General features: G+C 38.3%; 29 protein-coding genes, 9 long non-coding RNA genes and 5 other non-coding genes across 111 annotated transcripts in view; 29 read left to right on the top strand and 14 right to left on the bottom strand.

Moving 5' to 3' along the window:
* Window positions 1-82,016, top strand: part of LOC121892196 (NACHT, LRR and PYD domains-containing protein 12-like) — a 171,569-nt gene extending 89,553 nt beyond the window's left edge. Inside the window, exons 14-26 of one of the 3 annotated variants that reach the window (XM_042405103.1) lie at window positions 33,292-33,414; window positions 37,293-37,415; window positions 39,224-39,346; window positions 43,028-43,275; window positions 43,360-45,142; window positions 45,763-45,939; window positions 49,670-49,846; window positions 50,428-50,601; window positions 56,133-56,309; window positions 66,082-66,258; window positions 76,346-76,522; window positions 79,456-79,629; window positions 80,660-82,016. In XM_042405103.1, coding sequence (XP_042261037.1) covers window positions 33,292-33,414; window positions 37,293-37,415; window positions 39,224-39,346; window positions 43,028-43,275; window positions 43,360-45,142; window positions 45,763-45,939; window positions 49,670-49,846; window positions 50,428-50,601; window positions 56,133-56,309; window positions 66,082-66,258; window positions 76,346-76,522; window positions 79,456-79,629; window positions 80,660-80,666 — 3,640 coding nt within the window. In that variant the 3' untranslated portion in view covers window positions 80,667-82,016. Of the gene's footprint in view, window positions 1-1,552; window positions 1,730-11,932; window positions 12,107-14,970; window positions 15,145-16,176; window positions 17,227-32,686; window positions 32,806-33,291; window positions 33,415-37,292; window positions 37,416-39,223; window positions 39,347-43,027; window positions 43,276-43,359; window positions 45,143-45,762; window positions 45,940-49,669; window positions 49,847-50,427; window positions 50,602-56,132; window positions 56,310-66,081; window positions 66,259-76,345; window positions 76,523-79,455; window positions 79,630-80,659 lie in introns of those variants that run through there. The other 2 variants (XM_042405104.1, XM_042405105.1) reach the window with 2 other exon arrangements.
* On the top strand, window positions 21,423-22,765 carry LOC121892202. Its single transcript, XR_006094334.1, has 3 exons — window positions 21,423-21,513; window positions 21,619-21,752; window positions 21,882-22,765. It is a non-coding gene; the product is annotated as an uncharacterized LOC121892202 (long non-coding RNA).
* LOC121892214 lies at window positions 67,826-68,343 on the bottom strand. Its single transcript, XR_006094347.1, has 2 exons — window positions 68,196-68,343; window positions 67,826-67,908 (listed from the first exon to the last, which is right to left on the bottom strand). It is a non-coding gene; the product is annotated as an uncharacterized LOC121892214 (long non-coding RNA).
* An 851-nt stretch (window positions 82,017-82,867) lies between the features above and the next one.
* On the top strand, window positions 82,868-114,360 carry LOC121892197 (polycomb protein eed). 4 transcript variants are annotated; one of them, XM_042405108.1, is made up of 22 exons: window positions 89,122-89,140; window positions 89,594-89,667; window positions 96,919-97,690; window positions 100,551-100,802; window positions 100,888-101,051; window positions 101,164-101,325; window positions 101,415-101,488; window positions 102,693-102,876; window positions 102,976-103,209; window positions 105,387-105,478; window positions 105,711-105,838; window positions 106,285-106,439; window positions 107,504-107,638; window positions 107,750-107,944; window positions 109,218-109,400; window positions 109,602-109,785; window positions 110,572-110,712; window positions 110,839-110,981; window positions 111,064-111,267; window positions 112,375-112,492; window positions 112,830-112,932; window positions 113,684-114,360. In XM_042405108.1, exons 3-22 carry the CDS (start codon window positions 97,195-97,197, stop codon window positions 113,946-113,948), a joined length of 3,612 nt encoding a protein of 1,203 aa, XP_042261042.1. In that variant the 5' UTR covers window positions 89,122-89,140; window positions 89,594-89,667; window positions 96,919-97,194; the 3' UTR covers window positions 113,949-114,360. The 4 variants fall into 4 exon arrangements, with proteins under 4 accessions (XP_042261043.1, XP_042261042.1, XP_042261040.1 ...); XM_042405106.1 differs by lacking the exons at window positions 89,122-89,140; window positions 89,594-89,667 and adding an exon at window positions 92,297-92,622; XM_042405107.1 differs by lacking the exons at window positions 89,122-89,140; window positions 89,594-89,667 and adding an exon at window positions 93,975-94,070.
* On the top strand, window positions 95,006-95,078 carry trnar-ccu. The gene has a single exon. It is a non-coding gene; the product is annotated as a tRNA-Arg (tRNA).
* trnam-cau lies at window positions 95,085-95,156 on the top strand. The gene has a single exon. It is a non-coding gene; the product is annotated as a tRNA-Met (tRNA).
* Window positions 101,846-101,918, bottom strand: trnar-ccu. Its single transcript has one exon. It is a non-coding gene; the product is annotated as a tRNA-Arg (tRNA).
* On the top strand, window positions 110,060-110,133 carry trnai-aau. Its single transcript has one exon. It is a non-coding gene; the product is annotated as a tRNA-Ile (tRNA).
* A 3,688-nt stretch (window positions 114,361-118,048) lies between the features above and the next one.
* Window positions 118,049-118,121, bottom strand: trnar-ccu. The gene has a single exon. It is a non-coding gene; the product is annotated as a tRNA-Arg (tRNA).
* A 5,714-nt stretch (window positions 118,122-123,835) lies between these two features.
* On the bottom strand, window positions 123,836-130,749 carry LOC121891990 (leucine-rich repeat-containing protein 3-like). The gene is made up of 2 exons (XM_042404714.1): window positions 130,704-130,749; window positions 123,836-129,534 (listed from the first exon to the last, which is right to left on the bottom strand). Exon 2 carries the CDS (start codon window positions 129,245-129,247, stop codon window positions 128,459-128,461), a length of 789 nt encoding a protein of 262 aa, XP_042260648.1. The 5' UTR covers window positions 129,248-129,534; window positions 130,704-130,749; the 3' UTR covers window positions 123,836-128,458.
* A 10,254-nt stretch (window positions 130,750-141,003) lies between these two features.
* Window positions 141,004-152,668, bottom strand: LOC121891989 (poly(rC)-binding protein 3-like). Of its 2 annotated transcripts, none has more exons than XM_042404711.1 (12): window positions 152,178-152,668; window positions 151,975-151,998; window positions 151,842-151,874; window positions 151,630-151,746; window positions 150,365-150,496; window positions 149,889-150,017; window positions 148,079-148,222; window positions 145,364-145,405; window positions 143,590-143,665; window positions 143,018-143,070; window positions 142,059-142,228; window positions 141,004-141,077 (listed from the first exon to the last, which is right to left on the bottom strand). In XM_042404711.1, the coding sequence occupies exons 1-12, from the start codon at window positions 152,250-152,252 to the stop codon at window positions 141,023-141,025; spliced, it is 1,050 nt and encodes a 349-aa protein (XP_042260645.1). In that variant the 5' UTR covers window positions 152,253-152,668; the 3' UTR covers window positions 141,004-141,022. The 2 variants fall into 2 exon arrangements, with proteins under 2 accessions (XP_042260645.1, XP_042260647.1); XM_042404713.1 differs by having other exon boundaries at window positions 143,590-143,668; window positions 148,148-148,222.
* LOC121891991 (fibronectin type III domain-containing protein 4-like) lies at window positions 141,013-210,504 on the top strand. 5 transcript variants are annotated; one of them, XM_042404715.1, is made up of 11 exons: window positions 141,015-141,098; window positions 147,575-147,606; window positions 147,784-147,854; window positions 149,895-150,023; window positions 179,093-179,777; window positions 194,849-194,964; window positions 201,758-201,859; window positions 206,483-206,585; window positions 207,447-207,536; window positions 207,731-207,897; window positions 209,633-210,504. In XM_042404715.1, exons 5-11 carry the CDS (start codon window positions 179,696-179,698, stop codon window positions 209,672-209,674), a joined length of 702 nt encoding a protein of 233 aa, XP_042260649.1. In that variant the 5' UTR covers window positions 141,015-141,098; window positions 147,575-147,606; window positions 147,784-147,854; window positions 149,895-150,023; window positions 179,093-179,695; the 3' UTR covers window positions 209,675-210,504. The 5 variants fall into 5 exon arrangements, with proteins under 5 accessions (XP_042260652.1, XP_042260649.1, XP_042260650.1 ...); XM_042404716.1 differs by lacking the exon at window positions 147,575-147,606; XM_042404720.1 differs by lacking the exon at window positions 179,093-179,777.
* An 11,509-nt stretch (window positions 210,505-222,013) lies between these two features.
* On the bottom strand, window positions 222,014-250,570 carry gpd2 (glycerol-3-phosphate dehydrogenase 2 (mitochondrial)). Of its 2 annotated transcripts, XM_042404886.1 has the most exons (18): window positions 250,473-250,570; window positions 246,034-246,140; window positions 244,745-244,753; window positions 242,090-242,261; window positions 241,105-241,229; window positions 240,915-241,012; window positions 240,388-240,551; window positions 237,663-237,827; window positions 236,958-237,102; window positions 235,940-236,133; window positions 233,480-233,614; window positions 233,213-233,388; window positions 230,336-230,467; window positions 230,098-230,256; window positions 229,228-229,340; window positions 228,889-228,967; window positions 228,651-228,749; window positions 222,014-225,640 (listed from the first exon to the last, which is right to left on the bottom strand). In XM_042404886.1, the coding sequence occupies exons 2-18, from the start codon at window positions 246,133-246,135 to the stop codon at window positions 225,515-225,517; spliced, it is 2,193 nt and encodes a 730-aa protein (XP_042260820.1). In that variant the 5' UTR covers window positions 246,136-246,140; window positions 250,473-250,570; the 3' UTR covers window positions 222,014-225,514. The 2 variants fall into 2 exon arrangements, with proteins under 2 accessions (XP_042260820.1, XP_042260821.1); XM_042404887.1 differs by lacking the exon at window positions 244,745-244,753.
* Window positions 250,571-252,104: 1,534 nt separating this feature from the next.
* Window positions 252,105-257,685, top strand: LOC121892082 (nuclear receptor subfamily 4 group A member 2-like). Its single transcript, XM_042404888.1, has 8 exons — window positions 252,105-252,293; window positions 252,398-252,452; window positions 252,839-253,686; window positions 255,061-255,190; window positions 255,314-255,468; window positions 255,644-255,843; window positions 256,218-256,396; window positions 256,904-257,685. The coding sequence occupies exons 3-8, from the start codon at window positions 252,844-252,846 to the stop codon at window positions 257,161-257,163; spliced, it is 1,767 nt and encodes a 588-aa protein (XP_042260822.1). The 5' UTR covers window positions 252,105-252,293; window positions 252,398-252,452; window positions 252,839-252,843; the 3' UTR covers window positions 257,164-257,685.
* Window positions 257,686-266,527: 8,842 nt separating this feature from the next.
* LOC121892057 (tubulin alpha-1C chain-like) lies at window positions 266,528-273,033 on the top strand. Its single transcript, XM_042404835.1, has 4 exons — window positions 266,528-266,629; window positions 269,952-270,174; window positions 271,295-271,443; window positions 271,786-273,033. Exons 1-4 carry the CDS (start codon window positions 266,627-266,629, stop codon window positions 272,758-272,760), a joined length of 1,350 nt encoding a protein of 449 aa, XP_042260769.1. The 5' UTR covers window positions 266,528-266,626; the 3' UTR covers window positions 272,761-273,033.
* A 2,522-nt stretch (window positions 273,034-275,555) lies between these two features.
* On the bottom strand, window positions 275,556-362,271 carry LOC121892044 (inactive dipeptidyl peptidase 10-like). Of its 3 annotated transcripts, none has more exons than XM_042404821.1 (27): window positions 361,860-362,271; window positions 328,523-328,637; window positions 327,815-327,910; window positions 307,793-307,887; window positions 304,017-304,091; window positions 300,614-300,666; window positions 300,358-300,439; window positions 298,007-298,127; window positions 295,557-295,711; window positions 294,390-294,487; window positions 294,138-294,261; window positions 292,470-292,508; window positions 292,160-292,267; window positions 291,953-292,044; window positions 291,513-291,560; window positions 291,263-291,381; window positions 290,632-290,679; window positions 289,711-289,809; window positions 289,399-289,468; window positions 287,714-287,842; window positions 287,560-287,625; window positions 286,202-286,256; window positions 284,540-284,639; window positions 283,880-283,938; window positions 280,525-280,597; window positions 280,199-280,272; window positions 275,556-279,020 (listed from the first exon to the last, which is right to left on the bottom strand). In XM_042404821.1, exons 1-27 carry the CDS (start codon window positions 361,917-361,919, stop codon window positions 278,889-278,891), a joined length of 2,385 nt encoding a protein of 794 aa, XP_042260755.1. In that variant the 5' UTR covers window positions 361,920-362,271; the 3' UTR covers window positions 275,556-278,888. The 3 variants fall into 3 exon arrangements, with proteins under 3 accessions (XP_042260755.1, XP_042260756.1, XP_042260757.1); XM_042404822.1 differs by lacking the exon at window positions 361,860-362,271 and adding an exon at window positions 335,341-335,533; XM_042404823.1 differs by lacking the exons at window positions 304,017-304,091; window positions 307,793-307,887; window positions 327,815-327,910; window positions 328,523-328,637; window positions 361,860-362,271 and adding an exon at window positions 303,704-303,957.
* An 8,774-nt stretch (window positions 362,272-371,045) lies between these two features.
* On the bottom strand, window positions 371,046-380,198 carry LOC121891908 (sodium/hydrogen exchanger 2-like). The gene is made up of 13 exons (XM_042404554.1): window positions 379,769-380,198; window positions 379,279-379,604; window positions 378,331-378,468; window positions 377,048-377,298; window positions 376,231-376,448; window positions 375,759-375,958; window positions 374,911-375,000; window positions 374,680-374,750; window positions 374,375-374,542; window positions 373,430-373,535; window positions 372,412-372,528; window positions 372,233-372,326; window positions 371,046-372,150 (listed from the first exon to the last, which is right to left on the bottom strand). Exons 1-13 carry the CDS (start codon window positions 380,055-380,057, stop codon window positions 371,729-371,731), a joined length of 2,490 nt encoding a protein of 829 aa, XP_042260488.1. The 5' UTR covers window positions 380,058-380,198; the 3' UTR covers window positions 371,046-371,728.
* A 2,624-nt stretch (window positions 380,199-382,822) lies between these two features.
* On the top strand, window positions 382,823-433,591 carry LOC121891907 (inositol polyphosphate-4-phosphatase type I A-like). 6 transcript variants are annotated; one of them, XM_042404549.1, is made up of 28 exons: window positions 382,825-382,977; window positions 389,951-390,089; window positions 395,538-395,628; window positions 405,327-405,564; window positions 406,191-406,235; window positions 406,562-406,680; window positions 406,844-406,960; window positions 407,108-407,187; window positions 407,850-407,961; window positions 408,628-408,718; window positions 409,867-410,014; window positions 410,762-410,892; window positions 411,025-411,129; window positions 411,291-411,399; window positions 411,747-411,764; window positions 412,584-412,770; window positions 412,853-413,068; window positions 413,732-413,873; window positions 414,366-414,551; window positions 415,556-415,588; window positions 416,518-416,690; window positions 419,136-419,259; window positions 419,449-419,516; window positions 420,039-420,238; window positions 420,445-420,542; window positions 420,899-421,011; window positions 421,146-421,300; window positions 431,522-433,591. In XM_042404549.1, the coding sequence occupies exons 4-28, from the start codon at window positions 405,459-405,461 to the stop codon at window positions 431,652-431,654; spliced, it is 3,009 nt and encodes a 1,002-aa protein (XP_042260483.1). In that variant the 5' UTR covers window positions 382,825-382,977; window positions 389,951-390,089; window positions 395,538-395,628; window positions 405,327-405,458; the 3' UTR covers window positions 431,655-433,591. The 6 variants fall into 6 exon arrangements, with proteins under 6 accessions (XP_042260487.1, XP_042260485.1, XP_042260483.1 ...); XM_042404553.1 differs by lacking the exons at window positions 389,951-390,089; window positions 431,522-433,591 and adding an exon at window positions 424,051-424,274 and having other exon boundaries at window positions 382,823-382,977; XM_042404547.1 differs by lacking the exon at window positions 389,951-390,089.
* A 3,200-nt stretch (window positions 433,592-436,791) lies between these two features.
* zgc:113142 (uncharacterized protein LOC503524 homolog) lies at window positions 436,792-440,112 on the top strand. Of its 5 annotated transcripts, none has more exons than XM_042404544.1 (5): window positions 436,792-436,898; window positions 437,601-437,991; window positions 438,486-438,638; window positions 438,726-438,859; window positions 439,246-440,112. In XM_042404544.1, exons 2-5 carry the CDS (start codon window positions 437,637-437,639, stop codon window positions 439,609-439,611), a joined length of 1,008 nt encoding a protein of 335 aa, XP_042260478.1. In that variant the 5' UTR covers window positions 436,792-436,898; window positions 437,601-437,636; the 3' UTR covers window positions 439,612-440,112. The 5 variants fall into 5 exon arrangements, with proteins under 5 accessions (XP_042260478.1, XP_042260480.1, XP_042260475.1 ...); XM_042404546.1 differs by lacking the exon at window positions 436,792-436,898 and adding an exon at window positions 436,982-437,249; XM_042404541.1 differs by lacking the exon at window positions 436,792-436,898 and adding an exon at window positions 436,983-437,323.
* A 4,306-nt stretch (window positions 440,113-444,418) lies between these two features.
* LOC121891904 (neuronal acetylcholine receptor subunit alpha-2-like) lies at window positions 444,419-450,840 on the bottom strand. The gene is made up of 6 exons (XM_042404540.1): window positions 450,739-450,840; window positions 450,482-450,591; window positions 447,778-447,997; window positions 445,706-446,208; window positions 444,831-445,284; window positions 444,419-444,735 (listed from the first exon to the last, which is right to left on the bottom strand). Exons 1-6 carry the CDS (start codon window positions 450,766-450,768, stop codon window positions 444,610-444,612), a joined length of 1,443 nt encoding a protein of 480 aa, XP_042260474.1. The 5' UTR covers window positions 450,769-450,840; the 3' UTR covers window positions 444,419-444,609.
* LOC121891906 lies at window positions 450,756-451,703 on the top strand. The gene is made up of 3 exons (XR_006094225.1): window positions 450,756-450,843; window positions 450,988-451,227; window positions 451,347-451,703. It is a non-coding gene; the product is annotated as an uncharacterized LOC121891906 (long non-coding RNA).
* Window positions 451,704-458,709: 7,006 nt separating this feature from the next.
* Window positions 458,710-479,330, top strand: als2b (alsin Rho guanine nucleotide exchange factor ALS2 b). Of its 2 annotated transcripts, none has more exons than XM_042404539.1 (34): window positions 458,710-458,844; window positions 459,263-459,337; window positions 460,067-460,212; window positions 460,437-461,398; window positions 461,859-462,174; window positions 464,199-464,373; window positions 464,527-464,623; window positions 464,722-464,799; window positions 464,897-465,127; window positions 465,469-465,640; window positions 465,731-465,920; window positions 466,014-466,079; window positions 466,196-466,358; window positions 466,505-466,636; window positions 466,779-466,907; window positions 469,708-469,778; window positions 470,075-470,141; window positions 470,653-470,855; window positions 470,942-471,007; window positions 471,097-471,195; window positions 471,306-471,470; window positions 471,591-471,702; window positions 472,345-472,422; window positions 472,564-472,697; window positions 472,784-472,948; window positions 473,082-473,199; window positions 473,515-473,672; window positions 473,949-474,065; window positions 474,162-474,338; window positions 474,431-474,488; window positions 474,562-474,623; window positions 474,804-474,953; window positions 475,462-475,558; window positions 476,074-479,330. In XM_042404539.1, the coding sequence occupies exons 2-34, from the start codon at window positions 459,318-459,320 to the stop codon at window positions 476,110-476,112; spliced, it is 5,013 nt and encodes a 1,670-aa protein (XP_042260473.1). In that variant the 5' UTR covers window positions 458,710-458,844; window positions 459,263-459,317; the 3' UTR covers window positions 476,113-479,330. The 2 variants fall into 2 exon arrangements, with proteins under 2 accessions (XP_042260473.1, XP_042260472.1); XM_042404538.1 differs by having other exon boundaries at window positions 466,752-466,907.
* Window positions 479,331-479,929: 599 nt separating this feature from the next.
* LOC121892282 (MAGUK p55 subfamily member 4-like) lies at window positions 479,930-493,254 on the top strand. The gene is made up of 22 exons (XM_042405230.1): window positions 479,930-480,864; window positions 482,545-482,667; window positions 482,817-482,938; window positions 483,181-483,258; window positions 483,351-483,434; window positions 483,542-483,673; window positions 486,081-486,162; window positions 486,632-486,717; window positions 487,213-487,287; window positions 487,380-487,576; window positions 488,520-488,578; window positions 488,693-488,710; window positions 488,839-488,880; window positions 488,968-488,988; window positions 489,158-489,172; window positions 489,958-489,999; window positions 490,181-490,354; window positions 490,551-490,631; window positions 490,849-490,942; window positions 491,248-491,356; window positions 491,519-491,653; window positions 492,100-493,254. Exons 2-22 carry the CDS (start codon window positions 482,610-482,612, stop codon window positions 492,289-492,291), a joined length of 1,896 nt encoding a protein of 631 aa, XP_042261164.1. The 5' UTR covers window positions 479,930-480,864; window positions 482,545-482,609; the 3' UTR covers window positions 492,292-493,254.
* Window positions 493,255-494,390: 1,136 nt separating this feature from the next.
* On the top strand, window positions 494,391-500,573 carry tmem237b (transmembrane protein 237b). Its single transcript, XM_042405229.1, has 14 exons — window positions 494,391-494,575; window positions 494,834-494,869; window positions 497,229-497,260; window positions 497,362-497,375; window positions 497,471-497,542; window positions 498,206-498,334; window positions 498,463-498,556; window positions 498,805-498,962; window positions 499,091-499,223; window positions 499,317-499,508; window positions 499,766-499,839; window positions 499,938-500,025; window positions 500,107-500,228; window positions 500,320-500,573. Exons 1-14 carry the CDS (start codon window positions 494,555-494,557, stop codon window positions 500,382-500,384), a joined length of 1,230 nt encoding a protein of 409 aa, XP_042261163.1. The 5' UTR covers window positions 494,391-494,554; the 3' UTR covers window positions 500,385-500,573.
* Window positions 500,574-501,211: 638 nt separating this feature from the next.
* Window positions 501,212-506,644, top strand: LOC121892099 (cytochrome P450 20A1). 2 transcript variants are annotated; one of them, XM_042404914.1, is made up of 13 exons: window positions 501,212-501,439; window positions 502,021-502,070; window positions 502,412-502,578; window positions 502,702-502,847; window positions 502,937-503,104; window positions 503,482-503,560; window positions 504,096-504,208; window positions 504,318-504,372; window positions 504,495-504,615; window positions 504,916-505,027; window positions 505,291-505,355; window positions 505,764-505,853; window positions 505,942-506,644. In XM_042404914.1, exons 1-13 carry the CDS (start codon window positions 501,368-501,370, stop codon window positions 506,090-506,092), a joined length of 1,389 nt encoding a protein of 462 aa, XP_042260848.1. In that variant the 5' UTR covers window positions 501,212-501,367; the 3' UTR covers window positions 506,093-506,644. The 2 variants fall into 2 exon arrangements, with proteins under 2 accessions (XP_042260848.1, XP_042260849.1); XM_042404915.1 differs by lacking the exons at window positions 501,212-501,439; window positions 502,021-502,070; window positions 502,412-502,578; ... (1 more) ...; window positions 502,937-503,104; window positions 503,482-503,560 and adding an exon at window positions 503,688-503,807.
* Window positions 506,645-507,434: 790 nt separating this feature from the next.
* Window positions 507,435-531,079, top strand: LOC121891920 (abl interactor 2-like). 10 transcript variants are annotated; one of them, XM_042404582.1, is made up of 10 exons: window positions 507,435-507,630; window positions 512,832-512,999; window positions 513,156-513,332; window positions 515,012-515,115; window positions 519,200-519,346; window positions 520,990-521,111; window positions 524,325-524,489; window positions 526,221-526,304; window positions 527,274-527,459; window positions 528,209-531,079. In XM_042404582.1, exons 1-10 carry the CDS (start codon window positions 507,514-507,516, stop codon window positions 528,382-528,384), a joined length of 1,446 nt encoding a protein of 481 aa, XP_042260516.1. In that variant the 5' UTR covers window positions 507,435-507,513; the 3' UTR covers window positions 528,385-531,079. The 10 variants fall into 10 exon arrangements, with proteins under 10 accessions (XP_042260516.1, XP_042260515.1, XP_042260514.1 ...); XM_042404581.1 differs by having other exon boundaries at window positions 526,218-526,304; XM_042404580.1 differs by having other exon boundaries at window positions 520,987-521,111.
* Window positions 531,080-533,129: 2,050 nt separating this feature from the next.
* LOC121892294 lies at window positions 533,130-876,986 on the top strand. Of its 19 annotated transcripts, XM_042405250.1 has the most exons (62): window positions 533,130-533,617; window positions 535,395-535,496; window positions 544,136-544,285; window positions 547,010-547,135; window positions 562,914-563,074; window positions 563,307-563,394; window positions 564,816-564,965; window positions 567,543-567,668; window positions 636,425-636,585; window positions 636,818-636,905; window positions 638,406-638,555; window positions 688,118-688,243; window positions 688,336-688,496; window positions 688,729-688,816; window positions 785,411-785,560; window positions 800,336-800,461; window positions 800,554-800,714; window positions 800,947-801,034; window positions 803,829-803,978; window positions 806,652-806,777; window positions 806,870-807,024; window positions 808,138-808,234; window positions 808,525-808,629; window positions 808,726-808,821; window positions 808,948-809,043; window positions 810,597-810,695; window positions 811,353-811,448; window positions 812,084-812,170; window positions 813,519-813,617; window positions 813,817-813,903; window positions 815,467-815,583; window positions 817,474-817,500; window positions 818,005-818,028; window positions 821,363-821,389; window positions 821,554-821,577; window positions 823,987-824,013; window positions 824,483-824,506; window positions 825,751-825,777; window positions 826,259-826,282; window positions 826,391-826,414; window positions 826,825-826,851; window positions 827,288-827,302; window positions 827,601-827,627; window positions 827,973-827,996; window positions 832,247-832,273; window positions 832,763-832,786; window positions 834,360-834,383; window positions 835,851-835,877; window positions 836,365-836,388; window positions 837,962-837,985; window positions 839,064-839,090; window positions 839,582-839,605; window positions 841,104-841,130; window positions 841,623-841,646; window positions 842,721-842,747; window positions 843,241-843,264; window positions 845,071-845,157; window positions 871,038-871,124; window positions 872,174-872,260; window positions 872,498-872,584; window positions 873,300-873,386; window positions 873,486-876,986. In XM_042405250.1, exons 2-61 carry the CDS (start codon window positions 535,451-535,453, stop codon window positions 873,359-873,361), a joined length of 4,590 nt encoding a protein of 1,529 aa, XP_042261184.1. In that variant the 5' UTR covers window positions 533,130-533,617; window positions 535,395-535,450; the 3' UTR covers window positions 873,362-873,386; window positions 873,486-876,986. The 19 variants fall into 19 exon arrangements, with proteins under 19 accessions (XP_042261184.1, XP_042261187.1, XP_042261186.1 ...); XM_042405253.1 differs by lacking the exons at window positions 871,038-871,124; window positions 872,174-872,260; window positions 872,498-872,584; window positions 873,300-873,386; window positions 873,486-876,986 and adding exons at window positions 845,360-845,402; window positions 861,649-862,676 and having other exon boundaries at window positions 533,131-533,617; window positions 535,432-535,496; XM_042405252.1 differs by lacking the exons at window positions 871,038-871,124; window positions 872,174-872,260; window positions 872,498-872,584; window positions 873,300-873,386; window positions 873,486-876,986 and adding exons at window positions 845,360-845,402; window positions 845,537-845,869 and having other exon boundaries at window positions 533,131-533,617; window positions 535,432-535,496.
* Window positions 538,192-540,777, top strand: LOC121892296. The gene is made up of 2 exons (XM_042405274.1): window positions 538,192-538,600; window positions 539,880-540,777. Exons 1-2 carry the CDS (start codon window positions 538,285-538,287, stop codon window positions 540,491-540,493), a joined length of 930 nt encoding a protein of 309 aa, XP_042261208.1. The 5' UTR covers window positions 538,192-538,284; the 3' UTR covers window positions 540,494-540,777.
* LOC121892295 (trichohyalin-like) lies at window positions 569,479-629,543 on the top strand. Of its 2 annotated transcripts, XM_042405272.1 has the most exons (38): window positions 569,479-569,503; window positions 570,161-570,254; window positions 570,889-570,981; window positions 571,603-571,701; window positions 572,253-572,351; window positions 572,987-573,073; window positions 573,732-573,830; window positions 574,458-574,544; window positions 576,728-576,832; window positions 577,221-577,307; window positions 577,964-578,080; window positions 586,638-586,664; window positions 587,151-587,174; window positions 593,201-593,227; window positions 593,455-593,478; window positions 594,558-594,584; window positions 594,948-594,971; window positions 596,048-596,074; window positions 596,570-596,593; window positions 596,702-596,725; window positions 603,478-603,504; window positions 603,996-604,019; window positions 605,096-605,122; window positions 605,614-605,637; window positions 606,712-606,735; window positions 607,229-607,252; window positions 609,175-609,198; window positions 610,260-610,286; window positions 610,734-610,757; window positions 615,908-615,931; window positions 616,954-616,980; window positions 617,447-617,470; window positions 619,857-619,883; window positions 620,373-620,396; window positions 625,298-625,324; window positions 625,820-625,843; window positions 627,985-628,071; window positions 628,206-629,543. In XM_042405272.1, exons 1-38 carry the CDS (start codon window positions 569,501-569,503, stop codon window positions 628,247-628,249), a joined length of 1,731 nt encoding a protein of 576 aa, XP_042261206.1. In that variant the 5' UTR covers window positions 569,479-569,500; the 3' UTR covers window positions 628,250-629,543. The 2 variants fall into 2 exon arrangements, with proteins under 2 accessions (XP_042261206.1, XP_042261207.1); XM_042405273.1 differs by lacking the exons at window positions 569,479-569,503; window positions 570,161-570,254; window positions 570,889-570,981; window positions 571,603-571,701; window positions 572,253-572,351 and having other exon boundaries at window positions 573,032-573,073; window positions 573,734-573,830.
* Window positions 669,066-669,384, top strand: LOC121892299. The gene is made up of 2 exons (XR_006094372.1): window positions 669,066-669,221; window positions 669,331-669,384. It is a non-coding gene; the product is annotated as an uncharacterized LOC121892299 (long non-coding RNA).
* LOC121892301 lies at window positions 695,912-697,943 on the bottom strand. The gene is made up of 2 exons (XR_006094374.1): window positions 697,890-697,943; window positions 695,912-696,403 (listed from the first exon to the last, which is right to left on the bottom strand). It is a non-coding gene; the product is annotated as an uncharacterized LOC121892301 (long non-coding RNA).
* On the bottom strand, window positions 701,793-703,386 carry LOC121892300. The gene is made up of 2 exons (XR_006094373.1): window positions 702,899-703,386; window positions 701,793-702,725 (listed from the first exon to the last, which is right to left on the bottom strand). It is a non-coding gene; the product is annotated as an uncharacterized LOC121892300 (long non-coding RNA).
* LOC121892302 lies at window positions 743,363-749,527 on the top strand. 2 transcript variants are annotated; one of them, XR_006094376.1, is made up of 4 exons: window positions 743,363-743,390; window positions 743,660-743,686; window positions 744,033-744,056; window positions 748,981-749,527. It is a non-coding gene; the product is annotated as an uncharacterized LOC121892302 (long non-coding RNA). The 2 variants fall into 2 exon arrangements; XR_006094375.1 differs by lacking the exon at window positions 743,363-743,390 and having other exon boundaries at window positions 743,436-743,686.
* LOC121892297 lies at window positions 761,528-766,404 on the top strand. 3 transcript variants are annotated; one of them, XR_006094369.1, is made up of 9 exons: window positions 761,528-762,076; window positions 762,543-762,612; window positions 762,703-762,765; window positions 764,221-764,370; window positions 765,064-765,189; window positions 765,351-765,492; window positions 765,609-765,695; window positions 766,171-766,184; window positions 766,327-766,404. It is a non-coding gene; the product is annotated as an uncharacterized LOC121892297 (long non-coding RNA). The 3 variants fall into 3 exon arrangements; XR_006094370.1 differs by lacking the exon at window positions 765,351-765,492 and adding an exon at window positions 765,281-765,313 and having other exon boundaries at window positions 761,530-762,076; XR_006094368.1 differs by lacking the exons at window positions 765,609-765,695; window positions 766,171-766,184; window positions 766,327-766,404 and having other exon boundaries at window positions 761,536-762,076; window positions 765,281-765,372.
* On the top strand, window positions 792,015-794,906 carry LOC121892298. Its single transcript, XR_006094371.1, has 3 exons — window positions 792,015-792,463; window positions 793,279-793,502; window positions 794,329-794,906. It is a non-coding gene; the product is annotated as an uncharacterized LOC121892298 (long non-coding RNA).
* Window positions 876,987-880,456: 3,470 nt separating the features above from the next.
* Window positions 880,457-932,264, top strand: LOC121892362 (collagen alpha-1(XVIII) chain-like). Of its 7 annotated transcripts, none has more exons than XM_042405387.1 (43): window positions 880,457-880,739; window positions 910,325-910,866; window positions 912,896-912,976; window positions 913,060-913,119; window positions 914,365-914,443; window positions 915,021-915,080; window positions 916,861-917,006; window positions 917,108-917,125; window positions 918,122-918,328; window positions 918,403-918,429; window positions 918,547-918,609; window positions 918,731-918,814; window positions 918,897-918,947; window positions 919,032-919,163; window positions 919,356-919,409; window positions 919,625-919,669; window positions 919,825-919,887; window positions 920,321-920,452; window positions 921,261-921,326; window positions 921,414-921,440; window positions 921,704-921,802; window positions 921,972-922,007; window positions 922,735-922,821; window positions 922,991-923,023; window positions 923,154-923,189; window positions 923,282-923,341; window positions 924,561-924,638; window positions 924,795-924,830; window positions 924,943-924,996; window positions 925,900-925,971; window positions 926,117-926,182; window positions 926,564-926,594; window positions 926,692-926,745; window positions 926,860-926,894; window positions 927,013-927,138; window positions 927,274-927,421; window positions 927,516-927,580; window positions 928,656-928,784; window positions 928,875-928,907; window positions 929,011-929,553; window positions 929,647-929,844; window positions 931,101-931,207; window positions 931,329-932,264. In XM_042405387.1, exons 1-43 carry the CDS (start codon window positions 880,649-880,651, stop codon window positions 931,540-931,542), a joined length of 4,368 nt encoding a protein of 1,455 aa, XP_042261321.1. In that variant the 5' UTR covers window positions 880,457-880,648; the 3' UTR covers window positions 931,543-932,264. The 7 variants fall into 7 exon arrangements, with proteins under 7 accessions (XP_042261321.1, XP_042261316.1, XP_042261318.1 ...); XM_042405382.1 differs by lacking the exon at window positions 880,457-880,739 and adding an exon at window positions 898,211-898,768; XM_042405384.1 differs by lacking the exons at window positions 880,457-880,739; window positions 915,021-915,080 and adding an exon at window positions 898,211-898,768.
* A 6,656-nt stretch (window positions 932,265-938,920) lies between these two features.
* LOC121892373 (NACHT, LRR and PYD domains-containing protein 12-like) lies at window positions 938,921-950,792 on the top strand. Its single transcript, XM_042405399.1, is given in 19 exon segments — window positions 938,921-939,111; window positions 940,449-940,496; window positions 940,757-940,859; window positions 940,962-941,081; window positions 941,198-941,311; window positions 941,403-941,513; window positions 943,354-943,426; window positions 943,603-943,807; window positions 943,885-945,679; window positions 946,440-946,607; window positions 946,803-946,976; window positions 947,101-947,274; window positions 947,524-947,697; window positions 947,781-947,954; window positions 948,398-948,571; window positions 949,310-949,483; window positions 949,738-949,911; window positions 950,012-950,058; window positions 950,182-950,792. Coding segments are annotated over 18 exon segments (4,503 nt in total). The 5' UTR covers window positions 938,921-939,111; window positions 940,449-940,477; the 3' UTR covers window positions 950,712-950,792.
* A 1,637-nt stretch (window positions 950,793-952,429) lies between these two features.
* On the bottom strand, window positions 952,430-956,146 carry zgc:112023 (PI-PLC X domain-containing protein 1). Of its 2 annotated transcripts, none has more exons than XM_042405307.1 (7): window positions 955,733-956,144; window positions 954,962-955,098; window positions 954,015-954,140; window positions 953,725-953,880; window positions 953,257-953,369; window positions 953,016-953,086; window positions 952,430-952,897 (listed from the first exon to the last, which is right to left on the bottom strand). In XM_042405307.1, the coding sequence occupies exons 1-7, from the start codon at window positions 955,833-955,835 to the stop codon at window positions 952,647-952,649; spliced, it is 957 nt and encodes a 318-aa protein (XP_042261241.1). In that variant the 5' UTR covers window positions 955,836-956,144; the 3' UTR covers window positions 952,430-952,646. The 2 variants fall into 2 exon arrangements, with proteins under 2 accessions (XP_042261241.1, XP_042261242.1); XM_042405308.1 differs by having other exon boundaries at window positions 952,672-952,829; window positions 955,733-956,146.
* Window positions 953,771-976,221, top strand: LOC121892319 (four and a half LIM domains protein 2-like). 4 transcript variants are annotated; one of them, XM_042405309.1, is made up of 7 exons: window positions 953,774-953,857; window positions 965,933-966,034; window positions 969,325-969,518; window positions 970,349-970,523; window positions 971,218-971,387; window positions 972,560-972,746; window positions 975,090-976,221. In XM_042405309.1, the coding sequence occupies exons 3-7, from the start codon at window positions 969,363-969,365 to the stop codon at window positions 975,239-975,241; spliced, it is 840 nt and encodes a 279-aa protein (XP_042261243.1). In that variant the 5' UTR covers window positions 953,774-953,857; window positions 965,933-966,034; window positions 969,325-969,362; the 3' UTR covers window positions 975,242-976,221. The 4 variants fall into 4 exon arrangements, with proteins under 4 accessions (XP_042261246.1, XP_042261243.1, XP_042261245.1 ...); XM_042405311.1 differs by lacking the exon at window positions 953,774-953,857 and adding an exon at window positions 965,212-965,294 and having other exon boundaries at window positions 965,936-966,034; XM_042405310.1 differs by lacking the exon at window positions 953,774-953,857 and adding an exon at window positions 965,212-965,294.
* Window positions 976,222-976,895: 674 nt separating this feature from the next.
* Window positions 976,896-985,908, top strand: c24h7orf57 (chromosome 24 C7orf57 homolog). The gene is made up of 8 exons (XM_042405232.1): window positions 976,896-977,034; window positions 977,929-977,994; window positions 978,326-978,499; window positions 980,069-980,153; window positions 980,574-980,703; window positions 981,621-981,685; window positions 981,840-981,940; window positions 983,279-985,908. Exons 2-8 carry the CDS (start codon window positions 977,937-977,939, stop codon window positions 983,335-983,337), a joined length of 672 nt encoding a protein of 223 aa, XP_042261166.1. The 5' UTR covers window positions 976,896-977,034; window positions 977,929-977,936; the 3' UTR covers window positions 983,338-985,908.
* Window positions 985,909-987,377: 1,469 nt separating this feature from the next.
* LOC121892006 (plakophilin-4-like) lies at window positions 987,378-1,038,939 on the top strand. Of its 3 annotated transcripts, none has more exons than XM_042404752.1 (22): window positions 987,378-987,640; window positions 988,526-988,726; window positions 1,002,691-1,002,803; window positions 1,004,053-1,004,087; window positions 1,004,746-1,004,862; window positions 1,006,438-1,006,592; window positions 1,009,378-1,009,846; window positions 1,018,877-1,019,047; window positions 1,019,983-1,020,184; window positions 1,021,924-1,022,056; window positions 1,024,051-1,024,264; window positions 1,026,550-1,026,733; window positions 1,029,352-1,029,469; window positions 1,030,967-1,031,161; window positions 1,032,685-1,032,858; window positions 1,033,349-1,033,499; window positions 1,033,894-1,034,086; window positions 1,034,560-1,034,644; window positions 1,034,918-1,035,047; window positions 1,035,189-1,035,320; window positions 1,035,496-1,035,569; window positions 1,036,464-1,038,939. In XM_042404752.1, exons 2-22 carry the CDS (start codon window positions 988,586-988,588, stop codon window positions 1,036,719-1,036,721), a joined length of 3,444 nt encoding a protein of 1,147 aa, XP_042260686.1. In that variant the 5' UTR covers window positions 987,378-987,640; window positions 988,526-988,585; the 3' UTR covers window positions 1,036,722-1,038,939. The 3 variants fall into 3 exon arrangements, with proteins under 3 accessions (XP_042260686.1, XP_042260688.1, XP_042260687.1); XM_042404754.1 differs by having other exon boundaries at window positions 987,379-987,708; window positions 988,515-988,726; window positions 1,034,918-1,035,035; XM_042404753.1 differs by lacking the exon at window positions 987,378-987,640 and adding an exon at window positions 987,862-987,913.
* A 47-nt stretch (window positions 1,038,940-1,038,986) lies between these two features.
* Window positions 1,038,987-1,067,113, bottom strand: LOC121892008 (kinesin heavy chain-like). 2 transcript variants are annotated; one of them, XM_042404755.1, is made up of 26 exons: window positions 1,066,327-1,067,113; window positions 1,061,834-1,061,921; window positions 1,060,464-1,060,537; window positions 1,059,609-1,059,713; window positions 1,058,656-1,058,704; window positions 1,058,504-1,058,559; window positions 1,057,930-1,058,017; window positions 1,057,452-1,057,576; window positions 1,057,256-1,057,360; window positions 1,056,998-1,057,146; window positions 1,054,845-1,054,993; window positions 1,052,286-1,052,467; window positions 1,051,755-1,051,823; window positions 1,051,443-1,051,670; window positions 1,050,118-1,050,270; window positions 1,049,822-1,050,019; window positions 1,049,068-1,049,185; window positions 1,048,611-1,048,687; window positions 1,048,421-1,048,530; window positions 1,046,929-1,047,030; window positions 1,046,781-1,046,841; window positions 1,042,090-1,042,161; window positions 1,041,866-1,041,970; window positions 1,041,558-1,041,771; window positions 1,041,356-1,041,467; window positions 1,038,987-1,040,988 (listed from the first exon to the last, which is right to left on the bottom strand). In XM_042404755.1, exons 1-25 carry the CDS (start codon window positions 1,066,450-1,066,452, stop codon window positions 1,041,379-1,041,381), a joined length of 2,892 nt encoding a protein of 963 aa, XP_042260689.1. In that variant the 5' UTR covers window positions 1,066,453-1,067,113; the 3' UTR covers window positions 1,038,987-1,040,988; window positions 1,041,356-1,041,378. The 2 variants fall into 2 exon arrangements, with proteins under 2 accessions (XP_042260689.1, XP_042260690.1); XM_042404756.1 differs by having other exon boundaries at window positions 1,051,443-1,051,649; window positions 1,066,327-1,067,112.
* A 2,861-nt stretch (window positions 1,067,114-1,069,974) lies between these two features.
* On the bottom strand, window positions 1,069,975-1,096,565 carry LOC121892351 (methyl-CpG-binding domain protein 5-like). Its single transcript, XM_042405358.1, has 10 exons — window positions 1,096,490-1,096,565; window positions 1,089,382-1,090,008; window positions 1,086,875-1,086,977; window positions 1,084,755-1,084,926; window positions 1,081,622-1,084,024; window positions 1,076,086-1,076,303; window positions 1,074,865-1,075,998; window positions 1,074,232-1,074,305; window positions 1,072,961-1,073,036; window positions 1,069,975-1,072,853 (listed from the first exon to the last, which is right to left on the bottom strand). Exons 2-10 carry the CDS (start codon window positions 1,089,492-1,089,494, stop codon window positions 1,072,791-1,072,793), a joined length of 4,356 nt encoding a protein of 1,451 aa, XP_042261292.1. The 5' UTR covers window positions 1,089,495-1,090,008; window positions 1,096,490-1,096,565; the 3' UTR covers window positions 1,069,975-1,072,790.
* Between the last annotated feature and the right edge of the window lie 5,895 nt (window positions 1,096,566-1,102,460).

The raw sequence follows: 1,102,460 nt of genomic DNA, 5'->3' as shown, positions 1-1,102,460 counted from the left end.
GGGCTTTAAGTATTTATTTTTAAACCATAGTTAACAATTTAAAAACATACTTTCAAACATTCAGATCTTTGTTTTAAATCAATTTTGATAACATTAAAACATCTGTGACCACATAGACTTTATAGTGATCCACACTGAGCATCTTCTTGGTCTTCATATTTAATATAAGATGAAAAAGCTGCACTGGCTAATTCACTGTTAAGTCACTGTGTGTTTATTGAAGTAGCAGCATGTTGTCATTAATATTAATGAAGCTCTTTTTCACTGTTTGTATTTGACAGTTTTTAACCTGCATCCTGTTGGGTTCAGGTGTTTGGAGTTTCCATTTTCTAAACTTGATCATTCTAAACCTTCTTTAGCTCTGAACAGATTATGAAACATTGAACGATTTCAAACACAATAATCTCATGGATGCTGAAGAGAAAACATTTTTTTGACTGAACTTTTTTCTACTGGTGTCTAACGACGAGCGCCGAGGCATTAAGTCACCTCGGGGAGTCTGGAGGCATGCCCCCCCTGGAAAATCTTTTTTTAAATGATGCAATTTGGTGCATTCTGGTCATGATTTTTATTCCTGGCAAAGGCACCAATTTATACATGAAAAGCATAAAATAAAATATTTTACCCTCATAAAGTATGCTATTTCTCTCCTTACTGACAAAACACTTGTAGGCCTACTTATTTTAACTATTCAACTATATTTTAGAATAAAAATAACACAAATATCTGAACTTATTATCTTTATCAACTTTAAAGGCAACCAGAATCTACATCAGTCAGTAAAAGAAAAAAGTTAAAATTCTTGTTACTTTCATATTAACATGACAATCAATAGTCTTATTGATCCTCCTTATTGGTTTGGTTCTTTATCAATACTGTTATTGGTTCTTTATCAATACTAAATAATTGCTTTATAAAAAAATAATTGTTTTAAAAAAGAATGAATTCAGAACAGGATTAGAATTTATTTATATTATTAAATATAACTAAACATTGTTTCTAGAGCAGCAAGAGGTAGGTAGGTGTGTGTGTGTGTGTGTGTGTGTGTGTGTGTGTGTGTGTGTGTGTGGAGGAGAGGCTGCAGTTTGAGAATAAATTACACCAAAACATTAAAAAGTGCTGATAAAAGAACCGGTAACATCGGAGCTTATCAATACTACAGTCTTTAATAATTTATCCTCGGGGCTCGTTTAATACCGGGTTTCGGTACCCATCCCTACAGAGAAATAAGTGCACATTAAATAAAACTGCCATACCTTTGATTATTTTGGAGAAAACAGACGTATAAATCGATGCATAAACAACCGCAGGAAGCTGGAACAAGCGTTGATGTCTGGAACAACAAACGTCTCTTTCCCTCGCCGTTTAATCGTTTACAAAGTGAAAAAAGCAGAAATGTGGTGGCAGAGTAAAATCTTTTTTGTGTTAGTGGTAAAAATAAACAGACTATGATGGAACAAATAATTCACTTTTGATGGAAATCCGTCTGTAGACGGAGCTCTTGCACCCATGTAATCTGCTTCTAACGCTACATGATTTCTTCTTTATTCAGATTGATGAACTGCAGTTTGTCAGAGATCAGCTGTGCTTCTCTGCTCTCAGCTCTGAAGTCCAACCCCTCCCATCTGAGAGAGCTGGAGCTGAGTGGAAACTCCAGTCTGAACAGATCAGGAACAAAGCTGCCATTTGATTTTCTGGAGAGTCCACACTGTAGACTGGAGACTCTGAGGTCAGACACCATTTCTTACTTCTGTGCTGAGATTAATATGATGTGAAAGTTGTGGTGACACTAAACTGCAGACATAAGGATGATTTTTATGAGGTAAAATCTCCTTCAGATTTACACATTCAAATGTTGTTTTCAAACATTTAAATACTATTTAAAGCCTCCCTCCAGTGTATTTTGGCATTTTTGAGATATTTCATATTTTTCTGAGTCATTTTCTGACCATGTTGATTAGCCACAATGTTCACCAAATATTTGTGGACAAATAACTTCATTTTGTGCTGAAAGATCAAAAATGTCAGCTGTTGTTCAAACTGAACAATGACGTATGACTATAGTAGAACGCTGCAGTCATACGTCATCCTCATAAAATCCCTTTGTTTTTGTGAGCGTCACAAAGGCTACTGATACAGTATCAGGCGCCTGTGTTTCATACTAAATAGTCTACTGGATGCAGACGTGCTGCAACAACAGATTAATGCTTCAAATATAAATGATTTATTTCTATTAAACACTCTCCAACCAACATGTGCACAGAAAATAAGGTTTAATGTGGTTAAAGCAGGAAAGTCAGTAAATCAGTGTGCAGTGATGTATAAATGAATGTGGGTGATTGTTACAGTATCTGTTGTCCACAGCTGTTTATACTGTATGAAAAGCTTCTCCTTCACTTGATTAAATCCCCGCAGCATCTGAAGTCAGCAGGACTGATATGTTGATAAATCTGCAGCCTCTGAGAAGTGCTGCGCCAGAGCGCAGTGCCGTTACGCACCACCGTTCACTGTGTTTACCTTCATTAAATCTCCTGATGACACCAGGCTGCTACAGTAGAAACACACACACCTCTACACACATCAGACTGGTCGGTTATAACTCGATATTCTGCTTTTTTATGAAGGAGACGTCGGGTTAGCGGAGCTCATCAGCCTCTTCTACGACTTTCTTTTTAGCCAAAGTAGCGTCTCATGTTTTATCCTTGAGACACATTATGATGCAAACGCTGTTGTGTAACATTAATTACTAAACTATGTGACCGTGTACGAGGTGAGATACATTAGGCTGTAATTATTGCTGAAATAGTGTCAGTCCGTCAGTAAACAGCTTCACCAAATACATTTTTTTACATTTTTTAAAAATTTCTATTGTTATTATATTAACTGATGAAAAAACTGCTCCATCTGTCTTTGGCTGCAGATTTGTGGTGATGTGTGTTCATGTCGTGACGCTCTGAACCATCCAGACATTTCCTGAAGAAAAGCTTTCCGTTTGTTGAGCTGTCGTTATCACGTTTAACTGTGATTGGCACAAGTGTTTCACAGCTATGAGACCAGTGATGTGACTGGCTGAGAGAGTATTTATTAATCACCACACCAGTTGATCTATATTCACTCAGCCCTTTTACACGTTGCACTGCTGCGCATACATGAACCAAAACAGCAGGTGACAGGTGCGCATGCAGGGCTCCACATTAACTTTTTGAGGCACTTGTCCTTCAGACAAGTAAATTTATCTTTCACTTGTCCATGTGTGACAGATGTGGTAAGGACATGTAACGAGACGACTCAAAGGATTGGTTTCCAGCCTTTATTTGCTCCTGCAGAAGACAATGTAACACATATTAATCACCTTCTGGTCTCTCCTGCACATCTGCTCCTAAACATGCAAAATAACAGAGTTTACACCAGGAAATAGATGCTAAAATCTCTGCAGCGCTACGTTGACTACATGACGCAGGACAGCCTGCTGTAATACAAATGGCACCAAGAAAGTTAAACAAAAGCATCTATAAAACTCATATTAACAGTCAAAACAACATGAAACAGCTAGTTAAAGTAATAGTAATAACAGTAAACAATATGCATTAAATGTTACAACATAAACGGTTCAATTTCCATAGAAAACAATAAAATATTGCAGCAGCATTTTTCCACACAACTTACCCTCAGCAATGCAAAACAGCTCTGTGAGGGACAGAAGGGACGATGTGCAGCAAGGTCATTTCCACAGGAAACATTCATGAATAAAAATTCCTTGTTGAGATAAAATTCACAAACACAAATTAGAAATAAGAATTATTAAAGTGCCCTTTTTAACTGTTACACATCCAAAAAAGTCACTTGTCAGAGTAAAAATGACAATAATTAACTTTTTCATTTTGTTTGTGAACGTAGAAATCAGACCAACAAACAGTTGAAAGCATCCAAACAGTGTCGACATATAAATGATTCAATTTATGAATTTTATTCAAGCCATTACTTCCCTGTTAATGATCTTTTCATTTGATCCTGAATTGTGAAGCACTTTGTAAAGTCTGTTTCAATATGAGCTCTATAGATTAATTATTGATCATCCTTCTGACGTTTAATAATAATGATTGACAGTGTTTCTACTAGGATTGTTTTCGGGGGGGGTGGTAGGCCCCCTGAAACTACTAGTTATGTTACGGAGCAGGCGCGTCACAGATACGGATACGCGGTGTCGACAGTGTCGTCATAGATACGCAGTAAGGCGGTTGTCTGTATCGCTGTATTTCTCTACACTGAGCTGAAATGAAACAAGTGCACAAAAAATAGGTAAATAAGTATTAAACAAATATTAACAATATTTATTAACCTAATTTTTAAATATTAAAAGTATTTATTTACAACACATAAATAAACGTAGGCCTTATGGATGATAGATGGACCAATCAGTCTCTATCTGAAAAACAAATCTGGATTCTCAGCCTCTATATGGTCCTTAATATAGATCAATGTTTGTAATATAACAACATAACAAAACTGACTGATGGGGAATTAATTTGTTTAAACTTAAAGCCAAATCAAGACAACAGTTTGACTTAAAAATGAATCAGATGAATCAGCATTTTGTTTCCTAATAACTGAAAGTGTCAGTTTTAGTGCTGTGTTTACAACAGTTACTGAGGTCAACGACCTTCTAACAGCTGAACAGAACATCATGTTAACAGAGTTGTTGTGTAGTGTTAGTACCTGTGTTTAAACATCTGTAAGTCCTTTTATAGCAGGTTTGAATCTTGTGCTTTGACTTTTGTTTGTTAGGATGTCCTTTAGTTTGGATAACAGATTGTGTCTTTAAACATATTTACAGAACAGTAATTCATCTAGATACAGGTGGAAGTCAGACCTTAACAGTTTTTTCTGCCTCCTGCTTTGAATGTGTTCATGTCTCTCCATCACCTGACACCTTTCTCTTTACTCCTTCAACTGTTTCTTTAAATCTTGAATCAGTTGCATCTTCTTCCTTTTCAATCACTTCTTTACTTTCTCCTTGTTTTTCTTTCAACACCATTAAGTTACATCCTGCAATTCTTCCTCACTTCTGTCTCCTCTCTCCTGATTTCTTCACTCACTCTGAAAATGTAAAAGCTTTCCTTTAATAAATCTGACAGCAGGGCCGGCTCTAGACATGTTGGTGCCCTAGGAGAGATTAGGATTTGGTGCCCCCCCCCCCCCCCCCCCCAAACCACATTACCCCACCAGTACTGCCTCATCACCACCCTGTCATACATTGAGGAGCAGGTGGACCCAAATGCAGAGACCAGAAAGCAGGGCTGAAGAAAAGCGTCTTTATTTCAAAGACTGGCAGGAAAAAAACAAAAGCAGGATGAGCTGAGTAGAACAAGATACAAAAATAAAATCGACTGAGCAGGAAACTGAGCAAACACGACAGAACAGAATTGACTAACTGAACAGACGACTCGACAAAGACTGAACTGAAAACTGAACTTCAATACAAACTGAAGTAATCAGACAACAAGGAACAGGTGGCACAATACAAGGGCAGGCTGGGAGCTGATAGGCTGGGGAAGACATTAGGAGCAGGGCAGGACCCACGAGGCTACTGCAGGGCAGGTGAGAGGAGGAGCACATGAAAACAGGAGGAGTGAAGGAACACACAAGAGAAACACAGAGCAAAGTAAAACCCAGAAAACACAACAGCACTCAATAACAAGCCAGCATAAATCAAACTGTCTCTGAATAAATCAACCTAGGTACACAGCACTACAAGCTAACCAATAATCTAATACAGTCTTTCAAAGATACAACTCAAATAACATGAATGAGCAAAAAGACTGGACAACACAAGTGTAACACAGAAAACCAAAAGAAGAAAAAACACAAAGAGCCCAAACCATGAGTCCATGACACACCCGCTCATTCTACAGTAAAAATATGGACAACAAACATCAGACACCACAATGGTTTCAAGACAAAAATATATATTTTTATAAATTACAATTACTTTTCAAACAAACAAATCACGTTTCACAGAATGAATCAATTGTTAAATATTACTATTATTAACTACCTTTACCTGTTAGTAACATCCAAGACGCTGGCACTTGGTTATTGATAGATTACACTGGATAGACGACTCCTTCCATGATGTCATGTGCCCACAATGTTCTGGGGTTTCATTTATAAAACAGTGTGTAGGATCCATACTAAAATTGTACGTGCGCACAAAAGCCGAAAATGGCGCGCACCGAAAAATTATCAGATTTATAAAACCATGCGTACACACGAATGCACGTATATTTCCCTTTATAAATCACAGTCCACCTGGAAATGTGCGCTCATGGATCAGCGTCATATCCCGCCCTCTACACGCCCACATTCAACCATAAATGGTCGATGCAAAAGCCTTCATGAATATTCATGTACATGTGTTTCTTTCGCCGCACCAATCACTCTCTCTGTCTTTAGACGCCTGGCCAATCAGTGTTGAGAGTCAGTGTATCGGAGCCTCTCTTGTCACTTGTGCTCAGCAGCAGCAGCAGAGGAAGGACCGCAACAGGCATGAACAGACATTTAACCTTTTATTTCCCCGTTTTCAGACGTATTGAAATTATGTGTGTAACCCAAAACAACCATATACAACCTCAATAAACATTCCTGTGGATTGTTAAGTCAGACATCTCTGGTTAAATGTTTAACACACCCTGCAGTGGGCCAGCTCCCAGTTAACCAGTATAAGTAGTTTTTACACCACTCACTCAATATGTAAAATACAATAAACACTATATTAGTTTATATTTACTCCAAAATCCAGCATACAGGTATTTCTCTAATTGACACAGTGAGCACAGGTGGTGAAGATGAGCCGGTGAGGTGACTGGAGAAGGCAGAGTGTGTGTGGCAGCCACCGCTGTGTCTCCAGTGTCTCTGTGCTTGACAATACAGCCGTGTTTACTGTAGCCATTTTACACATATAAACTACATGGGAACTCATACTTGGTGATATATGCACAGTATAACCAAATATTAAAAATCTATTAACGCTCTGTCCTGTAAATATGTTTAAGTTCCGTTTGTTGAAGTTATTTGATGTCATCTTGGATTTCTACAATCAATGATGATCATTTCATCAGTAAGTTAACGTGTCTAAGGTGAAAACGAATCAGTATCTTCATGCTTAGCTAATATTGGAGAAAGGCAACCCAGACTTTGCAGAATCCTGCCACCTGCCACATCCTGACATCATTCATTTCAGCTGCTGCTGCTCCACAACTGACTCTCTCCTTTGTGCTCCGGGTGAGGCAGCACTGATGAAATGTTGGGCAGACTTTAACATCTGAGTTGCTTTATATCTTTACAAATTGAAAGATGTTTATGGAAGTTATGGCTCACTACAAGCCAAAGTACAGATAACACTGCTGGTTTGAGTGTTTCTGATAATGTGGATCTATAATTGATGTTTGATATTAAGTGAAATTAAATGTGTGAGAGGATTATTATACAATCTGCCTTCAATTCACTTCAATCCTGCGTCGTCGATTTCCCCTGTCTCTAAAATGTTCCTACGCATGGGTAAGAGTTTAGGTGCAGGTGTGCACATTGTCCCATCAAGTTTGTTTTTATAGATCACAACTTTTGCTTGGGAAGTGGCGTACGCCTCTTTCAGGTCCGTTCCTGCTTACTCAACAAATGAGATCCCTGGACTGTTCTCGTGGGTTTTGAGTATTTCACTGCAATTTTTCCAGTCATTAAATCAATTACTGATTAGTTTGTAGTTTTTTGTGAGAACAGGTTGCAGCAGAAGCAGTAAAGACTTTTTTAAAAATTTTTCTTGGAATATACCCAACCAACTTCTCTTGATTTTCTCTCCATTCATTTATTTTCTGTAGAAGTGGTGGTGATGGGAACGTCTCCCATCCTCTCATTTTGTAAATGTAGAGTCTTATTTTAGCTGATATGGCCTCTGCTGACTATCTCTGTCCTCACCATATCAGACAGGGCTGCCAGTCAGCAGGATCTATAGCTGCTGCCTTGATGGACTCACATACTTCAGGATCTGTTCCAGTTGATGGTGTCTGCAGGCTGTAGAGTAGTAGAAGTGTCTGTTGTGTCTGTTGTTGCTTCACCTGCAGGCAAATCTAAACATACATGCAAGTTATTAATCCTTTAGTAAGGACACCCAATGATTCATAAATGACAACACATCAGACAATAAACACATCTGAAGCATAAATAATAGATAACAGTTGACCAGAACTGTTCAATTACATGAGTGAAAAAAGGTCAAGAATCCAAGTTTAAATTATTTTAGATGGAATAAGTTATTCTAGCTTTAATGTGTCCTGTAGACAACTTGAATAAATATAGATGGTTGCAGTCTAATATTGATTAGTATTTAAGTTAGCTATGTTCCCTTTATAATATAGAAATTATATTTATGATTCAATATATTTTATTGCACTAGTGATACCATGATAACACAAGTATGTAAGAAACCATTTAATAAAGGATAATATTGATATTTGACTTGAAATTAACAAGGTGTATCTGTGACATTCAAATAATAATAATAATAATAATAACAATAATAAAGACAACATAGCAGTGTATTATCAGTTACACAGGGACCACAAATAAGTGGCTGAACTGACCTGCTTCAGAGAGTGGTGTAGATGGGAGATCAGATGTAACTTCTCCAGCAGCTGGAGGCTTCTGCAGATATTTCCTGAGTGCATCTGGACAGTTATAGAGTAGATATCAGCCTGTTACAAGCAAAAACATGTAGCTGCAGAGTAGACAAACAACTGCTGCAGCCTGTTGCACCAGCTGTGCGTCAGTTCAAACTTAGTTATAACGTAAATTATTGTCACTAAGTTGTGATTTATGCATCACTAAAATAAAAGCTTTCACCACGGAGATAAGTTACAACATAACTCTAATTGCTGCCATTTAGCAACACAGTAATCCAGTAGAGACCTAATTTATTGATATGATATTTCACTATTGATCCAGTTTACTACAATGTGCTACGATGCCAAGTGGCTCATGCCAGCTTACACATAGTTGGTGCAACCCAGTGCAGAAATCTATGTTTTTATGGATATAGCGTTAGCCATTATCACTGATATTGGTCAGTGAAATTTCAGCACAAAGCCTTACATTGTAGGAAGGAGCAGTTATCCAGATAGCTCGCTACTGGCTTGTCATTCAGTCTCATATCCTTCAATCTGTAACGATATGTGAGTCCAGCAGCTATCGTAGCATCATTATCTAGCATTAGCTTTATTGCTACTTAGCTAGCTATGTTAACATTAGACGACATACCTCTATATTGGGCTTTCTGTTCCTCCTCCTCTTTTCTCCGTTTTCTTTCTTGTGCATCTGAAGGTTTGGACCTTGTCATTATGTAATAAAATGTGAATATCTGCCTCTTGACATCTCGTCACAGACTTTGTCTGTCTGTGATGCATCATCCCTCTTTTTCAGTGCGCACAGTAGAGGTGCAGAGCAGATGAAACATTGTGAGGATTTTTTTGTGACTTTTAACTTGTGTGGTGGGACAAATAAATTTCTTTTCCATTTGTCGTATAAAGAAATCGGACAAGCCTTAAAGTCGAGCCGTAAACTCTGAATTTATTCTTTTTAAAAAAATAAATTCAGAACAGGATTAGAATTTATTTTTATTACAAATATAACTAAACTTTGTTTCTAGAGCAGCAACAGTAAATGGTAAATGGACTGTACTTGTATAGCGCCTTTCTAGCCTTCCGACCACTCAAAGCGCTTTTACACCGCGAATCACATTCACCCATTTACACACATTCATACGCTGAATGTGTACAGGGGCTACCATGCAAGGTCCCAACCTGCCCATCACAGGAAATCTCATCATTCATACACTGATGGCAAAGCCATCAGGAGCAATTTGGGTTTAAGTATCTTGCCCAAGGACACATCGACATGCGGACTGGAGGAGCCGGGAATCGAACCTCCAATCTTCCGATTAGTGGACGACCCGCTCCTGACCCTACCTCCTGAGCCACAGCCGCCCAGCTGCAACAGTCATGTTTACAACAGCAAAGTCACTTTATAAACTCAATAATATCTCTGGAAACAAATGTAAAATGTCAATAAGATAAATAATATTCCTGACATGAAAATACTGAGTGAAGTTTAGAAAGAAAGAAGAAGACAGACATCAGTCAGTATCAGTCCTTCCTCCTGTCCTCCTCCTCCTCCCTCTGCTGCTGATGTGATTGACTGCTGCAGGTACCGCTGGTAGAGAGGAGAGGCTGCTTTGTCTCAGCCAGCAGCTGAGTTTACAAGAATGAGCCAAATTTGAAGATTGGTGGCAAACTAAGCGAAACAGTTAGACTACATACAGACAGCTTTAGTTTTAGCTTGTTGCTAACAATTAGCTATTAGCCGAGCTAGCGCGCTGTGGTTGTGTAAAACAGCAGCGGTGGATGAGAGACTGCGGACAGAGCAGTTGAAAATATCACTTTTCTACATGTTTATGCTTGTTGATCAGGTGTATTGATAGAGTATTGGCTTTTTACTCGCTAAGGTGTTATTGCACTTAAGAAGTAACGAGCGTAGTTGTCGTCAACTCGAGTAATCTTCACTTCACATGTGATCTGCTGTTCACTGACTTTGCTGTGTGTGTGTGTTTGTGTGTGTGTGTGTGTGTGTGAGTGTGTGTGTGTGTGTGTCTGTGTGCGTGTCTGTGTGTTTGTGTGTGTGTGTCTGTGTGTTTGTGTGTGTGTTTGTGTGTGTCTGTGTGTTTGTGTGTGTTTGTGTGTGTGTGTCTGTCTGTGTGTGTTTGTGTGTGTGCGGGTTTGTGTGTGAGTGTGTGTGTGTGTGTGTGTCTCTGTGTGTGTGTGTGTGTGAGAGAGAGTGTGTGTTTGTGTGTGTCTGTGTTTGTGTGTGAGAGTGTGTGTTTGTGTGTGTCTGTGTTTGTGTGTGTGTGTGTGTGTGAGAGAGAGAGTGTTTGTGTGTGTCTGTGTTTGTGTGTGAGAGTGTGTTTGTGTGTGCCTGTGTGTGTGTGAGAGAGAGAGAGAGAGAGAGTGTGTGTTTGTGTGTGTCTGTGTTTATGTGTGTGTGTGTGTGAGAGAGAGAGAGAGAGTGTGTTTGTGTGTGTTTGTGTTTGTGTGTGTGTGTGTGTGAGAGTGTGTGTTTGTGTGTGTGTTTGTGTGTGTTTGTGTGTGTGTCTGTGTGTTTGTGTTTGCGTGTGTGTGTGAGAGTGTGTGTTTGTGTTTGTTTGTGTGTGTGTCTGTGTGTGTGTCTGTGTGTTTGTGTTTGCGTGTGTGTGTGAGAGTGTGTGTTTGTGTGTGTGTGTGTCTGTGTTTGTGTGTGTGTGTGTGTCTGTGTGTTTGTGTGTGTGTGTTCTTTTTGTGTGTGTGTCTGTGTGTGTTTGTGTGTGTGTGTGTGTGTGTGTGTGTGTGTGTGTGTCTGTGTGTGTGTGGAGGAGAGGCTGCAGTTTGAGAATAAATTACACCAAAACATTAAAAAGTGCTGATAAAAGAACCGGTAACATCAGAGTTTATCAATACTACAGTCTTTAATAATTTATCCTCGGGGCTCGTTTAATACCGGGTTTCGGTACCCATCCCTACAGAGAAATAAGTGCACATTAAATAAAACTGCCATACCTTTGATTATTTTGGAGAAAACAGATGTATAAATCGATGCATAAACAACCGCAGGAAGCTGGAACAAGCGTTGATGTCTGGAACAACGAACGTCTCTTTCCCTCGCCGTTTAATCGTTTACAAAGTGAAAAAAGCAGAAATGTGGTGGCAGAGTAAAATCTTTTTTGTGTTAGTGGTAAAAATAAACAGATTATGATGGAACAAATAATTCACTGTTGATGGAAATCCGTCTGTAGACGGAGCTCTTGCACCCATGTAATCTGCTTCTAACGCTACATGATTTCTTCTTTATTCAGATTGAAGAACTGCTGGTTGTCAGAGATCAGCTGTGCTTCTCTGCTCTCAGCTCTGAAGTCCAACCCCTCCCACCTGAGAGAGCTGGATCTGAGTGAATACTACAGGGACCGTTCAGAAAGGAATCTGCAGTTTGATTTTCTGGCGAGTCCACACTGTAGACTGGAGACTCTGAGGTCAGACACCATTTCTTACTTCTGTGCTGAGATTAATATGATGTGAAAGTTGTGGTGACACTAAACTGCAGACATAAGGATGATTTTTATGAGGTAAAATCTCCTTCAGATTTACACATTCAAATGTTGTTTTCAAACATTTAAATACTATTTAAAGCCCCCCTCCAGTGTATTTTGGCATTTTTGAGATATTTCATATTTTTCTGAGTCATTTTCTGACCATGTTGATTAGCCACAATGTTCACCAAATATTTGTGGACAAATAACTTCATTTTGTGCTCAGAGATCAAAAATGTCAGCTGTTGTTCAAACTGAACAATGACGTATGACTATAGTAGAACGCTGCAGTCATACGTCATCCTCATAAAATCCCTTTGTTTTTGTGAGCGTCACATAGGCTACTGATACAGTATCAGGCGCCTGTGTTTCATACTAAATAGTCTACTGGATGCAGACATGCTGCAACAACAGATTAATGCTTCAAATATAAATCATTTATTTCTATTAAACACTCTCCAACCAACATCTGCACAGAAAATAAGGTTTAATGTGGTTAAAGCAGGAAAGTCAGTAAATCAGTGTGCAGTGATGTATAAATGAATGTGGGTGATTGTTACAGTATCTGTTGTCCACAGCTGTTTATACTGTATGAAAAGCTTCTCCTTCACTTGATTAAATCCCTGCAGCATCTGAAGTCAGCAGGACTGATATGTTGATAAATCTGCAGCCTCTGAGAAGTGCTGCACCAGAGCGCAGTGCTGTTACGCACCACCGTTCACTGTGTTTACCTTCATTAAATCTCCTGATGACACCAGGCTGCTACAGTAGAAACACACACACCTCTACACACACACTGTTAAAACTTCCTGTAAAAACATTCAACAACTGGCAGCAGGGTTGCCATTAAGTTACTGTAAAATAAACATTTTTTTTACTGTTACTAAAGTTTACGGTTTCATGCTGTTAATGAAAAATACAGTATGATCTGGTTTTTCATTGCTTTATTAATATAACTGTTTTTTTCTTTTACAGTATCTTACAGTTGACAGATTTGTTTGATTGAACTATTTAGTTTGTATTCTTTTTATAAACATTTTAATAAACCTATTTTTTACCTAAATGAATACTGACTTAGCAGGTTAAACACATAGGAATAGTCACAATACATACAATTAAAGGCACTTTTGTTAAGAAAAAGGTTTTAATAGACCTGGTTGTCATTCTTCATAAAATCTGTGTCCAAAGCTGGCTACAAGCACATAATGCAAACCAGAACAAAATGTTCTTTAGGAATGAAGAACAGAGCTAAATCACTGATATTTCAATCATGTAATTACAATGTAAGAAAAAAAAACACAGCTTCTTATTGCACTTGACTTTTTATTTGAATATAAAGTTGGAAACTTCACATGCAGAACAATTGCATGTTAAACAAAAAGCTGAAACAGAGCGTTCTCTCTCAAACTGTCTTTGGCTTTTTGATGGAAATAGTAGTACAAGGCACTTAGGCTCAGAAATATTGACATGATCAACTATACAGTATCACCTTTTTTGACTAACAATATATTTCAAAATCTGAAACAGTGTTTAGAAAACCAAAGCAGGTGACCAGAACAGAAGAGTTCAGTTGAATAAAACTGCATCATTTGCTGTTAAGCAGCTTTTAACCAGAGGACTGTTCCACAAAGCAGGATTAGAAAGTTAGGCAGATAAGTGTGAAAAGATGACATCATCATGATAGTGTTTTGAATCTGTAAAGCAACATTTGAATGAGCTATTTGGATATGATTCAATTATGATTGACAATTCAAGTTCATGATAAGAAACCAAATTTCAGCAGTTTTACCATTTTTAAAGTCATGTGGTAAACTTACTAACCTTGCTTTGTGGAGCAGCAACAGTTACAGACAACTGAGCTACATCACAGAATTACAAGCAAACTCTCAGATAATATCTGGCTCTATATCATGTAACATCTGAATATACTGGAGATATTGTCCAGCCTTAAGGCATATCAGTGGTACAAATAAAAAGATGAACATTACATAAATAAAAGATGTTTTGTCAATATAATGCTGTCTGTCAAAAACAGTTGAAATATATAAATGAAAATATAATGAACAGCAGCAGACATGTTCCATCATGTCCAAATATGAACTGTATGTCAGGCTCTAACAAGAAACACGGTTCAGTGCAGAAGTCCAAGTATTGGGCGATGGCAGGGGAGTGAGTTAGTTAATGACTTATGGCCCAGTCAAAGACACCAGTTCTCCCAGTCCAGCCTTGGTAGCCCTCTGACTGTGTGTGTGTGTGTGTGTGTGTGTGTTTGAGATTGAGAGGGAGAAAGAATTAGACGAATGAGACCAGCTGGTGTTTTGATAAATAGAAGCCAGTAATGGGATTGAGTAATCTCACCATCTTAAATGAAGTCCCACTTGAAGTCCATGAGTTTCCTCAGCAGAGTGGATACAAACTTTCAAACATTCAGATCTTTGTTTTAAATCAGTTTTGATAACATTAAAACATCTGTGACCACATAGACTTTATACTGATCCACACTGAGCATCTTTTTGGTCTTCATATTTAATATAAGATGAAAAAGCTGCACTGGCTAATTCACTGTTAAGTCACTGTGTGTTTATTGAAGTAGCAGCATGTTGTCATTAATATTAATTAAGCTCTTTTTCACTGTTTGTATTTGACAGTTTTTAACCTGCATCCTGTTGAGTTCAGGTGTTTGGAGTTTCCATTTTCTAAACTTGTTCATTCTAAACCTTCTTCAGCTCTGAACAGATTATGAAACATTGAATGATTTCAAACACAATAATCTGCTTCTAACGCTACATGATTTCTTCTTTATTCAGATTGAGGTGGTGCAGTTTGTCAGAGATCAGCTTTGCTTCTCTGGTCTCAGCTGTGAAGTCCAACCCCTCCCACCTGAGAGTGCTGGATCTGAGCTACAACTCTTTGAGTTCTTCAAACAAGAAGCTGCTGTCTGATCTAAAGGAGAGTCCAGACTGTAGACTGGAGACTCTGATGTGAGTAGAGAGTTGGAGTCAGTCCATGCTGGTTTCAGCAGTTTTGTATTAAACACAGTTAGTATCAAAGCAAAGATCCAGTATTTCCTGGTGAACCTCCAACCTTCTCAGTGGCTGCTTTCCTCAGTGAAGCTGTGAGAGGAGAACGGTGACAGGCTTCAGGATCGGACACAACGACAGAGAGAGAGAGAGAGAACAGTCAGCCAATCAGATCAGCCAGAAGCTTGTTGTGATCATGTGTTTGAGTCGATGTGAAGACGACTGTTGTTGTTGTTGTTCATGTCTACAAGATGTGTAGAGACAGTGGTCCTCATTCATCCAACTGTCGTACCATCAAATCTGATCTGAAAGTGTTTGTTCTCTCATTTCAACACTAAAGAATTGATCAGTTCATCTTTGTCAGAGCTCTAAGATCAGTCTGACTGAAGCCTGCAAATCACTGGCTCTGATTTCACTGAACCATCATTACGTTTAGTAACCATGTGGTCTTTATACAGACCAGAACCTCTGCTGAAGTCCAGGAATCACATCTTTATATCTGTCCATCACTTATTTTGTTTCCTCCAAATATTTTCAATGACAGCCTCAATTTTTATTTGTCAAATGATGTTTCAAAAGCAGATAAGATGTTGATCAACACACAGAGACTCTTGCTTTCACTTTAACAGCAGGTCACATGTAACAACAGTAAATGTGTCACTAAAGTGTTTGTGCAGTAATGATGTGTTCATGACTCTCTGCACTTTATTTCCTCTGTGTACTTCAGTGAAATCTGCAGAGTAAACAGACTTGATGCCAAAAGTCTCTGCAGGTCTGTGAGATCGGAGCTCAGTGTGTTCACTCCAACACGTTAACATGAGAGCTGAGAGGAAGCAGGCTACGCTGCACAGCTGCTCCACTTCTGGTCTGAACAGCACTGAAGTCCCTGCTGGTCTTTATACTGGATGTGCTGCATCACTGACTGACAGCTGATGAAGTGAGTCTCACTAAACACTGATTTATGACCTCTGTTGTTTCTTCTTCTCTCATCAGATGTTGGTGATCTCTGTCAGAGTGAGTGAACATCCAGGAGTTCGTGTTGAGAGAGGATCAGCTGTATCCTGATGATCCAGAGAGGTTGAAGCAGCAGCAGCAGCAGCAGCAGCTTGTGTGTAGAGAGACTCTGACTGGGCCATGTTACTGGGAGGTAGAGTGGAGAGGAGAGCTTCATCAAGCAGTGACTGACAGAGGAATCAGAAGAAGTGGAGATGAGTCTCAGTGCTGCAGTCTGAACTGATCTGAGAACAGCTCCACTGTCACACACAAAGTCAAGTCCACCATCATCCCTGTGTGTTCCTCTGGATCTGACAGAGTATCATCAGTGTATCTGGACTGCTCTGCTGCTGCTCTGTCCTTCTACACAGTCTCTGCAGACACACCCAGACTCCTCCACTCAACCACCTCCTCCACCCTCCTCCTGGACCTAAGTCTCAGTCTGGATTTTGGTCCATGTGGATCATCTCCAGCAGAGGCTTGTTTAGTAAGACTTTCCTGCCTTTGTATATAAGTTGCATATATGTTTTAAATGTATATAAGTTTTAAATGTCTCTTTACTGTCAGACATGTGACCATCTGTATCTGTCGAAACCAGAGTGACACTGCAGATTATTGCAGAATCACTTGACACTATAACCGTTAATTTACAGGATTGTACATATCAGAGAATATTGACTTATATTATATATCAATATGTAATATTGAGAAGGCGTGAAACAAACATCCCTCAGGATTATGTGAGATCTGTCAAATAGAGGAATCAGTGCAGCATGTAATTTTCTCTTGAGAACGAGAAACATTAAAGAGGGAAATCAGGAAACTTGAAGTGGATAGAAATGAGTCTAAAAATGTATTTGCCATCAGGTTAGTGAGTCTATTTCATTATATGAAAGAAACTGGGCTGATCAAAAGAAATTAGTGTTCAGTGAAATATAGGAGATGAGTCATAACATTTCTGATATGCAAGAATATTTGTTGCTTCACATCTATGAGACTCTGTGTTTGTTCTGTTTCATTTAATAAATAAAGATTAAACATGACAATTAACTTAAGTCTTTGTTGTTATTTAATAACTGCTAATAAATAAAACAATTTGTATAAGAGCAAATAAAATTAACTATAATAATAAAAAAAACATTAATATTGAACCCTGTATACAGTTAGCTAGTTCAGTCCAGTGGTTCCCAACCTAGGGGTTGGGCCCCTCCAAAGGGTCACCAGATAGATCTGAGGGGTCGTGAGATGATTAATGGGAGAGGAAAGAAGAAAAAACAAAGTTCTGATACACAAATCTGTTTTCAGTTTTCGGACTTTTTCTCTAATCTTTGATTTTTGGTGAAATATTGGATCATTTGAACATTTATTGAAATGAAACCATGTGAGAAGTTTTGAGGGAAAAATCACTATTTGGTGGAGCAGTTAACAACTCATAGACATCTGACATCTGAAAAAAAAAGTTGTATGAGAGAGAGTAGCTGCACCAAAATGAGCTCCTGAACACATCTCAAACTTGGACCTAAAAAGTGGAACATTTTGCAAAATAACCTTCAAATAATCTTCAGAAAGGACTTTAAAGAAGAGGTAACAGCATTAATCAGCAAAAACAGAAGAGGAAATATCATCTTTGGATATAACAAGTAAAGTTTGTGTGTTGATTGTAGCGAATAATAAAAAGTCAGACTCAGACCACGTCGTGTCTTCTGCAGATCAGAGACGAGCCCCCACCACTGCCAAGAGGTTCTCGTCTTGTATGTTTGTATTGTCGTTGATTCCACCCCCTGAGTACCCCCTTAATCGGGCCCCTGCCTCTCTATTTGGCTGCCGGGAGTTTTAAAAGCCAGCAGCCTGTGTGTCCGTGAATGCGTCATGTTGTCGCACACTGTCAAGTTAACGATCGAGGTGATGTGTGTTTTTTTTTTTTTTTAAATCTAGGTAGGAGGTAAAGTACAAATCGGCTACATTAAAACGCAAAGAGCGAGAGAGTAAGAAAAGCGGACCATCAAGCTAACGTTATTGCTAGCACTACTAGCCTGACAGCGGCTAACGGCCAGACTATCCAACCTCACTTTGCTGTGTGTTGAGCGGGACATAAACATCGACAAAGACAAAGTGGCACCATGAAGGAGAGGAGGATGAAGATTTAAAAAGGGACCGTGATATGTACAAAGTTGGTTAACCTGTTGGGATTATTTTGTTCTATGGAGGATGCTGGAAGACACGAATGGACTAATTTACACTAAACTACAGCAGGCTGAGCAGGGACAACACTTGGTGAGTGAAACATGTCACTTTCATAACTTATGGAAGTTATATAATGAACTGGATCTTGTACTGGGACTGACAAGCCCGCCGAGGCTTTGAATAAGGTGGATTTCCCCAGTTTTGCATTTCTAAGTGGTTCAGTCACCTGTTGACTGTGTGGTTTGAGAATGAGCCTGTGCAGAAGCTGCTTGTTGCTTGTGAGAATTCATTCCTGCATAAAACAAGAGTGAGTAAGTCGTGTATTTGATACATGCAGTGATACTTTATGACATGAACAAAAACTCATAAAGAATATACATAAAGAAATATGTGTGAGTCATGTATCTACAGTATGATATGTGCATTGTTTCTTTTTGATGAGAACATAAATATGCTGTCTAGATGCCATCTTAGAGTTTTCTAATTGAATGTAATGTGGTTTGTTGTATTACACCACTATGAAACACTCTGTTTTGATAAAATGACATGTTATCCTCCGGTATATCTTATTTCTTTATAATGACCTGTCTGACTTGTCCTCTGACCACACTACTGCTATTATTAGTGCTTAGTTTCACACTTAATTTAGTTAACCTTGATAAATGTTTGAGGTCACAAGATGATAAAAAGTATCATACAAAAAGAGCAATTTTGTTCATTTATTCAGATTTTTCTCTAATTGCGCTGCTCTTTTCTTGTGAAATACAGGACATTTTCACCTTTTCAGACCTCAACAAAGATACAAACATCCATAATTAGTCTCTTTCTTAACTTAAATGTTGGTTATGAAGAAATCAGTCATAATGTGAGATTAATGTGTTGTTTGACTCCATGTTTTCTGCATCTCGGCACCTGTCTGTGTCACTGCCTGTGGTGTTGTAGACTGTCTGCTTTGTGTTTGATTAGACAAATCGCTGTGTCTTTTTTATATTTGAATAGGCCTTGTAGTGTTGTAGACCGCCGTGTCTATTTTATGTTGATGTTACTCCCGTGTAAGAAAGACATACTGAGTCAGTGCATATTTCTTTATATCTTTCAGCAAATAATGCAGCAATCAGCCTGCAGGTGAAGTCAAGTGTCATTCATATTAGTGCAAAGTTTCACTACATCTTTGTTGTTTTTTTGAGGAATTGTGTAATCGATTGTATTATTGCTGTTATTAACACACACCTCCTGACATCCACAGCCTGTCTCACCTGTTTCCAAGTTGTCAGATATAAAGACTGATATAATTCAGGCCTTCTGGTGGTAAATAAAGCTTATTTGTTCTCCAATTCTGGATTTTCAGTGTATTTCTTTTGACTATTCAGGTGTTTTGAATGTCCACCAGCTGCTGGATGCACCCAGGACTAAACTTTCTCTCCACAGCTTGTTCAATCTCAGCTCTTGGTGTAAACATTTGCATTATTACAGTAAGTGCATTAATGAGTCTGCTGTCTTTGAGTTTTTCATCTTGTATTATTGCAGAAGAGATTACAGCCCCTGAACATCTTCCTGTTCATATCGACTGTCAGTGTTTCAACCAGCATCATTGTTTCATCATTGCATAAGTTGTTTCAGGTTTTTTTGTGTAAAAATGCAAAACACTTACTAGTAGTAGTAGTGCTGATAATATAAAACTTACAAGACTGCTCTGTGATAGCTGATGTTTTTTTCTGTGGTGCTTTCAGGTGTTGTAGTAACTTGTGTCTTCTGAGTTTTGACACTCGGCTGAGGAACAGCAGCCTTTTTATTTGATGAAGCGACCAAATTTGTATTTTCCTTTTTAACTTTTAATCTCTAAAGGTAGTTAAAGGTAACTTTAACTTTTGACTGTTCTGAAAAGATGCAATCTTGAACGCCCTAATGTCCATTTTATCACACTAGCACGTGAACGCACCACAGAAATGACTCTCTAGTACACACTTTTAGTTCAGTCTTTCTTCAGCTGTACACAGTGTCATTGAAAATACACCTTCATAATGTAAAGACAGTTTTTATTTTCATTTTCAGCATCTTTTAACAGCATTAAAACATATTCCCATCATTACTTCCTACAGTTCAGTGCTATTTTATTTTTAAAGCAAAGATTTAACATTGGTGACTGTTAGTTATTGAAGAATTCATTCTTTATCGTACAAAATAAACACATTAGATTTATTGTCCACCTCATTAATTTCATATGTACAGAGTCTTCATACAGGCATACTGTTGAGACTTGTTGACTGTTAAGTCACCTGTGCAGGTACATCTCTGACTTCATGTACACAAGGAAGCAGAAGGAGTTAACATGCAGCAGGTCAGTCAATCACAGCAATAGAATAACGCTGCCATCTGCTGGTGAAAGCAGGCTACTACTGAACAGTTTATCTGCTATTGGCTGCTCTTTGCTGTCAAGTTATTCTGAGAGATACCAGTCGGTACCAAACACCAGCCAATAGCTCTAATTCACAACAGACAGACTTACACATCACTGATTTGAAGGATAATCATGCTCTCAGTTATAGAACAACATTTCCCATAATGCTTTAGGGGGATATAAACAGGAAGTAAAGCGTTGCCATGGATTCAGCGAGTTAGCTGTGAGCTACAACTTGAGCCCCGTTTTTTTAGCCCATATTTGTTTACATGTTGACAAAATGGCGCCATTTAAAGTATCCCGATTTAGTTATTATCATTTCCTTTTTATTATCAGTTTGCATTGTAGCCATGAATCTACAGACATCACTGGGTTACTTGATACTGAAGAAAACTTATGGGGAGCGACTTTTTTAATTTCTAAGCAGATTTATGGACATTTATTCGCGATGCACATCACATATGATGATATCGTCGGGGAGTGTAAGTCACGCTGAATCTAAAAATGTGTGTATTATGTCTGTGTGTTCAGATTTTACTGAGTCCTCTGGATTATTTATTATTTATTGACTCTGTATCTCTGGTGTCTCATAAGCTTCATTGATCACATAAATACAGAAATGTGTAAACTATCTGGCAGTGATATTGTGCGACTGTTTCCTCAGATCAGGCCCTTCGTCTATGAACAAACAGACAGACACATTAGTGGAGATATTTGGAGGCGTTGAAGGTCATCGAGATGAAGTCCTGAGTGCTGTGAGTAACATCTAATCACAGCTGCCATCTGAAGAATAATCCACTAACACAGAAAAACTAGATGGCGTTTAAGATGTGTTGTTGTTTTTTTTCATCCAACTGCAGGATTTTGATCTCTTGGGTGAATAAATGATGTCATGTGTGATGGACCACTCCTTAAAACTTTGGCGGATTAATTCAGAGAGAATGCAGAAAGCCGTTGGCGGATCTTACGAGTTCAACCCCTCCAAGACCAACAGGTACAATCACACACAGAAGTGGGATTTTCATTGTAATGTTTTTATAGTCCATTAATAACTCCTGGATTAAATCAATCTAATCAAATCTACATAGTACCAATATTGGGATCTGTACATTCCTGTCTACAGATTGCAGGAAGTTTGCTGGCAACTGGACCATCTTACTGTTAGAACAGATGGAAAGAAAATTCATATTATCAACCTAAACAGAGACTTTAAAAAGCTGAAACACCACCCTCAAGGTCAGAATAGTTCATTCTCCTTCTCTGGTGAGATATGTGTTAAGTTAGCGTTAAGGATACATACAGTATAATAATATTTTGTAGGATTTTGTGTGTTATTTGAAAAGGGCCAGTTTGTCATATTCTTGTTGGTTCTGTGTCAATTCACCCTGAATTCAAGAAATGATGAAGAGGGATGTCTATGTTCCTATTATATGAACCGCAGTTTTGATTCACTTTAACCAAGTTGAAAGAAATATTGATGTTACGTGTGTGTGTCACAGGCCAGAGATTCAAAAAGTGTGTATTTGTGTGTTTGTGCGAGGAGATAAAAGATAGAATGTGAAAAAGAAAAAGTGCAAATCAGAGCTTTTTAAATGATGAAGGTTAACAAGCTGCATGTTTTTAGTTGTTCTGTTAATTCACTATAGTACAGTACAGAGTATTAACTCTTGAAACACAAAGCAGTTCTTTCTGTGTGTGTGTGTGTGTTATTCTACAGGGTTTTCTATGGGGTTGTTCTGTATTATTTTTATCAAATCAGACTCTCACTAACTAGTCTCACGTGCTTTTACCTACAAACTTCATTCAAATGTAAGAATGTGCAGCATCTTTATGAAATGTGCACATCTATTCAATTTAGCTGTTTTTAGTAATTGAAATATCAAAGTATCTTTCTTTTTTCTGTATGATGTCGCTCCCTCGCACAGGTATACGGCTAATTTGACTTCTCCACAGGAAAGCGTGTGATCACCAGGGCGGCGATGTGGGTCAGTGGTCTGTTGTGTCACATTAAAAAGTTCCCCAGCTCAATTAGCTCAGTGATTAACTTTCCCGCTGGCTGATTAAAAATGCTCCTGCCGTCACCCTTTACCGAGGCGCTGTCCTGACTATTGAAGCTGGTTCATTGGAAGAGTTTGGGGCTCTTGATAATGTACTGAAACACCATCTGTCAGCTAAAGCAAGCACACTCACATTTCTTACAGAAAGTTACACCTTTTCTAGTTTATTGTTATTTTATATTATAATGTATTCATGTATTTTTCCTGTGAAAATGTAAATGATAATTGAGTTTAATAATATGTAATTTATCTTTATCAATAACTTGACCTCATGAAGCTTATTTGGTTGGAGAAACAGTCTTTAGTTTATTGGAGGGAATGTCTTCTCACTCGCTGCAACCCAGAGAGGTCAGAGGTCAGGCTAACATCTAGATCAGCACAGCTACAGCAAGTAGGATTCAGTGTATTTATATATTATTTATATATTTATAGAAACTTAATTGACATGTTGTTTTGATTAGATGAGGTCAGACTGTTTAAAAGATTGGATTAAAATGTAAAACATCTTGTTTTGGATTCACTTTGACGTCAGATTTCTTGCAGCACAAACATCGTCTGTATCACATTCATGACCCAAAAAAACAAAACAAGCAGCTGCAGCACATTCAGTGTCCCCTAAAAGATCCAGTTGAGCTTTAGAGCTTGAAAATAAAGACATTTTTGGAAAGTGAGGATATTTTGTCTGCCCTTCCCTTCTTAAAGGGGCTCTTTAAGATCTGGTTTAGTGTGAAGGTTAGAATTGGGTAAGGGTCAGGTTAAGGGTCTGGGGTAGGCAATGAGTTGGGACAAGGTTAAGATAAGAAGCTATAGGGAATGTTTCAGGTTACTGCGAGTCCTCACAAGTATGGAAGTACAAGTGTGTAAGTGTGAATGTGCACCTCTGTGTGTGTTAGGACAACTCATTAAGTGTGTCGTCCTTCTGTAGAAGAATAAGGAGAGCAGGACACTATGCTGCAGTCTGCACTCAGCATGTCAGTCACACACAGCAGTCAGTAAGCCATTTCCTGTTATGGGTGAGTGTATTCAGGTTTGTGTGTGTGTGAGAGAGAGAGACGCTACTATGCACTGTCTCCTTAGTGGAATAATTGAGTCTAGGACTTGTATTGACATATATGTGGCACATAGGATATTAACATGCAATTGCCAACTGACTTGTGTTATTTTCTTTTATATGTTTGCACTTTATTTTACACGTTAACAGACCCTCCATTCAATTTCATATATTTCTATTTATCTGAATGGACAATGTTAGGTTCAGTGAAGCCAGATAACAAAAAGATATCCTAGGTATGTTGAACTTGCTATTTTACACGTTAACAGACCCTCCATTCAATTTCATATATTTCTATTTGGAGTGTAAAAGGCAGGAGATCAGCTGGGGGTTTATAAGCTGTGAGCCTGCGCTGCATTCTTCAGTTGGCAGTTAACGTATAATCAGTAAAGCCACGGAGGATCAGCAGACTCACACTCTTTTTTCCATCTGTTCTTTCAGGTGTGTAAATGTCATGTAAACATTTATACAGTTTATCAGTTTTTCTATTTAATGTACTGTTATGTATTGTAGCGTGTAGTTTGTAGTTTGTCAGCGGTCTTTGCGCTAGCTTGGTGTCCTAAACTGGGACGAGTTGGCGCTAGCTTGCCGTTTACGATGATGGTTATCATCAAATTACACCTGTCAAAACGTCAAAGGTAACGTTTGCTTGACTCCACTGATATATATGTATTTATAAGATTTAATGTTAGAGTGTTTTATAGTTTATATTTCTTTGTTTTATTAATTTTCTTCTAACGGTTAATAGCGTTTATTTTCAGTTTGTTTCTAACGGTTAATAGAATGTAGACGGTTAGAGCCCGAACAGCTGATTAGCAGCGCTGTAGTTTACCGTTGCCAAGGCAACCACTCTATGGGCGTAACGTATGCATGCATGTAAAAAGAAACACACACACACACACTCATCCTCACACTGATAAATGGATGAAGAAATCTGTGGGCTACATTCACTGCGATCATTAATAAGACTCTCTTGGATTTGTGTTATTTGAATGGAAATGAATCATAGGATTACGTTTGGTTTCTGTCTCGGTGTGAAATATGTGTGTTTCCATGAAGTGGAATTTGTTGGAGTGAGTTGTGGGACGACTGGAGACGACGAGGTTTTAATGAGCGCTTGTTTGATTTGTGAATTGGAAACTGGAAAGTCTTTTCTTCCTGCTGATTTGCTCTGTTTAGTAGTAAAGTAAATACTGCTTATGTGCATATGAGTGTGCTTTTCCTTCCTTCTGTCCACTTTTTCTTTCCTTTCATCCTCCCTTGTTGTTTTCTTTTGTCTCATCTTCATTCTTAATTCAATATTTCTAAACACAAGGAGGAAAATGAGATCCGAACAAAACCGACAGAAAAAAGAGAGAGGGTACGCGAAGGAGGAATGACATGAATCTTTTGTGCAGTGCTCTCTCTCCACCAACCTCTCTGTGCTCTCAGTCGATGAATGAGAGGAAAATAGCCTGTGTTCCTCCATCTTTCCTCGGCCTCCTGACAACTCCACAGCGATCAATAATCAATCCCTAACCTCTCTCATCTCTCTCACCTTCTCTTTCTCTCCTTCTTTTGCTCCATCCTCTCTTTCCTTTCAAGCCCTTCCATGTCACAAGATATTGAAGCTGCTGCGAGGACGTGCACAGGACTGTGCCGATGCACAAACGTACACAGTCACACACACAAGGAAGAACACAAACAGCTACTGACTTTTTTTCTAAAACTTGTTGAGGGGCCTAAGTTGTGTCGGGTCCTGTCAGATGGCCCCAAACATCTGTACAAATCAGGATTTATGGAATCACATTGTCATGGTGTCTGAAACCCCCTCCTGCCACACCTTGCTGATTATGGGATTGTGGGGGCTGCGTCCCACAATTATTTAAGTTACTGAAACTGACAATCTGACGAGCATGTCCATTTCATGCAGCGATCGGCCAGATGTGCAGAGATGAGACACTTTGCAGGATTTGAACCGCTCTCTTAAGGTCCTTTTTTTCATTCATCATTTCATTTCTGTCGCTTTTCATAAAAAACTTAGTGAGACAAGAAATGTCATGTAGGAGAGTTTGTCTGAAAGTGTTCCCCGTTCCACCATCATCCCCGTTTGTGTGATTATTACATTTCACTGGTCTCTATGATGTCAGGCTTATCACCAGACCTTCCAGTATGACGATACACAACAGCTACTAAGTAATAAACATATTTGCATACTTGTTGGTGTCAAGCATGTCCAGGCCTTCAGGCAGCCTGTGTGTAGCCTGAGAGGAGAAACCAATGGCAAAAAAATAAATGTCCACAAAGTGACTCAAACTGTAAAAGTGCAAATGTACGGACACAACTGGGAAGTGAGAGGGTCATGTCCTCCCCATCCCCAGTGGAAATGATGCCCTTCAATACTGATAAGAGATGCACACACAGTCTTTCTATGGCCTGTAATGTCTTGGTGGTGGCAGCTTCAGCTACAGAGTTTCACTGAAGCAGAAACAGACGACTCAGTGCCTCACCCCATGAGAAACTGCAGCCACACACACACACACACACACACACAGAGAGTCTATATAAAGAGCTGCGGCTCAAATGTAGAAGCAATGAATCTACAACTCCTTTACCTTCATGTACATTCACAGGTGGCTGTTGCTTTAGGAAATGTTAATCTTGCCCATACGGACGTGATAAAAGAGAGAAAACAATCTGAGAGATTAGTAGCTGAAGGTAGAAGAGAAATGAAAGAACAACGCTATTCATTCCTGCTGTGTTCTCAATATCATAAAAGTGCTAAAAAAAATATTGAGTGATAATTATACGATGGACTGAAAAGGAAAAACTGAAAATGCATCTCATGTCAATCCCTGTGTTGTACATCCAGTGTCGACGCAGCATTGAACAAGAACAGTGACGCTGTTACAGGAAGCCACCTGCTGTTCTGGCATGTGTGTGTCTACATGTATGAGTGTTTCCCCTGCTGCAGGTATTAGGGAGGAAGAGGTGTCCCACTCAACATCTGTCCAGCTGCTGGCTGGTGTCAAATTCACATTCAATTACTTGCAAAAAAGAGGATCTTAAAAAGATCCCTAAAAACATCATGCAGATTGTTAAAACCAACACAAAATATCCACAAAAAATACCAAGAACATCATGACTTCAGTTTCAATTACAAGTGATAAAGACTCCAACAGAAAACAAGAGCAGCCTACCAAGGAAAAACTCTTAGGCTACTGGGAAAAAGCAGGATGATTGTTATTGTTTTATGATGCTATCCAGTTGATTAAACAATCGGACCTGCAGCGTTCAAATAAAATAACCAGGTCAAGGGTCCACAGGGGTTTTGGGTCCTCCTCCAAGAAAATTTGATGTTATTTGACTAAAAACTATTTTTGGACTATTATCATTACAATATTTATTTAAAAAACGCACTGTGTGCCATAAAAACTAATTATCACAAAACACTGTTAACACAGGCTTACAGTGAATGGATTTGAACTGTGATTTTCTCATCGTCTCATAGTTAGGCTGTAGCCACCAGCCAGCTGTAGGGACGACTACGGTTATAATTTTATCTTTATCTTTTCCACAAACAATTAATTTGTCCTGTTTTGCACATATCACAGACTGCATTAATGCCATCTGAGAACTTTTTATTTCCTTGTTGGAATAAAAGACACACATCAGACTTTATCATCCAACTGATAAAGATGCATATTGTCTGTTAATATTTGACTTTTGTTCCGGGTTTTTCAGTCCAAAGTTCAGAGCTGCTGTTCTGTTATCAGATTTCCTTAAAGAACACTTCATGTTAAAGATGAATAGAGAGCGTTGAGACTGTTTGTGAATCAACAGACCTTAAAAACCTCCTGCTGTGAGTTACATGTTTGTTCTTCTTCTGGTTGGTTTCCTTTTTGAAGCTGCTGATTAATTTCACTTTCACTCATCAGCTTGATTCACATTATTTTCAGCATCTAAAGGTAAAGGAGGACTGTTTATCAGCAGAATAAAAAAAGTCAGTTGTGTCCATAGAAACCTCACAGGATACCTGTAAATCAGGGAAAATATTGCAACATCCATCTTAACAGTTACACTAACAGTGGAATGAAACACACCCCTGGTTTATTCCAGCTGAACAGTTGAGCATTTAGAGGAAACCAGGTGACAGAGCTCCACCCGTCTTCTGACTCACCTGAGTTGTTATTTCTCCACTAGGAGGAGACTCATAAACCGAGAGACAGATAATTCACCTTCAGACAAAACCAACAACCTCTACAGAGGGAGGACAACTGCAGGAGGGAAAACTGGAATAATAACACTTCAACCTGCCGCTGACTTCAACCACTGAACCTGAGTTTTCAGAGAACCACAACTCAAACTGCAAATATGTTAATAAGAAAGAAAGTGATACCTTTCCAGGAAGTGGGATTAGTGAAAACTCTGAGTTTGTTCACCCTGACATGAGGGAAACTCTGGGTTTTCAGTTCCAGAACAAGAGTTAGCTTAAACTGTGGGTCAGTTACCACGGTAACTGACTCTGTCAAGCTAACCTCCTCCCTCTTCCTGAGTCAGATATGCTGTTTCAATTCCTCATTCATTCAGTCCATACCAAAGCGCATTAATTAGTGGAGGTTTACTGTCTGTTAGGATCAAAATCCTGGTTGGATAAGTTTAGTTTCTCAAGGACTTTCTAAAGTTACAGATTTTATGCACATGAGTCATTTCTTTGAACAGCGTTTTTCTCACATTCCGATATTACACAGCGTGAATTCAGCCTCAGCTCAGAATAAAACCTCTGCATGTCCTTCTGTTATAACACTGTGACACAAGACAGCTGTCAGTTTATCAGAGCAGCTCCTGCACTGAAATGTTTACTGCACATAATGTGTAATCTCAGTTTAAATTTTTTAAAATGGGTATGAAGCTTTATAATTATCTCTATCACTCATGATGTGATTGGTTGCACTGATGGAACATCATTCTTATAATATTGGAGATTATATATTAAAATTTTAAAGTGAGCAGGATCGTGGTGCAGCTGCAGAATGTAGTTTGAAAGTGAGTTTTTGTAAATAGGGAGCATAGTCTGAACGTGTTTTAACAACATTTCAGTGACAGTTTGAATTTACTACATTTGTTGAAGTAGCTGAAATAAAGTCACTGAATGCTGTTGAGACAAGATACAAATAGACGTCTAAACATTTAAAATCTGCTGTATTTTAACCTCGACGCCTTTTCAAGTGCAAATCACCAAACACATTATTACTGGATCAGACTGTGAGTTTACAGTCATGTCTCTATGTCTTTGATCTATATATTGTTTAAATCTTGAACTATATTTTTCATCTTCAGTTGCTGCCTCCTGTGTTTTATCCCCGTCAGATTAAAGCTGAACTAATATATTTAAAATGTAATGTAGCTGCAGCCTGATACACAGTCAGATTCCACTTTATCATCATTAAGGAAATGTAAGTCTGGTAAATGATGAATTAATGGACGACACTGAATAAAACTTAATTGTTTTAACTTATTGACACTTTTCTTTGACTCTGGTTCTTTTTTTTTTTAAAGAAAAATGTGCAGCGTCCACATTCACATGAATGAATATCTCTACCTGCACTGGATTAAAATGGAGGCTCTGCCTTTTATTTACCTGTTGTTTCCTCACTTTGGTCTTGGTTACAATGTAGCTGAACATGTTACTGTGCTGCTTTGACATACAGCATGTTGGTGTTCAAGTTTGCTTTCTGTTGAAGTGTAAAATGTTCTAAAACTGGTGTAAATTATTGTTGGTCGTTCAAGTTTATACAGAAATCATGAATGTTGCATCGTTATATAGACTTTCTCTTCAATGACCCCAACTCTGACTGACTTCCAGCGTCCCTGCATCAGACTTTATGATCCAACCATAAAGATTTATACTGTCTGTTAATATTTGACTATTGTTCCGGGTTTTTTGTTTCAAAGTTCAGAGCTGCTGTTCTGTTATCAGATTTCCTTAAAGAACACTTCATGTTAAAGATGAATACAAAGAGTTGAGACTGTTTGTGAATCAACAGACCTTAAAAACCTCCTGCTGTGAGTTACATGTTTGTTCTTCTTCTGGTTCTTCCTGGTTGAAGCTGCTGATTAATTTCACCTTCACTCATCATCTTGATTCAGATTATTTTCAGCATCTAAAGGTAACGTAACCAACAGTTTTCACCATGTTTGTGTCTGCGGGTGTTAAAATGATCTGATGACAGTAGAGATGGTCGTTATAGTGATGAGTTATGTTGCTTTGTTGACTGCACTGGTGGAATGAAATAAGAGTATTTATCAATACTCTTAATGGTTCTTTTTCATTACCAAAGAATTGGGGGATTTTTGAATTATTAAAGAAAGAATAAATTCAGAACAATCAGCAAAGTCACTATATAAATTCAACAATATCTCACTTGAAAGAAATAAAAAAATGTCAGTAAAATAAATAATATTCCTGACATTAAAATACTGCGTGAACTTTAAAAAGAATGAAGAACACAGACATCAGTCAGTATCTTCATCCTGTCCTCCTCCTCCTCCTCCCTCTGCTGCTGGTTGAGAGGAGGGGCTGTTTCAGCCAGTAGCTAAATTTACAGGAATTTAACACATTTTAATACACGATAATAACTAAGCTAAACACAAACACCAACAAATAGAGCAGAGGAGAGGACAGAGAAGCTAGAGTGACCATAAATGACATCAAACCGTGATAGAGACTCAGCAGTTTCCCGATGACACAGGAGGCGTTCAGGTACAGTGTTGAGCGTAGGTCACCTGTGTTTTCGAAGCGCTCAGAGCCCAAAACAAATTTCTATGTGGTTATGCAGGTAAAAACCAAGGGAAAAAAGACTTGACAGCACTGTGAAAAAACATAAGAAACCCCTGAAGTTTAATGATGAAATTGTGAAAATGTGTATTCGAATGTAGGACGAAACTGACATTAAAACAGACAAACGCCTCCAAGAACAGCTCAACGTTTATGAATAGAATAAACAAAGTGTGCGAAAGAGGAGGGGTTGTTAATTATGAGCGGCATCATCAGAACCATGAATAAAGTACTTAATATAATGTGAGATGAAACACTGACACCAAGTACCTGCAGAAAACTTCTGTTTTAGGAACAGCAAAAAGTCATATTCAACCAAGTGAAAATGTAAACGAGCCTGTAATCATACAACAGAATAAGAAGATGTAGAAACACTAGAAATAATTTCCAAAGATAAAAAGTAGGTTAAGTTTTATCCTCACAACACATTTGATAAGACAAATTTTATTTAACATTTACTATTGATGTTCCCTTGAGGATGACACTGAACTCAGCAACTCAGTGTGAAGACCTGTCCTAGACTAACAAATGAAGGTGAAATTCAAAAGAAAAAAGTTCTGAGAAATTACATGGTGATGACAGGAAGTTACACACTAAAACATTTTGACCAAAACCCATTTTAATTTAACCTGTTAAAGCCAAAATAGATTCTCATAAACACGTTATGTTTATGATACACACACATACGTTGACAGTGCCATGTGATTTTTTTTTTTTAGGTGGCAGTACTGGAACTGAGAGTGAACTGAACAGATGAATGAAAACTGACATCTGACGCAGGGTGAGTGTTAATAAAACATTCTTATTTTACCATGAAAGTCTCAGTTTCCTCCCTGAGGACTGTAGAGGGGAGAAGAGTTAGAATGAACTTCTGTGGATATAAAGAGGAAATAAAACAGGGAGATACTAACTTGTTTGGGTGTTTTCTCTCTTGTCACTGTGACTCTTGAAAAGACTTGTTTCTCTTGAATCTTGCTTTCTAATCTCACAGTCAGTGTTACTGGTTTACCTCTCAGACTGACTGAAGTCCACAAGATGAGTGCTCGTGCGGAGGAAGAGGAGGGCAGAGCAGAGCCTCCAGTATCCAACGTTCTGTCTATGAAGAGTGACCAGTACAATGATCATTTTACGAGCTTCAGTAATAAACCTGGACCCTCAAACACAAAGTAAGAGAGCTGCTACCAACTCATTTATATGACTCATTAGGGCCCTGGCACTGAAAGTGTGAGGAACCTGTTGTTTTTGTAGAGATTATTAGAGCTGAGTGGTGCAAAGGCCTATTGTATCTGAAGCAATTACAGTCACAGGTGCTCAAAAACTCACAAAACTTTGCACGTGCATCAGAAGTGAGGGGAAATTATATCTTTTATAGTGATTTGGGTTGCCAGTGGTCTCCATAGCACAGTAACTTTATACCCATTCGCCACCACCTTCATAAGAATGAACGGGGCCCTGCCTTCAATGCTGTATCCAATTCTCTTTGATATGGATCTTGGGCTTGGGTGGGGCAAAATGGTTCGTGGGTAACCCCCTAGAAAATTTCAAAGTCAAAGAGCCCACCTTTAAATTTGATGTAGATGTACGAAATTTAGTAGGAAGATGTAACATCTCCAGACTTTAAAAAAAAGCCTCTTGGAAACATACCATAAGTCCAACAGGACGTCAGCCATTTTGAATTTACTGTGCAATTTTTTTGGAAAGTGAAGACATTTACAGGCATTATATTTTAAGGAATTTCTCCCAGAGAATTAACCAGAGCGACTTCAAATTTGGTAGGTGACATCTAAAGTCTTTTGCAATGCTAAATTGCTAAACTTTTGAGTTTGAGTTAACATCCGTGACAGCTATCAGTCATTTAGAAAAGCTGTGATCTAATCTGCGACTTATTATCTGCAGGAGCAGCAGTTTGTGTGTTTAGAGCTCCCTATATGGCTTAATCATCAGAAAATTCATCAAGGATTCACACGATATGAATAAAAAAATCTTGTTGTTATTACAGACGTCAGACAGACCACAGACAGAGAGCAGAGTCTCCAGCATCGGACTGTCTGTCTATGAAGAGTGACCGGTCCAACGATCTTCCTCCGACCTTCAGTAATGAACCTGGACCCTCATTCACAAGGTAAGAGACTGTTTCTGCTGTAAACTGATTGACTATTGACTAAATGTATTGCTGCATTAATGATTCACTCGTGTAGCACCGCCTACTCCATAGCGCTCTCAAACACAGAGCCATTACCCGTTCACACAGTGTCTGATAATCCTGTGAAATTTAATTCTAATTCTAATTACAACTTTAATTTTAATTACCTCTGCCAATGACATTATGTTTTCTGTCCCCAACGGTTGTTTTGTGTTTTTATATTAAAATTTCTACTAAAATTTATTTGCTATCTAAAATTTAACACACATTCAAATCATTTGTCCCATCTTCCCCTTAGTATCTGTGTCAGCTGTCAGTCATTTAGAAAAGCTGTGATCTAATCTGCGACTTATTATCTGCAGGAGCAGCAGTTTGTGTATTTAGAGCTCCCTATATGGCTTAATCATCAGAAAATTCATCAAGGATTCACATGATATGAATAAAAAAATCTTGTTGTTGTTATAGACGTCAGACAGACCTCAGACAGAGATCAGTGTCTCCAGTATCCAGCTGTCTGTCTATGAAGAGTGACCGGTCCAACGATCTTCCTCCGACCTTCAGTAATGAACCTGGACCCTCAGACACAAGGTAAGAGACTGTTTCTGCTGCAAACTGATTTACTAATGACTAAATGTATTGCTGCATTAATGATTCACTTGTGTAGCACTGCCTACTCTATAGCGCCCTCAAACACAGAGCCATGTTGGAATAAAGTTGCTTTGATGTTCATGAAATTCATTGGGATCATTGCTCTCATCATTCTGAACATAATAAAAAAAAAAAATCTGCCCAACAGGAAGTCAGCAATTTTGGATTTCGTGCATCAATTTTCATTTCACAAACACATTTGAGGCCTTTAGGATGCACAAAATTCAAGAAACTTTGCACCCATGTTCAAACTAGTAAATATTTTGATTTGATAAAACAATTGGGCTTAGGCATGGCACATCAGTTGTGTTAGCCCCCTAATTACTTTTAGCAATTATGAGATGCAAGGCATACTCAAAAACTCACAATACTCTGCACATGCATCAGAAGTGGCAAAACTTGATATCTGATATGGATCTTGGGCTTGGGTGTGGCAAAATGGCTCAAGGGTGCCCCCTAGAAAATTTCAAAGTCAAGGCCCGCACCTTTAAATTTAACATAGATTTAAGAAATTTGCTAGGCAGATGAAACATCTCCAGACTTTAAAAAAAGCCTCTTGGAGCCATACCCTAATTCCAACAGGATGTCAGCCATTTTGAATTTGCTGTGCAATTTTTTTGCAAAGTGGAGACATTTACAAGAGCTGTATTTTAACAAATTCCTCCCAGAGAATTAACCAGAGTGTGTTCAAATTTGGTAGGTGACATCTAAAAACCTTTGTGATGCTAAATTGAGTAGTTTTTGAGTTCATGGAACGCCCTTGACGTTGTGTGCCGGTCAATTTTGCCCAAAACATGAAACAGGAAATTATTGTAACTCAACTTTACATTGTCCAATCTGCCCCAAATTTGTCATCCTTGATGGGAGTCCAGGCCTGAACACATCTACATGACAATATTGAGCCATAGTCATAGCGCCACCTACTGACAACAGGAAGGCATCCTTATGTGACAAACTTCATCTGATTTACATGAAATTTACATGGTGTGGTCTGCACATGATATACAACAACATGACGTGTAATTAGTGAGTGTTCTCTAGCGCCACATAGTGGACACAGGAAGTGACAGTTATCTCCTACATACAATGTCCAATATTCATGAAAATGTATATCCATGTCAGTTGCCCTCTGGTAAACCTATTACTGCATTAATATTTCACTTATGTAGTATTGCCTACGGGCAACAGGAAGTGAAGCCTAAATGACACTTAATTTCACATAGTTCATCAAATGTATACACTATTTCCAATATGTCATGGCCATATGTCATGTAAGAGACTGTTTCTGCTGTAAACTGACCTGATGGAAGATGATTCAGTGAGGATGAAGACAAACTGCTCTGCTAAAATATTTCTGTTCATAATGCAGAACTGTTATTATAGACACTGTTTCAAACTAAGATGGATCTTAATCTGCGTTTTATAGCCAGAAACTGCAGATGGTATTTCTGGAGCAACCTGAGAACCTCCATGTCAGAATTTACACTTCAAGAAGATATTCAGACATCTTTGCCACAACGTTGAAGTCACTGTAAAGATCTGCGACTATTCAAAACCTGAAAGAATGTGTTTCAAATGTGTAATTCATTTTCTCAAATTTTTTACTCAAAACATTCCTCAGGTCAGCTGTTATAAGCTACCAGATGTTGTGTTGAATCAGTGCATATTATAATAGTGCATTATGTGGTGAAAAGGTTATTTGTAGAAATGCTTTGCTCACCTTGATTATGTGTGTTTGAGTTTTCTCTTCAGCTAACTGCTTATATAAAATATAGTGTGGAAAACATGGAAGAAAATTAAGCTCAAAGATCCACAAAGGGACTGCAGGAAGTGTTGAGTTTGTGTTAATAGCAAACTACAAGCAGATCACTAAAGGTTTAGTAAGACAGCCAGATTAGAAACACAGGGTTGTTTTCAGCAGAGAGACAAATGAATCTCTTCATGTCAGTTTACAAAATTTAAATATGTATTTATGAAAGCAAGAGAGTTTAAATAAAACACACTTTTACTGTTCTCTGTGACTGTCTGAGCTTCTAGACAGGGTCGGCTGTAGGACTATTGATACTTTATTATTAAATTACCTCGTTATTGGGGGCACCACCTCCTGTTTGGTTAGGATTTGTTAGTGCCAGGAGGGAGCACTAACCCTTGTTCAATTTGATCAATGAATCAGTCTCATAATTGTAAATTCTTGCTAAGAGAAAGTTGCTAAGGGAAAGCTAATTCAACTTCTCTAAAGAAACTATCTTTTAATTTTAACATTATTCTACATCAATCCTTGATCACAAAGCCATGTTATACCTTACTGTTGTGGTGTTTAGTCGTGCTAGAGGCGTCATCTCGGCAGGTCCAACATTAGTTGGTGCAGCATCACCAGCGTTGTTAGGCAGTTAAAGAGCCCAGATCAGGCTTTGGACTGTGGGTGCGTCTTCGTAGATGCAGATGTGTTTAACACCAGTAAAAGGGAGTCAAGCTGTTCTAGGCTGCTCTGAAAGAGTCTTCAGGACGGCTTAACTTCTAGTTTGCAGTATTGCTGTCAGAAAGCAGGTAGAGGTCCAGTTTAAAGCGTTGTTTTCTTCTTCAGGAGTCTAAGTGGAGGATTCAGACTTTGGTTGGCTTGTAGTAACTTGAGTTGAGTGTCGAATAGAGTTTAATCTGACTACGCTCAAATCTTCAGTGGCATTTACTTAAAAATAAAATACTGTATGTGTTTACTTCAAAATTAAATGACTGTATGTGGAAATATGAGACTTAATGTTCCAAATAAAGCAAAAACAAACTAAACTTGTTTCAGTAAAAGATTGAATATACATATACTTGGTTGGAGAACAAATGAAAGAGATGTCTTAAGAATTTTCCTCGAGTTCGCAGAGGTTTTGCAGCTTGCTTCTTCAGAAATAAAGGGATTTTTAGGGAAAGTCTAGTTCTGAGTTTTTACATGCAAAAATCACACTTCAAAGTCACTGGGTCTGAACATTTCCTGTCAGCTTGTATCATATTTGTAAAACCATTCAAGAAAACAGTGAAGCAGTTTACATATGTTTCATAATAAGTCAGATCTTCTAAATAACATAACAAACATTACGTATTACGTATAATTAGTGAGTGTTCTCTAGCGCCACATAGTGGACACAGGAAGTGACAGTTATCTCCTACATACAATGTCCAATATTCCTGAAAATGTATATCCATGTCCGTTGCCCTCTGGTAAACGTATTGCTGCATTAATATTTCACTTATGTAGTATTACCTACAGGCAACAGGAAGTGAAGCCTAAATGACACTTAATTACACATAATTCATCAAATATATACACTATTTCCAATATGTCATCTCCAGTGCCACATAGCCTACTGCACACAGAAAATAATATTTTACCCATTCACACAGTGTCCGATAATCCTGAAAATTCAGAGCCTTGTCAACCGACCTCCAGTAGCGATACCACAGCTGCCGCTCCTTCTGACGCACATGAGGTGTGAGGGCCCAGTCATTGCTGCTTGCCGCTTTAATTTTAATAACCTCTTTCAATGACATTATGTTTTCTGTCCCCGATGGTTGATTTTGTGTTTGTATATTAAAATTTCTACTAAAATGTATTTGCTATCTAAAATTTAACACACATTCAAATCATTTGTCCCATCTTCCCCTTAGTATCTGTGTCAGCTGTCAGTCATTTAGAGAAGCTGTGATCTAATCTGCGACGTATCTGCAGGAGCAGCAGTTTGTGTGTTTAGAGCTCCTTCAATGGCTTTGTCATCAGAGAATTTATCAAGGATTCACATGATATGAATAAAAACCTCTTGGTGGTGTTACAGACGTCAGACAGACCACAGAAAGAGAGCAGAGTCTCCAGCATCGGACTGTCTGTCTATGAAGAGTGACTGGTCCAACCAGCTTCCTCCGACCTTCAGTAATGAACCTGGACCGTCAGACACAAAGTAAGAGACTGTTTCTGCTGTAAACTGATTGACTTATGGCTAAATGTATTGCTGCATTAATGATCCACTTGTGTAGCACCGCCTACTACACAGCGCCCTGAAACACAGAGCCATGTTGGAATAAAGTTGCTTGGATGTTCCTGAAATTCAGTGGGATCTTTTTGCTCATCATTCTAGACATAATAAAGTTTTTTTCCCCGCCCAACAGGAAGTCAGCCATTTTGGATGTGGTGCATCAGTTTTCATTTTGCAAACATGTGTGAGGCCTTTAAGATGCACAAAAGCTCAAGAAGTTTTGCACCCATGTTTGAACTAATAAATATTTCAATTTGATATCGCAATTGGGCTTAGGTGTGGCATGTCGGCTCTATAGCGCCCCCTAATTACTTTTAGCAATGATGAGATGCTAGGCATACTCAAAAACTCACAATACTTTGCACATGCATCAGAAGTGGCAAAACTTGATATCTGATATTGATCTTGGGCTTGGGTGTGGCAAAATGGCTCAAGGACGCCCTCTAGAAAATTTCAAAGTCAAAGCCCCCATCTTGAACTTTGACATAGATGTATGAAATTTGGTAGGCAGATGAAACATCTCCAGACTTTAAAAGAAGCCTCTTGGAGTCATACCCTAAGTCCAACAGGATGTCAGCCATTTTGAATTTGCTGTGCAATTTTTTTTGCAAAGTGAAGACATTTACAAGCGTTGTATTTTAACAAATTCCTCCCAGAGAATTAACCAGAGTGTGTTCAAATTTAGTAGGTGACATCTAAAGACCTTTGTGATGCTAAATTGAGTAGGTTTTGAGTTTTCACGGAACGCCCTTGACATGGCGTGCTGGTCAATTTTGCCCAAAACATGAAACACGGAGTTGTTGTGACTCAACTTTACATTGTCCAATTTGCCCCAAATTTCTCATGTTTGATGAGAGTCCAAGCCTGAACACATCTACATGTCAATATTGAGTCATAGTCATAGCACCAACTACTGACAACAGGAAGACAGCCTTATGTGACAAACATAGTCCAATTTCCATGAAATTTACATGGTGTGGTCTGCACATGATATACAACAACATTACGTATAATTAGTGAGTGTTCTCTAGCGCCACATAGTGGACACAGGAAGTGACAGTTATCTCCTACATACAATGTCCAATATTCCTGAAAATGTATATCCATGTCCGTTGCCCTCTGGTAAACGTATTGCTGCATTAATATTTCACTTATGTAGTATTACCTACAGGCAACAGGAAGTGAAGCCTAAATGACACTTAATTACACATAATTCATCAAATATATACACTATTTCCAATATGTCATCTCCAGTGCCACATAGCCTACTGCACACAGAAAATAATATTTTACCCATTCACACAGTGTCCGATAATCCTGAAAATTCAGAGCCTTGTCAACCGACCTCCAGTAGCGATACCACAGCTGCCGCTCCTTCTGACGCACATGAGGTGTGAGGGCCCAGTCATTGCTGCTTGCCGCTTTAATTTTAATAACCTCTTTCAATGACATTATGTTTTCTGTCCCCGATGGTTGATTTTGTGTTTGTATATTAAAATTTCTACTAAAATGTATTTGCTATCTAAAATTTAACACACATTCAAATCATTTGTCCCATCTTCCCCTTAGTATCTGTGTCAGCTGTCAGTCATTTAGAGAAGCTGTGATCTAATCTGCGACGTATCTGCAGGAGCAGCAGTTTGTGTGTTTAGAGCTCCTTCAATGGCTTTGTCATCAGAGAATTTATCAAGGATTCACATGATATGAATAAAAACCTCTTGGTGGTGTTACAGACGTCAGACAGACCACAGAAAGAGAGCAGAGTCTCCAGCATCGGACTGTCTGTCTATGAAGAGTGACTGGTCCAACCAGCTTCCTCCGACCTTCAGTAATGAACCTGGACCGTCAGACACAAAGTAAGAGACTGTTTCTGCTGTAAACTGATTGACTAATGGCTAAATGTATTGCTGCATTAATGATCCACTTGTGTAGCACCGCCTACTACACAGCGCCCTGAAACACAGAGCCATGTTGGAATAAAGTTGCTTGGATGTTCCTGAAATTCAGTGGGATCTTTGTGCTCATCATTCTAGACATAATAAAGTTTTTTTCCCCGCCCAACAGGAAGTCAGCCATTTTGGATGTGGTGCATCAGTTTTCATTTTGCAAACATGTGTGAGGCCTTTAAGATGCACAAAAGCTCAAGAAGTTTTGCACCCATGTTTGAACTAATAAATATTTCAATTTGATATCGCAATTGGGCTTAGGTGTGGCATGTCGGCTCTATAGCGCCCCCTAATTACTTTTAGCAATGATGAGATGCTAGGCATACTCAAAAACTCACAATACTTTGCACATGCATCAGAAGTGGCAAAACTTGATATCTGATATTGATCTTGGGCTTGGGTGTGGCAAAATGGCTCAAGGACGCCCTCTAGAAAATTTCAAAGTCAAAGCCCCCATCTTGAACTTTGACATAGATGTATGAAATTTGGTAGGCAGATGAAACATCTCCAGACTTTAAAAGAAGCCTCTTGGAGTCATACCCTAAGTCCAACAGGATGTCAGCCATTTTGAATTTGCTGTGCAATTTTTTGCATTATTATTTATATTTCTATTCATGATGCAGAACTATTATTATAGACACTGTTTCAAACTAAGATGGATCTTAATCTGCGTTTTATAGCCAGAAACTACAGATGGTATTTCTGTAGCAACCTGAGAACCTCCATGTCAGAATTTACACTTCAAGAAGATATTCATACATCTTTGCCACAACGTTGAAGTCACTGTAAAAATCTGCGATTATTCAAAACCTGAAAGAATGTGTTTCAAATGTGTAATTCATTTTCTCATGTTTTTACTCAAAATATAGCTCAGGTCAGCTGTTATAAGCTGCCAGATGTCATGTTGAAGCAGTGCATATCATAATAGTGCAATATGTGGTGAAAAGGTTATTTGTAGAAATGTTTTACTCACCTTGATTATGTTTGTTTGAGTTTTCTCTTCAGCTAACTGCTTATATAAAATATAGTGTGGAAAACATGGAAGAAAATTAAGCTCAGAGATCCACATTTTTGGAGCTTGCAGTTGAAAGCTGTGAATCATTAGTAAGTGGACCTTACTAATGCATGAAACACACTGTTACATGCTGTGTGTCTTAGACTGCTGGTCTACCACAAGTTTTAGACCACTTCTAACCTCAGTTCAAACCTAACTAACCCAAGAGAAGCTGCCCAAAGGGACTGTAAAGAAGTGTTGAGTTTGTGTTAACTACAAGCAGATCACTAAATGTTTAGTAAGACAGCCAGATAAGAAACACAGTTAAGGCTTGTTTTCAGCAGAGAGACAAATAAATCTCTTCATGTCAGTTTACAATGTATTTATGAAATAAATACAGGAGAGTTTAAATAAAACACACTTTTACTGTTCTCTGTGACTGTCTGAGCTTCTAGACAGTGTCGGCTGTAGGAATATTGATGCTTTATTATTTAATTACCTTGTTATTGTGGGCACCACCTCCTGTTTGGTTAGGATTTGTTAGTGCCAGGAGGGAGCACTAACCCTTGTTCAATTTGATCAATGAATCAGTCTCATAATCGTAAATTCTTGCTAAGAGAAAGTTGCTAAGTGAAAGCTAATTCAACTTCTCAAAAGAAACTATCTTTTAATTTTAACATTATTCTACATCAATCCTTGATCACAAAGCCATGTTATACCTTACTGTTGTGGTGTTTAGTCGTGCTAGAGGCGTCATCTCGGCAGGTCCAACATTAGTTGGTGCAGCATCACCAGCGTTGTTAGGCAGTTAAAGAGCCCAGATCAGGCTTTGGACTGTGGGTGCGTCTTCGTAGATGCAGATGTGTTTAACACCAGTAAAAGGGAGTCAAGCTGTTCTAGGCTGCTCTGAAAGAGTCTTCAGGATGGCTTAACTTCTAGTTTGCAGTATTGCTGTCAGAAAGCAGGTAGAGGTCCAGTTTAAAGCGTTGTTTTCTTCTTCAGGAGTCTAAGTGGAGGATTCAGACTTTGGTTGGCTTGTAGTAACTTGAGTTGAGTGTCGAATAGAGTTTAATCTGACTACGCTCAAATCTTCAGTGGCATTTACTTAAAAATAAAATACTGTATGTGTTAACTTCAAAATTAAATGACTGTATGTGGAAATATGAGACTTAATGTTCCAAATAAAGCAAAAACAAACTAAACTTGTTTCAGTAAAAGATTGAATATACATATACTTGGTTGGAGAACAAATGAAAGAGATGTCTTAAGAATTTTCCTCGAGTTCGCAGAGGTTTTGCAGCTTGCTTCTTCAGAAATAAAGGGATTTTTAGGGAAAGTCTAGTTCTGAGTTTTTACATGCAAAAATCACACTTCAAAGTCACTGGGTCTGAACATTTCCTGTCAGCTTGTATCATATTTGTAAAACCATTCAAGAAAACAGTGAAGCAGTTTACATATGTTTCATAATAAGTCAGTTCTTCTAAATAACATAACAAACATTAACTTTCATACTGATACTTGATGATGTTTAAGCATACAACCTTCACTGATTCAACTTTCTCAAAATATTTACATGTCTCAAACCATCTACACTGAAATAAAGTTTAATACTATAGTGAAAGGAACTACAGTAAGGAAACACGTATGTGATTAGGTTACTGTCAGAAACATATTTGAATATAAGTTCAACATAACTCTTACTTCATAATATAAAAGTATTCATTATGACTGTTGTTTAACAATAAAAGAAAACTTTAAACTGAAATCCTTCAAATATATCTTTACATTCCTATTACTACTGAAAATTCACTCTTTCAATACAACTACTAGATCAAAAATTAAACATGTAGGTGTTTTAAAATACAAATACATAGTTACCAAACATTCATCAACTCTTAACATAAGGAAATTTAAGTCTTGTCACTGGAAGGCAGTATTGTTGCATGTAGTATAAAGTTAATAAAATTTGATAAGATCAAAGTTTTAATATCTCCTTAGAAGATAGTCACACAACTATGAAAGTCATACCATTCTTTTTGTATTTACATGACAAATAATATGATATAACTTGCATAATGATCAGACATTGAATTCACATGAATTCCAGGTTTGGCTTAAATTTGCAGGGAGGCTTCATAAAAGTCCTCAGGAATGTGGGTTATAGTTTATGGCTTTGGTGAGATAAGAGAGTCAAACCTAACTAACCCAAGATAAGCTGCGAAAAGGGACTGTAAAGCAGTAAAGGACATAATCATCTCACTTTAATGGAAGGCTTTTACAGTGAAGCAGCTGCAGGAAGTTTTGAATTTGTCTTAATAGCAAACTACAAGCAGATCACTAAATGATAAGATAAGAAACACAGTTAAGGCTTGTTTTCAGCAGAGAAACAAATTAATCTCTTTATGTCAGTTTACAAGACTTAAATATGTATTTATGAAAGCAGAGTTTGAATAAAATTAATAATTATTTCAGAGAAGAAGCTACACTTTTACTGTTCTCTGTGACTGTCTGAGCTTCTAGACAGTGTCAGCCAAATCTTAATATTTTTCAACAATCAATCAATGAAGCATATTATTGATAAAGAAATGTCTTTATAGAGAGAGGATGAGGAAGAGGAGGAGTGGTGTGTCTGTGGCGGAGCAGCTGTCCTGCTGTTCTTTGTGTCAGGAGGACATCCTGAAGGATCCAGTCTCTACCAGCTGTGGACACTGGTTCTGCAGACAGTGCATCAACTCATACTGGGACCAGTCTGCTTCATCAGGAGACTTCTCCTGTCCTCAGTGTGGAAAAAGATCCAGGACAAGATCTGGACTGCAGACAGACAGTCAGACCATCACTGTACAAAGTAAGACTGATTGTTTTTGTGTTGGTAATAATGAATAATTGTCAGATTGTCTTTGTTTAGTCTCACATATTTTCTCTGTTTTAGTGAATGTTGCTCTCTGGGAGGTTGAACATAAGATCAATTTGAGGAGGAGATGTGAACATGTGACTGAAGGAACTGATGAAGCAGGAAGTGAAATCCTCCTCAACAGCATCTACACTGAGCTCTACATCACAGAGGGACAGAGTGAAGAGGTGAATACCCAACATGAGGTGAGGCAGCTTGAGACAGCTTCCAAGATGAAGATCCTCCATGACACTCCAATCAGGTGTCACGACATCTTTAAAGTCTTACCTGACCAACAGAGACACATCAGAGTCGTTATGACGAGCGGTGTCGCTGGTGTTGGAAAAACCTTCACAGTAAAGAAGTTCACTCTGGACTGGGCAGAGGGCTTAGAAAACCAAGATGTCAGTCTGGTGATTCTGTTTTCATTCAGGGAGCTGAACTTGATCAAAGATGAGCAGTACAGTCTTCTCATGCTGATCCATGTTTTCCATCCAACATTACAGAAGGTCACAGCAAAGAAGCTAGCTACCTGTAAAGTTTTGTTCATCTTTGACGGCCTGGATGAAAGCAGATTTTCATTAGATTTCAAGAACAGGAAGGTCATGTCTGATATCACACAGAAATCATCAGTCAACATGTTATTGACAAACCTCTTTGAGGGGAATCTGCTCCCCTCGGCTCTCGTATGGATAACTTCCCGACCTGCAGCAGCCAATCAGATCCCTCCTACATGTGTTAACAGGGTAACAGAAGTACGAGGCTTCACTGATGCCCAAAAGGAGGAGTACTTCAGGAGGAGATTCAGTGATGAAGATCTGTCCAGCAGAATCATCTCACACATCAAGACATCCAGGAGCCTCCACATCATGTGTCACATCCCAGTCTTCTGCTGGATCACTGCTACAGTTCTCGAGCACATGTTGACTACAGACCAGACAGGAGAGCTGCCCAAGACCCTGACTGACATGTACTCACACTTTCTGCTGGTTCAGACAAAGAGGAAGAAGCACAAGTATAATGAGGGACATGAGACGAGTCCACAGGAGCTGACGGAGGCTGACAGGGAAGTTCTTCTGAAGCTGGGGAGGCTGGCGTTTGAACATCTGGAGAAAGGAAATATCATGTTCTACCAAGAGGACCTGGAGCAGTGTGGTCTTGATGTCACAGAGGCCTCGGTGTACTCGGGATTTTGTACAGAGATCCTCAAAACAGAGAGTGTGATCTTCCAGAAAACAGTCTACAGCTTTGTTCATCTGAGTGTTCAGGAGTTTCTGGCTGCAGTCTACATGTACCACTGTTACACCAGCAGCAACACAGAGGTACTGAAGGCCTTCCTGGGAAAAAAATACAGTCACTCATCCCTGGATGTCTTCTTGATGGAAGCCATGGAAAAATCTCTCAGAAGTAAAAATGGCCACTTGGACCTGTTTGTTCGCTTCCTTCATGGCCTCTCTCTGGTGTCCAACCGGAGTCTTTTAGGAGGCCTGCTGGGTCAGACAGAGAACAGTCTAGAAATCATCCAGAAAGCCATCAACAACCTGAAGAAGAAGCAGACCAAAATCTCTCCTGACAGAAGCATCAACATCTTCCACTGTCTGACAGAGATGAACGACCGCTCAGTACATCAGGAGATCCAAAAGTTCCTGAAGTCAGAGAACAGATCAGAGAAGAAACTCTCTGAGATCCACTGCTCAGCTCTGGCCTACATGCTGCAAATGTCAGAGGAGGTTCTAGATGAGTTTGACCTGAAGAAGTACAACACATCAGACCAGGGACGACGGAGACTGATCCCAGTTGTGAGGAACTGCAGAAAGGCTGTGTAAGTCCAGATGTGATTATCAACATTATAAATCAATCACTGCAGAACACACACACACATCCCTCATGTCCAGCTGCTCAGTCCAAAAGGTTTTAGTTACTTCCTGTTGCCTCTGTACCCAACTCTGAAGAGTCTATTTGGTCTCCAAACATTGTACTCTTTGTACCTGTAACAATAAAATATCAGCTACTGACATATCATGCATCCCTCCTTTACATACATGCACACTGTAAAACTTACAAACTATTAAAGTGTGTCCAGGTTGTGTTACAGCTGCTTGTTGCCAAAATTGTACACCAGTCCTCACAACAATTGTTCTTCAGTTGTAACCAAAACTTTGGCAGCAAGAAAATCTTTGTAGTTGATGTGTTTACACTTATGAACACAGTTATTCTGTTTAATTATAAACAATGTTAACCTCAGGACTTAAGGATTTGTGTTTTGACAGTTAGCATTTTATCACAACAGACAGCATTTTACCATATATGCACTAGGCTACATAAAAATGCTTAGCACCCCACAACACAATTTGCTTTGTCATCAAAATGCATGGCATCTATATTTATGATAAAAGTGTTTGATTTTAGCATATTTAAATGTAATATAATTTGTAATAACAGGCTTAAGAACTGTGGACTCTCAGAGACTCACTGTGAAGTTGTGGCCTCAGCTCTGCAGTCCAACCCCTCCCATCTCAGAGAGCTTGACCTGAGTGGAAACTCCAACCTGAAGGACTCAGGATTGAAGTTTCTATTTGCTGGACTGGAGAGTCCAAACTGTAGACTGGAGACTCTGAGGTCAGTTCACTGACTGTGTTTTCTTCTTGTACATCTTGTATGTACCCAGTTATTAAAAGTCATAATAGAAGTTTCATATTTAATTTAATTCATTTGTTTTTCACAAATCATTAAAATGTTTAAATTCCAAAATACCTGAACAGTTGGTTTCACGTTGAATTTAGTCAACAATTGAAAGGGTCTCATATTTGTAAGAAATTACTGAAATTATTGGACAACTATCTGTGAGACCAATTTAATGTTTATAAGTTTTGGTACATGTGTGAAACTCAAATCTATAAACCAAATCGGAAAAAAGTTCAAGACTTTCATTGCATTTTCAGGAATAATGTCTTATATATTAAAAATTGAGAACACACTATTTTGCAGGAACTTATACATAAAGTCTCTCTCACACACACTTTAAAACTCTCATACAGGAGTACAGACGAAGAGAGCAAATCATATTTCCAAATGCAGTTTGTATCTTAAGTCGTGTTTTAGCTGCTACACTTCAACATGTGCATGATGCTTCCTGGCAGAAAATGATGTCACTTTGTTTAGCTGCACCACCAGTTAAAAGGAAAGTCATGTGAAAGTCTGGTGTTTGGCATTGATCACAGTAGTCAGCGATGATGATGAGAGTAAATCTGTTGTTAGAAATAAGTTCCTCAGTAGGAGGAAAATATTGATTTTTCTGTATATACTCAAGTTCTGTAGTGTTTTAATGAAATTACACTTAATCATTACTATTTACAGGAAGAAGATAAATAAAAGTAATACATAAGCTTTTAATCCAGCATGTCTAATTTGATCCATTTTACAGTCAGCAGCATTTTATTGATCTGTGTTGACATGGATAGGTGTCTGAATGTTGTTGTGTCCATAGAGGCCATTTATGAGATCAGTGTAGACACTTGTGGACGTGACACAGACAGCACAGAATATCTAAACACAGAGCATCGCTCAACTTTAGCTCATAGTTCTGAGTGACAGAACAAACATTGGAATTCAACATGATGGAATAAAAACGGTAAGATTCATATTATTGTTGTTGAAAGTTCAATCAGTGAAAATCAGTCAGTGACAGTGAAAACATAAATGATGGACAGATAAATAACGGTTTGCTACAGATGGTAGTTGACCAGCTAACGTTAGCCTTGCGCTTGGCAAGTTCACATTTATCCTAATAATTACAAGTAAATTACACGTTATTATTAAAAGAAAATAACATGCAGATACACGTTTACTTGTGTCCTGTAGGCTGTAGACTTAACTGTCGGATGATTCTGATTCTGATTTGTAGAATAACGTTACGGTTTATTTGCCATTGAAGGCTCCAGCAATTTTGATTAAATGTTAATTAATTGTTAGATTTGTCCAACTCATCTAGTCTGATCTAATTAATGTCCCTTAGTGAAGCTGGAAGTTGTGCAGCTGTTTGCTGTGTTCAATACTTTGGATTTTGGCGGCCAGTAGTTGGACAGCAACAGACTGGAGCTCTGTAATTTTAGATTAAGTCATTATTTGTGTTATTTAATTTATCATTTAAGTGACCTGGTGTTTGCTTGATCTTTTCTTTTAATTCCTACTGTAGCCCACTCTTATTTTGTGTCAAACATAGGTAATGGTAAATGGTAAAATGACGTTACTTTATGTACAGTATGTAGTGTATAGTAGGTCTTTATGTACTGTGAAATATATTTGTAGATGGAATGCCTACATACACAAGTTTGGCCTAAGTCTTCTGTCAGAAAAACTGTTGTGAATAATCATGAAGTAACTACCATAATAGCTAATTCTGTTGGAAACAGTCAGCTTAACGACTTTTGTTGGAAGCATGTGTAATTAGAGTCCTGCTGTCTGACAGTCAGCTCTCAGCCTGCATTTACCAAGCAGCTGCTTCTGTTCAACATGTTAGTTTAGTGTTAGCATGAGCCTCAGATAGCTAAACTGCACAACTGCCAGACAACAACTCCTGGGAGTTTTCACAGCTTTATGCTTCAGAGTTCAACTAGATGACACAGTGAGCAGATCGAGGCTCACTGCGAGTCTGCAACTGTTTTCCTTCGTCGGAAGGCAGGGAGGTGTGTTCGTTTTACAGTTTGTGTGGCTCTAACGGGCCAACACACCTGTAACTCAATCTCATGAAAAGAGTAAGAGGCTCCAACTGGTTGCCTAACTGCGAACTGCAGCAAATCTGCAAAACATTCTCTGACTTACACCGCATGTCTCTCGTCTTTTGCATTATCAGTTAATATATTTTCAATCAGTTGCATTATTAATGGCAGTTAACCCATAATCAATGAATCATTGACATCCCTAATTTATATCATATATTTTTTATACCAGTTGGCCCAATTTGCAACATAGCCAAGCTTATGTGAAATTTCTTAATAACCTAAACGACCCACATACAATATATTTGTGTGTTATAACCTTTATTTTTTATTATGAAATTATGCAAATTAGGCAAACTCATGTACCAAGTCAGAACAAATATAATTATTTCAGGTGTGTTGGCTTCCCTCAATCTTATGTGTATAATAGTAATTAATTAATAAGAACAATAGAAATTTACAGTGGGGGAAATAAGTATTCAACATGTCATTTTTTCATGAAACATATTCCAGTGCAGCTGTTTATATGAAATTAAGATCAGACATTAGTATTAACTCAATAAAGCTAAAGAATTCATAACATCCCAATCAATAAAAAAGTTATGTGCTTTAAATTGGAATGACACAGGACAAAAGTATTGAACATGCAGTAAGAAAAAGCACTGAACCAGGTGATTCCACTAATTAGTCCTCTTACCTGTGCTAATTAGAATCAGCTTGGGTAGTGCTTTTGGCTATTAGCACTTCCACTCTTTCAAAAGGGTTAGATATCTGTGAAGATATTATTTGTTACCAAGCTGTCATGCAAGAACCATCTCATGATGATTAGAGGCAAAGAGCTCTCCCAGAACCTTCGCCACAAGATTGTTGAGCAACATAGAAATGGCACAGATTACTGACTGATTTCTCAAGTCCTAAATGTTCCCATAAGCACCATTGGGGCCATTATCTGCAGATTGCAGCATCAGATTGCTGGCCAGGCAGTAAGAAAATTAGTCAGAAGATGAGCCCAAGATCCAAGGACCACTCAAAAAGAGCTCCATGGTTATGTGTGGAGTGATGCTGAAATCTCATAATTTTACATATGGTGTTATTTGTTTAGCAGGTGTCAAGTAATGTAACCTGTAACATTTTTTACAAATTACAGGTTGGGAATATGACCTGGCTGTGACTTTAAAAAAATTCAGTCAAAAGATGTTTTTTTGCTTTAATCCCTACGTGATTAATATGATGTAAAAGTTGTGATGACATTAAACTGCAGACATAAGGATGATGTTATGTTGATCCACACTGAGTATCTTACTGTTAATGTCTATTTTCTTCTCCAGTGGCTTAGTCGATTGACTGTGTCAGAGCTGCAGAAACCTTCACATAACAAGAAAAAGCTGCACTGGCTAATTCACTGTTAAGTCTTTATTGAAGTAGCAGCATGTTGTCATTAATATTAATGAGAGCTCTTTTTCACTGTTTGTATTTGACAGTTTTTAACCTGCATCCTGTTGGGTTCAGGTGTTTGGAGTTTCCATTTTCTAAACTTCAACCTTCTTCAGCTCTGAACAGATTATGAAACACTGAATGATTTCAAGCAGAATAATCTGCTTCTAACGCTACATGTTTTCTTCTTTAATCAGATTGAAGTTCTGCAGTTTGTCAGAGATCAGCTGTGCTTCTCTGGTCTCAGCTCTGAAGTCCAACCCCTCTTATCTGAGAGAGCTCGATCTGAGCTACAACTACAAACTGAGGGATTCAGAAATGAAGATGATGTCTGAACTTAAGGAGATTCCACACTGTAGACTGGAAACTCTGAGGTCAGACACCATTTCATACTTCTGTGCTGAGATTAATATGATGTGAAAGTTGTGGTGAAACTAAACTGCGGACATAAGGATGATTTTTATTAGGTAAAATTCCCTTCAGATTTAGATGTTTAAATGTTGTTTCAACATTTAAATACTATTTAATTATTTAATTTTAAACCATAGTTATCAATTTAAAAACATACATTCAAACAATCAGATCTTGTTTTAAATCAATTTCTATAACATTAAAACTTTAAAATTTGTGACCACATAGACTTTATACTGATCCACACTGAGCATCTTTTTGGTCTTCATATTTAATATAACATGAAAAAGCTGCACTGGCTAATTCATTGTTATGTCACTGTGTCTTTACTGTAGTAGCAGCATGTTGTCATTAATATTAATGAGAGCTCTTTTTCACTTTTTGTATTTGACAGTTTTTAACCTGCATCCTGTTGGGTTCAGGTGTTTGGAGTTTCCATTTTCTAAACTTCATCCTCCTTCAGCTCTGAACAGATTATGAAACACTGAATGATTTCAAGCAGAATAATCTGCTTCTAATAATACAAAATATCTTCTTTTTTCAGATTGTGGGACTGCAGTTTGTCAGAGATCAGCTGTGCTTCTCTGGCCTCAGCTCTGAGGTCTGACCCCTCCCATCTAACAGAGTTGGATCTGAGTAACAACAAAATCCAGGATTTAGAAATGAAGATGCTGTGTGATTTTCTGGAGAGTCCACACTGTAGACTGGAGACTCTGAGGTCAGACACCATTTCTTTCTTCTGTGCTGAGATTAATATGATGTGAAAGTTATGATGACACTAAACTGCAGACAAAAACTGCAGGCAGGTCATTTTCTGACCATGTTGATTAGCCACAATGTTCACCAAATATTTGTGGACAAATAACTTAATTTTGTGCTCAAAGATCAAAAATGTCAGCTGTTGTTAAAACTGAACAATGACGTATGACTATAGTAGAACGCTGCAGTCATACGTCATCCTCATAAAATCCCTTTGTTTTTGTGAGCGTCACATAGGCTACTGATACAGTATCAGGCGCCTGTGTTTCATACTAAATAGTCTACTGGATGCAGATGTGCTGCAACAACAGATTAATGCTTCAAATATAAATCATTTATTTCAATTAAACACTCTCCAACCAAAATCTGCACATAAAATAATGTTTAATGTGGTTAAAGCAGGAAAGTCAGTAAATCAGTGTGCAGTGATGTATAAATGAATGTGGGTGATTGTTACAGTATCTGTTGTCCACAGCTGTTTATACTGTATGAAAAGCTTCTCCTTCACTTGATTTAATCCCTGCAGCATCTGAAGTCAGCAGGACTGATATGTTGATAAATCTGCAGCCTCTGAGAAGTGCTGCGCCAGAGCGCAATGCCATTACGCACGACCGTTACTGTGTTTACCTTCATTAAATCTCCTTGGGGGTGTTCCATCAAGCTGGCTGACGGGATAGCCTGGCTTTTTTCAATAAGCCTCGCTAATTTAAGTGAGAGTTCCGTTCCATCACTGCAGCTTATATGAGTTCCAGCTCAGTAACCATGGTAACTTAGTTAGCAGAACTAGCCTGCACCGTGGCTCCGTCAAGCTTAACTCAGCTGTATGTCAAAGAATGTCCGACGGACGGAAACAGACTCTCAAAAGACGGTTCCATCATGTCTTTTCGCACTTGCAACCCTTTTATTTAAAAGCTTAGCATTTATAATTTAAGAAATAAAAGTGTACCAGTGTTATTTTGAAATGATTTATTTATTCATTCACTGATTTTGTTCAAACTGTGAAGACAAAAAGAAAATTAGTCCAAACTATAACCTTCTGCTGTGTTTAAATGTATACAGTAGTAACTGCTCATAGTGATTACAGTTACAGTGATCAGCTGCTTATCAAAAAGCTCTGAGACAGAATCATTCCTATACAACATTTATGCTGTTTGAATAAGTCACCTATAGAAAACAAGCAATCCGCCTACAGTATTCATTTTGGGTCTCTTCATACATGACAACATATGGAGAAACATTTTAAACCATGTAAATCTATTTTTGTGCTTTACTCCCATGATAAGCTGCTGCTGCTGCGTGAACACTGAAATCATGACAGAGACAGAAAGTCATTTTCTCTCAAAGACAAATGTAGTCTCCCCGAAACTTATGACTATGGGGGATTTAAGTAAATTTCACTGCTTTCACCAATTCAAAAATGCGCACACTGCGTTTGAAACAGCTGTACTGTATTTTTAAACAGTCATTAAAATCTGTATCTTTATATTCATGTAGGCTAATAAATATACAAATGTCAATTAGGTGGTATTCTGCATGACAAATAAAGAAAAAGAAAATGTTATAATAATCATCTGCTTATGGTGATATTTGACCAGGACAGACGTGACCATTATAAGTGGTTTCCACTGTATTTATATCCTTCTCCAGTTTCCACTAAATTTTTAACTTTCAGTGATGCTTGTAAATTGACATCCTGTGAAAGAGAAAATGTGTCAAATAGTATGATAATGTTGGAAAGTTCTCTTAAATTGCTTACACTGTAATTTTAAATATACATCTGATATTATCTGGCCTAGTGATAATATAACCACAGTCACTGATCTGAATGCTCATTTATTAACCATATTCACCATGCAGACTCATCAAGTCGGATGCAGGGATTGAACCTTCATCCTTCCAGTACTAAGCTCGCTTCTCTAACCTTTAGGCTATCACTGCCCACCGACAGGTATACATTTAATCTGTCATCAGTTTTGTGCCAAGTCAGTTCATTCACCTTGTTAATTGCAGCCGTTTTGCCCCTTTTGGCGAAAACTCCTTTATATTCTTCATATGATTTCATCAGCAGATTTGTTCTGCTGCTGAGATGAAAACCGCTCTAGATTTCTCTTCTTTTTGCGACATAGTTTCGTCTTTTCGACAATCGACTATTCGTGGCTGCTTATGTACTCCGTGCACGTGCACACTTCAAGCTTATTCTAGTCTGGCTAGACTTAGCGTTGACTAGACGCAGCTAAGCTTCGTTACTGGAACGGCTTGAGCCTCAAGTGACACACACAAGACACACACCTCTACACACATCAGTCTGGTCGGTTATAACTCGATATTCTACTTTTTTATGAAGGAGACGTCGGGTTAGCGGGGGTTCATCAGCCTCTTTTCCAACTTTCTTTTTAGCCAAAGTAGCGTTTCATGTTTTATCCTTCAGACACATTATGATGCAAACGCTGCTGTGTAACATTAATTACTAATGTGACCGTGTACGAGGTGAGATACATTAGGCTATAACTATTGCTGAAATAGCGATGGTCCGATGGTCTATAATCATATTAACAGTTTCACCTAATCAAATTTTTTATTTCTATTGTTATTGTATTAACTGATGAAAAAACTGCTCCATCTGTCTTTGGCTGCAGATTTGTGGTGATGTGTGTTCATGTCGTGACGCTCTGAACCATCCAGACATTTCCTGAAGAAAAGCTTTCCGTTTGTTGAGCTGTCATTATCACGTTTAACTGTGATTGGCACAAGTGTTTCACAGCTATGAGACCAGTGATGTGACTGGCTGAGAGAGTATTTATTAATCACCACACCAGTTGATCTATATTCACTCAGCCCTTTTACACGTTGCACTGCTGCACATACATGAACCAAAATAGCAGGTGACAGGTGTGCATGGAGACGTCCACACAGTCCGTGTGCCTGAGACCTACCACGCTGCACTCGGCATTTATTATTAAATTTCAACTGAGGGTGAAAAATATTGAACTGAGGTTGCAATGCATGCTTTTGCATCCACGTAGAACCAGACCTGAGGAAGAAAATTTACGAACATTTACTATAAAATAAAGCAAGATGTCATTGTTTAGGACACATGATCCATCAATAAAGGAGCCAACGTCTGATTTCATCTATGGATTTCACATATCTCTGATACTGACATGTAACCTCATCTATATAGCTAATGCTGTAGTAAGTGGACAGGTTAGGCTATAATATCATTACCATTGCGACACATCACCAGAGCACTAGAATGGCAATCTGGTTGCCATGGTAACGGATTGCATCTCACTTTTAACCACACCCCCATTCTCTGTTTGAGAAAGAATGTTAACGGTTAAACAGGAAGTAACACTGGCTGGAGTGGGGCTTTAATTATTTAATTTTAACCCATAGTTAACAATTTAAAAACATACTTTCAAACATTCAGATCTTTGTTTTAAATCAATTTTGATAACATTAAAACATCTGTGACCACATAGACTTTATACTGATCCACACTGAGCATCTTTTTGGTCTTCATATTTAATATAAGATGAAAAAGCTGCACTGGCTAATTCACTGTTAAGTCACTGTGTGTTTATTGAAGTAGCAGCATGTTGTCATTAATATTAATGAAGCTCTTTTTCACTGTTTGTATTTGACAGTTTTTAACCTGCATCCTGTTGGGTTCAGGTGTTTGGAGTTTCCATTTTCTAAATTTGTACATTCTAAACCTTCTTCAGCTCTGAACAGATTATGAAACATTGAATGATTTCAAGCAGAATAATCTCATGGATGCTGGTGGGAAAAAATTTTTTGACTGAACTTTTTTCTACTGGTGTCCAATGACGAGCACCAAAGTGTGAAGTCACCTAGGGGGGTCTGGAGGCATGGCCCCCTGGAAAATATTTTGTGCCATTTGGTGCATTCTGACCATGATTTTCATCCCTGGCAAAGGCACCAATTTATACATGAAAAGGATAAAATAAAATATTTTACCTTCAAAAAGTATGCTATTTCTCTCCTTCCTGACAAAACACTCGTAGGCCTACTTATTTTAACTATTCAACTATATTTTAGAATAAAAATAGCACAAATATCTGTACTTATTATCTTTATCAACTTTAAAGGCAACCAGAATCTACATCAGTCAGTAAAAGAAAAAAATTCTTGATACTTTCATATTAACATGATAATCAATAGTCTTATTGATCCTCCTTATTTGTTTGGTCCTTATTGTTATTGGTTCCTTTTCAATACTAAATAATTGCTTTTTTTTTTTTTTTTTTTTTTTAATTGTTTTAAAAAAGAATAAATTCAGAACAGGATTAGAATTTATTTATATTATAAATATAACTAAACATTGTTTCTAGAGCAGCAACAGTCATGTTTACAACAGCAAAGTCACTTTATAAACTCAATAATATCTCTGGAAACAAATGTAAAATGTCAATAAAATAAATAATATTCCTGACATGAAAATACTGAGTGAAGTTTAGAAAGAAAGAAGAAGACAGACATCAGTCAGTATCAGTCCTTCCTCCTGTCCTCCTCCTCCTCCCTCTGCTGCTGATGTGATTGACTGCTGCAGGTACCGCTGGTAGAGAGGAGAGGCTGCTTTGTCTCAGCCAGCAGCTGAGTTTACAACAATGAGCCAAATTTGAAGATTGGTGGCAAACTAAGCTAAACAGTTAGACTACATACAGACAGCTTTAGTTTTAGCTTGTTGCTAACAATTAGCTATTAGCCGAGCTAGCGCGCTGTGGTTGTGTAAAACATAGCAGCGGTGGATGAGAGACTGCGGACAGAGCAGTTGAAAATATCACTTTTCTACATGTTTATGCTTGTTGATCAGGTGTATTGATAGAGTATTGGCTTTTTACTCACTAAGGTGTCATTGCACTTAAGAAGTAACGAGCGTAGTTGTCGTCAACTCGAGTAATCTTCACTTCACATGTGATCTGCTGTTCACTGACTTTGCTGTGTGTGTGTGTGTGTGTGTGTGTGTGTGTGTGTGTGTGTGTGGAGGAGAGGCTGCAGTTTGAGAGTAAATTACACCAAAACATTAAAAAGTGCTGATAAAAGAATCGGTAACATCGGAGCTTATCAATACTACAGTCTTTAATCATTTATCCTCGGGGCTCGTTTAATACCGGGTTTCGGTACCCATCCCTACAGAGAAATAAGTGCACATTAAATAAAACTGCTATACCTTTGATTATTTTGGAGAAAACAGACGTATAAATCGATGCATAAACAACCGCAGGAAGCTGGAACAAGCGTTGATGTCTGGAACAACCAACGTCTCTTTCCTTCGCCGTTTAATCGTTTACAAAGTGAAAAAAGCAGAAATGTGGTGGCAGAGTAAAATCTTTTTTGTGTTAGTGGTCAAAATAAACAGACTATGATGGAACAAATAATTCACTGCTGATGGAAATCCGTCTGTAGACGGAGCTCTTGCACCCATGTAATCTGCTTCTAACGCTACATGATTTCTTCTTTATTCAGATTGGAGAACTGCAGTTTGTCAAAGATCAGCTGTGCTTCTCTGCTCTCAGCTCTGAAGTCCAACCCCTCCCATCTGAGAGAGCTGAATCTGAGTGGAAACTACAGTCGGGACCGTTCAGAAAGGAATCTGCAGTTTGATTTTCTGGAGAGTCCAGACTGTAGACTGGAGACTCTGAGGTCAGACACCATTTCTTACTTCTGTGCTGAGATTAATATGATGTGAAAGTTGTGGTGACACTAAACTGCAGACATAAGGATGATTTTTATGAGGTAAAATCTCCTTCAGATTTACACATTCAAATGTTGTTTTCAAACATTTAAATACTATTTAAAGCCTCCCTCCAGTGTATTTTGGCATTTTTGAGATATTTCATATTTTTCTGAGTCATTTTCTGACCATGTTGATTAGCCACAATGTTCACCAAATATTTGTGGACAAATAACTTCATTTTGTGCTCAAAGATCAAAAATGTCAGCTGTTGTTAAAACTGAACAATGACGTATGACTATAGTAGAACGCTGCAGTCATACGTCATCCTCATAAAATCCCTTTGTTTTTGTGAGCGTCACATAGGCTACTGCTACAGTATCAGGCGCCTGTGTTTCATACTAAATAGTCTACTGGATGCAGACGTGCTGCAACAACAGATTAATGCTTCAAATATAAATCATTTATTTCAATTAAACACTCTCCAACCAACATGTGCACAGAAAATAAAGTTTAATGTGGTTAAAGCAGGAAAGTCAGTAAATCAGTGTGCAGTGATGTATAAATGAATGTGGGTGATTGTTACAGTATCTGTTGTCCACAGCTGTTTATACTGTATGAAAAGCTTCTCCTTCACTTGATTAAATCCCTGCAGCATCTGAAGTCAGCAGGACTGATATGTTGATAAATCTGCAGCCTCTGAGAAGTGCTGCGCCAGAGCGCAGTGCCGTTACGCACCACCGTTCACTGTGTTTACCTTCATTAAATCTCCTGATGACACCAGGCTGCTACAGTAGAAACACACACCCCTCTACACACATCAGACTGGTCGGTTATAACTCGATATTCTGCTTTTTTATGAAGGAGACGTCGGGTTAGCGGGGCTCATCAGCCTCTTTTTCAATTTTTTTTTTTTAGCCAAAGTAGCGTCTCATGTTTTATCCTTGAGAGACATTACGATGCAAACGCTGTTGTGTAACATTAATTACTAAACTATGTGACCGTGTACGAGGTGAGATACATTAGGCTATAATTATTGCTGAAATAGCATTAGTCCGTCAGTAAACAGCTTCACCAAATACATTTTTTTACATTTTTAAAAAATTTCTATTGTTATTATATTAACTGATGAAAAAACTGCTCCATCTGTCTTTGGCTGCAGATTTGTGGTGATGTGTGTTCATGTCGTGACGCTCTGAACCATCCAGACATTTCCTGAAGAAAAGCTTTCCGTTTGTTGAGCTGTCGTTATCACGTTTAACTGTGATTGGCACAAGTGTTTCACAGCTATGAGACCAGTGATGTAACTGGCTGAGAGAGTATTTATTAATCACCACACCAGTTGATCTATATTCACTCAGCCCTTTTACATGTTGCACTGCTGCGCATACATGAACCAAAACAGCAGGTGACAGGTGTGCATGCAGGGCTCCACATTAACTTTTTGAGGCACTTGTCCTTCAGACAAGTAAATTTATCTTTCACTTGTCCATGTGTGACAGATGTGGTGAGGACATGTAACGAGACGACTCAAAGGATTGGTTTCCAGCCTTTATTTGCTCCTGCAGAAGACAATGTAACACATATGAATCACCTTCTGGTGTCTCCTGCACATCTGCTCATAAACATGCAAAATAACAGAATTTACACCAGGAAATAGATGCTAAAATCTCTGCAGCGCTACGTTGACTACATGACGCAGGGCAGCCTGCCGTAATACAAATGGCACCAAGAAAGTTAAACAAAAGCATCTACAAAACTCATATTAACAGTCAAAACAACATGAAACAGCTAGTTAAAGTAATAGTATTAACAGTAAACAATATGCATTAAATGTTACAACATAAACGGTTCAATTTCCATAGAAAACAATAAAATAGAGCAGCAGCATTTTTCCACACAACTTACCCTCAGCAATGCAAAACAGCTCTGTGAGGGACAGAAGGGACGATGTGCAGCAAGTTAATTTCCACAGGAAACATTCATGAATAAAAATTCCTCATTGAGATAAAATTCACAAACACAAATTGGAAATAAGAATTATTAAAGTGTCTTTTTTAACTGTTACACATCCACAAAAGTCACTTGTCAGAGTAAAAATGACAATAATTAACTTTTTCATTTTGTTTGTGAACGTAGAAATCAGACCAACAAACAGTTGAAAGCATCCAAACAGTGTCAACATATAAATGATTCAATTTATGAATTTTATTCAAGCCATTACTTCCCTGTTAATGATCTTTTCATTTGATCCTGAATTGTGAAGCACTTTGTAAAGTCTGTTTCAATATGAGCTCTATAGATTAATTATTGATCATCCTTCTGACGTTTAATAATAATGATTGACAGTGTTTCTACTAGGATTGTTTTCAGGGGGGGTGGTAGGCCCCCTGAAACTACTAGTTATGTTACGGAGCAGGCGTGTCACAGATACGGATACGCGGTGTCGACAGTGTCGTCATAGATACGCAGTAAGACGGTTGTCTGTATCGCTGTATTTCTCTACACTGAGCTGAAATGAAACAAGTGCACGAAAAATAGGTAAATAAATATTAAACAAATATTATCAATATTTATTAACCTAATGTTTAAATATTAAAAGTATTTATTTACAACACATAAATAAACGTAGGCCTTATGGATGATAGATGGACCAATCAGTCTCTATCTGAAAAACAAATCTGGATTCTCAGCCTCTATATGGTCCTTAATATAGATCAATGTTTGTAATATAACAACATAACAAAAGTGACTGATGGGAAAACTTAAAGCCAAATCAAGACAACAGTTTGACTTATAAATGAATCAGATGAATCAGCATTTTGTTTCCTAATAACTGAAAGTGTCAGTTTTAGTGCTGTGTTTACAACAGTTACTGAGGTCAACGACCTTCTAACAGCTGAAGAAAACATCATGTTAACAGAGTTGTTGTGTAGTGTTAGTACCTGTGTTAAAACATCTGTAAGTCCTTTTATAGCAGGTTTGAATCTTGTGCTTTGACTTTTGTTTGTTAGGATGTCCTTTAGTTTGGATAACAGATTGTGCCTTTAAACATATTTACAGAACAGTAATTCATCTAGATACAGGTGGAAGTCAGACCTTAACAGTTTTTTCTGCCTCCTGCTTTGAATGTGTTCATGTCTCTCCATCACCTGACGCCTGGGCTGCCTCTGTGTGTTTCTCTTTACTCCTTCAACTGTTTCTTTAAATCTTGAATCAGTTGCACCTTCTTCCTTTTCAATCACTTCTTTACTTTCTCCTTGTTTTTCTTTCAACACCATTAAGTTACATCCTGCAATTCTTCCTCACTTCTGTCTCCTCTCTCCTGATTTCTTCACTCACTCTGAAAATGTAAAAGCTTTCCTTTAATAAATCTGCCAGCAGGGCCGGCTCTAGACATGTTGGTGCCCTAGGAGAGATCAGGATTTGGTGCCCCCCCCCAAACCACATTACCCCACCAGTACTGCCTCATCACCACCCTGTCATACATTGAGGAGCAGGTGGACCCAAATGCAGAGACCAGAAAGCAGGGCTGAAGAAAAGCGTCTTTATTTCAACGACTGGCAGGAAAAAAACAAAAGCAGGATGAGCTGAGTAGAACAAGATACAAAAAAAAAATCGACTGAGCAGGAAACTGAGCAAACACGACAGAACAGAATTGACTAACTGAACAGACGACTCGACAAAGACTGAACTGAAAACTGAACTTGAATACAAACTGAAGTAATCAGACAACAAGGAACAGGTGGCACAATACAAGGGCAGGCTGGGAGCTGATAGGCTGGGGAAGACACTAGGAGCAGGGCAGGACCGACGAGGCTACTGCAGGGCAGGTGAGAGGAGGAGCACATGAAAACAGGAGGAGTGAAGGAACACACAAGAGAAACACAGAGCAAAGTAAAACCCAGAAAACACAACAGCACTCAATAACAAGCCAGCATAAATCAAAGTGTCTCTGAATAAATCAACCTAGGTACACAGCACTACAAGCTAACCAATAATCTAATACAGTCTTTCAAAGATACAACTCAAATAACATGAATGAGCAAAAAGACTGGACAACACAAGTGTAACACAGAAAACCAAAAGAAGAAAAAACACAAAGAGCCCAAACCATGAGTCCATGACACACCCACTCATTCTACAGTAAAAATATGGACAACAAACATCAGACACCACAATGGTTTCAAGACAAAAATATAGATTTTTATAAATTACAATTACTTTTCAAACAAACAAATCACGTTTCACAGAATGAATCAATTGTTAAATATTACTATTATTAACTACCTTTACCTGTTAGTAACATCCAAGACGCTGGCACTTGGTTATTGATAGATTACACTGGATAGACGACTCCTTCCATGATGTCATGTGCCCACAATGTTCTGGGGTTTCATTTATAAAACAGTGTGTAGGATCCATACTAAAATTGTACGTGCGCACAAAAGCCGAAAATGGCGTGCACCAAAAAATAATCAGATTTATAAAACCATGCGTACACACGAATGCACGTATATTTCCCTTTATAAATCACAGTCCACCTGGAAATGTGCGCTCATGTATCAGCGTCATATCCCGCCCTCTACACGCCCACATTCAACCATAAATGGTCGATGCAAAAGCCTTCATGAATATTCATGTACATGTGTTTCTTTCGCCGCACCAATCACTCTCTCTGTCTTTAGACGCCTGGCCAATCAGTGTTGAGAGTCAGTGTATCGGAGCCTCTCTTGTCACTTGTGCTCAGCAGCAGCAGAGGAAGGACCGCAACAGGCATGAACAGACATTTAACCTTTTATTTCCCCGTTTTCACACGTATTGAAATTATGTGTGTAACCCAAAACAACCATATACAACCTCAATAAACATTCCTGTGGATTGTTAAGTCAGACATCTCTGGTTAAATGTTTAACACACCCTGCAGTGGGCCAGCTCCCAGTTAACCAGTATAAGTAGTTTTTACACCACTCAGTCAATATGTAAAATACAATAAACACTATATTAGTTTATATTTACTCCAAAATCCAGCATACAGGTATTTCTCTAATTGACACAGTGAGCACAGGTGGTGAAGATGAGCCGGTGAGGTGACTGGAGAAGGCAGAGTGTGTGTGGCAGCCACCGCTGTGTCTCCAGTGTCTCTGTGCTTGACAATACAGCCGTGTTTACTGTAGCCATTTTACACATATAAACTACATGGGAACTCATACTTGGTGATATATGCACAGTATAACCAAATATTAAAAATCTATAATTGATGTTTGATATTAAGTGAAATGAAATGTGTGAGAGGATTATTATACAATCTGCCTTCAATTCACTTCAATTCTGCGTCGTCGATTTCCCCTGTCTCTAAAATGTTCCTACGCATGGGTAAGAGTTTAGGTGCAGGTGCGCACATTGTCCCATCAAGTTTGTTTTTATAGATCACAACTTTTGCTTGGGAAGTGGCGTACGCCTCTTTCAGGCCCCGTTCCTGCTTACTCAACAAATGAGATCCCTGGACTGTTCTCGTGGGTTTTGAGTATTTCACTGCAATTTTTCCAGTCATTAAATCAATTACTGATTAGTTTGTATTTTTTTTGTGAGAACAGGTTGCAGCAGAAGTAGTAAAGACTTTTTAAAAATTTTTTCTTGGAATATACCCAACCAACTTCTCTTGATTTTCTCTCCATTCACTTATTTTCTGTAGAAGTGGTGGTGATGGGAACTTCTCCCATCCTCTCATTTTGTAAATGTAGAGTCTTATTTTAGCTGATATGGCCTCTGCTGACTATCTCTGTCCTCACCATATCAGACAGGGCTGCCAGTCAGCAGGATCTATAGCTGCTGCCTTGATGGACTCACATACTTCAGGATCTGTTCCAGTTGATGGTGTCTGCAGGCTGTAGAGTAGTAGAAGTGTCTGTTGTGTCTGTTGTTGCTTCACCTGCAGGTAAATCTAAACATACATGCAAATATAGTTATTAATCCTTTAGTAAGGACACACAATGATTCATAAATGACAACACATCAGACAATAAACACATCTGAAGCATAAATTATAGATAACGGTTGACCAGAACTGATCAATTACATGAGTGAAAAAAGGTCAAGAATCCAAGTTTAAATTATTTTAGATGGAATAAGTTATTCTTGCTTTAATGTGTCCTGTAGACAACTTGAATAAATATAGATGGTTGCAGTCTAATATTGATTAGTATTTAAGTTAGCTATGTTCCCTTTATAATATAGAAATTATATTTATGATTCAATATATTTTATTGCACTAGTGTTACCATGATAACACAAGTATGTAAGAAACCATTTAATAAAAGATAATATTGATATTTGACTTGAAATTAACAAGGTGTATCTGTGACATTCAAATAATAATAATAATAATAATAATAATAATAATAATAAAGACAACATAGCAGTGTATTATCAGTTACACAGAGACCACAAATAAGTGGCTGAACTGACCTGCTTCAGAGAGTGGTGTAGATGGGAGATCAGATGTGACTTCTCCAGCAGCTGGAGGCTTCTGCAGATATTTCCTGAGTGCATCTGGACAGTTATAGAGTAGATATCAGCCTGTTACAAGCAAAAACATGTAGCTGCAAAGTAGACAAACAACTGCTGCAGCCTGTTGCACCAGCTGTGTGTCAGTTCAAACTTAGTTATAACGTAAATTATTATCACAAAGTTGTGATTTATGCATCACTAAAATAAAAGCTTTCACCACGGAGATAAGTTACAACATAACTCTAATTGCTGCCATTTAGCAACACAGTAATCCAGTAGAGACCTAATTTATTGATATGATATTTCACTATTGCTCCAGTTTACTACAATGTGCTACGATGCCAAGTGGCTCATGCCAGCTTACACATAGTTGGTGCAACCCAGTGCAGAAATCTATGTTTTTATGGATATAGCGTTAGCCATTATCACTGATATTGGTCAGTGAAATTTCAGCACAAAGCCTTACGTTGTAGGAAGGAGCAGTTAACCAGATAGCTCGCTACTGGCTTGTCATTCAGTCTCATATCCTTCAATCTGTAACGATATGTGAGTCCAGCAGCTATCGTAGCATCATTATCTAGCATTAGCTTTATTGCTACTTAGCTAGCTATGTTAACATAAGACAACATACCTCTATATTGGACTTTCTGTTCCTCCTCCTCTTTTCTCCGTTTTCTTTCTTGTGCATCTGAAGGTTTGGACCTTTTCATTATGTAATAAAATGTGAATATCTGCCTCTTGACATCTCGTCACAGACTTTGTTTGTCTGTGATGCATCATCCCTCTTTTTCAGTGCGCACAGTAGAGGTGCAGAGCAGATGAAACATTGTGAGGATTTTTTTGTGACTTTTAACTTGTGTGGTGGGACAAGTAAATTTCTTTTCCATTTGTCGTATAAAGAAATCGGACAAGCCTTAAAGTCGAGCCGTAAACTCTGAATTTATTCTTTTTTAAAAAATAAATTCAGAACAGGATTAGAATTTATTTTTATTACAAATATAACTAAACATTGTTTCTAGAGCAGCAACAGTAAATGGTAAATGGACTGTACTTGTATAGCGCCTTTCTAGCCTTCCGACCACTCAAAGCGCTTTTACACCGCGAATCACATTCACCCATTTACACACATTCATACGCTGAATGGGTACAGGGGCTACCATGCGAGGTCCCAACCTGCCCATCACAGGAAATCTAATCATTCATACACATTCACACACTGATGGCACAGCCATCAGGAGCAATTTGGGTTTAAGTATCTTGCCCAAGGACACATCGACATGCGGACTGGAGGAGCCGGGAATCGAACCGCCAATCTTCCGATTAGTGGACGACCCGCTCCTGACCCTACCTCCTGAGCCACAGCCGCCCAGCTGCAACAGTCATGTTTACAACAGCAAAGTCACTTTATAAACTCAATAATATCTCTGGAAACAAATGTAAAATGTCAATAAAATAAATAATATTCCTGACATGAAAATACTGAGTGAAGTTTAGAAAGAAAGAAGAAGACAGACATCAGTCAGTATCAGTCCTTCCTCCTGTCCTCCTCCTCCTCCCTCTGCTGCTGATGTGATTGACTGCTGCAGGTACCGCTGGTAGAGAGGAGAGGCTGCTTTGTCTCAGCCAGCAGCTGAGTTTACAACAATGAGCCAAATTTGAAGATTGGTGGCAAACTAAGCTAAACAGTTAGACTACATACAGACAGCTTTAGTTTTAGCTTGTTGCTAACAATTAGCTATTAGCCGAGCTAGCGCGCTGTGGTTGTGTAAAACATAGCAGCGGTGGATGAGAGACTGCAGACAGAGCAGTTGAAAATATCACTTTTCTACATGTTTATGCTTGTTGATCAGGTGTATTGATAGAGTATTGGCTTTTTACTCACTAAGGTGTTATTACACTTAAGAAGTAACGAGCGTAGTTGTCGTCAACTCGAGTAATCTTCACTTCACATGTGATCTGCTGTTCACTGACTTTGCTGTGTGTGTGTGTTTGTGTGTGTGTGTGTGTGTGTGTGTGTCTGTGTGCGTGTCTGTGTGTTTGTGTGTGTGTGTCTGTGTGTTTGTGTGTGTGTTTGTGTGTGTCTGTGTGTTTGTGTGTGTGAGTGTGTGTGTCTGTGTTTGTGTGTGTGTGCGTGTCTGTGTGTTTGTGTTTGTGTGTGTGTGTGTCTTTGTTTGTGTGTGTGTGTGTGTGTGTGTCTGTGTTTTTGTGTGTCTGTGTGTGCGTGTGTTTGTGTGTGTGTGTGTTTGTGTGTGTGTGTTTGTGTGTGTGAGTGTGTGTGTGTGTTTGTGTGCGTGTGTTTGTGTGTGTGCGTGTCTGTTTGTTTGTGTTTGTGTGTGTGTGTGTGTATGTGTGTTTGTGTGTGTCTGTCTGTGTGTGTTTGTGTGTGTGTATGTGTGTTTGTGTGTGAGTATGTGTCTGTGTGTGTGTGTGTCTCTGTGTTTGTGTGTCTGTGTGTTTGTGTGTGTGTCTATGTGTTTGTTTTTTGTGTGTGTGCGTGTCTTTGTGTCTGTGTGTGTGTGTCTGTGTGTCTGTTTGTGTGTGTCTTTGTGTTTGTGTCTGTGTGTGTGTCTGTGTGTTTGTGTGTCTTTGTATATGCGTGTGTGTCTGTGTGGTTTTTTTGTGTGTGTGTGTGTTTGTGTGTGTGTGTGTGTGTGTTTGTGTATGTCTCTGTGTCTGTGTTTAAGTGTGTGTGTGAGTGTGTGTGTGTGTGTGTGTGTGTGTGTGTGTGTGTGTGTGTGTGTGTGTGTGGAGGAGAGGCTGCAGTTTGAGAATAAATTACACCAAAACATTAAAAAGTGCTGATAAAAGAACCGGTAACATCGGAGCTTATCAATACTACAGTCTTTAATCATTTATCCTCAGGGCTGGTTTAATACCGGGTTTCGGTACCCATCCCTACAGAGAAATAAGTGCACATTAAATAAAACTGCCATACCTTTGATTATTTTGGAGGAAACAGACGTATAAATCGATGCATAAACAACCGCAGGAAGCTGGAACAAGCGTTGATGTCTGGAACAACCAACGTCTCTTTCCCTCGCCGTTTAATTGTTTACAAAGTGAAAAAAGCAGAAATGTGGTGGCAGAGTAAAATCTTTTTTGTGTTAGTGGTAAAAATAAAGAGAGTATGATGGAACAAATAATTCACTTTTGATGGAAATCCGTCTGTAGACGGAGCTCTTGCACCCATGTAATCTGCTTCTAACGCTACATGATTTCTTCTTTATTCAGATTGAGGACCTGCATGTTGTCAGAGATCAGCTGTGCTTCTCTGCTCTCAGCTCTGAAGTCCAACCCCTCCCACCTGAGAGTGCTGGAGCTGAGCTACAACTTCAGTCGGGATGGTTCAGAAAGGAATCTGCAGTTTGATTTTCTGGAGAGTCCAGACTGTAGACTGGAGACTCTGAGGTCAGACACCATTTCTTACTTCTGTGCTGAGATTAATATGATGTGAAAGTTGTGGTGACACTAAACTGCAGACATAAGGATGATTTTTATGAGGTAAAATCTCCTTCAGATTTACACATTCAAATGTTGTTTTCAAACATTTAAATACTATTTAAAGCCTCCCTCCAGTGTATTTTGGCATTTTTGAGATATTTCATATTTTTCTGAGTCATTTTCTGACCATGTTGATTAGCCACAATGTTCACCAAATATTTGTGGACAAATAACTTCATTTTGTGCTCAAAGATCAAAAATGTCAGCTGTTGTTAAAACTGAACAATGACGTATGACTATAGTAGAACGCTGCAGTCATACGTCATCCTCATAAAATCCCTTTGTTTTTGTGAGCGTCACATAGGCTACTGCTACAGTATCAGGCGCCTGTGTTTCATACTAAATAGTCTACTGGATGCAGACGTGCTGCAACAACAGATTAATGCTTCAAATATAAATCATTTATTTCTATTAAACACTCTCCAACCAACATGTGCACAGAAAATAAGGTTTAATGTGGTTAAAGCAGGAAAGTCAGTAAATCAGTGTGCAGTGATGTATAAATGAATGTGGGTGATTGTTACAGTATCTGTTGTCCACAGCTGTTTATACTGTATGAAAAGCTTCTCCTTCACTTGATTAAATCCCTGCAGCATCTGAAGTCAGCAGGACTGATATGTTGATAAATCTGCAGCCTCTGAGAAGTGCTGCGCCAGAGCGCAGTGCCGTTACGCACCACCGTTCACTGTGTTTACCTTCATTAAATCTCCTGATGACACTAGGCTGCTACAGTAGAAACACACACAACTCTACACACATCAGTCTGGTCGGTTATAACTCGATATTCTGCTTTTTTATGAAGGAGACATCGGGTTAGCGGGGCTCATCAGCCTCTTTTCCAACTTTCTTTTTAGCCAAAGTAGCGTCTCATGTTTTATCCTTGAGACACATTACGATGCAAACGCTGTTGTGTAACATTAATTACTAAACTATGTGACCGTGTACGAGGTGAGATACATTAGACTATAATTATTGCTGAAATAGTGTCAGTCCGTCAGTAAACAGCTTCACCAAATACATTTTTTTACATTTTTTAAAAATTTCTATTTTTATTATATTAAGTGATGAAAAAACTGCTCCATCTGTCTTTGGCTGCAGATTTGTGGTGATGTGTGTTCATGTCGTGACGCTCTGAACCATCCAGACATTTCCTGAAGAAAAGCTTTCCGTTTGTTGAGCTGTCGTTATCACGTTTAACTGTGATTGGCACAAGTGTTTCACAGCTATGAGACCAGTGATGTGACTGGCTGAGAGAGTATTTATTAATCACCACACCAGTTGATCTATATTCACTCAGCCCTTTTACACATTGCACTGCTGCACATACATGAACCAAAACAGCAGGTGACAGGTGTGCATGCAGGGCTCCACATTAACTTTTTGAGGCACTTGTCCTTCAGACAAGTAAATTTATCTTTCACTTGTCCATGTGTGACAGATGTGGTAAGGACATGTAACGAGACGACTCAAAGGATTGGTTTCCAGCCTTTATTTGCTCCTGCAGAAGACAATGTAACACATATGAATCACCTTCTGGTCTCTCCTGCACATCTGCTCCTAAACATGCAAAATAACAGAATTTACACCAGGAAATAGATGCTAAAATCTCTGCAGCGCTACGTTGACTACATGACGCAGGGCAGCCTGCCGTAATAGAAATGGCACCAAGAAAGTTAAACAAAAGCATCTACAAAACTCATATTAACAGTCAAAACAACATGAAACAGCTAGTTAAAGTAATAGTATTAACAGGAAACAATATGCATTAAATGTTACAACATAAACGGTTCAATTTCCATAGAAAACAATAAAATAGCGCAGCAGCATTTTTCCACACAACTTACCCTCAGCAATGCAAAACAGCTCTGTGAGGAACAGAAGGGACGATGTGCAGCAAGGTCATTTCCACAGGAAACATTCATGAATAAAAATTCCTCATTGAGATAAAATTCACAAACACAAATTAGAAATAAGAATTATTAAAGTGTCTTTTTTAACTGTTACACATCCACAAAAGTCACTTGTCAGAGTAAAAATGACAATAATTAACTTTTTCATTTTGTTTGTGAACGTAGAAATCAGACGAACAAACAGTTGAAAGCATCCAAACAGTGTCAACATATAAATGATTCAATTTATGAATTTTATTCAAGCCATTACTTCCCTGTTAATGATCTTTTCATTTGATCCTGAATTGTGAAGCACTTTGTAAAGTCTGTTTCAATATGAGCTCTATAGATTAATTATTGATCATCCTTCTGACGTTTAATAATAATGATTGACAGTGTTTCTACTAGGATTGTTTTCAGGGGGGGTGGTAGGCCCCCTGAAACTACTAGTTATGTTACGGAGCAGGCGTGTCACAGATACGGATACGCGGTGTCGACAGTGTCGTCATAGATACGCAGTAAGGCGGTTGTCTGTATCGCTGTATTTCTCTACACTGAACTGAAATGAAACAAGTGCACAAAAAATAGGTAAATAAATATTAAACAAACATTAACAATATTTATTAACCTAATGTTTAAATATTAAAAGTATTTATTTACAACACATAAATAAACGTCGGCCTTATGGATGATAGATGGACCAATCAGTCTCTATCTGAAAAACAAATCTGGATTCTCAGCCTCTATATGGTCCTTAATATAGATCAATGTTTGTAATATAACAACATAACAAAAGTGACTGATGGGGAATTAATTTGTTTCAACTTAAAGCCAAATCAAGACAACAGTTTGACTTATAAATGAATCAGATGAATCAGCATTTTGTTTCCTAATAACTGAAAGTGTCAGTTTTAGTGCTGTGTTTACAACAGTTACTGAGGTCAACGACCTTCTAACAGCTGAAGAAAACATCATGTTAACAGAGTTGTTGTGTAGTGTTAGTACCTGTGTTAAAACATCTGTAAGTCCTTTTATAGCAGGTTTGAATCTTGTGCTTTGACTTTTGTTTGTTAGGATGTCCTTTAGTTTGGATAACAGATTGTGCCTTATAACATATTTACAGAACAGTAATTCATCTAGATACAGGTGGAAGTCAGACCTTAACAGTTTTTTCTGCCTCCTGCTTTGAATGTGTTCATGTCTCTCCATCACCTGACGCCTGGGCTGCCTCTGTGTGTTTCTCTTTACTCCTTCAACTGTTTCTTTAAATCTTGAATCAGTTGCACCTTCTTCCTTTTCAATCACTTCTTTACTTTCTCCTTGTTTTTCTTTCAACACCATTAAGTTACATCCTGCAATTCTTCCTCACTTCTGTCTCCTCTCTCCTGATTTCTTCACTCACTCTGAAAATGTAAAAGCTTTCCTTTAATAAATCTGCCAGCAGGGCCGGCTCTAGACATGTTGGCGCCCTAGGAGAGATTAGGATTTGATGCCCCCCCCCCCCAAACCACATTACCCCACCAGTACTGCCTCATCACCACCCTGTCATACATTGAGGAGCAGGTGGACCCAAATGCAGAGACCAGAAAGCAGGGCTGAAGAAAAGCGTCTTTATTTCAAAGACTGGCAGGAAAAAACAAAAGCAGGATGAGCTGAGTAGAACAAGATACAAAAAAAAAATCGACTGAGCAGGAAACTGAGCAAACACGACAGAACAGAATTGACTAACTGAACAGACGACTCGACAAAGACTGAACTGAAAACTGAACTTGAATACAAACTGAAGTAATCAGACAACAAGGAACAGGTGGCACAATACAAGGGCAGGCTGGGAGCTGATAGGCTGGGGAAGACACTAGGAGCAGGGCAGGACCGACGAGGCTACTGCAGGGCAGGTGAGAGGAGGAGCACATGAAAACAGGAGGAGTGAAGGAACACACAAGAGAAACACAGAGCAAAGTAAAACCCAGAAAACACAACAGCACTCAATAACAAGCCAGCATAAATCAAAGTGTCTCTGAATAAATCAACCTAGGTACACAGCACTACAAGCTAACCAATAATCTAATACAGTCTTTCAAAGATACAACTCAAATAACATGAATGAGCAAAAAGACTGGACAACACAAGTGTAACACAGAAAACCAAAAGAAGAAAAAACACAAAGAGCCCAAACCATGAGTCCATGACACACCCGCTCATTCTACAGTAAAAATATGGACAACAAACATCAGACACCACAATGGTTTCAAGACAAAAATATATATTTTTATAAATTACAATTACTTTTCAAACAAACAAATCACGTTTCAAAGACTGAGTCAATTGTTAAATATTACTATTATTAACTACCTTTACCTGTTAGTAACATCCAAGACGCTGGCACTTGGTTATTGATAGATTACACTGGATAGATGACTCCTTCCATGATGTCATGTGCCCACAATGTTCTGGGGTTTCATTTATAAAACAGTGTGTAGGATCCATACTAAAATTGTACGTGCGCATAAAAGCCGAAAATGGCGTGCACCGAAAAATAATCAGATTTATAAAACCATGCGTACACACGAATGCACGTATATTTCCCTTTATAAATCACAGTCCACCTGGAAATGTGCGCTCATGGATCAGCGTCATATCCCGCCCTCTACACGCCCACATTCAACCATAAATGATGCAAAAGCCTTCATGAATATTCATGTACATGTGTTTCTTTCGCCGCACCAATCACTCTCTCTGTCTTTAGACGCCTGGCCAATCAGTGTTGAGAGTCAGTGTATCGGAGCCTCTCTTGTCACTTGTGCTCAGCAGCAGCAGAGGAAGGACCGCAACAGGCATGAACAGACATTTAACCTTTTATTTCCCCGTTTTCACACGTATTGAAATTATGTGTGTAACCCAAAACAACCATATACAACCTCAATAAACATTCCTGTGGATTGTTAAGTCAGACATCTCTGGTTAAATGTTTAACACACCCTGCAGTGGGCAAGCTCCCAGTTAACCAGTATAAGTAGTTTTTACACCACTCACTCAATATGTAAAATACAATAAACACTATATTAGTTTATATTTACTCCAAAATCCAGCATACAGGTATTTCTCTAATTGACACAGTGAGCACAGGTGGTGAAGATGAGCCGGTGAGGTGACTGGAGAAGGCAGAGTGTGTGTGGCAGCCACCGCTGTGTCTCCAGTGTCTCTGTGCTTGACAATACAGCCGTGTTTACTGTAGCCATTTTACACATATAAACTACATGGGAACTCATACTTGGTGATATATGCACAGTATAACCAAATATTAAAAATCTATAATTGATGTTTGATATTAAGTGAAATGAAATGTGTGAGAGGATTATTATACAATCTGCCTTCAATTCACTTCAATTCTGCGTCGTCGATTTCCCCTGTCTCTAAAATGTTCCTACGCATGGGTAAGAGTTTAGGTGCAGGTGCGCACATTGTCCCATCAAGTTTGTTTTTATAGATCACAACTTTTGCTTGGGAAGTGGCGTACGCCTCTTTCAGGCCCCGTTCCTGCTTACTCAACAAATGAGATCCCTGGACTGTTCTCGTGGGTTTTGAGTATTTCACTGCAATTTTTCCAGACATTAAATCAATTACTGATTAGTTTGTAGTTTTTTGTGAGAACAGGTTGCAGCAGAAGCAGTAAAGACTTTTTAAAAATTTTTTCTTGGAATATACCCAACCAACTTCTCTTGATTTTCTCTCCATTCACTTATTTTCTGTAGAAGTGGTGGTGATGGGAACTTCTCCCATCCTCTCATTTTGTAAATGTAGAGTCTTATTTTAGCTGATATGGCCTCTGCTGACTATCTCTGTCCTCACCATATCAGACAGGGCTGCCAGTCAGCAGGATCTATAGCTGCTGCCTTGATGGACTCACATACTTCAGGATCTGTTCCAGTTGATGGTGTCTGCAGGCTGTAGAGTAGTAGAAGTGTCTGTTGTGTCTGTTGTTGCTTCACCTGCAGGCAAATCTAAACATACATGTAAATATAGTTATTAATCCTTTAGTAAGGACACACAATGATTCATAAATGACAACACATCAGACAATAAACACATCTGAAGCATAAATTATAGATAACAGTTGACCAGAACTGTTCAATTACATGAGTGAAAAAAGGTCAAGAATCCAAGTTTAAATTATTTTAGATGGAATAAGTTATTCTAGCTTTAATGTGTCCTGTAGACAACTTGAATAAATATAGATGGTTGCAGTCTAATATTGATTAGTATTTAAGTTAGCTATGTTCCCTTTATAATATAGAAATTATATTTATGATTCAATATATTTTATTGCACTAGTGTTACCATGATAACACAAGTATGTAAGAAACCATTTAATAAAAGATAATATTGATATTTGACTTGAAATTAACAAGGTGTATCTGTGACATTCAAATAATAATAATAATAATAATAATAATAATAATAATAATAATAAAGACAACATAGCAGTGTATTATCAGTTACACAGAGACCACAAATAAGTGGCTGAACTGACCTGCTTCAGAGAGTGGTGTAGATGGGAGATCAGATGTAACTTCTCCAGCAGCTGGAGGCTTCTGCAGATATTTCCTGAGTGCATCTGGACAGTTATAGAGTAGATATCAGCCTGTTACAAGCAAAAACATGTAGCTGCAGAGTAGACAAACAACTGCTGCAGCCTGTTGCACCAGCTGTGTGTCAGTTCAAACTTAGTTATAACGTAAATTATTATCACTAAGTTGTGATTTATACATCACTAAAATAAAAGCTTTCACCACGGAGATAAGTTACAACATAACTCTAATTGTTGCCATTTAGCAGCACAGTAATCCAGTAGAGACCTAATTTATTGATATGATATTTCACTATTGATCCAGTTTACTACAATGTGCTACGATGCCAAGTGGCTCATGCCAGCTTACACATAGTTGGTGCAACCCAGTGCAGAAATCTATGTTTTTATGGATATAGCGTTAGCCATTATCACTGATATTGGTCAGTGAAATTTCAGCACAAAGCCTTACATTGTAGGAAGGAGCAGTTATCCAGATAGCTCGCTACTGGCTTGTCATTCAGTCTCATATCCTTCAATCTGTAACGATATGTGAGTCCAGCAGCTATCCTAGCATCATTATCTAGCATTAGCTTTATTGCTACTTAGCTAGCTATGTTAACATAAGACGACATACCTCTATATTGGACTTTCTGTTCCTCCTCCTCTTTTCTCCGTTTTCTTTCTTGTGCATCTGAAGGTTTGGACCTTTTCATTATGTAATAAAATGTGAATATCTGCCTCTTGACATCTGGTCACAGACTTTGTTTGTCTGTGATGCATCATTCCTCCTTTTCAGTGCGCACAGTAGAGGTGCAGAGCAGATGAAACATTGTGAGGATTTTTTTTGTGAATTTTCTCTCCATTTGTCGTATAAAGAAATCGAACAAGCCTTAAAGTCGAGCCGTAAATTCGGTTCTGAATTTATTCTTTTTTAAAAAAATAAATTCAGAACAGGATTAGAATTTATTTTTTATTATAAATATAACAAAACATTGTTTCTAGAGCAGCAACAGTAAATGGTAAATGGACTGTACTTGTATAGGGCCTTTCTAGCCTTCCGACCACTCAAAGTGCTTTTACACTACGGATCACATTCACCCATTCACACACATTCATACGCTGAATGGGTACAGGGGCTACCATGCAAGGTCCCAACCTGCCCATCAGAGGAAATCTAATCATTCATACACATTCACACACTGATGGCACAGCCATCAGGAGCAATTTGGGTTTAAGTATCTTGCCCAAGGACACATCGACATGCGGACTGGAGGAGCCGGGAATCAAACCGCCAATCTTCCGATTAGTGGGCGACCCGCTCCTGACCCTACCTCCTGAGCCACAGCCGCCCAGCTGCAACAGTCATGTTTACAACAGCAAAGTCACTTTATAAACTCAATAATATCTCTGGAAACAAATGTAAAATGTCAATAAAATAAATAATATTCCTGACATGAAAATACCGAGTGAAGTTTAGAAAGAAAGAAGAAGACAGACATTAGTCAGTATCAGTCCTTCCTCCTGTCCTCCTCCTCCTCCTCCCTCTGCTGCTGATGTGATTGACTGCTGCAGGTACCGCTGGTAGAGAGGAGAGGCTGCTTTGTCTCAGCCAGCAGCTGAGTTTACAACAATGAGCCAAATTTGAAGATTGGTGGCAAACTAAGCTAAACAGTTAGACTACATACAGACAGCTTTAGTTTTAGCTTGTTGCTAACAATTAGCTATTAGCCGAGCTAGCGCGCTGTGGTTGTGTAAAACATAGCAGCGGTGGATGAGAGACTGCGGACAGAGCAGTTGAAAATATCACTTTTCTACATGTTTATGCTTGTTGATCAGGTGTATTGATAGAGTATTGGCTTTTTACTCGCTAAGGTGTTATTGCACTTAAGAAGTAACGAGCGTAGTTGTCGTCAACTCGAGTAATCTTCACTTCACATGTGATCTGCTGTTCACTGACTTTGCTGTGTGTGTGTGTGTGTGTCTCTGTGTTTGTGTGTGTGTTTGTCTGTGTGTTTGTTTGTGTGTGATTTGTGTGTTTGTGTGTGTGTTTGTGTGTCTGTGTGTGTGTTTGTGTGTGTGTTTGTGTGTGTTTGCGTGTGCGTGTGTTTGTGTGTGTCTGTGTGTTTGTGTGTGTTTGTGTGTGTGTGTCTGTGTGTGAGTGTGTGTGTGTCTGTGTGTTTGTGTGTCTGTGTGTTTGTGTGTGTTTGTGTGTGTGTGTCTCTGTGTTTGTGTGTGTGTGTGTTTGTTTGTGTGTGTCTGTGTGTTTGTGTGTGTGTTTGTTTGTGTGTGTCTCTGTGTTTGTGTGTGTGTTTGTCTGTGTGTTTGTGTGTGATTTGTGTGTGATTTGTGTGTTTGTGTGTGTTTGTGTGTGTGTGTTTGTGTGTGTTTGTGTGTCTGTGTGTTTGTGTGTGTGTGTGTGTTTGTGTGTGTGTGTCTGTGTGTGATTGTGTCTGTGTGTTTGTGTGTGTGTGTTTGTGTGTGTCTGTGTGTGTGTGTGTGTTTGTTTGTGTGTGTGTGTGTCTTTGTGTTTGTGTGTGTCTGTGTGTGTGAGTGTGTGCGTGTGTGTTTGTGTGTGTCTGTGTGTTTGTGTGTGTGTGTCTCTGTGTTTGTGTGTGTCTGTGTGTCTGTGTGTTTGTGTGTGTGTGTGTGTGTGTCTGTGTTTGTGTGTGTCTGTGTGTGTGTGTCTGTGTGTTTGTGTGTGTGTGTGTGTGTCTCTGTGTTTGTGTGTGTCTGTGTGTGTGTCTGTGTGTTTGTGTGTGTCTGTGTGCGTGTTTGTGTGTGTCTGTGTGTTTGTTTGTGTTTGTGTGTGTGTCTGTGTGTGTCTGTGTGTGTGTGTGTTTGTGTGTGTCTGTGTTTGTGTGTGTGTTTGTCTGTGTGTTTGTTTGTGTGTGTGTTTGTGTGTCTGTGTGTCTGTGTGTGTGTTTGTGTGTGTGTGTGTCTGTGTGTGTCTGTGTGTGTGTGTGTGTGTTTGTGTGTGTCTGTGTGTTTGTTTGTGTGTTTGTGTGTGTCTGTGTGTTTGTTTGTGTTTGTGTTTGTGTGTGTGTGTGTGTGTGGAGGAGAGGCTGCAGTTTGAGAATAAATTACACCAAAACATTAAAAAGTGTTGATAAAAGAACCGGTAACATCGGAGCTTATCAATACTACAGTCTTTAATAATTTATCGTCGGGGCTCGTTTAATACCGGGTTTCGGTACCCATCCCTACAGAGAAATAAGTGCACATTAAATAAAACTGCCATACCTTTGATTATTTTGGAGAAAACAGACGTAAAATCGATGCATAAACAACCGCAGGAAGCTGGAACAAGCGTTGATGTCTGGAACAACAAGCATCTCTTTCCCTCGCCGTTTAATCGTTTACAAAGTGAAAAAAGCAGAAATGTGGTGGCAGAGTAAAATCTTTTTTGTGTTAGTGGTAAAAATAAACAGACTATGATGGAATAAATAATTCACTTTTGATGGAAATCCGTCTGTAGACGGAGCTCTTGCACCCATGTAATCTGCTTCTAACGCTACATGATTTCTTCTTTATTCAGATTGATTTACTGCAGTTTGTCAGAGATCAGCTGTGCTTCTCTGCTCTCAGCTCTGAAGTCCAACCCCTCCCATCTGAGAGAGCTGGAACTGAGTGACAACAAGAGTCTCAACGGTTCAAGAACAAATCTACTGTGTGATTTTCTGGAGAGTCCAGACTGTAGACTGGAGACTCTGAGGTCAGACACCATTTCTTACTTCTGTGCTGAGATTAATATGATGTGAAAGTTGTGGTGACACTAAACTGCAGACATAAGGATGATTTTTATGAGGTAAAATCTCCTTCAGATTTACACATTCAAATGTTGTTTTCAAACATTTAAATACTATTTAAAGCCTCCCTCCAGTGTATTTTGGTATTTTTGAGACATTTCATATTTTTCTGAGTCATTTTCTGACCATGTTGATTAGCCACAATGTTCACCAAATATTTGTGGACAAATAACTTAATTTTGTGCTCAAAGATCAAAAATGTCAGCTGTTGTTAAAACTGAACAATGACGTATGACTATAGTAGAACGCTGCAGTCATACGTCATCCTCATAAAATCCCTTTGTTTTTGTGAGCGTCACATAGGCTACTGATACAGTATCAGGCGCCTGTGTTTCATACTAAATAGTCTACTGGATGCAGACATGCTGCAACAACAGTTTAATGCTTCAAATATAAATCATTTATTTCTATTAAACACTCTCCAACCAACATGTGCACAGAAAATAAGGTTTAATGTGGTTAAAGCAGGAAAGTCAGTAAATCAGTGTGCAGTGATGTATAAATGAATGTGGCTGATTGTTACAGTATCTGTTGTCCACAGCTGTTTATACTGTATGAAAAGCTTCTCCTTCACTTGATTAAATCCCTGCAGCATCTGAAGTCAGCAGGACTGATATGTTGATAAATCTGCAGCCTCTGAGAAGTGCTGCGCCAGAGCGCAGTGCCGTTACGCACCACCGTTCACTGTGTTTACCTTCATTAAATCTCCTGATGACACCAGGCTGCTACAGTAGAAACACACACACCTCTACACACACACTGTTAAAACTTCCTGTAAAAACATTCAACAACTAGCAGCAGGGTTGCCATTAAGTTACTGTAAAATTAACATTTTTTTACTGTCACTAAAATTTATGGTTTCGTGTTGTTAATGAAAAATACAGTATGATCTGGTTTTTCATTGCTTTATTAATAGAACTGTTTTTTTTCTTTTACAGTATCTTACAGTTGACAGATTTGTTTGATTGAACTATTTAGTTTGTTTTGTTTTTTTTACAAACATTTTAATAAATCTATTTTTTAACCTAAATGAATACTGACTTCGCAGGTTAGACACATAGGAATAGTCACAATACATACAGTTAAAGGCACTTTTGCTAAGAAAATGGTTTTAATAGACCTGGTTGTCATTCTTCATAAAATCTGTGTCCAAAGCTGGCTACAAGCACATAATGCAAACCAGAACAAAATGTTGTTTAGGAATGAAGAACAGAGCTAAATCACTGATATTTCAATCATGTAATTACAATGTAAGAGAAAAAAACACAGCTTCTTATTGCATTTGACTTTTTATTTGAATATAAAGTTGGAAAGTTCACATGTAGAACAATTGCATGTTAAACAAAAAGCTGAAACAGAGCGTTCTCTCTCAAACTGTCTTTGGCTTTTTGATGGAAATAGTAGTACAAGGCACTTAGGCTCAGAAATATTGACATGATCAACTATACAGTATCACCTTTTTTGACTAAAAATATATTTCAAAATATGAAACGGTGTTTAGAAAACCAAAGCAGGTGACCAGAACAGAACAGTTCAGTTGAATAAAACTGCATCATTTGCTGTTAAGCAGCTTTTAACCAGAGGACTGTTCCACAAAGCAGGATTAGAAAGTTAGGCAGATAAGTGTGAAAAGATGACATCATCATGATAGTGTTTTGAATCTGTAAAGCAACATTTGAATGAGCTATTTGGATATGATTCAATTATGATTCACAATTCAAGTTCATGATAACAAAGCAAATTTCAGCAGTTTTACCATTTTTAAAGTCATGTGGTAAACTTACTAACCTTGCTTTGTGGAGCAGCAACAGTTACAGACAACTGAGCTACATCACAGAATTACAAGCAAACTCTCAGATAATATCTGGCTCTATATCATGTAACATCTGAATATACTGGAGATATTGTCCAGCCTTAAGGCATATCAGTGGTACAAATAAAAAGATGAACATTACATAAATAAAAGATGTTTTGTCAATATAATGCTGTGTGTCAAAAACAGTTGAAATATAAATGAAAATATAATGAACAGCAGCAGACATGTTACATCATGTCCAAATATGAACTGTATGTCAGGCTCTAACAAGGAACACGGTTAAGTGCAGAAGTCCAAGTATTGGGCGATGGCAGGGGAGTGAGTTAGTTAATGACTTATGGCCCAGTCAAAGACACCAGTTCTCCCAGTCTAGCCTTGGTAGCCCTCTGACTGTGTGTGTGTGTGTGTGTGTGTGTGTGTGTGTGTGTGTGTGTTTGTGTGTGTGTGTGTGTGTTGTGTGTTGTGTGTGTGTGTGTGTTGTGTGTGTGAGATTGAGAGGGAGAAAGAATTAGATGAATGAGACCAGCTGGTGTTTTGATAAATAGAAGCGAGTAATGGGATTGAGTAATCTCACCATCTTAAATGAAGTCCCACTTGAAGTCCATGAGTTTCCTCAGCAGAGTGGATACAAACTTTCAAACATTCAGATCTTTATTTTAAATCAATTTTGATAACATTAAAACATCTGTGACCACATAGACTTTATAGTGATCCACACTGAGCATCTTTTTGGTCTTCATATTTAATATAACATGAAAAAGCTGCACTGGCTAATTCACTGTTAAGTCACTGTGTGTTTATTGAAGTAGCAGCATGTTGTCATTAATATTAATGAAGCTCTTTTTCACTGTTTGTATTTGACAGTTTTTAACCTGCATCCTGTTGGGTTCAGGTGTTTGGAGTTTCCATTTTCTAAACTTGTTCATTCTAAACCTTCTTCAGCTCTGAACAGATTATGAAACATTGAATGATTTCAAACACAATAATCTGCTTCTAACACTACATGATTTCTTCTTTATTCAGATTGAGGTACTGCAGGTTGTCAGAGATCAGCTGTGCTTCTCTGGTCTCAGCTGTGAAGTCCAACCCCTCCCACCTGAAAGAGCTGGATCTGAGCTACAACTCCTTGAGTTCTTCAGACAAGAAGCTGCTGTCTGATCTTAAGGAGAGTCCAGACTGTAGACTGAAGACTCTGATGTGAGTAGAGAGTTGGAGTCAGTCCGTGCTGGTCTCAGCAGTTTTGTATTAAACACAGTTAGTATCAAAGCAAAGATCCAGTATTTCCTGGTGAACCTCCAACCTTCTCAGTGGCTGCTTTCCTCAGTGAAGCTGTGAGAGGAGAACGGTGACAGGCTTCAGGATCAGACACAACGACAGAGAGAGAGAGAGAACAGTCAGCCAATCAGATCAGCCAGAAGCTTGTTGTGATCATGTGTTTGAGTCGATGTGAAGACGACTGTTGTTGTTGTTGTTCATGTCTACAAGATGTATAGAGACAGTGGTCCTCATTCATCCAACTGTCGTACCATCAAATCTGATCTGAAAGTGTTTGTTCTCTCATTTCAACACTAAAGAATTGATCAGTTCATCTTTGTCAGAGCTCTAAGATCAGTCTGACTGAAGCCTGCAAATCACTGGCTCTGATTTCACAGAACCATCATTACGTTTAGTAACCATGTGGTCTTTATACAGACCAGAACCTCTGCTGAAGTCCAGGAATCACATCTTTATATCTGTCCATCACTTATTTTGTTTCCTCCAAATATTTTCAATGACAGCCTCCATTTTTATTTGTCAAATGATATTTCAAAAGCAGATAAGATGTTGATCAACACACAGAGACTCTTGCTTTCACTTTAACAGCAGGTCACATGTAACAACAGTAAACGTGTCACTAAAGTGTTTGTGCAGTAATGATGTGTTCATGACTCTCTGCACTTTATTTCCTCTGTGTACTTCAGTGAAATCTGCAGAGTAAACAGACTTGATGCCAAAAGTCTTTGCAGGTCTGTGAGATCGGAGCTCAGTGTGTTCACTCCAACATGTTAACATGAGAGCTGAGAGGAAGCAGGCTACGCTGCACAGCTGCTCCACTTCTGGTCTGAACAGGACTGAAGTCCCTGCTGGTCTTTATACTGGATGTGCTGCATCACTGACTGACAGCTGATGAAGTGAGTCTCACTAAACACTGATTTATGACCTCTGTTGTTTCTTCTTCTCTCATCAGCTTGTAGTGATGATCTCTGTCAGAGTGAGTGAACATCCAGGAGTTCGTGTTGAGAGAGGATCAGCTGTATCCTGATGATCCAGAGAGGTTGAAGCAGCAGCAGCAGCAGCTTGTGTGTAGAGAGACTCTGACTGGGCCATGTTACTGGGAGGTAGAGTGGAGAGGAGAGCTTCATCCAGCAGTGACTGACAGAGGAATCAGAAGAAGTGGAGATGAGTCTCAGTGCTGCAGTCTGAACTGATCTGAGAACAGCTCCACTGTCACACACAAAGTCAAGTCCACCATCATCCCTGTGTGTTCCTCTGGATCTGACAGAGTATCATCAGTGTATCTGGACTGCTCTGCTGCTGCTCTGTCCTTCTACACAGTCTCTGCAGACACACCCAGACTCCTCCACTCAACCACCTCCTCCACCCTCCTCCTGGACCTGAGTCTCAGTCTGGATTTTGGTCCATGTGGATCATCTCTAGCAGAGGCTTGTTTAGAAAGACTTTCCTGCCTTTGTATATAAGTTGTATATATGTTTTAAATGTATATAAGTTTTAAATGTCTCTTTACTTTCAGACATGTGACCATCTGTATCTGTTGAAACCAGAGTGACACTGCAGATTATTGCAGAATCACTTGACACTATAACCTTTAAGTACAAGCACATATAAATTGTAAATTGTACTTAAGTACAGTAGTTGAGTAAATGTACTCAGTTACTTTCCACCACTGCTGGCTGAACTCCTGTAAGGATTAAAGGCGCTGCAGTATTTTTGTGTTGCAGCTCCACCATGTGTAATGATGCAGTATTGCAGCTACTTTCCAGATAATATTTCTTTACATCTTTCAGCAAATAATGCAGCAATCAGCCTGCAGGTGAGGTCAAGTGTCATTCATATTAGTGCAAAGTTTCATTATATCTTTGTTTTTTTTGATGAATTGTGTAATAGATTGTATTACTGCTGTTATTAACACACACTTCCTGACATCCACAGCCTGTCCCACCTGTTTCCAAGTTGTCAGATATAAAGACTGATATAATTCAGGCCTGCTGGTGGTAAATAAAGCTTATTTGTTCTCCAATTCTGGATTTTCAGTGTATTTCTTTTGACTATTCAGGTGTTTTGAATGTCCACCAGCTGCTGGATGCACCCAGGACTAAACTTTCTCTCCACAGCTTGTTCAATCTCAGCTCTTGGTGTAAACATTTGCATTATTACAGTAAGTGCATTAATGAGTCTGCTGTCTTTGAGTTTTTCATCTTGTATTATTGCAGAAGAGATTACAGCCCCTGAACATGTTCCTGTTCATATCGACTGTCAGTGTTTCAACCAGCATCATTGTTTCATCATTGCATAAGTTGTTTCAGGTTTTTTTGTGTAAAAATGCAAAACATTGAGCAGTAGTAGTGCTGATAATATAAAACTTATAAGACTGCTCTGTGATAGCTGATGTTTTTTTCTGTGGTGCTTTCAGGTGTTAACTTGTGTCTTCTGAGTTTTGACACTCGGCTTAAGAACAGCAGCCTTTTTATTTGATGAAGCGACCAAATTAGTATTTTCCTTTTTAACTTTTAAACTCTAAAGGTAGTTAAAGGTAACTTTAACTTTTGACTGAAAAGATGCAAACCTGAATGCCCTAATGTCCATTTTATCACACTAGCACATGAACGCACCACAGGAATGACTCTCTTGTACACACTTTTAGTTCAGTCTTTCTTTAGCTGTACACAGTGTCATTGAACAGAAAATAACAGTTTTTATTTTCATTTTCAGCATCTTTTAACAGCATTAAAACATATTAAAACATCGTTACTTCCTACAGTTCAGTGCTATTTGATTTGAGGGCAAAGATGTAACATTGGTGACTGTTAGTTATTGAAGAATTCATTCTTTATCATACAAAATAAACTCATTAGATTTATTGTCCACCACATTCATTTCATATGTACAGAGTCTTCATACAGGCATACTGTTGAGACTTGTTGACTGTTAAGTCACCTGTGCAGGTACATCTCTGACTACATGTACACAAGGAAACAGGAGGAGTTTACATGCAGCAGGTCAGTCAATCACAGCAATAGAATAACGCTGCCATCTGCTGGTGAAAGCAGGCTACTACTGAACAGTTTATCTGCTATTGGCTGCTCTTTGCTGTCAAGTTATTCTGTAAGATACCAGTCGGTACTAAACACCAGCCAATAGCTCTAATTCACAACAGACAGACTTACACATCACTGATTTGAAGGATAATCATGCTCTCAGTTTTGGAACAACATTTCCCATAATGCTTTAGGGGGATAAGCCGGACGTATAGCGTTGCCATGGATATACAGACATCGTTGGATTACTTGGATACTGAAGAAAACTTATGGGGAGCGTCTTTTATTTCTAAGCAGATTTACGGACATTTATTCGCAATGCACATCACAAATGATGATATCGTCGAGAAGTGTAAGTCACGCTGAATCTAAAAATGTGTATTATGTATGTGTGTTCAGATTTCAGTCTTCTGGATTATTTCGTTTTTCAACCAGTTTAAACCAATAAAAAATGCTGTTGAAAGTTTCTAGAGGTCGGAGTAAAATTCTATGTAGCGGAGGAAAACCAGCTTTACGCATTTGGGAAGCTGTAACAAGCAAATGTTTGGTGTTTGTGTTGAATTACAGTGGAATCAAACTACCATTCCCGGCAACGCTTGCGGCGGCGGAACGGAAGAGGCGGAGTCTGAGCCAACATGAGGGAAAATAAGAACATGTCCGAGTCCCCCTCTCAAGCGGGAAAAGAAATACCGGCGAAAAAACAAAAACTAAGCAGTGACGAGAACAGTAACCCCGATTTATCAGGAGACGAGAATGTAAGCAGTTCAACCGTGTTGTTTCTTACGCTACAGAAGTCCCATAATTAGCTCCTGGCGAGTTAGCTTCGTGCCAAAGTAGCCGACCGGCTAAAGCGGTTAGCTAGCAGCTTTGTCCACCTGGTAACAGCTGGTCAAACGTACCTCTAATGTAAACGTGTTTATTAATATACACAGACAGTGTCATACTCACTGATTATCTGTACTGTGCATACTTTGGTGACGTTTTTAATATGCTCCGACTACAATCATTCACGTGTGAACTAACGGTAGCATTAGCAGTAGCAGCTAATACAAGTGAAACAGGTAAAAGATCAATTGAATTGTGACTTATGGCAGACTCTAGTTAGCTATTTAATTAAGCAGACGTAAACTTTGGAGTTGTTAGAAATAACTAGTTAATAACTGTTCCAACCAACTTGGAAAGTAAATAATCGTATCACAGTCATTTTGGTATCTGATATTATTTACTTCCTCTTAGCAAATATGAACTAACGTACAGTCAATAAAGTGCTTATTGTTAAACCCTTTGTGCAAGGTTAAAGTGATTAAAGGTTAGTGACTAATGTACATGCTGCAACAAAATATTATCGGTAAAAGTTGCAGCTAATAGATAAAATACTCATCTAATTTACAGTATGACTGTGGCAGAAATGGATGGACGTAATACAGATTATTGTTCACATCATTAGGGTGATAGTGAGTCTTTTCCACAATGCAACAAGTGTGAAAAGCAGGTAATTGCTATAGGGTTGCAACTAAGTATTATTATCATTATCGATTAATCTGGCGATTATTTTCTCAATTAGTTGTTTGGTCTAGAAAATGGTGAAAAAATGTTGATGACATATCCTAAAGCCCAGGATGAAGTCCTCAAATGTCATCTTTTGTCCCGATGAACAGTCCACAACTCAAAGATATTCAGTTTACTATCATAAAAGACTAAAGAAACCAGGAAATATTCTCTTTTGAGAAGCTGGAATCAGAGAATTTGGATGTTTTGTTTCTCAAATAATGACTTGAAACGATAAATCTATTAACAAAACAGTTAGCGATTAATTTAATAGTTGGTAACTAATCTAATTTAGTTAATTGATTGAAATGACGTGGTTATTGAATCTTATTATGGGTATTTTCTGAGTTTTTCCTCTTTTAATAACCCATATTAGGGTGCAGACATCCAGGTTTACAGCAGCCATTCATTTCTATTAGATTAGTTAGATTTTCTTCTGCGTGTGACATCAATTAACTTGTCAACAGTGTTGAAAATTAGGTGTGTTTTGGTGAAACCCATATAACAAGAAGCACTTAATAAAAGTTCCATCCTATGTTTGTTTTAGCTTGTCAGCCAGTAATAATTTGTGTACAAGAGTGTGAAAACAGATACTGGTAACAAATGTTGTTTCTGTCATTGTGATGTGAAAAGTAAGCACTGAATCTCTGTGAGAGAAGTTAGTTTTAACTGAGAGTCATTTCTGCAGGATAAACCTTAAAGACGCATCACCTGTATCTTTTCGCATTTGTAGGATGATGCTGTCAGCGTTGAGAGTGGGACCAACGCAGAGCGCCCCGACACACCCACCAACACTGCCAACGCCCCGGGCAGGAAAAGCTGGGGCAAGGGCAAGTGGAAGTCCAAGAAGTGCAGATACTCTTTCAAATGTGTCAACAGCCTGAGGGTGAGTGCACACACCATCCTCAACAGTCTGATTACCCACCAAATGAACACCACACATCAGGTGACTTCATTTCACCCTCTTGAGTTTGGTTGATGATCACATAATGATTTCCGCAGGAGGACCACGGCCAGCCGCTGTTTGGAGTCCAGTTTAACTGGCACAGCAAGGAGGGAGACCCGCTGGTGTTTGCCACAGTCGGGAGTAACAGGGTAAGTGATGATGAGCCACCTGAGTCATAAATTATTCCTTTTGTATTTCTAAATGGCACCATTTCTTGATATTGCTTGTCTGTTGTTGGACTGTGACGTTTAAAACATTCATATTTTAGACTTTTGGGAGGGTTTTTATCTCTATTAATGTGTTTTAGCTCATATATATATACACACACAGGTGTACACATCAACTTTTTCTTTGTGTAAAAAACTTCTTTTGTCATTTGTTGACGTCTCAGTCCAAATTTAACTCACATTGTCTTTTCTTCACCAGGTAACTCTGTATGAATGTCACTCTCAGGGAGAAATAAGACTCTTGCAGTCTTACGTCGATGCAGATGTATCCTTTCACCTAATCGACTACTTCCTTGTTGTCTTATCAGGACATAGTTGCTCTTGTTTTTAAACAGCTATCACATAACCTGAATGACAGAAAACCAAAGTAAACATATTTAATCACTAGTCAGTTTAGAATTCAAACAATGTCTGGATTAAGATAAGGCCATACTTCTCGTCTTTGCTCAGAAATGTGGTTTGTGTCTTTATCTTCTGGAAATTATCCAAACAAAATAAAAACTATGCAGAGAACTGGTGCCAGATGAGGGGAAAAAAAGTCTCAGTACAAAAGGAAAGAATGAATAAACCTTCTCTTGATAAAAGTTCAGGAAAATGATCTCTAGGAAACTTTCAGTCTTGTTTTCCTTGACTCAAGCTGTTCAAAGGCAGATGAGAACTTCTACACGTGCGCCTGGACCTACGACACCAACACCAGTCACCCCCTGCTGGCTGTAGCCGGGTCCAGAGGCATCATCCGAGTGATCAATCACATCACAATGCAGTGCATCAAGGTACACTTGATCTTCTGTCAGCTGAAAATAAAACGTGTGCAGAGTCAGCGGACTGGATCAGTTTGTAGGAACCTTGAATCGTGTGTTCCTCGCTAAACTCACCAATAATCAGCCAGACTTTTCCTACCAATAAACACTTGTCCTCATTCCTCTTCCTGAACACACTGATGCAATATAAATATATCTGATTTAAACATTAGAAACGTTATTAATGGAAAACCGATTCTACGGCACAGTTCACTGCTCAGAATAAATCTGTCATGTCTACAAGTAATACTTTTTTGTTTTGTTTTGTATTTTTAATCCAGCATTATGTGGGTCATGGGAACGCCATAAATGAGCTGAAGTTTCACCCGAGGGATCCAAATCTCCTCCTGTCTGTCAGCAAAGGTAAAAAAAAAAAAAAAAACAACTTCAGTAATAATAAAAAACATTTATACCATACCTTTCTAATAGTGAAGGGAGAAATTAAGCTTTCTAAAGCAGTTGTATGTAAAAACGGTTGACTGTTTGGAAGCATTTGTATGGATGGATTCAATCTGAGACATTAATGAAACTGTTAGAATAGAAGTGATCTCACTGCTTTCATTATTGTTATTCTGTTCAATTACATCTATACTATTAGATCATATTTAACAGTCTGCAGCTGTATTCTTAGACGTTGTGGCAGATTGAGAAGCTCAGCCTGTATCCAAAACCAGCGCAACACGTCTCTGATACGAGTGTGACGTAACAAGGCCTCGTTTGGGATGGTCGTATGATTATTGGTGCTGTGAAACGAGGCATCGCCACATCTTACTGCAATACGTTTGCTTTGAAAGGTCGAAGATACTGTCAGATAGTCTGCTTCGAGCGTAACATCACCACTTTCTAATCACATTTTTCTAAAAGACGGATGGTCGGCCACATATATTCCTTTGTGAGGTAAATACAACAGCAGTGACACATAAAAAGACCATATTCTTATGTAATAACTTCAAGTTTGATGGCTTTATTGATCTCCTCTTGACAATAAAAGTTCTCTCTTATCTGGTTTGCTGCTTCCCTCTTTGTTTATAACCACACATATAAAGTATAGAAAACATTAAAGAAGTAGATTACAGTATCACAATTTCAATTCAGGAGCACAATCTAGACAGTAAAGATGTTGTCAGACTGCTGACGGATAGCGAGGATGGTTCAGGGTGTTGTTTTTACAGCGTGATTGTCAGGTGGTTCCTTAATCCGACAGTGTGGTTTGTTTGATGAGGGTCATGTGAACAGCAGCAAGCAAGTTTAATCTTTAATTTAATCATGTGAATGTTGACTGGGCACATTTCATTTTTTCTTATGCTACATCCACACTTATACGTTTTAGTTTTAAAAAACTTTTGCTACATTTACGCCCAGCGTCCACACTACTGCACCTGCTGACCTTGTTTTTTGGTTTGAAAACTGATGGGATTGCGTTTTAATCTGGACGGTCTTTTGAAAACGATGACGCAGATACCCACGTTCACTTCCTGATTGGGTGTTGTCAGTCACGACGTGTCCTTCCCTGATTCGTCACGCCCCTGTCACGTGACCCTTTTCCAGAAGAAAAGAAAGGACATCAGCCTTGACGACCGGTGGTTAATTCAACGTGTATAACAAATTACATGTGTTGCTGACCTTGGCTATGCTAGCAGCTGGTCTTCTTCTATAGTATTTTCTGCCAGTAAGCGACCAACCGCAGAGTAGACAATCTGCTTCCTGTTTACACCGGCACGCACATGCCCAGTGTACGTGAATGGTCATGTGATATTCGTTTTCACGCGTGTTAGCATTGACAGAAATGATTTCTGAGATTGTTTTCATTTTAAAATGAAATCGTATTAGTGTGGACGTAGGATCATGATTGTCGCTGTTGGATCGGTGCAGAGGAGGTGAAACTTCAGCTGTTCTACTGCTGCGTTAAATTAATTAAGGTGTAAAGAGGAAAATAAATATCTCTCCAGTATTTGTTCAGTTTTCAGTAAAATTTTCCTGATGAACAAACAGTCCGTTTTACGCTGTATCTCTGTTTCCTCAGATCATGCCCTTCGTCTATGGAATATACAGACAGACACATTAGTGGCCATATTTGGAGGCGTTGAAGGTCATCGAGATGAAGTCCTGAGCGCTGTGAGTAACCATCTGAAGAATAATCCACTAACACAGAAAAACTAGATGGCGTTTAAGATGTGTTGTTGTTGTTTTTTCATCCAACTGCAGGATTTTGATCTCTTGGGTGAAAAAATTATGTCATGTGGGATGGACCACTCCCTAAAACTGTGGCGTATTAATTCAGAGAGAATGCAGAAAGCAATTCGTGGATCTTATGAGTACAACCCCTCCAAGACCAACAGGTAAAAATCACACACACAGACACACTCAGAAGTGGGATTTTCATGTCACATTTTAATCCGTGTAAAACTTTTTGATCCAACGTGTTTTCTTCAGGCCTTTCGTCTCACAGAAAATTCACTTCCCTGACTTCTCAACACGAGACATCCATAGAAACTATGTGGACTGTGTGCGGTGGCTCGGGGACCTTATCCTTTCCAAGGCAAGTTATTAGTGAGTGTAAAGATACTAAAGACACAGAACGTAAAGAATGTCCTAAAATTACACATAATTTATCTGATAAAATAGCAGAATGTCAAAAAAAAAAATGGAGGTGAAACAACTGTGTGAGGTAGTTTAATAAGTTATTAATTAATCTTTCTTGTCTCCTTGTAGTCCTGTGAAAATGCCATTGTGTGTTGGAAACCAGGAAAGATGGAGGACGACATCGACCACATTAAACCGAACGAGTCAAACGTGACGATTCTCGGACGCTTTGATTACAGCCAGTGTGACATTTGGTACATGCGCTTCTCCATGGACTTCTGGCAGAAGGTGAAATATCTGATTTTTCCATCTGTAGCTGCGTATATGGTCGTTTTATAAATCACAGTTAAGAGTTTGTTCCAATTGCTTTACACACATAATAGATGCAAATCAACTATAGTCATAATAAAGTCATGGCAAAATGACTTTTTATTTGTAGATTGCTTCAACAGTTTTTAATAGATACAGAAGAAGAAACTGAAGGACAGTTTTAAAAATAATTGTGCATAGTGTTAATCATGTTGTTTTTTTAATCAATGAATATAGATAACCCTAACCCTATTTACCTTTTCAACCCTAATATTGATGAGGTGCATTATTTTTTAAAGGTTTTGTTGCATTAAAATTGTGTGTTTTCAGCTTTAAGTCTGGAATTAAAATCTCAGCACAAACTCAGACAAAGTGTTGGTTACATCTTGTTCCTGTTGGTAATGTTTAGCCTTCTGTGATGCTCTTTCACAGATGTTGGCTTTGGGAAACCAGGTGGGGAAGCTTTACGTTTGGGACCTCGAAGTGGAAGACCCACACAAAGCAAAGTAAGTTAACAACGCCGGAGGAAAGAGAGTTTTTTTTTTTTTTATAACAACAGATAAATCTCAGTTTAAATCCGCATCCACAGCCAGGACACTACTGATGACTGTCAGCTGAATCTGCCAGAAATATGAATGAAATGTTTCATAGCAGACTGAAGCAGGTGTGACGTTACACACAGCTACGGCTGTCATATCAGTGTCATCAACTCTGCTAAAGTAGTTGCAGTTGACTCTGCCAGACATCCTGAATCACTGGCTTTGGTTTAAACTTTCTATTTCAGTATGAAAGGTGTAGACAAAATAATAGAAACACCTAACAATACAAAGTTAATGTTTTTGTTGAGATTGTAAGAGGTGTTCATCTTCAACTGTGCGTGTTTTGTGAAGCAAATATCCTGTCATGATTCTCACCACAATGCATCATTTGGAAATGTTGGTGATTGATGCAAACATGACGAAGAAAAAAAAACTAACTTTTGACCACGGTCGTATTAAAACATTCAAGGCCAACGTAACATAAAAAGTAGTAATTGAGAATGAGGTGGCGGTTTGTTTTATTTACTGATGTGATCGATCAGTTGAGATCTAGAACAGTTCTGCAAATCAATCATTCAGTCATCATTTTTATCGAGCAAATAAAGAAGAAGAAATGATTTTCAGTTGAATATCTGTGTTTTGGACCGTTGGACAGACAAAACGAGCAGTTTAAAGACACCTTGCTTCTCATTAAATTCACCAAAATAATAGTCAGTAAAACTCTAAGTTTTTGCCTTTTGTTTAATTGTATACATTACAAATAATTCATGAATTGAATCAAAAACAAGCTGAAATATTCCTCTTTGTGTAGTTTCAGTCTTGCCGGTCACAGAGCTGAATATAGAGTGAAAAACACAAACGTTTGTTATACGACGGCAGCTTGTAGGACTTTATTGCGTGAGGCTCAGTGTGGATTTCCTGCAGTATTTGATTGATTTGCTGTCAGCATGTCTACGGTTGTTTTAAACCTCGCTCAACAGTCTCCTCTCTGCTCCTCAGGTGCACCACACTGACCCTCCCCAAATGCACGTCGGCCATCCGGCAAACCAGCTTCAGCCGTGACAGCAGCATTTTGATAGCTGTGTGCGACGACGCTTCGATCTGGCGCTGGGATCGACAGCGCTGAAGAGTTTCGAGCGAAGGAATTCGGTTGTTCCCCTTGCTCACCTTTACCCCGCCCCCTCAACGTGTCGCCCTGTCGTACAGATCTACACTGCAAAAAAAAAAACCCCGTCCGTTTGAACATTTAGTCTCCCGTGTGGTCTTAAAAATATTCCCTAAAAAAAAAAAAAAGGTGGGAAATTGTGCCGAGATGAGGTGACTCCATTTGTTTCTCCAGCCAAGGAGATTGTTTTCATTTCCTGTTTGTCTGCCAACAGGAGCTTTGAGAAAGAAAAAAAAAACAAACAGCAGATTTATAAGAAGTTTTTAATCTAGTAAAACATGATTGGTGATGTGGGATTTCTGTTATTAGATGAACGTTTTTTCAGCCACAGCCATGAAAGTAAAGTTATACTTTGTTCTAAATCATAAGTGAATGTTTTGACTGTAAGAAATAGGAATAATAAGAGTATGTTGTAATGTTAAGCCCTCAGAGTGCCTTCTAGATTCCTATGCAGTGTCATTATTTGGAAATTATTAGATTAATCAATCACCCGATTTCTCTGATATCAGGGAAATAATTTAGAGACGAGTGGAAGCATCGGTCATCTCATCCACCCGGCAGGTTTTTTCACTCTTTTTAAGAAAAACACAGTAGATAAAATGACCAAAGATGGATTTTTTTTTTTTTTTTTTTTTTTTTTTTTTTGCAGTGTGCCACCTTTTATATTCATGAGTTCACAGAATAAAAATTAAGATTTCTCTTTTCCTTTTTTGTCTTCTAAGTTTTCCTACATTCCTTTGCATCTTTTTTTTTTTTTTTTTTTAAAGCCCACCTGGTTTGTTTTGATGCCCCCTTCCCTCCCTTCCACCTACACACTCACACTCACACACTTTGACTGTTTTTGCGTCATTCAGTGTGACATTGGAGGCTTTATTGAGTGCAGTCAATAAAATGTTGTTTTTTTTGTAAATTGAAACTCTAGAGTCAGTTTGTGCAATTCAGAGTATTGAAACTGAAAAATATTGTTCTTTTATTTGAATCTTGTGTTATTTACCAGGCAAAAAGTCACATGAAATTGCATTGAAGTCATTTGTAACAGAGGAGTAATTAGGCTCAGTTGGCATTTGATTAAAATACTTACAGTAGAAAACGGGATTTTCTTTTTGAGTCCCAGTAATAGCCTAAAGGTCAGCTGAAGGGAGGAGTGGAGGGTCATTTTGCCTTTATGGAGTCCTTGTATTTGAATTTATTTGGACTTGAATAAAACTTATTTTTCTACACACACTATTGTTCATTTTCTGACACCAACTTCCCCGTAAAATAACTACTGTGACCCTAACAAACTGCAGTTTAATACAATGATTTTGAGTCGTGATTGTCTTCTCTTCACTTTCTCCTCCAACATGCAGAAGTCATGTGATCGCAGGCTTCCCCCCCCCCCCCCCCTCTCCTCCGTCCTCATGAATCCCCCCTGATCAAAAACCCCCAGCATGAGAGCTGAACGCAAAAAAAAATGACGTTTAGCCGGAGTGCGCACCGGCGCAGCGCTGCGCTCCTCTTATCTCCAGGAACAGGACGCAGCGCTCGCCCACTGCGGACTTTTGCCCTCCGACTTTGATACTAGGTGAAGATAAGCCAAGCGGCATCAGAGCAGCTCGGACATGTTTTCGCCGAAGTCGCCTAAAAGTCTGTCCAAGTATGTCTCTAATGGTGCCGGAGAGCAGATTTGTATGGTGGAGTGTCTCTGTAAGCCGGAATGCACCTGCGGCGTCCAATGCGCCAGCGGCAGCAGGAGACAATGTGCGCCTGACTTCAAGGTAGGCCTTCATCTACAGCTGATGACCTGGCGTGTATGTGATTCACCTCTCTTTAAAAAAAAAAAAAAAGTCGTCTAGATTCATCTGCTGCAAATCACTTGATTTTGGTAAATCAGAGCTTAATAAGTCGATGAAACATCAAAGGAAACAATATTTATGCTGCTCAAAACTATTTTCTCCAATTTTTGTGTTTTTTTTTCTTGTGAAATACTGGATAGTTTCACCTCTTTATGTCTCAAATGATTCAAATTCAAAGAGAAAGTCACTGAGCCGGTCAACACTAATAGACATGTACAGTCTGTTTGGATTAAATAGATACAAGTCAACTTTAAGGTGTCACGAGCCAAAAAAAAAAGTAAGGAAACTCTGCATGCAACAAGTCAGATCAGTTGATTTGTCCTGGAAGCAGCCAGCATTGGACAAGAGACTTATTGTGTGGAAGTGAAAGTGAATGAATCTGTAACACCTACTGTGCTCCTATGGAGGTTGAATGCACTTATTGTAAGTCCAGTTTGGACAAAAGCGTCTGCCAAGTAGTTGTAATGTAATCATGCAAGGATTGAATCTACTAGAAGGGTTTAGAGTTACACATCTAACAAAGTGTGGAGTTATTTCATTTATCATAATTTTCTATATGTAGGTTGTTCCACTTAAAACAACAAAGTTTTAAAAGTCATTGAGCTTTTTTAAACGAAACAGTTTGAAAGAATTTAGGGCTGTAAGTAACGATTATATTCATTTGATCTGTAAAACGGTGAAAAAATGTTGATCACTGTTTCCAAAAGTCCAAGATGCAACCAAAAATGTGTTGTTTTGTCCTGAACAACAGTCCATAATCCAAAATATTCAGTTTACTGTCATAGAAGACTAAAGAAACCAGAAAATAGTCACTTTTGCAAAGCTGGAACGAGGGAATTTTAGTATTTTGTCTCTTCAAAAATGACTGAAAATGATTAATTGATAAACAAAATAGTTGGCGACTATCGACTAATCGATTAACCGCAGCAGCTCTTAAAGAGTTTATGATCTTTCACACATTTTGTGGTGCTTTAAACTTTGCTGTAATTGTGATTTTTCTCAGGAGTGAACAAGGTGAGTCTCCTGGAAACTACAAAGAAGTTTAAATTAAAATAAGTATTTCTAGATGGTTTTGGAAATGTAACAACACATATGAGAGAATAACTGAAGTGAATAATGAGAGTGATACAGGATGTAAACTGTAAGATAGGTTTACAAGCATAAAGCCAATCAATGATGCTGAGCCTGGTGTTAACAGGTAGATTATTTAAGTGGATAGATTCGATTGGTGCAGCAGCTGCCCAATGGTTAATTTCTATCTCTCATCCTCAAAGATAACATGCCACATGGAAGAAAATATTTATTCTGCATGCAGGTGCCAAAAGAAAAGTTAAGACAGCAAGGCGTGACAGCGGGTACTCAGGATGCAGGTAGGCAGCGTATTAAAAACTGAAGATAAAGTAAAAAAGGATAGAAGATAAGCCAGATGTGTGTAGTGGGGACATTCATTAATTCAAATTAAATTAAGTTGGTGGCAAAAACCTTTTCTAATTTTGTGATTTATTGTTGATTAGTTAGATGTAGTCCTTACTGTTGCATTCTGCTCTGGAAAGTTTGCAGTAATTTCAAGACTTAATAGTGCATTTACTATTCTAAATTGTCATAATCATGTTCAATAGCACTGATATTTTACATCTCGGTGTGCTATTATTCCTATAAACCTAAATGTTTGATGTTCAAATTATTATTTTAAATGCTATTGCTGCAAATTTAAACTCTTAAAATGCCAAATGAATACTCTGTGGAGCAGAGCTGGACTGGTCCAGGATCCCTGACAGACCCTGAACCCAAGATTGGGCCTCGATGCAAAATGTAATTTAGATTAAGCCTTGCTTTGTGCTTAAATAAACATAAATCTAGGATAGTAAATTAAATCATAAATGAAATCAATCTTTCATGACAGGCCTAAAGCTCTGCGTAAGTCACAGTTTCTCTCTTGCTTCATGGCTGCAGCAGATAAATAAACCATAAAATGCAGTAGAGTCACTAGAAACTACACTGTGACGCCATAAAAATACCACCGTACAATGTTGTGGAGACACTGGAAATATGTAATCGTGGATGATCTAGATGTTTCTGGGAAACGTTCGTGTTCGTACGCTGCCTCTGTGTGTTATTTATTTGAACAGTAGTCATGAACCGAGCAGCCAACATTTCAGTGTTTGCCTTTCAGTGTAAAGCAAAGGGGCACATGGGGACAGATCTATGTAGCCATCTGTCCGTAGTTACTGTGGTATTCCTCGTGATTTAAGACTGATACTGAATGTGCAGCTCATTTTCCAACTGGGCTGCCAGTTGTGCAGCAGCCCCAGTGGCCTAATGGATAAGGCACTGGCCTCCTAAGCCAGGGATTGTGGGTTCGAGTCCCATCTGGGGTGATTTCCAGCAGAGTGGCGCAGCGGAAGCGTGCTGGGCCCATAACCCAGAGGTCGATGGATCGAAACCATCCTCTGCTAGGGAAGTTACTTTTAAGATTGTTTGGCCATTCATTTATTTCTCATGTAACCTTTGTTCTTGGATCGTGATAGGTTACCGTCACATGAAAAAAAGCTCCTTAACTAATTTTACGTCTTTTGAAACTGCTAAATATGTGATTTTAATGGCTTCTAGGCACTTAAAACTCGTTAAGAAGCCTTTTTATAATTCTTAAAATGCACATGTGCACCTTTAGGAAAAACATTATTCTTCCTTACTGGTTTTCTTTATTAAAAATGTCATTTTACACCATATATACACTCACAAACAAACATCAGTTTGTATAAGAGCCTGTCACTACACTTCAAACATAGTGTACACAGTGAGCATTAAAAGTGACATGTGCCATTTTGAAAAAGTGACATATATTTTGATAAAGGTCATAGCCAGCATGACTGAAACCTCCACCCAGTGCAACATTTTATATTTTCTCTTGGGGCTGACTCTCCCTCTCAGTTCTGTGAGGTGCCAGTGACTATTGACTTTAAGCAGAGTCACGTTGGGAGGCTTATGTAAAGGGCCGGTCATGTGGCTTTTAGGTGCCAAAACTGGCAGTCCTGGACTTTTCTCTGATGGGGTCAAAGGGAGGCCCCCAATTTAGATGACACTGTTTTGAGGCAGTGAGAGTATTCTAGTCAGTTAAGTTGAATTAACCAATACTGAAGACCTTTTTTTTAAGTTAACATATGGTGAGCACCCACAATATGTAGCAGCCTGACTTATATGGAGGAAATGTGTGACCTCCTGTTTGCAGTTTTTTGCTGATGAGTAACGTGATAAGCAGAAACCAGTTGTGAGTTTCAAATGTTTGCTTTACCCACAGAGCTTAACTCTTGACATCGCAGCACCTGCAAGCACAATGCAACAAGAGCTTTTGAGAGTCTAGCAAATAGCTGCAGGGCCGTAGCCACAAATATCGAGGTCATAAAATAGAAAGTATTTTTTTCTTATATGGTTTGATTGGAAAATGACTAACCAGTAGGCTATCTGATCATTTCCAGACACATCTTAAAAGGTCTATAGGCTGTTAATTTTATTTTATTAATCAAATATGAGACAATTAAACACCTCTCCCACCCCCCAACAGGATCTGACATAAAGCAGCAGGTCTAAATTTCAAATTGCAAGTTGATAAATGATCCTGACAGACTATTTCCATGCTGATTTCCTCAATGGTTGCAAAGTCCCTGAGTGGAGTAACTTGTACGAGATATGAGTTGTAAGAAGTCTGAACAGATTTAAGGTGGAGGGTTGGAAGAAGAGGGACAAATCAGGGAGGAATGGGGGGGTCAAGTGGGGATTGTGGAGTAGTTGGCTCAAGGATCCCAGGGAGCTCAAACTCAAGAGAAGGGGTAGCATCTTCTCATACCTTTGCCATTTCCTCTTGCATTTCCTGCACTTGGGGTTAAAAGAGCAAAAGAAAAAAAGAAAAAACCCACCACGCTTGAATAGATGGAACAGGAAATTAAAAGTATGTTTGAGGTCTGTGTTGTGTTTGTTTCTGAGCCAATAGCAAGAAGTTATAAGATATCTCTTGTGCAGATACTAACAGTGTCCGGAAGGTTTTCAGAGATCTGAGACATTGTGTTGTTAATCCGTCTGAATCAAAGAGCAAGAGCTTCTTTTTAGAGACATTTTGCACTTCACAAATGGCGAAATCAGGGGTAAAGATATGGAAGAATCATTAGGTTTATAGGAGGGGAAAAAAATGCTCAAATGACACACCTTTCTTTCATTTTTCAGGAGAATGGCCCTGACATTGAGAAACAAGGCCTTGACAACTTGGCCTATGAGTACGGAAGCCAGAGTGAGCTCTACCCTCCACCCCAAACTGCCTCCAGAGCAACCTTCAAACTCCTGGGACTCACCTCGGAGCACCAGGTCAAAAATACCAAGAGCAGAATCTCCAGCCTGAGCGGAGTACTTGCCGTCCACTTGTCTTTACCCAGCAGGTTGGCCAAGGTGGACTATGTAACCTCAGTTATCACAACCAAAGAGATTGCCCTGGAGCTCCAGACCATGGGATACAATGTGGAGTCAGCGGTGCAGATCAAGGTGGATGGTATGCACTGCCAGTCCTGTGTACAATCCATCGAGGAACAGATCAGTCCTTTACCAGGGGTTTCACATATTCAGGTGTCTCTTAAAGACAGTGCAGCGCTGATTATATTTCATCCGCTGCTAGTTACACAACAGGAGCTGAGAGACAAGATTGAGGATATGGGGTTTGATGCCACTTTATTGGCCGATGATCCATCCGGAGAAGAAATAAGCCACTGGGAGAGGGATATACTGAATTCATCAATCCGGACCGTAACCGTTTGGATTGTTGGGATGACTTGCAACTCTTGCGTGCAGTCCATAGAAGGGAGGATCTCTCAGATGACAGGGGTGCAGTCCATAGTAGTGTCACTGAAGGAGGAGAAGGGAACGATAACCTTTGACCTCAGTCTCACGGAGCCGGAACAGCTCAGGGCAGCTATCGAAGACATGGGCTTCGAAGCATCACTTCAAGGTAGGCACCAATGAGAAACGTTTACTTGGAATTAAATTTAATAATCCAACTCTGTATATCAAACAGGATATGGATGATAAAACACTTACAGACAGAAAAAGGAGAATTTGCAGCTGACAGGGGAGATAAAGGGGAAGAGACAAGACAATGTGTGTGTTTGGCCGGATCTCTAGTGTTCAAATACAACTCTTAGAGGCCCCAGGTAACCACGTTTTACACACTGTAACAGGACAAGGAAGATGGATTAAACGAGTGACATTTAAAGCTGCTGTAGTCAGTATTTTTATATTAAAGGACCCCTTCACTCAAAAATGTTTCTTCTTCTTCTTCCTTCAGTTGGATGTTTGAGCTTCTCTGTGCAGAATGATGTCTGTGCAGAGTTTGTTTTTACATTCATCTGCTGACAGTGGAGAGTTTCTCTGTGCTCACCAAAAGTCAGAGTTAAATGGGTGTACCTGAGAGCATGGTTTGTGACATCACAACTAGTCTGAAACCAATAGAGGGCCAGTATGCAACTTACACACATCTGATGTGGAAACTTGAGGCCTCCAGCACACATACACTGAGAATGAACTTGACCTCCTACAATGAACATCTTGTGTCCCGAGTTTTCAGTGAGGAAGAAAGAGCAGATGTCGTTTTAAGGATTTTTAACGAGGTTAACAACTTATTATTCCAAGCAGAGGATTGTATATGTCCTAAAAAACGCAGACAGCAGATAGACAAAGTTTGCTAGTGACTGTGAGCGTTTAGAGCCAGATAATGAGAGTGAATAATGAACTTAGATTCATCAGGTTGACCAGATGCACGACTCAAAATTAATGCTAATGCTGCTCCGTATCAGCTTGATGTGTAAATAAGTAGATGTTTGCTAACAAGTCCAACATATCGACTGAAAAGGTGACCATATGTCAGTGTTGTGTTTACAGTGTACGATTTACAGCAACATTTTGTGGTTCTGGATCCGTCTGGTGGTTTAGGGACTGCGACACAATAGCTTGAGCGTTTAGGGGAGAATTTACCTCACCATAACCAGACAGATGAGTGCAGGCATGTTTATTTATTAGTAGCAAGGAGAAGAAAACTGCAACATGCAATAAAAAGTACATAAAGTGTAAGAAAATACAAGTAAATACAAATAGTGAATTTGTCAGCTCCAATATAACAGAGCGGAGTAAAAACATCCCCACTCCTCAGCGCTACCTCAGCTCTTTGCGTCCTTATCTTTCCCACACAAGGAGTGTGTTTTGGAACACAAGTAGCATTGAACTGGTTTGGCAACTCAAGGCAGGAAAGAACCCATTGTTAGATGTCTATGAACCGCATATGTTCTTATCATTCAAGTGATGTTTTCATTCCCACCCATGCATTCTTGCAGATGGCGTGTTAAGATGCAGTCAGGAGAACTGTGCTGTTTATAACATTGTGTATACTGCCACAGAATCTGGTTTAGTCCTGTAGTAACTCCATACATTATGAGCAAAAAGACTTTCATTAAGTGCTTTGGGCCACTAAGCCAAACAGGACGCCTCATATTCACCTCACCTCAGTTTCCACCGGTTACCGTGGAAACCAGACAAGTATGCCCTCCAGTGCGACACGGAGGGCTCTTACAACCGGCCGGTGCTTTCTTGTGGGATTTAATGACAAAAACAGCTTGCCAAGACGTGGAATTAACTCAGGCAGATTATGAGCAGATTCCTTCATGTACCTTTTTTTTTTTTTTTAGGTAGCTGAGTTGAATTTTTCAGCTTCAAAGCAGAAAGCAGTGCAGCTCTTTGGACCACTGCCGGCCTGTACTTATGTTTAATTCATACCTTAAACTGAGAACAGTTAGTTATATCTGCTCCAATTTACTGTCTATAAAATCTATGCCAGGTGCTCAAACTATGGTATAAGATTAAATTTATTTCAGGAGACATGCAGGGTATCTGCAAACCTTGAAAAGCCTTAAAGGGTAACTGCAAACTAAATCATTTTTATATGCTCACATAGGCTTATCTTGTCATATAGTGTGTTAATTAATTTTTCCAATACACATATTCAATGTAAAAACTGCTTTTTTGGCTCAAACTTTTAATTTGTGCCTGCTTGGATTTGAACATTCTGTTGGGTCTAATGCACTGGCCCTCCCTAATCGTGACTTATTAGGTAAGACTTTATATTTCAGATGTCAGCTGCCACGCCAAGTATGGCGTTGTACTTGAACAAGAGATTTATTCCTTTTCTGTGGCAGTAAACACAACACATGGGCCCGCCGATAGTATTCAGAGCAAGATATTCAGGGCTGATGATAGTTAACCATGATAAACAGCAGGGCTACAATTATGTACCGACACCCCCCATAGACTTTTTAAAAATTATTTTCCTCAAAAAAGTTCCTTAGAAGGTATTAAAAAGTCAAAAATTTGCTTAAATATTTTCTCTTGCCTATTCCACTTATCCCAGTTCAGGTTACATTAATTGAATTAATTATATCATGAGGAATTACTGTTATACACTGCTGGGAAGAAGTGAAAACTTATATAATGATTAATAATATTTGGTCATATTGTCCTGGCTGGTTTTCTGTCCTCTTTTCCTTTCATACTTTGGCCAGTATGACCATGAAAGAAGTAATAAATTGCATTCTGCGTGGTATTAAAAAGGTCTCAAAAGTCTTAAATTTGAACGCGGTGAACCCTGCAGAAACCCTGCAGGAGACATGATTGGTTGGTTTTATTGCTTTACTAAAGAGTCAGGACTGGGAAAGACTGCAGAAAACACAGTCTAATACAACAGCCCTGCTCAGTCTGTCTCCCTATAAGCATATTTGGCTCCTTCCCATGCTACTGCTGACTTTCTTTCTCCTTCTTTTCAGAGCCTGGATCTCCAAAGAGCATCGAGAGTCATGAAAAGTCCGGGCCTGTCAGCTCTGGACCCTCTGACGCCTCTGCCTCGCAGTCACCCAGTAAGGTGGGAGTGAGCAATGGCACTGGATCACAGGCGGCGTCTGCAAGCTATCATCCCAACTCACCTGAGATTAAAGTACAGAAATGCTTCGTTTGCGTAATGGGAATGACCTGTGCCTCATGTGTGGCCAACATTGAGAAGAACCTGCTCAAACACAAAGGTGAGATTTATTACACAATTGCTTTTTAACCTATTTCCTATCAGGGACGTACAAGTTTATACAACACAATTGCCTTGATTTCCAGGAATTATCTCGGTGTTGGTGTCACTGATGGCTGGAAAGGCAGAGGTGAAGTATGATTCGGATGTTACGGATGCTGCAACTGTGACTCAGCTCATAGAAGACTTAGGGTTTGGCGCCAAACTGATTGAGGACAACGCGGTAACACATGGGAAACTTGATCTCACTGTAAGTCCTCAGAAAACATCAATATAATATATAAAAACATAATAAAATTACAAATGGGTTCCTGTTCTTCTGTGTTAGAGAAAAATGTATTTCCTCCAACTGTCATTTGCAGATAACAGGCATGACGTGTGCATCATGTGTCCACAACATTGAGTCCAAGCTCACCACAACCAAAGGGATCCTCGGGGCCTCGGTTGCCTTGGCAACCAAAAAAGCACAGATCCAGTTTGACCCAGAGTTGCTTGGAGCTCGAGATATTATCAAGATCATTCAGGTAAAGATCCCAGACTTTTAAACTCTATCAGAAACTTCTGATTATTTAAATATCAACACCTTATATGCTGATTTTGTTTCTACCTCTAGAGCCTCGGCTTCGACGCCAGTCTGGTGAAGGCGGGCTTCAAAAACAACCTGGATCACACGGAAGAGATTCAACAGCAAGTATCTAGTCATCATTGTTGTCCCAAAAAAGAGAAACAGATCATTTAAAAGGAGGCGTCCTTTCTATGCTACATTTTCCCTTAAATCTGATGTTTTCTTATTAAATTAAAATTAATTTTAATGAGTTTAAAACATTCACATATACAGATTTGAATACTACCTTACACTTGTGTGTTATTTATAGCTACATCTATTAGATTTTTAAAAAACTGTTCCAGATGAGTCAAAGATGATTTAAAATACTCAACTATACAGAAGATTAGATGTATTTAATGGTCCTTATGGAGATTTGGGATTAAAATATGACATTCTAGCTGAGGATGGTTACAGACTATTGACCTCTAGCTAGAAATCACCCCAGATGGGACTCGAACCCACAATCCCTGGCTTAGGAGGCCAGTGCCTTATCCATTAGGCCACTGGGGCTACAATGAGCATCATGGACCTGTCAGTGTAGGCCAAATATTTTGCTTGAAATTTATTCCACGTGTGCATTACCATTTCTCTAAAGAAAAAAAAAGGTGCTAAGGAAAATGCAAAGCTCAATTTTCTTTAAAAAACCTCCCCTTTTCCAACAGCTGTTTTTGGAAAAATGCTTTTTGATGACACATACAACACATTTTCGCACTCGTCTTGTTGAGAAAGTTGTCCTGAGATATTATTAATCCAAGCAGAGGAGAGTCCGCATCCTTGAAGTCTTTTATCTCTCATAAAAATGATAATTTTCCATTCAAGTACAACGTAAATCCCACATTTATGAAGCGTCAAATGATTTTCTCTGGCAGTTAGCATCTTCTTAAGACTGTCTTGTTGTCTTTTTGACCTTCTTGTCATTTGTGACAACGATAATTCACAGCTGCTTGATGATTCAGTCCTCTGCTTCTGCAGTAAAGATGTCAGAATAGTCCGATGCTTTGAACTTGTTTTCATGAATTTATTCCTCCTTGGAACAAAAAAACATTATATGAGCCTTCAGCAACTCTTTTGCAGGTTAAACTGAGCTAACGAAACACTTTTACGGCTACCTGACAGACTCTGTACTCCCTCCATTCGAAAAGAATATCAGATGTTGTGAACACATAATTGTCAAGACCTCGATTATAAGACGACCCCCACTTTTTCAAATGTAATTCCTGAAATAAAATGTGTTTCTCTGTTGTCTCACTTCTGTAATTTGACACATTTCTGGTGCCGTTCCAGGTGGAAGAACTCGTTTCTGTTTAGCCTTGTCTTCGGCCTGCCTGTCATGGGCCTCATGATCTACATGATGGTGATGGACAGTCAGCATCAGGAACATGGAGGCTCTATGCCAGAGGAGCAGAACGTGCTGCCCGGCCTCTCACTCCTGAATCTGGCCTTCTTCCTGCTTTGTACACCTGTTCAGGTACATGAACACACAACACGTCTGTCACTGGGAACTTGCTGGTTTGTTTTTCAAAGGTTCTTGATGAATTCACATTACTTCTGTCTTTCTTCCCTCTAGATCTTTGGAGGCCGATACTTCTACATCCAGGCGTATCGCTCGTTGAAACACCGCACGGCCAACATGGACGTGCTGATCGTGTTAGCCACCTCGATAGCCTACATCTACTCCTGCGTGGTCCTTGTTGTCGCCATGGCTGAGCAAGCTAGCCAGAGCCCCATCACATTCTTCGACACTCCACCTATGCTCTTTGTGTTCATCGCTCTGGGACGATGGCTGGAGCATATTGCAAAGGTAAAAAAAAAAATGCTCGTATACTTTGGAAATATTCACAATTTGCTATACTACTTGTCATACTGTTGCTGTTTGACTAGCATGGCAAACCAAACTATAACTCTAAACTATTGGGTCACATTAGAGGAATTTTTATCCTCTTTCTTGTGGTGCATACTGACAAAATGATTGTTAACAGTAAAGAAATGGTTTGGCATTTTGTGCAAGACATTATTTGCCTTTTCGCCAATAGTTATAGAGAAGATCAATACTGAATTTAATGATTATATTAAGTAAATATGATGCGACAACTAGCATGTTAACTTAGCATAAAGACCAGATACAAAACTGGTTCTGTCAGGTTACAAAATCCGCCTACCAGCATCTCTAAAGCTCACAGAGTAATACGTTAATCAATAAATATATACTACACTGTAATGGGATCGATCTTCTCATGTCATGTCTCAGCTGAAAAAATAATTAACGTTGACAAATAAAACTTTTTTTTTAAATTTTAAAGCAAAATATGAACTTTTTTTTTAGAAGCCTGAATGAGTTGAGCTTTTATTGCAGTATTTTGCTGAGTCACCAGTGGGTCATTTTGAATACAACCTGAGGTGTTATTATAGGTCATGTCAGAAGTGGTTGTAGCTAATGATTAACTGTACATCGGCTGGCACACTAACACAGTCATAAGACCACATTATACACACACACACACGTGAATGTTGCATAGTTTCCTGCTGCTAAATGCTGATACGACAGAGACATTAATCATCAAGATAGTGCAAACAATCAAATTTAGAACAGTCTTGGTTCACTATCCCATTCAGTAACTCACCATTTCGGAAACTTTGGTGTCATTTTTGATCAAAACCTCACCCTCACCATGTTAACTCAATGGTTCAATGTGTTCAAAATGTCATTCACACTTTCATAACCAGTCGATTGGACTACCATGATCCCCTGATCTCTGGCATCAGCAAAAAATCTTACGAAGCCCTGAGAGGACTCGCCCCAAGCTATCTATCAGATCTCTCATTGCCCTATGTCCCCTCCTGTTCCCTGAGATCATCGGATGCGTCGCTTCTTGTTGTTCCAAGGTCCAGATTGATAAAGGGGACAGAGTCTTTGCAGTCAGGGCTCCTAGACTTTGGAACGACCTGCCTGAAGAGATCAGGGCTGTCAACTCTGTCTCGTCTTTTAAATCACTTTGAAAAACCCACTTGTTTAAAATAGCTTTTTCACTAATCTTATTATATTCATAAAAACACAAACTAGTTATGAGTCTTTGACGACCAGTTTGTCATTGACTACGTTTACATGCACACTAATATTCCACGATTATTCCGAATTGGACAATACTCCAAATCTGATACAGGTTGTGTAAACAGCATATTCTGTTTGGATATTCCGAATTAGGCCTTATTCCGAATGTAGCATTTTCCGATTAAGACATGTGGGATATGCCAATATTAAATCGGGTTTTAGGAGCGTTCTTTGGACATGTATACAACGCATTTGGAATACGCGTCTCAGTTGGGGTTTTTACTGCATTTTGTGACACACAGCTTCTTGCGTGTTTACGGTCAGCTCTGTGTGTTGTAAACAAACCAACTAGACAACAGTTTGCAAGGCTAGAATAGACATGAAAGACTTGGATGTCAACAGGTTTCGGGGCAAATATCGCAACACCGACCTTTTCAAGAAGGTGGTTGAACAAATGAAAGAGGGAGGCTGCGTTCGCCACTGGTGGAAAACTTTGAATAAATCCCATTTTGATATTATGGCACCTTGAGATTCGCATCAGACGCGCTCATGGGTGAGGTGGTTGTTGCCATTTTACTGTATCTCTTATCAGTGGTAATATCTGAGTAGCATTTCTAAGAGTGAAGACTACATTTCCCATAAGCCCCTATTCTGCCATCTGACATCACCACAAACTCTGAAAGCTTTAGCATCATTTGCTCGGAAAGAAAGGCTCTTTCTGCATGTTTTTTGTCTTGAAGTAGGCCATTGAATTTCGGTCATAGTCTCCTTTGTTTCCAATAATTACACTAATATAAATATTCTTAATTTATTGATGTGAAAATGCTAAACATAGCACCTTTTAAATAATCAATAGTCAAGTCCGACCAATCAGAATGCACTCCTCACTGAGACCAGACTATGTTTCAAATATGTTTCTACATTTTTAGAGTAAAACCTCAGAGGCTCTGGCCAAGTTAATGTCACTTCAAGCCACAGATGCCACCGTGGTCACTTTAGGACCTGACCACTCCATCATCAGGTGAGAAACACTGAACACATCAGCCACACTTCCCCTGCAAACAGATACAACAGACCAAGATACAATAGAAAGAGGAATTAGAGTAACAAAACAGTCAAAACTATATAAACATGCATTCAACTTAAAGTGTATTACTTTGAGTAATTTACAAATGATTATACTGACAAGCTGAGATTCTCAATCTCAAAGAAAAGCACCAATGTGTGACTGTAAATGTATTCTTATGCTTCAGCGAGGAGCAGGTGGTGGTGGAGCTGGTCCAGAGGGGCGACATTGTGAAGGTCGCACCAGGAGGAAAGTTCCCCGTCGACGGGAAAGTGATTGAGGGAAGCTCCATGGCCGATGAGTCCTTGATCACAGGTAGGAATGCACTTTGTTGTCACATTCACAGTATGTCAGTGTTGACATCAGCTTCCTGATGGTAATAATATCTCACACTTACTGGTGTCGCAAATTGTGGAAGTTTTGTCAACACAACACTGTGGTAAAATCACCAATGTCAACCATCTGAAAAAAAGAAACACATACATTGACACAAAGGCACAAAAGATCTTAGAATATCTATAAAAATACTCCCCAATATGTTTAAAAGATGCTTCATCGGGTTTCAACCAATTGAGGATATAAATTCTGATTTTATAGCCTTAATAATTATGTTGTGATAAAACAGCCAAAATCATATATAAAATCATTTAAGACCTTTGTTCTATTAGAGGAAGGGCATTTTTGAAGAAAACACACAAAAGACTTTTGTAAACTTTGTTATCATTTTCCATGGTCTGTCTTTCTACATGCGTCTCTGTCAGGTGAGCCGATGCCTGTCAGTAAGAAGGTGGGAAGCCTGGTGATTGCCGGCTCCATCAACGCCCACGGTGCTCTTCTGGTGGAGGCCACTCATGTGGGTGCAGACACGACTCTGTCGCAAATAGTCAAACTGGTAGAAGAAGCCCAAACCTCTAAGGTAAGAGGCAGGTTACAACTTGTAAAGATCACCCTTCTCTTCACCCTTAAAACATATTTTTTTTGGCATTTTATAACTTGATTAGAAAATTAACTGTTGCAGTGCACGGGTCGTTGCCTTAAACCTCCTAAAACCACCAGGGCAAAGACAAAATATTATGAAAATGAGAAAGATTCTGACAAATGGGTGAGCAAGAAAAAAATAACCAAGAAAATGTATAATATTAGTTAACTTCTTGTTATAGAAGAAACTTTCTTTTACACTATAACAAGATAGTTTCATGTTTTGTAATACTTTTCTCATCATTACTTGATACTAAATTACCAACTAACTAAAGAAATGTTTCTTGTTATAACAACATCATCACTTTATCTTGTTATAGTGTAAAACTTTCTCGCAATTTCATCTGTTTTATTTATTTTTCACAAAATGAACGTGTCTCAATAAAACAAACTTTTCTCAGTATAACATGATTGGTATGTTGTTAACACAAGAAAAAGATCCAATTAGTGCCTAAAGAGACTATTCTGTAGCCTAAATCGGCTAGCAAAGTGAAAATTACAAAGATTCTTGTAAAAACAATAATTTTTTATCCAGTAATAATGAGAAAAAATCCCAGAATAACATCAAAATATCTTGTTATAACATAAAAATTATCTGCTTAAAACAAGAAAAGTATCTCGTTAAAACAAGAAACTGAGCAAATATTTTTTTGTCTTGGCTGCAGCAAGCTTCCGTAGTAAACACTAAAATATATTTTGCATTGAAACCATGTTTATCTCATATGTCATATCTAAATGATTGGTGAAGATGGATTTAGCATTTCACAATGCTTTATACCTTGTGCAAAAAAATGTCTACACAAACATTTTTATTATTAGTTGAAACATTAAAAACACAAAAATGGAAACATACAGATACAAACATGTATCCCAACTGATATATACACATTGTTGGAGAATTTGATTTAATAAAGATTTACAGTTTGCAGACATAAAAGTTGATGTTGTTTTCTTTCAGCACATTTACTTTCCTCTGTACTTGTGTTTTGTCTGACTGCTCAGGCTCCCATCCAGCAGTTTGCAGACAGGCTCAGCGGGTACTTTGTGCCCTTCATAGTTGTTGTTTCTCTGCTAACGCTGGTAGCATGGCTGGCCATCGGGTTTGTCAACTTTGACATTGTGAAGGACAACTTCCCGGTAGGTGCGCACACCAGTGTTTTCATGTGCAAACAAGATCTGCTTTCATTAACATGCAGAGACAGTCGTGTGAACGTTTTGATATCACTGTAATCAATCTCTTCCTCACAGGGTTATAACACCAACATCTCCAGGGCAGAAGTTATCGTCCGCTTTGCCTTCCAGGCGTCCATCACTGTTCTGTCTATTGCCTGCCCCTGCTCTCTGGGGCTGGCAACCCCGACGGCTGTCATGGTGGGCACAGGGGTCGGAGCTCAGAACGGGATCCTCATCAAAGGAGGCGAGCCGCTGGAGATGGCACACAAGGCAAATGCACTTTATATTCTGCCTCTGACTTCTGCTGACGGTTGTTGGTATCAATTTAATACTTAGACTTAAGTTTATTTTCATGTCAGAACAACAAAGAGAACATAATATAATAAACTTATAATTGTCAGAGAGTACAACAGCAGAAGGTTAAAAAAGTAAGGGGAAGGAAAGTCAGCTGTTCAAACAAACATCCATTTGGTTCATCGTTAAATGTAGAGATAATTACTCAGCTTTGGTAATAAAGTCAATGTTTTGACTGTTTCTGTTATTGCCAATTGGATTCAAAACAATATACTCATACTGTACACACATCAGGTACTCAGACTTCAATTTAAACAAGACTTTCAGTATCTGTAACTTTTCGTTTAGCTGTTCTGAGTATTCAGTTGTACAATATTGATATGAATGAACCAGCCAGACAAGCACAGTGTTGTTGTAACAAAGCGAAACAGCTCAGCAACATAATTTATTCATGAATCTTTCATTCATGTATCAATGTAGCCATTATAGTTAGAAAAACAAAGTGGCTACAGTATGTGGATGCGCATCCAGCTGCAAGATGTAAAGGATATGTTTATCTGTTGCTGTTTCTCATTACATCACTCTGCAAGAATTACAGCCGACTCCAACTGAATATCTAATCTGTTTCTAATCTAATTAACTAGTGACACCATGTGGCGTCAGACGTTACTGCTTGATTACTGCTAAATGATCGTTTCCATTCATATATTTGTTTTGTTGTTTGATAACGTCTTTATCCTCCAAAGAGGAAGAAATCTATTCGTTTCAGTGACCTCAGCACTCCTCAGTCTTCCAGTTGGGGGTGAAATCAAAATGCTTTTTTTTTTTTTTTTTTTTACCTGTAATCCAGCAGTGGATCGTATCTTCAAAGGTGTTTTTGCGATCTCACAGATATCTGCTGTCTGTCTGAAATGATAAAATGTTTGCCTGGAGCAAAACTAACTTTTAAATCAAATATTTTCACACACTGGCTTAACGTACTCCAGCGAGAGTAGCACAGTCTGTGGAAATATTGAATTAGTTAGTTAGTTTTGCTTCGAAAAAGATTGCATCACTCTGGGCAAAGTTTAGACGTCTGTGTAATCAGAAAAATGCCTTTGAAGGTGCAATAATAATAACCAGATGATAAATCTTGATTTTCCCCGTCATTCTTAGGTCACAAATGACTCTTAATGACCCCTTGACCTTTTCCCTTTGGTGCCAAAATCAGTCAGGGTCACAACTTTGCTGTGTTTTTCTCATCCCTCAGATTGGTGTGGTGATGTTTGATAAGACCGGTACGATTACCAACGGCGTGCCGCGGGTGACACGTGTGTTGGTGTTATGGGAAATGGCCCGCATGCCCCTGAGAAAGATCCTGGCGGTGGTCGGCACAGCGGAGGCAAGCAGCGAGCACCCGCTGGGCATGGCGGTCGCCAAACACTGCAAAGAGGTGAGAGTGGGAGATAGAGACAATATATATATTTATTTATTTATGTAGTATGCTTGTATTTGTGTGCCCATGTGTCTGTACTGTTTTTACCATTATTTCAAAGTCTACTTAGCAGCTCCAAGTGTCTTTTTCTTCTGTAGCTGTTTCTGAAATCTTCTCTTCATATGATCATGGTCCTAACATTTGATCGTGTGTCTACAGGAGCTGGGCTCTGATGTGCTGGGCTACTGCCAGGACTTCCAGGCGGTGCCGGGCTGCGGGATCAGCTGCCGGGTGTCCAACGTGGAACATCTGCTGCAGCAGCAGAGTGAAGAACGCTTCCTGCTGCCGGGAGCCACCACAGACGAAACCAGCCTGCTCTCTGCCGCCGAGGCCCCGTCCGCAGGTCTGATGCCTTTCAGTTTCTGGGCTTTGAAGAACAACTTCACTTTTTGTTGTGTACATTTAATGAAGTCACACATCAGCTGCCTTTATCTTTTCTGTGGAGAGTACATAAACATACAGATGAAAGACAAAGTGATATTATGTTTCTTTACTCATTTATTTTGGTATTACTTTAATTTCTTGGCTAGCCATTTAAAACTACTGTAGATAAGATATTAATATGAAAACCCCTCTTATCAGCCTCCAACTGCAGATAAAATCTTTGTTCAAAAGCAGGCCGGTTAGCTCAGTTGGTCAGAGCGTGGTGCTAATAACGCCAAGGTCGTGGGTTCAATCCCCACACTGGCCAGTGGTTACTAGCAAGGAAGTGTGATTTTTTCACATATTGTGTTACAGCATAATGAAGGTCTGACAGGTTTGATAAAATAAGGCTTTACATTAAAATTGTATACACTACTACTACATATTTATATTTGTTGAACACAGAGGTGATTACATTTATTTTGCACATATGTAAAAACTTCAGGGTATGTAATTGTAGGTACAAATGTAACTTTATATTCCTTGTAAAAACCATCCAACCAGAATCATACTGTGAAGTCGCTCTGCTATTTTACAGAATTTAAAGAGAGAACTGTTTGCTATCATTTGATATATCTTCTTACTTGATTATTTTAAGTATTTTCCCCTCTATTACCTTTAAATACCATGAGTCCTCTTTACTTTCACTTTCACTTACCACATTGGAGAAATTCAGCTGAATTTTTATGACATTTTTTGCTTCCAGGGGAGAACTTATCCTACTCTGTCCTGATTGGGAATAGAGAGTGGATGAGGAGGAACGGCCACCACATCGGAGCAGATGTTGATGCCGCCATGTCCAGCCATGAGACGAAAGGACAGACTTCTATCCTGGTAGCTATAGATGGTGAGGATAATCCCTGCAAACAAAACAACACTGACATTTACTTTTATCTCTAATCTTCAGTGTTTTCTAATACAGACTTTGCTGCTGCTGCACCTTATCATAAGGTTTTATCATGTGTCTCTGTAGGTGTTCTGTGTGCCATGTTGGCCATTGCAGACACAGTGAAGGCAGAGTCGGCGTTAGCGGTGCATACACTCAACAGCATGGGCATTGAGGTTGTCATGATAACAGGAGATAACAGACGCACAGCCAAAGCCATAGCTGCACAGGTAAACCACACACATATTTATAAAACATTTTACTGGAAGAGAAGAGTCTGAATAAATTAAATAAAATGTTGTTTTACTGCAGGTGGGGATCAGAAAAGTGTTTGCAGAGGTGCTGCCCTCACATAAGGTTGCAAAAGTGCAGGAGCTGCAGGAAAAAGGCCTGCGAGTCACCATGGTGGGAGACGGGGTCAACGACTCGCCCGCCCTCGCCCGGGCTGACGTCGGCATCGCCATCGGCACGGGCACAGATGTGGCTATTGAAGCAGCGGACATCGTCCTCATCAGAGTAGGTCGCACATTCTGACTGACAGTCTGTCCAAAGATACTGTAAAATCTTTAAAGGAGACATATTCTGCACATTTCCAGCTCTATATTTATATTCTGGGGCTCTACTAGAATATCTTTGCATGATTTACATAAAAAATTGTTATTTATCTTATACTGGCCCTTAATGCAGCCCCTCAGTTCAGCCTCTGTCTGAAACAGGCTGTTTTAGTTCCTGTCTCTTTAAGGCCCGCCTCCCGATGAGCCTATTTTGTTCTGATTGGTCAGCTTCAGGAAGCTGACTGTTAGCTAGTCAGTTTCCCTGGAGAGGGGGCTGTTAATCAGTCCGTTATCCCTGAACGGAGCAGGTTGCGGTGGGGAAAGTTAAGAGTTCAGTAGACAGATGTTGGCAGGTACAAAACTAGCTGTGGTCCTTCTGGTTCTGAGGGGCAGGGGGCTATATCAGCGTGCATGAGGGTGCAGTAGGTGTGGAGGTTGTTTGTGGTGTCTTCAGCTGTTTGTGAGGTCTTCTTTACCGGCTCCTGTTCCTGCCCGATGATCTTACTGCTGATCTTTACAAATCCTGTTGAGGGGGTTCAGGTTGATAGCGCCCATCACACCGAACCATGCCGTGATATTGAAGGTCAGTATGGATTCCACAAAGGATCTATAGAACACCTGCAGGACCAACAGCTGGACCTGGAACTTCCTCATCTGCCTGTGGAAGAACAGGCGTTGTTGGCAGTCGGAGAGTATCAGTAGTAGAAGGATTTTTCTCCTTCTTTACTCAAATAATGAACTTCTCAAATACATCTGTACATGTTCAAACCCGATTCCAATCTGCAAACAACCTTAGCAACAACCTTAGTAACAAATGTTACCGACAGACATCTGTTTGTGGGCATGTGCGAGCAGTCTGACGTCAGTTCAATGGGGAAATAGAAGTAACTTTACAAACTGAGTGTCCAGAGGCTTTTTATTTGAAGGCGCTATTTTTACAGACATTCACCTCAAGTTTTGGAACTTTGACCATGTTTAACATAAACATCTGATATTATTACAGTATATAAATGACAGAAAATGACAAAAAGCATGTTACGTCCCCCTGTTAAACTGCCTTTTTCTGTAGAACGACCTCCTGGATGTGGTGGCCAGTATCGAGCTGTCGAAGAAGACGGTGCAGCGGATAAGGATCAACTTTGTCTTCGCTCTCATCTACAACCTTGTAGGAATACCCATCGCTGCAGGTGAGGACTAAATTATACACCAACTCCTGTCAAAATGAACTCTAATGTTACAGTTTCAAATCATTATTACTTAGCAAAGAAAGAATCATATCTACAATGACAACAAGATATTGAGATACCTATTCTAAAAATCTATTTGGCTGCTAAAACAACAATTATTGTTGCATCGTCATCCTTAGACTTAGTTACATAAACATTTGAAATGGCAGAACTGCAGTGACTCACATGCCAGAGTTACACAAACTAACCAAAGCTCTGAGCGCCTCTGATTTAACCTTAAAGTGAGTAAACACGAAAGCTCTTCTCTCCGTGCCGTCCTCTGCTCCGCTGATTGCAGGTGTGTTCATGCCAGTCGGCCTCATCCTGCAGCCCTGGATGGGCTCGGCTGCGATGGCTGCCTCGTCCGTTTCAGTGGTCCTGTCTTCTTTACTGCTGAGAATGTGAGTCCTTATGAACCTTCAAGTTCCACCATTTTAAAGTAATTAATGATACTTTTGTTGATCTGTCTGTACTAAGTTAATATTGTAAGTCATTAGCTTAATTGAAGTCTTTAACTTAATTTAAATTCCTTTTGTTAAGTGATTCGTTTCAAAATGAACATGAATAGAAAATCCCAGCAATGTCTGCCATCCTATGATCTCTTAAAATGTCAAAGGTCAACATCGAGACACAGAGTGACCTAGCAAACATAGAAATGAGGAATTAATAGCTTAATATGTTTTGATAAAGCATTAAAGGCACAACAACAGTGATGTCACAGCGTACTGACACACCCTGAAGTACACTTCTACATCACTGCTTCAAGGTTTAAAGAAGCTGAACCGCTGGAGGTCAGCAAAAAACTAGTTTTCAGCTGCTAAGTTGCTCTTTAAATAAGAAATATTAACAATAGTTACAGTTACAATTAATGCAGTATGTTTGGTAGGCTGTACTGGCTGGAAATGTTGGGAAACATCTGTAACTATGGTTTAAGTCCAAAATCAATCCTTCATCTACAATTTCTAAACAAGAACAGTTAATAAATCCATACATACAAATACATTCTTTCTTCTTTTCCTCTCATACAGTGTAAATTTTTCTCCTTTTCCTGGTCTTTTGTGGCTACAATGGACTCTCTTTTTCTTTAGAATTCAATTAAGTTCCATAATATTTCTCATCAAGTTCAATATAACAGTTTCATGTTTCCTCCAGGTTTAAGAAAACCTCAGTGGAGATGTATGAGGTGCGTGCGAGAGGCCAAATGAAGAGCCTCCGGTCGTCGCAGATCAGCACACATCTGGGACTTGACGGCAAGCGGCGCAGTCCTGCTCTCCCCACCAGACCTCGAGAACAGCTGAACCAGAGCAACGTGGCACCGCCCGCCTTCTCCAGCCAGGGACCGTCCATTAAACCTGTCCAGGAGCAGGACCGCTACTCCCTCCTGGACCACCAGACTGCAGAAGATCTTAATGTATAGTGAAGGGAAAAGGGAACAGAGACATCAGATTCTGCCTGGTTCTCATGTTTACGAACTGAGGCTCTTAGTGTAATATTTCTATGTATTTATGTAAATAGACCAGGCTAATTGTGCCCTGAAAGTTAAAAGTGCTCTTTTATTTTTACACTCACTGCACATTCACCTGCTAAGTTAAGTTTGACCAAGATATTACTGAAGCATTTGTTTTATTTTTCTTTTTTTCATACCTGGTAACAGGAGACACACACTGCTTTTGTGTCACTTAAATCTTGAAGAAGAGAAACTTCTGTCCAAATGCACTTTTACAATACACACAACAAAGGGAAACTTTGGTATTTCTCAGCCTGGAACCTACTTTCCCATCATTTTGTGTCTAAGGGACTAATGGAGGCGACAATTTTTGAAATTGGTCCAATATTGAGTGAGAGCGCTTCAACTGTCAGCGACCAAATGGGCTGCAATGTAACCCTTTGGGGCAATAGCACCCAGTCAATATACGTCCACTGAAAGTGCTTTTTATTGCTACTGACAGGCTCTGATTGTTATTATAAGTGTCTGACAACATTATGGAAAGAACCATACAGAGAAATAAAATGGTTTTATTTATCTATCGCTTGATCCCGTTTCGCTCAACGAGAAGTCTCGTTCTGAAATCTCGCAAGAGTTGAGTCGCTGTTTAAATCAGCTAAATATTCAGCCATGACAGTTGGAGAGAAGCGTATCAAGAGGAGTTTGTTGTTTTGGAGTAGAGAAAGCGTAGTTTTGTAAAAGTGATGGCTGAATATTCAGCTGATTTCTCAACAACTCAACTCTCGCGAGATTTTCAGAGTGATACTTCTGCTTGAGTGAGACTTGGTTAGACACAATAACAAACTGACCAGATCAAGTGAAAGGTAAAGAAAAATGTTTTATCTCTCTGTATGGTCCTTTCTATAATGTTGTCAGACACTTATAATAACAATCTGAGCCTGTCAGTAGCAAAAACAAGCACTTTTAGTACATTGACAGGTTGTTATTGCCTCAAAGGATTACATTGCAGCCTGTTTTGCGGCTGCCGGCTGCAGCGCTCTCGCTCAATACTGGACCAGTTTCAGAAATAGTTGTCCCTATTAGTCATTTAGACACAAAAAGATGGGAAAATAGGGTCCAGGTTGAAAAATACTGAAGTTTCCCTTTAAGTAAAGATGTTTGTTTAGATGAGCGTTGAGGCTAAACTGTCAAAGTGTTGCACCATAAATAATGCAATCAACAAAATAATCAATATGTTGTGTTTACATCTTGATTCTCCTCCCGCCTGTTTCATCCAACCTTTCTGATTTTGTGCTCTGATTGGAAAGTTGCACATCCTGGACTAGATAACAGAGAAATATTTTTTCATGTTGCTGTATTTAAGATTCTTATTCCTTAGTTTTTTTATTCCTAAACAAAACCGCACAAGTGTAAAATGTTCACGTTAAATAGAGAAGTGAAGAAGAAGAGGAGCGCAGATCTTCTGGACTTTTCTTTCCAATGTATTTTGAGCTGTGCCGGGGATAATTAATGCAGTAGATTAATCAAATTACCTCATCCATACACTCTATAGTTAATCAGAAAGAGACAGTTTTACATTGTGTTGAGCTGAATAAGTGCACAGATATATATAGTCTTTATGGATAGAAATATTGTCTTGCATTCAGGCATGTCATGGCAGGAAAAGCGCAGGTTTAATCAATAACACTAACAATGTGAAGACTTCATTAATGTGATTAATGACACCTGTGCTTTCCCTGCTAAGACAAGCCAAATGTTTCTTAATAATGTCCCTGTAAAATTGACTTTAAACAGTAGAAACATGGCTTTTGGCCGCTTTGGAAGGGATGTCAGGATAAAGGAGAGTCCCTTTGCTCCTCATATGCAGGTAGGTGGACATGCTGAGTCTCGACTTGAGGAATTATATGCCTCACGTTCAAATTCTGCCTACTTTCACACCTCTGCATGACTGTCGGTTTTGGAGAGTTACAAAACGATCTGTAAAGCACTTTGTTTGACGCACACAGACCCCTTTAGCCTTTTTGTGTTGAGTCATGCACTTGTTCAGCAACTGTTTTGTCTCCCAGTTGTATAGGTCTGTCAATTCCTTCTGTCCTAGGTGGATGATCTTTATGTTGGACAAGCTTCTGTTTCAGTGTGTCGCCAGGTTTAGAAAACACATAGATAAACCTGTTGTTGTGGTGTTCTTGTTGCTGTTTTGTCAAAAGCTCAGTCTTGGTTAGCCACAGGTTTGTAGAGCTGTCTTGGGGCGTGGTGCTCTCGTCTTTTGCCTCTGCATTTGTAGTATCACAGTCAGTCAGATGATGAAAAGTTCTAATAATCTACCAATTTGTGTTTTAGTGGACGGTGGGAGTCAACTATTGTCTCGATTAATTTATTGGTTGTTTGGTTGATAAAATGTCAGATAATGGATAAAAACGTCAATCACTGTTTCCTAAAGCCCAAGATGTAACCTAAAATGTCCCAAACAACAGTCCACAACCTAAAGATAGTCAGTTTACTAAAGAAACTAGAAAAATCCACATTTAAGAGACTGGAACTAGAGAATTTTGGCATTTTTTTCTTACAAAATGGCTCAAAACGATTATCAAAATTCTTGTAATTCTAGATATCCTGTGATCAGGACGACTGAGATTCTGCAGACATGATCTTTTTGTTGTTCTGTTACCACAGTTATTTTGTTCAGTAGAGGATTTGCTTCACAAATGCTTTTTTGTTGGTTGAGTTATTCTGACAGGGACAGATTTTACACCCTTTGATGCTTTTACATTTAATCTCATCAGCACAGCTTATCGATTGCATCTCCTCTCTCAGTGTTATCATCTTTTATCACTGCATTTTGTCACTGTGCAAATGCATTTAAACTTGAGCTTAATAGGGTGTCAAAATGTATTTTACAGCATCATATGGGCACACAGCACCCTCGGGAAGTTCTTTGCTTGCTCAGCTATGCATCTGTAATTGTGCCTAGTTTAAGGCTGACACACTCTAGCAGCCTTCTCACGCTGCAGCTGAGTGCATACTCACGGACACAGTCCACAGACACAGTCCCATGATTTTAAAAGGATGCAAAGACTTTCAGCATCCCCTAAAAAAATGTCCTCTGACAGACAATGACAAGGTGTTAGCTTTATTTATTTATTTAGTAAGTTCTAAGCACATATTAGAGAGGGGGGAAAATATATTTGTCACAAATCTATGATCTGCACCCTTGACTTTCAAGACCTCAAAAAGGTCTTTTTAGCATGAGAATGCAAATCCCGAGACAAGTCAAAGAGGATCAAGTCAAGTTTAGATCTAAGCTGTTTGGATGCTGTATCCAACATATCATGCACATTTCTAGTTCTGTATTTATACTTCGGGGCTTTACTGAAATATCCTTGCATGATTTACAGTTTAAAAACTCCTTAATTATCTTACACTGGCCCTATATGCAGCCCCTCAGTTCAGCCTCCTGTCTGAAACAGGTTTCAGCTCCTGTCTCTTTAAGGCCCCCCCACCTTTGAGTGCACTCTGTTCTGATTGGTTAGATCCCAGAAGTTTCCTCTGGCTCTGGAGGATACGTAAACAAACATTAGTAGTAAGATTTCACTTATTTTTTCATTTACTAGAAGTGGAAACTCCTCAAATACACCTGAACATGTTTCAGCCCGAATCTAATCCGAAGTATCTGAGCAGACGACACAAACAACCCGTCGATCTGATGTCATGATGAAGAGGAAGAGAAGATAACCTTGCTAGCGGTGTGTTCAGAACAGGTTGAAGCCCTGGCTTTTGACTTGCAGGGGAGCATTTTTACATACGTTCACCTCAAGTTTTGGAACTTTGACAATGGATAACGTAGACATCCAACATTATAACAGTATGAAAATAACAGAAAATCACAAAAAGCATATGTCCCCTTTAATAACCCTCAAATCCAAATGGACAGATAGCCTACTGTAGATAAACTATGTATGTATGATGACTCTGCCGCTATACTGTGAGGTCCATGTGTTGCTGCCCATCCAACAATAAAGGCTTTAGAGGATTAAACAAACAGCCAATGATTCCAGTGCACTGGTGGAAATCACCCCAGATGGGACTCGAACCCACAATCCCTGGCTTAGGAGGCCAGTGCCTTATCCATTAGGCCACTGGGGCGTTCTACAACTACATATGGATGTAATCTGTGGATGTCCACGAACTTTGGGTTATACAGTGTATCTTTCTCTCTCTCGTCACAGACATAAATTCAGAAAATGCATCTGGGATGGAGTATGCTCCCTGAATCAAAAAGCATGTCGGAGTGTACTATCAGAATTCATTTATTCATTATTTTTTTTTATCTGACTCTGCTTCGTCTCTTTCTCCCCCCCCCTCTCTCTCTCTCTCAAACACACAAACACATTTCAAACGCTTCATATCTTTTCGAGAATTCATCCTGGATTGAACAGCCCTGTCTCAGCGTGCTCATCCACCACCCCCTGTGCAACACAATGATAGTGAATGATGCTCCCTCCCGTTTTCTCCTCCTCTGAACACTGTATCTTCCTTCAAGACTGCATCCGAAATTGAAAGACCCTTCGGCAGGAATCTTTCAACTTTTCGTCGCAACGGTTGACTGATTTTTTCTCTCTCTGCTTTTGCCTTACTCACATATTTAAAAACACAGATTGCATCCTGAACGGAAAGATAGATGGAGACCAGGATGGGAAAAGAAATGTGGTGACAGACTTTCTTTGAGGATGCATCCTGAGTTCGAGGCCTGTCTCGTTAGTATGCGCTCCCCTGTGCAATTTTGGAGAACAGACAGTCACCATGAGACATTATGAGCTCCATGAATATCCTAACAACTGGAGTTTGTATTCATCGCAGGGTTTTTGTTGGTTTCTCCATCCATGTGTCACCATGTGTTCAGCCTCTTCAGAGACAATTTCAGAGCAAATGAATGTCTCCAGAAAGCCAAGCAACCTGAGAATGTCAAATGTTTTAAGGGAAAAAGTTGTGGGGAAGGACATCTCACTTGAACTTTTTTGGTCTGTGTCTGATTAAGTGCAATTACAAAAATATCATGTGAAAATGCGAAGGACAAAATGTGTTTCATGTGCACAAACATACGCTGAATATGCAAGTGTTCAACTGCTGTTTAAAGAACCTGATCCAATTAAGGGAGACACATTTTCATGAGGCCTTAATTGAATCAGGTGTGGGAGAGCAGAGCTGCAGCAAAAACACTGCAGGACAGCTGAGCATTGAGGACTCCACTACTCTCCATTAGACTAATCACCTAAATAATGACAGACTTTCTGGGAGTCACCTCAAGCATTGAGTGATGAGGGGATTGACACCAAAACCACTTGTGTACAGTGTCAGCATTTAGCTAACAGCGTGTTAGCTTAAGTAACTGTGAAGTGAGAAAATGGAAAGTCGCTGAAGCTTTAAAGCTACAGTACATGGTGAGTTTGATTTCCTGACATCTGTAAAACTACTTGGTTTGTTTTTGTGGTACCAGATTTCTGAAATGAAAACCAAGGACATTTCCAGTATGGCGGTCAATATATCATTAAAATATCCAATGTTATCTGAAATAAAAAGATAAAAACAGGAGATGATTCCGGTTTCATGTATTTTGACCATGATAACTGTATCATAGTAAACTATGGTACAGGCCAACTGATAAAATTGGGTACTAACTAAGTAACTTTTTAAACAGTGTCAGAAAATCATAGTTTACAGTACAATGGTGAGTGAAGCAATGGTAAACTATGGAACACGCAATAAAGAAAATGGTCAAACTGCAATGGTTCAATACACATGCAAGACAGAGAAGCAACACTACCAGACTGACACACTAACAGACACACTGTGATAGACAGAGAAAAAAAAAACTATATTACAAAAACACTACCAACAAGACAGAACTGTTGGATCTGAACAGCCATTCAGTGGTTCTGGTGGTCGGGGTAGAATAAGAGCAGAAGAGAACATGAGCAAAATTGCAGCTAAATCATATTCTTCTTGGGAAGGCTTTAACTTCTTGAAGAATGTGGCAATCAGAGAGGCTTTATGCTTTTTTGTCTGTTGATGTTCTGCCCTCACTGCCAAATGAAAAAGAGAAAATACAAAGGGTGCAGTAAACCATTGTATCAACTTGACCTGGGCGCATAAATCGAAATTCTCTCATCATGTTGTGATTAAAATTACATTTCCGTTTCTTGGAAAGAGCCATTGTACCTCCTCCGTCTGTTCCTCTTTACACTCTTTGTGTCACTCTTCTTACTCTCTTAACTTTTTCTCCTCCTCCAAACTTTCTCCTCGTCTTTGCTTCACTCGTCTTCCTTTTCTTTCTTCCTCTCCTTCTCTTTACCTTTCCACCTCACTCTTCTACACTCTCCTCGCTTTACTCTTTTTACTCCCTTGAGTTTTCCTTCTCAGTCTCTTTTCCTTCCTCTCTAATCATTCATAATAAAAAGTACATTATTAGATAAAATACTTTAGTTGACAGATTCCCATTGCTTACCTCATTTTTCTATTTTATCTAAAAAATATTGTTTGGAATGATACATTTACAGGCTCTGTAATTATATCTTTACCTTTTCCTCCTCTATCTCCTTCACTCTTTTTCCTACCCAGTCTTCCTCCTCTCCTTCCTATCTACTCTCTAACAGAAAACATAATGCTAACGTTATCCATGAAAATTTCAGAATATATTTTCACACTACTTATTTTAATGCCAAACTATTAAAATTGTAATATACAAATAAATATGCATGATTAATTATGCATTAATTTTAATATAATCATATTTTCAAAATAGCCCATCCACTGCATGTTTACTTGTGAATGTTTTTTAACCTAGACAGTAGTTAGCTAACCTAGCTAGCTAACTTAGTCTACATAGGTAATGTTAGCACTTTTTTTAAACAGAGTTTACAAAGTGCTTTGACAGACAGAGCAAAAGCAGTACAATGCAAAGCAAAGATATGAAACAGAAAACAATAACAGATCTGACCTTAAAAAGATGGCGGCCAAAGGCAAAGAAAGACAATAAACCTTATAGAGCAGATCATCTATCTACATAATAAATTGTGACATTATAACAGCACTAGCTAGTATCTCAACGATTGGAATTGGCTTGAAAAGACATTTGTGGTGATTTTGTGGAAAGAAACACAGAAAAATGATATGATGCTGCTATAGCAGGCAGCCCACTCTGTTGGCCAAAACAAGCATGTGGTTGAGACACTAACCGCTAGGCTCTGCTGCCCAGTCTTTCTTTGCCAGGTAAAATATTATTTCATTTTGTGGCCAGTTTTTAATATACAGTTTAAAACGGGGACATTTCTGGGGACAGCTCCAGCTGGGGACAGGCCACCAAAAATGAGGACTGTGCCCGTAAAAAGGGGACGTCTGGTCACCCTATTCAAATGGTATAGAAACTCTTTTCATGCTAGATGCTAACGTTCTTTTGATTTGTGAGCAGTGTTTTTTGATTAGTGGTTTTACATTTCCATTTATGTATGGATTAAATGAACAAAATTTTAATTAAATAGTGAGCTGCAGAGATTTTGGTAGGTATATTTTTGGACTCTAGAGAGGGCCAGGCTAGCCATTTACCCCGACTCTAAGTCTTTATGCTTAGCTAGGCAAAGTTATGCTAATGCAGGCAAATGTCTCCTGGCTGTACACTTGTACACACTGTGCACAGACACTGTGTAGCTCTGGGAGAGAAAGAAAATAAGCAATGAAATGTTAAATGTTTCCCAAAATTGTACAAGTGTGTCTTTTGCTATTTTCTGACATTTAACAACAATCTTACTGTTAGCCTCAATTTGTGCCTCTTAATATTACATTTGCATTACAGAGCATCCGGTTTTCTGAAAGATGAATTCTTGTCAATCAATTAAAACTAATAAGGATGTTTAACAAAACTTTGCTGTTTTGAAATGATTAAAAATCACTTTAAACTAATAACAAATTCTATATTTTTCATCCAGATTGTTAGTTGTGTCTTTTTGTGGAATTATTAATTGTGGAAATACATTCAAAACCATGATAAGTGTTGTAAAAGGAACTTCTGGGTTGGTCTTTATCCTTAACAAAAACAGATCCTTACTGTAATGTTAAATGATACAACAGGATAAAAAAGTAGTTGAGGTCCATCTTTCACATGAGCTGAAAAACTCAATGATAGATATGCCTTAGCTCGATTAATTTACATGGAAATTTTAAATAAAATATTACCTTATTCTCCATGCTGAAAGAGTAAAATGAAATGAAATTCTTCCTTAGGGAGGAAACACTTCTATCTGTACTTTCAGCTGTCAGATAGAGTAATAGCACCTGCAAAAGTGCACTATATTCAGCAATATACTTTAAAAGTAAAAGTCATTGCTCAGTCAGTTTGCTGTATTTCACAAATTTGTCTTAGACACAACAAACAACATATTGCACGTTCTGCACAGGACAAGTGAAATAAAAACATTAATATTTATACAGAAGTATTGGGCATCAATACTTTAACTATATTGTAAACTGCTTTATAGATTTCTTTCTGTTTTGACCATAACACAAATAAATAAGCCCTAAATGAAATTGCATTGAAAGAGACAGGCAGGTCATGACTTAACTGGTGCTCAGTATAAATATCTTTCTCATTCTCTTTCTCTTCTGCAGATGTTTGAATCTTGAACAGTGATCCGTGATGGTGCTGCGACACGTCATGCATCAACTCTGACCAATAAAGGTGAAGTGTGTGTGCATGTTTTTATAAACTGAGAGCAGGTTTGGATAGAAATAATTAGACATTAAAAACAGATTTTGTGTCTGCTTTCGCTTAAAATGTGGCTGTAATATCGGTTTGAATGTGGCTTTGTCAATGTTTTCATTTGAAGTATATTTGTTTTTTGTCCCAAATAAGAAATAGCTACTATCTCTGCTAGAGATGGTGTGTGTTTGCCTCAAATGTGAGAAGCAGCTAGATTGAAGCCAGTATTTTCCAACCTGTATTTCTGAGGAGCAGAACAACAAGTCTGCTATCTCACAGGCACACTGGCACACTGTTCTTTGTGTGATGCTTAATTAGGCAGCAGGCAAGCTTACACCATGATTTCTCAACAAACATTACTTTACCTGTGCGATCAGGGTTTTGTCCATTGTCAAAAAAATAATTATGATAAAGTTGCATTGTGACATGCACAAAAGTTAAGCATAGAAAAATGCTGTAAACATAGAGCACAGCTGCAAGCCTTGAAAGGATTTCAACGCCAAATCTTTATTGTCCTTTAGGCCACATGCTCTGACAATTCTCTTTCAAAATAAGTGAATAGTTAATATAGTGAATATTAAAGGTATACTATGCAGGATTTTACTAAAAAACAATGTATTCTGTAAATGTACTCATACAAAAATAATCCCTCTCAATCATCACTTATGACCCACTAGAAGTGTGTGGTAGTGTATTTATCTGCTGACCTCTGCCTATATTTTCTTATTTTCTTGTTATTTTGCTGTGTTCAGGGTGCTTCTGGGCGTCAACTTCTGGGCGGTGGGTGTGTAGCCCCGAGCCAATAACAGCTTGTAGGTGTGAGGTCAGGACTCGTAGCGTAGCAACCAGGTTACATCGCTGCCTCCGTCTTTGTCTCTCTCCTCTGCTCCGCTCTGCTCTCCGTCTCTGTGTCATGGATGTATAAAGAGCTGCAGGTCTGTGTGTCTGCTTGTCCGAGGGCGGGGCTCAGCTACGCACACGCAGAGCAGAGAGGCCACAGCGGACAGGATGAAGCTCTGCATTCACACAAAATCCGGCGATGCCGCACCTTCCCGCAGGGTTGTATGGAGGTGTGGGTGTGTTTATTTGTGCTTTACAATGTAACCGCTCTAGCTCACTCGACCATCGCTGCTCTCTCTCTCTCTCTCTGAGCCAGGGAGGAGCGGTCAACCTTGAATGCTTTGCGGAGGGGTTCAGTTGTGAGATTATATTGCAATGTTACTGACTCAAATCATCAAAGGCAATTTCAGGAATTGAATCTGCACACACATGACTTTTTAAAAGTCAGAGAAGCAACACATAATGGAGAGAATGGACCAATATTGCTTTTGCCGCTTGCATGTGTTGACATCAGTAGGAAGATCAGGTAAACTTTGCTTACATCTTGCAGCAGCTCCAGATTCATTGGCTCATTAAATAATTGTCACTGGTCAGTGCAGGGATTGAACCCGCGACCTTGGTGTTATTTGCAACACACTCTGAGCTAACCGGCCTGATCATCATGTGTTTCTTAACAAAATATGTTTCTGTCAAACTGGGACAGAACAGAGTGAATGCATTCAACATACGAGAGGCAGCGAGAGAGATCGATGCTCGGATACTCACGTACCCTTTTGTTTCTGTGAATCAACATAGACAGTCAGACACTTTTCCTTTTGGCCACTTGGGAGCAGGTGACAAGTCAGAGTAAGCATGCCAAAAATGTTTGAATTTAATTAGTTTAACACGCAAGAATGAATTAACCTTGAGAAGAGTCTAGAACCTTAGACAGTGATAAAAGAGAAACTAAAACTACTCAGCATACACATTTGCCTCTTGACAGTTTCCATTTTACTGAAGGTCATTGCTTACAGGTAAGGACACAGGGTGAAGACTTGGCCTTCAGGTAATCTGTAAGCATCACCTACATATTCTGTGGAAGTGGTAAATCTCCCATTTGCCCTTTGCTGTGGGACAAATTCATATCAATCAATGACACTTCAATAGATTAGACATAATAGGAATACTGAATAATACAACATTAATAAAACGATGCATTTGCCAACATTTAAAGGGATAGTGTGGTATAAGGGAGTATTTTTTGTTGTTGTGGCTTTACAAAAACCAAAATCAGGGGCCACTGTGTAGACATGAAGCCAATTCTCCTGTTTACAGATTTTGGCAGCAAAACAAGCCTAAATCGTATATCAAGAGCAACCAAGAATCCCTAGAGTGACAATTCAAGAGTGCTGTTAAAGAAGCGAGAGCACAGAGAAAAGTTGGTGAGGATTTTTGTTTTGTTTTGCGCCTTTTAAAGCAGGATCAAGGTATACTGGGAGGTGATGTAATTGATTATGCAAGCAGGGACTTTAATCAAAGACAGTTTCGATGAAGCACTGCCGACCTTTGCTATAAATTGAGGTTGTGACAAAGTTTGTCACATTTAGCTGTCTGTCAAAAAACAGCCCTTCCTGTATTTAATAATTATGTTTCAGTTAGAGGTAATTATGATACACAGAGATGGATTGGAGCATTGCCCAAGTGTTGAAGAAATCTTTTATATTCTATAGATGCAGTTTCTCCGCTTAACGCTGAAATGCCACTCATTTTCTCTGAATTTAAACTTACAGAGACACACTGACCTCGACTATTTCCAGCTAATTAATAATACTCCATTCATTATGATGTACTCTGTGACCATTGGGACTTCTAAGACACAGCAATGTAGACTGTAATTAACGTTACGACCCATTAAAAGGAGAGATGGGTTGAGGTTTGAAGACTATAAGGTCAGTAAAAGATAAAGTATTTTATGTGCTATGTGCTGGCTGACAGATAGTAATCAGATGACAGCAAATTTAGTATTTATAAAAAAAAATCACAAAATGACTAGCACTAGATCAAGTCATTTTGATGATTATATAAATGGATAGCAGTGAGATACGAAGTGAGCAGCCCCCGAAATGCCCTCCACAAAGGCTCATTAGATTTATGGATCTTAACTGTTAGCGGATTGAAACTATTTTTGGGTTGCAAGACACGTATTAATACTCTGCCTCATCCCGATCTATGCAGCTGAAGATGCATGGGTTCCATATTTGGAGCTGCGGGTATTTTTCATAGTAATCTGGAGGGATAAATAACTAGATCTCATTGTGAGGAATGTGTCATGGCTGCAGATCAGTTGGTAAAGGATTGCTTGAGAGGTTTCAAAGTTACAGTGCATTTATTGGCTAGAGGGTGTGACAACAATGACCATTAAAAAAAAATACAGAAGATGGATTCAAATCTCTTTCCCCATCAAACAAACATTTCTTATGTTCCTGAGGGAGAAAAAGCAGATAAATGTTAACTTTAGTTTTATTTTATTGCCCAAAGAAGAAAGAAAAGTAAATAATCCAGCACTTTTTTTTTTTGATAAGTAGCAAGACAGCTGTGGGCCTATCCGACTTAATGATGCTCACAGACCCATGAAAGGACAGGAGCTCCGAGAAAATTGACTTGACATAAAGTCGAGATTGTAATTAAAAAATACACCCATCGTTTCATTCTAATTGGGGCTGTAACAGATAAAACCAGAATCAGAGAAGACAGCCTCAGTCGACAGCTTCAGTCGTTTCAGCGAATACCCCAAACTGACATGTTTATGTTCAAATAACCACAGGAGTTATGACTCTTGTCCATCGGGAGAAAAGGTGGAAATAATGACGTTATTGACCTCATGTGTTCCAGCAGCATTTCGAACTCTATAATTTTGTCTTTCAACTTCCTGTTTACACTGGAAACAGGGAACATTGACATCTGTGGATTGTGATCACCTTATTAAAAAGCTCATTATTCCAATTTATATTATCGTGAGTAATAACTTGAATCATTGTACTGATCATCTTTTAATCTGATATCTGTGGCGGATGTGATCGTGTCGGGCCATACAACCTCCTCAAATATGTGTACATATGTTTCCAACTTTGAGAGATGTATAATAGGCTGTGTGAACCAATCAGGACCTTTTTTACTTGTGTTTACAGCCAGCAGAAGCAACCGGACGTTAAGAGACAAAACCGGAAATAGAATAATCAAAAAAACGGGCAGGTCGTGTAAGGTCAACAAAGCCACAAAATCCACAGAGGGGGATGGGTCAAGAAAATGTTAAACTCTAGCATGGGAGGCTTCATCTTTCCTACTGTTGACTACAGTCGTAACCAAGTAGTTATTCTAATGCAAACCACAATCTTTGCCTACATCTTACAAAGTTGTTTTTGCCCCTAAACCGAACCAAACCCTAACCATAGTGATGTCAGATCACACAACAGTTTTATTTTTGTACAAGTTATTTGTAGTGGTTTTGGAAGGCACTATGATAGGGGCATCAGATTAGAAAACTCATCATTCTGCAGGGCGTTTATAGATGATGTATTTCATTTAATTTGGAGGACAAAATGGCTCCAAAGTGAACAAATTAATTTCAGATGTGAGGCACAACAGGAGGTGAGTCATCTATCTAGAGATTGCTGACTGAATCTGCTGAAATGTGTTTGTTTTGGAAGAAAATCAGATCTAGTGAGGGCACATATTGACAAAAGTTGTTTCAAACAGTACTTTAACCCACGTCTTTGTTGTTGTCTAGTGTTTTTAATATGATGTGTTAACGTGTTAGAATTAGACTTTTTGGGTGGTTCGGCTATTCATCCACAATGATTCATCCTAAAACTGCATGAAATAACTTTCAACTACCTTAAAATTGAGAAATGTTATGTGAGAGCAATTTTTTAACAGCCTGTGAAATTGTTTAGAGAAAAAAAAAAAAATCTCAACAATATTTGTTCAGCAGCTGACAGGCTCATCTAATCGCAGTTTTCTGTGACATAAATGGATTATTTTCACTCTCAAATGGGACAAAGTTATTACATTTCAAAGAGAAACATTAAGTGAAATGACAAGTGTTTCAGTGTGTAATTTAATTCTCGGTTGCAATTCCACCTTAAATGTAAGGCGTAGGAGTAGCAGAAGGGTCCAGTGGCATACTTTAAGGAGTATTAAACATACAAACTCTTTACACTTAACACATAATTCACTTAAAATATTTTTTCACTCTCTCTTTGCTACAAAGTCCCCGGTCAGGATTTACTTTTTTTTTTTTTTAAAAACATTATATAACTTAACGCTCCTTCATAAAAACAACTTTAAACCTAACAGAGATATTTCTCTACAAGTATCCCCTGCTGAAGCTGTGGGGATTATTTTTCAGGTACCTCATTTCACTGAACTCTGATTGACAGTGAAGTGGCTCTCAGGTTCGCCTCGCTTGGCAGATGAATTCACAGTGAACTCTTAAAACCACATAACGATACGAAAAAATGTTTGTGGTTTCGGTGAAGTTTACCTTAGAGATACTTTTATGCACTATACATAACATTTCAGTGAAAAATAATGACCTGCCACTGTGTTATCGTAGAAAGGAAACAAATCGACTTTTCCTGCAGGTCTCATATTTGAGCCGATTCATTTTAGGGTTTTTTGTTTTGGCTTGAAAGAGTCTGGTGCTAGTTTTACGTCAGCACTTGATGATGATGATGATGATGTGATTTTTAAACCTCCTCCTCCTGTCTTTGTGCCTTGTGCCGTGTATGTCATAGAGCAGAGTTTTATCTGTCCCTTATCAATGTTCCTCATATGCTGTAAACGTATTCATCGGTACACTTTCATCTATATTCATCGGTGCAGTTGCATCTGTTCTCACACACACACACAATCAAACACTGCTAGCTGTGTCGTAGTCCTTGCTGATGTGGGAGGTGCTGGGCAGGGACTTGAGGTACTCCATGTGCCTCCTGGCGTCCTCCTGATTGTGCCTGATGTAATAAATGATGTAAGCTGTCACCATGGAGAACCAGCAGAACATGGCCACAAACATGGCCACGTCTGTCGTCTTCTGGTGGAAGTTGCAAAAGTTGATCCCAGAGTCTAGGACCTGGATCACCGGTTGCCCCACATACTCCTCCTGCACCGACGTGTAGCAGCTCACCTCGTTCACCGTCTCGGGGTCCAGCCTCAGCTCCCTCAGCACCTCCTGCAAGGAGCACTCGCAGTGCCAGGGGTTGTGGGACAGGCGGACGCGGGCGTGGAGCTTGGCAAAGGTGTCCCTGGGGAGGCTGCTGAGGTGGTTGTTGGAAAGATCCAAGGTCCGCAAGCCCTCATGAATTCCTTGAAAGGCGCCGACCTCCATGCTCTCTATGGCGTTGTGAGATAGATCCAGTTCCCTGAGGCGGTGAAGGTCTGTGAAGGCCCCCTTGGGGATGTGTCTGATCCGGTTAGACGAGAGCAGGAGAACGACGGTGTCCTTGGGCAAGTTCGGGGGAATGTTCTCCAAGTTGCGTGAGTTGCATTGCACAACCACGCCGTTTCTGTCTGTGCAGTGACAGCTCTTAGGGCACGCATATGCAGTCATAATCATCAACAGAAGCCACAATGTTCCCACAGAGACGAGAGAACCACAGGAAGGAGGTTTAATGGATGACCTGCACCTTTGAGAGGCCCCCATTAGTCTGGGCGTTAATGGCTAAAGTTTCATTCTCAGGGCACTTTTCAACATTGATCCGCACATTATCGTCCATCATTTACCTCGACAGTTATGGATAACCAAGCCGTGATCAAACCCCGAAGCAGCAAGCGTCCAAAGGTTTGCATACAAACTAAATGAGATGTCGAAGTGCAGCACAGCTGACGTAACCCACTGACGAGAGAAGGGGAGGATATTTTTTGACAAGCCAAGTCATATCTGTGTTTCCAGGGTGGGAGGGCACGGCTTCTCAGCTGACTGGAAGAAACCTGAATGTGAGAAAAAGATGGAGAGAGAAAGGATGAGATGGAGAAAATGTCAAACCTTTACAGAAAGTTCTCCATATTGAAGAATTTGTTGCTATCTTAGAGCTGAAGTTGGTTGTCTGCTGTTCAAAAATGCTGATTAAAAAAGCCTGATGATGTGCATTCGTGGGTCGACTGACAAAATATCTAAGTTCCTACATGCTTTACATAATTCTTATGTTGTTAATTTTCTTGCTTGATCATGTTACACTCCCTATTCAATACAATTTCTAAAGCATTTCCCCTTTTCAGACTCCATCCTCCTTGGAGCGGAGACTAGTAAAGTTCAAGATTATCATAATAATAGCATTTCTACAGCATGGGTCCCCTCACTAAAGACTTGTCCCTGTGAAAAGATGACAAGCCATTAAACAAAGTGTGGGCTCATCAATATGCAGCAGATGAACTTTCAAAAAGTGATTTGTGATAAAGTTAAAAAAAAAAAAAAAGAAAAAGTGTCTGTAGTCTATAATATGAACCGTGATGTATATGAGAGCACTGAAGGTCACAGTGCAAATCAAAACATGACAATGAACTGGCTGGAAGATAACAGCGCAAAGAGCAACTGATAAGCAGGAGGCAGCATTTTTATCAAGGTGATGAATGTCAAGCAGTTTCTCATCTCTGACTCCTATAGAATAATAATGTTGATAAGCTAAATATCTAACCAAATATTAAACCAAGTCACTTTAGGAATATTATAGGAATAATATTGGAGGGGCAGATGTACAGTAAACTAATGTACAGAGTAGGGCTAATAAAACACAAGAATATAATATAAGAGATATCAAAAAGGACTGTTTCATACCACAGACAAATTATATGTCCTTATCAGGTTATTTTGGGATGAGGAAGATAAAAAAACAAATATAAATGAACTCTATTACAAAAAGGAGCATTTTTTCTCAGTGACAAATCACTAATTATGTAAATTATGACGCACAGTTAGTGACCCTAAGATTTGAAAAAAACACACAAATGTGTGCTTTTTCATATGTTCATCTCTGGCATGATTTCACCTGGATATATTCACTTTTATAGTATCAGCCTGGATAAAGGTGGATAAAGGTGGATAAACTCTACCTGGAAATCAAAAAGGAGCATAAAAAGTGAGTTTAAGAGTCTGTATCTACCTGGTCGCTCCACTCTGTCCAGTCCAGATCACCATGCAGTCACAAGGGAGATTCTTTTGTTTAATGAAACATCCAGCAATAAAAAAAAAAATTAAAAAAAATTAATCTCCTGCAAATGAGCGCACGTCTCTGGCAGTAGTCATATGTAGACAACACAGCAAATTCAGGAGTCAGGATCCAACTGTTTAATCACAGTTTTTAAGCTCTTGTCAGCGCAGGTTTGCAGCAGCTGTGTGTCTGTCGGTGTGTGTGTGTGGATGTGGATGTGCGCAGAGGCGCAGCACTGCAAGCTGCACCGCTGTGATCCCGTCTCTCTCACTCTGTTAAAAGGGAACCCTGCTGGATGTGCGTCACCGGGAAAACTGGTACTGACGGCTGAAGGTAGTGCCACCCATACACAACATCAAACTACAATCGACAGCAGAGTTTTTCACAGATTATCATCCAATATGTCAATCATAATGTAGGCTTTTGTTTTTTTCTTTTTTCTTATTGTATTAGTAGGCAAAAATTAATAAATTGCCATTATGTTAATTAATAATAATGGAATGTAACTTTACTTAAATATCAAGTACAATTTGAGGTAGTTGTACTTTAGTTTATTGCTTCTATTTTATGTCTTCTCCATCTACATTTCAGAGGCAAATACTGTGTTTTTTACTCCTCTACGTTTATTTTACAGTTAATTACTAATTACTTTGCTAATTAAAATCTTAATCTAAAACTTACTTTATGATTAGCTTGTAAAATATGACAAATTGTTATAAATGAAACCATAAAAGTAGCCTAGTTAAAAAACAACATTTATTGCAATTATCAACAAATACATTTTAGTGATAATACTTCTGTATTTTTAAGGTTTTAATGACTTTTACTTGTAATTGAGTATAACTGAGTATTTCTACCTTTGGACAGGCATGTTTCCAGTCTTTATGCTAAGCTAAGTTAACTGGCTGCTAGCAGTAGCTTTAATGTACAGACGTGATAGTCGTATCAATCTTCTTATCTAACTCTCAGCAAGAAAGCAAACAAGCATACAGTATTTCCTAAAATGTTGATTTTTTTCCTTTAAGTAAAAGATCTGAATATCCACCACTGTAATTAATTAATCATTCTGGTCATTTGTAAAGTAAAAATATTTCTGGTTTCAGTTTCTAAAAATGCTGACTGTAGTGTGCTTTTTGCAGCTTTATGTATTTTTTTATGCTAAATGGGAAAACTTTGGGCTTTTAGTAACTTGTGATGCACATTTTACATCATTTCTGTTGTTTATGAGATGAAATGATTGGCTGATTTCATGAGAAATATTTGATTGGATTGAAAATAATTTTTTGGTACTGTCCTATTGTGTATTGCACTCTATCACCTCCAGTATCTGTTCATCCCATGCTACCCACTGATGTATTAAATTTAAATTTCATGCTCACTTGCACAACTGAATGACATCTAAACCTCTTCTTAATGTTTTTCTGGAGCTCTCTTCTGCCTGCTGTTTATTTTATTCTTTTACCTCCCTTTGCATGTTTAATTGAATCTATATTTTTATGTATCTGTGGTATTTTATTGGTATTTTAACACCAAAGGGGAAAATAAAGTCCATTTTAAAAGGCTGTATTTTACATAACCTTTTTCAAAATGCATGCAAGAAGCAGACAAACCAGATCAGTCATCACAAACTTAATGCCTTTAATTGTCTTGTCTTGTATAAGACTCCTAAAGGACCCTGAATGTCATTTTGTCTACCTAACATCTCCCCATTCTCCTCATGTTCTGTCCGTGACTGATTGTTTGCCCCGTGTGTCACGCTCTGTCACTCTTCATAAACATCGATTACAATTGTCCTGCCCTGATGGAGGACTTCAATACCGAGTCTGTCAAACTCACGCTGACAAAAGACCTTTGAAGATACTCCCAGCTGTATCGTTACAACGCAGAGACCACCTGAACGCAGCCAGCACTGTATGATTAAATGGCCGCCACGTGCAGAGTTCAACCCTGTCAATTTTGCTGAGAGGCAGAAACATTGATTATATTGACTACTGAAGCATTTTAGCTTGCAGGAGTTAGCTTTACTTCCCTTTTATTGCTGTGACAGTATCCAAAATCACAAAGCACACTCATAAATGTCAAAACAACCCAACACCTCTTTTTTTTCCTGCTCCAGGATAATCAGGGTGATAGATTTACTTCACATCCTCCATTGTTTAAGCTACTTGAGACTCGCCAAGGCATTTGTTTAACACCCTTAGTCATTTTGTTGGACTCCTGGCAAATTTCCTGCCTTGTAGCTGATCTTAAATAAAACTCCTGCCTGAAATCACAATGATATGGAGCTGAGCCAAGGAAGCTTTGTCGCTTAAGCGTTATATAGAATCAGTGATTCTGTCATAACACAGTTCATGAGACAGATTTATTAAATGTAAATGATGAATTCAGATCATTTTTTCTGTCAAAAAAAGAGCCACAAGATACAATTTTGACATCATTCTGTCCCATCTGCTCTCCCTGCATGGTTTGTCACAGATGACATTGTGAAGTCACTCTCCGGAAGCAGCACAGCGCTGCCCTACAGTATAGAGGCTATTGACCTCTCCGATGCCGCGCTCAGTACATTTGATAATGCTTTCCCGCAGCAGAGGCTATCTGACATTGGATTTTGCTCGCTCTGCCTGCAATTGCTTTCACTCTCGGGGGAGGACACAGCATGTTTTAGCACTGTGACCCATGTCCAAACTCACTAGTGGAAAGGGAAGAAGCGCAGGATGTCTACAGGCAGGAGACACCTCAGACTTTAAGACATTTGCAGCATCTTTTTAGATTTGTACGTTGTCGCCCTCACTGCTTTGACATCAGTCCTTTGCATTATAGAGAAGGTTGTCTGTAAGCAGCTTACAGCAATGCTGAGTGATAGCATGGACCCACTCCAACTTCCATGATAAGCCAACGCAGGAACAGAGAATGCCTTTACATTTTGGACGAGCCCAGTTGGACAAATCCTTATTGATCCGTTATTGAAGGTAAATTGACTGAGGGGAGCACAGGCTAATGTGCATCGGCCACTTGATTTGCCGATGTCCTCTTTGTTGTACCTCGAGCTTCACAGGATTCTGGGTTACTTTTTTAGAACAGAAACAAACATGATTTTTTAATTGAATGTGGCTTTGTGACACGATTTCTCTCTTTCTTGTCCCCAGAGTGTTGTTGGAAAGGTCACAGCAAAGGAGTGGCTGAGCGTAAGGTTATCTGATCACCGGCTAATGTTGAGTGTCCGGCCAGATGTCTTGTCTGATGTACCGTAAGCCTCTCAGGTCATTGAGGAGCTAGATATCACATCATCCTATTACCGTATGTGGTTAACTGGCTCCAAGAGAGTTGTGAAGTGGGGGGTTATTTTTGGCACCAAGGGCTTAAAATAATAAAGTCCAGTTATTTTTCTGCATGTAGATTTTTAGAGGACTGGCAGCTGGAGCATTTCCAAAGCTTGGATGGACATTAAAGTCTCCTGGTTGAATCAGCAGTACAAAAGATGAGCAAATGCATGAGAAAATAGCTGATTCTTTGGTAAAAACTCACAGATATAAGAATACATACAGTAAAAACTTGCAGAGAGAAGTCGACTTCCAAGGCAATGCTGTATCTCTAGAAATTAAGTCCACATTGAATGTGCTAATACAGGAAGTTGTGTATCCCATATAGGCGAAAAGTAAATTTGTGAACATTTGCATTTTTAATAGTATAACCACAAACTTTTCCTAACCTTCCCAAGCCTTTTAGTTGCCAAACCCCAACCATACACTAAGAATAGTTCATTTTCCATATCCACAATGTTTCATTAACTTTAAATATATTGCATGTGCAGATATTGTAGAGAATGAGAAGGTAAAGAAAATTGGAAATATTGGATGTTTTGCCAAATCGTCCAATCTCTTCATTTTTTGTCTAACGATGGGGTCACAGGAGCATTTCTGAAAGATTACTACAACCACTGAGCATAAATTTTCTTTTTGGGGAACTAGTAACACCACAAGTTTATGCTTGCAGTTCAAATTAGTCCACTTTCACATTCTGGGTCCGTGTTGAAAGTTTATATTCCTTAAAGATCCCCTCCAGATATATAAAAAATACTCTGCTTGGAATAATAATATATGTCTAGTATGTGTTTTTTCCTCAAAAAGAAAAGTACAATTACCTCATTAAAAACCTACAAATTCAATGTATTTCCAGAAAAATATGATAAATATACAAATATTGTTCACTGCTGGATGAAAGATACTTCCATGAAAAGCATTGAAAATAGTCTTCTAGTGTCAAACTCTGCACAGAGAAGCTCAAACATCAGAGCACAGCAACAATAAGCTAAACACAGATTTTTGACTGGAGGGGGGCTTTAAGTGTCGCAGTGATTAGTTCACAATTGCAACATCAGAGCGTTGTGAATTTGCTACATCTCTGACTGGCTTCTTCTCCATAACAACAGCAGCTGAGGCTCACGAGCATCGTCGATTACCAAACTCAAGGAAAAATGTGAAGTAGTTGAAACAGATGGACATGACATAAACCTTTAAAATCGTTGAATTATTCAGGAGACTGCCTTGTTTCTATATTAAGGAACGTTGAGGATGTCATTAAAAGAAAACTGTGAAATGGGAACTTCACCAGCTCCTTTTGTTCAGCTGTTAGACATCATGCTTCAGTGCCACATGTAATGTCAGCTGACGTATATTTTACTGTTGATCTGAATTTAAGTCATTTCTCGACAAAGCACTCTGTCACATTTCTGCTAGTTAAACGTTCCGTGTGAATAAATTTATCATAACTTTTGTGTGGCAGGACTTGATTCCTCAGTCAGGCTCACTGTCAGCTGCAGGGGCAGCCCGTTAAACTCTGATACACACTGCAAAGCTCTGCGCTGGATCTCAGCCAATGATTATGTATGGCCTGCCTACCTATCAACTTACTGGACAGCTTCTTGGCTCTCACCAAACAATTCTTAATCTACCCTTGAATGCATCCCTGAACCCAGAAACCATCCTCCGTTTTGCTAAAACTGTGGACATCCCTGTCTGATCAGCATAAAACTTACACTTCCTGGCATTGTCTTGTGCTCAATTTTAAGCTGTCAATGTTCTCTTAATATAAACTTGATGGTATTCTGGCCACACACCATATAATAAGACCAGCTTTCTGTCCGTGAGGATCTTCTCAGCCTCAGAACAAATCCAGACACAGAGCAACCTACCTATCTTCACATATATCCTGAGGTTGAGCTGAAAAAAATCCTCTGAAAATCCAGTGTTGTTTCTGAACTTTTCACCTGTGTAATTCTCACAGCTGCTTTCAAGAAAGAGAAAGTGGTCTGCTGGATTTATCTGCTGTTCTTCAGTCTAATCCAAGCAATGTTCTTACATATAGTAGGTGCATAATTTAATAGCGCAAAAGGTGGCGGTATCTCATGCTCTGTAGGGCAAAAAATGTCTGAGGTTCTGAATCACTTCTCTGGGAACTGCCTGGGAGCCGTCTGCGGTCTGGATGCTCAGCATCCTTCCTGGCAAAGCAATTTACAGGTTCAAAGGCGGGCCAGCACATTTCATGATGTTGAAATGACTTCACAGCAGAGGAGAAAAACCTTTGGATCTCACCATCTATCTGTCTGTTGCTATCTGACAAATCTGACAAATGCCCTCCATACATTTTCTTTTTTTTTTTTTTTTTTGTGGCTGTTGGTATTTGACAGGGAAGTTACTGTTTGTTTGAAGTGGGAAAGTTTTGATTTGTTTGTAGAGAAAAGGATGAAAGAAACAAACTTGTGAAATGGTTTAGTGACCATAGAGAGAAGGAACTGTGCTGATTGGATGAAGGTTTGGGAATGATCTTAGGAAGAGAGGGAAACGCATTGACTGGGAAGTAAAGTGGTTGGATAAAAGGGTTTTGAGAGTATTTGAGGAGTGCTGGCACCAGATGGCGTTCCTGGTTGAACTTCAGTCAATCAGTATTATATTAAAAGAAGTTGGAAAATGAGCTCAAGTCATCAGAGTTTAAAGGTACATTTATTTGTCCATCCTTCCCTACAATTTACACTTCTGACACCAGAAGTCGCTGCTTGTAATTCTTTCAAATCATCCAGTTTGGGTGAGAATTACACAGTATTTGTCTCATTTCTCAGGCATGTCGAGCAACATATTGATGAGACTAGGTTGCTGACAGTGTTAGGTATCTATCTAAAAAAACAACAAATAAACAAAGGCCCCAGATGAAGCACATCTTCCATCTTTCATTGTCGGAAAAAGAAATTCTTGATGGTGCCACAGTCCTGCTGCTGCAGCTGCTCAGCAGTCGTCTCTAGACAGTAAAGACACATTGCCACAACTAAATAAGGCAAATAAGAAGTCAGATGGACTTCATTGTCATATAAAATTTTGTAATAATGTCAAGCATTGTCATGCTGTCACGGACAATTTAAGTTAATTGCTATGAAAATACTCATCACTTCCTTAAATGGTGACAAAATGTAATTTGAGTACACAACAATCCATGATAAATGTCACTTATATTACCTTTTAACATTAATTTACCTCATTTTTATATATACCGATGAGTTGAAACCTCTCATCCATCAGTTAGACACCCTGTATAATGATTTTACTATAGGATGTTGTGTGATATGGTTCCTTTTTGTGGAGAGACAACCATGAATCATTTTTTAATCCAGCCAATTTTGGTGGCAAATACAGCACTGTTATATAACTTTTATCCCAGGGGACGCTCATATGAGAGGATTTCTTCTGTCATTGATATCATAATCTAATAATGATCTATATTATCATTAAATTATCTTTCCATACTGTCGTTAGATAAGTGCTAGTGGTGAAAGAGAAACCTATGATTAGACGAGTCATCCTTAGTCATTCTCTAATTAGGAATAATTTGAATTAAATTGTACTTAATGGTAGTAATTATATGAAATTATAGTGATTCCTCATCTTGCTGCGAACCGCCAATAAACTCCTGTAAGACCTCACAAGATCTTTGACAACCCATGCTATAAACAATAAGAATGCTTCAATGCTTAATTGTACCACTGGCAATATTTAATTGGCTTTTTAAAATCAGATTTTATCATTTGTTCCAGTGAAATCACAGAGCTATCTTTTTAAAGAAGGATAGATGAGATTCCCATTTAAACCTCATCATCTAATTACCCTAATCACTTTGCTATACAATAATTAGCTGTATTTAATAACTATCAAAATCTCCCCAGGGGGTCTTTTGCTCGGCATAGGCTGCCGTCAGCTCATGGCTCATCAGGCTTTAATGTGCGCACAGGGATGGTGTCGAAATTAAGTTTTCTGTCGGAAGCAGCAATGAGATACCAGAGAAAAACAAGTCACAGAAAGAAAAAATGAAACTTTATTTGTTTTTATACTTACCAACACTTTGAAATTAAAACCTATGTAATTACTCACAACTAATATAGATCTGCACATAGCAAATAAATCAATCGAAAATAGTTACGAACTTCTATCACTTTTTTTTTTATCCCAAACTGCAATACACACAAAGAAAAGCTGAAAAACAAAAAAAAAAAAACATGTCTATTCATTCCTTTTTTTCCTGCTGTTGCTGCCTGCCACATGGAAAGTGGATAAAATTTCAAAAAGCATTTAAGCTACACAGCTCTCCTGTATCTATGTTAATAATAAGGAAATAACTGAATAAATAATTGCACATTGCACCCTATTATTGCATTAGTTGCAGTTTGTTTCAAAGTCATATACTCAGGCATATACACAAATGTAAATAAATACAGATTTCAAACACTGAGTAACACATGAATATTGATGTTATTGAAATCACACTGCCATCACTTACAACTCAATGTTCCTGCTTAGCGATCAAATTCATATTATACAACAAATTTGTCAAATGCACACTCGAACAGTGCTAGTAAGCATTAGCAATCCTTGTTTATCCAGGGTTTTATTCTTACATATGTGTGCTAATTTGAAGCAAACATATCAATGGTACACATGCACTGATAACTGTTGTATAAAAGCCATAATACCCTTGAGGATGTCCTTTACTGTTATGTGGGTATTTCGGAAAGAATGCCCTCTTAGGTATTAGCTAACTCTTCTAGAAAGCAAGTTTGCCAAACAAAACAAAACAAAAACAAAACATAATTTCAGCTTGTTCATTTGACAAACATTCCACTGAAGTACAAGCTATGACAACTCAAAATAAAGAGAAACACAAATCCATAATTTCAATGCTAGCACTACTACTTCAGTTCACATCAAAATGTAAGAATTATTGCAGAATAATCGTTGACTATGCATTGTCCGGTATAGTAATACAGCATTTGGTCCATTTACATAATCACATTTATGTCATCAAAGCGCTTAAGACCCAAAGTTAAGCTCAGCATAGGCTGCGGGAAAATAAAACTCGTGGTATGTCCGAAGAAATTGAGACACTAAAAATGCAGAATGTTGTTGTGTTGGACAGTAGATAATGTGATTCGACAATAACATTCAACAGCTGTTTGTATGCGTCAACACTGAATTGAGCTCAGCTGAAGCTCAGTAATGAGATGGCTCAAGCTGTCCAATATATTAAGAGCATCCTCATGAGTAGAATACCGGTTGAAATACAGAATCAGACCAAATATCATCCTCACCTCCCTCTCAAACGAAATACAGTACGACAAAATGAATTTAGCTTAAGTTTCATGATCAACAAACAAAAAAGTCATATGTGCATAATCGCACCATAAATAAATATGCGCTGGTTTTACCATGGTGTAAAGCCCAGCAGAGCAGGAATTGTCATCCAACCTGTCCTTTTTTTTTAAAAAATAAAAACAATTAAGTTGCTGACACAGTCGTGACGATAAAAAGACATTCAAACCTAAAGCGTCAAATCAACCGCATGACAAACGAAAACAACATGACAAAATGAACAATCGTGAAAAAGAGACTGAGTGGTCACGTCCGCCCAGGCCCCGTGGGTTCCCCCCAATGAACCCCTGAACATTCCTTGGCCCAAAAAATACCTTCGGCTTCGTCCAAACGTTTAGGCCTCTTTGCCGTGAAAGTTTCGACTTCTTTCCCTTGTCAAAACCTTCCACAAGGACACAGATTTTTTTTTTTTCTCCAGACAAGGGAAGGAAGCCGAAAGGTTTGGACGCAACACTTGGCTTTTAAGTCCAACTCCTCCCACATCAGAGGCAGTCCAGAGTAAAGTGTTGAATAGTCTATTGCATGAGCGCCGCGTAGTCGACTAATGTGCTAAATCACAATTAGTCCTTGTACAAAACAAATACAGTATAATAATAAGTTAGTAAACAATCATTTAAATTTTCAGTCAGTGTTTTAGCCACTGATTTTTCACTAATTTCCATTCATGCATCTATATACTAATAATCGGTGTTGATAGAAGGAGGCTATGTCGGAAAGTTTTTCGTCTGGGCAGGGTGTAGGACTAGACGTGAATGGCCAAAAATGTTGAAAAAGTTAGCGGAAAAGAACAGGAGCACAAAGATATAATAATAACATTTGAAGGAACACGTACACTGAACAGGTTTACTCAAATACACAACGACACGACACTAAACACATGCAATATAAGCAATAATGTAAATATAGGAAATGAACATGAGAAGGGAGGCTCTAGGAGTGATACCATTGGCTTAAAAGGGTCATGTGATGCAGCAAAGAGTCATGGGTAGAGATTGGATTCGTAAGTAGACAAAGATGCAAATTGGGACAAAAGTAGAACAGTCCAATTTTTTTTTTTAAAATATCACTTTTCTAAAATATATTATAAAATTTTGATAATTTGGCTACATCCCACCACACACTCTGCCGATAGCATCACTGAGCAGCTGTAATATGCAAATAACTACGTTCTACAAAAATTTCAATCTTTTACTATTACTTTTTTATACTTTTAAATGATGTTCTGACGCAGCACTGACAGAGAGAAAGAGAAAGCAATAGATAGATAGAAAGAAAGAAAGAGTAACACAAGTTGTTCCTAATAAACATTCAACATGCTTCAACAGTTCTCTAAAAAACCTAATCAACAGAGAATTTCTTTTTTAATTCTTTTTTTTTTTTTTTCTTTTTTAGATTTAATTTGGCTCTCTGAAATGAAAAATGAGCGCCCCACCCTCCCTGATGTATAGACAACTTTGAACCAGGGCGGGTGGTGGTCAGGGTTTTTCGGAGAGCCAGAGCCAGAGTCCGAAGGGCTTCATCAGGGTTGTCTGCGGTAGTCAGTCATTGGAAAGGGCCAAACGGAGGAGCCAGTCAGGGATCTCAGGATGTGGTCATGGAAGATGGGTCGTTCCACATGGCCGCCACGTCTCTGAACCTGGAAGAGGATGATAGGACAGTAGGTAACAAGTTCTCTTTGTATTTCTACATTTTTTCTTTATGGCAACCTGAGTTCAACCCAGATTTCTCGCCACTCAAAGGACAAACATGAGGTGATTTGCGAGATGGTTGCAATAAAATCTTGTTTGCCGTCAGACTTTTGAGGCATGCCCAATTTTGCGATGAACGGCCAGTAAATTACACCGCTATGATGTAAAGTAAGTCTATGTTTCTGCAGTTGAATCTCTACATTTCAATGTTGATCGGATTTAAGCTTTTTGCGTGTCATTTAACACAGCATTAAATGTCCATTATCAGTTGAATAAATATGTTTTATGATGTTTTACTTGGGTTTTGGTGCCAGTAAAACATCTTGCTAAAATCACCCATTTTTGTCGGTTGAAACGGGAAGCGGGCCGTTGTCTCGAGGTGGTCTTGAACAATACTCTCTGCTGCTTTCCAACTTTTTTCCATCTAAGTTTCTAGCCAACCACCCAAACCCTGCTCCCCTAATAACAGAGTCAGCTCATATACATGTTATCTGAACTACATCACTTCCCTATGCTACATATTGTAGAAATGTTGATATGATACATATTGAAACGTAGAGATTCAATATATCCGTGGTTTGCAGAAACGTACAATGCCAACATTTTACTGGCAACTGGGCTGGTTATGTACAGGTCTTTTCATAAAGACTGGCCAGTTGTTAGGTAGTTATAATAAGGTAGTAATTTATAAATCATAGGTAATCAATACGATGGGGTAAGCAGACACAGTGCAAAGAAGTCCAAAATACAACAACAATGGTAGAAAGCTATAAAAAAGACAGAAAGGGGGCTCGATGCTGTTTCAAACTCATTGAGATAAAGTAAGTAACAAGTTTGCTGTTTTTAAAAACCCCAAACTTCCAGCTTGTTGCTTCAAAAGTACCAGAGAGCAAGTGAAAAAAAGGCTTTTACACCCAGGAGGTTCTGACCTTGCATTGATGAGGTACTGGGCCAGGCTGATGTTGGCGGGGGTCCCTGTGATGGTGATCTGGCGCTCCGATGACCCTTCCATAGCGTTAGCAATTTTGATCTGCGCCCCAGACATCTGACGGATCTCGTTGATTTTGGTTCCCTGGCGTCCGATTATGCAGCCTATTAGCTGGGAAGAAAATGGGGGCGGGGCTTAGGATGGCCAGAGCATGGAAGACTCATAGATAGATACACATTTTGTCTGACGCTATTTGACTGTGAGTGCGGGCCAGTAAATGTCAGCCTTTCAACTATAACTTTAATACTTCTAACTTGGGTCCAACAAGTCTTTTCCATTAAGGACATTCAGTTTGCAAAGCCAAATGCTTTTGGCTGTACTATATCTGCTGTGGAAAGGAGCTCTAAATCTGAAGTACTGTCAAATTATATCAATGGAAGCTTTAACAGGAAGACATGATAAAAGATAATATACCAGGGTTTTTGAAATTGTGAATTTCTGATTTAATAGAAGCTACTGTCTTGCTTTGTTCCCCTTTCATTTAGCTATATTGGAGCCAATTTGGAGCAGGTCTGTCTCTGTAATTCATAATTCAACCAACCAATTAAGACTTCATCAGTCTAATCTCTTTGAAAATGGGCTTTAATATTCAAGCAGTGGTTAGTAAATATGATCACAATGTCACACTAACTTGTTTGGATTTTCTGAAAAGTTTTCTGTTACTTTTAAGGTGGCAGTGGCAAATGAGCACAAAGTGGCCACAAATGATCCAAACTGCTGTTGACTGGTAACTAAAGAGATGGTGCTGAACGCAAAATGAAGCCTGTTATTGTATAAAAAATGATCCCTTCTTGGTTTTTAAATGACAAATGTCTCATTTTAAACACTGTTGTTTGGGAAAGTGGGACAACGACAAATGAAAAAGCATTTGGTGGACATTTTGCTGACAAATGTACTCACATCATTGGGAATGGTGAGTTCATGAGTACTGGCCTGGTTACTGGCATCCAGACCTGCTGCTGAAAACAGGAAGAAGACAGAAAGAGAAGAAGAGGAAGGAAGAGGACATAAAATAGAGTTTGGCACATTGAGGGAGTGAACAGCATTGATGAACTGTAGTCCTGGCGTTTTTTCATTGCCTGGTAGCATTTCTGTGCTCAGCCCTGAGCAGAGCCTACATACATTCAGTAAAATAGCTATCACTTGACAAATTAAAGTCTACTCTCTAAATGACACAAAAAATCTTTGAGGCAATTGCATCGTTTAAAAAAAAGGATGCTATGGGAAAACCATAGAACAAAAAGAAACCTCAACATCAACAAGAGCAGACCACCAGCAGGCCATGTCAATGGCAGTGCACCACAGAGACCAGTAGGAGGAGAACGACGAGAAGAAGAAAAAGAGAAAAGGACAGAGACAGGAAAAGAAGAGCAAAAGAGAAAAAAAGGAGGAAGAGAATGTGTTCGTCTCTACAGGTAAAAACGAGAGAAGGAGCTTTGGTAAAGAGGGTCGTCGTGTAGGTGGGTACGTACCGGGGAAGGCAGGGGTGGTCTGTCCGAGGGGGGTAAAGGGGGTTTGCTGCATAGCCAACTGGTGGAGCTTGCTCAACTGCTGAGGGGGGGAGGAGGAGGACAGCAGAGCTATGAGGTCATCGTTAAAAACACGCTGGCGCGCGCACATACACGCACGCAGACACACACATACAGGTCTGTCCGAAACGCTACAAGAGTAGAGAGAGGATCTGAGGAAAAGTAACAACACAGACAGGTGAAGGACAAAGACCAAGAGAGAAAGAGAGAGAAAGAAGAGAAGAAGCTCATAAAGGACTTGGCCTGAGATTGGGGCGTTTGGGGCGAGGTTTGACCACCATTAGAAATTAAAAATCAGCTTATCAAGGATACGTCACCAGGTTAAGGCGAGACACCATTACAGTAGTCAAGCCTACTAAAGATAAAAACATGGTGGACAAGTTTTTTTTTTGACATTTTGGGAAAAGCACAGTTTGTTTTCTTGCCAAGAGTTAGAGCCGTCCCTTAAACTTGCATTTACTGATTTTTTTTTTTTTTTGGCCACCTGGGGGCAGCAGAAACAAGACAACACTGACATCATCACCTTTTAAGTTGATATGTTGAACTTGTTAGCAAATACTTGCTTATTTCCACTTCCAGCAGTTATGGAACAACATTATCATTCATTTGGAGTCGTGTTTCTATCCACTTGCTTATGAAAACAATGCTATGAGAGCATAGAGAGTGAATCAAAACAGTACATTGTCATTTGATACATTGTTATTATTAGAAATATCAATTATAGCTGCTTTAAATATAAAGCTACACTCATGAGACAGTTAGCTTAACTTGCTTTACCCCCTTATTTAATCGCCTGACATTAAAGTGGTGCAAATTTTCTCATCTAACTCTCAGCAACACAGAGAATAAGCTTAAATCCCAAAATGTTGAACTATCCCTTTAACTTTTGCTAAGACTTAAACCCTTTAATTTTTAAGGTGACAGTGAGCAGATCTTGTAATTGTCTTAATGTGGCCTTTGGTTTAAGGGACCATATAGTGTTTTTTGCTTGATTCATAAAGCACATCGTATGTTTTTAGAGTTTCTGTCTTCAGTTTCTATTCATGGTTTTAAGTGATAAAGCTCGCTTGAGAAAACTAGTGGCAGTGATGATGTGATAATGTAGTCTTTATGTTGTTAAAAGTAACACTATTGTGGCAGAACTGTAAGTTTAAAAGATGTGTGTTAAAGTTCTTCAAGGGGAACTTCAACATCTTAAATCTGCCAGCGAAGCAGCCTTTCAAATCCAGGAAACTACTTCAGTCATTGTTTTCTTATTTTTTGCCCTCTGGTTTGGATTTTGAATGAAATGCTTTTCGGCAACTGACATTTAAGTCTTGAATGTCAGAACTTCTTTCAACACACCAACAAAGAAGAGTTTCCAAAAGGGTCTCAGCTGACAACTGCACACGGATCTGAAGTGTTCAGTGAAACCACCAGCTGCAAGGAGAGTAGGAAATCTAAAACCTTGCTTAATAATCCTACCAAATCTGGTAACTGCTGCAGGCCAAGCCCCCATGAGGTTTAACGCCAAACAGAGGGCAGGGAGGCAAGAGTCAGAAAAGTTAGAAGATATAGGAATTACATATCAGAAAAAAAGCTGTATTAATATTAACATTTAATATTAATAAGGGTGGAAAGAGAGTAAGAGCCTGTGACTCAAAGAGAGAAATTTGGATGCAGCGAGACAGAATTATGGAGAGTGCAGTGTGGACTGCCTCGTGGGGTTAGCACTCACATCTGGATGTGGGATGGCGTACTGTCCTTGAATGGTATAAGCCTGCAAACATGAGAAGAAGAGCTTATTGTTATCTTGTTACATCACCCGGAACAAGCGCACAAAAATACTCATCGTGTAATTGCATAAGATAAAAAAAAACATGCTTCATTTAATCGAAATTTTAAAAACGTAAAAACTGTTGATCCTATAACAACATTCAGCCTAAACAAATTATAATTTAAGTAAAATCATACAATAGACAAACACATATTATCTTTTGAGTTATATTTTAGTCAGGTTACAAGGAAATCATGCACTATAGACTCCCTGTTATGTTCTCCTATTATTCATCAATCAGATCCAGTTGAACTAAATCAATAAGGGACAAACGAGACAGTGGGGAGGTGAAGGGGAGGGAGTGGAGGAAACCAGAGGAGCGGCCCTGAGAGGAGTTATGTGACTTGACCTATTGGATGTGGGGTTGTAGGGGCCACAGAGGTCAGAACTGAGCTAAATATCATCTCAACAGCCAAGACAGCGACTGGAGCAATACGTGTCAAGTCTGGATACGAGGTCAGTTCAGTGGAAATTTAGTGAATCTAGCAGTTTTGAAATGAAAAACTCAATAATAGACCTCCAGATTTAAATATTTTATGGCATTTCCCAGTAACGTCCCATTCAAAAATGTTAAATAAACTAGAAATTAAAGGACCAGTGTCTAGGATTTAGTGGCATCTAGCAGTGAGGTTACAGATTTCAACCCGTTCCCTTCTAAGCGTGTAGGAGAACCTATTGTGGCCGCAAAAAATGTTTGTTTGTCTACTCTGGGCTACTGTAGAAACATGGCGGTGCAACATGGTGGTCTCCGTAGAAGAGGACCTGCTGCCTCTGTAGATATAAAGGGCTCATTCTTAGCTTAAAAACCCCCACAAGATATTTTCAGGTGATTATACACTAATTAAAACATACTTATGAATGTATTACTCCTTTTCTGCCAATATTTCTGCCAATTGATCCCCCAAATCTTACACACTGATCCATTAATAGAAATATATTGATTTTTTTATTGGTCAGCCTGTCAGCAACTCATGATACTATCAGTTTATTTGTGTTATGTTAGTGTTATAATGTAAAATGTAGCATGCTAATGGTGGTCAAATATAAAGTTGAAGCGATTTAATTGATTAGTTGATTGACAGAAAATGTATCTACAACCCACATGGACGTGGGTGACACAACACACATTCCTGCCAACGAGTTCACACTAATCCATCCATCTACAGGTTTGTTGTTAATTGTTAAAATAATCTCCATTAGCGTCTGCGGTTTGCTAGTCTTCCTGAGATCCATTAGTACACACAAATACACATGGGATGAAATCTATAGATTAACAGTTTAAAATAAACAAAAAATAATTAATAACACGGTCATTTTAAAAGACTGAAACTTGTACAAAACACAAAAAGAGATGGATGGATGTTTCCATTACACCATATTGACTAATACTGTATATTTCACTTGGAGTTTGTATATTTTTTAATTAGAAAATTTGGTGTAGGTTGGTAAATTATTTGTTTTAAGTCTTAATCGACCCTTCTTAGGCAGTGAAGAAGAACACTGCCAGCTAGTAAACAAGGATGTTATCAATAAAGGTTTCAAAATGATAAAAAAGGGTTAAAATGCAGTTTTTTTTAAAATGAAGTTTGTTCGACCTCAAGATTACACACAGCATAGTGCAGTTTGGTGAGAAACTCTAAATGTAAATTGAAACTTTACTCACAAGAAAACTTTGTCTCATGTGATAAAAAAGTTTATATTTTTGGGGATTTAGAGTGTTGGTCAGACAAAACAAGACATTTTTCACGACATTTTATCAGCTAAACAGTTCATCAATTAATTGAAAAAAATTATCTGCAGGTAAATCGACAGTGAAGATAATTGTTGGTTGCAGCTCTTGTCAAATATTAACCAGAGTCTAGCGGAGCCCTATCAAGCCATAATAAGTTATCTAAGTTGGGTGGTTCTCTGCTTATTAGCTTCAGTGTTCTTTGCTCTTTACCCTCAAACCCTGTCATGCCTCTCCTGTCCACTAGTAGCCCCCCTCCAGCATTTGTGCCTCTGCAGATCACCTGATTGTAAACTTGCTTCCTATTTACTACCCCAGTCTGACCTACTGACACCTGTTTACCTGTAAATCTACTTCAACATGCCCAGTATTTTGTTTTCTAGTTCACACCAAGTTGCCAAACTGTGCTGTCTTGGTAAGTTAACAAGCATGTTGATCTTTTAAATCAGTTAGTTACTTTTGTCAGTTAAGTGTAGTTAGTAATTTCATTAAAGTGATTTTAGTATATTTCTATATATTGACTAGAGTTCCTTTAATTGAAGTTTGACATTTTATCAGCTGAAAGTGTTTTTTTTTGGCTCTGCCTATGTAGGAAGGGCATGGAGGACCACTGAAAGGGAACACAAAGATCTTTTCTCTGCCTCTGTTCTCATCAATTATTAGGTACGTTAAAAAAAGCTTTAACCAGCATGAGTTGACACCAGATTTATTCAGATTCTCTCTTAATGACTAATGCCATTTATCCCAGTTCTGCTGCGAGTGGCTCGGGGTGATGGATGACGGTGAGGGCACAGTAGACAGCAGTGATGGTTTCATGCTAGTCGGGGGGGCAGGTCGGGGAAGTGAGGAAGGGAGGAAAAGTGAGTAAAACCTGGTGCGACACTAACAGGCAGTGGCTGGTGCTGCAGTAAGAGGCTGAGGTTGGCTGTGGACGCCCCCAGTGGGTCTGCTCTTACCTGGCCACCTGAAAAAATGACAGGGGTGGAGGCAGGCTTGGGGCGGTAGGGGATTGTGGCACCTTTCGGTGGGGACTGAGGAGAGCAAAGGAGGAGAGAGTGGGGGGAAGAAGAAGGGGTGAGATGTGGAGAGAGTGTTAGAGCAGAAAAAAGAAAGAAAGAGAAAGAAAGAAAAGAAGTTGCATAAAGTGAGACCAAGAGGGACAGTGCCTTAGGGAAGACAACCTGTGACACTCACACAAAAGTGCTCTTCACTGCGTGTACATGCTGACATAAAATGTCCAAATCGTGGTTCAGTGCACAACTAAACTTGGATTTACCTGGAACATCACTTTCAACTGGATAATGATGACTCTACAATCTGTATTTTAAACATCTTTTTAAGTCAGTGTTCTAGAGACTTACAGTCATGTCACAAATGTCCTAGTATCCATGGCTGGTGCCATCATGAAGGCCCAATGGAGAACTGGCTGTGCAGATAGTTAAAATTAATGGTGCAAGAAAAAGAGAGACACCTAAAAAAAAAAGTGTTGATCCAAATCATGTAGCTACAAGCCAGTAATGAAAGTTTCTGATGTCTGTAGAAAAAAAATGCAGCACTCCAGAGGTCAAAAACAGCAAAAAAGTCAATTCATTTATTGATGTTTTGGGTGAATTTGATCTAAAATCAGTTTGAGCCTGAGGCCTTCATCAGAGCATGTGTGACAAAATGGATTAGCAGATTCATCAACGTATTAATTTAAATAAAATTTACCCAAAAGATCAACACAAGGTTTTTATTTTGCTTGTTTGACCTCTGGAGTGCTGCCTTTTTCTGTTTTTTGGGAAATATACACATTACTGTTTTTTGGAGGCCGAGCCTCCAACTGAAGTTCCTCCTCTGAACTCAATAGTTAGTGCTGTATTAGATATCGGACCAGACAGATATGTTTGCTGCAATACATTGATGGTTAGAGATCCAATTTAGCAAAACAACACATTATCAATACACAAAATCAATCGGATGCGTCCATGGATGGATTACTGAACAGAGCTCAGTTAAAGGTAGAGATGTACTAATCACACATTTTGCTCCTGATCCCAATCAGAGTCTTTTAATATTGAATATCTGCCAATAAAATCCAATCTAATTTGGTTTACAGAGGCTTCAGCGGCATTTCATTAAAATACAGTGACTTTATTAGTGGTAATAAGTGATTTAAATAATGTTGACAGCAGAATAGCTATGCTTTAAGAAAAATAGAACCTGCATTTCAAGTTAACTTTGATGATTTCCTGTAATAATTAGTATAGTGTTCTGTAGTATTTAGTATAATATCTGTGCAGAGGAGTGACAGAGTGGATCTGCTGTGGCAGGAAGCTTTGGAGAGGAGTTAAGCTGCCTCTCTTCATCTCCTGTGTGAACAGCAACACTCAGAAAGTTCTGTTTCACCTGCAAAATGTCATCGAAACTGCGTCTTGCACCTATTTTAATCTGGGGGTCTTGCTCCCATTTGGGGGTGTTATGGGTGGCCTTTTACAAGCCTGAGTCCGGGGACACATGGTCTCATAATCCGTCCATAGATGCATCAGTTTTGAAGATAGATAACACATAAATTAACCAGGTTAACTGGCCGACCAGCAGGTGTATTTCACCGTCAGTATCTTCCATATCAGGTATTTAAATCTCAAAATGTAGTCGTTGTAAATAATGTATTTTTCTATTTCCTTTGATGTTTATCCTCCCTCCTCCATACTGTACCTCAAGCATCACCACACATATCTGTTTGACACACTGGATGATGGCCTCTGGGGCCCCTGAGATCGTCACTGCTCTCTCGGTGGAGTTGGGAAGCATGTCACCTGCGACCTGGACCTGAGCTCCTGTGGACTGGAGGTGAGACGGAAACACAAACACATGTATATAGAGATTCAGCTTTGTCCCTGGTTTCTTTTTAAACAAACTGAATGCCAATAACTGATATCAGAGCAGCAAAATGAGCTTTGAGCTTTAGATGTTGGGGATTATAGGAGTTAAAGCATAAATGGAAACCATATGGATCATAAATATGGGATTTAGGAAGCTTAAATGGGAACTATAAGGAGTATTCTGGTTTTTGAAATCCTTCGGAAACTGGTGTAATATCTGTTGAAATTGCATTTACAGAGATCATTCATATAGAGAAATGAAGGGCAAACTCACAACGTTCAGATTTTTTACTATTATTTGTACTCTACCTCTCTCATTTCTTTGATTTTGGAGCCTCCTTTGCCAATGAGGGAGCCGCACTGGCTGGCCGGGACAACAAGCCTCAGGGTTACAGGGGGTTTACTGGTGGCTGGACTGTTGCTCATGGAGTTGATTATATCCTGAGGGGGAGGAAGGAAGTTTTATCAGATGATGAGATGAGATGAGATGAGATGAGACTGTGTCCTTTTACAGCTTGTTATATACAGTGTTGACTTTGTAGAAATCTACCTTCAGGCTGTTAAACAGAAGATGTAGTAGAACAAAACTACCTTCAAATAGCTGAGTATATTTCTCTTAACATTCCCTTTTTGGAGGATGCAAATGTCTATTCTTCATATATTAATGTTTTTCATTTTGCTTCCATGTTTTTTGACTGTATTAGTGATTGAATACTAATATTTAAGTACAAATTTGAGACTTTATACTTCTTCCAGAAGGAAATATTGTACTTTTTGCTCTGCTACATTTAATTGGTAGTTATAGTTAATTTGTTACTTTACAGATTAATATTTTACACTTAAAATAACTAATTTAACTGCCCAGAAGTGTATAAAGTAGCTCCAGCTTCAGCATTAAAGTATCAGTAATATTAATCCAGTATTATAATATTTGATATAATATATCACAGACTAATGAGTACTTTTACTTTTGATACTCAAGTACATTTAGCTGATGATACATCCATGCTTTCACATTTTTAATGCAGGACTTTTACTTGTAATGGAGTATTTTTTACAGCGTAGTATTGCTGCTTCCATACTTCTTCTACCACTGCTACACACACAGATATTTTTTCACATCATTTTATTACTTATTTTCTATTTGTGTGCTTTACTCTGTTTGCTTTTTGCAATATTTTGCTTCTGCAATGATAATATAATCACATAGTAATCTAGTATCTTATAGAGAGGCTACATCTGTATGTTTATATCTGGGAATTTATCAGTGTATACATAGTCATTCCCATCCAAAGTGTTTTGGATACACTTTGGCTTGGTCCGGCTGGGAGCATGCTGATACGACACCCAAATCAAAACACAGTACTGGCCCACTTTCAAAGGGTGTTGCAAGGTTAGATCAGCGTATTTCTGTCCTACATAACGGGGCCAAGCCTGCTTTGTATTCCAATGGAATGAGTCAGTAGAGGCGCTACTGGATAGCACAACCACAGCAGACTCAGCAGGGTGAGGTATGTGTGCAATATAAGAAAAACAAAACAGTCTTTGTAGTGTTAAGATGGTAAATGTTATACCTCCTCGAACTTGTAGGCTATCATGGCAAAGGCCTTGAAAATAGCATCTGTTGGCCCGGTGATGGTGACTATTCGTTCAGGGCAGTTCCCTTCTGAAATGTTAATACGGGCACCACTCTATATGGCAAAAAAAAAGAAGAAAATTCATGATTATGTGCCAAAAACAACATACCAATAATAGATTTTTTTTTTTACAGAAATGCTTTACTTACATCTTCGCGCATTTTCTTCACCGTTTCTCCTTTCTGGAAATGAAAGAAAGGGACAGTATTGAGATGCTGTGTGTGTTTCCCACAGGCATTACAGTGCTTTACATGGTCTGTTTGTTATATTTGTGATAAATACCTTTCCTATGATGCTTCCAACCTCCTGCAGAAACACAAAACCATTGTTAGCTGTGTCTTTGCCACAGGGGCCCCTTGAAATGATCTATTTCCTTTTGACGCATAATTGGACAAGTTGCAAGACGGAGAAAGTAACAGAATAGGAAATTGGAATTCATTGCCCGAGAAGCTTTTTTTTTTTTGCGTGTGTGTTTGTTTCCGTACCTTGCCGTGCATCAGCAGCCTGATGGTGAGGGTCACATTCAGTCCACCTTCTGATTGGACCTTGATGGGCTCCATGTCGGGATTGGATGTGAAGGAAAGGGGCGTGGTCGCGTGAGAGAGGAGTTCAAGGGCCAACGCGAGTGTGATGGTGGAGTCAGCCAACCGGTCACCTGCCGGATGAAGAATAAAGACACACGTGCTGAGATGAGGCCAAGCAGATACCAAGCGGGGACTGATGTGTGTAATTGGTTTTCCATTTTCAGCTCGCTGTGTCACTGAGACTGAGGCACTTTAGTCAGTTCAGTGAATGTGAAATTGCAACTTAGTGATGAAAATACAGCTGGTGATACATTATTGGGATCGTCTTATGTTGAGACTTTTCCATCACTGTGGGTGACAGAACCCAGATTTTCTGTTTATTAACTGTAATACAAAGACTACATACTGTATCTATTGAGCTGACTCAATACCAAGTAAGATTACTGTAATAAGATGAGACTGAAGAGGCTTGCGATAATCTATATATGTATATATTTTATGTCTCTGCCCTGTCTGTGACACCCATTTGTTTCAATGGAAGACATAAAAAGCGGGTCACAAACCTTAAAAAGGGCTTAAAAAAGGCTCAGTAATTTTCTAAAACAGCTGGGTATTGTAGTTTTTTAGCAGAAGTCACTCAAACAGCAATAAAATGTGCATTTGCTGGGAACTAAGTTCAGCAGCATATTAATCCCCATATGGTGCTCTAGTAAGTATTTCTGGCAGCAGGACTGTGTATGCGAGCTGGAATCTAAACGAACCACAGTGTGTGTTCATGTCACTCAGTGCAACGGCGCGGCTTAGTGATGTGTTTTAATAGTTTTTGGGGCAACAATGAAGTGCTATGACACAGACGAATAAGATATATCAGAAAATACATGTCAGTAGGACTTTTCATTGTTGGTTTTGGTCTTTTCATTGAGAGAAATATAGAATATCACTAAACATCCTTTAACTTGGGTCTTGAGGATCTATCAGAATCTACTATTAGTGATTTTATTATGTCAGTTTTGTGCTTATGTGTTGCATATTCCTAAATTTAACGTTTTTAATCAAATTGCCACACAGCAAACCTGGGGCCACGTAATATAAGTACAGATAGTAGGAGGAAAGATGGGTTATAATATATATAAAAATCCCCAGATAATAAAAGTCGTTCCAGGATGTAAATGTAACTATTCGATGCTGCGAGAACCTCTGTCACAAACTAGTGACATTTTCAGAACTATATTGGACTGTCCTTTTGACAAAATGAGCTGCAGTCCCCCCCCCCATGTCTGAAAAGCCTGATGCGATACACAACAGTTTGCAATAAAAGCCATTGAAATGTAGGTCAGCATATGTCTCTTCAGTCACAAGATGAGCCATCGAACGTCGAGCGCCATATTTATTTTTATCAAGCCCATTTCAGCTGGATCCCATCTAATTCTGGCTGACAAGTGATGTAATGACTCAAGCCAGACTTCAGTCTCCACAGCGAACACAAGAGGGCGCTTCAGTCCACAATCTCACTCCCAGACAGTGAATCTGCAGCCCAGCAGTCAGAACTGGATGTTTTTAATCTGCTACCATTTAAATAATAATAATAATAATAACACAAAGGATACATTGGAAACTTTTTCCCACATAAATGAAGAAATGCTCTAAAATAACTCTGAAATGTCTTGAAACAGCATTCATATTGTGATATTTTAAAGAATTGCTGTTTACACAGCGTTAATTAATGGCTTTAGCTGATTACAGTAATAACACTCTTCAAATGATTGTTTGTTAATTGGAATAAATTATCTCCTTACATTAGAAGGCAAACACATTTAGAGTGTGAGAGTGCAGACACACTGAAATAATGATTGTAGATGATGAAGGCTTAACAACTTCAATTATGAAAAATTTATGTAAATAAGAATAAATATGAGTGGAGCAGATAAACTACATCGTGCAGGTTTTTAGGCACCAAGCAAATTAACTGACGACAGTTTGAAGCGCGTTAAGATAAATTTTTCCACTGAATATGTGAATTAAAAGGAATAAATATTAACTTTTTCCCTTTTCCCCAGCTGTCATATGAAGTATATAGAATAGTAAATCACTCAGATTGATAATTACACATTGATATTTAATCACAGGAAACATCATGAAGCTTCACATCTGATGCTGAGCTGCTACATTTTGAGATTGACTGATTAAAAACACAATAAACAGGATTAAATGTCACATGTAGGGAAACATCTACAGCGCTAAAATATAGATTGAAGATTACATATATATATATTTTTTCTTTTTCTGATCTACGTTGCAGCCGGCCTAAAGACAATATGTGGAAAGAAAATCTCCCGTAGCGCCTGACCTTGGCTGAACAGACAGACAATGTCACTGTCTGCCAATCAGAGGCGCTGCACGCTGTGTGAAAATGGAAACGTTTTTTTTTTTTCCTCATCTCACGTATCACTACTGCGTGTCTCTGCCTGCTTCCTAATTGCAGATTAATTAGCAGATATAATTTACAATTATGGTCTCGTCTTGGCCGTCGATAGCAAGGGAAGGAGATTTGTTCAAAAAGGTGAAACAAAAGCTGTGAAATAGCTCTTGACCAGCTGTGTACGTTTAATCAAAAATAAGAGAACAAGTGAGTTTCTAAGCAGCACAGGTGATGCTATGATTTGATTAAAACTCTTATATCCACAGTCTGAATCGTGCTTTCAACGTGACTTGAAATGATTCATGCTTCTCTGCAGGTTATCGGGTTGAAGGATTGTCTCTTGAACTTCTTGACCTCTCACTGCCACCTCGTTGAGGGCTTTGAAAAAGACACAGCAGGAGCCTAAATAGGCACCCAATTAGATTTACTCCTCTAAATGCTGCCTAAACTCACTACAGAGCTGCACACAGGCCCCCGTACTAATCTCGGTGCTGGGTTGGTCTAAGGGGAACCCTGAGACAGGTGATGACAGTTCAGCTGCTTTGACGGGCCAATCACAACAGCTGAAAGCTTTGCTACAACATCACATGACAGGAAGTGCAATATACATTTTAGGATTTAGGCTTTTAGCTCTTGCAGCTATCAGCAGCTATCACATAGTTTAAGGTGTTAGAGGTACGTCTCCAGTAAGTTAAAGCATAAAGCTGTCAGGGTCTTTAATTATAAACAGTGGCTTCAGTAAGTAAATCAAGTTGCAACTAATGATTATTTTAATTATCTTTTATTGATTGATTTTATCTATAAAATGTTAGAAAGAGATGCTCGTTAAAGCAAAATATATTCAGTTTACTATGATTGAAAGCAGAAAAAAGTAGCAAATCCTCAAACTGGAGAAGCTGCAACCAGAGAACGATCAGTGAATTGACTGGAATCGATTATTGCAGTTTAATTTTCTGATGATTGACTAATCGATCAATCATTGCAGCTCTAAATGTCAAACAATAAAGACTCCTTGACTCTTATGTGAAATAAGTGAACTACAACATCCTAAGAGAGGTAGAGAAGATATAGAAGCACAGTAAGGGAATAATAACATCATTTTGATACAGATAAACTACTTAAATAACCGAAGAGCAAAAATTAATTAATTGTAGCTTTAAGCATTTATATCAAAAAACCTGATAGTAGTGAGGTTGAGGGGTTGATATGCTGCCGTCACAGAGATTACAAATGCAACTCAAATGCAGGTAGTTTCAAACTAAACCTACAGATATGTTGAAAATAACTTCTTTTTTTTTTTTTGCAATAGACTTAAACGTCCACCACTGGATCCAGAAATTGTGCCTCCTCTAATCTACGCTGCATGCAGAGGAGAGCTGAGGGATCGGTTGGTTGGAGGCCAGGGGAGGTTCGAGAGATAAGGACAGGGATTCTGTTGCCAGCTGTCTCTCCAATCTCCCAGAGGAGACCAGATTACATAAAAAGCCTTAATCCGGGTTTAAGACCCAAGCCAGAGGTGCAGGTCCTCTCTAGGGGCGGGAGGAGGAGGAGGAGGAGGGGGAGGGAGGGAGGGAGGGGAGGGCAGTACTCATGGCGCAGTACTCATCCTCTTCAAGACTACAAATTGAGTGTTTGGGGGCAAAGAGGTGCTTAAAGAAGAGAGTTTAAGTGCTTAAAACATCATCTATCTTTGAGAAATACTGAGGGATAAATGATGAAAGAGGGAGGCTCGTTTCAGGTTTAAAAACTGTAAAGCAGCCATATGCCAGATAAGTTGATTGGCTTGTGCTGCACGCGTCTCCGTTCTCTCGCCACTCCGCATTCTCCGCATGATAATGAACTGCCCCTGAAATAAAATATCTTCAAACAGCCTCCTCTGCTGTGATTAAGACACCGAAAGTGGGATATTCTGCTGTCGATTTAGGTCAACAAAAATGAGTCTGTCGGACCTCAGACATGAAAGAGGTCAGCGTTAAGAGCTTCGTTTGAATAGTCGTCCTCCCAGACAGTATTTTGCTCATACTGTACGTCCTGTAGCATAATAGAATTAGGTCAAGGCCTTGTGAATCATTTGCCCCAATGGGCTAAAACCTTCCAGCAAATAGCCAGTCGTTTTATTTTAAGGTCTGAATTTCATATTGTTAAAAAACTACACTTTAAAATTTCTTAAACATCCACTTAAAAGCTTCAAAATAAGCATATTATCTTGCTAAATTACATGGTTAAAGTCCCTGCTCTGTGGCCACTTCTGCTGATCATTTCAAACACATTGTGCACGCATCGATTTTGTAATTTTCCTCCCCCGTCTCTTTGTTAATCAGGCAGGAAGTTGGAGGAGGGAAATGAGAAATGTAGAGAGGGATGGTAGGGAATTTTTCATGACATCTGATGGGGAAAGTGGGTCATGCTCGGTGTTGCAGTGCTGCTAGCCTCCTCCTCTATGGCAGCTATTGAATTAATCACGCTTTACGCTCGGCTGGACAACACAGTGCACAAAATGGCTCCCCCCCCACCCCCCACCCCCCCACCCCGCCACCCCCACTACCCACCCACCCCCTCGCCTCCCATCTCTCCCTGCGTCTGCTCAGCGCTCGCCACAGAAAAGACTCGTGCATTGCTCTTGAAGAACTTGGATCTAAGGTCTCCTCTCTTTTATCTGTTGGTGCCCATTTGTGTACCGCTAACAATGAGGAGATGCTCCCGTTGTGCTGAGCCACTGGGCTGTAAATGATGGACTCGCAAATGGATGAAAAAGCAAAGTTAAGCAGAGATATTAGATATGTGAAAGTGCTTTTGGTGAAGAGGAATACTGGACAGGGCTAGGATTATTGATCATTAATGCCCTCTTTTAAAGTATATAGTGTTTAAGAGCATGGGAAATGTTGCATGAATCAAGCAGCGTCGGCTAATGATGGCTATATATTTTTATCTACTTCTCTGATAGTAAAAAGGCAGAGACTGCTGCGGATATAGATGGATCTCATTACCATCAACTGTCTATAAAACTGGACGCTCCCCTGCCTCTGCCCTGCACTTCAGGCCGCTGCACAGCTGAGTGACCATCAACTTGCTTTAGCCCTTTTAACATGGTCTACATCACCCTGTCCAGAGTAGTTTTAGCTATAAAATCTTTTAGCATAAATCTGAAAATGTCACAGATAAAAGAAAAAGTTCAAGACTTATTTCTCTTATAGTTTTGAAGACACCTTTTCTTAAGTCGTTTGTTGTGGTTTTGAAAAGAGAGAATATAGGATGATTCAGTTTTTAGCCATTTCTATTGATTATAGATTCAATTCAAAGGCTGTTGCTGTTTTGCATTTCGAGAGGGATATGATGGATGAAGTCCCTACTTCTCTCTACTGATAAATCACCTCTCTGACTCCAACTTCCAGCCTGTGTGTGAGTTGTATATTATATTTAAGAGCAGACATTTAAAGACACTGTGTTCACTCCTTAGGAAATCTGGTATCTTTTGGATTGAAACCACAAATATGGAATACTGCTATCAGCCATTTTCAATTACAAATATTCAGTTTATAAATTTAGATGAAACAAAATTCAAAACCCCAAAAGAACTATTAAAAAAACATCTCAAAATAAGTTATCATATAATTACGTTGCCGTACAATCATCACTGAGACACACAGAGAGATGCGGTTACTCAATAGAATAGCTGACAAACAGAGAGAGAGAGAGAGAGAGAGAGAGAGAGAGAGAGAGAGAGAGAGAGAGAGAGAGCAAGAGAGAGAGAGGGAGAGAGAGACATCTGAAATCCTGTAAAGAAAATCATTAAATGGACGGCCGGCAGTCTAATCTAGGCCAAAGCCCCTGTCATCTGTTCCATCCTAATCCACATATCTAGAGATATGTCATTATGACATTTTGATATAAAACCCTTCATGAATATACACCAGAGCCGAATGGAAGCTGCAATGAAATTGAAGCTGCTGTTGAATAGCTTCACTCCAAAATGTCTAATTTATAGAAAAAAATCTTTTTTTTTGATGAATTAATAAAAGTAAATTGGATTTTCTGCCTTGTGACATAATCTGCACTTTGCAAAACCTTGAATAGAAGAATGTTAAGTAAATATCAGAGAGATACTTTAAGGGTTAGCTTGATAAATTTGGTATTTTAATTGCAACGATGTGCTTGCAATGCACAGCCACCCTTTCAATTTCTCATCTGTGATGTTTACATGTGGAGTTAAGTCATAATCAGAGGCCAAGAGGGATGCCAGTTCAGGGAATCAGCCTGTCCTAAGCAGACTTACACTTAAATGTAGTCCTTGTTTATCTGTATTTCAGATGGTATGAAAGGAGTGTCCACCTCTCAGCCCTGTGACATTTTACAGCTAACTTTATTAGGATTCATATTATTAGGATGAATTCTCAAGTTTTCAGTCTTTTCTACTGTAAACTAAACTTTTACTAAACAGCCAATTATTTTACAGTTCAAGTGCAATTTGGCAAATGGTTAGTTTTCAGTGAAAGCTGGTGACTCAGAGAGTAGAAGAGAACATGTTTTGGTTAAATGTGAAGCAGGGTAAGGTCAGTTTAAAGGTAAAGAGGAATGAAAAAAGTGTTTATGGCTATCAAAAACCTCTTACAGGTGAATAAAATGGTCATGTCCTATTGATTTCTTAATCTTTGTCATCGCTGAAAGTGTTAGAAAACTTCCTTACTGTTTCTCTACAAACACAAACACTCTTCAAAACCAATGAAAATGCTTTAAAATGTACAAAACCCTTTCAGTAAACATCCAAAAGCTGTAATACAAATCTCTACTGGGGATTGAGCACCACATTCATGTTGTCCAGTGCTTACATATGGCGTTAAATATATTTTAATGGATTTATCATATTATCAATCCTCTTACAAAAATTGGAAAATGCTTTGTTACCCTTTGTACTATTATTAATTTGTACAGTATTTTCCTCACAGAAGACTTGGGAATGCTTGCAAAACAGCAAACAAGCATCAGCAGATGTGTGCATCTGTAATTGAGGCAATTAATCAACTCAACCAAAGGAAAAGGTTTACATGTAATGTAGCCAATATGTTAGCTCACGACTGGGGTACTCCCTCACTTAAATGTTTGTGCTCCAATTAAGGGAGAACAAAAGGGAAATTAACGTGCATATAGGGCAGCAGAGGGGGAGCACAGAGGGTGACCTCGTTGATCCATATGTTTTCACAGGATCTCTTCAAAGCATCTCAGTTCCGCGTGGAGGGACTTCTTACTTTCAGGACAATTTGCCACTTTAAGTCATAAAAATTCATGTTTGGAGAGCAAAAGTTTGTGACAGGGAAAGTAACAGAAATGTAGAAGTCTCTGAGGAGCTGGCAAAAAGATAGATACTAAATAATTGCAGGCGATGGCCGCTCCTGTCAGGAATAGTAACAGTAGACAGCTCGAGTAGAATGAGTTACACAGAGTCCTGAGGTTTTCACCCTCGGTTTACTGGTATATGAGCAGCTCTTGTCTCGTCTGGCGCAGGCTTTTGTTGTATGTGGTGCGTTGCAGTGCGGCGGGGTGGGGGTGGGGGGCTGGGGGGGCGTCTACCCAACCGGCCTTCCTATACGCCACTATGACAGTGCTCTCAAGAGCTGTCAGCCCACATCAGCAGCCCAGCATCCTGATACCTCAGCCTAAATCACAATCAAAACCGTGGCCACCACATCCTCAGTAGATAGTCACCACAACCAGTCAAATCAGAGAACGCAACGAGCAGGGAAGACAAGGGGACCAACTATCACCAAGTAGCTTTAAAAGTACCTCAGAGTACTATGTGTTCGCTTAAAATAGTACATGTGTGTGGGGGCGGGGGGTAGTACAGTGTAAAAGGCTTTACAATGCAGGCACACCATGTTGTGCTGTGAATGCGGCGCTAAGAGCTGAGCGTTAAGTCGGCCATTTTAGATTTGCCACAATTTGTAATGTGAGATCACTGCTTGTCACAAAGTCATGGCTTCCATGCGCGTCGCTTTCACTGAGCACTTATGCGGAAAGGGTCCAGAACACGTCCCTCTTTTATATGGTGTCCCCCCTTTTTAGCAAATTTTTATTGTCATTCCTGTCACACCGTTTTCCGTCATTGCTCTATTTTAGTAATGTCACCTACAGAACGCACATAAATTTGTGAGCATAAAAGACTTTCACTGTTGATCTCGCTGCCAAACGACAAGCTTTTTTTTTTTTTTTTTACCCAAACAAAGGAGTTATTCATCAGCGTATTTCAAGTCGAATGCAGCTTTTGAGGTAATGCCAAATGACATTTTTGGTCTATGACTAGCCAAGAATAAGGCCATCAGCAGTGCTAATATCAGCGTGACGATAATTGGAATAATGATCTCGGGGCAGCTGATGTATCAATTCCACTGACCATCATGTTACGTTATCATTCCTACAGTGAAAAAGGTCAGTCTGGCTTCATACTTAACAGTAGATGAGTAGCAGTTCCTTAATAAAACACATTGCAGTTATCATTTGTTTCATGTTCCGCATGCAGAGGTAATTCCTGAACAATAAAATCGCTCATGCTTGAATCTGAGCCAAGACAATGAACACCCAAACAAAGATAATCAAGAGACCCCCAAAAGCAAAATCGACTGACCATAAAATTGACTATTCTCTGGGGAAAACCAAAATATTTCCACACTGCATGCGGTCACTTTATTCGGGTGCGCTGAGGATAAGTTGGGAAAATGTTAACTAGATGTACTTTGAATAACCAGATTAGATAACGAGTCAATAAGTCGTATTGTTTCACAGCTCATTATCGGGATAATGATTATTCTTGGCTGTGGGTTAGTTATCAAGTTTATTAAATATTGATGGCGTTACACAACTCAACATGGAGCTGTATTTCATGCAAGTTTTCAACAGTTTGATTCTTTTGGAAGTCCAGAAACCATGTTCATGACTCAATTATATTTTTCTATAAATAAAAAAAAATGCAATTAATCATTTGAATACTATCATTCTAGGATAACATACTGAAGCACATCTTGGCCTAGGCTTCACCCAATGATTCTTGATAACAGCCTTAAAAAAAAAAGAGTTTACCTTTATGTAGCGCAGGATACTGTCGATGACGACCACTTTCGGCGTTGCAAGATTAAAAATTGCAAAGGGAAAATGATTTTTTTCCCCTCTTCCTTTTGCTCTGCCCAGGACAAACCGTGCCACCCTATTGGTCCGTACCAACAGGTCACATGAGCGACGAGAGAAACACGTGACAGTTCTCGAAATTATATGATTAAACGAAACTGGCTGGCAACCTCAATGAGCACAGTTTTGTTGCTGCTGTGTGATACTCTGTTTGCCATACTGTTTGGTGTCAAGTGTAAATAGGCCGTATGATGAGGCGTAATCTGGGTGACCATCACCCACCGCCCTGTCAGCCGCCCCCCTTGTTTCGGCTGCAACAAAAGGAGGGCATGCCCAGTGAGGCACACGGGCATCGTGGGGGCATGTCTGGGGATGAGGTGGTCTGAATCAGAACTGTAGCCTCCAGGGTGTTCATCTGTCCCAGGGGAGGGTTGAGCACCCCCGAAAACAACCGAGCTATCGTCCTTGTCATTGTTGATAACAATCGACGCAAAAATAACCTCGCTACACATTAAAATAATGCCTTTCTTATAGTAAAAACACAGTGATTGTTATGTGCAGACTTTAGGAAGTCACTCAGGACAGTTGAAGAACTTTTGGGCTTGAAGCAACCAAACACCTCAAGAAGTAGAGGTCAAACCAATCTCACGCAGCCCCAACAGCGCACAAACACACTACCATGACATGCATATCCTCTCCAGCCTCTCTGTTCCTCTGCTTTTTAATCTGCTGCAGTATGTGTGTGTAGGGGGGGGGGTTGTGTATCTATCTGTAAGTGTGTATGTGCAGAATTACAGAGCTTTGGAGGCATCCCATCCAGATTTTCCAATCCAGCACAAATCCAGCCCTCATGTCAGATGGACAGTTGTGCAGAGCTTAATCTGACATTATTAGGGTTGGACGACAGCAGCAGCAGAACACTGCGTTTAAGGGAGCTGCCAGTGAAAAGAAAACACTGGAGTTATGCTGTCTGGATTAGGGGCAATGCAGACAATGAAGAACGTGTTTCACATCATTGTCAATTGTTTTCATTTAGCACAGATGCTCTCCATGCAAAATCTGGTCTTAGTCCTATATCGAACAAAATAAAGGCTCTGTAATGAGGTTTCTGATAGGCATGGGCTTTTAATATTTGTACCTATACAACACAAAATGGTAACCATGCCTTTACCTACCCACCCGACTGTAAAATGGCCTATGGGATAAACTACAAATAGAGCATTAAATTTGCTCCACATTGAATCATAAGAGGCAAAGGAGGAGTGTGTGGGGTAAAATAGAGCGCCACGTCAGAGGAAATCTGCTTTATATTCGAACAACACTGTTGGCTCACCTTCAAAACCCAAAACCAAGAGTGGTGGCAGCCCTTGAAAAAAAAACAAAACTAGTTTACATAACATTCTTGTATAATTGAGTAAAGTCTAATCTTCATCAGTGCTAAATGCACTCTGTGTTCAGTCCTTTGAGAAATGACATAATCTGTCAAACATGTATTAATGGCTTAAGAGAGCCATAATAAGCCATCTAAATGAAAAACTAAAAAAAAATATAAATAATTCTCTGCTCAACAGATTGGCAGAAAAATAAATCTTGCTTTATGGCGGTTGTCAAGCATTCTCGAGCAGGCCTTTTTTAATAAGGCACATTCTTAGGTCAAAGGTCAAAGTGCTTACCGGTTAAGATGTAGGGAAGCTCCTGATCAGGAGAGAGGAGGTGCAGTCTGGGAGTTTAGGACCAAGATGGCAGATTATGGGCACACTAAGGAGTCGAGAAGCAAAGAGAGCCCTATAAGTTGACTAACCCCCCGCCCATGGCCTCCAGCAAGGTGATGAACCCAGACCGGTCCAGCAAACACTGACCACCCCCCATTACCACCCCGCCCCTACCAGAGCCTGTCCTCATAGCCACCCACATCTCCTATCAGTGTGCCAGGGTCCTAATGGAGGCAGAAGGGCGTGAAGGAGAGAGTGAGGGAGATCACACTGACAGTCAATCCCACCGATTGTTGGCGAACACAGGAGAGTGGCGACAAAAGGGGGCCGAGTCGACCCTACGAGGTAGCAAGTACTGAGGGATCAGGCAGCAGAATTCAATTTCTGCATGTTTGTTTATTAAATTAGTAACTATATAGTGTAAAAGTGTATAAACATTCATACTGGTTATGGAATATCTGGAATTTCAGGACATTTTAGAGACGTATTCCATCAAGCAAAAGTCAGACTCTGGGACAAATCTCTTGGGAAGTTGAGGAATATCAGATCACATTTTCAAATGGGTCATTTTATAGGCATAAGACTATTTTTCCCAACTTGAGTCACACATTTGTTTCTACACAAAGTTCAACTAAAAGTGGAAAAACCAGAAAACTAAGATTGCAAGTAGAAAAGACTAAAAAGGTGAGATAAACTCGATATTGATGAAATGGAAAGTCATGGAAAAGTAGTGGAATTGTGTGTGTGTGTGTGTGTGTAAAAGAGGCTGATGCGGAGTGGGTGACTGAAGGGTCATATTGGCTCTGAGCTATTTTTGCCACACTTTCCTCTGCAGTCAATGTTGATTTTCCATGAATAACCAACAGCATGTAACTATTGACTGCCAGAGAAGTGGACTGTAGCCAGCTAGAGGGGGTATCAGCCCAAAAACTATAAACAGTTTCAATTGGGTTTCAGATCCTTTCATTCTGCTCCACTAGCAGATGGGATCATTATCATTACTATTATGGCATCAACACTGCTATTATTAATCTACTTGATTAGCACTTTTAAAACAGTTTTCTAACCCTTAAATGGGCAAGCACATATCAATATTTTGGAAAATTAATTAATTGCTATTTTGTAACGTATCTAGGCTAAAATTTAATGATTTTTATTCAAAATATGAAATTTATTTTTCAATTTACACTCAGTATCTCCCAAAACATTGCCCATTTAGAGTATAAAATTCATTAATAATTAATTGATCATGTCCCAACTTTTAAAACATTTTATAAACAATTAGTCAGCTACTTTCTTTTATGTTTTGCATACAAAATTTTAAAAAAAGTGAGAAAAAAAACTGAACAATACTTAGTTATATTCACATGTGTTTTGTTTTTGGAGAAGTAGTGGAGTTAGTGAAGTGGAGAGCTCGTCTGGTGCAGTGAAGCAGCTTGGTGTAGCCGTAGACTAGTGCTCAAACTCCGTTTTTCTCAAACTATTGAAAGGGGAAAAAATTATTGACGTAAAACAAGCAAACAAAAAGAAAAACATATACACCCCCTTCCCTCAATCACCAACTGACCACCTAACTATATGTAATATTACACAAACATCACCATACTACACATCATGTATTATTGCAAACACATACAATACAATGTGTACAGCAAAACCACTAGATCTTTTACACAAAAATTTGCAGTACTCCTCTGATCATTACCTAAACATCTTCTGTCGTTTATTCTGGTTTGCTCTCTCTTCTTCCTCATCACTAGAGCTACCAATAAAATTGTCACTTGCTGTTGTTGCCATCCTCACACTGGCCCTCTGTATACAGCTGATCTTCCTTGTCTTCCTCACTGGTTCCCTCCTCTGAATCTGATCAGGTGGCAAAACTATGGACTTCACCTCTCTTTCTTGCACTGTATAAACTGCTGACAAAATTAGTATTTGACCCATTGCCCCTTAAGTGTTTCTCATGAGATAGGGTTAGGGTCAAATGTGTATTACCAGTTTACAGAAACCATTTAAGGGCTAATGTGAATGTTGGTGTACCACAAGGCTCTATTCTGGGCCCCCTACTTTCCTGTATCTAGCTCCTTTGGTATTAATTTTTTGTTACACTGATGACACTCAGCGTTATATTCTTGATAAACTGAGAGTTTACTCCTGCTCCCTAATCCCAGAGGCATACATATCCAAAACAAGGAATAGGTGTTGCTAAATCTCAAATTCTCAATACCAAAAAACCCCCAAAATGTTAGTTATAACACCAGGAAAGCACACATGTCTCTTGTCAGTAGTAACCAAGGGCTGACTTCCGCATGTGTGGTGTCATTTCTATATTGACCATTTGATGACCAAATTCATTTTTACATTCTTATGATATATATTTAGTCTTATTGTGTTATATATATTTGTACTGTCATTATTTAATCTTTAATGCCCTTTCTCGACTGCCATAGTATATCTGAAAATCTATGTTAAGATGAACCTTATCACTATTTTATCATCTGTGTTTTATTTCCCTTCCAGTTGAAGGTTTTTGTGTAGTGTTGTCTTTGTTTGAATTTCTTGTTGCATCATGTCGCTGTTGTAAACCCCTTTGAGGCTGTAGTTATGATTAAGGACAGTATAAATACAATTGACTTGGACCACATAAAGTGATAGTTCTTACTTTTGGACTGTCCTCTTTGCGAACGTTGTACCTAAAACTAATAAACATAACAATGAAGTATTTTAAGCACTCTACTGTATCTGTGTAAAAATCAACAGTAACCTTTCACCATTTGATATTGAGGTATTCAGACTGAAAAATACATTTTTCTTCTAAGATTCAAAAAAGGCAGTAATGCATTTAATTTTATATGTTGCTTGCTTTCCATCATTTACCCTGGAACATTTTTAATTCACATTTGTTGTATAGTAGTTCTACAGAAAGAGGAAGAGTTGGTTCTTGTTGATTTCCCTTTGCCCCATTGTTTCATCTAGGATTTAAATTCATAATGCCTTGGCCTGCTTCTGTAACCACACTAATGCTGCTCATCACTCTACATTCAGCAGATAAGTGATGAAATAAATGATTAGAAAGAGCAAGCTGAGAAATAAAAAAGAACAGGTAGAAGACAAGATAAGACAGCTTACACATTTGCCTTTTGTTGAAAATGTCAGAAAGTTTAATCTTTTGTCTTCCGAGAATTTGTTCCTGCAGCCTGGCTGCTTAAATCTGTAAAGGGATGGTATTTATTTGGCAGCTGCTATTCTGTATCAGCCCTCTCATTTTGAATTGTTTTTAGCAACTCACAACAAACTCAAGAGAAGCCAAAAAGTAAATGGTCTCGGAGAAAGCTTTGAGGGTTCAGCATATTGCAGGTATAAGGGTAACATTAAGGGATGCATAGCAGAGGCCTTTTGGTAAACATTTCTCGGAGAAACCCTTAAGGTATACTCTAAAGTCTACGAATTCCCCATGAACTCAATTTTCTTCAGTCTAAATCATTAAAGAATAAATGTTTGAGATCACCTTACTGTACATGACCTCTACGGTCTTTAACTATTCAGATGCTATCTTATAAAACATTTGAAAACAAGTCATATGGTTCTACATATTTTAAGTAAATTGATGCACCATCAGAATTTAAAGGTAATAAACACAGAAAAGAAGCTGTATTTAAACATGAATAAATGCCATCTGAAAAGAAATATAGAGGCCCTTTTGAACCTTTTTTGAACCCTTTTCCTTTTTATGATGTCTAACCATCTTCTCTTGTGTCGAGAGTTTATCCCCGTTAGCCATAACCGGAGCACTCTTGTGTCTTGGGAACAGTAAACCTCCCATAAGTGTTCAGCATGCTCTAAAAGCCTTCGTCCATAACTCTAAAGCTGCTCTACACAAAGCAACTCCATGTTCCTAATGGAAAATATCGCCTGACCCTCTCGGCCGATGTGGTCAATGCAGCCAGTAATGGGTACACATTGCCTTCTGGCAAAAACCGATGATGAATAGACTTCTGTTTGGTGAGGAACTTTGACTGTGTCCGACTCCTCTGGGCTCAAACACTGTGTTCTTGCTTTGTTACCGTACAAAAACAAGATACTATACCATGCCGATTCAAGACGCAATAACATTTATTTGTGAGGGAGTTTAGTTTTCAGGGCCACCACAGAAAACACATCACACAAATGGGACAGTATATTACACATTGATGAGCAGACAACATTGAGTCATGGAGGCTTTTTTCCCCTCAGATCAGTCCAACAAGCTGTCTTCTGAAGGGGGTAAATGAAATATTAACCTTGATTTCCTGTGGGGATATTGAAAATGAGCAAAGTTGTGAAATAACATTTTGAATGCTAAGATATAGTTTTGTATTGAATCTAATACTGCAAATTACTTTTATGTCTATTTTTAGAGTATCCCCCCCCCCCCCCCCCCCCCCCCCGGCCCCTGGCCTCTTCCTGCAGTGAATGGGACAACTGTTTTTGCACAAAGTTAGCAATCACTGTAGGGGCTTAAAATGAGGAAATATATATATCTTCCACTATACAATTATGGGGTCCAATGTGCAGGCAGGCCTGTTTCACAGATCTGAACTTAAACACCATCTAAATTTATTGCCTTTTCATTTGTTTTGTTTTTCTAAGACATAGACGGATGAATCTAACATTAGGTCAAATATACTATCCCGCTAGTGCTAAGCTATGGAAGGGTTAATTCTTTTGGTTCTCAGTGGATTATTTCTGAAAGCAATATTGAATTAAATGAATGTGTTGCTTGTTGTGCCAAACTCAACTTTGCATAGCTTTTAGTCATAATTAGCTCATTGTTTTGGTTCTCTGGCCTGATTTATGGCTTAATATAACAACTATAGAGAGTTTCTGGACCAAACTAGAGAGAAAAGGCCTTGTTGTGTTTCTGCTCACCTTAGACATCTTAAATAGGATGCACATGTTGCTCTGTATCTGCTTGATGTGTAAGTAGGCAACTATTTGCAAACACATTAGCTGTAACAACTAGAAAAGGAAGGCCAGCCTTCATATCTCTTCATTTTGAGTGTTTCTGCCTCCTTGTGGTAAGACAACAAACAATGAAGCTTTAATTTAAAAAAAGTCAAGTTTTAGTTGATAATTGACATTTTGAAGTTGAAAAGTAACTTGTGCAGTTTACTTCTGACATACAAAATGGCTGTTAATCAACTTTTACCCCTTTTTTCTGTTGCTAATCCTGCTTCTTTGACATGCAGTCCTTACAAACAGCAGCTGGTATTCATGACGAGATGTAGATAGAAGAAAGAAAACATCTCTTATCTCCAGTATAGAGGTAGATTTTTGGTTCTTTGAGGATTTTTTTTTAGTATTTTTCGAAATCTCACTTGACAAATGTTTCTTAAACTCTTCATTCATTCAGAGGGTGGTGCTCTGCTCTTTATCATTGCAAACCATAGCTGCAACCTTGATTGCTGGTGGTCCCAAATGACAAAGCGACTGTTTTAAAGGGGACATCAGTAAACTGCACACTTGCCCACTCAGAGACTATTTGCGTTTCTCTCTTAGATTTCTGATTTGTCGATTTTTGTGAGCAAATTGAGATGAATCCTTCTCAGACAAAGGGAATGGCGGCTTCACTTTGCAATTTATGCTGATGAGGCTGATACACCAAAATCTTTAATAAGGTTTTGTCAGTTTTGTGTTGTTGCTTACATTTGCGGTGTGTTTCATCCGTACAGTACGTGTGGAAAGTGACACAGTGTTTCTCAGGGTGTCCACCTCAATCCGAGGATTACCTTGGTGGTAATACAGGACAGAACATTGGTATTGAGTCATAACAAATACTGTATGACGGAAATCTATTTTAATCAACACAACGCATCGACACGTGGGCTCCCCTGGAACAATCCCGATAGGATTTAGACTCATACCATCCGATGAGATCTGACATGTTAAGATGCGGGGCACATACAGCTGTGAAATCAGATGATGATGATGAGCAGGGCAACCATGTGCTGAACTATAGTGATATGAGCCAGGGGATTATGGGTACGGTAACTGCAGGGCAGGCAGTGCGGGAATACACATCTGGGATGGAGATGAGTTACAACACGGAAGACTGATGGTGGTTGGATGATGGGTAAATCGATGGATAAATGAATGAATGGTCGGATACATGAGCTCATAAACGAATGGGTGACTGGTGCATTGCAGTGGCGGAGCAAACCATTCTCTTAGCCCGTCCAAACAGCGCAGTGATAGAGATTGGACCTGACCATGCCAGAGGCTGGCGATGAGACACACTGGCGCACACACACACACACACACACAGAGGAACGTCACTGAACCTCAGAAGGACAGTTTTTGATGCTAGCAAAGTTAGAGGGCCCGTAACACACAAACACAAGAGACAACCTCAGGGGCCTCAAGTCGCTGTGGAGTCGACTGAAACAGCCAGAGTGGTTTCATGAAAAATTCAGAGGCTGCAGATGTGCTGCAAATTCATACTGTAGACTTACAGTTAATCAGGTGTAATTTAAATATAAATGTGTGTTTTAGAAATAGAAAAATAATGGAAATATTGCTTTTTTTATAGTTTACAGGGCTGCAACTGATAATTACTTTCATTATTCATTAATCTGCTGAGTATTTTCTTAATTAATCACTATGTAGATAATAGACACCCAAAGTAACATCTTCAAATTGCTTCAAATTGCTTGTTTGAGCTAACCAGTTGTCAAAACCGCTAAAATATTAACTTTATTATAATATAAGACAAGAAAAAACAGCAAATTCTCACATTTGAGAAGCGAGAACCATGAAATATTTGCCATTTTTGCTAAAAAAAAAAGATTGAAATGATTATTCACATCTCAAAATAGTTGCCAATTCATTTTCTGTTGATCGATTAATCAGTTAGTTGTTTCAGCTTTAAGAAAACTTACCGATAAATGGAATCTGTTTTTATGCAATAGCCTTTTACCGTTTGTAGTTCTGCCTCCAACAATATGTGCGTTTACTTATGCTGCTACTTATTTCTGAAGCAGCTCTGATGCCTCTCAATATGACGACGTCCACAGAAGTGAACATGGAGGTCAACACCATGAATGATAGGTAATCAACTTAATGCCCCCCCCACTCCTTCCTGTGTCTATGTGTCATCTGTGATGTTTTACCCTGCTTTGCAACACATAATAGGACAAAATATGAGTTATTTCAGTATAAAGTAAGCAAGCAAAAGACAGAAACAAAAATAATTGCCTCAGTGGCGACCCCTCACACAATCCAAAACTTTTCATCTCAGAGGTGAAAAGTACAAAAAAAGTAGTTATAAAAACTGAGCTCGGATTATTTCAACACAGCTTAAAATGGTTAGATTGATGGCTCTGGATTCCTCTAAATCACTAATGTCAAAAAACGTGTTTTCCTATTGGTTCTGTAATCGAATGTTGAGGTTTCCAACATCAAACAATCATTTTGTTGTCTTCCTTTGGCTGCAGTTCATTGTTGGGGAAAAATCCACATTTTCCAAGATGACAGATTAAGTGCTGATACATCTTGTCCCTGTCCTTGTTGCTAAGCAGTCATAGCTGTGCTGTTGCTACAGTAGAGATCACCTGTCAATCAAATGATGTGAGTCGGACTGCGAGGTTTCTGTAGCCTTTGGATTTTTTTGTACGTGTTTGTAGGATGACAGCCTACCGTGCTTGATGATTGTTCATATATACAGTGTTTTCTCTTTCTCTCCTCCTCTCTCTCTCTCTTTCATACTTGCTCTCTCTCATAAACACACACACACAGACACACACACACACACACACACACATTCCTCTGGTTGCCTCCTAGCTGAAGCTGCCAGTGTGGCAGAACCAGTTGCTTTGACAAAGGACACAAGTTCCCCTGGGTGTCAGTGGGACTGAAGCCTTGATGCCCTGAATATGCTGGAAGTGTCACTGTTTGCACATGGCTGTGTGTCTGTATACTGTATGCAAGGGCCTCTTTGGTCTTGCAGTTCTATACTTGTGAGGACTAAATGCGCTCGCAGGCATAGAGAGGTGAGAGAAATCCCCTAAACATGAGGACGTGTTGTGTAGTAGGATTTTTGACCAAAAACAGTAAGAGAAAATCCTGGATTGAGGTATGAAACACAGGTTTGGACAGATCTATGAATATATTCAGACACTATGTACATTACAGTTGAGTACTGGACAAAATGGAGAGTCTGAGTCATTTGAGTGGAGTAGTTTAGTTTAATGAAGCTGGAGTTCAGTGAAGTGGTGCTAAAAAGCAAAAGTGACAAGTGGGGCTGCAGCCAGGGTTTAAACCCATCAGAAAAGTTTATCAGACACTAGAAAGTCTATAAAATCTTGAGTTATTGCATTTTTCATATTTTACTTCCTTTAAATTACCATTCAGTTACATTTCTGCTAATTTTATCTCCAAACATGAAAGTTTAAATGTTGTTTAAAAGCCTTTTACTGTCTGCTAGGAATAATGATGGCAAAGTGATGAATCATTTTATTAGTTTCTTTAGAGCTGCAGCTAATTTTCATTATTGATTAATCTGTCAATTATTTTTCTCAATGAATCTGTTAGTTGTTTGGTCCAGAAAATGATGAAAAATGTTGATCACTGTTTGCCAAACCTCAAGGTGACATCCTCACCTTAACCGCAAAGATATACAGTTTACTGTCATAGAAGACTAAAGAAACCAGAAAATATTCATATTTTAAGAAGCTGGAAACACAGAATTTCCTCCTAAAAAAGGTTTCAAAGCAAATAATCGATTATCAAAATACTTTGCTGTTCATTTAATAGTTGGCAACTAACTCTAGTTTCTTTTTTGTTCCCCTAAAAGTACTTAAATTTAAATATATGTTGTGTTAATCAGCCTGTAAAATACCCACCATGCTTAAGTTTCAGTTGCGGAGACTTAATTTCCCCCCACTGGTCCCTAAAATCCCCAAATTGCCTGATAGAATACAGAGGACGTGACCTCAGTGTCCTGAATGGCTCCTGCAGCCGTGACGGAGATAATTTATTGGTCCGTCCTCAGGATTGTGCTGCAGCAGACGTTGCTCTGGTTTGCATTGATGTATTAAGACGACACAAAAGACACCAGCTAGAAGTTGCAGAGAGAAAAACTGAGACTTAGCCAGACGTTTCTGTGAATCGGGATGCTGCCGAGTCATTTAGCGCTCATGTCTCTATGAAATTATAATGAGCTGTTCCATGCATGAATAAAAAGCTGAACATTGAGACAAGAGCCTCATTTGTTTTTAACCGCTGACACACATTTCTGGACGATATCTGACTCCGATGTTTTAGCGGTTATCAGATTCTTCTCCTCCTCCTCATGGCAGGTTTTAAACCAGCAGCCTTTCTGTCAGTGCCTTGCTGAAAGGCGCTTTTTATCAAGTTGATTTTTCATACATTCATGCAGATTATGTTAAAGCGTAGTGTGTCCTGCAGGATGGACGTGGGCACACAGAGGATTGCTGCTTACTAAAACTGACATTCCTCATGGCTGCGGCACACGCCAGCACCATATGTGGAGCTGCTCACTTAGCCCATGCATGGCTGCCTTTCATCATTAGCAAAGAATAAAAAAAAAAAATCAAATTAGCCCTTGTAATTTCAAGCTTTCTTTTCCTCCCTCGAGTAAAAATCCAGCTTTTCCTTATATGGGCGTGTGCTGATTTGTGCTGGCTGCATAAATGTGTGAAATATAAGAAAAATCTGACCTAATTCAAAGAGATAAGTAGGAAAATATAAGAGATTGAATCAAATCAAGAAGCAATAGTCATGTCAGGACAGTCTCCAACATCACAGTCAAACAACATCAGGGAGTTTTTTTTGATTTGTAACTCTTGCCATCATTGTCATTGCGTATTGTAATTTGCATTCACGTCTCTGAGGGACAGCATAAACCGCTCAGCTGTGAAAAATTGGAATGAACCCTGCAGCTTGGTGCTTTTTTTTTTTTTTTTTTTTAAAAAAACATGGACATCATATTTATTGTTCCATAAATTAGCTTTTAAAAGGGTTGTTTCAGGGTGGCTCATGAAGTTTGTTAAGTAAACATGGTGTCATTATTATTTTGGGAACAAAGACTCTTAACTCACTGGGTTTTTTTTTACTAAATCGTGTATTTTTTCTTCGTAAATGAATCCTTGATGTGAATACTGTGCTCTTGTCTATTTAACCAACTTGTGTGGTTCACCTGAAAGAGTCACATTCATGTAAAATTTTGTGGCATGTTGTTGCTCACTGAATATGATAAATACTTGCATGAAAATGTTAAAATATTAAAAATCTAGACTTCAGCATTGCCCTCAAAATCCAATATTGGTTGATTTTAGGTCCTTAAAAGATAATAATAATAAACTATTCATCAAAATTGTCAAGTGAAGAACATATTTTGAGGTTTAACACAAGACAGGAGATTGTTAATAGTAAGTTTATCCCATAATTGCTGTTTTTTTAGTTTTTATTTTTATTTTGATGCTTGTTACTTTTGTGCATTTGGTGCATCTCACTGTTTTTATCTCCAGCTAACACTTCCAAGGCGACCCCGTCCCTGGATGCTTCATTAGTCTTATTGAGTCCTTTTTAGTATTTTTAACACATTTTATGATTTTCCACATGCTCTTAAGGCAGACAAATGCACTTACAAATGATACTATATATCTAAAAGGTGCAGTATGGCCGTTATAAACCAGCCTCGTTTCTCTGGGCCTGCACTGGACATGTTTACTCTGCTGGATGAAGACATGTTCTGAAGTTGGTTGACTCATAATCTTAGCATTGCCAAAGGACAAATGATCTTGTGCAGGCTGTTAGCTCCCCTTGGTGGAGAGAGTCGGTACACAGAAATCCCACTGAACTGAACAGGAGTCATCTTCAGTATTCATCCTCTGGACTTGTCTCTTTGATGTGTTTGTTCATTAGGATCTTCAAAAGGACCATAAATTCCTGTAGGTGTTATGTTTAATGATTGCTAAAACTGCTAATCAATTAATTACAGCCTTTAAAATCAATGTAAGACTTCGTTTATTGGATCACAAGTAGAATGAGCTCAGCGCAGATCAACAAAACCTGCAAATCCTTAATTAAAAATGTTGTGATAATCAGCTTCATGCCAAATTCCATTCAAAAATTAGTTGATTAAGTTTTCATTGACATCCAGAGCTGCTTTTTTTTTGAGTCTGACCCACAAAAATATTCAAGAAAAGTTCAAACTCAAATATCAAAAACCAAAGTGTCATCCTGAAATAAGTCTGAGACGTTCTGCATTGTGTGTTATTCGAAGCAGAGACGCCCTTAATCCTTTTACTCTGCATCCTGACTTAAGGGCTTTTTCCTTTCTCTTTTTTTCCCCCCTGAGCATTATACAGAAGAAACACATTAGCATACTGCAGCAAACAAGGGAGTAAAACTTGATTTTTGCCAACAAGTCCTCACACAGCTCAAGTGTGCAGTAAAGTGGAGCTTTAACAAGAAAGGGACGGCTGCAAACTGTGATGACTTTCAACAGAGCTTCTTTGGTAGGGATGAGAAATTTAACATTAGCATAATGTGCAACATTCAGGCTGGAAATCCCTTTGGATTGCTGTAAATTCAGTAAATATTAAACATCTTTTGTTCATCATCATTTTATTTCCCATCTTTCTATAGATATATCAGTTTTCCGCTGATTATTTAGGCCCAGGTTGGTGGCAGCAAAGAAGCTCAGTGGATGATTCAGCTTTTTCACGGGGATCCTGAGGTGTTCCCAGACCAGATGGGATATTTAAACCCTCCAGCATGTTCTTGATCTACTCCCTCTGTCGTCTCTCGGTTGCTGAAAATAACTGCCACAGGGAGGCGTCCTGGAGGCTTCCTCAACAGATGTCTGAACCACCTGAACTGACTGTTCAGTGGCATCATCCGTCTGGTTAATGTCTTTTACTTTATAGATCTGCGACTATAGTTTCTCAAACACTGCTAGGGTCAACCTTTTGTTAATATGACTTTTCTATATTGAGCAATTTGTGTGTCAGTGGCAAGAAAAGCACATTATATCTGCTTTGATTCAATGTTGTGAAAAAAGAAGAAATGAAAACTTCCAAGAGAGGAGAACATGTTTAATAGACACATACGTATCTTTCTTCTTAGTCAGAACACACATAGTTGACATCCGCAGCACAAAATGTGTCCCAACTTCATAGAATATATGATTTCTCAGCAGGTTTTGAGTATGTACTGTGTTGAAAACATGCTGGAGAAGTGACAAAATTAAGAACATACTCAAAAAAAGTCAGTATACATAATAAAAACCGTTTGATTTTGGGGGTCAAACAGTGCAGGAAGAGCTGCTCACAGCTGCAAACAAAACAAATTGCAGGCGGTGGTGAAACAGTTTGAGTAACAAAACATAATAAAAAAATTATGAATCAGTGAAAAACCTTTTTGCTTTCTTTGTGTAAAGTGAAATTAGCAGTGACATTTCAGTGTTGCATTTCTATCGGTGCAAATACAGCGTTTCATCATTTCCTGGAGGTAGAAAACAGCAAACACAAGTAAGTTGATTATAAAAATGATGTACTATCACAATTAGTACGGAGCACATACTGTATATAAATATGGAACTGGAGCACAACAATGGAACTTTTTCACAGCAGGTATTTTGACAGCACAGGTGCAATTACTAATATAAATGATGGCTGAATCCCATTTCCCCAATCCATGATACTGGTATAGTGCATGATTGTTCACCAGTAAGGCTTCCTTGAATGGGGCTGAGCCATCATCATTATTATCATCTGGTGCTTTTCTTGCTATGACAAGTCAAAATGTAAGCTGTGGAAAAGGTAAATCTATAGTCTTACTTTTAAAGTTGCTCTTGGAAACTTTAAACTTCGGCGTCTCCAAGTGGCAGCAGGAAGCAAGAGCAGCTTTGGTGGTCAGGACCCCCAGAGAGGGTCACAAAAACCACAGCTATATATAGTATAGGAACAAGAAAAGAGCACTTCTGCTGCACAAAATAATTTTTCAGACTTTCCTCTAATGTTCCTCTAATGCATATTTCTACTGAATAATTGAACAATGTACCTCTTCGTCCTCTGAATAAGGGCTGAATAAGACAAATGTACTTCACACAAACATCTTGCTTTCTATTTCACCCTTTTGAAGGTTGTCAAGACGTTTGGTCTCATTTGATCCCAGAAAATCAATACCAAAATCTGCTGTCCTTTAATTCTCACATCAATCTGTAATGTCAACGATGTCAAACTGTTTGACTTTGCGGTGAAACAACTGGTGCAGCGTTAAAACCGGCTGAAATAAATCAGAGGCTAAATCGAAAGCTTCAACCCGAGATTAATGATGTGTGAAAACTGTCACAGGGAAACAGTTGCCTCACAGGTTTCACACAGAGACTTTATAAAACAGATGTTTTGTTTTGACATCATATCAGGGACAAATGCCAGTTTACACCGTAGGAAAGGCTTTGCAGAAGTGTCCTTCTTTTGTAGAGTCGATCTTACAAGCAAGGTCGACAACATCTATCCCTGTTTCATGACTTTTCAAGTTATTATAAGAAGAAATATGAATAACTGCTCTTCTTTTCTTCATAATGAACTAATATAACCTCATCCTGTACTGTTTGTAATGAAATACAGACATTTTTCATCTCTCCCTCTAGTGCAACAATACTGAAGTGATTCACAGTGCTATAAATTGAGAGTTTTTAATGTCCGTCTTGTACTTAATTGTATTTTCTATGTCTCCTATCTGCAGTGGTTACCAGCTTGGCGGTTCAAACCTCTTAAAGGAAGTGACAAAATAAGTTTAAGTGGGAAAAATACAGGTCTGCATGACAAGATTATATTATGACTTTTGTGACTTTTATGTATTTTTTTTTTTGTTGTGATTTTCTTGATTGTTTTATCTCTTCAGGCTTCTAAAAGTTACTCAAATGAGACGTTTTGAGAGCTGCTCACAACTCATTGACATCTACGATGTGTCACATGGGGCTCCGAGAAGGCTTTGTGTCATTTTAAGGGTCCAACTGGTGCAAGAAGTAATTAGATCCTTCACTTACATAAGATTATTTATGATGAATCTAAGTGTTTTACATAGTTAAGCTCTCTCCTTTATGTCTCTCAGGTCTTGTTTTATTGAGGTGAAAACATAAGTGAATGTTGTAAATTAGTTTTTTTTATGTGACTCTGTGTTAACTACTCTATGCTGCCCTTTTGGTCAGGTGTCTCATAAAGATGATGATGTATCTCAAGAGACTTCCTGGTTAAATGAAGGTATTAAAAAAACTGTGAAGATGCTCAGTCATCCTGGTCATGTTATATCCAAAAGTGTTGAGTCAAGAGCAACTGGACTCATTTCAAGAATCTACATCAAGTCCAGTTACTCTTGATTGAGTGCTTTTGGATGTTGAAGTAAAAGTACTTGTTCTTAACTAGGAGAATAACAGTAAAAGTCCTTCATTCACAATTTAAATTTAAACTAAATTTTGTAGTAATTCAGTATCAAAAGTAAAAGTAGGGTACTCATTATGCAGAATGACCCTTTTTTGGTGTGTTAGATTATTATAGAAGTCATATTATTTGATTATTATTACTGATGCAAGTGGAGCTCAAACCACCAGTTATATGCTTTTAGTAGTTTAATATATTGATGTATCATATAAAATAATCATGTTTCTGATGAGAATATTGATCTACAAGGTAAATAAAGCTGTTTACTCCACAACAAAAATGGTTCTGGAGTAAAAAGTGCAGGATTCCCCTTTAAATGTGATGGTTTAGAAGAAGAAATACACAAATACAATAAAGTACAGGTACCTCAAAATTGTGCTTATGTGCAGTTTTTGAGTAAATGTACTTATACTTAAGGTTTATCTTTGTATTATTCCTAGGTAGGATTAACAGCCTCACCACAAGGTCCAATTTTGCCTTTTTTTTTGTACATTTGATCCACAATTCCATGACAACATGGGCAAACTGCATCTGCTGATGAAGACTATGCGATATGATTGAAAGCTCACATCAGCTACTAAATGGACCATGTGGTGAGATTGTTCTCCTGACGTCAAGAATGGACTTTAAACATCAGTCAAATTGTTTTGATTGACTGATATTTGCGTAGTTTGACTTTATGATTCATTTAAATCATAACGACACATCTTTGTAATCTGATCACATAATCCACAGCTGGCTGATCAACACGCAGGTAAACCAGAGTGATGGAATGCGCCTTCCTCCTTCCTCTCCATCCTCCTCCTCCTCCATCTCCATCCTTTGTATAGAGAGGATTTGTAACGTCATTCTGAGAGAAGCACCGTGCAGGCCTCCTGTGTTTGTGTGTGTGTGTGTGTGTGTGTGTGTGTGTGTGTGTGTGTGTGTGTGTGTGTGTGTGTGTGTGTGTGTGTGTGTGTGTGTGTGTGTGGTTGGCTGGAGGAGTTACCACCGCAGCTCCTGCAGACAGAGACATTTTCTGATCCTCCGGGTTTCCCATAATCTGTCAGATTAAACCAGCGCGCCGCCCTCTGGAGGAGGCGGGCCACCTTTGCGCTCCTGCCTCATTCTTCCTTTTAAAAGAGAGTGCCTAAACACCCTATTGTCGTCTTCTTTCTCTTTTTTTTATTTATTTAAATCATCAAGCAGCGCTGATTTGTCTTCTCTCCTCGCTGAGATGACAGCCGACCTGCCTGAGCGCTGTCCGCGGTGCTGAAACTCCGGCGACCTTCCACCTGCCGGCGGATAAAAGGCGAATTTATCTGCGTCTCCGCTGACATTTGGCGCAAAATTGAGCCCCGCTAGACACAAGCAGAGCCGAGGACAAGTGGCGGAGAGGGTCGAACTACCTGTTAGCTTCTCCGGGCTGATTATGCTGCCTCCGCTGCGCGTCTGATCCACGAAGGGAAAAGACCGACTGAGATTCAGCATATTTGAATTTGCAGCTGCATACCTACTGACTTACTTTGTGCAAGTTGGAGATTAAACGCAAGATTTCTTGTGGAAAAAGGGGAAGCAGTGCAGGTTTTTTTCCCCCCCTCTCTTTTGAATTGTGCCTTCGTGATAAGAAGAAGGAGAAGAGGAGGGTGAAGAATGAAGGGTGGTGTGGAAACAGTGGTGACCCTGTGGGGGGACTTGCAGTAAAACGCAAGGGAGTGAAAGGGGGGGAAAAGGAGGAGGAGGAGGAGGAAGAGCTGCTGAAGATCCAGAGGTGTGTCTGTTAGTGTGTGCACGGAGACAGAGAGGGTTATGACCGCGTCTCCTCACCTGGACCTCGGGCTGCTGCTGCTGCTGCTGGCCTGCTGGCAAACTCCGGCGATGGTTGGAGGAAGTGAGTCTCTCTGTTTACCATCTTCTAATTGCATGAATGGAAGTCAAGTTCAGAAACATGAGTGGTATAGGTGTGAACAGCTGGCATAATTCTGAAAATATGAGATATGAGATATGTGTGTAATTGAACATGAAGATCATTCAAAATGTGTTTTATTTGCATCAAATACAAAAATACAACTAAAAATATGAGCAAATATGCAGAAATACACTATAAACATGCACTTTATATCATCAAAATAGTGAATTAGACAATCATCAACCAACAAATTGACAATAAATTCATAAATATCATCTTGTGTGTGTTTAAATCTCCTTTCATCTTGTGTTTGCACTGCACATCATGTCTGAAAAATGTAAATTAAATCAAAAACGGAGACTATAATGCTATTATAATAGTAAGAAACGCAGTAAAATCTGGCAGGTTTAGCTGTTTTTCTGAGGGTTTTTTTTTTTTTTACTGCTTGCTCCTTTTCTTCAAGTATTGTATGAATGTTTTTTCTTTGGTTTATTACCAATCTAGGATTTGGTGGAAATCATGTCTCAACATAAAGCATAAACGTGAAAAAATGATCACATTTTGGATCATAAAGGGGGAAATTATCCTCGTTTTTCATGTTTTCAGTCCAGACATGTTTCTGTCTCTGCACTGATTCATTTAACCCTTCAACCGGCTGGTGGTCCAGTCGGTATAAAGTCATGCTGTGCAGCCAAACATAGTTTTAATATTTTAAATTCTAATGTAGATGCCAGTAGTTTCTATAGATACCAAATATGTGAGACAGAATATTGAGGAAAAGTGTGTAAATCATGCACAAGACATCTTGAACACTCCGATGAAGAGCTGAAATAGTTGATGCAGAATATAATTTATGTATGATTCAGTCACAGTGTGGCGTAAGATTATTTTTTTCTGACCTTAAAGCTACTTCAGGTGAATCAAACGGCTTAAAAAAACATAAAAATATTCATATTGTACTGAAATAAGAAGCAGCCTGCTTTGAAAAGTTGACTTTTTAAGCTGTAATTAATTATCAGCATCTATAACAGAGGGCAGGTCTCTCAAATGGAGCCTGTTTTTTCATCATCTAGCGCTTTAAGTACATGACAACAGCACAGCTTTACATTAACTTATTGCTTCGTCTGTTTGATTCGGGGTGAGAAGGTGGTTGCTGCCCATTATTTGCATCATATATTTCAATGAGACAAACAGCTGTTGTAAAACTGTCAAAACCTTAATTGAATGTCTATCAGGGGATTAGAATTTCAAAGCAATCTCTCCCTCACACTCCAGCCTGTTTAATTAGCTGTAGCAGGAATCTACAGGCGCTTAAATCATCCAAACTTGTGGTCAGATTCTTGCCTGTTTATGCAAAGCGTCCTTAGTAAATGAAACCAAATCAACATAGTTTTGCCTTGGCCGAATACCAAGAGGCAGCTAATCTGCGTTAAGAGGCTCTGTATTGATTTAGCCAATGAAGTGTGGCTTTATACTTCCCCACATGGCCCTCACCTCCTCCGCTCATGACATAAATATTTTTATAGGAGCTCATCTACCTCGCTGCGTCAAGCTGCTCTCTGCCACTGCCACAGATTTAAATGAGGATTTATATTCATGTAAAGCCACTGGTTACAGATTAACTTCCGTGTACAGCATTATGACTTATTATTATGAAATGTTGCCGAGGTAATCGTGTGAGGAGCAGATTTATGCTCGTAAAAGTTCACACTTTTCAGGATGTATTCATATGGGATTTTATGAGACTGAATGATGAATTTACAACAGTGGAACGACTGCATCCAGCTGATTCTAGTTCTGTGCTCATGAAAAGCTCTATTTGTTAATATATATATAAAGCAATTTCCTTTAACTTGGAAACATGTTTTTCTGACAATAGCTTGGGGTTGTGTTGAGCTTCACTAAGCAGAATAATCTCTGACTGCTGTTGACATCACTGCAGGACAAAAATTAAACAAATCCAAATTCTTAATTACTAAACAGCACCTGGGGAACTTTAACAAATGTGTAACATTATCATGCATGTAATGACGTTTATTGTGTTGGCATTGTAAACTAAATACCACTGCTGGCTGTGTATGATGTCATATTACACTTAAATACACAATTATGTGCTGCAAGGAATACATATCTTTAAAAAGTCACACATGAAAAAACATGTTTTATTCCAGTCAGATCAGTTGATGTGGTTTTATACAGCATGTTTCCTCATTTTCAATATCTGTCACGGATGTGGTGAGCAGAAACGAGGCAGACAGGATTAAAAGATTGAGGCAAAAACAGGTTTGGCAACAGGATGGCAGTCAGCAGGATTAAACAAGAGCAAGCAGACACTAACAGAGAACAGGTAGGGGTCATAACGGATACATATATATATATATATATATATATATATATATATATATATAGATATATATATAGATATATATATATAGATATGTATCGCAAGAGTACAAGATATTCCAGCAAAGGTAGTAAACTAGTGGACCGGTGTATCTATACTAAGGGACTGATTGAGTAATGAGGAGCAGGTGTGAAGGTCAGGGGAATGGCAGGAAAAGCTGAGGAACACTGCTGACCACTCAGAGTCTGGAGTTACAGTATAGCAGAAAATGGAGTGAGAAAGACAAAAGCCAAGCTGGGGTTGAAACTGAGCTCAGCCTCAGTGACTTTTTTTTTTTAAAACAAATCAAAGATGTTTTATTGGAATAGAGAAGATCAGTCACTTGTGTCGAGAAAAGGATCTTTCATTTGAAGAAAATATTTGATTGGCATTGAAGAAAATCTGAATAATCTCACACTACTGGCAGGTGTTTCCACTTTTTGGAAGAATTAGTTGGTTTAAAGGCTCAGTACTATTAGATACATGAGTTATTAAAGGGCGTACGTCAACACATCTGTGCCTTTTCTATGTGAGCCAGCACACCGGCTATGATTCACATCATCGCAAGTCTGATGTATAACCCTGTTAACACAAATGGACTCAAACATTTGAGACGCGACATGTTGTCATTCAATGTGAACGACGTGGAGAAGCTGAAGAAGCTTCAACTGTCTTTTGATTTCTTCAGGACTCAAACTCAACTATGCAAAAACACTTCAAACAACTGTGGAAAAGCTGATGCTCATGATCAACAGTTCCCCATTCAATGTGATGAAATGTTTTTGTGCACCAGGATAGTAGCACAATCAGACAGTATGTAGGTAACGTGCTTAATGCTAAACACGCCTGCAAGCCTCAGGCTTGTGTGAACAAGGTGTTAAAATAAACACTGTCCTATTTCAAAGGATCAATATGCAGCAACCCTCCAGAAAAGTAACAGTTTAATCATATTTGCTTCCCTGCATCACTAGATTCCAGCTAATCATGATTCCTGCTACTTTTTAAAATTTTACTTGATTGAATTTCACCACGAAAAAAACCACAAATACAATTTATCAAGCTATAAAGAACAAAGTTCACAATTTACAACCCCCCTCCCCCAAAAAACCATACAGGAGACACAAATCACATACAAGGAATATATATAAAGTGCTGTGTGATAAAGTGCAGAGAGTTCAGTGACTGTTCAGATCTGGAAGCACCTCATCGAGTGCACGTAGGTCCCTCAAATCAAAGATCCAGCACGTGCCGAGGGAGTTTTGACCCCTATCCAAAGTTCTCCTCCTTCTGAGGTCAGCAAGCACATGTTTAAAGACCGTGTTGCTGTCAATCACAGTCTGTTTGATGACCATGGCACATCTGGTTTTCCACAGTTTCACATATACTATACCGATGATCAGTTGGAACAGTTCTTTTTGTTAGCAGGACGTCTTTTCTTCCAGCAGACCATACATGACAGAGATATAGTTCAAATTAAAAGCCAGTCCAAGACCTCCTGAGCTCTGTAACAGCCCATCAGGAGGTGTTGCTGTGTTTCATCATCATTACAATAAATCATGGGACATTCTTGTGTTGTTGCATAAGAGCTCCATGAAACAACAGCTCTGACAGGAAGTCTGTTAACAGAAATAAGCCATCGAACGTCTCAAATGTTCTCTGAGAGATTTTTAAAATTTTTAATCCACCATATATACCAATCTATCTGTAAATGTTGGTGCTGTGTAATAAGATCTTCATATTAGTTTATACCAAGCTGGTAGCTCCAGGTCTGAAAAGTGAAGCCAATGTGGAAGTGCCGTCAACCTGCATTCTCTCTAACGGCCAGCGGGGGGCGACTCCACTGGTTGCAAAAAGAAGTCCGATTGTATGAAAGTCTATGAGAAAATGACTCTACTTCTCACTTGATTTATTACCTCAGTAAACAATTTCCTAATGAGCTTATGTTCTCAATCGCTACTTCCAAGTCTTCAATGCAGCATAATATTCATTTTGTAAATGATGGTCCTCTTTAATTTAAATTGGACGATAAAGCAGGTTATGCTATAGGGCGTGGCTACCTTGTGATTGACAAGTCGCCGCCACTGCGACAGCGTTAGTTAGGTAACATAAACATGGCGTAACCTCAGATTCAGTATAGGAGTATCTGCTGCTATTTCACAGTATGTTTTCAGTTCATGAAAGTTAATTGTAACATTTTGAATTTGAATTTTTGATCCATGGAGGTTTCTGAAACTTTCCTCAAGCTGAAAAAAACAATTTAAAAATCTGTGACGTCATCACAATGTAAAGTCTATTGGCCAAGCAGCAACTCATAGCTAGGGCCAGTAGGCGGGGAGACACCACTGCGTTTATTCAGTTGGCCGCACAACACGGAATCAAACCCGGAAGCTAGAAACTTTTTTAGATGTATGTGCCAGCTGAGCAATTCTTATTGGACTGAATCGGCGTCATATTATTACATCCATGCTGTAAATGCACTGTGCTAACCAAGCTAGCTGCTAGTGCTAGGGTCAACTCCAGCTTCTCGTGCAAATATGGTAACTACGTCCAGAAACATTTTTAACAAAAGTTATTATTACTCTGGTACCAAACTCTATAGCACTGAACCCACCATGTTCCTCGCTTTTATATAATAGCTCTCGTTTGGTAACTTCCCCTGTTGTTCCCCAGATTAAGTTGACACACTGGACAGGATGAAGGTTTTGACTTTATTTATTCTTGATCTGTAATTGGTATTTTTGTTTTCCCATTTCTGCACTTTATCTTTAATTTCACACATTGTTTTCCCCCAAATTTCTTTCACCACAGTCTCCGTCACAGATGGTCAGACTGAGTATTTTAATTTCTTGTTTGATTTGAATGTTAATATTTTGTTTCTCACTCTCTCCTCCAATCCAAACTCCTTCAATTTTGGCATGATTTAATTTTGCTCCAGATGCTTGTTGATACAGATGCAAATGTTAAGACATCCATCTCAGCTTGATTTTTAAAATTTTGTTTTATTAAAACAGTGATGTCATCTGCGTAAGCAGTAGCTGTAACCGTGTTCGCATACCCTACACATGTGCTAGTAATCCGGCTGTTGGTGTTAATTCTTTTGATTAAAGAACTTATTGCTGGAATGTAAAGAGCAGCGCTCAGGGGACAGCCATGCTTCACTCCTCTCTCCACCTCAAAACTCTCTGTTGAAACCCCATTTAAATTTTACACGCTTGATTTAACATACAGACATCTGACAATCAGATGCTTTCATTACCAACCATGGATAATCTCTGGAAATATAATCAAAAGCTTTTTTTTGATCAAGACTAATAATGTCTGGGAGGCAAGACAAAGTTGCTTCAGACAGTTAATAAGATCTAGTTGGACTCCAGTTGTGTTCGTCTCTGTTGCACCTCACTGCTCCCAGATGAAAACCTTGGGAATGAAATAAAATAAAAAAAAAAAAGCTGCTCATTTTCAGCCTAAAAAATCGAAAGCAGTTTTAAGAAAGGAGCTCAAAGACTGGAGCTGAACATTTGCAGCACATGAGGGATCACAAAAATGCACCAACCGTGGCCACAGGAGGTCTTTATTGAAAAGGAGCAGGGCAAAGTGCTTCTTTATTCATGCAGGGAAGGATCTCTTTCTGCTTCACATCACTGCTCCTCTCATTGACGATCGACGTTGTTTATTCTCTTTGCTTGCTCAGATTTTCCCCGACGACCTGACGATTCGAATCATTCCTGCGTTTCTCTTTATTGTCTCCTTTTCTTCAACCTGAGTTGTTTCACAGCATCACTGCTGCTCAAAAATTCATATCGGCAAGCGTGCTCTGATGAGTTCTTGAGGGACGTGACTCAACCTGACCGGCTGAGGGCAAATTAAAATTCCCAGCTAATTGCTGACATTTGGGTCCAGTTCTGAAATGTTGTTACGTAATGTGGTCATTAATCAGGAAATGATTAGCAACTCAGTGAAAGTTGCACCAGGATGCAGAACCTTATCTCTCATGGCACGTCTTACCTTTATGTAATCCTACTGTATCTTAATCAGCATGCACAAGTTGTTACTGTCTCTACGGCAACCCCAGTAAGAGCACACACACACACACACACACACACACACACACAAATGCACAGACATCCATCCCTTACAGAAAGTGGTAGGGAGCCATTAGCCAGATTAGGCTGTCTGAGTCTATCAGCAAACTGTTACTTCCCAATGATTTACCGTCAGCTGTCGGGGCCGAGTCGTACGTCACAAACTACTCTACTCCGATGTAAACAACGGCTGTCATAAGGCTTGTTTTTGTTTTTGTCGCCGGTGGAGACACAGTCATTGTAGTGTTGCTAGGGGGCTGCAGAGGAAAACAGGCTTGGATTTGACAAGTACTTTGTGTTTGATGGAAGCTTTTGTCCAGAACACCTCGTAGTACAATAACAGCTGATTGGAGCATTGTTCAAAGCGAGGTTACAGCAGCAGGGATCAGAACCACCGCATGTGTTCTGTCGTATTTCTAAACTTCTGAGGACCAAATTCCTCAAAAGTTGAACACAACCTGGCTGTTCCCTTCACGTTCTAATATTATAATTTGGGTTTTATGCTTAAATCGGGATATGATTAGTGTTTTAGATTTATAATCGCCCTTCAAAATTCTGCCACTGGTGCAAGATTAGTGCATCTGTTCCCAGTGCAGGCTCTTTAGTTTCAGGGATTTTGAAATGAAAAAGGACTTGACAGCTTGTAACAAGACAGAATAAAACTAATCACTCCATTAGCATCATAAAAATTACACTTGATTTGACAGAATACATCAGAAACACTTAAAATTATCTCACCACTTTGGCAGATTCCCTTATATTAGAGCCATATATACATTAGAGATAGATTTTTATTATTTTTGCTTATTTAATTGTAGAATTCTTATTATAGTTCTTGTAATTCTTGTACTGTTTATGAAGTACAATAGCAAAGAAGAAAACTGTGTAATAATAATTCCTGACTGAACTTTCTAGCATAAAAAGCTTCAGATATGCACACATTTATAAATAGTCGAGGTAAGCGGATTTCAGCTGATTTTGACCAATTACAAAAAGGTCTATGAAGCAAATTTCAATGCCAGTAAACTACAAGACCTGATGGGTTTAAAGGTTAATATACAGTAGTTCTTGTGTTTGTTACTGTATGATTGTTGCTGTTGGTTCATTAGATATAAGTAAGTGATTTATTAGTTATTAAAGTTATAATCTTTAAGATTTCAGTCTTGGTTGATTTTGCGACACAAGAAGTTACTGTTGGTAGCAGCAAGTGTAGTTTCATGCTACAGGTCAGACAATTCTGGGGGCAGAAAACATTTCAATAGAGAAGTCAGCCAATAATCTGCCTCTTTTCCATCATGTATTAAACAACTGCAAACTGATTTCATGCTGAGTGCTGCATGAGGAGATTTCCACACAACAGCAGGACACAGTAAAGTTTGTGGCCTTGTGCATTAACAGCTCACTGTGTCTGTTCCTTCTTGTTCCAGTTTCTCCCTCACAAGAATAAAAAGTGATCCTGTTTAAAAAGAAATGTCCCAAAATGACTGATGCAGTGCTAATATTGGTGACAAATACATCAGATTTCCTTTGACTGCTTCACTATAAAAACCACCTTGTGTTTTGCTGTTAAATATTTTTAATATGAAACAGCGGCGGTTTTAAATGTTTGGTTTGCAGCAGCGGTAACTTAATACAGCTGTGATACGGCTTTCGGAGTGTGAGCGATAAACAAAAAGGCTGATATCAATGTGAAAATAAAAATAGTAACGTTGAATTACATGCAGCATCTTATCTTGTGAATCTCTTGTGCGCAGGTGGGCAATCTGAACAGGAATGGCGGACTTCACCACTACTAATAAAACCCACTAGATAATTATAATTACAGATTATAAATGCATTAACTCACAATTGCAGCAAATGCAGACCATTAATAGTCTCACAAAATGGTTTGATTTAATTAAAATTATAACTTTCATCTAACTTTAATGTGAAATAAACCCTTGATGAGTTATTGAACTTATTGTAATGTGATACATTAGGTATTACAGTCCTATTATGGTCTGTTTTGTTTTTTTGGATGGGAATTATGAATGAGCATAAATGTATCATTTGCACAAACCAGCCTGAAACGTGAAGGACAAACAAGGACATGCGAGGACGGTGTGTGTGTGCGTGTGTGTGTGTGTGCGTGTGTGTGTGTGTGTGTGTGTGTGTGTGTGTGTGTGTGTGTGTGTGTGTATGCTTTAACATCCACCTGAACTGCTATATTTCATCATTTAATCAATATCCCACATTTTACTTCTCCTCCTACTCGCTGTTTTCCCTCCACCCTCTCTCCATCGCTCGCTTCTTTACCACTCCATCCATCATTGATCATTTTTTCTCTCCCTCTCTCCCCCTCCATCCATCCATCCATCCATCCATCCATCTCACTTTGCCCTTCGTTCGTCTTTTCTCTCAAAACCACAATATTGAAAATTCCCTCGCCCTTTCTTGATATCTGCCCGAGATAATTGCTCCCCTTCCTCGGTCTCTTCTTTTTTTCCCCCCTCTGACTCATTCATCCCTCACTCTACCATATTCCTGTCGTCTTTCATCCTCCTCTATCTCTACCCTCGTCTGTGTCGCCCTCTCTCTCTCCACTGTTTTTCCTCTCACATCTCCACCTCTTTTCCTCTGTCTTTCTGACTCTATCTAAGCCTCTCTTCTCATCTTCTCTCCTGGTGTATATAATGTAATTGCAGAAGTATATTCACTGTGCGTGCACTCCATCGCTGCCCTGGCAGATGAAAGCGGTTGGGATTTAGCTGCCGTAACGTGATGGTAGTTGAGGGGGGGTTGCTGTCATTGGCACAGACAAGGGAACAGACATGGTTTTGAATGAGCTTTTCTCTGTGGAGTGTGTGTGTGTGTGTGTGTGTGTGTGTGTGTGTGTGTGTGTGTGTGTGTCTGTGTGTGTGTGTGGAGGTGGTGTGTTTTTATTATATGTACACCTTTGTTAATGCATTTTACTCATTCCTGTATATAAGGTGGCCAAACAACAATTTGATATCATGTCCAAATACACTATATGGACAAAAGTATGTGGACATCCATGTGAGGATAATGGCAACAGTTTCCTGTTTCAGAATGACATGCCCCCATGCACACAGCAGTCCATAGAGAAAACCGGCCTGCAGAACCCTGACACAACTGGGATGAACTAGAACATCAGGCCTAATTGTCAACCTCACTAAAAGTGTGTTTTTTGACAGAATGTAAAGCAAAGTTTCGCCTTGTAATACTGGAAGCCCCTTGTGTTTAAAAAAAAAGCTTCGTTAAAGGATCCAGAAAGTCCAGTTTCAGTGACAGATCCAAGTGTCAAAACACTGCACAGTGGTTTATAATAATGATGCAAGATTTTTAAACTCTGGGAAGTTATCAATAATTTTATCTTTCGCTGTGATGATCACAGACCACAGCAAGTTTCATCCCAGCCTCCATCTGCCTTCTGAGCTCCTAAACTGGGTCTAGCTGGGTAACTAGACTGTCTATAGCACAGTAAAGGGAAAGTATGAAATAACTTTATGACCTTTCAGATTTGAACACATCTTTTAATCATGAGAGCCATTCAAATACTGTCCCTTAACTGGACTTATTTATGCTGCTTTTATCTGTTTTTATGACTGATTCGCTTGTTTGGTTGTGTGCACTGGTACTCACTTCACAAAAGAAGTTTCTAACAGGAAAATAAAGTTGTTTGAACTGAATAAACTGTAGAAATACACTGTTCATCTTACAAAGAAATCTACTATCTGGTCACTGTAGCGCCTTGCCAGATGAAATCACAACAGGTGGTTAAATTTGGTCTGAATGCTGCCTTATTTGCGTGAATTCGACCTTTGGACTGTTAGTGCAGTCTGTGTTTATTAGCCCTAAACAGCCAAATACCCTTCAGATTGTAAAGATGTTAGCCGTAGTTGGCTAGCAACCAATGCATCGCGTGTGTGTGATTTGACTGATGTCAGCACTCATCTGGAAGTCCACATCTCTCTGTAGAAGTTCAGAAAACCAAAAGAGTGCATTTTCAGCTCGCATGGTTGCATATTTACTTCAGTCTGCACCACACAGAGCAAGTTTGCATCTGCTTGAGTCCACTCGCATCTTTCCATTGACATTATAAGCCTCTAAAATTCGCCTGAAGGCAGCCAAGTTTGCAAAATCTTGCAGAATAGTCTTCCCATAGAGGGAAGCTGTTACAGCAGCATTTCGGTGGCTGTATGTCCATGTAGTGCCATGATTAATCACAGAAAATGGTTCAGAAATGGAAAACATCATCCATAAACATCAGGTTGTGTTAAGTTAATTTCTCAGAATCAAAGAACAAGAGCACAGTTGCTAATAGACCAGAATGCTTTCGAGCCACGGGACAAAGGTTTGTTCGACACAAATGTTGCCTTTTCTCAACTGGAAAAAACTCCCACTTCCTTGTTCTTGCTATGCTTTAATTCACTCCTCCTACACATGGTTGATGCAACAGGTTTATAATCCTCCCCTGTGAGCTGTCAGGTGGGATTCTGGGAAATGTAGGAAATCACTAACTGAAGCAGACAAGGCAGATTGAAGCAACTGTATGCACTCACTCCCATAGATTGATAATCCTTTTGTATTTTCTCCTTTAATGATTCTGAAGCAGTTTTGGCAGGCTGGGCAGCGTGTGCTGCAGGGAGCAGAGGGAGGCTGGCTTGCATAATGAGCTGTTAGCCTGAGATAGTACTTGACATTCATGGTCATACTCCACTGAGCCTGACTGGATGCTTTTGGTTGAGGCTGATTTTTTTTTTAATCTGCCACACAATATTTGGAGAGTTGGTGTCAGTGCTGCTGCCTCCAGCAGCCTGGGAATGAGCTGCTGTGTTCTTTGTTTTTACAGTGAAGCAGAGGTGATGCTGCTGTCATTTTTGTGTTGGTTGTCACTGCTCCAACAAGGAGGCGTTGGATTCAGATGTACAGACAATCAATAGAGTATCAAACCAGAAAAAACAACACTATGAAGCTGTGGCAGCTGAAGACAAATACGTTTGAATAAAATGGTTTAAAATGTGTTTTTGCTAAGACGTTTGTATATACTGTATATATCCTTGACTCATGTCTTATCTGCTCATAATTGTAATTGTCAGAAAGAAGCAAGCTCAGCTAACTAGCCTCCATTTCTCCATGTGGAATACAAATGAACAGTCATTACAATTAGCTGAATGTTATAAAGGAGTGATTCCCGGTCAGGGCTACTCGTACTGCAGCGGTACTTCTGGGGGAACATTGACAGACTGTAGAGGAGCACAATTCATCTGGAAAAATAGAAATTACATTTTGATTAGAAAAAATATCCACATATTAAGTCAGCTGGAACACCCAGCAGCCTGTTGCACCAAGTCTGTGTAAATTCAAACTTAGCCTAGTTATAAAAGCAATTATTACCAAATTGTGATTTACTTACATTACACATGCCCGTCGGGTAGGTGAAAATCATAAAATGTCACAGAATTATACTCACTGATAGTAACCAGCAGTTTTTCTGCCGCACAGCATCATTTCTTCATTAATTGCTGACATTTTGCAACACATGAATCCAGTAGTAATTTATTGATATTATATTTCAGTATCGATCTAGCTGACTACGATGTGCTACGATGCCAAGTAGCTCATGCCAGCCAGAAAGCTAACGCGCAGTAACCATGACGATGGAATCTTTGATCGTTGATTGGCCGCTTGCTTTAGTTATGACTTTACATCCAAACTATGTGCTGATTAACGATTAGCTAAATTTAATGGATAAATGGTTGAAATATATTAGATGAGGAAATGTATCAGATTAATGGTTGAAATAGCTAAGAAGAAGTAGCTGAAATTAGTTAAAAGTGATGGATAAAAGGTTGAAATTCAAGTGTTTAAAAGGGGGAAAAACCAGCAGTGCATCAGTATTTTTATAGCCTGCTATAACGTGCTTCAGACGGAAGTTGACAGCTCATCTCCCCTAGCAACGCCTGCCTCACCCTGCTGCCACGGGAAACGCCCATCCAGAGGCCTGAAGTATCACTATTAACATAAATATGGCAAAAAAAAGGAAAAAAAAATATGCACAATTGCTCATTATAGCATCATTATAATTTATTTTTTTCAACAAAAAGTGTGGAGAATTCAGTCTTTATGCCCTAATTGGCATTTTTTCCTTCTGATGGTGTTTTTTTTTTTTTTTTAAACCACACACAAACGCTCACAGAAGGACACACACACACACATCCAGCAGTGTCAGGTATTAATTGCTCTCTGCAGTCAGAGAAATTGATGAGAAATGTGGGAGTGCTATTCTTGTCCTGCACTAAAGAAGAAGAAGTTGAAGTGGATGAACTGAACTCATCAATATACTCTGACTCGCAGTAAAAATCCAGTTATTGATTCCATTAATGTTATATCATCACCAGGAGTGAAGTCATGGAAGGATGCCTGCTCATCTCTTTCTTCCTTTCTTCCTTCCTTTCTCTTTCTTCTGTCACTTTTTAAGATTACTTTGTCTCTTTTTTTCTCTTTCAGGCACTTTTTGTTGTTCTTTCTTGTTTTGTCTTTTTTTTCTGTCTCATTTTCTGTCTTTTTCTTTCTTTTTCCTTGTATTTTGTTGTCTTTCTTTCTTTCTTTCTTTCTTCTTGTCTTTCTTACATCTTCCTGTCCCTTTGTTGTTTTTGTTTTTTGTCTTTCTTTCTGTCTTTCTTTTCTTTATTTATGTCTTTCTTTGGCTTTCTATTTTTTTTGGTACTTCTCGTCTTTCTTTCTTTCTTCCTTGTTTTGTCTTTCATCATGTTTTTCTTCCTTTTTGTTTGTCTTTCAGTCAATTTTTGTCTTTTTTCTGTCTCATTTCATCTATCATTATGTCTTTGTCTCTCTTTTTGTATTTTTTAAATGTTTTCCTTTCTCTTATTTTGTCCTTCTTTCAGTCTCTTTTTGTCTTTTTTTCTGTCTTTCCGACCAGTTTTGTCTTTCTTTTTCTCTGTCGTTCTTACAGCTTTCTGTCCCTTTTTGTTTTTTTGCTCGTTTTTTATGTCTTGTTTTGTTTTTATATCAAATCACCTCTTTCTTTGTTTCTTTGTTCCTTTGTTTGTTTCTTTATTGTTTCTTTCTTCATTTCTTTCTTTTCTTCCTCACTTCCTGCCTTCCCTTTTCCAGTCTTTCCGTCCTTCCTTCCTTAATGTTCCTGCTGTTTTCCTCACAGAAAAACAAATATCAGTTTTCTCTCTTATTTACCTTCTCTTTCCCTCTTTCTAAGTGAAGGTTGCAGCTTTTACTGATGATTTACTGATATAAAAAAATCTCACACTCTCTTAGAGAACACTTTACATTTCCCATCACTTTTAACCTGCCTCCAGAGAATCATTAATATCAGCCTTGAAGTGTGTAAGTACAGTATGTGTGAGTGTGTGTGTGTGTGTGTGTTTCTCTTCTCTCGAACATGATCATACATTTACATTTGAGCCATTTAACCGACACTTTAATCCAAAACGACTGACAGCGACAGAGGAAATGTAGCGTCATCATCGCCGGTGTCTTCCTCAAGGACAAGTTTATGGAAACTCGCACTGATAAGAACACATGTGGACATGATGGAGTATCTGTGTGGCTGCTTGTTTATGCGTTCAGGACGTCCAACTAGGAGGACTGGAGGAGATTTGTATATTGCCAAGAAAACACCAGCTCTGGTCAAGTTTTTCCTCACTCAGATGCAGAAAAAATCCACTATTGAAGGAGTAGTTTAACATTTATAACGCTTCGCTTTCTTGCTGTAAGTCAGATGAGAAGATTGATACTCCTCCACCATTGTATGGTAAATACTGGATGTGGATGCTGACAGTAGCCAGGTAGCTTAGCTTAGCACAAAGACTGGGAACAAGTGGAAAGATCAGCACCTCTAAAGATCATTAATTGACACTTTATATCTTAATTGTTTATCTCAACAAAAAACAAAGTAAAAAAACATCAAGTTATGGTTTTACTGGAGATATTTGCCAGACTGTTTCTTGGGTGAAGCGATGTGCTGAAGTCTTGTCATCACCATGGACGTGGCTGCTCCCTCCTAAATCCCCCACATCCGTTAATCTTGCCAAGAAAGTGAATAAGCACTTTTCCCAAACCTGTCGAACTAGTCCTTTAATCTAAAGTAAATCATTAAATTAGGGCAATGTTTCTTCTTGTCCTTTTTACTGTCTGGCCACTTGAAGTGAGCAGTAATTTGTTCTTGAGGTGTAAAACAACTGTTAAAAATGGGCCAAAACTCATGAAAACCACCCCTGAGTTTCCCCTTAAAAATGAAGGCATTTTAAGGTATAAATTAAGGGGGGTTCATGGTTTTTGCACCATTTTAATGGGTCTGAATGGGAGCAAATCCCTGCAGCCAGGATCCCAACTGTGGTAGGAAATAATGTTTGGGTGTCCACATACTTTTGACCACAGTCTACATGTCCGAAATTCAATCAAATTAGCATCTCCCTTTGAAATACTTTTTCTTTACTGCAGCAGAGCAGTTATGCTCTGCAAACCAGACGTGCAAAAAGTGTTTGTTGGTCATTGACTGTCCCTAACAAGTGATATATGTGTGTGTGTGTGTGTTTGTGTTTTAACAGCTGTGCCAGCCGCCCCAGTGAACGTATCGGTGACCCAACTGAGGGCGCATTCGGCCATGGTGACCTGGAACGTCCCTCAGGGAGACACTGTCATTGGATACGCCATCTCACAGCAGGTACAGAACAGTAGCCCTTGTACCATCGCCGTATGTGTGCGTCTTTGTATGTGTGTGAATATTTACCATATATGAGATTGCACGGCAACTGAGCTTAAAGATGGATTTTTAAAAAATTGGTTTAATCCTCAGAAAGCTTGAAAACTAATTGGTCAAACTCCTTTATTAAACTCAGCCAATCTGCCTCACATCACATTTACCCTGATCTAACCCTTCCTGCCTCTGTGCTCTCATTTGGTTTAATGCCAACTAATTTAGCAAGGATACAAATTGAAGGGATATAAATTATGAATTGAAAGCCCGGAAAACTTGGACCGCTGCCATGCACAGGGCTAGAAAACAGCTGTCTCAAAGTTGAGTTATGTATCTTTTTGTGATCGTCTTTATCTCCTGAGGAGTGGATTGTGTTTTTCTTTGTGCCTCCTGCTGTCATCCGCAGGGGTTTTTAAAACGCTGCGTCATTCGTGAGGCCAGCAAGGCCGTCTGCATTTCGCTCCAGGATACTTTTAATCACAGGGGCGTTGAACGTGTCTCTTTAAAAAGTTTGGAAATGTCAGGTGGGATTCAATCATAAACATATGAATTGTTAAAAAGCTTGTTAATGTCAGCCTCGGCTGCTGGTTGACGTAGGTGCCTTTTTGAGACAATAATAAAAAACAAATCTGCTGATTACAAAAGTTTAAAGCCAGAAGAAGACCTGAAAGTATCTAATTAGCAAGAAAGAGCAGAAAGTTATTGGTAACGGAAATGAAAGAATTGAAATGTAGTTCTTGTAAAATATGTGGAAACTGTGTAAAACACCAGTAGTCCCATACTTTTTTAGTCAGTGGTGTTCACTCTGTGGAAATGTGTTCACTCTCACAATTGGCTTTAAATCAGATGTTATTTAGCACTATTAATTATATAAAACAATAATGTTTTCATACAATTGAAATGTCAGTGTTTTGGTTGGATTGGTCAAGTTTGCATTCAACTTGGACTAACAGAAGCTGGATGTTTATTTATCTGACACATTTCAGCTATTTCAATTATTTATTACCTTTATCTAACTATTTCAACTGTTTATCTTTCAATTAAACTGTCTATTTACCATTACCATTACCATTTATCCGTTACTTTTAGCTTATTATTTCAACCACTTACGTTTAGTTATCTATTTTAACCATCTATCCATTACTTGGAGCTAATTATTTCACTTCTCTGCTCTCACCTGTTAATTAGTTTTCACTCGCTTGCAATCACAACTCATACTGTAGCGTTACAGCTGACTAATGAATGGATATTTTTTTCTAGTCAATACATAATACTCTATTTTCAAGTTGGTTGAGCTACTCTACAGTGTTTCCGTGTGCCCCCTGTCAACTGCAGAAGTTGCCCCTACATTATAGCCGTGGTTGGGAATCATTGTAAAAGACACATCACATTTAAACCTGCAGTGCAGAACTTTTACACATGAATGAAGGTCCGTTACATTCAAGCCCTTGCCAAATGAGCTCACACAATGATGATTAAGCCTATCGCTGCGATATAAATCTCTCTGTATTTCACAGTATACAGAGGTTCAGTGTGTAAGATTTAGCAGCATCTGGCAGTGAGGTTGCAGATTGCAACCAGCTGAATACCCCTCCTCATCATCCTCCCCTTCCAAGCATGTAGGAGAACCTATAGTGGCTGTTAAACTTGCGAAAAACACGTAATGCCCTCTGTAGAGCCCGTGTTTGGTTTGTCCATTCTGGGCTACTGTAGAAACATGGCAGTGCAACATGGCAGCCTCCGTGGAAGGGGACCTACTCCCTAAAAACACAACGATTCTTATTTCAGGTAATTATACACTAATTAAAACAGCGCTGGTCGCATGAATGCATACAGAGACTTCTGCTGGCCAAGTTGCTAACTTCTGGTTAGCTCTCTGCTAACTTGAATGGGAATAAAATTAATTTAGCGTGCGGCTCTTCTAGACTTTCCAAATGTTATTGGACTGAATGGATCAAATTCTGATAGTGAAAGTCATTTCGCGGGGGTTGTGTCACGCTCAAAACAATTTATCCACCGTTTTACAGCTGCAAAGTAGGAAGGGAGTAGGCTACAGTGGAGCCTATGACGTAAGCCCATGTCGACAGTGTTGTTGTAGTTACTCTCACTGCCTGAAGGGGGAGACAAAAGTCCCGCAGCTTTAAGTCTGCTCGTATATCAACCAATTTTCTTCGTCTCACATCTCCTGAAACTCAGGCAGCTAACTCAGTTCGGCTCATTCTAATCAGGTTCTACCACCCACAGTTTGGCAAAAGCAGAATCAGACATTAGCTGAGCTCTGAGTGGGAGTCATCTCCATTAGTGGAAATTATTTGGCCGGAACTCGTCTCACAGGAGGAACATCCGCGTTGGTGCCAAACATCTCTGTATTTTTTTATTTTTTTTAAAGTCACCTCATGTCTGACTCAGAATCCATCAACCTTGTGGCATTTTCAAGAAAACACAGCATGGGGATGTAAAACATCTCCTGCCATAACCTCAGAAAGCACTTATGTAAGAACCTTACTCAAATATTAATAGGGGAGTTGATGGGAGCAGGTAGATGCAGCAGATATAGATGCAAGAGGTTTTATCTACTTAGGTCTTTTTTTCCTACTGTTGTTAGTCATCAAAAGTTGCTTTGAATAAAGGTTTAAAAGGTACAAATGGGAAAAACATCTCGGTTATATAAAAGTCTGCTGTACTCTGTCAATCAAGCATATCTTCAGATTGATTCTCAGAAACAAAAAGTTCTGCTTTTAAGGAGTAAAAAACAAGCAACAATGTCAGTCTTTGGGTTTGATTTGGACCCACATACTGTACTGACTGCTTTAGGAGATTATTTCATATACAGTATCTTTCCTTAACAAGCTGAGCCTTCTGTGTGTGAAGGAGAAACAGGACGAGTGAATCTGCTCAGACAAAGAGTTGCTTCATTCAACTGAAGTTGTTCCAAATCCCAGAGCTCTCCGGCTGCTGAGATTCAGCAACAACACTTTCAAACTCACACACACACACACAGTTGAAGTAACCTAATTTGAGATTGTATCTGAGAGGTTCAAACTCCTAATAATGGTTATTTTGATTCTTGAATCCCAAACCATCACAAACACAAGGTTAATTGGTGATTAGTAGACGTATGTGGGTGGACATTGATTGAATAAATCCATGCTGGGCCTCCAGATAGTGTCTATTGTAAGTTCAGGCGTGTTCTGATGTCTCTTAACAAGTAACAAGAAAAAAACTGTCTTGTCAGCCTGTGACAACAGAGGAGAGGTTTGTTTATCTGCGGCGCTTCACTACTGAAATGCATAAGGCTGTGGACTTCTTTCTCGACCTTAAAGTAGTTATATAACCAAACGTTGTCTTCACCTGTTGACACCAGAAGATCCATTTTACTTCGGGTTACCTAGATCAGGACATCAGTTTGTCTCAACTCAACCATAACAGCGATATATCTCTTCGACTGAAAAGAAAGCTCTGGCTGAAATTCTTTTTTTTTTTTTTTCCATGTCAGGCCATGCTGATCTTATCTGTGCAGAAAGAGGCACGAGATCTTGCACAGGCTCGCTGCAAAACCTTTCATTTAACAAGTATTCCTTTCATGTCTGGTCTCCTATTCCTTTTTTTTTTTTTTTTTTTTAAAGAACTTGAAAATATTTGCAGCCGTGGTAAAATAATTTAATTGCCTCATTATAATTTGGCTTCCTGGGACACTTTTCATCGCTGAAAATGCAATAAATTTCACTAAAAATGCAGCGATTTCCTCTAGGGATGGAATCCTATTTGCAAACGGTACAGCCTTTTTACATGAATAAGGAATTTTAGGCTTTATGTCGTTTTCTTGCTTTAGTGAGCATTTTTCAAATTTAGTGGATTTGGAGTATCTGCTGAGTCACTGGCATTGATAAACAACCCTTTTAACCCCTCTAAAGATATGGTTTTTTATGGTTATTTAGTGCCATAAGACAATAAAACCGTCCTCACTGACCCGTCGCTTCCTGAGAAACAGAAGACACCACTTTGACTCTGCTCTCTGATCCAGACATCTGGACAGCCTCGAGCATCCTGCCAGCCTTCCATTTATTGACTTTTCCTCAGCTTTTAGCACTTTGCAGCCACATTTACTTGCTGGGAAACTTGTGTTCTCATTCTAAACTAGACTTTAACACCCACCACTGAAAGTAGACTACTTCAGAGAATCACAGTTTGTGAAGATAATTAGTGTTCTTAGCAAGCGGTCGATAACCCTTTTACATTTAAATGTCACAAAAACAGAAGACATTATTGTGGATTTTAGAAAGTCTTCTTTTTAAATTGGTCCAACATTCAGCTGGTGGGTATTTAGAAGAACATTTTTACAATTATTGATTGGAAAGAAAAAAGTTTTACTCATCTGTCTTACAATTTTGCTTCATTGCCAAGTATGATATGATGTCGTAAATGAGAATACAGGCTCATATATTTGGTCAGATTTGTGAGATCATTTAGATAATTCCGCTCTCTGACTTATAAATGGGTCCAGATTTGTCCCTGCTGTTAATTTTACAATCGAGATTTTCCCAGGGCTGCCAAGTTTTGACTTCAGCTGGGAGTGAGATTTGTTCCCGGGATGGCGGGGATACTTATTCTTGTTCATAATAAAGTGACCATTATTCGTGGTAAATTGACCCACTACACTCCAGATATTACACATATTTTTCTTCACAACATATTATAAGAAGGAAGTCTCTCCCATCATCCAACACTCCCCACTTTAGTCTCTGAGGTCTTTCCAAATAGAAGTAAATAAATCATCAGCTCCACTGGATACCATAGACTGTATAAAAATAATGGACTTAGCTACTGTGGCGTCACTTATTGTTTGGTGGACTCCCATTTTGAAGCCTTGAGTTTGGCATTTTGACCGTCACCATCTTGGTATTTTGGACGAGAAGTGACCAGATTTGCATAAGAGTGTGGAGCTGGGGAGGAGCACCCCAGGGTCCAACTAGAGCGCCTCAGGCACTGCCGCGGTAGTGACTTGTCAATCACAACGTAGCCACGCCCTAAAACATCCCTGCTTTATCGTCTATTTTACTCTAAATGGCACCATAATTTACAAAACGAACATCATGCTGCATTGAAGAAAACTTGAGACAATAAACTCATTAGGAAAGTGTTTACTGAGGTAATGAATCAAGTGAGAAGTAGGATCATTTTCTCACAGACTTCCACACAATTGGACTTCTTTTGCAACACATGGAGTCGCCCCCTGCAGGCCATTAGAAAGAATGCAGGTTTAAGACTCTTCCGCATTGGCTACCCGCTTAGTGCGTTTTCAGACAATCTGTGAAAAGTGCTGCCTTAAACTTGAACTTGGAAAAAAAACCCTGCTGTTCCGTCGCTTAAAAATGAGAAATTTCACATTTGAAGAAGCAAAGATGAAACATTAGCGTTAGAAAAGGCATGTGTGGCGTGAGATCTGTGTCAGGTGCGTGAGTCTGACGGTCAAAGCATGAGACTTGGCAGCTCTGTTTTCCTCATTTTGTCTTGAAATATGTCCTGATTCTTGACACCTGACAACTCTGCATTTAACCTCAGCTCTCTGCAGCGTTTCAGTGTCTCATTGTTTTGGTTTCCTGGCTCACTTTACTTGGTTCATTCGTTTCATACTGTAGCATCGTCGTCGGCTGCAATAGGCAGCTGTTTCAGTAAAAAATCTCTAAAAAACCCACTTTACCAGCAACAAATCACAGACAAAGTCAGCGGCTACTGTTTAGTAGCTAAAGATATTTCCTCCATGAGTTGGTGTAGACCAAAACAGAGCTAAAAGGAACTCCAAATGAATACTATTATCTGCTGAATGTGTAAATAAACAACAGCCTTATCAACTTAAAAGGTGATAATATGTCAGTGTTTTGTTCGTAGCTTGTTTCTGCTGCCCTCAAGTGGCCAAAAAATCTGTTATTGCAGGTTTTATTTGCCCCTCTATGATTACTTTTAGTTATAGAAGTTTTAATGAATCTGATTTTTGCCTAGTGTGAAAATAAGATTATAGGCTTGTGGTTTTGTCAGAGTATTACATATGCAGTAAGCTTTCTGACCTGTAAACAACACAGCTAAAACCATCCTGGACTGCTCTGACTATTCTCCACGCAGTTACATCAGCAGGAAGTCTGCAGATAAAAGTGAAAGGATTTTAAGGTGATATTTGTATATACATTCTGTCTTAAAAGCTGCACCAGCAGCAGCTCTCTCTACATGTGTTCTTCTGTTTCTTCCAAATGATGATTGCTCGTGTTACCTTGCCTGCAGACCTAATTTCCCCAGTGGGACAAAAGGGGTTTGAGCTGAATTTATATGAGGTGAAGCTGCTTGTTACTGTAGGGTTTGCAACATCTGTCTTGCAGTTGTGAAATAATAATCAGTCAATTGAACAATTATAGTGTTAAATGAGGCTTAATAATGTGGTGGGTAGTTCGGATGTCTTATATATAGGCCTGAATTTTACCTTTTTTAAGTCTTCGAGCACGACATCCTGCCCCTACATCTCCCAGGGTGTCATATTACCTGGCAACCAAACTAAATGATCAGTCCCCAAGACTGAATTTAAATTCTCTTCATTTACATGCTAAGTGTGTGCATGGGTGTGCATATTCATCTGTTTGTATTGCTTTGTGCAAGTGCAAATGTGTGTGTGTGTGTGTGTCTGCATTCCCTCAAGCGAAGGTGCTCCTGTATGCAAGCGTCCACCAGATGGCACGTGTCCGTCTTGTATTTGCACGTGTCTTCTCTCCAGAGACAGGACGGCCTGATGCAGCGCTCCATCCGCGAGGTGAACACATCCAGCCGCTGGTGTGTGCTGTGGGACCTGGACGAGGACACACACTACAGCGTCCAGGTGAGACACACACACACACACACACACACACACACACACACACTTTCATATGCTCTCTTCAAAAAGCTGCGTCACTGCTTCTAGTTTGGGTTGATTTCTGGTCGTATTTAAACACATTTTGAGTAACTACATTGGCTTTAATTTCAGTAAATAGCAGATTTATTGATATATCATTACATAAAGGATTTATAAGTTAACTGTTAATAAATTATTCATATTGCTTGTACATTTAATTCTGACTATTACTAATACGTCTACAGACAGGATTCTCACTTTGTAAAAACTCTTGAGCTATAAAGTCAAATGTAAATTTTAATCTTTAATAAAACATAATACCAGTATTTTAATACGTTGTTAATAAACTGATTTTGGTCCAGATGCTCTGCAGCTATTTTCCTGAGGGTTTGTGTTTAAACAGTCTTCTGCAGGAATCGAAGAGGCTAAAAAGACAAAGTCATGCTGAAACATGCTAATTGTAATGCATGGGGGAAACCTGTGGGATTTGATTTCACAATCTGGTAATCTAGACTTGATTTATTAACCATTAAAGAAAACCATTAGATACAACTTTGAAATCCAAGCTTGACTTATTAGAAAGGGTTTTTCTCATCATTCAACATGTTATAGAGTCCAGTTCATTTTTCACAGGGCTCAGATGGACATGAAACTCTCCTCAATGAATAATGTGTACAAAAGATTAGCAACTGCATCAGAAAATATTTGATTCTTTGGTAAAAAAAGTTGAACGTACAAACCTGTGAATATAAACATTTCGAGGTAGCAGTTAAACACGACTCCCGAGGTGCATTTCAGCAAGAAACACTCATTCACTAACTTAAAATTCAGTTACGTGTGGAGGCAAAGGGTTACGCTGCTGAGAAAACTAATATTACATTTCGCAGCTTAAATCAATTTACTTTTGGATTGTGGGTCAGTTTTGGATGAACTCGGCAACTGTGGCGCCACGTTCTGTTTCCAACTGCAACAGGAAGTGTTTTGAATTCATTACAGCTCTGATTTGCACCTCTGACCTTCTTCTCCATAGCAACGGAGGACAATTAACATACATAATCTGATTCCTCAGAAACAAAGTTGAAATAATTAAATCTTTGATTACTCTAATACAGTAGTGTGGAAATGTTGATTTGTTTGCGCTATTAAAAGTTGCAAATCAAGACTTTTCTCATCTGTAATTTGCTGTGCCTGACCTGAGAAGCAGAACATCAGATTTTCATAAGAGAAAAAAAAACTCAATTTGTTGAAAAGTCACCTGTTATCTCAAGCAAGCCTTGAAAAAAAAGGAAGGAAATGATCCCTTCCTCTGCAAAGGAAAGCAAGCTCTGCAGAGCATATTCTGTTTCACAATGAAGGCAAAACTGAGATAAAGAGAAGCTTATTAATACCGAGTTTTAATACAAAAAAGACCCTTGATCAGAAGAGTTTTCAACACCAGTGCAAATGAGATACTTACTGAAAGCTTTCTGCAGACATCTGATACAGGAACTTCTAAGTGATTATTTCTCTTCACCCCAAAATGATAAATTGCACTTTCAAAATGAGCTTTTATTCTTATTAACCTTCTCTCAGTATCTAATTAATATCAACACACACCAGTAATGCTTCCTTAATGGCATATCTATTAGATATCACATCTCAAATGACCTTAAATCAAAAGTCAGCACAAACTCCAGCTTCTCTCTGAGAGAGGAGTATCTAATGTGACTCCATTATCATTACTCTATTAAACTTTTTATAATCCATTAGACCGACAGACTCGTACAGATTGTCATTCAGCCGGAGGACTCAGTTAAATGTGCTCGTCAGCAGGCAGATGTCCCGCAGAAGTGTCATTGAGCAAAACACGAAAGCCTCGCCAGCTCCAGCGGGGACGACTTTTGATCTCTTGACCTCCCTGTAGAGGAGAGGGAAAGTTTAAAGAGAGTCTTCCTGTGGGGATTAGTGAGGAGTTTTATTATCATCCAGAGTACTTGATGTTTTGCTCAAGGACAGTTCGCAGAGATCAAACTTGCAACTTTCTAATTACAGTAGATAAGTCTTTCTAAAGGACACTTGGACTTTCTTCGTGATGAAATTGTAATTAACTTCTCTATTGTTACTCATTTCCCATAATGACTTGCAACAACCTCCACAGAAAACTTGCTGCATTCAACCTCTGGGTTCAGCGTGTCGGTGGGGACGGAGATGTCTGCAGCACAGTGAGACGTGTCCATGTTTGAGACCTTTAGAGGGGCAGGTGCTCGGACATGGAACAAGATGTCAAAACTCCAAACACCAACATAATTTACAGCATCACCTGTTGAATTATAGCAACCAATATTCAACCCGCATCTTACTATATCATACTGTGATTCGCTCTCTGTTGTGTGTGTGTGTGTGTGTGTGTGTGTCCTGTTGGCACCTATTAAACATCACACAGCTAAAGGCATCATCCTCCGCAGGCCGGACGACGCACACTGAGAGCAGCAACAGTGTAGATCATAATCTATGAGGACTGAGGTTTTGTTATCGTGAGGCTAAATGAATGTCAGGATTAACCCGAGGCTTTTTCATCTGAAGGTCTCAGTTTATAATGTTTGACTGGACGTCATATAAAACAACTTACTTTCAAAAACAAAAAACAACCTCTGAGTGGTGAAAATGCTGCTCCTTTAAAGACATATTGTCTCTAAACAAAGAATATGTTTATGATATGGTGACAATCTCCAGAGCGAAACATGTAGCATACATAACATACAAAAACTGGGATGGAGAATCTTTAAAGGAGAGTTCAAGAGTAGTGCATGAGACAGTTAGAGAAAACCTCACAGCTATAAAGTCTTTATCTTAAAAGAAACTGCACATAGCTGCCATTTCATAATTTATTTCAATTAAGATCATTGTTTCTGCAAAAGTAATAAAACATCTTAGATCTGTATTTGACAGCTCCGAGCAGCACAGTGGAAGAATATTTATAAATGCTTGGACACCATTTGTCGTATTTCAGAACATGTTTTGGTTTAAATACCTTTATTGGATGTTTTAATTGTTCTAAAATGGAGATGTTACTAAATAAAGACTCAACTTTAAAGACTTTAATATACATTTTTCCCACCAATAAGGAAACAAAATGAATTGTGTTTATTTCCCACTGGATTTTTTTTCCTGATATATACAGTACTTCGCTGCTACTTCTACCTCTAGTCAGCACATCTTCAAGGTTTAAAACAATAAGAAACATCTACTGAGCTGCGATGTGTCATTTTTTAGTCAGAAATGTGAAAATAATCTTTCTATTTCATTAAGATCCAGTTACTGAGGTCAACAACCTTCTAACAGCTGAAGAAAACATCATGTTAACAGAGTTGTTGTGTAGTGTTAGTACCTGTGTTAAAACATCTGTAAGTCCTTTTATAGCAGGTTTGAATCTTGTGCTTTGACTTTTGTTTGTGTCCTTTAGTTTCCATTTGGATAACAGATTGTGCTTTCAAATGTATTTACCAGAGCAGTAATTCATCTACATGCAGGTTATAAGTTAGACCTCAGGCTGCCTCTGTGTGTTTCTCTTTCCTCCTTCAACTGTTTCTTTAAATCTTGAGTCAGTTGCACCTTCTTCCTTCTTTAAACCAGTTCTGTTGTTTTTCTTTCAACACCATTAAGTTACATCCTGCAATTCTTCCTCATTTCTGTCTTCTCTCTCCTGATTTCTTCAGTCACTCTGAAAATGTAAAAGCTTTCCTTTAATAAATCTGACAGAGCATGAAGCACAACTTTGACTTCTGTTGTATAATTACAGTAATTGTGGACAAACGACACACAGTGGGAACACATCAGCAGTCAAGTTATCAAACTATCAAGCTGCATTAACACTAATGTAAAGCAGCAGCACTGGACGGTTAAAACAACACTAACGTCAATTTATAAAACTTTCACTTCACTGAAGAGCTTTTCTAGCTGCTTACTTTGTTGTATTTTGTCTAACAGATTATTATTTGATGCTGCACGTCAGTTAATGTCATATATGATCCTCTGATTCATTCGTCTGTCTAGTCTGCCCGCTAGCTTCAGTGTGGAGGGTTCGTTTGTTTTAAACACCAGCGTTGGTGGGCGATGGTTTGTTGGTATTTCCGCGTTAACGCAAAGTGGAAGGTGCTCGGACATCCTCAGCCTCCCCTTCTTCTGCATGTGCCTGCATATATGGTGGCAAGAAATATCTCAGTGTTCTGTTTGAGTGAGAAAGCACCAAATTGCTCCATAATAAAATATTTTTGGGTAGATTTTCATTTTCGCATGTTGCTGAAAATGTCCCAAAGAAGGCCCCCAAATGTGTTCTCTCTCTTATCTCTCATGCTTTCAGTCTGCTTCTACATTTACTATTCATCCTCCAGTGATCATACAGGATCCCGGCCAAAAAGCAAAGCACCATTTGCTCGCTAAATATACTCTTGTGAGCCAGTTTCTTATCATCGTTACATAACGTCATCCTCCGTTTTGTCTGTAGCTGTAAAGAATCCAATTCTGTGGCTGTATGAGGTGATATGACTCTATCTTAGCTTCAGTATTTCCTTAAAAATATGAGGAGCACTGCTGACTTTCCTCTAAAGAATTCTTTTTCTTTTCTTTTAGGTGCAGTCCGTCGGGCCGCATGGCGACAGTCAGCCCAGCCGTGCCGTCCACTTCAGGACTCTGGAGAGAAGTGACCATTATCCTGCCGGAGTCCTGGACCACCGTAACTAACATACATATTTTTGGGGGGATGGAATTTATTTCCTATTCAACACATTTTGAAAAATATACACTTATAAGTAGCATTCTTTAACAACAAACCTACAGTATATCATGTAAAAAAGTACATTTTTAAAAGGAAAAAGCAAGAAAAGTCAAATAAAAATGAATAAGGGGATAGAATACACAACACAACAACTACGCCTCCACCGACTAATTTGCCTGGTTGAATTTTTAAAAATGACACAAATGATTTAAACACATTTAAATCATAAGTCTGGTAATATTCTATATTTTCCTTATTGTCAAAAAATCCCATGAAAACACAAAAAATGACTGGATCCACTAACAAGTATTGTCTGTGCATCCAAAGACTGATACAGTATATTTTATTCTGCTGCGAATATTCATTGGAGTGACAAATGTGGATTCATCCGCCGCTGAAAATAGTCCCCAACAAATGCACTAGTTCCTCCTGTTTTTTGTAACTTTTGTTACAAACGATGGTGCCCAGCTCTTTTAGAGAATTACTGGGCTTTTAAAAAAACATAGATTGTTGACCTGTTTTTAAAGATTTACATGCTATGACAGGCTAAGATGTTGGGTTTTTTTGCCTTTTAATGGGATTTGTTGACATAAATTAATGTTGTTGATGAAAATATAGAATATCAGCACTCTTACCTGTTAATAAAACATTAATTATTGATGAAATCATGACAAAAATCGCTATTTTCCCACCAAAATAGCTTTTCCGAGGAGTAGTCTTTCACCTAAAGACATAAAAATACCAACACTGTATGTATGTAAATCTGCATCTCGTCTTGTTTGCCTTGTTGATGATGTTTTGCTGTGTTTGTGTCCTCAGATGAACCAGCTATGGAAGGTCTGGGCATGACTCCTCACCTACAGACAGGAGAGCTGCTCATTATCACCACTGTGCTGCTGCTGTGGGCAGGTCAGGCTGGACGTGTGTGTGTGTGTGTTTTATGTGTTTGCATGTGTGGGTGTGTGTATAGTAGGTGTGTAGACGAGGATGTATCATGGCTGAAAATATGTGTGATCAGAAGACAATCTTTTGCTTTTGTTTCATGTGTTTTATTTATTTTGCGTCCTCCTGTTCAACCTTTTAATCGCCTTCTCCCACCGCAGCCGTCATCGCCCTGTTCTGCCGACAGTATGACATCATCAAAGACAACGACTCCAACAGCACCAAGGACAAGGCAAAGAGGCAGCTGGTCCGCGCCACTTCCTCCTACTACAACGCTTCCGCCCGCAGCTCACCCATCTACCACAACGGAGCCGTACGCAGCAGCAGGGTGACTCATTTACTCTCTGACCCCTGAACTCCCTTTTTTTTTTAAAAAAAAAAACAACTTCTTCCTCCTCTTCTTCTTCTTCTTCATGGCTTTCATTTTGTTGCAGCACTTCTCTATTATGCATGATCAGTCTTGGCTGCCAGGAATATTTTGTTTCCTCTGAAGAGCCCTTTGCAGTTGCATCAGAGATCTCCTAGCAACCAGGGCTGCTGCCATCATGGCTAAATATAAAACAACCAGGCTGGAAACAGAGAGCTATAGCTGCAAACGCTTGTTGGGTTACTGCCGGAGATGCAGGCAGCGATACGCTCAGGCAGCAGTCTGACAGGGTAGATGTGTTTCTATATATAAGCTGATGTGACGATAAACTGCGCTTTGAGGAGAGTCGGATTCACCTGAAAGCAGCAGGTGCATTAAAGCAGGGTCACTAGCTTTTATGCTTTTAAGCACTTTCTTCCTCAAATACACTTCTGCATGTCTGATAAGGTACACAGAGAGTGAGGTCATGGCGGCTGTGAAGCTTCTTTAACCGCAATTCACTGTTTCTTTCATCAGTCTTCCTGACGAAATTTCAGGGGTTTATTTTAACGAGCGTCCACTACGACATTTGCTAGTAGATATTGAAGTTTTCTTGATTTTAACGAAGGTAAACAAGCTGCTGCAGACGATTTAAAAACCAGGATGTTTGTCTACAGATTCAAAACCAATGAAATGCAAAGTCAGTGCTTACAGTTCGGTAGCATCCAGCAGACTTCAATTATCAATTAATCCATCAGTTATTTTCTTGATTAATCATTTTCTCTTCACCATGCTTGAATGTAAGATGAAGTATTTCAATAATTAACTCACATTAGAGATGCTGGAACCAGATATGACTTAGTTGTTAATCAGTTATTACAATTATTGCAGATTAATCAATGTATTGGGTAATAACTTCACTTCTGATCTACTCAGCTGCAACTGAGACAAGAAATTCTGAAGCCTTTAATGTCTTGTTTCCCTTATTATATTTGTTCCGTATCAGCTTGTTCCAACTCTTCAAAAAGCTTTATGTGATTCATACTGAGGGAAAATTTCTATTTTTATTTTTTATAGCTGCACAGATGTCTCGTGCATCGTTTTTGATCATTTCTCTCAAATCTCAGCTTGATATATTTGATATCTTTGGAAACTTTGGGCTTGAATTTGAAATGAAGTTCTGTGGGTTTGACTCTAAATATAATAGATACATGATGATATATGTGGTGCGTTTTAATGAAACAAATGTTTCCGGTGCAGATTCAGAGCCAGATAAGTTAAAAAACAACAACATTAGAACAAGATGTGCCAAACATGATTCATTTGTGTGTCTGGTTGTCTCGACAGCAGGTTTTTATTTCATCCTCCCGACAGTTTTCTCTTTCAGGGGAGTTATTTTTCTCTAGTTTTGAACATTTCTCAGCCAAAACACAACCCAAACTTAAAGCAATTAAGTGAGAAACTCAGCTGAAACCTGAGCCGAACCCGTTGGGAGCAGTTCGATCTGTGCTTCAAATGTCAAGCATGCACACACAGGTCGAACAGCTCATTGATTTGTTATTAAATCTTTGATAGACATCACATATCGAGTACATAAAGGCACGTTGCAGTGCTTGTGAACGTACGCTGCGGTTTGTGAGTCACGCTCATGTATGTTACCCTCCGTCTCTGTTTATGAGTCATGTGTTTATGCTTCTCTCCTCTCTCTCTCTCTCAGCTCCACAGAGCCTCCTCGTCCATCAGCATCATTAGAGTTTGAGGGACGTCGGTTTGGGTTTTTTTTTTTTTTTTTTTGAGAACTCAGCAGGAACTTTGCAGCACAGGACGGGAGACGCCGACATGCCCTGATTCACCGGAGTGGGATTATCATGATAAATGGAGAATTTATAGACCTGGCTGAGAGTCTTAATTTATTGTAAAATATGGGCAAAGTAAGAGGCACGCCATGCAGATGTGGAGGAAATGGAGCACTACTGCTCTCTAGTGGAAGAAGACTAAAACATCATGGAAACAGCTGTACACTGGCCTCTTGTGGTGTCATACCATTGCAGCTTTTTAGAGCCTGAATGAGCTGATGCGAACTCAGAAGAGTCTAGTGCAAGAAGACGCATTTCGAACTGCAACCAAACGCATTTCCTGTTTCTCCAAAACAAAAACAAAAAACAACAAAACAAAACAAAAAAAAACCCCACACATTTTCTCTGATGTCAAAGACTAAATTGTGAATATTTGCCAGCATGTCGGCCGACTGTGTGCCACCTCAAATGAATTGTCATTTCAACAGGTCTGTGTTTGACACATGCAACGAGATGAGATGTTGATATTTAGCTTTTTATGAGTACAGAATCATGTCACCTTTTAGTTAAACATGTGAATGCAAGAGTGTGTGTGTGTGTGTGTGTGTGTGTGTGTGATTACATTCAAAGCATCTAAAATTAACTCTTTATTGCAATTCAAACATTTGAACTCACCTGTATGTTTCATCTTATAAATAATTAGATGAGTAGTATTAACTTCTAAAAGAGTGTATTATATGTACAGTAAATGGGCTATGTACATAAATTAAAGGTATTAGTAATTTAAATGTAATTTAGACAAATATTTGAATGTATGGGATGATGGTGTTGGAGGATGGGAGCATACCGATTGTACACAGTAAATTTTCATAATCATTTGAATTAAATGAACTCATATTTTACCATTGAGTCTATGTAGTTAGATGAGTTTTTCAGGTCAACTTCAAATGATCAGTTGACTAAATGTCATCAATTGTTGCAAATTGACTATTTAATACTAGTTCAGTCTATTTACAACTTGATTATTTTTAGTTTATTGGCTGACTCTGACATTAGCACATAAAATACAGCTGTAAATGCTGTTTAACCTGTTGTTAGGACATATAAAGGTGACCTTGGATTATCAATGACTATGTTTACAAGGGGATAATGTTTTTATCTGCTGCACCAGGCAACGTTTGCCAACATAAAGCAAAAAGTGGGGCTACATTACACAAGATGCACCTCCCTTATCCACTTTATACAACGTATATCTACATCTACAGCTTGTATTTCTTGTTCTGTCAAACGTAATTTTGTCGATTTTACAGGATCTCGCTAATACCTACGATCATCTAAGTTGTTATAAACCGGAATCATCCTTTACATTGCTGCCAGAATTCATGTTGAAACCTAAACGAGCACGTCTCCTCCGCTGCTTGGTTCTTCTTTCACAGATATCCTGAAACTGCAACAATCAATGCTTCCTGAATGAGACGTCAGCTCTTCCCCCTCACACCAGTCTCGCTGCGCTGCAGGTCAAAGTTCAGCCGGATTCCGCTTGAAGCGAGGTGGACGAGGCGCAACAGGAAGCGAATGCATGTCCACCCCCTTCTTCTATAAATGAATGAGGTGTAAAATCAATCTGAGCCAGGAAAAGGAGGTTTGCTTATATAAGTTATATGATTTATTGGGATTTGTAATTAATCTAATGCAGCTTCAAACTTAAGATGCTAGAAAGACAAAATTAATTCAGGATGGATTAAGAAGAGCGATGTCTGCGTTAACTATAGTGATATTTTTATAAAGAAACAGTTGAAAGATGATGTTTTAATGTATCATTTTGACACTTTATGGTCATTTTCATGCCAAAGAACCAATATCTTGGTTTAGATAAGCCTCTAAAAGACATTTCAGATTATTAAGGCACCAGACAACTCTTCATTTAAAGCTTCTCTGATGCGTGAAGAAAGGAGTGGGAGTTTCTGGTATTTGCTATTTGGATCACTTGCAACATAAAGTGCAGTTTTTTTTACCCTGTGACATTTTTCTGGTTTTGGAGAATTTTCTCAATATGAAGTACAATTAAGATTTTTGGCCTCCTGCATCAAAATTTAGTGTCATCCAAGATTTTCATAGTAGGAAAATATTGAATTTTATCAGGTCCAGTACATCAGTGCTCATGAAAATATCAGTCTAACCCCTAATGGTCATTAATATCATAATATTCTGCTCACATTCTTAAAGTTATAATTCCATGTCAGACGCTGAATCAGATTAAACGAGATCTCTGACTGAGATTTCCTCTGAGACATGCATTACTCAAAAAACTGTAAAATTTGTATTTTTCAGTTATTTTGGATCATCTGCTTTTCTTCATATTACATCAATTTTGCAGGTAAACTAACACTGATATTTCCTACAACTCTGTTTTCCCCACTTAACTATAAACAAGTAAAGAAAATAAAAATGTGGAAGTACTATTACAGCCCCAACAAGTGTAATAACAACAGTCGGACACAAATGTGCATGTGTGTGCGTACGTGCATAGGTGTGTGTGTGTGTTGACATTAATATTTGTGTGTAATATCTGCGCACACATATGGAAGCAACTGTTCCATTTCAGTAAGGAGACTATTTCTCCACAAACAACCATTAATATTAAAGGAATATTGCTGCCAGAAATGCAATAATTAGCCTTTTTTTCTCAGTACGACTATAATAAAACTTATAATGTTGTACAGAAATGTTTCAGGTTTTGACCATGATGACTACAGCCAGTAAAAAAAACATGGATTTAATTTTGGACAACAGATGGCGCCTGAACTCTATCAGATGCAGCTTTGTAAGCTGGAGAAATAAAGTGGTGCATGCATGTGTGTGTGTGCATGAATTGTGTCCAATATTTGGATGTTTGACATGCTGTATGTGAAGAAAATGGTGTTGACAGTGTTTGTCCTTTCATTTAAAACATGCATACGTTTCTTCTCCTTTCTTCATATAAAAAACAAAAACAATTTTAAAGGAATAGTTCTAAATTTTGGGGAATTCGATCACTTGCCTGCTGTCCCCGATAGTGACAAAATCCACCAATCAGCACCTCTAAAGCTCACTAATTAACACATTATGATCATTTATTAATCTGCAAAAATCGAAGTGTAAAAATGCCAATTTACCATTTTATTGTGGGGTTTATGCAGATGTTGTTACATTTAGAGCCAGCCTAGTTGGACAAGTACATTTCCCAAATGTCATAGTAGTCCATAGTAGACTACACATGGTGAGTTTGAAGGAAGGTTCTTATATTTTTTACACTAAATATTTTTTATATTTTATTGTTTTTCACCCAAAAATATAATAAAGACGTTTAGTATGTGAGGAAGGCCTTGAAACAGCATTTTGGGGAGATAAAAGAGATATCCGTCAGCTTCCAGTACCTGCTCATGTATTAACATATGTGTAAGACGACAGGTTGGTCAGCAGGAAAACATATGAGCAACAAAGCTTTCCGATTCTGCCACTGAGGAATGCATATATTTCATTTGAATAGAGGCAAATGTCAGCTTTCACCCCACACTGAACATGAGTTGCAGCTTTAAGGCTTCCTGGGTCAGAGGTCACAGGAAGGACTTCCAGATCAGACACTGCAGGCGCTCCTTGACCTTCAGACTTGAAAGCAAAAATATTCTCCTGCTATATTTTGTCTTTGTTTTTGGCCTCGGTCCCAGCCTTCCCTTCTTTCTTTCCTTTCTTTTGAGCAGGAAAACAAAAGACAGGAAGGGAAGATGGAGGAATCTTTAGCGAGGGGTGAGGTAAAGGGCAGGTCACCCTCGCCGACAGACTGAAATATCACAGCTTGCCCGGGGCCTGTCATCGTCTTTGATACTCTAAGGGAATTTGTGACAAGTCAGGAGTAATATTGAGGGAACGAGGGCCGACGGCTGCCAGCAAGAAGCCACCAGGGAGAAAGATCGATCAAGTGCTTTTGACTGAATCATTGACTGTGGGTAAATCCTCTTCTTTAATGTTGTGCAGTCAAATTTCCTTCGAAAGGAGTCTGGGCCTCCCTTTCCTGCAGGTGCTAGAGGATCTCATTCAGAGTTAATGAGATTCTAATCCGACGTATATAACAGCACCCTCCACAGTGACATTTAAAGAAGTCGTTAAGTGGTGATGGGTGAGAACGAGGAGCTTGAGACACAGTGCTACGGAAAATGTGTCTTTGCTTTTTGTCCGCATGTTCTATACAAGTACTGGACAGTATTATGAGTACAGACATGGGTACCCTGGTGTCTTGAGTCACACTAAACTACAGTACAATAAAAACAATAGTCAAAGTAAAATTAAACAGAAAGTGTCAGAGGTGTTTTTAAATTTAAAGATCCCTTTTTTTAAATTAAACTCCTTAGCATATGTCTTCTATGTTATTTAAAGCACTGAATAGTTAGCTCCACAAAAGATTTGAGGTTTTGGGTTCAACCCTGACAGAGCTTCGTTTATAAAAGCCAACAAAAGCTTTTAGAAACGCTTACAAGAACTTGTGGCACATACAGGTTCGCAAAAGTCCAAAAACTGTTAGGTTGTTGGTTCAAGCCTCAGTGTGAAAAAAAAGCATCAGTGTTTTTTAGCTCAAATGGTAGAAAAAGTCTCACATATGCCTCAAACCTCAATTTTTAAATATTCGTCTCAAAAATCAACATCTAAGACTGAGAAATGGTGCAAAAAACCTGTTAGGGCTTCTGGCTCAAGCTGGTGCACAGATGATTTACGGCTGGAAAGTTGTTGGTTCAAGTCTTGAATATTATTAAGCTTTAAAAGCCAACATTTCAAGGTTGAAATCCACTGTGAAAACTCTCATTGGCTTTAAGTCAGCCACACTGCTGAGGATTGAACAGCTCCAATGAAAACTCTTTTGCACCATCTGGTTGTATAGCTGACTGTGTTAGACAGCTTCTTTGAAGTTTAAAAGGTTTGGGTTCAATACTGATGCAGGCAGTGAAAGTTTTTTAAAATCAGACAAGCTGATGAAGATTGAAAAGCTCTGATGAACACTGCAGCATACTCTAACACCTTGTGGCTCACTGTGTTAGGCAGCTTTTGTTTAACTTTTAAGGTCATGTGTTCAAATCTCCTTTCTCTCAGTGACTTTTGAAAGTCGTCACCCAGAAGAAAGGTTGAAAAGCGCTCAGCAAAGAGCTCCAAGTGCAAAGGGGACCTGGTGGTGTGACAGCATGGTCAAATACAGACCTCAAATACATTTCTAGACATCAACTCCACCATCTGGTTGTGAAGCTCACTGTGTTAGACAGTGTCTTTGAAGTTTAATGGTTGTGGGTTTAATCCTGGTAGTGAGGTTGGGCAGCCTGGCTGTGAGGTGGTTTGCTTCAGTGAGGCCACACTACTGTCTCCTGCTTGTTTATAGACACTACAGGTGCAACTGTTTGTGCTCTCTACCAAAACATTTTAATCTAAGCCACCTCACAGCCAGGCTGCCCTATGTTACGGACAAACTCGTCCTGGCTGTTCAACCAGGTGTCTGCACCGAAGCAGTTTTACATGGAGTGGGGTGTTACCCACCTTGTGGTAACTTTCTGACTTTGTTGAAGTTGTGTGTTTGACCCAGAGACAATCAGCTGTGTGAGGCTTTAGCTCACTGTGTTTGACAGCAACACTGAAGTTTTAAGGTTGTGGGTTCAATCCTGACTTGATCAGTCACTTTGTAAAGTTAGCAGCTTTAAGATTGTAAACCCTTGGTAAAGGATTGACCCTTGAGTCTCACTGTGTTAAATTATGCCACTTAAAGGTTTTAAGGTTCAAGCCAGAGCTGCTTGGAGATTTTTTAAAGCCAATATCATGAGTGATGGTTGTCCTGGTTCAGTAGCTCAGTCTGTTTGGCAGCTGTTTAAAGTTTTTGACGTTGTGGGTTCAATCCTGGGACAGTCAGTCTTCTAAACAACACAAGATACACCACTGAAGACTGAAAATGTTTAATGACAACACCCTGACACCATCTGAGCCAGTTGTGCACTGTGTTAAACAGTGTTGTTAAAGCTTTAAGATTGTGCGTTCAATCCTGGATTGTTCAGCTGCCTTGATGAAGATTGAGAACTTTTGCTGAAACCTCTTCACTGCAGGTTTACTTTGTGGCTCAATGTGTTAGACAGCTGCCCTCAAGCTTTAAGATTGTGGGTTCAATTCAGAGAAGGGTTGTTTTTTTGTTTTTTTTTAAGCAAATAATGTGCGTAAAGATTTAGATGCTCTGTCAAAATATCTTTTCAGGGACCTGAGACAGTGTGAATCTGTAGCTCACTGTGTTGCACAGTAACTCTGAAGCCTCAAGGTAGTGGGTTCAATCCTGACTTGAATTTTGAAAGTTATCTTCTGAATTGAGGATTAAACAACCTTTGGTAAAAGGTGCTTATGGCTCACTATGTTGAAAGTGATATGTTGTGGGTTCAAGTCATGGCCAATTGGTATCTTTTGAAAACTAATATCTTGAGTAAAGACAGAAATGTTCTGACAAAACATTTCTTCAGTAGCATGGTCCAGTAGCTCAACCTGTTGGCAGCTGGTTGAAAGTTTTGAAGTTGTGGGTTCAATCCTCAGTCTGTCATTGAGCTTCTTCAAGTCAGCCACACTGCTGAAGGTTGAACAGCTCTGATGAAAACCCTTTATCCATGTGGTTGTTTATCTCAAGCTTTTAGGCAATTTCTTTGAAGTTTAAAGGTTATGGGTTCAATCCTGACACTGGCAGGTAAATTTTTAAAAGTCAGACACACTACTGAGGATTGAAAACCTGATAAGACCAGCAGCTGCTATCTGAACCTGTAGCTCACTGTGTTAGGCAGCTTTAGTTGAAGTTTTAAGGTAATGGGTTCGAATCCCGAGTCGGTCAGTGACTTTTGAACATCATCACTCAGAGGAGAGGTTTAAAAGCGCTCAGAGAGGAGGTCTGAGTGCGAAGGGGACCTGGTGGAGTGACGGCTTCGTCAACACAGATCTCAGATACGTCTGCGGACGTGAGGTGGCTGGTTCGATCCCTCTCCTTCACCAGTAACTGGAGCAAAAAAACTGTGTCCCACATGGGTGGGTGCGGGGGGGGGGGCCTTGTCCTCCCCCGATGTTCGGCAGGTCTGTACGCAGGGGGTTATAAAACAGGAAGTCCTGTCCAGCTGAAGTTTTACTGATGCATGAAGGTGCGAACAAGTTTTTAAAAATGTTGGAAGTCTCTTGCCATCGCATGTTTGTTGCTTATTATGTTCTTTCATTATTAATACACAAAACCACTACCACTTGCTTTGTTAGGGTTAGTTTATTTGGGTGAGTTGGGGATTGAACCAACAACCTTGTGAACACCAGCCCTTTGATATATCCACTCAGCCAGTCACAGGACACACCCACCAACTCCAGAAAATGCTAAATCAATAAATTCTAAATGCATCATGCCAAGAAAGTATGATTAAGAAAGTGTTCTTCTAAAGCAGAAGTTGAAATCCATTTTCATACACTTGCTTTCAAGTGGTTCCTGTTTATTGTTCTTTTTACTCTTAATTGAAGACAGAAAAGCTCAAATGAAATTTTTTTTTCAACCGGTGTAAAACTTTATCTCACTGTACATTGATGTAACTTTCACCACCCCGGCAGAATTAAAGATGTCATCATTGGAACAGGGTGATTTTGACACTGGGTTGCTATATCAATTCAAATTTTTTGTTAGAGAGGACAAACAGTTGCACCTGCAGTGTCCATAAACAAGCAGGAGACAGTGGTGTGGCCTCACAGCCAGGCTGCCCGGTGTTACGGACAAACTCGGCCTGGTTGTTCAACCAGGTGTCTGCACTGAAGCAGTTTTACGTAGATTGGGGTGTTACCCACCTTGTGGTGACTTTCTCACTTTGTTGAAGTTGTGGATTCAACCCAGAGCCAATCAGCCTTGTAAGACTTTAGCTCACTGTGTTTGACAGCAACACTGAAGTTTAAACGTTGTGGGTTCAATCCTGACTTGATCAGTCATTTCTTAAAGTTATTGAAAACCCTTGGTGAAGGAGTGACCGTTGAGGCTCACTGTGTTGAATTATGCAACTTAAAGGTTTTAAGGTTCAAGCCAGAGCTGCTTGGAGATTTTTTAAAGCCAATATTTTGAGTGATGATTGTCCTGGTCCTGATTCACACACACTTTCTATCCTCAGTCAAAAAGTTACCAAAAAGGGTAGGTAGCACCTCACTCCAGGTAAAACAGTGCTGCTAGTCATCAGACTGGTGATACTGGGAGCTGCAGTGCAGACAAGTTAAGTGAAGCAGCAAAACTTCTCAAGTAAATGGAGATCCAAAATCTGTTAATGAAATGTTAAGTGTAACATCAAGGGTACAGACACACTACTTGAAGACTGAATATCATTTTTTTGTGCTCCTAAACATACTCAGACAAGTATGAAAATCACCTTAATTGAAATGTATTCATTGATTTAGCATCACACTAACAGCTTCACAGGGTTAAAAATACCCAATTTCAAGAATTGTGTTGTTAATTCTGCCTTTGTGGTGAAAACAATATGTAATTTTGTAGTGGTGGGTGCTTGAAATGAAAAGCAACTGACATGCAGTGTTAACACCTGGACCAAACTTCTACAGGGCCTCTTAGTGAAAATATTTCAGTCTTCAGTTAACATGTTGGGTTTAAAAATTCCCCAATTGCAGCTACCAGATACAACAAACCACAGTGCGATATTGTGTGTTTGGTTAAAATTGTCAAGATTCACTTCAGTATTTGGCTTTCATGCCAAACAACAGGCCAACAATAACCAGATAACAAATTTGTATTCGGGCACACCCCTATGCTGTATGTCCCATTTGAGCCACAGTTGATTTCTTTTTGTCTTGAGTTCAATGTGGCCAATATAAGAAATGTAATGTTATGTATGGGTATTAGTTTTATTTTACTACATTTTACACAAATTACTGCTGAGATGCGAGGACTGTAACCACAGTGATCTCTAACAATATGACCAATTATCGGCCAATTTAGTGTTCAGTAGCTGTTGTGGGCTATAATCATCTTCATATAACATTTGACCTTCAAATCAAATTTAAGTGTTTGTTGTTTCATGTTTTTAGCCATGCTAGCAGTGTGGCTCCAAGGATGGCAATGTCGATCAGTCGGTCAGTCCACCACTTTGGTCCGGACTGAAATATAGGTCAGGTCAAAATTTACATTTGTCCAATTCAAGCTAATGGCATTCCCATCAGCTTTAGCTGTGCTTTCAGTTAAGTGCTAATTAGCAAATGTTAGCATGCTAAATTAAGACGGTGAACATGGAACAGTATACCTGCTGTCAACACTCTGGTGCATTGTCACTGTGAGCATGTTAGCATTCTGACGTTAGCAGTTAGTAGCTGTACAGAGGTGCTAACATAGCTGTAGTTTGATGTTAGACTACATCATGTTCAACAAATACTTTCACTCTTCCAAAGAGACAAGAGCTGTTTTAATGTCATATCTCCCAAAAAATTTTGGTCAGCCCACTCAAAATCACTCAAAGCCAGCAGCACTGAAGAGAATGACTCACTGCACAGATTCCAGTGTGAAAGGGAGCATTGTTGCCAGGCAGAAACACAACATGCCACACAATCTGAGGAAGACAGAGATACAGGAAACTCTTCATGAAAAGTCAGCTTTATTTTCAATGCGTAGGAGAAATCGGAATGAGTTGCAATTCGCTGCCGTCACTAAAACACACTGTAACTGCTGTCTAAATTCCTCTCATTGAGATGTTTGGTCTCCAGTGGCGCCAGTTGGACACATTTTGAGACAAAAAGGCTCTGTTTTACAGTGACTGATGTTCTATTCCTCATCTTCTTGGATTTGAGGTTCACTTTATTTAGTTTGAGCTGGTGGGAGAATGACGACGACTTAGGATTCTCAGCTTGCTTGGGTTGATTGGCAGGTGTCCATTGATATGCGACTGAAAGAGCTTCCTGTCTGCACACTGATAGGCACAAAGCCTGTGAATGACCCAGGTAAATGTCAGGACACCTTGCAGAATGGGTTTTTATTCAACCAGAAGAGGTTCAAGAGGGGCCCAGAAAGGTTTGAACCATTATTTCACCCATAAAGTGGAGATTTTTAGGGGTCACTGAGCATTTTCTTTACTCTTTTCCGTCAGTTCAGGACCCTAACACACCTACAGTGCTTTTAAAGTCTCAGAAATTACCCTGGAGATTGTATTTTTAATTTTAGATAGTCATTTTAGTGTTTCATGTTAAAAACCAACCTCCTTATTTAATTATTTCCGCTTGCAATTAGTCCTAAAGGCACAAATAACACCAAATAATGATATAATTAATCTCATCCGTGTCCTTCAGTCCTGCCTGAGCATGTCAATATTTGAACTTTTACTTGATAGCAAAAGGTGGATGTGATTAATTTCTCAAGCTGTCAGTTAATTATCATCTTATTTACCATAATTATAAGCTGAATAAGTGATAGGTTTGCTGCGTTGTTATGGGGCTGTCTGGTCTGTGCTCTTACACACAGTTCTAATTAAAACTCATCAAAACATGATGACAACTTGTTTATGGAAATAGGGGGAATTGCTGATAATTTCTACTTACAAATTTCTAATTACTAACACTGGTACTCAAGCTCATGGGCTGAGGAAGGTTTTAACACTGCTGGCGCATGCTAAGCATGGCCAGATTAGTCATTGAGAGGGGTCATGGGGCTAAAACATATCTCTGCAATACCCCATGCATGGTCCTGTTTGGAGCTCAATCCGTGTGATTTAGAGCCTAACAAAGCAAGCAGATTTGATGTGTTTTGATCAGAAATTCCCTTTGAATTAAGGAGAAGAAGAAAAAGAAGAGGCGGGACTACTGGAGGACAGTAGAGTTGAACACTGACACCACCCCAAACTATCCTCACGCGTTTCAATTAGTGTGCAAGCAGACACATCAGCATGGCTGGCATCACTGCCCTAATCCTCAAGAGAGAAAAAGAGCATTAGCGGTCATATGCCCACCAGATTTGTCCCATTATTCATTACAATTAATTGCTTTGCCGTATTCCCGGCCTTTCCCAGAACGGCAGCACACTGCAGACGGCTCCGCTGTAAATTGTAATATGAGCGGAGGACTTAAAGCTGTCATTCAAATCTCACTGTGACCTTTCGGGAGAAAAGGCTGTTTTTCACCCAGTTTGCAGGGAGCCTACTGGATGAAGTTTTGTGTGTATATGTGTGTGTGTGTTCGTGTACCTCTATCCTTGTCAGAAGACCTATTTCAGTGAGGACATTTTGGCCAGGTGCAACCTGACCTGATGTTTTACAATTACAGGCAGACAGGTAACACTTGACAGGAAACAAAATCCTTCTGTGCTCCACCTGCAACATTATACATATTGTAGATAAACTGTTACTTCTTTGCTAAAAATATCCACAAGTTAATTTAGTTGTTACTGTTTTTCACACTAAACAATAGAAGTCAGCAAAAGATTATTAGCTTATCTTAGTATAAAGACTAAAAACAGGTGAAAAAATACTAGCCTGACTGTCCAAAGGCAGCAAAATCTGCCTACCAGCCTACTGTTTGTTTAATCTTTACAAAAAACAAGGTGTAAAAATGACACATGGTTTTATGCAGGAGGTTATGTACTATTCCATTAATCAAACTATTTGAGAACTAACTAAACCTTCATCTTACAGATATTAATCTATGTAAAAAAAAAAGTCACACACATTGCAGTTGTATAACAAATCAATAAGCATATAATTTCAGTATAATTTGGCAAACATTTTTCAAATTACTCTATCAAATTATGTCAAAATGAAAAGTGTGAAAAACGCCCTTTCCACAGTCCAAGGTGATGCCTTCAAATTACTCGTTTTGTCCAACCAACAGTCCAAAACCCCAAATCACTCAATTTACTATGATATAAAAAAGAGAAAAGCAGCAAATTGTCACATTTTCAGAAGCTGGAACTCACAAATGTTTGCCTTCTTTACTTGATGAATTCAAGGACAATAAAATATCAAAAAAGGTGATTAATTGTCTTTTAATTGACTATGAGTATAAGAATTAACTCATTTCAGCACTAGAAATAAGTGACGCCTTTATGTTATCATCTGGATTTTGAAAAGTTACATTTTACAGTCTTCTGACCTGAATTAACATCCAATTAAAAAGCAAATAAAATTTTAAAAGAGACCTTTTCATATCGTCCAGGTTTTTTTTTCCCCCATTCACAGGCTGTCATATCCATTCTCTCACCCGCATGGACGCCCAGTATGAATTATGTTCACAGAAGAAACACAAAAACCCCACAAAGCTTTGCAAGCAACCAGATACATTTAATTAGATAATTGCGTTGTTTTTTTTTCTCCTGAAGACTGACATAGTATTCTTACAGTTTTGGTGGAAAAAAAAAGGAATATGATTCTCTTTGAGCCTGGATAAAGCTGTAATTTCATCCGAAGAAGACAATCAAACATCAGGATGTGGATTTAAGTTGTGCTGCCCATAAGCTATTCTTGATGGGCCGGCATTGGCAGTTTGAAGTCCTCAGTTGTCAAGGTATTGTAGCCGAACCCCCGAGTGACGACACACTGATACACACACTTCAATAACAGTTACAGTGTTGGTTCATGGGAGGGAAACCTAAAGTATGGAATGATTCTGTTCACTGCATAAGAAAGTCCAAAGAAAGTGTCAATAGCTGAACTGAATTAGTACTAAATGTAAATCAAAATATGAAGGCAATAAAGAAGTACAGTCTGCACACAATCACACACACACACACACACACACACACACACTGTCTTTCACAATATAAAACCTTCAACAGGGGCCTGTGAGGAGGAAGAGCGAGGATGGACGCACCGCTGTGTTGGAGGAATAAAAAAACCCACTTTCCATCATTTTAAAAAAAAAAAACAAACAGGTTCCCAACAATAAAATAATTTCATTATATGGGACTCTTGAGGAATTTTAGTGTTTATAATGGTCTGACTGCTGTTTCAAATGGTTTTCTAAACTGGCACAGTACACAAAATCTAAATAATAGGACTAGGTATCATTTTTTGATACTGGTTTCAACATGATACCTGAGTTTCAGCATCGACAATACACATATTTTGACTTCTTGACTTTTTTGATACTTAGAAGAATATCACCTTTAATCCATTTAATTAAAGAGGCCCAAGTCCTTTAATGTTAAAGGAACCCTGTGGAGAATTTTCCTTTGTCAAAAAACATTTACAAAGGCGATTGTTAAAACAGCTTGCAGCCTTCGTCTTCTGATCTGCCTTTGTTTCCACAATGGAAATGCAGCTTTTTGGCTTTTTTGTGATTTAATCCTTGATGATTGTAACTATTTTAAATCTGTATGGGTCTTCAAATAAATTTGGTACCAACTGTAAATCAGTGGAATAGTGTGAAACTATATCGCAATACAAACAAAATAAAAACATGGCTCCATATGGCCACTAGTGGTCTAAAACTCCACATAGGACCTTTCAATGTTGTCTTAAGTTTGCCAGAATAAAAAAGCCTGAAACTGGCAACATTTTTATCTAAATCAGGATCTATCTAATCAAAGAAACAGTGAAGAAGTTAAAAAATATGACGCCAGCTTTCGGTTAAAAAACATTGGTGTTCGATACCCAGCCCTAAAAAATGAAATATGTGTCCTTTTTAACTGACACACACGTCAAATAACCAAACTAAAAATACCAGTCTTGGCCCATTTCAGTCAAACTCCTCCAACATGGCGGCTCGACCTTTGCAACAGGCCCCCGTTTTTACACAGTGAAATATACGGTAGAGTTTAAATACTATTCCTTATGTAATAACAGATATATAAATATCTTCATTCTCAACATTATTTCCTGTATTTGTAAAACATGTGGAGTTGTGAATAAGAGGGCAAATGGTTGAGTGTCATATTCTAGGCACATCAAGGCACATATCATACATTCATTTCCATTCAACCCCTAAAAATCACCAAACGCTGAACATAAAGCATGCTATGATGTGAAGATAAATGTCCATGCTGGATTAAAATCTTATCTTTGTCACATAAAACACCAGCTAACAGCATGCAGGATTATATCAGTTTTTCTGCTGACATAATGGTGTGCGTTAATACAGCATTTATGATCTCACTCTCGACCACAAGTGCAGAAATAAAAGACTAAGTTGTTTACATCATTTAGAGAATAGGGTTAATATGTAGCATGCAATTCCACTTAATAAAAATAACTCACACATATCCTGTTTTTACACTTCCCTTTGCAATATATTTAAATCTATAATCTCCTTAAATGTAGTCGTGTATATATACAAAGAGAAAAAGGAATAAATAATTTTTAAAAATATATATGGACAGAAGAGAACAAAAGCTGTGATTTAAAAGCAACAGTAACGCTAAAGCTGGAAACCTTGTCATGTAAACCTCAGTATCAGTAGTTTGCTTGTAGTGCAATAGATGGAAAAAACACACAGTAGACAAGAAGATGTGCGCCTTCAAGCTGTAAGATAATCCCAGAGCAACTTTCACCCTAAAATATACTCTATAATAACTCTTCCGGGCTGAGAACAGGCAGCGTAGAAGTGCTTGAGAAACATCTCAGAGTGCTTTAAGAGTCGTTAAATATTACCTGACTAGAGCTTGTAACGTGCTAAGATCAGAAAGAACACATTAAAATGCTTGGTAATGCTTTATTTTAAGGGTTCTGTGATTTCTTAATAATTTTCAAGGAAGTTTCCTGGAAATAAGCGCAATTGTTCAGACAGCTATAATCACAGTGATGAATGTCGGAGGCTTTCAGAAACGCCAAATTACTGATGTTGTGTTTTCAGTTTCCACATCTTCTCTTTTCTTTTTATTCTAACTTGTGTAGGCCATTTGCTATTTCATGATAAAAGTGCAAATTCATTAAATGAAGATGAATATGATGAGTTGTCGCTGCTCGATTTGAGTGATCAAAGTGTATGAAGCTTCCTTTTCATACCAAATAATTTTTACAATATGTTGCAGTTTGCATTTAAATACTGTAAACAAATAAAAGTTACTTGTTAAGAAGATCTCAGTGCTGTATATGTGCATTCACTTTTAAGTGAAAGGTGTGTCAAAATTTCCACTCTTTTGGTTATGTTAGCAATTACGTTTAGTTAAATAGAAACGTGCTAATTGTCTCTATTTTCCCTAAAATTAGCACCACATTTCCAGGAAATTTTCTAAGAAACTGTTATAAAATTATGGACCTGTAAAATAAAGCATAACCAAATAATCAGTTGCCATTTGAATAAGCTGCATCGCATTGAGGACAGTATTTACACAACAATCAGTGTCGATAATGTTACAAATGAACGTAAGCAAAGTTTTAAAAAAAGGAGTGTTGAAGAGACTACAAAGATCATGTGATGATTAAAATATTGAAGGTTTTGTTTAAAAGACAGTATAAAACAGATACTTTGTGTGCTGTGTAATATCAGAGGCACCAGATGTTGAAAACTGATCAGGACAAAAGACAAAACACACACACAAACACACAAACACAGACAAACACAGACAGACCTACAGTCTGACTTTGTGAAAAACAAATCTCAGTCAATCATTAGATACTATTTCACCCAAAACACACTCAGGAGTGATGCTGATCTGCACTTGATTTGGCCAAATTCATCCCGCCGCGTCCTTGATTGCATTATTGTCATTCAAATAACGTCATTTGCATGAGACATTTTTTTTTTTTTGTCATCACCACCTTAAAAAAAACAAAAACAAACTATAGCTGAAGGTTTTCTTGGCATCCCTGATATTCTCCGGCTCAGACTCCGCCCCCGCTGCGGTCCACCGTCACAGGCCCTCTCATATCCAGAGTTTCCTCCGCCGTTTTCATCAGAATGGCCAGACGGCTGTCCGACACTTGTCCCTTCTTCACCGCGCTCATCAGCTACACAGGAAATGGCAGAGAACATGGTACATGGTGTGTTGCATACAGTGGGAAAGGTTAACTTGTCAAACGGACGAGGGCTCGGTGACAACGGAGCTGCTTTTCCAAGGTAGTGGTTAAGGTAGAAGTAATTATCTGCTACAACGATGAAAATACCACGCTGCCACCCAGTGAAAGGTTTTAGAGCTGTCCGATCACCGTCACGTCCCCGAGTTCGAGAGGAAGAAAATGAAACCAACACCAACTGTCTTTTTTTATGTGTTAAAGCCGGACAAGGCGAGATGTTTTACATGGATATCGAGCCATTTTATTAGCAAGCGGTGCTGCAAATAGCACATCGTTATTTCCATCCCCTTTCGAGTAAGATTCTTTGAATTTGTCTGATTGACCGAATCAGATTCTGGCAGGAGATCAAGAGAAAAACTGTGTTGGGTTCAAGAGTGAATCTAACAGTTTTTAAACGGATAAGGCTGGCGTTATTTTGTATTTTTCCTCTTGTTAAATCCCATGAAAACACCAAAAACCAACAATGTGTTAGTCTGTCTCTCAATACTTTTAGACGTCCCTACTCTGTCTGTGGCACTAATCTATTCATTATTAGTGAGGATTTAAAGGAGACGGTGATTTCCTGTCATTTCTATACTGTTATAATGTCAGATGTTTATGTTAAACCTGATCAGAGTTCCAAAACTTGAGGTGAATGTATGTACAAATGCTCCCTGCAGGTCAAAATTCAGGGCCTGAGTCTGCCCTGAATGCTTTTGAACCTTCTTAGTGTCACACTCAGCTGTACACATGGCTACTTGTCTGATGCAGGCCCCCCGAATTTCAACATCAGAAAGGTGCGGCGGGACGAGGTTTCAGACGCTGTTTGACCATCAAACCAGCACTTCGGTTAAAGCTCACTGTCACTGACTCTTAGCCTACTCTGAGCCTCATTTTAGTATCATTATCTGGTTTTTTATGTTATCCGTTGCTTGACTTTGTAATATTTTGTCCAGACCAGGTCTCCCTTGCAAAACAGGTTTACAACCTCAATAGAAGCTACATAAAATAAATAAAGGAGGGGACTATTTTCTACCATGGATTAATACACATTCGGTGCTCTGGTGAGTATTTCTTGCAGCAGGATGGTGTATGTGTTCACAGTGATGAAGAGGATGTGTTTTGAACAGTGGAGCTCTACAGCAAAGAGGAATAAGATACTTTATCAGGCTTTTGATACATAAACAATACTTGTTAGTCGGATCAAGTCTCTGGTTTTGGTCTTTTCATGAAAGTAATGACAATAAAATAAAATATACAACCTGACTTATAAAAGTTTTGAGTGTTTTGTAGTCGGTAACATGTTTTGTTGTAGGGATCATGCGAGTTACAGTAAGATTATATCAGTTACTAGCTGTTAGTCGTCCACGTGCAGGTCAGATATACATACAAGCACAAACGAACATGACATGGATGATTAACTCCGTCATATTTTACTGACAGATAGAATCATATTTTGTTACACAGGGGGACAACAACAACAACAACAACAACAAAAAAGGGTTCTCATTTAAAGATACACTGACTAAAAATGTGTATGACGAGCTTGTTTCCTCGGCTCCGGAAGTCACCGCACAGCCGAGAAGCCAGATGTGCTAATGAAGACTAAATCATCAAATGTCATCAAGCTCTCCCATAACGACTCTTTTCTGGACTCAAGTGAGAAAGTAATTTAGCGGGCGGACGGACAACGGGAGACCCACACGCACTTCAGCCCTCATTACGGAAGTCGCTGACAGAGATTCTCATTTCTAATTAGCTTCGTCTGGTGGAACCTGCTGGTTGTGGAGTCAAGACTCTACACCTTCTGTTTGCAGGGCGGATATCCACTGTTCTCACATCTCAGGTGAACAAATGACTTTTTTTTAAACTGGGAGATCATTTGTGTTCCAGCTTTAATGACCAGTTAAGACTCTGTGGAAGGTACGAGGAGGAATATGTTGTATTTATCTAGGAAATAATACTAAAAACAACAGAATACAGCAGACAAGAGAATGATTTCTCTCTTGATCGGTTTTACTCTTAGATGTTTTTAATGTCACTTTTACCTCAGACTGTAAATAAATATCCACAATATGAAGACACGTATCCATAAATATCAATAGTCCTACAAATTGGAACCTTAAAAAAAGGGTAGAAACGGGGGGAAAAAAAATTAAAATGGCAAACAAAGGTGGCGAAATAGCGATGCGTTCCCCCGAGCTTCTATTATCCAGCATGTTTGTTCTGCTGGTTTCAGGAGGGCAGGCTCTGACAGGAGTGTTAGGCATTAATGGACGCTCTCATCAGACGAAGCCACACACACGTACCGCAGTGCATAACGTTACTTTTACTGCCGTTTTTGGATTCTTTCTTTCTTGGATTTGTCTTCACTGCAAAATATTCCTTCCTTTTAAAAGTTTGTTTTGACTGTCATTGAGTCCTTAAGGTGTTATTTTCTTAAAACTAGTGAAACATTGTCAGTGCAGTGAGAATATTTCAGCCTGTTTCCGCTGTTTGAATCAAGAAATCAAGTTTCATTTCTCTTGGTTCTTGTGCGGTGCCTTATTCATTTCTAGAAAATGACTTAAAAAGGTTTATTTCTATTGAAAACAAGCTGATATAATCTCACTGGTGTCTATTCTAGGAAAAGAAAAGGTTTTTAGCACTTAGTCATACATAAAAAATAGATTATTAGTTTGATTGTTTCTCAGATTTCCATGCTATATCTGTCAGCTTATTAGAAATAGATAACATTACTTCAACTACATCTCTTTACTTATTCCTTAAAGTAAAAGCTGGTGTGATGACTGAAGGGAGCAGATATTAAAAATCAACTTGTTTTATACATTTTACAGGTAATCTTCCAACTTTTGTGGAAAACTGAAATATTAAAATACTTTGAAAAATATTGTTATTGGCTGAAATTAAAATGGGAAATGATCAGTTATTCGATGTCTGACATCTCTGTCTGAATATTACATACCTGCAGGAATTCATCAATTTCAATTTGTCCGTTCTTGTTGAGGTCCACCTCATTAAGGATTTCGTGGAGCGCATTTTCATCAATGTGGACATTGATGCTCTGCAGAGAAGAAAAAACAAGACCGAGGATCAATAACATAATGAAGACAGGTGAACAGAGATGAAAGAAAGGCAGATAGAAAGACAAGAAGAGAAGAAAGAAAATGATGGAAGAGAGCAAAACTGAGAGAGAAACTCACTTCCAAAACCTGCTGGACGTCGACAGTGGTGATGAATCCTTTGCTCTCTTTGTCAAACTTATGGAAGCGTTTCTTGTACCTGTCAACCAGATAAAGAACAGTTAACAGCATTTAGGAAAAATAAGACCTGATAACCAGTAATAATCCAACAGCTGCTTTAACTGAAGGACAAATAAACATTAAAGTAATAATTTGTCTAAATAAAATCTCACCTAAGTTATTATTATATGTTTACTGCTAATTTTTGTACCGCAGTAATGGCTGGACAAACCGCCAACTTACTCACTTACTCAGGAACTGTGGAGTACAATGTTCTTTAAAAGGAAGTGTAATAATTACCTGACTATTTCCTGGTAGTCCAGGTTTATCTCAGACGTCTTGGTCAGCTGCTCGGAGCGCGACCTGTAGCCCATCTCGTGGTATAAAAACTTCTTAGCGGCTTCCAGCTCCGCCTGAGAGGAAGAACAGGAGTCAGAAATCAGCTTTTTTGTGATATTGCAGACTGTAATGAGCCTTAACAAGAATCATTTTTTTGAGTTTGATTAAAAAAAACTGACAGAAAAGACTGGGAGAAATAAAAAAGAGGGGTACTGTGCTGTTATCCCACACAAAAAGATCACGTATACAGTAAATAAATCAAAATACAAAACAAGAGAAAACAAGAATAACTCAAAAGAAGACAAGATAATTTGGATAATTACAACCAGCTGTTATACATCATTTAAAACTTTAGTAAAACAAGTAAATTAGTTTAATTTATTCACTCAATTAGCAGATGTTTTCAGTTATTTTTATGACTTGACGTACACCTGACTGACTTGTTTATGGGTTATTCTACGGGGCTGCTGAATGACATGTGACTCGTCCTGAACTGGTTAACAATGAGGGCTCAAATTAGGTGAGAGTTCAGTTTTCATGCACACGTTAACTACACACGTCGCCTGATCTCTTTCATACTGTACACACACGTACATACACACAGAGAGCTCGCCCTCTAAAGGGATAAAGGGTGTGGACCTCTCCATTGTATACTTCAAAACCCAGCAGGCATTAAAGCATTATGTAAACTCAACAGGTTTTCTGGGGCAAGGAAAAATATGACACCAAACTGTGCAATAAAACTCCATAAAATAACTACTTGCTCCGAGAAAAACCTTGGTTTTCCATCACCATGTGTTTATAAAATGATTAGTAGTCCTAAAATTGTACCGTCTTCCGCTCCTGACTCCAGTCCAGCTCTTTCCCCATGATCTGCACGATACGTGGCAGGGCTTCGTCCGCTGCCTGCACGTTCAGGAAGCCCAGGCGTGTTCGCCGGGCGATGACGTCGATGGCCGTGCAGGCGTACTCCTTGATCGCATACAGCACCTGAGAGAGGAGACGCATCATTTCAGAGTGAAAAGGGGCTTTTGTTTCTCTTAAACCTCAGTGAAAGACTATTGTTTACCTCGCCCTCAATGTAAGGAAACTCTGACACCAGTCTTTTCCCTACGATTGGCCATCTTTGCCCAGTGACCAGAGCCATCTTGGCGACATCAAACGCCTTTGCTCCGTACGTTGAGGCCAGATGCTGAGCGACCTGTGCACAGAGAAAAAGACAGTACAGTACAGTACAGTCAGTTTTAAGTAAACAGCTGCAAAACTTCATATAGCAGAATTTATGATCCATAAATTGGATAAGAGAAATATAAACCACTATCAATAGCAGGTATACATGAGAGCAATACATAATATTTACTCTTAATTGATAAAAAAAAAGAGATGAACATCATATAAATGGTCATAAAACACCTTTACAACCTCCTTCTTTGACAAGTTATTTCATCTTGGCTCATCAATGAGTAAACAGCAAATTCTATTCTCTCAAAACAAAGAGAGTACCGGAGTTTCCCACAGTGTTTTATTATTTTACAGAGGAGCAGAAGGCGGGCCAATTCGCCTTAAAACCAAACATAAACACACACACATTAAGTTTTAAGGAAAAGAAGAGCAGATGTGCTATTTCACACAGCAACTGCAATATTTTTTAATGAGTGTGGCTTTTGTTTACAGCATCATCTACTACCTTGTTCACAAGACAGGATGTGTCAAGAGCCAGGTGGCTTACCACAAATCCCCTGAGGAAATCATGTAGAGTCAAATCTTTTTCCATCTCCTAATACTACAGATTCCTAAGTTAATCTGCATTTGGTTTTGACACGTCCTTCAGTCAAATAAAAGTCTTTATTTGTGAGAACAAATCACTGAACTCTACAAAACTTTTGTCAATGAAACTTGCTGTATGTGCATTCTCCAAATTATAAATCATTAACAACTGTAACAGATGAAAAGGTAAAATAAAAGCTAATATTTGCCCATGAACTTCCTGTTGCTTAAAATGAACATATCTGGATTGTAATGAGTTTGATGCCCTAAAGTCTGAAGCACACATTCACCAACACAACAGGTTGAACAATGCAGACTGTTGTGGCAGCTCCTGGTATTCACATGATCGATTTCATCTCATTGGAGCTAAACGATAAGCGTTAGCGCCACTTTGTCAATGAGGTGTCACATGTTTACAGAACGCAAGAGGGCTATTTGCTATTCAGATCGTTGGCTTGCCGATCATGTGAAAGGGCAAACGCTGTCCAAATATCAACAGTGACCTTTTAGGAATATTCGCGAGAACAGCGGAGCCGGTTCCGAACGCCTCTAATGAGGAGTAAGTATACTGTAGGCACTTGCTGCAGGAGTACTTTTTCTTCAGGAAACAATGTTCTATTGGATTTAATGAAAACGCACAGGCTAATTATTGGAAAGATGACGTGTGGCTGATGTAAATCAATGTGCCCTTACTTAATGCCATTGATAAATTGTACAGCATACAATGTGTGTGTCCAGTCTTTTGTGTAGTAGAAATGTCAGCATTGTTACGGCAGCCGCTTTAATGTCAGCTGCACCGCTGCTGGTGAAGGCTGCGAATGTGTCGATGCGAGCATGCTGCTTTTACAGGTTTGTTTGTAGATGAGTGTGTGTGTGTGGGTGGGTGGGTGTAATATCTGGTCCTGTGTACAGCTGGTACAGTAGTTAAGGGTCTACTTCACTGTGCTGAAAATGTACGGTGCAGAACAGAGAAATAACTTCACCGGCACCTTTAGGAGTTCAATCTAAATGGACGGAGCCAAAGACAATATATCAGTTTTTCAGAGAGGAAATTAGCTAACTGGAAAGACAAAAAATGAATATGAATATCATTCATTTTACACTGAGGATAATGTGCACAACTTAAATAAAAATAAGAAAAACAGGATGGAATATTTGTTAGTTTATGACGTTTTGATCTGTCTGCAGGTATTGGGTGTATTTCTAGAGAATGAAATCCATCAGTACAACAAAAAAAATCTGCAGTTTTTAGTTTCTATTTCACAAAAACACTATTTTCATTCACTAATTACTTTGCCGTCTTTTCGAGCGAAGTTAAACTACTGTCAATAAAACGTCCTGCACGTGTTTCATATTAAAACTATACCAGGAAAAAGGGATGGAGTCACTGGAAAGCTTTTCAACATCTGCATGTGAAACATCTGTGCGACAGCAGCTTAAAACACCGCTTGGAGAAGCAATTAGAATTAATTAGTAAATGAAAATAGCATTTCTGTTGAAAAGAGGAAACAGTTTAAGCAGTGGAAATGTACATTTGACTTGAATTAATCAAGAAAACAGATATAAACTTGGACAAAGTGTCTAGCTTGTACAAGCAGCAAACAGCATCAACAGCCAGTTAAAACAGATCCGAATACAGGGTTGGTAAAATAAAAGGTCTAGCTCTTTCAGCAGTTGAGGTAAATAAAGGCCACTATTTGAGAATTTATGGTAAAAGTATAAACAGTACTGAACATGGCAGGTCAGGACTGGTTTGTGCTGTGACATTTAGGAGCTGGCCCGACTGTAGGTGAGTCACATTAACACAAAAAACGGATAAAGATGAAGAGAAGAAGAGGAATTGTTTTGTTGCTCAAAAAAAATGGTTGAAGCTATGAAGCAACTTAACAGAGAACTCAATGAACATTCATGTTTTAATCATCATTCAAGCTCAGGTCACGGTTAAAACAGAAGTCATGTTGATTCAAGAAGGAAAAGGGCTGATTCTAATTGAAACTGCAACGTATTTGTTTCTGTCAGTGGAAGAAGTTACTGTACTTCCTCCTGTTACCTCACTTCAGTTCAGATGTTACTTAATCAGCAAGTTATTTGTGCTTGACAAATACACTAAAACTCAAATCTACTGACTGTGTAAAAAACATCCACTTAATCATTTTCATCATGTATAAATGTGTCATACCTCATTTTCCAAGCCGTAGTCCTGCACCAGGCGGATGTAGAGCGTCGGCGTCCAGCCCTTAGCCCCCTCCAGCATCAGACCCACAGTCTTGCAAGGCTCGGCTTTGAGTCCGTGTGATTTGATGGCTGCATCCAGGGTCTCTTCAGCCATGGATCTGTAGGTAGTCCACTTCCCACCTGGACGCACACACAAAATTTATGACTGATTAAAAGATATGACACATCAGCTACTTCTCAAATATTCAAACACGCACAAAGACCAACTGACCAGCAATGGTGACCAGTCCGCTGTCACTGACACTGACGATGTGGTTCCTGCAGATGGACTGAGTGTCTTTAGAGTTGGGGTCCGTCACCAGGGGACGGATACCGCTCCATGCTGCCAACACGTCTCCTCGACGCACTGCAGACAACAGAAATACATTTCATTTGGTCAGACACAAACTAACCAAGATACTTCACTTTGAATACCAAGTATTTCCTTAATAAGACAAAATAATGAGAAAAGATAGAACTTCATTCATTCTGTAGAAAGATTTTTACTCTCTGGACACATGCATGGACTTCTGTAGACCCTTTAAAGTGACTATTTTGCATTTGTTTCAAATGTAATACAATTTTTTCATTACAAATGATAATATCAGCTTTACAATTTGAGTGAAAAGTAGTAAGTAACATCTTAGAATTTGGTATTTCCCCCTTTTTCTTTAATGACAGCATGAGATCGCATGGACTCCACAAATTTGTGCAAAACCTGATGACCTATGTTATCCCAGCATGATTTGACAATGTTCCAAAGAGCTTCTTGTGATGTCATAGAGTGCTCGGCTTTCTCGGTCTTCAAGTGCCCCCATAAATGTTCAATGGGTTGAAGTTAAGTGACTGTGGAGGGAAGGCCATGACAGTCAGGACTTCTTTGGTCTTCTTTGGTCTTCAAGTAGTTCTTGCAAAGCTTTGAGGCGTGTTTGGGGTCGTTATCCTGCTGCAGTATGAATCCTTCTCCACAAAGATGCAAACCAGAGGGTTTAGCATGTCTCTGAAGAATGGAGTGCTACTTCTCCTTGGTCACGGTGGAGTCAATTCGGTGCAGGCGTCCAACTTCAGAGCAGACAAAACACCCCGAGACTTGAATAATCCCACCATCATGTTTCACTGTTGGTTTGATACACTGCATTCCTCTCCTTACATACACCCTTCTGTTACTGCCATAAATCTCAAACTTGGATTGAACTGGGACTTTTTTCCAGTCCTCCACTGTGAAATGCCGGTGTTTCTTAGCCCACCCCAAGCGTTTGGTCTTGTTTCCCCTCCTGAGAAGTGGTTTAGAAACTCCTGCTTGTCCTCTGAGACCACTACAAGACAGCCTTCTTTTGACAGTACTTTCGCTGATTGGAGTCTTGTGTTCTTTATTTAGCAAATTCTGTATGTGTGATGAAGTTGTTTTTCTATCTCTCAGGGAACTAAGCTTGATGTATTGATCTTCTGATGGTGTGGTCACTTTTGGTCTACCTGATCGTGCTTTGGATACAACTGATCCAGTTTCTGCAAAGCGTTTCAGAGTTCCAAGCACTGCCCTCTTAGAAACCTTCAGTCCAGCCCCTCTTTGTTTAGAGTAACACTTTGACTTCTTTGCTGGAAACTTGAGGCAGCCATATTTATAACAGGTGAAACACTGGCTGCAAGTTGAGTCACTTGAACGAGCCTCTCATGAGAAGATCAAATCCACCTGAGTGTCATCTGAACACTTCAATGGAAGGGATAAAACTCAACGAAATTTGACAAATGTGATTGCCGACCTAGAAACAGTTCATTTTCAATGTGGACCCCACTGTAGATCCATACATTTATGCTTAACCAGAATAATGGTGGTTCTTGGTAACTTGGAGTTAGAATGATGTGAAAGAGCTGATATTGAAATTATTCACTGGGATACATTAGTGTTGAACAGACTGTAATTTACCCTAATGCTGGGTAATAATCTCATTGTACCAGAGCTACAAACATTAGTCAATTAAGAAAATTAATTGGCAACAATTTTGATAATCAAGTAATTGGTTCAAGCTATTTTTGAGCAAAAATGACTTCCCAAATATGAATATTTTCTGGTTTTCATGCTTCTCTATGATAATAAAAAACAATTATCTTTGGGTTTTGGGCTATGATCAGATTAGTCATGGGCTCTGGGAATTTGACATTTTATGAACTACATGAATAATCAATTAATCAAGAAAATAATCATTAGATGCAGCCTTTACATCTCTACTAACTGTTCAAACTAACTGATATTTTAACAACTTGCTGATCCTAATTGTGTGAGTCATAAAACCATATATGCACATACAATACATGATATAAAAAATACAGATATCCAAAACAACACTGACTCAATATAACAGTATAAAGGGCGGATCTCTCCTTGAATTTCTTCTCACACTGTAATATGTGATATTTGACTATACAAGCAAACTTAATTTTACTTTAGTTTATGTTTGTTTTTAGACTTTGCTTTTCCACAAACTCTGCCTCTGGCACAAAAAAAAAAAATCCTATGGTGCAACAGGAAGGATTTTCTGAAATAGTACTTAGCAGCATGGTTAGAAAAACAAAAAAAGGAAGAAAAAGTAGAAAAAATAGGAACTCAAAAGAACAAAATTGTCTAAAAACACTTAGAGAATCCTCTAAGTGACTGCACGCTCCTCAAAATCAAACAAAAGGGGACTCCAAGTACCTTCTACATCAGGGCTGAGGTAGTTGCGCACCTCACTCAGGATGAAGTTGATGTCGTCCTCCCCCGGGATGGGGTGGGCTGTCACGCTGGTGGGCGTGTCGGTCGTCCCGGCGATGGTCATCTTCTGCCAGGGCAGGAAGAAGATGACACGCCCGTCGCTTGTCGCCGGATCCAGCAAACCCATATTGTCAGGGCTGTGGGAAAGAAAATGCAGGAAGAGGATTTATTATTGTTATTATAAGTGTATTAACAGAAGGGGTTTCGTTAATATTATTACTGTGTCATGTTGATAATCAGTTCATATCAGAGAAGAATGAATGGGTAGTGAGGAAGAGGAGGTGTAGAGGGGACAAAAAAGAGAAAAAAAAAAGGGTGAGGAGGAGGAGGGCGACAAATTGAGTAGGTGAGGACTAAAAAAGGAGGAAAATAGGAGAAAACACAAGGAGAGGAAGAGGAGGGAGGTGGCAGATAGAGGCAGGAGGAAGATGAGAGAAAGGGAGGAAGAGAATTAGGTGGTTGGCATTTCTGGTGCTGTTCAAAGGGCTTGCGCTCCCTCGGGTTTCGCTCAATAAGCTTCGCTGAACTTTAAAAAACCCCGACTTCAACAAAACCACTCTATTGCTCCGCTGTATCTTAAGCAGAGGAGATTGTCCTTTGCATGTAAGCATAGGTCAGATAATATTTAGCCAGCTTAGTATTTACACATAAGAATGAGAAAACATGGAGGAATAAATATCTACAAGTTAATGCATTTGAAATACCAAAAAACCTGAAGAGGAGTAAAAAAAAAACAGGCAGGTTGGAAAGCAGGAAAAAGGCCTGAAAATGAGACTAGCGTTCCTATTTTGATACATTTAAATGACACATGCAGCAAAATGAGCAGAATGATGGGGTTTTTTTGCACAGTTTATCCAGTTAAATGTTTATTCTGACTGGTTTTGTGACTGGTAAAAAAAATATACTGTGTGGTAGGAGGTTGGCTGTATATAAATGTATAAATGAGAGTGTTTCGAAGTACCTGTAGTAACCGGGGATGACGATGTGTACACCAGCGCTGGGTTGGCAGATGTTGGTGTTTTCCTGGTTGTCCATCTTCCTCAGTGAGTCTGTGAATGGCCCGGTGGCGTTGATCACACACTTGGCTTTAATGTCAAATTCCTCTCCTGTAAAGGGTAAATGATGGTTAAACACCTTTGGTGTTACAGTAAGAACAGAGAGAACTCAACTGTCTTTGGTAGTTTTTTTAATCGATACAGTTTGGAGGATGAGAAAGACGGAGTGAATGAAACACATGGTTCACTGTCTTGGTAGAAATTTTGAGTTATTGTGTATAAATGTATATCAGCTAAGTCCTGCTTACATTTCAACTGAATTTTACATTTAATAACTGAAAAGAAGAAGAAAACAAACCATTTTAGCTGCTTGATGATTAAAAATTTGCAACTAAAATAGGCATAAAATACCTGAAAATAACAAATAAAAAAAAGGCATTTATAATTATTTTACCCCTTTAAAATGACAGTTGGTCAACCTTCTAATTGGCTCATAATGTAACAGCACTTAGCTGATCCCTCCAGAGTGACTTAAAATGAATTCTGCTCATAAACTTAATATAAAACTTGATTGCAAAGGTGATCAAAGGTCTAAACTTTTATGTACGGGAGGGACTCTCTAAGTGTTGGCTCAGGGATTCACTCATATAAAAACAACCTGCATGATTCACCTGTGATGACGTCCCTGCAGTGGGCACCGCACACCCTCTCCTTGCCAGTCTGCGGGTCTTTCGTCTTCAGCAAGTGAACCACCTCGGTGTAGTTGGAGATGGCGGCGCCGTAGCGGGCAGCTGTGAGGGCGATGGCCAGGTTCATACGAGCGTCATTGTGCTGCCCTGCAGGGGAGAAAGAGAAGTGTGAGACTTTCTGAAAGGATGGAAGTGAAATAAGAGGAGGAGGGGGCAAAACTTGCTTTAGAACGGTTCCTCCAAAATCATTATTACTGTATTACAAAGAAACATTAGGATAGGAAAACATTCAACCCAACTATCAACACTATTGTGTCCTTTTATCACAGAAAAAGGTGCTACATGGATCAATCTATGAAGTAATAAAGATTTCCTAACATCACTTTAACACGGAAAAAGCTAATGATTAACTGCAGGCTGACAATGTCAATGTAAAATATAAATGAATATCAAGAAGTCTGAGTACATTTCATATCAAAAGAGCTTTGGATTTTGTTTTCTGAAGTTATATCACAATTATAATTGTATTATATGACTCTGAATCAACTTAGTCTGCATTTTGCTGTTTTAGGCTGTTTCTAAAACTAGTTTTACAGGTTTGTAGTGTGCAAACAGACGTTCAGTTATATATAAATGTTCCAGATTACCGTCTCAAATGTGAATAAATATGTGTTTAATGACAGAAGAGATGGAGATGGTTGACGGAGGGATTTTAAATAAGAAGGAAGGATGACTTATTTTCCTCTCAACAACGGTTGTGCTATTCCTTTACTCATTTCTTATCCCTCTAATATTCTCACATACAAACATTTACCAATCCTAACGTCCCTTACTCAGATGCTCTGTTTTGGTTTGTGGGTTTACTGCTTCTGAGCATAATCAGTGTTTCTGGTAGCATTTACATGTCTGTTGTACCTGCAATTGTGATATAAGCCGATATACCATCCAGCTAATTCAAAAAGAGAGGATCTGGACTACACATTTGCTGTCCTGCTCCTATAGAGAATAAAAGAGCTGCTGCTGTTGTTGTTGGTGGCGGCAGGAGCAGCAGTAACCAAGACAACGGGAGAAATAGCTGTTTCTCAGCCGGTCCGACCCGCCGCCGATGCTCCTCTGCGCTCCACACCGCCGGGAGAGAAGGTCAGATCTCGAAATGTCACGGGTGTGATTGTTCCAGACGGCATAATTGGAGAAAAGACGCCCCACCCCTCCACCATCCCAGCCCTGTGCCCCCTCAGAGCAGATGATGGCGGGCGGGGGGGGGGGGGGGAGAGGTGGAAATCAAACATATGCTGCTTTGCACCAAGAAAATGCTCTTCCCTTTTTCCAGTCTGCAGTAAATCCAGTTAAAATTGGACACTTACATTTAGCTTTATGTTTGGAGGGTGAAAATGCTTTTTGTTATGGTTTTAAAAAATGCTATTTCGTAGTCAGTACGCAATGTCTATAGAATATAAGTTACAGCATCTGCCAAAATGCAAATTAATCTCTCAAGATAGCTAATTGCTTATAAAACGTGCTGTACAGCTGTGAATTTATATTAAAAAACAAACAAATTACAGTCAAAACAAGAGTTATATAAGATATATGTAGTAAATATAAGAGTTATATTATTAATTAGTAGATAATTAATTTTGGAACCAAATTGTTAAAGTTATATCCTTTAAAAAGATGCATCACACACTAACAATATGCAGATTTTGCTGCTGAATACCATAAAAAAAAGAGACCATTAAAAGCCTCTCTGAGCCGCGTCATTTCTAAATCACATCCGCCTGTTGTCATTGGACGTGACGAGCTGATACCCAGTGAAGCCTACAGTAACAGACACATCACCCGCGGATACAAAGTTGTTATTTTCAGTGGCGGAAAGGAAAAGCAGCCTGCGGCCTGAAGCTCCTCACACTCAGCTGGACACTCAGCATATGGTTGGTTCCCCTCCGCACCCATCCGGGGAACACGCAACCTTTAATGCCACAGGGACGAGGGCATCCTACCAGCCTGTCAACACATTTTGTTAGGGACCAGTGGAGATGTGAAGGCCATGGGCAAGATTTGCATCTGAGGCCTATTTTAACAGCGTGTAATCTTCTACACTACCTAGAGATTTTTCATTTATGAGAACTGCTGCCTCCAAGTTTTATAGCATTACCATTTATTCAGAACCAGGATTTTTAAATATGAAACCAATTAAAATTCTGTATTTTACTTTTGCACTGTTCCCATACTAGGTGCTCTTTAATGCACTGAATTCTAAATGCATGTTATATCACATGAAAATAGACATCATAAATCAAAACTACCTTATATTTTCAAAATGTGTGCTTTTTAAGAAAGCATAAATTTATTTTCCAGTAGACTTGAGGCATTTTGAAAACAAAAAACAAGCTTTTTCGCAGGGTGTCTGGCCTGTAAACTGTCAGCTTTTAGTTCACATTTCAATAACAGAAGCATGCTTTAAATTTTGCTGCTATATCACTCTCTTATGGTTATGTTTCATCACTAACTGATTCAATTTATTGTATTGGAAAGGAACAAGAAGGGAAAACAGTGTAAAAGGGCAAAAACACTGATTCGGCTGCTTTGTACATGTTGACAGAAAATAAAGAGATTATGACAGAGTAATGAATCAACAAACAAAGCCTGCTTTTTAGATGACTGTCCACACATGGCGGTGTCTCCGATTCAAAGCAAAGCAGTCGCTCACCGTCATAGTAGACAATGGCTCCCACCAACTTGTCCTTCTTCAGCATGGGGAAAAGCTCCAAGGCCTTCGTCTTACTGAGGACGTAGCTGCTCTTCAGGCACTGGATCCCAGCCACCAAGTCGTACATCTTGATCCCTGCCCAGTAATAAGGCAACTGCCACCATCTTGGGAATTAACACAGTGATTAGGGCTAGATTGAAGAGACCACATGTCCACTGATAGTGAGGCTGTATTCACATAACATCCAAAGGCTAAAAATATCTCCTACATCTGTGAGATATTAGAGGAAGCCCAGAGGGCTCCTTATTCACTAAGACCTGCTCACAACCAGTCAGTTAATATGCAATAGTTATGATGCATAAACAGGTACAATATTCTACAATAATTTCAGAGTATTGGCTTTAAAATTGATTGTCAGACAGTAATCAGCTCTGACGATTTCAGCTCCTTCTGTACATTATTCCAGCAAGAGAGAGAAACTATATTCATCTACATTTATTTAATTTTATTCAACTGAATTCATTTACTTGTAAACAGGAAGCATGATGGGTAGCGGCGCTGACAGGTGAGGTGCAATCTCCAGGAGGTTAGCTCGCTCGTGCAGGGCCTCTTTCACCATCATGTACTGTTTAAAAGAAAGAGGAATAAAAAGATCATGACAGGGAAGTGCGACAAAACAGGGAGACAGAGATGAAAAATAACAAGATGGAGAGGAACCTGTTCGTAGTCTAACTGCATGATGGCCTTCTGGAGGTAGCGCACTCCACCGTGGATGAGTTTGGTACTGCGGCTGCTCGTTCCTGAAGAGAAATCGCTTCTCTCGACCAGAGCAGTCTTGAGGTCTGGGACAGACAGCAGAGGATACTTCAATACTCATATACAGTACGCTGTTGTTATGTTTGAGAAATATAAAAGTTAGAAAGGCTCAAATTATTTAGAGTTTGTTCAACCAGGAGCGTATGTTTGGTTTCAGAAGTCAGAGGGGACAAATGGTCGTCGTGTCTTCCACAAGTCTTACAAAGAAAACAGAAATGCAGCAACTGTTTCTGTTTTCCTGCTGCACTAACCCTGATAATTATACTTAGTTTTATTGATAGAAGAGAGAGCTGAGATACAATCAGGCTCTATTTACTGTATACTTTTAACCACAATATCCCAAATATAAAATAAAATAAACAGCATGGAATGACTTCATGACTAAAATATGGTTTCAGACACTAATAAACAGTTCTTGTCTTTTGTTGCCTTTGTTTTGATCAATGCTCAATATAAATTCTAATATTACACATTGTCACCTGTAAATCTAAATATGAATTGAGCTTACTATCAGGCTGTGTGTCCAGCCCCAACAAGCTATCAGATGATTAGGGCAAACCAGGGCAAACCCAGGGCAAACCGTGAAGGTGACCTAGCTGTGTCATATCTGCATTTTTATCAATTTAGAGCTATCTGGATTACTTTAGCAAGTCACTCAAACTTCAGCCGTGAAGAGGGAGGAACAAAACTGAACACGTCTGACCATTCCAAGTGGAAATTACAGCCTTGCGTTTGACATTTCGATAACTACTGAAAGGTAAATCATACTGTAAGGGTCTCATGCTCAATCATGACTCAATAAGGACATTATAGAGCCTGAAAGCTGCTACATCCCAAGAGAGTGTTGTACTCGAAAGCAGATAGGACCTGTTGACAGCGAGCTTACTGCGTGTGACAGCATCTAAGGCACATCCTGCACCCGTGGCTCCTCCTCCGACAACCAGAACATCAAACTCCTCAGTGTTTTTCAGCGCGGCGAGCTGGGCCTGCCGAGAAGGAAACTCGTCCGCGAAGGGAACCTTCAGCTCTGCTTCTGCTGCTACATGGGATAACCGTGCCTGGACATGACACAGACACACACATATACACCAACACAATGAGCACGCTGCCTTTTTGTAACTTCAAATAGCTTCACATTCAGTCCCTGAATTGATTTGACACTTTATTTGTGCAAAACAACAAATTTCTATGTTAATTTATATGTTAAATCATTAGTAAATACTATGTTAAGCAATACAAACATTCAAAATTATAGCAACACTTTTCTTGGAGGCATTTTGAAACATTATAAGCACAATGCAAACACACTGCCAGTGTAATGTGTTTAGCAATTCAAAAGATTACATGTGATATAATGCATGCAATCATTTCAATACATTATGGGATGAGTGTGTAATGAGATAAGACACTCAGTTGTATGCGTGCTTATAAGAGGCTTTATTTTGTTGTAATGGATAGAATATAATGTATGAAAGGTTGGGCGTTAGGTCTGAGTGGCTGTTTTTCATTGTGGTTTTGATTTCATAAGAAATTGTGACGCATGATATTATGAAAGAAAACGAAAATAGCCCGACCAATCCTGGATTTTCAAGATCGATTCCACAACACATGACAGAGAGAAACATTTTTGATAATAATCTCTTACATTTGGGGGTTTTTTTGGGGGGAGGAAGCATGGGAAAGCGAGCAGAGTTCACCATAAAACAGAAGTACGTGGCTGAAGCCAGGGGTGATGTGGTTACATGGGATGCATCGTAACCACTAAACCACTAGGATGTCCTTGTTGGTTTATTTTAAGAATTGTGACAAAGATATGCACTGAATAGGAACATTTTACTGTTGAAAAATCGACCTGAGTGTTTTTCTGGTGGACAAACTATGTAATGGAGACACTTTTAAATTATCTCACATATCTTGGAGCAACTCTGAACTGCAACTGAACAACACTGACATTATTATATAGCATTAAAATATGTGCTATAAGCTAATATGAGCTAATATACAGGCTAAGACGGTTTACTGGTCCAGCTCTGAAAATTACAGTAAAATAGACCATCTAATAAAATGTAAAGTTTATTTATAACCTAAAATATTACATTTACATGAGTCCAATTTTACATTTTCTGAATTTTCCCGAAAGAAACATGTATGAATGAGAAGAAGAGAGGAAAAAGAAGAAACCACATCACGCCAGTTCTGACTTCATAACATTTCCTCCCTGTAGCTTTTAGAATGAATTTTAAAGTCTTTTTTATTGGTTTACAAAGCTTTAAACGACTTAGGCCCAGCCTACTGTATTTAACCAAACTTTTAAATCTATATATTCCTGTGTGAGCCTTTATATCCAGCTACTCTCTCAACACCATACTTACCAGTACCAAAATACTGGAGATGTAGCTTTTTCCATCTATGCCCCTAAACTGTGGAACAGCCTTCCAGCAGACATCAAACAGTAGTGCCCTTTAAAAAAACAGCTAAAAACTTAGCTTTTAATTTAGTGTTTAAACTGCTTTTTAATTATGTATTTAATTTAATAACTTAATAATCAAGTTTTTAGGTTGTTTTTATTCTTATTCATAAATTCTGTATTGTTTTTATTCTATTTTATGTTTTTAAATCTACATAAATTGTGCCATATAAATATATTTGTATTAACTGATTGAAATAAGAATGAAAAATAGGCAAATTAAGTAACTGTACTTAATTAACCATTAGAAGTGACATGGCAACCAAATACAGCACAGTTGGAATGTATTTCAATCAATCCAAGAATGAGCTTTCAATCTCAAATCCAAGATTGGTTTGCTGCAGCTATTCTCAGCAGAAAGTCAGGTTATAATGTGCTTATGATGTCATATCGCCTTTAGTTTCCAAGTGAAGTGTTGCTGAATAACCCAGAATATATTCTTGATGTAATAATAAGGTTAATAAAGGGCTGGGGGTTACCACCTGCTTCAACATGCTGCTTATCTTTGCAAAACCCACAAAATAAACCACATCCCAGTCTTTTGAACATCACCGTTTGATTAGCAAAAGAATTAAAGAAATAATCACAACTACAGTAAAAAACACAGCTCCTCTCTGATATGAGGATGTGGGATTTCACCTCTAATGAAATATTTATTCATTTTTCTATTTAGCAGTTCGGGCTAAATGATTGCATCAAGCTGCTTTGAAGCCACCCCGGCATTTGACTTGCAAATAGTAGCAAGTGCTTGTAATTTAGGTCTGCAACCGCAAACAAGGCAGTGATATAATCATTGTCTATTTTTGATGATGCATACAGACAAACACCGCCACAGAATTAAGTGCCAGCGTGCCCCCTGTAATCAAGTTAAGTCAGTGAATGGCACAGCAAAGCCCATGCTAATAGCCAATCGGCCGCTGCCTTGAAAACTTCTCCAAGCCATAAGCCCTTGCTAAAGGAGAGAAGACGGACATTCATCTCATCAGCGTTTGCAATTACTGGGATTAGAGGCATGCATGATTACAAACTATTGTGAAAATAATTATATTTCATCAGGGTTGACTTCTTGCTTACCAATCCATGCTTGGTTGCGAGGACGACGATGGGCAAGAGAAGACATTATCGCACCAGGACACAAAACAAAGTTCACATTAGGTTGTACAGTCAAATAAAGTCTGGTATGTAGTTTTGTGGCATGCCAAAAATAGGTCTTTGTCAGGTCAGAGGTCAGGGGAAACACAGCTGCCTGTCCATCTTAAATGAAGCCAGGTCACATGGTTACTTAAGTGTTCATGGAGATGATTCGAGTTTGGAGGTGAGACGGTAACGCCAGCAGTGCTCCTGCCTTTTGTTCTCTAAGCACCTGAATTCCTCAAGTGTTTGTTGTCGTCCGTCTGGACTGACCAGTGACTAGACATTATTTGGAGTCTGTAGTCTACAGAGTTGAGAGTTTGGGGGTTTATGTGTCAGTTTAACCTTTAGATAAACACAAAATTTATATCAAATAGATTAAAAAAATAATTTTAAATACAGTAAGCACAATAATCTGAGAAAAACATGATTCTTAACTTAAGCATGCTAGGACTTCCCAACACAGTTTTTTCTATACTCAAACTAAAATAAATTGGGCTAGGAGCTGGGTGATGTATAGCTGTGTTACCAAGGCAACCGTAAGAGGTGCTACCTCTCCCCTTAGACTTCCTGGAAGTCAAAACGGGGGAGGAGGAGGGTCAAAAACCTCTGCTGACAACATTTAACTTTATTAGTTAATTCTAAAAGGCTGAATAGTAAAACCGCTACACCTCATGGAGCTAATGGAACAAGCTGTCCTTGATTGACCTATTACATTTTATTACATAGTCATCTTGTCATGACAGTAGTTGTAGCAAGTGAACACTGTACAGGATCAGAAAGGGGGAAAACCCTAGAGGTGATCAGTTCCGTAAGAGTTTTAACAACAATGCACAAACGTGACAGTACAGCAAAATATGTTCATAACTGTATATAATAACTGCCGTGCAGGTCAGGATCCGGTGCCTGCATCGAGACAAAAGCAAACACATTCCAAAATCTAGATAGGACATGCCCTGAAAGGCAGTCCCTCCCTGCTAAGTACACCTTTTCTTTAGGCAAATATATACTCTCAAATATGCAATATACAAATGCAGAAGGCATTATGGTTAAGGGTACAAAATACTGAAATTTAGAAGTCTAAGAAAATATGCCTTCAGTCAAACAATTCTCTCTCTTACAATTATGCAAAACTGGAGTTCTTGCAAACTGTAATCATGCAACAAGAAACAAAGGAAATATTTGGTTTAGCAGCTCAAACAGAGAGGGGACATCGTCTCTCATCAGCTTACCTTCGCCTTTCTGTACTCAACTAGCTGCGACAGGCCAAAAACTGTGGCAACCGCCCCGCCGCCTATGATCGCCGTCCGTTTCAGAGCCTTCCTGAACGCCATTGGCCCTGCGGAGAAAGTAAAGTGCAGTCAGGAGACAGAGCCGGGACACCGGGGTTTACGAGGCTTTTGACATGACAGGGGATCATGTGAAGGAGGCATGCAAGCCTCAGAGAGGGGAGGAGGGAGGATCCAAAAAAGAAGACACAACAAGACAAAAAGTTCACGTGGAGAAGACGTAGAAAGAAGCTGAGGAATGCTGTAAGAGTATGCTGGTGTGTGTTTATGTCAAATTTACCCTGATAAATTTCTCAAAAGTAAACTGTTCCTGTGCTTATTCAAACTTGGTTGATAATTCAGATAATATATTACTTATTTTAGTCATTTGAAAGGTATTTGCTTGCTCCAGTATCACTAATGCTTACTTAACTGTTGGTTAGACTCAGTAATCACTTGGAGGACACTATATTCAGCTCTGATAACTCCTGATGGGTGTTTGTCATTATTCTTGACATTTAAAACATGATCAGACATATTGATTTGCGTTGGAAAAAAAAAATTGACACATTAATCAATTATAAAAAATGACTGTCAGTTCCACCTTTTGCAAAATCATTATGTTTGTCCGACTATCCGGCGTTAACACATGTTTCCTTCACTGTGATTTGATAATTAACAGTTCTGTGCAATGCATGCAAATTCTAATATAAAGTCACTATTTATGCAGATATTTAGAAAAAAGGTTTTGAAATTTGAAGGTGTGACAGCTTTTTAAAATCTTAACCTCCCCAACAAAACGGAAAAAAGTCATAAAATCAGATACTGCACTCTCTGTTTGGATCTAAGCTAGGCTAGTTAGCTTAGCAGGACAGGTGTTGCTTTTTTCCTCATTATGTTTGATTTATCTACTGCCTTATTTAAGTGACAATACAAACTCAATTATTAAGATGTTTTAGCATCATTAATAATTGCATTTTTTAAAACTACAGGTATCTGTCACTGCCCTCCGGCTAGCCTGAGCTAGCTTGAGTGCAGTATGTTTTGTAGTTCCTGAAAATTTTACATTTGGTTTTTTGTTTCAAAGATTACGCCTTTCTAGGGTATAATCATTTTTATATGGTAAAACAAATGTTAAAAAAAGTCTGGTCTAAATTCAGACCAAATCTGTAGTTATTGTGTTTTGGATTTGTAGTAAAATAAAGAAAACTTTTTTATTACACACACTCTCCTAAATAAGTAAAGCCTCATGGTAATATCATATTAAACATGCTCTCTACAGATGCAGCCCAGTCCCATAATTTAACTATAATGACCACAGTTGCTTTTACAAGCACCTGCACTGCCAAAAATGTACCAACAAGTCATTTAGTAGAGACTTGTTCAGTAAACAACAGCTCTAAAATCACATTTTACTTTAAACAATTGAGAGTTGAGACACAGTATATGGTCGAAAGTATGTGGACACCCCCTCTCCACATACATTTCTTTACTTTTGATCTGGGGATGGCCCCTTTTTCTGCTGTGATAATCCCCTATGGGTGAACTTCTCAAGTGTCCACAACATTTCATTTTGACTATATAGTGTAATTCTACTTGCTTGAATCTAAGGCTACAACTAATGATTATTTTCTTTCTTGATTAATCCACTGATTACAGCCTCAATTGATTGTTAGCTCTATAAAATGGTAGTAAATAGTGGAAATGTCCATCAAAAATTCACAGCTTCAAAGTTAACATCTTCAAAATGGTTGTTTGGTCCAATTAACACTCAAATATTCAGTTTACTATCACATAAGACAAAGAAAAGTAGGATATCTCCACAATTAAGAAGGTTAAACCAGGGAATGTTTGGTAGTTTAGCTTGAAAAATTACTTAAACAATTAATCAATTATCAAAATATTTGGCTGATTATGTTTTTCTCAATTGACTAATTGTTTCAGCTCTATTTAAAACACAGATTCACTTGTCGCAGACGTTTCCAAGTATGGCTCAATGGAAAAGACTCATCTAAAAATCAAGAAAATTACTGAAAACAGACCAAAGAACTTTAAAAACAACCCATTTTACAGATTGGCTAGATTATATAACTTGACACTATGAAGCAGAAATTAAAAATAAAGCACTAAAATGACTATATTGTCCAGTTCATTAATAAGAAACTGTTGGGATAGTGCTTCCATATTCCATCAGGGTCCGGCCTAACGAGCAGAACATGATACCAGCTCTGCCTGGCAGGGCAAAGGCCTCAATTCCCACCAGGGGCAGCCCAAAAAAGCATTTGCATTCCCACTGTAACCTACTTTGAATAAAGGTTTCCAGGGAGTGGCGTACGCCGCAGCAGATTCTAATGCATTTTAATAAAACACAGCTACAGATGGCACAAATGCCAATAACCAGTTTGGTGAAACAAATGACCTATCACAAGTAACGTACCATTGTCTCGGCCAATATGAGCACCAAAAGTCAGTGTTGTATTTTTACTGACAACTTTTTACCAAATAAGAAACTGGGATTTTTATGGTTTCTTATGGGAGTATTTAATACAACTTTCAAATAACAACATAAAAGTTTACAGGAGCCTGTCCAAAAGAACGTGTACTGTGCTTTAAGGAAATAGTCTTTTATTGCCTGTAATAAAGACGTTAGGACAGAGTCTCCAGAGAACTGAAACTGTACGGTGTAAACTGTCACACCACAGCTGCGTATGTTGGATGGTAAAGCTGTGAGGTACAGTATGACCATATGACTGAAATATAATTATAGCCCTTACTGAATATTATTGGGACAGAGGGCTTCTTGAAGAGCCGGTCTACATGTTCTACACTGACAACAATAAAAAACCTGAAATAGAAACTATCAGCAAGAAATGTCTGAAACTAACACATGAAAATCTGCTTTCTAGAAGCCCTGGATTTCAAACTTTTAGTGTTTTTGGTGCCAACTGAAATGTGTCTGTGGTACTGAATATCGAACAATGTCAAGCACCAAGTGTCCGGTCATATTTGTAATCTTGTTTACTTGCTGTTTCATTGGATAGTTCCCAATTTCAATCAAAATGTTGCCAGTCTTCCTGAGTTTTAGAACTGATATACTTTTCTCAATTCCTTAATTAAAGGTCATAGGTCACATACACATGTTTTTCCTGCAAAATCAGCTTTTTTCATTGACGAAAAGAAGCAGAAGTTCTCAAATAGCAAATGTTTGCCTCAGTAAAATAGTCTTAAATCTGCTAAATGTGTCAGGAAACATCGGATCAAAGCATAAATAGACAAGATTACAGATTTGAGCAGACATTTGATGCCAACTTTCACTTTTGATAGAAAGCTCTAGTTCTAGACTATGTTATTTAAGAGAAGACAATATTTAACATTTAGAGAACTTTTTGCTTATATTGAATGAAACAAAGTATGGTACTGAAATAATAATATATTTGGGATGCCCAGGTATCATATTTAGCACACTTCTTTGTGTATTGGCCTTCAAAGCTCAATATTACCAAATCCTACTGAGTGGTGTACCACATGCTTTCACACCCTTACACAGACTGCTCATTACTGAAGAATAAAAAGGCCAAATGTGACAATAATTAGCCCTGAGGAAACCTGGTGACAGGAGGGTGTAGTTTAGCCAGCTGAACCACACGCTGGAAGTGAAATTGAAGCACTAATAGATGAGTGACACAACCTGGAAATTTAACCATTTCTGTCCTCATGCTGATCTCCTCAAATTCACACTTTTGGGAAATGACTCAGACCGCCCTACATACTCATTATGAGTCAGCACAGGAGGGAGCTTCCTGTCTACAATGTGGGCTGCTTTTTGAAGAAACACATGGCTCATTTTTTCTGTTTTTTTTAGCTATGTTTTTCTAGATTATATCCATCAGTCCTGTCTGTATCGACACATAACCGGGTGGCGTTTAACAGGCAGTGATATATGATGCCAGGTAGCTGCAATACCTGTAATACTCCGCTGTGTATTACTACACAAGAGAAAGTCAGCGTCAAACTGACATCTTGCTGTGGATTAAAATGTCAGCTCTTCAGGTCTTTCAAGGAAAACCGACAGCAAGCTTCGTCTTAACGGTCACGAATAAGCTCTTTAAAAACACCTACACCTTGACAGGAAGGGCTAGCGTTACAGGAGTGTTTCCCCCCTATTTTTTTACGGTTTTAAATAACCACAATACACACATTATTCTGACATGTCTTTAGCTTTGACAGCTGACGAGAAGAGATTGTTTTTTCACTGTCGTGCAATCACTAGCAAAGAAAAACTCGCAGATGTTGCTCTGCCTTTTTGTCTCTCTGCCGACACACACAGGGTTAACAACTCATACGACAAATTTTATTTTAATGTTATAAAAACACCGGGTGATACAACAGACATTCCCACTTACAGGCTTTCTTGTTTTGCGGTTGAATAAAGCTCGCTCGGGGCGATGCAGGGCGGCGACTGAGGACATCGGTTGTTATCCAAGCCGGAGCCTGTGTTTGACAGCAGCTACAACCAGGAAACTGAGCGGCGTTGAGCGACGGCGCAAAGAGCCAATCGGAACGCAGCACCTAGCTACGCTCATCCAATCGCGTTCGAGTGGAGGCGGTGCTAAGATGTTGACGTAAACAGAGCCATACATAGATCTCCATCCTTTTCCTGCAGGACAGTTACTGTATATAAGTAATATAAACATGTTTTTTTTCCTACAAAATCAGCTTTCTAATTGACGAAAAGAAGCAGAAGACAAATGTTTGCCTCAATAAAATTGTCTTAAATTTGCTAAATGTGTCATTTAAATCAGGAATTATCACATAAGAGAGATAATAAGAATACTTTATTAATCCCACAGTGGGGTAATTTGTAGTGTTACAGCAGCAAGGGGTATAGTGCAATAGAAAAGAGCATCAGTAAAAAAAGCAAGATATACTAAATAAGTAAACAGGCAGTGCATGGTTTAGTATACATTACACACATTGATATTGCACATGAGTGAATTTGTCAGTTTTGGTGTGTGTAGTCTACTGGGAGCAGTGTTGATTGTAAAGTCTGACAGCAGTAGGGAGGAAGGACCTGCGGATCAAAGCATGAAGATTACAAATTTGACCAGACATTTGATGCCATCTTGTGAGTGTGCTGCAACTAACAGTTAATTTCATTGGCGATTTATCTACTAATTATTTTCTCGATTAATCGATTCATTTTGTCTATAAAATGTCAGAAAATAACGGAAAATATCCGCAATAGTTTCCAACAGCCCAATGTGACATCCTAAAATGTCAAAAACCCAAAAATATTTAGCTTACCAACACATACGACAAAGAAAAGCATTTTACAATGACATTTGAGAACTTGAAACTAGCTCATCTTTGGCATTTTTGCTTTTAAAAAACTACAAAAATGATGATTCAATGATCAAAATAGTTTTGATTATTTTTCTGTCGCTCTACTAATCGATTAATCGACCAATCCTTGCAGCTGTACTTGTAATATAAACACCAGTCTCCCCTCCATCCGTCTCCTGCAGGATATTAATCAAGAGGGAGAAATGCCACCAGCTGTCGTTTTCTACGTCTTTCAGCGCAGGAGGCCTGGAGAGAAAATAAAACCCACAACATATAATTAGACTGACATTTCAAGTCATAGGAGACAAGATTAAATAAAAGCTGTTGAAGATGCCCATTATCAGTAAATAATTCCACTTTTAATGTTATTTCCTAACAATACCAGCATACACATGCATCGTCTTACAGCCACATGTTTGATAGTTTATCCAATCGCAATAAAATAGCTTACACATGAGGAGAACTGCAAGAAAGTGGGCCACGAGCATTATTTCCAAATAACATGCACCACTTTCTGTACCCACACACACACACACACACACACACACACACACACACACACACACACACACACACACACACACACACACACACACACACACAAAGAGAGAGACACACTCACACCACTCCACCCCTCTGTGGCTTGTGCGTAATAGGGTTTGGCACACGGGTGCGCACCACGTAAACAAAAGCACATTGTCGGTGTCACTGGCAGTCAGTCTGTAAGCCAAGAGTGGGAGAAGTGAACAGTCATTTCCTTTGCTCTCCAGACAGCGAATGGACATTTCTGGTCACAGCAAAGCTGTAATAGATACACTGCAATACTGCAGCAGAAATGGGATTACTTACTACTGTTCTCTTGCACTGGATGGAGGTCTAAGGTATTGCATATTCGACTTTTTCTCTACTGATTCATGAAGAAAGCAATGGCTGCATGTTAGTGTAATGCCTGCAAGTGATACTCTAATGATTTTTTGTTTCATAGCAGGCAAATAACAGGACAACACAACGCTTTGGAAAACAAGACAACTTGCCTTAAGGTAGTAGCTTAAATTCTGGTCTGTATGCATCCACATGTTGTTCTGCATAGTGCAAAAAATGTCCAAGTCGTTTAAGTCTAATTTAAAAAGTCTTGAAGTTGTATTTCTCTTTCAACAAGTGACCATTTCTGTGTAACGGTTGCGCAACTTGTTTCCAGTGAACTTTTTATGAATAATAATCAGGAGAATTATGAAGAAAACCTTTAAAAATATAATATTATCTAATCATATCTGCCTATTTTGAAATTGTATAACATAAGGGGGACTAACATTTAAAATAGCTTAGAGTAATAGACTGAAGTCTTGCACTTTCATGCGCAATATTCAATTTTGCCAAATAACCCGTATATCATTCTGGGCTGACTGAATTATATTCATGTTTGCAGTGACCATGCCGTGCGTCCAGACCCAGTGCGGCTCCTCTCCACAAGGAGCCAGCCCGGCCTCACAGAGCGCCGTCGGAGAGCGCAGCTGCGACTTCCTCACCCCGGAGTTTGTCAAGTTTAGCATGGACCTTACCAACAATGAAATATCAGCAGCCTCGTCGGGTCCCAGTTTTGGCCCTTTAACGGACACCTACAGCTCCGGCTACGACGTTAAGCCCACATGTCTCTTCCAAATGCCGGTTCAGGGGGAGCTTCCGTGCGTCAAGGTGGAGGATGTTCACGGATGTCCGCGGTATCAGCCGAATCAGCATCATCCGCACCAATCAGACGAGCTGCTCTCCTCTCCGGGCTCAGTTTATTATTACCGGTCTCCATCGCCACATACATCCAACTTCCAAACTCCACCGGGACACATATGGGAAGACTCCGGCTCTCTGTACAGTTTCCGTCAAGACTATTTGGCGGCAGCGCACAGGAAAAACACATTATCTAGATTCTCACTGTTTTCTCTCAAACACGCGCAACACGGCAGCCAGAGCTTGTCCACCTGCCAAATGAAATTTGACGGATCTCTCCATGTGTCCATGAACCTGGACGCGGCCGGTGCGCACCAGCCGCTGGACAGCCCCGGGGTTTTGGGCTGCACTGGTCTCGGAAAGCAGCCTGGTGTAGGATTTCCTCACCCTTTCCAGCTCGCCCACAGCCACCACTTTAAGGACTATCAGAGTCCTTCGGGCCCCAGTCGAGGACCGCTGAGCGCGGAGGGGCTGTGCGCGGTGTGCGGGGATAACGCAGCCTGCCAGCACTACGGGGTGCGCACCTGCGAAGGCTGCAAGGGATTTTTCAAGGTTTGTTCTCAGTGCAACTTCATTTTAAAGCTTCATGGAAAAAAAATGCTATATGGAGAAATTTGCAGGCAGTTGAAATGCTTGTAGGAACCTTTATTATACTGAAAAGTTGAAATGGGGTAATACAGGTGTAAGGCAGCGCTGAAAAGTGAACATTTCTGTCAAAAAGATGAAATAATCCTTTAAAATAATGTGTCTCATACTAAAGAATAAAATACCAGACTTGTTAACATGGATATCACATTTTCTCTGTACATACAGAAAAGACTACATGGCCACACTGCCGCATAATTAAACTCTAATTTCGGATAATAGGCTATAATGTAAAAATCCCACTGGGAAGCCTGACTGCCCTCCTAAATTGGTCTTTGTGCTTCAGATGCACGTTTTGATCTCTTGACACACGCGTTTTAGGGGCAAATGTCCTGTATGAAAATGACCACTAACGTGCCATGAATAAAAACCTCCCCCTTCTTCTCTCTGAAGGAGATTCCCGGGGGCGATTCTCCAAATTATGAATGACCACGACCCTGTATTTACCCAGACTGCCCTGTCCGCCTGCTGAATGCCTCACACTGCCTCAGATGGCCCACAGGAGCAAGAGTGCTGCTGTTAATTTTCAAAGGACCATTTGAGGCTTTTTACTTTCCTCTCATTAAAAATGGCTCCGTAGAAACTAACAAAAAAGGTTCTTTATATTGAACAGTTTTCAAAGAACCATTCAAGGGGGTTTCTCAATGGCGTTATGCTTATGTCACTGTTCTTTGTGATACTTCTTGCTGTTTTCTTTGATATGCACCATTGCAGATCTCTTATCGCGCTTTAAAAATCTTCCAAAAAGGTTCTGTTTAGCAGATGGAAACCATATGAACACTTTCACAGCATTTCAACATCATGATGTTGGTACCACAGAGAACAATAATGTGGTTTAATTGTCTTTCAAGATGCTTGGTAAGCTGCTACCAAAGTGCAGCAATGAAAATGTCCAGAAAAGGTTCTCTGATTTATAATTCTTATGGTGTAATTTGGGTTTGTTACACAGTGGAACCCATTTTGAAGTTTTATAGCATTTCAGGATATAAGAACATTTCAGAGACACCACTACAACATGTTACCTTAGGGCTTTTTAAGTCAGACTGTAACCAAAGAATCCTTGAAGAACTTTGTGTTTTTTATATTTATAGTATTAAACAGTAAAGAGGAGATGATGGGAATGAGATTCCAAACTGAACTTGAACTCATGTCATCCAAAGTAACTATTATGTATCATCTCAACCCAATAAGCATCAATTACAACCCAATTTCTCATGAAGTGCCTCATGTCATTATATTTTTCTAACTTAGTACACTGACAAAATCTTTTTCTATCTCCAGCGTACAGTGCAAAAAAATGCCAAATACGTGTGTTTGGCTGCCAAAAACTGCCCTGTGGACAAACGCAGGAGGAACCGATGCCAATATTGTCGCTTCCAGAAGTGCCTTGCAGTGGGAATGGTCAAAGAAGGTAAGATCCAGTCTGTGCTGCAAACTGGTTTTCTTAAATCATGTGATATAATCCTCATACATCAAGGAGAAATCATATGCTCTGTATTTACACACATGTCCTGTTTCTCTTCGTGCTCTGCAGTGGTAAGGACAGACGGTCTGAAAGGTCGAAGGGGTCGCCTGCCATCTAAACCGAAAGCTCTTCCGGACTCGTCCTCGCCTGTCAGCACCCTCAGCGCCCTCATCAGGGCACACGTGGAGTCGAACCCTTCGCCCTCTCGCCTTGATTACGCCAAAGTAAGCATTGTTGGCATCATTACTCAAGAATTAATCCACTTATTGGATTACTCAGCATTCATTTCATGCTGATGCTGTTGCTTTACAGTCTTGATTGACTTTAAGTATCATTATCCTCAAACAAGTTTATGTAAAATCCAGTATTCACGGTATCTTCCCTACTTGACTCATGTAGTTCAAAGAGAGTCCTGAAAGCCCGCTGGGAGATGATGCTCAACATGTGCGGCAGTTTTATGACCTCTTGACCAGATCGATGGAGGTGATTCGAGGTTGGGCGCAGAAGATCCCGGGCTTTACCTCCCTGCCCAAGCATGACCAAGACCTCCTGTTCTACTCTGCTTTCCTGGAGCTCTTTGTTTTGCGACTGTCGTACAGGTAAACAATGGAGCGGTCATCAGACACATGGGGGACTTCCATTCTGACATGGAATTTTTGCAACAATATGCAAATGTGTTTGTTAATGCAAGAGTCAGTACACACAACAAAAGAGTACAGAGGACTAGATCAGTTTTTATAACTCTTATGTGACAGGAAGTGTGATTTAAAGCTGGAGAGGGTTCATAAAAATTTTAGCAGGGTGGATAAATGCAATGAGGAGGCTAAAATGTCTAACTGCACCCCTGTTTTGGAATATAAAGGTGTCTGATAACGGAAGCAGAGGCAATATGACGTAAAAGTGTAACTAGGTAGTTTATATCCACTTGTACCGTTTTTTTTTACTTTTAGCACAAGCTGTCATAATGTTTCAGGTCCAACCCAGAGGAAGGGAAGCTGATCTTCTGCGATGGGTCGGTGTGGCACCGGCTCCAGTGCCTGCGGGGTTTTGGGGAGTGGATCGACAGCATCGTAGAGTTCTCAGCCAATCTGCAGAGGATGAATTTGGACGTCTCCACCTTCTCCTGCATATGCACCCTCGCCCTGGTCACCGGTGAGACGCTGCTTGATGCTCACACCTCATGATTTATTTAAATGTTGCATTCGAGTGCTCTAGCCTGAGCTTTTCTTCTTGCTTTGGAAATTGGATTTTTCCCACAGTTATTGTCTTTTTTTGTCTGGAATATTAAAAGTTAGAGAAGTTAAAGAAGTAGCCCAAACTTACATATTTGTGTTTTTATGTTAGAAATCCAATTATGCGGAGAGGTGCAGCTTTAACCTAGAAAAAATAACTTTTCTTTCCTTGAACCACGTGGCGTTTATGGGTCGTAAGACACATCAGAACTGATTGTAATGATATAATTTAATCCCAAATAGAAATTATTTGCGTGGGGTTTTTTCTGTCAGAAGTTATATCTTTGGATAAAAGAAATATCTCAAACCAGCAGCATATTTTCCACAAGTTTGTAGATAATTAAAGATTCCAATGTCTCATTAAAGGTTATTTTACATCATAAACCATCTAATATGTGTTTTTGAACTCTCCCTTATGGACCTGCAGAGCGGCACGGACTGAAGGAGCCCAAGAAAGTGGAGGAGCTGCAGAGCAACATCGTCAAGTGCTTGAAGGACGGCGGGATGTGTGCCGACAGAGGCTCAAACTGTTGGTCCAACCATTTGTCCAGACTTTTGGAAAAGCTGCCTGAACTTCGCACTCTGTGCATCCAAGGCCTGCAGAGGATTTTTTATTTGAAGCTGGAGGATTTGGTGCCGCCGCCTGCAATAATAGATAAGTTATTCCTCGACACGTTGCCATTTTAGAGACATGAGAGAACACATATGGGAGCGTTTTTCTGTGTTTTTTCAAGAAATTGCATTGTTAGACTACTTTTGCTTTAATCCTAACATTCATTCCTGACAGTTTGAGCTTTGTGCACTGCATAAAAAACATTTTTAAATCTAATATTGAGTCGTCAAATCACATTTTCCTCCAAACATGTGCAATCTATTTCAAGAAATGTGACCACTTACCTGTAATTTAAAGAAACTGAAGCATGATGATTCTTTTTTCTCCCTTATGTGGGTCATGCGAGGATTAAAATGACCAATTTCAACGTCTGCGAGAAAAGAAAAATTTATTAATACTCTTAACAATTTGAATTTTTATTTCATTACACTTTTACAACGAGATTTGGACTGCCTGACTGCCTGTAAGTGAGCTTGTTGTTATCAGCCTGTGAAGAGACTGTTTTTATACGAGACGAGTGTGTCGCATCATGTTTAGGTTCTTCATAAGATAGAGGCTATATATTAGTCATATGGTGATTAATATATAATATGCGATAGACTTTATCATAGTTTGTTGTGTTCTCAAAGTAGATATTAAACTGTCATTGTCCATGTTTTATTAAATAAATGACCTTTATTGCTGCTGGACTTTGATTTATTTAAGGTTTCATGTGGTGGACGCTTCATTTAAATTTTTTTAAGAGAGGAAATCTAAGGAAGCTCTTTAGAAGACCTGCAATGACTCGAAAATGCTGTAATTTGTAGCTAAATATTCTTTCCGATTCCTATCAATCAAAACTCAAATCAAAATCTGAACTGATATCTATTTCCTGGCGTAGAATACCGTTTTCAAGACAGATTGTTTATTATTTTACAGTCAAATGAAATATTAATAACTCTTCATGCAAGTCTAAACACGCAAGTTCTTCATAAATTTGTTATGTTCTCTGTAGTTTATCATAAAACTGTATTCAATTATATATATTTATTTTTATTTATAACATTATATTATCCCATTATTACAGTTTTACAGCCGTCTGTAAACATTTCAGGTCAAGTAATTTCATAAAACCATCATTTTTTTTGTATTAAAGAGACGTAACTGCAGCTAACACAACAACTAATTACCACAAAAAGCTACAAATTCTGCAAACAAATCTCATTCAAAATTTGCTCATTTTTAAAATTCACAAAGGGAAAATTGATTCAAGATGCCAGAAAACACACAGACCAACATTCAAAATACAAATGTAAGCTGAGTTCTTTAAGGCATCATTTATAGGTCTTAAACCAGACTTCTGTTTTGTAATTTTATTGGGTAGTTTGTCATTTCCTCAACACTAAATCACATACAATACTAATGCCAAGTTTGGAGAGTATAATTAACGATTCCCTGCTATTAGATAAGCCACAAACTATATATTTGCATGTGTGTAAGTGTATGTGTGTGGCAAGGTCAAAGGTCAAAGGTTGTAGTCAGTATGTAGTAATTGAAAAAAAAGCAATAAAACATTTCATATATAGTTCCGTAAAACATGATAACAGGAAGATAGTACGTGCGTGTGTGAGTGTGTTTTATGGCCACTGGCAGCCTGACATTTCTGCCGCCCTTTGGTTAGATGTGACATTAAAGAAGTCAGTTTCTGCTGTTAGCAAAGTCCTGATTTCAGCACCTGCATCAGAAAAATCAAACACAGGAAAAAGATGAACATACTGTAGAGCTGTTGATTACTGTGGTAAATAAAATCTACAACCCAGAGCGGCTGATCATCATGTGGCAAAAGACTGCCGGTGCGGTTAAAAATGAAATTAACTTAATGGAAAAAAACATCAATTTTGGCTTTTTAAAAGTCTATAGCCCCCTGTGAACAACCAAATCCTTACATCAACAGCTTAAACATATGATTCAAAGATGTGGAATTAAATCATTAGAAATCATCCCAGCTGATTGGTACCCAGCCTCGGGCTTGTCTGCAACAATGTGACATGTTTTCTCTTCTATCTGGCAGAAAGAATCGATTTTATGGTTTGAAAAAGGTCTCAAATAAAAAAATAGGATGATGTTCCCAAGGAGGTTTTAATAGGCCTGCAGATCAATAGTGGAGGCTGTTCAATGCTCCGGCGTGGTGGGCAGAGATAGAAATGAATCGATAACGGTATCGGAGAAACGTCCAATTTATTCTGATGATGATGGTGATTGACAGGTAGAGAGTGTACAATATCAGATATTTCATAGCAAAACTACAGCGCTAGCTACAATGCTAACTAGGTGGTACCACAGATACAGGATCATTATAGAAATAGCTTATAGGAATAGTAGTGAATAAAAATAGCAGTAGTCTATGATGTCACTATTAAGTCATTTTTGAGCACCACAGACATATGCCAAGTCCCTATAGTGATACACAGGAATTGTACTGAGATACATTATGTAGCCAAAAGTATGTGGACAGCTGTTTCCAAATACTTTCATGTACTTTTGCCCTGTTTTTAATGTCCATGTATATACGTTGAAAGAGTTATTTGTTGCTGTAATCATTCCTCATTTTGAACAGGGAGATCCCTTCCTAACATGACGTTTGTTATGTTATGTTAGCCCCACCCCCCTGACCCCCCCACCACCAAAGTGTCCTCCCGCAGGGGAGCCACATAAAAGTATCTATTTTGAGCTAAAAAACAGACTACTGAGGCCTCATATTAGCTTTAGTTAATGTTTGGAAAGTGGGTTTTGTCCATCGTCTTTTACTGTGTGTTTCATAGAACGTGAAACGATTTTTTCGCTTCATTCGCATGAGTTTGACCTTTTGTGTTTAGCCAATGTACCAACTGTACGTTAGCTGTAAGCTTGTTACAGTAATAATCTTGAAGATTTTCATTTAAATAAAAGTCTGTTAAGTCACTATCTATCGCCCAATGTGGTAGCACAATGGTGACTGAGCCCACTGATGAAAGCCCTTGCATTTGCAGTATTAGGAGTACTATGAACTGGGTGTCGGTGGTGACACACCTGGGAAAAATTCAAAGGCGGTGCACAGTTAGTGATATGTTTTTCCTTCACCCAGCAGTGATTGGTCCACCAGAGAGGGTGGGCGGAGCTAATGCAACAGATTTGTTTTTTCTGGTCTCTGCTAGCATGACGTCACACAGGCAACACTGTTTGGATCTCTGGGAAGTGAAGTCCAAAAACACACCTGCAATTACTGCTTATCGCCACAGGTGCTGCCAAAGAGAGCGAAACGGAGATCTTTGAGATTGTTAATTTAAGAACAGATGTGCCGACTGTGTCTGTGTGTTTGTGTTCAGGTCAACTTCTCACTGAACTAAGACACTCAGATCCTCTTGTCATTTATGAAGCAGATTTACAAAGCTCCAGGACCGAGCAATTCTTTCACTCAAGTTGAAACACTTTTTGTGCTGATGGGTTTTCGTGTCAATTCCAGTCTTTTTATTGCTTTTATATGCAATTGTGCTGCCTCTAAAATTTGCTTTGTGTTCTGTCTGAACACACAGTTACACTGGGAGAGAATTTCTTCATGTATGTGCAGAAGGACCAATTACAACGACGACAAACTCTTTTAATGTCCATATGGACACGTGAGTGTTGTTTAAATATGGACTTGACAAAAACTGAATGTGTCCTTTAAGGGACATGTTAAATGTGTGCTTCCAATTTTGTGGCAACGGTTTGGAGAAGGTCATTTCCTGTTTGTGTGACAATGCCCCTGTGCACAAAGCCATAAAGGTCCATGGTGAAGAAGAGCTTGACTGGCCTGGACAGAGGCCTGACCTCAACTCCATCCAATACCTTTGGGATCCTTTAAGAGCCAACATCTTGTGGAAAGTCTTCCCAGAAGAGTGGAGGCTGTCATAGCAGCAGAATAATGACTATGGTTTTTGCATTAGATGTTCAACAATCATACGTGGGTACAATATCCAAGGTTCATCATTATAGTAATATCATGTTCTTTGTACAAAGTATATACTGTGTGCAAAGACAAAATTTGGGTACATATACGCTTGAAATATTACAAGAATATCAAAATGACACCATAGGAGATGAAGCGCTCTTTAAGGGTCACTACAACATTCGATGGTGCCAGTAGCAAGTCCCTGTAGGAATATTATACATAAAAATATTAAAAATACATGTTTCTCTCAGGTGAGAGACTTCAGCTGCTCTTCAAAATACGAACATCTTCACCCCTCTGAGCTCTTGCTGATCATCTCTGACTGTCCAACAACAACTCAACCTCCACCAGAAACAGGTTGTTTTTCAGGGATCCTGAGACCTCCTGGCCCTCAGGCTGGCTGTGGCCGTACAGGAGCATCGAGTATTTTATCTCGAGAGCACAACTTGTGGGATTTTATGAGGCTCTGACCACCGACTTTGATCTCTGCATCCATCCATCTTCAATACAGCTTAACCCTTATCACTGCCAGCCCAGAGACCCCGAGCATTAAGACCACTGCAGACGGATTTATAGGCAGGGACCTCCCGCTCACTTTCAACATGTAATCCATTACAGATTATTACAGATTACTGATCAGATGCCTCAGTGGCTGTTGTAATTATAAATGACTTGTTGGCAGTCAAACAAGCATGTGATTGGTCCATTCTTTGCTAATAAATCGTTTAAATTTCCACATCTGCTGTTAGAAAAACAGCCAAACCTGCCCAAAGACAATAAATATTTAAACCAAATAAAATATTTCTATGAGAAACAGGAGATTTAGCTTTTTTTCCCATTTTAAATCAACGTCATTCCTCAGCTTTCATTAATATGATATTTATGGCAGGCTAATTGACCAGCATACACATTAAGGTAGACTCTATAAATACACATAATTTGACTATGAAAAGTTTTTACCCCTACAGAGCCTTATATTCCAGTCAGAGCAGCACTACATCAACATGGCTGTTCATAAATTGCTCAAAACTGCCTCTTTTGTTTAAGTGCTTCATTTGTTTAGGAAAGCAATCAGTAGATTTTGTATTAAAAAGATTTTGTCAAGATTAAGTGTCCACTTCGCAACTCTTGCTCTAAACCTTCCTGTCATCGAAACAACCAACAATAATTGGAAGGGATTAGAGTTCCTTATTTGTGAGGGTAAATCCTTCAGGGAGTCTCTCAGTTACAACTGGAATTAGCATTCTCTGCTAGCAGGACAAACAGTCATCTAGACACTTGAATCAGTGGATTGGATTATTTCCACCTGGAGACAAAGGACAGAATACACACAGAGGATCCCAAGTGACGCATCAAGAACCCGAAATATCCCACTTAAGTTTTTTTAAACTCCAATCCTGAGATAATTTATTAACAGGTATTTGGTAATACTGTGCAGAAGAGATTCACTTCCTTGCAAAATTTCTACTGGGACTGCTTGTTTTGGCAGTAGCAAATGTCACTGCAAGATTTTATCAGCTCACTTAACTAATATTACAGTTTTTGTTTTTTTTAGATAAAAATGATACTGCTATAGGAGAAAAAAATCTCTTTTCTGACCATGATCAGGTCCAGAGCTGCAAAAAAGCTTCAACGCAATAAAAACCAAACAAAAAAGACTTCTACTTCGGTTTGTGGATGCACTTAGTGTGTGTTTGTTTGTGTGTGCATGTCTGTGTTTGACTCTATTTACATGTTTCAGACTACACACAATTTCAAACATTGGTTTCTTGATTAATTTGGTTTATTCCAGCGGGGGGATTGTGTTTAAGCAGGGGTTTTCCTTTCAGAGAGTCTGAGCAGTGGACACGTCTCATTTCTTCTTCTTTATGCACAAGAATACCCTGAGAAACCTGTGACTGTTGTGACCTGCATTACTGAAGACTCTCCTCTGTTACAGGGCTGCTACAGTACGCTTTAGTCGTTACTTTGGTCTAATTTGCAGTGATATTTGTCAGAAGAGAAGCTGTTTTAGCTGAGGTGAGTTCATGTTTTTTTCACAGGTTTGCTTACAAAACTCAATTTAGAAACAGGACGATTGTGAGATGTTAGCTATATTTAAGATTTTACACTAATTTTACACTGTCTAATTAGTGTGTTGTTATATTAATCAAGGATGGGACCACTGGATCCCAACAGTAGCCCCTTGTGAACATATTGGAAGTGATTTTTCTTCAGCCTGCCACTTCTTAAACATACATTAACTGATTTTTTTTTGGCCACTTGGGGGCAGCAGAAACAAGCTGTGAACACGACACTGACATATCATCACCTTTTAAGTTGATGTGTTGAACTTGTTAGCAAACAGTTGTTTATTTCCGCTGCCTGGACAGTAAAGTTGCAGCTGGACAGATAAACAATGAGTTGAAACTCACAATAAAGCTCCATAAAGCCGAGAGGAGCTGCTGATAATTCTCTGTAGGTTCATCATTACGAGCAACACCCAACACATTACACACTGTGATTTCATATGTTGTTATGATGAAAAATATCCATTATAGCCACTTTAAACCATCTGCCATTACAAGCAATTCTGTCAGCTTCCGTTTTCTCTGAGAATGGTGTAATTTTCAGTTATTTCACAAGTTACAATCAAGATTTATGGATGTTGAATTGCAACATTAAATCATAATTATATATCTTGAGAAAATACTATTTTAGAAGGAGCTAAAGATGATAATCACATTTACATTTTGGCAATCAGTCACAGTAGGTGCCATATTTTTCAAAATGCAGAAAACTGCTGATGGAATAAAAGTTTGGAATAAATTTAAATGTTTTTTTTCTATTAATATTTGAAATAACATTTCTGTTTGGCATCAGAACTTTCTACCTTCAGAGTTTCTATAGGAAATTGTCTATAAATATTCATGTTAATACAGTGTTACACCAGTAATTTCATTTGCTATGCACTTGCTTGGTGTTTACAGTTGATTGGCTGAATTTAAGCAACGCTGCATAATTTTACATCCATAAATTAGGGATAAATATTCCATTCTCATGCTACAGTTTCTGAATTGAAGTCTCACACATATGCAGTTAAAACATACAGTACAATACAACCATTTTCATTCCCATTTACATTTATATTTCCAGGCATTTGGCTGATGCCTTCAGGCGAGTTAAGTTGTGTGCAGCATATCTTCATCACCAATTTTGCAGCTGACATTTAGACATACAGGGATCGTATATAACTTCCTGAGAGCGGATAAAGACTGTTTATGAGAGAAAGGAAAAAACACATTTCTTATTATTGAACAGTCTGGTGTAAGAATCAGTTTTCCTGCACAAAACAATAAAACCTTAGAATCAACCACAACACACTATTACGGATAAAAATTGATGGTGCCACAAATTTGTGAAATGAAAACCATAACTTGTGGTTACATCCATGAGGGTAAACGTATGATGTTACATTTAACACCGTCTCAAAGTTTTATATTCACCCTTTAAGAACAATTTTCCTTTAAAGATGAGAAAAACTGAATAAATTATGGACAAATAAGACACATTATTGTATTTTTGTTCAGAAAATGACCCTTGATTCAAACAAAATTCTTGAATTAATTTGAAATCATCTCATAAAATAGCACTTTTTGTTATTTTTTTAAGGGCAGTTCAGGTTTTAGTCTTCAATAATACACTGAATGTCTTTTCACATCAACTTCAGACATGGAAAACCAGAATTGGCAAAGAAGAAGTGCTGAAAAACTGGCAGCACTGGCTGACAGATTGCCAAAAGATTGTGAGAAGAGGGGGAAAGAAATAGTTTACAGTCTCACCGCCGAGGAAGATGTAAAAGAAAAGTAATCTCTAGACCTCCGAGGGGAGGAGGACGAAACACAACACTTGAAAAAGATCTCCATTATCCGCCTATCGCAAACTATCTCTGCTTTCCAAAAGATGCTTAGGGGAGTGTTTGAAGAGGAATGAGCGGTTCAGGGGATGAAGCTATAGGCTCCGGAGGACTCAGGGGTTTGTTTGAGGATTATGAGGACGTTTACATTCAGAGCCGAAGGCCTGGCGCGAGGAGCTCCGTCAGGCCTCTGAAGGCCCGCGGCTCGGCTCTGCATTCCTGTAAAGAGTGATGGACAGGTAAAGTTCAGGAACAGTGTGGCACAGTGTGTGCACGTTTATTGGAAAACATTTGTGAGGTGAAAACTCAATTTGAGAGAAAGGAACTATACGTTTTCCCCAAAACAACAAGACTTCTCTTCCCTTATATTTAATGTCATAATGCCTCATAAAATGTATAATCGCACTGAAATAAAAAACATAATTACAGTTATGTTATATTTTTCTCTACACTATTCAGAAATTTAAAAACAGGAAGTATTTTTTTGCTGTTTACACTCCAATCATCCACATCTGGAAAAACTTGAATTGGGATATGTTCACTTGCCGTGTGAGCAAAATCAAAATACAAACCTGCGGGTAAAAACCATGGCTCACTGAAATGGAAAATATATCAAATATAACTGACTAAACTGTAGCTGTAATACCATAATACTCTGATACACCGTCAGAAAACCTGCCAATCTGATCAAAATGTATCATATTGATGTTGTATGTTTTTCATATTGTAAAATCTGCCTGTCTGGGCAGAATAACTTAAATGGACCCAAAAGTTTTCTCTGTGTTATTTAGTTTATGTGATAAAACACAAACTTATTTAGCAATATGCACCATGTGAGCACAATATAATCTTAAATAAAATTCTTCTTAAAGATTAGATTTCTACAAGACGGAGCCAAAAGACATTTTAATCATATGGTATCTATCTTGGTCTATATTTGCATTTTAGTTGTGCAAATTCCCAAACAAAACTTACAATCAAACAAATTAACATAAAGATTACTAACTGTAACCTGAGGTTTTTGGGCAGTAGTTGGTATCCAGAGAGTGGTTTGCATGGTTGATAATCTAGTTTAATGATAATAAGCAACCCATGGAATTCAGTTTCTTTTCTCTATCACATGGTAAACTACTCACAGTAGAGGTTTAATGTTGGACACAAAATCTAAATGATGAGGGCGCCATCTAGTGGCTGTAAACTATATTGCCATTTAAACTGATCTGCAACAAAAGATTTGCTGGAGTATTAACTGGATTATTAAAACAAACATCAGAGAACAGAGAAAAACAGCAAAGTAGATATAAAGTTATCAAAGGCAGCGTCTCCTTATGTTTTATTACTGGAACATTTCTGTAACTCATAAACTCTAAACTGCCACTACAGTGGGATCAAACCAAAATAGTGAAATAAATTGTGCCAGTTGTTAAAATGTAATCAGAATATTTAAGAATATCATAAACTTTCTGTCAATTTTAGAAGAGTTTTTTGCGGAAGAAATAAAGATTTGAAAGGAACAAAGCTGCAGCTGTTGGTGGCTCCACCTCCTCTTCCTCCTCCCCCCTGTAGTAGTTATAAAAGTGCGTGTGTGTCACACACTGATGGGACTTCACTCACAGAGATCTCATTATAGGTGCACTGTGAGGACCTACGATTTTGAACTTCTTCTCCAAAAAAGGACAATCAGAATATCAAAATGGTGAGTATGGAGTCATTATTACTATTATCAGCAATCAACATGTGGTTTTACTCCTTTGTTGACTTGCAGCAAAGCAAAATGTAACATTTTATGAGCTACAAGTGAGAATTATGAGTCATATTTGAAGTGTGAGGAAGTACTCAAAGTGTTGAAAACTATAATAAACTGTAATGATTGTGGAATAGTTATAGTTATATTTGGTATCTGTATATTTTCTTTCCCCCAAAAAAAGTTCAGAGCTTTTGTCTTTTGTTTCTACTTGAAGCTTTCTAACTTTCTGACACTGCCACAGCACAGCACATAAAACTCTCTCGCAGAAAATATTTGAAATAGAGAAAAACACAAAGTCAATCAGTGGAAACATGCTACCAGGCATGCGGCTCCAGCTTCAGTAAAGGTTAACTGTTTCCATATGGGGCCTGGAGGGCTGTCAGGAGGGCGTGCTTGTTTGCCCGGCTGCCTGGGAATGCTGATGTGGCTTCCACATGCCGTTTGTGTGTTTTACATTTCTATTTCTGCCATTCGCCACAAAGCATATAAGCTTCTGAATTCCTGCAATGTTTGACCTGAAGCTGCTACTTTTGGGCCTTTTGAATACATAAAGATTCAACCTCCAAATACAGACTAACAAGCATATTTGCCCTGTTAAATATGTGGTCAGGCACATGACAGTAAAGCCTTGTGGCCTTGGATCAACATTTTTACAAGCTAACAAGAATGAAAGAGTCTTAAGTTCAGTCGATAGCATTAGCTCAGGACATTGACCTTACCCTTTTTTACTTTGTTCCTTCGTAACAGGGGTGCAAATACTGGAGTGTGTTGTAACATTTGCAGGTCATTGGGAAAGATTAGAGAGACGGGAGTGAGTAAAAACAGCTTGTCGGGGTGTAAACTGTAGTTTTCCAAATGATCTGGTGGCGCTTCCTGTTGAGCCATATGGGATACAGTGTGAAAGGGGAGGAGGTGTGGACCAGAGAGTCATACTGCCTTTGGAGCTGCTATTCCACCTTAAAAAATACTATTAGTCTGGGTTTAGGTGGAGATTTAGCATGTTAGCATCTAGATTTATGTAATTCAGAGTTTTTATGGTCAGGGTGTAACCAGTCAGGTCCCTTTTAGAACCTCAGCTGTGGTTTGTTTTAATCTGGGAATATATCACATGATTTTGGATTCAGGCTGAGTTTTTGGTGTACAACAATGCTCTGCTGTGTTTTTTCCCTCTCATTTTAGGAGCCGCATGGCAAGTGTGACGTAGTTTCAGTCAGGACAAGATACAGGAAGCAGATAGTCAGTTTACCCTCCCCCCACTCTTGCCAGGAAGTGAAAATTTCACAAGCTGTGTGTCTTGTTAACATGAGCCAATGTGGCAGTCAATGACAGCACTCACCACTTCCACTTTTCTTATATCCGGCCAAGAAATGTCAAAACCATCTGCCTCACTTAACAGCAAAAACAGGAAAAGTTCATTGTTGCTTTGCTGAATATATGAAGTGTTATTTTGTCTTTATACTATAAGTTTTTTGACAATAATCATTTTGCAGTTGCATGTTGCATTCTGCAGAGAGACTGTAAATGTAATGGGAGGGGGCAGATACTTTTGTTTAAGGAGGAATCTGCAGTTTGAACATATGTTTCAGATATAATCTGCAGTCAGGGAGTCCAAACAGGTTAGTAGGGTAGAGTGTAGCTGCTGGTGTGTGCGTGTGTGGGTCGTGTGAATGACACTTCACTCAAAATAGCTGTCTGCTGAGCTAGCTGCCATTGCCATACTATACTTGGCAACTCTCATGTCAGTGTGACCCCTCCTTCTTCTTTATCTCAAGTATTTTTTGGGGAGGAGGAGGGGCGAGGGGGGACGTCAAGGGATCAGAATTCAAAACAAACCAAAGGCTCACACTGAAAAGAATACCTGGTGGTCTAGACACATAACACACAACCAACATACCCTTCTCTCTCTCTCTCTCTCTCTCACTCTCTCTCTCTCCCCTCATGCTTCTGGTTGTTTGTGTTGCTAAAGAGGTCAGACTGGAAAAACATGACGAGCTGCAAAGTCAGGATGTTTTCAGACATCTCAGGAATTTTACAACAATATGAATATGTGAAAGACACACATGTTCCCTCTAAAAATGAGGTCAGAGGTCAGCTAGAGATGGAGGAGTCAGCCTCTTTTATCCTAAAAGTCATCTAGTAAACATTAAATTATTAATTATATGCATAAATATAACAGGATCTGGTTGACTTAAACTCTTATTTTGACCCACATCCTGCAGCAGGTATGAATAGTGCTGCGACAAAGGGACTCGATGATATTTTGACAGCAATAGTTGACATGTTTGTGTTCTCAAATTACCAGTGACAGCTGGCCTTTTGTTGACAGACTAACTGCTGCAATTATCTGAACACACAGTGGTGGGACAAAGCCGTTTCTGATTAGCAGAAATTCATTCAAAATGTTTGATTGCGAAACCCAACATTTTAGGGAACTTAAAATTCACAAGATGAATGATGTTGATTTCATTCTAAAAGATGCTGTTATTTTGTGAGAAATGGATACTTTGGTGTTAGAGTTTGGTTTTGTGTCTCACTCTCACACAACATTTGCATCTCTGTCACTGTTATCTCCTTGCAAAGGGACAGTTAACAAAACAGGACAGATGACGTTGCATCCTTAACTCCCTCAGGACGAATTTCCCTCCCAAATGATAAGACCAAACTTGTTTCTGCCCTCAGCATTCATGCATCTCGCTCCTCCATCCTCACCCACATCTTTTACAAGGAACTTGAAATACTTCAGCAGGGTGTGGAGGCACTTTGGCCCCTACAGACTATCTGACAAGACTCTGTTAATCACCACTGCTTGCTTATTTAGATTGGTGACTACTGGGATGTGTCATGTCCTATTGACACATTTGCAGATGCACACCCGGAAATTTCAATACACCAGAAATGGGTTGTGACACAAATGATGTGGCAAAATCATTTGAGGATTTGAGAAGTTATAACACGTTGACTCCACCCCGTTTTTTTGCTGAAGCCCAACTGTCATTTTTTGCAGGCCTGGACAAGTTTAAAAGCAGAAATGTTGGCATTAAGACATCCAGCAAAAAGACATTTAACCTAATTATGGTTTAAAATTCCGTGGAGTTTTGATTAGCATGATATATTCAGTGATAATTTTGACATTTAGCAGCTGAAAATGAGGAAAATCCAGTTGCATTTGATTATAATCTGCAGTTATACGCCTAAATCCTGTTGGATTCAGTATAGAAAGGTTAAATTATAATAATAAATATCTTAAATCTCTTCTTTTTCTCCTCCACAGCGCGAGTGTATCTCTATCCACGTCGGCCAGGCTGGTGTCCAGATGGGCAACACCTGCTGGGAGCTGTACTGCTTGGAGCACGGCATCCAGCCAGACGGCCACATGCCCAGCGACAAGCCTTCCGGAGGCTACGATGACTCCTTCACAACCTTCTTCAGTGAGACCGGCACTGGGAAGTATGTTCCCAGAGCCATCTTTGTCGACCTAGAGCCCACCGTTATTGGTGAGTTTCAAAAGAAGTCTTTCAAGTTTCGGGGGTTGGATTTCTTCAAAGCAGAATTGTAATTTACAGCAGTTTCACATTCACTCAGCTGAACACATGCCAACCTGGGAGCCAGTATTTAGGAGTTAATGGTCTTGTTGGAGTTGCTGTTTTAGTGATGCAATGGTTTTGTTGAGCTGAAAAACCAACTTTTCTTTCAATGCCACTTTGGACTTAATGCAGGTGAAGGGAAAGATAGAAGGAAGCAATAAAGTTATAAAAGGTATAAACATTAAACTTGCTAATCTTTACCCACACTTACAATTACAAGACTATTTATGCAGTGGTCATGAAAAAATCAAAATCATTGCCTTTTATGATAACTTAAGTTTGACCAAAGTTCTTTTCAAGCTGGTAATGTTTTCAAGCTTCACTTTAGCCCCGCCCTCTTCAGTTTAAATCGGCCAATCAGATCGTCTTTCTCTCTCAGAGCCAGATCTCAGAGGCTTACTCATCACTACAAGTCTGGAAACAAATATGCTCAAGCACAGACACATATAAATGTAACTTTATACCATTTATATGTCCCAGTGTGAGGTCCATGGTGTTGAACATCTAAATCTAACAGAGTCTTTATTAATATTATTGGTTACACCTGAGCTTTTTTGTGTCAGATAAATACTCCACTAATCAGCGAACATTTACGATAACTGATTCCTTCCTCTCCAAACTCCAAACAGTTATTTAAACTAGACTTATATAATAATCTGAGAGATTTACATCATTTTGGTCTTTATTTAAAATAGAATGTTTAAATTTTATCACTTAATCAATAATTTGATATGATTACTGTATCACATTAGTTATCACACTAGTTTCTACTAAATGTAACTCTGTTTAACTTCTGATTTTTTTTTAAATTTAAATTGATTTTAAAAAAGTTTTTCAGTTCAGTATCCACAAAAGAGTCGAGTCAGTTCATAGCCCAAAATCACAAGTTTGTCTGAGAAGGCTTTGCAAATATGGCACTCAACCCTAAGACTCTCAATTAGCCAAGAAAAACTCCACACAAACAAACAGAAGAAGAGTATTACTTCCCACACATTAACATGCCATCAAAACGCCTCTATTTCTCTTTCAGATGAGGTTCGTTCAGGCACATACCGCCAGCTTTTCCACCCCGAGCAGCTGATCTCAGGGAAGGAGGATGCTGCCAACAACTACGCCCGCGGTCACTACACCGTTGGAAAGGAGCACATTGACTCTGTACTCGACAGGATCCGCAAACTGGTAAGAGGGGCTGCAGAGAAGTTTGGATTCCTGGGGCTAAAATTCAAACATTTCAAGTTATTATTGATGAGGCCATGCTTTCAAGCAATTTCACAGCATCCAGAAGATGTTATTAGTCATGCTGTCTGAAGCGCAGAGAACCCAAATGAAAGAGAACAAAATACTAAAGAAAGTTGTATTTATTAATTAGTTAATACAATTCTTTCACTAAGCAGTACATTTTTAAATGGAGGACAGTTGTTGATGTCATAAACCCTAATTACAAATCAGAACTGAGGACCAGAAGTATTGTTTCAAGTCTGTTTAAAAACTGATTAATTAACTGTAAATTCTACCTTTCAGTCTGACCAGTGCACCGGTCTGCAAGGTTTTCTGGTGTTTCACTCCTTCGGAGGAGGAACTGGCTCTGGCTTCACCTCTCTGTTGATGGAGCGTCTCTCAGTAGACTTTGGCAAGAAGTCCAAGCTGGAGTTTGCCATCTACCCAGCTCCTCAGGTGTCCACAGCAGTGGTGGAGCCCTATAACTCCATCCTGACCACCCACACCACCCTGGAGCACTCCGACTGCGCCTTCATGGTGGACAATGAGGCCATCTACGACATCTGCCGCAGGAATCTGGACATCGAGCGTCCCTCGTATACCAACCTGAATCGCCTTATCAGCCAGATCGTCTCCTCCATCACTGCCTCCCTGCGCTTCGACGGCGCCTTGAATGTAGACCTGACAGAGTTCCAGACCAACTTGGTGCCCTACCCTCGTATCCACTTCCCTCTGGCCACCTACGCCCCAGTTATCTCAGCGGAGAAGGCCTACCATGAGCAGCTCACTGTGGCTGAAATCACCAACTCCTGCTTTGAGCCAGCCAATCAGATGGTGAAATGCGACCCTCGTCATGGCAAGTACATGGCCTGCTGTCTGCTGTACCGTGGCGATGTGGTGCCCAAAGATGTCAACGTGGCTATCGGCAACATCAAAACAAAGCGATCCATCCAGTTTGTGGACTGGTGTCCCACAGGCTTCAAGGTAGGCATCAACTACCAGCCTCCCACAGTGGTTCCAGGAGGAGACCTGGCCAAGGTGCAGAGGGCCGTGTGCATGCTGAGCAACACCACCGCCATCGCTGAGGCCTGGGCTCGACTCGACCACAAGTTTGACCTGATGTACGCCAAGAGGGCCTTCGTGCACTGGTACGTCGGAGAGGGGATGGAGGAGGGAGAGTTCTCAGAGGCCAGAGAAGACATGGCTGCCCTGGAGAAGGATTACGAAGAGGTCGGCATCGACTCAGTGGAGGAAGATGAAGAGGGGGAGGAGTATTAGAACTGAAGAAGTAATATAGCTGTATTAAAGAAAGGGTAAAGTTTTTCTCTCCTCAAGAAATGGTTTTGATAAGTAAGACAAGTGTCCTCCAGGAGCAGTCTGAGTGTTAATGTGCAGTTTACCGACCGGTATGTAATAAACACTAACGTTACTGCTGAGCAGCAATTCCTCCAAGCTCAAATCCCGTGGTGTTTGGTTTATTTGAAAAATGACTCTCTGGTGAGAGGGAATCTGTCTTTACCTTCTTTTCTAAATAAAGCAATTTACACTTTCTCCCTTTTGTTTCTTGATCAAAGCTTTACTGACAGTGTTAAACTCTTAAAGTCTGTTTTACGTTGCACTTTAAATTTTACTTCAATATCAGCTTCACTGTAAGCACTTATTAGCTATCTGTCGCTTGATTAATTGATTGTTTAGTCTATAAAATATAAGAAAACAGTAAAAAAAAACGCCATTCACCATTTCCCAAAGCCTAAGATGGCCTCTTCAAATCGCTTGTTTTGTTCAACAAAAATTTAAAACCTAAAGATATGAAATAAATCAGAGAAAATAAGCAAATCCTCACATATGAGAAAATAGAATTCACAAATATTTGACATTTCTGCATCATAAATTACTTAAATAAATGAATAGATTAGTATTGTTGGTTCATTTTATGTCGAATGACAAATAGTTTCAGTTTCAGCCTACCCATAACTGTTGCCTGGTAGAGTTGTGTCTATAAATGCTGTATTGCATTGGCATTACTGATAGCCTTTCACATAAAGGGATTCTCTTTCTTAGGCGTCTCTTCCCTCATCTAGCTACATTTATCACAAGAATGGAAAGGAAAGGCTGAGATTTGATTCACTTCCTCTTTAATTCACACACGTGAGCTGTTGGCAGGTCACCACAAGATGGCAGTTTGGCTTTACTGTGAGAGGAAGCTGCTGTAAATCATTGCAATTTATGAAATTAGGATGTCACAAGTCCACCAGCTTGGCTCTGAGACGCACATGATTCAAAACCACACATGCACAACATGTGTGACCTTTGCAACCATCATGTTGCTGCTATCAGGCAATAAACAACGCCAAAGTTTTCTGCAGTAATATTGGAGCTTTTGCATTTTAAAATCTCTGTGTGTTGTGATGACTGATATGTGTGGAGGCTCTAAAACTTCCAAGGTAAAGCTTGTGCAGAACTGGAGTAGATTTACTATTTTGCTACAGAAGAAAATGTACTGATGTCTTTCTCTTTATAGATTTTCTGTGCAAAACCACCCGGCAGACCTATTTTCTCTTTCAGGTCTTAACTCATAGTTTCTGAAGTTGCTGGTGGACTTTTTCTTCTCTTCTCTCCCTCAGTGGACGAAGCCAGTAATTGGTTTGATGTAATTAAGGCTCAATTTGAGCAGAGTCTAGGCAGTGTGGACAGGAGATTTATAAAGGTCATGAAGAACAGAGAAAGAGATAAAAGGTTTTTTTTTTCATTATTTTATAAGACTGATAAGTTTTACTGGCACAGTCATTAAAAGAATGCAATGTTAAGGCTGCAGAACATATCTGACACTTTCACACTGCTGACATGAGCTGCTGTTCTCAGCTGCAGCCACACTTACTGAGTGCTATTAAGGAAAATTAAGAGGTGCTGATATCAGTGTATAATCATGAACAGGGCGAGGACAGATTACTGAATAGTAGGGATGCAATGAATGAATAAAGAAACACAGTTTATTCCTACAACTGCCAAAAAAGGTAGATTTTATAATTATGAGGCTAATTTTCTTTTTCGTGAAAGAATTACTGTACTGTATGTCAAGGAACTGACCGTTTATAGGACATGATTATACAGTCAGATTTGATGGAAAAGGCTCTGCTTTTCTTGAAACCTCTTATTTAAACCGAGCAACACAAGGAGCAAAATCTGCTGAGAGAACTATCCCCTAAACACATAAACTTTAAATCTCTGTAATACTAAAAGTTTGACACATTATTTGGAGGTTTGGGTGATGTAGGGATATAATTCTCCTTTAAGTTTTAGATTTTTTTTTTTTTTATGGTACTGTGTTTTGTCTGATCAGCACTGCTTAAATGCAACACTTCCTCTGCAATTCAACAGGAAACATCAACCAGAGAGCAAACCTGTGAACAGTCTTGCAGACAGTGGACTCAAATTTATGACTCAGAGGCTGGTTGAGTTAAAACAAGTGTGTCTGTAAACAGTGTTGGCAGACTGGGGTTCTCTTTTTTCTGCTTGATTGAGGATTTAAAAATGTTTTCTGTGTGCTTGTGATAATTTGAGCTACTTTTTACATCATTTGGCAGGTTTTCCAAATGATTAGACTCTTCTTCTACTCCAATTATGAGTGGCAATAAGCTCAACATCCAGTGAGTGATATTCTTACTTTTAATGTCAAGATAATTTTTCATTACTTTAACAAGTTTTTGGGTTTGCCTAAACATACAGAAGACCAGTGCACAATCAACAGTCGATTCATGGGAACTGAGGGGTAAAGTATATACAGTTTAATGGTGGGGGAGCTAATCAGGAAATTGGGAACAGGTGTGCAAGTGGGAGTGGGTGTCAGGTGATGATTCAAGGCAGAAAACACACCTGCAGGACAGGAAAGGAGTGTGCAAATGGAGTTTTACCATGATCTGAGCACATTCGTGTAGTTCTAGATGGGAAAAAACTGCAGTTTTTACAAAAAAAAAAAGGATTTAAAATAACAATAAATTCTTTATACATTGAAGACAAGCTCCATAAATTCCAAAAACACCTGCAGCCATAAGACGAGAAAGTGAGATCAAATATAGCTTGTTCATAGTTCTTTAATATTAAAACAGCCAAAAAATACAATAAGCTTTATTCATCCCACACCCACAATGTTTCCCCCTGAAGAAAATCAAGTTAAACTCACAGTACAAACCCTGATAGAAACAATAACCATGACTTCACAGACTGTTTCTTTAAATTGGACTCAAATGTGGCATCAAATGTTACAAAGCGCAGCCAGAGGGGAGGATGTTCAGCACAGTTCAGCAGGTCGGGTTTCTTCGCTGTTTTTAGGAGAGGCAGAAAAAACACACACACACACACGGCTTTGAAGATGTTGCATGATGTTTCAACTTTAAATGAATTATGAGATGTAGCTGTATCCAAGGCTACCAAAGTGGTTGGCATGGCAACCAATCTGCTAGCCATGCAGTTCGGGGATTACCACCTCAATTCATACCAACTCTAACTTCACAGATATGCTGCCATCATTGTTGTCCTGTCATGTTTTTTTTTATTCTTATGTGTTCACAGCAGATTGAAAATTAAACTCCAGACTGAACACATGTTGGCTCCTCATGTCTAAAAGCTGAGAGGACATTCATCACTGTGATTAATGGCACTCGTGTGCGGCCGACAGTAATTGTCTGAATCACTCTCATACCCACAATCACAGTGCTGGATGCTCTCAGGCGCCGTGTTGCCATAACACTTATGATGCCTTTTATTGTAATGCTTTATGGATAACCTGTGAGTGTTTCTAAACTGAGAGGTACAACTTGCAGTGAACAGCAAAAAACAAAATTTTAAAGCAGCTGGAAATGCACAGACTCAGCACTTGTACTCAAAAGTATTTATCTAAAACAGTAGATGACACATTTTAATCAAAAAAATCAACCAAATTTCCAAAAACTAATCATTTCCATAACCAAATTAAATAAGCGCTTTAATCATCTGAGGATTAAAGGGACACTAAGTGATTCATAACCATTCTGGGAACCATTAGAAATTATAAAAACATAGAAAAAAGTCCCATCTGTTCCCCTTTAAATTATAGTGGTCTGCAATTATCAAAACATGAAACTACATTTTCACATGAGACATGAGAACATTAGAGCAGGAATTCAACACAAACTCCTTGTGACAAGGTTATAAATCACCATGTAAAAGACTGAAACTGCAATAAGCCTGCTGCAGATTGGTTTCACAATATGTTGTTTGCTTTGTTTTTTTACAAGAAAGTTTTATTCAAAAACATAATATAGGCCAAACTATGAGTAGCTAACACATTTTGTGCAAAGGGAGAACCCCACTTAAGCCCCTTTAAGTTGAATCTTTACATAGATATCTTTAAATTATGTGTCAACAAAGAGTTTGTTTCAAATATCTAAGTAAATCTCAGTTGAACAATGACACCAAGAAGGAGACAAAGTGTAATAAAAAAGAGATCCTGTGATGTAAAGTTCTGTACATATGTTTAGCTCTATTGCTGTCTAAAGGCTGGATGAATCTACAAACCTGCAACCAGAAAACAGGCAAGCTGCTCCGAACGAATACACGAGACTGATGCTAAAAACCCAAAGAACGCAGGTTTTCTGAGAGGTTTTTGACGAGCCAACCAAGTTTGCTTTTTGGTTGGTTAAACATGCTGTCCTGTAAGAGTTAAATACTTTCAGACGACCACTAATTCAGGCTCGTTCCTGAAATACTTAAGGAAGCTTTGTTTATAGGAAAAGGTAGCAGCAGATGATGAAAATGATCCCTCGAGACCAAAAACTCTTCTAAGATCTGATCACTCTTTAATACAAATGTCTTGTCTGTTCTTACTGGAAGATTTGGAAGATCAATGATGCATTTTAACAGCAGTGGCTATATGTCTAACTGGGGGATCAAACTGGTGTCATTTGCATCAAAACAAGAACACTCATTGTTTAGAGAAAGCTTCTAAAAGCTGCTAAAAAAAATCCATTTATCACCAGGCAAAAAGCATTCTGAAAGGCAGAACCATAAGTGCACATCTATCAGTTGTTTTCTATGGTTTCAGTCCCTTTCACTGAAGGCTGACTGTGTTGTCCATTTCAGAATACCAAATATAGTTAATAGAGGCAGTCTGGTCTCACAAATTTTTTAGTGCAAAGCCATGAAATGCAAAAACCTTCTTTCACTGAGTACAAGGAAAGACGTATGTTTCTGCAGAGCAAAAGAAGATACAAACAAAATGCAAAAGCTGAGAATTTTCATTTTTAACTTTTTTTTCTTGCTACCCTAAAACAAATGTTCTCAATCAGCTTTTTACTTTGAGCAACAAGGATCCAAAATGTTCTGTTAATGTTGGAACAGTTTTGGTTATTTCACATGAATGATTCATGTTTCTGTCTTTGCTTTTTTTTCCTCTAGTTTAAAGTAGGCAGAACTCCACTGGAAATAAAAGGCATCAATCAGGATCTGATGTGGATTATTTGGTCGCTGTTAATCAAATCTTATCACACTACATCTACACAGTCCTGATAAAACGGATTAGTGGAGCTGAGTTAAGTGTTAAAATTAAATACTGCTATATAAATAAAACCCAATGGTGTTTTTTTAACCTTATTTAGTCCTGAAATTTGAATCTTTTGGAGGAATATTGAAGATTTGCTGCCAAATCAGGGACTTTAAAGTTAAATTTCTTTACATTCAGCTAGTTTTTCCTGCTCAGCCATCACCCGAAATGTCAAGCTAACCTATGTTTTAATTGCCTAAACTTAACCACGAGCACTTGCCAACAATTAACTATTACTGACCTTTACGTGACATTAAAATGGCTCATTTACATCTTGCTGCTGCAGCACGTTTCAGTTTGTGTCCACGTCATGGAAACCTGTCAGAAATTGTTTTCGTGTCATAAAATTATGTGGAGACTGTACAGAAAGACGCTTGTTTGGACAACGGGTTACCAATATCTTAAGAAAGAACGTCGTCACCCCCTGTTTCTTACTCTCTTTCCCTCCTATACAACTCCAACTTGGCACTTCTCTGTTCTGTCGGGTAGAAGAAGCGATAACATTTCACTTCCCGCCACTGATAACCTCCTTGTCAGGCCGCTACCGACGGCTGTAACCCATCTTTTCAAAGCATCCTGACTGAAAATTGCATCATGACACCTGAAGACAGATCTGTTTATTCTACTGAAGAGATGAGCAACAGAAACGAGCCTGATATGTTACGAATAAGCTTGTTTTGTCCGTCAAACATTGTGCTACAGGTATAAAACACACACACACGCTCGAACTCACTCTACCAGGGGCATGTACGCTCATATATACACACACGTAAAAAATAAAACAAAAAAAACGGACACACACAGACTCCAATAACAACCACGTTCCCTCTCACTCGTCGTCCCGTTCTTGGTCGAGTAATGATGATGTGTCGAGCAGACATCCTCTAAAATAACCGATTAAGGAGTGAGTCAGCTGAATATGGCTGCGTCTCGACAGGAAGTGTCCCTCGTCCGGGTAGATCTGCCCCAAAAGAACACACGACAGATGCACGAGTGAAGAGTAAATTCACAAGGTTACCCTAAACTCAGCAGTGAGGAACATGAAGGTTTTTGTCCGAACAAACTATTTGTTCTGAACTCTTTGTTGCTGTCGTGGGAAAGTCTCATACTGTAATGTAATTTCCTTAGTGACAAGAAGACGATCATGTGTTTTTGAGTCTATTTAATGGGGTGTGAAATAAGGTTTTATGAGCCCAAGGACAGTAAAATTGATCTGAGATCACAGAGGAAGGTGTAAAGATGAAAAAAAACTAAATTGGGTAATAACAAGAACAGCAATACGACACTTCATACAGTATATTTATTTGAGACTAAACTTTTTCAGACGTTTCAGATTTGTGGCATATAAAATCTCCCAAATGTTCGTCATGTTTTTTTGTTTTTTTTTCCAATTTTTTAAAACATTTTGAAAGTCATATTTTTTAGGTAAAGGAGGAGAAAACAATAGCAGGACTTTAAGACCATTTACAGTAAAGTTCACTTTAACAATATTTAAGTTTTTAAAGTTTGTGGTTCAGTTCATATGGCAGCAACCGTCTCCCTTTCTCAGAACAATTACATTCAACGGCCAGTTAACTAATTGTTTTCAGGTGTAGTCTGGATGATATATAATCAGTCTGTCAGTCATTATAAACTCATGCTGTGCAGCCAAACTTTGTTCAAACCCATAAAACTATATTTCAAATTCTAAAGGAGATCCCAAAGTCTCCAAAGACACCAAAGACACCAGGTTGAATTCTGGGAAAATGATGCACAACACAACTTCAGTTTGATAAAATGGTGCAAGTCTTGGGTGTGAACACAATATAGCTTCAATGAAGAGTTGGAACCGACTAATACAGAACATATATAATACTGACAGTGTGAAACAAGATGAATGTAAGTGGAAATAAAGGTGTAAAGTGTATGTTAAGAGGTTATTTTATAGTATTGTCTTAAACAGTTTTTTTCAGGTGTTATAATTGTGATTTAAGGTTTAAGGCAACATTTAATCTGTAACAGTAATGAGACACTGGACCAAAATGGACAATTCAATAAAATTACCAATATAAATATATGTATTGACAGTGTTATTGACTTTCAATACAGAAGATGTTGTATTAAAGCTCCGACAAAAATGCTGTATGGTATTGTATTTACCTGCATAGTATAGTTGGCCCCGATCTTTATCAAGTGTTTGATGAGCTCTGCTGAATGCTGAAAGTGGACGTTTGCTGCGGAGAAAAAAAACCCAGAACAAAACATGCAAATAAGTGGGTTTGATTCCACTGCTGGATAAAAGCTCCAGCTCTCATCAGGGTCAAGTTTTAATGCTCTGCATGGAGAGGCTCATTTCAAAAGGACACAACCACCAGCGATAAAGACTCATACCTACCTTTAATAACACACATTACAGGTTGCTATGACAATTACATTTTATATTTCTATTTGCAATAAAAACTGGCATATAGAAGAAAAGTGGGTACCGTCAGCAGTCCCGTGAGCCAGAAACAGAGTTCCTCCCTGCAGACCTTTCATGTTGGGCAGGACTTTGGATGTCTGGACACACAGATAAAGACAAATAATTATCTCCGCCAGGCGTAAGCCTGGAGGGGATCATGCGTTTGGTTGTGTGTGTGTGTGTGTTCGTGTGTGTGTTTGTCCACAGCTAATCTCACATACTGCTGGACCCATGAGCTTATTATTTTCTGTGCACGTTTATGACTGTATGTTCAAGGACCTCTTGTGGTTGCAGTGATTCACAATTTTTGAAAAACCTATTTTATAACTTGACTGCTGAGTCCTCACTCCTCTTAACTGGTTGGTAGCGGCTGCAAGTGATCAACAACTGCTTCAGTATATCTTGTTTCTGTTAGAGACAACCAATCATGTCTTGTCACCTCGTTAGATCAATCGGTGCCAAATTTTGGTACCTTGAGAGCGAGTTGTGTTGTGAAATCAAATAAATATTGATAAGATTCCTTATGAGCCTATCGTAAAGCTTCGCCTGGGACACACAGGATGCGTGAGCAGCGCGTACACGTCGCTGAACTGCTGCATCTTGCACACTTGCAGCGTCCACACAGGCAGCGTGTCTGCTGTGGCGCCTTTGCTGCGCTGCTACTGGCAGCCCAATCTTTCTATTGTTTTCCCCGTCTGTTTCTGCTGAGAACCGTGCGCGTCACGCGGAGAAAATAGGCAAGACCACGAATCTCTAGAAAACACGACGCAGCAGCCACGCATGGCTGTGTGGCTGCTCTAACCTGTTAACATGGGCGCCAAAATGAAAAGCAAGAGGCTCCGCGACGCACACGCGCTGCTCACGCATCCTGTGTGTCTGAGGCGTTAGACTTTCATCTTTTCAGCAGTCTTCGCCATTTTACAATATGCGTTACAACATAGCAAAAGGCATTTCTGACAATCGGCTAGGGTAAAAACAAGGCTTATCTAGTCTGTTGAAAGTCACATTCTGGCCTTTGTTTTGGCTCAAAAACTGACATCCATAGAAAAGTTTGGTCTCATCTTGAACTGGAGCATCTGCAGATTAATTCCATACTAGATATGTTATGATCTCCTAAAGTTAGGTACGACATGAATGAATCCCCGTTTTTGTTAGCTTTGCCGCCATCTTGACTGTACACACCTGGCGGAGATCTGCACTTTACTGAGTCTTCTCTTCTAGTTTAACATGTGCACATCGTTAACATGGATTTCAAGAGTTGAAGTTGAACTTGTAAGCAAACAGTTAGTTAGTTCAGCAGTTACGGAAAAACATTATGAGATTTGGAGTCGTGTTTCTGTCCACCTGGTCCTATATTCAGTCCAATATTCTCTCTCTTTAACTCTGTTTCTGCTCTCTACCAACTCCTAAGAGAAATATCTGACTCTTTAGCTGCTAAATGCCCCACTATGCTTTTCCTCTGAAAACAGCTGTGTGCTGCGGTCGAAAACGACGCCATGAGAGCACTGAGAGTGAACCAAAACAGTGACGTTGCAACAATGAACTGAAACTCACTATAAAGCTCCTTAAAGCAGAGCGGAGCGGCAGAGTCGCTCTAAATTCTTTGTAAATGATCTGAAAATCACTGCTTTAATCTCCTACAATAACAATATATTGTATTTTATAAGTAAAATAAATACAATATTCACTTATTGTAAGAAATGTAGTGGAGAAGAAGTATAAATTAGTATAAAATGGAAGTACAAGTACCTCAAAATTAATTCTTAAGTACATCACTTGAGTAACTGCACTTTTCACCTAAAGGCTGTAAAAAACGATTGTGAATACTATTTCTTGAAGTGATTGTGAAGCTCAAACAACTCTGAGTTGAGCAGAAAACAGGTCTGGAAAAAGGTCATCGAGGGATATTTTGAAAGCGGTTTGGCCTTTCCAGTGTGGAGCAGCCTGACTGGAAATGAAAACGCACATGGAAATGGTCACATTTGCAGAGACAAAAACATCACCGAGTTCAAGAGTATCTTGTATTTTCTTCCTCTCGAACAAAAAGCCAGACCGCCTGAGGGAGCGTGGATGGAAGCTGTCCTATTAGAGACAGTCAGTCACCGCACATCAGCGAGCGGACGGCGTGTCATTCCAGCCGTTTCTTCCTCTCTGTCTCTTTTAGTCTCAGTGGACGGGATGAGTGATGATGTCCTGCTGATTATTGTCTGATCAGATTGAGCCACATTTCCCTCCTCATGGACGTCATTTAAAACAGCCTCCCCTCCTGCTGTGAGAGTAACAAAAATAGCGTTCTGTGGCCCAGTTAAAGGCAACCCACTTATAGCAGGAAAAACACACTTTGACTTCAACCTTCACTTGGAGGACAATTGTGTATTTTTATTTATTTATTTATTTATTTTTTGCTAGCACCTCTGGCATTTTCCTATTTTTCATGTTTGTTTTCTTTCCCTGGTTGTTGCAGAGGACAATATTTGGAGCGTTGCCTTAAATGCTGGTGGCCATGTTTTCTTCTTCATTTTTTAACAGAAGGGAACTGTTTTGTTTGTGAAGTGAAGCAAAGCATTTTCATTTAAATGTGTGTGGCCTGTTTTTGAAAGCTGTGAGACCTCTGTCTTTCTAAAAAAAGAGATTTTGTTCAGTTTTTAAGGAAACGGCTGGTATTTAAACACCTGCTATTGTACAGGGTGTTAGATTTAATATATGAATAAATGTAATTTGTAAATTTTTAGTGTCAATGCACAGTTATCTGGATTTTTGGCTTCAGTCACTGTCAGTGAACGTATTACTGATTCTACAAATACGTTTTCTTATAATTCTGTTTCCAAAATCTTCCAAACAGCAGAGCCGTGTTCAACTCCTTGCTGTTTTCCAGTGTGGTTTTTTTATATTTTACTGGTTGCAAATGTGTCACAAGATTAGCCTGAGGGGTCACGAGATGATTTACCAGAGAGTAAAGAAGACATGATAAACTCCTGGTACAGTAAATAATGTCATTTTGTTGACTTTTCTCTAATATTTGCTTGTTTCTTGTGGAAAAACTGGATGCTTTTACCTTTTTAGGTCCCTAAAAATCATTCAAATTAAGCAGCTGAGGAGGAAAAATCACTCACACGACTCACTGACATATGCAACATGTGACTAGAGGATGTCACAGGAAGAAAATTCTTAATGTTAAGGGGTCGTAAGGTAAAAAAGGTTGGGAACCGTTGTAACAAAACCCACACATGAACTGTTATTTATAATAGAAGAATGTGTGGTGAGACTGTGTGCAAAGGCGTATGAAACATTTTTGTGCACACAGAAGAAGAAGTCTTGAATCTAGACAGACATTAAAATTAATTAACACATGTCCAGCAGCAGATGAACAATCGGCTCACTTGGTATCTGCTCTCCTCGGTCGAAGGCGAGCCTAAGTATCTCTCCGAGAACGCTGAAGCTGGAGGAGAGAAAAGAGCAGAAAGCAAAGAGGTTATATGTTGTTACAGCGGAGCAAGGTAAGAGTGGAGCTTTACGGAAAGAAAACAGATGTTGGAGAGATCAAAAATGAAATAAAACTGAATATGGAAAGAGATTATAGTTGGCAGTCAGCATTAGAGAAACCTATATGCACAGTGTTTCAAAATAGCTTTTTTTTTTTTTTGCATCAAAAAGAGTGAAATCCTTATTCTGTTCTGCTCGTGCTTGAAACACAGGAACCGCAGGATTTAGTGAAACACTTCAGTCTATTAAAATATAATCACAAATACAGCAGCAGCTCCTCAGCTGTACAGTCACTTTAATACTGTGTAGACGCTTACAGGAATGAAGAAAGCTTTTCATCCTAAAACTCAATAAGCCTGAATTCCCGAAGGCAGAGCGCAGGGATAATTAAAGTCACATTACCAAGACAATACATATAAAAAGGATCATGTAGGATAAAGAGGTTGTGAATAAGGAAACGACGGGAAGCAGCACTGCAGCAGCACAAGTAATAATATTAAAGAAGAGGAGATATCCAAAGTGGAGCAGGCTGGTTTTAATTTGACTTCTTTGCTCACCATACATGGTCCAGTCGATGACGGGAGCCTGAGCCGCCGCACATGTGATCAGCTTCTCCGTGGACTTCAGCATCATCAGTGTGATGTAGCCGCCGTAGTCCTGTCGGACGGAGATTCAGCTGCTTTAAACGAGTTTCTTTTTTTATACCTCCCTGACATAAATGAACTATAATATTTCTTATGTACTGCAGGTGTGTTTGACAGTTTAATATCTACTCTAAGTTCTGGCACATTTTCCTCCCGTTAAATAATTCACTGAGATGTTTTGTCTCCTCTCAGACCTTCCGCACCTTCAGCTGAAAGCATGAATTTAATTAAAATAAGTATTCATGTTATAATTGCATATCCTTGACATCTGCAGACAGCACTGAGTGCTTTTACATGCCCTCTTGTATCCCAGTTGTCAGCAAGTTTTTGGAGCATCCTCATCACATGTCCTGGTTTCCAAAACCTGAATATCATCTTCCAGGTTTTGATAAACCCAAATATGCTAAATGGAGGAAAGAAACTGTTGTAAATATAGTCTCTCTCTCTTTGTGTGATACAGTCAAATTCTTATAGATGAGCTAGTACACCATTAGCCCCAGGTTGTACCTCTAATATATTAACATTATATTCAATGCTAAGCATCTGATTTTCTGAATACAACATATAAGAGTTAGAGGAGTTTTTTGAGGATTCTGTAAAAAGCTTCAGAAAGCTGTGCGTGTTGTTTAATGACATTCTGTGCTATTAATGGTCTCACATGAGAGGCACAAACTGGGACCACTATACTGTATATAAAGGTGGGAGAGAGCGAGGCTTATATATGATCAGAAATAATAAGATACAGTATATTTTATTGTTATTTTGTGTGTACTGATTTCTTTCTCTGTTTTCTAAAACAGATTACAGCGTCTTAGTATTCATGATGTCCGGCGCAAAACTGTTCCTGATGTATGAAGAAAGACGGTCTGTTGACGTTTGGTACGAAGCTGAATTAAGAACATATTGTCTGATGGAAAACAACTACAGCGTGGAGCCTCATGTGAAGCAGAATTTAAGAGAAAAGACTGTTTGCTGTGTGAAGTCCACTTTATGTTTTATTGCTCATTATATGATGATTTAAGGGCGATTGAGGGTAAATTACAGGGTAATTTCTGATCAGATTTTATGGATGAATGATTATAAGAAACTTTTTGTGTGGCTAATTTTAATTGTAGCGTCTGGTACAGAAGACAAAGTTGTTTGTTTGCAATGTAATTAAAGAAGTTTTGTTCTTGTCTACGTTTGACAAATGTTTCACCTCTACAATTGTATTTTGGTGTTTTGTAAGTCCACATGTGCTGGACACTTGTATAACTAACTATACTGTATGAATACATGGAGATGAAAAGTTTATCTTCCATGTAAACATTACATCCTGAATATGAGGATAATATGATTATATAAGTAAACAAATGTCTATATTGAAATGCTTTTATGTTTAGAAATCTTACTAAATGAAAATTGTTGGTGTGATAAATGTACAGTAATGAGTTGTCAAACAGTTTAAATAAGCCTCATTAAGCATTTCAGCCTCATAGCCGTTACAGTCATCCAGTCACACATTACATATTCATCCAGTCAGCTGAAAAAAAGTGTGTGAGAGGTCTGATTAATTCACAGGCTCGACGGACGAACCTCTCCGAAGACTCCGACTCGAGTGCGATCGATGAACGGCAGCTTCACCAGGTACCTGCGACACACAGAGGAAACCTTTCACACAAAATACAAGCGGACTTTGTTTTTTACATTTCAAATCATCGGAGGGTAAAAGCGAAAAAGTGTATTTTTAGGTTTGGTTTTACACATTCGATTCCGTTTTCACACGCTCAGCTGAAGCTCTAATCCGAAGCGGTTGAGAATTAATGGGAAGAAGCTCCGGTTCACAGATAACCGAGTGACCAACAGTACTGAGGGTCAAAGGTCAGAGCTGCGGGGGGAATTACTGACAAAACTCCTGCGATGCCTGAACTGATCATGTGAGAAAAGAGTGCTGGGAAAAGAAATGAGAAAACTTAGAGAAACGCAGAGAGGTAGACGGGACTTTTTGAACCAAATCATCCTCCTTCATGTGTTCCATCATCATGTTTTATACTCACACGTTCAATAATAGCATCAACTGCTACATGTATGTGACAATAACTAAAATATAAAGCCATAAAAGAGGTTATGAAAGGGAAGACAGAAGAATATTACAGCAGTTTTACTCTTTTTTTGTGCGATTTTTGTAAAGGCGACATGACATAATGTTTAATGTTATGTTGTAAAGGGGATATATCATGCTTTCTGTGATTTTCTGTCATTTTTATACTGTTATACTGTCAGATGTTTGTGTTAAACATGGTCAAAATTCCAAAACTTGAGGTGAATGAATGTAAAAATGCTCCAGCTGGGCATAATGTAAGTAAACAGTGTTGTTATGGACTATTTTCAGTGGCGGATTAATACACATTTGGTGCTCTACAGTATTTCTGGCTGCAGATGGTGTTTGAGGGATCAATATATGATTAGTTTAAGTCTCTTTATGTGATTTGTTGACAATGAGGAAAACACATACTTACTTTAAATACCACTTTTACTTTAAATTCCTCCAAAAAAAGAAACGGATACCATTATAACAACGACCTAATCTCTCAATAATGTTCTCAATTTCAACTGAAAATGTCTCTCGTGAGGAGATTAGAGAGTGAGATGTGCGTTAGATAAAAGGCTGAAGTGTATTTCGTGTTTGCTTTGGGACAAATTGGATGTCGAACGATAAAAGTATCGATTCAGTTTCAGAAAACAATAAACTGACGGACCTTTAATCGCTCATTTCTGTGTTTTTACAAATATAACACTTCCTTCGCTGTCTGTTTGTGCTTTTTCCACAAAAAACAATTCATGAAGCACCTCTGTGATTCTAATTAACTTCACGGGTGGTCAAATGGATAGAAATATGACCCAGACAGAGACGCTGTAGTCCAGACACAGCGACACACAGATGTGTTACATACTCCAGAGCTGCTATCTGGTCCTCTGTGTCCACTGTGCCGAGCCTCTGATGGACCTGCTGCAAAACCCTGTGAAGTGATGGACAAGGATGAAAGGTCATTAAGTCAGGAATTATTAGTTCCTAGTATCAACGTACGCCTTAGTATGTACGCCTACCTTTCCCCTCTGAACCCCGACCCCCTGCCGTCCAGCCGCGCCACAATGACCTGCTCCAGTCCCACCAGCACCCAGTCCCAGTCCAACCGGAACTCCTCCGTCACCGCCTGACCGCCTGGAGAGCTGCCGCTGCCGGGACAAAGATAGACAGATACGGAGCTGATGTGATGTTCGCAGTTAAAGCTTTTGGGAAACTGTGGGTGCAGCTTTAAGGCAGATTTTCAGAGTCTGTGTTCTTATCGTATTACAGGAACACTAATCTCTGTTTAACAGGCAGGTGTGCGTTATTTCCTGATAACCGCACAGCCCTGATAGGTTTCAGGCTGGGGCTTCTCCTCTGCTGCATAACATCTACTCAGAGATATTGAGTTTTCATTTAGACCAGAATTACACTGTTAGAAATCCACTATTTGGCCAAATGTATGTGGACACCCTCACATACAGTATATATCTTCTAATTTAAATTTGTTGTACAGTTTGTTCTCTACTCTTCTGTTTGTAGTTTTCCCCATTTTCATATCTTTATTCCTGCTTGTTCTGTTCTTCTGGTTTGTTTATTCTTGTTCTGCTTGTAACACCTAATCTTATTTTATCACCTTCATGTGTGATTTTTCGAACATCTCACTCCAAAATCATGAGTAATAATCTGCTGATGTAACAGCTTCCTCTCTGCTGGTTTCAGACTTTCCACCAGATGTTGGAACCACCAGGCTGCAGAGATTTTGCTCCCATCCAGCCACATGTGCATTAGTGAGGTTCAGTACTGATGTTGTTGGGCGATAAGGTCCGGTTTGACGTCGGTGTTCCAGTTTATCTCAAAAGTTTTGGATGGGGTTGAGATTGGGATTCAAGTTCTTCCAAACCAAACTGAGAAAACAATTTCTTCACGGGGCTGGCTTTGTGTACTTTCCCCGAAACAGGAAGGGACCAAACGGAAACTGTTGCCACAAAGTTGGAAGTTCACCATTGTATCAAATATCCTTGTATGCTGATTTATCTGGTTTGGAACAAAGAGAGCCAGCGAAAACTATGAAGAACGGTCCCAGACCAAAGGGTATTTTTGATTACTCAGAGAATAAACCGCCCTGATCTGTGCAGTTAAAAATAACTCATGATGCAGAGTAAGCAAACAACCTTGGCCTAATTCAACCACAACAGCCAACAATGACTCTTGAAAGAAGCAAATGAAGTAGAAGAAGAAGCCAATTTAATCTCAGTGTCATTAAATAAGTCTAACTTATGCATCTTATCTTGTCATTAGGCTTCTTGACTATTTAGTTAGTTTTGTCTAGCAAATGACATCTATGCATATTGCCATTATGTACTATACTGCAAATTGTACTTTGTATATTTAAAATGATATGATGCTAATATGCTAATCTTACAATAATGCAAAGGTTTATTAAAGCATAGAAGATTGTACTCAAAGACAAAGAAGAACAGGCCTGCATTGTGTGTTCATCATGGGAAATTAAAGTTGTAGCTAAAATGTGATTTTTCTTTTACTTGTACTTTTCTAGTACATTTGTTTTTTTTAGAATAAGTTTCACAGCCTGCAGGCGTTGCGGAGTGAAATGTCTCATTTTCAGCCGTCCTGACTGAATTTGGACTTTGAAGTTCAAGGCGTTGCGGTGAATGCAGATGGGGGGAAAAAATGTAAATGTAATAAAGTTGAACAGGCTTACACAATGAGGAGAAGGCCGTAGAGGTAGGACTCAGAGAAGTCGGGGGGATAGATGAGCTTCAGAGGCAGCTCTGTGAGTAAAGTGAGAAACATTAGCTGAAGGGAAAGGTGACCGAGAGAGAGAGAGAGGAAGAGAGGGGGAAAAAAAAGGAGACAGCCAAGAGCACTGAGGACAGAAACAAACACACACACTCCAATATTATCCGCCGTCTATGTCTAAACAGCTCAATTATCTTATGTTCTGTGTCATGTGTAAAGAATCAATACACACACACACACACACAAACAGCTGTTAAGTGCAGATCATTTGTACCAAAGTTGTCATTAGTGATCATCCGGATGTCCGTCTGAACCGTCCTTTTAGTCTCCATCGCTGACCGCAGAGGGAAGTTGTTCTCCAGGATGAAATACGCTGAGAAACAGGAAATTATTCATCAGAACAGAATAAAAGTGAATCCTTCCTTGCACTCAGTCTTTGAGTTGTACCGTGAAGTGTAATTTAACCTTTAAATCACATTTTTCCCCCCACCCTGTATTCTTTCTGCCCCGGTGTGCTTTAGCGTGTATATCTGATGTGAATCAGTATGTTGCGAAAGTTGATAATCCTTCTTATATAATCCCGTTTCCTCTCGGCCAAGCGGCAAAGGTGAAACGTGAGGTCGTGCAGAAATAAAGACAACACGCGACAGTTCACGTACTGATGCGATAAAATATTCAGCGCTTCATCCAGAAGCCACTGAAAAGCAACGGTATGACTTCATTTTTATTTTATAAGGGCTAATCCACACAGTACACACGCTTCCTACACATGTACCATTAAAAAATAACATACTTTTCAATATCTTACATTCCTGCTCTGTCACCCTGTAGCTGCACTTTCACATTTTTTTACAATTTTTTGTACATTTTCTGATAAATTTCCTTCTTTTATCGCAGACCAACACTGACCATTAGGTTTTCTATAAAAAATGCAGTGAATAGCGAACATTTAAAGTGTAATAAGAAACAAAATTAAACATCTTGAAATGTATAAATTACTGGCACAGCTTGACCTCGCATCAAATCCAACAGCTGCTGATGTTTTTTATACGTGTGAGACGGTGAAGCTTGATTGCAAACACACTATTTTTCCATTTCAGAGCAGATATGAGAAAAATGTAAAAATCTGCCTGCCCATACAAATACAACATAAACAGAAAACGGTTTCGTGCTAAATAGAAATAAGAATACTTACAGTCCACATCATCAAAACTCAGGAGGAGAACAGCTGGAACACCAGGACCTACAGTGGAGGAGAATCAAATACTTTTTTTTTGACGTTTTTATGAAGGAAACACAAGCTGCTGACAGATTTTCATCGTCGTCTGAAGCCCTTTTGACTCGCAGAGAGCAGTTTTACATATTCGCCTCAAGTTTTGGAAGTTTGATCATGATTAACATAGACATCCATCCGAAAGCATGATCATTTTGCCATTTTCCAAAGGAGGAAGACATTATTAAACAGAAGTTGCAGAAGGTTTTCATAATGTTTCACTGATGTAAACAGAAGAAATCCTCAGGGGAACATGAACGTGTGAACCAAATTTTATGACAATCAGTTCAATAGTTGTTGAGATATTTAGCTCAAAACCACAAATCTCTGACTCTTCAGATATTAAACCCTGCTGTTACAATCGTATTTAACCAAAGTAAGCAAATACCTGACAAACATTTCTCAACAGGGAGCTTCTGAAGCTGCTGAAAGCCGTCGTTTTCTCATATCCGATGGATTCGCATGTAGAACCGGAGCTAATGACCCACCGGCGTACACATGGCACAGACACAGTCCCCCCATAACATCCTTTAAGACAGACTCTCTGTCTCACCTTTGCAGTGCAGGACGGCCTGCTGTGCATCGGGGCTGACGTTGGCGTCGAAGAACGTACACTCCTCCTTCAGTCCGCAGGTGAGGCATCGTCGTGGAAACAGGCCGAGGGCGGACACACTGACGGAAAACACACGGTGAGTTTACTGAGCACGAAGAACCGAAATTACATAAGCTGGAGAAATAATGAACAAAAAGTCTTTAAACACATAATATGATTCCATTTCAGTGTACAGCAGCTTGTATTTTACCTGTATAAATGTCTCTGTTGTGCAGAGTCCTCTGTGCTCAGAAAGTATCTGTGTGTGGAGGAAAGCAGAGCAGCTAAAGTAGGACAAGGTCATAGATCCATTATACATCTGCCTTTACTAGTCACTGCACACTGTGGCTGGACAACCATCAACACAGATTTATGTAGTCGAGGACCCTGCAGCACAAAAAGACGCGATATTTTCAAACATAACATGTTCATTTCTTTTTCTCTTTCTACAAAATAGAGCAGATATTTTACCAGGAAAAGACTGAGCTGGTCAACAGTCATTTTTGTGATGGTAGCAGCGGTAGAAGTAGCCATGGTGATGGGAGTTAACACATTGATATTTATCATTGTTTAACTTACAAGCAACAGAGAAATATCACATAATTAGTCTCTGTTTCTTTTACATGTTTTTTTTATCTTTATTTAACTTACATGATCTGGTTGTTTTCATCATAAGCTACGATTTTCGTCACCTCCCAGTCGCCTGACGTCAAGTGGCGAACCTCATCCTGGTCACTTCGTAACTGAAAACAACAGAAAAACATCCTTGTAGATTTTTAAGATTCAACACGAGATTGTGTAAAAGGGAATGCGAGAGTAGGAATGAGAAGGAGAAGGAGAAAGTCCTCCTCGAGTCACCTTCTTGGTGAACATTGTGATGTGTTGGAAATCTCCCTGACCTCCTTGTTTCACTGGCAGAGTGAGGAAAAACCTGCTCCTGTCCTTGGAGAACAGCGGCTCCTGTCTCTGTGGAGCAAAGTAGAGGCTTCAGAGGTGACATACTTTATGCATGAATGAGTTCTGCTGTATTCTGCCTCAAAAATAAAAGGAACATATAGCGCCGTGGGGATAATATATTGTAGCTGGAGATGCATGGAAACGATGGCAAGGCTTCATGTTTTTATTATAGATTGTTTGTCAGCAGAAGTTCTTCATTCTTCAGGTTTACCTGTCTGGGGAGCCAAGCCTCCGAAGAGTCCTCGTGTCTCTGAATGAAAGGGATGAAAATTGTAACGTGTTTTGAACAAGAGAAGAAATAACAAGAAGTTATTCCGACATTAAAAGAAGAGAAATAAATCTTGAGTAGTTGTGGAGATTTCTGAGAAGTTGAATTGATTTTCTACGTTTAGCGACAAAACCTGAAGTATCTACAGTCAGCTGATCATCCTTTCAAATCCAGACCATCCACTCTTAAAGAATTAAATGAAAGGTTTCCAAAAACTTAACTCATTTATCCCAATGCTAACACATTATAAACTGCCTCTTGAGTCCTCACACAGCTGAACACTTTGTTTCTTATCTTTAGTCTTGTTACTGTTTTCCTTGTTTTTAACCTGCATCCTTATTGTCTTTCACTGAGTTTATGTTTTCATGGTTTTGTGGTTTTATGCTGCCTTGCTGCAAAAAAGAATTTCCTCTTGTGGGATGATAAAGATCTGATCGGATCTGGCACCAGATGTTGCAAACTTGCAATTAACTATTGACCTGATGTATGAAGAATTACATGACAGCTGACTGCTGCTCTGGTCTTTCTAGTGTCAGAGTCTCTCTTTTTGTTGCTATACTTCACCGCAGCTCAACAGGGAAAAACACAGAGAGAATCTGATGCTAAAAAGATGTGGCAGATATCTACTTGATATGACTGAGTCAGACTGCTGAAGCCTCACAGAAGCTTCACATCAACTTTTAAATGTATTTTTTTGCTGAAAACGAGGACTGTGTCCTTTAATTCCCTGCTGCAGCTGTTGTTGCACATGTCACAAAAAGGCAGATCCCACTGCAACCTCTGCATTAGCCCTTTCATGCATGAATTATTAAATCACAGAATAATATTTTTTTTATTGTCTATTTTTACTCTTAAACAAGTGAAAAATCATGCCAATAACTTTTTTTTTTTCAATAAATTGTATTTTGACATGTCTCCGCTGTTGTGGACACCAAGCATCAACGGAGTATAATATTTTATTACTAAGAGCAAATGGTATGAAAACACATAGGAACATTAAATAACTACAACAATAGGGAGGATATTTGAAAAACAAGACCGAGGCCCGATAGACAGAATATACCCTTTGTTGCGTAACGTCCACTGGAGCGGACGGATGTATTTTCAGTCACAGAAAAAAATGTACAAGAACAATATTATTAAAAACTTGATAAAAGTATTTCAAACATCTTATTTAGTTGAAAAATATATTTTTTTACTTGTTTTTTTCTCTGAGAATAAAAGTATTTAACAGATATTCCTGCATTTCCTCCACCTTACACCATTTTTCAGTTTATGATTCAATATCTCATAATCACAGAGAGTCAAAAATGATATAAAATGATACTTAAATGGTTCAAAATGGCTTCCAAATATCTGTCCACTGTAGTGGACACCATGCATGAAAGGGTCAGAGATATAGAGTCATGCAGTGCAGCTGAAATATGCTGTGATATTTAGTTTTATTTCATTTTATATTGAAAGTGGAATAAGACTCATGAGGCTTATTTTACTCTAGACTGCATGTGAAGACTTGTTTATATATCAAACCTCTACGGTTGACTTGAAACTACTTTGGGAACTGAGCAGAAATCGCTGCGTCACGCCATTTCTTTAATCAATAACACCCACCTGATGGCAGACTCCTACGGTGGCGTCGCACACCGTCAGCAGCGAAGCGTTTTGGGCCCGATTGAGCCACCGCACAGCGAGGTGAGTATTACTGATCCACTTCACCATGGGGACATAGAAATCCCTGCAGAGGAGAAGCAGAGAGAGGAATCAGATTGGGGATTTTGTGCCCTTGTGTGCCAGTATTGTATTTATATATGTGTGTGTGTGTGTGTGTGTGTGTGAGTGTGTGTGTGTGTGTGTGTGTGTCACCTGAGCCTGAGCTGTTCAGGAGGCTGCAGTTCCTGAGTGTGAGTTGCTCCAAACAGGTTGACCACAGACAACTTGACTGCAGGGTTTGTCTGGCCGGCCTGATGTTGTGAAACAGAGACAGACGCAGGCGGATTGATGAGAATCTGATCAATTTCCTTTCAAATCAGAAAACATCTTTATGACAAAGTTATTGTATGACTGTACAGATTTCTCTGAGTGTTTTGGAAGCAGATTTTTTCCGCTGAATAAGTGATAAAATTTGAACTGCACCAGCTTAAAATAGCATGTAGGTGTTTTAATACGTCTTCAGTGAAATATATTTGTCTACTTGCAGAAATCTAAAAAGTGCACAGTGAACCAAATTAGTGCTTAGTTCTTTCTAGGTCATGTCTAAGCAAATTATTGGGAAATTACTAATTAAAATGGTACAGACAAATAGCTGACACTGAAGAATATTCAATATCCTGTATGACAAAAACTAAATCTAAAACTAAACTGTTGCAAAGATGTTCTTAAAAGGCAGTTTTGCAGCGCCGACATGCACAGATCGGTACAGTAAGCACAACGCAACAAACACAAGATGCTTGTTATGCTGCAGAACAGATAAAGCTTCTGTTTTCCTCCTTCAGCGGTGGGAGGATGACGGTTTAGTTTCTCTTTGAAACCGCAGACAAAAAAAAAAAAGAGGACCTGACCCGCACATCCATTAGTGAACCTGATAATCAACGAGGCACCATGTGAAACAGAGTCTCCTCTACGTTCTGCTGAGTGAAACGACCTTCACGGTGTTTCAAGAAACAGGTCGTCCGGCGCTGTAATATCACATTCAGTTTCGGCACCTTTTGAACATACAAAACCCTGCAAAAGCGAGATGTTTTCTCCTTGATTGAAAATCATTTCCAGCTAAGTGCAAAACTAGCAAATTGGCTGAATAATGTGAAACCTTGAAGTCAGTTTTTGCTTCATTAGTTGTAAGAATATTTGGCAATTAGCTGTTTATTTTGTTTATTACAAATGTTGCACCTCTGACGCCCAATATAAACTGAAATAATGATTATTTTTACCTAATCTTGTTGTCTTTCTTAATATTTTAAAATATTTTAGGAAATCAGTAGCCTGGGTTGAATATGATGCTATTACCTTATTATCTCTATAAATCAGTCTTACCATGGGATATGGGTACTGTAGTCCTCGTGGGTAGGTGCTGCCGGTGAACTGGGGCAGAGCCATGTTAGGTACCAGCGTGTCATTAATGGTGAGGAAAGCCAGTTTCTCTCCATCAGGTGACCACCAGTGAGCCAAGTGTGAGCGCAGAATCTCCTCTGATACAAAAAAAAAAGAAACAACACACCTCGATTTCTGCATGAATACTTTATCTCTTGCTCTCTGTTTTTCGTCTTGTTTTGACTGTGTAACACTCAGAGGTGCTAATGATGAAGGCCAGAAAAATAAAGCCGTGTAGAGTCGTGATCTCTCTGGTGATGATGTAATATGCTGCACATTATTTCATTTTTATTTCCTTTTTTTATTTTATTTTCTAGGCTTCTGCTCTTATTCTTTGTTGTTGCTGATTTATTAGTTTTCTTTACACATGGGCTTGAGAATGGTTAAATTTAATAAAACGTGGTCAAAAAGAGACTTCAAACAGATTAAATCAACAAAAAATAACTTGTTTTCTGTTATTTATAACAGCAAAAGTTGATTTTTGTTTGTTTTTTTTAAATTATGGTGGTTGATTCCTCCATTTTTCATTGCTGGTTGCTCATATCATCAGTGAAATAGGAATTAAAACACACTCTTCTCTTTCATTCACTGTCAAAACATCATCCAAATGGTTACACTCTAAAATAAATGCTGATAGATAAAGAGAAAAGACACAGCTGAGCTCACAGCACATCTACAAACAGAAATGATTCTATAATGTTCCCCATCTGCCCCAGTGTGTGTCTGTGATGTGCAAACTGCACAGACCATCAACACATTACTGAATTTGTTTACACAGCGAGTTAATGGATTGAGGCTTGTTGTTGATTTTTCATCGCCACTCTGCTTAGTTTGTCTCGTCTGCTCGGCTGCATTTTTAATGCAGGAGACAAATCTTTAAAACATTTTAAACAGCTGAACTAAAGATGCGCAGACCTGAGTCTAAATCCTAAAGATACATATCGCAGAACTTCTGTCTGAGCCTTCTGGCTTCTGAAAAGAGCCCAAAAATGTTAAAAAACAAAAAAAAACCTTTCAGAAACTGGAATTTGTAGACTTGTTCAGCAATTATCATCATCAAGAGATTAACAGATGCATCACGAAAACTATTACTTACTAGAACACTTCATTAAATTAGCATTTTAATTAAAAAAAACAGAATAACTGCATCATTTACACACTCATAAACACAAATTATTGTGGCTTGAAAACTACAGACACATTTGCGAGTCATGTCGCGCTCTCGTGTGCTCATGAATGAGTCCAAAGTACGCCATTTATTTTGATTAGTAAAATATGTTAAAATAAGTGAGAGGAAATAATCTCATGTTGCAAATTGCAGCTTGTAAATTGCTGTTTAGTGAAACAGGCCACTGGATAATACTACTGTGGGGATAGGATTATGAGCCCAAACTTCTATATACAGTATTTATGATATTATAATGATTGACAAGCCACTGTAAAAAAAAACAATACAAATATACATATTAATTTAACTGTTAAACTATGTCTGCCAGATAAATTCAGTCCATTTTTATGCTTAAAAACAAATTGAAAGATATTAAAGGTGTAGTGTCTAGGATTTAGCTTCATCTCACACACCCCCCCACCTGCACTACTGTGGAAACATGGTGGGCTCTGTGGAAGAGGACCCACTCCCTATGTAGATATAAAGGGCTCATTCTAAGGTAACAAAAACACAACAATTCTTGTATTCTTGTTTTATACACTAATTAAAACATACTTTGAATGAATATTATATTCCATTTCTGCCAAGTCCGCTCTGCTAGATGCCACTAAATTCTACACACTGCACCTTTAAGTCAAAAAAATATCATAATGAGCCTTTAAAGGGGACATAACACGCAGATTTCCAAGTCTATATTTATGTTCTGGGGCTCTACTGGAATATATATGCATGATTCAGAGTTCAAAAAACCTCTTTATTTATCTTCTACTGGCTCTTTATTCATCCTTCAGTTCAGCCTCTGTCTGAAACAGGCCGTTTTAGCTCCTGTCTCTTTAAGGCCCGCCTCCTGATGAGCTCACTCTGTTCTGATTGGTCAGCTTCAGGAAGCTTCCTTTAGCTCTGGAGGCTCCATAAATAAACTATAGTAACAGGATTTCGCTTCTTATTCTCCTTTTTTACTCAAAATGGAACCTTCTCAAATACGTCCGTACATGTTTGAGTCTGAATCAGATTCAAAACGAGGGAGAATTTTTATGCACGTTCATCTAATTTTGGAACTTTGACCGTGTTTAACATAAACATCCGACATCATAACAATATATAAATGACAGAAAATCACAAAAAAACATGTTATGTGCCCTTTAAAAACCCAAAATCCCCAGAAATGACACTGAGTACAACACTAGTTACAGTCCTGGTGCAAACACGTCGTGACCACACTCACCTTCGTACAACCAGTCGGCGAGACCGTTGAAGATGACGCCCTCCATCCCAGAGGAGGTGATTCTCAGGGAGTTACTCCTCACATCTGACTGGTAGTAGATGTTATTCTCAAAAATGTAGATCTGACAAGAAAGAAGGGATGTTGGAGGTACTGATTGCACGCTCATGCATGATCCCATATTCTATTTCTTTCATTAGTTGCGTGGATTCCTGCTGTTTTTTCCCCTCATGTTTTACTTACTTTCTGCTGTCAAACTCAGTGCTGCTTTTGCATGTGTTTTTGATTTGTTTTTCTTTTTGATTTCCTCTCTGATGAGATTTTGCTTTTTTCATAAGCCCCTGGTTTATCTCCCTATGCAGCAAATGTGTGTGTGTGTGTGTGTGTGTGTGTGTGTTTGCTCTTTTCCCTCCATCAGTGTTTTAATATTTGCATTTGCAAATACAAACAGGATCAACCAAACACATCCTGCATGTTCACCAATATCCTGAAACCATGTACATTCATTTTTCACCTGGTGAGCATTTCACTTGTTTTCTTGTTTTTTTTTTTTAGATTTATTTATTTTCCCCTGTTCTCAAAAGTCATTAGTCACACAGAAGCCGTGTTGAGTTTATGCCACGTTCAGGCTGCAGGAACTTTACCTGCAGCGAGTACAGCTCAGCTTTGTCTTACTGTTACTGTATGCACCGAAAAGACACAACACAGACATGCAAGTGACTGCAAAGAAAAACATTCAACACTTCAGCTTCCCTATTAGTCCTTCAGTTTGTTAGATTAGATTGATGTCATATAATAAAGTTGGAGACAATCACAAAAGAGTGATTTGCTTAATTTTTTTTCTTTTAGATTTTGCAGAATTGTAGAAAAAGAACTTTGCAATCCGGACTTTGGCTCATAAAATATAACCTTCAGCTGCCAGCAGCCTTGTAGGAAGATGTTGTGTTACAGTGTGCCAGTAACAGCATGTCAATAATATCGGGTCCGGTAGTGCGGATATCTCTAAGGAGCTTATTTTATATTTTTGGCTGAGCATTGCTACTGGAATCTCTCATTAATAAGTAGCTGGATGACTAACCAGAAAGAGAACAAACTTCCAAAGTCAGTTTTATAAAGAATGGAGAGGCGTCAAAAATAATATTAATAATTGCATAATCAACCTTATTAAAACCCGATATCTTCTCTTTGTCACAAACTGAGCAGGCACATTTGTTGAAGGTGATTAAATATAGAAATGACCCCCCAAAAAAGTAGATAAGGGGAGATATTTAATGTTCTATATGTTTAATGAACAAAAGTATGTTCATTGTGTTTTCTAGAAAGTCATCCACAGACAAAGAAATGCACAGTATGTCATCTTACAGAGTGATGTTACTGTATGTTTGGGTCAGTTGTTAAACTCCCTGTTAGACTAAACTGTTATAAAACACCAATAACAGACGTATAAAGTAGGTTTTAGAGCTGTTAACTAAGGCTCAGACTCTCAAGGTCCTCAAACAGAACATCATGTTTAAAGCAGAAAGATGGTGAGCTGGTAAAAGTTTGATAAGGTTTTATTTTACTAATTTTCTGGGATGATTCCTGAAATGAACTATGCACAAAGGCTGGTATTTGATAGTAAAGACAGAGACATACTGAGACAATGATACATATAGTAAGTATCCACATTTAAGTGTAATTTTACTCAGAGCTGACATTTAAAGATCCATCTTAACCACCTTAAAGATTCATTTGTAAACCACATTCTGTATATTTGTTGAATTATATTGCCTTGCCTTTAATTTACAACTACAAAGAAACACATTTGTCATGGTCTTGCATGTTCAACTGACCAGCTGTGCATCGACTAAGACTTGAGGGTTACTCTGGTAGAAAGATTGCACTACCAATTTACGGTATTACAGTGTTGCATACAGTTGCATACCGTGTTGAACACTGTATGTAAATTAGTTCTTCATAAAGAAAACAACTGTTACATATCAGATCTTTTCTAGAAGATTATTAGGAAAAGACCCGTAAAAAGACAACTGTACTTTCTTGACTTAGCTAATAGGTCTGTTGCAGAAGTCCTAACTCATGTTTTAATGTTTAATGTAACTTTAAAATGGTCAGAGTTCAGTCAGATCGACACACAGACAAATACTGAGAAACAGGCAGACACACAGCACAGTGTGGAGAGCCTGTACTGAAAGAACTGAAAGAATCACATCAGAGCAGATCATGGTTGCATCAAATCCCTCGAGAGAGACGAGGGGGCATGAATTCATAAAAACACAGTGAGGAGAGAAGAAAGATGGAGAAGCAATAAAGAGAATGATTCACATAAACACACACACACATATATACAGCCTTACCAGCTGTTGTCCTTGTCTTCCCCAGGCTGCATGCTGAAGCACTGCATTGTGAACCTCCGGAGGGTTCAGCTCCCGCACCTCCCTGACACACAAACACACACATATATATATATATTAACAACCACCATCTCTTACTGAATGCCACCATGTACATGCATCAGCTGCTGAAATGATATAAGAGAGCGTCCAAACATGATAGAAAAGTCGTTGCTTTGTAAAAACATGGATGAAAAACAGTGATAAAAGACTTTCTTACCTCGTGTAGATGTTGTAAACGATGTAGGACGCCGTGTACGAATATCTGTACATCTGCAACGATCACATAATGCAAACAATGATCCATAACTGATACCCTGAGGCAGGATTAGCCTCTTTAAGTCGAGTAAACATCAAGATAACATAACACTTGAGCTCACTGGAGCAGCTAATAACTAACAGCAGCAAGAAAACAAAGCAAAAATAGAATAAAAACATGGTTTATGTAAAAAAAAAGATGACTGAAGACTAATTTATTCACTTAATGCTGCACATTGTTTGATCTTTTTATGGTAAAATGTCTCTTCCAAGTACCGTCTGAACACATGCATGCTACTGCACACTGTCAATTATTTGATCTTGATTATCAAACTTTCATAAAGTTGGAGGACTCGCGAGGGACAGAATCGAAAGCAAAGGTTAGAAACTGATGCAGCAAGAAGCTGAGGTATCCTGATTTTTAGTCCCCTGTGTGGCTCGAGCACCCAAAACGCTGGAAACTAAGCTTCCCATAATGCAACCTGATAGTGCCTTTAGATGAGATCCTCCCTGCCTGCAAATTGCCACGTCCTTCAAATGGCCTCGATTTGTAACTCTGGCTATAAAATGGTCTCCAGATGCCGAGATAACCCTGACAACATCATCAGGGTTATTTTCTCAGACTTGACAAAGCTCCAACAGAGCAACAGAAGACTTTATACAGCTGTTTTCACACTGAATGAATAGTGCACCGCATTACTAGTAAGATGAGCTCAATGTGTCAGAAGTGCACTGAGTATCAATACCAGTAACCTTAAAGTGATACCAACAGCGTACTTCATTCAATACCTTTTTTTTCCTACTTCATATGATTCAGTTGTGTAAAATGCCGCCACTCCTCCTCATCCAAATGATTTTTTATAACTAATACATATTAAAAGTGCTCAAATTATTGAAATTTTTATTAAATAACTGAACAAAACTGTACACTGAAGTATTATCACCACAGTCTGTATGAGTTGTAGCTGCTGTAGTCGTGAGCCAATCACATGTTGTGTTAAATTGAAGAATGCTTGCAGTGATTGGCTGCAAGCAAAACCACATAAATAGACTTTTTATTCTAGATCTGGGTACAAAAATGTACGAACGCAGGTATCGTTTGACTGGAGAACTACTTGGTACTGGCTTATTTTGGTCGATATCTCAAAAGGTATCGAGTACCAATAGATACACTAAAATGTTGCTGTTGAAGACTGGAAGACAGTCTGGTTGACAGTGGAGCTGCAACGATTAGTCAGCTGACAGAAAATTAATCTGCAACTGTGACCTTTGGCTGTGGGAAACATTGATCAACATTTTTCACCATTTTGACGAAGAAGAACGACAGGATCAGTCACATCGGACCTCAACACAGGAGATCGCTGTTTGTTTCCTTCCGCAATGTTCCCGTAACCTTTGACTCAAACTATGATCTTTCCCTAAACTTCACCAAGTGTCTTTTGTACCTAAACCTAATCAGACCTCAACCACAGTGTTGTCACATCATAAAACATATTTATTTCTCAACAGTGACAGTTTTGGAGTTGATAAATGATGTTTTCTCACTAAAGGGAGGAAACGCTTCTACGTGTCGTTCCAGAGTTCATGAACCATCAACGTATTTTGTCATTTAATTTGGAGGATTTGTTGGTTTATTGTATATTTATTATGTTTGATATACTTGCTGTATTATTGTCTCTGTCTCTCCTTTTCTTTGAGATTAGTTTTCATTGTAAACCTCTTGTATTGACAATTCTTCTCATTAATAATTGATGATATTTACACTGGCGATCAACTATACAATCACCAAACACTACCTCTGTTAATATTTCATGTTGTCCATTCTGGCTTAAAGCTGTTTAAAAAACAATATATTTTGCAGACAGACTGTCTTGCAGTATCATATATATTATGTATCATCTTGTTATAGCTCTCCATGAAAGCTATGATGTTAACTGAGTTTAATATTTAAATCCAGTACTCCGTGGCTGCACCATCCCATGTGTTGTTCATTATTTTATACTTCCCCAAAAATTCAGCCTGACATATTTGGTATAAAAACCTTGAGATCTCCACTAGAATTTAAAATAAAGTTTTTTGGCCCAAACTCCCAAAGACTCGATCTCCTCCTTCAACTTGTTTTCCTCACTGCCAGGTGAACTGTACTATATGCGTCCTGCACAGCTGATTTCCCTTCATGCATGGTGGTGCACGAACAGAGAAATTCAATTGAGGAGCGTCTAAAAATCTCAGTCAGCGGTGGTTACTTGTAACCCTCGAGGGGCTTTCATGTTGCCCTGGTAACAAATAAAACTGGAGTGCAATCAATTAAGCCTCATTATGCAGAGAAGAAGAGAAGAAGTGGAGTGAAATAATGTTGAAAATAATCAGCGTTTCTCCACATACAGAGGGTGTACGGGAGCTTTGAATCCATTGAGAGGCCCTTAAACCATGATACGGTTTTGACCTGACAATCATGAAATACACTGTCGAACACACAGACGCCCGTCCTCCAGCTGCTTTTCTAAACCTGATCCTTTTCTCTTTTTTTTTCAAACAAATCTAAAAATCGATGGAAAAAACCTTGACTGTGAGGAGAGAAGAGAGAAGAAAGCCTCATGGTGGATGATTCACACACAGGAATCCCTCTGTGTGTGTGTGTGTGTGTGTGTGTGTGTGTGTGACGATAGATAAAGTGACGATGCACAAAAAGCACAAAACTGCACACAAAGACAAACAAAACACAATAAATTAAACCACACCTGTTCAGTGCAGGTGGTGCAATTTCTTTTCAGACAGAAACTGCGTGTGTGTGGGTGTGTGTGTGTGTGTGTGTTTGTATGCAGCCCAGTGTAGTCCAAGTAGCCGTGCTTCACAAACAGTTGGTGCATGTTCCAATAAGCAGGCGTCGGTCCAGCCTACGACTCCAAATTATCCAAATTATCCAACAGCATCGGAGTTAATCGTTTCAATTCAAGTCAATTCCAATTTCGTTGCTTTTAACAAACACAAAAGTGCTCTTCAGAGAACAAAAGAGCATAAAGATAAATAAAAACAAGCACAAATCACAAACCTGAAGATGCAGGGCCAGAGCTTGTGTGTGTGTGGGTGTGTTTGTGCATGCAGATGAGTGAGTGACAGCACTCTCGGGTATTGCACAGGAGCACAATGTAAATGACAGCCTGCCAGGAAATAAACAAAAGCGAAAAGAGTGGCTGCTAATGTTGAGGATGATCCACAACTCTAATCACAGCTTGTGTGGTCGTGAGGGGGACGCAAATCAAAAAAAACATCTTTTGTTTTCTCTATGTGATGCCGCTCAGGTGATTTTTTTTTTTTTTGATTTATTGCATTGTGCTAACGACGCATTTTAATTTAAAACTCACCTGCTTGACATCGTAGGCGAAGAGGGCGTACTTCAGATCTGCAGAGAGCGAGTACTTCGCAACCTTGAAAGCCACCTAATAAGCAAAGAAGAAAAAAAATTTAATTAAACCATGCAAACAACATCTTTAGACTTTTCTCTATTCCACAGTGACACCTGAAGTAGATACACAGTACTCGTCAAAAGTTTGAGCACAGCAATGAGGCAGACTGTCCAAACTTTTGACTGATGCTGTAGACACAGTTACACATGCAAGAAAACTAAAAAAACTGATATAAAGTAAATGGACAGCTGCACTTATTTCTGAGTAACTGAAATATAACTCAATAAATAAGAAAATTAATAAAGAAAACGGCAAGTAGATAAAGCACAGAAATAAACAAATATGCAAATGAGCAAACATATTAAAAAGCTACTTAGAAATATGATTTTGCAGCTGTTTAGCATGTAAATCTTAGTTTAGCATGTTAGCAATCGATTATTTGCTAATTAGTGCTCAGCACAAAGTACAGCTGTGGCTAATGTTATTAGCTTTGCAGGCGCTTGATCATGAACCAAAATACAAAACACATTGAAATTTTGACCTGATGTAACGTTGGTGCTTTATGAAAAGTTAAAGGACGGCTTCACAATTATTTCAAATGTGTCTTAAAACAACAGTCAGGTGTTTATATGAGCAGTGAAAGAGGTTTTCCTCACTGTAATAATTCCTCCTGTTCATACTGGATATTAAAAGATCCCCTTCAAATGTGTTTTTGATGTAAGTGATGGAGGCCAAAATCCACAGTGTGTCCACACAGTCATTTAAAAGTTGATGTGAAGCTTATATGAGGCTTCAGCAGTCTGAGTTAGTCATATCAAGTGGAATGTCTGTAATAATTTCATGGCACTCCTTCCAAAAGTTTTTGAGATATCCCCGGAGCTGCTAGATGCTGCTAGCATGGCTAAGATTAGCAAGATTAGTTAGCAGCAGAAAAGTTTTACATGGAACTAAACATGAAAAGAAACTAAACAAAAAAAAGGAGGGAAGCTTTAAGTGATTTCATATCTGAAAGGTTGATTGTTCCTTTTGTATCAGCTAACATTGTTCATATTTCTAGCCTTCATCTCATGACAACACCAAAAACAAGCAGCAGGAAAAAACTAATCTGGCAACTAAAGGCCATAAAACCTCGAGGGAGCGACAACAAGTTTTGACATTTCCGGGAGGACGTGGTGGACAGGTGTTTCATAGACGACATTTCAAAATTGTCCAGATTCACTGAATGATTTGTCAGGCCTAAAATCGATTTGGTTCTTGATATTCTAATATCTCTTTTGGTGCCTGAAACTGTCTTTTATTGTTTTCCTCTATTCACATATTCAGCTTTTCTCTAGTAGCGGAGCTCACTTACAAAAACAAAAGACTCAATTCATCCCTTACGATCCATTTTCAAACTAATTTGCTTAATACCTGGCACTTTAATCTGCTTTTGTTTTTAAAAGTGAGCTCTTCCAGTCTCTTTCTGAGCACATGAATGCGCATGAGGGAAAACTAATCAATCAGAGCACTGAAGTGGATTTTCGAGCAGCATTTAGTAGATGTCTTTATCCAGACAGATGGATGCTGCAGCTGCAATTTCGGGGCGTCGAACTTTCGACTAACTACGAGGCCGACTCTGCTTTTTAAATTTGCATGCATAGTTTGACAAGTGGACTCAAATTCTCATCAAATTCCCTTGTGCAACCATTTAAACTACAAGATATATAAGAACAGAACAGCATGGAATGATCCTGCAAAATTCCTGTTAAATAACAAGAGGAAAGCAGGAAAAAAAAATACAAACATTGTAAAAACCCTTCAAAGAAACATGTTTGTCAAAAAAAGGGTGCTTTACAGGAAACAGAGAAGATGTAAATTTACAGTTGAATAGCAGGTTACAACAGGATTATAATGACGCAATTAGAAAACAGCTAAATTTGGCTTGCTTTTGATTTTTTTTTTAAAAAAAATAGCATTTCTAAGAGGATTACTCTGAAACAGCATTAAAGGGATAATCACATCATACATACTAACATAATTTCACATTCCTGGAAGAATTTCGAGGCAATAACTGCATGATGGTAAATGTTTATCTGTCTTATGGGTGTTTTTGAGAGATAACGTGATCCCAAAGCGAATGTGATCAGTGATTTGATTGCATTCAGCATCAACGGGTAAACACTCATCTAAAACCATATTTCAAATTGAATCGCTCTCTTACTGGTGAGAACGGAGAGGTGAGTTAAGGTGAGGGGATTCAGTGACCTTAAAGCCCGAGCTCAACTACAGTGCAGACAGCTGGGTACACAACCCCCCTTAGCAAGACATAATCATATTCTGATTCTGCAGGTAAAGCAGTGATGAGTCGCTGTCGGGAGCCCTGACATGTTTCCTGCAGCCTGTGGGGATCCAATCACACCAGCAAGACAAGAACAGAGCAGTTCATCTCTTTTTATAAAGAGTAGTGTTGGATAGTGAGACCTGGCCCGGCAGCAAGGTTAGGAAGCCCATGTGTACTACAACTTACAACTCTATTTTCTTTCATTAAAAAGTGTCATTGAATATCAGTATTATTTTAACATGACAAATGTGAGAATACAGTCTTTTAAAGGGGAAGTAACATGCACATTTCCAGGTCTATAGATATTTTCTTGGGCTCTACTGGAATATCTTTGCATGATTTACAGTTAAAAACTCCTTATTCATCTTATACTGGCTCTTTATGCAGCCCCTCGGTTCAGCCTCTGTCTGAAACAGGCAGTTTCAGCTCCTGTCTCTTTAAGGCCCGCCTCCCAATGAGCCCAATCTGCTCTGATTGGTTAGCGCCGACTCCGGAGGCTACATAAACACGTCAGATTTTGCTTCATTTTCTTGTTATTTACTTGAAATGGAAACTTCTCAGATACGTCCGTACATGTTTGAGCCCGAATCAGATTTTAAATGTGCGAGTTGACAATGCAAACAACCTTAGCAACAAAGGCTACGGAATGGACGTGCATTTGTGAACATGTGCGAACAATCTGACATCATCATAAGGAGGAAGTAGAAGTAACTTTGCAAACAAAGCATTTAGAGCAGGCTGAAGCCCTGGATTTTGACTTACAGGGAGCATTTCTTACATACGTTCACCTCAAATGAGCATGTTTAACCTCTGACATCATTACAGAAAATCACAAAAATCATACATGTCCTTTGGTTTTTGCAAACAACCCTACTACAAGAGATTCCTATTATCAATCAGTGCACAGGAGCCATATGAGCTTATGTGGTAGGTATTCTTTATGTACAGTAGTGTATGTTCAAGTGCATTCTATGTAATGCATGGTCACAAGCCAAAATTGAATTTAAAGTTGAAGTGGCAGTAACCAAACTTTTCATTTTCTGCTGCACAGTAATATATATTAGATTTGGGGAAAAAGGAAAAACTATGTTCTTATAATAAAAAGAGGAAGCAAATGAGACAACTAAGCCATCAGAGTTTAAATACAAAACTGTGTGTCACTTCAAGTGGACATTTATTTCATTTTAGCATGTTTGTGCTAATAAGGGGATGCAATTTGCTTCAGCTAAAATTGTTGCAAAATTGCTTAAAGTCACTCCTTTCCTACAACATCCATTGTAGTAAAATAAACATACTGTAGATGAACATGTTATTAGGATAATAGAATAATTAGAAATAATGACAGTCAATAACAGAAATGCCAGTTTAATGAAGCATTAAACACAAAAGCCTAAAAACAGGAAAGAGCACTTACAAATGTACTGTTGCTCAGAATTAACTCCGTCTCGTTCAAGGCAAAGTTAAACTTGATGACATGACCGTCGCGGTTCCTGTACACCACCTCAGCATCTGCGAGAGAAAACAGAAAGAAAAACAAAAACATTAACGGCAGATGATAAACACTGAATAAAGCTCACTGTGCTGCACATACAGAACAACTGAGCTGACATGTGAGACATTAACAAGTGACTTAGCTAGTGAAAACAAAAGTCAACATACTGGATGTGTAAATGAAAAGTGTTTTACAAACATAAGATGCAGAATGAGAGTACAATTAAGCTGCAACAGGTGGAACTAATCTGGCTCGTTAGGCTGTGCTTCTGAAAACTCAACTAACAAACACAAAAAGGCACAAATGGAAACTAATATACCAATATATTACATTTAGTTGTTGTTTTTTCATACTTTAGACTAGGTTAATGGAAGCAGGTACATGTTAAACCAACCAGCTGGGAATTTCTAGCTTCCAATAGATCTTTTGACGCAAGACATTTTGACTTATTAATTACACCTTTGCTTTTCCTGCTATTACATTTTAAAAAGACTGCTGTAATAAAGGTCCAATAAAATGTATTGGAGTATATAGCAGACTCTAATGACTGATCAAATGCTGCGCTCATGTTATATGGAAGTTAATGTTTTTTCTGCCAGTTTCTGACTCAAGTAATTTTTCTATTTTTTATATAGGTACTTATATAACTTTTTTATACTTTTATACTTTTTTAAACATGCTATATGCATTTATTATTATTATACATCTTTTTCTTTATTATTTTTTATGTCCTTGGCTATTGAGAGTTGCTACACATTGACATCAGTGTATTCCTGAGCATCATTCCTGCCTGCGAACCTAATTTCCTTTGGGACAATAATAACGTTGAAGTTGAAAATAAAGGAAGTTTTAATATTAGTGGTGTTGCACTGAAAAGTATATTATTCTGCTCTGCCGGAGTATAAACTGCTCCACAAAACAGCCATTGTTTACAGACAGTTATGAGACAGGTAGTCTCTGAACAACAAATGTGTCAGCTTCTTGTCTGGTTATTGATCTGCAGTTAGCGAACAAATCAGGTCTAATCAGGCAGAATAAGTGAAAACACCTGTGTGATGGAGACTGTGTAGGGCCTCACTCTTCTGGGGGACACGCTCCCTGCACTGTCCCCCTGAAGCTACTTTACACTACACCAGTCTTAACTGGCAAACAGACGGGATGATTGCTCCCTAGAGGAGGGACTTCCTCCTGCTACAATAGCCTGACGTAATGTCTTTAAACTTTTCATGCTCCCTTAAGTGGCTAACGGACTAGCAACATAGTTCATAGAGCAAGATAACCGCTCGGTCACTGAATGCTACCTGGCGCTGTATCTGTTTAGTAGTTGGGCTGTCACCAAACAGTAGCTGTTACAGCTAGCCACCATACTAGCTGCTCAACGCTTCTCGTATCAAACGGAGCCAACTCAATGACGGAGCCTGAAACCTTCCCTCACCCTGTACAAGGTCAAGCCACCAGCCAAGACATGTGCATGTAGCAAGAAAACTGCTGGGGCAGACTTTCTGCATGTACTGTGTGTCTAAGGCTGCAATACACCCAGGTCTCTCTGCACGTCTCTCCATCAAGACTCATTGAAGCAGGCTAGCGCACCAAGCTAGCCTGACGGTTGCGGATCCTATGATGGAGTAGCCAACCCCCCACCACAGGAGTTAGCGGAAAGCCCCCAGGGACACACCATCCCTATGGGAGCCAGCTGGAGTGAACAGCTTGACGTTGTTGCACCACTAATCGACCCCAACAAGCTCGAGGCCTGCCTGATTGCGGAGCACAGGGACATTGCAGGGGACAACTCTCACTCCATTAGCCTCTGAAGAAGATGAGGTGGATGGTGATGGGCCCTTCATCCTCCCACCAGCTGCAAAGCCAGTGGCCGTGGGGACCACCAAGTCTCGCTATGAGGGAAAAAGGCTACCTAAAGTCAAATCCACTACCAGACAGCTTCTGCTGGTTTTTCCTGAGTGCCTGGAGGAGGTGACCCGGTTATGAAGCAATCCCCTCTCCGCCAAGAACCTCACCCAGGCAGGGTTGACGCTGGATGGGGTCGACATGGAAGAAAAAGGTTTCTCCCACCGCCTCTGGTCAAACCTCTGCGAACCTCTCTGATTGTTTCCCATCGTCACTGACTGAAAAAGGCTACAAGGCAGTGATCATGTCGGTGAAGGTGCTGAACATGTTGTCACTGCTGCCGGTCTACCAGGCTGAATAAGAGCACAACATGTCAACCTCACCCACCCACCAGGCAGGTGCCCGGGGTCGCCAGAACTCAAGGGTGCATAGGCCAAGAAACCCTTCGCTGCCAATGTGACGCAAGGAGACCAACCTACCCCTATCACACCTATCACTCTGGGGACTAGGAAGAAAAAACACGCTACCTAGTACGCCGTTACCAGGGAGGGATGGCAGGCTCAGCTAGATGCCTGCTTCATTCCCTCCAAAAGATGTTCTGTTCCTGGGGAAGTTAAGGAGAACATGTTCCAGGCCCTACAAAAGGTGTGCACAAGCAATGTCGGCACTCGCAGTTCACAATCTCGCAAAGAGTAGGAAGGTCAGACCTGCAGAGAGCTCTGGCGAGCCCCAGCCAAGTCATGCAAGCACACCAGTGCACAAACGCACACCACTGTGCCCCACCCCCAGTAAAATCATTGATAAAAATAGCTGAGGGGGCAGCCACAATTATTAATGAAAACAATAAAAATAAGAGAGGAACAGGACATGGCTGCGCAGCCCCACATAACACCACAAGGGGGTGCCATAACTCCACTTGTGGTGCAGCGGGCCAGCCTGTCTGCTGTAGGGCATAATGAGCACTGCAGCTGTGCAGCCCACTATGCCCGTTCAGCCAAGCATTGAGGCACTCAACAGTGGTGTGCATGTGTGGTGTCAGGTTGGGTAATAAAGACTGTAACCAGGAGTTACAGGCTCTAGTTGGCATCCATTCCACCCCAATTCAACGGGATACTGCAGTCACGGGCTCAAGGTGGAAAAGCTAATATTTTGCAGGAGGAAATCACATTTCTGCAAAACAAGGGAGTTATTCAGATGGTACTGCTGGAGCAGAGCCAGAGCAGTGTCTATTTGAGGTATTCTCTGGTCCCAAAGAAGGGTCTAATATCTAATATCAGTCTACGGCTGATATAAACCCTGGACTTCACAATAAATTGGGGAAAGAGTTTAGATTCCAACTCACAAACCATCACATTCATAGGCCTGTCTATAGATTTAGTCGCATTCAAAGCACGTAATGGTGAAAGCCTTTTGGGCATGTCTGGCACTTTTTTCGCAGGTGGACGATGCTAAAGTTCAGAATATGTCTCAGCTGCTGAGGCTGATGGCATCAGCACTGGTGATCGTTCCACTTGGTCGTTTAGACATGAGGCCGTTTCAGAGGTTGGTTGCGTTGCTCCTACTGAACTCAACATGCCACGGCCACCGCCAGGTCTTGGTCTCCATGGCATGCGTCCTTGCTCTGTGCCCTTGGAGACACACAGCTTTTCTGACTACAGGCATTGCCATGGGAACGATCTTGGCAAGGAAAGTCATTACAACAGATGCCTCTCTAGCGGGCTGGGGAGCCATACATGAACAGGACAGTAAATGGTACATGGAGTTCACAGATGCACTTGGTTCACATAAACTGCCTAGAACTCCAGGCTGTTTCACTGATGCTGAAACATTTTTTGCCCTTTCAGAGAAGCATGTTCTGGTCAGAACAGACAATACCATGATAGCGACATATATTAACAAACAAGGGGGGCTGCATTGGCACATAGACCGATTATGTGGAGCAGCTCTCGCCTGTTATCCCTGAGAGCCACGCAAGTGCCAAACATATTGAACCTGGGGGGCAGATTTACTATCCAGAGGCAACCCTCGCTACAAGGACTGGGAACCCTACATCGAGGTGATGGCTCAAATACGGAAGAAATATGATCAGGCAGAGATAGACCTGTTTCTGTCAGAGGAGAATGCTCAGTGTTTTATTCCCTGACTGGTCAGAGCGCTCCGATGGGTTTGGATGCTTTAGTGCACAAGTGGCCGCATGTCCTCCTGTACGCCTTTCCCTCATTAGAGCTGATCACTCCTACTCTCGCCAGGGTGCGAGAGAGGGGTCATGCTCTGATGCTAATAGCTCCCCGCTGGCCAGTGTTTTCCTGGCCAGCGGAGATATTTCAGCTGCTGTTGGGCCAGCTGTGGGCTCTGCCCCCCCACAGGGATCTCCTGTCACAAGTGCACAGAGAGATCTTCCATCCTCATCTAGAGCGCATTGCTCTATGGGCCTGGCCTGTGAAACTTAACTACTACCACGAAGTGTCATCGCAACTATTCAGAGCGCCAGAGCCTCCTCTACACGTTGTGCATATGATGGCAAATGGCGTGAGTTTGAGGATTGGTGTGTAAAAGCAGGGTGGTGGTGACAGCCCTATACCTGTTACCCTGACATTTCTACGGGAGCTACTGGATAAAGGTTTGGCATTCCTCACTATAAAAGTGTACCTAACTGCTATATTGGTGTGTCACATAGGCTTTGGGGACAAAATGGCAGGTTTGTTTATCAGTTTATGAAAGGAGCGAGACGCCCTCAGCCAGTATCAACAAACATAACTGCCCTGTGGGATTTTATCAGTTGTGTTTGATGTGCTGTCATGCCCATCATGCAACAGGTAGAGCTTAAGATGCTCTCCTTTAAAATGGCTTTATTACTCATGTTGGCCTCTGCAAAATGCATGAGTGACATCTTTGCGTTGTCAGTGAACCTGTCATGTATGCAGTTTTTAATGGGGGATTCTAAGGTTTTACTAAAACCTAATCCCGTGTATGTGCCCAAGGTTTCTAATTCTGCATTATCATACCACCCTATTGAGCTGTCGGCTTTCTATCCTCCTCCTTTCTCCATGCAGGAGCATGAACGGCTTAATGCGCTCTGCCCGGTGTGAGCATTACGCACCTATGCTGATAAGACAGCTGGATTCAGGAAATCAGAGCAGCTGTTTGTGTCATGGGCTACACCACATTTGGGAAAACCTCTTACGAAGCAGCGTTTGTCACACTGGATCATGGGGGCTATTGCTGTGGCCTATAATAGCAAGGGGTTGCAACCCCCTGTAGGTCTACATGCTCATTCCACTCATGGGATGGCTACATCCTGGGCACTGTTTCAGGGTGTTTCTGTTGAAGAGAAATGTGCGGTTGCCAGCTGGGCAACACCTCACTTTCACCATATTCTACAAATTAGATGTTACTACACCTACACTGTCTCATACAGTCTTGAGCGTGGGTTCACGACCAAATATGCCTAATTACCTGACTGTGTGTTAATGATCAGTCTTCGAGGTGAGCTTGTCTGGCAATAGTAGTAGGCCATAATGAGATACTGAAACAAATGTTTAAAGAGAACTTTAGGTTGAGAAATTAACCCCGGTTCTCTGAAACATGAGTGCAATATCTCACCAAACCTCCCTGCTTGCCTGGAGTGAGAAAGAGCTGAGAAAGAGAGGAAGTCCCTCCTCTAGGGAGCGGACGTCACGTCTGTCTGCCAGTCAAGACTGGCGTAGTGTAAAATAGCTTCTGGGGGACAGTGCAGCGAGCGTGTCCCATAATGAGATACCTCACTCATGTTTCAGAGAACAAGGCTTTATGTCTTTACCTTAAGTTTCCATTTTTTATGTAAATCTCGCAGTGGCCACATCATGAAATGGACACACTGCTCTTAAAAGACGATAATGCTGTGACATTCACTTAAACAGTACTTCTAACATAATACATGAAAATTAAAAAATGGCAATCAGCAGTGGAGGTGAAATGTGAAAATGAGTGTTATTCCTGTGGGTTTTATTCTTCTTATCCTGCAAATAAGAAAGCTGAAAACAGCAGAAGAAAAAGCACCGGCTCCCTTCCTCTGATTTCCATTACACTTGGGATTCAGAGTCTGTCAGTTCATTAGCCACCGTTCTGAACCCAGCCGTCTGTTCGCTGGGGAACATTTGTAATTCACAGCAACACACAAAAAAGCCATCTAACTACACACCTTCCTGGATTGCTCTCCTGGATTTCTCTTATCTCATTCAGGTCATAGCTGCACCATCCAGACCTGCTGTCACTGTCACAGTCTGGCTCGATGTCCCTAGCTGCCATTCTCGACCAGTCCACCAGAGGCCCTCAGACTTTTCTCCCTGTGTGTTTAGACTGGACTGAGTGGGGAAAAGGCTGATTTGAGTTGTATCTTTAAGACTATCTTGCTTGATAATGATTTAAGTCACCTATATTAGTTAGTCTGTTGTTGTTTTCACTCCAGTCTGAGCTCACACAGCATTTACTCCCAGTGATAAAGAGGATTGTGTTTTCTGGGATTTTGGTTTTCTGTTTCCTACAGATAAGAGAGGTTGCAGGTTATAGCTCCTTTCCTGTTCTCCTGTTTCATTACCTCATTCTCCTAACCTGAGCTTTTCTGCCCATCTCTCCACCTGCACCTCATCAGTTTAGTTTGTGGTTGGATCCTTTATTCTGTTCAGTTTTATCCTGCCTGCCTTCAGACCTCAATAAAGATGTATTCTCCCAGTTCTTGTTGCCTGCAGTCTCCTGTGTTTTGGTCCACCTGCTCCGCTCTTCACAACACTCACATTAATTCACCTTGTGTGTGAGATCTGAAATCTTTCAGCAGGTATTTCAAAAACTATTTGAACCTCAAAGGCAGCACCAGGCCTGTTTGCTGCACACTTAAAACTCAGCTGTGGACCAACTTAAATTTAACCCTGGATGCATTTATTATCTTTTTTGTGGTATTTTTGGGGATAAAATTGTACATTTATTGCAATTTTCTTCTTATATCCATAAAACATAGTGCATAGCCTCTATCTCAGGTCTTCTGAATAACAGATATGATGTTTTTGTTGTTTTTTTTTCATAAAATTATAAGTTCAGTTCTGTTTTACTAGACAATAATGTGTGTGAAGCTTGTCAACATTTTTAAATTGACGTTTCAGGGACTCCGTACAAATCCATGGCATTAAAAGGAGTGCTGTTAGTGACCTCGCCTAATAATAAAGCCATAGATCAATTACTATATACACAAATAAGGACAAAAACATGATGCAGTATGAGCCTTTAAGGCTGAAGTGGAACAGGTGGACTAATTGTGCTCGTTAGTCGTATTCTGGCATAATGAACGTGATTAAAATTGTGGTTCCTTGATTTGAGTTCTCTACATCACAGCTGTGCCCCGTTTTCTTATATTCCAAGTGAGTCTCTTCCATTTGCAGAAGACAAAGTCATATCATTCAGACATAATTATAAGCAGCCAAGTCTGGGAAAAAAAACAACAACTTTTGCCTTGTGTTATGTTAGACTGCTGGCAAAAAGGTTACAAAACTGGCAGTTACATCGAAATAAAATCAAATATTTACACTAAGATAATCGATTCAGGTAGTTTAAAATGAGCTTTTATTTACGTCTGGTTTCACTACAAACAACTCCAAATACATGACAACAAAAGTAGCTAAGTTAGGCTGTTTAAAAGGTACAATGATAAGGTTAGCATCTTGGAATAATGTGTAAATACTCCCAAGTTTTCCTGTTCTTCCCATTCTGCCGACATTGCATGAACACAGCTGCTATCAATATGCATTTGATCGATTGTAGGCTACCTCTCTTTTATTTATGCCTTTACCAGAAATGTTTTCAAAAGTGTCTGATTTCTCTTCTTGACGCCAGACTCCTCTGTTTCACATTCTCGACATCCTCGTGAAACTGAACCAGAAGCAGCTGTGCCTCCTTCGCTCTCCTCGCTGATGGACTCCTGAAACTCATTTCGAGTGAATTTGCGGCTGATTGCAGGGGAGGCAATCAATCCCTGACTGCTGTATGAGAAGAGTCTGCTTTCTGAATAACTGTGTGCATTAATATAGGAGTGTAAAAAAAAAAAAAAAAAAGGCATTCACATCGTTAGAGTGAAAAAATAAGGTTGAAGCTGATGGTGAGGTTAAAATAGTAACATTTTCAAAAACAAAGTATGAAAAGCTTAATTACTTTTTTGAACAGGAATTATCCATAAAGTCTCAAATTTTAGTTTTAAACTTTTCCAATTACTCGACACTCAATTTACGACTCTTTATGGGGATGGAAAAGGTGCAGACAATTATGTTTTGGCAATTTCAGCCTGAGTTTAAAGCACAAGAGACTGAACATGTAAAACCAGAAAATCAGAAGCTACAATGTTGTTGTTTTTAATGGAGAGAATTTGCTTTTGGTTCAGACGTGAATGAAACTATTTCAACACTCTCCACCTGAAATCTGCATGAAGCTGATTTTGAGACCTGCTTTCAACACGTCTGCCCTGCTGCTACACCTGATAAATCTGGCGCTCTACTTCACACTGTCCACCGGAAAATTGAGATAACTGTTGTTGCAGAAAGAAGTGAAAGGTGGAATTTTACGGCAGAGATCTCCGTGTGTGAACAATATGCTGTTACGGTGCTCGAGTGATGGACCTGTTAAGAGCTTCTGTTCATAACTAGATACTGAGAATTATATTTTTCCACAATTTATGTTTAAATATGAAAGCGATCAACAAAAAACAAGGGGTTCTGGGCAGATTATTTGTATTCAAAATGAATGCCTCTAAATACAGCACAAATGGTTCCTTACTTTTATACACATTAACTGTAAATAATGTAAATAAATATTATGTTTCAACCATTTCAAACAGCTTCTCTGATTTACACATGAACTACATGAAGGAATTACATTAAAACAAAATAAGTCACATTTGTAAAACTGAGTAGATGATAAACAAAGAAAATATTTACAATATGAATTTCAAGTAAAAGTAAAAATTTGAACCATGAGAAAAAAAACACATTATTTGTAAAATTGAGTTTTTTAAAACCTTATAATCTACATTTTTTCATTGAAAAACAGCACAAGACTATAATTAGTTAATAATTTCAGACGTGAGATCTTATGATTTGTGGTGTGCACTGTCTTGGTACAAACACTATATGGCCAAAAGTATATGGACAAACTTTTTGGTCTAGCTGCTTTTAGGCTCGCTCCAGCATACAACGATATTTTATCTCAAGGATGAAGAGCATCCGCTTCCAAAAAAGCAATTTATTGAGAGCAATTACGACGTTTCGACTTGACCTGATTTGACCCAGATGTGGATCGCAGGTCGAGCCGATCAGTTACATCAACATAAAGGCTGAACATCAAGTTATTTACAATATTAACATGAACATAACATGAAACTCAAAGATATCTGCTTCCTATCCACCAATGGGGTACAATCAGTCCCCTGAGAGAGGGATCATCTGAATATTGTACAATTGTAGTAGACTACATCTTATTTCAAAAGAGGGAATAGATCTGTTTACACAAAAAAGGGGGACGAACCACTGTTCCATAAACCAAGATAACAAAAACATATGTATAAACTTGGAAAAAACATGAACAAATACTCGTATACATGAGCAAACAAAGGCACCAGATGATAATAAATCATCAGATTAGCTCAAGTAAAGAGAGAAAGCCAAAGCAGGTGGTGTCCACATACTTTTGGCCATGTAGCATCTTTGACAAGGCAGTAGCAATTCGATTTGTGGGGGATTTATTGGGGATATAATAAAGATGCTGTTGTTTTTTTCTGTTGCATCGTACATAATTTACTTATTTTACATAATATCATGCATATTCCATTATTCATATGGGTTACTGCTAAAGATGTAGCCTGTTGTTTGTACAAACCTCATTAGCATCATGTATGACAAGCCAAGCAGAGTGAAGCACTCATCCATATCGTGCTTTGATTGGCAACACACACACACACACACACACACAGTCTTATATAAGTACCTGGATGTTTTCCTTCATCCTCCACCTAATCAGATATAAACAAGCTCTGCATTATGTTCAGAATACATTAACAGTACACAATGTAAACAACGATTCCATGAATAATTCACTCACATATACATATATATATACACGTTTTAACAGTGACCCTAAAACTACACGCCATATAGGAATGTCAACATAAATAAACATCTCCATTGGTTCCCGTGGCAACATCAAAAATCAGTGCAGCGTCCATAATGTTGATGATAATGCAAGAAAATAATTAATAAGCGCAGAGCTGCTTCCTGTTCATTCAACAGTGTGCAACATATTTTTCTGATTTGTTGATTTTCTGTTAATCGTTCGTGCTAAACAGCTACCAGACATCACCTGTCAATCAAATACACCGGGCAGGACTTTGACGTTTGTCGTCTTCTCGCTCTTTTTCTTTCTGCAAACTTCTCGTTTTGTCTTCCTTTTTAAGGATTAACATTAAAAGCAGCAAATTACAGTCTCAACAGAACAGTGGTTTCTTTTGCACAAAATTATGTTTGTTTGCTCATTTTTGCTTTTATATCCTGTGAAATACTGGAGACTTTCACCTCTTCAAGGCCTCTTAAAATCCTTCAAATGAATAAAATCTAAAAAAAGAAAAATCTCCCTGTTGTTGAATTGCAACTCGTGTCCACTCTATTGCACTAAACTGTGATGAGGAGTCATAAGTAGATATTGCTTCATTTTATGATCTCAGAGGCCAAAAAGGTTGAAAATCCCTGGTTTATAACAACAGAAAAAAAAAATGGTCATAAGTATTTCACAAATCACAGCAACAGAAGTATAAGTTTACACTCTGTTTGTGCAGCCACTCTGGGACTTTAAGCTTTGAACTATTCACCTTTATTATTAGAAAACTTACAAATAACTCCTGTAATTTCTCAGAGGTGTAATCCAAACTTCTGTAAAGTTTGGACACTCACAAGAGAAAGGTTTTTAAAAGAGGCCGAGATATCCTGACTACCCAAACACATATTAGTCAGTGTTCAAAAAACTGGGTCCTATTTTTACCTTTGTTCAAAAAAACCCTCCCTGCAGCGGAAAACAACCACATCTTTTAAACTCCCTGCCCCACTTTGTGATGCAAGTCCGCTGTGTGGGGGGAATATCTGTGTTCCACGGGTCATTATCTGGTCATTTTCTATCCTGGGAGCAGCAGGTCATGACCTGTCTGTTTCAGAGCGGTTCATCTTTCTGTCTACTGAGGTTGGCTGGGATATGCAGCTGTCTTGATAAGACCGGCTGTCTCCTATGGTAACCAAGGTCAGGTGGAGATGTGCTGTGCTTTGTGCAGACGGTCAGACTGGTCTCCTTTTGGAATAGATAGCAAGGAACCAGTGTACAGACTACATGACTTCAGTTGACTTTAATCAGCATAGTGTCTTGTTTATAGTTCAATAGATGCATAGATGTGTGAGGAATAACCTTATATTGGAGGTAGAAAGGGCAAGCATTTGGTAAAGGGTTTAAACACTATTGTCTGGAAGTAGACGGCAGAATTGAGTGGCATTACACAGCGTTTCACTTGTACTGTAACTCTGTTCTCCTCGATCGACCTTCAATAAATGTTCCTGCGTGAGACATCCCGGTCTCCTGACAAGTTCTTCACTTTTGGGTTAACCAGCTCCAGCAGCTTCCTTGACATGCTGTTTATAAATCTGGAGCTGAAGTTACTGATTTTAGAAAGTTCCTCCAGAGCCGCAGAAGAAAGTTGCTAAAGCCTGATTAATAAGTCGCAAGATGACGTCACACACTAATTTGGACATAATGTAGCTATTTACATATAGCCTATCCTGACTCTGAATAGCTTTATCACTACCTATGATCATTTTCATGCTGCTATTGTCTCATCAATATGCATCTAAATCTACTAAATCTCTAATATCAAAACACTTGCATGCAGGCTGCTGTTTAGACTGTGGAAGTATAATGATTACATACTCAAAACACTTGTAAACTCTAAAAATTAAAACAAAAATCTTTAATTAGTCTTGTTGAATCATTTAAAATGAAAACAAAGGAAGAGTTCTCCAGACTAAACAACGGGGATCAGTAATTGGTCGTTATGTGCGCACATTCACGGCTCGTTCACATCTTTCTAGAGCTGATGATTGGTCGAGTCAGTCAGTCCAGAGAACCACAACCTCATTAACGCTGATTCACTGAGAAATAATAGGGTCTCCCTTTAAGGAGGCGATAACGACTGCCCAAAAAGTTGCTAAATTTGTCCCTTTAAAAAAAAGTCATTAAATCTAATAAGAAAGTTGGCAGCACTGGTGGTTATGAATTTAAGAATTGCATCAATATTTGATAACACTGATATAAAAACTCTTTATATCCTTCTTTAACCTATTTTGAGGTTCCAAAATTAAAAAAACGTTGAGTCAGTAACAAAATCAGATCTTCAAACACAGAAAACTGTGATAATATCATTAAACTCCCAATACTCAGGATCTAATCTATCTAATACAGCAGGATGAGAGCTTGATGACGATATTTATTTGCATTCATCTTTCCTCTGTGTTTGCGCTGCGTTTCACTCTGGTGGAACGTGCTCCGAACGGTCAGGAAAAAGATTTGGGTGCTGATGTGTTTGATTGTTTTGCTCTGGTTTCCTGATGGTGTCGAGATGAAATATTATCTTAATGATATTCGGCTCTTGTTTAGCAGGCGCTGACTTCAAGGAACGGACAATCTCACATGTTAATTTTTGGTATTATTTCGTTTTTTTTCCCAAGTGTTTGGATGTGATTTTGACATCCTCGGGGTACAGAAGGCTCATGGCGAATTTTCCCTTCCTTTTACTTTGTTTCACTCAATTTATCAACAGTCTGGTGCTTCTTGAAGTACTATTACAAGGGATCTGATGTAAGTGTCCCCTGTGCTATTAAATTAGGGTGAGCAGCTATTGGAGCCTGACTCAGATTTGTTAGAGGAGAGAAGAGGAAATGAGTTGGGGGGGTTGCAGAGGAAGCAATTTCCATCACAGATGTGTTTGAATTACATCCACAACACCTCCAGAAGGCCCGGCAGTAAATTCAAACCCAGACTACGCTCGTCTACATGGGCTCCCAGCTCTCATCACATCGGGTCTACATTAGATTTACACCACAAAACATGTCAGCCAGTAATTTCCCAACTTCATCATCAATCTCAACAAAACAAGTAATGGGACCGCTGACCCTGTTGGGCTGAAAAATTCATTATTGTGGTACTACAGCGCAAGTTATTTCTCATTCTCCCAGGTGATGTAATGCAGCCTTTGTCAGCTAACTGTGTTTCTAAATGTTCACTTAATCCATCATTTCATTACTGACATATATGGTAGATTCTGTCTTTTGGCAGCTTGTTAACTTGAATCTGATTGCACACTAACACACATATTTAATAAGAGGTATCATATATATTTTCATTATATTTTATCCTTTTGTATAGTCAATGTAATTTTCTATTGTTTTACTGTGTTTTCTTATTCTGCACTAACTGGGTTAAAAATGTACCCAGTATAGATCAATATAGCTCTAAACAGTACCAGTAGCCATGGCTAGAAAACCACCCAAGATAAAGGTTGTTTTGATGAAGTTCTGTACAAATAACATTATTATTATAACTATTTTTTGCTTTACTAAAGAAACTACTGGCGATTTCTTGAAAGTACCAAATTAAATGACCAAACAGGTCATTTGATCATGTTCACTGTGTTTTCTAATCTGGCAGTAATCAGTAGGATCATTTGTTTGTTCTTTCCAAAACCATCACAAACGATAATGATGTTTAATGATGTGACAACTCTGTGGTTACAGTCCGGTTTGGTTTAGGGGAAAGATCACGGTTTGGGTTAAAATGATCACTTTGTTAAGGTCAGAGACACATCAGCCCAACCCCCCACCTCTGAATGTGAAAATTGTCAACATATAGTCACTCAAACCTTTTTGGTCGACTGACATTACAACCTAATAGGTGCTTTCGGACCAGAGTAACTTTTTCATAGTTCTAAGAACTTTTGGAGGAACTACCCTGTTTTTATTGTGTCCGCACTGCATGAACTGGGAACGCCGTTTTGACTTTTTTAGCTCCTACCTCAGGGTAGCTACTCTCCCAGTACAAGAGGAACTTTAAGTGACACTGTATGATGATTGGTCCAAATCTAAGTGTACATTTAATTGGTCGAGCACATGAGCCATTACCTGTGTAAAACATTAACCGTGTAAACCAACACACAGCTTCAATCACGATGTCCTCCATCTTGTTGTTGTTGTTTTATCTCGTGCAGAAGTGACATTGCTATACCAACTGCCGGCGCGAATGCAAACAGACAAAAGAACTGTTGAAGGTTAGGGTTAGTCCCCAGAACTGTTTGGTCCAAAAGCGCCTATTATGTATTGAGAGGACAGTCTCTTAAATAAACACTGTTAATAAAAATTCTCTATGTCAACTTATATGTCATGTGTTTAAAGCTTGTTACTGCTGCATCCAAGTGGTGAAAACATAATTTTTTGGGGTTATTTGCCTTCATTGGAATGTGCACAGCAGAGAATGAACAGGAAACAGGGGGAGCGAGATGCTATAAAATCCGCCAGTTGGACTGTGGACTAGAGATGTGGTCAGCATCACCGGCACACTCGTATGTACATCTGTGTGTGTTTGTGTGTGTGTGTTAGATGCCATCCCAACCCGAGCCCATAATGAGAAGCCACAGGCCACAGAACTAGTCATTAGTATTATCTCCCTGTGGAAGGAAAGGACTCAGCAGGCAGTGGATCTCTGCTTCATATCCAGAGCAGAAAGGCCATCTTTCACTGTCTCTCTCTCCCTCCACCTCTGTCCTTGTGTTTCTCTTTCTTTCCTTCCTTCTGTCACTCCTAGCCAGTCTCCAGAAAGGTGTTATGGATATATTAAGTCATCTACTTTCTTGAATTCACCATTAAAGCAGTCATTTAGCTGTCATGTTGTCAAGAAAACTGCTGCGATTTAGATATTTTTTCTTGTTTGGGTCACTGCTCTTCCAGCTGCTATCTACTTCTTTCTTCTTCTCTGAGCTCAGATGTAAACACAATCTGTCATGCTGTCAAGGAGCCAGTTAAACAACACATACATTTGGGATTCTCCACATTTGGGCTCGAATACGAGCAAGAACGTACAGTTGCGATGCGGAGGAACGGTGCTCTCTGCTGTGTGACTCAATCAGCCCTCGGTCACAGATCAAGATTGTGCTGCGACACTTCCAGCAGAGTGGATCTTACGTAACACGGGAGGAAAATGTAATGAGGAGGTGTCAGCCAAGCAGCCCGGAGCAAGATGGGGGAGGAGAAAGGTCAGTGAACTCAAGCGGACGGGTGTGATGAGAGCAACACTCATCCTACTGCGAGGAAGAAGAAATGCTTTGAGAGCTGTGAATTTCCTGCAATTTACTGTTTACGTTCATTTGGAAGATTTGTCCACAATCTCTCCTACATATAAACACACACGGGAGCAATATGGGCTTCAGCGTCTTGGTCAAAGACACTTACGCAATCCCTACAATTAATAGCTACCTGCTTTACCACCTGAACTACAGCTGCTACTACAACCCGGTCTCACAATATGTGTACAAATAACACAACTTTACGCCCATTTAACATCGTATTTTTAACCTTTTCATGTGTCATTTAACACCGTTGGTTAGGTTTAGGCACAAGAACCACTTGGTTAGGATTAGGGAAAGATCATGGTTTTGGCTTAAAACAGTAAAATGGGGTAAAAATGTCCCAACGTGACATTAAAGATTTCTGGTTTGTGGTCTCAAACAGTGGTCTCCCAACCTGCCTCCTCCTTATAAGCCAAAGATTGTCGTATCACCTACATGTAATTTGAAAGTGTCTGCCTACAAAGATCTCTAAAAGCAAGATTTGGACCCCTTTTTTCCTTTTATAAGTGTGATTATTTGTGAGGGATGATGCAAAAAACACTGTAACAGATCACAATAACATGAAACAGATGTGTTGCATATAGGATTTCCTGCCCCTCCAGTCCCTGGTTGGGCTTTTCTACTTAAAAATGGTCACAGCATATCATTACTAAAAGTACATTAGTTAAATTGAGCTCATAATAAATAGTGACATTCTCAGCGAACAGAAGATTGTGAATGGAGCTGATAATCTGCTGCCATTGTAGCTGGTGCACAAACGTCTGCTGTCTGTACACAACAGGTTTATTTTTGCTGGAGCATCTTGTGCCTCTGAAGCGTGAAAATTCACTTGTGAATGTATTTAAAGGCCTATAATTTGTTACTGGCTACAGGAAAACAGTTGTTCTTGTTTGTTAAGTATGTAATGAGACACAGAGAGGAAGAGAAAAGAGGAAAAGAGAAATGGACAACGTCTGAAATGGAAATAAATGTCCTTTCTACACTGTGACACTACAGCAGGTTGTCAGAGATAAATAACACAATATGTTTCCTCTGATATTCACTATAGTCAAAATAATCCATTTTATTTACTCAAAAACCTACAAAACAAAGCTGCAAGGTCCAAAGAGAAGTGCAAAACGTTCTATAATTATTAGAAATAAAAGATCTAACACAACATCAGGTGGTAATTATGTATTATTATGTATATTAGTATTCACAAGTCTAAACTCTATCAGAGATGTGGCAGCTCCTGATATGCTTCCAGTGCACGTTTGAACTGCAACAGAGCCGCGGTGCAAGAAGAATGTTATTTAGTTTACCAGGATGGTGCTCATTGATCAGAGGGAAAACTGTAAATGAGCCAGAGTTTGTCTAAAAGGCTCATTTTCATCTGCTGTCCCTCAAGGTAGTCAACTACAGTCCGTACTAAATTAGAAAGAAACGTGCAAGAACAGGAATTACAGAGACGAGACAGACAACAGGATGGCAACAGAGAAGAAAACAAGTATTTCAATGTTAATTTACTGATTTCTGATCATCTCATGATACAAACACTATGTTTAATTAGCAGGAAACCTATTTACACCTATGTTTACTTCCCTCAACTGGATTACAGCAAAATTCAGAGTTGATTAGAAGATTTTATTCATTAATTTTGAAGCTCAAAACATCCAAATCCATTATTCTTACATGTAGCAGCACTGTGTGTTACATATGTAGAGTTTGTTGTACAGTATGTGTAAATGTGCGGCGCGTGCAGAGAAAGCAGATGAGTTAAATACAGTATAACAGAGATATCTGAGATCCTGCATGTGTGTGTGTGTGTAGTGGTGACTGGTGGTGATGTAATAGGTGCACGAGGATCCGGCTGAATGTCGGCAGCTGCAGCAACCAACCAGTAATCACCGAACCATTAATCACTGTAGCCGACTGAATGAATGTTTTCTACAGTAGTAAAAAAGAAAAAATGTGTAAAAGTAACCAAAACTCGAAGTGAAAATTACTGGCTAGCTCTGGTTGACATGGCAACCAAGCACTATCTCATCAGCCAATCAGATTGCACATGAACTTGTATGACAGACAAGCAAGTTTTAATTTTTTGCCATTTATTGAATATTTTTTGTGCTCTAAAGCCTTTTTTCCTGCGACTATTGCACGCTGGCACCAATAAACTCTGTTTTGTTGTTGTTATTATTGCTTAAATATGGTTTATCACAGGGTGAGATGATATCTGACCCTGGATCACCGTAGGCCGTCGCCGTCTGTGAATCCTCATGATTCAACGTGACACTGTGAGGCCATCTGTGTTCGGCCATGCGGGTCAGCAGGAGTCGCTTCAATCAGCTTGTGTGTTTATTCGCTCAAGTGTAGCGATAAATAACAGAGAGAGATTTTTAAAGAAGCAAGAGATCAGACGCTGGGTCGACAAAACATCCCGAGATCCTGTAGAGTCAGAAGAAACTCCAAAAACTCGTCTGAGAGATGTTAAAGGACGATGAGCCTCATCATGTCATCGTGTTGTTGTGGGAAAATAAAACAGTAGTGAACTTTCTTTGGCGGGTGAGTTGATAAGAATCAAATCAGCTGAGACGACAGTTTAATTTGAATGTAATTTGGTTTAACATGATGTGATTTTAATTCAATATTATATAAATATTACATTTGTTTTTTCTCTTTATTTAATTCGTCATTTAATTCAATCTAATTTAATGTATTTTTTTAACTTTGTTTTCTTTTATTCATAATCATAATAATTAATAATTAATTTAATTTAACTTTTTTTTTTAATTTAATCAGTAAAGGTTTCTCAGGCGGGTTGAGTTCTGCAGAGGGAATTTAACTAATAATTTCAGTATTTCTAAAAAAGAAAACCTGCGTACGACCCTGAATGCATCACGGATTCTCCAAAAGTGTCCCAACTGTTTATATTTGATTAATTTTTCTGTCAAAAGTCAAATGAGACGTTCACTTCTGGAACAGGACAAAGTGAGTATGTTTGAAATACTTAAATAGACATAACAAAAAGACCCGCTGTGTTCTTCTTCTATTTGATATTTTCAGGGTTTCTTGGACCTTGATGAATTCACTGTAACTCTGCAGACACACATCCAGCAGCTCCTTGTGGAGACAATACTCCTGGTGAATAAATGGTTTTAATATATATGGAATTATCACCAGACACCTCTCTTCACTGACAAATGTTTGGAGTCTGTAATGAAACCTCAGGTGGAGAAATTCTCATTTTCCACTAATGCACTTCCCACAGCGCTCTGAACACTTTACCCACAGCTCTTCCAAGCTGTTATTTCCCCCCCTGGTAGGAAGATCATGTCCATCCTGGGGTTGGATGAATTTATGTGGACAGTACTGGCTTTTTATTATCAGTCAGCACTGTCTACATGTCTGAAATGATGGCTGTAAATGGTGGATGTTGTTTGTTTTTAATGATGGGAGGAATTAACAAAGTACACACTCTGCTGTGTGTCCAAGGAGGGTTTTAGGATCCAATGATAGTATAAATGCTATTTAAGAGACTTTCTTTCTACTCTATAAATAAAAAATTCTGTGTGAAAAACTGAAATTTCATATTTTTTTATGTAAACGTGGGTTGAATCCAGTCAAATTCAATTTGAGTTTTATTTGTGCCTTTTTAAAAATTCAAGGATTCAGCCTTGAGGAAAATAATTCACCTCGACAAGCACAACTGTTCTCGGTGGGAAATGAGTGTAAAGGTGTTAAAAACCGTCTATTTTCAAACCAGCTGTCGAATCTGAGACAGTTTTAAATTCCTGTAGGTGACAAGAAACACTTGTTTCATCAAAACTACGCAACACCGGACAAAAGACAACTAAAGGCTTCATTCTTAGACGATAAGAATACCAAATGATGTCAGAAACACACATTCAATCCCTCAAACCTTCCCACAACGTCACCTTCTTACTTTCTTCCTCAAAGTCGCACCGTTCTCTTCTCCTCCATTACATCAGCGTCACATTTTCCTCACTGTATCACATCATCCTCACCTCCAGATTCTCTTCCCGAGCAACGACTTCACCTCCACGTCTCTTTCTCTGCAGGCGTCCAACACACCGGAGTGTTATCTTACCAAAGAGGAGCCAGGAGCCATCTTACTGTACCTATAATTTCTATTCTTGCTTTTATTTCAACATTTGAGACACTTATATGGTGTCGTAGCTACAATATCTGGCTCCATGATGTTGTTGGATGGTGTTTTTATTCCATGAAAAACTAATTAAACATAAGTTTCTACCTCAGGTAGTGGAAATGATGGCGGGTTCTGGTGTCACGCTGTCATTTTGCATAAATATTCTGCAATCATACAGGGAAAAATCCATCATGGAAGAGGCACAGAGACAAATTTGTACACCCACAGCAGCAAAAAAACTGTTCAAAATGCAAAACAGGTTGGTGAGTTAAAAACTATCTCTGTTTTTTTTTTTACGGTTGGTGTTGCTCTTTCTAAGAAAATGTACAGTTACAGCTGAAAGCAAAAAGTTCACACTCATTACAGGCTGCTTAAATGGATTCTGGAGGAAAAAAAACAGTAAGAACATAAAAAAAAAGTAAAAACCTAAGGCTCGTGAGTGTAGGAGTATGTTTAAAGTGGATTTTTCCTTTAATGTGAAGACTCAACGGGGACACGCAGCACTCACCGCTAATCCACGTGGCCTCGGGGTCGTGCACGCTGAACTCCGGTTTGTGCAGATCCGCCACAGTCAGCCTGGACCTGCTGCTGCCAGGGAGCTCCGCTGGGAAAACGCAACACACACAAAAGTTAAGTCCAGTTTTTTCACAGAGATTCATCAGTGACAAAAAGACAAAACTCGACAAAAATCGACAAAACGGTGCCTGGAAGATGTTTAGATTTGAGATGTTTAGATGCAGAAAGACAGAGGACAGTGATTCAACATGTTCATCTGTTTACTTGTGAATGAATGCAAACATGATCATAACACAATCACATACTGGACTTAAGCGTTTTCTACTTTTAATCGTATTTCACAGGACTTTTCATATCTTGCATATCTGCTGTTTGCCAATGTTTTATTGGATACGACCAATAGGATTTGTCCAAATCAAATTAGGGATATTTCATTGTAAAAAAAAAAAACTACCAAAAACATTTTATATCTATCTTTTATCTTCTGAACATGTGTACAGATATTTCAGCATCAAGTGTCTAAAAAAAGTGTCTTATTTCACATGAAATTTAAGTTTTTTTTTTGTTAAAGATGCTTTTTTTTATTTTGTGAAATTCTATATTTGGTTCATATTTCATGCTGTCTTTTCTATCACTGTCTCTGTTAGTATACACACACACACACACACACGCGCGCGCGCGCACGCGCGCTCTGACGTACTCGGTGTGAGGACGACCACGGACATGGTGATGAGCGAGCAGACCACCACGATCACCAGCAGAGAGATGGCGATGCCCTTCCAGTTCCTCTGCGGCGGGCTGACGTCCACAAACTCCTGCAGACACACAGATTTACATTTAAGTCAACGTTGTTTGTGTGTGTGTGTGTGTGCGTGTGTGTGTGTGTGTGTGTGTGAGGATTTGTTGGAGCTATGATTGAATTTAGCACAGACTGAACTTGTATTTGTATTAATTGGATCAGTGTTTTGAGTCTACCTGCTCAGGGACTGCAGATGGAAAATAACTAGCAGCTAAATCTGGTACAATACATCTCTTCTCCTTGTGTGAGATGAATGTTCTTGTTTGGGTTTTGTTTTGTTTTTTTGTACATAGTCCCTGACAAACAAATGTAATAAACTAAACTTAAGATTTCCCTCAGGTGGAACTAAGGCACCGAGCCTGAATGATGAAAAAGCCCCAAAATTATAAGGCAGTATGTGGACACGACTGTCTCGTCATTATTGCTGTTAAATTTGGACTAAAAAAGGAATAAAAGCAAAACATTTTCCTAATTTGATAAAAGGGACATCTAATACAGATTATAAGGACTTTTTTATGATATAAGATACTAAATGTAGAGTATACACCAGGGGTTTGCCTGAATACAAATACGTTATTCGGCAAAGCACAAATAGTGGGTTTTTTATGAATATTTGTTTCATACAAATATTTTCGGGAAGAAAAATAAACCATTTCAAATACCAGCGTGCAGGTCGGTTACATCTCTATCTCAGTGTCTCTCTGCTCCGCTGTGACGTCTATCAGCAGGTCTCAACGAGGAGAGTCACATCCACCTGCTACATGACGCACATTTCCTAATTTGGACATCACTCCTGGAGTTGGGGGTGTTCACCAGAGATAAAGCTGAGCTACTGACACACACTTCATGAACAAGCTTCATGAACACTTTAATTTTTCTAAAATTACAAGCATAATAAAAACAAAAACAGGATTTTTAAGCCTCTTTCCACTTTTATTCGAATGTAAATACAAATACAAATAATTTTGCTGCCTCAACAAATACAAATACTGGGCACATCCCTAGTATACACATTGAAATTCACTCTACTGAGGATTCAAGCGTTAGCATTCGTCTTTAGCATGCTGCCAGACAGATTGATTTTTTTGAATTTTGCAGTCCAGCTCTTCACATGAGCTGGACAGTGAAAGGAAACAGCCTCTTGCACAGCTTTCACTCATCCTGTCTGGACAGAGCGGTGATTATCCACCGAAAAAAGGGGCCATCAGAGTAAAGCTTTTTCTCCCGGAGAAGAAGGGAAAAAAACATCCGTCGGCTATGACATGAAAAATGTAATCTGAGTTTTAAATTTTTATATTTTCAGCCTTAAGCTCACATCTGCAGCAGTTCAGAGATTTTGCTTAAAAACTCCTGGACAGTAAAACCTGCAACCTTTCATGTGACGACGTCTCTGAACCGGCTGACGAGACACGACTGGGTTACATCATTTCTCTAGACTGATCTTTTCATTCTCACTTCAGGCTAGTATGATGAAAGTTACCTGTTGCTAAGACTTTTAAAAAAGAGAGAAAGAAAAGAGGAGAATATTATGCAAAGGAGGGATTTTGAAAAGAAAACGGGCATGGATGTTTCCTCGGAGGTTTCCAGCAGTGACACTGTGAGGAAATGTAATAGGTAGCTGTCAAATGGCATCTACTTCACCTCTCCTCAGAGCTTGAGAGAAAGACAGAGAGAAACATCAAGGAAGACAGTGTGAAGCCTCTTTCACACATCAAACGTGTCAGATTGATCGACACTGGTTTCCTCTGTTCAAACCTTTAGCTTCTATTTCACATTTCAGCTCTCAAAAAGCATGACCTGTTGCAGGAAAATGGTTGAATGAATGAATCTTGATGTCTAGCAGCTGTTTGGTCTCTGATTGTGATTCATTTCTAGATGAATAAAACATAAAAAGCTTTAATTGTGTGACCAGTTTTTAAACTTGTAACTATCCTGCTTCAAATTGATGCTTTCTGTGAATCAAATTCATCAGTGCGGAGTTTCGTTAGAGTGTTTTTGTCCACACACACACAGAAAACTTGCATGTTCAGAGTTTTTGCAGTCAGGAAATAGCTGGAAGTTAGAGTCAGACAGAGACGTTTGCAACTTAGACTCAAGTCGCACACACAGTGACTCGAGACTCGACTCAGACTTGACATTTGGAACTCGTGAACGTCTTTATTTTATTTATTTTTTTTGCCGCATTAACATTAAGGTTACGTCCGACGAGCTGAATGTCATCCTCTCCCTTATTGTCATCTGGTGCGTGTAGCCACAGATGACAATAAGCTGCAGCAGCAACAACAACACCTGCAGCTGCTGTGCCATCTGTCATAACCTCTGGCGATAATAACTTCACACAAGGCCCAAACAAAAGAATCTCTGAATGCAGGCTTTCATTGTATGCTTCTTTTCATATCACAACATTGTGACAGCCTGTTTAAAGAGATCATATACCAAACAACTAGTCCATGCTGATACTGTAGGCTAGGAGATAAAGGAGTGATGATAATACGGTACATGCTATGAATTCCTTACGTATAGCTATGCAGTGTTCTGACGCTCATTACAACCGTAAGAGACTTGACTCGGACTTGTAGAAAATGACTTGTGAGTAGAGGTGGGTCACAATATTTCAGGATGTTTCTGTGATATCGATATTCTTGACAATATGACAAAATACTCCTGGTGGGATTTTTGGTGGGTTCTCCTCGTACTCAGCCGGTTGCTTCTGCTTGAGGCGGTGAAGTAAGTTTGCTGTATTGCCTCCTTTTGTTGTGACAGTCCTCTTGTATTTCTAACATATTACTGTGATTTGTTGTACATCTGATGTTTTGTAGCCAAAAACACTTCCGCACGACTGAAGTCGCTCCCCACCGTCGAGCCCTTAGCTGGGCTCTTTCCCCTTAAGCCATGTTTGTTGTTGCTGTGCATAACAGTATGACATCATCATGTCAACAAGTCGGAATATCACCATCATCACAATATGATTTCTTTTAAAATTATCATATTAAAAATTATACCGATGTTATCATGAGCGATACGATATGGCACACCTCTACTCCTGAGCATTTGGAAGGAAAACTCTTTAACAGAGTTTTATTTTTTTAGCTTTGGTCAGAAGTTCTATTGGTTGTGATTCTAATCGCCTGAATAATTGCTGAGATCTGACAACAAGGCTTCATTTTTACAACTAAACAAGTTCAAAGGAGGAAGAAACGAGTAGAATTAGACGATCAGACAGGTTGTAAACAAACCAACAGCTTCTCCAGATGAATTTAACCACTTTATTTGGAGGTAAAATTTAAAGTATGAGCGCCTGAAATGTTTGTAATAATATCTGTTTTTGTACAGGACAACTGTCTGTGCACAACTATGGAACATATGTACGTATGGTCAGTCTGCAAACCGCGATGAATAACTCTTTGTTTGACTATAATGTTATTATTGACAACAGAGAGGATTGTTAAGACTTGTTTCAAAGATAGCAAAAGTTTATCATGACCATAATTATTTAGTGCAGAACTGCAACAAAAGATTCTTTTCATTATTATCATTTAATCTGCAGGGGTTTTTTTTGATTCATTGATTCTTTTGATCAATAACTTGTAAGAAAATAGTGAATAATGCCTATCATAGTTCCTAAAGGCTCAAGGTGATGTCACTAAATAGTTTTGTCCTACCGACAATCCAAAATACAGAAAAGCATTTCATTTCCTGGCAATTGACCAATAAATTAATCGACTGTTTCAGCTCAAATTTAGAAAAATGTCATTAAAAATCAAACCGATCAACGAGCTTCATGCGAATATCTCATCTGATCAGTCATGAATCAAGAGCTTCATTACAATATATCTTACAAAATGATTCATAGTACCTAGTTTGTAGTTTGGATGACAATATAATAACTTTCACATGTTAATTTACAGTAAATCTCCTTGAATGCAGCACCGATTTTACTATAATTGAAGGTTTATAATCATGAAAACATTTTGAATAAATCTGTCTCACAAGAAGATCAGAGGCACAAATGTGTCTAGAAGAATCTGTATCACATGTACTGTCAGTGAGGTGGAAACTGTTTAATTAATGAAGCAGTAGAAACTGATTCTCACACACACACACACACACACACACACACACACACACACACACACACACACACACACACACACACACACACACACACACATTCAGCAGTGGGTAGAGCATTCTTTGCACACCACTGGGCCATCGACTGCTCTCTGAGTATTAGTTCAACATCTCTGAGCTAATTCTCTGCATGTTCTGTGTGTGTGTGTGTGTGTGTGTGTGTGTGTGTGTGTGTGTGTGTGTGAGAGAGAGAGAGAGAGAGAGAGCTTAAGCAGACACAGTTCATTGCAACAGTCTGTTGATCAGACGCACTTCAGTGGAAAGTAAAGCAAGTGAGGAATTTAAGGATGTGTGTGTGTGTTTGTGTGTGTTTGTGTGTGTTTGTGTGTGTGAGAGAGACAGATAGAAAGCAACAGACTAAATCTTGAGGCCAAGATCGTGATTTTCTGAGGAAAATATCGAGGGAATCCAAACAAGTTTTTACTGGGTTGTACTGAGAATGAATGAACACATAGCTGTACGGTACATATTTAGTCCTAAAAGAAAATCAATCAATCAATTTTAACCTAGCTGTAATTATCTTTAAGACAAAGAAAGCAGGAGTTTTCACCCCAAACCTCCTAAAAAAACATTCAGCTCCTTCCCTGAATCAATTTTACTAAACAGTAGTGAAGTGTGAAGCCTCCTGACAAACCAGGACTATGAGGAACTGCAACTGAAACCCTGCACACTGAGATTTGAAAGAACAAAACAAGCAGCAGCTGCAGAATGATTCAGCCAATATCTACTTTTATTAAGGATCCAAAAAAAAGAGCAATAAAACTCTAATAGCTCTAACATATTCAATCCATCACTGCCTTCACAACCCAACTAACACAGCCAAAGACAGAAAAGTACATTAACCGCTGGACATCTACTACTATAAGACATGCTGACGTGTTTTCATCACACCAGAGTCATTAAAATTCATCCTCTTGGTACCATGGATATCTGGATACCAAATGTCAAAGCAATGCATCACATAGTTGTTAGGATATTTCACTAAAAGCCAAACATGTCAGCCTCATGGTGGCACGAGGAAACATCAGAGCAGCATCGACTTCAGTAGGATTTCAGGATATCTGCACCAAATTCCACTTCAATCCTTCTCATAGCTGTTGAGATATTTCAGTCTGGTGCAAATGTTGCTGGTGTGGCTATAAACTTAAATTAAATGCTATTTAGCCCTAACCAGACAACACAGAGTGGTAGATTACAGAGACTGTGTTAAATCTCATAACCAGAAACCAAATTATTTACTAGATTAGGTGTTTGACATGCTCCCTGAACTGGTGTAGACTGGTTTCTGGTACTGTATGATGGCATTTTAAGTGAGAGACACTGATTCTCTGGTTGACTTTAAAGCTTTTCTTTACTTGCTAATGTTCCTAATAACATGTTTGAGTGTTTAAATTAAGGCGTATGCATGTGTCATGACTGTATTGTCTTTGTTGTGATCTTATATGTAAGAGATCTTAATCTTTATGACACTTCCTGAGTGCGTACAGTGAAGCTTAACTGTCAGACCACAACAAAATTCAGTATTTTAACTGGAGGGGGGGAAGCTGACATGACTGTGCAAGCAGCAGATATGTGTGAGAGCATGTTACTGTACAGCTGGAGGACAAACCAGCGGAACAACGTAAAGCTGCGCCGAGCTTTACCCGAATCTGACTCCTCTTTTTGACCTTTATCCAGTTTCTTCTCAGCATTACATCATATTACGCTGTTAATGCTACTGCTATACTTGTAGGTTGTGCAGCGTAGTGATGTGCAAACCATTTGTTGTCTTTTATTTCTTACACTCTGAGTTATTATCTTCACACTATGTCAACAAGCAAAAGCCGAAGAGGGGAAAGCAATAATTCCTCCTCTGTGATAATGACTTTATCTGAGAGTCTATTATGCAACACAAGATTATACACCTTCACTCCTCACACCTGCTCACACACACACACACACACACACACACACACACCAACATCTTCAAAAAGAAAAAAAATGAATGAAAATCTGACCTCTTGAAGACTAAAATCACAACTTCAGATCCATAAAGTGACACCTGCTGACACTCCGACTAAAAGCTGTTTGCATAAACAGTTCAGATAATAAAACTCACTCAGTTCATAACAAAAATTTACCCTTTGAAATGAGAAATTCACCATTAGATGTGCAATTATAGTCACTTCTATGGACTGTAGTCTGTGTGAGAAAGATTGAGTAATTTCCATAATTCTCATATACAGTTTGCACGTTAATTGCGTTCATAAAGCAACAATAAATCTACAATCATAACCTTTAAATCACATCACAAGCAATGTTGCACACATGTAACATGAAGTCGCACAAATCTGAAATAAAATCTGGCGCAATATTACTGTCACATGAGTTGTAGCCTTGACCTCACTGTACTTTGTTGTGTTTTTGTATATCGATAATCTGCTTGTAATAATCTTCCAATATACCACGCCATGAGCAAACACGCGCATGTTTGACCATAGTTTTCCCATCCAGTCCACCCACATGAACTGGATCATAGGTCCACACACACACAACAGATTTCTCTCCGAACAGCTGAATGAACATTGTAATTGAAACTGTATGTTTACCTCATCCTGCTGCGCCTCTTTCGGTTTCTTCTTAGTCGGATCTTTGGAAGCTGTCATTGTGCTGGAGCCTGAGTCTTTCTTCCAGCGACGCTCCCGGTAATAACATCCAAACCTGTGTCGGCGAGTCAATTTAGCAGCAGCGGCAAAGCTGGCTGCAACCGTGACAGCGAGGACTTCTGGGTAAGGCTTTCAAAGTAAAGGATGAATGTTTACTCTCTTTCTGCTAGCATAAGGATAATCCTGGAGCTGTACTGTGTTATCTTTTGATTTAAGTTGTTCTCATTGCAGCTTCAAAAATAGCATCCATCCATTTTCTTTACCTCTTATCCTCTAGAGGGTCGAGCTGGAGCCAATCTCAGCTGACATTGATCGAGGCGCAGGGTACACACTGAACAGGTCACCAGTCAATCACAGAGCTAACATATAATATAGAGACAGACAACCATTCACACTCACATTCACACCTAAAAGGCAATTAAGAGTCTCCAATTAACATAACCTGCATGTTTTTGGTCTGTGAGAGGAAGCCATAGAGAAAATAGCTTCAAATACAGCAGAAAACAGACAATATAATAATATGGATCTTTAGTGAAATATATATTTTGTGTTGCCAGCATACAGATGACCAGTTGGAAACGTGTTTTTAATAATAGTAACAGGCATATTTTAGATTCACTGCATAAAAATTAAGATTCAAGTGTAATAGGATATGTTGGAGGCTTTTATTTTCTTAGTAAGGCAAACTTCCGGTTTCGGAAGTCTTGTGTTGACGTGCTTTTTACTATTTTGGTCAGCGCTATCTGTCCATCTATCTATAAGGAAGCTGCGCTGTCCATGGTGCTGAAAATCCAATCTATCTATCTGTCTCTGCATCTGTAGCGCTGTCCGTGGTGCTGAAGAGCAAATGTGACATCAGCGGTTATCACAGAAGTGAAAAACCGATTTCTCTGACTGTGTCACTCCCTCAATCACTCACTCACTATAAAAAAACATAAAAAAACAAACACTACTATAGATGAAGCTATAGTAAGCCGTAAATTGACATACCGGACACACATTTTTGCTTGATAGTGGTGTTTAACTGTAATGTGCAAACCAAATCAAAGTATAAGTAAAAAACAGTCAGTATGCATTCTGAGCAGCTGCTGTTGTACATTATTTTCCACTAATACAACACACAAACTCAAAATGAAAACTAATTGTAGATGAATACCTCAGGAAAGGTCGCAGTTTGATTAATTAAATGATTAGCTAGTCTGACAGTGTGAGCACAATTTCCTGATTTCTTGTATGGACACTTAAAATTAGTATATACGGTATAATATGTGTAATGAAGTGGTGAAATTGTGGTACTGTCTATGCCATGGACAGCCCAGCAGACATACAGATAGATGAACTGATAGCTTAAGGAGTCCTATCTGGATGGGAAAAATGTATTGACCCAACTTTAATCCTTTCATACTATTCATATTCCAACCCTTCACACTACACCCTCATAATTAGTCTCTATGCTTTATTTCTGAAGTAAATTTTTCATTCATAAATATCTTATTAATCATTACTAAACAGGTGATTAATCCTTCATGAAGCTCTCAGAGAGTTGAGAGTGTATTCTTCAGGTTTGTTTATGGTTAAAAACATTCACAATTACACTATATTATGGTCTTATGTTGCCTAAAACAAGAGAACATAACAGCAATCATGATTTCAGTCAATGCTGTTGAATGTGAAGAATGCAGAAATAGTTCTGAATGCTAATTTCTGAATTTTTGAGTGAATACGGGTCAAAGTGAACCCTCAACACCCTCTACTGTATATGTATCAGCTGCATAAAAATGACAAAAAAGGTTGAAATATTTTCATTTTTGTATATTCTGGGTCACTTTAGGAATAGTCATAAAATTTCAGGCTAAAAGAAAGGTGTTCAGGGTGTTGCTACTGCTCTCAAATGTTTAAAAAAACAGTATGTAAGAGTCAACTTTAATATAAAAGCCTCTGGTCCATGTCTTTGCCTTTGGCACTATCTGTAGTTTTGAAAATCCAAACAGTGAGCGTCTGCAGTGCTGTCCATGGTGCTGAAGCTCTACAGCTACTGTGATTGAGGAAATTTAAAACCATAAAACAAAAAAAACTGCTGCAAACCCTGAAAACAGCAAACAAAACACACCCCTACCGCAGGGAATAAGACTACCACAAAGCATAGTCTAACAAATACACAGTCACATTATGGAGTACTCAATTAATTAAAGCTGTGACAAGAAATGAAAGCAATTTAAAACTTGAAATCAGTCATTAGTCTAGTCATTCATTAAACTAAAAAAACATGTTTGTGGTTTAATTAGCAGACAAGTGATGCTTTATTTGCCTTAACGCGACTGAAAATCACTGAATCATGTGTCTCTAACACCAAATTTTAAACTTTACCTACATATTTATGGTACTTTTATCTCTGATATCATAAAACAGCAACACACTGATTGTTTTCTTTTGCCCTCCAGCAAAAACAGATTCGTATTTGCATTGTAATATTCCCATAGAGACTTACAGTGTGTCTGTGTCTTGCATTTTGTGGTATTTTTACCTCTGATGATGTCACTCTACTATTCCTACAGTATCACTTCAGGGACTAAGAGCTCTTCTGTGATATCTTGTATTAGAATATCCCTTGGAAATAAATTATGGGATTATAGCCCTGCGTGTCATCGGAGAATGAACCGGACCGAGGCTCCATCATGAAATCCCTTCAGAGGAGAATGAAGCGAGACAATCGAGCAGATCAGTAACCCGCTGGCCTTTCCTGCTGCCAAGTGACTGGATGCAAACTGATAGGTGTCACAGAGAAAGCCCTGAAGACACAAACCCCACTAACACACACTCACACACACACACATTGTGTCAACTATCCCATCTAAAAATAATGAAGATAACAGGAGGGAGGGAAACGGGGGGAAAAAACACAAATGAAGATGGAGGAGTAGATGGCAAAAGACAAACCAGCCTGCGGATATTTGTCTCCTCGTGTGTGTCTTCTTGCTTTTCTACACTTCTGGGGACCGAATGCTCTCACAAGAACTAAAAAAAATATTCTAAAATGAGGAAGTTGGTTGGTTCTTGCTCCTATAAGAGATTAGTAATGGAGTTTTAGAGACTGGAATCAGCTTTACAATCAGGATCTGACAGGTTTATCTTTATGATAAGGTTAAGCACACAGTGCAGAGGCTAAAAAGCCAAGTGACAAAGCAGTTTTATCCCTCCAGTAGGTAGCACAGTGATTGATTAGCCTGTCACAAGAAATTTCTGTTTGATTTCCTTTCTGATTTACCAGCTTAACCCCTTTTTTATTGGAAATGTCTGATGTTATTATGTATGTCAGCTACATAGGCAGGCTGTGGCAGACGTGTGTAAAGAGGTGATAAGTGTCAGTGTTTTTCAAGTTACAGGGAGATAGATTCATAAATAATGTTAGAATTAAGAGTAATTTAAAACTAAGTCTGAGATATTATCCCAGAAAACATTTGGTAAGAAGAAGAAAAGTAAGAAACAGCTGCGATCTCCAATCAAATCCTCAACTTTTTTGTAAAAATCTTAATTGGAAATTGAAAGTTTTGGCTTTTATTTACAGTCCAAATTTGCATTTGGTGTCTTATCTTCAACTGAAATCAATTCACATAATAAATAGGCATCTCAAAGGGTAGAAATCTAATAGAATAGGTCTGTTGAAATTCTAGGCACAATGTTTCCTTGGTCAAGAGGTAAAAAAAAACAGTAGTGCAAGGCAAGATGTTAATGTAAAAACACAGTGATTTTAGCAGCCTGAATTACAGACCCTGCATCACTGCATCCTCGCTCAAAATCATACAGCATCCACAGAAAATTGGTCTGGTTGTATCTTATTTATTTTCACATGGTATAAAGCATCAAAACTGGAGAAACACAATCATGCAACAATTTCATATTTGCAGGATTTTGTGGGAACAAATTTCAGGTTTTTCAAACAGCCTAAAACTTTTTAAATTGAGAATTAAGATCTACGGTTCAGCTTCAAGGGGTTAAGTAACGACTGTGATGAATGAAAATCATCAGACGTGCAGTAACTCGAGTTTGAGCGTGTGTGTGCTTGATGGAAACTGAATGAGCGGCGTTCGCGCTCCGATGAAACCCAGAGGAAAGGCAAGAGGTCAACAAGCATGGAGCGAGGGAGGAAAATGATCAAAAATTCAGCGGAAAGCAGAAGGAGGCAGGGGGGGAAGCAATAACGAGCGAGAGTGGAGGGAGGGGTTGAAGATGATGGAGGAAGGGAAGAGAAGGGTAAAGAAGAAGAGAGAAGAGGCAGGAACAGAGGGAAAAGATCCTCAAAGCTTGGGTTTGACTCTCTTCCCTTCACCATTAAATATTTAACAGACGGAATCAGAGACCAAATGGAGATGATCTCTCTCTCTCTCTCTCTCTCTCTGACCTCTGCTGCTGTTTGAGAAGTTCACTAATGTCTCCAAGGCAGAAAACATCCCTACAGTCTCTCCAGACCACAAGCTACTACACTCTGTGTGTTTGTATTCACTTGCTTGTATACATTTGTGCAAAAGCCTTCATGCCTACCAATGTTAATATGGAGACTGCAGAAACAAATGATGTGTTTTATTGCCATTGTGAGTCAATTTATTGGATAACAAAATAACTAAATGAACAAATTTATTGTCATGTTTATCCCCTATTATTGTGATTATCTCTACTCTCTGGTTTGGGTTAAATTTTATGATTTTTTGTGTCTTTTCTCGTAAAATATTAAAGGACAGGTTCACAATTTTTCAAATGTGTCTTAAAACAACAGTCAGGTATCCATATGAACAGTGAAAGAGGTTTTCCTTGCTGTAATCATTCCTCCTGTTCATACTGGATATTAAAAGATCCTTCAAATGTGCTTTCAATGTAAGTGATGGGGACGAAATTCACAGTGTGAAGCTGTGGTGGAAGTATAGTAACAAAAAGAGGAACTTTGGCACTAAAAAGACTGTAACGTTGAAAGATATCTACTTGATTTGAATCATTTGGACGCTGAAGCTTCATATTAGCTTCAGATAAACTTTTAAATACATTTTTGCACAGAAGGAGGACTGTGGATTCTGTCTCCCATCACTTACATTGTAAGTGCATTAAGAAGGGATCTTTTAATGGTCATTATGAACAGACTATTGTTTAAGACAGACTTGAAAATTTGTAAACCCATCCTCTATGTAGTTTTGAGCTTCTCTGCCTCCTCTCAGACAGGAATCAACACCAAAAAAAGGCTATTTTTAGTTTTTACAAAGCAGACAAAAATTACAGTGATTTCAACCAGCAGTCTGTGACAGTCAGGCAGCAAGCAGGCAACACTTTGTTTTAATGACTCCTCCTCCTCCTCCTCCTCCTCCTCTTCTCTGATCCTTGAACCCTTCAGGGTTTCACTGCTGCTGTAAATCAGGGACTGATTTACACCTGGGACGCCAGGTGAATGTAATTAACCTGCTGCCAGGATGGAAACCTGCAGGGCTCCAAGTTGGGAACCGCTGAGGATCGGTCAAAGAGAGTTTCTAAGCAGGTTAATTGACCCTGAAGGATCTAAGGTGAAGTCCTGATAAGAGCAAGCTGGAGTTTTCAAATACTTCACTTCACTGCCTCTCCTCCTGTTTCTTCTAGACTGAGACTCATCCTCACAAAATGAAAGAAATTTACTGCTGCTTCCATGAGATTTCAGGTCAAAAAAATGGGTTAGTGCAGGCAGATGGATATATATTTTTTTAAACTATTTGAATTAAGCCCTACTCAAGGTCAAGCTTTCTTAAGCATTAGCAGAGTTGTCAGCAACTAATCTTCACATTTATTAGTCTGAGTCAGCCTGCGAGTTGCTATGCTGAGTCACAGATATCAGGAATTTCTAACAGCGACAATTTCTCCCACATAACGAAAAGAACTAAAGAAAGAAGTGTCATTAAATTACTGGCAGTTACATCTAAATATAATCCCATATTAACACAAATACAATATATTAGGTTGTAAGGAATTGAAAGGATTTATACACAGTTTGCTTGTTGCTGGTCTCACTTGTTCACGTTTGGCTTTTTAAATGATGCAACTACAATCTTGGAATAATGTGTGGACTCTCCTGAGATGAAATAACTTGAGGTTTTCCTGCCAACATCACCTGAATGCAGCATAAAACCAAGCTGTTGCTCTCTATTAACATTTTTCAAACTTTGTTTTCTGTATATGTGATATTGTTTGGCTTCCATGTTAAAGTCTAGGTGTTATTCTGCATCCATAGCATTGAAAAAAAACAGCTGTTCAAAGGATTTGTTGGGAAATGGAGATGGTTTCAAACAGTCAAACAGAAATCAGCTGAACCCAGGAGCTGCATAAAAATGTTACAGTAGTTCAGTTTTTATGCAAGTTGCCTTTAAGAACCAACATGTTTTATTAAAGCTGAAAATCTTGAAAATATCTGCTCAACATTTGACACCAATAGATAAATCTAGTCACCACTTCCTCCCCTCCACACACACAACGAAAACATTTATTAACTTTCTGAGTTTAAAACAGATTATTTCAAATAACTTAAGTCTTTCCAGCTTTTTAAAACATTAAACAGTGTATGCAAGTATCTCCTTAGAGACACCAAAGTGCCTTTTTAACATCAACTTTCCTAAAAAGAAAAGCCAATGATACGCACAACCTGTTGCGTATCATTTATATCTTTCATCCATCTCCCCAGAATCTCCTCACACTCATATAGGTCATAAAGAACCAACCTGTAAATAATCATAACTAAAGAAATTGTGCTACAGGGTCTGTTCTGTAACACTGTTTTTGCAGCTTTACATCTCCTGAAAGCCTTTATTTATAGAAATGCAAAATTACAAACGCACAAAAAGACAATAAGCTGTGAGTGGGAGTGTAGCACTGCTGGCAGATGAAAGCCATGCACCTGCAAAACATATTAGTCATCCCTTTGATGACACACATGGATACAGTATTTTAATCTACAAACAGGGATTTCATAAGGTTTCCGGGATGCGAGGGTGCATAAATGACAGAGTAAGCTTTCAAGATCAAGAATAAATAACCCAAAAATTGTTGTTTTTCCATGACATCCGTGAAAAGCTTACATGACTAAAGCTTTTATGAGTAAGAGTTACACAAACTGGGGTGTCGGTTGAATCAAGGCCATGAACACAGGCAGCTTTGTCATATACAACTAGTGATTTCTTTGTGATAGTTTGTATGTTTCTTAAAATGCTTTTGTAGCATTTAAAAACACAAATCTGCTGCAGGAATAAAGTCTGTTACTCTTCACCTTCATCTTTAACATCAACATTATCATCACTATTATCTTCTCCTCTAACATTTCAATAAAAACATTCAAAATTGTTTCCATGGACACTGGTGGACAACAAATTGAAATCATGTCATGAGCCAAGATTTTTTAAAAAAACAAACAAACAAACGGCAGGAGACACTGAAAGAAAAACAGAATCCAGTACCTTGACCTAGAAAAAAGTAGGTCGAGGTTTACTGAACGAGCCCGAGGTTCAGCGCCGACGGTGCTGCGACCGCCTGACCGCCTGCTTGGGCTTCAGTCAGCTGAGCATCTGCAGAAAGATGGTATACTGTCAGAACTGCAGGGTTGTAAATCCTGCCAGTGGGGGTTTTACTGGGTGAGGTCTTCGCCTGGAGAGACCCCCTGAGTCACATTAGCTCAGGTGTTTGACTGCAGATATCTTTGACCTTCAGATTCCAATTCAACCGGATTGGTTGCCAATTGGGTTGCTATTGGTTGTTTGATTAAGGACATTAGAAGGAGCCTAAAAACATGTAAATATTCAATCTAATACAACACAACAAATGACTGACGTGCCTGCTGCTTTAAGAGTATTCTAGTAAGGAGATAATATATATCAATGGTACAGTTATGTTTCAAGTCTGGTCAATGGAAGTTTTAAGGCCAGTTCAATAAGGAGAGATCAGTCAGAAGTGTATAGAACGATTGCACAATAGTAGGTCTGAATGGCAGAATTGCAGCGATTATTTAAAGGATGGTATCTAAGGACTGACAGGCTTGAGGAACGTGGGCAGAAAGATCATTGGTGATCTATATTTTAGTCTTTACAGACTGTAGGGGATACCTGTTCAAGCAACCGAAATAACTTTCCTTTCCTCAAGCTCAGACATCCAGATCTGGATCCATGTATAACTGCTGCGTCTTCACATTGAAAAGTACCAGTTGAGCCCCTGGATGCCTTTCCTACAGTGTGGAGGTTTTAGTCCAACTGGGAGAAGGCCTGGGGGCAAACTTCAGAACATGCTGGAGAGATTAGATGTCCCTTTGGGCCTCGGAAATTCACCAAGGAGGAGGTAGGGGAAGTAGGGAGGCTTATATCTTGGCTACTTTACTTCGCCTGCTCCCACCACGACCAGGACCGGAAAACAGCAGAAAATGGATGGAGGGATTGGTTCAAAGCAACCTTTTCATCATGAGGAAAGACCTTTAACACGTAATGTCTCCTCTGAATTGAAAAACCAGATAAATGACAGCACCTTTCACAAACCAAAGCTCCTTCAAGCTGCTAAAAACCTGCATGTTTTGTGTATGATTTCTCTTTTCTTTCCTTCTCAATTAAGCATCTTTCAGCTGAAAACAACAGGACCGTTGGCTGAAGTGTGCACGCACCTCACAGTCTAACCCCAACATCCTGTTTTTCAAATCTCACCAAAACACACTCCGGCTCATTTATCTGACTCTCACACACAACAACAGCCTGACACACTTTGTTTCCCAGAGGATGTGTTTCTGTTTCTCAGAGCGTCGACTCTCCCAGGTGGCAGCACGAACTCCTGGGACTTAACGATAAAACACACATCATTCTTCTCGATTGAGGTCTGTCACCTTGTCTCATAAGAGTTTTTTTGTTGTTGTTGACTTGTTTAACACATCATACATAGACAGATTTGATCCTATTTTATATATCAAATACCGACACCATCACGCTCCAAAAAGTGGATTCTCCAGCTACGAATGAAAGGATTTAGTAGTTCAAGATTTTAAACTGCTGCTGAAGGCCCTCACGTCTTAACACTCACCCCACACCTTCCACATGAACCGCAGCAGTGTGATTTCTAAAAATAAGAGCATACTGACACCTCACCTCCAGGAACCTGAGCTCTGGTTCCATCATGCTGACGCCTCTCTCCAGTCAAAACAATCAGGAGTGAAAACTCGCGCAGCAACGAGACGCTCTCACCTCCGAGTCCAACAATTTCACACTCTTAAAAGTGGACAGTGTTGCCAGGAAAAAACACGAAAAATGCATTTGTTCTGCAAATAAACAAGACTAACAGCAAGTAAAAGATAGTCTGCTCTCCTGCTCTTGCCAACAGCGTGTCTGTCTGGTTTTTCTCTTCAGAGTAAACAGATGTCTGGTGCACACACACATGAACACACACACACACACACACACACACACACACACAAAAGCCCTCTGCTCTGTTCTGATTTTACTACTTAAAAAATGGTGTCATTCATTCAAGTAAAATCAGTCAACCCAGTTTCACTTGGCATCGTCAGTCTGATAATCTAATTCTGCGTCAGGGGGGATTTGCCTGGTGGTGACACTGAGGCCCGTTGAGCTGAATTCACTCCGAGTTAAAATGACAATCAAGGAAAAAAAGTGGGTTTAAAAGAAGCATTTAGGGGAAAAAGGTAAAAAAAAATGTCTCACCTTTGCTCGCTAAGAAAAACAAAGCCAATTTTAAAGCAACTGAGTAGTAAAGTAGCCTCTCATGTGTTGTTCCAAGTCCCCAAATGTGTTTTCGTCTTGCACAGAGTGTTTTTATACGTCTTAAAACAAGCCTGAAGGAGATCTTTTATTAGACATCTATTGCATGTCTGTCAGTCCTGGGAGAGGGATCCCTCCTCTGTCACTCCTCCTGAGGTTTCTTCCATTTTTTTCTCCCATTAAAGGGTTTTTTTTCCTTATTCGAATCGAGGGTCTAAGGACAGAGGATGTTGTATTGTTGTACAGACTGAAATAGAGTGATTTGTGATATTGGGCAATACAAATAAAATTGACTTTAAAGAAGGTAATATTAAGCCACAACATTCCTTCAAGAACACATTTTATTAATTAGGTGCATAAACTGTAACTGATGAAATTTTACTTTACTCTCAAAGCTAAACCATGACATCACCACACTCTACTTCTTCTACAACTATGGAGAAACACGAGCAGGCAACAGTTCGGTCAGATTTCGTGGACTACTTTAGTTTTGGAGTTATAATCTCTCATTGCACTGCAAGAACAGCACAGGTCAAAGCTGATGATCATAGTTGACATTTTATAATAGTTTCTAAATAAACTTGGCTGACATGCTACTATCTATCTTCTATCTTTTTAGTTGTATTGGCGTCTTTCCAGGTCTCTACAATTAACTTGGTGAGTACAATATTAAGATATAATTAGTAGGAAACAAACATAATTCTGTACAGAGAAGCTCAAACATCCAACAGAAGGAACAAGAAGAGAAACACCAAACCCTGTATTTCTACTTCATTAGTGATTTCTTACACTTTTAAATGTCTATCATGGGTATAGATATCAGTCCCTGTGTTATTGTTGAACACTGGAGAACCCCATGTCTCTGTAGTGACTGAAAATATCTGGACATGTTTCTATGTTTGGCCATTTCTCCATGGAAAGAATCACAATACACCAAAACAATAAAATAAGAGTTTAAGGGTGAAATCCTCCTTTAAGAGAAGCTGAAACGTACCCATGAGAGAAAGTCTCATGCTCAAAGGCCTTAAATTTGCCAGTGATTTGTCTAAGAAGATTAAAAACTGCACGTTTCCGACATCTATAAAATCATCAGGAAGCAGCAGGAAGGTTGACAGACAGCATGGGGAAAGCCTGGAGGGGGTTTCAGTCCGGAGGGAGGGATTCAAACCTCCACATCGTCTCTGCCACGCAGCAGGAGTTCAAAGTCAACCCAACCTGCTTAGACAGATTATAGAAAATTAAAGTAAGAGGTGCCGCTGAGCTGGAAGAGACAGTGAACTTGTGTGTGTTGTGATAATTTCCCAGCCAACCCAGTCTCACATGAAAATGTGTAATAGCTACAATGGTCCGCAGCGCGAAACGTATTAGTTTCACAATAACGGCTCTAAAATTGTAAGATGCCTTTTTTTTTTTTTTTGGCTATTCTTTTCTATTGTACATCACATGACTGCCAAGTTTCTGTCTGCAGAAACAAAAACAAAACAAAAAAATGGCAAATGCAATATTTTAAAGGTGCAGCATATAGAATTTAATGGCATCTAGCAGAACACACTTGAAAGAAATGGAATATAATATGTTTTAATTAGTGTATAATCAGAAAATAAATAAGAATCATTATGTTTCCGTTACCTTAGAATGAGCCCTTTATATCTACATAGGGAGCCCAACATGTTGTACCACCATGTTTCTACAGTAGGACGAAGGGGAGGGTCGGGGGTATTCAGTTGGTTGCAATCTGCAACCTCACCACTAGATGCCCCTAAATCTTACACGCTACATCTTTAAGATACTTTTGGCATTAAAATGCATTTTGATAACATTCCTAATGATAAATGTGCAATTTATTTTCATTCTCTCTGTTTAGTGAATGTATATGATGTGTAGTTTGTTACTTATTACCAAGATTCTTTCAGGTTTTCCATCGTTGCTATGGTGGTTGCTAGAGACGCTGCTATCACTAAAACCACGTAGTTGCATGTTGTTTGAATCATTGTCTTTGCATTGTGTAGTTATCTGAGCTGTTATGTTATTTGTCTCGTTTTATGTAACTGTTTGATGATGTTCTTTAAATAAAAAAACGTAGATTTTAGAGCCTCAGTGATTAATTGAATTTGAAGCTTTGCGATTGGCTGACCGGAGGACCACCTGGAAGTATTTTCCTCACTGTCACCGTGTTCAGATTCTCTTTTAATGATATCATTTCTCAACAGAAAATCATGAAAATGTCCATGATAACTCAGCATCCCTGAGGCTCTAAAATCTACGTTTTTTAATTGAAAGAACATCATCTAACAGTTACATAAAACAACACAAATAATAAAACAGCTCAGATAAATACACAACGCAAAGACAATGATTCAAACAACATGCATACAGCAATGTCAGAGTGAGACACTGTCTGAATTAAAGCCCATTAAAGTTTTAGTCTAAGTTTAAGTCGCCGCTAAAGACCAATTTATTTACAGACGTTGTGTTGAAGCTGTGAACAAAGATAAGTCTATATAATTAATTTGCCTTGTCATTAGCCGGCAGACAATTCTTTTACCTCTGAAACATCTCTGCAGTCTCCAAAAATTAATCCAAAATTTAGAGGGCAGAACTTTTCTACAACATTTATGTGACTGAATTTTTGGCAAAATTTGGCCTTGGTTTTGAGTCTGAGCGAGCAAAGTTTTAACGGAATAGTTTGACATTTTGGTGAATATGCTTGTTTGCTTTCTTGTCAAATTAGATACAGTAAGAGCGCTTCATGTCTGTACGATGAAAATGAGCAAAAAACAAGATGTAAAGTATTAATTAAGCTTCAGAGGTGCTGGTGTAATTCATTATCTTTGGACAGACCTAAACTAAAAGGCCCAGGTTTACTCCTTATTACTTGGAGCTACATAATTGATTGATCGCAAATTGGTCATAAAGAAGGACTCTGTGTTAAAATCTAGTTTTAATACTAGAACTGTTTTCATTTATATTGAGCTTATTTGTTGTTAAGTTGTGTTTTAGTGTATAAAATGTAAGAAAATAGTGAAAAAAATGTCCATTATTGTTCCCAGAAGCCAAATTTAACATTCAAGATTTTGAGTTTACTATCATGGAAAACATGATACAAACGATATGTGAAATAACACCAGTGAACCAATCAACTGAACTGATTAAGCATCTAATCATGTCAGCAGTAGTGGGGCTCAATAGGGGACCAACAACAAACCACTGGAGGAGGTTAATCTGGCCATAAATTGAGGTTTTCAGAGACTGTGCAGGATTTAAAACGTCTTTTTCACAGTAAGAGCTTTTCACAACCTCCACATTCACACTTTTTTTTTTTTTTTTCTCTTTCTAAAACTGTCTCTAACCTTCCATATTACCACCTGGAGAGAAAGCCATGGACCACAGAGTTCATTACTGATTAAGAGAAGAGCTTTTATTAGTCTGCGGCGTGACAGCCCTTCCTTATCTCTGTCTCTCGGCTTCTTTCATTCAGCTCTATTCTGGACCAGCAGTGACTGGCCGCCAGTAGCAATTAACTGATTATTAAAGATTATTAACTGATAATTAACTGAACATCTGCTTGCTTTCACACCTAACGACAAAAACATCAGTCACAAGACTTTCAACAAAAATCCAGAAACAGGGAACCAGTTAACAGCAATAATTCACAATTTTTAAATACTTTTCTAATTTCTGTTTGTTAATCTGGTTATTGTGCTTCATATATTCTGACTAAAATGACCTGCATTGATGCCTGCAGCAGCCAGGAGAGGGAGAAATAGGTGCAACATGTCTGAAATACTTTGTGCTTTCTCAGTCGGTGCCCAATAATGGAGGGAAAGTAGCTCAGCTGGAGAGCGAAGGCCTCGCGTCATGTGTGTTTTGCTGTGATAAAGACGTGGTACAAACTGAAGGTACCTGCTGTTTTCTGTGATAAATGCTAACAGTGCTAATGACGGTTATTAGCTGTGTCTTAATGGCTGTTAATTGCTGCACCAAAATAATGATTATGGGGTGAAAAATCATTAGAAGCTCTCTCTTTGACCACAAAAAAAAAAAATGCAATTAACATTACTTTGTTTTTGTGGATATTCTATTATTTTAGCTTCATTTTTATTGTTTTACATTTGTTTTCAGCTGCTGGGACAGTCGGTCAACACAAGGGCTGAAGGACAAATGACTTGGAATGAAAATTAGGATAGCTCGTTAGCAATTTTCAAAGTGACACCTGCTCAGACCATCTTTCCTCTCCTAATATATCCTCTAATTGTCCCTCTTGAGTGCCCTGCCTCTGCCAAATACCTGACCCTGTCCCTCCCTGCACACCTGTCCGTCATCTCCTTTCACCAGACACTTCCACAGACACAAATAGCGTGGCCACCGTGGAAGTCCAGGCATTACCTGCTATTTTTTGTTTTATCTCACACTATTAAAGACCTTAAATCAGCTATTTTTTGCTGAATTTTAAACACACTGTTTAGTGAATCAGCTGCTAATACTGTATTTCATTTAGATGTAGAGAAACTGCCTTCAACGCTGTAGAAAGAAGTTCTGATGTGCTCAACTTGGAACTACAACTAAAGAAACAAACTTTTAAAAGGTTTCTCTGACTCGGCTGCTCATAATTACTGTCTGGAAAAACAAAAAAAACTTTTTTTTTGCCCTTTTTGTTGCCAACCATCAGCCTATTAATGCCATGATTTCAGTGAAGTTCCTTTATTCCAACATGCTGTGTGCATTTGGTACTCCTGCCTGTTGCCAATACCTGAACAGTGTGAAGCTTTGTAGGAGCGAGTCATTTCAGGTTTTGAAATATTAAAGATCCCCTGCAGACATGTATTAAGACATATAAAAATACTCTGCTTGGAACAATAATGTGTCTGATATGGTCTCTGCACACAAAAAAATTATAATTACCTCGTTAAAATCCTAAAAATGGCACCGTCTTATTCTCCCTCATTAAAAAATCCAGAATCTATGAATATGCAAATATATTTTACTTTATAAGTTTAACTGCTGGACACAAGATGTCTCCTAATTCACTGTAAAGTCTGTTTTTAAAGTGTTTGTGCACTGGAGGCTTCAAGTTTCCACATCACACTTGTGTAAGATGCATACTGGACCACGATTGGCTTCCAAACTGGTTCAATCATGCTTTAAAATAAGAGAAACTTCCCACTTTCAGCAGATGAACATGAAAACCGATTTCTAGTGTCAAACTCTGCACAGTGAAGCTCAAACATCCAACCAGAAGAAAAACATGTTTTTGAGAGGTGTTGGGCTTTAACCCATAAGAACCCGGACCCATGTCTCCTTAAAGGAAAATTATGGGGAATATAAAACAGACCAAATGGACCACGAGGAACACATTTCTGTAATGTAACATATATGTCATAACTTGTTTTATATCAATTTGCTCAAGAAATGTGGTCAGAACAGACTAAATGTAATACATGACGTCTTATTAAAGCATCAGAAATGTTAAATGTGTTGAAACTTTCCTTTAGTAACAAAAAACAAGCTTTTTAAAAATTAGCTACTTCTGTCTCATGGCATGCCGCCATTTTGGAAGTGATGTCATGGATACACAGATTCACACATGGTCACATGACTGCACCAGGATGTTCAGTAGATGTCACTCAGGGACTTCATGAGTTAAAATCAAGGATAAAAGCTGTATGAGGAAGTTTCCAGAACATTGAAAGGGTTGATGACCTGTGTCATCATGGCTTCTTATGGGTTAAACATGAATTTAAGAACACTTGGAAAATGGATGTATAGTATTTTAGAGTGAAAGCTTTCAATTTAAGAACTTTTTCCTCTTTTTTTATATAACAATAAGTGGCTTAGAGAAATTACCCAGGATGAAAATTTAATATAAAATTCAAAGTGGATCCTTCATGTTAATTAAAAAGATTAAAAGATGAAAGTTACTCGAATCCTGCAGCTGTAGAGATCAATGTAGACAACTGTCACAACACTCTCATATCCCTGGAGCTGCTAGACGTTTCATTTGTGCACATCCACTCATCCAGCGATCACCCTGTGTATATATTGCCCAGTTTCGCAGCGCTGACCTTGGTTTGTGTAATTATATTTCAGAGCAGTCTAACCTGAGATGATTCCTCCTGGTACTTGGTGCTGTGTGAGCCACAGTCTGACTCACTGGCCCAAAAATAAAACACATCAGAGTAAACACCAGCTTGTGCAACAAGGGCAAGGTAATTTAAAAAAAAAAAGCAGCTGATGCGTTTAAGCAGGTCGCTGTGATGAATGCAGGTGGATGTCAGGCTCTGTGGGTTTAAAAATCAAAGCTTTATTTGATGGTTTTATGTTGAATGAGTCCTTGGATTTGTTGGATAACTGAGCTCAGCCTGCTTATTTGCATGTTACGACATTTACATAATACAGATATGAATAAAGTCAAAGGGAATTTAGATAAAATCATCAAATAAAGTATTTGAACGGTTGAAAAGGAAAACCTTTATATTCATTCTTCAGATTTTTTAATGATTACAGTCTGATAAAACGACTGGAGGTCAGCAGCCTCTCTGATTTCACATTACATCACATGATGTCAGTAGAAATCCATCCACAAGACAGCAGAGCAGAGCGTTCTTGTGTGAAACTGCCCTCTAGTGACAAAAACTAGACGTGCATTTATTCATATTCTCCTTTATGCTTTGATTTAATTATTAATAAATGCAGTCACTTCGTGCCTTTCGTCAGCTCAGAGCTGGATGAAACAGACAAACTACCCTGCAGCCTCAGACGCTTTAAAAGCTGCAGATTCATTATGTGTCAAATGATTTTTTGGTAATTTAATTAACTGAGCAGCAATTTCAACTTAAATTATAATTGCCTTAAAGCAGGTCCTGTATTTTTACCTACTGACCTGTCTTGAGGAAAAAATATAATAAGACTTACACAGACATTCGGGGCAACTTACAACTTATTACTGCTCTGAAATTGTATTTCTAATCTATTACTTATCATGTATTTAATTAAAAACCATTTAGAATGGTTTCTATTCTTTGAATTGGCATTTTAATGTTTTTATGAATTAAATAAAGCACTTTAAATTGCTCTTGTTTATGAAATGAACTATACATGATGTGCCTTGTGTATTAGTGGTATTAACTTATCTCTGTGCATTTCCTGTCTAGTTTCTAGTTTTAATGTCCATTTAGAAATGTTTCTATTCTTTTAATTGACATTTTAAACTTTTTATGTTGTTTTTTTTCTCTTCTTCTTAACGTTTTAATGCCTTAAGTAAAGTACTTTGAACTGCTCTTGTGAACTAAACACGTCATATAAATAAACTCAGTAGCAGCAGGAGGTTAATGGGACTTGTAGTGGTAACAATAGAGCTGCTGTAGTAGAAGTTGCCTGTATAAATGCTATAGAGTCAGCTGACTACATTTTTACATTTGTAATAGGAAACACATTATATTTACTTAAATAGCCTAATTAAAATTGTCTTGATAATGTTTTAATATGTGTTTTGAAGCAAAAAGAGAGTCTTGTTGGGTTTGAGAGTCTATAACTGTTAAACATGAATCAATTCCTTTCAAAAATTTGACATTAATAAGTTAAGCATGTACAAACATGATTGCTGTGTGTGTGTGAATACTTGTTACAGTGTCCCGCTATCGCTGAGTCTTCTCTAGTTGTCATAGCATCAGCTATAACACCTGTCGCAGTAGTAGAAGTGGCAGCAGAGTGAAGAGAGAGTTGCATCAGAACAGGGACGAATGTTAACAAGCAACAGTGAACATTAAGTTCAGCTCAAGCTTTGCCAAACATGATCACAGTATGAGCTGTTTTGCTTTTAGGATTTCTAAACAACAAATCCTTTGTTTTTTAAATCTATAAAGTAGCAAACTGCTCCTTTTCGCCTTTTATGAAGTGTTCTTTAAAGAGCTAAATGTGTGGTGTGATACAAGTTTAGCCACATTTTTATTGAGTGAGTAGGAGGAGTAAAAATTAGCTAGTGAAGCATATCAACACTCAGAGGCTAACATGCTTATCAGAGGTTTCTGAGCATCTCCAGCACAGTAAACTCAGTGATGATGAGGACGGCTGAGACGAGATTAGTCATCTTCCTCCACCGCTCACATGCTAATGAGCAGGCCCCGCTTTTTTACTCCATGTCCATCTCCACGGTAACAGATGGCTGTGGCTAATGTTGATATTCAGTGATTTTTTTTTTTGTTTTTTTGACTGTGATTGTGAACCGCACATGCTGCTGAACCCCGTCATGATGCCAATCTGTTCGCTTTCACAGGTTTTAGGGTTGGGAGTTCAGCTCAGCGCAGGTCCTGAGTTGCTGCTTGGAACAAAAAAAAAAAACAGCTTCACTCTTTCACATTTTTCATTTAAAGCCTCAGATACAGACATAAATGTTGGGAAACTATTTTTTTCCACATTGCAAAAGCACTTTAAACTTCAACAGCTGCCTTGAATGTGCTCGTTACTGCTCATGTTGTCAGTAAGTAAACATTAAAACAGCTTTTTTAATTGATTTGAGCTGCTTGTGAGGGGAAATTGGAGCCGTGGAGTTCATTATCACCAAACTGATGAGTCTTAATATCATGTTAATCCTTCTAAGTAGAATGGAAACATAATTAAAACAGTTAATGTCATTAATTTCTGGGTAATGTTGGATTATAATCATATAATTTCTCTCTGTATAAGGATTATTCTGGCTTTTTGTTCAATTTTGTCATTTAATTTCTCACTCCCAGTTAAAAATTAAACATCGGCTATTGAAAATGAGCAGATAGTATCATCCAGTGCCAGTTGTTTAAGAGCACATGAGGGCACACAGTGGATTGTAGATGCATATAAGAGAGCTTGTGTTGTCATTTTCCTCCAACAGATCCGTCAGTTCCCACACACACATAAAATCTGACAGTCTTGTTGCTGCGGTTCAAGGTCAGACTTTTCAAAAAACAGTTTTTGGTCGTTTCATTGTGAACTGACAAAAAAAAAAGAAAGAAAGAAGCTTCAACGCACAATCTACGATGTTAACAGATCACCGAGATGTCAAGGCCGATTTTAAAGATGTAAGAAGAAAAGCTTTAGAGGATGAGAATGTCCTCGGCGCTCTTAAAAGTGACTCACTGCAAACTGCGGCGTATGAACACACTCCCACTCTTCTGACCTCGTGCAAATAGGATTTGACTGATATATATATGATAACAATTTCCTGGAATAACAAGTTACTTAGCAACAACCGGCTTGATCATTGCAGCATCAAAAAAAAAAAAAAAAAAGAGGAGACAGAGAGGAAGAGTAATGATTATCAAATAGCAAACCATGATAAACTCAGAATAAAATGAACAAAATGAAAATATAGGATAGGAAATGGGATTAAATTTATGTTATAAATCTATATTTTATGCTATTGTGACATAATACTGTGAGGGTTGTAGGGGACAGAATAATAGAAAACCTGACCTTCACATGTAGAACACATTCATAAAGTCAGTCTTACTAACTTTTTCAAGGACTGAGTGTAAAATTTATTCCCTACAATCAAGCATCTGGACATAACAGTTAATCAAGCCCACAGTCAAACTACATTTATGGCCTCATATCTCATATAAAATCTTGAAATTAATATATATATATAATAAGCCCTCAAGCATATAGGAATTCTCACCTGAGTTACGGCTCTTGAAGTAGCAAAAGCCACATTTCTGGCCTCCCTCTGTCTGCACTTTACAAGCAAATTAGTTCAAATCGGTGATCAAATTGACTTACAGTGGATATAAAAATTGCAGAGGGAAATTGCCGTCAGTGAAGGGGGGTAGAGCTTTTTAAAGAAAGGAGCTTAGACTGAGAAACCAACATGCAGATTCAGCAGAGCAAACAATCACAGAAAAAGACAGAACATTTTGTCGACTATGAAAAGTCATCAAACCGAGTGAAACCCGGTTCCTTAGATGCAGCTGCAAAACCAAAAGAAACCTTATTATGAGCTCATACGAAGGTATGACAAGCCAGTTTGTTCACGGCTGACAAAAGGATTCGAGCAGTCAGACAGAGGTGTCCGTTCTCTCCACTGTTGTGTCTGTTCATCATTGACTTTGTCATAAAAACGACAACAATACAGAAGAGAAATGCGATCCAGTCTGACCATGTGGAACCCGCCTGACAGCATGGACTTTGTTCACGACTCAACAACAAGAAAGATTTAGGTGCAGTCCTGTTAGAAATGACACCCGAAAAAAGTAGTATCGCGGCCAGACATCTTTCAAAATACTGACCTGTAATCAGCACCTATAAAAGAAGAGATCAAAAGAAGGAGGGGAACAAAGGAAAACCTGGAATAGAAAACCTGGAGGGAGACGCTGGAGGGACTGGTGGCCCGTCTATAGTCATGGAGTCAAAAACAGCGAGCAAAATATCTACTACCATGCCACTGTTCTGGAGGATGTAATCAGTTTTAGTGATCAGTATTTGTCATTTTTGCTTTGGCAATGTTTAGATTTCACGCCTGCAGGAAAGCAACTTTTGATTTGAGACTGCAGAGATGCAGCAATTAACCAATTTCACTATTAATCACGTTTTAAAACATCATGGTTTTACAACCGTAAAGGCTCAACTACACTAAGTTTTTTGCTCCCACTCTCAGAAAATGGACATTATGGTACTTTATTTTTCTATGAACAACTACTGTAAGAAAATTATGTTAAAAAAAATGTTCATAGGTGCAACCTGCTTAAAATGTTGCGCTGCAACAAGTTACACATGCTGTCACAAGAGCGACTCCCCTCGTTTGTGTTTGAGGGAAACTACATTAGCTAAAGCAGACAAGTTTTCTGGCAACGGCTGAGGGACCCAACGTTGAAGTGTTGGATTTAACACCTCGAAGTTAAAGTTGCAGTGTGCAGAATTTAGTAGCATCTAGTGGAGCAGATACGGCAGAAATGGAATATATTTTTACCATAAAATGAGCCCTTTATATATACAAAGGGAGCGGGTCCTCTTCCGTGGAGCCCGCCATGTTGCACTGCCATGTTTCTACAGTAGCCCAGAACAGACAAACCAAACACTGACTCTAGAGAGGACCTTTTGCAATTTTTGTGAGTTTCACGGCCACCGTAGGTTCTCCTACATGCTTGGAAGGGATCCAGCTATACTGCTTAACTGAAGGTAATACACTAAGTAATAGCTAAGTTTAAAATATCATTACTTTAGTGGCAGGTTACTTAATGAAACATTGGTACGGAAATAAATATAAACGTGCCACTTACAATCAAAAAAGTAGCGTTGAGTTAAGAGTCGGGCTTTCAGTGCAATTTAAACCAACAGCAGCAAAGCAGGAAAAGGAGCGTTGCACTGTTTATAAATTAACACTCACCATGTCATCCTCTCAAGAGTTTCAGAGCAATCATTCCTCCCATCTGTGCTGAGTAAACACATGGCTACGGTGGGTAAATAAACCAGGTGTAAAAGACTTAACATTAGGATCTTGTAGACTTCCAGCACTGTGGGATCTAATTTACTGCATTTCAGTAATTAATAACACCTGCATAAGAGATGTTCTTAATTTCTTTCCTTCATTTTCACTAAAACTGCAAAATCAATAAATAAATAACAATAATAGACAGAATTTTCCCAAGCCTCATATAAAATTAAATTAAATATTAAAATAGATTATTAAAAATGAATTAAGAATTAGGCATGGATCACAGTTGATGATAATAACACTTCAGTTTATGACCTACATTAGTGATATTTTCTCCTAGAGGATCATTAAAGTTCATCTTAATTTCATATTATTTAATCTTATATTAATAATAAGCAAAGCAAAAAATGTTGTGGGGGAAAAATACAATAAAACCTCTTATTAAAAATGCAGATGTGAAATAAAAGTCTGCATGATAATGATGAAACTGTGTGTAATGTAAATGTATACTCTCAGGTTTTATTGTCTTTTGATTATGTGCACAGTATAACACTTTTCCTTTGTTTAGTCCTCGTGTGAGAAGCTCCTCAACTGCTGGTTCTCAGCAGGTGTGGAAACATTATCAAAAAGCGAAGCTGTGATTCGGCCTTCAACTCTTCATCCTCAGCAGACAGAGGCAGAGGAGGAAACCACCGGGGAAAAAATATAGATAGTGCTATGAATGAACAAAGGGGCAACTGTGTATTAATTAAAAGACAACAGTTAGTGTCTGAGGATGAAGAAATGTATGTACAAGCTGGAGGTCCATTTGTGAATTCTGATTATTGCAATAAATACTCTTGAAAGACAACTTGCTCCTTGTGGTTTCACCTTTATTGCACAAACAATTCCCACAACACGTGAAAGGGTGATTTTTCCTCAGACTATAATCTATAATATCTATAATATCTATAATCATTGCCTCCCTAGATGAGAGTGACATGCTGTGACGCTGTTTTGTTAGAGTTTATGAACTGATGTGGTCACCACAGCTGCTCTGCCAGGCAGCTTTTATATCCCTTATAAATGCTTTTTAATCCCCTTTTTTTTAAAAATTGTGCTCATTTAATAGACAGTGAGGACAATAATATTCTTTTCAGCAGAAGAAATGTGGGAAAATGGTGAGTGCTTGATGTTTTAGGGGGATCAAATTTACAAATTGAAGGCGAAAATGCCGAAAAATACCACTAGCAAAAAAGTATATTACTAATAAAAAGTTATGCAAATTAGTTCTATATCTGAAAATGACTGTAACAGCATAAATCCAGTGGATTTCAAGGACCTGAGAAGATCTAAATAAACTGTCGAGTGAGGAAGGCAAACGTAATTTTAGCTTCTTTCTCCATTATTGATTTTGACAACCTTTCAATACCTGTTTGTACACAAAGTGGTTCTACCAATAGTGGCACATTGTGAAAGATGTGATATTAAAATTGTAAAATCGGTAGAAAATCTGCAATTAAATGAGTTTAGGAAGCTGACAACCCCGTGAACAATATTCTGTTTGAGTGGAGATTTGTTGTCTCATAATGGGCTAATTCATTTTCCACCATGACAATGCTGTGTTGTAACGTTTCAGCACAAACACAATCAGATTCATAGTTATTGAATTCCTGCACAAAATGCTGGTAATTTGCTGATTAAAAAACACATATTTTCAGTTTTGCCTTTATATCTCCAATATCAACAAAGAGGCTCACTTTCACACTAATACAATCCACACAAAAAAAGAAAGCAAAGAGCTGCATCTCTCTGTTACCATCAGCAGCTTTGTGGTGGGTGACTGTTGGTGTCTACAGCTCCTGTATCTCCAGAGGCTTATTTATGAAGCAGCTAAAACCAGGCGGCACATGAGGGTGGATTACTGAGCGATGATTTATGACACAATTAAAACTAAATAATGCAAATGAAACACAACAAAGCATGTCGGTTCATTTTATATATCGCCGGTGTCATGTGAAAACCTCAAGTCTTCTCTGTGAAATGAAGGGATCTCTTTCTTTGAAACTTTAAAAGTGCCTGGATCAAACAAAAACATTCATGTTGGTCATTGTATAACAATAATAATAATATAAGAAACATCAAGTACATGAGGCTATACTTGAAAAATGGCTTTTTCAAAGTGTAATGCAGTGTTTTCTTTGCACGAGTTCTTGCTCTTATCGAAGCTCCCTCCTGCCAGATTATTCCCACCCTGCTGCTGCTGTGGGCCGACAGCAGCACAGGATTGTACGGGATTATGCTTTGGCTGTTCGTCTCCCTGTCTGAGGGATCTGCTCGCAGCTAAGAACCGCTTTGCATAAACTGTGAGCAATAATGAAGCTCTTTAATGCTGAAGCCTTTATTCTACTCACTGCTGTCACCGTGTCTCTGTCTTGTATTTTACTGCGACATGAGGAGGTTGGAATGAAACATTACTGCACTTTGATCATTCAGTATCACTATAGAGGCTCCAGTTTGAAATATTCACCGTACTTTGATTCTCTTTGTCTTAATTATTGTGCTGCTATGTTCTCATGCCCAGTTTTAGATAAAGCAGCATATGTAAGGATGTAACCGTTGGAAACCAGTAGAAGACAGTGCTGGATTTGTCAAACAAACCAGAATATGCAGTTTAAGACACTGATTTCTACTAAACTGTTGTTTTTTAACCTTTGCAGAGCTTTATTTTAGCCTATAGAGGTGTTTAATCTTTCAATCAGAGTTTAGATTGCTGTATAGGATCATCATATTGGATAAAATGGTGAAAAACCAAATGTGACCCAGTGGTTTCTAACCCTGTCCATTGTTTTATCACCTTGATGCTGTAGGTCTATGCCATGATTAACCCTTACTGTTCATATTCAGACTCATAATTAGTCTCTATGCCAAACTTCTGAACTACACATATATTTTTAATTCATAAATACCTCATCAGTAATCAGGTTTTATGCTATATGTTTATGGACAAAAACATGATTTCAGTGAATGTTACTGAATGTGAAGAATGAATTTTTGAATAAATACACGTCAAATTTAATCCCCTACAGTATGTGCAAAGATGTGTATTGATCATAGACTGTATAAAAATATGGACGTAGTCACCGTGACGTCACCCATTGGTTTCTAAAGAGCGGTTTTGAAGCTCAAAGTGAACCGCGCCGGCCCTCGCCATCTTGGCAGTGCGTGACTCTGCCTAACTCCCAGCCAATCTAAAATGGTCAAAGAGGCGGGCCGAATGGCTGAAACAAGCCACCTAGCGGCTGGTGGACCTGTCACTCAAAGCAGCCATGTCCTTCATTACGCATAACTTTATGGCTCAATAAAATTTAAACGGGTGAGTTATAAAAAAATTCATCCCCTGTACAGTTGTCATGAAAGGAAAAATTGGCTACAGAGACCAAAACCGTTTTTTGTGCCAGGCTGTAAGTTTATTTCTGCTGTAAAGTTGGGCATTTTAACATGGGGGTCTATGGGGATTGACTCGCTTTTGGAGCCTCAATTGGCCATTCAAGGAACTGCAGTGTTTGGCACTTCTTCATTGGCTTCATTTTACAGCCCCAGAGGTTGGCGCTTGGTATCGACTGCACAAATTTTTTTCCAAAAAAGTTTAAATATTTCCTTTTTTGTATATTCTTGGTCACTTTAGGAAAAATCATAAAATTTAAGGCTAAAATAAAGATGTTTTGGGTGTTGTTCTGAACAATATGTAAAGGTTAAATACAGTGAAAGCTCTGTGGTTGTTGTTGACAGCATTACTGCTCCTTTATCCCTAATTTGCATTTATGGAGCTTTAGTGAAAGTTCAGTCAGGAAGACAATCGTTTGCATGCTCAGGTCTGTAGTTTTATTTCTCATTCCCATCCCTCACGCATGCCCACTCATAATTTCCTTGCTGTCATTGCCCAGCTGTCAACTGAGACCTCAGCTGTTCACATCAGCTGGTCACATCCAACCAGTGGCGCGGTAACATGCCGTCATCGTCGGCCTATCAACTTGGCACCTGTCTTTTTAAATATGTTTTCTCCCTCTCTGCCTTTAGTGCCTTCATGCTGCCATTATAATCAACCCACCACCTCCCCAGTCTTCACAGATTCATCACTTCATCTATCTCATCAGCCTCATCAGTCTCAGCCGAAGTCATCAGCCACCATCACCAGTGTCTGGACTCCATGAGGGGATTCGTCTTGCTGCTGCTGCTCAGGACTGATGTCTTTTGATTACAAAATCTCCCTGTAGAGTCTAAACACCTTTTGACAAGACTTAATCATCAATATCTACAATTTGGCCTTTCTATGGTCTACTTTACCCCAAATGTAAGTAACATCATTGTGTAACATAACATTCTTTGTCTGTGAATGACTTTTTGGCAAACAAAAGTAATATATATTTAATCTATAAAACATGACACATATCCTTATTTGGCGCAATAACAATACTTCATAGTCATTTCCATATTTTACTACTACACTACTTTCCTACATATTGAGTTTTAATGAGATCTGAGGAAAGATTGGTTGATATTGCAATTAATATAATTACACAAACAGCAGCCAAGCAATGAGGAAGTAAAGTCAGTGTCAACAAAGCACAGGGGTTAAAACATTTCTGTCCCTAAAAAGAAAAACATAAAACATAAAAATCAATACAAATCGCATTTTTACTGCTGGATTTCAGTACTGACGGAGAAGAAGTATATTGACTCTAAAATGCCAAATATCAGGCTGATCTTTGCTTCTTTTATGTGTCAAACAATCCCACAAAGAAAGTCAAACACAGATTCTTTAAGCTTTTAACAGGCTGTCGGACATTTTTACTTTCAAATTAATTTAACACTCTTATCCAGTCTTCACCGAGAACATTTAAGGCAAACAGTAAGTGCAGAAAGGATAATTGCCTATGTAATCAGGGACACTGTGCGGCAAGTGCTAACACATAATTAGAGGACAGTTTGAGAAGGAAAACTACTGTAGAAAGGGTTTTGACATGCTCATGTTGCAGTTCAAGCAATGGGTGTATTTTTACTTTCTGTATCATTATAAATGTCTTGTGAAGCACTTGATTTGTATGCTATGTAGCATCATAGACTTTCTGTTGATGTGCTGTCGGTTGAAGACACAGAGCAGCATCGGTTGCATGGGAGAGTGGCAAAGTTTAAATAAAGCCACATACTGCTGAAAACTTTGGCAGCTGTTTGGTATTAATATGCTTTTTTCACATGCTGTCAGTAGGAGAATGGTGCGTGAATTATTCTGAAAGAGAGGATGTAAAAAAAAACTATGAGCATCCTACCTTGACATCTTTGGCTGGTTGACACTCAATCTGATGAGAGACGGACGCAGTTTGGTTCATCGTTCAGCTTCGCAGAATGTCCCTTTATCTGAAAACCAGGCTACAGCACTTCCTATCAGATCATATAAAATCTCTGCTGTCACCAGACTGCCAGCAGCTCAGTTTTGAAGTTTTCCCCCGGCGTCTGCTCCTTGGGCTCCGAGCAGAAACTCTTGCTGATGCTGATAACGCTGAGAAACTGAAGGCTGCGGAGCTGGAAATGCTCTTTCTCACCAATGCCGCAGCTTCACTTTATTACTGCTTCACCAGAGGCGGTACATTTAAATACACGATCTATTTTCCCTCCTTTGTTTCTCTCTCTAGCAGTAAACGGTTTCACATTTAAATGCACTCCCTCCCTCTCTACCTCCCTCTCTTCTTCTCTTTCCTGCTATAGCAAGTATGTGCTGCTTCATATGGAGCATCACAGCACAGCGGCTGACAGACAGTTCATAAACCAGGATGTTTGCCAATGCCTCCCACATTCAAAGACGTTTCTTGATCAGAATGCAAATTTGCTCGAGGCGAAGATATTGCAGGCGTTTGGTTTGAGCTTTTTACATTTGAGGCATTTCTCTTCTGTTGCTGTTATTCAGAGCGTCTCACAGCAGGGGTTTAGTGTTTTGGATGAAAGATGTTTTTGACAGGACATGTTGATTTTTTTTATAAAGGATTCACTGGTTCAGTCGTGTTGAGCTCAAACATTTGACCCCTTCAGGAACCAGCTGCTGTTTGTTCCATAAAAAAAAAAAGCTGTGTCTGCTTTTTTGATTTCACCTGACAAATCCACTTAAAAAAAAGGAAGGGGGGAGGTGGGTGGGGGGGGTTAGAGAAGGAAGAAAAGAAGTTGACAGGTAGAAAAAAAAGCTGCACAGATAGATATTGTTCCTTTTCCTATCATTTTATGAAGTGTACAATTTAGTTTGTCAGTTTTTATATTAAAATGTGCCCCGATATGCTTATTTAACTCTCTGCTGACAGCACAACTTGTGAATAAATCTTATTTTGGTGATAGCTGGTCTAGCTCTGATTCACCGGACACATCTCTGATTATTTTTCCAGCAATTCAGACAGGTGGTCCTGGGTGAAAAAACAACCAATCTGAGCTTCGTAGGCGAAATTAAGAATATGAACATCACCTTTTTATATGTGTGAAAAATGACAGCTGAAAAATAGCCACAAAAAAAAAGTGACAAACATGAACGAGATCGAGGCAGATTCACAAAAAAGAAAAGAAAACAACATACATGAACTCTACGTCAGCCTGGATAAGATGAAACGTCAATTCAAGACTGTCCTCCAAAGAAAAAAATGACAGTTGTTTCAGCAAATACCCTAAATAACATTACGTTAAAGTGACAAAGCCCCAGTGGCAGCTGAAGGAATTATGACTCTTGTCAGTCGGGAATAAAGAAGGAAACAAAGAAGTGTGACATTGTTGTAAAGTCTAAAAGTCCCCCAGGGGAAGAGGTTTTTCCTACTGATATACCGTCAACTTCGGTTTCTTTAACTTTGACCATGATTGTTCCTAAACCAAGTACCATCTATCCTTCACCCCAACCAAGTTGTTTTTTTGTCCCTGAACTGTATCAAACCTTTTTGATTTGTAACAGTCTTTGAAGGCACTGACAAATGATGTCTTCCCTCCGATAGAGGTGTCAGATGGGAGGAGAGCCCTCATTCTGGAGGGCAGTTATACTGCAAATTATGTATTTTGTCATTTAATTTGGGGAACTTGTAAATACACATTCAGAGGGGAAAACTTAATCACATACCTTTTATAATTTAGAGTTCTGAAGTGACCTAATTTTCCTTTGGTGTGATATTTGTACAAAAGTATTGCTCTGTTTGATGAGGAAGAGCTCTTCTTGTTTTGTGCTGTAAACATTTTCCCCCAAAATCTGACCTGGTGGCTCTAAATTGGTCACATTGCTTGCCTGCATACGTTGTGTGTATGTGGAGATTTTAAAAGTATATCAACGAGCAGGTCATCCCCGGTTGACAAAGAGAATATCTTCAGAATATCACCAAACCTGGCGTTACTCAAGGTGGTTACTATATGGTTAATGCTGAGATAAATGCAGGTAAAAGTGGACATGCTTTATTAGTTTTACTCCAACGTTAGTGTAAGTTTCTCAGAGTCTGCTGCTGACCTTTCTTCACCACCCGCACCATCTACTATACCATGTACACTTTATTTGTGAGGATTGTTAAACCAGCGCTCCCAAACAACACAGTATGTGTGGAGTAGCTAGCAATGTGCATGTGGACTAGTTGAAAACAAGTATAAGCACTTTAAAATGCATTTATCTCACTGTTTTGTCGGATAAATTTGTTTACGGATGTCTCAAAATTATCTAAGCAATGATTAATTGATGTTCAAATGATGCACCTTTCATAAACAAAGTAAGGATGCTGCAGTTTTAATCCTCTAAAAAGTTGCTTTAATGTCTTGCTATCAGTCACTTTGTAAAAATAATGAGATTTACTTCAGATAGTGGGCATCTGTTTTTGTAATAAAACACCTCATGTACAGGTTGTACATCAGCTCCTGACAGGATGTAAAAGATTTAACATCATATCTATATATGTAGACGTTGAACCTTCATCCCTCTTCCCAGATTTGTTGTTATACGTTACAGTAAACTGTTGTTGCCATTAAAAATGTATGACTGTGATGCATATTTGATGAGCTGGCTATGTTCCACACCACTAATCATATTTTCTATTTAGTTTGTATTGGATTTCCATTCACTTTGCATTAAATGTCAAAGGTTATAGAGTGCTTCACCCATACAGGAGGTCAGTTTCCAGCTCTCACTCTTGAATACATGCTGACATAGAGAGTCTTTAAGAGTTACAGAGTCAGTTTGTTCTGATGAGGGTTTGATTAAGAAAAGCATTATTATTATGCAACAGCAAATAGGCTCTGTTTGTTAGAAAGGTAATGCTGGCAGAATTATATTTTCTCTCAATATATTAAGAAAATATTGTTAATTAATTATTATTTGGCAAGATGCACAAATGTTGATACTGAATGTATGAGTGAAATGTTCAGAGTTCTTTTGTTTCTCACCCAAATATCTGATCTTGCAGAACAATATCTGCTGGTAGAAACTACAGCAATATTCAACTTTTTATAGTTATGTTTCAGCACTGGCAGCTTTTATCTTGGTTTAATAGAAGAACAGAACAAGTCTGCAGTGACCTGAAGCACAACATGCTTATTAACATTTAAAGCTATATAATATGTAACTATTCCACATTAAAATGTCTAAAAACAACTAGACCTATGTTATATATTTTGTTGAGTGTGTACTTACATTATACCAAATGTTTCCAACAATTTTCAAACCCAGAGAAATCAGCAATTTTAATCAAGGTAACGGACCGTTTCATTTGGTCACCTGTCAATGACGTCATCCCCCCTCTACCAAACAGTATACACGCACAAGATGCAAGCGTCAGCATTGTGGTTGTCCACCACAATGATGTCATAAATGGACTTTTATTCAGTTTTAAGCCATTAAGACATTTTTATGATAAACTTTTTGAATCTTGGTCGTTTATAACTATATCTTTTAACAGGATGAAGGATTTTAGTCATTGGACGTCTGGATCTTAAGTTATCGGAGCAACAAGCAGAGCAAACGTTAGCAGCAGCTCTGCTAGCAGCCGCTCCCACACGTCCTGTGAAACACTGACTTTCAGTGTTTTTACCTGTTTTAATCACTGGGTTTGTTTGTTTTAGAGAGGAAGAGACTTCTGCGGATAATTCGGCACCCACTAAAAACATCCTGAACGACGAATACTGAAGTAATCCCAAACGGGAGAAGCTGATTGTTTACCAGTGAAGACAACAACTCCCATGATCCCACGCTACTTAACGTCATCAAACTCTGTCTTTTGTTATTGTTTTGTTTGAGAGACTGAAATTACATGTTATGCGTTTAAGCAAAATCACGATCTTTCACGAACCTTAACCAAAGTGCTTTTGTTGCCTAAACCTGAACATACGTAGGAGTCAGGATGCGACCCCGGGTCTGTGGTGTCAGAGACCTCCATCCACCTCAGTCTCCTCCCTGGACTCCAGAGCGATATATAAATATAGAGTTTCCTGTGAACATAATCCACGAAGCGTTTACATTTGCCAACACAATGCAATTTGGAAAACAATTTAATCGTATATAAACATAATTTCTAGGAATACATGATTGGCTTCTTACCCAAAAATTTGGCAGGATGGAAAAACTTCAGAGACAGTACGTAAGAGTGACTCTGCTGTAGATTTTGGGGTGTTGTAGCGATGTACCTGAGTACTGTAATGCAACGCTACATCACGGCTACATAGGGTTCGGAAAAAACAATGTTTTCCCTAATCAGGATTATTAGACTGGGTGCAGTTACTCTTTAAACATGGACACCACTTTCTTTACTCATATAAAGTTTCACTTCTGCTTTATTGTTCATATACAACAATGAAAATGAATATTTTTTGCACTTTTGTGTATTATTTGTATCCCCATTAGCTGTCACCAGTGTAACTTTACTTATTGTAAGATGGAAAACCCTGCATAGTTTATATATCAAATGGTGGATGTACTCTTTTCACAATCTTTTAGTGTTAGAAACATTGATTGCATTTATAAAAGCTCTCAAGGATGAAGCAAGTGCTGCCATCAAGACAGCTGCTGATTTAATTAAATCCTACATTTAGATGGATTTTGTCAAATTCTGTATGTAAGTACAGTCGGTGTATAAACTGTCAGCTGAGTGTTTATGAATTACAATCCAGCAATGGTTGAACTGTGTGGGTGGATGAATTGTATGCTATGTCTTCTTTATAATTTTCTTTCTATTTCTTTTCTTCTGCAATTGTCAATCGGTCGTTTGCACTGTTCAATGTGAACGGTGTAAAGCAAATAAAAAAATAATAAAAAGTTGGCCACAATAAAAGTTAAGAAAAAAGTAATAATTTCATGTTAATATGTATAACAAAAGTGCTAATAATCTCAATAAAAAATCAATTGAAAGGGTGTATGATGTACATATATAGATGAATATGAGGCAAAATGTATAATTAAATAAAAACAATAATGAAAAAAATTGTTTGTAATACAATCAGCACTGTTGCAATATACATATTACAATCAATTGCCCACCCACTGTTCAAAACTAACATAAACAATATTGTCATAATAAAGTATGTCTATGTAAGAGTAAGTCTATGCAACATTTTTGTAATTTTTGTCAAGTTTTTTTTTTTTTAAATGTAGATGTGTGAATGTACCAATGGGCAGTTTTCTTCCATTGTCTCTTGTTTACTTTTGTAATAAAGCGAATCCCAAGTAAATGATGCTCATGGGAAAAGACAGTTTGGCTTTTTTGGAACATGTATTGTATACCCCAGTGCACTGTGTGTGATCATTATTCTCATTATGTCTATTTCTCTTTGAGCCAACATTACAGATCATATTTTAATGCCTGGAAACTCCTCTGTGTATGAAAGCTCAGGGCTGTAGATGTGAGAAAAGCCAACTCTGCTGCTGTAATTGCCTGAGCCAATTAGAAAGTTTAATAACAGGCTAAATGCTCCTAAAAGTTAGAGACAACGGGAGAAATTCAAGGCTTCGTCTTCAATTAAGTCCTGAAAACAGAGCTGAGAGCGAGACAGTTGTGTTGTTCACACGCACTTTGATGTTAGAATGAAATCACATTTCCATCTATGGACTGTCCCATGTACAGTGCAGTAATACAAATATGCAAATAAACCTGACAAAAAGTGTAAATGTGAAGATATTCATGTGAAATATCACTGCTAGACTTCTTGTTTTCCATCAAAAACAAGATGAAAGCTGTGATATTTAGCTGAGAGACAATAACCTTTTAAAATAAATAAGTTTATCACATGACCACATGATGGATCATTTCCTAACAAAGCTCTGTATGTGAGATCAAGTCTGTATTTAAAGCTACTGTTATGGCACTTCCCTCTAGTTTTAATTGTCATATTTATCTTCATATTCTTACCATATTTATAACTTCTACTAATTATAATATTCCCAGTTTGTACATTTATCATGTTATTTGTTTTTTTCCTTACCCATTACAAAAAAATGTTAATTTCATACTGTGGTGGTTCTCAGTAAATAATGGAATGCTACTAATCGTAGTGGAGCATCTTTAATTAGAGCGAGTGTGCAGGAGGCGAGGAAGCCGAGCGTAATCAAGACAAACGCTTTCCCAAAGCAAAGCAGGGCGGCGTGTAATGAGCCTGCTGGCCAATGGGGAGGATTCACAGTGAGTTTTGACATGAAAAATTGCTTTTGCACCTTGTTAGCTTAAATACACAGTTGTACAATAAATACTAAGATTTTTTTTTTTTTTCTTTTTGCAAAATTGCAAAAACTTTTTGTCTTTATTTTTGTCTTTAGAGTTTGATTTTTCTTAAAACAAGTAGAAAAGTGATGTGAAGTGAGATTATTTCAACTTGTTTTTGATGCAAATCAACTTGTTTCAAGTATTTTCTAAAATGAACGCATGTTTTTTTTTAATCAAAATCCTACACTTTTCAAGAAAATAGAGCCTGAAATCATGAGAGCACTGCAAAAATCTATAATTTGTGTAATTAGAGTTTGATTTTTCTTTAATCAAGTGAAAAAAGTGATGCAAAGTGAGATTATTTCAACCTACTTTTAATGCGAATCAACTTGTTTCGAGTAATTTCTAAAACTGCTTTTAATCTTTCTTGAACTTAGTGTCACAACTTGTCTTGTTTTTATCTTGAATCAAGATATACACACTGAATTCTATAAAATTCTTGAAATTAGTTGATGTTTAATGAATGTAAGTCATGGTTCTGTCCCAATTTGGCTCTGTGTCCCTCCACCAGTCCACCAGATGCCCTCAAGCCTGTTTAAGACTGGACTGAGTGGGAAGGAGGACAGATAGAAGAGATGTTGCAGATTATATTTAACGGACCACTTGAGATACTGCTGCTTGCTACACTGACTCCCATTGGAACTGAGTGCCAAAGTGAACTAGTCAGAGCTGCAGTTGTCTTTTAGTTTTTATGTTGTTTCATGCAGCCTTAATATGCAAACCACTCCGCTTGACAGACTGATTAATTCATGTTTTTGTCAACAGTAATTTATGCTGAAGTTTATTTTGCTGTGTGTACTCGTTGTGCACTTATTAAAGTTGTGTTCATGTGACTTCTGGGACAGTTTGTTCATAGTTATATTGTGTTTTCAGGGGATTTTTTCCCCTTCTGTGATCCTGTGCTCCACACCTGTCCTGCATCAGGTCTCGTTAGCTCTGCTCCCTGTGTCTTCCCCATCCAATCAGCTCCCAGCCCACTCCTTGTGTCTTGCCACCTGTTCCTTGTTTCATTAGTTCAATTTGTATTTAAGTCCTAGTTTTCAGTTCAGTTTTGTTGGCTCCTTTGTTCTGTTTCACTCTCATCTGCCAGCTTTGTTTTGCCTAAAATAAATAAGTTATTCCACAGCTTTGCTCTGCCTGCAGTCTCCTGTGATTGGGTCCACCTGCTCTGCTCCGCATAACAGAAACATCTCTAAATTATTTTTTCTTCTAAGAAAAATAAGGTTTTGGTGCTCAAATATAGACAGAAATGGTTTGATAAGTTTTGAACAAAATCATCAACAAATGGAATCATCAGATACTTGAAGAATCCCGTCCACTCCTGCCATCATGTATAGCAAAGTTAGATGCTTCTCCTGTGTCAGCAGATAAGAAAGGAGAAAAGTTTTGCTCAAAATGCAATTTTAGCAGGACTTCAAACACCTTACTGTGCTTGTTCTTTCCAGCGTCCTGAATTCTAAGTGGAATCAAGTTTGTCTGAAGTGCCTTTAAGAAAGAGGCGCTGTGCAGAAATAAAGATATTTTATAACTTTTGCTCTGTGTGCCTGGCAGATATAGCGATGTAAACGTTGCTGAAAGATGATGCTGAGTGTGAAGGGCAGTCACACAGTTGGATAGACCAATAAAAGAGGACATTAAAGCAAACGAGGGAGAGTCTTTAGTGCTGCATCTCCTCTCTCCTGAGTTTAATAGCACATATGGGTCCTCTGGTTTCAAATGTACTGTTTAAATGGTAGAATACAAGAGTGTAATATAACTCCATAGGCATCAGGTAATCTAACTGGATCTATATCCTGAGGCAAATCACCATCTTAAGTCATTCAACATTGCACCAAAGGTTAAATGCTAAATTTGCTTTAGCATTAAAGACACAGAACATCTTTAGTGTTGCATACAGATAAGAAACAAGAATAACAAGAACATACCCTTGTGTGGAGAGTGGACAGTGGCAGCACAGATGGAAATTTAATGTATAAACATATGGGAAGTAAATGAGAGTTCCCTCTTCTTTTTACTGAACTGAAGGGAAACATATCATTAGTTAGAGGGCAAAAAAGTACCAAACAAAATGTTTTTTTTTCTCATTTACTTGGCTGAAAAACTCTGAAAGTCCATCAGTCACAAATCATATCCAGCACATAGATGCAAATGAAGCATGAATACTATAAATTAGAAATAGTAGTGCTAGAAATGATAAATTCAGACACTGATGTGGTTTGTGTAACATATAAAAGAGGACAATGATCCCCGCTCTAACTTGGTGCAAGTGTATGAATAAAGTTCTATTATTATTATTAGTACAATAAAACCGATGTTCTCCATTACAATTCAGTTTTGTCCTCTTCAGCGTCCTCCAGTAAACACAAAAAGGAACTGTGTGTGTGCTCTGACTGTGTTTTTCATCTTCTATCTTCATCCTTGCAAAAAAAAGAAACTTGCATGAGAGGTTTCACTCAGTTATTGGCTTCAGCTCCATTCTTAGCTTGCTGCTAATTTTAGGCAACACTGCCATTCCCACCATTGTCACCATCTGTTGCATTGGATAGTAGTTTAGTGGTGACATATAAAGCACCATTATTAGGCCTGATAGTACTTAATATATTTAGATCTCTGTCTCTCTGTCTTTCATTACAGTGACATAAATACATTTTGTATCATGGTTGTGTGGGCTCTTGATTGGCAGCTGATGACTCATTAAGCCCTTTGTGTTATTGGTTTGCAGGTGCTATTTTTACTGCTATTTCTTTTAATAGAAGACACCCGCGATCATGTGGAGCTAATGTTGAACACATACAAGAATACAAGAGATCTGAGGTTTGTTGCATTTATTTTTATACAGTACTTTTAGCAACATTTACTCATTACATTCACACCACGATGTTTAAAAAAGACAACTCAATAAACAATATATGCTAATTTTAAATATTCTAAAGTGATCAAGACCTTCTTGACTCCCCATGTACACCTTCTTAGACACTATAAGGACGGACAATAAAAAGGTGTGTTTGCATGTGCTCATACGCATGCACCAATGAAGAACATGGCAGTAAGTTTAGGTCATTGAATTGTAGTTTTGATCATACAAACACAGTTATTTCTCAGAGAAAGATTTCATAAGGCAGAAATAATGCAACTGGTTGAGTTAAACCTCAGTGGGCAAAACCCAATAGATATAATTTATCTAAAAAAAAAAAGAGCAGTTCCAAGGCATCAATATCATGAAATCTTGTGGCCTAATGAAAAAAAAATCTAACTAGTCATATAAAATCATCAGTCTTTTATTTGTCATTTATATTCTATTTTATATTGTTCACTCATATTTCCTGTTTTTCACTTGTCATTTAGCTAATTTTACATCTATGTTTTTGGTGTTTATCTCAACCAATAGTTCAGCCTCCAGAGCAGCTCTACCTCTGTTCACGTGCCTCATCCCTCCGTCCTTCCCTTTGTCATGTTCCTGAGCCTCGAGACCCCTGTGATGTGTGTCTAAGTAGTGGGTTTCCCGCCCCATTTCCATTGAGATCCTGGTTGTCCGGCACCCACCCTCGAGGTGGTGGTAGCTGGGGAGGACGCACTGTTTCCTCTCCTTCTCCTTCTGAGTCAGCTGGCTCAACATCTGCTTCTCGATTCGAACTGTGCCTCCTAGGTGCAGGAACTGGTCCTTTCCTGCCTCTGAGGCTGGAAGCTTTGAGACTTCCAGGCCCCCTCTCATCTAAAACATCCAGCCCAGGAGCAACTGGCTTCTCCCCTGTACTCCCAGACTCCTTGATGGTGTTCAACCTCCTCATAGACACTTCGGAGCGGTATGAGGAGCGGGGCGACACACCAGAAGCTTGGAGACGGTCTGAGAGACGATCCAACTGACCACCACCTGACACAACACAAATATTTAAGCATTTAGTTTGTAACCAGGACAATCAAAAACAAAGATGCTTTCATCAGTATAAACTCACCATGACTTCGTCTTCTGAGGTGGAAGGCAGACTCCAGATCCCCGCCAGGCTGGAGGGAGAAGTACTTCTGAGACTTGGGGATGTTCAGTGCAGGCTGGAAGAAGAGGAGGAAGAATAAGGGTCAGGCAGGTATAAAGCAGGAAGTTATTTATTAAAGTCCTTTTAAAACAGAAACCCACCTGCTCACGGAAACTTTCAGCACGGAGGCTGCGTCTGATGCTTGCATGTCGGCGAATCAGAATCTCCCTGGCCGGGTTGTTCTCGGGTAGGTTGTATTTGTTGGTGTAAGCCATCGTCTGAACAACAAGGAGAGATACTTGGTAAGAAGTGAACGGTGGGAACAACAAATTTAATATAAATAGTTGATGCACAGGAAACGTTAGGGTGAGAAGTAACATTTACGCTGACTCTGATTCTTGTAAAACAACAACACAAAAAAATCTGAAATAAGGGAAACTAGTCATTTGGAGTGTTTGCATCATCAGAAGTTTAGGACCCATTGTTTTTTTAAGGGACTAAAGGTAAAGATATCTTGGCTGCATCAAATTTACCCTTTTTTATGTTTCCTCTGAGTCGCCCAGCTTTATGGAAGTGGTAAAATAAACTGATGGACCACTACTTTAAGGTTCAGAAAAGTTCAGACACCATAATCAAATACAAGTAAAAACAAAACAGCTACTGCAATTTTACAGAATTCATGAAAATATTATTATGTGAGAGAAATTTCAGGTGTATTTTCCTTGAAACTACACATATTTCTTCTTATTTGCTTTTTCAATGAGCATGTATACACTGCAAAAATACTCCAACAAGTCATTTAACCTGCAGAAACTACTGATTTCTATTGCTTCTCATGCAGATTAACTTTAACGCCATCAAAAATAAATGTTTTTATGAAATCTGATGAATTTGTCAACCAAAGACATTTAAGAACATTAAATGAGTCATTAAAGCTTATACACCTGTCTAGTTTCCAATCAAAAATGACCAATCATGAGAAATAAACATGGGAAGCGTTACACACACATGTAGTTTAAGGGAAAAGATACATGGAGACCTATTCCAGAAATTAATGTTGAAATGGTATTAAACACCATTAGATGTCAATTCAACTTCATTTAAAAGCGAAACCTCTTGTTTTTGAACAGACACAACCGATGACACATTGACAGCATAGAGCTATGCCAATGATTTTACCTTCTGTCTGATCTTGTACATGTTCTTTGACAGGATGTCGTGCATTTTCCTCACGTCGGCTGCCAGGAACTTCTTCTTCGATCGAGACGCTTCCTTCCTCTCATCACTGATAAGAGGTGAGAGCAATGAACGGTGAATGAGAGACATTAATGAAATCTAATGTTTTGCTATTACTACTGACATTAAGACGAGTTGCAATTAGGATGGACAGATTTCCAGCTGATGGAAAACTGCACCATCAGCTGGAGCCAAATTAGATTTGTTTAATGCATTAAGCAGATGCACTTGCAGTGACAGTTAGTGAGCAGATAGAGTTTCACAGTCAGTATTAGCTTTATCATTGTCATTCTAATCATTTGCTAAAATTTGCAGGTCATGTATAAGCTGTTATAGTGAAACAACAGCCATGCTAGTGGCTCTAATAATTTGTACTTGGGTTCAGGATCACCAAGGTTATGATGATTTATCCTGAGAGGAGCATGAATGTCAAATTTAATGGCAAACCATCCAGTAACGGTTAAGATGTTTCACTAAAAACCACAAATGTCAACTTCATGGTGGTGTTAGAGGAAAAGTTAGTGAATCACCAAAGTTATTAGGATTCATTCTCTGGGCACCATGAATGTCTCTGTAATTATTTATGGAAATCCATCCACTAATTGTTGATATATTTTCATCTGGACCAAAGTGGACCAACATTGCCATCCCTAGAGCCATGCTAATTGGTATAATAATACTATAATAACATTATAATAATAATAATAGATCCTTCTAGTTGGAGAGTACCTGGATCAAAAAACTTGATCAATAGCTTATTAACATTAAAAGCTGCAGACTTGATGAAGGCAAAAACATCATTAATCATTGATAAAGGTTTTTCCACTTTGCAGTAAGACATCAAGTCTTTTCTTTAATGAACTGATCAGCCTGTGTAGAGTAACTTACTGCAGAGAAACAATAGATGGCGCTGCACTCAGGTCTCCCAGAGGCGTGTCCAGTAAGCCGATGGCGGTCTGCAGCTCCAGTTTCTTATACAGAGACACAATACTGGACTCAGCCCTGTTGTCTCGAAGCAAGATGCGCCTCAAAATACGATCGTTGAACTTCTTAAACCTGACACACAAACAAAGGAATAGAGAATATATCAAGCATTGATGCTGAATATCCAAAATATCCCAAATAAATTCATTATATTTCAATCTGTGTTGTTTTTCTTGAATCTTACTAAGTAATAAACAGAAATATCCTACTTGTCTTTCCAGTAAAAGTGGCTCCATTGTCCACACAAGTCCTCAATACCACTAACAATGTGCTCCATCACCTGGCCAAAACACAGAAATGCAGCAATTTACCAACTAGAACAGGTGTCAAGGGACAGGCAGTAGAAGAAAAACAACATGAGCTGTTAAAGCTGTTAAATAAGGATTAAAATCAGTAAAGAAGAGAAAACAAAATACATTACAGTAACAGCTAATACTTGCCCTATTGTGAACCTCGACATTGATGGTGTTCAGATCTTTGTTGGTCCTCCTGATGTTTATATACTCTACTATGGGACGGATGCTGATACCCTGGAAAGATGATAGAAAATATATATAAAAGCAGTCAGAGTGCTTGTTTTTGAAATAACCTGGCTGTTGAAAAGAAAAAAACAATATTGTAAATCCACAGAAACCACATTTAAGCTGTTACTGTGCATGTGTAACAGATGATAATGGATATGTAAATTCAACTTGTTATATCATTATTTATTTGAAACCAATCATTAGTGCCTATATTTTCGGTGGTAGGTAAGATATTTAAGATAAGCTGTAGCGTTAGTCTAATCTTCTATGTTGTGTTATTGGCTTATATTGTTTCCTAATGTATTGTTTTGTAAGTAAAACTATATTTTTTGCCCAAAGGTTTGTATAATTACTCACTGATACAGATTTTAATTTAATTTCCAACTTACTAAACTACAATAAAAGAAGCTAGTCTTGTATACCAGGGTTCAAGCACCCGCTGCAACTCAAAAAAGCCCATATTAGACGTCTCATTGTTGGCAGAAGAACTCACAGGCTTCAACAACTCTTCAGTAAATTAAATTAATTCCCCCTTTACACTCTACTTTTTTCTTTCTACAGTACCAGCTGAAACCCCAGAATGCTTGGTTGTATATGTTACTGAAATATACTGTAGATTTGGATCTTTCCCAGCTTGCCTTGGGCAGGAGCTATAGCTCTGGATAAGATCATAACATGTGTCAAGAACATTTTCAGTTTCTAAAACCTGCCCATAGTCTCCTGTCAAACAATAATATGAATTACAGGGTGAAGTTGTGTCTCACCTGCACCAAAACAGTGAATATAATGATGGCGATTGAAGCGGTGACAAACAGATTCCTTCTGTTTATGTGATTGGGCAAAGTGAAGACCAGGGCAAAGCAGATTGCCCCTCGCAGGCCTCCGTAGGACAGGCCAAACTGGTCCTTGAAAGTGAACTGGATTGTACGGAAGGGGTTGATGATCTGGGTTAACACCAGAATGCCTGCAGGAAAGGAGTTGAGAGGTTTGATGAGCCTGTGAATGAACTAAGATCTCTATCGCAGTGTTGGAAAGTAACTAAGTACAATTTTGAGGTACTTGTACTTTACTGGAGTGTTATACTTTTAATCCATTACATTTCAGAAGGAAATATTGTATTTCTTTAAGTATTTTTATACTGTGTTTTACTTCCTCCACTGCTTTTTTGGCAGAGGTTGTTCGCTCCCAAATCCCAGAAGCTCTGGAACAACCCATCCGAGGAAATAAGTCTCTCACCGATTACTCTCCAGATGAAGGCAAACAGCAGCGTAAACATGATGTAGGCCCAGTTCCACTCGTGGTCACTTGTTATGGTGACAACACCCAGGAAGAAAAAGATGAGAGTTTCGGAGACGGTGGCCAGCATCTTGATAACGTGGCGAATGGTGGTGCAGGATCTCTGAGATACATTCTCCTCCACGTAGAACTTCATGGTTATGGCACATGTTATAATGCTGCAGGGAGGGAAAAAATTAAAGCCTTTTGTGACTGAGCCTTAAAACCCTGCAAGTACACATTCCTCTGAGAGGTCAAGGATGTGATCTGTCACCTCCTGTGCCAGTTAGAGCTAAGTACTGATTCCTCTGATCAGATTTTGACTAGATATGTCCACAAATTTAACAATGGAAAGACAGGCTTTTTAAAGGCTTTGTATAGAAAAGTGGATGAAATGGTCGGATTATATTAAATCAACATGTATTGATGAATAAATTAAGGTTTCTCTGTTCATTTATGTATTTATTTATTCTTGTTTACAGTAATTTCTGAAATGGAAGCTGTAAAATGGATGGATGCAGATTCTGGATACTTTTTGTTAACTTAAGTTGGAATCTACCAAATTAAACAGATATCTGGCAACTGTTACCCATTTTTCAGCCACTTAATGTCTGCAACTGCCATCTGAATTTGGTATTTAAACCTGCAACTTCTCACTTTTCATTTCTCTAACTTTTCAAACAATAATATCAACATGAAATTTTGTTAGATGCAGGTTAATAAACTGTATTTAATATATTTCTAGAGTTTTTGGTCTACACCCAGTGTTTCCACTCACGCCAAGACGCTGGAGAGGCCAAACAGCTCGGCCACCAAGTACGCCAGGTAGCTGTACATGAAGATAAAGAGGGGCTCGATCTGTCGGGTGTTGTGGGTGAAACGTGTGGTGAACGCTGCCACAAAACCAAACAGCATGCCAAAGGAGACTCCTCCAACCCCCACCACGACGAACCTGGCCACACCCAGGAACACATCAGTGGATTCAACAAGTGACATGTCTGTCACGAAGGAAAAAATGCTGTAAAGAGCCTGAGACACAACGACAAAGACAGAAAAAGAAGATCAGGAAAGAAAGTCTATAAACACTTTAAGGTTGGATAGTTTCACATCTAGCTATTGTTACCTCAGTTTACATGACACACAAACACACAACACAGACTGTAACCTGCAGTTCACACACAGCTGTTGTCAAGCAGGTTTGACAACTCAAATCCTCTCAGGAATCTGCTCCAATTCAACTACGGGTGAAACTGTTAAACTTGACTGTTGGGTCAGGCTGAATAGTATGTGCCAACGCAACCTGTGTCACTTGTCTGGTAATACTGACATGTTCAAGGCACCCAAGATACAACTGGGGTGCCAGTTAGTTAGTTTTGAGTCAAACTTGCCTCTCAGGTTAAATGCAGCCAAAGCAAAGACGGATCTGTTGTGGTTGACATTTCCATTCATCAGTGGAGAACTGGTCAAACTAGACTGGGGGGGGGGGAAGAAGGGGCACACAGATCTACTGTTGTTTGCATATCACCCCCCAGGCATTGCAGTCTCTTTCACAAATGTACAGGAGACCAATTGCATTTTGCCTAAATGGAAATGTGTAACTTACTGATGTCATGTTGGATTCTGGGCATTTAGATTCACCAGCTGTTTACCTTTTTCCTGCTACAAAAAGATCAGACTTAAAGGACGGGTTCACAGTTTTTTAGGTGTGTCTTAAAACAACAGTCAAGTGTCCATATGAACAGTGAAAAAGGTTTTTCCTCGTTGTAATCATTCCTCCTGTTCATACTGGCTATTAAAAGATCCCCTTCAAATGCACTTTCAGTGTAAGTGATGGGGACAAAATCCACAGTGTGTCCACACAGTCATTTAGTGCAAAAATGCATTTAAAAGTTGATCTGAAGCTTATACATGTGATTCCTCAGCTTAGTATGTCTCAAGAGCGATACTGAATCCTTCTACAGTATCTCCCAGCTTTGGTATTTGATCACAAGCTTGCCCAACAAGATGTTTCTGCACATACAGCTAGTTTTATGCAAACACACACACAACCTCTGTACTCACCACAGTGACAGCATCGTTGAAGAGTCCCTCCCCAAATATGACTATATGTATCTGCTCATTCACCCCGATGTCCTCAAACACGTTCAGCACGGCCACAGGGTCAACAGCTGAAATGATGGACGCAAACAGCAAGTTCTCCTGCAATAAAGTAAGGGATAGAGAAAATGGAAAGAAAACAAAGAAAGAGGTTTTTACTGTTTTTACTGTAAAACACAGCAGTAAATCATTCTTTGTGTCTAGTTTTCTTTGTTAGACATTTAGATGAATGAATAATGAAACATCTTCATTATTTAAGGAAACAATCTCACCACAAGGTACATTTAGTAGCTGTTCTGGAGCTTTTCCATTTGTTGTGAAATTGCAGAAGTTTTAAGAACTTTTGAAGGGTAATTGTTGATTGACCTTGGAGCTTTTGATGATATCACATGACAGATGATGAGATTGTTTTCTCAGCCACTGTTTTGAAGGCCAAGAATGAAACATTTCTCTGTTATTGTTGTGAATTTTTTGGAAATGTTGGAGCCACTTATGCATTTTATTCCAAACCCTTTAATCTAAAGTTTACTTTTAGATTTTAGTTTTCTAGTCTTTGGGCAATTTCATGTGTTCAGGCCTGAAATTATTTGATTAAGGAATCATATGGTTGTAGATATTACTGTGTTTTAAAGGATGATAAGCCAAAAATATTGGAAACCACTGCCTTGCAATATGTTGGTGCAATTCTTAAAATGGGTGATCCCAATGGGAATTGAAAATCTCATGCTGGCAGTATGAGAGGGAAATAGTGTGGGGGGGTATCTTGTCTGAATTCCCTTTTAAAGACTTAGAGATTACTGTTTTTGATGCTTCAACATTTTTCACTGATTCAAATTTAAAAAGCTAAACTGTCAAATATCAAAATCACATAAAAACACACACACTCCTGTGCTTCCCGTGTTTGTTCCTGACCTGCAGGTTGATATCTTGAAGTCCAAACACCTCAAACTGGCAGATGGCGTAGAGGGAGAGCCCTATGCCGATACTGTTCCACAGAGTTCCCACCACACTGTACCACAGCACCGTGCCGATGTTTTCAAAGAACGGCCTGGTGGGCATGAAGTAGCCGCTCTCCAGGACGATGGGTGGGAGCATGTAGAGGAAGAAGACGTTGGAGCTGAGAACAGCCGGGGGCTCCTCTTTGACTGAGTGCATGATGCCGCCAACTATTAGGCCGATGGCAATGAGGAGGCAGGACTCTGGGATCCAAATGGTGATTTTATGGTAAATGTGGAAACCTGAAAAGAAGACAAGAGACAATAAAGAGATTGGACTCCAACCTACAGATTAAGGCTATGTTGCTGTCATTATTTGGTTTGCAAATCCTGATGCAAATAATGCACAAACACCAATGTAAAGACTGCCTGGAAACATTTTGTTCAAGTGGTTCATCCAAACGTACCAATTTTGGCAAAGGAGGCCAGCAGCACCCACAGAGTAAACTCAAAGGGGACCTGTATCCGAGGGTAATCCATAGTAAATACAGGAAGACTGGGTCTCTCCTCCTCAGGGAAGGCCTGCGGTTCATTCATTTCATTTTGGAAGGGTTTGACAGTGAGGAAGTTGGTTGGTGGTGAAGGTTTTGACTCCTGCATCTCACATTTCCCTCCGACACAGCAGATTGAGATTAGCAGGAGCATGTAAAAGGCTCCTCTCTCAGTCCTGACTTCAGACCAAATCAAGGCCCCCATTTTCACAGGTTAACACAGATCTCAGGTTTTTCCAAAGTGAGGCAGAAAACACTTAAAATATTAGTCCCAAAACATTGAAGAAAAAAGTCTTTTGTGCAGTTTTAGTTGGGTGCAGCCAATAAAAAACTAAAATAGTCAAAAATTTGCTGAAAAGTTCTCATTAAGACCTATAAATCCTTCATTATTAGTTCAATAATGGCTCCTTTAATCCACATCCACAGTGACAAAGTGTCAAAGTTTCAAATGGAAGTAAAAAATGTGACATGTTGAAGTTTTAGGACAAACAAAATGAATTCAGCAGCTCCTTCTAAGCAGTCTGAGGTGCAACACAATTCTGGTTTCAACTGTTGCTGAACCTGCTTGACACAAAACCTGTGAGTCTTGCCTACTGGGTGGAGCCCACTGGAGCTGATTGTCCCACAGTGACATGAAACAAAAGTTGCTTGCCTATGTTGTTGGCATGTTTGTTGAAGTCCAACCCCCGCTCTAATTCAGTGTAAATGGGTGTTAAAATGAACCATATAAAACATGGACACAGGTTTATGGTTGTGACTCAGGAGGGTCTCTGTAAAGCTGGAACTGGAGGTTTTAATGCGTATTTTAACACCTGCAATTACAAATAATCTCCACATGATGGTGGTAGAGGACAACATGAACTTTGAACACTTGCTATATCAAAGGATGGGCCAAGTATGAACACATTTAGAGGGAAAATCTTAATATGCCTTCTTAGAAAATTCCACATTCACAAGTCAAATATTATGATATTATAATATTGTAAATATGGCCTACCGCTTGCAGTAAGGAGAGCCCTACATATCCCATCTTTAAGACTCATCTCAAACAATGGCTCAAGGCAAAGCACAACTGTGATCACTGTTAACCAGACATGTGTACAATGTATTTTGTCTTTTTCTGCTTGTGTATTTGTATATTTATATTTGGATATTGTTACTGATAGTGTTTCTGTTTTTGTTATTTGCCTAGGGAGTACAGATATAAATTAGCATTCTTGCTAACTCCAGCATGTTTACATCTTGTATTTTATACTGATGTTCATTAATGTGCTCTGCCCCTATCAAACAAACAAACAAACAAACAAATAAGAAAAACTGATTTTTCTCAATCCCTTAGAAAGCATCCACAACTTCCCCAAACATCATCAGCTCTTCAAAATCCATGTGAGAAATTATATGCTGTACAAATTTATGTTTTTATATTTTATGTCCTTTTTCTTTCACTTTGTTTTCCAGTTTATAATGCAATTATAAGACTCATTGAATTATTTAATTTCACATATTTTGATTCACTTATTTGTTTCTATCTATCTGTATTTTTTCTATTTGTCATTGTTTTTTAGGATTTATTTATATTAGAGTTAGGCACTTTTATGTTTTGTGACTGTTGATATTTTTTGTATTTTGAACTGTTACTGAAAAAGAAAAATGTCATTATCATTAGTTGGTACTAGTTCTGGTGGAAGTACTTGTAATGAGGGTAGTGGCTCTTCCAGGCAATTAATATAGTTGAAGTACAGCAGCAGCAGCAGAAGTTGTGGTGGGGGTAGTAGTAGTGACATGCAGTACTGCAGTTGTAGTAGTTGTAAGTAGCTGTAATAAGGTACTATTCTACTTATAGTGTGACGATGATTATGCTTAGCTTGCATGTTTTAGGAATAGATAGCTAGATATACAATATATAAGTGTGTCTGTATCCAGTAAATTGTTGTTAGCTTTTAATAATTTACATTGTGTATAAGTTATTGCCAGCTGTGGAAGAAATGCTCAGTTCTTTTATGAAGTAAAAGTGAAACATTACAGAACATAAAAATACTGTTACAAGTCCTGCATTGAAAATCTTACTTAAGTAAAAGTATGTAAGTATTACCAGGTAAGGACACATGCCTGTGCAGGAAAATTGTCCTTGTGAGTGTTATATAAGTACATATCACACTATCGGATAGTTATTACTGAAGCATTAATGTGTAAGATCATTTTTAATGTTGTAGCTGATTTAGTTATACGCATTTTAACTAATTTGTATACTGTTGGGTCATTTAATCGATAACAATATGTCACATTTCATATTCTGCAAAGTAGTATCTGTCATCTAAATGTAGATTTGTACAATTTGCCTCTGAAATCTAGTGGAATAGAAGTAAATAGTTTCAAATGACAATACACAAGTACTTCAAAACTATATTTAAAGTCCCCCTCTACCCAAAAAAGTGTTTTTCTATGTGTCCCTACAGTTGGATGTTTGAGCTTCACTGTGCAGAGTGATGTATGTGCAGAATTTGACACAGTTTTCACATTCATCTGCTGAAAGTGGAAAATTCCTTTGTGCACATTTCAACTGGTTTGGACATTTTTCTGGTCCAATATTCAAATTACACAAATGTGATGTGGAAACTTGAGGCGCGCATGAACTTTTCATTGAAGTAGGAGAAATCTTGTGTCCAGCAGGAAAACTTTAGAAATGAAATATATTTGCATATTTCTACATACTTGAGTTCTTAATGAGGGAGAAGGAACAGATGATAACAAGATAATTTAACTTTTTATGTGGAAAAACAATATCAGACACAAATCGTTATTCAAAGTAGAGTATTTTATTTACATCTTAGGGATCTTTAAGTACAGCGCTTGAGTAAACATATTTAATTTTGTTCGACAGAGAAATAATAGGCCTGTAATTAGGCCTATTATATTTTTTTGTCATCGTTCGGAAAAAAAATCTACGTGTTGCGTGCGAGCCTGCGTGATGACGCAGCCGGCGTGCTACGCAGGAGGCGTAACCAGCGGCGACTGCAGCCAGAAAGAGACAGAAACAGTGCGGAAGGTTGCGAGCTCAGTCCTCCTCACAACAGTTAGCTTGCACCTCAAAAACGGATATTTTATCACAACTCGAAACTGAGCCGGTAAGTAATGACTGTTTATCACGAATTTTAATTCAAAACACGTAGCGTAACGGCAGCTTTAACGGCTAACGGCTGCGTGCTTTGATAGTGTTTACTTCACACAGTAACGGAAGCTTGTTTAGTAAGCTAAGTCAGTATTTTATGTTGTTTTATGTTAATAAACAAGCCTTATATTTATGGCATGTAACTTCTAAACAAGGGAGGACAACGAGCAGTTGAGCACGGCAAGGCAGGACAGGACGTAGGGGATCAACAGAGGATATAAAACGTACTTAACAGAGATAACAGTAAATTGGTCATAATTGTGCTTGTGTGTCATATCATAGGAAGAATTTCCTCTGACAGGACATATTAAAGTCTGTAAGTGGCTCATTGAGTGTTGCAGGCTGAGAAACACTGCTGCCGCTAGTATTACGTAACTTAGGGAAACGGTGCATTTTCCTCCTGTGTGTGTGTGTGTGTGTGTGTGTGTGTGTGTGTGTGTGTGTGTGTGTGTGTGTGTGTGTGTGTGTGTGTGTGAGAGAGTGTAAACAGTATTGCCATGTCATGTCTGGGCATGGTTATTGCATATGACTGATGTTGCAGTTTACAGCCTTCAAATCTTGTACACATGCAGACACACTCATTAGTATATTAGTCATTGTGCAGTCAGTGTAATATACTGATTTTGCTGAGTGTGTGTGTGTGCTGTACTGCAGCTGTGTGTGTGTGCTGACTGTGGATGTGCACATGTGCTGAGTCTTGAGTGTGTGACTTTGCATGTTGTCCACACATTTCCTCCACAGTCTTTTTTTGTGTGTGTCCTGCTGTCAGTGGGTTTGTTCTCGCTGCTTGTGCACGAGTCAAGGTCAGCTGGACATCGATATTTTGGGGAGCTGATGAGGCTCTTTATGAGGTGGAGAGTGACCTGCTTGCAGGGCCGTCCCGAGCACGTTTGCTGTCCTAGGTGGTGAGCTTAAACCCAGGTGCCCTGCTGAAAAAATGAAATAAATGAATACATGTGCAGCGATGGTTTTAAAGACACTAACTTCTCAATGCAGCTAGTAATTGTATCTCTTGAGGGGATGTGACAACGTGGTTCATGTAGTTCAGTAGCTCATGTTTACAGGCATCATGTCCTTTTCCACTGTAAAGCAAAGCCTCTGCACGCACATCACTACAGCCTCTTCTAGCTAACACAGATGTTATAGTTTGTTGGGAGGATGGTGTTTCACTGTTTGAGTGCACTACAACTGTTGGGTGCTGACTTCTCAGGTGTCTTCACATGTAGTCATATATGTGAAGGAAGTACAGCAGTTGCACCGTCTCTGTTCAAGGATGGTGTTTGACATCGGATATGACTGGCCTTGGAAGTCTAAGACCATCAGATTAGTCAGTCAGGGAGTCAGGGGTAACAAGAGAGGTGGCTGAAAGCTCAGAAAGCCAGTAAGTCGACCTTTGAGACAGAAGATTTTGTTACCTTTACTCTTCTCAAATCTGAAGAATGAATTTCATGGTCAGAAGAAGAATTTATGATCTGCACAATATGCAACAAATGTGACAACTTTGGATCATTATTAGTGTCTCATTATAGCTTCAGACGTGGCAACCTTTGAGTTTGTTTCCTCTCGTGTCCACTGAATTACTTTTTTTTTGCCCCGGAACCAATAATTCATCATCTTTTGAACCATCCGTCTTCGCTTTTTCTGTGTTGATTTTGTTCTACCTGCAGTCTTGGGAAAACCCCATTACTTCCATTTCCTCTGGCTTTTCCACATAAATCATCTCCTGTCGCTCTCCGTCTCTTCGGTTTTAAAAACTCGAACCAGCCGGTTTGCCAGCCGGCTTTTTTTTTTTCAGCAGGGAAAAATTCTTGAGACGTTTCCAGATTTGATGTGGTGCCTTTGTGGAAAACAGATGCTGAAAATGTTTCAGAGGTCTTTTCTACCCACTCTGACAAGAATAATAGCAGCAATGTGTCAGAGTGTCTGATTAAACATCCCTGGTTCTGATCCGGTCTGGGACTTCTCGGGATGCTGACTGGCAGCATGACAACAATTAGGCTAATTAATTAATTTTGATTAGTTATTTAATGCTAGTAATTGCTTCTTCTCTCTGTTTGACATCATTTTTTAATACCTGGAGGTTTTGGAGTGTTGTTAGGACAAAACAAGGAACTTAAAGATGTCACCTGGGCTTTGGGAAGTAGTGTGAAATAGACTATATATTAAATTCATTTTTAAAAATCGTTAGTAGCAGTGCCAGTATTGTGAGTATCAAAACCCAACGTCATTCAGGCCTTAACTGCAAATTGAGCATCAGTATCAATTAGACCTGCAACAATTAGTCGCCAACTATTTTGGTTTTAGTCATTTTTTAAGCAAAAATGTCAGAAATTTGCTGCTTTCAGCCTCTCAGATGTGAAGATTTATGCTTTTCTGTGTCATATATGATAGTGAACTGAATATCTTTGGGTTTTTGGACTGTTGGGCGGACAAAACAAGACATTTGAAGGCGTCACCTTTGACTCTGGTGGCACGACTGTCGCCTCTCAGTTCTCTCCGGGAACTTCCTCCTACATGCAAGTGAGGTTAATTGGTGCCTGCAGGTGTGAATGGTTACCTGTCTCTCTACACTACATGCTCGCCCTGTGATTGACTGGCGACCCATTCTGGCCTCTCGCCCAGTGTCAGCTGAGATCAGCTCCAGCTTGAACTTCTAGAGGATAAGCGGTGAAAGCGGTGACTCTGGGGAATTATAACAGGCATTTTTTTACTATTTATTTACTGACATTGGATTAGATTAAAAGATTAATTAATTAGTTGCAGCCCTGGTGTAAATGAGGCAATTATAGTGACTTTTGTTGTTAATTGGCTCGATTGAAAAGGTTTCAGATGGGAGATGAAGCGTTTTCAGCAAAACAGGTTATTCACACTGTCAGAGCTGAATTGATGGAGTGTGATTTGATTTTAAATCACATTGTTCGGTGTTCTCCTCCATCTCCGTCATAACTCGGTGTGTGTGTGTGTGTGTGTGTGTGTGTGTGTGTGTGTGTGTGTGTGTGTGTGTGTGTGTGTGCGCGAGCGTGGGGTGACTCATCACACTCTCCCACTCAAGCCCAAGAGGGTCGAGCAGGAGCCTGTTGATTCGCCCCTCGTCTCTGTCTTCCTCGCTCCCATCCAACGACACGCACATGTACACAGCGAGCACGTGTGCGGCGTCGTTTTGCGGCAGATGTTAGCCGTCTGCTGCCGTCTCGCTGCTCGTCTATTTTTAATAGATGGAGGAAGAGAAGCATATAGCTTACATAATGAGGAGATTGGAGCTGATAGAGACTCAGTGGGTCGTTAATGAGCTGTGTCACCCTCTTCACCAAAATGGATCGCTCAATAACCCACCAGTCTCATCTAAACTTCACAAGATGCATGTTACAAAACAAATGCAGATGAGAGATTATTCCACAACTATGTAGAAATAAACATAACAAATAAGTACATCTTTTTAAAATAAACAAATTGGTTAAATTAATAAAAATAAATTGTAACTTGACTTGAAAATGTTTGGAAATGAGGAACATTTAAGGAAAAGTAAAGTTTTTCAGCCTTAGTTTCACTACTATTATTATTTTTATTGTTTATTTTCACAGTTAAAGACAAATAGAAGATAAATAAAGAAGAAAATATGTTATTGAGAAAGGAGCTGGACTCACAGTAAGAAGACTGGTGTCTGAAATCAGTTTTCATTGTTTGTTTCTGGGTTGTTTCTTTTCTCTGCAGCTTAATTAACACTTTGCTTCTTGCTTTTAAGTTGCAGAACATCTTTAAAAATCTCTTCTTGTAAACTGTGATGTACAGTCTCTATGTATATGTGTGTGTCCTTCCTTAGCAGATGCACACACACACATGGTGTTGAAGTGTACGTGTTGAGTTGAACAGGGCTGACAGAGACGCACACTGGTCTGCTGATGCTGGGAGCTCTCATGCCTAATTTATTATTGATGAGCATTGGGGGGGAAAATGGAGAAGCATCAAAAAAGAAGAGTGAAACCTGTACTGCATGTGTGTGTGTGTGTGTGTGCGTGTGCCAAAGATAGGACCACCACATGGAGCAAGGAAAAAAAAACGTGATACGTCCCCCGAGAGCCTCTGTTTACGAGCCATCTGCACACTGCAAAAAATATCTGTCGTATCAAACATTTTAATCCTGCAAAAAAAAAAAAAAAGATTGATGTAGCTTCAGTGCAGTTTTAAAGCTGTAAAGTGTTTTCTCTTTCAATATTGTGAAAATGATGACACAGTTACCTCGATAGTCGACCCTTTTTCTTTGATCGGCTTACCCGGGTTGCATCTGTTCTGGTTCACAGTGCAGGTGAAAACAGAGGCAGCTTACTGAAGTCATTATCTTAATTATTTTATTATTTATAAATTACTTTAGGGCTCATTCCTCCTATCACTCCTATTAAGATCCAAACAGCACAGAAAACAAACTGCTTTTTCTTCTGTGATACAAATAACAACATAATAAGCACCTCTACCACATGTGACTGTATTTCCCTTATGTATTGTTTTATTATTATGTATTCTTGTAGAAATCTTAAAGCAATAAACAAGCATTTTTAGATGCATTTGCCAGATATAAACATCAGGATTACCTTCATATGTGATGCAAACTTGTACATATTACTGTAGGATATCAGTGTTTAAATTTAAAAATATATTGGAAACTGTTTAGGCTTTTTCCTCAACTGTCAGGTACCAAACCTGGCATAACATGAGTTTTTTGTTAAAACATTATTGTTTGGAATAAAAAAAATGACACCCAGATATTCCAATTGGGCAGAAAATGGATGGATGAGTGAATCTTTGATTACATTTTTGGCTAACAGGGATGCACCGATCTGATATGCCGGATCAATCCTAACACTGTCTTTTTAAGCAGAGTCCAGTGTGTCCATGCGGTGAGATACACAGACTCAATGTGGAGAAATGAGAGCAGTAGACAGAAGTGGTGTCCTGAGAGAAAGAAAGTTGGATGGATGTGTCCCTAGCGAGAGAGGTGATGCTGTTTTTGCTGCAGACCAGGCAGAGAAAGAGTTAATTGGCTCGAACGTTTGGGAAGCAGCGAGCTGTTAGAGAGAGAGAGAGAGAGAGAGAAAGAGGAAGATGGAAAGCAGGAGGAAGAGCAGAGGGAGAGGGCGAGGGCTGGCGGCAGCTGCAGTGTCTTTGCCTCGTGACGGCGTCTGCAGCGTGAGTTTGTTTACATCCATCGGCAGCAGATAGAGCGAAGCAGACATCCTCGGGTATGTGTGTAAACTCAGGCTGCCATCTGTTTAGCGGGCATTTTTTTTTAACCATCATCAGCCCTGAAACACTGATGTCATACAAACACACTCACAGATCCGGATGGTGACGCTGGTTTTATGTCTTGAGAATGACATCTGAGCTGCGTTTATGCATTTGGTAGAAAATGCACCATCATGCCGTGTGCTTTATAGGTTATCTTTTAACATTTAACATTGTGCACATTCTTTCTGGACTTCTGCTAAACTGTAGGACATATACAAGAGCAAATGTTTGTAAAACAGTGCTGTACTGATGAAAGATGGCTTCACTGCCACAGTCACCAGCTGTAGAACAGTTTCAGTAGTCGGTGAGAGGACTTCTACCATGTTTTACAGGCAGGTAGACGACTTCTACTGTGGCTTTCACTTTTAAAATTCACTCTGCCTTTTTAAATTAAGGGCTGTTTTTTTGCCAGTGGACAGGCAGGCAGGTAGAGAGGGATGTAAGCTTGGAAAATGAGAGATAAATAAAGATAAATATTGCTATTGTGCAGACGGATAGAGAGTTTTGGTAGTGGGACTACTTCTCTGTCAGGTAGACCATCATGACTACTGCTGCAACTAACTTTTTATTTCTCAGTGGTCTATAAAATATCAGAAAATAGTGGGAAAATATGAAAAATTTCATCTTCAAATAGCTTTTTTTTCTCAGAGCAACAGTCTAAAAGATGTTTGATTTATAGTGACATAAAATAAATGGAGCCTGTGAATTTCTGGCTTAAAAAATGAGTTAAACAACTAGTTGATTATGAGATATTATTTCTATTTATCCACTAATTCTTCAATCACATGTTTAAATTGATTCAATATTTGTTTTACTAACATGCCAAATCCCAAAGATGTTTAGTTAACAATCTCATAATACCAAAAAAAAAAAGCAACAGAAAGTTTTCACAGTTGAGAAGCTGGAACTGGAGAATGTTTGATTTTTACTTGGAAAATAACTGAAATGATTAATAATTAGCAAAGAAGTTGCTGCTTATTTTTCAGTTGATTGTCTAATCAATTAAACAACTAAGCATTTCAGTTCTATTCATCCAATCTATACAAAGAGCCAGCTGGGTCCTGATGTATCTCGTCTTTTGACCAATTTAGTTTAAAAAAAAAAAAAAAAAAATAGCCACCTCACTTTCTCCATAAAAGTGTATTAATATTTTATGATGTTAGCAGGGGTCATCCTTCAGGCAAAGTGGTCCGTCTCCACTATAAAAGCCTGCAGAAAACCCTGCACCAGTCTTCCCTCTGCATCTGATCAAGTACTATGACCTTTGACCCTTGACCTTACCACTCTCTGTCGCTGGAAACGTTTGAACTGAACCGTATTCTGCTGTTGAACTCCCTGTCTCACTTTAAATCAGAGAAATGTTTACAGGGTGAAACACAAATGTAAACCAAAGACTGGGAACTGTAGCCAGACTGCAAGTGCACAAAAAGCTTTGTCACACCGACCGGGTAGTTTGCCAAAACAGATACCGGCCTCATCCAGACACTGGTAAAATTTATACTGGGATAACAGATATTCTAAAGGGGAAAATGATGAGAAATATGTGTAGCAAGATAACAGAGCAGTAACATCTTTCATAATTAAATGTGCCCATGTGTATGTTTGTGTGTATGTAAGTGTGAAATATACTGTTTTCGTCCCCCCAGCAGACCTCTTTTTTTTAGTGAAAACGCCCTGCAGCCCCGTGATGTTAGACGCGACGCCGCTGACAAATGAAATGAGGCAGACAAATGTCAGTCTTGGCAAACAGCATCATTGTGGCGCAGATGGCTGGAGACTCAATCACAGGTCTGTCATGTAAACCAGGAACAGAGCTGCCCACAGTATTCTCAGGTCTTAAAGCAGACCTGTTCATTCTTAAAAGCTAATAAAATAGCCGTCGCCCTTTCACTTTTTCTACCATCTGCCACCGGAAACTCTGATAGCTTTAGTTCGCTCTTACAGTTTTGCACCATAAAGCAAAACAACAGCTTGCTGCAGTTTTAATTATCTATTTTAAGCGATCGCAGAGAAATCTGTCCTGTGCTTACTGTCTTTCTAATGAGACTATGACTTCAGCGAGGTGACTCACATTTTGTTTTTTTTGTCTCATGATTCTGGTGATTCATTGGCCGATGCCTACATCTCCTCAGACCAGATGAGGTCACGGTCACATGGATCTGTTTGGTGTTGTTTTCTCCAATATTCACTTATTTAAAATGATCTTTTAAAGGTGTAATATGTAACTTTTCCTCATTAAAATGACTTAAAACGACTAGAGCTATGTTAGATTGTTGAGTTGTGTACTTACATTATCTCAATGTTTCCAACAATTTTCAAACCCAGAGAAATACGTCATTTTAATCAAGGTAACGGTGTTTCATTTGGTCGCCTGTCGATGACGTCATCCCACCTTCTACCAAAGAGTCAGTTGATTCTGAATCTGACAGTTAATTTCTCGATTAATAGATTAAAAGTTTGGTTTATAAAACATCAGAAAACAGTGAAAAATGTCCATCACAATATCCAAGAGCACAAGGTGGCATCATGAAACCGTCCAAAACCCCAAATATGTTCAATTTACTATAATGTTAGACCAAGAAAAGAAGTACAGTCTTACATTCAAGAACCTGGAACTAACAAAAGTGATCTAAACGATTAATTGATTATCAGAATAGTTGTAATAATCATAATAATGTCACTTTCTGACAATCTAATAATTGATTAATCGACTAATTGTTTCGGAAACTGGTTTGACTCGAGCAACAACAAACGGTGTCGGTGTCAGGCTGCACAATTAAAGCCCTGAAATTTTTTTAACAATCTGATTTGCACAAGAACTCCAGCTTTAAATGACCTAATTAAATATTGATCGGGATACTGAACAGTTTAGCCTTATTTATATGGGAGGTCTTCACTGCCAACCCAATCCAAAAAAACTACATTTAATAACAAATGAAATAAAAGAAATACTTCAAAGACTGTTTTTTGGTTTGGTTCCCACTGCAGCTCGTCATCCATACTCAATGCAATTATTCTGCTTGACAGATTCATTTATTAAGTTTCCACTAATTGCATCAGTAGGAGAAATAGCGGAGAACTTTGCAATTTTCAGCCCCGTAACTATACTCATAGTAGGAAAACAGAGAGTTTGAAGAAAGGGAACCTTTGGTGCCAAACGTCCACAACCAAACAAGACAATAGAGCGTTGTCGACTTGTGTTATCATAACTGTATTTTAGTAAACCAGTGGCTCAATCCTTCTGTTCTTGGTCAGCAAGTCTTCATTGATTACTTCCTTCATATCGTAGGAACTGGTGCATGCAGTTTCTCCTCGGAGCCAGTCAAAGAGAGACTCGTAACTTGAGTCTGCCAGCTGACTTCTGCTTTCAGCGCCTCTTCAAACGCGTCACGCTGATGTTTTCATTTCTCCTGCGTCATGTCTAAACCTCAAAAGATGCCTGTTTTTTGTTACTGCCTCGCTGTTTCTTACTGCTGCATTAGACGTGGTTTATATCTATGAGAATCCACCCATCTTCAAAGATATCTTGCACTTCTTTTCGTTTCCTTTATGGTCAGTGGCAGGAAACCCCCCCCCCCCCCCCCCCCGGCTGTTTGCTAAATAGCAGCGAGTGAGAACTTTGCCAACATGCAAGGTTGCAAGTCCACCAATTAAAAAATAATCAATACAGAAGACTGATAATGCTGTTCCCATCAACATAGTCACATTGTACAACATTGTAAACAAGTGGAATTATCCCATTTGTGTCACATGGTTTAACCAATAATGAAAGTGACTTCAAGGTAGCTTCTGAGTTTCTCTTCACTGGGGAACTCACTGGTGTGTTTGTGTGTGGGTGTAGAGTGTGCTCTCGTATATCTAGCTCTGTGAGAACCAGTTTGAGTTTTACATCTTGAGGGTGAGCATATTTGTGCAATCTTTAAGGACTGTTTGAAGGTTGGAGAGAGAGAGAGAGAGCAGACACACAGACCTGCAGCTCTTTATACGTCCATGACACAGAGACAGAGAGCAGAGCGGAGCAGAGGAGAGACGGAGACAGCCATGTAACCTGGTTGCTATGCTACGACCTCACATCCTGCATGCTGTTATTGGCAGGGGGATTAACATGCCCAGAAGCATCCCGAACACAGCTAAATAATAAGAATATACAGGCAGACGGCAGGGTCATAAGTGACAATTGAGAGGGATTACTTTTGTTTGAGTCTATGCATTGTTTTTTTTTAGGAAAATCCTGCATAGCATACCTTTTAAAGGGAACTTTTTTGAGATTTTTTATACTGTTATGATGTCAGTTGGTGGTCAAAGTTCCAAAACTTGAAGTGAACGTATGTAGAAATGCTCCTTGCAAGTCAAAATCCAGGGCTCCAGCCTGCTCTCAATGCTTTCGTTTGCAAAGTTATCTCTACTTCCTCCTTAGAACGAGGTCAGGTCATTCATTCATGCCCACAAATGGTGTCTGTTCCGTAGCCTTGGTCGCTATGGTTGTTGATAAGTTTGCTCCATGGGTTGTTGGCGTTGTCCATTTGCATATTTCAGCTCAGATTAGGGTTTGAACATGTACAGATGTAGCCTGTTTGAGAAGTTTAGGGAGGCCTTAAAGATACAGGAGCTAAAATGGCCTGTTTCAGACAGAGGCTGAACTGAGGGGCTGCATAAAGGGCCAGTATAAGATAAATAAGATATTCCAGTAGAGCCCCAGAATAAAAATATAGATCTGTAAATGTGCGTGTTATGTCCTCTTAAAGGTTTCAGTTAGGTTTAAGGTAAAGTAGGGTTGAGGTGAGCGCGGCTGAGCAGTATTGACTCTTATACCAGCTCTTAAAGGTCACCAAGGAGACGGTTGGTTATCGTCCTCCCTTTCTTTTAATGCTATTGTATGTGCATGACTTATAGAGACATATATGCGAAGGTCAGTGTGTGTTATTGTTGTGTTTCTTTACTGTAATTATAGCAACAACGCAGCCAGATATAAAGTGCAGCCACACACCCGAGTTGGCAGACGGTTACTGTTGTCAGACCGATTCTTGTAAGAGACTTCCTTAAATAACACAAGGAAGTGCTGCTCACTTGAGCAAGATGCAGTTTCATACTCACACACACACACACACACACACACTGCAGAGTGAGGTTTGTTTGCCTCTCTTTTGTTCTGTTCGTTGTTTGTTGAAAAGTTTATTATCAGACAAATGTGCTCTGGAACGCGTTTTGCTAAATAATAATCTTCTGTTAGCAGAGGAAGTGTCAGGCTGTACAGTATCTCAGTTTATCTTACTTATACGGGAACATTACTCTCTGTTTGACTGTGATTGTTTAAGCTCACTTTGATTTAAGTTTTATCTTATAATGTTTAAATCGGTGGGTTCCCTCTCTATCAAAGGTGCTGCCTGGACTGTTTTATCAGCCAATTCATGGTTAGTGAATCCACTTTGAACAGGAAGTACAGCTCGCTAACCTGACGTTCTAGATGGTTTGTTACAAAGAATCATCTGAGAAGTCGTCCTTGGAAACTCTTTGGAAAAGGGCACTTTGAAGTAACACTTCTCGCTGTCGTCACACCCTAAACCACGCCCGTAGCTACCAGTAGTTCCTCATAGGACGCTGATCGGTCCGAACCACCGTTGGTTCACCCACAAGCACATGATTTGAACCCTGACATTAGGGATTCTCCAGCTGCCTCACAAGGTAAACAGCTCGCCGCAGGCATTAGTTAGCCAACATCACACTCTCACAAACAAATCCCTTAAACCTCTGCTGTCTGATAAAACTCCGCCAACCAGAACCAAAATGATTTAACACTGACAGCTGTTTTCAAAAATCTAAACTTCTCTCTAAAGTATTAAAACACAGCTGTGACCTGCAGGCTGATGGAATCTTTACCCGTTTGTGCTGATAAAACACAGCTTCTAACGCTCAGAATGATTGATAAAATTATAACAATAATGATGATAACAGTTTAAAAAAAGAAGCTGCTAACGAAATTTAAACGTGACTCTACAGTTCGCTTCACTGTGAGAGGAACAAAACAAAAAACACACACATGCACACTCCAAAACTTTATTAGCCTTGTTTTTTTCTGATTTATGCCTTGGTTTGTTAATTATTACATTTTCTATAGCAATGCAATATCTGAATTGATTTACCCTCGAAAACATCATGATATAAAATACTGTGATAGACATTTTTATACATGATGGATAAAATCTTCTATCACAGATACATATAGTTTTATATCACACTAGTACTGTATTCCATGATAAAGTAGTTTTCTGTAAATTCAATTTAAAAACCATTAATAGATAAAATGTTCATACTGGAATTAGATCTGGATAAAACTGACAAAGTCAAATACTGTAAAATTTAACAATGTGAAAATGATATTTCTCATTGTATTAAGCTATAACACACACATTTTATTACTTGAACATAACAGGGACTGAAAGAGCTGAAAAAAGGATTGTTGCTTATTGATACTATATTGATCATCCAGCTCTATATTTAGAGATGTTTTGCAGAAAGGGAGAAATTACCTAAAAATGTCATTCCTGAGTTGTGTCAGTTGATGGTTTTCAGACAAGCAGGGGTGGAAACAGAACTAATATTATCACGTTAACGTCATGAACATTCTCTGATTTAGTGATTCAAGGTCGAAGGCAGGTCATGATATTTGCAGGGTGTTTGGTGCGAACTGTTAGTGATTTTTTTCAAAGAGTATGAGTCCGTATGAGTATGTTTTCTCAAGACGTGTGATTCAGATATCAGAATTTAACTTGTGTGGTGTGGAGAAAGTGACATGACTTAGACTGAGGTCTCTCTCTCTCTCTCTCTCTCTCTCTCTCTCTCTGTCTCTCTCTCTCTGTGACTGTGTGTTTGTGGGCGATGCTCATTTTCATGTGAAAGGGCTACAGCTGCTCCGTCCCTCTAAAGAAATTATTCATGCTTTATTCTGATGCGGATCCCAGAGGGTACACGCGCACACACACACATGGACAGAGAACATCTCTATGATTGGTTCAATCAAGCAACAAATCTGTTTTTGACAAATCTGCTCTGTCGTTCTTTAGTTTTATTTTTGGTGATGTGGGCGAAGGGGAGCTGTAAGGGCCACTGAACAAATGCCGATTGGAATCTTTAAAGTGTCTAGGATGTGAACAAATAGGCTAGATCTTCTTCCCCTTTTTAGCCGTTCAAAAATGAAAAATATGAGTTAAAACAAGTTTTGTTCGTCTCTCTCTTCAGATTGTGAACTTCTGCTGCCCTTTGTAGAAGATCCTCCTCACTGAACCTGGATCAACTCACTTCCTCTTTTCTTTCATCCCAGCAGAAGTCTGTGAGTAGATGTACATGAATCAGAGCATAAACTGTCTCACACTCTCACAATATCAAATCACAGCAGATGAAAGGTACAGTAGCTCACATGTAAAGCTCCTCTTGTTTCCTCTTTTTAAATCTCGTGACTTTTTAATACAAATGATCAGAGAAAATGGACAGATCTTGATTTAAGATTATTAAAATTCCTATTTTCTCACAGTACAAGTGAAAATTTTATTTGCCTGAACACAAATCAACTTTTTCATCTGGTTTATAGTTTATAGCATTGGAAACAAGTTGAAGAGAAAGCCCTTGCAGAGGATTTATATCCCTGCCAAGTCTGCAAAATTTTTTGAAGTATATCTCTATCTAATAATAGAAAGTGAAATAGAAAGTGTTTGAATCTTCTAAAATCTGCATCTGCAGCTGCATCTGGTTCAACGTCAAAATGCAACCAGTGATAAACATGGTATAATGTGATACATGTGCCATATAGTGCAGTAGTTCATTAGAAAGTAATTAAAATACTGAACATAAAAATAAATAACTTATTCCTTGGCTAACGTCTCTTTTTTTTAAGATACCCTGCTAAATAACAAAACAGACAAACAGACTGATTGCAACAGGCAGGTAATGATTTCAATGTATTTGAGGCATTTTTCAATTAGGGAAAGATAATTTTAAGACTGATTATGATTAATGAAAGTTTTTCTACAGGGTGTCATTGGCAGTTTTTTGTTCTGTAGTCATAATCTGTTGCATAATTGTTTGTATAAGCTTAACACTGCTTCTTGTTTTCCATTGACTTGAAGCAGTGAAGTGGCGCTGCTCTTAACAGAATCCTGGCAACCTTAGAAAGAAACACTGATAACCTATCATTACTGTAATCTAATATTGATTGTCTTGATGACTAATTTCTCCAAAACATTATTAATTGTAAACTAGTTTGGCAAGAATTAAGATAATACATTGAAGGTTCCTCTAAACTGGCAGTTGAAAGGCCAGAGGGAGCAGGCAGCTGCTGTACACTCTCATCACGTTTTACATATCAGTCTGAGCACAGCAGCGGCACTGATTTGTTGGTACAAACAGGTCTTTGTACCAATAACACTGCATCCTATACTGATTTCTAAAATAAGTTCTTAGTCTGTACTTACATTAATAGACGTTACCTTCAGGATAATGGATGCTGTGTAACTTCCTTGAAACTATTAATTTGTTAATGTCCAGTTCTAGTTGTAAACTGTGCAGTGTATCTTGAATTTTTACAACAGGGCCTTCTTTTTGAAACTGCAAACATACAGTATGTTACAGTTCATATTTATGCAATTTTTCATAGTTCTAGCAGTCTTAAAATGACCCATAGTCAGGTTTCCTGTTATGAAAGAAGCAAATGTGGTTGAAGAGTGATGTTGTAGCACTGCAAAACCTCTTAGGGAGGAGGTTTAGATGGATGAATGGGTCAAAAAAGCGCCCAACACAAAATAACCTTCATCAAGTTGTTTGAGTTGCCCAAACCAAACCTTGAGAGGCAGATAAGAAAAACACTCATAGAAGTAGTATTTAGGGGCCAGAATAGAAAAACACTCATATACTGTCTAGTTCAGAAGACAGGTGTCGGTTGTGTGGATGTGAGAGAGATTGAAAGACAAAAGGATGAAGAAAGAGAAAGAACTACGAGGCACTAGAGACTTATTCAATGACTTAATCGCACTACCTGTAATTGCTGGTCTCCGTCATGCTCCCGTTTATCAAATCAGTAAAACACTGTTGTATTCCTGCGTATTAGAGGTTGTAGTCAATGCAGTGAAACTATCCAGTGGCATTAAAGGACCAGTTTGTAAGATTTAGTGGTATCTAGTGGTGAGGCGGCAGATTGCAACCAACTGAATACGCCTCCCCCTCCCCTTCCAAGTGGGTAGAAGAACCTACAGTGGCCACGAAACTCAGGGAAAAATGCGAAAGGCCCTCTCTAGAGACAGTGTTTGGTTTGTCCATCCTGGGCAACTATAGAAACATGGCTGCGCAACATGGTGGCCTCCATGGAAGGGCACCTGCTCCCTATGTAGATATAAATAGCTCATTCTAAGGTGACAAAAACACAACGATTCTTATTTTCATGGGATTATAGATTAATTAAAACATACTTATGAATATTACATTCCATTTCTGCCAAGTCTGTTCCACTAGATGCCACCAAATTTTACACACTGGTCCTTTATGATTACTGAATTTCAGCTTTAATCCCTTTAAGCACAACTTCAAATCCCACACTAATCTGGTAGTGCTGCTGGATCTCAGTCAAACTATAATTCACGGTAGATTTATAATGACTAGGCAGTGTAATGGAAACTTTGTTCCTAACAGACCAGAGATTTCTGTTTTAGCTCTTATCTAACCTGCCAATTTGAACACTACCATACTACTTATAACCATTGAAATGAAAGGAAGTGAGAACAGAAATAGTCAGACTTCATACTGAAAAGATACAGTTTTGAAAGGCTTTGAACAAGTTTGCGCAACCCGTGGTCATAAATCTTTGACTTTAAAGGGGAGCCCTCTACTGAAGTTGAGAAAGATGAAAGCCTTTGAAAAGATTTTTTTTTTTTTACTTCTACTCCTGTGAATCTTCTTCATTTTCTTGTGGTAGTGAGTCAGAACCAAATATGATGGGCAACATGTACCACCATAGTTAATAGTGACCAGGTTTTCTCCTCTAAACAAAAACTATGGAATTTAGTTTCATGAGTTCCCCTCGTCTTTTGCAAAAACCAGGAAAGTATCGGAGGCATCTGAATATTCTACTGTTGTTGCACCATTAATTTTTCAGTTTTTACTCAATTCATTCACATCAGCTACAGCAAATTCACTGTCTGCTGCAATTTTGGTTAACAAACTTTTGGAATTGTCCTTCTGCATCCTTCCTTGGATATTGCGTGAAAAGAGTCAAGTAAGAACCAAATTTAGAAGAACATGTCATTGAGTCTGAGAGAAGATTTGATTCGACACATTCTCTCTCAAAAACGTGTGGTGTGATGCCTCGTCCGTCGCCAGTGTGTGAAAGGTCTCTTGGCAAAGAGGAAGCTGTAAAAATGGGGTTTCACCATGTATGGTCAACACGACTCTCACTGTTGTGCACTCTGTCTCTCTTGCTCCTGAACTGTCTTTCTTGCCAGAGGATGGAACTGAGACAGAAGCTTCAAACACGCGGACATACGTGTACACATAAATATACACACAGAGATGAGACCGTTTTAGAAACCAGGTTGTAACTGTCTCTTGTCTCCTTCATAAATCAGTGGTTGCAGGTTAGCCAAAAAGTTAAGAAAGACTTTTTCCAATGGCAAATCACATGATTCCTAAAAATCTAAGATCTTTATAACACCCATATTGAATTCTTGTGGGCTCTTGCCAAGGTTTCCTTGTGAGCTCTCAATCATCACTGCTCCCAAAGGTTGTCTTTAGATATCTAAAAGAAAATAATATCTAATCTCAGTCATGCTGCCTTTTCAACAAGTCCTCCAACTTAAGGTCATTTGTCATTGTTAGCATTCTCTGATCTGTCACTTCTATCTGTCACTTCTATATTTAAGGTTTGGTTAAGTTCATGCAGCTTTAACTACTTGGGTAAAGTTAGGAAAAGACTGTAGTTATTTGTTGGGATCCCTGTTAGCTGTGCCCTAAAGCACAGCTAGTCTTCCTGGGGTCCACATTTAAAAACATATATTAAACATTACAGTCAACACAACTGGCATACATAAGACTTATATTAGAGAATAACATTAATATATATGAGTAGAACTACAAAAATTACAAATCAGCATATGCATAGCATCCTACAAATATGTTGTTCCCGGTTAAAAGAAACCAACATTGACTGTTCATAGGAGCTGAGATGTGAACAGTATAACACACTGACAAAAGAAACTTGTAGAATTATTTTTTTGCTTTAGTATTTTACAATAAAACCTGTCAAATGTACTTAAAAGCTCCCAATAATTGCCTTTGTTAATAGCTTTTTAAGCCTTTTTATACCCCTAATGAACCAAAATCTACTTTACATAATCCTGGATTTGGGTTATATGTGTCAGGAGGCTCTGGCCCTATACGGCATGTGTGCGTGCCCCAATTCATGTGACTCACAAATCTATACACACATACACTGACACGCCGGGCTAAATTTGGAGCTCCCTTTTATGGCAGCTTTTCCCCCTCACTGAAGTTTCTGTGCAGCTGTGGATTTAGAGAGGAGGTTGACTTGGACTTCGTGTTTTCAGCTTGTAATATTCTCTTTTTCTTTTCTTTTTTTTTTTGCATCACGGTTCTGTTTTGGCAAGACAATAAATTCCCAGGCATGCCAAATTACTTAATTGATTTGAGGTGTTAAATCTATCGTCTTCTGCAGGTCGTACACGAAGGGATTTGCACTGATTGTGTGGTGTCTTTGTGAGGATGCATGGGGAATTGTAACCGTAGAAGAAAAATAATGGACTCACTGTTCTTTCTGAGTTGTTACACACAGCCCTCATATTACAAAGCCAGTTTATTATTGGTATGCTTGAGTCAGGGTTAGTAGGACAGAAATATATAGGTTTATAGTACATAATGCACACAGATGAGATTATTGTATCACTGAAAAAAGTGCGGAAAATGTGTTTCTGGGACTTGAAAAGTCGGACAGGTGAAACTCAACCAATAACTCCAACTAAAGTCAGGAAGTTGATGTGTTTTGCACCTGTTTTTGATAAGGAAAGTTGGAAGCAAGTGCATGTCTTAAGCCCTTTCGAACCATGTTGTATTTTGGCTTTGTGAGTGGAAAATATGACTCCAGTTGGCGGAGAGACTGGAAAGTTCCTTCTAGTTTTGGTAACAAAGACCAGAGTTGCACCGAGTCTGAGAAAATTCTTTGCAGGCGTTTGCTTCTGTGTAATTTGAAAAGCTTGTGATAGCAGAAAATTTATTATTTGCACTGTGTGTTTTGTGCACCTTGCAATGGAAGAATACATTTTTGTAGTTCCACTGCAGCTTAATAGTATATTTTAACAAATATACTTACATTTGTACTCCTGGTTGATTTGATGACACCTGTGTCACCACAGCAAACACTTGTTGAGTAACTACTCTGTCAGAAATACAACAGAAGAGGTAACTGGTGTATCTGTTTACAGTACAACCAAACACAGTCACCCATCAATAACTATTACAACAGTGATTTGATATCATCATGCTACACACGAGTAGTTTTCCACCCAATAGCAGAAGGGTTTGTTGGAGGTGTGCATCATCACTTTTAATAGCTGGTCGCGATCAGCTCAGTCCTCAGTGACATTGTGCTTCCTGTGGCTGCTTTACAAAAGAAGCCAACCCACATTTGGCCTGTTGAATTCTTTCAATGTGAAGCAGCAGCAGCGGGATGATCAGCTTCACAAAAGTGAAAGTGACAAAAATGACTCTTTGTAACATGTAGCTACCTTATCCCCACATCTTATTCTGCCTCTAAATAGAAATCATGAGGTTTCATATTCAACGTGGGAGGTCTAAGACGCTTAAAGAGGCACATTTATGGGAATTGAACCTGTGATATTTGGTCACCAGACAATCTAAGCACCTGTTCTGTCTGCTGGTCTGTCATAGGCTACTTTCAGGGTCAGACTAAAGACCAGTTAACTGGGGACGGGTTGTCCAGTTGGGGACAAAAGCTGATTTTTAAGTCAGTGGTTAAGGTTAAGGTAGGTCTCCAGGAAATGTATGTAAGTCTATGTAATGTCCCCAGAAGTGACCAAGGACAATGTGTGTGTGTGTGTGTGTGTGTGTGTGTGTGTGTGTGTGTGTGTGTGTGTGTGTGTGTGTGTGTGTGTGTGTGTGTGTGTGTGTGTGTGTGTGTGTGTGTGTGTGTGTGTGTGACTTTATGTGTCCCCACCCACATTTCTTCATGTGATTCATAAATCTGTCGCGAGACAGCACTGGAGCCATAGTGACTGGCGCTGACATTCACATAAACTACACAACCACACAGACACACAACACACACAAGTCATATTACTGTATGTTTATGTCCCAGCTGTGTTCACTGTGAACTTCCTGGCAAACGTGCATGTTGAGGACTTTTCTGTTGGTAAAGTGGACTTAAAGCCTGACAGAGATGCTTCGTACGGCTTGCAAATCAGCTGTTTACTCTTTTCCAGGCTTTTACCTAATTAGACAGAGCTGGAGGAGTGTAATAGTACACACACACACATACACACACACACAAACACCTAATTGCTCTTGTTCATACACATTTGTGCAGACAAAGAGGGAACTTCTTGGATATATTAATTCCCTAATTACTAACTGCTAGTTCTGGTAATGTATTTTACAGGTCAAATGTAGACAATGTGACTTCATGAATTGATGTTTCACTTCATATTTAGCAGTACGGCTGCAATTAACGATTATTTTTCATTGCAGATTCATCTGTCTGTTATTTTCTCGATTAATGTCAATGGAAAAATGTCAATCACTGTTTGTCAAAGCACAGAATTCAACCCAGGATGTCTTGTTTTGTCCTGACCAACAGCCCACAACCCAAAAATATGAGGTTCATTATCATAAAGGACAAAAGAAACCAGAAAATATTCATATTTAAGAAGCTGGAAGCAGAGAATTTTAGCTTTTTTGACTCAAATCAATGAGATTATGGAAATAGTTGACACTTAATTTTCTGTAGATTAATCAACTAATAGTTGAAGCTCTATTTAGCAGATCATGTTGAAAACAATCAAAAACAAAAATCAAACACAAGAGCAAATATTTCTTTGGGAGTTTTTCTTTATCCATATCAAGAATCTAAGCATAGAGAGTTTTGTGAAGCCCTTTGAGGCAAATTTTGAATTTTGGGCAATATAAATAAAATTCACTTGTTCTGACAGGCTGCTGTTTTGCTCATTTGTTGAGCTGTCATACAGAGAGAAATCCAGACACTGACAACAATTTTTATCCCTCGAAAAATAGAGCAGAATACCATTAAGCTGCACCACAACTTCTGTTTCGAGTGTGACTGTCTCTTTTCAGCTGTGACTCATTAAATATATCTCTTGAATGCAACATATACACACACGAGGCAGGTTCAAGGGAAGGTTAAATATGTGTATCAACACTGAAAGAACGTTTAAAACTTCCCTTTCACCTCCATTTACTTTAAGCTGGCACTCTTAGACTTACCTGTTTCTATCCCTCATTCATCTTAAACGAAAGCTTTTCCTGCCACACACATACATCTAATGACCTCTGGTTTTTCATGCACAACTCTTTTCTATTTACTTGCAAGTGTCTCTGCTCATCAGCACAACACTCAGGCAACTCAGCTAAAAGGCCTCTACGGGCTGACAACCGAGCGTGTGTGTGTGTGTGTGTGTGTGTGTGTGTGTGTGTGTGTGTGTGTGTGACAGCATGCTTTATGAGACTGCTCTGTTCACCCCACTTCCATCTAATCACAGAAGTGTACGTGCGTGTTTGCTCTGCCTCCAACCCTCGCTGTCAAACCTCATGCTGTTACATTAATATTGAATAACTGCAGGAGCAACCCGATGCTCCCTCTTGTTGTGGAGAATATGTGGCACAATAAATTCAAGGTGTTAAGCTGGTGTTGCTCGTCTCGCAGTCTCACGTAGTCTCCCTTTTCGTGTCCTTTCCTTTTTAAATCTTCCCCTCGTGTTCGCAAGTGTGACGGGGGATAAGATCTTTGGGTGCAACAGAAAGTTGTGTGGCAGATATTGGAGCTAGATGCGAACGCTCACGTTAATCAGGTAGATTCTCCTCCATCCAGAAGACTGCAGGTATCGCAATGACAGATGTAGGGCGCATGCATGAGCTGACCGAAGTGGGGCGTTTCAGGCGCTGCCAGGAGATCAGCGGTGGACCACATATCTAGAAGTAGGCCACCAACTATTAACCCAGAACCACAAATTAGAATGAGATCACTCGGTGGGCCAAATGTAAGAGAAGCATCGTTTAGAGACCAAAATCTGAAGAAAGAAAGGTAATTTTCTCTGTAAATCACATATATCGAAAGGATCTGGATGGCTGATTACTGTTCAACTCATAGAAGTGTTTTTTCCTTCTCATTACATAAGAAGAAACACACACACATCATCTCTCAACAACATGTGTCCACTGTGATTTTGACCTAAACCTGAATCACTGAAACACATTTCTCGACCATGAAATAGAGCACCGTTCCACCGAAATAGCCTGCAGAGATCTCCATCCATGTATTGTCTTAACTAGACCACGGTGCTTCTCCATTCGAGCCAGCTACTCGTCCCTCGCGTTCGCAGCTTTGCCGCAAATAGGCTAATTGCTCTTTTTTTTTTTTTTTACAAAAAATGGGACAGAAGGAACAATGGCGAGAGACAGACAGCGAGAGACTTAGTGGGACAGTCGCTCATGCAGAGGCTGAAGCCTTTAGGGGAAAATGTCTCCCAGCAGATTTTAGATAGAGGAGTGACAAAAAAATAATTTGGGAGGAAATGGAGCAATAAACTAGTAAATTGAAGGAGCTCATCAGTAGGTGGGGGGGGGGTGTGGATGTGAGAAGAGACGTTTTTAAGGGAACGGACATAAACAAAGAGGAAGAAGAAAAACAAGAGAGCAAGGGACATGAGGAGGAGGAGAAGACAAAAAAAAGTGTGGAGGACCTGAAAGATAAACCTACGGTCTCTTAGCAACATCGACATATGCAGATACTTGCTTGTCTAGCGAGCATAAAAAGACATGAAAAATGCAAATATGGAAGTTTTTAAGTGGGATGACACACACACAGATGCAAATAAACACATTGAAGCATGATACAGGGCTTATTTTCATATACATGCACATATTTATGTAGAAATAGAGCTACTGATAATGAGGTTTCTTCCTCTTTTTTTCCCCGTTAAAGGGGTTTTTAAGGGAGTTTTTCCTTATTTGAATTGAGCGTCAAAGAACAGAGGATGGGCTATACAAATAAAACTGACTTGACAAACACGTGCCTCACTTCCTCGCTTGTGTAGCTCTCCATCTCGCTTTCTTTACTGTAACTCATCTCAGTTTTTCCGTCTCACTCAGCTTGTCTTCGCACTCAGCTTCTCATCTTCCTAACTCTTACTCCTGCTCTTCTTTTTTCTGCCTCCTCCCTCTCTCCTCCGGTTAAGATGCTCGCAACAGTAGCGGTAGGATTAAACAGAGATTTAAGAAGAGCTTTTTAGCCGAGGGATAGAATATAAAATAACTTCTAGAAATCAGTTGGAGAAGTGTCTTGAGCATCTGACTGTGTAGGTGGAGATGAGACTACTTGACCTTGTAAGTTGCAGTTCTGGATGCTCACAGGTCGTATTTACAGCGGTTACAAGCTGCTTAATGATTACTTTGTGTCTTTTTTCTCTCTCTCTCATGTTTGTTCATCTCTTGTGCCAACTTTGTACTCTGTTTCCCTCTCTGTATCTTGTTCCTTATTTCTGTTCTTCTCATGCTTTCCCCTGTTACTTTTGTAGGCGTTCACATGGCACATTAGCATCGATTCATTGGAATTCATGTATGCATTTGAAACCACGCTAGGTTTTTTTTTTTTCAGATTGATTTTTCTTGACCAAGGCTCGGTTCAAGCAGGACGGATTTCTCTTCTTTCACAGACAACTCTTTAAAAAAAAATGCTTTCTTTGTATCTTATATCCCTCCTTGTTTCTCCTTTCATTCCAGAGAGGTGAACTGCTTTCTGGAGCAGTCGTGAATCTATACGGAAAGAGGGGCACATCACATGGGAGTGTGTGACTGCGTGTGTGAGCGTGTGTGTTCAGGCCTCCTGCCGTCGCCCGCTCTTCCCGGACAGGCATGGCGGGGGGCAGAGAGCACGGCTCCCGGACGCAGAGGCCGTGGTCGGTGTACCGGGCGAACACGTTCGAGCTGTCCAGCGAGATGATCGGCTTGGCTCTCGCAGGTGAGGGACGGTTGATTCTAGAGTCTGGTGCAAAAGCTAAAGATAAACTTGTCGTGTAAACCTTAGGTAACATAAATATACAAAAAATGTTTATCTTAAGTTCATTTTTATGGTCAGTAAAAAAGATTTGTCAAGCTTAATATTATGAAGTTGTTGTATAAATTGGAAAAAAGGATTCACATGCAATTAAATTGAGTATAAACCTAATTAAATAAGATAAAAATAAGTAAAATAAATGTGTCAAATGCATAAAAAACATCAAATACATCATTTAAATTTAATTCAATAACACATATTGGAGACGCAAAGTCTAAAAACAGCCTGCCATTAATGTTGGCCACTTGCAGCACCGCTAAAACTAAAATTACACACTCAGCAGTTACCACCCTCACACACACACACACACACACACACACACACACTCTGCTGGCAGTGTATTACACTTGTGTGGGAGCCAACAGCCTCTTCAACCACAGTTGCCCTGAATCCGGCCATAACGAGGCCTGAGTGCTACTCATCATCTGTCAACATTTCACAACGAGGATCATTTCACATTACTGTTACTTAAAGCTCTTGTTGTTGTTCTCGGAGTCTAATGTTTTGGTGACTTGTCACTTGTGTTCCAGGAAACAGTCAGGACCCAGATGAACCTGTGCTGGAGTTCAGCGTGGGTGAGTCACGCTTGCATTACTGTATTTAGCTGATGCTATCATCCGGGGCGACTTGGACTGATCAATAATTTACTGCTCGTTCATTTAATTCATCATTTCCAATCTTTCAGTAGAATCATCATCATGATGAAATGAGGGTGGCGAGTAACAACACGCAGTTCTGTTAAAATTGGTTACGAGACAGTCAGTGAAATGATGAGTGTTTCCAAAACAGCTACATGGGTTTCAGATTGCCTGTTTGCCTCTTGGCTCGTTCAGTATTGACCTCAAAACTCTGTGTGTGTGTGTGTGTGTGTTGGTTTGTGTATGTGTGTTGTCTTGGCCAGCCTGCACAGACCTGGTGACTCCTGCAATGGATCGAAAACCCAACAGCTTTGTAGCAGTGAGCTGCACGACACCGCCTCAGGCCTTCTGGACCAAACACGCCCAGACTGAAGTCATAGAGGTGAGACTCCTCACACACACACACACACACACACACACACACACACACAATTTATCTTCTATCTTAAGTGAAATAGCTTCTGTCTTGTGATGAGAGATGTTAACTCGTCACCACAAATCACACACAAGTTTTTTTTAATAACATTTGTGACCTTTGTCAACAGGGCACCAGTAACCCCATCTTCCTCAGCAGCATCGCCTTCTTCCAGGAGTCCAACATCAACCAGCAGACGCAGGTTAAACTGGCCGTCTACGACGTCAAGGACCGCTCCCAGGGCACGGTATGATGTCTCAGGATTTCATTGTCCACCTCCATCCTTGTCTGTGTTTTTTTTTTTTCTCTTCGTTCCCGTTAAGAACCAGAAGAAGAAGAAATATCTGTATATGTACATCAGTGTAAACAGTCGTCTGCCTCTCTGTCTCTCTAGATGTATATGTTAGGTTCAGCACTTTTTCCTGTAAAGGAGATGTTGCAGGACAAGAACCACAAATTACAGCTGGAACTGAGGTAACACACACACACACAACACACACTCAGCAGCGTGTCACATGATCACACATGATTTTAAACTCCTTTAAAAGAAATCTGAGATGTGTTGTAGCTGCTTAGTTATGTACAGATTACTGAGGTTGTAATGTTTAGGCTGCTGTAGATCATTCGGCTGTTTAGTCACTAATGAACATTTATTTTCCTTGTTGACACATTTGCATTGTAACAACCTGCCTGTAAGAAATGTTGGTTTATATTTGTGCTTCACAAAATGAAGTATCAGTCCATTAATCCACCAGCCACCACAACATCACACCAACGCAGTCCCACAGGGAGGACCAGGAGCAGTTAGATAATCTAAACCACTTTATTTTTAAATAAAACTGAAAGCGAATGCACCTGAAAACTATAAGCAGCGGACAGTTTGGTAATAATTTTACAGTTTGCCTTCATTTTATCTCTCAAATAAGTTTGGCTCATCATCAGATTGCTTGTATTTCTTAACCTGTCTGACTTCTTTTTAGCGATGTTGCTGCGTTATCACGTCTCAGCAATTACCTCGGTGACCTTGTCACACTTGGTGGTTCATTCAAAGTAGTTCGGAAGTGAATAAATCAGCAATAAACTACCTCACCAAAAAAAAAAAAAAAAGTTTCTCCAATATTTCTTTGAATGGACAGATCAGCGGAGAACAAGCGGGTGGGGGACATCACTGTGGCTGCGTGGCAGATGGAGGAGAGAGCAGATCAGAGGATGGCGGTCGGTCGCCTGCCAGACAGCATCAATGGCCGGGTAGGGAGGAACTGGGAGATTTAATTTCTGTATTTTGGAGGATCTGGTGTATAAATATAAGGAACCAAGCACCGTAACTGGTTTTAATGTGATGTTTAATGTGAGTTAATTTGAAATAATCTAGTTTTCTTTGGCTCAACACTGAGACAAAGTAACTGCCCTAAGTTACAGAAACATATTTGATTTGGATGTTTACAATAAGAGATTAATTCATGGCAATAGGCGCTGAATATTGTTTTAATGTGTGAATCAGACCAAATGATACATTATAATTCTATCATTTTAAGATTTTTGTAGCAATGATTGAGATTTCTAGCAGTTTCTGAAATAACGTGGATGAAAGATGTGTTTCATGTGTAAGTCTGAGCCTTCCTGTTTGTCGGGGTGTATGCATAGCGCTGTATAATTCCAACAGAAGTCACTTCAGCTGCTTTATGTCATTATAAACATGTCACACACCCTCACGTGTTAACACAGTAGTAAAATGGCTCATCACAGTGGATTTGGGTTAGTGTAGGAGCGCTGTTAGTGTGGTGTAGGTGAGTGTAGGTTTTAAAGAGTGGACAGATACAGCAGATGGAGGTGGTTGTTGCTGACTGGCTGTGTAACACCAGTGTGTGTGTGTGTGTGTGTGTGTGTGTGTGTGTGTGTGTGTGTGTCATGTAGACGGTGCTGCCTGTTGACGAAAGCCTGACAGAGTCGATGGGAGTGAGAATCAAGTACGCCTCGTTATGCAAAGACACACTGCTGCGGTCAGGTATGACAGCTTTTAATTCTCAGGTACATCACACCTTCATGCATCTGTTTCCTTCCTCTTCTTTGTCCTTGTGTCTGCATATCTTAAAAAGTCATAAATGTGTTAGATTTGGATGAAATTAAGTGATAAAGCTTTGAGTCTTTTCACTTTTTTTTATTGTTGTCCCCAGTGAAAAAGCACCAAACACTGTCTCACTACAGGTTTATTTTTCTATTTATTTAATATGACATTTTGTAAACAACCCTCATTAGGCATATGAACAAGCCTCACATCAGTTCTATACATGTATGTAGATGCCAAATAAATCATAAATGTCGAGGGCCACAAAAATTAAGTCAATTGGTAGATGAAACATCTTAAAGAACATGTGTAATTAAGTCAAAAATATATCTTTTCTCCTCATATATATTTAAATAAAATCACAATGTCATTATCATAGAAAGAGACAAAGAGTAAAACAGATCAACAACAGCCTTACAGCAACATAATCCCATAATGTCCAAACAATGAGGAAATAAAAAAGTAAATTTATATTACACATGTTTTACTAGAGATGTGTCAAAAGCAAAGTGCAGTGTGATTTAAAAAAAAAAAAATTAGATACTTGCATACACATAAACATAAAATAGATATAATCATCGCATTAAGCAACAGCTAATCATGCAGGGTTTTATAGCTGTCTGACACATCTGGGAAGCTCTTAACTTCCATAAACCTTCTATATGTTTCCTAAACTGAACCTGAACCTTTTGCTCTTCAGCTGTCCACCATTTTTTTTCTGTCTTCCCTCTCGTTTTTTTCTCCTTTCTTCCCATCCTCCATCTCTCTTCCCCGCATGGCTCCATGTTTACTGATACATCAGACCCCGAATCTCATTATCAAGTAGAAATATATCGATTGTCACCGCTGGGTGGGAAAGGATCTGTTTACTTCAGGGATAGATCGCTGTTCCAAAAATAATACACATGAAATGTCTATAAAATAACGTTTGTACAGTAAGAGAAGGAAGAAAACTACAAAGAAAAAATCAAATCAATCTAATTAAAAACTAACTGAAGATTTTATTAAACTAGAACAAGATCATAGAAGCTGTCGAATCGAATCTCAAATAATCTAATCCAGGCTAATAAAATTTTCTGTGGCTTCAGTGTTCGGAGGCACGATGTCCAGGATGTACCGCTTCCCTACGACTGATGGGAACCACCTACGGGTGCTGGAGCAGATGGCCGAGAGCGTCCTGTCTCTGAACATTCCCAGACAGTTTGTCAAACTCCTGCTGGAGGAGGACGCAGCCAGGTACAAGCACACATTTACATTTCTAACGTTTAGCTTCGCCTCTTCTTCCAGTCGAATTAGAATGGATGTTCAAGTTATTGTGACCCTTCAAAAACCCTGGCAACGCTGTATCTCAAAATTAAGAAGCACCGGATTTACTTAATCTGGAAAAGGCCGGCAAATTAGCTCTATTTAGCTAGTTTTACACTATTTGTTTATGTGATTATAGTATAGGCTGGTGTGAAAGGCAGTAGTGGGTGGCAAATGTATTGTCATCTGACAATTTATAGTGAATTTTTAAGTATCTAGTATGGAGCTGCAATTATTTTTTTGATAATCGAGTTATTATTTCAAGCAAAAATGCTTGATATGATGAAGAATTTTTCTCTTGTCTTACATCATAGTAAATAAAATAATTTGGGGATTTTGCTGCCGGGAAAAAGCAAAACATTTGATGACGTCACTTTGAGCTCTTGAAATGTTTTCACTGGCATTCACAGGCATTTTTTGGTGTTTAATGATTCACCAAACAACTCATTCATTGAGAAAATTATCGGCAGATTAATCGATAATATAAATAATTGTTAGTTGCAGCTCTAATCTAGTATGTACTCTTCTTCAAAGATATTTGATACAAGCAAACAAAATGGCCTCTTTAACCATCTCAGCAGCTTGCAGATTGTAAATGACCAAATAAAGTATTTTATGCACTACATTTCTTCTCCTCAGTAATGCTGTTTTTCCTATTTTTACTTTCTCTCTCTGCAGGGTGTGTGAACTGGAGGAGCTGGGAGAGTTATCCCCCTGTTGGGAGAACTTGAGGCGACAGATCGTCTCTCAGTACCAGACCATAATACTCGCGTACCAGGAAACACTGTCTGACCTCAGTGACTACAGAGGTTAGTGTCTGCAGAGGTTGGCTTCTTGTCGTTTGATAAAACAGTAAAACTGTCAGGTTAAAATGGGCTACCACAAAGTTCCCATGCTCATCTCTCTCTCTTTCTCTCTCTCTTTCTCTCTCTGCACTTCAGGTCCATCATTCAAAGCCAGTAACCTGAAGGCAGAGAGGAAGCTGGAGTTCATGCCAACCAACCTACATGTACAGAGGATGAGGGTGCAGGATGAGCTGGGCTTCGGTGAGACATTGCCAACTGCTATAAGGACTCACATAAACAGCCACACATATAAAACAGCACACTTTTATTGTCACTGTTCAATTTCAGACATTTTTTTTAGCAGCATTTTAGCTGAGGGTTCTGTTCATTTCTGTTCATGCTCACAACATTTCCCTCTTCAGAGCACACCTATGACGTAATAACAATCGGAGCTCCAGCTGCTCACTGCCAGGGGTTTAAAAACAGTGGGCTGAGGAAACTCATCCAGAAGTTTGAGGAGGCAAAGAAACAGTAAGTAAAGAGGGGATGGGCTTGGAAAAAAGTGAGTTATAACCGTATAAAAATGACCCTTAAATAGGAACATAAAAGCCAAAAAAATGCATTTGCATGCTCAGTCACAGTGATATAATTTTATTTGTTGCATCATTCATCATTTTACTGGTATTGTTTCAAATCGTTCAAATTCAATTGATCCAATTGAAATAATTTTGCGTGAAAGTTTTTATCTACTTTGATTTGGCTGCCCTGTAGTCATTTTTATATTAAATTAATGCATTGTTTCTTCAACTGTCGCGTTATTTCTGCAGTTCAGTATTATGGCTTCCTCTTAATTTTGTTTTTGTTACTTTTTTGATCAGCATATATGAGGAGGGATGGTGAGTTATTGCACTGCTTTGCTTGTTTTCATTTGTATGTACACGGTTTGCCTCTCACTGCCTTGCACCACCACAAAAAGATACGTTCACTGTTTTTTGTCAATGTACAAGAGTAAGTTTAATGACTTTCATGCATGGCAGATGAATGGGTGAGTAGGTAGGAGATGTTGCTCACATAAGACATCACGCAGCTAATGTTAACAGCAACACCTGATGCATTGGTATTAATATTATTCTGTTTGAAAGTAACCAAAATATGTGTTGTTCTAAACTGAGCACAATGATGTGTGAAAACTAGGCATTTTATAACACAGTACACCAAGTTTGTTGAATACTGCTCATTTTTTAAAATTCAGTCAAATAAAAACAAATCTTCAATTGGAAATACTTTAAAACTAGTGTTAAATCATTGATAATGATTCTCTGATTCCCATACCAAATTATCTGAATTTTTAAAATGAGCAGTATTACCTTCAGATCTGTTTATTAAAGTCAGTTTCATGTTGTCTTTGTGTTTATACCTGTAGCATTTTCCTGAACCACTGATTAGGACCGTTGTTAAGAACAGGCATGTGCATGCAAATGCTATGTCTATGTCTCTAAATGTTTCAAATATATTTGAAAGACATTCCTAAAAATTGAATGAGAAACACCAAGCAACAACTCTTCCCCTTGATGAACATCTAACATTTTGAAATAGACCTTACAGGCTTCATGAGCCAACAGTCAACTTTTTATGTTATGAAGATATAAGAGAGTGTCATCAGCATACAGTCACATACAGGCATGCTGCTAAGACCATGTCTTTGCCTTTTGCAGCAGCGCCCTGTCCAGCTCACAGTCCATCGTCTACATACCCCAGGACATTGTCCGAGCCAAAGAGATCATCGCCCACATCAATACACTGAAGACTCAGGTCAGCTATTACGCCGAGAGGCTTTCCAGAGCCGCCAAGGACCGGTCCGCCAGCGGACTAGAGAGGACGCTTGCCATTCTGGCTGATAAGGTATTTTCATTTATTTGCATGTTGTTTTGGGTTGACATTCCTCATCAGATATCTAATAATACACTATCCCTCTCCCTCTCAGACTCGTCAACTGGTGACAGTATGTGACTGTAAGCTGCTGGCCTCAGCCATTCAGGCCCTGAACGCAGCACGACCTGAGTACATCGCCTCCAAAGCGTCTCCCTCAGCCGACTCAGAACAAGTAGTCCTCCGTAACGACCAGGACACGCTACTAGCCAAGTGGAGCGGTAGCAACAGCCGATCCTCGCTGCATGTAGACTGGCATGAAGAGGAATGGGTAAGTTCATGACAGTCAGGAATCACCAAAACAAACTGAATGGCTCTTATTGAGCAGCAGCTCAAATTTTATTATATCAGTCTCTCAAAAATACAGCTTTAATGAATGGCATGACTAATCAAGATGTAACTCACTGTCTATGCTGAGGTTTAAATTCCCAGTCAGCCATTTCACAGACTCTCTAATAAAAAACATGTCAAGATGCAAGTTACTTCATATTTTCCTGTTTTTTACACTATAAGCTACCCATACTGTATGTTGACATTGCTGTAAATATGACAGAATTAGTCCAAACCAGCCTCTGGATCCCCTGGCAGCTGAAAAGTTTATAGTTATGTAACAAAGTGCTACATTTCCTTTGATTACATAAATCTTTGTTAAGTAAATTTGCGGCTTGCTCCCTGATTTGCATACTGATGTGATTCATCTCCTCTTTTGAGCATCTTCTCTCTCGTCTGTTTCAAATGTGATTCCCTGCTGTAATTTCTGTAGTCACTCTTTAACCTTTGTTTTAATTTGGTCCATTGAATTTTCATGTCTAAGCTGTGTTGCATGTTTCTTTGCCTACATAATACAAAACTTATTACAACTCAGCATATACAAAAAAAGAAAATTTAGCACATTCAACGTTTGTTTGCCTCTCTCTGTCTCTCTACTTTCTAGGAGAAGGTGTGGGTGAATGTGGATAAGTCTCTGGAGTGCATCATCCAGCGTGTTGACAAGCTGCTTCAAAAGGAGAGGAGACCCAGTGTCAGCAGTCAGGACAGCACTCAGACTGACCTGCAGGCCAGCGGCAGTAAGAAAGGTAACACAGACTCACACACACATAGAATATACTTCTGTCACTGCCATTCAGTGAAGTAATACCTTGGCTTTTTTACTTTCAAGGGTACAAATGTGACTTTTTTTTATGCAAAAACCTTTTTTTCAGAAGTGAAACCTCTGTTTTACATCAGTCAACTACTTTTTTTTTATTATTTTGTTTCCTCCTTGCAGATTTAATTTGTTTTAATGTGTTTTATTATTTTTGCTAAACACCTTAACACAGAAAAGGCAAATACAATTTTTGACTGAAAAGGGGAAAATTGCAATGCACAACATATAAAATTCTGTTTTCACAGGCATTTATTGTGATGTAAATGTTTGTACAGTTAATCATAGTAATCAAATATAATTAATCTGACAGCATGCATCAAAAAAAAAATAGTATGAGAACTGAAGTTAAGATCTAAATAAAAAATGACATTAAATCCACTAGAATAAAAAATGTACATTTGCCTTGTATGGCTGTGAAAAGGTGAAGGAAAAAGACGAGCTTTCTGGATCAACCCAGGAAGTATATCACAGGAATCTGCACCACCACCATCATCATCATCATCATCCTCATCATCACCTCCTCTGCCATCCTCATCACCACCTCCACCATCATCCTCATCCGCTTTGCCCGCCCTCTCCTCTGCACGTCCTCCCAGCCCTGAACAAGGTTTATCATTTTTTCTTCTTCTGCTTCTTCTGTAGCCCCTCCCCTCCTGTCTCTATTTTATGATCAGTTTTCTTTTTATTGTGTCATTTTATTTAGTTCAGGAGACTCGAATTACAGCTTCGACATTGTTAAATGACCAATGGCGCTCGTTATATTGGTCCCTTAAAAAGTCTCCCTTTTGATTTTTAAGTCACCATAAACTTATTTTCCTTCACCTCATCTGCAGTTTTCTAAAAAAGGAGGCAGGTATTTTTAAATAGCTCATCTTTATCTATTGTGGAAAAACATGTCAAAAGTTTAAGATTTTGTTTTGTTGGTGTCTTTATGGTCTGTCCAGAGTGCATAAGGTTGCAGCATTACTGTATCTGTGAGCAGAAAATTAAAAACAGGCTTTTCTCTCCAGCTTTGCCAGTGCAAGTTCTGCTCTTTCTGCTTAAAAGCTTAATGCAGCCAATCCGTCTACCAGTGGTTGTATCTGAGATTTTGTGCATAGTATGTATGTTATACTGGACCAGGGTCAAATGTCTATTAAACAACTTACATACATAGATACACATGCATACATGTGGCGGCTGCAGTTCTCCAAGTTCAGGATTGTGGCATTATGGTGAGAAACATGCACAAAACTATTATTTTTGTTGTCTCTGCTGTGCCCTGCAATCAGTCATCATCAACATTTGATTGACTGACTGAGTTGCTGACAAAAATAGCCTCATGTAGGCAAAGCTGTTTAATTAAAGGACAAAAAATGCTTTGTTTAATCAAAGCATTATCTCATTGTTACTGCAATTTAAGGACAAATAGATAAGATTAAAAGATATTGTCAGATGCTAAAAAAAGCCACCACTGATCATTCGAGACAAACTTTTTTATAATTAATGGCGAAAGGTTTTAATAGGTCTTTTACCCTGGTCTGCAGTGTTTTTCTATGTGTGTCTCTGCTGCCCTGTGTGGCTTATAGCGCCCGCTAATCATGCATGTTGCACCTCCATCCCCTCCTCCAGATGGAAGCCCCGGCGCTGAGGAGGCGTACCCAGGTAAGAGCTGCCTCCCCATCCATGCCTCTCTCCCTCCTCTCCCCAACTATCCAGGACTCTGGTTCAACAGTAGATATTTAATGAAAGTATGAGATTTAGAGAGAGATTAAGCCTTCTTTTCAAATAATGGAGTTTTCTTCAACTTGGCCTTTAAGTTTGACTTTGTGCATGTGAGTTTCAGGTATTTTCTAAAACTATATCTGCTTCACTTCTATTTATTTGATTGGCATATATGCTACATATATTTATTTTTACGCCATTCCTCTTTATTAAAGACTAACTTAACATGCCATTTTACTTTGAACTTATCACCATCACATATAAAAAAACTTGGTTCAAACCCAGGCGCCTATGAGAGGGTTTAGAGGACAGAATTATTTGATTTTCTGTGGGAAAAGGCAAAGATTAACAGTTGCAATAAATCAATAAATCATCACTCACAATATGATTTCCCCTAAGAGAATCTTAATGTTTTCATTTGTCATTTTTAAAATGATTTGTTAGAAGTTGTAGCTACTTGTATTTGCGGAAAATGACCGGTTGGTAAATATGGGATAAACTCATAAGCCTTTTTCCTGCAAGTGACTGTAAAGAAGTAGATAAAAGTTGCAAATATGACGCACCATGTCCTGAATCTTCAGTAAACTACAATCTTCTTATCAGCGCTTCTGCTTTCCCTGTCGCCTCTCTGTTCCGTCTGTTTTCTGTTTCTGTCTCAACGATTTAAATTTTTAAATTCACTTTCAAAGTGACATAAATGGAACCTAATCTCACTCTAACTGAGCTAATGTTAGATTGTTTTGTGTGGGGATGAGTGATGCAGAAGAGGAACTAATTTCAATTGTGTGCTCGTGTTATTTTGTCCAACCTCTGTCATGTGATTGTTTGTTTATATCTGCACTGTAAATGTCTGTACGTGTGTTTCCCAGGCGAGTGGAGCGAGGCCTTGTACCCTCTCCTCACCACACTCACTGAGTGCGTTGCCATGATGAGCGACAAGGCCAAAAAGTCCATGGTCTTCCTGCTGATGCAGGACAGCGCCCCAACGATAGCCATGGACCTGTCGCTGCAGTACCGCCGCGACGTCGTCTTCTGCCAGACGGTCAGCTCGCTCACACGCACACTTGCATTATTTAAGTGACATTTACTCAGACATTCTTGCTCTCATACTCACCCTCTCACATTTACATACAGTTATATTTTAGGCATTTAACTAATGCACTTGTCATGACTCACAGTGAGGGAATCACTAAATATTACAGACATGTGGAGTGCGAAGGTCCAGCGGTGACTGCTCTACAGTATTTATTATTAAATGCTTGTGTAAAGGTGAGGGAAAGGCAAGAAAACAGGTTAAAATAATAGAAGAAAGCGAGACAGAAAAAGAGAAAGGATTTCTTCACCCTCAGACCTACACACTCCTACTCTCCTGTGTTGCCTGGCGCAAACCTGAGAGACATTTCAGTTCTTTGGGCCAAAGTTATAATAAAGGATTTGCGCCCAGAGGTCGTCCAGGTGGTTTATCTTTTCTTACAACTTGATATTTTTACAGCATCCCTTTGTTGTAGTTTTGGCAAGTGTTCTTATCAGTTACAATAACAGTTATATTTACTCACCAGGTGCATTGCAGATATCTTGCACACGGGATCTCCGTAGTCTCGGTTTTACAACAACGTAGAGTTATGACCACATAGCAGATTAATCAAATACATTAATCTCAGTTATCTAAACTACAGCTGCAACTATGATTATTTTTATTATTGATAAATCTGCAGATTATTTTCACGATTAATCATTTGGTCAATAAAACACCAGAAAATTGAGAAAAAGTTTCATCAGAACATCCTGAAGTCCAAACCGACATCCTCAGATGTCTTATTGTATTAATTTAAACACTCCAAAATCCAAAATATTAAATTTATGGTAATGTAAGACCAAGAGAAGCAACAATGTTTCACATCTGAGAGCCGTGAGCCAGCAAATATATTTCATTTTTGCTTGAAAAATTGATTATTAGATTATCAAAATATTTGCATGTATTAATTTTCTGTCAATCAGCATTTGCAGCTCTAATTGAAACCATGTTTTAGAAACCTTGTTAAAAGCATAAAGTCAATTATATTAGTCTATTGAATTGTCACTTAATCTGGATTTACAGCATACTTTGGTGTTAAGGGATGAGAGTAACAACCTGCTGCTTGTGTTTCTGATTCCAGTGAAGATTGTTGATGGTGAGGAAGAACATTAAGGAAGAAGAGAAAACCTCACTGTTCTTCTCCTATTCAAAAGTATTAGAGCTGCAACGATTAGTCCATTAATTGATTAGTCGACTGACAGAAAATTAATAGCCAATTATTTTGATAATCATTTTGAGTCATTTATTATCTTTCTATGACAGTAAACTGAATATATTTGGGTTGTGGACTGTTTGTTTGATATTTGAGGTTGCTTTCTGACATTTTATTGACCATAAATCGATTAATCGAGAAAATAATGGACAGATTAATCAATCATGAAAATAATCATTAGTTGTTGGAGCCCTTAGAAATATACACCTACCAAAACATTTCCACTGTATACCTTTCTTCCTGATGCAATTGCTGCTTCTGTCAAAGTGAATGACAGCAGGTAACTTCAGCTGTTAATAACTGAGTGACAAACCCTCCTGTTCACAAAGGAAACAAGGCAAATCATCCTAATGTCACTCAAGTGTTTGTCTAAACTGATATACGGTATCCAAACTGTTCATAACAACTACTTGACCAAAAAGACGTTGCTGATCTGTATTCAGCAACGTCACTACATCAAGAATCTGACAGCTTATAATTTACATTTTCAGCTTGTTGTATAAAACACGTCATATAATGATAAAACTCTCCGGTACACACACACACAATGAACTCCACAGGATTTCCTTTACACACATGGATGCACAGAAACCAATGTAATGCATCCATTTACATAATCTCATCAGCAGCCAAGCTTTACTGTCTCTAAATATAAACCATATGTTGATTTGAATTACACTGCATGGTATGGATTTTTTTTTTAAATGGCACTTGTGTAATTGCTTGCTTTCACTCTACTGATGTATATTGATATTATACAACAAAATGACAACCTGGTTGAGGGGTTTCATGATAGTTTAAGTGTCTTATTACATTTAGAGATAATTTAACTGTCCATCAGCGATATTAAAGGACGGTGAAATATAACGGGGTCTGTTGAAAGGGGAGGCAGCAACACTGGATCGAAGAAATGTCTTTTCTTTACAACATCTAAAATCTTGAAAACAGATACTCTGTTTGACTTGTATCATGTAAATATATAAAAGAAGATGCATTAACATCTGAAAAGTATATTACAGTTTCTACCAGTGCTGTTAAATTAAACTGATATTGTACTTTTTTAGTGCTTGATACAAGATTAAAATGACTTTTCTGGATGCTGGTTAGTAATTTGGTTAATTACACACTCACCAGCCTCAGAGGATCAAAAGCAGCCCCTCCTTTTGTGAACTGATGTTAATGCTGAATGTGTGTTGCAGCTCACTGCTCTCATCTGCGGCTTCATTATCAAACTGAGGAACTGTCTCCGTGACAACGGATTCCTCCGGCAGCTTTACACCATCGGCCTGCTGGCTCAGTTTGAGTCCCTGCTCAGCACCTACGGTACAAACACACACACACACACACACACACCACAGGGCCTTACATATGCATGAGTCTTTTGTTTTTCTCTATTAGGTGCGTATTGATTGTGTGTGTGTGTGTGTGTGTGTGTGTGTGTGTGTGTGTGTGTGTGTGTGTGTGTGTGTGTGTGTGTGTGTGTGTGTGTGTGTGTGTGTGTGTGTGTTTTAGGAGAGGAGCTGGCCATGTTGGAGGACATGAGTGTCGGCATCATGGATCTACGTAATGTCACATTTAAGGTAGGAGGAAACTTTAATAACACCCATGAAGACACTGCAGCCACAAACTTGTTATAGTACTTATTTATTTATTATTTATCATTTATTTATTTTATACTAAAACAGAGTCATAGTTTCTTGTCATTTTTGTTTCTGACATTTATAAACTTTGGTCCTTTTGTTACCTGAATTTATATTCTTTATTAAGAAGATAATTACAATCTTATTTGCTATTTTCATAATAAAATATTTATTTACAAAGTATCAAAGAAGCAGAAATTTGTCTGTTTATTATCTAAAACATCCCTTTTTTATTTAATATTATAAAAAGTATTTGTACAATCAGTCAGTAATGTCTCAAAGTGACAATATATATTATTATGTATGAAATGATGAAGAGATGCGAACACCAACATAAAATGGACGTTAAAAACTGAAGCTGTTGTAAGTACAGGATGTCCAGCAGCAGAACTTGCTCAGATATCACAGGTTGAGAATTATTAAAAGCTTTTAAAAGTCTGTGAACGTCCACTCATCTTTAAGGTCACCCAGGCCACCGGCAGCTCTGCCCCCGACATGTTGCCGATCATCACAGGGAACCGGGACGGCTTCAACGTCCGCATCCCCCTGCCGGGAACCATGTTTGATGCGTTGCCGCGGGAGATCCAGAGCGGCATGCTGCTGAGGGTTCAGCCGGTGCACTTCAACGTCGGCATCAACGAACAACAAACGCTGGCTGAGAAGTGAGTGAGTAGGAGGAGAGAGGACGAGTTTTATGATGTGTGAGATACAATCACAGAGAAGTTTGAACAGCCTCGGGTCAGTCAGTGTATATCTGAAAACACCGGTACAGAGACATAAACAAAATATACTTTGAAGATTTTGTGCGTGACGGGTGAATTTGGGCTGGTTTACCGTTTTATGTAAAAGAAACTCGTGTGTTTTTCAGGTTTGGAGACACATCCCTCCAGGAGATCATTAACTTGGAAAGTCTGGCGAGGCTAAATTCATATTTCGAACAGTTCAAAGAAGTCTTGCCTGAGGACTGTAAGTACAAAAGTATATTAGAGTTCAGCAATAACAACAGGGCAATGAAATATGTTTTACAGTTTCTACAGTTGCAAAACTACTTTTTTTGGCAGTTTTTGAACTTAAAACATCAGTTAGATGTCTTTTAAGATCTAAAAGAGCAAACACAGTTTTGTGTTGTGTATACAGCAATAAACTGGCGCCAATAAATATAACTGTTCCTGTATTACTACTTTAATTACTTCTACTTCTCTTCATCAGTTTCTTCTTTGTTTTTCCTTCTCTCTGTGCTCTTCTCTCTCACCATCGATGCACTTCTCCCTTTTTTTTTTTTTATGCCTCACCTACATTTCCTCCTCCTCCCAACCCCTCAGGCCTCCCGAGGTCTCGTTCTCAGACTTGTCTTCCTGAGCTGCTGAGGTTTCTCGGGCAGAACGTCCACGCCAGGAAAAACAAGAACGTGGACATCCTCTGGCAGGCTGCCGAGGTGAAGTTTCTGTTTTATTGGACATCAAACAGTTAGCAGAATTTCATCTGACATCTGACATAATCTCTCTGGTTTCCAGCGGAAATTCTGAATCATTTTGACACAAGTTAACGTTTCTTCCCTCCCGATTTCAGATCTGTCGCCGGCTGAACGGGGTTCGTTTCACCAGCTGCAAAAGCGCCAAAGACCGCACGGCCATGTCGGTGACCCTGGAGCAATGTCTGATCCTGCAGCACGAACACGGCATGGCTCCACAGGTCTTCACGCAGGCCCTCGACTGTATGCGCAGGTAGGACGCCCTCACAGTGCACGAGTACACGAATGAAAAACACACCACTAAAAATCATACCTGGGCAAAAAAACCTACACCAACTTTGATTCATATTATTAGAATATAGTATATAGAAACTAAGATCAGGATATGGAAAATGAAATTCAAATACATGTAGGATTGTTCCCTTTTGCCCAAGTGTGATTTGAAACTGGTACGTTTGCCTGCTTCCTCTGTGAAACACATTGGAACCTGATCTGGAGTTGCTGGTTCATCTCAAGTGGGATACTTGAATATTTTGAAATTCAGTTGGTTACTTACTTCACCAGACTCTTGTCACATTGTCTTTTTTCTGCTCCTGATTTTTGGTGTATCTATTACTGACTTTCACCCAATTTGAAAACATTTTTCATCACAAATGTGACAAAAATCTCGAGAGGGAAAGTACCTAACTGATATTCAAGTGAGAGGATCCCCCTTCACTCATGTGTTTTGGGTGCTTGTTTGTCTGTCTGAGTCTATTCTGTCTGTATGTCCTTGTGTCTTCATTGTCTTTTTCTTTCTGTCTGTCCAAAGTTAGCCTACGCTGTTTCAGAGTTGCTAACCAGCTGACAGAGTATTTTTCCTTTATTTGTAATACCGGAACACCACCACCGTTACTTTTCCTTTTGATCGCTCCTTCTCGTTTTCCTCTCCTTCATTCTCTTCCAAATAATGTCAGCATGTTGAGAGGAGATAGAGAGATTTAGTTTGCCTCTACAATGCAGGCAGGTCAGAGTTTTGGTTTTAAAGCAATTTCACAGTGCTTGTAAACACTTTAAAGATTTAAAGGGTTGATTCATCCAAATTCTTAAAAAAAAACCTAGTGTATTTTCTTGCTTATGCAGGTAGCTTCGGTTTAATTTGTCCCAAGTTTTCAAATATGCAGAAGATTTAAATACACGTCCTTGATGTTGCAACTAAGGAAAAATAACAAACTGAATGTCAGCATCTGAAAACTGCACATTTCCTCAAAAAGTGATGTCCAAAATGTTCTTGAAATACATTTTGTAGACACAATTACAGAAGCAACCGACGTAATAAAAGACAGGAGACACAGTGACAGATTGCTGAAGTTGTGTGGGGAATTTATATTCCCAAACACATCATGATTGATATTGATCGACACTGTTACCGCTCCCTGCAAATGCGATTTTGTTCTAGAGGACAAAAGTCCTTTCAGGTCTCAGAAATGAGCCAATGCTGCTGCAGAATATGAGTCTACACTCCAGTGTTTGTATCTTTTTGTGTCAAAAAAAAGTTATGTGTTGAAAGTGGAGTTTTATGTGACTTTATGTTGTAAATAGTTTGTTGTTAAGCCCATGTAAAAGATGTAATCACACCTGTCTCGCTGTACCTGTGCTCAATAAAGTTGCACCTCCCACAGATACTCGCATGATACAGTGTTTCTTCACCTTTTCCTCCCCCTTTTTTCCTCTCCTTACATCTCTCCACTTTCTTCCCCTCTTTCTCATCAGCCGACGAGCATGAAAATAGCTTTTGATCATTTTTAGGGTTTGGTTTATGTCCCTTTGGAATGAGTTTGAGCTGTGACGCATGCTAAGAAGATGCTTGGAGATACCGCCCCTCTCCAAATGTCCCCTTCACTACCCTAACCTCTCCTTCATATTGAGTCCATCCATACTGAGTTGTTGAAAATAAATGAAAGAATACACCCTTAAAATACATTTTGAAGTCTCACTGTGTGTTAAATATTCTAAGAAACTTTAATTTTGTTAGCATTTTCTTATCACAACAGACAAGCTCTGCTAACAGCGAGCTAGCTTTCCTGTTAGCTTGCAAAATGTAAACTTTTCTGTGCACATATTTGATATATCTGATGGGGAATAACATGATGCAAATTACGTAAAAAATTCAATTCATTATTTAACTTTAAAGGGTGGTTTTTTTGTGCATTCTAGTGTTGGTTTTCATTTGAAACCAAGACTTTTTTTTCCCGCCATTTTTTCCTCCCTCCGTCTTCTTCACCCCATGTCTTAGAATATATAAACATGGAGAGCCATTGCTGTATTTTCTTATCTTCTTTCCTTTTCTGAAAAGACGTCTTTCTTAATTTTCTCTTTTTTCCTCTCTTCTCTTTCTCTTTTTCCTCTTCCTCTGTTTCCTGTGTGTTTGACTTTGTCACGATTTCTGTTCGTATGATTGGTTCATTTTTGCGGGACTTTTGTTATTCATTTCCATTTGTTGTGACTTCAATATGATTTTTCTTTCATTGGAACATTGTTTCTATTTTTCTGTTACACCATGGAAACCCATATCTATCATCATGGTTGTGCCTTTTTCATTGTCGATGTGGTTTGTCGCTGATGTTACCTGTTAATTTGCTGTGTCACCTCTGTGCGTGCATGGGTTCATGCCATCTCTTTATTTCGACATTGTTGCGACACGCTGCTCCTTCCCCTGGAATCTCCCTCCCTTCCTCTCCTTCCCTTCTTCTTTTATTCTTTCCTTCTCACTGCCCTTCTCCTTTACTTTATTTGTTCTTTCCCTCCTCTCCACCTGCCTTTTATTTCTCTATCCTGTGTTCTTTTACTTCCCTTCACTCCTCCCCCAAACTCTCCATTATCCCTTCCACCTCTGTGCTTTTTCTAATCTCTCCTCCACCGACTTATCCACCTTTCCCTTCCTCCAACCTTTTTTTTCTTGCTTCATCGCTCTTCCCTCTCCTGCTCTTCTTTCTCTTCCTCCCACCCTCCACAACTCGGCAGCATTGGGACGAGGGAGGGAGTAATCCAGAAGAACCTGAGCGGCTTGCTGCCGGTGCGTGACTTCCGGATGGACCCCAGCCTCCTGTACTCGCTGCCCCTGCTGGCCCTCAGCCCAAACCTCCTGGTGGTGTGGATCTTCCTCAGTGTGGCCTATTTCCTGGCCAAGCTCCGCTGCAGCTGAACAGCCACAAGCAGCTCGTTGGGAGTGACTGACTGAATGCAAAACATAGAGCTCGTCTTATGGGGAGGGGTGGGAATACTCCACACGGACTCCCGAGGGGGTTTCTGAAACTGTGCCACTGTCCTGTGAGTGTGTTTGAAATGCTACTCTAGAGCATGCACACACTGTCCAACCCTTTCTAAGGGCTTTACACAACTGATGCCCTGTTGATGCCCTTTTTCTGGTTCATTTTGTTTTGTTTAGGGACACTTTCCACTTTCTTCTTCCTATTTCCAGCTTGGAGAAACTGGTTGGCAAGCCTGCAAACGTGCCAATACAGATATGATGAATTACTTTTTGAGGCTTCAGTTCTGCCTTTATATGACATCCATGCTAAGCCTGCTAAATCTGAATACACAGCTTACGAATTTGTAAAAAAAAAAAAAACATGAATCCACCCCATCCATACTGTAAATGCCAGTACGATAAGAAAATGGCTAAATCTGCTCTTCTGTCATGTCCATAACTGATCCACTTAATGAGATCAGTATCAGCACCGATATCGATCCAGTGCATCAGATCAGAGCATCCCTACTATTATGTGAAAAACCCATGTTTAGTTTAGACAGAAGTAGAGAGAAAAAGATAAAAACACAGACAGCCTAGTGTGGACTCACTCTGAGTCATAACAGTTGCCAACAGTTGTATCCCACATCTGCTATCAGCATGCGTCTGTTGACTGAACACAGATCAAAATCTTCATATCTATTCGAGATGTTGAAAAGAGTCTCAACGGTTACAACAGGCAGCATAGACAGGATCTCTCTCTCTGCACATGTGGTTTACAGTCAGCTGATGAATTAGATGAATGGTATCAGACAGTGCAATCCAAAAGTGGATTTTGGCATGTCACACATTTTTAGTGGATAATGCCCTCTACTGGACAGATGTTGCTCAGTGTGATTATCAGTGAGTTCTCTGCCTTATTCTGACAGCAGAATATAGTATATAGTTTGTATGTTTGCGGACCTAAGGCCAGAGATTACACCTGAGTTGTGAATATGTATAAAAATGAGCAGATGATGTATAAATTATGCTTTATGGAAAGAGTTATTGTTGATAGTAGTTATTATAAAGGGGATTAATTTATAATTTAAGCTTTGCACAAACGGTCGGCTTGTTTCATTTGTGCAATACATTTAGCTTGTTCGATTTATCATTGTCTTCCACGTGCTTTTGCACTTACCTTACAAGCTAAAGTGAAGGAATAAAAAGCTTTTATTTATTGCCAAAATTAAGCAGACATTCTTTAGTTTATATATATTTTTTCAGGCAGTATTTGCTCATTATGTTTCTTTAGATCTTCCTGCTTTTCTAGACGGTAGGAGGAGATTGTTAGCGTCTTCTTCAACTTGTGCACTTTCCAGCAGATTCTCACTGACTCTGTTTACATGAAGCCTAATATATCCATTATGAGTAAAATGATCCAAACAGTAGACTTTATTTGGTCATTTTAACAGACAGTATTAGTTTTCAAAATGACAGAATAATAAAAATAATTAATCAAACTACAGTATTTGCCTATATCTCACAACAGTGGATACGTTTTAGGACTAAAGTATTTGAAAACATATTTGTATGTGTATGTTTGCACACTCAGAGACAAATGAACTGAACTCAAATAAACATATCAACCCAACTAAAATGATTATACCAGGTCAAATTTACTGAAAATATAAACACATTTAAAGTCTTTTCTTTCCTCTGCTGCTGCAGACAAAAAGTGCCAGCACCCTGACGTATTTGTCCTAAAGACAACATGCACGTCTGATTTCCTGAAGATAACAGAAACAACTTACATTTTCTTGTAAGTTGCAGCCCAAACAGTTATCTGTTAACTAAGGCTGTTCATAGTTAAAAGGAGGTTTTAATGCGACACCTGCAACATAATGTAAACATTTTCCTTGTGACTCTTGTGTTAGAAGAGGAGACGACTGAATTTGCTTATTATCATCAGGGTGTCCTTGTCAAGTTTGAAGGTCCCATATGGAGCCATTTTTACAATGTGACTGAAAACACATTTTTCAGATACCCTTGGGCTGTTCTAGTCCGGCTGAGGTGTTATTTATGGTTTCAGTTCATTTATTAAGGCAGTGACATGATGTAGTCAGTGCTTTTTTATACTTTTCACCCACCGAGCGTTTGCTTTCACCTGCCTCGAAGGCGGGTGAACACATTAATTGGTCCCGGTGTGCCAGACCTGATAAGTCGATCTCTGAACAGTAACAGTAGTTCAACCTGTATCTGCTCTTTAGCTTTCATGCCAATGCAGTGAAGATTAGCTCTGTCTCGCCAATTGACAAAGTTGAGTCTTTTTTTTTTAATTTAAGATGCAGTTTCTACAGGAATTGGCTAATTTTGGAATGTATGATGTAGGATATTCAGGGGAAATGTGTTTGATTATGCAGTGTGGTACCATAGGTTCTGCACCCTATAGAGCATTTATCTGTACCTGTCGACACTCAGACGTTGAAGTTATAGTTGTAACTAGATACTCAGAGACAAACTGGTACAGTTAGCAGCCATTGCAGTTTATATTAGCTTTAGAGAGTGAAGGAACTGAATTTTCAGCTGTTGGATGAATGAATGAGGAATGTATCCATGCTTGTGCCAAATGCTTCAGTCAGGTTTTTGTCAGGTGAATCCAGTTGTGGAGGATCTGTCTTTGTAAAGAGATTAAGCCAGGATCAATGTGATGTCTATAAATCAGTCCACTTCCACATCCTAGACACAAGAGTAAAAAAAACACTAAATATGTGTCAAGTTTCTCTTGTTTGAAGAATTTTCAAGTGACTTTATCACAAAGCAATTTGACGTTATGTCGCCCCAACTTCATCTTATTGAAGGAAAGAGATTTTAAGAAGCTTTTGCTTACAAATCACGTACTTCCCATTTAGTTTCCTTGAAAGAGTGGTGTCATGTTGTGATGGTGTAAACCCACAGTTACTTCATGTGTGCTTGTGTTTGTGTATCGCAGAATAATTTTGAAAGTTAGCAATACAACCGCGCTCAGTCATTTCTCCCGCTACTATTAGCATCAATACTGTTTAAACCCTGATATCAGCCCAAGCACAAAATCAAAGTTCTCATAATACTAAAATACTGTTCCCTGTATTTTTTTTGGTAATATGAGTATAGAGTGCAGGTTTTTCTTCTATGATCTGGTGACAAAATACTAACTTGAAGTGGAAGATGTGTTAAGAAACCAAGAGTCCTCAGGTTGCTTAACACATTGGAAATCTGCATTGTAAAAATCAATAGCTCAGCCTGTGTAGCTGAATGGAAACATCAGTCACCTCCCAGGAGCTCTGAGGCTCCTTCTCATTAAGATCGACCCAGTAAGGAAATGGATCAGACCGAAATAGCTTCCTTTGGGATTATCATACTCTGATGACCCCTAAACACTCAAGATCCATGTGGTCCCACATACTTAATGCACTCTGTTGAAGCCTAAACTAGAAGGGAACTCCTTATTCTCTGATCAGTTTAATAAATACTCAGACACATTGATTCTCTTTGGATTCTTGCAGGATTTATTGATAAGTAGAAACACATATTTGTTGATTTTTGTTTACATTTGTTGTGTATTTATTGTAGCTTAGTGCACTCAAAGCTGAGAGGAGGCGCGCTGTAGTACACAACAAGAGTTTCTGAAGTATAATGTATAATGTGGAGATGCGTCTGACTGTGTTGTGCTTTCTATTTAAAGGAATAGTTTGACGTTTGGAGGGAAATTCTTGCCAAGAGTTAGATGAGAAGATCTGAGGAATATGTTGCTTGAGCCTGCAGCTGGTTAGCTTAGCCAAGAATGCACATAACCCTCCAAACAGCAAATTGTCATTTTTACATAAAGGTTTTTATATGGATTAAACAAACTAGATATATTGTTTATTTGTGAGCTTTAGCGTTGCTGGAATGTGGTTTTGTTAACGTTTGCTAGCTGTTCCCCCCCATTTCCAGTCTTTGTGCTAAGCTACGCTAAGCTAACCAGCTAGCTTCAGCAACATATTTAACAAACAGCCACGTGAGTGATATCAATTTTCTCGTCTAGCTCGCAGCAAGAAAGAAAATAAGTATATTTCCCAAAATGTTAGTTATTATTCACTACTTGTTATGTTTTTTACTATTTCTTTTAGGAATATTGTGTATTTTGTTGCTGTTGATGCTCCTGTTTAGAACTACCTCTGTCAGACAGAAGTTACACTATATGTTGAATTTAGAGTTTATCTAAAAGTAGTAAAGAATAATATATTTAATATACATAAATACATAATCACTTAGCAGCAGGGATATGAGCAAAAGGGAATTATGTCAAATATGAATAACTGGATTTAAAAAAGTCCCAGTGAGGTAACATTTTCAATTTCTGATATAATTACCATTAATTCCCCATACTAACAGGTGTAATTACACTAAAGTGCTTCCTAAAATACTTATTAAAAATCATTACATCATTAACCATATTTTTGCCAATTTTTCTTTCAATCTTATTTTCTTTTCTTTGTTTTTTTATTCTTAAGAATCAACCTGTATCAGAGAATATATTTGTATTGCTGTACATAGATTGTATTTAAATGCTTGTATGCGTAAATGCTGAGGTTTGCTATATATTGTCCTAAGTTATTCCAAAGCAGAGTATATATATACATATATAAATAATCTATCCAATGGGATTATTATGCTTGTGCCACAACTGTCACTTTATATCACAGCTGAATATGTCTGTGTGATCTTTAATATGCATATTTGTATGTTTTTATCACAACTATTAACTGTTAATTTAATGACTTCTCGTAATAAACTTTTGGCATAATAACGATTTGCAATTTGTAGGAACCCTCCTGTTAAAACCTTTAAGTATCATTTAAACAGGTTATTTGTAACATTTAACATATTGATCACATTAATTAGATGTTCATTACTTGCTGCAAAGTGTTATTATGTTAAAAGAAAGTTATTGCATTAACAGTTGTGGTTTGGCTGCAGGTTCTGCAGAGAAGTTTCCCTTAATTGCTGACATTTCTTAAACTTTTAGTTCATGCTTAAATTGGGAAATCTATCAGTCTTTGCACAGAAAATGGCTCCAGAAAAAAGATAATTTGATTCTGAAATTTTAAAGAGCTCATCTTACATTGGCTTGTGTTTTCTAGTTGTTAAAAGTGAAACTTCTCAGACAGATCCCAGGTCAGGGTTAGGGTTAGGGTGACACAGTGATCTATGAAGCTGAATTGTCTATTTATGTGTTTTCTTTTCCACATTTGGCAACCAGTGCTTTTCCTCTAAGACTCAGCAGCAGATAATGTCCCAAAGCTTTTTAGCCTCGCTGTGTCCAGTGTGTGCTAAATGTTGCACTAAATGTACCACAAACCCAAGAAAACCTCCAGTCAGTGTGTCCTGAAAGCCGCACTCCTGCTGTAATAAATGTTTTCTGCTTCCGGCTGCAGGATCCAGACGCTGATATTTTGTGGTCTTTAAAGTTGTTTGTTGTCATGCTTTCCTTGCATCTCTGCAAATCTGCATTGTGTTGGTGACAAATTGGCTGCTTTTCAAAGACAGTTTTCCTTAACTTGAGCTTTAACTGCATTCGCTCTGTCTGGTTCTCGCTGGTTATACTTCAACAACACGTGCTTCAAATATATATGGACTGAACTGTGCTTCAAATAAAGCTGGCAGCAGAAGTTAGGGATCTGTCCATTTATATGTCTGTTTGTCACTCCATGTGTCTTTCCATCTGTCCGTCCATGCGTCTGATTTGTCAGTGTGTGTGAACAGTTTTGCATGTTTGCATGAGCAGCACAGTTTTCCTAATGTTGTTCCTCATTCAGTTGAACCTGTATGAAGTCTTTACTGATCTCTGCTGGTTATTAGTGGGAACTGCAACAACACCAGTAACACTCCTTTTACAGTATTTGCTGGTTCTCTCTAAATAAACAAAATATGATTATTAATGTGTATGTAGGGCAATTTTCAACCATTTATTGCATTGTTAACTGAACTTTGATATATCAGGTATGTTTTGTAACACTAGTAACAGGACGGGCAGCTGTTATTGATCATATGGTTGCTCATCAACATGTCAAAGTGTCTTGGAGCAAGACACATGAACCCAATTATGCTTCAAATGTATGTGTGTAAGAAAACTGTGAGTCGCATCTGCCTGATGAATGTAATTCATTCAAATCTGTCAATTATTTTCTCGAGCAATGGATTAGTTGTCCAAAAATGGTGAAAAATGTCGATCACTGTTTCTCAAAGCTCACACTGACGTCCTCAAATGTCTTCTATCATCCCGAAGACTAAAGAAACCAGATAATATTCACAGCTGAGAAGCTGTAATCAGAGAATTTGGACATTTTTTCAAAAAACAATGAATCAGTTATCAAAATGGTTGCTGATTAATTTTCTGTCAAACGACTAATTGATTAATCGACTGACTGCTGCAGCTCCAAATGCAATATGAAGTCAAACAACCTAAACAGATGTTTATATGATGTAGATGCAAGAACAGTCATTAATCGCTCATCATAGACCATGTATTAGAAAAGAGGGGTGAGCGATGGGCACAAAATCAAACTTATATAATGACATAGTAAATTTTGTGGCAAATTAAACTGGGAAACTGATTAAAGAAAAAATAACCTTACAGGAATCTCTGCATGTTCCTCATCTAGTGAATTAAATACCTGACAAATCATGCAAAAATCCAGTAAATCCAAATAATCCATAAAACATTGCCCATCATGGTCTAATACAACCAGAGATATTAAAGAGATGAATAACACCATAGAAACTGTGAAGTAGAACATCTTTTGGTTGACAAATTCATCATCTCACAGTTTATATTCTCATATAATCCAACCTTTTATTACACTAATTATTACATCCACAGCTTTTAAACCATTATAGAACACGTTTAGAAAAAGAAACTCCAGAAATGTTACCAACAAATTACTCAGCTGGACTAGTTTATTTAAATTATTTTATATTTTTTTAAAGATCATGAGATCCTTTAGGGTGACTGTAAGAAGCTGATTAACCAAAGAAAGGATTTGATCATTTTTCCTTATTGTTTGCTTCATCTGGTCATTAGTGTTGATCAAAAACCTTAAACAACAGATGAGTATATTTTTGCTATTGGACATTAAAAACATCTTTTCAACATCATTCACATCATCATTTCTACTTTTTTTTTTTTTTTTGCTCTCATTCTGTGTCCTCCTCTTGCTCCTCTTCTCTGTCCTTTCTCCTCAGCGAGGGCTGCAGACGAGAAAACACCGTGAAGAACGTCGGATGCCGAAAGTACGCGTTTAACTCGCTGCAACTCAAGGCCTTCCCCAAACACTACCGGCCGCCCGACGGAACCTTTGGGAAAGTGGAAACCTGATTGGACCGCAGAGGGCTCTGCGTCGGGGAAAGTTGCGCTTGTTTTTTGGATAGTTATGGCTGCGGTGTTTTGGGAAGGCCGAAATCTGACCAGTTAAAATCAAGATACTGTATTCAGAAACACAAAAAAACTGTTTGGACTGATTTAACCTCAGTGTCACACGGTTACTGTTTCAGACCTTATAGAGATTTTTGGGTGTTAGAATCAGTGATTCAGTGTAATATTCAGTAGCAACTTCATGAAAAAAAGCCTTCAGATTCCCACCAGTTTAGTATTATAACTGTTTTCATGTAGTATATTAGTTGCTCATGTCATGTTATGCATAACACACGCTTGAAACAAGAATGTTTTCCTGTTAACAGAAGCTAAAGCACTGTTTTGTTTTGTTTTGTTTTTAATGATGAAAATGTACATGAATGACACTGCCTCACTCCTGGTCATGCACTGATATTATCATCGTCAATCACACAAGTAGTTATATCTATATTTTATAATTTTACTCCGAGAAACAAAGGAAATCAAGGAGAAATCATCAAAACCACATGTTTAAAATCCATTAAACATACAACAGAAATAAAATAAAGGGAAAAGCAGAAAGCCTCACGTGAAATATTTAGGCTACGGTGTTCATGTTGTGGGTAAAAAATAGAAAAAATAATCTTTCACGTCTTTTCACATTTCCATGATTAACAAATAGAGAATAATAAGTAATCTGCTCTTCAATCATCCTCACATATTTCTTCATAGCTTGAAAATAGTGAAACAAAATCACAGAAATACTGCCAGTCCCTCCATAAGCTTTAGAGTCGCTTTGACCCTTGACCTCCCTGTAGTTGGAGAGGAAAGAGAAATCAATGTTGGTCAATAAAACATTGCAGCTTGTTTGAGGACAAGGGGGTTGGGTTGGAGGAACTGTAAACTCCCATAAGACAAGTTAAAGTACTTTGAGTACTGCTCTTTTGACTTTTTTTTTTTATCGTTTTAATATCAGGGAGTGCCACCATCATTTCATTGTGTTGCTGTCTTGCACAGCAGTACAATGCCAATATTTCTTATATTTAAAGTTAAAAAAATTGAAAAGAAATTCAAAAATATTCTTCAAAAGCAGGAAAGAGGATAAAAGAAAAGCCTTACAATACAATAAAATATACTTGAATGATTGCAAATGTGGAAATTAGATCATTTTAGCTGCATAATTAAAATTGGGGAAAAAATGTAGAATTCAATCAGGAGCAATTATTCTATTTGATGTTAATTAACATTCTTGTAATTCTATGCAATTTGTTTTCCCTGCTCATGATTTAGACCTCAGATGGCAAATATTAACTAATATTACACAGAAAATAAGATTGATATTAGAGGTGATATCAAATCTGAAGCAGCTAAAGTGAATTTAGGAACACCTATTTCACATTAAGACAATAGTTGTGGACATTTACTTCACTCATTGCATTTGTAGTTTTTTTTTTTTTTCTCTCCTTTGTCTTTAATATAAAACTGCCGGCATGTACATTTATCTGCAGTGATGTAGCTTTACCACATGGGGGCGATCCGGTTCTTCACTTCTGACTGTAAAACCACAACACCAAACTCTCCAGTGTTCTGCGTTTGTATATTTCAACAGATCACATGTGACGTATCTCAAAGTGAAACGCAACTTACTGTGACATGAACCGCACGGTCAGACTCACTGCTGATGGCAATCCTACTGCTCATACATTAATTCCTGTATTTTTTTTTTATTATTTAGCATTGAATATGTACTTTTTATTGATCTGTCGACATACAGTACAATTGGCATTTTAATTGAAGTTGCAATACTTTTTATCAACAAGTTCTCAGACACGTGAGAAGGGAACATCTGTGAAGGTTTTAATGTTGATATATATTATAACTTGTCAATATCTGATGCTGAAATAAATATAAAAGTTAGTTCATGTTTGTTTGCAAGTTTTTCTAAATAATCAACTATTTATTTTCTTTTTTTTTATTTTTCCACACACACATACACATACATATATCAATGGACAATTATATAAATAAAAAAAATCTAATTATCAGAAGAGGAGGAAAAAGGATAAAACAAAACAATACAGAAGGAAATAGAAATGACTACTATATATATTAGAGCTTAAACGATTAGGCAGTTAATTAATTAGTCCATGGAGTAAAAAGAAGAATAATTAAATTGGCCATCATTTCAATAATCAATCAATTGCCTTAATCACCTTTTGTACCAAAATGCCTTCCAGTTGGGGATGGGAAAATTATCAGCAGATCCATCAGCAATGAAAGCAACATTGCTTGCAGCCCTACTATATACATATATGTATATATATCTATATATATATACACACACATGAATACAGAGATATGAAAAATAAATAAATAAATTGGGATAATCAACTGTTTCTAAATGATCTCTGGGGTTATGTAATCTATGAATAATAAATATATTGTAGCATGAAAAGTAAAGTAAGAAACATGTCTAATTATACAGGCAGTTTTCAAATTTTCATCGCTGTTACACTTTTTTGGACACTTTCTTGTCCAAGAAATAAAACTCAAAAACTCAAATAAAAATAAATTAGCATTAATGAATGACTGAATTCAGATAGATCCCATAAAAGGGATGATGCAGTGACACATTCTGAAGACTTGAGGGTGCTGTATATGTTCAAGATTGCAAGATAAAGATAGAACTGTGAGGTTCTTCAGACTTAAAGGACATGGCTGGTGATTTTCTACATTTTTATCATTAATTAATCTCATGCAGCCACATCAACAATTAACTGACCTACTCACATGTATTGTGTGAGTATCCAAAGCCTGATATATCTTATTCCTCTTTGCTGTAGATCTGTTGTCGTACAAAAACTATTAAAAACACGTCAGAGGGATACACTGCTGCCCTGGGTGACATGTTCCTTCACCATGAAGGGGTTTGGTTACATTAGTTTCTTTAGAAACGGCTCCAAAGACACAACTCAGAGACTTGTTGAGTAAGTAGATTTATTCTGTCCAGTGTCTCAAAAAAGAAATGAATACAAGCAAATCAAACTTAACTGGCTTAACTCAGGATAACTCAGACGTAGGCATGATCACGTGCACCCATTTCCCACTCTTCTATAAATTCTCTATTTTTCAGGTGTTTGAGAGAAACTAAAATCTCTGCTGCACACCTTCTCCAGAAACTTCCACAGCATCCAGAAATCTCCTTGCTGCATCTACAATTATGTCAGTTTTTTCAGATTTTCTTTCTACTCCAGCAGTGCAGTTAGTTACCACTGTCAAAAAGGCCAAAAATTTCACCTGATGCTTACAAAAGCAAAACTCAGCATACTTCCTGATTGATTTGTCCTCCTTAGCTTCTTGTCTCACATCATAACATGTCTTATCAACTTCTTCATGTGTAAGTCTGTTCTTAGATCTAACCAAAGGTCTGACTGAACTTCCAACAATCTCACACTGCAAAGGTTTGAGAACACATTTCCTTACTGGGTACAACAAGTGGTCCCAGAGCACTCTATCAGGCAAGTACTCCAGATCAAAGTGAAGCACAACAGATTTAGTTTCATACTTTTCATTAACTACTTTGTCAGACCTCTTCATTCTGTCTGTCACCCCTTTACACTCTTTCAATCTCCTTGCATCCGTTCTGCGTGAGACTCCATCAACGACACCTTTTATTGGAGCTTTCCTGCTAAATGGAACATGGTACTCATCCATCCCAGCACCCAACACCAAGACTTTCAAGGCTTTTTCCATCTGTATCTTGGACATATACTCGACGACTATCAAGGCAGAGTGTTTTATGTCGATCAGTTGAACTTCGGCCACTTCATTCTTGCCACCGTGTGCTTTTTCTGACAAAGCTCCACATCCAGCATTCAGCAAAATCCTCAGCTTCCGTTTTCCTTCCACCAAGCTCTTTCACTGTTCCCTCTGCTCTCTCTCAAACCAACAACTCTCCCCTTAAATAGGCCCTCCAATCTATCCCGGCAGATCCATGCTGTCCTTTCATCCCTTCCCAGGAGACTTAACAACCATTCACTTTTGGCCTCAGGTGACTCCAACGACTGTTGTAACAACAATCAGGAGCAGTAACGAACCAAGTGATATCTATGACCTTGACAACGACCCCACAGAGGTTAAACACCTGGGACTCCCCAGTTAGACCTGAAGAAGCCCCTTGGATGAGACGTCTTCAAGTATCTTCAACTAAGAAGTCCAGTTGCCTTCAATTCAGCCTTCCTTGGAGACGTATGCTGCATTGCACATTTATCAAAGAACTTCAATACAAAGTCAAGAGTTTGTAGTTGTAGTTGCAATTAAATACAATATACTGTTAATGTGTCGTTCAGTTATACTTGCAGATACTTACTGATAGGGAGGCCATTAAACACAGAAGCCAAAGCAGATAATTACTGGTGAAAACTTGGGTTGATGTGAACATTAATATACAGTATGTATTATGAAACTGTGCCCCATCAAATAAAATGCATGGCGCCCCAGCGGTTACATAATCCTGTTGACTTAATCTTCCTAAATTGGTAATTTCTGGATCTTGATAAGGCCACATAAGAGTCAAATTGTTATCATAAAACTGTGTGCTTTCTACTAGATTGGAAATTATATAAAGTGTGTCTAAAAGGGTTTCATAGTTAATTAGTAATAGAATAAGAGTCATAATTCATATAATCCTGTACTAATTCCTCTTTGAATAAACATTGCTGGGGACATGCTCTTAAGTCATCAACAACAACACAGTTGATTTGCTTCTCAGTCGACAGAGTCACATGAAAACCTGAAAGAATTGCGTGAAATTCACCCTGACACATCAGAAAGAAAACCCACCAGCCCTCACGATGAAGTGTTGTAAATAAGTATATAATGTGTGAGCTTGCTGGTAGACAGATAGTATCGTTGGACCTCCACCATAAGGTCAGACAAACTCTTGACTTTGTAAAGTTCCTTTGTTCCCTGGAAACAAAGGAGTTTGCTCACAAACTCCATTTCCACTGATGCCTTGCAATTTCGCACCTAGGGGCGAACCCAACAGGAAGTGTCAGGCTCTCGTCTCTGATTGGCAGAGACGCATCAACAACACAGGGAGTCATGGCAACGGAGCCCTGACATCACCCCCCCCTTTTAAACACGGGTCGGGAGCAAGTCTCGTCTACTTTCCGGTATTTTTGCTCAGGAGAAGGTTCGCCCTTTCTATCAGCCAGATCACCAACGAACGTGAGTAGTACACGTGTGCTTATTCCCCTTTTTCTTTTGGAGCTTCTCCTCTCGCGGGACGAGACGAGACTTCGACCCGCGTTCTTCCGAACACCATCATTAACGTTACCGGATCCGCGAGAGGCCGCTGTTTGCAACCCAGCACCCTCACTCTTACCTATAGAGGGAAGAAAGGACTTTTCTTCACGGAGACGCGGATAACTTCTACAGGCCTAAACGCACTGGAAGCGTCTGACGCGCGCGTTTTGAATTAAATCAATTGTTTTCAATGGCCGAACACGCGCTAGAAGCGTTATGACGCGCGTCAAACCGCCCTGACGCGCCTACTTCGACCTTGTTTTGATTTAAAAGGTCAGCTACGTTTCCTCTCCGTGATTTTAACATCTGCTGTTGCCATGAGAAACCCCCGACGGTTATAAACAAAGGTAACCAGTTAACAGGAAAACCAGTTGATTTATAACACTGGTTCGCTTTGGAGAGCGACACAAGTAAGAGGTTGTCTGGGCAGAGATAGATAGATTAGTGTGTTTATGAGCTTAGTGTTTGTATTATTGTGTGTTTTAACGTTTGCTGCTGTATTTTTAAGTTGCTGCCTGTTAAGTTTTGTGTTTGTGCCACCGCGAGTGAAAAGCAAGTTGCTTAATCCATAATTACCTCTGATAATTATGAATTATAACTAATAACTCCTCTCAAACCCAACAGTATTCAGACACGGTGGTTCACAGACGCTTCGCCAGCATGAACACGCTTTTACTCATCGGCCAAATCATCGGCATCGCCCCTATCTCTGCTGTCCTGCTGTTTGTTATTGCCAAGTTGGTTTCCCGCCATCGCCGCAGCCCTGTGGAGGACGGGTCCGGCTACGCTGTGCTGATAACAGGCTGTGACAGCGGCTTTGGACACCAGCTGGCTCGGTGTTTGGACCAACAGGGGTTTGTGGTCTTTGCTGGGTGTTTGTCTCCAGAAGGAGCCGGGGCCCAGAGCCTGGTGAGGCAGAGCTCCAGTAATCTGAAAATCCTCAAGCTGGACGTCACCAGTGATGAAGATGTGCAGCAGGCGAAGAGGATGGTCCAAGACAACCTGCCAGAGAAAGGTAATGGTGCAGCAAAAATGACACAATTTAACTTGCATTCAGCTTTAATGTGTGTGGAAGACAGAAGAAATGCAAGAAAGGACAAAAGTAGAAATACTCAATAATAACATGTTAGTGAGTCAGAACTTATTTCATGATTTTGACTCTCAAATGTTGTCTTTCTAAGTCAAAATTATAGTATATACAGTATTTTTTGAGATAATATGTGCTTATGTGGAGATAATTATTTTGCAAATCAAGAAGTATTTAAAGTATGAACACAAGATATTGTCATATTCATGTCATCTCAAATATTCTCTTAACAAGAGAACGTCATGAAACAAAATGCACTGTATGTTTATGCAAATTAATTTATTTCACTCTGTGTGTGCACTTTTTTAAACAGAAATAATCCATTAAATCCCTTCTGCATGTGTTTTTCTCACATTTTTAGCTCTACAAAGATCTAATTACTGTCTGAAGCCTAATCAATTAGTTCTTTTTGTCATTGTCAGGCTTGTGGGCAGTGGTCAACAACGCTGGCATCTCAGACTGGGCAGAGATTGAATGGAGCACCTTTGAAGACTTCCGCAACATGGTCGACGTCAACCTGTTTGGCTGCATCAGGACCTCCGTTGCGTTTCTACCTCTGGTTCGTGCTGCTAAAGGTAACGTAAAACCTCACATTCTTACTGCAGTGATGTTACAGTACGGTTATAAAAATGAGCGTTTTCTTTCTCTCCTGACTGCCGCAGGACGGATGGTTTATGTGTCGAGCATCTTCGCCTTCTTCAACTGCCTGAACATGGGAGCGTACAGTGTGTCGAAGAGAGGGCTGGAGGCGTTTGCCGATTGCTTGAGGGTTGAAATGGCCAGTTTTGGTGTGAAGGTACTGTTAAGTTGGAAAACAAAACCACACACATCATGTGACACTCCGGAGCATTGATGTGGAACATCGTGGGACGTCTGCGGTAGATAAAATGAAAGGAATTTCATGACGCCTGTGGGTAAAGAGGACGCAAACTAACTTTAAGAGTTTGCGGATGCCGAAGGGATCAAAGGAAGCAGTTTGATGGCTTTCCTTTGGTGTGAACCCAACATGAGAGAGCATGAAGGGAATCAGTGTCTCATTATAGCCTACGGTGTTGTGTCGGGTGCTTTCCAGCCAGTGGTGCATTATCCTGTCTGTCAAATGTCTAGTCTGTGTTTTAGAAAGGAATAAAAGCACTTCGACTTAAGTTCAATATTTAATTTCATCTTTCTTTCCACGTTCAGGTCAGCATCATCCAGCCGGGTAATTTCGGCCGAGCCACCAATATCCTGAGGATGAAAACCGCCTCAGATATCTGGGAGAAGTTAGATGACGAGCGCAAGCAAACGTTCAACCGGCAGTACATCGAGCTGGCCAGCGAGTACTTCGTGTCGTCGTGCAAGGCGGGATTCAAGGAGGCCGACGTGGTCATCGATGCCATGATGCACGCGGTCACATCCGCTCAGCCTAAATCCAGATACCTGCTGGTCTCTGCGATGGATCGGTTTTTCTTCCAGCTCTTCCCCTTCCTCCCCACCGGTCTCGCTGATGCTGTGTTCTCTCTCAGCCCCATGTACGCTAAAAGAAAAGAAATGCTTTATTCGAAATAACTTTTTTTGTTGTGGCCTAAGAAACATTTGGATATTTCCTCCTGTTTTATTCCCTAGTAAGTGTATAAAAACTGTTTCTTGTGATTTTATTATTTCATTATGTGTCTTGTTTGTTCTGCACTGGAATTAATTTTTGATTTTCATCATGTATCATTCTGGTGTGTTTAGTTCTTATCATTTATTTATTATCTGTTGTTGTTTTTGGAATAACGACAATGAAAATGTGCAAACATTAGAGGAGCTGCATCACTTTAGGTCTTGGGACCAACACTAATGTCTTTTAGTCAAATATTAAATCCCTAAACGGGACTTTTTCAGATATCTGCAGATTGCACAGTGAAATGCAGTTGTAGCCTGCTCCATGTATTGTATGTCATTCATATGACACACTTGTTACCTCATTAAGTCCCAGTATATCCTGCAATGTACATCCGCCTTCTTGTTGCAGAAAAGCCTGTTTATTGACCATATAGTCTCTAGTAAAGTCTTATTTTAATTGCATTTGGGTCTTTGTCCCTTGTTTGAATTGTGCCACATGTAGATGATGTTATGCATATTTTTTCTTCTTTGCAGTAATATTTTGCAGCCTGTTTTTGGATTTAGTTTTATGCTGCGTTCATGTAAAAGGGATGAATGGCAGATATGGAAGAGATTCCCATGTTAAAGGGTACATATCGTGCACATTTCCAGGTCTGTATTTATATTCTGGAGATCTTCTGGAATATCTTTGCATGATTTACCGTTCAAAAATACTCCTTATTTATCTCATACTAGCTCTTAATGCATCCTTCAGTTCAGCCTCTGTTTGAAACAGGCTGTTTTAGCTCCTGTCTCTTTAAAGCCTCCCTCCCGATGAGCCCACTCTGTTCTGATTGGTCAGCTTTGGGAAGCTTCCTCCTGCTCTGGAGACTACGTAAACAAACAGTAGTAGTAAGATTTCACTTCTTTTTCTTGTTCTTCACTGGAAATGGAAACTACATGCATACTAAATACATCCATACATATTTGAGGCAGAATCTGATCCAAAATATGTGATTGGACAACGTGAACAACTCTTTGAACAACCTTATGCAGGACGTCAACCTGCACGAACAATTTGATGTCATCACAATGAGGAAGTAAAGGTAACATCACAAACTGAGCGTTCTGATCAGGCTGAAGCCCTCACTTTTGACTTGAAGGCGGCATTTTTAAACACATTCACCTCAAGTTTTGGATATTTGACCGTGTTTAACGTAGACATCCAACATTATAACAGTTTAAAAATAACAGAAAATCACAAAAAGCGCAATATGTCCCCTGAAACAACTCTTAGGACATCTCAAGATGGTTGTATGATTACAGAGTTGGTCGAGTGAGGGTTCAACTACATGTGGTTTTATCCTGAACGACAGACTTTGGCTGACTTTCTTGACTTTCAGGCATTTTCTGCACTATGAATCGCCAAGTTGGACGTAATGGAGCTTTAAGCAAGATTCTCACCTTTTCGAGACGTAACTACAGCTGGATGTTGACGTGAATGCTGTTTACAAGTCAGAAAATTTGCTTTGCGATTGTTATGCAGCTGAATGTTAGATTTACGTCTGCACTGAAGTATAAAAATGATACAATAACATGTTTTACAGTAACACAAGTGGGGAAATGCAGGAACAAAGAGTTAAAAACTAATAATAGGAGCAAGATAAAAATGTGTTTTGATAGAAGATTTAAAAAGTTTTTGGACAAAGTCACCCTTATTGACTGCTAGATGATCTCAAGCAGCAATCAGGCTTGTAGGGAATCAACAGTTCACAGATATAAGCAGCAAAAATAAGCAATAAATTCTTAAAGTTCTAAAACTTTGTGGAAGTGTCACAGAGGTCAAGCATGAAAGACATACAGACCTACAGCGTTACATGATGGCTCTGAGTTACAAATATCACCGAGATTAGTATCATACAACTGTTGGAAATTTTTTAAACATCCAGCAGCGTGGGAGACACTGGAGGACATATAGCACCAGGATGTATTGAGACTTATTAGTGCGTAACATATCCTTGATAATAGCAGTCTATATTTATGTGTGTTTGGATGCCCCAGGGGTGTAGAAATATTAAAACAAGTCTAGAGTCACATGTTAACTGTCCATTCATACTATTATTGCTTTCCTGTGCTGATCTATAAGATCACAAATCTTGTTTTCATGCCGGATGACTTGAGGAGTCTTTGCATTACATGCCTTGTGGCCTCGATGACTTTCCACCGTGTGACTGCTCGTCCTACTTGAATCTTGTGATTTTTGTTTTTCTAAAAATGATTCAAAATGTCGAAGTGAGCTGAAGACATACAGTGTTTGTTCATTTGTTCATATGAGTTACTGTAACACCACGTTATGATAGTTTTTTCTGTCTTACAAAGTTAAACAGTAACACAAAGTTTAAACTAATAGATAGTTACTGTAAATGAATAAATACTGAAGATATCAGTGTGAAACTGAAGACAAAAATTCTACTTTATTTAAGAATCTTTGAGTATCTTAAAAAAACTCTATAAATATTATTATTGTTTCTTTTCCTGAGGCTTTGGTGTCAGTTAGGTAGCTTATTGTTAAGTCAACCAGCTGTTAGACGGAGACTATCGTTTGCGTAATGTGTGACAATGCTGCACCCAGCTGGTAAGAACATGAATGACTTTTAATACATGGGTGGCTACACCAAAATATCCAGACAAAATATTTTCTCCTGTATATCTATCTACATATCTATCTGGATGGATAGATAGCATTGCCATCCTGTTTGTCCACACTGCATTTCTGTTATCTTGTAGTATTGAGCTATATAAATAAATATTGACAATGAAAATTGACAAACAGTTTAAGTTTTATCTGCTCAGGTTCTGTCTCTGAGATTTCTGCCTCCATCCCAAAACAACGAGAGTGAATCAGAGTTTGTGTGCTGGTGCTTACAGCATTGAAAAATACAATTTATCAACAGCAGTGTATATTTTCAGGACCAGTCAGTGTTACTCTGGACAATCTAAAGAACAAAAATCTCTGCTGTCAAGTTGTGTCAACAGTTACTACAACTGTTCACAGTGATGTCTGTAGAAATACGTTTTCAATGTTGTGAGCGCCACAAACAAAACTCAATTCACCTCATCGTATTTGGGTGCAGCAGCTAAAATCTGAGACAGATGTCTACAAAACTTGTACAAATAAAACCAAAACGAGCATGAAGTTGTCACGAGAGGTACAGTTACATTTTTTTGTCTTTTTTGTAATTTAGGTGAAGTGACCCTTTAAAAAAGACATATAAAATGCTCTGCTTTTAATATTTGTGTCTGATACATTTGTCACACAAAACTTCACTTAACTAGTGAAAAAAAATGAAAATGACATCTAGTGCTCATTAAGAAAAAATCCAGAATCTATGAATATGTGAATATTTTTCAACTGGAAAGTCTGTTCTCAGTGTTTGTGCACTGGAGGCTTCAAGTTTTCATGTCGCACTTATATAAGTTGCACACTGGACCACAAATGGCTCCAAACTAGTCGTCAAATGTCACAAATCATGCTCGTAGGGTATGCCTTAAATCCCTTAAACTTTCCACTTTGAGCAGATGAATGTGAAACCAGTCCTCTAGTATCAAACTCTGCACAGACATTCAAACATTGCAGTCAGGTAAGTGTATGGGGACTTTAAAGCAAACACAATGTGAGCAAAGTTAGTAGTTGGTGACAAGTACAATAATGTTTCCATTTCACATGTTGAGGATATAATTTGTTCATAAAGCCTCAATAAAGGAAGTAAATTGCAGCTATAAGGAGCTGATTGCATCACTGGATGCTAAATAGACAAAGACTATTTCTGTACTGTTTTTACAAGGAGCTGAGCTGAGAAAATGTGTCCAATTGACACCTTTTTATTAGGATATCCCCCATGTGATGATTTATTCTCAATTTTTACTTAACCTTTTAAATAAAAAGGCATTATAGCGGTGGGATTTGGTCACCGTTTTTGAGAAAAGTGCTGCATTTCTGACCTGAATATATCATGTTGATAATGGAGAAGATATGATATTTAGGAGCTGAGAGGAGCCGTGATATCTCATGATTGACAGCTACTTTTATTAAGTATAATTAGCCAATCAGGGTCATAATAGTTATATATTTTAAAGGAATCTTTCCCCGATCATCCCTCCACATCTCCTTTCTTCTTCGTTTCTCTCTCATCTTTTCAATCGTCTTTGATAATCGGATGAGATGATTTCAAGTGTCACTGTGTAAGAACTGTAAGGCTCCGCAGACTCTGCAGCTGAGAGCTTCACAGTTGAAATTTTTCTCCTTCATGTGACATGAATCTGTTGTTTTCTACTCATTGTGAAAATCCAAAAAGCTACATAGAGTCTCATTTTTCCAAGACTGTTTCCTACCTCTGCTCTCACCTTGGTTTAGTAGCACTGAGACTAGTTACATCAGATGCTTGTGCTTGTTTTTTCAGTGTCAGTCTTCTTCGCACTCTTTGTCAGTTCTTTCATCCTCTCTCCTCCTCAGTGTATATTGGCTGATTGACTTTGACGGCAAAGAAAAACACACATTCTGCAACAAATGATTGTGCACAGTGTAAGACGGATTTAGGGGTTTATCATCATTCCCGAAAAGCGTTTTTGGGTTCTAGTCTGCTTGTTTGAGCATAGATTTGCATTCGAAGTGCAATTCAAGGAGCATATTCAAAATGGTAAAACGGTATTTTAGGAAGACGGTTCATTCTCATCGCCTTTTGGGTCATTCTTAACTTGGAAAACTTGGTTCTTCTCTGCAGTTTTGCAATTTTGAATCTCACTTTTACATCAGTTCCTTTATGTGTTGAGTATCAGATTTGTGAAAAAAAAAAGATTGCAGGTAAATACATTCTTGATTTTTGTGTCTCTCTATCCTTACATACAAAACATGCGAACATGTTGGCTGAGAACAAACATAATTCATTGTTTTATTAATTCTTTCCGACATTTAACGTGTTTCTAAATCATCCCAGAGAGCCAGGGAGGCAGGAAGAGTCCGACTGTCCCCAGCAGACACACAATAATGAACATCCACAGGAAGATCCGGTCTACAACCATGGCTACATACTTCCAGTCCTCCTTCACCTGTAGAAACAAAACAGATCTCAAAAACAGTCCAAACTTCATCAGACAAGAGTTTTAATGTGTTAAAAAAAGATCTCTTTCAGGTGAGCACTCACTGAAAAGTCTGCGTCCTCTGCTCTCAGATGCTCTGCGATGTAGGTCACCCCCTCCAAGGCCGATACCACTGCAGGAGACAGAGCAGAGGCTAATGGGCTCTGGTTCGAACCATGCTCTAGAGAAGGGGTGTTCCAGTCCAAGCTGAATGTGGTAGGGTGTCTCTGTGGGAGGAGGGTGCAACCAAGCACTTGAGGCGAAGAAGAAATCCTCGACCGTCCTGGTATCCTCACCCCGAACCCCACTAAATCATCTGTGTTTGGGTAACTGTGAAGGTCGCAGTAGCGAATTTCATCTCTTGCATCCAGGGAGTCAAGCTGGTGGCTACTGTGGCAACGGTTGTCATCCTGGTAACCATGGAAATCGATGTCAGTCTCCTGAGTGATCCAGATGGAGGTGCTGTGGGAGGGACCTGGAGTCTGGACTGGGAGGAGTTTATCAGTCAGGTGGCGCCTCCTGACAAAACAAAGTGAGTTAGCAGAACGTTCAACTAGAGCTGGGTATCACTGGAAAATATTTGATACCAGTCCCAATATAACACCAAACCTTTTTTCAGTACCTTACTTTGGTATTGTTGTGTTTTTCTTCAAAATCCCTTTTTTATTTAACAAAAGAAGCCAAAGTTCTTAAAACTTAAATGTGAAATGTCTAAACACAAGCAGTCACACAAGAAGTTGTCCTCAAATAAGCAACAACCAAAAAAATTAAAACACATGGAGAAAAGTTTTTACCATGTTAGGACTAAACATAGTGTCCAAAAAATGTATTTGGTGTGTTTGTACAGGCAAAATACCGAAAACAAATCACATTTGGTTTTCAAAAACAGCAAACAAATGTTGACATACAGTAAACATGGAGGCCTTCGCTTTTTTCCCACCTTACAGGCCCAAGACCATGATGCGGACGCTTCATGCACAACCAGCGTGGCACCGCCGACAGGAAGAGCCTCCGAACCCATCGAGGCATGGTGTGAGTCACCGAAGACCTGTGGTGCACATTCAGCACGAACACGGTGATGACGATGGACAGGGTGACGAAAATCATGGTGAAGAGCAGGTACTCCCCGATCAACGGTATGACCAGCGATGTGGACGGGATGATCTCGGTGATGAGCAGCAGGAAGACAGTGAGCGACAGCAGCACGGAGATGCATAGCGTGATTTTCTCGCCGCAGTCCGACGGCAGGTAGAAGACCAGGACGGTCAGGCAAGAGATGAGGAGGCAGGGGATGATGAGGTTGATGGTGTAGAATAACGGGAGGCGGCGGATGATGAAGTAGTAGGTGATGTCGGGGTAGATTTCGTGGCAGCAGTCATATTTCTTGGTGTTGTAGGTGCCGACTGCGTTGACGATCGCCCACTCTCCGCTCTCCCAGTAATCCTAAAGAGGAGATTGTTAATCGTACAACTGTCAAACTGAGAGAAAGGGGATAAAACAGGACTAATACTGCGATCAGACTACGCATTATTTTAGTTTCTTGAGATGGTCACTGTGTCAGGTGATCAGAAAGAAGATCAAACAAAAACACAAACTAGTCTTTTTGTCTGGACGTCTTGAGGCATCACAGATGCTGCATCAGACATCTTCCACTTGACGAACTACCTGGAATAAAACTAGCAATTGTCATTCTTGATGCTCATTTTTTCCAATGCATCAAGTGTGTCAGGTCAGGCCATTCTTGAGCTAATATTGTGTAGTCTGATCCTGGTAAAAGAGTGTAAAACCTTTGCTCATTTAAAGAAAACCAAGTAGTGAGTTGAATAAAGGTCCTGAGTTTTGATTTTGATCCGTAGCAGCTGGGATGACGTAAATGTAGAAGTTATAGTAGATGGTATAATAGTGTTTGTCATGCTGATTTGCTTCCAGTGACAATGTTAATATGCTGATATCAACAGGTGATGTTATTGTCACGGCACAAAGTACAGCTGAGACTGATGGGAATGTTATTTTGCAGGTAATTGCACATAAACCAAAGTATTGACCATATGGTGGGTTTAAAGCAAAAGTCAAGGATCCCCAAAAATATTACAGTTCATTCTGATTGAACCATGAATGTCTGTAGCACTTTTCATAGCAATACTTGTGGAGATGCTTCACTCAAAACCAATTTTATGCCAATTGTGTCAATTGATATCAAGAAAATGATGTCAAGATATTTTCAAAGGGTGGCACTAGAGTCACAGGGTCATTACGATACATCATCTGGGAAACATGACATTAAATTTTGGTCCAATCCATCAAGTAGAAATGGAGATAGTTCACTGGATTATTGAAACCTTTGACCTGCTGGCAGCACTAAATGAAAAGTCAGAGAATCACCAACGTTAATAGGATTCATCCTCTGGAAACACTCAATGTCCGTACCGCCCGTAAAGCTACATAACTGGCTAAAAATGTCAAAGGATAAAACAACTCTGACCATCAGATAAAAAGGAAGAAATTCCAAAGGTTTAACAGTAAAGGAACCTAAAAGTTTTCTGGTGAAAAGCAGAAAAAAATCAAGGATGTGTTGCTAAAAATGATAAAAACTAAAAACTTCATCAGACTAACTTAACTATGTTTAATTAAGTAAAGCCTTTTCAACTTGAGAAATTTCTGCAGGATTAGGCAGCTTCTCTCTTTAGCTGGTCTTGAAAAACTAATCTATGCATTTTGTTTTCTCCTGAACCGAATGCCGCAATGCAACAAGAAGCTGATAAATACCCCGCTAATTAAAAAGTAAACAGCCAGAGTGTTTAGTTGGCATCCTTCTGCACATGTGAACCACAGATAAGGGGAGATAAAGAGGCAGAGCAAGCATTAGGTGGCAAATTGTAGGACAACAGAGACGCCAATTGGCATGAACTCAAAATCAAAAGTGAGAGGGAGAAAGGAAGGATAGAGGACAACAAACAGAGGAGGAACAAGAACAGAAAAGGCGACGTGAGGACGAGAAAGATCCATTCCCACCTTCAGGTCCACGGTGGTCTCAAAGGGCTCCAGGTCAATCTTAGCACGATCGTACGTCCAGGAGCCGAACTTCATCTTGCAGCTCTGCTGGTCGAAGGGGAAGAAGGTGACGTCGATGGAGCAGGAGGACTTGTAGATGGCCGGGGGCACCCAGCGGACACGACCGGTGTGAAACAGTTGGGCCTTGGTCATGTGGGTGACGGCGAACTCTCCATCTGCACTGGAAAGAGAAGGAGATAAAGGGGTAAAGGCAAAGGTAAGAGACAAGGAAAAATGGGAAGAGAAAAAGGCAAAAAATAAGTGAAAGAAGGAAGGAAGGAGTGAAAATCCAGGATGAAAGCAAAGTCAGAGGGGAAAACAAGATTGAGAATTGATGAGAAAGAAAGAAGAAACACCAAAATTGAGTTATTTTTTTGGATAAAAACAGATCATTTTTCCTCTGAACTCAGCAGATGAAATGACTCCCGGGTTTCCGTCTGATTTTGTTTCAAAGTTAAATCAATAAACCTCAAGCTATGCCCGTTAACACAGGCAACTTTTAATAATTGATAACTGAATTTTAACGACAATGACGCTGTATCATGATGCAAGCTCGTTTAACCTACACGCTGGGGGAGGAGAAAGTTTCCTCTACATCCAGACAAATTTCAGAAGTAATACTTCATCAGGCCCCGAGGGAGGAAACCAGACTTTGACTTAAACTGTATGATGCAACATCGCCGTATAGTCGCAACAGAATCGGGGTCATTTATTCAACAAGATCATTTGCATGTATCACCAATTGGTATGCAGGAATATGCAGAAATGCTGTGGTATCATCAAGCTGTTTGGCTCTATATACTGGCGAGCTCCTTATCCTCTTTTATCCTCCCTTATCCTCTTTTAAATCCCTCTTAAAAACATTATTTATAAGTGTGCTTTCACAATGCTTGTGGTTTGAATTCATTTTCATCTTATAAATCATTTCAATACACTACAAAGTCAAATCAAGTCAATTTTATTTATATAGCGACAAATCACAATAGAAGTTATCTCAGGGCACTTTACACACAGAGCAGGTCTAGACTGTACTCTTATATTTACAGAGACCCAACCTTCCCCCATCAGCATGCACTTGGTGACAGCGGCAAGGAAAAACTCCCCTTTAACGGGAAGAAACCTCAAACAGAACCGGACTCTAGGTGGGCGGCCATCGACCTTGACCGGTCGGGTTGGGAGAGAAAGAGGAAGGGAGTGGGAGGGACACAGAGATGCACAGCAACAACAATAACAACTATAATAATAATAGAAATATGACTAATGATAATAGTAGGCATGAGCATCAAGCACAAAAACTCCAAGGAAGGTCATTCTCTCAATTCTTATTTTATGATTATTGATTATTTTACTCATTGTGCTTCTATATTTCCTTCCTAATGTTGTATTTTTAATTTTTAAACTGTTCTCACCATTTGTTGTCTACCATTTTCATTTCGTCTTGTAAAGCACTTTGTGACCTTTCCTCCTTATATGCTCTTCAGCGGATGAGGACATTGTTATGGATCAAGCTGGTAATTGACCACTACAGATAATTTCCAGCTCCACCGACAGAAAGTCATTTCTGGTTAAGTACAGTGTGTGTCCTTGCGTTTCTGCTCCTGGATGTGTGTACACATTGAAAATATACATTTTATACCTGGAAAAATGGCAGTCATCTGTATTTTCTTAGTTGCATCCATATATTTTTACAAATCGTGTAATGGGGTTTAACACAGCTGTGTTTTTAAATGATGTCAGCTGATTAGTCACTCTGGTTCCCCTCCAATAGGGTGCAGGTATGCTGCTTGTCACAGCCTGACAACAGCAACGAATTAATGTTTAAATAGTGTCAGTCGCATGAAATCCTGACTGTTAAGCCTGATGTGTGAATTGCATCAGATCAGCGTCGAACACAATGTCGGATTATTGACGATAAATAGAGCGCTTTTAATTAATGTACAATTTCAGACACATTTTCAGATCATTATTAGACAAGGCCTATTTTGTAGCCTAACTGCGTTGAGAGTACGATATCAATTGTTAAACAAATAAAATCCTAAGTGCGCCTCTTGGGGTGCCAACTTTTCCTCTATGCTATTTTTTGGCTATTTAGTAAACCTGTTGTTAGGGCGTCAACGTGATGTCTATTGCTTAGTTATAAATAATAACATACATAGGCTGATATTGCTTTTTGCAACTCATAAGTGCGTATGTTGGGGAATAATGGAGCTGGTCCAGATAAAACTTGCCAGGGCTGAATTACCGGTCCGACCCTGGTGGCATGCAGCAGTGAGATTGCAGATTGCCCTTCCCTTTCAAGCATGTAAGAGAACCTACGGTGGCTGCAAAACTCGTGATAAACAGGAAAAAGGCCCTGTCTAGAGCCAGTGCTTGGTTTGTCTGTCTACTGTAGAAACATGGCGGTGCAACATGACGGGTTCTGTGGAAGAGGACCTGCTCCCTATGTAGATATAAAGGGCTCATTCTAAGGTAATGGAAACACAACAATTCTTATTTTCAGGTGATTATACAGTAATTAAAACATACTTATGAATATTTTGTTCCATTTCTTTCAATATTTCTGCCAATTGATCACACTGATCCTTAGTGTAAAAGTAGAAATAAAGAGGGTTATACAACTGAAGCATACTGCATTTTTGGTGTTAATGTGTGAATGTATTTTTACTTGTTGTACAGCACGATGTCGGGCACCCAGATGAGCTCAGAAGGAACTCTGATGGACGTCACGTTGTCAAAGTCAGAGGGACTCCACTGCAGTTTATAATCTGTCCATTCCTGTCAACACACACCGTTTATAAGACAGTTTAAAACAACCACTTCACACACTAGAGAGGTCAAATTGAAAGATGATGAGTATCGGTACAAAAGGTTGACAATAAGCAACTTTATTTGAAAACTCTTGACAGTCAGTCTCTTCTCTACCTGTTTCAGCCACACGTTGGTCGTCATCATCTGATTTTTCTCGTCCTGTTTTGGAGCCAGAAATTGACAAAGACAGTCCGTGAGTGCTGTGTGTGGATGTTGGAAGTGAGAGAACTTCCAAACATTTTTTAGAAACAAAATATGTGTGAAAATGTTTCTGGAATTCTTAACACAAGGGAAATATTATCAGTTTTTGAAGGCACGTGCTCAGTTTTTTTGTCTGTGTGTGTTTCCCACCACGTCTATCAGCTGTGCGATGGAGAGGCCAAACTTGACGATGACCACGTCGGTGACGTTGCGCGCCGGACGCGACCACTTGTTGTAGCCCCCAAACAAACTCCTGAAGAGCTCGTCCTCAGTGTGGACACGAGTCCAGTCTTCAGCCAGCACTGACAGAGAGATGGAGAGGAGAGATTATTCCCAGCTCTCCAGGTTTTCTGACAGCCATCGCTCATCATCAGAGGATGAGATTTAATCTCAATTTAAAAGGTTAAATGAGCATTAATTGAGGCTGCATGTGGTAAAATATCTTCTTTCTCTGTTCACTGTTCTCTTTAAGACCAGCATCTCTCCCTCCCTGCCTCTCTCTCTTTCTCTCTCTCACACAGCTTTGAACTCTGGCAAGCAATCTGGCATCACCAGCAAGCAATTTAGGATTAGCCAGTGCAAGAAACAGTGAGCCAAGAGCACAAACTGTGCAAAATGTGTGTAATGCCAGTTTTTGTGATTATATTGGCTATTTATAACCGACAAAATGATGTTGCAGGTAAGGGTTTGCCAGCGGGGGAGAGACAGATGTGTTGCCGTTTGTGTCCCAGGATTCAGACATGAGACGCTGAATGTCTGCAGAGTACTTTGTGGTTTTGTGATATTTATCCTGTTACTGTATCTTGTATTTACAACTAATAATTGTGGTTTAACTCGTCTGTTGTTGATACGTATCAGTTTCTGCTCAGCAAGACATTTTTAACAAATCCTCTGTGATTAAAATGCACTTCACCGTGTGGCATTCTCATTAAGTTTGCTTGTTTTTATGGAGTTGATTTTTGGTGGCATCAGCAGAACAGCAGCATCACTGCAGCTCATGCATATCTGATTTAATCTGTACAGGTGTGAAAATGTAACTTCAAGCATTTAAATGCTGACAACAGGAAGAGAATCATGTTTAAATCTGTGTATTATTCAGTTTGCAACATGGATACTTGTTCATATTTCAACAACAAGCATTTAACACCCTCTTATAATGAGGCACAGTGTTAAAAGCGACACCTGAACTGAATTTGATTTCCTTTAAAATGGTTATACAGAGCTTTGGAATCATTTTTACAGAAATGTGTAGTAAAATAATTTAAATTTTCCGGCATGGTCAAATCCAAGATGCATAAACTCTGCTCATTCTTACAATGGAATTTAAAATTTTAGGAAATTTGGTGAAAAAATTTTGTCAAAATTTAAAGATGTGGTTCTTTTGGATCTAAATCTGTCCAAATTTTGGAACAGCAAACCAGATTACGTGAGATACTTGGATTAAAAACGCTTTATTTAAAAGTGAAAAATTAAGAGTGTACTTAGTATTTCAGTTAAAAAAATACTACTTGTGATGAGTAATTCCTACTGCACATTAATTCTTTGTATTTATTGTATTTAATCTGACATTCTCATTGAGACCTGAGAACATAAAACATTCATAATCACAGACACACAACCAGCAGAAACAACGCAACTGAGGTCAGACAGTCACAATCAACAAACGATCAATAAAGACAGTTACAAGCATCAAAAAAACATAAAATAATAACATTTTAAAATCTCCATGTGGTGTAAAAGAATCTAAATGGAAACCATTTAAAAGGTGCTTTCTGCCGAGATTAGTGCGTACAAATGAGATATCTGAGGTGAAGTAGTTATTAGATCATGTTTCTGTCATCTGCCAGATGTTAGAAGAGATCGTGATGATAACAAAGACCTGCTGTGAAGGTTGTGACATGTAGATTCAATCCTCACTGCAGGTCTTTGTTGTTATCATGATTTCGGCAACCAGGACCGCAATGGAAATAATTCATCCAGTGTCATTCCTCAGTTTCATGCCTAACATCTTCTTCTTTCTTTTATTTAGCTTCATATTTTTTGTATTTCTAGGTAGTTGGATTGAAAGTGTACTTTTATTTTTTCTACATCAAACCAAATCAGGTTAACAGAATGAGAAAAAAACTACAATATTGTAAATTTAAGATGGATATTACAAGAATATGACAATTGGATTGCTATAGGAGATTGAAAATTGGCTTCAGGTCTATACTGTGATACTACAGGAGATACAAAAAGAGTTTAAATGTTAGAAAGTCAAGTCCCAAATATTAAAAAATCACTACAAAATGTTAATTGTCAAAACCACTCTGTTAATGTTAAAAGAACAACATGAGAATACTCATTTACCCATTTACAGCTGGCTTCATTAATATGACTATAGGATTCTTATAGGAGATTGTGAAATGCCTCCAGGTACCCATGAAATTTCTGAGTATTACACATGCATCAAAGTGATACCACAAAAGATGAAAGTCATTATAAACTCACTACAGTAACATTAGGGGATAAAAATGCCTCAGAATATCTACTGAGTGGCTGAACACCTCTGTTAAGTTTTGTATTACTATTATCAGCCTGTTTTGTAGGATAAATCACATCAGTTAATTCCAGTAGAAGCTGTGAGATTTGTCCCCCTCACTCACCGCAGCTGATGAGGCTCCAGCAGTAAAGCGCGGCGGTCGCTGAAGTCGGTGTCAGATCTATTTTAGGCTCCATTTGAAAAGAATAGAAACAGATTCTGCAGTTTGTGGGTGAAGCTGAAGCTCGAGGTGCCTCACAAGTGTTCAGCCTTTTGTTCTCCAAACAGTCTGTCCCGGTCGCTCTCACACAGCTGGATGAATCACAGCCACAACCTCCCAAACACTACATGTCATCAGGATGCGATCACATCACTGAGGTGTAATATTCCTTTTGAGGCTCAGCGATTCTTCTAGTGGCATCTTCAAATCTTATAATATTTCTACAATATTCTGATCACAAGTCTTTTTGTGAAAAAATTCCAAACATTTTTGTGAAGTATTCAACAGTTTCTGGAGGATTTAGGTTCAACTTGATCCATTAACATCCTTCTGTATTAAAACAGTGCTTCTAAATCAATTGAAAATGTAATAAAATCAGTTCATGCAGCTAGCTAGACCCTTTACTAAAGTAAAAATAGCAATAAAACACAGTAAAAAATATTTCTTTACCACGAGGGTGAAGTCAAGTAATGTGGGACATCAGGTAAAAAGGGACAAATAAGGTTTTACATCTTTTGCTCCTTAATATAAGCAGCCAATCACCAAACAAGTTATTGCATTGTTGCTGCAAATGTCCTTTGAAACAATCATTTTGAGTAGTCTGAGATAACTCGGGTGGGCGGAGCAAAGATTCAAAATATATCTGGTGCCAGAACTTACAAAGCAGCCATGTTGATTTTCGCTTTTTGGTAATAAAATGATGAGGATATAACATTAAAATGGTTGTAAGATGTTGCATTTTGTTATCAAAGTATTTTCACAATGCACTTTACTGCATGAAATACAATTGTTCTTAAATTAAGCTGAATTGTTTGGCGTCCCATTTTACCTTACCAGCTGTCCCATTTTATTTGAACATGTCATCGGAGTGAGGAAGAGGTTCTCGATTTTACTTGGCAACATATTTTCTTTATATAAATATAACAGAGATCCATAACAGGTAACAAAATTACCACTTAAGGTAATCTTCAGAATTTTAGGTGTTTTTTTTGTTTGGTAATCTACCAAAAAGTGTCCCACATTACTTGACTTCATCCTAAGGATCCTGCATTCAAAATGTTCCTTAAAAGTACAGAAGTATCATTAACAAAACTGGAACTGTCAACATTTGATTATATTAATATTAGCTACTGATGTGTTAATGTGTTACTGTTGTAGTTGGGTTAGGTGGAGCAGATTTGAGCAATTTTATATACAGTAACATAGTTTAATCTATAATAACGCATCATATTTTATGTTTTGTTTGCATAATCCCAATTTGTAAAGTAACTTTTGCTGGTAGTAGAGTAAAAAATACAATATTTCCCACAGATGGAGTAGAAGTATAAAGTGACAAGTAAACTGCTCTTCTGGAGTAAACGTCCTCAGTTATATTCCAAATATTAATAGAATACAATAAAATGTGATTTAATTTAGTATTCAAGACTTTTTGGACTCATCATCATCAAGTGTGGTGCTTATGTCACTTGATAAGCAGATTTTCTCTCCGAAACTTATTTTGCATTTTTTGCTCATCAATTAGTATCAATCTGTCATTTTTTTCCAATGCTTTCACGCCTTCTTTCTGTTAAAATCTTATTTCAGAGTATAACAGTTTCACATGTATTATATATCAGCTTGTTCCAACTCTTTGATGTTTACACTGAATTAAATATTCAAGCCCAAGACGTTCTATTTTTGTGGCTGCATGAGTCCATCGGATTGAAATATCGCATTTGTCTTACGCGTCCTTTTATACACGTTTCCCCAAAATTGAACCTGACAGACTGGACATCTTTGAAAACAATCTAATAGAAGGTTAAATAAATGAAGAAATCATGAGGCATGACAATCTTTGGAAATTGTTACTTTTTTCCGGCATTTCTTTTAATTTTTGCTTTTTTTTCTGGTGGAATGCTGGACACTTTCACTTTTTAACACCCATCCTTAATCATCTTACCCATTTTACCCATTTTTCTAAAAGTAACACTTTGCCCTTACTCATTTTACCCATTTTTTCTAGTAACACCCCATAAAGGCAATTTCAAAGCATAAAGATTTGAAGTTTTTTCTTTTCTCAGGATCACAGTAGGATTATAACTGACTGAGGAGACCAAACACACACACACACACTCCACCAGGGTCGATAGTCTCTCTGTTACAGTCAGGCAGTGTGTGACCCCCTCTCTCTTTCTCTGGTTTGTATGTAAGTAGTATTTGGGGTGTGAATATATCATTAAAGTCAGACGTGCCAAAGTGCTTGAATCAGCAGATTAAAGTGCTGATTTTAATACTAAATGTTTCTGCATCTCTACACGCCTCCCTCACTGAGTGGAACTGACACCAGTCAGGGAGAAAAGTCAACTGGAAGAGCTGGAAGGACGTAAATCTCAGGTTTGACTCACAAAGAGCTGCTGCAGCGGGATGAAGTATGAGTGTGTATTTATATAGTCGACACACAACCTTTCTGGGGCTCTTATCATGAATGTGTTTGTTTTGTTTGGAGACCACCTAACTATCTGTATGTCACATGACCGCACCAATTCAAAATATCTGGAAGCCCATTTCCACTTACATCTAAAATTCCTTCCTTCCTTATCTCATTAATATTGACCAAATAAGTTAAATATTTGGATTACAATTTCAGTATTTTGACTTAATAGCTCGTAATTATGACTCAGTAAGTAAAATGTTTGACTTGTGTCTCATAATTCTGAATTTATAGCTCATAATGTTGGCATAATTATGATGTAGGAAATCAACAGTTTGACTTAGTATCTCATAATTTTGACTTAATGTCTCCTAATGTCGACTTTATAAGTCAAAATTTTAACTTATAGTTTCATCATTTTGACTTACTTTTTTTTTTTTTCTTTTCCTGATGGATATTTGCCTCCATAAAAGGGGTTCTGGACCAGACCCAACCTAAAAAAAGCAAGTCAAGAATTTGGCAATATACATGGCATATGTTCTAAAATAATACTTTAAGAATTACACATGGAGCAAATTTGTGAACACATGACTTGTTTTCAGGGTTTTAGTGAAAGCAAGTCAATGTTTCTATAACAGATTGAAAGTCTAAGTATCTGCTGAATTTGACCCATACAGACTTAAATTTATCTGGGCTGTGAAACAATCTGTTTGCACACCGTTTGACTAATGAAGCTCATTAGAATTCAAACATCCAGTTTACAGATTGGGCTGCAGGTCTAACACTGACAGTTAAAGAACAGGAGATAAAATGTTTTTTCATTTACTTATTTTCTACAAAGTCAGTTTGGGAGGTCTGAAAACAGTCTGTTTATGTTACTGTTTAGTTTGGTTGGTTTTTCTTTGGTGTTTTTTAGGTGTAGGGAGGACAAACATGGTTTGACAGACAAAATAAATACTTTCTAGTGTTATAAAATAAGGATTCAGACTTGAGAACTGTAATCAATTCAGTTTCAAACATGGCTTAAAATATCATTTAATACAGATGTTTAATCTCCTTTTTTCCCTTTTGTATCCCTCCAACCCCCTTTTATATATTACTATCTGATATCTTTCTTCCATCCATATGTTTATTGATTTTTCTTTCGTTGTTTACTTCTTCACAGTAAAATATTTAATATTCTTAGAATGCTAAAAGTATGAATACTATCATATGTAAACTTGTGCACGTCTACATTGTACATTCTTGCAATAAAGTTGTTTTTTTTTAAAAATAATGAATACTTAATAAAAGTTATTTGTTGTTTGGTGACGACAATGTTTGTTGTTGATGTTTGATTAGAAATAAAAGCAAAAGTGACAATGCATTCAGAGCAAAAATGTGTGGACCGAATTCAGGACATTTCAGAGGACAAAGTTAATGAGTGGAAATCAGATGTAATTGTTTAATTATAAAGTGTATCTTTTTAAAGCCATATTTAGAGCCAATTGTTCAGTTCATATTGGGATTTAGCACAGAGGAAGCTTTACAATTTCTCTCCTCTTAGTGCAAATACTGTATAAACCTGATACAGTTGTTTCCCACAGTGGCACAGAATTGTATTTTATTATGTTTATATACACTTGTTATGAAATAGTGCAAGTCACGTATTAATTACAGTAAAACTTGCATTATAGTATTTCTTAATGCTAAACAATTTCGCGCTACGTCTTTTCTGAGTCTTCTCGGGTTCCGTCCATTCTGTCCAACAACAGCAGCTGAGCGATACCGAAGAGCAGGAAAACAGTAAGATGTGTCACTCTGCTGCTACTTTGGCTTGGATAGATAGATAGATAGATAGATAGATAGATAGATAGATAGATAGATAGATAGATAGATAGATAGATAGATAGATAGATAGATAGATAGAAAACCCAATATATTTTGGATACCAAATTGTGATTTTTTTTTGTCAAGCTTTTGTCTAATCTTGCTTTATTTCTAGTGGATTTCTGTATTTTACCTCCTCAACAAAACTTTCTAGAGCTGCAACATTATCGATTAATCGATTAGTGGATCAACAAACATAAATCAGCAGCTATTTTGATAATTGAATAATTGTTTCAGTCTTTTTTTTTTAAAAGCAAAAATGAAAACGTAAGCTGGTTTTAGATTATCAAATGTGATGATTTATTGCTTTTCTTTGTGGAACATGATGATAAACTGAATATCTTTAAGGTTTTGGACTGTTGGTGTGATGAGACCAGACATTTGAAGATGTAACCTTGGACTGTAGGGAACTTTATGGATATTTTTCACAATTTTCAGACATTTTATGGACAAAACGATTAACCAATGAAACAAGACAATAATTGTCAACTTAACTGGTAGACAATGCAGCATGTGAGGAGGGGTCTCAGATTTAAGATATGCATGGGCCAGGGGCCAGCAATTAGATTCAAGCGTGGGCCAGTTTTATTTATTTTTTCAATATTTAGTTTTTTTTAAAAATTTTTATCAATTAATTTCAGAACATAATTGATAGATGACTGTATCCAACAGCAAATGTCATTTTTCCTCATCAGTAAGTGAGGAACAACACAATTAGAGCAACTCATATTAATAAAAATTTGGCAAAAATGACTTGTATATGAAAATGTGTCCTCTGTGTTGCACTATCACTTTAAGGCCCATTGTAGTCTCTTAATATCACTTCAGAGTGAGACCTCGCGTTCATAGACGATCTTCGTCGTTAGCGGCAGCTCACTGTGTCAACATTCAGAGACGAAAAACAACCGGCGGCATTTAGCTGCTAACCAAGTTAACGGACGTGTTTACTACCTGTTAGTGTGACTGTCTGCATTAAGGACTGGTGACAAGAAGCAGCTGGTAAGATGGACTCTTCATTTACGACAAGATAAAGAAGAAACACCTGTAGTTTTGGTTGCTGGTGGTTGGGCTAGTTAGCTGGATTGATTAGCTAATGTTAGCTAAGATTAACGTTAATACGTTATTTACCAGCAGTCAATAACGGATGGAAACACCTGCCAGAGGTGACACATTTAACTACTCAATGCTCATTTTTAGGAGCATTTTGAGGAGTTTGTTACTAAACAAGCTCTACGATAAGTTTCTATTTGCTATGAATGATTTAAAACACACTTTCATTTTTGACATTTCACCTTGACGTCTTGTCTAAATATTTCCGGTGGTTATCTCAGGTTGTCATTTAGATAAACAGACTTCAGGTTAGTCATCGTGATGACTTTTTGTTTGCACTGACAGCTAAAAATTGATTGGATTGTAGGTTTCAGGCGTGACAGCATCAGTCTGACATGCTGATGGAGAAATAAAACCCACTGATGGAAACCCAGAGGAAGAGGTAGGTCCCCTTAAAAGTCCTCCTAAAGAGGATTCACACAGTTGCTTTCACACTCCCTGTCTGGCTGGCTGGCTGGCTGGTTGTGATCACCATGTGACATCGCCTACGGATTGAGTCGTGCACACTTCTGCTTTCACCCACAAAACATCTGTTGTTCAAATGTAATCCCGCACAGGAGAGAGAGAGAGAGAGGGGGGGGGGGGGGGGGGGGGGGGGGGGACACTGAGGGACCTGCTGGCAGTTTGTCTGCTTTGTCAGCCTCCCACACACGCACACCTCTCTGTCTCTAATCTGTCTCCTCTTCAGATCTTATAATTGTTGTTTTTTTTAATGCACTTTCACTTCCCAATATTTGGGTTTGTTTCTCCTCAGTTTTGGTAAAAGAACGTCATGTTCCCATTTCCCAGAGATACATTTCTGCCTTCTAAAAGTAGAGTCAGCTCACAAAGTTAATAATGAGCAAACAGATCGGGTGAATACTCAATCATTTGGCATTTGATACTTCTGTTTTTTATGAGTCAAAGCCTGATATATCTTCCACTGTGCCATAGAGCTCCGTTGCTGTCCAAAAACTCCAGTTTCCAGCTATTTTTAGGAAAATACTGATACTTATATTTGTGAGCTGTTTTTAAAAGTTTACAACTACAGTAGGAACTAAAGTGCAACTATCAGCCTGATAAATGACTCTTAACTCTTCTCATTTATGTGACGGACTCATTGATCTCGCAGCTCTGGGGATGACGGCGGTGGAGAGCGAGGCCTGCTCCACACCTGGAAGGGCTACTCGTGCAGCATCACCCCCGAGAGGCTGCTCCTCCCCCGGCCCGTCCTTCAGGTCGCACTGGGCACGCGGCACGGAGTTCTGCTGGTGGAAGGTCAGACTTCATTATCGTTGAGTTGGGAGGAAATTAGCATCAATTAGATATATGTCATTATTGATCTAGATCAATTCTGATACTTTGGGAATAATAATTCTTCAAAGGAGGTTTGCAATGATTTGGTTAAAGAATATTAAATAGTTCCTTCTAACTTTCAGCTTTTCCAGAACTGAGAAACCTTTGTTCCTCTTTGATTCTTGTGCTGTTGTTACTCACTTCAGGAGGACAGGTGTACAGTTTTGGGGACTTGCCATGGAAGCAGAGTCAAGTGCCCGAGCTGGCGAAACCCACCCTGGAGAGCGCGCTCAGTGGCCAGCGGGTGGTCGCCGTGGCAGCTGGGAGCTTCCACAGCGGGGCAGTGACGGAGGACGGTGGCGTCCACATGTGGGGGGACAACGGCGCGGGACAATGCGGCCTGTCGAGCCTCAGCTCCGTCCCCAACCCGACTCCAGTCGCTCTGGTGGACTCTGACACCAGCCCTCCGCAGACGGTACCGGTGCTGGAGCTGGCTTGCGGGCAGCAGCACACGCTGGCGCTCTCGGTCCAGCGGGAGGTGTGGGCGTGGGGAAGCGGTTGCCAGCTTGGCCTCAACGTCTCCGTCTTTCCTGTTTGGAAACCGCAAAAGGTCGAGCACTTAGCTGGCAGGTATGTACTCCAGGTGGCCTGCGGGGCCTCGCACAGCCTGGCTCTGGTGCGCTGCCTGGGCCCTCTGGACGTCCATCGGCCCCCCGTGGACAAATGCGGACAGTGTAACCAGCTGCTTTACACCATGACGGACAAAGAGGACCACGTCATCATCTCTGACAGTCACTACTGCCCGCTTGGCGTGGAGCTGACTGAGGATGAGGGCAGGCTGGAGGCGCCTGCTCTGACACAGGGGCTCAAAACATCCCCGTCCGAGCCGGTCCTCCCCTCTCAGACCTCCACCTTAGGACCCGCTAATAACAGTGACCCCTCCCACCCACAGGACTTAGAGAAAGGAGACTCATCCTTAGCTAACGGAGCGCTTCCTGCCTCAGACTCTGACCCCTCGGCTGAGTCCGCAGATGGCGGCGGTGCCGTCGCGGGGGTCAAAAATTCACCCTATCCAGACGAGCAGGCTGTCAAAGATTACCTAAAGAAACTGTCAGACAACACTCAGGCAGAGCAGACGGCTAAAGCTGGAGGGCTGCACGCTCTGCTGGTGAGTTGGACTGTTTCCCAGATATAAAGATGACATGATCATCTAAAAATAAAAGCACTAATCTATCGCCGATTTGTATGAACGAAAAAATCAGAACCAGCTGCTTTCTTTTCTCGCAAAACTGTCATCTGCTTCTGTTAAAACCTCTTACACTGAGAAAAGTATCATGTTTCTAGCTGAAGTCGGCTCTTCGTTAAGCACAAACATGCCTTTCTTAATGTGATGAAGACATTTTAATAAGAGCAGATGACAGTGTTTCCTTACTTAGATTCACAGATACAAGTTTTTGGACTCTGCACCTCGTCAAAATATCCGTTTTCTAAGTGATGATTAGATTATTTACCTAAACAGCTGCAGTCAGAGAAGTTCCAACTTATCAGCAGTGCATGACGTGATACATAAACACACTGTACTATAGTTCTCTCTCATTGTTTTTGTCACATTTGACTTTCTCTTCCAGCCTTCAACAGGAAGAGAAACAAGCTCTACGCTCAACAGCCTGGTGGCCTCCTGCGCTTCGGCGGTCGGCGAGCGCGTCGCCTCCACTTACGAGGCGTTGTCCCTTAAAAAGATGATGAACTTCTACCTTCCTTCGGGAGCGTCGAGGTCGGCGGGGATCACTGGGGCCGTACCCGGAGTGGGCGATAACACCACCGAGCGCGTCCGCCAGGAGGACTCCATGCAGGCCAAGAAGAGCTCCAGCACGGGTGACATCCGAGAGGAGGAGGCCGAGGGTCTCCGGCGCCGCCTCTCGCTCCCGGGACTCCTCTCACAGGGTAGATACGCTGTTCACCTCTTATCCTCCTCCTATACCTTGCTGCGTAAGTACGCCTTGCGCATGTGCAGGTCGATGTCGAGTCTGTGTTTGTGTGTTTTGTGTTCGCTTCAGGCTTCTTCACTCTGTTTGTAAGCACGGCAAAGGTTCGTTCTTGTGTCACAGTCTTTTGTATTCTGTGTGTGTCGTCTCTCGTAGCAACAAAAAAAATGATAAAAAAGGTCGTTTTTCCAGAAAAGTTACTTGAGTGAGGATAAACTCGAGATATTGCAGAGTCATAATGATCTAAAACAAACTATTCTGACAAAGTGTCGCATCACCATAACGAAACATAGCTTTGTTTCCTCGTTAGTCTTTGAGAATGTGTCTCATTTGTATGTTGAGTTAAAAGAGGGTTAGCTTGTCTGAATGGTCGCCTTTGTGTGATTTAAAAAAAAAGAACCACAGAGGAATGCACAAAGGAATGCAGATTGATGTTTAGCCTCTAATTGAGTTAATCTGCCTCCACCAGAGCAGTCAGAGGTAATAGAGGGCGAGAGGTTGCGGTCACCTTTTCTCTGCCTGACAGAGTGTTTCAGTGATCTAAGAGACATCAGAAGCTGATTTAATACAACAGAAGGAAGTTTTCGGGTGTGAAGATAGAGGAAGAAAGTCTGCTGAGACGTGTCTAAGCTACTCTGTGACTCCGAGCAGGATGAGTGGACTTTACCCCCTTCATATCCCCCGTATCTTGTCATTCCGTTTGGACAACCTGACATCATTTGCTCTGAGTTTCATCATCTGTTTTTAAACCGACCTCTCGTGGGTTTTTACACGGATGTCAAGTTTCTGAGACTGAGAGATCAGATTGGATGAGGAAACCGGATCCTGAAAACTCTCAAGCAAGTAAAAAAAACTTTTTGTTTGACTGTGAAACAAACTTTATATCAACCAGACGCTGTCAACATATAAGCCACCAGCCAAAGTCTTGACATACAGACTGGATAATAGTGATTTATGTGTGCTGAATTTCCCTAAAATAAGTTGTAGCTGTGAGGAGTCTTGACTGGGCTGCTATTAGTATTACTATTATTATCATTATTATTATTATTATTATCATTATTATTATTATTATTATTATTGTTATTATTATTAGAGGCTCGGTTCAGCTGTCAGTTTACTTTTTTTGTCCTCGTCCTTCGGGCCACCAGATGGCGCCCTGCTGGAGGCCATGAAGATGTGTGTTTGTGTTTATTTTTGGCAACGTGATTCCAAAAGAGGAAATTATTATTTATAATATTGTGTCCATCAGTCTTATAGTTTCCAGCAATGGAAAAGACATTAATAAACACCTCATCAGGATCTGAGAGGAAAGTTTTTGGAGTTTACTGTCAAAAAGTTGGAATTAGTCTAAATGATAACTGAATGAAACATCTCATTGTTTGCATTGTACTGTTTTTACAGTGATATCAGGTGCTTCCAAACAACATAAATACATATAAAAAAGCTTAAATGATAAACTGAGATGTTACTTCAAGTAACAATAAATATCACTAAATGATGTCAAGGATCAAAACGTTTCTCTCTGGAAAAAACAAGTAGATTCTCTTTCGTGTTGTCAGCCTCTGTCTCTTGTATCCATATCAGTGTTTGCTGTGTCTGCTGCCTGCAGGCTTCTGCTCATTGTTTGTCTGCTGTGTGATTGCATGTTTCTCTGTTTGACATGACCTGGCTGATGTGAGCTGGACGTCGCTGCTGTCTCTGTGCCCTCATTGATAACACACATTGATTTGTTCTGCTGAACTTTGCACCTGAGGTTCATTCTGGTTACTTTTCATCGTTTAAAAACATGTCAACATTTAAGAGACACATACCAACGAAGAGGTTTATACAGAAATATGTCACCTTACATTTATTCTCTACTGTTTCACTAATAGCATGAGCTAATGTGAGGCCTTCAGTAAACAGACAAGCAGATTCACTCACGCTTTAAAGTAGAGACATAAAGTAAAAGACGTTCAGGAATGCTGTTTTCTTTCTAAAAAGTGTCCCCGCGGCTGCTGCGTAAAGCCGGTCGTCCCAGGATGCGCGCCGTGGCTCTCACCCCGCTGGGAGGGGCGGTCCCCGAGGCCCAGGAGGTGCTGCCCACCCTGCAGACGGAGGTGTGGAGCTGGGGCCACGGCGAGCACGGACAGCTGGGCCACGGAGACAACCTGGCCAGGTAGGACGAAAAGATGTGATTAAAACGGGAAGAAAAGAAACAAATATGAGAGAAATTGAAGTGTAAAAGCAATAAAACGTCTTGATGTTGTTGATATTGTTGTTATTCATAAGATATTTGTTTTTGACAGAAGTGTCGTGTGTCTGTTTGCAGATTACAGCCGCTGTGCATCAAAAGTCTCAACAATAAGGAGGTGGTGCGAGTGGCGGCCGGCGCTCACCATTCCCTCGCTCTGACGGCCCAGTCGCAGGTCAGTGGACAGCTTCCTGTCACAGCTGTCTGTGTGTTTACTTCATATTGTTTGTTTTTTGATACTCTTATAATCTTATATGTCTGTATGTGTCTCAGGTGTTCTCATGGGGAAGTAACAGCTCTGGTCAGCTGGGTCATATGGAGTCACCCAGCACGGTCCCCCGTCTGGCCAAGGTGAGGAAACCATCGTTTTTATAAAAACACACACACACACATAAAGCCTTGAGCTTCATCTGATACGACACCGACTCCTCTCTGCCTCCACATCCAGATGTCAGAGGGTATCCGCGTCTGGGATGTTAGCGCCGGAGAGAGACACACCCTTCTGCTGGCTGACGGAGACTGCATCCAACCCATCATTTATTACAGCGGACAGCAGGTAAAGGAGGGGACGGAGGAAAACCACGCCAAGGAGACGGGACAGCAGGAGGAAGAAGAGGAAGGAGAGCAGCGGGTGGGAGGTTACACCCAGCAGCCTGTACTGCTCCCCTTCTGCATGCATGTAAGGAGACTCGTAACATAACACACACTGCAAAAAACACAAAACAAACTATAAGCAGTGCTGAAAACAAACAGTTTTATGCATAAAATTGATACACTACAGTATTTCTGTGGGTTTTTAAGCCAAAACCTGCTTCAAAGATGGTAAAAAAAGAAGAAATATGCACATAAAAAGAAGTCTGAATGATGCAGAAACCTGCTGGACTGAAATATTTGTTTATGTAAATCTGGACAACAAATATTATATACAGTATCATATAGTATGTAGTTGTTTTTTGTGAGTTACTAGTGAGTTACTAGTGAGTGTGTGTGTGTGTGTGTGTGTGTGTGTGTGTGTTCCAGCTGGGTTATGTGAGCAGTGTGTTTGCGGGCGGCCGGCGGTGCGTGGCGCTCTCCGACAGGAACGTGATGGGTTTCATCGCCAGCCTCCACGAGCTGGCGTCAGCTGAGAGAAAGTTCTACTGCAAACTGTGTAACATCAAGACGCAGATAATTCGCCCCCTGCTGGAGCTCGGTAAGAGCCACACATAGAGGCGGGAAAAAAAAGATTAACAACACAACAGGAAACGATAGAAGGTAAAGCTTCGACTTTGTGTCTCTTCAGAATCTCTGAGCTCAGCTCTGGGTCAGGTGACCCTCGGTCTCCTGCAGACGCTGGCCGGCAGATTCAGCCTCATGTGTCACCTGACCGGGCAGCACGCCGCCAGCCTCACCTCCAACCTGCGCCGCGGCCGCGACGTCAAGAGCCTGCTCATCCTCGACCACGCCGACATCTTCCTCGACTCTTATCACGAGTACGTGTTCACAATCACTATAAATGTGTCATGAGTTTGATTATTTGAAGGTGTCAAAACAAAATAACACTGAATCTCCTCTAATCCCTCAAGATACTGCATCGCTCTGGGCAACTTCCAGGTGATGGGAGGTTTCCAGGCCCTCACCAAACCCTCGCTGTGAGTACAAACTGTGTGGCAACAGCTTAAACCACAATCATCTGATGGGGAAACAAGCAGATAATCAACAGCTGTTATGTAGGATTTTTAGTGATCGGTGATCATTTCCTCTACAGAGATTTCTTCGGGAAGAGTCCCGAGCTGCTCCAGAGGCTGGCAGAGTGCAGCGAGGAGAACCCCGCCATGGCCGACCTCCTGGTGGCGCTCTTCTGCCTCCCGACGCGCCACCTGCACGAATACGGGCGGCTGCTGCTCAAACTGGCCACCTGCTTCGAAGTGGTAGGTGAATAAAACACAGGCGACAGTCGCTGGATATTTTATTTACCATTATTGATCCCTTTAGTGTTATATTGGTTTCCTTTTATGTTATATTTCTTTTGGCTGAACCTCACTGCATGTCTGACGGTAAATATTTGTGTTGTCAGAGCTCCAGTGACTATCAGAGGCTGCAGGACAGCTGCTCCAAGTTTGAAGCTTTGGTTCTTCAGCTGAAGAGAAAAAGGAAGGAAGCAGAATACACCTTCCACTTCTGGAAGAGCTTCCCCGGCAAGATGACGGTAAACTCGATCAACATTTGTGTTTTTGTTTCCTTTTCATTTTCCAACCAAGTGTATCTTTCATAACGAGCCCTCAAGGTGTCACATGATACACGTATGGTGTCGCATGTTATAGCTGAATGGCGTCTTTGTGCGTCGTCAGGACTCTCTGCGGAAGCCTCACCGCCGGCTGATCTGCGAGAGCAGCAACAAAGCCCTGACCCTGCAGAACGCCGGGAGGTTCTCCGTCAACTGGTTCATCCTTTTCAACGACGCTTTGGTCCACGCGCAGGTCAGCTCCACACACACACACACACACACACACACACACACACACACACACACACACACACACACACACACGTTCTTCTTCGTTCATCTATCTCATATGAAGCCCTTCATATTTTAGACACTGTAACCTGGTGTGTTTCAAGCGTTTGTGTGTGCTTGCCTCCGTGCTGTCAGGGCGTGGCGCCTTGTAAAAATCTTGTAAGTATGCAGTCAGCAGCAGATCTCAGCGCAGCGCCCCCCCCGCCCCCCGCCACCCTTCATCCCCTGTCCCACCCCTCATCCTCCTCTGTGTGTGTGTGTGTGTGTGTGTGTGTGTGTAGGGCTTAGGGCTCTGTGTCAGAGAATTAAACCCTGTGATTCACATGTAAACACACAACCTGTAGATCAGTTCAGTCTGCAGCAAACATTGTGTTAATATGTATTAATATGCAGAATATTTTCTTGATTAATCATTTTATCTGTAAAATATCAGAAAATTTATATAAATTATCCGTTATAATTCCTCCAGCCTGAGGTCACTTTTTCAAATGTCTTGTTTTGTCTGATCAACAGTGTAAAGATATTCAGTTTACTGTCATGTGCGACACATTTGAGAAACTGGCAGCAATTAACGTTTGAGATTTTTGCTAATTAATCTTCTGTTGATCAACTAATCGATTATTGCAGCTCTGAAGTCATAGCTGGACTTTCATGGGACACATAAACATGAATGAGGCTGAGCCAGTGATGACAGACTTATAGTTTGTTTTGCATTAAGCAGGATAAATAATTAAAGCTAGTGGCAGTGTAGTACTTACATACTATGTTCACACTCTTCTAATTCAGTCAAACAAAGGCTCGTAAGCCAAAGTTAAGCAGCAGTGCAAACTCAAGCTGTGCAGCCAAACATGATTAAACCCACAGAATGTTATTTCCAATTCTAGTCGGGTCCAAAAGTTTCCCAATGACACCACAAGACATGAAGACATCTTTCCAAAGATGCACAAGACATACAGAATACGTTTTATACTGTCAGACAATGAAGAATACTGAAAGATAATGTTAATAAGCTTTAAGCTACTTTAAAGTGCTTTTAGTGTATTTATAGTTTTATTTATAAAACCCAAAATCACAAGTTTGTCTCAGAGGTTTTTAACACATAAGAGCAGAGTTACTCCAAAAAAATGCACTGAAGAATGATTGTTGCAGTTTCAAGGTTTCACTTTTACTTCTGTTTGCTCCGCTCTGCCTGCTCCTGATGATAATTAGACAGTAAAATTCAAAGCTTGCAACAACGCCTTTGGAGTATCTTTACTCTTTATATCTGTTTTAAATATGAGCAGATCTCCTGGTTTGTACAACACACAGATATCTCCAGTGATACTCAGCCCTATCCCCTCCGCCCTCTGCCTGCTCTCTACCTGAAGGACACTGCATGGAAGGATGAACTGACTGTAACCGAGGCTCAGTGGGTTTTATACGTCACTGTTCATGCTACAGCTACTGTAGTCATTGGAAATTCAACAGAGAAACACAGAAACCCGCTGACGTGACGATCCTGTCACATATATATAAATATATATCTGGCTGTAGGATCTGAAAGGATACAATAATCACTCATTTAGCTGAAATACTGATTCTATCCTTTCAATTTCTATAATCACCAACACCTCTCCGAAGCAGTTTCCTTCCCTCTCTCCCTGTTTGTCTCCCATTTCTCTCTTTCTATTTGCATTTCTGTCCATTCCTCCCTCTCTCCTCCAGTCTGTCATGTGGTTTTTTTCCTGCATCTGTCAATGTCCCCCCCTCCCCCCCCTCTACTTCCTGACCGTGTGACTCCTGCCTTGACTCACTCTCTTTCTGTCATTGTTTGAACAACCAGAAAACGGTAGGGCTGTGTACCGTTAAATGGTCAAATCTGAGCACGTAGCATTTATAACTGACAGGAACAGACTGCCATGGTCCCGGGCGTCATGTGATGTGGCGTCGCTGGGAAAGAGCATGTAGACATGTTGTCTTGCATGAGTGACTCAAGTGTCCTTAAAGTTACTTTTTATTGTAGCAGCCAATTTTAGACGCCTGAATAAATGTAATACATAAGTAATAAATAAGTAATTTACTGGAAAAACTGACCTATTAGAGCAGCTCTTAAACGATCAATCATCATCACGTAATATCAGCTTTAGTCTTGTCATCTGTACCACTGAATGAAGGGAAAAAACAGCAGCTGCAACTGTTCAGCTAAAATACATACAGTGCTGCTTCAGATGAGTAGAAGTAAAAGTGAACGATTGTCACGTTTGTCTTTTGCTTAAATCCACAATTTTACTTTTAGCATTTATGTATAAATAGATAATGATTGTAAATGTCATCAGAATCAGCCTCGTACACAGTTTCTCTTATTTAATGTCACCAAAAAGAAGAAACTGAGATGTAGGAAGATTTAAAAATTCTGCTGACTGGTGATGTATTTAAATTAAAAATGTTGACTAATAATTTGTAATAAATGCTAAAACCTTCAGAGTGCACTAGTTTTATAGTAGAATCTTGTAGAAATGCAAATCTGTGCATTTTTCTTGTTTATTATGAGTGATTTGCTGATAGAAACTCTATAGTTCACCTGCTGTTTGTGTGTTATAGAAACCTTCTGGGTTTATTCATAGCAGGCAGGCTTGTGTCACTGTCAGATGTGTCAATAAAATAATAATGTTCCCTGTTTCTGTCTCTTTATAAACACTCACTCTTTCTCTTCTTTCTCTTTCTCCTCCTCCACTCTTCATGCTTGTGTCTTTTTTTTTTTATTCATCTCTCCTCTCCTCCAGTTCTCCACCCATCATGTCTTCCCGTTGGCCACGCTGTGGGTGGAACCAATCCCAGAGGAGAACACTGGCCTGTGAGTCTGACCAGCAAAAATACACATTTTTTAGGGGGAATTATTGACAAATAACTTCCTAATTGCAGAAAACCTTTAAAATGTATTGAAGAAATATTATTTCATCATTATAATTATACAATATATCATGTATATTATGCAGCTTTTTTAGTTTTTGCTTAATGTTCTTGTTCATAATTATGTTGCTGATACAATATTTAGATCCAGTCACAAAATGACCTTTAAATTATGTGAAATTTGAAATGTATGAATGGAGTCATGTATGTATTTGTTCCTGTGTGTGTTTGTGTGTGTAGATATGGGTTAAAGGTGATCACACCAGAGGAGACGTTCACCCTGCTGGCCTGCTCTCCCATGGAGAAGGTAGACCAACTTTTAGTGCTTCTGACTGGACAGAATAGTTTTCTAGCCAAGCCTTTTGCTCAATTAAGGCGTTAAAGGAGCTCTAATCTTATATTAACAACAGATCACGTGACAACTTTTAATTGAAAGCTCGTAGTCATAAATCAATAGAGAATTATCACCTGACAGGTTCACCACAGTTTTACAGACATTTTAGCATCTTTCAGCTAATTATTTTGATCTGCATCTTCACTGTTTTGGTTCATTCTCATCAGCGACTTTTTGTACCACATCAGGCAGAGAAAAAGCTCCAAATCCACTGGTGAATATAACGGAGCATTTAGCAGATAAAGAGGCAGATATTTCCATCAGGAGAACAAAAAAAAAGCTAAAGGAGAGTAACTGTTGTATTTACAGCCACCAGGTGGACAGAAACATGACTCTAAATGAACTGCTGGACGTATAAATAAGCAACTGTCTGCTAACAAAGTTCACTTGCAGGTTTAATTTCAGTGTGTTTATGTATTTGCAGGCCAAGTGGCTTCGCTCCATCAACCAGGCGGTGGACCAGGCGCTGAACGGGGCGGGGCAGGACACGGCGTCTGTCAGCTCGGGGGCGGGGCAAAAGTTGGAGCCTCCCATCTCCAGGACCGCCTCCTACACCTTTTACAAGGACGGTCGGCTGAAAGAGGCGACGTATGAAGGCCGATGGCTGGCCGGCAAACCCAACGGCAGGTAGGACACACAAACTGTTAATCTGCACTTCCAGGAAGTATTTCAGATATTGATATTGATATGTAAAGTGATTGTTTTCTTTTCAGGGGAGTGTTAAAGTGGCCTGATGGGAGAATATACACCGGGGAGTTCAAGAACGGACTGGAGGACGGGTGAGTGTTAGTCATCAAAATCAATCATGAGACGATGCACAAGTTTGTCTTCTTCTATCCTCTTTATTTATGTACGTCTGTCTGTTTAGTTTTGGTGAATTTGTGGCTCCCAATAAGACGCTGAACAAGAACGATCACTATCAAGGTCACTGGAAGGATGGGAAGATGCACGGCTTGGGGACATACAGGTGAGAATGTGTTTGAAATTAAATATCTGAAAGAAAAATGTACAGAAATCTGCTGTTGGACACACAATGTTAAGAAGAGTAAAGCAGGCCGTCTTTTCCTCGGTCTGCAGGTACGCCAGCGGCGAGGTTTACGATGGATCCTTCCAGGACGGCATGCGGCACGGCCACGGCATGCTGCGCAGCGGCAAGCTCAACACCTCGTCCCCCAGCGTCTTCATCGGCCAGTGGCTCCAGGACAAGAAGACCGGCTACGGAGTCTTTGACGACATCACCAAGTACGCCTCCATCAGTTTCATGTAGAAATAGTTTAATGGTTATAATAGTTTATCTGATGCTTCTATTCAGAGCAAGTTTGGCTGTTTAACTGAGAGCTTTGTGTGTGTTTTTCCCGTCAGAGGGGAGAAGTACATGGGCATGTGGCAGGATCATCTGCGGCAGGGCACCGGGGTCGTCGTCACCCAGTTTGGTCTTTACTACGAGGGAGTCTTCAAAGACAATAAGATGATGGTGAGGCTGGCAGGAAACACGCATTTCTGTCTTCATTCATCTTCATTGGGATGGTTCGGGAAGTTTTTGGAAGGAAAATACAGGAGAGAAAGATCCAAAGTGTCCTGTGAAGTCTCCAAATCCACCAGCAAATCATTCTGTTACATCATCAGTTTGTTAAGTTTTTCTTTTAGATTTCTTGATCGTTTTTAGAAAAGTGATGATGGTCGTTATTCACCAAAGTGTCTAAAAGATTTGACAAATTTACAACCAAAAAGGTCATAAAGAGAAAACAAAATTATAAAATGGAGAGTGTAAAATCTTTTTAAGGTCACAGCCAAACTGGAAAAAATGCATGAAAAGGCCTTAAAATAGAAGATATGAAACACTTTAGACCCAGTTTAATCATCACAGATTAAATGATAAAATTCAATAGTGTGTTTCTGAGCATATTTCTGCCTCAAAATCACAAAATCTTTTGCATAAGAGCTGTTTTATACTTCATATTTACTCTTACTGGGTCTATACAGCTTTAGAAAAACTTCACTTCCCAGCTTCTAAATGCTGGAGTGTCATTTAAGATACAGAGGACAAGTAGAGGAGGACATTTTAGCGATCAGGAGAGAAGAAGGGATTGAAGAGAAGGATTTTGTCTCTTTTTAGGGCACTGGGATCCTCCTGTCAGAGGATGACACCACATACGAGGGCGAATTCTCTGACGACTGGACCCTTAATGGAAAGGTGACTAATGAGCATCTACACACACATACACACAGACACAATGAACAGATATGTGTCAAAAGTACATAAATCTCTTAACCGACATCACTAAATGTGGATCAACACAGTGGAAACTAAACATACTGATTGGCTGCCTCTCAGGGTGTGCTGACGATGGCGAATGGTGACTACCTGGAGGGCTCCTTCGGCGGCGAATGGGGCTCCGGCCTGAAGGTGACCGGCTCCTACTTCAAACCTCACCTGTTCGACACGGACAAGGAGAAGACTCACGCCGTGTAAGCTACAGAGTCTCTGAAACGTTCAGAAAAAGTTTCTTTGAACTTTTTAGTTATACTTTTCCTTTTCGTGCGTGACGTGGCAGGAAGCTGGGGCGTCTGTGTGTGTGTGCGGAGGATAAGTGGCAGGCGGTGTTTGATGAGTGTTGGAGTCAGCTGGGCTGCGAGGCGCTGGGCCAAGGAGAGAACTCGAAGGCGTGGGAGAACATCGCCGTGGCGCTCACCACCAGCCGACGGCACATCGAGCACAGGTACATTTTCTACCTTTAGTTTCTTCCTCTCAGCAAATAAAAGTAACCAAACCACAAGAATGACCAAGTATAAATCACCATGAAAGGCATTTTTACCTCGTTACTACTGATATTTTCGATATGTGTGTGTCAGTCCGGAGCTGTTGTCTCGGACTCACAGCAAAACTCTGGAGAGTTTGGAGGTCATCCCACAGCACGAAGGACCCATCACCATGGAGAGATATGACACCATCCGCCTTTACCTCATCAAGGTGAGCTCACCTGCCGCTCCTTCCCTCCAGAACAGTCACTGACATCAGCTTCAACTACATCATGAGTCACCTTGACGGCTGATAAACGACTGAAACCAACAAGTTTAGGCCTGATCTCTGGAGGTTTGATTTCCATTCAAGTCATGTGTAGCAGCTGTTGTCCTCTTCTGATTGGTCTCCTAATAATCAGAGCATCTCTAATTATAACCATCCCAACATTAAAGCAAATGAGACACCTGAACAGACTTAGTGAACCTAATTCTATTAAAGAAATAGCAGTGAACGTAAAAAAAAAAATCATTTTCACTCCTCCAGGCGTGTGACACCCCCCTGCACCCGCTGGGCCGGCTCGTGGAAACCCTGGTGGCGGTCTACAGGATGACCTACGTGGGCGTCGGAGCCAACCGTCGACTCCTGCCTCAGGCTGTCAACGAGATCAAGTCTTACCTCTACCGCATCTTCCAGATCGTCAGGTAGTCTGCAGACAGTAACATACTTTTTAATTTAGAATGTATGAAATAAAGTAAATCAGCAACTCTTTGACTGATTGTTTGAGCATTATATATATTGATTAATTGATCAAGTAAAGCAATCACTGAGTTTGAGAGGTCAACAGGTAAACAAGGATATAAACCAGCCTCATAACCAGTGTATTAGTTGGATGTATCATGCAGAATTTAAAAAAAGAAGCTGATTTTTGATATTTAACTCTTTGCAGTCATTAATTTAATATCATAAATGCTGTGTAGGTTTCTGTTCCAAGACCTGCCAGAAGAGGGCGGTGTGATCCCAGAGCCGACCACCAACGTCCAGGACGAAACAGAGCCGGGCTCCACTGATGCCCAGCTGGACTCACCAAAGCCGAGGTACAGACCAGACAGCGTCCTCGTTGAAGCTTTAGGGGTCAAATGAACCTCATTAATCTTTCCTGTGTGTGTCTCCCCCCCACCCTCCCTCGTCAGCCGTGTGGTGAGCAGCTCGGCTCTGCTGCTTCCCGTCCTCCTGCCTCGTCTCTACCCGCCGCTCTTCACCCTCTACGCTCTGGACAAGGAGAAAGAGGATGACGTGTACTGGGAGTGTGTCCTCCGCCTCAACAAGCAGCCTGATCTCGCTCTGCTCGCCTTCCTGGGCGTCCAACAGTACGTCAAACACAACAACTGAACATCAGAGTGAAGCTTCATTTTTCTGTTTTGTGTGAAAATCTTTTGTTTTGTTTTGTTTTTTCTCTCAGGAAGTTCTGGCCTGTTTCCATCCCCGTCTCCATGCCCGCGCTGGGAGAGAAGCAGCAGGTAGAGTTTTTTTGTGAAAGCACAGATCACAGATTTTCTGAGCTGGTGTCAAACTAACATTTGCCTCCTCCAGGTTCTCTCCAGCACTAAAGACGCCTGCTTTGCCACCGCAGTGGAAACACTACAGCAGATCAGGTAAACACCATGTTAAGGTTTCATCTTCAATAAACTCCACATGGACATTTGATGGTTAAAACAGTTTAGTTTGAGCCCAAGACGTTTGTAGATTTGCTGTTTTTATTCACTATAATGAAGAAACTGGCAGTTGATTTACAGATAAATCATTTTTCTTTGTTGTTTCTTGTTTGTTTGCAGCACAACATTCACCCCGTCAGACAAGCTGCAGGTGATCAAACTGACCTTTGAGGAGATCACGCAGGAAGTGCAGTCGCTGCTGAAGCAGGACTTCCTGTGGTCCATGGACGACCTCTTCCCTGTCTTCCTCTACGTGGTGCTGCGTGCTCGGTCAGCCCCGAACAAAAACACACACACACACACACACAAATATATAACGAGGATGAGGCGAGAAAGAGAATATTTTATTGTAGGTTGGTGTGAATACTGATAGAAACAAATAAAAAGTTCTCAAAAGAAAAAATAACTTGAGCACATCTTCAGGAAACACATCTGCAACAATCAGTCACTTAATTCATTTGTCAAGTGAAAGAAAATTATATTTTTTACTATTTTAATTATTGCCAAACATTTGATGGTTCCAGGTTCTCACATGTGAGAATTCACCACTTTTCTGGGTCTTAAGTTATACTAAACTGAATATTTTAGATAAAACATTTGATAATGTCACCTTGTGCTGTAGGACACTGTTTTTACTGTTCTCTGATGTTTTATAGACCAAACTATTAACAGCTCAATCAAGAAGATAATTGGCAGATTAATCGATAATGAAAATAAACATTATTTGCAGAATCTCTAAATCTCATGAGACTCTTTTGTTTTGTTTTTTTGTCCTCAGAATCAGGAACCTCGGGTCAGAAGTCAGTCTGATCGAAGACCTGATGGACCCCTGCGTCCAGCACGGAGAGCACGGAATCATGTTCACCACGCTAAAGGTGACACACACACACACACTCTGACACAAACACACACACACACACTCTGACACAAACACACACAGCAACATGTCCTCTAGTTTCCTGTGATTTCCTAGAAAGGATGTTGTCATTTGGTAGCGATTATAGGAAATGGAGACGGTGTTCATTTACATCATGGATGCATGACGCCAAAAAAGTTTGACTTCTAGGAAATTATATATCCGTAAAACATCATTACCACACACAAAATCTCAAAACACAGGTCAGGGATTTTATGAAATTTCCAGATGTTGAAAATTTGGGGAATAACATACAGTTTTAGGGGAAAATATGGAGGCTGTGTTTGTTTTTCCCTCCTTTTTCTAACACACATGTTTTGAAAGAAGATCTACTTTCCTTTGAGGATGTATAAAATCATTAACCTCACTTGTATCTTTACTGTAACTCTTTTTCTGAAAGTCTAATTAAGATGAAACTCAACACATCCAGCTGAGATATTAAATCAGCTTCCTGTGTTTCCTCTCCACCTCCAGGCCTGTTACTACCAGATCCAGCATGAGAAGATCCATTAAGGCGGCTGTGGCGTTGGTCCTCAGTGATCTGCATGCTGCTGCCGCCCTCCCCTCCCCTCCCCTCCCCACCACTCCCCACCACTCCCACACACACCAGCCAATCACAGCGCCAGGATCATCCAGATCCAGGAATGACAGATGTGTGCAACAGCCAACGGGAGGCGGAGGATCATACGAACAGGTTGCAGGCAGCTCCATCTGCTGCTGCTACGGAGACGGGAACACCTCCCCCCTCTCTGACACGTACACACACACACACACACACACACACACTCTCTGCGGAGCTCTTTGCCCTTTCAGCAACCCCTCACAGCCTCTTATCCACAGATCATGAAGGTACATATGTGAATATACTGCCAGAGATGAGCCACTTCATACCGTCCAGTGTAAAACGGTTACATAAGTCCATAAACGTCCTGTGGAGAATCCTGACGTGGGCGGCGTTGTTACCTGGGAGGGAACTGAAGCTTCATACCAGTGTTTTGTGTTTTTCTAAGTGCCAATAGGACTGGGGTTTGTTCTCCGGTGTCTCTGCAGTTCACAGTGAGCACATCTGGTGACACAAACCTCTTTTTTTTTTCTTTTTTTTTTCCATCAGAAGAATTTTTCCAGCATGAAAACCAACTTTTATTTTGGCAGAGTGAGAAGATTCGTCTACTCACCTGACGCCCACATGAAGAAACTGACAAAGACATGGAGACGCATGTCGCCTGATGAGCCTGACAGACTTTTTATTTCGTGTTGGCTGAGACAGACGTTTGTTTACAGCTAGGTTTGATATTGTATTTATACACAACAAATCATATACAGCATGCATAGAGGAAACTAACTCGGCTATAACTCTAAATGCTAACGTTTTCCTCTTCTAACACCAGCTGGCAGCCAAACACACAGTTAAATGTTGTTAGCGGCTAAATTAGCCATCTTTTGGCAGCCAAACAGCTTTCCATTTTAAGAAGTAGTGTCGCTGGGAGAAGAGTTCAGTCTAGTGTGACTTTAAACTGACACCATGACTTGTTTCTGAACATCCAGATGAAGAAACGTGACTTCGTTGAACTCGATAAACACACATTCTGACTCTTGCAGTATCGTAGACATTTATCTTCCTGACTTTAAAAGAGTCAAAGAGTCAAATCATAGATGCAAAACTAGTCCTCGTTTCCTTCATGTGTTAGTAAAAGCTTTGCAGAAACAGACAAAAAGCTAAATACAGTTTTAAAAGATGCTTTCAAAGACAATCTGAACACAACTTGTGTGTGTTTCTGAGCAAAGTTTTCAGTATTAATGAATTTTTCGAGCGGGTAGGTACACAGGTCTGCAAAATCTGAAAACAGTGTTGAAACATATTTTTCTTCAGTCTCACTACACATCATCGCTTTCCAATGAAGAAAACATGTTTCTCCAAATACGCCAATTTAGATTTTCTCAGATAAAATGAAGGATTAAGTTCTCTTTTATGTTGCAAAACCCCTCTCCTCCTTCTCAAGCTAGATAAACCATTTAAAAACTGTCAAAAAACTGGAAACACGACGATTTCTATCTCCTGAAAAGTCGACATTTTGGAGGTGCATTGTTTTCTTTACGAATGTTCTCCTGTCGTGGTGTTTAGCGTTGTGAACGGCAACCTGATCGTCAGTATGAATCTTTTAACAGTGTTGAAGGAGAAGAGAAATTTGAGCTGAGATCTTTTTTTTTTTTTTCTTCCGCTGCCATCCAGTATAAAGCGGACAACAGTGTTCAGTGCAGACAACACATCTTTGATTAGTTTAAACATCATTTGATGGTCTTATAATATCCACAAAACCTTCCTGATCTGTAACACAACGAGTGCAGGAGGTTAAATTTCAGATTCTATTTCCTGTCGGCTTAATGCAAACATGTTATTATAGATGTGAAGCTCAAAGCGCCATCTGCTAATACAAACTGTTCTTTTTTTAAACCATTTACGCCACTAACTGTCAGACATTGTCGCTTATTTCTGGTTTGCGTCACACATGCCAGTTTATAAAAAAAAAAAAAAAAAGGGCTTAAGAGGGATTCAGAGGATGACCGAGCCTTTTTTTTTTTTTTTTTTTTTTTGATACCGCAGCTTTTGTTTCCTCCAACGGTTGAACAATAGAAGAGCCAGTGGATCAGAGGCCTCTTTTGAAGGGAGAATATTTAGGTGGAGCTGCAGGATTTTCAAAATAAAGCAGAGTTATAAGAAATTGGTGTCAGACGGTTAAAAGAAGTTAAAGCTGCTGATGCTAACTGCAGCTTGGCTTTTGCTATTAAACTTTAAAAATAAGTTCAAGGTTTGCTGAGTGCAGCTTGGTCTCATAATTACGTTTTTTTGGTACATTTCCTTAAAATGGAAACAAAAATCACTGACGAGGTTATTTTTCCCACACATGTGATTCAGTTAACGGCTCAGAAGATGTTGTTTTTAGCTCGATACTGCAGCTAAAATAAGTGTATTACCATTTTAAACTGCATATCTCTCACACTTTAGTGACTTTAGAAGGACTGTGATCACACTCGCCCCTCCCTGATTATGAGCTCTTGTTACCACGGAGACCGTATGTGCCTGACACTTCAAAAAAAAAAAAGTGAAGCAATATTGTCTTTGAGGAGTTCATCCCAAAAAAACCCCCAAAACATTCCCAAGATCATCTGTATTTTGTTTTTCTTTTGCATCTGTCTTGTTCACTCTGTTGTAAAGATGTGATTTTTGTGATTCAACTGTGAACATTTCACTAAAGCTCCTCGTAACACACAGTCTGAAGGCTGACATTAGTTGCTGCTGCCACTTAAAACAAAGGACAAAAATAATGTTTTTCCTTGTCGACACAACTGATGAAGCCGTCGCAAACCAAACTTAGAACATGACGTTTTAAAGCTCGCACCCCAACTGACTCCTGGACTTAACGATGATAAACTGAAGACAATGTTCATAACTGACTGGTGAACTGACTGGTGAACTGACTGTACCTCAACACCTGTTTACTATGAAAACACCACAGACGGGCTCATACTGTTGCATTGTGTGTGTAAAAAGAAAAAATAATAATGACTGTCAATAGACTTTGGTGTTTACTAGTTGGCGTTTTTTTTTTTTTTTTTTTTTCAGCTGGCTGACGTTACAACCACCTGTGTGTCTTTTACATGATGTCAAATGTATTGTACCTTTTAAATAATAATAACAAAGGGCAATAAACTCATTTGATGGATGTTGTTAACCAATCAGACCTGATTATTTTAATACGGTTGCTACAGAAACGTCGGGAAAATGAACTGTAATGTGTGTTTTCATAATTGAATAATTGTTTCAGTCATTAATGAAGCAAAAATAGTTAAAACATGGCAAAAGTTCTCTGGTTACAGCTTGTCAAATGACAGGATTTACTGCTTTTCTTTGTTGTATATATTATTGAAAATTGAATATCTTTGAGTTTTGGACTTTTGGTCGAACAAAAGACGTTTTGAAGATGACACCTTGGACTTTTGGAAGTTGTGATGGGTGTTTTTTCAATATTTTTTAGATTTAACGATCAAACAAATCAAAAAAAAGAATCTAGAAGTTAACTGATAATGGATATAGTTGTACTGTGCAGACTTGGAGGTTATGAAGTTAAAGAAATAGAAAAATAATCTTTTCTTTCATTGTTTTAGTTGTATTTCTGCTGTAACTTCACAAAGTTAATATTTTCTGAGAAGATAAATAATACATTAATGCACAAAAACAACCACATTTCTTCACCCACAGCAGCTAAAATAGACAATATATTGGAAAATGTCTGGGGCATCTTGAGGGAAAATAAGAAGTATTTTTCACTTTTAATTGCAGATGTTTCTTCTAACAGGTCAAGAGGAGTCCTTCACTCATCAGAGCCGACAAATCCTCTCTGTGTTGTTCTTTTTGAGATCGAAGGGAGGGTGAGAATTAACCTACAGACACCAACCCTGTGTGTTCAGAGCCTTAAGCCGTTTTTGTTTAGCGTAAACGAGATAATCTCAGTGTTTTGGGCACAATAACATGTCTTAGGACTTTGTTTTCAGACGGAGGGAGGAGAGTTTCCTTGAGAATTAGAGGAGATTATCTTGTTCCTGACAGATTTTTGGGCTTGTGCTGAATAAGTAGACCAAAGATCTTTTATTTGAGCATCATGTCCACTCATCCTTAACTCCAGCTGTTGTGGCGGATCTTTTAATTACTTTCTAAAGCCTTTTTTTCAACCTTTACTGCTCCCGCTGTCCCCTTTTGCTTTTTCTGTCTAATTAAACACACACTAATCACTTTTTTTCCTCCCCCTTAACTCTGACTCTTTCTCTGAACTTTACAAAACGCTCATCTTTAAGCCGTTCTCTTTGTCCTTTTTGAAGAAGCGACGACACCTGCGGTAAATTCTCTCCCTCTCTCTCTCAGTCTGCAGAGTCACCTCCCTCTCCTCTCACAGCTCCTCCTGCGTGCCGCTGAAAGCTGAAAGAGTTAAGAAGATTTGGCAGCTCCGCAGGAACCAGCCAGCCGGTGAGGGTGGCCAGAGGCAGGCGGCTCACTTGCCCAGGATTAAATGGGATCGGGAGAGATTACAGCTCCCTCTCTCTCTCTCTCTCTCTCTCTCTCTCTCTCTCATATCGTAGCTGATGAAAGCGTAACACTCCGTCCAGTCTCCGGGGGAACATTTTCCCACCATATACACACTTTTCTGCACCTGTATCGGTGCTAGAAACCTGCAGGATCTGGAAGATAAAGGCTTGTGGCATCTCCCAGAGGTAAGATGCATTCAATTGCTTCAAGAAGAAGATTTGAGCGAAGAGGGCTTGGAGGAAGGCCACAGGGATCATCCTCTTCCTCCTCTTTAACTACAGACTACTAGAGTCTTACATTTATTACATACAATCACCTTTTTAAAGATTATCTTTGCTTGAGTTCATCACGTATGTCATCTTGCACAGTTGGCACCTTCCCATCAGGTTGTGACAGTTTATTTGCAGTCATGATCAGAGATATGTTGGCGGTAAAACCTGTCAGAACTTAGTTTATTAACCTGTTTGTTTACAGAGGAAGAGATTAACCCCTTTCTTGGGTCGTCACGGTGTCCTTGTTGTCAACCGGACGTCACACACGAACCATTTCTTCACAATAGGACAGTTTTTTTTTTGTTCATACTGGTGTTTTATTTTCCCCCGTCATGGTTAACCAGCCGGAGATTACAGTCTGCTCATCTCTATATTTACATCACTGCTGCTTTTACGGGCTGCCATGAAGTGTGCCATTAACCTCTGATCTGGTTCACACTGATGGAGTTGTTACTACACTCCTACCTGATCCTGCTATACGCTGAAGGCCGGATTACTAACCAGGCAAAGTGAAGCCCCCCAAAAGTCTCGCTGCATGTTGTTTATTTTGATTATTTGACTTTTGCACATTTTTAGGGAATTTTGCTCCATTGAAGCACAACATCAACTAAAGCAGGTTATTTATTATTAGCTAATGTTGTGTATATTGTGCTCACATGGTGCATATAAGTTAGTCAGTAGTATTCCAGCACAGAAGTACTGGCTGATCTTTAAATAATGAAGATGTGATGTTTAATTTGCTTTGTGCGCTCAATGTATTAGAAACCTACAGCTGACAGGATTTACACACAATTAGGAGAACTTTCCCAGTGGATCAAGAACCTTTTGAGGAACTAAACCTGAGTTTTGACAGGAGGAACTGAGGACTGAATTAAGCTCCTGTAGGAGGAAAAATTCCTGCTTGGAGAGCAGTACTTTCCACAGCGACAGTAGAGCCCCAATACTACATGTTTGTCTCTGGGTTTTTCTAACAAGTGAATCCGGCTTTGCCCACACACACTCAGTATTTCTCTGCATGGTGGCGAAGCACAGAGAAGTGCAGACAAAGTAATGATTTCAAAGAAAACTTCAAAAAGAGGAATGTTAAATGAGTGACTAGCAGATAAAAACAAAACAAAATTGATTTTGATGATGAAACATCTCAGCAACTGCAACAAACATTGGAGACAAAAGTTAACAAAATAAAACAAAGAAGTTGTCAATAAGAAACTACAGAAAACAAAACATCAGTTCAGGCGACATATAGAATATGTGAGAATATAAATATTACTTTGTTTTCAATGGATCTCATTGACATGTGAGGTCTATTAAACATTTCAGCGCAGCTTTAAGGATTTTTTCCTCTTATGAATAAAAAATGTGCAAAAATATCACACATCAATATTTCAGTAGATGAGTTTTTATTTCAGTAGCAACATATTATACAGAATCACAAGATGAAAATGTAATTAAAATATGAAAGGTTGAATCAAAAATAAGAAGGTTTAATTTTCTATAAATAGACATTTTCTATTTCTGTTGAGCAAAATACACAAAAATCTGAAAAAAAAAATGTAATCAGGACAGTTTATTGTGTTTCTTCCACTTTTCCAGGTTATTGCCGGTCTCGGTAAGCAGTCAGCAGGTGGTCGGGGTCAAAGGTCGGGGGTCCAGTGACCATGAGGCAGGCGGTGGAGGCTCAGGTGTTAAACCCCCACTGTGAACTCGGAGAGCACGGTGAGTGAGAGGAAACAGATTTTTATCACTATTTATTACAGTAACATACTGCTTCAGCCTTCTGGATACAGGCTGATAATCCATTCTTCTCTGTGTGTGTGTGTGTGTGTGTGTGTGTGTGTGCGTGTGCGTGTGTGTGTGTGCTGCAGGCCTGCGTCAGATCCTGACAGATGTGATTGAGGAAGTGAGACAGTCAGTAAATCAGGATATTGATGGAGCAGAGATTCTCCACAGTCTGCTGAACGCGTCCTGGCTGCAGTCGTTGCTGAAGGTCAGAATAAACTCGTCTAATACGTTGACATCAATTATCACTTCCTGCTGTTGATATCTGGCCGAACGTTCACAATCAAGATGTTTTATAAACAGCTAAAATTGTGTTTTAAGATTGTGGAAAATGTAGGAAAATTCAGGCTTGTGAAAAAGGAAAATTGGCAACTTAACAGACAAAATAACATCACAGACAAATAATGTGTAATATGTCAGGTTTTAATTATTTGATGACCTTGTTTTCAGGTTTATGAGTGTCTCCAAAGGTACCTGAGAAACTCCCCAGCGCCGGCTCTGGACTACGCTTCAGGACTCTCATTTCAGGTTTACACTCTTATAATAATAACGTTCATTCATTTTGTACAAGTCTTTTCTTTTTTAACTGTGGATATGTGTTCTCTCTCCTCTCTGTGCAGCTGGCGATAGACATCAGAGCGTTGCCAGGCTGCTCTGCAGAGGCTAAGGAGCTCTATCGGCTCCTGCGACAACCTCACCTGCAGGTAAGAAACCACGTGATGAAGTTTTCAGGTTAAATAATAGAAACATTTTAGTGGTTTTGGTGTGTTTTCATCCACTAGTATGACGGTCTGATCTGCGTGTTATCCAGGCTCTTCTCTCAGCTCATGATACGGTGGCCCAGAAGGACTATGAGCCGGTGTTGCCGCCGATGCCGGAGGACGTGCCGGACGATGAGGAGGCCACCCGCATCGTCTGCCTGGTCAAGAACAAACAGCCTCTGGTGAGCTGCACCGCTGAAACCTCCTCACTCACTCAGAATCAAAGCGTTTTATAAATGTAGTTATCAGTCAGTGAAGTTTGGTTCGGGGTTTATTGTTGTGCCGTTCAGACTACCTGACCTGAAAACGAGGTCACATTTTGATGGGATCACCCCCTTCTTATGTATGAATTTTGTTTTTTAATCCTTCCTCACAAAAACAGGTTTTCTGGGATCAGAGAAACTCTCTGAGCTGTAAAGAAACCCAATAATTTAGTGAAGAAAGTTCTGGTTTGAAACCGTTACTGGGAGCATTTCTTTGATGCTGCTGTTCCTGTTCCAGTACTGTGGAAGCAGATGCTCATGGATATTTTAATATGTAGCCTTTTTTTTGGATAATATAAATCAAACAGCTGACTGCACCCAGCAGACACCAGATGTTTGAATTTATAATCTTTCATTTGTGTAATTGTCTGTTGATGCTACAGATGATTAATAAACAGCTGGAAGAGGAGACGTTTGACATAAAATCATTAATAAACTTTCTTCCCTTCATCATATCGCAGCACTATCTACCTTTTAAAGGAAAGTAAATCATTATTATTAATGAAGCAGCCTGTCTTTTATTTCCTCTACCTTTGAGTGACTCTGTTGTCTCGCAGCTTCGCAGCCACCAGAGAGTCGGGCTGCCGCTGCCCAGCGCCTCCCCTCCCTGTGCAAAAAGCTCCAGAGGGGGGATCCGCAGTCACTGGGACACCCTGAGGCGTCTCACCTTGCAGCAGCTTCACCGAGGCGGTGCGTTTGGCCTCCAGGCCGCCGCTGCTGCTGCTGGGAACCACAGCGTGGATGTCAAGAACTCATCATGGTGTAGCGTGCGGAGAGGCAGCTACCCGCCAAGTGAACCGCCGTGTCACCCAGCAGCTCGGCCATACCCTCCGCCTCGATATAAACCGATGAGTAACTGTCAGATGTGCTGTAGCAAGCCGATGAGTCAGTGTAGAGTTTACACCAACCTGCTCTGGGAGCAAAGTCTGAACCGCTCTGCGCCTTCAGTCTACAGCTCCGCTCTGATCGGTAAGAAAAGATGTGTTGGTTTGTCATCATCCGTCATGGCGCCCTCTTCCTCCATCATTCATCACTTTAACTCATAATTTCTCATGGATTAATAATCTCTGTTTTCTTGTTGGAAACATCATCATCAAAGAGCTCAACAGCGGAGACGAGGATGAAGCAGGAGAGTCCGCTGACGCCCCGTCTCCACTTCCCATCCACACCCCAAACACATCCCAGCCAAGCCTGCCTCCTAGGCTTCGAAACCAAAGCCTGCGTATCCGCACGGCTCCCCCCAGCCCCATGCAGCCTCGTCATGTGTTGGAGATGCCCCACGTGCCTCCTGTGGAGCTCGCCAAGCAGGAGAGTCTGGATGAGTTGAGGACCACGGTGCAGCTGGCCGCCACCTCCATGGAGAGCAACACCAAGGACATCAAGCTGCTCGGGGAGAAGATGGCAGCAGCTACCGAGCGCATGTCCGAGACGGTGCAGGACAACTCGCAGGCGTTGGTGCTGCTCAGCCAGGTGGTGGACCGGCTGCAGATGCTCCTCGCCACCAGCAGGACTGAGACAAACGTCCCAGCTGCTACAGCAAAACCCGCAGACGCCGAGCAGGACGGCACACCCAAGAAAAGCCAAACTCCAAAGAGTCGAGGGCAACGTCCGTCCCTGACGCACCAATCCAGATGTTCCTTCCCCTCACTTCCTTCCTCCAGCTCCTCCTCCAGCTCCCTCAGCAGCTGCCTGGATGCTCCCTCCACCTCCCAGGGGACCAGCTGTCTGTCCGTGTCTTGCCGCGAGTCACCCAGGACGACCCTGAAGAACAAGAAAACTCCTTCGCCTCAAAAGAAGCACTTCAACGCCGAGCTGCAGGCGTCCAAGCATCCTTTAAACAACGGCCTGTTAGACGAGCCCAAGGAGGACGCCCACGCTGTGAAAGGAGGCGGCTCGAACCAGAGGAAGAAGAAGAGGAAGAAGGCGACATGAGAGAAGCTGATGAGCGTCCAAAAAGTGGACTTCTTGGGTCATTTCAAGCCGACTCTGCAGAGCGGCTGAGCTGCAAATGTGCACAGTGTTAGTTGACATTTTATTTTGTTCCTTTCATTGCGTTTCATGTCGTTTTCCTCCATCGTGTTGTGTTCGTTCAGGAGAAGCTCCATTTCATTCTTCTCTCCAAAGTTCATTTCAGGAACTTCATCAGTATTCATTTGAAGCTTTGGTTCCGTTTTAAAGTTTTTCTTCCATTTCAGCCCAAAGTGTTTCCATCCTGTCCTTCCTGTAAGATCCATCAGTATTATTTGTCTTCATTTATGTCATTCAGTGTGACTTCTACACGCCAGCAGCTTTATTAATTCTTTGTTTTTTATCTTTTCCGTTCTAGGGAGCGACTATTAAGAGAAACGACATCACAGGGGAGATTTTTGTGGCTCGGGTGATTCATGGAGGCCTGGCCGATCGAAGCGGTGAGTCTTTACTCTCAAGGATAATGTTTACAGATTGAATGCAAATCGTGGCCTCGTGTCGCCTACTAGAAGGTGGAATTTGTTTATTTGAATGATGATGTGTTAGTGATAGCACAAGGTAACGACTGAGTATTTGCAACCTCTTTAAAAACTTAGAAAATCTGGACTTAACCTAAGATTAAAGGACAGTTTACAAGCTTTCAGAGCTTTCAACTGCATCTCACAGTCTTCATTCAGCAAATATAAGTGGCTCTCATCAAATGTAGAGCTCGCATACATACATAAAAGTAAAAAATGAACTTCCATGCTCAATTTTTACTGTTTCCTGTTGTTTATGCACATTTTTGATGTTATGTCTACTTTCTAACCTAATTTAGATTATGTTATATTATATGTAATCTGGATATATCTGTGTGTGTGTGTGTGTGTGTGTGTGTGTGTGTGTGTGTGTGTGTGTGTGTGTGTGTAGGTCTGCTCCATGCAGGGGACAGGATCATGGAGGTTAATGGTTTTCCTGTGGACGGGATGGAACCGGAGCAGGTTATCCAAGTCGTGGTAGGTCACCGGTTGTTTTATTTCATACACCTTCATGTCCGTCATGTTACTGATTACTTATTGGTCTTGTAGTGTATTATGTTCAATTTTGGGGTTGTCGGCTTCCATGACAACTGAGCAAAGTCTTTTCACTTATGAAGACTATGAGATGTGGTTGAAAGCTCTAAATAAACTAAACCTCACAAAGGTTGAACTGTTATATATATAATTTTCCCACTGTCCTATCTTTGTACTAAAGTGTCAAATTGTTCTGTTGTGTCCTATTTGGTAAAGTAGAAATGCCAAGAATCATGACTTACAATGTCACGATGCAACAGATTACAACAGATTAAAAAAAATATTAAAATATGAAAAAGATTGAAAGCATCACACGATGTTGGGGAGGTAGGAAGCAGAACAGCCTGTTAGAGTCTCACCAGGTTCGTGTTTTACTTTGAATAATACTTTAGAGCACATATAATCTTCTGACGCTTGTGTGTCTTCACATCCAATCAGCAAGCCAGGTCGCAAGGCACCATCATGTTCAAGGTCGTTCCCATCACAGAGAGGCCGGTCCACAACCAGACGATGGTGAGTCATCTCCTCTTCCTGCTTTACTTTGACACTTTCACACATAAAATCACTTATGTTGCATCTTTATAAACGAACCTGTCGTCTGTCAGCTGTACGTGCGCGCTATGGCCGACTACAGCCCTCAGCAGGATCCCACAATCCCCTGCGCCGACGCCGGGATGAGCTTCAGAAAGGGCGACATCCTGGAGATCGTAGACCAGACTGACGCTCTGTGGTGGCAGGCCAAGAAACTTCCCAGCAACACGGCCTGCGCCGGCCTCATCCCCTCCACCAACCTGCTCAAACGGTGAGCAGAGTTTACTGTTTAGCCTTTTATATGGGATTAAATTATTACCAGTAGCTGACCAGTATGAAAACTTTTACCAACTTTTGTTTTAATTAATACCAACAAGTTTTCTGAAAGCAGACCCCACACACACACTGGCCTGTGTGTTTCTGGCAGGTTTAGCATGTAGCTGATGTTTAAGAAGAACATTATAGCAAAGATGTGATTGGTTGTGTGACGTCCTGTCATATGTGAATCATGTTTTCTGCTGGGTGTCATTTAGAATATTAGAGCTGATATGATACCTGGTTATTAGTACCGATACCAAAACAATACTTTACTTTGAGAAAAGTTCATGTCTTCATGTCTACAAAACCCTTTTTTCATTTAACAAAACAACATTAATGTCGTCAAATGTTAAATGATCTAAACATAAACAGCTGTACGAAAGATTTGCCTAAAAAAAGTCTAAAATTGGCAAATTGATTATTTAAATGAGAAGGAATATGAATCTGATCAGATATTTGATTCTAGCTGTCAGTTTTTGACAGACATTGATATTTTGGTTGGTACCAAAAAAATATTGAAGTTTGATAACCAACCCTCCTCCTAATTTTTGCACATTTTTTTCACCAAGTTGAAGATTTATAAGGAATATTGAAAGACTATGTTGCTATATATAAGTTAAGCATATTGCAATGATGGTTTTCTTTTTTTTAAAACATTTAATGTAAGAATCATTTTTGCCAAATTCACATGCAGAACATGTGATTCTGCTGTAGTTAGGAGGCTTGTCAGATATTCAGTAAATCCAATAAAACTGACTTTGTGGTGAGAAAATAAATTATGAGCGCTGGTTTTTTTAGGAAATAAGCTTCTTGAAGGCCGACGCAGCAGCATTATGACCTCAGAGCTGATGTGAAGAACTTGTTATATCTGAGTGTGAATCTGCGTGTTGTTGCAGGAAGCAGAGGGAGTTCTGGTGGTCGCAGCCTTATCAACCACATGCCTGCATACAGACCTGTGAGTTCACTCAAATGTATTTAAATCATTATTTTTTCAGCATTAACAGTCTCTGAATGACAAATGTGTTTTCATAAATATCTGTAATTGTGTTTCATCGCACGCTCACTTAAGTGAGCACAGTAGAGGAAGGTAAGAAGTACTCACATTTCACCTCAGATGATTTACAGTTTAGGTTTAGTTTTAGCTTCAGATGTGAGAATATTCACTGTTTTGTCTTGATTCAAAGATCATTTTTTATCTTTATTTTTTATCCGCAGAGGAAGACATGATGGCCATCGATGAGAAATGTGTCGAAGCAGGTAAAACTTCACTTCACTGTATGTTTGCTGCTCTGTAAATACCTGCCTCTGATTAACTCCCATTATGTGTGTTTTTCTTTCTGTCAGATGAGGAGGCATTTGAATCTGGTAGGTAAGTCTTTGTTGAGTTCATCTGTTTTGATTCGTAACAGGAACTCTTGTGAAATTTTGTGCTGCAAAATACATAAATAGTGTCGCTCTGCCTCGTTTCCTTCATCTAAATCATTTGTTTTTGTGTCTTTTCCGAATATTTCTGCTTTCTGATGGGAAATGTCAGAGGAGCTCAGAGAAGGTGAGAAAACCACAACCAGAGTCTACAAGTCAGAACTTTGTACTTTAAATGTACGGAGGACCAAACATGACTCGTTATAAAATTAATAAATGAATGCATACATAAATAAATAGTTAAATAATTCATAAAAAACAGATTGCTGGTTTACATGTGCAAGTTAAGTCAGGTGACCGTGGAGACTACAAGCCTGTGTTTTATTTGAGGTGTGTTGCATTATGGGAATTGTAGGATCCAGTGTTTTGGGAGTTTGACTCATACTAGGGACTAAAAGTTGGGATATCTCTGCCTCTTCTACATTGATTTAGTTCCCCACATGTTATGAAAGTGCAGTAGTGAATTGCAGAAGTGCCCTTTTAATTTGACTTGATTTATTCAAAAATTTCCTGTCAAAATAGGACTTTTTGTTTGTCAGCATTATTTATTTTTCCAGCAACAGAATTAAATCCTCTCAACAAACTTTATTTAAATTTGGTCCTCTCAATAGACACACTCATTTATTTTCTTTTCCCAGTTTTCAGTGATTGTTATATGGAAATGTCGGCCCAAAATATCATCACATTATTAATATTGTGGTACTGAGTCAAAAATATTGTGATTCTGGATTTTGCATGTTGATTTCTTCTCTCCTGATGAAGAAAACTGCAGCTTCTTGTGAATAATTTAGAGGCTGCTGCTGTTGTTACTGTGATTTGGATTATTTTTCAATGCGATTTGTGCATTTTAAATGTCTGTATTTATTTCTTTGTTTAATTTTTCACTCATCTTCTCCTCAATTTGCATCTCAGACGAGGATGACTTCAGCAGCAACATTGAGGGAATCTACTTAGGTGAGTCTTCAAACGCTCTGATTTGCATATTAAAAGTCACTGAAATGAGAAATTTAAAAAGGGAAAAGATCATTTTTTCAATCTCATTATTCAGTAGTGTTATTAGTATGCTAAAGTATGCTAATTAGTATCAGTTATGTTTTTATATAGTTTCAGTGAGTGTGTATTATTTTCTCCTCAGTGGGCTTCAGGCGCAGCATGCGTCTGTGTCGTCGGCGGTGTCACAGCACCACCCAGCTGTCCTGCCACACCCGTTGCCCCAGCAGCTGCAACAGCGCCCTCAACAGCCCCTACGAGGAGGTGGTGCGCTACCAGCGCCACCCGCAGGACCCGCAACGCCTCATCGCCCTCTTAGGTGTATAAACTGTCTGCTTCTGAACTTCTCGTAAATGTTTTTCAAGTGCAAACAGTTGGATGTGTTGTAGGAAATGTTCAGCCAGCTCAGTATTTGTGTATTTTGAGGAACACAGTGAATGAAAGAAGCATTTCTACATTAATAAATCCTCATTTACAATGATAAAGAGTTAATAAAATGTTTCTGTCTCTCTCAGGTCCGTCTGGTGTGGGTGTGAATGAACTTCGGAGGCGCTTGATTGAAATGAATCCCAACATCTTCCAGGGAGCGATACCTCGTATGTACCAATCACTGTCATCCAAGTTTACAATCAACTAAATGACCAAAGTTTCTCTTATTTATGTTTTTCTTCATTCTAAGATCTCTGATTTGGGTTTTTTTGGGTTAATTTATGATGATATGATTATTTTCTGCTTGTCCGACTCAAAGAGTAAAACTAAAACACTGTATGTTTTGTACTCTGTGAATAATGTGTTTCTCTTTTCCTTCACCAGACACCACAAGAGCACCCAAAGGATACGAGGAGTCTGGCAGAGAATATAACTTCACCAGCCGCGAAATCTTTGACAACATGGTGTATAACAACAGGTACGACTGATTCTGATGTGAATCCATGAATGATGAATGAACGTAGAGGTGACACTGACACACTTCAGTGATATTCTTTGTCAAATTTAAACACAATATTGACCTTTGTGGGTTTCATATCGCAAGATTTTATTTTACAAACACAAGAAAACACTTAGAAGAACAACAAAAGCCTTTTTTTAAAAACATGAAATTAAAAATGCTCCTGAAATGCTTCTGATTCATATTAAATGTGGGAGGATGAGTCTGTGTCCTGGTCAAATTTAAAGGACTAATGCATGTAATAAACCGATGATGCCCAACAGCTTTCTGGAGTACGGAGAGTACAAAGGGAATCTGTACGGCACCAGCATCGAGTCTGTGAAGGGAGTTTTAAACAGCGGAAAGATCTGCGTCATTGACATCGAACCAAATGTAAGTCCGACACTAAAAGTTGAAATTCAGGTTTTCAAACCGCAATCAAAAATCAAAGTTACCACTTAGAAATTTCACAAACAGCATCTCTTATTTTTGCCTCCATACATTTGTAAAATAGAACTAAACTTTAATTTAACTTAAATTTATTGCTCCGTTTAGGCCATTCAGGCAGTGAGGACTCATGAACTGAGGGCCTACGTCATCTATGTGAAACCGCCGCCAATGGAGCGCCTCAAGGAGACGAGACAGGACTCGTACATCACCACCAACTACTACGTCAACCGACCGTTCAAAGTAAGAGCCACCCTCACCTTTATGCTGAGTTTTCTTTTGTCTTGATTTCAAGTTGTTAAATGTTGTAAAGGCAAACCTGAAGGAAATCCCATTTACTTTAGTTTTCTTTAGTTATTTTAACATGTAATTGTTTAAAAGAGCACAGAAAGTACCGGTAAATTTGCACTAATTTGATAAGCATGTCAGTGTTTTTCTCTTGACACGATTTCCTAAAACCTAATTAAATTATGAAGTCATGTGACTCAAACTTTCTAGCAATTAGCCCTAATTTTAAGTCCCAAATTTACCATGAAACCTGCAGCAGAGAATTATCATTTTGACATCTGAATTTGGTTTATTTTCTCGAGAGCGAGCAGAAAGCTCCAAATAAATTACACAGAAATGATGAGAAACTGTGTGTAGTCTAGTTGAAGCTAGAATCAGTTCTGATACGTTTCCTCCAACAGGACGAGGACTTCCAGGAGATGGAAGAAGCAGCACGGAAGATCGAGTCCCACTACTGGCAGTTCTTCGACCATGTGATCGTCAACGACGAGCTGCAGGACTCCTGCGTCCAGCTGCTGACGGCGGTGAGGAAGGCGCAGGACGAGCCGCAGTGGGTCCCCGCCAGCTGGATACGACCCACCGCCGAGTCGTAAGAGAGGACAGAAGGAAATACGAGGGGTGAAGTGAAGCGATGAGACCCCTGTTACCATGGCAGCAATTTGGGACAAACCCCACTGTAAAACATGTTACTCCAAACACACAGTTTCACAGATGAAATCAATTTGGTTTATGTCTAATACTGCATGTTTGAGGGGGAGTAGGGCATGAAAAAACTCTAAATATTTTGATCTTGCTGTTTCTGATGTGCTTGATCTGATTCATAAGTCGCTTCAAATCCCCAAAGATAAGATGGAGATGGACTCAGGCCCGAAGAAATCCCTGAAACTGTGTCAGAATGTATTTCTTTAGAAATGAGAACTAACTACTAGAGTAAACTATATTTTCTTAAAGCTAGTACAGTAGTAAAACTAACCGGTTTACGACAGCTATAGTAACTCTGCAACCAAGGAGAACCATCTACTTGTGGAACTACAGGATGTCAGATTTCTCGGCGTATTGCCTCAAACCTTCAACACCCTCTGAGTGTTTGAATTGTTATAGGGAGGAAAAAGATAGTTTCCTGCTTCTTTAATTTGAGCAAAACAGCTTCATTTCCTGCCCTGCTCCCCACTCTTGTACAGAGATTTGGAATTAAGATTACGATCTTTTTCCGATTTATGTTTACACTCTAGAAATTATGATCTGTTTGGTTTTTTCATTCTGCATTTCTGTCATTTATTTGTGTTTTGCTGTAGCCTAAAAGTGTGTCATTGCATGCCAAAAAATTGTGATGATTAACAGAAAACTGTGTTCGGCGAGATGTCACAAACTTTACACTTTGTGTCCTTATTTCATTCAAATAATTTGATGAAGGTTAATATAAACTGTAACAAAACTGTAAGCAAAACAATGACATTTTAATATTTGTACCAGTTTGTGACAATAATAAAAAATGACTTCTGACAGTAAATATTTCAATCATTTAGTCAATTGGCCTTTTTTTCACGTGTTTTGTATGAAATCAGATTTGTTTCATAATAATTGAACAACATCTACAGAGAATCAAACAAAAAATGAATGGAAAGTGAAGAAAAATAATGTGAAACATCCCAAAAATGACCCCAAAGGCAAAATGGAACTTTCTATTACTGATTGTAATTCACCACAGAAAAATCCTGATGAGTGAAAGAAAAATAGAAAATATTATAATCAGATGTCTTGTGTGTAGTTATTTTGTCAGTCTTGCCTTTGAAACAAATCTTATCCCATATTTTGGATCCTTGCCTTTACTTCTTCTTTGATGCTTAACGGCACTTGGCATCCATATTGTTGCATTACTGCCATCTTCTGGAGTCAATTAACTCCTCCAGTGTCCCTGATTGTTACACTTTTCCTATCAGCCCTGTTCTCCGAGCATCTTCTGCCCTGTAGTTCTATAACTGTTCCTGTTATCCCTTATCTTTCTATTTCCTCCAGCATGTCCTTCCTTCCTTCCTGACATATGTTTATTTTAGATGATGATAACATGTTCTACAGTTTCTGGCACCTGTTCACAAAGACCGGTTGGATGCTCACCTCCTTTTCTGTTTCTTACACTGCCTACTCTATTTTGAATTGTAAATGTTTCCCCCTTATCTCCTGATCCCACTGCTGTCTTTTCCCACACAATGCCCTTTCCCTCTGATTTTGATAACTTAATATTGATTTCAACAGCTGCTGCTTTTGCCAATTTGTTTGCTCTCTTGTTTCCTGGGATACCTGGTGCTGGGACCCACATGAATGTGACATTTTTACCTTGTCCAATTATTCTGAGTTGATAAACAAAGCAGATCCGGGTGACTTCTGGCTATAAATGTCTTAATGCTTGCGAGGGCCGAGACAGAATCACTACATATTGATATTTAGCTGCAACTAACCTGTTCAATCCATTTTAATGTCATCAGCATGGCAAACAATTGAACACATTCTGCCTCTACTTGCTTGCTATGTGGATGGTCACCAGTAAATACATCCGGACCCTCCCTACTCTGCCTCTGATTGGCTTACCGTCTTACTCTAACCAATAATCTCACTCCTCATGCCTAAATCTAACCAATCCAACAACGAAGGCAACGAGTACTAGCCAATCAGAGACAGAGTAGGGCGGGGCATAACGGGTAGCTGCTCTGCACAGCGTAAATAAAGCAAAAAACCCAGCTCGAATAATCAAAGAAAACGTGTCGTTTTCTCACTTTTAAAAGTTTGTAGTCATTGAAATATACAGTTTATTTAAGTATGATTTAAGTGGATTAACATTTAAAGGTGGAATTTCAGAGTATGGAAACGGGAGGCTCGAAGGTAACACATTCATGTTCACAAGTAACGACTGTTAGCGTAACGTTAAACCTAACTAACGGTAGCTAGTTTAACTAACGATATTTTTGGTTTTTACTAATATTTTAGTGTAAAATAACGCAAACTGCTGTTAGCTAACTGCTAGGTAAAGGCTTCAGGCTTGTCTGTGATAATAACATACTGTATATCCATTTAATTTAGCGTCACATGTATTAAAGTTACTTATAAGTATTGCTTATAATCTATATTTTGCCTTTACAGAAAATGCGACCCAGGGAGCTGCCGCCTCTTCCACAGGTCAGTCAACCAAATACAAATGTTTATAACCTAAAGTTATTAAAGCACTCTGCTATGACATAGTAGTTAGTTACTATTATCTATATACTCATTTAAACCTGCACTGTCCTGAAGGGAAACTTTGCATTTAGAGCCGCAACTATAATATTTTTCCTATTGGGAAACGTGTTCATTATGTTTTCACTTTGTGTAAATGGCAAAATAACAAACACCCGCCCACTACAAGTCAACTGGCTCCTTTATATACCATACTTAATCTGATCAACAGCCATAACATGTATTTAAAGTATAAAATATGTGATACTATGACTGGGCAATGTGATCGTAATATATCAAATATTACGCTATTTTTGACCAAATACCTCAAAATGAATAATATATAAATATTGTAGGGATGAATATTGGTGCTTTCACAAAATATTTACACAATCATTAGTAATGTGGATATAATGACTGAGGGGTAAAGATAAATAATAGAACAGTCTGGTAAGTTCAGAAAATTACATCATTCAACTGTAATTCAGCCTTTAAACCAGGAAAAGAAACACTTATGCCATATCATGATATCCATAATCTAAGACGATATCTAGTCTCTTATCAGGATATCGATATAATATCAATATGTTGTCCTGATTGGAAACCAGGGAAAGTGAGGAAATTCACATTTCTGCAGCTGTAATTTCTCTTCAGATTTAATTATTAATCTCTTAATCCTGGGTTTAAGAGGTTAAGTGACAAAGAGAATAAATAGATTCTCTAAACTTTTTTTGATTGATTAATTAATCTGTTCCTCAGCTAATCTTTTGAGCACAGTTTGGATTCCAGACAGGAAGGACACAAAAGTAGAACCAACCACCTGCCAAACGCTGGTAAAATATACGACGGGCTGGTTTCACTCACCTGCCAAAAACCACAATGGTCATCTATTGAGTGGCTGGTAAACTTTGAACATTCACAACAAAATAAAATACACTGGTGCTATAACAAATAACAAATAATCTGTTAACTGATCAGTCAGTTTAGCAAAATGCCAAACATGATCTGACTTCAGCTTCTCAAATGTGACAATTTTGCTTCTTTTCTCTCTGTTATATCAGTATGAAGTGAATATATTTGTGTTTTCAGCTGTAGGCTGAACTGTATAAGTAATGTGTTGCAGCTGTAAAATACACAATAAAGCCAATTACAACACACAAATATAACATATACATCCATACAAGAGTTAATGGAACCTGACAGGCAAAATTACTCACCTTGAAGATTTGTGGATTTACATAAAATAAAGCAAAGTCAAGGCAAATGTCACAAATAAAGGAGTTGAATTGATTTGAAGTGTCACTTTTATCCATAAATGAGTAAAACAGAAAACTTTACTAACTCAATTTATTAGTTTTTGATTCCATTTAACATAGAAAATAGGATTTGGACAACAATATTTTATAAATTGATTACACAATATAATCATAACATGATTCCACTGAAAGTCTGATTGATAAAAATGCAGCATCTGAGGAAAATTAAGCAGCTGGATACTAAGACGGTGATATCTGAGTAAAGTCTCCTGAAGAAAATTGAACTTTTCACTTCTTGATTATCAGCCAATGAAACCGTCAGAAAGATTAGACCAGCGAGCTTCTATAACAGCAGATCCTACAGACACACTTTCTTAACACTTCACTCACCCACACACACAAACACAAACACAAACACACCAACACAAACACACACACAGTGCTGCTGCTCCAAGAGTCTGAAAAGGTTTAAGTGTGTTTGACCTCTGCCCTGAGTAATCCCTGCTCCTGGCAGATGTATGATCACAGATTTAGCTGCGGATTTAAAGGCGTCAGCCAGGATGTTACATGTAGCTTCACTGTACTCTTACTTCATTCTTGGGTGGGATGGCCAGAAAGACGACGGTAAGGTTTCCTCTCAGCTGTCTTATGTTACAAGTTAATGTTAGTTAGAGTTCATCTGTCACTGTGTAAGAGAAGGTGTGTTGTTTTCTTGTAGTGTTGATCTAAATTTGAAAAGAAGAAGCAGAGATTTATTTATGTGTTTCAGTTCATTGTCACCTTTGATTGGTTGTTTTTGTGGCTCTCAGCATGATAGTCAGAAGGTAAACTGGTGAGATTTTGCACAGAGTTTCTTTTATACGTCTTGTTTTTCAAATAAAATCAACTTTTTGACCGTTTTTCCTTCACTGAGAACAAATATCCTTCATTAGATCATAAAAGTAGGAATTCAAATAAACCTGTCTGCTCATGGATGCTGTGAAAACGTTTGATTTCTTGACGTTATTTGGAAAATGAACATAAATACACGTAGAAAACAAACCTTTTCTCCCTTTCTGTTTCTTCAGCGAGGGCAACGAGCACTTCCCACAATGCCGAGGTAGGTTAACGTGTCTGTGTTGTCTGTATCTACAGTGTTTACGTTCAACAGTCAAACTAAACTTTCCCTCTTTCTTTTGTGGCATGTACTGACACATGAAGTCAAGACACAGCTGGTGAGTCAGGATTTGTTAATTATGTATTTCTCTTATATTCAGACAGAAGCTCTTGATTTGATTAAACCTTTTCTTTCACTTTTCATCTCGTGTAGGAGACGTACCGGTACCAAAACACAAGAAGAAGAGGGTGAGGAAAGAGGCAAATGGAGTCGACGATATGGACGGTACATAACACACTCACACACACACACACATACACACACGTCCACATCTTTGAGTGGACGTGTGTGTGGGCAGTGAGCAGAGTTTAAAAGGGATGAAGACTCACAACCTGCCCTTAAACCCCGTTGATCTCTCCATACCTACTAAGATAGTTTGGGTTTGTTTTTCTGTCAGACGTTACTGTAGATGTGTTGAGAATATATTTAGATGAAGGATAATGACTTCAAATCTTAAAAGTGAAGGTTCATCATTAGTTTCTGTTGCAAAATTGAAATCAAAACATTCATATTCTGTCCAGTTAATCGTAAAAACTCTGCCTGTCTGTCTCATAAAATCTAAAAATCTGTAACATGATTGAAGATGAAACAGGGCTGCTGTGCTGGTGAAAGTCTCGCTGGCTGTATTTTCTCATCAAAGACTTCAGTTTAAACTACTTCAAGGTCAAGAATCGCTTTTCAGGTTGAAAGTTGTGTCACGTTTATGTGCTTTTCTAGAAAAAATCTTCAACTTTCTCATGATAAATGAAAAAAAAAACGACATTGAAATGTTGCTTTCGAATCCAAGAAAGATGAGAATGATGCTGGCAGGTGTACATCTTTTTCCCTCCATTCAGAGTAAACTTTAATACTCATATCAGGTTTGTTTGTTCCATCTTTCCTGTGTAGATCAGGGGATGGAGATGGGAGGTCTGGGCAGCAGGAGGGTATCTGAGGTAGGGGAGCAACTCACCTTCGAAAGCACGAACGACGCTCCACCGCAGAGGAGGAGGAGGAAAAAGAAAAGTGCCACTATAGGTGAGACTAACCTTCAAATACTGTAGTTTCATCAAATGATAAAAAAATACGTTGAGGGAACAGTTTGACTGTGTGGAGGAGGTCGGCTCCTCAGCTGAAGATCTGTGATTGTGTTTCTGGGGTTTCAGATCTTGAAGACGACCAAGCCGACCTGGTGAACGGAGACACACCTGATCAGACCACCGACGGAGAGGAAGTAGTCAAAAAAACCAAAAAGAAGAAGTAAGAATCACTAACACACTTCAAAAAAACAACTTTTTTTATGCACAACACCTGGTTTCAGTTTGTTTTACTTTATCTTGTGTGCATGTTGGGTTAAATTAGTGTATTTTTGTTTTTCCTCTTTATATATTTGTGAATATGTGAGGTATTTTATGTGCAGGTTGGTTATAACAGAGTTAAAACAGTAAAGACAGTTGGAATTGAAAAATACAACAATAACCTACCGTCTTTATTTCTCATCGTCTCAGGAAGTCGAAAGTCGTTGAATCGCAGCTTCCCGATGAGCTGGACATAGAAGAGGATGACATCATCACCGACACCCCGCCTCCTATCCCCCAGCATTCCTTGTTCTCGGCGCCGCAGGGCCAGAGCCAGCCGGTCGGAAAGGTTTTCGTAGAGAGGAACAGTGAGTAATGAAAAATGACGGTAATTTAGAAGATTACACTGAATGATCTGATTGTGTCACTGCCTTTTATATATACTATATACTGTGTGTGTGTGTGTGTGTGTGTGTGTGTGTGTGTTCTCATATAGAGCGTTTCCAGGCCGCAGAGCGCTCAGACTGGAGGAAGACCAGCGACCAGATGGAAAACCTGGCGGACTTCCAGCACATTCAGCCGCTGTGGACCACCAGAGACGTTTCTCTCAGGGTGCACGAAGGCTTCAGGTGAAAGAAACGTGTCAACAGTTTGTTTGTTGTGTATTTTGTTGTTCAGTCCCTTTAGTTTAACGTGTCTCCTCTCTCGTGTGTCCGCTTCAGGGTGTTCGGTCTGTATTGTCACGGCTTCCTGGCGGGCTACGCCGTGTGGAACATAGTGGTGGTGTACGTGTTAGCCGGGCAGCACCTCACCTCTCTGTCCAACCTGCTGGAGCAGTACAACAGTCTGGCTTATCCATCCCAGTCTCTGCTCTACATGCTGCTGGCCATCAGCACAGTGGCCGCTTTCGACAGGTAAGACAGCGTCGGCGCAGTCGGAGATGACGCAACTAGTTCACTTCAGCCCTAATTAACTGGTGGTTTCATTTTCTTATAGGGAAATACATTTCAAATAGAGTTTCAAGAAAGTTTGAAGGCAAAATAATCCATTTGTATATAAAAAACACTGTTGAACTTCTCTTAGTAAAGCTTTCCAGCATTCAGACTTCTTATACTTGTGAAGCGAGCTGCTGATATGAAGCAAACACCAATGTAAACTCTTGTGTTGTCAGAGTGAACCTGGCCAAAGGCTCGTTGGCTCTGCGGGAGTTCATCACGCTGGACCCCGTTGCTCTCGCCTCGTTCTGTGAGTCCACAGACAAACACACACAAAAATCGCCCCCTTCAAACAACCTTCTCTCTCAGTTGACACTCTTATTTGTTCTCTCTTCTGCTTCCATCCAGTATATTTCTCAGCGTTGGTCCTCTCTCTCAGCCAGCAGATGACCAGTGATCGAATCAACCTCTACCCGGCGTTCAACACGACGTTATGGTGAGCTCACTGGAAACACATTATGTTTACAGCATGTTTCTGTCTCATTATGACACCCGATGATTCGTATTTCCTCTCCAGGCCTCCGGGATCAGAGCACCAGATTCTCCACCCGTGGGTGACAGTTAATCTGGTGGTGGCTCTATTAGTGGGTCTGGCCTGGATCTTCATCGCCACCCGACCCGAGACTGACTACACTGAGTGTGAGAGATGCTTTCATATCAATTTAGGGTTTTAAAAAAAGGCAAGTTGATTGAAAACAGTGTGTTTTATGATCTTGTTCTTCTTCCTCAGGTTATCTGATGGCCATGGAGATCGAGCCTCCCAAACTGGAGGACAAATCAGAAATGACGGCCTGAGAAACCGTCACTGTATATCTGCTCTCAGACACTCTGTACAGCTTTGTTGTCATTTTGCACATATTCTTTTTTTTTGCACTGTATTTTAACAGTGAAGTCTGAATGTGTAGATTTATTTTTGTATTTTTGAAACGTGTTTGTCTTTTTAAATACAGGGTTTTATCCAACAAATCCAACAACGCCTCTTTATTACAATCTGATGAGATTAGATGCATGAAATCTGCTGGAATATAAAGTGAATCTGTACAGTTCATGATCACACTGAATGGTTTATTTTTATGTTTTATATTGATAACACTTTTCTCACTTTTCTAGGCTCCCATTGATCTTAATTTGCAAGTATCAAATATCTATAAGTTGAATCAGCATCAGGCTTTAGATCAATATTTTGCAAATATAATACTTTTTGTTTATTATGTCCTAAAGTTTAAAAAGCAGCTGAACTGTCGGTAGAAGAATAAGAGATAAAAGCAGTTAAAATGTAAGTTGAACTGTAGAAAATGAAAGTAATTGAAGTTGACGTTTCAGTTGATATGTAAGCAGTAACAGCAGTGGAAATAGATGAAAAAATGTAAAAAAAAAAAAAAAATGCGGCTGTTAACATGTTAAACTGTCTTAAAATGAATTATTTCCACATGAAAGATTATATGGGAGTCGCTGTTTAAGTGGAAGCAGTAAAAGGAGTTGAAGTGTCAGTTTAAGTGTAAAAGCTAAAAACTGCTTTGAAATTTATCCCGTTAACAGTTAATTTATTAATCTGTATGTAAATCCTGACATTGTGGATCTCACCCATCGATTCTCTCTGAGCTGAACTAGTTTGCTCTGACTTTCATCCAGACTTTGTAGTCGAGCACAGAGCGGGACGATCCTGCTCCTCCACTTTCTGTTGACGTGGTAACGGCGGCTGTTGTCATTTTGGGTGCAAATCTCCAGATATTCATGAGTAAAAGTTAGAGAAACGGTGCCATTAAAAGCGAGCAGTCATGCTGGATTTTGCCATCTTTGCTGTCACGTTTGTCATCATTTTGGTGGGAGCTGTTCTTTATTTATACCCGGTAAGTTAAGTTAGCTTTAAGTTAGCTAACGGTACTGTGACGACAGTTAATTAAATGTCCTCTTGCTCCTCAGCTGGCAGAAAAGTGTCACAAAACATGGTTTAACATATTAAACTAATCATTATAATCCTTTTCTGAGTTCGGCGACATTTAAGACATCAATAAGGAATCTGCTTCAATAAAAATCAACTTTAAGAGTTCATGATGGGCGGTTTTACACCGGTATCCGCTCACTTCAATGAGCTATTAAAGTTAAAAATGTGAAATTAGATGCTGTTTAATACGCCATTTGTATGCCGATTTTACCCAAAGACCCAAATAATTAATTTAGTGACATTAAAAGGTGTCTTACACTGTGTTTGTGTTTACTAGTAACTGAAGAAAATGACTTTATTATATTTTAAATGGGATTTCGTACAATTGAACCTTAATTTATGAGCTCTAGCTGGAAGTGGGACAGGCATAGCACACCTGTCAACTTATTTTAGCAGACAATAGATGTCAGTTAGCTACCAGTTAATAGAAAATACTTTTTTTTTACTGTTACTAACAGTGAAATATCATTATAATCCTGTTTTCAGTCATCCAGAAGGGCCTCTGGCATCCCAGGTTTCAACCCTACAGATGAGAAGTAAGCAACTGTGATCTTCATGACTGTTTTTGCAGCTATTGTTTACATGAATTCATTGACAGGGTGAGAAATGAATGTATCCCTGGTAAGCAGCCTCTGTGTGACAGTGCTCTAAGGTAGATATTGACTCCTTAAGAGTCCAGTAAGTGTGAACTTGAACAAAAACCAAGTCTGTTAACTTAGAAACACATAAAACAAAGTCACCGTCCTCCTTCAGCATGTATTTATTTTAATTATTAACATATTTAAGTATGTTTACAGTTCACAGATATACAAATTGACTCTCCAGTGTCAGTGAAGTGCTTTTTTGGCTGCTCACATCATGTCTTATTCTCTGGCAGGGATGGAAACCTGCAGGACATTGTGAACAGAGGCAGTCTGCATGAATTCCTCGTCAGTCTTCATCAGGAGTTTGGGTCCGTGGCGTCGTTCTGGTTCGGCGGTCGTCCGGTGGTCAGCCTGGGCTCTGTGCACCAGCTACGTCAACACATCAACCCGAACCACACAAGTAAGCGCAGCAGCGAGGAGGCGTTATATCACAGTTGTTACTACTGCTGCTGCTGATTATAGTACAATTTTGATGCCTGATGTCAAATAAACAAAACTCTTTCTTTCTCTTTGCTCTTCTCAGCTGACTCCTTTGAGACGATGCTGAAGTCGTTGCTAGGTTACCAGTCAGGGATGGGAGGCGGGGCCAGTGAGACCGTCATAAGGAAGAAGGTGTACGAGGGTGCAATCAACAGTACGCTGAAGAACAACTTCCCTCACTTGCTCAAGGTTGGTACCACTGATGAAAAGTATCCACTGAAATATAAAGTACAGATGTATTAAACATGTATTTTCTGTAATCGTCTTCTGTTTCCTAGGTGGTGGAGGAGCTAGTCGGGAAGTGGAAGTCGTTCCCAGAGGATCAGCACATCCCGCTGTGTGCCCACCTGCTGGGTCTGTCCATGAAGACCGTCACTCAGCTGGCCCTGGGCGAGCGCTTCAAAGACGACGCCGATGTCATTTCCTTCCGCAAGAACCACGACGCGGTGAGAGAGTCTGTTATACAAACCACTTTTGTACTTGTGTTGCTCTCTGGTCTTTTTTTCTGCTGCTGGGGGCGTTGAAATCGGTACTTTGCATCTGCTGTGATGGGTTTCTCCTCACATATTTGTTGGAAGTCAGTGCAAAGTCCACAAAAAAGGCAGTATTTCCAATTTGCAGACAGAAAATGGGTTTCCCGGGATAAAGGCATTGTTCATTCTAACTGATTTTTCCATTTTCTATTCATTTTGGCCCCATGGGGTTTAGAAATGTGCTATAAACCAGGAATCTTGCTCAGTAAAGTAATGTCAGAAACTGTAAGGAACTGATTAATTGATTTGTTGTTTTGTTTTCTTCTTCTAATTCACACTTGTGCCACCAGATCTGGTCAGAAATCGGAAAAGGCTACCTGGACGGCTCCATGGAGAAGAGCTCCAGCAGGAAAGGGCATTATGAGACGGGTGAGTGAGGTTCAACTTGTCAGTAACATTTCCTGTTCCATGTTTGATTTATTTGCTTCAAAACAAATTGTGTTTTTTTTTATCCTCATTTTCTCTCATTAGCCCCTGTCACACCTGCTGTGTGTTGATATGTTGGAACAGAATCAGGCCTCTACTGTTGTTCAGCTGTGGAGAAACAGGAGGGAAAGTTTGCAGAGGCTCAGACGTTATCTCACAGGCAGCTAGAGACAGAGTCTGGGAACAGACAGTTAGTACTTTTGCCTTAATCAGTGGATAGATCTGTTTGGGGGACTGTTATTGATTCACTTGCCAAGGACAATTGTTACTGGCACTTGGTACCAGACTGGAGTTAATTTTAGATGTTATCTGAATGGCTGGAAAACCAGACAGATGGTTGAAATTGGATCTTTTTTAACAACAATGCCGACACATAACCCCAGTTTGAGTGACAGGAAGCTACATGTAGATGCCGAAAATATAAAAAAAAGTAACAGTCAGACAACTATGTTTACATTTTTTCTTCCCTGGTGTTCAGCTCTGTCTGAGATGGAGTCGGTGCTGCTGTCAGTGTCAAAGGAGAGAAAAACCCAGAGGAAGCAGACGGTGTTTGTGGACGCTCTGCATCAGTCGAGTCTCACGGAACGACAGGTGAATACTGATCCGCGAGAGCAGACGCCTGCTGCAGTTCAAAACACACCTTCACGGATCCTGCAGAAGTCTGAAAAAGTCTTGAAATGAATTTTGTTGCTTGTTTCAGATCATGGAGGACTGTATGGTTTTCACTTTGGCTGGATGCGTCATCACCGCCAACTGTGAGTGATGCTTCATGAGGTTTTCTCCTCACATATTGAGTATTTGTGTCCGAGATCATGAAAACAAACCTTGAAATGCTCATTTTTCAGCTGAAAAGTGTAAAATTGTGGTGTTTTGTTAGTGTGTATCTGGGCTCTTCACTTCCTGTCTACATCAGAAGAAGTCCAGGACAAGTTGTACAAGGAGCTGGAGGAGGTTTTGGGTTCTGATCCAGTTACCTTGGACAAAATCCCTCAGCTCAGGTAAGAGCTTTAGATCCATCAGATGTAAAATCTCAAACCAATTTTAGTGAAACATGGAGGGATGATTCATTCTATGACCTTGTTCAAGCATTCAAGAAATTGCACAGCTTTGTGAGATCGTAGCGTAAAAAATCAAGGTCAAAGTGTCAAACCTGAACGGATGATGCATCTATAAGGATACAGATACACTACACTACTTGAGGAAATTAATTGTTGAATCTTCCGTCACATTTAGCCACATCCAGGCCTGATTGGTGCATCAGATAACCTTGATCTTATCACGTTTCCTCCCTGGAACAGATACTGCCAGCAGGTCCTCAACGAGACGGTGAGGACTGCCAAGCTGACCCCCGTCGCGGCTCGACTTCAGGAAGTGGAGGGAAAAGTCGATCAACATGTCATCCCCAAAGAGGTATCTGGTTTCCTGCCGTCTGTGGCTGCCTGTTTGTTTCTTTCTCTCCAGCTCAACACTGATAATAGTAAACACACAGGTGACATTTGGATAAGAGAGTCAGATTTTGCCTACAAATGCAGGAATTGTCTGTTATTGTTTATTTTTTCACTAACTATTAGGTTCAGTATCATGCATTTAGCTTAAAAACAGCAATACACGTATTAAGGAATGTGCATATCCTGTAATAAAAAGGTTAATGTATTATTGTTGTCATATTTCAGACTTTGGTGATCTATGCCTTGGGAGTGGTGCTGCAAGATTCTGACACCTGGAGCACCCCATACAGGTTCTCTTCACATACATGTCATATTCTGACTTCGACTTTCTCATCAGTTAATTAGATAGTGTCATAAATCACTGGGTAGTGAAGGGTGAACCAGAAGGGTTGCAATTCTAATCCTGAACCAGCTGGAAACATCTGTGTGAAGAAGTGGTTTCAACAAGAGGAACAGTTCAATTTGTGTTGAAAAGTCTCTTGATCCGTTATCGTTATAACTCTGAAGACCCTCATGTACGTCTTACAGCAACAGATTCACTTCTAACTTCACCAGGAAACATAAATGAAAACAATTAATTGAAAAATAAATCCTGCAACACATTGAACATAAATATAAGATGGTTAAAACAGTGTTAGAACATCTTATCCATTGATAAGTCCGGTTTTTGACATGGTGATTATAATGTCGTCTCTCAGGTTTGACCCGGATCGATTTGAGGAAGATTCGGCCAAGAAGAGCTTCTGTCTGCTCGGTTTCTCAGGGAATCAAACATGCCCAGAGCTGAGGTAAACACTAACAAACCAACAATTAACACATTGATTTCCCTGAAGGAAAGACGTGCTTGACCCCCCTGATCGATTGTATCTCTGACAGGTTCGCCTACACTGTAGCTACGGTCCTGCTCAGCACGTTGGTGCGGCGGCTGAAGCTTCACCAGTTGGAGGGACAGGTCATGGAGGTCAGATCTGAGCTGGTGTCAACGCCCAAAGACGAAACCTGGATCACCGTCAGCAGAAGAAGCTAAAACTAGTCTCTACTGTAAATCCACTGGAGGGAGAAGAGCTGCGGAGTCATATTCCCAAAAAGCAATATGATTAACATCTCAATTAAAGAAATTACCAGCAATTAAACAAGTATTTCCATGTCTCACGTTACCTCCTGTCTTTTAAAACAACAGAATGGTAGTTGACACTTTTTGGAATAAGGCTCTTTTTGTAACTTGGTTAAATTTTCTTTGTCCAGTCGTGTTTTTTACACACTAGTCGCCCCACATGGTCGTCTTCCCTGTACATGTTCATCTGAAGCCTTAAAGTACATTATTAACTTGACCGTCAATGGTCCACATTTGCACTTGTTGAAAGATGCCATCTGTTTAAGGAGGGAAACTTTAATGCTCTACGATGTAGAGGAAAAACAACTTGTGCCGCCAGAAGTTTTTTTTTACATTTCCTTGAACAACTGCCTCGAGTCCAAACTCCCAGTGGCATATGGCTTGTTTGTCTACTAATACAGCCACATGGCATTCTGACATTTCATTCCCTTTTTTAAAAATCTTATTAAATTCTTATGAAAATTTTGTGTGGGTTTGTTGTTTTTTTTCATTTTATATGGTGTATCTGTCTCGTTCAGTCATCGCACCTTCAAGGATGAAATTTTATTTAGTATCAGCTGAAAAAGAGAAAAATAATTATATATGACATCATTAGATTATTAATAGTGAAGCATCAGTGTTAGAGCAGCATGTTACTGTTGTAGCTGCTCGAGGTGGAGCTAGTTTCAACTACTTTATATACAGTTAGCTAGTTTAGTCCAGTGGTTCCCAACCTAGGGGTCGGGCCCCTCCAAAGGGTCAGCAGATAAATCTGAGGGGTCGTGAGATGATTAATGGGAGAGGAAAGAAGAAAAAACACTAAGTTCTGATACACAAATCTGTTTTCAGTTTTTTGGATTTTTTCTCTAATCTTTGATTTTTTTGGTGAAATATTGGATCATTTGAAGATTTATTGAAATCCATAGAATGTGAGAAGTTTAGAGGGAAAAATCAGTATTTGGTGAAGCTGTCAACAACTCATAGACATGTGGAATGTGACCCCGACTACACACTGCTTTTTGTAAGACGTCAAAAGCCAAAAATGTTGGAAACCACTGGTTTCATCTTTAACAATGGGTTGTGTAATGCAGTAGAAAGTACAATATCGCCCTCTGAAATGTAGTGGCGTTGAAGTATAACGTAGTATAAATGGAAATACTCAAGTAAAGTACAAGTATTCAAAATTGTACTTTAGTACAGTACTTGAGTAAATGTACTTGGTTACTTTCCAGCAGTGATTATTAATTTGGGAACCCTCTGCTCCACACGTGCTGCCGGGAGAGCCCCTGCAGTACCGCACACGGCCGCGGCGGCGCCGGCGAGCCCGCACACACCGCTCCGCTAAAGATGTGAAAATGGCGGAGCTACAAATGCTTCTGGAAGAGGAGATTCCAGCAGGACGAAGCGCACTGCTGGACAGTTTCACCAATTTGGAAAGAGTCGCCGAGTACTGCGAGAGCAACTATGTCCAGGTAAGCTGCCACCTGTGTGGAAGAAAGGACGTCGGCGGTTATGATTTTCTTTGAAGGGGCGAGCTGTTGCTAGGCTAGTGGTTGCTAACTTCGTGTTAGCTCGCCTCGGCTAAAGCAAAAACAACCCGTTGTCAAGGCATTTTACCTGATAACTAACACATTATATATCGTTTTCTCACTGTGCTTGTGTCAATGTTTTTCTTAAGAGTGCTTATGTGTCGGTATTCCGTCGATATAACAGTGTGTGTGACTTGTACATCCATCGTATATCGCTAGCCAGCTGCTAGGCATCACCAACGGTCTACTGGCACCGTGAAAATCAATTTCCCTGCCCGCTGTGGGGATCAATCACCGCCGCTGCAAGCAGCCAGCTGATCATGCTGATCGGCCGGAGATGTAGGACGCGATATAAAGCCAGATTAATCTCTGATTGAGCTTTGGTTGACAGAGGCTAAGATAAACAGGCGTGACGATATTATCAACAACCATTGATTCATGTTGTCTGGGAGAAACACAGCGACATAATATACTCGAATTATGTCATTTATTCCCAGAAATGCTCAGTTTACAGCCTGAAAAGCTGTGGTTTCTTATCTTCATTCGTGCCTTGTTGTGCAGGTTGGGAAAGGCAGAGTAATGTGTGTGAGAGATGAGTGAAGTGTGTGTGTGTATGAGGGCAATCAATCCCATTCAGAGCTTTTTTATGGCTTGTAATATCCTGCAGGTGTGACCCAGTGGTGGAGGAAGTACTGAGATCCTTTGCTTAAGTACAAATACAGCAGTGTAAAAATACTCTGTTACAAGTAAAAGTCCTGTATGAAAAATCCTTCTACATTACAAGTATTATCAGCTTGAAGTAGTTAAAGTATTGCAGTAAAAGCAGTGGTTTATATATTATTATATATGACATCATTAGATTGTTAATACTGAAGCATCAGTGTTAGAGCAGCATGTTACTGTTTGAACTACTTCATATACAGTTAGCTAGTTAAGTCCAGTGGTTCCCAAGCTAGGGGTCGGGCCCCTTCAAAGGGTCAGCAGATAAATCTGAGGGGTCGTGAGATGATTAATGGGAGAGGAAAGAAGAAAAAACAAAGTTCTGATACACAAATCTGTTTTCAGTTTCTCTAATCTTTGAATTTTTTTGGTGAAATATTGGATCATTTGAACATTTATTGAAATGAAAGCATGTGAGGAGTTTAGAGGGAAAAATCACTATTTGGTGGAGCTGTTAACAACTCATAGACATGTGAAATGTGACCCCGACTACACACTGCTTTATGTAAGACGTCAAAAGACAAAAAGGTTGGAAACCACTGGTTTCATCTTTAACAATGTGTTGTATTTTAAAAGCTTGTTATGTTAATCACTGTGTCAAATCTTTATCTGAGAAGTAAAGCTGTTAAATAAATGTAGAGGTGTGATCTCATGTTTTTAGGGGATTTGGTAACCTGAACTCTCTCTCATCCCTGAGTTACAGGCCTGTTATCACAGGGGTTGAAATTTGGGACCACTGTGTTGGCGAGAAGCCTTTTTGACAAGGTGTGATACTGAAATCTGACAGCCTTGATGAACAGAGCTGATCAGGTCTGACAGGTTGCCCCGTGAAGGAGGCGGTGGTGGCGGCGGCGGCGGCCCATAGATGTTGGCAGCTTGCTGTCTGGCAGCCTGCCCCGGTTTCTTCACACCCTGCAAGATTCTCCCAGATGCTGTCAGATGGATATTGCCACTTATAGATCAGTTTGACAGACATTTTCAGCAGGGTGGGGGGGTATTTAGTGGGATTCGTCACCTCTCTTCTCTGCCCTTATTCACATCTCCGCCTTGCAACCGGTGCATTATTGTCTCACAGAGAAAAGTAGTATTTCACTTATTCTTACAATAAAGGTTAAGAGCTATTTTGTGATAAAGTGCTGCAGGTTATTTTTAAGGTGTACTCACTTTATGTCCACTTCACCTCCGCTGATCTCCTCTGCTACCACATTTCCTCTCAACGACTACCTGAGACGAGATACTGGCTCGTTTCATTCAGATGTGGGTTGATAGTGATGGCGAAGTAAGAGAAAATGTGTCTTCTTGCCCACAGTTTCGTTCTTGTGCATTTTTAGCCGCTGTGGGAGTAGGAACTGGTGTCTGCGAGTCTTCTGTGATGGATTTCTCTCTGAAATCATTCATTGCAGAACAATTTCCTGCTATTAAACGCCGCTGACTGAGAATATCATCTGCTCTCAGCTGCCCTGCTGTTAGATACACAGAGCTGAAACTAATGCAGTCTAATAAAACAGCCCGGTGTTTAAATCCTGTGTCAATGAAAGCTGTAATGTTGGTTTTTAAAGAGGCGTTGATTCACCTCTATGGACATTTAAGAGGCAGAAGTTATACTCAGAAGTGTTGGTAATATTTTAAGGGCTGAGACTAGTGATTATTTCAATTAACCAGTAGTGCAATAATTCTTTTCTTGATTTATTGATTGATTGTTTGGTCTGTTTAAGATCAGAAATGTCAAGGTGACGCCTTCAAATGTCTTATTTTGTCCAACCAACAGTTGATAACCCAAATATAAAAGACAAGCAGCTCATCTTCACATCGGAGAAGCTGCAACCTGAGAATATTTGGTGTTTTTTTTGATAAATGACCAAATCAAAAAACAATAGATTTTCTAAACAGCTGCTGATTAATTGGTTTCCAATCAATTAATCTATTAAGGTAACAGTTTCAGCTGTAATTTTCTCCGTGAGGCTGAGCTAACTATCAGAAACTCCTCTCAGTCTCTCAGTAGAATGCAATAAAATTCAACAGCCTCCAAAATGACCATAAAGTTGAATCAACACGTCTGAAACAACCTTCATAATAACCTTCACGCAGGTATAATTCAGGGCTACGTTAGCTTTAACTAGATGAAGCTAATAAACTGCTAACTGACCAGCTGTCAATGTGAAGGAAGCAACTAAATGACGCTGGAACTGCAAAGAACATCATCACCCGTTAAATGCTGGATTTTCCTTTTTTATTTTCCGCTGCTGACCTGAAGAATACAACGTTTTCTTGTAGCTTAAAGGTTATTGTTCCACCCAAACATCCTCTCCAACCTGATATCTTATCAGCGGTCTATTAGCAATAGATCAAAACTGTCTCCTCTCCTCCCCGCAGGTAGCAGCTGCACCTACAACCCCCCTGACTTTTGCTACATAACCTGTTTGTCTTCATACTCTGGCAGCGCTGCAGCCTCCACACTCATTTAAATGATATTTGTGTTTAGACGGAGCCGGATGTTTGACTCAGTCGGACTGGATTTTACTCTGAGATTCATCAGAAATGTATCTGGCATGATCACAAGCGCGCTCTGTTTCACATAGGAGGGAACAGACGTGTTACCACTGAGGATGCTCTGGTGTGAACTGGTTGTAGTTTTATTGTGTTCTAGAAATATTTAAGATCAATTTGATCCAATGATTTGTTTAATATTATCTTACATCTTTTTATAAAACAGAATTAGGCCATGCAGCTTCAGTGACACATTCTATATATGGTCAATATCTTTGGGACTACAACTGAAATACGGCCTATGGATTCTTTTTTTTCCAATCAATCAATATCCAATCATGACCTACAGGCCTCTGTGACCTCTGAGTGTGTGAACAGTTCATATAGTAATCAGTGTTGGGGCTTATGCTATACACACAGGGAAGAAGTGCATTATGGTTTGAAAATAGCTAAAGAACAGCTTGTGTTTGGTCAGATATAAATGATTATTTGAATTATTGATTAACCTGCGAATTGTTTTTTGATGTAAACAGTGAATAATGCCTGTCATAATTTCACTGAGCCCAACTGATGATGTGAAATGTCTCAGTTTTGAACGACATCTCAAAACCCAAAGATAAGAAATTAACTTTCACGTAAAACAAGGTAAAGCAACGAAATCGTCACGTTTAAGAAGCTTCAACCATCAAATATTTGTCTTTTATTGCTTCAAAAATGATTATTAGATGATCAAATTAGTTGCTGATTAATTATCTGTGGATTGATGAAGCACCTCAGCTCTAGTTTGTCATTGAAAAAAGTGCAATTTGAATATTCTGAGTTTATAAACTACTTGAACTATAAATACTAGTTTAAAAATGTAACTTGCACTGAACACTGATCGGTCAACAACATATAGCATATATGCTACATACACACATGTACACTCATGTATCTCAAGGTCATGTAATATGGCTGAAGCTCCAACTGGCCGCCGATCTGGACGCACCATGAGATCGAACCGATTTAATTCCCCCAAAACAAATATCATAACACATATATATAATACACACTCACACACAAACATGTAGTTGATCAAAATATGAAGGTGAATGGCCAGAACAAGTGAACAGTAGATAAATAATAATATCTATAGTTATAATGGTTGTAATAATAATAATAAAAACATATATTTAGATAAATAAGTGGTCCTCAGTGTATGGAGGTCCAGACTGGGTATTGTGACCCACATGCAGCGTCAGAGAGGAACACAGTTTCCCAGCAGAAACATTAGTGGATCCATCTGCCCTTTGATGTTCCTGTCGATGTGCCCACGTCGCGCTCACGGCCAAACCAGCTGCCTCCCAAGACTCCTTTCACTCCAGCTGCAGCTCTGTGTCACCTGCAAACTCACTTCCCCTCCCGCCATTAAAGACGTTAACGTCTTTGCACTGACACATTTTGAAGCGGCGCGTCGTGTCGTGTGTCTCCTCTGCGAGGACGATGTTTACTTTTAGCTTTCCCTAAATCAAAGTCAACACACCTTGTGAGTCATGTTTACATTCAGCATCTGATATCTCAATGTCACAGCAAAGTAAGTCGGTGGGTTTTATTGGAATCCGACTCTGGAAACACTTGAGGACAGACGCACGTAGACCGAAGCGGGCTATAGGTTCACACAACTGGATGAAGGCTGATGAGGAACTTGTCATGCAGCTGTTGAAATCTGCCATCTGTCTGTCATCAGGCGTGTTGGTGTTGCTGTTTTTTATTTGATTTTTAATCTGTCATGTCACAATAAACAAAAACAAGACTGTTGAGTCTACAGATGCTTAAGTTTGTTTCTCATCTTTACTCAAGGAAATAATTGATGAGACTACTTCTTATTTTCCCGCTTACTCAGCGTCTGTTGCTCTCGGCCATAAATGCAAATATGTATCTTATCTTCTCCCCTCTAGTCTCCAGACAAGCAGAGGGCGCTGGAGGAGACCAAGAACTACACCACCCAGTCTCTGGCCAGCGTAGCCTACCTGATAAACACTCTGGCCAACAATGTCCTGCAGATGCTGGACATCCAGGCCTCGCAGCTCCGCCGCATGGAGTCCTCCATCAACCACATCTCACAGGTGGGGACGACTGACACGCAGAGTTACACGAAAAGGACATGAGTGATAGTCTTGCACATCGCGTGCGTGCATGTATAATTTAACAGATCTGCAGTGCAGGCAAATGACCGGTTAAATAGTGTTTTTTGAATGAAAGGAAAAATGTCTCTTCTTCAGACGGTGGACATCCATAAAGAGAAGGTAGCCAGGCGGGAGATCGGCATCCTCACCACCAACAAGAACACGTCCCGCACACACAAGATCATCGCCCCAGCCAATCCAGAGAGGCCTGTGCGCTACATCCGCAAACCCATCGACTACAGCCTGCTAGACGACATGGGTCACGGAGTCAAGGTAGTGTTTTCTAAACCCGTTCATTTAAAGATACAGTGTTAGCTTCACCTCTTCACAAAATGATTCACTCTTAAATACTCTCTTGAGATTCTCCCTGTGACAAGTTGTTTGTGTCAAGGGTTCACGTGAGCGTTCAGATCCGGTCACGTCTGAAGGAAACGGGGATGTGTTTCTGTTGTGGGATTAATGTGGGCTTTTCTCTGCAGAAAATCCACCGGCAAGGACTTTTATAGGTCAAACAATCACGATTAGGTTTCAAGTAATGTAAGAAAAAAATCAATGACTCAGGCTTTTCACCAGCGTTGGAAACTGATGTCACCCAGGACATAAATTCTGCTGAATATAACCCCTGATGTTGTAAATCTGTCACCTGCTACTGGTAACGGGTTCCTGTCCAATGACTGTTTTTTATTTAATAAAACGGTGAAAGGTGGCTGAATTAGGAAAACTAGTTTCCTACTGACTTTCCAAACAAAGACGAGCTTGTTTTCCAGCAAATCAAAGCTGCTCCTTCAACCTTGCAAAGGTCTCAAAGAAAGATTCCTCAGATCCAAACACTGAGTCATTGTTTCCTGAGTCTCACCAGCTTGGCTTTATGTACCACATGCATGAATAATTGTTGTTTTTCTCTCCTTCATCACACACTAATCCTCTGATTTCTTCTGTTTCTCTCTTTCTGCTTGCCTTATTTTAACTTAATAATCAACCATAGTGGTTGCAAAGGTTTAAGGTAAGACTTTTACAAGTAGGAGCCCCAAAGGAGGGAGTTGCTTTGTTTTGAATTGCTGTGAATAGTTTTTTTTTTTATCCTTTTTCTCTATTTAGGAGTTTGTTGTTAAAGGAATAGTTCAACATTTTGGGAAATATGCTTATTCACTTTCTGCTCAAGAGGTAAATGAGAAGATGAGTAATTTCTGTCTGTTCAATATAAAGCTGGAGCCAGGAAGCACAGGTTAGCTTAGCTTAGCATAAGGACTGGAAACACACCTGGCTCTACCAACACCTCTAAAGCTCACTGACTAATAGGTGTTTAGTTTTATTATAAATTAGTCTGCTGCTTTATTTTCTCAATCGTTTTGTCTGTAAAATGTTGACAAATGTCTGTTATAATTTCCCAGATATGTCTTGTTTTGTTCGACTGACACTCAAAATCCAAAGATATTCAGTTTACCATCATGTATAACATAGAAAAATACATAAAATCAGCACATTTTGGATGCTGGAAGCAGCAAATATTGCATTAAAAATGACTAAAACAATTATTTGATTATCAAAATAGTTGCAGATTATTTTTCTGTCGCTCGACTAATTGGTTAATTGTTGCAGCTTTAATTAACATGTTATGTTTTGTTTGTTAAATCTGTACAAAAACCAAAGTGAAAAACTGTTTTTCTTTTTGTTATTTTAGTCTTTTTATTCAGTTGTGTTGGGTTTGAACTGATGTTTGTGCTTCGTTAAGCATCTCCTGCATCCAGCTTCATATTGATCAGACAGATGAATGGAAGTGATGTTAATCTTTATCTAACTTTAGGCAACAAAGTGAATCAGCGTAGCTCCCAAAATGTCAAACTGATCCTTTTTAAAGACAAGTTTTACTGTTGTGAAAGTTTTTATTTATATGTTTTTAAGTCTCCAGTCCCAGAATAAACTGATTTCCTCACCTACGTCCTTCCTCACAGGCCAGCGCTCAGAACATGAAGGCCGGAGGAGGCGCGCTCCCTCGCACCAACCCCCCCACACAGAAGCCCCCCAGCCCGCCCATGACAGGGAAGGGGACCCTCGGGTATGTAACCTGTGCCGGCGCGTGGACGCTCGCTCAGACGAGCATCGGGACGCGGAGTCGTGTCCATCAGAGTCTTGAGTGTAGCTGTGGCTTTAGGAAACAAGCCCTTCAGATGGGCCTGATTGCTCCCAGTTTCATCATCACCCTTTTACCTCCTTGTTTAATTAGTGTCCTCGGGGTGCTTTAAAATACATCTCGGTGCCAGCTCCCATCACAGCGGTACCCTTTGTCTCTGGTTTTCATCTGCGCTGGTGAGACACGGTTGGTCGTCTCCCTGTTTGTAAAGAAGCCTCATTTGTTCCGTTCTTCCTTTCTTTACATATAAAGGAGAGATTTTTACATCATCTGCATGCTGAAATATGGCTTCGTGACAGTTTCTTGCACACAAACATACCATATATATATCTGCTAAAGCACAGGTTCAGACTTTTCTCCTCAAGTGTTTTGGCTTATTCAGCAACTGATCCACCGAACAGCACTTTACAACTTATGCACATAACAGTAAAGCCCATTATTGTCTATATATGCAACTTACAACAAACATTTGTTGGGAGAAACATATGTCACATTTTCAACATGCATGGAGAAGAGCTGGTGGACTGGGTACAGTTTCCAAATTTTCAGGTATTGTGCCAAAACAAAACATGATTTTCAGTACTTTTTTAATAGACATAGACATGTTTTTTCTGCAAAACCCTTTTTTTATTTAAGTTCTCAAATGTTAAATAAAATAACAGGCAGCCAAACAAGAACTTAACCTAAAAAACTAGTTAAAATTTAATCTAAATCAGGAGCTTTCTGATAATTAAAGTATCTGACCTTTGATACCAGCTTTATATTCTGCACCATCAACACATTTTGGCAGCTAAAAATGTAACTTCAGTGGTCACACATGACTAATGTCAGTGAATGTTCATTTTTTTTCTTTTATAGGACACAAAGTTCAGTTACAGCACCTCTAAACACTGGCGGTAAATTCCTTGGATTGTTGAAATGAAAGAACCTGATTATTAAAGCAGGTTTTAGTCCAACGTGTTGAAATCACCTTTACCTACATGGCCGGTCTCCAACCCACCTGACTTGCATGTCTTTGGACTGTGGGAGGAAACCAACACAAATATGCTGACAACATGCAAAGTCCACACAGAAAGTACCAGAAACCCAAACACAGCCTCCGTCCTGCCACAAGCTAACGTCACAACGACGACTGAAGTAATGAGCGCTCGAAACTAGAATCTGTCAAATTTCAGCAAGCAGTTTGATAAAATGATAAAGGCGTGTAATTGAGTCTGGGAAGCTCCTTATGTTGAGACAGATGGTGCAGGTGGGGAGCTCTCAGATCTGCCAGTCTTCAACCTTTTTATTGGTATTTATCTCATGCCAGGGCACAGGAGGAACATTATCACAAAGGTCACAGTCGCTAATTCATCTGTCGTTGGTGGCAGTGCTAATCAGGATGGGATGTTTACCAGCAGCTGTCAGTCAGATGATGTTGGCTTTCTGCCTCCAACTGTTAATCTGAGTGGATGTTTTTAGGTTATTTGCTGTTGTTGGTTCAGATTTTGTTCTTAAAGCTGTGAAATCATTCCTAACACGCCTGTTCAATCAATCCATCAAATTTTCTTGTGTAATTAAAACGATTATTTTCATTCATTCTTTAAAATATCTAAAAATTGTGGGTAAAAAATGTCCATCAATGTTTCCCAAAACCCAAAATGCACATTTGAGAAGCTGGAATCAGAGAAATTTGGCATTTTGTCTCAAAAAATGGCTCAAAACAATTAATCCATTATCTAAATAGTTGGCGGTTAATTTTCTGTCAATGGTCTAATCGATGAATTGATTCTGATAATGTGCTCGCTGGTGATCATGCATCTAACATTTGTGCTTTTAACACCATAAGAAGTCAAAACGTCTTCAGTGAAAACAGGTTTATTAGAGCCACATGATTGTTTTATTTACTGATATTTGCTCATCACAGATATATCGATGTAGATGTTGACTGATAAGAAACAAGAAATATATTATTGTTGGGTTATTAAGCTTTAAATATAGATATCAGTCTAAAAAATCTAGTTTTGGTTGGACTCTAATCACCATGTTTAGTGGCCAAACTAGATAGAAGAGACAAACTAGCAGCGTCTGGTGAATAACGTGTGATTATTCCTGATTGTATGTCTCTCTGCGTCAGTGATTCAGTGGGTTTTCTGCAACAGATCCTAACAGTTGTTCTTAAAGATGAAGCTTCTTGTCGTTGCTGTTTTCTGTTGTGTTTGTCTGACCGTTGAAGGTGTCTTTTACCCCACAGGGACTCGTACACGTTGTGTTCTCGTCACTCTCGGGGACCTTCCTGAGCGTCAAGTGCTGTTTGTGTGTTTTTTTTTGTGTGTGTGTGTATATGTGTGAAAAGTGTTGGTGTGTGTTTACGTCCCCCCCCCCTTCCCCCCCTCCCACTCCCATGACCTTCAGAATTGTCTCTCTCTTGAGTTTGTGAGTGATTGTGTGTCTCCGTCCCTTCAAGACGCATGCCGATCAACCATAGCTCCAACCCTCCATGATGCACCTTCTGCCGCAGCCTGTGGCTACGGGCGGACATCTTATTCCTTATTTTAATTTCTCTTCTGTTATTCAACTTCTTTTTTTTTTTTTTTTTTTTTTCTAGATTTACTTTCACTTGTGTGTTTGTGACCCAGCCCGCCCACTCCTGGCTGCCCCATATTATTCATAGCAACGTTTTGCCATAGCAACAGTGCTCAGAGATGGGTCACCCCGCTGTGTCAGCTGGGAAATTTACATGCCAGACAGAACATCTTTTCAAGCCCAGATCAATAAATCTCAGGGTTATGTTTTCTTTCCCCCTATTTTATTTTTTTTAAAAATAAACTGAGGATATCGTCAAGACAACGCTGCTGTCGGGTTAAAAACCTCGAGCTCAGGGACGGATGGGAATTAAATTTAAACTCTGATGCCCTTTTTCATATCGTTCACTTGAATAATCTTATTATAGTGTAGTTGTACTTAGTGTAGTTCTTGTTGTAATTTTTGATAATATGCAAAATATATCCATGTATCTTTTCCAGAAAAGTGTTTCTACATCTCAAAGGACTTGTGACACAGTTATACGCTCCGTTTAAATCTTATTGCTAAATGAATTCTGTAATTCAGGAATTGAACCTGCAGTTTAAAACGGCTTTACTAACCTGTATGAAGATCTAAGTAACTGTAATTATCATGCAACAATTATTTACCATTATCAATTAATCTGTTGGATTGTTTTCTTGTTTAATCTATTAACTGTTTGGTCCATAAAATGTCAGAAAATAGAGAAAAAAAATCAAAAGTTTCCTAAAGCTTAAAGTCTAAAACACAATGTTATTATACTAGAAGACTAAGATTCACATTTTAGAAGCTGGAACTGGTGAATAACTTTAAAAAAAATAAGTGATCACAATCGTTTCGGATACATTTTCTGTCAAGTAATGAATTCATTTAACAGAGTAAACATGAGGAGGTGATTTAGAGCTGCTGAATAGAAACCAGGAAGTCACCTGATATGAATTAACTTTACATACGCTCTCTGCAGTCTCACTCAAGTTTGCATAAAATTTGCTTTGCAGTTGTATTTCAGAATAGTAAATAACGAGAATAGATATATAGATTATTGACATATTAACTGAAGGTCACTAACTATCATTATTATTATTATTATTATTATTATTATTATTATTATTATTTAGAGGTGAGTGACTTGTGTTTGTCTCTTTTGGCATATCAGACGTTTCCCTCCGTCTCACTAGACCAGCGTTTATGAACAGGAAGTGGGGTTTTTATGCGACAGCAGCGTCATCGTGGCGTCCCGACTCCGCTCCGCTGTCTGCCCGACAACACCTGAGGATTCACCCCAGCCCACCCCCGATGTTCCACCACCTGTCATACCCCATTTTTTAAGTTTGCACTTGTTTGTTTCTTGCTCTCCTCTTCCTCCTCTTCCCCCCCACCCCTCCCCTACACTTCTCTGTGGATGCCCCCCCCCCCCCCCCCTCCCCTCCCCTCCCCCCCTCCCTTCCTCCTGACCCTCTCGCAGGCGCCACTCCCCCTATAGGACGCTTGAGCCGGTGCGTCCACCCGTTGTCCCTAACGACTACGTCTCGAGCCCGACGCGCAACATGGCGCCCCCCCAGCAGAGCCCTGCACGCACTGCATCTGTTAATCAGAGGAACCGCACGTACAGGTACCCCCTCCCCCCTTCCCAGCATGCCTCTTTACACTTCAGAAACACGCCCCCTTTTTTCCCCTCTACCCCCCCCTCCCCCTTCTTCTTCTCCTCTCTTACACTTAAACAGCGAGCCAGCTTCTAAACATGCCTTCTTCTTCTTCTTCTTCTCTGAAATGACTCCTCGTGGAATCACGTTTACTCCCTTTTTATTTTTCCACCTAAACTCACAACTTAGACCAACATTAACCTTTTTGCACAGCTTCCAGGGAATTCCCAGTTTATTTGGAAAAGCCCTCACCTGTAATCCTCTCCTCGCCGCACAGATAAGGACAAAGAAACGAGGCCGAGGTAGAGACGGAGGGCTGGATTTAGCATGGCTAGACGCAGGTTCCTATGGTAATAGTCATTAAATAGGCAGCGTCGCCCCCACAGTCCTGTCAACCCGATGTCAGCTCATCTCCCGAGATGAGACTCTTTCATCCAGAGCATGGAAAGATATTCATAGATTCCCCTGTCTGCCCAGAGAGAGAAGTTCAAAACATGGGGGGGGGGGGGGGGGGGGTTTCGGGGAGGAAAAACAACATGGAAAGTTTCGTCATTGCGCCCCATCTGTTCCACTTATGTGCAGCAGTGGCACCACTTTAAAAAAAAAAAAGGCCAAATGTTTTTAATATTTTTTGATAACGTTCCCTGACTCCGCTCTCAGCACAAAGTCTTTTTCTGCACCGCTCCATCCACAGCTCTTCCTTTTTTTTTTTCTTCATCTCTCAGCCATGCACTCTCTCTCCTCTGTCTTACAGAAAGTCTGCCCCATGTGTCGTCACGCTTCCTGCTTCTTCTTCTTTTTTTTTTTTTTTTTTTACAGCGTGTATCATATCTTTGTCTTTTGTCTCCTGTCGCTGCTGCGTCACCTGTGTCACGTGTCTTTCGGTTCAGGCTTCCAGCTGCTTTTCTTTATCACTGTGACATGGTCATTTCAAAGGCATAAACAGCTCACGCAAACACATCAATGCTCTTGAGGGTGCTACATTATTAATCTTCAGTTATTAGGATCGTCAGCTTACCTGGACTGTGTTGCTCCGGACTGGTTTATACATCCAGGATAAGAAGAAGTCATTCAGATAGAGTGTAAAATCACACTTTACTGCTTTAAGATAAATAGTTTTTACTACTATAGGATGTTTCCACCACAGAAACATTTCCAGGAGCCCAAGAAGCTCACCTGTGTTACGACCGGAGGAACCACAGTTTAGCTTCATTCACACAAAAAAAGAATCAATATTTGGTTGGAGGGTCAGACTTTTCTCGTTGTTTATTGGCCGTAAAAACAAAGTTATGATGTTTGCCTTCCAAATTGTATTTAAAAAAATTTGTGAAAATTGTTTCTAAAGCCGCCGTCATTTTAAATAATATGTTATCTGACTAATGTGCTTCATGGTTCTTCGGATGTGGTGGAAACGAACCATTTTCAAATGAGTAAGGCCACAGTCTAGTCACGGAAGGGCACTACTACCACTACTACCACTACTACCACTACTAGTACTACTACTACTACTACTAGTCTGAGTGCGCTGCGGTGTGACAGAGGGCGAGTGTGTGTTTTTTTTTTTTGTGTGTGTTTTGTGCTCTGACGTGTTTTGCCGCCCTACCACCAGCAGTGGGAGCAGCGGAGGCAGCCACCCCAGCAGCAGTCGCAGCAGCAGCCGAGAGAACAGCGGCAGCGGCAGCGTGGGCGTGCCCATCGCCGTGCCCACCCCGGCCCCGCCCACCGCCTTCCCAGGTAAACGTCCGCTTCCCGTCTCCCTCTCAAAAGTCAGACGGCTGCAGGATCTCAGTCGTGCCTGAAACTAACTAACTTGAACTAATCTTTGTTGAGTATCCAGGATTTTTACATAAGAGATGAAAGGAATAGTTTCTGAGTCAGTTATGTAGGAACCCTGGATCCACCTTTCCTCCCTTCTCACTCTTATCTTGTCTTGACCTCCCTCACCCGTCTTCTCTCTTCCTCCTTTATCTTTTCTTTAACCTCTTACATCCTCAAACCCCCCCCCCTCCCTCCCCTCCTCGCCTCCGACACCTCAGGTTCCATCTCTGCCCCAGCCAACCCGACTAAACCTCCCCCCAACACCGCCACTTCTGCCACCACCCCCGGTGCCCCCTCTGCCCTAGACGGCCCCCCACAGGCCCCTAACCCCCCCGTAGAGATCCCGCCTGTACCCCCACCCCCTCCCCAGCTCCCCGCCTCTGCGGCCCCCACTGGCACAGGCCCCGCTCCTTACGGCAACCCCGCACAAGGTGAGTGTAACCCGGTGGGGAAAAGCTCACCCAGTCCTCTGCACACCCTCCATCCTGCCCCCCCCCCCCCCGACCCAGACATGCATCCTCCTGCTTGCTAGACCCAGATGTGTTCATCCACCAGCATGTCATCACCCACCATATGTTGTCTGACAGCTCGCTGCTCTTATTGACTACACCTGCTCATGAAATGTCACCGTTTCTCTGAGACGGGTTTTCTGAAATAGCAGCTGCATCTAAAGGAAGATTTGCTTCAAATCAGAGGAAATATTGAGTCTTAAGTGCAGAATATCAAGTCAGATCTATGATACTTCATTTTATTTATCTAAAAAGTGTTAAATTGGGCTCATTTTCAGTAGTTCTTGATTGATGAATGTGATATTTCCCAAGAAATGTTCTGTCATCAATCACACTGTTATTGGTTTTAACACACTATGGGGTTTTTTTTGTTGTTGTTGAGAAGTTGAGTTATATAAAGATTATTTAAGTCAGAAGTCAGGTTTCAGGTAATTATGTTTGTTTGTCTGCAGAGCCAAACCATCAATGAACTGATCTATCTACAAGTATTGTGAAAGTCTGATAAATCTTATTCCTCCGTGCCGTAGACTATTAAAAACATGTCAACGAGCCACATTACTGCGTTGGGTGACATGTTCCTTGTCTCCTGAAGAATGTGGTCACTGTAGTTTGTTTAGAAACGGCTCCAAAGACTCATAACAGCGTCACACTTTCACTGTCTGGAAAGTATTTCCGTGTAAAGAAGAGGCCGTCGTGCACGCGCAGGGTCTGTCGACACCGCTCTACTAGCATGTTGCGCTACGTATCATAAAGTCTTGACTTTGTACTAAACTTCTTTGAGGATTTTACAGTCAGAGTCTGATTAATACAAGCGTGAAACATGCATGCACGACGGCCTCTTCCTGACACGGAAATACTTTCCAGAGATTGAAAGTATGATGCTGTTATGAGTCTTTGGAGCCGTTTCTAAACAAACTCCAGTAATCACAGTCTTCAGGGTGAAGGAACATGTCACCCAACGCAGTAATGTGGCTCAGTGACGTGTTTTTAATAGTTTTTGGACAACAGAGGAATAAGATATCAGGCTTTGGATACACACACAATACTCGTTAGTAGATAAATAGTTGTCTTGGCTCTGCACAGGAGACAATAAGAAAAATATAGAAAACTGTCAGCCTCTTCCTTGAAGTCATTTAAACTCTACTTGGAGCAGTTTAAACCTGTTAGACCTTTAGATCAGGTCGTCTGGTTATGCGAGTTCCCAGTTCACTCTGATAAACACCAAGAACTGACTCTGAGACGACGTGTTCAGTGCATTTTATATTTAAAGTGAATCAGTTTCATGTTCCTGATTCTAACTGTGGAGGAGGTAGACTGAGCTTCCTATTCAGACACCGTCCACCTCTCAAGAGCTGCACACACACTTTGTCAAAAAAAAAATAAGATGCAGCTTTGAGTGCAGCAAACGAAGGCAAACAAGAGCCCGATGTGTAGAAACCTCATCTATATTTAATAAGGAAGCCTTCTGGCAAAATCCAAAGCAACCAATTCTTCTTCTCTGCAAACATCTGAGTGCAGAAATTCATCTTGAAACGTCATTCAGAACATTTATAAAAAAAAAAAAAAGTGTCTGGAACATCACATGTCTGGATAAGAAACAGCCACAAGTCTGGCCAGTGTGCAGCTCTTCTGCCACCCACCTCAGACTTTCCATTATCCCGCCGTCGCCGTCGCCGCTGCTACTTCTGGATCCTCCGCTCCTCATCCTTCACAGCATCTCATCAGCTGCCTGTGTCTGTGTTGTCGGTGGTGATGATGATGATGATGATGATGCATATAATGCATGAGCCGTGTGGTGAAGCGCTCGCAGAGTGAATTCTTCATTCGTGTGTGTTTTTTATTCTGTGGCTGCTGGATATTTAAACCATCAGTTAATGTGCGCCGCTGCTGTTAATTAAGACTATTAGCTGAATGCTAATATTGATGAATTATGGAAATAGAAACCATAATTCTGACATGTCAGCTGTTAAAGTGAGAGTAGATGATGAATTTAAGAATCTATAAAGTCAATAAAAAGTTAGTTTTTCCTTGTTGAACTCATACCGACATTAACTAATCTTTTCCAACATTTAGATGATATTTATTATCACTATCTGCAAGGAATTATCAGTATTTTGTTTTGGTTGCAAGTTCATTTAAGGTGAATTAACCCTTTAGGTGATTAAAAGGGAATAAAACTTAATGTGTGAAGTAGCTTTCATGCAAATTCAAAGTTTACAGCACAGAAATAAACAGTAAAAACAACAGAATAGATTAAATAAACAAAATTAAATTGATAAAAGGCAATAAAATATTTAAAAGAGAGAAAAGAGTGATTAAATAAATACATAATGGTTATAAAACATTTAAATTAAGCACAAGGCTAAAAAAGAAGATGTTTAAATTTAAAGATATTAACACTTTAAGTGTTTTCATGCTGTTCAAATGTAAAGTTAAGGGGTATTATTACAGTTTATAGGTGTAATTACATGTGAAGGCAAATGACAGAAAGCTTCCTGGAGGCTAAATAAACGTGACATTAGTGTTTAAAGACGCCAGAGGGGAGAGAAATGAAACCCTTCCTCCTCTCCGCCCCTCGTTAACTCGCTCTCTGCTGCCCCCCGGTGGTTCCTCCTCTCAGGTGCTCCTCAGTTCTACAGCATGAACCGCCCGGCGCAGCAGCCCCAAAGCCAGCAGGTCGGAGGCTCCCTGCCGTACCGCCGACCCTCGTCTGTCACCGGACAGCCCAACATGCCACACAACCAGAGCCAGCTCAACGGCGGACCCCACTTCGCCCAGAACCAAGGTACAGCCAGGATTATCACTGTGTTTTCACTTTTCTGTCCGTCAGTCTTTGGGTTTCATGAAGTGGAATTAAAAGGTTTAAAGGCTCAGTGGTCATGAAGCAGAGTTACTTCATGATAAATGACTCAGATTAAGTGATTAAAAGAATGTGTTACTGACTTCACCTTGATATTATAGTCAAATAAAACAAGTCAAACCAATCACTGACCTGTCTGATGTTATAGAGGTCAAGGGTCAACACCTAGAATAACTTACATAAAGCCAAAAAAAAGCCACTTCCTTGCATGTGTTGCCTGAACCTCCATAACAACACAACAACAAACATGATGCTTGTTAAGACCAGAACTATTGATTCCTGAACAAACCTCCCATAAAGAGTCTGCAGAACACCAGCATCCCACTGAGACTGGTGGGGGTTAACCAGTTCATTTCAAGCTTTACATCATCCTCGATTTATTCTCTGCCCAGTTTAAATGAACACTTTCCTTTTTTTTTTTCCAAGTTTCTCGATTCAAAGGGGGGTCCATCTTCTCTCCAGGCCTTTAGATTTTCATAGGCTGCCTCTCTGCTGTTGTGTATCCGCATCTTTTATTTAAAGATGTCTGGCTGGTTTTGTGCTCTTGTCGTTTCTCATCAGCCTAACTGCCTTCACTAGACTTCCTCCGTCTTCACTGCTGCGTGCTGTTTGTCCTCCATTCAGCTCTCCAGCTGTGTGTTTATACCGCCACTCCTTTTACCTTTTATCTTCAGTTTATTTCTGTTAGATTTACAGCATATATATGTGTATTTAAATACCATGTCTGCTCTCATTAATGCTCTTAACAGCTGTTTACATGGCAGAGTGATTTAGGGCTCAAACTAACTAAGTGGACATATTTAAATAGTTTTTGTCCCACAAACAGTCCAAATATTCAGTTTACTGTCATAAAAGACTAAAAAACAACAGCAAATATTCACATTTAAAACTTGAACCTATTAATTTGTATCATTTTAATAGGATTTTTAAATTACTTAAGCAATTACTTGATTATCAGAAGTGTTGATTAACTGATTAACTTTCTGTTAATTGTTGATTGTTTCAGCTCCATTTTTAATTTTCTCGTTTTATATCTTTGTAAATGAAATATTTTGGGGGTTTTTTGGCTGTTAGTTGGACAAAAAAAGACATTTAAGACTGTGATGGCTGTTTTCTGTTACATTCTGACATTTTATTGACGAAACAACTAATCGATAAATCAATAAAATAGTCAATAGATCCACTGAAGGTTGACAATGATTACTAGTTGCAGCCCAGATTTAAAATATTAAGTTTGATTTCAGAGAAGAAACTATGAATCTGTGCAGATAAGATAAACATACTGTAGGAAAGTTTTTCCTGTATTTTTATTACTTAATTGTATTATGATTATTTTATTGTGTGATATTATTTTTGAACCAAATCCATCAGTAGGATGAGTCTCAGAATAATTAATATGTCCATTTAATTGGGACTAACAAGGGAAACTAATCATTTCTGAGGTTTGTGCTTTGCTACCATCATTTTCTACAAATTGTAACTGTTTTATTCTCTTCTTCTTCTTCTTCTTGCTCTTTAACTCTCCTCTTGTTTATTTTAACCTCACTGTCTCATGTCTTTGCTGTTCTTGTGTCTGTCCCTCTCTGACCCCCCCCTCCCCCTCTGGCCCCGCCCTCCCTCGTCTCCGTGTATATTGACACTGTTTGGTGATAGCAGGTCCGCTCGCGCCCCCTCCCCCCTCCATGCAGATCACCCCTCAGCTGCCTCTGATGGGCTTTGTGGCCCGAGTTCAGGAGACTAGTAAGTGGCTTTTAGCTCCTCACTCGCTCCCTCTGCATGACTCGCCGTTCGTCTGAGTACACTCCCCCCCCCCCCCCCCCCCCCCCCCCCCCCCCCCAACAGTTAGTGTCAGCGATGAGCCTTATCAGATCGATCAACCTCCAACATCAGCTGTCAGCGATCTGTTATTGATTTTCCCTTTTCTGTACTTTTATCTTGAAAACTGGGAGAGATCCCAGATTTCCTGCTCAACATGTCAACCAACGTCAAGTTTAAAACATTAATAGTGGGTTTTTTTAAAGCAGGAGAACATTGCGTCTGCACTTCATATTGTGTTACGACTTAATTGGCTTTTGTGGATTAATTAATGGCTCAAAACACAAAGAAACTCCATTTACAAAACTGTAAATTCAAACAGCTTTCAGTCTTTTGCAATGACAAGAAGAAGTGAGACCTCAACCCATTTACACCACAGTCACTCTTCTTTCTTTGGTCTACATGTGTTGATTTTTAGTGGGAGATAACTAAAGGTCCCTTCTGGCAGCAAATGTTGGTGGTTGAACGACTGTTAAAAGCACAATATGTGTAAAAAGAAGAAGAGTAACGACTGATATGAATAATGAAGCATGTTTGTGTGTTCGCTCATCAGCATGTTCATGTTTGCGTGTAATTTGTTTGTGTCTGTGCTCACTCTGATCTCTCCGGAGAACGATCACCATCAAGTTCCCTTCTCACGTTTCTCTAAATGCACGTTGAATCAGTGCACCAGGATGCGCTCACAGCTCAGTATCAGTGCTATGTTGTGGTTTTACTGGTTATGTTTGTCTATAATGGAAAACACAGTCCTAAGCATCTAAATGCATGGAGTCTTCCTCTCTGTAATGCATGGGAACGCCGGTCCGTCATTTTAAAGCAGATTTCTTCGACGTTTCTTTTCTTCGCCTCTCTGATCGTCTTTTTCTTCCCACCTGCCCCGAAAACTACTTCCAGTCTCAGACGTGCCGCCCCCGCCTCCGCCTGCAGATGAGCCGGTGTTTGAGGAACCCACACCTCCTCCGCCGCCGCCGGAGGACTACGAGGACGATGAAGACGAGGAGGAGTCGGCGGTGGTGGAGTACAGCGACCCCTACGCGGAGGAGGACCCGCCCTGGGCCCCACGCAGCTACCTGGAGAAAGGTTTGTGTGTTTGAGGAAGTTTCACACAGAAGAAATCCACCTTAAAATACTGAAAGACATCAGAGCTTTTTAAAGGAAGATCGTGTGATTTTTATAAGTAGGAGAACATGTCGACCAGAATACAGACGCTGTTTGTGAGTTAAAATCTTACCTTTTCTCAATTTGGATAAACTCGTGTTTGCTGTCCTTCACTTACAGATAAAATTCTTTCTAAAACACAGGAAGTGAAAGTGGACAACACTGCATCAAATTAGCAAACTTTTCAGGCAAAATTACAGATTTGCGACCTCCAAAAATACCCAAAATCAAACTTAGATCACCCAAAATGCATTGTTTGTTTCCATTTAACCTGTGATGTCACTCCTTTCTTACTTTATTTGTACTTGAAGTGAATGAGGAGGAAACATTATCACATGTATTATTTATTTTATCCTGCCTGCATCTACTGCATACATACACCAACTCATTAAAGAACAATACCTTCTAAACAGAATAGTTTGACGAATTTGCTTTCTTGCCATGAGTTAGATGAGGACTGTAGGCAGAGTCATGCTAGCTTGATGCTAAGCTAACTGGCTGTAGCTCCATATTTACTGTACAGACATGAGAGTGATTTCAATCTTCTCTCAGCAAAGTCGCAGCAAGTATTTCCCAAAATATAAATAAAATGCAATCAGAGAAGTCTAGTTAATGAGGTCAGACATGAGGTAAATATTTATCAGCTTGTTTTGAACATTCCTCTCCTGCAGTGGTGGCCATCTACGACTACGCTCGAGACAAAGAAGACGAGCTTTCGTTCCAGGAGGGCGCCATCATCTACGTGATCAAGAAGAACGACGACGGCTGGTATGAGGGCGTGATGAACGGGACCACGGGCCTCTTCCCCGGCAACTACGTCGAGTCCATCATGCACTACGCCGACTGAACAATCCCCCCCCTCTTCCCTCCCCCATCCCTCCCCCCCCCTCATGAGCGGACCGGGAAGAGGAGCGGGATCGTTTGACGGGGAAGGGGAAGGGGGAGGGAGGGAGGGGAGCCAAGGGTTTAAAGGTCAAAGACTTTGATCAGACAGAGCATGATCACCTCCGGGCGAAGAGAGAGAAGGGGGGGAGGGAGGGAGGGGGGGGGGGGGGGGGGGGGGGAGGAAGCAGTTTTGAAGTTGCAACATGACAAACTGACGCCCAGTCATTCTCTCGACATAGTCGCCGTTGTAAAACAACCACTACTCTAGATATATCGCTCCCTGTAATATTTTCTTTCTTTATTTGACTGAGACGACTGGACGGTGATGGATTTATTGTATTTTGAGAGTTTTGCGTTACATAATGAGGTCACTACATTGATTTTTGCTTCATTTTTTTTTCTTTGTTTTATTTTACCAATTTGCCCTTATTTTAAACAATATTTATTTGGATTCTGTAGTGGGATACATGTGTGCAGATAGACGGGGAGGGGGGGGGGGCTGCTCAGAAGGATTTAGTTTGGGATTTCCATATTGCAGCTCCGGAGGGAGGACGGGCTGGAGGAGAAATGCCTTCATGTGTAGATTTTCTCCTGAACACTCCAGAGACATTTTTAGAGAAAATTACTCCTCTCTGTATATTTAAAGTATAATGCAACAACAATATCCTCAGCGGGAGAAAAAAAGAAAAACCCAGTAGTTTCCATACAATACTTGACAAAATTAATGGTTAGGTACCTCAGCTGGGAGCGTGCCAAAGCAGATGTTCACTGAGAAAAGCACATCAAATGTCTTCATGTGACACACAAAAGGTAGATTAATGTGTCAAAAACAAGACATCTGAAAGCAAACAGAATGCTTTACACTAAGATTTTTGCTCTTTTTTTTAAATTAATTTGAGCATCAGAAACGTTTTGTGAGGTTTTAACTTGAAGAGGCGAGTTGAGTCACTACATGCTTCATTTTGCTGGCCAGTGTGCTTTTCTTTTCTTTTCTTTTTACGGGTGAAGGAATCGTCATCCAGCCCTCAAATAATAAGAGAGGAGAGAGAGAGAGAGAGAGAGATCCTCAGTTGCACAATGACCTGGATGTTGAAGTCTTACTCTGCAGCTTCTGTGATGAATAATAGAAGTATATTAGCTGGACTGGCGAGGCTGGTCTTCTGGGCTACTCATTTGCAGTGTTCATACGCATTCAAGACGAAGAATTTACCTTTTTTCTTTCTTTTTTTTTAAACTTTTGTTTTTGGCGTTTTTACCAAGGGGTCCAGAATGGAGTTTTGCTTGCAGAGCGGCAGACTGCATGTTTCGACGAGGATTAAAACAAATCATTTCTGCTCTACTGATGATTAATGTCTTAATATTTTTAGATATGGTGTGGTTCTTGGTTTGGTTTTTGATATTCACCCACGACGACGACGACACATTTAGGTCATTTCTAAGACGCTTGTGCCATATTGAAGTGTGTGTTGCTGTTCAGAGGTTCTCACTTCATTTGCAATAAATTGGCCAGAGTGGGGGTGGGCGGTCGTTGAACTAATCTTTTTCTTTTTTTTTTTCTGTTTTCCCGAGTTGTTTTGAATCAAAAGCACATACATTTGTAGTAAAAAAAAAAAAGGTGTAGAAGAAGAAATATTATAAATGTGAGATGTATTATGTCCTCCAAACAGGACTTATTGAATATGAGAAGAAGCCAGCTGTCGTGTTGAAATGGTTTTAACCGTCGCAAGCCCCCCATACTTCTAAACGCCGTCAGTTTAGGAGTCGTTCGTCCTCCGTACTGTTTCCAATAACGCTTGGCTGTTGGGTGTTTGCGAGGGCTCAGTGCTTGTACTTATGTCAGAATCTTTATTTTCTATTAAAAAAAAAAAGAAAAAAAAAGAAATAATAACAAGTGGGCCTGTATGTGAGTCTTGCATGCCATTGTTCTTATCTGTACTGGTGTCCCAAAAACCTTCGTGGCGAGATCACCCATTCTAAAAACACAAGCAGCCCTGCAGCTCTGACCAGGTACCACCAGCCTCATCCAAAGAGACTGTACAACTTTACTTTGAGCCCACGTCCGAGGAGTCGCTCTCTGACCTGTGGGGGAGGGAGGAAGGGAGTAAGGTTGGGGGGGCGAGGTGGAGTTGCCTCCTCTTCACCTCCCCTCCCATCATTACATCAGTAGTGGAAAAAAAAATCGTGTGTGTGTGTGTGTGTGTGTGTGTGTGTGTGTGTGTGTGTGTGTGTGTGTGTGTGTGTGTGTGTGTGTGTGTGTGTGTGTGTGTGTGTGTGTGTGTGTGTGTGTGTGTGTGTGTGTGTGTACGCTGCTAGTGAATCCTGCGGACAAAGAAACCTCCAACAGGCGGGAGACGGATGATGATAAATGTAACACTCGAGATGAATTGCAAAGCTTGACTCTTGTTTCATGACACTCCTATGAAGACACTAAAAAAAAAAAAAAAAATTTAAAATTAAACAAAAAAAAAAAAAAAAAAAAAATCCCAAATAAGGCCGTTGGTCTGCAGGATTCACAGCTCCCTGGAGTCACAGACGTCCCTCGGGATGTCAGGTCTAACAGTCCATAATGCCATTGTGTTGCACAGTTAAAGTTGAATTGCAGAAGTATCATATTTGTAAAATCATGAGAACAAAGACAATAAAATTATTAAGATTTATTGCTGTAGTAATGTCATGGTTCTTGCTTCATGTATTCAAGCTATGAATAAGTTATTAGACGGCAGGAAGTTTGATTTTGGGGAACTTCAGTCCGGTAGAGAAGAAGAAGTTCACCTAGCTGATCGTTTGAAGCTAAATGATGCACAAACATTTTACACTTGAGACTTGAGCTGTGGTGGAAGTATAGTAACAAAAAGAGGAACTTTGGCACTAAAAAGACTTTAACGTTGAAATATATCTACTTGATTTGACTCATTTGGACGCTGAAGCTTCAAATTAGCTTCAGAAGGAGGACTGTGGATTTTGTCCCCATCACTTACATTGTAAGTGCATTATGAAGGGATCTTCTAATGGTCAGTATGAACAGGAGGAATAATTACAGCAAAAAAAACATGTTTACATGTTCATTTGGGCTCCTGACTGTTGTTTTAAGACAGACTTGAAATGTGAACTGGTCTTTTAAGCTTCATTTATCCAAAAGGAAACTTTATCTGTCAGTTCTCAATTACAACAAGATTGTTTTGATTATCTTTAATGTTCAATTTGAATTCAGAAAACATCCAACTACGTTTGACATGGAGAATAGATTTAAGCATTGGTTAACTTTTTTATTTAATCCCACATCTTAGTTGGAGGAGACTTTAATGTAACTTTGAACCCCTGATGAATAGATGGCCACCTGCACATGATAATGGCAGAAATATACATACTTGTTATGTAAAGATAAGACTGAATAGACTTATGGAGAGTTAAATCCTCAGATGTGGTAAAGTTCACTTGGAATAACAAAGAAAACACAAGGTGATCTCGCTCAGACTTCTGGTTGGTTTCCAAAACTTTTAAAGAGCAAGATGTTTCAGTAAAGCTTCTTCCCTTAAGAGATCATAAAGCTATCTACATGAATATTAAGTTAGTGGTTGTACAGCAAATTATTGGAAATTGAGAAACTTTCCTTTTACATATGAGGAAGTAAAACCAGAAATCTTGCAGGTAATAACACACTCAACAAAATCCTTTTGTTTAAATCAGGAGTTCTTTACAAGTCAGTGAAATATCTCAGGAAGTTTGGAAGTAATCTTGCTCAACTTGGGAAATTAAAGGAACAAAACATTATCACATGTATTTCCTTGTTCTCTCAAGTATCACCAGACACCTTAACAGAATAAATAGAAATGTTTAATTTGCCAGAGAGATTAGATAAGATGTATAAAAGGAGGCAGAAGGAGCTTTCGTTAGGTCTCAGAAACAATGGTTAGAAGAACAGAACTCCTCGTGTTCTTCAAACTGGAAAAATATCACACAAAAATTAATACTATTAATGAGATAATAGTTGACACTATATCTGATGACCCAAAACTTATATAAAACTTTTGTTCCACCTTTTTATAAAAAACTCTATGTATCAGAATAGTCTGAAAATGATCCTCTATTATTCCTAAACTCATGACAGAACTTTCCTCCACTGGATGATTCAAATGGATCTTTGTGATCTCCCTTTGTGCCTAACAGAGGTCACTTATTGTGTAGGATTTATGAAGGATCTCAAGTTTATAAATTATTTTCCCAGCAGATGGCGCCATTCTTATTACAAGTGAGAGTTTATAAGCCAGTTAACTTGGTTTAAGACTCAAGGTTCTGATTAATTTCCGTATTTGGACCAAATTTTATGTCCACAGAACCAATTTTTTAAGCAAAAAGCCAAACATTTCAGAGCTGACTGCTCATATCAAACAATACATTTCTTCAATATCCGAATGTACAAACAAAAAAGCTGTTAAAACGTTTAACAACTGTAAGCTTTACAAGATATTTAACTATTTCTTCTTTTATTTCTTGTCTTTATCATAAACCTTTAGTCCCCCTTGGATGTTTGTGATTGTGATCAAGTTTTACACAAAGTGATGTGAACTTGTTTGGCCTGGCTGCAAGGTCCAGATTTAGTTTTAACTTCTATTCTAGTTTATGTGACTGTAACACCTGCTGAGGGTCACCGTCACACAGCAGCTTACTCACTAAAAATGTGACAGGTGACAGAATATAGTGCAACACCTCTTCTATTCCCGCCTATTTCCTGGTGACATTTGTTTAATTTAATTTCACCTTGTCTGACACCTTGACGCAGATTGTTGAAGGTAATGTAACCGACAGTTTGACACTTTAATGGCTCTTTGTTCATGTTTTTAGCGATATTAGCTTCTCCAGAAACAACAGCAATCTGCCGTTTGGTTGTTAAAAGTGTCGTTTGGAACTAAAGGTGAACTCACAACTAACGGCTGGAATATTTTCTGCAATTTTGTAGTTGAGTTTGTTTGTGTGGAGAAACAGTTGAAGCGAGATGATCCTCAGTAATTAAACGCAGTGTTGTTGTTACTGTGTCCATCTACCTTCTGATGACTGACGGCAGGTTTTCCTGCCTGAATCAGCCTGTGGAGGAGGCGGAGATGAGCCGCTGCTCTCCCCGCTGTCTGAGACACTAAATACGGCTCCGCTCGGCCGGACAGCCGCTGGAGAACAGCTTTGACTTCATGTGTCTACAGGTGAATATAGACCTGTTTATATTTATACTACAGGACTGATGTGGAGACAGTGTGGGAGTCAGAGGGGGAGATTTAACCTGTTAATTTATTTCCGTGTTTTCACGTCGTCAAATATCAGAGAGTTAGAAAAAAAAACATTTAGTCAAAGTCACCGCTGGAAACCGCTGACCTCTCTCTCCTCTCAGGACATTAGGGGACACCATTTTACAGATGTGTGTTAAAATAGTCCAATTGGAGCCCAAATGAACATGTAAACATGTTTTTCTTGCTGTAATTATTCCTCCTGTTCATACTGACCATTAGAAGATCCCTTCATAATGCATTTACAATGGAAGTGATGGAGGACAAAATCCACAGTTCTCCTTCTGTGCAAAAATATTTAAACGTTTATCTGAAGTTAATATGAAGCTTCAGCGTCCAAATGAGTCAAATCAAGTAGATATCTTTCAACGTTACAGTCTTTTTAGTGCCAAAGTTCCTCTTTTTGTTACTATTCTTCCACCACAGCTCAACAGGGAAACACTGTCTGAGGAAACACAAAGAGGGAATTTTTAGCTAAAAAGACTGTAAATGTGTCAGATATCCACTTGATATGACTAACTCAGACTGCTGAAGCCTCATATAAGCTTCACATCAACTTTTAAATGACTGTGTGGAGACACTGTGGATTTTGGCCTCCATCACTTACATTGAAAGCACATTTGAAGGATCTTTTCATACTCTGATTGGTGAATGAACAGTATTACAGACCAGCAGGATCTGAGATCCTGAATACAGCTTCATTCATTTCTGTGTCAGTCGGGTCAATATCATTCCAATTCATTCAGTGAAGCCGTCAATCTGATCTAATAAAGCACAGGAACTGTAATTTGCCTCCATCTGTTCAGCTACAGCCGACATATCTACTATTGTAACACACAAGATTTAATTTAAATCTGCACCAGGTGCTGCCATCTTGAATTAGGCAAAAGCAGCAGATTCAAGTTCAACCACCAATCACAGGGCAGAGTCCGACCCCCTGACTGCTGATGGATGAAGATGACGCATTTATTTATTTCACTGCAGCAAGTTACACTATGGATACATGAAAGTATATATAAATAAATAAAGAGAGTTATAAATAGGTAAATAAATGTATGAATAAATGAATAAGTAAATAAATTAATGTATGAATGTGTAATATATATATGAATTTAAAAAACAAATTTAACATTTATATATTTAATGTCTGATTTAATTTGTGATTTATTTGTGGTGATAATCAAACACTGAATAACACAATTATTTATCTATTCATTTATTTAAGCATTTTGTTGTTATAATTATATATTTACTCATATATTTAAGAATTAGTTATGTAATTATTTATGTGTTTATATATTTAGTTTCAGCCCTTAAAACCCTCCATATCAAAATAGCAGAAGGAAATGTTTTTATTGATTTATTTCTTTTATTCTCTTCCTGCATGTTTGTGTTTTAGAGGCAACAGTAAATCAACAGTTCTGTCTTAAGGAAACTGATCTTCTCTCTTTATGACACTAACTTACAGAGTGACTGAAACATTTAATGAAATATAAATAAAATGACAGCTGCTCAGTCAGAAGTTCGTCATGTATGTGAACCACTTCTTGTTGTTCTGCTGCTTTTACTTCCTCCTTCACTCTCAGCTACAGCTGTCAACAGAAGCCTTTCCTACTTTTTAACTTTCTGAATACATTTATAAATCTATATATAGTTAAAAAAAAAAAAGTTTTTATATGTTTTTAAATATCAACAGAATCACTGTGAATTTATGTGTCTTACTTCTATTGAAGCCCAACTGAGAACAAGAAGATGTTGTTGCTTTACTTTCTATTATGGACCGCAGTGGCAGCCAACAGTAAGTTTTGAATAATTTAAATGTTGAGAAAATTATAATATCATGTTATGATTCTGTGTATTGTTTGTGTTATATTTTTTGGTTTCGATTTTCGTTTTGTGACGACACTCTTGTTTTAGATAGTCTAGTTTCTGTTTACCACATGTACACATTTACATGAACTGTGACAACAGAAATGTATATTTGACGCCTTTTATAACTGTGAATATTTGGCTGTGAACAGTTTTATAAATCTGGTTTAAGGAATAATGATGTGATGAGGGGTCAAAAGGTATTTGTAAAGAGGTTTTAAAAGGATATTTGTCCCCTAAATTAGAAATAGACTAGAATCAGTGATGAAAATTACCCGAGGCACTTGGGTAACACTTTAAGTCCCCCTATTTAGCATTAATAAAATGTATATGAACATTTGTAAACATTTAATAAAGGTTCATAACACACGATAATGTAGTTGTAAGTATATATTAAAAGGACGGATTCACATTTCAAGTCTGTCTTAAAACAACAGTCAGGAGCCCAAATGAACATGTAAACGTGTTTTTCTTGCTGTAATCATTCCTCCTGTTCATACTGACCATTAGAAGATCCCTTCATAATGCACTTACAATGGAAGTGATGGAGGACAAAATCCACAGTCCTCCTTCTGTGCAAAAATGTATTTAAAAGTTTATCTGAAGCTAATATGAAGCTTCAGCGTCCAAATGAGTCAAATCAAGTAGATATCTTTCAACGTTACAGTCTTTTTAGTGCCAAAGTTCCTCTTTTTGTTACTATACTTCCACCACAGCTCAACAGGGAAACACTGTCTGAGGAAACACAAAGAGGGAATTTTTAGCTAAAAAGACTGTAAATGTGTCAGATATCCACTTGATATGACTAACTCAGACTGCTGAAGCCTCATATAAGCTTCACATCAACTTTTAAATGACTGTGTGGACACACTGTGGATTGTTCTTCACTTTTTACTTAGTTTTTACTAAAACTAGAGCATGACACGCACTGTAAAAAACGTACTGTGATTTTTACAGTAATTAACTGGCAGCAATTGAAAAGTAACTTACTGTAATTCATTTTCATTCATTCAAGTTACTTGTCAATTGCTGCCAGTTAATCACTGTAATTTATTTTACAGTAAGTTACTGGTCAATTGCCGCCAATTATTTACTGTAAATATGAACACAGTAAACTTACTGTAAAATAAATTACAGTAAGTGTACTGTGTTTTTATTTACAGTAGCAATTGTAAAATGAAACAGTAATTTAATGGTGCTGTATCTACTTTTACAGTAGCTGTAAGTAACTGTAAAATAAAATACAGTAATTTTATGCTACTGTGTAATGGATTACAGCACCAGACATTTTGCAGTAAATTAGATTACAGTTATTCATAAAATGCTGTAAACTTTCAAACCACATTTAAATTTCAATAAATGAGTACAGAACCAACTCTTTAAATGACAATTATTTATTAACTGTTGAACAGCAACTACTACATTTTACTTATTACTTATTTTCACTATGCAGTTCTACATCTACCAGCTCACTTCGGCTGTTTCATCTTTTACCAATTCTCCTCATAAAACTGATCTGCTGACCAAACAGCACAAAACATTTTGCATAGACCAATGTTTACTGACCAATACTGCAGTCTGTTTTACATTTCCTGTACATGCTTCATAATAAAAGCCACACAGTGGTACGCCAGTGAGAAGCTTTTAATGTAAAGTAGCAACAGCAGGAAATATTCAGACTGCATGGGCATCAACTTAAATACAACAGTAAATAAGAATATAGTAAATAAGAATGAAGTAAATAAATGTTTTCTTTTCAGTGTTTGCCATAAAAGAAGCAGGGACCATATGCAACTTTCTGTCCTCTAAATATCATTCTATAACAAAGTTTTCAAATGTATATATTACAAACATTAGCAAATATTACAATGACAACGATAAAAATACAATATGTAAAAAGCTTGGTTAAATCTGTAACCACAGTTAAAGAAATCCTCACGAAGAAATAATACTGATATCATTTAATAAGCCCACCACAACTTAAAAAAAACAACAAAAAACAAAATCAAATCACTGAACTTGAGATATATATAATATAGACACTGACACTAGACACTATTATTTCCTTGAAACAAAACACTCTTAGGTAATCTAAACATAGATATTCAACTGTGAGAGATGTCACCAGGTACTCAGGTGTCCATAGAGTCATTAAAATGGTATTTGTGGATGCGTACTTGTCTTTACTTATCTTGTACTTTATCTCTTGTCATATGCCAAATATATGTCATAAAATCAGTATCAGAGAACTTTTACATCAAAATCCAAGTAATTTCTCTTCCTGTAAAATAATCTCAAATGTTTGCTCATCCTGCATTCAAAGGCGTTTAAAAAAGTTCATCCAATCAAATGTGACTTTGGGCAAGTAGCTAGCCCCACCAACATATAAAACCGCACTTCACCATTTGTGGGTTGTAGTAGCTAACAGAGCAATATCAAGAGAGATAGGAAGATAGGAGATGTGTGTTTGGATAACAGTGGGCAATAACTTTGATTACATTTCCAGAACAATGTGGCTGAGTTCTAATTCATTCATCTCTCCCTCGTCCTCCTGATTTAACAACAGGTGAGGAGGTGTGTGTGGAGTCAACAGTCCTCTGTGGCTCTGTTTTTAAATTCAATTCAATTCAATTCAATTCAATTCAATTCAATTCAATGCAATTCAAAGAGCTTAATTGGAATGAAAGCCCTGCCTACTTTTTTAGCAGTCCAATCATATGCAAAGGATTTTATTTCAAACCCTCTTGTTACTGTATACCACCCAAATATTCCATTTCACTGTGACTGTAAGATCGAATTTAGTGGTGTGGTGTGAAAATGTCAAAAAATTAAATTTACTGCTGAGGAGGCGCCATTTTTCAACACAGATAACTGCGAGGGATCGGGTGAATGAATTCTCCAATGACTTTTATGCGGACGGAGGAGTGTTGTTCTGTAAAGTGCGTCAGCACTCAGTGGACTACATGAGGAGGCAGACCGTGCTGGAGCATCTGAAGTCCCTAAGGCATAAAAACAGGAAATCAAGTTGTATAGGTAAGCATAATCCCTCTGTTAACTAGCTTGCTAAGATTTGAAATTCTATTCAGAATGTTACCAATTTACCAATTCAAATAGTGATGTTTATGAGCTGCCCTAGCTAACAGCTAGCTAATATTCTCATCAAGATGATACTTCTAGTTCTCTACATATAGAAGAAAAGCTAGGAAGTTTCTCTAGCTACCTAGCTGAAATCAGGCTAGCATTTAGGTCCTGGTTTTGGAAAACTTTATAAATCATTGCCTTTTTGGGTGTGTGTGTGGATAAGGTTTTGTGGCCTTTTTGGAAAGATATTAGAATGCCTTCATAATAACTACCAGAAAAGGTAATGGACAAGTTTCTTTGTCTCGCTATCCCTGTGTTTGTGTGTGTGTGTGTGTACGTGCGCGTTCTCACACACACGCACGCGTCCAGAACATAAGGCGTCTCACTAGCCAATCGCTATTAGAGGAGTCTGTTTCCACCCGGTAACAGCCTAGAACTGGCCAATCACAGTCAGCTTTGTCAATTTCATGTCCTCCCCCTGTTACCACAGCAGCCAATGACTCAGCAGTTATTGGGTGGAAATGGAATCCGCTGTATTGGTACTTTTACTTAAGTAAAAGATCGGAATACTTCTTCCATCACTGCTCCATTTCGTGTCTAGTGTCCATTTCCCCCGGTAACAGCACTGGTTGTGATAGTGATGGCAGGAAAGGGAGAACAAATCAGATTAGACTTCTTTGAAAGCAGAATTCTGATTCGCTCTTTGGCTCTGCGCGCGCGCGTGTGTGTGTGCGTGTGTTAGGACAACAACAGTATGGATACATTCGATACTTAGATGGGCCTGTCAACCTCATTGAATTGTTCCATGTAGGCTATAGCGGTTTGAAATCACATACTGATGCACTGCCTACCAAATACTCAATCAGTATGTACTGCATACTGCCTACTTAATGATCGATTAAGTATGCCATTACCAGCAGACTGTTCACACTGAAGTATACTCAAGCAAGACAGCCAAGTGTCCCAGAATGCATTTCGAATCATTCTGATCTAGTACACATCCAGGAATTTCTCGCATACACAAAATCCAATAGTATGTTAGTATGCAATTCCAGACACAGCCTGTGTGTTTTTACTGCCATTTGTGGGAAACGTTATTAAACTGTGTAGATTAGATTATTGTAAAAAATAGAAAATAGCAAAATAAATGTTTTTCAATAAATGTTATGTATAGAATGTAAAATGTATTTTCAATGTATAGTGAATATCTGCATTTTTCCTTTACTTTCAGTACAATCTAGGAATCAAACTTTGGCTTCCTGCCTCTCTAAAACCCCATCTACAGCTGAGGGGAAGGAGTTTGTTCTGGACTTCACCAAGGCTCTTCTTGAGGCAGATATTCCGCTGGAGAAATCTCCAAAGCTGGCTCCTTTTTTGCAGAAGCAAGGAGGATCTGTTCCAGCTCCATCTCACCTCCAGTCTGACTACCTGCCAGAGCTGTTCCCTCAGTATGTGGAGGACATCCAGCGTGCAGTGAAGGGAAAAGCTGTCTATGTTATACTGGATGAGACAACAGATGCCTGTGGTCACTGTGTCCTTGCCATTCTTCTACAGTCTGTGGGCAGACCTCCTCTAGCTGCAGATCTTGTTTTCCTTGAGAGAGTTAACTTCACCACTGTGTCTCAGGCAGTCATCACTTGCCTTAACACTTACAACATCAACTTCAGTGATGTCTGGGCTTTTTTCACAGATTCAGCAAGCTACATGAAGAAAGCCTTCAACACAGTTCTTCAAGGCCTCTTTCCCAACGCCAAACAGATCACATGCCTGGCACATGTGCTCAACTTGGTGCTAGAGGTTTTCCTGACACCTTTGAGGACCTTAATTGGTTGTGTAGCCTTGTGAAGAGGGTGTTTTGTAAGGCCCCCCAGCGTCGCCTGGAGCTGCGGACCTACATGCAGGCTCTAGGCTTGGCTCCTGTCATGCCAGTGTTTGCTGTCCTGACTAGATGGGGTTCCTGGATTGATACCTGAAGGAGAACCTTGACATTTTATATGACTTTATACACACCTTACCACTGTCTTCCAAGGTTGTACGGGACCCAAGAGCACTCCTAGAGGAAAAAATACAGGTGTTAAAAGCCATCTTCATTGTTGAACACAACACTGAGATCTTGGCCACCCTCACCAAACTGCAAGAAACATCCAGACTGTCCTCTGCCACCATCCATGGAGAGTTAGATGACCTGTATATGTTGTTTGAGTAGGGAAGCACTGCAGGTGCTGAAGACTGGCGTCCTGAGACTAGAGAGCAGCTGAAGGTACTGGATGAGGGGGAGAGGGTTGCCTGCTCTCAGCTCTTCCAGCAGACCATGGCTGAATGTTCTGCAAAGCTGCAGGCTGTGATGGAAAGGCATCCCTGCATGGAGCTCTTCAAATCCATTCCACTGTTTGATCCAGCAAAGGTGACTGGGCTTAGAAAGAACATGGATGATTATGTCCAGACCATACCTGCCCTAATCCAAGTGTCAGCTGAGGAACGGCACCGCTACATTCACATAGACAAGAGTGACACTGTGGAGGTCAGTCCTGTGCAGTGGTGGGCCTCCAGGGAGGACAGGATGCCCACTCTAGCCTTGATAGCAGCTTTGTACCTCCACCTCCCTACTACCTCAGTGGATGTAGAGAGACTTTTCTCCCACTACACGATGCTGCTGACACAGCACAGAAGGAGCCTGACTGAAAGCAACATTAAGATGATGCTGATTGCCAAGTTCAACTGTAGACCCCAAGACGAATCCCCACCACAAGTCAAAACTCATTCACTCAGTCATATCACTCACTGAGTCATTTGTTCTATTTCTGTACTGTTGATTTGTTCACTTACTTTTGACTAAATGAATTTTAGACAATTTGCACTTGGATATGTGGAAATTTTGAGTATCCAAAGAGTTTTAAATTTTATCTAAGTTTTATGTTTGAGTGTCATGTTTTTGCCTTTGCCATTTTTAGAGGTTCATTTCCAACAAATGTTTGTGACGAAATAAAATCTCAAATTCAATGCTTCTACTAAAATCTACTAAATATTTCTTTCAGCCTGCTTGAGGCAATTTTAAGTTATTCTAATGTATTGTGTGTGCTTATTTTTGCTCAAAAACAATCTTTTTTATCTTAAATGAATATTGTCTATTACATTACAAGCAAAAAAACATTCTGCGGATTTTCATTCTGGATCACCGCTGAGAACTGTAAAAAAAAAAAATCTGCAGATTCCGTTTGGGCTTATTAATAATCAAACACTGAATTAACAACAATTCTATTACCTTAAAGTACTGTTTTCTCTGACAATGTCGTTTTTGAGTTAGTACATGAGAACAGATCTACGAAGATGACTGCTGAGATGCTTGTTGTTAAGCCAAAATAAATATACAATATACATATAAAATATCTAAAAACTGCCACAAAAGCTGACTAACTTGGCTTTGTCTATGGATTTTAAATCTTACCTTGCACAGTGAGACCTGGGATGATGGAGAGACTGGACTCCTCAGCAGGAGTGGTCAGGAGGAGTAGAAATAAGATGAAGAAAGGCATCAGGATTTAGAGCCGTGCATGACTTTGGAAAACGTTGTGTTTACTGAGTGATTACTTTTTAATTAATAGTCCTATACGCGCGCGCGCACACACACACACACACACACACACACACACACACACACACAAACATACATAAGTACATATACATATACATCTTGGAAAACAGAAATATCACAGTTTGGTAGTAGACGATAGACTATCAGACCATTTTGCCATCTCTATCAGACCTAACGTTAGAATAATTAACTATTAAGTTACAGGGATGAAAAAAACGGTGATGTTTTCACAGTGAACTAGTATAACAGTGTTGAGTTAGCCAGGGGGTGACACAGGCTAAACACACGTTGCAGTGCTCTCACATGTGCTATGAAGCAGAATTTATAAAGCTAACATCTGTAACATTAAGGCGTGTTGACAAGTTAGATTCATAACATGAAGCTGTTTCAGTTTAACACAATGAATTCAGGTTAACTATGGGTTTCTGTTAGCTAACAGACCACTAGCTAACATAATAATATTAGCACAACACACTTCTGAGCAGCCAGAAATCGATATGAATAATTTAACTACAAAAACTAGCTTGGTGTAATGTCTGGTGTTAGTCAGGACCAAGTCTTTTAATGCTGAAGACATATACTGATCAGCTGCTGATGTCAGTGCCTCCTCCTGTTGCTGCTGCTGCTCCGGACTGCTCATGTTAACGTTACTCTTCACCACACTGCAAGAAGTGCACTGTCCACACTGCAAAAAATATCTGTTGAACAGACGTCTTTGTGGTCTCCCGTATCTTTCAGTGCTCATTTCTGAATGTTCCGAGTTTGTTGCGACCTTTATTTCAGAGGACTCTGCAGTTAAATGTTAGCAGGTGAAGTTAGCAAGCTGTAGGATGTCAGACAGTCGATCTATGTTATCGTCTGACAACTTTACACCAAGCAAAAACAGACAAGAACATGAGTACTCTTAAAAAGAAAATCCTTTTAAGTAAAAAAAAAAAAGATATTGTAGTGAACCAAAGAGCTGTGAAATCCCAAACTGGCTGCAGTGAAGTAAATTACTTTGGCGCCCAGACTGACTCAGTGACACTGTTCAAATTTGAGATCATGTGATGTTTTTCTTTGGCTCAACCAATCAGTTCACGACTTCACTGACCGCCTGTCATGACATAGACTGTATAAAAGATTATGACCTAATAAACACTGGGAAATTTAAAACCTGAAATTAACAGCCTGCAGACGCATGAACAAACAAGGTCATCTTGAAGTATTTGAATTCATATGAAAAGAATAATTATTTCAAACTAAAGTTTAAATTACTTAATCTGCACCATGAATTTGAAGGTATAACAAAATAATCTTCAAATTAGTGATTTTCTTTACAAAAGGGAAAGTTCCTACCTTAAATAGAGTAACATAATGGTGTCTGCAATAGTATCAATATTATTGTGATTTTCTACAGTACCATAATGGTTACTGTGATTTTCTACAGTACCAAAATAGTTACTGTGATTTTTTTTACAGCAACATATGGTTACTGTGATTTTCTACAGTAACATAATGGTTACTATCATTTTCTACAGTACTAAAATAGTTACTGTGATTTTCTACAGTACCATAATGGTTACTGTGATTTTCTACAGTAACATAATGGTTACTATCATTTTCTACAGTACTAAAATAGTTACTGTGATTTTCTACAGTAACATAATGGTTACTGTCATTTTCTACAGTAGTGTGTTCACTACTGTGATTCCTACAGTATCATTATGATTATTGTGTTTTTAGGCCTAAGACACAGTACTATACTGTAAGAATATTCACAGTAATTAACTGTGCAGAAACGCAGTAAATTACTGTGGATTTCACACTGTGTACTTGATTAAAGAAAAAATACATTTCAGTAATTAAACAGAGAAATCGGCATTCACTTGCATTTAATTTATTTTATTTTGCAGAAGGACCACTCTACGGGAAAATAGGTGACAAAGCTGTTCTCACATCAGACTCTGTAGTGAATCCTATCAACAGCATAGTGTGGAAACATGGACCTGATCTTGCCATGGAGTGGTATGGAGACGAGACTTTCTCCTACCGACAATTCAAAGGTACCACTTTAATCTAAATCAAACTGTTTGGTAGCCAGAGATCACTGATTTTATACATTAGTTTGACGTTTGTGATATATTTAGGTTGAGACTTTGGTTTGAAGTAGGGGTCTAAATATTTTCAGTTGTAAATTAATTATACTTTAAGGAATTCTTTTACAGTATTTAATAGATTTATCCCAGATTTTGGCTAAATTAATGAATTGTATTATAATACTGTATTTTGATGTATTTTCTGCATGGATTGAGTTTTTTTAAGAAGTATAAACCATTAAGTTTGACAAATACAATTACTGTAATGTAATCCTTCAATTTTCACCTTTAAATTAAAATATTAAGGCCCATTAAAGGTATACTGATAAATAAGATATCACTTTCATGTGTTTTGGTAATAAATAAATAAATAAATAAAAGCCCTTAAATTGTGCAGATAATCCCCAAATATCTGAATATGTTGCAATCTATAGATTTATTCATACATTATCTCTGTGAAACCCAATAAAATAGCTTAATTACATAATAATCAATGGGTAAATGAATAGCATTAGGATTACTAGTGCAGTGCCTGTTCGAAACGTGCCTGAGACATCCTGCACTTTGTCTTGAACATACATACAAAGTTCCCGCGTGTGAGGAACAGGAATAGAACTTAACAAACTAAACTTTTTCAATTCATTCTCTGGTAGTTCTTATCACTACTGATGTAATCCCACCTCCGACCACAATGTGGGTTGTAAAGGCAGAGTGGCGCTGACTGTATTTCTGCTCATTGAATCCATGTGCAGAAGAAGAAGCAGAAGCAATATTGTTTATGAGGTATTTTTATATATTTCTGAACGTGCCTGAGACATTGAGCACTAAGTCTTGAATGTACATGCCAAGATTCGTTTACAGTAACTTTTCACAGATCAATAGCCGGGCTTAAGTCTCTTAAACATTTTCAAGTCATTAACACTATGGATGTAATCCCACCTCCGACCACAATGTGGGTTGCAAAGGCAGAGTGGCGCTGTCCGTATTCATGTTCATTGACTCCACTGGCAGAAGAAGCAAATAATGTGTTTTTTATATATTTCTGAACTTGCCTGAGACGTCCAGCATTCAGTCTTAAACTCACATGCCAAGTTCTGTTCACAGTGATGTTACACAGTTTAATAGTAGAGCTTAAGGGCCCTATCTTACATCCAGTGCAAAGCGGCACCAAGCGCAATGCTCATGTATTTCCTAGTAGACCAACGCAGTTGTCATTTTCCCATCCAGTGCCCATGTTGTTTAAATAGCAAATGCTCTTGTGTCCATCTGAGCGCCCATGGGCATGTTGGTCTTAAAATAAGGTGTGGTCAGGCGCATTGCTATCTTGCGACAGCAGAGAGCAATTGCGCGATTGACCAACAAAAATCTGGTCTGAAGTCAATGGTAAAGTGTTTCACTGTTATTTTAAGCATTATCAAGATAATAATATGAGCCTACAAGCAGGTGCACAATATACACTCTGCTTGTTACACACACACGGATGTGCAGTAGTGCACAAACATGCAAAAAAATACAAATAAAAGGATTGCAATGTGAAAAATTATTATTGTGCACATCAACATATTTTTAAAAAATACATGTCATAATGCTTTGTCATAATATTTATCAGACTTAGCCAATCAAAGTAATGACGGATGAAATTGTCCATTTGTTTGACTAAATTGTGGCAATAGGTATTTAAACAGTCCCGTCAGGTTGAGGGGTGACGACTGTGTATGATGATTTTTGACATGATTAAAATTAATGATTTAATTTCTGAACAATATTTAACAAATATTCTTTGACAGATTTGAGATTACAATGATCAGGTTTCCATACTTTCAGCAATTAAAACCCTGCTGATTTTACCTGTTACTCAATGAGTGAACAAAACGATTTTAAAGAAACCAAAGCTGTAATTAAAATAATAAATCTTTTCAAAAAACAAACTTTGCTTTTGATATTTAAACTGATGGTCTGATGCTGGCCATGGGAGGGTCCAGGAGCAGCAGGGGCCAGTGTGCTCATTGTGTACAAACCTTTTGAACCATGCGCCTGGCGCTGCCACCATTTTTTCTCCCGTTAAACTAGCAAAAGTGGATTTGAACACACCTTAAATGCACTTGCGTTTAGATTGATAAAATAGGGCCGTAAGTTTCTTAAATGTTTTCAAGTCATTATCACTACAGATGTAATCCCACCTCTGACCACAATGTGGGTTGCAGTGGCACTACCTGCATTTCCGCTCGTTGACTCCATGGGCATTAGAAGACGCAAATTGACATTATCAGCATTATTTCTGAGGTATTTTTATATATTTCTCAAGAAATGCTCATCAAAACAACTTCGCCATTGCACTTCCCCCTTTCCCCAGCAGTCCACCCACCTGCCAGGTGTGAAGTAGATCGAACAGTTCTCGAGATACATGAAGGACAGACCCACATACATACATACATACATGCAGACAGACAGAGATTCCTTGCTTTATATAAAGAGATAAAAAAATGGATTCACTTGCTTTTTCTATTGGAAATCAAAACTAGACTTTTTATGTATGAAAATCAGCGGTTCTACAAACATTTTTAGTGTTAATATTTCTCCAGCTGCCCACTCTTAAGTGACCAACACTGGAAATAAGTGGCTCTAGCTGACAACATACTGTAAGACGACTAAAAATCCCTGTTTAGAAGCTAAACCTGTGCATTTTTGCAGATCATGGTAGGCTGAACACTTTAACTGGAGCGCTGACGATCACAGGACTGACTTCAGACGACAGCGGCAACTACACAGTAGACATCAACAACAAACTCACCAGCATGACTGAACTCCTGGTTATCTGTAAGTGGAGGAATTGTGTATGAAGTTTGTCTTAGTTTATCAAAACGGCCCTAAATTCAAAGGAAATGTCTTTTTGTTTCATTTTCTATCAGCTCCTGTCTCTAAACCCACCCTCTCTGAATGGTGTTCTGTGACCTACTGTGTCTTCACCTGTAATGGCGACACCACGGGCGCTGAACCAGTCACCTACTGGTGGACATCAGGTGACATGACGTGGTCTTCAACCAAGGAGCACAAAATAACAATGGTATGCACAGGATAATGATGTTTGTGTGTCTCATCAGTAACAGATAAATCATGTCGAAAGAATAAACCAGAATCTAGTTTTTAAATTGATTCACATATTCAGGCATCAGTTGGTGACCAGCTAAGGCAGAATCCAGAAGACAGTTTAGAATATTTCTGAAATTAGCTTTAACCATATCTGGTATGTTAAATGTGTTGTGCATTGTCTCTGGTAAAATATATAATTAAATAAAATGAACAGCAACATGAACGAACCTGCAGAAAATAAAGATTTCAGATCATGGAAAGGGCCAGACTTGTCTCTGTAAAGTCATAAAAAGTGACAACAAGAGCTGCATTTGGATACAAGGTTGGACATTTTTATTTTTATCCAATTAACAGGCAACTGTTGAGATAATCTAATATTTTGTATGAACTTCACAAACATTCAAAGATATTTTGTTACGTTTGTTAAGTTTGTTAAGTTTAAACTCTCGGTGTTCAGACATTTTTAAAACTCTGAATATCTCCACAAGTGTCATGGCAAATAGTAATAAAGCATCACATTGATTAATTTGTAAATGTATTTATTAATTCCTGTATTTATTGTACAATTAGATATTAATAAATGAAATGATTTATTACTTTTTATGTGACACTTTTGGTCCTCTATACACCAGATGTGGCAATTACAGTGTTTTTGTATCTCTTTTGTTTCCCATACAGTCTTGCAGGCGATAAAAATTTGATATTAGAAAACTTGACAGGTTTCTCTGTTAATTACTTTATACTTTTATTATTTTCTATTTGTGATACAGAGAAAATTGAGAAAATTGAGAAAAAAGATGATAGAGATTGCCCAAATAAGGTTTTAGTATTCTACCAAAGCATACTAGTATACTATAATTTATACTGGATAATTCAGTCTTGCAGATGTGCTAAATAGTGGATTACAGCATATATAGTGAAAAGCTGATGACTGAGTGGCCGCATCACTGTATTGTCCCTGATGTTATTGTTGGTAATCTGGACATACTGTAAAAAGACAAAGTGACCTCCTCAAAAGATCTGTGTGTTTGGTTTACGAGATTTCAGCTAATATTGTCTTTCTCTTAATTTCTAGGTGGAAAAGGAGCTGTGGTCCAACTGGTTCAGCTGTGTGTTTGAAAACCCAGTCAGCATCAACAGCAGTGAAAAAGTCTTCAACCCCTTCATAAGTGAGTTATCACACCAACAAATATCTGCTGTAACACATTTAATATATTAATGCATCTTACTGTTTTTACTAAACATGACAATGTACTCAATGTCCTCATAGGAGTTACAAAACATGTTCTAACAGCATTAAATGACTAAATGACGAGCTTTGAGTTTATTATTTTTCTGTATTGGGTCACCTCAGAGTGCATTATCAAAGATGGGATCAGCTAACAACATTAGAGTACAATACAGTGTCCTTGTAAACCATTTTTTGTTTTAATTATTTATTCATTTATTTTTTTTGTAGGGAATCAGCTCATCTTCATGGCAATATTATTACTGGTTGTCTGCATCATCATCATCACTTTCAGACACAAAGGCATCATCAATTTCAGTCGCGATTGGATAAAAGGTAAGAAGTCACAAAATATTGTATTTATTTTGATGCACTAAAAAAACTGTATTTTTGTGGTTTGATATGAATTAAATCTTTGACTTGAATTTACATTCTTTATATTTCTTTAGGTGTGGTATATTAATATTTCTGTAAATTTGACTGATAATGTTAATCTAATTGTGCATCATACATATTCAAGTTCTTTGAAGAGTGTGATTCTACCAACAATATTAGTCCTGATGATGTATTTTCATGCTAAGAGACAGGAAGTTTCTATCCTCATGCAAACATCCACAACCACAACCAACACCAAGAGATTCTCTCCAGATGTTTGATGAATCTGCATAAAAGGATGTTTCAGGGTCGACTTGTTGTCTTAGTGGTTAAAGCTCATAACAAATAACTGCAACAACACTAATATTATGCACTATTAATGCATCTTACTGTTTTTACTAAACATGACAATGTACTCAATGTCCTCATAGGGGTTACAAAACATGTTCTAACAGCATTAAATGACTAAATGATGAGCTTTGAGTTCATTATTTTTCTGTATTGGGTCACCTCAGAGTGCATTATCAAAGATGGGATCAGCTAACGGCATTAGAATACAATACAGTGTCCTTGTAAACCATTTGTTGTTTTGATTATTTATTTATTCATTTTTTGTAGGAGTTCTGACATGGATGTTCATCTTCATAGCAGTGTCATTATTTATTCAGGTTGTGTGTGTCGTCATCATCATCATCTATTTAGAATACAAAGGCAGAAAAGGTAAGAAGTCACAAAATATTTTTTTTATTTATTTTGGTCTGATATAAATCAAATCTTTGACTTGAATTTACATTCTTTATATTTCTTTAGGTGTGGTATATTAATATTTATGTAAATGTGACTGATAATGTTAATCTAGTTGTGCATCATACATATTCAAGTTCTTTCAAGAGTGTGATTCTACCAACAATATTAGTCCTGATGATGTATTTTCATGTTAAGAGACAGGAAGTTTCTATCCTCATGCAAACATCCACAACCAACACCAAGAGATTCTCTCCAGATGTTTGATGAATCTGCATAAAAGGATGTTTCAAGGTCGACTTGTTGTCTTAGTGGTTAAAGCTCATAACAAATAACTGCAACATCACTACTATCATGCACTATTAATGCATCTTACTGTTTTTACTGAACATGTCAGTGCACTAGGGCTGTGCGACTAATCAAATTTTTTTTCGATAATGATTTTGGTTTCCAACAACTCTCATAATGACGCTCTTGTTTTGTCTTGTGTTGCAAATCTAGCAAACCTCTTTCCTTTACAGAGGTGCGCTTTCGCTCCTCCCTAAATGCCTCCGATGGCCGTCTAACCTGCTTCATCAGGTTAACTGACAGCTGAAATTTACTGAACCAAAATAGTCTGCATGTGGGCTCCACGGGAAGAAATCAAGTGTTTGTACTTATTGATTCATTGGTTTTATTTCCTCGCCCACTGTAGCGAGTGAATCTGCCTGTAGTGAAACCGGGGCTAACCGGTGTTTCCTCCGCAGGCTCCACTTCACTCATCTGCCCGACAGACCCGCTGCTTCTTCCCACTTTAACCCGAATAACAAACCGGGGCTCGGGGCTCCGGTTGGATCCACGTGGAGAGCCAGGGCTAACATTAGCTGGGAGGCTAGCGGAGGCTAACTGGCTGCGCTTCCCTCCGGTCATGCTTCAGCTAACACTCCGCTAGCCTCCCAGCTAGCCCCGGCTCTCCGTTTGGATCCAACCGGAGCACTGAGCCCCGGTTTGTTACTCAGGTTAAAGCAGGAAGAAGCAGCGGGTCTGACGGGCAGCTGAGTGAAGTGGAGCCTGTGGAGGAAACACTGGTACCATCAGGGTGAAACAGTCTGTGGCAGTGCCTCTGTGTTTGGCTGCACAGATAGGAAACCCCTCGGCTGACAGGATGTACCACTGTATTTGAAAAAACTTTTTCTTCTGCTTTTTGGTTTATAACAGCGGTTGGCAACCAGCTATTAGGGTCATTACCGCCACCCTCTGCTTCAGACTGTGGACCAAAGATTAAATTCTACATTAATCCTGTCTGTCTAATAAACTCGAAGAAGGCTACTGCTCCACTCACTTGGCAGGTTCATTTAAGTTTTAACGCTGAGCTCCTGAACTCCAGTCTTCCTAAGCTCTTCCTTCATATATTGTCTTTCTTGATCATTAGTGCAATCTATGATTGCATGTATAATAGTCTCCTCAGCCAGGTGGAAAAAAATATGTGCATATATCGGCATCGGCAATCGGTAAAAATGAGAGTCAAGAAGTAATTGTGTTAAATAATCGTGATTATGATTTTTGCCATAATTGAGCAGCCCCACAGTGTATTCAATGCCCTCATAGGAGTTACAAAACATGTTCTAACAGCATTAAATAACTAAATGTCGAGCTTTGAGTTCTTTTTTTTTTGTATTGGGTCACCTCAGAGTGCATTATCAAAGATGGGATCAGCTAACGACATTAGAATACAATACAGTGTCCTTGTAAACTATTTGTTGTTTTAATTATTTATTCATTCATTTTTTGTAGAGGATCTGACCTGGATGATCATCTTAATAGCAGTATTTGGAGTGATTCTGGTTGGGTGCATCATCATCATCATTTATTTAATATATAAAGGCAGAAAAGGTAAGAAGTCACAAAATATATTATTTATCTATTTTGGTCTGATTTAAATCAAATCTTTGACTTGAATTAACATTCTTAATATTTCTTTAGGTGTGGTATATTAATATTTCTGTAAATTTGACTGATAATATTAATCTAGTTGTGCATCATACATATTCAAGTTCTTTTAAGAGTGTGATTCTACCAACAATATTAGTCCTGATGATGTATTTTCATGTTAAGAGACAGGAAGTTTCTATCCTCATGCAAACATCCACAACCACAACCAACACCAAGAGATTCTCTCCAGATGTTTCATGAATCTGCATAAAAGGATGTTTCAGGGTCGACTTGTTGTCTTAGTGGTTAAAGCTCATAACAAATAACTGCAACATCACTACTATTATGCACTATTAATGCATCTTACTATTTGTACTAAACATGACAGTGTACTCAATGCCCTCATAGGAGTTACAAAACATGTTCTAACAGCATTAAATAACTAAATGATGAGCTTTGAGTTTATTATTTTTCTGTACTGGGTCACCTCAGAGTGCATTATCAAAGATGGGATCAGCTAACGACATTGGAATACAATACAGTGTCCTTGTAAACCATTTGCTGTTTTAATAATTTATTTATTCATATTTTTGTAGGGGTTCTGATGTGGATATTCATCTTCATAGCAGTAGTTATTCCGGCTGTGTGCATCATCACCATCATCTATTTAATATACAAAGGCGGAAACAGTAAGAAGTCACAAAAATGTTTTATTTATTTATTTTGGTCTGATATAAATGAAATCTTTGACTTCAATTTACATTCTTTATATTTCTTTAGGTGTGGTATATTAATATTTCTGTAAATGTGACTGATAATGTTAATCTAGTTGTGCATCATACATATTCAAGTTCTTTCAAGAGTGTGATTCTACCAACAATATTAGTCCTGATGATGTATTTTCATGCTAAGAGACAGGAAGTTTCTATCCTCATGCAAACATCCACAACCACAACCAACACCAAGAGATTCTCTCCAGATGTTTGATGAATCTGCATAAAAGGATGTCCTTTTATGCAGATAATGTCCTCATAGGAGTTACAAAACATGTTCTAACAGCATTAAATGACTAAATGACGAGCTTTGAGTTTATTATTTTTCTGTATTGGGTCACCTCAGAGTGCATTATCAAAGATGGGATCAGCTAACGACATTGGAATACAATACAGTGTCCTTGTAAACCATTTGTTATTTTAATTATTTATTCTTTAATTTTTTGTAGAGGATCTGGCAAGGATGCTCATCTTAACAGCAGTAGTTGGAGGGATTCTGGTTGGGTTCATCATCTTCATCATCTATTTAATATACAAAGGCATCATCTTCTATTTCAGACGCAAAAGGAGAGCACGTAAGAAGTCACAAACAAAAAAGTGCATGTTCAACAAAACAAACAATAATACATTTTTATGGCTTTTGTACAGAAAGCTGTAAATCAGAAAGAAAAATCTGAACAAAGTAGCAATTACACAATTAAATTGTAGTAAAATAATAGGTTTCAGTCTGGATTTAATATCAGGCAATTTTCATGCCTCAGTATATTTAATGGAAACATGTCAATAATTAGTTTATTTTTTCAGTATAAAATCACAAAAAAAGAAAGAAGACAATTACAGAAAGAGAAAATAATAACAACATACATTATATTAAACATACATGATACTATTCAGTTATAGGAGTGGCAAAAATTGGATTTAAGAAGTGAAGCATCGACCATGAACCACAACGTCCCTGATTCATGTTTGATTAGGGAACTTTTGCTTGTTGTTCTCCATCTCTCTCTCCCCCCATCCCTCATTTTCTGTCATCTCCCCACTGACACTAATCAATAATCAATCAACTTTGGTTACCTATTTGTCTTTAATAATTTTAGAGTATTTAACATGACAATATTTTAAATAATGTTCTGTTTTCATGCATCCAGCACTTAAAATTAATTAATATCTAAACTTTTACAAACAAAAACCAGTGTTTCAAATGTATTCAGTGTGCTTTCTTAAATAAATTGCTGAATTCGTTCATTTGTAGCTTTAAAGAAGATGTAACAACCAGATGTGAAGATGTAACAACTACACTCAGATCACAATGAAAATTAATCTTTGGTTTAACCAAATTATATGAACCACTTCATTTAAAGTGAACATTATTTACAAATGTCTGTCTAATTTTTTGGAGATGCTTTTTTAACAGCTTTAAGCTACAGTATGTACGTAGGTGTGTCCAAATGCAGTTTTACTATATGCGATTATAATAGCAGTGAACTAGAATTTGCACTGTGACAGATTAATATTTTATTTATAAAGCAGAGCAAGGGAATGACAGACACATTTTTACACATACATAGCAGTTCCACAGTCAAATTATAAGTCGGTGACAATAAAACAAGATAGATCATGTAACTAATAATAAAATAAAATAAAGAAAATAAAGAAAATTGGGACAAAACATAAAAAAAAAATTCCAGAAAAGTAGCCGTTTTTTGTGCTTTTTAAAAAATTGATAGAGCAAAATGAGTGATTAACACAAAGACACATGATACAGGACAAGACAAGAGGGACAAACAACAAAACAACAACAAAAAACTGGATTAAAGCTTTTAGATTTTTTTGTTGTAATACACACGCATGTGTGTGTTATTTGTGCTTTTTCAATTTTGGAGATCACCAAGGGATGTGTAAAATTGGACACATTGTTAGTTGTTGTTGATTTAGTAATGTGATGTTTTCCTAACAGACAAATGAAGTTTTAAACAGTCTTCAATCATACTGCTGTTAGTTTTAACAGAAAATTTAAAAAATATATTCTGACAAATAGATGTATTTTCAACTAAATACTGACAAAGACATATCTGACCAACATTTGTTTGAATAGCAGCAGTTAAAAAACTTAATAATATGGTTTCACTGTGTGATAGATGCATCATGGTTGTGACAATTCTTTATTTATTTCACAGAGATGTCAGTGTTGCTTCCACCTGTCCAAGAAACATCCACCCAGGATCCAAGATCTGCTGGGACCCAAGATCCCAGCAATGAAACTGGTGAGTCAGAATGATGCCAAAAGTTACAGCGGCAACAGCAGTAAACTAAAACTCTGTGTGACCTGCATGTATTAGATGTATTGTAATTTTGAAAGTTCTTTTATCATTTTACAGAGGAGTCACCAATGATTCCTGATGACCTGGAAACACGCTGCTGATGGATGAACAGACAGCAGATCCAGAAGATGAGGCCCAAAGCTGAAGTACTTTGGGTACCAAACAACAGATTTGTTGTCTGTCAGGACAGAAGTTCAGGGTTTCATCACTGAATGTAACTGCTTTGGGCTGATCCTTCCCAACAGATGTGACTACAAACAGTGTTAAATGCTGACAGCTGTGAGCAGGACTGTGTGAAATACCTGCAGCCAGGTGGAGGTTTGTGGTTGTGCATCTCTAAATTAATTTATTAAGTTGGCAGTTATTGTGTTTTTGTTCACCCAAATCTCTTGATTTTACATTTGAATCTCTCATTGTCTCTCATGAGCTGTTATTTAATCAATATGCACTTTTGCTTTTTATCATTTCATTTTTGAGTGACTTAGATTTACGTCTAAAAAAGAAAAGAAGAAACTTGAATTATTTTGTGATGCCTTTTGAACTCATAATACCAATACCAACATGAGCATTTGGTAGCACAAATTAAGACTCAGTGTCACTGTAAAGATGTAATTTTTTATTGTAGAGAAGTACACTCGACTATACAGGATGTGTTAAAGCAGCAAAATAGTTTTCAAATGGAAGCCCATGTCATTGGCTGCCTAAACAGCAGCCTGTTGCAGCCTAAACATTTTATTGGATACAATTTATTCTTTGATCAATCCTTACCTGAAAAGGCTGAAATTTTTTTTTTTTTATGCTTACTGTATTTTTCATACTTCCAAGTGAAGTCCTCATGACAGCCTAGAGTTACGAGAATCATCTAACTTTTACCAGAGCCAAATTAAATACAGTACATATCCAGCTCATGAGGGTCAGATGATTACTGGCTTCTACAGGAAGTTCTGAGGTCTGAGGAACATTTTAAACTGCTAACATGCCAAAGAGAGGACACAGGTTATTGATTGTGAAGGTAAAAACTTCTGCAGATGATCCAGAACGTGGCGGCATGTCTGGTCTTCAACCAGCCCAAAACAGCACAAGTCACCCTGCTGTTCATGTCCCTCCACTGGCTCCCAGTTGCTGCCACCATCAAATATAAAACCCTGACACTCGCTTATAAAACAGCAACTTAAACAGCTCCCACCTACCTGAACTCTCTCATTCAGGTCTACACTCCCTCCTGCTCACTACCAATGGTACCACAACAGGGCTCTAAGTCGCTACTAGACTCTTCTCTTCTGTAGTTCCTCGGTGGTGGAATGAGTTACTAAACTCTGTTCAATCTGCAGAGTCCCTCTCAATCTTTAAGAAAAGACTGAAGACCCAGCTCTTTCATAAACACCTCTGCACTTGATGGACTGAAGGAAGAGAGAAAACAAAATAATCAAACAAAAACAAAACAAAACAATTAAACAAAAACAAAACAAATCGGCTTCTATGCACTCTATGTCTTGCCTCTGTGCACTGCCTGTCGTCATCTACATCCTATTGGACTCAAACTTAGTTTCATGGCACTTAACTGGTGTTGTTCTCTCCTGACTAGATCCTTGTTTGTGTTGTATCAGCTCTCAGATGTACGTTGCTTTGGATTAAAGTGTCTGCTAAATGAAATCGTAAATTGTAAAAAATGGACTCAGCAGGATGTGTTGAGTCCCTGGAAGAGAACAATTTTATTCCTATAATGTAAAATGTCTCAGGTTTTTAGATGTTGACACAAGCTGCTGCTGCTGTTGCTGCTGATGACGATGATGTCAGCACTTGTGTTTTGTTTCTCCTTATAAAGTGTCTGTCTTTGCTTTCTGTGACCCCTCAGGCCTTACTATTCTTTATCTGCCCACCAGAGGTCCCCACACTGCCACACTTTGTGGATCTTGGTGTATTGTTTCTATGAACTGCTGCACCTTTTCCTTTGAAATCTGCTCTATGTGCACTTTTTAGTTTTAATTTCTGGCACCCGATTCCACTTGACAATCACTGTGAATCATCATCATTATTATCTTCCTTATGTGGAGAGTTTAGTATGTGGATGGTTTTACAAAGCTAAATCCAAAACTACAAAGAATCCATAGTTACTATCATTTCAAATTTGGCTTCATGGCTAAAAAAGGCACATTTTCTACACATTTCACTACATGTATAAAGGTTGCTCTTCTCCCTTTTAACCAGGCTCTGGTTGCCAACATTAACAGTGTTGGAGGTTTTGTATGTTGATTTCAGTTAATCTGTCAGTTTACACAATTTCAGTTGAGTATTTTGTGCTTCGTCACAATGTTATATTTTGCTGAAGGGCTTCAGTCCTGCTGTAATATTTGTGTTTTGTGTGTTTTGTGATGGTGGTCCAGCAAAACTTTTGGATTCACAAACAAAAGTTTTTGGAAAGAAGGACTACACTTTTAGCTCCTATACAGTCTTTTTTATTTTAACCCTTCTAATGTGTTAGAAAGTTGCCAACACCTTTTGTGTTAGCAGGTCAAATTGGACCCATGATTTAACTCAGCCTGAAACACTCAAAAACAATGATTATCATCCAATATTGTTTTTCACCTCATGACTAACTTATTATGTATTCATATCCATGTAATCATGGTTTTAAATTTTATTTTTATGTTCCCATGGACCATTTGTCTTACAATATACCACTTTTTAGATACCAATATTGCAAGAATTCTGTGAACATTCAAGTTCATTTTTAATGTAAGTGTGTCCATATTCTGCGAGAAAAGTTGCATTCCCGTTGGGGGGAGAGCTGCCAGAGGGATTGGAAGTACAATTCCATACTGCGAGAAAATAATTATTCCCAAGGAGGGAGGGGAGGGGTCAGGTGTCTAGAGTCAAAGATGAATCTTGTTTGAGCCAAATTTGATCCACAGAATAACCCACAACTTTTAAATGATGCATGCAACAGCCAATAATTTCTCCTTGGTCATATTTGACCCATAACACAACAAATGTAACTTTTTTTTAGAGACCTTCAGAATTGACTGAAATGGTGACAATTTGATTTGTTGTGTTAATATAGCTGTTTTTGAGGATATCATGAAGCCTTGTTCCAGTACAGTAAAAAAAACTAGATGGTATTTATTACATATCTTAACTTGAAAACGGGTCAATTTTGACCCTAACACAATAGAAGGGTTAAATTCTATAAATCAGCATTTCAATGCATCTTACTTTGTTCAGGAGGTTTGGGCTGTGAAAATAAATTAACTGAGACCAGCAAATGTCCATTGAATGTGTTTGTTTTTTAGCGGGAACATTGAAAATATCATTGATGGTATTACAGTACATGCAAAAGATATCAACCAATGAGAGAACATGAACGTCAGCCAGTAGAGTTCACTGTTTTGTTAATCCAACATTCAGACCAACTCTACAACATGAATATAAAACATTAATGACAGAGTTTTAAAGTGAAATTGTGGTCAACATGGCTGATGTCAGATAAGCTATAATAATTTTAGCAGGATGGAAATATATTTGGCTGCTCACTCTGAAGACACCTCAAAACCTCTTCTTGAGATAGCAGCTATGTTTGATGATGAAAATAATGAAACACGGTGTTTAATACATTATTGTTATGTGTTACCAAATCAGGTTTAGTGATCTTTATAAAACATTATTTATGCCAGCCTGTTGACCAAAATACTCAATATCTGACAGTCAGTTTTCTCTTGCTGTGACCTTATTGTTATTTCTGTCTTGTGGGACACTGCAGAGTTCAGAGTTGTGATTGGACACACATCCATTGCTGCGGTGGAAATACCGTCTCTACCTGCAAAAGAAACAAAAGAAGCCACTTTTAACCTCATTAACTGCAGTGCTTAGCAGAGCCCCGTCCACACAAGTTTAGTTCACCTCTGGGTCACAATATTCTGGTAATTATTTCAACTATTGTAGGAACTTAATTCTTTGTGGTTCAGAATTCACAGCCAAGTTTATTTATCAACATTATTTATAGATTTTATTCCACATTTTAGTTCCTTGGTGTATTTGTGTGTTTGTATGTTGCTGTGTTTTTATGTCAATAAACTGTTCAAAACTATTTGCCCCCAGTGGGATTAAAAAAGTTGTTGATTGATTGATTGATTGATCAAATTTTACTTCACAGTCCCCTCAGTGGTTCATGTATTGGACTCAGTGTGAGTAGTAACAGCACAATGAACACCAGAAATGGTTGAGCCCAGGACCGGACTGGCTATCGGGAGCACTGGGACTTTTCTGCTAAATGACCCGGCAGGCGGGAGAAATAGAGAGACAGAGAGTAGTTGGCAATTGCATGTCGTTTGGCAGCAAGTGCATTTATTAAATGACGTAGCAGCAAGATGGACGGAGGAAAAAAGAGGACAGGTGGAGCAGAGAGGGAAAGAGAGAAAAAAAGAAAGGTAAATAAACGTGATAGCTAGCTAATGTAGCTTATGTTCGCGTCATCATCGTCCCCTGTCAATGTTTAAGCTGTCAAGGAACTAGACATCGATAATAAAAGTGGTAGTTCCCTTTCTGATTTCCTCAAAAAACATTGATGGCATAATTGGTATATCTAGTCTGGTCAATGTGCTCAATATTATTTGAAAATTCATTCGTTTTGGTGAAATTTTCAACCGGTGAGTTGAATACTTTGAGTTCATAATTTAAAATTTTTGAGACAACACAACGTCTTCTGTCACTATTCAGGCTACTGTAATTTATTGAAACTTAAAGATGTGTGTTATTTAATTGTTGGTTAAAGGGTTATTTTAACCTTTGATTAGTAACTGTTAGTGTATATCAGTAAACTGAGTAGGGTATTGTGCTCCTGCTCTGTTCTTTGAATAGGTGGAGAGACTTGTTAACTGTTTTATAATGATACATTAAAAGATGAAGGTGTGCTCTTGCTTTTTTTCTTTTTGAAGGTGGAGAGAGTAACATTAGTGCCACAGTAGTAGTAGTATTGATAATAATTAACAAAATGAAAATCATGATATATTGAAGAAGACTTGAAACTAGCTATTGAAACCATAAACTCAATAGGAAAGTGTTTACTAAGGTAATAAATCAAGTGAGCAGTATGGTCATTTTCTCAGACTTCCTTACGATCGGACTTCTCTTTGCAGCCAGTGGAGTTGCCCCCTGCTTGCTTCACTTTTCACAACGGGAGCTACCCGCTTGGGTTAAGTCCTTCATGTCTAGATGGTAACCCTGGATTTGCAAAAGATCTGGCGAGAGTAATTATTCTACTGTGATCTTTTACTATTCCTAACTAAGTGTATTTTGTGCCTGAACCTGACCAGAAGTTAACCACAGCGTTGTCATATCGTAAAACATAATTATTTTGTACAACACACACAATGAAGAAACAACACGTACAAATCTCGCGAGAGATTTGCAAATCTAGGGTAACCATCTAGACCTAGACACAACCTTGTTCACGGACACTGTAAATCATTTATAGTGTCCGTGATCTTGCCCTGGAGGTAATACAAGAACTCTTATAAAAACAACCTTGCCCTCACTTCACCTTCACTCTCAGCTTCAGCTGTCAGCAGCAACCTTTCCAACTTTTTCACTTTCTGAATACATTTATAATATCCATAGAATTGAATTTTTTTAAAATATCAACAGAGTCCCCGTGACTTTATGTGTCTTACTTCTATTTAAGCCAAACTGAGAACAAGGAAAATGTGGCTGTTTTACTTTCTGTTCTGGATCACAGTGAGAGTCAGTGCAAGTAAGTTTGAGAAAATTTGTTTTTAACTGTTTTTAACTTATGTTGAGAAAATTATAACATCATGGTATATTTCTGTGCATGTTTTATGTTATATTTTTCTGTTTCAATTTTAATTTTGTGACCACATCCTCTGGTTAAATAGATAGTCCAGCTTCCGTTTACCAATGCACATGCCCACATTTACTTGAACTGTGACAACAGCAAATAGTTAAATATATAAATGTTAAATGTATTTATTTATTTATTCATATATTAATTACATTATTTTATTATTAATTTATTCACACATTTATTTATAATTTTATTTATTTATATATACTTTCATTTATCCATAGTGTAACTTGCTGCAGTGAAATAAATAAATGTGTCAACTTCATCCATTAAAAGGTTAAAGCCTCTGATTGGTCAGCCTGCAGCCTCAATTGTTGCAGGCTGTATCTCCGTGAGGATCGTCAATACAGCTGCATTAATTTCTGTGTCAGTCAGGGCCGATATCATTACAATTTTCTCAGCGAAGCCCTCAATCTGAACCAAAAAAAAAGCACAGGAATTGGCATTTGTATGGTGGTATTACTGCATCACAGTGGTTCCTAACCTTTTTTAGGCCAGCGCCCCCCCCATCCATCATCCAGGTCCGTTACGGCCCCCATCAATTAAAATTTAGGCTAATTGTCTTACCTGAATATTAATGATGATTATTATTCTGTATTATATCATTAAAAATCATGTCATTGGATGCCAAATAACAGATTTGATATAGCTGGACAGTTGGAATATCATTATCATTAGTTTCCCACGCAGGGAGCAAAAGAAAACCCAATGTTAATAGAAATTATATTTATGAGTGTTAAACAGATGCAACGGTTAGAAATTTGACAGTCAAACTTCAATAAGGTCTTGATATTGATCATGAACAGCAGCCAATCAGAAAACAGTAATTTGGTGCCAAACAAGAAGCACTGTTATTAATTGTTCCAATGAAAAAACAAGAGCAGCCTACCAAGGAAAAAGTCTGAGGCTGATATGATATGATTGTTGTTTTATGATGGTATCCAGTTGATTAAACAATCGGACCTGCAGCGGTCAAATAAAATAACCAGGTCAAAGGTCCACAGGGGTTTTGGTCAAAGGCTTTGATGTTATTTGACTAAAAACCATGCATTTTCACACAATTTTGGACTAATATCATTACAATATTTATTTACACACTGTGCCATAAAAAATAATAATCACAAGACATTGATAAAACAGGCTTATAGTGAATGGATTTGAACTGCGATTCTCTCATCCTCCCATAGTCAGGCTGTAGCCACCAGCCAGCTGTAGGGACGACTATGGTTAGAATTTATTTGTCCTGTTTTGCACATATCACAGAGAAACAACAGGCTATATTAATGTCATCCCACCATGTTTTGTTTCCTTGTTGGAATTAAAGGCGGACATCAGACTTTATGATCCAACTGATAAAGATTTATAATGTCTGTTAATGTTTGACTTTTGTTCCAGATTCTTCGTTCCAAAGTTCAGAGAATACTGGCGGCATTTGTTCTTGAACGAAACGTCAAGACAGAATGTGTGAAATGTGTAGGCCATCTCAAGTGAGATATTACTTTTTCAAGTAATATCTCACTTGAAAGAAATTAAAAAATGTCAGTAAAACAAATAATATTCCTGACATTAAAATACTGAGTGAAATTTAGAAAAAATGAAGAACACAGACATCAGTCAGTATCTTCATCCTGTCCTCCTCCTTCTCCTCCTCCCTCTGCTGCTGGTTGAGAGGAGGGGCTGTTTCAGTCAGATGCTAAGTCTACAGGAATTTAACACATTTTAATACACATTGCTAAGCTAAACACAATCACCAACAAATAGAGCAGAGCAGAGGACAGAGAAACTAGTGTGACCATAAATGACAGCAAACTGCAGTAGAGACTCAGCATAGTTTCCCTGTGTCTATACAGGAGGCGTTCAGGTACAGTGTTGAGCGTAGGTAACCCACGTTTTCGAAGCACTCAGACCCCAAAACACAAATTTGTATGTAGTTATGCGAGTAAAACGGAGGAAAAATAGTCTTGACAGCTCTGTGAAAAAAAACAGGAAAACCCTGAAGTCTAATGATGAAATTGTAAAGATGTGCATGTGAATATAGGACTAAACTGGCATCAAAAACAGAAACATACAAATGCCCCCAAGAACACCTCAATGCCCCCCTTTCAAAAATATTACTACCAGTGCCCTCCAATGTTCTCTGAAAGCCCCCTGAGGGGCAGTACCGCCCTGTTGAGAATTGCCATATTAGATAGGTTAGGTTATCTGTAAGTGGAGGAATTGTGTATGAAGTTTGTCTTAGTTTATCAAAACGGCCCTAAATTCAAAGGAAATGTCTTTTTGTTTTGTTTTCTATCAGCTCCTGTCTCTAAACCCACCCTCTCCTTATGGTGTGAACCTGAGATGACCTACTGTGTCCTCACCTGTAATGGCGACACCGCAGACGCTGAACCAGTCACCTACAGGTGGACGTCAGGTGACACGACGTGGTCTTCAACCAAGGAGCACAATATAACAAAGGTAAACACAGGATAATGATGTTTGTGTGTCTCATCAGTAACAGATAAATCATGTTGCAAGAATAAACCAGAATCTAGTTTTTAAATTGATTCACATATTCAGGCATTAGTTGGTGACCAGCTTATTGTTGATAATCTGGACAAACTGTAAAAAGACAAAGTGAGATCCTCAAAAAATCTGTATGTTTGGTTTATGAACTTTCAGCTAATATTGTTTTTCTCCCAATTTCTAGGAAGATGATGAGCTGTGGTTCAGCTGTGCGTTTGAAAACCCAGTCAGCTCAAGCAGCAGTGAAATAGTCTTCAACCCCTTCATGGAAAGTGAGTTATCACACCAACAAATATCTGCTGTAACACATTTAATGTATTAATGCATCTTACTGTTTTTCCTAAACATGAAAATGTACAATGTACACATTTACATTAAATGTGGAACCAGGAAATGTATATTTGAAGTCTATCATAACTGTGACTAGTTTTATAAATCTGGTTTAAGGAATAGTGATGTGATGAGGGGTCATAAGGTATTTGTAAAGAGTTTTAAAGGGATATTTGTCCCCTAAATTTAGAAATAGACTAGAATCAGTGGTGTAAATTAGCTGAAGCACTTGGGTAACACTTCAAGTCCCCCTATTTAGCATTAATAAGATGTATATGAACATTTATAAACATTTAATAAATGTTTATAACACACTATGATGTAGTTGTAAGTATATGTTAAAAGGACGGATTCACATTTCAAGTCTGTCTTAAAACAACAGTCAGGAGCCCAAATGAACAGTGAAAGACGTTTTTTTTGCTGTAATCATTCCTCCTGTTCATACTGACCATTAGAAGATCCCTTCATAATGCACTTACAATGTAAGTGATGGGGGACAAAATCCACAGTCCTCCTTCTGTGCAAAAATGTATTTAAAAGTTTATCTGAAGCTAATATGAAGCTTCAGCATCCAAATGAGTCAAATCAAGTAGATATCTTTCAACGTTACAGTCTTTTTAGTGTCAAAGTTCCTCTTTTTGTTAATAAACTTCCACCACAGCTCAACAGGGAAACACTGTCTGAGGAAACACAAAGAGGGAATTTTTGGCTAAAAAGACTGTAAATGTGTCAGATATCCACTTGATATGACTAACTCAGACTGCTGAAGACTCATATAAGCTTCACATCAACTTTAAAATGACTGTGTGGACACACTGTGGATTTTGGCCTCCATCACTTCCATTGAAAGCACATTTGAAGGATCTTTTAATATCCAGTATGAACAGGAGGAATGATTACAGCGAGGAAAACCTCTTTCACTGTTCATATGGACACCTGACTGTTGTTTTAAGACACACTCGAAAAACTGTTAACCTGTCCTTTAAGTGTTTATTAATGTACAGTATTTGTCAGCAATTATAACTTCTCCTATGAAGACATATTTTATATTATTATAACTATTTTATTAAAATTGTCTTTATCTGATTACAGTTATAGATCCCACATGAGGAGTTACAATCATTGACAAATACATTAACAAACACTTATATTTGCTAATAAACAACATTATAGTGTGTTAAATGTTAAATACTGCTGTAAATGCTAAACAGGAGGCTTTAAGTAAAGTTTTACTGCTTGTTATTTTGAGTATTTCTATTTTATGTTACTTTATGCTCCACTATTGATTAAAGAAAAAATACATTTCAGTAATTAAACAGAGAAATTTGCATTCAGTTGTATTTAATTTATTTATTTTTTGCAGAAGAACCACTCTACGGGAAAATAGATGACAAAGCTGATCTCACACCAGACTCTGTAGTGAATCTCATCACCAGCATAGTGTGGAAACATGGACCTGATCTTGCCATGGAGTGGTATGGAGGCGAGACTACCGCCTACCGACACTTCAAAGGTACCACTTTAATCTGAATCAAGCTGTTTGGTAGACAGAGATCAATGATTTTACACATTAGTTTGAAGTTTTTGATACATTTAGGTTGAGATTTGGTTTAAATTAAGGGTCTAAATATTTTCTGTTGTAAATTAATTATATTTTAAGGAATTCTTTTACAGTATTTAATAGGTTTATCCCAGATTTTGGCGAAATTAATGAATTGTATTATAATATAGTATTTAATGTATTGTATAGAGTTTTTTTAAGGAGTATAAACCATTAAGTTTGACAAATACAATTACTGTAATGTAATCCTTTAATTTGCACCTTTAAATTAAAATATTAAGGCCCGTTAAAGGTATACTGTTAAGTAAGGTTCACTTTAATGTGTTTTGGTCAACAAAAGCTCTTAAATTGTGCAGATAATCCCCAAATATCTGAATATGTTGCAGTCTTTAGATTTATTCATTCATTATCCTTGTGAAACCCTATTAAATACCTTAATTACATAATCAATGGGTAAATTAATGGAATTAGGGTTACTAGTGCAGTGCCTGTTCAAAATGTGCATGTTCGGAACATGTTGATTTCTCAATACCTAGAGAGAGATGTTCCTCTCCCATAAACCCCTCTCATATCGGTAGACACTACAATTTACTGATGCTCCCTAAATGCCTCACATTCAGGCCATCAGTAGGCGCTATAATTTAACCATGTTCCCTAAACACCTCACATGCAGTCTATTGTTGACCCTACAATTTACTGACGCTCCCTAAACACCTCAGATGCAGACTATCTGGAGACTGAAGTTGATCAGATGAACTGTAGTAATCATTCAAAACGTGCCTGAGACATCCTGCACTATGTCTTGAACACACATACAAAGTTCCTGTATGTGAAGAACAGGAATAGAACTTAACTCTCTAAACAATTCATTCTCTGGTAGTTCTTATCACTGCTGATATGATCCCACCTCAGACCACAATGTGGGTTGTAATGGCAGAGTGGCGCTGACTGTATTTATGTTTGTTGACACCACTGGCAGAAGAAGCAAATTAGGTATTTTATATATTTATGAACATGCCTGAGACATCCAGCACTCAGTCTTAAACTTACATGCCAAGTTTCATTCACAGTAACGTTACACAGTTCAATAGTAGAGCTTAAGGGTCCTATCTTACACCCGGTGCAAAGCAGCACCAAGCACAATGCTAGTTTAAGACCAACGCAGTTTCCTGTCCAGCGCCCATGTTGTTTAAATAGCAAATGCACTTGCACCCATCTGAGCACCCATGGGCGTGTTGGTCCTAAAATAAGGTGTGGTCAGGTGCATTGCTATCTTGAGGCAGCAGAAAGCAATTGCGCAATTGACCAACAAAAACCTGGTCTGAAGTCAATGGTGCAGTGTTTCACTGTTATTTTAAGTGTTATCAGGATAGTAATATGCGCCTACAGGCGGGTGCACAATGTACACTCTGCTTGTTACACACATGGACGCGCAGCAGCGCACAAACATGCAAAAGATAACAAATAAAAGGATTACAATGTGAAAGATTATTATTGTGTACATCAACATATTTTAAAAGTTACATGTCATAATGGTTAGTCCTGATATTTATCAGAATTAGCTAATCACAGTAATGAGGGATGAAATTGTCTAATTGTTTGACTAAATCGAGGCAATACATGGAGGTATTTAAACAGATCTGTCAGGTTGAAGGTGTCTGTCAAGACCCAGCAAACAGATATCAACAACAGATCAAACACAGATCGACTTTCCTGCTTCATCAGTACATGATGACATGAGGAACACATGAGGAAATAAATGAGGTGAAAACAATGATTCAACTAAAGAAGGAAATAAATCTGGACAGCTTCTAGCTGCTGCCAGCAGCAGGATCAGAACCTTAGAAAGTCCTGATAACTGTGTAAGATGATTTTTTACATGATTAAAATTAATGATTTAATTTAATTTAATTTAATTTAACAAATATTCTTTAACATTTTTGAGATTACAGTGATCAGGTTTCCAAACTTTCAGCAGTTAAAACCTCACTGATTTTACCTGTTACTCCATGACTGAACAAAACAATTTTAAAGAAACCAAAGCTGTAACTAAAATAATAAAAACAAAAACAAATTTTGCTTTTGACATTTAAACTGGTGGTCTGGGGTCACAGGAGGGTCCATGAGCAGCAGGGGTCAGTGTGCTCATTATGGATCGTGCGCTTTCACTTCATGCACAAGCAGATCCGTTTCCTCTGCAGAGACGCGCTCATTCTTACTACTTAGCAAATGCGCCATTATAATAGCAATCTGCCAAGCTGCAAGTGCACCCACATACAGACAGACAGAGATTCCTTGCTTTATATAGAGAGATAAAAAAGGGATTTACTTGCTTTTTTTGTGAGAAATCAAAACAAGTATGTACGAAAATCAGCTGTTCTACAAACATTTTTAGTGTTTTAAAGTGCATATTTCTTCAGCTGCCCACTCTTAAGTGACCAACACTGGAAATAAGTGACTCTAGCTGACAACATACTGTAAGATGACTAAAAATCCCTGTTTAGAAGCTAAACCTGTGCATTTTTGCAGAGCGTGGTAGGCTGGACACTTCAACTGGAGCGCTGACGATCACAGGACTGACTCCAGATGACAGCGGCAGCTACACAGTAGAGATCAACAACAAAGTCACCAGCAAGACTGAACTCCTGGTTATCTGTAAGTGGAGGAATTGTGTATGAAGTTTGTCTTAGTTTATCAAAACGGTCCTAAATTCAAAGGAAATGTCTTTTTGTTTTGTTTTCTATCAGCTTCTGTCCCTAAACCCACCCTCTCCGAATGGTGTTCGATGACCTACTGTGTCTTCACCTGTAATGGCAACACCACAGGTGCTGAACCAGTCACCTACTGGTGGACATCAGGTGATACGACGTGGTCTTCAACCAAGGAGCAGAAAATAACAATGGTAAACACAGAATAATGATGTTTGTGTGTCTCATCAGTAACAGATAAATCATGTTGCAAGAATAAACCAGAATCTAGTTTTTAAATTGATTCACATATTCAGGCATCAGTTGGTGACCAGCTGAGGCAGAATCCAGGCTGTGCAGTTTAGGATATTTAGACAGTTTAGAGTATTTCTGAAATTAACTATATCTGGTATATTAAATATGTTGTGTATCGTCTCTGGTAAATAAACAATATATAATTAAATAAAATGAACAGCAACATGAACAAACCTGCAGAAAATAAAGATTTCAGATCATGGAAAGAGCCAGACTTGTCTCTGTAAAGTCATAAAAAAGTGACAACAAGAGCTGCATTTGGATACAAGGTTGGACATTTTTATTTTTATCCAATTAACAGGCAACTGTTGAGATAATTCAATATTTTATATGAACGTCATACTTTCACAAAACATTCAAAAACATTTCATCACAAGTTTAAACCTTCAGTGTTCAGACATTTTTAAAACTCTGAATATCTCCACATGTGTCATGGCAATAGTAATAAAGCATCACATTAATTAATTTGTAAATTTATTTATTAATTTATTAATATTTATTGTACAATTAGGTATTAATAAAAGAAATAATTTGTTACTATTTTTGCGACACTTTTGGTCCTCTATACACCAGATGTGACGATTACAGTGTTTTTGTATCTTTTTTGTTTCCCATACAATCTTGCATGTGATAAAAATGTGATATTCGAAAACTTGACAGGTTTCTCTGTTAATTACTTTATATCTATTTGTGATACAGAGAAAAAAAATCAAAAAGATGTTAGAGATTGCCCAAATAAGGTTTTAGTATTCTACCAAAGCCTACTAGTATACTGTAATTTATACTGGATAATTCAGTCTTGCAGATGTGCTAAATAGTGGATTACAGCATATATAGTGAAAAGCTGATGACTGAATGACTAAGTAGCCACATCACTGTGTTGTCCCTGATGTTATTGTTGATAATCTGGACATACTGTAAAAAGACAAAGTGAGCTCCTCAAAAGATCTGTATGTTTGGATTATGAGATTTCAGCTAATATTGTTTTTCTCCCAATTTCTAGATGGAAAAGGAGCTGTGGTTGAGCTGGTTCAGCTGTGCGTTTGAAAACCCAGTCAGCAACATCAGCAGTGAAAAAGTCTTCAACTCCTTCATAAGTGAGTTATCACACCAACAAATATCTGCTGTAACACATTTAATATATTAATGCATCTTACTGTTTTTACTAAACATGACAATGTGCTCAATGCCCTCATAGGAGTTACAAAACATGTTCTAACAGCATTAAATGACTATATGACGAGCTTTGAGTTCATTATTTTTCTGTATTGGGTCACCTCAAAGTGCATTATCAAAGATGGGATCAGCTAACCACATTAGAATACAATACAGTGTCCTTGTAAACCATTTGTTGTTTTAATTATTCATTCACTTTTTTTGTAGGGAATCAGCTCATCTTCATGGCAATATTATTTCTGGTTGTGTGCATCATCGTCATCACTTTCAGACGCAAAGGCATCATCAATTTACCTCGCAAATGGATAAATGGTAAGAAGTCAAAAATATTGTATTATTTTGATGCACTAAATATACTGTATTTAGGTGGTTTGATATAAATCAAATCTTTGACTTGAATTTACATTCTTTATATTTCTTTAGGTGTGGTATATTAATATTTCTGTAAATGTGACTGATAATGTTAATCTAGTTGTGCATCATACATATTCAAGTTCTTTCAAGAGTGTGATTCTACCAACAATATTAGTCCTGATGATGTATTTTCATGCTAAGAGACAGGAAGTTTCTATCCTCATGCAAACATCCACAACCACAACCAACACCAAGAGATTCTCTCCAGATGTTTGATGAATCTGCATAAAAGGATGTTTCAGGGTGGACTTGTTGTCTTAGTGGTTAAAGCTCATAACAAATAACTGCAACATCACTACTATTATGCACTATTAATGCATCTTACTGTTTTTACTGAACATGACAATGTCCTCAATGTCCTCAGAGGAGTTACAAAACATGTTCTAACAGCATTAAATGACTAAATGACGAGCTTTGAGTTAATTATTTTTCTGTATTGGGTCACCTCAGAGTGCATTATCAAAGATGGGATCAGCTAACGGCATTAGAATACAATGCAGTGTCCTTGTAAACCATTTGTTGTTTTAATTAATTATTTTTTCATTTTTTGTAGAGGTTCTGAAATGGACAATCATCTACACATTAGTATGTATTCTGGGTATGTTCAACATCATCCTCATCTTGGATTCAAACTACGAAGGCAGAAGTGGTAAGAAGTCACAAAATATTTTATTTATTTATTTTGGTCTGATATGAATCAAATAATTGACTTGAATTTACATTCTTTATATTTCTTTAGGTGTGGTATATTAATATTTATGTAAATTTGACTGATAATGTTAATCTAGTTGTGCATCATACATATTCAAGTTCTTTGAAGAGTGTGATTCTACCAACAATATTAGTCCTGATGATGTATTTTCATGCTAAGAGACAGGGAGTTTCTATCCTCATGCAAACATCCACAACCACAACCAATACCAAGAGATTCTCTCCAGATGTTTCATGAATCTGCATAAAAGGATGTTTCAGGGTCGACTTGTTGTCTTAGTGGTTAAAGCTCATAACAAATAACTGCAACATCACTACTATTATGCACTATTAATGCATCTTACTGTTTTTACTAAACATGACAATGTACTCAATGTCCTCATAGGAGTTACAAAACATGTTCTAACAGCATTAAATGACTAAATGATGAGTTTTGAGTTTATTATTTTTCTGTATTGGGTCACCTCAGAGTGCATTATCAAAGATGGGATCAGCTAACGACATTAGAATACAATACAGTGTCCTTGTAAACTATTTGTTGTTGTCATTATTTATTCATTAATTTTTTGTAGGGGCTCTGACATGGATGTTCATCTTCATAGCAGTATTTGGAGTGATTCTGGTTGGGTTCGTCATCTTCATCTATTTTCTATACAAAGGCGGATGTAAGAAGTCACAAAATATTTTATTTATTTTGGTCTGATATAAATCAAATCTTTGACTTGAATTTACATTCTTTATATTTCTTTAGGTGTGGTATATTAATATTTTTGTAAATTTAACTGATAATGTTAATCTAGTTGTGCATCATACATATTCAAGTTCTTTCAAGAGTGTGATTCTACCAACAATATTAGTCCTGATGATGTATTTTCATGCTAAGAGACAGGAAGTTTCTATCCTCATGCAAACATCCACAACCACAACCAATACCAAGAGATTCTCTCCAGATGTTTGATGAATCTGCATAAAAGGATGTTTCAGGGTCGACTTGTTGTCTTAGTGGTTAAAGCTCATAACAAATAACTGCAACATCACTACTATTATGCACTATTAATGCATCTTACTGTTTTTACTAAACATGACAATGTACTCAATGTCCTCATAGGAGTTACAAAACATGTTCTAACAGCATTAAATGACTAAATGATGAGCTTTGAGTTTATTATTTTTCTGTATTGGGTCACCTCAGAGTGCATTATCAAAGATGGGATCAGCTAACAACATTGGAATACAATACAGTGTCCTTGTAAACAATTTGTTGTTGTCATTATTTATTCTTTCAGATTCTGCCAATGATCTGAAATGGATGATCATCTTAATACCAGTATTATTTCTGGATATGTTCAACATAATCATCAATTTCATATATGATGGCATAATAGGTAAGAAGTCACAAAATATTTTATTTATTTTGGTCTGATATGAATCAAATCTTTGACTTGAATTTACATTCTTTATATTTCTTTAGGTGTGGTATATTAATATTTCTGTAAATGTGACTGATAATTTTAATCTAGTTGTGCATCATACATATTCAAGTTCTTTCAAGAGTGTGATTCTACCAACAATATTAGTCCTGATGATGTATTTTCATGCTAAGAGACAAGAAGTTTCTATCCTCATGCAAACATCCACAACCACAACCAATACCAAGAGATTCTCTCCAGATGTTTGATGAATCTGCATAAAAGGATGTTTCAGGGTGGACTTGTTGTCTTAGTGGTTAAAGCTCATAACAAATAACTGCAACATCACTACTATTATGCACTATTAATGCATCTTACTGTTTTTCCTAAACATGACAATGTACTCAATTGGGTCACCTCAGAGTGCATTATCAAAGATGGGATCAGCTAACGACATTGGAATACAATACAGTGTCCTTGTAAACTATTTGTTGTTTTAATTATTTATTCATTTATTTTTTTTGTAGTGGATCTGACATGGATGTACATCCTGATAGCAATATTTGGAGTGATTCTGGTTGGGTTCATCATCATCATCATCTATTTAACATTCAAGCATGGAAACAGTAAGACGTCACAAAATATTTTATTTATTTATTTTGGTCTGATATAAATCAAATCTTTGACTTGAATTTACATTCTTTATATTTCTTTAGGTGTGGTATATTAATATTTCTGTAAATGTGACTGATAATGTTAATCTAGTTGTGCATCATACATATTCAAGTTCTTTCAAGAGTGTGATTCTACCAACAATATTAGTCCTGATGATGTATTTTCATGCTAAGAGACAGGAAGTTTCTATCCTCATGCAAACATCCACAACCACAACCAACACCAAGAGATTCTCTCCAGATGTTTGATGAATCTGCATAAAAGGATGTTTCAGGGTGGACTTGTTGTCTTAGTGGTTAAAGCTCATAACAAATAACTGCAACATCACTACTATTATGCACTATTAATGCATCTTACTGTTTTTACTAAACATGACAATGTACTCAATGCCCTCATAGGAGTTACAAAACATGTTCTAACAGCATTAAATGACTAAATGACGAGCTTTGAGTTCATTATTTTTCTGTATTGGGTCACCTCAGAGTGCATTATCAAAGATGGGATCAGCTAATGACATTAGAATACAATGCAGTGTCCTTGTAAACTATTTGTTGTTTTAATTAATTTTTCTTACATTTTTTTGTAGGGTATCTCATATGGAATGTCATATACTTGGCGCCTTGTATTTTGAGTTTATTCAACATCATCATTTTCATGTACAAAGCCATAAATGGTAAGAAGTCACAAAATATTGTATTTATTTTGATGCACTAAATATACTGTATTTTGGTGGTTTGATATAAATCAAATCTTTGACTTGAATTTACATTCTTTATATTTCTTTAGGTGTGGTATATTAATATTTATGTAAATTTGACTGATAATGTTAATCTAGTTGTGCATCATACATATTCAAGTTCTTTCAAGAGTGTGATTCTACCAACAATATTAGTCCTGATGATGTATTTTCATGCTAAGAGACAGGAAGTTTCTATCCTCATGCAAACATCCACAACCACAACCAATACCAAGAGATTCTCTCCAGATGTTTGATGAATCTGCATAAAAGGATGTTTCAGGGTGGACTTGTTGTCTTAGTGGTTAAAGCTCATAACAAATAACTGCAACATCACTACTATTATGCACTATTAATGCATCTTACTGTTTTTACTAAACATGACAATGTACTCAATGTCCTCATAGGAGTTACAAAACATGTTCTAACAGGTGTTAAATGACTAAATGACGAGCTTTGAGTTTATTATTTTTCTGTATTGGGTCACCTCAGAGTGCATTATCAAAGATGGGATCAGCTAATGACATTAGAATACAATACAGTGTCCTTGTAAACCATTTGTTGTTTTAATTAATTATTCTTTCATTTTTTGTAGAGGATCTGACATGGATGTTCTACTTAACAGCGGTATTTGGAGTGATTCTGGTTGGCTGCATCATTGCCATCATCTATTTAAAATACAAAGACACAAGCTGTAAGAAGTCACAAAATATTTTATTTATTTATTTTGGTCTGATATAAATCAAATCTTTGACTTGAATTTACATTCTTTATATTTCTTTAGGTGTGGTATATTAATATTTCTGTAAATGTGACTGATAATGTTAATCTAGTTGTGCATCAAACATATTCAAGTTCTTTGAAGAGTGTGATTCTACCAACAATATTAGTCCTGATGATGTATTTTCATGCTAAGAGACAGGAAGTTTCTATCCTCATGCAAACATCCACAACCAATACCAAGAGATTCTCTCCAGATGTTTGATGAATATGCATAAAAGGATGTTTCAGGGTCGACTTGTTGTCTTAGTGGTTAAAGCTAATAACAAATAACTGCAACATCACTACTATTATACACTATTAATGCATCTTACTGTTTTTACTAAACATGACAATGTACTCAATGTCCTCATAGGAGTTACAAAACATGTTCTAACAGCATTAAATGACTAAATGATGAGCTTTGAGTTTATTATTTTTCTGTATTGGGTCACCTCAGAGTGCATTATCAAAGAGGGGATCAGCTAACGACATTGGAATACAATACAGTGTCCTTGTAAACCATTTGTTGTTTTAATTATTTATTCATTCATTTTTTTAGATGATCTGAAATGGATGCTCTTGTTAATAGCAGTTTGTATTCCGGTTGTGTTCAACATCATCAATTCATTATACAGAGCCGTAAGAGGTAAGAAATCTTAAAATATTGTATTTATTTTGATGCTCTGAATATTAGTGGTGCACAAAAAAATCGATTCACATAAGAATTGCAATTATATCTCCACCGATTCAGAATCGATTCACATTTTTCAGTCTTGCCACAACGCTGCTTTCCGTTTTTTCCTGACATGAGTTAGCTCGTTGAATCCCATCGATGGCGCAACGACGCTGCGCTGGTTTCCACCTGGACCCAACTCCGGGGGTAAGAATGAAGAGAAGTGTGTATCATCGAGAGACTCCGAGCAATTGAGTACTTGACAGAAAAACAAATATAAACTGGTCCATCAGCAATGAAGGCAATCATTTAAACATATTTAGTATTTTCTTATCTCGAAGGAAAGGAGGAGCTTGACAAGACTAATGCTGTTATCAGGCGTTGCAGTGCACCTTCGCAGGTTTGTGTGGTTGTGGGTTTATTTATTTGTAACCGCCGTGAAACAATCAGAAAAAAAACGTTTTATTGATCTGATTCACCAGCTTCATCACTAAGGTTACCAGCGCTCCCTCTCTTCATTCACTCTCTAGCTCGCTCGACCACTGCTTCTCTCTCTCTCTCTCGTCTTTTTGAAATTAGTCGGGAAGCTGTCAGCAAAGCCTAACTTTACTTTTAACGTTATCAAACAAAGAGAAATTTTCCTCCTCTCTTCCCAGTAATGTTTTTGTCATAATGCAGGGTTGTAAAGTGTTACAGGTTACGTTTCTCCAAAAGTTGGTTCTGGTTCAACTTTCTCCCTGCAGCCCCCTCCCCCGCAGATTAACACACAACAGACTGCCAGCTGGTTTTCTGAGGACGAGAATGAGAAAGTCATTTTATCTCAGTGAAAAACGTCTCCTTGAAGTTTATGACAAACTGCCAAAAACAAGCCAACAAGATGCAGCAGTAAAACAAGCGTTTAAACAGCTGTTCTGTATTTTGAAACAGACAATAAAATTCAGTAAATAGCGAAACTGCCCGTTTCATTACTTTACATTCATGTAATAAATATACAAACGTCAATTAGATGGTAATCTGCATGAGAAATTAAGAAAAAGAAACAAAATCGGCTATAATAGTCATCCGCTTATAGTGATCAATTTGACCAATTTGGTCAATTTTCTGGTTTGCACTTTGCAGCTAAATGTAACAGGCAGCTATTGTTTATTTGATTTTGTTATTTGAAGTATGAATTTAAGTTATTATTTGAAGTTTTGCACTCAGCAGTTTATCTTTGCAATCATTTTTATTTTTGTATTAAGTATTCATTTGACTCTTTGTCTCAGGGCTGCTTTGGTTTCCTGTTGACTGAGTGAACTAAAGGAACATAAATCTTAGTCAGGGTTGATGTTGATAGCAAATGTTTACACTTGACTCAGTGTGATTTTTTTCTTTGAGACCTATAAAAGTGTCTCCTGCAGTCAAATGGAAAGAGTTACTCAAAACATCAATCTAGAATCAAATCTATGAATGTATTGAATTGAGAATTGATTTTGAATCGCGAATTGAATCGATTCTGAATCGAATCATGAGATTTCCTGAATCATGCACTCATATTAAATAAACTGTATTTTGGTGGTTCGATATAAATCAAATCTTTGACTTGAATTTACATTCTTTATATTTCTTTAGGTGTGGTATATTAATATTTATGTAAATGTGACTGATAATGTTAATCTAGTTGTGCATCATACATATTCAAGTTCTTTCAAGAGTGTGATTCTACCAACAATATTAGTCCTGATGATGTATTTTCATGCTAAGAGACAGGAAGTTTCTATCCTCATGCAAACATCCACAACCACAACCAACACCAAAAGATTCTCTCCAGATGTTTCATGAATCTGTATAAAAGGATGTTTCAGGGTCGACTTGTTGTCTTAGTGGTTAAAGGTCATAACTAATAACTGCCACATCACTACTATTATGCATTATTAATGCATCTTACTGTTTTTCCTAAACATAACAATGTACTCAATGCCCTCATAGGAATTACAAAACATGTTCTAACAGACATTACATGACTAAATGATGAGCTTTGAGTTTATTATTTTTCTGTATTGGGGCACCTCAGAGTACATTATCAAAGATGGGATCAGCTAACGACATTACAGTACAATACAGTGTCCTTGTAAACCATTTGTTGTTTTAATTATTTATTCTTTCATTTTCTGTAGGGGGTCTGACATGGATGATCATCTTAACAGCAATATTTGGAGTGATTCTGGTTGGTTGCATCATCAGCATCATCATCATGTATTTGAGATACCGAGCCAGATTCTGTAAGAAGTCACAAAATATTTTATTTATTTTGGTCTGATATGAATCAAATCTTTGACTTGAATTTACATTCTTTATATTTCTTTAGGTGTGGTATATTAATATTTCTGTAAATTTAACTGATAATGTTAATCTAGTTGTGCATCATACATATTCAAGTTCTTTCAAGAGTGTGATTCTACCAACAATATTAGTCCTGATGATGTATTTCATGCTGAGAGACAGGAAGTTTCTATCCTCATGCAAACATCCACAACCACAACCAATACCAAGAGATTCTCTCCAGAATGCATTATCAAAGATGGGATCAGCTAATGACATTGGAATACAATACAGTGTCCTTGTAAACCATTTGCTGTCTTAGCTATTTATTGTTTCTCTTTTTTGTAGGGACTCTGAAATGGACGTTCATGTTAACAGCACTTTGTATTTCGGGTGTGTGCAACATCATCAATTTAATATACAAAGGCAGAAAAGGTAAGAAGTCACAAAATATTGTATTTATTTTGATGCATTAAATATACTGTATTTTGGTGGTCTGATATAAATCAAATCTTTGACTTGAATTTACATTATTTATATTTCTTTAGGTGTGGTATATTAATATTTATGTAAATTTGACTGATAATGTTAATCTAGTTGTGCATCATTCATATTCAAGTTCTTTCAAGAATGTGATTCTACCAACAATATTAGTCCTGATGATGTATTTTCATGCTAAGAGACAGGAAGTTTCTATCCTCATGCAAACATCCACAACCACAACCAATACCAAGAGATTCTCTCCAGATGTTTCATGAATCTGCATAAAAGGATGTTTCAGGGTCGACTTGTTGTCTTAGTGGTTAAAGGTCATAACTAATAACTGCAACATCACTACTATTATGCACTATTAATGCATCTTACTGTTTTTCCTAAACATGACAATGTACTTAATGTCCTCATAGGAGTTACAAAACATGTTCTAACAGCATTAAATGACTAAATGATGAGCTTTGAGTTCATTATTTTTCTGTATTGGGTCACCTCAGAGTGCATTATCAAAGATGGGATCAGCTAACAACATTGGAATACAATACAGTGTCCTTGTAAACCATTAGTTGTTTTAATTATTTATTCATTCATTTTTGTAGGGGATCTGACCTGGATGTTCAACTTCATACCAGTATGTATGCTGGTTGGTTTCATCATCATCATCATCTATTTAATATACAAAGGCATCACCTTTCTCAGACGCAAACGGAGAGAAGGTAAGACGTCACAAAATATTGTGGTTTTTTTGATGCACTAAATATACTGTATTTTGATGGTCTGATATAAATCAAATCTGTTTCTGGATGTTTCAGGGTCGACTTGTTGTCTTAGTGGTTAAATCTCACAACAAATAACTGCAACAGCACTAACTTTCATGTCTCCATCTACACTACTGAAGGCAAAAATGTTAATTAAGTAAGCTTACTTTGACTGTAAAATCACTGTGTCTGAATACATTTTACAAACAAAAAAGTACATGTTGAACAATAACAAAAAATGGCTTTTGTACAGAAAACTGTAAATAAGGAACAAAAGTCCGAACAAGATAGCAATTACACAATTAAATTGTAGTACAATGTAGCGTCCTCGGTGCTAACCAAAAGTTGTAATAAGACACTAACATCTAACTAGGTCTGATGAGCGGTTGTCTTGAATATTTCAGGGAGTAAATTAATCTATGATTTAACAGTGACAATTTACTGCCTCAAAACTTATACACAATAATACACAAGACTTAATGAAATTTCTTACACAAAGATGTGATTTTTAATGTTAATGATTTGGGTAAAGTCATGGGATTTATGAGGATATTTCACAAGAAGAGTGACATTCTCCTCTCCAACTGACAGGGAGAGAGAGAGAATGGGAGGGGGGGGTTGGAGTGCCACATTGCACTTTACAATGTAAACCAATGAATAACCAAAAAATAACTCCGGCATACACGATCCTAAGAGACCCAAACCTTTTGTGCTTGGAAAGAGTCCCGCCCTGAACACATCCATGTGTCAATATTGGACCTGAGTCATAGCGCCACCTACTGGCAACAGGAAGTTACATGTTTTACACTTTGACGCCCTGTGGGTAGCACGGTGATCAGTTCCACTTACTCAGAATAGCCTCAAGACCTTGGAGATCGTATATTATGAAGTTGGTGACTTTTCGTCCAAAGGTATTGCCATGACGACGCAGTGAATTTCGATGTCTCGCCATGAAATTTCAAAGCATTATAACTTGACTCCACATGGTCTGATCTTTTCCAAATTTCATATGCTTGTTAAGAGTCCTGGTCTGAAGACATGTAAAGACCCATATTTAGTGACAGTCATAGCGCCACCTACTGGCAACAGGAAGTATTAAGCGCCACTCTTTTGCAAACTACTCCTAGCAGGTTAGTCAGAAACACATAAAATTTGGTAAGCCAAGGTGTAAGACCTTGATGACGATAGCTCCTGAAGCCTTTGAGTTTTCATCGAAAGCCGTTGCTATGGCAACACATTGTTCGCCACAAAATACGAAGCTGTTTTTAAGGGCCAAGACATGCTTGAAAACTCACAAAACTTTGCACACACATGGCAGGTCTTACAGTCTATAATATCGTATCAGTGGCTGGCATAAGTGTGGCAGAATGGCTCTACAGCGCCCCCTACCATATGTCAACAAAGCAGCCCCCACGCCACGTTAAATCTACATGTATGAAAATTGGTACACACATGCATCATGCCAGGGCACACAAAAAAGTCTCTGGGACCCATAGCTGAAACCCAACAGGAAGTTGGCCATTTTGAATTTAGTGGTCAATTTTGGCGATTTCACGTCTTGTATTTTAACGAACTCCTCCTACAGAATTCATCATAACGACTTCAAAATCAGTGTGTGTCATCTAGACTAGTTTGTGATCAAAAGTTATTAAAAGATTTAGTTATCGTTGAAGCGTGTGGCTGTGGCGCGGCATTGACTTTTGATGTTTCGGCATTCCAGAGGAAATTGCTATAATTTTAGTGTAAATGCTCCAATCTGCCCCAAACTTTCCATGTTTGATAAGAGTCCCAGTCTGAACACTTCTACATGACAATATTCAATCAGTAATGCAAACTGGCTCCATAGCGCCCCCTATGAAATTTCAAGGAAGCAGCCCAAGCAGCAGGCAAAATATTGGACAAATGAAGTGATATTTATCTCCTTCTTGCACTGTCTGAAAACAGCCTTGGTCTGAACACATCTACATGCGAGTGACAGAAGCCCTTCAATTGCGCCACACAGCGACGTACGCAAGGTTGCGAGGGCTCAATCATCGCTGCTTGCAGCTTTAATTGGGGCCTGAACCCAAAGGGCGAAGACCACATTGTATTTTGTGTGTTTATTTCTTTCTTATTATTCTTTCTTTATTAATATGCCACTTCAACCCTAAATTTGACCCCCTAAACATGCTCAAAAAACTCACCAAATTTGGCATGCACATCAGGTCTGGTGAAAAATTTGATAAAATGTCAAAATTAACCCCCAAAGTGCCAAAATGTGCTCAAGAGCGCCACCTATGTATCTAAAATGGTCGCCACGGCTCGTAGGAATGTCGTAGAGAGATTGAACCAAAACTCAATTATTCGTCTCATCAAGACCTACAAATCAAACGCTGACACCCCTGACCTAAATCCAACAGGAAGTCCGCAGTTCACCCATGAAAGTATGACTTTGCTCCTATTTTGGACTTTGAATAAACGCTATCTCCTCCTAGTGTGTTAATGGTATCGGCTTCAAACTTTAATACTTTAAGACTTATCATACTGTGCTGAACAAAAGTTATAAAAAATTTGTAATAACTCGAACGGTTTAGATCTAGTAAGCCCTGAAAGTTGGAGTGCAACATCACACCTTACAATGTAAACCAATGGGGAGGCAATCTCTGGGCATGGACTTTGTGCCAAACGTCTAAACTATAATATAATATAATATAAGTCCGACCACTTTCAAACCTGTATCAATGGACTCACGACGAAATTTCCTACAAAAAATGTGATTTTTAATGTAAGATTTGGCCAAAGTCATGGGATTTATGAGGATATTTCACAAGAAGAGTACTCTGAAATCCTTCTCTCCAGCTGAGAGGGAGAGAGAGAGAATGAGAGGGGGGGGGTGGGGGGGGGGGGGGTAAAGTAAGACTTGTCAGCCCAGGTCTGAAAACATCTACATGCCTGTGACAGAAGCCCTTGGACTGCGCCACACTCCAGTTACTTAGTGTTTCTACACATCTGACAGCAGTGTTCAATCCTCACTTTTTTTCAAGGAGTACATGTGCTCCTAAACTCTGTGTGTGTGTGTGTGTATGTAAATCACAATTTATGTTGTTTTTAGGGGTGCTCGATTATGGCAAAAATCATAATCACGATTATCTTGTTCAATATTGTATCACAATTATTTAACATGATTACTTTTTGACTGTCATTTTTGCCAATTGCCGATGTTGATATATGCACATATTTTTTCCCACTTGGCTGAGGAGACTATTACACATGCAATCATATATTGTACTAATGATCAAGAAAGACTATAGCTTATATGGGGGAAGAACTTTAATGCTGAGCTACTGAAGTCCAGTCTTCCTAAGTTCTTCCTTCATATATTGTCTTTCTTGATCATAGTATAATCTATGCTTGCATGCATAATAGCCTCCTCAGCCAGCTGGTAAAAATATGTGCAGATATCAACAATCGGCCACAAGTTGGAAATATCAGCATATCGGATATCGACAAAAATCCAATGTCGTGCATCCCTAGTTAAAAGTCTTTACATTCCTAAAATAGACTTGATGAAAATTAGGAAATTAATTTGTTTTACACACAAACTCATCAAGGGTTTTCAATTTACTAATTGAAATTCAAGTGAATGGGCACAAAACTTGCATGATTTTTATGACACAGGTGTGAGCAAGGCAGCCATGTCTCACCCTGCAGAAAATTCTCATCCTCACACAGTTGAGATTTGATGTTTCGCCATGACAGAGGAAGTTGCTATAACTTTATTGTAAATGCTCCATTCTGCACCAAACTTTACATGTTTGATAAGACTCCCGGCCTGAACACATGAACATGACAATATTCCATCAGTGATGCAAACTGGCTGAATAGCACCCCCTACGAAATTTCAGTAAAGCAGCCCAACAGCGGGCAAAATAGTGGACAAAGGAAGTGATGTTTATCTCCTTCTTGAACTGTCTGAAAACATCCCGGGTCTGAAGACATCTACATGCCCGTCACAGAAGCCCTTCGACTGCACCACTGCCCGACGTGCACAAAGGCGCAAGGGCCCGTTCAACGATGCTTGCAGCTTTAATTCTTTCTTTGTTATCTCACCACTTCAGACCTAAATTTGACCCCCTAAACATGTTCAAAAACTCACCAAATATGGCGCGCATTATCCCCCAAAGTGCCAAAATGTGCTCTATAGCGCCACCTATGTCACTAAAATGGCCGCCACAGCCCGTAGGAATGTCGTAGATAGATCAAACCAAAACTCAATTATTCGTCTCATCAAGACCTACAAATCATACAGCGACACCCCTGACCTAAATTCAACAGGAAGTCCGCAATATGCCCATCAAAGTACGACTTTGCGCCAATTTTGGACCCCCAAGAAACGCTATCTCCTCCTAGGGCGTTAATGGTATCAGCTTCAAACTTGAATACATGACTTATGACACTGTGCTGAACAAAAGTTATTAAAAACTTGATAACTTACTAACTAATAACTTAATAACTTGAATGGTTTAGATTTTGTAAGCCCCGAAAGTTGGAGTGCCACATTGCACTTTATAATGTAAACCAATAGGGAGGCAATCTCTGGGCATGGACTTTGTGCCAAACTGGGGCGTCTGATGTCTAAACTAGTCAGACCACGTTCAAACCTGTATCAATGGATTTGCGATGAAAATTCCTACTAAAATGTGATTTTTAATGTAAGATTTGGCCATAGTCATGGGATTTATGAGGATATTTCACAAGAAGAGTACTCTGAAATTCTTCTCTCCAACTGAGAGGGAGGAGGGAAGAAAGTGGGGGGATGGGTGTCACGGTTAAAAGCAGCTCATTTTTGAAGGATACAGCAGAAAGGTCTATATACTTACAGTACATTATATACAAACTTTGTATGAAGTGTGGTGTTATTATCATTTATTTTACAATAATTATGAGTCTTATATGTATAATTCAGTAGTGGGGATGACCTATGAGGGGAAGGGAAAAAATGGAGTGAGAGTAACAGTTTAGTGATAAAGTGCTGCAGAAAAATAAAATCGAAGCTAAAATTTATAGCTCGATACTGCAGTTTTTCCTTTATTAAGGCCAAAGCACCCAGCGGTTCGCTCATACTCTCCATTCAAATATATGAGTATTTTTCTGTGTCCAGCTGCAGTTACTTATTGTCTCTACACACCTGACAGCAGTGTTCAATGCTTACTATTTTGTTGAGGATTTCATGTGTTCCTAAATGAAAAAATTAGCACACAGAAATTTAGGAGCAAACTGAAAAATGTTCAAGTAACTGTTTATTAAAGACAACAATTTATCACATACATATTTAAATGCTTTGTGTGTGTGTATGTAAATCAAAATGTATGTTCTCTTTAAGGGTGCTTGATTATGGCAAAAAGCATAATCACAATTATTTTTGCTCAATATTGACATCACGGTTATTTAATTGGATCACAATTATTTAACATGATTACTTTTTTACTATCATTTTTGGCGATTGCCGATATATACACATATTTTTTCCAACTTGGCTGAGGAAACTATTACACATGCAAGCATAGATTGTACTAAGTATGATCAAAAAAGACAATATATGAGGGAAGAACTCAGGAAGACTAAAGTTCTGGAGCTCAGCATTAAAACTTTAATGAACCTGCCAAGTGGGTGGAGTAGCAGTTTTGTTTTTTTTTGAGTTTATTAGACAGACAGGATTGATGTGTAGGATTTAATATTTGGTCTACAGTCCGAAGTGGAGGGTGGCCCTAATGTGCCTAATATGCTATAATTTAGCTATCGTTGAAGCATGTGGCCGGGGTGTGGCGTTGAGTTTTGATGTTTTGCCAGGACAGAGGAAATTGCTATAACTTTAGTGCAGATGCTCCAGTCTGCCCCAAACTTTGCATGTTTGATAAGAGTCCTGGCCTGAACACGTTTCTGATGACAATATTCAGTCAGGACAGGAAGTCCACAATATTCCCATCAAAGTACGACTTTGCGCCAATTTTGGACCCCCAAGAAACGCTATCTCCTCCTAGGGCATTAATGGTATCAGCTTCAAACTTGAATACATGACTTATGACACTGTGCTAAACAAAAGTTGTTAAAAACTTTGTAATAACTTGAACGGTTTAGATATTATAAGCCCTGAAAGTTGTAGTGCCACATCACACCTTACAATGTAAACCAATGGGGAGGCAATCTCTAGGCATGGACTTTGTGTCAAACAGATGGCTCTGATGTCTAAACTATAAGTCTGACCACTTTGAAACCTGTATCAATGGATTTGCGACAAAATTTCCTACAAAAATGTGATTTTTAATGTAGGATTTGGCCAAAGTCATGGGATTCATGAGAATATTTCACAAGAAGAGTGACATTCTCCTCTCCAACTGAGAGGGAGAGAGAATAGAAGGGGAGGGGGGGGGGGGGGGGCATGGGGGTTGAATGGAGCTCATTGAGTGAGAGTGACAGTTGAGTGATAAAGTGCTGCAGAAAAATAAAATCAAAACTAAAATTTGTAGCTCTGTACTGCAGTTTTTCCTTTGTTAGGGCACAAGCACCTAGTGGTTTGCTCACACTCTCCATTAAAATATATGAGTATTTTTCTGTGTCCAGCTGCAGTTACTTATTGTCGCTACACACCTGAGAGTACACATTTCAATCAAACTTTAACCAGGTCATGTGGGTCAAAAGTCTTTACTTTTCTAAAAATAAACTTGATGACAATTACGAAATTAATTTGTTATAATGATAATCGTGATTATGATTTTTGCCATAATGAAAAAAAATTAGGAGCACACATATAACTTTAGGAGCACACTGAAAAATGTTCAAGTAACAGTTTCTTAAAGAAAACTATTCATTACATACATATTTACAATTTATCACATACATATTTAACCTCTGTGTGTGTGTGTGTGTGTGTGTATGTAAATCACAATTTATGTTGTTTTTAGGGGTGCTCGATTATGGCAAAAATCATAATCATGATTATCTTGTTCAATATTGGATCACAATTATTTAACATGATTACTTTTTGACTGTCATTTTTGCCAATTGCCGATGTTGATATATGCACATATTTTTTCCCACTTGGCTGAGGAGACTATTACACATGTAATCATATATTGTACCAATGATCAAGAAAGACTATAGCCTATATGAGGGAAGAACTTTAATGCTGTGCTACTGAAGTCCAGTCTTCCTAAGTTCTTCCTTCATATATTGTCTTTCTTGATCATAGTATAATCTATGCTTGCATGCATAATAGCCTCCTCAGCCAGCTGGTAAAAATATGTGCAGATATCAGCAATCGGCTACAATGAGTTGGAAATATCAACATATTGAATATCGGCAAAAATCTAATGTCATGCATCCCTAGTTAAAAGTCTCCAGTCTGCACCAAACTTTACATGTTTGATAAGACTCCCGGCCTTAACATGTCTACATGACAATATTCCATCAGTGATGCAAACTAAAGGGTTAAGGCTCCGATCATGAACTGCAGTATCTCTCAGATCAGACAATTTTCATGTCTCAATATATTTTAGGGAAATATGCCAATAATTTGTTTGTTTTTTTAGTGTAAAAAGAAAGAAGACAACTACAGAAAGAGAAAATAATAATATATATTAAACATACATGATACTATTCAGTTATAGGAGTGGCAAAAATTGGATTTAAGAGGTGAAGCGTCAACCATGGACTGCAACGTCCCTGTTTCATGTTTGATTGGGGACCTTTATTGCTTGTTGTTCCCCATCTCCTTCTCCCCCATCCCTCATTTTCTATCATCTCTTCACTGATACTAATCAATAACCAATAAAAGCATAGAATGCCCAACAAGTTATCACTTAAAATCTGAATGGTGTAATCTTTGGAATAATGAGATAACCTGCATCCTGTGATGTGAGTGTTCGTGGGGGAATGTGAGGTCTGAGAAGTTTTGACAGGTCAGGACGTAATAGGTAGCAGTTTGTAGTCTGACTTGAATGAAACTGTAAACCAGTGAATCAGAAGAATTGTAGCAGCTGCATTATTGCATTATAGCAACTGGATCTATTTAATAGTACAGAATACAAGACCTGAATGCAGCTGTACTGCAGAGACTGTGTGTTGTCACTAAACTAAAACGTATGACTCATTACATTTTCTTTGGCTGATTCTTCCTCACCTCTGAGAACATTGTCAGAGTATTAGGAAAATCCATCTTTCATGACTCTACACATATTGTCCACTCTGTTAATACTATTAATATTGTTATATTTGTTAATGAGAACCTGTGTTTGTAAAGGCCACCTTCAACATCTGTAATTAATTCAGGTATTTAATCTCTACAACTTTCTCAACTAAACAAAACCACCAGATAAAAGAGCAGTTATGAATGTTACAAATGTATTATTAATACCCATGTTGCACAAGTTTGACATTCACAAAAGCAAATGTAACTTATAAAATCTAATTATGAAACAAAACATGATTAATGAAGAATTCCAGTGAGTTAACACACACTTATTCATCTTTAATACAGACGAAGCTGCTGAAAGGGACTGGCAAGGTAAGATAGAACATTTTCACATTGGTCACCTATTTGTCTTTAATAATTTTAGAGTTTTTAACATAACAATATTTTAAATAATGTTCTGTTTTCATGCATCCAGCACTTTAAATTAATTAATATATAATCTTTTACAAGCAAACCATTCAATGCACTTTTTTTCTTTTCTTAAATATCTATATTTTAAAAAATCAACTAATTAAAAAAGCCTCAAATTGGACACATCGTTAGTTGTTGTTGATTTAGTAATGTGATGTTTTCCTAGCAGACAAATTAAGTTTTACAATCATCAATCATACTGCTGTTAGTTTTAACAGATACAATTAAAACATGTATTCTGACAAATAGATTTATCTGCAACTAAATACTGATAAAGACATATCAGACCAACATTTGTTTGAATAGGAGCAATTAAAAAACTTCTAATATGGATTCACTGTGTGATAGATGCATCATGGTTGTGACAATTCTTTATTCATTTCACAGAGTATCTTCAATGGAAGAAAAAGGGTAAGAACAACTAATTTTTTCTTGAACTGTTATAACTGCAGTAAACTAGAAGTTTGACTGTCTGACAGATGTATTGTGGTTGTGACAATTCTTTTATCATTTAATACTGATCTCAACAATTTCTGAGGTCCATAAAACATCCACCCAGGACCTGGAAACTCTCAATCTATTTAATGCAAATATGACAATAATTAGTTTATTTTTTAGTGTCAAATCACAAAAAACAAAAAAACAATTACAGAAAGAGAAAATAATAACAACATACGTTCTATTAAACATACATGATACTATTCAGTTATAGGAGTGGCAAAAATTGGATTTAAGAGGTGAAGCGTCGACCATGAACCACAACGTCCCTGATTGATGTTTGATTAGGTTTTCTGATGATGATTGATTTTCTGTCATCTCTCCACTGATAATAATCAATAAAAGTATAGAACACCCAAAAAGTTATTACTTAAATAAAATGGATGTAATCTTTGGACAATGAGATAACCTGCATCATGTGTAGCAGTTTTTAGTTTGACCTGACTGAAACTGTAAACCAGTGAAACAAGTCAATGTTACATGTTACAGTTTTTTCGTTATCAGAAGAATTGAAGCAGCTGCATTTTGGATTTATTGGATCTTTTTAATAGTACAGAATACAAGACCTGAATGACCATGAATGAGAATTTCTGCATCTGACTGTGTTAGAAATGGGTGAACTTGGGCGATGTGGCAGAGGTGGAAGAAAACTACTTTAGTGATGTTGCTGATGTGTCCCTCAAATCTAAGATAAATGAAATTACAGGACTTCTTTATCTCTTCTGCTTAGTGGCAATATCAGTTCAATCAGGAGAGACTCAGTTTTTCATATGTGAATGTTATTTATTGAACATGCATGATAGATGAAAGTGAGAGTCTTTGGCGATTAGACCCCATTGTGAATGTCATCATATATAAAAGGGGGGAGGTGAAGGTGTGATTAGAATAGGATAACCCCCCGATGGAGTGGATACAAACCAACCCAAATATTTGATCCTTACCTTACTGGCAGGGAAGGATTCTAGTGAGATATGCAAAAGGTAAAATTAGACAGAATGCAGTGATAATAAATGTTTATGACAATGTAATCATTACACTTGAATGAATGGAAGATAAAAAAGTTGATAGAAGAGAGTGAGTTAGTGATCACTAGAAGAGTGGTGGGTGCTGTGAGGTCTACAGACCATGCTCTGATGCACATTTTATAAGGAGGGAAGAGAGAGGATAGCCTGAAAGTAGAGTGAAATGACCCATAGATATGACATAGCTCTTTACCATCCATGAGATTACCAGATTATGGCCTAAGAGATCTTTGATTTGCGAGAACAGTGCTGACGTCGGACGATGAAGATGTGTAGGCAGAGGGTGACCGCCGACCCAGTTGTAGCAGGGAGGCAGATGAAATACCTTGGGTGGGGGTGGAAGTAGCTGCCACGACCTAAAAGTAAGCCCTGAATAATGCTAATTTAAATGAAATTCAGCGGCAGATGCTAGGCTACGATGAAGCTGTGTCGCTGCTGCTATTGGATAGATGTGACCAGCTGATGTGAGCAACTGATATCTCGATCAACGAACCTAGCAGGGCAACCAGGGAATACCGAGTAACAGATGCATTAGAGATGTGAATGCAGGATGATAACACACATGAGAAATAAAACTACGGCCTACGCATGCAAAGACAGTCTTCCTGACTGAACTTATCTAAAGCTTCATACATAGGAGAACAAGTGAGTGAAGTAGAGATAATGTTTATTCTAGGGATGATAGAGATAATTAAAGCTGCAAGCAGCGTTGAACGGGCCCTCGTGCCTTTGCGCATGTCGGGCCGTGGCGCAGTCGAAGGGCTTCTGTGACGGGCATGTAGATGTCTTCAGACCCAGGGTGTTTTCAGACAGTGTAAGAAGGAGATAAACATCACTTCCTTTGTCCACTATTTTGCCTGCAGCTGGGGCTGCTTTGCTGCAATTTCGTTGGGGGCGCTTTTCAGCCAGTTTGCATCACTGATGGAATATTGTCATGTAGACGTGTTCAGGCCGGGACTCTTATCAAACATGTAAAGTTTGGTGCAAAGTTTTATTGAAATGTCTACTGTCACAGGGCTCTACAGTGCAAGTATTTCACTCGCATTTGTACCTAAAAATAGATATGTGTGAAGTGGAGAAATAATTTACTCGCACACTGTGTGACTACAAATTACAACCATAAGACTATATGAAATGCTAGAGGGATTTAGAGTTGAAAGGACAGATACAGAAAGTGGCGATGCTAATAAGGCTAACGGAGCGTTAGCTGCAGCATGACCGGAAGGAAGCATAACCAGTTAGCCTCTGCTCGGCTCTTAGCTAGCCCCGGCTCTCTGTATGGATCCAACCGGACCACCGAGCCCCGGTTTGTTATTCAGGTTAAAGTGGGAAGAACCAGCGGGCCTGTCGGTCAGTTAAGTGAAGTGAAGCCTGCGGAAGAAACACCAGGACCATCAGGGTGAAACAGTCCGTGGAGGAGTTGCTGTGTTCGGCTGCACAGATAGGAAATCCCTCAGCTGACAGGATGTACCACTCTGTTTGAAAAAACCTCTTATTCTCCTCTTTTTGGGTTATAACAGCGGTTGGCAACTAGCATATTAGGTACATTACTGCCACCCTCCGCTTCAGACTGTAGACCAAATATTAAATCCTACACATCAATCCTGTCTGTCTAATAAACTAAAAAAAAAACCCAAAAAAACTGCTACTCCACCCACTTGGCAGGTTCATTTAAGTTTTAATGCTGAGCTCCAGAACTCTAGTCTTCCTGAGTTCTTCCCTTATATATTGTCTTTTTTTATGCTTGCATGTGTAATAGTTTCCTCAGCCAAGTGGGAAAAAATATGTGCGTATATTGGCAATCACCAAAAATGATAGTCAAAAAGTAATCGTGTTAAATAATCGTGATGTCAATATCAAGCAAAACTAATTGTGATTATGCTTCTTGCCATAATCAAATACCCCTAAAGAGAACATAAACTTTGATTTACATACATACACACAAAGCATTTAAATATGTATGTGATAAATTATTGTCTTTAATAAACAGTTACTTGAACATTTTTCAGTTTGCTCCTAAATTTCTATGTGTGCTCCCAATTTTTTTTTATTTAGGAAGACATGTACTCCTTGACAAAAAAGTAAGCATTGAACACTGCTGTCAGGTGTGTAGAGACAATAAGTAACTGCAGCTGGACACAGAAAAATACTCATATATTTGAATGGAGTGTGTGAGCAAACCGCTAGGTGCTTGGGCCCTAATAAAGGAAAAATTGCAGTACAGAGCTACAAATTTTAGTTTTGATGTTATTTTTTTGCAGCACTTTAATCACTAAACTGTCATTCTCACTCCATTTTTTCCCTTCCCCTCATAGGTCATCCCCACTACTGAATTATACATATAAGACTCATAATTATTGTAAAATAAATGATAATAACACCACACTTCATACAAAGTTTGTATATAATGTACTGTATGTATATAGACCTTTCTGCTGTATCCTTCAAAAATGACCTCCATTTAACTGTGACACCCATCCCTCCACTTTCTTCCCTCCTTCTCCCTCTCAGCTGGAGAGAAGGATTTCAGAGTACTCTTCTTGTGAAATATCCTCATAAATCCCATGACTATGACCAAATCTTACATTAAAAATCATATTTTAGTAGGAATTTCCGTTGTGAATCCATTGATACAGGTTTGAAAGTGGTCTGACTTATAGTTTAGACGTCAGACGCCTCAGTTTGGCACAAAGTCCATGCCCAGAGATTGCCTCCACGTTGGTTTACATTGTAAGGTTTTGGTGAGTTTTTGAGCATGTTTAGGGGGTCAAATTTAGGGTTTAAGTGGCGAGATAAGAAAGAAAGAAAGAAAGAAACAGAACAGATACAAGAGGGTCTTTACCCCTTTGGGGCTCAGTCCCTAATAAATCAAGTGAGAAGCAGGGTCATTTTCTGATAGACTTCTATACAATCAGACTTCTTTTTGCAGCCAGTTGAGTCGCCCCCTGCTGTCCATTAGAAAGAATGCAGGTTAAAGGCACTTCTGCATTGCTTCACTTTTCAGACTGGGTGCTACCCACTTAAATGATAGTCAATAGGCTCAAAACCAAACATACTATTTAGACAGCTACATAGACATGCACTAGCGAGGAAAAATGCCAAATATCAATAGCTAAACGCTGAAGGACCACATGCTGAATTGAAAGCTAGCATGGAAACAATACCTTCAAGACTTACTAGTGGTACACTTACAAGTTCCATATATGCATTGTTGAACTGCTATTGATAAATTAATCTGCTGCATCATGTTGCTGTGCGCAGGACTCTATGTGCTCTGTATGGGCTGATTTATATGCTGAGTGCTACATGCTCTTTCTTCCTACTTCCTCCTGATTAAAAAATTAAGCAGAGATGCAAAAGAGGGGGCAGGCACCACACAACAGTATAAAATGCCTGAAGGGCAAATACATAGTGGAATGCGTACGTGACGCGATGCGTATGCCCTGACCAACATGCTGAAATACATAACAGATGCATCAACTTACTGATGAGCGAGAGAAAAGCCTGTATGACTGAATAAGTTGCACGTGGTGTGTTCGCTTACTGTTTGACATTCACTTCCAGATTCGCGTGCTGAAATGCCTTGACGGTGATACGTCCACTTGATATAGGTCTACATAACCTACTGAATACACTTATAGCAACTCTGCATGTTTAAATGAGGAGAGAAATAAGGTAGTAGCATTATGAATGTTATAGTTCTGTAGTTTACGGGCGCACCTGAAGCCCCCATAGACTGACCAGGTGAAGGGGAGCCAGAGTAAGGACGGTCTGGTTGAGATTTGACTGAAGAAGAGAGGTTGATTCAGAAACTCCGAAATGCAGCCGGACTCCGCTGGAGCAACTTTGCCGGTCGCTTGTTTTGCTGGGTTCAGAGTGCCGTCTTGAGGAGTTGCAGCGGACGAGTGGCGTCTTTGAAGCCGCCGTGCTGCATGAGTAACAGAGCGACACGCTGAATGGTGAATACAGAGCGAGCAGATGAGTTTTAAACACTGCAGCAAGACTGCACATAGTAGTTTGAGAACGTAACTCACCAATACAACGACCAGCGTGACGAAGGATGCATTCAGCAGCATGACCACTGAGTTGAGACGACTGCGCTGAAATGTCAACTGAGAAGGGAACAGATTTAAAGTTTGACAGCTAAGTCGTGATTGGCAGTTGGAGATCGTGGAGGATTCTGATTTCATGACTAGAGTAACGTCCCTTATCAGCTGATACGAAAGCTGGAGAAACAAGGGAGAGAGAGAGAGGAGTTGGAATGAATAAATGGTTAAAGATAGTCTTACTGCCTGAATTTACGCTAAGCTCCATAAGACAACTTCCTAATCAGAGCTGAAAATGTAAAGTAGAGGGTCAATGATAAACACACTGAAAGGCACCAGAGACAGTCTGCCTTTCTGTATCTGTATGTCTGAAGTCTTTGAAGCCATAAAAAGTCTTGAAGGTTCGATATTTAAAAGTTCAAGACCAGGCGAGTCTTCAGCTGTACTGCAGAGACTGTGTGTTGTCACTAAACTAAAACGTATGACTCATTACATTTTCTTTGGCTGATTCTTCCTCGCCTCTGAGAACATTGTCAGTGTATTAGGAAAACCCATCTCTCATGACTCTACACATATTGTCCACTCTGTTAATACTATTAATATTGTTATATTTGTTAATGAGAACATGTGTTTGTAAAGGCCACCTTCAACATCTGTAATTAATTCAGGTATTTAATCTCTACAACTTTCTCAACTAAACAAAACCACCAGATAAAAGAGCAGTTATGAATGTTACAAATGTATTATTAATACCCATGTTACACAAGTTTGACATTCACAAAAGAAAATGTAACTTATAAAACCTAATTATGAAACAAAACATGATTAATGAAGAATTCCAGTAACACACACTTATTCGTCTTCTATACAGGAGAAGCTGATGAAAGGAGATGGCAAGGTAAGATAGAACATTTTCACATTGGTCACCTATTTATATACAGTCTATGGTTTTAACAGATAAAATTAAAACATGTATTTTGACAAATAGATTTATTTGCAACTAAATACTGACAAAGACATATCTGACCAACATTTTCTGAACAGCAGCAGTTAAAAAACTTTTAATATGGATTCACTGTGTGATAGATGCATCATGGTTGTGACAATTTTTTATTTATTTCACAGAGTTCCTAGAAAGGTTGGATGAGGGTAAGAACAACTAATTTTTTTTTCTTGAACCGTTATAACTGCAGTAAACTAGAAGTTTGACTGTCTGACAGATGTATTGTGGTTGTGACAATTCTTTTATCATTTAATACTGATCTCAACAATTTCTGAGGTCCATAAAACACCCACCCAGGACCTGGAAACTCTCAATCTATTTAATGGAAATATGACAATAATTAGTTTATTTTTTAGTGTCAAATCACAAAAAAAGAAAGAAGACAATTACAGAAAGAGAAAATAATAACAACATACATTATATTAAACATACATGATACTATTCAGTTATAGGAGTGGCAAAAATTGGATTTAAGAGGTGAAGCATCGACCATGAACCACAACGTCCCTGATTCATGTTTGATTAGGGACCTTTATTGATTGTTGTTCTCCATCTCTCTCTAAATGTAAATGAAATTACAGGCTTCTTTATCTCTTCTGCTTAGTGGCAACATCAGAAGACAACTTCCTAATCAGAGCTGAAAATGTAAAGTAGAGGTTCATTGATAAACACACTGAAAGGCACCAGAGACAGTCTGCCTTTCTGTATCTGTATGTCTGAAGTCTTTGAAGCCATAAAAAAGCCTTGAAGGTTCGATATTTAAAAGGTCAAGACCAGGCGAGTCTTCAGCTGTACTGCAGAGACTGTGTGTTGTCACTAAACTAAAACGTATGACTCATTACATTTTCTTTGGCTGATTCATCCTCACCTCTGACAACATTGTCAGAGTATTAGGAAAACCCATCTCTCATGACTCTACACATATTGTCCACTCTGTTAATATTATTAATATTGTTATATTTGTTAATGAGAACCTGTGTTTGTAAAGGCCACCCTCAACATCTGTAATTAATTCAGGTATTTAATCTCTACAACTTTCTCAACTAAACAAAACCACCAGATAAAAGAGCAGTTATGAATGTTACAAATGTATTATTAATACCCATGTTGCACAAGTTTGACATTCACAAAAGCAAATGTAACTTATAAAACCTAATTATGAAACAAAACATGATTAATGAAGAATTCCAGTGAGTTAACACACACTTATTCATCTTCAATACAGGAGAAGCTGCTGAAATGAGAAGGAAAGGTAAGATAGAACATTTTGACATTGGTCACCTATTTGTATTTAATAATTTAAGAGTATTTAACATGACAATGTTTTACAATGTAAAAAAGTCTCAAATTGGACACATTGTTAGTTGTTGATTTAGTAATGTGATGTTTTCCTAACAGACAAAAGAAGTTTTACAGTCATCAATCATACTGCTGTTAGTTTTAACAGATAAAATTAAAACATGTATTCTGACAAATAGATTTATTTGCAACTAAATACTGACAAAGACATATCTGACCAACATTTGTTTGAATAGCAGCAGTTAAAAAACTTCTAATATGGATTCACTGTGTGATAGATGCATCATGGTTGTGACAATTCTTTATTTTTTCACAGAGTATCAAGAAAGGAAGGATAAGGGTAAGAACAACTTTTTTTTTCTTGAACCGTTATAACTGCAGTAAACTAGAAGTTTGACTGTCTGACAGATGTATTGTGGTTGTGACAATTCTTTTATCATTTAATACTGATCTCAACAATTTCTGAGGTCCATAAGACATCCACCCAGGACCTGGAAACTCTCAATCTATTTAATGGAAATATGACAATAATTAGCTTATTTTTCAGTGTCAAATCACAAAAAAAGAAAGAAGACAATCACAGAAAGAGAAAATAATAACAACATACATTATATTAAAAATACATGATACTATTCAGTTATAGCAGTGGCAAAAATTGGATTTAAGAGGTGAAGCGTCGACCATGAACCACAACGTCCCTGGTTCATGTTTGATTAGGGACCTTTATTGATTGTTGTTCTCCATCTCTCTCTAAATGTAAATTAAATTACAGGACTTCTTTATCTCTTCTGCTTAGTAGCAACATCAGAAGACAACTTCCTAATCAGAGCTGAAAATGTAAAGTAGAGGTTCATTGATAAACACACTGAAAGGCACCAGAGACAGTCTGCCTTTCTGTATCTGTATGTCTGAAGTCTTTGAAGCCATAAAAAAGTCTTGAAGGTTCGATATTTAAAAGGTCAAGACCAGGCGAGTCTTCAGCTGTACTGCAGAGACTGTGTGTTGTCACTAAACCAAAACGTATGACTCATTACATTTTCTTTGGCTGATTCATCCTCACCTCTGAGAACATTGTCAGAGTATTAGGAAAACCCATCTCTCATGACTCTACACATATTGTCCACTCTGTTAATATTATTAATATTGTTATATTTGTTAATGAGAACCTGTGTTTGTAAAGGCCACCCTCAACATCTGTAATCAATTCAGGTATTTAATCTCTACTACTTTCTCAACTAAACAAAACCACCAGATAAAAGAGCAGTTATGAATGTTACTAATTTATTATTAATACGCATGTTGTACAAGTTTGACGTTTACAAAAAAATTGTAACTTATAAAACCTAATTATGAAACAAAACATGATTAATGAAGAATTCCAGTGAGTTAACACACACTTATTCATCTTCAATACAGGAGAAGCTACTGAAAGGACATGGCAAGGTAAGATAGAACATTTTCACATTGTTCACCTATTTGTCTTTAATAATTTTAGAGTATTTAACATGACAATGTTTTAAATAATGTTCTGTTTTCATACATCCAGCACTTAAAAGTAATTAATATCTAAACTTTTACAAGCAAAAAACAGTGTTTCAAATGCATTCAATGTACCTTTTTTTTTTAATCGCTGAATTTTAAAAGTCAATTAAATAAAAAAGTCTCAAATTGGACACATTGTTAGTTGTTGTTGATTTAGTAATGTGATGTTTTCCTAGCAAACAAATGAAGTTTTACAGTCATCAATCATACTGCTGTTAGTTTTAACAGATAAAATTAAAACATGTATTCTGACAAATAGATTTATTTGCAACTAAATACTGACAAAGACATATCTTACCAAAATATTTTGAATATCAGCAGTTAAAAAACTTCTAATATGGATTCACTGTGTGATAGATGCATCATGGTTGTGACAATTCTTTATTCATTTCACAGAGTATCTAAAATGGAGGAGAGAGGGTAAGAACAACTATTTTTTTTCTTGAACTGTTATAACTGCAGTAAACCACAAGTTTGACTGTCTGACAGATGTATTGTGGTTGTGACAAATCTTCACTCATTTCACAGAGTATCGTAGATGGTTGGATAAGGGTAAGAACAACTTTCTTTTTCTTGAACCGTTATAACTGCAGTAAACTAGAAGTTTGACTGTCTGACAGATGTATTGTGGTTGTGACAATTCTTTTATCATTTAATACTGATCTTAACAATTTCTGAGGTCCATAAAAGTTCCACCCAGGACCTTTAAACTCTCAATCTATTTAATGGAAATATGACAATAATTAGTTTATTTTTTAGTGTCAAATCACACAAAAAGAAAGAAGACAATTACAGAAAGAGACAATAATAACAACATACATTATATTAAACATACATAATACTAGTTGGTTGTAGGAGTGGCAAAAATTGGATTTAAGAGGTGAAGCGTCGACCATGAACCACAACGTCCCTGATTGATGTTTGATTAGGGACCTTTATTGCTTGTTGTTCCCCATCTCTCTCTCCCCTTGTCTCTCATTTTCTGTCATCTCCTCACTGATAGTAATCCGTAAAAGCATAGAACGCCCAAAAATGTATTTCTTGAATAAAATCTGAATGGTGTAATCTTTGGAATAATGAGATAACCTGCATCCTGTGATGTGAGTGTACGTGGAGGAATGTGAGGTCTGAGAGGTTTTGACAGGTCAGAAGGTAAAAGGTAGCAGTTTGTAGTCTGACTTGAATGAGACTGTAAACCAGTGAATCAGAAGAATTGTAGCAGCTACATTTTGGACTTGTTGGATCTATTTAATAATTCATTAATTCATGTGTGTGTTAAGGTCATTCTCTGGTTGCCACAGTGGGTGGGGTATTGGACAGCAGCATATGGAAATGCATATGTAGAAGAAGAGGCAATTACTCCTCAGGTGTGCTGCGTACCGGAAGAAGCACACAGTTTTTTGACCGCCGTTTAGAGGCTAATCTTTAAGCCTTTTTGTTTGTTTTCATGCAAGTTATAGGTGTAAGTGTGTGTATAGCAAAGGCCTGATTGGTACACGGTGGTAAATAAATACATCTTAAGCACAAGTCCGCAGATGTTTGATTTACTACATGGAGCCGCCGCATGACGACGCGTCAATTACATATCTCGGTAACAGCCCCTCACTGTGGCTTAAGTTTTTTTTGTCTGTCGAAATCAAGTCACTACATTTAAGTCAAAAAACTCCGCTTCAGTTAGTTCGTTGGCCATCGTTCATGGAGGAAGACACGACGCTGGATTTCCTACATTTGTTTGAGAGCAGGGGAGGTGGAGATGGAGGACGCGCCGGTCATCAGCTGTTTTATTCATCTGGATTGTAACATCACAGTGTCCACCGCTTGTGAGGTCAAGAGTAGCGCTACCAACTTTATGGCCATAATAAGTGTGCACACAACTTTGCGAGTGTAATCCCAGTGCATTGGTTGTTAAAACAACACTGATAAACTGAACTTTATCTCGTTGCTTTCGTCTCAGATGTGCGTTGCGGTGTGAATTAAAGGACATTATGGACGGTAAACCAGACGTGGCTGCCGCGGAGCTAGCGGCTGCTGCAGCCTCGGAGAAAGAGGGAAATGTTAATGAGACAGAATCTGTAAAAAGTAAACGGTCTATTACATTAACACACAAAGCTCTTGTTGCAAAGGTGGAAAGGTTACAAAATGTAAGAAAAGACAAATAAAGTAAGGCTAAAAACCTGAGAAATGTAACTCAAGAGCTTATGCAGAGTGGTAATGTAAAAGAGATAAAACATACACTGGAAAAAATTGTGCTTTTGTGTGGGGAAGCCAAAGATGCTCGTGTGGCTCTGTTGCCATTAATGTCCACTGAAGAAAGTGACAAACAAGACACTTGGTTTGCTGCAAAAATGCTTGTTGAAAATGATTTCATTTCTGGGGTTGAAAAATGGTTGGTACATGATCATGGTGGTGAGGATGGTGATGATGGTAGTGAAGATGATGATGTTCACCCTGATGACAGCATATTAGATGTTGCCAGTAGACATTCTCACCGAAAAAGCACATGTAGTGGTAAAAGAAGTAACAAAAACGGTAAAAGCAGTAATAAAAGTGGCAAAACCACAGCTTCATCTCGCATTAAAGCAGAAACAGAAAGGGCTGCACCTCTCGCTAGAGCTGCCGCTTTAAAGGAAAGGCATGCTCTAGAGGCCCAGGAAGAGCAGCTGTGAAGAAAAAGGGAGCAGCTTGAGATTGATGCTGAAATAGCTGCATCCACTGCAAAGTTAGGAGTTTTTCAAGCTGCCTCAGAATGTTCCAGTAACTCACAAGCACCTTCTGATGGAATGAATTCTTACTTGCAAAGGAATGAAGAACAAAACCCAAATTCCAAAGGACTCAATCCTGCAGCAAACTCATTTAAACCATACACGTGGAGTGCAATGCCATAAAGCAGCTTCTCAGTAGCCCAAAAGGATTCAAGTGCACTGAACGCACCCTCTGAGGGAAAAACACATCAGGTCTTTGGATCAAAATATGAGACAAAGTGGAAAAAGGAAAGGACAGGAGCCAGTGGCATTTATGGGAGACATTAAATCTATGTTTTACCAAGTTAGGGTGGCTGAAGAGGACAAAGACTTCCTGCGCTTCTTGTGGTGGCCTGAGGGCAATGTGAACCAAGAGATTGAAGAATTTCGAATGGCAGTTCATTTGTTCGGGGCCGTCTCTTCCCCAAGTTGTGCTAGTTATGCACTCAGGAGAACTGCAGAAGACAATCGGGCTAACTTCTCACTAGAGGTTGTGGAAACAGTCAGAAGAAACTTTTATGTTGATGACTGTTTGAAGAGCTTGCACTCAGCCAAGGAGGCAGTTGCTATGGTTCAAGCTCTCACTGAAATCTGCCAAAAGGGAGGCTTCACTTTGACAAAGTGGATCAGTAATAGCCGGGCAGTACTGCAAACCATTGAAGAGGAGCACAGAGCGAAAGACTTGAAAGAACTGGATCTGGATAGAGATGAGCTTCCAGTCGAACGAGCTCTTGGTGTGTGGAGTCAGACACATTCAAATTCAAAATGGCGATGAAAGAACAACCACAGAGTAGGCAAGGAATGTTGTCCATAATCAGCTCGGTTTATGATCCTCTGGGTTTTCTTGCCCCAGTAACCCTCCCAGCCAAAGTCATGCTGCAAGAGCTCTGTCGGAGACGTTGTGGATGGGACGACAACATACCTGCAGACATTGGCCATCAGAGGAGAAGGTGGCTGGAAGACCTGAAAAGGTTGGCAGCATTCAAAGTTGAAAGATGCATTAAGCCCAAAGACTTTGGACAGCCCATTAAGGCACAGCTGCACAACTTCTCTGATGCTAGTCAGGATGGATTTGGTACTGTTACTTACCTCAGGACTGACAACTGTAAGTTGGTCCATGTTTCTCTCCTGTTGGATAAGGCAAGAGTTACCCCTCTAAAACCGATAACTATTCCCCGTCTGGAGCTTGAGGCTGCTGTTCTGGCTGTGCGGGTAGATCAGATGTTGAGAGTGGAGTTGGAGCTGCCACTGGATCAGTCAACTTTCTGGACAGACAGCACTGCAGGGCTCAAGTACATAAAAAATGAGGATAAGCATTTCCACATATTTGTATCAAATAGGGTAACAACTATTAGAGATGCAACTCAAGTCTCTCAGTGGAGGTATATTAATACCAAAGACAACCCTGCAGACTATGCCTCCAGAGGTATGAAAGTTGAAGATCTGCTGAATGGGGGTAGCTGGATTGAGGGCCCAAAGTTTCTCCTTGACCCAGAAAAGGATTGGCCTGCAGACATCACAGAGGTCACAATTGCAGATGATGATTTGGAGGTCAAAAGAGAAGCCACAGTAAACACCATCATTACTCAGGGCTCTCCAACTGCTACAGATCAGCTATTATTGTACTTTTCGGATTGGAGGAGACTCGAGGTGGCGGTGGCATGGTTTCTCAAATGGAAGAGAATTCTGCTGCAGTTGAAACAAAAGAGAAAGGACTTACATGCTCTTGAGCTCCACAGAAAGGAGGCAGGTGGATCATCTCTCAATGTGTCACTGGAGATGGAGAGGGCCAAAAGAGCCATTGAAAGCCAGATGTTATCAGCTGAGGATCTCTTGGATGCTGAAATGGCTGTCATTCGCTACAGTCAACAAAAGAGGTTCAAGGAAGAAATCGCTGCCCTATCAGCTGGAAAATCTGTCAAGAGACAGTTCTGTGTACAAGCTTGATCCACGTTTGCAGGATGGACTTTTGAGAGTAGGAGGACGATTGAGTAAGGGTGCTTTGTCAGAAGAGACTAAGCATCCACTCATTCTGTCAAAAGATCAATACATCTCTATGCTCATATTGAGGCATATTTACCAACAGGTGCGTCATGGTGGAAGAAATCACACTCTGTCAAAACTGCGCAACAAGTTTTGGATAACAAATTCCAATGCAGCCGTGAGGAAAATTATATCACAAAGCTGCTTCTGCAGGGAAGAGTAGGCGAGCAAAAAATGGCAGAGCTACCGAAGGAAAGGCTTCTTCCTGATCTCCCTCCCTTAACAAATGTCGGAGTAGATTACTTCGGGCCTTTGTAAGTAAAGAGAGGTCAGAGTCTCTGTAAACGTTATGGTGTCATCTTTACCTGTCTTGCAAGCAGAGCCATTCATCTGGAAGTAGCTCCATCCCTGGACACTGACGCATGTATTGATGCTATTCGAAGGTTCATCAGTCGAAGAGGACAAGTTTCCAGTATGCCTTCAGATAATAGAACCAATTTTTTGGGAGCAGAGAAAGAGCTGAGGGAAACGCTATCATCATTAAATCACAACCGGATACAGGGAGTTCTTTTGCAAGATGGCATCCAGTGGAACTTTAACCCAACTTCAGCATCACACTATGGTGGTGTCTAGGAACATGCTATCCGGATGGTGAGGAAAGTTCTCACTTCTGTGCTGCACTTGCAAACTCTGGATGATGATGGTCTTCATACAGTCCTATGTGAGGTTGAGTCTATATTGAATGGTCGTCCCCTCACCAAGCTCTCAGAGGATCCTAATGACCTCGAGCCTCTCACTCCTAACCACATTCTTCTGATGAAAGGGAAACCAGTCATGTCACCTGGACTTTTTAACAAGGATGATGTATATGTGAAAAGGAGATGGCGACAAGTTCAGTACATTGCAGATCTATTTTGGAAAAGATGGGTACAGGAATACCTCCCCCTGCTCCAAGAACGCCAGAAATGGAATCAGAAAAGGAGAAACTTCATTCCTGGAGACATTGTTGTTGTAATGGATTCTGCTGCTCCTTGTTGATCTTGGCTTCTGGGCAGAATTTTGGAAACTTTCCCGGACAAAAAAGGATTAGTATGCTCTGTGTGTCTCCAGACGAAGACAAACAGCTTGGAAAGACCTGTCAGTAAGCTTTGCTTGTTGCAGGAAGCCCAAGCAATTAGGGATGACATATAGTGACCTCTGAAGAAAAAAAAAGAAAAGAAAAAAAGATTATGTTTACAAATGTTTGAGTTTTTCTTTCTTTTTTTTTTGTTGGTGTTGTTGTTTGGTTCACTTTTATATGCATGTCACTTAAGTTATGGCTCTATTTGTTTACATGTGAAGGTAATTGTAATGTCCGTGGCCATTCAATTAGGGGCCGGCATCTTAGAGCCATTTGTATCTATGCGTGTGTTAAGGTCATTCCCTGGTTGCCACAGTAGGTGGTGTATTGGACAGCAGCATATTGAAATGCATATGTAGAAGAAGAGGCAATTACTTCTCAGGTGTGCTGCTTACTGGGAGAAGTACACAGTTTTTTGACCACCATTTAGAGGCTGATCTTTAAGCCTTTTTTGTGTTTGTTTTCATGCAAGTTATTGGTGTAAGTGTGTGTATAGCAAAGGCTTTATTGGTACACGGTGGTAAATAAATACATCTTAAGCACAAGTCAGCTGATGTTTGATTTACTACATGGAGCCGCCGCATGACGACACGTAAATTACATATCTCGTTAACAGCCCCTCACTGTGGCTTAGGTTTTTTTTGTTTGTCAAAATCAAGTACAGAACACAAGACCTGAATGACCATGAATGAGAATTTCTGCATCTGACTGTGTTAGAAATGGGTGAACTTGGGTGATGTGGCAGAGGTGGAAGAAATCTACTTTAGTGATGTTGCTGATGTGTCCCTCAAATCTAAGATAAATGAAATGATAGGGCTTTTTTTATCTCTTCTGCTTCGTGGCAACATCAGAAGACAACTTCCTAATCAGAGCTCAAAATGTTAAGTAGAGGTTCTTTGATAAACACACTGAAAGGCACCAGAGACAGTCCGCCTTTCTGTATCTGTATGTCTGAAGTCTTTGAAGCCATAAAAAAGCCTTGAAGGTTCGATATTTAAAAGGTCAAGACCAGGCGAGTCTTCAGCTGTACTGCAGAGACTGTGTGTTGTCACTAAACTAAAACGTATGACTCATTACATTTTCTTTGGCTGATTCTTCCTCACCTCTGAGAACATTGTCAGAGTATTAGGAAAACCCATCTCTCATGACTCTACACATATAGACAACTCTGTTAATACTATTAATATTGTTCTATTTGTTAATGAGAACCTGTGTTTGTAAAGGCCACCTTCAACATCTGTAATTAATTCAGATATTTAATCTCTACAACTTTCTCAACTAAACAAAACCACCAGATAAAAGAGCAGTTACGAATTTTACAAATTTATTATTAATACCCATGTTGCACAAGTTTTACATTCACAAAAGCAAATGTAACTTATAAAACCTAATTATGAAACAAAACATGATTAATGAAGAATTCCAGTGAGTTAACACACACTTATTCATCTTCAATACAGGAGAAGCTAATGAAAGGACGTGGCAAGGTAAGATAGAACATTTTCACATTGGTCACCTATTTGTCTTTAATAATTAAAAATATTTAACATGAAAATATTTTAAATAATGTTCAGTTTTCATGCATCCAGCCCTTAAAAGTAATTAATACCTAAACCTTTAGAAGTAAAAACCAGTGTTTCAAATGCATTCGTTGTATATTTTTGTTTTATTTGCTGAATTTAAAAAATCAACTGAGAAAAAAAGTCTCAAATTGGACACTTTGTTAGTTGTTGATTTAGTAATGTGATGTTTTCCTAGCAAACATATGAAGTTTTACAGTCATCAATCATACTGCTGTTAGTTTTAACAGATAAAATTAAAACATGTATTCTGACAAATAGATTTATTTGCAACTAAATACTAACAAAGACATATCTGACCAACATTTTTTGAATAGCAGCAGTTGAAAAACTTCTAATATGGATTCACTGTGTGATAGATGCATCATGGTTGTGACAATTCTTTATTTATTTCACAGCGTATCTAAAAAGGTACGATATGGGTAAGAACAACTAATTTTCTTTTTGAACCGTTGTAACTACAGTAAAGTAGAAGTTTAACTGTCTGACAGATGTATTGTGGTTGTGACAATTCTTTTATAATTTAATACTGATCTCAACAATTTCTGAGGTCCATAAAACATTCACCCAGGACCTGGAAACTCTCAATCTATTTAATGGAAATATGACAATAATTAGTTTATTTTTTAGTGTCAGATCACAAAAAAAGAAAGAAGACAATTACAGAAAGAGAAAATAATAACAACATACATTATATTAAACATACATGATACTATTCAGTTATAAGAGTGGCAAAAATTGGATTTGAGAGGTGAAGCGTCGACCATGAACCACAACGTCCCTGTTTCATGTTTGATTAGGGACCTTTATTGATTGTTGTTCCCCATCTCTCTCTAAATGTAAATGAAATTACAGGACTTCTTTATCTCTTCTGCTTAGTAGCAACATCAGAAGACAACTTCCTTATCAGAGCTGAAAATGTAAAGTAGAGGTTCATTGATAAACACACTGAAAGGCACCAGAGACAGTCTGCCTTTCTATATCTGTATGTCTGAAGTCTTTGAAGCCATAAAAAAGCCTTGAAGGTTCGATATTTAAAAGGTCAAGACCAGGCGAGTCTTCAGCTGAACTGCAGAGACTGTGTGTTGTCACTAAACTAAAACGTATGACTCATTACATTTTCTTTGGCTGATTCTTCCTCATCTCTGAGAACATTGTCAGAGTATTAGGAAAACCCATCTCTCATGACTACACATATTGTCCACTTTGTTAATACTATTAATATTGTTATATTTGTTGATGATAACCTGTGTTTGTAAAGGCCACCTTCAACATCTGTAATTAATTCAAGTATTTAATCTCTACAACTTTCTCAACTAAACAAAACCACCAGATAAAAGAGCAGTTATGAATGTTACAAATGTATTATTAATATCCATGTTGCACAAGTTTGACATTCACAAAAGAAAATGTAACTTATAAAACCTAATTATGAAACAAAACATGATTAATGAAGAATTCCAGTGAGTTAACACACACTTATTCATCTTCAATACAGGAGAAGCTGCTGAAAGGACATGGCAAGGTAAGATAGAACATTTTCACATTGGTCACCTATTTGTCTTTAATAATTTTAGAGTATTTAACATGACAATATTTTAAATAATGTTCTATTTCATGCATCCAGCACTTAAAAGTAATTAATATCTAAACCTTTAGAAGCAAAAACCAGTGTTTCAAATGCATTCAATGTACTTTTTTTTTATTGCTGAATTTAAAAAAATCGATTATATGAAAAAGTGAAATTGGACACATTGTTAGTTGTTGTTGATTTCGTAATGTGATGTTTTCCTAACAGACAAATGAAGTTTTACAGTCATCAATCATACTGCTGTTAGTTTTAACAGATAAAATTAAAACATGTATTCTCACAAATAGATTTATTTGCAACTAAATACTGACAAAGACATATCTGACCAACATTTGTTTGAATAGCAGCAGTTAAAAAACTTCTAATATGGATTCACTATGTGATAGATGCATCATGGTTGTGACAATTCTTTGTTCATTTCACAGAGTATCTAAAAAAGAAGAGAGAGGGTAAGCACAACTTTTTTTTTTCTTGAACCTTTATAACTACAGTAAACTAGAAGTTTCATTGTCTGACGGATGTATTGTTGTGACAATTCTTTTATCATTTAATACTGATCTCAACAATTTCTGAGGTCCATAAAACATCCACCCAGGACCTGGAAACTCTCAATCTATTTAATGGAAATATGACAATAATTAGTTTATTTTTTAGTGTCAAATCACAGAAAAAGAAAGAAGACAAGTACAGAAAGAGAAAATAATAACAACATACATTATATTAAACATACATGATACTATTGAGTTATAGGAGTGGCAAAAATTGGAGTTAAGAGGTGAAGCATCGACCATGAACCACAACGTCCCTGATTCATGTTTGATTAGGGGCCTTTATTGATTGTTGTTCTCCATCTCTCTCTAAATGTAAATGAAATTACAGACTTCTTCATCTCTTCTGCTTAGTGGCAACATCAGAAGACAACTTCCTAATCAGAGCTCAAAATGTAAAGTAGAGGTTCATTGATAAACACGCTGAAAGGCACCAGAGACAGTCTGCCTTTCTGTATCTGTATGTCTGAAGTCTTTGAAGCCATAAAAAAGTCTTGAAGGTTCGATATTTAAAAGGTCAAGACCAGGCGAGTCTTCAACTGTACTGCAGTGACTGTGTGTTGTCACTAAACTAAAACGTATGACTCATTACATTTTCTTTGGCTGATTCTTCCTCACCTCTGACAACATTGTCAGAGTATTAGGAAAACCCATCTCTCATGACTCTACACATATTGTCCACTCTGTTAATACTATTAATATTGTTATATTCGTTAATGATAACCTGTGTTTGTAAAGGCCACCTTAAACATCTGTAATTAATTCAGGTATTTAATCTCTACAACTTTCTCAACTAAACAAAACCACCAGATAAAAGAGCAGTTATGAATGTTACAAATATATTATTAATACCCATATTGCCCAAGTTTGACATTCACAAAAGAAAATGTAACTTATAAAACCTAATTAGGAAACAAAACATGATTAATGAAGAATTTCAGTGAGTTAACACACACTTATTCATCTTCAATACAGGAGCTGCTGAAAGGAACTGGCAAGGTAAGATAGAACATTTTCACATTGGTCACCTATTTGTCTTTAATAATTTTAATATTTCATATGACAATATTTTAAATAATGTTCTGTTTTCATACATCCAGCACTTAAAAGTAATTCATATCTAAACTTTTACAAGCAAAAACCAGTGTTTCAAATGCATTCAATGTACTTTTTTTTGTTTAATTGCTGAATTTTAAAAATCAATGAAATAAAAAGTCTTAAATTGGACACATTATTAGTTGTTGTTGATTTAGTAATGTGATGTTTTCCTAACAAACAAATGAAGTTTTACAGTCATCAATCATACTGCTGTTAGTTTTAACAGATAAAATTAAAACATGTATCCTGAGAAATAGATTTATTTGCAACTAAATACTGACAAAGACATATCTGACCAACATTTTTTGAATAGCAGCAGTTAAAAAACTTCTAATATGGATTCACTGTGTGATAGATGCATCATGGTTGTGACAATTCTTTCTTTATTTCACAGAGTTCCTAGAAAGGAAGAATGTGGGTAAGAACAACTATTTTTTTTCTTGAACCGTTATAACTGCAGTAAACTAGACGTTTCACTGTCTGACAGATGTATTGTGGTTGTGACAATTCTTTTATCATTTAATACTGATCTCAACAATTTCTGAGGTCGATAAAACATCCACCCAGGACCTGGAAACTCTCAATCTATTTAATGGAAATATGACAATAATTAGTTTATTTTCTAGTGTTACATCACAAAAAAAGAAAGAAGACGATTCCAGAAAGAGAAAATAATAACAACATACATCATATTAAACATACATGATACTATTGAGTTATAGGAGTGGCAAAAATTGGAGTTGAGAGGTGAAGCGTCTACCATGAACCACAACGTCCCTGGTTCATGTTTGATTAGGGACCTTTATTGATTGTTGTTCTCCATCTCTCTCTAAATGTAAATTAAATTACAGGACTTCTTTATCTCTTCTGCTTAGTGGCAGCATCAGAAGACAACTTCCTAATCAGAGCTAAAAATGTAAAGTAGAGGTTCATTAATAAACACACTAAAAGGCACCAGAGACAGTCTGCCTTTCTGTATCTGTATGTCTGAAGTCTTTGAACCACAGCGTCCCTGGTTCATGCTCAATCAGGGACATTTATTGACTGTTGATCCCCATCTCTTTCTCCCTCCATCCCTCATTTTCTGTCATCTCTTCACTGATACTAATCAATAATCAATAAAAGCATAGAATGCCCAATAAGTTATTTCTTAAAATTTGAATGGTGTAATCTTTGGAATAATGTGATAACCTGCATCCTGTGATGTAAGTGTACGTGGGGGAAAGCATAGAATGCCCAATAAGTTATTTCTTAAAATTTGAATGGTGTAATCTTTGGAATAATGAGATAACCTGCATCCTGTGATGTAAGTGTACGTGGGGGAATGTGAGGTCTGAGAAGTTTTGACAGGTCAGGAGGTAATAGGTAACAGTTTGTAGTCTGACTTGAATGAAACCGTAAACCAGTGAATCAGAAGAATTGTAGCAGCTGCATTTTGGACTTGTTGGATCTTTTTAATAGTACAGAATACAAGACCTGAATGACCATGAATGAGAATCTCTGTATCTGACTGTGTTAGAAATGGGTGAACTTGTGTGATGTGTCAGAGGTGGAAAAAAGCTATTTTGGTGATGTTGCTGATGCGTCCCTTGAATCTAAGATAAGTGAAATTACAGGACTTCTTCATCTCTTCTTGCACTGTGACAGATTATTATTTTCTATTTATAAAGCAGAGCAGGGGAATGAAATACATATTTTTTTACACACACATAGCAGTTCCACAGTCAAATTATAAGTCAGTAACAATATAACAAGATAGATCATGTAACTAATAATACCAATAAATACATAAAATTTGACAAAACATAACCTTTTTTTTCCAGAAGAGAAGCTGTTTTTTGGGCTTTTCAAAAAATTGATTGTGCAAAATGAGTGATTAACATGACGACACATGACACATGACAAGACAAGAGGGACAAACAACAAAACAATAACAAAAAACTGGATTAAAGCTTTTAGATTTTCTTATTGTAATACACACGCATATGTGTGTTTTTTGTGATTTTTCAATTTCATAGATCACCAAGGGATGCATCAAACTTTTCCACATCAATTGAAAAAAAAAAGTCAAATTGGATACATTATTTGTTGTTGATTTAGTAATGTGATGTTTTCCTAACAGACAAATGAAGTTTTACAGTCATCAATCATACTACTGTTAGTTTTAACAGATAAAATTAACACAAGTATTCTGACAAATAGATTTATTTGCAACTAAATACTAACAAAGACATATCTGACCGACATTTGTTTGAATAGCAGCAGTTAAAAAACTTCTAATATGGATTCACTGTGTGATAGATGCATCATGATTGTGACAATTCTTTGTTTATTTCACAGAGCATCTTGAATGGAGGAGAGAGGGTAAGAATAACTTTTTTTTTTCTTGAACCGTTATAACTCCAGTAAACTAGAAGTTTCACTGTCTGACAGATGTATTGTGGTTTTGACAATTCTGATCTCAACAATTTCTGAGGTCCATAAAACATCCACCCAGGACCTGGAAACTCTCAATCTATTTAATGGAAATATGACAATAATTAGTTTATTTTTTAGTGTCAAATCACAAAAAAATAAAGACAACAATTACAGAAAGAGAAAATAATAACAACATACATTATATTAAACATACATGATAGTATTCGGTTATAGGAGTGGCAAAAATTGGATTTAAGAAGTGAAGCGTTGACCATGAACCACAACGTCCCTGGCTCACGTTCGATTAGGGACCTTTATTGATTGTTGTTCTCCATCTCTCTCTAAATGTAAATGAAATTACAGGACTTCTTTATCTCTTCTGCTTATTGGCAACATCAGAAGACAACTTCCTAATCAGAGCTCAAAATGTAAAGTAGAGGTTCATTGATAAACACACTGAAAGGCACCAGAGACAGTCTGCCTTTCTGTATCTGTATGTCTGACGTCTTTGAAGCCATAAAAAAGCCTTGAAGGTTCGATATTTAAAAGGTCAAGACCAGGCGAGTCTTCAACTATACTGCAGAGACTGTGTGTTGTCACTAAACTAAAACGTATGACTCATTACATTTTCTTTGGCTGATTCTTCCTCACCTCTGAGAACATTGTCAGAGTATTAGGAAAACCCATCTCTCATGACTCTACACATATTGTCCACTCTGTTAATACTATTAATATTGTTATATTCGTTAATGAGAACCTGTGTTTGTAAAGGCCACCTTCAACATCTGTAATTAATTCAGGTATTTAATCTCTACAACTTTCTCAACTAAACAAAACCACAAGATAAAAGAGCAGTTATGAATGTTACAAATGTATTATTAATACCCATGTTACACAAGTTTGACATTCACAAAAGCAAATGTAACTTATGATGAAACTTATGAAACAAAACATGATTAATGAAGAATTCCAGTGAGTTAACACACACTTATTCATCTTCAATACAGGAGAAGCTACTGAAAGGACAAGGAAAGGTAAGATAGAACATTTTGACATTGGTCACCTATTTGTCTTTAATAATTTAAGAGTATTAAACATGACAATATTTGAAATAATGTTCTGTTTTCCTGCATCCAGATGCATTCAAATGCATTCAGTGTACTTTTTTCTTAAAATGCTGAATTTTAAAAATCAACTGAGAAAAAAAGTCTCAAATTGGACACATTGTTAGTTGTTGATTTATAACGTGATGTTTTCCAAACAGACAAAAGAAGTTTTACAGTCATCAATCATACTGCTCTTAGTTTTAACAGATGAAATTAAAACATGTATTCTGACAAATAGATTTATTTGCAACTAAATACTGACAAAGACATATCTGACCAACATTTTTTGAATAGCAGCAGTTAAAAAAGTTCTAACATGGATTCACTGTGTGATAGATGCATCATGGTTGTGACAATTCTTTATTTATTTCACAGAGTATCTAGAAAGGTTGGATAAAGGTAAGAACAAGTATGTTTTTACTTAGACCATTAGAACTGCAGTAAACTAGAAGTTTCATTGTCTGACAGATGTATTGTGGTTGTGACAATTCTTTTATCATTTAATACTGATCTCAACAATTTCTGAGGTCCATAAAACATCCACCCAGGACCTGGAAACTCTCAATCTATTTAATTGAAATATGACAATAATTAGTTTATTTTTTAGTGTCAAATCACAAAACAAGAAAGAAGACAATTACAGAAAGAGACAATAATTAAAGCTGTAAGCAGCGTTGAATGGGCCTTCACACCCTTGAGCACATTGGGGCGCGGTGCAGTCCAAGGGCTTCTGTCACGGGCATGTAGATGTCTCCAGACCTGGGCTGACAGGTCTGACTTTACAAATGTGAAGTTTGGTGCAGACTGGAGTATGTACAATAAAGTTATAGCAATTTCCTCTGTCATGGCGAAACATCGAATCTCAACTGCAGGGTGAGACATGTCTGTCTTGCTCACCCCTGTGTCAAAAAAATTATGCAAGTTTTGGGCCCTTTCACTGTAATTTCAATTAATAATTTGAAAACTGTTGATGAGTTTGTGTGTAAAAGAAATTCACTTCCTAATTTTCATCAAGTCTATTTTTAGAAAAGTAAAGGCTTTTGACCCACATGACCTGGTCAAAGTTTGATTGAAATGTGTACTGTCAGGTGTGGAGAGACAATAAGTTACTGCAGCTGGACACAGAAAAGTACTCATATATTTGAATGGAGAGTGTGAGCGAACCTACACCTTTTTGAACATTTACTGCTTCCACATAGTTTTAGATACAAACTTCATTTGAACTTTAAATGAGTCACGAGACTTTGACCTACAAATCTTGAATTTACATGTGTTTTCTATCCTTTACTGTTCGGGGTGTGGCACAGTCCAAGGGCTTCTGTGACAAGCATGTAGATGTTGTCAGACCTGGGCTGACAGGTCTGACTTGGGCTGGAATGGTCTGGTTGGGCTTGCCTACAACCTGACAAACATGAGCCTGAGCACGCCTCACCACACAAACTGTAAACACCTCGGGGTGTTCTCTCTCCAAAGCCATGGTCTCCGGGACTTCACAAGGTTTCTCACACACAACTGGTGTCACGCAAACCTGAGTACCGGCCAAATCATTTCCCAACACAAGGGCAACCCCTTCAACTGGCAAGGAAGGTACAATGCCGACCACTACCGGCCCATTTACAATGTTAGCCTTCAGAAATATCCGGTGCAAAGGAGCACTAATAAAACCACCTCCCACACCCTTCACTGGGGTAGAAGCTTTTAAATAGGTGGCGGGCGAGAGGTCTATAATACCCTGAACCAATAAGGACTGTGTGGCCCCTGTGTCCCTCAGGATGGATATAGGGACCATTTCCCTATCAGGTGCCCCAGAAACAGCCCCTCTTGACACAAAACCCTCAAACCCCTTCGCTACTGGGCAGGATGGCAGGTTCACGCTGTCCACTTCACAAAGACCAATCTGTGGGTGGGCATTTATCAACCCCACAACTTTCTCGTCCCCATTTCTTTTCCTGAGACCAGGACAACTGGACTTTATATGGCCAGGCTTTTTGCAGTAATGACAGATGACATCACTTCTAGGAATAAAAGGCTTCTCATACCTTTTCCCTGGTCCTTGAGAACGCAGGGAGGGAGGAGTAGGCTTAACCGCGATAGCCTCTGTAGGCCTGTCAGTGGTAGCCTGCCTCCTATCCTGTCTGCCAACCTTGCCTTTCCAAGGCGCTTCTCTGTGCGTTAACTCATAAGAATCTGCTGCCATAGCAACTCCTCTCAGCTCTGTAACGCCCCTCTCATTTAGATGTATTTCCATGTGCCGGGGTAAACTGGTTTTAAACTGCTCCACCAGTATAAGTTGCCGCAGCTCTTGAAAGGTATGTGTGTTAGTACTTGCTAACCACCTGTCAAACACAACCTCCTGTTGCCTAGCCAAATCAAGGAAAGTCTCACCTGGTTTCCGCTGCAGAGACCTGAACTTCTGTCGGTAGGCTTCTGGCACCACCTCATAGGCTGCCAAAACCACCTTCCTCACAGCATCATAGTCTCGGCTGTCAGAAGCATCTAAGGCTGCATAAGCTTCCTGAGCTTTACCCTCAAGCACACTCTGGATAAGCAGCGTCCACCTATTCTCAGGCCACTCTAGCTCTTTGGCAACTTTCTCAAAAGCTTCGAAGAAAGAGGCCACATCATCACAGTTAAACTTTGGCATGAGTCTTAAACAGCTGGAAACATCAAAACGAGCCTCGTGCTTACGTTGTAGGACACTGTGGTTAGCTTTAAGCTTCTCTTGCTCCAATGCCAACCTTGCCAACTCAAGTTTTTGCTCTTGCTCTTTTGCTGCCATCTTTGCCAACTCAAGTTGAAACATCTGCTCCCCCTCTCTCGCTCTTTCTCTCTCTCTCTCTCCTCCCTCTCTCTCTCCTGTACTGGATCATGCAGGTGTAACGCTGAAATGAGAGTCTCCACAATTTCTGGCTTTCTAGCCTCTGGATTTATCTCAACCTCACAATATTGAGCTACTGCAAGCAAATCTTCTTGTCTAAGCTTACGCAACTCATTTCGCCCAAAATCGCTCCCACAAAACTCTTCAACTCTGAAAGTAGCCATAGTTACCGTTAGTGAGCGCTCACCGGTGGGGTAACCAAAGGAGACAAGGCCCTCACAAAAATTACCTCTAAGGTAACTTATCAGATGGCCATAAACTAAACGTATAACCTGCTAACAGGAGGTCGCCCATAGGTCACTCTATTCTCAGAGATCAATACAAACATAAGTCACACACAGCGCTCATGACACTGCTACTTACAGATGGACCACCAACCGATGCACCCAGTAGTCGCACACAGTGCTTATGACAATACAACTTACAGACGGACCGCAAACCAATGCACCCTTAAGTCGCACACAGCGCTTATGACAATACAACTTACAGACGGACCGCAAACCAATGCACCCTTAAGTTGCACACAGTGCTTATGACAATACAACTTACAGACGGACCGCAAACCAATGCACCCGAATGCCGCGCACAACAGCAAAACACCAGCCGTCAACCAACCCGCTAAGCCACACTGTTATCGTCAACTTACAGACCTATCCTCGTTTTTAACCTCAACACACCCGATAAAGATTTTCCTTAGCTTCTCGTCTAGCTAGCTGAGTTTTACATACATACACAACCATCTGTTTAAAACGAGAGTCTGGCACTGAGCAGCTGTTCTGTCCGTAGCTGTATGTCCATGGCCTACTTCTAAACCGAGCAACATACAACTTTTCTCGAGCTGAATCCAACTCAATTGTGCCTCTTCCCGCAAACAGAATGCTTGGATGTAACTCACTAACTGAACTCTAATCGCTTCGAATCCATATCCCGGACTAGTCTCCCAAATTATGTTACGGACTAGTTAAGTCTAGGGGATACAGTATTAAGAACCAATACTAGTCCTAACCTGGAGGGTGTAGAAAAGGAGAAAACGTGGGAGAATACAGAGGAAGACGGACTGGTTTCCAATGTTAGAGACAGATAGTCTGGAGGTGGGTTACCTTATCGGGTTTCCACGCCGACTAGCATTTCAAGTCCCTCCGGCTCAGCCTCGCCAGCGCTGGGTGTTGCTCTCGTGAGCCGCGAGCTCCTTCTGGCGGTTCAGTTCAGTTTTTTGGTGGTTGGGGGATGGATCTCCAAAGAACAAAGCTGGTTTTACTCAAGGGGTCCGGGCGCAGGAAAGGTGTGAAGCTGTAATGTCTCGAACGCTTCTAAAAAGGACGTCTCGCTGGGCTTTAACTCAACTCGTATCACTTTCAATTGTCGCGCTTTCCCAGCTGAGCCTCATCACGTTACTCCAGTGGCTGCGCGCACACCTCACTGTGACGTCCTTTTACCAACCCACAGCTTAACCACACCCCCTTGTTATCTTCTCAATGAAAACCAGTCCAGTTTAGGAAAGGGAAAGGAAGAAAGAGGGACTATAAACCCCGCCCCCTTTTCTCCTAACAGTATATAGACCTTTCTGCTATATCCTATAAAACTGAGCTACATTCAACTTTCACACCCATCCCCCGCCTTTCTTCCCTCCTACTCCCTGTCAGATTGAGAGCAGGATTTCAGAGCAGTCTTCTAGTGGAAATATCTTCAAAATCATGACTTTGGCCAAATCTTACATTCAAAATCACATTTTAGTAGGAATTTTCATTGCGAATCCATTGATACAGGTTTGGAAGTGGTCTGGCTTATAGTTTAGACGTCAGACGCCTCAGTTTGGCACAAAGTCCATGCCCAGAGATTGCCTCCCCATTAGTTTACATTGTAAGGTGGAATGTGGCACTCCAACTTTCGGGGCTTACAAAAGCTAAACCATTTAAGTTATTACAAAGTTTTTAATAACTTTTGCTCAACACAGTGTGATAAGTCATGTATTAAAGTTTGAAGCCGATACCATTAACACCCTAGGAGGTGATAGCGTTTCTTGGGGGTCCAAAATTGTCGCAGAGTCTTACTTTGATGGGCATATTGCAGACTTCCTGTTGGATTTAGCGCAGTGGTGTCAGTGTATGATTTGTAGGTCTTGACCAGACAAATAATTGAGATTTGGTTCAATCTCTCTACGACATTCCTACGGGCTGTGGCGGCCATTTTAGATACATAGGTGGCGCTATGAAGCACATTTTGGCACTTTGGGGGATAATTTTTACATTTTATCAAATTTCTTACCAGACCTGATGTGCATGCCAAATTTGGTGAGTTCTTGAGCATGTTTAGGATGTCAAAGTGGTGAGATAATAAAGAAAGAAAGAAAGAAAGAAACACACAAAATACAATAGAGTCTTCGCCCCTTTGGGGCTTAGGCCCTAAAAAGTCAAATTGGACACATTGTCAGTTGTTGTTGATTTAGTAATGTGATGTTTTCCTAACAGACAAATTAAGTTTTACAGTCATCAATCATACTGCTGTTAGTTTTAACAGATAAAATTAAAACATGTATTCTGAAAAACAGATTTTTTTGCAACTTAATACTGACAAAGACATAGAAGAATAGCAGCAGTTAAGAAACTTCTAATATGGATTCACTGTGTGATAGATGCATCATGGTTGTGACAATTCTTTATTTATTTCACAGGGCATCTTGAATGGAGGAAAAAGGGTAAGAACAACTTCTTTTTTCCTGAACCGTTATAACTGCAGTAAACTAGAAGTTTCACTGTCTGACAGATGTATTGTGGTTGTGACAATTCTTTTATCATTTAATACTGATCTCAACAATTTCTGAGGTCCATAAAACATCCACCCAGGACCTGAAAACTCTTAATCTATTTAATGGAAATATGACAATAATTAGTTTATTTTTTAGTGTCAAATCAGGAAGACGATTACAGAAAGAGAAAATAATAACAACATACATTATATTAAACATACATGATACTATTCAGTTATAGGAGTGGCAAAAATTGGATTTAAGAGGTGAAACGTCAACCGTTATTGATTGTTGTTCTCCATCTCTCTCTAAATGTAAATGAAATTACAGGACTTCTTTATCTCTTCTGCTTAGTGGCAACATCAGAAGACAACCTCCTAATCAGAGCTGAAAATGTAAAGTAGAGGTTCATTGATAAACACACTGAAAGGCACCAGAGACAGACTGCCTTTCTGTATCTGTATGTCTGAAGTCTTTGAAGCCATAAAAAAGTCTTGAAGGTTTGATATTTAAAAGGTCAAGACCAGGCGAGTCTTCAGCTGTACTGCAGAGACTGTGTGTTGTCACTAAACTAAAACGTATGACTCATTACATTTTCTTTGGCTGATTCTTCCTCACCTCTGAGAACATTGTCAGAGTATTAGGAAAACCCATCTTTCATGACTCTACACATATTGTCCACTCTGTTAATACTATTAATATTGTTATATTTGTTAATGAGAACCTGTGTTTGTAAAGGCCACCCTCAACATCTGTAATTAATTCATGTATTTAATCTCTACAACTTTCTCAACTAAACAAAACCACCAGATAAAAGAGCAGTTATGAATGTTACAAATGTATTATTAATACCCATGTTGCACAAGTTTGATATTCACAAAAGAAAAACTTATAAAACCTAATTATGAAACAAAACATGATTAATGAAGAATTCCAGTGAGTTAACACACACTTATTCATCTTCAATACAGGAGAAGCTGCTGAAACGAGATGGCAAAGTAAGATAGAACATTTTCACATTGGTCACCTATTTGTCTTTAATCATTTTAGAGTATTTAACATGACAATGTTTTAAATTCATAAATTAAAAATTAATAAACTTTTACAAGCAAAAACCAGTGTTTCAAATGCATTCAATGTACTTTTTTTTTTTAATCGCTGAATTTTAAGTCAATTAAATAAAAAAGTCTCAAATTGAACACATTGTTAGTTGTTGTTGATTTAGTAATGTGATGTTTTCCTAACAAACAAATGAAGTTTTACAGTCATCAATCATACTGCTGTTAGTTTTAACAGATAAAATTAAAACATGTATTCTGACAAATAGATTTATTTGCAACTAAATACTGACAAAGACATATCTGACCAACATTTTTTGAATAGCAGCAGTTAAAAAACTTCTAATATGGATTCACTGTGTGATAGATGCATCATGGTTGTGACAATTCTTTGTTCATTTCACAGAGTTCCAAGAAAGGAGGGATAAGGGTAAGAACAACTATTTTTTTTCTTGAACCGTTATAACTGCAGTAAACTAGACGTTTCACTGTCTGACAGATGTATTGTGGTTGTGACAATTCTTTTATCATTTAATACTGATCTCAACAATTTCTGAGGTCCATAAAACATCCACCCAGGACCTGGAAACTCTCAATCTATTTAATGGAAATATGACACTAATTAGTTTAATTTCTAGTGCTACATCACAAAAAAAGAAAGAAGACGATTCCAGAAAGAGAAAATAATAACAACATACATTATATTAAACATACATGATACTATTCAGTTATAGGAGTGGCAAAACTTGGATTTAAGAGGTGAAGCGTCGACCATGAACCACAACGTCCCTGGTTCATGTTTGATTAGGGACCTTTATTGATTGTTGTTCTCCATCTCTCTCTAAATGTAAATTAAATTACAGGACTTCTTTATCTCTTCTGCTTATTGGCAGCATCAGAAGACAACTTCCTTATCATAGCTCAAAATGTAAAGTAGAGGTTCATTGATAAACACACTAAAAGGCACCAGAGACAGTCTGCCTTTCTGTATCTGTATGTCTGAAGTCTTTGAACCACAGCGTCCCTGGTTCATGCTCAATCAGGGACATTTATTGACTGTTGTTCTCCATCTCTTTCTCCCCCCATCCCTCATTTTCTGTCATCTCTTCACTGATACTAATCAATAATCAATAAAAGCATAGAATGCCCAATAAGTTATTTCTTAAAATTTGAATGGTGTAATCTTTGGAATAATGAGATAACCTGCATCCTGTGATGTGAGTGTACGTGGGGGAATGTGAGGTCTGAGAAGTTTTGACAGGTCAGGAGGTAATAGGTAGCAGTTTGTAGTCTGACTTGAATGAAACCATAAACCAGTGAATCAGAAGAATTGTAGCAGCTGCATTTTGGACTTGTTGGATCTTTTTAATAGTACAGAATACAAGACCTGAATGACCATGAATGAGAATTTCTGCATCTGACTGTGTTAGAAATGGGTGAACTTGGACGATGTGTCAGAGGTGGAAGAAATCTACTTTAGTGATGTTGCTGATGTGTCCCTCGAATCTAAGATAAATGAAATTACAGGACTTCTTTATCTCTTCTGTTTAGTGTCTGTCACATCCTGAATGGACTTTCTGTTTTTGGACTCATTGTGTTTTGTTCTCTTGAGTTTTCTGTGTTGCATTTATGTTTCCTGGATTTGGTTCCCTTGTGTGTTCCCTGACTCCTCCTGTGTTCATGTGCACCTCCTCTCACCTGCCTTGCATCACTGTTGTTAGCCCAACCCTACTCCTAGTATATTCCCCAGTTTATCAGCCCCCAGTCTGCCAGTGTGTTGTGTCACCTGTTGTCCGATTACTTAAGTTCCTGTTTTATTTTGAAATGTTTTCTTCTTGTGTCTTGTCACCTTTACTTCCTGTGTTTTCTGGCCTTTGTTGATTGCCTCATGTTTCACCTGTGTTTTGTTTTACTCACCTGTGTTCAGTTTTCAATCACGCCCTGTGTATTTATAGTCCAGTTTTCAGTTCAGTCTCTGTCGAGTTGTCTGCGTTTGTTCTGTGGTCATGGTCATGGTCAGTGTTCCTGGTTCCTGGTTCCTGGTTCCTGTGTCTCAGTGTCTCCTGTGTTTCTGGTCGATGTTCCTCTGACTCAGTGTCTCCAGTGACTTTTTGCATTTTTTCATTTAATATACCGCATTGTATCCTGCCTGCCGTCTCTTGCGTTTGGGTCCACCTGCTCCACACCTACTTGACAGTGGCAACATCAGATGACAACTTCCTAATCAGAGCTCAAAATTTAAAGTAGAGGTTCATTGATAAACACACTGAAAGGCACCAGAGACAGTCTGCCTTTCTGTATCTGTATGTCTGAAGTCTTTGAAGCCATAAAAAAGCCTTGAAGGTTCGATATTTAAAAGGTCAAGACCAGGCGAGTCTTCATCTGTACTGCAGAGACTGTGTGTTGTCACTAAACTAAAACGTATGACTCATTACATTTTCTTTGGCTGATTCTTCCTCACCTCTGAGAACATTGTCAGAGTATTAGGAAAACCCATCTTTCATGACTCTACACATATTGTCCACTCTGTTAATACTATTAATATTGTTATATTTGTTAATGAGAACCTGTGTTTGTAAAGGCCACCTTCAACATCTGTAATTAATTCAGGTATTTAATCTCTACAACTTTCTCAACTAAACAAAACCACCAGATAAAACAGCAGTTATGAATGTTACAAATGTATTATTAATACCCATGTTGCACAAGTTTGACATTCACAAAAGAAAATGTAACTTAAAACCTAATTATGAAACAAAACATGATTAATAAAGAATTCCAGTGAGTTAACACACACTTATTCATCTTCAATACAGGAGAAGCTCCTGAAAGGAACTGGCAAGGTAAGATAGAACATTTTCAGATTGGTCACCTATTTGTTTTTGATAATTTTAGAGTATTTAACATGACAATATTTTAAATAATATTCTGTTTTCATGCATCCAACACTTAAAAGTAATTAATACCTAAACTTTTACAAGCAAAAACCAGTGTTTTTAATGCATTAAATATTTTTTTTTAATTGCTGAATTTTAAAAATCACTTGAAAAAAAGTCTCAAATTGGACACATTGTTAGTTGTTGTTGATTTAGTAATGTGATGTTTTCCTAACAAACAAACGAAGTTTTACAGTCATCAATCATACTGCTGTTAGTTTTAACAGATAAAGTTAAAACATGTATTCTAACAAATAGATTTATTTGCAACTAAATACTGACAAAGACATATCTGACCAACATTTGTTTGAATAGCAGCAGTTAAAAAACTTCTAATATGGATTCACTGTGTGATAGATGCATCATGGTTGTGACAATTCTTTATTTATTTCACAGAGCATCTTCAATGGAGGAGAAAGGGTAAGAACAACTAATTTTTTTTCTTGAACCGTTATAACTGCAGTAAAGTAGAAGTTTCACTGTCTGACAGATGTATTGTGGTTGTGACAATTCTTTTATCATTTAATACTGATCTCAACAATTTCTGAGGTCCATAAAACATCAACCCAGGACCTGGAAACTCTCAATCTATTTAATGGAAATATGACAATAATTAGTTTATTTTTTAGTGTCAAATCACAAAAAAAGAAAGACGACTATTACAGAAAGAGAAAATAATAACAACATACATTATATTAAACATACATGATACTATTCAGTTATAGGTGTGGCAAAAATTGGATTTAAGAGGTGAAATGTCGACCATTAACCACAACGTCCCTGGTTCACGTTCGATTAGGGACCTTTATTGATTGTTGTTCTCCATCTCTCTCTTAATGTAAATGAAATTACAGGACTTCTTTATCTCTTCTGCTTAGTGGCAACATCAGATGACAACTTCCTAATCAGAGCTGAAAATGTAAAGTAGAGGCATCTCTACAACTTTCTCAACTAAACAAAACCACCAGATAAAAGAGCAGTTATGAATGTTACAAATGTATTATTAATACCCATGTTACACAAGTTTGACATTCACAAAAGAAAATGTAACTTACGATGAAACTTATGAAACAAAACATGATAAATGAATGTAATTAATCCAGGTATTTAATCTCTACAACTTTCTCAACTAAACAACACCACCAGATAAAAGAGCAGCGTTGGGATGGGCAGGAGTGTGTTTGGTTATTAGCAATAATTAATAATTATCATAGATAATTATAAATTATGAAATCAAAATATTAATATTAATCAAAAATTCGGGCACCAACTGTTGGATCTGTGTGGAGCGCAGTTGATTATTTGCAATAATAATCAATTATTAAAGATAATTAACTAATTATAACTACAACTATTTATTAAACTTAGCAAGATTAACAAAGTTAGCAAATGCTCTGATCAATAAATCACTGTTCTAAAATTTAATCTACCAAAGCAAAACAAACAGCTATATACAGGATTGAGCACATGCAGGGGAATGCATGCATGTGTGTGTGTGATTGGTGTGTGTGTGAGTACTGGATACAGGAAGAGCGCAGGGCTTTGAAGCAAATTTGACATAGTGGCCAAACCGTGTAATTACAACGTCACGTGATGCACACTGGCCCAAAAAGACTTTTTCCCATTGACTTACGTTGTGAAAGAGATGTCTGTAAATCAGTGGATAAATTTTTCTGAGCGTCACAACCCCCGCGAAATGACTTGTTTCACTATCAGAATTAAATCCGTTTGGTCCGATCACATTTCAAAAGCCTAGAAGAGCCGCATGATTGAATTGTTTTATCCCCATTCAAGTTAGCCAGAGAGCTAAACTGGAAGTAGCCGACTTGGCCAGCTAAAGCCACTAGTGCGCATGCTCTATGGGCCACACAATGCGGAAGATCCGGGTACTTTCATACCGGGAAGTTGATAATTTTTTTTTTTTTTTTTCTTTTTTGCTTCATGCACCACTGAGCAACTTTCATAGGAATGAACGGGGCCCTGCCTCTGACGCTGTATCCAGTTCTCTTTATACATCCATGGTGTGTGTGTGTGTCATGGATGTATTATAAGAGCTGGAGACCGGACTAAAAATGGCGCCCATTCAGTCCTATGGGAATTGCTCGCCTGGCGCATACGCCAAAAAAAGTTTCTAGCTTCCAGGTTTGCTTCCGTGTTGTGCAGCCCACTGAATATGCGCAGTAGTGTTTCCCCTGCTTGCCCCGCCCACGAGCTCTCACTTGGTCCAAAGACTTTACATTGTGATGACATCACAGATTTTAAAATCGCTCTTCTCGGCTTGAGGAAAGTTTTACAAACATAAACCTCCATGGATCAAAAGTTCATAATAGAAAGAGTCATAACTGAAGTTGTTTACAGTTCGAGGGCTCCTGTCAACAGTTTTGCAGGTGTCTCTTTTACAGTGGTGGTCTATGGGGAAAATCCTTTTTGGGCCGCAGGGGGATTTTTCGCTGCAATACCGCGAGTGACCACTGGGAAAAATTGGCTGCAAGGCTGAGCGGCGGCGCCCTATCCAGCTCTTATTATACATCCATGGTGTGTGAGACAAGATGGTGACGGGGCCTAACGTGATCACGTCGTCGGTCTGCGACGCGGACGTGACTATGGGAGGAAGTCACATCACGCGAGAACCGAATGGTGGAAGTGCAGTGGTGTCTTGGTTAGACAATAGCAAGATGGCGCTGCCCGGTGGTTGGCATCTTGCACTCACCAAAGTCCATGAAAAGCACACGTGTCTGATGACAGATAAGGGAAGACGAAGCAAAGCTTTGTCCGACGTTATCTGACCATCAGATGCAGATGTGCAAAAAGATGTCGGTGCGTGTGTGTTAGTCAAAAGAGAGGGAAGGAGGAGAGAAAGCGATCGTGAGAGGGAGAAAGCAGTTCCTTTGTCCACAGAGAGCGCACATATGGACGGCACTCTGTAACGCACGTTGTCTGCTTTCTGATCGACAAAGCAACTTACTTTCTCACTCACGATGGCACAAACACAGCAGTAGTCCCGAACGGCACAAACACAAAACAGTCTAGCGTGGTGAACACTACTAAACAGGCAGCAAACTTAAAATACTCCACAGAGTAAAGCAGGAAAAATGGACTCGGCGGTCCGTCAACTCACACAACAAGAACAATAGCAATGAAGCTAAAAAGCTAAATGCTAAACAACAGCACTGATGCTGAAAAGAACACACAACTAACACTGCCTCTGCCCAGACTTATGCCTCTTACTTGGTCGCTTCAGAAAGCGAGCAGGGTGTGTGTGAAGTCCATCTTTCTGTCCGGTTCTGTCCCGCTCTGTCCTCGGCTAGGATGCAGACGGTGGCTGTTCTCGCACGGTCGGTGAAAATCACGGCGAGCTGGCTCTGAGCAGCGTGGCGGAGAAAACAGCAGAGTCGACTCGGTGAAGAAGAGCAGGGCAGAGAAGTTCCACATCTTCCTGAAGAAACTCCGTTTCTCACTCCTGCAGGGGAATTTGAGGGTGCTGGTTGCAGCAGCGGTCTCTCTCGGATCCAGGAATGTGTTCGAGTGAACACGGGCGGCAAGGGCAGTCTTCGGTGAGGGGAAAAACACATGCGTGGGGTACCCACGTTAGTCAAGCTGACTCACAGAGGGACAGAAGTTGCCCCTAGCTCAGCGACATGGGAAAGGCGTGTTCTTCAGGGCGTGCTCTGATTTAAAAGTGGCAGTGATGTCATGGCTGTGTCATCAGGACGCTCCGCTGTGCAGGATCATCTCCACCAATGAGAGACTGTGGGTACATCTCAAGTCTCTTAATTTATGTCTCCTCGCCTGAACCGGAAGTTGTTCCTGATGCGCCATTTTGATAAGGATAAGTCTGTTATTCTGCTCCGAGGAGCGAGGAGGGATCTCTGAGGAGCGAGGAGCGAGGAAACACGAGAGCAGCCATCATGGAAGTCTTTTACCGGCCGACACGCCCCCTTTTGGATATCAGTTATTGATTGGACGCTGCAGCTGATCTGACTGATCTGATACATCACTGCAGTTTCATACTGAAGTGAAGACAGATTACAGATTAAATTTAAATGTATCATTCCCAAGTTTTATGTTTTATTTGTTTTCTGATTCATCATATAGTTAAAAATCTGTTAATTGTCGGTCTGATCAACAAAAGAACCATTAACAACTTTCTTCATTTATGAGAGATTTTTTTTTCATGATGTTATTTCCTCCATTAAACTGTTTCTTGCTGACAGACAGACTCTTCCTGACTTTAATTTTATCCATAATAACAGTTAAACACATTTGTATTTTACATCATTTATCGTCATTTCCATTTAGTCACATGTGAGGCTGAAAATTCCTGAGCGTCGGGTTTGATATGAGTTTCGTAATTTACATTTTCCCTGAAACATTTTGCCAAATACATATTTTCCAGTGTTCAGAAGACACCGTGACTATATTCCAGGTAATTGAATAATGAATTCACTATCAGGATTATCAAAAAATACAGATGCAAATAATCAATAAATAGTATAAACGCATTCTGCAAGTAGAAATGGTTCCTGTGCCTCTGAGCAGGACACAGTATAAATGCAGAATTTTATTTGCATTTATACTTATTTAGGTGTTTGTTAAACAGGTAACAGGCTGCAGAGAGAAAACGGCTGCTCTAGCGGTGATAACTGTGAACCTTTATTAGTGTCAGCACAGCGCACATGTGTGCAGACACAAACTCCATCAGGAGTCTCTACAGCTCTTAAAGCCGACTGACAGCTGATCCAGCTGTGATCAGATGTTGCTGTCATCAGAAACGGATGTCGCTTCACATGACACTTCAGAGGAGAAGACGTCTCATGTCTCTTAAAACAAATTTTTTTCGTTTCCTCTCTCCTCGCTTGGTTTCCTTGCGTCTCTCCTTGCATCCACGGTGGGAGGGACTAAGACGCAAGGAAAAGACGCAAGTGAGGGATGCAATTTAAGAGACTTGGGATGCACCCTGTATGTTGACTGTTCCATGCTGAGGTGTGAAAATTGCAAAGCATCACTGGAAATGGAGTTTGCAATGGACTCCCATTGTCTGTAAGCAGCATTTTGGCGCTATTCCTTTGTCTCTGGGGAAACAAAGGAAAAAGCACCTCGTGGTCAAGCCTCAGCGGGTGCATGTAGGCCTTCTCTGTGTGACCTTGTGGTTTGAGGCCCAACAGCAGTTATGAATGTTACAAATTTATTATTAATACCCATGTTGCACAAGTTTGACATTCACAAAAGAAAATGTAACTTATAAAACCTAATTATGAAACAAAACATGATTAATGAAGAATTCCAGTGAGTTAACACACACTTATTCATCTTCAATACAGGAGAAGTTGCTGAAAGGGACTGGCAAGGTAAGATAGAACATTTTCACATTGGTCACCTATTTGTCTTTAATAATTTTAGAGTATTTAACATGACAATATTTTAAATAATGTTCAGTTTTCCTGCATCCAGCCCTTAAAAGTAATTAATACCTAAACTTTTGCAAGCAAAAACCAGTGTTTCAAATGCATTCAATCTACCTTTTTAAATAAAAAAATTGCTGAATTTTAAAAATCAATTGAAAAAAAGTCAAATTGGACACATTGTTAGTTGTTGTTAATTTAGTAATGTGATGTTTTTATAGCAAACAAATTAAGTTTTACAGTCATCAATCATACTGCTGTTAGTTTTAACAGATAAAATTAATACATGTATTCTGACAAATAGATTTATTTGCAACTAAATACTGACAAAGACATATTTGACCAACATTTTTTGAATAGCAGCAGTTAAAGAACTTCTAATATGGATTCACTGTGTGATAGATGCATCATGGTTTTGACAATTTTTTATTGATTTCACAGAGCGCCTAGAAAGGTTGGATACGGGTGAGAACAACTATTTTTTTTTCTTGAACCGTTATAACTGCAGTAAACTAGAAGTTTGACTGTCTGACAGATGTATTGTGGTTGTGACAATTCTTTTATCATTTAATACTGATCTCAACAATTTCTGAGGTCCATAAAACATCCACCCAGGACCTGGAAACTCTCAATCTATTTAATGGAAATATGACAATAATTAGTTTACCTTTTAGTGTCAAATCACAAAAAAAGAAAGAAGACAATTACAGAAAGAGAAAATAACAACAACATACATTATATTAAGCATACATTATACTATTCAGTTATAGGAGTGGCAAAAATTGGATTTAAGAGGTGAAGCGTCGACCATGAACCACAACGTCCCTGATTCATGTTTGATTAGGGACCTTTATTGATTGTTGTTCTCCATCTCTCTCTCCCCTCGTCCCTCATTTTCTGTCATCTCTTCACTGATACTAATCAATAATCAATAAAAGCATAGAACGACCAAAAAATTATTACTTAAATAAAATGTGAATGGTGTAATCTTTGGAATAATGAGATAACCTGCATCCTGTGATGTGAGTGTACGTGGGGGAATGTGAGGTCTGAGAAGTTTTGACAGGTCAGGAGGTAATAGGTAGCAGTTTGTAGTTTGACTTGAATGAAACCGTAAACCAGTGAATCAGAAGAATTGTAGCAGCTGCATTTTGGACTTGTTGGATCTTTTTAATAGTACAGAATACAAGACCTGAATGACCATGAATGAGAATTTCTGCATCTGACTGTGTTAGAAATGGATGAACTTGGACGATGTGTCAGAGGTGGAAGAAAACTACTTTAGTGATGTTGCTGATGTGTCCCTCGAATCTAAGATAAATGAAATTACAGGACTTCTTTATCTCTTCTTGCACTGTGACAGATTATTCTTTTCTATTTATAAACCAGAGCAGGGGAATGACAGACACATTTTTACACATATGTTACGATCCAGCTCACTAGGGGAAAGAGAAGCAACATAAAACCAGATGTTTTTGGTTAAACAGTTATTTATTGCTGGGAAGGCAGGTGGTTTACAGAAAATATATACACAAAAGGAAAGCTACTAACTGACGAAGAGGGGCCTGCGGGTGCTGTTCAAATAAAAAAAAAAAACAATATAACCAAAAGAGAACTCCTAAATCAGAGCTAAACTAACCAACACAAAGAAAACAACAGAAATAATACCTCACTCTCTAGACCTAGTCTTCAGTGGTTTAGAAAACAAGCACAATAAGAACAGAACCCCTGCTCTTGATGAGGCAAACAAAGAATCAACTAATGTGTGTGTGTGAGCAATCAGTGGTACATATAACTACACCTGGTCCAGTCCCCAAGCAACAGGCGAGTGTGTCATACTAGCTTCACTAAAACTGAAGTCTATATCCACGAGAGGCACAGCTAAACAGCGGGTGCTTCATACTAGTATCACAACAGATATCACACAACAACAAAACGGTAAAGTGGCGAGCTGTTCCCAGAGTCCCAGCCGCCCGACTGGCAGGCTGGCCAGAAATTTATCAGTTCACCCACGGATTGGGCTGGCTGGCTCGACCAGGGGCTGTTCCAATCAGGACCATCGGGGAGACCAACCAGGAAGTGGGAGGAGCCGTGGAGACTGGAGACTGCTTGTCATGAAGAAAAAGGCGCTAAAGAAAATGACTGCACACATACACACACAAGGCAGGGATTTGTGGCAGTTGTAACAGCATACATAGCAGTTTCACAGTCAAACTATAAGTCGGTAACAATATAGCAAGATAGATCATGTTGTTCATAATACCAATAAACAAATAAAATTTGACAAAACATAACATTTTTTTCCAGAAGAGTAAAAAAGAAAATTGATTGCACAAAATGAGTGATTAATACGAAGACACATGACACAGGACAAGACAAAAGGGACAAACAACAAAACAACAACAAAACTGGATTAAAACTTTTAGATTTTCTTATTGTAATACTCACGCATGTGTGTTTTTTGTGCCTTTTCAATTTTCCAGATCACTAAGGGATGCATAAAAGTTTTCCACATTAATTGAAAAAAAAGTCTCAAATTGGACACATTGTTAGTTGTTGTTGATTTAGTGATGTGATGTTTTCTGTGGCAATTCTTTATTTCACAGAGATGTCAGAAATGCTTCCACCTGTCCAAGAAACATCCACCCAGAACCAGGAAACTGCTGAGTCCCCAGATCCCAGTAATGAAACTGGTGAGAGAAATATTATTGTAACCAGTCAGAATGATGCCAAAAGTTACAGCAGCAACAGCAGTAAACTAAAACTCTGTGTGACCTGCATGTATTAGATGTATTGTAATTCTGATAGTTCTTTTATCATTTTACAGAGGAGTCACCAATGATTCCTGATAACGCTGAAACACGCTGTTGATGGATGAACAGACAGCAAATCCAGAAGATGAGGCCCAAAGCTGAAGTACTTTGGGTTTGTTTTTACTATAAAAAAAAAACCTGCAGGATTATACCAAACAACAGATTTGTTGTCTGTCAGGGTTTCATCACTGGATGTAACTGCTTTGGGCTGATCCTTCCCAACAGATGTGACTACAAACAGAGTTAAATGCTGACAGCTGTGAGCAGGACTGTGTGAAATACCTGCAGCCAGGTGGAGGTTTGTGGTTGTGTATCTCTAAATCAATCCATTAAGTTGGCAGTTATTGTTTTTGTTCACCCAAATGTCTTGATTTTACATTTTGCTCTGTTTCATTGTCTCTTTCATGAGCTGTAGTTTAGTTTTTAGTGACTCTAACTTAGATTTAAGTCTAAAAAAGAAAAGAAGAAATTTTAATTATTTTGTGATGCCTTTGAACTCATAATATTAATACCAACATGAGCATTTGGTGGCACAATATTAAGACTCAGTGTCACTGTAAAGATGTAATTTTTTATTGTAGAGAAATACACTCGACTATGCAGGATGTGTTAAAACAGCCCAGAAACTAAACAGTTTACAAATGGAAACTCATGTTGTTGTGTGTTGCAGCCTAAACATTTTATCAGATATAATTTATTCTTTGATCAATCCTCACTTGAAAAGGCTGATTTTTTTTTATACTTACTGTATTTTCATACTTCCAAGTGAACTTCTTAAGAAAGTTTAGAGTTATGAGAATCATCTAACCTTCACCAGAGCCAAATTAAATACAGTACATATCCAGCTCATGAGGGTCAGATGATTACTGGCTTCTACAGGAAGTTCTGAGGTCTGAGGAACATTTTTAAACTGCTAACATGCCAAAGAGAAGAAACAAGTTATTGATTGTGGAGGTAAAAACCTCGGCAGATGATCCAGAACGTGGTGGCACGTCTGGTTTTCAACCAGCCCAAAACAGCACACGTCATCCTGCTGTTCATGTCCCTCCACTGGCTCCCAGTTGCTGCCAGCGTCAAATTCAAAACCCTGACATCCGCTTACAAAACAGCAACTTAAACGGCTCCCACCTACCTGAACTCTCTCATTCAGGTCTACACTCCCTCCTGCTCACTACGCTCTGCCAATGAAAGGCGCCTGGTACCACAACAGGGCTCTAAGTCGCTACTAGACTCTTCTCTTCTGTAGTTCCTCGGTGGTGGAACGAGATACCAAACTCTGCAGAGTCCCTCTCAATCTTTAAGAAAAGACTGAAGACCCAGCTCTTTCACAAACACCTCTGCACTTGATGGACTGAAGGAAGAGAAAAAAACAAAATAATCAAACCAAAACAAATCTGCTTCTATGCACTCTATGTATTGCTTCTGTGCACTGCCTGTTGGCATCTACATCCTATTGGACTCAAACTTGGTTTCATGGCACTTAACTGGTGTTGTTCTCTCCTGACTAGATCCTTGTTTGTGTTGTATCAGCTCTCAGATGTTTGTCGCTTTGGATTAAAGCGTCTGCTAAATGAAATCGTAAATTGTAAAAAATGGACTCAGCAGGATGTGTTGAGTCCCTGGAAGAGAACAATTTTATTCCTATAATGTAAAATGTCTCAGGTTTTTAGATGTTGTTACAAGCTGCTGCTGCTGCTGCTGCTTCTGATGATGATGATGATGATGATGATGATGTCAGCACTTGTGTTTTGTTTCTCCTTATAAAGTGTCTGTCTTTGCTTTCTATGGGCCTTACTGTTCTTAATCTGCCCACCAGAGGTCCCCACACAGTCACACACTTTGTGGATCTTGGTGTATTGATTCTTTGAACTGCTGCACCTTTTCCTTTGAAATCTGCTTTATGTGCACTTTTTAGTTTTAATTGCTGGCACCTGATTCCACTTCCCTGTTTTAGACGTGACAATCACTGTGAATCATCATCATTATTATCTCCCTTATGTGGAGAGTTTAGTATGTGGATGGTTTTACAAAGCTAAATCCAAAACTACAAAGAATCCATAGTTACTATCATTTCAAATTTGGCTTCATGGCTAAAAAAGGCACATTTTCTACACGTTTCACTACATGTGTAAAGGTTGCTCTTCTCCCTTTTAACCAGGCTCTGGTTCCCAACATTAACAGTGTTGGAGGTTTTGTATGTTGATTTCAGTTAATCTGTCAGTTTACACAATTTCAGTTGAGTATTTTGTACTTCGCCACAATGTTATATCTTGCTGAAGGGCTTCAGTCCTGCTGTAATATTTGTGTTTTGTGTGTTTTGTGATGGTGGTCCAGTAAAACTTTTGGATTCACAAACAAAAGTTTTTGGAAAGAAGGACTACACTTTTAGCTCCTATACAGTCTTTTTATTTTAACCCTTCTAATGTTTTAGAAAGTTGCCAACACCTTTTGTGTTAGCAGGTCAAATTGGACCCATGATTTAACTCAGCCTGAAACACTCAAAAACAATGATTATCATCCAATATTGTTTTTCACCTCATGACTAACTTATTATGTATTCATATCCATGCAATCACGGTTTTAAATTTTGTTTTTATGTTCCCATGGACCATTTGTCTTACAATATACCACTTTTTAGATACCAATATTGCAAGAATTCTGTGTAATGTTGTTCATGCCACGCCCCCACAAGATGACAATGTGCTTGTCTGTGAGAAAAAAAAAGCTACCGTTTATGTAGATATGATATCATGTGTGTGGGAGATAGCAAGAGAGAGAGAGAAGGAGAGAAAGGGAGAGTGTGTGTGTGTGTGTGTGTGTGTGTGTGTGTGTGTGTGTTAACATTCAAGTTCATTTTTAATGTAAGTGTGTCCATATTCTGCGAGAAAAGTTGCATTCTCGTTGGGGGGAGAGCTGCCAGAGGGATTGGAAGTACAATTCCATACTGCGAGAAAATAATTATTCCCAGGGAGGGAGGGGAGGGGTCAGGTGTCTAGAGTCAAAGATGAATCTTGTTTGAGCCAAATTTGATCCACAGAATAACCCACAACTTTTAAATGATGCATGCAACAGCCAATAATTTCTCCTTGGTCATATTTGACCCATAACACAACAAATGTAACTTTTTTTTAGAGACCTTCAGAATTGACTAAAATGGTGACAATTTGATTTGTTGTGTTAATATAGCTGTTTTTGAGGATATCATGAAGCCTTGTTCCAGTAAAAAACTAGATCATATTTATTACATATCTTAACTTGAAAACGGGTCAATTTTGACCCTAACACAATAGAATGGTTAAATTCTATAGATCAGCATTTCAACACATCTTACTTTGTTCAGGAGGTTTGGGCTGTGAAAATAAATTAACTGAGACCAGCAAATGTCCATTGAATGTGTTTGTTTTTTAGCAGGAACATTGAAAATATAATTGATGGTATTACAGTTCATGCAAAAGATATCAAACCAATGAGAGAACATGGACGTCAGCCAGTAGAGTTCACTGTTAATCCAACATTCAGACCAACTCTACAACATGAATATAAAACATTAATGACAGAGTTTTAAAGTGAAATTGTGGTCAACATGGCTGATGTCAGATAAGCTATAATAATTTTAGCAGGATGGAAATATATTTGGCTGCTCACCCTGAAGACAAAACCTCTTCTTGAGATAGCAGCTATGTTTGATGATGAAAATAATGAAACACAGTGTTTGATACCTTATTGTTATGTGTTACCAAATCAGGTTTAGTGATCTTTCTAAGAGTAAGAGACATTATTTATGCCAGCCTGTTGACCAAAATACTTGATATCTGACAGTCAGTTGCTGTGACCTTGTTGGTTTTTCTGTCTTGTGGGACACTGCAGAGTTCAGAGTTGTGATTGGACACACAACCGTTGTTGTGGTGGAAAACAGAAGAAGTCACTTTCAATCTCATACACTGCAGTGCTTAGCAGAGCCCTGTCCACACAAGTTTAGTTCACCTCTGGGTCACAATATTCTGGTGATTATTTCAACTATTGTAGGAACTTAATTCTTTGTGGTTCAGAATTCACAGTCAAGTTTATTTATCAACATTATTTATAGATTTTATTCTACATTTTATTTGGAGTATTTGTGTGTTTGTATGTTTTTTTTTTTATTTCAACAAACAAAATTGTTTGCCCCTAGTGGGATTAATAAAGTTGATTGATTGATTGCTTTAATGTTGCTTCACAGTCTCCTCAGTGGTTCATGTATTGGACTCAGTGTGAGTAGTGACAGCACAATGAACACCAGAAACGGTTGAGCCAGTCTATGGGTTGATCATAAAAACGAAATCATTTGAAAAAATAAGTATCAATATAGCAGAAATAATGAGGTTAAACTATGAGTTGTGTTAGTTGAACTGCTAAAAATATATTTATACATAAATGTTGATATTTATGAACATCATGTAGTTTTAATACGTTTTATAATGTTAATAATTGAATAACTTTTGCACATCATGGGATCATTCAAGTTTCAAACACGTGCATTTACTATAACATGAAAACATTACTGAATCTCACATTAGCCTGTGTAGTTTGGTATGTTATTGATATGGGCTGAACACACCTCCACAATGATTATAATTAATAACTGTCTGTTTTTACACCACATTAGGGGCCCACTAATGCGCTATCATTCACATTTATTACTTTATGATATTTCTGATGAGTCAACAGCACTAAAGGTCCATTACAAACACTTTACTGGAATCTTCATGAGTATAAACTATAGGATGTTAATTAATTAAGCATATTTTATTGAAGTTTGGCATTCATCTTTTCTTTTACTGCGTCAACACTGGCTGAGTGGCCGAGATAAACGTTATCATGTTTTGGTCGTGGTGTCCTCTGTGACCCTACGAGCCCACAAACTCCCACAAACTTTCCTCAAGATCATGCTGCGGCTGCAGCTGGATATACTCTCAGCGGAAAGCTTCCCTACTTTCTAAATACATTTTTAATCTCTATATACTTTAAATATTTTAAAATATCAACAGAATCACCGTCAATTTACGTGTCTTACTTCTACTTGAGCCTAACTGATAAACTGGAAAATGTTCTCAGTTAGGTTTCACTTTCTGTTCTGGATCTTAGTGACAGCCAACGGTAAGTTTTGGATAATTAAACTATTATTGTTATAACATGTTGAGAAAGTTATAATATCATGGTATATTTCTGTGCATGTGTTATATTTTTCGGCTTCAATTTAAATTTTGTGACCACACCCTCACCACCAGGTTACACAGATAAGTGATTCTCAAAGTGTGGTCCGGGGATCCCCAACGGTCCTTGAGGGGGTTTCAGGGGGTTCACAGCAAAAAGTGCAATCATTTATTTTCACTATAAATACATCCATTAGGTGACAGTGACAGCATGTATGACTATTTTGGTAATGGGTTTCATACACTTTCTGTAATAAAAAATCTAAAAGCAAAAATCTTATCAAATGAGAGTTCGTGGTCTAATTTGTGTCAGTTTAGGGCTCCCTGATGTAAGAAAGTTTGAGAACCACTGACAGTCTAATTTCTGTTTACCAACACATGCCCACATCTACATTAACTGATAATAAATGTATATTTGTTGTTAAATTTGGTTTTTAACAGTTTTATAAATCTTTTTAATTTATACATATACAAACTAAGGAGTAGTGAAGTGATGAGGGGTCAAAAGGCATTTGTAAAGAGGTTTAAAAGAGATATTTGTCCCCTAAAATTGGAAGTGGACTAGAATCAGTGATAAAAAAAAAAAAAGATCTGAGGCGCTTGGGTAACACTGTAAGTCACCCTATTTAGCATTAATAAGATGTATATAAACATTTAATAAATGTTTATAACACACTATAATGTAGTTGTAAGTATATGTTAAAAGAACGGATTCACATTTCAAGTCTATCTTAAAACAACAGTCAGGAGCCCAAATGAACATGTAAACATGTTTTTCTTGCTGTAATCATTCCTCCTAACTTCCTATGACTAACTCAGACTGCTGAAGCCTCATATAAGCTTCACATCAACTTTTAAATGACTGTGTGGACACACTGTGGATTTTGGCCTCCATCACTTAAAATGAAAGCACATTTAAAGATCTTTTAATATCCAGTATGAACAGGAGGAATGATTACAGCGAGGAAAACCTCTTTCACTGTTCATATGGACACCTGACTGTTGTTTTAACACAGAGTTGAAAAACTGTTAACCTGTCCTTTAAGTGTTTATTAATGTACAATATTTGTCAGCAATTATAATTTCTCCTATGAAGACATATTTTATATTATTATAACTGTTTTATTAAATTGTCTTTATCTGATTACAGTTATGGATCCCACATGAGGAGTTACAATCATTGACAAACACTTATATTTGCTAAAAATGACACCATAGTGTGTTAAATGTTAAATACTGCTGTAAATGCTAAACAGGAGGCTTTAAGTAAAGTTTTACTGCTTGTTATTTTGAGTATTTCTATTTTATGTTACTTTATGCTCCACTACATTTTAGAGGAAAATATTGTACTTTGTACTTTACTTTTTACTTAGTTTTTACTAAAACTGGAGCAGGACACATTTGATTAAAGAAAAAATACATTTCAGTAATTAAACAGAGAAATTTTCACTCGCTTGTATTTATTTGATTTTATTTTGCAGGAGAACCACTCTACGGGAGAATAGGTGACAAAGCTGTTCTCACACCAGACTCTGTAGTGAATCCCATCACCAGTATAGAGTGGAAACATGGACCTGATCTTGCCATGGAGTGGTATGGAGGCGAGACTACCGCCTACCGACACTTCAAAGGTACCACTTTAATCTAAATCAAACTGTTGGGTAGCGAGAGATCAAGTTTGAAGATTTTGACAAATTTAGGTTAAGATTTTGGTTTAAATTAGGGGTCTTAATATTTTCTGTTGTAAATTAATTATATTTTAAGGAATTCGTATATAGTATTTAAAAGGTTTATCCCAGGTCCGGGTATCATCGGATAATTCGTAATTCATTTGTAATTCAAAAATCAAAAAACGGTAAATCTGTTATTTGTTTCAAAACAAAATCAAAAAACCGTTTTTGGTGGTGAATACGCCAGCAACGGTCGCTGAGGATCATGGGTAGGCTAATGTAGTCGCTTCCGCTATCATACAAAACTGACAAAAATACTTGATTTCTAAACCAAAATCGTACGGTCTTTTGAATGTGGTTTTCTGGATTTTCGTTGGGAAACAAAAAAGGAATAGATCACGTGATTTCGTTTTTCCTTTTTGGTTTAAAATGAAAAAAAGGAAAAACCCCTGTGACTTCTGTTTTTGGTTTCAAACGCAAAAACAAATTAGCTTGATGTCCGCAGACCTGCCTGATATTCAATCCAAAAAGGAATAACGATAAAACGAATCGGCAAAAACCAAAAACGGGCCGGGTTTGACTGGTTTTTCGTTATTTGATTCTGACACCAAAAACGTTTTTTTGTTTTTTGTTTTGAAACAAATAACAGATTTACCGTTTTTTGGTTTTTGAAATGAATTACGAATTATCCGATGATACCCGGACCTATAATCCATTAAATGTGACAAATACAACTAATACTGACCCTGAATTTTCACCTTTAATACAGTATTGAGGCCCTTTAAAGAAAAAGCCCTTACATTATGCAAATTAGCCCCAAATATCTGAATATGTTGCAGTCCAAAGATTTATTCATTCATTATCCCTGTAAAACCCAATTAAATACCTTAATTACATAATTATCAAAGGGTAAATGAATGGAATTAGCATTACAAAAAGGGATTCACTTGCTTTTTTTGTGGGAAATCAAAACTAGAGATTTTTTGTATGAAAATCAGCTGTTCTACAAACATTTTTAGTGTTTTTAAGTGCATATTTCTCCAGCTGCCCACTCTTAAGTGACCAACACTGGAAATAAGTGACTCTAGCTGACAACATACTGTAAGACAACTAAAAATCCCTGTTCAGAAGCTAAACCTGTGCGTTTTTGCAGATCGTGGTAGGCTGAACACTTTAACTGGAGCGCTGACGATCACAGGACTGACTCCAGACGACAGCGGCAACTACACAGTAGAGATCAACAACAAAGTCACCAGCAAGACTCAACTCCTGGTTATCTGTAATTGGAGGAATTGTGTATGAAGTTTCTCTTAGTTTATCAAAACGGCCCTAAATTCAACGGAAATATCTTTTTCTTTTGTTTTCTATCAGCTCCTGTCTCTAAACCCACCCTCTCCGTATGGTGTGAACCTGAGATGACCTACTGTGTCCTCACCTGTAATGGCGACACCACAGACGCTGAACTGATCACCTACAGGTGGACGTCAGGTGATATAACGTGGTCTTCAACCAAGGAGCACAATATAACAATGGTAAACACAGGATAATAATGTTTGTGTGTCTGATCAGTAACAGATAAATCATGTTGCAAGAATAAACCAGAATCTAGTCTTTAAATTGATTCACATATTCAGGCATCAGTTGGTGACCAGTTTATTGTTGATAATCTGGACAAACCATAAAAATGCAAAGTGAGTTCCTTAAAAAATCTGTATGTTTGGTTTATGAACTTTCAGCTAATATTGTTTTTCTCCCAATTTTTAGGAAGATGATGAGCTGTGGTTCAGCTGTGCGTTTGAAAACCCAGTCAGCTCAAGCAGCAGTGAAAAAGTCTTCAACCCCTTCATGGAAAGTGAGTTATCACACCAACAAATATCTGCTGTAACACATTTAATGTATTAATGTATCTTACTGTTTTTCCTAAACATGACAATTTACACTGTACACATTTACATTAAATGTGGAACCAGGAAATGTATATTTGAAGTCTATCATAACTGTGAATATTTGGCTGTGAACAGTTTTATAAATCTGGTTTAAGGAATAGTGATGTGATGAGGGGTCATAAGGTATTTGTAAAGAGTTTTAAAGAGATATTTGTCCCCTAAATTTAGAAATAGATTAGAATCGGTGAAAATTAGTTGAGGTTGGGTAACACTTTAAGTCCCCCTATTTAGCATTAATTAGATATATATGAACATTTATAAATATAAACTTTAATAAATGTTTATACACATCATAATGTAGTTGTAAGTATATGTTAAAAGGACGGATTCACATTTCAAGTCTGTTTTAAAACAACAGTCAGGAGCCCAAATGAAACGTGTTTTTCTTGCTGTAATTATTCCTCCTGTTCATACTGACCATTAGAAGATCCCTTCATAATGCACTTACAATGGAAGTGATGGAGGACAAAATCCACAGTCCTCCTTCTGTGCAAAAATGTATTTAAAAGTTTATCTGAAGCTAATATGAAGCTTCAGTGTCCAAATGAGTCAAATCAAATAGATATCTTTCAACGTTACAGTCTTTTTAGTGCCAAAGTTCCTCTTTTTGTTACTATACTTCCACCACAGCTCAACAGGGAAACACTGTCTGAGGAAACACAAAGAGGGAATCTGATGTTAAAAAGACTGTAAATGTGTCAGATATCCACTTGATATGACTAACTCAGACTGCTGAAGCCTCATATAAGCTTCACATCAACTTTTAAATGGATTTTTGCACAAAATAACACTGTGGATTTTGGTCTCCATCACTTACACTGAAAGCACATTTGAAGGATCTTTTAATATCCAGTATGAACAGGAGGAATGATTACAGCAAGGAAAACCTCTTTCACTGTTCATGTGGACACCTGACTGTTGTTTGAAGACACAGTTGAAAAATTGTGAACCTGTCCTTTAAGTGTTTATTAATGTACAATATTTGTCAGCAATCATAACTTCTCCTATGGAGACATATTTTATATTATTATAATTGTTTTACTAAATTGTCTTTATCTGATTACAGTTATGGATCCCACATGAGGAGTTACAATCATTGACAAGTACATTAACAAACACTTATATTTGCTAAAAATGACATCATAGTGTGTTAAATGTTAAATACTGCTGTAAATGCTAAACAGGAGGCTTTAAATAAAGTTTTACTGCTTGTTATTTTGAGTATTTCTATTTTATGTTACTTTATGCTCCACTACATTTTAGAGGTAAATTTTGTACTTTGTACTTTACTTTCTACTTAACTTTTACTAAAACTGGAGCAGGACACACTTGATTAAAAAAATACATTTCAGTAATTAAACAGAGAAATTTGCATTCAGTTGTGTTTACTTTATTTTATTTTACAGAAGGACCACTCTACAGGAAAATAGGTGATGAAGCTGTTCTCACACCAGACTCTGTAGAGAATCCCATCACCAGCATAGTGTGGAAACATGGACCTGATCTTGCCATGGAGTGGTATGGAGGCGAGACTTTCTCCTACCGACACTTCAAAGGTACCACTTTAATCTAAATCAAGCTGTTTGGTAGCCAGAGATCAATGATTTTATACATTAGTTTGAAGGTTTTGATACATTTAGGTTGAGATTTTGGTTTAAATTAGGGGTCTAAATATTTTCTGTTGTAAATTAATTATATTTTAAGGAATTCTTTTACAGTATTTAATAGTTTTATCCCAGATTTTGGCTAAATTATTGAATTGTATTATAATAGAGGGGTTTTAATGTATTTTCTGCTTTTTTAAAAAGAAAAATTGTATTTGACAAGTACAATTACTGTAATGTAATCCTTTAAATTAAAATATGTTAAATAAGGTTCACTTTCATGTGTTTTGGTCAAAATAACTAAATATCTGAGCATGTTACAATCTATAGATTTATTCATTCATTATCCCTGTGAAACCCAATTAAATATCTTAATTACATAATAATCAATGGGTAAATTAATGGAATTAGGTTACTAGTGCAGTGCCTGTTCAAAATGTGCATGTTTGGAATGGGTTGATTCTCAATACCTAGAGAAGTTGTACCCGTCCCCTAAACGGTAATCGGTATACACTACAATTTACAGACGCTCCCTAAATGCCTAAGGTGCAGGCTATTGGTAGACTCTACAGTTTGTCAATGTTCCCTAAATGGCTCACACACAGGCTATCAGTAGGTGCTATGATTTACCCATGTTGCCTAAACACCTCACATGCAGCCTATTGGTAGACTCTACAATTTACTGATGCTCCCTTAACACCTCACACAAAGAATATTTGGAGACTGAAGTTGATCATATGAACTGTAGTAATCATTCAACATGTGCCTGAGACATCCTGCATTATGTCTTGAACACACATACAGTTCTCGCATGTTAGGAACAGGAATAGAACTTAACTTTCTAAACTTTTTCAATTCATTCTCTGGTGGTTCTTATCACTACTGATGTAATCCCACCTCAGACCACAATGTGGGTTGCAAAGGCAGAGTGGCGCTGTCCTAGACTTAAAACTAGACCTTTTATTGTATGAAAATCAGCTGTTCTACAAACATTTTTAGTGTTTTAAAGTGCATAACTCTCCAGCTGCCCACTCTTAAGTGACCAACACTGGAAATAAGTGATTCTTACTGACAACATACGGTAAGATGACGAAAAATCCCTGTTTAGAAGCTAAACTTGTGTATTTTTGCAGATCGTGGTAGGCTGAGCACTTTAACTGGAGCGTTGACAATCACAGGATTGACTTCAGACGACAGCGACAACTACACAGTAGAGATCAACAACAAAGTCACCAGCAAGACTCAACTCCTGGTTATCTGTAAGTGGAGGAATTGTGTGTGAAGTTTGTCCTACTTTATCAAAACGGCCCTAAATTCAAAGGAAATGTCTTTTTGTTTCGTTTTCTATCAGCTCCTGTCTCTAAACCCACCGTCTCCGATTGGTGTGCAATGACCTACTGTGTCCTCACCTGTAATGGCGACACCACCGGTGCTGAACCAGTCACCTACTGGTGGACATCAGGTGACACGACGTGGTCTTCAACCAAGGAGCAGAAAATAACAATGGTATGCACAGAATAATGATGTTTGTGTGTTTGTCATCAGTAACAGATAAATCATGTTGCAAGAATAAACCAGAATCTAGTCTTTAAATTGATTCACATATTCAGGCATCAGTTGGTGACCAGCTGAGGCAGAATCCAGGCTGTGCAGTTTAGGATATTCAGACAGTTTAGAATATTTCTGAAATTAGCTTAAATTATATCTGGTATATTAAATATGTTTTGCATTGTCTCTGGTAAATAAACAATATATAATTAAATAAACTTAACAAAAACATGAACAAACCTGCAGAAAATAAAGATGTCAGATCATGGAAAGGGCCAGACTTGTCTCTGTAAAGTCATAAAAAGTGACAACAAGAGCTGCATTTGGATACAAGGTTGAACATTTTTATTTTTATCCAATTAACAGGCAACTGTTGAGATGATCTAATATTTTATATGAATGTCGTAGTTTCACAAAACATTCAAAGATATTTCACTACAAGTTTAAACCTTCAGTGTTCAAACATTTTTAAAACTCTTTTAAATTTTTTTAGTATCTCCACAAGTGTCATGGCAATAATAATAAAGCATCACATTAAGTCATTTGTAAATTGATTTATTAATTCCTGTAGTTATTGATACAATTCGATATTAATAAATGAAATGATTTATTACTTTTTATGTGACACTTTTGGTCCTCTATACACCAGATGTGGCTATTTCATCATTTTTGTATCTTTTTTGTTTCCCATACAGTCTTGTGTGCGTAAAAAATGTGATATTAGAAAACTTGACAGGTTTCTCTGTTAATTACTTTATAGCTATTTGTGATACAGAGAAAAATTTAAAAAGATGTTAGAGATTGCCCAAATAAGGTTTTAGTATTCTACCAAAGCATACTAGTATACTATAATTTTTACTGGATAATTCAGTCCTGCAGATGTGCTAAATCGTGGATTACAGCGTATATAGTGAAAGCTAATGACTGAATGACTAAGTGGCCACATCACTTTTTTATTACCAACAATAACATCCCTGATGTTATTGTTGGTAATCTGGACATACTGTAAAAAGACAAAGTGAGCTCCTCAAAAGATCTGTATGTTTGGACTATGAGTTTTTAGCTAATAATGTTTTTCTCCCAATTTCTAGGTGGAAAAGGAGCTGTGGTTCAGCTGGTTCAGCTGTGCATTTGAAAACCCAGTCAGCATCAACAGCAGTGAAAAAGTCTTCAACCCCTTTATAAGTGAGTTATCACACCAACAAATATCTGCTGTAACACATTTAATGTATTAATGCATCTTACTGTTTTTACTAAACATGACAATGTACTCAATGTCCTCATAGGAGTTACAAAACATGTTCTAACAGCATTAAATGACTAAATGATGAGCTTTGAGTTTATTATTTTTCTGTATTGGGTCACCTCAGAGTGCATTATCAAAGATGGGATCAGCTAACGACATTAGAATACAATACAGTGTCTTTGTAAACCATTTGTTGTTTTAATTAATTATTCTTTCATTTTTTTGTAGAGGATCTCACATGGATGTTCAACTTCATACCAGTATGTATGCTAGTTGGGTTCACCATCATCATCATCTATTTAATCATCTTTTTCAGACGCAAAAGGAGAGAACGTAAGAAGTCACAAAATATATTTATTTTGATGCACTAAATATTCTGTATTTTAGTGGTCTGATATGAATCAGATGTGTTTCTAGATGTTTCAGGGTCGATTTGTTGTCTTAGTGGTTAAATCTCATAACAAATAACTGCAACATCACTACCTTTCATGTCTCCATCTACACTACTGAAGGCAAAAATGTTAATTAAGTGAGCTTACTTTGACTGTAAAATCACTCAGCGTCTCAGTACATTTTGCAAACAAAAAAGTACACGTTCAAGAACAACAAAAAATGATACATTTTATGGCTTTTTTACAAAAAGCTGTAAATAAGGGAAAAAAAATGGAACAAGGTCGCAATACACAATTAAATTGTAGAAAAATAACAGGTTTCAGTCTGGATTTAATGGATCAAGGCACCAACCGTGAGATCAGACAATTTTCATGTCTCAATCTATTTAATGGAAATATAACACACACTTATTTATTTTCAATACAGGAGCTGCTGAAAGGAGATGGCAAGGTAAGAACATTTTCAAATTGTTCACCTATTTGTCTTTAATAATTTTAGAGTTTGTAACATGACAATATTATATAATATATATAATATATAAGTCTCAAATTAGACACATTCTTAGTTGTTGTTGATTTAGTAATGTGATGTTTTCCTAACAGACAAATTAAGTTTTACAGTCATCAATCAGCAGCAGTTAAAAAACTTCTAATATGGATTCACTGTGTGATAGATCATGGTTGATCATGGCATCATGGTTGTGACTATTCTTTATTTATTTCACAGAGTTCCTACAATGGTTGGATAAAGGTAATAACAACTTTTTCTTTTTTCTTGAACCGAAGAATTCTAGCAGCTGCATTTTGGACTTGTTGGATCTTTTCAATAGTACAGAATACAAGACCTGAATGACCATGAATGAGAATTTCTGCATCTGACTGTGTTAGAAATGGGTGAACTTGGACGATGTGTCAGAGGTGGAAGAAAACTACTTTAGTGATGTTGCTGATGTTTCCCTCAAATCTAAGATAAATGAAATTACAGGACTTCTTTATCTCTTCTGCTTAGTGGCAACATCAGAAGACAACTTCCTAATCAGAGCTGAAAATGTAAAGTAGAGGTTCATTGATAAACACACTGAAAGGCACCAGAGACAGTCTGCCTTTCTGTATCTGTATGTCTGAAGTCTTTGAAGCCATAAAAAAGCCTTGAAGGTTCGATATTTAAAAGGTCAAGACCAGGCGAGTCTTCAGCTGTACTGCAGAGACTGTGTGTTGTCACTAAACTAAAACGTATGACTCATTACATTTTCTTTGGCTGATTCTTCCTCACCTCTGAGAACATTGTCAGAGTATTAGGAAAACCCATCTCTCATGACTCTACACAGATTGTCCACTCTGTTAATACTATTAATATTGTTATATTTGTTAATGAGAACCTGTGTTTGTAAAGGTTTAATGAAGAATTCCAGTGAGTTAACACACACTTATTCATCTTCAATACAGGAGAAGCAGCTGAAAAGTCATGCCAAGGTAAGATAGAACATTTTCACATTGGTCACCTATTTGTCTTTAATAATTTTAGAGTTTTTAATATGACAATATTTTAAATAATGTTCTGTTTTCATGCATCCAGCACTTAAAAAGTAATTAATATCTAAACTTTTACAATCAAAAACAAAATGCATTCAATGTACTTTTTTTTTAATTGCTGAATTTTAAAAATAATTAAATAAAAAAGTCTCAAATTGGACACATTGTTAGTTGTTGTTGATTTAGTAATGTGATGTTTTCCTAACAGACAAATGAAGTTTTACAGTCATCAATCATACTGCTGTTAGTTTTAACAGATAAAAATAAAACATGTATTCTGACAAATTTTTGAAAGATTTATTTGCAACTAAATACTGACAAAGACATATCTGACCAACATTTGTTTGAATAGCAGCAGTTAAAAAAACTTCTAATATTGACAATTCTTCATTTTATTTCACAGAGGTGCTGGAAAGGTTGAAAAAGGGTAAGAACAACAATTTTTGTTTTTTTTGTTAGTCTGACTTGAATGAAACCGTAAACCAGTGAATCAGAAGAATTGTAGCAGCTGCATTTTGGACTTGTTGGATCTTTTTAATAGTACAGAATACAAGACCTGAATGACCATGAATGAGAATTTCTGCATCTGACTGTGTTAGAAATGGGTGAACTTGTGTGATGTGTCAGAGGTGGAAGAAAGCTACTTTAGTGATGTTGCTGATGTGTCCCTCAAATCTAAGATAAATGAAATTACAGGACTTCTTTATCTCTTCTTGCACTGTGACAGATTATTATCTTCTATTTATAAAGCAGAGCAGGGGAATGACAGACACATTTTTTACACATACATAGCAGTTCCAAGTTTTAGAGTCATCATTCATACTGCTGTTAGTTTTAACAGATAAAATTAAATCATGTATTCTGACAAATAGGTTTATTTGCTACTAAATACTGGCAAAGACATATCTGACCAACATTTGTTTGAATAGCAGCAGTTAAAAAACTTCTAATATGGATTCACTGTGTGATAGATGCATCATGGTTGTGACAATTCTTTATTCATTTAACAGAGTTCCAAGAAAGGTTGAATAAAGGTAATAACAACTTTTTGTTTTTTCTTGAACTGTTATAACTGCAGTAAACTAGAAGTTTCACTGTCTGACAGATGTATTGTGGTTGTGACAATTCTTTTAACATTTAATACTGATCTCAACAATTTCTGAGGTCCATAAAACATCCACCCAGGACCTTTACTTTTTCACAAAAGTAAACGTAACTTATAAAAGCTAATTATGAAACAAAACATGATTAATGAAGAATTCCAGTGAGTTAACACACACTTATTCATCTTCAATACAGGAGAAGCTACTGAAAGGGACTGGCAAGGTAAGATAGAACATTTTCACATTGGTCACCTATTTGTCTTTAATAATTTTAGAGTTTTTAACATGACAATATTTTAAATAATGTTCTGTTTTCATGCATCCATTTTAAAAATCAATTAAATAAAAAAGTCTCAAATTTGTTGTTGATTTAGTAATGTGATGTTTTCCTAACAGACAAATGAAGTTTTACAGTCATCAATCATACTGCTGTTAGTTTTAACAGAAAACTAACTATTCTTTATTCATTTCACAGAGTATCTTGAATGGATGAAAAAGAGTAAGAGGAACTATCTTTTCTCTTGAACCGTTATAACTGCAGTAAACTAGAAGTTTCACTGTCTGACAGATGTATTGTGGTTGTGACAATTCTTTTATCATTCAATAGTAAAGTCAACAATTTCTGAGATCAATAAAACATCCATCCAGGACCCGACATCTGTTGTGGCCCATGATACCAGCAATGAAACTGGTGAGTGAAACATCGATCACATAACAGCAACAAATGTTTCATTTGTGAGTAAGAAACATGAATGTATAATAAGAGCTGGATATGGCTGTGCCACTCAGCTTTGCATTTCGATATGGTCGAAATCTTATTATTATAATATTATTTGTTTATGTTCTGAATATTTAGGCTAAGGTTATGTTCTTCTCTTGAGAAAACTGTAAAATAACCTGAATTTCTATTAGGATTTGGCACTTAAAATTGGAGAAAAACAACTTGCTAGCATCTTGCTTGTTCATGTTTTTCTGTTGATGCTCTTCTCATTAAGAAATAGAAATAGGAGAATGAACAAAGGTCCACCTAGAGGGAGACGAAGCTCAGGAGGACGAGCTGGAAAAACTCTCATCAGCTTGATGCTGGTTCGATCCTCTTTAATGGACTGCTCTCAGTCGTTGCTCTTGATCTTCTTCCTGTTAGAATAAATAGTAGGACAAACTGTATATAACTGTACTGACAGAGAGCTCAGTAGGATGAGCAGAAACACCTGACTTGGTTCCATCCTTCAGTGTTGATCTTCTACTCAATAAACTAAAGAAATAGGAGAATGAACACTTGACCTCATAAAGAGGAATAGCTCAGGAGGAAGAGCAGGTTCCTAAATGAACACCTGAGTAATCAGATGTTGGTTTGATTCTTGATGCAGGATCTTTCTTAAAACAAATGAAACAGGAGGACGAACACACTGATGTTTGTCAGGAAGAATAGCTCAACAGGATCAGCTGATTACATGATGGAGTCATGAAAGACTTAATGTTGGTTCAAATCCTTGTTTGTGCTGCTTTCATTCTTTACTGTTGATCTTCTTCTCAGAAGAAACACAAACAGGAGAACGAGCACACAGCTGTTTGTAGGTAGATATAGCTCAGTAGGATGAGTTTCTGCAAATACTGCATCAGTGTAATGTTGGTTCGATTCCCGTCTGAGGACAAATGTTGTTGTTGTCAAAAAGCAAAGTCTTTAAAAAGATTGCAGAGTCCATATACTGCCCCCTGCAGGCTGCTCTCAGTCAGTGTGTCAATAAAAACAATTGATCTCTGGCAAGTGGAATTGGCTGATAATCAATCAACAAAGTGACACACACATATATTAACATGTATGTTTCTAAACTGACTATAGTATGATTAAAAAGAACAACTAATTGAACAAGACAAAACCAATAAATACATTAAAAAAAACCCAAATTGAACAAGAACCAACACCCACCCCCCAATTAAGAGAGCAGAAACAGAGAAGAAAGAAAGAAAGAAAAGAAAAGAAAAAAACCAACAACCCATAATTGTGTTTATAGGTAAGCAGCTACTTACTGTTATTATGTATGTATGTGTGTGTTTAAGTAAGTAAGTTACTTGGCAAAACTCTTCCAACATTTTTAAAAACATTCGTCTCAACTTCAGTAAAATGTCAGCTGCTTGTGCTTTCCTGTCCCATAACCTCCTGTTTCCACCTCTCCAAAGCGCCGGGGGAGGACACGCCCCCCACCCCGCCTCTGCAGGATTGGACATTTGATGATCCAGGTCCTGGCAACGGGCAAAGACCTTAATGACGCCAGTGAAATGTCCCGCCTACAAACGTAAAAGAAAAATGACTTCTATTCAATTGTCATATATTTAATGCCTCTACCAAAATGGCCCGTGTTGAACAAAAATATTATAAATGTGCATATTATTATAACTATTTAGTTAATTACTTATTTATTAAATTTATGATAGAATCAAAGCAGAAATTTGTAAGACATTCATTCAGAAATATTTTTGCTGGGAAGCCCTGCAGCCTGGTGGTTGAACCATTCTTCTAAAACCACATTACAAAGTGGATAAAATTAGGGATGTCACAAGAATCAATACATAGATACCATAAACACATAGGTATCAAATCAAACCAGCAGTTATTTTTTCAGCAGTAATTATACTAATACCAATGGTTTTAGTCATCATTTGTATCAACACTTCACTCTATAAGTCAGATATAGCCAAAGTGTGTTTGTTTAAATGTTGAAACACTTCAAGTTTCAGTCGTACTTACAAGATTGCAAACCAGAATGAGGGCACATAATCACACAGCTGTATTTGTTGTTACAGCATCACGTCATTTGAAATGACTGTTTTTGGGTTGCTTTGCTTTCTACTTGAAGGCTACAGGCATGCATGCGCGTTTTTAAAGGGACAGCCAGTGCCACCCCTACAATCTGATTGGCCACCTCAGATACCACCTCAAAATTTCTGCCACATCATTGGCTCCAAAAAGAGGTCCAATTGTATGGAAGTCTGAGATAATGACCCTACTTCTCTCTTGATTTATTACCTCAGTAAACACTTTCCTAATGAGTCTGTGGTCTCTAGTTTCAAGTCTTCTTCAATACAACATGATGTTCATTTTGTAAATTATGGTCCGTTTAGTGTGAAATAGACAATAAAGCAGGGTATGCTTAAGGCCTAAATATGTTCTGAATAAATTTTGTGAATATGATATTGCTGCTTAGTATCATAGAGTAGCTATTTCTTATCTCTCCACAGGAACATTGGTGAAGTTCCTATCAACAAAAACAGGGAACCAGTCCCCCTCCAGGTCCTGATCCTGATGAATGTGAGTTCATTGCATCCTAATAATATTGATGACATATGTCTTATCCTCTAAAAATCATCATGACAATATGTTCCCTGTTGTTTATTTTTTCTTAACAGGTCCATCAACTTCCACCATCTCCAGCACTTTAGCGACAGCAACACCACCATCCATAACTAAGGAGTTTATTTTTTACTTTTTACATTTGGAACAACTAACTTAATCAGACACTGAAAAAATAATCACCCCGGTGAACATGCCCAATGTAAAGAAGAAAAATCTTTTTTATTATTAGTTATTTTAATAGTTAACATACATTTGAATTTCAATATTCCATTAAAAAAGTTGCAAAAACATTTGTGTATGCTGTCAATTATAGTTCTTGGAAAGAAAGTAAATATATAAAGAAAGAAAGAAAATCTTATTAAATTCTTATAAAGAAAGAAAATCAGAATCGGTAAAAATTGGAATTGGCAGGTCAGACTTTTGAGAAAAAAAAAAAATCAGAAATCTGAATCGGTGGAGAAAACTGCAATTAGTGCATCTCTACTTCAAATATACATTTCCTGTTGTCCCAGTTCATGTCAATGTGGGCATGTAACGGAAACGAGACTCTATCTAACCTGGGGATGTCGTCACAAAAAGTGACTTCACCAAAAAATATATCACAAAACATGCACAGAAATATACCATGATATTATAATTTTCTCAACATGTCAGTTAAAAAAATTATAACAGTTATAACAGTTTAATTATCCAAAACTTACCCTTGGCTGTCACTGCGGTCCAGAACATAAAGTAAAACAGCAACATCGTCCTGCTCTCAGTTAGGTTTAAATAGAAGCATGACACGTAAATTCACGGTGAGTCTGTTCAGTTCAAGTATATAGAAACTTATAAATGTATTAAGAAGGTTAAAAGGTAGGAAATGTTGCCACTGACAACAGAAGTTAAGGAAGAAGAAGGAAGTGAAAGAAGCAGAAGAACAACAACAGGAAGTGGTTCACCTACATGACGAGCTTCTGACTGAGCGGCTGTCATTTTACTTAAATTTTATTAAACATTTTAGTCACTCTGTAAGTTGCTGTCATAAAGAGAAGTTCAATTTCCTTAAAAGAGACGTGCTTTGATTTACTGGTGCCACTAAAACAAAAACATGCAGAAAGGAAAAAAAAACTTCCTTTCGCATGTGGTTGCTTGGCAACTGGTCCCAGCCAATAAATCATCCGGCATATAACTCCCCATAAAATGGAGAATTGTCATTTTTACACTGTTTTTTAACGGATTAAACAAACAACATATATCATGTCAGTGAGTGAGCTTTACAGGTGTTTAGTAGGCAGAATAATAAAGACAAAATAATATCTGCCATGCTTTGGCAACTGACCAGGAATCATATGTAGGCGGACATTTCTGCCCGGAGCTTAAAGGGAAACTTTGCTGATTTTCAACCAGCGTTGTGTCATAACGATGTGGCTAGTATATGCAACAATGTTTAACTTCCCTCTTTGTCTTTGGTCCTCTGCCAGATGTAAACACACTGCTAGTAGAGTCAGTCAGTCTTGTTGGACAGAATAGCAATCAACACAACTCAATTTACATTTTCCATGTCTGAAAATGAGCAGGGAGAAGAAAAGCTTATTTTGTCTGCCCCTTACTCAAAACTTAAATGATAAATAAGAATAGATGGTCTGTCATTTACAGTTAACCACCAATACTTACAGTAACACGAGAAAAGAATCTAAAGCCAAACACAATAATTCACCATCAACTAAGGAAACCCATTACCTGACTTCATATAGTCTAATTATTCTTCATACATTTTCTTGAACTTTCAAGTCACTGTCCACATACAGAGCCGCACCCCGTCCTCTCCTGTTGGTTCTATTGATATAATGTAGCTAACTAATAACCCTCAATATGGAAATCAATACCTTTCTCTTGATTTAACCACGTCTCAGATAAGACTATCAATTTGAATTTACTTTTAAATATATTCAAATATTCATTGATCTTAGTGAAGTTCTACATTTGACATTTATTAATAAAAATGCATTATCCACTTCAACATTGTAATTAAATTGATCATCAGTATAATATTTACAAGTGTCATTGATAGAATTAAACACATGACTCTCTGGATCGACATCATATATTTTATGCTTTGTATAGTCAGATGTTTATATTTGTAAACCTGCAGGGAATCACACTCCCTGGACATTTGTCTCTGTTTTACAAATCCACACATACCTTTACAGTCCTTTGTTCTTTGATGCAGATCTAGAGAATCAATTAGTGTCTTCAGTGGTGGGTTGTTCGTGCAGTTTGTATGTTTCTTTCTGCTTTAACATTTTTTTGCTGTAATAGAGCCTTGAAATAGTTGATAAAGCTTTTTGTTGTCAGAATTCTTCCAAGATTCCTTAATTGTTTGTGGCGTGATGTATCTCAGTACCTGCTGGCAGCCATCTTGACATGTTAATCAAATTCAATTATACAATAATTAGTCTCTATGTATCCACATATATACCAATTCAATGTTTCTCTCTGTATGTAATAAAAGACTGGCTAACCTGATACTTTGAGATTAAACAGCATTGAATTTGTGAATTGAATCATGAAATATTTGACAATATGACAACAAGGGAGGGCAGGAAATCCTTTAAAGAGGCCAGAATTTAATAAATTACATCTAAATTGCTTTACTTTGATGTAGCCTATCAAGCTAATATTTCAACAGTAACATTTTTAACAGGAACGTTACCTTTAAGCACTTGTTCAGACTGCTGGTCTGTGGAGAACAGTATCTTCTTGTTGGTCTTCAGACTGGATCGCTCTGATGTTTTCTCCTGCCTTTTCCATGTGCTCTGAACTGGCAGCTTCTCCAGCTTTATACATGGGGCACACCGGCCCTGGAGTGTCCTATCCTGCTAATCAGCCTGTCCTCAGGTACCTGCCCCTAAATTTGGAGTGCACGCTATTCTCACCTTTATGGTAAATGCATTGAAGAGTCAGCGAATTTATTCTGTCAGATGTCTCACTTTCCAAAGACAAGTGTTGCAGTATGAAACTCTTACCTGAAGAGAGGCTCTGACATCTTTATTCTACCCGAGCACATCTAATACAATACACAGGGTATATTATACATCCACGGCATATACAGAAAATATATATGGAAATTATATTAACTGGATTATATTTACTGGAAGCAAAAAGCATGTTATATGTCTCCCTTATAAATTAAAACGTACCATTAAATTATGAGGGATATTACTTTATTATTAAGTTTTGGTTTGCAAGAAAAAAATCCTGACAATGAACCCTGACTACACACTAACCTAAAATCAAGCATTTTCACATTTTCATATCATTCTAGAGACTTTACAGATTAAATGTCCCACATTTGTACCTTGAAACTGTTTCCTTTCTGAAACTGGTAAATGCAAATGATCTTATTACTTTTAATAGACTGTCTGTATCTGTCAATCTGTCAATCTATCTATCTATCTATCTATCTATCTATCTATCTATCTATCTATCTATCTATCTATCTATCTATCTATCTATCTGTTACACTGGCACAGACTGTAACACCTGCTGCGGGTCACTGTCCCACAGCAGCTTACTGATCATCAGGTCACCAAATGTGACAGGTGACAGAAAATAGTGTAACACCTCGTCTATCCCGCCTATTTCCTGGTGCCATTTGCCTAATTTACTTTCACTTTCTCTGACATCTTGATGCAGGTTCTTGAAGGTAAGGTAGCTGACAGTTTCCAGCATTTGACACTTCAATGGCTCTTTGTTCATGTTGTTAGCCATATTAGCCTCTCTGGAAACAACACAAATCTGCCGTTTGGTTGTTAAAAGTGTCGTTTGGTTGTTAAAAGTGAACTCACAACTAACGGCTGGAATTTCCGCCATCTTGTAGTTGAGTGTCCTTGGGTGGTGTGGCAGTTGAATTGAGTTGATCTTCAGTAATTAAATGCAGTGTTGTTGTTATTGTGTCCCTCCACCTACTGATGACTGACGGCAGGTTTTCCTGCCTGAATCAGTCTGTGGAGGAGGCGGAGATGAGCCGCTGTTCTCCCCGCTGTCTGAGACACTAAATACGGCTCCGCTCGGCCGGACAGCCGCTGGAGAACAGCTTTGACTTCATGTGTCTACAGGTGAATATAGACCTGTTTATATTTATACTACAGGACTGATGTGGAGACAGTGTGGGAGTCAGAGGGGGAGATTTAACCTGTTAATTTATTACCGTGTTTCCACGTCGTCAAATATCAGAGAGTTAGAAAAAAAACATTTAGTCAAAATGACAGCCGGAAACCGCTGACCTCTCCTTCCCCTCAGGACATTAAAAGACACCATTTTTAAAATGTGTCTTAACACAGCCAGGAGCCCAAATGAACATTGAAATACTTTATTCTTGCCATAATCATCCCTCTTATTCATACTAATCTCTATAAATATCTATTAAATCGTCGATAGTCGATGGGTTCCCGAGATCAGTTCATACTGACCATTAGAAGATCCCTTCATAATGCACTTACGATGTAAGTGATGGGGGACAAAATCCACAGTCCTCCTTCTGTACAAAAATGTATTTAAAAGTTTATCTGAAACTAATATGAAGCTTCATTTGTCGAAATGAGTCAAATCAAGTAGATATCTTTCAACATTACAATGTTTTTGTGCCAAAGTTCCTCTTTTTGTTACTATACTTCCACCACAGCTCAACAGGGAAACACTGTCCGAGGAAACACAAAGAGGGAATTTTTAGCTAAAAAGACTGTAAATGTGTCAGATATCCACTTGATATGACTAACTCAGACTGATGAAGCCTCATATAAGCTTCACATCAACTTTTAAATGACTGTGTGGACACACTGTGGATTTTGGCCTCCATCACTTACATTGAAAACACATTTGAATTTGTCTGCTTTTTAAGTTTACTGCAGACAAGACAAGATATAAAGAAAACACAGGGGAAATAGCATATAAAAAGACACATGTAGGATTTCAAAAAAGTTTAAAATAGAAAACAATAAAGATATGAAAATGGAATAAACAGTGAAGATGACAGTTGGTGAAGTGAAAGATATCAATGAATCGTCCCAAATGTAATTTAAGAGAAAAGTTTTGAGCCGTGATTTAAAAGTGAGCAGACCTCCAGTTTTCTGGGAGTTTGTTCAGATATGTGGAGCATAAAAACTAAAGTCCTGTAATAAATTTAACTTTTACATGTTGGTCCACTCTTTTTTATGATTTAATATTTGCAGTGATATTTGCTGTATAAACAACCACTAAGGGAGCTGCTTCTGGGACACCTCTGAAATGCGCTGCGACGTGTCTGGTGGGATCACCAGCACTGACTAGAGGGGACACAATCAGCTCCGGCGGCCACATCACAGCCGGGACGCAACGCAGACGCGCCCGCTGGGATCAAGCCGTCAGTCATAAGCACGTCATGTAGGTAAGATACTTTCCTCACTCTCAGCTTCGGCTGTCAGCAGCAAACTTTCCTACTTTTTCACTGTCTGAATACATTTATAAATCTCTATATACTTGAAATATTTTTGAATATCAACAGAATCATCATGAATTTACGTGTTTTACTTCTATTTAAACCTAACCAGATCAGGAAAATGTGGCTGTTTTACTTCCTGTTCTGGACCGCAGTGAGAGCCAGGGGTAAGTTTTGGATAATTTAAACTGTATAATATGATGTTATATTTCTGTGCATGTTTTGTGTTATATTTTTTGGTTTCAATTTTAATTTTGTGACCCCACCCTCAGGTTGGTTAGTCTAGTTTCTGTTTACCAATGCACATGCCCACATTTAAATGAAATGTGACAACAAATTTATGTTTGAAGTCTGTCATAACTGTGAATATTTGGCTGTGAACAGTTTTATAAATCTGGCTTAAGGAATAGTGATGTGATGAGGGGTCATAAGGTATTTGCAAAGAGGTTTTAAAAGGATATTTGTCCCCTAAAATTGAAAATTGACTAGAACCAGTGATGGAAATTGGCTGAGGCGCTTAACTGTTTTACTATATTGTTATTCTTTATCTGATTGCACACCAGCATCCAGTTATGGATGCCCACATGAGTAGTTACAACCATTTACAAAAACATTAACAAACACTTATATTTGCTAAAAAACAACAACATTATACTGTGTTAAATGTAAAATACTGCTGTAAATGCTAAATAAGGGGGCTTTATGTAAAGTGTTACTGCTTATTATTTTGAGTATTTCTATTTTATTGTACTTTATGGCTCCACTACATTTACTTGACATTGTTTAGTGTAGTTAGTTTGCAGATTATGATGTTACATTTTGAAAAAGCATATTTATAAAATACAATGCAGTGTTAATGAAAAGCAAATTTGAGGCTAGAGAAAATTCAAACAAATAAATACAGCAGCAGAACTATCATATAGACTCTGCACCAGTAAGTAACAGTGAATAGCAAAGTCTTTATTGTTTGAGCAGGCAGAGGTGGTGAGATGGAGGCTGGCTGGTGTTAGGGCTGAGGTGAGGGGAAGGAATCCAGACTAAATGCTTGGTTGAGGGAATCCCGAGGATGTGAAGCTGGCTGGCGAGCTTGGTGAGCAGACAAGGCAGGCGAGCAGGCAGGTAATCCTAGAGACAAGGAGAACAGGTGTAAGGCAAACTGCTGGCAGGCAAACAAACTAACTAGCAGATAAGGCAGGCAGGAGACGTAACTGAAATCAAAGCTAGAAGTGTGCACATCAAACCGTTAATGGCACGACGACCCTTAATTGACGTCACCTGGTAAGTGCTTGAGTGAGAGAGGCTGCAAAGGCTCGGTAAGTTATAAATAAGAAGTGGACGGCACTCTGCGACGTATCACGTTACCTCGACGACACCAAAACATGTTACGTACAATTGTGGGTTTGGGACTTTTTATTTTACGTTCTTTGCTTTCTTCATGGCCAAGGCACTTAAGCTTCAATACTTTATTGGGCTCACTTAAACAAAAACAGAAAAAGACAAAAATAGTAAAACCACTCACTCATAAAGCAAATAATACATTCAAAAAAGTAATAAAACAGAAAGCTAATATGTGACCCATAAAATAATCATGTGCACAACAGTCAAGTAAGGGACCAACTGCCTGATTTGAGCATCTTCCAGGCTCCTGCCTTACAGAGCGGACGAGAGATAACAGCATCATTAAGCAAAAAGTAAAAGAAATGATTGATAAACTTGTGTAATTTAACTTCTGCTTGCATTCCTCTGATTTAATGTGTTTTTTTATGTACCATCTTAAATCCTTGTTAATGTAGCATTTCTTTGTAAAGTTAGGTATACCAGCGCTCCTACTATGCCAGGCTGAACACTCATGTGCCAGTTTGTTAACCATTTTTTTAAACGCTCCCAGGCAACCCCTGGTAACCCCGTAATTAACGCTGATTCAACGTTACAACACTATGAACTGTGGGTAATTCCCTCAGGCAAAGTCTGCAGAGATGCAGACAAATTAAAAAAAAAGTAATTACATTTTATTGAATTGAATAAATTAGAGTAAATGTTGTAATTTAATTCAGTAAAAATTTAATTTTTTATTTAGTGAGATGAGACCAAACAGGTAATACAAGACATGACAAGACAGAACATAATCCAACGGATGACATGACAGGATTTGCGTGATAATACAAACATGCATTTAGGACTCACAGCGGTAACAGCAGAAAAGAAAAATAAGACGTTAGTACTTATGATATGAAATGTGTGTGTTAGGGCAGGTGTAGGGCAGTCTGTTGTACAGGATTTCTGTGTGTGTAGGTGGGAGTGTGTATGTAAGTGCAGAGGAGCCATTGGGGTGAGTTGTTATAAGAAGAAAAAAAAAGATTATAATGATGATAACAAGTACATAAATAAAAATAAATAAATAAAAAGGGAAAGGAATGGAGAAATTTTTGAGTTAAAAAAGAATAAGTTGAATTGTCTAGGTAGGGGAGGCTGGTGATGTCTTCATTCACTCATCCCCCCATCCCGTCCGCCAAGCCGCACCTCACCGGCCACAGCGCCCCTCCCCCAAAAAAATTTTAACTAAAAATTCAGTTCAATATCAGACCAATGTTTAAGCCTGGCCTTATTACATGCTGACTGATACAAAATCATGTCATTACATTACAGCCTTGACTGTCTCCATCGCCTTGTTTGACATATATTTATGGAATAATTAGATACTTTTGGACTTTTACTTAAGTAAAGAAAGAATCTTAATACTTCTTCTACAATTGAGTAGAATAGATTATATAACAGAATACACAGTTTAGAAAAAAAGTTTAATAAAAAGAGTAGGCTAAAACTAGAGCAGGACACACCTCAGTAATTAAACAGAGAAATTTGCGTTCACTTGGGGCTGGGCAACATATCAATATTGTGATATGAGACTAGATATCGTCTTAGGTTTTGCATATCGTAATATTGTGATAAGGCATTAGTGGTGTCTTTTCCTGGGTTTAAAGGCTGCATTACAGTAAAGTGATGTAATTTTCTGAACTTACCAGACTGTTCCAGCTGTTCTATTTACCTTTACCCACTTAGTCATTATATCCACATTACTGATGATTATTTATCAAAAATCTCATTGTGTAAATATTTTGTGAAAGCACCAACCAATCCCTACAATATTGTCGGAATGACTATATTGCCCACTTGTTTTCATTTCATTTTATTTTACAGAAGGACCACTCTACGGGAAAATAGGTGACAAAGCTGTTCTCACAACAGACTCTGAAGTGAATCCCATCACCAGTATAGAGTGGAAACATGGAGCTGATCTTGCCATGGAGTGGTATGGAGGCGAGACTATCTCCTACCGACACTTCAAAGGTACCACTTTAATCTAAATCAAGCTGTTTGGTAGCCAGAGATCAATGATTTTATACATTAGTCTGGAGTTTTTTGACAAATTTAAGTTGAGATTTTGGTTTAAATTGGTGGTCTAAATATTTTCTGTTGTAAATTAATTATATTTTAAGGGATTCCTTTACAGTATTTAATAGGTTTATCCCAGATTTGGATAAATGAATGGATTATATTATAACATATACATATGTAATATGTATTGTATTATACAGGGTTTTTAATGTGTTTTCTGCATGAATTGAGTTTTTTTAAGGAGTATAACCCATTAAATTTGACAAATGCAATAAATACAGACCCTGAATTTATACCTTTATTAAAATATTAAGGCCCTTCATAGGTATACTGCAAAATAAGGTTCCCTTTCATGTGTTTTGATCAAAAAAGCCCTTAACTTGTGCAGATATTCCCCAAATATCTGAATATGTTGCAATCCAAAGATTTTTTCATTCATTATCCCTGTAAAACCCAATTAAATACCTTAATTACATAATTATCAAAGGGTAAATGAATAGAATTATGGTTATAAAAAAGGGATTCACTTGCTTTTTCTGTGGGAAATCAAAACTAAACTTTTTGTATGAAAATCAGCTGTTCTACAAACATTTTTAGTGTTTTCTAAAGTGCATATTTCTCCAGCTGCCCACTCTTAAATGACCAACACTGGAAATAAGTGGCTCTAGCTGACAACATACTGTAAGACGACTAAAAATCCTTGTTTAGAAGCTAAACCTGTGTGTTTTTGCAGTTCGTGGTTCGCTGAACATTTCAACTGGAGCGCTGACGATCACAGGACTGACTCCAGACGACAGCGGCATCTACACAGTAGAGATCAACAACAAAGTCACCAGCAAGACTCAACTCCTGGTTATCTGTAAGTGGAGGAATTGTGTACGAAGTTTGTCTTAGTTTATCAAAATGGCCCTAAATTCAAAGGAAATGTCTTTTTGTTTCTTTTTCTATCAGCTCCTGTCTCTAAGCCCACCATCTCCGAATGGTGTACTGGGACCTACTGTTTCCTCACCTGTAATGGCAACACCACAGGTGCTGAACCAGTCACCTACAGGTGGACGTCAGGTGACACAACATTGTCTTCAACCAAGGAGCACAATATAACAAAGGTAAACACAGGATAATGATGTTTGTGTGTCTCATCAGTAACAGATACATCATGTTGCAAGAATAAACCAGAATCTAGTCTTTAAATTGATTCACATATTCAGGCATCAGTTGGTGACCAGTTTATTGTTGATAATCTGGACAAACTGTAAAAAGACAAAGTGAGCTCCTCAAAAAATCTGTATGTTTGGTTTATGAATATTATAATATAGTTTTTCTCCCAATTTCTAGGAAAACAAGGAGCCGTGGTTCAGCTGTGCATTTCAAAACCCAGTCAGCAACATCAGCAGTGAAAAAGTCTTCAACCCCTTCAAGGAAAGTGAGTTATCACACCAACAAATATCTGCTGTAACACCTTTAATGTATTAATGCATCTAACTGTTTTTACGTAACATGACAACGTACTCAATGTCCTCATATGAGTTACAAAACATGTTCTAACAGCATTAAATGACTAAATGATGAGCTTTGAGTTTATTATTTTTCTGTATTGGGTCACCTCAGAGTGCATTATCAAAGATGGGATCAGCTAATGACATTGGAATACAATACAGTGTCCTTGTAAACTATTTGTTGTTTCAATTATTTATTCTTTCATTTTTTGTAGAGGATCTGACATGGATCTACATCGTCATAGCAGTATTTACTCCGGTTATGTGCATCATCATCATCATCATCTATTTCAGACACAAAGGCATCATCAATCTCAGTTGCAAATGGATAAAAGGTAAGAAGTCACAAAATATTGTATTTATTTTGATACACTAAATAAACTGTATTTTGGTGGTTTGATATAAATCAAATCTTTGACTTGAATTTACATTCTTTATATGTCTTTAGGTTTGGTATATTAATATTTCTGTAAATGTGACTGATAATGTTAATCTAGTTGTGCATCATACATATTCAAGTTCTTTGAAGAGTGTGATTCTACCAACAATATTAGTCCTGATGATGTATTTTCATGCTAAGAGACAGGAAGTTTCTATCCTCATGCAAACATCCACAACCACAACCAACACCAAGAGATTCTCTCCAGATGTTTCATGAATCAGCATAAAAGGATGTTTCAGGGTCGACTTGTTGTCTTAGTGGTTAAAGCTCATAACAAATAACTGCAACATCACTACCTTTCATGTCTCCATCTACACTACTGAAGGCAAAAATGCTAATTAGGTAAGCTTACCTTGACTGTAAAATCACTTAGTGTCTCAATATATTTTAAAAACCATAAAAGTAAATGTTCAACAAAACAAAAATAATACACTTTATGGCTTTTGCACAGAAAGCTGTAAATAAGGAACAAAAATCAGAACAACGTAACAATTACACAATTAAGTTGTAGTAAAATAATAGGATTCAGTCTGGATTTAATGGGTTAAGACGCCGACCATGAACCACAGTATCTCTTAGATCAGACAATTTTCATGTCTCAATCTATTTTATTAAAATATGCCAATAATTGTATTTAATGCCCTCATAGGAGTTAAAAAAAAACAAGTTTATTTTTTAAGTGTAAAAAAGAAAGAAGACAATTACAGAAAGAGGAAATAATAACAACATACATTATATTAAACATACATGATACTATTCAGTTATAGGAGTGGCAAAAACTGGATTTAAGAGGTGAAGCGTCGACCATGAACCACAACGTCCCTGATTCATGTTTGATTAGGAACCTTTATTGATTGTTGTTCTCCATCTCTCTCTCCCCCCATCCTTCATTTTCTGTCATCTCTCCACTGATACTAATCAATAATCAATAAAAGCAAATGGGTGAACTTTTGCGATGTGTCAGAGGTGGAAGAAAACTACTTTAGTGATGTTGCTGATGTTTCCCTCAAATCTAAGATAAATGAAATGATAGGGCTTTTTTATCTCTTCTGCTTAGTGGCAACATCAGAAGACAACTTCCTAATCAGAGCTGAAAACGTAAAGTAGAGGTTCATTGATAAACACACTGAAAGGCACCAGAGACAGTCTGCCTTTCTGTATCTGTATGTCTGAAGTCTTTGAAGCCATAAAAAAGCCTTGAAGGTTCGATATTTAAAAGGTCAAGACCAGGCGAGTCTTCAGCTGTACTGCAGAGACTGTGTGTTGTCACTAAACTAAAACGTATGACTCATTACATTTTCTTTGGCTGATTCTTCCTCACCTCTGAGAACATTGTCAGAGTATTAGGAAAACCCATCTCTCATGACTCTACACATATTGTCCACTCTGTTAATACTATTAATATTGTTCTATTTGTTAATGAGAAGCTGTGTTTGTAAAGGCCACCTTCAACATCTGTAATTAATTCAGGTATTTAATCTCTACAACTTTCTCAACTAAACAAAACCACCAGATAAAAGAGCAGTTATGAATGTTACAAATGTATTATTAATACCCATGTTACACAAGTTTGACGTTCACAAAAGAAAATGTAACTTATAAAACCTAATTATGAAACAAAACATGATTAATGAAGAATTCCAGTGAGTTAACACACACTTATTCATCTTAAATACAGGAGAGACTGTTGACGGGACAAAGGAAGGTAAGATAGAATTTTTTCACATTGGTCACCTATTTGTCTTTAATAATTTATTGAGTATTTAACATGACAATATTTTAAATAATGTTCTGTTTTCATGCATCCAGCACTTAAAAGTAATTAAAAACCAGTGTTTCAAATGCATTCAATGTACTTTTTTTCTAATTGCTGAATTCTAAAAATCAGTTAAGTAAAAAAGTCTCAAATTGGACACATTGTTAGTTGTTGTTGATTTAGTAATGTGATGTTTTCCTAACAAACAAATGAAGTTTTACAGTCATCAATCATACTGCTGTTAGTTTTAACAGATAAAATTAAAACATATATTCTGACAAAAAGATTTATTTGCAACTAAATACTGACAAAGACATATCTGACCAACATTTGTTTGAATAGCAGCAGTTAAAAAACTTCTAATATGGATTCACTGTGTGATAGATGCATCATGGTTGTGACAATTCTTTATTCATTTCACAGAGACAACAGGAATGCTTACATCTGTTGAAAAAACATCCACCCAGGACCTGGAGTCCCCAGATACCAGCAATGAAACTGGTGAGTGATTCTGTGTGGGGGGGATTTTTTTCAGTTTCTCTTTTTGGTTTGTAAAAACTTTGTAAAATTTGTTACCACTTTAATTGTTTTATCAGCAGTGTGTGACAGATGCATTGTGATTGTGACAGTTCTTTTAACTTTTTAACATTTTAACAGAGAGGCCAGCAAGTCTTGTAGTTGTGCAAGAAACATCCCCCCAGGACACAACATCTACTGGGCCTCCAGAAACCAGTAAAGAAACTGGTAAGTGAAATGTTTTAATATCCAACAGGTTTGATGGCCAAAGCAATGAAAGCCATTCTCTCGAGTGTTTCCATTTTATGCTACTTTATATTTCATCTCCATTTCAGAGGGAAGTATTATACTTTTTACTCTACTACATTTATCTGACAGCTACAGTTACTGGGTACCTTGTAGATTCCACTTTTACATACAAAAATGTGATCATCTTATAAAATATTAGTTATAAGTAGTTGAAATTAGCAGCATAGGGGCCATTTTTCTGCATAACAAGTACTTTTACTTTTGATACTTTAAGTATATTTTTCTGTGAACATGTTTGTACTTTTACTTAAGTAAAATTTTGACTACAGACTTTTATTTACTGGACTAATGGAGCAAATTCAGTTTTAATTTTCATTTTAAAACTGCATACTCAAATTGATTTTGAAATTCCATTGTTTATTTGGGTATTCATTAATGTAATTTTAAATGATGTACTTATTGACTGTTTTAAAGTTGAGTTTGTAAATCCCTTTTTAATTTGAACAATTTATTGATGGATAATTGCTTCATTTGTAAATTCTTTTTATAATTCCTCCTTTTATTGCCCACTAAAATGTGAAATAATGAATTACTTTGTAATTTAGTCTATTTATGGATTAATCATTAATTCATTAATTGATTTATAAACTTATTTATGAATTCCTGTTTTTATTTTACAAGTACTTATAATTAATTAATTAATTAATTAAGTACTTTATTACTATTTCTGTGACCTTTCTGGTCCTCCATATCACACAGTCATCAATCATACTGCTGTTTGTTTTAACAGATAAAAATAAAACATGTATTCTGACAAATAGATTTATTTGCAACTAAATACTGACAAAGACATATCTGACCAACATTTTTATGAATAACAGCAGTTAAAAAACTTCTAATATTGATTCACTGTGTGATAGATGCATCATGGTTGTGACAATTCTTTATTTATTTCACAGAGAGGGAAGTATTGCTTCCAATACAAGACACATCCACCCAGGACCCAACATCTGTTGTGGTCCAAGATACCCACAATGAAACTGGTGAGTGAAACATGATCATACTGACCCAGTAAGACCCAGATTATGAAACAACTTTAACTTTTGTTGAATCATTTTGTGTAATCTTTTGGGTTTGTAAAAACTTTATAAAATTTGTTACCACTTTAACTGTTTTATCAGCAGTGTGTGACAGATGCATTGTGACTGTGACAGTTCTTTTAACTTTTTAACATTTTAACAGAGAGACCAGCAAGTCTTGTAGAAGAAACATCCACCCAGGATAAAACATCTACTGGGCCTCCAGAAACCAGTAAAGAAACTGGTAAGTGAAATGTTTTAATATCCAACAGGTTTGATGGCCAAAGCCATGACAGTCAGATTTCACCCGTTGAAAGCACCAATTATATTCCCCACAGTAACTGCATTTACATTCTTTCTGTACTTCAGCACCATTTTGAGGTACTTTAACTTCACTCAAGTGTTTCCATTTTATGCTACTTTATATTTCATCTCCATTTCAGAGGGAAGTATTATACTTTTTACTCCACTACATTTATCCGACAGCTACAGTTACTTGGTACCTTGTAGATTCCAATTTTACATACAAAACTGTGATCATCATATAAATTATTTGTTTTAAGTAAATTAGTTGAAACAAGCAGAACTTTGATCCAGAGCAGTAAAATTTTAATACTCACAGGGGCCATTTTTCTGCATAACAAGTACTTTTACTTTTGATACTTTAAGTATATTTTTCTGCTAACATGTTTGTACTTTTACTTAAGTAAAATTTTGACCACAAACATTTATTGATTGGACTAATGGAGCACTTTTAAAGTGTGATATTAGTATGACTACTAAAACAGAAGATAACAGAGACTTTCTTCAACTTGTTTCATGCTGTATTCACTTGGCTCGACTGTAAATCCTCCTAGACTGTAAAACTAATACATTTATCTTGAACTATTTTGATAATTTATAAATGAGAGATTGCACTTTGTGACAGGTGTGTTGTAGTCATGACAATTCTTTATCATTTGACAGAGAGGTCAACAACAAGTCCAGATGTCCCTGAAACATCCACCCAGGACCAGGAAACTGCTGAGTCACCAGATCCCAGCAATGAAACTGGTGAGAGAAATATTATTGTAACCAGTCGGAATCTATTAAAGGCAAAAATGCCAAGTAAGACATTTTTTGAAAAGCAGCAGTTAAAAAACTCTTAATATAGATCCATTGTGTGATAGATGCATCATGGTTGTGATAATTCTTTCACAGAGATGTCAGTGTTGCCTCCACCTCTCCAAAATACATCCACCCAGGACCTGGAAACTGCTGAGTCCCCAGATACCAGCAATGAAACTGGTGAGTAAAATATTTTCATACCAAATATAAATGATAGCCAAAACTCTGAGAGTAAGAACAACTGTTTTTTTTTTCTTGAACCGTTATAACTGCAGTAAACTAGAAGTTTCACTGTCTGACAGATGTATTGTGGTTGTGACAGTGCTTTTATCATTAAATAGTGATCTCAACAATATCTGAGGTCAATGAAACATCCACCCAGGACCTGGAAACTGCTGAGTCCCCAGATACCAGAAATGAAACTGGTGAGTGAAACATGATCATACTGACCCAGTAAGACCCAGATTAATAAACAACTGGAACTTTTCTTCAACCATTGTGTGTGGGATTTTTTCAGAGTTTTTTTTTTTTTTTGGTTTGTAAAAACTTTATAAAATTTGTTACTGTGACAGTTCTTTTAACTTTTTTTAAACTTTTTAACAGAGAGGCCAGCAAGTCCTGTAGTTGTGCAAGAAACATCCTCTCAGGACACAACATCTACTGGGCCTCTAGAAACCAGTAAAGAAACTGGTGAGTGAAATGTTTTAATATCCAACAGGTTTGATGGCCAAAGTCATGACAGTCAGATTTCACCCGTTGAAAGCACCAATTATATTCCCCACAGTAACTGCATTTACATTCTTTCTGTACTTAAGCACCATTTTGAGGTACTTTAACTTCACTCGAGTGTTTCCATTTTATGCTACTTTATATTTCATCTCCATTTCAGAGGGAAGTATTATACTTTTTACTCCACTACATTTATCCGACAGCTACAGTTACTGGGTACCTTGTAGATTCCACTTTTACATACAAAAATGTGATCATCATATAAAATATTAGTTATAAGTAGTTGAAATTAGCAGCACTTTGATCCAGAGCAGTAAAATTTTTATTACACACAAATATAACACTCAGAGGGGCCATTTTTTCTGCATAACAAGTACTTTTACTTGTGATACTTTAAGTATATTTTTCTGTGAACACAGAAACAACAACAAAATTTAAACGTAACCTGCTTCAGTTTCATAACACCTCTGTGTACGATCTTGAAATGAGTTCATGCGTATTAAACTGTTGACAAACGTCTCATAATAGCATGACTTCAGCTAGATATTTAAGTTAGCTGAGTAAGGTTAGATTATACAGGGGCAATGCTAACAGCTGAGCTAACTCACCTTTACTTGACAAGAACTGAGGACCACAAGGCAACAACTCAAATGCACAACTGAGACACAAAAACAGTTTTCAAAAATCAAAGTCTCTTTACTCGGGAAAAAGGTTTGGTACATGAGAAGGCAGTCAAACACAGGCAGACAAATCTAGAGGAGTAGGCTGAGGCAAGGTCAAAAACGAGCTTAAAGTAATACACTGAGCAAACTAACTCTAGGAAACGTTGAAGGAAGACAAACTGGAATGAGGGGAATGGAAGAACCAGACTAAATACACGAGGAGACAATGAGACACAGTTGCAACACACCAGGACGGACAGACGATCACAGTGGTGAGAAACACACAAGGGCAGGAAGTGAATCTCAAACGAGAGGGGGAGTTAGTGATAACAAAATAAAACAGGAAATGCATGAAATAAGAAAACATGACCAAGGAAGCGGAGCGGGACATGACATTACTGAGGTTACGGTGTTTGTTGTCTCTGTAGCAGCTTGTAGATTTGCACTTGGCAAACTCTCCGTGGCCTTATAGAGAGTTATGATGCCAGTATTTGACATCACGTTTTATTATGAAAGCCAGGAGCTGTTGACGGGAGGGGGAGGGGGGCTTCTGGGGGAGACTGATTTGCTTTGTTTTAACAGCACAGGGCCCAAAGTGTCACAGAAAGGCTGAAAGGAAAAGTTAAAAGGAATAGAAAAAGGAAAAGCTGCAGAGAAATGGAAATGCAAATGGGAAAGGGAAATGCTATTTCAAATGCCTGATTAAAAGCTGTATTCTTAATAAAATGAAAACATGTTTTCTGACAAATAGATTTATTTGCAACTAAATACTGACAAAGACATATCTGACCAACATTTGTTTGAATAGCAGCAGTTAAAAAACTTCTAATATTGATTCACTGTGTGATAGATGCATCATGGTTGTGAAAATTCTTTATTCATTTCACAGAGACGACAGGAATGCTTACACCTGTCGAAGATACATCCACCCAGGACCCGACATCTGTTTTGGTCCAAGATACCAGCAATGAAACTGGTGAGTAAAATATTTTTATACCAAATATAAATGATAGCCAAAACCCTGAGAGTAAGAACAACTGATTTTTTTTCTTGAACCGTTATAACTGCAGTAAACTAGAAGTTTCACTGTCTGACAGATGTATTGTGGTTGTGACAGTTCTTTTATCATTCAATAGTGAACTCAACAATCTCTGAGGTCAATGAAACATCCACCCAGGACCTGGAAACTGCTGAGTCCCCAGATACCAGCAATGAAACTGGTGAGTGAAACATGATCATACTGACCCAGTAAGACCCAGTTTATGAAACAACTGGAACTTTTCTTGAACCATTTTGTGGGGGGAATTTTTTTCAGTTTTTCTTTTTGGTTTGTAAAAACTTTATAAAATTTGTTACCATTTTAACTGTTTTATCAGCAGCATGTGACAGATGCATTGTGACTGTGACAGTTCTTTTAACTTTTTAACATTTTAACAGAGAGACCAGCAAGTCCTGTAGTTGTGCAAGAAACATCCAACCAGGACACGACATTTACTGGGCCTCCAGAAACCAGTAAAGAAACTGGTGAGTGAAATGTTTTAATATCCAACAGGTTTGATGGCCAAAGTCATGACAGTCAGATTTCACCCGTTGAAAGCACCAATTATATTCCCCACAGTAACTGCATTTACATTCTTTCTGTACTTAAGCACCATTTTGAGGTACTTTAACTTCACTCGAGTGTTTCCATTTTATGCTACTTTATATTTCATCTCCATTTCAGAGGGAAGTATTATACTTTTTACTCCACTACATTTATCTGACAGCTACAGTTACTGGGTACCTTGTAGATTCCACTTTTACATACAAAACATGTGATCATCATATAAATTATTTGTTATGAGTTGTTGAAATTAGCAGCACTTTGAATCAGAGCAGTTAAGTTTTAATTACACATGAATATAACAATCACAGGGGCCTGTGGCTTGGGTCACAGGGACTTTAAGTATATTTTTCTGCAAACACGTATGTACTTTTATTTTGAAAAATTTTGACTATGGACATTTATTTACTGGACTAATGGAGTACTTTTAAAGTGTGATATTACCATGACTACTAAAACAGAAGAGAACTGAGATTTTCTTCATGCTGTATTCACTTGGCACAACTATAAATCCTCCTAGAGTGTGAAATAAATACATTTTCTTTAACTATTTCATTATTCCACTGTGTGACAGGTGTATTGTAGTCATGATAGTTCCTTTATCGTTTGACAGAGAGGTCAGCAACAAGTCCAGATGTCCCTGAAACATCCACCCAGGACCTGGAAACTGCTGAGTCACCAGATCCCAGCAATGAAACTGGTGAGAGAAATATTATTGTAACCAGTCGGAATCTATTAAAGGCAAAAATGCCAAGTAAGACAAAGACATTTTTTGAAAAGCAGCAGTTAAAAAACTCTTAATATAGATCCAATGTGTGATAGATGCATCATGGTTGTGATAATTCTTTCACAGAGATGTCAGTGTTGCCTCCACCTCTCCAAAATACATCCACCCAGGACCAGGAAACTGCTGAGTCCCCAGATACCAGCAATGAAACTGGTGAGAGAAATATTATTGTAACCAGTTGTAATCTATTGAAGGCAAAAATGCTAAATAAGTAAATTTATTTTGAATGTAAAATCACAAAGTAAATAAAAAAAAAGAAAAAAATAATAACAATACACATTTTTAAGATGTATTATACTATTCACTTAGAGGAGTGGGAAAATCAGATTTAAGAGGTGAAGTGCCAACAGTGAACCTGTTTCGGCAATTTTGCAATTCCACTCTGACAAAGAGACAAAAATCTCTTACAGTGTTGTCACACACACACGGCTCCATCTGTGTTTTTTTCTGGGTTGTTTAAATGGAAACGACCACTCAGCCGTTAGCAAGAAGCAGTGACTTGGGTTTGGTTTAGCAAATTCTCTGCTCACACTCCCAAAGACTAAGATATCTTTGGTTGCACAGATCCCATGAACCTTCTGTTACATTGATAGTAGTTTAGTGTGTAATCAGGAAAGATTCAGAATGATCAAACAGTGGAAATGAAACATGATTACATGTGCAGTAATTGTATTCAAACATGTGCAATGAAGATATTCAAACGTGATTATACATGTAGTGTATGTAATTTCCCTCACAATCCCCCCTTAAAATTGAACAACATAAAATTTAAAAGTGACAGTAATAATGAAATAGAGTGAAATAAAAACTAGATCAAAGATAAAACAATGAAAAAAACAAAGATAAATAAAATTGATGTGAGATTAAAAAATATATAATATTAATAATAATGAAATAAAAAGACAATATAATTTTACAGCATTAATACAATAAAATAAGTGAATAAAATAGTAAAATGAATAATGTCTATAAATTATTCTTAATCTAAAGCCAGGCTAAAGAGCTTTTAAGTTATATCTGAAGATATCAACACCTCCATCATCTTTGTTAAATATCCACCAAACATCTGAACATGTGATATGTTTTCTTCTTTGTCTCCTTCTCATGTAGAAACCAATGATCAGGTGTGTTTCTGGACAGAGAAGATGCTGAGTCATGACAAGTGGAGATTAAACCCACTTTAATACAGTATTTATACAAACTTTTTATCTTTCCACTGATAGAAAGAACTTCTGTATTTTTATTAAGTTGTATCTGTGTGTGTAGAGGAAGCCTTGCAGGAATTACAATGAAGGTGGCTGTTGGAAAGATGACAGTTGCCACTACAGACATGTTTGCGAGTTCGCCCTGAAAGGAAACTGTCCCAACGGATACAACTGTCGGCTGAAACACCCCGGAGGTGATTATAGGACAATAGGAAAAATCCTTCCTATTGTAAAAATAAAGGTTTGGAAAGGGAATGGGTTATATAAGAGGCTTGTCCGTTGGATAAAAAGAACAGAAGTTAATGAAATAAACATTTAGAGGTTTTAGACTCTTATTTATGAAGAAAAAAAACTACAGTATTACATTCTTAATTCATTTTACAGCAGGCAGCAGTGTTGCTGTACCTGAATGTTGTTCAGCAGTACAGAGCTGATAAATGTTAAGTTAGATTACTTAAAGCTGCTGTATGGATTATCTGCTGTTGTTAGTGATTGTAAATACAATATTCACTCTCTATTTAACTTTTCTTTTGGTCTCCACCAACTAATGAGAAAAATATTCAGCTAAATGTTCCACTTTATTCACTGAGTCGTCACTAACTTTGTCTGCTGTTACAGTACCTGCTGGGCAGGTAGCATATAGAAGGTTTATCAGAGCTTTTAAGAAAAAACAACAATGAACTAAAAGAGGCGAAGAAAGCTCTAGAGCTGAGAGTAACTGCAGAATTCTTTATAGGTTTGTCATTATGATCGATATCTTTCACATCACACAGTCATTTGATACATTATTCATATAAAAATATAGATTAGTGCAGCTTTAATGCCCCTTAAAATAAAATAATAATCACTGTTAGTGTTTTTAAATGTTTCATCTTGCTCTATTTCATCAAGCAGGCACCAAACCACAATGGCAGTTTGAGGGAGACAGTGGGACATGGTATGAGTTCATATACAAGGTAAGTTATCTGCGGAGTGGACTTCATATTTAGCTGAGAAACTTTATTCGTCTCTGAATAATAAATACATTTCAGCATTATTATGATTTGAATGGCCTTTTTTCTGCAGAGGGGCACAACTGAATGTTCAGTAAACAGCGATGAAATCGAGAGGAAGTACCAGCAAAACCGCAACAGCAAAATGCCCTTCACAGTGAACAGAAACTACTACGAGCTGGACTTTGAAGGTTGAGTTATGCTTTAAATATTGTGATAAGAGAGGGAGGAATTTCCTTGAAAGAACTGCTCCATTTAAACCCAACGAAATATTCATGAATTATTCATTTATCACTGGTAATGTTATTCCTACAAGATGGTGAATTGTATGCTAGCCTGTAGAGAAATTTCCCCTTTTTGCATCTTCAGCAGACCTGGTCTACGCTGTAAAAGACTCTGTGTTACACTTAAAGGAATATAATTTCATATTTTTGGAAATTCGTTTATTTGTTTTTTGCCAAGAGTTAGATGAGACGATTGATGTACTACCCTCATATTAGTGGGGTAAATATGTTCAGCAAGCAGCCTGTTAGCTTAGCTTAGCATAAAGACTAGATGCTGGAAGAAGCATTACATAATCACAACTTACACTTTGGGTTTTGTACAAATTAAACTAACAAAATATAACGGTTTAATTAATGAGCTTTAGAAGTTCAAGTAGGCAGATTTTATCTTCAGACAGAGCCAGGCTAGCTTTATGCTAAGCTAAGCAAAGCTAAGCTAGCTGTCTGCTGACTGTAGCTTTACATTTAGCATACAGACAAGAATGATAACAAGCCTTTCATTTATCTTTCAGAAAGAAATTGAATAAGTGCATTTCCTAACATTTTGAATTATTCCTTGGAGTTAATCAATTGGATGGGGACAACAAACACTATGTCTACTCCGCCTATAATAAGAGTCAAATTATCTAGTTCTTTCCATGCTCCTTCTTGTGGACAATGAACAACTAATAAAGAATCTTAGCTATAATATACTGTAACTTCCTTTAAAAAGACTCCTGAAACATCACATGGAAAATTCAATTGTTTGATTTTCTTATTTTCCACAGCGAAGATCCAAATCAACCTGATGACAAAGAACAGACGCAGGGTCAGACGTGTGTTGTTGTGAGCACCAAAGAGGATTTCAAAGACTTCAAGAAGACAGTTGTGCAATACCTTACTTTAACTGGAAATTCATTTATTTTGTGTGTTTGGAGAATATTTTTTATTTTTGGATTTCAATAGGTTTGGCTCTACTTTCGCCTCTTTATGGGAAATCTAACATTGTGTTTATATAGAGGGGAGTAGACGATACAATTAAACCATCCTGTAGGCTTGGTTTCCATAGGGTTTATATCAAAAGCCTTTGAAGATTACTAAAAATCTCCAAATACTGCAAACCTGCACTGAGATATTGTACTGTACCACTTTGCTTTTTTTTTCACAAAATCTCAGTTTGAATTACCATTTCTAATAAGTGATGCCATCATAATTTGATTCGTCTCATAAGACACATACTTACTGCACACTGCCACAGCAGAAGGATGCAAATAATTTATGGTGCCACAGAATTTGAAGAAGAAAATACACAGACATAATATTTAATGTTACATTCATGCTGCAGCATATTTACATGCTGCCAAACACATCCCATCAAAAGAGGAACGAGACAAAGAACTCTTACAGTATTAATGCTCAGGGCATGGTTCACAGCACAAAGGCACACAGATGAAGAACTCTTCACACCTTTTATACCTCAGAACTCTTCCTTCTTGTCAAGGCTGCTGCTTCTCGTTTCGTTTCTATCTAAGATACTGTGGCAATCTTGCTACCCTCTGATGCACTATTTTAACCTTGGTCTTTCTAAACAGTTAACAGCAAATTCTCTGCTCACACTCGCAAAGACTGAGATATCTTTGGTTATATACAGTCCATGAACCCTTCTGTTAACATTGAGTAGTTTAGTGTGTAATCAGGCTCGGTGTCAGTCAACATGATGCTGTTTGCTATGTTGATGAGGAAGGATTAACTTACTATGAAGTGAATGTATGATGCTGAAATGTTTTTCTGAATGGTTTAAAATATATGGTACAAGGTGATATGAAGTATTCAGACAGTGACTCTGAAGTGTGAATATTGCCTTTAAAACTAAATATTTCTCCAATGTAAAAAAGGTTATTTGCCATTTCAAGTCGAAGTCAAACCTCACCTTAAAAGTCCAGAACAAAGGAACTGAATATTTAGCACAAAACAAGTTATAAATTGTTGTAAATAGAAAATCTTGACTCAGCTGAGTTGAGCTGGTCTCCAGGAACTCATGAGCCAAGACAAAATTCTTGATTCTTAAGATGTTATTGATCTTTTGTTGAAACAAGTTGGGTTTGTTTTTCTTTTCTTTGTAACATTAAATCTTGTGTTTCCATGTATAGTATTTAATTTTTGAACTTTATGCTTCTAAAGTTTTGAGTGTAGTCAGATTAAACTTTATTCTGCATTCAACAAAGATTACAAGAAGCCAACCAAAGCCTGAATTCTTCAAGCTGAAGCGTTGTATGGAAGCAGAGAGCGATGTTTGAAACTGGTCCTCGACCAGTTCACTGACCAGTTGGCCAACTAGGAGTTAAACTGGAAAGTCTCTGTCCAGAGCAGCCTGAATGACTTGACTTCTCTTCAGCGGTAGTTAAACACTGCTTTATCACGAAGACCCATCTGTAACATTCGGGCCAATCCGGGTCGTAACGGATCACTGTATAATTGTAGTTTGACTCCAGCTGAACCCACATCAACCTGGACCTGCTGAGACAAAACATGGCTTTGTGATTCAGGGTTGATGTCGAATAATGTTAAAATTAGAAGATAACTCCTTTAGAGAACTTGAATTAGTCTTCCCTCAGCATTCCCCATTGCGATACATTAGCCTGGAGTCACACTTCAAGCCACTATTTCTCAACAATATTGTTTTATTTTTATTATCATTCATTATTTTTATTTATTACTTTATGCTTTATTGTGTGTCAAGACGTTTAGCTTTTCATAAATAAAAATAAATAATGTTTTCATTTATCCTAAGATGTTGTGTGATTTCTTTGAGTAACAGTAAACAGAGGTCACTGCTTGGAGAAGAAGCTTAAATTCAAGCTTTAATGTTTCCTCCGGACACTAAAGGTTATTTGTGGAAGGTGGTGCCCAGACGAGGTTTTATATTAATAAAAGTATTAATGTTCCAACACGAACAGCGGAAATTAAACATGATTACATGTGTAGTAATTATATTCAAACATGTGCAATGTGGGAGGGGAACCCCAGTCTGTAGGGGCTTGACTGAGTGACGTCACTTCAGCTGTGCTCCAAGATCATAGTGGTTGTACTGACACTGGCACTGTGATGGTCAGGAAAGAGTAGAGCAGCCAGACTAAATGCACACACAAGATAAACTCTCATATGAATGAGTAGTAAATTCATGCACTGATCAACAACATCTGTCATCAGGATGTGAGAGAAAAAGTCTTATGAAAGGCAAAACATGTCTTATTCCACCACCTGGTTCACACACACACAAAGGTGGAGCATAGAAAAACATCACATACAGTATGTACTGTATGAAGGATAACTCTCATCCTTAAAGTATTTTGGTTTAGTTTCTGTGTCTATTAGTGAACCTACATGAATTGAGAGCAGAGCGAGCTTAGTGCCAACACAAGAGGATGAACACCAGGGTTCAGGTAAAGCCTGAAATAATAATAACAAAACATTTCACCAACATTACCTGTGCTATGACACTATTAGGAAATATGTTAAAGTTAAAATGTGTTTCTCTCAAATACTTAGTATGGCTATCATCATCGAATATCTTCATCATCATCATCTGACCAGGGCTCAGTGGTCACAACTGTCTGAAGTACAAAAATAAATGCAAATACTTAAAAAATGAGAACTTGCTGCCAGTAGAAATGTCTCCTGGTCACTCAGTGTCTGAACAGTCCACTTACAAACTGTGGATTAATGGTTATAAATATGTTGATGCTTGTCAAACAGCTCATTTTTAGCAGTAACATGCAGACACCAATATATCACATTCTGATATCTGATGTTGGAGGACATCAATTGAAAACTAATTGTGCTGACAGTGGTAAACACCCCTGTTATTATTTGAACTGTAGAGCTGATCCAGCTGTGCCAACATATATATATATATATATATACACACACACACACACACACACATATATATATATGTAACACAAGTTATTGTTATTCAATGCATTTACCATAAAGGTGAGAATACATGCGCACTCCAAATTTAGGGGTGGTTACCTGAGGACAGGCTGATTAGCAGGATGAGACACACCTGGGCCCGGTGTGCCCCATGTATGAAGCCAAAGAAGCTACCACCTCAGAGCACATGGAAAAGACAGGAATTTGTTGAGAAATGTTTTGTTTTTCAACAAAGGAAGTCTTTAGTAAGATAAGAAGTTACTGTTCTCTGCAGGTAAGGAGTCTGAACTGAGCCCTCACAAGCTTTGAAATGTTAGCTTAGTTTTTAATAGACTACATCAAAGTAAAGCAGTTTGGATGTGATGAATTCTGGCCTCTGTGAAGGATTTCCTGCTCTCTAGCTGTATTATATCAATGGGACCAACAGGAGGGCTGTGGCTCTGTATGTGGACAATGACTTGAAAGTTCAAGAAAATTTCTAAATGTATATTTAGATTTTTCTCATGTTACTGTAAGTATTGGTGGTTAAGTAACTGTAATTAACAGACCATCTATTGTTTTATGTTTTGAGTAAGGGGCAGACAAAATAAGATTTTCTTCTCATAATCTGCTTTGTGAATTCTGTATAATATTTGATAAATCTCTGCCAGTATATCAGGTCTGGACTTAGATTTGATTTCTCTTATTGTAGTTAAAGCTGCACCTGAATCACTGCATATAATTGAGTTGTCTGCTTTATTGTCCTCTATCCACCAAAGTGCACATTAATATTGCCAACATCTCAAGAGAGGCGATTGAATTTCTGTCCAATTGGTGTCATCCACTGGGTGGCAGTGCAGTGCAATGTTAGGCTCAGTGAAGCCAGATAACGAAAAGATATCCTGAGTATGTTGAACTTACTTTGTAGTACAGGGGCCTGTTTCAGAAAGCAGGTTTAGTGAAATGAGGGAAACTCTGGGTTTTCAGTTTCAGAAAGAGAGCTAACTTAAACTTGGTGTCAGTTACTGCAGTAACTGACTCTGTGAAGTTAACCTGCTCGCTGGCAGGTTTTCTTCAACAAACCCTGAGTTTCTCTCCGTCTCCTCCCTCTTACAGAACCAGACACACTGTTTCATTTCCTCATTCATTCAATCCGTATCAAAGCGCATTCATTAGCAGAGGTTCACTATCTGTCAGAATCTAAATCCTGGTTGAATATTAGTTTAGTTACTCAAGGACTTTCTAAAGTTACCACTTTATATAACTATATATTTACATTTTATAATATCATCACATCACCAGCACAGGTCCTCCGACAGCTGAAGAGTCCTTAAATCAAAATATATAGTGATTTCTTCTTCGTGGTACAAATTGTTCAATAGAAATAGTACACTGCAGGATTCAGAGCGCCTTAAAAAACCTCAGAGAAAATCCAGCTTGGTTATGTGTGAAATAGAATATCATTGGTCACTGGAATCTTTGTTATAAAAGATGCTAAAAATCAAACTTTAGATCCTTTGTGGTCAAGTTCAGTAACACGCAACAAAGCAAACTGTAGAAGAAATTTTGAAATCAAACTCCAGACTGCTGATTAAGAGGAAAATGTTAATGCTTGAGTAACAGATCAGTACTGTCCATCTGGTTTTATACATGTACACATGTAAGGTACAATAGCCTAGGCAGTGCATCAATTTTGACATGCAACAATCCTGAAATAGTCTGGAAATGCAATAAAAGGTACAGAAGCCTGAATAAGATGAGAGCAAATAAGCTGATGTGAACCGTTTTCTTCCAGGATTTAAGGGGTGATTCTGATGAAACTAGCTCAAGGAATAAAGTCCACTTGAGCCGTTCAATCACTCATGATATGAACACAAAACCTTCCTGAATAAACTGAGTTGGGATTAATCTCAAACTGTGACATTTGCACTCCCAAGAATGTCAAGTACAAAACAATAGGAAACCTCCAGTATTTAAAGAACACGGCATAGAAGAAGAAGATCCCACCTCAACCTTCTGGTCAGGTAGAAATGGATCTCAGGTGCAGGTTAAGTTGCTGAGGCCCAGTGGCCCACTGAATGTCAGCAAGTCAGAATATATCGAATATAACTTCATACTTCAACAGATACTATATACTATTTTTCTTACCTACAGTATGTAAATGACACAATAAAACATATAATATATATAATATATTCAATATTTCACTGCATTTGTTAATAATAAACTTTAAACCATGGAGAGAGGATTGTTAAAGTTAATCTAAATGTCAAGTTATTTTAAATAATAGTTGGGTGAAATTATTGATGTGTTAACATGAAAGCAGCTTGTTTTAAAGGTTGTAGCTGCTCAAAGTGAAGATTAGACCTTTACTGTTATTGATTTTACAGCAATGACTCTTATTGTTGTTGAGTGAAAATCTCACATGTCTCACATAACTTTGGGGATTACCCTTATTTGTTTCCCATCGTCACATTTCACTTTGTAGCAACTCAAAATTCGTAGTCAAAATGGTCCAATTTCATCACATCAAACAGCTGGTGTGACAATAATTCTTAACAGAAAACTCACAAGACCCGTATGTACATTGAAATAGTTGTTGGTCTCTAATTGTTCCTCCTGTTCATATTTGCCCTGAAATACTGTCAGACTTAAATGTAAATGATGGGAGTCAATTACTCAGTTCCTGAAAAAATGCGTTGTTAAATTCAACTTAGACTAAAATGAAGGTTCAGTAGCCTGAGTTAGATAAAATCAAGAGGGTACCCTCCACATTTGCAGCTTTTCAATATGAAATCCCTAAAACGACGAACTTCAAAACACAAGACAAAACAAACCAAAATAATAAAGAAAATGTAAACAACACAAGTTAGACTTCCAGTATATTTTAGACATGGACTTTCAGAACTGTATGTTGGTTTTATGGTTGGTGGAGAGAAGCTGTGGCGCATCACTCTGAAAACTGGATGTAACAATGCAAGCATATCAGAATTCCAACATGCATGTATTGTCACGTACTTACCAGTGATACTTGCAGGACTAGTTCTTCTCAAACAAGCTCTAATTTCCTCTGTGGTTTAATCAAACAGGAAGTCAAACTTGACAACACGCCCTGCAAAGCTCTGAGAGACTCAGACACAAAGAAGAAATCTAGAGAAACAGAAGAAGCAAAGCAATAATCTTTATAAACATTATTACTGTATTTGTTTGTAGATTTCTTCATCCTGTCATTTTCCACTAAGTGAAGACTTATTGTATCTTTGATTTGTATAATCTTAATAAGTACAAATCTTTCTTTTCAATTTTCAGACTGTCAGGATGTTGCATCCACTCATCTTACTTCTCCTATTACAGTCACGGGGTAATTTCAATAAACCATGCTTGAGTAATACATGGATGTGTTTGCATGTACTGGAAAGCAAAGAACACAATTCAGCTTCTGACAAAAAAAGAAAAAAAAATCCTTTTTATGTAAGTGCAATGAATGAGATGAGATTAAAAAAAATGTCATGAATGTAATACAGATATCAAAACTAATATTAAATTATAAGAAATTGATCATTAATTCAAGAAGGAAGGCTGGTTAGAGTCTACAGTTAAGCAGCTCTGTGAGGCTGCACTTCACAACACCAAGTGAGGTTTCCAGTGTGAATTCAGTCAAAATTTACAACAGTGATTATAGATCAAAAATATTTTTTGTGCACTTACCAACTGATTAAAAGTGAAAATACACAGTTGACAGTTTACTTTAACTATGTCCAGATTAGTCTTGTAGGAGTATTAAAGAACAAGCTGTTGTCCTCCTACAACCTGCATTAGTTAGTACAGTATTGACTAATTGAATATTATACTGTTCAGTAGCTTTAACTTGTGTAATTTTAAAATATCACCTGAATAAGTGGTACATGAATACACAACTTTTTTTTACCAGAACTCCAGAACAGCTCAACAGAGATTTAACATTTAAAAATTAAAGGGAAAAATGTTTAGTAGTGACAAGGTGAAACGGTCTCTTCAGAAAACTGTAATGTTTGAAATGTTGAAAATGTCAGACTCAGTCAACCTTACAAACAGAACAACATGAGAGAGACAAGAGTTTACTCCCACGCTCACTTTTCAAATTTAGTTTCTCTTTCTGTCCGTCTGCAGCTGCTGAGATAAAATGTCACACTGTTGTTAGAAAAACAGGAAGGTCAAAGAGTGAGAAACAGCTTACTGACAGTCACTGACTTCACTTTGCAATGAGAAACTTATGACAGTCTTCAGTGTCTCCATATACAGCATATTGGCTGAGGACTTTTTTTATTCCTTATTCAATGATTACATTTTTGTTAGTTTTCTTTTAACTTTTTTGGATTCACCTGACTGATGGACAGTCTTTCAGAGCTTTGATTTTCCATCACATCATTATTTATGAAGACCTGAGCACTGAGTAGTGTGAAGGCCCTGTTGTAATGCAAGGAATTATTGTTTTTTGTCCAAATTAACCACAATTTTTGAAACTTGCCACATGCATCAGAATTGTGAACATTTATATGTTTTATGGGTCTTGGACATGGGTGTTGCAAAATGGCTCGCTAGTGCCCCCCATGAAATGTTGAATCCCCCACATATAGGTTTCACCTAGATGCACCAAATTTGGAAGGCACATGTATCATGTCCAAACTTTCGAAGAACCTCTTGGAGCCATACTCTAAGCCCAACAGGAAGTCAGCCACTTTGAGTCAAAACGCCTTCAATTTTGGTAGGTTACATCTAAAGACCTTTGCAATGCTAAATTGCGAAGCTTTTTGGTTTTCATTGATCACCATTGGCGTGGCGTGCCAATAAATTTGGCCCAAAACATGTTTGGAGCATTAAACAGGAAGTTGTTGTAACTCAACTTTACATTGTCCAATCCGCCACAAATTTCTCATGCTTGATAGGAGTCCAAGCCTGAACACAACTACATGTCAATATTGAGTCATAGTCATAGCGCCAACTTCTGACAACAGGAAGTAGGCCTTATGTGACAAACATCCTCCGATTTACATGAAATTTACATGGTGTGGTCTACACATGATATACAGCAACATGACATGTAATTAGTGGGTGTTCTTTAGAGCCACAGGAAGTGATAGTTATCTCCTACATGCATGTCCAATTTTCATGAAAATTTATATCGATTATATTCTGCTAAATGTATTGCTGCATTAATATTTCACGTATACACAATTTCTAATATGTCATCTCCAGCGCCACAAACTGCACACAGTAAATAATATTTTACCCATTCACAAAGTGTCCGATAATTCTGAAAATTCAGCGCCATCTCAATGGACCTCCAGCAGCGATACAACAGCTGGCGCTCCCTCCGATGCACGTGAGGTGTGAGGGCCTGTTCATCGCTGTCTATGATCCGACTTCCTGGATATTAAATGTTCATCTGCAATTTTCTGTAGTTGTCCCAGTAATATTTGTTGTTAAAGTGTTCTGTAGCAGCATATTACATGACACGGTTAAGCTACATTTGAGTCAAAAAAAAGGTTATAAATGCAGTTAAAAGAACAATAGGCCTACTTTCCACTTATATTTTAAGATGTTTGATTTGAAAAAGAACTGATTTTAATTCTTATTATAACTATTCTAATTATCTGTTAACTCCACTTACTCTTTCATCTGTTTCTATCTGCGGATATGTCTTGTTTTTCCCTCTGCATTGAGTGCTGCCAGCGCTGCCAGCTGGAGAGTTGATCACACTGGATGGTAGAGGAGGAGATGCAGAGACGCTGATATTCGTCTGTTTAAACAGGAGTTTAGCTGACTTCACTGCATTTAACACCAGAGCTGAGAGCGTCAGAGGTGCATTGCAATGCTGTCCTCTGCTTACATCATCTCATGTTGATTCAGTGTGAAAGAGCAACAGCCAATGAGGAAACCCAAACACTGGGCTGGTCAACCAATGGTGTAACTTCATCACTCACTCAGTCACTCACGGTCCGTGGCCGATCCAGCCAAAAAAGAAAAGAAGAAACTTGCTGTATTTTGTGATGTCTTTGAATTTATAATATCAACACCAACGTGAGCATTTGGTGGCATTACGACTGCACGGTCCGCTTCATAGTAAAGATGTAATTAATTTATTTTAGAGAAATAAAACCCGAAAGCAGCAAAATAGTTTTCAAATGGAAACTTTTGTCATGGTGTGTGTTACAACCAAATAATTTTATCAGATATAATTTATTCCTTGATCAATCCTTACTTGAAAAGGCTGATTTTCTAGAGATCCCACTCCCTTTATACTTACTGTGTTTTTACATACTTCCAAGCGAAGTCCTAAAGAAAACCTAAAGTAACAAGAATCATCTAACCTTTACCAGAGCCAAATTAAATACATATATTTAACGTATGAGGGTCAGATGATTACTGGCTTTCTACAGAAGTTTGATGATGGAAACAGGGAGTTCTGAGGTCAGAGGAACATTTAAATTCTAGTTTTATTATATGGACCATGTATTTTAATTGTTTACACTCTTTACATTATTTGCATGATATTTAAGATCCTGCTCAGAAGTCCATGTCCAAAAAGTCTGCCGTGCTTTCTATGCCAATTTTTACTTAACTGTTACATCTGTATTATATTAACTATTATAGTTTGACATTTTAGGAAATACACTTATTCACTTTCTTGCCAAGAATTAGATGAGAAGCATCAGACAGCCACTTGTGACGGCCCCTCTGCTTTGTGCTTCTTGTTGCTGCTGTGTTCTTTGTTTGCAGGAGCAGGTTCCTGAGCAAACTGATTAGCAGGATGGGACACACCTGGGCCCCGTGTGCCCCATATAAAAGTCAGAGAAGCTGCCAGTTCAGTTCTCTTCTCTCCCCCACATACTCCTGTGTTACTTTTTAGTTCATTTTCTTTTGTTTCACCACCCACACAGCATAAACTCATTCATCCACTCCCTGCATGACTGATTTTACAGACTGACCCTGCCTATTATTTTTTGTTTGTTTTGAGTACTTTGTGCTAAATAAATTTACTTTCGTACTCTCGAATACCCATGTGACCTCCCGTTTTATTGCTACAGTCTAGAGCCGGGCTCCGACAAATGGGAGCTTGTACTAAAAGTCTTTGGAGGTATAGTGATAAGTTTGTTTGGTTTGGTTAAAGTTGCTGCCTCTTAAGCAAACAAGTAGACGTCATTGTTTGCAGGGTTTTGGTGAATTGTAGTAGCAAAGTTCCACTGTTTTCCTCTCTCTGATGGTTGTAATTCTACTCCATTACATTAATACCACACAAGTAGTTTGAAGTCTGAAAATCTATAGTTTTGTCCCCCATCACTTACACTGTAAGTGGATTATGAAGGGATCTTCTAATGGTCAGTATGAACATGAGGAATGATTACAGCAAGAAAAACATGTTTCAGTGTTCATTTGGGCTCCTGACTGTTGTTTTAAGACAGACATGAAATGTGAGCCTGTCTTTTAATCTTTATCTTGGGGCGTTGATATAACTGTTAAATATGTTTGGTGAATATGAAGCCACCTCAAGGAGCCAGTTAGTTAATTAGCTTGGCATAAATACTTAAAGCCTGGTTCTGCCCAATTATCAACAAAAAGAAAACAAAAGTCCACTTACTAAACACCTCTAAAGCTCACTCACTAACATGATATATGTTGTTTGTTTAATCCGTTGAAGAAAAGAAAAACAGTATAAAACGGCAATTTGCCATTTTATGAGGAATTATCAGTGTATGATGTATTATAAGACCTCTTATAATACATCCATGGGAGTTATGTGCCAGACGGTTTATCGGCTGGGACCAGTTGCCAGGCAACCACATGCAGAAGGAAGTTTTTTATTTATTTATTTTTTCTTCTGCTCCGCTCAAATTTCTGAATGTTTTTATTTTAGAGGCACCAGTAAATTGAAGCACCGCTGTCTTACTGAAATCAAGCTTCTCCCTTTATGACAGTTACAGAGTGACTAAAACATACAGAGAGTGATCCCGAATCGTGAATTTTTTTTTACTGTCCCTGACCAAGTGTATTTTGTGCCTGAACCTAACCAGAAGTTAACCACAGCGTTGTCACATCATAAAACATAATTATTTTGCACAACACACACAATGAAGAAACAACACGTACAAATCTCGCGAGAGATTTGCAAATCTAAGGTAACCATCTAGACCTAGATTCGACCTTGCCCAAGGACACTATAAAACTTTTATAGTTTCCTTGATCTTGCCATGGATGTAATATAAGAGCTCTTAATAAAAACATCCATGGACCTTGCCCTCATTTCACCCTTCACTCTCAGCTTCAGCTGTCAGCGGCAACCTTTCCAACTTTTTCACTCTCTGAATACATTTTTAATCTGTATATACTTGATATATGTTTAAATATCAACAGAATCATTGTGAACTTATGTGTCTTACTTGTATTTAAGCCAAACTGAGAACAAGGAAAATGTGGCTGTTTTACTTTCTGTTCTGGATCGCAGTGAGAGTCAGCGCCATTAAGTTTTGGATAATTTTAAATGTTTTTAACTGACATCTTGAGAAAATTTTAATATCATGGTATATTTCTGTGCATGTTTTGTGTTATATTTCAATTTCGATTTTAATTTTGTGACCACATCCTCTGGTTAAATAGATAGTCTAGCTTCTGTTTACCAATGCAGGCCAGTGCCTCCCCATTCACTATCTAGATGCCTTATTAATTGTTCCAACGGAAAACAAGAGCAACCTACCAAGGAAAAAAGTCTGAGGCTACTGGGAAAAAGCAGAAGAATATGTATCCATAGTTAAGGTGTTCAATAGAAAACTGGCAGCATTTCTTCTTGTTCTGCGTCATTTTGCTGATATGATTGTTGTTGTTTTATGATGCTATTAATAATTAAACATTTGGACCTGCAGTGGTCAAATAAAATAACCAGATCAAAGGTCCACAGGAGTTTTGGTTCGGGGGTTTCTTCCCCCAAGAAAATTTGATGTTATTTAACTAAAAACTATGCTTTTTTTTAAACACAATTTTGGACTGTTATCTATGTGCCATAAAAAAATCACAAAACATTGATGAAACAGGCTTATAGCGAATGGATTTGAACTGCGATTTTCTCATCATCAGGCTGTAACCACCAGCCAGCTGTAGGGACGACTATGGTTAGAATTTTATCTTTATCTTACCCACAAACAATTCATTTGTCCCATTTTGCACATATCACAGAGATACAACAGACTACATTAATGCCATCTCACCACTTGCCCCCTGTGTTGAATATCATGTTATGTGTGTATTAATGTCTGTGCTTGTTCAACGTAGGAGTTGCAGGCCTGCAGCCTGGGAGCCTTGGCAGCCAGGGAAGTCAGTCCTACACAAAGCATGAAACATAAGTCAGCAGTCCCCCCCCCCATGATAGGTGTTATACACAATGATAACATCATGAAAACTCTTTACGACATGAAGAATATATGAAAATAATGTTAATTAAAATAAAGCAGATTATATTTCTTTATCTCAGGAGTGGGGACAGCTTATGGTTCGGTGTCACCACTGAGAGCCAAGAGCTGTATTCCCTCTTCATGAGGCACAGTCCCACAGTCTCACTGAGGCCAAGTGTTCCCAGCTGGAGGGGAAGCACAGGATGGTCAGCCTGACTGATGCCGAGGTGATGAAGAGTGAAATTAGTTTCTTTTTTTGCAGCTGCAGTGCAGTATTAAGTTGCCCTAAGGAGGTGTCATTTCTGTGTGGGGTTCTCTAGATTGGTGAATGCCTACATGTGTCATAGTAGTAATAAAGTATAATAAGGTTGTCTGGTGTGACCGCTGTTAGTTATTGGTTTGATTAATGATTTACAGTCTAATAATGTGTGTTGTATTGATTACTAACGGTGGCTGATCAGGCTAATTATCAGCTAATTGTACTATTTCTATGCAGTAAATGATTGTGTGCGTGTTTTTAAACAACTCTTCAAATTAAACTTTATGTGCTTGATTATGTTATTACTGACTTCTGATGAAACTTGAAAGCTATTAAGAATTCTGTTGCAGATATCCAGAATGTTCATTCTAGATATCAAAAATGTAATTGTGGATATCTGAAGTTGAGAGCCCAATAGCCTACACATGAATGGCAAAAGCGATGTAATTTGTCCTCGGAAAAATGTCATTGTGAATATCTGAAAGGTTCATTTTGACTAGGAAGAACTGAATTAGATATCTGTGATGCATATCCAGTCTAGCTGTTAAATGTATCTTAAATTTATTTTTGACTAGTAGACAATCAACGTTGCCGGTATCTTGAAATACAATTTCTACTAGTAAGACTTGCCATAACAGACTATAGTATAACACCTGCTGCGGGTCACTAAATGTGACAGAATATAGTGTCATGACCCGGCTCTTAGGACATGACAAATAAAGGGAAATACCAACGGATGTACCCACAATTAATCATTTATCTGTAACGCCTCCTCTATTCCCTCATATTTCCTGGTGACATTTACTTTTACTTTTACTTTGTCTGACATCGTGACGCAGATTCTTTTCTCCATCTTAAGGTAATGTAACCGACAGTTTCCAGTGTTTTACACTTTAATGGCTCTTTGTTCATGTTGTTAGTGTTAACTACTGTTAAATTAGCTCCTCTATAAACAGAAGAAATCTGCCGTTTGATTGTTAAAAGTGTCGTTTGGATCTAAAAGTGAACTCAACTACCGGCGGTAATATTTTCCGCCATTTTGCAGTTGAGTTTGAGTGTGTCGAGTAACGTTAACAGTTGAAGTAAACTGATCGTCAGTAGTTCAGCAAAGTGTTTTTATTACTGTGTCCCAACAGTTTTCAGGTTTTCCTGCCTGAATCAGCCTGTGGAGGAGGCGGAGATGAGCCGCTGCTCTCCCCGCTGTCTGAGACCCTAAATGCGGCTCCGCTCTGCCGGACAGCCGCTGGAGAACAGCTTTGACTTCATGTGTCTACAGGTGAATATAGACCTGTTTATATTTATACTACAGGACTGATGTGGAGACAGAGGGGGAGATTTAACCTGTTAATTTATTACCGTGTTTTCACGTCGTCAAATATTAGAGAGATAGAAAAAACATTTAGTCAAAATCACAGATGGAAACCGCTGACCTCTCCCTCCTCTCAGGACAAGGACACAATTTAACAGATGTGTGTTAAAATAGTCCAAATGGAGCCCAAATGAACATTGAAGCATCCAGATGAGTCAAATCAAGTAGATATCTTTCAACGTTACAGTCTTTTTAGTGCCAAAGTTCCTCTTTTTGTCTTTTTGTCCACTTGATATGACTAACTCAGACTGATGAAGACTCATATAAGCTTCACATCAACTTTTAAATGCAGTTTTGCACAAAATGACTCCGTCACTTATGCTACTTTATGCTCCACTACATTTTACTCCAGTCCATTTATTTGATTGATTGATTTGTTTATTGTAGTTAGTTTACAGATTGTGGTTTTACATTTTGAAAAAATCATACTTATAAAATCCAATGCAGTGTTAAAGATCAAACCAGTGCTCCTCAACCTGTTTGGCTTGTGACCCCTGTGACCAAAAAGCTGCATCTAGTTGGGACCTCTTTACTTTTCAGATGGTTTCATTTATAGAATTGCTAGTGGGTCCAGAGAGGTAAAATTATACAATATTTCACTGAAAAGCAAATATGAAGCTACAAAAAACAAATAAACACAGCAGCAGAACATTTAGTTTTTCTCTTTTCTTTCCTTTCTGACCCTTTGGGGGGTCTGAATCCTACAGGTTGGGAACCACTGGACTAAACACCAGCTACTTCATTTAAAAAAAAAAAAAAGTATTAATTTAATCCAAAAAGTAATTCTTCCATTGTTTCTTTTTTAAGATGTGTGTGTTGTGTCTGGTTGACATGTTTTGCTCCTAGTTATGGAGGTTTTATATGGAGGGTTTTAAGGGCTGAAACTAAATATATAAATACATAAATAATATAATGCTTAAATAAATGAATAAATAAATAATTATTTCATAATAATTGTCACCATAAATAAATGAATCACAAATTAAATGAGACATTAAATATAAGTTGAATTTATGTTTATTTATTTATTTATTTATTTATTCACTTGTATATTAATTCATTTATTAGTTTATTCACACTTTTATTTATCTATTTATAATCTTAATCATTTATATATACTTTTATTTATCCATAGCGTAACTTGGTGCAGCAAAACAAATAAATGTGTCAACTTCATCCATCAAAAGTCAGGGGGCGGGTTAAAGACTCTGATTGGTGAATGAACAGTATTACAGACCAGCAGGATCTGAGATCCTGAATACAGCTTCATTCATTTCTGTGTCAGTCGGGTCAATATCATTCCAATTCATTCAGTGAAGCCGTCAATCTGATCTAATAAAGCACAGGAACTGTAATTTGCCTCCATCTGTTCAGCTACAGCCGACATATCTACTATTGTAACACACAAGATTTAATTTAAATCTGCACCAGGTGCTGCCATCTTGAATTAGGCAAAAGCAGCAGATTCAAGTTCAACCACCAATCACAGGGCAGAGTCTGACCCCTGACTGCTGATGGATGAAGATGACGCATTTATTTATTTCACTGCAGCAAGTTACACTATGGATAAATGGAAGTATATATACAGAAAGAAAGAAAGAAAGTTATAAATAGATAAATAACATTTATATATTTAATGTCTGATTTAATTTGTGATTTATTTGTGGTGATAATTAAACACTGAATTACACAATTATTTATCTATTCATTTATTTAAGCATTTTGTTGTTATAATTATATATTTACTAATATATTTTAGAATATAGTCATATAATTATTTATGTATTTGTATATTTAGTTTCAGCCCTTAAAACCCTCCATATCAAAATAGCAGAAGGAAATGTTTTTATTGATTTATTTCTTTTATTCTCTTCCTGTATGTTTGTGTTTTAGAGGCAACAGTAAATCAACAGTTCTGTCTTAAGGAAACTGATCTTCTCTCTTTATGACACTAACTTACAGAGTGACTGAAACATTTAATGAAATATAAATAAAATGACAGCTGCTCAGTCAGAAGTTCGTCATGTATGTGAACCACTTCTTGTTGTTCTGCTGCTTTTACTTCCTCCTTCACTCTCAGCTACAGCTGTCAACAGAAGCCTTTCCTACTTTTTAACTTTCTGAATACATTTATAAATCTATATATACTTTAAAAAATGTTTTTATATGTTTTTAAATATCAACAGAATCACCGTGAATTTATGTGTCTTACTTCTATTGAAGCCCAACTGAGAACAAGAAGATGTTGCTGCTTTACTTTCTATTATGGACCGCAGTGGCAGCCAACAGTAAGTTTAGGATAATTTAAACTGTTTTAACTGTTATAATCTTTTAACTGACATGTTGAGAAAATTATGATATCATGTTATATTTCTGTGCATTGTTTGTGTTATATTTTTTGGTTTCAATTTTCATTTTGTGACGACACCCTCAGGTTAGATAGAGTCCAGTTTCTGTTTACCACATGTACACATTTACATGAACTGTGACAACAGAAATGTATATTTGAACAAACACTTATATTTGCTAAAAAAACAACATCAGAGTGTGTTAAATGTTAAATACTGCTGTAAATGCTAAACAGGAGGCTTTAAGTAAAGTTTTACTGCTTGTTATTTTGAGTATTTCTATTTTATTCTATTTTATGCTCCACTACATTTTAGAGGTAAATATTGTACTTTGTACTTTACTTTTTACTTAGTTTTTACTAAAACTAGAACAGGACACACTTGATTAAAGAAAAAATACATTTCAGTGATTAAACAGAGAAATTTGCATTCACATGTATTTTGTTTTATTTTATTTTACAGAAGAACCACTCTATGGGAAAATAGGTGACAAAGCTGTTCTCACATCAGACTCTGTAGTGAATCCCATCACCAGTATAGAGTGGAAACATGGAGCTGATCTTGCCATGGAGTGGTATGGAGGCGAGACTACCGCCTACCGACACTTCAAAGGTACCACTTTAATCTAAATCAAGCTGTTTGGTAGCCAGAGATGAATGATTTTATACATTAGTTTGAAGATTTTAACAAATTTATGTTGAGATTTTGGTTTAAATTAGGGGTCTAAATATTTTCTGTTGTAAATTAATTATATTTTAAGGAATTCTTGTACAGTAGTTAATAGGTTTATCCCAGATTTTGGCTAAATTAATGGATTATATTATAATAGAGGGGTTATGATGTATTTTCTGCATGGATTGAGTTTTTTTAAGAAGTATAACCCATTAAACTTGACAAATTAATACTGACCCTGAATTTTCACCTTAAGTACAGTATTGAGGCCCTTTAAAGGTATACTGTTTCACTTTCATGTGTTTTGGTAAAAAAGCCCTTAAATATCTGAATATTTGCAATCCAAAGATTTTTTTTATTAATTATCCCTGTAAAACCCAATTAAATACCTTAATTATATAATTATCAATGGGTAAATGAATAGAATTAGGGTTATAAAAAAGGAATTCACTTGCTTTTTCAGTGGGCAAAACTAGAGATTTTTTGTATGAAAATCAGCTGTTCTACAAACATTTTTAGTTTTTTAAAGTGCATATTTCTCCAGCTGCCCACTCTTAAGTGACCAATGACGAAAAATCCCTGTTTAGAAGCTAAACTTGTGCGTTTTTGCAGATCGTGGTTCGCTGAACACTTTAACTGGAGCGCTGACGATCACAGGACTGACTCCAGACGACAGCGGCAGCTACACAGTAGAGATCAACAACAAAGTCACCAGCAAGACTCAACTCCTGGTTATCTGTAAGTGGAGGAATTGTGTATGAAGTTTGTCTTAGTTTATCAAAACGGCCCTGAATTCAAAGGAAATGTTTTTTTGTTTCGTTTTCTATCAGCTCCTGTCTCTAAACCCACCCTCTCCATATGGTGTGAACCTGAGATGACCTACTGTGTCCTCACCTGTAATGGCGACACCACAGACGCTGAACTGGTCACCTACAGGGGGACGTCAGGTGACATGACGTGGCCTTCAGCCAAGGAGCACAATATAACAAAGGTAAACACAGGATAATAATGTTTGTGTGTCTCATCAGTAACAGATAAATCATGTTGCAAGAATAAACCAGAATCTAGTTTTTAAATTGATTCACATATTCAGGCATCAGTTGGTGACCAGTTTATTGTTGATAATCTGGACAAACTGTAAAAATACAAAGTGAACTCCTCAAAGAATCTGTATGTTTGGTTTATGAACTTTCAGCTAATATTGTTTTTCTCCCAATTTTAAGGAAGATGATGAGCTGTGGTTCAGCTGTGCGTTTGAAAACCCAGTCAGCTTCATCAGCAGTGAAATAGTCTTCAACCCCTTCAAGGAAAGTGAGTTATCACACCAACAAATATCTGCTGTAACACATTTAATGTATTAATGTATCTTACTGTTTTTCCTAAACATGACAATGTACAATGTACACATTTACATGAACTGTAGAACCAGGAAATGTATATTTGAAGTCTATCATAACTGTGACTAATTTTATAAATCTGGTTTAAGGAATAGTGATGTGATGAGGGGTCATAAGGTATTTGTTAAGAGTTTTAAAGAGATATTTGTCCCCTAAATTTAGAAATAGACTAGAATCAGTGGTGGAAATTACCTGAGGCACTTGGGTAACACTTCAAGTCCCCCTATTTAGCATTAATAAGATGTATATGAACATTTATAAACATTTAATAAAGGTTCATAACACACTATGATGTAGTTGTAAGTATATGTTAAAAGGACGGATTCACATTTCAAGTCTGTCTTAAAACAACAGTCAGGAGCCCAAATGAACATTGAAACATGTTTTTCTTGCTGTAATCATTCCTCCTGTTCATACTGACCATTAGAAGATCCCTTCATAATGCACTTACAATGGAAGTGATGGAGGACAAAATCCACAGTCCTCCTTCTGTGCAAAAATGTATTTAAAAGTTTATCTGAAACTAATATGAAGCTTCAGCATCCAAATGAGTCAAATCAAGTAGATATCTTTCAACGTTACAGTCTTTTTAGTGTCAAAGTTCCTCTTTTTGTTAATAAACTTCCACCACAGCTCAACAGGGAAACACTGTCTGAGGAAACACAAAAAGGAATCTTTAGCTAAAAAGACTGTAAATGTGTCAGATATCCACTTGATATGACTAACTCAGACTGCTGAAGCCTCATATAAGCTTCACATCAACTTTTAAATGACTGTGTGGACACCCTGTGGATTTTGGCCTCCATCACTTACATTGAAAGCACATTTGAAGGATCTTTAAATATCCAGTATGAACAGGAGGAATGATTACAGCGAAGAAAACCTCTTTCACTGTTCATATGGACACCTGACTGTTGTTTTAAGACACACTCGAAAAACTGTTAACCTGTCCTTTAAATGTTTATTAATGTACAGTATTTGTCAGCAATTATAACTTCTCCTATGAAGACATATTTTATATTATTATAACTGTTTTACTAAATTGTCTTTATCTGATTACAGTTATGGATCCCACATGAGGAGTTACAATCATTGACAAACACTTATATTTGCTAAAAAACAACATCATAGTGTCTTAAATGTTAAATACTGCTGTAAATGCTAAACAGGAGGCTTTAAATAAAGTTTTACTGCTTGTTATTTTGAGTATTTCTATTTTATGTACTTTATGCTCCACTGCATTTTAGAGGAAAATATACTTTTTACTTAGTTTTTACTAAAACTAGAGCAGGACACACTTGATTAAAGAAAAAATACATTTCAGTAATTAAACAGAGAAATTTGCATTCACATGTATTTCATTTATTTTATTTTGCAGAAGAACCACTCTATGTGGAAACAGGTGACGAAGCTGTTCTCACAGCAGACTCTGAAGAGTATGTCATCACCAGCATAGTGTGGAAACATGGAGCTGATATTGCCATGGAGTGGTATGGAAACGAGACTTTCTCCTCCCAACGCTTCACAGGTACCACTTTAATCTAAATCAAGCTGTTTGGTAGCCAGAGATCAATGATTTTACTCATTAGTTTGAAGTTTTTGATACATTTAGGTTGAGATTTTGGTTTAAATTAGTAGTCTTAATATTTTCTGTTGTAAATGAATTATATTTTAAGGAATTCTTTTACAGTATTTAATAGGTTTATCCCAGATTTTGGCTAAATGAATGGATTATATTAAAAAGAGGGGTTTTGATGTATTTTCTGCATGGATTGAGTTCTTTTTAAGACGTATAAGACATTAAGTTTGACAAATACAATTACTGTAATGTAATCCTTGAATTTTCACCTTTAAATTAAAATATTAAGGCCCATTAAAGGTGTACTGTTAAATAAGATATCACTTTCATATGTTTTGGTCAAAATAATCCCCAAATATCTGAATATATGCAATCTATAGATTAATTCATTCATTATCCCTGTGAAACCCAATTAAATACCTTAATTACATAATAATCAATGGGTAAATGAATAGAATTAGGGTTACTAGTGCAGTGCCTGTTCAAAATGTGCATGTTCGGGACGGGCTGATTTCTCAATACCCAGAGAGAGTTGTTCCTGTCCCCTAAACCCCTCTCATACAGACTATCGGTAGACGCTACAGTTTACCGATGCTCCCTAAATGCCTCACACGCAGAATATCTGGAGACTGAAGTTGATTGGATGAACTGTAGTAATCATTCAAAACGTGCCTGAGACATCCTGCACTATGTCCTGAACATACATACAAAGTTCCCGCGTGTGAGGAACAGGAATAAAACTTAACTCTCTAAACTTTCTCAATTCATTCTCTGGTAGTTCTTATCACTACTGATGTAATCCCACCTCCGAACACAATGTGAGTTGCAATAGCAGAGTGGCATGGAATGTACATGCAAAGTTTCATTCACAGTAATGTTACACAGTTCAATAGTAGAGCTTAAGGGTCCTATCTTATGCCTGGTGCAAAGCAGCACCAAGCGCAACGCTCATGTCTTTGCTAGTTTGAGACTAAGGCAGTTGTCATTTTCCCGTCCAGCGCTGACGTTGCTTTAATAGCAAATGCTCTTGTGCCCATCTGAGCGTCCATGGGGGTGTTGGTCCTAAAATAAGGTGTGGTCAAGTGCATTGCTATCTTGAGGCAGCAGAAAGCAATTGCGCAATTGACCAACAAAAACCTGGTCTGAAGTCAATGGTGCAGTGTTTCACTGTTATTTTAAGTGTTATCAGGATAGTAATATGCGCCTTCAGGCGGGTGCACAATGTACACTCTGCTTGTTACACACATGGACGCGCAGCAGCGCATAAACATGCAAAAGATAACAAATAAAAGGATTACAATGTGAAAGATTATTATTGTGTACATCAACATATTTTAAAAAATACACGTGATACTGGCTAGTCAGAATATTTATCAGAATTAGCTAATCACAGTAATGAGGGATGAAATTGTCTAATTGTTTGACTAAATCGTGGCAATACATGGAGGTATTTAAACAGATCTGTCAGGTTGAAGGTGTCTGTCAAGACCCAGCAAACAGAAATCAACAACAGATCAAACACAGATCAACTTTCCTGCTTCATCAGTACATGATGACATGAGGAACACATGAGGAAATAAATGAGGTGAAAACAATGATTAAACTAAAGAAGGAAATAAATCTGGACAGCTTCTAGCTGCTGCCAGCAGCAGGATCAGAACCTTAGAAAGTCCTGACAACTGTGTATGATGATTTTTTACTTGATTAAAATGATTTAATTTCTGAACAATATTTAACAAATATTCTTTAACATTTTTGAGATTACAGTGATCAGGTTTCCATACTTTCAGCAGTTAAAACCCTGCTGATTTTATTTGTTACTCCATGACTGAACAAAACAATTTTTAAGAAACCAAAGCTGTAATTAAAATAATAAACCTGGTTAAACTGGTGGTCTGGGGCCACGGGAGGGTCCAGGAGCAGCAGGGGTCAGTGTGCTCGTTATGAATCATGCGCTTTCACTACACGCACAAGTAGATCCGTTTCCTCTGCAGAGAAGTGCTCATTCTTACTACTTAGCAAATGCACCATTATAATAGCAATCCGCTAAGCTGCAAGTGCACCGGGCTTTTAAAGGGAATCGCACGTTATTGCATGTTACACCCAAAACACACTCATGATAATTAAGAGACTAAGTACAACCCAAAATGCACTTGTGCCATACGCTTCAGACTGTGCGTTTAGAACGTTAAAATAGGGCCCTAAGTCTCTTAAACATTTTCAAGTCATTATCACCACTGATGTAATACCACCTCCGACCACAATGTGGGTTGCAATGGCAGAGTGGTGTTGTCTGTATTTCCGCTTGTTGACTCCATGGGCAGAAGAAGAAGCAAATCAACGTTATCAGCATTATTTATGAGGTATTTTTATACATTTCTTGCGAAGGACAAACCCACATACATACATACATACATACATACATACAGACAGACAGACAGACAGACAGACAGAGATTCCTTGCTTTATACAGAGAGAAAAAAAGGGATTCACTTGCTTTTTCTGTAGGAAATCAAAAAGACTTTTTATGTATGAAAATCAGCTGTTCTACAAACATTTTTAGTGTTTTAAAGTGCATATTTCTCCAGCTGCCCACTCTTAAGTGACCAACACTGGAAATAAGTGACTCTAGCTGACAACATGCTGTAAGACGACGAAAAATCCCTGTTTAGAAGCTAAACCTGTGCATTTTTGCAGATCGTGGTTTGCTGGACATTTCAAATGGAGCGCTGACAATCAAAGGACTAACTCCAGACGACAGCGGCAACTACACAGTAGAGATCAACAACAAAGTCACCAGCAAGACTGAACTCCTGGTTATCTGTAAGTGGAGGAATTGTGTATGAAGTTTGTCTTAGTTTATCAAAATGGCCCTAAATTCAAAGGAAATGTCTTTTTGTTTCATTTTCTATCAGCTCCTGTCTCTAAACCCACCGTCTCCGAATGGTGTACTGGGACCTACTGTGTCTTCACCTGTAATGGCGACACCACAGACGCTGAACCAGTCACCTACTGGTGGACGTCAGGTGACATGACGTGGTCTTCAACCAAGGAGCACAAAATAACAATGGTAAACACAGGATAATGATGTTTGTGTGTCTCATCAGTAACAGATAAATCATGTTGCAAGAATAAACCAGAATCTAGTTTTTTAAATTGATTCACATATTCAGGCATCAGTTGGTGACCAGCTGAGGCAGAATCCAGGCTGTGCAGTTTAGGATATTTAGATAGTTTAGAATATTTCTGAAATTAGCTTTAACTATATCTGGTATATTAAATATGTTTCGCATTGTCTCTGGTAAATAAACAATATATAATTAAAATTAAATAAACAGTAACATGAACAAATCTGCAGAAAATAAAGATTTCAGATCATGGAAAGGGCCAGACTTGTCTCTGTAAAGTCATAAAAAAGTGACAACAAGAGCTGCATTTGGATACAAGGTTGGACATTTTTATTTTTATCCAATTAACAGGCAACTGTTGAGACGATCTAATATTTTATATGAATGTCATAGTTTCACAAAACATTCAAAGATATTTTGTTACAAGTTTAAACCTTCAGTGTTCAGACATTTCTAAAACTCTGAATATCTCCACGTGTCATGGCAATAATAATAAAGCATCACATTAATTAATTTGTAAATTTATTCATTAATTCCTGTGTTTATTGTACAATTAGATATTAATAAATTAAATGATTTATTACTTTTTATGTGACACTTTTGGTCCTCTATACACCAGATGTGGCTAATACAGTGTTTTTGTATCTCTTTTGTTTCCCATACAGTCTTGCATGTGATAAAAATGTGATATTAGAAAACTTGACAGGTTTCTCTGTTAATTACTTTATAGCTGTTTGTGATACAGAGAAAAAATCAAAAAGATGTTAGAGATTGCCCAAATAAGGTTTTAGTATTCTACCAAATCATACTAGTATACTATAATTTATACTGGATAATTCAGTCTTGCAGACGTGCTAAATAGTGGATTACAGCATATATAATGAAAAGCTGATGACTAAGTAGCCACATCACTGTGTTGTCCCTGATGTTATTGTTGGTAATCTGGACATACTGTAAAAAGACAAAGTGAGCTCCTCAAAAGATCTGTGTGTTTGGTTTATGAGCTTTCAGCTAATAATGTTTTTCTCCCAATTTCTAGGTGGAAAAGGAGCTGTGGTTGAGCTGGTTCAGCTGTGCGTTTGAAAACCCAGTCAGCAACATCATCAACAGTGAAGAAGTCTTCAACCCCTTTATAAGTGAGTTATCACACCAACAAATATCTGCTGTAACACATTAAATGTATTAATGCATCTTACTGTTTTTACTAAACATGACAATGTGCTCAATGTCCTCATAGGAGTTACAAAACATGTTCTAACAGCATTAAATGACTAAATGATGAGCTTTGAGTTTATTATTTTTCTGTATTGGGTCACCTCAGAGTGCATTATCAAAGATGGGATCAGCTAACGACATTAGAATACAATACAGTGTCCTTGTAAACCCTTTGTTGTTTAAATTATTTATTCATTCATTTTTTTTTGTAGGGAATCAGCTCATCTTCATGGCAATATTATTACTGGTTGTGTGCATCATCATCATCACTTTCAGACACAAAGGCATCATCAATTTCAGTCGCGATTGGATAAAAGGTAAGAAGTCACAAAATATTGTATTTATTTTGATGTACTAAATAAACTGTATTTATACCATTTGTTGTTTTAATTGTTTATTCTTTCATATTTTGTAGAGCTTCTGAAATGGACGTTCATCTACATATTAGCATGTATTCTAGTTGTCTTCAACATCATCCTTATCTTCGATTCAAACTTCGAAGGCAGAAACGGTAAGAAGCCTCACCCACCTCAGAGTGCATTATCAAAGATGGGATCAGCTAATGACATTAGAATACAATACAGTGTCCTTGTAAACCATTTGTTGTTTTAATTAATTATTCTTTCATTTTTTGTAGAGCTTCTGACAAGGATGTTCATCATGATAGCAGTATTTGGAGTGATTCTGGTTGGGTTCATCATCTTCATCATCTATTTAATATACAAAGCCGGATGTAAGAAGTCACAAAATATTTTATTTATTTATTTTGGTCTGATATCAATCAAATCTTTGACTTGAATTTACATTCTTTATATTTCTTTAGGAGGGTCACCTCAGAGTGCATTATCAAAGATGGGATCAGCTAACGACATTAGAATACAATACAGTGTCCTTGTAAACCATTTGTTGTTTTAATTATTTATTCTTTCAGATTCTGCCAACAGTCTGAAATGGATGATCATCTTTACAGCTGTATTATTTCTGGATATGTTCAACATCATCATCAATTTAATATACGAAGGCAGAACAGGTAAGAAGTCACAAAATATTGTATTTATTTTGATGCACTAAATATACTGTATTCTGGTGGTTTGATATAAATCAAATCTTTGACTTGAATTTACATTCTTTATATTTCTTTAGGTGTGGTATATTAATATTTCTGTAAATGTGACTGATAATGTTAATCTAGTTGTGCATCATACATATTCAAGTTCTTTCAAGAGTGTGATTCTACCAACAATATTAGTCCTGATGATGTATTTTCATGCTAAGAGACAGGAAGTTTCTATCTTCATGCAAACATCCACAACCACAACCAACACCAAGAGATTCTCTCCAGATGTTTCATGAATCTGCATAAAAGGATGTTTCAGGGTCGACTTGTTGTCTTAGTGGTTAAAGCTCATAACAAATAACTGCAACATCACTACTATTATGCACTATTAATGCATCTTACTGTTTTTACTAAACATGACAATGTACTCAATGCCCTCATAGGAGTTACAAAACATGTTCTAACAGTATTAAATGACTAAATGATGAGCTTTGAGTTTATTATTTTTCTGTATTGGGTCACCTCAGAGTGCATTATCAAAGATGAGATCAGCTAACGGCATTAGAATACAATACAGTGTCCTTGTAAACCATTTGTTGTGTTAATTATTTATTCTTTCACTTTTTGTAGAGGATCTGACATGGATGTACATCATGATAGCAGTATTTGGAATGATTCTGGTTGGGTTCATCATCACCATTTATTTTACATTCAAGAGTGGAAACTGTAAGAAGTCACAAAATATTTTATTTGTTTATTTTGGTCTGATTTGAATCAAATCTTTGACTTGAATTTACATTCTTTATATTTCTTTAGGTGTGGTATATTAATATTTCTCTAAATATGACTGATAATGTTAATCTAGTTGTGCATCATACATATTCAAGTTCTTTCAAGAGTGTGATTCTACCAACAATATTAGTCCTGATGATGTATTTTCATGCTAAGAGACAGGAAGTTTCTATCCTCATGCAAACATCCACAACCACAACCAACACCAAGAGATTCTCTCCAGATGTTTGATGAATCTGCATAAAAGGATGTTTCAGGGTCAACTTGTTGTCTTAGTGATTAAAGCTCAGAGTGCATTATCAAAGATGGGATCAGCTAACGACATTAGAATACAATACAGTGTCCTTGTAAACCATTTGTTGTTTTAATTATTTATTCTTTCACTTTTTTGTAGGGGCTCTCATATGGAATGTCATGTACATGATGCCTTGTATGTCGGGTTTGTTCAACATCATCATTTTAATGTACAGAGCCATAAATGGTAAGAAGTCACAAATATTGAATTTATTTGATGCACTAAATATACTGTATTTTGATGGTTTGATATAAATCAAATGTTTGACTTGAATTTACATTCTTTATGTTTCTTTAGGTGTGGTATATTAATATTTCTGTAAATCTGACTGATAATGTTAATCTATCTATTAATGCATCTTACTGTTTTTACTAAACATGACAATGTACTCAGTGTCCTCATAGGAGTTACAAAACATGTTCTAACAGCATTAAATGACTAAATGATGAGCTTTGAGTTCATTATTTTTCTGTATTGGGTCACCTCAGAGTGCATTATCAAAGATGGGATCAGCTAACAACATTAGAATACAATACAGTGTCCTTGTAAACTATTTGTTGTTTTAATTATTTATTCTTCCATTTTTTGTAGGGGCTCTGATATGGTTGATCATCTTAACAGCAATATTTGGAGTGATTCTGATTGGGTGCATCATCGCCATCATCTATTTAACATACAAACGGATAAAAGGTAAGACGTCACAAAATATTGTATTTATTTTGATGCATTAAATATACTGTATTCTGGTGGTTTGATATAAATCTAATCTTTGACTTGACTCTACCTTTCATGTCTCCATCTACACCACTGAAGATGGCTTCAACACCAAATTAAGTGAGTTATCACGCCAACAAATATCTGCTGTAACACATTTAATGTATTAATGCATCTTACTGTTTTTCCTAAATATGATTGGGTCACCTCAGAGTGCATTATCAAAGATGGGATCAGCTAACGACATTAGAATACAATACATTTGTTGTTTTAATTATTTATTCTTTCATTTTCTTTGTAGATAATCTGAGATGGATGTTCATCCTAATAGCAGTTTGTATTCCGGTTGTGTTCAACATCATCAATTCATTATACAGAGCCATAAGAGGTAAGAAATCTTAAAATATTGTATTTATTTTGATGCACTAAATATTAGGCATGCACAAAAAAATTGATTCACATAAGAATCGCGATTCTATCTCTGCCAATTCAGAATCGATTCACATTTTTCAGTCTTGCCACAACGCTGTCTTCCATTTTTTCCTGACATGAGTTAGCTCGCTAAATCCCATAGATGGTGCAATGACGCCACGCTGGTTTTTTCCCGGATCCAACTCCGGGGGCAAGAAGGAAGTGAAGTGTGTATCATGGAGAGACCGCGAGCAATGGAGTACTTGACAGAAAAACAAATATAAACTGGTCCATCAGCAATGAAGGCAATCATTTGGAAATATTTTGGTTTTTCTTATCTTGAAGGGAAGAAGGAGCTTGACGAGATTAATGCTGTTATCAGGCGTTGCAGCGCCGGTTTGTGTGGTTGTGGGTTTATTTATTTGTAACTGCCGTGAAACAATCAGAAAAAAACGTTTTATTCCTCTCATTCAGCGGCTTTCTCACCACCACAGCTGCAGGGTTGAGCAGAGGTGTGTGTGGGGATGTTTGTGCTTTAGAATGTAACCGCTGTGAGACAATCAGAAAATAACGTTTTATTGATCTGATTCACCAGCTTCATCACTAACGTTACCAGCGCTCCCTCTCTTCATTCACTCTCTAGCTCGCTCGACCACTGCTTCTCTCACTCTCTCTCGTCTTTTTGAAATTAGTCGGGAAGCTGTCAGCAAAGCCTAACTTTACTTTTTACATTATCAAACAAAGAGAAATGTCCTCCCCTCTTCCCAGTAATGTTTTTGTCATAATGCAGGGTTGTTCAGTGTTACAGGTTACGTTTCTCCAAAAGTTGGTTCTGGTTCAACTTTCTCCCTGCAGCCCCCTCCCCCACAGATTAACACTCGTCAGACTGCCAGCTGGTTTTCTGAGGACGGGAATGAGAAAGTCATTTTATCTCAGTGAAAAACGTCTCCTTGAAGTTTATGACAAACTGCCAAAAACAAGCCAACAAGATGCAGCAGTGAAACAAGCGTTTAAACAGCTGTTCTGTATTTTGAAACAGAAAATAAAATTCAGTAAATAGTGAAACTGCCCGTTTCATTACTTTATATTCATGTAATAAATATACAAATGTCAACTAGATGGTAATCTGCATGAGAAATTAAGAAAAAGAAACAACATCAGTTATAATAATCATCATCTTATAGTGATCAATTTGATCAATTTGGTCAAGTTTCTGGTTTGTACTTTGCAGCTAAATGTAACAGGCAGCTATTGTTTATTTGATTTTGTTATTTGAAGTATGAATTTAAGTTATTATTTGAAGTTTTGCACTCAGCAGTTTATCTTTGCAATCATTTTTATTTTTGTATTAAGTATTCATTTGACTCTTTGTCTCAGGGCTGCTTTGGTTTCCTGTTGACTGAGTGAACTAAAGGAACATAAATCTTAGTCAGGGTTGATGTTGATAGCAAATGTTTACACTTGATTCAGTGTGAGTTTTTTTCTTTGAGACCTATGAAAGTGTCTCCTGCAGTCAAATAGAAAGATTTACTCAAAACATCAATCTAGAATCAAATCTATGAATGTATTGAATTGAGAATTGATTTTGAATCGAATCGTGAGATTTCCTGAATCGTGCACTCATATTAAATATACTGTATTTTGGTGGTTTGATATAAATCAAATCTTTGACTTGAATTTACATTCTTTATATTTCTTTAGGTGTGGTATATTAATATTTCTGTAAATTTGACTGATAATGTTAATCTAGTTGTGCATCATACATATTCAAGTTCTTTCAAGAGTGTGATTCTACCAACAATATTAGTCCTGATGATGTATTTTCATGCTAAGAGACAGGAAGTTTCTATCCTCATGCAAACATCCACAACCACAACCAACACCAAGAGATTCTCTCCAGATGTTTCATGAATCAGCATAAAAGGATGTTTCAGGGTCGACTTGTTGCATCACTACTATTATGCACTATTAATGCATCTTACTGTTTTTACTAAACATGACAATGTACTCAATGTCCTCATAGGAGTTACAAAACATGTTCTAACAGCATTAAATGACTAAATGACGAGCTTTGAGTTTATTATTTTTCTGTATTGGGTCACCTCAGAGTGCATTATCAAAGATGGGATCAGCTAACGACATTAGAATACAATACAGTGTCCTTGTAAACCATTTTCTGTTTTAATTATTATTCATTAATTTTTTGTAGGGGATCTGACCTGGATGATCATCGTAACAGCAATATTTGGAGTGATTCTGATTGGGGGTATCATCGGCACCATCATCGTGTATTTTAAATACAACGACAAATTCTGTAAGAAGTCACAAAATATTTTATTTATTTATTTTGGTTTGATATAAATCAAATCTTTGACTTGAATTTACATTCTTTATATTTCTTTAGGTGTGGTATATTAATATTTCTGTAAATGTGACTGATAATGTTAATCTAGTTGTGCATCATACATATTCAAGTTCTTTCAAGAGTGTGATTCTACCAACAATATTAGTCCTGATGATGTATTTTCATGCTAAGAGACAGGAAGTTTCTATCCTCATGCAAACATCCACAACCACAACCAACACCAAGAGATTCTCTCCAGATGTTTGATGAATCTGCATAAAAGGATGTTTCAGGGTCGACTTGTTGTCTTAGTGGTTAAAGCTCATAACAAATAACTGCAACATCACTACTATTATGCACTATTAATGCATCTTACTGTTTTTACTAAACATGACAATGTACTCGATGTCCTCATAGGAGTTACAAAACATGTTCTAACAGCATTAAATGACTAAATGACAAGCTTTGAGTTTATTATTTTTCTGTATTGGGTCACCTCAGAGTGCATTATCAAAGATGGGCTCAGCTAACGACATTAGAATACAATACAGTGTCCTTGTAAACCATTTGTTGTTTTAATTATTTATTCTTTCACTTTTTTGTAGGGGATCTGATAGATTCGCTTATCTTAATAGCAATTTGTATTTCGGGTGTGTGCAACATCATCATCAATTTAATATACAAAGGCAGAACAGGTAAGAAGTCACAAAATATTTTATTTATTTTGATGCACTAAATAAACTGTACTTTAGTGGTTTGATATAAACCAGATGTGTTTCTAGATGTTTCAGGGTCGACTTGTTGTCTTAGTGGTTAAAGCTCATAACAAATAACTACTCACTACTATTATGCACTATTAATGCATCTTACTATTTTTACTAAACATGACAATGTACTCAATGTCCTCATAGGAGTTACAAAACATGTTCTAACAGCATTAAATGACTAAATGATGAGCTTTGAGTTTATTATTTTTCTGTATTGGGTCACCTCAGAGTGCATTATCAAAGATGGGATCAACTAACGACATTGGAATACAATACAGTGTCCTTGTAAACCATTTGCTGATTTAATTATTTATTCTTTCATTTTTTTGTAGGGGATCTGACCTGGATGTTTAACTTCATACCAGTATGTATGCTGGTTGGTTTCATCATCATCATCATCTATCTAATATACAAAGGCATCACCTTTTTCAGACGCAAAAGGAGAGAACGTAAGAAGTTACAAAATATTGTATTTATTTCGATGTACTAAATATACTGTATTGTGGTGATCTGACATAAACCAGATGTGTTTCTAGATGTTTCAGGGTCGACTTGTTGTCTTAGTGGTTAAAGCTCATAACAAATAACTGCAACATCACTACCTTTCATGTCTCCATCGACATTACTGAAGGCAAAAATGCTAATTAAGTAAACTTACTTTGACTTAAAATCACTTAGAGTCTCAAAACATTTTACAAACAAAAAAGTACAACAATAACAAAAAAAAGCATTTTTATGGCTTTTGTACAGAAAACTGTAAATAAGGAACAAAAGTCTGAACAAGATAGCAATTACACAATTAAATTGTAGTAAAATGTAGCATCCTCAGTGCTAACCAAAAGTAGTAATTAGACATTAACATCTAACTGGGTCCAATGAGCAGTTGTCTTGAATAATTCAGGGAGTAAATTAACGTATGGTTGAACAGTGACAATTTATTGCCTCAAAACTTATATATACATGTCTTATACAAGACTTTAATTTTTAAAAGAATGGAAAATAAAAAATACAATAAATAAATCAAATAATCAATAATCAATAGAAATAGTCCGTTATGAAGGTGGAAAACCTCCAATGAAATGTTCTTTAGTTTACTGATTGTTCCTTTAATCCACGGTTACTCCTTATGATTAAAGAGCTCAAGAGTTCAGTTCAAAGTTGTTTTGTGTTGTATCTGTTCCATATGTCTAATAGAACATCAACATTTGTATTCTTACAGTAACAGATTGCTTATTATGAATTTCTTATATCAAAACAATTAGTATTTTAACATTTATCTAAATTATTTGCTGTATTGTTACATTTTTATGCACCATTTTAATGTACTGTTAATCATGACAATGAACTAAATTATCCTTTATGATTCACTTAACATGTACATTACATTAAAGTACACAAATCCCATTAAAACATAATAATTTTAATATTAGAAAACAGCGTAATGTTCCTTTAAAGTGTTGACACGGTGTCGGTCGCTCCATTAGCCAGAGCTAACGATTAGCAGCTAGCGATCTTTTCAGACTATAAAAACAATGATACAGTTGCACCAAAGCATGTAATAAACATCAGATCGCATTTTAACAATCACCGGTTGATTTTTTTGAAAAGTATCTTGACTCAACAGGAAGTTTAATGCAGCTTCCCTCCACAGTGGCTAACACAACAACAGACTAGCAGACAACATGGCAACTCACCGGAGTTTCTCAACATTAATAACTCGAGTTATTTCCCTCTCGCTCATAATTGGACCTCTATTAAAAGATCAACTTATTAACATTGTTACATGGACATTAATCTGACTTTAATGACTATTTTGCGGTGTTTCATACCAGGAAATGCTCGTTTTTTGTTTGTTTACATGCTCACACACGTCTGCTGTGTTGGCAGTGCTGCTGCGTTAGAAAGAAGAGAGAGCACGTGTCTCCCTCAACATAACAGGCGCACTGTGTTTATGCACCCAACAACATGTAATTACATCTCTAAATCACATATATGGGTTTTGTAGCCCTACAATCCATGTGAGTTACAAAAATAATAGGTTTCAGTCTGGATTTAATGGGTTAAGACACCGACCATGAACCGCAGTATCTCTCAGATCAGACAATTTTCATGTTTCAATCTATTTTAGGGAAATATGCCAATAATTTCTTTGTTTTTTTAGTATAAAATCAGTGTCTTGATACACTTGACAAAAAAGAAAGAAGACAATTACAGAAAGATAAAATAATAACAACATACATTATATTAAACATACATGATACTATTCAGTTATAGGAGTGGCAAAAATTGGATTCAAGAGGTGAAGCGTCGACCATGAACCACAACGTCCCTGATTCATGTTTGATTATCTTCACTGATAGTAATCAATAATCAATAAAAGCATAGAACACCCAATAAGTTATCACTTAAAACCTGAATGGTGTAATCTTTGGAATAATGAGATAACCTGCATCCTGTGATGTGAGTATTCGTGGGGGAATGTGAGGTCTGAGAAGTTTTGACAGGTCAGGAGGTAATAGGTAGCAGTTTGTAGTTTGACTTGAATGAAACCGTAAACCAGTGAATCAGAAGAATTGTAGCAGCTGCATTTTGGACTTGTTGGATCTTTTTAATAGTACAGAATACAAGACATGAATGACCATGAATGAGAATTTCTGCATCTGACTGTGTTAGAAATGGGTGAACTTGGACGATGTGTCAGAGGTGGAAGAAAACTACTTTAGTGATGTTGCTGATGTGTCCCTCAAATCTAAGATAAATGAAATTACAGGACTTCTTTATCTCTTCTTGCACTGTGACAGATTATTATTTTCTATTTAAAACCACCAGATAAAAGAGCAGTTATGAATGTTACAAATGTATTATTAATACCCATGTTGTAAAAGTTTGACATTCACAAAAGAAAATGTAACTTATAAAACCTAATTATGACACAAAACATGATTAATGAAGAATTCCAGTGAGTTAACACACACTTATTCCTCTTCTATACAGGAGAAGCTGCTGAAAGGCACTTGCAAGGTAAGATAGAACATTTTAAGTATTAACATGACAATATTTTAATTAATGCTCTGTTTTCATGCATCCAGTACTTTAAATTAATTAATATATAATCCTTTACAAGCAAAAACCAGTGTTACAAATGCATTCAATGAATTTTTTTAAATTACTGAATTTAAGAAATAAATTAATTAAAAAAGTCTCATATTGGACACATTGTTAGTTGTTGTTGATTTAGTAATGTGATGTTTTCCTAACAGACAAATGAAGTTTTACAGTCATCAATCATACTGTTGTTAGTTTTAACAGAAAATTAACACATGTATTCTGACAAATAGATTTATTTGCAACTAAATACTGACAAAGACATATCTGATCAACATTTGTTTGAATAGCAGCAGTTAAAAAACTTCTAATATGGATTCACTGTGTGATAGATGCATCATGGTTGTGACAATTCTTTATTTATTTCAGAGTATCTTGAATGGAAGAAAAAGGGTAAGAACAACTAATTTTCTTTTTCTTGAACCGTTATAACTGCAGTAAACTAGAAGTTTGACTGTCTGACAGATGTATTGTGGTTGTGACAATTCTTTTATCATTTAATACTGATCTCAACAATTTCTGAGGTCCATAAAACATCCACCCAGGACCTGGAAACTCTCAATCTATTTAATGGAAATATGACAATAATTAGTTAATTTTTTAGTGTCAAATCACAAAAAAAGAAAGAAGACAATTACAGAAAGAGAAAATAATAACAACATACATTATATTAAACATACATGATACTATTCAGTTATAGGAGTGGCAAAAATTGGATTTAAGAGGTGAAGCGTCGACCATGAACCACAACGTCCCTGATTCATGTTTGATTAGGGACCTTTGTTGCTTGTTGTTCTCCATCTCTCTCTCCGCCCATCCCTCATTTTCTGTCATCTCTTCACTGATACTAATCAATAATCAATAAAGGCAGAAAACATCCAAAAAAATGATTACTCAAATAAAATGGATGTAATCTTTGGAATAATGAGATAACCTGCATCATGTGTAGCAGTTTTTAGTCTGACCTGAATGAAACCGTAAACCAATGAAACAAGTGTTACATGTTACAGTTTTTTGGTTATCAGAAGAATTGTAGCAGCTGCATTTTGGACTTGTTGGGTTTTTTTAATAGTACAGAATACAAGACCTGAATGACCATGAATGAGAATTTCTGCATCTGACTGTGTTAGAAATGGGTGAACTTGGACGATGTGTCAGAGGTGGAAGAAAACTACTTTAGTGATGTTGCTGATGTGTCCCTCAAATCTAAGATAAATGAAATTACAGGACTTCTTTATCTCTTCTGCTTAGTGGCAACATCAGTTCAATCAGGAGAGACTCAGTTTTTCATATAAGTGAATGTTATTTATTGAACATGCATGATAGATGAAAGTGAGAGTCTTTGGTGATTAGACCCCATCGTGAATGTCAACATTTATGAAAGGGGGGAGGTGAAGGCGTGATTAGAATAGGATAACCCCCCGATGGAGTCTAGACACTGGTGGTGATGATGAATAAAGGGCGCAGATCTTGATGGTGAAGGCAGCGATCTCCTGGTGAACTCAGACCTGGTGCTGAAGTATGAAGTGGAGAAGATGAGGTGGTGATCAGGAATGAAGAGGAGAGGAGCGAGCTGCTGGAACGCAGCCGTGGAGTTGGATGGGGTGGAGGAGGAGCGTCGATCACGCTGAAATGACAACTGACAGCAACAGAGAAGGGAACAGATTTAAAGTTTGACAGCTGAGTTGTGATTGGCAGTAAGTCTGTGGAGGAATCTGATTTGATGACTAGAGTAACGCCCCTAATCAGCTGATTGGACAGCAGGTGAAACAGGGAGAGAGAGAGGAGTTGGAATGAATGAATGGTTATAGATAGTATTCCTGCCTGAATTTACGCTAAACTCCATTTCGATCAGAAGAGACTCACTTTTTCATATAAGTGAATGTTATTTATTGAACATGCATGATAGATTACAGTGAGTCTTTGGCGATTAGACCCCATCGTGAATGTCAGCAGATATGAAAGGAGGGAGGTGAAGGATTGATTAGAAAAGGATAATCCCCCAAAGAAAGAGAACTGAGGACATACAAACCTACTCAAATATTTGATCCTTACCTTACCGGCAGGGAAGGATTCTAGTGAGATATGCAAAAGGGAAGATTAGACAGAATGCAGTGATAATAAACGTTCATGACAATGTAAACATTACACTTGAATGAATGGAAGATAAAAGAGTTGATAGAAGAGAGTGAGTTAGTGATCACTAGAAGAGTGGTGGGTGGCGTGAGGTATGGAGACCATGTTCTTATGCACATTTCATAAGGAGGGAAGAGAGAGGATAGCCTGAAAGCAGAGTGAAATGACCCATAGATATGACATAGCACTTTACCATGCACAAGATTTGTTGTATGAGAGGAAGAACTGCTAGCATGATTAGCAATGATAGCAATGAGCTGCGACACCCATAACTCAGGTCACCACCACCAGTTATATGTATGACTTACCAGATTATGGCCTAAGAGATCTTTGATTTGCGAGAACAGTGCTGACGTCTGGACGATGAGGATGTGTAGGCAGAGGGTGACCGCCGACACACTTGTAGCAGGGAGGCAGATGAAATACCTTGGATGGGGGTGGAAGTAACCACCACGACCTAAAAGAAAGCCCTGAATAATGCTAATTTAAATGAGACAGCGGCAGATGATAAGCTACGATGGAACTGTGTCGCTGCTGCTATTGGATAGATGTGACCAGCGGATGTGAGCAACGGATATCTCGATTGACGACCTTGGCAGGGCGACCAGGGAATAACGATTAACAGATGCATGAGATGTGAATGCAGGATGATAACACACATGAGAAATAAAATAACAGCGTATGCATGCAAAGATAGTCTTCCTGACTGAATTTATCTAAAGCTCAATACATAGGACAACAAGTGAGTGAAGTAAAGATAATGTTTATTCTACCAGATGATAGAGATAATTAAGTCTAAAAGTATTGCACTCAGACTCTACGGGAGATTTTGAGTTGAGGGAGTTGCCCTGAGCAGCAGCAATATAAATCCCCCCAAAATAAAGGGTGCAAGCCCCCACCACTAAAAGAAAACACAGCCTGATGTTTTCCCCTAAATAATGCTTACTTACCAAGCAGGAATGAAACAGGCCTCATTTAGTTGTGAAGATGGTACGATCTGCTAGAGACGAAGCATAATATTGAGCTTGACACAGAAAATATGTTTTTGAACTAGAGAGATTAAAATCAACAGTGAACCGAACATAAACAGGCAGAGATAAACACCTCCTATATTGACTAGGTTGGACTGACCTGAAAAGCTACAATATTGAGCTTTAAAATGTTAACATGAAACGTAGGACTTGAAGGGAGGCATAGTTTAATATATGAACAATACCTGATGTTTAAATTGCTTAGAGGCTGTAAAATATGAATTAAAGCATTTAACATCACTACTGTTGAGACAATCAGAGTGAGCCGACATCGGGCCGTATGAAGAATGATGCTTCCACTGCTGAAGAACATAATAAATACACTGACAGTGACACAGTGACGTACTGATGAACATGCTGATACATTAGACTGATGGGTTTGCTTATTGAGAAACTAGTAGCTGTCCTCCTTAGTTGTAGTACCATGATAGCCAGCTGGTCAACATCCATTGTAAAATATAATATTAGGATGCTCCAAAAATATGCAGACTCAAGGTGAGAAGAATGAAAGATTACATGATGTAGGGAGAAGGGCCAATGTCCGCTATGATGGGAGAAGGCCAATGACGATGCAGAGGATAACCAGAAAGCAGGGAAATGATATGAAGATGCAGAGGAGCAAACCGTGATATGAGTAGGCAGTTATTCAGATCATAGTTTGTGGCTCACAGGTAGCATGAGGTGAGGAACTGACGTTACTGTGATGTCACCCACTGGTTTGGAACTGCCGTTTTGAAGCCTAGAGTTTAGAGATTTGACCGTCACCATCTTGGAGTTGACAGTCGTCATGATTGATTTGTGGAGCCAGGAGTGACCATATTTGGACGAGAGGGAGGAGCTGATCATAGCGCTAGCTGCTAGCTTGGTTAGCATGATGCATACAATCTATGGATAACAGCGATAAGCTAATGCTAATTTTCGCTGGCAAAAAGGCGTGAAACCATTGAAATAAGATGTACTCACCAGAGAAACTGAACGTCCGAGTCTTTAGAGGGTCTTTTATCACAACCAAACGCTGAACACAAATTTTATTAAGGCGATCAAATGTTACAATTAACTTTCATGAACTGAAACGCACTGTGAAATAGCAGCAGCTAAACCTATAATCTGTGAATTTGGGTTACGTCATGGTTACGTTACGTAATCAACGTTGTCACTGGTGGCTACTTGTCAATCACAACGTGGCCACGCTCTAAAGCTGCTTTATCGTCTATTTACTCAAAATGAGACTAGAGCTGTGCGATTAATCTAATTTTATTTATGATTACGATTTTGGCTTCCAACGATTATGAAAACAAGATAATTGACATAAAACGATTATTGTTTATTATTGTCATCTCGTAATGATACTCTCGTTTTGTCTTGTGTTACAAATCTATCAAACCTCTTTCCTTTACAGCGGTGCGCTTTCGCCCCTACACGCGTCCGACAGGCGTTGAGCGTCTTTGTCCACAGACTAACCTGCCTTCACCAGGCTGACTGACAGCTGAAATTTACTGAACCAACATAGTCTGCATGTGGCCAGAAATCAAGTGTTTGTACTTATTGATTAATTGGTTTTATTTCCTCGCCCACTGTAGCGAGTGAATCTGCCTGTAGTGAAACCGGGGCTAACCGGTGTTTCCTCCGCAGGCTCCACTTCACTCATCTCTTCACTCTTCTTCCCACTTTAACCTGAATACCAAACCGGGGCTCGGTGCTCCGGTTGGATCCAAACGGAGAGCCTGGGCTAGCTGGAAGGCTAGCGGAGCATTAACCGCAGTATGATCGGAGGGAAGCACAGCCAGTTAGCCTCCGCTAGCCTCCCAGCTAATGTTAGCTTCGGCTCTCCGTGTGGATTCAACCGGAGCACCGGGCTTTGAGTTGAAAGCTAAGATGGAAACAATACCTTCAAAGTTATTACTGGTACACTTGCAAGTTCCATATATGTGTTGTTGAACTGCTATTGATAAGTTCATCTGCTGCATCACGTTGCCGTGTGCAGGACTCTGTGCTCTGTATGGGCTGATTTATATCCTGAGTGCTGCATGTTCTTTCTTCCTACTTCCTCCTGATTAAAAAATTAAGCGGAGATGCAATAGAGAGCGCAGGCACCACACAACAGTATAAAATGCCTGAAGGGCATGTTAGGAAGTTCTAGTTTCCCTGCTATAACTATGTGCTGGACTTGTTCACGCAGAACCCGCTGCAGGTGATCGATCAGAATCACGCTGACGTCTTGAATTTGTATGGATTTATTGTCACCATCACAACCACAATCCTTGTACAACAGTCTAATGACTCAGTGGTTCTGAATAAATCAGAATTAACATATATTATTATATTACTTTCTGAATATATAAATTTCCACTATACAAGACAATACAACTGGCAAACAGCTGGTAAATAATGTGGCCATGTACTAAACACGCATAGCTGAGGCTGAAGCAGCACATTCCCTCCAACAGTGGGTTAATGTCCATCAGCAGTGCAACACCGCCATCTATTGGCCAGTAGTAGACATGCATGACATCAATCCGGGGGCTGAACGAGCTGCTAAACTGCACGGGTGTTAATTAACGAGCGGACGTACAAATGGCTTTTCAGTCCGCTATTCTATCGGTAATATAGTAAATATTACACAACAAAACCCAAACATAAAGGCCTTACCGTATGCTTGAGGCATGATGCCTATTAACATCTGGTAAATGTGGGTAACAGTAGCTGCTAATATGAAGCTACACAGTTGGCAGAATACATGAATATGAGCCCCTTTAGATCGGCTAACATAGAAACAATTCACCAGGGGCGGATCTAGAAAAATATTTATGGGGTGGCAAAAGGGGGGCAGGAATTTTCGAGGGGTGGCAATGAATTAAATCACAGTTTGATAAGACAATAGTAGACATAATTTACACAAACACTTCTGCTTGCAGGACTTTATACATAACTCAAAAACATGTCTCATATGTGGATACAGTGGCGGATCTACCGGGGTGGCATGGGGTGGCAGCTGCCACCCTAAAATAATGCCTTGCCTCCCCTGCTGCCACCCCACTTGGCAGCAACGAATTCAAAGAAAAGTTATGGCCAACTTGACTTTTACGAGCGCGAATCTCTGATGTCCTACTGCACCGAATGCAGCACGAGAGCGTCAGAGCGGCACTACTGGACCTTTTCTTTGTTTATTTTATTTTTAAACTGTGTGGCGCGAAGCAGAGGAGCAAGGAGAGAAGACACGGGAGTAAAGAGGTAAATACCGATTAATTATCGAATGATGAAAGTACAGTCCTAGTATAACGTTAGTTGTAAGTTAGTTAGTTAGTGTAACTTGTACAGTTGCTATGTTGCTTTTAAGATGAAAAAATCTAGTTGAAGAAGGTTATTTTGTACATGTAACCGTTACATTAATATTGGCTATCGTCTAATTTAAGCTAACATTGATTAACGTTAAACGTCTGTGAATCCAGCAGAAATGAAGAGGAAAGGTAACATACACAGTTTTTTCGGACCGAAGAGAAAAGCCAAAGAGATTGAAAATGAACAATTGAGCAAGGTAGACGGAGGACATGAGGTGAAAGGAGAGAGAAAAGATGAGGAAGGAGAGAGAGGAGAGGACGAGGTGGAGAGAGAGGGAAAGGAGATGGAAGGAAAGAAAGAAGACAGAGACGAGTTGAAAGGAGAGAGAGAGGGGCAACAGAAACGCGACCGAGTTCAAGGCCAAGGTGACCAGGGACAGGAGGAGGTGACAGAACACAGCGGAGATTATATGGAGGGAGTGCACCACCAAGATGAGGACGGAGAAAATAAGAGAGAAGATGAAGTACAGGGCTCAGAAAGAGAAAGGGAAAGGAGTGAACCATCACCAGCTATCTCCAGTCGAGCTGGTCCACATGGTATGAAATAAGATAATGCATAAGATAAGTTACAGCAGCAAGTGGACAGTAAATAGAGTAAAAAAAACTCAGTAATAGAAAATACTGTATTAAAATAATAACCATGACACAATTTACATTATTTACAAGAGAAAATGTTGGTATTGATTAGTAATATACCACAAGTTAAACTCCATAACTAAGTATTAGCTATTATATGCTAATTAATGCCTTATAAAATTTTGCTACAAGAGACATTGCTTAGACTTCTTCAAATAAATATAAATATTCTTGTTAGTCTAAATATGAATAATTGGGGAACTTGTAAATGTGAAAGTGTAATTAGATGGGGACAGAATTTTAATATTTTGTTTGAAATGTATTTTAGATTGCCAAAATTAAACACATGAATCAAAAAATACTCTAAATGTTACTGTGTGTTTACACAATCTGAAAGTTATAACTAATCAATGACAGTTCCAAATTTATTTTGTATTTTCTAGTTCTTATATTTTAAGACTAGTTCATATGTAGTGCAGTTTTAATCTTTTCTCCCCTCCATCTTCTAGACATATCTAAGTCCAGGTGTGAGGTGCCTATGCAACCACAGCGAGGCAGCTTCCCCAAGACCCTCCAAGGAGGAGCCAGAAGAAGCTTTCAAAGTGACTGGTACAAAACTTACCCCTGGCTAGAATATTCGCAATCAAACAATTCAGCTTACTGCTTTGCATGTAGGCATTTTTCCCTACCTGATGCTCCAAGGACAGTTTTCACCTCATTTGAAGGCTACTGCAACTGGAAAAAGGCAACCATGAAAGACAGTGGTTTCCATTCTCATGCCAGATCTGAAGGTCACATAAATGCCATGTTTGCTTGGAGAGAGAACAAAAAAAATTTGGATAAAAATAGCTCAATGTTTGGGTTAATGGATGAGCAAAACAAAAAGCAAGTTGCTGAAAATCAGTACTATGTCAAAACACTTGCTGAAATCTTGATTCTGACAGCAACTGAAAACATAGCTCAGCGGGGTCACAGGGAGTCTGTTGACTCAGAAAAAAGAGGTGTTTTTCTGTCTATGTTAGACTTGGTGGGTAACCATAACCCCATTATTAAAAAAAGACTTGAACAACAAGCTAAGAATGCAAAATACACCAGTAAAACAATACAGAACGAAATACTGGAATGCTTGGCTTCTATGGTTAAAGAAGAAATCATCCAGGAAGTTAAAATGAGCAAACAGTTTTCGGTTATTGTTGATGAAACTAAAGATGCTCAGAAAAAAGAGCAAATGTCATTTGTTCTGCGATATTTTTACAATGGTGTGGTTCATGAGAGCTTTCTGGAATTTGAAGTGGCAGAACACCTGCATGCTGCTGCCTTAAGTGAAAAAATTATATGCTTTCTTGAAAAGCATGGGCTAGAGTACAAGAATAACCTTGTAGGCCAGGGCTACGATGGTGCGGCAGTAATGCGTGGGACACATGCAGGTGTCCAGGCAAAAATAAAAGAAGTGGCCAAACATGCCTTCTACATTCACTGCAGTGCACACTGCTTGAACCTAGTCATAGTTGACGCTGTAAAAAGTGTGGCAGATGCAGGAAACTTCTTTTCATTATTAGAGCAAATGTATGTGTTTATGTCTGGGTCTTATGTGCATAACAAATGGCTGGAAGTGCAACGAGAGATGTTTGATGGCCCACCAAGAGAACTCCAACAGCTGAGTGATACACGCTGGGCCTGTAGACACATAGCATGTCGCAATGTTATGGACAGGTTGCCAGCAATAGTACAAGTGCTTGAAGAGATTGCATCTGAGAACCATCCACAAAGAGCTGTTGAAGCAAGAGGGATATTGGCCCAGATTGATCTGAATTTTGCTGGCTCTCTTGTTCTGTTCAGAAAGGTCCTGAGTGACTCCAAATTTTTATCAGACATGCTCCAGTCTAAAACAGTAGACTATGCTAAGGCTGTTGAACTTATTGAAGCACTCAAAGAGACACTGGTCCAGTACCGTAGTGAAGCCTCTTTTGATGAAATGTGGAGTGAAACACTTGATTTATGTCAACAAAGTAACATTGATACGACTCAGCGAAAATCAAAGAGGCCAAGACAGACAACAAAGGTGCTTCAAGATACTGTCATCCACTCCACCTTGGGACAGCATGTAGTTCCAGATAGCAAACACACTTTTTGTGTCTCTGTGTACTATCCAGTTCTGGATAACATGATTGGAGAAATAGGAAGACGATTTTCCAACACAAATTGTGATATTATGCAGGGTGTTCAGGCACTAAATCCATCAAGTCCAACTTTTCTGAGAGAGGATGCTGTACTGTTATTGGCTGAAGCTTATGACTCCAATATTGAGGATCTCAAACACGAGTTACATCAGACGAGGAGAGTACTTGATAGAAAAAAGGGGGAAAATGAGAGTCCTACCACTCTAATGGAGTTCACTCGGTTTTTGGACCCATACCAGGATGTTTTTTATGAGTTGTTCAGATTGTGTAAAAATAGCAGTTGTTTTACCTGTGAGCAGTGCATCCTGTGAACGAAGTTTCTCATCTCTTAGGCTCATTAAGACTTATTTGCGGTCTACTATGACAGAAAAGAGACTATCTAGTTTGGCTGTACTCAGCATTGAATCAAAACGCACAAAAGCATTAGATCTAGATAAATTTGTAAAACGTTTTGCTGAGCAGCATGGAAATCGCCGCATTCAACTGTTATAGACATGACATTGGATAGTGACTATTAAATGTCTCTTTCTTTGTTTTACAGTGGTGGGAAAAAAGTGTTCAGACACCCTTAAATATGTCCCCAGTCTCAACTTTTATGGAACCTACTTTATGTTTTTAATGTCTTTAAAATTTATTTAGAGTTTAGCTATGACTGTACTAAAATAAATTGTACTTAAAGACTTAAGAATGATTCTTAATGCAATGTTCAAAATGCATGGGCCCAAAAACTTTTTCACTGTATGTATAAAACTGTCCAGGAACAGTCTACTCACAAAAGTTCTTTGAACATTTTATGACTGGGAGCAAGGTTTATTTTCATGTGACTCCTTTCCAGGTTTGTGGAGATTTTAATTTAACATACTCTTTTGTAATGTTCTGTATTTGATATGATTTTATTGGTAAAAACCTCATTTGTCAAAAGTATGCTCTGAGTAACCATTAAAAGTCATGTCCAGTCCTTGTTTGAATACTGTTTATTTCCATAGTTGACCCAGGGCCATCAGTGACATGAGGTAATCAGATGTAGCAATACTAATTTTAGTACAGCGTACTGCATAGATCGTCATGGGTAAGTTTTACTTTGGATAGTTACTTATACAAATGCATCCTGCAATGCTACCACTCTGACACAGTTTTATTCTTCCTTTCACACATATGTCATTCATCACCAGTGTCCTACCTTAATGCTTTTCATGTGATAATGACCCACATACAGCAGTGTCATCAAAGTTCTTTCTCTCATTCAGTTGACTGTTTCATATGAAACACTGATTGCATGAGATTAAGTTTGTATGAGTTTGTAAATAGTAGCCCATGCCATTATATCCACATATGAGACATGTTTTTGAGTTATGTATAAAGTCCTGCAAGCAGAAGTGTTTGTGTAAATTATGTCTACTATTGTCTTATCAAACTGTGATTTAATTCATTGCCACCCCTCGAAAATTCCTGCCCCCCTTTTGCCACCCCATAAATATTTTTCTAGATCCGCCCCTGTGTGGATATAATGGCATGGGCTACTATTTACAAACTCATACAAACTTAATCTCATGCAATCAGTGTTTCATATGAAACAGTCAACTGAATGAGAGAAAGAACTTTGATGACACTGCTGTATGTGGGTCATTATCACATGAAAAGCATTAAGGTAGGACACTGGTGATGAATGACATATGTGTGAAAGGAAGAATAAAACTGTGTCAGAGTGGTAGCATTGCAGGATGCATTTGTATAAGTAACTATCCAAAGTAAAACTTACCCATGACGATCTATGCAGTACGCTGTACTAAAATTAGTATTGCTACATCTGATTACCTCATGTCACTGATGGCCCTGGGTCAACTATGGAAATAAACAGTATTCAAACAAGGACTGGACATGACTTTTAATGGTTACTCAGAGCATACTTTTGACAAATGAGGTTTTTACCAATAAAATCATATCAAATACAGAACATTACAAAAGAGTATGTTAAATTAAAATCTCCACAAACCTGGAAAGGAGTCACATGAAAATAAACCTTGCTCCCAGTCATAAAATGTTCAAAGAACTTTTGTGAGTAGACTGTTCCTGGACAGTTTTATACATACAGTGAAAAAGTTTTTGGGCCCATGCATTTTGAACATTGCATTAAGAATCATTCTTAAGTCTTTAAGTACAATTTATTTTAGTACAGTCATAGCTAAACTCTAAATAAATTTTAAAGACATTAAAAACATAAAGTAGGTTCCATAAAAGTTGAGACTGGGGACATATTTAAGGGTGTCTGAACACTTTTTTCCCACCACTGTAAAACAAAGAAAGAGACATTTAATAGTCACTATCCAATGTCATGTCTATAACAGTTGAATGCGGCGATTTCCATGCTGCTCAGCAAAACGTTTTACAAATTTATCTAGATCTAATGCTTTTGTGCGTTTTGATTCAATGCTGAGTACAGCCAAACTAGATAGTCTCTTTTCTGTCATAGTAGACCGCAAATAAGTCTTAATGAGCCTAAGAGATGAGAAACTTCGTTCACAGGATGCACTGCTCACAGGTAAAACAACTGCTATTTTTACACAATCTGAACAACTCATAAAAAACATCCTGGTATGGGTCCAAAAACCGAGTGAACTCCATTAGAGTGGTAGGACTCTCATTTTCCCCCTTTTTTCTATCAAGTACTCTCCTCGTCTGATGTAACTCGTGTTTGAGATCCTCAATATTGGAGTCATAAGCTTCAGCCAATAACAGTACAGCATCCTCTCTCAGAAAAGTTGGACTTGATGGATTTAGTGCCTGAACACCCTGCATAATATCACAATTTGTGTTGGAAAATCGTCTTCCTATTTCTCCAATCATGTTATCCAGAACTGGATAGTACACAGAGACACAAAAAGTGTGTTTGCTATCTGGAACTACATGCTGTCCCAAGGTGGAGTGGATGACAGTATCTTGAAGCACCTTTGTTGTCTGTCTTGGCCTCTTTGATTTTCGCTGAGTCGTATCAATGTTACTTTGTTGACATAAATCAAGTGTTTCACTCCACATTTCATCAAAAGAGGCTTCACTACGGTACTGGACCAGTGTCTCTTTGAGTGCTTCAATAAGTTCAACAGCCTTAGCATAGTCTACTGTTTTAGACTGGAGCATGTCTGATAAAAATTTGGAGTCACTCAGGACCTTTCTGAACAGAACAAGAGAGCCAGCAAAATTCAGATCAATCTGGGCCAATATCCCTCTTGCTTCAACAGCTCTTTGTGGATGGTTCTCAGATGCAATCTCTTCAAGCACTTGTACTATTGCTGGCAACCTGTCCATAACATTGCGACATGCTATGTGTCTACAGGCCCAGCGTGTATCACTCAGCTGTTGGAGTTCTCTTGGTGGGCCATCAAACATCTCTCGTTGCACTTCCAGCCATTTGTTATGCACATAAGACCCAGACATAAACACATACATTTGCTCTAATAATGAAAAGAAGTTTCCTGCATCTGCCACACTTTTTACAGCGTCAACTATGACTAGGTTCAAGCAGTGTGCACTGCAGTGAATGTAGAAGGCATGTTTGGCCACTTCTTTTATTTTTGCCTGGACACCTGCATGTGTCCCACGCATTACTGCCGCACCATCGTAGCCCTGGCCTACAAGGTTATTCTTGTACTCTAGCCCATGCTTTTCAAGAAAGCATATAATTTTTTCACTTAAGGCAGCAGCATGCAGGTGTTCTGCCACTTCAAATTCCAGAAAGCTCTCATGAACCACACCATTGTAAAAATATCGCAGAACAAATGACATTTGCTCTTTTTTCTGAGCATCTTTAGTTTCATCAACAATAACCGAAAACTGCTTGCTCATTTTAACTTCCTGGATGATTTCTTCTTTAACCATAGAAGCCAAGCATTCCAGTATTTCGTTCTGTATTGTTTTACTGGTGTATTTTGCATTCTTAGCTTGTTGTTCAAGTCTTTTTTTAATAATGGGGTTATGGTTACCCACCAAGTCTAACATAGACAGAAAAACACCTCTTTTTTCTGAGTCAACAGACTCCCTGTGACCCCGCTGAGCTATGTTTTCAGTTGCTGTCAGAATCAAGATTTCAGCAAGTGTTTTGACATAGTACTGATTTTCAGCAACTTGCTTTTTGTTTTGCTCATCCATTAACCCAAACATTGAGCTATTTTTATCCAAATTTTTTTTGTTCTCTCTCCAAGCAAACATGGCATTTATGTGACCTTCAGATCTGGCATGAGAATGGAAACCACTGTCTTTCATGGTTGCCTTTTTCCAGTTGCAGTAGCCTTCAAATGAGGTGAAAACTGTCCTTGGAGCATCAGGTAGGGAAAAATGCCTACATGCAAAGCAGTAAGCTGAATTGTTTGATTGCGAATATTCTAGCCAGGGGTAAGTTTTGTACCAGTCACTTTGAAAGCTTCTTCTGGCTCCTCCTTGGAGGGTCTTGGGGAAGCTGCCTCGCTGTGGTTGCATAGGCACCTCACACCTGGACTTAGATATGTCTAGAAGATGGAGGGGAGAAAAGATTAAAACTGCACTACATATGAACTAGTCTTAAAATATAAGAACTAGAAAATACAAAATAAATTTGGAACTGTCATTGATTAGTTATAACTTTCAGATTGTGTAAACACACAGTAACATTTAGAGTATTTTTTGATTCATGTGTTTAATTTTGGCAATCTAAAATACATTTCAAACAAAATATTAAAATTCTGTCCCCATCTAATTACACTTTCACATTTACAAGTTCCCCAATTATTCATATTTAGACTAACAAGAATATTTATATTTATTTGAAGAAGTCTAAGCAATGTCTCTTGTAGCAAAATTTTATAAGGCATTAATTAGCATATAATAGCTAATACTTAGTTATGGAGTTTAACTTGTGGTATATTACTAATCAATACCAACATTTTCTCTTGTAAATAATGTAAATTGTGTCATGGTTATTATTTTAATACAGTATTTTCTATTACTGAGTTTTTTTTACTCTATTTACTGTCCACTTGCTGCTGTAACTTATCTTATGCATTATCTTATTTCATACCATGTGGACCAGCTCGACTGGAGATAGCTGGTGATGGTTCACTCCTTTCCCTTTCTCTTTCTGAGCCCTGTACTTCATCTTCTCTCTTATTTTCTCCGTCCTCATCTTGGTGGTGCACTCCCTCCATATAATCTCCGCTGTGTTCTGTCACCTCCTCCTGTCCCTGGTCACCTTGGCCTTGAACTCGGTCGCGTTTCTGTTGCCCCTCTCTCTCTCCTTTCAACTCGTCTCTGTCTTCTTTCTTTCCTTCCATCTCCTTTCCCTCTCTCTCCACCTCGTCCTCTCCTCTCTCTCCTTCCTCATCTTTTCTCTCTCCTTTCACCTCATGTCCTCCGTCTACCTTGCTCAATTGTTCATTTTCAATCTCTTTGGCTTTTCTCTTCGGTCCGAAAAAACTGTGTATGTTACCTTTCCTCTTCATTTCTGCTGGATTCACAGACGTTTAACGTTAATCAATGTTAGCTTAAATTAGACGATAGCCAATATTAATGTAACGGTTACATGTACAAAATAACCTTCTTCAACTAGATTTTTTCATCTTAAAAGCAACATAGCAACTGTACAAGTTACACTAACTAACTAACTTACAACTAACGTTATACTAGGACTGTACTTTCATCATTCGATAATTAATCGGTATTTACCTCTTTACTCCCGTGTCTTCTCTCCTTGCTCCTCTGCTTCGCGCCACACAGTTTAAAAATAAAATAAACAAAGAAAAGGTCCAGTAGTGCCGCTCTGACGCTCTCGTGCTGCATTCGGTGCAGTAGGACATCAGAGATTCGCGCTCGTAAAAGTCAAGTTGGCCATAACTTTTCTTTGAATTCGTTGCTGCCAAGTGGGGTGGCAGCAGGGGAGGCAAGGCATTATTTTAGGGTGGCAGCTGCCACCCCATGCCACCCCGGTAGATCCGCCACTGCAATTCACTAATGAACAGCAACTATAACAACATGCTCAAACTGGTCACTCACTTGCACTAGACGCATTTAGCGCCAAATGACTGTTAGTACAAAGCAAAGCCCTTAATCCCAAAGAGCGTCTGATGTGTGGTAGATTCCAGACTACTATCCTGAGGAAAACTGCGGGTCAACCTAGCTCAGTTCTGATGAGCTCCAAAATCCATGTCACGTGATGCAGAGTTCAGGTGGGGGGAGAGAGGGAGCATTATGTAGTGAGAGTGTTGCTGCTAAATAGGGCCTTTTGGACAGAGCAGATACATAATGCAATGTGTACGTGACGCGATGCGTATGTACTGACCAATATGCTGAAATACATAACAGAGATGCATTAACTTACTGATGAGCGAGAGAAAATCCTGTATGACTGAATTGAACGTGGTGTGTTCGCTTATTGTTTGAAATTCACCTCCAGATTCGCGTGCTGAAATGCCTTGACGGTGATATGTCCACTTGATATAGGTCTACATAACCTACTGAATACGCTTATAGCAACGTTGCATGTTTAAAAGAGAAAAGAAATAAGGTAGTAGCATTATGAATGTTATAGTTCTGTAGTTTACGAGCGTACCCGAAGCCCCCATACACTGACCAGGTGAAGGAGAGCCAGAGTAGGGGTGGTCTGGCTGGGATTTGACTGAAGTAGAGAGGTTGTCGAGAAACTCTGAAATGGAGCCGGACTCCGCTGGAGTAACTTTGCCGGTCGCTTGCTTTGCGGGGTTCGGAGTGCCGTCTTGAGGAGTTGCAGAGGACAAGCGAGCGACTTTGAAGCCGCGGCTTGCGTGAGTAATAGAGTGACCTGTTGACCTAGTGACCGATACAACGACCTGCGTGACGACGGAAGCATACAGCAGCATGACCACTGAGTCGCGATAATTGCGCTGAAATGACAACTGACAGCGACAGAAAAGGGAAGTTGGAGATCGTGGAGGAATCTGATTTCATGACAAGAGTAACTCCCCTAATCAGCTGATGTGAAAGCGGGAGAAACAGGGGAGCAAGAGGAGTGGGAATAAATAAATGGTTAAAGAGAGTCTTCCTGCCTGAGCTTATGCTAAGCTCCATAAGACAACTTCCTAATGAGAGCTGAAAATGTAAATTAGAGGTTCATTGATAAACACACTGAAAGGCACCAGAGACAGTCTGCCTTTCTGTATCTGTATGTCTGAAGTCTTTGAAGCCATAATAAGCCTTGAAGGTTCGATATTTAAAAGGTCAAGACCAGGCGAGTCTTCAGCTGTACTGCAGAGACTGTGTGTTGTCACTAAACTAAAACGTATGACTCATTACATTTTTTTTGGCTGATTCTTCCTCACCTCTGAGAACATTGTCAGAGTATTAGGAAAACCCATCTCTCATGACTCTACACATATTGTCCACTCTGTTAATACTATTAATATTGTTATATTTGTTAATGAGAAGCTGTGTTTGTAAAGGCCACCTTCAACATCTGTAATTAATTCAGGTATTTAATCTCTACAACTTTCTCAACTAAACAAAACCACCAGTTAAAAGAGCTGTTATGAATGTTACAAATGTATTATTAATACCCATGTTGCACAAGTTTGACATTCACAAAAGAAAATGTAACTTATAAAACCTAATTATGAAACAAAACATGATTCATGAAGAATTCCAGTGAGTTAACACACACTTATTCATCTTCTATACAGGAGAAGCTGCTGAAACGAGATGGCAAGGTAAGATAGAACATTTTCACATTGGTCACCTATTTGTCTTTAATAATTTTAAAAACATATGTGACCAACATTTGTTTGAATAGCAGCAGTTAAAAAACTTCTAATATGGATTCACTGTGTGATAGATGCATCATGATTGTGACAATTCTTTATTCATTTCACAGAGTATCTAGAAAGGAGAGATGAGGGTAAGAACAACTTTTCTTTCTTGAACTGTTATAACTGCAGTAAACTAGAAGTTTCACTGTCTGACAGATGTATTGTGGTTGTGACAATTCTTTTATCATTTAATACTGATCTCAACAATTTCTGAGGTCCATAAAACATCCACCCAGGACCTGGAAACTCTCAATCTATTTAATGGAAATATGACAATATTTAGTTTATTTCTTAGTTTAAAATCACAAAACAAGAAAGAAGACAATTACAGAAAGAGAAAATAATAACAACATACATTATATTAAACATACATGATACTATTCAGTTATAGGAGTGGCAAAAATTGGATTTAAGAGGTGAAGCGTCAACCATGAACCACAACGTCCCTGATTCATGTTTGATTAGGGACCTTTATTGATTGTTGTTCTCCATCTCTCTCTAAATGGGAATGAAATTACAGGACTTCTTTATCTCTTCAGAAGACAACTTCCTAATCAGAGCTGAAAATGTAAAGTAGCAGTTCATTGATAAACACACTGAAAGACACCAGAGACAGTCTGCCTTTCTGTATCTTTTTTTATTAGTTTATTTGTCAGGGACGATGCAAAAAACATTGTAACAGGTTAAAGTAACATGAAACAGATGTGTTGCATATAGCATTTCTAGCCAAGGCTAATTTGCAACCCCTGTCCCCGGTTAGGCTTCTCCTGTTAACAATAGTCATAACATATCATTACCAGAAATACATTAATTAAATAAAGCTCATAATAAATAATGACATTCTCATTAACAACAGTATTTACATCACATAACAATCAATTTACATGTGTTGCATATATGTGCACACGTGTATGTTCCTTAATTCATGGCAATGATGTATTTATGTGCATAATATTTATTGGTGTATGTGTCCGTGTATATAAATGCATAATCTATGTCAGTGTGCATGTATGTAACCGGTATGTAACCGGTTCAATAAATTGCTATACGTATATTACACACATCCACATTGTTACCAACACTTGTGGTTAATGAAAGCTTATCTCAACATATCATTCAAATAACACACACTTTTACCCATAAAACAAAGTTATAAAATATATGAACGGAGCTTAGTACAAATCAACCTACCACGGGCACCGGGCATAGCAGACTGGTGACTGAACACAGGGTGCACCTGCGAAGTCTGCAAGGGCCCGTTCAAGGGGCATTCAAGTACACACTCAAAAATAAGACTCTGTAGTAGCTTACACATTGTAAGAGTAACAAAGTAAAGAACATAATATTAAAAGAGTTTGGTAACTAAAATTAAATTAGATTCAGTGCGTATTCAAAACAAAACATGGCAAGATGGTTAGTTATGGCAAGTGGAATCACTAACACTGTTACACATGCACATGTGCATGATCATAGATCAATGATAGCAGATTTGGTTTTGTTTCAGCCAATGTTTTACCTTTTCATTAAATGTTTTCAGATCAGTTTGTATTTTTATTTCAGTTGGTAGGGCATTCCAAAGATTTATCTCTTTTATTGAAAAAGATGACTGACTGAAAGTAGTGTTACTCTGTGCCACCCTGCAGTTGCCATTTGCTGATCCCCCTGTTGATTCTATTGGTGTTTATTTTTGTTACATATTGACAAAATACAGCTGGGGCAAGATTATTCACACATTTAAAATCAGTTTGATAAAAGTACTTGATAAAGCTGTCATAACTAAGCAACTTGTACTTTTCCAGAATTATAAAGTGGCGCCATTTCATTTGTTTTTGGTCCATTATTTTCAATGCTTGTTTGTATAGTGATGTAACAGGTTTAACAGTTGACTGTGAAGTCTGGCTCCATACAGTAACACAATGGGATAAAAAAATATCATGACATGTATAAACAGTTGAGCTGCCTTAAAGTGTATGTAATGTTTGTAATCTGTATGTCTGAAGTCTTTGAAGCCATAAAAAACCTTGATGGTTCGATATTTAAAAGGTCAAGACCAGGCGAGTCGTCAGCTGTAATGCAGAGACTGTGTGTTGTCACTAAACTAAAACGTATGACTCATTACATTTTCTTTGGCTGATTCTTCCTCACCTCTGAGAACATTGTCAGAGTATTAGGAAAACCCATCTCTCATGACTCTACACATATTGTCCACTCTGTTAATACTATTAATATTGTCATATTTGTTAATGAGAAGCTGTGTTTGTAAAGGCCACCTTCAACATCTGTAATTAATTCAGGTATTTAATCTCTACAACTTTCTCAACTAAACAAAACCACCAGATAAAAGAGCAGTTATGAATGTTACAAATGTATTATTAATACCCATGTTGCACAAGTTTGACATTCACAAAAGAAAATGTAACTTATAAAACCTAATTATGAAACAAAACATGATTAATGAAGAATTCCAGTGAGTTAACACACACTTATTCATCTTCTGTACAGGAGAAGCTGCTGAAACAAGATGGCAAGGTAAGATAGAACATTTTCACATTGGTCACCTATTTGTCTTTAATAATTTTAAAGACATATCTGACCAACATTTGTTTGAATAGCAGCAGTTAAAGACTTCTAATATGGATTCACTGTGTGATAGATGCATCATGGTTGTGACAATTCTTTATTCATTTCACAGAGTATCTTGAATGGAAGAGAAAGGGTAAGAACAACTTTTTTTTCTTGAACCGTTATAACTGCAGTAAATTAGAAGTTTGACTGTCTGACAGATGTATTGTGGTTGTGACCATTCTTTTATCATTTAATACTGATCTCAACAATTTCTGAGGTCCATAAAACATCCACCTAGGACCTGGAAACTCTCAATATATTTAATGGAAATATGACAATAATTAGTTTATTTTTAGTGTTAAATCACAAAAAAGAAAGAAGACAATAACAGAAAGAGAAAATAATAACAACATACATTATATTAAACATACATGATACTATTCAGTTATAGGAGTGGCAAAAATTGGATTTAAGAGGTGAAGCATCGACCATGAACCACAACGTCCCTGATTCATGTTTGATTAGGGACCTTTATTGATTGTTGTTCTCCATCTCTCTCTAAATGTAAATGAAATTACAGGACTTCTTTATCTCTTCTGCTTAGTGGCAACATCAGAAGACAACTTCCTAATCAGAGCTGAAAATGTAAAGTAGAGGTTCATTGATAAACACACTGAAAGGCACCAGAGACAGTCTGCCTTTCTGTATGTGTATGTCTGAAGTCTTTGAAGCCATAAAAAAGCCTTGAAGGTTCGATATTTCAAAGGTCAAGACCAGGCGAGTCTTCAGCTGTACTGCAGAGACTGTGTGTTGTCACTAAACTAAAACATATGACTCATTACATTTTCTTTGGCTGATTCTTCCTCACCTCTGAGAACATTGTCAGAGTATTAGGAAAACCCATCTCTCATGACTCTACACATATTGTGGACTCTGTTAATACTATTAATATTGTTATATTTGTTAATGAGAAGCTGTGTTTGTAAAGGCCACCTTCAACATCTGTAATTAATTCAGGTATTTAATCTCTACAACTTTCTCAACTAAACAAAACCACCAGATAAAAGAGCAGTTATGAATGTTTCAGATGTATTATTAATACCCATGTTGCACAAGTTTGACATTCACAAAAGAAAATGTAACTTATAAAACCTAGTTATGAAACAAAACATGATTAATGAAGAATTCCAGTGAGTTAACACACATTTATTCATCTTCTATACAGGAGAAGCTGCTGAAAGGAAATGGCAAGGTAAGATAGAACATTTTCACATTGGTCACCTATTTGTCTTTAATCATTTTAGAGTATTTAACATGACAATATTTTAAATAATGTTCCGTTTTCATGCCTCCAGCACTTTAAATTAATGAATATATAATCTTTTACAAGCAAAAACCAGTGTTTCAAATGCATTCAATGTACTTTATTTAATTGCGGAATTTTAAAAATCAATTAAATCAAAAAGTCTCAAATTGGACACATTGTTAGTTGTTGTTGATTTAGTAATGTGATGTTTTCCTAACAGACAAATGAAGTTTTACAGTCATCAATCATACTGCTGTTAGTTTCAACAGATAAAATTAAAACATGTATTCTGACAAATAGATTTATTTGCAACTAAATACTGACAAAGACATATCTGACCAACATTTGTTTGAATAGCAGCAGTTAAAAAACTTCTAATATGGATTCACTGTGTGATAGATGCATCATGGTTGTGACAATTCTTTATTTATTTCACAGAGTATCTTGAATGGAAGAGAAAGGGTAAGAACAACTAATTTTTTTTCTTGAACTGTTATAACTGCAGTAAACTAGAAGTTTCACTGTCTGACAGATGTATTGTGGTTGTGACAATTCTTAATTCATTTCACAGCGCATCTTGAATGGTTGGATATAGGTAAGAACAACTATTTTTTTTCTTGAACTGTTATAACTGCAGTAAACTAGAAGTTTGACTGTCTGACAGATGTATTGTGGTTGTGACAATTCTTTTATCATTTAATACTGATCTCAACAATTTCTGAGGTCCATAAAACATCCACCCAGGACCTGGAAACTCTCAATCTATTTAATGGAAATATGACAATAATTAGTTTATTTTTTAGTGTCAAATCACAAAAAAAAGAAAGAAGACAATTACAGAAAGAGAAAATAATAACAACATACATTATATTAAACATACATGATACTATTCAGTTATAGGAGTGGCAAAAATTGGATTTAAGAGGTGAAGCGTCGACCATGAACCACAACGTCCCTGATTCATGTTTGATTAGGGACCTTTATTGATTGTTGTTCTCCATCTCTCTCTGAATGTAAATGAAATTACAGGACTTCTTTATCTCTTGTGCTTAGTGGCAACATCAGAAGACAACTTCCTAATCAGAGCTGAAAATGTAAAGTAGAGGTTCATTGATAAACACACTGAAAGGCACCAGAGATAGTCTGCCTTTCTGTATCTGTATGTCTGAAGTCTTTGAAGTCATAAAAAAGTCTTGAAGGTTCGATATTTAAAAGGTCAAGACCAGTCGAGTCTTCAGCTGTACTGCAGAGACTGTGTGTTGTCACTAAACTAAAACGTATGACTCATTACATTTTCTTTGGCTGATTCTTCCTCACCTCTGACAACATTGTCAGAGTATTAGGAAAACCCATCTCTCATGACTCTACACATATTGTGGACTCTGTTAATACTATTAATATTGTTATATTTGTTAATGAGAAGCTGTGTTTGTAAAGGCCACCTTCAACATCTGTAATTAATTCAGGTATTTAATCTCTATAACTTTCTCAACTAAACAAAACCACCAGATAAAAGAGCAGTTATGAATGTTACAAATGTATTATTAATACCCATGTTGCACAAGTTTGACATACACAAAAGAAAATGTAACTTATAAAACCTAATTATGAAACAAAACATGATTCATGAAGAATTCCAGTGAGTTAACACACACTTATTCATCTTCAATACAGGAGAAACTGCTGAAAGACAATGGCAAGGTAAGATAGAACATTTTCACATTGGTCACCTATTTGTCTTTAATAATTTTAGAGTATTTAACATGACAATATTTTAAATAATGTTCCGTTTTCATGCCTCCAGCACTTTAGATTAATGAATATATAATCTTTTACAAGAAAAAGCCAGTGTTTCAAATGCATTCAATGTACTTTTTTTTAATTGCTGAATTTTAAAAATCAATTAAATCAAAAAGTCTCAAATTGGACACATTGTTAGTTGTTGTTGATTTAGTAATGTGACGTTTTCCTAACAGACAAATGAAGTTTTACAGTCATCAATCATACTGCTGTTAGTTTCAACAGATAAAATGAAAACATGTATTCTGACAAATAGATTTATTTGCAACTAAATACTGACAAAGACATATCTGACCAACATTTGTTTGAATAGCAGCAGTTAAAAAGCTTCTAATATGGATTCACTGTGTGATAGATGCATTATGGTTGTGACAATTCTTTATTCATTTCACAGAGTTCCGAAAAAGGCACGATATGGGTAAGAACAACTTTTTTTTTTCTTGAACTGTTATAACTGCAGTAAACTAGAAGTTTCACTGTCTGACAGATGTATTGTGGTTGTGACAATTCATGTATCATTTAATACTGATCTCAACAATTTCTGAGGTCCATAAAACATCCACCCAGGACCTGGAAACTCTCAATATATTTAATGGAAATATGACAATAATTAATTTATATTTTCGTGTAAAATCACAAAGTTTAAAAAGAAAGAAGACAATTGCAGAAACACAAAAGAATAACAACATACATTATATTAAACATACATGAAACTATTCAGTTATAGGAGTGGCAAAAATTGGATTTAAGAGGTGAAGCGTCGACCATGAACCACCTCGTCCCTGATTTATGTTTGATTAGGGACCTTTATTGATTGTTGTTCTCCATCTCTCTCTAAATGTAAATGAAATTACAGGACTTCTTTATCTCTTGTGCTTAGTGGCAACATCAGAAGACATCTTCCTAATCAGAGCTGAAAATGTAAAGTAGAGGTTCATTGATAAACACACTGAAAGACACCAGAGACAGTCTGCCTTTCTGTATCTGTATGTCTGAAGTCTTTGAAGCCATAAAAAAGCCTTGAAGGTTCGATATTTAAAAGGTCAAGACCAGGCGAGTCTTCAGCTGTACTGCAGAGACTGTGTGTTGTCACTAAACTAAAACGTATGACTCATTACATTTTCTTTGGCTGATTCTTCCTCACCTCCTACAACATTGTCAGAGTATTAGGAAAACCCATCTCTCATGACTCTACACATATTGTCCACTCTGTTAATACTATTAATATTGTTCTATTTGTTAATGAGAAGCTGTGTTTGTAAAGGCCACCTGCAACATCTGTAATTAATTCAGGTATTTAATCTCTACAACTTTCTCAACTAAACAAAACCACCAGATAAAAGAGCAGTTATGAATGTTACAAATGTATTATTAATACCCATGTTGCACAAGTTTGACATTCACAAAAGAAAATGTAACTTATAAAACCTAATTATGAAACAAAACATGATTAATGAAGAATTCCAGTGAGTTAACACACACTTATTCATCTTCTATACAGGAGAAGCTGCTGAAAGGAAATGGCAAGGTAAGATAGAACATTTTCACATTGGTCACCTATTTGTCTTTAATCATTTTAGAGTATTTAACATGACAATATTTTAAATAATGTTCTGTTTTCATGCATCCAGCACTTTAAATTAATTAATATATAATATTTTACAAGCAAAAGCCAGTGTTTCTAATGCATTCAATGTACTTTTTTTAAATTGCTGAATTTAAAAGTCAATGAAATAAAAAAATCTCAAATTGGACACATTGTTAGTTGTTGTTGATTTAGTAATGTGACGTTTTCCTAACAGACAAATAAAGTTTTACAGTCATCAATCATACTGCTGTTAGTTTTATCAGATAACATTAAAACATGTATTCTGACAAGCATTTGTTTGAATAGCAGCAGTTAAAAAGCTTCTAATATGGATTCACTGTGTGATAGATGCATCATGGTTGTGACAATTCTTTATTCATTTCACAGAGTTCCTAGAAAGGAGGAGAAACGGTAAGAACAACTAATTTTTCTTCTTGAACCGTTATAACTGCGGTAAAATAGAATTTTCGCTGTCTGACAGATGTTTTGTGGTTGTTGTGGATATTTTGAGCGATGGTCAGCACCTCAGTGGAGAAAAGTGCACACGAGCCTTTGATGTCTTAAAGCTGAAAATGTATATTGACATACTTGATCAAGGAGAACTGAAATAGCGAACATCGAAGTCATCTGCAACTTGGATGCTGTCTTTTTCTGTTCTGCCCCTGAAGGTCTGAGTCCTAGTCTTTATCAGCCTACAACATGAAAAATTAGTTTAATTGGTTCACTAGTTTATAAACAAGGAACTTCATTTTACCCATATGAGTTTAGATCACGTTGCATGGAATTTCAGCAGTTTTGGTTTGAATGTCTGGCTGTGTCAATAGAATCTATGCATCCACCTATTCTGTGTTGTTTAGGAAGGCCTCCTCTGACCTTGGTAACCATGGCAATCCTGATATACCTTCTATCAAAGAGGTTTCTGCTTTCCCCAAAACATCAGACAGCTGGAGTCTCAAGGAGAGGGGAAAATGTCCCCTTCCTGCTTAAGAATTACAGTGTGACCTCAAGGCCCAGGCTTGAGCCAATGTAACCCAATTTGTAACCCTTAAAGATGAAATATTCCATAACAATCCCCTCATATTGATCATAAGATCAATATCAATTACCAATTAATCATTAGTTTTACAGACCATCAGAGCACATGTAGAAACAATATGCACATGACCGAATCATTCTCTTACACAGGAACCCAAGAATATATATAAATCTAAACTATTACATCAAACAAAAGTCATCAAGAATCAATCTTTTCAAACCATAATTCAGTTAAGATCAATACATACAAGCAGTAAGTTAGATAAAACCGCTCATGTGTACCCCCTCGGCACTCCTGTCATGTGACCCATGAGTTCCGTCTTCCAGCCACCAAGGGCAGTTATGAGGCAAATCCTCAAAGAAGATCCCCTGAAACACTAAGGTGTTAAAGGAGGTCATGACAGAGGTCACTGGTCACATGAACCTATAGACAGAGGCCAAGACACGTCTTGCCTCCTACTAGATGAAACCCTGGCAATTTAAAGGGGGTTCACACAAACACTTGATTACATCAGAACAATAAAACAAATGATTAAACAATCTAGATGAACAACTTCAATCAAAAACAAAATCAATCACAACAATCATCATCATCATAATCAATTGGTCATCAATTGTGAAGTCTTCAACCCATGCACTTTATGTACAGTAGAGGGTCACCACCATGGAGAGGTTACTAGCACATATGATGCATGGTGGTGTGGAGTCCATCCTTGCGGAGCAATCATCTTCACTTTCATCACCTATCAATCACAAACATTTCATAATAATCAAAATACAATCATGTCTATGAAAAATATGAATTGACTAGATCAGAATTGAACAGATTACTAAAATTACTAACTCTACTTGATTACTATTACTACCTTTTTATTCAGATCAGCAATTACACACACCATCAAAGCAAGAATCATCAAAAGCTATGTTAAGATGTTGCCTGCAAATAGAAAATGATATGTTTCTTCAACTTTATTCAGTACAAACAAACATACCTCTATTCTATTCAGCTCTCTGTTTAATTTTCTCTTAGAACCTTTTAGAAGTGTTCTTACAGGTTTGAAGTTTCCTCCTCCTCGTCTTCCTCCTCCGAAGGAGTGTCATCCAGGAAGCCTGCATAATCATAATACCTCATACTCACATTATTAGTAGCTGTAGTGTCCACAGTTACATGCACCTTTGGTTTAGATTTGGCTGCAGCAATTGTGTTTATGGATGCAAAGTAACCACTCCAGAGATAACTATCATCCTCATCAGTTTCATCATTCCCACTGATCTTACAGCTTTTCAGCTCTCCCATACCCTCTTGAAAATTAGCACCCCACAGGCTACAATCAGAATAACTTTTCAACTGCTGTTTGGTGAAATACCACAATTCGAGAGGTCTGGTCATAGAAACAGTAGATGTGAACGTTACCTTCATTAAGCTGGGTGCACTCTGCTCCGTCTTAATTAGGGCTTTTATCATGTGCAGTCCACCACCATTTACAGTGCTGTTGAGTCCATAGGGACTTGTCGATGTGCCCCTATGTTCTTGGTCTGCTTTTTCTGGAATGTTCTGCAAAGGGCGCCCCCGCTTATGGGGCACTGGTTTCATGACACCGGCCGTGTCATGAAAGCCTCCCTGCTCTCCGTTGCCTGGAACAAGAGAGACCCCTGTCTCTCCATTGTCTGGACTGCCTTGACCTGCTCCCTGCCCAAGCCCACTAAACAGGAGGGAAAGGAGGAGTAACCGTCCGGTTACTTGCCATGGCTCTGCTCTCCCTTGCTAGCAGTTGGGGGAGCCAGTCTGCACCTTGTGGCATGGATCCATTCTGCTCTGCCTTTGACTTTCAGGGCCGTCCTAGTCATCAGCAACACCTGGTGTGGACCTTTCCACCTAGGAGACAAAGACACTTTTTCCAAAGATTTGATTAGTAGAAAATCACCTTCCTGAAAAAGATGAATTGGTTCCTCTGATGGTTTGGGGAGCCTGTCAGCCACCTGTAAATGAAACCTTCTCAAAATCTCTGATAGTTTTTTCACATACTCAATCATGAACTCATCCGTCCAAAGCAGAGTAGCTTTGTGTGGTGTCAGAGGGGGCTTGTCCCTGTGGACATTGGTCTCCCCATCAACACCTCATGAGGACTTAGTCCTGTAGTTGCCCTTAGTGCGCTTCGAATGGAATACAGCACAATAGGTGGACCTCTGTCACTATCTATTCCTTGTAGTACTCCATATCTAGGGATTACATCTTTTAGCAGACACTTAACAGCTGTTCTTGCGTCTTCTTTTTTTGTTGCAAAACCCTCCACCCACTTTGAAAACCTATCAGTTATGACTAACAAATATTTATAGCCTTGACAGTTTGGCATATGTCCAAAGTCTATTTGCATATTTACAAAGGGACCTGATGGGGGCTCCAAATGGTCATGCTTCACTGTGCTGTTCTCCTTTCTGGTCTGTTGGCATATCATATAGGGGTGCACAATTCAGGAAATCTCACGATTCGATTCGATTTCTTGGGGTCACGATTCGATTCACAATCGATTCATGATTCAAAATGATTTGTGATTCAAAATCGATTTGATTTGCACTTCAAAATCAGTTCTCAGTTCAATACATTCATAGATTTGATTCTAGATTGATGGTTTGAGTTACACTTTCCATTTGACTGCAGCAGACACTTTTAAAGGTCTCAAATAAAAAAGATCACACTGAATCAAATGTAAACATCTCAATGTCAACCTGAGTAAGATTTATGTTCCTTTAGTCCACTTAGTCAAAACAGCCCTGAGACAAAGGGTAAAATGAATACTTAATACAAAAATAAAAATGATTGCAAAGATAAACTGCTAAGTGTAAAACCTCAAATAACTTAGATTCCTCCTTCAATTCACAAAATCAAACAAACAATAGCTGCCTGCTACATTTAGCTGTAAAGTGCATACAAGAAAATTGATCACTATTAGCAAGTGATTATTATAGGCTAACCAATTTTGTTTCTTTTTCTTAATTTCTCATACAGATTACCATCTAATTGATATTTGTATATTTACTACATGCATATAAAGTAATGAAACAGGCAGCGTCGCTATTTACTGAATTTTATTGACTGTTTCAAAATACAGAACAGCTGTTTAAACGCTTGTGTCGCTGCTGCATCTTGTTGGCTCGTTTTTGGCAGTTTGTCATAAACTTCAAGGAGACTACGTTTTTCATTGAGAGAAAATGAATTTCTCATTCCTGTCCTCAGATAACCAGCTGGCAGCAGACCTGCTGTGCGTTGTGAGTTTAGGCTGTGGGGGTGGATGGCTGCAGGGGCCGCAGCGAGAAAGTTGAACCAGAATCAACTTTTGGAGAAACGCAACCTGTAACGCTGTACAACCTGCTATATGACAAAATCATTACTAGGAAGAGGGGAGGACATTTCTCTTCGTTTGATAATGTTAAAAGTAAAGTTAAGCTTTGCTGACAGCTTCTTGACTCATTTCAAAAAGATGAGAGAGAGAGGCAGTGGTCGAGCGAGCTAGAGAGTGAATGAGGAGAGGGAGCTCAGAGGAGAGGGAGTTAGTGAGGAAGCTGGTGAATCAGATCGATAAAAAGTTATTTTCTGACTGTTTCACAGCTGTTACAAATAAATAATCCCACAATGGCACAAACGTGTGGAAGTGTGTTGCAGCGCCTGATAATGGCATTAAGCTCCTTCTTCCCTTCAAGATAAGAAGATCCAAAATATATTCAAATGATCGCCTTCATAGCTGATGGACCAGGTTGTATTTGTTTTTCTGTCAGGTACTCCATTGCTTGTGGCCTCTCCATGACACACACTTCACCTCCTTCGCCCCCGGCTTTGGGTCCGGGGCGGCGTCATTGCACCATCTATGGGATTTAGCAAGCTAATTCATGTCAGGAAAAAATGGAAAACAGCGTTGTGGCAAGACTGAAAAATTTGAATCGTTTCTTGGAATTTCTGAATCGATTCTGAATCGGCAGAGATAGAATCACGATTCTTATGTGAATCGATTTTTTTGCGCACCCCTAATGTCATACAACTATCCACAAATGTTTGTGAGACTTGCGTAATGCCTGGTGCAAACCATTGTGAGCGAATAACATCATTCATTACCCCTCTTCCGACATGCGCTGGACCATGCGCAACACATGCCAGCACATGTAGGAAAGCTTGAGGGCAAACCGGTCGACCATCAGGGTGGAGCCACAAGCCAGACTGCGCATCAACTGTACAACCTTTACTCAACCAAAGGCTTCGCTCCCTGTCATCAGCGTGATTTTGCATTGTCACGACATCATTAGAGGAAGGTACTGGAATTGGATTGGCAGGTAGTGTGGAGGCACACTTATGTACCATGGAGGAAGAGGAAAGTGCAGCTTGTTTGGCTGCAGCATCGGCCATTGCATTTCCTCGTGAAATAGGACCATTTCCATTTGTGTGAGCAGCACATTTGATCATTGTAAGCTGAGACGGGTGCAAAATAGCATCTAACAGGTCATTTACCAAAGTGTGATGCTATAGCTGCATGCCAGAAGATGAAACAAAACCTCTCATCTTTGACAATTTGCCAAAATCATGAGCGGCGCCTAATGCATATCAGGAGTCAGTGTAGATAGTGGCGACCTTATCACTAGCAAGAATACAAGCTCTAGTAAGAGCATACAGCTCTGCTGCCTGAGCTGAAGTTCCTGGAGGCAGCGCCTTTGCTTCTAGTATTCCCCAAATCATTCACTACTGCATAGCCAGCCAGATATGTGTTGTCAGATGGTCTACTAGCTGAACCATCAGTGTAAAAAACCATATCAGAATTAAGTATTGGTGTCTGCAATAAGTCTGGCCTTAGGGATGTACACAAGTCAATAGTTGTAATGCAATCATGCTCATCATCTGTGTCGATCAATGGAAGGAGAATAGCCGGATTCAGTGGAGGTGAGTGCTTTAAAGTTATGTGTGGACTATGAGGAATGATAGTTTCATAGCCTGAATGATGTGCAGCTGTCATGTGTTGAGTAGCACATGTGTTCAAGATGTGAAGTACTGCATGTGGAATGTGCACAACACAGTCATGAGCCAGTACAATGCGAGAAGATTTGTCAATCATGATGGCAACAGCAGCCACTGCTCTTAAGCAACCTGGCATCCCAAGAACCACAGGGGTTAGTCGAGAGGAGTAGTACGCAACTGGACGATAATGAGACCCATTTTTTTGCACGAGAATGCCTGTAGCAAAGCTATCTCGTTCATGTACATGCAGATGGAACGGCTGATGATAGTCCGGCAACCCTAATGCCGGAGCCATGGTGAGAGCATGTTTCAGATCTTGAAAAGCTTTGTGCATGTCCTCAGTCCAATGCGCCATTGAAGGAGCTGACTGCAGGGTGGCAGCTCACAAAGCAGAGTCCATAGTGGCACACTCAAAAATCCAATGTCTGTAATAGTTAGCCATCTCGAAGAATGAGAGCATTTGCTCCTTGATCATGGGAGGAGGCATGTTAACCAGCAGCTTCAGCCTCTCTGGAGACAAAAGACGCTGTCCATCTTTCAAAAAATGACCCAAGTATGTCACTTCAGACCGACAAAACTGCAACTTGGCCAGTGATGCTCTATGACCACACTCAGCTTCTCTGAAGGAGCAAGATAGAGTCCATTTGATAAGCTTCTTGTGATGGTGAAGCTATTAGGAGATCATCTGTGTACTGCAGGAGAGTGGAGCCCCCTGACAAGTGGAGGTTATCCAAGTCCTGTTTCACTGCTGCTGCGTAAACTGTAGGACTCTTGACAAAACCCTGAGGTAAATGCCGCCAAGTGTACTGTCTATCTTTGAATGTGAATGCAAACAGATACTGGCTGTCTGGATGCAACGGTATCCAAATCTATTACTGTGTAGTGTGTAGAGTTGGATAGTAATGTTGCTAAAATCGAATTGGCGTCTGGCACAATTGGAGCTGTAGTTACTACAATGTTATTGATAGCCTGCAAATCTTGCACAAAACGCCATTCATCCGGGCGATTTGCTTTTAGAATGGGTGTGTTGCATGGGCTGATGGTTTGAACCAACACATCTTGATCCAATGGAGATTGAATTGCACCTTCAATACCAGCAATTGACTTGTGAGGCAAATTGTACTGTCTGATCGTTGGAAGCTTAGCATCAGGCTTGAGTGTGACTTTATGAGGTGGAGGAACCATGTAGGTTCACAAAACCTACATGGCTTTTATGTTTAGCCCATAAAATGGATGGAACCTCTGAAAGTTCTGATGGAGGCCCATGCTGTGTGGAAGGAGGTGGCTGGTGCAAAACAAATGTGCCCTGTGGTAACTGAATGTGCTCACTTAAAGATAACATTTACAACTCCTGGCCCAAGTGTGTTATTGGTTGTGTTTGAGAAGCATGTGCAGCTCCTCTCAATGCCTGGCACTGGGCCACCATGCTTCCAAGTTGTTGTGGCTCACAGCCAGGAGCTACTGCTACAGTGATGTGTGGAAATGAATCTTTATCATTAACCAATTTGTGCTGTGAGTCAGATAGTAGGATTGGTATTGCACATCCCTGTGGACCAACAAACATTGTTCACACTCCAATCCCTCTTGTGTATTCAAAAGCCCATTAGCCAATTGTTTATACTACTCTGAAGGGTTAAATACTGTTGTACAATGACAATGCAGGAGAGGCCTCATAGCAGACATCAATGTTGCACATGCTTGAGCAACTTTTTGAATGCTGGATACTGTGAAACTGGAAACCCTGTTAAAATCTGGCAATGTCCAACAACACAAACAATCAACAGTGGATTACAAAAACTGAAATGCTTGAGCAGCCTTCTTATAATACTGTGTGAGGTATGACGCCGTCTCTGTGTCATTTTGGGTCTGACTACAGGCTCTGTGTCGTTACTATGGTCTGTGTCAAATTCCTCCTCCTTGTGTCTGGCTCCTTGGATCTCAATTTCTACCTCACTGTCCCCTGTGCTGTCCTCTGTGTCTGTCTCTGTCTCTCTCCCTTCAGCTATGACAGCTAACTGCCTTTCATTTCTCTCTTTTCTTTTCTTCGTTTTCTTCTCCTGGTTGAGTAACAAATTAGCTTTCCTTTCTTTTTCTGCAGCTTTCCTAGCTCTTTCTTCGTCGGCTCTGTCTTTCTTTTCCTGCTTAATTCTTTCCCTTTCTCTCTCCTCTCTCTCTCTCTCTGTAAGTCTCTCTGTACCTGTTCCTCTCTTTCTCTCTCTCTGGCTGCTGTCTGTTGGTCCCTATTTTCTGCTTCAGCCTGTACTCTCTGCCCTTCAACAGCTGTGGCTAATAGGAGAAACTCTTCGTCTGTCTTTGTCTGTAGTGAACTAGTTTGGTCAGTCATATTAGCAGCTGAAAAGGGATTTTTAGTTGACAGTTGTGGATAAGTTGAAATCACTTTTTTTACTTCTGTTAAAATGGTCAGCAAAGCTTGTGGAGAGGGAGCTTTCGTTTAGCGTTTTTCCCAACCGTACATAATAGCTTTTGAAATGGCCTCTATAGTATCACCATGCCGTTTAACTTTCATCATCTCTAAAGCTCTTGTTTGCAACTTTGCTTCCAACATTGGTATATGACACGCTGTCACACATTTAGCACAGTTCTCCACTGCTGTATACAGTCTATGCTCACTCCACATCGCTGACGAGCAACAGTCAACCACACATTCACACAGTCCTCCATTAAACTCTCCCTCATACGGCCACCCACCACTCGTCCACTCATTCATAAGGGAAGAAAATGGAAACACAGAAATACATCCTTTCAGTCTACCAACAATTCCAGCCAGCGATTGTGGGGAGAACATTGTTTTGTATTGTGTCTCTGTGGGTGTGTGTGCGTTTGCTTCGGCATGCTTATCAATGACAGATTGTCTTTTCAGGTCCAAATTGCTACATTTATTTTCTACTGAAACACAGGTACTCTTCCTCTTATCTTTTGGTGAGTTGATTCATTTGATTGTAGATTCTGTTCTACTCACTGCTTTGGACGCTTTGTTGCCCATTTTCACACTCACACATTAAGACATTACACAAACAGACCTATTAAGACATTACACACAAACAGATTTCAACAACATCTTCAGCAGCATCAAAGTTCTTTTCACACTTTTGTCCTTGGTGCAGTAGCAGTGGTCTGAAGGCAGATGGACGAAGCAAGCTCTTTGCCTTGTGTACACACTTTTAAAACTATCTGCGCCTAGACTCCGGGATCTGGAATCCTGAGCCTCAACATTTCTCAAAGGACACAAAGTGGACTATTCTTGATTCAAATGAAGCAGCATCTATGCACTACCCCAAAAATGTCTTTTCTATAGTTTAAACCTCAGGTGGTCCCTCTGTGTTGAGCGTAGCCCGGAGCTAGCCCAGAAATCACCAGCCACTTTGTGGCACTGCAGGGGTTAGGAACACTAACTCTCACCTTTTTTTCTTTGCAACTACACTGCTCTGCACCCAACGCATCTCAGCCTAACTTAATCAGTTTCAACATCTTAATGTATTAAGATTTTCAACCATCAGCTCCTTTAACTTCTTTTTGTTCAATTTCAAACCAATTTTACAGTTAAAGTGATACAGCTTCTTTATGATTTTGTCAAACACAGACATGGTAAGGCACAATAATAATAAAAATTCTGCACTTACCATGTCTTTGTTGTGTTGAAATCCTTGTTCATAGACGCAATTGTTGTGGACATTTTGAGCGATGGTCAGCACCTCAGTGGAGAAAAGTGCACACTAGCCTTTGATGTCTTAAAGCTGAAAATGTTTATTGACATACTCGATCAAGGAGAACTGAAATAGCGAACATCGAAGTCATCTGCAACTCGGATGCTGTCTCTTTCCATTCTGCCCCTGAAGGTCTGAGTCCTAGTCTTTATCAGTCTACAACATGAAAAATTAGTCTAATTGGTTCACTAGTTTCTAAACAAGGAACTGCATTTTACCCATATGAGTTTAGATCACGTTGCATGGAATTTCAGCAGTTTTGGTTTGAATGTCTGGCTGTGTCAATAGAATCTATGCATCCACCTATTCTGTGTTGTTTAGGAAGGCCTCCTCTGACCTTGGTAACCATGGCAATGCTGATATACCTTCTATCAGAGAGGTTTCTGCTTTCCCCAAAACATCACAGACAGCTAGAGTCTCAAGGAGAGGGGAAAATGTCCCCTTCCTGCTTAAGAATTACAGTGTGACCTCAAGGCCCAGGCTTGAGCCAATGTAACCCTTAAAGATGGAAAATTCCATAACAGTGGTTGTGACAATTCTTTTATCATTTAATACTGATCTCAACAATTTCTGAGATCCATAAAACATCCACCCAGGACCTGGAAACTCTCAATCTATTTAATGGAAATATGACAATAATTAGTGTAAAATCACAAAAAAAGAAAGAAGACAATTACAGAAAGAGAAAATAATAACAACATACAGTATATTAAACATACATGATACTATTCAGTTATAGGAGTGGCAAAAATTGGATTTAAGAGGTGAAGCGTCGACCATGAACCACAACGTCCCTGATTCATGTTTGATTAGAGACCTTTATTGATTGTTGTTCTCCATCTCTCTCTAAATGTAAATGAAATTACAGGACTTCTTTATCTCTTCTGCTTAGTGGCAACATCAGAAGACAACTTTCTAATCAGAGCTGAAATGTAATGTAATGTAAAGTAGAGGTTCATTGATAAACACTGAAAGGCACCAGAGACAGTCTGTATCTCTCTGTATCTGTATGTCTGAAGTCTTTGAAGCCATAAAAAAGCCTTGAAGGTTCAATATTTATAGGGTTGTAGTCTGCTGGTCGACTGGTTGATTATTTGGTTGATATGCTCTCGTCCGACTAAATTCTCATTGGTCGAATAATATCTGTGTTATTTTCATAAGGAGAAAAGTGCTACATCAATAGCTTTCCAGGAGTAATCCATTATTTCCTGCAGCGGGAGGGACAGACTAACAAATTACCTGTGAAAACGGGGGTGTATTCAAAACACCCCCATTGTTTTCACAACTTTGAACTCACTTGCAGCGTGGATGCAAGCGGGGCAGAGGAAAAGGTTAGTAGTAAGTTGTCAGTCTGGCAGTAAATGTACAGTACAGACTACAGTGTGTCAGTTAATAAATGCTAAAAAGTCACGTCTGTTTCTCCAAATGCTGGAAAAGTGAAGGGGGTTAGTTCCAAAGTTAGCAACAATGGGTTAGCCTAACTTGAAGACGCAAAACAGAGAAATACAGAACAGAGAAATGTGTGGCTGCCGAGTTTACTGTGCACTCTTTCCCGTTACAACCCCCACCTGCCGCGACTAATCGATTAGTTGAAGATTATGCACGATTTTAGTTAGTTTAGATTTTCTTTGGTTGACTACAGCCCTAGATATTTAAAAGGTCAAGACCAGTCGAGTCTTCAGCTGTACTGCAGAGACTGTGTGTTGTCACTAAACTAAAACGTATGACTCATTACATTTTCTTTGGCTGATTCTTCCTCACCTCTGAGAACATTGTCAGAGTATTAGGAAAACCCATCTCTCATGACTCTACACATATTGTCCACTCTGTTAATACTATTAATATTGTTCTATTTGTTAATGAGAAGCTGTGTTTGTAAAGGCCACCTTCAACATCTATAATTAATTCAGGTATTTAATCTCTACAACTTTCTCAACTAAACAAAACCAGCAGATAAAAGAGCAGTTATGAATGTTACAAATGTCTTATTAATACCCATGTTGTACAAGTTTGACATTCACAAAAGAAAATGTAACTTATAAAACCTAATTATGAAACAAAACATGATTAATGAAGAATTCCAGTGAGTTAACACACACTTATTCATCTTCTATACAGGAGAAGCTGCTGAAAGGAAATGGCAAGGTAAGATAGAACATTTTCACATTGGTCACCTATTTGTCTTTAATCATTTTAGAGTATTTAACATGACAATATTTTAAATAATGTTTTGTTTTCATGCATCCAGCATTTAAAAGTAATTAATATCTAAACTTTTACACGTAAAAACCAGTGTTTCAAATGTATTCAATGTACTTTTTTTAATTGCTGAATTTTAAAAATCAATTGAAAAAAAAAGTCTCAAATTGGACACATTGTTAGTTGTTGTTGATTTAGTAATGTGATGTTTTCCTAACAGACAAATGAAGTTTTACAGTCATCAATCATACTGCTGTTAGTTTTAACAGATAAAATTAAAACATGTATTCTGACAAATAGATTTACTTTAAACTAAATACTGACAAAGACATATCTGACCAACATTTGTTTGAATAGCAGCAGTTAAAAAACTTCTAATATGGATTCACTGTGTGATAGATGCATCATGGTTGTGACAATTCTTTATTCATTTCAGAGTATTTAGAAAGGTTCGATACAGGTAAGAACAACTAATTTTTCTTCTTGAACTGTTATAACTGCAGTAAACTAGAAGTTTCACTGTCTGACAGATGTATTGTGGTTGTGACAATTCTTTTATCATTTAATACTGATCTCATTAATTTCTGAAGTCCATAAAACATCCACCCAGGACCTGGAAACTCTCAATCTGTTTAATGGAAATATGACAATAATAAGTTTATTTTTTAGTGTCAAATCACAAAAAAAGAAAGAAGACAATTACAGAAAAAGAAAATAATAACAACATACATTATATTAAACATACATGATACTATTCAGTAAAAGCATAGTAGACCCCAAAAATTTTTACTCAAATAAAATCTGAATGGTGTAATCTTTGGAATAATGAGATAACCTACATCCTGTGATGTGAGTGTTCGTGGGGGAATGTGAGGTCTGAGAAATTTTGACAGGTCAGGAGGTAATAGGTAGCAGTTTGTAGTTTGACTTGAATGAAACCTAAACCAGTGAATCAGAAGAATTGTAGCAGCTGCATTTTGGACTTGTTGGATCTTTTTAATAGTACAGAATACAAGACCTGAATGACCATGAATGAGAATTTCTGCATCTGACTGTGTTAGAAATGGGTGAACTTGGACGACGTGGCAGAGGTGGAAGAAAACTACTTTAGTGATGTTGCTGATGTGTCCCTCAAATCTAAGATAAATGAAATTACAGGACTTCTTTATCTCTTCTTGCACTGTGACAGATTATTATTTTCTATTTATAAAGCAGAGCAGGGGAATGACAGACACATTTTTTTACACATACATAGCAGTTCCACAGTCAAAATGTAAGTCAGTAACAATATAACAAGATAGATCATGTAACTAATCATACCAATAAATAAATAAAATTTGACAAAACATAACATTTTTTTCTAGAAAATTAGCTGTTTTTTGTGCTTTTTAAAAAAATTGATAGAGCAAAATGAGTGATTAACATGAAGACACATGACACAGGACAAGACAAGAGGGACAAACAATAAAACAACAAAAAACTGGATTAAAACTTTTAGAATTTCTTATTGTAATACACATGCATGTGTGTGTTTTTTGTGCTTTTTCAATTTCGTAGATCACTAAGGGATGCATAAAAGTTTCCCACATCAATTGAAAAAAAGTCTCAAATTGGACACATTGTTAGTTGTTGTTGATTTAGTAATGTGATATTTTTCTAACAAACAAATGAAGTTTTACAGTCATCAATCATACTGCTGTTAGTTTTCACAGATAAAATTAAAACATGTATTCTGACAAATAGATTTATTTGCAACTAAATACTGACAAAGACAATTCTGACCAACATTTGTTTGAATAGCAGCAGTTAAAGCTATAATATGTAATTATTCCGCATTAAAATGTCTAAAAACAACTTGACCTATGTTATACATTTTGTTGAGTTGTGTACTTACATAATCCCAAATATTTCCAACAATTTTCAAAACCAGAGAAATCTGTAATTTTAATCAAGGTAACGGACCGTTTCATTTGGTCACCTGTCAATGGCGTCATACCTCTCAAAGAGTATAGTGCACAAGATGCATGCCTCGGCGTTGTGGCTGTTTGCCACAATGGCGTCTACCAAAGAGTAACTTTCACACATACAAGATAGTACATAGTTGTTGTGGTTGTTCAACAGAAACTGTTATAAATTGACTTTTATTCAGTTTTAAGTCACCGGTGCTCGCCAAACATCATCAGAGAAACATTGATTTTTTTAGGTTAAACAGCTTTATTCAGTATTTTTAATGATTTTAATCTGCGTGTACGTTTGTTTTTGGAGAGGAGGACACCTCTGCGGATAATTCCGCTCCTGGTAGAAACCTGCTGAACATCTGGATCTTAAATTATAAGAGAAATAAACAGAGCAAACGTTAGCAGCAGCTTGGCTAACAGCCCTTACTAGACGTCCAGTGCTCACCAAACATCGTCGGAGAAACACTGATTTTTTTTTAGGTGAAACTGCTTTATTCAGTGTTTTTACCTGTAATCTCCGGGTCTGTTCTGGAGAGGAGGAGACCTCTGCGGGTAATTCGGCTCCCGCTAAAAACATCCTGAATGATTAACACTGGAGTAATCCTATCCCGAAGAAGCCGGTTATTTAACAATGAAGACAACAACTCCCATGATCCCTTGCTACTTCACACCGTCATCACACTCTGTCTTTTGTTATTGTTTTGATTGAGAGACCCCTAGTGGCTGAAATTACATATTTTGCGTTTAAAAAACCTCTAATATGGATTCACTGTGTGATAGATGCATAATGGTTGTGACAATTCTTTATTCATTTCACAGAGCATCATGAATGGAGGCGACAGGGTAAGAACTACTGATTTTTTTTTTCTTGAACCGTTATAACTGCAGTAAACTAGAAGTTTCACTGTCTGACAGATGTATTGTGGTTGTGACAATTCTTTTATCATTTAATACTGAACACTAAACTAAAACGTATGACTCATTACATTTTCTTTGGCTGATTCATGACATTCACAAAAGAAAATGTAACTTATAAAACCTAATTATGAAACAAAACATGATTAATGAAGAATTCCAGTGAGTTAACACACACTTATTCATCTTCAATACAGGAGAAGCTGCTGAAAGGAGAAGGCAAGGTAAGATAGAACATTTTCACATTGGTCATTGCTAATTGCTGAATTTTAAAAATCAATTAAATAAAAAAGTCTCAAATTGGACATATTGTTGGTTGTTGTTGATTCAGTAATGTGATGTTTTCCTAACAGACAAATGAAGTTTTACAGTCATCAATCATACTGCTGTTAGTTTCAACAGATAAAATGAAAACATGTATTCTGACAAATAGATTTATTTGCAACTAAATACTGACAAAGACATATCTGACCAACATTTTTTGAATAGCAGCAGTTAAAAAACTTCTAATATGGATTCACTGTGTGATAGATGCATCATGGTTGTGACAATTCTTTATTTATTTCACAGAGTATCTAGAAAGGTTGGATAAGGGTAAGAACAACTAATGTTTTTTCTTGAACCGTTATAACTGCAGTAAATTAGAAGTTTGACTGTCTGACAGATGTATTGTGGTTGTGACAATTCTTTTATCGTTTAATACTGATCTCAACAATTTCTGAGATCCATAAAACATCCACCCAGAACCTGGAAACTCTCAATCTATTTAATGGAAATATGACAATAATAAGTTTATTTTTTAGTGTCAAATCACAAAAAAGAAAGAGGACAATTACAGAAAGAGAAAATAATAACAACATACATTATATTAAACATACATGATACTATTCAGTTATAGGAGTGGCAAAAATTGGATAAAAGAGGTGACGCTTCAACCATGAACCACAACGTCCCTGATTCATGTTTGATTAGGGACCTTTATTGCTTGTTGTTCCCATCTCTCTCTCCTGCTGTGTAGGCAGCAGTTTATAGTCTGACCCAACAGTCTCACATCAAAATGTATAATGCCTACGTTGGACCATGGTGCAAAACTTATTAGTTTCACAATAACGGCCTTAAAATTGTGAGATCCACGTCCATGTCATGTGACTGTTGAGTTTCTGTCTGCAAAAGAAACAAAATGGCTGACATTTCTTTTATTCTCAGTGGAAAATGTAAGATTTTAGGGTAGTTTCAGCATTAAAATGCATTTTGACAACATTTCTAGCAAGAAATGTGCACTTTATTTCCATAATCTTTGTTTAGTGAATGTATATGATGTTTAGTTTGTAGTTATTACAAAGGTTGTTTCAGGTCTCGCCAGAAAACATTTTCTACCGTTGCTATGGTGGTTGATATGGACCCTGCTGCCACTGAAACCACGTAGTTGCATGTTGTTTGAGCCATTGTCTTTGTGTTGTGTAGTTATCTGACCTGTTATGTTATTTGTGTTATTTCACGGAAGTGTTTGATGTTATTTCAATTTAAAAAAGTAAAAGTAGAGTTTAGATGGAGAAATTAATTGAATTTGAAATCCAGAATTTGAAGCTTAGCGATTTGGTTAACTGGAGTATCAGCCATCAGGAAGTATTTCTTCACTGTCAACGTGTCAAGGTTTTCTTTTAATGATATTTTTAACATTTGTGAACAAAAAAAACACAAAAGTTTCCTTGATAACTCAGCAATATGATAGGTCAATGTTAAGGCCATCAGTTTTAATTATTTCTCTTTCGATTCTGAGAAATAAAGGTTTTTTTTGTCAATTTTCAATTGCTGAAGTGGCTTCATTACCCAAAAGCCTCATTGACCGTTACTATGGAGACAAACATAGTCAATTTTGTGTTACGCTACAAAACTTTTATTTACTTTTATATGCGCTATTTACTTTTAATTACTGAATTTATTCCCAACTGATTAAGATTTTTATGTGCAGTTGGTTCATTGAGTTCCCCTACCAATTTTCACACACACACACACACACACACACACACACACACACACACACACACACACACTTAGTGCGTTTGACTCCTTTTTGGCTAAAATATCTCAAATAAAACAAAATCTTTACTTTTTCTTAATATAGATCATCTAGATGTAGTGTAATTACTAGTCTGGCTACACTAGATATTGAACTCTGGTGCTGATTTGTATCAAGCAGCATGGTGCAGCTCGAGGGAATTGTAGTTTTTAAAAAATATTAGTGTTTTCCTAGAATTTGAACTTGGAAATACTGAACTGAGAGTACACTGAGGAATTTAAGGGGATGATAAACACATTTGTGTAATCAGATATTAAATCTGATTGTTAAATGGGTGAAACTTAATTCAAACCATATTTTACCCATATCTGACAGCATCTGTCTACTCACATGATAGCTGAGGTCAAGAGTTCTCTATAACAGGTAGTCCCATGCCTGAAGCCCCTTTTGTTGCTGAATTATAAGCCTTCAAACATGCACTGAGGTCAAGGTTCAAAGGTCAGAATTTCAAAGCAGGAGCCATGTACAGTCTCCATATTGACATATGTTACTCTCCAGGTTGAGACCTTTCCAACGATGTCTTTGGTTTCGCTCTATGACAAAGTTTTAATTTTCTCATTTCATGGACACAAGCCATCCCAGGCCTAGTTTCAGAGATCACGTTGAAGGCCCAATATGTAAAATAAAGCTTCGTGTTTGATTGTTTTTTTCTTTTTTAGTGGAAATGAGTCACCTTCAGAGATCACAATACTGCTGATAATCTAGTACATTAGTGCAGGCTTGGAGGAAGGTCTGAAGTGCTTCGGTTAGGGCTGAAAAGACCAAACCGTTCTCATTCATGCATAGGTTACTATTCACACAACCCTGGAGATTTTTTGTATCTTTATGATTCTTGGTTTTGGGATTTTATGTCAGCATGACATACAACAGCCCATTCAATCTGTTTTATTAGCCAACACAACTATACAAAGAATCAGTCTTAATGTTTGCTCCCAAAAAACGTAACACAGGAGAGTAAAAATAGACAAAAGTAAGGTAAAAATGATAATAATGAAATAAACAAAGTAATATTAAAATGAATTGAAGTTTTAAAATCTATGTACTGAATAGAATAGTAATAGTTTCGAAATGGGATATAAAACTTGAAATTAGATATTGACTACAAAGGAAATATGGACTGTGCTACATGGACAAAGAAATGAAGTGTATTAAATATATGAAAGTGACAAGAACAAAAATTAAACATGACATCATAAATAATTAAATTATGTAACAGTGGAGGTTGAATGCAACGCAGAATGTAAAGTCCAGTTTAATGAAATATATGAAAGTGACAAGTGCAGGAAATAAATGAGGGATTTGAAATGTAAAGTTCAGTTTGATAACCCCGTCTTCAGTGTGGTACACACACACACACACACACACACACACACACACACACACACAATATGCATTGAGGAAGACTATTTTTTAAGAAAGATGATTTCATATTAAATATCATCAGCCACATATTCTTGAAAATATAAAATTAAATGAGCAACTTCACATTTTACAATCACAGGCTATAAAACACCTTTTCTTAACAGAGATGGTGGTGTTTGGATTCAGGTTGCGGTGGACAGCAGCAATTTGAAATGGAATGAAGCTCACTGATGACAGACAACCCAAAACAGTAGTCGAACGTGCCACATCTGCCCACAACACAATGCTCTTCATTAGCCTTCTGCTATTAAAACCTGACAGAAAAACGTTATTTCTCTGAATCGAAGGAGAAATAATTAAAGCAGATGGCCTTAAGATAAACCTATCATATTGTTAAGTTATCAAGGACACTTTTGTGTTTTTGTGTTGATAAATGTTAAAAATATAATTAAAAGAAAACTTTAACACGTTGACAGTGAGGAAATGTCAGCTAATCGCTTCAAAGCTTCAAATTCTGGATTTCAGATTCAGTTCATTTCTGGGCTCTAAAATCTACATTTGTATTAAAATAACATCATCAAACAGTTTCGTAAAATAACACAAATAACAGAACAGCTCAGATAACTACAGAACGCAAAGGTTTCAGCGACAGCAACGTCCATAGCAACTACCATAGCAACTACCATAGCAATGATAGAAAATGTTGGATTCTTATAATTTTCTAGCAAGACCTGAAACAACCTTCATAATAACTAACAAACTAAACGTCATATACATTCACTAAACAAAGATTATGAAAATAAAATACACATTTCTTGTTAGCATGTCATCAAAATGCATTTTAATGCTGAAACTATCCTAAAATCTTGCATTATCCAATGAGAATAAAAGAAATGTCAGCCATTTTATTTGTTTTTGCAGGCAGAAACTTCACAATAATGTGATGCAAATGCAGTCCAATAGAAAATAATAGGCCAAAGAAAAAACTTAGTCATCTCACAATTTTAGAGCTGTTGTTGTAAAACTAATAAGTTTTGCACCGTGGACCAACGTAGGTATTGTACATTTTGATGTGAGACTGGGCTGTTTGACCCAAATGAAACTGTAAACCAGTGAAACGAGTCGATGTTACGTTTTCAAATCTTTTGGTTATCAGAAGAATTGTAGCAGCTGCATTTTGGACTTGTTGGATCTTTTTAATAGTACAGAATACAAGACCTGAATGACCATGAATGAGAATTTCTGCATCTGACTGTGTTAGAAATGGGTGAACTTGGACGATGTGTCAGAGGTGGAAGAAAACTACTTTAGTGATGTTGCTGATGTTTCCCTCAAATCTAAGATAAATGAAATTACAGGACTTCTTTATCTCTTCTTGCACTGTGACAGATTATTATTTTCTATTTATAAAGCAGAGCAGGGGAATGACAGACACATTTTTTTACACATACATAGCAGTTCCACAGTCAAATTATAAGTCAGTAACAATATAACAAGATAGATCATGTAACTAATAATACCAATAAATAAATAAAATTTGACAAAACATAACATTTTTTTCTAGAAAAGTATCTGTTTTTGTGCTTTTTAAAAAATTGATGCAAAATGAGTGATTAACATGATGACACATGACACAGGACAAGACAAGAGGGACAAACAACAAAACAACAACAAAAAACTGGATTAAAACTTTTAGATTTTCTTATTGTAATACACATGCATGTGTGTGTTTTTTGTGCTTTTTCAATTTCGTAGATCACTAAGGGATGCATAAAAGTTTCCCACATCAATTGAAAAAAAGTCTCAAATTGGACACATTGTTAGTTGTTGATTTAGTAATGTGATGTTTTCCTAACAGACAAATGAAGTTTTACAGTCATCAATCATACTGCTGTTAGTTTTAACAGATAAAATTAAAACATGTATTCTGACAAATAGATTTATTTGCAACTAAATACTGACAAAGACGTATCTGACCAACATTTGTTTGAATAGCAGCAGTTAAAAAACTTCTAATATGGATTCACTGTGTGATAGATGCATCATGGTTGTGACAATTTTTTATTTATTTCACAGGGCATCTTAAATGGAGGAGACAGGGTAAGAACAACTCATTTTTTCTTGAACCGTTATAACTGCAGTAAACTAGAAGTTTCACTGTCTGACAGATGTATTGTGGTTGTAACAATTCTCTGATCTCAACAATTTCTGAGGTCCATAAAACATCCACCAAGGACCTGGAAACTCTCAATATATTTAATGGAAATATGACAATAATTAGTTAATTTTTTAGTGTAAAATCACAAAAAAAGAAAGAAGACAATTACAGAAAGAGAAAATAATAACAACATACATTATATTAAAGATACATGATACTATTCAGTTATAGGAGTGGCAAAAATTGGATTCAAGAAGTGAAGCGTCGACCATGAACCACAACGTCCCTGATTCATGTTTGATTAGGGACCTTTATTGATTGTTGTTCTCCATCTCTCTCTAAATGTAAATGAAATTACAGGACTTCTTTATCTCTTGTGCTTAGTGGCAACATCAGAAGACAACTTCCTAATCAGAGCTGAAAATGTAAAGTAGAGGTTCATTGATAAACACACTGAAAGGCACCAGAGACAGTCTGCCTTTCTGTATCTGTATGTCTGAAGTCTTTGAAGCCATAAAAAAGCCTTGAAGGTTCGATATTTAAAAGGTCAAGACCAGGCGAGTCTTCAGCTGTACTGCAGAGACTGTGTGTTGTCACTAAACTAAAACGTATGACTCATTACATTTTCTTTGGCTGATTCTTCCTCACCTCTGACAACATTGTCAGAGTATTAGGAAAACCCATCTCTCATGACTCTACACATATTGTCCACTCTGTTAATACTATTAATATTGTTCTATTTGTTAATGAGAAGCTGTGTTTGTAAAGGCCACCTTCAACATCTGTAATTAATTCAGGTATTTAATCTCTACAACTTTCTCAACTAAACAAAACCACCAGATAAAAGAGCAGTTATGAATGTTACAAATGTATTATTAATACTCATGTTGCACAAGTTTGACATTCACAAAAGAAAATGTAACTTATAAAACCTAATTATGAAACAAAACATGATTAATGAAGAATTCCAGTGAGTTAACACACACTTATTCATCTTCAATACAGGAGCTGCTGAAGGGTTATGGCAAGGTAAGATAGAACATTTTCACATTGGTCACCTATTTGTCTTTAATAATTTTAAAGTATTTAATATGACAATATTTTAAATAATGTTCTGTTTTCATGCATCCAGCACTTAAAATTAATTAATATCTAAACTTATACAAGCAAAAACCAGTGTTTCAAATGCATTCAATGTACTTTTTTTAAATTGCTGAATTTTAAAAGTCAATGAAATAAAAAAGTCTCAAATTGGACACATTGTTAGTTGTTGTTGATTTAGTAATGTGATGTTTTCCTAACAGACAAATGAAGTTTTACAGTCATCAATCATACCGCTGTTAGTTTTAACAGATAAAATTAAAACATGTATTCTGACAAATAGATTTATTTTCAACTAAATACTGACAAAGACATATCTGACCAACATTTGTTTGAAAAGCAGCAATTAAAAAACTTCTAATATGGATTCACTGTGTGATAGATGCATCATGGTTGTGACAATTCTTTATTTATTTCACAGAGTTCCTAAAAAGGAGGGATCTGGGTAAGAACAACTATTTTTTTCTTGAACTGTTATAACTGCAGTAAACTAGAAGTTTGACTGTCTGACAGATGTATTGTGGTTGTGACAATTCTTTTATCATTTAATACTGATCTCAACAATTTCTGAGGTCCATAAAACATCCACCCAGGACCTGGAAACTCTCAATCTATTTAATGGAAATATGACAATAATTAGTTTATTTTTAGTGTCAAATCACAAAAAAAGAAAGAAAAACAGAAAACAGAGGGATGGATGAGAAAAGATGGTTGAGCGGCCTTTGGTTATGGAGGGTAGAAGGGAGGGGCAGGCAGGCAGGGGTTGTGTGGCAGTGAGAGGCAGGTGGCTGGGTGCGCTTGGCGTGGGGTGGCTGTAGAACAACAGATGACCAGGTAGACGGGTTGACAGTGGAGACCTGAGGGGTGTCATCAAGCTGGCTAAGTGAGAGCTCTGCTTCATCACTGCGGCTTATATGAGTCCCAGCCCAGTAACCATGGTAACTTAGTCAGCAGAACTAGCTGCTCCGTGGCAGGTTAATGGTGAAGCTTAATTTAGCTGTGTGTCAAAGAATGTCTGACGGACGGAAACAGACTCTTAAAAGATGGTTCCATCAAGTGTCTTTTCCAACTCGCATCACTTGTCCGTGTTCGGAAACATAAAATAGAAGAACTGTGAGGAACTTTTACAAAAATACTTCAGTAAATCCTCATTTTATTTGTGGTCACTTCTGTGTTGGACTGGACTCTTTTATTTAAAAGCTTAGTATTCATAATTTAAGAAATGAAAGTGTGCCGGCATTATTTTGAAGTTATTTATTTATTCATTCACTCATTTTGTTCAAGCTGTGAAGACAAAAAGAAAATTAAATAAAGTTCAAACCATGACCTTCTGCTGTGTTTAAATGTATACAGTGGTAACTGCTTATAGTGATCACAGTTACAGTGATCAACTGTTTATATGGATCAAAAAGCTCTGAGACAGAATCATTCCTATACAAAATGTATGCTGTTTAAATAAGTCGCCTATAGAAATCAAGTAGTCCACCTACAGAGTTCATTTTGGGTCTCTTCATACATGACAACATATGGAAAAACATTTTAAACTACATTAATCTATTTTTTGTACTTTACTCTCGTGATAAGAGGCTGCTGCTGCGTAAACACTGAAATCATGACGGAGACAGAAAGTCATTTTCTCTCAATGACAAACGTCTCCTTGAAGCTGATGACAATAAAACGGAGGAGAAATTTAAGTAAAATTCACCGTTATCTTCGCCTGTTCTGCCGCCGGGGAAAAGAAGGAACTTGTCACTGGCAAAAGTCAGAACCTGCTGCTTCAACAATGTGCACACACTGTGTTTGAAACAGCTGTACTGTATTTTGAAACAGTCAATAAAATTCAGTAACTTATATTCATGTAGGCTAATAAACATATGAAATCAATTAGTTGGTATTCTGCATGAGAAATAAAGAAAAAGAAAAGGTTATAGTGATAACCTGCTTATGGTGATATTTGAACCGGACAGACGTGATCACTCTAAGCAGTTTCCACTGTATTTATATCTTTCTCCAGTTTCTTCATTTCCAACTGAAACTTAATTTTTGACTTTTATCGATGTTTGTAAATGGACATTATGTGAAAGAGAAAATGTGTCAGAGTATGATAATGTTGGAAAGTTGGTTCTCTTAAGTTGCCCACACCATAATTTTAATTGTACATCTGATATTATCTAGCCTAGTGATAATATAACCACAGTCACTGATCTGAATGTTCATTTATTAACGAATAAAGATAAAACCATGAACAGGGACAAGCGCTGCTCTTCACTTTCCCCTTGCAGACTCATCAAGCCAGATGAAGGGATTGAACCATCAACCTTTTAGTCATAAGTTTGCTCTTCTAACCTTTAGGCCATCACTACCCATCTACAGTTAGATATTTAATCTGTCATCAGTTTTATGTCAAGTCATCTCCTTCACCTTGTTAATTGTAGCAGTTTTGCCCTTTTAGGTGAAAACCCCTTTATATTCTTCATATAGTTTCATCAGCAGGTTTGTTCTGCTGCGCTCTAGTTTTCTCTTCATTTTGTGACATAGTATCGTCTTTTTGACAATCAACTGTTCTGCGCTGTTTATGTACTCTGAGCACGTGCACACTGCAAGCTTATTCCAGTCTGGCTAGATTTAGCATTTACTAGATACGGCTAAGCTGCATTAGTGGAACAGCTTGAGCCTCAAGTGAAAGTTGATGTTAATTATAGCCAGACTTTTTTAAGTAAGCACAGCTTTCTTAAGCTGTGTTGAAGGAACACCTAGCTACCACTGAGGTGACTGAACAATCTGGCGATGAGTGGAAGGAGAGCCAGAGTATTTGAGCTGTGGCTCTCTCTCCCCCCATCCTTAATTTTCTGTCATCTCTTCACTGATACTAATCAATAAAAGCATAGAACGCCCAAAAATTATTACTTAAAATGTGAATGGTGTAATCTTTGGAATAATGAGATAACCTGCATCCTGTGATGTGAGTGTACGTGGGGAAATGTGAGGTCTGAGAAGTTTTGACAGGTCAGGAGGTAATAGGTAGCAGTTTGTAGTTTGACTTGAATGAAACCGTAAACCAGTGAATCAGAAGAATTGTAGCAGCTGCATTTTGGACTTGTTGGATCTTTTTAATAGTACAGAATACAAGACCTGAATGACCATGAATGAGAATTTCTGCATCTGACTGTGTTAGAAATGGGTGAACTTGGACGATGTGTCAGAGGTGGAAGAAAACTACTTTAGTGATGTTGCTGATGTTTCCCTCAAATCTAAGATAAATGAAATTACAGGACTTCTTTATCTCTTGTGCTTAGTGGCAACATCAGAAGACAACTTCCTAATCAGAGCTGCAAATGTAAAGTAGAGGTTCATTGATAAACACACTGAAAGGCACCAGAGACAGTCTGCCTTTCTGTATCTGTATGTCTGAAGTCTTTGAAGCCATAAAAAAGCCTTGAAGGTTCGATATTTAAAAGGTCAAGACCAGGCGAGTCTTCAGCTGTACTGCAGAGACTGTGTGTTGTCACTAAACTAAAACGTATGACTCATTACATTTTCTTTGGCTGATTCTTCCTCACCTCTGACAACATTGTCAGAGTATTAGGAAAACCCATCTCTCATGACTCTACACATATTGTCCACTCTGTTAATACTATTAATATTGTTCTATTTGTTAATGAGAAGCTGTGTTTGTAAAGGCCACCTTCAACATCTGTAATTAATTCAGATATTTAATCTCTACAACTTTCTCAACTAAACAAAACCACCAGATAAAAGAGCAGTTATGAATGTTACAAATGTATTATTAATACCCATGTTGCACAAGTTTGACATTCACAAAAGAAAATGTAACTTATAAAACCTAATTATGAAACAAAACATGATTAATGAAGAATTCCAGTGAGTTAACACACACTTATTCATCTTCAATACAGGAGAAGCTGTTGAAAGGATATGGCAAGGTAAGATAGAACATTTTCACATTGGTCACCTATTTGTCTTTAATCATTTTAGAGTATTTAACATGACAATATTTTAAATAATGTTCTGTTTTCATGCATCCAGCACTTAAAAGTAATTAATATCTAAACTTTTACAAGCAAAAACCAGTGTTTCAAATGTATTCAATGTACTTTTTTTAAATAAAAAAATGCTGAATTTTAAAAGTCAATGAAATAAAAAAGTCTCAAATTGGACACATTGTTAGTTGTTGTTGATTTAGTAATGTAATGTTTTCCTAACAGACAAATGAAGTTTTACAGTCATCAATCATACTGCTGTTAGTTTTAACAGATAAAATTAAAACATGTATTCTGACAAATAGATTTATTTGCAACTAAATACTGACAAAGACATATCTGACCAACATTTGTTTGAATAGCAGCAGTTAAAAAGCTTCTAATATGGATTCACTGTGTGATAGATGCATCATGGTTGTGACAATTCTTTATTCATTTCACAGCGTATCTTGAATGGAGGAGAAAGGGTAAGAACAACAATTTTTTTTCTTGAAACCGTTATAACTGCAGCAAACTAGAAGTTTGACTGTCTGACAGATGTATTGTGGTTGTGACAATTCTTTTATCATTTAATACTGATCTCAACAATTTCTGAGGTCCATAAAACATCCACCCAGGACCTGGAAACTCTCAATCTATTTAATGGAAATATGACAATAATTCGTTTATTTTTTAGTGTTAAATCACAAAAAAGAAAGAAGACAATTACAGAAAGAGAAAATAATAACAACATACATTATACTAAACATACATGATACTATTCAGTTATAGGAGTTGCAAAAATTGGATTTAAGAGGTGAAGCGTCGACCATGAACCACAACGTCCCTGATTCATGTTTGATTAGGGACCTTTATTGATTGTTGTTCTCCATCTTTCTCTAAATGTAAATGAAATTACAGACTTCTTTAGCCCTGTTTACACCTGGTATTAACATCTGTCTCGGGTGATCCGATCACAAGTGGACAGCTCTAAATACAGGTGTAAATACACCCAAGATGTATTGAGGACAGATTGAGATCTGATCACTCAGACCACATTAAGAGGTGGTCTGGGCTGCATATGGCCACATTCTTTTAGTAGTCTAAACACAATGCTTCCTGGGCCACATTGAAGGACCACCTACTCAACTGATGTCCTCTATTATCTGGCAGACTAGACACGGGAAGGGCATTCCTGCCTCCTGGTCCAAAGCTGTTCAACTTGTTTGATAGCAGGATAAACAAATTATTTTGTTTTTCATGTGAATTAAAAACGTAATCCACCTCCTGTTTTTCCTGTTCCCCTAACCGGTTTTCCTCGTCAAATCGAGAATTAGAATAGAAATTAAACCAAAACCAGAAAATAACTTGTTTTTCGCTTGTCTGTCTAAAAAGAATATTTCAGAAGCGAAACGTTGTTGGATAGTTTTTTCTCTCCTGTCAAGTTGATAACTACAGTTTTTAGTTTTGCTGCGCTGCTCGATATGATGAGCTCAGGATTAATCAGGAGGACGGCTGCTTTACTCCAAACACTTTCACTATATGAACCCGGACTGTGTGTAACACTGTCAGAGTATTAGGAAAACCCATCTCTCATGACTCTACACATACTGTCCACTCTGTTAATACTTTTAATATTGTTATATTTGTTAATGAGAACCTGTGTTTGTAAAGGCCACCTTCAACATCTGTAATTAATTCAGGTATTTAAAATCTACAACTTTCTCAACTAAACAAAACCATCAGATAAAAGAGCAGTTATGAATGTTACAAATGTATTATTAATACCCATGTTGCACAAGTTTGACATTCACAAAAGAAAATGTAACTTATAAAACCTAATTATGAAACAAAACATGATTAATGAAGAATTCCAGTGAGTTAACACACAGTTATTCATCTTCAATACAGGAGAAGCTGATGAAAGGAAATGGCAAGGTAAGATAGAACATTTTCTCATTGGTCACCTATTTGTCTTTAATAATTTTAGAGTATTTAACATGACAAAATTTTAAATAATGTTCTGTTTTCATGCATCCAGCACTTAAAAGTAATTAATATCTAAACTTTTACAAGCAAAAACCAGTGTTTCAAATGCATTCAATGTACTTTTTTTTTAATTGCTGAATTTTAAAAATCAATTAAATCAAAAAGTCTCAAATTGGACACATTGTTAGTTGTTGTTGATTTAGTAATGTGATGTTTTCCTAACAGACAAATGAAGTTTTACAGTCATCAATCATACTGCTGTTAGTTTTAACAGATACAATTAAAACATGTATTCTGACAAATAGATTTATTATCAACTAAATACTGACAAAGACATATCTGACCAACATTTGTTTGAATAGCAGCAGTTAAAAACTTCTAATATGGATTCACTGTGTGATAGATGCATCATGGTTGTGACAATTCTTTATTCATTTCACAGAGTATCTTGAATGGTTGGATAAGGGTAAGAACAACTATTTTTTTCTTGAACTGTTATAACTGCAGTAAACTAGAAGTTTGACTGTCTGACAGATGTATTGTGGTTGTGACAATTCTTTTATCATTTAATACTGATCTCAACAATTTCTGAGGTCCATAAAACATCCACCCAGGACCTGGAAACTCTCAATCTATTTAATGGAAATATGACAATAATTCGTTTATTTTTAGTGTCAAATCACAAAGTTTAAAAAGAAAGAAGACAATTACAGAAAGAGAAAATAATAACAACATACATTATATTAAACATACATGATACTATTCAGTTATAGAAGTGGCAAAAATTGGATTTAAGAGGCGAAGCGTCGACCATGAACCACAACGTCCCTGATTCATGTTTGATTAGGGACCTTTATTGATTGTTGTTCCCCATCTCTCTCTCCCCCCGTCCCTCATTTTCTGTCATCTCTTCACTGATACTAATCAATAATCAATAAAAGAATAGAATGCCCAATAAGTTATTACTTAAATAAAATGTGAATGGTGTAATCTTTGGAATAATGAGATAACCTGCATCCTGTGATGTGAGTGTACGTGGGGGAATGTGAGGTCTGAGAAGTTTTGACAGGTCAGGAGGTAATAGGTAGCAGTTTGTAGTTTGACTTGAATGAAACCGTAAACCAGTGAATCAGAAGAATTGTAGCAGCTGCATTTTGGACTTGTTGGATCTTTTTAATAGTACAGAATACAAGACCTGAATGACCATGAATGAGAATTTCTGCATCTGACTGTGTTAGAAATGGGTGAACTTGTGTGATGTGTCAGAGGTGGAAGAAAACTACTTTAGTGATGTTGCTGATGTGTCCCTCAAATCTAAGATAAATGAAATTACAGGACTTCTTTATCTCTTCTTGCACTGTGACAGATTATTATTTTCTATTTATAAAGCAGAGCAGGGGAATGACAGACATATTTTTTACACATACATAGCAGTTCCACAATCAAATTATAAGTCAGTAACAATATAACAAGATAGATCATGTAACTAATAATACCAATAAATAAATAAAATTTGACAAAACAATTAAACAACTATTTTTTTTCCAGACGAGAAGCTGTTTTTTGTGCTTTTTAAAAAATTGATTGTGCAAAATGAGTGATTAACACAAAGACACATGACACAGGACAAGACAAGAGGAACAAACAACAAAACAACAACAAAAAACTGGATTAAAACTTTTAGATTTTCGTATTGTAATACACACGCATGTGTGTGTTTTTTGTGCCTTTTCCATTGGAGATCACTAAGGGATGCATAAAAGCTTAATCATCAATTTTTTTTTTTTTTAAAAAGTCAAATTGGACACATTGTTACTTGATGATTTAGTAATGTGATGTTTTCCTAACAGACAAATGAAGTTTTACAGTCATCAATCATACTGCTGTTAGTTTTAACAGATAAAATTAAAACATGTATTCTGACAAATAGATTTATTTGCAACTAAATACTGACAAAGACATATCTGACCAACATTTGTTTGAATAACAGCAGTTAAAAAACTTCTAATATGGATTCACTGTGTGATAGATGCATCATGGTTGTAACAATTCTTTATTCATGTCACAGAGATGTCAGAAATGCTTCCACCTGTCGAAAACCCATCCACCCAGGACCCGACATCTGTTGTGACCCAAGATCCCAGTAATGAAACTGGTGAGAGAAATATTATTGTATCCAGTCAGAATGATGCCAAAAGTTACAAGAGCAACAGCAGTAAACTAAAACTCTGTGTGACCTGCATGTATTAGATGTATTGTAATTCTGATAGTTCTTTTATCATTTTACAGAGGAGTCAGCAATGATTCCTGATAACGCTGAAACACGCTGCTGATGGATGAACAGCCAGCAGATCCAGAAGATGAGGCCCAAAGCTGAAGTACTTCGGGTTTGTTTTTTCTAAAAAAAACCCTGCAGGATTATACCAAACAACAGATTTGTTGTCTGTCAGGACAGAAGTTCAGGGTTTCATCACTGAATGTAACTGCTTTGGGCTGATCCTTCCCAACAGATGTGACTACAAACAGTGTTAAATGTTGACAGCTGTGAGCAGGACTGTGTGAAATACCTGCAGCCAGGTGGAGGTTTGTGGTTGTGCATCTCTAAATTAATTTATTAAGTTGGCGGCACGTCTGGTTTTCAACCAGCCCAAAACAGCACACGTCACCCTGCTGTTCATGTCCCTCCACTGGCTCCCGCATCAAATTCAAAACCCTGACACTCGCTTACAAAACTGCAACTTAATCGGCTCCCACCTACCTGAACTCTCTCATTCAGGTCTACACTCCCTCCTGCTCTCTATGCTCTGCCAATGAAAGGCGCCTGGTACCACAACAGGGCTCTAAGTCACTACTAGACTCTTGTCTTCTGTAGTTCCTCGGTGGTGGAATGAGATACCAAACTCTGTTCAATCTGCAGAGTCCCTCTCAACCTTTAAGAAAAGACTGAAGACCCAGCTCTTTCACAAACACCTCTGCACTTGATGAACTGAAGGAAGAGAAAAAAACAAAACAATTAAACAAAAAATCTGCTTCTATGCACTCTATGTATTGCCTCTGTGCACTGCCTGTTGGCATCTACATCCTATTGGACTCAAACTTAGTTTCATGGTACTTAACTGGTGTTGTTCTCTCCTGACTAGATCCTTGTTTGTGTTGTATCAGCTCTCAGATGTACGTCGCTTTATATAAAAGCGTCTGCTAAATGAAATTGTAAATTGTAAAAAATGGACTCAGCAGGATGTGTTGAGTCTCTGGAAGAGAACAATTTTATTCTTATAATGGAAAATGTCTCAGGTTTTTAAATGTTGTTACAAGCTGCTGCTGCTGATGATGATGATGATGACGATGATGATGATGATGATGATGTCAGCACTTGTGTTTTGTTTCTTTTCTTGATGCTTTTTATGTTCTATGTAAAAAACTTTGAATTGTCTTGTTAAAATGTACTGTACGAATAAACTTGCCTTGTTCTCACAGTATGACATCTTTATTTATGTTTTTTGGTTACAAACAGAGGTAAGTGTACTTTAAGAATATGGGGATCATATTTTGATATTCTATTATAACATCTTTATTTAAGATTTCAGGGGTAGCGTATTTTAATAGACCAACATCCTCTATCAAATAATGCTCCCACTACAGAATCATTTTATATTACATCACTACTCACTCCATGTATACTGTAAGAATAAGGGGAGAAAGTTGAAATACTCTGTTATAACATCTTTATTATTATGATCCCAAAGACAGTAAAATGGTCTATAAATTTTAATTTCATGTGGAGAAATAAAACCTACTATATTTTAAATCCCAGCTAGTTAAAAGTTGGTTTAAAAGCTTTAGACTTTGAGTTGCTTGTCAGAATAAACTGGATTAAGAAATATCTCTCTATGTGGTTTCACATAACAGCAACTCCACACATTCTGTATGAGTAAATAAATCATGATACACTACAAATGTTTGATTTATAAGAAAGCAAAACCTTTTACCAACTATTCACTCACATATAGTATATGTAATGTATAAATGTGTATAAAGTCTCAACAGCAAGGTTACATAGATTGACAGTGGTGCACTATATTGACTCCTGAATCATTTCTCACTATTGTAGTCTTACTTGGAATTATTTGTATATTTGTATAATATATAATTACTTATATTATACACATGAAAATGGTGGTTTAGGTTGAATGTCTTTCATTGCTTGATCATAGTTTGAAAGCTTCAGCGATACAAAGATTGTATAATAACGCTAATTGGTTTTCATCCAAGTTTTTATGTCTCCAAGTGATTCATTTGTGGGAAAAATTGTATCTTTTCTTTTTTTTAATGTTATCTCAACCTTCGATGAAAAATGTGTTAACCTCTTGTTCTAATTTTTCCCCATTTTTTATAAATTCAGTGTTCAGCTTTGTGTATCAGAACTTTGTTTTTTCTTCTTTCCTCTCCCATTAATCATCTCACGACCCCTCAGATTTATCTGGTGACCCTTTGGAGGGGCCCCAGCCCATAGGTTGGGAACCACTGGACTAAACTAGTTAACTGTATATAAAGTAGTTGAAACTAGCTCCACCTCCAGCAGCTACAACAGTAACATGCTGCTCTAACACTGATGCTTCAGTATTAATTATCTAATGATGTCATATATAATAATATATCAGTCAGAGGGACCAAACCACTACTTTTACTGCAATACTTTAACTACATCAAGCTCATAATACTTATGTACTTTTACTGCAATACTTTAACTACATCAAGCTCATAATACTTATGTACTTTTACTTAAGTAGGATTTTTCATGCAGGACTTTTACTTGTAATGGAGTATTACTGTATAGTGTACTTAAGTAAAGGATCTGAGCACTTCTTCCACCGCTTGTGTCAGTTGAATATCTTTTGGACTGTACTCAGACTAAATAAACATGGCTGTCAACTCTGGGAACTAGTGACGGGCCTTTTTCATTATTTCTAACATTTCATAGACTTGACGCTTGTGTGATCAACTAAAACTAATCAATACATGAATCAGAAGTGGTTTATTGCTTGTTCTCATGGTCAGTCCAGCAGGAGAGGGAGAATCTATTTAAATAGAGAATTCTGTTTTCTCAGTAAGATGTTACTGATCTTTTGGTTTAATTCCACAAAGGAGGATGAACAATGATTATATGATGTCGATGGTCGCATGTGGCTTCTGCCCCTCCATTACTGCAGCAGCGAAAATGAAAATACTGTATTTTACCATCAAATCTTACAGTAGCCTACTGTTAATGTCTGTTCTTGGTTTTGGCTTCAGAAAGCATCAACATTTACAGTGTTTTACCGTATTTAGAAAGAACAGTACTTTACTGTTAGGATTTGGCCGTATTTTTACAGAAAGTTATTACAGTGTATGTGTGTGTGCAGCAGCTGCCGCTGTGTGCGCGACGTGCATGTTGTGGTTAAAGCCTCTGATTGGTCAGCCTGCAGCTTCAGTTGCTGCAGTGTATCTGCAAGGATCATGAATGCAGCTTCATTAATTTCTGTGCTGATATCATTCCAATTTATTCAGGTATGCCCTCAATCTGATCTAACAAAGCACAGGAATTGTCATTTAAATGCGCAGTTTTAAATGGGTGGCCGGGGTAGCCAGTGCCACCCCTACAATCTGACTGGCCACCACAGATGCCACGCCAAAATGTCTGCCGCCTCACCGGCTCCCACCTTGCTGTGGGGCGGGTGTTTGGCTCTGTCTGTCACTGTCTCATTTGATGGGAATCATTTCATTGACAACCAGTACGAGGAAATTCAACCTAAGGGGCCCATCTCATCGGCGTTTCTGTGAGCAGCGTCACATCCAGGTGATTACTGTTTGCGTTTACTAACGTTACGCAAAATAGAGTGAAATAGAGGAATTATCCGTCCGGGAGTGAAGAAAGAGAAAGAAGAGAAAAGAAAGCAGGACAGTGGTTAGTGGAGCATATAATAATGAATAATAATAAATGATGATTGATAATAGTAAATGGGAAGCCAAAAAGTTAGTTAGCAAAGATATATGATGTCATGTAACATGCAAGCTAGCTAGCTAACGTTTTAGGAGTTGGTAAGAACTTGACTAATGCTATCTAGCGAGCTAACAGAGTTTAGCTTGTTAGCTATTTACCTTGAGATTACATGAGACTGATTAAAATGTAATGTAAACTAAATAAATAGTTTTAGCTTTGGAAAGGCTTGTGAAGCCAGCCTGTGAAACTGATTAAAGTTAAGTAAATCAAATGGAATTAATCAAAAAATATAAATTTATAAAATAAATTAATAAGGCCATAAGAAATATTTAAGATTAATTTCAGGAATTCTTATGAACTCATTCTGAATATACTTTGTGAATATTGCTGCTTAGTATCATAGAGTAGCCATTTCTTTATCTCTCCACAGGAACATTGGTGAAGTTCCTATCAACAAAAACAGGGAACCAGTCCCCCTCCAGGTCCTGATCCTGATGAATGTGAGTTCATTGCATCCTAATGGTGTTGATGAGATACGTCATGCTTTTCTAAAAATCATCATGACAAAATGTTCCGCGTTATTTTTTCAGGTCCATCAACTTCCACCATCTCCAGCACTTTAGCAACAGCAACACCACCATCCATAACTAAATGTATTTATTACTGTTAAGTAGTCAGATAAGAAGATTATTATATATGTTTTTTCTGCTAACATTAGTGTGAAAAATGTTTAAGCTAGATGTTGATGAGCGCTGATGTCATACTGTGGGAAGAGAAAGAACATTTAGAGTTAGCTTTGAATTCATTTGCACTTGTTATTTATATTTATTTGGTACCTTTTTACTTTATACTTTTAAGTTGTTTACATTTCTTATTTCATCTTATTTCATTAATATTAAACTATGTGTTTTTAGGAGTTTATTACGTTTGATTTTTGCTGTTAATATAAATGTGTCAAAATAAAAATGTTTAGATTCCATAAATGCTTTTTGATTAATATCTGATTATTTAACAGGTGTTCTGGGGAACATAATGCCAACAAAAGTTGGTCAGATGGGCCCCTTGGGATCTTCTGCCTGGGGCCCCATCAGTCCTCACCCCTTCCCCAAACAATCTGTAGCTGTTGGGTTATAATTATTACAGCTGCTGCTGATATGAACATGCCACTTGTTTAATCCAGATAAGAGATAAATACAAATACTGTAGAATATCTGCACTTGTTAATCACATGCCTATTACTTCCACATAGAAGTGCTGCTTGTGCTGTTGTTGACGTTGCACTGTTCTCTCATCTATGTTTCTGATATCTCTGATTGCACATCAACAAAACATTGTTTTCTTACTGCATCAGTCATCAACCTTGTTATCATCCCCAAATCATAAAATACATTAGCATATCATAATAATCATAATTATTTTTGCTGTTCTTATTTAATTTGAACATTTCTGTGTAGCACACTTTTCTTGCAAACTTATTTAATTATAGCAGAGGTATAGCTTCCATGAAGTCAGTTTATTATTATTATTGTTATTTCAGAGTCGCCTACCTTTTGGTAAAAGGTCTCATCAGCTCTTTGAATGGCTTGTTATAGATCCATGACCACAAATACTTGCACAGGTTTAGTTACAGGTCAGAGCATTAATTATATAATAAAGGAACCTGAAGATGGAAATACAGAAGGTGGTAATGGTAATTCAATCAGGAGAGACTCAGTTTCTATGTAAGTGAATGTTATTTATTTAACATTGAAAGGTGGGCATGTCATAATGAATCTTAGCTCTGTGATGCTAAAAGTTGAAGATTGATGGGTGGATGTCATTATAATATCTGTTTAAACTGGTTGGTTCAAGGCTGCATAAGCACACATCATATTTTGTTTTACAGGAAGAAATTGATTGGATTTTGATATAAGAATACAAAGAAATTGATTTTTTATTTATTTATTTATTTATTTATTAATTTATTTGGTATATATTGTTAAATAGGTGCACAATATGACCGGGGATGTGATCTAAAAGGGTTAAAAAGACATTTTTCATTTCATCTCGACTTTAAACAGAGAAACTTGCATTCACTTGTTTTTATTTTATTTTATTTTATTTTACAGCAGAACCACTCTACAGGAAAATAGGTGACATAGCTGATCTCACACCAGCCTCTGTGGTGAATCCCATCAAGAGCATAGTGTAGAAACATGGAGCTAATGTTGCTGTGGGGTGGTACAGAGGCGGGACTTTCTCCTACCAACACTTCAAAGGTACCACTTTAATCTAAATCAAGGTGTTTGGTAGCCAGAGATCAATGATTTTATACATTAGTTTGAAGTTTTTGATACATTTAGGTTGAAATTTTGGTTTAAATTGGGAGTCTGAAATATTTTTCAGTTGGAAATTAATTATATTTTTAGGAATTCTTTTACAGTATTTAATGAGTTTATCCCAGATTTTGGCTAAATGAATGGATTATATTATAATCGAGGGGTTTTGAATGTGTTTTCTGCATGAATTGAGTTTATTTTAAGGAGTATAACCCATTAAATTTGAAATACAATTACTGCAGACCCTGAATTTTCACCTTTATTAAAATGTTAAGGCCCATTAAAAATATACTGTTAAATAAGGTATCACTTTCATGTGTTTTGGTCAACAAGCCCTTAAATTGTGCAGATTATCCCTAAATATCTGAGGATGTTGCAATCCAAAGATTTATTAATTCATTATCTCTGTAAAACCCAATTAAATACCTTAATTACATAATTATCAATGGATAAATGAAAAGAATTCAGGTTATAAAAAAGGGATTCACTTGCTTTTCTGTGGGAAATCAAAACTAGACTTTTTATGTATGAAAATCAGCTGTTTAGTGTTTTAAAGTGCATATTTCTCCAGCTGCCCACTCATGAGTGACCAACAAAATCCCTGTTTAGAAGCTAAAATTGTGCATTTTGCAGATCGTTGTATACTGAACACTTTAACTGGAGCGCTGACGATCACAGGACTGACTCCAGACGACAGCGGCAGCTACACAGTAGAGATCAACAACAAAGTCACCAGCAAGACTCAACTCCTGGTTATCTGTAAGTGGAGGAATTGTGTGTGAAGTTTGTCTTAGTTTATAAAAAACTGCCCTAAATTCAAAGGAAATGTTTTTGTTTGATTGTCTATCAGCTCCTGTCTCTAAACCCACCATCTCCTTATCGTGTGAGTCTGAGATGACCTACTGTGTCCTCACCTGTAGTGGCAACATCACAGACGCTGAACCAGTCACCTACTTTTAAAGTGCGATATTAACACGACTACTAAAAAAGAAGATAACTGAGACTTTCTTCAACTTGCTTCATGCTGTATTCACTTGGCACAACTATAAATCCTCCTGAAGTGTAAAACAAATACATTTTCTTTAACTATTTTAATATTTATGAACAGTCATGAACAAGAGATTGCATGACTGTTACAGGTGTGTTGTAGTCATGATAGTTCCTTTATCGTTTGACAGAGAGGTCAACAACAAGTCCAGATGTCCCTGAAACATCCACCCAGGACCTGGAAACTGCTGAGTCAGTAGATCCCAGCAATGAAACTGGTGAGAGAAATATTATTGTAACCAGTTGTAATCTATTGAAGGCCAAATAAAGAAGTTTATTTTCAATGTTAAATCACAATGTCTCACTTTACAAAAAGTGCTCTCTGTATACGCGTCTGCTTGGGAGTATATTAAGGCCTTAAGGCAGACAGTGAACAGTAAAAACAATTGAGAATAATGCACACAAGAAATAAAAATTATTAACATGTAATAAAATAAAATAGATTTAAAGTTATAATAATAATGAAATAGAGTGAAATAAAAACTAGAATATAATTTTACAGCATTAATACAATAAAATAAGTGAATAAAATAGTAGAGTGAATAATGTCTATAAATCATTCTTAATCTAAAGCCAGGCTAAAGAGCTTTTAAGTTATATCTGAAGATATCAACACCTCCATCATCTTTGTTAAATATCCACCAAACATCTGAACATGTGATATGTTTTCTTCTTTGTCTCCTTCTCATGTAGAAACCAACGATCAGGTGTGTTTCTGGACAGAGAAGATGCTGAGTCATGAGAAGTGGAGATTAAACCCACTTTAATACAGTATTTATACAAACTTTTTATCTTTCCACTGATAAAAAAAACTTCTGTATTTTTATTAAGTTGTATCTGTGTGTGTAGAGGAAGCCTTGCAGGAATTACAATGAAGGTGGCTGTTGGAAAGGTGACAGTTGCCACTACAGACATGTTTGCGAGTTCGCCCTGAAAGGAAACTGTCCCAACGGATCCAACTGTCGGCTGAAACACCCCGGAGGTGATTATGGGAAAATAGGAAAAATCCTTCCTATTGTAAAAATAAAGGTTTGGAAAGGGAATGGGTTATATAAGAGGCTTGTCCGTTGGATAAAAAGAACAGAAGTTAATGAAATAAACATTTAGAGGTTTTAGACTCTTATTTATGAAGAAAAATAACTACAGTATTACATTCTTAATTCATTTTACAGCAGACAGCAGTGTTGCTGTACCTGAATGTTGTTCAGCAGTACAGAGCTGATAAATGTTAAGTTAGATTACTTAAAGCTGCTGTATGGATTATCTGCTGTTGTTAGTGATTGTAAGTACAATATTCACTCTCTATTTAACTTTTCTTTTGGTCTCCACCAACTAATGAGAAAAATATTCAGCTAAATGTTCCACTTTATTCACTGAGTCATCACTAACTTTGTCTGCTGTTACAGTACCTGCTGGGCAGGTAGCATATAGAAGGTTTATCAGAGCTTTTAAGAAAAAACAACAATGAACTAAAAGAGGCGAAAAAAGCTCTAGAGCTGAGAGTAACTGCAGAATTCTTTATAGGTTTGTCATTATGATCGATATCTTTCACATCACACAGTCATTTGATACATTATTCATATAAAAATATAGATTAGTGCAGCTTTGATGCCCCTTAAAAATAAAATAATAATCACTGTTAGTGTTTTTAAATGTTTCATGTTGCTCTATTTCATCAAGCAGGCACCAAACCACAATGGCAGTTTGAGGGAGTCAGTGGGACATGGTATGAGTTCATATACAAGGTAAGTTATCTGCAGAGTGGACTTCATATTTAGCTGAGAAACTTTATTTGTCTGTGAATAATAAATACATTTCAGCATTATTATGATTTGAATGGCCTTTTTTCTGCAGAGGGGCACAACTGAATGTTCAGTAAACAGCGATGAAATCGAGAGGAAGTACCAGCAAAACCCCAACAGCAAAATGCCCTTCACAGTGAACAGAAACTACTACGAGCTGGACTTTGAAGGTTGAGTTATGCTTTACATATTGTGATAAGAGAAAAAAATGATAAACTTCAATTTCTTTAAGGTTGTCTGGAAATAATTATGCAATTTGGAACTAATTGTGTGTGAAATAGAGACCGCTATCAGAGTTTAGTTAGTTGTGGTGAGTTTAAAGTAGCTGTTGATGCCCAGAGGAATTTCCTTGAAAGAACTGCTCTATTTAAACCCAACGAAATATTCATGAATTATTCATTTATCACTGGTAATGTTATTCCTACAAGATGGTGAATTGTATGCTAGCCTGTAGAGAAATTTCCCCTTTTTGCATCTTCAGCAGAAATTATCTAGTTCTTTCCATGCTGCTTCTTGTGGACAATGAACAACTAATAAAGAATCTTAGCTATAATGTACTGTAACTTCCTTTTTAAAAAGACTCCTGAAACATCACATGGAAAATTCAATTGTTTAATGTTCTTATTTTCCACAGCGAAGATCCAAATCAACCTGATGACAAAGACCAGACGCAGGGTCAGACGTGTGTTGTTGTGAGCACCAAAGAGGATTTCAAAGACTTCAAGAAGACAGTTGTGCAATACCTTACTTTAACTGGAAATTCATTTATTTTTTGTGTTTGGAGAATATTTTTTATTTTTGGATTTCAATAGGTTTGGCTCTACTTTGGCCTCTTTATGGGAAATCTAACATTGTGTTTATATAGAGGGGAGTAGACGATACGATTAAACCATCCTGTAGGCTTGTTTTCCATAGGGTTTATATCAAAAGCCTTTGAAGATTACTAAAAATCTCCAAATACTGCAAACCTGCACTGAGATATTGTACTGTACCACTTTGCTTTTTTTTTTTTTTTTTTTACAAAATCCCAGTTTGAATTACCATTTCTAATAAGTGATAATTTTCCCTCAGCATTCCCCATTGCGATACGTTAGCCTGGAGTCACACTTCAAGCCACTATTTCTCAACAATATTGTTTTATTTTTATTATCATTATTTTTATTTATTACTTTATGCTTTGTGTGTCAAGATGTTTAGCTTTTAATAAATAAAAATAAATGTTTTCATTTATCCTAAGATGTTGTGTGATTTCTTTGAGCAACAGTAAACAGAGGTCACTGCTTGGAGAAGAAGCTTAAATTCAAGCTTTAATGTTTCCTCCAGACACTAAAGGTTATTTGTAGAAGGTGGTGCCCAGACGAGGTTTTATATTAATAAAAGTATTAATGTTCCAACATGAACAGTGGAAATTAAACATGATTACATGTGTAGTAATTATATTCAAACATGTGCAGTGTGGGAGGGGAACCCCAGACTGTAGGGGCTTGACTGAGTGACTTCAGCTGTGCTCCAAGATCATAGTGGTTGTTCTGACACTGACACTGTGATGGTCAGGAAAGAGTAGAGCAGCCAGACTAAATGCACACACAAGATAAACTCTTATATGAATGAGTAGTAAATTCATGCACTGATCAACAACATCTGTCAACAGGATGTGAGAGAAAAAAGTATTATGAAAGGCAAAACATGTCTTATTCCACCACCTGGTTCACACACACACAAAAAGGTGGAGCATAGAAAACCATCACATACACTATGTACTGTATGAAGGATAACTCTCATCCTTAAAGTATTTTGGTTTAGTTTCTGTGTCTATTAGTGAACCTACATGAACTGAGAGCAAAGCGAGCTTAGTGCCAACACAAGAGGATGAACACCAGGGTTCAGGTAAAAGTAATAGTAATAGTGTGACTATCATCATTGAATATCTTCATCACCATCATCTGACCAGGGCTCAGTGGTCACAACTGTCTGAAGTACAAAAATAAATGCAAATACTTAAAAAATGAGAACTTGCTGCCAGTAGAAATGTCTCCTGGTCACTCAGTGTCTGAACAGTCCACTTACAAACTGTGGATTAATGGTTATAAATATGTTGATGCTTGTCAAACAGCTCATTTTTAGCAGTAACATGCAGACACCGATATATCACATTCTGATATCTGATGTTGGAGGACATCAATTGAAAACTAATTGTGCTGACAGTGGTAAACAACCCTGTTATTATTTAGACTGTAGAGCTGATCCAGCTGTGCCAACATAAATATATATATATATATATATATATATATATATATATATATATATATATATACATATATATATATATATACAGGGATGACACAACGGCTTCATCAAAGTTTATCTGTAACACATCAAAAAATCAACAACTTGATAAAAATAAGACAGTTTTTGTAAAAAGCCTTTTGTTAAAACACATTTCTCTACTACATTGTATTTGTATTTGCTTCATCATACTGTAGACACAGTCAAACAAACATGTTTCATCAGCTGACATGTAAACACTTTAAACTGTTAACCTCTGTACCTCTCCCCAACAGAAACACAAGTTATTGTTATTCAATGCATTTACCATAAAGATGAGAACAGGTGTGCACTCAAAATTTAGGGGCAGGTACCTGGGGACAGGCTGATTAGCAGGATGAGACACACCTGGGCCCGGTGTGCCCCATGTATGAAGCTGGAGAAGCTACCAGCTCAGAGCACATGGAAAAGACAGGAGTTTGTTGAGAAATGTTTTGTTTTTCAAGATAAGAAGTTACTGTTCTCTACAGACAAGGAGTCTGAACAGGTGCTTGCAGGTAACGTTACTGTTAAAAATTAACTTTGTTGAGCCCTCACAAGCTTTGAAATGTAAGCTTAGTTTTTGATAGACTACATCAAAATAAAGCAGTTTGGATGTGATGAATTCTGGCCTCTGTGAAAGATTTCCTGCTCTCTAGCTGTATTATATCAATGGGACCAACAGGAGGGCTGTGGCTCTGTATGTGGATAATGAATTGAAAGTTCAAGAAAATTTCTAAATGTATATTTAGATTTTTCACATGTTACTGTAAGTATTGGTGGTTAAGTAATTGTAATTAACAGACCATCTATTGTTTTATGTTTTGAGTAAGGGGCAGACAAAATAAGATTTTCTTCTAACAATCTGCTTTGTGAATTCTGTACAATGTTTGATAAATCTCTGCCAGTATATCAGGTCTGGACTTGGATTTGATTTCTCTTATTGTAGTTAAAGCTGCACCTGAATCACTGCATATGACTGAGTTGTCTGTTATATTGTCCTCTATCCACCAAAGTGCACATTAATATTGCCAACATCTCTGCTGTGAATACTGACATCTGATACGTCTGTTTTTAATTCTTAATTCAGGAATGATTACTCCAAAGTAACTTCATATGTCTTTATTCTGTAAATATGAACTCCATCCTTGTTGCAGATGAGACTTAACTTCCTTGACTATTTCTCCTGATCTCTATCTTTTGTTATTATTCAGTGTGCATAGATTGACTTCAGGTTCTGGGATTATCCATGATGGTTCAACTGACCAACAGACTGGAGGGCACACATTAACATTAATAATACCAATTTCCTCTGCCTTAGACTTTTGCTTATTTCCAAAGTTTGTTTTGGCCTTTCTCTCTTTACTTCCGATTCAAGAGAGGTGATTGAATTTCTGTCCAATTGGTGTCGTCCACTGGGTGGCAGTGCAGGATGACTGGATAGGTGATGTAGAGTTTTGAATTAAAGGGCTCTCCACAAGTTATCACACCAACAAATACCTGCTGTAACACATTTAATGTATTAATGCATCTTACAAAACATGTTCTAACAGGCATTAAATGACTAAATGATGAGCTTTGAGTTTATTATTCTTCTGTATTGGGTCACCTCAGAGTACATTATCAAAGATGGGATCATCTGCATTTTAATTGTGTGAAGTTTATTTTATCCCTGGAGTGACAGCTGACAGTGTGGATGATTTTAACCTCTGATTCCTTCACTGCAGCTCAGAATAACATGAGACAACCATGTGATGATAGTTGGAAATAAATTGAATGCTTGTCTTCATCTTAAAAAAAAAAAAAAAATAATAATAATAATCCACACACTGTTAATTGGCTCCATGATTACAAATGCAACATTTCAGTCAGATAGACCTCATCAGTCATTAACTACTTTCCCACTCTTTGCTTCAGTAACAGAAACAGTCTGGCTTTACTTTTTAATTAAAAAAAAATGTGTATATATACCTCATTCATGGGTCTGATGATGTTGCTTGTAATTAACAACCCGCTTCTTTCACATGAACGTGCTCGTAATTGGAAAACCCCGAGTTGACTGAGCTAGTTGATAGCAGCTACTGGTTATCTGGAAGGACAATGTTAGGCTCAGTGAAGCCAGATGACGAAAAGATATCCTGAGTATGTTGAACTTACTTTGTAGTACAGGGGCGTGTTTCAGAAAGCAGGTTTAGTGAAATGAGGGAAACTCTGGGTTTTCAGTTTCAGAAAGAGAGCTAACTTAAACTTGGTGTCAGTTACTGCAGTAACTGACTCTGTGAAGCTAACCTGCTCGCTGGCAGGTTTTCTTCAACAAACCCTGAGTTTCTCTCCGTCTCCTCCCTCTTACAGAACCAGACACACTGTTTCATTTCCTCATTCATTCAATCCGTATCAAAGCGCATTCATTAGCAGAGGTTCACTATCTGTAAGAATCTAAATCCTGGTTGAATATTAGTTTAGTTACTCAAGGACGTTCTAAAGTTACCACTTTATATAACTATATATTTACATTTTATAATATCATCACATCACCAGCACAGGTCCTCCGACAGCTGTAGAGTCCTTAAATCAAAATATATAGTGATTTCTTCTTCATGGTACAAATTGTTTAATAGAAATGGTACACTGCAGGATTCAGAGCGCCTTTAAAAACCTCAGAGAAAATCCAGCTTGGTTATGTGTGAAATAGAATATCATTGGTCACTGGAATCTTTGTTATAAAAGATGCTAAAAATCAAACTTTAGATCCTTTGTGGTCAAGTTCAGTAACACGCAACAAAACAAACTGTAGAAGAAATTTTAGAATCAAACTCCAGATTGCTGATTAGAGGAAAATGTTAATGCTTGAGTAACAGATCAGTACTGTCCATCTGGTTTTATACATGTACACATGTAAGGTACAATAGCCTAGGCAGTGCATGCAGTCCTTGGTGTATGTGATGTTTGTTTTTAAGCCAACCTGTCATCACTTTACACATGCAACAATCCTAAAATAGTCTGGAAACACAATAAAAGGTACAGAAGGCTGAATAAGAGGAAAGCAAATAAGCTGATGTGAACCGTTTTCTTCCAGGATTTAAGGGGTGATTCTGATGAAACTAGCTCAAGGAATAAAGTCCACTTGAGCCGTTCAATCACTCATGATATGAACACAAAACCTTCCTGAATAAACTGAGTTGGGATTAATCTCAAGCTGTGACAATTGCACTCCCAAGAATGTCGAGTACAAAACAATAGGAAACCTCCAGCATTTAAAGAACACGGCATAGAAGAAGAAGATCTCACCTCAACCTTTGGTCCTTCTGGTCAAGTAGAAATGGATCTCAGGTGCAGGTTAATTTTCTGAGGCCCAGTGGCTCACTGAATGTCAGTAAATCAGAATTTAAACCGGGTCAGATTAAAAATACAGACAGCAACAGGATATGATAGGATTTTAAATCTTTACATTCAATCAGTGTCTTTTTTTTGAGAGAAATCAAGGTTCTTCTGTCCACAGTAATTAAAAGAATAAGACTGGTAAAACAATGTGCAGACCATTTTTTGCATTCAAAAACAAATTCTCTGTTGTTTATAAGGCATTATATCATTATAGTCTATTTAAATTGGACTTAAAAATGTTGGATTTTTCATACATTTAAAAGAATGATTGTATATTTATACAAACCTTTTATAGGAAATGATGAACCCCTTTGACCTTAAAAGTGAAAACCACCTTCAAAAGTGCAACTTAAAGATAAGAGTAAGAAATATTTAACAGATGTGGAAGAAATACTATTTTTCTTACCTACAGTATGTCAATGACACAATAAAACATATCTTAATTCACTATTTCACTGCATTTGTTAATAATAAACTTTAAACCATGGAGAGAAGACTGTTAAAATTAATCTAAATGTCAAAAGTTATTTTAAATAATAGTTGTGTGAAATTACTGATGTGTTAACATGAAAGCAGTGTTTAAAGGTTGTAGCTGCTCAAAGTGAAGATTAGACTCTTATTGTTGTTGTTGTTGAGTGAAAATCTCACATTTCCAACTTTGGGGATTAACTTTATTTTTTTCCCATCGTCACATTTCACTTTGTGGCAACTCAATATTTGTAGTTAAAATGGTCCAATTTCATCACATCAAACAGCTGGTGTGACAATAATTCTTAAGGCTCGTATGTACATTGAAATAGTTGTTGGTCTCTAATTGTTCCTCCTGTTCATATTTGCCCTGAAATACTGTCAGACTTAAATGTAAATGATGGGAGTCAATTACTCAGTTCCTGTTTTATGAAAAAATGCATTGTTAAATTCAACTTAGACTAAAATGAAGGTTCAATAGCCTGAGTTAGATAAAATCAAGAGGGTACCCTCCACATTTGCAGCTTTTTCAATATGAAATCCCTAAAACGACGAACTTCAAAACACAAGACAAAACAAACCAAAATAATAGAAGAAAATGTAAACAACACAAGTTAGACTTCCAGTATATTTTAGACATGGACTTTCAGAACTGTATGTTGGTTTTATGGTTGGTGGAGAGAAGCTGTGGCGCATCACTCTGAAAACTGGATGTAATAATGCAAGCATATCAGAATTCCAACATGTATGTTTTGTCACGTACTTACCAGTGATACTTGCAGGACTAGTTCTTCTCAAACAAGCTCTAATTTCCTCTGTGGTTTAGTCAAACAGGAAGTCACACTTGACAACACGCCCTGAGAAAGCAAAGAAGAAATCTAGAGAAACAGAAGAAGCAAAGCAATAATCTTTATAAACATTATTACTGTATTTGTTTGTAGATTTCTTCACTCTGTCATTTTCCACTAAGTGAAGACTTATTGTATCTTTGATTTGTATAATCTTAATAAGTACAAATCTTTCTTTTCAATTTTCAGACTGTCAGGATGTTGCATCCACTCATCTTACTTCTCCTATTACAGTCACAGGGTAATTTCAATAAACCATGCTTGAGTAATACATGGATGTGTTTACATGTACTGGAAAGCAAAAAACACAATTCAGCTTCTGACAAAAAAAGAAAAAAAAACCTTTTTATGTAAGTGCAATGAATGAGATGAGATTTAAAAAAATGTCATGAATGTAATACAGATATCAAAACTACTATTAAATTATAAGAAACTGATCATTAATTCAAGAAGGAAGGCTGGTTAGAGTCTACAGTTAAGCAGCTCTGTGAGGCTGCACTTCACAACACCAAGTGAGGTTTCCAGTGTGAATTCAGTTGAAATTTACAACAGTGATTATAGATCAAAAATATTTTTTGTGCACTTACTAACTGATTAAAAGTGAAAATACACAGTTGACAGTTTATTTTAACTATGTCCAGATTAGTCTTGTAGAAGTATTAAAGAACAAGCTGTTGTCCTCCTACAACCTGTGTGCATGAGTCAGGCTGTCACAAATGGGAGCTTGTACTAAAGGTCTTTGGAGGTATAGTGATAAGTTTGTTTGGTTTGGTTAAAGTTGCTGCCTCTTAAGCAAACAAGTAGACGTCATTGTTTGCAGGGTTTTGGTGAATTGTAGTAGCAAAGTTCCACTGTTTTCCTCTCTCTGATGGTTGTAATTCTACTCCATCACATTAATACCACTCAAGTAGTTTGAAGTCTGAAAATCTATAGTTTTGTCCCCCATCACTTACACTGTAAGTGGATTATGAAGGGATCTTCTAATGGTCAGTATGAACATGAGGAATGATTACAGCAAGAAAAACATGTTTCAGTGTTCATTTGGGCTCCTGACTGTTGTCTTAAGACAGACATGAAATGTGAGCCTGTCTTTTAAACTTTATCTTGGGGTGTTGATATAACTGTTAAATATGTTTGGTGAATATGAAGCCACCTCAAGGAGCCAGTTAGTTAATTAGCTTGGCATAAATACTTAAAGCCTGGTTCTGCCCAATTATCAACAAAAAGAAAACAAAAGTCCACTTACTAAACACCTCTAAAGCTCACTCACTAACATGATATATGCTGTTTGTTTAATCTGTTGAAGAAAGAAAAAACAGTATAAAACGGCAATTTGCCATTTTATGAGGAATTATCAGTGTATGATGTATTATAAGACCTCTTATAATACATCCATGGGAGTTATGTGCCAGACGGTTTATCGGCTGGGACCAGTTGCCAGGCAACCGCATGCAGAAGGAAGTTTTTTATTTATTTATTTTTTCTTCTGCTCCGCTCAAATTTCTGAATGTTTTTATTTTAAAGGCACCAGTAAATCGAAGCACCGCTGTCTTAAGGAAATCAAGCTTCTCCCTTTATGACAGTTACAGAGTGACTGAAACATACAGTAATAAAATATGAAATGACGGCGGCTCATCAGGTGTCTAGACGGTAACCCTGGATTTGCAAAAGATCTCGCGAGAGTGATCCCGAATCGTGATTTTTTTTTTTTACTGTCCCTAACCAAGTGTATTTTGTGCCTGAACCTAACCAGAAGTTAACCACAGCGTTGTCATATCATAAAACATAATTATTTTGTACAACGCACACAATGAAAAAACAACACGTACAAATCTCGCGAGAGATTTGCAAATCTAAGGTAACCATCTAGACCTAGACACGACCTTGCCCAAAGACACTACAAAACATTTATAGTTTCCTTGATCTTGCCGTGGATGTAATATAAGAGCTCTTATAAAAACATCCATGGACCTTGCCCTCATTTCACCTTTCATTGTCAGCTTTACTCTCAGTTGCTGTCAGCAGCAAACTTTCCAACTTTTCCACTTTCTGAATAAATTTTTAATCTCTATATACTTGAAATATGTTTAAATATCAACAGAATCATTGTGAACTTATGTGTCTTACTTGTATTTAAGCCAAACTGAGAACAAGGAAAATGTGGCTGTTTTACTTTCTGTTCTGGATCACAGTGAGAGTCAGCGCCATTAAGTTTTGGATAATTTTAAATGTTTTTAACTGACATCTTGAGAAAATTTTAATATCATGGTATATTTCTGTGCATGTTTTGTGTTATATTTCAATTTTAATTTTGTGACCACATCCTCTGGTTAAATAGATAGTCCATATCTATTGGATAGCGAAGCCCTCAATCTGATCTAACAAAGCACAGGAACTGACATTTGTTGGCGGTAAAGGTACTCAACCTTTTTTGGGCCAGTGCCTCCCCATCCATTATCCAGATGCCTTATTAATTGTTCCAACGGAAAACAATAGCAGCCTACCAAGGAAAAAAGTCTGAGGCTACTGGGAAAAAGCAGAAGGATATGTATCCATAGTTAAGGTGTTCAATAGAAAACTGGCAGCATTTCTTCTTGTTCTGCGTCATTTTGCTGATATGATTGTTGTTGTTTTCGGATGCTATTAATGATTAAACATTTGGACCTGCAGTGGTCAAATAAAATAACCAGATCAAAGGTTCACAGGAGTTTTGGTTCGAGTGTTTCTTCCCCCAAGAAAATTTGATGTTATTTAACTAAAAACTATGCTTTTTTTACACAATTTTGGACTGTTATCTATGTGCCATAAAAAAATCACAAAACATTGGTAAAACAGGCTTATAGTGAATGGATTTGAACTGCGATTTTCTCATCCTCCCATAGTCAGGCTGTAGCCACCAGCCAGCTGTAGGGACGACTATGGTTAGAATTTTATCTTTATCTTACCCACAAACCATTTATTTGTCCCGTTTTGCACATATCACAGAGATACAACAGACTACATTAATGCCATCTCACCACTTGCCCCCTGTGTTGAATATCATGTTATGTGTGTATTAATGTCTGTGCTTGAGCAACATAGGAGTTGCAGGCCTGCAGTTCTTGGCAGCCAGGGAAGTCAGTCCTTCACAAAGCAGCAGTGAAGGACAGCACTCCCCCCCCATGATAGGTGTTATACACAATGATAACATCATGAAAACTGTTTACAACATGAAGAATATACGAAAATAATGTTAATTAAAATAAAGCAGATTATATTTCTTTATCTCAGGAGTGGGGACAGCTCATGGTTCATCTGGACAACAGTTGTCACCACCGAGAGCCACGAGCTGTATTCCTTCTTCATGAGGCAGCTTCTCACTGTATCTTCAAGGTGAACCCAGGAGATGCCCACAGTCTCACTGAGGCCAAGTGTTCCCAGCTGGAGGGGAAGCACAGGATGGTCAGCCTGACTGATGCCGAGGTGATGAAGAGTGAAATTAGCTTCTTTTTTTGCAGCTGCAGTGCAGTATTAAGTTGCCCTAAGGAGGTGTCATTTCTGTGTGGGGTTCTCTAGATTGGTGAATGCCTACATGTGTCATAGTAGTAATAAAGTATAGTAATATAGTTGAATGATGTGACTGCTGTTAGTTATTGGTTTGATTAATGATTTACAGTCTAATAATGTGTGTTGTATTGATTACTAACGGTGGCTGATCAGGCTAATTATCAGCTAATTGTACTCAGTTTCTATGCAGCAAATGGTTGTGTGCGTGTTTTTAAACTACTTTCCTGATTAAACTCTATGTGCTTGATTATGTTATTAATGACTTCTGATGAAACTTGAAAGCTATTAAGAATTCTGTTGCAGATATCCAGAATGTTCATTATGGATATCAAAAATGTAATTGTGGATATCTGAAGTTGAGAGCCCAATAGCCTACACATGAATGGCAAAAGTGATGTAATTTGTCCTCGGAAAAATGTCATTGTGAATATCTGAAAGGTTCATTTTGACTAGGAAGAATTGAATTAGATATCTACGATGCATATCCAGTCTAGCTGTTAAATGTATCTTAAATTTATTTTTGACTAGACAATCAACGTTGTCGGTATCTTGAAATACAATTTCTACTAGTAAGAATGTTATTGTGGATCTCTTTAATTATCATTCAGACTAATGAGAATACAGTTTTGACTAGGAAAAACACTATTATGGATATATAAAATGTAATTACAGATAGGACTGTGGTTCGATTAAATGTTAACGACTTGCCATAGCAGACTATAGTGTAACACCTGCTGCGGGTCACTAAATGTGACAGAATATAGTGTCATGACCCGGCTTTTAGGACATGACAAATAAAGGGAAATACCAACGGATGTACCCAAAATCAATCATTTATCTGGAACACCTCCTCTATTCCCTCATATTTCCTGGTGACATTTGCTTTTACTTTTAGGCTACTTTATCTGACATCGTGACGCAGATTCTTTTCTCCATCTAAAGGTAATGTAACCGACAGTTTCCAATGTTTTACACATTAATGGCTCTTTGTTCATGTTGTTATTATTAACTACTCTTAGATTAGTTCTTCTACAAACAGCAGAAATCTGTCGTTTGGTTGTTAAAAGTGTCGTTTGGATTTAAAAGTGAACTCTCAACTAACGGCTGTAACATTTTCCGCCATTTTGCAGTTGAGTTTGAGTGTGTGGAGTAACGTTAACAGTTGAAGTAAACTGATCGTCAGTAGTTCAGCACAGTGTTTTTATTACTGTGTCCCAACACTTTTCAGGTTTTCCTGCCTGAATCAGCCTGTGGAGGAGGCGGAGATAAGCCGCTGCTCTCCCCGCTGTCTGAGACCCTAAATACGGCTCCGCCCAGCCGGACAGCCGCTGGAGAACAGCTTTGACTTCATGTGTCTACAGGTGAATATAGACCTGTTTATATTTATACTACAGGACTGATGTGGAGACAGAGGGGGAGATTTAACCTGTTAATTTATTTTCATGTTTTCACGTCGTTAAATATTAGAGAGATAGAAAAAACATTTGGTCAAAATCACAGATGGAAACCGCTGACCTCTCTCTCCTCTCAGGACAAGGACACAATTTAACAGATGTGTGTTAAAATAGTCCAAATGGAGCCCAAATGAACATTGAAACATGTTTTTCTTGCTGTAATCATTCCTCCTGTTCATACTGACCATTAGAAGATCCCTTCATAATGCATTTACAATGGAAGTGAATCCACAGTCCTCCTTCTGTGCAAAAATGTATTTAAATGTTTATCTGACGCTAATATGAAGCTTCAGCGTCCAAATGAGTCAAATCAAGTAGATATCTTTCAACATTACAGTCTTTTTAGTGCCAAAGTTCCTCTTTTTGTTACTATTCTTCCACCACAGCTCAACAGGGAAACACTGTCAGAGGAAACACAAAGAGGGAATTTTTAGCTAAAAAGACTGTAAATGTGTCAGATATCCACTTGATATGACTAACTCAGACTGCTGAAGACTCATATAAGCTTCACATCAACTTTTAAATGCAGTTTTGCACAAAATGACTCCGTCACTTATGCTACTTTATGCTCCACTACATTTTACTCCAGTCCATTTATTTGATTGATTGATTTTTTTATTGTAGTTAGTTTACAGATTGTGATTTTACATTTTGAAAAAATCATATTTATAAAATCCAATGCAGTGTTAAAGATCAAACCAGTGCTCCTCAACCTGTTTGGCTTGTGACCCCTGTGACCAAAAAGCAGCATCTAGTTGGGACCTCTTTACTTTTCAGATGGTTTCATTTATAGAATTGCTAGTGGGTCCAGAGAGGTAAAATTATACAATATTTCACTGAAAAGCAAATATGAAGCTAGAAAAAACAAATAAACACAGCAGCAGAACATTTAGTTTTTCTCTTTTCTTTCCTTTCTGACCCTTTGGGGGGTCTGAATCCTACAGGTTGGGAACCACTGGACTAAACACCAGCTACTTCATTTAAAAAAAAAAATTATTATGTATTAATTTAATCCAAAAAGTAATTCTTCCATTGTTTCTTTTTTAAGATGTGTGTGTTGTGTCTGGTTGACATGTTTTGCTCCTAGTTATGGAGGTTTTATATGGAGGGTTTTAAGGGCTGAAACTAAATATATAAATACATAAATAATTATATAATGCTTAAATAAATAAAATAAATAAATATTATTTCATAATAATTGTCACCATAAATAAATGAATCACAAATTAAATGAGACATTAAATATAAGTTGAATTTATGTTTATTTATTTATTTAAATTATTATTATTATATAATTATTTATTCACACTTTTATTTATCTATTTATAATCTAATTTCATCATTTATATATACTTTTAATTATCCATTGCGTAACTTGCTGCAGCTAAACAAATAAATGTGTCAACTTCATCCATCAAAAGTCAGGGGGCGGGTTAAAGACTCTGATTGGTGAATGAACAGTATTACAGACCAGCAGGATCTGAGATCCTGAATACAGCTTCATTCATTTCTGTGTCAGTCGGGTCAATATCATTCCAATTCATTCAGTGAAGCCGTCAATCTGATCTAATAAAGCACAAGAACTGTAATTTGCCTCCATCTGTTCAGCTACAGCCGACATATCTACTATTGTAACACACAAGATTTAATTTAAATCTGCACCAGGTGCTGCCATCTTGAATTAGGCAAAAGCAGCAGATTGAAGTTCAACCACCAATCACAGGGCAGAGTCCGACCCCCTGACTGCTGATGGATGAAGATGACACATTTATTTATTTCACTGCAGCAAGTTACAAGTTATGGATAAGTGGAAGTATATATACAGAAAGAAAGAAAGAAAGTTATAAATAGATAAATAACATTTATATATTTAATGTCTGATTTAATTTGTGATTTATTTGTGGTGATAATTAAGCACTGAATTACACAATTATTTATCTATTCATTTATTTAAGCATTTTGTTGTTATAATTATATATTTACTCATATATTTAAGAATTTAGTCATACAATTATTTATGTATTTATATATTTATTTTTGGCCCTTAAAACCCTCCATATCAAAATAGCAGAAGGAAATGTTTTTATTGATTTATTTCTTTTGTTTCACTCTTCCTGTATGTTTGTGTTTTAGAGGCAACAGTAAATCAACAGTTCTGTCTTAAGGAAACTGATCTTCTCTCTTTATGACACTAACTTACAGAGTGACTGAAACATTTAATGAAATATAAATAAAATGACAGCTGCTCAGTCAGAAGTTCGTCATGTATGTGAACCACTTCTTGTTGTTCTGCTGCTTTTACTTCCTCCTTCACTCTCAGCTACAGCTGTCAACAGAAGCCTTTCCTACTTTTTAACTTTCTGAATACATTTATAAATCTATATATACTTTAAAAAATGTTTTTATATGTTTTTAAATATCAACAGAATCACCGTGAATTTATGTGTCTTTCTTCTATTGAAGCCCAACTGAGAACAAGAAGATGTTGCTGCTTTACTTTCTATTATGGACCGCAGTGGCAGCCAACAGTAAGTTTTGGATAATTTAAATTATTTTAACTGTTATAATTTTTTAACTGACATGTTGAGAAAATTATAATATCATGTTATATTTCTGTGCATTGCTTGTGTTATATTTTTTGGGTTCAATTTTAATTTTGTGACGACACCCTCAGGTTAGATAGAGTCTAGTTTCTGTTTACTACATGTACACATTTACATGAACTGTAACAACAGAAATGTATGTTTGAACAAACACTTATATTTGCTAAAAAAACAATATCATAGGGTGTTAAATGTTAAATATTGCTATAAATTATAAACGAGGGCTTTAAATAAAGTTTTACTGCTTTTTATTTTGAGTATTTCTATTTTATTCTACTTTATGCTCCACTATATTTTAGAGGTAAATATTGTACTTTGTACTTAACTTTTTACTTAGTTTTTACTAAAAACTAGAGCAGGACACACTTGATTAAAGAAAAAATACATTTCAGTGATTAAACAGAGAAATTTGCATTCACATGTATTTTGTTTTATTTTATTTTGCAGGAGAACCACTCTACAAGGAAATAGGTGACAAAGCTGTTCTCACACCAGACTCTGTAGTGAATCCCATCACCAGTATAGAGTGGAAACATGGACCTGATCTTGCCATGGAGTGGTATGGAGGCGAGACTTTCTCCTACCGACACTTCAAAGGTACCACTTTAATCTAAATCAAGCTGTTTGGTAGCCAGAGATCAATGATTTTATACATAAGTTTGAAGATTTTGACAAATAGTTGAACAAATTTAGGTTGAGATTTTGGTTTAAATTAGGGGTCTTAATATTTTCTGTTGTAAATTAATTATATTTTAAGGAGTTCTTATACAGTATTTAATAGGTTTATCCCAGATTTTGGCTATATTAATGGATTATATTATAATAGAGGGATTTTGAATGTGTTTTCTGCATGAATTGAGTTTTTTAAAGGAGTATAACCCATTAAACTTGACAAATAAATACTGACCCTGATTTTTCACCTTTAGTAAAGTATTGAGGCCCTTTAAAGGTATACTGCTAAATAAGGTTCACTTTCATGTGTTTTGGTAAAAAAGCCCTTAAATTGTGCAAATTATCCCCAAATATCTGAATATGTTGCAATCCAAATATTTATTCATTCATTATCCCTGTAAAACCCAATTAAATACCTTAATTACATAATTATCAATGGGGAAATGAATGGAATTAGGGTTATAAATAAGGGATTCACTTGCTTTTTCTGTGGGAAATCAAAACTAGACTTTTTTGTATGAAAATCAGCTTTTCTACAAACATTTTTAGTGTTTTAAAGTTTTTTTAAATAAGTGACTCTAGCTGACAACATACTGTAAGATGACTAAAAATCCCTGTTTAGAAGCTAAACTTGTGCATTTTTTTGCAGATCGTAGTATGCTGAACAGTTCAACTGGAGCGCTGACGATCACAGGACTGACTCCAGACGACAGCGGCAACTACACAGTAGAGATCAACAACAAAGTCACCAGCAAGACTGAACTCCTGGTTATCTGTAAGTGGAGGAATTGTGTATGAAGTTTGTCTTAGTTTATCAAAACGGCCCTAAATTCAAAGGAAATGTCTTTTTGTTTTGTTTTCTATCAGCTCCTGTCTCTAAACCCACCCTCTCCTTATGGTGTGAACCTGAGATGACCTACTGTGTCCTCACCTGTAATGGTAACACCACAGACGCTGAACTGGTCACCTACAGGTGGACTTCAGGTGATATAACGTGGTCTTCAACCAAGGAACACAATATAACAAAGGTAAACACAGGATAATGATGTTTGTGTGTCTCATCAGTAAGAGATAAATCATGTTGCAAGAATAAACCAGAATCTAGTCTTTAAATTGATTCACATATTCAGGCATCAGTTGGTGACCAGCTTATTGTTGATAATCTGGACAAACTGTAAAAAGACAAAGTGAGCTCCTCAAAAAATCTGTATGTTTGGTTTATGAACTTTCAGCTAATATTGTTTTTCTCCCAATTTTTAGGAAGACAATGATCTGTGGTTCAGCTGTGCATTGAAAAACCCAGTCAGCTTCATCAGCAGTGAAATAGTCTTCAACCCCTTCATGGAAAGTGAGTTATCACACCAACAAATATCTGCTGTAACACATTTAATGTATTAATGCATCTTACTGTTTTTCCTAAACATGACAATGTACAATGTACACATTTACATGAACTGTGGAACCAGGAAATGTATATTTGAAGTCTATCATAACTGTGAATATTTGGCTGTGAACAGTTTTATAAATCTGGTTTAAGGAATAATGATGTGATGAGGGGTCATAAGGTATTTGTAAAGAGGTTTTAAAGGGATATTTGTCCCCTAAATTAGAAATAGACTAGAATCAGTGATGAAAATTACCCGAGGCACTTGGGTAACACTTCAAGTCCCCCTATTTAGCATTAATAAAATGTATATGAACATTTATAAACATTTAATAAATGTTTATAACACACTATAATGTAGTTGTAAGTATATATTAAAAGGACGGATTCACATTTCAAGTCTGTCTTAAAATAACAGTCAGGAGCCCAAATGAACATGTAAACATGTTTTTCTTGCTGTAATTATTCCTCCTGTTCATACTGACCATTAGAAGATCCCTTCATAATGCACTTACAATGGAAGTGATGGAGGACAAAATCCACAGTCCTCCTTCAGTGCAAAAATGTATTTAAAAGTTTATCTGAAGCTAATATGAAGCTTCAGCGTCCAAATGAGTCAAATCAAGTAGATATCTTTCAACGTTACAGTCTTTTTAGTGCCAAAGTTCCTCTTTTTGTTACTATACTTCCACCACAGCTCAACAGGGAAACACTGTCTGAGGAAACACAAAGAGGGAATTTTTAGCTAAAAAGACTGTAAATGTGTCAGATATCCACTTGATATGACTAATTCAGACTGCTGAAGCCTCATATAAGCTTCACATCAACTTTTAAATGACTGTGTGGACACACTGTGGATTTTGGCCTCCATCACTTACACTGAAAGCACATTTGAAGGATCTTTTAATATCCAGTATGAACAGGAGGAATGATTACAGCGAGGAAAACCTCTTTCACTGTTCATATGGACACCTGACTGTTGTTTTAAGACACACTCGAAAAACTGTTAACCTGTCCTTTAAGTGTTCATAAATGTACAGTATTTGTCAGCAATTATAACTTCTCCTATGAAGACATATTTTATATTATTATAACTGTTTTACTAAATTGTCTTTATCTGATTACAGTTATGGATCCCACATGAGGAGTTACAATCATTGACAAATACATTAACAAACACTTCGATTTGCTAAAAAACAACATTATAGTGTGTTAAATGTTAAATACTGCTGTAAATGCTAAACAGGAGGCTTTAAGTAAAGTTTTACTGCTTGTTATTTTGAGTATTTCTATTTTATGTTACTTTATGCTCCACTACATTTTAGAGGAAAATATTGTCCTTTGTACTTTACTTTTTACTTAGTTTTTACTAAAACTAGAGCAGGACACACTTGATTAAAGAAAAAATACATTTCAGTAATTAAACAGAGAAATTTGCATTCACTTGTATTTAATTTATTTTATTTTGCAGAAGAACCACTCTACGGGAAAATAGGTGACAAAGCTGTTCTCACACCAGACTCTGTAGTGAATCTCATCACCAGTATAGAGTGGAAACATGGACCTGATCTTGCCATGGAGTGGTATGGAGGCGAGACTTTCTCCTACCGACACTTCAAAGGTACCACTTTAATCTAAATCACGCTGTTTGGTAGCCAGAGATCAATGATTTTATACATTAGTTTGAAGTTTTTGATACATTTAGGTTGAGATTTTGGTTTAAATTAGTAGTCCAAATATTTTCTGTTGTAAATTAATTATTTTTAAGGAATTCGTTTACAGTATTTAATAGGTTTATCCCAGATTTTGGCTAAATGAATGGATTATATTATAAAAGAGGGGTTTTGATGTACTTTCTGCATGGATTGAGTTCTTTTTAAGAAGTATAAGACATTAAGTTTGACAAATACAATTACTGTAATGTAATCCTTGAATTTTCACCTTTAAATTAAAATATTAAGACCCATTAAAGGTGTACTGTTAAATAAGATATCACTTTCATATGTTTTGGTCAAAATAATCCCCAAATATCTGAATATGTTGCAATCTATAGATTAATTCATTCATTATCCCTGTGAAACCCAATTAAATACCTTAATTACATAATAATCAATGGGTAAATGAATAGAATTAGGGTTACTAGTGCAGTGCCTGTTCAAAATGTGCATGTTCAGAACAGGCTGATTTCTCAATACCAAGACAGAGTTGTTCCTGTCCCCTAAACCCCTCTCATACAGACTATCGGTGAATGCTACAGTTTACCGATGCTCCCTATGCCTCACACGCAGGCTGTCAGTAGTTGCTATAATTTACTCATGTTCCCTAAACGCCTCACATGCAGCCTATTGGTAGACGCTACAATTTACTGATGCTCCCTAAACACCTCAGATGCAGAATATCTGGAGACTGAAGTTGATCAGATGAACTGTAGTAATCATTCAAAACGTGCCTGAGACATCCTGCACTATGTCCTGAACATACATACAAAGTTCCCGCGTGTGAGGAACAGGAATAGAACTTAACTCTCTAAACTTTCTCAATTCATTCTCTGGTAGTTCTTATCACTACTGATGTAATCCCACCTCAGACCACAATGTGGGTTGCAAAGGCAGAGTGGCGCTGTCTGTTTTTCTGCTCATTGAATCCATGTGAAGAAGAAGAACGTTGTTTATGAGGTATTTTTATATATTTCTGAACGTGCCTGAGACATTGAGCACTAAGTCTTAAATGTACATGCCAAGATTCGTTCACAGTAATGTTGCACAGGTCAATAGTTGAGCTCAAGTCTCTTAAACATTTTCAAGTCATTAACACCATGGATGTAATCCCACCTCCGACCACAATGTGGGTTGCAATAGCAGAGTGGCATGGAATGTACATGCAAAGTTTCATTCACAGTAATGTTACACAGTTCAATAGTAGAGCTTAAGGGTCCTATCTTATGCCCGGTGCAAAGCAGCACCAAACGCGACGCTTGTGTCTTTGCTAGTTGTCATTTTCCCGTCCAGTTCTGACGTTGTTTTAACAGCAAATGCACTTGTGCCCATCTGAGCGCCCATGGGCGTGTTGGTCCTAAAATAAGGTGTGGTCAGGTGCATTGGCCAACAAAAACCTAGTCTGAAGTCAATGGTGCAGTGTTTCACTGTTATTTTAAGTGTTATCAGGATAGTAAATATGCGCCTACAGGCGGGTGCACAATGTGTACTCTGCTTGTTACACACATGGATGCGCAGCAGCGCACAAACATGCCAAAGATATTATTATTATTGTTATCATGTGTATTTTAAAAAATACACGTGATACTGGCTAGTCAGAATATTGATCAGAATTAGCTAATCACAGTAATGAGGGATGAAATTGTCTAATTGTTTGAATAAATCGTGGCAATACATGGAGGTATTTAAACAGATCTGTCAGGTTGAAGGTGTCTGTCAAGACCCAGCAAACAGATATCAACAACAGATCAAACACAGATTGACTTTCCTGCTTCATCAATACATGATGACATGAGGAACACATGAGGAAATAAATGAGGTGAAAACAATGATTAAACTAAAGAAGGAAATAAATCTGGACAGCTTCTAGCTGCTGCCAGCAGCAGGATCAGAACCTTGGAGAGTTGATCAAGTCCTGATAACTGTGTATGATGATTTTTTACATGATTAAAATGATTTAATTTCTGAACAATATTTAACAAATATTCTTTAACATTTTTGAGATTACAGTGATCAGGTTTCCAAACTTTCAGCAGTTAAAACCCTGCTGATTTTATTTGTTACTCCATGACTGAACACGGTCACAGGAGGGTCCAGGAGCAGCAGGGCTCAGTGTGCTCGTTATGAATCGTGCGCTTTCACTTCACGCACAAGCAGATTCGTTTCCTCTGCAGAGAAGCGCTCATTCTTACTATTTAACAAATGCGCCATTATAATAGCAATCCGCCAAGCTGCAAGTGCACCAGGCTATTAAAGGGAATCGGAGATGACACTCTGATTGGTTTATTGCATGTTACACCCAAAACACATCCATGATTAATTAGGAGACTAAGTACAACCCTAAATGCACCTGTGCCATGTGCTTCAGACTGTGTGCTCTTAAATGTTTTCAAGTCATTATCACTACTGATGTAATGCCACCTCTGACCACAATGTGGTTTGCAATGGCAGAGTGGTGCTGTCCGCATTTCCGCTCGTTGACTCCATTGGCAGAAGAAGAAGCAGATCAACGTTATCAGTATTATTTATGAGGTATTTTTATATATTTCTCGCGAAGGACAAACCCACATACATACAGACAGACATACAGACAGACAGAGATTTCTTGCTTTATATATAGAGAAAAAAAGGGATTCGCTTGCTTTTTCTGTGGGAAATCAAAAAGACTTTTTATGTATTAAAATCAGCTGTTCTACAAACTTTTTTAGTGTTTTAAAGTGCATATTTCTCCAGCTGCCCACTCTTAAGTGACCAACACTGGAAATAAGTGGCTCTAGCTGACAACATGCTGTAAGACGACTAAAAATCTCTGTTTAGAAGCTAAACCTGTGCATTTTTGCAGCTCGTGGCTCGCTGGACACTTCAAATGGAGCGCTGACGATCACAGGACTGACTCCAGACGACAGCGGCAACTACACAGTAGAGATCAACAACAAAGTCACCAGCAAGACTGAACTCCTGGTTATCTGTAAGTGGAGGAATTGTGTGTGAAGTTTGTCTTAGTTTATCAAAACGCCCTAAATTCAAAGGAAATGTCTTTTTGTTTTGTTTTCTATCAGCTCCTGTCTCTAAACCCACCGTCTCCTTATGTTGTGAACCTGAGATGACCTACTGTGTCCTCACCTGTAATGGCAACACCACAGGCGCTGGACCAGTCACCTATAACTGGCCATCAGATGACACAACGTTGTCTTCAACCAAGGAGCACAAAATAACAATGGTATGCACAGGATAATGATGTTTGTGTGTCTCATCAGTAACAGATAAATCATGTTGAAAGAATAAACCAGAATCTAGTTTTTAAATTGATTCACATATTCAGGCATCAGTTGGTGACCAGCTGAGGCAGAATCCAGGCTGTGCAGTTTAGGATATTTAGATAGTTTAGAATATTTCTGAAATTAGCTTTAACTATATCTGGTATATTAAATATGTTTTGCATTGTCCCTGGCAAATAAACAATATATAATTAAATAAACTGAACAGCAACATGAACAAACCTGCAGAAAATAAAGATTTCAGATCATGGAAAGGGCCAGACTTGTCTCTGTAAAGTCATAAAAAGTGACAACAAGAGCTGCATTTGGATACAAGGTTGGACATTTTTATTTTTATCCAATTAACAGGCAACTGTTGAGATGATCTAATATTTTATATAAATGTTGCAGTTTCACAAAGCATTCAAAGATATTTTGTTACAAGTTTAAACCTTCAGTGTTCAGACATTTCTAAAACTCTGAATATCTCCACATGTGTCATGGCAAATAGTAATAAAGCATCACATTAATTAATTTGTAAATTTATTCATTAATTCCTGTGTTTATTGTACAATTAGATATTAATAAATTAAATGATTTATTACTATTTTTGTGACACTTTTGGTCCTCTATACACCAGGTGTGGCTAATACAGTGTTTTTGTATCTCTTTTGTTTCCCATACAATCTTGCATGTGATAAAAATGTGATATTAGAAAACTTGACAGGTTTCTCTGTTAATTACTTTTATCTATTTGTGATACAAAGAAAAAAATCAAAAGGATGTTAGAGATTGCCCAAATAAGGTTTTAGTATTCTACCAAATCATACTAGTATACTATAATTTATACTGGATAATTCAGTCTTGCAGATGTGCTAAATAGTGGATTACAGCATATATAGTGAAAAGCTGATGACTAAGTAGCAAAATCACTGTGTTGTCTCTGATGTTATTGTTGGTAATCTGGACATACTTTAAAAAGACAAAGTGAGCTCCTTAAAAGATCTGTATGTTTGGATTATGAGCTTTCAGCTAATATTGTCTTTCTCTTAATTTCTAGAAAGACAAGGAGCCGTGGTTCAGCTGTGCATTGAAAAACCCAGTCAGCTTCAACAGCAGTGAAATAGTCTTTAACCCCTTTATAAGTGAGTTATCACGCCAACAAATATCTGCTGTAACACATTTAATGTATTAATGCATCTTAATGTTTAGGAAAAACATGACAATGTGCTCAATGCCCTCATAGGAGTTACAAAACATGTTCTAACAGGCATTAAATGACTAAATGATGAGAGTAAGAGCAACTGATTCTTTTTTCTTGAACCTTTCTTTTAACTTTGTAACATTTTAACAGAGAGGCCAGCAAGTCTTGTAGTTGTGCAAGAAACATCCACCTAGGACACAACATCCACTGGGCCTCCAGAAACCAGTAATGAAACTGGTAAGTGAAATGTTTTAATATCCGACAGGTTTGACGTCCAAAGCCAAGAGAGTTGGATTTCACCTGTTGAAAGCACCAATTATATTCCCCACAGTAACTGCATTTATGTTCTTTCTGTACTAGCTTTATCTCTGGGGAACACCCCCAACGCCTGGGAGTGATGTCCAAATAAGGAAATGTGTGTCATGAAGCAGGTGGATGTGACTCCCTGCGTTGAGACCTGCTGATACACTTAACAGGGGAGCAGAGGAAAGAGACTGAGATAGTGTTGTTACTGACTTCCGTGCTGGTATTTCACGTTTTTTTGTTTTTTTTCCCGAAATAATTTAAAAAAATATTTTCACAGAATAAATGTTCATAAAAAACCCACTATTTGTACTTTGCCAAATAAGGTATTTTTATTCGGGCACAACCCTAGTTGTTACATGTTGCTGCTGCTGCTGCTGCTAATGATGATGATGTCAGCACTTGTGTTTTGTTTCTCCTTATAAAGTGTCTGTCTTTGCTTTCTATGGGCCTTACTATTCTTTATCTGCCCACCAGAGGTCCCCACAGTCACACACTTTGTGGATCTTGGCGTATTGTTTCTATGAACTGCTGCACTTTTTCCTTTGAAATCTGCTCTATGTGCACTTTCTAGTTTTCTAATAAAAACCTGATTCCACTTCCCTGTTTTAGACGTGACAATCACTGTGAATCATCATCATTATTATCTCCCTTATGTGGAGAGTTTAGTATGTGGATGGTTTTACAAAGCTAAATCCAAAACTACAAATAATCCATAGTTACTATCATTTCAAGTTTGGCTTCATGGCCAAAAAAGGCACATTTTCTACACATTTCACTACATGTGTAAAGTTTGCTCCTCTCCCTTTTAACCAGGCTCTGGTTGCCAACATTAACAGTGATGGACAATTTCAGTTAATCATTTAATCATCAATTTACACAGTTTCAGAGTATTTTGTTCTTCACCAGGGCTTGACATGAAGGCTTGTCTGCTTTGACCAGGACAAGTGGATTTTATAGGGCAAATGGAAGAGAAATTTACTTGCCCCACTGGACAAGTTAAGTAAAAAACAAACAAACAAAAAAAAAAAACATGTCTTCATATTAGTGCAGTGTTCCCTGCTGAAAAAACAGCATAGACCAGCTTAAATTGGTTGCTGGTTTTAGCTGTTCTTAGCTTTTGTTAGGCTGGTTTAGTTGGTTTACCAGCCTGGACAAGCTGGTGAGGCGGGTCTTGCTGGTCTGTCAGCATAGTTGGTCAGTTTGGTATGGCTGGTCACCCAGTCAAGCTAAGCTGGTGTCTGCTGGTCAAGCTGATTGGCAAGCTGGCTGGCTGGACTGACCAGCAAAGCCCAGCTGGTAAGCTGGTTAAGCTGGTTAAGATCATTGGATCTTTTATGTATAAACTCATATATTGAGTTTTCCCCTCAAACCTATAACTGAGTGAATTCATAATGACCTATAGACCTGGTTTGTTCTGTTCTTTCTCTCAATAAAAGATTTTTTAAAATTACATTTATTTATTATACTTTCAGTAAAATGTAATTAATCAATTAAAAATAATTATTTTAAATTAAATAAATCAATCAATAAATAACAAAGTAAATGAATAAACAAATACATTTAAATTAGCTAAATTAAGCAATCAATAATAAATTCATATAATCAAACAATTTAACAGTTTACAATAATTAAGGTTGCATATTCCATAGTTTATGTGCAGGAACTGTGGTTTTGATTTACCAATACAGTGGTAATGTTATTTAACAAGGCAATACACTGTGGCTGTGGCTCAGTGTGATGCATCATCAAAAAACAATACAATATATGAAACGCTACAGGGCTTTTCATTTGAAGCGAGGGCTTTTCATTTGAACCTGATACAGAAGTGGCATTTGGCCGACCAATTGTGTAACGCCATCACTCAGTCACGTGGCATTTGGTCGACCAATGGTGTAACTCGGGCCGGCCCCGCTGTTGCCAGGCAGAAAATCATCTCTGTGTTTAGGACATGCGTAGTGCGATATCTAGTGACGACGGTTGGCGGGCTTCTACTTTATTCAACGACAGCAAATTCACGCCACTAACCGCCGACTGCTGCTGCGGTAAGTAACTTATACCTGCCTATAATGTGAAGTTCTTTTAATAAACCGTCCTATACATACAATATCGATGTATTGTTTTTATAAAGAAGGTAAGATCACATGCAGACTGATCTAGAGCTAGATATGACCCTCGAGGATTATGGCCATTTACAGTTTACTAACGTTAATTTGAACTCAGCTGTGTTCAGTGAATATTTTAGCTAGCTAGTACAAATTAACCTAGCTGATAAACTATTCTCTTCCCTCAAAGAGGATCACATTAGCCGTAAAATGACTTAGAATATAAATCCTCCTCACCAGATTGAGTCCATTGGCAGAGACATCAAAGACACCCTTGATGACCTTAAGAGACTGTTGACATGCAGACAGTCTATTAAAAGTAATAAAATCATTTACATTTACCAGTTTCAGAAAGGAAGAAATTTCAAGGTACAACTGTGGGACATTTAATCTGTAAATTCTCTAAAATGATACAGTGAAAATGCTTGATTTTAGGTTAGTGTGTAGTCAGTGTTGTCCTGAACTCAAACATATCAGCCATTGCAGCCATTCTTGCAACCCAAAATGAAAGAATAAAGTAATGTCCCTCATAATTTAGTGACGTGTTCATTTATAAGGGAGACATATATGTTTTCTGTATATGTCGTGGATGTATAATATACTCTGTGTATTGTATTTGATGTGTTCGAGTAGAATAAAGATGTCAGAGCCTCTCTTCAGATAAGAGTTTCATACTGCAAAACTTGTCTTTGGAAAGTGAGACATCTGACAGAATAAAGTCGCTGACTCTCCGTTTCAATGCATTTACCATAAAGGTGAGAATACGTGTGCACTCCAAACTAGGGGCAGGTACCTGAGAACAGGCTGATTAGCAGGATGAGACACATCTGGGTCCAGTGAGCCCCATGTATAAAGCTGGAGAAGCTGCCAGTTCAGAGCACATGGAAAAGGCAGGAGAAAACATCAGAGCGATCCAGTCTGAAGACCAACAAGAAGTTACTGTTCTCCACAGACCAGGAGTCTGAACAGGTGCTTGCAGGTACTTTGTTGAGCCCCCACAAGCTTTTGAAATGCTAGCTTAGTTTTTGATAGGCTACATCAAAGTAAAGTAGTTTGGATGTAATGAATTGAATTCTGGCCTCTGTAAAGGATTTTCTGCTCTCTCGTCATATTGTCAAATATTTTATGGTTCAATTCACTAATTAAATGTTGTTTAATCTCAAAGTATCACGTTAGCCAGTCTCCATATACATACAAAGAGAGAAACATTGAATTTGTATATATGTGGATACATACAGAGACTAATTATTGTTTAATTGAATTTAATTAACATGTCAAGATGGCTGCCAGCAGGTACTGAGATACAACACACTACAAACAATTAACGAATCTTGAAAGAATTCCAACAACAAAAAAGCTTTGTCAACTACAAGTGCAAAAAAAGAGAAATGTCAAAGAAACAAACTGCACAAACAATCCACCACTGAAGACATTAATTGATTCTCTAGATCTGTATCAAAGAACAAAGGACTATGAAGGTATATGAGGATTTCTAAAACAGAGACAAATGTCCAGGGAGTGTGATTCCCTGCAGGTTTACGCATCTGAAGATCTGACTACACGGAGCATAAAATGTATGATTCTGAATATGTTGATCTGGAGAGTTGTGTTTAATTCTATCGATGACACTTGTAAATAGTACATCCCCAAACCACCCCACCCCAAGACTTTATACAAACACTGTTCACCAAAACCATGATAGGTTTTATACACGATGATAACATCATGAAAACTGTTAACAACATGAAGAATATATGAAAATAATGTTAATAAAAAATAAAGCTGACTATATTTCTTTATCTCAGGAGTGGGGACAGCTTATGGTTCGGTGTCACCACTGAGAGCCAAGAGCTGTATTCCCTCTTCATGAGGCACAGTCCCACAGTCTCACAGAGGCCAAGTGGTCCCAGCTGGAGGGGAAGCACAGGATGGTCAGCCTGACTGATGCCGAGGTGATGAAGAGTGAAATTAGCTTCTTTTTTTGCAGCTGCAGTGCAGTATTAAGTTGCCCTAAGGAGGTGTCATTTCTGTGTGGGGTTCTCTAGATTGGTGAATGCCTACATGTGTCATAGTAGTAATAAAGTATAATAAGGTTGTCTGATGTGACTGCTGTTAGTTATTGGTTTGATTAATGATTTACAGTCTAATAATGTGTGTTGTATTGATTACTAACGGTGGCTGATCAGGCTAATATTGTACTCAGTTTCTATGCATGTTTTTAAACTACTTTCCCAATTAAACTTTATGTGCTTGATGGTGTTATTAATGACTCCTGATGAGACTTGAAACCTAGCCATCCGGCCATCCGCCGTTTAAAGTCAGTTGCACTCCTACTATAGTAATTACAGCAGCATAGTCAAAGCTGATAAAGTGCCTTAAGGCTACCGTAATTACTGCAGTAGCAGGGCAACTAAACTGTCCAATTTTGTTAACTTGCTAACTTTCGTTGATTTGGTCATTTTCCTGGATTTTTGTGCTTCTACTATGGTTAAGTAGTCTACATAGTTAAATGGTTTCTTTATTCGTCTGTTTTAATTGCGTTTATTGTTGATATAGGACCAGGACCCTGCACGGCATGTTTTTATTTTGAAAATTGACCGGATGCTCAATGCTGTTTCTGTGTCTGACTTCCTGTCCTGCTCAGGGACCCTTCAGAAACGAGGCACACCCGCGCCCGGTGGAAATAGGGTTAAAAGTGAATTCCCAACTAACGGTTGTAACATTTTCCGCCATTTTGAGGTTGAGTTTGAATGTGTGGAGTAACGTGAACAGCTGAAGTAAACTGATCGTCAAGTGTCCCAACACTTTTCAGGTTTTCCTGCCTGAATCAGCCTGTGGAGGAGTCGGAGATGAGCCGCTGCTCTCCCCGCTGTCTGAGACCCTAAATGCGGCTCCGCTCGGCCGGACAGCCGCTGGAGAACAGCTTTGACTTCATGTATCTACAGGTGAATATAGACCTGTTTATATTTATACTACAGGACTCATGTGGAGACAGAGGGGGAGATTTAACCTGTTAATTTATTTTAGTGTTTTCACGTCGTCAAATATTAGAGAGATAGAAAAAACATTTAGTCAAAATCACAGATGGAAACCGCTGACCTCTCTCTCCTCTCAGGACAAGGACACAATTTTACAGATGTGTATTAAAATAGTCAGGAGCCCAAATAAACAGTGAAACCTATTTTTCTTGCTGTAATTATTCCTCCTGTTCATACTGACCATTAGAAGATCCCTTCATAATGCACTTACAATGGAAGTGATGGGGGACAAAATCCACAGTCCTCCTTCTGTCCAAAAATGTATTTAAAAGTTTATCTGAAGCTAATATGAAGCTTCAGCGTCCAAATGAGTCAAATCAAGTAGATATCTTTCAAAGTTACAGTCTTTTTAGTGCCAAAGTCCCTCTTTTTGTTACTATTCTTCCACCACAGCTCAACAGGGAAACACTGTCTGAGGAAACACAAAGAGGGAATTTTTAGCTAAAAAGACTGTAAATGTGTCAGATATCCACTTGATATGACTAACTCAGACTGCTGAAGCCTCATATAAGCTTCACATCAACTTTTAAATGACTGTTTGGACACACTGTGGATTTTGGCCTCCATCACTTGTGTTACTTTATGCTTCACTACATTTTAGAGGAAAATATGCATTTTTTACTCCATTCTATTCATTTGACATATATACATATTGTAGTTAGTTTACAGATTGTGATTTTACATTTTGAAAAAAATCATACATATAAAATCCAATGCAGTGTTAAAGATCAAACCAGTGCTCCTCAACCTGTTTGGCTTGTGACCCCTGTGACCAAAAAGCAGCATCTAGTTGGGACCTCTTTACTTTTCAGATGGTTTTATTTATAGAATTGCTAGTGGGTCCAGAGAGGTAAAATTATACAATATTTCACTGAAAAGCAAATATGAAGCTAGAAAAAACAAATAAACACAGCAGCAGAACATTTAGTTTCTCTCTTTTCCTTCCTTTCTGACCCTTTGGGGTCACCAGCTACTTATCGTTATTATCATGTTTTTAAATGATTATTTATCAATTTAATTAAAAAAGTAATTCTTCCATTGTTTCTTTTTTTAAGATGTGTGTGTTGTGTCTGGTTGACATGTTTTGCTCCTAGTTATGGAGGTTTTATATGGAGGGTTTAAAGGGCTGAAACTAAATATATAAATACATAAATAATTATATAATGCTTAAATAAATGAATAAATAAATAATTATTTCATAATAATTGTCACCATAAATAAATGAATCACAAATTAAATGAAACATTAAATATAAGTTGAATTTATGTTTATTTATTTATTTATTTATTTATTCACTTGTATATTAATTCATTTATTAGTTTATTCACACTTTTATTTATCTATTTATAATCTTATTTCATCATTTATATATACTTTTATTTATCCATAGCGTAACTTGCTGCAGCAAAACAAACAAATGTGTCAACTTCATCCATCAAAAGTCAGGGGGCGGGTTAAAGACTCTGATTGGTGAATGAACAGTATTACAGACCAGCAGGATCTGAGATCCTGAATACAGCTTCATTCATTTCTGTGTCAGTCGGGTCAATATCATTCCAATTCATTCAGTGAAGCCGTCAATCTGATCTAATAAAGCACAGGAACTGTAATTTGCCTCCATCTGTTCAGCTACAGCCGACATATCTACTATTGTAACACAAGATTTAATTTAAATCTGCACCAGGTGCTGCCATCTTGAATTAGGCAAAAGCAGCAGATTCAAGTTCAACCACCAATCACAGGGCAGAGTCCGCCCCCTGACTGCTGATGGATGAAGTTGACACATCTGTCTGTCTATCTATCATAGCTATATATTTATTCATATATTTAAGAATTTAGTCATATAATTATTTATGTATTTGTATATTTAGTTTCGACCCTTAAAACCCTCCATATCAAAATAGCAGAAGGAAATGTTTTTATTGATTTATTTCTTTTATTCTCTTCCTGCATGTTTGTGTTTTAGAGGCAACAGTAAATCAACAGTTCTGTCTTAAGGAAACTGATCTTCTTTCTTTATGACACTAACTTACAGAGTGACTGAAACATTTAATGAAATATAAATAAAATGACAGCTGCTCAGTCAGAAGTTCGTCATGTATGTGAACCACTTCTTGTTGTTCTGCTGCTTTTATTTCCTCCTTCACTCTCAGCTACAGCTGTCAACAGAAGCCTTTCCTACTTTTTAACTCTCTGAATACATTTATAAATCTATATATACTTTAAAAAAAATGTTTTTATGTTTTTAAATATCAACAGAATCACCGTGAATTTATGTGTCTTACTGCTATTGAAGCCCAACTGAGAACAAGAAGATGATGTTGCTTTACTTTCTATTATGGACCGCAGTGGCAGCCAACAGTAAGTTTTGGATAATTTAAATTGTTTTCACTGTTATAATCTTTTAACTGACATGTTGAGAAAATTATAATATCATGTTATATTTCTGTGCATTGCTTGTGTTATATTTTTTGATTTTAATTTTGTGACGACACCCTCAGGTTAGATAGAGTCTAGTTTCTGTTTACCACATGTACACATTTACATGAACTGTGACAACAGAAATGTATATTTGAAGCCTTTTATAACTGTGAATATTTGGCTGTGAACAGTTTTATAAATCTGGTTTAAGGAATAGTGATGTGATGAGGGGTCATAAGGTATTTGTAAAGAGGTTTTAAAGGGATATTTGTCCCCTAAATTAGAAATAGACTAGAATCAGTGGTGGAAATTAGCTGATGCGCTTGGGTAACACTTAAAGTCCCCTTATTTAGCATTAATAAGATGTATATAAACATTTATAAACAAACATTTAATAAAAGTTCATAACACACTATAATGTAGTTGTAAGTATATTTTAAAAGGACAGGTTCACATTTCAAGTCTGTCTTAAAACAACAGTCAGGAGCCCAAATGAACATGTAAACGTGTTTTTCTTGCTGTAATCATTCCTCCTGTTCATACTGACCATTAGAAGATCCCTTCATAATGCACTTACAATGGAAGTGATGGAGGACAAAATCCACAGTCCTCCTTCTGTGCAAAAATGTATTTAAAAGTTTATCTGAAGCTAATATGAAGCTTCAGCGTCCAAATGAGTCAAATCAAGTAGATATCTTTCAACGTTACAGTCTTTTTAGTGCCAAAGTTCCTCTTTTTGTTACTATACTTCCACCACAGCTCAACAGGGAAACACTGTCTGAGGAAACACAAAGAGGGAATTTTTAGCTAAAAAGACTGTAAATGTGTCAGATATCCACTTGATATGACTAACTCAGACTGATGAAGCCTCATATAAGCTTCACATCAACTTTTAAATGACTGTGTGGACACACTGTGGATTTTGGCCTCCATCACTTACATTGAAAGCACATTTGAAGGATCTTTTAATATCCAGTATGAACAGGAGGAATGATTACAGCGAGGAAAACCTCTTTCACTGTTCATATGGACACATGACTGTTGTTTTAAGACACATTTTGAAAATTGTGAACCTGTCCTTTAAGTGTTTATTAATGTACAGTATTTTTCAGCAATTATAACTTCTCCTATGAAGACATATTTTATATTATTATAACTGTGTTTTACTAAATTGTCTTTATCTGATTACAGTTATGGATCCCACATGAGGAGTTACAATCATTGACAAATACATTAACAAACACTTATATTTGCTAAAAACAACATCATAGTGTGTTGTTATTTTGAGTATTTCTACTTCATGCTCTATTACATTTTAGAGGAAAATATTGTACTTTGTACTTTACTTTTTACTTTTACTAAAACTGGAGCAGGACACACTTGATTAAAGAAAAAATACATTTCAGTAATTAAGCAGAGAAATTTGAATTCACTTGTATTGATTTTATTTTGCAGGAGAACCACTCTATAAGAAAATAGGTGACAAAACTGTTCTCACACCAGCCTCTGTAGTGAAACCCATCACCAGTATAGAGTGGAAACATGGAGCTGATCTTGCCATGGAGTGGTATGGAGACGAGACTTTCTCCTACCGACACTTCAAAGGTACCACTTTAATCTGAATCAAGCTGTTTGGTAGCCAGAGATCAATGATTTTATACATTAATTTGAAGAATTTGACAAATTGAGGTTGAGATTTTGGTTTAAATTAGTGTACTTAAAATTTTCTGTTGTAAATTAATTATATTTTAGGGAATTCTTTTACAGTATTTAATAGGTTTATCCCAGATTTTGGCTAAATTAATGGATTATATTATAATAGAGGGGTTTTGAATGTGTTTTCTGCATGAATTGAGTTTTTTTTAAGGAGTATAACCCATTAAACCTGACAAATTAATACTGACCCTGAATTTTCACCTTTAGTAAAGTATTGAGGCCCTTTAAAGATATACTGTTAAATAAGGTTCACTTTCATGTGTTTTGGTCAGAAAAGCTCTTAAATTGTGCAGATAATCCCCAAATATCTGAATATTTTGCAATCCAAAGATTTATTCATTCATTATCCCCATAAAACCCAATTAAATACCTTAATTACATAATTATCAATGGGTAAATGAATGGAATTAGGGTTATAAAAAAGGGATTTACTTGCTTTTTTGTGGGAAATCAAAACTAGAGATTTTTTGTATGAAAATCAGCTGTTCTACAAACATTTTTAGTGTTTTAAAGTGCATGTTTCTCCAGCTGCCCACTCTTAAATGACCAACACTGGAAATAAGTGGCTCTAGCTGACAACATACTGTAAGACGACTAAAAATCTCTGTTTAGTAGTTAAACCTGTGTGTTTTTGCAGATCGTGGTTCGCTGAACACTTCAACTGGAGCGCTGACGATCACAGGACTGACTCCAGACGACAGCGGCAACTACACAGTAGACATCAACAACAAAGTCACCAGCAAGACTCAACTCCTGGTTATCTGTAAGTGGAGGAATTGTGTATGAAGTTTGTCTTAGTTTATCAAAACGGCCCTAAATTCAAAGGACATATCTTTTTGTTTTGTTTTCTATCAGCTCCTGTCTCTAAACCCACCCTCTCCTTATGGTGTGAACCTGAGATGACCTACTGTGTCCTCACCTGTAATGGCGACACCACAGACACTGAACTGGTCACCTACAGGTGGACGTCAGGTGACACGACGTTGTCTTCAACCAAGGAACACAAAATAACAAAGGTAAACACAGGATAATGATGTTTGTGTGTCTCATCAGTAACAGATAAATCATATTGCAAGAATAAACCAGAATCTAGTTTTTAAATTGATTCACATATTCAGGCATCAGTTGGTGACCAGCTTATTGTTGATAATTTGGACAAACTGTAAAAATACAAAGTGAGATCCTCAAACAATCTGTACATTTGGTTTATGAACTTTCAGCTAATATTGTTTTTCTCCGAATTTTTAGGAAGACAATGAGCTGTGGTTCAGCTGTGCGTTTGAAAACCCAGTCAGCTTCAACAGCAGTGAAATAGTCTTCAACCCCTTCAAGGAAAGTGAGTTATCACACCAACAAATATCTGCTGTAACACATTTAATGTATTAATGCATCTTACTGTCTTTCCTAAACATGACAATTTACACTGTACACATTTACATGAACTGTAGAACCAGGAAATTTATATTTTAAGCCTATCATAACCTTGAATAGTTGACTGTGAACAGTTTTATAAATTTTATAAATCTGGCTTAAGGAATAGTGATGTGATGAGGGGTCATAAGGCAGGTTAAGAGGTTTTAAAGGGATATTTGTCCCCTAAATTAGAAATAGACTAGAATCAGTGGTGTAAATTAGCTGAAGCACTTGGGTAACACTTCAAGTTCCCCTATTTAGCATTAATAAGATGTATATGAACGTTTATAAACATTTAATAAATGTTTATAACACACTATAATGTAGTTGTAAGTATATGTTAAAAGGACGGGTTCACATTTCAAGTCTGTCTTAAAACAACAGTCAGGAGCCCAAATGCTTGCTGTAATTATTCCTCCTGTTCATACTGACCATTAGAAGATCCCTTCATAATGCACTTACAATGGAAGTGATGGAGGACAAAATCCACAGTCCTCCTTCTGTGCAAAAATGTATTTAAAAGTTTATCTGAAGCTAATATGAAGCTTCAGCGTCCAAATGAGTCAAATCAAGTAGATATCTTTCAACGTTACAGTCAATGTAACGTAAATGTGTCAGATATCCACTTGATATGACTAACTCAGACTGCTGAAGCCTCATATAAGCTTCACATCAACTTTTAAATGACTGTGTGGACACACTGTGGATTTTGGCCTCCATCACTTACATTGAAAACACATTTGAAGGATCTTTTAATATCCAGTATGAACAGGAGGAATGATTACAGCGAGGAAAACCTCTAAGAGTGTATAAGTCATGTATTTGATACGTGCATTAATACTTTCTGCTGTGAACCTACACTTTTAGATCTGTGAATGTTTTTAGTGTTCAATCTTTCTAGTATTCAGCACTGCTCTGTTCCTGTATCACATTATAAGCTTTGTGGTACTTTATATATTTCTGTATACTAAGAAAATACATAGAAAACACGTGTAAATCACGTGAAATCTTGTCTGTTTTTGATGAGAACATAAATCTGTTGTCACAATAGAACAATACTATGAATTTGAATTTCACTTTGTTGGTAAAATCACACATCTGAACCACTCCATTGGCTAAAATGAGCTCTTCTTTGTTTAGAAACAATATGTATATGCTAAATGTCTTTAAAGAAGCAGCCTTTACACCACTCAGGGGTTTTTGTTTTTCAAAGCAAATTGTTTTATTGGCATATAAAATTGCCCCCCACCCCTCCGATTTCATCAGGTGGGGGGGACAATGATATAGTTTGATGCAGTATGTTAGTTTTCCTCCTGTCCTCCCCAATTTTTTGAGTCACCAGCCGCCACTGGTGTGGGAGTTGAATGCAGCTCATTTTTGTAGGATACAGCGGAAAGGCCTATATACATACAGTACATTATATACAAACTTTGTATGAAGTTTGGTGTTATTATCATTTATTTTACAATAATTATAGGTCTTATATTTATAATTCAGCAGTGGGGATGACCTATGAGGGGAAGGGAAAAAATGGAGTGAGGGTGACAGTTTAGTAATAAAGTGCTGTATAAAAATGAAATCAAAACTAAAATGTGTAGCTCTGTACTGCAGTTTTTCCTTTATTAGGGCCTGAGCTCCTAGTGGTTCGCTCACACTCTACATTCATAGTATTTTTCTGTGTCCAGCTGCAGTTACTTATTGTCTCTACACACCTGACAGTACACATTTCAATCAAACTTTGACCAGGCCATGTGGGTCAAAAGTCTTTACTTTTCTAAAAACAAACTTGATGAAAATTAGGAAATGTAGGAAATTTGTTTTACACACAAACTCATCAAGAGTTTTCAATTTACTAATTGATATCGGGCCCAAAACTTGCATAATTTTGATGACCCAGGTGTGAGCAAGACAGACATGTCTCACCCTGCAGAAAATTCTCATCCTCACACCGTTGAGATTTGATGTTTCGCCATGACAGAGGAAGTTGCTATAACTTTATTGTAAATGCTCCAGTCTGCACCAAACTTCTCCCGGCCTGAACATGTCTACCTGACAGTATTGCATCAGTGATGCAAACTGGCTGAATAGCGCCCCTTTGAAATTTCAGCGAAGCAGCCCCAGCAGCAGGCAAAATGGTGGACAAAGGAAGTGATGTTTATCTCCTTCTTGCACTGTCTGAAAACAGCCTGAGTCTGAAGACATCTACATGCCCATGACAGAAGCCTTTCCATAGTGTTGCGGCCCGACGTGCACAGAGGCATGAGGGCCTGTTCAACGCTGCTTGCAGCTTTAACAAATGTACAGTATTTGTCAGCAATTATAACTTCTCCTATGAAGACATATTTTATATTATTATAACTGTTTTACTAAATTGTCTTTATCTGATTACAGTTATGGATCCCACATGAGGAGTTACAATCATTAACAAACACTTATATTTGCTAAAAACAACATTATAGTGTGTTAAATGTTAAGTACTGCTGTAAATGCTAAACAGGAGGCTTTAAGTAAAGTTTTACCGCTTGTTATTTTGAGTATTTCTATTTTTTGTTACTTTATGCTCCACTACATTTTAAAGGAAAATAATGTACTTTGTACTTTACTTTTTACTTAGTTTTTACTAAAACTAGAGCAGGACACACTTGATTAAAGAAAAAATACTTTTCAGTAATTAAACAGAGAAATTTGCATTCACTTGTATTTCATTTATTTTGCAGATGAACCGCTCTACAAGAAAATAGGTGATGAAGCTGTTCTCACATCAGACTCTGTACTGAATCCCATCACCAGCATAGTGTGGAAACATGGACCCAATACTGCCATGGAGTGGTATGGAGGCGAGACTACTGCCTACCGCCACTTCAAAGGTACCACTTTGATCTAAATCAAGCTGTTTGGTAGCCAGAGATCAATGATTTACACATTAGTTTGGAGTTTTTAATACATTTAGGTTGAGATACAGAATTCCGATACAGTATTTGATAGGTTTATCCCAGATTTTGGCTAAATTAATTAATTGTATTACAATACAGTATTTTAATTTATATTCTGCATGGATTGAGTTTTTTTAAGAAGCACAAGCCATTAAGTTTGACAAATACAATTACTGTAATGTAATCCTTTAATTTACACCTTTAAATTAAAATATTGAGGCCCATTAAAGGTATACTGTTAAGTAAGGTTCACTTTCATGTGTTTTGTTGAAAAAAGTCCTTTAATTGTGCAGATATCACCCAAATATCTGAATATGTTGCAATCTATAGCTTAATTCATTCACTATCCCTGTGAAACCCAATTAAATACCTTAATTACATAATAATCAATGAGTAAATGGATGGAATTAGGGTTACTAGTGCAGTGCCTGTTCAAAATGTGCATGTTCGGAACGGGTTGATTTCTAAATACCTAGAGAGAGTTGTTCCTGTCCCCTAAACCCCTCTCATACAGACTATCGGTAGATGCTACAGTTTACCGATGCTCCCTAAATGCCTCACACAGGCTATCAGTAGTTGCTATAATTTACTCATGTTCCCTAAACGCCTCACATGCAGCCTATTGGTAGACACTACAATTTACTGATGCTCCCTAAACACCTCACACGCAGAATATCTGGAGACTGAAGTTGGTCAGATGAACTGTAGTAATCATTCAAAACGTGCCTGAGACATCCTGCACTATGTCCTGAACTTACATGCCAAGATTCATTCACAGTAATGTTGCACAGGTCAATAGTAGAGTTTAAGGGTCCTATCTTATGCCCGGTGCAAAGCAGCACCAAACGCGACGCTCGTGTCTTTGCTAGTTGTCATTTTCCCGTCCAGCGCTGACGTTGTTTTAACAGCAAATGCACTTGCACCCATCTTAGCACCCATGGGCGTGTTGGTCCTAAAATAAGGTGTGGTCAGGTGCATTGACCAACAAAAACCTGGTCTGAAGTCAATGGTGCAGTGTTTCACTGTTATTTTAAGTGTTATCAGGATAGTAATATGCGCCTACAGGCGGGTGCACAATGTACACTCTGCTTGTTACACACATGGACGCGCAGCAGCACATAAACATGCAAAAGATAACAAATAAAAGGATTACAATGTGAAAGATTTTTATTGTGTACATCAACATATTTTAAAAAATACATGATACTGGCAGAATATTTATCAGAATTAGCTAATCACAGTAATGACAGATGAAATTGTCTAATTGTTTGACTAAATGGTGGCAATACATGGAGGTATTTAAACAGATCTGTCAGGTTGAAGGTGTCTGTCAAGACCCAGCAAACAGAAATCAACAACAGATCAAACACAGATCAACTTTCCTGCTTCATCAATATGTGATGACATGAGGAACACATAAGGAAATAAATGAGGTGAAAACAATGATTCAACTAAAGAAGGAAATAAATCTGGACAGCTTCTAGCTGCTGCCAGCAGCAGGATCAGAACCTTAGAAAGTCCTGACAACTGTGTATGATGATTTTTTACATGATTAAAATGATTTAATTTCTGAAGAATATTTAACAAATATTCTTTAACATTTTTGAGATTACAGTGATCAGGTTTCCAAACTTTCAGCAGTTAAAACCCTGCTGATTTGACCTTTTACTCCATGACTGAACAAAACGAGTTTAAAGAAACCAAAGCTGTAACTAAAACAATAAACCTTTCAAAAAACAAACTTTGCTTTTGAAATTTAAAGTGGTTGTCTGGGGCCATGGGAGGGTCCATGAGCAGCAGGGGTCAGTGTGCTCGTTATGGATCGTGCACTTTCACTTCACGCACAAGCAGATCCGTTTCCTCTGCAGCAAATGCGCCATTATAATAGCAATCCGCCGAGCTGCAAGTGCACTGGGCTTTTAAAGGGAATTAGAGATTACACTCTGATTGGTTTATAGCATGTCAAAACCAAAACACACTCATGATTAATTAAGAGACTAGTACAACCCTTTTGAACCATGTGCCTGGCGCTGCAACAGTTTTTCCACCATTAAACTAGCAAAGGTGGATTTGGACACACCCTAAATGCAACTGTGCCATGCGCTTCAGATTGTGCGCTTAGAACATTAAAATAGGGCCCTAAGTCTCTTAAACATTTTCAAGTCATTATCACTACTGATGTAATACCACCTCCGACCACAATGTGGGTTGCAATGGCAGAGTGGTGCTGTCCGTATTTCTGCTCGTTGACTCCATGGGCAGAAGAAGAAGCGAATCAACGTTATCAGCATTATTTATGAGGTATTTTTTTATATATTTCTCGTGAAGGACAAACCCACATACAGACAGACAGACAGACAGAGATTCCTTGCCTTATATAGAGAGAAAAAAAGGGATTCACTTGCTATTTCTGTGGGAAATCAAAAAGACTTTTTATGTATGAAAATCAGCTGTTCTACAAACATTTTTAGTGTTTTTTAAAGTGCATATTTCTCCAGCTGCCCACTCTTAAATGACCAACACTGGAAATAAGTGACTCTAGCTGACAACATACTGTAAGATGACTAAAAGTCCCTGTTTAGAAGATAACCCTGTGCATTTTTGCAGATCGTAGTATGCTGAACATTTCAAATGGAGCGCTGATGATCACAGGACTGACTCCAGACGACAGCGGCAACTACACAGTAGAGATCAACAACAAAGTCACCAGCAAGACTGAACTCCTGGTTATCTGTAAGTGGAGGAATTGTGTATGAAGTTTGTCTTAGTTTATCAAAACGGCCCTAAATTCAAAGGAAATGTCTTTTTGTTTTGTTTTCTATCAGCTCTTGTCTCTAAACCCACCCTCTCCGAATGGTGTACTGGGACCTACTGTGTCTTCACCTGTAATGGCAACACCACAGGCGCTGAACCAGTCACCTACTGGTGGACATCAGGTGACACGACGTGGTCTTCAACCAAGGAGCAGAAAATAACAATGGTATGCACAGGATAATGATGTTTGTGTGTCTCATCAGTAACAGATAAATCATGTTGAAAGAATAAACCAGAATCTAGTCTTTAAATTGATTCACATATTCAGGCATCAGTTGGTGACCAGCTGAGGCAGAATCCAGGCTGTGCAGTTTAGGATATTTAGACAGTTTAGAATATTTCTGAAATTAGCTTTAACTATATCTGGTATATTAAATATGTTTTGCATTGTCCCTGGCAAATAAACAATATATAATTAAACAAACTGAACAGCAACATGAACAAACCTGCAGAAAATAAAGATTTCAGACCATGGAAAGGGCCAGACTTGTCTCTGTAAAGTCATAAAAAGTGACAACAAGAGCTGCATTTGGATACAAGGTTGGACATTTTTATTTGTATTCAATTAACAGGCAACTGTTGAGATAATCTAATATTTTATATGAATATCGTAGTTTCACAAAACATTCAAAGATATTTCGTTACAAGTTTAAACCTTCAGTGTTCAGACATTTTTAAAACTCTGAATATCTCCACAAGTGTCATGGCAAATAGTAATAAAGCATCACATTAATTAATTTGTAAATTAATTTATTAATTCCTGTATTTATTGTACAATTAGATATTAATAAATTTATTTAATTATTTAATTATTACTATTTATGTGACACAAATTCAAAAAGTCCTCTATACACTCTAGTGTATAGAGGACTTTTTGAATTTTTGAATTTTTTTTTTGTTTCCCATACTTTGCATGCAACAAAAATGTGATATTAGAAAACTTGACAGGTTTCTCTGTTAATTACTTTATAGCTATTTGTGATCCATAGAAAAATTCAAAAAAATTCCCAAATAAGGTTTTAGTATTCTACCAAAGCATACTAGTATACTGTAATTTATACTGGATAATTCAATATTGCAGATGTGCTAAATAGTGGATTACAGCGTATATAGTGAAAAGCTGATGACTAAATGACTAAGTAGCCACATCACTGTGTTGTCTCTGATGTTATTGTTGGTAATCTGGACATACTGTAAAAAGACAAAGTGAGCTCCTCAAAAGATTTGTATGTTTAGTTTATGAGCTTTCAGCTAATAATGTTTTTCTCCTAATTTCTAGATGGAAAAGGAGCTGTGGTTCAGCTGGTTCAGCTGTGCGTTTGAAAACCCAGTCAGCAACATCATCAACAGTGAAGAAGTCTTCAATCCCTTTATAAGTGAGTTATCACACCAACAAATATCTGCTGTAACACATTAAATATATTAATGCATCTTACTGTTTTTACTAAACATGACAATGTACTCAATGTCCTCATAGGAGTTACAAAACATGTTCTAACAGCATTAAATAAGTAAATGATGAGCTTTGAGTTCATTATTTTTCTGTATTGGGTCACCTCAGAGTGCATTATCAAAGATGGGATCAGCTAACGACATTAGAATACAATACAGTGTCCTTGTAAACCATTTGTTGTTTTTAATTATTTATTCTTTCATTTTTTTGTAGGGAATCAGCTCATCTTCATGGCAATATTATTACTGGTTGTCTGCATCATCATCATCACTTTCAGACGCAAAGGCGTCATCAATTTCAGTTGCGAATGGATAAAAGGTAAGAAGTCACAAAATATTGTATTTATTTTGATGCACTAAATAAACTATTTATACCATTTGTTGTTTTAATTGTTTATTCTTTCATTTTTTGTAGAGCTTCTGAAATGGATGTTCATCTACATGTTAGTATGTATTCTGGTTGTGTTCAACATCACCCTTATCTTCGATTCAAACTACGAAGGCAGAAAAGGTAAGAAGCCTCACCCACCTCAGAGTGCATTATCAAAGATGGGATCAGCTAACGACATTAGAATACAATACAGTGTCCTTGTAAACCATTTGTTGTTTTAATTAATTATTCTTTCATTTTTTGTAGAGGTTCTGACAAGGATGTTCATCATGATAGCAGTATTTGGAGTGATTCTGGTTGGGTTCATCATCATCTTCATCTGTATTCTATACAAAGCCGGATGTAAGAAGTCACAAAATATTTTATTTATTTATTTTGGTCTGCTATAAATCAAATCTTTGACTTGAATTTACATTCTTTATATTTCTTTAGGTGTGGTATGTTAATATTTCTGTAAATTTGACTGATAATGTTAATCTAGTTGTGCATCATACATATTCAAGTTCTTTCAAGAGTGTGATTCTACCAACAATATTAGTCCTGATGATGTATTTTCATGCTAAGAGACAGGAAGTTTCTATCCTCATGCAAACATTCACAACCACAACCAACACCAAGAGATTCTCTCCAGATGTTTCATGAATCTGCATAAAAGGATGTTTCAGGGTCGACTTGTTGTTTTAGTGGTTAAAGCTCATAACAAATACAAACACAAACTGCAACATTGCTACTATTATGCACTATTAAGTAGGGATGCACAATATTATCGGCACATCATCGGTATCGGCCGATATAAGCTAAAATGAATATTTTCTGCCGATTATGAGAGGCCGATTTGTTGCCATCTCCTCTGCCGCCTGACTGTGCTTCCCTCCACGGATTGTTTCACCCTGACAGTCCCGGTGCTTCCTCCGCAGGCTCCACTTCACTCAGCTGCCCGTCAGACCCGCTGCTTCTTCTAGCGCAGGCTAGCTGGCTGTGCTTCCCTCCGGTCATGCTGCGACTAATGCTCCGCTAGCCTCCCAGCTAACGTTAGCCCCGGCGCTCCATGCGGATCCGACTGGAGCACCGAGCCCCGGTTTGTTATTCAGGTTAAAGTTGGAAGGAGCAGCGGGTCTGACGGGCAGCTTGAATGGAGTGGAGCCTGCGGAGGAAGCACCGGGACCGTCAAGATAAAATAGTCCGCGGAGGAGCTGCTTAGTCGGATGCACAGATAGGAAACATCTTGGCTGACAGGATATACCACTCTGTTTGGGGGGAAAAAAATCTTCTTTTCGGTTTATAACGGCTGTTGGCAACCAGCGTATTAGGTGCATTACTGCCACCTTCTGCTCCGGAGTGTGGACCAGAGATTAAACCCTACACATTAATCCTGTCTGTCGAATAAACTCAAAGAAAACTCTTCTGCTCCACCAACTTGGCAAGTTCATTAAAGTTTTAACGCTGAGCTCCTGAACTCCAGTCTTCCTAAGTTCTTCCTTCATATATTGTCTTTCTTGATCATACTTAGTACAATCTATGATTGCATGCATAATAGTCTCCTCAGCCAGCTGGAAAAAAATATGTGCATATATCGGTATCGGCATCAGAAATCGGCCACAATGAGTTGGAAATATCGGCATATTGGATATCAGCAAAATATCCAATATCGTGCATCCCTACTATAAATGCATCTTACTGTTTTTCCTAAACATGACAATGTACTCAATGCCCTCATAGGAGTTACAAATCATGTTCTAACAGGCATTAAATGACTAAATGACGAGCTTTGAGTTTATTATTTTTCTGTATTGGGTCACCTCAAAGTGCATTATCAAAGATGGGATCAGCTAATGACATTGGAATACAATACAGTGTCCTTGTAAACCATTTGTTTTAATTATGTATTCTTTTAGATTCTACCGGCAGTCTGAGATGGATGTCCATCTTAATACCAGTATTATTTCTGGATATATTCAACATCATCATCAATTTAATATATGAAGGCATAAAAGGTAAGAAGTCACAAAATATTATATTTATTTTGATGCACTAAATAAACTGTATTTTGGTGGTTTGATATAAATCAAAGCTTTGACTTGAATTTACATTCTTTATATTTCTTTAGGTGTGGTATATTAATATTTCTGTAAATTTAACTGATAATGTTAATCTAGTTGTGCATCATACATATTCAAGTTCTTTCAAGAGTGTGATTCTACCAACAATATTAGTCCTGATGATGTATTTTCATGCTAAGAGACAGGAAGTTTCTATCCTCATGCAAACATCCACAACCACAACCAACACCAAGAGATTCTCTCCAGATGTTTGATGAATCTGCATAAAAGGATGTTTCAGGGGCGACTTGTTGTCTTAGTGGTTAAAGTTCATAACAAATAACTGCAACATCACTACTATTATGCACTATTAATGCATCTTACTGTTTTTACTGATCATGACAATGTACTCAATGTCCTCATAGGAGTTACAAAACATGTTCTAACAGCATTAAATGACTAAATGATGAGCTTTGAGTTCATTATTTTTCTGTATTGTTTCACCTCAGAGTGCATTATCAAAGATGGGATCAGCTAACGACATTGGAATACAATACAGTGTCCTTGTAAACTATTTGTTGTTTCAATTATTTATTCTTTCATTTTTTGTAGTGGATCTGACATGGATTTACATCCTGATAGCAGTATTTGGAGTGATTCTGCTTGGGTTCATCATCAGCATCTATTTAACAGTCAAGTGCGGAAAGTGTAAGAAGTCACAAAATATTTTATTCATTTATTTTGATCTGATTTAAATCAAATCTTTGACTTGAATTTACATTCTTTATATTTCTTTAGGTGTGGTATATTAATATTTATGTAAATTTAACTGATAATGTTAATCTAGTTGTGCATCATACATATTCAAGTTCTTTCAAGAGTGTGATTCTACCAACAATATTAGTCCTGATGATGTATTTTCATGCTAAGAGACAGGAAGTTTCTATCCTCATGCAAACATCCACAACCACAACCAACACCAAGAGATTCTCTCCAGATGTTTGATGAATCTGCATAAAAGGATGTTTCAGGGTCGACTTGTTGTCTTTGTGGTTAAAGCTCATAACAAATAACTGCAACATCACTACTATTATGCACTATTAATGCATCTTACTGTTTTTACTAAACATGACAATGTACTCAATGTCCTCATAGGAGTTACAAAACATGCTCTAACAGGCGTTAAATGACTATATGACGGGCTTTGAGTTTATTATTTTTCTGTATTGGGTCACCTCAGAGTGCATTATCAAAGATGGGATCAGCTAACGACATTAGAATACAATACAGTGTCCTTGTAAACCATTTGTTGTTTTAATCATTTATTCTTTCATTTTTTGTAGGGTATTTCATATGGAATGTCATGTACATGGCGACTTGTATCGCGGGTTTGTTCAACATCATCATTTTAATGTACAGAGCCATAAATGGTAAGAAGTCAAAAATATTGTATGTACTTTGATGCACTAAATATACTGTATTTTGGTGGTCTAATATAAATCTATATGAATTTGACTGATAATGTTAATCTAGTTGTGCATCATACATATTCAAGTTCTTTCAAGAGTGTGATTCTACCAACAATATTAGTCCTGATGATGTATTTTCATGCTAAGAGACAGGAAGTTTCTATCCTCATGCAAACATCCACAACCACAACCAATACCAAGAGATTCAATCAATCAATCAATCAATCAATTCAATCAATTTTTATTTATATAGCGCCAAATCACAACAAAAGTCATCTCAAGGCACTTTTCACATAGAGCAGGTCAAGACCGTACTCTTTAATTTACAGAGACTCAACAATTCCCCCATGATCAAGCACTTGGCGACAGCTGTAAGGAAAAACTCCCCTTTAACGGGTAGAAACCTCAAGCAGAATCCGGCTCTTGGTGGGCGGCCATCTGCTTTGACCGGTTGGGTTGAGAGAGAGAGAAAGAAAGAGGGAAGGGGGGGGTTTCCTGCAAGATGAGTAAGCACAAAAAAACTCTGGGGAAGAAGCAAAGTTAGTGACATGCATTGATGTTACATGAATGCATACAGATGGAGAGGAGGAGGAGGAGGAGGGAGCTCAGTGCATCATGGGAAGTCCCCCAGCAGTCTAGGCCTATAGCAGCATAACTGAGGGCTGATCCAAGGCAAGCCTGGATCAGCTATAACTATAAGCTTTATCAAAAAGGAAAGTTTTAAGCCTACTCTTAAACATAGAGAGGGTGTCTGCACCCCGGACCGAAGCTGGAAGATGGTTCCACAGGAGAGAAGCCTGATAACTGAAGGCTCTGCCTCCCATTCTACTTTTAAAGACTGTAGGAACCACCAGTAAGCCTGCATACTGGGAGCACAGTGTTCTAGTGGGACAATACGGTACTATGAGCTCTTCAAGATGTGATGGTGCCTGACCATTAAGGGCTTTGTAAGTTAGATTTTAAATTCTATTCTAGATTTTACAAAACATCTCTCCAGATGTTTCATGAATCTGCATAAAAGGATGTTTCAGAGGCGACTTGTTGTCTTAGTGGTTAAAGCTCATAACAAATAACTGCAACATCACTACTATTATGCACTATTAATGCATCTTACTGTTTTTCCTAAACATGACAATGTGCTCAATGTCTCATTAAATGACTAAATGACGAGCTTTGAGTTCATTATTTTTCTGTATTGGGTCACTTCAGAGTGCATTATCAAAGATGTGATCAGCTAACGACATTAGAATACAATACAGTGTCCTTAAACCATTTGTTGTTTTAATTATTTATTCTTTCATTTTTGTAGGGGGTCTGACATGGATGATCATCGTAACAGCAATACTTGGAGTGATTCTGGTTGGGTTCATCATCGCCATCATCTATTTAATATACGAAGACAGAAAACGTAAGAAGTAGGAGTTACAAAACATGCTCTAACAGGCATTAAATGACTAAATGACGAGCTTTGAGTTCATTATTTTTCTGTATTGGGTCACCTCAGAGTGCATTATCAAAGATGGGATCAACTAACAGCATTGGAATACAATACAGTGTCCTTGTAAACTATTTGTTGTTTTAATTATTTATTCTTTCATTTTTTGTAGATGAACTGAAATGGAAGCTCACGATAATAGCAGTTTGTATCCCAGTTGTGTTCAACATCATCAATTCATTATACAGAGACATAAGAGGTAAGAAATCTTAAAATATTGTATTTATTTTGATGCACTAAATATTAGGCGTGCACAAAAAAATCAGTTCACATAAGAATTGCGATTCTATCTCTGCCAATTCAGAATCAATTCAGAAATTCCAGGAATCGATTCACATGTTTCAGTCTTGCTACGACGCTGTTTTCCGTTTCTTCCTGACATGAGTTAGCTCATTAAATCCCATAGATGGCGCAACGACGCTGCGCTGGTTTCCACCTGGCCCCAACTCCGGGTGCAAGAAGGAAGAGAACTGTGTATCATGGAGAGACTGCGAGCAATGGAGTACTTGACAGAAAAACAAATACAACCTGGTCCATTGGCTATGAAGGCAATCATTTGGACATATTTTGGAATTTCTTTTCTCGAAGGGAAGAGGGAGCTTGACGAGATTAATGCTGTTATCAAGCGTTGCAGCACACCTCCGCAGGTTTGTGTGGTTGTGGGCTTATTTATTTGTAACCGCCATGAAACAATCAGAAAAAAACGTTTGCAGGGTTGAGCAGAGGTGTGTGTGGAGATGTTTGTGCTCTAGAATGTAACCGCTGTGAAACAATCTGAAAATAATGTTTTATTGATCTGATTCACCAGCTTCCTCACTAACGTTACCAGCGCTCCCTCTCTTCATTCACTCTCTAGCTCGCTCGACCACTGCTTCTCTCACTCTCTCTCGTCTTTTTTAAATGAGTCGGGAAGCTGTCAGCAAAGCCTAACTTTACTTTTAACGTTATCAAAGAAAGAGAAATGTCCTCCCCTCTTCCCAGTAATGTTTTTGTCATAATGCAGGGTTGTACAGCGTTACAGGTTACGTTTCTCCAAAAGTTGGTTCTGGTTCACCTTTCTCGCTGCGGCCCCCTCCCCTACAGCCTAAAGCACAACGCACAACTCGTCAGACTGCCAGCTGGTTTTCTGAGGACGGGAATGAGAAAGTCATCTTATCTCAGTAAAAAACGTCTCCTTGAAGTTTATGACAAACTGCCAAAAACAAGCCAACAAGATGCAGCAGTGAAACAAGCGTTTAAACAGCTGTTCTGTATTTTGAAACAGTCGATAAAATTCAGTAAATAGCAAAACTTCCTGTTTCATTACTTTATATTCATGTAATAAATATACAAACGTCAATTAGATGGTAATCTGCATGAGAAATTAAGACAAAGAAACAAAATCAGTTATAATAATCATCATCTTATATTGATCAATTTGATCAATTTTCTTGTTTGCACTTTGCAGCTAAATGTAAAGGGCAGCTATTTATTTGATTTTGTTATTTGAAGTATGAATTTAAGTTATTATTTGAAGTTTTGCACTCAGCAGTTTATATTTGCAATCATTTTCATTTTTGTATTAAGTATTCATTTGACCCTTTGTCTTACAAAACATGTTCTAACAGCATTAAATGACGAGTTTTGAGTTCATTATTTTTCTGTATTGGGTCCCCTCAGAGTGCATTATCAAAGATGGGATCAGCTAATGACATTGGAATACAATACAGTGTCCTTGTAAACCATTTGTTGTTTCACTTATTTACTCTCTATTTTTTTGTAGGGGATCTGACCTGGATGTTCAACTTCATACCAGTATGTATGCTGGTTGGGTTCATCATCGCCATCATCTATTTAATATACAAAGGCATCATGTATTTCAGACGCAAAAGGAGAGAACGTAAGAAGTCACAAAATATTTTTTATTTTTTAATATTATTTATTTATTTTGATGGTCTGATATAAATCAGATGTTTTTCTGGATGTTTCAGGGTCGACTTGTTGTCTTAGTGGTTAAATCTCATAACAAATAACTGCAACATCACTACCTTTCATGTCTCCATCTACACTACTGAAGACAAAATTGTTAATTAAGTTAGCTTACTTTAACTTAAAATTACTTAGTGTCTCAATACATTAGGGCTGCAGTTTCCTGGTCGACTGGTCTATTAGTTGGTCGATATGCTCTCATCCGACCAAATTCTCATTGGTCAAATAATCGCCGTGTTACTTTCATAAGTAGAGAAGTGCTACATCAATAGCTTTCCAGGATTAATCCATTATTTCCTGCGGCGGGAGGGACAGACTTACAAACTACCTGTGAAAACTGTGGTGTGTTCAAAACACCCCCGTTGTTTTCACAACTTTGAACTGTCAGATCTAAGGCCACATTCACACCAAATCAGGCGATGCGTCGTTCAGCCGCAGGGTCGAGCAGAGGTGTGGATGTGTTTATCTGTGCTTTAGAACGTAACCGCTGTAAAACAATTAATTAATAACATTTTATTGATCTGATTCACCGGCTTTCTTGCTACCAGTGCTCCCTCTCTTCATTCACTCTCTAGCTCGCTCGACCACAGCTGCTCACTATCCCGCTGGTGCTCTCAGCTCTCTCTCTCTTTTTCTCTCGTCTTTGGTGGCCAATCATGGCCAGAGATCAGACTGATCAGAGTTGTAAAATCTGCCATCATGGAGGACAAAGACGTTACTAGGACGAGGAGAGGAAAACATTTCTCTTCCTTTGATAATGTTAAAAGTAAGTAGACTGTGCTGTTGGCTTCCCGAGTCACTTTAGAAAAAAGACGAGAGAGAGAGAGCAGCTGTGGTCGAGTCACAGCTGTGATGTGAGTGTACGTGGGGGAATGTGAGGTCTGAGAAGTTTTGACAGGTCAGGAGGTAATAGGTAGCAGTTTGTCGTTTGACTTGAATGAAACCGTAAACCAGTGAATCAGAAGAATTGTAGCAGCTGCATTTTTGACTTGTTGGATCTTTTTAATAGTACAGAATACAAGACCTGAATGAGCATGAATGAAAGTTTCTGCATCTGACTGTGTTATAAATGGGTGAACTTGGACGATGTGTCAGAGGTGGAAGAAAACTACTTTAGTGATGTTGCTGATGTGTCCCTCGAATCTAAGATAAATGAAATTACAGGACTTCTTTATCTCTTCTGCTTAGTGGCAACATCAGAAGACAACTTCCTAATCAGAGCTGAAAATGTAAAGTAGAGGTTCATTGATAAACACACTAAAAGGCACCAGAGACAGTCTGCCTTTTTGTATCTGTATGTCTGAAGTCTTTGAAGCCATAAAAAAGCCTTGAAGGTTCAATATTTAAAAGGTCAACACCAGGCGAGTCTTCAGCTGTACTGCAGAGACTGTGTGTTGTCACTAAACTAAAACGTATGACTCAACAAATTTCTTTGGCTGATTCTTCCTCACCTCTGACAACATTGTCAGAGTATTAGGAAAAGCCATCTCTCATGACTCTACACATATTGTCCACTCTGTTAATACTATTAATATTGTTATATTTGTTAATGAGAAGCTGTGTTTGTAAAGGCCACCTTTAACGTCTGTAATTAATTCAGGTATTTAATCTCTACAACTTTCTCAACTAAACAAAACCACCAGATAAAAGAGCAGTTATGAATGTTACAAATGTATTATTAATACCCATGTTGCACAAGTTTGACATTCACGGAAGAAAATGTAACTTTAAAACCTAATTATGAAACAAAAAAATGATTAATTCCAGTGAGTTAACACACACTTATTCATCTTCTATACAGGAGAAGCTGCTGAAAGAGACTGGCAAGGTAAGATAGAACATTTTCACATTGGTCACCTATTTGTCTTTAATAATTTTAGAGTATTTAACATGACAATATTTTAAATAATGTTCTGTTTTCATGCATCCAGCACTTAAGTTATTAATTAATATCTAATCTTTTACAAGCAAAGACCAGTGTTTCAAATGTATTCAATGTACTTTTTTTCTTTTTCTTAAATTGCTGAATTTTAAGTATCAATTGAGAAAAAAAGTCTCAAATTGGACACATTGTTAGTTATTGTTGATTTAGCAATGTGATGTTTTCCTAACAGACAACTGAAGTTTTACAGTCATCAATCATACTGCTGTTAGTTTTAACAAATAAAATTAAAACATGTATTCTGACAAATAGATTTATTTGCAACTAAATACTGACAAAGACATATCTGACCAACATTTGTTTGAATAGCAGCAGTTAAAAAACTTCTAATATGGATTCACTGTGTGATAGATGCATCATGGTTGTGAAAATTCTTTATTCATTTAACAGAGTATCTTCAATGGAAGAAAAAGGGTAAGAACTTTTCCTTGAACTGTTATAACTGCAGTAAACTAGAAGTTTGACTGTCTGACAGATGTATTGTGGTTGTGACAATTCTTTTATCATTTAATACTGATCTCAACAATTTCTGAGGTCCATAAAACATCCACCCAGGACCAATGGAAATATGACAATAATTAGTTTATTTTTTAATGTCAACTCACAAAAAACAAAAAGACAATTCTAGAAAGAGAAAATAATAACAACATACATTATATTAAACATACATGATACTATTCAGTTATAGGAGTGGCAAAAATTGGATTTAAGAGGTGAAGCGTCGACCATGAACCACAACGTCCCTGATTTTGGTCATGTTTGATTAGGGACCTTTGTTGCTTGTTGCCATCTCTCTCTCCCCCTGTCCGTCATTTTCTGTCATCTCTCCACTGATACTAATCAATAAAAGTATATAACACCCAAAAAATGGATGTAATCTTTGGACTAATGAGATAACCTGCATCATGTGTAGCAGTTTTTAGTCTGACCTGAATGAAACCGTAAACCATTGAAACAAGTCAGTGTTACATGTTACAGTTTTTTGGTTATCAGAAGAATTGTAGCAGCTGCATTTTGGACTTGTTGGATCTTTTTAATAGTACAGAATACAAGACCTGAATGACCATGAATGAGAATTTCAGCATCTGACTGTGTTAGAAATGGGTGAACTTGGACGATGTGTCAGAGGTGGAAGAAAACTACTTTAGTGATGTTGCTGATGTGTCCCTCGAATCTAAGATAAATGAAATTACAGGACTTCTTTATCTCTTCTGCTTAGTGGCAACATCAGTTCAATCAGGAGAGACTCAGTTTTTCATATAAGTGAATGTTATTCATTGAACATGCATGATAGATGAAAGTGAGAGTCTTTGGTGATTAGACCCCATCGTGAATGTCATCATTTATGAAAGGGGGGAGGTGAAGGCGTGATTAGAATAGGATAACCCCCCCGATGGAGTCTAGATACTGGTGGTGATGATGAATAAAGGGCGCAGATCTTGATGGTGAAGGCAGCGGGCTCCTGGTGAACTCAGACCTGGTGCTGAAGTATGAAGTGGAGAAGATGAGGTGGTGATCAGGAATGAAGAGGAGAGGAGCGAGCTGCTGGAACGCAGCCGTGGAGTTGGATGGGGTGGAGGAGGAGCGACGATCATGCTGAAATGACAACTGACAGCAACAGAGAAGGGAACAGATTTAAAGTTTGACAGCAGAGTTGTGATTGGCAGTAAGTCTGTGGAGGAATCTGATTTGATGACTAGAGTAACGCCCCTAATCAGCTGATTGGACAGCGGGAGAAACAGGGAGAGAGAGAGGAGTTGGAATGAATGAATGGTTATAGATAGTATTCCTGCCTGAATTTACGCTAAACTCCATTTCGATCAGAAGAGACTCACTTTTTCATATAAGTGAATGTTATTTATTGAACATGCATGATAGATTACAGTGAGTCTTTGGCGATTAGACCCCATTGTGAAAGAGTTGATAAAAGAGAGTGAGTTAGTGATCACTAGAAGAGTGGTGAGTGGCGTGAGGTATGGAGACCATGTTCTTATGCACATTTCATAAGGAGGGAAGAGAGAGGATAGCCTGAAAGCAGAGTGAAATGACCCATAGATATGACATAGCACTTTACCATGCACAAGATTTGTTGTATGAGAGGAAGAACTGCTAGCATGATCAGCAATGATAGCAATGAGCTGCGACACCCATAACTCAGGACACCACCACCAGTTATATGTATGACTTACCAGATTATGGCCTAAGAGATCTTTGATTTGCGAGAACAGTGCTGACGTCTGGACGATGAGGATGTGTAGGCAGAGGGTGACCGCCGACACACTTGTAGCAGGGAGGCAGATGAAATACTTTGGATGGGGGTGGAAGTAACCACCACGACCTAAAAGAAGCCCTGAATAACGCTAATTTAAATGAAAGACAGCGGCAGATGATAAGCTACGATGGAACTGTGTTGCTGCTGCTATTGGATAGATGTGACCAGCGGATGTGAGCAACTGATATCTCGATTGACGACCTTGGCAGGGCGACCAGGGAATAACGAGTAACAGATGCATGAGATGTGAATGCAGGATGATAACACACATGAGAAATAAAATAACAGCCTATGCATGCAAAGATAGTCTTCCTGACTGAACTTATCTAAAGCTCAATACATAGGACAACAAGTGAGTGAAGTAAAGATAATGTTTATTCTACCAGATGATAGAGATAATTAAGTCTAAAAGTATTGCACTCAGACTCCACGGGAGATTTTGAGTTGAGGGAGTTGCCCTGAGGAGCAGCAGCAATATAAATCCCCCCAAAATAAAGGGTGCAAGCCCCCACCACTAAAAGAATACACAGCCTGATTTTTTCCCCTAAATAATGCTTACTTACCAAGCAGGAATGAAACAGGCCTCATTTAGTTGTGAAGATGGTACGATCTGCTAGAGACGAAGCATAATATTGAGCTTGACACAGAAAATATGTTTTTGAACTAGAGAGATTAAAATCGACAATAAACCGTACATAAACAGGCAGAGACAAACACCTCCTATATTGACTAGGTTGGACTGACCTGAAAAGCTACAATGCTTTAAAATGTTAACATGAAACGTGGAACTGCAAAGGAGGCATAGTTTAATATATGAACAATACCTGATGTTTAAATTGCTTAGAGGCTGTAGAATATGAATTAAAGGTGAGACAGAATGGCGCTTTAATTCAGGATTAATTAGATTTGGCGAAACACTCACCTTAGAACTCATTAAGGTCGACAAAACGAGGTGTTAACATGCATGAATTAATCTAATAAACAGCAATTAACTAAAAGACTAAACTCAGACAACATTGTTGCTGATGAAAACAGTTTGTAGAAGTATAGCTCCCCATAGTGGCTAAGCAACACGGTTAGCAGAACGTAGCTCCCTCAATAAAAGCATGTTAAGACTCGAGCCACGGAATAATCACACTCTCAAACCTGTAGAAATGCAGCTGCTGAGCTAATATCTTACGTACAGTGTTCATGTGAGAAAGTTTGATATGACTAGATGTACAGCTCTTGAAGCACCATGTTTAACATCACTACTGTTGAGACAAGCAGAGTGAGCCGACATTGGGCCGTATGAAGAATGATGCTTCCACTGCTGAAGAGCAGTTATGAATTTTACAAATGTATTATTAATACCCATGTTGCACAAGTTTGACATTCACAAAAGAAAATGTAACTTATAAAACCTAATTATAACACAAAACATGATTAATGAAGAATTCCAGTGAGTTAACACACACTTATTCATCTTCAATACAGGAGAAGCTGATGAAACCAGATGGCAAGGTAAGATAGTACATTTTCACATTGGTCACCTATTTGTCTTTAATAATTTAAAAAACATATCTGACCAACATTTTCTTAAATAGCAGCAGTTAAAAAACTTGTAATATGGATTCACTGTGTGATAGATGCATCATGGTTGTGACAATTCTTTATTTACTTCACAGAGTATCTAGAAAGGCTGGATGAGGGTAAGAACAACTTTTTTTTCTTGAACCGTTATAACTGCAGTAAACTAGAAGTTTGACTGTCTGACAGATGTATTGTGGTTGTGACAATTCTTTTATCATTTAATACTGATCTCAACAATTTCTGAGGTCCATAAAACATCCACCCAGGACCGGGAAACTCTCAATCTATTTAATGGAAATATGACAATAATTAGTTTATTTTTTAGTGTCAAATCACAAAAAAAGAAAGACAATTACAGAAAGAGAAAATAATAACAAGATACATTATATTAAACATACATGATACTATTCAGTTATAGGAGTGGCAAAATTGGATTTAAGAGGTGAAGTGTCGACCATGAACCACAACGTCCCTAATTCATGTTTGATTAGGGACCTTTATTGATTGTTGTTCTCCATCTCTCTCTAAATGTAAATGAAATTACAGGACTTCTTTATCTCTTCTGCTTAGTGGCAACATCAGAAGACAACTTCCTAATCAGAGCTCAAAATGTAAAGTAGAGGTTCATTGATAAACACACTGAAAGGCACCAGAGACAGTATTCCTTTCTGTATCTTTTTTTTTTATTAGTTTATTTGTTAGGGACGATGCAAAAAAACATTGTAACAGGCTAAAGTAACATGAAACAGACATATTGCATATAGCATTTCTAGCCAAGGCTAACTTGCAAACCCTGTCCCTGGTTAGGCTTTTTTGTTAAAAAAAATAGTCATAACATATCATTACCAGAAATACATTAATTACATAAAGCTCATAATAAATAGTGACATTCTCAATAACAACAGTATTTACATCACATAACAATCAATTTACATGTTTTGCATATGTGTGTACGTGTGTATGTTCCCTAATTCATGGCAATGATGTATTTATGTGCATAATATTTATAGGTGTGTGTATCCGTGTACATACATGCATATTCTATATCAGTGTGCGAGTATGTTTATATGTATGTATCTGTTCCTCTATCTGTTTGTACATGTCCATGGACATGTGTACATGCACATGTGTATGATCATAGATCAATGATAGCAGATTTGGTTTTGTTTCAGCCAATGTTTCACCTTTTCATTAAATGTTTTCAGATTAGTTTTTATTTTTATTTCTGTTGGTAGGGCATTCCAAAGATTCATCTCTTTTATTGAAAAAGATGACTGACTGAAAGTAGTTTTGCTCTCTCTAAAAATGAATTTGATTAAAGAAAACTTGATGAAGTTGTGATAACTAAGCAACTTGTACTTTTCCAGAATTATAAAGTGGTGCTATTTCATTTGTTTTTGATCCATTACTTTCAGTGCTGGTTTGTATAGTGATGTAACGGGTTTAACAGTTGACTGTGAATTCTGGCTCCATACAGTAACACAATAGGATAAATGTGAAAATATCATGACATGCATAAACAGTTGAGCTGTCTGAAAGGGTATGTCATGTCTGTAAACTGTGTGTCTGAAGTCTTTGAAGCCATAAAAAAGGCTTGAAGGTTCGATATTTAAAAGGTCAAGACCAGGCGAGTCTTCAGCTGTACTGCAGAGACTGTGTGTTGTCACTAAACTAAAACGTATGACTCAACAAATTTCTTTGGCTGATTCTTCCTCACCTCTGAGAACATTGTCAGAGTATTAGGAAAACCCATCTCTCATGATTCTACACATATTGTGGACTCTGTTAATACTATTTGTGCTGGCTTTCTTTGATGCTTTCAAGTAAAGCCGGTCAGCCGCCATAGACCTCCAACACACACATTTTCTTCTTCTTCTTACCGTAAGATGATTTTACTTGTAAGCCTCTCGTACAGATGAGGTGAATGTATGTTTGAATATGTTATGTAAATGTGTATCTATGGCTGCCTTACGTCCAGTTCAAATCAAAGTGCTTAACGTAAGTTAAAGAAAATTATTCATATGAACTCAAAGTATCAAAACAACAAAATGGTAATAAAGATAATCAACAACTAAGAAGCGTGTGGTTGAAAAACTGTTTCTCTGCGGCGTCTCTTTCCCTCATCGCACCTGGTTCAGTTAACCTCTCGCTGCACCGCACGTTCAGTACGTCTTGGCTGATACCAGTCTCAGCCAATCAAGTACGGCCAAACTATGCTCAAAAAAAAAAAATAAAAATAAAAACAACTCCAACACTATAATATTGTTATTTGTTAATGAGAACCTGTGTTTGTAAAGGCCACCTTCAACATCTGTAATTAATTCAGGTATTTAATCTCTTTCTCAACTAAACAAAACCACCAGATAAAAGAGCAGTTATGAATGTTACAAATGTATTATTAATACCCATGTTGTACAAGTTTGACATTCACAAAAGAAAATGTAACTTATAAAACCTAATTATGAAACAAAACATGATTAATGAAGAATTCCAGTGAGTTAACACACACTTATTCATCTTCTATACAGGAGAAGCTACTGAAAGGGCAAGGCAAGGTAAGATAGAACATTTTCACATTGATCACCTATTTGTCTTTAATAACATGACAATATTTTAAATAAAGTTGTTTTCTTGCATCCAGTACCAAAAAGTAATTAATAACTAAACTTTTACAAGCAAAAAACAGTGTTTCAAATGCATTCAATGTCCCTTTTTAATTGCTGAATTTTAAAAATCAATGAAATAAAGTCTCAAATTGGACACATTTTTAGTTGTTGTTGATTTAGTAATGTGATGTTTTCCTAACAGACAAATGAAGTTTTACATTCATCAATCATACTGCTGTTAGTTTTAACAGATAAATTTAAAACATTTATTCTGACAAATAGATTCATTTGCAATTAAAAACTGACAGACATATCTGACCAACATTTTTTTGAATAACAGCAGTTAAAAAACTTCTAATATTGATTCACTGTGTGATAGATGCATCATGGTTGTGACAAATCTTTATTTATTTCACAGAGTATCAAGAATGGAAGAGAAAGGGTAAGAACAACAATTTTTTTTTCTTGAACTGCATAACTGCAGTAAACTAGAAGTTTGACTGTCTGACAGATGTATTGTGGTTGTGACAATTCTTTTATTATTTAATACTGATCTCAACAATTTCTGAGGTCCATAAAACATCCACCCAGAACCTGGAAACTCTCAATCTATTTAATGGAAATATGACAATAATTAGTTTATTTTTAATGTCAAATCACAAAAAAGGAAAGAAGACAATTACAGAAAAAGAAAATAACAAGATACATTATATTAAACATACATGATACTATTCAGTTATAGAAGTGGCAAAAATTGGATTTAAGAGGTGAAGCGTCGACCATGAACCACAACGTCCCTGATTCATGTTTGATTAGGGACCTTTATTGATTGTTGTTCTCCATCTCTAAATGTAAATGCAATTACAGGACTTCTTTATCTCTTCTGCTTGGTGGCAACATCAGAAGACAACTTCCTAATCAGAGCTCAAAATGAAAAGTAGAGGTTCATCGATAAACACACTGAAAGGCACCAGAGACAGTCTGCCTTTCTGTATCTGTATGTCTGAAGTCTTTGAAGCCATAAAAAAGCCTTGATGGTTCGATATTTCAAAGGTCAAGACCAGGCGAGTCTTCAGCTGTACTGCAGAGACTGTGTGTTGTCACTAAACTAAAACGTATGACTCATTACATTTTCTTTGGCTGATTCTTCCTCACCTCTGACAACATTGTCAGAGTATTAGGAAAACCCATCTCTCATGACTCTACACATATTGTCCACTCTGTTAATACTATTAATATTGTTCTATTTGTTAATGAGAAGCTGTGTTTGTAAAGGCCACCTTCAACATCTGTAATTTATTCTGGTATTTAATCTCTACAACTTTCTCAACTAAACAAAACCACCAGATAAAAGAGCAGTTATGAATGTTACAAATGTATTATTGATACCCATGTTGCACAAGTTTGACATTCACAAAAGAAAATGTAACTCAGGATGAATATGAACCAGCAGAATTTGCTGTCAGCTTTTGATGGTGGGTGTTAACCTGCTTCTGTGTTGAAACTGTAAACGACATCATCCTGATTCAGAACAAATATTCACAACATGGTGTGTTTGAGCTCATGATGTTCATAGTTGAGTAACACACAGTCTGTTTACTGGTAAATAAACACAAATGATAAAATAAAACATGATTAATGAAAAATTCCAGTGAGTTAACACACACTTATTCATCTTCAATACAGGAGAAGCTGCTGAAAGGAAATGGCAAGGTAAGATAGAACATTTTCACATTGGTCACCTATTTGTCTTAGTATTTCACATGACAGTGTTTTAAATAATGTTCTGTGTTCATGCATCCAGCACTTAAAATTAATTCAAATCCAATCTTTTACATGCAAAAACCAGTGTTTCAGGTGCATTCAATGTGCGTTTTTAAATTTAAGAAATGCTGAATTTTACAAATCAATTAAATAAAAAAGTCTAAAATTGGACACATTTTAGTTGTTGATTTAGTAATGTGATGTTTTCCTAACAGACAAATGAAGTTTACAGTCATCAATCATACTGCTTAGTTTTAACAGATAAAATTAAAACATGTATTCTGACAAATAGATTTATTTGCAACTAAATACTGACAAAGACATATCTGACCAACTGTTTTTTGAATATCAGCAGTTAAAAAACTTCTAATATTGATTCACTGTGTGATAGATGCATCATGGTTGTGACAGTTCTTTATTCATTTCACAGAGTATCTAAAATGGAGGGGAAAGAGTAAGAACACAAATTTTTTTTCTTGCACCATTATAACTGCAGTAAACTAGAAGTTTCACTGTCTGACAGATGCATTGTGGTTGTGGCAATTCTTTATTCAATTCACAGAATATCTTGAATGGTTGGATGAGGGTAAGTTAAACCTTTTTTTCTCTTGAACTGATATAACTGCAGTAAACTAGAGGTTTCACTGTCTGACAGCTGTATTGTGGTTGTGACAATTCTTTTATCATTTAATACTGATCTCAACAATTTCTGAGGTCCATAAAACATCCACCCAGGACCTGGAAACTCTCAATCTATTTAATGGAAATATGACAATAATTAGTTTATTTTTCAGTGTCAGATCACAAAAAAGAAAGAAGACAATTACAGAAAGAGAAAATAATAACAACATACATTATATTAAACATACATGATACTATTCAGTTTTAGGAGTGGCAAAAATTGGATTTAAGAGGTGAAGTGTCGAATTATGAAACAAAACATGATTAATGAAGAATTCCAGTGAGTTAACACACACTTATTCATCTTCAATACAGACGAAGCTGCTGAAAGGTCATGGCAAGGTAAGATAGAACATTTTCACTTTGGTCTCCTATTTTTCTTAAATGATTTTAGGGTTTTTAACATAACAATATTTTAAATAATGTTCTCTTTTCATGCATCCAGCACTCGAAAGTAATTAATATCTAAAGTTTTACAAGCAAAAACCAGTGTTTTAAATGCATTCAATGTACTTTTTTAAATAAAAAAATTGGACACATTGTTGTTGATTTAGTAATGTGATGTTTTCCTAACAAACAAATGAAGTTTTACAGTCATCAATCATACTGCTGTTAGTTTTAACAGATAAAATTAAAACATTTATTCTGACAAATAGATTTATTTGCAACTAAATACTGACAGACATATCTGACCAACTGTTTTTTGAATAGCAGCAGTTAAAAAACTTCTGTGTGATAGATGCATCATGGTTGTAACAATTCTTTATTTATTTCACAGAGAGGTTCGATATGGGTAAGCACAACTCATTTTTTTTCTTGAACCGTTATAACTGTAGTAAACTAGAAATTTCACTGTCTGACAGATGTATTGTGGTTGTGACAATTCTTTTATCATTTAATACTGATCTCAACAATTTCTGAAGTTCATAAAACCTCCACCCAGGACCTGGAAACTCAATCTATTTAATGGAAGTATGCCAATAATTAGTTTATTTTTCAGTGTCAAATTACAAAAAAGAAAGAGGACAATTACAGAAAGAGAAAATAATATACATTATATTAAATGTATAATGTATTCATCTTCAATACAGGAGAGACTGCTGAAAGGAAATGGCAAGGTAAGATAGAACATTTCCACATTGGTCATCTATTTGTCTTTAATAATTTTAGTTATCTAAAATGACAATATTTTAAATGATGTTCTGTTTTCATGCATCCAGCATGCATAAACCAGTGTTTCAAATGCATTCCATGAAATTTTTCAGATAAAAAAATTGCTGAATTTTAAAAATCAATTAAATAAAAAAGTTGGACACATTGTTAGTTGTTGATTTAGTAATGTGATGTTTTCCTAACAGACAAATGAAGTTTTACAGTCATCAATCATACTGCTGTTTGTTTTAACAGATGGATTCACTGTGTGATAGATGCATCATGTTGTGACAATTCTTTATTTATTTCAGATTTCCTAGAAAGGAAGGATACGGGTAAGAACAATCAAGTTTTTTCCTCAAACCGTCATAACTGCAGTGAACTACACTGCTCAAAAAAATTAAGGAAACACTTGAATCACACATCAGATCTTGATGATCGAATCATTCAAGTTGAAAATCTTTACTGATGTACGTTGTTTAAATTGTTGAGAACAAAATGACGTAACAACGGTCAATGGAAAAATTGAAATCACAGGCTGATCCAACTTGCGTGAATTTTATCACAGCAACTCATAATGTGACTCAGTAGTGTGTATGGCCCCCATGTGCCTGTATGCACTCCCGACAACATCTGGGCATGCTCCTTATGAGTCGGCGGATGGCATCATGGGGGATCTCTTCCTAGACCTGGAACAGGGCATCAGTGAGCTCCTGGACAGTCTGCAGCTGTACTTGGCGGCGTCGAATGCTCCGATAGATAACATCCCATAGGTGCTCAATTGGATTTAGGTCAGGGGAATGAGAGGGCTGTCGTCATCCAGGAACTGTCTACACACCGGGCAAATGCCCGGCCACATGAGACTGGGCATTTTCCTGCACCAGATGGAACCCAGGGCCCACTCCACCAACGTAAGGTTTGACAATTGCTCTGAGGATTTCATCCCGGTACCTAACAGCAGTCAGGGTACTGTTGGCTATGACATGGAGGTCTATGCAACTCTCCAAGGATATGTCTCCCCAGAACATCACTGACCTATCGCCAAACCGGTCATGCTGGATGATGTTACAGGCAGCATAACGTTCACCACGGCGTCTTGAGACTTTTTCACGCCTGTCACATGTGCTCAGTGTGAACCTGCTCTCATCTGTGGAGAGAACAGGGTGCAAATGGTGGACCTGCCAATTCTGGTGTTTTCTGGTGAATGCCAATCAAGCTGCACGGTGCTGGGCTGTGAGCACAGGTTCCACTAGAGGACATCTGGCCCTCATGCCACCCTCATGGAGTCTGTTTCTGACAGTTTGGTCAGAAACATGCACACCAGTAGCCTGCTAGTGGTCATTTTGAAGGGCTCTAGCAGTGCTCCTCCTGTCCTTCCTCACACAAAGGAGCAGATACCGGTCCTGCTGCTGGGTTGATGCCCTTCTACAGCCCTGTCCAGCTCTCCTCGTGTAACAGCTGTTCTCCAGGTATCTCCTCCATGCTCTTGAGACTGTGCTTGGAGACACAGCAAACCTTCTTCCGACCACACGTATGGATGTCACATTCTGGAGGAGCTGGACTACCTGTGCAAGCTGATTGGGCTGCAGGTACCTCCTCATGCTACCAGTAGTGACAAGGACACTAGCAGAACACAAAACTAGAGAAGAATCATTCAGGAAAGATGAGGAGAAAGCAATTGTCTGTGGCCACCACATGCAAAACCATTCCCTTTTTGGGGGTTGTCTGACTTTTCTCTCTCCATTGCACATGTCACTTTCATTTGTACTGAAGCAGGTGAATTTATTTACAATTACTTGTGCTTCCTAAATGGACTGATTGATATCCCTGAAGTTTAACTGACTTGGTGTTATACTGTGACAATTAAGTGTTCCCTTAATTTTTGTGAGCAGTGTAGAAGTCTGACTGTCTGATAGATGTATTGTGGTTGTGACAATTCTTTTATCATTCAATACTGATCTCAACAATTTCTGAGGTCCATAAAACATCCACCTAGGACCTGGAAACTCTCAGGTCCCTATCTTACGCCCGGTGCAAAGTGGCGCCAAGTGCGACGCAAGTGTCTTTGCTAGTTTAAGACCAACGCAGTTGTCATTTTCCCGTCCAGCGCCCATGTTGTTTAAATGGCAAATGCACTTGCACCCATCAGTGCGCCCATGGGTGTGTTGGTCTTAAAATAAGGTATGGTCATGCGCATTGTTGGTACATTGCAATCTTGAGGCAGCAGAGAGCGATATTGACCAACCAAAACCTGGTCTAAAGTCAATGGCACAATGTTTCAGTTATTTTAAGGGTGCATTATCAAGACAGTAATATGCGCCTACATAGGCGGGTGTATAACATACACTCTGCTTGTTACACACACAGGACACGCAGCAGTGCACGAACATGCAAAAGATTACAAATAAATGGATTACAGTGTGAAAGATTATTGTGTACATTAACATATTTTTAAAAATACATGTCACAATGCTTTGTCATAATATTTATCAGAATTAACTAATCACAGTAATGACAGATAAAATTGTCTAATTATTTGACCAAATTGTGGCAATTTAAACAGACGATTGACTTTCCTGCTGCATCAATATATGAAGACATGAGGGACACATGAGAAAATAAATAAGGTGAAAACAATTATTAAACTAACGAAGGACATAAATCTGCACAGCCTCTAGCTGGATCAGCACCTTGGAGAGCTGATTAAGTCCTGATAACTGCATGATGATTTCTTACATGATTAAAATTAATGATTTAATTTTTTAACAATATTTAATAAATATTCTTTAACATTTTGAGAGTAAAGCCATCAGGTTTCCGCACTTTCAACAATTAAAACCTTGCTGATTTGACCTGTTACTCCATGACTGAACAAAATGATTTTAAAGAAACCAAAGCTGTAATTGAAAAAATAAACCTTTTCAAAAAAATAAACGAAAATAAATTTGCCAGAAATTAATGAACAGGATCTTAAACTGGTGGTCTGGGGCTGACCACAGGAGGCTTCAGGAGCAGCAGAGGCAAGTGTGCGCGTTATGGATTGTGTGCTTTCACTTTGCACATGAGCAGATTCATTTCCTCTACAGGGAAGATGCACCATCATAATAACAATCTGCCAAGGTGCAAGCGCATCTGGCTCTTAAAGGGAATAGGAGATGACACTCTGATTGGTTTATTGCATGTTACGCCAAAAACACACCCATGATTAATTAGGAGACTATGGACAACCCCTTTGAACCATGTGCCTGGCGCATCGACCATTTTTCCGCCGTTAAAATGGCAAAAGTGGATGTGGGTACACCTTGAATACACTTGCACCATGCTCTTCAGACCGTGCGCTTTAGATTGTTAAAATAGGGCCCTCTATCTACATAATGGATAGAGTTTTCAAACAGTACAAGAAGTAGATAAACATAACTTCCTTTGTCCACTATTTTGCCTGCTGCTGGGGCTGCTTTGCTGCAATTTCGTAGGGGGCCCTATTCAGCCAGTTTGCATCACTGATGGAATATTGTCATGTAGACGTGTTCAGGCCGAGACTCTTATCAAACATGTAAACTGGAGCATGTACAATAAAGTTATAGCAACTTCCTTTGTCATGGTGAAACATCAAATCTCAATGGTAACAGAGATGAAAGCACGTCTTACCTCGATGTCGGTGTGACCAAGTAGGAAGAGCCAAGCTCAAGCAGGCTGTAGTAAGCTTGCATGATGACACGTCATCAGGCCATCACAACGCCCAGTAATCGAGCCACCAGTAGCACCAATCACGTCAATAAAATGGCGTTTTCTGGGACTTTCTGGAAGCTTACGAATCACAAAGCTTGTCTCCATAGCTCTGGGAATCTGCCTGATTGCACTTCATATCTGTCGTACGTTTAAATGTACGGTGTCACGAGTACTTGCTGGACAAAGACGTGTAACTTTAGTTTTCTGTTGTCTAACATTGCATGAAGGAGTTAAATATCATTTCCTGTGTCCACTATATGGTGCATGAAAACACGCATTAAATAAACATCATGTCGCTGCCAAAAAAAGTTTCTAGCTTCCGTGTTGTGTGGCCCACTGAATATGCGCAGTAGTGTTTCCCCCGTTGGCACTGCCCGCGAGCTCCCGCTCAGCCCATAGACTTTACATTGTGATAATGTCACGGATTTTTAAATCGCTTTTCTCGGCTCAAGGAGTTTTACAAACAAAACCTCCATGGATCAAAAGTTCATAATAGAAAGAGTCATAATTGACATTGTTTGCAGTTCGAGGCGTCCTGTCAAAAGTGGTGGTCTATGGGGAAAATCCTTTTTGGGCTGCAGGGGGATTTTTTGCTGCAATACTGCAAGTGGCCACTGGGAAAAATTGGCTGCGAGGCTGAGCGGCGGCGCCCTATCCAGCTCTTATTATACATCCATGGTTACTGTGTTCGGCTGCACAGATAGGAAATCCCTCGGGTGACAGGATGTACCACTCTGTTTGAAAAAACAGCCTAGGCTCTGTTGGAAATGTAACTTATAAAACCTAATTATGAAACAAAACATGATAAATGAAGAATTCCAATGAGTTAACACACACTTATTCATCTTCAATACAGGAGAAGCTACTGAAAGCACGTGGCAAGGTAAGATAGAACATTTTCACATTGGTCACCTATTTGTCTTTAATAATTTTAACATGACAATATTTTAGATAATGCTCTGTTTTCAGGCATCCAGCACTTGAAAGTAATTAATATCTAAACTTCTAATCTAAACAAGCAAAAACCAGTGTTTCAAATGCATGCAATGTACTTTTTTTAAGTTTCTGAATTTTAAAAATCAATTAAATAAAAAAGTCTCAAATTGGACACATTGTTAGTTGTTGTTGATTTAGTAATGTGATGTTTTTCTACCAAACAAATTAAGTTTTACAATCAATCATACTGCTGTTAGTTTTAACAGATAAAATGAAAACATGTATTCTGACAAGTAGATTAATTTGCCACTAAATACTGGCAAAGACATATCTGACCAACATTTATTTGAATAGCAGCAGTAAAAAAAACTTCTAATATTGATTCACTGTGTGATAGATGCATCATGGTTGTGACAATTCTTAATTTATTTCACAGAGTTCCTAGAAAGTTTCGATACGGGTAAGAACAACCTTGTTTCCTTTCTTGAACTGTTATAACTGCAGTAAACTAGAAGTTTCACTGTCTGACAGATGTATTGTGGTTGTGACAATTATTTTATCATTTAATACTGATCTCAACAATTTCTGAGGTCCATAAAACATCCACCCAGGACCTGGAAACTCTCAATCTATTTAATGGAAATATGTCAATAATAAGTTTATTTTTTAGTGTCAAATCACAAAAAAAGAAAGAAGACAATTACAGAAAGACAAAATAATAACAACATACATTATATTAAACATACATGATACTATTCGGTTATAGGAGTGGCAAAAATTGGATTTAAGAGGTGAAGTGTCGACCATGAACCACAACGTCCCTGGTTCAAGTTCAATTAGGGACCTTCATTACTTGTTGTTCCCCCGTCCCTCATTTTCTGTCATCTCTCCACTGATACTAATCAATAATCAATAAAAGCATAGAATGCCCAAAAATGTATTTCTTAAATAAAATTCAAATTGTGTAATCTTTGGAATAATGAGATAACCTCCATCCTGTGATGTGAGTGTTCGTGGGGGAATGTGAGGTCTGAGAAGTCTTGACAGGTCACAGGAGGTAATAGGTAGCAGTTTGTAGTTTGACTTGAATGAAACCGTAAACCAGTGAATCAAAAGAATTGTAGCAGCTGCATTTTGGACTTGTTGGATCTTTTTAATAGTACAGAATACAAGACCTGAATGAGCATGAATGACAATTTCTGCATCTGACTGTGTTAGAAATGAGTGAACTTGGACGATTTGTCAGAGGTGGAAGAAAGTTACTTTAGTGATGTTGCTGATGTGTCCCTTGAATCTAAAATAAATGAAATTACAGGACTTCTTTATCTCTTCTTGCACTATGACAGATTATTATTTTCTATTTATAAACCAGAGCAGGGTAATGAAAGACATATTTTTTACACATACATAGCAGTTCCACAGTCAAATTATAAGTCAGTAACAATATAATAAGATAGATCATGTAACTAATAATACCAATAAATAAATAAAATTTGACAAAACATAACATTTTTTTCCAGAGGAGTAACCGTTTTTGTGCTTTTTTAATAATTGATGCAAAATGACTGATTAACATGGAGACACATGACACAGGACAAGACAAGAGAGACAGACAACAGAACAACAACAAAAAACTGGATAAAAATTTTTAGATTTTCTTATTGTAATACACACGCATGTGTGTGTTTTTGTACTTTTTCAATTATGTAGATCACTAAGGGATGCATTACAGTTTTCCACATCAATTGGAGAAAAAAGGCTCAAATTGGACACATTGTTAGTTGTTTATTTAGTAATGTGATGTTTTCCAAGCAAACAAATGAACTTTTACAGTCATCAATCATACTACTGTTAGTTTTAACAAATAAAATTAAAAGTTGTAGTCTGACAAAGAGATTTATTTGCAACTAAATACTGACAAAGACATATCTGACCAACATTTGTTTGAATAGCAGCAGTTAAAAAACTTCTAATATGGATTCACTGTGAGATAGATGCATCATTGTTGTGACAATTCTTTATTTATTTCACAGAGCATCTTGAATGGAGGAGAGAGGGTAAGAACAACAATTTTTTTCTTGAACTTTTATAACTGCAGTAAACTAGAAGTTTCTCTGTCTGACAGATGTATTGTGGTTGTGACAATTCTTTTATCATTTGATACTGATCTCAACAATTTCTGAGGTCCATAAAACATCCACCCAGGACCTGGAAACTCAATATATTTAATGCAAATATGACAATATTTAGTTCATTTTTTAGTGTCAAATCACAAAAAAAGAAAAAAGAGAAATACAAAAAGAGAACATAACAACAACATACATTATATTAAACAGACATGATACTATTCAGTTATAGGAGTGGCAAAAATTGGATTTAAGAGGTGAAGCGTCGACCATGAACCACAACGTCCCTGGTTCATGTTTGATTAGGAACCTTTATTGATTGTTATTCCCCATCTCTCTCTACCCCCATCCATCATTTTCTGTCATCTCTTCACTGATACTAATCAACAATCAATAAAAGCATAGAACGCCCCAAAAAGTTATTACTGAAATAAAATCTGAATGGTGTAATCTTTTGAATAATGAGATAACCTGCATCCTGTGATGTGAGTGTACGTGGGGGAATGTGAGGTCTGAGAAGTTTTGTCAGGTCAGGAGGTAATAGGTAGCAGTTCGAAGTTTGACTTAAATGAACCGTAAACCAGTGAATCAGAAGAATTGTAGCAGCTGCATTTTGGACTTGTTGGATCTTTTTAATAGTACAGAATACAAGACCTGAATGACCATGAATGAGAATTTCAGCATCTGACTGTGTTAGAAATGGGTGAACTTGGACGATGTGTCAGAGGTGGAAGAAAACTACTTTAGTGATGTTGCTGATGTGTCCCTCAAATCTAAGATATATGAAATTACAGGACTTCTTTATCTCTTCTGTTTAGTGGCAACATCAAAAGACAACTTCCTAATCAGAGCTGAAAATGTAAAGTAGAGGTTCATTGATAAACACACTAAAAGGCACCAGAGACAGTCTGCCTTTCTGTATCTGTATGTCTGAAGTCTTTGAAGCCATAAAAAAGCCTTGATGGTTCGATATTTCAAAGGTCAAGACCAGGCGAGTCTTCAGCTGTACTGCAGAGACTGTGTGTTGTCACTAAACTAAAACGTATGACTCATTACATTTTCTTTGGCTGATTCTTCCTCACCTCTGACAACATTGTCAGAGTATTAGGAAAACCCATCTCTCATGACTCTACACATATTGTCCACTCTGTTAATACTATTAATATTATTATATTTGTTAATGAGAAGCTGTATTTGTAAAGGCCACCTTCAATATCTGTAATTGATTCTGGTATTTAATCTCTACAACTTTCTCAACTAAACAAAACCACCAGATAAAAGAGCAGTTATGAATGTTACAAATGTATTATTAATACCCATGTTGCACAAGTTTGACATTCACAGAAGAAAATGTAACTTATAAAACCTAATTATCCTCCTCCTGTATCTTCAATACAGGAGAAGCTACTGAAAAGAGATGGCAAGGTAAGATAGAAGATTTTCACATTGGTCACCTATTTGTCTTTAATAATTTTAGAATATTTAACATGACAATATTTTAAATAATGTTCTGTTTTCATGCATCCAGCTCTTAAACTTAATTAATATCTAAACTTTTACAAAAACCAGTGTTTCAAATGCATTCAATGTACTTTTTTTTAATTGCTGAATTTTAAAAATCAATTGAATAAAAAAGTCTTAAATTGGACACATTGTTAGTTGTTGTTGATTTAGTAATGTGATGTTTTCCTAACAAACAAATGAAGTTTTACAGTCATCAATCATACTGCTGTTAGTTTTAACAGAAAATTAAAACATATATTCTGACAAATAGATTAATTTGCAACTAAATACTGACAAAGACGTATCTGACCAACATTTATTTGAATATCAGCAGTTAAAAAACTTCTAATATGGATTCACTGTGTGATAGATGCATCATGGTTGTGACAATTCTTTATTTATTTCACAGAGTATCTAGAAAGGTTGGATAAGGGTAAGAACAACTTTTTTTTTCTTGAACCGTTATAACTGCAGTAAACTAGAAGTTTCACTTTCTGACAGATGTATTGTGGTTGTGACCATTCTTTTATAATTTAGTACTGATCTCAACAATTTCTGAGGTCCATAAAGCAACCACCCAGAACCTGGAAACTCTCAATGTATTTAATGGAAATATGCCAATAATTAGTTTATTTTTAATGTCAAATCACAAAAAAGGAAAGAAGACAATTACAGAAAAAGAAAATAACAAGATACATTATATTAAACAGACATGATACTATTTGGTTACAGGAGTTGCAAAAATTGGATTTAAGAGGTGAAGTGTCGACCATGAACCACAACATCCCTGGTTCATGTTTGATTAGGGACCTTTATTGCCCGTTGTTCCCCATCTCTCTCTCTCTCCCCCCGTCCCTCATTTTCTGTCATCTCTCCACTGATATTAATCAATAAAAGCATAGAATGCCCAAAAAATTGTTACTTCAATAAAATTTGAATTGTGTAATCTTTGGAATACTGAGATAACCTGCATCCTGTGATGTGAGTGTTCGTGGGGGAATGTGAGGTCTGAGAAGTTTTGACAGGTCAGGATGTAATAGGTAGCAGTTTGTAGTCTGACTTAAATGAAACCGTAAACCAGTGAATCAGAAGAATTGTAGCAGCTGCATTTTGGACTTGTTGGATCTTTTTAATAGTACAGAATACAAGACCTGAATGAGCATGAATGAGAATTTCTGCATCTGACTGTGTTAGAAATGGGTGAACTTGGACGACGTGGCAGAGGTGGAAGAAAGCTACTTTAGTGATGTTGCTGATGTGTCCCTCGAATCTAAGATAAATGAAATTACAGGGCTTCTTTATCTCTTCTTGCACTGTGACAGATTATTATTTTCTATTTATAAACCAGAGCAGGGGAATTACAGGCACAATTTTTACACATACATAGCAGTTCCACAGTCAAATTATAAGTCAGTAACAATATAACAAGATAGATCATGTAACTAGTAATACCAATGAATAAATAAAATTTGACAAAACATAATCTTTTTTTCCAGAAGATTAACCATTTTTGTGCTTTTAAAAAAATTGATGCAAAATGAGTGATTAACACGACGACATATGACACAGGACAAGACAAGAGGGACAAACAACAAAACAGCAACAAAAAACTGGATTAAAACTTTTAGATTTTCTTATTGTAATACACACACGTGTGTGTGTTTTTTCTACTTTTTCAATTACGTAGATCACTAAGGGATGCATAAAGGTTTTCCACATCAATTGGGAAAAAAAGTCTAAATTGGACAGATTGTTAGTTGTTGTTTATTTAGTAATGTGATGTTTTTCTACCAAACAAATTAAGTTTTACAATCATCAATCATACTGCTGTTAGTTTTAACAGATCAAATTAAAACATGTATTCTGACAAATAGATTTATTTGCAACTAAATACTGACAAAGACATATCTGACCAACATTTTTTGAACAGCAGCAAAAACTTCTAATATTGATTCACTGTGTGATAGATGCATCATTGTTGTGACAATTCTTTGTTAATTTCATAGGGCATCTTAAATGGAGGAGAAGGGGTAAGAACACCTAATTTTTTTTCTTGAACCGTTATAACTGCAGTAAACTAGAAGTTTGACTGTCTGACAGATGTATTGTGGTTGTGACAATTCTTTTATCATTTAATACTGATCTCAACAATTTCTGAGGTCCATAAAACATCCACCCAGGACCTGGAAACTCTCAATATATTTCATGGAAATATGACAATAATTAGTTGATTTTTTTATTAGTTTCAAATCACAAAAAAGAAAGAAGACAATTACAGAAAGAGAAAATAATAACAATATACATTATATTAAACATACATGATACTATTCAGTTATAGGAGTGGCAAAAATTGGATTTAAGAGGTGAAGCGTCGACCATGAACCACAACGTCCCTGATTCATGTTTGATTAGGGACCTTTATTGATTGTTGTTCTCCATCTCTCTCTAAATGTAAATGAAATTACAGGACTTCTTTATCTCTTCTGCTTAGTGGCAACATCAGAAGACAACTTCCTAATCAGAGCTGAAAATGTAAAGTAGAGGTTCATTGATAAACACACTGAAAGGACCAGAGACAGTCTGCCTTTCTGTATCTGTATGTCTGAAGTTTTTGAAGCCATAAAAAAGCCTTGAAGGTTCGATATTTCAAAGGTCAAGACCAGGCGAGTCTTCAGCTGTACTGCAGAGACTGTGTGTTGTCACTAAACTAAAACGTATAACTCATTACATTTTCTTTGGCTGATTCTTCCTCACCTCTGAGAACATTGTCAGAGTATTAGGAAAACCCATCTCTCATGACTCTACACATATTGTCCACTCTGTTAATACTATTAATATTGTTCTATTTGTTAATGAGAAGCTGTGTTTGTAAAGGCCACCTTCAACATCTGTAATTAATTCAGGTATTTAATCTCTACAACTTTCTCAACTGAACAAAACCACCAGATAAAAGAGCAGTTATGAATGTTACAAATGTATTATTAATACCCATGTTGCACAAGTTTGACATTCACAAAACTACTAACTTATAAAACCTAATTATGAAACAAAACATGATTCATGAAGAATTCCAGTGAGTTAACACACACTTATTCATCTTCAATACAGGAGAAGCTGCTGAAAGGAGATGGCAAGGTAAGATAGAACATTTTCACATTGGTCACCTATTTGTCTTTAATAATTTTAGAGTATTTAACATGACAATATTTTAGATAATGCTCTGTTTTCATGCATCCAGCACTTGAAAGTAATTAATATCTAAACTTTTACAAGCAAAAACCAGTGTTTCAAATGCATTCAATGTACTTTTTTTTAATTGCTAAATTTTAAAAATCAATGAAACAAAAAAGTCTCAAATTGGACACATTGTTAGTTGTTGTTGATTTAGTAATGTGATGTTTTCCTAACAAACAAATGAAGTTTTACAGTCATCAATCATACTGCTGTTAGTTTTAACAGAAAATTAAAACATGTATTTTGACAAATAGATTTGTTTGCAACTAAATACTGACAAAGACATATCTGACCAACATTTGTTTGAATAGCAGCAGTTAAAAAACTTCTAATATGGATTCACTGTGAGATAGATGCATCATGGTTGTGACAATTCTTTATTCATTTCACAGTGTTCCAAGAAAGGAAGGATAAGGGTAAGAACAACTTTTTTTTTCTTGAACCGTTATAACTGCAGTAAACTAGAAGTTTGACTGTCTGACAGATGTATTGTGGTTGTGACAATTCTTTTATCATTTAGTACTGATCTCAACAATTTCTGAGGTCCATAAAGCAACCACCCAGAACCTGGAAACTCTCAATGTATTTAATGGAAATATGCCAATAATTAGTTTATTTTTAATGTCAAATCACAAAAAAGAAAGAAGACAATTACAAAAAAAGAAAATAACAAGATACATTATATTAAACAGACATGATACTATTTGATTACAGGAGTTGCAAAAATTGGATTTAGGAGGTGAAGTGTCGACCATGAACCACAACATCCCTGGTTCATGTTTGATTAGGGACCTTTATTGCCCGTTGTTCCCCATCTCTCTCTCTCCCCGTCCCTCATTTTCTGTCATCTCTCCACTGATATTAATCAATAAAAGCATAGAATGCCCAGAAAATTATTACTGAAATAAAATGTGAATGGTGTAATCTTTGAAATACTGAGAAAACCTGCATCCTGTGATGTGAGTGTTCATGGGGGAATGTGAGGTCTGAGAAGTTTTGACAGGTCAGGAGGTAATAGGTAGCAGTTTGTAGTTTGACTTGAATGAAACCGTAAACCAGTGAATCAGAAGAATTGTAGCAGCTGCATTTTGGACTTGTTGGATCTTTTTAATAGTACAGAATACAAGACCTGAATGACCATGAATGACAATTTCTGCATCTGACTGTGTTATAAATGGGTGAACTTGGACGATGTGTCAGAGGTAGAAGAAAACTACTTAAGTGATGTTGCTGATGTGTCCCTCAAATCTAAGATAAATGAAATGATAGGACTTCTTTATCTCTTCTGCTTAGTGGCAACATCAGAAGACAACTTCCTAATCAGAGCTGAAAATGTAAAGTAGAGGTTCATTGATAAACACACTAAAAGGCACCAGAGACAGTCTGCCTTTCTGTATCTGTATGTCTGAAGTCCTTGAAGCCATAAAAAAGCCTTGAAGGTTCGATATTTCAAAGGTCAAGACCAGGCGAGTCTTCAGCTGTACTGCAGAGACTGTGTGTTGTCACTAAACTAAAACGTATGACTCATTACATTTTCTTTGGCTGATTCTTCCTCACCTCTGAGAACATTGTCAGAGTATTAGGAAAACCCATCTCTCATGACTCTACACATATTGTCCACTCTGTTAATACTATTAATATTGTTCTATTTGTTAATGAGAAGCTGTGTTTGTAAAGGCCACCTTCAACATCTGTAACTAATTCAGGTATTTAATCTCTACAACTTTCTCAACTGAACAAAACCACCAGATAAAAGAGCAGTTATGAATGTTACAAATGTATTATTAATACCCATGTTGCACAAGTTTGACATTCACAAAAGAAAATGCAACTTATAAAACCTAATTATGAAACAAAACATGATTCATGAAGAATTCCAGTGAGTTAACACACACTTATTCATCTTCAATACAGGAGAAGCTACTGAAAGGAACTGGCAAGGTAAGATAGAACATTTTCACATTGGTCACCTATTTGTCTTTAATAATTTTAGAGTATTTAACATGACAATATTTTAAATAATGTTCTGTTTTCATGCATCCAGCACTTAAAAATAATTAATATCTAAACTTTTACAAGCAAAAATCAGTGTTTCAAATGCATTCAATGCACTTTTTTTTAATTACTGAATTTTAAAAATCAATTAAATAAAAAGTCTCAAATTGGACACATTGTTAGTTGTTGTTGATTTAGTAATGTGATGTTTTCCTAACAGACAAATGAAGTTTTACAGTCATCAATCATACTGCGGTTAGTTTTAACAAATAAAATTAAAACATGTATTCTGACAAATAGATTTATTTGCAACTAAATACTGACAAAGACATATCTGACCAACATTTGTTTGAATTGCAGCAGTTAAAAAACTTCTAATATGGATTCACTGTGTGATAGATGCATCATGGTTGTGACAATTCTTTATTCTTTTCACAGCGTATCTTAAATGGAAGAGAAAGGGTAAGAACAACTTTTTTTTCTTGAACCGTTATAACTGCAGTAAACTTGAAGTTTCACTGTCTGACAGATGTATTGTGGTTGTGACAATTCTTTTATCATTTAATACTGATCTCAACAATTTCTGAGGTCCATAAAACATCCACTCAGGACCTGGAAACTCTCAATCTATTTAATGGAAATATGACAATAATAGGTTTATTTTTTAGTGTCAAATCACAAAAAAGAAAGAAGACAATTACAGAAAGAAAATAAAAAAAACATACATTATATTAAACATACATGATACTATTCAGTTATAGGAGTGGCAAAAATTGGATTTAAGAGGTGAAGCGTCGACCATGAACCACAACGTCCCTGATTCATGTTTGATTAGGGACCTTTATTGATTGTTGTTCTCCATCTCTCTCTAAATGTAAATGAAATTACAGGACTTCTTTATCTCTTCTGCTTAGTGGCAACATCAGAAGACAACTTCCTAATTAAAGCTCAAAATGTAAAGTAGAGGTTCATTGATAAACACACTGAAAGGCACCAGAGACAGTCTGCCTTTCTGTATCTGTATGTCTGAAGTCTTTGAAGCCATAAAAAAGCCTTGAAGGTTCGATATTTCAAAGGTCAAGACCAGGCGAGTCTTCAGCTGTACTGCAGAGACTGTGTGTTGTCACTAAACTAAAACGTATGACTCATTACATTTTCTTTGGCTGATTCTTCCTCACCTCTGACAACATTGTCAGAGTATTAGGGAAAACCCATCTCTCATGACTCTACACATATTGTCCACTCTGTTAATACTATTAATATTGTTATATTTGTTAATGAGAAGCTGTGTTTGTAAAGGCCACATTCAACATCTGTAATTAATTCAGGTATTTAATCTCTACAACTTTCTCAACTAAACAAAACCACCAGATAAAAGAGCAGTTATGAATGTTACAAATGTATTATTAATACCCATGTTGCACAAGTTTGACATTCACAAAAGAAAATGCAACTTATAAAACCTAATTATGAAACAAAACATGATTAATGAAGAATTTCAGTGAGTTAACACACACTTATTCATCTTCAATACAGACGAAGCTGCTGAAAGGATATGGCAAGGTAAGATAGAACATTTTCACATTGGTCACCTATTTGTCTTTAATAATTTCAGAGTATTTAACATGACAGTATTTTAAATAATGTTCTGTTTTCATGCATCCAGCACTTAAAAGTTATTTATATCTAAACTTTTACATGCAAAAAACAGTGTTTCAAATGCATTCAATGTACTTTTTTTTTAATTGCTAAATTTTAAAAATCAATTAAATAAAAAAGTCTCAAATTGGACACATTGTTAATTGTTGTTGATTTAGTAATGTGATGTTTTCTAACAGACAAATGAAGTTTTAAAGTCATCGATCATACTGCTGTTAGTTTTCACAGATAAAATTAAAACATGTATTCTGACAAATAGATTTATTCGCAACTAAATACTGACAAAGACATATCTGACCAACATTTGTTTGAATAGCAGCAGTTAAAAAACTTCTAATATGGATTCACTGTGTGATAGATGCATCATGGTTGTGACAATTCTTTATTCATTTCACAGAGCGCCTAGAAAGGTTGGATGTGGGTAAGAACAACTTTATTTTTTTCTTGAACTATTATAACTGCAGTAAACTAGAAGTTTGACTGTCTGACAGATGTATTGTGGTTGTGACAATTCTTTTATCATTTAATACTGATCTCAACAATTTCTGAGGTCCATAAAACATCCACCAGGACCTGGAAACTATAATAATTAGTTTATTTTTTAGTGTCAAATCACAAAAAAAGAAAGAAGACAATTACAGAAAGACAAAATAATAACAACATACATTATATTAAACATACATGATACTATTCAGTTGTAGGAGTGGCAAAAATTGGATTTAAGAGGTGAAGCGTCGACCATGAACCACAACGTCCCTGGTTCATGTTTGATCAGGGACCTTTATTGCTTGTTGTTCCCATCTCTCTCTCTCTCTCCCCGTCCCTCATTTTCTGTAGTCTCTTCACTGGTACTAATCAATAATCAATAAAAGCATAGAATGCCCAGAAATGTATTACTTAAATAAAATGTGAATGGTGTAATCTTTGAAATAATGAGATAACCTGCATCCTGTGATGTGAGTGTTCACTGTGACAGATTATTATTTTCAATTTACAAACCAGAACAGGGGGATTACAGACACATTTTTACACACGTTACGGCTCACTAGGGGAAAGAGAAGCAACATAAAACCAGATGTTTTTGGTTTAACAGTTATTTATTGCCGGGAAGGTAGGTGGTTTACAGAAAACACATACACAAAAGGAAAGCTACTAACTGACGAAGAGGGGCCTGCGGGTGCTGTTCAAATAAAAAAACAATATAACCAAAAGAGAACTCCTAAATCAGAGCTAGACTAACCAACACAAAGAAAACAACAGAAATAATACCTCACTCTCTAGACCTAGTCTTCAGTGGTTTAGAAAACATAAACACAGTAAGAACAGAACCCCTGCTCCTGATGAGGCAAACAAAGAATCAACTAATGTGTGTGTGTGAGCAATCAGTGGTACATATAACTACACCTGGTCCAGTCCCCAAGCAACAGGCGAGTGTGTCATACAAGTTTCACTACAACTGAAGTCTACATCCACAAGAGGCACAGCTAAACAGCGGGTGCTTCATACTAGTATCACAACAGATATCACACAACAACGAAAGGATAAAGTGGCGAGCTGTTCCCAGAGTCCCAGCCGCCCGACTGGCAGGCTGGCCAGACATTTATCAGTTCACCCACAGATTGAAGCCTCGGGATTGGAAGGCTGGCTCGACCAGGGGCCACTCCAATCGGGACCATTGGAGAGAGCAACCAGGAAGTGGGAGGAGCTTTGGAGACTGGAGACTGCTTGTCATGAAGAAAAAGACGCTAAAGAAAATGACTGCACACATATACACACACAAGGCGAGGATTTGTGGCAGTTGTAACAGCATACATAGCAGTTTCACAGTCAAACTATAAGTCAGTAACAATATAACAAGATAGATCATGTTGTTTATAATACCAATAAACAAATAAAATTTGACAAAACATAACATTTTTTTCCAGAAGAGTAAAAAAAAAATTGATAGTACAAAATGAGTGATTAATACGAAGACACATGACACAGGACAAGACAAGAGGGACAAACAACAAAACAACAACAAAACTGGATTAAAACTCTTAGATTTTCTTATTGTAATACTCACGCATGTGTATGTTTTTTGCTTTTTCTATTTCATAGATCACTAAGGGATGCATAAAAGTTTTCCACATCAATTGAAAAAAAAGTCGCAAATTGGACACATTGTTAGTTGTTGTTGATTTAGTAATGTGATGTTTTCTGTGGCAATTCTTTATTTATTTAACAGAGATGTCAGAAATGCTTCCACCTGTCCAAAATACATCCCCCCAGGACCCGACATCTGTTGTGGTCCAAGATACCAGCAATGGAACTGGTGAGTAAAATATTTTCATACCAAATATAAATGATAGTCAAAACCCTGAGAGTAAGAGCAACTGATTATTTTTTCTTGAACCGTTATAACTGCAGTAAACTAGAAGTTTCACTGTCTGACAGATGTATTGTGGTTGTGACAATTCTTTTGTCATTTGATAGTGAACTCAACAAGTCAACATGTCCCTGAAACATCCACCCAGAACCAGGAAACTGCTGAGTCCCCAGATCCCAGTAATGAAACTGGTGAGAGAAATATTATTGTATCCAGTCAGAATGATGCCAAAAGTTACAGCAGCAACAGCAGTAAACTAAAACTCTGTGTGACCTGCATGTATTAGATGTATTGTAATTCTGATAGTTCTTTTATCATTTTACAGAGAAGTCAGCAATGATTCCTGATAACGCTGAAACACGCTGCTGATGGATGAACAGACAGCAGATCCAGAAGATGAGGCCCAAAGCTGAAGTACTTTGGGTTTGTTTTTACTAAAAAAAACCTGCAGGATTATACCAAACAACAGATTTGTTGTCTGTCAGGACAGAAGTTCAGGGTTTCATCACTGAATGTAACTGCTTTGGGCTGATCCTTCCTAACAGATGTGACTACAAACAGTGTTAAATGCCGACAGCTGTGAGCAGGACTGTGTGAAATACCTGCAGCCAGGTGGAGGTTTGTGGTTGTGCATCTATAAATTAATTTATTAAGTTGACAGTGGTTACTGTATTTGAGTTATTGTGTTTTTGTTCACCCAAATCTCTTTGTTTTACATTTTGCTCTATTTCGTTGTCTTTCATGAGCTGTAGTTCAGTTTTTAGTGACTCTAACTTAGATTTAAGTCTAAAAAAGAAAAGAAGAAACTTTAGTTATTTTGTGTTGCCTTTGAACTCATAATATCAATACCAACATGAGCATTTGGTGGCACAAATTAAGACTCAGTGTCACTGTAAAGATGTAATTTTTTATTGTAGAGAAATACTCTCGACTATGCAGGATGTGTTAAAACAGCCCAGAAACTAAACAGTTTACAAATGGGAACTCATGTTGTTGTGTGTTGCAGCCTAAACATTTTATCAGATATAATTTATTCTTTGATCAATCCTTACTTGAAAAGGCTGATTTTTTTTATACTTAATGTATTTTTCAAACTTACAAGTGAAAGAAAGCTTAGAGTAACGAGAATCCTCTAACCTTCACCAGAGCCAAATTAAATACAGTACATATCCAGCTTATGAGGGTCAGATGATTACTGGCTTCTACAGGAAGTTCTGAGGAACATTTTAAACTGCTAACATGCCAAAGAGAAGAAACAAGTTATTGATTGTAGAAGTAAAAACTTCAGCAGATGATCCAGAACGCGGCGGCATGTCTGGTCTTCAACCAGCCCAAAACAGCACACGTCACCCTGCTGTTCATGTCCCTCCACTGGCTCCCAGTTGCTGCTCACATCAAACTCAAAACCCTGACACTCGCTTAACAGCAACTTAAACGGCTCCCACCTACCTGAACTCTCTCATTCAGGTCTACACTCCCTCCTGCTCACTACGCTCTGCCAATGAAAGGCGCCTGGTACCACAACAGGGCTCTAAGTCACTACTAGACTCTTGTCTTCTGTAGTTCCTCGGTGGTGGAACGAGTTACAAAACTCTGCAGAGTCCCTCAATCTTTAAGAAAAGACTGAAGACCCAGCTCTTTCATAAACACCTCTGCACTTGATGGACTGAAGGAAGAGAGAAAACAAAACAATTAAACAAAAACAAAACAAATCTGCTTCTATGCACTCTATGTATTGCCTCTGTGCACTGCCTGTTGGCATCTACATCCTATTGGACTCAAACTTAGTTTCATGGCACTTAACTGGTGTTGTTCTCTCCTGACTAGATCCTTGTTTGTGTTGTATCAGCTCTCAGATGTACGTCACTTTGGATAAAAGCGTCTGCTAAATGAAATTGTAAATTGTAAAAAATGGACTCAGCAGGATGCATTGAGTCTCTGGAAGAGAACAATTTTATTCCTATAATGTAAAATGTTACAGGTTTTTAAATGTTACAAGCTGCTGCTGCTGCTGCTGCTGATGATGATGATGATGATGATGTCAGCACTTGTGTTTTGTTTCTTTTCTTGATGCTTTTTTTGTTCTATGTAAAAAAAAAAAAAAAAACAACTTTGAATTGTCTTGTTGAAATGTACTGTACAAATAAACTTGCCTTGTTCTCACAGTATGACATCTTTATGTTTTTTGGTTACAAACAGGTAAGTGTACTGTAAGAATAAGGGGATCAAGCTGAAAATACTGACTACATCTTTATTATCATGACCTCAAAGACAGTAAAATATTCTATAAATTTTAATTTCATGTGGAGAAATAAAACCTACTATATTTTAAATCCCAGCTACTTAAAAGGTGGTTTAAAAGCTTTAGATTTTGAGTTGCTTGTCAGAATAAACTGGATTAGGAAATATCTCTCTATGTGGTTTCACATAACAGCAACTCCACACTGTATTCAATTCAATTTTCAGTTTTCAATTTCAATTTTATTTATATAGCGCCAAATCACAAGTCATCTCAGGGCACTTTTCACATGGAGCAGGTCTAGACCATACTCTTTAATTTATTGAGAGAGACCCAACAATTCCCCCCATGAGCAAGCAGTAAATAAATCATGATACACTACAAATGTGTCATTTGTGAGTAAGAAAGCAAAACCTTTTACCAACTATTCAAGGTTCTATAGATTGACAGTGGTGCACTATATTGACTCCTGAATCATTTCTCACTATTGTAGTCTTACTTGGAATTATTTGTATATTTGTATAATATATAATTACTTATATTATACACATGAAAATGGTGGTTTAGGTTGAATGTCTTTCATTGCTTGACCATAGTTTGAAAGCTTCAGGGATACTGAAGGAGCTATTTCATTAGTTTGATTAGATTATTTTTGTTTATGTTGTTTATTTTTATTTATTTTGTTTTTGTGGGTAAATACTAGGAGCATTAGACAGTAGGTGATATAGGTAGCCAGGTGTTAGAGGCAGGAAATGCACCGGGAAGGGGAAATGGGTTTTTTTTTTTTTTTTTTTTTACCAGCAGGACAAAGCAGGATGAATATGAACCAGCAGAATTTGCTGTCAGCTTTTGATGGTGGGTATTAACCTGCTTCTGTTTTGAAACTGTAAACGACATCATCCTGATTCAGCACAAATATTCACAACATGGTGTGTTTGAGCTCATGATGTTCATTGCCGAGTAACACACAGTCTGTTTACTGGTAAATAAACTCAAATTATAAATCAAAACGTGATTAATGAAGAATTCCAGTGAGTTAACACACACTTATTCATCTTCAATACAGGAGAAGCTGCTGAAAGGAAATGGCAAGGTAAGATAGAACATTTTCACATTGGTCACCTATTTGTCTTGAATAATTTTAGAGTATTTAACATGACAATATTTTAAATAATGTTCTGTTTTCATGCATCCAGCACTTAAAAGTAATTAATATGTAAACTTTTACAAGCGAAAATCGGTGTTTCAGATGCATTCAATGTACTTTAAAAAAATGCTGAATTTTAAAAATCAATTGAGAAAAAAGTCAAATTCGACACATTGTTAGTTGTTGATTTAGTAATGTGATGTTTTCCAGACAGACAAATTAAGTTTTAGAGTCATCAATCATACTGCTGTTAGTTTTAACAGAAAATTAAAAAATATATTGACAAATAGATTTATTTGCAACTAAATACTGACAAAGACATAGGTATCTGACCAAAAACTTCTAATATGGATTCACTGTGTGATAGATGCATCATGGTTGTGACAATTCTTTATTCATTTCACAGAGATGTCAGAAATACCTCTGCCTGTCCAAGAAATTTCCACCCAGGACCCGACATCTGCTGTGACCCAAGATACCAGCAATGGAACTGGTGAGTAAAATATTATCATACCAAATATAAATGATAGCCAAAACCCTGAGAGTAAGAGCAACTGATTCTTTTTTCTTGAACCTTTCTTTTAACTTTGTAACATTTTAACAGAGAGGCCAGCAAGTATTGACGTTGTGCAAGAAACATCCACCCAGGACACAACATCTACTGGGCCTCCAGAAACCAGTAATGAAACTGGTAAGTGAAATGTTTTAATATCCAACAGGTTTGACGGCCAAAGCCAAGACAGTTGGATTTCACCTGTTGAAAGCACCAATAATATTCCCTAGCTTATCTCTGGGGAACACCCCCAATGCCTGGGAGTGATGTCCAAATAAGGAAATGTGTGTCATGAAGCAGGTGGATGTGACTCCCCACGTTGAGACCTGCTGATACACTTAACAGGGGAGCAGAGGAGAGAGACTGAGATAGTGTTGTTACTGACTTGCGTGCTGGTATTTCACGTTTTTTTTTTTTTTTTTTTCCCAAAATAATTTAAAAAAATATTTTCACAAAATAAATGTTCATAAAAAACCCACTACTTGTACTTTGCCCCCCTCCCCCCCAAAAAAGGCCTTACTATTCTTTATCTGCCCACCAGAGGTCCCCACACAGTCACACACTTTGTGGATCTTAGTGTATTGTTTCTATGAACTGCTGCACCTTTTCCTTTGAAATCTGCTCTATGTGCACTTTTTAGTTTTCTAATTGCCTGGCCTGATTCCACTTCCCTGTTTTAGACGTGACAATCACTGTGAATCATTATCATTATTATCTCCCTTATGTGGAGAGTTAAGTATGTGGATGGTTTTACAAAACTAAATCCAAAACTACAAATAATCCATAGTTACTATCATTTCAAGTTTGGCTTCATGGCCAAAAACGGCACATTTTCTACACGTTTTACTACATGTGTAAAGGTTGCTCCTCTCCCTTTTAACCAGGCTCTGGTTGCCAACATTAACAGTGATGGACAATTTCAGTTAATCATTTAACCGTCAGTTTACACAGTTTCAGAGTATTTTGTTCTTCACCAGGGCTTGACATCAAGGCTTGTCCGTTTGTCCAGGAGAAGTGGATTTTATAGGGCAAGGGGAAGAGAAATTTACTTGCCCCACTGTACAAGTTAAGTAAAGAAACAAAAAAAAGCTGTCTTCATGTTATGTGCAGTGTTTCCCCTTCCGTTACCTGACCCCCCGCCTCTCCCGATAGAAACAAATAAAAACAAATGTAACGTACACTAACAGTATAGCGGGAGCTCTAAACGCACGTAAATGCTGTTTAGCCACCTCTCAAATTCAGAAATAGCATTTACTCAAACTTCCATCACTTTACAGCTGTTAGCTCAGACAGGCTCCCTACCGCAGTTTGTTGCAGCTTCTAGGAGCGCTCGTTTTGTTTTCCGTTTGAACACTGTATCCCCGTATGAGGCACGGAGACGGCTGTTACTGTTAACATGGACCAACAAACCACCACCGGGTCCTGCTACGCGGGTGTTTAAAACAAACGAACCCTCCACACTGAAGCTAGCGGGCAGACTAGCGCCACTTTCATGGGACAGACGAATGAATTAGGATCATATATGACATTAACTGATGTGCAGCATCAAATAATAATGTCAGACAAAATACAACAAAGTAAGTAGCTAGAAAAGCTCTTCAGTGAAGCTTAAGTTTGTTAAATTGATATTAGTGTTGTTTAACTGTCCAGTTTATCAGGTACTGCTTTACGTTATAGTAATATTAATGAGGTTTGATAGTTTGGACAACTTGATTGCTGATGTATTCCCACTGTGTGTCGTTTGTCCACAATTACTGTAATTAACACCCTACAAGTTTAAGTTCTGCTTCATGCTCTGTCAGATTTATTAAAGGAAAGCTTTTACATTTTCAGAGTGAGTGAAGAAATCAGGAGAGAGGAGACAGAAGTGAGGAAGAATTGCAGGATGTAACTTAATGGTGTTGAAAGAAAAACAAGCAGAAAGTAAAGAAGTGATTGAAAAGGAAGAAGGTGCAACTGATTCAAGATTTAAAGAAACAGTTGAAGGAGTAAAGAGAAACACACAGAGGCAGCCCAGGCGTCAGGTGATGGAGAGACATGAACACATTCAAAGCAGGAGGCAGAAAAAACTGTTAAGGTCTGACTTCCACCTGTATCTAGATGAATTACCGTTCTGTAAATATGTTTAAAGGCACAATCTGTTATCCAAACTAAAGGACATCCTAACAAACAAAAGTCAAACCTGCTATAAAAGGACTTACGGATGTTTTAACACAGGTACTAACACTACACAACAACTCTGTTAACATGATGTTTTGTTCAGCTGTTAGAAGGTCGTTGACCTCAGTAACTGTTGTAAACACAGCACTAAAACTGACACTTTCAGTTATTAGGAAACAAAATGCTGATTCATCTGATTCATTTATAAGTCAAACTGTTGTCTTGATTTGGCTTTAAGATTAAGCAAATTTATTCCCCATCAGTCAGTTTTGTTATTTAGTTACATTACAAACATCGATCTATGTTAAGGACCAGATAGACGTTGTGAGAATTGACATTTGTTTTTCAGATAGAGACTGATTGGTCCATCTATCATCCATAAGGTCTACGTTTATTTATGTGTTGTAAATAAATATTGTTAACATTTACAAATTGGGTAAATAGATATTGTTAATATTTATTTAATATTTATTTACCTAATTTTTGCGAACTTGTTTAATTTCAGCTCAGTGCAGAGAAATACAGCTGTAGCAGTCACCCATCCGTGGGACTTGCTGTCATTTCCCTGTTCCGAATTCGTATAGTTGTATGTGGAAATATCTCTGGGTTGATTGGAGGGTTATTCAGATCACCTGTTGTGCAAAGTGTGTGGGGACTGACTCCCAAATAGTAATCGAGAGCAGCTGGGTGCATTCCTTTCTTGGCCAATCAGGGTGTGACGACGCCCTTCCTCTCGGGTTTAAGAGAAGAGAGAAACTGCACGACTTGGTCGCTCTGTTCTTTCCTCAACTGGTTGCAGACCTCATTTGTAGAGAATGTCAGACAGAAACTCTGGTCTGTTCAGGCCCTTTTGAGTCTTCTTTCTGGTCTTTTTCCTTTCTGATTTGAGGGTACTTTTGGAGGGAATACTAATAAATAAACCTTTCGACCAAGTGACCTGCGTTGGATCAATCGTAGTGCTATTTGTGCAAGAGGTTGTGCTTGCCTCACAATAGCCTAACACCTGCAGGCTTTATATTTTGTTTATTTATTATACTTCATTATAATTATTGAAGAGGCATTTGTTCATTACGGGGACAGAACCTTGTGAGGTGGATTCTCCAAGTGAATATTATTTGTTTTTCTTATTTTTTTATGTGGCTGGGAGCTGGTTCACAGGCTTCTTGCCGGTCAGCTGTGTTCAGGGAGAATCAGTACCGCCACACAGCGATATAGACAACTTTACAAAGTGCTTCACAATTCAGGATCAAATGAAAAGATCATTAACAGGGAAGTAATTGCTTTAATATAATTAATAAACTGAATCCTTTATATGTTGACACTGTTTGGATGTTTTCAATTGTTTTTTCGTTCACTTTTACGGGGACAAGTGAAAGGTAAATTTACTTGCGCCTCATAAAGTCAATGTCGAGCCCCGTTCACAATGTTATATTTTGCTGAAGGGCTTCAGTCCTGCTGTAGTATTTGTGTTTTGTGTGTTTTGCGATGGTGATCCAGCAAAACTTTTGGATTTGCAAACAAAAGTTTTTGATTCGCATTTTAATTACAAATTTATTTTACTTGCAATAAACCATGTTTTGATTGCAGTGTCAATAGTTCTTCTCTAAAATCTGTTTTTTGATTGCAAACCTGTTCTGTTTGATTGTATAAGAAAGACACAAAAATAACCATACATTTGTTGCTTTTATATTCTGAGATTCCTTTTATGTTCTATGTAAAAAACTTTGAATTGCCTTGTTGTTGAAATGTGCTGTACAAATAATTTGCCTTGCTCTCACAGTATGACATCTTTATTTATGTTTTTTTTTATTACAAACAGGGGTAAGTGTACTTTAAGAATATGGGGATCAAGTTGAAATACTCTATTATAACATCTTTATTATTATGACCCCAAAAACAGTAAAATGTTCTATAAATTTTAATGTCATGTGGAGAAATAAAACCTACTATATTTTAAATCCCAGCTACTTAAACGTTGTGGAAAAAGGTTTGTTAAAAGCTTTAGATTTTGAGTTGCTTGTCGGGACATTCAGAATAAACTGAATCTCTCTGTGGATTCACATAACAGCAACTCCACACATTCTGTATGAGTAAATAAATCATGATACACTACAAATGTTTCATTTGTGAGTAGGATAGTAAAACCTTTTACCAGCTATTTTCTCACATATAGTATATGTAATGTAGCCTATAAGTGTGTATGAAGTCTCAACAGTAAGGTTGCGTAGATTAATGGGAGCGGAAACATGTTGCTAAAATAAGTAGGAGAGGCATTTCCTCTTTTCTGCGGTTGTCCTCACTTCACTTGTTTTCACTTCGTCTTCGGCTGTCAGCGGCAAACTTTTCGACTTTTTCACTTTTTGAATACCTTTTTAAATGTCTGTATACTTGAAATATGTTTAAATATTAACAGAATCACCGTGAATTTACGTGTTTTACTTCTATTTAAGCCTAACTGATAAACAGGAAAATGTTCTCAGTTAGGTTTCACTTTCTGTTCTGCACCGCAGTGACCATCAGCGCCAGTAAGTTTTGGATAATTTAAACTGTTATGACTGTTATAATTTATTAACTGACATGTTTAGGAAACTATAATGTCATGGTATGTTTCTGTGCATGTTTTGTGTTTTATTTCTCCGTTTCAGTTGTAATTTTGTGACCACACCCTCACCACCAGGTTATATAGACCAGTGGTTCTCAAAGTGGGGTCCGGAGATCGCCAGGGGTCCTTGAGGGGGCTCTAGGGGGTCCCCAGCAAGGGGAATAATTTATTTTCACTATAATTACATCCATAAGTAACACAGTGACAGTATGTATGAATATTTTGGTCATGGGTTTCATACAGGTTCTGTACTAAAAGCAAAATCTTATCAAATGGGGGTTCGTGGTCTAATTTGTGTCAGTTTAGGGGTCCCTGACGTGAAAAAGTGTGAGAACCACTGACATAGATAGTCTAGCTTCTACCAACACATGCCCACATTTACATGAACTGTGAAACCAGGAAATGTATATTTGAAGCCTTTTATAACTGAATAGTTGGCTTTAGGAATAGTGATGTGATGAGAGGTCATAAGACATTTGTAAAGAAGTTTTAGAGGGATATTTGTCCCCTAAAATTAGAAATAGACTCAGAATCAGTGGTGGAAATTAGCTGAGGTGCTTTGGTAATACTGATAAATAACAGGAGGGATGATTACGAAGAAAACCTGTTTCACTGTTCATATGGACACCTGACTGTTGTTTTAAGACAGACTTTAAAAATGATGAACCTGTTCTTTAAGTGTTTATTAATGTACAATATTTGTCAGCAATTATAACTTCTCCTATGAAGACATATTTTATACTATTATAACTGTGTTTTACTAAATTGTCTTTATCTGATTACAGTTATGGATCCCACATGAGGAGTTACAATTATTGACAAATACATTAACAAACACTTATATTTGGTAGAAAAACTACATTATAGTGTGTTAAATGTTAAATACTGCTGTAAATGCTAAACAGGAGGCTTTAAGTAAAGTTTTACCGCTTGTTATTTTGAGTATTTCTACTTTATGCTCCACTACATTTTAGAGGAAAATATTGTACTTTGTACATTACTTTTGACTTAGTTTTTACTTAAACTAGAGCAGGACACACTTGATTAAAGAAAAAATACATTTCAGTAATTAAACACAGAAATTTGCATTCACTTTTATTTATTTTATTTTGCAGAAGAACCACTCTACGGGAAAATAGGTGACGAAGCTGTTCTCACATCAGACTCTGTAGTGAATCCCATCACCAGTATAGAGTGGAAACATGGACCTGATCTTGCCATGGAGTGGTATGGAGACGAGACTATCTCCTACCGACACTTCAAAGGTACCACTTTAATCTAAATCAAGCTGTTTGGTAGCCAGAGATCAATGATTTTATACATTAGTTTGAAGTTTTTGATACATTTAGGTTGAGATTTTGGTTTAAATTAGGGATCTGAATATTTTCTCTTGTAAATTAATCATATTTTAAAGAATTCTTTCACAGTATTTAATAGATTTATCCCAGATTTTGGCTAAATTAATGGATTGTAGTATAATTCAGGGGTTTTGAATGTGTTTTCTGTATGGATTGAGTTTCTTTTATGAAGTATAACCCATTAAGTTTGTCAAATATAATTACTGTAATGTAATCCTTGACTTTTCACCTTTAAATTAAAATATTAAGGCCCTTTAAATGTGTACTGTTAAAGAAGGTTCACTTTACTGTGTCTTTGTCAAAAAATCCCTTAAATTGTGCAGGTTATCCCCAAATATCTGAATATGTTGCAATCCAATGATTTATTCATTCATTATCCCTGTGAAATCCAATTAAATATGCATATTTCTCCAGCTGACCACTGTTAAGTGACCAACACTGGAAATAAGTGGCTCCAACTGACAACGTACTGTAAGATGACTAAAAATCCCTGTTTAGAAGCTAAACCTGTGCATTTTTTGCAGATCGTGGTAGGCTGAACACTTCAACTGGAGCGCTGACGATCACAGGACTGACTCCAGACGACAGCGGCAGCTACACAGTAGAGATCAACAACATACTCTCCAGCAAGACTCAACTCCTGGTTATCTGTAAGTGGAGGAATTGTGTATGAAGTTTGTCTTAGTTTATCAAAACGGCCCTAAATTCAAAGGAAATATCTTTTTGTCTTGTTTTCTATCAGCTCCTGTCTCTAAACCCACCCTCTCCTTATGGTGTGAACCTGAGATGACCTACTGTGTCCTAAACCTGTAATGGCAACACCACAGATGCTGAACCAGTCACCTATAACTGGACATCAGGTGACATGACGTGGTCTTCAACCAAGGAGCACAATATAACAAAGGTAAACACAGGATAATGATGTTTGTGTGTCTCATCAGTAACAGATGAATCATTTTGCAAGAATAAACCAGAATCTAGTTTTTAAGTTGATTCACATATTCAGGCATCAGTTGGTGACCAGCTTATTGTTGATAATCTGGACAAACTGTAAAAAGACAAAGTAAGATCCTCAAACAATCTGTACATTTGATTTATGAACTATCAGCTAATATTGTTTTTTTCCTCCCATTTCTAGGAGGAAAAGGAGCTGTGGTTCAGCTGTGCGTTTGAAAACCCAGTCAGTTCAAGCAGCAGTGAAAAAGTCTTCAACCCCTTCATGGAAAGTGAGTTATCACACCAACAAATATCTTCTGTAACACATTGAATGTATTAATGCATCTTACTGTTTTTCCTAAACATGACAATGTACAAAACATTGCAACATGTTTTTCTTGCTGTAATCATTCCTCCTGTTCATACTGACCATTAGAAGATCCCTTCACAATGCACTTACAATATAAGTGATGGAGGACAAAATTTTATGCTACTTTATGCTCAACTACATTTTAGAGGAAAATATTGTACTTTGTACTTTACTTTTTTACTTAGTTTTTACTGAAACTAGAGCAGGACACACTTGATTAAAGAAAAAATACATTTCAGTAATTAAACAGAGAAATTTGCATTCACTCGTGTTTATTTTATTTTGCAGAAGAACCACTCTACGGGAAAATAGGTGACAAAGCTGTTCTCACACCAGACTCTGTAGTGAATCCCATCACCAGCATAGTGTGGAAACATGGACCTTATTTTGCCATGGAGTGGTTTCGGAACGGAGACAAGACTTACTCCTACCGACAATTCAAAGGTACCACTTTAATCTGAATCAAGCTGTTTGGTAGCAAGTGATCAATGATTTTATACATTAGTTTGAAGTTTTTGATACATTTAGGTTGAGATTTTGGTTTAAATTAGTAGTCTAAATATTTGAGTTGTAAATTGATTATATTTTAAGGAATTCATTTACAGTATTAAATATGTTTATAACAGATTTCAGTTAAATCAATGGATCATATTATAATAGAGGGGTTTTGAATGTGTTTTCTGCATGATTTAAGTTTTTTAAGGAGTATAACCTATTAAATTTGACAAATAGAATTAATGATAACCTTGATGTTTCACCTTTATTTAAGTATTGAGGCCCTTTAAAGGTGTACTGTTAAATAAGGTATCATTTAATGTGTTTTGGTCAAAAAAGTTCTTAAATTGTGCAAATTATCCCCAAATATCTCAATATGTTGCAATCCAAAGATTTATTCATTCATTATCCCTGTGAAATCCAATTAAATATCTTAATTACATAATTTTCAATGGGTAAATGAATGGAATTAGAGTTATAAAAAAGGGATTCACTTGCTTTTCTGTGGGAAATCAAAACTAGACTTTTTTTGTATGAAAATCAGCTGTTCTACAAATATTTTTAGTTTTTTAAAGTGCATATTTCTCCAGCTGACCACTCTTAAGTGACCAACACTGGAAATAAATGGCTCCAACTGACAACGTACTGTAAGATGACTAAAAATCCTTGTTTAGAAGCTAAACTTGTGCATTTTTTTGCAGATCGTGGCTCGCTGGACACTTCAACTGGAGCGCTGACGATCACAGGACTGACTCCAGATGACAGCGGCAACTACACAGTAGAGATCAACAACAAAGTCACCAGCAAGACTCAACTCCTGGTTATCTGTAAGTGGAGGAATTGTGTATGAAGTTTGTCTTAGTTTATCGAAACGGCCCTAAATTCAAAGGAAATGTCTTTTTGTTTCATTTTCTATCAGCTCCTGTCTCTAAACCCACCCTCTCCATATTGTGTGAACCTGAGATGACCTACTGTGTCCTCACCTGTAATGGCAACACCACAGGCGCTGAACCAGTCAACTATAACTGGACATCAGGTGCCAACACTTGGTCTTCAACCAAAGAACACAAAATAACAAAGGTAAACACAGGATAATGATGTTTGTGTGTCTCATCAGTAACAGATAAATCATGTTGCAAGAATAAAGCAGAATCTAGTTTTTAAATTGATTCACATATTCAGGCATCAGTTGGTGACCAGCTGAGGCAGAATCCAGGCTGTGCAGTTTAGGATATTTAGATAGTTTAGAATATTTCTGAAATTAGCTTTAACTATATCTGGTATATTAAATATGTTGTGCATTGTCCCTGGCAAAAAACAATATATAATTAAATAAACTGAACAGCAACATGAACAAACCTGCAGAAAATAAAGATTTCAGATCATGGAAAGGGCCAGACTTGTCTCTGTAAAGTCATAAAAAAGTGACAACAAGAGCTGCATTTAGATACAAGGTTGGACATTTTTATTTTTATCCAATTAACAGGCAACTGTTGAGATAATCTAATATTTTATATGAGCTCCATAGTTTCACAAAACATTCAAAGATATTTTGTCACAAGTTTAAACCTTCAGCGTTCAGACATTTTTAAAACTCTGAATATCTCCACATGTGTCATGGCAATAATAATAAAGCATCACATTAATTAATTTGTAAATTCATTTATTAATTCCTGTATTTATTGTACAATTAGATATTAATAAATTGAATTATTTATTACTATTTATGTGACACTTTTGGTCCTCTATACACCAGGTGTGGCAATTACAGCATTTTTGTATCTTTTGTCTTCCATGCGATAAAAATGTGATATTAGAAAACTTGACAGGTTTCTCTGTTAATTACTTTATAGCTATTTGTGATACAGAGAAAAAAAATCAAAAAGATGTTAGAGATTGCCCAAATAAGGTTTTGGTATTCTACCAAATCATACTAGTATACTATAATTTATACCGGATAATTCAATATTGCTGACGTGCTAAATAGTGGATTACAGTGTATATAGTGAAAAGCTGATTACTAAGTAGCAACATCACTGTGTTGTCCCTGATGTTATTGTTGGTAATCTGGACATACTGTAAAAAGACAAAGTGAGCTCCTCAAAAGATTTGTATGTTTAGTTTATGAGCTTTCAGCTAATAATGTTTTTCTCCTAATTTCTAGAAAGACAAGGAGCCGTGGTTCAGCTGTGCGTTGAAAAACCCAGTCAGCATCATCAGCAGTGAAAAAGTCTTCAACCCCTTTATAAGTGAGTTATCACACCAACAAATATATGTTGTAACACATTTAATGTATTAATGCATCTTACTGTTTTTCCTAAACATGACAATGTACTCAATGCCCTCATAGGAGTTACAAAACATGTTCTAACAGGCATTAAATGGCTGAAATGATACAATACAGTGTCCTTGTAATCCATTTGTTGTTTTAATTATTTATTCTTTCATTTTTTGTAGAGGATCTGACAGGGATGTACATCTCATTATTTGTGTTTCTGGTTGTGTGCATCATCATCTTCTTATTATACAAATTCAGAAAAGGTAAGAACTCACAAAATATTTTATTTATTTATTTTGGTCTGATATAAATCAAATCTTTGACTTGAATTTACATTCTTTATATTTCTTTAGGTGTGGTATATTAATATTTCTGTAAATTTGACTGATAATGTTAATCTAGTTGTGCATCATACATATTCAAGTTCTTTCAAGAGTGTGATTCTACCAACAATATTAGTCCTGATGATGTATTTTCATGCTAAGAGACAGGAAGTTTCTATCCTCATGCAAACATCCACAACCACAACCAATACCAAGAGATTCTCTCCAGATGTTTCATGAATCTGCATAAAAGGATGTTTCAGGGTCGACTTGTTGTCTTAGTGGTTAAAGCTTATAACAAATAACTGCAACATCTCTACCTTTCATGTCTCCATCTACACTACTGAAGGAAAAAATGCTAATTAAGTAAGCTTACTTTGAATAAAATAAGACATTTTATGGCTTTTGTACAGAAAGCTGTAAATAAGGAACAAAAACAAGGTAGCAAGGTAGTAAAATTAGATTGTAGTAAAATAGGTTTCAGTCTGCATTTAATGGGTTAAGATGCTGACCATGAACCGCAGTATCTCTCAGATCAGGCAATTTTCCTGTGTCAATGTATTTAATGGAAATATGCTACTAATTAGTTTATTTTTTTTAGTGTAAAATCACAAAGTGTTAAAAAAGAAAAGACAACTACAGAACGAGAAAATAGTAACAACATAAAAAAATATTAATTAAATAAAATGTGAACGGTGTAATCTTTGGAATAATGAGATAACCTGCATCCTGTGATGTGAGTGTTCGTGGGGGAATGTGAGGTCTGAGAAGTTTTGACAGGTCAGGAGGTAATAGGTAGCAGTTTGTAGTTTGACTTGAATGAAACCGTAAACCAGTGAATCAGAAGAATTGCAGCAGCTGCATTTTGGACTTGTTGGATCTTTTTAATAGTACAGAATACAAGACCTGAATGAGCATGAATGAGAATTTCTGCATCTGACTGTGTTAGAAATGGGTGAACTTGGACGATGTGTCAGAGGTGGAAGAAAACTACTTTAGTGATGTTGCTGATGTTTCCCTCAAATCTAAGATAAATGAAATTACAGGACTTCTTTATCTCTTCTTGCACTGTGACAGATTATTATTTTCTATTTATAAAGCAGAGCAGGGGAATTTACACATACGTAGCAGTTCCACAGTCAAATTATAAGTCAGTAACAATATAACAAGATAGATCATGTAACTAATTATACCAATAAATAAATAAAATTTGACAAAACATAAAACAAAAATTCTAGAAAAGTAGCAGTTTTTTGTGCTTTTTAAAAAATTGATAGTGCAAAATGACTGATGAACATGAAGACACATGACACAGGACAAGACAAGAGGGACAGACAACAAAACAACAACAAAAAACTGGATTAAAACTTTTTCTTGTTGTAATACACACGCATGTGTGTGTTGTTTTTTTTTACTTTTTCAATTTCATAGATCACTAAGGGATGCATAAAAGTTTCCCACATCAATTGAAAAAAAAGTCTCAGATTGGACACATTGTTAGTTGTTGTTGATTTAGTAATGTGATGTTTTCCTAACAAACAAATGAAGTTTTACAGTCATCAATCATACTGCTGTTAGTTTTAACAGAAAATGAAAATATATATTTTGACAAATAGATTTATTTGCAACTAAATACTGACAAAGACATATCTGACCAACATTTGTTTGAATAGCAGCGGTTAAAAAACTTCTAATATGGATTCACTGTGTGATAGATGCATCATGGTTGTGACAATTCTTTATTTATTTCACAGAGACGTCAGTGTTGCTTCCACCTGTTGAAAACCAATCCACCCAGGACCCGATATCTGTTGTGACCCAAGATCCAAGTAATGAAACTGGTGAGAGAAATATTATTGTATCCAGTCAGAATGATGCCAGAAGTTACAGCAGCAACAGCAGTAAACTAAAACTCTGTGTGACCTGCATGTATTAGATATATTGTAATTTTGATAGTTTTTTTTATCATTTTACAGAGAAGTCACCAATGATTACTGATGACCTGGATACACGCTGCTGATGGATGAACAGACAGCAGATCCAGAAGATGAGGCCCAAAGCTGAAGTACTTTGGGTTTGTTTTTACTAAAAAAAAACCCTGCAGGATTATACCAAACAACAGATTTGTTGTCTGTCAGGACAGAAGTTCAGGGTTTCATCACTGAATGTAACTCCTTTGGGCTGATCCTTCCCAACAGATGTGACTACGAACAGTGTTAAATGTTGACAGCTGTGAGCAGGACTGTGTGAAATACCTGCAGCCAGGTGGAGGTTTGTGGTTGTGCATAATTTTGTGATGGTTACTGTATTTTAGTTACTGTTTTTTTTCATCCAAATCTCATTATTTTGCATTTGGATCTGTTTCGTTGTCTCTTTCATGAGCTGTAATTTAGTCAATATGCACTTTTGCTTTTTATTACTTCATTTTTTTGTTGTATTGTATTTATTGGGACCATGTACAGTGTTAAACATAAATGTTAACATTTGATGTACTGCATCAGAGCTAATTTTCCATCTGTAGTTCCTTACAAGTAAAACATATAACAGCACAATAACGAACAATACAAAGCAAATAACACACAGGAGACGTTATACAAAATACAAAGCTACACACAATAACACATGTAACTTATATTTAAGTCTATAAAAAAAAAGAAGAAACTTAAGTTATTTTATGAAGCCTTTGAACTCATAATATCAATACCAACATGAGCAATTGGTGACTCAGTGTCACTGTAAAGATGTAATTTTTTTTATTGTAAAAACTCTTGCTTATAAAACAGCAACTTAAACGGCTCCCACCTACCTGAACTCTCTCATTCAGGTCTACAGTCCCTCCTGCTCACTACGCTCTGCCAATGAAAGGCGCCTGGTACCACAACAGGGCTCTAAGTTGCTACTAGACTCTTGTCTTCTGTAGTTCCTCGGTGGTGGAACGAGTTACCAAACTCTGTTCAATCTGCAGAGTCCCTCTCAATCTTTAAGAAAAGACTGAAGACCCAGCTCTTTCACAAACATCTCTGCACTTGATGGACTGAAGGAAGAGAGAAAACAAAACAATTAAACAAAAACAAAACAAATCTGCTTCAATGCACTCTATGTATTGCCTCTGTGCACTGCCTGTTGGCATCTACATCCTATTGGACTCAAACTTAGTTTCATGGCACTTAACTGGTGTTGTTCTCTCCTGACTAGATCCTTGTTTGTGTTGTATCAGCTCTCAGATGTACGTCACTTTGGATTAAAGCGTCTGCTAAATGAAATTTGTAAATTGTAAAAAATGGACTCAGCAGGATGTGTTGAGTCCCTGGAAGAGAACAATTTTATTCCTATAATGTAAAATGTCTCAGGTTTTTAGATGTTGTTACAAGCTGCTGCTGCTGCTGCTGATGATGATGATGATGATGATGATGTCAGCACTTGTGTTTTGTTTATCCTTATAAAGTGTCTGTCTTTGCTTTCTATGGGCCTTACTGTTCTTAATCTGCCCACCAGAGGTCCCCACACAGTCACACACTTTGTGGATCTTGGTGTATTGTTTCTATGAACTGCTGCACTTTTTCCTTTGAAATCTGCTCATGTGCACTTTTTAGTTTTAATTGCCTGCAGTTGATTCCACTTCCCTGTTTTAGTCGTGATGATCACTGTGAATCATCATCATTATTATCTCCCTTATGTGGAGAGTTTAGTATGTGGATGGTTTTACAAAGCTAAATCCAAAACTACAAAGAATCCATAGTTACTATCATTTTGAATTTGGCTTCATGGCCAAAAAAGGCACGTTTTCTACACATTTCATTACATGTGTAAAGGTTGCTCCTCTCCCTTTTAACCAGGCTCTGGTTGCCAACATCAGCAGTGATGGAGGTTTTGTTTGTAGATTTCAGTTAATCTGTTCATTTATCTGTCAGTTTACACAGTTTCAATTGAGTATTTTGTGCTTCATCACAATGTTATATTTTGAAGGGCTTCAATCATACTGTAATATTTGTGTTTTCTGTGTGTGTTTTCATCACAAATTTATTTTACTTGCAATAAACCATGTTTTGTTTGCAGTGTTGTTAGATCTTCTCTAAAATCTATTTTTTTATTGCAAAGTAACTTCATACTTGTGTTGCTTTTATATTCTGTGATACCTTTTATGATCTATCTAAAAAAACTTTGAATTGCCTTGTTGTTGAAATATGCTGTACAGATAAACTTGCCTTGCTCTCACAGTATGACATCTTTATTTATGTTTTTTGATTACAAACAGGAGTGAGTGTACTTTAAGAATATGAGGATCAAGTCGAAATACTCAGTAAAAATACAGTAAAATGTTCTGTAGGCCTAAATTTTAATTTCATGTGGAGAAATAAAACCCACTACATTTTAAATCCCTAACTAGTTAAAAGTTGTGAAAAAGATGGTTTAAAAGCTTTAGATTTTGAGTTGCTTGTCAGAATAAACTGGATTAGAAAATATCTCTCTATGTGGTTTCACATAACAGCAACTCCACACATTCTGTATGAGTAAATAAATCATGATACACTACAAATGTTTCATTTGTGAGTAAGAAAGCAAAACCTTTTACCAACTATTCACTCACAAATTGTATATGTAATGTATAAATGTGTACAAAGTCTCGACAGCAAGGTTACATAAATGAATGGGAGCGGAAACAGTCCAAGATTGTGGGTCATGCACAGAACCGTTGGCAAGTTAATAACACTGTACTATTTATCTGACATGTTGCCAGGCAACCAGCGGAAGTTCTTTTTTTTTTTTTTCTTCTGACGTCGTGTAGGTCAGGCACTTCCTCTGTCTTCGGTTGTCCTAGCTTCAGCTTTTCACTCTCGTCTTCGGCTGTCAGCGGCAAACTATCCTACTTTATCACTCTCTGAACACATTTTTAAATCTCTGTATACTTGAAATATTTTTTAATATCAACAGAAACAGCGTGAATTTACGTGTTTTACTTCTATTTAAGCCTAACTGATAAACAGGAAAATGTTCTCAGTTAGGTTTCACTTTCTGTTCTGCACCGCAGTGACCATCAGCGCCAGTAAGTTTTGGATAATTTAAACTGGAATGACTGTTATAATTTATTAACTGACATGTTTAGGAAACTATAATGTCATGGTATGTTTCTGTGCGTGTTTTGTGTTTTATTTTTCCGTTTCAGTTGTAATTTTGTGACCACACCCTCAGTGACAGCATGTATGAATATTTTGGTCATGGGTTTCATACAGGTTCTGTACTAAAAGCAAAATCTTATCAAATGGGGGTTCGTGGTCTAATTTGTGTCAGTTTAGGGGTTCCTGACGTGAAAAAGTCTGAGAACCACTGACATAGATTGTCTAGCTTCTGCCAACACATGCCCTCATTTACATGAACTGTGAAACCAGGAAATGTATATTTGAAGCCTTTTATAACTGAATAGTTGGCTTTAGGAATAGTGATGTGATGAGAGGTCATAAGGCATTTGTAAAGAGCTTTTAGAGGGATATTTGTCCCCTAAAATTAGAAATAGACTCAGAATCAGTGGTTGAAATTAGTTGAAGTGCTTTGGTAATACTGATAAATAAATACATAAACAAATACTTTTATTTGCTAACAAACAACATTATAGTGTGTTAAATGTTAAATACTGCTGTAAATGCTAAACAGGAGGCTTTAAGTTAAGTTTTACTGCTTGTTATTTTGAGTATTTGTATTTTATTCTACTTTATGCTCCACTACATTTTAGAGGAAAATATTGTACTTTGTACTTTACTTTTTTACTTAGTTTTTACTTAAACTAGAGCAGGACACACTTGATTAAAGAAAAAATACATTTCAGTAATTAAAAGGAGAAATTTGCATTCACTTTTATTTATTTTATTTTGCAGAAAAAACACTCTACGGGAGAATAGGTGACGAAGCTGTTCTCACACCAGACTCTGTAGTGAATCCCATCACCAGTATAGAGTGGAAACATGGACCTGATCTTGCCATGGAGAGGTATGGAGGCGAGACTACCGCCTACCGACACTTCAAAGGTACCACTTTAATCTTTAGTGGCAAATAGCCACAATACCGATGTACTATCTTGTAGGTGTATACTCTTTGGTAAACGCAATTTTTAGTGGACAAACACAACTTCGATGCATGCATCTTCTGTGCATATACTCTTTGGTAGAGGGGGGATGACGCCATTGACAAGCAACAAAATGAAAAGGACCTTGATTAAAATTGCTGATTTCTCTGGGTTTGAAAATTGTTAGAAACATTTGGGGTAATGTTAGTACACAACTCAACAGAATATATAACATATGTCTAGTTGTTTTTAGACATTTTAATGTGGAATAGTGACATATTATAAATTTAAATATATTTAAAGGAATTCCTTACAGTATTATTAGGTTGATCCCAGATTTTGGTTAAATTAATGGATTGCGTAATAATACAGGGGGTTTGATGTGTTTTCTGCATGAATTGAGTTTTTTAATGAGTATAACCCATTAAATTTGACAAATACAATACATAATACTGACCCTGAATTTTCACCTTTATTAAAATATTAAGGTCCTTTAAGGGTATACTGTTAAAGAAGGTATGACTTTAATGTGTTTTGGTCAACAAGCCCTTATATTGTGCAAATTATCCCCAAATATCTGAATATGTTGCAATCCAAAGATTTATACATTAATTATCCTTGTAAAACCCAATTAAATACGTTAATTACATAATTATCAATGGGTAAATGAATGGAATTAGGGTTATAAAAAAGGGATTCACTTGCTTTTTCTGTGGGAAATCAAAACTAGACTTTTTTTGGTATGAAAATCAGCTGTTCTACAAATATTTTTAGTTTTTTTAAGTACATATTTCTCCAGCTGACCACTCTTAAATGATCAACACTGGAAATAAGTAGCTGACAACATGCTGTAAGATGACTAAAAATCCCTGTTTAGAAGCTAAACCTTCTTTTGCAGCTCGTGGTTCACTGAACATTTCAAACGGAGCGCTGACGATCACAGGACTGACTCCAGACGACAGCGGCAGCTACACAGTAGAGATCAACAGCAAAGTCACCAGCAAGACTCAACTCCTGGTTATCTGTAAGTGGAGGAATTGTGTATGAAGTTTGTCTTAGTTTATCAAAACGGTCCTAAATTCAAAGGAAATGTCTTTTTGTTTTGTTTTCTATTAGATCCTGTCTCTAAACCCACCCTCTCCAAAAGGTGTGAACCTGAGATGACCTACTGTGTCCTCACCTGTAATGGCAACACCACAGGCGCTGAACCAGTCACCTATAACTGGACATCAGGTGCCAACACTTGGTCTTCAACCAAGGAACACAAAATAACAAAGGTGAACAGGATAATGATGTTTGTGTGCCTCATCAGTAACAGATAAATCATGTTGCAAGAATAAAGCAGAATCTGTTCTTTAAATTGATTCACATATTCAGGCATCAGTTGGATCGGGTATCGTTCATAGATTTTCGATACCTGTTCCTGAGTGAAAAAATCAATTTCACTTTTATCAATTTCACTTTTATTTCACTTTTATCACTTTGCTTTATGACAGTTGTTTTGTGTAGTATATTGTCTGTTAATGTTAGCCAAGTTAACAGCTCAAAACGTAGCAAGTGAAGGCAGCAGCAGCGCCTACAGCGGCTATATCAGTAACAGGAGGTTGGACCAAACATGTAACCTGCAGGTAAGAAAAGACAAAGCTTTATGAAAATATCAAAGATGATGATATTGCCTATCGTTTGACATCAAAAAGCGGTGGTTTGGTGGCTGGAGAACAGCCACTAACATAGCGAAGCAGTCTCTATGTGACCATAACACTGTACAGAACAACACAGGAGTCCAAAGCTAACGTTAGCTAGCCAAATCTCACAAGACGCTGTTTGGGCCATTCTCCAGCCGCCAAACCACCTGTTTTGATGTCAAACAATAGGTAATATCATCATCTTCAGTACTGTTACTATACCCATTACTGATGTAGCTGCTCTACACGTTGTTGCATTGTTGCTGCCTCCATCCTTGCAGTTTATGTTGAGAAACTACAGCCAAGTGCTCTAAACAGCTCTGCTCCTGCTAAGTATTGAAATTTGGTACCAAATGACAAGACATTTTTTGATACTCGATAGTATCAAAGTAATTCGGTCGGTGCCATAAAAATATTGAAGTTTGGTACCCAGCCCTAGGCATCAGTTGGTGACCAGCTGAGGCAGAATCCAGGCTGTGTAGTTTAGGCTATTTAGACAGTTTAGAATATTTCTGAAATTGTACAATTAGATATCAATTTAAAAAATGCTTTATCACTATTTTTGTGACACTTTTGGTCCTCTATACACCAGGTGTGGTGATTACGGCATTTTTGTATCTGTTTTGTTTCCCTTACAGTCGTGTGTGTGATGAAAATGTGATATTAGAAAACTTGACAGGTTTCTCTGTTAATTACTTTATAGCTATTTTTAATACAGAGAAAAAATCAAAAAGATGTTAGAGATTGCCTAAATAAAGCTTTTGTATTCTACCAAAGCATACTAGTATACTATAATTTATACGGGATAATTCAGTCTTGCAGACATGCTAAATAGTGGATTACAGCGTATATAGTGAAAAGCTGATGACTAAATGACTAAGTAGCCACATCATTGTATTGTCCCTGATGTTATTGTTGGTAATCTGGACATACTGTAAATAAACAAAGTGAACTCCTTTAAAAAATCTCAACATTCGGCATATGAGCTTTTAGTTAATATTGTTTTTCTCTCAATTTCTAGGAAGACAAGGAGCCGTGGTTCAGCTGTGCGTTTGAAAACCCAGTCAGCTTCAACAGCAGTGAAAAAGTCTCCAACCCCTTCAAGGAAAGTGAGTTATCACACCAACAAATATCTGCTGTAACACATTAAATGTATTAATGCATCTTACTGTTTTTCTAAACATGCTAATGTACTCAGTGCCCTCATAGGAGTTACAAAACATGTTCTAACAGCATTAAATGACTAAATGGCGAGCTTTAAGTTTATTATTTTTCTGTATTGGGTCACCTCAGAGTGCATTATCAAAGATGGGATCAGATAACGACATTAGAATACAATACAGTGTCCTTGTAAACAATTTGTTGTTTTAATTATTTATTCTTTCATTTTTTTGTAGGTGATCAAACAAGGATGTACATCTCAATACCAGTATTTGGAGTGTTTCTGGTTGTGTGCATCATCTTAATATACAAATGCAAAAAAGGTAAGAAGTCACAAAATATTGTATTTATTTTGATGCACTAAATAAACTGTATTTTGGTCTGATAAAAATCAAATCTTTGACCTGAATTTACATTCTTTATATTTCTTTAGGTGTGGTATATTAATATTTCTGTAAATTTGACTGATAATGTTAATCTAGTTGTGCATCATACATATTCAAGTTCTTTCAAGAGTGTGATTCTACCAAACAATATTAGTCCTGATGATGTATTTTCATGCTAAGAGACAGGAAGTTTCTATCCTCATGCAAACATCCACAACCACAACTACACCTAACAAAAAATGAAAGAAGATAATTACAGAAAGAGAAATTAATAACAATATACATTATATTAAACATACATTATACTATGCAGTTATAGGATTGGAGTTAAGGTCCAACCTTGAACTGCAACGTCCCGCCACAAATATTCACAACATGGTGTGTTTGAGCTCATGATGTTCAAACAGTCTGTTTACTGGCAAATAAACCCAAATTATGAAACAAAACATGATTAATGAATAATTCCAGTGAGTTAACACACACTTATTCATCTTCTATACAGGACAACCTGATGAAAGGACACGGCAAGGTAAGAACATTTTAACATTGGTCACCTATTTGTCTTTAATTATTTTATTATTATCTAACATGACAATATTTTAAATAATGTTCTGTTTTCATGCATCCAGCACTTAAAAGTAATTGATATCGAAACTTTTACAAGCAAAAACCAGTGTTTCAAATGCATTCAATGTGCTTTTTAAAATAAATTGCTGAATTTGTTCATTTGTAGCTTTTTTTTTTTTTTTTACGAATTTATCAGTTTAATCAGTTATAATTGTTATATAACTGTTTACATAGCAGGTTAATTGTAGAGATGTGGAGATGTAGCAAATACATTCAGATGACGTTGGAGATGAATCTTAGGTTTAACCAAATTATATGAACCACTTCATTTAAAGTGAACATTATTTACAAATGACTAGAAATTCCACTGTGTGACAGATAAATATTTTTATTTATAAAGCAGAGCAGGGGAATGACAGACACATTTTTACACATACATAGCAGTTCCACAGTCAAAGTATAAGTCAGTAACAATATAACAAGATAGATCATGTAACTAATGATACCAATAAATAAATAAAATTTGACAAAACATAACAGTTTTTTCCAGAAGAGAAGCTATTTTTGTGCTTTTTCTATTTTGGAGATCACTAAGGGATGCATAAAAGTCAATAAATAAAATCAATTGAAAAAAAGTCTCAAATTGGACACATTTCTTAGTTCTTGATTTAGTAATGTGATGTTTTCCTCGCAGACAAATGAAGTTTTACGGTCATCAATCATACTGCTGTTAGTTTTAACAGATAAAATTAAAACATGTATTCTGACAAATAGATTTATTTGCAACTAAATACTGACAAAGACATATCTGACCAACATTTGTTTGAATAGCAGCAGTTAAAAAACTTCTAATATGGATTCACTGTGTGATAGATGCATCATGGTTGTGACAATTCTTTATTTATTTCACAGAGAGGGAAGAATTGCTTCCAATACAAGACACACCCACCCAGGACCAAACATCTGTTGTGACCCAAGATACCCACAATGGAACTGGTGAGTGAAACGTGATCATACTGACCCAGTAAGACCCAGATCATGATCAACTGGAACTTTTCTTGAATCATTTTGTGTGGGCGGAAAAAAATTGTTACCACTTTAACTGTTTTATCAGAAGCATGTGACAGATGCATTGTGACTGTGAAAGTTCTTTTAACTTTTTAACATTTAAAATGTTAAAAGAGAGATGGCATTGTGTGACAGGTGTATTGTAGTCATGACAATTGTTTTATCATTTGACAGAGAGGTCAACAACATGTCCAGATGTTCCTGAAACATCCACCCAGGACCCAACATCTGTTGTGACCCAAGATACCAGCAATGGAACTGGTGAGTGAAACGTGATCATACTGACCCAGTAAGACCCAGATCATGATCAACTGGAACTTTTCTTGAATCATTTTGTATGGGCGGAAAAAAATTGTTACCACTTTAACTGTTTTATCAGCAGCGTGTGACAGATGCATTATGACTGTGACAGTTCTTTTAACTTTTTAACATTTTAACAGAGAGGCCAGCAAGTCTTGTAGTTGTACAAGAAACATCCCCTCAGGACACAACATCTACTGGGCCTCCAGAAACCAGTAAAGAAACTGGTAAGTGAAATGTTTTAATATCCAACAGGTTTGATGGCCAAAGCCATGACAGTCGGATTTCACCCGTTGAAAGCACCAATTATATTCCCCACAGTAACTGCATTTACATTCTTTCTGTACTTAAGCACCATTTTGAGGTACTTTAACTTCACTCGAGTGTTTCCATTTTATGCTACTTTATTTTTCATCTCCATTTCAGAGGGAAGTATCATACTTTTTACTCCACTACATACAGTTTACTCCATACAGCTACAGTTACTGGGTACTTTGTAGATTCCACTTTTACATAGAAAACATCCATCTATTTTCTTAATTGTTTATCCTCTAGAGGGTCGCAGGGGAGCTGGAGCCAATCTCATCTAACATTGGGTGAGAGGCAAGGTACACCCTGAACAGGTCGCCAGTCAATCACAGGGCTGATATATAGTATAGAGACAGACAACCATTCACACTCACATCTACAGGCAATTTAGAGTCACCAGTTAACCTAACCTGCATGTTTTGGTCTGTGGGAAAACCCACAAAGACACAGGAAGAACATGTAAACTCCACATATAAGGACTCCAGCCGGCCAGTGGGTTCAAACCCAGACCCCTCTTGCTGTGAGGCGACACTGCTAACCACTGCACCACTGTGCCGTCCATACAAAACATGTGATCATCATTTAAAATATTTAATGAGTAGTTGCAATTAGCAGCACTTTGAACCAGAGCAATAAAATATAATTACACATGAATATAACACTCACAGGGGCCATTGTTCTGCATAACAAGTACTTATACTTTTGATACTTTAAGTACATTTTTCTGCTAACATGTTTGTACTTTTATTTAAGTAAAATTTTGACTACAGACTTTCATTTACTGGACTAATGGAGCACTTTCAAAGTGTGATGTTACCACGACTACTAAAAAAGAAGATAACTTTCTTCAACTTGTTTCATGCTGTATTCACTTAGCATTTTAATAGTTTATGAACAGTTTTGAATGAGAGATCGCACTGTGTGACAGGTGTATTGTAGTCATGACAATTGTTTTATTATTTGACAGAGAGGTCAACAACAAGTCCAGATGTTCCTGAAACATCCACCCAGGACCAGGAAAATGCTGTGTCCCAAGATACCAGTAATGGAACTGGTGAGTGAAACGTGATCATACTGACCCAGTAAGACCCAGATCATGATCAACTGGAACTTTTCTTGAATCATTTTGTGTGGGCGGAAAAAAATTGTTACCACTCTAACTGTTTTATCAGCAGCGTGTGACAGATGCATTGTGACTGTGACAGTTCTTTGAACTTTTTAACATTTTAACAGAGATTGCATTGTGTGACAGGTGTATTGTAGTCATGACAATTGTTTTATCATTTGACAGAGAGGTCAACAACAAGTCCAGATGTTCCTGAAACATCCACCCAGGACCAGGAAAATGCTGTGTCCAAAGATACCAGTAATGAAACTGGTAAGTGAAATGTTTTAATATCCAACAGGTTTGATGGCCAAAGCCACGACAGTCGGATTTCACCCGTTGAAAGCACCAATTATATTCCCCACAGTAACTGCATTTACATTCTTTCTGTACTTAAGCACCATTTTGAGGTACTTTAACTTCACTTTTGAGTGTTTCCATTTTTTTTTTCATCTCCATTTCAGAGGGAAGTATTATACTTTTTACTCCACTACATTTATCTGACAGCTACAGTTACTGGGTACCTTGTAGATTCCAATTTTACATACAAAACTGTGATCATCATATAAATTATTTGTTTTAAGTAAATTAGTTGAAACAAGCAGAACTTTGATCCAGAGCAGTAAAATTTTAACACTCGCAGGGGCCATTTTTCTGCATAACAAGTACTTTTACTTTTGATACTTTAAGTATATTTTTCTGCTAACATGTTTGTACTTTTACTTAAGTAAAATTTTGACCACAAACATTTATTGATTGGACTAATGGAGTACTTTTAAAGTGTGATATTAGTATGACTACTAAAACAGAAGATAACTGAGACTTTCTTCAACTTGCTTCATGATGTATTCACTTGGCTCGACTGTAAATCCTCCTAGACTGTAAAACTAATACATTTATCTTGAACTATTTTGATAATTTATAAATGAGAGATCACACTTTGTGACAGGTGTGTTGTAGTCATGACAATTCTTTTATCATTTGACAGAGAGGTCAACAACAAATCCAGATGTCCCTGAAACATCCACTCAGGACCGGGAAAGTGCTTAGTCACCAGATCCCAGCAATGAAACTGGTGAGAGAAATATTATTGTACCCAGGCAGAATGATGCCAAAATTTACAGCAGCAACCGCAGTAAACTAAATTTCTTTCTTTTATCATTTTTTTTTTCAGTCAGCAATGATTACTGATGACCTGGAAACACGCTGCTGATGGATGAACAGACAGCAGATTCAGAAGATGAGGCCCAAAGCTGAAGTACTTTGGGTTTGTTTTTACTAAAAAAAACCCTGCAGGATTATACCAAACAACAGATTTGTTGTCTGTCAGGACAGAAGTTCAGGGTTTCATCAAAGGATGTAACTGCTTTGGGCTGATCCTTCCCAACAGATATGACTACAAACAGTGTTAAATGTTGACAGCTGTGAGCAGGACTGTGTGAAATACCTGCAGCCAGGTGGAGTTTTGTGGTTGTGCATCTCTAAATTAATTTAAGCTTGCGGTGGTGACATTTGGATCTGTTTTGTTATCTTTTTCATGAACCCTGATTCAGTCAATATCCACTATTTCTTTTTCTTATTTCATTTTTGAGTGACTCTAACTTAGATTTAAGTCTAAAAAAGAAAAGAAGAAACTTAAGTTATTTTGTGATGCCTTTGAACTCATAATATCAATACCAACATGAGCATTTGGTGGCACAAGAGTAGAGAAGTACACTTGACTATGCAGGATGCAGCAAAACAGTTTACAAATCGAAACTCATATCGTCATGTGTTACAACCTCAACATTTTATCAGATATAATTTATTCTTTGATCAATTCTTACTTGAAAAGGCTGATTTTTTCATACTTAATGTATTTTTCATACTTCCAAGTGAAGTCCTGGAGAAAACTTAGAGTGACAAGAATCATCTAACCTTCACCAGAGCCAAATTAAATACAGTACATATCCAGCTTATGAGGGTCAGATGATTACTGGCTTCCTACGGAGATTTAATGAGGGAAACAGGAAGTTCTGAGGTCTGAGGAACATTTTTAAACTGCTAACATGCCAAAGAGAAGAAACAAGTTGTTGATTGTGGAGGTAAAAATGGACTCAGCAGGATGTGTTGAGTCCCTGGAAGAGAACAGTTTTATTCCTATTATGTATGTAAAATGTCTCTTACATGTTGCTGCTGCTGCTGCTGCTGCTGCTGATGATGATGATGATGTCAGCACTTGTGTTTTGTTTCTCTTTATGAAGTGTCTGTCTTTGCTTTCTGTGACCCCCCAGGCCTTGCTATTCTTTATCTGCCCACCAGAGGTCCCCACACAGTCACACACTTTGTGGATCTTGGTGTATTGTTTCTATGAACTGCTGCACCTTTTCCTTTGAAATCTGCTCTATTTGCACTTTTTAGTTTTAATCGCCTGACCTGATTCCACTTCCCTTTTTTAGATGTGACAATCACTGTGAACCATCATCACTATTATCTTCCATATGTGGAGAGTTTAGTATATGGATGGTTTTACAAAGCTAAATCCAAATACTAGATACAGTTTTGAGGTACTTTGAGGTACTCCACGACACTCTAGAGACAAATATTGTACGTTTTACTCCACTACAATTTAGTTATTAGTTATGTTGCACTTTCAGATTATGAAACCTGCAGTGCAGAAATTTCACATATAAATGAATGTCTGTCACATTCAAGCCCTTGTCAAATGAGTTTACATAATGTTGATCATCTCCAGATAAATCTCTGTATTTCACAGTATACAGAGGTCTTAAATCTCATGTCCGGCACAACATACCCGCGCTGGCTGTTAATTGTGTGGCTCTTCTAGACTTTCCGAATGTTGTAGGACCAAATGGATCAAATCCTGATAGTGTAAGGAGTGATTTCATGGGAGTTGTGTTATCTGTTTTATAGCTGCTACAGTAGGTTGCAGCCAGTGGTGTACTGGCATACTGGAATAAATTGCGGCGAGTTGGTGGACCATCAAATCACATCAGTTTTTACTGGCCCTCTCTGTGGGTCATTCAGGGTGTGCATGAAATCGTGCTGCATACCTGTGTCAGGCAATCACAGCCGAGCGTCCTCCTTTACTCTCACAGAAGGGGGTGGCAAAAGTCCCACACTCAGCTTTAATACAAAATAGAATCACATAATCAAATGATGATATCCTTTCATAGATTAAGCTTCCCAACATATATAGGTATATAAAGTAACAGCTTCAACAGTAGTTTAACTTTTGGTACTTTTGTATAATAATATAATAAATACTTGATGTATGAAAATTTGAATGCAGGACTTTTGCTTGTAACAAAGTATTTCTTCACTGTGGTATTGCTACTTTAACTGAGTAAAAGATCTAAATACTTCTTCCACCACTGGGAGAGGCTGAGAAGCTAAAAGGCCAGTCACTGGTCTGTAGTGGGAGGAGGAGAGGGAGATTAGGTGGCAGCTCGATGTGAGGCTGCACATTTTCTTTGTGTTTTCTTTTGCTTCTGATTTTCCTGACGTTCATTCTTCTTTGTTCCATTAATATTTTTGTCCATAAACACAGTGGTTTGAGATGAGCTGTTGCTCAAATAGCCTAAAGTCTGATCTTACAATATGACAAAAGTGACACCACACCTACAGTATAGATGTTCCACAGTTCTTTGTCACAGCGTCACTCAATACACTGTCACATAACAGCACGGCTGTGTTTCAGAGCCTTTTTCTCACTTAAAGGTCATCGTCTGCAGCTGTTGTATCTGTTTGCACTGTTAAAACACTTTCTGTGCATTAGCTGGTTAGAACATTGGATCTGTTAGTTCAGGGTCAGCCAATAATAACTCTATAAATAGTCAAAATAAGATGTGTGACAAAGTAGTGCACTATATTGACTGCTGAGTAATTTCTCACTATTGTAAAGTCTTAACTGGAAAAGTTTCCTCATACACTAAATAGACTAAATAGTATTTGGCCAATATGTTTGTGTAGGTTCATTTCATTTATCCAGGTAGAGTTGAAGACATTTTGCTGCTCATCTGAGACATTTCATCTGTTCATCACAACTTTAAAATTTGACTTTGTGGCCTAAAATGACATTTGTCTGAGAACTTGTGTCTTTAAACTCTATGTGCACTGTTATCGTTAACTACTTGATAAAACTGAACAGCACTGGAAACTGGTTATTATGTTTTAAAAGGGAGCAAGAGACAGAATCTGCGTCTCATTTAGTTTGAAATAATGTAATTTACTGCTGGTTTGTTCTCCAGTAGTAGTGTTGGTTTTAAGAAAGAGATTTATTGAGGTGATATTGTGCTTGCAAGGTGCATACAGTATTTCAGACTTGTTTCATTATTTCTGTGTGAACTATAAATGTTGCCTTGTGTGCTCTGTAATGTGCATTTAATGTATATTTGGAGTTGAAGGGTTACATACAAAATGTATCAAGAGCTGGACCAACAACAGGATTTCTTTTATGCTACATGACTCTGCTTTTCTTTATCTCACTAAATTTTCTTATTTAAATTATGATTATTTAAGCTGCCAAAGTAATTTAATTGTTCTTAGAATTAGATTTAAGTTTATTTCTTAAAAGATTATATAGCACATGAGTAGGCGGGTTTTAAGATTTAATTGGATAGTGGACGTGTGATGAAATGAAAAGTAATTAAAATAAATGAATGAATGTAAAGGATGCACAAATGATTTGCTTATTCTGAATGTACAGTATTTATGCTAAAATGCTGGCCGCTGAATTTAGTGCTTTATTTTTTGAGCAATATCAAAATATAATGTATATTTGCATGTTTTTTTTTTTAGATTGTAAATAAATTGCTACCTATTTTGCAAACCCAGTCTTCCTTACGCCTTCTTATGCTACCTTGCACCTCACCTTACAACACAGAGACTCTTGGCTTCTTATATTTTACATCCTGGTGTAGATCTGCTGTTAATTTATCTCATGTGGCTGTAAACATATCCAGCTGACTGTCTCCGGAATGGTTCAGGTAGCTTAAGCGAGATGTTTGTGACCTTTTTTGGAAACTCGCTTTCCTGCCATGGAGGTGGAATAGTTTATTTTAGGAAACACAGAGCCCTCTATTCCTTTCTTTGCAGGTGAGAGGGAGGGCACAACTCTTGTATTGTGTGTTCAGACAAAAATGACAGGTGTTTGCGACTCATTTAAAAGGTTGAAACATAAGTGTCACCTTCGAAATGACTCTTCCTGAGCCCTGACAGCTGACAGCAATGGTGAAGATGGATGGAATTTAAATTTGATGTGTGTGTGTGCCCTGAAAACATAGCCGGTGGCGGGGAAAATGACAGAGCGGCGGTGGTGAAATCACAGTGAAAAAGTGGGACTCACCTTTACGTGTGTGGACAGGATTGACACTGAAATGAGGAGCGGGGGGATCCAGACTACCACAGGGAGAGATGTGCTGAAGGGATTTTTCTATTCAGTCAGTACGGTTCACCACTTGGGGAGGGCATGTTCTGACAAACCCCATCACATTCTGCCTACTGAGCTATGAATAACAGAGAAGCCTTGTGCTTTTTCAGTACAGTATAAATAAATCTCAAAGTTTGTCTTCATGCAAAGAGATTGTGCGGCTTTTATAAAGAAAATAGTGGATTTGTGGATTTAAAAACATGCATCAGAAAGAGAAAAGTTTATGAGATCTTTGTGTGTGTGCATGAGTGTGTTTTGTGAGCATCTGTCATCATGAGAAGCCTTTCTCTCTTCGAGGAATGCAGTTTTTAGTCCTCACCATAGACAGGTGCCACACTGCAGCCAACATGTCTGAACAGAGATGCAGTCAAACTTTTATTAGACTGAGCCGAAAATGTAGATTTTCTGACGGATACTGTTGTAAGAGGTTAGATTTGTCATGTGGTAAAGCCTTTATTGTTCCATGTAGTCAAAAGTCTCCACACAGATATTCAGCTTTCACCACAAGGTCCATTTAGCAGCTGTTCTGGAGCTTTCAGTCATATAACATGCTCTTCATTAGCAGGAATTATATTTTTCTGAGCATTTTTAATGACTTCTCGTCCATGTTGGTTTAAAGGCGGATGTTCAGAGTTCATTCTTGACCTTGGAAACAGCAGATCATTCTCACCACAAGGTCACTTAAGTAGCTGTTCTGGAGATTTCAAACACATCACATGATCTTCATCAACAGGCAGAGCTTTCAGAAACTCAGAACAGCTACAAGAATCAACTTTGAGACTCATATTTAACTTTGATCAACTTTAAAGTCTGATGTGTGACAATGTGATCAAAAGAGTGAGAAAAGTGTGTTGGTAAGACAATAAAAACCTTTTTTTAAACTGTTCTCGGTCTAAATGTGAGTGAAATCTTGTTTCCACTTTCCTCTTTTCTCTCAAAATGTAAAAATCAAACCTACAGGAGATAATGTTTTGGAGTGATGACTTTTTTTTGTGATATACTATATTTTTATTGTTACTCTCCATTCCATCAAACAGTAGGTACTACAAACAATGCAGTCCACATATTACATCGTTCCCCCACCCCAGGCTACAAAAAACAGCACAAGTTCAATTGCATACAATAAACTAAAATTACGCCTTTACAAAAAGTAAATTTAACAGTATTTCTTATGACAAAACTCTTTATCGCATTTTGCATTTTCCAAAGACAAGCAAAAACATGACCAAAAATCATATAAAGTTTGTCCACAATTTTTGTTTTCCAATGACAACCTCTGTGAGGGAAGAAACTAAGATATTTGATGAAAAAGTAAATGAGAAGTTGGAGCAGTCTTGTCTTTCCAACACAACAAAACACAAGGAACGCTGGCTGTTAATTGACTGGGAGAGCATTAATGAACTACACTTTTTCCATTTTTAAACTTTCAGATTCTCCTTTAATTTCAGCTACACGTTATACTGTTTGGGCTACAATTGTCTGAATACATCAGGTGCGTGATGTTTGGCTGATTAGACCTTCACTCAGGAAGGTTTGTGCTGGTGCAGATCAGTTTGGCTCTATTAGCATCTTTCAGTTAAAGTGAGCACAATCAAACAGCTTTCTGTAGTGCTGTCGCCACTTACACATTAGATAGTCGTTTTAACCCTTACATACTGTTCAGGGTCAAATCTGACCAATTTTTACATTTGAGAGCAGTAAAAACATCTTAAACACTTTTCTTTTAGCCTTGAATTTGATGTCTTCTCTTAATGTGACCCAAAATACACAAAAATGGAAATATTTGAACTTTTCTTGCAGTGTTTGTAGTGTTTGATCCATATTTATAAAAAAATAATACTGTTGAATTTTTTATATTTAATAAAATTCGTTGAAATCATTTTGTTCTCCTGTTTTATGTAACATACGACCATTTTATAGTGTGATTGTTAATGTTTTATCTCGGTAAAAAAAGCATAAACACACAAAAAAAATACACTCTGCTCTCTGAAAGTTTCATTAAGGATTAATCCTCTATTTATCTGTGACTGATGAGGTATTCATGAATGATATGTGGTTCAGAAATCTGGTATAGAAACCAATTATGAAGGGATACTGTGAAGACTCAGAATATGAACAGTATGTGAGGGTTCAAAGCCTTCTGGAGCCTGAGGGGAAGGTTTGCAAAGGTTCAACCTTCATAAATCAGTTGACTTGTGAGGCCTGAAGGCTGTAAACTGACTGATGGCAGATGTGTCAAGTTAGCAGATAACAGGATGTAATAAAGGTGGCTTCTTTCAAAATAAAGTAAACTTTTGTCACCAGGAATACTGGAAATAATATTTGCATCCATTTTATTTATTATGGATAGAAATTGATAATTTTGTTGTTCCTTTAGAGAGTTTGTATTAATATTAGTGGCAATATTAAAACGTATGCAACAGCCCTTTTTAGAAATCAAGTTAACTGAATTTTAAGTTTATTTGTGTTTCTTGCAGTGAATTCAAATGTCACACTCCCATAAAATGCAACCCGAAAAGTTTTAAATTGTATTATGTGTGTGATTTTAGCGGAAGAAAAGATCCATATTGAGTATTTTAGTACCCAATATATCCATTTGGACTTTAATACTGAAGATAATGTTGATTAGTGAAGCTTTTCCGTTGAAAACCACACGCAGGAAATTGATATGTGATTGTTTCCGGCTTGACAGCGCTCACTGTGGCTCACTGCTGTGCGTAAAGGTGCACACTCAACCTCCACAGGTAGACAAGACGTCGGCGAAACTTCCCTCGCAGTGATTTATATTTCTTCCAGAAGCTGCTGAAATTGTCTCCTGGAGATGAGCACGACTCCTCCTCCGAGCTTCTGAAAGGATTGTATTTATTTTCTTTTCTACAAAGGCATAAATAACAACCACTTCAAGGATGCGTGGACGCGGCAGGTGGTCGACGTTGAGCTCGCAGACCTGCATCATCCTCCTGTTGATGGTCACACAGATAAAATCACAGCGAAGAGGTAAACGGATGCTGCATGTTTTGACTTTTTTCCTTCAGAGAAATGATAATTTTGTATATTTAAATATCTGTATTTAATCAGTAATGTGTTTTAAAGAACATAACAGGAAATGGCAACAAAATTATTCTAGAAAAGTGGTGATACAGTCAGAAAATACTGTTGTGAAAATGCTCTAAAATGCAGTACAACCGCAGAAATTTTGCTGCCTTTATGACTCACTTAACAGCAGATCTGACCAAACTTTGATTTACATTTTAAATTGCTTCCATTATCATCCACTTCTGCTGATTTTCTGTGAGTAATGAGCTGGTAAGGTGCTGACACATGATCACAAAGCTTGGTTTTTCAGACTGGAATGAGGTTTGCGGTTGATGTGAATGTCTGGACTTGTCTATTGGGAAATGATGAACAGCTCATAGCATCTCCTCCACTGTCTACTGTACTTCAGTGTCAGATTTAGCCTGTGTTTGGTTTTTGCAAAAGTGGATTTAAAACAGCATTCAACAAATCCTGTACTGTTCTCACACAGGGGGAACATAAATGTGCTTTTTAATTACAAAATATTGAGCGTATTTGTTGTATTTCCAGTTTTTTCTGCAGTTTTACGGCAGCCGAGCTTCAAGTTTCCTCACTGAAACCTTTCGCTTTTGTGCCATTGTGTTCATGAATGTGTGCTGGTGTTGTGTTACAATCTTCTTCAATCTCACGTTACAATCTTTAGGAATAATATTTAGGTTTAGAGTTAAGATTAGATGTAGGTGTGAGGGTTAAGATTCCTTGCAGGTGTGCAAGAGTGAGTCAGGGTGTTTTAGCACTGTACAAGACTATTGTGTGTTTTACTGTCTGTGTGTGTGTGTGTGTGTGTGTGTGTGTGTGTGTGTCTGGAGGGTGGTGATTTGCGGTTTGCTCAGATTTTCCCCTCTTCAGGGCTCGGAGGAAACAGACACACTTCACCTCCATCACCTAATTTTACCTGGCTGCTAATCTCCTGGATGCACACACACACACACACACACACACACACACACACACACACTGCACAAAACACACAAGCATTAAGCTGACATTCAGGCATGCACACACAATCATGTACAGACACAGTAAATGCAGAAACTCCGTCACACACTTCATGCAAGAATTCAGGCTTGTGCATTGTGCGTATAATCGATGAAAAATCTGCTTAAAAACGTTTAAAACAGTTTAATAATGTTTTTAAAAATCAGCTTTCAGAAATGCAACTTGTCCAGTAAACATGACATATACAGGAAGTTGCATTTTGAGTCAGAGGCGTCACTCAGGACTAGAAAACCTCTGTCAGTGTGTCTCTGTCTTCTTCAGCTACATGAATCACAATAATTTATCACTGATTTTATTCCATTCTCACTAAGAGCACTAAATGACTAATTAGAATACAGCTATCTCATAAATACAGCTGACATGCAGATCAATAAATCATTTCACCACCGCTGCAGTAACTTACTGTAATTTCAAACTACTGATGTACTGAGTTTCTGTTGTCTGTCTATAAATTGTGGTTTACTATTTTATGCTTTTAAGCATACAAACATTTATGTTCAGTCATTACGGTAAAGTGATTAAAATTAGAGCTGCAATGATTACTCAGATAATCAGTTAGTTAATCACTAACTATTTTAATAATCGATTAATCGCTTTGAGTCTTTTTCTTTTTTTCTTTTTTTTTTTTTTACAAGAAATGCCCAAATTCTCAAGTTCCAGCTTCTTAAAAGTGAATATTTTCTGTTTTCTTTTGTCTTCTGTGACAGTAAACTGAATATCTTTGGCTTGTGGACGGTTAGTTGAAACAAAATTAAAACATCTTCTCTGATGTTTTGTAGACCAAATGACTAGTTGATTAATTGAGAAAATAACTTTAACATATCTTGTGTAAAAGCACTAACTTTGTGATGCTCTGATAAACTTTGATGCAGTTTTTTGATTTGATTTTAAACCCAAATTTATTTATTTCAGAATTTAATTAAAGGATAAACCCCTTGAGATGCACCATCTCATTTTCGAGGGGGTCCACAGGCACAAAATATAAAAGTCACAGCATTTAAACAAAACAAGATACATTAATAATAATAATAATAAATTAAACAATACAATGACACAAAATAATCAACATAATAACATCAACGCAGACTTATTAGTATAGCTTTCTGTGTTTGAGCCTAAAACAATTGTACAATACTGTAAATGCAGCAGGTTTGAAAGGTATTCTGGGAAATGTAGGAATGCAGTAATTGGAGGAGAGGAGGATGAAGTAAGTTGAGGGAAAGTGAGTCCACCAAATAAGGAAACTGCACAACTCCTGTTTAACAATGAGCATCATAAACTGATGATTTACTGTCTGACAGTGTGTGAGGATCGACGTCTCCTCAAAGCAAATCTCCAGAATTTACATTGAACTGATATAACGCCTCGCAGATTTACTGTGGTTGTGTTTACGTTTCATATAAGCACTTTTAGAAAGTATGCTGTAACACAAGCAGCAGATGTTTCCCCTGGGTGGCCAAACAGTCCCGTTTCCATGATATATGATCCTATATTTTATCAAAGCAGACAACAAATGGGGCAACTATAGCACGTGTACCATGTTGTACAAAATGAGAAGCTGTACATATAAGTGGGTGGTGTACATTCAGGATGCAAAGGGAATATAATACAGGGATAATTATGTTTATTTCTCATGATTTTACAGTTTTTTCCTGGATGTACAGCTGGTTCAGCCTGCCTGAACATGAGGCCGATTTAATGCAAGCAGACATTTAACCTTATAACCTGCTTCAATATGGAAAATTCCCTTGTGTATACGTATACTTAGAGTACTTTTAAATTAAGTAATATATTCTTAGCACCTCATTTGCCATCTTATGCAGAAAGTAACATACTTAGAAATTAAGTTTTTTGCAGATTTCTCTCAGAAGGCACATGTATGCATTTTTTTCAAGGTGGCGAAAGTTAAGATCAGTGTCTCTGTGTCCCAAAAAGATCATAAATGAAACCAGTTCTGACAAGAGAATGACTGACAACAAATGTGATAATCATTTATCTATTTGATGAAGTCATTTATCAATCAAAAATGTCAAAAGATTACCATTACAGATTAATTGATAAGAACATAATCATCAGTTGCAGTTTCACAAGTGGGATCAAAGTTAAATCATTATTTTATTTGATCAATTGAGGACAGAGAGACATTTATTTACATAAAAACAAAACATATTATCACTTTAGGTTAGTGTGGTGACTTGGAATGTAATCTATGAAAAGACATCCCACTGTGGTTTCTTCTCAAGTCAACCACTAATTACGGTGTAAACCTGAACGCTGTAGTTAAGCCATGATGAAGACTCGCTGTTTGGGTTTAGCAGGATATAATGGCCTTTTAAGTTCCTAAACCACTTAATCTGCAAAATATCTTTGTTTTGACTTGTGTTCAAATGAATTAAATCCACTTTTCTTGTACTCTCAAGTCCACAGAAGGCAGGGAAAATGTTGAATGAAAATTTATATTTTTTTCTTTGTTGTGACTCATCTTACCTTGATTTATCTAGATCTATATTTGACTTATCTTGTTGTTTAACTTATCTTGACGTATTACATTGTTAGTCATCTTGACTTATCTTATGGTGACTTATCTTGACTATCTATCTTGACTTACTATTTGAATAATGAGAGAAACTATAAAATAAAAATACACGTGATTTTTGCCCTTACATACTGTAAAAAAACAGGTACATCAGTTCTATAAGGTGACCTGAGCCAGATGGACTCCTTTCCTGCGTAACTCGTTAAGATAAAAAGGTTCTTAATTGTAAGTCTAGAGCAGCATGATTGGGTGAAATGAATGGGGACTGGACGCTGGACACTTCTGTCACCACCAAAGCATCAAAAAGCTTTTTACTGGACAGGAAGTAGGCGGCGGCTTAGTTTGTTCACAGCCCTGTTGTTATTGTAAGGTTGATTTCAGTGCCACTCTTGTTTGGACTCCACTTGTATTTTTATACTTTTTGCTGAACAGCTGCTTTCTATTTCTGTCATATCATACAGTAGCAAACACAAATATGGACCAATTGATATCCTGTAACAGACCAAGACCCTATTTCTTGTCATATTACTACAAAACTGTATCTTACACATTACCTCTAAACTATAAAGACACCCACTTTATTCGATTTTGGGCAGTTTTTGGTTTCCTTGTATAGTAAAACTACTTAAAGTTGGGTTCTTGGGTTTTGTTTTATTGACATTGTCCTAATATATTACACACTACAAATCACTGGGTTCAACTTTCACCCAGTTTGGATCAATAAAGCACCAACACAATACTGGGTTGATGTTACCAAGAAAGCCAAGGGGTTGTTTAGACCCAGTTTTAGTGTTATTTTTTATGACCTAAAGCTTGTAATAATCTCCTCTACTCTTTTTAAACTTATATGCCCCGGTTTGTTATTGATTGTTAATAGCTTGTGTATCTTTTGAACATCATATTCACATTGTTTTGTACAAGAAACAATACATTTTTTGTCAGGCACAAAACTATAAATCTTATACTTTATTTACATTGTTGTCCCTGCGGTTTTCACAGCCTCCATGTCTCTCTAAAGAAATATAACCATTTCTATATAACCAAAAACTGAAAATGTAATCACAAAAAACAAACACATGAAGACAAACACATTATTTTAAAGAAGCAGACAAAGTTTCAAGTTAGGATATTTCATTGCTGCTAGATTAAGGGTTTAGTTTGCCTTTATAAACTGTAAAATAAGAAAAAAGAGCAGAGTCCATATGGTCCAGCAGTTTTAATATATATTATACACAGATATTCTTTGTTGTGTCATTTAAGATATCATAAAAGGTATGCATTTCCTGAAAGAACTTAATGTGTACTCTATACAGCAGAGAATAAGGTGTTGTACCTTCAGGTTAAATAAATAGCAGTGTGCTTTCCACAAACTTGGCTTCGTAAAACAAACTCACGGCACTCCTCTTTACTCCGCTTTATGTTTTTCGTAGCCTCGAGGACTTTTCTCCACCATGGTTAACTCCCATTTTATCTTTAACAGCTGCTTTCAACCTGTGTGTTTTTCCCATTCAGCAGTTCTACCTCAGCCAAGCCCCATTCAGACTGATTAGACCTACAGACAGTAACAAATGAAACATCAAAGCCCTTTACAGAGTATGTAAATAATGATGCCTTCCCATAGAGGACTTTAAAGGCTCCATAAAGGCAGCTGTGGGTGTTTTCTACCTGCTGCCAGCTAAGATGACAGTCAAACAGCGGTATGATCTCATGCTCAGCGGTGAGAGGATGTTTTGCTCTCCATCTTCCATCTTTTTATGCGTCCTATCTGATCTGCCATCTAAACTGGCCAGTCAGACAGGAGGTGCTTTCTGTTACTGGGGAATGTTTTGTTTTCCAGCTGCAGAGCAGGTTGATAATGGTGGCTGTGGTTTGCTACTCACACCTGCTCAGCTCTTTAAGATCCAATCAGCATTTATCCACAAATAGCATGTTGACCTTTTGGCTTAATTTTTGCTTCATTTCTAAATGTATGAACTGAAATGACACTTCTGGTCGGAGCTTAGACTTGATCATTCTGGTCACTACAACATTGCAGTTTAAACAAGATTTTTAATCTACCTCCTCCCTCTTTTTACGCCCATGTAATCCTTAAAACACAAACCTGCAAGATTTTTCTTTTTCCTGATAATGGTGATGACTCGTTTTACTATAAGCGAACAATAATTGGGCAGATTTGCTCTCAATATTGACACTGGCCCAGCACACTGTCATCATAAAGACACTGTTGTTGTTCTTTTTCAGTCTAATGTAGACTGTGGCTTCATGTCTGTTGTACTTTCTTAATTTTAATCCCAACAACAGTTATCACAAAATATAAAACAAGCAGTTCTTCCTGCAGAAAGATTGATTCACTCAGAAAAGCAACTCTACGCTGAGACTAGAGTTGAGGTTTCATTGTTTTGATCCATAATGAAGAAAATGAATATTAACAGTGCACATATGGAAAAAATTGGTGTGTACTGTATCTGTACACCTTGATTAAAAAGTATGGCATGTCTAAGAGGTAGGTGGTGTTTTGCAATTATAATAATAACAATAAACTTTATTTATATCACACCTTTCCCAAAGGTGTTACAAAGTGCTTCACAAAAAGATGAAATACAATAAAACAATAATAATGAAATATAAATAGACAGATTTAGCAAACCTTATCTCAGCAGGTAAGTCATTCCAGAGTTTGGGGACCTGGTCTGCAAAAGCCTGATCACCTTTAGTCACCAATCGGGCTCTAGGAACGACCAGAAAGCCGCGATTGGCCAATCTAAGAGGGCGCCCAGGCTCATGAGGGGTTAGTAGATCTTTGATATAATTAGGGGACTGGTCATGTAAAGCCTTGAAGATCAACAATAAAATTTTAAAATCAATGAGAAGATGAATGCAGGGAGGCCAAAATTGGAGTTATATGATCTGGTTTTCTTGAGTTGATGATAATCCGAGCAGCAGCATTTTGAACCAGTTGAATTACAGAAATCTAGATGAGAGAATATAAAGGCATGAACAACCCTGTGTAAATCCTAAGAAGGATGAGAAGGATCTAATTATTGAAGTTGAAAGAAACATGACTGGACAACCACCTCTACTGCTCACTTCTTTCTTGTAGCTGCTGCTTAATTACTCACAGTCAATTATCTGCAGTTTAAAAAATCTGATAACGATATATCAGAAGATCACAAGATCAGTGATATTTTTTTTTAAATAAACACATAAACATTTTTGATAAGAATCGTTGAATGTAAATTAATCACTGTATCTAAACAAGCTTGAACATATGTTGTATTTAACTATACATATACCCTATATACACATACTTTTACACCGATATGTCTGTTATTAGCTAATATCGACCAATTTATCAGTTGGGCTCTATTAGTTAGCTGCGGTTATTGTTTTTTTCATTATTTTCTTCACACTTTTTAAAAAGCTAAAAATGCCAAATCCCATAACGACCAGTATTAAATTAAATTTATTAGTTTTACAACAAAGTACTCACCTGGCCATGACTTTTACAGTGAGATCAATAGAATATTTGGCAGCAAAAACAAACAAATCTTTCAAAGTCCTTTTGATGAAAAACTATCCATGCAAACCTGGATGTGTGACGTTTGAGGGCAGGTCGGTTACTTTTTAATTGAGTAATTTTCTGCAAAGGTACATAAAAATACATAAAGTGTACCCTAAAGCATTAAAGGATACTTTTAATGTTGTTGCTAATTAAATACATTTAAAACCACTTAAAACTTTGCCAACTGCTTGATGTAACAGCACAGGTTTGTGCAGGCTGAAGGACTGATTGTTGACAAGGAGATAAACTTAAGTCAAAGAGTCAGCCTGAAGGTGATTTCATATAAAAGGGTCCTCTGTGCACTTGAATGCACAAGCACAGGCCCTGATACCTCTCGCTGTGCCCTCAGAAACAGAGCTTTTTTGTTCAGTCGAGACATTAATCAATAGCTTTATTTACTGGCTCACTAATTTCCAGCTACCGTAAAAGAAGTTTACTGGCTGTGAAGCTGTTTTACAGTGAAACCTCCTTCCATCGCTGCATCCAAGACTTGAGTCTGAACTGCCCTCAACCCGAGCCAGAGGCGACTCTCACGGAGATCCATTGTCATCTTTTCCATTTGGGCAACAATGTGTTTTGTATGGCACATCACATCAGCCTGGAAAAAGCATGAGGAGAGAGTGACATAAGGAGGAAGCGCTTTTAATCATTTCCACCATGGTGGCCAAACACTCTGTGCCCATATCGTCCTGAGGGGCTGGCCAGCCGCCAAGACGGAGGCCATGAACCTCTCAAGACAGATTCACGCTGCTATTAATCAGTCAAGAAGTGGCACGGACAAAGAAGAAGCCCAGAGGCTGGTCCTCACATTGCTGTTGGTCAGAGTTTCACTGACATGCAGATTTACTGTGCAGAGATTAATGACCGAATTCCACATGTTCATGAAGTTAGTTGTTTGTCGCCTCTACAAACCAGTTAAATTAGGGAAATAAGAGAAGCTGGTGAGACTGAAACAGCCTTATGCACCTCATGATATTTGTCTTGATGTGTATGATGAGCATCATTTAGCAAATTTTAGGCTTTATGAGGAGAAGAAACATCCAACTTTTCAAGGAATAATAGACAAACTGGGATTTCCATAGTTTTGGCCATCGGAGCAAGCAAATCGTACAGTCAGGTTGTAAACAAATCACAAATAATTAATAATAATAATCGTATTATTTAATGATTTATTTTCATTTTTGCTGCTTAGCTGGAAGGGAAAACACATTTTCAACTCCACAATATTTAGCACCTTGTCCAGTAAATTGCTCGTGGCAGTGACGTGTGACATCATGCATCTCATTCTTTACCTTTAAGCGCATGTGCATTGGGGAATGAGGGAGGTCAAGCATCAGAAATATTCAAGAGCTGCGAGGCTTTGAGGTCGCGACACCTACAAATAACACAAGTCGGGGAGAAAGAGTGCGCAGATGAAGCGGCAAGTGTTTTCGGTGCGTTTTTTCATTTGTTCTACACTCATGAAGCAGCAACTATTGAATAGTTTCAATTCACACAAACTGCAACTACAACAGCTTGAGGCTGAAGCCAATGTGGAAGAACCTTAAAGTGCCACCGAAAATTGACTCCTCTAGAAACATTAATTCAGCTGTTTCTTTCAAGTCATTATGGCTTCAATTGCTAAATTCAGGGCCTCTAATAAGTGTGCTGGTGGTCATTTTGGGAATTATTGCTCCGTTAAGAAGATTTGAAGATGTATAGTAGCTTTGATGTCTGCTGTGTGGGCGTTGATTGACAGCTGTGATTGACCGTTGGCTCACCTGCTGCTCTCCTGCCTCCTGGACTGAGTCGGACTATTGTCGCAATATTTTGGGAAGTGTGATGTTACTTGATTATGATACCTGCCCATTTAGTCCAAGTGTTGCCATTAAGCTAGCGTTTGCTTTGTTCCGAGGTAGCGGGGCGTGTTACCGCACTCCTTATTTGGCTGATCCTACCTCCATCTTTCATCAGTAAAGGACCAGTGTGTAGGATTTAGTGGCATCTAGTGGTGAGGTTGCAGATTACAACCAACTAAATACCCTTCTCCCTGCTCTTAAAGGTCAAATTTTCAAAGTTTTTAGCTTTTAAGCTTTGGTCCATTACATCCTGCTGGTGGAGACGTGTTCATAGCAGAATTTTAATTTACCAGATCTGTTAAATCTGCAGCATCTTCCTTAAATTGGAAGGGAAGGGTTAAAAATTGGGCCTAATGCAGCTTTAATTTCTTTGTTGACGTCATGTTTTTGATTAAAGTTGAGCCGTTGTTCACTGATACAGTAGCTGCTCTGGATCAGGCTCTGTCGTTTGGGTCAGAGAGTGCACAGTTTGCCCTTTTATGACTCACTGTGAGTATTAGTTATGTGCATGCCCTCGAGTACAATATCTGGGCTGCAGGAATTTAAAACCTGCAGCGCTGAGGCCTCAAGTTACGACGCCTTTGCAGTCGATTTGAATGTCACTTTCGTTCAAGCTCATGCTGCAAAAATGTACCTCCTGACAGGTGAGAGCAGCAGAAGACAAAACAGGGACGTTTATGTTAATATGAAGGATCCAGTTTGTTAAATCCACCATTTAAGCTCCACAATTGCTTTTAATTGTCTTCTGTCAGTCACTTTGTTAGAGGAGGCATCAGTGTTCATCTTCTCTCTCTGGAACATAACTTTACTTTTCTTTACTGCTCTGCTTTCCAACAAATCTCCTCATTCAGCAATTGGGATTCTCCAGACAAGGCGTCGACTGTCTTGTCTTTGTTGCTTAATGAATCATGCATTCAGGCTCGATAAGGAGCAACCACGAACTGTCTCACACCCTCTTGTCTGAAAAATGCCCCGCTTTTGTCTGTGCCAAAAGCCCACTTCGACATACCACAGGGGAGGAGGAGGGTGTTGATTTCTGCTGAGTGTCTGCCAAGATGCCCCATGGGGAACTTTCTTTTTTTTTCATTGCTTTGAAGAATTTGAGTTATTTGATGAACTGGAAAACACAGCAGGCATATATAAAAATCAGCGAGGAGTGTCAGTGATTTACTGCCTTTGCCGTGATGATGTTAAGATTTATAGGTTTGTAATAGGGTGAGAAATGAACCATGTCGCACCCATTTTAACACATTTACTAATATGGTTTACAGTAGAGAGGCTCTCCTCCTTATTTTATCCCTTAGTTGATCCTTAAAGATTACTCAAGACCAGTGATTCCCAACCTGGGGTTTGCAAGATGATTAGTGGAATAACAAAGAAGAAAAGCTAAATTCTGCAACATAAATTTTAATTATTTTTTGGATTTTGATCTAATTTTTTCTTGTGGGTTTGTTCAAGACCAATCACGGCCAAATTTAGAGGTAAAAACTCTTGTTTTAGAGATTTCTGACGCAGTTTATGAGGGGTTTTTTAAATAGACACTTTGAGAGGTCACAAGTGAAAAAGGACTGGGAACCAGTGTTATAGACTTCAGACAAGAGGTGGCAGCATTTCATCTGTCTTTTTTCTGGGCATCAACACAGCATTGAAAACCCCTTGTATACACTGTCAGCTTTGCAGGGCCAAGAAATACTTTGTACAATACAGTAGCTCAATCAAAAGTGCAGTTTTTAGCTTGTAAAGTACATTTTTGGAGGTAATTGTTAGTTCTTTATTGAGAGCATAAACACACTGACCAACACTGGATGTTGAAGGTTCAGATACTTTATAACCCTCAGCCTCCTTGTGATCACAAATCAACAAACAAACACATAGTACTAAATGATATATAAGTGTAATGTTGTTGTTATTATAAATGAGATGAACTGTCAACTCAGGATAATCTGTAAAGCTGATATGTTTGGAGGCTTGCCAAACAAAAGGGGAAACGAAGCAGAGAGAAATGCGTTTAAGATAAAACTTGGATTAAAGTGCTGATGGAAACAAACAAGAAAGAACTTAGATAATCTGTGAACTGTGATCATAAGAAGTAGAGTGAAGCCAGAAGAGATGATCGGAAATGAGATAAAAGAAAAAAAAAAAAACTCTGGAGGGAAATTGGATCCTTGCACATCAAACTGCTGCTTGCTGATGGTGGAAATACTGAAAAGGTGTCAAGTTTAAGATACAGTACTACTGTTCAAATGCTTTTTCCTGCAAAAATAAAGGGAAATGAGACAATAGATTGTTATGAGCTCAAAATAGACATTTCAATATCTTCTATTTATTCTTTCATTCCTTTGTTTACCACAGAAAACTAAAGATAAACATAGAAACTTGTACTGGAGTAGGTCTGACCCCTGCAGCCTCTACACTGCTGCCATCTGCTGGTTAAGAGACACACATTGTTCCCCAAACCATGGCCACAAAGTTAGAAGCCTACTATAGTATGCTTACATATAGTGTATAGATAGTAATATCATTGCATGCTTAAGATTTACCTTGATTTGAACTGAGGGGACGATAAGATATATTTTTGAGCGTGTTTGTATGTAACAGAGAGAGAAAGAGTGAGTGTTTTAAGTTGCAGCTGTGCTTAATTAACAGTGGAGACTCTAAAAAATCTCCCTGACCTCAACTATTCACAATGGCAAATATATTTCTCCAGAGCTGTAAGACTGTCAGGAGACTAATGAGTGCAAAAACACAAACGGAGAGAAAAATGTTTGTACATCGTCCTGCATTTCTGTTTTGAGAGTTTTGAGTTTTCTTGTTAAGATTTTTTACTGCTGTTTATTAAATCTCCATATTTGGGATTGAGCTTCTGAAGAAGAGTTCATACCTGTCAGCAGCACATACTCAGACAGTGATCTGTTAAATATACATATTTACAACTGCTGCACAAAGACAGAAACTGCACGTTAACTCTTTTTCAATTTCCTTATTTGCCTCATTGAACTTTCCTCACTATTGAGACATCAAAGCCTCCCACACTGTTTTCCACATCTTCCATCGTTTATCTAATAAATATAAAGACCTTTAGGATACTGGGAACAAATGTGTGTGTGTGTGTGTGTGTGTGTGTGTGTGTGTGTCCCTGTTGGAGTTTCTCAGACCCAGCAGACAGGACAGCTTCATTGTCTCTCTGTCTCTGTTTAATTGGTATATCATGTTTCTGTCTCACCATACTTGCTTCCCAGAGGAATATCCCACGAGTTCACACGCTCACATGTATATTCTTTAACTATGAAACACACATGGTCTTGTGTTGACAACGGTGTGTGTGTGTGTGTAGGAGAGTGTAGTTGTAGATGGCATTGAAATGCTCAATGGTTAGACTGTGAGACAGTTTTCTGGTAGGTTTTCATCAGTGTTATTGCTTGAAAGCCACAAATTGAGGACAACATGGGGTCCAAAACGTAAAATATTTGGCAAATGTTATGTCCTGAAATGGTCAAAGAAGCATGATATTTGGAACAATCCTTAAAAAAATAAAAAAAAAAAGCAAAACTAAACAATCAGTTAAATTGTGTTAATTTCAGAATTATGATCTCCAGAAAGAAGAAAATCCACATTTTTCCAGCAAATAATATATATATTTGCATTTAAAGAACTAACCAAGATGGCTAGTTCAACATTTTGTGAAATACGCTGATTTGCTTTCTTGAACAGTTAGATAAGAAGATTTATACCACTCTTGTGTTTTTACAGTACATATGAAGGTAAAGCCAGCAACTGGTTAGCTTTAGCTTAGCACAAAGACTTGAAACAGGGGGAAACAGCTAGCCTGGCTCAAAATCATCCTAGCAGCCATCAAAATCTTACAAATCAACACATTTTATCATCTCATCTATCGCTCCGCAAGAAAGCAAACGAGAATACCCAAATTGTCAAACTATTACTCTACAGGGGACATCTCATGCTGTTTGTGATTTTCTGTCATGCTTTATACTATTATGATGTCGGATGTCTATGATTGCCCAAAGTAGAGTTTTTCAGGAAGTAATCAATTTCAAACGTAGCAGAAAACATCTTGAGGGCTACCTCCCTAAATAAAATCAGCATGTTTAGTCCACGCACACTTTGGGGGATTTCCTGAAAGGCTTTCTGGGAAATCGCTAACTGAGGTAGACACACAGTAGATGAAGCAGGTTGGGAGAAAGTGAAAACACGCAATAAAAGTCACAAACTGATGATATCAAACAGTATAAAAGCATCTGAGAGAAGAAATGTATTCTTAAAGTGGCTCCCCTCTGCAGCTTCAATGTACAGCTGTAAATGCTGGAATGTACCGTGTATAGCTGCATGCATATGTATGTGTTAAGATGCATAATAATTCAAATGGAAAGCACCAGGTGCCTTCATAAACTCACATTCACCAAGTCACTTAACCGTGATGCTGTGGTGTGTTTACTTACCCTGCTCGTGGCCCTGTGCAGGTCAGAGCAGCTGACAGCTGATAGTGATGAAAAGTGTTGGAAACACAGAGGGGAGGGGTAACGTATGTGGGAGACTCTGCAGGGCATTTATGTTGATATATTGGTTAGTTTGTTGACCATGAATGTGGTAGCTGGGTTCATTTTGTCTCAAGCAATATCTGAGGAAAAAGTCCTACCTACATTTTAATATTCAAAGTTTAGAGATATGAAAAAAAGTTTAAAAAAAAACAACGAAATTTCTGATGTTTCTTAAACGTGTGCCTGCTGTTGTGGTGGCAGCACGTAAGCAGACACGACTTCCTCTGTTGTCTTTTAAAAGAAGATCTACTTGACACAGTTTCGTTCTAATGTAGTGGTTGAAAGAAAGGAAATCTAATGGCAGGATCAGCTTTGGCAAAAATAGAAAAAAAAAACTGCACAGGAAGTCTAACGTTCCCCCCAAACAGTCTCTGTAATTGCTTTTGGTAATTACTACAAGACTGAGACATGTGAGCTTTTGTTTGATGCATGTTTGCTAGTGCTGTCGCTTCACTTTTTACCTAAAAATAGTCAGATTTTTTTTTTTAAGGAGCAGACACATATTCCACCCAGATTTTGTCTGTTTTTAGTTTTGTCCAGAAAGTTGTTGTTGTCCTGCAAGATTACTGTTCTTCATTCAGTGTGTTTGTGTTTTCACTATAGTTTGCAGTAACTCTGTCCTCTTGTGATGAAAGCAGCTCAGACACTGCTTCTGGAGCATAAATCTGTTTGCGCTGCAAATTGTATACTTGAAATCCAATTTACATCTGAATATTTGTGCTTTTTTCCTATTTTTACTTGTTTGTTCCAATTTGAAAATGCAGTAATTGATTTTCTGGCCACTTCGGGGAAGCAGAAACAAGCCATAAACACAACACTGACATATTATCTTCTTTTAAGTCAATATGGCAAACATTAACATTCATTTGGAGTTGTGTTTCAGACTGTATGACTAATGTAACTCCAATACTCACTTTTTTTAAAAATGTTTTTTGGTCTCCAGCTGCTAAATGTTCCACTACCAGCTAGTCTATAACCTTGTCTGCTGTTTGGGTTTGCTGTCGGGTGATAATTCTTCTAAGAGTGATTCTCACATAAAAGATGCAATTTTTCATATGAAGATGTTGATTATAGTCGCTTTAGGATAGTATTCTCTTTGCAATACATATACTGCAGTTAAACAGGCCTTAGTGCAGTATTTCCTGACATGTATTGAGATGTCTTTGGGATTACAAACAGGACCAGTTTAATGGGACAGATTACAGATGGGACAGACTTTTCCATTGGTGATCTTTCCCAGATAATCGGAAGATAATCATTTTGACACTGCATTAAGAAAGAGTAAGTGTAAAGCATCCGTTGCATGAGTTAAGACCCACTTGTCCAAACCGTTCAGAGGCTTTAAAGAAAAGCGGATGTGTTAAAACATTTTGTCATTGTACATCTCTGCACAGCTGCCTTTCACACACTGTCCAATGCATCTGTTTCCCAAACAGACAAATAGCTTCTCTTGTAACTCAGCCCTGGTCAGTGTCTGAGAGAGCACATAGGCTGACAGCAGTAGTGGCGTTGTATGTACTGTATGTATGAAATTATCAAGATGTGGCCAAACGTCCAAATGTCAAGCAGCGTGGGTGTGGGAGGTCTGAGGGCTGGAATGTGTAACAGCTGGATGTCCTAGCTTGGCAGATGAGGCGGGTAGCAGGAAGATGGGGGCATTCAGGGCCGTGTGGAGGAGGAGTTGGGCTGGGACTAGAGGGGTACAATGGTGGGGGGATCCCTCCTCGCCTTATCGTCCAACTGTGAGAACCTGGAAGTGGTAGATTTTCCGAGGATTTTCTGCAATGAGGCAATGGAGTTGGTCTCCGGGGAGCTTAAGACATCGATCCAATCAGATACGCCTCCCCTCCCCTCCTCTGCGGCCTCACTTTCTCAGCTGCTGTCTTTCATTCATCCCTGATGCTCCTGCCGCTCTTCACTCCAGCTGTCTGATGTTCATTACTTCACACTTCTGACACTTTTACATGTTGCTTTTCTGTTTCATCCCCAATCAGGAAGTTAAGTCTGTGATTTTGTTGGCGGTTTTTGTAGCACTGTACTTGCACCACAATATCACTTGTTTTTGAAACAGAGCAATAAATCAGACTGATAAACACACTGACAGATCAGTATTATGTAACTGAACACCTCATTTTTTCTGAAGCCCCCTTCTCTTTTTGTTATTGTTTGAAACAGCAAATGAAATCATCTCTCATCTGCTGCAGGTCATTTCTTGCAATCAGTCTCAACATTACTCTGATATTCTCACAGTAGCATCATAACCCGTCAGCCGCTGTGCCCACCATTGCTTGTGACTGGGCTCATGTCCTTGAGTTGTCAGTGATTATTTTGCAGAAAATACACAAAGATGGAGTCAAAAGTCAAAAAATTGTCATAATATTGTGTATTTCTACCCCTTAAATTCATCTCACAACCTCTTCTTGGGGTCCCAACCCCCAAATTGGCATCCACCACTCTACTGCTCCAACTCAATTTGATTATTATTAGATTTTTTGCATTTGTTTTAATATACTGTGTGTATATACTGTATATATTCTGCTAACCCAATCAAACATGAATTACATAACATTCTTGGCTTTGCGTATCTGTTAAATTAATGGCTTTGACACTGAAGCAAATTCTCAATGGTCCAAAAAGGCTTCATTTAGACATTACAGGAGCATTATGGAAAGAGTCACATTGCTTGCAGGATATTTGACATTTGGTCGAACAATGGCGAGATGGAAGACTGCATCAGTGCTCATTTACAGTTGTTATCTAAACTGATTTTAGTTTATTTTAAGACATTTTGGGTTTTCACTTTCTTGCAAAGAGTTTGATTGATATGTCTCTCATGTCTGTGTGTCAAGTATGAAGCTCAAGCCAGGAAGCAGTCAGCTTAGCTTAGCATGAACAGCTCATCTTACTCTCTCAAAATACCCCTAAAGCTCACTAATTAACATGTTGCACCTTGTTTGGTTTATCCATACACAAAGAGAAACACAAAAACGACAATTTGTGGTTTCACCCAACTGCATTTAACTCCTTGTAAAGAATTTAACTTGTTAATTAGTGAGATTTAGAGGTGCTAGTAGGCATATTTTTTCACTCTGGAGAATACCAGGCTAGCTGTTTCCCCCTACTTCCAGTCTTTATGCTAAGCTAGGCTAATCGTCTCTCAATCCATACGTGACATGAGATGGAGATTAATATTCTCATCTAACTCTTGGCAAGAAAGCAAATGTTGAACTATCCCATTAAGCGACAAATCTTTTACACAACTCTTATATAAAATTGCCAACACATTTAGAAAATTAAGTGCATATGTGACGGGGCCTCATGACTCTATTCTTTGTTTTTAAAACCATTTATCAAGTTCTGACCCATCATCTTGACTAGTGTGGATACAAAATCTTGAAGAAAAAGAAGCCAAAACTGTGCCAAAATGACACTTGAGACACTGTTTATGTGCTTGTATATTGATGCTTACTGTCTCTACCAACAGACAGACACACACTGTTTCTTAAATAGTTGCTGATGAGTAAGCAGGTTTCAATTCAGCATTTCGCTGAAGGGCAAGTCTTTTGAACTTGTTGCCCATTTCGATCTGCCTGACAGCTTTTAATTTAGACACTGTGAACTAAACCAGTTCATTATGGCCCAAATATATTTAAAAACTCCATATTTTACTGAGGTTATTTCCGTTCAGGATGGATGTGTCATTGTGGTAACGTGACGCTTCCATTATTTTTTATCCATGCTGGAGAAAAGGTCTATGGGGACCCAACTCATACAGGGGAGGAGTTTTAGTGTGTGTAGGGGCAAGACTGAGTAACCAATGACTTCCATCATCGGTATAGAAAGCCTGCCTCCACTTCTGGGTCTCCCCCTGTCCATGTTCAGTGTGTTTTCATGAGGGAGTTTGCAGCAGCCGTGCACCAGGAGCTCTAGAGGGAGGGTCTCTGAGTGCGAGCAGAGTTTTTATGTCTCTGCTTTCATTCAGTGGATGCTCAGTGGCCCTTGCACAGCTTGGATTTAACTGTTGACCGGCTGGCTAACAGGTGGCGCTTGGAGAAACAGTGAGAGGACTGTGTGTGGTGCTGCTGCACACTGGGACACTTGGAAGACTGTTGAAGGAGCGAGCAGCATGTTGAGTGTCCGGACGTGGTTCCTTCTCCTGGTTGTCTGTGCTGGGAGCTTGGAGGCCTGGTTTTGGAATTCAAAACCAGAAAAAACCACAGAGACCCCATTAGAGACAACCACGGCAGGAACGACAGGTGCCACCCCAACACCTGGTGGCACAAAGAAGGAGGATGATGATGATGATGATGATGACAATTTGTCCGGGGTTGGGGAAGAAATCATCAATGTGGCCACTGGAATCCGTAAGTTTGTCGAGGCGTGGGATGTGACCCCGACCACCGGGACTACTAACGGAGGCCTGACAGAGAAGGTGGAGAGCGCTAACCCTAACACAACGGGTAATACAGACAGTGTCAGTGTGGGGAGGGTGGAGGAGGGGTCAGGGGATGGTTCTGGGTCAGATCTAGAATCAGCGAGGGTCTTGAAAGGCCTTGAAGGTGGCCAAGTCCTACCTAGCAATTTAACTGGGATTATAGGTAATGTTTCTGAAATAAATGGGACTCTCGAGGGTGTTTTGGATTCTACGCTAACCCCCCTTGATAGCAGCATTAATGGTTCTGACCCAACTTGTCTCCCGGTACCCTCTGATTGGCCCATTTGCTCAGGTGATCAGCCAAAGTTTTTCACGCTGCCCAACTTTCTCAACCACACATCTGTGGAGGAAGTAGGCGCGGCCCTACAAGAGTGGGCGTGGCTGACAAAGGCGGGGTGTCACCACGGCACAGAGTGGTTCCTCTGCCTCCTGCTGATGCCCAGGTGCTCTTCACCTGCCGCGCCCATGCAACTGCCCTGTCGCAGGTTCTGCCATGTGCTGCAAGACAGCTGCTGGGCGTCCCTGGAAAATGGGCGGCTCCCGGTGGAGTGTCACCTTCTGCCTGAAAAAGCGCAGGAGCCCGGTTGTCCTCCGTGTATGTCAGTTAGTGACTTGAAAGGTAACCCCAGCGGGTTAGAATGTATCCTGTGTGGCGATACATTTTGAATCCGATGTCACATTGCTTTTCGTCGTCGATGTTTGTGTTTGTGCAGTGCTTGTTGTAGTAATACACATGTCCAAGCTGCAAGAGTTTGTCACACATTGTTGCTTCTTTTGGATATAGTTGCCCATCACATTGTTCACTTAAAACATTGATTTTGCATGTTTTAGCCATTTTTAATGCAAGTCACAACTACATTTTAAATCATATTGTGGTGTTTTAAGTGTTTGAATTGCAATTTTTCACTCCTACCAGGCAACTTGAGGTGCATTTATTTCACAACAGGAAGAAAATCAACCTGCAGGGACTTGAGTGGATCCATCCCACTCAACATCATGCTTGCTTTCACTGTTCTCAAAGTTATTCTTTTTCTTTCATTTGTAGGAGCAGATTGATTAGGAATAATAAGGTAACAGATGAAGTAGAGAGGTAGACATGATGATATGTGTGATGAATACCTTAGCTCAAGCACATTTCAAGTCTCTGCAAGTTTTAAAAGCATATTGACATCAGCAGAAAACAAAGGATGCCTGGAAGGAAAATCTTTTTGCTTTGGAGAATGGTTGCAAATAATGTAGACATTAAAAAATCAATGCAATCAGAATGCAAAGAATGGGTTACAACATGCAAATCCAGTGGTATGGTCCTGTACTGCAAATGCTTTTCAGTTGCTGCAGTCATCGCCGCTACTGTTTTTGTCCACTGCACATGTCCAGAGAGGGCTGTTGAGCATGAATGCATGACTCACACCTGAGATCATGTCACTGCCCCTCCCCGGCTGCATGCTGTGTCCATGTGATTGTCTTGTCAGCTGCACAGTGCAGAACTGCATCTGCAAAAGTCTTGCTTTGTGTGAGTCAGCAATGGTCAGCAACAGCAAAGATACAGGTTCTTTGAGAATAGTTATTGTTGAATTGACACCTGAATACTGCAGGTGATTCATTTTTAATATTTGGACATAAGTTATGCTATAGCAAATATTATTGGATGTAGCAAACTTAAAGCAGAAAAACTACCAATGCATGATGTAAAAAGTTTCACTAGTTATAGAATTATGTCCAGGAAATGAGAATGATGATTTTCAAGTACAAGTTTACATTAACTCAAGCAAAGGAAATGTATATTATGTGCACAGTTTGGAAGTCTCTCCCTGCTAATATACCCTTAACACAGGAAATGCTCCAGAGGCCCTTGTCCAACCTTTTAGTGGCATCATAAATTTTGCAGAATGGAGTCTTCATGAGGGGACGATTGTATAAAGTATAGACTCTTCTTTAAGGGGTTAACCATGTGAACTTTTCTCCATTAAAGTATCTTTATCATATGTTTTCCCACAGGAATATTTAATGTAAATGTTCTGGGTTTAAGTGGCAGATAGTTTTTGTTATTTTCCATGTGGCTTTTTCTACTAAGTAGGGCTTGTGTTTGGATAACCTTTCAGCTCGGACATAAACCACACTTAAAATCTAGAAAACTCATGTGTGTGGGATCCTATATGTGGTGGAGAATTGTGGGTTTTGCCTGAATTATTATTATTATTATTATCAAGATGTTGTGAAACTGGCTCTCTGTATGGAGACTGCTGCTGCACTTGCAGTACAGGATATGAAACATCACTGTACTTGTCGTTAGGCTGTTTTTATTGGGTGTGATTTCCAAACACCTGCTTTGGCTCGTTCATTATCCAAAAAGGGAAAAAAGAGAGAGAAGTGAGATGTTAAGGGTCTTGAAAGTGAATTATTTTGCAGCAGACATGCTGTTCTGTTTTTAAGGACATAGTGAGTCATCAGGGAATCCGTTGATATGTGTATTAGTTCCATGTATTGCACATAATCAGTTTAGGTTTTAATTGTAATAATTGTGTTGGTTTGACAAGAAAATCCGTGGTTTCCCACATGCAGCATTAGTCTGTTCAGGCTATAATCGCTCCATTGCTCCTGTCACGTCCTACTCTTGCATGCCTGTCACGCATTTCTGTCCTGGGTTATCTGCTTATCATCATGTTTCACAATTTCTGATCAGCTGGCGTGGAATTTTATGTGGATTTAGAGGCGACTGGAGTTTTAGCCTCCAGAGTGGCAGAGAGGGGAAACAATTGGGCCATCTGTGGTGGGGAGGGAGGAGGGGAGGCTGTGGATGGGTGGCATTTATGATAGCGGCTGTGGGTGGGAAAATGGTCTGCTGCGAAGAAAGAGTGTGACGATTGTATCATCGGTTTGTTACAAAGGGCAACGGTGTCGCGGTTTTGTAACAAGAGAGCCTTGTGACTGGGATGAGACAGGGCGGCTCGAAGTCTCTGGCAGAGGTCAGAGGGCATGGCCAGTCGCCCACCCTCCAAAACCAGTAACACTTGATGGGTGGTAATTAAGTGTTCGGCCAACCATTAGATGATGAGCAGAGACAGAGAGTGGGACAAAGTGTGAGAGAGACTTTTATGTGAGTGGGGAATTACCCACTCTTTAAGGCAAAGTGGTTCACAGTCAGTGCACAGTATTCTTCAAAAAACCCTGCATGAGATCAATTTAATCATTTTGAATTGCATTTTCACAATTATATACCACTAACCAGCGTCTAAAATTGACCCTAAGTACATCCATTTGCCTGAAATTAGCTTGTTTTAGAGAAATTTGGGACATTTTGGAGGTTTCCTGGGCTGCCACAATAACAGCAACAAAAATAGAAAACAGTATGAGAGAAAGCAACAGCAAAGCTTAAAGGGGCACTCAACCAATTTTACACATAAAGGCCCATTTACTTGCCATGAGGAGTACTAATCGTCTCTGTTTGCCTTGAAAACTTTAATGTTTTAAAAGAAAGCCTGAGTTTCAAAGTGGAAGTGTGGAGTTTTAAAGATGTGCAGGTAGGGTGGCCACACTCGAAGGTGGAGCAAAAAGCCTGAATCAAAATAAATCGTACAAATTGGGACAATGTCAAACACTTTTGAACTGTCTCCCCTGAAAGGCATTTGTGATGTTGCTCTCAGTTGTACAAACCAAAGGTGATGAAGCAGTTGAAAAAGAGAAGTTAAAATCCTGGCCAGTCATTGCAGGAAGTGGGCATTTTTGTCCAATTGTTTGTTTTGGAAAGGGGGAGGGTGTCTATAACAGTTTCTGTTTCCAGCTTCTGAAATGCAAATATTTTCTACTTTTTTCTGTTTTATATCACTTTAAACTGATTTTTTTTTGAAGTTTTGAATGTTTGATTGAACAAAATAAGAGAAGATGTTACCTCAGACATTTCTCACTATTATCTGACATGTTATAGACTAAACAATTAATCGATTCATTGAGAAAATACTCACATTAAACAGTAATGAAAATAATAATGAAAATAGTTGCAGCCTTAGTAGAGATAAAAAAGTCAGGATATTTTGGCCTCTGCTTTGATTCTTATTTTAATCTGCATCTTGTTGGTCCCCCAATTTGTGGAAGTGCAACAGTACATCACTAGAGTTTCCCTTTAACACACAACAGGCCTATTTCATCACTGGTGGCCATCAGTTGTATCTTTAATAGTGGACAGATGATCAAGACAGCTGCAGAAAATAAGGGTGAAAAGAGACAGGACTAGCAATACACTGTGGCGCCCAAAAAACTAAAAGTATTTTATAGGATGGACCCATGTTTAGGAAAAAAGGGGGATATTAATAAAGTACCAAAAAGGAAATAAAAGTCACACATTGCGTAATTATGAATAGCTGATATCAGTCAAAAATGTGATACCTGTTGCAGCTCATATCTTCACACAGTAACAGATCTTGTGTTGGATATTTAGATTGGACTGCAGCCAAGAAACCAGACTATTTCAAATCTTGAATCTTTCTCTAAGAACAGCTAGATGGGAGCACAAAAATCCATCTGATGTCATCTGAACTCAAAGAATCGCTTTCTCTCTGCTGATCCCCCCTATCAGTCAACTTTAATTGGCTCTCAGCTCTCAGTTTATTCAAACACGGATTAATGTCCAACTGGGGAACAGAGGGAGGCTGTCGCAGCTGTGTCGCCTCCATCTGAAGTGTTAACTGATGGGACTCTCCTCTTCTCAGGCGCGTGAAGTCCAGTTGGTTCGATCCCAGAAGGGCTGAACTTGCAGCTGGGGGGGATGTTAATGGTTGAACCCACTGGGGGTCACTTATTGTCTGTGTGAGTGAGTAGAAGAACGTCTCTCATTCCCTAAAGAGACACTCAGGATTAACAGCTTAACATTTTTTCCTTGACTTGTTTGCAGGTAAAGAAGCAGACTGTATGATCTGTATAAATACCTCGGATTCCTCTAAGTGTGTCATTAGACATTTAAATTATTTTGTTATTGCAGTGCTTGCATTTCCAAATAAGGATTGCAGCTTTCAGATGGAGGTAAAATTAGCTCTGGTTGAGGCATATTTTGATACTGATGTAATGTTCTTTAAAAGTTTGCATGCAAACAACTAAATGAGTGAGGATTGCTCGCAAAGAATGTTTTTGTGTAATTATAGATGGCTGAACGAGTAAGCAGCCATACTGTTGTTCTGCTTTTCAAATAAACAAAAATTCTTCTGGCTCATTTTAGGTGAAGTTTGTAATGACTTTGTAATGAGAGGGGACACAAGTTTCAGCTTTATCAAACAGTTGTAAAACCTACTGCTCCTGCAGCGTTTTCTGAGTTTTGGCTCTTGTTTGAGCTAGCGTTGCCAATTTTGAGATGAAATGTCAGTTTGGCAGGGTGTAGTTGTGTTGAACTGTTCACAGTTTCAACCACAATAAGAGGCTAGTCATCCAGCTCAATAAATTTCATCTTTTTTTTTAAATCAACTTTTTTGTTGTTGTTGTCGTCTGGATGCACTTTCTCATTCTTCATCATTGTATCCAACAAATGTTGGCGCTTGTTGCTTGTACAAGTTTTGAAATAGCAGTTTGACAAATAATGATTAGCTAAAGATCCATTTACTGCACATTTTCCAGAGCTTTCAGTTACATCCTGAGGCCAACATCAGCAGATGTATATACTTCACTGTGCACACCACCTCTATGAAATCACTAAATACCAGAAAAAGACATCAGCTGTGTGTGAACACCAGACCAAAAGCATTGACCAGAAGTCAAGTGGATGGCGGAGAAAGGTCAAGAAAGGTCAACACCAACACCAGAGACCATCTTTTAACAGAAATAGGGGTTAATATCTCCCCTCACATACAACCTCCTGCTATAATGGGAATCAAATTCCAAACTTGAGACTCATAACAACTAAACCATCTCCATAATTGTGCAACTCTGTCTGCTCATGTGCCTGAAAGTTCTGGAAAGGTTGCATCTTGTGTTAAGAAATATTGTCAAACAACTTTTGTCATATTTGTTTGTATGATGTTTTGGCAATTTTGCATCAAGTTTGTGGTGTTCAAGCTTAAAAACATTGATTCCGCTCCTGAAAACACTCATAACGTATGAATTTTGCATTGCATTTTTCTTTTTATCTTGCAATGTGACGCTACTCTTTGCAGCAGGTGTGGCCATACATGTATTTACATTACAGCTGCAACAATTCATTGATTAGTTAATGGAAAAATGATTAATCGCCAACTATTTTGATAATCGATTAATCATTTAAGTCATTTTTGAAACAAAAATTCGAAAAACATTTGATGCTTCAAATATGAGACTCAGCTGGACAGACAGAGGTATTGTTTTGATTTAGAGGCACTTTGTATGTTTTCTTACAATCTGAATCATCACTTCATTTGATGTGTCCATGTCTGGAAACATAATTTGATTTTGGCCAAAAGGAAGAGACTCAAAAGGATGTATTTACATTATTTTTAGGGATGTTCTCTTTATGTTTCTTAACCTTTAGGGATATCATATTTCTGACCCCTGGAGAGGCACTTTACACTCCTAAACCTCTGGAGGAGTCCATTAGTTCCACAGTGACATTTCAGCATGTTTTAACTGGCATGTTTTGTCAGTACAGGCTTTTGGGACTGACGCTGTATGTGCACTTCATCCTATTACAGTCCCTCATGGTCCGCTTTCCCATGGACATCTGACACGCATTTCCTTCCCCTGTCTCTGTTTCTCCATCTGTCTGTCTGTCCGTCTCTGTCTCTCTTCACTGGCAGTATCTTTTCTTCACACAGTAAAGCAGGCATTGAGTTACTCTGGGGTTACATGTTGGAAAATACAGACATGGCACTTCAGTAATCCTCTGTAACAGAATACATGAGGTCATTTTTTATTTGCCGGTGAGACATCGCTGCATGTTGGTCTTTCATACAATGGGTCCTGTTAACATGGAGAAAGGGCGTCAGGGAGGATAAGGAAGCAGGGCAAGAAGCCATGAGCAGACATCTGGGTTAGCATGGTGATGGTTTCCCATGTATGCATGTCATGCCAGCTTCCAGCTGTCCTCCAGAGGACAGCTGGAAGCTGGCATGATGTGCATTTTTTCGTGCGTGCAAAAAATATGAATAAATTCAGAGCGGCTGAGAGGCTGAGATTGCAAATCCGATAAAGAAACTGAGAAAGAAATTCTAAAGAATAGTTGGCAGACATTGTTCATGTTAACTGGGGCCTCAACTGTTAGTGGCTGTATGGCCTGTTTAGTGGGCAAGCTGTGGTTGGACTGGAGAGCTTCCAGATGTGAATGTGCATGAAAAGTGAAACAAGGTTTGGCTTTAGAGAAAATCATGTTCTTTATGCTGCTCTTTAATAAAAGTAAGAAACAAGTTTTCTATATTGTCATTTATCATTTTAAACATACAGTTCATTCGTAATTTGACCCACCTGATATGTGCAACAGCTGCAGCAGCTGTGTCACTGTAAGATTAACCAATAGCAGGTGCCCTCAGTGGGAAGTTGACCACCCTGCGTGCTCAGCTCGACCTCCAATTGGACAATATCCCACAGGATACGGACTAAGCTGTAGCCGCTCTGCTGGTTGAGACGATGTAACACTCACCATTCATGGAACAGAGTGTGTATCAGTGTGTGAGAACATGTGTTTGGGATTACTCCCTGCCAGCCTTGGGTTGGTGGGTGCAGATGTGCTGAAAGTTGTTGTGCAGTCAGTTATGAGCTGGTTGTCCCATAAATAACTTTGCATGGTAGACTCATCATAATGTGACTTTCCTCGCAGCAGGTAGCAAAACACTCCTGAGAGTTCATAAAACAGGATTAGAGAACTATAATCAAAGAGATTAACAGCCAGAAAGTTAAGAGTCATTTGAAACCACAAAGCAAATAAACATATGTAATTCAGCCATAAATTTTATTGGTTGCAAAGAGCATTCAAAAGAGAATGTCATAACACGTTTCCTCTGATAAGCAGTCCAACTATTCTGTATTGTCTAGTTGTTAGGTGATCTTTCATGAAAATCTTTACAACACAATGGGACTGTAATAAGAAAATATGATTTTTTTCCTGAATTTCTTGCAGTATTAAATGAATCCCGTAGAAAACATGCAACTACATTTAATTTGAGCAGGAACATTGTTTAATTCATTTGATCTGCAATCAATAACGCAATGATTTATGCTTCATTCTTTTGAAAATATGTCTGTTTTTAGGCATTGCTCTGAGGGTGTCAGTGTCAGTCGGACAATCCATCTCCAGACTGAAATATCTCAATAATTGTACTGTAGATTGTCTGTGAAATCATGTTTCCAAGAGGATTAATCCCAATGACTCTGTTAATCACCTCAACTTTCATGTGGTGCCACCATCAAAATTCAATTTATCAAACTTGATTTATGACCAAATACCTGCAAAACAACAGAATTCATAGCTATACGTTGTGTTTTGTGTTAATTAGCAAATGTTATCATGGTGTGCTTAACTAAAAAGAACATAGAAACATAGTGAACATAGAAAATATTTATAACTGCTAAACATCAGCACGTTAGCATTGTAATGGTGAGCATGTTGGGATGCTGATAATAGCATTTAGCTCAAAGCTAGACTGTGTTTCTTTTGTTACATAATCTTTAAATTGTATCATCTACCTCAGGTTTGCATGACATTAGTTACCATTAGCTGCTGTAATCTACCGGTGATATCAGACCATTTAAGTCATTTAACTCCTGAATATATTGAACTGAGCGATGACGCCTTTTATTGCTGATGAATTCCCTTGTAAGAGGAAGAATGTGTTAGTTTCTGTTTCCCCCTCAAAAGTTTAGTCTCACCTTAAGGTTGAAATGATTCGTTGGTTGTTGTTAATCAGCACAAACAATTTTGATGATCTCTTAATTGTTCAAGTCATTTTTAAAGTAATTAATGTTGGAAATGTTCTGCTTTATGTCACATAAACTTTTAATTTAAAATTTAATATGTATTTGAACTGTTGGTCGACAAAAACAAAGCAGTTTGAGGGGTATGAGGGTGTTGTGATGTGGCATTTTTCACTATATTCTGTAGGGCTGCAACTAACGATTATTTTCATTATCGATTAATCTACAGATTATTTTCTCAGTTAATTGATTCATCGATTATTTGTGCAGTTTGTAAGATGTCAGGTTTCCAGAACCCATGATTACTTTTCAAAATGTGTTGTTTTGTCCGACGAAAAGTCCAAAATCCAAAGACAATTTTTACTTATCATAGAAGAGTACAAAATACAGAAAATATTCACACTTGGGAAGCTGGAACCAATGAATTTTTACAATTTTTGCCTAAAAAAAAACAACTTAAATGATAAATCTGATATAAATAGTGTTGTCAATTGACTAATCGATTAATTGTTGCAGCTCTAATATTCTGACATTTAATAGACCAATTGTTTGATTATTTAAGGAAATAATCAGCAGATTAATCATTTTAAGGGCACATAAAAATGCAAATCAGAAATGAAAGCAGGAGCTTAATTGGTTCAATCTGGAAAATTAGTCCAACCAGAAGTCTTCTGTGAAGCCAAGTTTGCAGAGAAACAAGCTCATAGTCTGTTTCCTATGTGACTCGTAAAATGATGAACGTGTGAAGTGATGTTCAGCGTGCAGCCACCATTATGAATGATGATGGTTTTACATCTTGCAGGCATTTCTCAGTTAAGCTTAGCTGTTTTCTCGCAGAGTTACGGTTTCCTAACTGAACAATTAACAAGCTGAATTTGATACTTTTACATAATTTAGAAACCTTTGGAAACCCCCATGACCACTGACCTCTGTGACCCCCCCCCCCCCCCTTAATGCACAGATTGTACTTTTTTGGTCAGCTTCTCTCATGAATCTGTGATGACAGGCCGGCCTCAGGAGATCCCTTAGTTAAAGTTGCTCCCTTGTGATGCCGATTTATGAGAATTTAACTATTGGTCTCAAGGCTGCCGCTCCTTTCCCTCCAAGCTATTTCAGTCTATGGGAACTGAAATATCAGCAGTTTTTCCATTAACTTCACCCACTCCCCCAGTCTCACGTAACCTAAAAGTAGAAACAACATTAGTTAAACCACCTGTGGCTAATCAATCAGACTGTTGGAGTTTGATTTAAATGATCAATTTGCCCAATGGTTTTATAAAACCATAAAACCAAGCAGATAATTTTGGTTTCATTTGCCCAGATATGGAGATATCTGTCTCTAAAATCTCTGCCTGATCTCTGTTTGTGGTGCTCACAGCATTTAAGATAAGATTAAACAGAGACACCTTGTAACAGTGTCCTAGTTACTCTGGTAAATCTGTAGAAAGTATAGCACCAATGAAACATGATGTAAATACCAAAACCTTGGACACATCAGCATGGCTAGATGTGATAAAGTATGTTGTCTCTTCTTGTAATTTGGGCCAAACAAACCTTTCCTAGCGTTTTAGCATCTTTCAGCTCATTGTTTTTGTTTTACAGCTCACAAATTCACTGTTTTTGTTCAGTTGCAGCACTCTTGCAGTGTCATTTACAACAGCAAAAAAACTCTGATAAAGACAGACAAAGTTGGTGATAGTGGAGCATTTAGTGGATATGGAGCCACATTACCCTCAGTAATTGGTGGAAACCAAAATGGAGCTAAAAGCACAGTGAATATTGGACTTACATTAATAAAGTAGACAGGAACACAACTCTGAATGAATGCTAATATTGCTCTGTGTCTCCTTGATGTTTGATTTAAGCATGATTTAAGCAACTATTTGATGATAACATGCTTGCCATATCAACTTTATAAGGTGTTAATATGTCAATGTTGTCTTTACACCTCGTTGCACTTCCCCCAAGTGGCTAAAAAAAAACAGTTGCTGCAGGTTTAAGCATTAAAGTTCACTGTACACTGATCACTGATTGAGGCTTTAAGATCTGTGGTTTGCTATTTGACCTGGAGGGTCAGTTTGGCTTAGGGTTTGTTTTTCCAGAGGCACTTGTGTTATGGTTGGGTAGGCTGAGTCGGTGACTCATTTAAAGCAGTTTCTGAACTTGTTGCACCTCCTGCACTGCACATAGTTTTCATCCTAACATGTCTTAGCACATCCTGACCTGAATTTTGGTCTTGAAACCTTTTTAAAAGATCCTTCAATCAAGAAAAACAACTTAATCAATCACAATAACACTGTTAACGCTTTCAGGAAAGTTTGTCATCTGAATGTTATTAAAAATTAACCAAATATCTAAGTTTTTTTTCCCAAAGAACTTGTGATTTGCTGATCATTTCTGTGCTTCAAACTGACTGTCTTGCTGCCTTCAAGTGCACCTCATAAGCTCCTACCTCGGACTCATAAATACAACCTTTTACACACATTTTCGTGCTTTATTTGGGTGAAATAATGAAATATATCCCATATTAAAAGTTGCAGTGGATGATTTTGGCCAGGAATCAAGCAAAAATAGTACATATTTGTCATATTTACCCATCATTTGACATTTGTGTATTTACAACAGCACTTGAAGGCAGGGTTCGTCTGTTTTCTTTTAAAAAATGTCTCTCAAGTTTCTGACTCTGAATCTTGATTTGCTCTGTCTTCCTCCACTGCAGAGCAGAGTGGTGTCTCTTTGCTCCAGCTAATCGGAGACCCACCACCAGATGAAATCACCAAGGCCTACGGGCCGAGAGGGGAGACCTCCTACATCTTCACCCCTGCGGCGGTGTCGGGCCAGCCGGCTCTGGCCCACGTCCCCAACCCTTTCTATCGCCACTTCTCTCTCATCTTCTACATCAAGCCCTACACTCCCGCCGCCTCCGTCCTCTTTTCCATCACAGACCAGTCCCAGAAGCTCATTTACATCGGCGTCAAGCTCACGGCAGTGCAGTCCGGCCGACAGAAGGTGCAGCTTTTCTACACCGAGCCTGATTCAGAGGCTTCATATGAGGCGGCCAGCTTTAGCGTGCCGAGTCTGGTGGACACCTGGACTCGCTTCTCGTTGTCTGTTTTTGAGGAGCAGGTGACTTTCTACCAGGGCTGCGACTCTGAGCCACAGGTGGTGAAGTTTGAGCGTTCGCCGGATCCCATGGAGCTCGACACAGGATCGGGGATCTTTGTGGGTCAGGCAGGAGGAGCCGACACTAATAAGTTTCAGGTAACATTTAAATTACAAATGAATGTACAAATATGGTGTTGAATCTTAAAGTGGTCTACAAGTTAATTCAGCTGTATGCATGTTGCATGTTTATTTGAGTCAGTAATACATTCATGGTACCTTGATCTTCAAAATATCAGCTTCACAAGATGGTCTACCTTGATGACGGATCATTTTTTCTACCCAAAGACAATAGTGTTATGTTTATATGCCAAGTTTTTACCTAAAATATAGGCAACGAGTTACAAACTGGGGCCACAAACAGAAGACACAAAACACATTGTGTGTATCCTTTAGATGTAACAAACATGTTGAATGTATTTCCATCCTCATCAAAAATTTGCAAAGCCAATTTTTTAAACATATTTCTTTTAACATTTTAAATTGTGTGTTGTTTACATTTATGTTTGCTAACTTGAATTATTTTTCTTCACTACCATGGTTGGCACGTTTCTCTATTTCTTTGTGTGTTATCGCCACCAACTCTCATTCTTTTGAATATCCTGCACAAGTAAAAACAGGGACCCACTCATAAAAACACTGCACCATAAGACTACTAGTGGTCAAAAAATATACAAGGTACCGTTAAGTCCTTTAAACTTCAAAAAACTTAAACAGTAATCCCCCGGTGCATCCAGGGGGCACCAGTGGATGAGCTACATCTCATTTCAGAGGCTGGATCATCCAAATGATGTTGCTCATGAAGCTCCTTCAAAGGTCCTGCAGGCTGAACTGAACGTGCTCCTCTTACCAAACTGAGACAACTCGAACTAAAATAATGGCGTGTTTGGGTGATCCTTGTCAACTCTTAAGTCAAATATTTCCAAGTTCATCTCCTGGAATTATGAGATGTGACATTTAATTTAAACACATGATGGAAACATATCCAAATTACTTCCATTTTTCTTAAGTGAAATGTCAGTTTTTGCCTGGTTTCCATTAATTACATCCTGTATTGACTTTAGTTTGTTAGTCTACTAATGATTGATGACTTTCACAAGTTTGTATGGCTGCATTTGGAAGAGCCTTTAAAATGGGACAAGACTTGTCAAACTTTTACTAAAAAATCTTTAAATGCGGCTTTTAGAAGATTCAACCCCCGAAATGAAACACAGCTATGAATGTGATGAAATCAAGACATTCTGAGCACATACTGCACATGAGGTGTTGCTTTTAGACCAACTTTAATGAGTAACAGAAGATGTTAGCTGGATTTTAGTGAAATTAAATTACACTCAAGCATTTGGAAGGAGAAGTCTATTTTCTAACCATAAACTCCAGGGTACCAGCAGAGGAAATGCTCAAGTGCTCAAGAGATGTTTGCTCCTCATATTTCTGACAAGAATAAATGAAAAACAGAAATGAATCGTTCTCCAAATGTCACCCACGGGACCGGGAAAAGTCAGAATAATACACAGTGTGCTAAAAGAGCAGGTGTGTGAGTGTCCCTGCATGTTTGTGGAAGTCTGACCTCCGTGTTACCTTTAATATCTCCCTGTTGCACCTCACGGCAGGTTTGTGTATGGATCAGTGGTAACAGGAAGGGCAGACTTAACCCTCCTCATGCTTGTAAATCTATTACCCGACTTCTGTCGCCTTTGACCTCTGATCTTTAGCTTGCAGCCTTTGAAGTGGAAAAGTGAAGAAGAAATTTTAAAAGCTACTAATTTGTCCAAATGCTACTGTTTAGCTGCATCTCTGAGCTTTTTTTGTGCCAAAATTATCCAACAAAAATGTTTATTAAAGGTAGAAACTGGTATCTGTGGCAGAATATTCTCACTTGTCGAGGTACATAAAGTTCACCTGGACTCCAAACTGTCTGTATCATGTTTAAGAGTGAGAATGCGGCCCCTGTTAGAGGTTTAAAAAAAGATCATCTGAAGACAAAGTAGTAAAGGCAGCTGACACAATATTCTGCATGAGTCATTTCTCTCAGACTTTCCATCTCTTTGGAGGTTTCAGAGGAAGCTAATGTCTTGTCATCATGTTGAGAGAAAAACACCTTCACTGTGTGTTTGTGTTCTTTTAGGGTGAGATTGCAGAGCTGAAAGTGGTGGGAGACCCTCATGCGGCTGAGCGTTTGTGCGATGACGACGATGACTCTGACGCCGTGAGTATCTGTGTGTTTTGTCAAAGATGAGCCTTGGTGTCTGAACACTCTTGTCTGACCTCTTCCTCTTTCTGTTGGCTCAGGCCTCTGGTGATTTTGGCAGCGGTGAAGGCGACAAAAGAGAGACAGGTCACACTGTGAAGGTCAGTGTGTTTGTTGTTTCATATCTGCACAGCCAGCTCAATTTTCAGGACTTCGTAGATCTTAATTTAAAATCTGCCCAATATGAACCTTTGCAGTTATTGATTTTATATCAATATCATATCAGTACATGAATAAGGATGAAGCAGAGTATGTTGCATTGTTGCAGCAGGTCAGAGATCAGCTTAAGAACATTTTAGACAAAAGTGATGGTGACTCTCAGCTCCGTAATCCAGGTGTAAATCAGCAGAATTGTTTCGTACCGATACATTTAGTTTTTGTGATTTATTTTACTTTATAAATATAATTTCCTGGTTCATGTGCTGTAAAGAAGCCAAATTCTACAAAGATTTTGTAGAATCTCACAGATTAAAAACATAATCAACTACATTTGTAGATCACACACACATTACAAAGTTCCCCTTGGTCACCTTAAACTTGCAATATATATGTGACTCTGTTTGATTTGCACATTTTATGTGTTCATTTTTTTGTGCAAATTCTGAATACATTTTGAAAAGTAAATCACTCATTTCATCCGGAATAATCAGAGTTTCTCTACTGTATTATTGAATAAGTGTAGTCTGTGCATTAAGGAGCTGTTTTAGTCCCTGAAATAAATAAGAAGAATAAATAACTATGAACTGAAGAATAACTCTTACACTAAACATTTCAAACTTAATCAAAACTACTTTTTACTGCATAATAGATAACAGTAAAGATTGTTTTTAAGTCAGTTAAGCTAACAGCAGGTAACCTCCACTGCAAAATTATGTTTACGTACAGAAATTGCTTAAACTACTATTGTAATATAGACATTTATATACATATTTCAAGCAGGGACCAATGATACCACAACATTTTTAAGTTAAACTAGTTACTAATGCAAACACACACAACTCAACAAGAAAATACATGGCACAAAAAAATGTGCACAAAACACAAGCAGTGATACGATGAAATTAGCATAAACATCAATGACAAGCACCAGATTATTCATAACTACACGACTGATCCCTCTTTTAAACCTATTTCAGCTCCATGTGTTTCCATTCATTATCCATGGTTGAGTTCACTTTATGTAAAAGCACAGGCCAAATAAACACACTTGAAGGTAGAGATCAAGTGATACAAGCATCTGCTATCAGGCATTAAAGTTTGAGAATTTATGCTGGCAATGATTATGTCAAAGGGACAGTGGTTGCAGATGTTTTAAACTAGTGTATTATCTTATATTCTACCCACAGACCACTCCTGCAACCTTGCGGCCAGTGCCTGAACCTCCACTGATATCCTCAAAAGGAACCAGAATTTCTTCTGAAACAGGTAAAAGAGCTCTTCATTACCATCATTTGTGACTGTAAATCTTCACCTAGGATGCTCATTGCAGTAAACACACTGCGGGAGAAGTGTAATGGAAGCTTTTAATCATACAGCAGCCATTGCCAGAGAAGTGTCTTGTAAACGACTGCACTTTTAATCCTGAAATATGCACATAAGGGTGCATGTCTGGACCTGAAGGTGTGTGGAGTTTTGCAGCAGAGTTTCAGCACAATGACGTGATTTAAAACTCTTTAGCTCCCTCAGGTGGATAGTTAGAAAAGTTTTGGTTTGTACTGTTACATGAGCATAAATGGCCACCAGACAGTCAGCTGATACTTTGAAAAAAACTGCCTGAGATTTACTTTTCTCTTTTAAGACCCTGAATAAACGCATTAAGACATTAGACAATGGTACCAAGTGTTGCTCTGAAACTAGGACAAGTTCCTTCCTCGATCACCTCCTCCGAAAATATTCAGACAGATATTAATGAGGCACTGCATGCCCCGCTCTGCAAGCCAACACTTGCAGCCCTCATACAGCCGCTAAGCAGCAGGTAAAGTTGTGTTTGTGTTGATTTTAGACGACAGGTATCAACAGCCGTCGGTGGACAACAGCCGGCCTGGACCACCAGGCGCAAGAGGTGGGTCACTTGGGGGTAAAAGGTTACCGATGCCGCCATGCAGAACGGCAGATTTATGATTAGGATTATGTCCTAATCAACATGCAGACATCCTATCTCAGTATACACCAAGCTTTGTGTCTCAGGCTGCTGCATTTCTCTTTATGTGGACCTTTATATGGAGCTGTGGGCATGCTGGTGGAGGTTTGTGGACATTGTGTTTTTCCAGCACAGTCTGTGGTTGATCAAAATAATATTTGCATATGTAATATCTATAAGAAGCTTCAGTGCAAGCTGTCCAATTCTGCTGTTTTTGTCCCTCTTGGAGCACAGATGGATGCCTCAGTTTTACTGTGTGTCATTTGGCTTTTCTTAATTTGATTAATTGTAATTTTGTTTGGGAGTATGCACTGCTAATGCACATGGAGGTGGGTCCTTCCTTGTTACCTTATCTTGATGCCCCGTCTTAAATCTAGTTTTAACACTGTCATTATTTCAGATAATACTGAATGTACAGTCCATGTTGCATATGCCTAAGTCAACATGTGGTTAATCAAATTATTCCACTGCAAACATGGTGCTACTGTATGGGATATTCCCGGTTATAAATATATACTGCACAGAGAGGGGGAGCATTGTAAAATGAAGAACTGATGTAATTTTTGTAGCAGTTTTCTTTCTTTGATTCTTAATTATTGATAATGAAATCCTTTTATATAGCATGTTTCAAAAACAAGTTTATAAAATGTCTCACAACATAAAAAACATAAAATACTCAGTGCAATTACAAATTAGAATAAATTCAGTGTAATCAAAGAAATAGAAAACATAAATAAAATGAATTAAAAGCCATTGGTCAGTTAATCAATTAGTTTTATTTATTTGGGGCAAATAAATTAAAAAAAACACATGAATGCAAAATAAGACATGGCACTTAGAAAAATCTATTAATGTACATATACAATTGTACTTGATTGTTTATAGAGAAAGTCAATGTAATTTGCACACATAGTATACATGGAGAGGAAATGCATCATATCCAAGTTGTTATGAATTATGCAGCAGCGCTACCTACAGGACAGATTTCTCCATTACCTCCACTAACCAAAATATCTCATCAACTTCACTAGATGGCGCACGAGTCCACTGAGTGAAAGACTTCAAACTGTCAGTGCACCCAGCTCACTTAAAACGTCAAATCATATCCATCATCTTATCAGTTTCTTTCATCACAGACCTCTTTGGTTTTATCTTTTGGTGCTTTTCTTATAACTGTAATTATTTCTGCAACTGTTTATGTTTTTACATAAATGGTTACTTTGCTTACAGTTATGAGTTTCTAGGTGATGGTGGTGTTGATCATTGTCATGCATGAAGTCAGTGATTACGTGATTCATGCATATCTGGTATAAAAAGTCTCCATAGTTAGAGAAATAAGTCTGTATAGACAGAAGCTAGAAGAGGAAATGACACAGTTATAGTTATGGTTCTTTATTTACAATGCAGTTTATAAGAATTTTATGTCCACTTTACCTTCATCTGGCTGACATAATTAGCATCAGCAAGCTCATACAGTGCTATAAAATGTCAATCTTCGGCAATCTTGGATGTGAGTGTTTGGTGTCTAGTCATTCACAGTTTTGTCTTTAAAGTCAGGTTTTCATTAGAGATATTCAAATTATAAAAGAGACTTTTTCTGTGATATTCCAAAATTGTCAATTATGCTTATTATGTGTGTCTTATATTTAGTTTTAAACATGCATTTGCAAGTGTAACTTATTCCATGTGCCACGTCGTTCAGGTCCCAGTGGTGCTAAAGGTGAGAAAGGTGACAGAGGAGAGAAAGGCACACAGGGGGAGAGAGGTCTCCAAGGGCCGAAAGGAGACTCTGGTTCTGCTTCTGCTTCTGGTTCTGGTTCCTCCTCACAAGCTGGAGGAGGACAGAAGGTAAAAAGTCACTGTGTGTCTGATTGATTGATTGCATGATGACACACAGATAATTGACACATATGACTAAATTAATATTTCTCTTTCTCTTTTTTTGTCAGGGAGAAAAAGGTGCAAAGGTACGTTAACAATGCAACATGTTTGGAGGTTTATTCACATCGAGGAGAGTTTGCTCTTCTAGTTTGGTTTATTTTATCTGGTGAGTAAAAAAACTGCAACAAAATTTGGGTCTCTTATAAATAAAGTGTCCTATATAGGAAAACTACAAAGTTGTTTATTATTACATGAAACTAAAAAAGTTTTTTATCAAATGAGTAAGTTAATTGTAGCATAATAAACATAATAAACAACAAATTACACATCACAGCAAAAAAAAAAAAAAAAAAAAGTCCAGATAGGTGTCTCTGGACTTGCCTTACTAAAAATCTCATAGATCTACCTTCTCATATTAAATCAAGAAGTTCATTAATCAAACAAGAGTACAACACATTTTACAGTATGGGAGTTTATTTTTGACCTTATAAAATAGTCCAGTACAATAGCACAGACCTAGCTTTTTCCAGTATTTTCTACCATAACACATGGACTTCAGTGGTTGGAGTTTGCTCAGTTGTCATGGAAAGCACTTTTGTCTGTGTTGGCCTAAAAGTGAGGCATGAAATTTTATTCTTGACCTCGGAAACCTATTTTACCTGTGCAAACTCCATCCACTTAGAAAGAACATGGTTTTCACTGGACAGCGACGTTATTTTACACAAACAAACACAGAACCAACCATCCAAGAAGAAAGAAAAGCTAGAAAAGGAGGGAAAAAATATAAAAGTATTTTAAACAACAACATTACTTGTGTGGAAATAATTGCACTTTTGTAGCTCATATCACAAGTTTTACAGCTGCTTCAAATTCTGTAATCTGACAGGATGACAGTTGTAGGTGACATGTAATTGTAATTGAGTTGCGTCATTCTTACCAAACCACAACCAAAAAATGACATCTTTTACAAAAGGGAACAAGAACAGAGTGTAGTTACAATTGCAACTTCACTAGCTCACAATTAATTTATCTGTCCATATGAGGCTATATATGAATCTTCTCTGTCATCTCTTCCTCACCAGGGTAATTCTGGCTTCGGATACCCCGGCAATAAAGGCGACCGTGGGGCTCCAGGGCCTCCTGGGCCCCCTGGTCCTCCTGGACCCGCAGCTGAGGTGGTCAGTCTTGGAGATGGTGCTGTTGTGCAGAAGGTGGCTGGACCCGCTGGACCTCCAGGACCACCGGGGTCAGATGGGCCTGCCGGACCTCCAGGAGCTGATGGAGAGCCTGTGAGTAGAGAGTTTTAGACGAATAATTTGTTTTTTGGGTAAATGTTACTAATCGATTGTGATTTATCCTTTAGGGTGATCCAGGAGAGGACGGAAAAGCTGTGAGTTTCTTTGTTTTTATTGAACAGTATTAAATATTTATATAAAATGTAAATTAACTATGGGCTTTTCCAGATAATTTTTAAAAAGTCATCTTGTCATTTTGCTCCTCTTCCCAGGGTCCTGCTGGGCCACAAGGCATCCCAGGAGGTCCAGGAACTCCTGGTGCTAAAGGCCAAAAGGTGTCGTAAAGAGTGGATTAAGATGGATGGATGAATCATGTTTCTTTCATTTTAAATCAGATATTGAACTTTACATTGATTTTATTTATGGTGATAATATGTGACCTCTGAATCTTTCCAGGGTGATCGTGGAGAAGGTCAACCTGGACCCAGAGGCCCCCCAGGTCCACCAGGACCTCCTGGGCCTGGCACCGGTGACCGCCCAGTAAGTCCACACTTCCAACATCCTTTTCTTTCAGTATTTAATTTTTCAAGACACTGAATTTTGTTTATTTATTATTCTGTAGACGTTTGTTGACATGGAGGGATCAGGATTCCCAGACTTGGACAAAGTCCGGGTACGTTGACTTTAATTTAAAAATTATTTTAAATGAAGAATTTGAGGAGCTGACAATGTGATCATTTTGTGATTTGTTATCTAGGGTCTTCCAGGTCCCCCAGGCCCTCCAGGCCCTCCTGGGAACCCTGGTACTTCTGTAGCAATGGGTGCCAACGGTCCAGTAGCATTCGGACCTCCTGGACCACCTGGACAGGATGGAGCCCCTGGTCTACCAGTGAGTTTCTTTACTCTTATTTAAAAATAACCAAACAAGTTAAAAAGATAATTACTGACATACTTAGAATATTCTTAATCACTTTCTCAGTTGACAGAGTTTTCCTTTGTAAGAAAATTATGCTGAATTGTAAGAATTGTGATAAGCTATGAAACACTGATTGTTTGTACATACCCTGTCTGCTGATTTCAGGGGCCACCTGGTCCTCCAGGTTCACCCGGTCAACCAGGATCCAGAGGAGAGAAGGTGAGGACACACAGATCGATGCTGAATATTTCTTACAGGTTATAAATAAAACATGGTGTTATTTTTGTTTGGAGATTTGAAAGTGTCACTTCATGGTCACAAATGGATGGCTTCCTCTTTTAAAGTTGACGTGACTGTAAACCAGCCTGTGAGTCCTGATAAGGAAAAGTTAAAAAGTGTGTTCTCATGTTTTCTTAAATCTTTTTTTCCTCCAGGGTGACTGTGGTGAACTCGGTCTTCCAGGAGCAGCTGGGGAAAAGGTGAGTCATACCGTACTTACTCAAAATCTATCACATTTCTTTTAAAAACATGTATGGTATAAATGAAGGTTTGCTGCTTGAACTGAAATGAAAGTAACATATTGGTGGCAAATGCATCCAGATAGATTCTCTCCTTCATGTTTGCTTTTCTCTAGCAAGACGCGCAAGACTCCAACTTTTTCACCAGCCTGTTCTCTTACTTTGCTCCATCCTCTACGGTGTGTAATGGGTCGCAGGTACTCGGGTGTCTTTGGTGCTTTCCCCTCTTCTCCACAAGTTTCCATTTCCCCACTTACTATAGTGTCCATCTAACGTACCTAGAAATGATTTCAGTCTTTTATAACCTAAACCACATCCTTAACAAGCTACATTTCCTCCTGTAATGATTTGAGTAGATATAATTAGATATAAGCCACTTTCACCTTTCCAAATATGACATCTTTCAGTATCTGTAAATTTTTTAAAGATCACTTCTTCACTCTGCTTAACTGCTAGCTCTCAACTTTTTTGGCACTGACCACTTTTCCTCACTTCCTCCTGTTGCAGTTGCATTCAATAACCTGCTTGCAACAGGATATCTAACACAAGACTTACAGTCATTCACCACAAACACAAAACACCAACATGTTTTCTTTTTCCTTCACACTCCAGGGTGCTCGGGGTGACCAAGGACAGGCGGGTACAGCAGGGGAGACTGGGCTGGCAGGGCTTCCAGGCCCCATGGGACCGGTTGGACCTCCAGGACCCCCCGGGCCACCAGGGCCACCATACGGCTTTGGCCATGTGAGTAGACGTTGAATATATGAGGGTGCATGCACAGAGCTTTTAGCTTTAGTACATGCTGACAAGTGAGTGCATAAATGTGAGAGATCTTTGTCATCTTGCAGGATTGAAACAAAAAAAAGGCAATGTAAAGTTTATGGTTAAAAGAAGGCTTGGTTGGTCTTGATTTTGAACACAAAACAAGTACATGACTGTTTTTGGCTCCACCAAGTAAAGACAAGACTCCTTAAAAGTGGTCATCTTCCAGGAGTGATACAAATACAGGGTGTTAATGGGTATAAGGACTAGAGGCTGAACATAGTGAATCTGTTACCAACCTAAATTACTCTTAGTGTAGTGTTCAGAAAATAGTCTGAAGTTTCAACTCAGCATATCAACTATCATTAAATCTAACCAGTAGTTCAACCAATCAAAGTTCCATTCAGATGTCTAGAATCTTAACTGGTCATACTGTAATTTGGTGATTCTCATACTTTTTCTGTCATGTCCTCTTTTGAAAGCAAATTTGATGCCTTTTTCCATTAATTTTGAGGTATTACACTAATAAAATCTAACAGCATATTTGTGAGCCATGCATGAGCATTTGAGAACCCTGCAGCCACCACGACACTTGACAATAAGAAAAATATAGCATCATACAGCATCAGGCTTATTCACAAAGTCAAGTCCATCAATCCTAGCTGAAGATGTACAAAACACATATGTACTTTTGTTGACATGTTTGCGCCCAAAGAAACAGCTTCTCCATCCTTTGCATGGATGTATGGCTACATGATACCTTTCAAACCATCTACCCCTCTACTTACAGGGTGACCAGGAAGGGCGTGAGGTGATCAATGGCTTGCCTGGACACAGAGGCCCACCTGGACCACAGGTACCCAGTTGTCCATATGGGAGATTCCTGCGTTTCTTTCACTGGAGGTGCATTATCTCATGTTTTCTTTTATGTTATGTCTTTCAGGGTCCACCGGGTATTGCAGGCCTTCCAGTAAGTACAACAGAGGAAGCGTTGTGTTGTTTGAATGCAGTTGCTAGTAATGTTTCCACATCTTATATTATGTAATAACAGTATGAACAAAGCATAGGGTAAATCCATCTTTTTAGACTTGTTAGTAGAAATTAAATTCAAAGAAAACATAATTTAAGCTTGTATCAAACTAAAAAGAAAATCAAAAAAAGATTATTGAATACTTTTCTGAAAGTTAATACTCCAGTACAATTATTACTAAATGTTTTAATTCTGATTTCTAGGGTAGACCAGGTTTGCCAGGCAACCATGGAGACAAAGGAGCAGAGGGACAGAGAGGACCACCTGGGGTTCCAGGTGTGGATGGATTCCCTGGACAGTCGGTAGGAAGCCGGATGAATTCTGGGTTTTGTTGTTCTGTTACCTTTGTATATTATATATTATATAAATAATACACCACTAGACTCTTTACTCAAGTTCAGAAACACTTCTTCCAGTTTTACATCTGTTTCTTTTTATGGCACTAACAACTTCTCGTTTATTTATTTTTAGGGTGAAAAGGGAGACAGAGGAGAGAAAGGAGAAAGCGTAAGTTATATGTATTAAATATAAAACATATAGGCTATATTTTGCAATATTCACATATATTTTTTTATATTTTAATTTGTAATGAAAATCATGTTTTGGAGGTGTGCCTCAGGGCTATACTTAAGGAACACTTCTGTTTTCTATGATCTTCTGTTATCTTTCTCTGATTGTTGTGTTCAATTATATGCAGATTATAGTATTACATATACATCAAAACTTTATTTATCACAAACCTCTAATTATTGCTGAATAAAACATGAAAGTCTCATACAATGGTCCCTGGTACAGGATAGAACTCAACTCCAATATCAGTAAAATACTTGTTTTACAACATGACATAACAAACAGACATTGTTTATCAAATACTTCTAGTATTTTTATTATATTATGTATAATAATCTCTGCAGAGTCATATTAGGATGATCTTTTTTACGCATCATGGCACATTGTTTGATACACTCTAATTCAGTTACCTAGCATAGTTTTTAGCATTCATTTTATTTATCCGTACTACCTAAAACAATTCTTTATCCCTTAAATTATTCACTAAGATATGAGCTTGTATTGCTTTTTGTTTGCTCCTCTTAGTTTATGTTTGTTACCCCCCTGAAAACAAGATAATACATTTATCCTGATATCATACATTTGAATATATTACATAATTTTATCAATACAATATGTAAAAATACTGTATGTGTTCATTTTCTGGCTGATCTTCATGTCACAGGGTCGGCCAGGGCGAGACGGCGGACCACCTGGACCTCCAGGGCCTCCCGGACCTCCAGGACAGACCATCTACCACACAACAGGAGATGTGAGAGATGCACTGATTCTGCACATACTTAAATATGAAACGTACCCTTACATGACAGCCTGCCACTTAATCACTCATTCACTAAATCACTCATTCAAACTAACAGTCACTGGTTGCTGAATAATTCATTCACCTCCATACTAACTAACCTAACTTTGTCTTGCTGTAGTATAACGACATATTTTGGAACGAAGGGGGGCAGGTGAGTGGACACACCCTTTGGACCCCTAACCGATCTTACTATAAACTTCACTCAGCAGTTATTTTTTTCTTTTTCACATGTGCACTGAATATTTTATCTTTTTCATGTGTTATCGTTCTGTCTTCATTAGGGGGGAGCAGGTGTTCCAGGTCGAGCAGGATTCCCGGTATGTGTTACTGTAATCACAGATCAACTTAGAAAAATCCAATCAATGTAAGAAAATGGAGGGAAATCAGTGTATTATGTGTTTTGATCTAGGGACCAATAGGACCAAAAGGAGAAAAAGGGGACACCGGTCCTGCAGGATATGCACCGAAGGTAGGATGATCAATGTTCTAATGAATTTATTTTGCATCTCACACGTTTAAGCAGCTATAATCAATATTTTTTATAATAACAATGTATGAAATGACAATGTTTTATGTCAGAAGCGTTGCTTGTAGTGATGAACCCACAGAGAATCAGTGACTCTGCAGCTCCCCTTGGCTTTACGGAGCTTTATAGTGAGTTTCAGCTCATTGTTTAGCTGTCTGCAATTTTACTGTTTTGGTTCACTCTCAGCGTTCTCATAGCATCATTTTCGGCTGCAGCAGGCAGTTGTTCTCAGAGAAAAAGCTCTTAAAGCCCACTATACACTACCTGCTCAGCACCAAACAGCAAATTGACAAAGTTAGCTGTAGACTAGCTGGTGAACATACTGGAGCATCTGGCAGATAAAGAGTCAGATATTTCCCTCAGGAGTGGAGAGCAAAAGCAGAACTTAAAGAGAGTGAATATGGGACTTACATTCACCAGGTGAACAGACACATGACTCCAAATGAATGATATAATTCATAAATAAATGATGATAATGTTGCTCCGTAACTGCTGGATGTGGAAATAAGCATCTGTTTGCTAACAAGTTCAACATATCAACTTAAAAGGAGATGATATGTCAATGTTGTGTTCACAACTTGTTTCCGCTGCTCCCAAATGACCAAAAAATCAATCAGTCAGTGCATGTTTAAAGATGCACAATTATATTTTTGTTCAACATGATTTCCAAGAGCAGCCATTTTTTGTAATGAAAATTTCTTTTTATTCACAAAAATAACAACTTCTTGGTTATATGTTTAGCTGTAATCCCATTATCCCATTATATTTAATTTGTAATCACATCATGTCAGTTAAAATGAGAGACTGAGACTCAATGAGTAATTTTTCTAAAAAAAAAACATGATTTTGTTTTTCTGGAGAAAATGGGATGTTTTGCTCATGAGACAACAATGTTGATATGTTAGTCTTACATAATCAACATCTGCAGCACAATATGTTATGATCTGGAGTTAACAAGATAAGTTGCTATCATAAGAAAATGCTTAACATCTTCCAATGACCAGAAAATTATTGTAAATCTCAATCTTGAAAAAAGATTATGGGCAACAATATCTGCTCTCCGCTTCCACTTAACTTGTTTTCCTTCTATTCTATCATTTTACACTGGTACTTTTTCCAGTAGTGGCTGTAAACATTTGAGTTAAGCATGTGTTTTGTTCAGGGGGAGAAAGGAGAGCCTGGTATCATTATTGGACCTGATGGACAACCTATGTTCCTGGGTGGCCTGGCAGGAAAGCCGGTAAAGACCTCAGTGATATAAACAGCATCTAGCATGTTTCTTTCTGTCCTAGTTATATATTTTTTCATCAGGAATTAAATATCAACTGTTACATTGATTATAAATAACTCCAAAAATGTTAATAATTGCATAAAATGTCACTGTATCTGTTTACAGGGTGACAGTGGACCTCCTGGCCCAGTAGGACCTCCAGTGCGTATTATCATACTTCTGTTTACCAGTTTTTGAGTGTTTTTCTCATATTTTGTAAGCTAACAGCATCAGGCGAATGTAACAAATGAGCCATATGAACGCTTTTCTTCAGGGTCCACATGGTCCTTTGGGCCCGAAAGGAGAGATTGGGTTTCCAGGTAGACCAGTAAGTGGATTTCTTGTCAAATTATATTTACTACATAAAAAATTAATTTATAAAAATTGTTCAAACAAGTACAAAATGTGGGTACAACTGCTAGGAGTTGCAGAAATTTTCAAAACCTGCAAAAGGGGCTTTGAATGGGACATACTGTGATTTTCCGTTATTTTTATACTGTTATGATGTTGGATATCTATGTTAAACAAGGTCAAAGGTCCAAAACTGCAAGTCAAAAGCCAGAGCTTCAACCTGCTCCAAACACCCCTCTTGAAAAGTTACCTCTACTTCCTCCTCGTGATGATATCAGATCGTTTGCACATGCGCACAAATGGACGTCAAACCTGTAGCCTTTGTTGCTAAAGTTGTTCCATGTGTTTTTTGTGTTGTCCACTCACATATTTATGATCTGAATTGTGCTCAAATATATACATATGTATTTGAGAAGCTGACATTTTGAGTAAAGAGCAAGAAAAAGAAATGAAATCGTGATACTCATGTTTGTTTACATAGACTTCAGAATGGGCGTAATCTTCCAGATGGCCAATCAGAACAGAGTGGGCTCATTGGGAGGGGGGCCATAAAGAGACAGGAGGTAAAACTGCCTGTTTCAGACAGAGGCTGAACTGAGGGCTGCATAAAGGGCCAGTATAAGATATATATAAAATATACACCTGCATCAATCAGCCCATATGGTGAGTTGAGGTTATTACTGCATTAATAAGCTCATCATAGGACTCTGTATCTTTGTATCTTATCAAATTTGTTCTTTTCTAATCTTAGAGAGTAGGTTATCTGCTCCATCTCATAGATATCACAGATCCTTTGGGTCTGTTATGTCCCCTTTAAACCCTAAACCCAACCAATTTTATGTCAAGGGACAAATATGGTTCTTAATGTGGTTTATTGTAGGGTCGGCCAGGGCTAAATGGTGTCAAAGGGGAGAAGGGAGATTCAAGTGGCGGATCTGGATATGGGTACCCTGTGAGTATGACTTTTTCTTATTTTTCTGTTCAAGGTAAGACCTGAAAATCCTGGTCATGGTTTGTTCATCAAAAGCATCTTAACACAATACCACGTATATGATCAGTCTGTCAACACACAGTAATCAATATTTGTTGTGTCTCAGGGTCCCCCAGGTCCACCGGGTCCACCTGGACCTCCTGGACCTCCTGTTCCCATCGACAGACTTGGAGTGAGTCAGGACATAAAATATTTTACAGAGTAATGCAGCAGTTGTGTGTCTTGTTAAATTAGGAAGTTAGGCACAAGATATAAAGAATGTTTAGCTTAATTTATTGATGCCTGTCCATTCATTTAAAAATAAACTGTTTTCCATATGTTAAAAGTAACAAAATTGGGATGTAAAACCATCAAAAAACATTAAAAAAAATGTACTTGGAAACATTTGGGGTATTTATTGTTGCTTTTCTTGACATAAGAAAATGAACTAACTGAATTTAAATTGACTATAGATCAGCAGCTTAATTTATGTTTCTTAGATACATATTTACTGTTACTTTTTATGATGTGAATAATGTTGAATGTCCCTAATCGTCTTCCTTTTTGATTTCAGGGACATGACGGTACCTCCAGGTATTACCCTGGTGAGAGCACTTCATATTTTGAGTGCCCTGTTAAATGTAAAATAAAAGTTTAAATATGTTCAATTCATTACGTCATCGCTGTTCCTCTTGTTTTTAGGTCCTAAAGGAGAGAAAGGTGATCGTGGAACACCGGGGACACCTGGATTACCAGGTAGTGCTATTTCTTCTGTGCTTTGTAGTGCAGAAAAAGCTTAAAAATGAGAAAACGTTCCGTTTTTTCAGTATTCAGACAAATTCAAAACAGAGCATTTTGCTTCTTTTCCAGGCACCACAACAGACTTTGATATTTACGCTTTAAAGGTAAGCCTCAACTCGATAGATTTTCCACACAGTTTTAGCTTATGGTTAACATAAACAATAACCATTGTTGGAACAGTGTACATTTTTCTTGAATGTTTCTTGATGCTTTTGTGTCCAGAATGTGTTTAAAGGTGAACCAGGCAGCCCAGGCTTTAAAGGAGAGAAAGGAGAACCAGGTGGAGGATATTATGACCCCCGCTATGGAGGAAGTGGAGTCGGAGTCCCGGGAGCGCCAGGACCTCAAGTAAGATCACACTGTCAAAAATCTAATGCTTTATGAAATCTGTGTTGCCATTAAATTATGCCAAGATCAGATATAAATATAACTGGATCATATTTGTTGTATTCTAATACAATAAATATTTCTCCATTTCATCAGGGCCCCAAAGGTGAGTCCATTGTTGGCCCTCCAGGCCCTCAGGGGCCACCTGGTCCACCAGGAAGAGGCTATGATGGGCAACCTGGACCACCAGGGCCACCTGGACCTCCAGGACCAGGCCTACCGGGGACTTACGGGGGCACACAGAGTGAGTTATATTCAAAAAGATACCCAAAACTTCAAGATTATTTCTTTTTGATTTGAGCTCATGTGACCCCCCCACCCCATCCTTTGAATGACAGCTATCAATATTCCTGGACCACCGGGACCACCTGGAGCGCCTGGAGTACCTGGACACTCTTCAGGGGTGAGAAAACATGTATATAAAATCAGATATTCATGTTTCATTTCTCTAATATCCAACGATATATCATGAAATACAAAAAGGTGAAAAATCATTGTAGCCAAATTTGAACTGAAGTGGCCTGACAATCACATGAAGCACAAATTAAAGAACTGTTTCAAGTCTAGATAGTTTAAATAGATTAAAAAGTCATAGTACACACAATGTGACTTTATTAAGAACGTGTGCCAAAGTATTTGTATGACTCATGAGCCTCTGCAGTTAAATAAACAACATGGCTGCAATTAAATGATTAATGTCAGATGTTGGCTCATTACAAAATTTTCCATGACCAATGAATCAGGAACAATTTCTGCAAAGGAAAAATACATCATATCAAGCTTTTTCTATTTGTTTTAATTTGCCGTAGAATCTAATGCCAAGATGCTCAAGAAAATCTAACTTCCAAATTTTGTTTGAAAGGCCTGGGCCCATATCAAACTTCTGAGAACTACACTTATGTATGCTGTAAGGAGCCAGTTTAGGAGTAAAAAGTGTGTTTGTGTGAAGAATAAGACTCATTAAACAAGTGACTCACTCTTTGATTGCATAATTAATTACATGTATGAACAGAGCCGGAAGAGTCACCAATCACCCTTTTTCATTCTTTAAATTGATTTGTGTGTAGAAATTCACATACGTGGAGCTAATATTTTAGCAACAGCTGCAAATAATAATCTAAAACTACCCTATTCTGAATCATACATATTTCAGATTACGTATTATTCACCATTACCCATGATATTTTGTACAGTCTAGCATGTCTCAGAAGGTGCATACTTTTCTCTGTCTCTGTATTACATAATCTAAAGTAAAAAAAAAATAGACTCATCTTGTTCTTAAATTTGTGTGTAGAAATAAGAGTAAAGTTGGGGAGTTTTAGCGGTTTGAAATATGGGTCCAGACTTGTCACACATCACTCACAGTCTTTGGATCATGACTTAAATAGAAATATGTCAGGATCGCTAATTCAGATTTACTTACAAAAAATATACTTTGAAGTTACAAGATCATTGATCAGTGTTTTGTGTGTTTGTAGGTGACAGTGATGAGGTCCTATGACGCCATGACATCCACCGCTAGAAGACAACCTGAAGGTTCTCTGGTGTATATTATAGACCGAACAGATCTCTACTTACGAGTCCGAGATGGAGTTCGTCAAGTCCAGGTGAAATATTTATCTTGCACCTGGGCACAGATACTCAAAAATATTTTTTTCCAATGTCTATTCAAACACTTATTTCCTGTCAATTTTCAGCTCGGGGGCTACATCCCTTTGCCCAATGCAGATGTGAGTGTTATTTTTCAGGAATTTGAAGTAGTTTTCACCTTTTTTCTTTTCCAAAACATCCACTGTGCCCTGTTTTAATACATATCATGCACATTATTTGCAGGGTAATGAGGTTGCAGCAGCAGAGCCTCCCCAAGCCGTTCCATACTCCCCTGACCAACACTCCAACTCCAACACCTCCACACATGACTCCCAAAGGCCACCTGAGAGTCCGGTCAACCCCCATCATCCAACCCACCCAGACCCTCGATACCCATCAAACCCTGATCCCAGATACCCAACCCACCCTGATCCCAGATACCCAACCCACCCTGATCCCAGATACCCAACCCATTCTGATCCCAGATACCCAACCCACCCTGATCCCAGATACCCAACACACTCTGATCCCCGACACCCAACCCAGCCTAATCCCAGATATCATCCTGATGCTCGACATCAGCCGGATCCGCGGTACCCAGCACCGTCAGATCCCAGGTTTCCAAGTTACAAAGACCGCTTGTACCAACCAGACGGTAGGCATCCTGTTGATTCAGCGCAGGAACGCCCACCATACCCAGACAGTCGCTATGCAGTCACCACTCAGCGAAGACCATCTCCCCCTGTGCCCCAGACTCCAGTCCATCATCATACCTCAGGTGCAGGGGTAAGAGAAGCCACTTTTAAATCATCATAGTCACATCTAAAGCTGCACAAGGCCTTATTGTAGATGTAAACATTGTTGCTGGGCTTGTTGCAGCTCCACCTGATTGCCGTGAACAGCCCTCAGACCGGTGCCATGCGGGGCATCCGGGGCGCAGATTTCCTGTGCTTCTCTCAGGCTCAAGCCATCGGGATGAAAGGAACATTCCGCGCCTTCCTGTCTGCCAAGCTCCAGGATCTCCACAGCATCGTCCGCAAGGCTGACAGAGACCATTTGCCAATAGTCAACCTGAAGGTAGTTAACAGAGGCTTGAGTAAAGAATATCACCAGACTTATACTTTAAACCAGCTATTTTTTTAATAATAATGTATCAAATGTCGGTATGTGATGTGTTGTTGATGAGTTGTTGATCGTAGTGAAGATCCTACAGAGAATTATCAGTAACTCTGCAGCTTCCCTTGGTTTTACGGAGCTTTATAGTGAGTTTCAGCTCATTGTTTAGCTGTCCGGCTGCAACTTTACTGTTCTGGTTCACTCTCAGCGCTCTCATTGCATCGCTTTCAGAGAAAAAGCTCTAAAAAACCACTGTACACCACCTGCTTAGCACCAAACGGCTAACAGAGCCAGTGAGCTGTAGACTAGCTGGTGAACTTAGTGGAGTATTTAGCAGCTAAAGAGCCAGATATTTCGGTAATGTTTCATTTTACAGGTCCTCTGATTTTATACTAATTTCCTGAAAATTTTGTATTTGCATGCATTAAAAAGTATTTTTTAGGACATTTTACAGAAAGGGAGGTGCAGTTTGGCACAAATTATAAAAAAAAAGGAAAAAGTGAAAAAGTTGGTTTACTAGGTAAGTACAAAGTCATTATCTTTGGGTTCATGCTTGTCAGTTTTTCAACTTGTCAATACAGTTGTAAATTTGAAAAAAAAAATAGTTTTGTTTTGTCAAACTACATATTAGCATATTAGATTCTTTCTTAAAAACACTATAAGAAATGTCCTAATATGCCAATATATTGAGAGGCTAATTTATTAAGAACTTTTGCAAATTAACATCTAAGTGGGCATTTACCAACTAAACCAACTTAACACTTTTTTTCTTATAATTTGTACCATATTGCACGACCCTTTCTCTTCGATATTTCCCTCAGGAGTTGGTTGAGAGCAAAAACAGAGCTAAAAGAGAGTGAATATTGGACTTGCATCCTCCAGGTGGGCAGAAACACGACTCCAAATGAATTATAATGTTGCTCATAACTGCTGAATATGGAAAGCAACTGTTTGCTAACGAGTTCAACATATTAACTTAAAAGGTGATGGTATGTCAATGTTGTGTTCACAACTTTTTTCTGCTGCCCCCGAGTGGCCCAAAAAATCAGTTGATGCAGGTTTAAGAAGAGGAAGCTGGAGCCTTGAGCCTTACAAGAAATCAATTTAACTTGCAACTTAAGGGATAGAATGAAGATAGAATCAGTGACTTGCTTAATTAGTACTGATAATTATGCACTAGATATTTTGTCCTAATTGTGTTGTCTCTTATTTGTCAGGATGAGGTTCTGTTTGACAGCTGGGACGCCATCTTCAATGGCGGCAAAATGAAGGACGTGCCGCTCTACTCCTTCGATGGCAAAAACATTCTCAATGACAACACATGGTGAGCCCAAAAGGCCCCTAATTACCTTTTTTCTTAATATTCTGAAAATAAAGTGATGAGTAGAGGAAAATAAAATACAATAGCAAACATTAAAAACGTCATTGTTTCTGTTTTAACCCAGGCCAGAGAAGATGATGTGGCATGGGTCAACCGCCGCTGGGCAGCGGCATGTTGACAGTTTCTGCGAGACGTGGCGTGTGGGTGACCAGGCACTGACCGGCATGGCATCATCGCTGCAGAGTGGCAGTCTGCTCCAGCAGAGCTCCAGCAGCTGCTCCAGCTCCTACGTCTTGCTGTGCATCGAGAACAGCTATGTCAACCATGCCAAGAGATAGACACACACATGCACACGACACTGGACAAAGGGAAATCTTAAAGCTCATGCTTATATCCTCATTGTTGCTAAGTACACACACACACACTCACTTTTTATGTATCTATGCACCGCATGTGGTGCCTTGTAAATAAATGTTTTTCTAAATAATAATTAGTTTATGTTTGTTAGCCCCTCATATATGGTGCTATACAGGATTATCCTACATGTTGAGCGTTAGTCTCTCAAGCTCAGGTGACATACAGTTACAAACCCTCTGGCAGCCATATTGGAGATCCACAACTCTGAGGCAGAAGTAGCCTTAAAAACTGTTTATGACTCCAAAGATACAGCTTTGTTGTCCTTTCTTTGCTGTTTGTGACTTATCAGCTAGCAGTCACTATAATGTTAATATAAATATTGAAATTAGCTTGTTTGCTGCTAGCTAGCAACCCAGTTTAAAGGGTCAGTTCACCCAAATTACATTAAAAACATATGTTTTCACTAAAGCTGCAACTAACAATTATTTTCATTTTCGATTAATCTGTCGATTATGTTCTAGATTAATTGATTAGTTGTTTGGTTGGCAAAATATCAGGAAATGTTGAAACATGTCAATTATTGTTTCCCAAAGCCAAAGATGCAACCTCAGATGTCTGGTTTTGTCTCGTCCAACAGTCCAAAACCCAAAGATGTTCAGTTTAAAGTCATAGAAGACAAAAGAAACCAGAAAATATTCACATTTGAAGAATCAGAGAATTTGGAAATTTGCTTCTCAGATATGACTTAAAATGATGAAATGATTATCAAAATAGTTGCTCATTAATTTAATAGTTGGCAACTAATCAATTATCAACTAATCATTGCAGCTCCAGTTTTCACTCCCCTCTAGTGGTAACTTGCTATGTAGATAGTTTTGGTTTTATTTGCCCAGATTTTGAGAATTCTGCCTCCACCTCAAAATAACGGAGGTGAATAGAAGTTCATCTGTGGTGCTCACGGCACTGACACCAACAATCAACAGCTACTTGTCTTCAATCCTCAGAAAATTACTGTCAATAAAAGCCATTTTTCAATAATTTGAGCAGCATAAAAAAATCCATCCACCTTCATTGTACTGTGGTAATATTTCAAATATCTCACTATTTGGACAGATAAAGCCAAAGCTATCTGCATGGCTACACACCATTAGAGATACATATTTGTAAATTGGTTGAATTGACCCTTTAAAAATGTTGGCAAGATTTGTCACACAACAAAACCTCAATTCAAGTAAACAACAGGACTAGAGCAACTTTATTTATCTCAGAGGGGGGATATAACACTGTGATCGGCTGTAGAGGAACAAAACAAAGAACTAATGGAAAGAAAAAACTCAAAAAAACGGGACTTTTGGAAAAAATCAGATTTGTCATTTTTGCTTGTCTTCCTGCTTGCATTGTACCAAAAAACAGTGACATTAAAACATTTAAATACCAAATCTACAACTCCACTGCCTAAACACAGTGTTAATTATGAGTTAAACCAGGTTTTCTGTATGTCTTAAATGACACCTTTGCTTTTCATATACAGTATTTGTCAGCACTTGCAAGGAAAATAGATATTAGGTGACATACTTAGATGATTATCAAGCTGTTCATTTCTTAAAAAGGTGCAATTATGAACTTATTTCAGTGTCCGAGGGCAAGATAAAAATTTAATTATTGTATATGAAATATGTTTTCTTTTAACTTCTTTCCTTTATACTGATTTTATCTGTAACCCATAGCACTTGAGTAATAGCCTTTTCATTTTGTCTTACATGGGAAGATATTTTCAAATCATATTTTTAGCAATAACAAAGGGATATTTATTTTTTGTAAACCGTGCTTTTTCCTTTTCAACCATGATGTGTGATGTTTCACAAAGATTAATACAATTTGTAATCCAGCAAATGTGCAAACCCTACACAGTGATGTCTTATGCATACTGAAATCCTGAAAAGGGATGGGGACCAGTGTCCTATTGATAGAAATCAGAGATCTGTGCACATAGTAAGCACACAAATGAAATGTATGTACAGATATCTGAAAAGGATTCAGCCATACATGTTTGTCTATGCACTGTTGAAGAGCAATGCTTTTTTTTTAATTACAGGACATTTGTATTGAGAACAGTAAATGCACTGCAGCTAGCTTACTGGCATCTCCAGTGGAGCGGACACAAACACAATTGTGAATTTTAAGTGTCATTTGACAGTTTCTGTTTAATATGGAGGATAGAATGACATTTGTTATGTACTAACAGAGCCATACCACATGCAATACGTTTTGTATTAACTTTTACAGATTGTAATCTGTCTCTTTTGTTATGTGAGCAACATTCTGTATGAAATGCTGCATCTCATCGAATAAACCCGTGTGGAAATTGTGAGTTACGTTTTCAACTGATGGTGTGATGCTCATCTTAAACTGTCTTATATGTAGTTCTGTTTCAAGATTCAAACACCAACTGATATATACATATGCACACTGAGAAAAAAGGAAGGTGATGCATATGCATGTATTTTTGATAGTATTTTACAACAAAAAAGGTGTTTATATCATTGGTTCTCTAATGATGATGGCAACAATGACTTAAGTACTGTGGTGTTTTTTTAATTTTTACTTTCTTTTATCACTTTTATCACAGCAGTTGCTCAAAGTAATGGCTCAAAGTACAATTTAAAAGGGTCAGTTCACCCAAATGAGATCATCTGTAGACCTTACTGTGAACAATTTACATTGAGACTACTTTCAATTGAAGTCCCTATGAAAAGTGTTGATGGTGTGTGTTTTGGATTATCCAGACTATTGGAGAAATGTGCTTTTTAAACTCCTGACAGAATTAAAACCTTAGTAAATTAAGTCAAAACTATCTGCATGGCTACATACCAGCAGAGGGAGCACATTTTATTAAATTTTTTTCCAAATTTGGTTGAACCGGCCTTTTAAAGCCCAAAAATAAAAACTGAAAATCATTGGTAAAAGCAGTTGTTTGTGTGAATCATTATCTTAAGGCAGTGAATCCCAACCTCAGGATCCAATAAGTGGCCTGTAACATGATTAAAGAAATAACAAGGAAAAAATATTTCTTCTGACTTTTCACTACTTTTTTTTCTTTTTCTCATGAAAAACTGGTTAATTTTACTTCTAAAATCCTTGAAAAGAAACAGCCTGAGAAGGAAATATTTTTCATTGCTTGAACACTCACGGCAATTAAAGTTGACAGTAGAAATTGCTTAATTTTAAGGTGTCACAGCCCAAAAGACTAACTTACGGTGTTGTGGTTGACTTGTAATTGATGTCAGCTTCATAAGAGGCATCACTTGAATGAAAATGTGTGATAAGACACTTAAAATGCTCTTTCATTTTCCTGAATGGACACTACTTATATAATGTGATAGTTAAGACCTAATGGACTCTTTCTTAGGCCTGAAGGTTACAGCAGAGGAAATGGCCAGGGGTTTCATGATAGACATGGTTTACAGTCATGTGAACACCTGTGTGCACACAAACACAACACACAGAAATGCCCTTTAACCCCACTCCTTCAATTAACTACAACTGCCATGGGAAAATTATCACCTTGGTTTAGAGCAAATGAGACAAAGCTGTCTAATTATTACAGCATAGAGATAATGAAGACTGATTGATGTTTAAGACACACAGAGTCTTTAAATTTGAACATTTGTCATGTAAAAAGGACAACTGTGTCCATTTCATTTGGCATTTTTGAGCTTTATTGTATGGCATAGAGAAATTCTGGCTTCAGAGGAAATTGTCAAAGGTTTAGAGATATCTAAGATCATGATAGACACAGTTTACCATCATGTGAACACCTGTGTGCACACAAACACAATACACAGGTACTCCCTTTAAACCCACTCACTCAATAAACTATTACTGCGTAGTAGAGCAAAGGAGATAAAGCTGTCTAATTATTAATGAACACTGATGTTTAAGACACACAGACTCTTTACATTTGAACATTTGTCATGTAAAAAGGACAACTGTGTCCATTTCATTTGGCATTTTTGAGCTTTATTGTATGGCATAGAGAAATTCTGGCTTTTCTTTTAGTGATATTTACATTAAAAGTAATTTTTTTTCCTGTCTTTCTTGTACCATTTTACAACCTGAACCCAGTTACTGTACATACTCTGTAGCTGACATTCAGCTCTGATGTTGCAACATTTCCCTTGTGCTTCCTCCAGATAAGGAGGGCTGACTCATGAAGCCGTGCCGCTGTGTCAGACAGCTGCTGCTTGGCTGCTGTTTATGTCTCAGACTCCAAAAAACAAGAGCTGGGTTCCAGGAATACACAGCGTCTCCATAGAGAATGTAAAGGGCTCTGAAACAGCCCCCCTCCTCTTCTCTGCAGTCTCTTGTATGTTCTGTGTTTTTTCTCTGTGGATCATGTTCTGTAACTGTTCCTTTCATCAACCACCTGCCCACACATTTGTTCATTGTATAGAGAGCAGTTTTCTTTATGGATATACTGTATGTTGCCTTACCTGTTTTTACCTGCTTGACTGTTTCATTAAGTGACCTCTATCTGTCTGCATGTCTGTTACTGACATACTGTATTATATTTATATATATAATATATATATATATATATATTTATATATATAAACAAGGTCAAGTTGAGGTAATATCATACCTGCTTCAAAACCTCTGATGCAGATTCATTCATGTGTTCACTCAGTTGTAGCGGTTTAAAAGCACAGTTAAACAACCTCTTACATGTAATAAATTTGCTAAGGAAAACTACTGAAATTCTTTACAAAGAATATCTTATTCTTCCATTTAATGGATCAAGGAGTTTAAATGTATGATTGAGCACATATTAGCCATGTTTAATTTATTTTTTATGGTTGATCCTGATATTATTTAGAAAAAAAGATCTTAAAATTGGACTATTTTTAGGCAAAAATCGAAACATGCAGGTAAAATCTTGCAGCACTTCATGATGGCTTCTCCTTGATATTGTGGTTTAGACAGTATCTCATTTGTACATTACTTTGGACTAAAGCATCTGCTGAATTAAGACACGTAAAAATGCTAAATTAAGAAAATCAGTATGTAGATTAAGAGGGATTAAGTATTATCCATCAGAATGAGATACCTGGCAGTGTAGAGAAGGCTTTGAAACAACATAGAAAACAATTAAACAATTCAAAAGTTAAGTGAATGATTGATAAATTATATAATTTTGAGGTTTTTTATGTTAGGATTTTTGTGGTGAGTCCCTCTCTAATGTTTGTGGGGTTGTACCAAGGGACTTTAGACTCATGACATCAATATTTCTGGAATCCTGCAGATTTGGTTATAAACTGAAAATCCAATTCTCTTTTGAAGTTAAAAAACATTCATATACAAATAGAATTAAAACATTAAAAAAAACAAAATATAAGTATATATGAGTACACTTAATAATAAAACTTAATAATTTTATTAAGTTTCAGTTTAACCCAGATGTTTTCTTGTAATTAAATTTTATGTAAAAAATCATTAACGTGACTGCTTTGATGCACAGGAATATGAGGAAAGTTAAGATGACCAATTTGAAGTTAAATCACTGAACCATCAACATGACCAAGAAAACATTAAAATAGATCAGTTATGGGATTCTGTCGGAAGTACAGCTTATTTTCACAAGGCACTTCTCTTTCATGTGGTGTATTTTATTCAAGAAGGGCTGCAGGACAGTGAGTAATTCTGTGACTCATATCCCACTTAAACTGCTTGAATCAACTTAAATCACAATATTTGTTCATTCTGTGTGCTATCCAGGGGAAATTTTCACTTGTCATGGTGCTAGAGGAAAGGTCAAGGGTCACCAAAAACATTCAGAATCATCCTCTTGTACAAACTGTTGGGGCAATAAATGATTGCAAATAACAGGAAGAGAGAGGCAGCAAAAAAGAGGTGGAAATATAAGAATGACAGTGGAAGTTACTCAGAATTGCTAAACAAGGCTTGTTATTTTAGTTATTGTTAGCAATAAAAATGCAGAACATTCAAACCTCAAAGCAGAAATGATCTTTTCTTATGTCAAACAATAACACTCTCTTAAACTCCTCAAGGACGCCAGCATCCACGGCTGACATTACTAGCACTCCAAATATAGGCTAAATTTTGGTGAGGGAAAAACTGGCATGGCCATTTTCAAAGGGGTCACTTGATCTCTCACCTCAAGATATCTGAACGAAAATGGATTCTATGGGCACTCACAAGGGAGTGCATTTTTTGCATACTAGGGTCCCTAAACAGTCTTGGAATTGCATAGATTTTGTATGACTGGAAAACTGAGACTCTTGTGGATTCAATGAGCCCAATTGTATCCATGTGTGATGATGCTGGTCCCCATAGTAGCCATTTCATTGTAGTGAGACTTGGCCTCACTGTATAAAATGACCTATTGTGACCTCTAGGATAATCACAGCCTCATGAAACTTTACAGCCACAAACTAGAGACCAAGGGCATTCAGAGGATGTGTGGCTTTCCTATGTATATTGACATCATCAAGGGGGTTTCTAAGCAATTTCCAGAACAGAAGTGCTTGCCATCCAATCGCCAAAAATGCAATTCTTACAGAAATTTCCAAATGTCAAAAGTTTTTGATGCCAAATCACAGCATGATTTTTTCTGTGGTGTTCCTGAAGGTCTTGATGTCCCTATGTGGTAATTTGGAGGAATTTGTGACCATTTTATCAATTCCCAAGTGGTCAAAAATGGTTAAATTTTGCACCAAGTCTGTGTAACAAATGGTATCAAACCCCCCCTTTAAACAAGACAAAAATGGGTAGAGGTTAAGAAGGAAGTGGGTGCTCTTAATTTCCTCTTTTTCCCATTTCCTGCACCTTTTTACATTAAAACCAGTATTTATAAAAGACCTAAGATGAGTTTTCATGGTATCAGTTATTGTTAAAGTTATAGTATAAATATCACTTATGTTAGTGAATGCAGAAATAATTTGTATAATGATCTGAGTCAATAATCTAGAAAGTAGCAGAGGCATGCTAGTTTCTGTAACAGGCTTCATTCATTTTTCATTGAATAGTGTTCTTATCAGAACAGTGTTGGTGTGTTGTTTCACCTGCAGCTCCTCCCATCTCGTGAAAGCAGCTTGTAGAATTTTTTGCCCTGAGTTTCGCCTACAGGCATCACACGGCGCACAAATCCAACTTCATACACAGTCATTGTCAATAATCTCCCAAAAGTGGCTCTAATCTTTCTATGTAAAGGCTGTAATTTCTCATAAGGGTCGTATGATGTTTCTGCATCAGGGTTATGGCAGGACACAGCTGTAGGGCACTCTCCTGCAGGCAAAACTCAGGACGGGGCTAACTCATATGTAATACTAATATCAAAACTGTAACACCTGGGTGAGGCGCTGGAACTTAATAGTTTCAGTAATAACCTGATTGTTTTGTGTGACAGGTTTTATGGACTCATTGTCCAGATCAGTATTTCACGCTTCTCTCTATTTTTCTTCTCCTGGTTGGTTCAAGTTGGAGGTTAGTTTCACTTCGGTGTGACGCAGCTAATTTTCACCACGAAAAAGGTATTGTGACCTTTTTAAAAATCGGGTTTTATTGTTTGAGACTGTTAACGTTAAAGGTGCAGCATTCTTAAAATCAGCTTCTATTGAGCACTCTTGTGACTTTTTTCAACACATAAGACAGTGTTAAATTGTTTAATAGGGTACAGTAACGGTCCCTTGTCTCGTCAACACAGGACAGCCTTGCAGCTTTTAGGAAGTGATGGAAGTATTCAGACTCTCTACTTGAGTAAAAGTTGCAATACCACAATCTAAAAGTACTCCACTATGAATTAAAGTCTTACAAATCTTAGTTAAGTAACTGTATTATTATATATTATATTAATTAATTACTATTGCTGATGCATTATTGTTTAAGCAGCACTTAAATGTTTGTTAATACTAGTAGTAATGTATAATGATGCACAACTATTTTATAAGGTGATTAGTTTGGTTTGGAAATAAAATCTTAAGCTGTCAAACAAAATTAGTGGAATAAAAATAATATATGATAATTTCTCTGAAACAGAGTGGAGTAAGTAGAAAAGTGAAGTAGCAGAAAAGTGAACAAAATACACAATATATCTAAATATGTAGGTTCTACTGTATAGTATACAGTATATTAAACCAATTATGAAATTGATTTAGTTCACCCACGCTGTCAGTGGCTCTTTAAGGAAATGGAAAATAACAAGCCTACCACTGAGACACCTCTGGGTCAATTCAGTCCTTCATAAACCTTCCTAACAACAACAAAAGAGACTGAAAGAAGATTGAATAAATGTCACAATATAAAGTGAACCAGTATCATTCAGAAACATTTTGTCTTGTAGCTTATTTTGTGTGAAATCACACAGATGGCAGACATAAACTCTGATTACTGTTTTGTGTGAAGGGATACAGAGTTGAGCTGCTGTGTACTTGACCATGGAATAGATGATGTTGTTAATGTGCACCATCTAGTGGATTTAAAGTAGAACTACTGTGATTGATGCAATAATACCACAGGTCATTCATACCACTCAGTCCTGACCAATAAGTAGGGAGATAACATTTATATAAAATATAATTAGAATAAATGTGAAAATTTGTGGTTTTAAAAAATACTTTAACCTTTACTTTACTTTTACTACTTTTTACTATACTTTTTAAAAATGTTGGAAAAAGTTTGGTTGGTGGCTAGCCAGATTTTTCTGATTTACAATCCAACTTACTTCTGTAGGTTCTGGACTTGATTTCCGGCTGCAGCTTTAACGTTACACTAATGTTTTCTAGAGTTTGACAGAGAAAGTTCAGAAGTCTGACATTGGACTGACATTGGAGAATAAACAGAATCTTCTTTCTCAATGTCTCCTCTACAGATGAAAGTAGAAAATCTGTGTGACTTGACATGGATGTTGATTTAACAGGTAAGCTTCTTCCAAGCTGGAAGATAAGCTGGCATTGTTGATTCTGACTGTACAGTGCACTATGACAAAACACGCTGGCAAAATATTTATCATGGTATGGAACATTTGTTATCTTGGTGGTGGAAAAGGAGCATTACCAAAACAATCAAGCATCTGTATTTTTGCCATTTCCTTCTTCTGCCACACAGCAGGCTCAAAAGCATCTTCAATTTCATTTTCAGCCTGACTGACATAGCATGTTGGGTTTGTTTTGTGTAAAGGTGTAAGCCCTACTATGGATCTGCCTGAGGGGCAAGATGATGGTATCCCTCACTCTGAAGTCACTTCATTTGGAGAACATGACTACAAAACCAAAGTTCAGAGGTAAGATGATGATTTCTAAAGCCCTATGACTGTCAGAGCCTACACAGTACCTGATTTTGCCTACATTGTTATTAAAAGTGAAAACTCTGTGTTGTGTTGAAGCCCAGAACAACAGCAGCAGGAGGAGAGACCACCCTCCCCTGTACCCAGCTGTGTGTCCATGAAGAGCAACCAGTCAATAGAGCCACCGCTTGGTTTAAAAGGACATCATTCTGAAACAGAGTAAGTTAACAAGTTTATCATCTTATCACCTAAGAAGAGTTGGTCCATTGTTCTATAAGTCTTTAATATAAAAAAGTAAAAGCTGTTTTTGTAAGCTGTTTTTGTTGTGTTTTAAGTCCAGAGCAGCTGCAAAAACCAGTCTCCCCTGTATCCAGCTGTGTTTCCATGAAGAGCAACCAGTCAATCGAGCCACCTCTTGGTTTGAAAGGACATCATTCTTCTGCAACAGAGTAAGTCAACATTTTACTATGTACTATGTAAGCGTCAATAAAGCAATTTCTAGAATGAAACTATCTTTTGTGAATTGTTTGTCTCTGTCAGGACCCAGGAGGAGAGACCAGAGTCTCCTGTATCCAGCTGTGTATCCATGAAGAGCAACCAGTCAATCGAGCCACCTCTTGGTTTTAAAGGACAATATTCATCTAAACCAGAGTAAGGCATTGTCTGTTGATTCAGTCTGTCTGTCCAGTTTGTCTTTTAATTCTTCTTAAGCTCCTTGCCTTCTTATGTTGATCTATGCCATTTATCCTCTCGACTCTGACTGTGAAGAAATTTTTGTTGAAAATTTGTCTTGAGAAATGTCAATGTCATATAGGACTGCAATTTATGATTGTTTTCATTATCAATTAATCCCCCAATGTTTTCTCAATTATCAAAAAATAGTTAAAAACACCCATTGTAATTTCCCAGATCTAAAGTTGACATCCTGCTTTTAAGCTTCACTGTCCGAAAATAGTCCAAACACCTAAGATATTCAGTTACCTAACAGAAAACAAAGAAAAACTGTGAATCTTCAAATTTTGAGGCATATTTGCTTGAATAATAACAAATGATAAATTGAATATCAAAACAGATTAATTTTCAATCAACTAATGGATAATATGACTAATCAGCTATACTGTTATTATTGTTATAAAATGTTTTCAGTGTTTATGATATTCCATTTTGTTCCAAGAGCCAGAAAAATCTAAATCTGAAAAAACAAGGTTGAGCTGTGCTGGGCTGAGCAAGCTACATAGTTGTCTGTAGGGCTAAACATCGAAATCAAAATTTTATCGAAATCGCAATATGACCTACTGACCTACAATTTTCAAATCACGGGAGGCCCAATATTTGTTGAAGGCAAAATGTATGTCAAAATACCATTTTTGATGAAATATTGTCATTCTGCAGAGATGTCCTGACCTACACATCATATTCTACAGACTTAAGAAAATATCTTTGTTTGGTTCAGATCCCTTCAAAAATCACACCATGATCATTTTAATATGTTTTTCAATTAAAATGAGAATAATTATGTAAAAATTATCATTCTCTCTAATAAATCATATATCAATTGCAATATCAGTCAAAACAATTGCAATTAGATATTTTTTCAAAGTTGTTCAGCCCTAGTTGACTGTAATATTCAGTGATAACTGTAAATATGCCTCCTTCTTTTATGCCCCACATCTATTTAATAGATAAATGATCATCCAAATATCCACAAGTAGGAGATAAGATGTCTGTCCAGGGATAGGATCTTGTATAGGACCAGTTTAGTGGCAGAATGTGCGGTCGCATGTTCAATCCAAAACAGAAGTGGCTCAAGTATCGACCCCTGTGGGACTCCACATTTTAAACTTTAATAATATTGAATTTTTGTCTGCTGAAGGTTGTGTTCTGTCATATGTATATAAACACAACCAAGCCAGTTCCCTTGATACCAACAAAGTTCACGAGATAATCCAAGGTGATTGTATGCAAATTTTGTAACTGTAGCATTATAAAGGTTGAATGAAAAGTGCTGGAAATAGGAGATGATACTGAACTGAGCCTCTTTTCTAGAGCAGCCTCAGTTTTCATTCATCTGTGCACACTCCTACCTGAGAACTGACCCAACAGTCATAGTCTGTTTTTCATGGCTTTTTCACCCTATCAGAGTGGTTTCCAACCTGAAGGTCAGTAACCCTCCAAGATAAATCATAGGGATGACAGGATAATTAACATTATAGAAAAGCAGGAAAAAAACATTTTTAGAAAAATTTAAAGAGTTTTTGTATAATTTTACCTCATTGTGTATCTGTAAATTATTCAAGAAATATAATTTGAGAAGGAAAAATAAGTCTTTGGATGAGTCGATCACAACCCGTTGACAAACTGTGACAAAGGGTCCCAAATAAAAGCCCTTTTCTAAAGGGATAAGGAGATTTTTTGTTAAATCCGGTAATACAAAAAGTCAGCCAGTATGAAAATGGATATTCAAAATGCTGAGGTGTGTTTTCCTCCACAGACTACAACAGCAGACATCAGAGGTTCATAGTGGTCAATCTGCCCTGGAACATCAAACAGACTCTGTATTTATGGTGTGTAAATGTACACACACACACACACACACACACACAGTGAGTGAGAGAGAGAGAGCAAAGTAGTTCCAACAACCAGTCCATAAAATATTGTCCTAATGTTCTCCATGGCACATTGATTAGACAAACAGGCTTCCACTACGTGATGGATGGAATTGCTGTTGATTGTTTTTCAGCTGCTTGAGGAGAGCATTGTCACTTTTGTGAGGAAGGAGCTAAAGAGGATGCAGAAGGTTCTGAGTTCAGAGTGCTCGGAAGAAGAGATGATGGACGGTGAGGAGAAAGAGGAAATGAGGAGCAGCAGAGAGGCATTTCTAAAAATCACACTTCACTTCCTGAGAAGAATAAAGCAGGAGGAGCTGGCTGACTATCTGCAGAGGAGTAAGAATATTTTTACAGTTTTAACATGATGATCCTATTTATTGCAGCATTAACTCATTTGTGTTTTGTTCATGCAGAATCTCCTGCCATGTGCCAGCGGAAACTCAAATCTAGTTTGAAGCAGAAGTTCCAGTGTTTGTTAGAGGGGACTGCTAAAACAGGGAACCCAACACTTCTAAATGAGATCTACACAGAGCTCTACATCACAGAGGGAGGGATTTCAGAGGTCAGTGATAAACATGAGGTCAGACAGATTGAAACAGTGGCCAGGAAACCAGCCAGACCAGAAACAACAATTGTATGCAAACACATCTTCCAACCCTTGCTGGGAAGAGATGAACCAATCAGAACAGTGATGACAAAGGGAGTGGCTGGCATTGGGAAAACAGTCTTAACACAGAAGTTCACTCTGGACTGGGCTGAAGACAAAGCCAACCAGGACATACAGTTCACATTTCCATTCACCTTCCGAGAGCTGAATCTGCTGAAAGGGAAAAGGTACAGCTTGGTGAAACTCATTCATCACTTCTTTGGTGAGACTAAAGAGGCAGGAATCTGTAGGTTTGACAAATCCCAGGTTGTGTTCATCTTTGACGGTCTGGATGAGTGTCGACTTCCTCTGAACTTCACCAACAACGAGGACCTGACTGATGTTACAGAGTCCGCCTCAGTGGATGTGCTGCTGACAAACCTCATCAGTGGGAAACTGCTTCCCTCTGCTCGCCTCTGGATAACCACACGACCTGCAGCAGCCAATCAGATCCCTCCTGAGTGTGTCGACATGGTGACTGAGGTGAGAGGGTTCACTGACCCTCAGAAGGAGGAGTACTTCAGGAAGAGATGCAGAGATGAGGAGCAGGCCAGCACCATCATCTGCCACATCAAGACATCACGGAGCCTCCACATCATGTGCCACATCCCAGTCTTCTGCTTGATCACTGCTACAGTTCTGGAGGATGTGTTGAAAAGCAGAGTGGGAAAAGAGCTGCCCAAGACCCTGACGGAGATGTACATCCACTTTCTGGTGGTTCAAGCCAAACTATGGAATGTCAAGTATCACGTTGGAGCTGAGACAGATCCACATTGGAATCCAGGCAGCAGGGAGATGATTCTGTCTCTGGGAAAACTGGCTTTTGAGCAACTGCAAAAAGGCAACCTGATCTTCTATGAATCAGACCTGACAGAGTGTGGCATTGATATCACAGCAGCCTCAGTGTACTCAGGAGTGTTCACACAGATCTTTAAAGAGGAGAAAGGGCTGTACCAGGAGAAGGTCTTCTGCTTTGTTCATCTGAGTATTCAGGAGTTTCTGGCTGCTCTTTATGTCTTTCTGACTTTCACTGACTCCAGTGTTGATCTCCTGTCCCAGTCGAAACGCTGGTGGTCCAAAATATTAACAGACAAGTCTAAACTATCACATCTCTTTCAAAGTGCTGTGAACATGGCTTTACAGAGTCCAAATGGTCACCTGGATCTGTTCCTCCGCTTCCTCCTGGGCCTTTCACTGCAGTCCAATCAGACTCTTCTACGGGGCCTAATAACACAGAGAGGAAGTAGTTCACAGAGCAAGCAGGAAACAGTTCAGTACATCAAGAGCGTGATCAGGAAGAATCTCTCCCCGGAGAGAAGTATCAATCTCTTCCACTGTCTGAATGAGCTGAATGATCAATCTCTAATGGAAGAGATCCAACAGTACCTGAGTTCAGGAAGTCTCAGCACAGACAAGCTATCTCCTGCTCAGTGGTCAGCTCTAGTCTTCATCTTGCTGTCATCAGAGAAAGAGCTGGATGTGTTTGACCTGAAGAAATATTCAGCCTCCGAGGAGGGTCTTCTGAGGCTGCTGCCAGTTGTCAAAGCCTCCAATAAGTCTCTGTAAGTCCATAGAAAACTGGATAAATTTAATAGACACTAATTATCAACTCCATAGATATAAGTACACCAGTAGTTACACTTTAATAATTACATGACACAGTCTGCTGTCTTGTTTCATATGTCTTGCAACCCTTAGTAACTTCAGGCTAGCATCTTCATCTTTAGTGTGGTTGCATGCGCTATTTTTGGGTTTTTTCTGTTCTTTTTCATGTTTAACAATACTGTTGGCCAGGATTGGTGGAATCTCCACAAACAATGGGGGGAGGGATGAGGGGAGAGCATTTGGATCAGAATAAATAACACATATTTTCTCTCACAAATGAAAGGGTTCATAAGCAATAAGACACACACTTCCTCAAACTCAGGAGTATTTCTACTACAGCATTACTTGGTCTGGTATGATGAATAGCCTTTGGTAGCTAATGTTAGTTAATATTAACAAGCTTTATATAGATGCTGCTGTGTTACTGACTTTTAAGTGTCAGTTTGCGAACTTTAGGACCCTCCTGCTCTACTGTTACACTATGTTTCAGCATTTGCCATCATCTTTTTAGTGTCACTTGTGGCCACAGTGGTTGATGTTTATCAAAGGTCACAAAGGTTTGCTTTAAATGTTATCTGGTACGAAATTGCATTTCAGCAAATCATAATACATTATAGTATTTATTTATTGTAATGTTTGGGATTAATATTAGTCTTTTATGAGGTCAGAAATAAGGAAAATCTTAAAAATTCATTCTTGTTGCATGTTTTTCTTCAGGCTGAGTGGCTGTAACCTGTCAGAGAAAAGCTGTGAAGGTCTAGCATCAGTTCTAAGCTCTTCTAGTCTGAGAGACCTGGATCTGACTAACAACGACCTGCAGGACTCTGGAGTGAAGTGGCTCTGTGCTGGACTGGAGAATCCACAGTGTCACCTGGAAACAATGAGGTTAGATTATATGGTAGTTAACAATTCATGAATGTCTTCTTTTGTAATTCCACTCAAGGCTTTAAATATGTATTCCCCTGACACTATAGATGTTTTCTGCCTAAATGTACTTGAATATAACACACACAGGAAAGCGAAATATCTAAAAAAAAAAAAAAAAAAAACAACAACAAATTTCTCTATTTGTTTTCCTAGGTTGAACCAAAACAATCTCACAGACAAATGCTGTCAGGAGTTAGCATCAGTTCTCAGCAGCAAATTGTCTAGTTTGAAAGAGCTGGATATGAGTTACAATGACCTGCAGGACTCAGGAATGAAGCTTCTTTCTGCCGGACTGGAAAGTCCAAACTGTACATTGGAAATACTCAGGTTAGGGTATATTATGTTTCACAGGTGTTAAAGAATCAGAGGTGTGATACTTTAGCGTATAGTCATATTCTTAAAGAACTTGTTTTTTTATTTAATATGCAAGTTGATTGAAATTCTTCTTCAGGCTGAGTGGCTGTAATCTATCAGAGAGAAGTCATGGCACTCTGGCCTCAGTGCTGAGCTCCCAGTCCTCTGGTCTGAGAGAGCTGGACTTGAGTAACAATGATCTGCAGGATTCAGGAGTAAAGCTGTTCTCTGTTGGACTGGAGAGTCAACATTGTAAACTGGAAACTCTGAGGTTAGATCACATTATGACACCCTCTAATACTGCAGGCTGTTTGTTCTTATTTTTGTAGCATTTGTGGTTAACATTTCCCGTCTTGATCAAATTAAAAGCTGTTGAGTTGTTGTTTATTACATATGCTCCAATCCTTTTATTTTGAGAGTGAACAGACTTAGAGAAACAGTTGTAATGTGTACTTGAACCCATTGTACTGTAGAAAGCTTAACACTTGAAATATAACATTTTTTTCCTTCTTTTTATCAGGTTAAATAAAATGAGGCTCACTGAGAAATGCTGTCAGGAGTTGTCATCCGTTCTCAGCAGCAAGTCCTCTCTTCTGAAAGTGTTGGACTTGAGTGACAATGACCTGCAGGATTCAGGAATGAAACTGCTCTCTGTTGGATTGGCAGGTCTACACTGTCCACTCTAAACACTCAGGTTAGATCAGGTTATAAGATTTTGGAGTAACTTGAATTTGTATCCATGCTGTATATTAGTAAATGTTTCTGTCCCTTTGTCAGGTTGAATCAAACCAACCTCACAGAGAAATGCTGCCAGGAGATCTCATCAGTTCTCAGATCTGAGTCTTCCAGTCTGAGGGAGCTGGACCTCAGTAACAATGATCTGCAGGATTCAGGAGTGAACTTGCTGTCTGGTGGACTGGGAAGTCCACACTGCCCACTGGAAATGATCAGGTGAGCTCTTGTGGATTTCTGCATCACATGTATCTTTATATCTAGCTCTGTGGTTAATGTGATTTCCGATTGCCTTAATCTTCCCTAAGTCAAAATATTTTCAAAAATCCAATGTCTACAATATGCCTCATAGGGCATTATACAAAAAAGAAAACAAATTTACATTATTTGCTTGAGTAAGTCAAACTATGAACTACTGGAAACTGTTTCGCCGTCACATTCCCTTGCGCTGTCTTTACTGATTCCTGCTATAACAGATTACAAGTCACTAATGCCATTACTAATACCACTTCTTTGAATGCTGTTTAGATTACTACTCAACAATTTATATAAGCAAGTATATTACATAACACAACATCAAACATTTAGCCTTTACTTGTAACATTTATTGTCAATTAAATGTTTTTATTCGATATGTGAGTTGACAGACTGAAATTCTTCAGGTTAAGTGGCTGTAAGCTATCAGAAAGAAGCTGTGAGGCTCTGGCATCAGCTCTCAACCGCCAGTCTTCTAGTCTGAGAGAGCTGGATCTGAGTAACAATGACCTGCAGGACTCAGGAGTGAAGCTGCTCTCTGTTGAACTGAAGAGTGCACACTGTACACTGGAAACTCTCAGGTCAGATGTTATTTTAGCATTACCTTGTAACATTTGTTGTGTAGATAACATTATTTTACTGGTGTTCATTTAATTAATGGTAATTATATGTATTTGTAGTTTAAAATGCTATCTTGTTAATAGGAACTACATAAGGATGTTCATATTGCCAGTGATGTTAGAAATTGTTTAGGTAGACAGAGTGATACGCCTCAAGTAAGAGAGTGATGTATTATATTTGTATTATATTTACTCTCAGCATTCTGTTGTTCATTAAAAGTATACCTAGTTATACAGAAGAAGAGGTCCTACAAGAAACCAGAAGCTTGAGTTCAGAATTTTTACATATAAGTGAATGTCAGGTACATTCAAGCCCTTGCCAAACAAGTTCACACAATGCTGATTAAGGCTATCACTGCAAGATTTACCAACTTTCCCACACTGGCACACCAGTAGTGATGTGTTTAACGTCAGTCAGCAATGATTGGTTTGCGACTGTCAACCGAGGCTGTCTGTCCTCAGTGCACCCCAACTGCATCACCTTGCTAGTGTGTGGGTCAGCTCACATAAAAAGCGTTAGGGGTCCGCAGTGATGACGTTGACAGTGTTTGTGTAATTACTCTCACTGCCAGAAGGGGGAGACAAAAGTTCCGCACTGCAGGTTTAAACTACCTTGCTAAAATATAGTTTATCAGAACCCTTATCTGTTCACTAAAAATGAAACCATCTAGAAATCTAAATATTGTTTCCATTTTTCAGATTGAATCAAACTAGACTCACAGAGAAATGCTGTCAGGAGTTCTCATCAGTTCTCAGCTCCCAGTCTTCTAGCCTGAGAGAGCTGGAACTGAGTAACAATAACCTGCAAGATTCAGGAGTGAGGCTGCTTTCTGCCGGACTTCGGAGTCAAAACTGTAGACTTGAGACTTTCAGGTCAGCAAGCATTGTTAATTTTATTCACCTGTGCTTTTCCTACTATTGCAAATCTAAATGCCCATTTTGAGGAAGAATCACAAGCCTAGAGAGCCTGTGAGATGGCTCCACATGTGCTCAAGTTCTTTTGAAACCATAACTAATTTCAAAGCATGGGGCTTAAGGAGAAAACATTTCAAGGAAATCATTTTAATTAGGGACACAGCTAGACTCTTTTTTTCAACAAAATACCTCAGTTGTGCATGTTTGTGTAGGTTGTCAGGCTGTCTGATCACAGAGGATGGCTGTGCTTCTCTGGCCTCAGCTCTGAGCTCCAACCCCTCCCATCTGAGAGTGCTGGATCTGAGCTACAATCACCCAGGAGACTCAAGTATTAATCTACTCTCTTCTGGACTGGAAGATCCACGCTGGAGACTGGACACACTCAGGTATAGAGAAACAATAACTAAAAGATGGATACAGGGAAAGATGGTTATGAAGGTTATTATTACTGTATCTATATTTTTCTGACTTCATTTTTTCCAACAGTGTCGACCATGGTGGCATGCAATGGCTGAAATCTGGTCTGAGGAAGTGTAAGTGTGTAAAAAGAAATTTTAATTTCTGTTTTAAAAACGTCAATTTGTCTGACATCCATTCAGTCACAAACTTCACCACCGTGCTGCTACATTTCTTCTCATTTTTTTTCTATCCATCAGATGCATGCAAACTCACATTGGACCCAAACACAGCACACAAAAACGTCCTCCTATCTGACAACAACAGAAAGGTGATGCTGGCAATAGAGAAGCAGCCATATCCTGATCACCGTGACAGATTTGACTGGTGCTATCAGCTGCTGTGCACAACTGGTCTGAGTGGTCGTTGTTACTGGCAGGTTGAGTGGGAAGCAGGGGTGGATATCGGAGTGACTTACAGAGGAATCAGAAGGAGAGGAGCTCGAGATGGCAGCAGGCTTGGGTGGAATGAGATGTCATGGAGTCTAGAGCTCTCTGATAAATGTTACTATGCTTGGCATAATAACATAAGAACAGCTCTTCTCACCCCTCCCTCCACTTCCTCTAAGAGAGTTGGAGTGTATCTGGATTGGCCTGCTGGCTCCCTATCCTTCTACACAGTCTCATCTGACTCACTGATCCACCTGTACACCTTCTACTGCACCTTCACTGAACCCCTCTACCCTGGTTTTGGGTTTTTGTCACTTGAGTCGTCAGTGTCCTTGTGTTAGGATATTCTAACATCAGCATGCTCACAATGACAATTCTAACATGCTGATGTTAAGCAGGTATAATGTTTACCATATTCACCATCTTAGTTTAGCATGCTCACAAATAACATTTGCTAATAAGCACTAAATACAAAGGAAAGCTGAGGCTGATAGGAATGTCATTAGTTTTGCAGATATTTCATAATAAACCAAAGTATTGGACAAACTTAAATTTTGACATGTTGGTGGGGGTAGATGAAAAGTCAGGGGATCATCAAAGTTAGAGGGATACATCTGAAAACCATGAATGTTTGTACCAAATTTTGTGCCAATCCATCCAGTAGATGTTGAGATAAAAACATATTGGGGGCAATGAGTGTGTGTGCAAAATTTCATGGCAATCCAGTAGTTGAGATCTTTCAGTCAGGACCAAAGTGGTGGACAGATCGAAAGACTGACATTACTATCCCAACAGTGCGGCTAAAAATGAAGACTTCCTCAAAAACACCCTAGTTTTAGTTGGATGACAATGCATTTTTGACATTATCTCACAGGTTTTGAGAAGGTCTCATGAGCTTTCAGGGTCTACAAAAAGGTCTCAACATAGGGAGGAGCAGTGTCATCATTCAACTCATTTGAAAGCGTGACAATAACTTAAATTGATGTTTTCACACAACAGTAGCAATTTACATTAATCAAACCTGCATCTTAGTGTAATAATAATTTATGCTTGTATATATTTGTATATTATATAAAGTAATACTATCAAATGTTTCATATGTATGAAAATGGGTGGCACGGTAGCCTGCAGGGATGCTTTGCAGTATAATGTGTCACATGTATAGTTCATAATTTGTTTTATGTTTATATCAAACCACCAACTGTGGGATTTGCTCGTCAGATTAAAAAAATATAATTCTGCACTCAGTATAAAATGTGAAGCTTCATTTCACATACGTCAGCAGAGTATCACTTGTATTTTCCACATGACAGCATCATTTTCACATCTCTTTACAAAAAGAGATGTGAAAATGATGACTAAGCACAGTTTTGGTTCAAGTTCAGCAGATAAAATCTGCAACACTGAACTATTGCATAAATGTTTAAACTGCTTTTATTCCAGCTTCCACCTTCAATCTATTTCACTAATGTAGTATACATTATATTTAGGACTTCATCTACTTCTAACTTCTAAATTTGCTTCTATATCTGTATTCTTTCTTTTATTCCACTCAGGTTTTCATGCACCTGACACAGCAATGTTTTATTTTTTTGTCTTGATACTTTTACCATATGTTCTGTCGGATGTTTTCAGTTTCATACTCTGGTCCTGAAGAAACTTTGTCTCATTTAAACAGTATTTCTAAAATTAAAATGGCAATCCTATAAAACTTTAAATTAAAGCCAAACATGTATTGATACGACTTAATTACTGATATCATTAAACATTGAGAGCTGCAAAAATAGTAAATGTGCTCAGTATTATTTATTCATAGTATTTATTCATATAATGTATGAAAAAATCTCATTAACATGCATTAAAACAAAACAATATAAAATGCATTTGGGAAAAACTGAATATGTACACATTAGAAATAATACAGTGATGATACTGTGCATAGTGTACAGGTACCAATACACAGTAAAATGTGCCAATAGTGCCATGAGAGTGAAATGTATAAATGTGCACTTCCAGCAACAAAATGTATCACAGTCACATGATTAAACATAAACAAATGTGTGCACTCTCCAAGTGCATGCCATTCATATTTAATACTTAAATGGACACACGTGCAAACACCGATGCTTTTTGAGAGAAAAAAGACATACTGAGGTGACAGACATGGAAAAGGTCTAACTCAGGATCGCAGTCCGGTTACTATGGCAATAGCCAGTGGCATCTGAAGGAAACGCTCCTTGCATCCTGCAGACAGGACAGGAGGGTTGAGCCAACTTTCAAATGGAGCCTGCTTCACCCAGCAGTTTGTAATTTAGGCTGATCACAAGCGAGCAGAATTGACTGATGGCTACAAAGTCGCAGCAGAGGATGTTGACTCCGCCCACCTCAGGTCCAGGTCGCTGCTCGCTTGCCCAGCGGAGTAGCAGTGAAAGAGCCTTTGTCGTCATCTTCCTCAGGTTCTGGAAGGGATGGAAGAGGACATAGGGAGCATCTTCTGTCAGGTTCAGACCACTGACATAAAAACCAGCTAGAAAACAAAACAACACAGTGAAAAAGTCAGAAAAAGATTAAAGAAAACATGTTGACAGAGGTTCAGATTAATGAAAATAAAACCAAAGTCAGTAATCCACTAAAATAAAACTTACCTGGTCTCCCTCTATGTTTCTGATCCTCTAGGTAAGCAATCACCTTCTTAGGGTCTGTGCTGTCAGCATACCTGGAAACAGTTGTTTTTTAAATTTGATTCATAGCAAATATTTCTAAAGAGAAGTCTCTCGCAAAGATGACAGTGTTATTTTATATTTGAGTTTAGAATTTATGTAATTTATTTATTAAAAACCATTACAGACACTATCTTAAAATCATCTCTGCTGTGTATTTATTTACCAGTAAGGTATTCCTGTCCACAGCTCAGGGTGCTGCTGCAACATCTGCTGGTTGTCATAGGAAACAATGACCTGCTGACCTCTGGACCAACAGGAACGCAGGGTGGGACTGTCCTGCATGTAAAGACACAAACACATATGCAAACAGAACTCCCTACATTCAAATTTTACTTTTTTCAATAGAGAGAAAAACGGAGGGAAAATACCCGTCACAGTTTTCAAGAGCACAAAGGAATGTCTTCAGATGTCTTGTTTTGTCTGAACAACAGCCCAAAACCCAATTAAAAATGTGTAAATTTAATTTACAAAGATAATAAAACAGTGAAAATCAGCAAATCAACATTTGAGCATTAATCAATTCTCAAAATTTTTAATTTTCTGTCGATCAGCTAATCAATGTATCACCAAATCATTACAGTATTATCTCAAACAATTTTCCATCTCTCTCCCTCTCTTCCAGCCTTGTTACCTGTGAGGAGCAGAGTTTTTCTCCAAACAGAGATAGGATGTAATCCACAAGGCGGGTGTGATCTCCATCAGTCAGCGAATCAAAATGTGTGCAGGAAATGATTACGATCTCTTTCGGATGAGCATCCAACCAGGTAGCCAGTTCCTCCAGAGCCTCCTGCACACACACACACACATCACAATGTTTTATACTGATTAATTAAGTTTGTTATTTCTGTTTTTACACTTGTGGTGCAAGCAAACTTGAGACTGCATGTAATGTGAGGAGGGGCTGTGCATGAGTGCGAGTACCTTGACAGTCAGCAGTGTGTAGATGCCGTGGGCAAAGAACAATTTGACACCTTCTGCTGGTTTCCTGGCAATCCGCAGGTCCAAGAACCGAATACCAATATCACACTGATCACTGAGGACAGATTGCTACACACACACAGAAGAGACAGAGAATAAACACAGAAATATAAAAACATGTACAGCCACAGACAGCTCTCTCACAAAACTTGTAATTCAGTGCAAGTGGCAGTAACTCCGGTTCTAAGGCCATTGATTGATAAAAAAACTAATCATCAACTAGTGTGATAATAGAGTACTGGTAATTTTTTAAGCAAAAATGTACTGCTTTTAGACTGTCAGATGTGAATATTTCCTGGGTTTCATAGCCTTCCACAACATTAAACTGAATATCTTTGGGTTTTGCACTGTTGGTCTAACAAAAAACAGTGTATTGAAGTTGGGCTCTGGGAAATTGTGATGGACATTTTCCACTATTTTCTGACATTTATAAACCAAACAATTTGATATATTCAATCAATAACAGAAATTAAAAAAAAATTGTAGCTGTATGTAAAAGTATACCTAACATCATGGAAACTAAAATACCAGGAAGACACCAAAAAAAAAGGACAATTTGCAACTGACTCTAAAAGGAGCAAGACTGTGATTCGAACATGATCCTCTTGTAAACTGACATCAAAGAAGTTTAGATGAATCTGTTCAAATTTGTTTATTACACACAGAGAGTTTGCCTGCTTATGAGTCATTGTCATATTGACATAATTGACACTGTGCATACTGTATAGTCTATTAACTTGTAAATGTTTGACTTTATGAGTTAACGAGCGCCATCTGAATGCACCAATTTACTTGTGAAAGAGGCACAGGTTCAAGCTGGCCTTCAAATCCTCTGAAAGATAGGCTACACATCTTTTTGGGCCCCTAAATTGTGACCCATGTAACAATACCTGTGTGGTAGCCCATCGGTAAACACAGGGGCGAGTCCAGCAGGGAAACAGCCTGTCTGTCAGTCTGAGGAGGCAGGGCTCTGATCTAAGCACAGGAGAAGAGACATCCAAACAGAAAGACATACTGTCGTGGCTTCCTGGAGAGATATGAAGAGCAGTCAGACATTCACTTTTGGTAAAACGTATGTAAATGAACAACACTGCAGTTAGCGTCTGATTCACAGCTTCCAATTGGGGTTAAGGGAAAAGTTAAGGGAAACATTAATAATGATATTTAGCGGCGAATTCTCCATTTACACTTATGAAAACGTGTTGGACTTCTAAGCAAAACCCTTACCTCTGCTTAAACTCACTTTCAGAGTTGTGAAACCTTTATGTTGCTGATGAAAACTGAAAAAAGGGTGATTTCACTGATAATTTTCCATCCAGACCACATTGGACCTGGTCCAGATCAAAAACCACTATACTTAGACTTGTCAAATCTGGACTAGATTACCAAGCATACTCCTGAGAGTCATTAAAACACAGTTTCAGATTTTTGAAACTTTTATTCTATTTGTGAAAACTGAAAAAAGGGTCATTGTTATAATGAGTCTCCGGAGTCTCTTTGGTAATCTAGTCCAGATTTGACAAGTCTACGTATAGTGGGATTTTGATCTGGATTGGGAAAAAGGTCTAACTCTCACGTGTAAGTGGTGAAAAAACGGAGAATTGGCTGCTGAATACCATTACTTTTGGATTACGTGTAAGCCCCCAGTGTTTCTGTTTTACCGGGTAGAGCCAGGTTCCACAGCGGCACATCCAGCAGCTTCTCCGGCAGACGCGACATCCAGTCCGGGTTTTCTACGAGCTGTAGCTGCTGTTTGTCTTCCATGATTTTCACCTCAAATACTTTACTTTTTCACCGTCTCGCTGCTCAGTTTCATGTTTTCTCTTTTCATTACTTCTGTTTACCTTGCTCCTTCGCCTGGTTTTGAACGCAAACACCGTTTGTTTACATACTCTTCCGGGTTTTCTTTCTGCTAGTGGTAGTCTAGTCCAGCCTAGCACGTCTTGTTATGAATTTCAAAATAAAACCGGAAGAAGTAAAGCGATGGGTACTCACCATTAGTGATGGAAAGTAACTAAGTCCATTTACCCAAGTACTGTACTTAAGTACAATTTTGAGGTACTTTAGTCTCATGATACCAGACAATTGGAGGTCTCTGCCTACTAAAGGCTTGGGATTTCTAAATGCATGGTAGTTGATTGAACAGTGGCGAGAACGACCGCTTACAAGCCTACGCCCCTTTCAATTTGTCAAGGACATGCCTTACCGGAAATGTTCAAATTATCCAATATTTGCCAAAAATCAAAGATTAGAGAAAAAGCCCAAAAACTGAAACAGATGTGTGTATCAGAACTTTGTTTTTTCCTCTTTCCTCTCCCATTAATCATCTCACAACTTCTCTGATTTATCTGCTGACCCTTTGGAGGGGCCAAACCCCTAGGTTAGGAACCCCTGGACTAAACTAGCTAACTGTATATGAAGTAGTTCAAACTAGCTCCACCTCCAGCAGCTACAACAGTAATATGCTGCTTACAAACTGATGCTTCAGTATTAATAATCTAATGATGTCATATATAATGATATCAGTCAGCCCAAACCACTACTTTTACTGCAATACTTAAACTACATCAAGCTGATAATACTTATGTTCTTTTAGTAAGTAGGATTTTTCATGCAGGACTTTTATTTGTAATGGAGTATTCTTATATTGCTGTATTAGTACTTTTACTGAATTAAAAGATCTGAGTACTTCTTCCACCACTGCTGACCATTAGAGGATCCCTTCATAATTCACTTACAATGGACGTTATGAGGAACAAAATCCACAGTCCTCTTTCTGCGCAAAAATGTATTTAAAAGTTTATTTAAAGCTAATATGAAGCTTCAGCTGTCCAAATGAGTCAAATCAAGTAAATATCATTCAACGTTATGGTCTTTTTAGTGCCAAAGTCCCTCTTTCTGTTACTGTACTTCCACCACAGCTCAACAGAGAAGCACTGTCCGAGGAAACACAAAGAGGGAATTTGATGATAAAAAGACTGTAAATGTGGCAGATGTCCACTTGATATGACTAATTCAGACTGCTGAAGCCTCATATAAGATCAACTTTTAGATGTATTTTTGCACAAAATGACGGTGGACACACTGTGGATTTTGTCCCCCATCACTTACATTGAAAGAACATTAGAAGGGGATCTTTTAATAGCCATTGTTAACAGGAGGAATGATTAGGAAAACCCCTTTCACTGTTCATATGGACATCTGACTGTTGTTTTTGTTTTAAGACAGACTTGAAAAATTGTGAAACTATCCTTTAAATTAACCTGAGCATCTCAGGTTGTGTGTGTGTGGCTATACATCTGTACATCTATTGACCAAAGAAAAAAATGGTTAAAACTTGGTTTTTGGGTTGAGGATAGAATTATGACTTGGTTAATAAGTTAATTAGGATGCAGACAGAAATCATATTCACTGTCCTCCAGTGGTCACTCTCCATCATGCTGGAATTCACTGGAATTGTTTTAACCTTCCACTGAACTCCTGGTTTTTAATGTTTAGATGTAGACTTGTGGACATTACTTGACTACTCAATTCTACACCAGTTTTCCATAAATGAAATTAAAGCCCTCACAGACTATTATGTTTCACAAATGAAAAAGTAGTCAGGCACTTTAGATGAACTGCATTCCTTGATAAACAATTTATCTCATTAGCTATAATCCTGATTATCTTGTATCTCGTGATATGCTATATTTAAATTCTCCAAACAGTTTCTCTTAAAACTTTAGCAAACTGGTATCCCTAGGTGAAGGTTTGTCTGGGAAAATGTATACAGCTTAATGAAATGACCTTTAAGAGCATTGTGTTGTGTTGAGTATGATCTCTTAATGGTTATATTGTAGGTCCAGACATGGCTTATTTCTGTGTTAATGACCGGAGGTTATCATCACATAATCACTGATCCATATTATTGTTTTTGATTAGAGCCTTATTAAAAGAAAAGGCCCCTCTCTCTGGACCAAATATAACTTATTAGGCAAGGCCAGGCAAGTTTTTTCATATAACACATTTCCAGAATAAGTGAATTCAAAGTGCTTTACATAAAATTTGAAAAAGCATTAAAATAAGATATAAAAGAAACTATAACTATATAAAAGAAATGCAATACAAAAAGACTAAAATAGAAAATGAAAATATGCTAAAATTGGACAAAACAGAACAGAAGAATAAAAACCTACAGTGTAGTTACATGCCTTCAATATGAAAATGTATCTTAAGTGCTAATAACATTATTCAGATTTGACCTTTGATTCATTTTTTTCTTGCTCTTGCTTTTTTCTTTAACTGTTTCTTTTGCTCACTTTTGTTATTGTTATTAGTTGTATCTTGTCTGTGCAATGTTTATGATTATACTTCTTGACTGAATCTGAGATTTTCATAATCCCCTTGGCTTCCTTCCTCCCCTGCACATACACATGTTTAATTTTATTATTCTATAGTAGTATGTGTAGTATTATCATAAAGTTTCAGTTGTACAAACAAATGTATCTTGTAAAAAATATAAATAGTATCTACAAATGGAGTTATGGGCTAAAAAGTTGTCACATCAGTGATATTTTGGGGGAACCTAACTTTCAAATTAATCACAGTTTTCAGGACTTGCTCACCAGAGGGCAGCAGAGAAGTAATAGATGATTCTCACAGTATCATAGTTTCAGTGCTGCTGTTTAAATCACAATGTGGTTAGTTATGTGATGTGACTTGACCCTTTTTGATATACCAGAGCTTTAACTCCAAACAATATGAAATGTATGATTTCGGGACTATGGTTTGAGTTGTCTCTGGACCATTATAAGTTACAATTATTTAAACTCTCTGTTGTGATAGTTCATTGGTACCAGAATACTGGCTGAATTAATTTTGTTTATTTTCATTGGTTTCGTTAATACATGTTTTAGCTTATCTGATTTTAAACTAAATGCAGCCACTGCGAACAACAGAAATGCAAGTGTACATGCTCAAAAATTAAATAATGTCTACTTGTTGCATAGTATGGGGCATGATAATGTCAACCAATTAGTTTTCTTAGTTTCTTGCTTTATGTCAATATATTGTAGATGTCTGAAAAGGTAACAATTCAGCAACATACACACACAAAAGATTAGACTAAATGAACAATGAACAAAAAGATATATATAATTTTGCGTGTGTTTTTCTCTCGGGATCCTTCAGATTTATCTTGTGACCCTTTAAGAGGTCTTGACCCTAAGCATAGGAGCCACTGCTATAGTGTACTTCACTTTTCTTATTGCAGTATTTTTAAAATCCTCTCCGAAGGGCTTAAGGACTGACACAGAAAAGGAGCAGGGACCCAACCTCCACATGATCTCCTCCTGTTACACAATTAGATTATCCTAATATTACACACTGTGTGTTGGTGTGCAAAGCTGGACCGATGCAAAAAGAAAAACATGCATTTTTGTTGCTTTGTTTTTAACAAAATGTTAAATTTTGATGCATTGTAAATTAAATTCTTCATAAACCCTAGAAAACTCTTTAATTATTGATACAGCTCTAAGTATTTTCTGTCTTCATGTGTGTTTTGTGCCACCTAAATCAGGCTAAGGACAAACGAGTGGCTGCTGTTTAGCACTTTTATGACAAGCAGTTTCTCAGAACCATTAAAAGAAACAGTTCTTCTAACAACAGGGAATGAACTGTAGCTCTCTCCACCAGCCAACAAGTTTAAATAAGGCTTGTATTCGCAGGAGCTTTATTGATGACATTTTTCTGTTACTTAACCAAATTAAATTCTTATCAAATCAGAAATTCTCATCAGAATGAAGAGTTGAGAGTTGCATGAAAACATACAAGCAAAGTAATCCTATCATATGATAGTTAACCATATTAGTATTTCAGTACCAAGGATGCAAAGATAAGAATATTCTGTCTGTAAACTGTGATGGGTGAACAGTCTAGAGCAAGACACTGACATGACATCTAACCTCCCTGTGAATGCACCAGAATGAAATTCAAATACAATCCAATCTGATGTTTTTTGTTTGTGTGTTGTTTTTAACATATTTCCCCCAAACCTCTCCTGTCAGTATATCTAAACTATCCAAAAAGACTAATGACAAAAATGAACAAATACAACAAGAGTTCCATCCACATTGATATGCTTCTTCTTTAACATAAATAACAACAAGTCTCTTTCTGTTGTCAGACAACTGAATTTGATTTGATCAATCAGAATTTCTTAAAATTATTATTTTATAATAAGAATATTGCCTGTAAAAAAATATAAATTACATAATTTAAAAAAAAATAATGTTTATAGGGACATAGCCTGGACCAATACCATATTTCATAGTATTTATAGCCTAAACTAGTTTAAAAAAATACCAAACAGTACAAAACAAACAATGATGCAATAAAAATACCTCAAAAAACACCTGTTCATCCATAACAACATGTCTGATGTCTGTGATGTGAGGCGTAATCAGCTATACTGACAGTTAAAATGAGTGTTTTTTTTCTATACTTACGTACTTTATTTCAGTAACATTTTGAATGCAGGACTTTTACTTGTAATATGGCTTCTTTTTTTTTTTTACAAGGACTACACACAAAGGATCTGAATTAGGGATGCACATATTGGATTTTTTGCTGATATCCAATATGCCAATATATTCCAACTTTTTTGGCCAAATGCCAATGCCACTACCAATATATACTTTTTTTTCCACCTAATTGCAGAGAACATCAAATCTCTCCTGTAGTGGAATTAACATATTATTATGCCCATTCGTATTGTGATGGCCCGCTGACAGATACAGACATAAAATACAATGCTTTTCAAAATGTGCACATTCACTGTGCAAAATAAGAAAACTACTTCAACTTAGGTTATGTAAAATGCCATATTTATTTTTTAGTAACATTTTCTTTCAAACAAAACCTTCATCCTACTTAAACAGGCTTGGATGATGCTCTCCCTGAGACAATCCTGACAATAGCCACATCCAGGGCAAATTTGACTTTTTACACAAGTTGCAAAGTAAATAAATGTAATCTCTGTCCACGGGGATCATGTGAAAGTAAATGCATTGTACAACTGTCCAGCAATTCAGACTAATTGAAAGAACATAAATAGACATAAATAAATGTGATCTCTGTCCACAGGGACCATGTGAAACTAAGTATATTGTACAACTTGGCTTTATCAAAGGACTGGAGAAGAGGCTGCTGACAGGTTTTTTCCCTGGTGCCTGTTTCTCTTTGTTCTTCACAAATTTGTCGTAATGATCGGGATGATGGTTCTTAAGATGGGCAATTAAATTTGTAGTGTTGAAGGAATGTGATGACTGATTCTGAGCAATCATTGCAAATAGCAACTTTGCTATCCATTTCGGACACTGTAAAAAAAACCCCACACCATAGACATATGGTTGCACCCTCTTTCATACTCAACACAAGAGATGTGATGATGTCGCACTGCATGGGTACATGGCTTTTGGGAATAATTAAACGTCGTTTTATCAGCCTGTTATATCAGCAGAAATGTTCATTTTTGGTCGATGTCAATATTACATTTTAAAGCCTTTATTGGATGGTATCGATGACGTGCCGATATTATTGTGCATCTGAATATTTCTTCCACCTCTGGCAACAGCTCCTCCCTGGTTGATGGATACATGTTGCCCCTCAGACAACATACATCCATCTGAACACCATAATTTCCGTATGAAACTCTAAAGTAAATCAAATGTTTTACCACTATCAACATTAGTAATAATAATAACAATACATTTATTCTATTCTATTAATAACATAGAACACACAACATAAAGAAAATAGTAATGAGAGTTAAGATGAAAAAGCCTTCCTGAACAGAAAGGGTTTTAGGCCTTTTTAAAAAGAGACCAGGGTCCGTACTACCCCCAGATTGTTAGGAAGGCTGTTCCACAAGTGTGATGCAGCAGAGCAGAAGGGTTGATCCCCCATGGTGCGGAGCTTAGTACTGGGGGCCTGGAGGAGCAAGCTGCTGGCAGATCTGAGGGTTCGGATGGAGGTTTGTGGTATTATCACTTCCTGTAGGTAGGGAGTAGCAGGACTTTGTAGTCAATCCTGAGGGAGACAGGGAGCCAATGCAATGAAAACAGAATTAGTGTTTTGTGTTTGTGTTTTTGCACTCTCATCAGGATCCTGGTAGCGCTGTTCTGAATGTACTGGAGCTTCTGGATGCTCCTGCCAGGGATCCCTATGAAGAGCACACTGCAGTAGTCCAGTCTTAAGGAGATAAATACATGGACACGTTTCTCTGCATCTGACAGGGTTAGAGAGGGGCTGAGTTTAGAGATGTTTTTGAGATGGTAGAAAGAGGTTTTGCATAGATGTCTTATATTGTTATCAGAGATCAGTTGTGGGTCAAACCTAACACCCTGATTAGTGACTGAGGAAGAAAGGGGGATGTCCTGTTCACCAAAGGTGAGATGAGGTATGGGGGATGACTGAATCTGGTGTGGGGTGCCAATAAGGAGAGTTTCAGTTTTGCTGCTGTTTAACTGGAGGACATTTGTGCTCATCCAGGCCTTCATCTCCTCAAGACAGGTGCTGAGGCGTGATGTGGCTGCAGAGGGGCTTGGGGCAGTTTTGATGTACAGCTGGGTATCATCAGCATAGCAATGAAAAGACATCCCATGTTTGCTGGTGACACATCCAAGGGGGAGCATGTAGAGGGTAAACAGGATGGGGCCGAGAACCGATCCTTGCGGAACACCACAGGTGACAGGAAGCGATCTAGACCTGCATCCTCCCAGTGAGACAAACTCAGTCCTAGAGGAAAGGTAGGACTGAAACCACTTAAGTGCAGAGTCTGACAGTCCAGTGGTGGTGTGGAGGCGCTCTAAGAGGATAGTGTGATCCACAGTGTCAAATGCAGTGCTCAGGTCAAGGAGAATCAGGAGAGAAGGGGACCCTGCAGCTGCCATCAGCAGGTCATTCACAACCCTGAGCATAGCTGTTTCAGTGCTGAACGAAAACCTGAAAGAAATTTTTCAAATAGGTAATTGTGTTTAAGGTGGTCCTAAAGTTCAGAAGCAACCACCTTCTCCAACACCTCGGACAGGAAAGGGAGGTTAAAGATAGCTCTGTAGCTAGCAAGAACTTCTGGGTCCAGGGTGGGCTTCTTGAGGAGGGGGCAGATAACAGCGACCTTGAGGGCAGATGGAACACTACCAGTTTGAAGGGAGAGGTTGGCAGTTTTGGTGAGCAGGGGGCTGAGAATGGGAATGTATGATTTTAGCAGAGCTGTTGGAATGGGGTCCAGAGCACAAATACGGGGTTTCATATTCCTTGGACTTCCTCAATGTGGCTCTGCCTCACGGCAGTAAAATGGAGTGGAGACAGAGAGTCAATGACAGGAGGAGGCAGTGAAGAAAAGGTGGACATGAGAGAGCAGATGTTTTTGACCCTGTTCTTGAACAGGTCAATGAAACTGTTACATTGCTCTTATGTAACCTCAATTGGTAGATCATGTGTTCTTTTCAATGATATTAGATGTCCTGAACTACATTTTCTCACCTCCATGCACTGGTGACGTCTCTCTGCCCTTAGCTGCTGTGAGTGTCCTCAAGTCAAAATCCTGTGTATTTATTACAGCCCTGGGTTATTAGATTGATTCTCATTTGAAGAAGCAAAAACACAACAGCTTTACAGCCAATTGCATATTGTATTAGACATGGTCCAGGCAGTCTGACTTCACTAAGTAACGTTATAAGGAAATGTAGGACACACAAATTTCATTAAACAATTTTATGTACTGTACCTTACCTCTATTTTGTCCTCACAGTTTGCTCTACTAGCCCAGTGTCACACAAAAAAAATCTATGGTTGTAATGTCACACGTAACATTTAATTCAACTGGTGGTTTGCTGCACAGTGCATTGGTATTGAAATACCATTCTCAATAAGATAATATTATTCCATCATATGGACTAAAGATTGATTCATTGTTAGTCAGAGCAAATTGGGTACATACTGTGTAGTCATGGTCAATGCCTTGTGCCAAGCAGACTGTGTTTCCTTAGTTTTTTTTTAATGGATGGCCAGTGGCTGTAGGGTTTGACTTGGATTATTAATTTATACATTTTAAGAAGACTGAAGGTGAAAAGCTCAGAAATAACCTGGTTGAAGAGCTGAAGCTGGCAGAATACATAACTGTGAGCTTAAAAAATACTTTAGGGATATCTTTTCTCATTTATTGAAAGCATTCTATGAAAGCCTGGAGAAGACATGTTTCATTATCTCATAAAATGCAGGCTGATAAAGATTATATTAGACAACAGTTCTCTTCACATTTCTGGAATATATGGAGGTCTGAGAGGACACTAGTAAAATTGTTCAGGAGGAAGTTTTTTGTGATCTTGACGTCACAAGTCATTTTGAAATAATTACACTGTGATCATGAGAAATCAGTTCTGACAGCTTGTTATGTGGTCTCAGGATAATTATTTGCTATGCCGACATCACAAATAATATGACAAGCTGCTTTTGTTAGATTTAAGCAATATCACACGAGAGAGAGTGCTGCTATACTGAATATCAGCACGGCTGTGATTCAGTCATAGGCAGTAGGCCATAGGCTGAGTGACAAAGAGAATCACAGCCGTGCTGATATTCAGTACAACAGGACAACCTCAAGTGTGATATTGCTTTTATACAACAGTTCTACAAGTACCATTTATTAGTTAACAGCAATAAGCAACAACAGATTATGATTTGTTTGTTTATTTAATCATTTATTTGGCTCTGCCAACACAAATAGTTCCACAACTGGACTGTTGTCAACACATAAACATTTTCCTGCACACTAGCTTGCTACTTTGTGTAGGTCTACATGTTACTGCATGTTACTGCATATGTTTCCATTTACTGTGCAACCAGTGAAATAAGAGTCTGTTGACAGACGCTTTGGTGGCATGTGTGATTCTGATGAGTTAACCGCTCGATCAGACAGTACGTTGCTCCATCATTCCCTGTTCTCCATGGATTTTCTCCAGTTACTTTTTAGTGAGCTTTCAGACCTGCAAGACAAACAGGTTTTTTGTTTACAGGTATATTTTTTATGTTCAGCGATTCATTATGAATCACAATTCACATCATAGTCTTTGTATGTTTATAGAAAGCATCTCATCTATGCCCACTCACTGCCATGATCTCCCTTGCCTTGAGTCCCGCATCAGACTGTTTCTGTATGGCAGTGGTTCTCAGGCAAGGCAGGTAAGGTGTGTGTGTCCCTGCCTCACATCTGTGTAACTGAGTAACATCTGTGACAGCTGGTTTACTTCCAGGGGTTTGCACTCAAGTATCTAGGCTTGTTTCCCTCCCTTCGTCCTCTACTGATGACCATTCATAATTTAACTGAAATGTTATTTGTGGAAATATATTCATCTTTGCGGTGCAAAGTTTGTTACAATCTAAGCTAGACAACGACCGTTAATGTAAGTAATGGTTATTAGAACACCTGTAATGCGGAATGATACATGTATAGTTAAAAGTCCCAGTGCTGTTGTAATCTATATCAGCACTCATGAAATGCCTCTTGTTCAATCAAATTACTTGGTCAGAACTAATTGTTCTATAAAAGTGAACAATTCTTTTGTGATTTTAAGAAAAAAAAGCGTGTTATGTGACAGTTATATAATAACTTTCTTGTGATCACAAGAAATCCACATTTTTAAAAAAACAACTTGCAAGTTGTGAGTTCTACATTTCACATCTGGATTTGTAAGGATTTTCATTGTTTTGGCTTGAATTTATAGCAGTCTGAATATAAACTGACCTGCCCACTCCGGTCACACCACTGGCCCCACCTTCCTGCCCCAGTGTGGGTCACATTCTGCTCTAATTTTATAAAGCAGATGGACTGCAGCGCTTGACAGATACCCCTGATCTCAGTCTGCGAGCAAGCTCCTCTTCTGACACTCAGGCTGCGCTGACAGGCAAAGACTCTTCTTCAGGTAAAAGCCCTGTTTCATTTATACTTTATACTTATGCTGTCTTGTCTTTCTTCTATTCTTGCCCAAAGCAATTTGCCTTTCATTTCTTTATCTTTGGTTTCCTCTCTTTTACTTTTTATTCACAGAGGCTCAACACTTCTTGGTGCATCTAGTCATTCATAATAATTTCAGATATCCTTGGTGATTTTACTCCTATATATATTCATGATTTAGCTGAGATTAGTGAATTATTTTGTGCAAGTTTTTGCAAAAAGTGAAAGTGTATTAGGATGCTAAATTTCTTGTTGATGCTTCTTGTATTCTTAAAATGTCATCATGTGGGTTCAATGAATGCCCATTAAAGGGATATAGCGGTGTACAGTGAAAGTAAAGGTTTAAGGCTTATAGAAGGACACATATGGTATGCTGGGTAGTGGGTGTAAGGGCTGATAGAGGTGCACAGATAGCAGATGTTTTATAGTCGTATTTAGAGGGTATAGAGGGTTTATAGAGGAGTACAATGGGTTTAGAGAGGGGTATAAAGGGTTGCAGTGGGTTTATAGATGGTTTATAGAGGGGTACAGAGGGACTTTTAAGTGTTTTAGAGAGGTATAGATAATTACAGGGGTTTTACAGAGGTATATAGGGTTTTTAGGGGTTATAGAGGGATACAGACAGAATGTAGAGGAGTATAGAGTGTGCAGAGAGTTTAAATGGTATTGAAAAGTGGGCACAGAGGATTTAGAGATAAGTACAGGGGTGGTACAGAGGGTTATAGGGGAATGTAGAAGGTATCAACAGTTTGAAAAGGACTATAGAGGGTGCAGAGAGTTTAGAAAAGAGGTACAGAGCATTTACAGAGGAGTGAAGAAGGGGAGAGAAGAAGGTATAGAGGGTTTGAAAAGGAGGGAAGGATGTATAGAGGGTTTACAGAAGAGTACGTAGGGTTTGCATAGGGGGACAGAGGGTTTATATGGAAGTGTAGAGGGTGTATAGAGTGTACATAGGATCTACAGAGAGGTACAGAGGGTTTATAGAAGAATATAGAGGGCACTGAGGGTTTACAGATGGGTATAGAGGCTTTATAGGAGAGTTTAGATTAAGGTATAGAGGGTTTGAAAAGGAGTGAAGATGGTACAGAGGGTTTTCAGAGGAATATAGAGGGTTTATGGAAGAGAGTAGAGGGTACACAGGGTTTAGCGAGGGGATGCAGAAGAGCTGTGCTAAAAGCAAATACTACAAATACTACAATAGCTAATTTTCAGCTGTATATTTTTATTCTAGGTCTCCACTAGTGTAGCTTTGCATGATTCACCATTCAAAAAACTCCTTATTTATCTTATACTGGCACTTTATGCAGCCCCTCAGTTCAGCCTCTGTCTGAAACGGGACATTTTAGCTCCTGTCTCTTTGAGGCCCACTCCTAATGAGCCCACTCTGTTCTGATTGCCGGCTTTCGAGCAGCCTGCCAAGGGGTAGCCGCAATCCCCGGGAACAGTGCAGGGCTTTTTTTTTGAGTGTCACAACCCCCACGAAATGACTCGTTTCACTATCAAAATTTGATCCATTCGATCCAATAACATTTGGAAAGTCTAGAAGAGCCGCAGGATTTAATTATTTTAACCCCATTGAAGTTAGTGGAAGTTTGTAGTGCACTTGCTCTAAGGGCCACACAATCCGAGAAGATCAGTGTAATTTCTGCTCAAATTTCTTTCTGCTTATTTCAGCTCAACTCAAGTCATGGCTCGACTACTAGTGTGACTATCCCCAAAACAATGGGAAAATGCCATAATGTTAGTGCAGCGGAGTAGTGAACTTGTGCGCTGTACGTGGAGCAGATGACCATGTAAAGAAATCCGTCACGAGCCGACGTCAGTTTGGGCTGAAAGTAGAAAGAACTGTCGGAAACCAACCATTCAGAGCAGTCTGAATCTGGTGCTTTTTGCTCACAGGGATTACTTCTCCATCTGTTTACCTCATCGTTTTACACTTTGGCCACATTTAATATGAACATCCGACATTGTAACACTGTATATATATGACTGCAATTGTTCATTGCATTGTTCACTAAGTGTAGTTGTACGTTATATTTTCTGTTATGTTCTCTTTAAATTTAGTTTGGTAAATTCTTTTTTCAACTTAAGATTTTCTATTCTAAATGTCATGATAATGCTTAAAATTTACATAACTAAATGAGCATAGTCTGTAGAGGTTTAGAGGCATTTTTGGAGCTGCTCGCTGAAGTCTTTCAAAAGGGGGAAAGTGGGTGTGAAATACTTCACTCTCCTTCATGAAATGGTATTTTTGTCAGGAATTGAAGAAAACTGTTACAGGGGAATATGGGGCTAAAGAGTAATGTGCAGAATAATGTGTAGAAACAGGATTACATGCTTGAATAAGGAGTTGTGTCTAAACTCTAATCTTCCAAATTAAGATGAAAGTCATTCTTAAATAATCTGACAATGAATTCAATCACTGGCTATCAACTATAAGCATCTGACAACAACTAAACAATAACTGAAAAGTGATAAATGTGAAAATGATAAAATGATAATCATCTAGGCTGTCCTGGTCGTTTGGGAGAAATGTAGCCTTAATAATGTTATCAAATGTGCATTGATCTTCCCCTTTCCCCTATGAAGACCTTCCAGTTGTCTAAACAAGCTGAATTTCTTCCAAAAATTGAATTTTAGAGGTTACCTACAATTTTATGCAGCAATTGTTTTTCCAAAATCTACCAACATCCTCAAGTAATATTTAAAACTTGAGTGAACTTAGAACTTTTTAGAACTTTTTCCTCTCCAACTTAACCATTTTCTACCTCCTCTTCTTCTTGTCCTTTTCACTTTCAACTCTTTTTGGCTTTTCAGATGGATGGTGCCGTTAATTTTCTCAGGGGAATTTAGTGGAAGCTGACCTAATTTCTACATCCTTACACTTAGATTTACTCTTTTGGAGCAAGTAAACCAAATTTAAAAGTCACAACATGTCCATTAAAAAAGTGGAAGGCATTTACTCTACAGTGTGTACCTATTTGGGGCCTGCTTGCAACATTCCTCTGCCTAATTTGTTGTATGTAGCACTCAATTAAGTTTACAGGAATTTCAGAGGAGCTGCATTATGTACCTGGTACATGGTTGTGGAGGCGTGATGTAATTTACTGGACCATGTGATCCTGAGATGGTACTGTGGGGCAAATAAAAAAGTCATCCATCCAATTACAGAAATCCAGCCCAAGTTTCTTATTTCAGGTGGACAGTGATCTTATGCACAACTCCGTAATCTCATTGTCTTTATGTCACTGCTTTAAGGACAGGACTGAGGACTGACACAGGAGATTCGAGTCAAGATGGTCGAGGCCTACGACTGTACAGAGTGTAAGGAGTCCCTGTATGGGCAGAAGTACATTCTGAGGGACGAAAGCCCATACTGCGTTAAGTGCTACGAGGCACTCTTCTCCAACAACTGTGAAGTGTGCGAAAAGCTCATTGGCTGCACCAGCAAGGTATCATCTTTTTTTAGTCAACCAGTCATCAAGGCACCTTTCCTGTGAAGGGTCAGGTTTTCACTGGATCCTGAAACTTTGACATCACAAAGTCAGTTTTCTAGCTTAAAGGCTTGCTTAAAGGCAACTTTAAGCTTAACATACTTGCCTCTTGACAACATGAAAAGTAATGATTCATTTTTGACAAAAAAGTGTCACTGGGTACAATCATAGTTGATATTCTTTGAATGTTGTGCACAACATAAAAACTACCCTGTATCTACCCCTGACTGGAAAATTCATCACCAAGATACTCCTCAACAATTCCACCAAACAACAAAAAAGTTTGGAAGAAGGAGTGAGAAAATTGCTCATATGGCTCATTCTTGAGAGAAATAGCAGTTTCATTTTCTTGAGATATGGTTATTGAGAGTCAAGCTCCACACTATGACTCAGGTAATGTCATTACAAAGTAATTCAACCATCGAAATAATAGCCCTGTTTTATGTCTTAAAGTGCTTTGTGGAAAAGTGAATACAGCAGAGGAGTTAGTTGGTGATTATACTCTCTTATCTTGGTATTTTAGCACTTTCTTTTTTTTTAAATTCTTTTATGCTTTCATTTCTTGTAAGGTGACCTTGGGTGACTTGAAAGGCACCTCCAAATAAAATGTATTATTATTATTATTATTATTTTTAGCATGAAATCTAGCACATTTTTGCAGTTAATCTAATTTTGCAGTCCACACCAAAACAAGAGAACATAGTGCCTGTCCCCTTTACTTTGCTAATTTAACAATCACCCTCTGATCCCTAACTGAACCAAACACTTTCTCTTCACTGCCTCTGCAGGATCTGTCGTACAAGGACCGCCACTGGCACAGCGAATGCTTTCTCTGCATCAAGTGCAGCCGATCTCTTGTGGAGCGGCCTTTTGCCACCAAGGATGAAACGCTGTTGTGCACCGAGTGCTACAGCAATGAGTACTCTGCCAAGTGCCATGCGTGCCTGAAGACCATCATGCCAGGTGAGGAGGCCTGATCGTACTCGGAGACAGAAATGGTTTAAATTACAACCAATATAATGTTATTTGAGCAAAGACAGGATTGTTTGCTAAAATAAATCTGATATATAATCAACAAAATCCCCACAAAAAGCTAAAGATACAAGATTGAATTATATATGGGGTTATTGGACTACAAATGCCATAAAGGGGTCATTGATCGGAGTAGCACTTTAGTTAGTTATTACATTTGTCAAACTTTTGCTGCAAAAGAAATAAATCTGGTCTAAGTTGTTACGGCAATTGTTTACCATGTTCACATAACAAAGGAAAATTGCCTTTAGTTGTGACTGTATTATGTTGATCTGAATGGCATTCAGATAGTGTTGCAAAAAATTGATTTTCTCTGTGCCTGATGACGTCTAAATTGATGATGTAATCACAATGTCATGAGTGATGTAAGGAAAAGAATTGATGAAGACAGGCCTATATGTTATTACTGGGTTGTTGCAGCTATAATAGCTTTAGTGAGTTAGAGATTAACATAAGGAACAGCTCAGTGGTACATCAGCACTGCATGGCGGACATACAGGTTAAATTGAAAAATGACATTTGTTAGTGTGAGAACTCTATCTTTTTCATCTCCCTCACTCTCTTCTTGTTCCCCCCCCCCCCCCCCACTCTCACGCTTCCTCTCTCTGCCCTCTCCACCCACCAGGCTCTAAAAAGATGGAGCATAAGGGCAACAGTTGGCATGAGAATTGTTTCACCTGCAACCGTTGCCAGCAGCCCATTGGCACCAAGAGCTTTGTCCAGAAGGAAGCCAACAACTACTGCCTGCCCTGCTATGAGAAGCTGTTTGCTCTGCAGTGTGTCCACTGCAAGAAGGTAGAACAACAAAAAACAGCAACACAGAATGTGATGTAGATTCACTTAGCTGGTGAGAGGTATTGATTCTGTAATGTACTGTAGTTTTCTTCAGCCACTGTAAAGACATATATTTTGTCTTTAAAGTAGATTATAAATCAATACATGTCTGCAAATGCAACTGATTTTGTTTTTACTTATTGTTTGTGAGGTTGCGCAGAGGTCTTTAATGAGCAATTCTTCCATCCCTCAGATAGTAACAAGATCAATATTCTTTTTGAGAGTCATTTAAGGGCCAATTAACCTCTTAAACCAATTTTTCTCTGGAAGTAAAAGTTCATCCAACGGTTTAGTTACTGTACAGGCAAATCATCATCTAACAGTGCAGTGAGGAAACAGATGGTCAAGCAGGCAGGAATCTGAGGCGTCTTTTTGTGCTAAAAGCTGTTAGGCGAGACAGCAGTCATCTGCCTCTCCTGACTGAGTGAGCGACAAACAGCAAAAAATGATTAAGAAATTCAGCAGTATGATCCTATATGGGAATTATTTCTGCAACCGTATAAGCTTACAAACTGTAATAGCAACAGTTTTCTCACTTTCTATCAAAATGAACACGTGGCATTTTCTGTGTTTGTGATTTCTATACTCAGGTGATTTATTTACATGTGTATCATATAAATATGTGCTTTCACAACTGTCAAAAATGGCATTATCTTAACAAGTGGGACCTTGGAAATTGTAATTTAACAAAAAACCCCAACAAAAAAACAACTTAAGGTCCATTTAGAAGCTTTTCTGGATCTTCCAACTGCATTTTAAGGTGTTCATCAGTAAATGGAGTTTGCTTAGTTGTCTTTCACATCCATCGCCTAAGATCATCCTAGAACAGAACTGAGCTATCTTCCTGACATCAAACTCCAACCACTGAGAAAAACCGTGAGATGTGGTTGAAAGCTCTCAAAAAGCTAATAAGCTGACCTTGAGTTAAGACTTTTTTATTACCCTGCATTATCTTTGTTTTCCTATCTCCAAATGCTGTATGCTGTGCTGTATGTCTCGATAGCAGAGTATTTTCTTACTTCAGTCTACAGAAACTTGATCATACCCTTAATTTATAGTCATGAAAGGTCAAATATTTACACATGTGACATATGAGAGTCTGCATAAACCATAAACTGGTCCATATCTTTCAGCCCATCACCACTGGAGGAGTGAACTATCGTGACCAGCCCTGGCATAAGGAGTGCTTCGTTTGCATCGGGTGCAAGCAGCAGCTGGCCGGCCAGCGCTTCACCTCTCGGGACGACTTTGCCTACTGCCTCGACTGCTTCTGCAACTTGTTTGCTAAGAAATGTGCTTACTGCACCACCCCTATCAGCGGTAAACATTAACCTGCACTTGAGTGACAAGCAGTGAAAGTTTATTAAATTAGATCAACAGAAATCAAATGATCCTCGCTTTTAATTGAATGTGGCGAATCTTTCGGCTTTTAATTTTCAGTGCCATGATGCTCATGAAAATCCATTATGTCATAAAATTTAGCTCCCTGCCAGTGATATCCAACATTTCAATAGTGGTGCCATTTTGTTGTTAGCCTGCAATAATGTGATTAGTAGGGTTGCTGACTGTCCAATGAGGTGTCTTGGACTAATCTCATCCAAATCTCCAATTCCTGAAGCAGGGCCATGTGCAGTCTAGCCTGGCTCCAGACCTTTGAATTTCCACCCACATCTCATTGATTCATTTAGTGAGTTAATGGAAATTCAGTCTGATTATAAGGCTTCCTCCATAAACTGCTCCATAATTAAAGTAAGCTGGTGTGGTTGCATGTCCTGAAGACTCTTATTAGCCTCTTCCACTCCCTCCCCCCTACTATAGACCTAATTATTGGAGGAACAAGGGATCTTCAGGGGGAGATAGTCGCAGGTCAACAGTATATGCCACATAGAAGTGGTATACATCATTTGGTATCATCATCACCATCAAGCTGGGAACCTGAAGATTGATTTGGGATGCCTCTCAGCACTGTGTGTCAACTTTTTCTTTTTCTAGTCTGTGTGTCACATTGTGTTTTGGTGACACGCCTATTCAAATTTGAAAGTCTAGTGTGTAATGGCTTAGAACATTATAATGGAAGTATATGATGGCTATTCCCATACTCAGTTTTGTCTCATAAGTTGTTGCAGCAATTTTTGGGTTGGTGCCATTTGTTACACAGATTTGGTACAAAACTTAACCATTGTTGACCACTCGAGAATTGATTAAAATTGTCAAAAATACCTCCAAAATACCACATTAAGCCACCAAGACCTTGAGGAACATCATAGAAAAATCCATGCTGTGATTTGGTCTCAAAAACTTTTGACATTTGGAGATTTCTGTAAGAATTGCATTTTTCAGAGATTGGATGGGGAGCACTTCTGTTCTAGAAGTTGCTCAGAAACCCTCTTGATGTCAATATACCTAGGAAAGCCATACATCTTCTGAATGCCCTCGGTCTCTAGTAAGTTTCATGAGGCTGTGATTATCTTAGAAGTCACTATAGGTCATTTTATACATTGAGGCCAAGTCTCACAAAATGATCTCACTACAATGAAATGGCTACTATGGGGACTAACATCATCACACATGAATACAATTGGGCTCATTGAATCCACAAGAGTCCCAGCTTTCCAGTCATACCCAATTTATGCAATTCCAAGACTGTTTAGAGATCTTAGTATGCAGAAATATTCAAATAAACCATTTTTAGAATAGGCGATGATATTTATTTATACTGCACGCAAAAAATTGCATGGTTTTTGCCAAAAAGTGCATGAGATTAGCATTAATTGGGCATGTCTGTAAAGAAGAGACACGGGAGTACCCATAGAACACATTTTCATTCAGTTATCTTAAGGTGAGCGGTCAAGGGACCCTTGTGAAAATGGCCATGACAGTATTTCCCTCGCCAAAATTTAGTCTAACTTTGGAACGTTATTTAGCCCCTTTCCTGAAAAGCTAGCATGACATGGTTGGTACCAATGGATGCCTTAGGTCATCTAGTTTCATATGACAGCTTCACTGTATCTTTAAAACTGAGCCCGCTATAGCCTGTGAAAGACACTAATGTCAGCCAGGTTAAAGCTCTTGTTGCATTTTCCTGTTATATACTGTATCATACCATGTTCAAGGAAAATATCCCCCTTAAAAACCTTTGTGGCACCTATGGGTTTTTACTTAGGGCCTCCAAGTGAAGCTAAGATAGGCACTAATTTTTGAATTTTACATACCAAGAAGATCACGAGAAACAACTCTTATGCTGCATACTCTTAATTATAGGAATTTTGAATGAAGTCTGGCTGAAATGTTATTAGGTGTGTCAAAATGCTTAATTTGTAAAAAAAAACTAGGTCAAAACTAATGACATGCAGCACTGCATCATCAATTTGGGGAGGTTGTATAGACAGAAGTACACTCACTATAAATGACACCTTTAAGGAGGAATGAACTCTCCCCTGATCATATGCTTCCCTCTGCATCCTGTGTATCCAATCATCATTAATTGAGTGAAATATTCAAACACAAGAGGTCATAAATATTCCAGATGTCTTGTGCATGATGTTGGTGATCCAATCGCCATCAATTACAGGATTATTACATTACAGAGATCATGAGACTGTTAGGGTCAGTTTGGTCCTCATGTAGGTTAATTATGGCTCTACTTTCTTGCTTTTGTCTCAGGTCTCGGGGGAAGCAAGTACATTTCGTTTGAGCAGCGCCAGTGGCACAACGACTGCTTCAACTGCAAAAGGTGCTGCGTGTCTCTGGTTGGCCGAGGTTTCCTGACGAGCAAAGAGGACATCCTCTGCCCCGACTGTGGCAAAGACATCTGAGTGGGTCACCAAGCCGGAAAAGAGTTTGTCCAAGTTGGCTGCCATCTGAAAAGCAGCAGCATAATTCTTCTAACCTGACCTTTGTTGCATTATGTGCATCATTTATTGGTTTCTGACAAATTAACCAGTTCTTACTGCTAGGGTGTTTTCTGCATGCACTGACAATACTGTTTCTTTATGAATGAGATGAAGCATTCATTCCAAAATGTAGATTTTCTACTTTGGAGAATACTCTAATGACAGGCAATAACTCCAATACAATAGTTTTTCAAGTGAGTAAGTCATAAGTTTTTGTGGTTTTATGTAAAAAATACCAAAAAGAATGAAATGTGTATCTCATTTTGGAATGAAACTTCTCGTTTGGAATAAAAATAGCATGATAGATATTTTAGAGCATATTAAACTTTAATGAAGAGTAACAATGCTTATTCTTGACAGAGATAATATAATTTCGAATAATACCACTAATATATTGTTGTTTGTTCTAATTACATATATTCTGTTTAATATATTTCTGTTTGGATTTGATGATTGCCTATTGCATTTCAGTGATAAAGCCTGTTGTAGAAACAATTATTTTGTGTTGAAACTGGGTCACTTCAGTCTAAATTAGCATTTAAGCCATTATATAACATAAATGGTGACAAAAATACTTAAGTCTATTGGTAAAAGTATAAATACCACATTGGAATAACACTTTGTTAAAAGTCCTGCTTTTAAAATATCACTTAAACAATACTTAAACAATAAAATGCCACTTTCTTGTAAGGAAGACTTAAGTTGTTACTAATGCTTTACAGATCAGTTTTAAATCAGCAAGTTGTGAAAAAACCTTATTTGTCTATCTTGGTATGTTGGTAATTCATTAATAAATGCTGAAATTATTTCTGACTTTCTAATATGCCATTAAGTTTGCAGTTATAGACGTCATTAATAAGGAGTTTTAATCATCAAGTCTGCTGTTGTAACTGTTAATAAGATGGCAATAAATGGGTTTCGGTCCACATTGTCTGCAGTAGTTTTTTTTCTAGAAATAAGTGACCAAACAGTCTAAAACAGTTAAATGTTTTCTCCATCTGGCAAACTAAACATTGTTCTACAAAATGGTTCATTAAACATGAATAAAACCATTAGCTACAACTTAATTCCCCTATATAGAGAGGGTCTATTTGGTAATTGGTACTAAGTAAGCATGCATTCACAGCAGAGTATCGTAAAGTATCAGATGTTAGCATAAAATTACACAGTGCTCAAAGTTCAAGTTCTTTAGTGGTCATGTACACAAAGCAGACAATATGAGGTGCAGTGAAATGCACTATAGATAGATAGATAGATAGATAGATAGATAGATAGATAGATAGATAGTATAAAGAAACAATTAACAGTAATATGAAGGTGCAAACAGATAATGTAAATTCATTATTTATACTCCTATTACTGCCACTGATATTGCTATTCAGCTGAGCTACTCAGTCTGGCATATGATTCTGGCACCAACACAGCGCTTGGGTTCTGAACGGGGACAAAGATCGTCTTCGTTATTACTGACAGTGGGAACAATAGTAAGAGCTCTCACTCTGACCCTATTTCAAGATCTTCTATCATTGGAATGCTGACGTCAGCCGGTGTCGAACATAGACGATCTTTGACTAGCGTACAGGAAGTCGGCAGCAGGTGCCACAGGAAGTGTGTGCGTCCCGGTACATCCCTGCCTGCAGAACAAGAAGAGGCTAACGGCATCTAATTGCAGCTACCCATTCAATCATTACAGCAAAAGAGAAATAACACATAATGTAAGGCAAATGTCTGATTTCCTGCGGGTAGTATCATTAGTTTAGCACATAAGAAAGGAGCATTATGTTGGCGCAAAGTGAGATTAGCGTCGGAAAGCTACTGCGGCAACTAGCTAGGCGGCTAACTAAATTAGCAAGGCTTTGTTAGCTACATTGCTAAGTAAAACTATGCTGTGGAAAACACTAGAAAAAGAAGCTTGTTTCTCGATTGTGTTGCTTGTGTATTTATAGACAAGACAGTGTGTGTGTAGTCAAACCAAAGTCTTGACTTTTAATGAAACGTCTGCAACCGTTAGCAAACGTTATTCTGCCTTTTAAAGGTGGCAACTGTTAGTTAACTCTAGTAATTTTCTTTCACACATTATTTGGGTCTTTACACATGCAAGAATCGTGTTATTTTTACCTAATTGTTTTTTTAATAGTATCAAAATGTAGGCCGGCTTGTTTGGAGGTAAGAAGCAGCGCAGACAGGGGTCGCTATTGTCTCCTCGAGCAACACAATGCCAAACTTAATAAGAAAAATGACCGATTTAAGATTACGTTGCTTTTAGTTAACGATACACTACTTGTTTAACATGTTTCACTATCTTGTACAATAGTTCTTCTGTTTATGGTAATTTCGGCAGTAAAACTGTCGACTAAACAGCAAATTATTTCACTTTAATCTTCATTTGTACACACGGTTTTACTGCACAGTCCTGTGCAGTGAAGATGATGATGGCTGGAAAAAAAACTGCCATTTTCTGAAATTTCATTTGCTACAAGTGCACCTTTTGAGATTAGGATGCATGAAATGTAAAGATGCTACTGCTGGTTAAGAAAGGAGGCCTTGAGTCAGGTGATATGTCTTGTATGTCTGCCAAGAGGCTATTAATTATTCTCTTTGGTCATCAGATTTAGTGATGTCTTCAGCTGAAATGACTGCTGCTGTACCCAACCATCGAAGGACCAAGCCTGGAGGTAAGACTGACTGTTACTGTATCAGGACCTGACAGCTTCATGCTGCCTGTCGAAAGGCAAAAGTACCACAAATAAATTACATTTCATAAAGTGTTTGCATGCGTTTCCAAAAAAGTCCACAGCATTTATCTGGCTCCATCACTCGTAATACATTTAAATACATTCCAGCCACAAGCCAAACCAAAAAGAAGGGCTTAAAATAAGAGTTTCTAGCTTAGTTCACTGAACATGCAGTGCACTGTGGCCCTTGCTTGTGTCAAGGAAGCATTAGTTTGCTTGAAAATGGAGCCACATAGCAAAGCAAGCAGATTTAATTCTCAGTTCATTGCAGGCATAAAGCCTGGAGCTGCATCCAGCGGTGTGACTGGACCGACCTCCCAGATCCCAGGTCTGTCCCAGACCGCCGACCAAGTCACTCCAGTGGAGAGGATCAGTGGACGACGGGTTGGGATATTTGAGTCAGACTCGGACTACGTCAAGCTCGCTAAGGGGGGTGGACATAAAGGTGAGGTTTCTTTCAACTGTAAACATGTGTTTTAGGCCTTTCATTTAGTGCACAGAGTGCACTGAAATGCTTACGACACATTCATTAAAAGATTGTGTGAAAGTCGATTATTGTATTAGATATTTTAAATTGACCACAATAAATACCTGAATACCAGTTTCTTTTGATTCTGCTATTAATATCAGGTCACATATTTTCCAACGAATGAATATTTATTAGTTTCTATGTAATTAAATCTTCCTTTTCTACAACAAGGTTGTCTCTACTTTTGCATATTTAAATAATGAAATCTGACTGACCTGCCCTTTAGACTGCATCCTAACTGTATAATGAAATTGAAACAGTGGAAGTTATCACATTTTGGAGATAAAAACCATCTCAGTTCATTTGTTTGATGTTGACACATGTGGCTCAACTCTTTGAAATGCAAATCTTGAACAAGTAGCCACAACATGAAAGAGAAAATCATTTTCCACAAATGTCTTTTTTATCCATTGAGGGAAAATATAACAGAAGTATACTGCTGAATTCAGTACCAGAGGGAAACAGTATCTTTTGTTGAGCAAACTCATGTCTCCTGTAGGGTTGCCACGGTGAGGATATTTTCCCACCGACTAATAAATTCGTGACAACACTGGTGTTACCGGTTACACCGGACATTGTACAAAAATAGACATTCGTCACTGACGCTCATCCATAGAGCAATTTCTTTGATCTCTAACATTAGATTTTTAGTTTAGATCTTCCCCTTATTTAAGAGTTAGTGACAGCGGACTTCAGGTTGCTGCCAGCCGGTCTGTGGCACACACAGACGGGGACAAGCCAGAGGACAACCACCGTTGTGCAGGCATTGAGCAGGAGAGTTGAAAACAAAGCACTGGGACCCGGGGAGAAATGAGAGCAGGTGCTCGCTAACAGTTAGTGTTACGTTTGTTTACAGCAGCAGGACGGAGAACAGATGTCTCACTCTGCTACATTTTGCTGTGACTCTGCAGCTGCTGCAGATGCTCCCGGAGCAGACAGTCAGTTTGTAATTGTAACGTCAGTTGTCTGACTGATTGTTTCACAGTGTTTATGTTCTGGAGCACAAATAAACACGCCCACACCTCCGCTCAACCCTGCGGCTGAACGCCATATTGCCTGATTTGGTCTACAGCCTAACTGATAACGCCTGAATACCAAAACTACGGTATGGGTGGTGGGCAGGTAATGTAATCGGTGTATGTCCCAACACCAGTAACAGCGACCACCGCGGCAAGCCTAGTCTCCTGTATCGACAAGTTCAATGTTGAGTTTGTTTTCATATAAATATTCCAGATGTTTTGGCTATTTTCCTGCTTAACAACTGTAGTAGCAATGCTGGAGAACAGTGGGGTGTCAGGAAATGGCAGCATAGGAGAGAATAACTTATTTTATATTTGAGTAATGTTCAGCCTCGGAGCTTAATACCCTGTTCACAGTGAATAAGTTCACAGTGTGCTTTCAGAGGTGACATACAATGTTTCATATTCTTTGGCAGCATTTCATTTCGAACACTGTGTGTGTCCTCCCCCCCCCCCCCCCCCGCAGGGCTGTTGAGTCATGATGCTGATGTTGAGGACAAACCACTGAAACCCTACAATCCACCCAACTGGTTTGGTGATGAGTCAAAGAGGTAAGCTCCACTGTTCAGACAAACAGTTTAGAAATCCAACATGATGAAGATGCGTCACCACATGTTAAGACCCTGTACAAAAATCTGACGTCAGTTTCCCACCGCACACTGGAGCCTATTTTCCATCATATCGATGGATTCTGCAAAAATCTTGTTTATAATATCGCTTCAGAGAAGCTTAAGTGGATGAAAACTATGATTACTTAACAAAAATGGAGCTTAAAAACAGAAAAATCAGTATTTTATAAGCCCAATCCGATTTTCTGGATAAAACTGAACTTATAAAAATGCTGTTTGAGTCTCCTAAAGGCTTGTTAGAGCACTAGCCAAACGTGCAGACCACTGCCAAAATTTCCCAGATTGTGATGAGTGGCAAGTGGTAAATTCACATCCTCTCTCACCGTGGTTTTGTACTTGCAGCGGAATCAAAGCAACATCTCCCGACGGTGAGATGAAGCGGGGCATGCAGGCTCTGACTGCACCGTTTGGCACTGATAACGGTTCGTCCTGGGAAAGAGAGACTGATAGATTTTCCCCTGATAAAGAGAAGGTGAATCGATCAAACCCCAACACTGATGCCATGTCGGTGTCTTCCATCCTTTTCCTTTTTTTTATATCATCGCCCTCTCTTATTTTACCTAAGTTCGCTCCATCATCGCATTTTCGGTCAGAATTCATTTGGCTTTTCATTTTCTGTCGGTGCTTTTGTGTGATTTGTTTTGTGGAAATCTTTCAGGTAAGTAATGTGGTGCATTGAAAGGATCTGATAAACACAGATTTATAGGAAGTACATCTCATAAAATGTTCTTAGATTCTATATCAAAGTGTCTGATAATATGCTGTTTAAAAAAAAAATGCTTTTACCTTCATTTTTCTTGGTATTTTTTATCAAGACCGATCACTTGTAGAGCTGTGAAGCTGTATCATTATAAACCATACAAGTTACATACCATGATTGCAAATGTAATGCAATTTCAGAATGCTTACAGCATCAAAATATGCAAAAAAGTAATATTTCTGCCATCTGTTTTGAGATGTATGAGTCCTCTACGTTGTTCTAAAGTAGCTGTTTTTAGTTATATTCCTCACATGAGGTGTACATATTGGAAAAAAAACAAAATCTAAAATAATTTGTGAGATAATACTTAGACAGGCTTTGTGTCAGACTAGGTAGGAGAATTGAGTTTTTTAAGATTATTTGTACTTTTTATTTCCATGCCAGTTTCTTCAATCCTTTTTCACTGCATGGCTAATTTCCCCTACAGTTTTCTTCCATCATTTCATCTCACATTTCTCTATAAAGTAAATCAGTCTTGCCATAATTCCACAATGCAAAAGTCAGAACTGTTCACATTGTTTGTTTTTTTATTGTGTAATATTGTGGCCGTTACATTGAGATTGTACAGTAACTGTGATTTAAGAGATACACAAATAAACGTGAGTTTGGTTAAATTTTCCGTCCTTCAGATGTCCCCTGATGGCGTTGCCTGTCAGATTGAGGGCATGTCCATGACCAGCAAATACAAGAGAACGTGAGTAAATCCCGTCATATCCACATTATCATTAAAGCAACAACAAATACTCATGGGATGCACAGCAATTGATTAGAAGATATGTGAGCCTTAAACGAATTGACAGTATGGAGCGAAGTCGTCGTAATGGCCGTCTGTCCTGTTTCTTCTGCAGGTCTTTTGATAAGAAGGCTCCCCCAGTCAGCATGTCCAAACTGCTGAGTCATGGCTATGTGGAGGAGAAGAAGAAGTCTCCCAATGACGACGATGCCTCAAGTACGATACAGCCATTGTAGTAAATAGTAAATGTATCTATTAACCTTTTTTGGTTTTTTGCAAAGATGATAGTTTTTCATATGTTGCACAAAATATTTCTTACTTCAAGCTCTTCCTCAAAGCTTTGAGCATTCTTCAAGCTTTGAAAAATAAACAAAAAATGTTTATATACTCATATTGGTTCATATTTACCAAACCAAACATTTGGTTTAAACATGCAAACTCCTAAACTGACAACATGAAAATGCAAAGTTGTCAAAATTATGTTTATTTCATCTACTAGCATCCTAAACTTTTTTGAAAAACCAAGTATACCATATAAGTGTAAAACCTTTTACCAATTTGTCTATGAAGAGAAGCAAACATCCTTGTCTACATACATTTCTACAAACTTTGTGTACCTGGAGGATTAGCAGGTTTATCAGCTGGGCAGCAGAAATGGATGAATCATCTCTGGCTGACACTGGTTTATCCTCCTTGAGAGCTACAGATTTGGCAATAAGTACACACAATGGATATACTGCATTGTTAAAGTTTAGATCACAGAGAGAGAGAGAGAGAGAGAAACGGCCTTTGGCTACTTGTTTTTCTTGAAAATCATCCGCCATTGCTTTGCTTTTTATTCAAAACCCACTGCGTCTACAATGTTTACTTGGGCTTGATTGAATTCCATCTAATAGGGTTGATTTCTGTGTGACAGATGTGCCATCATGTACAAACACAAAGATGTAATTGAAGGTTTACTATATATGAGTGTACAGGCTGGTAACAGTAATGCTAACAACAGTAGCCACAGCTGCTTAATGCCAGTAAACAGAATGCATCTTAATGGCAGACCAGACCTCCCATTTCCTTCAAGTGTGGCCGAGAAATGAAGCCTTTTCTTGCCCCGGACTTTGAGTATGTGTGCTCTTGATGGCCCCCAGCCTGTGCACTGGTTGGTCTTTTCATAATGGAGTTTATTACCAACCAATCTATTGGTTGTGCACAAAGAAAGAGAAGTACACAAATTAAAACAATGGTTTCAATATAAATATATAAATAAAGTCAAATATCGAGATGTCTAACCTTTGGGTGATGAGTAGGATTTTGTGCTCATCACCTTTTCCTCACTGAGTGAAGTTGCAGACATTTACCGCTATATCCAGACTGTTTTTCTGTTTGACAGTAAGAGAATACCAACAGATAAAAGAAAATGTATGAACTGATTCAATAAAAGATTGATAAAACAACGACAGCAGAGTCCTCTCCACTGGAAATACATTATGGAATTGTAGATTATTGAGCAGGACAGGTGGGATAAAGTCTCATTTGTTCGATGTCGGTCTTATTTCCCAGGTGTGACCTCAGAACAGACCAGCACCATCGCGATGGAGGACGTGGACGATCTGGAGTAGCGCGCGCGAGGTTCTCGTCTCGAAGGAAAAAAGGGGGGGTCGTCCTAACACTGGTTCATGGTGTCACACAAATCCACGAACACGCCCATTCCTCCCCTCTCGGATTCACTCACATTTATTGTACATCCACTGACTGTTAGGTTTTGTACTCATGTTTATGCAAAGGTACTGTCCTCCTCTATTTATTTGCTTTAATTTGTAAAAAAAAATAATTTGCGCGGTTTTTTGTTGAGTAGATGTGTCGGTGCTGTATTTTTTATTTCTGTATTGTCATTTCTCGATTTGAAAGACGAGTTGTGAGCAGGGCAGGAAACTAACATTTAACCCAGGCTTTTATCGTTTTGCCAGTTTAATGTTTTGAACCTAAAATGAGAGACAGCCTCGACAGCCACAGCTTCAATTTACCTGCATCTGGCTGGTGGCTGGTGTTAGTTTCTTACCCTGGTTGTATGAAGATCGAGTAAGACAGTTTTTAAACGTGATTGTGCTAATGAATTGTGGTTCCAGTGACGTGAAATATGATTTGTTTAGATCAAGGGCTCCTGCGCTCTGAAGGGATGCTGTTAGATGTTTGTGTGTTTCAGCTGCGGAGGTGGATACGGTCATTCGTTGAGACAGCCACCCTGCAGCTGTGACCACATGCCAAAATGCATACTGATGGCCACAGTTTGTCTGGTTTAAAAAGGGGCCAAAAATGATTTTTAGGTTGCTGTTCTGCAAAAGGTTTCTTTTCTCTAATATTCCTTACAATTCTATAGTTATGAGTTCTTTAAGATACAGTCATTTAGCAGCATTTAATTGTGCAAGATGCATCTGTATAGAGGCTTTTACTCCAATAATCAGAAGAAAAATTGCAACTAGAGGTGCTGCAAGTGGTGCATCTCCTCTTCAAGATCTATCACAGCTGTATTTCCTCATCACTGTTTATTATTTAGGAAGCTCATCAGTAAATCAATAACAGTGCCAAGTGTTTGATGGCGGTCCAAATATGTCAGAAGCCTGATAATGATGAAACAAAATGTGGTTTATTCTGCAAGTCAGAGCCCCCTTCAGTGTTGTGTTATTGTATTCTCCCTCACTTTAACTTGTGCAACGACAGATAAAACATTCAGGGATATTTAAGAAAAATGTCCACCTTCTGCAGACCGACAAGCTAAAAGTCCACTCTAGTTGTAATCCCCTTGTGCAGATTAAGGCAGTCACGTTTTTTTTTTTTTTTTTTTTTTTTGAAAGTGAGTTCTGAACATGCCAACCAAGCAAGTTTTTCCCTGCTCATGCAGTGTTTTGACTTTGTAGACATCAATAGGAGAACTTAGTGTTAGTGCACAGCCTGGTCACGCCAAACCCTCCATCTCATGACATGTTTTTATCAAAGCTGACGGGAGTTTATTCAGTTCAGGTGAGAGAGAACCGGTTACTGCTGCAACAATCGTGCATCTGTATTCAAAATACCTAAACTGAGAAAAAATATAGAACATACCAAGTAATAAAGGCTTTTGTATGAGCCTGTTTCATGTAAAGGTTTTTTGCGGATGTCTAAAAATGACGACTCCATGTCACACTTTTCACACCTTTTTGTTTTAAACTCAAAAATACATCATGGCTGAACAGAAAATGTGGCTTTTTTTTTTCTTTTTAGGAACAGCAGACAATATAAATTACTGTTAAGTGTATTTGGCCTATTAATTTAACTGTCAGGATGTAATGGATTTCTGTGACATTTGATGGACAGTTTGTCCTTGAGTCATTTAACAGTTATACTCTTTTTTTTTTTTTTTGCCCTAAATGTATAAACCTGACAGTGACAGGAAAATCCAAATCCTACAGGGACATTAAATTGATCTTAAAATGAAAACGACGGACCATAGAGAAGATTTAAGCTCTGACTTTGTCCTCTCGTAAATCCAACACCTGCGTCTCAAAATGATGCAGCAATAATAGACTCTCATTTGAAAGGAATTCACTCGACAGAAACTCTTACAAGAGTTGTGTCATGTCTAACACGACTGTCCGGTTTACGGTTGTCACTCGGTTGCAGAACAACATATTTAAACAATAATGCAAAACTTATCTGTTTGTGGTATTTCAAAAGTGTCAAGTGCTGTTCCAAACTAGATGATTTACTGTTTTCAGGTGACTCTGTATTATGTTTTTACGCAGCACAAGGAATGGCGAACATATCGTCTTTTCGTTTGCTTTGAACAACAGGTTTATTTTTATGAACTGTTAAATATTCAGGTACAGTATTTACAGGTACAAATAGTGTTGCATCAAGTTTCTTCCTCCTCCTCCCAGCGAGTTGGTGGGAACCTTTAGAGGCTTAACTTTGCTCTCCAAAGTCTTGTTACTTGTATGAACCTCTTTTGCTTTTTATCTGCAAATGGTGTTTGTTCATTTTTTAAAATGCAAATGTACCAGAGGAGACTGAAGAAGGCAGCTTTTAAACAGAAGACCTCTTAAGTGTTAAAGAATTGAGGAGAAATCCGCCTGACACAACTCAATGTAAGACAACTGCTTATCTTGATGACTGCACACACTCTTATCATTTAAATAAATGGGCATGTGCATGTACTTGTGGTTTTTGTTTTTTTTTGTGAGGGGGTGTTTCAAGACAAAACACAGGCGTATCATTCTCATATCACAGGAAATAAACAGCTTTTGTTAGGTTGACACGGTTCACAGTAATGTGGTTTCTCTAACAACCAGGTTTACATTAGTTAATTTAATAATCCGAATAAATATGAATTCATGTAATGTAATAATTGGAGCACTTAATCTCCTTTTCTTCTTTCAAAACTGGAGGCTTTTTATGACTTGACAAATCAGATTAGGGGCTTCCAAGACATTTAGCAGAAATCAATGTGTGCTAACAGGTGTAGTGTTCCCTCAATCCATCGGCATCTAATTCAAGTGTTTTTGCATTTTCTTACCAATTTACTACAAATTATAAATATTTAACTTAACTGCTGCACATTTTCTAAGGCAAAACACTTTTAAAATGTTTTCCTACCAACAAGTAACTTTTTGTCTCCAGTTAAAATAGATTTTTTGAGGTCTACTCCAGTGGAAACACATTCCCAACAGAAAAAAAAAAGTTAAGACTAATGGGGAAAAAGCACTTAATGGGTTAAGTCAACGTTATTAGATATAGAAACATTTGGACAGCTTTAAAAGATGTATGATCAGTTCTGTTTAAAACATCTGACATAGTTTTGTTAAAAATTTGGACATCATTTTGGCAGCCATTGTTGTGACTTTGTGTCAGAATTATGACTTACTACCTCATACATTTGACTATTTCTTTTGACTAGTAGCCTACAATTAAGACATATGCCTAATTAAAACACCAATACATAGTTTTGACGTAGTATCTTATCATTTTGAATTACTTGGTATATACTTTTTTTTTTTTTAATCTTTAACTTATCATCATTTGGCTTCCATACAATTGACTCTTAGAATTTATTGAAGCACTTAAACAGAAACTTTTACGATTAATTTATGCATTTGGAGTCCCATAACGACCAGTCAGACCTACAGACACACACACAAGTTGTATTACGTCACTTTTGGGTACATTACATAGACTTACATTCATTTCCTGGAGACTTAACCTAACCTTAACCTTAATCATGACCCCAAAATCAGCTCTTTTCCCAATTCGGGACACAACTTTTGTCCCCAATTGGACAAACCGTCCCCAATTAACTGGTGTTTGGTCTGAAATTTGTCCCTAAAAGTATCCTATGACAGACCCACACACATACACCCCCCACACACACATACATACACACACATACTGGCCGCTGCAGGCTGCATCCTTCCTCCCGGCAGCGCTGTTCACACGGACCTGCCGAGCTGCATCTCACTGAAACGGGCTTCTGCAGCTGCAACAGCAGCACACATGCAACGGTGCATCGGCGGCTGATCGATTCTTGTATCGGAAAAATAATCCATCGCCGCATGGTGACGTCACGCCGCTGATCGGTAATAGTGGCTGGGCGGGTTGGTTGGCTGGTGGGTGGGTGGCTGGGTACCGCGCGGACACCACCGGTAGATGGGTGCATTGAAACCTCACACCGGATAAAAAAAAAAAAATCAAACACACACATACACACATACATAATATTGCACGAGGAGTGTGTGGACGTGCACGGGACTGTTTGTTGTTTGTTTTGTTTATTTGACGCGTCGGCGCGTGGAAAATGTAGTAGCTGTCACGGCCGCCTGCAGGAGGAGGATGGATGCGTAACAGGACGGATCGAGCCAGCTGTGGCCTGCTTCTAACAGCAACATCTGGCCGGTGAGTCGCACTCTGACAGCCGCAGCCGCTTGCCAGGCGGGCAGCTCGGCTCGGCTTGTGTGAACCAGGTAGGGAAACAGAGAGTGATGGGAGGGGATGGCGGAGGGGAGGGGGGGCGGGGGTCTCGGTTTCAGTACATCCTTGCTCCCTGGTCTCCGGACCGGTGAGTCGGTGTGACCTCGTCCTTGGCTGGTGGTTGTGTGATTAATGTGCACGTTTTGACAGACGGGCTGCGTGTGACATGATGAAGGCTCATCACGGAAAGCTCAAGCTGTAATATGAAAAAAAATCATGAACGTGACATGCTGTTAAATGCCTTCTGTGCAGCGTGCATGCACACCTGCAAATACAATGCATAACCTTTAAGGGAAAACTATTGCAACTGTATTTATGGGGGAAAAATGCAATTACATGCGTCAGTGAAGGGTTAAACCTTGTGTGGATAGCCTCATAATACCACTGGAGATGAAAAAAAAACATATGGGAACGCACTGGAATGGTATTATTGAGCTTCATTATGAATCCCTAGAAGCAGAAATTGATACTATAGAAGCATGAAAAGCCACAATCACACTGTACGTCTCCATAGGGGTGTTGTAGGAATGTTATTGTGATATCATAAGGTCACTATAAATTCACCAGTGAGCACTGTGCATGCACTACGTGTCCCTGCAGGTATATCAGAGAGGTTTGAAAAACAGAATAGCACACAGCTTAAGGTCAAAGTGAATCATTGTAGGATTGTTACAGCAGGTAAAATACAATATGGTCCCTGTAAACTCACACTTTTATACTGTACGAGGTCCCCAGGGGGTATGACAGGGATTTCTGTTCTTTGTGTATCCCACTTGTCCACATCCTGACCGGCTTGTAGTCCTTCTGCAGGGTCAGAGAGGGCGCCTCAGCAGCCAGCCGGCTCTGGACTATAGCGGCGAGGTGGAGGAGATGGAGGAGGGGGATGCAGAGGGGGAAGGGCCCATGGCCGTCAGAGAGGGGCAGAGCGGTCACGGCCTCCTCCCGGACGCCAGCGGCGGCACCACCACCACCACCACCACCAATAACCTCCTGGCTTCTGTCAAAGAGCAGGTAGGAGATGCTGCAGTCACACCCTTCTTGTTGTTCATTCACTCTCTACCTTACTAGTCCTGAGGCTGCGTTCACACTGACAAACCTTCCTGCTTTTTTTTTTTTTTTCTGGAGCTCATATTTTATCTTCTTTTGATGAATGATCTTATCTACTCCAGGATGTAACCTACAGCATTCACACTGCACTAGGATTGTCTGGGACTCTTCCTGCACTCAGACATGTAATTGTAGAAGTTGGACCTCTCGTGGGATAAATGAAGTCTCTGATAATGAGGGATTATCTCCAGATGAGACTGAAATATAATGGGTCTCCAAGCTGAGCCCCCTAATTTGCACCCAAAGTTCTATTAAAACTCTCATCAATAATTTCTATGAGTCACCTGGAAAAGTAAAGTAAAAATATCTAAATGAGCACCATATTTGCTGAGATATGTTTTATTTAAGATTTATCCGCTGACCTTTGGTGTATTTGATCAAATAAAACATACTCATATCATTTACTTTAGAGATTATAGACATGCAGGTTTGCAAAAGGTTTAAAACAGAAGCAACAAGGATTCCAGCAGATTATATTTGTTCAGCGTGAACAAGCTGTTATATGATCTGGCAGTTTCCCTTTTCTTATTTTTCACACTTTTCAGTTACAGTTTCTGTCTTCTGGTTGTGACTGAACTCCAGCATGTTCAACTGCTTTATTTCACTTTCTTTTCCATTTTTTTAAAATTTTTTTTATCTTCTGGTCATCTTCGCCAGTCGCTGCACAGCTAATGTGCTACAGTTTTGACAGTTGTCTCTAAAATCCAATTAAAGTCTTGGGAAAAAAAAAAAAACGGATTCTGATTTGAGCGCCGGATGATGTTGATATGAACTGACAGTCAGAGATGTTTGCATCTGTTTGAGTTTCTTGCTATCGACACTGATTTGGAAACATCAGAAAAATCACAGCGAGGCACTTGTAGCTGCAGTGTGAACGCAGCCTTTAGTGTCTCCGTCTGTCTCTCTTCCCCTGCTGTTATTTTTATGCTTCTTTCAATCCCGTCATCATGGGAGTCTATCTGTTCCCCTGCTCTTAATTACGCCTGGACAGTGGCCATGTTCTCAACTTAGTCCCCGGCTGTGTGACTCTGAATTCGGCACACTGCTATTTAAAGGCTTATGATGTCCAAGAAAAGAGAATCTCGCTCTAACTTTTAATCTGCAGTTTCTTTGGAACTGCAGATTGCTCTTAAGTCTCAACTGATGTGAAGTTAAGGAAGAGGTTGCTAGCGGCGTCCTTGATGTTGCTTTGGTTTTTCGTTGAACACAGCAGGAGAAGCTTCATCAACCCTCGCTCACGCTGAGTGCCTCAAAAGCTCTTCTTGGAAACACGTTCATTTCCCACAAGAGAATCCATGTCTGCTGAATCATTTATCCTCAGATTTGTTGTGCGGGAGTTGCATGTGTTGGATATATTTGTTTTATTTCTACAGTAGTTGTTTGTGATGCTTTTATGATGAAACATTTAAAGTTGCGATGGGAATTGGATGTTGCATTCAGTAAGAGACAGGAATTAATCTTCCTATCAAATGTGTTTTAAACCATTTGGAAGCTTTGTCAGTTGTCAAACTGGTCTGTAACTGTTTTAATAATCAAGTTTCAGTCATTTTTCCAGCAAAAATGCCCAAATTTCACTGTCAATTGTGACTATTTGATGCTTTTGTTTGTCATATATGAACATAAACTGAATATGTTTGGGCATAAAACAGCACTTTTGAATGCGTTAACATTGTGGAGATTGTGGCAGCATTTTATGGCCTAAAAGATTAATCAAGTAATCGAGAAAATAAATCGTTAACGAAAAAAAATCGCCAGTTGCACCGTTTAATTTCACTATGTTTGAGCGATCATTGTTGACTCTTGCTTGTAACTTTACAAATATACTTTGATTCTGGTTTTAAAATAGGAATCTATGTTTGATCAGAATGTTTTCACTCAGTCAATTTTCTTCTAATAAAGCATTTTACTTCAAATGTCCAAAAATGCACTAGAACCGCATAGATGTGAGACTCTCCTTGTCAGTAAAATGGGGAAGTATGTCGTTTAGTTGCTTGAAATGATCGTGTTTATGTTTTCCTGACAGGCGACCCTTTGACCTCAGAAGTAGCATGACGTTATCATTGCTTCATAAAACGTCTTGTCATGTTTTTTAGACCAAAAAACAGCCCCGTGTTTTAAAAACCCAGGAGTCTGTGTTGCTCCAGGTACCAGTGAGTGGTTTGAGTAATGGATCCATGATGTTTTGGCTTATTAGATGCCAAAATATGGCAAAGCACTTTATAGTTGCACAAGCACTGTTATCCTTCATCTCAGCGATCGAGGTAAACAGTGGAATTGCCTCGTTCACGTTAAAGGATATGATCTATATATGGTCTTTCTATATTTTTCTTATTGTCAACAAATGTCATGTGCGGAGCCAAATCAACAATGAATTTATCTACTGACAAGTATTGTGTTTGTATTCAAAGCCTGATATATCTTATTCCTCTGTGCCGTAGACCTCCATTGTTGTCCAGAAATGATTAAAAACACATCAGTGAGTCACACAGCTGCACTGGGTGACATGTTCCTTCACCACAAAGAGTATGGGCATATTAGTTTGTTCAAAAACAGCTTCAAAGACTAATAAAATTGTTGTTTTGGCTCCGCACATGAGATTTGTTGACAATAAGACAGTAAGAAAAATATAGAAAATCGACCTCCTTATCCTTCCAGTAATCTACCAGGAATGTCCACCGGTGTTCTTGCACATATTTGTTGGATGACGTTCAAGTTCAACTTGTTTCCCAGACAACTATGCGTTGGTCCCCCCCGCTGTGTAAACCGAGTGGCCTCACTGAGGATAATGATGTCTAAGCACAGTCTTAACGATGTCTTAATGATGGTTTCTTTTAACCATGAACATTGTCCCTCTCCAGCCTTAACGAGGTAGTTTTTATTACCTACACTTAAAGAAACCTTAACCATCAAGCAGATTGGAAAAGACCATTTTTGTAACGTTCATATGGGTTGTTTTGTTAAGCACTGACAAACGTATTAAAGTATGATGTCATTTAGGTAAAGTATGAGGATTTGTTGGGTATGTTGTGCTGCCGATATGAGCACCAGGGTGCTTTTATGTTTTTTGGAAGGCGGTGACAAATGTCCTGGTTTGTCTTTTAGTAATGAAGACTTGTTGGAAGAGGTGAGTCAGAGATTCTTGATTTGTTTAACGAGGGGGTGTCTGTTGACAACTTGAAGAAATGGATGATTAACAGCTTACAAAGTACAACAGCCTACAACATACAGCATGACTTCATTCTAAACTTAGGAGATGCCACAGAGCAAACATTTTATCATGTAGCTTGTCTCAGACTGTTGAACAGACTGCAACCAGAAAATATGATCAAGTTGCTTTACCTTTGTCAGTGTTGAAATGCAGGCGGCAGCGCTGCTGAAGCATCAAATCTACCGCCTGCAGTTCCTCCACCGAAATGTCAAATTAGACGTGCTAAATGGAGCACATCAGTTATTGCCTTCTATTGTGTTCAGGCCCTGATGCTTTTCCACTTTGCTCTCATTTAGCCCATTAAAAGTAGCAGTGACAGACGTGAGCAGGGAAATACCAGAGCTGTAGAAGTGGCAACTTGGAAACCTAAAACCTACACAGTGTCAGTGCTCAGGTTAATTCTGTTACTCCTTGAGCAAACATTGTGGGATTGATGAGATGTTGAGACATCGGCTTGCAGCAAAGGTCTGTAGCTGCATTTTGCATCGTGTAAGACTGAAATGTATGACTGATATTTATTCTAAACAGCTTAAAAAGCTTTCACAATAATATTTTTATCATTATGTTATAAGATATTTCTTTTGTTTGGGTTGACATTGAAATCGACCTCCAGCTGCACATCAGCAGACTTGCTTGGCAGCTTTGGCCTTCAGTGGTTTTCCCTCCAATTGGTTGTGTGTTTTTTTATAGATAAGCTAAAGCAAGTGTCAAGAAAACATTTGACATTTAAGATAAACTGTCCCTAAAGTTGTCTTGCAGGTAAACTACAAATGATGCAGGCTTTTTCCTTACTGTACAACAATATCGAACATTTTGGAAACAGTAGTTGATAAAACAGTCTCACCACAAGGTCCATTTAGTACCTGTTCCTGAGCTGTTTATTGAATATTTTTAAAAAGATTTTTGGGGTATTTTATGCATTTGTTTGATAGCAAGTAATGGAGAGATGTCAGGAAATGAGGGGAAAGAGAGCGGGGCAATACACACAAAAAAGGTCCTTGGCCAGACTCAAACCAGGGAATCTACACTGAGAAAACTCCACTGAGGAAGATCATGTTATACAATCAAAAGCCCCCAAAGAGCTGCTGAATGTGGGGAGATTGTTTTATCAACTCCAGATGCCTTGTTCATCATTTTATTAACACTGCTGTAACACTGAAATATTTGGTATCTTTGGAAACTTTGTTATTTTGGCTACATTTTAAAATAAAGCCCTGGATGATTTGACACTGCTTAGCAACACAACACTAGCTTGTTAACAGTGGACCAAACATTGGTCAAGGAGGTCAATAAACTCTGATAATATCATGATAATTCTCTCATACTGCAGGTCAGTATTTCACTCTGGTGGAGAAAATAAAGAAAGTTTGTCTTTCATTATCTCTACAATATATTTGGTTTTGTGGCCGACGTAGCAGCCACTGGTAGGTCAGGTCAGCTCCCAGGTGTAGCAGCAGGGTCCCACTGTATGAATGTGACGCACGGTGCTGCTGAAAAAAAAAACATGCATGCTCAGCAGAACCCTTCCCAGGATGGGGGGGACTAAATAAAACAACAACTGGGCCACGTCAGCGCTCTCCACGCTTGGGTTGATTTTGACGATTAAGGCCAGAAACACTACTTGTGTCGCCAAAGAAAAATTTACCGTAACAACCGATCTATGGATGATTGAGGGCACTATGTGGACGCTTATCCTGCAAGAGGTTTGCCTTCTATGAGCTGCAGGGTCACAGTCTGAGTCTGAGGGTTAAATCGGCTCTGTCAATCCAGTTATGTCACTGCCCGGCGCTGCCCTGCCCCTAATGATATCTGAGGCACAAAACAGTTGCTGTTTGACATCTGCTTAGATTTGAATGCACGCTCCCTGTCATGCTTTTGGAGAGGGAGAGCTTATGATGTCCCGTTGTTGCAGGCGGCCTTGCTGACTCAAGATCCCGGTTGCCTGAGGTGTCACGTTAGCGGCCTGCAGCGGAGTCGCTGTGGTGGAAGAGGAAGCTGACTTCTCTTGATTCACAGAGTGGAAATCAAAGAGAAAAGCCACCCTCTGTACTTTTTCTGATCTCATCAGTCTGTGATGTTTTTTTTTACATTTCCAGGAGTTATTTACTCTTTCAGTGAACTCACTCTGCCTCCACCTGCCTCGTCTACTTAGCGACTTCCACTGTCTCCCAGAACGCCTTTTGACAGCCCTCAGAAAATGAGTGCAAACCTGTTGCTTTCCATGAAAGGTGGGCGTTTCTGCGTATTAAGACGCTGAAAGTGTTTTAATCCATCTATGGGTTACATGTGTAGGCGGAGAGAGCAAGAGAGATGGCAAAACAAAAGCGGGATGCACAGCATTCTGGTCTGTTGGGGCTACCGTGGGTGTATCAGCCGGTATATCTGCTCTGATGATGTCTCCCTGTATAATTGATGAATGTCATAGCAAAATGGCGTCTCTTGAAGAAAATACGTACATAATTAATGTTGTGACTGAAAAATGTCCTGCTGTGTCAGAAATGTCTCATTGCATCACTGACAGTATGTTTGGACAGACACCTGTGAGAATAAGAGAAATGCATCGCCAAGCAGCAAAATGGGCCTGAAAATGTTGTGCTGCCTTCTTTAAGGGTGAATTCTTCCTTTAAGATGGCGAGTTATTGCAATAGCAGCAGCAGAACTAGGCCGAACATTTCACGGATATCACAGATGCAGTCTGGATAAACCAAACTGCCGGTCTATGATTAGATATGGCAGGAAGGAATAAGATGCAGAGGTCTGTAGTTGATGTCACTCGATAAGAGAGAGAAAAACACTTTGTGATGTCGCACAATACGCCACGACGAACCGTCCGCTAGCCCCCCAGCTGGTATGATACCGCCTGGCACGGCTTCACATCGGCCTGGCAGGGCTAGGCGTGTTTCCAGACATCACGAGGTGACGAGCACAGGGCACCAATGTGGCTCTGTTTGTCCCTCGAGGCGTGCCGTAATGTGGCAAGGCTGAAACAAGGAGGGCTGTGTGTTCCTGTCCTGTCTCTGTGCTGCTCTCAAGTGATGTAAGGAGATGCAGGAGCGGAGAGAGGCAGAGTCAGCAGTGATGCTGTGACACTGTGCAGCACGTTTAAAGCACCATGTTGCTTGAGTGGCACACTGTTGTGTCCCTTGAAGTAGTGAATGTGTCAGTATGCATCCCACACTGTCACTTCACACTTTAGGTGAGGTTTTGCTGTTCATTTCCCACCTCATATACCTCTTGAACTTCTCCTTTTCCATTTTATGCAACTGATATTCCACCATTTTCTATTTTTCTTTCATTTAGATCATCTCTTATTTGGTTTGTTGGTGTCTTGTTTTTAGTCATGGTAGCAGCATGGCTCTAGGGATGGCAATGTCGGTCTGTCTGTTGGACTGAAATATCTCAACAACTATTGGATGGATTGTCATGAAGGTTTTGTACAGATGTTGATGTTCCCCAGAGGATGAATCCTACTAAATTTGGTTATCCTTTGACATTTTCTAAAGTGTCACTATGAGGTTTGCATTTCCGGTTTAGAGTGAAACGTCTCGATAACTATTTGATGGATTGCCTTGAAGTTTGATGCATACATTCATGTCCCTCTCAGGAGGAACTGTTACAACTTTGGTGATCCTTTGATTTACCATCTAGCTCCATTATCAAGTCAAAAATTCAATCAAACCAAAACTTTGGTTTATGGCCAAATATCTGTGAAACTAACGACATTCCCATCAGCCTCAATGGCACCTTGCGTTTAATGCTAATTTGCACATGTTTGCATTCTAACACACTAAACTAAGATGGTAAATATGATAGGGCTGCAACTAATGATTATTTTCATTATCAATTATCATTTTGTTAGGCTATGAAATGTTGATCACTGTTTCCCAAAGCTGAAGATGCAACCTAAATGTCTTGTTTTGTCCCGACCAACAGTCCACAACCCAAAGATACCAGTTTACTGTCATAAAAGACTAAAAAAAGCAGAAAATATTCACATTTAAGAAGCTGGAATCAGAGAAATTTGACCCAAATGAACCAAAAAGATGAATCGATTATCAGTTTTCTATCATTCAATTAATCAACTAATTATTGCAGCTCTAAAATATGATAAGCATTATACCTCACAGAGTTGCTACGATTGCTACAGACTCTGTTTCTTTATTAGCCCCTCAGGAGTTTTTCTCACTTACTCAGTAATTACTCATTTGCATCTTCCTATGTGTGATTGTTGTTCTGTTCGTCTCTTTTATCACCTTGCCAATGCAGTAATTGATTAGACCAAAGTAGACAACAGTGTTAACTCAGAGTGTCAACACTGTATAAAGGTGTCCAACAACCAAAAATTAAGGAATTGCTAAATGATGTAGTCTTATTTCCAGACCCTCAGAGCTTATTGTGATATGTTCAGTTTCTCAAAGCACTGACTTTCTTCTTTCAGTTAACTTGACTTTTTAGTCAAGCTACTAACTTTCTCCAAGACACTTGTACTAGCATGAATATCCTGCGAAATTTTCATAATGATATCCTAGAAAAATGTCAAAACCATTTAAACAAGTAGAAAAAATCTTTTGGCTTGTATGTAAAATAAAATCCTCAGTCTTTTCTGCGGTTGCACAATAAATTTAACATTTTGTGATAGTTCAGAGCAGTTGCCTTAGAGCCATATCAGCCCTATAAGCGGACAAACATCTCTCCAATTAACTCAGAGTAATTGCTGCAGAAAAATCAACACTTATTAACGCTACAAAATTAGCTGTGTACCCAGTTTCCTCATGGGGATCATTAAAGTTTCATGCAGCCAGAGCCACAGTGATGTATAGTTGGTCCCCTGTCTGTACTGTATGAGTCTGGCCACTTCTTGAGGTGTCAAATTGTGTTTGAATTACTGCCTTTAAAAACACTTCCTGTGCGTTTGTTTCAGACTCACTGGCTCTGACATCAGGCCAGTTGACTTTGTTTTTGCCGCCAGCTCCTGTAGCGTGCAGACTCCTTCAGTCTGTAGTGGATAAGACACAAGCAAATAACCAACATGATGAGACCATTAACGAAAGCATCGTACAACATCTGACTAAAGAGACTGTCAAAGCTCCGTGCATCATATAGCCAGAGCTGACCCGAATACAAAAGAGCTTTTATCAAGAGATGTAAACAGATGAAAAGCTGCAAGCGTGGATTTAAGTGTCTTTTGTAGTTTTTCAGGGATTAAGATTTGATGGAATAAATATTATACTAGGACTAGATAGATGGATGGATAGATAGATAGATAGATAGAGCTTCTGACTGTAGCAATCTATGTGATTCGGTGTGATTAAGTTATTTTCAAATCACATATTGAGATGTATTTTATTATATATATACACAGAATGGTCAATAGTTGGTTACCATACTATTGATATAATCTGTCTGTCTGTATTAATATTTTTTAATCTTTAATCTCATTGAGATTAAGATCTCTTTTTCAAGAGAGACCTGAAAACGAGAAATATTCATAAGACGAGAACACAATCCGCAGACAGAAACAACACAACTACACAATAAACAAGGAATTAATCAAAACAGTTGCAAGAATCATAAAAAAAACATCAGATAATAAAGCTTTAAAATCTCCAAGAGAAATGTAAGAGTACATTCAATATTAATAGTGGAGAGATTAACTTAATTCCTACAAACTGCAGATATTAAATAGTCAAAATAAAATTGTGTTATTGTAGGTATGATGTAGTTATTATGTAGTTTCTAAAATATATAAAATGAAGACAGTAAAACCTTTCTAACTGTAACACACTTTAATTGTAACTTTAAACCCTCTTTTTTTAACTTCACCGCCTTTGTAATCACTGTTCTTTGCTTTTGCCGGATAGTTATGTTGACAATTTACTGTTTTGTCAGTCAGTAAATGAAAGATTGATACACGGTTAAACTGTATATATGATTATATGTGTATATAAATGGACACAATGTCACCATCCGACATTTTCATCATCACAATCATTCATTTTTTGGCAGCTGTGAGCTGCTTTTCCATTTCCATTGTACATTGCATTGTGGATCAATAGTGTCCATCGACACCACTGAAGTCAGCTAGATAAGTGATCTACTGTATGCAATTATCCAAGATAATTTGGTTGCCATGGTAACATGTATAAGTTTCATTGTGCGAGCACAAGGATTTTCTCTAATACATCAGGAAGTGAAAATGTGTTAAAACAGTGTTGTGCTTCTCTCTTATTCCGTATATTTTAGCTGTTTTTCATTAAAAAGAGAGCAGTAATGACCACCCAGTAGCCTTCCTGTATCTGATATTATGGCACTATATGCTTTTGTTTTTACCTATTTGCCATTATTCACTGAACAAGTTACCTGTTAGTCCATATGACCTCATGTTTACACCTCTGAGTTTGTTGGTAATAAGTCAGTATGGACACGTAATGGACCAGAACTAAAAGACAACGATAAATCAATTCTTTTCTCTTTTTTTGACAAGCTGTGAAAACGACTTTAAATCTACAAACTACAGTCAAGACAGTCAGTAAAGGTTTTACTGTGTTACAATAAAACACATCTTCCTTATCAAATCTCTCTCTTTGATCAAGAACATTTCCTGAATTACTTGACAGCAAAGCTCCCTGGGTGTGTGTATGTGTGTGTGTGTGTGTGTGTGTGTGTGTGTGTTTGTGTGTGTGTGTGTGTGTGTGTGTGTTTTCCAGCCGGGTTGTTTTATATTTAGACGTTATTCGCAGACAGCTAATTCTCCGGTGAACCTCCGCGATGACACCAGCTGTGGTACCTAGAAGATTTATGAAGCAGCTGGGAAGCCTCTGTGTTATGTAACAGAATAGAAACGAGGGAGTGCCAAAAACTACCAGCCATTTGGATATAGCTGACAAACATCTGCTCCACTTTAGTGCCCTTGAGCAAAGCATTGAATCCCTACCAGCTCCTAAGTCTTATAATAAATAGGTCGTATTTTAGTGAGGTTGCCAAAATTGCCACAAGTACAATATTTTGAGATAAATATCACATCATCTCCGTGCCAAATCATATTTTGGAAATGTACCAACCACTAATACCAGTTGAAAGAATCTTTTTAATGCTTCATCATCATGAGCAAGCAAAAAAACGAGAGGACATTTAGCCTGCAATGTGTACCAGTGATACACTTAAATCATAGAGCTGACAAGCAGCATCTGAGTCCCATTAACCCACGTATGCTAATTCACCCCTTGTTTAGTTTGCAGGAGGTACAGCATGACAGTGAGTCCAGAGGCAAAGAAACAAGCCGGCCTGAAAGTCGCAACGTTTAAAAAAAATCACATTGTCTTCACTCAAGGCCTTAAAAGGTTTTGAATATGTGTAGTCTTAAATTCCCAGGAAATCAGGTTAGTCAAGGAGACAGAAGGCGAAATGGGTTTTAAATTTGATTTTCACTGCCATCAAAAGTCCTACAAAAGTTTCCCCATATGGACACAAAAATGGCAGCTGTTAATGTTGACAATGTAATGTTTCCTCAGTTAGTACAAGAGAGATTTATATACATAAAATATACTATTCTGAGCTAAAATGAAAGGATAGAAGATGAACCCAGAGAGACGTCAAATAAAGTTAACATTTGGGAAAAACTACTGCCAATTATAAACTTTTAAAAGTCTTTGTCGTTGGGATTTATTGCTCTATTCCCTACAGACACTGCACCACTATAAAGTATCACAGATAACAATCACATTTACATTCTCACTTATAGTCAGTTCAGGGCTGCTCATTATTCTGAGCCGGCGGGGGGGAGGAGGGGGGGGGGGGAGTCAGCAAAATCAAGCCCTCTTTGTTGGAGAAGACTTCTGAAGAATCGTCCTCAAGGTGCAGTGGTGCAGACTTTGGTTTCCCCCCCTTTGGTGAAGAGAGTATTCTCTTCTCATAATATTTCAGGAGTTGATGTTCAACCACTTTGCCACCAAGGTTGCCAATGTTCTTCCTGCGATGGTTGACCTTGCCTGGCCGTCCGTCCAGCTCTCCACACTTGGGAGAGCTGGATCGTTATAGAGGGAAACTCTGCATGCAGCTGCATCAACTCCCTCTGCATTACAGATGCTGGGTTCCTGGCTGGGTGTCAGTCGGAGATCGTTGCCACCGGCCTGGATCACCAAAATGTCTGTGGGGACTCTGTGTGCTCAATTCTACATAAAAATGGGAAAGGACACATCTCCAGCGCATTCCTTCTTTGCCAAACTGACAGACTGTTGCCACTGTTTTTTGTCCCCTGATGATACTTTTTTTTTTAGGTAGACATGATGTCTTCCTTGTCGCGGGTGTCACTCTCTTTCCTCCTCAGGGATATGACTTGGGCCTGAGAGAAAGGAGTCTTTCTAGAGGTGCTCGGTGACTCTGTGCCTCCCTCCTCTGTTTCCATGGAGAGGAGATCTCTGGGTCTCTGTCGCTGCCCTGTGAAATTTCACCACAGGGCCTTTCGCACAGAGATCTTCTGTCTCTTCCTTTCTGTAGAGGTGGCTTTTGTTTCACTCTTGTAGGATCTGGGCGTAACACCTCTTTCTTCCCTCCAGTAGCTTGATGCGGGCGACGCCAGATCTCTTCGGACAGCGAGCGTGGCTTTTCTGGATTTCTTTTAGCCACAACAGCACTGCCATGAGAGATCAGCTGCTCCTGGAAAGAGTCGCTGGTCGATGCCTTGACACATCCGCCACTTGTTGCGAATGCTGCTCTCCCACTGATGTCCTTAACGATGTAGTCTGAGGACGTGGCGGCAGGGGGGGGGGGCAGGCTTCCTCTGAAGACCTGGAGGTCACTGTCAGAAGGGACAAAGTAGCAGAACTTCTCAGCCATTTTATGACAGGAATCCTGCTGTGTGAAACTAGTAGTAGATGCTGTGTCTCCAAACTCCTTTAGAGAAGACTGTTAGAGTTGTTTGGTTTGGTTTTGCACTCATGAACAAAGTTGAACTGATACGACGTAGATTGTGATATATGAAGTGTTTGCTGCGCTCTGGAAGTCCATCATGATATAGTGTGAAACTTCTCTCAGGTCGTCATGGCAACAGAGCCAGCTGGCAAAATGAGTTTTACAATAATACAAATAAGGAATACAGATATCTGACTGTTTTTAAAACGGCCAGTTTGTCCTCACAGCAACCTAATGGTGCTTTAACTCCAGGAAGAAAATCTGTGGCATAAATTCAGCGGTGCAAATTCCCCGATTTATCATTTATAATCAGTATATCAACAGTTTACTCAGTACAATGTAGTGCTAAGCAGATATATATATATATGTAGTTGTCTCCTGACGTATAAACAGCATATGCATGTTAGAAAGTGAACTGTGTTTTATTTACAAAGAAAAATTGAAAATGCAATGACAAATATGATCCAACAGGCCACATAAAGGCAATTTATACACAATGCTTTATACTAAATATTTTGGATCTTTCCGGTAATTTAACAACGAACATTAGAGTATAATATGCTAATAAGTTACATGAGGTTATTGCACAAACCATGTTCACAAAATAATGAGAGCAAGATGTTGAATTAAGCAAATCGAGGGAAGTAGAAGAGCTGTAGACATAAGACAAAAATGAGGACTTCAGACTTTACTGAGACTTTACTGTTGTGAAACTTGAAGTACCTCAGAAGGCTACGGCTGAAATGATTAGACTGTTAATCAATTTACACAAAATCTGCAAAAATTAGCTTCTCCATTAATCTTATGGTTTAGATTTCACCTTTTTTGAATGTTTCTCTGGACTAAAGTGTGTGACAAATGTCAATGTGGACAATTTTGATGCTGGATTAATCATTTAATCAATTTTTCAAAGCTAAAATGCTAAGAATTCCCTTGTTCAAGCTTCTAAAATGTGAATATTTGCCAGTTTTCTTAGTCTTCTGGGATGGCAAACCGAATATCTTTGGATTTTGGACTGTTGTTCAATCAAGTAAACAATTTAAATATATAAGCTTTGGGAAATTGTGAGGGCCTGACATTTTATAATCCAAACTAGTAATGTATGAATCAAAATAATAATCGGAAGATTCATAATGAAAATAATAGTTGCAGCTCTCCATTTAAGTCCCAGCAAAATAAAAAAAACCAAAATGTGACAAGCAGGTCTTGCATCTATATTTGATTATTAGACCTGTCCACATAAAGGACTCACACATGTAAAAACAACATTAACACAGCTTCAAGAATACAATTTAATGGAATTCAGACACTTTGAGGACTTGAATCTTGACTTGCAGTTTTATTATGAATACTCGTGACTTGCTGCACACTGAACAATCACAATGAGATGGCCTTGAAAGCTGTATTTTATCAATTTCTCAATCCTCTTCTTTGTAGTTAAATTCTCAAAATGTATGTAATTACATTATCTGAACTGAAGGCCGTTTAAAGGTCCTGAACACAGTTACAGTGTTGTAAGTCTTGAATCCACTTTGAAAGGTTTAAAAGAGCTAAATAAAGGAAACGCTGCAGTCTCTCAGCGAGCTCACAGCCGGTGAGAAATCAGTCAAGTCATGCGGACCGAATACAAAATGGGTTTTACATTTAATTCTAACTGGCATCAAATAGGTCTTAAAAAAGGGGAGGCTTAAATTGCTGCGTCATGGTGGATGCTGGGTCATAATCGCCGCTTGTAAATGTCTTGCCGTAGGAGCTCCAGTTCGAGCGGCTGACTCGGGAGTTGGAGGAGGAGCGGCAGATCGTGGCGAGCCAGCTGGAGAGGTGCATGCTGGGAGCCGAGTCACCAGCAGCAGACAGTAGCAGGTAGATCTGATGGCGTGATGCCCCCCTCTGTTTTTTATATCTACATGCTACTTTTGTTTGGCCACTAATGACAGCTCTTATCCTCTAGCAGCAGAAAGAAAAAAACTGCTGATACACGGAGATTTCTTTATCTTATAAAGTGTTTAACACCTAGAAATTATTTTTCATTACTGCCCAGATAATTGTGAGCCAAACAGCGGGGCTTTAACGCTTAAAAAAACATGTAAATGCTCAAAAGGGGATTTAATATTGTCCTGCTATGTGGATGTATAATATTCTCAGAAATCAACAAGAATGAAGCATCTGCTGCTTTAAACCTTTGAGCACTTATTCACAATGTCACCTTTGTTGACAAACTCATGTTGGGTTTTTTTTCTCTTTTTGAGGCCTTCAGGTCCTTTTGTACTGGTGAGGAGGGTACATCTGTTTTAGTGCAGGGTTATTTTCTGATTTTCAGAACTGCTCCTAAAAATAATAATTGTTGTTGTTTTATAGATTACAGTTGGCTGTAAACTATTCACCCTTGCAGACTGCTCTGTCTAAACACATAATAGTGATATTTGTCTTCATGAGCAGTGATGTACAGCTAGTTGACGGTCACATTGTCCTGTCACAAGCAGCATACATCACTCTGAACACAAACAGAAACCTTCAGATCCACTAGACGGCTGAATATAGGACTGAACCTGGCACTGTATGCATTAATATTTATACATATTTCACATTTTATTCGCTTTTGACCCTCTGCTGTATCTAAAAATAGCCTAAGATGCATTTTTGTCTTTATATTTAAGAATTACTATCACAATATTATCTTGTAGGTCCTAATCTTGTAGTGTAATAGTATTTATCTGCCCAGATAAAACTGCATTTTATCAGAAATCATTTATTTCCAACTGCTTTTCTTAGCCCACAGTGCATAGCTGTGCATCAGGTTATGCAGGATAACATGTCTAGTCAGTCGACTTTCATTTTTATCAATTTGAGCAAAAGTGAATCAAAATTCACGCAATAATGACAAGCGCTTCATTCTCTTCAAGTTACTCATAGATTGAGCCTGCGGGAATGTTTGTAGGACAAAATATTCCCCAGATATTTCTTTTTCTTTTATTTGAAACTATTTCTTCCCCGCTTTCTGTGGACTGATTGAATGTAAAGTGTTAGACTGAGACTCTGATTTGATTTACATCTCTCTCTGTTCTCTCCTCTCTCTCCGTTTTCCTTTCTCTTCTCTTCTCCTCCGCTGAAGCTCATCTGAGAAGTCGTTTGCATGGAGATCTGCAGGTACGATTTCTTTGTTCATGTTTTATTATATTTTAAAAAAGAAAAGATTGCTCCTTCAGACTCAAAACTACAAGTGATAATAGAGTATGTGTTACCATCTTGTTCTTAAGCTCCTGTGAAAGCAAATACCTCCAGTAATGCTCTGTTTTACATTCATCCCAGCAATATTATTCTCAAATGGTAAATAACACAACTTGAAATAAGATAAAACCCACTAAAGGCACTAAGGAAAGCATTTTTACACCAGAAAGGGCTTGAAATTGCCCGCAAGCAGCGGCGGCCGGTCAGGCAAAACAAAACAATGTTTCCACCGGTGTATATGGGCTGTGAATTGGACCCATTTACTATTCTGTCACAGGTCCCTCTCCTCTGTTTCCTGGCCCATTCCTCACTGTCGGCTTTCCAAGAAAACAAAAGTACTGTTATAAAATGCTGCATTATTTTGTGTCAAAGAATCGATACATTTCATTTCTTAGATTAGGAGCAGACTGCCTGCAGAGGTGATGCTATTAAATTGTTTTTATACAGACAGAGTTTCTTTTTGTATTTGTGTTGCTATTTTATAGGGAAATGTGTAACTTTATTCTAAATGTGCACATAAATGACTGAAGGACTTGCTATCCTGATGTTTTTCACTTCATGACCGACATTTCGGCAGGTGGAGAGTCGCAGGGCGGAGCCACGGAGGCGGCTGGATGTCCTGGTCGCCACCTGGAGGCGGAGGAGGGACTCTACCTGCCTGAACCGGACCGCGCGTCCCTGCATGACAGTGAGGGTCTGTTAAATGTACACAGCACGTGGTCTGAACAAAATGTTTGGCCGGTATGGAAGTTTATGATGTCTAGAGCAGAATCTGGAAACAAATCTGAGTTTTCAGTATTTCTGGTTGGCTGTGAGTCAATAATTTCCTCACTTTTGGAAGATTTTGCATCGCAAATGTGAAGACAAATGACTTTACTATCAGTAAACGAGTCAAATAGATACATATCAGAGGTATGGACTCGAGTAGAGAATCGGATGACTTTGTACTTGTCAAAATCAAGATTTGCATCTGTACTTTCTCTTTAAAACCCCTGAAAAGTTAGTCTCAAATCTTAACTATTTCTCAAAAAACATTCAGTAACTTAAAGAGCAAAAGTCAAGACAAAAAACATCCATAGTTGTTATTTATTATATCCTCTGTGCCAGAACTCCATTGTTGTCCAAAAACTATTCAATTTGCTGCCATTTGTTGCCGCCCACGTCCACACACTCCTGGAGAAATCTGAACCTGCATAACAAATCCCACAGGTCCCACTTGTAATTAACACTACAGAAGCAGGCTGATGTGTTTTTCTAGGCAGTTGCTCAAGTTTATGTTGAATTATACATAAAAGTAAAAAACATGGTGGTGTTTTCCAGGAAAAAAAAAAACAGAAGCATAAAACTATCTATGTAAATCATACATACATAAATATAAAGTCTGAATTTTTGCTTTTCATTTTTAACCGTCATGTCAGAAAAGTTTCACACATTCACACCTGGTTGCCCTGCAGTATAACCACAAGCCTGTCGCTGTTGGACATTAGGCATCTTCACTGGAGCGGTTGACATTTCGGTCCATCAAGCTTCCTCAAAGCCTGTGTTAAACCACAAAAGATGGGAGGCCGATAGAGCGAAGCGCTGATGCAGTCGATGCAGCTGTGAATTCTTATGCGTGCAGGAGACTTTCTGTTTTATCTCTGTGGACGGTTCTGAGCAGATTACAGAACAGGATGCAGCTGATTTTTAAATTCTTTCATCTGGTGGTCAATTTTTTTTTTTTGTGCATCACACCATCCATCTTGCATCCAAAAGAGCCTGAACTAGAGAGTTTTTTTTTTTTGCAAAGACTACTGGACCTCCCTCTTATTACAGTAAATTTCAACATCATTAGCAAACATGTAACTTCAGAGTAGCTGTTTGAAATGTTAAAAACAAATTTGCCTTCAGTCTTATTTTTATTCCATACACTTGGATTGGTCTGGAAGTATAAAAATATCCCCCACATGCTTCCTTCCTCCTCCTCATCCTACAGGAGAAAGTAGGCCAGCATTATTGAAGCTGTACAGTACGCAGATTGTTCCAGGAACAGCATAAAGGCTTAATGCAGATATCCACGCGTGTGTATTTATATTCATAATGTCTTTTAACAAGTTGAAAGGCAACTGAGATAATATGCAAATCATTAAACCGCTGTGACTGATGCGATGGTGGCTGCGCTGATCAATTTGATCACACCTCAAACTGCTTTAATATTTTATACGAGGGACTGAGTGATAATAATAAGGACTCAGTGTTTCCTCACCCTCTTATCTCTCTTTCTTCTCAGGCTCAGCTGGTCACTCGGCCCAGATGACTTCGTATTCAGACAGCGGCTACCAGGACAGCAGTGTTAGTTATTACAGCAACCAGAACGTGGTGCGTTCGGAGCCCCGGGCGTCGATATCGAGAAGTCCAAGAGCTGAGGGTCAAGCATCTGGCCAGGTAGGACTGATGTCTACTGAGTTACGCCATCAGTCAGTTGAATTTGATTATTTTTCGTTGTTGTTTTTTGTCTTTTAGAAAATTAGAGACATGCACTTGTATGACATATATGAAAATGTTAAGAAAAAGATCAGTTTGGACCAAAAAGAGTGAGAAATCATGAGGGTCAAACTTCACTTTTGACCTCCGAAACAGCGATCTCACCACAAGATCCATTTAGTAGCTAGTCTGGAGCTTACGGTCATATGATCTTCATCAGCAGATGGAGTTTCATAGAATTGACCGTTCATTAAACCAACTCATATCACAGCTTAGCAGCCGTAACTAGAAACAACAGAGCAAAACTCATATGTATTTAAAAAGTTAAGAGGATGGTTTTTTGTCTTTCCAAAACCAAAAACACAAAGAAAAAGTGTAGTGAATGGATTTAACAGTGTGTTTGTCTGCCCTAACTTAAGCTACAGTTGTTCACATGTTTGGCTAACTAGGCACAAGGAGCACATAATTAACTAACTATATTAGTTTGTAGGGTTACAGGTTACGTTAAAAAAAGCCCCACTCATGACTAGCACATGTACTGTGCAGTATTTTTCCACTGTGTGGAGGCCAATCCTGGATGAACGTCAGCAGTTTAAATTCTGTTAGCGTTACGTTATCGATTAGTCCTTCATCTTTAAAGTCTTCTTTCTTATAATGATAAATGGGTGAAAACATACTGTTTGAAAATATAAAACAAGTAATGTCTAAGCAAGGTTATCTAAGAATGAAATAAGAGTCTTACATTTAGCCATCAAGTGCAGATTTAAGACCCTTCTTAATTTAAAACAAGTCAGCTGGAAACATTAAACAGTCAGGCAAAGACGGTGTTATCAACCAGCATATCGAGCTAACGTTGGCTTAATTAGCTAGTTGTCATTTCAGCTTATAAAACTGATGGTTACCGGCTAGAAATGAAAAGCTGCTTTTGCACACAGTCTGAACCCATTGTTTCAAAAATTACAAAAAAATTAGAGTGGTAAATCTGCCTGTTATTAAATAAACTGGATCTGTAACAAGAATGGAAAGCTAACAGGTGTAGCAACAGTAATGAAAGGGATGAGTTTTAGCGGTAAATTTGACCATTTTTTTTCTTTAGCACTTTTCTCCCTCATTTTGGCGTAAACATTAAGAGGTTCAAAGTTAATTTTCTGACCAACAGCAGTTGGGGAAACAATTTCACCACATGGTCTATTTAGTAGCTGTTCTGGAGCTTTCAAATCAATAAAGGCATCAACTTTGAATTACAACATTTAAGCCAACATGAACAAGAAGTCAGGTGAGATTTCATCACAACTGTGCAAACTACACCTGCTGATGAAGATGATGTAATATGATTGAAAGCCCTGAACAGCCACTAAAAGGACCTTGTGGTGAGATTATTTTCTCAAATGAGAAAAAAAATCCACTTACTGTATTACTGTTATTTAACTGGTGTCATGTAAATATTCTGCTATTTGTGTGTGAATAATAATCTCCTTCCACAGAGTGATGACAGCTAGTTGGAGCTCCGTAATTACCATCATGAATGATGAAGAACATAAACTAAACCCTTCAAATCGACTTTTACCTTAAAATTGTTTTGACTCAAACACCATCAGCTCTGTTCATTGTGGCTAATAATTATATGCTTTTTGCATGACAGTAGAAGCTGGAATGACAGATGATAGTGAGCCCATTTGAATTTTCTCCTGATTTATTCCAAACCCAACAGCCTGACTGGATGAGCTTACATGTCTCGGCTCTTAATTTTCCTTTGAGGCGTTCGAGGCTTCGATGGATTAAGGCGGCACAGATCGGCATCCAGTTGACTGAGTCTGTAATTGAGGGACATTTTACATTTGGTAATAAGGAGGAAAAGTAAATGTTTGTCACCATAAATATGAAGTATTCTGTCAAAGTGTCCCTGAACGTAATATATTTCCTACTTCCAGAGCTCAGATGAATGAAATTTATTCAAAGGCACGAACATTCACTCACTTGGACAAATGAAAAAGATAATGACGCCCTTCATCAGACATGATAAAGCATCCTGCATCCAAGTGTTTCATCACTCGTAATTGGCTAGTTCATTTGCAAATGGGAGCAGTGTACAGACTCTAATTTTCATTTTTCAGGTATTTATTCAAGAAACAGAAACGTTGAACTGATTGTCAACAGTGTTACGGATATTATACTTGACATTTTTGTTGTTTGGGGCCTGGTGAGCACATGAATGCCAGGAATCAAGTGAATGTTAATTAAAAGTGAGTGAAATGTCATTAAATGTCATTTAATAATAACGTTGGAGGGCCCTCAATAAATCTACCCCTCATTTACCGTCATATTTTCCAGAAGAAATATGAGAAAGCAGGTGGATTAATTATCAGGTAAAACAAACACAGGTACTTAAGATGTCATTCACAAAGTTTTGTGCTGTCGTAATTATCTCATCATGTTAATGAACACAAAATAAGTATAAGCACTATATTTGCTTTATAGATAACGATAGTTGCATAATGAAAATAATACAGTTATAAAGATTTACAGAGGGTTGTGATGCATTTATACACAGTTATACACATGCTTAAACATTTATATGTACATTTATTTTTAATGGTATTTGCCCAAGCATAATGGCCTCTGAAACTAAACAAAGTGCATTTTAAGAAGCTTACATTAGAACAGATGCCTCGTTATCACACGTACAGTATGAATATCACATTTGTAGTATCTAGAAGTTGTAAGTTTTCTCCCTTCTCCTTCTCAGGCGTCTGGCCGGGTGTTGCGGAGGATGACCTCCCTCCCTTCCAGGAGCCAGTCTCCCGGCTGTGGCACCGCCGGCACTGTCTCGCCTTCCCGCATCTCCCTGCGAACATCCCAGGGCAGCACCTACGACTCGCCCATCCTTTCAGAGCCCAAACCGCTGGCTGCCATCTTCCCCGGCACCTCCATGCCGCCCTCCTGCCCGTCACCCTCCTCCCCGACCGACGGCACGCAGGCCCTCCTGGGAGGTGGTGGGGGAGGAATAGGAGGAGGAGGCGGTGTCCGTCTAGGCTCCACGCTCTCCCTGATCGAGGGGAGGGGTTTGACAGGGTCACCGCTGCGCTCGGGGATGACCGCGGTGCCACAACACTACGGCTCCACGCTGCCCAGGAAGAGCCAGCCGCTGGCCTACGGAGCAGACCCATACGGCTTGTACCAGAGGAGCGCCCTGCCCCGTCCTGACAGCCTCATAGGTCAGTCTGACGTCCAATCAGATGTAGAGTTGTTGTGTGGCTGAAGAAAGGTCACGGTGTGGTCGTATTGGCTGTACTTTATAGTTTTCATAGCTCAAATTGGTCCATCATGTCATGCTTCTCCAGTCTGATTTGACCCTCGTTTCCCCCTCTAGCTCAAATGGATTATTTGTCTTTATTTACCATTTGAATATCACATCATTCTACATCATTGTTTTCCAACCTTTTGGCGAGTTTTCACCTCTGAACTTCTCAGGTTGCCTCATTTGTCTAATCGGTCCTATTCACAGAAGACATTCTGACATGTCAAAGTAGGAAAAAGCACAGGGGTAAATAATTAATTGTTAATTTATTGATAAATATCGATAAATTGTGCATGCTGGTTTGCTGTCACACTGTCAAGGCTTACTGGACACTTTAATAGAACGGAGCCGTCGTTAATTGCTATTAACACCTGTGCTTTTCCTACTAAGTCAAAATGTCTGTTGTGAAAGTGGCCTATTGTTCGAGGCCCAGAGAGTAAAACTATTCAATGATTCCAAAGAATTTGATTCGATTTTGTGTAGAAAAACTTTCCTATCCCATTAATCATCTGGAGAACCTTCTCATTTATCTTGTGACCAACTGGAGGGCAGCAGCGTGGGCAGAAATCGCGGTGTGGGTGGGAACAGAGAAAATCAGGTGGGCCTAGCCCGCCCAAGACCAATCGTACTGAGTTCTGAAACGCATATGTTAACCAAAGTAGGCCATTACAACTATACTTCCCTGAATGCACCACAGTTTAATCATGCAAGCCTTATGCATCATCAGTGGTAATGTTACAGGCACCAAGACGAACATTAACAGCATCACATAGCCTGGCATGGTGGCTACATATTCACACACACACAGATGGCAGACGCAGCAACATCAGCATAAAATCCAATTGTACACCCAACAAAAACTGTACCCAATAAACAATAATATTGAAATAGGCAATAGGCTACAACAGATTAGTTTATTTTTGATGATCACAGCAGGAGACTGTGGGGTTTGGTGTTGAGCACTGAAATTATTTCATTCTAGTCCAATGATTCAGTCAGTTTCCTTCTAAAGGAGAGCAGGGACAAAGAGTTCAGTCTGTATTTCATCATTTATGCCCTGATGCCAGTTTTTATGCGACTGACAGCTGAAAAGAGTCTTTTAGTACAGCTTGTTGCTGCTGCTGACAGGGAAAGGACTGAATCAGCAGGCACGTACGTTGCGTTACTACTTGGCACTTGTTGAGGTGAAACTGGTGCAGGAGTAGGTGTCTTGGTTGAGAATGACGGCTGAACTGGAGCTGAATTCACTTCCTCCTGTTCCTCATGACGTCTTTTTATGACTGCTTTGTTTCATCATGGTTTTTATTTTGACTTACATTAAAAGGAGCTAACTAGCTAGTGGAAATTAGGCTTCTGTTCCTCTGTGCCAGAGGTTTTCAAAGTGGGAGGCGGGCCTCCCCAGGGGGGCTCCAAACAGTGTCAGGGGAGGCTCAGTGAATGGAGGTGAAAGAATATTACATTAGTCATCAAAAGGAGATCACAGAGAATAGCCTAAATATGTGTGCTTTGGTTAAAGAGATAGTTCAGAGATACAGTGGTTTTGGGGAATTTGACTGTTTTTCTCACTTTCCCAAAGTCAGAAACTAATAAATGCTTTAGTTCTTTACTTTTTTTATGTATTTGATGTAAGTTATGTCAAACAGCAATTAGGCTATTATACTAGCTACTATTGGCTCAAGTGTTGAGTGTCTATGGGATCAAATAATCATTATCATGATCCCATAAGCATCCAGGAACTAAGCAAGCAAACCAAGGGGGGGGTGAGGGGGCGGCTTTTTCCAAGCTTTGTCTGATGGGAGGCCCACAGTCTCAGACTTTGATAACTCATGCTCTGTGCAATAGATGAGCTGTACACTGAATGAAAGAGGAAGAGCTGCTCACAATCTGGCATTTGCGAAATGTACTGTGCCACTCAAAAACCTGATCTATCATCATCACCATCATCATATGGTAAACAAGAGGCAAGAAACGAGATTTGTTTTATTTTTATTGTTCATGTATTCAGATAAGTGAAACAGTATTCATTGACTGCTATTCTTCCCAGCCTTCTGATTGGGCTGCGAACCAGCTGGAGGCGTGCCGACCCTCAGATTGGGCATCACAGCTCTACAGTTTATGAGTGTCTGTTAGTTCGACAAAAAGTTCAGGTTATAATAGAATTTTTAATAGCATAAATTCAGTTTTCATTATAAGTGTTTCATTTATACATAATACTGCAATTGTTGAAGCTCAGGTCCAGTCTTTAAAGCCTAAAATCATTAAGTCGTTCTTTATTTTAGTTATTTTAGTTCAGTTATACAGTCATATGAGAAGCACATTAATTCAATGACATAATAAAACCCAAATAGTCACATTAAAAAATACACTAGAGAAAAAGCGTGCATAAAAATCTACATTCTTCAATTAGAGCTGTGAAAAATGATAAAATATACAAAAAAATCCTCTGTGTCATATTTATCTTTGAACTGTGCGTGTAAGTGAACCCCTGGGATCGACAGGCTTTTGTTTTGTTACGGTGGTTTTGATGCAGACATCGAAGACACAATAATGCAAACTGACAGAAAGGAGCCGTCTTTCTTTTTTGCCCTCTTTTCAGCACTCCATCTTTTTGATTCAGTAACATAACGGGTAGAGAGTTTGTGCCCTGGAGGGTTGCCGGGTCAAATCCAATCAGGTCAAAATCTGGGCCGAAAAAACTCAGGTTAAGTTTAACTGGGAGCAAAGAGCTTTGCTGCAGAGTTTGAAGCTTCGCTGCTGCAGTAGAAGACGGTTTGAATGTTTGAGCGTGTGTGTTTTCAGCAAAGCTTCCAGTTAATATAAACAAAGCCACGCTCCACAGCTTTGACACCATTTTCTCTGTTGAATTAATAACCTTTCCTTTGTCCGGGGAAAGTTGACTGAGCAGCACTGATTTAATATTGTCGCACACAACACTCCTACTGAGCAGGAAGTTTCCTGTATCTCTGTGAAGCAGTGAGAATCATTAAAATAAAGCTGCACGTTGAACAAAATAACTTTCAGGCAAACTGCAAGCTCGGCAGGTGATTTTATCTCGTATCCAGGCTTAGGCAGCTCATTTCATGGAGTTTTTAGTCAAATTATCTTGCAGCACTGGCAGATAATGCTGCTGGGTTTGATAAAAATTTATTTGATGCATGCCAGAATGAAAAATAAGGAATGTAATCTTCAAGAAAGGAGGATTTCACTTGTACCAGGTAGATGTTTTGAACTCAGACTTGCTTTTAATCTTGTTGGGTGATTGATGTGCAGCTAGAGAGCTAGAAAAAGTAAAAATCACACATCTACAGTACACATGAACGCAATTCAGTGGATCACAGTTGCCCGTGGGAAAGTGCTTCCACTAGAATTTCTCTCGCTTGTGCTGTTCAACAAATTGATTGGTGGGAGAACAAACCATGTTAGTATCTATTGGTCCTAATAAGAAGCAGTTGATAGGAAGCAAAAGAAAGCAGCGGGTGGTTACAGTGTTTCCTCTAGAAATGTTTCCTGCAGCTGCACATTGCAATTGATTATATACAATGGATGATTGATTACAAACCAGTGCACATACAGTACAGTATAATGTTTTCTTAATGAGCTCCAGGATCATTTGACTGCTGAATACTTTTACAGTAGGTGTCTTGCTATACTATACTATTGCTGTATGGTAACATGACATGTATGAATAGTACAGATTGGTTGGTTTAATCAAGGATGGATTTTCCCAGGCAATACTTAATAGTATCCCAATATTCAATGTCAATACTATTCATTTATCCTCATGAAATTAATGCAATACATCATTTTTCTGAGACAAGACACACTAAAGGACCTCAGCAGTGCTAAAACAATTAGTCAGTTAATCAGTTTAGTTGATTGGCAGAAAATTATTTGGCAACAATTTTGATAAATTCACTGGTAGCTTCACAGATGAATGAATAGTTGCTTGGTTTTTTTAGTCTTTTATGATTGTAAATTGAACATCTTTGGTGTTTGTTGTTCTGTCAGACAAAAGAAGCAACACATCTTCATAATTAAAGGACAGTAAAGGTCTAAAAATTCAGCTGGCAAAAAACAACCTGTAGTTACGTTTACGCCAATAGTGGCCATAGTAATGCACTCCAGAATGACCCATAAGAGCTTAATGTGCCACTTTCCAAAACTGTTACAAATCATTGTTGCAGTTGGAAACATGACACTCATGGTTGAAAATGGGAAATTAACAGTGGTCTCCTGCAGCAAAGTCCACTTTTGGCTATCTAACTATCCAGCCATCCATCCAACCTCCTAATAAGGCAAAATCATCTTATAGTGATGTCATATGAACTGCATCACTTCCCAGGTGTAAACGTAACTACAGGTTGTTTTTGCTGGCCTGAAGTTTAGACCTGTTCTGACGTTTTTCTTGTGAGGACTGACTGAAAAAAAGATATTTGAACATGTCAGCTTGGGCTCTGGGGAAATGGCAAAGTGCATTTTTCACTGTTTTCTGACATTTTATAGACCAAACAATTGATGAAGCAATTGAGATAATAATTAGCATATTAACTGATACTGATAATAATCATTAGTTGCAGCCACAGACCTCAGAGAAGCCTCTGACTTCAGAATACTAATTTCAAATTGGAAAACTCAAAAAAATATACATTACAAAGGATTTTTATCAATTATCACTGCTTTTTCAACTGCAAGTAACTGCTCCATTTACTTTAATCCATTTGTTTTTTTAAATGTGAATATACTGTACACCACACCCAAAGCTTGGTTAGAATAATTATATACCGTATGCAGTGAAGCTCTGGCCCTGAGTTACTGCAACTCTGCTCATTTTCTGTCTTCACTGATTTACACCTGGGACTCCAGGAGAATTCAATTCAACTAATGAGCTAGTTGGCCAGAGAACCAGTGTGCTCTGATTCAGCCAATGCAGGTATGGAGAGCTTACAAGTCCTTTAGGGCTGCAACTAAGATTATTTTCATTTTGATCAATGTATCACTTAATTGTATGATGTTTAAGTTCCTGAAGCCCAAGATGATGGCTTCAACTGTCTTGTTTTGTCTCATCAACAGTCAAAAACCCAAAGACATTCAATTTACAATAACATAAAACAGAGAAAAGCAGCAAATGCTAACACTTGGTGTTTGGCATTTTGCTTTATAAATTACTTGAGCACTTAATCGATTGTCAAAATTGTTGTTGATTAATCACTTTAGCACCACTTTCATTGTGAAGTTTCCAAGCAGCTTATACTAGCAAGGTCGCAACAATGCTAAACGTGAAGTGCATGATGATTTAATTATGACAATAATGATGTGAACTTGACTGACATCCCCGGAGATCCAACCTCTGACTTCGAGCTTCTGTGATTGGTTAAGACAGCCGAGGCTGGCTGAGAAACTTGAGAAGGGATTATTTCTGTACTGCAGCCAGGCTGTTCAATGAGCCTGGCTTACAGACGCCTTTGAGGACTCTTTTGAGCAAATTTCAAACCATAAAAACCCTTCATACTGTAGTTTTAAACCAGATCAGGTTCTTGGCAATGTTAAACAACCTGACTTTTCTTCTGCAAATAACATCAGAACATTAAAAAACCACATCAATCACAGCTCCTCCCGTCTTATTAACTGGTCGTCAACAACTTTCTCCTTGCTTGTCAACTGCTGCGTTGCTGGTGGAGGATTTACTGTCGCCGAAGCGCTGCTGATGCTGCAGCGACACAGATTTATTCCTCCGTCCTGCCCTCTGTCACTTTACTAAGCCGCTCCCACTGACCCATATAGGGGTGTTTCTATCACAAAGCCCCCCGGAGCATCAGCGTGTGATTATCAGCTGACGGCACTGGAAAGCTTTATTATATTGCAAGCAGCGTATGCCTGTTTTAATTCAGTGCATTTTCATATGATGTGTGTTCATGTGTGTTTCTGCACTGTTCACGTGTGCATTTGCATTTATGCACCTTTTGTGTTGTGCTTTGTGCATGTGTGAATAGAAGATGGAAGAAGGATTGGTGTGTGTATTTCTGTGTTCATGTATGTGGGAGGCAGAGTCAGTGAACTAAATAAAATGCCTCCTATTCTCCAGTGATTTTCATCCTGCGGTGCTGCTAAGTGGCCTAATATGTCGCCTAAGTCTTTATTCCCAGTTATCCTGCAGATCCAACATAATCCCAGATTACATGTGGGAGATAAGCAATTGATGGATATACAAGATTATGCTATTGCTGATCAGTGACACTCGTAGCTTAGGTAGTGAAACCGAGCAGCCAAAACACAAACATAAACTATGAAATTAGCTCTTTTTTTTCCCTGGCATTTATTTAAAAATTTCAGTGTCACCAACATGCTTGAGGTTTTGAACTCTTTGATTGAATTTCGAGTCATAACAGAGGAGAAGGAGCAACAGTGGAGAGTGGAAAGTAGGCAAAATAGATTAATTAGTATTTGTGTAACAGTGCAATGAATCCCAACTAGGGGTACTTGTACCCAAGCAGGCAGTTTCCACATGAAAAGCGAAAAATGTGTGGTGATAACATATGAAATGACTTAAGAAATTGGCTGTTATTCATACACTATTTGGTGAGACCAAGCTGAATTAACAGTTCAAATGGTAGGTACCTTAAAGCTAATGGATAAATGGTTGAAACAGTTAGCTTAAAGGCAATGGATAAATATTTGAAACAGTTTGCTAGCTTAAAGGTAATGGATAAATGGTTGAAACAGCTAGCTTAAAGGCAATAGATAAATACTTGAAACAGTTAGCTAGCTTAAAAGCAATGGATAAATGGTTGAAACAGTTAGATAGCTTAAAGGCAATGGATAAATGGTTGAAACAGTTTGCTAGCTTAAAGGCAATTGATAAATGGTTGAAACAGTTAGCTAGCTAAAAGTCATGGATAAATGGCTAAAATGTCCACTTGGTGGTAAGGTTAGCAGTAAGAATGCAAACTTGACCAAAGCAACATAAACATAGACGGGTGCAATTGTATGAAAAAAAATGTAGTAGTAATAAATCCACTTATGATTACTAAATCACATCTACATCTAGTTTAAAATCAATCAAATGACGTGTATTGTCAAAGAAAGGGTACTCAAGTTAATCTGACAAGGCTGTAAATACATCAGTCAAAAAAGGTTGGGGACTATTGTAGTGAATAGTGAACTTTGATAAAACCTCTACATGCTACTCAAAACATGATTCTGTTTGATTCTGGCAAGTTTCAAGCATTTGGTAGCTTAAGCATCCTCTAACCAGAAGATCATGAATTTGGTTTATGTGCCTCACTGCTGAAGAGCCCTTGAGAAAGACATTTATTCAGCAGGACCGTGTCACAAGAGCAAATTTTTATTCTCCTCCAAATGAATTTTCTTTGGGATAAGAGACCAGAGTTTCCGTCTTATTCACTATTTATCTAAATCAAGAAAAGAGAACTGCAGAAGCAAATAGCTCCTTCATCACAAGCTCTAAGTGCAAATTGTGTGCTTCAGCTGTTGGACTGATCCAGTGAGGCTGCCCCCCTCGTGCCCTAAAGCCTCTTTATAATTGGAGCGCTCTTTGAACTGATCTGCTCTGAGATTGGAGGATGGTAAAACCCTCTGCTCTGCTTGTTTGACTTGCTGATGACGACGCCTGCAGCAGATACTGAGTGACCAAAGTCTTCATGCGTTTCATAAGCACAACAACAGTTGGGATGAGTTGGCGTTATGAAATACAGTATTTGGCACCATCTTGATTTGCATTGCCTCACCTACAGATGACTTGTTTGTGGGCCAAATGATGAGATACACATATAATTTATGTATGACCATGAAAAGCAGAAAGAGGATTTAATCAGCTTTCTTTTCATTCTGCGCATTCTACACTTGGTCGCCTTATGATAGAGAACAATAATCACACCCCTGCAGAAACCGCCACTGAATATTGGTCAAAGAGTCTTAATCTGCCACAAGATTTTATAGTACAACTATCTGGGCCAAAGGTATCTGAGTGCATGGTATTATCTTCACAACTAATGAAATAATAAGATAAGAAAAATAAGGGAATTTGAAGCGTGGCAGCAGCAGAAGTGAACAGATAAGTAGCTTTTAAAACACTAGAATACTATATACATTATGAGCATCTACTGACAAAAAATGAATAAAACATACTAAATACTGCATATACCAACAGAAATAGTGGCTAAACGGTGTATTGAGACAAAAATAGTCACCGGTAAGTTGAGGTTACAAGGAAATTGCAATGAAAAATTATATATAAAATGGCACTTGAACAAAAATTGCACTTGATGTAAAGCGTCTCGTGTCTGCCGATAGCAGTGTTAGCAATGTGAAATACATTTTCTCATTCCCTTGATGAGAAAGTTCAACAAGAACAGCAGTGACTGAAGAGTCATTTTTAAAATATACCTCAGTTTCTTAATATCTTTTTTTAAAAAAGCCTCAGCTTGGCTTCTTGTGTCGTCTGTTTTTCTGTCAGTGTTGCCATGAAAACGTTGCTTTCTCCACCTTCCACAATGGTAAATGCGCACAGTAGATAGTAGTGTTTGTTGGTCATTGTGACAACATTTTTAAGATTTTGTAGAGATACTGTACCTGTTGTTATTATTGTAATATTCTCAATATACTGTGTGTTCTTGTACCCCTTCATTTAAGCAAATTAGCCACCATACATCTCCGAAACAGAAGAAACCATTTCACCCTGTGTACTTTGGCCAATTTTTAAAAACTCAGCATTTTTAATTAAATTAAGAATTACATTATATTGCATTACAGTGGTGTAAAAAACACAAATATCTCAGAGCTATGAACTATTAATTTATGGCTTCTTTACTTTGTAATTGCCTTCCTCAAAGTCTGAGAAGCCACATTTTAAAAAGAAAAAGCATCTTAAATTAAATCTGCACTGTAAATAAATAAACTTAGTCCTGTGTCCTTGCTTGTGTACCTGCAGGGCTTCACAGCTCATACGGTGGTCATGCGGGGCAGATAGATCCAGAGCTGCGGGCGGCGTTGTCTCCAGACTGCCACATGACGCCCGTTTTCGACGAGCGTTCCTTCCACAGCCCGCTGTACCACAGCCCCACCCACGACCCCCAGGGCTCCCTCTACAGGACAAGCACAGGTACTTTGTCTTCTGTGTCCCCTCAGATCATATCAATTAATGATTCAACATAAAAATCTACTATTTTAGAGTTTTTTCTACTATTTTAAAGACTATTTTTGTATTATTGGTCCCTAAGCATTAAAGGGGCCTAAAAACAGAGACTCTGGCTGGTTTGCAGCAAAAAAATCAAACAAAGTACCAAAAATCTGGATTATGAGATGCAGTAGAAGTACTAGCTTAAATACTAACAGAAGTACTAGTGGTACAGGAGGAGATGTGGTAGGGATTCTGGCAAAAACAGAAATAGTAACAGCAGTCCTCCAAAGCATTTCTCATAACTCAGCAGATTCCTTCACATGAGTTTCAGCAGATTTATTATAATCACAGAGAATTACGCAAGCAACCCCATTTTTCACAGCAGCGTCCCCCTCAGGAGCCTCGGTCCCCAGGTTGAGAAGTTGGTCTCAGTTTCACATCTGTTCAGAAGATAATTCCTCAAAAATCTGTGGTGGAAATCATGGTTTACAGGCACAGGAACTGTTGTTACTATCACTCCCCGAGGTCAGAACTTAATTAGGCTGAAACCTTTCATGTACTCCGCCGCTTCTTAATTGAAGCCTTTGCAGAATTATTTAAAGCTGAAAGCTCTGCGGAGTTTGATAGTGGAGGATCTAAGGAGCCATTTTAGTTGCGTTTAGTAAAGACTTAAACAGGTTTGGCCTGTGAGTCAACTTGCTGCTATTAAAGTGACTGTTTAAGTACTTATGTAAGATAACTTTACTTTCCTTTTTATGTGACATTGGATGTATTTTGCTCTTTTTAAATTGCTATAAACTGCCTCCAATCTGCTCAAAGTAGTCATTCACATTCTGGATCCCAAATAAAGCAAAACCTGGCCTCATTTTTTAAAAATTATGATCTGTTTCAGAAGTATCATCATTTCATTTCCTCAGGTATGGAGACCCTCCCTCGGAACACAAGCCATTGCGGCACGCTGCCGTACCAAAGAAGCAGCTACGGGCTGAGCACTGCGGCTCTGTACGTCGACTCCTACAGGGTCTCCGGCGAGCCCGTCTTCTCCCACCGGCACTCTGGACTGGTGGAGCGGGTGGCCACGCGCACGCCGTCCATCGAGAGCATCCACAAAGACCCCAGGTACACGGTCAATGTGGTCAAAAGTAAACAGGATCTGTGAAATATGAGCGAGATAAAACATTTAAAACTATTACATTGAATGCCTGATATGAAGGCAGTGTTTCCAGGTGAAGTTTATCTTATACTGATAATATCTTTATTTATATAGCACGTATCAAAAAAAAGTACAAAATGCTTCACAAGAATCACATAAAAACACAGCAATAAAAGATTAAAAGTGCTAAACGAATAACATTGAAAAGCCAGCCTGACAATAAATAAAACATAGTAAAACCCATAAAACAGAATAAAACTAGCACCAAGTAAAATCAGGGAAGGTTGTGTGATGAAAGTACAATTTGAGCTTAGATTTAAAAGAAGCTACTGACTCAGCCGGCCTCATTTCCTCTTGAAACTTTTCCATGCCCAGGTTGCATAATATGAAAATGCAGTTTTACCAAGTTCAGACGTTGCAGACTCAAGGGATCCTGAAGGTTATCCATCTAGATGATCTGATCTGACAGCTGTTAGAGACAGGAGGAAGCATTTCACAAAGGAAACCAGGAAGTTAACCAGCGATGGCTTTAAAACTGTTATTATGATCAATACAAAACACTTTAAACACTTTAAAATGAATCTTTATTCATATCAATATCTGTGCATACAGTATATACATCAACATTATTTACATACACTCTCATCTCATTTAGTGTTTTTGTTGTATGTAAGTTATTATTGTGTCTTCGACATTTGTTGGTCACATACTGTATTTGGGTTGATTGGAGCTTTATGCAGCACTATTGCCCAAGTCGAGTTTCCCCTCAGGGACAATAAAGTATATCTTATCTTATCTTATGGATACAGATGTATTTTGTCATAACTCTGGAAAGTTTTAAAACTGTCAGAATTAAATTTAGAAACTTTTCAGACCTTCTCTGGCGCCGACCAAAAAATCTGTCTCAAAAAACTGTCAAGTGCTGAAAGGTATCAAATGCTTGTTTACTTATTTTTTGATTAGTTTTTCCTGATAGTTTTAATGCTTTTAGATGAATTTCTTGTAGAGTTGCATATTGTTAAGACAAATTAAGTTGAATTAAACTCTGATGTATTTGAGAAGGTTGATTTTCAGATTTCTGAATGTGACTTAAAGGGAAAAAGACAAATATCTGTGCCATAACTTGAATATCATGTTACAGCATCAAATTTTCCCTAATAATGAGTTACATGCTAATACTGTATTAGCATTAATGATATTCTCAGCCTTTAATTATGCCGCAATCCATTGCAAATCGGAAGTTCTGAGTGGGTATTCCCAACTTCCAATCTAAATGCGTCCCAGTGCATCTGCTCGGGAAAACATGGACGCCTGCAGCAAACTGATGTTCGGAGGGCCATGTACATGCACCAACCCAACACTGCAGCAGCTGATTTAACAGATTAGCTCGCCTTAAAAGAGGCAGGAGGAGCAAACAAGTACTGCATGCTCGTAAAGACTTCTGTTGAGCACAAATCAAACGGCAACTACAGAGTTGTTACAGCACATTTCACAACACAAACACTACATACTGTGACGTCAGGCGTGTTTCTATCAGTGATCTCGGGCTAGATGGATCTTGCCGACTTGGAATTTTGCCTCGAATGACTGTTCCGTTGCACTTTTCCGTCATTTTACAGTGGATTGCAGCATTCAAGCACACCATGAAAGGAAAGGAGAGAATGTTAAGGCGAAAAGTAAAAAGTTTCTCTTTCTTTCGTCTCAGGGAATTTGCTTGGCGTGACCCCGAGCTGCCGGAGGTCATCCACATGCTGCAGCATCACTTCCCCTCCGTCCAGGCCAACGCCGCCGCCTACCTGCAGCACCTGTGTTACGGAGACAACAGGGTGAAGGTGGAGGTAAGGTGTGAGGAGACATGCAGGGCAGCTGCCTGGGTAAAAATAACAAGACGGACGTCACAGTCATGACTCACTCCTCAGGTGGAGGAAGGTGCTGCCACGTTTAAAGGTTCCACTGCACAAGACTATAATACTTTAATAATTTATACAGACGTTGTAGTTTTCAGCTGAAATATGTTTAGTCAGTTTCCCAAAGAAAACATTAAACAGAAAAAGAAGCAAAAATCACTATTTTATGACATCTTATAATTGATTATTTGAAAAAATAATCAACAGATTAATTGATAATGGAAATAATAGTTGCAGTAATTGCGTCCCTGCATGATATATAATATATATAATATATTAAGTCATTATACAGTATGACATATTTCAGTGTAATGATCTTTTGGAGGATTAGACTTGTGATTTAGAGGAGATACAAAACAAATAATATAAAGAAAAAATAGAAACAACCATCATATATCAACAAAAATGTCATTTAATGAGCACATTTACTTTATAATACAAAAAAAGAAAGAAAATAATGACATATTGCACATTTATCTTACACATAAATACAAGTTCCAGTGTTTAAATCTTCTGTTTTCTTGTATTTTTTTTGCAAAGAGAGTAAAAACTAACTTAAACTAAGAGATTAAAACATTGCTGTTTGAAGGTTTTTTGATAACAGCAGCAGTATGTTACTCTAAAGCTGTAAACTGACAGATACACTGTGAAATATTGACTAGACTTTTAATTGATCTCATTTCATATTGCTGCCAGTGTTGCTCCTTTACACCGACTCAGATGTCTCCTGTTGTATTCGTGCACTGTCGTATCTCTAAGAGTGAATTCCCAGCTTACATTTGAAATTTGTCTTTTTTATTTTTTTTAAGATCCTGGCTGCTTTACTCTGAGCCAAAGCGCCATCTGCTCCAACAAAAGTTTGGGTAACGTTAGTGCCAAATGTGCCGGCGCTCCGACGCGCACAAACACGGCACACTCTCTCTTTGCTCTACTTCCCGTGAAATAAATAACTCCAGCACGATGGTGGAGCTTCACGCAAGAGCCATTTTAGTGCCGTTTGGTTTGTTTGGTGATGAGCTTTTAATTAGCCTTTGGAGCAGCCTGGACACACGCCTGCTCGTTTAGCCAGAAACAAATGTTTTCAGTGACGGTTTGAACACAGAATCAAGAGAGAAACGGGGAACGTCTGCTGCTCTCTTGAGACGGGTTTATTTTGAGATGAAACGAGAACGTTTTTGAACACGCCATCAGTGATGCTCTGCATGTCTCAGTCCATGTTAAATACAAAACCCTTTCAGAAATCTATTGCTCCATTTTTTGTTTAAAATGGTGATGTAATGTGTACTCTGTGCAAAGAAAGATAAAAATGTAATAATTACATCATAATTACCCTCAACTGATACTGTTACCCAGGATCACCTGGAACAAACCCTCAAAAAACAAGAAATTAATTTAATTTTAGTAGTTTCCATTCAATTCTGAAAGCTTTTATTATAAAACACTATACATTTTATCTAAACCACCACTAACCATTAACCTATTCTGAACCTTGACCATGACGTGAATTTAGCAGATTTAGTGTCAAAATCTAATTTGTACTCTTGACGGCTGCTACCTATAGTCTCATCATCCCAGTGACAGTTATCCCTTTGAATTTGAGAGGCATAAATCCAAAACTCGCTCTGAATGCGCTAAAAAAAGGAAACCGCAGTCTTATATTTCTTCTCATGGTTCTTTGATCTGACATCGGACAAGGAAAGTCCTTCGTTTTACTTGTCAACTTGATGGTGGTGATGCAATTTTTTTGTCCTGCAGGACAAATTGTTTTGGATCTCAGAGAGTCTCTTTTCTCACAGAAAATCCTTCAGCAATAATAATTTACATATTCGTGATGATAGCAGATGACAGGAGGCCTTAATAAGTGTACTGTGTAGGTGTATATGCTGTGTAAACTTCTTCCTCTGCGATCGGTCCCCGGTCTGCAGGTGTGTCACCTGGGGGGCATCCAGCACCTGGTAGACCTGCTGGATAACAAGGTAGCCGAGGTGCAGAAGAGCGCCTGTGGAGCCCTGAGGAACCTGGTGTACGGCAAGGCCACCGACAACAACAAGGTAGCACTGAGGAACTGCGGCGGCGTCCCCGCTCTGCTGCGCCTCCTCAGGAAGACGACCGACAACGAAGTGCGCGAGCTGGTCACCGGTAGGTCTGATTCACCTGCGTGGAAGTTGAGTTGGTTATTCATGAGTAAATACAGAGAATACAATCTGACAAAACAGACAAAAAACAAAAAAATTAACCAAGAAAATGTTAAAAAATGAAACAGATTCACTAAAACGACTGCCTCATGTGTCATTATATGACGTGGCACTGCTCAAGACGCCTACTTTTCCCTTTGAATTCCTGCCTTTATGTCTCATTAAACTAATAAAATCATTAATTAACTTTTCACATGATCATTTTCATGATGCATAAACTGTAAATCCAGTAAGAAGTTCAACCTGCATGTTGTTCTTTAAAGTAAAGGAGATAAAAACAAGAAAGCACTCTGAGAGTGATTATCTCCACCAAGGCTGCACAGTTCTCTCAATTTATTATTTTAATAATAGACACATTCAGAATATATTAATCTGGACATTTGCATGAAAATATACTTAGTTTTAGATCATCATGGGACATGTGGGGCATATTTTTCTTTCAAGTTAGTGCAGTAGTTCATGAGAAAATAGCAAAACTGCCCTGGATTCACAGCAAAGATCATCTTTCTTGGGCCTCATTTTAACTGGTTTTGTGCTAAAAAAGAAAGATATAAAACAAAACTTGTAGAGTCAGAGGTAATAAAAATCAATCAAGCAGGTTCCCAGATATAAAAGTTGTCAACTCAGATCCATCTTTTTATACCTAAAGTGGTAAATTCAGGTGAAAGCAGCATCCACATTGACAAAAACATTTTTCCAAATGCAAAGCGTGACACATTAAAATCTCTCTGTGATATGTGTGTGGGTGTTTCGCCTGCTCGCTTGGTTCATTGGTCGCCCCGGCGTCCGGCTGGCGGCGTGTCTGTCTGTGTTGCCGTCTGACTGGCTGGCAGTGTATTAATCTGTGTATCGGCTGTTCTGTGGGAGGTGAGAGCGGCAGCGGCTTAAACACTCAGCGCGCAGTGTTGACAGAACAGATCTCGGCACAGTCCTCGGGACAGATGCTAAGATAATGTGCTTTGGAAACAGGATGCCGCTGAAAGCTCTGCAGCCACACCACACATACTGTTTAATACCAGGAGATATGAAGCTGCGAGACGGCTCAGATTCTTGAGCAAAACACAGAGCAGACTCCTCATTTTGTTATGAAGCTTTGGGAAAGTTTGTATTCTTACAGCTCAGGTCAGGATGTGGATTATTAAAGCTGCACTTCATACTTTGATGCACTCAAATGGCTGCAGGATGTTTCTGTCTTTGTCTTTTCATCTAAAACGTTCTTTACTGTATCCCTGAATAAGGCACACTAACTAATCTATAGTAATATACCTAAATGTTTAATAAACACACTATCTTTCCATATTTTAAAAGAAAAGGATAGCTCTAGTTTTAATTAAATTCCAAGTCGACTTTTTTCCCACCTGACTAAAAATGTCCCGTAATTATCACTCCTCTCTTTGACATTAACACTTTGTGATATAGACAGATGACATGAATGTATTTTTATATACATTTTCTCTCTTGCAGCTTGCAGATTGGAGCGAGGCTTTAACACTGTTGTGGTTTGATTCACAGCGACGCTAAAAATACGTCAGTAAAAAGTTCTTTGGAAGCCTTTATGATTAATGATTATCTTAATCAGGGTTTTTTTTGTCTTTTGAGTTTTATTTTGCCCTCATCTTTAAATATTTGGGGCTTTTAATCATTTTATTGTATATAAGTAAGCAAGCAAACTTTATTTACATAGCTCTTTTCAAAACAGAAGGTACAAAGAGCACAATATATAAAAACAAGGAGAATGAAGCACACAATCCATAACATAAAGGCAATAAAACTGGAGAGAAAGCATCAGTTTTAAAATTTGCTGTTCAAAGAGGCAATATTTTATAAGCCAAATACTAAATTTAAGTAGAACGAGACCTCTGAAATGGCTTCTAGTGAATTACAACTTGGCACAATCAGTCATGAAACTGCACTTTCCTGAATGGTAATGCTGATTTATAATAAAGATGATTGCATGACATCATACTTGTTTAATTTATACAAAAGTATCAGCTTCTTTGCAGGTCTGAGAAAGTAGGAAACGTAGGAATAAGTCTGAAAAAATGAAGAAAAATGTGTTTTCTTGGCCCATCTAAACAAACATACTATATGTTATTTACCAACTACAATCAACACTCAACATATTAAGCAAAAACAAAGTCCAATCTGCACAAGAAATTGAATTCTAGAGAAACTTTCAGATTATTTGATGTACCCGAATCCTTCTTTATTCTCTCTTTGCACCTGCAGGCGTCCTGTGGAACCTCTCCTCGTGCGACGCGGTGAAGATGACCATCATCCGGGACGCTCTGACCACGCTGACCAACACTGTCGTCATCCCCCACTCGGGCTGGAGCAGCGTCTCGCACCGCGACGAACACAAGGTCAAGTTCCAGTCCTCGCTTCTGCTGCGCAACACCACCGGCTGTCTGAGGTGAGGAACGAATCAAACGCACCCTCGAACGCTAATGAGTCCGTGGAAGAGTTTTGTTGAGTTTTTACTTCTCCATTTATTTTGGATGATAACTCTAATTATCAACGCTTCCATTATTGTGGTTATTTATCAAAGTTAATCATGAGCTTTAATGAACATGTTTATACATATTAATCACCTCTCTGCTTCACATTTACACAGTACAACCATTTACAGTCAAAACTGCCCCCGAAAAAACCTAAAAATCCATTCTCATTTCTTAACAAAAATAGATTTAACAAAGTGCCTCGCCTCCTAAGCCCGTCGAGTTACCAGGCGTACCGTTAGCTCATTACATCGATTCTCGTTTTGAAATGCAAGGATGACTCTTGGATTTATTGGTCGTCTGTGCTGCTGTGTGTGTGTGTTTTTTGTGTCTGCTTTTCATCTTAATGATTCTGTAAAACCACAGCACATAATCACAGCTATATAATCCATCAATACAAGGCTCTGTAATGGAGATTTTATGCAGGCATGAGGTCTTAAGTATGTATTTGTCCACATCGGCAACAGGAAAATGATATCATTGTGTCTTAAAAGTCAAAGCTCAGGAGGAGGGTTTACATTCACAACACAACAGCACACTTATTTTTTCCAACCAGACCTGTCTATGATGTTTTTTTACCAAAGAAAACCAAAAAGAAGTAAGAATACAGCAATCTAACATTGTTAATTCCAGCTTTTTCCAGAGGGAGCAATTTACAATTAAAATTTCACTCTTGACTCTCAGGTGGAGAATATCTCACATTACGTAGCCTAATATCTGTGCTGAGACACTGACTAGACAATCTGGGGAAATTAAAATATCAAGCATGTTTAATAAAGACTGGAACCTCCCAGATGAGGTCAGAAACAGTAAAGGCAGTTAAATAAGAGGCTGTCTAAACCTTTCACCTCAGAAGAAGACGATGAGGCTCCGTAATGACTTTAAAAGCTCATCACGGCCGAAATTGGGCATTCTGTCACAAAGTGGGTGTGATCGTTTCATATCGGAGTTACCTTAATTGCCAGTTTCTGACTTGTTAATAGTGTTCATGTCAACATCTGAGTTGTAATTACGACTGGGAAACCAAACAATCATAGCTTTACATCAACAAAAGTCTGTCATTCAAGACAATTAAACCCAAATTTAGAGGATATACTTGATAAATAAACAAATAAGGTGGCACTACGATGTGACTCAAGGTGGCTGCTTGACTTTAAGTATCCTCAGAAAAGGGGAATATATCCCCCAAAAAAGTCAGGACACACTGCTTTGTCAAGAAACAAAAGTTAAAAAGCCTTCATGGTAGCAGCTACATGTTTAATAAAAGACACACGATCAACTCTGCAGTCATACAGCCGTCTGGAGTTTTCCAATGAAGTGAAAGTCGTAAAAAAAAATAAATCTTTCTCATCTCTTTCATCCATCCTACATGATGTGAATGTAGCATTAGTCTCTTTGTGTTGGCAGAGGAGTAACCACACCTGAAACCAGATTTAATTTTTAATGTTTTCAATATATTCTGACATCCTACAGAAAGACAGTTATTCCTACGCCCAGGGGTTATTTCTCACTGATATCAACATTTGTTACTAAGTGATTAACTCTCCAAAAATTAAATAAAGTGGCTCCATATTTCCCTTTTGCAGCAAACAACAGTTATTTTATTGCCAAGTTGCAGGAAATGTCTCTCAGCGTTTTTTTCCACAAAACAACAATGAGACCAAACAATAGTGTGTTTGGTCTGCAAATAGCTGAAAGTCCCCATTTTCTCAGAAACAGAATACATAATCCTGAGTAATTGTTGATTAAACTTTAAGGACATTTTTCCAAAATCTCTGAATTTCTGCAAACAACCAAATGCAGACAGTGGAGATGCAATACTTCTGTCTGGAAAATAAAAGAGGCAGCATCTGTTAACGATGCTTCACAGTATTGGTTGATTAGCCAACAGCGCCTCTAAATTAAATGAAGCGAACCTGCTGAGTGGAGACTTCCCGGTTCAGTTTCTGCAGACTGGTCTGTTTTGGATGGGTGTTAATCTGTGGTGTCGAGAGCCAATCAGAAACAAGTCAGAGTGTGTTTTTCCCTCAAGACAGATGAAAATAATGGCTTTTTAGAAATGCAGGAACTTCAAATTTCACTCCTCAAACAAAATAAAACAAAACAACTTCATAAACATCTTTCTTCATGTCTATATTTAACTATTGATCATGTATTTCCTCTTATAGTGACTCTGAGCTGCAGGGAAACTACATCTCTGTACACAGAAGCCTCCAGCGTTTCTTTACACTCCAAGAATGACTGAGGCTGTAGATTGATGGTATAGAAATGCATTGTGGGATTTCTGTGCTGTTGTGCAGTCTTCTCATGTCAGCTCTCCATTAGCAGCGGCTGAAGGTTCCTATTGGAGGATCAGCTCCCTCCTTTACTGTATCCGGGCAGGTTTGAAGCCACCCTGTGGGGGAATCCACACACTGCACCTCAGTCTGAATTAATCTGTGGCTCTCTCTCTCTCTCTCTCTCTCTCTGTGTGTGTGTGTGTGTGTGTGTGTGTGTGTGTGTGTGTGTGTGTGTGTGTGTGTGTGTGTGTGAGGAACCTGAGCTCAGCAGGGGAGGAGGCGAGGAGTCAGCTGCGTTGCTGTGAGGGTCTGGTCGACTCGCTGCTTCACGTCCTCAAAGCCTGCGTCAACACCTCCGACTACGACAGCAAGGTGCTACAAAAACACACACACACATACGCAAATGCTTCTGTCACACCGAGTTACTTTAATTCACTGGAAACGTCAACCTCACAAAATTAATTCTTAAACCTAAAACATCTAAATTAACCCTGTGGGGACCTTCCTTTCTGTCACAAGAATGGGAGGTGAGCCCCCACAGTGTGAACAGATTATTGTCCCCCACATTGAAATATTTACAAACTGCTATTAATATGTTTGCTTCTATTGCCATCACATGACATCTATTTCACATCTGTCCATCTGTCTCTCTTCTTGAGATTTCTTTCATTTTTTCCCCCATTAAATGTTTTTTTGGGGGGAGTTTTTGCTTTATCTGGGTCAAACAATCTCAGTACAGAGGTTGATGTATGCAGTACAGATTGTAAAGCCCCGTGAGGCAAATTTGTGCCAATTTGTAATATTGATCTAAATAAAATTGACTTGAAATTGACTTGACTACTAATAATCCTTGTATTGGAAACTCGTAGCTTAACACAGCTACTGGTATTATAAGGTACAGTGTGGATCCTTGTGAAGCAAGGATCTGTTAGCTGTAGGAACAGGTAGGTTTAATGGTTGAATTCCTTCCTTGAAGAGAACATGCTGTTTGTTATGTGATTATCTGATGAGTTCTTGTGACGGGATGTTTATAAAAGACCTGACCCGTGTTTTAGGGCAGATTTTGTTTGTAGAGTCTGGGCGAGGAGGCAAAGTTCTTCCAGTGGTCATACCAAAGAAACTACAATTCACACTGCTAACCTCCCCAATTTTTAACAGGATTGTTCTTATTTTTTCTGCAAACTTGTGCCATTAAAATGATTTGAAAGATGCCACAAACACTCTAAAAGTCCACACATACAGAAGGTTCAAGGTTTGTTTTAATTGACATTATACAATGCAGGATTGCCTGATGAAATTCCGACATAGCCCTGTCTACGCTACACACATAGACAATGTTATTTACAGATATTTAAATATCTTAAATTAGAACAGAATAAAACAATTAATCTGGAAATAAAATAGGACAAAGTATATTAAAGTAGCACTCAAGAAGAAATTAAAAAGTCAGTTGCAAGATATAATACAAATTAAAACTTGGGGTGAAATGGGAGTGTGGGTAGTGCAAAGTAGAGGCTTTAAATTATATGTTAACTGCTAAAAACCCAGATTATCATGAAATTTTCTTTGGATATTTGTGGTCCCCAGTGGATGAATTCTTGTGATTTTGGTGACTCACCTTCGCGTCTAGTGCCAACATCATGTAACAAGTTCCACATTTCTTCAACACAAGTAATATGAAAGTATGTCGAGCATATTGCAACGAAATTTCCACAGCACATTCAAGCTCCCTAAAGGATAAACCCTTTATATTTTGAATCCTAATGGTCAGATATCTTATTGATGCACTGCATGAATTTTTATGTGGATGTTCAGGCTAAAACTTTTGCAAAGATATTAACACTCTTATGTTTCTGTCTCCTGCCTCAGATCGTGGAGAACAGCGTGTGCACCCTGAGGAACCTCTCGTACCGCCTGGAGGTGGAGATGCCCTCCTCTCGTCTCCTCGGCAACCAGGAGCTGGACACCCTGCTGGGCTTCTCCTCCCCGGCCAAGGAGCTGGACTACCTCTGCTGGGGCAAGAGGAGGCGCGGCAGGAAGAGGGGCGGCTGGCCTGACGACAAGGTACAAACACAGGATTCTTGTAAAAATATGGAAAACTGAGGATTATTCCAGGCGTGTTTTGGGAGTTGTTTACCAGCTTTGAACAGGAGTAAATGCAATTATTTACCTCCTGAAAGGTGAAGATAATTGAGTTTTCTCAAGGAACGGCTCGATTTGAACTCCTAATTAGACAGCATGAGAAATGTTTTTGTCTGATTTGTTAAGCTGAGTAAATGTGTTTCCTCATTAAACCAGCTCCCTGGCTTTTAAAATTGTATTGTCTGTCTCTGTTTTACAGCCGAACTTTCAATACCGTACATTGTGCTGTCAGTCCTAATCCATCAAATTTGATCCCTGACTCTAAACTGGTAAACTTTGATGCCTTTCTGGGATGAGTGGAGTCACATTTCAGCGTCTCATAGCAGATTCCTTAATGTCATTTGCTTTTTGAAGTGGAAGCAGGTGGTACTTTTATTTGTAAAAATCCTCTTAAGTAAGAAGAGAAAACCTGAGATCTTAATTTCCCTTAATATGTGGTACCAGATGTCTATTTAGAAGAGATATTTTTGTTTCCATGTTTGCGATGTTATAATTGAGATTTGTTTTGTCTGATTCTATGCTAAGGTAATTGCCAGGCTCTGGTGTCAGATCTCGTAGATGCTGCAGTTCAAATTCAAGAATGACTCGAATTTTAATAGTTTGATCATTAAATGGTTGCTTCAGTTGTAACTGACATTTTAATGAAAAAGGAGAAGGTGATATTAAACATGCAACTGTTTTGTTTGTTTTCTTGAGTCTTAATTTCAGTAAAAGATGGATGTAGCTTCTGTGACGTCACCTAAATGTGTCTAAAGTGACGTTTTGAAGCCTGGAGTTCTGCTTTATTACTCTTCTTATGCTGTATTATCTTCAGTTACTGGTGGAACAAAATCCAAATTTGAATGATTTTAGTTCGAGCCTAAGTGGAGTTGTAACCACCACGGTTGAGTGTGATAAACAGAGATAATGTATCTATCAATGAAAAAAACTCACCCACAAATAGACCTCTCTGTAATCCTTCATATCTTAATAAGAAAACTGCAAACATAAAGATTAGAGGAAGTGAAATTAAGAGAGAGAAACATTTGAGGTTTTCTAATTCACTTCAATACAGTTTGTTTGTAGCCAGCATCTAGTGGATATTAAAGGAACTGCACCTTGGAGCACTTGCATTGGCCTCAGCTTTCAGTTGTTTGTTGCCTTTTTGAGTTTATTTGTTGGAGTTTTGTATTTGGCTTGTTATAGATTCAAAAGGACCAATGACTGGAGAACCAGGGCTTGTAAACAAAAGCCTCATGACTCACTTTCATGAGTTTGGAAAGAGCAATGCAGATTGTTTGAGGACATGGAGTTTTATTTTTTAAATGTCTTTGCGTGGTTCTCTGGTGCCACCAGAGTTACTACTTTTACCTGCACGGTCAAGCTAAACTAAAGTAGGAAGATCTGCAGAGTTTAAAACATACCTGCTAATATATTCTGCATGTTGCTTTGTGTGTTTCGTGCAGTGGGACGGCATTGGGCCGATCCCAGGTTTCTCCCAGACAATGAGGGGAGCAGAGCTGCTGTGGCACCCGATGGTGGTGAAGCCGTACCTCAACCTGCTGGCTGAGAGCTCGAACCCCGCCACGCTGGAGGGCGCCGCTGGATCACTGCAGAACCTCTCTGCTGGAAACTGGAAGGTATGACTCTTCATCTTCTTCTTACAATAGAAAGGCCAAACCAGTTATCTAAGTAATATTAGATTTGTAGATTTCCCAGGCTCATAGGTGAAGATTTTTATGCTTCAGTTGAAATAGAAACTCACATGAAACTGCCAAATTTGAGTTGCTTTGTTGTTCCTCTGCAGCATCCTTGTCATCCTTATTATTGAGTAAAAACATCATGACTCAGATTTTGAAGGATTTTATACCTTACATGCTGTTCTGCAGGATAAAATGGATAAAAAGGCTGTTTTTGCAAAAACGTGACACTTTGAAGCTATAACGATTTAACCTGAAGGCAGCAAAATACATAAAAATCTTTGTGGATTGATATCACACAAAGAGTTATTCAGAAAAATATCCATAAATAGAGTCTACTTTTCACCATTTAACAGCCAGAGTGGAGAGTCAAGTCAACTCTTTCAGCATGAAACTTTGTGCATGTCTGTGTGTGTGTTTGTGTGTCCAGTTCTCGGCCTACATCCGAGCGGCGGTGCGTAAAGAGAAAGGTCTGCCCATCCTGGTGGAGCTGCTGAGGATGGACAACGACCGGGTCGTCTGCTCTGTCGCCACCGCTCTCCGCAACATGGCGCTGGACGGCCGGAACAAGGAGCTGATAGGTTCAAACACACACACACACACACAAACATATCACTCAAACTGTGAAAAGAACATCTTCACACTTTAGGCAGGAACATCAACAGCTTGTTCAAGACAGGTTTTCATATTACATCACAGTGTGTCATAAGTCCATTCATTACAATTGTGACAGAGTGATAACACATCACCCCCTTGTGGACAACACTTGTGGAGATGGTGGAATAATCCTCGTGTTTACTCCTGTATACACACAAATCCAGGACTGCTGCCTTTCAAAACAAACAAACAAAAAATCTTCTAATCTAGTAAAGAGGGATTTCTTTAAAGAGTTGCAGGATTAACTTTTACAATTTCTGTAAAGCAAGGTTTTGCAGGAAGCTTAAAATATTCTTTATTCTGTGTCTCCTCCTGCAGGAAAGTATGCCATGCGGGATCTGGTGAACCGGCTGCCTGGCGGCAGTCCGTCAGTGCTGTCAGACGACACGGTGGCGTCGGTCTGCTGCACGCTGCACGAGGTCACCAGCCGCAATATGGAGAATGCCAAAGCTTTAGCCGACAGTGGAGGCATCGAGAAGCTGGTGGACATCAGCAAAGGACGAGGAAAAGGGTACGAAACAGCAGAAAAACTATATGTAGAAATATTTTTGCAGGGTTCATTCAGGGTAAAGTCTTAGAAATCCATTTGACTGCAAATAGTAATTAAATTGGTTCTTTTCTGTTGTTGTTTATTGTAATTTGGTTATAAAAGAATAGCAGAAGCAGATGATGTACAAATATTTTAGTATATTAAACTTTGAATTAACTTTTATTAAATAAACTTCTGTTTTAATTTAATTAGCATTGTTAATACTCAATTGTTTTTTTCTTCTTTTCTGCTTTAACCTCTGTTTACTTGTAATAAAATGAATAACTAGGAATAATTTGCTTTTGCACAGTTTAGTTGGGGAGTTTGGGGTCTTTCTGTGGGGAATTATTACAACCTTTTGTGTTTTGACATTAGACATTAACAGGATAATATCGGAAAATGATTAATAATACAGACAAACAGTGTAATATGCGGTTTGTGTCCTGATGTCGAAGGTACTCAATGAAGGTTGTGAAGGCAGCAGCTCAGGTGTTGAACACGCTGTGGCAGTACAGAGAGCTGAGGAGCCTCTACAAACAGGTCAGGACCACCAGACGTATCCAAAAAAAAGCTTTCAATTCAGATCTAACAAAATCTTCAACTATTATGTGTTTTTTTTATAGGTATTTGGTGTAGAAATGTCCTCAACTTTAATCACATGAGCAAACATAGTCACATTAACTTGAAAAGACCTGTCGTAGAAATAATTTAACATATTTATCTGTCTAAATATCAACTATTATTGTCATAATATTAAATTCCTGCACTTAAACCTCCAGATCAAACATGACTGAATGATTTTTGTGTGTTCAGGATGGATGGAATTACACTCACTTCATCACTCCCGTCTCCACTTTGGAGCGAGATCGTTACCGCTCACAGCCGACCTTGCCCACCAGCCCTCTACAGATGTCCCCTGTCATCCAATCAGGTGAGAGAGACGGTGAGTGAGGTCGAACTGACATTTGTAATATGTCTAAAACAGATTCCTGTCAGCAAAAGATAAGGAAAATCCATGACAGTAAAGTCATTGTGATGAATTTATTACCATTCTGAATAAAATCTTTTTATATTTTTTTCTCAGGTGGTAGTGCAACATCCTCGCCAGCGATGCTCGGGATAAGAAGACACAGTTCAAATTACCAGAGGGCGCAGTCATCTATGCAACTCGACACGTATTATGGAGACAACAGTTTACACAAACGGCAGTACACAGGTTTGTATTGATTTTTGTGGCGTCCCTCAGGGATCTATGTGTGGACCACTGGTGTTCTTTTCTAACCACTTATTCATACAGAAAATGGATATTAATACACAGATTTGGTGCTTTATGTCTAAAACTCATCTGTTCACCTCTCCTGTCTGTGTTTGTGTGGTACCTTCTACTTTAGGGTCTGAGAAGAAAACCCCATATTTCATTGGGACGTACTCTTCCCAGTCAGGAGAGGATTTGAGAAGGTCCCAGGTAAGAAAAGTCAGCCACAAACGTATTGAATGCTGGTTTGTTTTTCTATTAATGGGAACATGAACTAACGTTACTTGAAAGTAGATAAAAGCAGCATAATTGAGAGATATTGTGCCGACAACCTTTTATGTGGTTGTTTTAGACAAGTAGTAGTCTCCCATGTTAAGAAACTGAATATTTGGAAAAACAAGCAGTTTGAAGAGAGAAAAGGGCTCTTGGACTCTTTACTCTTCTCCATCATTTAATAGACCAAGCAATAGACCAAACAAATAATCAAGAATCAGAATGAATGAATAATAAAAATAATCATTACTTACGGCGCTACTTCTTATTCAGTTTCATGCCTATGACTTTCATCATCATTTGCAAGATTATTAAAGTTATTTCATTAAAATCGTAAAAAGTGTTTCTCAAAAGTGGGGTCAGACACACACTGATATGTATTTGCAATCAAAATGTCTCACTATTTACATATAATATAACATTTTTAGGAGCTCCCCAAAGCAAATATCAAAATTCTGTGAGTCTGACTTCATGAAAATTTTGCAACCTAAAAAGTTAAGCCACAAAAAGTTAAGAAGCAAAATACATTGGTAACATCTTTTAAAAGCATCCACAGCTACTCCGTCATCTGCAGATAGTGTCAGGACACTGTCATACTATTGCAAACAAGTAAACATGATAAAAAAAAGACACTTTCTCCCAAATTTTTGAGATTTTAGAACATTTGAGATTATTTGCTTTAACACTTTAACAAAAATGAGATATTCTTTTGTCAAAGATAATGAAACTACACAATTTAGTTGGGTTATAGTTATGTATGGTGGCACCGCAGTGAAGTCTCAACATAATCACAACTCCAGGCCGATAAATCACATATTTTTCTTCTCCCAGCACCCAGAGCCATTCTACGACGAACCCAACAGGAAGAACTACAACAGCTACAGAATGTACCTGTCGTCCCCACAAGGCTACGGAGAGGAGCCCTACGAGGACGAACCGGCCCACCTGACCCCCTCCTCCCCCGACGGCTACGCCAGCCAGACGCTCCGATTCAAAGCCAACACCAACTACGTGGACTTCTACTCCACCACGCGGAGGCCTTCAAACAGGGCGAACAAGTTCACCGGCTCCCCCGACTCCTGGGTGTAAAAAAAAAACTAAACGGACACCGTGTACGTCTGTGTCTGTGGGTGTTTGTGTGTGGGGAGTGCACGTGGGTGAGTGTGCTGTGTGGTTGTGTGAAAGGTCGAGGATGCATGAGAATGTGTGTGCATCTGTGTTGAAACTGTGCTGAACGACCAGGGCTCGGTTTCCCACGTGCAGCTTTTGACTACGTTAGACCAGATGCTAATAATGCGGATAAATATAAAAATCATGTTTTATTTCGTCCACTTTGACCCACAATCCCTTCACACTTAAAAAAACATATCCTCCTAATATAATGTTTTTGAAGGTGCAGAAGTATGGACGTCTGAAATGGAGCATTTTGACATTTTTGCGATCGCTGTGTCAAGGCGATTGACAATTAACCATTTTTAAGAACTTGCTGGTGCTCTCTTTTTTCACAGTTGCTCTGTAAACAGCAAACAGTGTATGAAAGCAAGTGGAAAAAAACAACTCGATGGAAATCATTTAAAGCCTCTGGAATAAGATGCCTACACGTGTTCAGAAGGAGAGATTTCACACTACATCTGTAGTGACAGAAAGACCCAAACTCACAGCAACAGAACCACGACTACAGAGCCCAGGAGGGGCCATTGAGAACTAATTTGTGTGCTTTCCATTTAGTAATTTGTGCTCTCAATTTAATAATTTGTGTGCACAGTTTACTTAATTAGTGCTCTTGATTTATATATTTTGACTGTTCCCCTCTTGTAGAGGGCATCAAACGCACAGTAAGATTGTTCTGTGCTATTATTGAGGTACACACCATGTGAACATCTGAACATTCCTTGTCACAAATTAAATAATCCGTGTGCACAAATTGTCAAATCGAGAGCACAAATTAGTTTGTTTTATCTGAGGCCCCTCCTGGGCTCCGTACATGACATACATACAGTATGTCCACATATACATATATATATATATATAGAAATATATACATGACTATAGAGTATATAAGTTCTTAAGGCTAATGTGTGAGAAAACTGTTGCCTATTTGCAGTAGTTTCAGACCGAATGTGGAACAAATCATTTGCACTTAATCGTAGGACACTACAATCTACATAGGTAAATAATCACAATATTCATTTTCTAACGTGGTATCAACATTCCTTTGGATATTTTTTGATATGCTTGAGATTTTTTACTCAAGTTTCAGTAGGATTTGAGAGTAAAGTTACGTCCAAGAGTTCAGAGATGATAACTTTTCCACCATTCTTCTCTGACAGTCTCCCATTGGACACCAGTATAAGCCAGACAGTGTGTGAGTTCTCCTCTCACATTACATTGAAATTTTGTTAATATTGCAAAAAGCTTGGATAAAAATGTAAAAATGCTATTCAGGACATATTTTTCCTCATCCATAACCAACATTTTCAGCTTTATCTGCATTATTATGGACATGGCTGTACAGTAGCATCTACTCCATTGTCAGTGAACAGCACAAAGATGGGCCTAGTCAAAAGGTGCTTTTTGAAAAACCTAGCCCTGACTTTGTTGTTTACCAGAGTGTTTGTTAACGTCACCACTGATTTCATTTTTCTCTGCGGTAAAAGTGTGCAGTGTGTTGGCTTTATAACATAAATATCTTCCGCCAGCGTCATCTTGAACGCGAGAGAAAAGGAACTTACCGAAGCTGAGTGTCGTGTAAAAAGATCACACCTGGGACAAATCATATTTACCAATAACTCAGATTATGAGAAGGGATTAACCACACGAGCAGCATGACCATAAAACCACTATGCTGCTCCAAACAGGATAAAAATCACCCAAAAGATATTTTTAAAATATTATTTGGCCCAGGTTCGGAGATGATAAACTTACTCATGAGCATCTTCATTCTCGGGAACCTTTAAAAGACTCAGAGAACCGGAGTAACCCTCCGCTTTTCTGTATGTTGGCCAAAAGTGCAGTATATCATAAAGTATGTGAAATATGTGAAAAAAACACGTGAAAATCTATTTGTACAGATACAATGGTTTAACCGTCCTGTTACATTGTTGTATTCAATATGTAGAACTTTATATGTGATTGTGTGAAGAAGATTTTTCTATTATTTATTGATTATTTTTATTAATTTACTTGTGACCTGACCAAAATACCCCATCTGTCTGTTCTGTCCAAAAACTGATGATGATAATGTGCAATGTTACAGAGGGAAATACTGTATATGTATAGGGATTAAAGATTATATCATGACAAGACATTTTAGAAGTCATGGGCTCTGTTTTCACACAAAATGACAAAAAAAGATGAAAGTTAAATAGATATATCTTTATTAGCTTTAATTGCATCAGTTGTAGGTATATTTAGAGATATGATGCCACAGCCAAAAGAAACAAGGAAACAAACAAAAAAATAATAACATGATGATGAGGTAAATGCGCACAGTGTGTACAAATCACCTCAGTTTGTCCTCCCTGAGCATGCCTTTAACACAAGCTCTAGTCCATGCAGTTACATTCACATCTTCGTCATGTCCTGCTCAGTCAAAACAGCCACGATTAAACAAACAGCTGGCAGCCGGTTTACAATTAAACGTCAAATCAGGGAAGCTGATAATCAGGCTCTGAGCTGTGACGCTCCTCGGCAACTTCTGGGGGCGAACAAAAGCAACAATCCCGAAGCAGCTTCGTGGGAATTGTTGCTACTGAAAATGTCATCTTGCATAAACAAAAGGAGATAATAATGTACATTCAAAAACATGCTCAACTGGCAGCCCAAAGGAAAGCAGCACAGACACTGAATATATCTTCGATTAGCAGGTAAAGTTGTCTCATTAGTTACAATCTTTTGCCTTAAATTTGGAAAGAGGAAGTGGAAGTTACTCTGCAAAACCTATGTGTTAATATCATGATTCAGAAGATGCTAAACAAAGTGTAATTCAGTGGAAGTCTGTTAATTCTGTTGGATGAGATGTTTCCAAAGGCACGAGGTGTGGCAGAGTGAAAAACAGACTTTTTTTAAACCAATCAGATTGTTCTGTCTGCATCTCCGTGTTCTTAAAAGCTCTGATTGGCTGATCGAGAGTTTTACAGAGTGCAGTGCAGAACATTTCAAGACTCTTAGGGCTGTTTAAGGAGAAGTTTTTAGAGAACTAAACTTGTATTTGTTCCTGCTGCAGTCTTCTATCATCACACAACAAACCAAACCAGACTGTAGTGCAGCTCTGTTAGTTCAGGGAACATCTGATTGGCTGGTCAGCGTCCCTGCAGCGTTAAGAGTCACAAAACTTCAACTTATATGTCGCAGGAATTCAAATAATAATTTTTTAGAGGCCTTCTGCAGTTAAATAAACACAGTACAATCAGGACTTTTTTGGCTGTTTGAAGCACATTCTGTTAAAGTTTTCACCTTCTACATCTCAGTGAAAAATATTTCAGCACTAACTTTTTCAAGCTTCCTAGCGTTTGTTTGTTGTTTTTTTTTTAAGATTGTCACCAAAACAGGTAAATGGTAAAATGTGAAAACAAAAACTCCAAAGACAACACAGGATGTTAGTACTGTAATGCAACCGGGGCATTCGTGACCAATCACACTAAGAGTTTACAAGCCATGTGACTGTATGTTTTTGCTGCAAGCGTGACTTTTTGTCTGTAGGAGCTGACTGCATTTCATTTTTAAAATTATTCATAACACGAGCTTTAATCGCAGAGGCCCTGCGTAAGCTGCAAAGGCATTGACTGTTAATCCCAAAAAAGTGAAATTTTTATATGCTTAAATGCTGGTTTAAGATTAAATTATAAATCTACAGGTCCATCTGCTCTAACTGGCTCTTCAAGCATCGGAAAGCAGTAACAAACAGTCGCAATCGTAAATCATAAACAAAATATCGTCGACAGGTCACCTTCTAAACTTGTGGCCTTGATTCTCACCACCTCTTATTCATGTCTTAACCTTAATAAACTCAGGGCCTCATTTATAAATGTTACACTTTATTCTGTTGCATAATTATGACTACAAATGAAACAATCACAGAAAATTGGATCTGATCGATTGTACTGATTGATCATTTTTCCCGAAAAGCACAATTTACTGTAAAGCCGTACGTTTTATAAATGAGGCCTCTGATATCTACATCCAGCAAATTAAATATGTTCACATCTCATATCAATATGTACAGTATGTTTGGATGTTGCTTCTCAGAGCGATGACAGTCTGTCGTGATGGCCTCCGATTGGTGCTCCAAAAGGAGGGGCGGGGCTTGTGGTTCCAGTTGGGGTGGTGGGCATGCGTTGAGTTGCTCATGGTCTGTCTGCAGAAAGAAACAAATCATTTAGTTTTATTTTGATTATTCCAAGAAACAAACACTTTTCATCATGTTCAGTTAAATCATAAACAAATGCATATATTATTATAGCATTTAATGAAAGAAAATGTAAATAAAAGTATACAAATTTAGAGGCAATTGTGATATAAAAATGAAAATAAAGACATAGAAGCAGCAAGTATTTTTTTATGACATAACCTTTTGATATGAACAACAAAAGGATATAAAGACATTTACAAATTTAACATGCTGTCACACTTTATGACTTTCTACAAGGTCCAAAATCTGAAATTTATTCATAAATTAAAGCTTGACTTTACAATCTAGTCACTTTCATCAGATAGAAACTCACAGGATTAACTTGCTGTTGTGGTTTCAGTTGTTGTGGGTGTGGACGCCTCCAGCTCTGATGGAGCTGCTGATGGGGGATGACAGTGAATGATGCCCCGGCCGGATGGGTTTAGCTGAGACACAAACAAACAAGCAGTTATTCATTACTGTGTCCTTTGTTGTCCATCTGTCCAAGTCCTCCATGTGTGTGACTGTCAGCTCACCAATCTGTGAGTATCCTCTCCTGGCCATGTTCTTGGCCCGGACCGCTTCTTTGATGCGGTCCACCTCCTGCTGGTAGCGCTTGCGGTCCCTCATGGAGGACTCCTTGGCCTCCTTCAGAGCGTTCTCCAGGGCTTTGACTCGCTCTGCGGTGGCACGGAGACGCTTCTCCAGCTTGGGCAGCTCGCAGCGAAGGTCTGCGTTGTCTCGGACCAGCTGAACAGAAGGACAGCAAAGTATTTAAAATTGAGCGTACATTTCTGATTTTATGTACAGGAAGTTACACATATCTATAGTGTGTTATATTTACCTGCTTGTGGACCTTGGTGAGCTGTTCCAAGTTATTCTCCAGGAAGGAAATCTTCTGTTTCTGGGCAACGTTGCCAAGTCCCTCCTCACAGTCGAGCTCTGCACTCTGAAAACAGAATACAGGTGAAAAGTTAAACTGCCATTTTCAGAAAAATGGTTCTAAATAAGACCAAACAACAATGTGTGCACAAGTAAAGGAAAGTTGTTTCTCTACTGCAGACATACCTTCTTCACCCGTGTGTTGAGGTCCTGAACGAAGAGCTTACGCAGGTTGTGCAGAGTCTGCAGCTCTTTGGCCTGAGAGAACAAGAAATTAGACACGACAGACATTATCCTCTGATGATATTCTATATTTTAATTTAATGTGACATATCTTTGTTTCTAAATCCAAAAAAGAAAGTTTGAAGTTGTTTAGAAGATTTAAGGAAACCCTTTCATGTAAATGTGTGATGTGTGAGACTTTGTAGCTCACTAAGTTGACAGATAGTTCATAAGTTATAGGTTGAATCCTGATTCTGATGGCAAATTTTAAAGGTCAGTGTTTGAAGAATGAAATGACAAAAATGCATTTCCAATTATCTTGGCCACTAGCTCAATTCTGTGGCTGGGTGTGTTAGGCGGCTACACTTAAATTTTAAGCTCATGGGTTCAATCCCATGGCTCCCAGTGAGTTTTAAGCCAGTCACACCACTGAAGACTGAATAGCTCTGATGAAAACCCTTGTGAGCCAGATGACCCTGTGGCTCACTGAGGTGGCCCACTTCACTCAAGTTTAAAGGTCATGGGTTCAATCCCAGCTCAGTCGGTGAATTTTGAAAGTCAGTCACACTGATGAAGATTGAAAACATCCAATGAAAACCCTGAAATATTGCTTGAATCCTGTGGCTGTCAATGAATTTCAGAAGCTGTTATCCAGAGAAAAGATTAACAAGCTCTGACGAAAAGTCTTACAAGCAGTAAGACTCTGTGGTTCACTGGGTTTGACCACTATGCTCAGATTTTAAAGTTGTGGGTTCGATCCCCAGTCCTTCAGTGACTTTTGAAAGTCATCACTCAGAGGAGAGGTTGATAAGCGCTCAGAGGGAAGATGAGCCAGAATCTTCAGGTCACGAGTCCTTTTCTTCGAACCAGCGACACTGTGATGTTTAATCAATTAAAATATGTTGGAGGAGACTTTGATACATGTCTGACAATAAATGATATTTAAAAGCACAAACGGTTGCACCTGTATCGTCCATGAACAGGCAGGAGACAGACACACTGATGAAGACTGAAAAGCTCTGATGAACATGGTCTTGACGAAGACTTTGTGGCTCACTGTGTTAGGCAGCTTTCATTGAAGTTTTAAGGTTCTGGGTTCAAATCCCCGGTCTCTTTAAGTCATCACCCAGAGGAAAGGTTAGAAAGTGCTCAGCAAAGGGGACGTGGTGGGGACTGGTAGAGAGTTTTTTTAAAGTCAGACACACTCCTGAAGATTGAGGATCCAAGCAGCTCTGGCTTGAACCTTAAAACTTTTGAATAGTATATTTTAACAAAGTGAGCCACAAGGGTCAAACCTTTACCAAGTGCTTTACATCTTAAATACAGCTGCTAACTTTAAACATTCATTGTTCAACTCAGGATTGAACCCACAACCTTAAAACTTCAGTGTTGCTGTCAAACACAGTGAGCTAAAGCTTCACACAGCTGATTGGCTCTGGGTCAAACCCACAACTTCAATCTTCAGTCAGAAAGTCACCACAAGGGTGGGTAACACCCCACTCCACGTAAAACTGCTTGAGTGCAGACACCTGGTTGAACAACCAGGACCAATTTGTCTGTAACACCGGGCAGCCTGGCTGTGAGGTGGTTTGCTTCAGTGAGGCCACATCACTGTCTCCTGCTTGTTTATGGACACTACAGGTGCAACTGTTTGTGCTCTCAACCAAAACATTTGAATTGATTTAGCATTACAGTGTCAAAATCACCCTGTTCCAAGGATGATATTTTTAATTCTGCTGGGGTGGCGAAAGTTACATCAAGGTACAGTGAGATAAAGTTTTACACCGGTTGAAAAACATTTTCATTTCAGGTTTTCTATCTTCAGTCAGAAAGTTACCAAAAGGATGGGTAACACCTCACTACAGGTTAAACTGCTGGCTGTGTTGCTGGTCACCAGACTAGTGACACTGGGAGCTGCAGCCACCTCACAGCCAGGCTGCCCGGTGTTACGGACAAACTGGTCCTAGTGGTTCAACCAGGTGTCTGCACTGAAGCAGTTTTGCGTGGAGTGGGGTGTTACCCACCCTTGTGGTAGCTTTCTGACTGAAGATTGAAGTTGTGGGTTCAACCCAGAGCCAAAAAGCTATGTGAAGCTTTAGCTCACTGTGTTTGACAGCAATACTGAAGCTTTAAGGTTGTGGGTTCAATCCTGACTTGATCAATCAGTTTTTAAAGTTAGCAGCTGTATTTAAGATGTAAAACCCTTGGTAAAGGATTGACCCTTGAGGCTCACTGTGTTTAATTATGCTACTCAAAGGTTTTAAGGTTCAAACCAGAGCTGCTTGGAGATTTATTGAAGCCAGTATCCTCAATGATGACTGTCAGGGTCCAGTAGTTCAGTCTGTTTAGCATCTGTTTGAAGTTTAGGAAGTTGTGGGTTCAACCCTGAATTAGTTGGACTTTTTAAAAGTGAGACAAAAGATACACCACTTAAGATTGAAATTGTTTAATGACATTACCCTGATACCATCTGAGCCTGTGGTGCACTGTGGATTAAACTACCATTAAGGTTTTAAGGTGGCGAGATCAATCCTGATTCAATCAGTGAATTTTGAAAGTGAGCAGCCTCGATGAAGATTGAAAGTCTTTGGTGAAACCTCTTGTTAGCAGTTTCACTCTGTGGTTCAGAGTGTTAAACAGCTGCACTGTAGCTTTAAGATTGTGGGTTCAATTCAGAGAAGGGTCTCTCTTTAAAGTGAATTTTATACACAAAGATTTAAATATTCTGTCAAAATGCTTTTTAGGTTCATGGTCCAGCAGTTCTCTAAAAAGAAATGGTGTGTCAACTTAAACTTGAAACTACAAACTACCTGATGAGCTTGTGTTCCTCTTCTGTTAGATTTGGCAATGATGTCATGACATCCTGCTGGTCCACTAGCTTGACGTGTAGAGCTGCAGTGTGAAGGTTTTGCGGTTGTGGGTTCAAGTCTGTGTTTGTCAATGAATTTTGAAATTGAGTCACATGACTGATGGTTGAAAAGCCAACAAAAGCCCAAATTCAGCTGTGAGGAAGTTTCAAGGTTGTTGATTCAATCCCAACTTTCACTGAGGTTTTTTTAAGTAAGACACACAGCTGGAGGCTGAAAACCTCATGAAGACATGTTGAACATCTAACTGTGTAGCTCAATGTGTTAGACAACAGATTCATGTTTTAGGGTCGTGGGTTCAATCCCGCATCAGTCTGTGACTTTTGAATGACATCACTTGGTGGTGAGATTGAAAACCAATGACTAAAGCTTCAGAAAGGGTTTGACTGTGTGGTTCAGAGTATTAGACAGCAGGTTTGTGTTTTTAGGGTTGTGGGTTCGATCCCAGGTCAGTCTGAGACTTTTGAATGACATCACTCAGAGGAGAGGTTGAAAAGCGCTCAGAGAAGAGGTGTGAGTGCGAAGGGGACCTGGTGGAGTGACGGCTTCGTCAACACAGATCTCAGATACGTCTGCGGACGTGAGGTGGCTGGTTCGATCCCTCTCCTTCACCAGTAACTGGAGCAAAAAAAACTGTGTCCCACATGGGTGGGTAAGGGGGGGGCCTTGTCCTCCCCCGATGTTTCGCAGGTCTGTACACAGGGGGTTATGAAAGAGGAAGTCCTGTCCAGCTGAAGTTTTACTGATGCATGAAGGTGCGAACAAGTTTTTAAAAATGTTGGAAGTCTCTTGCCATCGCATGTTTGTTGCTTATTATGTTGTGTCATTATTAATACACAAAACCACCGCCTTCCTATCGGAGTAAAATGCAAAATTCTCAAATGACACTCTCCATCCTCTTCCTTTCCTGTGGCACTTTAACTTCTCTGTGTACTTGTATTTGTGTGACACAGTCTATAGGGGGCAGTGTCAACGCTCTTTGAGTCGATGTTAAGGACTCTGTTAACAAGAGTATATTGATCCTGCTGTGGGAATTGAACCCACAACTCTAGTATTGCAAAGAGACAAACACCTGTCACTCATCCTGCTGAGCTATCTCTCTGGAGGGAACCTGTGCTGCATATCTCAAATACATTTAACGCCCTTTATGTGACACTTAACTAATGAAAACAGTTTGTGTCGTACTTTGGGGAGTTTCACTGGTGCTGTTGTGCACAGTCATGCGGGCTGTCACACTCAAAATTTGATTCAGGATTGAACCCACAGCCTTCAAACTGCAGACTCACTGTGCAGCACTGTGAGCTATAGATTCACACTAACATAATGTTTTCATTTGATATTTTCAATCCTCAATGGTTTGACTGGATTGAACCAAGGTAGTCTGTATTTGATTGGAGCTGACTGTAGAAGCCAATGTTGAATACTTAGAGAAACCAAGAATATCAGCTGCCCGCAGCAGGATTTGAACCAACAATCAGAAGATCAACAGGTGTCAATCACCTGCAGCTTATTCTGCTGAGCTATCTCTTAAACTGAGCGATGCTATCCACATGTCAAAAATATGTTTTGCTTCTTGATGTTACACTTAATATTACAAAAAGTTTGCTTTGGATAGACTGACTGTTCACACCTGCCCCATGAACACTGATTGTGCAGGAACGGGGCTTGAGCCAGTGATCTTGTGATCATGAGCTCTTTCTGCTAACCTTCACGCTATTAAATCCCATCACCTTTGTCATGAAAAACACATTTTGATTCCACTTAAGCCACATGGCAGGTTTGACTCACCACAGTCTCCTCCAGGCCCTTCAAGTCCTCCCTGGCCTGCTCGCTCTGTTCATTCAGCAGCCTGGTCGGAAAAAAACAGACATTTAGCTGCTCAAGCTGTTTTGCGTCAAGATAAATAAATTATCAGCCTGCGTTCACTGGTACCTACATGAGTTTTTGTAGCTTTGCATCCTTCTCTTGTTCTTCAGCCTTCAGTTTGTCGTAGTCTGACATGAGTCTCTCCTGCTCCAACAACAGACCCTGGTTTAGACTAGAAGAGAGAGAAGAACGTCTGATTACGACTTTAACCCCAAAATATTAATCATACACAACGTTTTTACATCTGTGTCATCAAACAATCATGGCTTCACTTAATCTTTTATGCCTTTTAAGCACTTTTGAGACTTTTCAGAAACTCTCAGTTTGAAAATCACTGAAGCAAACCGAAGCAGGAATTTTAAAGATATTTATTAAACTGATTTTTTCCATTTTTGCTTCTTTTTATGATTCTTTTTTAGCCTTTTTGCTGTTTTGGCTTTGATCTCGAAATAGGAAAATAAGAGCAGCAACAGAACTTGAACTTGATCACCAATCGTCATTTTATCATCTGAACTCACTGAACTACAAACAGACATAGTGGAGCCTTTTCTCTGGCTATTAGCTTCCAAAGTGTGGTCAGGACTTTAAAGTCAAAGCAAGACTTGAACCCTAAAGTCCTGCATTTAGATTGAGCCTCTTGACCTACTGAGATGACTCCCGGAGAGAATTTAAAGTCCGTGTCTGGGTGATGTTGAATCTTTCCTTTGCCATATTGGCTTTGAACACCCAAGATTTGAACCTGACTTTGAACACACATGTTAAATGCTTTCATGCAGCGGCTTTATTCACTGAGCTGCTGAGCTTCTTCTTCTCCTCAGTAGTTCCTTTGAACATTTTCTCAAGTGGAAATGACGTCCGACCCTGAATCATGTGGAAGAAATCCTTTGAACTCAGCGGAGTCCTTGTGAAACCCAAGATAGAGCTGATGGATGACATTGGTTATTACCATTTTTTATGTTATTCTGCCAACACTACCGCATTTGCGAGAGAAAAAAAGTTCACGGGATGGGTTCGTGCTTTCAAGACTTTTTGGGAAATTTCATGCAAGACGGATCAAAATCTTGCACAACCCAAAACACAGGCAGGAAATATGGGGTTCAGCTACAATTAACATTCAGATACAACTAATTTGCAAGAGCTAATAATATGTTTTAGAGGAATATGTCCCACAGAAGTTGTATAAGGGGTCTAAGATGATGCACATGTAATCTAAGCATGTCTAATTCTGGTCAGCTCTCCACTAACGTACAGTGGCAGCCTACAGAAAGGGTAATATTGAATGTATGTGCAAAATGTTCATGATTTTCTCACAATATCCACTCCTGGCAACTGAGGTATGATTGCTGATTTTATGGTAACGTTTAGGCGACTTTAAGTCACAAATCTTATGAACTTTTAGCACAAAAATACGCAACATTTTCACTAAAAAGCACCACAAAAACGCCAAGAACGCCAAAGAAATCTAAATCTAAAAGAAGTGTTTTTATAGAGCTGTTTGGGGAATGTGTAGCTGTTGTGCTTTTATACTACACTATAAACGTCATGTGTATATATTTCCTCACTCAGTGAGCTCGTCCAGCATCCTCTGCTTGTCTTCGATCTCGTCTCGGAGGCGGCTGAGCTGCTTCTGATGAGCCTCCCTGTGGTTCTCCAGCTGCTCCTCCAGAGACTTCTGGAGAATGGAGACGAATAACCACGTTAGAGACGTAAACAATCGTGTACATATCAAAATCAGCAGTGTACTCAAGTCACCTTAATGTCCTCGCCTCCGTCCAGTCTGCTGATGTCCTCCTTCTCCTTCTCTTCTCCTGACACCTCGTGTCTTTTCTCTGAGAACCAACAAAGAAGGAAAATTAGCTTCTTTTATCTAATTCAGTTATCTAACTCGATTATACTGTTTTTCCTGAGGTAAGATTATTATAAGCCATCAGGTATTGTTATCTCAACCTGCACAGAAGGTATTTTTCTTTTACTTTCCTGTGTATTTGATCAAAAATGAGGTAAAATCGAATAAAGTAAAGTTAGATTAACTTCAGTCTGCAACAAGGACACTGGCATAAGTTGGTAAACAAAGAATGATATATCAATAAAAAATACAATTTTTTTGAACTCCTGATAAAATTATCATTTCTAGACTAGTAAGCACAGATATGTTCTTATATTTAAAGAGATTTGGAGGATTTGGGGGTTTGTCATTTCATGTACTGACCCTGAGCGTGGAGTTTGGCTAGCTCCTCGGTCAGGGCGTCCTGACTTTCCTCCAGCTGTCTCTTCTTCTGCTCCATGTTCTGCATGTAATCGGTCAGAGATTTGATCTTCGCCTGGTGCTGAAAAACACCAGAAAAAGAAAAGTTCAGTCATTTATCCAGAGTGACTTTCAGTTAGTGTGACAGAAGAAATGTAGATCAGTCGAAATACATTTTTCACATCCAAAAAATGCATTTTTCTACATTCAGGGGTCCCCATTTTTGAGATTTTGTCTATTGAACACCACCCAAGAAGTTTAATATTTAAATTATTTATGACCTGCATAGTGCATACAGTATATAAACAATGCAGTTATATGTAAATAAATGAAAAATAACAGTGAAATTAATCTCTTAAACCTCTCTGATGCTTTAATGGATCTATTAGAAACTCTTGCTGTGAGGGAAAGCATTAGAAATTAATTTAAAATTCTAGTCAAGGTCCCAAAGTTTCCTCACATAGCAAGTATGATCAATTTGGGGGAAATGTAAAATCTGTAATGATGCACAAGGTCTCTTAAACTGTTACCTCAGAGGGACATCTTAAAAAGCAAACAGAAAATATAGATTTTTAAATTAAGGGGAAATTTGGACATTTAAGTAGATTAGTGGGGCTTAAACTTCATCATTTTAAAAACTCACCCTGAACTCTGAATTAGCAACTACGGCTCCCTGTAGGATGGAGGGAGGGAACACTGTTACCTAGGCAACAGTTACCTGGGAGATGAGCAGCTGACAGGACGCCAGCTCCTTCTCATTGGCCTGGATCTTGCGGTGGGCGTCGGCCTGGGCGCTCTCCAGCTGCTTGCTGCGATTGACCAGAGACTTGACCTCCGACTTCATCTTGCTGATGTAGAGACGAGCGACCGTGAACTCCTCCTCCACCGCCGAGCCGTTCCCCTTTGTCTCCGAGGACTGAGGGTGGTAAGGGGGGAGGGTTAGGGTGTGAGTGTGAGAGATGGAAGAGGTGTGTAAGAGTGTGTGTGTGTGTGTGTGTGTGTGTGCGTCCTCACCGTGGTGGCCTTGACATCGCTGGTCCCAATGAGGGCGCCGATGTCGCTGAGGTCACGCAGCAGCAGATTGAGGACCTCGGCGGCTCTCTTCCTCTGCAGACCATTCAGCTCCTGCAGCTGACCGAGCTCCCTCTGCACCGCCGACAGCAACGCCTGCCAACAACACAAACACACACACACACACACACAAAGCTGTCAAGGCCCCATGAAACAGAAGTTAGAGCATCTTTAGCTTCTGTACTGTGACGTATTTCCCAGTGAAACCTAATATTTGAGCGGTGTACAGTTACAAGAGGGATTTAAATCAAATCCTTTGTTTTTGATTAGCTAAAAAGTGGGCGTGGCTTAGAGTTTAGTGCGATATGATGCTGCAAAGACAAACAGAGCTACAGAGGACTGTTGGCTCCACACACACACCTCCCTCACCTGTTGTTAGACCAGGAGGAGGATGAGGGAAAGATGATTTAGACATCAGCAGCCACATTGTTTTGGAAATGAAAACCACCGATCCAAACACACATCTCTTCCTATCTGTCTCCATATTTCTCTGTTAGCAACTACAACCCACAAACGGCGAAGTGTGGTTTCATTTGACCGGTGTGGCTACTCGCCCAAAGTCACATTTAATTGGATGAACTTTTGTCAGCACCCCTGAGAGCAGGATGAGTCATCAAACATTTGAAACCGTTTTACAGGAAGAGAAAAGACTGATATTGATGTTAAAATGCTCTGTTACAGATTTCCTGACATATATTTGGTGTATAACAAGAGATAAATGAACAATTAACACAGTGACACAGGATTAAAACTGGGAAAATGTATTTTTCATTTCATGGGGCCTTTAAGTGAGTGGTCTCTCTATCCCTCATGGTGCCTTATAATAAAGGAAAGAGTGTAAATGATTGTAAATCATTTAAATTTAAACTTCAATTTTAAGATTAACATATTGCTTAAATTAGCTTATTTTGCATGTTTAACAATCTTTTATTATTGATTTTTTTTACATTTTCACACATTATCACACTTAAATAAACAGAGAAATGTGACAAATCCCTCCTATTTCCTTTATTTTCTCCCTTATCTGGTGTTACATACAAGACAGAAAGTAAATAAAAGAGGAAAAAACATATAAAAATGTTCAAATTATTGTGTCATTTTACAGGTTTCATAATAAATTAAATGTTCATGGCCCTATTCTTCCAAAATAGTCAGAATTTTTATTTATGGCAGCTGTCAGCTTCTTGTTGGATGATGGGAAATGTAGTCCTAGTTGCATTAATTTAAAATACCTTCAAACAACATGATAAAACCTGCACGTCACTCACCGTCTTGTGCTGCAGCTCCTCCGTCAGCTGCAGGTTTGCTTGGTCTCGCTCCTCCACCTCCTGGCTCTTCTGGTCGTAGTTGACGGCCAGCTCCTCCAGAGCCTGCAGCACCTCCTTCACCTCCTCCTTGGCCAGCTCGTTCTCCGTCTGCAGCCGGCACAGCTCCTCCTGGATCTTCTCGTAGTCGCGCCGCGTCGACGCCAGCAGCTGAAAAGACCCACACAGAAACTGTGGATGTTCAAATATATACAGAATAGCACAAACAACACTCACAGACTTTTCAAAATCATTTTTTAAAACAGGGAGACAAACCTCTTCCTGGTCCAACATCTGCTCCTTCAGTTTCTCAGCAAGCTGACTGTGTTGGTTGATCTCATCGTCCTGTAGATAAATCAGTTTGACAGTAATGTCAAGTATTTGAAGGGCTTTTATCCACATGTATCCATCTTTTTTTAGATTTTGAGGCAGAGTTAAAGCTTATTTTTAGTGAAGTCACATTACTGCATTGTGTTTTTCTCTTGTTTTAATCTATTTTTAGGTGTATTACATAGTGTTGAATTATTTATAAACTACTTTTTCGGGTCTTTTCTGGCAAAAAAATACTCATCAGAAGGTTTTTAAGTTCTTCCACTTCTCTGTTTAGTGTGATCTGAGACATCGTTCAATTTTCCGAGCAAAAGTTATGTAAAATATGTCATGCACAAAGCTTGAAAGGTCTGGAAATGAAAGATAATCACTTGATAAAAGTCAGTTCTGACAGCATAATGAGAGCACAGCATGCATTCAAACCCACAAAGAACATAAATTACGAGCAGTTTCATACAGAAGATAACACCCAGTCACCTTGTCGTCCAGCTGTTTGTACAGGTTAGTGATGTCCTCCTCGAACTTGCTCCTCTCCTCGCCGGACACCGAGCTGCTTCCTCCGGCCGGCAGCAGGTTGTCGATGACGGGAGTGTTGTCGTTGGGCTCGACGCTCTTCTGATCCTTAGAGCTCTGCTGCTCCTCCTCAGGAACGTTTTCGCCTGCAATGCACACTCATCTGTTAGATCTTTTACTCGTCCAACTGACCAAGAAGATGTTTATTACACAGTTTCATATCCTATAAAATTGTTCTTACGGGAAATTCATACAGTTTCTATTTAAGTAGGACAAGGCAAGTTTATTTACACATTAGCAGAAACCACAAATGTGTTGGATGGATGAAAAATGGAGAGAAAACATGATTATACATATATATATATAAGGTGGTTGAGAATGACCAAGCCATGATCCTGTGGGACTTCCAAATCCAGACTGACAAACTGGTGATGGCTAACCAACCGGACATCGTGTTGATTGACAAACAACAGAAGAAGGCAGAGGTGATAGACGTAGTAATCCCAAGCGACAGCAACATCAAGAAGAAGGAACACGAGAAGATCGGAAAATGCAGAGGGCTGAAAGAGGAGCTAGAAGAGATGTGGGGAGTAAAGGCAACAGTGGTGCCAGTGGTAATTGGGGCACTGGGGGCTGTGACCCACAAACTGGGAGAGTGGCTCTAGCAGATTCCAGGTACAACATCTGAGGTCTTTGTCCAGAAGAGCGCAGTCCTAGGAACAGCTAAGATACTGCGCAGAACCCTCAAACTCCCAGCAGGCCTCTGGTAGAGGACCCGAGCTTGAGGAAGACACACCACCACCCCCCATGAGAGGGGGGTGAGAAGGGGATTTTTATATATATATATATATATATATATATATATATATTTGGCCTGTAGATGATGCCAGAGGCCATTTTAGGACATTTAAGTCTCAGCAGCTTTCATCAGGCTAAACTGGCAGCCTCTTGTGTATTTAAGTGGCTATAATTGATGTTTTTATGATAAGGTATGAAATGGACAGTGTGTAATGCGTACTTTATTTCATGGTCACTGTTGAATATAACCACTTTTAAGGGATCCTAATCAAAAGATTTTGCTTTGCTTTGTGAGTTAAAAGCTAATATCAGCTCATATAATGTAGAGCTGCAACCTTCAGTCGACTGACAGAAAATGAATCGCCAAGTATTTACTATTATGTCCAAATACTCTGATTTCAGCTTCTCAAATGTGAATATTTTCTGGTTTATTTAGTCTTTTATGGCAGAAAACTTGTGGACTGTTGGTCGGGACAAAACAAGACATTTGTTTATGTCACCTTGGGCTGTTTTAGGAATCTGTTTTCACCATTTTGGTCAGTGAAAATGCAGAAAAACACATCATGTATCATATAGTATAGTATATCAAATACATACTGAATGTATTTACAGTATATCATGACATTATATTGTCTATTGTCTAAGATTGTCTGCACAGCCTGTTAGCAGCAGTGCCACTTCAGTAGATAACAAATTGGTATTTTGATAATTATTGATTTTTTAATTGACGTTTGCTTCAGTTCCTAATGAGAGCCAACAGCAAATGAGAAGATGGAGACGGAGACTGAAAATGGAAAAAGGTGAAGCACTGTGCTCATCCAAGAGTAAATGGCTCGGCACGGAGCCAGCGGCTGACTCATGCTTCAAAACACTGCATCAGCGTAATGTGTGTGTGTGTGAGTGTGTGTGTGTGTGTTTGTGTGTGTGCATCCCTGTTTGCACTACATTTAGGAGGCTGCAGCTGAGCTGATTTGTTGCTAAGGAGGGGGAGGGTTATCAGCATCCACAGGGGGATAAAAAAACCAACAAAAAAACAAAGGCCAGAGAGAGAGAAAGGGAGAAGGAGTGGAGGGTAAAGAGACATTTAATAAAAGCCAGAGAGAGAGAGAGAGAGAGAGGGGGAGGGAGGGTTTCAGTGGTTACTATGCAACAGAGATGGAAAAAGGGCGAGGATGCTGTGGAGACACTGCAGTCTCAGAGGAGAGGAAGAAAGTAGAGCATAGAAACGAAAAAAAAAACAGGCGGTATATTATTCATTATTGTGTGTTTGAGTACAGTGTAAACATATTAAACATAAATAAACACTAATACAGGATTGATCAGATGTTAGTGGATGTTAAAGGTATAATTTTTGACCACATATCTGGATATCTGGTCGTGCAGCTGCAGATTAAGCTTCATTTGTTTTATCTATATGATGTTATATATGTTTTGGTATCTTCTGATATATCAAAAACAGAGCTTATTAAAAATAGGACTATAACTGATGATTATTCTCCTAATTGGTTAATATATTATTTTTTGTATTAATCATTTCATCTATAAAATGTCAGAACATATTGAAAAGGTTTCCCGCAAGTTCTTCAACAAGGAAACTTGCTTGATGAATAACTTTAACGGTTAACTGATTACCAAAATCGTTGTCAATTATTTTCCTTGCAGTCCACTAATTGATAAATAATACTTTCTGTAATAATTATGGACGTTTCTGTGTTTTTGTCTCACCGTTCCTCCAGCGGTTGAGTTCAGCCTCGAGCCTCTGGATGACGTTTTTCAGGCTCTTGTTCTTCTCCTTCTCCTTCTCATACTTCTTCTTCCACTCCTCGGCCGTCAGCTCCAGGTTCACCGACACCGTGTTCTTGATGGTCTTGGCTCTGACGAGACACGAACAGGACAGAGTGAAGTTAGTGCACAGATGTTTTCATTGATTGTGCCTCTTATGGCTTCTTCTCAGGACTGCACGAGTGTTAACAGATGTGCTTAATTGACATCTCCCTCATTTCCCTGTTAGTTATGTTATGACTCTTAGATGGGACAACTTATACTTTATCATTCTTATCAATACATAGAGTCTGGGAAGAATAGCTCTGCACAACTTTAACATGAGCAAAGGTCTAGATATCCAGAATAAACAAAAGCACCTGTAAATTTATATATATTTTTACTATTATACTACTCTAAAGCCACAAAATGCCTTATTTAAAAAGAGAAGACAAGTGTTTATAGACAGAAGTTTATACAATTCCCCTGGAAGACATTTTTAAAATTAATTGAAATTTTACATTTTTGATGTGATAAAACACCTGGTAGCCAAGATGCAATAAATATCACACAAAAAGCCAAAGTGTAGCCACAATTAATGCCATTTTTACAATCAAATTTGTAAATAAAATGCAAAATACTGGTGAAAATACTTAGTAAAATTAATTCTACACACTTCCAGATTAAGTCAACAATTAATTGTAGTTTTAAAAATGGAAATTGCTTCAAACATGCTGTAAATTTTGAGTGTAGTATTCATATAGTGAAGGGAATGCTTCACGTTGTTTTCAGTTTCTGCTGCAAAGTTATTTTTAAGAGATTTATAAAAAAAATCAGATTTAATCATAACAATGAATTAAAATGTCTTGATATAAAACTGAGAGTCTCTGTTTTCAGGGTTGCAACAAAGCAGCAGTGAGGAGAAAAAAAGAGAATAAATTGTTGCATCTGTTAGTAAAATACCTTAAAAACACACACTGCTTTCACACTAGACACACACTACACCTGGTAAACTACCATGTGATTTAAATATGTTCCCTGTTTCTACAAGTCTGACATTTTGTTTTCTGCCAGAGCACATCCGCCCCTCCAGATCTTTCCTCTAATGGTGGAAATTTCATTTTAGATGGAAAATCTTCGTCATTTCCTCTCTGCCTCTCCTCAGCAGAGGGCAGATGGCTGCACACTAATCATTCATTAGTCGTCTCCCTGTCACTGCTGCTGCTGCTGCTGCTGCTTTAATGGTTTATGACATAACCAGTTTGAATGGGCACTGTTTGTTCAAGACCATATGAAGTCAGATTTACAGATGGATTTCTCTTTTTGCAGACGGCTCGCAGACAAAATGTCATTAAGGAAATTGTTTTAAAATGTAAATATGTGTTTTTATCTTGTATCCAGAAGTAAAAAAGCTCATATTTTATATTTTTTATGATATTTCTCCATCTGGATGTACAAAAATACTTGTATAAAACTGCTATAATGTTAATTGTAGTGTTATAATGTTTAAATCACCTTTGCAAAAGAAACAACAGGTTGAGTGTTTGTCTATCTTTGTGCAATGAACAAACAAAAAATGAGATAAGACTGAGTTAACAGACTAAAAATAATGCGGTTTTATGGATTTTTCTTAGTTTTTAAGGACAAAAACAGAGAAACTAAACTAACTAATACATCAAAACAAGATGTGGACAATTTAATCACAGGGATTCATAAATAGGAATAAAAACCAGATGCACAGTGGGAAACTCAGAGCCATCTGGTCACTAGTTTTCATCACCGACGTCACACAGAATAGTGATGAGTCACTGTTCACCTTCACACACACACACTCAGACCTCTGTAGTGTTTTGCCTCCCTGCTGCTTTGGAGCGGTTGCAAGTGCCTCGTTCAACCTTTTGTGAAATGGGACTTTGAGCCCACTGCCCTAAATGCATGAAATGTGAGAACAAAAAGTGGTAATTGATGTTGATGTTAAAAATTTCTGTGTTTTCCCAATTTGAAACATCAAGGCATCAAGGAGAACAAATTTCTATTAATTATATGGACACTGCTTATTTTCTTCAGTAGGACACTCATCATGTTGACAGCACACAACAAAAAGGCGTTCCAGGTACCTCTGTCCAAACATGAGTGTGGACTTGGTCTCGGCTTCGTTGTAGACGGACGGCGAGCAGCAGATGATGATGGTGGTGCGACAGTTTCCTCCCAGAGAGTCCTGCAGGATCCGAGTCATCTTGCTGTCTCGATACGGCACGTGAGTTTTCTGAAAAATAAACGTATCTCTGTCTTATGACAATAAACTGGTGGAAGTGTTTTTCTATAACTGAAGCCACATTTCTTCAAATACAGGGAGGACAGAAGTGTTAACTCACTGTTCCCTCAGCCAGAGCTGAGATGACGTTTCCCAGCGCCGACAGAGACTTGTTGATGTTCTTCGCTTCATCCAGCACCGCTCCCTCTGCTCCTGTCTTACTGACCTGTTCAAACAGACAACATGTAGATTGTAAATCAACATTAAGATTCATAAAACACAACACCTCGCATCTTCCTGATCTCACTCAGACCGACCTTCTCGCTGCCGGCCAAGTCGACCAGGTAGAGCTTCCCCGACAGCTTCTTCTCTGTCTCGATGTTTTCCTGCTTGATGTTGATGAGGAAGATGCTGTGGCTGCGAGAGCTGTGCTCATTCATGTCTGGAAGATGAAAAAGGTAATAATTAAAGCAATTTCAAACAATTTTAAACTTCTACTTCACAACATTTCAAGGGGAAATATTGCATCTCTACTACATTTATTTGACAACTTTAGTTACTCTTGCAGATTAATTTTACATAAAAAAGCAGCTTGCTTGATTTCAGTGGCAGTTTTGTTGTACTGGTACTTAAACTTTATTAAAGGATCTTATACTGTATACTGTGTGTTGCTTAGTAATGCTGAAAAACTCCCATAAAAAACAAAAATACAAACAATAAATATAAAAACTAGGTTAGAAATGGAGAGAAAGATGTCATTGGTTGATGTTAAAATACACATTTAAAGATACGCACTAGTCACTGCAACGTGCCGGTTGGCTTTGCCCTCGTCGATGACATCCATCACCTCCTCGGGACTGGACACAAAACGCTCGGTGCAACCCTGAGAGAGAAAGAGAAAGATCCACAATTGTATCAAGACCATTTATATAGGTGTTTAAGTGGAATAATGGTGCTTAAAGTGAGACTATTTAACTTTTACGGAACAGGATGAAAGTTACAGGCTAAGGAAGCAATAGTCATTAGCTTCAGCCACCAGAGGCTACTGGTCATATCAGACCGAGTAATGCTGTAGCAACAACACCCCCGAGTGTGTTAAAATGAGGAAGGATGCAACTCAGGATGCTGACGTCTTGATTCCAGTAATGTGTTATTGCTCTCACTGGTGTTCCTGCAGGACATATTTAAGATCTGATCTGTCGTTAGTCGTCTTCATTAACTTTTATGTCAAAAAGAATAGAAAGTTACTACCTTATAATGTTCCTGAATCATACATCTGAGCTTAATCACACAAGTAAACCTCACAGAAAAGAGTTTGAGGAGATCAAAGATAATATGGATGTAATGTTGTCGATGCAGGTTTACCAACCTTGACGTAGGGCACTCTGTGTTTGTCTTCATGCACAGCGAGGTTCGTCTTTGACACTTGAAGCAGAAAAAGATAAACAACATGCCATAAAATTCTCCAATAATTCATCTTAAATGTTGTAGACCTGAGATGTACATTACAGTCTTACTTACCGTCCAGCAGGTCTCTGATCTTGTCCAGGTAGATCTCGAAATAGGAGACCTGCACATAGAAACTCCACACTTTTAACATCAATTCATTTAAAAAAACAAAACTTTTCAAGTCTCAATATTGTGTCAAGTATAACAAACATTGTGAAAAACAGAACATATGTAGAATGCAGTGCAAATACTTGAACAATGCAGCAGAAAAAGACTTAACTGATATCAAAAGAAAACAAAAATAGATAAAAAACGTACACGTTGGCCACAAAATAAAAACTGAAGACAAGTACAAAAGCTGTTACTCCAGAATAGCAGCAAACAAAAACCAGTCAGCATGTGCAAAAAAAGGTCCCAACATTTTATTAAATTTGGAAAGCGAACCATTTATAGTACACCTATTTTTATGTCCTTGATCTACGAGGAATGAGAGGGAGGTGCAGGTGATTTCCACCGCCGTAAAATTAGACGTCTGGCTAATAAGGTAACAAACGCTACAAAGTCTGTCTCATACTTTCGCGGAAGCTCAATGCTGTGATTGCTATTGGAATTGAGTCCTAATACAATCTGAAATCAAGATAAAGAGCTCTACCCGATAGGTGTGTAGGGAAGGGCATGACTGAAAGATATGGATGTGGGTAGCAGGGGTCAACCTCATTATAAACCCTAGAAAGCCTGACTTTAGTGAGTACGGTGAAGGATTTTGCATTGGGTCAGATCATATCTAGCACAAATAGGAAGACTTTCAATGTGAATTACATTTTTATGTTTTATATGCACGCAGAAATGTAGCAGCAAAATCCAAACAAGCCTGACAGGTGATCCAAAACCTTTTAAAGTTATAGTTTGTTGGACAGATCGCTTTCGATGCAAGAGACAGTTGATTCAATCTTGAATCAAATGATGATCTTTATTACAGATGCAGCAGTTTTTTTTCATGCAGATGTTTGTGCTTTGTTTTTTACCTTAATGTGAAACTCGAGGTTCTCGTCCATGGAGTAGATGTGGTCAAAGATGTCATGGGCAATGCGAGGGATGATTCCCATCAGCTGCGGGTCGTGCAGTTTGCCCTGAAACACAGCAACAGATGTTAATGTTGTAATGCATGACGGTAACTCTCCGCATTCGTGTAATGTTACAGCTGTTAAAAATACATGAGTCATTGTCAGAATATGTCTAACTTTGAGGGGGGATTAAAAAGGGGAACATCAGGGTTCAATGGTGGAATTGAGACTTAATGTAAAGACTGCGCGGCAGAGGTTTCTCATCACAGACTTAGATCAGATCAGAGAATTAAAAAGAGGCTTTCGGCTGCTGTCTTGGTGGATTAGCGCTGAAGTCATTTGCACTTGTGATGAATGATGCTGAATGATGATCTCCTCTGAGTGCTATCGGGAAGTTTGTCTGCACAGTTTTTGTTCTGCTTTTTGCTGAATCAGATAAGAAAAACAAAACAAAAATCTGCCTCAAACTGCCTTCAAAACACAATGAATTTGCTCCAGGAACTGAACTTGTGATGTTCCTAAAACCCTCCCATCAGGCTTTGATTCCTTGAATTTCATCCAGCGTTCGAGCCCAGTGGATTTAGTGTTTGGAGTAAGTCTGTTACACAATGCCTGCTGTGCTCTAATCCTCTTACTATAGATAGAATTATAGATGGATAGATATAGAAGTTCAAAATGAAGGTCATTACCGGCCTTTACACAATGGCTCGGACTCTGGGAATTGATTATGGTAGCGGACTGATCAACAGACAGTAAAAATCAAAGTAAAGCTGTTCTATGAGTAATTCCAGTAAGTTTTAGGGATAAACCACGCACCTCCATGGTGTGTGTCTTCCCAGAGGACGTCTGTCCGTAGGCGAAGATGGTCCCATTGTAGCCGCCCAACACATCTGGAGAAACGGGAGGACACAAATATGGAAGAAAGGAAAACACTTTAATAGTCAATTAATCAATTAGTCGAAGCAAATCATTGTTTCAGTCGTATTTAAAGCAAAAATTTTGGTGGTTCAGCTTCTCAAATATCAAGTTTTAATGCTTTTCTTTGTCATACATGACAACAAAGTGAATATATTTGGAGTTTTGGACTGTTGGTCAGACAAAACAAAACATCTGAAAGCATCATTTTTAACTCTGGCAAATTGTAACGGTCGTTTTTGAGGAATCGCTAATGAAAGTAATCCTGAGTTGCAGCCCTAAATATTACACAGTAAAATGGAATAAATAAAATTACCGACATTACTAATACTGCTACTTAATTGCTACTACTACTGCGATTACTACTGTAACTGCTATACTTTATTACAAACGTCACATCAACTATATGAACTACAGTTGCTATTAATACTACAGTATTTGTCTTTCTCCTGCAAGTATTAATGCTGCAACCACTACTACAGCCAATACTACAACACTACTACTACAAGTCCAAGTCTAGTCTGTAAGCAGACAAGCAAACTGCAAATCAACTGCATGTTTTTCAGGTCTCTGAATGCCGACATAACATCTGAAAATTCATGTTTTTGGGGGGTCTAATAATTAAATATTGACAAAATCAAGGGCCTGTCTGTTAGTTTTTGCCCCTTTCTTTAATTGTTCTGAGATATAATCAGGTCAAAACTTGAAGCTTTTTGCTGTCAAATCACAAGTTATAAATGAGTCAAGTCAAGTAAGTTAAGTCTCATATAAGGAAAATCTTGTGTAACTCAATTCATTTTTGTAACTGAGGTCTGACCAAGAGTCTACAGCTCTGAATAATACTACTACTATTACTACTACTGCAGCTGCTATTTCATTCCTCACAGGACCAGGTAATAATACTAATTTAATAAAATATAAAATAAAAGTAAAACACAAAAACATGAAATAATTAAAGTGTCTAGTTTTTAAATCAATATAAATGCAGTAAAAGTAAAGTAAAATGCAAACATATGTACATACAGTACTCATGCACACATACACACATATATAAACATGAAGCTTAATTCATGTAAAATCAAACAGCACACATCAGAGATGATGCAGCAATCTAGACAAAGTTAACAATGAGAGTAAAAAGCCTTTTCTGTTTGCTGCATCATCTCTCGTATATATAAAAGACGGAGGACAGATTATTTCTGTGCAAACATAAAACAGATTACAGTTACATAAGAGCAAAGTTTCCCTCCAGCAGGTTTAGACCTCCGTACCTTTGACGATCTGTTTGGCACACTGGTCGTACACTCCCTCCTGTGACGTGTTGGGTGGCAGCACGCGGTCGAACACATACGGCTTCCCCTGTTTCACACCGACACAGGACAGATCAATAACAACAAATAAACATCTTCATATCACAGCAGACCGAAAAACATCAAAGAACTGATTCTAACTTCAGTTCAGATTCATTAATCTTCCTTTAAACTCATCTAAAAAGTCATTACATCTCTCATTCTGTCTTCATGAGTCATTTTTATAAAATATTTACAAAAAAACATCCTAAAAATAAGTAAAATAGGAGATACTTCTGCACTAGAATCAATTAAATTACATTTGATTTTTTTAATTTGAAGATTTGGAACAAAATTAAAATAAAATATATGGACCTTATGTTGAGAAATGTGTTATTCTTATTATTTCAGGACATTTATTTGGTGATTACAGTGAATTTGTTTGGAGCAACCTTCCTGACAGAATCATATTGGTTTGTATTACACTGATAAAAGACTGGATTATCAAGTGGTTCAGCTTTTGCTTGAAAGGTCTGGAAGCAGTTTAACGGTCGTTAAAGGATAGTAGATCAGGTAGAAATTGATCTCATTGAGTTAATGTCGTGATACCAGACAATCAGAGATCTCCCCGCCTACTGATCGTCTGAGGATTTCTAAATGCAGGCAGCGAGAACGGCCGTTAACAAACCTACGCCCCTTACATTTAGTCAAGGACACGCCTTACTGGAAATGATGCTCTCTCCTCCCATTCTCCTCCATAGTGAACTGCATGTCACCGCTCTAATATGAAGGGCCGCCCTAAAGACTTCTTGGTTCTGCAGTGCAGTTTTTTTTAAACTCTTTTATTGTTTCCACCCAGTTTTAACAACAAAAGCTGGTCTCTAAACGCCTCGCTCATAGAGACTGAGGACAATCCTGTGAGTCCAGCATTGACTTAATTGCCTACAACTTGGGAGTATCGAAAAATATTTCAAAAAATTGGAAATGTACGGATTTTGTGCAGTCTAATTGATATAGTCAACAGGTTTTTATAAGTTTAAATGTAACCTATTCTCAATTTAATATGTTTTTTTGTGAAAAAAGGACAGTCCTCCTTTAATAAACCTCATATTCCCCATTTCTTTTTCCTCCCATTTCCTGTCATCTCTCTACTGCTAGCTAGCAAATAAATACACAAAAGAATAATCTAAAAAGAGGAAATATTTAAGTGTTTTTATCAGTATGTTGTTTTAAATTTGGAAATCCAAAGCTATAAATGCTCCAGCAGCTTCCAGGATGGTCTCAGTCTGACCATCCATCACTCCTGCTGCCCTTGTCCAGCTACTGACTCCTTCTCTCAGGGGTAAAAGCTGTGAAAAGCAGCTCTCAGCATTTGGAGGCAGCAGCAGCAGCAGCAGCAGCAACACTTTCCCTCTGAACTCCCAAATAAAGCGAAGAGAAACCACTGACACAAACAGTATCGGTGTTTACGGGCCTCAGTCGGGCGCCTCAGTGATGCGTTTCTGCGGTTTGATTGATGGGACGAGTGACGTGCAGTTTGTCCGTAACGCAAAAGCATGAATTATGCAGAGCCGCTGACAGATCTGCATCAACACGCACTGCAAGGAGAGGTTTATTCCCTCTGTGTTTGTCTGACAGTATAAACAGATCTGAGATTTCCTTCATGACATGATTTTCTATTTTCTTGTTTTTCAGACAGAAAACTTTCGGCATGTGTGACTTCAACAACAAAAAAATCAAACTCAAAAGACAAATCATAAACAAAAAGAAAGCTGTCGGGTTAGAGCGACGTTTTGGAGCTGCAGCGATTAGTCAATTGTCAGAAATTTATCGGCAACTTTGATAATCGATTAACTGTTTCAGTCATTTTTCAATCAAATATTTACTGTAAGTTGAATATTTTACATTTTAGATGGTTAGTCAGAGAAAACAAGACATTTGAAGGCATCACAATGCCATTTTTCACTGTTTTTTTTTTCATTTTATAATCTAAACGATTAATCAACTAATCAAGCAACAAAGGGCGGATTAATCAATAATGAAACTAATCTTTAGTTGCAGCTCTGATACATTTAGGTGAGATGTTTGTGGCCCAGAAATCTTTGCCAAAAGCTTAAAACTAAGTTGCTCTGATAAAGACTTTATGTCACAATGTGTCAGCAGATTTGTCATTGTATTGATTGTAAATAAATTAATCTAAAAGATCAATACAGTATGTGAGGTGATTCAGATGTTTCCTCCGACTGGATCCGTTTCATTTCAGGTAATGTTGTTATTCAGAATGTCTGTAAAAGCTAAACTGACTTTATAATATATGGGCTGTGTTAACTCCACCCACCTAGACCTCCAGGATGTAGGAAACAAACAGACCCGATGGATGATCTACATGCACACAGTAGTAAATATTATGTATCACACTGTGGATAAACATCGACGTGACCTTCACTCGGCTCCTGCGGCCTCCTGAGTCAGCAGGTTTATAATGGATTTATTAATTTATAATATCCTGAGAGGTGTGACTTTGACCTTTGACCTCTGGATGATTACTTCCTCACAGTATCGCCGGATGACTCTAACGTCTGCTTTAAAGAGGCCTTAAAAGATAATTGTTTTCTCTTTCGTCGCACAAACGTTTACGACCGTTTGTTATAAAATTTAATCTTCTAAACTATCCTTTTTTTGTTTGAAAGCATCACAGCTGAGCTTTGTTCTGATTGGCTCTTAAAGAATCACTTTATGATCTGCTTACTTCCTGCAGTGCCATTACAGCTGGACTGATGAGTCACTTAATCGATTAGTCGCTCATCAGAAAATTAATCTGCAATTATTTTCATAATTGGATAATTGTTTTAGTCATTTTTTAAGCAAAAATGCCAAAAAAATGTGCTGGTTTCAGCTTCTCAAATGTGATGATTTGATGCTTTTCTTTGTCAAACATGATGGTCTTTGGATTTTGGATTGTGGGTCAAACAAAATAAGACTAAGACAAAATAATCTGCAGATTAATTGATGATGAAAATAATTGTTAGTTGCAGCCATAGAAGCCACTTTAACATCATCATAGTGTTTCTGTTATTTATGAAACATGTTAAAAAGCATTGATAGACCTACATAAATATTTAATCAGATTTAAAGATATATGAATGTTTTTACTTTTTGATTGTTTATGTCTGTGGTTGTTTGACACCTTCATGTTATAAAAAATATGTCAGTATGTAGAAAGAAAGTGCTGCAACATATATTATTCCCATAACATTCCCAGAATATTCCCAGAATATTCCCTGACAGCTGCAGCAGCTGCCTAATGACTCTTTGGCAAGGCATCAATATTCTTGCTGTACTCATGTATTTATGAAATGTTGAACTATTCATATTAGCAGTAGAAGTTTACAGCACTGGACTAGATATATGGAGGCTGTTACAAGTAGGAATTTGTACAGTATTTTGTTAAAATTTAGTATTTTGTAGATTTTTGATGTTCTTTTTTAAATAGGGCTGCCAATCTGCCAATTATTTTCTTGATTAATTGTTTTATTTATCTATAAAATGTCAGAAAATAGAGAAAAATGCCCCCAGAGTCAAATGTGACATCTTCTTATCAAAGATAATCAGTTTACAGTCATGTATGACTCAGAAAATATATGAAATCATCACATCTGGGAAGCTGAAACCAGCTCATGTTTGGTATTTGTGCTTTAAAAATGACTAAAACGATGATCTGATTATCAAAATGGTTGCAGAGCTGCAATTATTAGTTGATTATTGTTACTTTAAGTCATTTTTTAAGCAAAGATGTGAAACATTCCCAAGTTTCAGCTTCTTATTTGTGAGGATTTGCTGCTTTTATCTGTTTTATGTGACATCTTTGGATTTTGGAGTGTTGACAGTTTGTATTTGATTGATACTTTCTGACATTTTAAAGACCAAACATTGATCGATTGATCAGAAAAATAATCAGCAGAATAATCTAGGATGAAAATAATCATTAGCTGCAGCTCTACATGGATGCCAATTCATTTCCTGTCGATCAACTAATCAATTAATCATCAAATTTCTGAAGCTTTGTTTACATTAGGTGAGTGACTGGAGTTGTTTTTATTATCACATCATCATTTGTCCCATTATAGCATCATAGAGGCAGCTTAATAGTGTGAACTGACAGAAAATAACAAATTCCTCTTAATATTCCTGCAGATTTACAGAAAATATCCGTGTGGAACTCATTGATTACTGTCTTTAAGGTGTATTATTACCTACTTATATACCATCAGACTCTATCTTCCTATTAAACTGCTCTAATATTCTCCTAAAATCTACCCCAGGACGAGGAGCTTATTGCGCACTTGGCATCTCCAACCTGCCTGCAGAGCTTCAGGTGACTTTCTTCTTCCTCCAAAACACTTGTTTTTGTGTATTTTCAGCTAAACAGCATCAACATGACAACACAAACACACACAGAGAGCAGGAAGACTTGCCGTTATGACCACGGTGTCGTCCTCTTTGAATTTGGGGATGTATTTGTCTCCTCTGTTGATTTCGGCCTCGTTCAGCGGCCTGAAGCGGCACATCACTCTCACCCCGCACTCCGCTGCATCCATCATGGCTGCTGCTGCTGGTGCTGGTGCTGTTTACACCTCCAAATAACGTAGCAGCAAACAAATAAACACGCGAACACGCCGGAAAAGAGGCGAGGATTAGTCTTTTTCAGGAAGGGTGGTGCCCAAAGTGAGGTTCAGGGACCTCCAGCGGGGGCCTTGATGATTGTGCCTGCGCGTCCCGGGCCAACTGAGAGTTCAGGATTGACAACTCAGATCATATTTGGCAACAAACCGTCTCCTTGAAGATCTAGATTCTGGGTTTCCTCTCTGCAGGGGAAGTTTAGAGACCTCCCGGTTTAAGCGATGCGCAACGCGTCCTTCATCCAAGCCGAGTATCTCCGGGCTTCCTCGGCTGCGCCATGACCAAAACCGCATCAAGCACCGCAGCTGTGAAGCGCAGACATCAGCGTGCAGGCCTCCCTCTGCGCCGGAGACACGGTGACGCGGGGATGAGTCGTGCAAAAAGAAGTGGTGTGACCTGATGTGTGCGTGCGTGTGTGTGTGTGTGTGTGTGTGTGTGTTTGTGTTTGTTAACGGCGGGGGCAGAGTCAGGAGGCGCAGCCCGGGTTGCAGATGAGGAGCCCGGAGAGGATGCGCAGAGACAACCGCATCGTCCTGTCCTCCAATAAAAGCGCGCTCCCTGCAAGACGCCGCGGCGCGCGCCCGTGTCCTGCATCAGCACCATCATCCTCATGGAGTGGATCATGTGCACGCGCACAACCAGTAATTTCATATGAATAATTATATTTATTTTGTCTCCTACAGTGATGGAAACTACGTACATTTACTCAACTACTGTAGTTAAATATCTCAGTATTTTCACATCTTGCTACTTTATTCTTCAGCAGCACATTTCAGAGAAAAATATTTGATTTTTTAACGTCACTATTTTGCCGATTTAGATTATTAATGTAAAATATAAACAAATAGCTTACGTATTATTGTAGATGAGTCTGTATTTTTGACATAAACATACCTGAAACTGCTCAACAGTGATTACTTATAGATATGTTAATGTGTTCCAACCATTATCTCATTTTTTTATCTTTAATTTCCAAGTGAAGTGTGTTAAATGTATTAAAATTGTGCAGTGCATCATCATTCCACTATTTATCCACTAGAGGGCAGTGTGTAATAATAAATAGTCTCTTAACTACACTGTGAGGGAGTATTCTTTGGTTTATCACATATTTATGACTCCATGAACCTCTTTTTTTTTAACTTGGCCTAATTACAACTATCTAGAAACTGTGAAGAAACACAAGCAGGAAACATAAAAACACGTCACACGCCGGGTTATTCAAGTAAGAGTGACCAGGTTTTTAATATCTTAAACATCTGTGCAACATTGTTCAAAATGTTACATCACTGCATGACCTGTAATGTTTCACAATATTTACAAAAAAATGCTGCTTACATCAAACCATTAAAAAAAAGTCCAAACAATCTCAAAATAATGGACTCTGACAAACTATCCCTAGCCCACATTAATGCAAAAAAAAAAGAAAAAAAAAAAGAAACAAGAGCAATCAAGTGCACATCATACTTCACGCAAGTCTATTTTTTGTAAAGTATATATTAGTGAGAAAATATATACTTAATTACAAGTTGAAAAATAAAATACTGACAACGAAAAGGGTGGAGGGAGGGAGGGAGGGGGAAATGAGATTCAGAGAGCAGAAAAACAGAGAGAAGAAGAAGAAGAAAAAAAAAATCACACTCACACCTCAACACACAATCACAGGCGGGGAGGAAGAAAAAAAAAAAAAAAAAAGACTGCACAGACCATCTCAAACACAAAAATGCTTTGAACTCTTGACCACAAATAACATGAAACTGATATAACAGATCCATAACACATGGGTTCCCAACACGAGACCGGGTTCCTGCATGTCATTGCACAAAAAAAACGTGTAGGGGGGGGGAGGAGGAAGAGGAGGAGGAGGAGGAGAAGGAGGAGGAGGAGGAAGGGGTGAAGGGGGAGGAGAGGCAGAATGAACTTTACCGAAAGAGCTCACGTGTTCTCGACACCGAACGTCACATTTTGAAAAAAAACAAAACTGGCTGGAGGATTTCCTTGCCACAAATTACAGTAAAAAAACTCTTTGAGGTTCTTAAAAGTATGCACACTATAAAAAAAAAACAGGACATTTTGAAAAGGATGGTTACATCTTCTAAAGTTACAGGTATCGTTGCCATAAATGTAGTTAAAATTTGACTTCAAGACAGGGAATAAATAAACTTCTTTAAAAAGCTGACGTATACCAATCAATACTTATATCTGGTAAGTTACTGGACTTTGTTGCTACAAACTGAACTTTTTCAAAATGTCCTCAAGTTTTTTGGGTTTTTTTGCAGTGTGCACCTGACAAGAAAAGGTTTAACAAATGTTTTTTGAAATAAGTGAGAGATCTCATCAGGAAATACAGTACAATTCAAAAAGTTCTTCAAAGTGTGTACACATGAATAAAGACTTCAAGGCTCCTCGTTGCGGATATTTTTCAAGAAATTATATTAAAAAAAAAAAAAAAAAAAAAAAAAAGGTGAATGAATGTGATTCTTTGCCACAAATGACAGTAGAAGTTTGGGGTTACAAAACGTGTGTGGATGTTTTGTAATTGTAGAGTTTTTTCGCTTCGAGAGGAATTTTTTACTGACTTTCAGGAAGAATCTCTTCACGTCGGGGAGTGTAAAACTGGGTTTCCAATTTTCAAAAAAAAATTGTGTGAAGCATTTGAAAGAGTTTCTTGCTATAAATGCAGAAGATTCTGACTGAAAACTTCAAGTAATAACATTTTAGTTATTTTAGAGGGAGGATCTCCTTCAGCACAAATTCAATGCATTTTGAATTTTAAGCTGTTTCAGGGGGGGTTGTTACGGTTCTGGCGCGTCTGTGTGTGTGTGTGTGTGTGTGTGTAAAGCTACAAATAAATTACTACTTCATGGCTCTCAGGTTAGAACATCTGGAGGAAAAATATTTTTTTTGAGCACGTCAGAAGAAATCAGGCAACAAAAATTGCAGTCAAAGTTGTTGAAGGTGGGAAAAAAAATAAAAAAAAGGTCTCAAACAATCAGAAATGCAGTGTTTATGATCTGTTGATCTTTGCCATCGATTGGTATATTGCACTTGATAATTCTGTAGTGATTTCAGGTTGTTGGTTGGTTTTGATCTGGAGGAGCAGCTGTGTGTGTGTTGATCCAGAGTTCCCAATACTGCGCATCACTGTCGATTTTTCAGACTGATCAAGTGATGGTTTGACTTTTTTTTTCTCGGCTTCTTGATAGCTAGTAGTGTTAAAAACTGCATTTATTAGCAACATAAACGCCGTCGTAAAACGCCTTTTCAGACGTGCATATGTATAAATAGTACGGACTTTAACTAAAGAAAAAAAAACCATGACACAATCTGTAACAAAAAGCCTCGCTGTAAAAAAAAAAAAGTGTTATGTGTAATGCTCACTTCTTAAATAAAAAGAGAACATGACCTTTGTAATGGACTCTGAATACATGATCTATTCATTTGTTAAAAAAAAAAAAAAAGAAACATACATATACACATATAAGGCTTGAGTTCTCAACTCTTGGTAGTATTATTGCCATCTAGCATATTTGTAAAGCTTAAAATAAATATGGAGTACTGTACATAAATAATTTACATCAATAAGCAAAAACAAAAAAAAAAACAAAAAACACAAGGCCCCTAAAATGCGAGAAATGCTTCACCGCTCTTGAAAAATCTAGTTAGTGTTCCTCATGATAATCTAGACTCTGCCTCTGACGTTGGTTACTCTACCTAAAGCTATAGTTGTGGCAAATACGACTACAGTCATGGTAAAAAAAAAAAAAAAAAAAGAATCACTGTACAAACGAGCACGAGAACATAATCACAACAACCAAATGACAGAATTCATCAATGCAGCCTGTGACTCTTGGTTGTAGTTGGAAGGAAAAATCCACCTAAAAACAATCTTAAGTGGTAACGTGTGTTGCATTTCACTAATTTGTTTATTTTTTCTTCCCTTGGATAACTGGCCAAATGTTAACAATCAAACATTTACGCAAAAAAACAAAAAAAAACAAAACAAGTTTTGGTGTGAAGTTTTTCCAGGAGTGAGGCCTCGGACCAGTTTCTACACCCTGAACAGCAGGACGATGAGCTGCAGGCCGTTGCAGCAGCTCTGTGTGAGATCACATGTGGCTTTAGTCTGTATGTGTTGGAGGAGTCGAAACCCCAACTACTGTTTTAACTTAGTGAAACAGGAAAACAAGACATTTTTCTTTGATATTTCCATTTATGATGACACTAAGACGAATGTTTGGTATTTTTCTGTAATCATCAGATAAGACGACGGCATGAGTGATTTTATGCTGCTTTCATTTGAGATGCATGTAGCTTGTAACTGTTCAGGTGTTGAATCTTATTGTTTATGACCATATTTATGTGTCTCTACCTTAGTAATAAATGGTCGTTACATTATTAACGATGTAATGGACAAACAGGTTGTATCATATGTTGGGTAGTTCACACATAACTGCAAACATTCTTTCCTCCATGTTTTATGAAAACGTCTAATGTAGGTAATTTAACTAAAACATAAATACTGCTGCACTGATGAAACATGATTCTTTGCTACTGTTTTGTTTAGGTTGACTTAGTTTACTTGTAGCTTAACGGCCAATTAACATTAACATTACCCTCCGAGTCAATTTTTCGCTTTTAATGAGGCGTAATCTGCACAGACAGCTGTTTTAAAATCACACAAATATCCTGCTGTATGTGTGTTTTGTACTTATTAATCGTATCTACATTGATTGATCAAGGCTCCCAGTCTGTCTGTTTCACTACAGGCAGATTCCCCTCAATAGCTACGGTAGGCGGGGAAATAAAAATCAATGAATCAATAAAAACAAACACTTGATTTCCTCCTGTGGAGCCGAAACATGAAAACTATTTTGGTTCAGTAAATTTCTGCTGTCACTCAGCCGGGTGAAGGCAGTTTGTCTGCTCCTGAGGAGCTGCAGCTGACAGACGGCTGCTTCCGTCAACAGAGACGCATGTCGGAGTCGGTGAGGATTTAACGGACAGAACGCACTTATGCGCCGCTTGCGTCTTGCTTCCTATGTGGTTTCCCAGTAAGACTTTAAGACTTTACAGTTGAACATAAGATCATATCAGGTTCAGCTGGTGTAGCAGCCTGCAGCCATAAGATGTGTGACAGTAGAAACGGCTTTGTTGGGGGTTGTGAACGTCACTCTGGAACTCCTGAAATGCAAAGAAACATCCCTAAAAGATGCTGTTTAAAGGTGGATTTTTCCGTCTAAAAACGGCAGGTAACCAACTTTCTTTCATCCGCCAGTTACGATGCTGGTAAACCCGACAACTCACCAGCCCACCAGACTACTGAGCACAAAACCAGATCTCCAAATCTCATGATTCTCCTGTCGGAGCGACCGGTGGAGCTGATGAAGATTTACCAACACTCGTCCGGCCGGTGGTCATTTCCCACCTTACTCAGTTGAACATTGAACACTTTCTGCTGGTAAAGTTCATTCTGTTTTTTGTTTTTTAAATCTTTTTTTTTTCCAATACAAATGAACACTTAACTGGTGTGAAGTGACTATCGTAATGGAGAACTCATATAACTCATGCCTGTTCCACTGCTGTTCCCTTACAAAAAAAACCAAACAAACAAAAAAACCAAAAAAAAAACAAAACAAAACAAACAGCACGTCTTACAGTTCATCATATAAAAGCTTTAGGCTGTATTCTTATTTATCCTATGCATGCGGTCGTATGCAACCGCATTTCTGAATAGAAACCAAGACATTGGTACACTTCTTCTGCTTTGTTTTTGTACAATAAAAGATAAAATGTGCATTAGGTACGCTTGTACATGACATTGTACAATATTTACATACAATTCTTAATAGCATGAAATTTCAGGATTATCTATATACATATTGAAAATGTATCAGAAATATTTGGACTGTCTATTTTTCTTAAATATGTAAGGTAATGCTCATAGCTTTTTTTTGTTTGTTTTACTATCTTATACTAGAAAAAAATAGTTAATTCAGTGAACTGTAGACAAATTGCAACCATTGATGTTTTTCTCTATTTTTTCTTTTTTTTTTTTCTTCTACAGTTAAAACTGTATTGGTGATTGGAATTTCCAGCACCTTCTGTGGTCAGTCATTAAGTCAAGTTGATATCATGGAACAACGATGTACCACTGAAAGTCCATGTGTAGCACCTGTTAGAGAGCTCAGATCGCATCAAAGGCTGAACGGACGAAGTCTCCGAAGGCTTTGAGGACGTTCTTGGGCCGACACATTCAATGTTATCTGGATATCTTCCTCCTCTTAGGCTTGGGGAGCTTCATCTGACGATCTCTCGACGGGATCTGATGGCAGAAACAGAGAGAGAGAAACGTGATAGCGACGGATGGGAAGGTAGGTAGCTTAAAAATACTTGACGAGGAGGTAAAACGACAGAGGTGTAAATACTCACTGTGCCCGACATCTTATCCAGCTCACTCATGGCCTCGTGGATAGCAGCTTCCAAGTGATTATTCAGTTTCCCCGGTCTGTTGGACAACATTTACATTTTACATCATTGACATTTAAGCCGATGGCAACCGAGCAGCGATTCGAGTGTCATTTGGTTGCTGCAGATCAAAACACAATGTTTCAGGACACCGTCGTCCACCGCGAGGTGTCGATGCTATCCTGGACACATCACACATAGCTACGTGCACAAGCTTTGTGCATCAGGTTCTTGTAAGTTTGGAGTGTTGTGTCATTTTTCACCTTTCCAAAACCAAAAATACGAGAGTAAAAGTGTAAGGAACAGACTAAAAAGTGTGTTTATCTGCTTTAACATAACCTGAATGCTTGGCTAACCAGTTTACTACCTACAATAGTGACCAAGAGCTAATATATTTGTAGCTAAATACAGTTTATCGTGGGGTTACAGGTGATCATACAAAAATCTGTCCTGCTCCATATTGGATTTGGGGAATTTTACCAGAGATGACTTATTGGTTTGTCCTCAAATCCTTCTCTTATGAAAAAGTAAAATATATTGTTTGGAAATACAAATAAAGCATTAAATGAACCTTTATATTGCTTGTTCAAGTAACATTTTATGTATAGTAACACAATATCTGAACTTGTTATGGAAGTTTTCTTTTAATACTGTACACTAATACTAATACTACTAACAGTACTTCTTTATTTCCATGTCATCTACATGGATCATTAGGACCCATCAGTTTTAGCAACATGACATGGCACTAAGATAGATGTATATAACAAACAAATGCATATTTAAGACCCTATAACAGGATTCTGACTCTCATTTAAGCCAGTCAGAAACATTAAAAGTCAGTTTGAACCAACTCAGGAACTGTTTTATCATAATTATCTAGCAGGCTGCAGCTGAAAAAATTTGTTGTTGATTACTGACTAAAAATGAGAGACCTATTTTTTCAACCTCTGTCTGAAATCAAGGACCCTTTCTTTCAAAAACAACCGAGTATTTCGAGTGGTGCATCTGCCATTGTTATCACTGTAAACTGCATTTGCGCAATGCTAAACTAGAAAGCCTGACAGTGACTAAGAGGGCTGGAGCTTTGTCAATAAAATCAATAATATGAGTCAAACAGAAACAATTTAACACGTCATTCTGTTTCATGTTGCAATCTGTAACTTTCATCATGTTCAAACAATAGACTGTCTACTGTGGTGTTCAGAAAAATCTCAGTGGACAGTTTCACTTACTTCAGGCCTCTTTTGGCGGCTCGGTCAAGTGCCTCAAAGTCATGAGTTAGTGTTTTTAGTTTCTCTGGCTCTACCTGGATGGACACGAGAGAAAACATCTGAGTATATTAAGGACTGTTCAGCAACACATTGAGAATTTCCCACCAACCAACCACAAAAAAATTATGCTGAAGTTGGTTTATGAGCTTGTCAACCAGTTATTTTGGCAATCATCATTAATGGGACTTCTTCTATTCAGAAATTCAGATTTGGCAGGTAAGATAGTGGAAGTGTTTGGAGCATTTTGGAATCCATCTGCCACTATGGCCGGTGGACAGAAAAAAAGCTTTTTTCCATCTGACTTTTCAGTGTTGCAATAAATTTCCATCTGGGAACGACTTGGTTACATTCAAATACAACTTATTCTATCATCTTGACATTCTGGCAAGCAACCGTCTTACACTGGAAAATAATTTGCTGTAATCCAAGGCTCTACAAAACTTTTAATACGGTTTTATAGGGAACATTTCTCTCTGTTAAGTTTGTTAAGTCTACCAGTCACTGAAGTCCGCTGTCACTCTGCAGTCTTATTTAGTCTGAAAATACAAGTTGGCTGGTAAAACAATGACAGGTGGTCACAGAGTGGTTGCTCACCTTGGCCTGCTCCCGCAGCTGCATAGCAGCGCTGTGCACTTGTTCGTCCCCAGCCAACTTGGCAGGCCAGGGTGGGAAGCCCTTCAGCTGGCCCCAGACCAGCTCTCCCATGTTGAAGGTCCTAGACCTGTAGTGAAGCAGCTCTGAGGAGGGAGAGTCCGGCTGCCGCAGGTCCTCCTCGCTGCTCAGGCTCTTTGTGTCCGAGGGGCTGGGTGCCATACCATTGAAGTGGCCGTTGTAGTGGCTGTAGTCTTTGGCTGTGGCCAGAGGTCCCTCCAGGCTAGTGGAGGAGCTGGGCGACTGGTCATCCCCCGTTAGCTCTTGCCGTGGGGGGCCAAGGACTTCTCCGTATCCCCGGGTGTTGAAGTGCGGGGTGGCGCCGTTGATATGGGCGCAGCGTTCCACCGTCTGCTCCAGACGCTCCTTGTAGTTGGCAGGTGTCCGGCTGCAGTTGTTGAAGCGATAGCCATCGTCGAGAAAGGCCTTTCCATGCGCCATAGCCAGGCCATGGTCGTTGGACCCCTCAGCAGGGCAGGGTGGGGCGGGAGCCAAGCTGGCGGGTCGCTCCATGCAGGGACTACTCCTCACCTGGGTTGAGCATTCAAGAAACTCCTCGCCACCCCAGGCGCTGTTGTTGCTGTGAGTGTCGAAGCCTCCCCCGTGCTGCGTCTCCCCGTCCCACTGCCCCCTTGGAGTCCCACGGCCAGGAGAACGGAAGTAGTCGTTGGCCTCGGGGCCGTCTGGAGTGCTCTTCCCTGGATCCATGTTCTTCTGACCTCGTCCCAGCCTCACCTGCCTCGGCCTGGCTTGCTGTGGTAACGCCTCCCCTTCCTGGTGCCCGTGCAGGACTGCGCTAACCGCTTGGGGGAGGTTGACGGGCTCCCCTATCGAGGCAGTGAAGGCACTCATGGCGCTGAGAGCAGGCACCGGGCTCGCCTGTGTGGTCCCGCTCACTGTGGTGGTTATGGTAACGTGCATGCCCTTGCTGGCGGCGTCCACCACGGCTCTGTAGATGGCGTCCACCGACTCGGGGCCTCTGCCGGGGCCCCTATCAGAGCCGGGCGTACCTGCTCGTAGCCCCTCACCCTGGGGCTGCTGCCCCTCCCCAAACTGGTGGTGTGGCAACATCCCCTGCTGTAGACACAACACCAGAGTCACAAATTTAATATATTTTTTAAAAATGAACTGCTACAAAGCTCAAAATGTAACTCATCATCCCACCTGGTATGTCTGGTAGAGACAAGCCATGGAGCCGGCGTTAGCGTTGCTGTCTGTGTAAGGTGGGTTGTCGGAGAAGTGCTGCTGGCCCTGGTAGGCTGGGTGGGAGGCCACACCCTGCTGCATGCCCGGATGGACCTGCTGCTGGTACATCTGACCTCCGCCGGTATTGACGTGAGGCTGCAGGCTGCCCATATTGCAGCCAAGGGATGAGGGGTTTCCTGCAGAATGAAAGGGACAAAAAGAGTCAAACAGTGGGTAAACTATGCAAACATCCATTTACCTCTAATCTGGGCCAACAGAGAGGAATGACTAGGCTGTTTCAACTGTTCTCACCTGTCTAAATATAGGGACTCGAAGCTGTCAGATTCTCCTAGTTAAACTTCCATTCATATCATATATCAATAATTTAATGGACTTCTAGTTTTGGACCAGGACCGTCGATATTTGGAGCAAGTAGCTGGTGAAAAACAGTGTGTCAAATTATGCAGGTTACATTTGCTATTCAATGTGCCAGATACATATTTAATCAATATTGCATATCTTGTGCCGTGTTATACACAATCATTTTTACTATGAATACTGTATGTCTTATTAAAAAGGACATGTGAACGCACAATTCAAGCAGACTTCTGCAATAAATCTGCACTTCCAGCTGCATTTCCATTCAGGCTTTTTAAAAGGGATAAACTATGAATAAAAACAAGAAAAATATTTTTGGGTAGAAGCTAATCTGCTTGAGTCGGGGCCCAAAATGTAATGAATGCAAGGAAAATGTTGGTAAACAATTGGCATGCAAGTTTTTGAAATGGTGAACATTCATGAGTGTGAATATTATGCAATTAGAGCGTAATATTTCACTAACTAATTAGCTGGTGCTATTGTATTTTTTTCCTGTACTGGTAGTTTAAGCAAATCCTCTGTAGAGCAGCTGACTGTAATTTATACCTTTTCCAATTTACTGAAGCCACATGAAAATGAAAAGCAAATGTTCCTCCGAAGAGACTTTTACAATTATTAAAAAAAAAAAAAAGTTGCTCATTAACAATCTGTTGCACCCAAAACTAACAGACGGACATGCTGCGGACACACGGTACAAACAGACTTGTTAGCAAAGCGTACAAGGACAGAACATGAACAAAATATATCAAGGCCACAGATGTATCAATGAATCAAGAGAAAGCCCAGCAGCAATGTTATGCAGACAAAGCCGAAGCAAATACAAAATCTCCGAGGCCTAACGCTGTGTTTAGTGTGTGTGTGTGTGTGTGGACGGGTGGTGACTGGAGCAGCTGGTGCGATGCTACGTAGCTGAAGGGCAGCTGTGTGTGTTCTCCATTTTTTTTTTCTCCTCTTTTCTTTCTTCCCCTCTCTCTCTCTCTCTCTCTCTCTGTCTCTCCTCTCTAACGCTGAGAGCCACGACTCGGCCAACCCCCTCCCCCTTCCTCCCCACATCCTCCGCTCCTGCTATGATATAGTGACGGCTGTTGCCGGGGGAGGTTGCCATGGGAACCGAGTGATGATTGGTGGTGCTGTCCGCTGCCAGGAAGCTTGTTGGGGGAGTCGGGTGGGCGGATGAGGGGGGTTACGAGGGTCGGGTGGTGTGATTTGAGGGGGGTTGGCGGGGTGGGGGTGTTAAAATGAACTTTGGGGTATTTGTTGATGGCAATAGTGGAGGGGGGGGTGTTCAAAGCTCACTAGCTGTCTAGAAACAGATGGTTGGAGGCTAATGCTAAGAAGCCACTGACTAGGCCACTTTCAAAGAGCTTTCATTGCTCTTAAGATGCCTAACATGTCATCCAAATTAGCTTCAAGTAGGGAAAATCTACAGAGCTACTCAGAGGAATAACATCTGCCATTCGGTGACAAAATATTCTTTTATCTCAAGAGCCTCCGAGTGCTTATGTGCTTTTGCTACCAGGGTCCCTACAGAGGAACAACCTATCAGAGGAGCTGTGGTGGTCATCTTTGAGACTCTTGCTGGTTTCTTATTTAGTAAAAAAACATATGAAAATTTGCTTTGGCCCTCTAGTGGCGTTGCAGGATTACATTTTGATGAGTCCCCTTATCATTTACATTGTCCTGTTCTGTAAACAACACAAGGATGTACATGCATAAGCACAAGGTTGACATAATACATTTCTGCTGATTACAGAGGCAGATAGTAGCAGTAATGGATGTTAACATGGTAGCAAAGCACCAATAAAAGAGAATAAAGTAGTGAAAGATCGCAAACCATTGTGAACTAAGCAGGTTTTAGAAAATTAAGAGCCTTAATTGTCGATGTTCAACGAATTTTAGTGGAAAAAAACATGATTGAACCTGATAAGTAACTAAAACAATTAACTGATTATCCACATAAGAATCAATACATTTTCTAGCCATCGACTAAATGATTGATCTCATGTGGAGGAGAGTGGGATCTGTGGAGAATAGGGATAAGCCTTAATACAGTGTCAGATGAAAAGAAGCAGCTGACGACTCCGTGTTTATCAGTGGAGACACACGGCTGTCTACACACCAAGCAGGCCAACACTGGGAGTTAACAGTGATGAAGTCCATGGCTTAAATATAATTTTCCATTGCCAAGTGGTAGAAAAAACACAGAAAACAGAAAGTACAAGGGAGCTTTATAATCTTACATAATATAAACAACCATAACAAGCAACAGGAGGAGGCAACAGGTTGCTGCTCTTCTACCTCAGTGTTTAACTCCATATGGTGCTGAGTCAGATGTGCCTGCATGTCGGTTCAATTAATGCAAAATAAAACTTTGCCGTGGTTATGTTTACAAACAGATTCAGCCATATTAACCTTTGCTTGGCCTTTTAACTTATAAAACTTTAACTTATAAAAAATTCAAAGTGAGTCCAAGTACAGCTTGAATAAAAAGTAGGCAGTTGCTGCTCAAATCTGCTGCTTTATCAGCTTTGAAAACAAAAAGGAAAAACTACAAGTTTATTTCTGGAGTTGCTATGAAGATATCTAAATTTCAAATGTCAAAACTGCAATTTGCAACATATTTCTCTCCTCCCATCTCGACCCCAACGGCGACAAACGTCTTGCTCTACCTCCAGACCTACACAGGACCACCTGAATTTCAATGACTTGACCTGGGAGAAACACAGAATAACGGGGCTCCTGGCGATAAGGACAGGTGGCCTGCAGCAGACCATGGCGATACTATCTCCATTATAAACCATACGAGGACACACAGATGCACAATGAATACATAAGCTCATAGTCCGGTCCCACAGCAGGCAGGAAAGGGGAAAAAAAAAACAAAAACAACATAAGATCTAGGTCTTTTCATCGCTGTCAAAACAAATGTTAACATGAATGTGCGCACACACACACACAAAAAAAAGTACAGTCACACACAAAGTTATTCATAAGCACACAAATAAACAGAAGCACACACACACACTGTAATACACAAGTAGTCAGAGACATGCACACACAGTCATTCAAACACACACACACACACACAGGCCTAAACCCTCATCAAAGGCTTCACTCTGGTCTCTATTCAGGGTCCATCGTTACTATAGCGACCAGCTAGCTGGGAGAAGCTCTTTAGAGCGCCCTATCTGGGCTGCTTCCCTTAAAGCGTGATGCAGATCCCATTTCCATCTTCTTACACCATTGACTGATGCTAGCATACAAATAAAACAAAGAGAAACACTGGCTGACTGACAATTAGCTGCGCTTCCAAAGATGAGGGGCCTGCTCATTAGCTCAGAGATACTGGAGGAGCCCGACTGTCTAGGCTCGGGGCCTATCACCTAAATCCTTTGGTTTTAGTTCACTCATAACCATAGAAACCACATCTTCATCCAACCACTAGCTTATCACAAGGAAGGGAGGGGGGATATACTCATTAACTGTAAAACACATCAACGCCGTCCTCCAGCCAGAGAGTGGTCAGTTTAGACTCTGTTGTCTGACAGACACTTTCCAATGTCACCAAAACCACAAAATTACTATTATTTTTGAAAATGGGGCTAGTGGAATTATTCCAGAGGCTGCTGAGAGTTTAAATCTACCACATGGGTAGATGTAACACAGAGCAGCAATAATGACCCTGACCATTTTTCTTTTTTTTTTTTTGTTCATGAATATGATTATTAATGATCTGAGGAGCTTTTAGCATCTTATTTCCTCTCTTGCAATTTCAACAATCAATAATTGTGGGACAGTGGTGCAACACTAGTCAAAATAATGACTGTAATCACTGTCATGCTCACATTATAAAAATAACTGGAATTATTTTACCCAGCAAAAATAAAATCCAAGAAATATGTCCTGTCTAGAAGAGACAGTGGGCCTCATGCAAGAAGGACAAACATTCATTCTTAAAATGCACGTACGAGTGATTTAAAAACATTTAAAAACAGAATTTTCTCTTAGGAACGAACGCAATTTACGAGTCCAGACCTGTCGTACGTGTCATGAATAGATCATCTCTGCCTTTCTTCACTGGAGAGAAACATTTGTTTGACTTACAATTATAATGTCCTAATTTGAATTTTGACCTTAAAAATGATACTGAAATAAAACAAAAAAAAATAAATGTAAGACAAACTTAATGCAGAATTTATGGTAGTTATCATATTTCATTACCATGGCTGCCAATTTACTGAAATATTTTTTTTAGATTTTATGATTTTTATGGCCATATTTTGGCTCAGCTACTCCTACATTTCAGTAGTTGCTCCGACAGCTGCCTCAGTGTCTCTCTGCAGGTCTCTGACCCGTATCATCTTTTGTTGCAGCTGACAGTTTAACAGTTTAACATCACCTGTAGACTATAATATTCGCTCCTCTAATGTCACAACCCCCGACCGCCTCCCATCACGGAGCGCTTCGTTTTAGAAAGATAGTTTTTTTTAGCATTTAACTTCAGGTCAAAGCATCCCCTCTTTATTTCAGTCACAGTGCAGAGCTGCTCTGATGATATGTTAGCTTGATTCATATTTTTCTAACTGTTTCATGTCTCCTACTGTCACTCCTAAATTTATGTGTTTGTATTCTGATTTCTGAAAGCAGGACTTGAGGTTGCACAGTGTTTCTACTCTTTGGGAACTTCTTGTGAATGAAACTCATCCACAAACGGAGCAGAACATGGAGCCTTATATGGCAATTTCAGGGGGCGATGAACAGGTTATCAATCTGTCCTCAGGCTGAAACAAGCGATTTATGACAAGTTCAGGCAGTTAATAGTTTGTTTGATCCGACTTGGAACACTCGTACAAGCAAACCGAACAGAGAAAAGTCAGATTTAGGAGAAAAATTAGAAAATGTTGCATCTCAGTTTCACCAAATCAAATAAACTCAACAGCACATTTGGACATTTGGTGCACACATATGTAACTCTGACATGAACAACATTATAAAATGATGGTTGCGGTCATTTTGCTCAAAAGTGAGATCCAATACATCCTGATTAATGTTATGAATGATTGATTTTCATGATTTAAGAGATTATCTGACCTTTATTTGACAGCAGCTGATGTACTAGAGTGCTTAGATGTCTCACCTGTGTCAGAGATGGTCTGCGTACAGCTTCCATCTCCACCTCCATGTGGCATCACTACCATGTTAGTCCGCCCTATACTATGAAGGAGGTTCTGCTGTGAGGGGTGAGGGCCGGAATGGGACAGCGGTGGGGGATTAGTGTTGGGGCGTCCCAGCGGCATGCCATCAGGGCCGACCAGTCCACCGCCAGGCCCCATGGGCCCACAGTTACTCATGGCCGTGGCCTGCATCTGGGCCATCATGTCGGGGAACTGGCCTGGACGAGAGCCCAGGTGGCCCCCAGAGGTGTCCAAGTTCTGGCAGTGCATGGCGTCACTGGGGCCCCGCAGCCTCTGCTGGGTGAGGAGGTTCTGCTGAGGGCCTCCAGGGACCATGGATGTGGTGTCACTGTAGTGCAGCTGTGCAGCTCCTTGAGGACCAGGCCCTGCGCCAGGACTGAGGCCAGGACGATGGCTGCTCCCAGCCATGTTGTGCGAGCTCTGGCAGCTCATGGACTGGAGGAGCTGGGCCATGGAGGTGTTTGGGGGAAGGGTTCCAAGTCGGCCCACTTTTCGCAGCTGTTCAGTGGCACTGGGACCTGGCATGTGGGGTCCTCCCATGCCTGGTTTGTTAAGCATGTTGTAGACCATGTTGTTACTGTTGTCATGGTTTACTGATGCACTGCCTGATGACTGCTTGCGTTTGCGCAGCGGGTCCCTCTGCTGGGCCATCAGCTTGTCTCTCAGCGCCGCACGACCACTCTGGCCTTCAGGAGTGTTAAGCAGCATGGTGGAGTTTGGCGGGAGCATGGGGTTTAAAGTGCTGTGCCCCTCCATGCCTCGAGAGCCGCTCATAGAGCCAGGGTGCCCACCGCCCCCTCCATTACCTCCACCACCTGCCCCCATGCCTGCCATACCAACACCACCACCAGCCATGCCAGCAGTGCTGTTGCCAGCAGCGCTGAGTTTATTTTGATTTGCTAGCTGTGCTTTGGCTGCCGCTGACAGGAGACTGCTGGCGGGGAAGGAAGCAGCATTCTGTTGGTTGAGGATCTGGTTGAGGGGCATCCCCAGGAGTCCTGGGTGGCCCTTCTGGGAAGCGCTGGGGGTGGCCAGAGAGGATGATGACGAGGAGGAAGAGGTGGGTGAGTACATGGGGTTGCTGTGCTGCTGGGTGCCAATTGAGTTTCCCATCCCGGACAGCAGCTGGGAGTCTTTGTACTGGTGGAGTGGGTCAGTTTTGTTGGTGGAGGGGCTGGAGGGCATGGCTGGCCTGGGAGAGCCCATAGCCGACCTGGGGGAACGAGGGGGGACCTTCATGGTGCCACATGGGGCCTGGTGCCCTGAGGGCATTGCGAAGTTCCCATGGTCAGAAGAGGTGGAGGATGAGCGTGAGCGATGGGGGGAGGTCTCCATCCTCCCATGGGCGGGTCCAACCATGTGGACAGGGGAGGTGACAGGGGAAGGGGACATGGAGGAAGCCGGACCACCCTGTTGAGTCCTTTGAATATGGCCGCCATGCCCCACAGGCCCAGGCTTCACTGTGGGTAAAGGTAAGTTGCTTGGCAAGGGAACAATGGCGGGAGGGGGTATGTTTACATTCATCACTGGTACCTGAGAGTGGATGTTAGGCTGGAAGTTGGAGGGGTTTGGGGCGCTGGCCGGGGACTGGCTGACAGGCTTGCTGGGGATGGGGTCCAGGATGCCTAAGGGGTCTTTTTCAGACATCAGTTGCCTTTTCTGCAGGGCACAGGATGGTTGTATGGATGGAGGGGGAGGTACAGGATGCACAGGGGGCTGTGTTTTATGGTGGAACGGGGCACGGGGCATATCCATACCAGGGGGGAAGTTCCCCCGTGGCATGTTCATGTTCATGACAGGGCTTTTGGCAGTGGCCGTGGGGGAGAGGGGCGTGCTAGTCCTTCCTGTCATGGCGCAGGATGGCTGGCCCGCAGGGGAGCCATGGAGCATCACGTTGGGTGGGGAAAGAGGCGTCCTAGAGTTCCCATGGATGGAGGCTGAGCCGGGACTGCCGGCTCCTGGAAACCCACAAGGATTGGTCCTTGGAAAGCCCTCGGGGCTGCCCAGAGTGTCTGCACTGGGAGACTGTGAGCCATCTCCATACAGCTTAGCACTGGAGGGAGGTGGGCTCAGCATGCTACCATACCCCGCCCGGTAAGGGGATTTGGGGCCTGGCTCCCCACTGCCCAGCCTCTGAGGCCTGGTGTACCCAGAATAGAGCTCTGACTGCTGTGCTCCAACCATCTCCTGCGGTGGATACAGCCGCTGCTGTTGCTGTCCAGCTGCCATCATCATCTTGAAAGGATTCTTGCAGTCTGGGCCAACAGCATTGGGCAGGCCATCGTGGGGTTTAGTCCTTATTGCCCGTTGAGTTGTGGAATGCGCTGCGACCACAGACGACGTACCTTGAGGGCAAACAAAATACATTCAAGTTAAATCAATAGCAACACCTTGGACAAAATATGAGGCATTAAAGTCATTTTTATCTACAGCAATGTTTTTCAATCCTGGTCCTGGGGCACCCCTGCCCTGCATGTTTTAGATGTTTTCCTCTTTCAACACACCTGATTCAAATGATCAGCTCGTCATCAAGCTCTGCAGAAGCCTGACAGTGACCTATTCATTCGAATCAGGTGTGTTGGTTCAGGAAACATCTATAACATGCAGGGCAGCGGTGCCCCAGGATCAGGATTAAAAAATGATGATGTACAGGGAACAGTGGCTAGCGAACCACTGCTTGATCTCTAGAACATTATTCTGAGCACATCAGCTATTGAGAGGAAAAAAAAAAACATTAAGCCTAAAAGCAATCAGATATGTTTTAGAATTTTTGAAAATAAGCATGAACACCCAAATCTACAATAACTCTGTATGTAGTTGATTCGAATATAATATAATTAACATTCAAGAGATCAACCAAACTGGTAATGTGGGCTAAATTACCAGTCAAATTTTACCAATAATTGACTGGCTGCTGCTATTTCTACGCTCAGCAGAAACACATAAAATGTTACTGCAAATAGGAGCACCAGCAACCAACTTGCATCTAATTATCTATGAAACTTTATGTGTCTGCCAGCTGCCATCAAACTGAAACATAGATTTTAGAGCTAGCGGATCCACATGTACTCGTACCTCCCCCTGGACTTGTCAACGTGAGTGGTGGATGCGTCTCCATGCTCCTGTGCAGCGTGGCCACAGCCAGAAGCTTCCTCTTGTGAATGCAGAGTTTGGTGACATCTTCATCTGCTTTCACATCCTCCGCTGTCCTCTGCTTGACAGCTGCCCCTGGGTCGAAGTTGAACACCTGAGGAAGAAGACAGGCGATTTGTGACTTGTATATAAACTGAAAAACGTTGTTATCAACTTATAATGACAGCAATAAATTCACAGCTGCAGTGTCAATTGTATGTGTAAAATCAGAGAGATCTGTATTTCAGGTGACCATTTTAGAAAAGATATAGAAGATGGATTAAACTGTGGAGATTTTACAGATGCTGTGGGTCCAGAACAGAGGTGGCGTCATGCAGTTAAAAAGGTTGCCGAGCCACTTCATGGTGCTATGTGAATGTGCGGCAGCCCACACTTAAACATTATGTAAATTACAGCCAGGTGTACAAGGGCACACTGTATTTTCTTTACTCTTGTCTCTTGGGGCTCTGTGCCGGAAACAGTGCAGACTGTAATGTGTATAAACTAACTCACAGATAAACAGATAGACAGAGGCACTCCTGAGCAGCTTGGAGTAATATCCCACGTCTTATGACAGTTAAGAATTTTATACGCACGTCTCAGAGCAGGCAGGCGAGTTTCTAATCTTTTGGGGGGTTTTTGGAGTTTACATCTGCTGCATTATAATATAAATATTAGAGCAGATAAGTCAAAGTTTTCCCAGATGAGACAATATCAGCCTGTTAATGGCCTGATCTGACAGACATGGTGTGTTGGGGACAAATTTAGCATCAAGATGGATAATCGGTTGGATTACCCTATGTAATGTGATGCAGCGGATGCCTCACAACACCCCGACATTTGCAGTTTGGTCCTTCAAAGAGAGATCGGCAGAAGTGGTCATCCTGAATTTATTTCATACATTTCAAGCATACGGAACGAGTGTGGCGAGGTGGATTATGCTGCAGGAGAGGTTTGAGAACTTTCTATGGACATTTTTATACTTTTTTACACCGTGACAACGGTCACTAATGGAATCCATTGTAATACGACATGAATTAAAGCTGACTGCAGCCACCAGGCTCCATGAAGGACAAAAGTACAAACTTTTTACAGCTACCTTTAAAGCTGACAGGGGTGACTTTTTGATACTCAAAAGATCATTTTAAATACAGCCTGTCAGAAGTCGTTTTCACCTTTGTTTGACTAGTGTGACACCACTTCCTCCTCATTCCTCCCTCTATCCCTTTCCTTCCTCTGTAGCTGCAGTCAAATATGTCACGCATGTAAGGAGTCCTATTTTGAAGCCAAGACACATCAAGAGCTGACTGTCTGCTCTACATTAATATCATGTATCTGGTGAGACTCATTCTCAGTGACTTGCAGGAAGTGCAAATGTATAAGAAGTTAAACCTTCCCTGATAACCAACATCATCAAATCTGCTCCAAACACCAATCAGTTGTTACAAGCTATTACCTGATGAAACAAGCAGTTAAATAGCATTAATTATATAAACAAACCAATAATCCGTAAAATGATATGAGGCTTGTGAAATGTCACGTATGACTTGATGTGGATCTCAAGCAAAGTCTGTGAAATTTGACTGTAGTGAAACCAAGAATATCACGTCTTTAGCAAATTCTTCTCCTTACAAATGTGGCTTTTTAATATTACACTGCATTTCAACCAGTGTCTTCTAACAGCGGGGATGGGATCAAACACATGATCCCTCAAACTAAACCAAAATCACGCCTGGTGTCGTCTGCTGCGGCACGCTTGAAATGACTTATAGCTCACACGGTTTCATTTTTCTTCTCAATCACCTTACAATGAACAGCGATCATCATTTTGAGAACAGAAATACCAGCTAATGCACATTTAGGTTTGATCAACTGTTTTTAGTCTGGATAGGGGCCCTTGTTCAGCTGTAATTTTTGAATAGCAGCATTTTAGTGTAATTTGCGGATAGAGACTTCCACCATAATCTCTAATTAGGGTGTTTTATGGAGCACAGTTAAGAGGCAGCTTTAAAATCTGCACCCAGCTCCTGTGTTTAAATGAATCAGGACAAAAAAAAAATTACCTTGTGGAGGATGAGTGGGCACTCCAGGCCGCATTTGCAGGTTCCATCTGTCAGCAGGTAGGTCTTCACCTGCTCCAAGCTGGACAGCACCGAGCCACTGGGACTGCACACAGAAAAACACAAATGTGAGCTAAAGCTGGTGATGTTTCCTAACAAAATACTCCTTTTGTGACATTATGTATTGCAGCACTTATTTGAATTTCCAAAATAGGTTTTTGAATACCATTCAATATTTCTGGACTGAAGCTCCTGAACACAGTAATATTTTTGCATTAAACTGAATATTTTTTTGCGGAAATATTATAAAGGTTTAATGCTCCCACCACTATTTTATTCCTGACAGAATGGAAAAGACTCAGAAGAGGAAAAGAAACCAAGGCACTCCGAAATGCTCCACTGACAGACGTACAAATTATTTTTTTTTTTAGGTGGGTTAGCAGCTCCTTGAGGCAGGTTTTACAGGCTTGCAACCATGAAATCAAACAGTAAAATCCTCCACCTTCATAGTCCTACCTCACAGTGGAATTACTTAAATCACCATCCATCTGAATTAAAAGAAAACTGAAAACATTATCAGTGCCTATGAGGAAAGATGAGCCTGTAACATATTGGCAGTGGACAGTGACTAGACAGTATCTTTTTGAATAAAAAGCCAAAAGTTGTCAAGTTTATCTGAAAATCAATAAATCACTCAAACCCCAGCACTAATGAATATTTCTTGAATGAATATTGCTTGGATATATCTCGCTACAGCTGGAAAATTACATAATTAGTCCAGTCTTTCTTCCTTTCGTTCATTTTGGCAGGTGAGTAAATATACCAAACATTAAGATATAAAACATTAACATTCTCATGTAATGTTTCCATATAAGTGATAAATTTGGCGGTTCTTTATTTAACTTAACTATAAAGCTATTAATACCAGCTATCTTGAAGGACTAAGGTAAACATTAGGAATGTGATCGGGAGGTCACAGCTGCAGCAAAGCTGTTTTAACCTATGAGAAATGAGAGGGGGCTTTGTGTTCGAGAAGGGTTGGCAAAAACCTGAAAAATACCTCTGGTGAAACGTTTTAAAGTTGCCACCAATGAATAAAGAACAGTATCAACCATTGGTTGTCCTTATCAAACATATACACCCATGATTCGACAAAACAACCAGTGACTGAATCATCAGTCACTGCTGCTGTGAAAATATAAAACGTGGAGTATCTACAGTCGCACATCCCTGAAGCAAACGCACACATTCGATTTAAAAGAACATGAGCAAATACAAGTGTGCAGTGACAGTATCAGGCCACGGTCACAGAAGTAGACAGGATTCTTTCCAATACCCAAAATAAACTTGACACCAGCCAACTGCTTTAGTTCATTGTGGCTGGTAAATACACATGTTGATGTTCATGTGCCGGGAAGGACACCAACTTCCAGTCTACATGACACGATGACTGGTAAAGGATCCAACTCATTAGTCAAAGTCATAACTCTTTCAGAGGACTGGGTTTCGTAAATGAATGGTTTCTTAAAGGAGTCAACAGAAAAACCACAATGTGTTATTTTCGCGTCCAGGCAAACATGTGGGCTGCAGTTTACTTGTATCAAGGGACCACATATTGTCATGTCAACAACAGACTCTAAAAGTACAATACGGTTAAGATAATACTGGTAGATGCCAAGTAAACTACAGCTTCACCAGAGTAGTTAAGGAAATACCCATGACTCCACACTGTGAGCAACATCATGTTTCTGTTCATCTCCTGCACAGCCCATCAGTTAGAGAAACTCTATCATGGTGAGGACAGTAAACACAACCTTTTGCCACATTATAAACTAGTGATGATGATACAATTAGTTGATAAATAAGCTAAATTGATCATTCATTCAAATCATTTATCAAGGTTAAGTTGTAAAACTATCTCTGGTTCCAGTTTCTCAGATGTGAGATTATTGTCGTTCCTCGATTTTATATCACTGTAAAAAGATATTTTTTAATTTTATTGGATTTTGGATTGCTGTTGGACACAATGAGCAATTTGAAGACATCAAAATGATGGAAAGTCATTAAGTAAATGTCAAAAATACATATCTTATTTTTCAGTTCAGTTTGCTTCTTTGGCACGATCATATTCAGATACAGTATTGCCAATTACTTTGTCAAAAAGCCAATTTTTCTAGGTCAAAACTCTGCTTCAGTTGCACCATTTTAAAAAAAAAAAAATTAGAACTGAAATGATTAGTCAATTAGTTGAAGTTAGTTTAATAGTTTAATATCTTTGTATGTTGGTTGGACAAACAAAACCCCACAATTTCACTATTTTCTGAAAATTTGTGGACCAAACAACTAATCAATGAATGAAGAAAATAATCAAATTCATCCATAAAGCAAACAGATTGTTTTTTGATTTATTTCCCCATATATATTCCTGTGTACTCAATCTGCTAACCTCGTGTAGCGGACCTGCTTGCTCTCGAACCCGTTTGATTAATTCTTTGATTAATTCTTCCTACCTTATGTATACGACCCCTCCGCCTTGCTCCGCCTTGCGCTGCCAGCCAATGGGGACCTGGACAGGGACGGCCTGCCTCTCATCTCCTGCCTCACAGTCCTTTCCGCCATTCATTGCTCCACTGGTTTTACGCTCGACACCTCAGAGGTATATATATCAGACATCAACCAGTGTCTTCGCAATGCACGTCATGTTCGTCTTCCAATGCCGTGGTGGAGGTGAAGGTGGGAGGGTTTAGGAGATGGGTAGGGCTGCAGGATTATCCTTCAATGGGACTCTGCTCTCAGATGGAGCTGATGGGATGGTAGGTGGGTGGGTGGGTGGGTGGGTGGTCGGGTAGGGTGAGGCGAGCTCACGGGAGACCCTACCCTTTTAGCTGCTTCATGGCTACAGTGCTGAATGGCACGTGGACTTCCATTACTGCATCTTGTCATTCAGAGCCATCCGACTCGAAGATGCTGGCTGAAAAGGTGAGGATCTGGAGTCGGCGTGCGCTGTGCTTTCACAAGAGTCCTTTATTATTAATTTGTCTTTTGCCGCCCAGAATACCGCCCCTCAGCTGGACTAGTAGAGTGTGTTCAACATATTGGTTCCCAAACGCAGTTGGGTAGTGGTATTCCCATGGTTCCTGTGTGGGTAGAAGAGAAGAGAAACGCGCAACAATGAATTAGTGGTCAGTGCAATCCATTTTCTTTGTCAGTAATTTGATCTGCTCTGGGAAATGGAGAAATAAGTTGTATAAAAGCCTCTTAAATATCTGAAACCAATGTTTTCATTTATCACCATTTATTTATTCTCTGTTATGAGTGCAAAACGCTATGCTAAATTCTTGTTGGAGAAGCTGTTTTGAATGGTAAAAAATAGTCACAAAAACATAATCTGGCAACCACAGGACATCTTGGTTATTTACAGCCTTGATACTGGTCAGTCTCTTGCCAGCCACCACACACACTGACTTTTACACAATTACATTTATTTACTTGTCTGTAGCTAGGGTTGGGTACCGAACTCTGTACTTTAAGGATACCAACCAAATTACGTCGGTACTACTGAATACTTATTCATGTTAGATCAATCAGTGCCAAATTTCGATATCTTGGGGGCGGGTTGTGATGTGAATTCAAATAAATATTGGTGAGATTCCTTATGAGCCTTTCAAAAAAGTCCTCCTAGTTTACCAACACATGCAAAATTTCTCTCCTGTGTTCTTGCTTCTACTTTCAGATATCAGCGTTATTTTACTGTTTCCTGATTGCTTTCAGCTGTATCGGAGTCGTGTTAAGTTACTGCTGATGAAAACATTTCCTGCTGCTTCGTATTAAAAGCTTTTCACTGACTAACAGAAAGCTTGTATTTTAAGGAACTTATTGGAAATGAAATGTGTTTATCGTTGAGTTGGCGGAGCTTCGTTAGCAGTGCTATTCTTCAATGAAAAAACAAGTCGACACAACAAGATTTGGAGATATTTGGAGCTATTTGTTCAGTGAGTAGAAATAGTGGAGAGGAGAACACCACAAGCAGAAACAACCACAGTGATGATGACGTTTGATGAAGAGCTGCAGACGACAAGCTTTAAGTGCATTTCCAGTAAACAGCACATCTCCAACAGGCAGCCTAAACAACTTCATTTCCCTTGTTTATTATTAATTTATTATTTATTTTACCTTACATAACAAAACGTTCTAAATAAATATCTTGAAATTGAGAAGTTTAGACTTATTTTTTACAACTGAAATTAAGTTGTTATCACAGAGAAAGTTAAGTAGAGACAAATGGTACCGTTGGGTACCAGTACCGGTTTAAATGTGAACTGTAGCTAACCCTGTTTGTAGCCTACATCCAATTATAGTAGCCTACTGGTTATTTCCACTTCATATGTGTTGGGCAAAATGGTTTAAATCATTATCACAATAGTCACAAGGATATTTTTGTTGTGGTGTACATCACAAGTTGTCTTACAAATACAATAGCATGTTAAAACCATCAAACATCGGACTCAGCTCATTAAATTGAATCGAGTTTTTCTTGCTTATGATCCAAGTTTTCCGATATTATATTTTATTGGCAAAAGTAATCTGAAATGTATTATTATTTTCCTACATAATACAGCATAAGACATACTTCTGGCGAGGGTTTTAGCAACTCAATCTGTTTGCTTTGGTTTATTTGGTGGTTTGTGGGAATGGCTACCGCCGTTTTAACCGAGCTTTTTAATACATATTTTATACAGTCTGTATATTTATATAGCCAGCATTGATCAATGAAGAAATGTCTTAAGTGGCCCAAATGACAATCTTGAAGATCATCTCAGGATAACTGCATATTTTTACTAAAATGCTTCTTATGTTAATATTCAGATATTGTAGGTTTCGAATACAACTTATTATACATTTAACTGTCATACAGAAATATTTTCTCATCAAATTATGACACTATGGCAAGACAACAACAAAAAAATGCCATTTAATTTTTATGCAGCAATATTGGCAGTTTTTCCTCCTCTCTCAGAAAATGAATTTCAATCACAGGTACAGGCCCATCAAAGGTGGTAAATCAGGCACAGTTCAGTCTGTGAGTGACGGAGCTCCATGCAAAGCCTCCTCTCAGCCGCTGGTGCTGCTGACTCATAACTGCCCTGTGAGCTGCTGAGACCAAACCCAGCGACACCACCACAGAGGAAGAGAGGTAAGGAGGGTTGTGCTAACCGTGGCACAGTAAAAAAAAAAAAAAAAAAAAGAGGCAGCAGTTAGACGTATGCTGTTTATCTGGAAATACGCAGCAGCAACAGTCGCACCTCATCGTGTCAGGAGAGGTGCGTAGCATCCTATCAGAGAAACCACCACATCGTTAAAATCTCATTTGTAACTCCCTGTTTGGAAAATGCAGAGGTAACAGAGAAAAACATAATTTCTATTATTGTGCTCACGTTGGAGGAAAAAACTAATTATTTTCCCCAACAACTGCAGCACTGTTGTTTGAGGATGTCTCGGGCTGTGACAAAGGTTTCACCCTTATTTTAAAGGTTTTTATTCGATATTTTGTCTTTTCATTGTTATGATATAGCAGAGAGACACAGAAACGGTTTGGAGAGAGGGAAGTAATGTGCAGCCAAAGTCTGGACCAGATTCAAACCAAAGACATTTTGATTAAAGCTTACAGAGGTGCCTTCGCCAAACGTTTTCATGTCAACCTTTGTCAAAAAGGTTGGCAAAAAAAACAAAAACAAAAAAAAAAAAAAACACTCCCTGAATCTGCTACGCTGCTAATGTGAAAGCACAAATTTAAATCTCAACTTTTACCATTTTACTGCTCATTTCTCTCCACCATTTCCTGACTCTCAACAACTACCATATCCAAATTACACACGGCACCTACTAATCTGTAACCTTTTATTGCTGGATGATCTTTTTTTAAGATTACGTTTTTGGCCTTTTTCGCATTTATTGCACACAGCAACAAGAGAGCGACAGACAGAGAGGGAGAAAAGGCAGAGAAGAGCAGAAAGGTGCTCAAACTCAGGGCATTGTGGGTACATCAAAACCCGATCCTAAAGTGGATTATTCATCCTGTGTGGTTGCTTTGCAGCTTGCAGCTATGATAGTGTTTTCTAAATCTATGGTGGATCGCCAGAGTGCTTTGTACAACTGTATCACCTGAGGTAAAAAAGTAAAGTAAAAATAAAACCTCAATCATGGAGACAAAGCACAGGTACAGAGTGAAAGTAGCTGACCATGTTTGCCATGTTGTTAATACACTCCTAACACTTTCTGCAGCCGCTTCACAGTAAACGCCCTGCAGGGAAGAGGATTTACTGTGAAGTAGCTGCAGGATGCGTTGAGTGATCGTCACTGGCTGTGGCTCAGCTTAGGTTAGTTAGTTTTTAATCAAGATTAGACCTTGATCTGAGTGAATATTGGGATATTTACTCACAGCTTTTTTTGTTTGAAGATTGAAAACATTTGTATTTTTTGACGCTTTAATGCAACAAAAGCGAACGTAACAGCAGAGCAGGATTAAATTACTACAAAACGCAAACCTAGATGGCATTATGTCAGAGTGAATCATAAAAAAAGACAGATAGAAGGATATTTTTCAAGGCTGCTGGGTGCACATCATTATCACAAGAAGAAGCCGTGGACCATGTATGAGTTCGGTAATGTGCCAAGAAGGCATAGCAATGATTAGAGGAGATACAATATTTTCAAACAGCTCCGTAATCACTGCTAGAAGAAAGAAAATGGTGAAATAAAATGAATTATTTTGCAGCACTGGAACACCATTTCAGTCCATCTGTAGCATGTTGACGCCAAACCCTGAGGATACCTGTGACTCCTAAAGGCAACGGGTCCACTTGTCAACTTTTCTTAATCACATAAAGGATTTTATTCATGACACATAGGCTCAGGAATAAAAAAAGAGAGGTTATACTAAATATGAATCCCGTAACAAACAGTTTCCCTTCGTCCTCAGCGTGTGCTGTTGTTGTTGCTACTGTTTTGTCATCACAAATGATGTTGGGGCGGGATGCCCTTAATAAACGACAAGGAGAGTAATGTGGAGCCTGACAACGTCACTGCAGAGTCACTGATGTCTGCCATTTGAGACAAGACTGCAGAAATAGTGTGAGGCTCATACAATCTGTCGCACATAAGAAAGTAAATCTGATCTATTTGATTTTTCTCTTCCCCCCCAACATTAAAATATAAAATTAAGGAAGAGACGCACCACCGTTGGGGAGGGGGGGGTTGGCACACAAAATGGGAATTCTTCACAGTTTTGGACTCAATCCAGCTGCAAACTTCATACAAGCAGATCAAGAAGAGGACTTGTGGGAAAAAAAAGTCTATGCAGAAACAGATGTAAATACAGCCGCTGGAGACGTACAGCAATGTAGAAAGAAGGGAAATAAATATTTTAGATAAGAAGTCACATCAAAATGACAAGTGGAACCACAGCCAAAGGTTCATGGGTAACTGAATTTGCAGTCCATTAAAGATGGCAGTTTATGTAAATGAAAACATTCTCTCTTAATGTCCAAATTTCAAAGAATGTGATCAGACCAAGTAGCTCGTCTGCATTTCATTACATGGTGAAGATGCGGATTTCTTTATCTCACGTCTTAGTATCATTAAAAAGTGCTGGTAATGTGATATTCAGTATGTTTTGCTATTTACAGTAAAATTATTGCGTCGTAACAGCTCTTTATTTATTAGAGGATCACTGGAGCTTAATGTTCAGATTTACTTTGCTGTAATAAAAGGTCTATCCAACCAATAAACACTTTTAATTGACTTGAATCTTGACCAGAACAAGAAAACAAACTTTTTATCTACTGGTCACAGCAGCTGGCAAACTTCACCCGCTCTAGATTTAGATCAGAACAAGACGTTCAAAATGATGCCTGTAGCAGAACACAAGTTTACCAACATTTAGATTGTAGTAAATTTTCTAACCCCGCATCCAACGGGACACCATAACTCTTTACTGTGTTTCTTCCGTGCCAAACAAATAAAGCCAATTAGAAGCGATGAAAGCCAGGGGATGGCCGTTTTCAGACCTGTGAAATCAATGTTACACATTCTCATTTGCTGACCCTAGATGTGCCTCGAAGCAGGCACAACTTAACCTGCCTCAATGTGATTTAAGGTCACACTCTTAGCTCTATCTTAGGCTCTATTAAAACCAAGTATACATTGACAAAGATACTGTTTATACCCAGCTGAAATAGACAGGTTACAAGTATCAGAAGTGATCTTGAATGCATTCAAGGGACTATTTATGATCAGATTTTGCTTACATTTGCGCTATTTGGTCCGTCACCTTGAAGACAGACAGCGTTTGGGAGGTTTATAATGTTATATGCACATTATAAAGTCAGGTAGGTAAGGTGAGAAACCGTTTACAGTTGCAAATGTCCATGACAACCTCTGAAAAAAGACCCAAATCCATTTTAGGTGTATTTTACGCCTGTATTTAGAGCTCAGCGCCTGTGAACATATCTCCTCAAGTACATTTAGTGCTATAAGTGAACAGGGTCTGTCATATATATTGTCAAATAAAACAAGACAGGGGAGAGCAGCAATGCAAGTTATCTGCACAAAGCATGCACAGTGTGTGGAGCGTAAATCAAGGCATGATAAATATGACACAAACTGTGCAACACCTCAGTGGACTACACTACTAGCAGGCTACATTAAAGCCTTTAAGTCTCAATCTAGCGTTTTAAATCTAACTGGAGACACGTTAACTTGGCTAAGGTTAGCTTTAGGAGTAAATTAGCCATATTGTCCTGCACCAGACTTCAAAGTTGACAGCTACACAAGCTGGCCGTCTCGTTGGCTACATGACAAGACTTTTCTCCTGCAAACTGGAGAGCATGACATCCCCAAAACAACCTACACGTTAGATGATAGCCAATTAGCTTGGTGAACATTAGCCAGGGCTGCCTATCAAACTGTGCCAAGTGTTGCTTTATTAACGTTTTAACGACAAATGTCTTGGATGTCTGGCGTTTAAGGTTGTTTAGTTCATCACAGGGCGAGATGTGCGGCTAAAACTCATCACCTGGAGGCCTCCGCGTTAACAAGTGACCGTGTCAACAAGCAAAATCAGTCTTGTCTGGCTGCTTTTTGATGCATTGGACACAGCTTCAGAACTAGCTGGGGGTTAGCATGCCAAGCGTCAGCTAGCCAGCTAGCTCGTTGTAACGAAAATGAATTAGAGGGCGAGCTCGGCTAAGCTAATAACGTTTAAGCATTTAATTGGCGAACCGTAACCGGGGTCGTGCACGTTGAGGACCCGCAGCCGAGATTCCGACTTCAAATTGTCGAAGTAAAAAGCAGCTAGGCCCGCGTCAGGGTTTCAAAGCCAAAGGAGGCCAAAGGAGGCCGAGTTAGCACGGGTTAGCTTAGCATGCGAGCTAACAGCCGTTGCGTTTGCAGAGAGAGAGAAGAAGAGAGAGACTAACGTTTCTGTCTGCGTCAAACCAAGCCGTAAACACTCCGTTCTTACCCGGGCATCCCAGCGAATGCGTACCGGTGCTGAAACAGTGAACTGTGCAAGCAACGGTACGTTTCTGAGCATAAGAAAAATAAGAATAAGCAGCCTACCCATTTAGCTCTCTGCCTCTGCTGCTTCTCCTACACTGGGATATTGGAAATGATGGAGAGCCGCACTGGGCATGCGCGGCAGAGGCAGCCAGCAGATGGGAGAGGTGATGCACAGTTTCCCCCCAGAGCTCAGATATACATGAGCCCTGCAAAGGCAAAAGTTGAGACCAAAATTATCAACAGAACAAGGACACAACTGGTTTCATGGCGGGGGTGACACATGCAAAGACACAGCCTGTAATAATGGGTCTCAAACTGGATTCTGGTGGTCCACAGGGGCCCCTACAGGAGCTTCAAGTGTCCCAGAATGAAGGATAGTTAAATGTCTCTTTTATTTCACTTACTAGACGTAAAGATCACCTCCAGGCATGTTTTAAAATGTATATAAAATACTCTACTTTGAATAATAATTTGTGTCTAATATGGTTTTTCCACAAAAAAGTTAAATTATCTTGTTAAAATCCTTAAACTGGCATCTCTTTCTTCTCCCTTGTTAAAAAAAATCCAGAATCTATAAATATGCAAATGTTTTTTCATTTCAGAAGTTTAGCTGCTGGACACAAAATGTCTCCTACTTCATTGTAAAGTCCATTCTCAGTGTATGCACACTGGAGGCTTCAAGTTTCCACATCACACCTGTGTAAGTTCAATATTGAACCAGGATTAGCTCCAAACTAGTTGTGATGTCACAAATCGTGCTTGTAGGCCCCCCCTTAAAACTGGATTTTCAGTGAGCACAGAGAAACTTTTCAGTTTCAGCAAATTAATGTAAAAACAGCCTTGTAGTGTCAAAGTCTGCACATACATCATTCTACACAGTGAAGCTCAAACATCCAACAAGAAGAAAAACATATTTTAGAGTGAAGGGGGTTCACAGTTTTTCAAATCTGTCTTAAAACAACAGTCAGGAGCCTAAATGAACTCTGAAACATGTTTTTCTTGCTGTAATCATTCCTCATGTTCATACCGACAAAATCCACAGTCCCCCATCTGTGCAAAAATGTATTTAAAACTTTATCTGAAGCTAATATGAAGCTTCACCGTCCAAATGAGTCAAATCAGTGTTTTTAGTGCCAAAGTTCCTCTTTTTGTTACTATACTTCCACCACAGCTCAACAGGGAAACACTGTCCAAGGAAACACAAAGAGGGAATTTGATGCTGAAAAGACTGTAAATGTGTCAGATATCCACTTGATATGACTAACTCAGACTGCTGAAGCCTCGTATAAGCTTCACATCACTTACATTGAAAGCACATTTGAAGGAGATCTTTTAATAGCTAGTATGAAGAGGAGGAATGATTACAGTGAGGAAAACCTCTTTCACTGTTCATATGGACACCTGACTGTTGTTTTAAGACACACTTGAAAAACTGTGAACCTGTCCTTTAAAAACAATGATAGAATATAAGATGAATACTCATTTTATTACAGCTTCCTATTATTGCTGGAAGGGATGGCTGTTTAAAGGCTGAAACCAGGATCCTACAAATATATCTTGGATTGAAGCTGCTCATGTTTGACCATGTTAACACTAAACATGGTCTAGAATGTGAAAAAGCTGTTGTAGCAGCATTTAAATGAAGGAAAACTATAATCAACGCCTCACATTCATGTGAAAACTGACGTAATGTAATGGTAAGTTGAGGGCTTCCCACAGAAGTTGAGTGAAGAAATGAATAATCGTGCAGTAAATGTATGATCAAATAAATCACAGTAGGGACATTATATCAGTCAGTATCAGACTATGAGTTATATATTGGTCAAGTTTATGCTAATTTCAACTCATCTTCATGTTACAAATACAAATTTAAACTCATATTTCAAACATATGAGCCCACAAAACTTTCCTTTTGGTAAAATCTCAGTTTTTTTGGTTTAATTTATCTTTATTTTGTGGCTCTTGTGTTACAAATGTGTTGTAACTTCTATATGACATTTTCCAGACAGAGATAAAAACAAGAAATGACACACAGCGGCAGGCTAAAACTGTCAAATGAAGGGTTTACTTTTCTCTTTCACATATTTACAGTAGAGTAAGTGCTGCTATAAAAAATGTCTTTTCTTTTTTATTCTATTGACCTAAAAACAGAAAGCTACAGACAGAACAAGATAAGCATGAAAGGATCGCATATATATTTTATGAAGAAGAACAGAAACAAATAATAAAAAAGGTATTCTTTGGAAAATTGTGAGTATAAAGTATATCTATCCTGCAGTAGATACACAAAAACATGCAAAACCACAAGTATAGCAGGACACATGAAACCATTAAATACAATAGAGAGTATAATGAAAAAAAATATAATATTCAAAGTCAATACATATTCCTCGTCACGTGTAAAAAAGAAAAAACTACAAAATCCAAGCCCTCGATGTAATAAACCTCACTAATAATAATCACATTAACGGGGAAAAGAGTTATTTTGCTAATAGCTGGGAGCAGTGTCACATTAATGAGGTGTACTTTGTTAACAAGATGATTACACTATGAGCTGCAAATTGTTCTAATGTTAATAATTAATGACATTAATGCAACATTTTAAATTAAAACTTTTAACACCAGCTGTATCACCTCCAGTCTTTTCATCCACTGTAATGAAACATAATGGAAAAATCTTTATGAACAGTACATCACTGCAAAACTACAAATCCCCACGGTGATACAATTGGATATAATATATATAATATTAAAATGCAACCTATAAAAAGCAAGGTGCTCTTGAGCAAGGCACTGTTACATACTGTAGTTCCCTCCCAGCTTTAATGAAATGAATGAAAATATGAAACATGTTGGTACTGAAAGCAAAAACAGATGCTCTGCAAACTAATTTCCCTTGATAAATAAAGGTCACAAAAGCTCAGGATCAGTCATGTGAAGTGAAAAAAGAAGATGCGACTCAGGGTACAAATGCTTGAATTCTGTGTGAAGGTCAAACCTGAGGAGACGTTAAATTAATCCAGTGTACGGCTGCTGTAAAAAAAAAAAAAAAAGAAAGAACGCTTCATGTATTTTTAAGGGCAAACACAGAGCTTGAAAGAACGAGCCAACAGTCGTATTTTAGAAGAATGTGACAGGCTAAATGTGAGCGGAGACTGGGAGGCGATTTGCAAGATATCTGGTGGTTTATTGTGCTTTTTTCATCAGTCGACCAAAAGCCACAGGAAGCGTTAAAGTATCTCCAGAGCTTCATCATCACTGTGAATGAGTAAAAGATGTTGTTATGCAGGCAGCAGATGAGCCATTCACACGAACCATCCCTCCTAATTTTTTTTTATCAAAATCAGACCAGTGATAGCGTTTATAGTTTTACAGAGGTGGAAATCTTGACGTTTAATTAAAGCAGCTCCGTCAGTATAATCAGTTTCATCTTTTTGAAACGGTGCCAACGTTTATCATGAAATAAACAAATAAACAGCTCGCACACTGCAGGGCTCCAATGTCCACTTATTTATTGCACCACTTATTTTCTTGGTGCAATAAATAAGTGGATATTGGAGCCTTGCAGCGTGCGAGCTGTTTATTTGTTTATTTCATGATTACTTCCAGCTCAGCACCTGCACTCTCTGGCTTGGATGTGCGTGCATTCTCCTATTTGCCAACGTTTATCACACCTCCAAATTTTTGTCTGAAACGCACTGATTTCTCCTGAAATGAAGATTTGTGCTCTCTCAGGTGCAATTATAGGCTCTGATTACTAGATTTAGTTTCTTTTGAAGGCAACAAAGAGACTGAGGGGGAAGGATACAAGGGCCAAAATAAAAAATGGAGGAATGTAGGTTGATTATGTTCTGTCAGCAGTGTTAGTTAGTTTTAGACATGTGCTTATTTCTGCAAATGTTTAACATTTAAACGGACTTGTTAGATGGTTAAATACTTGAAAAAGCTTCAAATAGTCATTTTACATGTTGTTTTTTTGACAAAATATGTTTCATTTGACAAAATATCTTAACCACAGTCCCACTACTAGTTACATCATTTAACATTGATATGACTTTGTGCATATTTTACTAAATGTGCTGTTAACTGAGAGTAAGGGAAACTGTTTTATTTATTTATTTGTCAAACTGCTGTTTCCAATGTCAAGAATGAACTTTCACACTCATGTTTTTCTTCTATAAAATCTTCAAAAGATATCTTACATTTAATTTTTATCTTATGTTTAATTTGATCTTGTTTTTTATTGTCTTTGTTTTCATTGTCTTAGCATAAGTGTTATGATTCTCTGCTTTTATGTTAAGCACTTTGTGTTGCATTTTATGCATGAATTGTGCTATATAAGTAAAGTTTATTGTTATTATTCTTATTAACATATCTATTTGGTTAAGGAGGAAAGATACACGCAAACAAAATACTTTTTGTCTGTGGTAGAAATATGTAACACTCAAAAACAGCAGCTATAAAAGAAAAACAGCAGCTGTAATTAACTCTCATTACCTGCAGGTGGCGCAAATGTTAAAACTGCAGCAGCTGTTGCTTTCTTTGCCTATTACTATACTTTGCTATTACTTCAGTTTCCTGTTTACTATTATTGTATACAACAAATCTTTCAATGACTGAATTAATTTCCTTTATGGAGGATTTGAAGCGGGAACAGGAGAACTTAACTCTCTCAGCTGCTTCTATTCATTTTCTATGGTAGTTCTTATCACTATGGGTGTAATCCCCCCTCTGACCACAACGTGGGTTGCAATGGCAGAGTGGCGCTGTCCGTATTTCCGCTTGTTGTCTCTGCGGGAAGTGAAGACCGCAGAAGCAGCGATTCGAAGTTTATCACTAACTTCGCTGAAAACTTTATCCAAAATATGAGATATTCGCGTCTTTTTTTATGTTTGTGGTGAATGAAACTCGCCACACAAAGTTTCAGCCGTCTGAGGCTCATTAAGAGCTATTTGCGTTCGTGCGTGGATGAAGCCAAACTATCCAACATCACTTTGCTGTGTGTTGAGCGGGACATAAACACTAATAAAGACAAAGTGGTTGGCAGGTTCTCCACCATGAAGGGGAGAGGGATGAAGTTTTAAAAGGGGACCGTGATATGTACAAAGTTTGTTAAACTGTTCGGGTTATTTTGTTCAATGGAGGATGGTGGAATACACAAACGGACTAATGTTACACTAAAATACAGCAGTCTAAGCAGGGACAACACTTGAAGCATGAAACATGAAACATCAGTAATTAGTCTTTATTAAACGAGGCTAAAGTTGGCTTCAGATTCACAGCTTCTGATTGAAATTTCCTTGTCCACCTTAAATGTCGCATAACGCCTGTGGATGGCGGTGTTGTTCAGTCATTTTCAAGCTAAGTCAAGAACTGAAAAATTGAACCAATACGGGGAAGATGAAATGAGAATGATCAGTAGAGTGCAATTGTCCTAAATATTGAGCATTTTAACTGTAACATATTTTTCTTTTTGTTCTTACTCATAGTATAGTAAACTGCTTTTCAGTCTTATTGCTATTTCTGCCCATTTGCTGTGGTCTTATTTGTTCAGTATTAAAAAGTATGACAGGGGATGTCAAAGGGCATCATAATCCTAAGTCTTATTTATTTTTACTGTAATGTTTTTCTTAATTATCTCAAACCATTTACTTTATTTGTGAACATTTTCCCATCCAGACCACATTAGACTTGGTCCAGATCACAAACTATTATATTTAGACCTGTCAAAGCTGGACTAGATTATCTCAAAGAGGCTAAAGTGTCTTCAAAACACAGTATCCTGAGTATGTTGAACTTCGTAGTACAGGCCTCTGATGACAAAATTTATGTCATGAGGATCCTTTTGTTCTTGTGGATGCGGAAAGTATAAAGAGGTCAATAACCTCACTGACCTCAGATCTGCTTAAAAAAGCACTCACACAACGTCACAGCACATGATCATTGCACTGACAGTTGTGCCAACACCTGCTATAGCCAAATACTTAAATTGTACATAACTCATCAGCTCACATGTCTCTGGCTAGAGCAC

Source organism: Thunnus maccoyii, chromosome 24 (assembly GCF_910596095.1).
Source record: "Thunnus maccoyii chromosome 24, fThuMac1.1, whole genome shotgun sequence".
NCBI lineage: Eukaryota > Metazoa > Chordata > Actinopteri > Scombriformes > Scombridae > Thunnus > Thunnus maccoyii.
The sequence above is the reverse complement of the archived record's forward strand: the minus strand, read 5'-3'. Positions and strand labels throughout refer to the sequence as shown.

Excerpts from the sequence above, each read along its gene's own strand:
- LOC121891908 (XM_042404554.1), bottom strand. The coding sequence starts at position 380,057 with ATGGGGGCCTTGATTTGGTCTGAAGTCAGGACTGAGAGAGGAGCCTTT. Across the intron at positions 374,543-374,679 it reads CACTTTTACTGGAAAGACAA|GTTTAAGAAGTTCAACGATC; the intron begins GTAGGATATTTC and ends TTTGTGTGTCAG. Across the intron at positions 372,151-372,232 it reads CCTCAGAAGACGAAGTCATG|GTGGTGGTCAGTTGGATCGT; the intron begins GTGAGTTTATAC and ends GTGTTGTGTCAG.
- LOC121892319 (XM_042405312.1), top strand. The coding sequence starts at position 969,363 with ATGGTCGAGGCCTACGACTGTACAGAGTGTAAGGAGTCCCTGTATGGG. Across the intron at positions 970,524-971,217 it reads CCTGAAGACCATCATGCCAG|GCTCTAAAAAGATGGAGCAT; the intron begins GTGAGGAGGCCT and ends TCCACCCACCAG. Across the intron at positions 971,388-972,559 it reads AGTGTGTCCACTGCAAGAAG|CCCATCACCACTGGAGGAGT; the intron begins GTAGAACAACAA and ends CATATCTTTCAG.
- LOC121891991 (XM_042404718.1), top strand. The coding sequence starts at position 179,696 with ATGACCGCGTCTCCTCACCTGGACCTCGGGCTGCTGCTGCTGCTGCTG. Across the intron at positions 201,860-206,482 it reads ACACACACTACAGCGTCCAG|GTGCAGTCCGTCGGGCCGCA; the intron begins GTGAGACACACA and ends CTTTTCTTTTAG. Across the intron at positions 207,537-207,730 it reads TGTGCTGCTGCTGTGGGCAG|CCGTCATCGCCCTGTTCTGC; the intron begins GTCAGGCTGGAC and ends CTCCCACCGCAG.
- LOC121892099 (XM_042404914.1), top strand. The coding sequence starts at position 501,368 with ATGCTGGATTTTGCCATCTTTGCTGTCACGTTTGTCATCATTTTGGTG. Across the intron at positions 504,373-504,494 it reads ATGCGTCATCACCGCCAACT|TGTGTATCTGGGCTCTTCAC; the intron begins GTGAGTGATGCT and ends GTGTTTTGTTAG. Across the intron at positions 504,616-504,915 it reads GACAAAATCCCTCAGCTCAG|ATACTGCCAGCAGGTCCTCA; the intron begins GTAAGAGCTTTA and ends TCCCTGGAACAG.
- LOC121891904 (XM_042404540.1), bottom strand. The coding sequence starts at position 450,768 with ATGATGACGACCAACGTGTGGCTGAAACAG. Across the intron at positions 445,285-445,705 it reads CATGGTCTTGGGCCTGTAAG|GAGGCGCCACCTGACTGATA; the intron begins GTGGGAAAAAAG and ends TTGTTTTGTCAG. Across the intron at positions 444,736-444,830 it reads CAGAGGACGCAGACTTTTCA|GTGAAGGAGGACTGGAAGTA; the intron begins GTGAGTGCTCAC and ends TTGTTTCTACAG.
- LOC121892294 (XM_042405250.1), top strand. The coding sequence starts at position 535,451 with ATGTTGTTGCTTTACTTTCTATTATGGACCGCAGTGGCAGCCAACA. Across the intron at positions 544,286-547,009 it reads CTCCTACCGACAATTCAAAG|ATCATGGTAGGCTGAACACT; the intron begins GTACCACTTTAA and ends GCATTTTTGCAG. Across the intron at positions 688,244-688,335 it reads GACTCAACTCCTGGTTATCT|CTCCTGTCTCTAAACCCACC; the intron begins GTAAGTGGAGGA and ends GTTTTCTATCAG.
- LOC121891920 (XM_042404579.1), top strand. The coding sequence starts at position 507,514 with ATGGCGGAGCTACAAATGCTTCTGGAAGAGGAGATTCCAGCAGGACGA. Across the intron at positions 519,347-520,986 it reads CAGAGGAACCGCACGTACAG|CAGTGGGAGCAGCGGAGGCA; the intron begins GTACCCCCTCCC and ends CCCTACCACCAG. Across the intron at positions 521,112-524,324 it reads CCCGCCCACCGCCTTCCCAG|GTGCTCCTCAGTTCTACAGC; the intron begins GTAAACGTCCGC and ends TCCTCCTCTCAG.
- LOC121892197 (XM_042405106.1), top strand. The coding sequence starts at position 92,467 with ATGTTTTCGCCGAAGTCGCCTAAAAGTCTGTCCAAGTATGTCTCTAAT. Across the intron at positions 109,401-109,601 it reads TCGCCAAACACTGCAAAGAG|GAGCTGGGCTCTGATGTGCT; the intron begins GTGAGAGTGGGA and ends GTGTGTCTACAG. Across the intron at positions 112,933-113,683 it reads TCTTCTTTACTGCTGAGAAT|GTTTAAGAAAACCTCAGTGG; the intron begins GTGAGTCCTTAT and ends TGTTTCCTCCAG.
- LOC121892295 (XM_042405272.1), top strand. Across the intron at positions 572,352-572,986 it reads AACATTCAAGCATGGAAACA|GGTATCTCATATGGAATGTC; the intron begins GTAAGACGTCAC and ends ATTTTTTTGTAG. Across the intron at positions 596,075-596,569 it reads TACTGAAAGGACATGGCAAG|AGTATCTAAAATGGAGGAGA; the intron begins GTAAGATAGAAC and ends TTCATTTCACAG.
- LOC121892057 (XM_042404835.1), top strand. Across the intron at positions 270,175-271,294 it reads CCTAGAGCCCACCGTTATTG|ATGAGGTTCGTTCAGGCACA; the intron begins GTGAGTTTCAAA and ends TTTCTCTTTCAG. Across the intron at positions 271,444-271,785 it reads TCGACAGGATCCGCAAACTG|TCTGACCAGTGCACCGGTCT; the intron begins GTAAGAGGGGCT and ends TCTACCTTTCAG.
- LOC121892362 (XM_042405382.1), top strand. The coding sequence starts at position 898,435 with ATGTTGAGTGTCCGGACGTGGTTCCTTCTCCTGGTTGTCTGTGCTGGG. Across the intron at positions 926,746-926,859 it reads GGGGACACCTGGATTACCAG|GCACCACAACAGACTTTGAT; the intron begins GTAGTGCTATTT and ends CTTCTTTTCCAG. Across the intron at positions 927,139-927,273 it reads CGGGAGCGCCAGGACCTCAA|GGCCCCAAAGGTGAGTCCAT; the intron begins GTAAGATCACAC and ends CCATTTCATCAG.
- zgc:112023 (XM_042405307.1), bottom strand. The coding sequence starts at position 955,835 with ATGGAAGACAAACAGCAGCTACAGCTCGTAGAAAACCCGGACTGGATG. Across the intron at positions 953,087-953,256 it reads TGGACAGGAATACCTTACTG|GTATGCTGACAGCACAGACC; the intron begins GTAAATAAATAC and ends AACTGTTTCCAG. Across the intron at positions 952,898-953,015 it reads GAAACATAGAGGGAGACCAG|CTGGTTTTTATGTCAGTGGT; the intron begins GTAAGTTTTATT and ends TTTGTTTTCTAG.
- als2b (XM_042404538.1), top strand. The coding sequence starts at position 459,318 with ATGGAAACCCAGAGGAAGAG. Across the intron at positions 464,800-464,896 it reads CGGTCCCCCGTCTGGCCAAG|ATGTCAGAGGGTATCCGCGT; the intron begins GTGAGGAAACCA and ends CTCCACATCCAG. Across the intron at positions 466,637-466,751 it reads GCTTCCCCGGCAAGATGACG|CTGAATGGCGTCTTTGTGCG; the intron begins GTAAACTCGATC and ends CGCATGTTATAG.
- LOC121891989 (XM_042404711.1), bottom strand. The coding sequence starts at position 152,252 with ATGGAGCCCATCAAGGTCCAATCAGAAGGTGGACTGAATGTGACCCTC. Across the intron at positions 151,999-152,177 it reads GGCTGCTGATGCACGGCAAG|GAGGTTGGAAGCATCATAGG; the intron begins GTACGGAAACAA and ends GTGTTTCTGCAG. Across the intron at positions 142,229-143,017 it reads AACTCACCATTCCCAATGAT|CTAATAGGCTGCATAATCGG; the intron begins GTGAGTACATTT and ends TTTTCTTCCCAG.
- LOC121892008 (XM_042404755.1), bottom strand. The coding sequence starts at position 1,066,452 with ATGATGGATGCAGCGGAGTGCGGGGTGAGAGTGATGTGCCGCTTCAGG. Across the intron at positions 1,049,186-1,049,821 it reads GTCAGCTGCTCATCTCCCAG|CACCAGGCGAAGATCAAATC; the intron begins GTAACTGTTGCC and ends GGTGTTTTTCAG. Across the intron at positions 1,046,842-1,046,928 it reads GCAAAGCTACAAAAACTCAT|GCTGCTGAATGAACAGAGCG; the intron begins GTAGGTACCAGT and ends TTTTCCGACCAG.
- LOC121892044 (XM_042404821.1), bottom strand. The coding sequence starts at position 361,919 with ATGAACCAAACTGCGTCCGTCTCTCATCAGATTGAGTGTCAACCAGCC. Across the intron at positions 291,561-291,952 it reads GATGAAAACAACCAGATCAT|ATACTTTCTGAGCACAGAGG; the intron begins GTAAGTTAAATA and ends CTCCACACACAG. Across the intron at positions 287,843-289,398 it reads TACGGCCTTCTCCTCATTGT|CGGCAGCTCTCCAGGCGGTC; the intron begins GTAAGCCTGTTC and ends TTGTCCCGGCAG.
- LOC121892296 (XM_042405274.1), top strand. The coding sequence starts at position 538,285 with ATGCAAAGGATTTTATTTCAAACCCTCTTGTTACTGTATACCACCCAA. Across the intron at positions 538,601-539,879 it reads CAGGAAATCAAGTTGTATAG|TACAATCTAGGAATCAAACT; the intron begins GTAAGCATAATC and ends CTTTACTTTCAG.
- c24h7orf57 (XM_042405232.1), top strand. The coding sequence starts at position 977,937 with ATGTCTTCAGCTGAAATGACTGCTGCTGTACCCAACCATCGAAGGACC. Across the intron at positions 978,500-980,068 it reads TAAGGGGGGTGGACATAAAG|GGCTGTTGAGTCATGATGCT; the intron begins GTGAGGTTTCTT and ends CCCCCCCCGCAG. Across the intron at positions 981,686-981,839 it reads ACCAGCAAATACAAGAGAAC|GTCTTTTGATAAGAAGGCTC; the intron begins GTGAGTAAATCC and ends TTTCTTCTGCAG.
- LOC121892082 (XM_042404888.1), top strand. The coding sequence starts at position 252,844 with ATGCCGTGCGTCCAGACCCAGTGCGGCTCCTCTCCACAAGGAGCCAGC. Across the intron at positions 255,469-255,643 it reads CTCGCCTTGATTACGCCAAA|TTCAAAGAGAGTCCTGAAAG; the intron begins GTAAGCATTGTT and ends TGACTCATGTAG. Across the intron at positions 256,397-256,903 it reads CACCCTCGCCCTGGTCACCG|AGCGGCACGGACTGAAGGAG; the intron begins GTGAGACGCTGC and ends ATGGACCTGCAG.
- LOC121892351 (XM_042405358.1), bottom strand. The coding sequence starts at position 1,089,494 with ATGAATGGCGGAAAGGACTGTGAGGCAGGAGATGAGAGGCAGGCCGTC. Across the intron at positions 1,073,037-1,074,231 it reads GCCGCCAAAAGAGGCCTGAA|ACCGGGGAAACTGAATAATC; the intron begins GTAAGTGAAACT and ends GTTGTCCAACAG. Across the intron at positions 1,072,854-1,072,960 it reads TGGATAAGATGTCGGGCACA|ATCCCGTCGAGAGATCGTCA; the intron begins GTGAGTATTTAC and ends TTCTGCCATCAG.
- LOC121892282 (XM_042405230.1), top strand. The coding sequence starts at position 482,610 with ATGAGGCAGGCGGTGGAGGCTCAGGTGTTAAACCCCCACTGTGAACTC. Across the intron at positions 488,881-488,967 it reads TGAGAAATGTGTCGAAGCAG|ATGAGGAGGCATTTGAATCT; the intron begins GTAAAACTTCAC and ends TCTTTCTGTCAG. Across the intron at positions 490,632-490,848 it reads CTTCCAGGGAGCGATACCTC|ACACCACAAGAGCACCCAAA; the intron begins GTATGTACCAAT and ends TTCCTTCACCAG.
- LOC121892006 (XM_042404752.1), top strand. The coding sequence starts at position 988,586 with ATGGAGGAGGGGGATGCAGAGGGGGAAGGGCCCATGGCCGTCAGAGAG. Across the intron at positions 1,002,804-1,004,052 it reads CCAGCAGCAGACAGTAGCAG|CTCATCTGAGAAGTCGTTTG; the intron begins GTAGATCTGATG and ends CCTCCGCTGAAG. Across the intron at positions 1,035,570-1,036,463 it reads AGGATTTGAGAAGGTCCCAG|CACCCAGAGCCATTCTACGA; the intron begins GTAAGAAAAGTC and ends TTCTTCTCCCAG.
- gpd2 (XM_042404886.1), bottom strand. The coding sequence starts at position 246,135 with ATGGCGTTCAGGAAGGCTCTGAAACGGACGGCGATCATAGGCGGCGGG. Across the intron at positions 236,134-236,957 it reads GTCATCCCCGGTTACTACAG|CCCTGACAATATGGGTTTGC; the intron begins GTACTTCGAAAC and ends TCTTTCCCACAG. Across the intron at positions 228,750-228,888 it reads ACGTCCAGCAGGTTTTGGAA|AGCATCAATGTCCACATTGA; the intron begins GTGAGTTTCTCT and ends TCTTCTCTGCAG.
- tmem237b (XM_042405229.1), top strand. The coding sequence starts at position 494,555 with ATGGAAACGGGAGGCTCGAAG. Across the intron at positions 494,870-497,228 it reads AGCTGCCGCCTCTTCCACAG|CGAGGGCAACGAGCACTTCC; the intron begins GTCAGTCAACCA and ends CTGTTTCTTCAG. Across the intron at positions 498,557-498,804 it reads AAAAAAACCAAAAAGAAGAA|GAAGTCGAAAGTCGTTGAAT; the intron begins GTAAGAATCACT and ends TCATCGTCTCAG.
- zgc:113142 (XM_042404544.1), top strand. The coding sequence starts at position 437,637 with ATGAACACGCTTTTACTCATCGGCCAAATCATCGGCATCGCCCCTATC. Across the intron at positions 437,992-438,485 it reads AGACAACCTGCCAGAGAAAG|GCTTGTGGGCAGTGGTCAAC; the intron begins GTAATGGTGCAG and ends TGTCATTGTCAG. Across the intron at positions 438,639-438,725 it reads TCTGGTTCGTGCTGCTAAAG|GACGGATGGTTTATGTGTCG; the intron begins GTAACGTAAAAC and ends TGACTGCCGCAG.
- LOC121891907 (XM_042404553.1), top strand. The coding sequence starts at position 405,459 with ATGGCGGGGGGCAGAGAGCACGGCTCCCGGACGCAGAGGCCGTGGTCG. Across the intron at positions 406,236-406,561 it reads TGTGCTGGAGTTCAGCGTGG|CCTGCACAGACCTGGTGACT; the intron begins GTGAGTCACGCT and ends TGTCTTGGCCAG. Across the intron at positions 421,012-421,145 it reads TCCTCTGGCAGGCTGCCGAG|ATCTGTCGCCGGCTGAACGG; the intron begins GTGAAGTTTCTG and ends TCCCGATTTCAG.
- LOC121891990 (XM_042404714.1), bottom strand. The coding sequence starts at position 129,247 with ATGGGGGCCTCTCAAAGGTGCAGGTCATCCATTAAACCTCCTTCCTGT.